We start from the raw sequence: 1,057,717 nt of genomic DNA on the forward strand, positions 1-1,057,717 counted from the left end.
TCGGTCCACTTGTGCGTTGGCACATGTGCCGCGGGATAGGGCATCAGGAGGCTCGTTTAGCTTCCCGGGACAATACAAGATCTCATAGTTGTAGGATGGAGAGCTCGATCCTCCACCATAAGATCTTATCGTTCCTTATCTTGCCCCGCTGTGCATTATCGAACATGAAAGCTACCGACCGTTGGTCAGTGAGGAGTGTGAATCTCCTGCCGGCCAGGTCATTCCTCCAGTGCCGCACAGCTTCTACTATGGCCTTGGAACAGTGGGGGAGGGGAAACTCCATGAGGGGGCGCATGCGTTCGGGATCTGGGCCTATGACTCCATCATGCACTACGTAGCCGAGGATGGCTAGACGGTCGGTGCTGAACACGCATTTGTCCTTGTTGTAGGTTAAGTTAAGGGTTTTTGCGGTATGGGGGAATTTGCGGACGTTGGTGTCGTGGTCCTGCTGGTCGTGGCCGCAGATGGCGATGTTGTCGAGGTACGGAAACGTGGCCCGCAAACCATACCGGTCAACCATTCGGTCCATCTCCCGTTGGAAAACCGAGACTCCATTTGTGACACCGAAGGGAACCCTTAGGAAGTGGTAGAGCCACCCATCTGCTTTGAATGCAGTGTACTTGCGGTCGTCCGGGCGGATGGGGAGGTGGTGGTAGGCGGATTTGAGGTCCACGGTGGAAACGACCTTGTATTGTGCAATCTGATTGACCAAGTCAGATATGCGGGGGAGAGGGTACGTGTCGAGCTGCGTATACCTGTTGATGGTCTGACTATAATCGATGACCATCCTGTGCTTCTCTCCGGTCTTTACAACCACGACTTGAACTCTCCAGGGTCTGTTACTAGCCTCGATAACACCTTCCTTCAGTGCCGCTGGACTTCCGACCTAATGAAGGTCCGGTCCTCGGCACTGTACCGTCTGCTCCTGGTGGCGACGGGTTTGCAATCCGGGGTGAGGTTCACAAAAAGGGAAGGCGGGTCGACCTTGAGGGTCGCAAGGCTACAGACAGTGAGGGGGGTATAGGGCCGCTGAATTTAAATGTTAATCTCTGGAGGTTGCATTGGAAGTCCAACCCCAGGAGTGTTGCAGCGCAGAGGTGAGGGAGGACGTAGAGTCGGAAATGTTTTAATTCTCTTCCCTGGACCGTGAGGTTCGCTACGCAGGACCCCTTGATCTCTACAGAGTGAGATCCGGAGGCCAGGGAGATTTTTTGGTTCACTGGGTGTATGGGAAGAGAACAGCGCCTTACTGTGTTGGGGTGTATGAATCTCTCTGTGCTCCCGGAGTCGATCAGGCAGGATGTTTTGCACCCATTGATGAGCATGGTTGTCATTGCAGTCGAGAGTGTTCGGGGCCGAGACTGGTCCAGGGACACCGAGGCGAGTCGTGGTAAAAGATGAAGATTTTCCTCGGGCAGTGTGTGGTGATCCGAATCGGGGTCCTGAGACTCCAGCCAAGATGGCGGCACCCACAAGTCGCACAAGCTGAGGGTGGGCAAGATGGCGGCGCCCACGCATTGTATGTGGTCTCTGGGGAACAAGATAGCTGTGCCTGGGGCCCACACATGGCTGGGGAAAATGAAGATGGCAGCGCCCGCGGCCCGCACATGGACCATGGAGAGAGTGGTGGTGGCGGCCCCGGTTCACCCCCGGAGATAGCGGCAACTGCCTGGGCCTGGCATACCGCCACAAAATGGTCCTTTTTGCCACAACCTTTGCAGGTGGAGGAGCGGGCCGGACAGCGATGCCGGGGGTGCTTGGCTTGCTCACAAAAATAACAGCGGGCCTCCGCGGGGTTGCCTGGTAGCCGCACGGCACAAGCTTGTGGGGGGATGGGGGATGCACCGGGGTCGGCTGCGGGTGAATTCCACGCTGCCCAAGGGACTGCCGCGCGGTCGGGGGCGTACGGGCGGGCGTTTCGGGAGGCCACATCCAGGGAGCTAGCAAGGGCCCGTGCCTCCGTGAGGCCTAGTGTCTCTTTCTCCAGCAGCCGCTGGCGGATTTGGGAGGACAGCATACCTGCAACGAATGAGTCCTGGATTAAAAGTTCTGGTATCTGGCTGAAACTTGCGGGCAGTCTCAGTTCCTACCCAGTACCAGGAGCACGCGGTAGAATTCATCCAGTGATTCCCCCGGGATTTGTCGCCTCGTCGCTAGTAGATGTTTACTGGCCGAATGTAGTGTCCTTTCAACAGGGCCATCGCAGCCTCAAAATCGTCCGCATGTGAGGTTATCCATTTTGGTAGGAATAACAGCAAAAGGGATTATTATTTAAATGATAAAATATTAAAACATTCTGCTGTGCAGAGAGACCTGGGTGTGCTAGTGCATGAGTCGCAGAAAGTTGGTTTTCAAGTGCAACAGGTGATTAAGAAGGCAAATGGAATTTTGTGCTTCATTGCTAGAGGGATGGAGTTTAAGACTAGGGAGGTTCTGCTGCAATTGTATAAGGTGTTAGTGAGGCCACACCTGGAGTATTGTGTTCAGTTTTGGTCTCCTTACTTGAGAAAGGACGTACTGGCGCTGGAGGGTGTGCAGAGGAGATTCACTAGGTTAATCCCAGATCTGAAGGGGTTGGATTACGAGGAGATGTTGAGTAGACTGGGACTGTACTCGTTGGAATTTAGAAGGATGAGGGGGGATCTTATAGAAACATATAAGATTATGAAGGGAATAGATAGGATAGATGCGGGCAGGTTGTTTCCACTGGCGGGTGAAATCAGAACTAGGGGGCATAGCCTCAAAATAAGGGGAAGCAGATTTAGGACTGAGTTTAGGAGGAACCTCTTCACCCAAAGGGTTGTCAATCTATGGAATTCCTTGCCCAGTGAAGCAGTAGAGGCTCCTTTGGCGGACCCGACGCCGACCTCCACCTCACTGACTACCCTTTTCCTCGGACCCGACGCGGACCTCCACCCCATTGACTCCCCGTTCCTCGGACCCGACGCGGATCTCCACCCCATTGACTCCCCGTTCCTCGGACCCGACACTGACCTCCACCCCATTGACTACCCGGTCCTCGGACCGGACCCTGAACTCCACCCCATTGACTCCCCTTTCCTCGGACCCGACGAGGACCTCCACCCCATTGAATACCCGGTCCTCGGGCCCGACCCTGAACTCCACCCCATTGACGCCCCTTTCCTCTGACCCGGCGCGGACCTCCACCTCATTGACTACCCTTTCCTCTGACCCGACGCGGACCTCCACCTCACTGACTACCCTTTCCTCTGACCCGGCGCGGACCTCCACCTCATTGACTACCCTTTCCTCTGACCCGACGCGGACCTCCACCTCACTGACTACCCTTTCCTCTGACCCGGCGCGGACCTCCACCTCACTGACTACCCTTTCCTCTGACCCGGCGCGGACCTCCACCTCATTGACTACCCTTTCCTCTGACCCGACGCGGACCTCCACCTCACTGACTACCCTTTCCTCTGACCCGGCGCGGACCTCCACCTCACTGACTACCCTTTCCTCTGACCCGGCGCGGACCTCCACCTCACTGACTACCCTTTCCCCTGACCCGGCGTGGACCTCCACCCCATTGACTACCCGTTTCCTCGGACCCGACGCGGACCACCACCCCATTGACTACCCCTTCCTCGGACCCGACGCGGACCTCCACCCCATTGACTACCCTTTTCCTCGGACCCGACGCGGACCTCCACCCCATTGACTACCCCTTCCTCGGACCCGATGCGGTACTCCACCCCATTGACTACCCCTTCCTCGGACCGGACGCGGACCTCCACCCCATTGACTACCCTTTCCTCGGATCCGACGCTGACCTCCACCCCATTGACTACCCCTTCCTCGGACCCGACGCGAACCTCCACCCCTTTGACTACCCCTTCCTCGGACCCGATGCGGTACTCCACCCCATTGACTACCCCTTCCTCGGACCGGACGCGGACCTCCACCCCATTGACTACCCCTTCCTCGGACCGGACGCGGACCTCCACCCCATTGACTACCCTTTCCTCGGATCCGACGCTGACCTCCACCCCATTGACTACCCCTTCCTCGGACCCGATGCGGTACTCCACCCCATTGACTACCCCTTCCTCGGACCGGACGCGGACCTCCACCCCATTGACTACCCTTTCCTCGGATCCGACGCTGACCTCCACCCCATTGACTACCCCTTCCTCGGACCCGATGCGGTACTCCACCCCATTGACTACCCCTTCCTCGGACCGGACGCGGACCTCCACCCCATTGACTACCCTTTCCTCGGTCCCGACGCGGTACTCCACCCCAATGACTACCCCTTCCTCGGACCCGACGCGATACTCCACCCCAATGACTACCCCTTCCTCGGACCTGACGCGGTACTCCACCCCAATGACTACCCCTTCCTTGGACCCGGCGCGGTACTCCACCCCAATGACTACCCGTACCTCGGACCCAACGCGAACCTCCACCCCATTGACTACCCATTCCTTGGACCCGACCCGGACCTCCACCCCATTGACTACCCGTTCCTCGGACGTGACGCGTACCTCCACCCCATTGACTACCTGTACCTCGGACCCGACGCGAACCTCCACCCCATTGACTACCCATTCCTCAGACCGGACGCGGACCTCCAACCCATTGACTACACTTTCATTGGACCGACCCGGACCTCCACCCCATTGACTACCCGTTCCTCGGACCCGACGCGTGGGGGAGGGTAGGGTTACGGGTGTGTGGAATGGGGTTTGGTGCCAGGGGCGCAGTGCTCCCTACTCACCCTGGCCGCCATGAGGAGGTTATGTAGTTTTTACTGCATTGCTGGCCGATCCGGACAGTATTGCTGTTGGCGCTGGCCACCTCTCCCACCTGCATCCAGGTGCAGCGAACATCGGCGGCTGGCAGCCTCCTTCCCGGGATGGGGTACAGGGTAGACCGCCTCTCCTCCATGGCGTCCAGCAGGGTCACATGTCGGCGTACATTAAACGGGGCCCCGCTCTCCTCGCTGTCATCTTGTTGACTGGGATGGCGTGTGAGGGTAGTGAAGTGTATATGTGTGGATGCAGCTTGCCAGCCTCCTGGGTGTGAATTGCGAATCCGACACCGTTTCTCATTGGAATCGATTGTGTTCCACGTGGCGCCGGGACAAGCCCCTTAACAGTAGCTGAATTGGTCAAGTTGCGGCGCCAGCTTTGCTGTCATAGAAGTCCATGGATCCTGCCCCGGCATCAACACTTAGTCTCAGGAACGGGGAATTCCGCTGTCTGGATCTCTGGGATACTAGTCCAGTGACAATATCGCTACTCCGCTGTCTCCTGGGGGGTAAACTCAGTCATTAATTATTCACATAATGAAGTCCGGCTCAACAGGAGTGCATGTCAGAATTAACAAGTCAAAAGAACTTGCAGCACTATCCACAAAGAACACCCCCCTACTGGGAATATGGAATCACTGAACCTACTAGAGTTTTGAGAGTTGGCAGATATTCATGTTTGTATAGAAAGAATAAAATGGATAACTCTCGAACCATGGGCTGGATTCTCCAAACACAGACACCGAAATCGTGGCCGGTGCCAGGGCGGAGAATCCAGTTCCCCGCATGGAACCGGGACCGATGCCGATTCCCCATACTCTGGTGCCCATAAGGCAGCCTCATTCCGAGTACGCCGCGTCACACATCCCCTTACCTGAGGCCATTGTTGGAGGCACGCTCTGCTATTCTCCCCCCGCCCCCGTCCGGCCAAAGTCCCGATCAGCCGAAGTCCAGACGGCGTGGATCTAATATGGTCCTGCCGGTTGGGATACTAGTGTGGTGGCTACGGACTCAGCCCACAGCCACCAGTGGGGGCAGGCTGATCGGAGGGCAGGGGGGGCCTTATATGCGGACAGCCAATGTTCGGGCGGGCAGTCAGGGTGGGCGCGTGGCCGAGCAGGGGCTCTATTTTTAGGGTCCTGTTCCGCGGTCTGAGTCCACCATTGAGCATGGCGGGCCGCTGGAGGCTGCCGCCGTGCGCATTCGCGTCCTCTGACCATGAAGTGCCGGGGCCCGTATCTGCAGCAAAAGCTGCTCGATCCATGCCGGGTCCCTGCTGGCCCACCGCAGGGCTAGGAATATGTGGCCCATTCTTGACAGTTTTTCTGGCGTGAAAGTTCACAGTTTTTGCGAAGGCGTGGAAACATATCTCCAAAATCAGATAATCCAGCCCCATGTTTGAAAGTGCACATTCTCTTTTAATAGCTTTATACATATACATATTGATACACCATCAATTCACCGAGAGGCTGCGAGAGCGAGTGAACATTAGGCTTTATTAATCATGAACTTGCCTGGCCAGAGTCGGTTGCACAGATGAGTGCCACCCACAGGTGGCCGATCTCTCTATGGCCACAATGAGGGCGGAGCCCACCGGGGTTACAGTACAAGACCTGGAAGTAGCTCATATCACCACTTCCAGGTCATAGGTTACAGTATCGTACAGACAGCTCATGCATTAGGTGAATACATTCACCACATTCACCCCCTGTTAAAAAAAATCAAGTCCAGCGGGGGTGAAGTGGGGTCATTACATCTTCAGTCTATCTGGAGGCCGGATCGTTCTCACAGACCTCCCCAGCTCTGGCGGTGTGGCAGGCACGGTTGTTGCAGGTGGTGACTCCAGGGGCGTTGTTTCTGGAGCTTGAGCCTCCGTGCGGCGTGTCGGAGAGGGTTGGGGGGTGGGGGTAGGCAGGGAGGTGGAGGGTGGCGACAGTGCCGGCACGGGGTAATATAGGAGACCCAGGGGTGCTGGGGGTGGCGGTGGGCAGCGGAGAGGGGGGCGCATTGGCAGGGGAACCAGCTGGCGCCAGGTCTCGCAGGGAGACCGTATCTTGCCGACCGTCCTGGTGCATGATGTAGGAATAATGTGGGTTGGCGTGCAGCAGCTGGACCCTCTCGACCAGGGGGTCGGTCTTATGTGCCTCCGGAGAAGGACAGGTCACGGAGTCGTCAGCCAAGGTGGAAGCGAGACCCCGGAGATGGACTTCCTGGGGAAGATAAACAAACGATCGGGAGGGGTCTCGTTCGTGGCTGTGCAGAGAAGCGATCTAATGGAGTGGAGGGCGTCAGGGAGGACCTCCTGCCAGCGGGGGCCGGGAGTCTTCTAGACATGAGGGCCAGAAGAACGACCTTCTATACCGTCGCGCTCTCCTTCTCCACCTGCCCATTTCCCTGCGGGTTATAGCTCGTAGTCCTGCTCGAGACGATGCCTTTGCTGAGCAGGTATTGACGTAGCTCATCGCTCATGAATGATGTGCCCCGGTCGCTGTGGATGTAGGCAGGGAAACCGAACAGTGTGAAGATGCTGTGCAGTGCCTTTATTACAGTGGCCGAGGTCATGTCGGGGCAGGGGACAGCGAAGGGTGAGCGGGAGTACTCATCGATGACGGTGAGAAAGTATATATTACGGTTGGTGGAGGGGAGGGGCCCTTTGAAGTCAATGCTTAAGCGCTCAAAGGGCCGGGAGGCCTTTACCAGGCGGGCCTTGTCTGGCCGGTAGAAGTGCGGTTTGCACTCCGCGCAGCCTTGGCAGTCCCTGGTCATTGCCTTGACCTCCTCGGTGGAGTAGGGCAGATTGCAGGCCTTAATGAAGTGGGTAAGCTGGGTGACCCCCGGGTGACAGAGGTCATTGTGGATAACCCGAAGTTGGTCAGCTTGCACGCTGGCGCATGTGCCGCGGGACAGGGCATCTGGGCGATCGTTGAGCTTCCCAGGACGATACTTGATATCGTAATTGTAGGTGGAGAATTCGATCCTCCACCTCAAGATTTTGTCGTTTTTTATTTTGCCCCGTTGTGCGTTGTCAAACAAGAAGGCGACTGACTGCTGGTCGGTGACGAGGGTGAACCTCCTACCAGCTAGGTAGTGTCTCCAGTGCTGCACGGCTTCCACTATGGCTTGTGCTTCCTTCTCGACTGAGGAGTGTCACATTTCGGAAGTGTGAAGGGTCCTAGAGAAGAATGCTACTGGCCTGCCCGCCTGGTTGAGTGTGGCGGCCAGGGCGACGTCTGACGCATCGCTCTCTACCTGAAAGGGGATGGACTCGTCCACCACGTGCATTGCGGCCTTGGTGATGTCGGCCTTGATGCGGCTGAAGGCTGAGTGGGCCTCAAACGTCAGGGGAAAAATGGTGGTTTGAATAAGTGGGCGGGCTTTGTCCGCATAGTTGGGGATCCACTGGGAGTAGTAGAACAGCCCCAGGCATCGTTTTAGGGCCTTGAGGCTGTGGGGAGGGGGGTGTTCTGGGAGGGGGCGCATACAGTCGTGGTCGGGCCGTCGGACTCCGTTCTCCACGACGTAGCCGAGGATAGTCAGTCGGGTAGTGCGGAAGACGCACTTTTCTTTGTTGTATGTACAGTTGAGGGATTGGACGGCCTGGAGGAACCTCTGAAGGTTGACGTCATAGTCCTGCTGATTGTGGCCGCAGATGGTCACATTGTCCAAATACGGGTATGTAGCCTGAAAACCGTACTGGTCTACCATTCGGTCCATCGTTCTCTGAAAGACCGAGACCCCGTTAGTGACGCCGAAGGGGACTCTGAGGATGTGGAAGAGTCAGCCGGCTGCTTCAAAGGCAGTGTAGTGGCGCTCTTCCGGGCGGATTGGGAGCTGGTGGTAGGCCGACTTCAGATCGACCGTTGAGAACACACGGTACTGCGCGATCTGGTTGACCATCTCCGCTATGCGGGGGAGGGGGTACGCATCCAGTTGCTTGAACCAGTTAATGGTCTGGCTGTAGTCCACAACCATCCGATTCTTTTTCCCGGTCCGGACGACCACCACTTGCGCTCTCCAGGGGCTGTTGCTGGTCTCGATGATCCCTTCCCTCAACAGTCGCTGGACCGCTGACTTGATAAAGGTGATGTCTAGCGAACTGTACCGTCTGCTCCTGGCGGTGATGGGCTTACAGTCGGAAGTGAGGTTCGCAAAGAGCGAAGGGGGTGAGACCTTGAGGGTCACGAGGCTGCATACCGTGAGGGAGGGGCAAGGGTCCGCCAAACTGTAGGGTCAGGCTTCGGTGATTACATTGGAAGTCCAATCCGAGCAGTAGTGGGGGGCGCAGAGGTGGGGGAGGACGTAGAGCTTAAGACGAGCGTACTCTGCGCCCTGCATCGCGAGATTGGCGATCCAGTACCCCCGGATCTGAACCGAATGGGAACCAGAGGCAAGGGAGATTGTTTGGGAGGCTGGGTAGGTGTGGAGGGAGCAGCGCCTTACCGTGTGGGGGTGGACAAAGCTCTCCATGCTCCTGGAGTCGAAAAGGCAGGGGGTCTCGTGCCCGTTGACCCGGACAACCATCATGGAGTTCTTCAGCTGTTTGGCCTGCGACTGGTCGAGGGTGACTGCTTCCAGCTGCGGGTAGCCTGTGTGGTCGGTGGAATCACAAGATGGCAGCCCCCATGAGTCGCACGTGTCAGGCTGTGGCGGAGATGGTGACGAAGATGGCTCCCCCCATCGGTCGCACGTGTCGGTCGGTGTTGGAGCCGTCGGCCAAGATGGCAGCCCCCATGAGTCACATGAGGCTGATGACGCGTCTGAAGGGGGCGTTCCGGGCAGGCACGCAGCCACATTGCGGGGTCTGCAGGCCTGCGAGTCCATGGGTCGGGCCTGGTGCGTTTTCGATTTCTGGGCCTTAGGTCGGCCCAGACAGACTTTAGCGTAGTGCCCCTTTTACCCACAGTCGCTGCACATCGCTGTGCGGGCTGGGCAGCGCTGCCGGGGGTGTTGACCCTGGCCGCAGAAGTAGCACTGTGGTTCCCCGGGCTGGGCTGGCAGGCGCGCTGCACAGGCCTGTGACGTCGTCGGGGCCGCAACGGTGGTGTCCACGAGGAGTTCGCCGGGCCCGCGGGGAACGCACTGAGGCTCTGGTAGGCCATCTCCAACGAGGTAGCTAGCTTTACCGTGTCCCGCAGGTCAGAGGTCCCGTTTGCCAGCAAGCGCTGCCTGATGTAATTCGAGCGTACCCCAGCCACGTAGGTGTCCCGGATCTGTAAGTTCATGTGTTCCTCCGTCGTCACATCTCGATAGAGTCAGGGTTTCCAGATACTCGTCCAGCGATTCTCCGGTGCATTGACGGCGAGTAGTGAGGAGGTGTCGGGCGAACACCTCGTTTACGGGCTTTACGAAATGAGGGTTGCGACCGCCGCGTCGTACGTTGTTGCTTTCTCGATCATTACTGAGATTCGATGGCTCACCCGAGCGCGGAGGAGTCGCAGCTTGAGGGTCTCCGTGAGAGGCATTGTGGAGGAGTCGAGGTAGGCCACAAAGCATCAAAGCCGATGTTCGAATATCTCTTTGGCTTCTGACGCGCGCGCGTCGAGTTCGAGCTTGTCTGGCTTTAGAGCGGCTTCCATGGTGCTGTCGATGATTAATAAATTGATGTACCATCAATTCACCGAGAGACTGAGAGAACGAGTGAACATTAGGCTTTATTAATCATGAATTTGCCTGTCGTGTTGGGTGTTCTGGTCTACAAACAGGTCAACACGGCTGGAGATGGTGTAACTCTGTTTTATTAACAACTCAACTGTAATAACATACTGTAAGCTTGGGTACGTGCATTACCAGCTTATCTGTAGACCTGTCCTATCACTATCTAGGTGAGGCACTCAGCACATGGTGAATGTCTGAGAGGCAGGCTGTGAGCTCTGAGCTGCCTACTGCTAGAATGAGCGGGAACTCTGGTGTCCCCTGTCTTTATAGTGCGTGTGTTCTCACTGGTGATTGGCTGCGATATTGTGTATGCAGGGTGGTCCTACTGTATGTCCATCAGTGTGTCAGTGTGTGTGTGATTGCACCATGATATGCTGATGTATATCATGACATCCCCCTTTTCGCAAAGAATATGTGCCTACATGAGAATAAATAAAGTGTAGTGAGTGTGTCTGATCATGTGTGTGCATTATTTACATCAATATGTACAAGTGGTTATGCTATATACACAGGAAGGTGCCAGGTGCAGAGGAAAACCAAAAACGAAACAAATCCTATTAACAAACGATGAAAAACTCTTAAACAGTATGGCAGAACAAGTCAGTGAGTCCAATAGTGCAAGGTTTATAAATCAAGTCTTTGGGGTGGGCGACGAATTCAGGTTGACTGCCTCAAGGGTGGTTCAGGATCCACCGGCTGAGGAATGGGCCGGGCCACGGTTGAGTGAGGAGGGGGCAGGGTATCAGGAAGCTCAACAAAGTCCATGTCAGGGACAACAGGAGGGCGTGGCACCGGTGCAGAATTTCGTAGCGGGTGTGGAACCAGACGAAGGGGACGCCGATTGCGGCGGTGAATGGAGCCATCAGGCAAACAAACCAGAAACGAACGGGGAGCCACCTGTCTAAGAACCTCAGCGGTTGCCGACCAGCCACCCTCCGGAAGATGTATGCGGACATGATCTCCAGGCACCAGTGCAGGAAGATCAGTCGCCCGAGCATCATGAGCCGCCTTGTGTTGCTCAGGCCCTTGTTGCATCCGCCGAAGCACCGGAGCATGATCGAGATCTGGGACGTGAATGGATGCACAGTGGTCCTGAGAGTGCGATCCATAAGCAGTTGGGCCGGCGATAGGCCCATGGACAGTGGGGCCGAGCGATAGGCCAGCAAGGCGAGGCAGAAGTCAGATCCTGCGTCAGCAGCCTTGCAGAGGAGCCTTTTTACAATGTGGACGCCCTTCTCTGCTTTGCCATTTGACTGAGGGTGCAGGGGACTGGACGTCATGTGTGCAAAGTTGTATGCACTAGCGAAGGAAGACCATTCCTGACTTGCGAAGCAGGGGCCATTGTCTGACATCACGGTGAGCGGAATGCCGTGGCGAGCAAAGGTCTCCTTACAGGCCCGGATAACAACCGATGACATAGTGTTGTGCAGGCGTATGACCTCAGGATAGCTGGAAAAGTAGTCGATGATGATGATGTAGTCCCTGCCGAGCGCATGGAACAGGTCCACGCCCACCTTCGACCAGGGGGACGTGACCAACTCATGGGGCTGAAGGGTCTCACGTGGTTGTGCCTGTATGCGTCCACTTCTGGAACCATGTCGTGTTGGGTGTTCTGGTCTACAAACAGGTCAACACGGCTGGAGATGGTGTAACTTTATTTTATTAACAACTCAACTGTAATAACATACTGTAAGCTTGGGTATGTGCGTTACCAGCTTATCTGTGGACCCTGTCCTATCACTATCTAGGTGAGGCACTCAGCACATGGTGAATGTTTGAGAGGCAGGCTGTGAGCTCTGTGCTCTGAGCTGGCTGCTGCTAGAATGAGCGGGAACTCTGGTGTCCCCTATCTTTATAGTGTGTGTGCTCTCACTGGTGATTAGCTGCGATGTTGTGTATACTGGTTGGTCCTACTGTATGTCCATCAGTGTATCAGTGATTGTGCCATGATATGCTGATGTATATCATGACATTGCCTAGCCAAAGTTGGTTGTACAGATGAGTGCCACCCACAGGTGGCCGGTCTATATATGGCCCCAGTGAGGGCGGAGACAGAGGCGGATCCCACCGGGGTTACAGTACAGGACCTGGAAGTAGCTCGTATCACCACTTCCAGGTCTTAGGTTACAGTATCATACAGACAGCTCATGCATTAGGTGAATACATTCACCACACATATATACAAAAATTAAATATCTGATGACCTCAATGTAAGCCACTGAATAACTCTGAGAACCACAAATTTATCCACAAGTCATTTTGCATCTTTCCAGTGTGGTTGAGAAATGTGTTGACAGCATAAATTGACCTAATAATATAAATGAATTTTAAAGGTATAGAACCAACGTGACTTTATATTTGGCATCCAAAGTATTGATGGTTTTGAAATAAAGCATGTTTGTAATGAAATAAAGATTGGTCTTTGAATATATTTTTCTACATGGGTGTTGGAATATTGAAGGAAACCAAATGTGTTTGCGGAACCTCATCACTGCAGTTTTTCACTTATGATTCCCTTAACAATCCTTGGAATTCACAATGCATTTTGAGGAATGTCAGCAAAGGTCTCGCCCAGGGCTATCCAACCTTTTCCAGCCAGGGAACTCTTTTAACCTCCTAAGAGTATTGAAGGAACCCCTGAGAAACAGTCTTACTGTATTGAAAAATTATAATTCATGTGCAATAGGTGCAAACATACAAAAACAAACTTAAAAGATGTTTCTATGTCTTATTTGTCCATGTTCATTATGATAAAGAAGGTCCATTAGTCAACAAATACTGCCAAGTATTACTTTATTTTTGTCATTGTCATCGGGAGCACCCACTCTCTCACTCTCACCCACTCTCAGCCACCCACCCTCACCATCCGATCACATCCTCCCTACCCTCTTTCACTTTCACCCACACTCTCAGCCTCCTCTCGCACCCTGAGGCACGATCAATTTGACTAGAGACGAAGTTGACTCCAAACTGAGGCTTTATTAATGACAGGTGTGTGGCCTCCCACAGCAGCTGGCGAAATAACTGCGAGCTGGAGGCCACGCATATTTATAACCCACCTCCTGGGCGGAGCTAGCATGCAGGGGCCCAGGTGAACCTGGAGTGCAGGTTCTATCGTACAACCCCTAATATAAGAACACACTGGTTTACCACATTCACCCCCTGTTAAAATTGAGTCCGGTGGGGTGGTGGATAACTATATACAATTAGCAATTTTTAATATTTACAGAGCAGTAAAAATGTCTCTTGACATCCGGCGGGCCGGTCAGAGGTTCAGCCGGTCCGGTGCCTTGATGGTTCTTTGAGATCGACTAAGTGATGACGGCAATGTTGGCGCTGCCATGGTTGAAGTTGACTCCGGGAGTGTGCCAAAATCCTCTTCATCAACGGGGGTGGGCAGTGGGAGGACAGACGGTCCTAGGCGAGGTGATGGGGGTGGCGGGGGAGGGGAAGGTGGCGCCGGGGGCGACGGTGGGGGTGTGGGGGTGGAACCTGCTGGTGCCAGGTCCCTGAGGGAGATAGTATCCTGGCGGCCGTCGGGGAACGCCACGTAGGCGTACTGTGGGTTTGCGTGGAGCAGGTGCACCCTTTCCAACGGATCCGCCTTGTGGAGCCGTACATGTTTACGGAGAAGCATGGTTCCCGGAGCTGTAAGCCAAGTTGGGAGTGATACCCCGGATGTGGACTTCCTGGGGAAGGCAGGAAGACGTTCATGTGGTATACTGTTAGTAGCAGTGCAGAGTAATGAGCGAATGGAATGTAGTGCATCAAGGAGGACTTCTTGCCAGTGGGAGGCCGGAAGGTTTCTGGACCGCAGGGCCAGCTGGACAGCCCTCCATACCGTCCCATTCTCCCTTTCTACCTGTCCATTTCCCCGGGAGTTGTAGCTCGTTGTTCTGCAGGAGGCGATACCCCTGCTGAGCAGGAACTGATGTAGCTCATCACTCATGAATGAGGACTGCGGATGTAGGCGGGGAAGCCGAACAGGGTGAAGATAGAATTAAGGGCTTTAATGACGGTGGCAGACGTCATGTCGGGGCATGGGATGGCGTAGGGAAACCGGGAGTATTCATCGATCACACTGAGGAAATATGTGTGTCAATCGGAGGAGGGGAGGGGGCCTTTGAAATCCACGCTGAGGCATTCAAAGGGGTGGGAAGCCTTCACCAGCAGCGCGGTCCGGCCGGTAGAAGTGCGCTTGCACTCCGCACAGACCTGGCAGTCCCTGGTGATTGTCCGTACTTCCTCGATGGAGTAGGGCAAATTTTGTGCCTAAATTAAATGGTACAACCGAGTGACCCCTGGGTGACAAAGGCTGTCGTGCAGGGTCCGGAGTCGATCTACTTGTGCGCTGGCACTTGTACCTCGGGATAGGGCGTCTGGGGGCTGGTTGGATTTGCCAGGGTGATACGTAATCTCGTAATTATAGGTGGAGAGCTCGATTCTCCACGCAAGATTTTATCATTTTTGATCTTGCCCCGCTGTGTGTTGTTGAACATGAAGGCTACCGACCGTTGGTCAGTGAGGAGAGTGAATCTCCTGCCGGCCAGGTAATGCCTCCAATGTCGCACAGCCTCAACGATAGCCTGGGCCTCCTTTTCGACGGATGAGTGCCGAATTTCGGAGGCCTGGAGGGTGCGGGAAAAGAATGCCACGGGCCTGCCTGCCTGGTTGAGGGTGGCGGCAAGGGTGACGTCCGTGCATCGCTTTCTACTTGGAAAATAAGTGTTTCATCTACAGCGTGCATTCCAGCTTTGGCAATATCAGCTCTGATCCGGGCGAAAGCATGTTGGGCCTCGGCTGTCAGGGGGAAATGAGTGACTGTATGAGTGGGCGGGCCTTGCCATGTGGTATTATCAGGTATTGCAGTACCCGAGAGGCTGAAGTTCCATTGGTTAAACCTGGGGGTTTACCATTGGCTGTATCGTATGTAGCTCCGCCCTGATAGGCGCGGTATAAGAATCAGTGCCGTCCCAGCAGCCCTCATTCTGTACTTGAGCTGCTGGGGAACAGTTCTAGTCTATTAAAGCCTTCAGTTGTGCTACAACCTTGTTTTAGTAGTTATTGATCGTGCATCAGTCCGCATAGTTTGGGACCCACTGCGTGTAATATGAGAAGAATCCCAGGCAGCGTTTGAGGGGCTTGGGGCAGTGGGGGAGGGGGAGCTCCATGAGGGGGCGCGTGCGGTCGGGTTCGGGCCCCAGAACTCCGTTCTGGACCACGTAGCCTAGGATGGCTAAGCAGTTTGTGCGGAGCACACACTTCTCCTTGTTATACGTGAGGTTGAGGAGAGTGGCGGTGCGGAGATATTTGGAGAGGTTGGCATCGTGGTCCTGCTGATCATGGCTGCAGATGGTCACATTGTCTAGGTACGGAAACGTGGCCCGCAAGCCGTACCGGTCAACCATTCGGTCCATCTCCCTTTGGAAGACCGAAACCCCATTGGTGATGCTGAAGGGGACCCTAAGGAAGTTATATAGCCGGCCGTCTGCCTCGAAGGCGGTGTATGGCTGGTCCGATTTACGGATGGGGAGCTGGTGGTAAGTGGATTTCAGGTTCACCGTTGAGAAGACCCGGTACTGTGCAATCTGGTTAACCATGTCAGATATGCGTGGGAGGGGGTACGCGTTGAGCTGCGTGTACCTGTTGATGGTCTGGCTGTAGTCCACGACCATTCATTTTTTTTCCCCAGACTTAACCACTACCACTTGAGCTCTCCAATGGCTGTTGCTGGCTTCGATGATGCCCCCCCGAAGCAACCGCTGGACCTCAGATCTGATGAAGGCATTATCCTGGGTGCTGTACCGTCTGCTCCTGGTGGTGACGGGTTTGCAATCTGGAGTTAGATTGGCGGAGCGGGAAGGAGGATCGACCTTTAGGGTCGCGAGGCCGCACACAGTGAGGCGTGGTAAGGGTCCACCGAATTTAATGGTCAAGCTCTGGAGGTTGCACTGGAATTCCAGGCCGAGGATAAGTGCGGCGCAGAGGTTAGAGAGGACGTAGAGGCTAAAGCCGTGGAACTCTATGCCTTGGACTGTGAGCGTGACCGTGCAGTACCCCCGGATCGCTACGCGATGGGATCCGGAGGCCAGGGAGATACTTTGATTGGTAGGGTGTACCTTAAGGGAGCAGCGCCTTACCGTATTTGGATGTACAAAGCTCTCGGTGTTCCTGGAGTCCAGTAGGCAGGAGGTCACATGGCCGTTGACTTTCACGCTGGTGGATGCGTTGGTCAGATTATGCGGTCGGGACTGGTTGATTGCCATGGAGGCGAGCCGTGGTTGATCGTTGGGTAGTGAGGCGTCCGTTGAGTAGAGGTCCTGGAAAGCCGTTGGTATCCATGTGCCGCGGGGTGGACAAGGTGGCGGCACCTGGAGATCCTGGGGATTACCAAATGACGCGCCCATAGAATGCACATTGCGGGGGTGGAGCAAGATGGCGGCGTCCATGAAATGCACGTGTTGTACGGGGAGAAGATGGCAGCGCCCATTGGTCGCACATGGCGTGGGAGGAGAGGAGGATGGCGACGCCCATTGTCGGTGACCGGGGGCGGGGGGGGGGGGTGGGTTGGGGGCAACCACGGCTGCTGAGCGGGCCTGGCACGCCGCAGCAAAGTGGCCCTACATCCTGTAGGCGTTACAAAGGGCAGCGCGGGCTGGGCAGCGTTGGCGGGGGTGTTTATGCTGATCCCAAAAATAGCATCGGGGCCCCCCGTAGATCACTGGCTGGCGCGTAGCGTAGGCGTATTGGGTGGGTAGCGCCCCGCTGGGGCGGCTGCATGTGGGGCCCATGAAGCGTAAGAGGAGTGGGCCGCGCTATTGGGGGAGTAGGACTGGACATTGCGCAGGGCGACTGTCATGAAGAGCGCTAGTGTTTTAGTCTCTGCGAGGTCACGCGTGGCCCCTTCCAGGAGCCGCTGCCTGATAACATCAGAACCAATCCCAGTTACAAAAGCGTCCCACAAAAGGAGATCTGTGTGCTCCTTAGCTGTAACGTCCTGGCGGTCACAGTCCCGAACTAGTGGGATCAGGGCCCTCCAGAAGTCCTCGATTGACTCACCAGGTAGTTGAGTATGCATTGCGAGTGCGTGTCTGGCGAAGAGCATGTTCGTCTTCTGTTCATAATTTTCTTTGAGTCGAATCATGGCATCAGCGTAATTGGGCGCATCCTGGATCAGCGGGAAGACTTTGGAGCTGAGTCCGGAGTACAATATTTGGATCTTCTGAGCCTCTGGAATAGTGTTCGGCGCCGCGTTGATATACGCTTCAAAACAAGCTAGCCAGTGCTGGAAGTCCTTTCTGGCATCGCTTGCGTGTGGATCCAGTTGCAGGCGATCTGGTTTAATCCGGAGGTCCATCTTCTGAATCTAATACTAATAAATTGAGGCACGATCAATTTGACTGGAAGCGAAGTTGAATCCAAACTGAGGCTTTATTAGTATCAGATGTGTGGCCTCCCACAGCAGCTGACGAAATGGCTGTGAGCTGGAGGCCACACATATTTATAACCCGCCTCCTGGGCGGTGCTAGCATGCAGGGGCCACAGGTGAACCTGTAGTGCAGGTTCTACCGTACAACCCCTAATATCAGAACACAGTGGTTTACCACCCCCCCCCCCCTCCCACGTTGCTCCCTTTTGTGGCTCTCCAGCCTTTTCTCCTCTTCCCCCCCTGCCCCCCGGTTTGCATGTTCCTATGGTTCCCCTCCCCCCGTCTTTATTTTTCTTTTTCCTCTCCCTTTTCTTTCTATCTTTCCCGTTTCCCCACCTTACTCGTTGCTGCTGATCTCGAACAGGTTCTGGAACAAGTCGATAAACTGCCTCCATTTCTCCAGGCGGAGAAATTCCGAAAGGTCAGCAAGCCAGTCTGCATCAGTGGGTGGTGCTGCTGATCGCCAGCCGAGCAGGATTCTCCGACGTGCGATTAGGGAAACGAAAGCCAGGGCGTCGGCCCCCTTCCCCATGTGTAACTCTGGCTGCTCCGATACCCCAAAGATTGTCACATTTGGGCATGGCTTCACGCTCACCCCCACAACCTCGGAGAAGGTGAATTTTTTGATGGCCTTAGTTGTGAGCGAAAATTTGTGCCAAAATCTAACATACAATTGCAATGAGCTGGAGATCTTTTGGAAAATGGTCAATTAAGAAGCAACAAAAGCTGAATTTCTCTAAAAAGAAAATAACAGTAGCGGCCTCAGAAATAGATTTATGTCAATTTATCTAAAATAATGATTCTTCAGTAATCAATGAATCCCAAGAATGGAAGCATTGAGTCGATAAATGCAGAAGCTACAAAATCTCTCGAGGAGGTGCTCAAATTGTTATTTAGCCATATTTAAGCAAAAACACAAATACGCTGCTGTTTCTGAAAAGAGCCAGGCAGTGCAGGTAACAAATGGTTTCAACATAAACGAGAAGAGAGAATGATGGAGATAAATATTGTATAGAATTTCAAACCTAGTATCGAATAAACATTACTGAAGGGCACAAGTGTAGATGTAAGGAGAAAACAGGAGCAAACGATGAAGATGTATATGGGAGCTGTTATTATGCCAGCTTTTACTCATGAAGGGGCATGGCCATATTAGTAAATAATGCTTGTTTATATTTTCAAGTGTCTTTAAATTGAAGCTACATTGTATTACATTCCTTTTGGTTGAAGGTTTTGGGTTTGAATGTTTGTGCGTTTTCTCCCAGATGTCCCATTTTCTGCTCCCACTCACCTGCAGAAAATGGATGGACAGCATTGGAAACTTTAGGTCATTGTCTGGGCTCGCACAAAATTTAGCCATTTATGTGATACACCAGCTCGCAACTTCTAGGCCTGTCCCAGCAACATGCCTTTGGAAGAGGAGAGAATAATTGTGGAAACAAAGGAGAAGAAGCATTTGCATTGCATGTAATGCTCAGCTTGATGTTGATATTGTCTACCAATAGTAAAGAATGATCCCGTTCCCAATGTAATAATAATCTTTATTGTCACAAGTAGGCTTACATTAACACTGCAATGAAGTTACTGTGAAAAGCCCCTAGTCGCCACATTCCGCCGCCTGTTCGGTGAGATTTCAGAATGTCCAAATGACCTAACAGCACCTCTTTTGGGACTTGCGGGAGGAAACCCGGAGCACCCGGAGAAAACTCACGCAGACACAGGGAGAATGTGCAGACTCCACACAGACAGTGACCCAAGCGGGGAATCGAACCTGGGACCCTGGACTTGTGAAGCAACTGTGCTACCCACTGTGCTACCATGCTACCTCTAAGTTAAGAACACTGAACCAGTAAGCACATTTAAAAATGTTCCCCCACATGATAAGTGATGTTTTTTATATCAGTTCCTCATCCAATATTTCTTTCAACTGCTTGAAATATATGAAAAACAAGAAGACGTTTGTATTTCGAACTGTTTTATTCCATTTTCTTTGTGTTCTACATGTAATGAAATCATAAATGTCTCCTTAATAAAAAGGTTTATGGTATTATTACACAGAACATGTGGGACATATATTTTCCAATATGCCTTAATAGAAATGCAGAACACTTTATGTTTCGATTTTTAAACACATTCCTTATATACAGCAACTCTCTTATGTAATAAAACCTAAAATGTTGCATATTTTAATATTATCATTAATGGTAAGTGTCAGCTACATTATTGTTGATATCCTGAAAGCATAGATGAATCATTTTTATTTAAATAATTTGAAATAGGCATTATACTTGTGCAGCACAATGTGCTCTTCAAGAAACATGTATAAATAATTCTGATATATCGTGTTTTACCTTTGAAAGATTTCTGCATTACATGGCACAAATTATGTTAACTTTTATTGATACCTTACAGCAAACTATTGATTCTTAATATCTTGAATAATAAACATACTGCCCAATGTGATGGTCAATATATTCCAAGCAGCTTTCAAAATGTGAGCATATTCACAATATTATTTTACACAATACTGTAGGTGGAATTACACTCTGTTGCAGAAGTATCCAAACCACACCCTGGAAGTTGTATGCAGCCACCAAGCCATTACGATCTGGTCCACAAAGCCTAGACACTTCAGGCTCAAGCTTTGCCCAGTATTAGCACTCCCACCTCTGCAGTGGAGCCCCCACTCAGAGTCGTAGGCACATAATCTAGGTTGACACTGTGGTGATATGCCTGTAGATAATATTGCATGTACTCAGCAATGTGACCTCCCACCAGCAGGTGGCCATGCACTCAGCAGTGTCACCTCCCACCAGCAGGTGGTATCATATATATGTCAGGCCACATCCAGCTATAGCTACGAGGTTGTAAGGCGTACATGAGGACAGTCGTGCATAAGCGTAGTTCCAGGAGAGTCTAAAGTAACTCTATGATAACTTGGTCAGTATCTGATCATTACCTTACCACATGTACATTGATAAATCCCAGTTCTGGCCTCCTCCTGCTTCTATTTTCTAGATTTCTAAGTTTCTAATCCCACCTCCCCCCCCGATATTCATTGATTCTCTTCACCCCAAGTGCTATATCTAACTGCTCCTTGAAAGCATACAATGTTTTCGGCCTCAACTACTTCCTGTGGTAATGAATTCCACAGGCTCACAATCTTTGGGTGAAGAAGTTTCTCCTCATCTCTGTCCTAAATAGTCTACCCCATATCTTCAGACTGTAACATATTTGTTACAAATATGACAAACCAAATAAGGACAATAAATGCAGCGGAAAACAAACAAGTGGTGGTGAAGTTATTGAGTGCTCTTCTCCCGTTTGATGGTTCATGGAGCAAAGGTGGAACAGGATAAGATCCTGCTTGCCACTCCAACACACTCCAGATCAGACATTGTTGTACCATACCTCAAAGAAGGAGAAATAAATGGAATTCTGGACCCATCTGACAGTTACTATCATCAGATGACACAAATTTGCACCTGGGTTTTTATCTGCTGACTTCAAAGCTTGTGTGGCCAGGTCCACAGAGTCACTGTCAAGTAATTCACACCTGCATCTAAATTTGGGACGGAGATGGAATCAATCTGTTTCTGATATATATGTCCTGTCATCTTTCCATTGTTTTTTTATTTCCATTCCATTTCATTTTCTGGTTTAAAAATTTAAGTAAAGGGGAAATTTCCATTTGGAAACTCAGTAATCCAACATCATGATGTATCAAAAAAATAAAAGGACCAAAAGACTTGGTACAAAGCTTCACAAGTGCCTAATTGAAAAGAAAGAGAAACATTTCCGAACTAGCCTCAAAATATCATCACATATCTTACTGTAGGGCTATTAAAAGTTATGTATATAAACAGCATGACCTAACGGCCTTCATTGCTTAAGTTGTTTCTAAGGTCCTTGTGAAATTTTCAACATTAATTACTTTGGATTTGCAGATGATATAAATGGTTTCACCCAATTGTTAATTGAGCTAACATGTAGATGCAGCAAGCAATTAGGAAGGCTAATGATGTGTGAGCCTTTATCATAAGAGAGTTTGAGTACAAGAGTAGCAAAGTCTTGCTTCAATTGTATAGAACCGTGGTTAGGCCGCACCTGGAGTACTATGTTCAGTTTTGGTGTTCTTACCTTAGAAAGGATCTTATTGCCACAGAGGGAGTGCAACGAAGGTTCACCAGACTTGATCCCGGAATGGCGGGAATGTCCAAGGAAGAGAGATTGGAGAAACTAGAGTTTTGAAGACTGAGAGGTGATGTCATTGAAACCCCCAAAATACTGAAAGGGAAAGATAGGATAGATGCAGGTAAGATGTTTCTTCGGGTTGCAGAGTGTAGAACCAGGGGACACAATTGTAAAATAAGGGGGAAGCCACTTTGGACCAACATGAAGAGAAAATCTTTTACTCAGAGGGTTGTGAGTCTTTGGAATTCGCTATCACAGAGGGTTGTAGGTAAAAGAGTTAAAGAGATGCCAATGCTGTAAAGAAATAATGGGGTAGTGTATGAAAAAAACATTTAAGAGGATGATCAGCCATGATCCTATTGAATGATGGAGCAGGCTCGATGGGCTGAATGGCCTCCTCCTGCTCCTATCTTCCTACAATTTCCTACATGGAGCCTTTTTGGATTTGTTGGATTTGTTTATTGTCACGTGTACCGAGGTACAGTGGAAAGTATTTTTCTGCAAGCAGCTCAAACAGATCATTTAGTACATGAAAATAAAAGAAAATAAAAAGAAAATACATAAGAGGGCAACACAAGGTACACAATGTAAATACATAAACACCGGCATCGGGTGAAGAATACAGGAGTGTAGTATTAATCAGGTCAGTCCATAAAAGGGTTGTTTAGGAGTCTGGTAACAGTGGGGAAGAAGTTGTTTTTGAATCTGTGCGTGTTCTCAGACTTTTGTATCTCCTGCCCGATGGAAGAAGTTGGAAGAGTGAGTAAGCCGGGTGGGAGGGGTCTTTGATTATGCTGCCTGCTTTCCCCAGGCAGCGGGAGATGTAGATAGAGTCAATGGATGGGAGGCAGGTTCGTGTGATGGACTCTCTGTAGTTTCTTGCGGTCCTGGGCCGAGCAGTTGCCATACCAGGCTGTGATGCAGCCAGATAGGGTGCTTTCCATGGCGCACCTGTAAATGTTGGTAAGAGTCAGTGTGGATATGCCGAATTTCCTTAGTTTCCTGAGGAAGTATAGGCGCTGTTGTGTTTTCTTGGTCGTAGCGTCGACATGGGTGGACTAGGACAAATTTCTGAAGCTGTTAACCATCTCCACCTCAGCCCCGTTGATGCAGACAGGGGTGTGTACAGTACTTTGCTATACTTTTGATATACTTTACTTGTCCTATAATGAACAGTGAATTTTGTTTTTCCAGCTGTTACGGACTTCAGTTCTGCTGGCCATAACACACAGTTTAACTCGTCTTCTATTGTCGCAATCTTCAATCAGGAGAAAGTAACATTTTACAAAACTTTATGAACTGTACTTCCATATGTCATTTGCAATTTGTTTTAATCATGTGCATGGGCAAAGTTATTCAAGTTATTTAAGTTGGACAAGGATTTTGTAAACATCCCGTATATACTACAGAGCTAAATGAAGGAATGCTTCATCTAAATTTAGGATTTCAGGTGACCCTAAGTTAGGAGATGTAATAAATTGTGGGGTGAGAATAAAAAGTTACAAAGGGATATTGGCAGATAAAGTGAGTGGACATTATGGCAGACGGAGTTCAGTGTGCGGAGTTGGCAGATTGGATCTGAGAAAGACATCTGAATATTTTTTAAAAATTGTTAGAGACTGGGAGCTGTCAAAGTTTAAAAGGATGTAGGTGTTCATGTACACAAACCACTTAAAACTAATGTACAGGTACAAAAGGTAATCAAATAGGTTTATGGAATGTGGTCCTTTATCTCAAGGTAGTTGGAATTCAAAAGTGAGGAAATTGTGTTCCAGTTGTATGAAAATTTGAGACTCCCTGTGGAATACAAAGTTCAGTTTTAGACACTGAACCTCAGGAACAATATACTGGCCTTGAATGGGTTAGGGATGCATACTCACCAGAATTAGACAGCAGTGGGCAGGTTGCATAAACAGGTCATGGTTCCAGTGAGGTTATAATGTTGAGGGGTAACCAATCGAGATGCTTAAAATGAAAAGTGGATTGAGACAGTTGATACAGAGAAGATATTTACCTGTGTGGAGAAATTCAGAGCAAAAGGATATCATGTTAAAATGAAAGCTGGGCTATGCAAGAATTAAATTGGGAAAGACAAATTTCTCATCATGAGTAATGAAAAGCTGAAACTTCCTCCTTCAAAAGGCAGTGGATGTTGAATTGATTGTAATTTTCAAGACTGAGATCAATAGATCTTTTGTTAGATATCCAGGTATATGGAAAACAGTCAGATAAATGGAGTTGAGATACAGATCAATTGTTGTCTAATTGAATTGCAGAGGAAGCTCAGGGATTTAACTGGTCTACTCCTCTCCCTATGCTTCCTTAAGACATTTTATGTGGCTGGGTGTATGACTGAGTACTTTCCAGTATAAAAGTTGTTGGACTTTTGTTGGAAGAATGGTAAAATGACAAAATTAAATGGCAGATGGGGTTTAATTTGGATAGATGTGAGGTGATGCATTTTGGTAGATCAAATCAGGGCAGAACCTATTCAGTTAATGGTAGGGAGCTGGGGAGAGTTACAGAACAAAGAGATCTAGAAATACAGGTTCATAGTTCCTTGAAGGTGGAGTCACAGGTGGACAGGGTGGTGAAGAAGGCATTCAACATCCTAGGTTTTATTGGTCAGAATATTGAATACAGGAGTTGGGACGTCTTGTTGAAGTTGTACAAGACATTGGTAAGACCACACATGGAATACTGTGTTCAGTTCTGGTCACGCTATTATAGGAAGGATATTGTTAAACTAGAAAGAGTGCAGAAGAGATTTACGAGGATGCTACCAGGACTTGATGGTCTGAGTTATAAGGAGAGGCTGGGATTTATTTCCCCTGGCGAGTAGGAGGCTTAGGTGTGATCTTATAGAGGTCTATAAAATAATGAGGAGCATAGATAAGGTAGATAGTCAAAATCTTTTCCCAAAGGTAGAGGAGTCTAGAAATATAGGGCATGGGTTTAAGGTGAGAGGGGAGAGATACAAAAGAGACCAGAGGGGAAATCTTTTGACACAGAGGCTGGCGAGCATCTGGAACGGGCTGCCAGAGGCAGTGGTAGAGGTGGGTACAATTTTTTCCTTTAAAAAACAGTTAGACAGTTACATGGGCAGAATGGGTATAAAGGGATATGGGCTAAATGCGGGCAAATGGGACCAGCCTAGTGATAGAAATTGGGCGGCATGGACAAGCTGGCCGAAGAGCCTGTTTCCATGCTGTAAACATCTATGACTCTATGATGCTATAAAGGCTTTGTTTCTGAGTGTGTGCAGCATTCATAACAAAATGGGTGATTTGATAGCACAAATAGACATAAATATAAATGACCTGATAGCCATTTCAGGGACATGGCTGCAAGGTGACCAAAGTTGGGACTTAAATATTCAAGGGAATTTGACATTTTTGTCGGATGGGAAGCTGGAAAAAGGTGTTGGAATAACTGTGAATTAAAGATGACATTAGTGCAATAAACAGGTCTTGTGTGCAATGAGGAGTGTCCCTGCCTCTGAGCCAGAAGCTCTGGGTTCAAGTCCCACTCCAGGGCTTGAATACCAAGGAAGGTACATTCATAATGCTATCAAACAGGTTGAATATCAACTTAGAAAATCCTTCCAACATATGCCAATGGCAGGCAGTAAGAGTGGAAGAGATTCCTGGTTAGTCATGCGATGGAATGAAACTGGAGCCTCTACCATCACTATCCATAGCTGCATGCTACAACATGCATGTAGACACCTTCGGGGGCCTGTTGGCTCAGTTGACTGGATGGCTGGCATAGCTCAGATTGGTGCCAACAACACAGGGTGTGATCATTTTCTGACTGATGTGGATTTGGGACTTATTTCCTTGCCCTATCCATGGTGGAGATCATGGTGCTGTGGGTCAGACCTACTTTTGGTCAGAGAACCTGAGAAGAAGATTACTACAGTAGTGAGTGATTGCTTTAGTTTAGAAGAATCACTTTGGGCAGAGATAAGAAATGGCAAAGACAAAAAGTCACTTGAGGGAATTGTTTATAGGCCCCCTAACAGTAGCTACACTGTAGAACAGAGTATACAAGAGGAAATAATGGGAGCCTCGAAGAAAGGTACTGCAATAACCAAGGGTGATTTTAATTTTCATATTGATTGGAGGAATCAGATTGGCAAAGGTAGCCTGGAAGGTGAGTTCTTAGTGTGTATTCAGGACAATTTCTTCGAGCAGCACATTCTAGTGCCAACCAGAGAGCAGGCTATTCTAGACATGGTAATACAAAATCAGGCAGGATTAATTAATGACTTCATTGTAAAGAAGCCTCTAAGCAACAGTGACCATAACATGATAGAATTTACATTCAGTTTGAGGGTGAGAAGTGTGGGTCTAAAACTGAAACCAAGTCTAAAGCTTTTACTAATATCTTAAACTTAAATAAAGGCAATTACAAGGATATGAGGATATAGTTGGCTAAAGCGAACTCGGAAAATAGGTTAAAAGATAGGACAGTAGGGAAATACTGGCAGACATTAAAGTAGATATTTTATAGTTCTCAGTCTAAATATATTTGATTGGGAAAGAAAAACTCTATCAAAAGGATGCACTATCCAAGGCTAACAAGGAAAGTTACCAATCGTATCAAATTAAAAGAAAAAGTGTACGATACTAAGAAGGTTAGTGGTAGGTCAGAAGATCGGACAGATTTTTAAAACTGGCAAAGAATGACGAAAAATATGAGGGAGAAATTAGAGTACGAGAGAAAGCTGGCTCGAAATATTAAAACAGACAGTAGGAGTTTCTACAGATATTTAAAAAAGGAAAGGAGTAACTAAAGTGAGTGTTGGTCCCTTAGAGCTTCGCGACCTACGCCGGCCAACCTTCGCAACCCAAACCGGCTGACCTTCATGACCCACACCGGCTGATCTTCGCGACCCACGCTGCCCGAACATAGCGACCCACCATTTTTGCTTACCTTTAATGTGACAGGTGAACCTGCTTGGTCCTCACAATATCACTTGTTTTGTCATTCAATGTTACATTTCTGCTAAGGAAGGACTTCAGCTGACGATTTAAGTTCTCACTGCATCCGTTGAAAAAAAATCAAGAGGTTTGTCCTCAAACTCGCTATGCTTAGTCTTCAAATGCCTTTGAAGTTTTGAGGGTTTTAATCTTTCAGGGCAGCACGGTGGCACAGTGGTTAGCACTGTTGCTTCACAGCTCCAGAGTCCCAGGTTCGACTCCCGGCTTGTTCACTGTCTGTGCAGAGTCTGCACGTTCTCCCCGTGTCTGCGTGGGTTTCGTCCAGGTGCTCCTATTTCCTCCCACAGTCCAAAGTGCAGGTTAGGTGGATTGACCATGCTAAATTGCCCTTAGTGTCCAAAAAAAAGGTTAAGCGGGATTACTGGGTTACAGGAATAGGGTTGAGGTGTGGGTTTAAGTAGGGTGTTCTTTCCATGGGCCAGTACAGACTTGATGGGCTGAATGGCCTCCTTCTGCACTATAAATTCTATGATTTGCCAGTACTTCCCTGCATATAACACACATTAAATTTGCATCCTGACTTGCATTGGCAAAATTAATAAACAAAACCTCAACAAATCATCTTTATACTGCTTTGTTCCTGATTTCAGCTTCTTCTTACTGGGTTGTTCACCAAAGGATCTGAAGCTCACACAAGTACTGCTGCATCCATAAAATGGAGGAATCTCTCACGCCCAGAGCACGTGACGTCAGTACACGGGGCGCATGACTTGCTCTCTGCCACCGCTTCTGGAGAGAACTCCATCGATATTTAAAAAGAATCTGCTCCTGGGTCAGTGCGCTGACATCAGAACTGGTGGTCTGCCTCGCTGGGTTCCAGGCCTGCGCACTGCTGTGGGGGTACGCATGCATGGGACAGCCAGCATTCTGAAAGTCGGTCGCAGCCAGCATCTGTAAAAACCAGTCGCGACTCTTGGGCACATCTTCCCGCAAACAGGAATGCAGCAACCGATGGCCCCGCCGCGACCCTGAGTTTGAAAATTACTGCCTTAGAGGTGAGATTGGGGAATTAATAATAGGAATTAATAATAGGAAAAAAGGAAACAGCGGAAGCATTGAATGGGTATTTTGTGTCTGTCTTGAATGAATGAATGAAATGAAATGAAAATCGCTTATTGTCACAAGTAGGCTTCAAATGAAGTTACTGTGAAAAGCCCCTAGTCGCCACATTCCGGCTCCTGTTCGGGGAGGTTGGTACGGGAATTGAACCGTGCTGCTGGCCTGCCTTGGTCTGATTTAAAAGCCAGCTATTTAGCCCTGTACTAAACCAGCCCCAGTCTTCCCAAGAATATTCAAAAATCACAATCACCAGGGAAAATATACTATTAGAAGTAAAGGTTGTCAAGTGGCATGGAACTGTTGGTTTCTCGCCCCTGGCCATAAAAAAACTGGCTTCAGGAAAAGCAAATGCATTGATTGTGATCGTCCAAAATTCCCCAGAGCCTGGAAAAGCCCCAGCAGATTGCAAAGTCACCAATGTAACAGCTCTATTCAAGAAGGGAGGGAGACATAGAAGGACAATTTGGGCCAGTTAGTCTAACACCTGTCATTGGGAAAATACTCAGAATCTAGTAATTATGAAGGAGGTAATAGCAGGGCATTTAGAAAATCATTTTAAAAATCAGGTAGAGTCAACATGGTTTTTGGGAAAGGGAAATCATGATTGACTAATTTATTAGAGTCCTTTGAGGAAGTAACAGGCAAGTTGGATAAAGGAGAACCTGTAGATGTTGCTGCATTTCCAAAAGCCGTTTGATAAGGTGCTACCTCAAAGGTTGCCACACAAAATAAGGGCTCATGGTGTAGGAGGTAACATATTAGCATGAATAGAGGATTGATTAGTTAATAGGAGGCAGAGTACTATATTATTAATGTTTTGATAACTCTTGTTGGTAAATTTTCCAGTGTCATCTTATTTTACATGATTCCTTATCAAGTGTATCTCCTAATAAGCAGTTTTAGTGATTGTTTTTTTGTGGTTTCCAATACAAAAAAAGATCATGTTAATTAAGTTAAAATAAAAGCAAATTACTGCGGATGCTGGAATCTGAAACAAAAACAGAAAATACTGTCCAATCTCAGCAGGTCTGACAGCATCTGTGGAGAGAGAAGGGAGCCCTTCTCACAAGCCCTCATTATTTCTTGGTTTATACTGTGCCCCACTTTGGAAGTATTGCTTGTGGGCCTGTAAATTTGTCCTACCAAGGAATTTATTCCCCTTGTTTTTTATGTCCACCCAGATCGATTAACATTTTGGCCCTTAGTGCTGATATCATTTCTTAATACAGCCTTGATGCCATCTTTAACCAATAAAGCAACTCCACCTCCAGTTCCATCCTGTCTATCCTTTCGGAATACAAAGTACCCTAGGAGATTCAACTCCCAGTCCCGGTCCTCCTGCAACCATGTTTCAGTAATCCCCACCAAATCATACCCATTTGTCTCTATTTGTGCTGTCAGGGATTTGGGCCATTCAGCTGGAGCCATGCTTGTTGGTGGGCCTTTTTGGAGTATTGGACTCAGCGGTCCTGTAGACGGGCGAGGGCAGATGTCCTAGCTTTTGCCTCGGTAATAGCTCGGCGGCGAATTCTGCTTGGGTGTAGTCCCCCAGTGCTACCTTTGGCCTTGGCTTGGTTGGGGGGCCTGATGGAATTTTTGCACTTTGAAAAGATCAAGTATACCATAAAGGGGTCGGTGGAAGGGTTCTATTCAAGGTGGCAGCCATCCATCTCCTTTTTCAGGGAAGTGATTGCCGTCTGCTGGTGAGGAGGGTGGTGATTTTCTTTTCATATTTTTTATTACGGTTCTGTTTTCTCTATGGGGTGGGTGGGGGGGATGGGGAGGGGGTCTGGAGGATTGGATGCATATACTTTTGGTATAATACGGGGTTGAGATTTGAAATTTTTTTGTTATAATGAATATCTTGTTTGAATAAAAATATTTTTTTTTAAAGTAAATTACCTATATGGAATAGCAAAAATGATTGTTTGCAATCTCTATTTTCTAGTCACTTCTGAATATTTCTAGGTAGTTGTACAGGAATAGATTGAATAATCTATTTGCATAAAACATGATTTATCTAACTTGTGGTGAAAAAAATCTACAATTAAATGTACAAACTTAATTCAATTTCTAAGAATCTTTCTTGAATGGAGCCAAACATCTGTCATAAGCATAAAGTCATCAGTTGGTTTATTCCAACACTACATTACAAATATTAGATGTATTTATTTTAAATAGATAGAAAGGTGGGGAGAGGGTGGTCTTATTGGTGTACTCTTATGCACAGACAGTGGAAAGGCGTCAAAAAGCAAGGCTGGGAATCAAATAACCTTCAGTGCTTACGATGTCATGTTGTATTTATCTAACCTTCTGGCCCACTGCTGTTGTGCCTGAGCCAGGGTGAATTTATCAGCAAGTGTCTGGCAGGTGCAGGTGAAACTCACAGTGTCCAGAAACTAGCATTCAGTCAAAATTTAACTCTTACCCTGCAGACCATTATATCCTCTTGTATGCCTGTTTCCTCTTTGCAGGTCATTGAAAAATATATTTAACTTACATTGCAAATATCCATCTTATATATCAAATGGGATATTTGCTGTACATAAAAAGGAAATAGAAAAATAATTAATTTTAAAGTATTACTTGTGCAAAAATAAACCATTTTATTTTGTCACACTGAACATCTGGGTGGCTGATGCGCTATTTTTGGAACTAGATGGTTAAATTTTGGGTTGCTATGGTGATTATCTGTTGAGTGATTTCAAAGCTGTCATCGTGGTGTGTTTAATTTATAAACCTGACCCAATCCAATCGTACAATGTCTATGGAATTGTCCCAGATATTTTCTTCATAACTTTCCATGATATATTTTTCAATGTCAGATAGCAAGAACATTTATCACATTGATGTCTCCTCACCTTAAGACGATGACATTTAGTTTTTCTTCCATGCAGAAGATATTTCTGAAAAAGGGATCGACTTCACATTAGTCTGCTGGATACAGTGTAATAAACGAAGGTCTGCTTTGTTTATTTGAACATAAGGTCTATTATGTTCTAAACTCATACTTTTCAGCATTTGTCGCAAGGCGTTATGGCACCTAGGATTGAAACTAATGACAACAAGGATGAAAATTATGTTGGTCATATTAGTGTACAAGTGTACGGCACGTTTATATTGCAAAGCTTTGTCTATTTTAGTGAAATCATTGACACAGTAACGGCTTCATTAAAGGGGCTAAAATGTTACCCTCAGACAGGTGGTGTTTTAGTTAACAGGGCATTTTGACTAAACTTTCAGGGTTTGTAATTTTGTTAAATACAGTACAAAATCTCCCTCCTAGGGCTCACCATAAAGCAGTTTTAGATTCATATGAACATAATCTGTGCAGTGTAATCTGCTGAAAATGTTTCCAATCTGGTATTAATGTGACATGACATTTTGTGACCAATGAAAAGGCAAGTTTACAAAGTTCCTTGGCCATTCTGTGAACCACCTGGGAATTTTTTAAGATTCAATTTAATATATCTTATTTTATATGTTAACACAGAGCTGGCTGTTTGTTGGTTCTCTGATGCCAGCATGTACTCCAACTTATTTGGCAAACCACATTGTGGAGCCAGTAACAAAACTGAGGTCTGCGAGTTGCGCATTGTTCTAAGCAGAACTGATTTCAAACTAGTGTCTGCAGCACAATAGTATGAACTTCAGTAAATTGTCATGAAACACATGGTGCCAGATGGCATGTTTACAACAGAGAAAAGATTAGAATCATGAGCAATAATCTGCCCTGGATTCATTTCGGACAAAATGCTTTTTTGGCATGAATATTTTTCTCCAACTAAATGCTCATCTCGCTTTATAGGATTTTCAGCAATGAATTTAAAATATAATCTGATATGCATCACATTGCCTGAGAAGTTGTTTCTCTTTCTGGTTTCCCCTGCTGATCACACTTCCTGACCCTTTCTCCATGTCACCAGTGTCACAATCTTCTTGAGTCTGGTTGGGCTCAATGCAGCTATCTCCATGTTTAATTTTAAATAATCCCTTCAAAAGGTGGAATAAAATACAAAGCCCCTAAAGATGGAGGGAATAATGTATGATCATTTTTATACACAGCGATATTCCCACTTCTCTCTCTCTCCACCCGTCCAATCAAATGCAGTATTTTCCATCCATGCTCTGAATGCTGTACCTCTCTGTACACCCTTACCACCAATGCAACGTCTCTCCACAATCCTACCTATAGTGCAGCATTTTCCCCTTTGCACCCCTAGTGCAGTACCACTTTCACACATTTCCCACCCCCACAACCCACACTCCAGTACAGCATCCATCCTCACAACCCACACTCCAGTACAGCATCCATCCTCACAACCCACACTCCAGTACAGCATCCATCCTCACAACCCACACTCCAGTGCAGCATCCATCCTCACAACCCACACTCCAGTACAGCATCTATCCTCACAACCCACACTCCAGTACAGCATCCATCCTCACAACCCACACTCCAGTACAGCATCCATCCTCACAACCCACACTCCAGTACAGCATCCATCCTCACAACCCACACTCCAGTACAGCATCTATCCTCACAACCCACACTCCAGTACAGCATCCATCCTCACAACCCACACTCCAGTACAGCATCCATCCTCACAACCCACACTCCAGTACAGCATCTATCCTCACAACCCACACTCCAGTACAGCATCCATCCTCACAACCCACACTCCAGTACAGCATCCATCCTCACAACCCACACTCCAGTACAGCATCCATCCTCACAACCCACACTCCAGTACAGCATCCATCCTCACAACCCACACTCCAGTACAGCATCCATCCTCACAACCCACACTCCAGTACAGTATCCATCCTCACAACCCACACTCCAGTACAGCATCCATCCTCACAACCCACACTCCAGTACAGCATCTATCCTCACAACCCACACTCCAGTACAGCATCCATCCTCACAACCCACACTCCAGTACAGCATCCATCCTCACAACCCACACTCCAGTACAGCATCTATCCTCACAACCCACACTCCAGTACAGCATCCATCCTCACAACCCACACTCCAGTACAGCATCCATCCTCACAACCCACACTCCAGTACAGCATCTATCCTCACAACCCACACTCCAGTACAGCATCCATCCTCACAACCCACACTCCAGTACAGCATCCATCCTCACAACCCACACTCCAGTACAGCATCTATCCTCACAACCCACACTCCAGTACAGCATCCATCCTCACAACCCACACTCCAGTACAGCATCCATCCTCACAACCCACACTCCAGTACAGCATCTATCCTCACAACCCACACTCCAGTACAGCATCCATCCTCACAACCCACACTCCAGTACAGCATCCATCCTCACAACCCACACTCCAGTACAGCATCCATCCTCACAACCCACACTCCAGTACAGCATCCATCCTCACAACCCACACTCCAGTACAGCATCTATCCTCACAACCCACACTCCAGTACAGCATCTATCCTCACAACCCACACTCCAGTACAGCATCTATCCTCACAACCCACACTCCAGTGCAGCATCCCTCCCCCCACAACCCACACTCCACAGCATCCCTCCCCGCACAACCCACACTCCAGTGCAGCATCCCTCCCCCCCACAACCTACACTCCAGTGCAGCATCCCTCCCCTCCAAAACCCATACTCCAGTGCAGCATCCTTCCCCCTGATGCACTAGCAATTACGATGAGACGAGAGTAGAGAGTAATCGAGGCTTTATTACGCAGAGATGTGTAGCCACCCGCAGCTGCTGCCGAAATGGCTGCAGTTCGGAGAGCCCACACATTTATACTCCGCCTACTGGGCGGCACCAGCAGGCAGGGATCTACCCCCGTACCTGTAGTACAGGGGCCTTACCGTAATACCCTCGTATGCAGTGCAGTATATACAATATAATACAACAGTGGTGACTACCACCCCTCCCCCCACAACCCACGCTCCAGTGCAGCATGCCTCCCCACAGCCCACACTCCAGTGCAGCATCCTCCCCCTCCACAACCCACACTCCAGTGCAGCATCCTCCCTCCACAACCCGCACTCCAGTGCAGCTTGCCTCCCCCACAGCCCACACTCCAGTGCAGCATCCTCCTCCCACAACCCACGCTCCAGTGCAGCACCCTCCCCCTCCACAACCCACACTCCAGTGCAGCATGCCTCCCCACAGCCCACACTCCAGTGTAGCATTCCTCCCCTCCACAACTCACACTCCAGTGCAGCATCCCTCCCCCTCCAGGAACACACAATACATCAGCACCCTCTCCATGTTTGCCCCTCACTCCCCCCAATCTCCTTTTCAAGTTATTTACGGAAATCCGATGCTGTGATCCAAAAGAAATTGCGGACATCCACAAATCTATCATGCGATCCTGTACAAATGAGAGGGAAACATGGTAACTGCAAAGAAGTTTCTTCGGTACGGTTTGGAAGGAACTGTTATCAAGTAGATGGATTATGACAAATTACTTTCGCAAAATCGGCGATCAAATTGTGACAGTGCCTTTATTTCACTGGGGGCGAGTGGCCTGGGCGGCCCTGGGGGGAAACACGGCTCTGGCAGTGAGACACTGAAGGGACAGAGAGTTGTGTGCCTTAAAGAAACTTGTGTGTCTGCGGCGAAATCCCTTAAACCCACACAGGGATCAATGGATCCACTCCACAGAGGCTCGTGTGCGTTTTCTTAAAGTGAGATGTCCGGACATAAATAAATGTTGTCAAAAGGCAAAGTTAAAGGTGCATCAATGCTATTAACATGTCTGGGACAGTGGAGGAGGACGGGGAGTCCGGCAGCGTTGGCATGACAGAGAACTGAGAACAGAGAACTGAGGCTGACAATAATGAGGTATTCCAACCTGCAAAGCTCCTTCCAATAAGGAACAAATCCACCGTAGTCACAACATATGTTAAAGCGAGACCGTCTTAAAGCGGACTCACTGTATAGACCTACTCGTCCAAACTGTAAACACTTGTACTGTTCTTGGGTTGATTCTGGTCATTTCGATCTGCAGTACATCCCTTCCCCAAAAATATTGTAACAACAGTGCGGGGGAGCTGATTGGACGGGGCTCAGGATAACATGTCCTCATTTCCTAAGTGAAACGTACCTATCCAGCCTGTTATAGTTCAGTGGGAAATACACATAATTGCTTGCAATTGTGTTCAAATGTTGTTTTAGTAACTTAAATGTACTGTCATCTGTAGTACGGATGCTATAAGCAGCTGTTGTGAGTTACAATGTAAATAAAACAGTCTGTCTGCGCTGGAGTTTCATGCAGATTTGTATTTACTTCGCTTTAAAAAAAATCTTTCCATCCCAGTGTCCCTGATGGAGAAAGGAAATGATAGCGATTAAAAAGACAACAGGATGTGTGTGTGCAAAGGGAAGAAGACTATGTTCTCAGGATATTTATGTGTACTGGAATCTGAGAGGCCATTCCCAGAGCCTCCCTTTTCCCAATTAAACACCGCCTCCAAAAGGCTCCCACTCGGTCCTAACGCCCGGACAACTCACAAAATGTGTGAACAATCAATGGCCGCGGAAAAGTGTGGGCTACAAAATCTGAATGTTAATGTGGGTGCAAAATCTGACGATATTAAAGCAATTTACTTTAATATTATCCAACACATGAATAATACTGAGGGCTTTTCATAAATTGGCATCATTTACAACAGCACCAGGGACATGTTTATATAATATATATATATAATTAGAAAGGTTCCCCAACACCACTCCATTGATTGTTTTTTCTCTTTTGAGAACTGGATTATTGTATCCGCTTATTTCTCGGTTGATCGAATCGAACTGCTTGATATAATATTCTGTAAGAGATCCCAATGTAAACTGGATGGACTGAGAGATTGATGATGGGGTCGCTTGTTTCTCTGCTAACTTAGTGGAATAGCCCCAGTGACACTGCTCCGGTTTAGCGGCACATGGCTGGAACTGGGCCAGTTGTGAGTGAAGCGGGATCGGCGAGTGTCTGCTGCGCTGCTCTGACCGTATGTCAAGTTGGCGCTGGCGGAGAGTTCCTGTGGGTGGGAAGGGTGTGAGCCGTTTCCATTTGAGAAGAGCTGGACATGGGCTGGATTGGAACGGGCCGTCGGATTCAAGTCTCCATCTGACTGGACAGGAATTCCACGCCCTTCCTGACTGGTGGCATACGGAGTGAAGCGGAGTGGGATTTTGTCAGGGGTGGTGGGTGGGGAGGGAGGAAAAGATGTCACATCCAGGCTGGAAACACAAAGTGCTCTCTGCACGGTCCCACATCTGACTGAGCCCCAAAATGGAAGTCAGGCGATTTGCCCAAACGGAACGGCGACCAAGGGAACCCCTCACTCGGGGTGATCAGAATGTAGACAGGACAGGGGCGGTAAGATACCCGACTGTGTGCTTGACATGGTTTATGTAAGGAGCCTGCCTGCCTATTAGCGGTTTACCTGCAACTACTGATCTGACAGCACGTGGACTGGAACCAGAGTAACTTGGCCGGTTTTACTTTAATCGGATTACATTGAGAGCGGTGCTGGAGCAGTCTGTCAATTCTGCCGCTCCGATTGTATGAGGTTGAGCTGCCAACCCTTGATCCGATTGTCAAATCTTTAATCCCATCGCGATCTGCTGTTCGCTTCTCAGCTCCAATAACACTAATGGATAGCTCTTATTGGCTGCATTAGACAGATGTCTCCTCTCAAATCGGATTGCTAGTAATACTTTCACTCGTATTAAATGCAAACACCTCAATTTTCTCTCCCCGCCCCCTCCCCAGTATCATCCACACAGTGGCACTGGAGCAGTTGGACGTGGGTTTTATGGAAGTGCGGACAGCATTTCCATACAGCTTACTCCATAGGACCAGCTCACAGCACAATAACTGCAAAACCTCCAAAGGCAGCGATTGCTGCTTTTTAAATCGCTGTGGATTATTGGGAGGATAATCGTTCAACGGTTCAAATCCAAACTTTTCCTGATTGGGTTCCACAGCATATTCCTCTCAATATCCATTCATTGTTTTATATATTTTATGATGGAAAAAATGTCAATTGTTATATTTTAATCGGATTTAATCTTCACGTATTACAATACAAGCAAGTTTACATTAAACTAATCTTTATATTGTATATTTTAAAAAATATATGACTGTATTGTAAAGTGACTCGGCACCGAGCGAGCGGGTGATTCAGGAACGGGCGGACAAGTACCATTTTATTCAGCTCAAGTCTTCACGGATTTTGTCAGTTTTAGTACACGGGCTCCTAGATATTTCAAACACGATTTTATTTTCCTTACTGTCCTTTTCCATTGTTAGTTTTGTCGGATTGCTTTCTGAAATCCATACATGTAACAGAAGAACGATGATACAAATACTAGACTACCCTCAGTACACATTCAACTGGCTCCGCGGTGGCTCTTTGTGTGTTGGCCTTTTTCAAACCGCGCCCGTTAATTACCAGCCAGAACTCTCCTAATTCAATCACCAGCGTGTGGACGGTCTTCCCTTCTTTCAAAGTGCATCACACATACACATCACACATCACACATGAGACATCACACATTAGAGATCACACTTTGCACATACATTACAGATTACACATGACACATCACATATTGCACATACGCATTCACATTACACATCACATATTGCATACACATGCACATTACACCTCACGTATTGCACATACATTACAAATTACACATTACGCATCACATATTGTACATACGCGTTTACATTACACATACATGTTATACATCGCATATTGCACATATGCATTACAGATTATACATACACATTACACATCACATATTGCACATACACATTACAAATTACATATCACACATTACAGACGAACAAATCTTTTTTTCCATTGGGCTGCCAAAATGTCTAATTAAAATGAGATGACAATAAACTCAAAGCCTAAGAAATCTTTTTATAAATTTCAATTGATTACATTTAATCAGCAATTAGCTATTTACCATGCATTGCAAATAAAACTTCAGGCAATAAGTGGATACAGGGAATGGGAGATCCAGTAAACCAAAGAGGATTGTGTTTCTTTACATTTTTGTTCTAACTAGAAGTTAGTGAGGTTTCATTTGTCTTTTCCATGTGAATAGTTAACAGGGTGAAATCAATATCAAACGAATCCATAAATCACCCATTATGTCAACACAGATCAAAATATCGCGTATGTTATTACAATCAATAAACTATTTTCAAACAACAGAAAATATGACAAACACATTGTAACCGATTGGGATTTTTACAAGTTCATTCTCTTCCGCCAGTTACAAACAAACCACAATCCGTAAAATGACCTGTTGGAATGATAAGTAACAAAACAGTACGTCAGATAAAATAACAATGTGTGCAACAGTCTGACACTCTCACAGTCAGTTAGTTTTATTCATAATACTGTTGTGTTTTCTGCCTATTGTGGATTGCAAGTAAAATATACTTAACATTACAATTGTAATTATTATTCACGAATAGTCGGTTAATACCATTTCCACTTCTTTCTTTCTGGTTGTACTTTATAACCGAGTGAGAAACCATTGTCTGATTCCATCACTAATCTGGAGTATACGACATGTACAATATAGAAGAAAAATATTAACGGTAAATTTTCACCTTCATAGATACAAACACGAACCATCATAGACTTGACAAATTTACAGCAGAAAAGTGACAGATGTTAAGGGGGGGGGTCAGTGCAAGACAATAAACTCGTATGCAGAAATGCATTTTCTAAATATTTTTAAAGAAATAGACATACAACTTGCACGTGGTCGAGTCTATATGTGTGTACTCGAGTGTGTATACCAACTTACACACTTGATATATGTGAGTGTGAATGTGTGTATATATGAATGTGTGTGTATGTGTGATAGTGTGTAAGTATTTACCCTGTATGTGCGTGTGGGTATGCATGTGTATGCATATGCGTACGTAAATGTATGTGTGTATATGCGTGTGTGTATGTGTACGTGAGTGTATGTATTTATAAGTGTGTATATGTGTGTGTGTGTGTTTATGTGTGTGCGTTATGTGAGCGTGTGTTTATGAGTGTGTGTGTTTGTGTGAGAGTGTGTGTTTGTGGGTGAGAGGGTGTAACTGTGTTTGTGTGAGTGTGTGTAGTGGGTGTTGGGGGTTGGCATTCTTGCTCTAGATATCTGCGAACAATCTGGATAACTCCCTTTTATGATTAACCCAACATTCTTGAATTATCTTCAGGTTAAATCGTTTCTGCATGAGTTATTATTAGTGGTTTATTACGCATGTGGCCTTCTTTCAGATTACCTTGTGTTGCCCTAAAATGTATTTTCTTTTCTTCCCTTTTCTTCCCATGTACTTAATGATCTGTTGAGCTGCTAGCAGAAAAATACTTTTCACTGTACCTCGGTACACGTGACAATAAACAAATCCAATCCAATTATTTGAATTCGCTTGTTTTAATTAATATTAAGCGGTTACCGCTCTCCGTCTTTTTAAAACAAGCTCCACACGAAGCTCTCTGTCCATTGACAATTACCCAGAACCTTTCATCGTGGAGCAAACCTACCCTACGTAAATAAATCTCACTGACCGTCTCATATTTGCCATGCAATATCAGATACATATATATAGCTGAAATGGGCTGCGAGACCAGGAGTGGGGCTCTGACAGGGTTTCTGAGGCTGCCAAATCTTTCGAGGGTTTCCAGCATTTTCCGGGCGGGGGGAGTGTTGTGAGGCAGGAGGCGGGGGGGGGGGGGGGGGGATTGTAAACATCAGCCTGAACCCGCCTGTCATAAGGTCTTATAGAGCCACCAGAACAGAGCTTCAAGAGTAATGATAAATGTAATCCCTCCCTTTATTGTCAGCTAATTAAAACTCCAGCGGCCATCAATGATCGGCAAAAACGACTGAAAATAACAGGTTTGAAACAATTAACTTCACTGTGTGGATGGACAATGCACAGATTTTCCTGCCTGCACAAATAAAGTGAAATGTTGACGCGTTACCCTCGGCGCGGCTAGTAGTAGATCGGAATTATTTTATCCCGCAGTGTCCATGTTTCGATATTCTTCATCAGATTGATTGAAATAGTCGAAAATGCCACAACGGCTGCGACCGTGCCCTTTTCTGTTTATAATAAAGTTCACGACCACATGTAAACAACGGCGAAGGATGGGCGCAGCTTCACAAACAACCCTGGGCATGTAGGTTTATTTAATACATAGCGTCAGGTTAAGTACCGTCAATATTTCACAAACTCTGTACCCCTAAGTTTCGCTTTGCACTTTCCCCTTGCTATTTGTCGAGAAGGAGATAAACAACGGTATACTTAAAACAAAAACACAATTCATAATCCAAGGGCTCCGGGAGTTTGACTTTAATCAACCCTCACTTTTTGTTTTGGAGAACACAGCGTTTAGTGGGAAATTTACCAGAAAAAAACATTTTCATGACAATATCAGCACCGGGTACAGCTCTGCGGCCATGTTTAAATTCTGTTTGATTTCAGGTGAAGAAACACAAGCTGAACGAAGGAAATTTCCAACGACTAAAAACCCTGCGCCTGACAGTAAAATCCCCCAATTGTTTTCACAATTCTAGCTTACCAAAGGGGAGGAATTTTCGTGACCCTGTGTATTAATTTTAAAAGCCATGTTTTTCTTTCAAATGTACTCATATCGTGTGACATTTGAGATCAGATCCAAGGCTTTTTATTCCATGTATGCGAACGGGAAAGTAAAACAGCGTTCAAACGAGTTACTTGACTTCATTGCTGTTAATATGGTATCAATAACATGCAAGAAGCTTCGCCTCGCAGTTAAAGCAAAGGTTTTCTCCCCCCCATAGAGCTCGTCTGCTGGGGGTTTGAAGAATTGCTTTCAGATTAGCCAATTATCAGCCATTAATCACTGATATATCCAAGTATAAATCACACAAAATGCTCGAACTCGTATATCCTCCAGTGCTGTTTTACATAACTATCTAAACTAGCGGCTCTTAATGTTTCCGTTACCATGTTCCGGATTATCTTCTCCTCAAACCTGATGAATTTAGATCGAATGAGGACGATAATGGCGAAGAAGATTTAAACGATTTGGACAGATAATGTCCCATGTTAAAAAAATCTGAAAAATACGGTCTTCAAATAATATATAATTGATGCATGGCTTGTATATTTTATATATTCTTTTAAAGACGTAACTGTTTTCAGTACGGGACAGTCAAATGGAGAGCGCAGATGTTTTTTTTCTCACCAATTCGGTTCAATTTGGATTTTTAAACCGCTATTGAAGTGATGCAGACACTAAATTCTGCTCCCTCACCTCTCTTTCGCTCTCTCCTCCTCCCGCCTTCCCATTTTATTACATCCCCCTCTGAGCGACTCATTCGTTCAGTCCTTCAATTTCTGATTGGCATCTGTTAATCTCCTTATCAAAAGTGGAAATGAGAGTAAGTTAGGGTGATCGCAAATTGAAGTTGCATTCTCCCGCGGTTAAAATTTGGAGCAGAAATGCAACGAACGGATCCAGCTCTGCCCTTCTGTCGCAACGATCACTGCAACCAATGACTTTGCATGAGACCGGGCATGGGGGTGCCGATCACCAATCATTTGTTAAGCTAAACGCCATGCAAAGGACAACTTCGCCTTATCACAAACTGTTCTGGTAATATCGAGTCAGCACCTTAATTAAAAATTAAATCCGAATTAAAAAGAGTTTTAACAGCACATTTTAAATCCGATCACAATATAAAAGCATGCCGCACACTGCAAAAAAAAAGTATTGGAATTAAAATAAAATACTGTGAAGTTTGCAATACTTGAACGACGAAGGACCGAATGTTATAGGTTCCTAATTGCATGCAGAAATCGCAGCAATCTCACACCGTGGCACATTAATACTGCAACATGTACACGCTGTTCACCCACAATGAGAAAAATGGCAAAGTAGATGCAGTGAAAATGAAAGGGAATTTGACCTCCCACATATGTACTTACATTTTTAATATTTATATTCTATTCAAAGCAAACGATTTGTTTGCATTATTTCTTGTCCGGTCGTAATTTGCTCCACAAGAATGTACAAGGCTGATTGAAAAAAAAGGATAGTTTGCAGCACAGCTACCGTTTACTAATTCAGATATACAGCATACGTCCTGTACAAAACCAAAAATAAAAGGCATCCCCTTCCCGTCATAGCTGCAGCCCGTTCCACCGGCCCGGATATTTTCCCAACATTTTGGGAGACGGGGTGTTGAGGAAGTGGGGGGGGGGGGGGGGGGGGGGGAGGGGTTCGACCTTCCCCTGATTAAGAAACCTTCGGAAATTTATTCTATTCATTTCTATCTAATGCAGCCCAGTGCAGGTGGCCGGCTCCACCAACACTGAGTCTTTTCAATAGCACGGCCTTCCTTCTAGTCAAGTACCATATAATTAATTTTAAGTTACTCTACGCACCATATTATTAAGATCAAAATCGAAAAGCAGTGTCAAAAAGAACTGATTTACATACAGTTTTTTCGTCTTTTGTTGTCGCAGAGTTGCCTAGGGTTATAGCGTTAATTGCACAATATAAATATTCAGGTTAATGTGCATGCGCCACCAAGACTATATTTAACCACAAAAAGTGCCTAAAACCTGCAAGTATCCGCAGCTAAAATGAAAGCAATCGCCTTCTTTGCCAGTCAGGCTGTAAACATCGAAAGGTTTAATAATGAGCGGAGGGACAGGCCATTCTCAGGATCAGAGCAACCTTCGCTCGTCTTGAGAACGGCACTATATAACAGTTTGCTTATAAAATGTTATTCCAAAGGCTGAAATATTAAAACACACTTATGCTATGCTTATCCTTCCTGTTCAGCTAGAGGGCGAGAGTTGGAACAGGCAATTCGTCACAAAACACACGGCTGGCTGCATTTCAACTTCGCCTTGCAGCGGAGGAAAAAGGGCGTCAGCTCCGGAGCAATCCCGCCATCTAGTGGATCGGACGGGACACGCACGAGTGTGTTCAAGCCAACGAGGAATCCTGCGGTCTCATGTTGCCCCCTAACGACGCTGTTTTTAAAATAGGCATTTTTAAAAAACCTGCATATCCCCCCTCCCCTCCCCCCCCCCCACCCCACGCAAATATTAGCCCCCCATTCTGCGATCCACATTGTGAATCCCGAACAAAGAATATTCTCTTGGGGAATGGGGCAATTTTCTGACTCACAAGTATCTCAACTTACTTTAAAAATAACTCAAATCAGATTTGGGGCATTGCATCCAGTCAAGTACCATATAATTAATTTTAAGTTACTCTACCCACCATATTGCATCATCAATTTCTAAGTGTTTTCCTGTAAGGGTCTCGTTTATTTTCTTTGTTACTTTGAATCATTTATAAATGAGCGTCGTTTATGGGTCCAATTATGTTTGAGTTCCTTCTACTGAACAATTGCTGGAATAGCAACTCTGCAAAAAGAGGCATTTTCTCACCCCAGAAAAATAGCCTGCCGGAAAGCGCCTAACTGTTGAAAATTGCGGAACCGTAAAGGTTTGCAGAAGTATTTAGTCAAAGAATCTAAATATATTTACTGTTGTTAAATTAGAACATTTGGATTTGAGAACCTGGACTACGCTCATGGCAACAAAAGACAATGGCACTTTTAAAATATGGCTTTACAGTGGCCTGGAATTATAGTTGTCACAGTACACACATGTAGTCTACTCAATGTAAGGAAGACACACAAAACCCAGGAGTCAGATTGTCAACCTGATTCTCAAGTTCTAATGTGATTTATACAGCCATCCCGAACAGACCATCTACTCATTTATCACACCACTGTTTGTGGGACATTGTCCAGGCACAACTCGGCTGTTGTGCTCCCCGACCTTACAGCAGTGATTGGTATTTCATTGACTGTGAGGCCTATTGGGACATCCCGAGATCATGGAAGATGCAATATAAAGTTTGAGCAATTCATTGAAAGGCATTACATGGTGCCAGCTTATTTTGTATGAATGTGCATGATGTACCGTCAATTGCCACGAGACGAGAATGGTGAAACAATTGAGGTTTTATTGCACAAGGTGTTGAGCCTCCTGCAGCTGGAACCAGAATGGGAGCAGCGCAGGAGAGCATACACTTTTATACGGTGCCTGCTGGGAGGAGCCAGCGGGCAGGGATTTACTGTGGTGCCTGTAATACAATGGCAGTACCGTAATACATGCAATATGTTACTAGTGGTGTTTACCACATTCACCCCTGTTTAAAAAAAAGTCCGGCGGGGGTGAAGAAAAACAATACAGATTGAGTCTGTCGGGGGCTCTGACCCTCCGCTGCGATCGCCTCAGTCCTGGTGGTGATGTGGGCGCCGACATGGTCACTGTGACTCTGGGAGCGTGTTGTCCTTGTCTTCATTACCCCTTAGTGGATCCAGTGAGAGGACGGATCCTGCTGGGGTGGGGGCTGCTGTGAGATTTGCTGGCGGGAGGGTGGGCGGTGCAAGGGTGAATGAGGCAACCAGGGGGGGAGAGGAGCGGTGTCAGGTCGGGGGTGGGGTATCAGCAGGTGCCAGGTCCCGGAGGGAGACTGTGTCCTGTCGCCCGTCGGGTTGTGCCACGTTGGCGTACTGCGGGTTTGCATGGAGGAGGTGGACCCTCTCGACTAAGGGGTCTGATTTATGGCTCCGCACATGCTTCCGGAGGAGTATGGATTCAGGAACTGTCAGCCATGTTGGGAGCGAGACCCCGGAGGTGGACTTCCTCGGGAAGGCAAACACACGTTCGTGAGGGGTCTCGTTAGTGGCGGTGCAAAGGAGCGACCGGATGGAGTGGATTGCGTCGGGGAGGACCTCCTGCCAGCGGAAGACCGGGAGATTTCTAGACTGAAGGACTGATGTGTTTGGTGGTCTGGATCACATACAGGTCACCAACACTTGACGTAGTGCAACACTATTTTATTAAAATGTTAACTATTGAAACATACTTGAACTGTGGGTAAATACAATACTAGTTTTAACTAAAGACCTTTGCCTTGTCCTAACCAGTTGATGCACTCAGCACATGGTGAATGTCTGTGTTGCAGGCTGTGAGCTCTGTGCTCCTAGCTAGCTGCTACTCGAATGAGCGGGAACTCTGATGCCCCCTGTCTTTATAGTGTGTGCGCTCTCGCTGGTGATTGGCTGCGGTGTTGTGTATGTTGATTGGTCCCACTGTGTGTCCATCAGTGTGTGTCTGCACCATGATATACTGGTGTATATTATGACAAGGACAATACAAGAACCGTCCTATTCGCCCTCTCCATCTGACCATTTCCCTGGGGGTTGTAGTTGGTCGCCTGCTCGAGGCGATGCCCTTGCTGAGCAGGAACTGACGCAGCTCATCACTCACGAAGGAGGATCCCCGATCGCTGTGGATGTAGGTGGGGAAACCAAACAGAGTGAAGATGCTGTGCAGGGCTTTGATGACCGTAGCAGAGGTCATGTCGGGGCATGGGATGGCGAAAGGGAACCGGGAGTACTCATCAATTACATTGAGGAAGTACACGTTGCGGTCGGTGGAGGGGAGGGGCCCTTTGAAGTCCATGCTGAGGCGCTCAAAGGGGCGGGAGGCCTTCACCAGGTGGGCTCTATCTGGCCGGGAGAGGGGCGGTTTGCACTCTGCGCAGACTTGGCAGTCTCTAGTTAAGGCCCTGACCTCCTCAATGGAGTACGGCAGGTTGTGGGCCTTGACAAAATGGAAGAACCGGGTGACCCCCGGGTGGCAGAGGTCATTGTGGAGAGCCCGGAGTCGGTCCACTTGTGCGCTGGCACATGTACCGCGGGATAGGGCATCAGGGGGCTCATTGAGCTTCCCCGGGTGATACAAGATCTCATTATTATAGGTGGAGAGCTCGATCCTCCACCTCAAGATCTTGTCGGTTTTGATCTTGCCCCACTGTGTATTGTTACACATGAAGGCAACCGACCGTTTGTCAGTGAGGAGACTGAATCTCCTGCCAGCCAGGTAATGCCGCCAATGTCGCACAGCTTCCACAATGGCTTGGGCCTCCTTTTCGACAGAGGAGTGGCGAATTTCGGAGGCACGGAGGGTGCGGGAAAAGAAAGCCACGGGTCTGCCCGCCTGGTTGAGGGTGGCGGCCAGGGCTACGTCTGGTGCATCACACTCCATCTGAAAGGGGAGGGTCTCATCGACTGTGGGCATTATGGCCTTGGCGATGTCCACCTTGATGTGGTTGAAGGCCTGGCGGGCCTCAGCCGTCAGGGGGAAAACTGTGGACTTGATGAGTGGGCGGGCCTTGTCCGCATAATTGGGGACCCACTGGGCATAATATGAGAAAAACCCCAGGCATCGTTTCAGGGCTTTGGGGCAGTGGGGGAGAGGGAGTTCCAGGAGGGGCGCATGCGTCGGGGTCAGGCCCTAGGACTCCATTTTCCACTACGTAGCCAAGGATGGCTAAGCGGTTGGTGCGGAACATGCATTTCCCCTTATTGTAGGTGAGGTTAAGGAGTTTGGGGTATGGAGGAATGTTTGGAGGTTTGTGTCGTGGTCCTGCTGATCGTGGCCGCAGATGGTGACATTATCTAGGTACGGGAAGGTGGCCCACAGCCCGTACTGGTCAACCATTCGGTCCATCTCTCGCAGGAAGACCAAGACTCCATTGGTGACGCCGAAGGGAACTCTAAGGAAATGATAGAGGTGGCCATCTGCTCCAAACACAGTGTATTGGCGGTCCTCCGGGCGGATGGGGAGCTGGTGGTAGGCGGACTTCAAGTCTACTGTGGAGAAAACTCGATACTGCACAATCTGATTGACCATGTCAGATATGCATGGGAGGGGGTACGCATCGAGCTGCGTGTACCGGTTGATGTTCTGACTGCAGTCAATGACCATTCTGTGCTACTCCCCAGTCTTCACTCCCACCACTTGAGCTCTCCAGGGGCTGTTGCTGGCCTCAATGATCCCCTCCCGCAGAAGCCGTTGGACCTCTGACTTGATGAAGGTCCTGTCCTGCGCACTGTACCGTCTGCTCCTAGTGGCGACAGGCTTGCAGTCCAGGGTGAGGTTTGCAAACAGTGAAGGTGGATCGACCTTAAGGGTCATGAGGCCGCAGACGGTGAGGGGGGGCAGGGGTCGGCCGAATTTCAAAGTAAGGCTTTGGAGGTGGCACTGAAAATCCAGGCCGAGCAACAGGGCAGCGCAGAGATGGGGGAGGACGTAGAGCCTGAAGTTGCTGAACTCTACACCCTGAACGGTGAGGGTCGTGACACAGTACCCCGGATTTCCAGGGAATGGGATCCGGAGGCCAGGGAGATTTTCTGGGTGACAGGGAGTACCGGGAGGGAGCAGCGCCTTACCATAGCAGAGTGGATGAAACTCTCTGTGCTCCTGGAGTCAAAGAGGCAGGTCGTCTCGTGCCCATTGATCTTCACCGTCGTCGTAGCGGTCGCGACGTTGCAGGGCCGAGACTGATCCAGGGTGATGGAGGCGAGCTGCGGGAGATGTTGGGAGGTCCCGGGCTGATCAGCGGTGGCGGAGGTATCAGCGGGCAGCGAACGGCCAGACGAGCAGGGGACCTGAGGCGCGGTCCAAAATGGCACCGATGATTGCGGCGCCCATGGGGCGCACATGGTGGGCGGCATCAAAGATGGCGGCACCCATGGGCCGCACGTGGCTTGTGGTGGAGAAGATGGCGGCGCCCCTGGATCACACGTGGGGGGTGTAGCAATGGCGGGCCTGGAAACAGCGGCGACTGACCGGGCCTGGCAAACGGAAACAAAGGGGCCCTTCTTCCCGCACCTTTGCAGGTCGCGCTCCACACTGGGCAGCGCTGCCTGGGATGTCTGCTTTGGCCGCAAAAATAACACTTGTGCCTCCCGGAGTTGGCTGGCTGCCATGCGGCGCAGGCTTGCGGTGAGCTTGAGTCGGCAGCTGGTGGGGCCCACGATGCCCATGAGTGTGCCGCGCGGTCGGAGGTGTAGGCCTCCAGATTACGGGAGGCCACTTCTAAGGAATTAGCAAGCTGCCTAGTCCCTGCAAGATCGAGCGTACCCCCTTCCAATAGTCGCTGGCGAACGTACGTAGACTTCCTGCCCGTGACATAAGCGTCTCTGATTAGTAGTTCGGTGTGTTGGACTGCCGAAACTGCCTGGCAGTCACAGTTCCTATCGAGAATCTGTAGAGCCTGAAAGAAATCGTCCAGAGTCTCCCCGGAGAGTTGCCATCTCGTGGCCAGGAGGTACCTGGCGTATTCTTGATTCACCGACTTAATGTAATGTCTCTTTAGTAGCATCGTCGCTTCTGTGTAGGTGGGCACATCCCGGATGAGGGGAAAAATTTCAGGGGTCACCCGTGAGTAGAGGACATGGAGCTTCTGTGGGTCCGAGAGGTCTTCAGTGGCTGCTCTGAGATCGCCCTCGAAGCAGGCTAGCCAGTGGTCGAAGATGGACGTGGCGTTGGCTGCATGAGGGCTCAGCTCCAGGCGATCAGGCTTGATTGAGATGTTCATCTTTTAAAATCTTGTGCAATAAATTGATGTACTGTCAATTCCCACGAGACGAGAATGGTGGAACAATCGAGGCTTTATTGCACAAGATTTTGTGCCTCCTGTAGCTGGAACCAGAATGGGAGCAGTGCAGAAGAGCATACACTTTTATCCGCTGCCTGCTGGGAGGAGCCAGCAGGCTGGGATTTACTGTGGTACCTGTAATACAATGGCAGTACCGTAATGTATGCAATATGTTATTAGTGGTGTTTACCACAGTGCAAAAGTTTAGTTCGCACTAATTGGTAATCTTAGTCAGAAAGGCTATCTGGATGGATCTCACTGCCTGAAAAGATGGTAGAGGCGGGAACTCTCACAACATTTAAGAACCATTTAGATGGACACTCGAAACGCCATAGCAGACAAGGCTATGGACCAAGTGCAGGGAAAATGAGAGTCCAATAGATAGCCTGGTGGCCAGCCAGGATACGATGGGCAGATGGGCCTCTTTTTCTACTGTAAAACTCAATGGGCGGGATTTTTCGGTCCCGCCCGTGATGATTCCCGCAGTGGGCTGAACCCGAACATTTACTCCATGACGAGAGGTCTGTGCAGAAAGTTGTATTGGGAAGCAGGAGTGGCAGAATTGGGATTTGCATAGGCTGGAAGATGATCTGTAAAAGGGCTGTGTCCGATCTATATTAATGATGATGGGTTCAACTGAGAATTTCAAAACAAGGCACGATTTTAAGAATTCTCAATGGGAAGCAATTAGGTGAGCATTTTGGCTACACAACAGCATTTAAGTTTTTCATTATATTCATGTGAGGCAACTTGGAATGTTTCATCACATTAAATACAAGTTGTATATAAAGTGGAAGGTTGTCATGGTTATACATTTAATCAGCTGTATACAATACATAGGCCAAATGAGAAAACATAGTTTTGTATTTGCAGCATTTAGAATTGCACAGCTGTGGCAGCAAATTAATTTAATGGGAATTAAAACAGTATTGAGGGAAGATTTTCTACATTTAATGAAATCATCAACCCGTTGATAGAAATGTATTTGCAATTTTGCTGCATAAAGCTCAGAGAAGCCTCGCATTTAAGAATGTGTTCAAGCTAGTTAATTGACCCTGCTCAAGCAATGTTGCAAGACTGCTATAATTTTGTATCGTTCCGGTTAAAAGCCTTTCTGCTTAAAGCCACCTAGTTGTTGGTATGTGTATACTCGCCACAGTGCATGGCTGTTCTGATTGACCCTTAATATTATGATTTATGGGCCTCAAACCTGTATCCAGCTTCTTCTCCTGAAGCTGGAACATGACAAATGCAATGTCCATGGGCTGTTACTATTAAATAAGTTAGGTTTAATATAGTTTCAAGTAGTTTTATTTTTCATTAGAGTGTAGGCTCTTGTACATTCAGGACTTGGAGAGGATTTTCAGACTGCCAGTAATGTCACAAGAAAAATTTGCCTCGCAGTTCTGGGAGTAATGCTGTTCGTCATCATGTACTCTCAACATTACATCTGTAATCTCAAAGTCTCCTTTTCCTATTAAGGGCAGATTCTATCTGCTAGATGAATCTCCAACATGGCCTTAAACATCAGGAGAGAGAAAGGAGTTTAGAAATTCATTTATTTAGCTTCCTCATCTCTGTTTTAAAGGATCATCCCTTCAGTCTGAGGCTATGCCCTCAGGTTGTGGTTTGTGTTACTAGTGGAAACATCCCCTCCACATCCACTCTATCCAGGCCTCTCAGTATTCTAAGTTTCAATGAGATCCCCCTCATCCTTCTAAACTCCATCGAGTACAGACCCAGAGTCCTCAAACACTCCTCATATGACAAGTCCTTAATTAGAAACATAGAATCATAGAATTTACAGTGCAGAAGGAGGCTATTCGGCCCATCGAGTCTGCATCAGCCCTTGGAAAGCGCACCCCACCCAAGCCCACACCACCACCCTATCCCCGTAACCCAGTAACCCCATCTAACCTTTTTGGACACTAAGGGCAATTTAGCATGGCCAATCCACCTAACCTGCACATCTTTGAACTGTGGGAGGAAACCAGAGCACCTGGAGGAAATCTGGGGATCATTCTTGTGAACTTCCTCTAGACTCTTTCCAAGGCCAGCACATCCTTCCTTAGATACGGGGTCCAAACTGCTCACAATATTCCAAATGAGGTCTGACCAGAGCCTTATACAGCCTCAGAAGTACATCCATGGCCTTGTACTCTAGCCCTCTCAACATCAATGCAAAATTGTATTTGCCTTCCTTACTGCTGACTGAACCTGCACTTTATCCTTAAGAGCATCGTGAACAAGGACTTCCAAGTCCCTTTGGGCTTCAGATTTCCGAAACCTTTTCCCATTTAGAAAATAGTCTATGCCTCTATTCATCCTACCAAAGTACATAACAGCACATTTTTCCACATTGAATTCCATCTGCCACTTCTTAGCTCACACTACTAGCCTGTACAGGTCCTTCTGCAGTTCCCCTGCTTCCTCAACACAACCTGACCCTCTACGTAGCTTTGTATCATTTGAAAACTTTGTAAGTTTGCAGTTCCTTCTTCCAGAACATAGTTGTATATCATGAATAGCTGTGGTCCCAACACTGACCCCTGTGGAACACCACTAGTCATCGGCTGCTATCCTGAAAAAGACCCTTTTATCCCACTCTCTGCCTTCTGCCAGTCAGCTAATCCTCTATTCATGCCAGTACCTAACCCCTAACACCATGGGTTCTTATCTTATTTAACAGCCTCCTGTGAGGCACCTTGTCAAACGCCTTTTGGAAATCGAAATAAATCACATCCACTGGTTCTCCTTTGTCTAACTTTCACATTTCCGCCTCAAAGAATTCAAACAGATTTGTCAGACATGATCTCCCTTTGATGAATCCGTGCTTTCTCAGCCCTATTTTATCATGCACTTCTAAGTACTCTTCAATCTCATCCTTAATAATAGATATTAAAATCTTACTAACAACTAAAGTCAGGTTAATCGGCCTATAATTTTCTGTCTTCTGCCTCCGTCCCTTTTTAATCAGGGGTGTTACATTAGCCATTTTCCAATCTTGAGTGGCATTAATTGTCCACTCAAGTGACTCAATTGATGGCCAGGAGAGGTTGTCCACATGCCTTCCTGCCAGAAACCTAAACAGGGTGAATGTGCAAAATGGCAGGGTGGCCATGCAATGCACTCACACCCAATTAAATGCTATCCCTGCTATCAAATCTGCAGCTTTACATTCCACCCTAACCCATGTGGTGTTGCGAGCAGGCTCCTAGGGAGATCTCTCATACAAAGGCACCCAATGCCTGAAAGCCTGACAAAGACATGTTCACCAAATCATGCCTTACAGAAAATGTCCCAGACACTACGATCACCATTCCTGTGGAAGTCTTGTTTCTCCAGCAGGACAGATCCAGCAGAGGCAGCAGCACAGTGGCATGCAGCCAGGAGGGAGTTCGTCTAGGAGTCCTCTCAACATTGAATCCAGATCCCATGAAGTCTCATGGTAAATACGGACAAGGAAACCTCCAGTTGATTAACACCACAGCTGATGAATCAGTGCTCCTCCATTTTGAACACCACTTGGAAGAAGGACTGAGGGTGGTAAGAGCACAGAATGTACTCTGGATGGGGAACTTCAATGCTCTTCACCAAGAGTGGCTCAGTGGCACCACTACTGACTGAGCTGGATGAGCCCTGAAGGACATCTGCTGGACTGGGCCTGCAGCTGGTGGTGAGGGAGCCCACAGGAGGGAAAAAGCTACTTGGCCTTGTCCTCAACAATCCACCTGTTGCAAATGCATCTGTCCATGACAGTATTGATAGGATTGACCAACACACCATCCTTGTGAAGTCAATGTCCTCCATCATGTTGCCCGGCACTACCAAGGTGTCAAATGGAACAGATTTAAAACAGATGTATCAGCTCAAAAATGAGCCTTTATGAGGCTCTGTGGGTCACCAGCAACAGCAGAATTGTACTCACAATCTGTAATCTCCTGGTTTCAAAAATCCCTCATTTTCGCATTATCGACAAGCCAAGAGAGCAACCCTGGTTAAAGGAAGAGTGCAGGAGGGCATGCCATGAGCAGCACTAGGTATAGCTAAAAATGAGGTGTCAACGTGGCGAAGGAACAACACAGGACTACTTAAATACCTGAGATGAATGTAGGAATTTCAGATATATTGTGTTATGGGCGGCACGGTAGCACAGTGGTTAGCACTGTCACTTCACAGCTCCAGGGTCGCAGGTTCGATTCCCGGCTTGGGTCACTGTCTGTGCGGAGTCTGCACATTCTCTCTGTGTCTGCGTGGATTTCCTCCGGGTACTCCGGTTTCCTCCCACAGTCCAAAGATGTGCAAGTTAGGTGGATCGGCCATGCTAAATTGCCCTTAGCGTCCAAATAAAGGTTAGGTGGGATTACTGCATTATGAAGATAGGTAGGTGTGGGCTTAAGTAGGGTGCTCTTTCCAAGAGTCGGTGCAGACTCGATGGGCCGAATGGCCTCCTTCTGTAAATTTTATGATTATACGTATTTGGTGCAGTAAGGGTTTAACACCTGGGTTAGTGTGTGTATGGCTGCGACAGTAGTGTTTTTAAAAATCTTGTTCTGCAAGCCAGGATTTCAGGAGTCAGGGGTGCAATTAAAGCATCGTAAAAGTTTGGCCTAATAGATATTTACTTATATTAAGAAGGTTCTCTGTGGAGTGGTTAATTGGAGACATTGTGTTCAGCTTAGCAAGATGATGTAGTTAATGGGAGGAGTCAAAGGTTGAAGCAGTCAGGTGTCAGGGTTTTCAGTGTAGTTTTTGGCTGGAATGTGAGCGGAGAAGGTTTCTGGAGAAATACAACCAGAGATTCTACATTATTCTGCCAGGGTGTCAGTCTCAAAATATACCTCTTTCTCAAAGTGGAGTAGCCAAGGTATCTCTACACAGCAAGTATTCCTGAGTGCTAACTATATTTAAAAGTGGATTGAGATTTGAGATGGTTTTTGTTGCTTGAGTGGAAATAAAGATTGCAGTTAAGGGCTATTGTGTCACTGTATTATTTAGCATTGTTTAAGGGGTAACTGTAAGCTATTTTCTTGTGTGATGTTAAAGATTTTAATACTGTGTCAGCAATAAAGTTTGTTTTAACATACTATATCCCTATTTCTTTGTGTAATCGCTCCTGGAGCAAAGTATCCTTTCCTCACAGTCTTACAAGATTAAAGTAAAATTTGGGGGTTTCTGTCCAGTATCCTAGCCACTGTTGGGGTCTGGTCCGGGATCTTAATATACCAAACAGTGAAAGGAGCATGAGATAGACAGAGCCAAGTAATCCCACAACCAATGGATTAAATTAAACTCTACGGCCCTGACTGGAGATTGGATTGGGATTGGTTTGGATTTGTTTATTGTCACATGTACCGAAGTACAATAAAAAGTATTGTTCTGCATCCAGTTCAGACAGATCATTCCATACATGAAAGGAAAATAAATAGGGCAAACATAAATACACAATGTAAATACATAGACATGGGCATCGGGTGAAGCATGCAGGAGTGTAGTACTACTCAGTAGAGACAATTAAAACAAATCACTGGTGGAAGAGGCTCCACAAATATCTCCACCCTCAATGATGGGGAGGTCAACGTATCAGTGTAAAAAAGCTAAAGCATTTTCAGCCAGAAATGTCGAGTGGCTGGTCCATCTCAGCCGTTTCCTGAGGTCCCCAGCATCACAGATGTCACTCTCCAACCAATTTGATTCACCTCACTTAATAGCAAGAAACTGCTGAAGACACTGGATACTGCAAAGCCTAAGGGCTTTGACAACGTTCCAGCAATAGTGCTGAAGTCACATGCCTGAGAATTAGCTGCAGCCCTATCCAAATTGTTCCAGTAGAGCTACAAAACTGACATCGACATGACAATGTAGAAAGGTACGTACTGTCCGCAAAAGCCTGAGAAATCGACTCTGGGCAATGATTACCTCCTCTTGATCAGCAGTAAAGTGATGGAAGGTGTCATCGACAGTGCTATCAAGCGTCAGTTACACAGGACTAACTTGCTCACTGATGTCAGCTGGCTCCTGACCTCATTACAGCATAGATCAAATATGGCCAAAAGAGCTGAACTCAAATGAGAGTGACTGCCCTGGACATCAAAGCAATATTTGACCCAGTATGGCATCAAGGAATCCTGGCAAAACTGAAGTCAGTAGGAATCTGAGGGGAAATTCTCCACTGGTTGGAGTCACACATAGCACAAAGGAAGATTGGTGTGGTTGTCAAAGGCCAATCAGCTCAGTCCAGGGACACCACTGCAGGAGTTCCTCAGGGTAGTGTTCTAGATCCAACTATCTTCAGCTGTTTCATCAATGACCTTCCTTCCATCATAAGGTCAGAAGTGGAAGTGTTTGCTGAGGATTGCACAGTGCACTGTACGATTCACAACTCCTCAGAAATTGAAGCGGTCCATATTCATATGCAGCAAGACCTGGACAACATTCAGGCTTGGGCTGATAAATGGCAAGTAATATTCAGCAATCATCATATTGAACAGTGGAGCAGGCTCTAAGGACAAAATGGTCAACCTCTGCTCCCTTGTTCCTATGTCCCTATTTGCATCCACACATGCAAAGCAATTATCACCTGCAATAAAAGAGAATCTAACCATCTCCACTTGACATTTAATGGCACTGCACCAACACTCCTACGACAGCACTTTCCAAACCCCTGACCTCCACCATCTAGAAGTTGACTGTGCCTGTAAGAGCAGGTCAGAGGCTGGGAATTTTGAGATGAGTAGCTCACTCCCCGATTCCCCAAAGCCTTTCCACCATCTGCAAGCCACATGTGAGGATTGTAATGGAATACTCTTCACTTACCGGTTGCGTGCAGCTCTGACAACGCTTAAGAAACTTGATATGATCCAGGACAAAGCAGTTTGCTTTTTGCCATCCCATCCACCAAGTTAAACACTCATTCCCTCCACAGATTCACAGTGGCAGCAGTGTGCACCATATACAGGTTGCATTACAGCAATTCACCAGGTCTCCTTCAAAACCATCTTCCAAACCCTCAATCTCTACCACCTAGAAGGGCAAAGGCAGCAGACACATGAGAACACCACTGCCCACATGATCTACTGTGCGCCGCACACCATCCTGACTTGGAAATATATTGCTCTTCCTTCACTGCTGCTGGATCAAAATCTTGGAACTTTCCTCATATTACAGCACTATTGGTGTACCTACACCAGATGGACTGCAATGATTCAAGGAAGTGGCTCATGATCACCTTCTTGAGGAAAATTCAGGATGGCCTTGCCAGCGATGCCCACATCCCATGAAATAATTAGAAAAGCTCACCAGTGGCCTGAAATCCTGACGATCCTTGGATGGCTCTGTCGTTTGATAGAGCTGTTGGCCTCTGATTGGCCAACAGCTCTCAATGGGTGGGACTTCCAGCTCAGAGTCCTTGATCCCTATGAAGGTCTGCCACTATCCTACTAAATGCTTGAGTGGCACTTACTTCTGTGGGCATTCCTTTAAATAGTTGATGCAGGGTTTGTCTAGGCTCTCCAGCCAATGGACGAGAATCCTGTCACTTCCATTAAATCCAGCCTAGTGGTTCTATTGCAGGGAGTTTCACATGTGATGTTAGCCAGCCCATCCCTCACAACCAGGTCATTCATCTTAAGAGCTACCTAAGGGCATGTCATTAATAATAATAATCTTTATTATTGTCACACGTAGCCTTACATTAACACTGTAATGAAGATACTGTGAAAATCGCCTAGTCGCCCCACTACGGATACACCGAGGGAGAATTCAGAATGTCCAATTCACCGAGCAAGCATGTCTTTTGGGACTTGTGGGAGGAAACGGGAGAACCCAGAGGAAACCCATGCAAACAAAGGGAGAACGCGCAGACTTTGCACAGACAGTGACTCAAGCCAGGAATCAAATTTGGGTCCCTGGCACTGCGAAGCAACAGTGCTAACCATTGTGTTACCGTGCCGCCCTAAACACAAAACAACTAGAATTGGCCAAAGTAAAGCAACTCCGTTGAAAAAGGTGAAGTGTAGAGTTAGTCATATTTACATATTGTTTAAGTTTCACTATGTCCTTTTCAATTCGCCATTAGACATTTGGAGGCACTCGCTGTATATATGCATACAGCATTGAGAAATGTTGCTGATAACTATAATAATCAAGGCATTCATTTATATTCTGGGTGGGCGATGACTCTGACGTTTGTTTTCTGCTAACATAGTTAGTTCTTTACACAAAAAATTGTATTTTAAAAAATTGATTCATGGGATGTGGTCGCCACTGGCTTGGTCAGCATTTATTGCCCATCCCTCATTGCCCTTGAGAAGGTGGCGGTGAGCTGCCTTTTTATGTGGTGTAGGTACACCCGCAGTGCTGTTAGAGAGGTTATCCCAGAATTGTGACCGAGCGACAGCGAAGGAATGATAATATATTTCCAAGTCAGGATGGTGAGTGGCTTGGAGGGAAACCTCCAGGGGTTGTGTTCTCAGGTATCTGCTGCTCTTGCCCTTCCAAGATGTTAGTGGTTGTGGATTGGAAGGTGCTGCTTAAGGAGCCATGGTGAGTTCCTGCAGTGAGTCTTGTAGATGGTGCACACGGCTGCAACTGTCTGTCAGTGGTGTGATCAGGATTGATCTGCTGGCTTGTCGATAATGGCAGAATGAGGAATATACAGAGCCAGGATTATGGTTAAATACAAAAAACCCAGATTGTTGGTGAGTACAATTCTGCTTCTGCTGAATCAATTCAGTTTGTGGTCAACTCTCTCCTGACTCTATGCCACTGTGCTGCCACCTCTGCCCTGCCAGTGGGACAGGGTATACCCAGGGATAGTGAGGGTGGTGCCTGGTTAATTTATTTTTGTTTCCTTTGTATATTTCCTATTTGTTATATTCTTTTGTTCTTATGGTCCACTGTTTTACTTCAGTCTTTCTTCTCCTGACTTTCCTTTTGACACTGTTACTGTCCTATTAACCTATGATTTCACTATTGATGCACTTAGTTGTGTTCTCTCGTCCTATCTATTTGATGCTGCATTACGATTTTTTTCAAAGTATGCGCATCAAATAATGTCATAGCACGAGAAATTCTTTTGCATACCTTTACATTATATTTTACTGATTATGGCATCTCTGATTAATTTCGATCTAGTACAATTTATCTTTAGAAATTAATATTAAATTTCTAAATTGTATGAAGGTGTTTTGCCAGAACAATTTAAAATGCAATGCCAAAAGTCCCATATTGCACGTTCACCCTGTGTCTGTGTGGATTTCCCTCCGGGTGTCCCGGTTTCCTCCCACAAGTCACGAAAGACATGTTTGCTAGGTGAATTGGACATTCTCAATTCTCCCTCATTATACCCGAACAGGTGCCGTAGTATGGCAAGTAAGAGATTTTCACAGTAACTTCATCACAGTATTAATGTAAGCCTATTTGTGACAATAATAAAGATTACCATTATTATTATATAGTTTGAATTGAAGCTTTCCCCTCTCGTGTCTTCATCAAGCTTTGCTGAAGTTGATGGAACAATTGGGGAATAATCCTGGGGCGGGTTGAATGTAAATCGATTAATCAGCTCAATAATCCTTAATCCAATGCACCTCATGATATCACAGTCACAATTTTACATATTTGGAGGGTTTTCCAGGTTAAATCCCCAGACCAAAAGATAAACCCAATTCCTGTAAATTAGATTATAACCACTCTGACTACCTCCAAAGTCTGGGCAGTGCGATACATAAACAGGCCAATAATACAATTCAACCAGCTCATGATGATGTGTAATATCATCGTCTAATCAAACATATGTTCAACTGTTTAAAAAGGACTTTTAAAAAACAAGCAAAGACATTGGGTGCAATTTTGCACCCGCATCCTCCATCACTGAGAACGGCAACATGGGTGAAAATCTCACGAGAATCGGGAAGCGAGATTTTCGCCGGTGAGATCTTCTTTCTTGATTTTCCACACCCCTCACTGATGATGTAATGGGGTTCACACTCGCGAAGGGTGAGAACCTCATTTTAATACATTTATAATCTTTTCAATCTCATTAGCGAGTCCCCCTGTCACATGATCCCTCCTCATTGGATATTCAAACTCGCTGACGTGACGTCACGTTGGCGAGGTTTATAACAGGTATCAGTCGAGGGGATCCCCCTGGGGGCGCAAAAGTAAATAAAGCCAGGGGTGAAGGGGCTTGCCCAGGCACTGCCTGACACTGACCTGTGCCATGGGTCAGTGCCAATCTGTGCCACGGGGCAGTGCAGGAGCAGACCCTCTGGGGAGCCCCATTAGGGACAGAGTGTGCGTCATGTTTATTGGCAAGGTGGAGCCCCCAAAGTTGATGCATCTGGTGTGGGGGAATCCCCCAATGATGATGGTGGTGGGGGAGTGGTGAAGCTCCAATACTGATGATGTTGGGCGGGTCAAGGAGGAACCCCCAGTGCCGCTGGTGTTGCTTGCGGGGGGGGGGGGGGAAGCGCCCCTGTTTCTAATGGTGATCCGGGGTTGGGAGGAGCCCCTGATGGTGGTGGTGGTGGGGGGGGGGAGAGCCCTTGAAAATGTTGGTGGGGGGGTGAGGCGAATTTCCCCCCATTTCCCCCGCCCCCCGCTCCACCACAGTGATGGGATACACCACGCCCCTGAATTTTTATCTTCAGAGAGGCTGACAATCTGGACTAAAAACTCAGCTGGAGAGCTACACACCAGATTTCAGTCAGACCCTGACACTGAAAAAATATGGGAAAACTCTGCCCATTGACTAAAGATGGCTGTCTCAAGTCACCTGATGCTGGTATTACTCCTTTTCTAGAAGACCCCTCGAGGTGGAATACAATTAAGACATGTCCAGGCATCCTCATGGAATTTCACACCTATTGCTGTGATGGACTACTTCAAAAGCTTTACTAAAACTTTACTGGACCTTATATTTGCATTTCTATAAGTCTACCTCTCAATTGGAGACAGAAAGTCTACAAGAAAATATCTATATGGAAAGATGTTTTTTTCTATCTCATCAAGGTGAATACTGAATCAATCAGAAGCAAAAGGATGTGACATTATAGGCCATGGAGCAATAGCCATAATCTGTTCTGTCATTAACTAAGAATTTTTTTTAAAAAGTTCATTTCCAGGATGTGGGCAGTACTGGCTTGGCCAGCATTTATTTCCCATCTCCAATTGCACTTCAGAAGGTGATGGTTAGTTGCCTTCTTGAACCGCTACAGTCCCTGAAGTGTAAGTACACCCAATGTGCTGTTAGGGAAGGTGTTCCAGGATTTTGCCCCAGGGACAGTGAAAGAACGATGATATATTTTCAAGTCAGGGTGATGAGTGACTGGGGGGGAATCTCCAGGTGGTGGGGTTCCCAGGTATCTGCTGCTCTTGTCCTCCTAGGTAGTACTGGTCATGGTTTTGAAGGTGATATCTAAGGAACATGGTGAGTTACTGCAGTGCCTGGATGGTGCTGAGCTTCTTGAGTTTTGTTGGAGCAGCACTCATCCAGGCAAATGGGAAGTATTCAATTACACTCCTGACTTGTGCCTTGTAGATGGTGGACAGGCTTTGCGGGGGTCAGGAGGTGAGTTAATCACTGTAGGATTCCTAGTCTTTAGCCTGCCCTGGCAGCCACAAGATTAAATAAAAGCAAATTACTGCAGATGCTATAATCTGAAACCAAAAGAGAAAATCTCAGAAAATCTCAACAGGTCTGGCAGCATCTGTAGGGAGAGAAAAGAGCTAACATTTCGAGACCAGATGACCCCAAAGGGGTCTTGCCACTTGTCAGCCCTAGCCTGGATATTGTCCAGGTCTTGTTGCATTTGGACATGTATTGCTTCATTATCTGAGGAGTCGCAGATGGTGTTGAACTTTGCGGAGTCATCTGCAAACATCCCCGCTTCTGATCTTATCATGGAAGGGAGGTCATTGATGAAGTAGCTGATGATGGTTGGGCACAGGACACTACCCTGAGGAGCTCCTGCAGTGATGTTCTGGAGCTGATATGATTGACCTCCAACCACCACAACAATCTTCCTTTGTGCCAGGTAATACTCCAACGAGCAGAGAATTATCCCCCTGATTCCCATTGACGCCAGTTTTGCTAGGGCTCCTTAATGCCATACTCAGTCAAATTCTGCCTTGATGTCAAGGGCAGTCACTCTCACCTCACCTCTGGCATTCAACTCTTTTGTCCATGTTTGAACCAAGGCTGTAATGAGGTCAGGAGTTGAGTGACCTTGGCTGATCTCAAACTGAATGTCTGTGAGCAGGTTGTTGCTGAGTAAGTGCCGCTTGATAGCACTGTCGATGACTCCTTCCATCACTTTGCTGATGATGGAGAGTAGACTGATAGGGCAATAATTGGCTGGGTTGGATTTGTCCTCTACAGGACACACCTGGGCAATTTTCCACATTGCCGGGTAGATGCCAGTGTTGCAGCTGTATTGGAACAGCTTGGCTTCAGTAAAATTGCCAGAATATTGTCAGGGCCCATAGCCTTTGCAGTATCCAGAGCCTTCAGCTGTTTCTTGATATCATGTGGAGTGAATCGTCCTGGCTGAAGACTGACATGTGTGCTGCTGGGGATCTCCGGAGGAGACCGAGATGGATCATCCACTCAGCACTTCTCGCTGAAGATTGTTGCAAATGCCTTAGCCTTGTTGTTTGCACAGATGTGCTGGGCTCCTTCATCATTGAGAATGGGGATATTTGTGGAGCCTCCTCCAGTGAGTTTAATTGACCACCATCATTCATGGCTGGATGTGGCAGGACTGCAGAGCTTAGATGTAATGCATTTGTTGTGCAATCGCTTAGCTCTGTCTATTACTTGCTGCTTAAGCTGTTTGGCACGCAAGTAGTTTTGTGTTGTAGCTTCACCAGGTTGACACCTCATTTTTCGGTATGCCTGATGTTGCTCCTGGCATGCCCTCCCACACTTTTCATTGAGCCCGGGTTGATCCACTGGCTTGGTGGTAATGGTAAAGTGGGAGATATGCTGGGCCATGAGATTGCAGATTGTGGTTTGATACAATTCTGCTGCTGCTGATGGTCCACAGCACCTCATGGTTTGAGTTGCTAGATCTATTCGAAGCCTATCATGGTAGTGCCACACAACGCAATGGACGGTATCGTCAATGTGAAGACGGGACTTTGTCTCCACAAGGACTGTGCGTTGGTCACTTCTACCGATACAGTCATGGATAAACGTAGGCAGATTGGTGAGGATAGGTATGTTTTTCCCTCTTGTTAATTCCCTCATCACCTGCTTCAGTCCAGTCAAGCAGCTATGACCTTTAGGACCAGGCCAGCACGGTCTGTGGTGGTAATACTGAGCCACTCTTGGTGATGGACATTAAAGTCTGCGTCCTTGCCACCCTCAGTGCTTCCTGCAAGTGATGTTCAACATGGAGGAGTACTGATATATCAGCTGATATTGGCCGGTGCGAGGTGATCAGCAGGCGGTTTCGTTGTCCGTGTTTAACCTGAAGCCCACTTCATGGGCGTCCAGAGTTGATGTTGAGGACTTGCAGGGCAACATCCTCCCGACAGTCTACCACCTCTGCTAGCCAGTGAGACAGAACATACCCAGGAATGGTTGATAGTGGTGTTTGGGACATTGTAAGGTGTGACTATGGCAGCTCTCCCAAATGTTAGTAAGGAGGACTTTGCACAGTCAACAGGTTCGATGCCAGTTTCATTCCTTCTTTGTGTTTTTGTAATACAACTGAGTGGCTTGCTAGGCCATTTAAGCCATGTAGGCCAGACCAGGAAAGGATGGCTGATTTCCTTCCCTAAAGGGGATTTGTGAACCAGATAGGTTTTTACGCCAATCCATGGTCATCATTAGACTTTCAATCCAGATATTGAGTTTAAATTCCACCACCTGCCATGGTGGGATTCGAACCCGGGCCCCCAGATCATTATCCTGGGTGTCTGAATTAGGCCAACGACAGTACATCTCTGCCTGGTAACTTGTGAAATCATTGTGGGGAGAAAGGTCATGTCATTAGAATAACCATTTTTATTGCATCTTGCAAGTGCCTGGAAAGGACCTGCTAGTGAGACAGTAAAACTCTCCCTCACCCCTTCTCCTTCGAGCTCAAGGCCCTGTTTCTATTCTAGATAGATCATTTTTCATTGAACAGAACTTCAGGTGCAAAAATCATGGACTTGTGGAAAGGGTGGATTAGTTTTTTTTTTTAATTGTCTCTGGCAGTCACATTTCTACATGGGCTTCATGTTCTGGAATCTCAAGACCTCACAGGCACCAGCAAAGGACTCATAAACATCGAAAACTCATTTTTTACCTTTTAGCATTGAACTTTACATTCGCTAAGTAAGTAACTACCCACGGTATAACTTGTAAATCTATATATTTGTGTGTATGTGAATGGATTGAGAAGGTCCGCTGTGGTTATACCTTTTTAAATATTTTGCTAGCTCTACCAGGGTGGGTTTTTCACTCAATTAAACTAATCTCTTTCTGTTTTAAACTCAATGAAACCTACTAGATAAGTTTGTTTGCAATTTGAACACAAATGGTTAAACCCAGAAGTTGGATGAATACCTTTCTCCTTACAAGTTCACAAAAAGCCCAGACATGGAGTGTGATAATAGGGGAGTAATTTTTACCTCTCTCCACATGGCTGTAACAGTGTGCAGTGGTGCTCAAAATTACAAAGGAAGTTGTAAAATTCAGTGTTTGTGAATAGGTCCCTGTTCTTGCACTCTATCTAAAATGGAATCATTTAATTCATATTGCCTTTCCTCAGATCTCCTTTCAAAATCTTTTCACACTTCTCTGCATTATTGTTCATCTGTTATAAGTCCCTCCATTTACCAATGTTTCTATTAAATTCCTGTAGTCTGTGACGACCTTCCTCGCTGTTTTTTTTAATAAACATTTTATTGAGGTTTTTTTTGGCATTGTAACAGTAGCAATATAAACAATGTACATGAAAATATAAACATAGTGCAAATGCCACCTCCCTCCCCAACAGGTCCCACCATTAATTAACCCCCTAATTTACACTAACCTAAACCCCCCACCCCCCTCCCCCCCTCCGAGAAGAAGTCGATGAATGGTTGCCACCTCCGGGCGAACCCTAACAGTGACCCTCTCAAGGCAAACTTAATTTTCTCCAGACAGAGAAAGCTAGCCATGTCCGATAGTCGGGTCTCTGACTTTGGGGGCTTTGCGTCCCACCATGCTAATAGTATCCATCTCCGGGCTACCAGGGAAGCAAAGGCCAGAACGTCTGCCTCTTTGTCCTCCTGGATTCCCGGATCCTGCGACACCCTGAAAATCGCCACCTCTGGACTCAATGCCACCCTTGTTTTTAATTCCTTGGACATGATGTCAGCAAACCCCTGCCAAAATCCCCTCAGCTTTGGACATGCCCAGAACATGAGGACATGGTTCGCTGGTCCTCCCGCACATTTTGCGCACTTATTTTCCACCCCAAAGAATCTGCTCATCCAGGCCACTGTCATGTGAGCCCGGTGAACGACCTTGAGTTGAATCAGGCTAAGTCTGGCACAAGTTGCGGTCGCATTGACTCTACTCAACGCGTCCGCCCAAAGGCCCTCCTCTATCTCTCCCCCCAGCTCCTCCTCCCACTTTCACTTCAGCTCCTCAGTCTGCGTCTCCTCTGATCGCATAAGTTCCTTATAAATGTCAGAAACGCTCCCCTCACCTATCCATCCTCTGGAAACTACCCTGTCCTGAATCCCCCTTAGCGCCAGGAGTGGGAAGGTTGGTACCTGTCTACGCAGAAAGTCCCGCAACTGCAGATATCAAAATTTGTCTCCCCCCGCCAATGCAAACTTCTCCTCCAGCGCCCTCATATTCGGAAATCTCCCCTCAATAAACAAGTCCCCCATCCTCTCAATCCCCGCTCTCCACCACATTCGGAACCCCCCATCCATCCTCCCTGGGGCAAACTGGTGATAATCGCAGATTGGAGACCAGACCGATGCTCCCACTGCTCCCACATAGCTCCTCCATTGCCCCCAGACTCTCAAGGCCGCCACCACCATGGGGCTGGTGGAGTACCACACCGGCGGGAATGGCTGAGGTGCAATTACCAGCGCCCCCAAACTTGTACCCTTGCAAGAAGCCGCCTCCATACACTCCCATGCCAGGCCGGGATCAATAACTGTATTAAAGTCCCCTCCCATGATCAGCTTGTGCGAGACCAGGTCCGGTATCGTCCCCAACATCCTCTTTATAAATTCCACGTCATCCCAATTTGGCGCATATACATTAACCAGCACTACCTTCATCCCCTCCAGCTTACCACTAACCATAATATATCGGCCCCCCACATCCGAAACTATTGAACCCAACTCAAATATTACCCGCTTATTAATCAAGATCGCAACCCCTCTCGTCTTTGTATTCAGCCCCGAGTGGAAGACCTGACTGACCCAGCCTTTCCTCAATCTAACCTGCTCCACGACTCTAAGGTGCATCTCCTGCAGCATTACCACATCCACCTTCAGTCCCCTCAGGTGCGCGACCACACGCTTAACCGGCCCATTCAACCCTCGAACATTCCAGGTGATCAGCCGAGTTGGGGGGCAAAGTGCCCCCCTCCCTCCACCAATCAGCCATCCTCTTTCTTGGGCCCACCTCCAGCCCATGCACCGGGCCTCCTCCGGCCCGCCACCCGGCAGCCCCCGCCACTGACCTCCTCTCTGTCCCTCAACCAAAGTCCCTCTCTCGTCAGCAGAACAACTACCTCCTCTCCCCCACCAGCAACACCACTCTGAAACCTAACCCATACAATAAATATGCACAACCCCCACTGCGTATCCGTGAATTAGCTCACCCAGCTAGCTTGGTGGCCCCCGCCCCGGTGCCAAAAAGTCTCCCACCTATTGTTCCCTCACCCCCCACCCCCGTTCATACAAACAAATTCCCTCATCTAACAATCCCCACACAATCACCCAGCGGAAAAAACAAACAAACACCGAAGCCCAAACAAGCACGTCTCCATCCCACAGAAGTGCACATCAAAGAAAAAGACATTGCCAACATCCACCAAAAAGAAAACCCGAAAATGAAAAAAACTTTTCCCCCCCACTTCTTAAACAGAACTCAAAAACAGAAGAGAAAAAATAAAAAGGAGACCCAATATAAGCCAACAAGTTGCATCAAAGTTCGAGAGTGCTCAGCCCCCACCAGTCCTTTTCTTTTCGCGAAGTCCAGCGCGTCTTCGGGCGACTCAAAATAATGATGCTGGTCCTCACATGTGACCCAGAGATGAGCCGGACACAGCAGTCCAAACCTTACCTGTTTCTTGAAGAAGATTGACTTAACTTGGTTGAAGCCTGCCCTTTTCCTAGCCACCTCCACACTTAGGTCCTGGTACACCCGCAGGATACTATTGTCCCATTTACAGCTCCACGTTCACTTTCACTTGGCCCACTAAAGAAAACATTCCTGAGGACTTCCGGTGGCGTGGGCGAGCAGGGCGGCCACAGCAACAAGAGCTCCCACCGGTGGCCGCGATTCGAGGCGATTTCGGTGAAATCCCCGAGTCCTCACGCACTCCCCGACTATCGTCGGCCTTTGGGGCCACCACGAGTAGCCAGCTGGGCCGGTTTAAAAACCGGCGAAGAACCCCGCGCGGGTGTCGGGCGGCGGGGGGCTGAGGCGCTGGGCCCGGCGCGGCAGGTCAGAGTAGCGGGGGCGGAGCTACGAGGAGGCCGAGGCGGCAGGCCCGAGGCCAGGGCACCATGTAGGGAGGGTGCTCCACGTCGGATGGCTCCCACCTAGGGAGAAGAAAGAAGGTTGAAGCCTGGTCCCAGGTGAATGCAGAGGAGAAAGAAAGAAGATTTAAGGAAGTTTGGTGAAAGTTTTTTTTCTCTCTCTCACCCTTTTTTTTTCAAGAAAGAAGAATGTCAGATTGATGAAGGGCAGGAGGGTGAAGGGGGAGAGGGGAGAAAAGAAAGAAGATAAAAGACAATAAGCCGCTAAAGGATGCGAAGAGCAGCGTCGAAAAAAGGAGGAAACGCAGGTTCGCCGCCGAAGGAGAAGACGAGCAAAAGTGTTGACAGGATGGCGGAAGCCGAACTGCAAGGTGGGGCCGCACTACTTACGGTGGAGAAGATGACCGAGGTGATGGCGGTGGAGCTGGAAAAACATTTGGCGAGGCACATGGAGGCCTTGAGGAAAGAGATGGCGGTCATGTTTAGGTCATGGGTGGAGGAGGCAATCGGCCTGGTGAGGGTGGAGGTGGCAAAGGCATCGGCCGAAGTGAGAGAGCAGTGAGAGAGTCGTCTGGGAGGCTCTAAAGGCGGTGGTGAGAGGTGAGGTAATTTCATTTAAGGCCAGGGTAGATAAAGAGGAGAGGTTGGAGCGGCAGAGGGTAATAGATGAGATGTTGGAGGTAGATAGGAGGTATGCAGAGGATGGGGACCCGGCGAAGCTGGAAAAGAGGAAGGAACTACAGGCGAGCTTCGACCGACTGTCCACCAGGAAGGCGGTGCGCCAACTGAGACGGGCAAGGGGTGCAGTTTATGAACATGGAGATAAGGCGTATGTTAGCAGGTCAGCTCCGGAGGGAGGCAGCGGCAAGGGAAATTCTTCAGGTGAAGGATAGGGCAGGGAAGTTGGTGGTGGCCCCAGTGCTGATTAACAAGGTTTTGAGGAGTTTTATGAGAGGTTGTACAAGTCAGAGCCATTCGGGGGAGACCATGAGATGCAGGAATTTCTAGATGGGTTGGAGTACCCGAGGCTAGGGGAGGGGGACAGGGCTACATTAGAAGGAGCAATAGTGGAGCAGGAGATAAAGGATGCGATTGGGAGGATGCAGTCGGGGAAGGTGGAGGGGCCGGATGGGTTTCCGGTGGAATATTATAAAAAATTTAAGGATAGGTTGGCACCCCTGATGGTGGGGATGTTTGAAGAGGCGATAGGGAAGGGGGTGTTGCCGCAAACCTTGGGGCAGGCATCGATTTCCCTGTTACTAAAAAAAGATAAGGATCCGACGGAATGTGGGTCGTATCGGCCCATATCACTTCTGAATGTGGACGCAAAAGTATTGGCGAAAGTACTGGCGGGTAGGCTGGAGGAGTGCCTTCCGAAGGTAATAGGGGAGGATCAGACGGGGTTCCTGAAAGGGAGGTAGCTGTTTTCGAACATTGGGAGGGTTTTGAACGTTGTTATGGCATCGGCGGAAAGAAAGGAAACAGAGGTAGTTGCGGCATTGGACGCCGAGAAGGCGTTTGATTGGGTAGAATGGGGGTACCTGATGGCAGTGCTGGAGTGGTTTGGGATTGGACCAAGGTTTGTGAACTGGGTAAAGCTATTATATAAGGAACCGAAGGCGAGTGTCCGCACAAATAATATCAGTTTGAGATACTTTTCTCTCCACCGTGGGACGAGACAGGGATGTCCTATGTCCCCCCTGCTGTTTGCACTTGCGATTGAGCCGCTGGCCATCGCATTGAGAAGTTCGGGAGCATAGAAAGGAATAGTGCGGGGGGGGGGGGGGGGGGGGATAGAGCATAGGGAGTCCTTATATGCCGACGACTTGCTGCTGTATGTGTCGGAGCCGAGTGCGTCGATAGGAGGAATATTGGAGCTACTGCGGGTATTTGGGTCTTTCTCGGGGTACAAGTTGAACCTGGACAAGAGTGAGTACTTTGTGGTGTCTCGGCGGGGGGTGGGGGCAGGGGTGGGGGGGCTGCCATTCCGTAGAGCAGGGACTCATTTTAGGTATCTGGGGGTGCAGGTTGCCCGGGAGTAGGGGAGGCTTCGCAGGTACAACATCACTAGTTTGGTGGGGAGAGTGAAAGCCGATCTGGCAAGGTGGGATGGTCTCCCTCTGTCACTGGCAGGTTGGGTACAGGCGGTTAAAATGAATGTGTTGCCGCGATTCCTGTTTATTTTTCAATGCCTACCGATTTTCCTGCCAAAGTCTTTTTTCAGGGAGATTGAGGGAAGGATTACCTCATTCATATGGGGAGGGAAGGTGGCCAGAGTGAGAAAGGTGCTGCTGCAGAGGGGAAGGCAGGCAGGGGGTTTGGGTCTCCCGAACTTGTTGTACTACTACTGGGCGGCGAATGTGGAGAAAGTGCGGAGCTGGGTCAGAGGGGTGGATTCTCAGTGGGTCAGAATGGAGGAGAGTTTGTGCAGGAGGTCGGGGCTGAAGGCACTTGCAACAGCGCTGCTCCCGATAGCTCCTGGGAAATATTCAGGGAGTCCGGTAATAATAGCTTCATTGAAAATCTGGAGACAGTTTCGCCAACACTTCGGGTTGGGTTTAGGGTCAAGGGAAATGCCGATTCGGGGGAACCACAGATTTGAGCCAAGGAGGTGGGATGGAAGTTTTCGGAAATGGGAAGAGAAGGGGATTAAGACGCTAAAAGATTTGTTTCTTCGGGGTCGGTTTGCAGGATTGAGGGAGCTGGAAGCGAAGTATGGGCTAGAGCAGGGAGAAGTGTTTAGGTACATGCAGCTTCGGGATTTTGCCAGGAAGGAGATACAGAGCTTCCCAGAGGAACCGGCCTCCACATTGCTAGAGGAGGTGTTGACGACAAGGGGACTGGAGAAGGGGGCAGTGTCAGCGGTGTACGGAGCTATTCTGGAAGAGGATAAGGCACCACTGGAAGGGATCAAAGCAAAGTGGGAGGAAGAGCTGGGAGAGGTTATAGAGGAGGGGGTCTGGTGTGAGGTGCTCCGGAGAGTGAATGCCTCCACCTCATGTGCAAGGTTGGGGCTGATACAGCTGAAGGTGGTATATAGAGCGCACCTCACGAGGGCGAGGATGAGCCGATTTTTTGAAGGAGTAGAGGATGTGTGTGAGCGTTGCGGGGGGAGGCCCGCGAATCACGTTCATATGTTTTGCTCCTGTCCAAAGCTAGTGGAGTACTGGAAAGAGGTGTTTAGTGGTACGTGTGAAACTGGACCCGGGTCCCCAGGAGGCCATATTCGGGGTGTCGGACCAGCCAGGGTTGGAAACGGGAGCGGAGGCAGATCTCATAGCCTTCGTCTCGTTGATCGCCCGAAGGCGGACCCTGCTGGGATGGAGAGCAGCCTCTCCACCCAGTGCCCTGGCGTGGCGGGGGGACCTGTTGGAATACTTGACTCTTGAGAAGGTTAAGTTCGAACTGAGGGGAAGCTCGGAGGAGTTCTACTAGTCATGGGCACTACTTATTATGCACTTTCAAGAACTGGATAACATTGAATATTAGTTGGGGGGTGGATGGGGGGGAGGGGGGCTGTGTAGATTAAGGGTGACTACGGGAAATCCCTGATTCCTTTTTGTCACTTGTTTATGTAAACATGCGGGCTGATGTTTGGGGGTTGGTGGGCGGATGGGATCGTTGTTATTATGGGGATTGACATATCTTGCTGATTATTGTTTATTGTTAATGGCTGTAAATGTGGGAGAAAATGTGAAAAAGGAGGAGAATAAAAATATTTTTAAAAAATAAAAAAAAAGAATACATCCCTTGTCCAGGAACCTGTGGAATCTCACCACCATTGCACTCGGAGGGTCCCCCGTTCGCGGCTTCCTCGCAAGCGCTCTGTACGCACTGTCCACCTCCAAGGGTCAGGAGAATGTCCTCTCCCCAGCAACTTTTCAAACATACTGGCTACATATGCCACAGCATCAGCTCCCTCAGCCCCCTCCGGGAGCCCGACAATTCTTACGTTCTGCCGAAGGGACCTATTCTCTAGGTCCTCCACCTTCTCCAGAAGCCTTTTCTGCTGGTCCCGCCGATCCCCACCTCCAACTCCACCGCTGTTTGATGCTCCTCCTGCTCAGCCAGCACCTTCTCAACCTTCTGGATCGCCCGATCCTGGGCGTCCAATCTGTGCTTCAGCCGATCAATCGACCCTTTAATCGGGTCCAGGCAGTCCCTGCTTGGCAAAGCCGTCCTGCATGACCTGCATCAACTGTTCCATTGATCGCTGGGCCGACAGGGGTCCGGTCCTCGGCCATGCTGTCTCCAGCTGCAGCTTCAGCACAGCTCTTGCCTGTCTTTCTATTTCTGCCTTTTCGTGCACTTCTGGTTCTTTTCTCCATACACCGATACGTGGAAACGGTGCCCAATTGCCTCAGCCTTCGGATTTACTATTTAAAACCGGGAAAAAGTCTGGGGGAAAGGTCCAAAGGTCCGACCAGAGCGGGAGCCACCAAATGTGCGACTTACTCCTTCATAGCTGGAACCAGAAGTCGACCATCCTCACTGTTGACTTCATTTTCAATTCCTGCGTCATCTGTAAACTTTGAAATTACGCCCAATAACCCCAAGTCCAGGTTATCAATGTACAGGGTCATTAAAAGGGTTCTTAATTCTGAACCCTGGGACACACCCAGATCCTGGGCCCAGCACTGATCCCTGAGGGACACCACTAGCTACTGATTGCCAACCAGAGAAACACCCATTAATCCCCACTCTTTGCTTTCTATTAATTAACCAATCCTCTATCCATGCTACTACTTTCCCCTTAACGCCATGCACCATTATCTTGAAACCGGCGTCATGGTTGCTGAGGGAAAGAGAGGGGTGTCCAACGTCGGCATAGTTTGTTGCCCGTTGTGCCGCTGGCTGGGGGGCTTCTGCCAGGGCCGGGGGGGATAGCGGCGGGTGGCCAGGATGTGGGCTGTGGGGTCGGGGTGGACAGGCACAGAACACCATTGCTGCAGCTGGAAAGGCAGCCGCGCAGCTGCACACGCTGCTAACAGCTCACTGTGAACGTAGGGCCACGGGTCATATAGGTGTACCCCCGGCCAACACTCTAGGTGCCCTCTGGCCCCAGCCGACCCATCAGCTGTATGGGCGTGCTCCATCACAACGAGTGCCATCTTGTTGGCTGGGATGAGAGTGTGTGGGATTGTAATGTGTATGTGCAGCTGCAGCTTGTCAGACTCCTGAGTGTCAATCACGGACCCGGTGAATCCCGCACTGTTTTTCATTGGAATCGATTGTGTTCCACGTGGTGCCAGTACTAGCCCCTCCACAGTTAATGAATCGATCCAGGTTCGGCGTCAATTTTGCTGTCATGAAAGTCCACGAGTTCTGTGTTGGTGTCAACACTTAGGATGGGATTCTCCAATTGCTGATGCCGAAACCGTGTCCGGCGATTGGCCAGAGAATGAGTTTTTATGCCAAAATCGGGGGGGGGGCATTTTTCAGATGTTCAGCCCCCTCAAAAATGGAGTAATTGCTGAGTACGCCGCTCGCCATTGGGACGGCCTCAGCATGTCAAATGCAGCCATCCCCGATACTCCGCCCCCTATGGGTCGATTTCCCGACAGCGTCGGTCACGACTCCTCTCAGTTTTCGGGGACCTCGCGTGGCGTCAGCAGACTGTGTCCAGCGCCACCAATCGGGAGGAGGAGCCATTCTGCTAGCAGGAGGGGCTTCGGTGGGGTCTGGGGGAACTAGTGGGGGGGTGGTCGGGTGGGTGCGAGGGGGTTACAGGGGGGCAACATCTGGCAGGCCGGGTCCTTGCACAGCTGGCGCCATGTTGTACGGCGCGTCCGCTGCAGGTCTCTTCAACGAGCGTAAATTCCACATCCTGTGACTGCTGAAGCCAATCTTGCATGACTGTTTGAAAACCAGCTGTCCCAACCAGCAAAATAGCTTAATAGTAACTTCTCTGTCCGTATCTGCAGGTACATGGCGCGCTGCTAGCCCCCCACCGGGCAGAGCATCGGTGCGGGGGCAGGGCCGACTTTTTGGTCGTAAGACACTTCTTCCGGAAATAGCCGCAAAATTGGAGAATCCAGCCCTTAGTCTCAGAAACGGAGAATCCAGCGCCACTACTCTACTTTTGATCCTTTAGTCAATTTTGCATCCAAATATTAGTGCCACAGTTCTTTTACCAATTACAGTTGGCAGGTGCCGAACCGCCGTGGGAATTAAAAAATGAAAACTAAATCTTGCTCATATTTGACAATCTGTTTTCTGAAAAAGAGAATTGTAAATTGCAGAAATTGAACAAATGTTTCCCATCTCAGGCAAAATGAAATTTTAATTCAATTTCTGTGTAATGCTCCGATAATAATCACAGAGACAGATTTCCTATTCCAGAGAACATTGGCCCTGACTGGACCTGAACCATTTCAGATTTGGGCTTTGTAACAACAGAAAATCAGATAAGAAGGAACAATTTTGCCTCTCATTGATTGCACCTGTTGTAGAGTTGATGCGCGAATGTTCCCATTATCGTGCATCAAAGTGAACCCCATGATACAAGCTAAGCACTAATATTTTTGAATTACATATCATCTATTTTATAAAGTCTCCATCACATCCATATACAGGTTGACCTTTAACAGAAAAGCGTAAATGAATTTCAAGAGCTTTTACAGTAGTAAAAGGAATATGGGGGTAGGTAAAGTGACCTGAAATAGACTAAGCCAGCACATGAGATAATGGGCATGCTAAGATAAGTACAGAGACTGGCAAGAAGGCTTCAGAAAACTATCAGTTGTTCTGATAGAAAAGTGCTTCACCTGCTGGAAATACCTCAAGACTAATCTGTGCTGTGACTAATGTTAAAGCTTTGGAGGGATTTCTGTGATATAGCGGGCTAGATTCTCCAATTTGCAGACTAAGTGCTGACGCCGGCGCAGTGGCGCTTTACGCAAGAAGAAATGGCACAACAGCTGCACCGATCCTCCGTCCGGTGATGGGCTAGCAGCCATGCAGCGTAAAGCCCCCAGCTTAACCTGCGGATACGGCTGGAGAATTGCCGGGTCCATGGCCGCACATGCACATGGCAGCGGCCGTGCACGGATCTGACCTGCCAAAAACTGCCCCCTGGAACCCCCATCGCCACCCGGACCACCCCCTCAGCCTCCGCTGAAGCCCCTCCGACAGCAGAATGGCTCCCCCCCCACCCCCCCGACTGTGGCAGCGCTGGGCACAATCAGCAACCGCCACGTACAGTTCACGAAAAACATAAGTGTTCCGCACCGTCGGGAACTCGGGGCGAAATTCTCCCCCAACGGCGCGATGTCCGCCGACTGGCGGCCAACTCGGCGCCAATCAGACGGGCATCGCGCCGCCCCAAAGGTGCGGAATGCACCAACATTGAGGGACTAGGCCGACGCCGGAGGGATTTCCGCCCCGCCAGCTGGCGGAAATGGCGTTTGATGCCCCGCGAGCTGGCGCAGAAATGCGGCGCATGCGCGGGAGCGTCAGCGGCCGCCGACAGTTTCCCGCGCATGCGCAGTGGGGAGAGTCTCTTCCGCCTCCGCCGTGGTGGAGACCGTGGCGGAGGCGGAAGGGAAAGAGTGCCCCCACGGCACAGGCCCGCCCGCGGATTGGTGTGCCCCGAACGCGGGCCAGGCCACTGTGGGGGAACCCCCCAGGGTCAGATCGTCCCGCGCCCCCCCCCAGGACCCCGGAGCCCGCCCACGCCGCCTGGTCCCGCCGGTAAATACCAGGTTTAATTTGCGCCGGCGGGACAGGCAATTTCTGGGCGGGACTTCGAATTGAGCGGGGGGTCCCGCCAACCGGCGCAGCCCGATTCCCGCCCCCGCCCATCTCTGGTACCGGAGACTTCGGCGGGGGCGGGATTCACGGCGGCCAACGGCCATTCTCCGACCCGGCGGGGGGTCGGAGAATGGCGCCCTCAGAGCATCAGGGAAAGACCTCAGGTGACGTCCTGAGGCCATCTATACGGCGTGCGGTGTACTCCCAGAGTACGCGTTTTCAAGGGGACGAAGATTCGCAAAAGCTGCGCCGCCCCTAATTTTGGCAATCGGAGAATCCCACCCAGCGTATCTGCACATAACCAGTTTAAGCTGAAATGGAGTGCTGCACATTATTTTGAAGTGTTAACTTTTTGTTTACACTTTTCTGCATGTAATTTACGATACTGGATGTACAACCTGTGTGAAACTGTTTCATATTTGGTCCCAATTTCTTTCTTTCATTTCATGTGTAGCAAATCATCTTGATTTAATGTGAAGCTGATCATCTTGCACTGGTTTTAAAATTAAGTCTGCAGGCGTGATCAGTCGCTCAACGTGCCCCTGTTCCATTGCAAGGCGGCAAGTAGGAAACACTGGAAATATCATGAATACACAACATTTTCCTCCCCCTTTAAATCAAAGGCCCCTGACACAATGAACAGTGTAACATGAACAACAGTCTATGTTATGGTCATGTCCGAAGCAGGAAAGGTATTGGAGGGAGGTTTTCAGTGTCATCACGGGCATACTACACATGAACTTGGAACCAGGGCCCCTAGAAGCCATTTTCGGTATGTGGGACCGGGCCGAGCAGCAGGCAGGTGCGGGTGCAGATGTTTTAGCCTTCGCCTCGCGGAGTGCCCAGAGGCAGGGCCTGTTGGGAGTGGATGTCAGCTTCTCCACCCTGTGCCTCGTCTTGGCGGGGGGACTTACTTGAATTTCTGACTCTCGAGAAGATGAAACTTGAGCTGAGGGGGATGAAGGAGGGGTTCTACAATTCATGGGGACTGTTTATTATGTACTTTTGAGAACTGGTTGCCGTTGAACATGGGGGGGGGGCGGTGGGAGGGGGGGTGGGGGGTTCTTGTTGTTTTTTGGTTACACTGTTCACTGATTGTTAATTTTTTACCTGGAACTCACAGGTGGATATTTTGGTCTGTATATTGAGGGGGGTGCTGGTTTTGTTTGAGGGAGTGTTATTGTATTTGTTTTTTTGTTGTTATTTATTTGATGAAAATGTTGAAAATGAGGAGAATAAAAAGATTTTTTAAAGAACAACAACAGTCAATACGCCAGACACTTTGGAGGCCATCATTCTCTGTGTGGTTGTCAGCGAACCTCAGGCATCTACCTTTTGATGCTTGCTGCAACCCCTGGCTTCTTTGGCTTGGTTTGGATGTCGTCTGTGGTCATCTTAAGTGGAGTCGACGTAATGTTCTGAGGTTGACTCAGGTCGTGATTCTCCGTTCCGGAGTCTAGGTGCTCCCGCCAGCGGAGAATCGGGGCTGGTCTCCACTGGTCCACTAGGAGTGCACCTAATGTGCCTTTCCATGGCACTTGGAAAAAGCTTTTGGGAAATCAAGTTTTCCATGCCATTCAATGACATGCTACGATCCACGCTTCAACTGAGAGGCCTACTCTCTCAGAAAGGCCCGCACCTCTGAGGTCAGAGCGCCCTTTTTAAATTAGCTGTTAAATTAAACAATTAGCTGTTGCAGGTGGCAGTCAGAGGGTTTGTGCACACGCCATTGCCTGCTGAACCATTGTGATTAATATCTCACTGGAACTTAAAGCGATGAATAAAATTGTTTCTTTATATAGCTCTGCAATGATTCTTTAAGTCAGGGTAGCAGCTGTTTGTCTAACTTCAATTTTTTTAATGGGTCTGCCTCTATGTTCGAGGGTGCCTCATAGAAAGAGAAGGGGCAGCCCCCAGAACTGTTCTTTCCTCGAGAACAAAGAGCTTTTTTCTGCTGACGTTGTCTTCACCATGTCAACTTCAGGCCATTTCAACTAGAATGAGAAGCATGTGCCCTCCAAACAGTCCGACATAATCAACATGTACCCATTGCCAGGCCTCTTCTGGTCATTGACACAGGTGTGGTGGGGCTATTGGTGGCAGGTTCTCCACTTTTGCGCAAGATGAACACATTCCCGCCTTCTCCTCGATTTCGGCATCAAGCCCTGGCCACCAAAAATAGCTTCTAGCTATCCCCATCATCCTTACAATGCCATCGTGGTTTTCTTGATTTTTAAAAATTCATTTAGGGATGTGGGCGTCGCTGGTTCAGCCAGCATTTATTGCCCAACCCAAGTTGCTCATCAGAAGGTGGTGGTGAGTTGCCTTCTTGAACCGCTGCAGTCCGTGAGGTGTAGGTACACCCACTGTTGTGGTGGAATTGTGGTGGAATGAAGACTCTCATTCCCCAGAGGACAACATGCCTCTATGGATAATTCAATTCTGCGAGTGGAATATGGCTTTAACTTAGGATTTTCTTCAGACTTCTTTCCACGAAGCATGATGTCGATGACCTCTGACAGTGCTGTATCATTTCTGGTATGCTTCTTAACTTGTCCTGCACTTCCAGGAGTGTTACCTACTTGCTCAAAGTAGAAAATGTCTCCACACAAATTGCTTATTGAAAACTATTTAATAAGAGTAGTCGGGAAAGTCCATCTGTGTTCCCATGAAAGTTTGACTGACGATACTTGATCGTGTATGTGTGTGCTGACAAGAGCAATGCCCACCTCTGTGTCCTGCTCGCTACCATTGATGGAATCCCAGTCACTTGCCACTCTCCAGTCTGAAGTCCAAGAATCATTGTTAGTGCACAATGGCGCATCAATGAAGTGAATTTCTTTCCATGCAGGAATTGGTAATACAGAAAAGGCCCTTGGGCCCATCGATTCTGCACCACCACATGAAAGGCACCTGATCTGCCAATTCTATTCCTATTTGCCAGCACTTGGCTCATAGCCTTGAATGTTAAGATGTGTCAAGTGCTCATCTAGGTACTGAGGATGTGAGGCAGCCCACCTCTACCATCCTCCCAGGCAGTATGTTCTAGACCATCACCACCCTCTGGGTAAAAACGTTTTCTCAAATCCCCACTGAACCTCCTGTCCCTCACCTTGAACTTCTGTCCGCTCATAAATGACCCTTCAACTAAGGGGAATAGCTGTTCCCTATCCACCCTGTCAATGCCCCCCATAATTTTGTGCATCTCAGTCAGGTCGCCCCTCTGCTCCAGCGAAAACAACCCAAGCCTATCCAACCTCTCTGCATAACTAAGATGTTCTATCCCAGGCAAAATCCTGGTGAATCATCTCTGAACCCGCTCCAGTGCAATCACGTCCTTCCTATAATGTGATGACCAAAGGTGCACACAGTACTCCAGCTGTGGCCTCACCAATGTTCTATATAACTCCAAGATGACAAAAATGATTCCGAGAGCTTCTTTCTCTATCTGCACGTAATTGCTTTCGGCCTTATTCAAGGTCCTGGATGCGAAGGCTATCGGCTTCTCTTCATGGATGGCGGGCCATGAATTTCTAGCACGACCTTGCTTCCTTTCTCCACAAAACAAAGCAAACCTGAGCTCAGCCTGTTTTCCTTCTGTAACTCCCCAAGCTGTAAATTTGTTGTTGCAGGATACTTGCTACTCACTGTGCTCCAAGTACTATGATAGATTGTTTCAGGCAGAGTATGAGTCAATTTTCTTTCCAAAGTTGTTTTCTTTGGATTCCCTGACAATCTTTCGGTTCTTTCATTGTTTGGCTCCCCAGTCATTAGGGTGTCCCAATGATTTTAATTATTTATTTTTCTTTCGGGTACCTACGAATGCTCTTAGCCTACTTTGTTGTCATTTTTTACGTGGTGGTTTCAAATTTAAGTCTGCAGGCCTCAGAGGTTCAAACAAAGAGCTTTATTAAGAAAATGTTAATACTACTGGCTACTACATAACACTGGTGTTTGCACACAAAAGGCTGATTACATAATCTCTGATGCCATCACGGTATTTTTCTCTTAAAGTGCTCCTATTCCACTGCAAGGCTCTTAGTGAGGAAACACTCGAAATACCATGGATGAACGACAATCCGCTGCCCATATCACCATCTTGTGTCACGGATATCTACCTGTATGAACAAAACAAAACAGATGGCAGCTGGAAATCCAAAGTTAGCCTGTTTTTGGAGTGTGAGCTATTTGTGGCTGAGCAGTAACATGTGCAGTGACATATGCCGCATATTGTATTCATACAACTAAAAAGAACAGAGCTGGTGAATGGCTACATTAGTAATGGAGTTGATGTTTCTAACATTATAAAAATTGATATTTAATTAGCTTGTTTCAGCAATTGCTAATCACCTCAGTACTAATCGTTGGTCCCTTTTACTTTCAGAGAAAGATGAAACATAGAGGGGATCAGTTTTCACTTTTATCGCCTGCTGTTAATGAGATGGTAAGAGCGAAAGAACAAAGAACAGTACAGCACAGGAACAGGCCCTTCGGCCGTCCAAGCCTGCGCCGATCATGATCCCTGTCTAAAGTGAAACCTTTCTATTTCCGGGGTCCGTATCCCTATATTCACATCCTGAACATGTATTCGGCAAGATGCCTCTTAAACGTCACTATCGTAACTGCTTCCACCACCTCCCCTGGCAGCGCATTCCAGGTACTCAGTGTAAAATATTTGCCTCGCACATCTCCTCTAAACTTTCCCCCTCGCACCTTAAACCTATATCCCCGAGTAATTGACTTTTCCTCTCTGGGAAAACGTATCTGACTATCCACTCTGTCCATGTCACTCATAATTTTGTAAACTTCTATCAGGTCGCCCCCCTCAACCTCCGTCATTTCATGAAAACAATCCGAGTTTATTCAACTTCCCTTCATGGATAATACCCACCAGACCAGGCAACATCTTGATAAACCTCTTCTGCACCCCCTCCAAAGCATCCTTCTGGTAGTGTGGCAACCAGAACTGTATGCAATATTTCAAATGTGGCCTAACTAAGGTTCTGTACAACTGCAGCTTGACTTGCCAATTTTCATACTCAATGCACTGACTGGTGAAGGCAAGAATGCCGTATGCCTTCTGGACTACCTTATCCAACTGCATTGCCACTTTCAGTGATCTGTGGACCTGTACGCCCAGATAGATACATACATAGAAAATAGACGCAGGAAAAGGTCATTCGGCCCTTCGAGCCTCCCCCGCCATTAATTATGACCATTGCTGATCATCAAGTTTAATATCCTGATCCTGCCTTCTCCCATATCCCTTGACCCCTTTAGCCCCAAGAGCTATATTGAATTCCTTCTTGAAATTATACAACGTTTGGCCTCAACTACTTTCTGTGGGAGTCAACTTCACAGATTCACAACTCTCTGGCTGAAGACATTTCTCCTCACCTCAGTCCTAAAAGGTTTGCCCTTTATCCTCAAAATATGATCCCTAGTTCTGGGTGCCCCCACCTTCGGGAACATTCTTTCTGAATCTACCCTGTCTAATCCTGTTAGAATTTTATAAGTTTCTATGGGATCGTCCCACACTCTTCTAAACTCCAATGAATATAACCCTCACCGACTTAGTCTCTCCTCATATGACTGTCGCGTCATCCCAGGAATCAGCCTGGTAAACCTTCGCTGCACTCCCTCCATAGCAAGAACATCCTTCCTCAGATAAAGACACGAAAACTGCTCACAATACCCCAGGTGTGGTCTCACCAAATCCCCATACAATTGTAGTAAAACATACCTATTCATCGACTCAAATCCTCCCGCCATGTAGGTCAAGAAACCATTTCCCAACTTTAATTCCCGCTGTACCTGCGTGCTTACTTTCAGCAACTGTTGCACGAGGACAACAGCGTCTTGCTGAGCATACACCCCTCTCAATTTACACCCATTCAAATAATAATCCTATTTTTGCTTCCAAAGTGGATAACCTCACATTTATCAACGTTATACTGCATATGCCATTCATGTTTCCACTCACTCAGCCTGTCCAAATCCCGCTGAAGGATCACTGCATTCTTTTCACAATTCATCTTCCCATCCAACTTTGTATCATCTGAAAATGTGGAAATACTACATTTAGTTCCCTTGTCCAAATTATTATGTGCACAGTTGGGGGTCCTAGCTCATATCCCTGCGGTACCCCACTCGTCACTGCCTGTCAATCGGAAAAGACCCATTTATTCCAACACTTTCCTTCCTGTCTGCTAACCAGCTTTCTATCTATCTCAAGACACTACCTGCAATCCCATGTGCTTTAATTTTACATAGCAATCTGCTTTGTGAGACCTTGTCAAAAGCCTTCTGAAAATCTAAATAGACCACACCCACCGGGTCTCCCTGGTCAACTCTGCTAGTTATATCTTCAAAGAATTCCAATAGATTTGTCAAGCATGATTTACCTTTCATAAATCCATGCTGACTTTGTCTGATTATACTACTGCTTTCCAAATATTGTGCTATGAAATCCTTGATAATGGACTCCTTCCTTAGGTGTCGGCTCGTTTGTCTAGGGGTATGGTTTTCACTTTGGATGTTTCTGTCTAAGAGCTTGCAAAAGCTCCCGGGTTCAAATCCCAGACTAGCTGTTTATGGGCGGCATGGTAGCACAGTGGTTAGCACTGTTGCTTCACAGCGCCAGGGACCCGGGTTTGATTCCCATCTTGGGTCACTGTCTGTGCGGAGTCTGAAAGTTCTCCGCGTGTCTTCATGGGTTTCCTCTGGGTGCTCCAGTTTCCTCCGACAAGTCCCGGAAGACGTGCTGTTAGGTGAATTGGACATTCTGAATTCTCCCTCAGTGTACCCGAACAGGCTCCATAGTGTGGCAACTAGACGCTTTTCACAGCAACTTCATTACAATGTTAATGTAAACCTATTTGTGACATTAAGAAAGATTATTATTATTATTATTATTATTATTAAGTGGAGAATCTCACCTTCTTTTTTCCTTTTACTTATGATTTTTCTACCCCTTTCTTCCCTCTGTGTTTGTCTATCTTGTATGAGTGTAGAATGTTGGGGTCAAGTAAAAGTGGGGAATTAGGAACTAGATAATAGTTAATCAGTTGTATTTGCTGCATATTTCATTATAGTTCTAGTTATAAATAGATAGCAAGTGTGTTTACATTTACACACTTGGTGACTGTAATTAATGTGCAGCCAAGAGCCAAAGACTTTGGGTATTTTTCTGAAAATTATTGGTTAATTCAATTATGTTGTGACCCTGTGTCAAGTGGGACTGGAATTGACCACACACTAGCCCAGGGTGTTGAACATCATCGGAACAGAGGTGAGAATGATAAATTTCAAACAATCACAACAATTTATACTGCACGAGAAAAGGGTGTTGATTGGTTGGCTAAGTGATTCTGATTAGCTAAGGCATTGCTATGGAGAAAGCAATGAGCAAGTATAGGCTCCTCACACTCCTGAGTAAATCAAAACAGGCTAAGATATGACTTTTCAACCACCTTTGCACCCACATAGTTCAAGCCTGGATGACAAAGCTTGAACATACTCCTTTTGTTTGTAGAGAATGGGATCCCTGTGCATGAATGTAAGTCACTTCTGGCAAGGGCAAATGAGCCATGTCATGAGCTTGCCTCAATATCTTAAATTGGTTGGTGGTGTAACTTAGAGCACACTCAGGGTCGTTCAGCAAGTGCTGCCCAGTCATATGTCACAGAAGACGTAAATGTCTGTACTCTACCTAATATAATTAATCAAAAGAGCATGCTCTTTGATTCAATCCACCAATTTCTAGGGCGTACGTCCTACATATCTGACATTGCATGAGATCTGAAATTCATTCACAAAGTTGCTTAATTATATGGTCGGCTAAACAGAGTTACAGCGGCATCCTGCGAGTAGAAAATTCCACTTGCATAGCCACAGTACAACAGGAGCATGAAACAGTTTGCTTAACAAGCTGGTCACATTTTTGAGATACTTGGGCAGCACGGTAGCGCAGTGATTAGCACTGCTGCCTCGCGGCGTCGAGGTCCCAGGTCGATCCCGGCTCTGGGTCACTGTCCGTGTGAAGTTTGTACATTCTCCCCGTGCTTTCGTGGGTTTCATCCCCACAACGAAAAGATGTGCAGGGCAGGTGGATTGGTCATGTTAAATTGCCCCTTAATTGGAAAAAATTGCCGCTGTTACCAGACTCCGAAACAACCCTCTTATGGACTGACCTGATTAATACTACACTCCTGTATATTTCACCTGATGCCGGTGTCTATTTATTTACATTATGGACCTTGTGGTGCCTTATTATGCATTTTCTTTTTATTTTATTATCTTTTCATGTACTAAATTATCTGTTTGAGCTGCTCGCAGAAAAATACTTTTCACTGTACCTCGCTACACATGACAATAAACAAATGAAAATCCAAAAAATGTATTGGGCACTCTAAATTTATTATTAGAAAATGTTCTTTTGCGATACTTTGCCTTTCTACGTTAATTTGAGGCAGACCCGGCACTTTTCAGGTCTGAAGGTAACAGCCTTCGACCTGTTTGCCACTTTGTGCAATATGCAGTGAACAATTTATTTTTGTGCATCTTCACACACACTTTTTTCCCCTTTGGGGAATAGTGGCGAAGGATTCCCGAACTGATTATCAGCCTATTGAGCCATGTCATGAACACTTCTTCCAATGCCAACAAGTCCTGGCGGTGAACTTGAACCTGGAGCTTCTGGTCCCACTAATTGGAGGGCTGTGACCAGTGGTGTTCCGCAGGGATCAGTGCTGGGACCTTTGCTGTTTGTAGTATATATAAATGATTTGGAGGAAAATGTAACTGGTCTGATTAGTAAGTTTGCAGATGACACAAAGGTTAGTGGAATTGCGGATAGCGATGAGGACTGTCAGAGGATACAGCAGGATTTAGATTGTTTGGAGACTTGGGCGGAGAGATGGCAGATGGAGTTTAATCCGGACAAATGTGAGGTAATGCATTTTGGAAGGTCTAATGCAGGTAGGGAATATACAGTGAATGGTAGAACCCTCAAGAGTATTGAAAGTCAGAGAGATCTAGGAGTACAGGTCCACAGGTCACTGAAAGGGGCAACACAGGTGGAGAAGGTAGTCAAGAAGGCATACGGCATGCTTGCCTTCATTGGCCGGGGCATTGAGTATAAGAATTGGCAAGTCATGTTGTAGCTGTATAGAACCTTAGTTAGGCCACACTTGGAGTATAGTGTGAAGGCTGCTGGGATGGCATTGGTTCTTATACCCCGCCTCTCAGGGCAGAGCTATGTGCGTTAGCCAATGGTAGACGCCTAGGTCTAGCCAATGGGCATCCACCTCTCAGGTACTGCAATACCTGGTATTACCACAGTGTTCAATTCTAATCGCCACACTACCAGAAGGATGTGGAGGCTTTAGAGAGGGTGCAGAAGAGATTTACCAGAATGTTGCCTGGTATGGAGGGCATTAGCTATGAGGAGCGGTTGAATAAACTCGGTTTGTTCTCACTGGAACGACGGAGGGTGAGGCGCGACCTGATAGAGGTCTACAAAATTATGAGGGGCATAGACAGAGTGGATAGTCAGAGGCTTTTCCCCAGGATAGAGGGGTCAATTACTAGGGGGCATAGGTTTAAGGTGAGAGGGGCAAGGTTTAGAGTAGATGTACGAGGCAAGTTTTTTACGCAGAGGGTAGTGGGTGCCTGGAACGCGCTATCGGAGGAGGTGGTGGAAGCAGGGACGATAGTGACATTTAAGGGGCATCTTGACAAATACATGAATAGGATGGGAATAGAGGGATACGGACCCAGGAAGTGTAGAAGATTGTAGTTTAGTCGGGCATCATGGTCGGCACGGGCTTGGAGGGCCGAAGGGCCTGTTCCTGTGCTGTACATTTCTTTGTTCTTTGTTCTTTGTTCTTGCCAAAACATCTCCTAGGGAACAATGAGTTGGTCAGGATAGCCATTGTCCTGCAGGATAATGTCATGGCAACGAATCATAACCCCAAATTACATATGGACATATTGAACTTCTAAATCTACTCAAACCTGCTCATAATCTTCCAGAGCCTTTCACAGCTAACAGTGTCAAAGGCTTTGGTTAGGTCAACAAAGGTGGTGCATAGGTCAGTATTTTGTTCTTGGTATTTCTCCTTCAGTTTGCGAGCAGCAAACACTATATTGATGGTTCCCCTCACTTATCCGAAGCAACACTGGCTCTATGGAAGTAGACCTTGCTCAAGATGATAAGCCGGTTTGGAAGGATTCTGACAAGGTTCTTTCCAGCAATAGACAGGAGATATATTCCTCTGTGGTTGTCACAGGACTGGCAGTTGCCTTTGCGTTTGTAGATGTGAACAATGAAGATGTTATTAAAATCCTGTGGAAGGATCCCTTGCTACCACATAATCTGGAAGAGCTGGATACGCTTTTTGAGCAGTTGTGATCAATTGTATTTATAGATTTCCTGTGGAATTAAATAGGTTCCAGGGGCTTTGCCACTTGATAATTACTCTGCAGATTTCTCTGTTTCCAGCAGTGTGGATAGAGCACATAGAATAGGGTTGGTGTTAACCTGGAGCAGCTTATTAATAGTTTTGTCATTGATGTGAGATGGTCTTTGTGGATGTTATTGAAATGCTCAGCCCATGCCTCCAAAATCTGAGATTACTCTGTGAGAATCCCAGATTTCCTTGATGTTGTCTGAGGGGGTCTGAAGGTAATTCAGCCTCTTCTCTATCTAGATCATCAGTACGTTGCTGTTGGATGTAGCCAATCTTTAGTTTTGTGATGTTCAGGCGCTTGGGAATCTTGTTCCATTGAGAGCATCGCTTTGGCTGAACTTTTAGACACATTTTAGAGATGACAAGTCTGTGGTCAGTACGGCATTCAGCAGCACACATGGTTTTAGTCACCCTCACATCCTGATTGTCATTGTTCCTGACAATGACATAGGCAATGTCAGTGTCCAGAGTGAGGGTGCTTCCAGGACATCTTGGGTGGGATTCTGTGATCCTGAGGCTAAGTGTTGACGCCATCGGAAACGGCGTTGCGTTTCTCGACGGCATCAACACGGCCTCAGGATCAGCAATTCTGGCCCCTACAGGGGGCAAGCACGGCACTGGAGAGGTTCACGCCGCTCCAGCTGCTGAACCCAGCATCAACTGGCGCCACGGGATCCGTGCATGTGCAGTGGCACCGGCGCAAACGTGCGCATGCGCAGTGGCTTCCTTCAACGCGCCGGCCCCGACGCAACATGGCTAGGGCTATAGGGGCCAGCGCAGAAGAAAGGATGCCCCCAGCCAGAGAGGCCGGCCCGCCGATCTGTGGGCCCCGATCGCAGGCCAGGCCACATCCGAGGCCCCCTCGGGGGCGGACAGGCCACCCCCGACCCTTCCACGCTGAGTTCCCACCGGCTGAGAGCAGGTGTGGATGGCGCCGCTGGGACTCGGCTTTTTTTCGACGGCCGCTCAGCCCATCCTGGACCGAGAATCGGCGGGCCGGCTGCGTAGAGCGACCCCCGACTGGCGCTGCGCCAACCGCGCCACGCCAATGGCGCCAATTCTCTGCTCTGTGGCGAATCGCATGTCGGCGCCAGGGCGGCGTGGTGCGATTCACGCCGGTTGCGGGGATTCTCCGGCCCGGCACCGGGCTGAGAGAATCCTGCCCCTTATTTCGGTTTGGTAGCTGGAAAACTGTATTAGTGAGAAGAAACTATGCTCACTGCAGAATTGCAGGAGTGGAAGACCATTGCTGTTGCCTTTCCCAACTCTGTTTTTGCCAACAACGCCTCCCATGTTTGGTGATCTGTTTTGATTGTGGCATTAAAGTCACCAAGTATGATCAGCTTGTCTAACTTTGTTGTTACAGTAGTCAGGAAGTGGAAGCCTTCATAGAATTTCTCCTTGATGACTTCATGATCAGTCATTATAGGGACATATGCGCTGATTATCATCATAGAATGTACAGTGCAGAAGGAGGCCATTCAGCCCATCGAGTCTGCACCAGCTCTTGTAAAGAGCACCCTACCCAAGGTCAACATCTCCACCCTATCCCCATAACCCAGTAATCCCACCCAATACTAAGGGCAATTTTGGATACTAAGGGCAATTTATCATGGCCGATCCAACTAACCTGCACATCTTTGGACTGTGGGATGAAACCGGAGCACCCGGAGGAAACCCACTCACACACGAGGAGGATGTGCAGACTCCGCAGAGACAGTGACCCAAGCCGGAATCGAACCTGGGACCCTGGAGCTGTGAAGCAATTGTTCTATCCACAATGCTACCGTGCTGACCCCCACAATGCTACCGTGCTGACCCCCACAATGCTACCATGATAGCGTGTTTCTTGCCTGCTAGTGGGATATTGAGTGACATGAAACAGTGGTTTAGACCCTTTCGGAGGCTGGTCAGCTTGTTCACCAGTCCATGTTTGAATGTGAAGCCCATACCAGCCTTGTGCTGGTCCTCTTGGTTCGACCTATAAGTGTAACCTTTCCCCATTTCCCTGAGTTGACCTTCCTCTGCAAGGCGCATTTCACTGGGGGCAGCAATGTCAACTTTTTTTCTGGCTAGCTCTCTGCCTACTAGGGCAGATCTTCATTCAGATCCATCAGTTTGGGTATTGTCCATGAGAGTGCGCACATTTCTTGCATCAAAGGTGAGAAGTTTGCTTTCTTTCTCTTTTTGGTATTGCTACTGTTAAAGTGGGAAGCCCAACAGCCGCGGTGAGATGGCCTCGTTTTGGTGAAGCAGCAATGTTTGGGGCACCTTTTCTAGCCCCTTGCTCAGACTACAGAGGTGAACAGTGCAGTCCTGAAAAGGGCTCAGTCCCCCAGGTGGCTGCCGGGTTTCCCCACTGCTTCAGCTCAGTGAAAGGCGACCCTAAAGGATGAGCCACCTGTGTGCAGGTTTGTGACTACAGCCCCAGTGAATGATTTGTGGCTCACCCATCGCCATAGGACTTAAGGTTCGACAGATGTATGAAGAGCATGAATTTGATTCAAGTGAGGAGGAGTTCGCACCATCAACCTCACTCCCTATTCGCATGTCCACCTGTATCCAGTGGCAGGACTGAGCCCATGCGGCTGGAGGTAGGTCAGGGGCAGTGGATGATCAAGGCATCTTGGAATCTTGTCCTGCTCTTTGTGCTCCACAGCACACTTCTGACTCTGCCTTTCAGCCCATTGAATCTGAGTGCTCAAACAAACTTTAGGCTAAGTTATCTTGTTGGAGAAAAGTATTGAAAGAAGCATAGAAAATCAGTTAGGGCCAAAAGACAATTGCCTTCCACTCTCAGTCACTATTCTTTCCTTTCGTAGTCCCTCTCACTTTGTGCACAATATTAAAGTTTCTGTTTTTTCCCTTCAGTCCTGATTGGTACAATGCACAGTGAAGGGACTATGATTTATAACATGGGTTAAAGGATTGTACCTTTCAGCAATTGTTCTCATTAGCCAACAACAGAATTTGGTTTCCCACAATGGGACATTCTGCTCTATCAGATAATACTCTCGGCAAGCCGATCAATCACTGAGTAGTTCCATTCCACTCGTCAGGCTACTATTCTTTGAAGCTACTTTGTGGTCATCTAAATTAAGGAAAAAGAATCTGCCATAGTCAGCTTATTACTCGGAATACTTTCATATTCTCAGCTTTCAATGTATCATCAGACCCTCAAGGGATGATATTGTGATTGGGGAACAGCACGAAGATGAATGAGGGACAATATAGCTGACCTGAAATCTTTCCATTGATCACCATTTTATCTACTTTCATCTCATGCCATCACCAAACTATGAAGGGCAGCACGGTAGCATGGTGGTTAGCACAATTGCTTCATAGCTCCAGGGTCCCAGGTTCGATTCTTGGCTTGGGTCACTGTCTGTGCGGAGTCTGCACATCCTCCCCGTGTGTGCGTGAGTTTCCTCCGGGTGCTCCGGTTTCCTACCACAGTCCAAAGATGTGCAGGTTAAGTGGATTGGCCATGCTAAATTGCCCTTAGTGTCCAAAATTGCCCTTAGTGCTGGGTGGGGTTGCTGAGTAATGGGGATAGGGTGGAGGTGTGGGCTTGGGTAGGGTGCTCTTTCAAAGAGCTTGTGCAGACTCGATGGGCCGAATGGCCTCCTTCTGCACTGTAAATTCTATGAAACTTTGCAAGAGACTGATAACAGTATTCAAATTATTTTTGAACAACAATCTGAAGAGAAACTAAATTAAACAAATGTGTTCACTGAAGATCAGAGGTTTAAATTGCAGCAGTCTTTGAAATGTAGGTATTGATATAGCTGAGCAATGCTGAATGTAACAAAGTAATTTGCATACGGTATTTAAATATGGATTCCCTACATTTATTTTGACAGTCAATATCACAAACATTTTATAGTTCATTTGATATAGGCCGCAATTCTCTGGCCATTTGCTGGCGGAAGGATTCACTGGTCCCGCTGGCAATGCATCCCCGCCCGCTGGGGTGGCTTCAATGGGAATTCCCATCGACAGTGGCAGGAGCAGGGAATTCTGCTGCCAGCGAACGGCGCACTGCCTCCCACTGCCGAGAAACATGTGTCTGGGAGACCAGAGAATCCCACCCATAATCTTTTTTTTTTAAGTGTGCGCAGTAATCACCAAACCAGCCAATAGCGTCCGCAGTGCGTAAATGGATCTCGCTGAGCTCTCCGCTGAACTCTTTCAGGGGAAGTCTTCAGTGATGTGAGTCATTGATTGGGGTGCACCACAGCTGCAGTGCGGATTACCCACAAAGCCCCACTTGCTGCACAAAACCTTGGCCAGTGCGGAAACCGTTGCGCAGTGCCCAATGTTGGCGTGGCAGGTTGAAGCTGGGTTAGCGGGTTGTGGGATCTGTGATTGAGAAAGTGGTTTTTAATGGTAATGTGTGGCTGCCACAAGGCCTCTGCTGTTATTCCTTGGCACAGTGGTTTTAGCCATACAGTCTGGCATGATGGGAGGAGAGCAGCAGGTGTATTGCCCCAACACAATCCCACCCCTCCTCCACATGGCCACCTGGCCACCTGTTCCTTGCTGTTCAGTTTTGCTCTGAGCACTGCCCTCTATTCTCCTATGAATGCATTCTGCTCTCTTACCTTTAGCACTCCCACGATATCGTGCTCAATTGCTCTGTAGTTCTGACCTATCCTGGACCTTCCATTCTGCCCACCTTCTCTCCAACTATATAATTCATTACATTTTTATCCCTCTTCAGTTCTGTAGAAAGGTCATATGGACTCACAACATTAACTCTGTTTCTCTTTCCACAGATGCTGCCAGATGTGCTGAGTTTATCCAGCATTTTCTGTTTTTATTTCAGATTTCCACCATCTGCAGTATTTTGCTTTTATCCAAGAGTTTTCTCGTTGCAACCTCCCTCCTTACGTGAATAGATGGGCTGTTTCTCAGGCTGGGAGCCAGAGGAGTTGAGTCGATCAAAGGGTACCCGAGATGATACGCATTGTTGTGTTGTCCTGGGTATCTACTAAGACTGGTATGGGATGAGTCGAAACATATTGGTGCACAGTTGAGTAGACAATGGCAAGACCTGAGGTTCTTAAGGTTTGAACACATGCACCCCATGAACTGCTAGCAAGTTGGCTGAGTTCCCATTTTAATCTTTGCTAGTGACTTGTTAAGATGTCTTTTCTATGTCAGTATTCAGTCAGGGGTAACACCAAGATAAATGGGATGTTGTTCGTGATTCCGTCTCCGTCCATTCAAGATGTGGAGTTCCCTCTTGGTGCTGGCATTGTGGAGGTGGAATATACCCGAGACTGTTTTGATGCTGATGGGCTGAAGGTGCCATGTTTTACAGTAGGTGGCCAGCTTTGCAGCTTGTTATTTAATGTTGCCCCTCGTTTAGAAAATGTCCGGGCCTGAGAGGCCCAGCGGATAGCGCCTGCACTGAGGAATGTCCGAGAAAGGATTGGAGGCAGATCTTTGATATAGTGATTGAAAAGAGTTTGAGCCATGCTAGAGCCATAGGGAAGCCCACTAGCTATTTTCTACAGGCTCTTGTCTCATCATTCATGTGCCCTGTGAACCACTATCTTGGAGTAAAAGTTCAATGTCATCAGTAATCCACAGAGGGAGGATTCTTGAGAATTTGACAAGAAGACCAGTGTGCCAGACCGTGTCATATATTGCAGTGACATCAAGAAAGGCAGCGCCTGTTTTGAGGTTATTTTGAAAGCCATTTTCAAATAAGGTGATTCGGGCAAGGACCTGGTCACATGTGTTTCGCCATCACCAGGTTGCTCTCTCTGGTTGGCTTTGAATATGGCGGTCAATATGGTCGCTTTCCTTAATCCTAATTATGTTTGCTCTGGAGTCGCCAGGTATCTTTCGATACCGCCACAAGGTTCAAACCCGAATACTGATCAAAAGAGCCAATACACCAGTTAGTTAGTTCAAAGTCAATACTATTTATTTACACACACAGTAATATCTACTCATGCACGAAACGCTACAGACTCAACTATCACTACTGCTAAAGACTATATTTAGCTTCGGGTGCCCACTCAGTCAGAGGAACAATGGCCGTTGTTCGGATCTGAGGTTGCTGGGGTCGAAGTGGTAGAAGGGAAACAGCTAAGCTCGTCTGTCTGGTAGCGAGCGTTGACCTTGGACTTACTTGCTTCTGGTGCAGCTGGTGGACGGGTCTCTCCACTGTGAGAGCCAAGTCCAAGAGAGCGATTCTCTCTTGGGGCCTTCTTCTTATACCTGAAGGGGGCTTTGTGCGCTTTTGGGCGGGCCTTGAACTTGGCCCCAATTAATTGGACCGTTACTTGATCATCCACATTGATCCTGACCAATAAAGGGGTGGGTGCCCTGATGGCTAGGTGTGTCCTAGGTGGCCGTTGGCCTGCTTTGTTTTCTGCTTTCGGTTTGGGGAACTAGCGCCGCGAGGTCTGGAGCCAGATCGGTTATTTAAGTATCTCCCTCTGTTCCTGGAGATGGGCCATCCATATGCAAATGGGCCTACAATTTCAGTCTTGTCTGGGAGCCACGGCTCCAATATTCAGACAGGCTCTGTACCAGCTTGCTTTCTTAACATTGTCCATTTTTCCCTGCAATCTTTGCAAATGTCCATTTTGTATTCTGGAAGTGGCTATCTCAGATGGCTACAACCAAAAGCCAGCTTGTTCAGTGTTCCAGATTTTCTCCACGTCTGTCTCGTTCTGCTCTAAGACCTCCAATGCACTTTCTGTGTGACTATATTCTTCATTAGATAAAGAACCCAAAATTGTACACACTCCAAATGTGGTCTCCTCAAGGTGCTGTACAATTGCAGCAAGACATCTTTATTCCTGTATCCAAATCATCTTGAGATGAAGGCCAACAGATCATTTGCCTACCTAATTGCTTGCTGCACCTGCAGTAATTAATAAACAGGGACACCCATGTCCTTTTGGACATCAACATTTTGTAACCTCTCACCATTTAAAAAGTCCTCTGCCATTCTGTATTTTCTATCAAAGTAGAGAACTTCACACTTATTCACATTGTATTCCTGCCATGTTCTTAAACATTGACTTAACCTGTCCAAATCCCCTTGAGTCTCCTTGCATCCGTCTCACAACTTTCATTCCCACGTAGTTTTCTGTCATCAGCAAATTTGGAAATATTACATTTGGTTCCCACATTCAAATCATTGATATTGATTGTGAACAGCTGTGGCCCAAACACTGATCCTTGTGGTACCCATCAGTAGCAGACTGACACTCTGAGGATGACATGTTTATCACTGCTCTTTGTTAACCAATTCTCAATCCATGTCAGTATATTACCCACAATCCCATGTGCTCTAACTTTGTTTACTAACCTCCTTTATGATAAGCTTTTGATAATCCAAATAGATCATATCAACTGGTTCTCCTTTATCTATGCTACAAATAACATTCTCAAAAAAACTCCAACAGATTTGTCATACTTAGTTTCCCTTTCATAAATCCATGTTGACTCTGCCCAATCATATAATTATTTAAAAATGTCTAGATTTCACATTCTTTATAATAGATTCTAACAATTTCCCTACTACTTAAGTCAAACTGACAGGTCTGTAGTTCTCTGTTTTTCTCTCACTCCTTTCTTAAATATTGGGGTTAATTTTGCTACTTTCCCATCTGTAGGAACCTTTCTAGAATCTATAAAACTTTGAAAGATAACCGCCAATGTATCCACTACCTCTATTACTACCTCCTCAACACTCTGGGGTGTAGTTCATCTGGCCCAGGGGATTTATCAACCATCAATCCAATTCATTTTTCAAGTACTACCTCTATAAATGCCAATCTTTTTCAGTTCCCCATTTTGACCTGTCCCTTGGTTCCCCAGTAGTTCTGGGAGATTTTTTGTATCTTCCTCCATGCAGACAGATACATATGATTGTTTAGTTTCTCTCCCATGTCCCTATTCTCCATTATAAATTCTTCTGTCTCCAGCTATATAGGACCCACATTTGTCCTTACTAATCTTTTCCTTTCTACATACCGAAAAAAAGTCTGTATTTATGTCACTCACTAGCTTACACGCATAGTCTCTTTTCACTTTAAAAAAAATCAGTTCTTGGTCATCCTTTGAGGGAATCTAATTTTTCTCAATCCTCGGGCCTACCAATCTGACTACCTTATAAGCCACTTCCTTTGATCTAATGTAATCTTTAACTTCTTTTGTTAGCAATGGTTGATTCCATTTTCCTGTTGGGTAGTTACGTCTTCAGAGATTATCATAGAATTTACAGTGCAGAAGGAGGCCATTCGGCCCATCGAGTCTGCACCAGCTCTTGGAAAGAGCACCCTACTCAAGGTCAACACCTCCACCCTATCCCCATAACCCAGTAACCCCACCCAACACTAAGGGCAATTTTGGACACTAAGGGTAATTTATCATGGCCAATCCACCTAACCTGTGCATCATTGGACTGTGGGAGGAAACCCGAGCACCCGGAGGAAACTCACGCACACACGGGGAGGATGTGCAGACTCCGCACAGACAGTGACCCAAGCTGGAATCGAACCTGGGACCTGGAGCTGTGAAGCAATTGTGCTATCCACAATGCTACCGTGCCTTAGAGGAATGTATATTTGATGGAGACCATGTAATACATCTTTAAATACTAACCATTGCCTCTCTGCAATAAAATCTTTTCCTGTATTTTCCCAATCCATCATTGCCAACTGGCCCCTGATACCTTCATAATTTCATTTGTTCAAAGTTGGGAACCTAGTTTCAGAATGAACAACATTACTTTCAAACTTAAAGTAAACTGTATCATATTAGGGTCACTATTTCCTAATGGCTCCTTTACAGCAAGGTTATTAATTAGCACTCTTTCATTAATACTAAATCTAAAACAGCTCAAGATATAGTTAATTCTTCAACATATTGCTCCAGAATCCCATCTCATACACACTTCAGGAACTCAGCCTCCAAAGCATTTGTGCTAATTAGTTTTACCCAGTCTATATGTAAATTGAAGTTGCCCACTATTACTGTATTTCCCATGTTACATGCATCTCTAATTTCCTGATTTATACAGTTCCCAAATGTTACTACTATATTTTGGTGGCCTATATACAATTTCCACCAATATTTGCCACCTATTGCTCTTTCCTAGTTCCACCCAAATTGATTGTACATCTTGAACCTTCAATCTAAGATCCTCTCTCACTAATATCCTGATCCCTTATTTACAGTGCTATGCCACCCCTTTTTCCACTCCGCATATCCTTCCTAAATGACAAATATCTCTGAATATTCCATTCACAGTCTTCGTAATCCTGTAAACAAATCTTGCAATGGCAACTAAATCATACTCAGTTAACTCTATTTGTGCCTTCAAATCATCTACCTTGTTGTGAATGCTGCATGCATTAATTTATGATTTGATTTAATTTATTGTCATTTGTACTGTTGCCAATTCTTTTCTTTGCTACTTTGTCTTTTCTATGGCTCTATTCCAATTATGGCAATCGGTGAGTTTGCCCTTCTTTATATGTTATCTATGTCCGAATGCGTAGAGTCGCCAGGTATCAAATGATACCACCACAAGTTTCAACCGGCTATCGATCAAAGAACCAAACACCAGTTAGTTCAAGGTCAAGGGTACTTTATTTACACACAATTAGTCATGCAACATAAACACTACTAGTTAACTACACCTATCAACTAACACAACCTGTACTTAACTTCGGGCACCCGGCTTAGATCAGAAAACAGTGGCCACTGTTCGCTTCTGGATCTATCGAGTCCGAAGGAGTAACTGCTGCTCAGCTAGGCTCATCCGTCTGGTAGCGAGCGTTGAACTTGGACTTGCTTCTGGTGTTGCTGCACTTGGCGGTGACCGGGGTACCAAGACCAAGAGAGAGCGAACATATGGCGAACTCTTCTTCTTATACTCGGGGGGTTTTCACGCTCTTTTGGGCGGTCCTTCGATTTGGGCCTTACTAATTGGGTGATCCCTGATCACTCCATTTGATTCCTTAACCAATAAGTGGACAGGGATCTGGATGGCTGGGCGTGTCCCAAGCGGTCACTGACCCCATTGTTTGTGTTTCCCTTGAACAGGGAGTGGCACCGAAATGTCTGGACTGTCCCGATTGCTTGAGTACCAGTCCTTTGTTTTGGTGAAGATGGGCCATCAAATGCTAATCGGCCCCATTACAATGCTAATTGGACAGAGTTCCGATACCGTCTGGACTTCTGGCTTACGAATATGCATTTCAGGCTCTGAGCCTGCCTGAGTATTGCCTTGTCCATTTTACCCGCTAGGCTTTGCGAGTTTCTCTGTACCTAGTTGGAAGTGGCCATCCCAGATGGCTACACTACCGAGGTACAGTGAAAAGTATTGTTCTGCGTACAGTCCATACAGATTTTCCATACATGAAAAAAATAGGGCATGCATAAATACACAATGTAAATACATAATCACAGCAGCGGGTGAAGCATATGGAGTGTAGTACTACTTAGTAGAGAAGATGTGTGAAGAGATCAGTTCAATCCATAAGAGGATCATTCAGATAGAGTGCTCTTAGCTTTGTCTTTTTAACATTATTCCACATTCTGATCCTTTTGGTGTCTTCATTTCGTATTTTGCATACGACTTTTCTACTTTCTGTTGCCAATTTTTCTTCCCTCCAATCTGAGCACCCTCTCAGGTTCCCACTCCACTGCCAATCTGAACCCTTCCCAGCAGCACCAGCAAATGTCCTTACAATTCTGGTCTTGCTCAGGTACAATCCATCCATCTTGTACAGGTCCCACCTGCCCCAGAACCAGTCTGAATGCATAAGGAATCTGATGCCATCACTCCTACACCAATTCACCAACCATGTGTTCAATCACTCAGTCGGACTATTCCAATGCCCACCAGAATATGGCACTGGGAATAATCCTAAGATTACAACTTTTGAGGTCCTGCTTTTTGAATCATTTGCTAACTCCCTTAAATCTGCTTTCAGAACCTCATTCCTCTTTGTGCCTATGCTGTTGGTACCAATGTGGATCACAATCTCTGGCATTTCACCCTCTATCAGAAGAATGTCCTTCAGCCACTCTGTGACATCTTTGACCCTGACACCAGGGGCACAAACTACCATCCTGGAGTCATGGCCATAGAAATGCCTGCATGTCTGTAAATAGTATTATCTTCAAATTAAGAATGCACATTATTACTTCACCAATCTTTCTGTATGAAGAAACATTTTCTCCTCTCAATAAGTAGAGGGAAAACAAAAGCCATTGATCTGAATTACGTCTAGTCAGGCCAATGTAGGAGCCAGTAAAAATAGTGAGGGGAACCCGATTCTGGAATTTCCACCCTATTCCTGTTCATAGCAATTTTTGGTGGTGCATGGATCTGATGTGGGCAGCCTGTCTACATTCAGCACTCCCACCCTTGCCAGCTCCATTGTTGGGGTGGGCAGTCCAATGTTCCCACAAAATCCTTGTGGAGTCAGGCCTCTTCCATAAAAATATGTGGTACATGGCATCTCAGACGATTTGTGAACAAAGAGGTTCTTCAGTCCCAAATGGAAAACCCCCCAAAAAGTAATCTGCTCCTTGGAATATTTTATTGACAGGCTATGAAGTATGAAAAAAGGCCTTTCAATTTCTACAGTTGGATGCTGTATTGTAAGTTAGATGCATTTTATTGCAATGATTGGTTAAAGACATGTTGAACATTACATTCACCAGCATTTTGTAGCAGTTGAGATGCATTAGACTACTTTTCCCAATGGGCAAAGTGCTTTTATGCATTCAAAATTGATGAACATGTTGTTTGGGAACATGAAGTGCCAGGGTCTGCAGTAACATAAATGTTGACAGTCCTTTAAATTTGAAAAAAAACCTGGATGCAGCTTTCAATTAGAGAAAAAATGCAGATGCATGCTCCTGATGTACATTGATTGGTAGACTATCTGGCATAATTGTAGGAGTTAGCAGTTTGGCTTAGTTATAATACAGAATCAAAGAATTTACACGTACTTGTGTATTATGTTTAACTTCTGTTAATGGACGATTAGTTTTGTATCTGTACAATCCTTTTGACTTTAATCACTGTGACTGAACCAACCATAACTAAATGTGTAAGAATATTTTACCTAGCCCACCTTGCAATTGCTCATGATTGTATTCCACTTATGTCACACAGTTTGTATAGATTTTTAAGCATTATCTGCATAATCCTCTGGAGTAGGTTGATGCTGCTTTGTTTAAAATGATAAAAACCTTGTAATCTGTTTTAACAGTAAAATAGCCACTCTAAACACAACAGGCACAGTAACATATATCACCTAGCAAGAGATCTTCCAAAATGCAGACAGATATTTAAAAACTGATTTAATCAACAACACTTAAAGATACTTTCAGATATAATTAGGAATTCACACTAAATATGCAAAGCCTAAGACAATGAGCTAATCATGCTTCCTATCCGGGAAAAATGGACATCAGGAGACGACTCTGCACTGTACATGCCTCACCTAGCCAACCAGAAACTAATCATGTACTGCATGGACCAATCATAGTTTAGGGATACCACTGGTCAGGCTGTGACTGTGATTTGGAAAGGGGTAATAAGCCCTGTTTTCAGTGATACCAGGTGCATTAAAAAAATAGAAGTTAGCAGAAAGAAGAGAGAGAGAGAGCGCCCCACCTGACCGAGATTCAATATTTCACTGTGGAGCGGCTGCGTCTACATACATAGAAGATAGAAGCAGGAACAGGCCTTTTGGCCCTTCGAGCTTGCTCTGCCATTTATCACGATCATGGCTGATCATCCAACTCAATAGCCTAATCCTGCTTTCTCCCATAACTTACTCTCTGGTTAAGTGTCATTTCTACTGTCATTTTGATGACTCAATAAATTGGTGAATCTTGTCTGAACACACTTGTACCTGAAGTGGTCTCATACTTAGTCTGACCCTGAATCTCACAATTAAAATTAAATTGGATTTCAGAATCCTACATAATTTAGAAAACAAAACACAGTTATCTGATTTTGCAATTTCAACAGTCTTCATTGATTTTGAGGGGTTATGGTTTCTTCTGCTACTTGAGGTCATTAGGATGCTTCGCTAAGTATCCAAGTTACAAAATCATTTATTTCAGTCAGACTGTGTAAATAGTTAAGAGGTTATTAAAGGATTATTTGCCTTTGATGTGGTTTCTGAATAGATGCTTGTTTCAATAATAGATTGACCACTATAGGGGTTTTACATTTTTTGAATGGCTTTTTGAATGAGATTTTTTTCAGTATGGAGTTTGAATGAAGGGTCTGCTAAATTGTTAGACATTTAATCTTTTTTCCTGTCAATTTCAAAGAGTGGCTTCTGAGGTCTGCCCGTGGTGGATATTGAGTGAGTGATTACAGAGGATACATGATGGGCATGAGGGAACATGGAGAGTATTGGGGCAAATGGAGAGCATGGAGGGGGAATGGGGGCATGAGAGAGCATGGGGGTGAAGTTTGGAGCATGGACAGTATGAGAGGACATGGAGGGAACATGGAGATATGAGGAGGTAGCCTGGGGGTTTGAGGGGGTGTTGGTGAAAATGAGCAAGCATGAGCAATGTGAGAAAGCATTGAGGGAATATGGGGAGTATAAATGACATGGAGGGGAAATGGGATTATGGATGCATGAGTGGAGTACGAAGGAGCATGGAGAGGGCATGATATGGGGAATGGAATGTTGGATGGCATATGGAGTTAGGAGAGGACATGGAGGAGGCATGGAATATGACGGAGTATGGAAACATAAAAACTAGGAGCAAGAGTAGGCCATTCAGCCCATTAACCCTGCTCCGCCATTTAATATGATCATGGCTGGTCCTCTATCTCAATGTTATACTCCCCCACTCTCCCTATACCCCTAACACCTTTAGTATCTAGAAATGTATCTATTTATTTCTTAAGTACGTCAGTGACTCAGTCTCCACACCATTACGTGGTAGAGAATTCCACAGGTTAACCACCCTCTGAATGAAGAAATCTCTCCTCATCTCAGACTTAAATGACCGATCTTGTATCTCGAGGCCAAGACCCCTTGGTCTAGACTCCTCAGCCAGGGAAAACATCCTGCCTGTCCAGCACTGTCAGAATTTTATGTTTCAATGAGATAAATTCTCATTCTTCTGAACTCCAGTAAATATAGGCCCAGTCGACCCACCTTGCCTCATTCGGCAATCCTGCCATCCCAGGAATCAATCTGGTGAACCTTTGCTACACTCCTTCCCTAGCAAGTATATATTTTCTGAGATAGAGACCAAACTGCACACAATACTCCAGGTGTGGTCTCACCAACGCCCCATACAGCTGCCGTGAGACATCCTTGCTCCTATACTCAAGTTCTCCTGCAATGAAGGCCAGCAGGTCACTTGCTTTCCTGACTACTTGCTGCACCTGCATGCTTGCTTTCAATGACTGGTGTACAAGGGAACCAAGGTCCCTTGGTACATTAACATTTCCCAATCTATCGCCATTTAGTTAATACTTTACTATTCTGTTTTTCTTACCAGAGTGGATAACTTCACACTTATTCACGTTATACTCCATGTTTCATGTGTTGCTTACTCACTCAACTTGACTAAATTGCCTTGAAGCTTCTTTACTTCCTCCCTTCCCTCTCATCATTCACAATTCCACCTATTTTTGTCACATCAGCAAACTTGGAAATATGGGGCGGGATTCTCCATCCCTCCACGCCAGAATCGTGCCCGGCGCGGGGCAGAGAATAGCCATTCATGCCGGAAATCCGGCGTGATGGCGCTTCCATGATTCTCCGCGGACCCGCCTGGCGCACGCGCGGGCGACGCGGCGATGATTCAGGGGCCGTTAAAAGCAGCCGCTGCGGCAATTCTCCTCTCAACGGGCTGATCGGGGGCTACCGATCGGCGGGCACGCTCATTCCGGGGGGGGGGTGCTATGTTTCTGCGTGCCAGGCCCCTATAGGGCTCTGCTATGTTGTGCGGGGACCTGCTGGCGTAACTGCAGGGCCCCGCCGGCAGCCAGAGCTGCGGGACGCACACTGGGGCCCTGCTAGCCCCTTTGAAGATGAAGAATCATCCCGGACTTTCTAGGAAAAAGTCCGGAGTGATCCTCGCCCGTTTTCCAGCGGGCATGGGGACTTAGTCCCCAGAAGGGAGAATCCCACCCATGACATTTGATTCCCTCATCCAAATCATCGATACATATTGTGAATAGTCCAAGCACTGATCCCTGCAGTATCCCACCAGCCACTGCCTTCCACTCCAAAAAAGACCGATTTTTTCCTACTCGCTGTTTCCTGTCTGCTAACCAATTCTCAGTCCTTACCAGTATATAACCCCCAATCCCATGTGCTTTCATTTTGCACACTTCACCATGAAATGTGTGAGGTGATGCATTTTGAGAGGACTAACAAGGCAAGGGAATATGCAATGAATTGCCAGACCCTAGAAAGTACAGAGGATCAAAGGGACCTTGGTGTGCATATTCACAGATCTCTAAAGGCAGCAGGGCAGGTAGATAAGGTGGTTAAGAAGGGACTAAGTGGGATTCTTGCCTTTATTAACCAAGGCATTGAATATAAGAGCAGGGAGGTTATGCTGGAGCTGTATAAAATGCTGGTTAAGCCCCAGCTGGTGCATTGTGTGCTGTTCTGGTCACCATACTATAGAAAGGAAGTGATTGCAGTGGAGATGGTGCGGAGAAGATTCACCAGGATGTTCCCTGGGCTGGAGTGTTTCAGCTGTCAAGAGAGACTGGATAGGCTGGGGTTGTTTTCCTTGGAGCAGAGGGGGGACCTGATTGAGATGCATACCCTCGAATGCAGGACCTACAGTTTCTGGTCTTCTGTGATCCGGCCGGGGGCCGTTCGGAGGTAGCCTTCGAAGCAAGTCTGCCAGTGTTTAAAAATTGCTGCTGAGTTCACTGCGTGGGGGCTGATCCTCAGGCATTCCTGGACGATCCTGAGCTCCATAGTCCTTTAAGCACACTTAATAAATTGTAGCGCACAATGACTTACGAGAGACGAATAGAGATGAAGTCGATGAGGCTTTATTAAGCGTGACTTGTTCCCCGCAGTTCAGCAACAGACTGGAGCTGCGGGGAGAACTCCTGGTTCTTATACTCCGCCTTCAGGGCGGAGCTAGAGATCAACAGCCAACCAGGACCCGGGATCTGTCAGCCAATGGCATCACGGCTTCACAGTCCCACATGACCCCTAATGCATACTACCACACACTCCAGCAAAGTTCAGCACATGGTCTTATACAGGAGACAACACCGTCAGCTCCATGGTGAGTTGAAGGCACATTCCTCTCTGCTTTTTAAAAAAAATGTATTTTATTACAAACATGGATCAGAACAGGTTACAGCGAACAAACGCCCCGGGAAACATGCTTCCCAACAGTCAACTATACAGTCTGTACAGATTTTTCTGCTTTTTCACCCCCCCTCCCCCACGACAAACAACCCCCACCTTTCCTGAAACCCGCCTGAAAAGCCTCTTAACTCATACTTTATCTTCTCTAATCGCAGGAAGTCGTACAGGTCACCCAAGCAAGCCGCTACCCCCGGTGGCAATGCCGACCGCCACTCCAGCAAGATTCGCCGCCATGCAATCAGAGAGGTGAAGGCCAAGACATCAGCCTTCCTCCTCTCCATGAGCTCTGGCATCTCTGATACCCCAAATATCGCCACCAAAGGGTCCGGATCCACCTCCTCCTGCACTATCCTGGCTAAGACCGCGAACACTCCCGTCCAGAAACGTCCCAATTTTTCGCAAACCCAAGACATATCCGCGTGATTCGCTGGCCCCCGCCCACACCTCTCACACTCATCTCCTACCCCCTGAAAGAACCCACTCATTCTCGCCCGAGTCATATGCACCCTGTGCACCACCTAAAACTGTACCAGGCTCATCCTCGCATATGAAGAGGTCCCGTTTACCCTACGCAGTGCCTCACTCCATGCTCCCCAGTTGATCTCCCCTCCCAACTCCGCTTCCCATTTCTCTTTGATCTTCACCTCCCTGATCCCCCAGCCACTTGTGTATATCCCCAATTCTCCCCTCCCCTTCCACATCCGGAAGCAGCAGTCGCTCCAGCAGGCAACCTAGGGAACCCCCTCCAGACCTTTCGCGCAAAGTCTCTAACCTGCAGATACCTGAACTCACCCCCCCTTGGCAGCTCTACCCTCTCCCTTAGCTACTCCAGACTTCCAAACCCTTCCTCCAAATACAGATCCCTCACCTTGACCAGCCCCACTTCCCTCCACCTCCTATATACATTACCAATCCCCCCCCCCCCCCCCCCCCCCCCGGCTCAAACTCATGTTTCACGGACAGCGGCATTAGCACCAACATCCCTTCCACCCTAAAATGCCTCCTCAACTGATTCCATATCTTCACTGTGAACTGCACCACCGGGCTCTTTGAATACCTACTTGGAGCCATTGGCAATGCTGCCATCACCATAGCCCTCAAATTAGACCCCTTACAAGATTCCTCCTCCATCCATGGGTGTCACTGTATGCCGATATTCCTGATCCTTTTGGACTCAAGGTTGCTATTAGTTATCGATGCACATTCAAAGTGGTATGAGGTACACAAGGTGGCTGGAATCACGTCCCGGGCGACCATCGAGAAGTTGTGTTTATTGTTTTGTACACACGGCTTTCCTGAAGTGCTTGTCACTGATAATGGTACACCTTTTACGAGTAAGGAGTTTGCCAGGTTTCTGAAGGCAAATGGGGTGTGGCATATTTGTACCATACCACCTGGCTTCGAATGGTTTAGCGGAGCGAGCAGTGCATTCTTACAAATATGGCCTGGAGAAGCAATTGTCAGGATCGATGGACACCAGGCTGCTTGTTTCTTGTTTAGCTACAGGACCACTCCACATGCCATGACTGGGGTACACCCCGCAGAATTGCTGATGGGCTGGAGACTTAATACTTGCCTTAACATACTTTTTCCAGACATAGGTGCGAGAATACAACACAACCAGGGGCAGCAAGGGCGTTGCCCCCTCGACAGTGACCTTCCAGGCACTTTGTACCAGCTGATTTGGTATTTGTTTGAAACTTCGGCAATGGCACACAGTGCTCTCCAGCGTAACCTCCGCCAGACAGGACCTGTGACCTACCAGGGGTAGGGATGATACACTAACCCATGGTGCTTGCAGAATACAAGCTCCCCCAGTAAGAGGGTGGGGGACTCTTAACTAAGTCAATGTGCCTTTGTATAAATAGAGTCGGACAATTAGGCACCGACCACAGAAGACCCAGGAGGGAACTAGTGGAGCTGTGTATATAGTTAATGTGTTAAATAAAAATAAGTTTGTTTTTCTCTACAACTCATTGTGGACTCCTTTCATTGTCCCTTACAAAAATACCAAATCTAGTTAGCCTGTTCTGTAGTTGGTTCCTCCAGTAATGTTCCTAAAATCATCCTGTACATAATCCAGGAATTCATCCACCACATTATTATTGCTAATGTGGTTTGTCTAGTCTATATGTAGATTGGCGTCACCCATGATTACTGCTGCATCTTGTTACATGCATGTCTAATTTTCTGTTTAATACTATCCCATGTCTTATCACTACTGTTTGGAAGCCTATAGACAGCTCCCACAAATGTTTTCTGCCCATTGTTGTTTCTGAGCCCCATCCAGACTGATTCTGCATCAAGATCACCATCACCATCCCATGGCAGAACAGACCCAACAGAAATGTCAGTGATATACAGTTGGGAGAGAGTTTCCTTGGGAGTCCTCAGCATCGACTCTGGACCACTGGTACCAGGTCAAACATGGGCAAGGAAAAGTTCTGCTGATTACCATGTACCACCCCTTCAGCTGATGACTCAGTACTCCTCCCTGTTGAACAGCACTTGGAGGAAACACTGAGGGTGCCAAGGGCTCAGAATGTACTCAGGTTGGGAGATTTGAATGTCCATCACCAAGAGTGGCTCAGTAGTACCACCAGAGACGAAGTTGGTTGGGTCGCAAAGGATATGGTGGCATGGTGGCACAGTGGTTAGGGACCCGGGTTTCATTCTGGATTTGGGTGACTATGTGGAGTCTGCACGTTCTCCTCATGTCTGCGTGGGTTTCCTCCGGGTGCTCTGGTTTCCATCCACAGTCCAAAAATGTGCAGGTTAGGTAGATTGGCTATGCTAAATTGCCTCTTATTGTCCAAAGATGTCCAGGTTCGGTGGGGTTATGGGATTAAGAGGATAGGTATGTGGAGTGGGCCTAGGTAGGGCGCTCTTTCAGAGGGATGATGCAGACTCGATGCACTGTAGGAATTCTGTGACATAGCTGCTGGACTATGACTGCGGCAGGTAGTGAGGGAACCAACCAGAGAGAAAAACATACTTGACCTCATCCTCACCAATCTCCCTGCCACAGATGTATCTGTCCATGACAGTATCAACAGGATTGACCACTGCACAATCTTGGGACAAAGTCCTGTCTTCACATTCAGGATGCTCTCCATCGTGTTGTGTGGCACTACCACCGTGCTAATCATAGAATTTACAGTGCAGAAGGAGGCCATTCGGCCCATCGAGTCTGCTCCGGCTCTTGGAAAGAGCACCCTACCCAAGGTCAGCATCTCCACACTATCCCCATAACCCAGTAACCCCACCCAACACTAAGGGCAATTTTGGACACTAAGGGCAATTTATCATGGTCAATCCACCTAACCTGCACATCTTTGGACTGTGGGAAGAAACCGGAGCACCCGGAGGAAACCCACGCACACACGGGGAGGATGTGCAGACTCCGCACAGACGTGAACCAAGCTGGAATCGAACCTGGGACCCTGGAGCTGTGAAGCAATTGTGCTATCCACAATGCTACCATGCTGCCCATTAATGAGATAGACTTCAAACAGATCTAGCAACTCAAGTCTGGGCATCCAATGAGGCGCTGTGGGCCATCAGCAGCAGCAGAATTGTACCCAAGCATAATTTGTAAAATCATGGCCCGGCATATCCCCCACACCACCAGTACCACCAAACCAGCGGGTCAACCCTAGTTCAATGAGAGTGCAGGAGAGCATACCAGGAGCAATGTCAGGCACACCTAAAATTGAGGTGTCAACCTGGTGAAGCTACAACACAGGATTATTTGTGTGCCAAATAGCATAAGGAGCAAGCAATAGACAGAGCTGAGCAATTCCACAACCAACAGATCAGATCTAAGCTCTGCAGTCCTGCTACATCCAGCCAACAATGGTGGTGGATAATTAAACAACTCAGGATAATTAAACAACTCACTGGAGGAGGAGGAGGCTCCATAAATATTCCCATCCTCAATGATGGAGGTGTCCAACACTTCAGTGTAAAAGATAAAGCTGAAGCATTTGCAACAGTGTTCAGCCAGATGTGCTACGTGGATAATCTATCTAGGCCTCCTCCGGAGGGCCCCGACATCACAGATGTCAGTTTTCAGCCAATTCTATTCACTCCACATGATGTCAAGAAACAGCTGAAGGCACTGGATACTGTGATGGGCTATGGGCCTTGACAATATTCCGTCAATAGTACTGACGACTTGTGCTCCAGAACTTGCTGCACTCCTAGCCAAGCTGTTCCAGTACACTGGCATCTACCCAGTAATATGGAAAATTACCCAGGTATGTTCTGTACACAAGAAATAGGACAAATCAAACTTCTGGTGGTGGGGATGTGCTGAGCAGTCACATGAAAAGTGGCTCTCCCCCTGGAAACTTCAACCTAGGTCCTTTTTTACCTGAAAATTGGTCGCTAAGCGAACAAACACCCTCCCCCCCCCGCCCCCCTCCCGCCCACAACCCTCACCGCGAAACTTCAAATGTCCGAGGAAATGCCCTCAAACCAGCAAAGGGGTTGAAAAGTGAATAAGACCAGTAAGAGCCAGGAGAGTAAGATCGAGGCTGCAGACACGCGTCAAGAGGTAGAGCAAGAGAGGCAGCATAGTAGCATTTTGGATAGCACAATTGCTTCACAGCTCCAGGGTCCCAGGTTCGATTCCGGCTTGGGTCACTGTCTGCGCGGAGTCTGCACATCCTCCCCGTGTGTGCGTGGGTTTCCTCCGGGTGCTCCGGTTTCCTCCCACAGTCCAAAGATGTGCAGGTTAGGTGGATTGGCCATGATCAATTGCCCTTAGTGTCCAAAATTGCCCTTAGTGTTGGGTGGGGTTACTGGGTTATGGGGATAGGGTGGAGGTGTGGACCTTGGGTAGGGTGCTCTTTCCAAGAGCCGGTGCAGACTCGATGGGCCGAATGGCCTCCTTCTGCACTGTAAATTCTATGAAATCTATGAAATCTATGAAGACATGGCGGATTGAGAGGAATCACCAAGGAAACCGCTGGCCCTCTTGCTGACAGGGCAATGGATGGAGCTCCTGACACAGCTGCTGCTAAAACTCAATTAAGGACGGCCTCATGGCAACTGTAATGTCGGCGGTAACAAACGCATTGGTCCCCTTCAAGGAGGCGCTGGAGAGGACGCAATGTCTACTGAAAACGCAGGAGGCAACTGTATGGGAATTAGAGAAGGTGGCCACCGACCATAGTGACCAGATCACCTCACTCAGAGCAGAGGTGGCAAGATTGTTGGTGGACCATGGAGCACTCAAGGGGAAAGTGGAAGACCAGGAGAACATGTCTCACTGCCAGAACCTTAGGATTGTTAGACTGCTGGTGGGCACAGAGGGTAGAAACCCAACAGAATACGTGGCACAGATGCTAGGAAAGCTGGCCGGGAAAAAACTTCCCCAAGTCCCAGAGGTGGACAGGGTCCACAGGTCACTCCAGCAGAGGCCCAAGGCAGGAGAACCACCATGGGCAATTATTGCAATGCTCCACCGATTCCAGGACAAGGAGTGGATCCTGAACTGAGCAAGGAACATGTGGTCCTGCAAATGGGAACGGCACACAATCTGAATATATCAGGACAGTGGGGCCGACCTGGCCAAGCGCCAAGCCGAGTTCAATGGGGCCAAGACAACTCTATTCAAGTGCATGGTACAGTTCCTGATGCTGCACCCAGCAAGACATTGGGGACTTGTGGAAATACTTCACATTACTTCACTATGCCAGGAGAAGCAGTGGAATTTATCCGCAAGAATGGGCTTAGAATATAGCAACAGTAATGGACCTAGACCCTCCGACCTAGGCTCCCACCAACTTATCATGGGGGGGGGGGGGGGGCTTCAACTATGGACGTGCAAATCCAGCCCCAAAGCGGGGAAACAATGGGCCATGGCAAGAGAACTGAGCATCTTTATGGAGCAGGTCGGGGGGAGCGGGGGACACATGGAGGTTCACACACCCAAGGGAGAGGGAGTTCTCAGTCTCCTCACAGGTCCATAAACTTTACACCAAAATTGACTTCTTTGCAGTGGGTAAATCGGTGCTTCAAGGAATGGTTGGGGCGGAATACTCCGCAATTGTCATCTCCGACCACGTTCCACACCATGTGGATCTGAGGTTGGAGACAGGCTTGGCCCAACGCACGCAATGGAGGCTGGACACAACCCTGTTCGCCAACAAGGGGTTCTGTGAAAGAATGTCACAAGCCATCGGCGGGTATGTAACCTGCAACCAGAATGGGGAGGTCTCACCCTCGACATTCTGGGAGGCACTGAAGGTGGTGATAAGGACGGAATTAATACCATACAGGGCACTCAAGGACAGAAAGGAGAGGGCGGCTGGGCAGCAGCTGCTCAACTCCATATTGGAGATGGATCAGCGATACTCCACGCTCCGACTGTGGAACTATTGGCAGAGAGGAAAGAATTACAAATGAAATTTGACCTGCCCTCCACCGGGAAAGCAGTGAACCAGCTCTGCTAGACATGGGGGACCTTTTATGAACATTGGGACAAGGTCTGCAGCCTACTTAGCTCACCAGCTGAGAAAGCAGGTAGCCACGAGGGAGATAGCTCAGGTGAAGAACAGGAGTAGCAAACCAGTCGCAGTGCCACATGAGATTAATGTGGCCTTTGTAACCTACTACCGGGAACTGTACACCTCCGAGCTCCCAGAGGGGTCTCGAAGGTGAAAAGGTTTCTCGATGGGCTGCACACACCAGTCGTGGGGGAGGAAAAGAGGCAGGGGCTGGAAGCACCACTAGAACTGGGGGAAGTCATGAACAGCATTAACTCCATGCAATCGTGGAAGGCACCGGGGCCAGATGGAATCCCGGTGGACTTCTACAAACAAATTTGTGACAGCACTGGCCCCACACCTGCGGAAGATTTTCTACAACTCGCTATCGAGGGGGACCCTGCCACCCACGCTGACACAGGCCACAATAGCATTGATCCCTAAAAAAGACAAAAACCCAAAGGAGTGTGGGTTGTATAGACCCATCTCATTCCTGAACACTGATGTGAAAGTCCTGGCGAAGGACTTGGCGAGGCGATTGGAGAGTTGCGTGCCGTGGTAGCTGCAGAAAAGCAACCGGGCTTTGTCAAGGCAGACAACTAACGGCGAACATCAGGTGCCTGCTGAACATAATTATGACCCCACCAGGGGGGGAGACTCCAGAGTGATCATCTCCCTGGATGCAGAGAAGGCCTTCGATCGAGTCAAATAAATGGAGGCACCTCATAGCGGTACTGGAACGGTTTGGGTGTGGGCCAGGGTTCATCTTGTGGGTGAGATTACTGTACAGCACTCCCATGGCGAGCATACGGATGAACACTTCCTGCTGCACAGAGGCATGAGTCAGGGATGCCCTTTGTCCCTGCTGTTATTTGCCCTGGCAAATGAGCCACTGGCTCTCGGTCTCAGATCAGGGAGGTTTGGAGAGGCATCCAAACAGGAGACAGAGAGCACAGAGTTTCACTCTATGTGGATGCTCCTCTACACCTCAAACCCCCTAGCCAGCACGGAAGAAATAATGGATCTCCTAAGGGAGTTCAGAGCCTTCTCAGGTTACAAATGCAACCTGAGTAAGAACAAAATCTTCCCCGTGAACCCGCGGGACGGTTGGGGGCGGGGCGGGGGGGGGGGGGGGGGGGGAGCAGAGCTGGGGAAGTGGCCATTCAGGCTGGCCCAGACCAAATTCCGACACCTGGGGAACCAAATAGCCCACGACTGGACACGGATCCACAAGTACAATCTGTCAAGTCTAGTGAAGGAGGTGAAGAGGGACCTGAGGAGGTGGGACTCGTTCCTGCTCTCCCTGGCGGGAAGGATGCACACGGTCAAAATTAACGTGCTGTTTAGGTTCCTTTTCCTGTTCAGATCCCTCCCTAAGACCTTCTTCACTAAAATAGACAGATTAACCGTGGCATTTGTGTGTGTGTGTGTGGGGCAGTGGTGGTGCTGGGGGGGTGGGGGGGGGGGGGGTGTCCTATTCTACCCTGGGAAGCTACCACAGGGATGGGTCAAGGAGCCGGGAGCGGGATGGGTTAAAATGTAGGAGACATCCTGCACGGGGACATCCTTCTGAGCACTGGCCATGGCCCCACTCCCATCTTCCTCAGCTAGATATTGAAGCAGCCCAGTGGTAGTGGTCACACTGAAAATGTGGAACCAACTGAGACACCACTTTGGGCAGACTGCAATGTCCACCATGGCCCCCATCTGCAAGAACCATAAGATCCCCCACGACTATGGACGCCTCCTTTAAAAGGTGGAGACAGGATGAGCCAGAGTATATGCAAATAAGGAACTTCCTCCAAAAGGAAACAGCGACCTTCCTCCAGCTACCAGGACACTCCTACTGGACAGACTTCTGACCGGGGGGTCGAGCCAGGGGACGGTAACTATGCTGACATGTACAGACAACTACTAGAGGGAGTACGGTCACCACTGGATGAGATGCGAGAGAAGTGGGAGGAAGAGCTAGGCATAGAGTTAGGGAGAGGACTCTAGATGGATGCACTGCACATGGCGAACTCCACCTCCACATGCACAGGGCTCAGCCTAACGCAGCTCAGGGTGCACTTAACCAGAACAAGAATGGGCAAGATCTTCTCGGAGGTGGAGGCCAAATATGAATGGTCCCAGGGAGGCCTGGCCAACCACACCCACATGTTCTGGTCTTGCCCCAGACTCATCGGATACGGGACAGTCTTTTGCGAGGCCATGACCAAGGGAGCGACCTTACAGCCTAGATTCAAACATGGAAAGTTGAGTTGAACTCTCGTGGTGAGTGTTATGTTCTGTGTTATGGCCGCAGTACAGATGCACATAGGTCATCTAGTTCTTTGACTCGTAAGATGATTTATTAACAAGATGAGCATGTGGAAAGATAACTAATGAATTGTGAGACAAATAGTAATGAATAAATGAATTCAGTGAATTCTCCTGGAGCTACTTCTGGTGCGACTATTCTCTTGTACGACTTACTATCAACTGCCCAATATCTCGAGTTACATGATAGATCTATATCGCCACCAGCTGGTTGGAGGTCACCTTGATTTTTTTTCTTTTTCTTTTCTTTTTATAAATTTTGAGTACCCAACTCCTTTTTCCAATTACGGGGCAATTTAGCGTGGCCAATCTACCTACCCTGCACATCTTTATGTTGTCGGGACGAAACCCACGCAGACGCGGGGAGAATGTGCAAACTCCACACGGATAGTGACCCAGGGCCAGGTATGAACCTGGGACCTCGGCGCTGTGAGGCAGTAGCGCTAACCACTGCGCCACCGTGCTGCCCTGGAGGTCACATTGATAACCATATACATTGATAGACGACTAAATATAAAACTGTGCACAAGCATATCATCACAGTGAAGTGCGAGTGACTGCCTTTGACATCAAGGCAGCACTTGACCAAGTGTGGCATCAAGGAGCCCTAACAACACTGGATTCAATGAATTCAGGGGGAAAACTCTCTGCTGGTTGGAGTCATACCTGGCAAAAAGGAAGATGGTTGTGATGATTGAAGATCAATCATCTCAGCTCCAGGACATCACTGCAAGAGTTCCTCAGGTAGTGTCCTAGGCCCAACCATCTTCAGCTGCTTACTACCATCATAAGGTCAGAAATGGGGATGTTGGCTGATGACTGCACAATGTTAAGCACCATTTGTGACTCCTCAGATCCTGAAGAAGTCCATATCCAAATGCAGCAAGAGTTGGACTATATGCAGGCTTGGGCTGACAAGTGGCAAGTAATATTCATGCAACACAGGTTCCAGGCAATAACCTGGATGAGTGCAGCTCCAACAACACTCAAAAACTTCATCACCAAGCAGGAGAAAATAGCTCACTTGATTGCTAGGCCTTCCGTAATCATTCAATTGCTTCATCACCGATGAATAATGGCAGCAGTGCGTGCCATCTACAAGATGTACTCATCAAGTTTCCTTTGGCAGCACCTTCCAAACCCATGACCACTACCATCTCAAAGGACAAGGGCAGCAGATATCTGGGAACACCATCATCTGCAGGTCCTGCTCCAAGTCATTCACCATTCTGGCTTGGAAATATATCACCGTTCCTTCACTATTCCTATTTCCAGTTCTCTCCAGCTTTGACAAAGAGTCATCCAGACTCAAAATATTAGCTCGCTCCTCTCTCCACAGATGCTGTCAGACCTGCTGAGATTGTCCAATATTTTCTGTTTTTGTTACCATTCCTCCACTGCCGCTGGGTCAAAATCCTGGAATTCCCTCCCTAAAAGCACTGTGGGTGTACCTACCTCACATGGACTTCAGCAGTTCAAGAAAGCAGCTCACTATCTCCTTCTCAAGGGCAACTAGGGATGGGTAATACATGTTGACCTAGCCAGCAACACCCACATCCTGTAAAATGAATTTAAATAAGATAGTCCAAACTAATATTATTTCTCACTATTGCATTACCTCATCCATTACTAACAATACCACCCCATATCCTTCTCCTTTTCGCCTGTCCTTCCTAAATATTGAAACCCCTTGCATATTTAGTTCCTAGCCTTGGTCCCCTACAGCCATGTCTCCATAATCGCAATCATATTATACCCGTTTACAACTTCTTGCGCTGTTAATTTGCCTACCTTATTAGTGGGTAGAGAGGACATGAGGGAGTATGGTGGGTTATGGCAGGGTATGGAGGGCACAGAGGGGGATTGGAGAATATGAAGGACATGGAAGGCACATGGGGATGTGAGGGACAATGTTTTCGGCTTGGAAGATTTGACGGAGCATGTGGCGGTATTGGAGCATCTCAGGGCAAGGAGAAGGCATGAGGATATGGGGCAGCATGAAGTGCGCATGGGCTATGAAGGGGCATGGGAGCATAAGGGGGCATATGGGATGTGTGGGGTGTCAGGGAATGAAGAGTGAGGGTTTATGGGCCTTTCAGCTTCCTGCATGATAATTCTGCCCATTGTCTTCGCTGCCCACCACCTACTATCGGCCTATGGATCTGGGTGTCAAATTCAGGTTTGACAATGCTTTTGAAAAGTACCCTGGAATGTTGTATGAGCCCTTTGGATATATATGTCATTATTGTTGCTCAAACTTAATAACCATTCGTAGCACACCCTTGCTAATGACACTGCACTAATTGGCCACAATTTCAATAACATCTAGTTGCTTCACTGTTCAGCAAATTCCCCACATTAGGAATGAATTTCTTTGCCGTTTCTCCTGCTACCATGACTGTTCAGGAAGAGCGGAGGGCACCCCGTATGCCATGATTTGGGATGGATTTTGACTTTGCACGAGAGTATGGGGAATCATAGCTCATTTTACCTCTCTGTGATTTTCATTTTGGTTTCATTTTCCTCAGTCGGTAGCATTTTTGGCTCAGAGTCAGAATTTTGTGGGTTCAACTCCTACTCCAGGGACTTGAGCACAAAAATCTAGGCTGCCCCTATAATGCACAACGAGATAGTGCTGCACAGACTGAAAAGACATCTTTCAGATGAGTAGTTCAGCTGATTGTCTATTTGCCCTCTCAAGTGAGCATAAATAATCTCATGGCACTATTTCTAAGAGCAGGGGAGTTATCGTTGGTGTCCAGGCCAATATTTATCCTCCAACTATGCTCATGAAAAGCAGCTTATCTGGTCATATCACTTTGCTGCTTTTCAAACCTTACTGTGCACAAATTAGCTGTTGTTTCTCATATTACAATAGTGACTATATTTCAAAGATACTTCATTATTTGTAAAGTACATTAGACTTCCTGAAGTCATAAAAGACACTATATGAGTTCAGGTTTATGGATCAATGAGGAGTGTGGGAGAACATCCCAGAGGCAATAGCAGGCATACCTAAAAATCAGATGTCATACTTGTGAGGTTACTACACAAAGCTATAAGTGTACTAAACAGTGGAACTACATGCTGTCTATAGAGATAAGTGAGCCCTCCAACAGTGTGTACTTCTCCCACATTCAGTCATGAATGGTGATGGTCAATTAATCAGCTAATAGGACGGGCAGGCATCACAAATATCCCCATATGCAATAGCGAGGGAGCCCAGCACATTGGTGCTAAAGACCAGGCTGAAGCACTTGCTCCATCTTCAGCCAGAATTACCAAGTGGAAGATCCGTATCAACCTCCTCCTGAGGTGCCCAACATAACAGATGCCAGTCTACACCTCATGTCACGAAACAGCTGAAGGCACTGGATACTGCAACTTCTCTGAATCCTGACAACAAGACGGCTGTAATACTGAAGACGTAAACCCCAGAACTAGCCATTCCCCTTACAGCTACAGCACTGGCATCTAATGATAATAATCATAATAATAAAATTTGCTTATTGTCACAAGTAGGCGTCAATGAAGTTACTGTGAAAAGCCCCTAGTCGCCTGTTCGGGGAGGCTAGTACGGGAATTGAACCCGTGCTGCTGGCCTTGTTCTGCTTTACAAGCGTGCTGTTTAGCCCACTGTGCTAAACCAGCCTCCACCCAGCAATATAGAAATTTCCCAGGTCTTATCCACAAAATGCAGGAAAAATCCAATCCAATCAATTGCCACAACATCAGTCTGCTCTTTATCATCAGCAAAGTAATACAAAGTATAATTCTTGGTGCTATTAAATGGCGCTCAGCAATAAGCTACTCAGTGATGCCCAGTTTAGGTTCCATGAAAACCACTAAGCTCCAGATCTCATTACTGTCTTGGTTCAAACATTGACAAAATGAAGTAATTCAGGAGTTGAGGTGAGAGTGACTGTCCTTGGCATTTGGGCAGAATTTTTACAGAGTGTAAAATTAAAGAACCCTATCAAAATTGAAGTCAATGGAAATCATGGGTAAAACTCTCCACTGGTTGGACTCATTCATGGCACCAAATTCAATGGTTGTGATTGTAGGAGGCCAATTAAGTCAACCCCAGGATATCATGACAGGAGTTCCCCAGGGCAATGTCCTAGGCCAACCACCTTTAGCTGCTTTATCAATGACTTTCCCTCCATCATAAGGCCAGAGGCGGGAACAGTCACTGACAATTACAGTGCTCACTTCCACCCTGAACTCCTCAAGTAACCAAGCTGTGCCGCATGTGGCAAGATCTGGACATTATTCAGCTTTGGACTGGTAAGTGGTAAGTAGCATTTAAGTCCATAAGATATAGGAGCAGAATTAGGCCATTCAGCCCATCGGGTCTGCTCCGCCATTCGATCATGGCTCATATGTTCCTCATCCCCATTCTCCTGCCTTCTCCCGTAACGCCTGATCCCCTTATTATTCAAGAAATCCCCTTGTGAATCAAGAATACCAGATTTGCAGGTTCGGTGGATTGGCTATGCTGAATTTCCCCTTCGTGTCCAGGTTAGGTGGGGTTACTGGGTTAAGTGGATAGCGTGAAGACATGGCCTTAAGTGCGATGCTCTTTCCAGGGGCCAGTGCGGACTCGATGGGATGAATGGCCTCCTTCTGCACTGTAAATTCTATGATTCCCTGATTTGTGCTTGAGGTGCTGTTACCATGGCAGTAACAAGCATGTCCACCACTTACTAGTGGATGAGTGCAGCTCCAACAACACTTAGGAAGCTGGGGACCATCCAGGATAAAGTGGCCTACTTGATCACCACCACATTCACGAACTCAAACATTCACTCACTTCATCAGCAGCACACAGAGGCAGCTGTGTGTACCATCTACAAGATGCTCTGCATCAACTTGCCAATGTTCCTTTGACAGCACCTTCCAAAACCGCAACCTCTACCACAAAGAAGAATAAGGACAGTAGATGCATGGAAACACCACCATCTGCAAGCTCCCTCAAAGTCGCACACAATCATGACTTGGAACTATATAATTGTTCCTTCACGACAACTGGATCAAAATCTTGGAACACTTTTCTTAACAACGTGGTGGGTGTACCTACACCCTGCAGTAGTTCAAGAAGGTAGCTCATTGTGGTAGTCACCAGATGTATATATTGTATATATAGGATGTCGATATAGGTGCTTTACGGTAAGGCCCCTGTACTACAGGTACAGGGGTAGATCCCTGCCTGATGGTTCCGCCCAGTAGGCGGAGTATAAATGTGTGCTCCCAGTACAGCAGCCATTTCGTCAGCTGCTGTAGGAGGCCACACATCTCAGTGTAATAAAGCCTCGATTACATCCTATTCTCGTGTTTGTGTAATTGATCGTGCATCACTCACTACCACCTTCTCAAGGACAATTAGAGATGGTCAATAAAAGGTGGCCTCACCAGTGATTCTAACATCCCAAGAACAAATGAAAAAGTTATATTTTTCCTTATATTTCCCTGAAATGACCACTGCAGAATTGGTGACAATCAAAGGAACTTCAAGACCATTGCCTCTCATCAAGTTAAAGTACGATTTTCAACTCCACCCCCACATATCCTTATAGAGGTCGAACTAATGAACACTTCCTCCAGAAAGAAGGGGATGATTGTGGAACCATTTGGGTTGCCCCTGGGAATCTGTTTTCTGTTGAAGGAACGAATAAAGCAGTGAAAATATTGGGTTTTTTTTCTCGAATGAGGAGAGAAGGAAATAACAATCGTGGAAACAAAGCTAATAAATCCAGTTCAACTGCCGATAAACGAAAGTGAAACACCGCTATTATAACGATAGGCCAGCTATTTACTCTGCCGGGAAGCTCAGGAGAGTGACTGACAGGCGGCGTGGCTAATCAGGGAGCCAGTGGGTGATGGGAGGCGGGTTCTCGGCCGCCTCGATGCCGCTGCGGGGGCTGAAGCCGGTGCAAAGCGAAAGCGCCGCTTCTCTGCGGCGTCAGTGAGCGGCGGGTCTACCGTTCAACCTCGGGGGCTTCAGATGGAGGTCTGTTGTAAATTGTCACCACTTTCTGTCATCGCAAGCAGCCTAATATCTATAAGCTTGGAGTGGCGGTGGTTGGTGACTCGCGGCTGTAAGTCGCCCTGTGACCAAACCATTTGTTTGCCTCTTGGAGGAAGCATTTTATTTTCTCAGCCGAGCTCGCTTCATGTTGTGCTCCACAATTCCCAGCCAGGCTCCCGTGTGGCTTTACCCAGGCCCCTGGGGGCGATGGAGGAAGACCATTCGGGCCATCTCCATTCACCTGGCGTCTGCGTAGGGTCGGCAGCCGATTGCTTTTGTTTATGTTGAAAGCCTCGCATCACATTTCGGCCTATCTTCCTCTGCGCACGGAACCCTGCGTGGGGCGAGTTTTGGTTGTGTGTGTGTGCAGGAATGCCCGCTGAGCATTCTGCCCCGCAGTCATCAGCGGAGTCGGTGAAGCAAGGCTCTTTGGGACGAATGCACGTCATTTTCAATGTTCAGACAACATGGGGAAGCAGTTTTTTTTTCCCCAAATAAAAAAGGTTAATAGAATGCAGATTGTATAATGGCTGCGAGCTTCCTGTGCACTCTGGTTGCGGGAACATGAATCGAAGCATGAGTGAGGAGGGTACGGCATGCTGGAAATATCCTCATGCTTGGAATGGCGTTTTGCTGGGCGGGTCTCTCCTCAAAAGTGTCAATTGTTAATAAAATCAAGGGCAAATAATGTAGATAATTTTCTGATGACTTTACGACTGCTGTGTTTGAACGATTTTTTTTTTGTCTCCTGCTTAGGCGAGCGAGGAAAAATTCCTGAGTTTTTAAATTGATTTTGTTTTACTGATAGTTAAGTGTTCTCCTATTTTGAAAAAAAGCTCATCATGGGCAAATTGTTTTGATTTATTTTCCTATTTGACAGATTTTTTTTGGTCATAATCAGTTCCATCAATATTTCTGTAAACAGCTGCCTTCAATTCGCTACTGAAGGAGGTGACTTATGCAGGGGATGATTCTGTCAGGAACTGGCAGTTAACTAGTTGTTTCACTTGTGCACAAGACAGATCTTCATTTGTTCCCATAATGATTTTCTTCCCTGGAACAGTGTCACTACTAGCCTGTCGCCAGAGGCTTACAGCTTGAGGGGCACCACTCCACATCAAGCATGGCCAATCAGGAGTGCCTCCCGCTCTTACTGCCTGGTGTTTTGTATGTTGGAAGGATTTTCAAGCCTGATACCTAACCATCCTAGCTAAGCCATGAACACATCTTCCTTGGCCATCAAGACAAGGGGTGGGACTTAAACCTGGATCTTCTGGCTCAAAGGCAGGTCTCTATCCACTGCACCAAAGACCTTCCCGAGTTAGTCAGTTCATCCAAATAATCATCATTGGTGTGTGATGCTGCTGAACAATACACTTTTTATTCTCTTCCTGTCTTTCATCTTCCTCCTCACTACATCTCTCCTGTAACTTATGTACTGAAGTCTACTATCACCATGATGAGATCAGATAATTTGGGAGAGACCAAATGTAGGAACTTTTGAACTGTTCTAACTTTGTACCACACAAGTTAGGAACATTTGCCAAATGGGTGGCACAGTGGTCAGCACGGTTGCCTCAGTGCCAGGAACCCGTGTTCGATTCTGACCTTGGGTGACTTGTGTAATTTGCACCTTCTCCCCATGTTTGCATGGGTTTTCTCCAGGTGACCTGGTTTCATCCCACGGTCTAAAGATGTGCAAGTTAGGTGGATTGGCCATGATCACTTGTCCCTTAATGTCTGAAAAGGTAGGTGGGATTATGGTGATAATGTAGGGAAGTGAGCCTAGGTAGAGTGCTCTTTCGGAGTGTTGGTGTAGACTTGATGGGCTGAATGGGCTCCTGCACTGTAGGGATTCTATGAGGGGGTTTAACAAAGACCTGGGTCACTAAATTTAAGTTAAATCAATCCCTAACTCTACATTTTGGAAGATGGGTGAAGGGAGAACGCTTATTGCAAGAAAATGTTATTTATTTGAGAAATGTTATTTAAAATGCTTGACAAAGGGTATAGGAATTGTATGTTTATCATTGGATTTTACTTATTTCAGGTATTTCCTGAAGTCCGAGCGATCATCGATTTAAGTATCTTCAAGGACAAGGCAAATGAGGCATTGGACATCATTCGATCAGGCAAATCATCAGCAAGGTGTCCGAATTGTTTAAATAGTTATGAAGTTATTGGCTCATTTGAAAAGATTGATGAAATTCACACAGAATTATTGAAACTTAAAATGAGGCCTTCAGGAGCACAGTCCACCAGGTCCACGAGAGCAGACTCCACCAGGTCCACTGGAGCAGACTCCAGGTCCACGGGAGCAGAATCCACCAGATCCAAGGGAGCAGAATCCACCAGGTCCTCTGGAGCAAAGTACACCCAGCCTTCTGACTTCAAGTCTGCCAGGGGGTCCCCCAGCTCAATAATTCATGCATCTATGACCTCTGATCATGTGTTCACAGTAAATGAAATTATTCTCAATTACATTGAAGCGATTTATGGGAGCTATTTACAAAGAATAGAGAAAGATTTTGATGTTATTATGAAGAAGTCCACCCTTTTAGAAGATGGTGTCAAAGTCCAGTTTATACAGAAGAAAAATGGTAAGCCATCCGAAGGTGCAACAGAAAAATTTTTGTGTCGGTATCAAACAATTGCAACAAATTTAAAAATGGAAGAATTACCGCATCCAGGCAGCATAATAATAAAAAGGGACATTGTAGAATCTTTGCAAAAGAAATTTCCTAAAGTCTGGGTTACTGAAAAGGAAACCGGGTTTGTTATAATCGGAGATCCCATTGATGTTAAGAACACCAAGGAGTTTCTCAAAATGCAATTCAGCCAAATTGACACCTATACAATGCCGGATAGTACAAATACAAGTAGGAGGCCATCTTTAACCTCTGAATACAAACCTAATTCAAATTCAGCTGCAGCAGGAAGTAAGCAGGAGTCTAAAGATGAGGACACAACCTGCCCAATTTGCTTAGAAGAATTTCAAGATCGAGAAATCTTAAAAAAATGTAAACATTCATTCTGTAAGGAATGTATTAATGTGGCTTTTAAAACCAAGTCTGCCTGCCCGTTATGTGGAGAAGTGTATGGAGAGATCAGAGGGAATCAACCTGATGGTGGCAGGATGACTCACAAGATCATAACGCTACATCTTCCCGGCTATGAAAAATTTGAAACCATTGAGATATACTATATAATACCAGATGGCATTCAGGGGGTGAGTAATTGTTCTGTTATTGCCTCAACTCCATATGAGCTAAAGATTTAATTATAGAATAATCTAGCCTCATAATTATTCCTTCACCCAGGAACCATTTTAGTAAATCTCTTGTGTACCTTCTCAAAGCCTTCTCTTGCTTCCTTTTTTTTTCTCATAACTTTAATGCATTCAATTAATTAGCGTGGTCAATTCACCTACCCTGCACATCTTTGGGTTGTGGGGGCAAAACCACGTAAACACGGGGTGAATGTGCAAACTCCACACGGACAGTGACCCAGAGCCGGGATTGAACCTGGGACCTCGGCGCCATGAGGCAGCAGGGCTAACTCATTGCGCCACCGTGCTTCCTGAAGTATGATGCCCAGAATAAGACACAATACTTCTGTGTTTTTATAGTTTTAGGGTAACTTTCTAGCTTTTATGTCTCTGCTTATAAAGGCCAGGAACATATATGTTTTATTAACTGCATGAAAGATCTCCGGTATCTTGCTCTGTGCATCTTCTTTAAAGTTGTACCAGTTAGGATGTATTGCATCTGTTCCTTCTTCGTAGCCAAATACATCACCTCACATTTCCCTGCATTAATGCACTACAAGTCTTGTCCCATACCATCTACCTCATCTCGGCATTTCGGTATCTCTTTTATTCCCTTTCTTAGGCACTCAACTAGTTTTCTTTTGAAAACGTATGAGCAATTTGCCTCAAAAGCGTCCTATGGTAACAAGGTCCAGACTTAAAGCACCTCCTGAATGAAGAAATGTCTCTCGATTTCCCCATTGGATCTGCTTGTAAGTCCCTGCCTTGTAATTATGGCCTCTGCTTTTGGATCCACCCACAAATGGAACAATCTCCCCAAATGCCGTGCCCAGCCCATTCATAAATTTAAAGAGCTCTATCAGGTCTTCTTTAATGTTTCTCTATTCTGCTGAAAGAAGCAGAAACAGGTCTATCTTTTCCGTTCACTGCAAACTCTCAGTTCTGCTGCCACCTGTATCAATTTTTTTGTATCTCCTCTGATGTTTCTAAGTCCTTTTACTATATGGAGACAAGAACTGTGTACAATATTCTAAATGTTGATGAAGACCAGTCAGCACCAGTTCATGTTGTATATGTACACTTTCAGAATTACTTGTTTGGTAAAATGAGACCTATGGGATAAAAGAGGCAGTAGCAGCCGGAGCATCAAATTGGTTAAGGGATAGATAACACAGTTATCTCAGTTTTCAGATGAAGTGCTCCTGCCAGCGGAAAAATCTGAGTTCCCGCTAGTGCCAAGTACATCTCCCGGATAGAATTTCCCCACCTTTAGTATGCTAACATATTCATATTGGGAAGCACGCCAGCCAACCCACCGTCACCGATTTCGGGTGCTGTTTTTTAAGAACGCCCCATTCCCAGCATTCACAGGGAGGCTCCCCTCCTTTCTGACAACCAAAATGGTGATCCCCGCTGACCAGAAGAGCGCCTTCAACCGCTAAGCAAAAAGGGACATCCTTCTGCCCCCACCTCACAAATAACGGGTCAACCCCCTCCCTTCCCCCACACCACGTGGCATGTGGGTGACGTGACCTCCCCCTCAGGCCCTGCCCCTTGGCAGGGCCAATGGGTCACTGGCACCCTGGCACTGACAACCTGGCATGGCACATTGGATTGCGACTCTGGCACTGACAACCTGGCCTGGCACGTTGGACAGCAAGGGGGCTCAAGGGGGTAAGTCCAGTACTTATGTGCCCCTCTGTTGTTACCAGACTGCAGAGCAGAGGGTCCACCAAGTGTCCTGGAGATTGTGAGCGAAAGGGTTTAATCTCAAGATTGCCCCTCGGGATGGGAACCTAGTGGCTGAACTGCCCCTTCTAGCCGTGGGAAACCTGAAGATCCCTATTGGCATAGTGATTTCAGCCAGCTCTCTGATCAAATTCTTCATTCTTGTCTGTGTACTGTGAGGTCTGGCCACTTTGAATCAAATAATTCATTGTTGATACAAGCCAGGAAGCCTCAAGTACTTTCCCTTTCTCCGCATCACTCAGCCCCATGCACTTGACACTCAAACACTGCACGTTAGAAAAGAGGAACTGAAAGCATTTGGCTGCTTTGAAGATTAAAGCAAATTACTGTGAATGTTGGAATCTGAAACAAAAACTGAAAATACTGGACAATCTTTGTAGATCTGATCACATTTGTGGAGAGAGAATGGTGCTAATGTTTTGAGCCTGGATTACTCTGTCAAAGTCAGGAACAACTGGAAATAGAGTCAGATTTATACTGTTGTGGGGAGGTGTGGAGCAATAGGCGATGGATAGATGGCCAGCGATAGGTGAAGATTGACAAAGGTGTCATGGACTGAAAGACAAAGGGAATTTACTTACATTTTTTACAATGATCTGATTTTCCGTCACCCATCCCACTTGGGCCATCTGTTCCCTGTTCCTAGTTGTCCTTTGACACTCCTTTGTTCTGCCATTAGCACATTCTAATCTCTTTATGAGCCACTATCAGCACCCTTCTTAGACTTAATCATCCCCAATGTACAATCCCTTTGTCTTTCAGTCCACAAGGTCTTTATCAATCTGCACCTATCGCTGGCACTCTATCCAGCCCCACCACTCCATGCCCACCTGCAACAGTATAAATCTGACCCTCCAGTTATAGAGTCATAGAAGTTTACAGCATGAAAACAGGTCCTTTGGTCCAACTTGTCCATGCCGCTAAGCCAGTCCCAATTTCCCGCATCTGGCCCATATCCCTCTATACCCAGCTTTCCCATATAAAAGACTAAATGCTTTTTAAAAGACAAAATTGTACCCACCTCTACTACTGCCTCTGGCAGGTCTTTCCAGATACTTATCACCCTCTATGAAAAAATTGACCCACTGGACCCTTTTGTATCCACTGGACCCTCTTACCTTAAATCTCTGCCCTCTAGTTTTAGACTCCCCTACCTTTGGAAAAAGATGTTGACTATCTACCTTATCTATGCCACTCATTATTTTCTAGACCTCTATAAGATCACCCCTAAGCCTCCTAGGTCCCAGGGAAAAACTTCCCAGTCTATCCAGCTTCTCCTTATAACTCAAAACCATCAAGTACCAGTAGCATCCTAGTAAATCTTTTCTGCACTCTTTCTAGTTTAATAATATCCTTTCTATAATAGGGTGACCAGAACTGTACACAGTTTCCAAATGTGGCCTTACTAATGTATTGTACAACTTCAGCAAACATCCCAACTCCTTATTCAATGTTCTGACCAATGAAACCAAGCATGGTCTCATTGTTCTTCATCACCCTGTCCACCTGTGACTCTTCTTTTGAAGGAGCTATGAACCTGTACCCCTAGATCTCTTTGTTCTATTACTCGCCCCAACTCCCTACCATTAACTGAGTAAGTCCTGCCCTGAGTTGATCTACCAAAATGCATCACCTCACATTTATCCAAATTAAACTCCATCTGCCATTCAGTGGCCCACTGACCCAATTGATCAAGATCCTGTTGCAATCCTTCACTGTCCACTATGCCACCAAAATTGGTGTCATGTGCAAACTTACTATCCATGTCTCCTAAATTCTCATCCAGATCATTAATATAAATAACAAATAACAGTAGGCCCAGCACCGATCCCTGAGGCACACCACTGGTCATCGCCTCCAGTTTGAAGAACAACCCTCTACAACCACCCTTTGTCTTCTGTCGTCAAGCCAATTTTGTATCCAATTGGCTACCTCACCCTGGAGATCTCCCGTGAGATTTAACCTTATGCAGCAACCTACCATACGGTACCTTGTCAAAGGCCTTGCTAAAGCCCTTGTAGACAACGTCGACTGCACTGCCCTCATATACTTCTTGGTTACCCCTTCAAAAAACTCAATCAAATTTGTGAAACATGATTTTCCACTCTCAAAGCCATGCTGACTGTCCCCAATCAGTCCTTGCCTCTCTAAATGCCTGTAGATCTTGTCTCTTAGAATATCTTCTGACAACTTACCCACCATAGACCTTGGGCTCACAGGTCTGTAGTTCCCAGACTTTTCCCTGTGGCCCTTGAACAAAGGCACAACATTTTCTACACTCCAATCTTCAGGCATCTCACCTGTGGCTGTCGACAATTCAAATATCTCTGCTAGGGGACACAACAATCTCCTCCCTAGCCTCCAATGTCCTGGCATACATTTCATCAGGTCCTTGGGATTTATCTACCACAATGCGTTTTAAGACTTCCAGCACCCCTCCTCTGTAGTATGTGAACTCCTCGAGACATCACTATTCAAGTTCCCTAACATCCATGCCTTTCTTAGCAGTAAATACCAATGAGAAATATTCATTTAGGGTCTCGCCCACCTCTTGTGGATCCGCACATAGATGACCTTGTAGATCCTTAAGATTTTTTCTCTCCCTAGTTACTCTTTTGCCCTTTATGCATTTGTAGAAGCTCTTTGAATTCTCCTTTGCCTTATCTACCAAAGCAATCTCATGTCCCTTTTTTGTCCTCCTGATTTATCTCTCAACTGTACTCTACTCTGACAGCCTCTACCCTCTTCAAGGGTTCCACTCCCAGTTGCCTATGCATGTCATATGCCTCCTCCTCCTTTTTGACCAGTGCCTCAATATCCCGAGTCATCCGGGGCTCCCTACTTCTACCAGCCTTGCCCTTCACTCTGAAAGGAATGTGCTTACCCGGAACCCTGATTAACACTTTTGAAAGCCTCCCGCTTACCAGCCATCCCTTTGCCTCCCAACAGGCTCACACAATCAACTTTTGAAAGTTCCTGTCCAATACCATCAAAATTGGCCTTGTCCCAATAGAATTTTAACTTTTGGGCCAGACCTATCATTCTCCATTGCTATCTTAACACTAGTGGAATTATGTTCACTGGTCCCAAAGTGATCCCTCACTAACACTTCTGTCACCTGCCCTCCCTTATTTCCCAAGAGGAGGTCAAGTTTTGCCCCCTCTCTCATCAGGCCATCCACACACTGAATGAGAAATTCCTCCTGAATCCATTCAACAAATTTCTCTCCATCCAAGCCCCTAATGCTATGGTTGTCCCAGTCGATGTTTGGAAAGCTAAAGTCCCCAACTATTACCACCCTATTTTTTTCTTGCAGCTATCTGTAATCTCCTTGCATATTTGCTCATCAATTTGGGGCCTGTAATATAACCCCATCAAATAGATCTCTCCCTTATTTTTCAGTTCTACTCGTATAGACTCAGTGGGTGAATCCTTGGATATATCCCTTCTCAGTACTGCTGTGATATTCTCCCTAAACAAAAACGCAACTCCCCCTCCTCCCTTACCTTCTGTTCTATCTTTCCTATGGCATCTGTACCCTGGAACATTGAGCTGCCAGTCCTGCCCCTCCCTTAACCATGTTTCAGCAATAACTATAATACCCCAGTCCCATGTACCCATCCATGCCCTGCGTTCATCTGCCTTGTCCATCAGACCTCTTGCATTGAAATAAATGCAGTTTAATCTAAACTTCTCTTGTTCTCTGCCCTGCTTTCTCAGACCATCTGGCCGGTCATGTTTTGACAAAAAGTGATTCAGACTTGAAACATTAGCTCCCTTCTCTCTCCACAGATGCTGCCAGACCCGCTGGGATGTCCAGTGTTTTCTGATTTTGTTGTAGCTGCTTTGAAATTGCCTGCAACTGTCAAGCAGAAGAAGGATGTTTGTAAACATTTCAGTTGGGAACAATGGGGGGGTGGGGGGGTTACTTAAGATACATTCAACCGCAAAGGGAAAGATAAATAAACAAAGCTCCTGCCTGCTGTGTAAAAACTATTCGTTGTTGATCAAAGACTAGTTAAAGGTACTGGATCATGAATCTGAATGAAAATAAAACTTTTCAAAGGCTCTCAAGTGATTCCAAAGTTTGTGAGCGTTCCTGTAAAGCATACAGGTGATTTACTAAGTATTATTTTGTATAATCCATAGGTAGAGCATCCTAACCCTGGGCAAAGATATCATGGTACAACGCGTACTGCTTATTTACCAGAGAATCCTGAAGGGAAAAAGGTGTTCAAACTGCTACAACGTGCCTTTACTCAAAGACTGATCTTCACTGTTGGAACATCTAGCACCACAGGGAGAAATAATGTGGTAACATGGAATGATATTCATCACAAAACGAATACGACTGGAGGACCGTCAATGTAAGTATAGTATTAAAGCCATTTAACATTAATGCCTGATAATAATTACATTAAAAGGCTGCAACAGTTTATAGATATTTTCCTTGTGGCTCCCAAGGGTTGATATTAACACAATGATGGATGAACATGGGTGGTAGTAGATTGACTTGCTTGGTACGCTCTGCCTGAATTCATTTTTCATGAATGCAGGTGAAATTCAGGCAGGGTTATAATTTGTCACCACTACCAGGTACAAGTGAATTGGATAGTATTTTTTCGTTGAAGCTTAGAATTTTAATAAATAACAAAACAAAAACAGAAAATGCAGGATGGAAACACAATAACTGTGGAAAGAAAGACAGTTCACATTTCAGGTTGGTGACCCTTCTGACAAAAAGTGCCAATACGCTAACTCAGTTTCTCTCTTCTCCACAGATGCTGCCTGGCCTTCTGAGTATTTCCAGCATTTTCTGATTTTCAGATTCCCTGAATCATATTTGTGTTTCGAATTTTTAATTCATCTGGCAAATCAAAGGCATGGTGTAGTAATTTGGGTAACTTTCACCCCTCAGAACTATCTGGCAAATAAGTATTGTGCACTATGAGTAATGTACTTGAAATGCTGGAGTCGTATTTCAATAAGGTCAGCAAAGGTGGGCAGCACGGTAGTATAGTGGTTAGCACAGTTGCATAGTGGTGCAGAGTCTGCATGTTCTTCCCGTGTCTGCGTGGGTTTCCTCCGGGTGCTCCGGTTTCCTCCCACAGTCCAAAGATGTGCGGGTTAGGTGGATGGCTATGCTAAATTGCCCTTAAGTGTCCAAAAAGGCTAAGTGGAATTACTGGGTTATGGGGATAGGGTGGAGGTGTGGACTTGGGTAGGGTGCTCTATCCCAAGGGCTGTTGCAGACTCGATGATCTGAATGGCCTGCTTCAGCATTGTAAATTCTATAAGGTTGATTAGCTGTGATTTGTATGGCAAAGAAACAATTTCTCACACATCTGTTGATACTTTAGAGATTGAGGAACTGTAAATCATAGATTCCCTACAGTGCCGATGGAGGCTGTTGGGCCCATCAAGTCTGCACCGACTCTTCGAATTACCACTTTACCCATGGTCACTCTCCTATCCACCCACCCTATCCCCATTACCTAACCTACACATCCCTGGACACTAAGGGACAATTTAATCATGGCTAGTCCACCTACCATGCACATCTTTGGACTGTGGATGGAAACCAGAGCATCCGGGCGAGACCTACGCAGACACTGAGAGAACATTCAAAATCCATACAGACAGTGGCCCAAGGCCGGAATTGTACTCCATGCATAATTTCGAGCAGGAAGCCAACAAACCGTTGCCAACTGCCCCAACAGCCTCAGAAACATCCATACCTATCGTCACAGCCTCAGAAGTCAGATTGGTCTTCTTGAAAGTGAACCCATGGAAAGCAATGGGGACTGACGGAGTCCCTGGTCATGCACTCAGATTCTGTGTAGACCAACTGGCGGATGTGTTCACGGACGTCCTCTACCTCTCCCCTCCGTTCCGAGGTTCCCACCTGCTTCAAGAAGACCACCATCATACTGGTGCCAAAGAAGAACCAGGCAAAGTGCTTCAACGGCTACTGTCCGGTGTCCTTGACATCTATCATTATGAAGTGCTTTGAGAGGTTAGTCACGAGACACATCAAATCCATACTCCCAGAATGCCTTGACCAATAATTTGCATACTGCCACAATCGGTCCACAGCAGATGCGATCTCCCAGGCCCTACACTCGTCCTGGAGCATCTCAACAACAAGGCTCCTACATCAGCCTCCTATTCATTGACTACAGCTCTGCCTTCAACACCATAATCCCAGCCAAGCTCCTATCCAAACTCCAAAACCTAGGACTTGGCTCCTCTTTCTGCAACCACGTCCTCAACGTCCTGACCCATAGACCACGACAAGTAAGGATAAACAATGACACCTCCTCAACGATAATCCTCAATTGTGGGGCCCCACAAGGCTGCATACTTAGCCCCCTCCTATTCTACTTATACACACACAACAGTGTGGCAAAATTTGGCTCCAACACCATCTATAAGTTTGCTGATGACACAATTCTAGTGGATCGGATTTCAAACAACCATGAGTCAGAGTACAGGAGGGAGACAGAGAACCTCGTGGCACGGTGCAATGACAACAATCTCTCCCTCAATGTCATCAAAACTAAGGAACCGGTCATCGACTTCAGGTAGCGAAGTGACGTTCAGACCCCTGTCTGTATCTGGTGCCGAGGTGGAGACGGTTGTCAGCTTCAAATTCCTAGGTGTGCATATCACCAACAATCTGTCCTGGTCCTATCACATCGACGCTACGATCAAGAAAGCACATCCGAGCCTATTCCTCCTCGGTAAACTAAGGAAATTCAGCATGTCCACACTGACTCTTACCAACTTTGACAGATGCACCATAAAAAGCATCCTATCTGGCTGCATCACAGCCTGGTATGGCAATTGCTCGGCCCAAGACCGTAAGAAACTATAGAGAGTCGTGAAGACAGTCCAGTCTATCACGCAAACCTACCTACCATCCATTGATTCAGTCTATACCTCCCGCTGCCTTGGGAAAGCAATCAGTAGAATCAAAGACCCCTCCCACCCGGGTAATTCTCTTTTCCAACCTCTTCCATTGGGCAGAAGATACAAAAGTCTGAGAACATGCACTGACATGATCAAAAACAGCTTCCCTGATGTTACCAGACTCCTGAATGACCATCTTATGGACTGAACTGATCTCTCTACGCTTTTTTTTTCTACTGTTGTTAGCGCAACATTACTCTATGCTTCACCTGATGTCTATGTATTTACATTGTGTATTTATCATGTGTCCTGTGTTTTTACATGGAATGATCTGCCTGAACTGTACGCAGAACAATACCTCGGTACACGTGACAAATCTAAATCTAATCTGTTCCCTGTTGTTGCTGCTGCTGGGCACCTACTCCTGATGCTTGCGCCACTTCTGCACTCACCTGATTTCTGGCTTTAAATCCTACATTTTCGGTGCAACTTAAGTTAGGTGAGGTTACTGGGTTACGGGGAAGGGGTGGAAGTGTGGGCTTAAGTAGGATCCTCTTTCCAAGGGCTGGTGCAGACTCGATGGGCCGAATGGCCTACTTCTGCACTGTAAATTCTATGATGAACTCATCCTCCATTTTATAGCTTTAAACCTGTCTTGTCAGCATCTGAAAAGGAGAACAATACAGCACAGGAACAGGCCCTTTGGCTCTCCAAGTCTGTCCCGGTCATGATACCAACCTTGGCTAAAACTCTCAGCACTTCCTTGTGCCGTTTCCCTCCATACCCATCTTATCCATGTATTTGTCAAGATGCCTTTTGAACACCGTTAATGTATCTGCTTCCACAACCTCCCCATGCAATGCGATCCAGGCACTCTCCATACTATGTGTAAAAAAAACCTGCCTCGCACATCTCCTCTAAAATTTGCCCCACGGTCCTTAAACCTATGCCCCCTGGTGACTGACCCCTCCACCCTGGGAAAGAGTGCCTGCCCATCCACTCTATCCATGCCCCTCATAATCTTGTAGACCTCTATCAGATCACCCTTCAACCTGCGTCGTTCTAATGAAAACAGTCAGAATCTATTCAGCCTCTGTGCATAGCTAACACCCTCCAGACCAGGCAACATCCTGGTAAATCTCCTCTGCACCCTCTCCAAAGCCTCCACATCCTTTTGGTAGTGTGGCGACCAGATTGTGCGCAATATTCCAAGTGCAGCCTTACGAAGGTTCTATACAACTGTAACAAGACTTGCCAGTTTTTATACTCTATGCTCCGTCAATGAAGGCAAGCATTCCGTTACTATAATGTTTTGGCAGAGCATCCTCCATCAAAACAGTACATGCTCAACATACCAGCTATCTGATCACCTACAAATGCTGAGTGACTAGCTATACATTTATAGCATTTTCTGTATTAATTTAAAATTTGCTGAATCTGCCATTTTCGTTTTTATCAGCACTCTCTTTAAAGTCCTGTTTCAGTTAATTGCAATATTGGGTCCTTAGGGCGCGCACCCCCCCCCCCCCCCCCCCCCCCCCCCAACCAGATTCCCACCATAGCAAGCATTCCTCCTTCATGGCTTTCCTGTAGTGGTCTACAGATATTACTTGTTGTAAAGTGTTTGTTGAATTTGAGTCTCCCGCCCTTCCTTTCTGACCAGGATTATATCACCTCAAATGAAAGTGGCATCTGGTATATTTATTCAAAAGTACACCAAATATAATTTTTTTTAAATTCGTTCATGGGACGTTGGCTGTTCCAGCATTTATTGCCCATCCCTAATTGCCCTTTACGGGGCAGTTAAGCGCCAACCACATTACTATGGGTCTGGAGTCACGTGTAGGCCAAACTAGGTCAGGATAGCCGATTTCCTTGCCAAAAGAATAGTGAACCAGATGGGTTTTTACGACAGTCTACAATGGTTTCATGGTCATCATTAGACTTTTAATTCCAGATTTTTATTGAATTCAAATTTCACCACCTGCTGTGATGGGATTCAAACCCAGGTCCCCAGAGCATTACCCTGGATTTCTGGTTTACTAGTCCAATGACAGTACCACAACACCACTGTCTCCCTGTGTAGAAAGGTAATAGCACAGGAGGAGGCCATTTGCCTCATCATGTCCCTGCTGGCTCTCAGTAAGAACTCCTCAGCTGGTCCCACTCCCCTGCCTTTTCCCCATTCCCCTCAATTCCTTTCTCTTCCGATCATTACCTAATTCCTTTTTGCAAGCTTTGATTGAGTTTACCTCCATTCAGGCGGTGCGTTCCAGATCCTAATCGTGTGTAGCTTTAAAAAAAGACTTTCCTCATGTCGCATATGATTCTATAGATCAGTCACCTTAAATCAGTGTTCGCTGATTCCCAACCTCTGTTCTGAGCACCATGCTGTTTGACTGTGAAATATGAGCGACTTGCATATACCAGGTAAAGAAGCCTAATAATTTCCATCTGCGCTGTTTGTGGCTCATTATGGGCAGATGGACAATGAGTATGTAGCTCACATTTGACCCATGACAACGATATTGCTGGTGTATGAAAAAAATATCTTGGTTTGATTAAAATCTACTTGTTTTCCTTAGGTTTGGGTATCCTGATCCAACCTATCTGACACGTGTGCAGGATGAGTTGAAGGCCAAAGGCATATACTGAAATACACTTATTCCAACAGTTAAGTTACGCTGTGGATTGTAGAAATTACTGCTTCTTGTGGGTTTAAAACAATTCTGTTAAGGTCATACATATTCTGTGCATAACGACCATTGTTGTCAGCTTTGCCATGCAGCATAAATGTATAAATAATCATATTTCAAAATATTGCAATTTGATTTTGCCCAATAGATGCACAGATAATTCACTTAACTTCAGTGTGTAAAATTTTTACTGCAATAGTCTTTGTACATTATGTAAATCTTAACAGTATGTATTTTATATTGTTGGAACTAGTGGGTCTTGCTGTGGCGAGTGTCTCATCATTCCCATCTGTAAAGGCAGTTCTGTATTTTGGGTCCAAGTACAAAACCCATGAATCCAACTTCAGTGCATCTTCTGAAGCCAAGGAATTCTAGTTTCTGCTGGAAAGCGGAAGGGAAGCAGATTGAATCAACGCTGCAAAGAGATACAGGGGTGAGAAAAAGGTAAAGAAAGTTACACCAAGCTAGTTATGGAAATTCTCTTTTGCCTTCCCTGTCTCTGTATTGCACTCACTTGACCCATTCGCTCCTCTTGATCTTCCTTTCATCCCAGAGATCTTATAAAATTACACTCTGCCATATAGCACCTGTTGTGCTTCTCTGCAGATCTTTGAAATCCAAAAGGGACATTAAAGAAATTGAGGGGGAAAAAAAAATCACAGCAAGAATGGGTTAGCAAAGAATCGAGGAAAGGTACTCTATAGGAAGAGAATAATTAATGGCAAAAAACTATACACTTCAAGGCATTTTCGTATGTTACCTCAGTATCACTTTTATAACCTCGATTCCATGGGCATAACTTTTGAATTAACTATAATTGGTATAACTTTTGAGAGTTTGCTTTTCTTTGCACATTCAAAACTACCAGGAGAAATTGCATTCTGTAGGAAAAATCAAATTACGATCAGCAAACAGGTTTTCAAAATGTTAAATGTTCAGGCGTTCTTACTCCATGTGACCAGCAATGATTTTGTGCAGTACACCAATAAGATTTTGCAGTAACCGGAGAATTCAGAAAATATCTGGAAAACTTCACTTGTAAGTTTTATGTTGCCATTGGAAAATTACATTTATCAATTCCATATTAAGTATTTGATGTATATTTTTCAGTCATTGATCTGGAAAAATAGTTAGCTGTTTAAGATCGTACACCAATTCCAAGGTCTGCCTTGTCTTTCTGGTTTATAAACTACTGGATTGAGTTAATACCTTGCACTTGCTATTCCATTACACATAGTCTGTAGTCTGTTTTCAGGTAATGTCCATAGCATTTTGTTCTGTGCGTAGAAAAATAGTTATTGGATTAGAGAGTATTGCCTTTGAAATGCTGCGTGATATTATCAAACAAGTACCTGAAGCATTATCGAATTCCTCTGTCTGCTATTTAACTGGTCCCTGATTGACCAGAGTAGGTACCTTCATATTTGATTGTGGTATACTAATGTACTCGTTTTCAATTTGAAAGTTGCATCAGCTTGCGTATTGCTGAAATTCTGTCAATGGCTGAGTCTTTTAAAATAAACCAAAATTAAAATAATGCTGGTGACAATGTCATACTTGACTAGATATTTTCATGCTTTAAAATAAAATTGCATCACACCCATTCTGGTATTTTTTATTCTATTGTGCATATTTTACATCATTGCAATTTGTGGGTCTGACCTGTACATTTCAAAATGACTATTTTAGTTCAAAGATCAATCTTCAGGATTTAGCAATAAATCTTTTTCCAAAGCACTCTTTTTCCATTTGTCCAGTGATAACTCAATCTTGTTCAAATGTAATTTTAGCTGAATGAGCAGACAAATCAGTCAACCATGGGAAATTATGGATAGGTTTGTTATGGGTGAGTTATTTACAAAGCATTTGATGTGTATGAGTATTCTGTGCTTTGCAGAACAACTAGAATCCTTTTTGCTATTACCTAGCAGCTACTGTACTATCTATTTCCAGAAACGGATGACAGTGGATACTCCTTAATCTATATTGATCTTTATGCTGAAAAGAAAAACCCCACAGAATTGCAGAGAACCAAAATAGCCTTACTCCTTTTAAGTGACTAACTCGCAAAATAGTTTTAGTTCTGTTTTCATGTATCTGAGGTGAGCTGGTTACAATGGGAGCAAGTTTGGAAAAAAATATTCCAGACTACACTTCATTACAAAAAGACGGGCCCAGGATTTTAAGAGGGGGCTGACGTGATGGTAGGGTGGGATGGGATGTGGTAGCCCTAATAGTAAAAGATGACAGAAGGATGTTACTGATTAAAAACATTTTTGCTCAGATCAGGCAGAACAATCGGCATGAGTGGAGTTTAGGAATAGCAAGAGTAAGAAAGCACTGGTGTGAGTAGTTTATAGGCCCTCAAAATAATAATTTATACCACCGGACAGAGCATTAAACAAGTAATTATTGGAGGCTGTGACAAACAAAAATGCAATAATCCCCATGGGTGACTTAATCTTCATATAAACAAGACCATTCAAATTGGCAAAGGTACCCTGGAAGATGAGCTTGTAAAATTCCTTTAATGACTGTTTCCTGGAGCACCAATCAAGGAACCAAATAGTGATAAGGCTATTTTTGGTCCGGTATTGTGTTATGAGACCAGGTTAATTAGTAATCTGATAGTAAAAGATCCTCTGGAAAATAGCGATTGAATTGAATGACTGAATGGATCAAATGGCCTCCTTCTGCATTGTAAGTATTCTATGATTCTATGAATTCCATATTATGTTTGAAAGTGACATACTCCAATCATAAATAAGAATCTTAAAAACCAACTAGGTATGAGGGGATAACTGGCTACGGCTGATTGGGTACATGGATTGAAAGCTATACCGGCGAATAAGCAGTGAGAAACATTTGAAGGAAGAATTCAAAATGTTCAACAAATAAACATTCCATTGAGAATGGAAAAACTCAGCAAGAAAGATTCATTTGTGGATTACTAAAGGGGTTAAGAAAGATTGCTAGTAAGTCTGAGAATTGTCAGTGTTTTATAAACCAGCCAAGGGCCATCAAAAAGGGAGAACTAGAGTGAGATTGAACTAGCCAAGAATATAAAAACAGAAAGAGCTTTATAGATGGCTGATGGACACAAAAACAATGATTGAAGAAATTAAACAAAAGTGGGATGAAAAGTTGGATATGGAATTGGAATGAGAACTATGGAGTGAAACTTTGCACAGAGTCAATACCACAGCTTCATGTGCTAGGATGAGCTTAATTCAAGATAGTAGTTAGGGTGCATATGATACTGGAAAGAATGAGCAGATTCTTCACAGATTTAGAAGATAAATGTGAGAGGTGTAAAGGAGGACCAGCTAATAACCATGTCTACATGTTCTGGTCATGTCCATGATTAGTAGGGTTTTGGAGCTCTGTATTTAAAACATTATCAAAAATTGTGGAGGCGGAAACATTACTGGGACCTCGAGGCAATTTTTGGAGTATCGGTAAAATTAATAGAAGGGGAAAGTGCCGATGTGGTGGCCTTTGCCACATTGATTGCCCGGAGGCAAAATTTTATTAGAATGGAAATCTGAAAATCTGCCAGAATTATTGACATGGTTAAGGGATCTTGTGGAATTCCTTAAGCTTGAGAAAATTAATTTTGCCCTTCGTGGCTCAGAAGGGGAATACTGGATGAGATGATAGCTGTTTTTGTCTCTCTTTACAGATCTATTTGTTGCCAGCGGGTAAAGGGGTTAGGGGAGATGGGATAAGGTGGAGAGGGGGAAAGGAAACGGTTTGATGGAAATAAGAGAAAATCAAATTAGGAGGATATTTTTATTTTGTTATTGATTGCATATTATATTTGAATAAAAATATTTTTTTTTAAAAGCATTCAAAGTACATATGAAGAAGAGAGTAGGTAAAGTAAAAGGTTCCTTAGAATCAGAGACAGGAGAAATTATCATGGGGAATGAGGAAATGGGAAGAGCCATTGAAGAAATATTTTGTGTCTGCATTTACAGCAGAAGACTCGATACATTTCAGAAATAAAGGGTAACTCAGTGGCCAAAAACAATGAGGAAATTAAGGTAAATAATATCAGCAGAGAACAAATTTGGGGCTGAATCTTACCACCCAACTCTGTGAACCTGACTCGGGAGAAAGTTCCCCAGATGTACGGATCAGGTGCTAACTAGAGTTGGACCCGCCATCCTTGGAAACAGTGCGGAGGTTGCTGCTGGACGCTGAGGCAGGCTGTTTAAAAGTTCCCCATCAGTGCTGTGGAACTTCTTTCCGTTGTAAAAATAGCAGTAAAACAAAACATTTCTTTACCTCCCCATGCTCCATTCATGCCAATCTGGGTCTCCTACCCCACCCCCCCATGGTCTCTTATCTTCCATGCCGACCTATACCCCTCTACCATTTCTTTTTTTGCCCACATCCTCCATGTGAACTACTGGCAATTCAAGTTTTAGACTTCATTACATTTTTTTTCTAAGTACTCTCAAAACCCATTCAATGCAGCACAGTAGCACAAGTGGATAGCACTGTGGCTTCACAGCGCCAGGGTCCAAGGTTCGATTCCCCGCTGGGTCACTGTCTGTGTGGAGTCTACACGTTACTCCCCATGTCTGCATGGGTTTCCTCCGGGTGCTCCGGTTTCCTCCCACAGTCCAAAGCCGTGCAGGTTAGGTGGATTGGCCATGATAAATTGCCCTGAGTGACCAAAAAGGTTAGGAGGGGTTATTGGGTTACGGGGATAGGGTGGAACTGAGGGCTTGCGTGGGTTGGTGCAGACTCGATGGGCCGAATGGCCTCCTTCTGCACTGTCCTATGTTCTAATGCATTTAAATCCCTTCAAGTACTTTGAAAATTCTTTCACAGGACATGGATGTTGCTAGTTCGGCCAGCATTTTTATTGCCCATCTCTAGTTGCCCTTGAAGAGGTGCTTAGTGTATAAGTGAGTAGTGTCAAAAATACTGTAGAGCTTAGATCTGATCCGTTAGTTGTGGCATTGATCAGCTCAATGTGAAGGCGGGCTTCATCTCCACAAGGACTGTGCAGTGCTCACTGAAGGGGCTGATGAGAAAATTTCAGAAGGATAAAGTTTGGCACAACATTAAATACGGAAAAGAAAAAATATGCTGAGCAAAAAAAATAAATAAAGGTCAGTGTTGGAGTGAAATGGTGTGAGGTTGTGTGCGTCAGGCTCACTCCCAATCTTAGGGTGCTCACTTTTGCCCTCGGGTGAGAGTTGATGGGAGTGCATGATGGTGTGTATGGGTGAGTGCGAATGAGAACCCTGATACTAGGAGTGAGCCAGACATGGACACATTCTGCCTCCTCACACGCACTCGCACGCAGTCACTCCCCCTCATACACACTCTTTCTATCCCATCTCTCCTGTTCATATTCTCATCCCCCACATTCTCACCTGTAATACTCACCTGCACCACACTTTTAACCTCACACTTTCTCACCACCCCATGCTCTTTCACTATCCCATATTCTCTCACCCCCTCACATGCTCTCTTCCCCTCAACACTTTCTCCTCGCATTTTATCCTCCCAGACCAGACCCCAGAAATCCCAATATTTTATTTAATTTATAAAACTGAGGAACTAATACTTTGCTCCAAGAGTGACTGCATACACAAATAGGGGCATGGTATATTAAAACAAGCTTTACAGTATTAAACTAACTTAACATCTTAAAAGAAATAGCTTACAAATACCAGTTTATGCTTAACAATAGCAATTAAGTCAGCAAAAACAGAATATCTTGGAAAGAACTGGGACTGAACCACCTCCCTCTGGGTCTGTCCCACATCGGCCAGTGCCTGGGCAATGCTGCTGACACTCTCTGCCATGGCCCACTGTGACTGGACCAGGCTCTGGAGCTCCGCTGCAATGTCCAGGTGGCTCTGGTACATGGTTGCCTGTGATAGGACAGCCCTCTCCTGGGCTTCAGTCACCGCCTACACAGATTGCCTCAGGCCTTGGACACCCTGACCCATGGCTGAGATCTTCGCCCTGAAGACCTTCACCATGGTTGCCACCCATGGGGTGTTTGCCTGGGTGGCACGCATGGTCGGCACTACCTCCTGCTCCTGCACACGGCTGGACTCCAACTGCACCTGCGGCTGTTGCATGCTTGCTGACAACCACTTATGCAGTCTCTGCATCTCCACAGTCGATGGGACCGTCAGTTGGAGAAGCCCAAAGCCCATCTGGACAGCAGCTAGTCTCGGGTCAGCACGCCCTCCGATCACCTGCCCCCTCAGGGGTTCCTACCTCCACCTGATGTACGGCTGCATGTGTGCAGTTTTCACCAGATAGTGGCGGGTGTTGGAGACAGCTCTAACGGGAAGTCAGTGTCTTTTCCGGATTCGGGCTGCGGGTCGATGGCTCCTGTACGTGTCAGTGTCATCGTCACCGCCACTTGCCACGGGGGGATGTGTTTGTGATTGTTGCTGGGATCGGCTGACACCAGAAGCTCCCGCCTCATCATATGGGCGGCACAATAGCACAGTGGTTAGCACTGTTGCTTCACAGCGCTAGGGTCCCAGTGTCAATTCCTGGCTTGGGTCACTGTCTGTGCGGAGTCTGCACTTTCTCCCCGTGTCAGCATGGGTTTCCTCCGGGTGCTCCGGTTTGCTCCCACAAGTCACGAATGACATGCTGTGAGATAATTTGATGGGTGTATGTGGGAGGAAGGGAGGGGGGGATTGTGGGTGGAGGGTGTGTGTGAGAGGAGGGGGGGTGGGGAGGTGGTGAGGAGGGGGGGTGGTGGAGAGGGGTGTGGTGGTTGTGGAGCAGTGGTGTAGCGGGGGTGGGGAGGTTGGTGCGTGTGGGGGAGGAGAGAGCACACACGTGCCATGGGGAACCACAACTCAGCTCAGTCTCACTTCCTTGGCTGGGATGAGTGTGCGTGGGACGTGAAGTGTGAATATGCGGCTGCAGCTTGTCAGCTTCCTGAGTGCCAACCCCAAATCCGGCAAATCAGACACCATTTATCATTGGAATCAGTCGTGTTCCATGTGGTGCCAGTGCTAGCCCCGTAGCGATTGGTGAATTGGTCCAGGTGCGGCGCCTGTTTTGCTGTCATAGAAGTCCACTAATCCTGCCCCGGCGTCAACAAGAACAGAGAATCCAGCCCAATGTCTCTAATTATTCACTCCCCAGAAATCATACAAAAACCCATTAGCCTTGGCACATTCTTCATCCCAAATGGCATAAAATAAAACTGATATGGACTATTTGGCAGCAAAAAAGCCAAAATGTTCTTTGCTCTGTCTGACAAAGGTACTTGACAGTATCCTTTAAGCAAGTCAGGTTTCGTAATAAAATTAATTTATTGCACCTTTTCAACAGTCTTCCAAGCAAGGAGTAGGAAACAAATCTGACTTTGTAACTGCATTGACTTTTCTATAAACTACACACAATTGTTGGGTTCCATCTGGTTTTGGTACCATCACAATAGGGAGCTCCAGTTACTGAAACTCACTTCAGTGATATAATTCTTAAGCATGCTTTCAATCTTGTACCTGTATTAACTTAAGTGGATTGAGCCTGTATGGATTCTAGTTAATTAGAGCAGCATTTCCTTCATCTACATCATGAATAATTACTTTTATACTTCCCAATTTGTTTCCACATACATTCTATATGACTGTAATAACTCTTTCAGACCACTTTGATTTTCCTCTGGAAGGTAACTCGGCAATTTATCCCAATTTCTTATCATTCGCTCAATATCCAGTCAAATTTGAGGAATGTCAAATTCAGAATTATCTATTCTCCCTGAGTTACAATGACTAACACCTCTCCTTTTCTATCAAAATAACTTTTGAGCATATTAACATGACACACTCTCTGAGTTTTCCTTCTATCTGGCGTTCTAATCAAAAAAGTCACCTCACCAAATTTTCTGTCACTTTGGTGTGGCCCTCTTTTAATGGTTCACCTACTATTGGTAATCATACTAATACTTTCTCCCCATTAACAAATCTGCACATTTTTGATTACTTATCCACCTCTTTTTTCACCACATGCTGTGGCAATTTTAAATTCTTCCCAGCCAACTCACCAGCCCTGGTTAATCTCTCCCTAAAGTTTGATACATAGTCAAACAATATAGGGCTGGATTCTCCGTTCCTGAGACTAAGTGTTGATGCCGAGGCAGGATTCATGGACTTACATGACAGCAAAACTGGTGCCACACCTGGATCGGTTCAGCAACTGTTGAGCAGCTAGCACTGGTGCCTCATGAAACGCAATTGATTCCAATGAGAAATGGTGCCGATTCGCCGGATTTACGATTGACACTCAGGAGGCTGGCAAGCTACAGCCGCATATACACACTTCACCCCCCACACGCACCATCCCAGCCAACAAGATGGCAGCAAGGCGAGCAGCCTCGATATTCACAGACGCCAAACTTGAGACCTTGGCGGACAGGTGGGCCACCCTGTACCCCGGACCGGGAATAAGATCGGCAGCTACTGATATTCCTGTGCCTGGGCGCAGTTGACAGAGGCAGCTATTGGATAGGTACATGGATTACGGTAAAATGATATAGTGTAGATTTATTTGTTCTTAAGGGCAGCACGGTAGCATTGTGGATAGCACAATTGCTTCACAGCTCCAGGGTCCCAGGTTCGATTCCGGCTTGGGTCACTGTCTGTGCGGAGTCTGCACGTCCGCCCCGTGTGCGCGTGGGTTTCCTCCCACAGTCCAAAGATGTGCAGGGTAGGTGGATTGGCCATGATGAATTGCCCTTAGTGTCCAAAATTGCCCTTGGTGTTGGGTGGAGGTGTTGAGTTTGGCTAGGGTGCTCTTTCCAAGAGCCGGTGCAGACTCAGGGGGCTGAATGGCCTCCTTCTGCACTGTAAATTCAATGATAATCTATGATTAATCTAGGACAAAGGTTCGGCACAACATCGTGGGCCGAAGGGCCTGTTCTGTGCTGTATTTTCTTTGTTCTATGTTCTATAAGCGCCACCTGTAACACCATCTGGACTGGTCTGCATTGCCGTATAAAACTGCACGACCTCCTCAGGTTGGCTAGGGGAGTAGCCAACTGAAGTCACCAGCTACCAATTCCCTGGGCTGCATGTGTCGGACTGTCTTAACACTCTGCGTTTTCTATTTCTCCCTCTCTCCCGAGGAGAATGCTGCTCATAACCATAGGGAGCGGGAGAAGACTGGAGGGGACCCGCCGAATGTGCGACATCTCACCACGGCAGAGCAGTGCGCCCTTGGCGTGATTGGCAGGCCAGAGAAAGAAAGTCGCCGGGGTGAAGATAGACCTCGGGCGAGGAAGTGAGACCCTGCTGAGTTGTGGTTCCCCGTGATATGTGTGTCACCGCCCCTCCCTCCACACATCACCCTCATCCCCACACCACGCCGACCCGCAGTCTAATCATGCATCTTGTCTTGTGTCTTGAAGGACCTGCTGATGATGGAACGGGTCCATCTGGTATTCTCCGCCCCAGCCCCAGCCAGAAACCCCCATGTGCCAAGCAGTGATGATGACACCAACACAGAAGGATCCATATGCCTGAAATCCAGGACTCCCCGGATCGCGAGTCCAACGTTGACACAGATTTCCCATCACAGCTGTCACCAACACCCTCCACCATCATAGAGACACCTCGGTTGGGCACTTTAGTGAAGAGGCTCCTGAGACACTCTGGTTGGAGGGCGAGCTGTCCCTAGGGTCTAGCTGCTGTCCAGACGGGTTTCGGGCTTGTGGAATGGACAGTCCCATCGATTGTGGAGATGCAGCCGCAGAGCCAGGAGCTACATGCAGGTTGTCGTTGTCCAGGACCTGAAGGCGCAGGTGGAGGAGCCCAACTGCGTGCAGCAGCAGGGGGTTGTGCCGGCCATGCATGCCAGCCAGGTCAATACTGCATGGGTGGCATTTGTCGTGGAGGCCTTGGAGGCAAGGATTTTAGCTATGGATCAGCATGTCCAAGGCCTGGGGCATTCTGTGCCGGGGCCCAGGTCAGGGCTGCCCTCTCACAGGCAGCTGTGTGGCAGAGCCACCTGGACTTTGCAGCAGCGCTCCTGAGCGTGGCCCAGTAACAGCGGGCCATGGCTGAGAGCATCGGCGGCATTGCCCAGGCACTGGCTGACATGGCACACTCGCAGAGGGAGGTGACATAGTCACAGTGTGATGTTGTGCAGTCCCAGGCGGAGATGGTCCACTCCCTGTGCTCCATGGCTGCGAGCATGCAGACCTTGGCCGAGACGGCAGTCGGCCTCCAGGAGGTGGGGGAGCCTCAGGGGAGAGCTCTGCTCTCACCCCAGTTCCACGGAATAGCCCGGAGGTCATTGGGTACCCAGAGCAAGGAGGAGGTGATGGGGCCCATGCTGGTGACTCCCGCAGGGTAGGTGCCGGAACACCTCAACACTCGGACTCCCCCACTTCCCGACCCCTCCACCCTCCACCCCCTCCTGCCCCTGGTGTATCTGGTGGGCAGCGGGCACCATGCTACCAGGGACACCTGAGCAGCAGCCGGTCCCATCCAGGAAAGTCGCCCTGAAGATGGCCGCCAATAGGGACCCAGGTCGCAGGGTGAGAATCATAGCAGGCGGCCTCCATTCCTGCTGTACCATCTGGGGAACCGCCTACACATAGCATTAGGGCCCATAAGGTCAGAAAGTTAGACACCAGTTAAGTTGGCACGGGCACAGGGCACAGTTTATTGAAAGGGGAGGGGGTGGAGAATCCCCGATGATGGCACGATCGGGGGCGGCACTACTTTCGTAATGCTTCACCCCCTGAAAAGCGGCGTATTCCTCAAGGCCCGCCACATAGAACATAGAACATTACAGCGCATTACAGGCCCTTCGGCCCTCGATGTTGCGCCGACCTGTGAAACCACTCTAAAGCCCATCTACAGTATTCCCTTATCGTCCATATGTCTATCCAATGACCATTTGAATGCCCTTAGTGTTGGCGAGTCCACTACTGTTGCAGGCAGGGCATTCCACGCCCTTACTACTCTCTGAGTAAAGAACCTACCTCTGACATCTGTCCTATATCTATCTCCCCTCAATTTAAAGCTATGTCCCCTCGTGCTAGACATCTATCCGAGGAAAAAGGCTCTCACTGTCCATCCTATCCAATCCTCTGATCATCTTGTATGCCTCAATTAAGTCACCTCTTAACCTTCTTCTCTCTAACGAAAACAGCCTCAAGTCCCTCAGCCTTTCCTCATAAGATCTTCCCTCCATACCAGGCAACATTCTGGTAAATCTCCTCTGCACCCTTTCCAATGCTTCCACATCCTTCCTAAAATGCGGCGACCAGAATTGCACGCAATACTCCAAATGCGGCCACACCAGAGTTTTGTACAGCTGCAACATGACCTCATGGCTCCGAAACTCAATCCCTCCACCAATAAAAGCTAACACACCGTACGCCTTCTTAACAACCCTCTCAACCTGGGTGGCAACTTTCAGGGATCTATGTACATGGACACCGAGATCTCTCTGCTCATCCACACTGCCAAGAATCTGACCATTAGCCCAGTACTCTGTCTTCCTGTTATTCCTTCCAAAATGAATCACCTCACACTTTTCTGCATTAAACTCCATTTGCCACCTCTCAGCCCAACGCTGCAGCTTATCTATGTCCCTCTGTAACTTGTAACATCCTTCCGCACTGTCCACAACTCCACCGACTTTAGTGTCATCTGCAAATTTACTCACCCATCCTTCACGCCCTCCTCCAGGTCATTTATAAAAATGACAAACAGCAGTGGCCCCATAACAGATCCTTGTGGTACACCACTAGTAACTGGACTCCAGTTCCCGTCGGCGCGGGACTCTCATGGTCTTACCTGTCGTGAACATAGAGTGAACTGCGGACTCAGTCCGGCACCGCCACAGTCGGGGGAGGGCCGATCCGCAGGCAGGCGGAGCTTCAATCGGAGCTGGGGGCACTTTTGGGGGGGGGGGGGGGGCGGTCCTGGGCAAGCGAGTGGCCGAAGGGGGGTACTATTTTTGCGGTCCGGATCCGTGGGCTGAGTCCACCATGAAGCATGGCGCGGCCGCTGTAGGCTGCCGCCATGCGCTTGCGCGGCCGCGGACCCGGCAGTGCTCCGGGCCATATCGGCAGCTAGAGCTGGTTCAGCTCAGTGGGCTAGACAGCTGGTTTGTGATGCAGAACAAGGCCAGCAGTGCGGGTTCAATTCCCGTACCAGCTGAGAATTCTGAATTTTCCCTCCGTGTATCCGAACAGGCGCCGGAATGTGGCGACTTGGGGTTTTTCACAGTAAATTTATTGCAGTGTTAATGTAAGCCTACTTGTGACAACAAAGATTTATTATTATCTACGCTGCCTGGCTGCTGGCCGCCAGCAAAATGGTGAATCGGTGGCCGTTTTGCGCCAGTTTTCCTGGTGTAAAACACAACTGTTTTCAGGCTGGTCTCAGGGACCACAGTAAAGCCATTGCTCACCGCTCCGGTGCTCCTCTCCCCCATCGTCCTCACCTCCGCCACCCCAGGGATTCGATGGGACTGTGGGATGGAATGGCCAGCTCGCATGCAGGGGTCACCCAGGTGGACAGTGGAAACTGTTACCGTGGGCAGGAGCCAGATACTGTCAAACAATGTGGAGCACCAGAGCTCATCGCAGAGCTGGTTGTCATCACCCTCCATTCCATGGGACAGACCCGCTGTTACTGCCAACTCAGGGCCCGCAACCCCACAGTGCAGCAGGTATATATGACGGAGGGGATTTCAAGGGGAATGCCTGGGTGGTGCTGGGGTGTGGTATGCGGTTTCCATGCCCATCACCCTACCCGCAGCCAGTGAACCTGAAGGCAATCAGAGCGCCCCGTGCGTGGTTGCACTGGCGCACTCGTGTGGCATCCTGTGCCTGCCTGGGCTCTATGTTCTGCACACCCTCGCCCTCCTTCGCATCCTCCTCGTTGAACGCGGCCTGGCATTCCTCCTCCCTCCTCCAGCACGTTACACCTCTGCTGCCCGAATTTGTGGATGATGCAACAGGCTGCCACAATGCGGGCGACCCTCCCAGAGCTATACAGGAGGGCTGCTCCAGAGTTGTCCAGGCTCCTGAACTGCATCTTCAGGAGGCCAAAACACCGCTCGATCATGGCCCTGGTCGCTGCATGGGCATCGTTGTAGCGGGTCTCCACGTCACTCTGTAGCTTCCGGTTAGGCATCATCAGGCGGTAACCCCTGTCGCTCCCCAAGGAGCGCCTCAAAAGGCTAGGAATTGTTGAGTGTGCCAGGATGTGCACATTGCCTATGTATTGGGTGCAGACGTGTATGATGTGTAGCTGATGGTAACATATCAGCTGCACGTTCATCGAGTGAAACCCCTTTCGGTTAGTGTAGAGCAGCCTGTCAGCTGCAGGTGCTCACAGGGCAGCATGCATCCTGTCGACCTGGGGTATCCCATCAATCGCCGCCCGCGCATATTGGGGGGCTCAGACCACATTGAAATTGATTTATTGTGCTGACTGGGCATATAGGGCATCCGTAATGGCATGGATGCACCTGTGCACCGAGCCCTGAGAGATCCCAGACAGGATCCCACTCGGCGCCTGGAAGGATCCCGTGGCGTAGAAGTTCAGGGTGACCGTCAGCTTGACGGCCACCGGGAGCGGGTGTCCTCCCCCATTCCCTTGCGGTGCCACGTGTGCCATGATCTGGCAGATATGTCGCACTGTCCCCCTGCTCAGCCGAAGTCTTCGACGGCATGCCCTTTCTGGCAGGTCCTCGAATGACAGGCAGTGCCGGTACACATGAGGTCCTCATCCTCGAGCAACTGCAGCTCGTACAGCCGCAGGGCATCCCCAAGGAAGGCATTGTCTGCAGGGGCTGAAAGCATGGTGCATACCCACATGCCCAACCAGATCCAACTGAGTACACGGCGGCCCCAGTTGGCACTGCGGACCCTGCCCCCGCATTTCCCCCTGCCCCATTCCACTCCGCACCCCTAGTCTCATTGGAACCCGGAACCGTGGGGGTCTCTGGCCCTGGCGCCTGTCCCTGCTGCCAGAGGTATTGTCAGTGCCTGGTCCATGCCAGGGGTATGCAACGCGGCCCGGCCCAGGGCCCCCTCCCGTAGGGTACACTGTGGGCGTTGCCCTGGTTGGGCAGCCTGATGCGCCGAGCCGTGGGTGGTGGCCGGTTTGGGGGGCGGGGGGGGGGGGGGGGCGGTGGTATGGCGGAGGGTGAGCTGCGGGTGTGGTGGGGATGGGGGCACCCATATGGCCAAATGCACTCTGCAGAACCTTGGGCCACCTGGGTGGTCAACGGGGTGCGCAGCAAGATGGCTACCTTGCAGGCCGTGGCATTGGCGATTTGTACCTGGGCACCGCCCCAGCCCCGTGTGGGGATTCGTCCTGTCCCCATGGCTCGTTCCCCCATCACCCCCCCCCCCCCCCCCCGCCATCACCCCCACCCTCCCACCCCCCAGCCAGCCCAGCCTGTGTCAAGACCGGCAGTCCACCGTCGCGCCTCTCCGTGTCCTACCTCCTCTCTCTAACTCATTAGCCATGGCGCCAGTTTCACAATTTTTAAAAGCACAAGTGAACCTCGCCATCGAGAATTCCCCCCGTAGGAGGCGGAGCATCGCGGTGGCCCCAGAGAATACCGGGTCAGGCCCACTAATGATATGGCAGCAGCGTTTAGTGTACGTGCGTTCTGGAACACATTGACGCTGCTATCGAGCTAACAGAGAATTGCAATATGCCCTGAAACCAGCACCAGCCAAGACTTCTGCGTCGGCACCGATTCTCCGCCCAATCTCATTTCCCGATTCTGGCATTGGCTAACAGAGAATCTTGCCCATCGTCTCTGAATGCTGACTCACCGATTTCTCTTTGATCAATTTAAGTAGTCCTCTTACCTCGACCAAATATCATTGACTGGACTGAATTTAGTTGATTTGTTAGGTGCATCCCTATTGCTAATAGTACAAATGGAATTCCTTTATCCCAGTCCTCTGTATAATCCTGACTATGGGCCCTCTACATGATACTTCAAAGTTTGATGCCATCTTCCTAACACTGTGATTCTGGCTGAGATGCAGTTGAGATAAATTGCTTGACTCTGAAGCAATCTATAACATCTCTGAATAACATCGACAGAAAATTGGATCCCTGCTGTGACTGGATTTTTTTTTGTGGCAGTGCGTATCGGGTTAAAACAATTAGTTGATCCCTCTGCAAGGGTGTCGGGGGCAATGTCTGGGTGCCAAGTAGACAGGGCGGGGCCTGAGGGGGGCTATGCTCATGAAAGGGGCATGAAGGGTAGGAGTTGAAGGTGGGTGGGAATGAAAGCAGAAGGGTTGCCTCAGCAACCTCATAGCGGGATTATGCTCACTTGGGAGGGGGGCGGGGGTGGCACGATACCCACAAGAATGGATGGGTGTGGTGCAGGGTTATCCTTATGCCTAGGGGGATGGATGGGGGGTGGGGCAGGGGGGCTCACGATAACTTTAATTGATGGAAGGGAGTTTGCCCCTCAGGGGTCGAGGGTCGTGGGTGTTGCCCATGTATGTGGGAGGTTGCATCATATGTGGCTGAGGGGTGTGGGGGACCCTTAAGCTCACGTTGAGATTCGTGCACACTTTCAAATTGGCGCCCTGATCTCTGAGGAGCTAGTCTGGCTGATGACTGTAGATCCCCACCAAGAAGAAATGTGTGATTTACCGGTGAGAAACTCCCCAAGCCCCCCAAAATTGATGTGGGTGGAAATGTCTGTCCAACAACGCCACAGTAGCAAATTGCGATCACGAAGAATCGGGCTTCAGCCGAAAATTGAGGTTGGCGCCGCGCGCCCAATGGAGCGCCATGCTCCGAAGCCTCGATGGCAGCATGGATGCCTTCCATGCCCCACGCTGGCATGGGCATGCAAATCGTGCAGTAACACTCGTTAACGTATCATTAATAGGCCCAACCCTGTAGTCTCCGGTCTCACACGATGCTCCTCCACCAGGTGGATGTGACACCGTCACAGTTTACTTATAGGGCTGGATTCTCCGCTCCCCGATGCCGAAATGGCGTTCGGTGACGGGGCGGAGAATCCATTTTGGCGGGAAAATCAGGAGCTGTGCCGGGTTTTGAATTCTCTGACCCTGAAAAGCGGCGTGCGGACTTAGTCTCCAAAACAGAGAATCCAGCCCATGGTATTTACAAACGGGGACCGGGTGCCGTCGCTTCTGAGGGCGAGAGAGGAGGTAAGAAAAGTTTCCAAAAGCTCATCAGTGGACTGACAGTTGTGTTGCTGGCTGGGGGGACGTCTGCCAGGGCCGGGGTGAGTTGCGGGGGTTATTCTGGAGATGGGCCAGGGTTCGGAGTGTCACCCGGGATCGGGGTGTCCAGGCATGGGCCACCATTGTCGTGGTCCACAAGGCAGCCAACTGGCTGCGCACTCCACTGACTGTCCATCGTGTCGTATAAATGTGCCGAGCGCCATTGGCCCTATGGGTGTGCCCCTCCCTGGGCTAAATCGCTGGCTTTGAAAGCAGACCAAGGCAGGCAAACAGCACGGTTCAATTCCTGTACCAGCCTCCCCGAACAGGCGCCGGAATGTGGCGACTAGGGGCTTTTCACAATAACTTCATTTGAAGCCTACTTGTGACGATAAGCGATTTTCATTTCATTTCATTCAGGAGTACTCACCATCTTAACATGTTAACATGTCTGCCCTTTACCCCTTGCAGAAAATGGATTTTGGTATTCAGCCAGCAATGGTAGGCATCTGCCTGCCCACAGCAGCCCTTGTGATGCACTGGGGCTGCACGGGCAGGAGCTGTTCGAGGAGGACCGTACAGAACAGGAGCCTGCCCCAGAGGAGCAGCGGCCAGCAGGTGACGATGGAGAGCATTCCGCCCAACAGGCCGAGGAGGAGGTGAGAAGGATGTGCCGCATCAGGCCCTGTGTATACCTGCAGCGCCTATCATTCAAGGACCTGCTAGACCGAGCATGTCACCGACAATTGCGGCTGAGTAGGGAGACCGTGCCACACCTCTGCTGGATGATGGCGCCCCTGGAACCGCAGAGGTATGGGAGAGGCCAGCCGCTCCCGGTGCTGTCAAGCTGGTAGTTGCCTTGAACCATTATGCCATGGGGTACTTCCAGGCACCGAGTGGGGACCTGTCTGGGATCTCGCAGACCTCCATGCACCGGTGCTTCTGCACCATAATGGATGCCCAATATGCCCGGGTGGCACAGTATATAACCTTAACTGTGGACCGTGTGATTTTCACAGTAACTTCATTGCAGTGTTAATGTAAGTCTACTTGTGACAATAATAAAGACTATTATAAAAAGTTGCCCATGCAACGGGATTCACCGCAACTGCCGGCATGCCCCTGGTCCAGGGGTTAATCGGTCTAGAAAAAAATCCCCCTAGGAGCACCGGCGCATAAATAATCTGTAGGAAGGGATTCCACTTCTTGAATGTGCAGTTGGTGTGTGACCACTGGCTGCACATCATGCATGCCTGCGCTCGCTATCCAGGCAGCGTGCACAACGCCTTTGTCCAGGCACACTCAACGGTTCCCGATACCTTCGAGGTGTGTGGTAGGCTCTTGGGTGACATGGGTTATCTGCCCGTTATGACTGGGCCAAGCTCTGGGGTGCCGCAGCAACGTCCGTGTTGTCATGATATTCAGATAAACATCATGGTGCAAACACACATACACACTGATGGACAGATCAACGGACCAATCAACACACACGCAACATCACAGCCAATCACAAGCAAGAGCACACGCACTATAAAACGGGGAACACCACAGTTCCCGCTCATTCCAGCAGGAGACAGCTCAGGGCACAGAGCTCACAGCAAGCCACTCAGACATACACCATGTGCTGAGTGCCTCTCAAAGATAGTGTAAGGGCTGGGTCCACAAGTTAAAGGGTAAAGAATGAACCACAGTCATATGTTTAAAGATGTTATTGATAGTAATAAAACAGAGTTGTACCATCTGCAACCGTGTTGCTTCGTCAGTATAGAAGAACACCCAACACGACATAGTACCAGGATTGGAACCCAGCAACTGTTAGACCTACCTACACATCTTCAGGGATCCGCCATCCTGCGCCATGGACACCATCAGCCCGCCGCAGCCGCTCCAAATCGCTGGAAACCTCGGCGTCAACTGGAAGCTGTTTAAACAGCGCTTCCAGCTCTTCCTAGAAGCCACAGTCAGGGAGAATGCTTCGGACACCAGAAAAATCGCCCTCCTCCTCTCCACGGCAGGGCAGCACGCCATCCACATCTACAACTCCCTGGTGTTCGCGGACGGTGAGGACAAGACGAAGTACAAGACGGTCCTTCTTAAACTCGAGCAGCACTTCCGCGTCGAGGTGAACGAGAGCTTCGAGAGGTACCTCTTCCAGCAGCGCCTGCAGGGTAAGGATGAGCCTTTTCAATCTTTCGTGACACACCTCCGTATCCTCGCGCAGTCCTGCGGTTATGAGGCCACCTCCGATTCCATGATTCGGGACCAGATGGTTTTTGGGGTCACCTCGGGCACCTTACGCTAGCTGCTCCTCAAGATTAAGAGCCTCACCTTAGTCACCGCCATCAAAGCCTGCGTCCTCCATGAAAACGCGACCAGCCAGTACTCCCAATTCCAGGCGGCCGAATCGGCATGGCAGGTGTCCTACGAGGCCAAGCGGGTCCAGTCGATTGAGTTCCTCCCGGTCCGCGGCCCGGAAGAGGGTGGTCATTTCCGTGGCCTCCTGCGCTTGTACGCACCAAAAGAGACGTCGACGCAGAGGGACGCGTCGCGCAGACGCGCTCTACGCAGGACCGAACTGCGCATGCGCGATGGCGCAACGAACGCCATGACGTCACGACGTGCGGCAACTGCGGATCCGCACATTTAAAGTAGCAATGTCCAGCAAAGAATCGACAATACCTCCGCTGTGGCAAGATGGGCCACTACGCTGCCTACTGTCGAGCAACTCAGACTGCCAACGTTCCCCAATTCCCCCAGCCTCGCAGGGACGTGCGGGCCATTCAGCCTCGATACACCGAGTCCTACCCTGACGATGTACAGACCGGTGCTACCGACGACCGAGAAGCCTTCCGCGTCACGGTCATTGACAGGAATCGGATGTCCCCAAGCAGGACCCACCAGCCGATGCCAGTGAACAGCGTTAATCCGGGTGATGAATGGTGTGCCACCCTAACGGTCAACCGACCACCAATCACATACCGTTTAGACACTGGTGCCTCCGCCAACCTTATAGCATGGTCAGCCTTCTACGCCTTGAAGGTCAGACCACCGATTCGGCCATCCCGTTGTCAGATGGTCGATTACAGCGGAAATGTTATCCCGGCCATGGGATCCTGCCAGCTCGAGGTCACACACAATGCCTACACAGCCACACTGTCCCTTGAGATAGTTGGTTCAGCGAAGGATTCCAAGTTAGGCGCACAGGAGTGCAAGGTTCCCCACCTCGTTCAGCGGGCACACACTCTGTCTCCAGAAGGCACGTGCGACTTCCCGGATGCAGAATTTAGGGCACAGCTCCACTCGCTCCTCGCCCACAACCAGGAGGCTTTCGAGGGCATGGACACACTGCCCTACACATACAGAATAGGGCTCAAACCGGACGCCACCCTGGTCATTCACGCAACGCGTAGAATCCCAGCACCACTCAAAGACCGCCTCAAGCAACAGCTGCAGGATCTCCAGGACCAAGGAGTGCTTTCCCGGGTCACGGAGCCTACGCCATGGGTCAGCTCCATGGTGTGCGTAAAAAAGCCCTCTGGCGAGCTCCGGATCTGCATCGACCCGAAAGACCTGAACAGCAACATCATGAGGGAACACTACCCCATACCCAAACGGGAAGAGATCACGAGCGAAATGGCCCGGGCTAAAATTTTTACCAAGCTTGATGCCTCAAAGGGTTTTTGCAGATTCAACTGGATCAGTCCAGCAGGAAGCTGTGCACCTTCAACACTCCCTTTGGCAGGTACTGCTACAACAGAATGCCGTTTGGCATCATCTCGGCATCCGAGGTGGAGCAGATGATGGAGGGCATCGAAGGGGTGCGCGTCTGTGTTGACGACATCATCATCTGGTCCACCACACCACAGAAGCACATCAGTCATCTCCAGCGTGTCTTTGCTCGGATACGAGAACACGGCCTGCGCCTCAACCGAGCCAAATGTTCTTTTGGCCAAACTGAGCTGAAGTTTCTGGGGGACCACATCTCCCGGTCAGGAGTGCGTCCGGATGCAGACAAAGTGAGCATCATTACAGCCATGCCGCAGCCGGCAGACAAGAAGGCAGTGCTACGCTTTCTCGGGATGGTCAATTTCCTGGGGAAGTTCATTCCCAACCTTGCCTCCCACACAACGGCTCTTCGCCACCTAGTGAAGAAGACCATGGAGTTCCAGTGGCTGCCCGCACACCAGAAGGAATGGGAGGAGCTCAAGATTAAGCTCACCACAGCCCCGGTATTGGCGTTCTTCCACACCTCTCGAGATACGAAGATCTCGACTGATGCCAGCCAGTCCGGCATTGGGGCAGTATTCCTGCAACGGGACGACACTGCATCATGGGCCCCAGTCGCCTATGCCTCGCGGGCCATGACCCCCACAGAACAGCGCTATGCGCAGATCGAGAAGGAGTACCTGGGTTTGTTAACCGGCATAGATAAGTTCCACGACTACGTGTATGGTCTCCCTCAGTTCACCATGGAAACCGACCATCGCCCCCTGGTCAGCATTATATAAAAGGACCTGAATGAGATGACCCCTCGCCTCCAGCGCATTCTGCTCAAGCTCTGGAGGTACGACTTCCAACTGGTCTACACCCCGCGAAAGGACCTCATCATCGCAGGTGCCCTGTCCAGAGCAGTGAGCACACCGCCCGATTCGGAGGGGTTCTTATGTCAGGTCGAAGCACATGTGGCCTTCTCATCGGCCAATCTGCCAGCTAATGATTCAGGTCTGGCCCGTATTCGCCGGGAGACTGCGGCTGACCCCCTTCTACAACGTGTGATGCGCCACACGACGGGAGGGTGGCTCAAAGGACAGTGCCTACAATTCTACAATGTCCGGGACGACTTGGCCGTCATTGACGGTGTCCTCCTAAAGTTGGCCCAGATTGTGATTCCACACAGCATGGGCACAGGTTGGTCCTCGAACAATTACACGAAGGCCATCTCAGGGTTGAGAAGTGCAGGCGGAGGGCCCGAGACGCTGTATACTGGCCGGGCATCAGCGACGACATTGCCAACATGGTGCTCAACTGCCCCACCTGCCAAAGGTTTCAGCCGGCGCAACCCCCTGAGACGCTTCAGCCCCATGAGTTGGTAACGTCCCCCTGGGCGAAGGTGGGTGTGGACCTTTTTCATGCGCTCGGCAGGGACTACGTCATGATTATAGATTACTTTTCGAATTATCCAGAGGTCATACGCCTGCACGATTTAACATCGTCCGCTGTCATCAGGGCATGCAAAGAAACCTTCGCTCGCCATGGCATTCCGCTTACTGTCATGTCGGACAATGGGCCCTGTTTTGCAAGCCAAGAATGGTCGTCCTTTGCTGCTTCGTATGGCTTCACACACGTGACGTCCAGCCCTCTGCATCCCCAGTCAAATGGCAAGGTGGAAAAGGGCGTCCATATCGTCAAGCGGCTCCTCTGCAAGGCTGCTGATGCCAGATCGGATTTCTGCTTAGCCCTGCTGGCCTATCGCTCGGCCCCACTATCCACTGGCTCTCACCAGCCCAGCTGTTGATGGGTCATGCCCTCAGGACCACTGTGCCATCCATTCTTGTTCCTACACCTGACCATGCTCCAGTACTTCAAAGGATGCGACAGCAGCATGCTCACATGACACTCGGGCAATTGATCTTCCTGCCTTGACGTCTGGAGACAACGTCCGCATCCACCTACCAGAGGGTGGCTGGTCGGCAACTGCCGAAGTTCTCCGATGTGTGGCTCCCCGCTCGTTCCTGGTTCACATGCCTGATGGCTCCATTCGCCGGCGTAATCGCCGGGCTCTTCGCCTGCTTCCGTGCTCGCTACATGATCATACACCGGTGCCACACCCTCCTGTTGTTCCTGATGTCGACTTCGTTGAGCTTCCTGACACTCTGCCTATTCCTCTGTCGCCTGTGGCCAGGCCCATTCCTCAGCCGGTGGATCCTGACCCACCCTTGAGGCGGTCAACCCGAATTCGTCGCCCACCTACTAGGCTGGACTTATGAGCCTGTTTGAACATTGGACTCACTAAAGTGTTATGCCACAATGTTAATATGTTTCTCTTTTTGTCGTTACAGGAGTTCGTTTTTGATGTTTGATGATTACACTTGTTTTGTTTATGGTACAACCTCGTTGCTATGTTGCACCTGATACCTTCCTATGCATATAGTTTAGACTCATGCGCATGTTGTAGATATTGCACACACTTTCAACTGCACTCAGTACACATCTATATTTATTACCACATAGGCACATATTCTTGTAAAAAAAAGGGGGGATGTCATGATATTCAGATAAACATCATGGTGCAATCACACATACACACTGATGGACAGATCAACGGACCAATCAACACACGCGCAACATCACAGCCAATCACAAGCAAGAGCACACGCACTATAAAACGGGGAACACCACAGTTCCCGCTCATTCCAGCAGGAGACGGCTCAGGGCACAGAGCTCACAGCAAGCCACTCAGACATACACCATGTGCTGAGTGCCTCTCTAAGATAGTGTTAGGGCTGGGTCCACAAGTTAAAGGGTAAAGAACGAACCACAGTCATATGTTTACAGATGTTTTTATTGATAGTAATAAAACAGAGTTGTACTATCTGCAACTGTGTTGGTTCGTCTGTATAGCAGAACACCCAACACGACACGTGTGGCCCTGGTACATGGCTGCCTGTGACATGACCGCCCTGGCCAGTTCCTCAGCCACCGCTCATTCAGTGTGCCCAGGTCTTGGACATATTAACCCATGGCCGATACCTTCTCACTCAAGGCCTCACCCATCTCAGACGCCACATGTGCGGTATTGGCCTGGGTGACACACATAGTCGGCACCACCTCCTGCTCCTGCACATGTTTGGTCTCCTGCACCTACAGGCACTGGATGGTTGCTGACACCCCTTCCTGTAGTCCCCGTCTCTGTGACTGCATCACCAACATTGATGGGACCACCCTTTCAAGAAATGCTAGAGCTGTCTAGATGGCAGCTAATCCCTGGGGTTGGTCCACGCTCCAACTGTCTGCCCCTTTGGGGATTCCTACCTCCACCTTATGTACCGCAGCACGTTTGTGGTGCACGCCAGCTAGTGCCCCAGGAGCCTCTTCACTAAAATGCCCAAACTGAGGTGAATGTCTCTGGGATGTTGGAGCGTGCCGGTGACGGAAGTGACGAGAAGTCTGTGTCATCTCCAGGCATGGGCTCCGGGGTGTTGTGGTGTTACGGCGGGGGGGTCGAGGGATCCTGGATGTTCCCGCCTCGTCGCCTGGTGAGTCATGGAGATGGGCCAGGGGGAGGGGGGAGCGAGGGATCCCAGCGGGTCTCGTATCGTCGGAAGGTGACCCTACAAGACAAAAGACAAGGGGCGGGATTCTCTGTCGACTGACACCCGAATCGGGAGAATTCGGCGTCAACCAAAAATCGAGATTGGCGTCAGGCACCAAATGGAATGCCATGCTCTGTTCCCTCGACAGCGGCATTAATGCGTTCTACGTGAAAGCGAGCCCCCTCCGGTTTTCCCCCGGCTCCCAGCAGTTGTAGGCCGCCTTCTCCTTGGGGGACAGATATTGCACAATGTGAGACACTCAAAAGCAGGCAATGCAGGTGGCCTGCAGTTGTTGGCCTGTGTGTGTGCAGGTCACCTGGCCATGGCAGGTGGTATAGGAGTTGGCATGTGATGCAGGGTGAGGTGCAGGGGACTGAGGGTAGGTGGGATTTAGTTGCCCTTGTTGGAGGGGAGATGAGTTACGGGAGTGTGGGATGGAGGTGGTGTTGGGGCACAGTGGTGGTGATGCACCCTGGCAAGCCTGGGGGTTTGCCCTAATGGCGCATTTAAATATCGTTATAATATATCGTTAAATATCATTTAAATATCGATTGAATGGTAGAGCAGACTCGATGGGCTGAGCGGCCTAATTCTGCCCCTATGCCTTATGGTCTTATGGATCATGCCCTCGCGCCTGGCGCTGTAAGTTGGGTGATTTGCGATCAGCCTTGTGCCGGCCCGGAGCCTGATTTGGGGCTCTCAGGGGTTCACCTGTTGTGCCCGGCTCTGCCAAACAGTGCGCATTGTTCCCAGGCCCTCCCAGCACAAAACTGGCATGCCGCTGTCTCACTATCCTGTGTCTCCAAGGATAAAGCGGAATATAATCGAAGGAAGCACGAGAAGATGGGTGGCAGCATGCCCGACATAGGGAATCACATCGCTTTTGAAGAAAGGCCCATGGAACTCACAAGGGTATGTGCTGAAGAAGCGATCCTGTTTGGCGTATTAAAAATCTAATTTAAATATGCAGAATCAGTGTTATCCTGTTTAGCATTATTACGACACCCTGGTCTCATCCTCGATCAATTCCAGCCCTCCTTGGCCAAGAGTTGCCCACAGTTGAAAATAAGTTTAAATTTAAAAAAGTACCCGGGCAGGATTCTCCATCAGCCATTGCTGGAATCAGGAAGTACGATTAGGTAGAGAATCGGTTCTGATGGTGAAATCTGAGCAACCGCAGGTTTCACGGCAAATCACAATTCTCCGTCGCTTCGACAGCGGCGTGAATGCCTTCCACTTGTCACATGCAGTAACCGTCGTTGACATATCATTAGCAGGGCTGACCCGCTATTCTCCAGGGCCTCCCCAATTCTCCGCCTCCACTGGGGGGAATTCCCGATGGCGGGGTTCACTTGTGCTTTCAAAACCCATGAAACTGGCGCCATGGCTGATGAGGGAGAGAGGAAGTAGGCCACGGAGAGGTGCGATCGCGCGCTGCCGGTCCTGACACTGGCCGGACTAGCTGGGGTGAGGGGCGGGGGGGGGGGGGGGGGGGGAGGCGCCCTTCCGGGGCTGGGTGGAGGGGGGGATGATGAGGGGTGGGCCATGGGGCCAGGCTGATCCCTCCCACGGGGTCATCTTGCTGCGCGTGCCACTAATCACCCACCTTGGTCCCTGGTTCTGCAGCATGGGTGCCCCCACTCCACCACCCCCACACCCCAGCCCTCACCCTCCACTCTGATAGGGGCCAGAGGTGAGGGGGGGGGGGGGTGGCGAGGGGGGGGGACATGCGGGGACAGAGTCCGCAGTGTCAAACAAGGCCACTGTGCAGCCCGGTGGACCTGTTTGGGCACAGGGGTATGCACCACACTAACACGTCAGCCTTTCACCCCCTGCAGACAATAAATATTGGAATACAACCAGCAATCGTGGCCTTCCTCCTAGTCGGCACAACCCTGGGGGTGCCCTGGGCTTTTCGCGCTGGAGCTGCTCGAGGAGGAGAAAGTTGCAGTAGCGAGGCCTGCCCAAGAGGAACAGGAGGCAGCCAATGAGGATGGAGAACCAGCAGCCCAACAGGCTGAGGAGGAGGAGGTCCAAAGGAGGCGCCTCATGAGGCCATGTGTGTGCCGGCAGCGCCTGTCATTCGAGGATCTGCCGGACCTGGAAAGGCGTTGAAGACTCTGGCTGAGCAGGGAGACAGTGTGGCATATCTTCCAGGCACCGCGGGGTAATGGAGGAAGGCACCCGTTCCAGGTGGCTGTCAAAGTGATGGGTGCCCTGAACTGCTACGCCACGGGGTCCTTCCAGGGGCCGAGTGGGAACCTCACTGGAATCTCCCAGAGCTCAGTGTTCAGGTTCACCCGCGCCATCACAGAGGCACAAAGTGGACCGAGCCATTCAGGATGCCGGCCAGCGGAGTTCGCCATCTCAGGTCCAGGGCGTGATCAACGAGGTGCATGTCGCCGTACGAGCATCTACAGATGACAGGCTGCTCGACACAATCCAAAAGGGGTTCCACTCGATAAACGATAAACGTGCAGCTGGTGTGTGACCATCAGATGTACATCATGCACGTCTGCGCCTGATACCCAGGCAGTATGTACGACGCCTTCAGCCAAGCACACTCGATGGTTATCGGCCTCTTCGAGGCACACCCCTGGCTGGGGGCTTGTCTCCTGGGCGACAGGGGTTATCCGCTGCTGTTGTGGTTGATGATGCCTATCCGGAGGCCACAGATCTGGTTTACCTCAGTGGGTTAGACAGCTGGTTTGTGATGTAGAACAAGGCCAGCAGCGCGGGTTCAATTCCCGTACCAGCTTACCTGAACAGGTGCCAGAATGTGGCGACTAAGGGCTTTTCACAGTAACTTAATTGAAGCCTAATGTGACAATAAAAGATTATTATTATCGACACCAAGACCCTCTACAACGATGCCCTTGGTGTGACCAGGACGTGATCGAGTGGTGCTTTGGCATCCTGAAGAAGCAGTTCAGGTGCCTGGACCGCTCTGGTGGGGCCCTCCAGTATGGCACTGGGTTGGTCGCCCACATCGTTGTGGCCTGCTGTGTCCTCCACAACATCGCGCAACAGAGGGACGACGTGCTGGAGGTGGATGAACGCCAGGCCTTGCCTGATGACGATGGTGCGAGGAGGGCAAGTATGGACAGGACATAGGGCATGGGGACCAGGCAGGCAAGGGAGGCCGCCCAATGTGTGCATCAGGGCTCTGGTCACCTCCAGGTCCACCAAATGGTGGGGGGGGGGAGTGGCCAAGAACAAGGCGAGCAGCGCGGGTTAAATTCCCGTACCAGCTTACCTGAACAGGCGCCAGAATGTGGCGACTGGGGGCTTTTCACAGTAACTTTATACTTGTGACAATAAAAGGTTATTATTATTAGGGGCTGGTTTAGCACAGTGGGCTAAATAGCTGTCTTGTAATGCAGAACAAGGCCAGCAGTGCGGGTTCAATACCCATACTGGCCTCCCCGAATAGGCGCCGGAATGTGGCGACTAGGGGCTTTTCACAGTAACTTCATTGAAGCCTAATGTGACAATAAGCGATTATTATTATCGACACCAAGACCCTCTACAACGATGCCCTTGGAGCGACCAGGACGTGATCGAGTGGTGCTGTGGCATCCTGAAGATGCAGTTCAGGTGCCTGGACCGCTCTAGTGCGGCCCTCCAGTATGGCGCTGGGTTGGTCGCCCACATCGTTGTGTCCTCCACAACTTCGCGCAACAGAGGGACGACGTGCTGGAGGTGGATGAATGCCAGGCCTTGCCTGATGAGGATGGTGCGGGGGAGGGCAAGGATGGACAGGGCATGGGGCATGGGGACCAGGCAGGCAAGGGAGGCCGCCCAACGTGTGCATCAGGGCTCTGGTCACCTCCAGGTTCACCAAATGGGGGGGGGGGGGGGGAGTGGCCAGGGACATGGACACCACATTCCCCCACCCCTCCCCCCACCCCACCCCCCCTGCCTGCAGCATCCTCCGCGATGGGCAGCAGGCAGAACTAGGTGGCACGTCATCACCTATGACACCCGCAAATCAGCATCCAGGCCCGGGCCCAGCTCCTCCAGAAGACGATCACCACGGCCATCACAGGGCAGAGATTGAGACAAGCAGCACACTGCCTCCACTCCTGACCTGATGTACTGTCTGGGGAAATACGTAGAAGGAGCAGAAGGCCACAGAAGATCAGAAAGCTACCTAAGTTGGCACGGGTGTGGTTGAACATAGTGAATCAGGGGAAAGGGCAACAAATCGCTTGAAACACTTTACCGCCACCAGTCCGATCTGCCTCTCACTATTGTCCCATGGGTGAGAAGGCTGGGCTGATGCTGGGTCTTGGACTCTGACAGGTAGACGTGTTGCAGGTGGGGGAAGGGTTCAGGGCATATCGGGCTAATGGACGTCCCACAGCCATCCACCCTCAATAGGAAGTGACAGGCCATGGGAGCCAAAGTGTGAGACTGCCTGGTCCCCATGCCCCATGCCCTAGTATGACAGCAACCCCAGTCTATGGTCCCAAAGCTTGATCCATCTTGTCCCAACTACCCCAAAATAATGTGGCCCAAGAGAAGGAGTCCCTGTCGTACAACTAGGGATCATGTGGGAGGACAGTGGTATGTTATCGGAGTAAGACTTTGTCAATGAGGAGCACCAGAGCTCATCTCATAGTGAGTCATTATCATCTTCCGTCCTGCAGACAATATCTCTGATATGGCCAACGCAGGGCCTACACCCTGTAGTGATGCTGATATGACCCTCGGAGTGGGAAGAGGGAGCTGTGGTCGTGGGAAGGGGTATAATTCTAAGGGGAAGGTGGGAGTGAAAGGATAAAGGGCAGTAGGGGGGCAAAAGGTGAAGGGGAGGGTGGAGAAGGTGGGGATGGGATAGCTATGGGACTGAAGGGACAGAGGGCAAGGTCAGGGGGGGCTGCGATGGTTGGGGGGAGGGCTACAATGGAGCTTACAGTATTTTGGCCTCCCAGTTGGCAAATCATGAGCTGATCAGATTCTCACAGATATAGGTTGAGAGGCAATAAATTTCAAACTGAGATGAGGAAGAACTACTTCTCGCATAGGGTGGTGAATTTGTGGAACTCGCTGCCCCATAGTGCACTGGTATCTGAGTCATTAAATGGTTTCAAGAAGGAGATAGATATATTCTGGATTTTAAAAACGGGTTAAAGGTATATGAGCAACATGCAGGGAGGTGGATTTGAGACCAGAAAGAGATCATCCATGATCTCCTTGAATGTGATGCAGGCTCGAAGGTACTGAATTACCTACTTCTGCTCCCAATCCCGATGTTTCTATGGATTGGATTGGATTGGATTTGTTGATTATCACGTGTAACGAGGAACAGTGAAAAGTATTTTTCTGCGAGCAGCTCAAACAGATCATTAAGTACATGAAAATAAAATAAAAATAAAATACATAATAGGGCAACACAAGGTACACAATGCAAATACATAGACACCGACATCGAGTGAAGCATACGTGGGTGTAGTATCAATCAGGTCAGTCCATAAGAGGGTCGTTTTTAGGAGTCTGGTAACAGTGGGGAAGAAGCTGTTTTTGAGTCTGTTCGTGCGTGTTCTCAGATTTTTGTATCTCCTGCCCGATGGAAGAAGTTGGAAGAGTGAGTAAGCCGGGTGGGAGGGATCTTTGATTATGCTGCCCACTTTCCCCAGGCAGCGGGAGGTATAGATGGAATCAATGGATGGGAGGCAGGTTTGTGTGATATACTAAATGGACCAAATGGCCTCCTTCTGGACTGTAGTGATTCTGTGTGTGACTTCAGTGGATAGACCTTGCCGCCCACTAGCCAACCCCTCACACAAGGGAGTACACAAAGGTGCTCCAGAATATATGCTGCCTGGATGTCATACACAGACATGCATCATGTGCAGCTGGTGATCACACACCAACTGCACTTTCAGGGAGTGGCTCCCCTTCTTGTTAATCAAGCGCACCCCCTACCCCACCCTCCTGTCGAGACAGTGCTCTGAGGGGAGGGCGACATGCACGTCATCAATAAACCCCTTGTCCAGCTATGGCAGCAATTTCAGCAGCCCTGGAATCCTGGTGGGCCTGTTCGAGGTTAAAGTGGATACAGGTCACTATCTGGGTGCATAGGGCATCTGTGACATCGCGGATGCACCTCTGCATGGACGTTTGCAAAATCCCGCACATGTCCCTGCTCGAGCCTTGGAACAAGCCAGTGGTATAGATGTTGATCAGCCATAAACCTGACAGCCACTGGAGCAGGTGTCCTCATGGTACCCTCATGGTACCAAGTCCGCCACCAACTGGCACAGGTTGACAAAGGGATATGCAGTCCAGCAGTTCCTCGAAGGACGAGCGCCGATAGCAGAAACCTGGCCGGATGTGGCACTGCCTCTGTATCTCCGCCTCAACCTGGTGGATGGGTGGCACGTGTGCCACACAGGCTTGCCCCTGCTGTTCTGGGGCAGGCTCCTGTCTTGCAGTGTCTTCCCTGGGCTGGTCCTGGCACTCATGCTACTGCACATGTGTGACGGCAGCAGTGGCTAGGTAGATAGTTAGCATCGCAGGCTGTCAGCAAGGTGATGTTTCCCTTGACTATTCAAATGCCGTAGATTACATGGTCACCCTGAGTTTGACTAATCAGCTACCCTCACATTTTCCCCATCCTTTCACCCTCCTGCCCCACCCCCACTACACCCACCCCCTGGCCCCTTCTACATTATGTACTTGACACTGCAGCCCTGTCCCCATCAGTGACTTGTACATGGTCCTTGATGTGGGAAGCCTCCCCCTCACCACCCATCCCTGCCAACTGGGAAACCGATGGCTGCCATAACAGGTGTTAGGAATGGGCTCTCTGGTCCCTTCCCTGGTTTTCCCAATCAGGTCTACTGTGGGTGTCCTCATTGAGTGAGCCTTGTGCCTTCCCACCAGAACAGTGGCAGCTGGTTGTACGGTGGAGATATTCATACTGTGCAGGCATGCGGCTCTATGCTATGAGACTGGTGTGCGAGCACGTCCTGCAGATGGGGGTCACAGGGATTCAGATTAATGTAAAGGGTCTGTTTACATGTATCCGCTGGTGCAGAGCAGGAGGCCTGCCACAGCCGGCAGGACAGGACCGGAGATTGGGGACGGGTCTGCTGCCTGGCACCGATACTGTGTTTGTGCCGATACGGGAATCTCTGCCCGATCCGGATTCCCGATCCTTGTGGCGAAAATGGAGAGTCCCAGCCTCAGTCATTTTTTAGGAAAATTCCACCCTAAGTCTTGGTGTGGAATTCTCCCACCTTGGCACTAAGTCCCGTGGCGGGGTGGGAACAGGGAGTGTTTCCCACTGCTGAGGACAGGACAGCGGGATGCACAAATCTATCAGACCCAACCTCATTAAATGTGCAATGGGTGTTGTGCGGTATATTCCGTGGTGAGCAGGCCTGATGGCGTGTAGTCTGCCGACTTTTGCAGGCGCCATATTGAAAAGGCACCCACTATTGAAGAAGAAAGGTGGACTTCCTGAAAATGAAGATGCATCTCTTGAACATTCCGAGCCTGGACAATGGGCTCATTCTAGGACACTGAAATCTGGAAGGTCCACCTGCAGATGTTCCTCACTCACAGCTGTGTGAACTCCGGAGGCAGCCACAGACATTATTCAGGTGAGTCCCGACAACTGGGGGCGGGTTTTTCCGACCCCCTGCCGGGTCGGAGAATCGGCGGGGGCTGACGTGAATCCCGCCCCCGCCGGTTGCCGAATTCTCCGGCACCGGATATTCGGCAGGGGTGGGAATCGCGCCGCGCTGGTCTGCGGGCCCCCCCGGTGATTCTCCGGCCATGATGGGCCGAAATCCCGCTGCTGGAATGCCTGTCCCGCCGGCGAGAATCAAACCACCTCTCTTCCCAACGTGACTAGGTGGCGCGGGCGGGCTCCGTGGTCCTGTGGGAGGCGCGGGGCGATCAGACACCGGGGGGGTGCCCCCACGGTGGCCTGGCCAGAAATTGGGGCCCACCGATCCGCGGGCGGGCCTGTGCCATGGGGGCACTCTTTTCCCTCTGCATCGGCCACAGCCTTCACCATGGCCGACGCGGAAGATACCCCCCCTGCGCATGCGCGGGGATGACATCAGCAGCCGCTGACGCTCCCGCGCATGCGCGCACTTCCGGGAGTCCTTTCGGCCCCAGCTTGCGTGGCGCCAAAGGCCTTTCCCGCCGGTCAGCGGGAAATCCGCCACTCCATCCCGCCGGGACCCCCCGCCCCGCCGGGTAACCGAGGTGGGTGATCCGGCCTTCATCTGCATCTTCTTAACAAGATGCAAATGATTTTCACACTGGCCAACAGTGGGTTTCCAAATCCACCACGATGGGCACCAGTGGAAGGTCTCACTCTCAATTTATGCCATCTCCCCTCCCGTCTGCCATTGAACCCACTGGTGTGGGCTGGGGAGAATTGCACCCTTGCTGTCGAGAGGGGTTTTGGTCTACTGGTACAAGAAACACAAAACGTTAGGATGCAGGTAAGGAGAGCAGTGAGGTCCATACAATAGACATTGACAACATGCAGACAATGACTGAGTGACCACCCGCTTTCTACCCAGGGGTTTCCCCATAGAAAATGTAGTTATGTTCTTGGATAACATAAAATATTGTAATTTAGTACCATTTTAGATTCTGGCACAGCTTTATTGCAATCCTTTATGAGTTAAGACCAATGTTTCCAACATACATTTGTAAAATATGATTTTCCGCATAGTTTGTAACACAAAAACATAACCTTGACTGGTAGATCATTTATTGGATGTATGGAACTCACACTCTCAGCTGCACAATTGAACTCCACAGACTCAGAAAAATCACCAGAAAGATTTATCTTTTTAATTAAGCATTTTACATCAATGATTGATCAAAACAGTCCATGAACTGATCAAAACAGCAAACAAAACTCCAAATAAAGATAAATTAAACAGATAGCAATAGGAGTCAAAGTTCTGATTAAAAGCAGTGTGAACCAAGTACAGAAAATATTTGGCCTCTGTATTTTTGGCAATATTTACATCATGTACATTGATGTTGTTGTTGACAGTATCTTATATTTCTAAGGCACTGAAAGCTAAGGTACTGAATTACAATTACATCTGTTATGACAGCTGCTCTGCATTTTTTATAATGAAAGGTTTGTACCAATTTTAAAATAAAAGCGTGAAAGAAACAAAAAAACTGGAGTTGAACACAGTAGTGGTGAAATTGATCTTCAATCGTATAACAGGATAAGCAATAGCAAGTCAACAGCTTGTTTTACACCCTGCGTGATTTCCTTTTCCAGCCAATTTCACCCTCAACGATTCTCATTCGAACGCAAGTGAAAAGCCTTAAATTTTGTATTTGTGTGCACTCTGTTTGAATACTGAGTAATTAAAAAAGTGAATTTAAATCATGAAAGATAAAAAAAGGGTAAAATTGGTCTTTGGCATGAAGTACAAGGGTCGGTAATGGATTAACAGCCCATTTCGCAAATCGCCCAATTTCAAACAGGGTGGAGATAAACAGGCTGCCAATTCTTTATCACCCATTTGCTCTTCTGCCTATGGCCAATTTTAACTCGAGTGCTAATGCAGGAAGCTGAAAGAGAAAAGGACTGGTTCGAGCTTTGAATGTATCCCATAACTTCTGATGAAGAGTCCCACAAAAGTCTTAACTCTTTGATGCTGACCATTATCCAGTTTATTTCTAAACATGGAACCTAGTTTCTACAGTTAAACTATCAACAGATATTAATGAAACTGAAATCGGAAACTGATTTACTCTTTGGAGGGTACATTCAGAACAATGAGAGCTTGTGGATTTTGGTGTCTGCACTTCCTGACATGCAGTATTAATACCCACAAAGGCATTAAAAAAGCAAAATTGAAATGTCTTAGCATACATTTGAAGTCAAAACATGTTTGCAGGATTTTATTGTTTCTCTGATTATCTTCATCTGAGACACAAAAAATATCAACATACAACTAACATCATGTGTAAGTATCAGTGTGGGAAACCTGGCTGCAAATGAGTCCAAACTTGTTGGGCTTAGTACACAGGAGACGTGCGATTCAATTCTTGGTTCAAACACCTACCTTTTATCTTGTTAGTTGCATGGCAGCATTTTAGTTTGTTTTTTGATGTGGAATGTTCGGATTGTTCTAAACAAAAACACACTGCACCCATCTGACAATCCACTGGTAAGTGTAAGATCGATTTTTCTTTAACTTTATGAATAAGAATAGCACAATTGATCATAGCTACAGGACCGGGCCTTTCAGCCCCTCATGCCTGTTCCTCCCTTCAATTAGCTCAAGGCAGTCAAAAGTATTTGGGGTAAAATCTGACTTTGGCGGTTGTGCAAAAGCAGGTGACAGAGATATGGCAGGTCGTTTTACACCCTGACAATTCATTCTCACTCACTTTGCATCACTGCTGAAGGCTCCAGAGTTTTTAATTTAATTACAGACAATCACTTAGAAGCTATAGAATGTCACACAAATAAAGGCATCATGTCCTCAGGCCATTTTTTGAAAAACTAGCCAATCACCATTTCATGAAAAATGAAAGAATTGAACTGCGGTAATGCTGGGACAGAAGGTATGCCTGGATTGCTGGTTGAGACGGGGTCGACACTCCTAATACACCAGTCACTTGAAGCACACACCCCTCACACCACGTCATAACACCGCAGAGTGGAAACAGAACTGCAGGAGCTCAAACTGGCATGAGAAAGCACAGTCCACTGATAACATTAGAATTATAATCTTATTGATGAGACAATTTGGCAATTTACATCACTAAATCTAAACTGTTTTGAAAAAATATAATTTCTCAGCAGCCATTCCATAAATATATATTTTAAATAAAACATACTGCATTGCTCATGCAAAAACCGTAATCAGATCATTGCCTGCAGTCATAGAACACTCTACTGCTTTGTGCCAAGCATACATTCTTAAACTCCTACATTGCAGTTACACTGTACAATCAGTTTGCTGACTCTAGGGGACAAAGTGCAGCAAGCAACAATAGAGCTTTACAGAATGCTGCAAATTGCACTAATTCAGGCTAGAGATAGTTCGTTGTGTACCTGATTACCTGGGTGAACAGAGCTTTACTCCTCTATTTGTTACCTCTTTGTGTTAGCAGGGTGCATTTGCTTTCTCATGTTGGGTCAGGCAGAGATGACGCAAGTTATGGCCAAATGGCATTCGCGCCATTATAGACACATCTCAGCTGCCATAGTGGGACTTAAATCCATGTCACCAGACCATCATAGTAGGCCTCTAGATTACTAGTTCACTACACTACACCGCAATCTCCCACAGGATGAGCCTGTCCCCAGAAACATCCTGTAACATGACCCATTGGTGCCCAAACTATTGAAGGGCATCTGAGGAGGCAGGGAAAAAAAATGTTTGCCGTCCAGGCCATGATGCCAGCCTCCTACCCTGAGGGGAACCCCAGTTAGAATCACTAGCAGTCAATCTGCCATTATTCACTATGAATATCTCTTGTTTTGTCCTGCTGGGTCTGCCTCGCAGTTCCTGCTACCAATACAACCTGATATGGGTGACCCTATTTGGGGCAGAAACCGATTCCATTCCAAACAAGGCCCCGTGGAAATTAATGAATCTGGAGGATTCTGAGCCCTCCTTGCTGATTTACAGTGGCAGTGTATTGGAAAGGCCATGAATTTGTGCCACTGTGTCTGTGCAACACTGGATTACTGTAAAGAAGATGAAAGTCAGTCTAGGAATCTGTGCTATTTCAAGAGATGAAATGGAGTGTGGTCAGGAACCGCTGACTGGGGATCAATTTTCCTTTGAATTTCTTGTCACCACAAGTCTCCAAAAGCAAAATTCACCACACATCTAAGTCTAAGGATGACAGAGAATTAAGAATAAATCAAGCAGAAAAAAATGTTCACTGCAAACAACAGAGCATCTTATCCTTGTTGATGCACTGAGAAGAGGTGTTCTTTAATAAGTCCAAAACAAATGAACTTTTGAAATGTATTATTCAAGGAGAGCCGATGCAGTGGACTAGGAGTATGTGGCTTCCTGTCTATGACTCCCCACAAAATGTGCCTCTTTCAGATCTTGGAGTGACAACAGAGAGGAGTACATATTGAGCATTGCAGGATATTTTTCCAACTTTGTGTTCCCAATTGGGACCATAGTCCGCCTGGAGCACACAGCAGAAATTCCAGCAGGTTGTGTGCGATTTTCCTCCGGTAAGTTGTTGGAAAATTGTGCAGAGCACAAAGCAAAATTTCAAAGCTGCACACTTGCTGGGCAAGTCTTACCTCCAAGAACATAGTTAGGAAATTATCTTTTACACGTGTCCCTATAAGGGCATACTTAACAGAGGTCGGGGGACGGGGCTCCTGTCCTTCTTTTCAATTGACAGATGAGTATAGTGTCGGAAAATAAAAAACAAATTAAAAAAATTATACTTGCTCCCCGATATACACATAAAATCTTCCCCAGAAGCCTAGATCATTTATAAAACATGTTCACTAGCTAGTAAGATGCCTGCTATTCCCAATGGAGGCCTTCTGTTTATCAGCATTAAATAGACCTACATAAAAAAAATTCAATTTAAAATAAAACAATGGTGTGAAACATACTGCGACATTTCAACATGATGAGGTACTAAGTAAGAAACATAGGTGTGGTATGTGGCAGCATTCCATCTCATATGACAATGGTTTGTGCCATGGTGGTCAATTCTGTTTAAAGCATCACCTGTCTCAGGATCTCTACTCAGACTCAGCTGTCTTTGCCTATTTGCTACAGCAGAAGACAGTGGGCTGAGGAAGTGCATGATTCTCTGATCTCTGCTTTCTCTGGTCACTCTCATCAGCTTCATACATGACAGCAGCAAAAAGAAGAATATGCCGAAGAATGTCGGTGTCAGAGCACAACCCTGTTTGACCCCACTGTGGATCACAAACTATTCCGATGTTGCCTCGTCATAGCTGATGGTAGCCACCGTCTTGTCATGGGAAGAGGAGATCACATTGAGTAGCTTCAGTGATAACCAATTTTCTCCAAAAGCTCAAATAAACCACCTCAGCTCACATGGTCTAATGCCTTGGTCGGATGGCTGAATGTAATATGTAGAATCATGGAACCCCTACCGTCCAAAAGGAGGCCATTCAGCCCACTCTCCAAAGGAGCACTCTCTACTTGGCATACTCCACCATCCCATCTCTGTAACCCTGCAACCCCACCTAACCTTTGGACACAAAGCATGGCCAATCCACATCTCTGGACTGTGGAAGGAAATTGGAACACTCGGAGGAAACCCACGCAGACATAGGAGAACGTGGAAACTTCACAGTTACCGAAGGTTGGAATCCACCGGGTTCCTGGCGCTGTGAGGCAGCAGTGCTAACCACTGTGCCACTGTAATGCCCTGGTCTCCTTTTTTCATGACAGGTCCAGACTGAGAAGGTAATGTGAACTATAAATCTTCCAGTTCTGAATGCAAACTGGGATTTGGGATAGATGCATTCAACCAAGATTTGCAACTTGGCAAGGGCAACACAGGCAAATATTTCTCACGATGTTCAGCAGGAAGGTAGCCTTCATAGTTGTTGCAATCACTGTGGTTGCCCTTGTTCTTGTACAGGGTCACAATCTTTGCATCATGCATATCTAAGCCACAGCCCCTCCCTCCAGCAGAGACAAAGATTGCAGGAGTGTTGGTCTTCCATTCTTGATGAGTTCAGGTGGTATAATGCCAACACCTGGAGTTTTGCTTGTGGCAAGCAAGTCAATAGCTTTGCTAAGCTCCTCCAATATGGGTTCAATATCCAGCTCTGACAGACTTTCTATGGTGCTCAGAACTTCCTGGGTGACAGTGTTCTCACTACAATACAACTCAAAGTAGCATTCCAACCATCTCTCCAACTATTTATTGCAGATGCTGATGACCTCCTGTCATTGTTTCCATTTTCTTTAACAATGGACCTGTTGCCATTTTGATTCCTTCATACATTACCCTAGCATTCCCTGTGCTGAAAGACATCTAAATCCTGGCAAAGTTGTAATCAGTAGTCACTAGCGCACTGCCTAGCAACTTGTTGGACTTCTTCATACATTCGGGGCTCGATTTAGCGGCCTCATCCCGCTCGACTTGATGTAGGGACGACACCATTGAATCTCACAATGGGCCTGGATTGAGATTTGTGACACTAGAAACATCTCTCGAGATTCAACGGAATCTTGCAGCGCCATTAGGCTCATTTAAATATGTGTTCGCCTTATTCACCCGGGACCCGGGATTCACTGGCCTCGCCAGCGAGGCCTCAACCGGGTGCCGTTTGGTACTGGTTGACAAAGTTGTAAACCAGTCATGATGGCACGTTTAGTGGTCTTGCTGGGGAATTGAGGCCCCCGGGTGGTTGGGGACAGGCCAGACTGGCAGTGCCAAGGTGCCCGTGCCAGGGGATGGGCCTAGGGTGCCCATGGCAGGGGTCAGGCCCAGGATGGCCTTGTCCATAAGAAGTAGGGTGGAGGAGAGACTCGAGGAGCCCGGAAGAGGTGAAGTGGGGGGGTGGTCCTGAAGCCGCGGCGGGGGAGCAGAGGTTGGTTGAATGATTGGGTGCTGCCTTTAAAAAAGGCGCCCTAATCTGCAAGTAGTCTTCCTGCACTGGTGAGCTGAGCTCGCCAGTGCAGGAAATGACCTAAAGAGTGTCCTCGACATGGAGGTCCTCGCCGAGGCCACAATAAACAGCTAAGTGCCATTGAATAGCGGGATCTTTCTCGGCGCTGCAGGCTGAATTGCGCCTTCAGAGTTTTCTCGCTTGGGTCTCTCCTGTAATTAATGAGAGCATGCTGCTTGTCTTCAATGACAGGTGCCATTACAGTGATGCTAGCCTTGAACCAGTCAACGTTCTTCCACTCTTGCTTCACATATGTTGAGAGTGGAATACTGGAGACGGTGTTTTGAACAATGGTCCATTTCACTTCTGCACTGGGTGTGGAAATGTCAGAGAGCACAAGAGGAAAATAGAACTTGCATTTATATAAATTCCATGATATCTTCAGGATATTTTGAAGTTTATTACAACCAGAGAATTACTTTTGAAATGCAGTCGCTGTTATGTAGGCAGACGTGACAGTCAATTTGGGAACAGCAATATCCCACACATGGCAAATGGAATCGATGTATATTTATGGTAGTGTTGTCTAAGGATAAATGGGTGGCTCATATGTTACGAGAAATCCCTGCTCTTCTTTGAATCATGATGGAATATCTTTTACGTCCAGATTAGATGGAGATCTAATTTAAAATTTCACCTCCAAATATGCAGTGCTCTTTCAGTATGTATTCAAATGCTCGGATTAAAGCAAACATTGTTGACAATAATTATTACAACTGACCAAAAATTAATTGCACATTCCAAAAACCTATTTCAAAAGACAGCACTCTGATAATTAATGCATTGAAGCTTTGTCAATGCATTGGAGCTTCTGTTTCTGTGCAGAAGTCCACCATTACCACCCTTGTAGGGTTGAACTTAATGCTCCTTCTGGGTGAATTTGGAGGTGGAGGGGGAACGGGGTTTTGTGTGATTGGGAGTAGGGTGCAGGGTGGAGACCTCACCTTCCTGCCTCCCTCCAATTAAGTCCACGGCATGACAGCTTGTGGCCAACCTTCCCACCAATTGAAACCCTAATTAATACCCATTTAACAGCCGCACCCTGCCATTGCTGGTGTTCAACTAGTGACGGGTGAAGGACTCAACATGCAGAGAGACTGCCCAGAAAACAGTGTTGTATTTGCTGGCAGCCTGGTAGGGTGGTCCCTTGCTCAAAGGCACTGAGTTTCTGATCGAAGAACCTGCCATCCAGAAGAGAGGGGGGAGAACACATTGTCAGCCACCTCTTTCCTCAACGATACTCCCACCCTCGCCAGCAAGCCCCATGCTCTGACCCCCAACCCGCCATCACTTACCTTTCTCTAGGGATCTGTGTGGCAAATGCCCAAGTGAATTACTGGCAGCAGCCACAGTTCCAGGTACAGCTGGCGGTAGTGGAGAGCTCTCTGCCTCTGATTGGCCATGAGCTCTTGGGGGTCATGATTTCTGCTCCACTGGAGGAAACCTTGCAGTTGAATGATCTGCCATGGAGCCAGGAGCCCTTGCAACAGGGTTCCCGCTGCCAATTAGGGGCTTAATACCATTGGGGTTCCCATAATTATGTTGACAGGGGTGCCACCACTTTTGTTGGTCAACATCACTGCCCCCATTTAATGCTACCTGTGGTGTTCCTGGTTTTTCACAGATTTTCATACTCATGAAAAAGGTATTTGTAATGTGTCACTACGGCGAGGTACTGGTCCTTCTACTGCGCAGTATTGTTAGAAATATTGGTACATACGTGCCTTTTTAACTTGTGTTGCTCAGGTAGCATATCCTGTTGCCAATTGTGGTCCACAACAATGTGGAGAACTGTTTTCAGCTATTTCTTTGCACTGAAAGTGCTTTCAAAAGTCAATTATTACTGTACGAGTATGAAATAAATATGCTATTCAAAAGAAAATGTTCACTTTAACATGGGATTAACTGGAATGAACATACAGGCATTTTGCTCATGCTACTATTACTAAAACCAAAGCTTAGTCACACATTGATGAAAAATGTAAGTGAAAATGTAAGTACCACTTGCTGACTAACATAGAAGAAAAGCATTACGGTGTAAAATTCCACTTTGATAGGGGCATAGAATGAGTGTTAACTGATTGGTTGTCCATTATTCAACTTGAATGATTTGCTTTTCCATTTATTTTGATCCATTAACATCCATTTTGTGGCCCTACTGAAATTAATTTTCACATCTAATTAATCTAAAACAAAATCAGTGGAAGAGTTAATTAACTGCACTAAGTTTCAATGTAAACATATACATCCCCAGTTTATTTGTAAGGGCAATTTTAAATACACAATGTCGATTGCCTGAATAGTTACCCTCAGTTCCTGACTGAGGACCTGTTAACTGCACTGTGGACATCGAGATAGTGCTGTAATGGTGATTTGATACTGGACAAGAGACAAGTGGATGGCAGTGTGAACAAACACCATAATTGGATGAAAGAAGTGTTATATGCTGAAAATGCAGAACAAAATTGTAATTTTAAAAACAACATAAACTGTGATTAAGAACAACAAACTTCTGATGTGGTTTTAAACCAAATGACAATGACTATAGATCTCATCAAACCTTCCTCATTTTGACAAAAAGGTACAACTATACAATATATGCTGAAATTGTTGATACCAGTTTTGGGTTTGATTAATTAGTTTACATTGCATGCCTTCCTTATTACATACATGTGTCTGTAATATGCATCTTCCAATTGTGAAAAATGTTACCAACAATGACTGTTTAAAATGACACGTAAGACATTTAAGACAATCCAGTGGACAATGCTAATGTAAGATGTATTCAAAGGATATGAGTTTTGTATTTTAAACAATCTCAAGTCTATAGAAAGTTTGATTTGTAAACTTTTTCCACACCTGATATTTTTTTTTTTTACTGTTCTAAGCTGAAGTCAGTACCACCAATGTGAAGGGCGACCGTAAAGAGGAATGAAACAGGGCAAACATTCTGAAGAGTGCTGATTCAAAATCTCTTTGTCATTGAAGAGTTTCAAATTAAACATTGGTTTTCATGGGCGTTGGATAAAGAAGGGTGGAGAAAGCATTGTAAAGTGTTTTGTGCTTGTATCGAGAAGTCTGTAACTTTGAACAACTTTAATGGAAAATATAAATATTGTAATGCACTCTTCATCCCATCACTTCCCTGCCTGTACAGTTACAACACATACAATACGGGCTGTATGACTCTCTCCAGCATGAAATCCTTTATAATTCAACATGTGACACACATTAATACATATAAACAAAATCTTTCCTAATTTGTTTTCATAGGCCTCAAACAAAGGTGAGAGCAACATGATTTTATCTTTCTTAATTGGCAGACTGAAGAGGGGATTGTGCTGCAAATAAAATACCCAACATTACTACAACCTTAACCTGCAAAATTAAACTTTTCAAAACAGAAGCCAATTATTCTGTCATGTGATGATGGCATCACCAATTTGATGCCATGTGGTCACATCCACATGCTTTACTTAAAGATCATAATTTTGATTAAAATTGTTACAAAAAATCGTGCTTTTTATTCCCCCCTTTTTTGAAAATAGTACCCAGCAAACCTTCACATAGAACTTTTATCGGTAGGGAATTCAGCACTTGACAGAATTAAAAGGTTTAAGAGTAAATGCATTAATTCCATCAGTGAACTAGAAGCAAGAGTGTACTGTCTGCAAAGAAATCCTTTTCAGCAAGAGCCAATGAAAAAACAGTTCAGCAGTACAGTGACTTTCTTCTTTTAGAGATAGCGTTGAAGACCAATCCTTATTTTCAACATAAATGTGCCACTTTTATGGAAAAGAACAGTGTTGGATATTTGGACTCGTCAGGATATCAAAATGAGTATCTTTTATTGTTTCAATATGCTAAAGCCTTACATTATACCTCTAGTTAAAAAATGTACATTTTGGCATACCATTTCTCAATGTTGACATCTTATTACTTTTACTCTTGTGTAAAAGGAATTTTTAGAGGCAGCCAGCACCAACGCTTATCACTACCAAGAGTTAAAAAAGGGTATTTTTCATATAAAAGGTGGCATCACTATGGCACATTAGAAAGGGGTTGGCTCCACTTAGGCCTGCAATCAAAGCACCCCAGGCAGTTTTTTAAAATTGTTATTTCTTTTTGCCATTGTCATTAGAATCTTTTTCAAAACATAAACAAAACTGTGGTTTGGCTGGCATAGCCAGGGTGTTACAACACACACTGACTGTTTTAAAAAACAGACTCCTCCTGTTCTTGACGGGACAGGATTATATCAGCATTCCTAAAACTTAGAGATATTTATGACTAAAGAAAAACACTTGATAAATGTGAATGGGAAAATGGCTCCTTGAATCAGCCGATGCCTGATGCAAGCCTTTCTGCCTCAGCATTCCTACATGGCAGAGGGGCACAGGCCCCATGTATTCCATTCAGTGCAAGTTCTACACTTTGTCAAGACCCACAGTTTAACTAATTAGCACAGGGGTACACCCTGGCCACAACTGCACCTAACTTCACACTCAATGCTCTACCAGTGCCAAAGCTGAATAAAATTGGGGCCAATGCATCTTTTCCAGGAAAACCTATTATAACAAAATCAACATTCAACAACACCGACACTCCAGACTTGGCATTACTAAAATGTTGTTAGGTTCAGGTAAGAAATCTGGAAATTAAAGTGCGTTATTCAAAATCTTATGTTTGTGCATTTGAAATTAGATTGTTAATATTTTAGTTCAAAACTGCACTGCAGCTTAAAAGCCAGAAAAGGTATTCTGATCCAGTCAGTGACGATGTGTGATTCTTTTAACCTGTTGCTGTCTGGTTTCCAATGACCCGAAGGATTTCTTTATGAATGCTGGGTTCTTGTGTGTTCGTACTTATATCACCCACTTGGCCATCTTCATAACTGAAATGAATAACAAAACAATACTCTTTTTGGCCTTATCTGGAGTTTGCGTTCTTAGCAGCTATATTTTGAGGGATGAGTGCCAAAATGAAAACCAACTTCTCGTTGTGTCAACATTTAGACGGTGTAAACAATACACATTTATTTTTTTAAATTGGAACCACTTTGGTTGGGAATGGAAAGCCCATGAAAGAAGAGGTTTGAAGTACAGGCAATACAAAGATAACAAACCAGATGGATACTTGAGCAAATGTTTCATTATTATAAAAACAAGCATACACAAGTCTTTTTGTGATTTAAGTCACTTGATGTGGGTACATATCTAGTTTGAGCTGACCAACTGGAGAAAAATGCCCGACCTCCAATTGCCGCATCGCAAAATGGTGCCGGCACAATTGTCTTCCATTCCCTATGAATGGCAGCCAGTAGTCAAGAATCCTTCAGTTACAAAGGCATTGAGGACTACTCAAGGTTGGGTGAGCTGCAGATGCAATGAGACAATGAAGCTGTGGCGGTAAGGGAGACCTGGCTCAAAAAAAGGGTAGATACCAAATATTACTGGATACACAGGGCAGAATTATATCAATCTACAGCGGCTAGATTTGCATGTCGGTGACACACATGACTGGTAGTAGGAAAGTACCTATGAGTGTGATATAGAATCATAGCATCATAGAAGTTACAGTGCAGAAAGAGGCCATTCAGCCCAACGAGTCTGCACGGCCCTCTGAAAGAACACCCTACTTAATCCCACGCTGCCACCCCATCCCCGTAACCTCACTAACCCCACCTAACCTTTTGGACACTAAGAGGCAATTTAGCAGAGCCAATTTACCTAACCTGCACATCTTTGGACTATGGGAGGAAACCGGAGCACCCGGAGGAAACCCATGCAGACACGGGGAGAACGTGCAAACTCTACACAGTCACCGAAGCTGGAATTGAACTCGGACCCTGGAGCTGTGAGGCAGCAGTGCTAATCACTGTGCCACCCTTATGACAAGAGACCATGAACAGCATATATTTCAAAATTATCTTATATATACCTATTGTTAGACTGCCTGTATGTTAGACTACTTAGGATTTCCAAGTATTCACATATTAGTTTCCTTAGAAGTTATTTCTTATAGAGATGATAAAGATACTGATTTTTTACTGTGTCATTTGACCCTAATAAAAGGTTTTATGAAATGCTCTGAATAAGAAACATAGCTGTCTCCTGCAGCCAGCTGGGGTCACTGTAGCTTCATTCCTGAAAATATTCTGGTAATCCAGAGGTAATAGAAAGCAATAGAACTTAGAATAATCAGCATTAATAGGGAAATAGTACTCAAAATATGACTGGGATTGAAAGAAGACAAGTCCCCAGGACCTGATAGCTGACATCCTGGGGTGTAAAAGGAAGTGGCAGTGGAGATAGTCGATACATTGGTTATTTCAGTGGATTGGAAAAATGCTAATGTAACGCCCTTATTTAAAAAGGGACGCAGAACAGTTAGTTTAACATCTGTTGTGGGGAATTTGTTAGAATCCATTATTAAGGAAGCAATATCAGGACATTTGGAAAGTCAAAACTCAATCCATCAGAGTTAGCATTGTTTTATGAAGGATAAATCATTTTTGACTAATTTGCCAGAGTTCTTGAAAATGTAACAAGGCAAGTAGATAATGGCGATCTTGTAGATGTAGTATGTCTGAACTACCGGTAGGTGATAGGTGCAGCACAGAAGGTTAACACACAAGGTTAGATTACATGGGGCTAGGGGTGTTCTTGATTAATAAGGGGATTTCTTGACTAAGAAGGGGATCAGGGGTTTTGGGGAGAAGGCAGGAGAATGGGGACGAGGAACATTTCAGCCATGATCGAATGGCAGAACAGACTTGATGGGCTGAATGGCCTAATTATGTGTTTCTATCTTATGGTCTCAATGCCTCTGTAATGGAGGCATTTTTACCACAGTGGATTCTATAGGAACAGAATGGAAGAAAAATCTTTCAAGGTTGCAGAACAAGTTGATAAGATAGTTAAAAAGGCATATAGATTACATGGGTTTATAACTAAAGACACAGAATATAAATGCAAAGAGATCATTCTAGAACAGCTTTCTAAATTACTGGTTAGGCCTCAGCTGGAGCTTTGTGGACAGTTTTGATGACTGCATTTCAGGAAACATGTAAAGGCATGATGAAGGGTATAGAGGAAGTTTACCAGAATGTTATCAGGAATGGGATTTTGGTTGTAAGGAGAAGATAGAAAATTTTGGACTGTTCTCCTTGGAACAGAAGCAGTTAAGAGTTGATCTAATAGAGATTTCAACATAATGAGAAGTTTTGACAGAATGGATGAAGAAAAAACCAATTCCCTCCAGTGGGTGGGTCAATAAGAAGAGGTCCTCGAATTAAAATCATTGTCACTTGGTCTAGATTGGATATGAGAATTTGTTTCACTTGGAGAATTGTTGGAACCTGGTACATTCTAACTGAAAAAGTGGTTAAAATTATTGCATGGGCGGCAAGGTGGCGCAGTGCTTAGCACTGCTGCCAAACGACTCTGAGGTCCCGGGTTCAATCCTGGCCCTGGGTCACTGTGGAATTTGCACATTCTCCCCGTGTCTGTGTGGGTCTCAACCCCACAACCCAAAGATGTGCAGGGTAGGTGAATTGGCCATGCTAAATTGCCCCTTAATTGGGACAAAAATAATTAGGTACTCTAAATTTATTTTAAAAAAGTTTATTGCATAAATAATTTTATAAAGGTGTTGGACGGATAAGGATCATAAATTACTATGGAGAAAAAGTAGAGGTATGGGACCAAGCACAACTACTGTTTCAAAGAGCCAGCACAGGAATGATGGACTGAATGGGCTCCTTTTGCACTGTAAGCTTCTTTGATCAGGTAGGTATAGAGAGCAGTAGGATAATTGGACCAAGATGGAATAGAGAGTGTGGAGAAGGGCAGGTAGGATTGGGGAATAAAGAGTGGAGAATAAGGAAAGAAGGGGAATGAGGAAAGAGGGAAGAGTAAGACAGGCTGGAGGGAAGGGCATAAACCTTATGGGATGGAACAACCTCAGGAGGGCTCGGAAAGGCAAAGCACCTCTGCTCTTTTGTGATTTTAATAAATGACTTGAATGAGGAAGTGGAAGGGTGGGTTAGTAAGTTTGCCGATGACACAAAGGTTGGTGGAGTTGTAGATAGTGTTGAAGGTTGCTGCAGGTTACAACAGGACATTGACAGGATGCAGAGCTGGGCTGAGAAGTGGCGGATGGAGTTCAACCTTAATAAATGTGAAGTGATTCATTTTGGAAGGTCGAATTTAAATGCTGAATACAGGGTTAAAGGCAGGATTCTTGGAAGTGTGGAGGAACAGAGGGATCTTGGGGTCCACGTACATAGATCCCTCAAAGTTGCCACCCAGGTTGATAGGGTTGTTAAGAAGGCATATGGTGTGTTGGCTTTCGTTAACAGGGGGATTGAGTTTAAGAGCCGCGTGGTTTTGCTGCAGCTTTATAAAACTCTAGTTAGACCACACTTGGAATTTTGAGTCCTGTTCTGGTCGCCTCATTATAGGAAGGATGTGGATGCTTTGGAGAGGGTACAGAGGAGATTTACCAGGATGTTGCCTGGACTGGAGGGCATTTCTTATGAAGAAAGGTTGAGGGAGCTAGGGCTTTTCTCACTGGAGCGAAGAAGGCAGAGAGAGGTGACTTGATAGAGATGTACAAGGTGATGAGAGGCATGGATAGAGTGGATAGCCAGAGACTTTTCCCCACGGTGGAAATGGCTGTCACGAGGGGACATAATTTTAAGGTGATTGTTGGAAGGTATAGGGGAGATGTCAGAGGTAGGTTCTTTACACAGAGTGGTGTGTGTGTGTAATGCACTGCCAGCAGAGGCGGTGGAGTCAGAGTCATTAGGGACATTTAAGCGACTCTTAGACAGGCACATGGACAGCAGTAAATTGAAGGGGTGTAGGTTAGGTTGATCTTATATTAGGATAAATGGTCGGCACAACATCGTAGCTGAAGGGCCTGTACTGTGCTGTACTGTTCTATGTTCTATATAACATGGTGAGTTGCCTAGTGAGGGTTAGAAAGGGATTCTGACATCAACAGGAAGGAATCAAACAGTAGTCCACGTTGGGGAGTTCAACATGGAGTAACAGTGCTTAAAATTTTTGAGAGCGGAATGCTCAAAGTAAACCAAAAATGATGATTAGTGGCTGGAGATATGATAAGAAGGCAACAATGCTATTTTCATAAATAAATGGAATGATCTAGGGCACGATCTGCTGGCCTTGTCATGCTTGACCGAGAGCGCAGCATGGTTGGTAGATGCCAGGTGAAGCCAGTACCCCTCGCGAGATCTACCCAGATCTTGAGGTGTCGAGATCAGGATCCTGCCCAGTATGGCCATGACCAAGGCGTGCCCGATTCAAACCTGGGTGGCAAGGGACAGTGCAGGGTGTCTCCCTGGCTCTCACCCTGGAACATGGACATCTTGGCACTGACAGGCTGGCACCTTGGCATTGCCACCTGCCAAGGTGCCTGGGTGGCACTGCCAATGGTCAAGGCCTGAGGAGGCCATGCCCATGAAAGAAGGGCGGAGGGGAGTTATTAAGGGTGGGTGGGGGGTGCAGGGCAGATAAGAAGGGGCTTTTGGGAGGTTGCCAGGGGTTGAAGGGTGGGGGGCCTGGAAGGGGTATGGGGGAACCTGAAGGTGAGGCACACGGAACCCATAGTGGGTGCCATTACTTGGGAGAGGGTGTGGGGCAATGTCTATATGTATTAGAGTGACATTGCCCATGGATGGGAAGCATGGGGGACCACAAGCTCACTTATAGATCAGGGCATCCTTTCAAAATGGCGGCTCGATCTCTGAGGAGCCAATTAGGCCAGCAGGTTCAGCCCCAGTGATGAAAATATTTCTAAGTGTCGGCTAAAATGGTGAGAAACTCCCCAGGTCCCAAAAAAGTGACTAAGGGCCCGATCTAACCAAATGGGAAGAGTCCCACAGTGAGCGCGTTTAGCGACGAGTTTGGCGCTGAGAAACACCATTCTCTCTTATGCCCATCCAGTTAGGTGCATGGACTCAGTGGGGAATATGCGCCCGAGGCCATACACAGTCCCGTTTTCTGCACAGTGGAGCTCCGCTTGCCAGAACTCCTCAGTGTAGTGAGAGATTAAATGGCGTCCTGATCTCTCGAATTTCCGACGTGACCACCTAACCCCCCAAGCCCCAACTCACTATAAGGGGGCTCTCGGGGGCCCCCCACACCACTCCTCCACACCCGTGCAGCGCACCCTCCAGCCCGATCACCACCACGTGCAAAATGGCAGCTTGGCAGTGACACCTGGACATCTTGGCAGTGCCAGACTGGGACTCATGTGGCAGTGTCAGAGTGCCAGGCTGATAGTGCCAGGGTGTACATGTGGCACCAGCAGTGCCAGGGTGTCAAACGGCTCAGAGTGAAAGCACCTAATAATAATAATAATCTTTATTTGTGTCACCAGTAGGCTTACATTAACACTGCAATGACGTTACTGTGAAAACCCCTAGTTGCCACACTCTGGCGCCTGTTCAGGTACACAGAGGGAGAATTCAGAATGTCCAATTCACCTAACAAGCACGTCTTTCGGGCCGTGGGAGGAAGCCGAGCACCCGAAGGAAACCCACGCAGACCGGGGAGAACCTCCGATATCCTGGGAGACCCCCACGAGTCCCCCTTTGTAGACCCTGTTGTGTTATGTAATTTGGAATAACACAAGCTGCCACTTGATGCAGTTTTGAGTAAAAGATGCTCCAGACTTTGAAGTGAGTTCAATGTGTTTTATTGAACTATTAGCACAGTTCTCAATGAGTTCGACTCTCTGCTAATCGAAATGTAGTAACTCAGTCTAACTGAACCAGCCTTGCTCTAAGCCACGTGCTGGGGTGTGATGCTGAGGATACACCCTGTCTCACTCTGTAAATGTTGGTCTGTGGAAAGAGGCGGGTGTGAGTGCCTCATCCCTTTTATAGTGAGATACCACCCCTGAGTGTCCTGACTACTCATTGGTCGTGTCCTAGTCTGTGGGTTCATTAGCTGCATGCTTGCACATCATGACATCTCCCTTTTTAAAAATGTTTTGTTGGCGTATGTGAATGTATTTACATGTGAATGAGTCTGTCTAACGTGACTGATGGAGGACAACAGAAGAGAGCAAACAAAACTAACATTCACAAGTCCAGTCTCTGAGGCTTGCGTCAGATCCTCGTCGACCGCTGGAGAGGTGGCGGAGGGGACGACGGCTCCTTGACAGGTGGGATGGAAGCCTGACTGGTGGCCTCGTGGTGCGAGGTATCAGGAGGTGGCAATTCAACATATGGAAATGGAGGAGAAAGTGGTTGCGGGCAGGCAACTTTGCGCAGTGCCCGTTGATTCCTTCGCACATCAGCCATATGTACAACAGAAGAGCGGGGCACGGCATGTCGAACAACAACAGCCGGGGCAGACCACCTACCATCCGGTATTTTGAACCTGACAGGGTCTGCCGGGGATAGCACAGCCAGATCGGTGGCATGGGCATCATAGCCCTGCTTTTGACGGTCTCTGAGCTGCTGCATCTTCTGCAGCACCAGGAGGTGATCCAGGTTGGGCAGGTGTATGGCTGGAAGCGTCGTCCGCAGGTCCCTGTTCATCAGGAGTTGAGCCGGCGACATGCCAGTGGACAATGGAGTCGCCTTGTACGCGAGCAGTGCAAGGTGTATGTCGGAAGCAGAGTCCGCGACCTTGCAGATGAGCTGTTTCACAATGTGCACCCCTTTCTTGACTTTTCCATTGGACTGCGGATAGTGCGGACTGGAGATGACATGCTGGAAATTGTATGACCTGGCAAACGTGGACCATTCTCGGCTGTTAAAGCACGGGCCATTGTTGCTCATGACGGTGATTGGGATTGGGTTGAGAACGTCTCTTTACAGGCTTTGATATCGGTCCAAGAGGTGAGGTCTGGGAGCTTTAGCACCTCAGGGTAATTCGAGAAATAGTCGATGATCAATACGTAGTCGCGACCATTCGCATGAAAGAGGTCGATGCCAACCTTGGACCATGGAGAGGTCACTATGTCATGCTGATGGAGCATCTCCTTGCTCTGCGCTGGCTGGAACTGCTGACAGGTAGCACAGTTCAGGACCATGTTCGTGATGTCCTGGCTGATGCCGGGCCAGTAGGCAGCTTGCCGGGCTCTGCATCTGCACTTCTCGATAGCTAGGTGTCCTTCATGAATCTGGCGCAGCAACAAGCTCTGGAGACTGAGCGGAATGAAAATCCTGTCCAGCTTGAGGAGGATACCATCAATCACCGTCAGGTCATCCTTCACATTGTAAAATTGTGGGCACTGCCCTTTCTGCCAGCCATTGGTAAGGTTGTGGATGACGCGCTGCAAGAGGGGCTCTTTGGCTGTCTCATGACGGATGAGAACTACCTTCTCATCTGTCGCCGAGAGAGTGCTAGCACACAGCTGCACCTGCGATTTGATGTGCTGGATGATCTCCAGCTGCTCACTGGGCGAGGTGACGGAGCAGGACAATGCATCAGTGATGATGAGCTCCTTGCCAGGTGTGTACACTAAGTTGAAGTCATACCTCCTCTAAGTTTAAGCAGGATTCTCTGCAACCAAGGCGTCATGTTGTTCAGGTCCTTGTGGATGATGTGGACCAGAGGCCTATGATCCGTCTCGACAGTGAATGTCGGCAGGCCGTAGACATAATCATGAAATTTGAGGATGCCGATGAGAAGACCCAAGCACTCCTTCTCAATCTGAGCATATCTGGTTTCAGTGGGCGTCATCGCCCTTGATGCAACTACTGGTGCCCAGGATGATGTGTCATCTCGTTGAAGCAACACCACACCGATGCCATCCTGACTCGCATCTGTGGATATCTTTGTCTCCCAGTCCGGGTCGAAGAATGCCAGGACTGGTGCAGTGGTGAGATTGGCTTTCAGCTCCAGCCACTCTGTCTGGTGTGCCGCCTTCCACTCAATGGCAGTTGACTTTTTCACCTGGTTGTGTAGGGCCATGGTGTGTGTGGCCATGTTTGGAATGAACTTGCCCAGAAAATTGACCATACCTAAGAAGCGCAGCACCGCCTTTTTGTCCTCATGGACCTTCATCGCCTCGATGGCCTTGATTTTGTCTGTGTCCAGGCGCACACCATTCTGTGAGATTTGGTCGCCTAGGAACTTGAACGTCGATGTGCCAAAACAACATTTGGACCTGTTTAACTTAAGGCTGTTGGCATGTACACGACGGAATACCTTCTGGAGATGGGACCCACATGTTCTTCAGGGGTCATGGACCATATGATGATGTCGTCCACGTACACACAAACCCCTTCAATGCCTTCCATCATCTGCTCCTTGATGTGATGGAATGTCTCCGATGCCGAGATGATGCCAAATGGCATGCAATTGTAGCAGTATCGGCCAAAAGACGTGTTGAAGGTGCAGAGACTTCTGCTGGACTCTTCCAGCTGGATTTGCCAAAATCCCTGTGATGCATCCAATTTGGTGAAAAAGCGCACGTGTGCCATCTCACTCGTGAGTTCCTCCCGCTTTGGGATGGGGTAGTGTTCCCGCATGATATTTTTATTGAGATCCTTGGGATCAATGCAGATACGCAGGTCCCCCGAAGGCTTCTTTACGCACACCATCGAGCTGACCCAGTCAATCGGTTCGGTGACCTTGGATATGATGCCTTTTTGCTGAAGACCCTTGAGCTGTGCCTTCAGGTGCTCTCTCAGTGAAGCATGGACATGTCGTGGTGCGTGGACCACTGGCTTGGCATCAGGTCGTAGCAGAATCTTGTATCGATATGGCAGCGTGCCCATCCCATTGAACACACCTGGATACTGGGCGAGGATGTTGTCGCTGCCGGCCTGAAGATCCACATGGGAGGATGTTGTGGTGTAAACCCTTTGAATGAGGTTCAGCTGCTTGCAGGCGTGCGCACCTAGTAGGGATGCCCTGTCCGGCTTAACAATTTCAAAGCGTAACCGTGCTTGTGTGTGTCGGTTGGATACGTGCAGATGGCAGGATCCCAGTGCCGTGATGGCATTCCCGTTGAAATCCAGGAGCTTGCAGGCAGCTGGAAGGACCGTGGGGAGCTTCTTAATGCGTCTGGAGTCTGCCTGTGAGAGGAGGTTGGCAGAGGCACCTGTGTCCAGCTTGAACTGGATGGGGCAGTGGTTGAGCTTCATCACTGCTCGCCATACGTCCTCGGAATCCACAGCTACGACTGACTGGACTTGCAATGAGTCTGGTGTGGTGTAGCCACCTGGGTTGGCCAACTCCCGATGTAAAGTGGAGAACAGCAAAGGCTGCAGGGAAATTCAGCCAACACAGGCAGAAACCAGCAGGCGCAGGTTTACTGTGTATTAAACTCTGCAAAAGCCCAGACAGCATCGATACAAGCAGCCATCTGCATAATAATGTAGCAGCCATCTACATACTACTAAGCGATCCCCGGGAACAATCGCAACATTTGGGACAAACAAAGCTAAGCCAGACTCCCCGGCGCCAGCAGGAGCCAACACAAAAGAGGTTAACGGACACCTCAAGACCGCCCATCGATCAGGGAACCACTCCAGTATTGGAGAAATCGAACCAAGCGATTGGAACAAAGTCCAATCACTTGGAACCAGGTACAGGGTCCGCCCCGAAAGGCGGGAAGCCCCTGGGGACAATAAAGTTAAGCCCCCAAGTTCAAATCATTCTTCTTGACAGGGTCACTCAGCAATGCGAAACAATCTTGACCGTGACCGGTTCAACTGCCGCCGATATCCAGTAAGTCTTAAGTCAACGCTCGCTACGAGATAGGCGCTCCTAGCTATCAATCCGTACCAACTTCGAATCCCGCAGACTCAGAACCCGAACAAAAGGCCATTTGTTCCCCTGGCCTCGTGGGCCAGTCCGAAGCTAAGTATAGGCCTGTTAGTTGTAGAAGTAGCTTAGACGTAGAATTTGTGCATGAGTAGCGCTTACTGTGTATAATAAATGTGCTTTGATTTGAATCTTACTTATCGGTGTATTGAGTTATTGATCATTACTTGAACTTGAACCTCGTGGCGGTATCGTAAAGACACCTGGCGACTCGAGAGCAAAGGTTATAAAACAGAGTCAATTGAACCAACCAAAAGTTAGCAACAGTGGCATATTCACACTTTGTAATTATGCCCACATGGTAGGCATTGTCCAGGCATTCATCATCAGGATCCGTTGCACTGCCAGGATCAGAATCCTGTCGGCATTGCTGCACACTCCGGATGCGCCGTCGTCGAAATTGTGAGCGCTGGCTCCTGACTGGTCGTGCAGATCTGCACAGGGCAGCACAGTGGCCTGGCTACCCACATTTTAAACAGCGTCTGCCTCTTGCAGGGCAGTGTTTCTTTAAATGGGCGGTGCCACAGTTCGAACACGTCATGACGTCGGCGTGCTGATGCTCCGTGCGTCATTGCACCTGTGCAGTGAGGGTTTCGGCCGCTTCGTTATCCCGTTCGCATCGTGCATGCGTCAGGCCCCAAGAAGAACGCGCGAAATGGCTGCTTTCGTCAATGTTGAGGCGCTGCATCCGGGAGATGGCCTGCACACTCTCCATCTCGTGGGAGGCTAGTTTATCGTTTTCTGCAGTTTTGTACTGGGAATAGCGATTTTCAGCATGCTCATGCACTGTGTATGTTTCAATCGCGACTGGCAGGGTCATATGCTTGATCTTCAGTAACTGCTCTCTCAGAGGATCAGAGTGAACTCCAAAAACGATTTGATCTCTGATCATGGAGTCAGTAATATCACTGAAGTTGTAGGATTGCGCTAGCAGTCTAAAGTTAGTTAAATATGAGTTGAAGGATTCGTCATTACCTTGCAATCGCTGCTTGAATATGTAGCGCTCGAATATTTCGTTGGTGTCCATCTCACAGTGGCTGTCAAACTCGTCCAGAATGGTCTGAAACTTTGTCTTGTCCTGGCCTTCGGCGAAGTGAAAGGAGTTGACTATTTCCAAGGCGTGATCACCTGCTGTGGTGAGGAAAAGTGCTATCTTCCGTGCAACAGACGCACCATTCAGATCTGATGCTTCGATGTAAAACTGAAATTTCTGCTTGAATGTGATTGCCGGAGGTCCTGAGCTGGTGAGGAGCCGGAATCTTTTCCATTGTGCCGGTATACATTCGCTAGTCGTCACGGATCTTGCTGAGTTGAACTAACTAGATTGAACAGACTCCTCGTATCATGTTGTGTTATGTAATTTGGAATAACTCAAGCTGCCATTTGATGCAGTTTTGAGTAAAAGATGTTCCAGACGTTGAAGTGATTTCAATGTGTTTTATTGAACTATTAGCACAGTTCTCAATGAGTTTGACTCTCTGCTAATCTAAATGTAGTAACTCAGTCTAACTGAACCAGCCTTGCTCTAAGCCACGTGCAGGGGTATGATGCTGAGGATACACCCTGTCTCACTGTGTAGATGTTGGTCTGTGGAAAGAGGTGGGGTGTGAGTGCCTCATCCCTTTTATAGTGAGATACTACCCCTGAGTGTCTTGACTGCTCATTAGTTGTGTCCTATTCTATGCGTTCATTAGCTGCATGCTTGCATATCATGTCAGAGACCAGCACTGAACGACACTCGCCCGAGGTCTCCAAGGGAAGGGGACAGATCCCAACGTGTTGGTTACCTCAGGGAACTGCATATTAGAGTAAGACTAGCTGTCTTGCTCTAATGTGCATATTTGCCATGACGTTATGCCGCCCACAATGGGTAGGCTTCACATCGCAACGTCTCGCCAGTTCGCGCTAGATCTCGCGAGGCGTAGCAAGCCGGGTAGTTCCCAGGAGTGGGGCCTCTTGTCATTTACTTGCCATGCTGCGCTGCACCGTACTCATTTTCGGTCACAACATGGCCGGTAGATCGCTCCCTAAGTGTGGTTAGATTGCGGTGGGGAACATGACGGCAGAGCCAGTGGTAATCTCCCAGCAAAGCTCTCCACAAATGACACATAGAAACCTTTCCATTAGATCCCGTCCCAACACTTGGAATACTAACTCGTCTCTTCTATCTACAGATGCTGACTGACCAGCTGAGTGTTTCCAGCATTTCATTTTTTTTGTTTCAGATTCCTAGCACCAAACATGAGAAATACTAGAAGTAAAAGACCAAAGTCCCTCTATCATTCTTGTAGTTGATGTTATAACAATGCTGGATTTGTTAATCAATCTCAATCAATGAATTCATAACAGACCTGGACATGAGGCAAGGAAACCCCCAGTGGTGGGATGTTTTGGGAAATATAGGTGTAATGCTCCTGTTCCTCCCAAGCATGTAACACTTTAGCAATGCTAAAGTTGAAAAGTGATCCGCAAATCAGAAATGCCCAAGTCGAGGAGCCAGGTACATAAATTTAAAAGACTAAATTCAATGTAATTGGGCAACCACTAAAAGAAATAATTGCCAGAGTTTACAAGGACAAAGTACTGAGACTGTTGGAAATCTGAAATAAGAACAGAAAATCCTGGAAGTTATCATAGTTTATTCAACAACACTTGAGGAGAGTATAGGTGTGGAGCACCTTAGAGGTACATGAACATGCAGGGAGGTTACATACATAGGTCTCGGCCAGTTACCTGTGTTGAACAGGAAGCCCAGTCACAGAGGTCCAACAACAGTTACCAATTCTGTCAAGTTGGAACCCAAGTTAGCTACCCTCCATTTTTATTTTATTTTATCAATTGAGATTAATTTCTAACAGTACTTACACAAAGAAGAATCTTGTGCAGACATGATCTGTTTGTGGAACTACCCAAATTTCTCCATGTTTGTGCAAATCTGGTGAAGTAATCACTGCAAAAACACATACAAAAAGAATGAAAGCAGAATAAAACTTTCTCTGTCTTTGTTATTTTTCTAATTTCTTCCTTCAATTGTGTCTTTCCTCATTTCTTGTAAACAGCTGCATGGACACCATCATTTCCAGTTCTTAGTTGTCGTGGCCACTTTGCAAATGCACCATAGCACAGAGTCTGATGGTTATTTAACCATGTGGAATATTTTTTCATCTCTTTGCCCATTCTGGGCTTTCATCTCTTTGAGCGAGTAGGCGATTGAAGTATTGGTTTCCCCTTTCCCATCATATTCAATTAACAAGGGTTTGCTTCCTTGGCACAGAACACTTAACTGCTTTTATCAGGATATTTATAATTTTTACCATACTTTGTCAAAAATATACTCCATGGAGTATGTGCTATCCTGAGCAATACAGTCATGTGACCTGTTACCAGCCTCCTGCATTCCCTTTCAATAATTTTGTCATGCTACGATCATATTTAAAAAAAAAAATTTAGAGTACCCAATTATTTTTTTCCAATTAAGGAGCAATTTAGCGTGGTGGCCAATCCACCTACTCTGCACATCTTTGATTGTGGGGGTGAAACCCACGCAGACACGGGGAGAATGTGCAAACCCCACACAGACAGTGACCCGGGGCCGGGATCGAACCCGGGTCCTCAGCGCCGTAGGCAGCAGTGCTAACCACTGGGCCACCGTGCTGCCCTCTGCTACCATCATATTGAATGGTGCAGCACGCTCGATGAGCTGCATGGCTACTCCTGCTCCTGTTTCTCCTGTTCTTATACTTTGAGAATATTTTACCTTGGGTGCCACACTCCTTTCTATTTTTGGTTTATCAGTTTAGTATACCCAATTCATTTTTTCCAATTAAGGGGCAATTTAGCGTGGCCAATCCTGCACATCTTTGGGTCGTGGGGGCGAACCCGACGCAAAGACGCAAAGGAGAATGTGCAAACTCCATACGGACAGTGACCCAGAGCCAGGATCGAACCTGGGACCTCGGCGCCGTGAGGCTGCAGGGCTAACCCACTGCGCCACCCTGCTGCCCTTACTCCTTTCTCTTGACTCCTATAAGAGACAACCAAACTCACTCAGTTTAAAGGTGATACACATCTTTGAGCTTGAATTGCCATGTCAGTTACTCCAGAACTGATGCCATGTAACCATCAGCTATAATTTACAGGTAGAAGCCATTGGGATCACAAATTGCCGAATTTGCAAATGAGTCGGGGCTGAGATAGGAGATGGGCAGGCATGTAATCCCCCGCTGCCGGCCTCCGTGCCAGTTCCTTGTCACCATTCTGACCTGACCGATTTTCAACGGGGACAGCTCAGGGTTTCAGGGTTGGAATCCCCCCCCCCCCCCCCCCCCCCCCCCCCACCGCCCCACACTTTCTGGTGGGAAACCAAATCAGGCCCTCAGCATGACCCTGAGCTTCCAGTTGCTTGTCATTTCAATTCTCCAATTTGTTCCCACTCTGACCTTTCGCTGTATGGTCTGCTGCAGGGAAGCTCACTGCAAGCTTGAGGACGAGCACCTCATCTTGTCGTTCAACAATTTTAGCTCATAAGCTCTGCTTCTATCTTGTTTGAGATTTCTTTTTTGTTGTTTCAGTCTTGTCTTGTTTCTTTCTTTATTCCATCCTGTCGTATTCAGATGGCTGCCACCTCATCTGGACATGACTTTTGATTCATTACTAACCACTCTCTTTGCCTTTTCTACCATGAAATCTTTTGTCATTTAGTCTCTCCTGCTGTTCACCCTATTACAGGCCTTCCTTCTGTTCATTTTGCATGCTAACCCCTATCACTGGCTCAAAACATATCGCATTTCTATCTTTCGTAAGTGAGGTCTACAAGATTATGCAGGGCATGGATAAAGTTGAAGGGCAGGCACTCTTACTCAGGGTGAGCGGTCAGTCACCAGGGGCATAGGCTTAAGGTCCGTGGGGCAGTTTAGAGGAGATATGCGAGGCAGGTTTTTTTTACACATAGGATGGTGAGTGCCTGGAACGCGTTGCCAGGGGGGGTTGTGGAACCAGATACATTAACGGCGTTCAAAAGGCATCTTGACAAACACATGGATCAGATGGGTATAGAGGGATATGGCACTAGGAAGTGCTGAGGGTTTTGGCAAAGGTTGGTATCAAAACCGGTACCGGCCTGGAGGGCCAAAGGGCCTGTTGCTGTGCTGTTTTGTTCTTTGTTCTTTGTCACCTCAACTCAAAATGTTAATACTTTTTATCCCCACAGGTGCTGCCTGACCTGCAAAGTTCCAGAATTTTTTGTTTTTATTTCAGGCCAATTGCTGTTAGTCACAGAGCTTATTAAGGCACCATTCCAGCACAAACTGAGACTCTCAGTTGGCGATGTGAGTGGCCCAGGTTGGACTAGACCACCAAAGTAGTGGGAATGAGAGGTGGCAATAGATTACAAGAGAGACTGCTATGGCACCCCAGCCTCGAACCTAGAACCATTCCATGGAGGGATTGCCCAAGGATCATGACCGGGCAGGTGAGGCCTTTTAAAAAGAAATAAACTTACCTCTCCTTATTCCTCCCTCTCTCTCTCTCTCTCATTGCATCTTCAGATCAACAGCTCCCACCTTGGCTGGAGGGGCTGTTGATTTGTGAGTGCTGAATCGCTTCCCATTAGCCCTCCAATGTCAGACTCCCACCTGCTGTGAGCCAATTCCCAGACATTAATTGGCATGGTCATTTAAAAATCTGGGTGGGTATGTCTGTAACTTGCCCTGTGAGGTTTGCACACGGAACTAAATTGGCAACTGGTTTTATGATCCAGAATTGAAAACCTGGCTCAAGTGTAGGACTGGGATGAGAGAAATTATCTTAATTGTCCAACATGTACTGTACATTTGAAATTCCTAACTGGTTCCTGTGCTACACTGGCTGACCATTGAATAACATGAAAAGACCAGGACCATATAATGAGTTTAAAAATGTGGTGAAGTATCTGAGCCAATGGGCAGCCAGAAGTGGACAAAAAGTCAATCTTGCCTCGGAACTACAAAGTGACAAATGCTCTGTGCATCCAAGGGCAAGTGTAAAAATACTCTTGCATTGCTTTTGACCATTCTGAGAGTAAAAGGAGCAAAACTGGATCCGTTGCCCGTAGCTCTCATTTAAATGTTATTAAGAATGTCCATTCAGACTTAAAAGGAACTGTTGTTAGGTTTTATAACATTTACAAATACATAAGGTGAGTTAATTGTTTCTTCATGTTTTATCCATGCTTTGGAAAGTCTCCTAGCTACTAATGCAGGACATCGTACCTTCACATAAGGCTATACACTTCAGGTTACGACTCTGCAAAAACTGGGGCTGCTGTCCTTTTTTCTGTGACTGGAAAATAAAATTGATTAATTTAATTGACTGAATTTCAACTCTTCACAAAACTTTGCTTTGAAATCTGAACTCTAAACTCTCCACACAAATATTAATTGGTGATAACAAATGTTGAAGGGAGAATCCAATATGCATAGGTTACTGTCTAATGGCCAACTTCACACCGTGTGGCAAGCTGCATTCCATGGCTGGACACAGATCCACAAATGGAACCTACAATACCACCGCTGAGCAGCTACAGCCGAAAGAGTGAGGGGGTGGGTGAAGGAACCAGAAACAGAATGGGCGAAGATGGACAAGACCTCCTGCACAGGGAGTCCCTCCGGGCCCTCGCCACAATGGCACAGCCATTCTCACCAGCCAAATACGCAACAAGCCCAGTGGTGGTAGCCACACTCTGAACCTGAAGCCAAATGAGACAACACTTTGATCTGACCAAAATGTCTACAATGGCCCCCATCTGCGGCAACTACAGGTTTGCGCCAGCCATGCTGGACACTACCTTTAAGAGCTGGAGACAGGATAGATGGACGCTGACAGTTTGGGACTTCGACATGGAGGACAGACTGGTGATGTTAGAGGAATTGACAGAAAGGCTACAACTGCCCAATGGGAATGAACTGCAACACCTCCAGGTAGAAAACTGCCTCCATAAGGAGACAACGTCATACCCATGGACACAGAGACATTCAATGTTAGATGAATTGTTGGACCTGGGTAATCTGGGTGGGAGGAACTGCAGGAACCTGCATGGGCGACTGTCAGAAGGGGCATGCTGGACGAGACACAGGAGAAATGGGAAGAACAACTAGGATTAGGGTGGAGCAAAACATGAACAGAGCCAACTCCACCTCCACATGCGCAAGGCTAAGCAGAATGCAACTGAAAGTGGTGTACAGGGCACACCTACCTAGAACCTGAATGAGCAGGTTCTTCCCAGAGGTGGAGGATAAATGTGACTGGTGTCAGGGAGGCTGGCCAACCACACCTACATGCACTGGGCAATGTCCAAGGTTGTGAGAGTGAGGGTAGAGCCAAGGCAGTCTTTGCGGTATCAGACCAGCCAGAACCATTCATGGGGAGGTGGGTAGATGCCCTTGCCTTTGCTTCCCTAATCGCCCACTGGAAAATCCTGCTCAGCTGGTGATCAGCAGCACCACCTACAGCTCCAGACTGGCTTCCTGACCTGTCGATATTTCTCCACAGGGAGAAAATAAAATTCACCATCCTAGGGTCGGAAGAATGCCAGGGGCTGCCTCTGGAGTTCAGGATGGAAACGTGCAAATTAAAAATCGGTGGGGGGGGGGGAGGAGAACAGAGATGGATGTGAGGTACTCCACATGTAACACCTCCCTCTCCCACCTTTGCTATTCTTTTTGTTGGGGCCGACACAAGTAAATCAGTAAAACCTGTTATGGGCCAGGGGTTAGAGAACCCCAAAGTGTATCATGGAGTTCACCTGACCCACAAATTTTAATAGATTGTGGTATGGGGAGCATACGGCCCACTCTAAGGTGTGGTACACCAGAAATGGAAAAGTATTTTTAAAAACAAAACAATGTTTATTTTATGAACTCAAGTTAACCTTTTTAAAACATACAGTGAATATCTTAGCAACCATTACTTCAAATACAACCCCCAAAGACTACAACACTAAGTAAACCTTTAAGCTTTCCTTTTTAACATCCGTACAACTTAAAAACAAAACCTTTATCAGAAGCACATCAGGTTAAAGTCACTACTGAAAACATTTATAATTCTGAATTCACCAAATGATCAAGAGATAGTCTTTTGATGGCAGAGAGAATAGCAGTACACCTGCTTGGTCTGGCTTCAGCTCCAACACTGAAAACGAAACTAAAACACACCCTGCAGCCTGCTCAAAAACAAAAGTAAAAAGCTGACAGACAGCCAAGCTCCCCCCACTCTCTGACATCACTGCAGTAATAAAAACTCATTTCTTAAAGGTACTCTCACTACAGATATTTATATACACACCCATTTATAAACACCCATTTCTTAAAGGTACTCTCACATGACAAATCCTGTAAATACGCATGACAAAACAAGATGCCAATGATACACCTCAATAGTTAAGGGGGAGGAGGGGCGGTTTATTCCTACTATGATATGACAATGTATGGTCCTTTTGTAAACTCTGTAAAAAATCGAAAATACCTCAATTAAAATATTTCAAAAAGAAAAAAATCAGAACAGCAGGAGCTGGGTGTCCAGGACCATGGTGAGAAGACAGAGAGAGAAAGAGAGAAAGCAAAGCTCAAGAGCCGTGCTGATGGGGAAGGGGGAAGAGAAGGTGGCAATAAAGCCAACGGGCAGTGTTGTGAGGAGGTTAGAATGCCTGACTGCAGCACACCTGGAGTGAGCGTAAATGGAAACAATGCTATTATGCAGGCTGCACAGTCGTGCTGTGATTAGCAAAATAATGGATAGCGCCTTGGTATACAAACAAAAAGTCTGTCTCCTGCTCCGCTCATTTTCTAATTTGTGAGAAGGCAACATGCAAAGTCTAAATTATCCCGAGATAGGAATTTAGGAATACCTAAAATCTAAGATATTTTAATTGTGTAATCGTGTAGAACAGCCACTTTTATATCATTCTTAATTTTGACTTAAATTAACTTCAACAGAAAAGAAACTCAGGAAGGCTGTAGATTGCACCGTCAATCCACTCCCCATATTTTGCATACCTGCCAGGCTTGAATTTCCTCATTCTCTGGGCTAATCCCTTTGGGACTAAGTTCCATAGCAGGGAGGTGGGGTGTTTCCCGCTCTGAGGGTGACGCAAAATCACACCTTATCTTCTACCCCGACCTCATTCCTTATTCAGCCTGGAGATTTGAACCATATTCCGGGGCGGACATTATGGCCCGGGTCCTGCCACCATAGCTGGGTGCTATATTGAAAAGGCATCCAACTTCACTGACCCACCATTGAAGAAAGAAGGTGGACCTCCTGAAAAAGACTATGGTCCTCCAGTGACATCCTGAGGCAGGAGGTTGGACCCCCTTGATGACAATGAATCAAGAAAGTCCCCTTGTAGATGCCCCCCCCCCAAACCACTGCTGTGGTGTGCTGGTGCCAGGGTTGCTGGCGGCCTCCATCCTGACCTCGGGAGGCAGCCCCGGGCATTGTCCAGGTGAGTTCCGAGTTCTGCATGTCACAGTGTTACAGACATGTTCTGGACTGGTGCGTTCTCCTGCTGGTGTGATGGAGAATCAGGATTGGTGGAAAAATTATGATCGGGCCTCCATCTGCATCCCATTAACATCACGGCATTAACTTCACTAGGACGGCACGGTAGCACAGGGGTTAACACTGTTGCTTCACAGAGCTTTGATTCCCGGCTTGGGTCGCTGTCTGTGTGGAGTCTGCAGGTTCTCCCCATGTCTGCGTGGGTTTCCTCCGGGTGCTCCGGTTTCCTCCCACAGTCTAAAGATGCGCAGGTTAGGTGGATTGGCCATGCTAAATTGCCCTAAGTGTCCAAAAAGGTGAGATGGGGTTACTGGGTTACGGGGATAGGGTAATCTTCCATGGGCCGGTGCAGACTCGATGGGCCAAATGGCCTCCTTCTGCACTATAAATTCTATTCTATGATTAGTGAGATATAAATTGGTTTCATGCCAGCTACCAACGGTGTTCCTGATCCGCCATGGCAGGCACCATTGGAAGATCCCACAGGAAATTCATGCTGGTGTGAAACCGTATTTTGGATTCCCAGCCGCACCTGCCATCGTGCCTGGCCGGCGGGAACATGGAAACTTTCACCCTCTATTTCTGCAGTGGTGACACAAATAAGCTACTAGGATGGCAGGGTGAAAATTGGATCTCTTCGGATTCAAGTTAGCGCCAAGAGGATTCCCCTGTCATTGGGAGATGTTAATGGAGTCGATCCCTTGTAACAGTCTAGTAATTTTGGATTGGAGTGGATTTGTTTATTGTCACGTGTACCGAGTGTGGTACCGAGCATTAGAGGTATTACAGTAAGTACCCTGTAATGCTGTAAGACCATTGGTGTAGGAGGTACTGTTTTCATTGGTTAAGCCTGCCTGCTGGTTCCGCCCAGTAAGGCGGAGTACAAGAGCCCGTGTCTCCCCAGCAGCTACCTTCTGTACCTGCGCTGCTGGGGGAAACATCTCGTGTAATAAAGCCTTCAATTGTCTCCAATCTCGCTTCTGGAGCTATTGATCGAGCATCAATTTATTACACTAGATTTTAAACAATGCAGCTCCGAATCAAGCCGGAGTGTCTGCAACTCAGCCCCAACACGGCAAACTCAGCAGCAACCTTCAAGCACTGGCTGGCATGTTTCAATGGATATCTCAGGACGGCCACATCTACACCCATGGAGGACCAGAAAATGCAAGTTCTGTACTCGAGGGTGAGCCCAGAGATCTACACTCTCATCGAGGACGCGGACGATTTCGAGGCCGCAATGAATCTGCTGAAGGGACACTATATTCGCTCTGTAAACCAGGTCTACGCCCGATATCTACTAGTGACGAGGCGACAAATCCCTAGGGAATCACTGGAGCAGTTCTACCGTGCGCACCTGGTGTTGGGGAGGAACTGTAACTGCCCACAAGTTTCGGCCAGCGACCACACAGAACTTTTGATCCGGGACGCATTTGTTGCAGGTATACTGTCTTCCCAAATCCGCCAGCGATTACTGGAGAAAGAGACACTAGGCCTCGAGGAGGCACGGGCCCTTGCTAGCTCTCTGGATGTGGCCTCCCGAAACGCCCGCGCGTACGCCCCCGACCGCGCGGCAGCCCCTTGGGCAGCGTGGAACCCCCTCCCGCGACTGACTCCGATGCATCCCCCATCCCCCCCACAAGCTTGTGCTGCGAGACTGCCAGGCAACCCCGGAGGGCCCCGCTGCTATTTTTGCGGGCAAGCCAAACACCCCCGACAGCCTTGTCCGTCCCGCTCATCCCTCTGCAAAGGATGCGGCAAAAAGGGCCACTTCATGGCGGTACGCCACGCCCGGACGGTCGCTGCGGTCTCCGGAGGCGAATCGAGACCGCCACCCCAACCCTCTCCACGGGCCACGTGCAGCCAGTGGGCAACGCCATCTTCCTCCTTCAGGGCCACGTGTGGCCTCCGGGCGCCACCATCTTGTCTCGGACACCACATGTGATGGATGGGCACCGCCATCTTGTGCAGCCCCAGCCATGTGCGACCAGTGGGCGCCGCCATCTTGGCTGGTCTCTCAGGACCCCGACTCGGATGACCACATACCGCCCGAGGAGAACATCCAATTTGTGCCACAACTAGCCTCAGTGACCCTGGACCAGTCTCGGCCCCGAACACTCTCGACGACGACCCAGCTCATCAATGGGCATGAAACATCCTGTCTGATCGACTCTGGGAGCACGGAGAGCTGCATACACCCCTACACAATAAGGCGCTGTTCTCTCCCCGTTCACCCAGTTAACCAAAAAATCTCCTTGGGCTCCGGGTCTCATTCAGTGGAGATCAAAGGGTTCTGCCTAGCGAACCTCACGGTCCAGGGAAGGGAGTTTAAAAATTACTGGCTCTACGTGCTTCCCCACCTCTGCGCTGCCACACTCCTAGGGTTAGATATTCAATGCAACCTCCAAAGCTTAACCTTTAAATTCGGCGGCCCTATACCCCCCTCACTGTCTGCAGCCTCGTGACCCTCAAGGTCGATCCGCCTTTCCTGTTTGCGAACCTCACTCCGGATTGCAAACCCATCGCCACCAGGAGCAGACGTCCAGTGCCCAAGACCGGACCTTTATTAGGTCGGAGGTCCAGCGATTACTGAGGGAAGTTGTCATTGAGGCTAGCAACAGTCCCTGGAGAGCTCAAGTAGTGGTTGTAAAGACCGGGGGAAGCATAGGATGGTCATCGATTATAGCCAGACCATCAACAGGTATACGCAGCTTGACGCGTACCCTCCCCCCCGCATATCTGATCTGGTCAACAGGATCACACAATACAAGGTCTTTACCATGGTGGATCTAAAGTCCGCCTACCACCAGCTCCCCTTCCGCCCTAGCAACCGCAAATACACTGCATTCGAAGCAGATGGGCGGCTCTACCACTTCCTAAGGGTTCCCTTCGGTGTCACTAATGGAGTCTCGGTCTGCCAACGAGAGACGGGCCAAAAGGTTGACCGGTACGGTTTGCGCGCCATGTTTCTGTATCTCGATAATGTCACCATCTGCGGCCACGACCAGCAGGACCACAACACCAACCTCCGAAAATTCCTCCATATCGCAAAAATCCTTAATCTTACATATAACAAGGATAAATGCGTGTTCAGCACTGACCGTCTAGCCATCCTCGGCTATGTAGTACATGATGGAGTTATAGGCCCAGACCCTGAACGCATGCGCCCCCTTATGGAGTTCCCCCTCCCTCACTGCTCCAAGGCCCAGAAACGCTGCCTAGGGTTTTTCTCTTATTATGCCCAGTGGGTCCCCAACTACGCGGACAAGGCCCGCCCGCTAATCCAAAACACGTTTTTTCCCCCTGTCGATAGAAGCCCGCCAGGCCTTCAGCCGCATCAAAGCAGACATTGCAAAGGCCACGATGCACGCCATCGACGAGTCCCTCTCCTTCCAGGTCAAGAGCGACGCGTCTGACGTAGCTCTGGCGGCCACCCTCAACCAAGCGGGCAGGCCCGTGGCTTTCTTCTCACACACCCTCCACGCTTCAGAAATCCGCCATTCCTCAGTTGAAAAGGAGGCCCAGGGCCTAGTAGAAGCTGTGCGACATTGGAGGCATTACCTGGCCGGCAGGAGATTCACTCTCCTCACTGACCAACGGTCGGCGGCCTTCATGTTCGATAATGCACAGCGGGGCAAGATAAAGAATGACAAGATCTTACGATGGAGGATCGAACTCTCCACCTACAGCTATGAGATCTTGTATTGTCCCGGGAAGCTAAAAGAGCCTCCTGATGCCCTATCCCGCGGCACATGTGCCAACGCACAAGTGGACCGCCTCCGAGCCCTCCACGAGGACATCTGCCACCCGGGGGTTACTCGCTTCTTCCACTTCATCAAGACCCACTGTAGCGCACAAAGACTCCGTGAGACGAATAGAGTGAAGTCGATGAGGCTTTATTAAGCGTGTCTGTTCCCCCGCAGCTCGATAGTAAACTGGCCTGCGGGGGAAGACTCCGGCTTCTTATACTCCGCCTTCAGGGCGGAGCTTGAGGTCAACGGCCAACCAGGACCCGGGATCTGTCAGCCAATGACATTAGGGCTTCCAGTCCCACATGACCCCCAATACATACTACCACACCCACAACCTGCCCTACTCCATCGAGGAGGTCAGGACAGCCACCAGGAACTGCCAAATCTGCGCGGAGTGCAAGCCGCACTTCTACAGGCCAGAGAAAGCGCACCTGATAAAGGCTTCCCGTCCCTTTGAACACCTCAATGTGGACTTCAAAGGGCCCCTCCCCTCCACCGACCACAACACATACTTCCTGAACGTGATTGATGAGTACTCCTGGTTCCCATTTGCCATTCCCTGCCCAGACATGACCGCAGCCACCGTCATAAAAGCCCTCCACAGTATATTCACGCTGTTTGGTTTCACCGCCTACATACACAGCGATAGGGGTCCTCCTTTATGAGTGACGAACTGCGTCAATTCCTGCTCAGCAAGGGCATTGCCTCGAGCAGGACGACCAGTTATAACCCCCGGGGAAACGGACAGGTAGAGAGGGAGAATGGAATGGTCTGGAAGACCGTCCTACTGGCCCTGCGGTCAAAGAATCTCCCAGTCTCCCGCTGGCAGGAGGTCCTCCCGGATGCCCTCCACTCCATCCGGTCACTGCTGTGTACCATGACCAACCAAACACCTCACGAACGTCCCCTTGTCTTCCCTAGGAAGTCCTCCTCCGGGACCTCGCTGCCAACCTGGCTGGCAACTCCTGGACCCATCCTGCTCCACAAACACATGCGGGAGCACAAGTTGGACCCATTGATCGAGAAGGTCCATCTCCTCCACGCTAACCCTCAGTTCGCCTACGTGGCATACCCCGACGGCCGACAGGATACAGTCTCCCTGTGGGACCTGCCGCCCGCTGGATCCCCACACACATCCCCACCACCAATACCACCTTCCCTCTCACCGGCGCACCCCACAGCCGCCCACTTCCCAGGTGGATCGGTCCTCCCACTGGTCCCGTCTAGGGGTGATGAAGCTGCCAAAGAAGCCGAAGCCACGCTCCCGGAGCCACAGACGCCTGAGCCGGCGCCTGCATCACCACCGAAGCTACGACAATCGCAGAGGACAACCAGGGCACCCGATCGACTAATTGCTTCATTCTGAATTGTAAATAAATTTTGTAAATAGTTGCGATGTAACGAGGCAAAACCACTGTACTGATGTATACCGGGTACCTCCATAACCTTAACCTCTACCACTGTGTAATGCGAGGCCACCACCCCCGCCGGACTCTTTTTAAACAGGGGTTGAATGTGGTAGTCAGTAATAGAGGTATTACGGTACCCTGTAATGCTGTAAGACCATTGGTGTAGGAGGTACTGTTTTCATTGGTTAAGCCTGCCTGCTGGTTCCGTCCAGTAAGGCGGAGTATAAGAGCCCGTGTCTCCCCAGCAGCTGCCTTCTGTACCTGCGCTACTGGGGAAACATCTAGCGTAATAAAGCCTTCAATTGTCTCCAATCTCGCTTCTGGAGTTATTGATCGAGCATCACTGAGGTACAGTGAAAAGTATTTTTCTACGAGCAGCTCAACAGATCATTAAGTACATGAAAAGAAAAGGAAATAAAAGAAACACAATGTAACTACATAACACCGGCATCGAGTGAAGCATACAGTGGTGTAGTGTTAATGAGGTCAGTCCATATGAGGGTCATTTAGGAGTCTGGTAACAGTGGAGAAGAAGCTGTTTTTCAGTCCGTTCGCGCGTGTCCTCAGACTTCTGTATCTCCTGCCTGATAGAAGAAGTTGGAAGAGTGAGTAAGCCAGGTGGGAGGGGTCTTTGATTATGCTGCCCACTGTCCCCAGGCAGCAGGAGGTGTAGATGGAGTCAATGGATGGGAGGCAGGTTCGTGTGATGGAGTGGGCGGTGTTCACGACTCTCCAGTTTCTTGCAGTCCTGGGCTGAGCAGTTGCTATACCAGGCTGTGATGCAGCCAGATAAGATGCTTTCTATAGTGCATCTGTAAACGTTGGTAAGAGTTAATGTGGACATGCCAAATTTCCTTATTTTCCTGAGGGAGTATAGGCGCTGTTGTGCTTTCTTGGTGGTAGCGCCGATGTGGGTGGACCAGGACAGATTTCTGGAGATTATGTACCCGTAGTAATTTGAAACTTCTAACCATCTCCACCTCGGCCCATTGATGCTGACAGGGGTGTGTACAGTACTTTACTTCCTGAAGTCAATGACAAGCTCTTTAGTTTTGCTGGCATTGAGGGAGGGATTGTTGTCGCTGCACCACTCCACTAGGTTCTCTATCTCCCTCCTGTATTCTGACTCGTCGTGATTCAAGATCTGACCCACTTTGGTCGTATTGTCAGCAAACTTGTTGTAGATGGAGTTGGAACCAAGTTTTGCCACGCAGTCGTGTGTGTACAGGGAGTAGAGTAGTGGGCTAAGTACGCAGCCTTGCGGGGCCCCGGTGTTGAGGACTATTGTGGAGGAGGTGTTGGTGTTCATTCTTACTGATTGTGGTCTGTTGGTCAGAAAATCGAGGATCCAGTTGCAGAGTGGGGAGCCAAGTCGTAGGTTTTGGAGCTTTGATATGAGCTTGGCTGGGATTATGGTGTTGAAGGCGGAGCTGTAGTCAATAAATAGGAGTCTGATGGAGGAGTCCTTGTTGTCGACATGCTCTCGAGATGAGTGTAGGGCGAGGGAAATGGCGTCTGGTGTGGACCGGTTGAGGCGGTATGCGAATTGCAGTGGATCAAGGCGTTCTGGGAGTATGGAGGTGATGCGCTTCATGACTAACCTCTCGAAGCACTTCATTACGACTGAAGTCAAGGCCACCGGACGGTAGTCATTGAGGCACGTTGCCTGGTTCTTCTTTGGCACCGGAAAGATGGTGGTCTTCTTGAAGCAGGTGGGGACCTCAGAGTGGAGTAGGGACAGGTTAAAGATGTCTGCGAACACATCTGCCAGCTGGTCCGCGCAGGCTCCGAGTGCACGACCAGGGATCCCGTCCGAGCCCGCCGCCTTCCGAGGGTTCACTTTCAGGAAGGCCGATCTGACCTCGGAAGCTGTGATGGTGGGTATGGGTGTGTTATGGGCTGCTGGGGCACTCGACAGCAGATTGTTGGTTTCCTGCTCAGACCGAGCACAGATCGCATTGAGTTCATCGGGGAGGTGTGCGCTGCTGTTGGAGATAATGCTCGTCTTAACTTTGTAGCCCATTATGTTGTTTAGGCCTTGCCACAACCGCGGAGGGTCTGTCTGTGACTCTAGCTTCGTTTGATATTCTCTCTTGGCATCTCGGATGGCTTTGCGGAGGTCGTACCTGGATTTCTTGTATAGGTCAGGGTCGTCTGACTTGAACGCCTCAGACAAGTCCTTCAGTAGGGAGTCAATCTCGCGATTGAGCCATGGTTTCCAGTTGGGGTACATACGTACTGCTTTCTTTGGCACGCAGTCGTCCACACATTTGCTGATGAAGTCTGTGACGGTGGTGGCATACTCATTTAAGTTGGTCGCTGAGTTCTTAAATATGGACCAGTCCACTGTCTCCAAGCTGTCACGTAGGAGCTCTTCTGTTTCCTCGGACCAGCACTGCATGACCTTCTTAGCCAAATTCTCCCGCTTAAGTTCCTGCTTGTATGCCGGGAGAAGGAGCACCTTCTTATGGTCTGATTTCCCAAAGTGCGGTTGGGGGATGGAACGGTAGGCGCCCTTGATTTTTGAGTAGCAGTGGTCAAGAGTGTTGTCACCCCTGGTAGGACAGGAGATGTGCTGGTGGAATTTTGGCAGTACACTTTTGAGGTTGGCCTTGTTAAAGTCCCCGCCCACGATGAACAAGGCCTCCGAGTGTTCTGTTTCTTAGTTGTTTATAACTGTGTACAGTTCGTCGAGCGCCTTCTTCACTTCTGCCTGAGGTGGGATGTAGACCGCTGTGATAATGGCGGAAGTGAACTCACGTGGAAGATAGTATGGGCGGCACTTCACGGTCAGGTATTCCAGGTCTGGAAAGCAGTAGGTCGCCAGGGTCACCACATCCAAGCACCAGGAGGAGTTGATGAGGAGGCACACCCCTCCACCCTTCGCTTTGCCTGATGATGCCGTGCGGTCTGCCCGGTGAATTGAGAAGCATTCAGGTTGTATGGCACAATCCGGTGAGGCGGAGGTGAGCCATGTCTCTGTGAAACAGAGCACACAGCAGTCTCTTACTTCCCTCTGAGAGGTAAGTCTGACGTTAAGTTCATCCAGCTTGTTTTCGATCGCTTGGACGTTTGCCAAGAGTATGCTGGGGAGAGGGGTCTTGAAGCAGCATTGCTTCAATCTCCCCTGCAGACCGCCATGTTTCCCTCACTTCCTCGGTCGGCGGCTGCATGGTCCTGGAATCTGATGGGCGAAGTCTGACCTTGTGGAAGGTCGGTGGTTGCGTCTGGCAGGGTCCAGGATGCGGGTGGGGACCAGGTCGCTGGTTAGGTTTCTGGGGTCGCGTCTGGCAAGGTCCCGGCGCTGGTTGAGGTAGAACGGTTGCCGGGGGAGCATGTTTGCGATCCGGTCGGGTCTCGGCGTTCTGCGGCGCATTCGAGACCTTGCGCAGTGTCTCCGCCATTCCTGGGGTCCTGGGTCGTGGGCCGGGGCTTCCTGAGGCAGGTTGGGCTGGGTCCTGTGGTCTGTTCCCACCCTGGGCGCTCCTGGGGTCGGGTCTTTTTGCTACATGGGCCAGTGTAGCCACTTAAAATGGCCATCTCCCGATTCAAAATGGTGAACGGCAAAGGCTGATGGGAAAGTCAGCCAACAGGACACAAACGAGCAGCTGCAGGTTGGCTGTGTATTTACCTCTGGAAAGGCCAGACAAGATCGATACCAGCAACCATCAGCATAACAAAACAGCCATCTGCATACTAATGAGCAATCCCCGGGAACAATAAGCAACATTTAGACACACAAAGCAAAACCAGACTCTTCGGCGCCAGCAGGAGCCTACACAAAAGGAGGTGAACGAGCACCTCAAGACCGCCCATCGATCAGGGAACCGCTCCAGCATTGGAGAAAATCAAACCAAGCGATTGGGACAAAGTCCAATCACTTGGGACCAGGTACAGGATCTGCCCCGAAAGGCGGGAAGCCCCTGGGGACTATAAGAATTGAGCCCCAAGTTCAAATCGCTCTCTTCTTCTCCACCTCTTCGCTCTCTTCACGCTGTTCTTCCTGCCCGGGTCACCCAGCAACAACGAACCGACATTGACCGTGACCGGAGCAGTGAAGATCGAAATCGTAAGTCTTAATTCAACGCTCGCTACGAGATAGGCGCTCCTAGCTACCAATCCGTACCAACTTCGAATCCCGCAGGCTCAGAACCCGAACGAAAGGCCATTTGTCCCTGTTAGTTGTAGAAGTAGCTTAGACGTAGAATTTGTGCATGAGTAGCGATTACTGTGTATAATAAATGTGCTTTGATTTAAACCTTACTAATCGGTGTATTGGATTATTGATCATTACTCGGACTTGAACCACGTGGCGGTATCATAAAGATACCTGGCGACTCGAGAGTAAAGGTAATAAAATAGAGCAATTGAACTAAGGCAAAATTAGCAACACCAGGCAGGCATGTAATTTTGCTATATGGGCCAGGCAGGTCCCAGTGTGTCGAGTACTGCTGTTGGCTGACTAACTTTACGCTGCCTCTACCATGGGCTGGTGCTCTTCCTTAAATTACTTGGTGCTTTACAAATTCTTCTTTTAAAAAAAAAATAATTTAGAGTACCCAATTCATTTTTTCCAATTAAATGCTCCAATTTGAGCAAACAGATCTAGTGGTCTGGTGCAGAAACTCTTAACCATGATGGTAGTTTTTGAGAAGGCAAAAATTAGGGGTCAGTCCAGGAAACACTGCTTTTCAGATCGAAATTCAGGACCTACACCTGGCTTTGCAGGACACAATTTTAAAATCTGCACTTGACACAAAACTTGGAAGTCTTGTGAACTGTGGGGAGGGCAAGGATAGACTTCAAGAGGGTATGGAAAGGCTGGTGAAATGGGTGGACATGTAGAGATGAGATTTAAAACAGCAAAGTGTGAAGTGATACATTTTAGTAGGAAGAATGAGGAGCAGTAACATAAAATAAAGTGTACAAATCCAAAGAGTGTGCAGGGACAGAAAGAGCCATTGGTATATGTGCAAAAATCACTGAAGATAGTAGGGTGGGTAAGCTGAAAAAAAAGTTGTTTTAAAGGCAAGTGGGATCCTGGCCTTTATAAACAGAGGCGTACTAAAGCATGCATGATGAACCATTACAACACACAGGTCCAGCCTCACCGGGAGTGTTCTGTCTAAATTTGGGAAGCGCACTTGAAGAAGGATGTGAAGGCATCAGAGCGATTCGGAAGAGTTAGCAAGGATGAAATTTCAGTTCCCTGTACAGTTTGGAGAAGCGGAGGTTGTCCACTTTAGAGAAGAGAAAGTCGAAAGGAGATTCAGTAGACGTGTTCAAAATAATGAGGGGTCCAGAGAGAGTAGAGAGAAACTAACCATTCCCACTGTCGGATGGACTAAGAACCAGAGGTGAATGGATAAAAAACAACAGTGACATGAGAAGAAACCTTTTTATGCAGCTGATAGTTAAGATTTGGAATGTTCTGCTGGAGGCAGATGCAATTCTGGCTTTCAAAACAGAATAGGACAAGCATTTGAAGAGAATGTTTTTTTGCATTACAGGAAAGGGATGAGAGGCTGGAACTAGCTGAGTTGCTTATGCAGAGTGCTAACACAGAATGGGCTGAATTGCCTCCTCTGTGTTGTCACCATTCTATGATTGGTTTCAAGACCCAACTGACCAAATTAAGAAAGTTGCCACTGAGTGGAACTTTATATATATATATTACTTAACGTATGGTGAACACTATGTGTGGATAGTGCAACATGTGAATCACCCCACCATCATCCCTGTACCTGTAAAGTGGCTGCTTTATTGTTTGAAGGCTGTTCATCCTTGGCTGCCACCTTCTGCTGCTTTTTATTCATCCCTAGAGGATAAACATCATAAACAAGAACATGGTTAACATCACAGTGCCTCTATGTTAAACAGAGCCTTTAATCAATCTCTCTGTCACTGTTTTAAGAAGATTGTAGCATGCGATTTATGTACAAACCAGTTTTAATGACATATTTATAATAAGAGTGGTACTTTCAGGATGAAACTATTCTAGTACTTGAGCCATTTTCCCTTTTTTGTCTTGTTTATACTATTGGGTGGATTTTATAACAATGGAAAGGTTTTGCAAATGACCATTTGTTCTGAAAATGAATACTCAACAAGCCAGTGCTTGCAAAACTCAGGGCATAGGTCCAACATTAGATGAGATTGTGTGATTGGAACACTTACGAATCAAGGCCAATTGTGCTAAGAATTACACTAACAACCAATTCAAGATTATCAGTCATGCCTGCAAGGTGGCTCGTGTACGCATTCTCGAAATGACATATATTGATACGCAGGGACATGTCCTTTGCAAACAGAACTGCACCTTTTTCAAATACTTGGGGGACAACTGTTCCCTGATACCCATGGCAATGCCTGAAGCAATCAGAGTCAACTTGCCTGGTTTGAATTCAAGCAAAAGCTTTGGGGAAGAACTGTTCTATGGTGCATTTTCAATGGCAATGCCTCTATCTAGGGGCTGTTTAGCACACTGGGCTAAATCGCTGGCTTTGAAAGCAGACCAAAGCAGGCCAGCAGCACAGGTCAATTCCCGTAACAGCCTCCCCGAACAGGTGCCGGAATGTGATGACAAGGGGCTTTTCACAGTAACTTCATTTTGAAGTCTACTTGTGACAATAAGCGATTTTTTTTTTTCAATCAAAGTCCAATTGCTAACCAATCAGCACACTTTTCTAATTAATGTATTATACACTGTTGTTTCCTTTGAAATTTGGTATCCTTGTGATTCTGTCTTGACGAGTGCAAGACAGAAAGATTTGACATCTCTCTTTTTTCAGCAACACTGAAGCTCTGTACCACCAAGCAACTAATTATTTCATTGCTAATTTATGTTTTCAATCCCAATTAATAGAAAATTATTTCCACAAATGTTTTCAAGATCAAGCTAATGGTTCAAACTCGACAAATAATGTAAGGTAAAGCTGTGTGATTCTGAGAACTTACACAGTACGCTCTCACTGTAGCTAAGGTGGAAGTCCACTTGAATGCCTCAAAACCAGGGGCTGGATTCTCCGATTTTGAAGCTATGTCCCCATGCCGGCTTGGGAACGGTGGCATTTTACGACAGAAAAAATGGCCACAGATTCTCCGTATGACTGGGGGCTAGCATCAAGGCAGTGTAGAGCACCCGGCTCTAACTGCTGATACGGCCCGGAGAATTGCCAGGTCCGTGGCCGTGCAGATGCACGTGTGGCGGCCTGCAGCAGCCTCGCCGTGTTACATGGTGCCTGCCGCTCGCGGACCCGTGCCCCCCCTTTGGTCGGCTTGAGTGTCCCTGATCACCTCCAACAGTGCCCCCAGCCCCTGGCAAAGTCCCCCCTTACAGCAGATCAGCCCTCCCCCGACTGTGGCGGCACATGGACTGAGGCCGCAGCCGCCACACTGAGTTCCCGGCAGATGAGACCACATGTGACTGACACCGTCGGGAACTCGACTGGTCGGGTCGGAGCATCGGGGGTGGGCCTCAGGCAATGTCCTGAGGCCGTCGGTACGGCGTGCGGTGCTTTGGAGGGGGCGGAGCATCACAAAAGCGGTGCCGCCCCCAATTCGGGCGTGAACAGGGATTCTCCAGCCAATTGGCAAACGCAATTTTGGTGTCGGTGACCGGGGAATCCCGCCCCAGATACGGCCTTCTGTTTAAATTTCTTCTCCTTCAAGTACAACTTCCATCCACCTCAAAGATTGCTGTTGGTGTGCAATATTTGGGGGTGAGGTGAAGAGGAAATAAGGGTGGAGGCTCTGGTGTGGAGGCGGATGGTGGGGCGGCACGGTAGCACAGTGGGTAACACTGTTGCTTCACAGCTCCAGGGACTTGGGTTCGATTCCCTGATTGGGTCAGAGCCTGCACGTTCTCCCCGTGTCTATGTGGGTTTCCTCTGGGTGTTCCGGTTTCCTTCCACGGTCCAAAATGTGCTTCCCAATTTGCACTCTCAGCGTGAGCGAAACTCGGATGCAACTCTGCACTGTAAATTCTATGATAATCTATGATAACTCAGCTCCGGTGGGAGAATCCTGCCACTTGTTCCTTAACTCTACCTCTTGGTTCTCTCCCCGCCCCCCCGCCCCCCGCCCGCACCCCTCCCCCCCACCCTCCACCCCCCACCCTCCAAACTCTGGTATGCCACAGCCCCAACCGCCTGGCCATTTCTTACATCTCTAACCCCACCAATGTCACTCCAATCTTCATTCCCACCCTATTAACAACCACACCCATGATCACACTCCAAGGATTACCAACAATACTGCAGATCTCAACGATGTTCTTTATCAGCCTCCTTGTGCTAACCTGACTTCACACTGACGCTCAGTTATTCCCCCTCCAGACCCAACGATCTTACCCAATCACTTATTTATACATTGACACATGAACCTGAGTGAGTTCTGACTGTGCCAAATTCTACATGATAAAGAGGTGTGAGGCCCAAAATTCATGGTTCCTTGCCTCCTCATTTGGAAGTTGGCTGTCAGCATTCTGCGGGTGAGGAGGCCAAAAATGGACACTGCCAAATTTCTAGGTCAAAATATCAAATCTGTACATCCCATGCAGGTCCTGGCATGTGACTGATATAGGTATATGGTATCATATACCTCATTGTAAGTTGTAGGACACATTTAAAGAAAGAAGTTAGGATTGAGGCCTAGATGCAACAAGATGATTAGAATTTCAAAATACAATTCATATGGTTCCCTTCTAAAAGGCAGAGCTGGGACACCATCTTGTTATTTCTAGGAGGTTCTGTCACCTTCCCCACTCTACTATTGGGCTGGATTCTCTAAACCTATGTGTACTGTAGTCACTCAAGATTGGACCCATTGTGCCACAGCCCCTTAGCATTAATATAGAAATGAACAACCTTTCCTGGGTGACCATTTTGGTGGGGCTGCATCCCAACACTTACGATTGGGCAGCTTCCTACCCCATGGATATTTAGGACCTTGATTTTTAGCCAGAAATAGTCTACAATTGCACCAGTTGAGAGTTACAGTCCCTCTCAAACAATACATTATGGTTCCTTACATTTCTATAAGCTTTCATTTAACACTGAGCTTTGAAAAAAACTGTGTACGTACTGTGTACGTCCCCTTGGCCGCAGAAAAATACTTTTCCCGTACTGCGGTACATTGACAATAAATCAATCAATCAAAACAATACTGAAGAAAATTCCATGAGAAAAGGAAATTAGCATGCGTAGAAAATAACAGCTGCGATTTTCTGCTCATATTCGCCGTGAAAGGAAAAGGTGACCCTGGTGCAAGATATCACGACACACGAAAAGAAGACTCTCGTTGGGTCGCTCTGAATCTTTACACCACAGGGCCCTCCCAGGTGCCAAGTGGGGAACTGTCCGGGATCTCACAGACCTCGATGCTTAGGTGCATTTGTGCTGTCACGGAGGCCCTATATCCCAGGCGGTTCAATACATCTATTTCAATGTGGATTGAGCCCACCAAGATGCCCGAACAGCTGAGTTCGCTGGCATGCCCTGGATCTAGGGGCTGATCGATGGGATGCGTGTCCTCCGATGAGCAACGGCAGATTTCATTTTTACAAACTTAGAATATCAATGAAGGGGCAATTTAGAGTGGCCAATTCACCTCCCATGCACATCTTTTTGGGTTGTGGGGGTGAGACCCACACAGACACAGGGAGAATGTGAAAACTCCACACGGTCAGTGACCCGGAACCGGGATCGAACCCGGGTCCTCGGTGCTGTGAGGCAGCAGTGTTAACCACTGCGTCACCGTGATGCCCCTGAACACCTGCAGATGACAGACCGCTCTACATAATCTGAAAGGCGTTCCACTCGGTGTATGTGCAGCTGATATGTGACCATCAGCTGTGCATCATGCATGTCGGTGCCCGATACCCGGGCAGTGTGCATGACGCCTTCAACCTGGCACACTCAATGATTCCTGACATGTTCGAGATGCCCCCCCTTCCCCCCCCCCCCCCCCCCCCCCCCCCGGTTGGGGGGTTTGGCTCCTGGGCGGCAGGGGTTATCCAATGCGGTCATCGCTGATGATGCCTATCTGGAGGCCACAGAGAGACACCAATACTCGCTACAACTACGTACATGCTGCAACCAGGAGCATGATTGAGCAGTGTCTCGGCATCCTGAAGATGCTGTTCAGGTGCCTGAACCACTCTGGAGTGGCCCTCCAGTATGTTGCTGAGAGGGTCGCCCGCATCGTGGCGGCCTGCTGCTTCCTCAACAACATCGCACAGCAGAAGGGTGAGGCGGATGAATGCCAGGCCTCGTCCGATGAGGAGGATGAGGGGGCGGATGGGCAAGACATGGGGCCCAGGCAGGCATGGGAGGCTGCACGACATATGTGCCTGGGTTAACGTGCACGGGATGCTCTGATCACCTCCAGGTTCACTGACTGGGGTAAGAGGGAACTGGCCAGGGGCATGGACACTGCAACCCACCCTCACACTCTAGCTACCCACCTACCTCTCCCGGCCTGGGTGGTGTGTGTGTGTGTGTGTGGGGGCGGGGGGGGGGGGTTGACACACGTATCATGGGGAACCGCAACTCAGCAGAGTGTCACTTTCTTGTCCGCGGATGACCTCAACCCCGGCGATCTCCCTGTCCTCTGGGCCACCGACCACATCCAGGGCCCTCTGCTCTGCCACAGTGAGGGGCCGCAGGTCCGGTGGATTCCCTGCAGTTTTCTTCCACTCCCAGCAGTTATGAGCGACCTTCTCCTGGGGGGTAGGGGGAAACAGAAAATTACAGTGTTAAGACACATGGAGCCCAGGGGGTGGGTAGCTGGTGGCCTCAGTGGCCAGGGCACCCGGCCAGGGCAACCTGTATGGGTGCCGGCATGTGGTGCAGGGTGTGGGTTCGGATGCCTCCCAGGTATTTGGGGGGGGGAAATAGTGTTCCGGGTGTGTGGGACGGGGGTTACAGCCAGGGGCACAGTGCTGCCTACTCACCCTACCCGCCCTGAGGAGGTTGTGTTGTTTTTTTCGGCACTGCTGGTCGGTTTGGACAGTGTTGCTGACGGCGCTCACCGACTCTGCCACCTGTGCCCAGGCGTGCCGAATGGCCGCGGCTGGCAGCCTCCTCTCAGGGCAGGGGTAAGGATCAACCGATTCTCTTCTACCGCGTCTAGGAAGGTTTCCAGCTTGGGTCGTCCTCCTCTCTGCCATCTTGTTGTCTGGGATAGCGTGTGTGGGGAGTGAAGTGTGCCTATGCCACCTGAGTGTCAATTTCGGGTCCGGTGAATCCAGCACCGTTTCTCATTGGAATCAATTGTGTTCCACGTGGCGCCGGTGCTAGCCCCTTAACAGTAGCTGAATCAGTCCTGGTGCGGCACCAGTTTTCCTGTCGTGGAGGTCCATGAATCCTGCTCCGGCGTTAACACTTAGACTCAGGAATGAAGAATCCCGCTGGTGATGTCACATCAGCGAAGTTTACAAATATCAAAAATGTGAACCAGATGAAAGGATGTCGCCAGGGGTGCACAGGTAAGTATAGACCCCGTGGGAGAGGGACATGCCGAGACAGTATCCTGGCACTGCCCCGTGGCACTGTCCTGACGCTGCCCCAGCACTGCCCCCCTAGCATCCTGGCACTGCCCACAGAGGAAGTGCTGGGGAGACAATCTAGGGAGCTCCATTGGGGAGGGGGTTCCTCTGGTACATGTAGTGGGTCCATGATTTTGGGATTCCCGCTGCTGATTTTTACTGTCCCTGCCCTACCAGTGTGATGACATGGGTCATGCCTCCACGTCTTTTCTGTGCAGAGTGTTGGATTATCTAGAGATAAAATTCCGACTTTGCCGTCTATGAGTTGCATGCTAGTTTTCACGCCTCAGCCAGCACTCTGTGCAGATAATGGAAAATTCCGCCAAATGGTGATTTTATTATTTATTTATGGGATGTGGACAAAACTGCCTAGGCCAGCATTTATTGCCCAGCCCTAGTTTCCCTTGAGAAAAGCCTTCTTGTACCGCTGTAGTCCCTGTGGAGTAGGTACACCCACAGCACTGTTAGGGAGGGAGTTCCAGGATTTTGATCCAGTGACAGTGAAGGAACAACAATATACTTCCAAGTCAGTATGGTGATAAGTTGGAGGGGAACTTCAAGATAGTGGCGGTCCCAGGTATCTGCTGCTCTTGTCCTTCTAGGTGGTCGTGGTCTTGAGTTTGGAAGGTGCTGCCTAAGGAGCCTTGGAGAGTTCCTGCAGTGCATCTTGTCGATCAGGATTTTTCAATGTGCAGGTCGTGACCTGCGGGTGTCAGGAGGGTCGCAAAGTGATTGGTCGTGCAATTTCCACAGTGGTCCCGATTGTGGGAGAAGCCCCAAGTGGCCACCATCAGCTTTTACATTGAGAATGGCAGCCGTTGGCACCATTTTAAATGAAAATAAATGAGGCTGTGTGAAGTCTTCTGGTCAGAAGCGGCAGCAGAGAGAAGGTCACATGTCTAGCATACACATTTGACGTCATGCGCCCTTCAGGTACGTGCTTTTGGCATCAAATCACAGAGCAGTGTTGCTTCCATTTTCCAGCTGCTGGCAAGCAAGGCATGTGAACCATGAAAACGAAGGGTTTTCTCAAAGTAAAAGATGGTCGGAGTCGCAAATAGGCAGTTTATCTAGTGGACAGGGTCTCACAACAGAATCTGATGGAGAGAGCTGCTCAGGCGAATCCAGGGCAGACAGAGCAGTGCTAGTGCTAGCTCTGTGTAGAGCTCCAGGGACTCTGGTTAACAGCCTACAAAGAGAAAACTTAACTCGGAAACAAAGCAGAAAAAAAAGATTATTTCTTGAGATATGCTTTTGTCAATTGTGCCAATGCAAATAAGTATGAAAAGCCCATGTGCGTTATATGCAAGGAAGTACTAGAAAATGAGAGGGAAAGTTTCAGATTTTGAAAGAAATGTGGTGGATGAAAAATTCCTTTTGAGGTTGAGACCTCAAAGTCAGTTATTAACTTAGCGCTGACTCCAAATGAAAAGACTATGCTGCTCGAGCTGATCTATAATACCACATTAAAAACACACCAAGAGCCCACAAGGCTGTCGGCATTCTCCCAGGAGTATCCAGTGCTGAGTAAAATATGCATTTTGCTGCTTTTGCCCTTCACAATGACCTACATGTGTGAGGTTGGGTTTTCTATTTTCAAAGAGATGAAGATGGCACAAAGGAACTGGCTGAAGTCTGCATTTGATATGTCCATTGTCTTTTGCTCCTTTGAACCTAATTGTAGTGAGATCATGGGTGTGATCTATCGACTGTTCACGATGGCGGGAATTTCCAGTGCTACCCCAGCGCACGGGTTTGCCGATGATGAGGGGTGCAGTCAACGGGAAATCCCATTGACAACGGCGGGACCGTTACATACTGCTAGCAGATGCCTCCGCCACTGAAAAACGCACGGCACGTTGGTCAGTAAATTCCACCCCATGAGAACCAGGCAGGCTCTTCTTTTGCATTAAAGGTAAGTGAATGTGGCATGTTGTCACGAAGGTTGGTTGCCATGGTTTGCAAAGGTCGGCCGGTTGGAAATAATAGGTCCTGGGAAAAAAAGTTTGAAAAACAATGTTGTAGATGGTACACACAGCACCCACTGTTCATCAGTGGTGGACAGATTGAATGTTTGTGGAAGGGGTACCAGTCGAGCCGGCTGCTTTGTCCTGCATGGCGATGACCATTTTGAGTATTGTCGGAGCTGCACTCATCCAGGCAAGAGGTGGGTATTCCATCATATTGTTGACCTGCACCTTGTAGATGGTGGGCAGACTTTGGGGAGTCAGGAGGTGAGTTACTTGCTGCAGAACTCCTAGCCTCTGACCTACTCTTATAGTCACAGCATTTATACGACTGGTCCAATTGAGTTTCTGGTCAATGGTAACCTCCAGGATGTTAATAGTGGGGGATTCAGCAATGATAATGCCATTGAATGTCAAGGGGCGATGGTTAGATTTTCTCTTGTTGGAGATAGTCATTGCCTGACACTTATGTGGCGCAAATGTTGCTTGTCACTTGTTAGCCCAAGCCTGAACATTATCCAGGTCTTGCTGCATTTGGCATGGATTGTTTCTGTGACTGAGGAGCGCAAATGCTGCTGAACATTGTGCAGTCATCAGCGAACATCTGCACTTCTGACCTTCTGATGAAAGGTAGGTTATTAATGAAGCAGCTGAGGATGGTTGGACCTAGGACACGAGTTCAGGTTTAAAACATCAAATTAGGTTAGAGATAAAATATACTTGCCTGAGTAACCAAAAGAAATACTTGACAATGGGCTAAGATAGATGCCATTCCCGTACACTGCACCATGAAGCTGTAGAAATTGGAGGGGAAAAATTAAACAAATGAACAATTACATGAATACATAGTTACAGAGTCTACAGCATTAAAACATGCCATTCGACCATCTCCATATTGGATGTTTAACATTACCAGTTAAGGTAGAACTTTTTTCTTTGTTCAGAAGGGTGGAAATTTCAATTGACTGCACTATTGCAGCAATTCAGACTGTGACTTATGGAGAATGGCATACTATCTCTTCTAGCTCTCTCACATCCCCAAATGGAAAAAACGTTCTGTCAAACACTTTCACAGGCAGGGCCCACATTTCCTTCAGTAGCAACCTTGCCACTGAACCTGAGGAAGGACAAACATTTTGCCTGCTTGATGGATCTACTGCTGACCTCAGTGAATTTGTTTGTAAGGTTTTCAGGTGGACATCTTGTGCGTATTCCCACCTGCGTGAGGCTTTGGGAAGTAGGGAGTCATGTTAGATGGCTGAAGGGAGTGGAACAGATTAAGTTAGCTGTTGGGCAGTGTAAGCCGTTTCAAGCTGAAATGCTATTATTTTAGGTGGCAGAACTTAATTGATTGCCTCCCAATTGATTCTGCTTGATTTCAATGTTTAACACTCTTCTCCTGTCTTACAAAGTCTGCTGTTTCTTCGGGAAGCGACCATAATCAGGGAGCCAGAAGAACAACTTCCATTCCAGACCATCCTAGAATCATTTAGAATTGGGTGAAAAATGTAAGAAAAACTCAGCACAGTGTATTTTTTTATTATTATTTAATCATTATGATTATTTAACATATTATTTAATAGACCTCCTGTGTATTCTCAAAGTTTTCTGGTTTTATTTCAAATATTCAGCATTTCCTGTGCGTTGATTCTCACATTTGCTTTAGTTCTTTCTTTCCAATGACCGGGGCACAGCAGTCTGGCTTTTTTATTGCTTTTTAGTGATGGTACAGTGGGTAGCACTATCACTTCTGAGTTTGAAAATGATGGGCCGGAATTTTCAGGATGGTAGGGCTTGGCCCCCGCCATCCAAAAAGTCACAGGGAAGGTCAGGGGGTCACAAGGGGGAAAATGGGGGTATTCGATATTACGTTGGAGGTAAGGCCAGGGGAGGGGGGGGTGGGGTCAGTCGTCTCTTGGCCCTCAGTGGGGGCTTCTGATGGAGATCCTCCCACACCCTTCCTGCCCGAGATTGAAATTTGTTCAGGTTTGGGTTTCTCCCTTGATCTAGCATCCACCTGCCAGCCTAAAAACACCCTTAGGTGATCACTTATGGGGCGTCAGTAGGGAAAGGATGGTCTTCCATTCTGAGGCTCTGCTCTCCCCAGCATAAAATCGTGACCAGGTCCTGTCCGTGTAGTTTAATGCTCTCTCTCTTCCTCCCCACCCCCACTTCAGAATTTGCCAGAGGTGAGGGTGTAAAGTTCTGGCCACGGATTCAAGTCCCCCTCTGGCTCTCGTTCAAAAGGGTTAGGTGACGCATGAGTGCAATACTGAGGAGAGCTCTGACTTTGCTGGAATAGGGCATCGCAAGGCTTCCTCTGTGAGGTAGACTTTTTCTCTCACTCTTCAGTTCAAAATGTTGCCTTGTAAGTTTGCGGAAGTACAACATGTTAATATAATAGTTAGTGAATGATGGGACCAAGAGTCTATTTCCTGAACTAATGCGATTGAAGGATTGAGAAGGATTCAGGAGAAATGTGATTTAAAAAAATAGGGTGAATGAAAGCCAAATCAAATACAGAAAGAGAGATAAAGTTTGAATAAGGGAGTGGGAAAAATAATATAAATGCTCGAGATTTTTAAAGTTAAAAATTTCTGAACACCTTGCTACCGGCAGGAATTTTATTCCATAGTTTGAAATGTTCTTTTCTGGGCCAAAAAGATTAATTTGCATTGCAGGGACATAAATATCCCCATTCAGGAGGTACCTGCACTGTTACCCTAACGTCCCCGGTGAGTTTGATTGGAAATTGATGTGAAAACACAGAAGCCTCTTCAAACTCAGTGTGGTTGAGAGTGTGGTGCTGTTCTTATGATGCTCTCAGTTGAATGACGCAAACCATCCTACAATGTGCGGCAATTCACAAATCACCAGCTATCTCTTCCTCGTCGTGAGTTGCGGGATGATTTACACATTTATAATGATGACCATTAAACAGGCTATTATTTTGGCAGCAATATCAGGGCTGATGATGTTAATGGTGTTAACACACTGTTTGAGAATGTTATGTTTCATCATATCAAAGCTTTGCAAAGAACTTTTATAGCATTATGTGATCTGGGACTCTTGCTGGGAAGAAACATTCAAAGCGAGCTTATTTCAGCAAATCGCATGTACGGAGCCTGCAAAAGTTCTAACAATTAACATTAACAGATGGAAAATTATATGCTGCATGGCGGGGTGGTTATCCACATTGGGGTATGCGAAGGTGCAGAACCACCCTTAACTGGTACACTTTACTGCTATGCCTGATCTTACCTGCAATCGTGTATTTGATGCGACAATTAAACCATTCCTTAAAATGGAGTGCCAGTTCTCTATATGTGAGCCACTAGATATAAAACATAAGCAGTTTCAGTAGCTGAAAAAATCATTGTGTGCTATAATGCAAAGTAAACAATTGCTACCATGTTCCCTCAGTGCTTATCACCCTCCAATGCTGTAACTATAATAAAGGTTTTTCAGGTAAATGCGGTCTCTGCTGTCAACAGGAATTCTGCTGATTATTATTTCTAAAAATTTCCCCAGCATTGGTATTAAATCAACTAGCCTGTAATTGCCAGGTTTATCCTTCTCCTGTGTTCAAACAAGGATGTAACATTTGCAACCCACCAATACTTTTGCCCTATCCCTGTATCTAAGGAGGATTGGATGATTGTGTGGCCAGCATCCCCACAATTTCTACACTTACTTCCCTCTGCAGCCTAGGATGCATCCCATCTGAACTGGGTGACATATTTAAGTACTTTAAGTACCAGTAATCTTTCTAGTACTTCCTCTTTTTCTATATCTATCTGTCCAGTATCCATGCAACCTCATCATTTACCATAGCTTTGGTCCCTAATCAGTCTGAGAGATCCCTTGGCAACCCTTTTCTATTGTTATGCCTAGATACAAGACTTTTAGGATTTCCTTTTATATTAACCACCATTCTGTTCTCTGACTGTCTCTTTGCGACTCATAGTTTGTCCAAACACACTTCTCAGAATCACAGAATGGTTACAGCAAAGGAGGAGGCCATTTGGTTTGGCAAGTCTGCACTCTATGGTATTTATATTCAGCTTGTTTTCCTTTGAATTAACAAGCAAACTTATGTCACCTACCACCTCGCCCCTTTTCTTTTGTGTCATCCTCTTAACTCTAAATCCTTTCTTTCCCTCCCTTCTCCCTCTTGGGAAAGTACACAAGACTGTACCAAAACATTGCTCCATTACATTTATGCCTGCCAGTCTCTGACTCCACTTTATCTGGGGCAGACATCTCGTGAGTTTGCCATCTCCCAGATAAATATTGCTGTTCTAAATTGTCTTCCTCCTTCTCCATAATTGATCTAAAAGCTACGATACTGTGATCATTATTCTCAAGATGCTCCTCAAATGAGACACTCTCCATTTGACCCACTTCCTTCCGCAGGACTTGACCTGGCAAAGTCTCCATCCTTACTAGGCAAGAAAAATACCGAAAATTCCCCAGGACAGAACTTTCAGAAATTCCTTTCCTTATCTCCCTTTCGCGCAATCCCATTTAACAGAAAGGCAGTCAAATGTTATTGTTCTTCCAGCTCTTTTATCATCTTCCCACATTATTTGATGGGTATAAAGAACACCATGTAGTGTAATAACTCCTTTATTGTTACTGAACTCAAACAAATAGGTCCTGTCTTTAATCTCCCAAAGGCATTCTTTTATTTGAACACTTCCATTCAAAAAATGGTGTTTAAAACCATTTACACATATTCAAGCAAATACAAAGAAAACATTTCAGTGTTTCTATAATATAGTTTACAATTATTTTTTTTAACTATGAAGGACATGATTCATATCTTCAGAGATTTAGAGAATGAAACTCACTGAAATGCAAAAGTGCTCCCGTAAAGTTTCTTTGCTGCCCTGAAATTGGATTCTTTGGCCGGTGGGCTGCTAAGGAGCAGGAACTGGTGTGGAGTGTGCATGAATTTTAGTTGCTGCGTGAAAGAATAAGGTGACAAATGTTATTACAATCTTACTACAGTAAATACAGCAGTGCTTTGCTGACATATTCTGACATTGTACAACTTCGGAAACAAACAGCTTGACAAGTTGGAGAGCTGTACCTTGTGTAAAATCAGTTCAGGCTGATAGAATCTTAGAATGGGATTGAGTCTGGGCAAGAAAGGTCCTGTACAAGCTGGATGGGCTGCATCACAGCAGGACCAGGACCAATATCCCCACATGGGCATTTGTCACTACTGAGGGGGAAGGTTTAAGCTAGAGTAGCAGGGGGGTGGGAAACTGAGCGGGGAGACACAAAAGAGGGAAACAAAGATAGAAAAAAGTGTGTAAAAATGTCAAAAATACTAGTCTAAAGGCACTGTAGTTGAGTCAACAGAGCATTCATAATAAGGTAAATGAATTAACAGCACACATAGATGTATACGGGTACGATATAGCAATTATGGAGCTATTGTTGCAAGATGACCAAGGCTAGGAACTGAATATCCAAGGGTATTCAATATTTTGGAAGGATAGGCAAAAGGGAAAAGGCGGTGAGGTGGTAAAGGGTGCAATAGTGTGAGAGGAAATTGGCTCAGAAAATCAAGATGCAGAATCAGTCTGGGTGGAGTCAAGAAGCAATAAGGGCTGGGAAACATTACCATAGAATCCCTACAGTGCAAAAGGAGGCCATTCAGCCCTTCAAGTCTGCATCGATCCTTTGAAACAACACTCTATCCAGGTCCACTGCCCCGCCCACTCTGCCCTATCCCCATAACCTAACCTCTACATCCTTGGACACTAATGGAAAGTGAGGAAGTCCAAGCCGAAAAGAAGGTCCTAACTCTAAACAAAGGAAACAATGAAGGTTTGAGGGGCAAGTTGGATGTGATAGATTGGGAATCAGAGAATCATAGAATTTACAGTGCAGAAGGAGGCCATTTGGCACATCGCGCCCTTGTAAAGAGCACCCAACTTAAGCCCACACTTCCACCCATTTGGCATCTTGTCAAATACATGGATAGGATGGGCATAGAGGGATACGGCACAAGTGCTGAGGGTTATTGGCCAAGGTTGGTACCTTGACCGGTACAGACTTGAAGGGCCAAAAGGCCTGTTCCTGTGCTGTATTTTTCTTTGTTCTATCCCAATAACCCAGTAACCCCACCTAACCTTTTTGGACACAAAGGGCAATTTAGCATGGCCAATCCACCTAGCCTGCACATCTTTGGACTGTGGCCGGAAACCAGAGCACACGGAGGAAACCCACACAGGCACGGGGAGAAAGTGCAAATTCCACACAGATAGTTACCCGAGGTCGGAATTGAACCAGGGTCCCTGGAGCTGTGAGGTAGCAGTGCTAACCACTGTGCCACCATGCCGCTCCTTATTTTCTAATTCCCTCCCTGTGACCACTCCCTTCCAATTCCTTGTCCAAAATGAACAGCCCACCTCACCCCCCTCCTTATAACCCCCCCCCCCATGAACAGCCTCCTGTGTATATCATACCGTGTGAAGATCCTGCCCTTTTCCCCCATGTGTAATGTCCTTTCCTGCTCCTTCATTAAAAGGCATGCCGGTGGATAGGCAATAGCTAATATTTGAGGAATGAATGCACACATTGCAACAGTTACACATTCCTTTTTAAGCAAACACACAACAGGAAAAACAGTCCAATCATGGCGAATAAAATAAATTAAGGAGGGTATGAGATCCAAAGAGAATGGAAAATGTAACCCCACTATTTAAAAAAGGAGAAACAGGGAATTAGAGGCCATTTAGCCTGATGTCAGTAGTGGGATAAAATCCTATTATAAAGGATGCGCCAACAGGACACTGAGAAAATATCAACGGATCAGACAAAGTCAGCATGAATTTTTGCAACGTTTGACAAACCTACTGGAATTTTTTTAAGGATGTAACCAGTAGAATAGTAAGATAGAGCCAGTAAGAAAAAAGAAAATGCCGGAAAATCTCAGCAGGTCTGGCAGCATCTGTAGGGAGGTACTGCCAGACCTGCTGGGATTTTCTAGCATTTTCTTTTTTCTTTTTGGTTTCAGATTCCAGCATCCGCAGTAATTTGCTTTTCAGGGAGAGCCAGTGATATGGTGTATTTGGATTTTCAGAAAGCTTTTGATAAAGACCCACATAAGAGATTGTTGGTGTGTAAAATTCAAGCATATAGGATTGGGGGTAATATATTGGCAGGAAACAGAGAGTAAGAAAAAAAATGCGTCTTTTTCAGAGTGGCAGGCTTTGGGCCCCGGTTATTCCTTGTCCAAAATGAACAGCCCACCTCACCCCTCTCCTTATAAACCGCCCCCCCCCCCCCCCATGCACCTGTGTATATCGTACCGTGTGAAGATCCTGCCCTTTTCCCCCATGTGTAATGTCCTTTCCTGCTCCTTCATTAAAAGGCATGCCGGTGGATAGGCAATAGCTAATATTTGAGGAATGAATGCACACATTGCAACAGTTACACATTCCTTTTTAAGCAAACACACAACAGGAAATTCAAGGGTGGGATTTTCTGGCCATTCATGCAGGCAGGATCTTACTGTCCCGCAGACATGCACCCCTGCTGCAGGTTTTGTTGCGGCGAGGGGTGCGTAAATCCTGTTGACAACAGCAAGACCAGAAGATCCCACTGTCAGTCGTTGATAAGTCGGCCTCTGCCACTGCAGAACCTGCCGCGGAGGGGGAGGAAAATCCCGACCACAATATCAATGATTTGAATGAAGGAGCCAAATGTAATATTTCCAAGTTTGTGACAACACAAAACTAGGTGGCAATGTGAGCGATGAGCAGGATGTTAAGAAGCATCAAAGCGATTTGGACAATTTGAGTGAGTGGGAAAATACATGGGAGGTGCCGTATAACGTGGATAAGTGTGAAGTTATCAAATTTGTTTTGAAAAATAGAATGGCAGAGTATTATTTAAATAGTGATAGATTGTGAAATGTTGATGTATAAAGGGACCTGGGTGTCCTATACACCAATCACTGAAACCAAGCATCCAGGTGCAGCAACCAGTTGGGAAGGCGAATAGAGTGTTGGCCTTCATTGCAAGAGGGTTTGAGCACAGGAGCAAGGATGGCTTTGCAGCTATACGGAGCCTTGGTGAGACCACACCTGGGTCGCAATCCAATGGCAGCGCTGTGCCTGAAAAGCAGCTCGCCACGGCCCAGAGTGGCCGATAAAAGCCGGGCGACCCTGCTCAAGGGATATACCCAGCTCGCAACACCTCACGAGATTCAACACAATCTTGTGAGGTGTTCCAATGTAAATCCCTCCCATTGTGGGATGTATCACTTTATAGCAAATCTGCATATTAAAGCAAGACAGTTAGTCTCACTTTAATGTGCAGATTCCTGAGGTACCTGAGGCTTTGGGATCCATCCCCTTCACCTTGGAGGCCTCAGGCTCACACTGTTCAGCACTGATCCCCACAAACAGGGACCAGATGGAACGGCACTCATGGGGTCCCCAAGGGATTAGAGGCCCTCAGCTGCATTCCTTTTGGGAAGGATGGTGCCCTGGCACTGCTGGTGCATGCTGGCAGTGCTGCCTGGGTGCCAGCCTGGCACTGCCAAGGTACCCAGGTGGCATTGCCAGCTGGCATGGGCACTGACAGGGTGCCACTGTTGACAACAGCAAGACCAGAAGATCCCACTGTCAGTCGTTGGTGAGCCGCCCTCCACTGCTGCAGAACATGCCGCAGAGGGGAAGGAAAATCCCACCCTTTTCTCTCTCTACAGATGCTCCGGACCTACTGAGTATTCCCGGAATTTTGTGCTTTTATTACTAATTTAATACCTCACCCATGCCCACTACCTCCATATGCAAATCCACTTTCTAGTCCCCACACTTGAACTCCCTCTTTGGTTCATTTTCCTTTCGCGCTTTGAACTTTCTATATTCAGCCCGATTCTCATGTGCATTATCAATCCTATATCAGCTTCATCTTACTCTCTGTCTCTTTCATTATCTAGGGGTCTCTGGCCTTGTTTCTCCAATCTTCTCACCTCAGGGGAATTAAACGTGATTGAAACTATCTCTGCTTTAAGTCCTGACATGTGGATAGTGGAGACAATAACCAATCTTCTCCTATTATAAATGTCATTGTCCAACACAGATTTATGTTGCTGATTTCATTCCATTCTTCAACACAATTGCACATTATACAGCATAATTGTCTGACATTTAGAAGTTTATAACTGACGTACTGAAATTTATAAATTATCTGACAGTTAAAAACTTCACTATAGCTGTTTGATAAGCATTGAAGGACCATTCCTGCAGACGATTTGCATTTTAATTGCTGTTAATCGAATCACATTCCGAGATAACGTACATTCAGAACCATGCAGTCCAGCAATTTGGATTGTCATTTAATTCCGTCAACATGAAAGACATTTCTTCCATTTTTTGTGGAAAGAATAGAAAATTCAGCACCTTGGTGTGATGACTAGAAACTTAACTAGACTAACCATATAAATACTGTGGCTACATGAGCAGGCCAGAGGCTGGGAATTCTGTGGGGAGTAACTCACCTCCCAACTTCCCAAAGCTGTGCACCATCTACAAGGCACAATGTGTTGCAATACTCTCCACTTGCCTGGGTGAGTGCAACTAGCATCAAAAATATAAAGCAGCTTGCTTGATTGGCTCCACCTTAACTATTAATTCCCTCCAGCACTGGCACACTGGGTTAGAATTTGCAGGGCACCATAATCCCCATTGCCCACCCTCCTGCGACTAAAAACTCAGGAGGGAACCTGTCTACAATCCCGACTGCCTCCCCGCAGCCATGTAACACTGGGAGCAGCATTAACTATTTTAAAGCTGGGCTTCTGCCCCTTTCTCAGGAGAGCTGTTGACCAATTGGATGGTCACCAGCTGTGTAGTCCCAACAGTGCCAACCAGGAGCAGTGGCTACTGCTGGGACTACAGCCCCCCCCCCCCCAATGTTGAGGAGCCCAGTTAAGTCCAGATTCTGGGATCTCGGTGAGGGGTGGAGAGCTGGGTTCAAAGGGCCATTGGCAGTGGCTAAAGGGGGGTGAATGACATTTAAGGAGGTGTCTCAGATGGGCCCAGTGAGCCCGCAATGGAGATTTCTGCCTTCTCCTTTCCTGTCACCAGCCTGTACAGCTAATGCTGCTGGGCTTCCTGCATGGCATGGTCCTCCCCCCACCACAGGCCAAATACCAGCAGTGGTAGGATGAGAGCATTAAGTGGCCTTTATTAGTCACTTAAGGGCCACAACAGGCCCAAAATGCATCTCCGTAACCTCAATAAAATTTCAGAAAGACCAGGGGCAGCAGAGAGGTGGGAGAATGTCACCTGATGGATTTTATGTGTTCCTCCAACTTCAAACCCACTGACGGGGAGCATAAACTTCAATCCATTATGTTCACAGTGCGTACCATACACATGTTGCACTGCAACACGAACACCCGCAAGTTCCCGTCCAAGCCACATATCATTTTGAGTTGGAAATATATTGCTGTTTCTTCACTGTCACTGGGCCTAAAAGCTGTAAATCCATCCCAAACAGCATTTGCGATTACATATACCATACAGGCTGCAATGGTTCAAGAAGGCCACTCACCACCACCTTCTCAAAGGTAATTAGAGGCGGGTAATAAATGCTGGCCTTGTCAGGGATACCTTCGAACAGGAATGAATTGCACAACTTGCTGCTCTGGCTACAGTATTGTGGATATCCATCTCAGCAATGCTCCCTTCCTGCAGTGGTCCACAGATTATAGTTCATTTCATTTAGTTAAAAAGTGAACAGAGGAAGGGGTGACAGCTGACATCCTTATTTACAGGATTGCAAAAAAAAAAAATCAAACTGGCTTTCATGTATCTCACCTTGGGTATTATGATCAAGTCACTTACCCTGTTTGCAGGTAATTTTACAATATGTGATCTGTTACTTGAAATAATCCTGGTTAAAAGAGAAACAAGGTGTTATTTTACATCCTTGATTTAAATAAACCGAGCAATTACAAGAGAATAATTTTTTAAAATGGGTCAATAATTAAATGATATAAAAACAGCTTGTTGAGTGACCAAAGGCATGTAGCTGTGGTGCCATCAATTCAGACTTGGCTGCTCATAAAGGAAAATAACCCACTGCGTAAACAGGAAAATGCTCTGTGGAGATAAGTCAATGTGTCTCTGAGCAGGGAGGCTAGCATAATTGGACTGCAATAAATGACGTTGTAATAAGCTTAATTGAATTACTTGCAAGTAAAAAAAAGCTGCATATGTTTAATGGATAAATCTGATTGGACAGATAGCATCATTGAACAATTGCAAGAAAAATATATTGCGGTACACAGATTGATCCAAGTCCACAAATTTGAGCAGATTGAACTGAAGGGACTACAGGAACCTTGGTTTTTCTTTCCCTAAGATCTTCTCGTCAATATTTAAGTAAAAGTACCACTGTAACAGAGGGTGTGCCAGAGGATCCTGCTTGTCCATTTGTTTCTTGATTTCCAAGTATGGTGCCTATCAAGAAAAAGAAAATAAACAGTTGATTTTTTTTCTCCCAGTGTACTTTATGTACTCCAATTGTGAATATATCATCACAGTATATTGAAATAAAAGTAGGAAACTGAATATACACACCAAGTCCAATAGAATATGAACTAAATTAATATTTCTAAATTCTAATTAAAATTCCCTTTCTCAAACATTTATCTACCTCTTTCCAGATGTCAGAAGACTTATTGTGATATGCCTAGTGTTTTCTATTTAATTTCAAGGATTTTTCTGTTTGCTTCCCTAAAAGCAATTTTCTACCTTGTTAATGCCACAGTGTCACATTATACAAAAGGACATGCCCGGAACAGTTACAGAGCATAAAATTACTGCGTCAGCCTCAGGCATGGAAATCAACATCTTCATTTCCATCTGACCATGACATGTTCTTTTTAATGTCACCTCCACAATTATTTTGTTGTACTTAATTGAATCATGATTTTAATGGGTTTATCAAAAACGTGGAGATCGCTCATGACATTCGGCTACATTTGCTGAAGGTCACCTATCTGCAGAAGTTTCTGGGTCACATCTTGAAAACCTCTAAATGTGTATTGGATGGTAATTTTCAATGCGTGCAGCCCCTTTCACATTCTACAAAGGTACTGCCACAATCCCAGTATATAATCCATACAGTGTTTTACAATTTCAATGTGTAATGTGTAACATCAGTATTAGGGACTAACAAAATAATAGGAATGGATGTAGAGTAGGGAATGCCAAACAATTTCCTTCCTGCAAGATTCTAGCATCATCTAGACATTATCTAATTGGAAATAACATTTAGTTTTGGAGCACAAAACATTAACAAAACAAAATAAAAAGCAAGTTTGAATGTGCAAAATATAAAAATGGCACCTTGGAATGATTTACCACGTTAGCGGTTCAATATCAATGAAAACTGTTGAAATTCTAGGACAGTACATCTTGTTCAAAGTATTCTACCCCAGTGCTCTTTAAGAGAACACATTAACAAATACATTTTTCAAACATAAGCAAAAAAAAAATGATGTAAACATTCAACAAGAAAGGCAGCACCTGTAAGGAAAGAAAGAGTGTTAATATTTCAAGCGTAGCTCTGCATCAGAATTGGAACGTGTTGCAGATGAACAGTTTTTAAGAAGAGAGTGAGGGACAGGGGGGTGGGGGGGCGGGAGGTGTGGTGGGGTTATCACTTACACAAGTAAGTCTCCTTGTGCACCAGTCGTTGAAGGTAAGCATGCAGGTGCAGCAGGCGGTAAAGAAGGCGAATGGTGTGTTGGCCTTCATTGCGAGAGGTTTTGAGCACAGAAGCAGGGATGTTTTGTTGCAATTATGCAGGGCTTTGGTGAGGCCACACCTAGAATGTTGTGTGGAGTTTTGGTCTCCTTCTTTGAGGAAGGATGTTCTTGCTCTCGAGGGAGTGCAGCGAAGGTTGAACAGATTGAGTCCAGGGATGGCTGGACTGTCATATGAGGAGAGATTGACTAGGTTAGGATTGTTCTCGCCGGAGTTCAGAAGAATGAGGGGGGATTTCATAGAGACTTATAAAATTCTAACAGAGCTAGACAGGGTAGATGCAGGGAAGATGTTACCAATGTGGGTGTGTCCATAACCAGGGGTCACAATCTGAGGATTCAGGGTAAACAATTTCGGACAGAGATGAGGAGACATTTCTTCACCCAAAGAGTGGTGAGCTTGTGGAATTCATTACCACAGGAAGTAGTTGATGCCAAAACATTTAATATATTCAAGAGGCGGCTAGATATAGCACTAGGGGAGAATGGGATCAAAGGCTATAGGGAGAAAGCAGGATTAGGCTATTGAGTTGGATGATCAGCCATGATTGTGATGAATGGCGGCGCAGGCTCGAAGGGCCAAAAGGCCTCCTCCTGCTCCTATCTTCTATGTATCTGTGTATGTAAACAATGTTACAAATTCGGTGGCGAACAGGAGATTGACAAGAAAATATTTCACGGCAAAAGGTGGCATGATGGGAGAACTGGGAAACATCAGGGGCGAAATTCTCCGTAATCGGCGCGATGTCCGCCGACCGGCGCCAAAGACGGCACAAATCAGTCCGGTATCGCGCCGCCCCAAAGGTGCGGAATCCTCCGCATCTTGGGGGGCTGAGCCCTAACGTTGAGGAGTTAGGCCCGCGCTGGACTGATTTCCACCCCGCCAGCTGGCGGGAAAGGCCTTTGGTGCCTCGCCAGCTGGCGCGGAAATGACATTGCCGGGCGGCGCATACGCGGGAGCGTTAGCGGCTGCTCACGGCATCCCCGCGCATGCGGTTGAGGGGGTCTCTTCCGCCTCCGCCATGGTGGAGACCGTGGCGAAGGCGGAAGGAAAAGAGTGCCCCCACGGCACAGGCCCGCCCGCGGATCGGTGGGCCCCGATCGCGGGCCAGGCCACTGTGGGGGCACCCCCCGGGGCCAGATCACCCCACGCACCCCCCAGGACCCCGGAGCCCGCCCGCGCTGCCTTGTCCCGCCGGTAGGAGAGGAGGTTTAATCCACGCCGGCGGGACAGGCATTCTAGCAGCGGGACTTCGGACCATCCGGGCCGGAGAATCGCCGGGGGGGGGGGGGCCCGCCAACTGGCACGGCGCGATTCCCGCCCCCGCCGAATCTCCGGTGCCGGAGAATTCGGCAACCGGCGGGGGCAGGATTCACGCCAGCCCCCGGCGATTCTCCGACCCGGCGGGGGTCGGAGAATCTTGCCCCTGATATTCCGAGAACAGCGAATATGTGAATAGTTAAAGCAAGTTAGTTAATTTGGATATATTTCTCACATTTATATGAAATATCAATGAGTTTATTGCCTCATGGAGATTTGCATGTTGGTTCTCCTTTTCTCTGAATTGGATGAGGACGGTAGCACAGTGGTTAGCACTGTTGCTTCACAGCGCCAGAGTCCCAGCTTTGATTCCCAGCTTGGGTCACTGTCTGTGCGGAATCTGCACATTCTCCCTGTGTCTGCATGGATTTCCTCCGGGTGCTCGGGTTTCCTCCCACAAGTCCCGAAAGACGTGCTGTTAGGTGAATTGGACATTCTGAATTCTCCCTCTGTGTACCCGGACAGGCGCCGGAGTGTGGCAACTAGGAGATTTTCACAGTAACTTCATTGCAGTGTTAATGTAAGGCTACATGTGACAATAATAAGATTATTAGTATATATAAAATTGGATGGGCCATGTATAATCCACTGTGCTTATACTCGCTCCACTATCATTTTTTTCTCTAGATAAGAATGGAAGCCAACCTGGAGGCAGCTGAATCCTAAAATCCACATTACTTGCTGAATGTTAATACATAATCACTCAGTTGAGATCTTTCCAAGGTTAAATAGTTCCATTTCAGCTCCTTAGCTGTTACAAAGTACAGGCCATATTGTACTTTTTCACAAGCATATATATCTTGAAGCAACTAAAGGTTTAAGGAATGGCAAGTCTCAAAGAGACAAGTCATTTGGTAATATTTTGCAAACAGCGACAAACATTTTTTTCTCAGAGATGGGAAAATTTGAGCAGAAAAACACTTCTGTCGACTTATCCTATTAATGGTAACAGAAATGTAGTTTAAAGCTGTAGCCTTTAGCTTTGCTACCACTGAATGCAGTCTAATGTTTGATTACAAGCCTTGGGCCTTACCTGGGTCATTTCCCTGATGGATGTGATGCTGTCCAGTGCTTTAACTAATCGTTCATAGTCTTTTTTCTAGTTCAAAGTGGGAAAAAGGATTCAGAATAGGGTTCACAATAAAGGTAAGACGATGATTAACAGTAGAAGGATGCCCCAATCTTGTACCCATTCGACAGAAACACATCACAGTTATAACACTGAGATAGGCCATTCGGCCCGATTGGTTAATGTCTCCGTTTTATATGAACAAAAGATTGGACTATAATTACGCACGCTTTCCAATTCTCCTTTAATTTATTTTTCTCTATTGCACATATGCAATCCATTCCTGAATGTTGCCATAGTAAGCGGAATTCTGACTACCGAGCTAGGTAGCTCAAGTTGGGAGGTTTCCCAACCTGCTGGACCTGCCTCAGTAAAACGTGCCCTGAATTACAAGTGGTTGGGCAGGGTGTGCATGTGTGTATGTGCATGTATGTTTCTGTTGTGTGTATTTAAAACTTTTAAACCTCCTCAAGTGGTTAATGTCATACAAAAAAAACTTCTGTTCATTGTCCAATCCTTTAAAAGCCTCTTTGAGATGTAAATCGAACTGTGAACTCTGAACCCACTGCTGAGATGATTGTAGCTTTTGAAGCTCAAGCAGGCATTCATAGTTAATAGATTTTAGGGAATTGCTAACAAAGACAGAGAAACAGCTAGAAAAGAAGATACACTGGCTGACCTGTCAATCAAAGCAGTTCAGCAACGTTTAAAAAAAAAACTATTACAGCTAGTTATTTTTTATAATTTAAAGAGCAGGGCAGGATGGCACGGTGGCACAATGGTTAGCACTGCTGCCTCACGGTGCCGAGGACCCGGGTTTGATCCCGGCCCTGGGTCACTGTCCGAATAGAGTTTGCCCATTCTCCCCGTGTCTGCGTGGGTCTCACCCCCACAACCCAAAGATGTGCAGGGTAGGTGGGTTGGTCACACTGAATAGTCCCTTAATTGGAAACATTAAAAAAAAAAGAGCAGGGCATTTAAAGAAATATCAGAATGACACTTAACAGATCTGATCCAATCTTCAAGAGCATTTTGATTATTCCATCAATTCATTACTTCCACAACATGGGTTGCCACCCTCAGAACAGTCAAAATATGTTGGTTTGAACTCAGCACCAAGTTCAACTGTGCTCAGTTTAGGTTTCCCTCCTGTGTGAAGAACCCTTTTCTCGTACGGGCAAAAATGGGATCACTCAGAAATAGGTGTCGGACTTTTGTGTTAGGGTCCTGCTGCCATTTAAAATATCTGCAGAGTCTTCCAAACTCTGTGAAACTCCGAACTACTTTCTCTGCATCAACCACCAACACTGGAATTCTGCTTACCTGCATTTTTATGCTGAGAAATCAATTTTATTTAAATACAACCAGGTGTATGAAGACCCGAATGAGGAATGAGAAAAAGCCATTTGGAGCGTTAAGCCTGTGGTTTTTCACATTTATTATACATATTATTCTACTATGAACTCTATCCGATTTATTTAATGTCCTAGAGAGTAGTGTATAAAAATGTCAGATTCCAAGAGGTAATTGAGGTAAACTTTGAAATTTTTATCTGGTTCACAATTCAGTTACTCAACCCTGTTCTCCAAAGATAACGGGCGGGGTTCTCCACTCCCGCGCCGAAGTGGCCGCGCTGTCGTGAACGCCGTCGAGGTTCACGACAGCGCGAAACGGCCCTGATCCCGACCGATTCAGGCCCTGACAATGGGCTAGGACCGGGGCCGCGTCATCTACACGCGCCAGGCCTTGTCGCCCGCGTAAAGGCGGCGCCACATAGATGACGCGGCCGGCGCCGCATAACTGGCGTCACCCGCGCATGCGCAGGTTGGCAGGCGCTAACCCATGCATGCGTGGTTGCCGTCCTCTCTAAGTCCGCCCAGCAAGAAGATGGCGGACGGATCTTGCGGGGCCGCGGAAGGAAGGAGGTCCTCCTTCAGAGAGGACGGCCCGACGATCGGTGGACACCGATCGCGGTCCACCCCGCATTTGAGGTACTCCCCGATGCAGGATCCCCCCTCGCCCCCCCGCAGGCTGCCCCCCAGTGTTCGTGCGCTGTTCCCGACAGCAGCGACCAGGTGTGGACGGCGCCGGGTTGAACCCGCTGTTTTGGCCTGGCCGCTTGACCCATCCGGGCCTGAGAATAGCGGGGGTGCCGGAGAATCGCCATTTTGTGTGTCTCCGGCGATTCTCCGGCCTGCGGAACTCGACCGGGCCGTTCACGCCGCTTGGGAGAATCGTGGGAGGGCGTCGACCGGCGTCCCGGGAAATTGTGGCGGCCCAGGCGATTCTCCCAACCGGCGTGGGAGTGGAGAATCTCGCCCAACATTCCCCAGCAACACAGGAATTCTTAAGTCCCAAGGAATATTTGAATATTTCAGTCCTACTTCCTTCAGTCCCATTTGTCATTAGATATTTGTCAAATCTGTCTGCGACCTCTGACACCGTTGACACCATCCTTATCAACAGTGTCAAAGACAAGGAGAAACAGCCACAATCACAGAGAGTATCATTGTACCTTCATTAAGAGTTATTTCAATAGAGTGAAAACTGTGTTGGAAGTGTTCAAACATAAATTTTGCAAAGACTGGCATGGATTTCGGAGGCGACAACACATTCAAGGACTTTGGAGAAGAAAGGGAAGTTGGAGATGAGATGACATTTGCAAGCGTGGTGGGTCAAAATAAAACTTAATCAATAGCTAAGGGACTGGCTGCATGAACTTTAATTAGGATCAACATGATTATAGAAACAAGCCTATTTCTCTCAAATTACTCGTGATGCACTTAATTAAGCAAGGTACATTAAGAATGTGATGAGGCCCAGCCAGTACAATAAATTAACCAAGTATTAAATGAAGTAACTAATGTTTATAAGCTCTAGATTTTCTGAATTGCTACTGACAATCCTAGGATGTTTTAGATCAAGTGGTCTAAAAGCTGAAACATGTAAATAAATATTTAGTTTGGTCCGGGCGTGTAGTATTATTGCACACCAGAAGGAAATACTGGATGTGAAGGATAGCGTGCCCTTTATGTAGGATGGCTGACTTTCTGCCTAATTAATAATAGAAATCGGGAGAACTATGGGTGGGATTCTCCGATAATGAGGCAGAGTGTCCACGCCGTCGTGAACACCGTTGCGTTTCACGACGGCGCGAAACGGCCGCGGGCACGATCGATTCAGGCCCCAAAAAGGGGCCAGCAGCAGGGCTGCGAGAAACGTGGTGGGCGTGGCGCCAGATCGGCGGCGCCATTGCGATACGCCCGGCTGACGCTGCGCCGCATCATTTAAAGTGCGCGATCTGCGCACAGGACCCGACCGATCGAGATGGCTGAGCCCCGCCGTGCCGCTCACAGGATCCGGGACAGTGATCTCGAGACGCTGCTGGATGCCGTAGAAGAGCGCAGGGCCATCTCGTGCCCAAGATGTGGGCACCGGCAACCAGCCAGCACCGTGAGGCGCGGCTGGTGAGAGGTGGGCACCGCGGTTAGCGCTGTGGGGCACACTCCCCGGTCTGGAGGCCAGTGCCGCAAGAAGCTCCACGACCTCATGAGGGCTGCCAGGGTAAGTACCCCGAGGGTTCCCCCGGGCCACACCCCATCCCTCCCTCCCTCCCCCCACCACGTCTCGCTGGGACCCCCCCCTCTGCCCACGCAGGTGGGGGTGGGGGTGGGGGTTGGGGCCACCACGTTGTACCCGACCCACATGGGCAACACCCCCCCCTGAGAGCTGCCATGGCGTGGTGCCCAGGGTCCCCCGCCCAGTCATAATGTTGACAACATCTGCGCGTCTTGCTGCTGACCACCTAACTCTGATGCTTCCCCCCCCCCCCCCTCCCGCAGGACAAGACTGCTCACAACCTTCGTGAGCGTTCAAGAAACAGAGGGGGATCACCTGTGCTGCACCCTCTCACTGTCCATGAGCAGAGGGCTCTGGACCTCACTGGGGGAGCCGCCACCCGGGAGGTAGTGCCATGCCAGGTCAGAGGCGCAGGACCAAGTGAGACTCCCCTGCCTGGCTTCACCCCCTTAGCCCGTTCCCCCCACACTGCACCCCATACCACTGCCCCCAAGCCCCCCCTTTTCAACCCACCCCATGACACATACCCCTCCACCCCCTAACCCCACCGATACTCCACCCCCTCACAATGCCCCCTTCACCTCCTCCCTCCCAACACTCCACCCCCTCACACCCGACTCCACGTGTCTAACGATACATGCCTCACTGTCCTCCCCAGGGCCAGGAGCCGATCGTCCTGGGACGTCGCAGAGAAGCGCCCGCCGTCCAGCTGCAAGCACATCCACCCCCACGGACGCACGGCAGAGGGGGGAAGGTAGACTGACAGGAGGGCCTTCCTCTGAGGCCGTGGCACTGGAGGGGAACGCACAGAGGACAGACAGACATGACAGGGACGAACACAGGATGGACAGTGAGGACACTGATGGCCGTGAGTCGGACGAGGAGAGGGCTGCGGGCCAGTTCAGTGACGGAAAGAGGACGGGGACTCTGGACAGTGACGCACAGAGGACGTCCAGACAGTCGACGAACACACCGGACACGGCACCTAACGTGGGCCGCGGACTAGTTGCGTCGCAGAATCCCAGCGTAAGGTTGCGCAGTCCCTGACAGGGATGGCACACTCCCTGAGCTCCATCGCTGGGAACGTTCAGACACTGATCAATTCCACAGCGGGCCTCCAGGACTGGCAGCGCCATGTGTTGGTGGTGCCAGGGTGCATGTCTCTGCGCGCACCACCGCCCCATAGTGAGGCCCGGGGGCCACCGGGCTCCCCGAGGGAGGAGGAGGTTCTGGTGCCCATCGCGGTTACTCCAGCAAGGGAGGTCCCGGAACACTTGGACTCCCCCCGTTCCGTCCCTGGTGCATCTGATGGGCAGCGGGCAGTGCAGGGTGGCACTACGCCATCCAGCATGCCCGCTGAGCAGCCTGGCCCATCCAAGCCGTGTCGCCCCAGGAAACGCGCGCCGAAGGAGACCAACATCGCCTCCACTCCTGCTGTACTGTCTGGGGAAGCACCAAGACCTAGTGGTAGGGCCAAGAAGTTAGACACGTAGTAGGTTGGCACGGGTGCAGGGCACAGCTTAGTTGTAGGGACTAGGGCACTTGTATGTGACTGTCACTATTAAACTCACTGTTACACCAAACCTAGATGTCTCTGTGCTATGTCCGGTGCCTGAGGGGTCATGAGGGGGACTGAGTGACACTGGGGGTCGAAGTTCTGTACAACGGTAAGGTCTGTACAACGCCCCCCAACACCCCGTCGCCTTCAGCACACCAACACCAGCTACCCCACATGGCCATATGGTGGGTTGTCCATGATACATGCAGGGTCCATCGAGATGGAGGGATTAGCTATGGCCATGAGTCAGACATTGTCTAGTGATCCGGAGCTCACAGCTCATCGCAGAGAGGGTTGTCATCATTCAACATGGCACTGATCACACCCGCTGACACAAGCAACTGTGTTAAAACATTCACGATGTGCCGCAGGTGTAGGGTGGTGTGAAAGTGGTGGTGTGGGCAGTAGGGTTGTGTGATGGTGCAGGAAGTGGGGGGTGCTGGGTGGTGCGGTTGTGGGCGATCCGTGGTGCAAGTGCCTAGCTCAGCGATGCCCTCCCCCTAGTTAGTGAAACGTGCAGCGATCAACGCCTCGCGTACTTGCTCTCCTAGCCGGTGTTGTTGTGCCGCCTCCCGGCCATATCTCACCCCCAGGTCGTGTCTGTGCCCCCCCGCCCCATCCTCCTCCTCCTCATGTGCAGAGGCGTCGCCCTCATCGGGCTCACCCTGTGCATCCTTCTCCAGGCCATCGCCCCTCTGTTGGGCAATGTTATGCAACACACAGCAGACCACAACTATGCGCCCGACCCTGTCGGGATGGCACTGCAGGGCCCCTCCAGAGCGGTCCAGGCACCGGACTCCCATCTTCAGGAGGCCAAAGCACCTCTCCACAACACCCCTGGTTGCTGCATGGGCCTCATTATAGCGGGTCACTGCGTTGGTCTGTGGCCTCCGTATAGGCGTCATCATCCACGACCGCAACGGGTAGCCCCTGTCGCCCAGCAACCAGCCCCTCAGCCGGGGGGGTTGTCCCTCGAAAATAGCAGGGATGAAAGAATGAGCCAGTATGAAAGCATCATGCACGCTGCCAGGGTACTGGGCACACACGTGCATTATCTTCATGCGATGGTCACTGACCATCTGAATATTCATTGAGTAGTTCCCCTTCCTGGTCAGGAAAACATCCCTGTTATCCGAGGGTAGACGCATGCGACGTGCACCCCATCAATCACCCCCTGGACCATCGGCATCCCGGCCACGGAGGTGAATCCTGCTGCCCCGGTCAGCCTGGTGTGCGTGGTCCTCCGGAAAATTTATGTGTCTGTCGGCGATGTCATACAGGGTGTCGGTGATGGCCCGGTTGCATCGGTGCACCGATGCCTGCGAGATTCCAGACAGGTTCCTGCTCGACGCCTGGAAGGACCCCGTGGCGAAGAAATTGAGGGCAACCATAACCTTGATGGTCACCGGCATGGCATGTCCTCCCCCCGTTCCACGTGGTGCTGGGTGCGCCATGAGGTGGCATATATGTGTCACGGTCTCCCGACTCAATTGGAGTCTCCCCCTGCATGCCGTATCCGGAAGCTCCTGGAACGTCATGCGGTCCCTGTACACTCGACCTTGGCACCACTACCTGCTCCTGCTCCTCCCCCTGCTCCCCATCAGGAACCGAATCCTCGTCCTCCGCATGGCCGACGATGTGGTGGTCATCGTACCACTCCGCCTCCTCCTGCACCTGTCAGGCGGGAGGGCCTGCAGCATGAGCCGCTCCAGCAGCTGCTCTGAGCCTTCTTCGTTGGCGGCGCCAATGGCTACCTGCAGGGCAGCCGCTCCCGCCATGGTGGCAAATATAGCTGGCTGGTGCGCAAATATGACGAACTACATGAAGAGGGGGGGGGGGTTTGGGAAGGAGAGGCAACAACATGTTTAACGATGGCGCGTTGACACCTCGACAGCCAGGGCCCATGGGATACATGGGTGCCCCAGGTGCCTTGTACCGCTGCCGACACACATGCAACCTTCGCCCTGCCCACAGTATCCGTCCACCACCCACTTAATCCCGTCCCTCCTCATTGCGGCGCCATTTGCTTTGGCACATCAGCATGACCTGCACTTCGAAGCGTGCCTTCGCCATCGTCCTGCCATGGCAGGCTGGCTAACATGTTGCTCCCGCGGATAACCTTGCCCGCCCCTCCTCCCCCTCCACAGCACGGCGGCATCATTTCCCCCACCCCCTCCTCCTTTCCACACCCCCTGCTCCATTCCCCCCTCCTTCCTCCACCCCTCCTCCTTCCTCCACTCCCTCCTCCGTCCTACACCCCCTGCTCCTTCCTCCACCCCCTCCTCCTTCCTCCACTCCCTCCTCCGTCCTACACCCCCTGCTCCTTCCTCTACACCCCCTGCTCCTTCTTCCACCCCCTGCTCCTTCCTCCACCCTCTCCTCCTTTCCACACCCCCTGCTCCATTCCCCCCTCCTTCCTCCACCCCCCTCCTCCTTCCTCCACCTCCTCCTCCGTCCTACACCCCCTGCTCCATTCTCCACCCCCTGCTCCTTCCTCCACCCCCTCCTCCTTCCTCCACCCCCTCCTCCTTCCTCCACCCCCTTCTCCTTCCTCCACCCCCTCCTCCTTCCTCCACCCTCTCCTCCTTCCTCCATCCCCTGCTCCTTCCTGCACCCCCTGCTCCTTCCTCCACCCCCTTCTCCTTTCCCCACCCGTGCTCCTTCCTTCACCCCCTGCTCCTTCCTCCAACCCTCCTCCTTCCTCCACCCCCTCCTCCTTTCCCCACCCCTGCTCCTTCCGTCACCCCATGCTCCTTCCTCCACCCCCGCTCCTTCCTCCACCCCCTCCTCCTTTCCCCATACCCTCCTCCTTCCTCCACCCCCTCCTCTTTTCCCCACCCCCTCCTCCTTTCCCCAACCCCTGCTCCTTCCTTCACCCCCTGCTCCTTCCTCCACCCCTCCTCCTTCCTCCACCCCCTCCTCCCTTCCCCACCCCCTCCTCCCTTCCCCACCCCCTGCTCCTTCCTTCACCCCGCGCTCCTTCCTCCACCCCCTCCTTCTTTCCACACCCCCTGCTCCGTTCCCTCCTCCTTCCTCCAGTCCATGCTCCCTCCAACCCCCCCACCCCCAGCATGGCGGCATCCCTCTCCTACTACCCCCTCACCCCCCCCGGGCATTGCGGCATCCTTCTCTGAGAACCCCCCCCCCCGGGCATTGCAGCATCCTTCTCTGAGAACCCCCCCCCCCCGGGCATTGCAGCATCCTTCTCTGAGAACCCTCCCACTGCCCCCCAGCACCGGCCGTGGAAGCCATCTCCTGCTGCCTACGGTGAGGCCGGCCACTCATCTCCTTCCTCCACATCATCAGCCAGCACGACTGGCTGAGGAATTGATTTACCAGGGGTGAACGGCGATGGCGTGAACGGGACTTCGGCCCATCCGGGTCGCTGAATAGCGGGGGGCCCGGAGAATCGCCGTACTTAGTACCTCGGGCGATTCTCCAGCAGGCACAGTGCCGACCTCGATGAAGCCGTCCTCGCCGTTTGGGAGAATGGCGGAACGGCGTTGGACCGGCGCCGCGGGGAAAAATGGCGCGAACGGCGATTCTCCCATACGGCACGGCATGGGAGAATCCCGCCCTATGTTTTCAGCGTAATATCCTTTGTGTCCAATATCCCAATGCATATTCTCAATGTGTGAGGCTTTGTGGCAAAGAATCCAAAAGTAGAAAACAGCACCTATGATTTTTATGACTTGTGTCATGCAAGAGTGCCTTTAAGAACTGGATGTTTAAGCAATGTACCTTTAAGATAACAGTGATGTCATAGAGTGGGTGGAGCTCAGCTCAGGTCAGCCATTTTGCAGGTTTTTAGTTTCAGTTTAAAAGCAGTGTCTGTGTGTTTCCAGAGAGCTGCAAGTTATGCAGTTTGGTTTTGCTGAGAGCAGCTAAAAAGTACCTGGTTGGTTTTGCTGAGAGCAGTTTAAAAGTAGAAAGCCAGTTTGCGACAGTCTCTGCCATTCTACAAAATATATTTATCCTTTAACCTGATGTGATTCTGTTTAAAGGTGTTAAGTCTCTTGGAAGTTTGAAGGAACATTTTAAGGAATTATTTACTGTTGCAATATTTTCTGAGTTATCTTTGAAGTAAGGCGTGTTAAGAGATCCAATGTTTATTTAAGATGTTAAGTTGAGTTCATGGAATAAACAGTGTTTTGTGTTTAAAAACCTACTTGTCCGTGATTGTAATACCACACCTAGGGAAAAAGCCGCGTGCTCGGAAAAGCAACAAATCCATTAAAGGGTGAGGTTGGTTGAACTCCATGATACATTTTGGGGTTCTGAAAAGCCTCGCCCATAACACTTGATTTTTAACTCATTACACCAAGTAATCATTCGGAGATTAACATTATACGAGAGAGTCATTAACTAGATGTTAATTAACTGGAAAATAAAGTACCCTTGGGTTAAATGCCAAGCTTCGATGATCAAGGGGATCCATAACAGATGGATATGGCTCAAAAATGACTACTTTTCTGGGAGATTCCAGAGCAGATCGGCACATTGACACTAACAAATCCACCACCTGCAATAACAAAAGAAAGTTAGTTGGAAGTGTAGTCACATAGAGATGGCTAAGAGTGCAGGCATTATGCCCACCAACAGTGTGCATGCAGATTTTTATTTTGGAATGCTAGTGGATGAGGCTGCCAACCAGGATTATTTGGACTGACGTTTATCCCAATTGTCTATAATCACAAGTAGCTTTTAATGAGATCAACAATTAGCTGTTCAGTTTGACTCAGCAGACAGCAGTTTTCTTCTACATTATAAAGTTATGGCTTCAAACTTCACTTCAAACCTCGAGCACATAATCTAGGCTGGCATTTCACTGTAATAGTGAAGAGTGCTGGATTGTCAGAGAAGACAGCCATATTTAAGCCTGCTCCGCCATTCAATAAGTTAATGGCTGATCTTTTTGTGGACTCAGTTCCACTTACCCGCCCGCTCACCATAACCTTTTATTCCGTTACTGCTCAAAAATCTATCTACCTTTGTCTTAAAAACACTCAATTAGGTAGCCTTAACTGCTTCACTGGGCAGGGAATTCCATAGATTCACAACCCTTTGGCTGAAGAAGTTCCTCCTCAACTCAGTCCTAATCGGCTCCCCCTTATTTTGAGGCTCTGTCCCCTAGTTCTAGTTTCACCCGCCAGTGGAAACAACCTCCCTGCTTCTATCCTATCTATTCCCTTCATAATTTTATTTTTTTCTATCAGACCCGCCCTCATTCTTCTAAATTCAATGAGTATTGTCCCAGTCTACTCAGTCTCTCCTCATAAGATAACCCTCCCAACTCAGGAATCACTCTAGCGAATCTCCTCTGCACCCCGTCCAGTGCCAGTACTTCCTTTCTCAAGTAAGGAGACCCAAAACTGTACACAGTACTCCAGATCTTTGCTGGCTGTAAAAGAGCTATCCTAATAGCACTTTCCAGCTCTTGGTGTGTACCCTGATAGGTTAAAACACTTGAAATATAGTGTTATCAAGATACCAAGTATCCAACATTCCCAGTTTCTAACTGAAGGACTAATTATTCGGGCCTGATCATAGGCAGCACAGTTAAGAACAATTTTGGTTCCTTGCAAGGAACGCTGAGATCATGTTGTAGTTCCTCAACCATTGTTAAGGCCGGCTAACAGCATAAAACCTAAGATCCTCAGAGTCTGCACATTTCAGCCAAAAACTAGATCATGCACTTACTCATGTAACTAAAGTATTCAGAGAGCCTATTAAAGTGCTTTTGTATAACTTTTTATTTCACTAGAATCTTAATGATTCGGTGGAATTTTCCATTCTGGAGGTTAACACCAGGGGCTGGTTTAGCAGAGGCTGGTTTAGCACAGTGGGCTAAACAGATGGCTTGGAATGCCGAACAAGGCCAGCAGCGCAGATTCAATTCCCGTACCGGCCTCCCGAACAGGTGCCGGAATGTGGCGACTAGGGGCTTTTCACAGTAACTTCATTGAAGCCTACTTGTGACAATAAGCGATTATTATTATTATTAACTCTGATGGCGGGTGGGGAAGTTGACATGATTCCTGCTGGGAAGTGGCACAGCTAAATAACCATAATCTTTCACTTTTTAGCTCATATTTAGGCATCAGCAAGGAACTCAAGAGAATCTCATGATGGGGCAGACAGGGATTCATTTGTCCCCCCGTGACTTCATCTGTTCGAAGGTCCTGGTGCCATCTTTAAATGCCACATGGACAGAGATTCACTCACTGCAAGTCAGGTGTGTTGCGCAGGGAATCAATGAGCCCAAAGAGTACCGAACCATCTGCATCATGGTTCAATGAGACTTCCCAGGGATCACTGTATCCTGATCCATAGAATTCCTACAGTGCAGAAGGAGGCTATTCAGCGCATCGAGTCTGCACCCACCCCCCAAAAGAGAACCTTACCTAGGCCCACTCTCCCTCCCTATTCCTGTAACCCCACAACAGTGATCACGGCCAATCCACCTAACCTGCACATCTTTGGACTGCCGGGAAGAAACCCACGCAGACACAGGGAGAATGTGCAAACTCCACACAGTCACCGCGCATTGAACCCGGGTCCCTGCTGAGACAGCAGTGCTGATCACTGTGCCATCGCGCAAAGGCAAATTAGGGATCAGTTACAAGATTGTGCCTCTGCATTATGCATTCATGGGAGCTGGCGATGGGGGAAGTGGAGTTCACTGGATGTTTCTTCCTTTTGAGACATCTAAGCGCATATTATCGTAGAATGTTTTTTGTGTTCAGGCCGCTTTACTAAACTGGTGGCAGACTGACATGAGTGCATCCATGTGTGAATTGGCTTTTCAGCTGCCATGTCTACTGACCTGGTGACACCAGGGTTGAAGAGACGTACTATGGGTAGTTGCTTATGGATATGCACTAGGGGAGTGTTAATCAGATCCTACAGTGGCTAAATGTTGTCACGGCTACAATGCCTTCAAAGGATGACTCCATTGCTGGGACAGAAGTTGCCAAATGGAACGTTCATCATCATACTGAGGTGCCTGACCTTTTCTGAGATGTTGGAGCTGAGAATTAAGGTATTGTTCCATCCTCTGCATCGAAATCTGAAGAAGTGGGTGAGTGTGAAAATTAAGCTTCACCTTATTTCTCCTGGAATCTTACAGGTTGTTATGGCCATGTCTGCATGTTGTACCATGTAATGTCATGCTCATGTGGCTCATATGAACATTCACCCTCTTCAGAGTAATCCCCTTCAATGTCCTTCTTGGTTGAGGAGACTTTGAGTAGCCTGGGCCATAACTACTGTAACTGAGGCTGAAGCATTTGCAACAGTTCTCAGGCAGATGTGATGAGTGGATGATCCACTTCAGCCTCCCCAGGAGGTCCCAGCAACACAGATGCCAGTCATCAGCAAATTTGCTTCCTTCCACATGATATCAAGAAATGGCTGAAGGCACTGGATACTGCAAAGGCATAGCCCTGACAATATTCTGGCAATAGTACTGAAGACTTGAGCTCCTGAACTTGCTGTGCCCTTAGCCAAGCTGCTCCAGTACAACTACAACACTGGCATCTACTTTAATGTAGAAAATTGCCTAAATATGTCCTGTACACAAAAAGCAAGACAAATCCTACCCGACCAATTACCACTACACCAGTCTACTCTTGATCATCAGTAAAGTGATTTACGGGGTCATCAGGGTTATCAAGCATTTGTTTAGCAATAACCTGCTAACTGAGGGGCAGCACGGTAGCCTTGTGGATAGCACAATTGCTTCACAGCTCCAGGGTCCCAGGTTCGATTCTGGCTTGGGTCACTGTCTGTGCGGAGTCTGCACATCCTCCCCGTGTGTGCGTGGGTTTCCTCCGGGTGCTCCGGTTTCCTCCCACAGTCCAAAGATGTGCGGGTTAGGTGGATTGGCCATGCAAAATTGCCCTTAGTGTCCAAAATTGCCCTTAGTGTTGGGTGGAGTTACTGGGTTATGGGGTTAGGGTGGCGGTGTTGACCTTGGGTAGGGTGCTCTTTCCAAGAGCTGGTGCAGACTCGATGGGCTGAATGGCCTCCTTCTGCTCTGTAAATTCAAGAATCTATGATTTCAGCTTGCATTACGCCGGGAATATGCAGCTCCTGACCTTGTTACAACCTTGGTCAACACATGTACAAAACAGCTGAACTCCAGAGATGAGGTGAGAGTGACTGCCCTTGACATCAGGGCAGCATTTGACCGCGCAAAATGGGAATCAATTTAAAATAGGGGGAAACCTTCCACTAGTTGGCATCATCCTTGCACAAACGAAGATGGTTCTGATGCTTGGAGATCAATCATCTCAGTTGCAGGGCATCACTGTTGGGAGTTCATCAGTGTAATGTCCTAGGTGCCTCCATCTTCAGTTGTTTAATCAATTACTTTCTTTCCATCATACGGTCAGAAGTGGGGATGTTTGCTGATGATTGCACATTGTTCAGCCACATCTGCAACTCCTCAGACATTGAAGTAGTTCATGTTCAAATGCACCAAGACCTGAACAAGCTCCAGGCTGGGCTGACGATTGGCAAGTAACATTTTTGTCACACAAGTGGGCGGCATGCTGGCACAGTGGTTAGCACTGCTGACTCACACTGCCAGGGACCCAGGTCCGATCCCAAACATGGGTGGCTGTGTGGAGTTTGCAAGTTCTCCACGTGTTTGCATTGTTTCCTCCGGGTGTTCCGGTTTCCTTCCACTGCCGAACGTTGTGCAGGTTAGGTGGATTGGCCATGCTAAATTTCCCCTTAGGGTGGGGTTTCAGGAATAGGGCGGGGTATTGGACCTAGGTGGGGTGGTCTTTCGAAGGGTCAGTGCAGACTGAATGGGCCGGAAGGCCTCCTTCTGCACTATAGGGATTCTCTGATTCTAAGTGCCAGGCAATGTCCATTGCCTACAAGAGAGAATCTAACCATCACCCCTTGACATTCAATGGCATTACCATCATTGAAATAATAATAATTATAATAATAATCGCTTATTGTCACAAGTAGGCTTCAATGAAGTTACTGTGAAAAGCCCCTACTCGCCACATTCCAGCGCCTGTTCGGGGAGGCTGGTACAGGACTTGAACCCGCGCTGTTGGCCTTGTTCTGCATTACAAGCCAGCTGTTTAGCCCACTGTGCTAAACCAGCTACCCACTATATCCCACTATCAACATTGTGGGGGTTACCATTGACCAGAAACTGACTGGACTAGCCATGTAACCATGTGGCTGAAAGAGCTGGTCACAAACTCGGAATCCTGTGGTAAATACCTCACATGCTGACTCCCCAAAGCCTATCCACCATCTGCAAAACACAACTCAGAAGTGTGATGGAATACTCTCCACTGGCCTCTTTCTATGCGGTTCCAACAACACGAAACTTGACACTATCCAGGACAAAGCAGCCAATTGATTGGCATCCTATCCACAAACATTCACTTCCTCCACCACTGATGAACAATGGCAGCATTGTATACGATCTACAACAACCACAGAACTCACCTTCTGATGCAACATCTTCCAAACCCATGACCACTACCATCTAGAAGGACCAGGGCAGCAGACACATGGGAACAACACCACCTGGAACCTCCTCTCCAAGCCACTCACCATCCTGACTTGGAAATATATCATTGTTCCTTCACTGTCGCTGGGTCAAAACCCTGGAAGACCCTCCATAGTAGCACTGTGGGTGTACCTGGACTGCAGTGGTTCAAGAAGGCAGCTCACCACTACCTTCTCAAGTGTAATTAGGGATGGACAATAACTGACATCCACATTCTATGACTGAATGAAAAAAAACAATTCTGACACTTATATCATGACTGTAAGCATAGTGCCTTTTAAGCCATGGCCAGTACGCTGGGAGATTGAAGCTTGCAGTGTTTATTTAGGTTCTGTGAAGCAGCCTTGGCCCCTTGATTATTTGGTCCTCCTTCCCTTTCCACATAAGATCAACTCAACTGCAGGAACAAAACTTCATGGATTCCCACCCAGATGCGCACCATTAGGAGCACAACTCATTCATTGTGCATGAGACCTGTCATGATATACACCAGTATATCATGGTGCAGATACACACACACTGATGGACACACAGCAAGACCAATCAACACTCACAACACCGCAGCCAATCACCAGTTAGAGCACACTCACTATAAAGACAGGGGGCATCAGAGTTCCCGCTCATTCGGGATGCAGCCTCTTACAAGGACAGAGCTTATAGCTTACAGCACAGGTCCTCACCATGTGCTAAGTGCAGAGACTGGTTCGGACAGGCATAGGTCTTTAGTTTAATCTAACATTGTGTTAACCCACAGTGAAAGTATGTTCAACAGTTTCTAACTTAATAAAATAGTGTTGCACTATTTTAAGTGTTTGTGCCTGTATGTGTTCCATGGATCCAGAGCACCCAACACATCATGATACCAGGAGTTGAGGGATATTAGAACTTCTTAGACCTACCTGCAAGTGATCTGCCTTCCACAAGCATACAGTCATCCTGCAAAATGGACAGCGTCCGCCCGCCGCCGTCGTTCCGCATCACCGGTAACCTGGGGCCAACTGGAAGATATTCAAACAAAGCTTCCAGCTCTACCTAGAAACCACAGACCGGGAAGATGCCTCGGACACCAAGAAGATCGGTATCTTCCTATCCACGGCCGGGGTACATGCCATCCACATTTTCAATTCTCTCACATTTGCTGATGATGAAGATAAATCATAATTCAAGACGGTCCTCCTCAAGTTTGACACTCACTGCAACATAGAGGTGAATGAAAGTTTTGAGCGCTATGTATCCCAACAGCGTTTACAGGGTAAAGATGAACCTTTCCAGTCCTTTCTCACCCACCTCCGCATCCTTGCGCAGTCCTGTAATTACGGGCCCACCTGGGACTCCATGATACGTGGCCAGATCGTTTTCGGTGGTTAGTCGGACCCCCTATGCCAGCAGCTCCTCAAGGTGCAGCAGCTCACCCTAGCGACCGCCATCGAGACCTGCGTGCTACACGAACACGCCACTGGTCGGTATTCCCACATCCAAGCGGCTGAAACGGCGCAGCAAGGTCCTCACGAGGCAGAACGGGTCCAAGTAATCGAGCAACTCCATGGCCTCAGCCTGGATGAGGGCGGCCATTTTGTGCGCTTTTCGCAGACTCCCACGCTTGTGCGCACCGAACAAGGGGACGGCGATGTCGACGAACGTACTGCGCAGGCGCGCACCACGTACGGCCGCACTGGGCATTCGCAGTGGCACAGTGAATGTACTGACGCTACAACATGCGGCAATTGTGGCTCCGCCCACTTAAAGCGGCAATGCCCTGCCAAATAATTACAGACAATGCCTGAGATGTGGCAAACTTGGACACTATGCTGCTTTATGCAGATCAGCTCGGCCTGCCAATTCATATCGCTCCGGCCAGGCTCGCAGGAATGTCCGGGCCATTCAACCCACGGTCACCGAGTCCGATGCGGACCTACTACTAGATATTGACACCGAGGACCCGAAGACACCTTTTCAAATCGGTATCGTTACAAAAAACAGGGTGTCCCCGAAGCAAAGAATCCAGCCTCGATCGGTATACAGCATCGATCCAGATGGTGAGTGGTGTGCCACCCTTATGGTCAACCGGTCCCAAATCCGATTCCGCCTGGACACTGGTGCCTCCGCCAATCTCATTGCGTGGTCTGACCTCCAAAGCCTTCTGTCAAACCAGCCATCCTCCCATCAGCCTGCCAGCTATTAGATTATAATGGCAATGCCATTGCTGCCAGCGGCTCGTGTCAGCTCGAAGTGACGCACAAGTCACGCAAAGCTATCCTTCCCTTTGAAATCGTGGGAGGAGTATTATCCAATTCCCAAGCGCGAAGAGCTCACGTGTGAGATTGCTCGCGCCAAGCTCTTCACCAAACTCGATGCCTCAAAAGGATTATGGCAAATCCAGCTCGATAAATCCAGCAGGAAACTTTGCACATTTAATACCCCCTTTGGCAGATATTGTTACAACAGGATGCCATTCGGGATCATATCTGCATCAGAAGTGTTCCATAGGATTATGGAACAAATGATAGAAGGCATTGAATGTGTTCGTGTCTATGTCGATGACATAATCATTTGGTCCATCACCCCGCAGGAGCATGTTAGTCGCCTCCAGCGCGTATTCAGACGTATACATGAGCATGGCCAAATGCTCTTTTGGTCAGATGGAACTCAAGTTCCTCAGGGACCACATCTCCCAATTGGGTGTGCAGCCGGATGTGGACAAGGTAGCTGCCATCACAGCTATGAAAACACCAGAGGACAAGAAGGCGGTCCTCCGATTTCTGGGCATGGTCAATGTTTTAGGGAAATTTATTCCTAACCTCGCCTCTCATACCACGGCTCTCAGGAACCTGGTCAGGAAGGCGACAGACTTCCAATGGCTCCCTGCCCACGAGCGCGAATGGAGAGAATTCAAAGCAAAAATGACCACGGCCCCGGTCTTAGCTTTCTTTGCTCCAGCAAAGGAGACCAAAATTTTGACCGATGCCAGTCAATCCGGCATTGGGGCACTGCTCCTTCAACGTGATGGGGCCTCATCATGGGCCCTCATTGCATATGCGTCACGTGCGATGACCCCCACGGAGCAGCGCTACGCTCAGATAGAAAAGGAGAGTCTGGGCCTTCTGACCGGGGTGGTTAAGTTTCACGATTATGTCTACGGACTTCCTCAATTCACCATCGAGACCGACCATCGCCCGCTGATCAATATAATACAGAAAGACTTGAACGATATGACGCCTCGCATCCAACGTATTCTTCTCAAGCTCCAGCGATATGAATTCCAGCTGGTATACACCCCAGGCAAAGACCTCAACATTGCTGACGCTCTCTCCAGGGCTGTCGACACCCCATGTGACCCAGCGGGATTTGTCTGCCAGGTTGACGCCCATGTGGCATTCACGGCCTCCAATCTACCTGCCACGGATGAACGCCTCGTCCAAATTCGCCGCGAGACGGCGGCTGACCCCTTGCTACAGCGTGTCATGCGCCACCTAATCGGCAGGTGGCTCAAGGGCCAATGTCCTCAGTTCTATAATATCAGAGATGATCTGGCGGTGGTAGACGGGGTTCTTCTAAAACTGGACCGCATTGTCATCCCGCATAGCATGCGCCAACTTGTCCTGGAACAACTACACGAGGGCCACCTTGGCGTGGAAAAGTGCCACCGACGGGCCCGAGAGGCAGTGTACTGGCCCGGCATTATTGAGGACATAGCCAACACAGTGCTCAACTGCCCCATTGTCAGCGCTTCCAGCCGGCCCAACCATGTGAGACCCTGCAGCCCCATGAGTTGGTCATGTCACCTTGGACCAAGGTGGGCATCGACCTGTTCCACGCGCTGGGTAGAGACTATGTCCAGATCGTGGACTACTTTTTTAATTACCCGGAGGTGATACGGTTGCACGACATCACCTCGTCTGCCGTCATTCGTGCATGTAAAGAAGCATTTGCTCGACACGGCATCTCGCTCACGGCTATGTCGGACAATGGCCCCTGCTTCGCCAGCCAGGAATGGTCCAACTTTGCCAGGCTGTACAATTTTGCCCATGTGACATCCAGTCCCCTGTACCCCCAATCCAGCGGCAAAGCGGAGAAGGGAGTACATATAGTCAAACGGCTCCTATGCAAGGCTGCCGATGCTGGGTCCGATTTCCACCTTGCCTTGTTGGCCTATCACTCCGCCCCGCTGTCCACTGTCCTGTCGCCAGCCCAGTTACTCATGGGTCGTACCCTGAGGACGACGGTGCCGTCCATCCATGTCCCAGACCTCGACCACATTCCGGTCCTTCGACGGATGCCGCTGTCTCGTGCACAGCACAAGGTGGCTCATGACTCCCGTGCAGCTGATCTCCTTGCTCTAGCTCCAGATGACAATGTCCGCGTCCATCTTCCGGATGGGGGCTGGTCTGCGACTGCTGTTGTCCTTCGGCAGGTGGCCCCCCCGCTCGTTCCTGGTTCGTCTACCGGATGGCTCTATTCTGCGTGCAAGCGACACGCCCTTCGTCTCGTTCCACGCTCGCCACGTGATCCTCGACTGTCGCCTTGCCCTCCTGCTGAGCCTGCCACGGACTGTGCAGAGCTCCCTGTCACTCTGCCTCCCCCTGACTCTGACGTAGTCCAGCCCGCTCCTGAACCGGCGGCTCTCGACCCACCCTTGAGGCGGTCAACCAGAATTTGTCGCCCACCTCAGATACTTAATTTATGAACTTTGTGGATTAATAGACTCTCTGAATTGCTTTGTTGCTTTGTTTGATCGTTTCCCTGGTTTGTATATAGTGTTGATCTCGTTATTCTTGTTGCATACTGCTTCTCTGCACCAGGCACCTTCCCATGTAAATAGCTTAGTTCTCATGTACGTCGTCCTGTAAATATGTCTTCGCACCCCACACGTAGTTAGGAACATTCTCAACATACATTTTTTATTGCCACACATATACATTCTTTTATAAAAGGGGGGATGTCATGATATACACAAGTATACCATGGTGCAAATACACACACTGATGGACACACAGCAAGACCAATCAACACACACAACACCGCAGCCAATCACCAGTTAGAGCACACTCACTATAAAGACAGGGGGCATCAGAGTTCCCGCTCATTCGGGATGCAGCCTCCTACAAGGACAGAACTTATAACTTTCAGCACAGGTCCTCACCAGGTGCTGAGTGCATAGACTGGTTCAGACAGGCATAGGTCTTTAGTTTAATCTAACATCGTGTTAACCCACAGTGAAAGTATGTTCAACAGTTTCTAACTTAATAAAATAGTGTTGCACTATTTTAAGTGTTGGTGGCTTGTATGTGTTCCACAGATCCAGAACACCCAACACATCAAGGCCCTCAAGTCCAGCACTCAGGTGAGCCATGCTTTCCATGGTCTGAGCACAAGATTAATAGGATGCCTCTTCAATTGTTCCAAAATGGTTGTGCTGAACTCCTCCCTGAGACCCCTCCCATATCAATTTTCCAACCTTGTTTTTACAACTGCATCATTCTTCAACGATTGTGAACATTGTGCTCAACACTTTTGTAAAGGAGAGCAGCTTCCAACAAGGTCACCACTATTATCCGCCATATATGATCCTCCCAAACTCCTCCTCCATTGTCACCATCTCCTAATTCGCACACCTCCTGTAATTATCCAGCTTCCCTTTCTAACCCTTGACCCCATCATTGTACATGTCGGTATTCTGGTTCTCTCCTCTGAACCCTTCAATGTTGATGAACTCATGCAGTTTGTTGACCTGATCCTTCCCCTTTCTGAGGCCACATACGCACTTACTTTTTGGGACATCTCATGAGACCATTCAATATTCCACATTGACTTTTCAGCTGCTGGCATACAGAATACAGATGCTGCCACTGAACCTTACTGAGCCCTCTGTCTCCTAATACTGTGACTCACATCCCTGGGACCAAATGTCTTAATTGACTGACCATGCCCTGCATACCATTCTGTGTATGACCATCACTGCATAGAGGGGGTGACCCTCCCCTGCCCAAGACCAGGACCAAGACATGCATGTCATGTAGAGTCCTCTAACATGGCCCGTACAGCCCCAGGATCGTCTGTTCAATATGTCCCCAACAGCGTGACCTCAGTCTCAGGACAATCTTTTCAATATGCTACCAACAGCATGGCCTCAGCCCCAAGAGAGTCTCTGAACCTTCCCCAGAGAGTCTTTTACTTTTTGCCCCCAGATAGTCTTTAACTCTTCCATTCTGCACTTTGACTCCACCCCCCCCCCCCCCCCCCCAACCCCATCATATCCTGGCTCTGTCTCACTCTTGCCTTTCATCTTCCTCCGCCACCCTAATCGTGTCTCTGTTTCACCCCTCCCCATTGGTCATGCCCTTGTGCCCAGCAGGGCACAGCTTTTGCTACAGGCACCTGAGAGTTACAGTGTTAAAGGAAGGTGAAAGCAGCTTCTACTGACCTCCAAGTAATGAATTAAGTGTCATTTGCCAGGTGCATGTCATTTAAATACAGTCGTAAAACGGACCATTCTAATTATCCGTTGGAGAGGCACTTTGCTAAGTGGGGAACATGATTCTGGCGAGATGGCCTTTTAATGATACTTTTGAATGCAAAAGTGATTCCCAACATCGATTAGTGGGAAACTCGACCTGCCTTTAATGTGCCATCAAAGCCAGGAGAACAAAATTCCGAACTAAGTTCCCGCTGTTGGGCAACTTTCATACTCGCCAGAATTTAGTTCCCCTGCCCGCCACTGGCAGCAGTGGAAAATTGCACCCGCTGTTAGGAGGCAAAGAGTACTGAACTGAGTCTCAATTTAGATTTATTGCAATGTGTACTGAGGTACAGTGAAAAGTATTGTTCTGCGTCAGTCAAGGCAGATCGTTCAATACATGAAAAACATAGGACATATGATAAATATACAATGCAAATACATCGGCATAGACATCGGGTGAAGCGCATTGAGTGAAGTGCAAATCAGTGGCGAAGATGCATGGAGAGATCAGTTCAGTCCATAAGAGGGTAAAACTCAACGGGCGGGATTCTCTGTCCTGCCAGCAGTGGGATTCTCTGTTCCCCCAGCCGGCCAACGGGATTTTACATTGTGGCCACCCCACGCTGTCGGGAAACCTGTGGGCGTGGGTGCGCTGCTACCAAATTGGAGAATCCCGCCAACGGAGAATCCCGCAGAACAAGTGTGAGGCATACAACATTTGAAAACAATTCATTCCTGTTGTCATGGTTGTATTTAACTTGGATTCTGTGTATCAAAGCAGTGATCAAATAGCTTATGCCACCCACTCCTCCCATTACCACATGTTCATTGTAACCATTAGTTGTTTTAAATAGTGAAATCAGTCAGAAGAAATTGTCTATTTAACATTTGTGTACCTGGGCCCCTGTTGCAATTTCATCTGCAGCTTCATTCATTACTCCCAAAGTCTGGAAAGCAAATACACACAGCTCCCGCTCACATACTGTGGGCTGCAAGAAAGAAAACAGTACAATTAATATATAAACAAGATTTGGGGGCATTATGAAGAATGTAAATGTGCCGGATAATTAAATCTCTAGGAATACTGACAAACCACGACCGAATCACATATAAGCTATTTTTTTCAAGTCATAGACATAGTCAATGAATTTACAGTGCAGAAGGAGACCATACGGCTCATCAAGACTACACCGGCCCCTGAAAGATCACCCTACCTAAGCCCACTCCTCCACCCTATCCTGGAAACCTAGTAACACCACCAGTTTTGGACCCTGTGGTGCAATTTAGCGTGACCAATCCACCTAAACTGCGCATCTTTGGACTGTGGGAGGAAACCGGAGGAAACCCACGCAGACACGGGGAGAACGTGCAGACTCTGCACATACAGTGACCCAAGCTGGAATCGAACCCAGGTCCTTGGCCCTGTGAAGCAACAGTGCTAACCACTGTGCTACCGTGCCGCCCCTCATATATATTGTTTAAAGTTCCGCAGGACATTTCCAATAGCAAATCTGTTGATCCTCTTGATAAGTTGCAAAGCTTTGTGTCGTCCAACACTCCAATAAGGACTGGGAAGGCACAAGGTAGGATTTTTCCAGGCTTTGCTGACAAGCTTGGAGGTGGGAGTGCTGATGAAATATCAGGGAGCCGGCAGGGTGGCTTTCCATTACATTTTCTGCTGCCGGGGACATTTCCGAGAGGCAGGCAGGGATACGGATTAGCTGTCCGCTGAACGGAGGAAGGCAGCCAATTAGCAAATGTAAGGCCCCATTTAGAGATGACTTATGTGGCGATTCAACATCTGCTGGTGGCAGAGTGGCCCCATGGGAAAGCTACCAGCGTAATGGAGGTGGCCTCCCTGCTGCAGTCCAGGGGCCATTGGAGTTGGAAGCTCCATCCTCCAGACAGGAGGCCACAGGCAAGTAAGACCACCCTCAAAGTCCCAAGCACCTAACCTGAGGGGCTTTCCCCTCTGATCAAAGAGACTTGCTTGCTTTGACTCCCCCTCTGAGTTTTTATTTTAAATTTGATTTTCCAAGGGTGCCTCGATATTGAGATGCACTCTTGTTCTCTTGTCTGCATTAGCAAAGTCCACCTCTCCCAATGGGACTGTCGAGGCTTCAGGGTGCTGGCCCTCTGATTAGACTGGCAGCATTTCTTAACTGGACAGCAAGTTTGGAATTGGTCACCTGGGAATATCCCTGTGCCAGTTTTGCTCCAGAGAAGTGTGGGATCAGGACCCCAATTTGGTGCCGATGTCAGGTCCTGAATTCTGTGGGAAAATTGAGCCCAGGGTTTCAAGCCTACTATTTACAGATTACAGCCGCCTTACTGGAATGAAGTCCCTGCATTACTTAAGGACCAGTGTGGAAAATCTGAGGACAACCCATCAGGTTTTACTCTTCTATTTTTTAATGGGATGGAATCGATGAAGATTGTTTCAGATTTCCTGAGAATAGTAAGTAGAGAATAGTAAGAGGGAAGTGGGAAAGTTCAAAAACAATTTTCAAAGCTGAAAAAATAATCTGAATCAATAGATGAAAGTACTTTAGAATAACAAACAAAAAAAGTTTATAGGAAAGGCAGATAAATAGTAATTTATCGCAAACATTGACGTGATTTTAAATTATCTGGGGACCTAAAGAAATTAAAAAATGCCAGTCCATTGGAAAGTTAGCATTTGATTCATTGTCTGGGAACCCCAAATGAGACAACCAAGTCCATGATTTAACATATACTTAAAAGGCAAGCAATGTATGCTGGAGATGTGATTCAGGTACCACACCCTCTGGGGCACCTTTCAGTAGGCACCAGCCAGGTGGTGGTCTGCTGAGCCTTGCACAACATAATACAGCAGCAAGAACTGGAACAGCAATAAGAGGAAGGTGATAACCATTCTGGATCTTGAAAGGACGAAATCAAGGAGAAAGAGACAAAGAAGAATGAGGAGGATGAGGATTCGGACAGGGATACCTACAGATGTAAATGTAGCTACAGTACTAGCAATGTGCGAAGGATGACTCATTTGGCCACATTTCTGCTGATCTGAGGCAATGTTTCCATCTAGCACCCCATTCTGAAACCGTTATGCCCATCCCCAGCACAAAGTTGTCCTGCAGTTAATAAACCATTCTCCTCACTGACACCAATTGCTCATTTTCTAGTCTTGTCATTTTCCTCTAGGCTAAAGGTCACATGGCAGGCGACAGGCAACAAGGGGTGACAAGAGCTTTGAAATAAAGTTTAGAGTGCATTAACATTGACAATAAAAGTGGCAATATAACACACTTATATGCACCCAAGTGATTTTTCTTGGAGAACCAACAAGCCTTTCCCTTCCTTTTCTTTTTACTCCTTAGTGATGCCACCCCTGTGGCTTCAGCAGAACGAAAGGCAGGCTTCTTCTTGCCATCCGCTGCGAGCAATGCTGCTCTATGGGCCTTTACAGTCTGCGACATGATCTCAGATAACCAGTGGGACAGTCATCCCTCATTGAGATTCTATCAGCAGAGTTGTTGTCACTTATTTTCCAATACAGAATGGTTCCATTCTGCCCCTTGCTGGGGCCCCTTTAAATACTGAGGCCTAAAAGGTCAGTTGCAGATCACGACCATGTCTCTCCGTGCTGATTGGGTGGAGAACCCAAAAGCTGTGGCTGGTAAAAGAGCCAAGGTAAGACCAGCTCCATAAACTTTCAAGTTCCTGACCTGTTTTCCGTCAACTCCGCTACAAGTGGATCCAAACATTAAAATTGTGTCCAGCTCTGCACATGCTGTCTGACCTTTTGAATATTCCCACCATTTCAATTTCAGTCTCACCATAATGTTGTAGGTGGTTCTGTTACTAGATTAGCAATTCAAATAATATGGCGCTGGATTCTTCGCAGCCCTGTGGCGAAATCACGTTTGGCACAGGGACAGGGAATCAACATTTGCATCGAAATCGGGCCCAGCGCCGCTCTGACAATTCTCCGGAACCTGAGAATTGGCGATTCTGTGATTTATCCCACGTGCCTGGGGGGCCATTGCCAGAGGCCCGCCCAACGATCCTCCGCTTCCGACTCGCCGAGTTCCCGACGGTGTGGAACTAACATACTATGGCCAGTCAGGACTATCGCATGACGTCTGCGGACTCAGTCCACGGCCACCTTGGTGGGGGGCGGGGGGATCGGGAACCAGGGGGGACCTAATGGGCGGCCAGGGGAGAGATCGGGCCAGATGGATCCTAGGGCCCGCGGCCGATCAGGGAGGCCTACATCTTCCAGATGCCTCCCCAGTGCAAGTGCGCCATGGCGCTCGGCGCGGCCAATGGAGGCCGCCGTCGTGCGCATGCGCGGACTCAAAATCGGAGGCGTGGGGCCCGCACCCGCAGCCAAAGCTGTGTGAAGCACTCCGGGTCCCTGCTAGCCCCCTGAAGATAGGTGAAACGGCTTTTATTAATTTCAGGAAACTTGGGAGTGCAATGCCAGTGTTTGTACGCCGGCATGGGGACATAGTCCCATTTTACTAGAAACCAGCCCATGATTTCACATCCTACCATGACAGTTTGAGAAATGGAATATAGGTTACTCTTTTAACAGCTGGCATCAGTAAAAATTAGCATGGTTATTGAATTAGTGTAAAACCCAAACTAGTTCATTCATGTCCTTTAGGGAAGGAAACCTGTCATTCTTATCTATTTCTTATCTAGTCTGCCCTTTATGTGACTCCAGACGGATGCCAACATGATTCACGTTTAACTGCTCTACGCACAGCAAGCATTTAATTGCATCAGAAGAACACATTTCACTGCAAAGGTTCAAGAAAAAGCTCCACCTCCACGTTCCCAGAGCAACTATTGATTAATGATGCTAACATCCCATGATTGAATCAAAAGCAAAAGTGATAATCTCCCTGTTCTAAACTACAAATCCAGTCAGGGACCAAAGTTGCACTTTGACCGTAAGGAATTTGGCAATGAATTCCATGTCACTTATTTTCACCATGTAGCTCAAAGTTACTCCAGACTTGGATGATGAACAGAGGTGGGTTCAGGTCTACTTCAGAGGTCTGCTGATTTATTCTAGAAAATGGAAGTAAGGTTTATTGCATCGTAATTTTATTTCCTTTTTGCAAATTAAATTAGATAAGGTAGTGTATGAATACCCCTCCCAAACAATAAGCATAGAATTGTCCAGCAGAGTCTCCAAGGTCTTCTTACTCAAGCTGTTGCAAGAAAGTAGTTTTGCAAAAAGCTCAATGCATTAAATGCAATACCACCAATAGCGGTTGGTAGCATTAGCAAATTAACACCAATTATTCAACAATAAATATGCATATTAGAAACAGAGGGCCCGAATTTCCAGGTCCATTTGTCATGGGGCCAGAATGGGATTTGCACCAACAAGGTCTCGGTTTGAGATCTTCCCCACCCTCCGTCGGTTACGTGAATTCCAGAAATCTACATTAATGTTAGCGTGATTAGGAAAGCATGTTTTAGCGCAGATCAGGGCACTCAGAAGAACCATCCTCTCTGGCTTTGCACATGACAGGCCCTCATAATTTACTTTTATTATTATTCTATTAGTAATACAGCACAGAAACAGGCCCTTCAGCCCACCTCATCTGTGTCGATCATCAAATATCAATCGACACTAATCCCCATAACCAGCAAATCTCCCTTTCCTTTCCAAAATCATTAATGCGTTGGCACCTTCCAAATCCATGTCTACCTTTCCTACAACTGCAATTAGGTTTCTAGCCCATTCTACATCAATAAAATTGCCCTAAAGATTAGGTTCCAATCAAAGACACAAATTATGTCCTCAATGACTGTCATGGTGATATGTTACCCTTTGAGATCCTTCTTTCATGAGCTTTCTGCAGCTTTTGATATGATTGCCACACCAGGCTTCTTCTCCATCAATCCTGCATCTGTAACCTCCTGAACCCCACAATATTCACATAACTCCTCAAGTTCTGGCCTTCTGTGTTGTCCCCCCCCCCCCCCCCCCCACCCCCCACCACTGTCGTGTTAGGTGCACTGGTCTAACACTGGCTGCAACTGGGTGCAGCTTAGATCAAAAAGATACGGTAGCATTGTGGATAGCACAATTGCTTCACAGCTCCAGGGTCCCAGGTTCGATTCCGGCTTGGGTCACTGTCTGTGCGGAGTCTGCACATCCTCCCCGTGTGTGCGTGGGTTTCCTCCAGGTGCTCCGGTTTCCTCCCACAGTCCAAAGATGTGCAGGTTAGGTGGATTGGCCATGATAAATTGCCCTTAGTGTCCAAAATTGCCCTTAGTGTTGGGTGGGGTTACTGGGTTATGGGGATAGGGTGGCGGTGTTGACCTTAGGTAGGGTGCTCTTTCCAAGAGCCGGTGCAGACTTGATGGGCCAAATGGCCTCCTTCTGCACTGTAAATTCTATGATAATCTATGATACTCCAGACCTTGAAGTTAGTTCAATCAGGTTTATTGAACTAATGGCACAGTTAGCACAGTTCTCTGTGAGTTTGACTCTCTGCTAACTTAAGTGTGGTTACTCTGTCTGACTGAACCAGACTAGCTCTGAGCCATATGGTGAGGTGTGAGATTGTAACAACATCCTTGACTGACTCTCTAGATGTTCATCAGTGGAAAGAGGCGGAGTGTGAGTGCCTCGTGTCTTTTATAGTCAGATCCCACCCCTGAGTGTCCTGCCTGCTTATTGGTCATGTCCTGTTCTCTGTGTCCATTAGCTGCTTGTCTGTATATCATTATGTGTGTGTCTGCATATCATGACATCTCCCCTTTTTTATGTTTGGATGACATATGTGAACGTATTTACAAGAATAGGCCAATATTAACAGATATACATGCAGTGGATGTGAACATATGTACATGTGAAAACAGCTGTCTAATGGGAGAACACAGAACATAGCAAACAGAACAAATGTTCATAAGTCCAGTCTCTGTGGCTTGTGTCTGATCCTAGTCGACTGCCGGAGAGGTGGTGATGGGGACGACAGCGCCTTGATGGGCGGGACTGAAGCCTGACTGGTGGCCTCGTGAGTCGAGGTATCAGGAGGTGGCAAAACAACAGAAGGAAACGGAGAAGAATGTGGTTGCGGGCAGGCAACTTTGCGCAGTGCCCATCTGTTTCATCACACAACAGAACCATCAGCCAGATGCACAACATACGAGCGGGGGGCAGCCTGTCAAACAACAACAGCTGGCTGACCAGCCTCCATCAGGGATCTTGAATCGAACAGTGTCTGACTGGGATAACACGGGCAAATCGGTGGCATGAGCATCATAGCCCTGTTTTCGCCGGTCTCGGAGTTGCTGCACCTTCTGCAGCACCGGGAGGTGATCCAGGTTGGGCATGTGTATGGCTGGAAGTGTCGTTCACAGATCCCTGTTCATCAGGAGTTGAGCCGGCGACATGCCAGTAGACAGTGGAGTCGCCCTGTACGCAATCAGCGCAAGGTGAATGTCAGACGCAGAATCCGCAGCCTTGCAGATGAGCTGCTTCGCTACGTGCACCCCTTTCTCAACTTTTCCGTTTGACTGTGGATAGTGTGTGCTGGAAGTGAGGTGTTTGAACTGATATGACTGGGCAAACAGAGACCATTCATGGCTGCCGAAGCACGGGCCATTGTCTCTCATGACAGTGAGCGGGATACCATGCCTGGAGAAGGTCTCCTTACAGGCATTGATGACGGTCCGAGATGTGAGGTCTGAGAGCTTCACGACTTCAGGGTAATTGGAAAAGTAATCAATGATTAACACGTAATCACGACCATTTGCATGAAAGAGGTCGATGTCAACCTTGGACCACGGAGAGGTTTCGATTTCATGCTGCTGAGGTGTCTCCTTACTCTGTGCTGGCTGGAAGTGTTGACAGGTCGCACAGTTAAGGACCATGTTCGCGATGTCCTGGCTGATCCCGGGCCAGTAGACAGCCTGCCTGGCTCTGCGTCTGCACTTTTCTACACCCAGGTGGCCCTCATGGATTTGACGGTGCACCAAGCTCTGGAGACTGTGTGGATTTACAATCCGGTCCAGTTTGAGGAGGATACCATCCACCACCGTCAGGTCGTCCTTTACATTGAAAAATTGAGGGCACTGCCCTTTTTGCTAGCCATTTGCCAGTGCATAACCCGCTGCAAGAGGGGGTCTTTGGCTGTCTCCTCACGGATATGAATCACCTTTTCATCAGGTGCCGAGAGGGTGCTAGCACACAGCTGCACCTGTGACTCAACCTGTGACTCAATTTGCCGGATGACGTTCAGTGGTTCACAAGGCACGGTGATGGAGCGGGGCAGTGTATCAGCAATGATGAGCTCCTTGCCAGGTGTGTAGACCAGGTCAAAGTCGTACCTTCTGAGTTTGAGGAGGATGCACTGCAACCTAGGCGTCATGTCTTTAAGGTCCTTGTGGATAATGTGGACCAGGGGCCTGTGATCCGTCTCAACTGTGAATGTCGGCAGGCCGTAGACAGTCGTGAAACTTGAGAATGCCAGTGAGAAGGCCCAGGCATTCCTTCTCGATTTGTGCATACCTTTGTTAGGTGGGCGTTATTGCCCTTGAAGCGTAGGCAACCGATACCCAGGATGAGGTGTCATCGCATTGCAGCAGGACCGCACCGATGCCATCCTGGCTCGCATCTGTCGAGATTTCCGTTTCTCTGTCTGGGTCGTAAAATGCCAATATGGGTGCAGTGGTGAGCTTGGCTTTCAGCTCCAACCACTCTGCCTGATGGGCCGCCTTCCACTCGAAGGCAGTGGACCTCTTCACTAGGTTTCGTAGGGCCGTGGTGTGTGGAGGCCATGTTTGGGATGAACATGCCCAGAAAATTGACCATGCCCAGGAAGCGCAATACCGCCTTCTTGTCTTCCAGGACCTTCATGCTGCGACGGCCATGACTTTGTCTGTGTCGGGGCACACGCCCTGCTGAGAGATCTGGTCACCTAGGAACATGAGTGTCGACATGCCAAAGCAACATTTGGCCCTGTTCAGCTTCAGTCCATTGGCATGGACATGGCGGAATACCTGCTGGAAACGGGAAACATGGTCCTCAGGGGTCGTGGACCATATGATGATGTACCCCTTCGATGCCCTCCATCATCTGCTCCATGATGCGATGAAATATCTCTGATTTTGAGACGATGCCGAACGGCATACAGTTATAGCAGTACCTGCCAATCGGTGTGTTAAAGGTGCAGAGCCTTCTGCTGGACTCGCCCAGCTGGATTTGCCAGAATCCATGTGACGCATCTAACTTCGTGAAAAACCTTGCATGTGCCATCTCACTGGTGAGTTCCTCCCACATCGGGATGGGGTCGTGTTGACGCATTATATTCTGGTTGAGATCCTTGGGATCAATGCAGATGCGCAGGTCTCCAGAGGGTTTTTTAACCACCATCATCGAGCTGACCCAGTCAGTCGGTTCGGTTACCCTGGAAATGATCCCCTGCTGCTGCAGCTCCTTGAGCTGTTCCTTCAGGCGCTCCTTCAGCGAGCCGGGAGCCGGTGTGGTGCACGGACCACTGGCTTGGCATCAGGTCGCAGTAGGATCTTGTACCGATATGGCAAAGTGTCCATCCCGTCGAACACATCTGGATACTGAGCGAGGATGTCGCCAATGCCAGCTTGAAGGTTCACGTTGGAGGATGTTGTTGAATATACCCGCTGCACCAGGTTTAGCTTTTTGCAGGCATGCGTGCCCAGTAGGGATGCCCTATCCGGCTTGACAATTTCAAACCTTAGCCGTGCATGGGTGGTCCGGTTGGAGACGAGTAGATGGCAGGACCCCCAGTGCTGTGATGGCATTACCATCACACTTAAGTTTGAAGTCTGCCTGTGAGAGGAGGTTGGCAGAAGCACCTGTGTCCAGCTTGAACTGGATGGAGCAGCGGTTGACCTGCATCATCGCACGCCATTCATCCTCCGAATCCACAGCGAGGATGGACTGAATGCGAGATGAGTTAGGTGTGGCATGTTCACGTGTGGTAATGATGCCTACTCGGTAGGCGGACTCCAGGCACTTGTTCTCTGGATCCGTTGTACTGCCAGGATCAGAATCCTGTAATCGTCGTTGCACATTCTGGACGCGCAGTCGTCGGAATTGGGAGTGCTGGCCTCTGACTGCTGGTGCAGACCTGCACAAGTTTGCATAGTGTCCAGGCTTCCCGCAGTTTAAACATCGCCTGCCTCTTGCAGGGCAGTGTCCCTTTCGTGGGCGTTGCCACAGTTCGGGCACGTCATGACATCGGCGTTGTGACGCGGTGTACATCGTCGCACATGTGCAGTGCGGTCGGCAGATGTCTGCACCTGCGCAGTGTGGGTGTCGGCCGCTTTGTTATCCCGTTTGCATCGTGCATGCATGGGGCCACGGGAAAAGCGCGCAAAATGGCCGCTGTCTTCAATGCTGAGGCGCTGCATCCGGGAGATGGCCTGCACACTCTCTGCCTCGTGGGAGGCAAGTTTTTCATTTTCAGCCGATTTGTACTGGGCGTAGCGATTTTCTGCGTGCTCATGCACTGTACATGTTTCAATCATGACTGGCAGGGTCATATGCTTGATTTTTAAGAGCTGCTCTCTCAGAGGATCAGAGTGAACTCCAAACACGATTTGGTCTCTGATCATTGCGTCAGCTATATCACCAAAGTTGCAGGACAGTGCTAGCAGGCAGAGGTTAGTTAAGAAGGCACTGAAAGATTCATCTTTACCTTGAAGACGTTGTTTGAATATGTAGCGCTCGAAGATTTCATTGGTGTCCACTTAACAGTGACTATCATACTTGTCCAGGATGGTCTGAAACTTTGTCTTGTCCTGGCCTTCGGTGAAGTTAAAAGAGTTGAAGAGTTTGATGGCTTGATCACCCGCTGTTGAGAGGAGAAGCGCGATCATTATTGCATCAGACGTACCCTCTGAGAGGTCTGAGGCTACGATGTACAGCAGAAACTTTTGCTTGAATGTCCGCCAGTTGGCACTGAGATTGCCGGAGGTCCTGAGCTGGTGAGGAGCCTCAATCTTCTCCATGGTGCCGGGATACAGTTGCTGGTCGTCACGGGACGGATTAAGGTAAGCCACCTTAAATTAGTAGTCTCCTGGTATCATGTCATGTTAGGTGCACTGGTATAAGGCTGGAACTGGATGCAGCATAAATCAAAAAGATACTCCAGACCTTGAAGTTAGTTCAATCAGGTTTATTGAACTTATGGCACAGTTAGCACAGTTCTCTGTGAGTTCGACTCTCTGCTAACTTAAATGTGGTTACTCTGTCTGACTGAACCAGACTAGCTCTTAGCCACGTGGTGGAGGTGTAAAATTGTAACAACACCCTTGACTGACTCATTGGATGTTCATCAGTGGAAAGAGGCGGAGTGTGAGTGCCTCGTGTCTTTTGTAGTCAGATCCCACCCGAGTGTCCTGCCTGCTTATTGGTCATGTCCTGTTCTCTGTGTCCATTAGCTGTTTGTCTGTATATCATTATGTGTGTGTCTGTATATCATGACACCCACATCCCACCCCACCCCTGCTCTCTTCTCCCCACCATTAGCAGCCAATCAGTTAGCTGTCTCGATCCTAAGCTCTGACGTTCCATCACAAAAACCTCTCCACCTTACTTTATGATACTTTTTAAAACAAACTTTTGACCAATCCTTGAGTCCTGTTATTTTCTTCTTTGGTTCCGTGTCAATTTTTGTCTGATTGTCCATTTGTGAAGCACTTTGGGATGTTTTCCAATTTTAATATATGTAATTTCTTGTTGAATTATCTGTTCCTATATGAGATATTTCATCCTAGTCCAAAACAAAATATTAAGTGTGAAAAAACGACTGACGTCTTCTGCAGATTGCATGCACTCTTTGCAAGCCATTCTCATATTATTTATAGTGCACGAATATGATCAGATATTTCAGATCTACCCGTCACTTTTGTAAAACACCAGGAGATTGACCTCCATTATTGTTTTCATCTGAAACAGCAATGAATATATCATATGGGGTGTTGTTGTTAGATAAATGGAACTCGGGAGAAAGATCACATTATTCATTCATGTTGGCAACATCTTGTATTGTTATGGCATTTTCAGACTATTGAAATAAATCTGTTAATGTACCATGGCCTGAAATGGCTACTTATATAACACTGTTATCGATTCTTGTTGAAATAGCTTTCTCAAGCCTTTATTTGATGTAAACATGCATTCAAAGCCATTTTTGGCCAATCTATCCCATTTCCTTTGACTATGGCCGAATTATTTTTCTTTCTAGTCCATTGCTACTGACTTCTACTGGAGGATGCCTATGTGCAAAAATCAGATGCGAACTAGGTTCTGCTCAGCTACGTTGCTCCTCATGGAGAATAGCCTGTTAACACTCACCGCATAGATACACATTTTGAGAAAAAGCATTTGAGCGCAGCACATAAAGGCTGTCAGTATTTGTCAACCTGTATCTTTGAAAAAGTATGTGGACTACAGAAAAGTACAGTAGACTGGGGAATGAGGGGATTTGTATTGCTATGGCGTTGACTTTGGAAAGTTCAAACTACCGATCAAAGTTTCAGCACCTTGGAAACCATGAAAGACCTCATAGTTTGCCAGGAATCTGAACCCTTCCTCTCAGCTTTCATGCCGTGGCAGGATTTCTTTCTGATTATTTCAAGGTTGCTTCTCGTTTCTTCAGATGTGCCGTATTTGCTTAATGTAGCATTATGTTCACTTACACCCTCATTATCCATCTTCATCACTTTGCTACCTTTTAACAGAAAATAATGAATGGATAACCATTAGCATTTTAATGGTCTCTGTAACGTGCAAAGCTCAAACATTACGAGACAGCACAAACCATATTGCATTATTAATGGTTGCTTCATTGAATCTGGAAAGTATCCTGAGTTGAAGTGCTTTGAAAAACTGCAGGCTTCCCAGTCACAATTCATGTATAATCTCTTCTTCTTGGCTCTTTTTGGACATGAAAAGAATGCTGCTCAAGCACATTTTTAAAAATGATCATTCACAGTATGTGGGCGTCGCAGGCTAGGCCAGCATTCATTGCCCATTCCTAGTTGCCCTTGAGAAGTTGTTGGTGAGCTGCCTTCTTAAACCTCTGCAGTCCATATGATGTAGGTACACCCACATTGCTGTTAGGGAGGGAGTTTCAGGATTTTGACCCAGTGAGAGTGAAGGAACGGTGAAATATTTCCAAGTCAGGATGATGAGTGGTTTGGAGCGCAAATTCCAGGTGGTGGTATGCAAAAGGTATTGGTGTTGTTTCATCATCATAGCAAACTGATGCATGTTTCAGAGAATGGCTTACTGTTTCTAATGAGCTAACTCACAAGCATGGCAGACACCAGTAACCTTGGATTATTACTTTGCTTAAGTGAGGGGATGCCTTACATTCTCTGCCATCAATGAGGCATGGAATACTGCTTATTATCATTGAATATAAAGCACATCTCCATTCAACATCTGGACAAACAGCGAGAAATAAATACTTGATGTGTAAGACCTATTGCTTGTGGTGGGCCTCAGAATCAGGGTTACAATATTGCAATAAAATAAAAGCAAAATACTGCAGATTTTGGAAATCTGAAATAAAAACAGAAAATGCTGGATAAACTCAGCAAGTTTGGCAACATCTGTGTAGAGAAACACTGAGCTAACGTCGTGGATTTAAATGATCTTCTACAGAGTTCTGGCTTCTGTGCACGTTTATTGAGACCAATGCTGGGTACTGGACTTCCCCATTTGGGCCTATTAATTTTGTAGTGTTTCAGGAGGCCCAACAGACCACAGCAGCACTTTTTGCACCCAACTGTGCATTGAAATGGAGAATGTTCCACACATTGTGAAATTCTACTGCTATTCTGGTGTCAGTGTAAAGCTGCTTCAGGTGTACATCAAGATTTAGCCAGTAGTATAATTCACAGGTCATGTCCTGATCTAAAGACTATGGCAGCCACTCCAGTAATCCATCTAATCTTGCCTGTCGGGACTGCCCCCATCTACCACGTCATCCGCCATGTGCGACCCGTGGGGGCCGCCATCTTCAACGCCACCTGCCACGTGCGACCCGTGGGGGCCGCCATCTTCGACGCCACCCGCCACGTGCGACCCGTGGGGACCGCCATCTTGGAATCTCCCCACCGCCTCCCGCAACCCCTGCTCACCCAGTCGTACGCTGGCCTCCGCTACTCTCGACCAGCCCACCCACCTTCCGAAGCTCGCCTCCATCACCCTCGACCAGTCTCGACCTCATCACCTCACTAAATCCATGATGGCCATCTGGATCAACGGGCATGAGACGGCCTGCCTCTTCGATTCCGGGAGCACTGACAGCTTCATCCATCCAGATATGGTAAGGCGCTGCTCCCTCCCAATTTTACCCGCGACCCAGAAAATCTCCCTGGCTTCCGGATCACATTCCGTGGAGATCCGGGGGTTCTGTGTCGCAACCCTTTCGGTACAGGGCATAGTGTACCCTAGTTTCAAGCACTACGTCCTCCCTCATCTCTGCGCTGCCCTATCACTGGGTCTTGATTTTCAGTGCCCCCTCCGAAGCCTTACCTTCAAGTTCGGTGGACACCTGCCCCCCCCTCACTGCCTGTAGCCTTGCGACCCTTAGGGTCGCTCCACCCTCGCTCTTTGCTAACCTCACCTCGGACTGCAAGCCCGTCGCCACTAGGAGCAGACGATACAGTGCCCGGGACAAGGCCTTTATCAGGTCAGAGGTCCAGCGACTCCTTTGGGAAGGGATCATAGAGGCCAGTACCAGCCCCTGGAGAGTCTAAATGGTGGTCGTCAAGACTGGGGAGAAGCACCGGTGGTCATCGACTACAGTCAGACGATCAATCGGTACACGCAGCTCGATGCGTACACCCTTCCTCGCATATCTGATATGGTCAATCAGATTGCGCAGAATTGAGTCTTCTCCACTGTTGTCTTGATGTCCGCGTACCACCAGCTCCCTATCCACCGGAGAACCGCCAAACACTGCCTTCGAGGCAGATGGCCGCCTTTACCACTTCCTCAGGGTCCCCTTTGGTGTCATCAATGGGGTCTCGGTCTTTCAACGAGTGATGGACCGAATGGTTGACCAGTACAGGCTGCGGGCCACGTTCCCGTATCTGGATAATGTCGCTATCTGCGGCCATAACCAGCAGGACCATGATGCTGAACGCCGACATTTCCTCCACACCGCTAAGCTCCTTAACCTCACATATAATAAGGAAAAATGTGTTTTCCGCACAACCCGTCTAGCCATCCTTGGCTACGTGGTGGAAAATGGGCTCCTAGAGCCCGACCGCATTCGCCCCCTCCTGGAACTTCTCCTCCCGCACTGCCCCAAGGCCCTGAAGAGATGCCTGGGGTTCTTCTCCTATTATGCCCCGTGGGTCCCCAATTATGCGGACAAGGCCCACCCACTCATTAAATCTACCATTTTTCCCGACGGCTGAGGCCCGCCTTGCCTTCAACCGCATCAAGGCAGATATTGCCAAAGCCACAATGCGCGCAGTAGACGAGTTCATCCCGTTCTAGGTGGAGAGCGATGCACGTCTGACTGCCCTGGCTGCTACCCTCAACCAGGCGGGCAGGCCCGTGGCTTTCTTCTCCTGTCCCCTCCAGGCCTCCGAAATTTGACACTCCTCCGTTGAAAAGGAAGTCCAAGCCATTGTGGAAGCTGTGCGATATTGGAGGCATTACCTGGCTGGCAGGCGATTCACTCTCCTCACTGACCAACGGTCGGTTGCCTTCATGTTTAATAACACACAGCGGGGCAAGATCAAGAATGACAAGATCCTGAGGTGGAGGATCAAACTCTCCACCTACGATTACGATATCTTGTATCGACTTGGGAAGCTCAATGAGCCCCCAGATGCCCTATCCCGTGGTACATGTGCAAGCGCACAAGTAGACCGACATCGGGCCCTCCACAATGACCTCTGTCACTTGGGGGCACCCGTTTTTTTAATTTCGTCAAGGCCCGCAACTTGCCTTACTCCATTGAGGTCAGGACCATGACCAAGGACTGCCAGGTCTGCGCGGAGTGCAAACCACACTTCTATCGGCCAGACAGAGTGCACCTGATAAAGGCCTCCCGCCCCTTTGAGCGCCTTAGCATCGACTTCAAAGGGCCCCTCCCATCCACTGACGTGTACTTCCTCAACATTATTGACGAGTACTCACGTTTCCCTTTCGCCATCCCATGCCCTGACATGACCTCTGCCACTGTCATCAAGGCCCTGCACAGTCTCTTCACCTTATTCTGTTTCCCCACCTACATCCATAGTGATTGGGGTTCCTCTTTCATGAGTGACGAGTTGCGTCAGTTCCTGCTTAGCAAGGGCATCGCCTCAAGCAGGACTACCAGCTACAACCCCCGGAGAAACGGACAGGTGGAGAGGGAGAACGCGACGGTCTGGAAGGCCGTCCTTCTTGCCCTACGGTCTAGAAGTCTCCCGCTGGCAGGAGGTTCTTCCCGATGCGCTCCACTCCATCCGGTCGCTCCTGTGCATTGCCACCAATGAGACCCCTCACGAATGAATGTTTGTCTTCCCCAGGAAGTCCACCTCAGGGGTCTCGCTTCCATCCTGGCTGACAGTCCCAGGGCCCATCCCCCTCCGGAAGCATGCGAGGAGTCATAAATCGGATTCCCTGATCGAAAGGGTTCTTCTCCATGCCAACCCACAATATGCCTACGTGGCACACCATGACGGGCGGCAGGACACAGCCTCCCTTTGGGATCTGGCACCCGCAGGTTCCCCAGCGACCATCACCACCACCCCTGCCCCTACACCGTCTCCCTGTCCACCGATTCAACTACTGGACGAAGAAGAAGACGACATGCTCCCGGACATGCAGGTCTCGACACCAGTGACCACACCGCAGCCGGGACTGAGGCGTTCGTGGCGTAAGGTCAAAGCCCCCGACAGACTCGATCTTTAAGTCCACTTCACCCCCGCCGGACTCTTTTTTTTTTAACAGGGGATGAATGTGGTAAACCACTGTTACTGTATTATATATATTGTGGTAAACCACTGTTACTGTATTATATATATTGTGGTAAACCACTGTTACTGTATTATATATATTGTGGTAAACCACTGTTACTATATTGTATATATTGTTTGTTGACTCTGCTGGCTCCGCCTGTGGCTCCTCCCCTCAGGCACTGTATAAAGGTGGCCGACCTCTGGCCCTGACCCAGTTCGGGATCAGTTGCCAGCAGGTTCTCGTTTCGCTTATTAAAGCCACAGTTTTGTTCCACAACTCGTCTTTGTTATAATTGATGGCGCATCAATAACGAGTTCAACAAGTTCTAACCCCCTCTTAAACAGTATAAAAATCAATCACATTTCTCTGTCTCTGCACAGGTAGTGCAGGAATCTCTTTTGCAGGACATTCTGAAGGGGGAGGGTGAACAGCCAGCTGTCATGGTACTCATTGGTACAAACAACAGTGGTTAACAAAAAGGTCCTAAAAGCAGAAAACAGGTAGCTAGGAAGCAATTCGGAAAGTAAGATCTCCAAGCTATTTATCTCAGGATTACTACCAGTGCTACGTGCTAGCCAGAGTAGAAATAGCAGGATATCCAGGATGAATACGTGGCTGAAAAGACGTTGTGAGAGGGAGGGTTTCAGATTCCTTGAGCATTGGGACCAGTTCTGGGGAGGTGTGACCTGTACAAACTGGATGGGCTATACCTGGGCAGGACTGGGACAGATGTCCTTTGGGGAAGTAGGGTGTACTTGCTAGAGTGGTTAGGGAGGGTCTAAACTTATATGGCAGACGAATGGGAACCTATGTAAGGATTCAGAGTGGAGAATCGGCGCCGGCCTGGTCGACGCGGCACCGAGCGGCCCCCCCCCCGACGATTCTTGGCCCGGGATGGACCGAGCGGCTGTAACATAAAACCTGAGTCCCGCCGGCACCGTCCGCGTGTGGTCTTACCCGGGGGCGGGCTGACCCCGGGGAGGGGCTTCCGCTGTGGCCTGGCCTGCGATCGGCGTGCCGCCCTCTCGGGCTGGGGGCCTGCTTTCTTCCACGCCGGCCCCTTTAGCCCTACGCCATGTTGCGTCGAGGCCGGTGCGGAGAAGGGAGCCATTGCGCATGCGCGCGTTGGCGCCGGTGCCACTGCGCATGCGCGGAGACCGCGGCGCCCAGTTGAAGCCGGGATTAGCAGCTGGAGTGGCGAGGGTCACTCCATTGCCGTGCTGGCCCCTGTAGGGGCCAGAATTGCTGATCCTGAGGCCATGCTGACACCGTTGAGAAACGCAACGGCGTTTACGACGGCGTCAACACTTAGCCTCAGGATCAGAGCATCCCTCCTGATATTAGCACAGATGATGTGGAATGTGCATGGGTCAAGTTAAGAAGCACCAAGGGGCAAAAAACAGTCAGAGGGCTGGTATACAGATCACCAAATGTAATGTTGGGAATAGCATTAGACAGGAAATCAGAGATGCATGTGGTAAAAGAACATCTGCGATTAAGGGTGACTTTAATCTGCATATAGATTCGGTGAGTCAAATTAGTAACAGTACAATAGAAGTGGAATTTCAGGAGTATATACGGGATGGTTTTCTGGACCAATACATCGAAGAATTACCAAGGGAACGGGCCACCTTGAATTGGGTATTGTGCAATGAGAAATGATTAGTTAGCAATCTAGTTGTGAGAGAATGTTTGGGGATAGGTGACCATAATATGATAGAATTCTTTATCAATATGGATAGTAAAGTAGTTGATTCTGAGACCAGGGTCCTGAATCTCAATAAAGGTGACTATAATGGTATGAGGCATGAGCTGGCTATGACGGACTGGGAAATATTATTGAAAGGATGTACAGTGGACAGGCAAAGGCAGGCATTCAACGAACGAATAGGTGAACTCCAAAAATTGTTTATTCTTATTTACAAAGAACAAAGAACAAAGAAAAGTACAGCACAGGAACACAGGCCCTTCAGCCCTCCAAGCCTGCACTGACCATGCTACCCGTCCAAACTAAAATCTTCTACACTTACAGGGTCTGTATACCTCTATTCCCATCGTATTCATGTATTTGTCGAGATGCCCCTTCAACGTCACTATCGTCCCTGCTTCCACCACCTCCTCCGGCAGCGAGTTCCAGGCACCCACTACCCTCTGTGTAAAAAAACTTGCATTGTACATCTCTAAACCTTGCCCCTTGCATATTAAACCTATGCCCCCTAGTAATTGACCCCTCTACCATGGGGAAAAGTCTCTGACCATCCACTCTGTCTATGCCCCTCATAATTTTGTAGACCTCTATCAGGTCGTCCCTCAACCTCCTTCGTCCAGTGAGAACAAACCAAGTTTATTTAACCTCTCCTCATAGCTAATGCCCTCCATACCAGGCAACATCCTGGTAAGTCTCTTCCGCACCCGATCTAAAGCCTCCACATCCTTCTGGTAGTGTGGCGACCAGAATTGAACACTATACTCCAAATGTGGCCTAACTAAGATTCTATACAGCTGCAACATGCCTTGCCAATTTTTGTACTCAATGCCCCAGCCAATGAAGGCAAGCATGCCGTATGCCTTCTTGACTACCTTCTCCAACTGTGTTGCCCCCTTCAGTGACCTGTGGACCTGTAAATCTGGATCTCTCTGACTGTCAATACTCTTGAGTGTTCTACCATTCACTGTATATTCCCTACCTGTATTAGACCTTCCAAAATGCATTACCTCACATTTGTCCAGATTAAACTCCATCTGCCATCTCTCCGCCCAAGTCTCCAAACAATCTAAATCCTGCTGTATCCTCTGACAGTCCTCATCGCTATTCGCAATTCCACCAACCTTTGTGTCGTCCACAAACTTACTAATCAGACTAGTTACATTTTCCTCCAAATCATTTATATATACTATGAACAGCAAAGATCCCAGCACTGAACCCTGCAGAACACCACTAGTCACAGCCCTCCAATCAGAAAAGCACCCTTCCATTGCTACTCTCTGCCTTCTAGCCAGTTCTGTATCCACCTTGCCAACTCACCTCTGATTTTGTGTGACTTCACCTTTTGTACCAGTCTGCCATGAGGGATCTTGTCAAAGGCCTTATTGAAGTCCATATAGAGAACATCCACTGCCCTACCTGCATCAATCATCTTTGTGACCTCCTCGAAAAATTCTATCAATTTGGGCAAGAGGAGAAAGGGAATTGTGTCTAAACCATGGCTTACAGGGGAAATTAAGAGTAGCAGTAGATTTACAGGGGAAATTAAGAGTAGCAGTAGATTTACAGGGGAAATTAAGAGTAGCAGTAGATTTAAAGAGGAAGCATACAAATTATCTTGAAAAAGCAATAGACCTGAGGATTGGGAACAGTTTAAAATTCAGCACACGTGGACCAAGGGATTGATTAAGAAGGGAAAAATACAATATAAAAGTAAAAACTGACTGTAAAAGCTTCTATCGGTACTTAAAGAGAAAAAGATTGACAAAAACGAATGTAGGCCGTTACAGTCAGAAATGGGGAACAAAGAAAAGTCTGAGGAACTAAATTTGTACTTTGCTTCTGTCTTCATAAAGGGAGACATGTTGTACCGGAAGTTCTGAGAAGCACAAGTTTTAGTGATGGGCTGAAGGAAATTAGTATTAGTAGAGAAATAGTTTTGGGGAAATTAATGGGATTGAAGGCGGATAAATCTCCAGGGCCTGATAATCTTCATCCCACAGTATTTAGGGAAGTGGCTCTAGAAATAGTAGATCCATTGATGGTAATTTTCCAAAATTCTTTGGACTCTGGAATAGTTTCTACAGATTGGGGTGTAGCTAATATAAGTCCGTTGTTCAAAAAAGGAGGTAGAGAGAAAACAAAGAACAATAGACCTGTGAGTCTGACGTCGGTAGTAGGGAAGTTGCTCGAGTCCATTATCAAGGATTTCATAACACAGAATTTGGAAAGCAGTGGTATAATCAGACAAAGTCAACATGGATTTACAAAAGGGAAATCATGCTTGACAAATCTACTGGAATTCTTTGAAGATTAAACTGGTAGAGTAGGCTTTCAGAAGGCTTTTGACACGTCTCAGATCATAGATTACTAAACCTATGGGATTGACGGTAGTGTCTTAAGATGGATTGAAAGCTGGTTAGCAACAGGAAACAAAGAGTTGGAATAAATGGGTCTTTTTCCGATTGGCAGGCAGTGACTAGTGGGATACTGCAGAGATCTGTGCTCGGACCTCAACTGTTCACATTATATATTAATGATTTGGACGAGGGAACTAAATGTAGTATCTCTAAATTTGCAGATGGTACAAAGTTGGGTGGGGGGGTGAGCTGTGAGGAGGAGACAGAGGATATGAGTGAATGGTCATATGTATGGCAGATGCAGTATAATGTGGATAAATGTGAGGTTATCCACTTCAGGAGCAAAAATAGGAAGGCAGATTATTATTTGAATGGGTGTAAATTAAGAGAGGTGGATACTCGGCAAGACCTTGGTGTCCTTGTGCATCAGTCACAGAAAGTAGACACGCAGGTACAGGAGGCAGTAAAAATCAAATGGTATGTTGGCCTTCATAGTAAGAGGATTTGAGTGTAAGAACATGGATGTTTCACTACAATTGTATCGGGCGTTGGTGAGGCTACATCTGGAGTATTGTATGCAGTTTTGGTGTCCTTATCTGAGGAAGGATTTTCTTGCTATGGAGGGAATGCAGCAAAGGTTTCCTTGGCTGGTTCCTGGGATGGTGGGACTGTCATATGAGGAGAGATTAAGTCGGTTTTGTTATATTCATAGGAGTTTAGAAGAGTGAGAGGGGATCTCACAGAAACTTATTAAATTCGAACAGGATTCGACAGAGTAGATTCAGAAATAATGTTCCTGATGGTGGGGGAATCCATAGGGGTCATAGTTTGAGGATAAGGGGTAAACCTTTTAGATCTAAAGCGAGGAGAAATCTCTTCACCCAGAGAGTGGTGACTCTGGAATCCACTGCCGCAGGAAGTAGTTGAGGACAAACATGGTGTGATTTCAAGAAGGAATTAGATATAGCACTCGGGGCTAAAGGGATCAAGGGATATGGATGGAAGGCGGAATCAGGGTATAGAACTTGGTGATCAGCAGGCTCGAAGGGCTGAATGGCTGAATGGCCTCCTTCTGCTTCTATTTTCTAAATATGTTACTATGTAATTCTGAAGAGCTATCCGAACTTGAAATATTAACTCTTCTGTTTCTCGCGCCACAGGTGCTCCCAGAGCTGATGAGTTTTTCCAGAATTTTCTGTTTTTATCTCATTTAAAAGCTACTTCGCTTTAACAGCGATTTGCAGAAAATAAATCCAATGCTTCAACACCCGCTGCGTAACTAAATTCTTTCTAACATGGTTTTTAATTCATTTGTCATGATTTTAACATGAACAATGGAAACCATAAATCACTAGTTACCATACAATGCTCTTCATAATTTTGATAACCTCCATAATAATGGTCCCTCCTTGACCTTCTCACATCTGGTGACAAACCTCAAATTTCACAAATCTCTCTGGGTAACATTAACCAATGCTTCATATGAATCTCTGTTACATTTTTGTACGTCGTCTCTCTATCTTTCCAATAATAGCTTTTCAAAATGATGTAAGGCAGCTGGTTCAGAGAGGACCAGAGGAATCTCTCTCTGTTAGACAAGTGATTGTAGAGTTTTGATGGGCACCACTCCCGACTTCACAAAAAGTTCATCAAAATACTTTAACCGCAGCCTAACTGTGGTCTTGTACAAGGATAGAATTACCTTTGCTTTTGTACTCAATGCTGTTAGATATATCTAAAAAGATTATGTACACTTTCCAGTAGAGCTTCATCAGGAATGAGAAGCCCGGAAGAATTCCTGCTCCCTGGCTCTAAGATGTTGAGATCACTTGTACAATCTCAATTATGACCCCAGATGAGCTCAACTTGCCTGGTATTGACTGAAGATCGTTACCTACAATGATTCATTTATATCTCCCTTCGCTTCCAACTCCTCAGCTATTTTTAAATTATTTTTTTTATGCGTGGTGGGTGCATAAAAAAAATAATTTAAAAATAGCTGAGGAGTTGGAAGCAAAGGGAGATATAAATGAATCATTGTAGGTAACGATCTTATTGCTCATCCTTAATTGCTCTTCAGAAGATGGTGCTGAGCTTCCTAGTACTAATAATAATCTTTAATCCTTCTTGAACCGCTGAAGTCCCTGAGGTGTAGGTACATACCTACAGTGCTGTTATCTGTGCCTCATTAATGTCTTTAAGTTATTTGCTTTCTCTCATCCTGCCTTCTATTGTCAATCAATTCTGCCATTTAACTAAGTCCTATTCTTAACTCCTTCCACGTCATTCCATTGTTTGTGTGTATTCATGTGTATTTTCCTCCTTTTGTACTCAGTTCTTTTCATTTTTAAGTTCTGTTCACCTGTAACATCCTCTAATTTTCTTGAAGATTTTCGCACCCACAGTTCCTGACTGACATGCTGAGTGCTTCCAGCATTTTCTATTTGTTTCATGGTACACTGAGGGTTTACTTTGATGATGTTGGTGATCATCTAACAATCAACAACAGTGAACAGAAGGGCAAAGATCCACATGTCACCCAAACATTATCAATGGGAGGAAAATTTAGTCCACAATTTCACAAGCCAAACTTCAGTGGAATGAGGAAGCAGCTGAAATAAATTAAGCAAAATACCACTGAAGATGTAATACTTCAACATGTATGGAAAAAGTTTAAAATCATAGGGGACCATTTAACCTGGTTAGAAAACCTTGGAATCACGTGAAATATCAACTTATATTACACCTAATATACTTCTCCATTAACTTCAATAAGTGTACAACTGGATTAGCCAGGGAAACGTAAGAGACTCATGCGAATAATGGAATAGAGGAGTGGTGTCACTTTCAATATTGATATCATATCGAGAACCAATTTTTGCCACTATAAGGGGCTATTTTTCCTACGATTAGCTGTTATTTTACCTTTTGCCACTATTTGCATCCTTCATCCATTAATGGCACCATTAACAATCCACTTTGTCTTCTGTCCATGACAAATTTGCTAATCTCTCCTTTGAAAAGACCTCTCCCTGCTCCTTTATTTGGCCCCCGCCTCCCCCGCCCCCATTCCAAATATTTAATTCTTTACATTTCTACCTTTTTTCAGTTCTGTAGAAGGGTCATTTAGACCCTAAATGTTAATTCCTTTTGTCTCCACAGATACTATCAGATATGCTGAGTTTATCCAGCATTTTCTGTTTTTATATTAAAAATTAAGTAAAGTTGGGTTATATTGCAAGAACAGTGGAAGTCTACAACTGATGTTGAAGCTTAATAATATACTTTCAGAGCCCACTTTGAAAATAAAGTTCAAATCTAAGCACTGAGTTTCAAAAAGAATGTATATACACAATGCAGAGAAAGTCAACAAGAAAACCCCTGAGTGTAAATGAAGAAAGATTAGAGGAAATTAAACTCTACAGTATGGAGAGATGATGATGAGGGGCGAGAGACACATTGAGAAATGTATAATATTGTTAATTGATATAGATCAAGTGAATGCAGACTATTATTCCAAGACTACTCAGACCAATAGAACATGTTCCTAACTTGTACACATGGAGAAGGTGGAAGTGGCATTGAGGCTACAATCAAATCAGCCATGATCTTATTGGTTGGTGGAGCAGGCTCGAGGGGCTGAATGCTCCTGCTCCTAGTTTGTAGGTATGTTCGTACAAGGGCATACATTAAAAAATATTATTCATGGGATGTGGGTGCCGCTGGATGTGCATTTGTTGCACATCCCTAATTGCCTTTGAACGGAGTGACTGACCAGGCCATTTCAGATGGAAGTTAGAGTCAACCATATTACTGTGTGTCTGGAGTCAGCCAGACCAGGTAAGGACACTGGTGAACCAGTTACAACAAACATTTTCTGGTCATCATTACATAAGGACATTTGAATTAGCAGCAGGAGTAGGTCACTTGGTCCCTCAAATCTACTCCACCATTCAATAAGATCATGGCTGATCTGATTTTACCCTCCCACCTACCCCAATGATCTTTCACCTCCTTGTTAATGAGTTTTCATCATGGGATGGGAACCCATATCACCAAGTCATTTGCCTGGATCACCTAGTGACATTATTACTATGCCACTGTCTCCTCTTAAGTTGTTCTAATTACAGCAGCAATTTTTAAAATTTATGTAGCAGCTTTAGCATAATAAAACATCTCAAGTGCTTCACACGAATGATATAAATTAAAATTTGACACCAATCCAGAAAAAGCAATATTTGGTTGTTCAATGAATTAGATTTTAAGAGCATCGGAAAGGAAGAACCATAGAATTAGAATCCTTACCGTGCAGAAGGAGGCCATTCAGCCCATTAAGACAGCACTGACCCTCCGAAAGACTACTTGACCTAGGCCCATTTCCCCATCCCATCCCCGTAACCCCATAACCCCACCTAACCTGTGCATCTAAGGGGCAATTTAGTATGGCCAATCCACCTAACCTGGACATCTTTGGACTGTGGGAGGAAACCGGAGCACCTGGAAGAAACACACGCAGGCACGGGGAGAAAGTGCAAACGCCATGCAGCCAGTCACCCATCGCCCAAATTGAACCCGGGTCCCTGGCTACCATACCGCCCCAGAAGGAGAGAGGCAGTAATATTTAGGGAGGGAATTATGGAGCTTAGAGCCTTGGCAGCTGAAATCACACCACCAATGATAGACCAATTAAAATCAGAGTTGCTCAAGAGGTCAGAATTTGAGGACAGCAAATATCTTGGAGCATTGTGTCATTGGAGGAGATCATAGAGTCAGGGTAGGCTGAAGCCATGGAGGGATTCGAAAACAAGGATGAAAATTTTAATTGTGGCATTGCTCAGGCTAGTGAAAAGAAAATTTAAACTAGGTATTAAATAAAAGGTTCTCTTCTCAAAACTATGATAAATTTGGAAATTATCTTTCAGGCAAGGTCAGTGGCATTGAGGCCACAATCTGGATGCTAGATTGGGAGAATTGAAGGACGGAAGAGACAAGATTCAATGGGTAAATTGTCTTTGCTGTTGACAGGGTTCAACAGTCGTGTAGACACTGGGGGCGGGATTCTCCGACCCCCCGCCGGGTTGGAGAATCGGCGGGGGCTGGCGTGAATCCCGCCCCCGCCGGTTCCGAATTCTCCGGCACCGGATATTCGGCGGGGGCGGGAATCACGCCGCGCTAGTCGGCGGGCCCCCCTCCGGCGATTCTCCGGCCCACGATGGGCCGAAGTCCTGCTGCTGTCATGCCAGTCCCACCTGCAAGAATCAAACCACCTCTCTTACCGGCGGGACTAGGCGGCGCGGGCGGGCTCCGGGGGCCTGGGGGGAGGGCGCGGGCTGATCTGGCCCTGGGGGGTGCACCCACGGTGGCCTGGCCCGCGATCGAGGCCCACCGATCCGCAGGCGGGCCTGTGCCGTGGGGGCACTCTTCTCCCTCCGCCTCGGCCACAGCTTAACCATGGCTGACACGTAAGAGACAGCACCCCTTGCACATGCGTGGGATGACGTCAGCAGCTGCTGACGAAGTCCTTTCGGCCCCGGCTGGCATGGCGCCAAATGCCTTTCCCGCCACCTGGCGGCGCGCCAACCACTCCGGCGCGGGGCTAACCCCTTAAGGTGAGGGCTTGGCCCCTGAAGGTGCAGAGAAATCTGCACCTTTGGAGGGACCCCCCGCCTCGCCAGGTAGGGGAGAATCCCGGCCTGGGTGTTATTTTAGACCCTCGCTGCTCAGTGATCTTCATGCACACTTAGTTTCACAGTCTCAATGTACAGCCTCATCCAGTGCAATAGTGCATCGGAGACATGTACACAGTGTACCCCCAAATTTCTCCCAAGCACTGTGAAGAGTGAATGTCCCCACTGGGAGCATGAGTTCAGTAAGCCCTGTCATTCACAACTTCCCCTTTTGCGAATTTGCTTTTTTGTGCAAAAGCCTTTGTACACCTGATTGCGGGCCCAAGTCTTCGCATATCTGTGCTGATTTAGCACATTGGGCTCAACAGCTGGCTTGTAATGCAGAACAAGGCCAGCAGCGCAGGTTCAATTCCCATACCAGCCTCCCCGAACAGACGCCGGAATGTGGTGACTAGGGGCTTTTGACAGTAATTTCATTGAAGCCTACTTGTGACAATAAGCGATTATTATTATCCGTGGTTTTAAATGTAAAAAGTAGGAGCCAGCTTTAGAAAATGCTAAAAAAAAGAAAAACACTGTCATGGGAATGTCACTTTAAGAATTGTTTGTCTTCTCAAGTGGCTTCAGTGATGTCATTGTGTGGGTGGAGCTGGGCTCTGGCTCTGCTTTTTACTTTTGTTTTGAGCTGGAAGCTGTTTTTGGCTCTGAGCTTTAGTTTAGTTTTCAGTTGGAGAGCTGCATTCAAACCAAGTAGGTGTATTTTGGCCTCTCTCTCTGCATGCTAAAGAATGTCTCAAGATCACTCGACAATTTCAAAGTAATACCTGTTTTTGTAAGGAATGCAAACCTACTATCTTTGTTAAAAAGGGTCTTTGACTTATGGATGTTGTTAGAAAAGTTACTGAGGGTTACCTATAGAGTATTGTATCTTTGGGGGGTGTATCAGTGTTGGTAGTTGATAAGATGTTTACTGTGTGTTTATAAAATGATAACTGGATTCATAGAATAAACATTGTTTTTTTAAAAAAGTACTTTAGATCTCTGTTGCATCACACCTGTAAAGTGGGCCCTTGTGCTCCCCATAACCAAAACCTATTAAAAGTTGTGGGTCTGGTGAACTCCATGGTATACTTTGGTGTTCTCTAAACCCTGGCCCATAATAAGACCTATATGAAGTTAAAAAATGGAAGGTATCCATGACATATTTCCTGCAGTAGAAATTGTGCATTGCACATGTGCTATCTGCCCTTGTTTGCACGTGTGTCTTCCTTGTTGCTAAAATTTAATTCCTGATCACAGTCCACCTCTAATCTCAAGTAAGGTACTGTAAGTGTAACAAATTTCACATTGTTTTTATTTTATTGTTTTATGAAACAATTTCTTCAATAAATTTATCTTGAAATGTATTGCCTTTGTTCCTTTATACATGGCTAGAACCTATCTAATTGACTCCCAGTGTAAAGCCTGTTCATCATTTGCGATTTCGCCATTCATGAGGTTTTGTGAACATGACACCCGCAAACAGCGGGACTTTACTGTAGAAATTTCCTTCAGTTATCTCTTTGTATATACATGTTGATAAAGCTGTAGTAACTCTGAATAGCTGAAGACATATTCAATTAGTTCAATATTCGTTCAACAATCTCTACTATTTCCATGGAAGTTCGCTGAGTGCTCTGCTGGAGTTATGATGGGAAATCAATGTAACCTTAAAGAATTGGGTGCTGGGGTCTGGAATGCAATACCTGAAAGGGTATTGGAGGCAGAAACTGCTGTCACACTTAGAAAGCATTTACATTTTCCTTGAAGTGCTGTAACCTTCAACGCTATAGACCAAGAGCTAGAAAGTTGGATTAGTCTGGATAGCTCTTTTAATTTTTGGCTGAATTGCCTCTTTCTGTGCCATAAATTTATATGGTTCGATGAATTACAAGGGCTAAATTTTCAATTGAATTCAAAAACTCGAATAGATGCAATAGTAACAGAGATGCATAGCTAATAAAATGCGTATAAGTGATTTTAACTCCATACATCACTGACTTTAATTGTCTCCTGATGTCTACAATGAGCAGTTAATAATATAACGGTTCTTCCCGGGGACATGATATATAGAATGGTGAGTTCTGATGACAATCACTGTCACTTTCCTCTCTTATTCTTTGAATGCTGAAGAGATGCTCTGTAAGTGAGAAATGGAAGTGGAAAAATATACTTTGTTTTATGTTTGAGGGTAGGTAATTCAGTTCTTTAGAGGATTACATTTTATTCCTTACATATTAGTGCTGCAATATCTCCAAAGTCCAAGTCTTTCCTATCGATCGGTGCCAGTAATATGACTTTATGTTATTATACATTTGAGACATGCAAAATGTTGATATTTCAAGGTTGGTCACCTTATTTTCCCTTTCCATGTGAAATGCTTTATTTTGCAAAAAGATATGCAGTGGAATTCTCTGTTGGCGGGATCCTCCAGTCTGCCGGCAGAGCACCTCACGCCCGTGAGTTTCCCAACGGTGTGAGGTGGCCACAATGGGAAACCACATTGGCCATTTGCAGGAACGGAGAATCCTGCTGCTGGCAAGAGGCGTCTCACCAGAAAACTGACTTTTATAAGTAATGTGACACAAAGAGACTTGCAAATATGTTTATGCCAATATATTTGGCATGGCTATAGGTGCCAGGAATTAGTAGGACAATGGATTCATGCCTGCATTTTTCCATGTGTTTGCTCCCAGATTTGACCTGGACATGAAACAAACAGGTTGCATCGTGTCTCTTTCCTATTAATTACTATTGATGACCAAGCCAAGCAGTCTACAGATTTGTAGGACGCTGTCTGTACTCCCTCAGATTGGGATAATAGCAAGTGACAGGAAGAATTTTAAAAAGTAAAAAATGTACATTTAAAAACATAGAGACAAAACAAAAAAACTCTATTGTAATTCTGCCAAAGTCAGTCAGTCAATTTCCTGTTTTGCTGACTTGTGAACCAAAGATAAAAATGGACAAGGAAGGCCACTCAGCCCTTTTCAGTTTATCTGTCCAGGAAAAGATAAAGCTCTCACGACTGCTTCATCACAGCTCTTTCTTATGAATCAAATGTTTTTGCTTCTGGAAACTGCATTTCAAGTACTGATCTCCTGTATGTTGAAGAACATTCCGGCATCAGGTCTACATTTGACTATTGTTCCTATAGGCCTGTTGCCCTTGTTCTGTTGCCATGGTTCAGATTGAAGCTGTGATCCCGGATTACCATTGCAAGACAAGTTACTGTCGTACATAGTTTAATGAGATCTCTCTGAGGATAGGCTTATGCTGCAGCTTGTCATAGTTTCCTCTCCAAAGTGTTGCTAAGGTTTTCGAACACTTGAGTTTATAACCTGGGCTGACAGGTCAATGCAGTATTGAGCTTGCTATCCTTTGGATGAGATGCTATGCCAGGGTCCTATCAAATCTTCTCAGGAGGATCTCGAAGTTCCTATTTCCCTTTTTGAAGGAGAGCCAATAACTTCCAATGTCATAGTCAATATTTGTTCCTCAGCCAACACCACTGAAAACAAACTACATGGGTCATTCACTTATTGCTTTAGTGTGACCTGCTGTGCGCAAATTGGCTGACATATTTAGCTACGCGATAACAAATAATAATTTATCTAATACACATGGTATTTGTCAGTGATGTGAGAAAGCATCATATAAATGGATTTGATTCTTTCATCCAGTATATCTCCAGTGACAGATCCTAATCAGGTCTTGGCTTGACAATGCACAGACTACAATTCGAGCATTGTGTCTAGCCTGGGCTCAAGAGGTCCCTTTGGATCTCCTCAGGATTCTTTAAACTGTAGCCACTTAAAATGGCCAACTCCCGATTCAAAATGGCGAACGGCAAAGGCTGATGGGAAAGTCAGCCAACAGGACAAAAATGAGCAGCTGCAGGTTGGCTGTGTATTTACCTCTGGAAAGGCCAGACAATATCGATACCAGCAACCATCAGCATAACAAAACAACATCCATCTGCATGTTGCAATCCCCGGGAACAATAAGCAACATTTAGACACACAAAGCAAAACCAGACTCTTTGGCGCCAGCAGGAGCCGACACAAAAGGAGGTGAACGAGCACCTCAAGACCGCCCATCGATCAGGGAACCGCTCCAGCATTGGAGAAAATCGAACCAAGTGATTGGGACTTGACCAGCCCCGAGGTGACGGCCCTCACGCACGAGAAAGCAGTAGAGCAATTAGTGGAAAATGTTAAAACGGCTCAGCTAGCAGCCGCAGTAAAATTGGGCACCAGAAAGAAACAGAGCAAGGCTTGTTTCGACAAGACAGTGCATGCGACTGAGTACAGTATAGGACAGCAAGTTATGCTCTCTGTATATAACCCCAGCACATTCCTGTCACCAAAATACTCGGGTCCGTACTCCATTGCGGAATAAGTAAGCCCTTCCGTAAAATAAAGTACCCCAACGGTAAGACTGCGTGGTTTCATATAAACCAGCTGAAGGCATATGGAACACAGTCTAACCACGCACACCACGTCATGCTCGACGCAGCACACCACACCCCGCCCACAGCCAACGTAACCCTCCCAACCCACAACACGTCCAGCCCAGCCACGGACTCGACCTCGACTCCACCCCCGAAATATATACTCCGCCCCGGAACGCCCACAGACTGCAGCAGCAGAGACAGCGACTGTGACTCGGACGACAGCCACAGCACGCCTCCCTACTATCCCCATGCAACAGGACCCACACCCAGCGATTCCGAGTGATCCCTTCATGATCACTTTCCTGAACAAACCCCACCACTGACCACCGACCTACACTGACGACCCCGATTCGGTCCCCACACAGCTAGACACCAATTACTGGCACCGAGATAACTCGTTCCGACTCGTCCGCAACGACGAGAGCAACCCCACCTCACACCACGCAGCCCTTTCAGCCCTGATACACTCAAGAGTTTGGCACACGGGAGAAGATGACGACCTTGGGTCTGACTCCCAAACCGAGAACCCCTTTGTGACCCTGTTCGCAACCGAGAACTGAGGTGTCCAGATGATGTTTTAAAAGGAACCGCTTGGGAGAAGTGGTGTCCTTTCTGATGGAACCTGCAGAATGTTTTATGTTGTTTGTAAGTTTGTTAAATGTTGTATGTCCGACAGGAGAATTTGTTTCTCACTGCCCCACGCCTATTCGGCCGAAACCTCTGAGAACTTGTCCGCACACCTTTTCAGCAGAAACCTCTGAGGACTTGTCTGCAGAGACTGGTTAAGGTACCAGCCGCCCGTTCGTAACTGCCCTTCTGGTTCAAAGGAAAGAACCACTACGGCAGCCCCACCACGATGACTACATTTCTTGCCCGTTCTTGTCGGTTGCTCAGGCAGTGGAGAAACGGCTTGGGACCTGCCCTGCCTGGGAATCCCCCCTCTGGTCAACTACACTCGGGTAGGAGCGACACGGCATTGGTAGCCGTCCTACCCGGGGACTCCATCCAACTCTTACCCGTTGTGGCCCATACGCACCTCATTTTGGCACTTTTCGTTCAAAAAGTTTTGTTTTGTTTCAGGTAACCTTTAGGTTGCCAACCACATGCTATTTACATCCTGAAACATTTGGATGGTAAATTGCGCAGTCTGCGAGACGGCTCGCACTGGTTCATCATTGGGAAGTGTGTCTTGTCCGAAAATTCGATTTTTGGGGAAAAAAAATGAGGGAGTCACACATAGTGACCAATTATAAAGGGAGTAATTGGCACTACAGGACAGACACACTATCGTACGAGATATTAAACAAAGATAGTTACAGACACTATGCTTGTTTCTACAGAACTCCAGAAACTCCAGGACCGGAGAAGAGAAGAAAGAAAAGGAAAGAGAAGAGCCATGAGGACTTCCTTCACATGGATCAGCATCATCTTTATGGACATTTGGTTGCACGTGAATGCGAACCCCATGACTTCAAGCCCCCCCAGCCGTTAATGTTTCACTTCCCCGCAGTACCCAGAGCCCAGTCACCAGCGACACCACATCATCTTGGTGTGCCAGGTTTATAACCTGGTACTCCCTGTCCTATGTAATAGAAACCTTACAGGTATTAGCGATTCTCTGCTGCATAGTGCAGACTATGCGTCTACGGAAATGGAGAAGGAGAGCCTATTGCGCTCGAACCCCGGTATATAGGATCATATCCCCTATTTTCGGATACGACCGGACCCGCGACCTCTGCAATCTATAATAAAGAGCATTCACTTGCGTTTTATTGTAAATAAAGAAATGTAAAGAACTGTTCATGAGCAAATTGTGCGATCCTGAGCTTGACTGCCAAGCCAGGAAAACTGTGTATAAACTGCTATGATTTTGTTGCATGGTTGAAGAAGTTAGGATAATGAAATGTTTAACTGAGTGTACTGTATTAAGAATAGTTAGAGGTTCCCAGTTTATTGTTTTGTAATGCATGTCCCTGTTTGACATAGCGCCCTTAGAATTGTCAGTTAAATTTTTTGCATAGCTATGGTCAGTGCAGAGGCCATGAAGGAAGTGCCCCCCCCCCAGGTCAGGGAATGGAAAGCAACATAGTTATGTGATCCTTCACGCTTCGCGTTAGGATCACAAGGAGGGTATGTAGCCACTTAAAATGGCCAACTCCCGATTCAAAATGGCGAACGGCAAAGGCTGATGGGAAGGTCAGTCAACAGGACAAAAACGAGCAGCTGCAGGTTGGCTGTGTATTTACCTCTGGAAAGGCCAGACAAGACCGATACCAGCAACCATCAGCATAACAAAACACCAGCCATCTGCATACTAATGAGCAATCCCCGGGAACAATAAGCAACATTTAGACACACAAAGCAAAACCAGACTCTTCGGCGCCAGCAGAAGCCTACACAAAAGGAGGTGAACGAGCACCTCAAGACTGCCCATCGATCAGGGAACCGCTCCAGCATTGGAGAAAATCGAACCAAGTGATTGGGACAAAGTCCAATCACTTGGGACCAGGTACAGGGTCCGCCCCGAAAGGCGGGAAGCCCCTGGGGACTATAAGAATTGAGCCCCAATTTCAATTCGCTCTCTCTTCACTCTTCAGCAGCCGATCAAACCTGTAAGTCTTACTTCAACGCTCGCTACGAGATAGGCGCTCCTAGCTACCAACCTGTACGAACTTCGAATCCCGTAGGCTCAGAACCCGAACGAAAGGCCATTTGTTTCCCTGACCTGCTGGGCCAGTTCCACGTTAAGTATAGGCCTGTTAGTTGTAGAAGTAGCTTAGACGTAGAATTTGTGCATGAGTAGTGATTACTGTGTATAATAAATGTGCTTTGATTTAAATCTTACTAATCGGTGTATTGGATTATTGATCATTACTCGGACTTGAACTACGTGGCGGTATCATAAAGATACCTGGCGACTCAAGAGCAAAGGTGATAAAACAGAGCAATTAAACTAAGGCAAAGTTGCAACAAAACTTGCCCAGATTTAAATCTGCATTCTCAGATGACTTAAAAGTTAATAGTTGGGAGGGAAGCTGATTAATCCATGTGAATAATAAGTGCAAAACTACCACCAAGGGAATTACAGGTGGGAAGCATTCGAGAATTGTTGAAATTGCAGCTACTACTCTCAGGCAGATGGTATGGTATAAACACACCTTTACTTGTTTCCTTTCAAGAATGAATAACCCTATTTTCATCACACATTTATTTAGTATTGATAGGTTCACCCTGGGGCTGCCCTTCTCTGCATAAGCAGCAGAGCTTGAGCACTTGCACACAGCGTTTGAACAAATATCCAATCAGTTTAGCATGGCTGGCACCCTACTGATTTAGCAACATAATTCAGCATTCTGTTTGTTCTGTAGACTGTTGCACTGTAGTGGCAAATATATATGAAGTACCGAGTCCACTACAATCTCTTAATTTCATGGTCAGCTATTTTGATAATTCATTGCAGCCATATATCGCCAAATTTTCTCTGCTGCTTACATGACACCTCCCTGCCCCTAGGCTTAAGTCAACAGGCAAAATGAAATAGCAAGCAATCATTTTTTTGAAAACACTTCAGACACTTTTTTCAAAGATTTAAGGGGCTGGGGTTTTAAATGCCTTGACAGTTACTTCTGACAATTATTTTTGACATTTTTAGCAGCTCCAAAGAATTGATGATTAATGAGTTTAGGCACATTTTATGTGCAATCATATATACCTTTAATAATATTAATTGCTTATTGTCACAAGTAGGCTTCAATGAAGTTACTGTGAAAATCCCGTAGTTGCCATATTCTTGCGCCTGTTCGGGGAGGCCGGTACGGGAATTGAACCCGCGCTGCTGGCCTATGTTCTGCATTACAAGCCAGCTGTTTAGCCCACTGTGCTAAACCAGCCCCTTTAACAATCCCAAGATGCACCTTACCTCTCCCAAAAGGCACCTGAGCTCCCCAAAAGTGTTCTGGGACCATATCTTATGGGGGTATGCCACCTCTCCAAAGGACTCCACAAGGAGTGCTCTGACCAGGTCTAACCTGTGCACTTTACCTGTGTCACCAAGATTAGATATGAGTGGTGGTAATTGCTAATTTATATGGGCAGCTGCCTCTGCAAACATGCATGCACGCATCTCAACCCGACCTTCGGGAAGGATCCTTCAACAGTATCTTCCAAACCTGTGATTTCTACCACTTAGAAAACAGGGCCAGGAGATGCACGGGAAGACCAGCATCTGCAAGTTCCCCTCCAAATCACACACCATCCTGACTTGGAAATATATCACCGTTCCTTCAAAATTCCTGGATCAAATCTTTGAACTCCCTTATCAATAACACTGTGGGTGCATCTACACCTCATGGACTATAATGATTCAAGAATTCAGCTCACCACCACCTTCTCATGTGCATTTAGGGATGGGCAAAAAATGCTGGCCTAGCCAGTGACATCCACATCCCATGAAAAGAATGTCCAGATTTTGGTCTTTCCTGCCATTTTTGCTGTGCGCCATTGCAAAGGCCCAGGCCAACATGACCATTCAGGGTTTAAACTACCATTCTCTCAGTAGTCCACATTTTACAAAGATTTTAAGTTATCATAGCGATTGCCTCAAACTGTGATACCTTCGTCAATTAGCTACAAAGTGGGATATACAAATAGTGGGACTGGTCCCAGATCCACATCAGCAATATTTTATTCTCATGCTACAGATGTCTGAAGGTTTGAATAATATCAATTAGTTAGCAGACAACAGAGCAATCAGATGAGCAACAACAATTTGTTTTTATATTATGACCCGACGAGAAGGGGTGAACAGGCTCTCCTCTATTCTAGCTCCTTAGTTGGTCACAACAAAAGGTCTAAGATTTTTTTCATGAGGATCTACATTTTCCAAATCAGAATGTATTTTACTATTTAAAGCTGCAAGCCAATCAAATAAGGTTTTCTTAAGTCAAAGAAACAGAACATTTATTAACCACTAAGCATGAGAAATATAATAAGCACGTGATGTTAAGCTTTCGGCCCTGCCACGCTGTCTTTAGGTGCTCTCCTTCTCCAACACCTCCCCACCACTTTCCCTCCCAAAACACACTGAGGTGTTAGAAATAAGGGGAGCGTGAGTCCAATGAAGGAAAGGTAAAAAAATATACGATTAAGTGTCGTTTCATTTGTTTGAGAAGTAGGGAGCGATATAATGGAAAATAAAGTCAAATTTTGGGCGCGTTTAGTAGGGTGCTTCCCGGTGCTTGCTGTGCTGTGAACAACCCCACATTTAAATGGGACTCTGATTCTTTTTCGGGCATCGGCGAGAAACGAGCTCAGCTCGCCATTATAGGAAGAGCCATTTTAAAATGGCACACCGATCTCTCACCTCTCCCCCCCCCGCCAATGCAACCTGCGGACGCCCCAACTTACCAATTAGGGGTCCTTTGGATCTCACGATTCCCACCTCATAAGGGCAGGGCACCCCTGGGTCCAATCCTTGGCGCAGGCAACCTGACACATAGGTACCTTGACACTGCCAGCCTGGCACCCTGGCAGTGCACCTGGGAACCCTGGCAATGCCTTCAGCTTGTTTCCTTTTCTGACGTCTTTCTGGAAAACCCATGTGTCATCTGCAACCTCTCTCTAATGGCTGGGTAGCCTTGCCTGGAAATACTTCACCCAATGTGTATTTTCAAAAGGTTTTGGGTCTGTCTGTCTAGTGTAGCCATTGTTTCAATATCCAGTGCTTTGCATCTTTAATGTCTCTTCCGTAGACAGTTACAGGTTTTGATGACTGTCTGGAAACAGGAAATGCCTCTCTCTTCACACCCCCTTGAGGGTGATTTGTTTGTTTCGCACCTTCACCTTGGAATGTGGTCTTACATATTGAGCTGGCTTTCCGTCTCAGTTGAAATTGCTAAATTTCCAGTCGGTTGAAAATTGAAAAGTAATTTTTCCAAAAATAAAGGTGCATAGACTCATAACACCTCCACAATACTAGGTTAAAAAACGCAAAAACATACATTCACTTCCGTTCACTCTCTAAGGCCTAGTCTAGATTATCTCATCAGTTCTAACTGTGTTTCTTAAAGTTCAGGACAGAACGTCTGCAATCGCGTTCAATCTCCCTGAAATGTGGGTGAATTTTAGATGATATGAAATAACCGTGCATTCTGAGTTTTGAATTTTTCCACAAAGGTCAAATGGTTGTGGTCAGTAAAGACTGTGGTCTTCCTGTTTCTCAAAGTGTTTCAGAGCATTTTTCTCATCTTTGTTCAGTTGGAATGTGGCTCTATTTTTAAAAAATATATTTTTATTAATCTTTTTCAGTTTATAAAGTACAAAAATAGAAATAACAGTACAATAGTAAAAGACAACAAAAAGCTAAATTACATACCCCCCCAAAAAGGAAAAGAAAAGACCCCCCAACAATTAACATTCTCCCCGTTTCAGAGAATCGTCTGGGTCGCCAAATTTTACCGCCACGCCGGTCCGACGCCCTCCCGCGATTCATGGAAGCGGCCAGATCGGCACAATTGCGTTTGCGCAGCGCGGTCCAGTGAATCTCCCAAGACAGCCAAAATGGCGATTCACCGGTACCCCCGCGATTCTCAGTGCCGGATGGGCCGAGCTGCCTGCCCAAAACTGCGGGGTCTCCCTGGCGCCGTCCACACCTGGTCGCTGCCGGCGGGAACAGCGCGGGAACGCTGGGGGGGGTGGCCTGCGGGGGGGGGGGGGGGGGAGAGAGGGGGGATCCTGCACCGGGGGGCGCCTCAAATGGGGTCTGGCCTGCGATCGGTGCCCACCGGTCGTCAGTCCGGTCTCTCTGAAGGAGGACCTCCTTTCTTTCGCAGCCCCGCAAGATCCGTAGGACATCTTCTTGCGGGGCGGATTCGGAGAGGATGGCAACCACGCATGCGCGGGTGACGCCAGTTATGTGGCGCCGGTCGCGTCATGTAGGCGGCGCTGCCTTTACGCGGCGTCAAGGCCTGGCACGCGTAAATGACGCAGCGCCGCTCCTAGCCCATTATCGGGCCCTGAATCGGTCGGGACAGGGGCCGTTTCGCGCCGTCATGAACCTCGACGGCTTTCACAATGGTGCGAACACTCTGTCTCCATTTCAGAGAATCGCGCCCATGTATTTGACCTTCCCCAGGTGTCGAAACTCTATTAAGTCACCTAGCCAAGCCGAGGCATGGGGCAGAGTTGCCAAGCTCCACCCCAGCAGGACTCGCTCTGAGGAAGGCAAGACGTAGGCAAGAACATCTGCACCCATTCCCGTCCGCAGCTCCAGCATGTCCGATACCCTGAATATGACTACCAAGGGACAGGGTTCCAACTCGATGTTCAGAATCGTCAACATGGTAAGAAAACGGAGACTGAAAAACACACCCATTTCAGACAGAACTAAAACATGTGTGTGGTTAGATCGCCCCTTTGACCAGGACTCACACCTGTCCTAAATCTCCACAAAGAAGCGACTCATTCTAGTTCTGATCAGGTGCGCCCTAAACACTACCTTAAGCTGGATCAAGCTCAGCCTCACACACAGTGGCCTGGCATTCACCCTGCAAAGGGCCTCACTCTACACCTCATTCTCCAAATTGGGTCCCAGCTCCTCCTCCCACTTGGCTTTCACCCCCTCCACTGAGACCAGGTCCTCCACCAGAATCCTCCCATATATATATATATATCGGACGTACTATCCTCATCCCACCCTGTGCACAGAAGGATCCTCTCCATCAAGGAGGATGGTGGCACCTCTCGGAATGCTGGGAACATTTGTCTCAGAAAATTTGGTATCTGAAGGTAGCTAAACGAATCCAGGCCCGAGAGCCCAAACTTCTCTTTCAATTCCACCAGGCTGGCAAGCTGTCCCTCCAGAAATTGATAGCATAATCTCTCCAGCTTCTTCTCCATTCACACTCCAAATGTGGCATCTAACCTCGCCGCTCGAACACATGGTTAGCACAAATTGCCTTAATACCGACCCCGGGTTAAAATGTTGATGGAGTTGCCTCTATATTTTTAAAGTGGAGACAACCACCGGGTTTGATGAATAATTTGCCAATGCGAACGGAAGAGAAGCACCCAAACTGGACCCCCTGCACGGCCCAGACTCCATCTGCACCCATGCAGCCCCCGGGTCCCCATACCATCCCAACACCTTCTCTGCATTAGCATCCCAGTAATAAAATATTAAGTTCGGCAGCACGAGACCTCCCGACTGCAGGACAACCTTCTGAATCCTCTGAGATTTGCCTGCCTATATGAAGGCCGATATTAACCGTTCCATCCCCCACCCAAAGAATGATTTGGGAAGAAAGACCGAAAGATACTGGACGAGAAGCAGAAATCTTGGCAAAAGCTGCATCTTAATTGACTGGACCCTACCCACCAGGGACAAAGGAAGGTAGACCCACTATTCTAGGTCAGGTTTGACTTATTCACCAGGTTGGTTTAATTCTGCTTACTGCATTGGGCCCAACCTCGAGACAGCTCGACCCACAGATACCAGAAGCTGCATGTGGCCAAGTGAAAGGGAAGTACCCCCAGACTAGCTCCATTCCTCACGATGCTGACCGGAAAATACTCGCTCTTCTTCAGATTTAAGTTGTTTCCGAAAAAGGACCCAAAGCTCTTCAGTATCATTATTATGTTCCCCCATGGTGGGCACCGGGTCCTTCATTTATAACCAAAGATCATCTGCAATCAGGGAGACCCTGTGTTCCACTCCACCCCTAACTATCCCTCTCCACTCCACAACCCTCAGGGCAATGGCCAACAGCTCAATTGCCAATGCAAACAGTACGGAACACTGAGGTCAGCTCTGCCTCATCCCCTGTGCAACTGGGAAACCCCCAATCTCATGGTATTTGTACATATGCTGGCCAAAGGAGCCTTGTACAGCAGACGTACCCATGACACAAACCTCTCCAAGACCGCAAAGAGGTACCTCCAGAGCACCCTATCAATCACATTTGCTGCATCTAATGACATGATTATCTCTTGCTCTGACCCGGCAGTTGGGGTAAGAAGCAGATTCAGCATTTGCCAAACATTGGATGACAGTTTTTGGCCCTTTACAAATCCCCAACTACCTCCATGAGACAGGGTTCCTCCACAATGCTAGAACTTTAGCTAACAGCTTAGGGTCTACATTAAACAATGAAATAGGGCGGCTGACTCACATTCTGCCAGATTCTTGTCCTTTTTCAGGAGAAGGGAGATGGATGCCTGCCCAAGCATCACAGGAAGGGAACCTCAGGCCAAAGAGTCATTGAACAACCATTGAACAATCAGCAATGGAACCAGCTGGTCTGAGAACGTCTTGTAAAATTCCACCGGGACCCATCAGGCCCCAATGCCTTCCCTGCTTGCATCTATCCTATTGCTGTTTGGGCCTCCTCTGGACCCAATGGCAGTTCCAGCCCTTCCCCCATTTCCTTCCCCACCTCGGGGAACACGAAGCTCTCTAAAAACTCTGACTCTTCCCCTGGCAGTTCAGACCAGTAAAGACTCTCATGAACGGTCCAAAATGCCCGTTAACTTTAAGGGCGGCATATGGCGCAGTGGTTAGCACAGGGACTGCGGCGCTGAGGACCCAGGTTCGAATCCCGGCCCTGGATCACTGTCCATGTGTAGTTTGCACATTCTCCCCATGTCTGTGTAGGTTGCACCCCCACAACCCAAATATGTGCATGTTAGGTGGATTGGCCACACTAAAATTGCCCCTTAATTGGAAAAACGAAATAATTGGGTACTCTAAATGTTTTTGAATTTTTTTGAAAATCTGAGGCGGAAACCAGCCTGCCCCCTGAGTCCCTGATCTGGAAAATCTCCCGAGAGTCCACCTGCCACCTTAGCTGTTGAGCCAAAAGATCGCTTTCTTCCCATACTTATAGATAACCCCCCTCAGGCACCGCCCTGTAGGGTCAAACTGGGCTTACAGCTTTTTCCTGTTTTCCAGGAGTTCCGGGGTTGGGTCTACAGTCCACATCCACAATGACATCAACTAACTTCTGGCACTCCTTATTAGTCTCCCTATCCAGGTGTGCCTCGTGCGATATAATCACGCCTCTAATCACCACCTTCAATGCCTCCCACAGAATAGAGGGCGCCACCATCCTGTACCCATTGAACTCCACGTATTCATCTATGGTTCTTGAAATCCACCCGCAAAACCCCACATCTGCCATAATCCCCAGAACCATCCTCCAGCCTGTGTCTGGCCCGCCTCCAGCTCTAAATCTGCAAAATGTGGAGCATGGTCTGAGACGACTATCGCCAATAATTCAGCCTTCCTCACCCCAGGAAGAAGAGACCTGTCTACCACAAAGTAATCTATCCTAGAGTACACTTTCTATACTGGGGAGAAGACCAAGAATCCTCACCCTTAGGATGCATAAACTGCCATGGGTCTGCTCTCCTTGCCTCTTCCATAAACACCAACAGCACCTTCACCACACCCAAAGGGGCCAAGATTTTAGCTGAGATTGATCGAGTTGTGGAACAAAGACACAATTTAAATCTCCCTCCAGAATCAGTTGATGAGTATCTAGATCTGGGTATTGTGGCCAATAACTACCTTATAAACATCACATCATCCCAATTTGAGGCATACATGTTTAACAAGACCACCGACTTCCCCTCCAGCATACCTGTGACCATCACATACCGTCCCCCCGATCAGCCAACGCCCTTTCCGCTAGAAAGACCCTCTGATTGATTAAGATTGCCAATCCCAGGGCCCTACTAACAAAGACCGAGTGGAATACCTGGCTCACCCAGCCCTTCTGAAGCCTGGTCTGGTCCCACACCCACAAATGGGTCTCCTGTAAAACACCACATCGGCTCCTAGATTATTTAGATGAGAGAAAACGGTCATCATTTTCACAGGTTCCCCCAGGCCCCACACATTCCAGGTAACTAGTCTTGTTGGGGACCTCTGACCACCCTTAACCCATAAGTCAGCCACTTCCATTGCAATGCATCATCTCGCTTTCATCACGGATTCCTAGGTTCCTGGCCCACCTAACATGACTACCAATCCCCTCCAAAGGATGAAACAAAGGAAATCCCCTTTTCACTGTTAGCTCTCTGACGAACACTTCATCCCACCCCCACCAGCCCAGCGAACATCTCCGAAATGTACTCCGTTGGCCTCGAGACCTCCACTCCCTTCGGCAGCCCCACTATTCTGAGGTTCTGTTACCTCGACCTATTTTCCAGGCATTCCAATTTTGCTCTGAGGCCCTTGTTCCTCTCTTCCACAAGCAGTTTCTCAGCTTCCAAAGAGGCGAGCCGCCCTTCATGCCGCAACAAGACCTCCTCCATGCCCTTCAGCATCCCGTCTTGCTCCTTAACAGCTTTCTACATCTTTCACAACCGAACTTGGATCGGGCCCAATGCTTCCTCAATGGTAGCTTTGAAGGACTCCCTCATCTACTTGCCTTGCCAACCAAACTGCTTGTCTATTTGTTTCCCAAACTTTCCAAAGTCCTGTGCCATCACCACCGACAGGGTGGTAGCCATGCCTGCCATCTTCCCTCCTTCTGATTCCCTCACCAGGCTATCGGCCTGAGGCTTCTTTCCAGCAAGCTTCTTTGATGAAATTTTTAACATAATTCCACAGCAATTCTTTACAAAGTTCGGCAGGGTGAGTCTGACCACAAAATCCCCCAAAAACCGGGCAAAAAGGATTGAAAAAGCAGGACTCTGGCGGGAGCTACCTTTTGTGCGACTTGCTCTCACACGACATCATCGGAAGTCCTGGCCCTCTATTTTTAAACAATTTTCTTTGTCTCAATTCAAACTACAAAGCTTCCAGTCAGTTGAAAGTTGAAAAATCATGGGCGGGATTCTCCGTCCTGCCAGCCCCGTTTTCTGGCGCAGCCGGCCAATGGGAATTCTCCGTTCCTGCAGTCAGCCAATGGGGATTCTCCGTTCCTGCAGTCGGCCAATGGGGATTCTCCGTTCCTGCAGCCGGCCAATGGGGATCATCCATTCCTGCAGTCGGCCAATGGGAATTCTCCGTTCCTGCAGTCGGCCAATGGGGATTCTCCGTTCCTGCAGCCGGCCAATGGGGATTCTCCATTCCTGCAGTCGGCCAATGGGGATTCTCATTGTGGCCACCCCATGCAGTCAGGAAACTCACAGCATATTAAAAAAAAATAAAGTGACAAAGTTTCGTAATAACACAGCCTATTTAAAATAGTAAAATATCCTAAGCTTGATCAAACAAAATTTGACACTGAGCCACAAAAGAAGATATTTGGACAGTTGAGCAAAATCTTGGTTGAAGGGATAGGTTTTAAGAAGATCAAGAAAGGGGAAAAAGAGGAAGAGAATTGAAATGTTTCAGGGAGGGACTTCCAGAGTTCATGGCCTTCCAGAGTTCATGGCCTTGGTTGCTGAAGTCACAGCCAACAATGGTGGAGTGATTCAAATCAAGAGTGTTCTAGAGGTAAGCTTAGCACAGATATTTTGGAGAATTGTGGGACTGGATGAGATTACAGAGTTAGTGAGGAGCGAGGCCATGGAGGGACTGAGTGATGGGTGAATGGAACTTGAAATGAGTTTGGACACAAGGAGCAGAGGTTTGGATGGTTTAACATTGAGGTGGGTAGAATATAGAAGACCAGTCAGGAATACAGTAGAATTAATAGTTGAGTCTAGAGTAACAAAAGATATGGATGATAGTTTGAGCAGCAGAGGAGCTAAAGATGGGACAGAGCCAGGCAAAGATATTGAGGTGGAAAGAGATGATCTTTGTGATGGCTCAGTTAATAACAGAAACTGTGAGATTGGATTCTTGTTTCAGATAATTCTTCACTTTTTTGCCAATGTCTAAGGGCATTGCCTGGGCAGTAAACCAGCACGGCAGATCACCCACCCATTTTAGAACCTGCTTGCCAGATTACTGCCCAGGTAGTGAAGGGAACAATCTACCCACTAGAGGGCAGTGAATTTCTGATATTGGAACAAAACATATTTCCCATGGAAGAATTTAATCCAATGTAAGACCTCACAATTTATAGCGTTTGTGTTATAATATTTCAAATATATCAAATTGTTTCCAGAAGAGAATCATATCAACATTTAAAGTGATTATTGTATTGTAAAGTGTTAAAATAATTAAATTCCACTATCTTTTTGAAAAATATTTATAAGCCTTACTATGCCTGGGGAAGAAAAGCAAAAAGACTCACTGAACAGTTTGCAATTTTACACAAGGAAATCAAAGTGGAAGCGTTAAAGTCTGAACAAAAGAATCCTAAGTGAGGTCTCCAGCGGGAAACGCGGTGCAGATCATCCCGATCATCAGCGAATAACCAGAGAATTCCGGCCCCTGACTATGAGGAAAGGCAACCACAATTGTAAATCCTGTGTACTCTCCTGTTGATCATGGGGGTCAATGGGGAAGGTGATCGAATGGTCTGCAGCTTCAGTAACAGGCAACGGCAGCTGCACTTATTAGAAGGCAGCAGATGGAGCACACTGCTTGACGAGGGCCACATCCACATGGCCACATGGTGGTATAGGCCAAGAGTCATTTTCTTGGACATAGCCAAGGAGCAATGCATCAGGAGTCAGCCCTGGTGAACAGGGCACACTGCCTGCTTACAGCAATTGCTTACTACAGTAGCCTCTCAGATACTGCTGAAACAGTTCTAAAGAAGGCAATGGAAAAGAAATACAGAGTTGTGGTAGCTTTGAAAACCACTGCCAAAGCACGGTCCAGGCCCAGGGGGCAGAAAGTCCTGTGAAAAGAAGCTGCAGAGACTCCTGGGAGAAGGGTAGCCTCCTGATGCGCTGCTGCTTGGATAGATCCAAAAAAATGACTCTTAGCCACGGCCTCCCACAATGTGCTGGATGTGGCCCACTCCAAACTGCCCCTTCGTATACTGCCTTCTGTACAGTTGCTATAGCCTGTTGCTCAAGCTGCTGCTCTTCTGCCTTCAACTATTCCTTCCACTTGAAAAAGCCAATGATACCACCCAAGATAACCAGATAGCACAGGGCTAAATCGCTGGCTTTGAAAACAGACCAAGGCAGGCCAGCAGCACGGTTCGATTCCTGTAACAGCCTCCCCGAACAGGCTCTGGAATGTGGCGACTGGGGCTTTTCACAGTCATTTGAAGCCTACTTGTGACAATAAGCAATTTTCATTTTCATTCATAAAGCTTACTGAGGGCAATTAAATCAAAAGCAAGTGAGAAAGAAACAACCTGGAAGCTGGAAACTCTCCTGGCAATTCAAATAGTACAAAGATCCTATAATCCGAATACCCACAGTTGCATACCTCTTTAAATACTGAAGGAGCAGCTCTGTTAGACCAATCCTGCCAGCTTTTATGGTGGGTCGGGCACTTGGTGCGACTTCTAAGATTTTGCACCAAAAGGGCATTGGTGTTTGAACTACAAGAGCCTGATTAACAGGCAATCATGACCCACCCACCTTCTTCCGCCAAGTCAGTTCAAATGGTAACAGGTGAGAGCAATGTTGTGAAGGCAACAATCAATAATTTAACCACCAGCGCACCATGTTTCAAGCAGACAGGTAGGGTGAAAATCAGACCTATTAGCCTCTGGTGCCTGATCACATTTAATTTGAGTGACAATGATCTATCCAGGAATGATTACTCAGAGTTCAGGCAGCAATTTCTTGTTTGTTGTGATAGTGTTCCTCGATCCTGTGAGGCTGGTTTCTCAGACATTCACAGGCCAGGCATGGATCAAGGACAAGATGAGTTTCTGCGCCAGCGAGTGACTGGACTCAATAACTCTCGGTTAATCTTACACTGCAACAGTGATTACTCTTCAAAGTACTTCACTGGTTACAAATGCTTTGTGACATCCTGAGGTTCTGAAAGGCATGATATAAATGCTTGTTCTTTCTTATTCACGCTGGACACTTTGTACAGCATCAGCTACACAATTCAGAGCAAGCTTGAATTTAAAATGTGTCTCTAAGTGGGACTAGAAGGCACTGAGACAGGAACTAATGTGTAAACTGTTGCTTTCCCAGCAGACAGTGCATTTGTAATTGAACCTGAGGAAGCAGCATATTTCCTGATCACTACTCATCTGTTCCTGGAGAAAGCGAAGATTTATGTCATCTTCCACTTAACTGTTTTTTATTTCTATCTGATGCTGAACAATTATAAGTCAAGATTGGCTAAGGACCAACTGTGTGATTTTATGCATCTATTAACATGCTGATAAATTTAGAAATGCTTTGTCAATTAAGTGGTAAGGGCCTCAAATCCATTAATGATTAAAGAACAGGTTTTAATTTACAGATGTGACCATCTCAATATGTAAATTTAATCATTTCATTCTTTCTCTCTGAAATTAAAATAAAAGCCTTCAAGCTTCTTAAATTATTGCTTTCCCGTATTGGCTAATTTGCATAGAAACAAAAACCTCGGGCGGAATTCTCCCCCCCCCCCCCACGCCGGCGTGTCCCGCCACGCCGCCCCGACGCCCGCACGCGATTCTCCCACTCCCACCAAACCAGCGCGGCGAGAATCATGGCTGGGCCCGGATGGGCCGAGCGGCCTGCCCAATACGACGGGTTCACACCGGCACCGTCACTGCCGGCGGGAACAGTGCGGGAACACTGAGGTAGCGGTTCCTGCACCGGGGGGGGGGGGCCTCAAATGGGGTCTGGCCCATGATCGGTGCCCACCGATCGGTGGCAGGCCTCTCTGAAGCAGGACCTCCTTTGCTCCGCCGCCCAGCAAAATCCATCCGACATCTTCTTGCGGGGCGGCCTCGGGGAGGACGGCAATCGTGCATGTGCGGGTGACGCCAGTTACACGGCGCCGGCCGCGTCATTTACGCGGCGCCACTTTTACGTGACGCCAATGCCCGGCCCGTGTAAATGACGCAACACCGCTCCTAGCCCCCCGGGGGCGGGAGAATAGGGGGCTGGGAGCGGGCTCCGACGCCAGAGTGAAACACTCCAGTTTTCACTCCGGCATCGGCACTTAGACTCCCGATGGGAGAATTGCACCCCTCATCTTCAGTGAGCCACAAGGAATGTGCCAGAGGACTGGAGAACAGCTAATGTTGTTCTACTTTTCAAGAAGGGTGGTAGAGATAAACCAGGGAATTACAGACCGGTGAGTCTCAGGTGAGTAGTAGGGAAACTATTGGAGAAAATTCTGAAGGAGAGAATTAATTTCCACTTGGAAAGGCATGGATTGAGGAAGGGATAGTCAGTATGGCTTTGTCGGAGGAAGGTCATGCCTCACAAATTTGATAGAATTTTTTGATGAAGTGCCCAAGTGTGTGGGTGAAGGAACTGCAGTTGATGTAGTTTACATGGATTTCAGCAAAGCCTTTGACTGGTCCCATGTGGGAGACTAATTGAGAAGGTTGAAGCACAGGAATTCAGGGAAACTTGTTGAGATGGATCTGAAACTGAAATGGGACACAAGGGTGGTGGTAGAAGGCTGTTTGAGTAACTGGAGGCCTGAGTCCAGTGGCTGACCACACCGGTTAAGTTTCACCATTATGTGTACGGACTTCCTCAATTCACCGTTGAGACCGACCATCGCCCGCTGGTCAATATAATACAGAAAGACTTGAACGACATGACGCCTCGCCTCCAGTGTATTCTTCTCAAGCTCCGGCGATACGACTTCCAGCTGGTATACACCCCAGGCAAAGACCTCATCATTGCCGATGCTCTCTCCAGGGCAGTCAACACTCCATGTGACCCAGCGGGATTCGTCTGCCAGGTTGACACCCATGTGGCTTTCGTGGCCTCCAATCTACCTGCCACGGATGAACGCCTCGTCCAAATGCGCCGGGAGACGGCGGCTGACCCCTTGCTACAGCGTGTCATGCGCCACCTAATGGGCAGGTGGCTCAAGGGCCAATGCCCTCAGTTCTATAATGTCAGAGATGATCTGGCGGTAGTAGACGGGGTTCTCCTGAAACTGGACCGCATTGTCATCCCGCATAGCATGCGCCAGCTCGTCCTGGAACAGCTACACGAGGGCCATCTTGGCGTGGAAAAGTGCCGCCGACAGGCCCGAGAGGCAGTGTATTGGTCCAGCAGTAATGACGACATAGCCAACACAGTGCTCAACTGCCCCATTGTCAGCGCTTCCAGCCGGCCCAACCACGTGAGACCCTGCAGCCGCATGAGTTGGTCATGTCACCTTGGACCAAGGTGGGCATCGACCTGTTCCACGCGCTGGGTAGGGACAATGTCCTGATTGTGGACTACTTTTCAAATTACCCGGAGGTGATACGGTTGCACGACATCACATCGTCTGCAGTCATCCGTGCCTGCAAGGACACCTTTGCTCGACGTGGAATCCCGCTCACGGTTATGTCGGACAATGGCCCCTGTTTCGCAAGCCAGGAATGGTCCAACTTTGCCAGGCGGTACAATTTTGCATATGTGACATCCAGTCCCCTGTACCCCCAATCCAACGGCAAAGCGGAGAAGGCCGTCCACATAGTCAATCGGCTCCTCTGCAAGGCTGCCGATGCTGGATGCGATTCCTACCTCACCTTGCTGGCCTATCGCTCTGCCCCACTGTCCACAGGCCTGTCGCCAGCCCAGCTGCTCATAGGTCGCACCCTGAGGGCGACGGTGCCATCCATTCATGTCCCAGACCTCGGCCACATTCCGGTCCTTCGACGGATGCAGCTGTGTCGTGCACAGCACAAGGCAGCTCATGACTCCTGTGCAGCTGATCTCCCTGCTCTGGCTCCAGATGACAACGTCCACATCCATCTTCCGGATGGGGGCTGGTATGCAACCGCTGTGGTCCTTCGGTGGCCCCCTGCTCGTTCCTGGTTCATCTACCGGATGGCTCCATTCTGCGCCGCAATCGACGTGCCCTTCGTCTCGTTCCGCGCTCGCTCCATGATCCTCCACTGTTGCCTCGCCCTCCTGCTGACCCTGCCCTGGACTATGCAGAGATCCCGGTCACTCAGCATGCTCCTCAGTATGACGCGGCTCCTGACCCACCCTTGAGGCGGTCAACCAGAATTCGTCGCCCACCTCAAGAGACTTAATTTGTGAACCTTGTGGACTTATGGACTTTCTGATTTGTTCTGTTCTTCCATTTAATCATTTACGTGGCTTGTATATAGTGTTCATCTCGTTATTCTTGTCGCATACTGTTTTTCTGCACCAGGCACCTTCCCATGTAAATAGCTTAGTTCTCATGTACATAGTTCTGTAAATATTTCGCACACACGCAGTCAGGGACATTCACCATACACTATTTATTGCCACACAGCTGCATATTTTATAAAAGGGAGATGTCATAATATACACCAATACATCATGGTGCAGACACACATTGATGGACACACAGTGGGACCAATCAACACACACAACACCGCAGCCAATCACCAGTTGGAGCACACGCACTATAAAGACAGGGGGCATCAGAGTTCCCGCTCATTCGAGTTGCAGCTAGCTTGGAGGACAGAGCTCACAGCCTGTAACACAGACATTCACCATGTGCTGAGTGCATCGACTGGTTAGGACAAGGCAAAGGTCTTTTGTTAAAGCTAGTATCGTGTTAACCCACAGTCAGAGTATGTTAAACAGTTAATGATTCAATAAAATAGTGTTGCACTATTCAAAGTGTTGGTGACCTGTATATGTTCCACGGATCCAGAACACCCAACACATCAGGCCACAGCTGGAGTACTGTGTGTAGTTCTATTCACCTCAATATAGGAAGGCGGTGATTGCGCTGGAGGGGATACAGAGGAGATTCACCAGGATGTTGCCTGGAATGGAGCATCTGAGCTATAAGGATTGGATAGGCTTGGATTGTTTGCTTTAGAGCAGAGAATACTGAGGGGGGATATGATTAATGTGTATAAGAGTATGAGGGGTTTGGGCAGGGTAAATAGGAAGCAGCTGTTCCCCTTGGTTGAGGGGTCAGTCAAAAGGGGGCATAGTTTTAGAGTGAGGGGCAGGGGATTCCGAGGAGAAGAAAAATTCACTCAGAGGGCGGTGAGAATCTGGAATGCACTGCCTGGGAAGGTAGTGGAGGCTGGAAACCTCACAACCTTTCTAAAGCACTTGTATGAGCACTTGAAACCATCACATTGACATTCACATTCAAGGATATGGGACAAGTGCCGGTAAGTGGGGTTAGCCCAAGATTAGGAGTAGTTATTGTCAATGCATACTTGATGGACCAAAATACCTTTTCTGCGCTGTACGACTCTTAAGACATACCCAACTTTGAGTTAAAGGTTAAAGTTGAGTTAAAGATTAGTAATTTAGTGAGTCAGTCTTGTTACAATCCCCATCGAGACAAATTACTTTTAAAAAGATCTCTGAATTTACCGCGACCACCTGGCAGGATCACATGAAAAGATATCATGTTTTAAGACTTTTACTGTAACAAACAAACTAAAAATATTGTCCATTTGGGAAACTAAGTGTTGACAACGGGTTGAATTGCATATGGTTCTTGTTCCCTTCGGGGCGCCATTTGTGGAGCAATTCAGGACATGCTAATGGGTTAGCACTCTGCTGATGTGAATTTTGAGCAATTCCCAGTGAAGTGGATGTTCTAATCGCTGGGGCTGGAAATAGAGCCAAAGAGCTGGCAGTTGGAACTGTTTTTAAGTGCTCCACTTAGCACTCACTCACTGCAGCCACCAGGACGACTCAGAGATAACCTGCTCCCCAGGTTGGGAGTCCAAGATGGACCCACAGCTCCATGCCAGTGAAAATCACTTATTGTCACAAGTAGGCTTCAAATGAAGTCGCCACATTCCGCGCCTGTTCGGGGAGGCTGTTACGGGAATCGAACCATGCTGCTGGACTGCCTTGGTCTGCTTCCAAAGCCAGCGATTTAGCCCTGTGCTAAACAGCCCCTGAGGACACCCTCTTCTCCTGTGTGACATACAGACTCAAGCCTGCCCTTCTGAACACTGCCTGGGAGGTGGTGGCAGGAGCACTAAGCACTGCCAGTCTCACCAACAGGATACAGCTTGTGATCTGGAGGGATGAGGGTCACTGGTGAGGCCTCAGCCCTGAGAGAGGTGGAGAACCAAGGAGAGTTCTGTAGGCGCCCTCTGGTTGGGTGAGCTCTGCTGATCCTACAATGGGGCAGCGCTTCTGAGGAGTGCCAACACCTGGTGAGCTCCAGATTGAGCTTGGCCCTTGATGATACAGCTGGGGTATGAGGTTGTCCAGAGGGGCGGCCTGGGTGGGCTCCCAGATGGTTGGAGGCCTTCTGAGCATTTAAAGGGCAGAGGCAGCACTCAACAGTGAGCATCGCCAGGAGTCTTTAAGTAACACAAAAGAGGTGCGTTTAAAAACAGACTGCACGGGCAACAAGGTGGCACAGTGGTTCGCACTGCTGCCTCAAGGCACCGAGGACCCGGGTTCGATCCTAGCCCTGGGTCACTGTCCATGTGGAGTTTGCACATTCTCCCCGTGTCCGTGTGGGTCTCATCTCCACAACCCAAAAAGATGAGCTGGGTAGGTGAATTGGCCACGCTAAATTGCAGCTTAATTGGAAAAAATAAGAATTGGGTATTCTAAATTTAAAAAAAAAAACAGACTGCGGCAAACGCAGTCTGAGCCAGGCCACCCCAATCCCGAGGGGGACACCCCAGGTCCACGGACATGGCACCAAGTCACTAGACGCTATTGTCCCCAGCCTCGGCAGCCATCGCCCAGCAAGCCCATTGTTTTCAATGGGTCATCAGCGTTTTTTAGCCACTCACTGCCCCTCCACATCCATGGCGCCCAGTCCACATTGATAAATACTTGTAGTAATTCACACCTGTGTGACTTCCGCCTGAGAGGAGCAGAGCATCGCGGAAGGGCAGAGCATACTGTGTCCAACCCACTAATCACATTTAAATGCATACAAATGCTGGTTTTGCATACCGCTGCTGGCATGGGGCAAAAATCATATCAACACTAGCGTGGGACTGGAGCATGTTGCTTGAATCAGCGTGGGCGCGAACCACGATTTTGGCCGGATGCCCAATTCTCCACGATGATCACGTTTGTGGTATCGTGAGGCAGAGAATTCCGCCCAAAGAACTGAATTGCACCTGATTTGCACTCCCAATGAGTAAGTAATTCCCAATCCTTTGCCTTGCAAATTTATGTATGGCGAGCTTTGTGAGAGATTCCATGGGGAATCCCGCTATCGGGCCGCCAATTTGAATGGGTGGCCCAAGAGCGAGGTTGCACGTCTAGCCGCACCCACCCTCCCCTGTATCGCAATGCAGCCTCCCAGCATAATTCAGCCCCCGATTCCTGGATTTTCTGCCTCCCCATGCACTACGGGTAGCCCGATCTATCGACCCTACACAGAGATCCCTTCAATAAAGAGAAACCCCACAGAGAACTCCTAAATGAAGAGACCCCCTACAGAGACCGCATACATAAGGAGACATCCCCACAGACCCCCCACAGAAAAATGACCACATTTAGGAAGCCCCCCAGAAGAGAGACCCTTGTGAGGAAACCCCTTAGAAAATAGACCCTGATCAGGAAAACCCCTAGAAGAGAGATGGCTGACTGGAAGCTAGAGAGCAATCCAGACTGAGGCAGTGAAAAAGATTACTGTTTTAACTCTCACCTGGGCTGATTCAGAAACAGGAAGCACCACCTATATATTCTTGGGTCAGCTATATTTCAACTCCCTCAGATCTTTGAGCAGCAAGTCATTCATTCACTTTTCTTTTACACACACACAGCTGTCAGCATTCTTCTATTCATCTCGCTTCGCGAAGTGCGCAATTGCAATGTTTATAAACATCAAGCTTTGATTCACAGCTCTTGGACCACATCAAATAGAGTTAAGTGCTGTCAATTCCCAGCTGACCCCAATTTAAAAACAGTCAAGCATGAAGGGAGGTGATTGGAAAACATTTAATTCTGTTTGATGTGGACCATGAGCTGTCAATCAAGGCTTGATGTTTATAACCATTATAGTTAGAGCACTGCAGAGTTACTCAACTGTGAAGGAAGATGAATGCAGGAATGCTGACACTGTATATGGAAGCCGTCAATCACAGCCTAGTCAAAGGAGAAATGAATGAATGGTTTGCAGCTCAAAGTTATGAGGTGCTTTCAACACAGTTGACTGTTTTTCTCTTTCTAGGAATTGACAGGTGGTGCTTGCTACGTCTGAGCCAGCAGTTGTATTTCCCAAGTGAGTGTTAAAGCAGTAACTTCTTTATCAGTGCCTCTGGCTGGACTGCTCACTAGCTTCCAGACAGAGGTCTCTCTTCTGGGGGAGGGGTGGGGCTTTCTGACAGGGGTCTCTCCTCTGGGGGAGGGTGGGGCTTTCTGACAGAGGTCTCTCCTCTGGGGGAGGTGTGGGGCTTTCTGACAGGGGTCTCTCTTCTCGGGAATTTCTTTTCGGGGGCGCTCTTTGTTTAGGGGTCTCTATGGCAGCCTCTTTATTTAGGGGGTTTCTGTCGGTGAGTCTCCTTATTTCGGGGTTCTCTGTGAGTGGTCTCTTTGTTTAGAGGGTTTCTATATTTAGGGCATCTCTGTGGGGGGTATCCTTATTTATGGGATCTCTAGGGGGCTTTCTTATTTAGGGGGTCTCTGTTCGGGGGAAATGGGGGGTTCTGGTGTGGGTGGGGTGGGTAGGTCTTGCATTGTGGGGGGGTAGGTGAGTGTGGCCCTCGGAAAGACTTTGTGGCAACTCCCTTAATGGTTTACCCCCTTGGCCCACCGTGAGGTCCACCATGTCAGGGCCATGCTTGTTAAGACCTGTAGCGATTCTCGCCCACGTAATTCCCAGTGGACCAGAGAATATGGATCCCAGCCTGCTAAGTGGCACGGGGCATGAACCTTGATCCTCTCGCCAGCGGGGAGCTGGACCATCGGAAACAGATCGGCGCCACGGCACGAGGCGGTGAATTCCGTCCATCACAACATTTTTTCAGAAGGCTACTTATACACTAAACTGTAGAAAGGTTTCTCCACTTAACTTTTAAATGACTGAAAATTACCCTGCAAAGTTATACTTTGCTCTGTGTAGTATGTGGACACTTTATTCTCCAGGAACCAGTCTAAAGCTATTCTTGGCTCCCGATGAATTGCTTCCTTTTTCCTTTTCCAGCAGGAAAACTTCTAAACACCGAATGGACTGTCACAGTAAGGGTCACCCTGGAAATTCCTCCCTCTAGTCGAAGCTAGGCAAATCTTCCAGCCTTATTTATATTCTCACGAAATTGATCTCTTCAATCCAAGTGCAAATTCTCACCGATATTGTGTGTCGTGAACCATATAGACTTTTTGCATCTATCTTTATGCTGAAACTCACTTTCTCTATTCCAGTTGCTTGCAGATTGATCTGTCTGTGAGGTTCAGGGATATCTTTAGAAAACCATGTAAGCTGATACTACGGCTTTTTCAATGGTCTGTTCCACTCTCAAAGCCAATCTCAGTCGTAATGTGAATCAAATGGGTCTTGTAGTCATGTAAAAATGATAATTATTTATCCTCTTGATGCCCAACCCCATTCCATCTTGGAATTCATAGAATTATAGAATCCCTAAAGTGCAGAAGGAGGCCATTTGGCCCATCGAGTCTGCACCGACCCTCAGAAAGAGGACCTTACATCAGCCCATGCCTCCACCCTATCCCCACCTAACCTTTATGGACAATTTTAGGGGCAATCTTAGCATGGCCAATCCACCTAACTTGCATATCTTTGGACTGTGGGCTGAAACCCATACAGACGTGGGGAGAATGTGCAAACTCCACACAATCACCTTCGGATTTGAACCCGGGTCCCTGGCGCTGTGAGGCAGCAGTGCTAACCATTGTGCCAGTGTAGGCAACCCCAGAAGTAGTGAGGATAATGCCAGGTGTATGGAGGCGGACTGGTGAGATGGTCTGCCTCGGAGCTCCAGCACTGTGTTCAAATTTTTAAAATAAATAAATAAACCACCTGCACAGCTCTCAGCCCTCAAATTTTGCATCCCTCACACACTACCAATGTTTGATTCATGCCAACACATGGCACCTCATGCTCTATCCCCACGCAATAACCCCTCATACAGTCCATATCAACCTCTGCCCCTGCACCCATCTGCCATCGCTCCTCATACACTCCATGCCAATCAATGCTTTTACCCAATGCTATGCCACTCTACAGCCCCTGTGTCAACCTAGTGCTGACCAAAGTCCCCTACACACCACCCTTTGCCCTTTCAAACACTGAGGCAAACATCAGGCCACATGCAAAGATGAGATAAAATAAAGTTCAAAGTATTTATTGCAAACTTCACCATATTGGAAAAAAACCTCATTCATAAAAAACCCATGGCTACATTTTAATTCCTTCAACTACACAAAGCCTTATAACAACAAAATGACAATCCAATACACAAGCATTAGAATTCATAGCTTGAAAAACTCATTCATAAAAACCCCATTACTACATTTTAATTCCTTCAACTACATAAAGCCTTAAAACAACAAAATGTCAATCCAGTACACAGTTCCTATAACACAAAGCATTAGAATTCATAGCTCCACTACAAAGAGTCTATAGCTGTCAAACTGTGAAATGGCAGGCACCCAACTGTGATAATGTATGATTATAAATCTGTCATGCCGCAGTAACTCAGTGAGAGGAGACCTCAGGTTTATCTTAGCAGTCAGTGAAATAGCAACTAATTATTTTTTGAAAAAAATGTCCAGAATTTTTAACAAGATTTAAAGAGCAGGGCTTTTATATATGTTGACAGCTCCTTTTGACAGGTGATTTTGATAGTTCCACTTGGCATTTGCGTTTTAGAGTTGATTTTGACAAGTATGTTGACAGTTCCAATAAACTTAACAGTTAATGAGTGTATTCACATTTATGCCTACTTCTAACAATCCTAAATGTACCTTACCACCCACAAAGAGCCCCTGACCTCCTCCAAAGGTGTTACAGCATCATATTCAAAGGGATACCTTACCTCTCAAAGGGATACCTGGCTAGACAAATAAATGCACAAAACTTAGACCCGCTCTTACCTGGTCTGCACATTTTGGGTTTCACATTCCTGGGCAGACAAAAATGCTCAGCTGCATTCGTGAAACGTGCAGTCATGAAACACAAAGCGCATCTAATTCCCGCCCCTGCGTAAATTGGAAATGCGGGGCGGGATTCTCTGTTCCCTGACGTCGATTTCATAATCGCCGATCAGATGGAGAAACCCTTTTCATGACCGAATGAGGGGCGGCCCCTGTTTTCAGATCCTCCGCCCCTTCCAAAACGGCTCCTCTTCGAGGAGCATGCCGCATGCATTTAGGACGGCCTCAGGACGTTACCTGAAGGTCCTCCCCCGATGCTCCGCCCCGATCGGCCAAGTTCCCGACTGCGTGGGGGACGTGTGGTCTCAGCAATCGGAAACCCGGCGAGGCAGCTGCGGACTGCGTCCAGCGCCACCAACAGTCGAGCGGGAGCCATGCTGCTGGCCGGGGCTTTGGCAAGGGCTGGGGGGACTGGTGGAGGTGGCCCTGGGGTGGCGACAGGGTGTCCAGGGGGGCACTATCTGGCAGATTGGGTCCACGTGCCATGTTGTACGGCGTGACCGCTGCACAGCCACGGACCCAGCAACTCTCCAGGCGTCATATCGGGAAGGCCGTGCATTTTACGTGACGCAGCTGCTAGCCCCTCACCGGTCAGCAGATGGGTGGTTTTCCCTCATAAAATGCCACAGATCCTCCAGACACAGCCCCAAAATAGGAGAATCCAGCCCGCGGTGTTCAGGAGTTGGACTTTAGTTTTCTGGACACTCGCGCCATTTTGGCCACAATAGAAAAGCTCTCCATTGTTGCAAAAATCCAGAGTTTATGACTTATTTCATTTCCTTATTGTCACCATTTCTTCCATCTAAAGTTACATGAAGTGTCGGGAGAGAATCACAGAATTCCAGTGGTGAGAAAAGCAGAGGTATTGGCTAAAGGAAATGGGCAGGATTCTCTGTCTCACCCCACCCGTTTTCTGGAGTGGTGCACCCCCGCCGGCAGCGGGATCCCCTGTCCGGCAACTGGCCAATGGGGTTTCACATTGTGGGCACCCCCATGCAGTCGGAAAATCCAGGGGCGTGAATGCACTGCCAGCGAAGCGGAGAATCCCGCCGACGGAGAATCCAGCCCAATATCTTTTGCTGAGTTCTGCAGTCAGTGACACATCAAGCTTGTCAATGGAGGTACTTTGGGAAAGGAGAATTAGAAGAGCTGTGCCAAGGGACTTCAAATCCAAAGGAGGGAGGTATTCAGCAATTGATGAAACATGAACACTCCACTTTCCTTGTTCATAACAATATTCTTCGACATCGGCACATTCGCAGAACTTTATCAGCTCAGTGAACCAGAAGCATAGTCGCGAGTCAACAGATGGCATCTAAATGGAAGTGAAAGTGAGTTCTGAACTAAATCTTTAGATCAGGCATCAGCCGATTGCGGTTCATCAATGGTTACAGATGCTCTTCTCTGCCATGTGTTGGCATGAGATCAAGTTTATTGCTGGCACACAGCAACAACTGGCATTCGCTAAGTGCGGACAGCAGTGACTGCATTTCTGTCGCCGTTCATGCACCTGCAGTCAGCACCTTCATTTAATCAAGGGTTACTGCTTCCTCACCACTAAGGTGGCCGTGCCCGGAGAAAAGTTATGCAAGTTTATGATCTCTGGAGTACAACATACCATATGCTGCAAGAATTCCCTTATCTTAATGCTTACACTTCTAACTCATTCTGACATGCACTTAAATCATGCTCTTTATTTTGTTTCTGACTCCAAAAATAGACATTTTTATTGCTGTAAATAAACGTCCCAATAAGACCCTTGGAATGATTTATTACATTAGAAATAATTTCTGTATCCTCAAAGGATCCAACAACAGTGCAGCTGCAGCAACAGTGCTGGGTGCTCTTGCGTTACACAGACACAATGATTCTCTATGGAGTAGTATTACCTTCTTCTTTCCTATCTCAGCCCATCTGCACTGAAGCTTTCATTTATGTTTTAATCATCACCAAGCTTCGTTGCTCTCATCGTCATCCTTCGCTAAACACTGCTGATTATATTCTATCCCACACTAAATCCCTTTTGTCATTCGACCCTTGTCCCCACTGCCTCCTGGAGCTTCATAGCTTTAAATTTAAAATTCTCATCTTCACCAGCCCTACAACTCTCCATTCCTCTGGCTGTGACCCTTTGTAGTTTCCCACCCCTGCCACTTTTATGTGCCCCGACCATTGGCTGCTACACCTTTAGTCTCTGAAATCCTTCACCTTCATGCTTTTAGTTCCCTTCAGATCCTCTTTGACCAAACCTTTGCCTGCTTCTCAGAATATCATCTTTTTTGACAGTACTGGGAAGTACCTTGAAATGCCTATCTGTGCTTTTTAATGAAATGGGGCTGGATTTTCTCCACCGACATGGGTTGCTATTTTCCAAATCAACAGTCCTGCCATGTTTTAAAGGGCTCTGTTACACCCAATCTTCACCCCGGGGAGGCCGAGGTGGGGTAGAGTTGGGCTTGCCGACAATGGAAACAGATGGTTGGTCGTCACAGGATCAGAGAGTGCCGCGGAAGGCTGGTAAGAATGCCCACAATGATTCCCTGGGACTTCAAAGTAGTTGTATAAAAGGCTGGTAGACTCTCACCACCCCAGTCACTCCCCATGCTCTCGTCATGCGAATGCGCTAACCCACCCATCCCCATGCTCTCTTCTACTCCCACGCCATTCATGCCAGCATGTTCCCCAATCTATCTCATACATCCATGCCACCTCCATAGTCACTCATCCAGTGTCCACTATGAGCAGACCTCAGGCGTCATGTGGAGATAGAAAAAAACTTCTAACACTCTGCAATTCTCACTCATACATAATTGATAGTTAAAAAGCTCCCTTTCATGACACCCACTCAAGGCATTTAAATCCCCTCAAGTATTTAATCAATTATAAAAAAATGTTTTATTCACTATCCACATCAAAGACAAATAATCCCTTTACAGCCTCTTTAAAAGGACAATTAAAAAGAGGAACTCAGCAACCCCCTGCAGAGATAAGTGATTCTGTAAATTTTGGAGCTCCAGGAAAGGGTGCTCTTAACTCTGAATGACAGATTAAGCCTCTATTTTCATGTTTAATGGCCTGTAGATTTAAAAAATCAGATCATGACACTTAAATGGACCTTATCCACCCTTCACAAGTATCCACGTGTACTTCATAAATTTGTGAGTCTCGCGCTTTATTAATTCTTTTATGGGATGTGGGCTTCATTGGCTCGACCAGCATTTACTGTTACTCCCTAATTGCCCTTGAGAAGATGAACAGCCTCCTTGAAATGCCGCAGTCCATGTGGTGTAGGTACATCCACAGTGATGTTCAGGGGGCAATTCCAGAATTTGACCCAGTGACAGTGAAGGAATGGTGTTGGAGTTCTATGTCAGTGGGAATCAATGAATGGTCAGAATTTTTCTATTCAACAAAAATACAAGAACCAAATTCCCTGACAGGGCTGCTTCCTAATAATGGAATCAGCTGTGTGTGTAAATGTAGCATGAATCAGGGTCTATCTTAATTCCACAGAAAACAGAGGGTGGCATAAGTCCTACTTTCATCCAATTAAAACTATCCCTAGAGTATTATTGCTGGCTGGTTAGCCAGATTCCTGTTCGGTGCAGTGCGAACAGACATTTTGGTGAGGGGATGGGTGTAAAATCCACTACTCTGTGGCGAATGGAGACTCATTACCTCCACAGACACTATCGGACCAAACTCATGTGCCAGCATTGAGCTTTACCTTCTGAGTGCACATTGCAGGAAAATGTGCTGCACCCTCATGTTTGACGAATATTTAATTTTCAAACATTTTAAATATATGCAAATAATTCTCGGGCCATAGTTATGTTAATTCTAAATTCCTTTGAAGCATTGTTATCTGAAGCAATATCTGACTGGAGTATTTGAAAGTGCAAAAAAGCACCAAAATGTGTTGACAACCTAGGGCAAAGATTTCCTCTGGTTGCAATGTGTTTGCCACTTAATAAATAAAGGAAATGATTTCCTCTGATTATTCTGAGTGTAGCCATTAACATAACATTTGAGCACAGTACGAAGTCTTACAACACCAGGTTAAAGTCCAACAGGTTTGTTTCGATGTCACTAGCTTTCGGAGCGCTGCTCCTTCCTCGGGTGAAGTACCTTGGTGAAGTACCTTGGCATTCACCTGAGGAAGGAGCAGCGCTCCGAAAGCTAGTGACATCGAAACAAACCTGTTGGACTTTAAACTGGTGTTGTAAGACTTCGTACTGTGCTCACCCCAGTCCAACGCCGGCATCTCCATCATAATATTTGAGAACACTTTTATGATTAAGTTTGGAATTACAAATGGAGGAAGCTTTTCTGTTGAATTTATAATGTAGAGAACACATAATTATCAGGGATATCCTTTTCCCAAGGGACCCAACAAATGGAAGGATTAGATTAAGGTGGCATCTTAACCCCTATAGCTGGAATTATTACTGAACAAAACCGTTTCATACTCTTTTACAACAAAATGCAACAAAAATATGACTTTTCCAAACATTACTTCATGCTAATGCTTGTTTTATTGGGCAACTGCTGTGAGAACAGAAGGTGTAATTTTGTTTTATTTGATACACCAAGTACAACAAGTAGCTTGAAGGAACTATTGGGATTCGAACCACAGATATTATGATTGCATCCCTTCTGTACGATCAAGTAATCTACCTGTGATCAGCTCCTGTCTACTCATAGATCAGGAATATCGAAGGTTATGTCTGAATGGGCCAAATAAGTAAAAACTATGACAAGAAGTAACTCTTTCCTGTCCATTGAAATTGTAAATAGGGCAAGTTATGAATCTTTCTTTGAAGTAGACTTATCAATATACTTTTTCCTTTAAGTGTTGTTCACAGTAAAGCTGCACCACTTATTAAAGTTAGTGTGTATTTGGTTTAAGTTTTGGTCTGGAAGTCCCCTTTTCCTGTGACCCATAAATTCAACATGTTATTACTAGCTTCCGTCTGTTGAAACCACAAAGCTGTGGAGAAAATGTCTGCACGTTATATACAGCTATTGTGCAAAATGTAAATACAATGTGTAAGTAACAGCAATAGAAAGATACTTTCAGACATATTCCATTTTTGTGCTGGCTGGTAGGTATCACTGGTGACAAATTTCACTGCACCACTAACAAAAAGCTAAACAACAACACAAATAAAACAACAGTATGAAGAAGGAGTTGCAGTTAGCGAGTGCTTTCAAATAGAAAACGAAAAAACCAAGGTACTTCACAGAGACATAAGGATAACACGGACCATGAAGCAAAAGGGACTTGAACCAAAAGCTTGGTCAGAGGTCTGTTTCAAGGAGGCTTCTAAAGGAGGTGGGGAGGATTTGGGCAAGAATTTCCAGATAATGGGGCTGAGGCACTGAGGGCACAATGACCAATAATGGCCTGAAGTGTGAGGAGCTTGCACAAAAGGTTAGAGTTCAGGAAGTGAGAGAGTGGAAAGCTGCAGCGATAGTGAGGCACATAGCCAGGAACCCGAAACATAAGGACAATAGTTTTAGATTAGCACGGCAAGCTAATGTTGGTCATTGGGGAAAAGGGTTATGGATGAGGAAGAGGAACTGCAATTTTATAGATATCAAAGTTTTGAATTAACCAAAGTGTACAGAGGGAGAAGTCCAAGAGAGCATCGGAATAGTCAGGTCTGGCTGAAGAAGCAGAAGTGCAAAGGACATGGGGGTCAGAAGAAGGAAATACATAGATTTCTAGACATTAAAGGTGTCAAGGGATATGGGGAGAGAGCAGGAGTATAGCATTGAGACAGGAGATCAGCCATTATCATATTGAATGAAAGTCTACTTCAAAGAAAGATGAATAACTTGCCCTAATGATAATTTCCTTAGATGTCAAAGTATCACTTTCTGCCATAATGTTTACTTATGTGGCCCATGCAGCACATCCAAAACGGGATGTTGGAGAAATATTCTGCCAACACAACTGTAGTGGTGTGATATTGAATGAGTTAGAGGAGAGATGGAGTTGAGTCATCAGTGTACATGTGGAAGGTGACAACACTTCCGCAGATGATGTTCCCAAGGAACAGTAATTAGCCTGGGGAAGGGAAGCAGCCAAGATTAGATGGAGATTGTGACCACTGAGGAGATAGTTGTCCTGTTCAGAGGCAAGGAAAGGAAAGGAGAGGATGGCCTGGGAAGTAAGAGTTGTTTTGGGGGAGTGATGTGGAATTAAAAATTAAAATTTTAAAGAACTGATGGTTTGGGTGTGACAATCAACTCTTGTACCACAAAGCACTTCTGGGCGGAATCTTGTGGAGGCAATGGGGGCCTCAGTATTTGGCTGGGGAACTGGTGAGACCTTGCATTGCCTCTTTTTGGGAAGGCCTACTGCAATTTGTGCCACTCAGGCACCTGACAAACCAGTAGCAAACCTTCCCATGGAATCAAGGACCCTGGCACAGGATTCCCACTCACTGAGAGCTGCCAGCCAATCAGAGGTGGGGAGGTGGTCGCTGCTGTTGATACTACACCATGGTGAGGCCTCGGATTGGGGTGGGTCCCAGATACAGGTATATTTTGTCGGAAAGAGGATCACGGTGTGAGGGTCACGGTGTGAGGATAGGGAGGGTCTTCTGTGCCCTCCACCACCGCAGCGCCCTCCGCTCTTTCAAAAGCTGGGTCCCTAAATCAGGAATTGAGTGCCTTTGAACAAGGGGCCTCCCTCCTCCCCTCTTAGAGCATGCAAGAAAACATGCCAGGGCTTACTTGTCAATCTCTGCACATGGTGGATTCCTCACCCACCACTGGGTTCATACTAGCCACAGTCGACAGTATTCCAAAACCATTGCAATGGGCAATGGATCATTTCCCTAGCATTCTCACCTTTCTGATTCTGAATAAAATTGCTTGTTTTTTTCTTGAATAACAGTTTTGCATCAATTGGGAGCAAATTTCATTCTTGCTTTCAAGGAAAAAGGATTAATTACAAACTTGCTGATGTTGCAGTTGGCTGCGCTCGGTGTGAAACTGAACTACATGGACAAGGAACGCACAGTGATTGCCCAAGGATGTGAAGGAGCACTATCATTGGTCTCTGCATCACTGGCCACTCCACCAGTATCCCTCCACTAACAAGGGGAAATTCATCATGCATTCTTGTGATCTCTCCTACAATACAGGTTGATTTAACTTGCCAACTAGACATTACCAGCTTCTAATTGGCATCTGTTGGCTTGTCACCTGTTTACACTGCAGCCACTGCCATTTTTAAAGCAGTTTATTACCAGGTGGCTGAAGAGTTGTTTCAGGTTATCAACTTCACAAATATGAATATTGAGGTTCTCTGACGTGCTTAGGACCCTGATTGCCATTTCAGGGCAGAACTGAGTGAAGTCTGCATTGTGCACTCTTTGATGTGTTTTACTAGTGACACAACAGAGGAAGTCCCCACAAAAGAGACAATGTGGATGTTATGTTACTGAATCTGTCATCCGGCAGCCTGCATCATAGGCATAGAAAGTTTACAGCATGGAACGAGGCCCTTCGGCCCATCGTGGCTTTGGCGGCCATCAAGCAACTATCTATTCTAATCCCATTTTCCAGCTATTGACCTGTAGACTTGTATGCAATGGTATTTCAAATGATTCTTAAATGCTGTGAGGGTTCCTGCCTCTCCCAACCTTTCAGGCAGAGAGATCCAGATTCCAACCATTGTCATGTAGGGTACTTTTAAGACATGGATGCTAAGCAATGTACCTTTTAAAAAAAACAGTGATGTCAGAGAGTGGGTGGGGCTGAGCACAGGTCAGCCATTTTGCAGTTTAGTTTTGCAGATTTTTAGTTTCAGTTTTGAAAAGAGCTGGGTGTGTGCCTGTGTTTTGCAGTGAACTGGGTATCTGCCATGAAAGACTAGCTCTGGATCATTTGGGTGATTTAAACTTATAATAGTGAAGCCTTTAACCTGATGTAATTTTGTTTAAAGGTGTTAAGTCTCTTGGAAGTTTGAAGGAACATTTTAAGGAGTTATTTACTGTTGCAATATTTTCTGAGTTATCTTTGAAGTAAGGGGTGTTAAGAGATCCAATGTTTATTTAAGATGTTAAGTTGAGTTCATGGAATAAACAGTGTTTTGTGTTTAAAAACCCACGTGTCCATAATTGTAATACCACACCTAGGGAAAAAGCCGTGTGCTAGGAAAAGCAACAAATCCATGAAAGGGAGAGGTTGGTTGAACTCCATGATACATTTTGGGGTTCTGAAAACGCCTCGCCCATAACAATGTGCTCTGGGTGAAAAATCCTCACATCCCAGCTAAACCTCCTGCTCACTTAGAGATCGGGGCACCCTTTCAAAATGGCGGCCCAATCTCTGAGTTCAGCTCCCCAATGCTATAAAAAATTCTAAGGGTGGGATTCGCTGGCCACATTCGCCTGGCTACTGGAAAATCCCGCCCAAGGTCAATGAAGTTCTCAATTGTACGCAGCACGCCCGTGGCATTCTTGCGGTGGGTGGGGTGGGAGAATCAAGTCCTAAGTGTGGGCTAAACCGGTTGAAATTCCCCAAGGCCCAAAAAAGTGACTAACTGTCATTGAATAACGGTGGGGAACTGGAAACTCCCTGAAAAACCACCACAAATTACTTAGAAATTTTTTTGGAGGATCGCGTGCATGATCTCCCTTTGACAAAGCCATGCTCAGTATCTTTGATTGATCTTTGCCTCCCCAAGTGGAGATTAATTCTGTCCCTCAGAATATTTTCCAGTAGTTTCCCTAACACTGAAGTTAGACTCACTGGCCAGTAATTTCCTTGTTTATACCTACTTCCCATCTTGAATAATAGCACCATATTAGCTGTCCTCCTGTCCTCTGGCACCCCCCCCTGTGACCAGAGAAGATTTGAAAATCAGCATCAGAGCCCCTGAAATCTCCTCCCTTACCTCCCACAGCTGTTTGGGATACATTTCATCAGGGCTGGGGAAATATCCACTTTTAAGCAGGCTAAAACCATTAACACCTCCTCTCTCCCATCAATCAAATGTGAGTTTAAATTCCACAATAGCAGTTTGAGAATTTAAATTCCGTTCATGAAAATCTGTAAACAAATAATGCGCGAGGCAATGAAAGTGCCTATGAGATTTCCACATTGTTTCAAAAGCCCAACTATTTTACTAATGTCTTTTAGGAAGGAAAGATGCCAGCCTTATGTGGTCTGGTTTACATGTGACTCCAGTCCCACACCAATTCTCTACTGCTGTCTGAAGTGGCCAGGCACTGTCGGATTTACAGTTAGTGGACCTTGTGCTCAGCTTCTTTTTCAGGGTCACCCCCTACCCCAGGATGTGAAAGCCGGAGCCCACCCCCTCACACATTCTCTTTTCCCTCAACTCCTCTCACACACTCCCTGTTCACCCCAACCCCCTCGCAGACTCTCCTATCCATGCCCTCCTCACACACTCTCTTCCCCACCTTCTGTCACACTCACTCCCCCCACACTTGCTCTCTCCCTCTGACGATCAGTGGTGTAGTGTGAAATTTTGAGGCGCAGGAGCTGTTACAAAATGTGTCGATCATATCATTTCTCAAGCTTCTGTTACATTGTTTTCTTACGTATTAATCATTTCAGCCTCCCAACGTCAGTAAAACTAAATTTTTAAGTGAAAAATATTAGTGCCAGTCGCCTTTTATTTTGAACCATGAATCATTAGTCTTTAGCATAGAGTTGCATTATGCAACAGTTCAATTATGTAATTCAATCCTATTAAAAACATGGATTACAGAGCTTTACTCACAAGGTATGGAACAAAACTGGGCAAATAGAGTTAAGATACAGATCAGCCTAATGGCAAAACAAGCTCAAGGGGCTGAATGGCCGACTCATGTTCCTATCTAGATATCAATGAATGGGGCTTGGCACATATGTGCAAGCATTCATGCATCAAGCTCTTTCTCCAGTCAATTCAAATTAGTCCAGATCAAAAAGAACTATTAGACAGCTAAATTAATGGCTTACAAAGTACTTCTCCAATTTTCTATAAAAGTAGTGAAAGTATCAGATCCAGCAAACTGATCAATTGTCAGTGCCTCAAACCAAACTAAGGCCATTGATGAGTTTACATTTAAGGAGTCAATATCTAACTATTTGTATCTACCATTAGATACTTAAAGAGAGAAAATGAATACAAAATAAATATATCTACCCTTCACCATATCATACTCCTCAATCCTAACCACCATGCTAAATCCCTCAAAGGGCCCATGTGAATTTTCTGTTCCCTAACAGAACTTATAAAGCTTTATCATTGAAATGGCAATTGAACAGTTGTTATTTTTCCAGTGCTTTTTGGGCATTCAATTGTGTCTTTTTTGTTCACTTCAGCTTTATCTGATACCTATAAATGCAATCTGGCATTGGTTTATACTTTGTGAAGAATAATACTGTATCAAACTTCTGAGGGTTACCATTCACCAGAAACTGAGCTGGACTAGCCATATAAATAGTACGGCTGCCAGAGCAGGTCATAGGCTAGGAATCCTGCAACAATTAACTCAACTCCCACTCCCCAAAGCCTGTCCGCCATCAACAAGGTTCAAGTCAGGAGTATAATGGAATACTCTCCACTTGCCTGGTGAGTGCAGCTCCAACAACACTCAAAATGTTTAACACCATCTTAGACAAAGCAGCATGCTTGATTGCTACCTCTTCCATAAATTCAATCCTTCAACCACTGAGGAACAGTGACAACCATGTGTACATTCTACAAGATGCACTGCAGGAACTCATCAAAGTTCCTTTCGCAGCACCTCCCAAACAAACCCATCTGGAAGGACTAGCGCAGCTGATACCTGGGAACACCACTACCAGGAAGTTCCCTTCCAAGCCACTCGCCATCCTGACTGGAAATATATCGCCGTTCCTTCACTGTTGCTGGGTCAAAATCCTGGAATGCCCTCCCTAACAGCTCTGTGGCAGTGCCTGCACCTCGGGGACTGCAGTGGTTCAAGAAGGCAGCTCACCACCACCTCCTGAAGGACAACTGGGGTTGGGTAATAAAAATGCTGGTCTAACCAGCAACACCCACATCCCGTAAAATGAATTAAAAAATATATATATACATATTTGAGGCTATTTTCCCGATGTACCTTCATTAAGACAATTAGGTTTCAGTTGAGCATATACTCACTTATTTATGATAAAGATACAAGAACATTTTCAAACTATATATGTGAATAACTTTATTTTTCATGTTTATAGGCACGATTCAGCCACCATGTGTATCCAATGGGTGTATCCCGCGAAAACCCTAAATCGGGCTCCGTTTCCGATTCCGGGCCTATCCGAGTCACCTGACTCGCTCCACTGGCGCGATTTGAAGCACGCCCTCGCTGGATATGGTCAGACAATTATATTTCAATCAGCCATTTGGCTCATTTATACGCCCTGTGCCCGAGAATCAACCGCCGCATATGCAAGACCTCGACAGGGTGGCATTTAGTACTAGCTTCTACAAACGTGAAAAAGACGTGACCACACCTCGGGGGTGGGTCTCGCAGACCATTAGAGACCTCAGGTGGTAAAGGAAAGTGCAAGATAGTACCATGGCAATGTCCCTGGCACCCTGGAATCTTGGCACTGCCAGCCTAGCACCCTGGCAGTGCCACCCGAGCACCACGGCCAAGATGCCAGGCTGGCAATGCCAGGTGCCCAGGTGCCAGGTTTACACTGCCAGGCGCTGGGCTTGGGGGGAGCCTTGCCCATTAGAGGAGGATAGGGGTTCCAGGGGCCACTGGAAGGTTGCGGGGGGTGGGGGGGGTGAAAGGTGGGGGGGTCTAGAAACTGGCGGGCGGTGGGGATTCAAACTCCCCAATGCTGGGCGCCAAAAGCACTCCCATCAGGCTCCGATTCCACATTGACATCCTCCACTGATTTCGGCCACAAGCAGCATTTATCAATTAGGTTCCGAACGGGTGGATGTCTCCACAGCGCCTGCGCGGAACTGAGAGCTGCAGCGGGTGCGATAAGTCCCAGCCTCTCTTCTGTACTTGGTTGAGAATGGTGACTGGAGGGCAGCACGGTGGCACAGTGGTAAGCACTGCTACCTACGGCACTGGGGACCTGGGTTCAAATCCCGGCCCTGGGTCACTGTCCGTGTGGATTATCATAGATTATCATAGAATTTACAGTGCTGAAGGAGGCCATTCGGCCCATCGAGTATGTGCACTGGCTCTTGGAAAGAGCACCCTACCCAAGGTCAACACTTCCACCCTATCCCCATAACCCAGTGACCCCACCCAACATTAAGGGCAATTGTGGTTACTAAGCGCAATTTATCATGGCCAATCCACCTAACCCGCACATCTTTGGACTGTAGGAGGAAACCGGAGCACCCGGAGGAAACTCACGCACACACGGGGAGGATGTGCAGACTCCGCACAGACAGTGACCCAAGCTGGAATCGAACCTGGGACCCTGGAGCTGTGAAGCAATTGTGCCATCCACAATGCTACCGTGCTGCACATTCTCCCCATGTCTGTGTGGGTTTCGCCCCCAAAACCCAAAGCTGTGCAGGGGAGATGGATTGGCCATGCTAAATTGCCCCTTAATTGGAAAAAATGAATTGGGTACTCTAAATTTAAAAAAAAGAGAATGGTGGCTGTTTTTTTCAGTCGTGGACAGGTTTTCAACAGGTGTGACTCTACTTGATTGGCTGTGAGAGACATCAATCAGAGAACCTGCACTCTGGTGTCCCCTGCCTTTGGGGCTCCTGTGTCAGGGTTCAATGTGTTTCATTGTAAATCCACCCTTGCTCAGTTGTACCAAAACATTTGTAAGGGCCAGAGGAGTTTCACAAGAATAATCCCTGGAATGAAGAGCTTGTCATATGAGGAACAGTTGAGGACTATGGGTCTGTACTCGTTGGAGTTCAGAAGGATGAGGGGGGATCTTTTTGAAACCGACAAGATACTGCGAAGCCTGAATAGATTGGACATGGAGAGGATGTTTCCACTTGTAGGAAAAACTAGAACCAGAGGACACAATCTCAGACTAAAAGGATGATCTTTTAAAACAGATGAGGAGGAATTTCTTCAGCCAGACGGTGGTGAATATGTGTAACTCTTTGCTGCAGATGGCTGTGGAGGCCAAATCACTGAGTGTCTTTAAGACAGAGATAGATAGGTTCTTGATTAATAAGGGGATCAGCGGTTATGGGGAAAAGACAGGAGAATGGGGATGAGAAAAATATCAGCCATGATTGAATGGAGGAGCAGGCTCGATGGGCCGAGTGGCCTAATTATGCTCCTATGTCTCCACTTCTCCAGCTTCCACCCTAAACAGATTAAAGAAGCCATACCCTATGGACAAGCCCTCCGTACACACGGGGTCTGCTCAGATGAGGAGGAGTGTAACAAACATCTACAGACGCTGAAAGATGCCCTCGTATGAATGGGATATGGCGCTCGACTCATTGATCGACAGTTCCAACCCGCCATAGCAAAAAACCGCATCGACCTCCTCAGAAGACAAACACGGGACACAACCGACAGAGTACCCTTCGTCGTCCAGTACTTCTCCGGAGCGGAGAAACTATGACATCTTCTTTGCAGCCTTCAACACGTCATCGATGAAGACGAACATCTGGCCATGGTCATCCCCACACCCCTTTTCTTTAAAGCAGTGTTAAAATATATTTATTTCCCGAAGTAGAATATCCAGGCATCTCTGCACAGCAGGTATACCTGAGTGCTCACTGTATTTGAAATGGGATTGAGAGCTGCGATTTCTTTTGTTGTTTGAGTGGAAATAAAGATAGCATGTAAGGTTTATGGTGCCACTGTATTGATCAGCATTGTTTAAGAGGTAATTGTAAGACCATAAGACATAGGCATGATGTGGAGATGCTGGCGTTGGACTGGGATGAGCACAGTAAGAAGTCTTCCAACACCAGGTTAAAGTCCAACAGGTTTGTTTCAAATCACTTGCTTTCGGAGCACTGCTCATTCATTAGCTGAGCAAGTCCTATTTTCCATTAAAGGAAGTGGTGCTGGATGTATTTTTGGGAAATGAAGTAAGGAAAGTGAAGCTTGTTTCATTTGCAGATCAATGACGATAACAATCAAGCATAAAAATACATAACCGGGGAGGGATAATTTTAGAGAGTTGAGAAGATTCTGGCCCAGGTCAATTGAAATAGAAAATACTGGATTTTCAATGCAGGGTCAGAAACCCAACACTCAAATGAATTCCAAGTTCTGACCATGAGCTCATGGTGTGATTTTCAAATGTGAATGACGCAACTGGCCAGTAGTTAAGCTTGATGTCAAATTGGAAGTGCCAAGTGCCTTCAGAATGTGGGAGCTGCCTGCCTGGTTCCTGCGGCAGAGACAGGTAGCAGCCATGTTGAAGGTCCCTGCTGCCTTACCAACTACAGCAGGCTGCTCCTGGGAAGGCCATGGAGGTGGAATAAGGGGCAGGATTTTCCGGCCCGCCAACCTTGTGCTTCTCGGCCGCGCTCCGTCCACTTGCAGCGGGATTCGCTCTTCCCATTATAACCAGCCTATGCTGCCACAAAACCCATCTGGCAAGGGTGTGCTGCTGGCACAAAAACTGAATCACAATGACTGGAGAATTCCGGCCAAGGTTGACAAAGTTAGGACCAGTGTTTGTGGCGGTGATAGTTGGCCCTACAGTACTGTTTCCAAGTCAACTTTAACAGAATTTACATGGGCTCTTTGGTGAACCCAGTAACTGTGCACTGAAATGCACAGTTAATTTGTTTGGGCTCAACAGAAAAATAAATTGAAATTTACATTTTGCAGGCCCCTTAGCAAGCTTCTTAAGGTAAAGGGCCGTGAATTGGTCTTGACCCCATTCCTCTATTCCTTAATCCCCCATTGCCCCTTTGAAAATTGTTCTGGAGGCATCAGCGTTCCAATGTGTCCATGACGCCCACCCATACCATGTCCTGATCCAATGGTTGTTGAAAAATTCCAACCCTAACATTTGTCTAAACTTTGGTCATATGTTGTTATTTTGTACTGAACATTTATTACTCTGCGTCACAAAACACAGGCATATTCAAAATTAAGGAGTAAAGGTTCTACTCACCCGGAGCATTGGTCCATTCTGAAAAACATGGGGCTCATCGCACACCACGCAGTACTCATTAAGGATTGGTATCCTCTGCTCTGCATACTCAATGGTCTGCACAAAATAAAGGTACATAAACTCTGAAAAAGCAAGAGACAGGCTAATGGCTGAAGCAATGATGCTGATGAGATTCCTACCTGTACGAGAAACCCATGCTCCCTTGACACTAGTGTTCTCGCATTATAGCCAGACTAATGGAAAAAAGGAAGGACAAAAGAACATTAGCCATAACAATCAAGAATGACAGGCATTAATTTATCAATCTTTTCCTCCTCAAGATATCAGGGAATACCCATGAATCTTTCTTACAATATCATTACTAAAGGAGCAGTGTCATTATTTTCAAGGATGTGCAGTTACCTGGAATAGCCAGGCAGATCCTGGAACTGAAACATCTCTGGAACCAGCAAGTTTGATATTATAACATGTTCACACCAATACATGACAACATTAGCCAAAACACCAACCCTTCAGTATGCAGTTGGGCGCACAATTGAGGATATTACCTCGGTGGGATATAGGGTGGGGATGATGATGGAGACATTTGGGTGTCGCCAAATGTGCTGAATTTCTGTCCCATTCATAACAATATAACTGTACTCAGGTGATGCTCTGCGAATATTGTGCCTTGAATACATTGGCTGTGTACCTCAGGTGCATTTCCAAAAACTTTACCTGATCCACCTGTTTGGTCAATGGCACCTATACCTACTGAAAACAGGAGTAATTCCCGCTATGGACCATTAGGGTACAATGTGACTGCAAATTACTCACAGAAAGGTTAACTGTCCCTTTTCAACGAGCACTTTAACCTCTTAACTGAAGGATTTAAGTGTAAATGTGTACTTCTCTTTTCAGCCAATCGGGGTTTTGGCTGCTGCCTCTCACAGGAATGGGCACTCCTGCTGTTCTGCTCTTCACGTCAGTGTCCACATGAAGGGTTAAATGACTCCATCAGTCATCAATTGCTCACTGTAGCAGTTCTGTCCTATCGTACTTCCATCCCACCACATTTCTGTCTCCTCTGAAAGATCACAAGATTCCTGCCCTTACATTTTAAAAGTTTTAAAATGACACGTTCTGCTGAACAATTGTAGATTGTTTAAAAATTCCATTGTATTTACTATCTGAGCTGGTCTCCCATCTTGCCCCAGTCATAAAGTTAAGCTGATGCAGAAGTTTGCTGCATATAACTTAACTTACACCAAATGCTGCTCACTCATGCACCCCAATGTGACCTGCAACCTAAATTAGCCTGGTAGCACTTCAATTTAAAATTTGTGTCTTCGTATTAAAATCCTTCCATGACCTGGGACCCTTCACTGAAAGCTCCTCCAGCCTAACAAGTCTCCAATTTTGGTTTCTGATGCATTCTCTATTTCCTTCATCCCACTGGCAGTCCCTCCAGCTGACACGCCCATGAGCTCTGGTATTTTCCCTCTAAAACCTCTTTCCATTACTCATATCCTTTAAGGGTGTTCCTTGACTTTTTAGGCTTGGTTTCAACTTTTGTCTGATTGACTCGAAATTCCCTGGAATATTTTACTATGTTAAGGGCACTGCATAAATGCAAGTTGGGGCTGTTGGATCAATGTGCAACTTTAATGATCAATGTATCAGTTTGGTTCAGGTAGTAGTAATCAAATCTTTAGGTCAGAGGCTAGGACCACAAGAACATGAGTCGGTCATTCTGTCCCTTGGGTCTGCTCCACCATTCATTCAGATCACGGGTAATCTCATTCACACTATCTACCTGCCTTAGGTCCGTAAGCATTAATATATTTACCAAACCAAAATTCCTAGAATTTTGCAAATAGCAATTTAAAAAAACAATGGGTAGATTTTACAGTTATAAACGAGGCCCTGCTGTGAACCATTGATGTGAAAGGAAAGTCCATGAACAATTAGTAATCTCTATGGTGCGGTTCCCCCTATGCCAATGACAGTCAAGAAGATCTCCAGGTGTCCAACAGAAATGATGTCAGCACACAATTAAGCAGCCAATCCCATTGGAATATTTACACATGTCAAGCCAGGAAGTAAAAATAATTTAATATCCTTCAGCTTGAATTTAAATTTTCAGATGGTGAAATAAATTATGATTGATGTGGAGATGCGGGTTATGATTGGATTGAGATAAATGCTAAAAGAAATAAACAAACCTTTTTTTTCAGAAGGCATTTGTAATTTTTAAACTACGTTGAAATTTTTTTAATGTGTAGAAGTTGAATAAATGAATAGATCTGACATGCCACAAATATAAAATGAGCTCCTCACGGTCAGTGGTGTTTGGCAGTCATTTTGAAAAATCCAGTTACATTTCATTCAGCAAGATAGACTTAAGTGTGGAGGTTCTCGACAATTGATAGATTTTCTCGTGATTAGTGTCTTGGGTATTGATGCGCAATCAATTACTCTCAAGACAAGGTGAGTCATAACTAATAGGCTTTAATCTGCTAGAACTATTCCCCAGCAGCTTTGATACAGAAAGTGAAGGCTGCTGGGACGGCGTTGGTTCTTCTACTCCGCCTCTCAGGGCGGAGCTATGTACATCGGCCAATGGTACACTCCTGGGTCTAGCCAATGGTCATCCACCTCTCAGGTACCACAATACCTGGTATTACCACATTCACCCCCTGTTAAAAAGAATCCGGCGGGGTGATGGCCAGCATTAATGTCGCCTTTCGCATGGTAGGACCAGGTATTGAGGTGCCGTGATGTCGAGGGTAATAGCAAAGTTTTCATGGTGCAGCAATCAGTCGATCGGGTGGCCTGGTCATCCTTCTGGAGTATCTGGGCTTCGGTGGTGATCCTGATGAGGGTCCCGGTGGTTGCGATTCCGGGAACGTGGTGTTGTCCTCCCAGGCAGCTTGTCACCCCTAGGCGGCGCTGTTGGGGCGAAAAGTGGGCAGGACGGGGGGCGCCTGTAGGGAGCGTCGTGGGGGCACTGGTGCGGGGGCGCGTGGGGCTCCTGCGGGCGCCAGGTCCCGAAGGGAGACAGTGTCTTGCCGGCCATCCGGGAACGCTACATAGGCGTACTGGGGGTTGGCGTGCAGCAGGTGGACCCTCTCGACCAACGGGTCCGACTTGTGCGCCCTCACATGTTTCCGAAGCAGGATGGGTCCGGGTGTCGCTAGCCAGGTTGGGAGCGAGGTCCCGGAGGAGGACTTCCTGGGGAAAACAAGGAGACATTCATGAGGTGTCTGATTTGTGGTAGTACAGAACAGCGACCGGATGGAATGCAGGGCGACAGGGAGGACTTCCTGCCAGCGGGAGACTGCGAGATTCCTGGACCGTAGGGCCAGCAGGATGGTCTTCCAGACCGTGCCGTTCTCCCTCTCAACCTGCCCGTTTCCCGGGGGTTGTAACTGGTCGTCCTGCTTGAGGCGATGCCCTTGCTGAGCAGGAATTGACGGAGTACATCACTCATGAAGGAGGACCCCCTATCACTGTGAATGTAAGCGGGGAAACCGAACAGTGTAAAGATACCCTGGAGGGCCTTGATGAGGGTGGTTGTGGTTATGTCCGGGCAGGGGATGGCGAATGGGAACCGGGAGTACTCGTCAATCACGTTCAGGAAGTACGTGTTGTGGTCGGTGGAGGGGAGGGGGCCTTTGAAATCCATGCTGAGGCGTTCAAAGGGACGGGAAGCCTTTATCAGATGCGCTCTCTCTGGCCGGTAGAAGTGCGGTTTGCACTCCGTGCAGATTTGGCAGTCCCTGGTGACGGACCTGACCTCCTCGATGGAATAGGGCAGGTTGCGGGTCTTGGTAAAATGACAGAGATGAGTGACCCCCGGGTGGCAGAGGTCCTCGTGGAGGGATCGGAGTCGGTCCACTTGTGCGGTGGCACAAGTGCCGCGGGACAGGGCATCAGGAGGCTCGTTCAGCTTCCCAAAACGGTACAAGATCTCGTAATTGTAGGTGGAGAGTTCGATCCTCCACCACAAGATCTTGTCGTTCTTAATCGTGCCCCGCTGCGCATTATCGAACATGAAGGCAACTGACCGTTGGTCCGTGAGGAGAGTGAATCTCCTGCCGGCCAGGTAATGCCTTCAGTGTCGCACAGCTTCTACTATGGTCTTGGCCTCCTTTTCGACCGAGGAGTGGCGAATTTCAGAAGCATGGAGAGTGCGGGTGAAGAAAGCCACGGGCCTGCCCGCTTGGTTGAGGGTGGCCGCCAGAGCTACGTCGGACGCATTGCTCTCGACCTGGAAGGGGAGGGACTCGTCGATGGCGCGCATCGTGGCTTTAGCAATGTCTGCCTTGATGCGGCAGAAGGCCTGGCGGGCCTCCGTCAACAGGGGGAAGGTTGTGGACTGGATCAGGGGTCGAGCCTTGTCGGCGTAATTGGGGACCCATTGTGCATAAAAGCTGAAGAAGCCGAGGCAGCGCTTTAGGGCCTTGGAGTAGTGAGGGAGGGGGATCTCCATGAGGGGGCGCATGCGTTCAGGGTCGGGGCCACTTTGCACTACGTAGCCCAGAATGGCTAGCCGGTCGGTGCTAAACATGCATTTATCCTTATTGTATATCAGATGAAGGATATTTGCGGTCTGGAGAAATTTTCGGAGATTGGTGCCGTGGTCCTGCTGGTCATGGCCGCAGATGGTGACGTTATCAAGATAGGGGAACGTTGCGCGTAAGCCGTACCGGTCGACCATTCGGTCCATCTCTCGTTGGAAGACCGAGACCCCGTTCGTGACACCGAAGGGAACCCTTAAAAAGTGATAGAGCCGCCCATCTGCTTCGAAGGCAGTGTACTGGCGGTCACCATGACGGAGCGGTAGCTGGTGGTAGGCAGACTTGAGATCCACCATGGAGAAAACCTTGTATTGCGCAATCCTGTTCACCAGGTCGGCTATAAGGGGGAGAGGGTACGCATTCAGCTGCGTAAATCTGATGATGGTCTGGCTGTAGTCAATGACCATCCTGTGTTTCTCCCCGGTTTTTAACACCACTACTTGAGCCCTCCAGGGGCTGCTGCTTGCTTCGATGACCCCTTCCCTCAGCAGCCTTTGGACCTCTGACCTGATGAAGGTGCAGTCCTGGGCACTGTGCCGTCTGCTCCTGGTGGCGACGGGTTTGCAATCCAGGGTGAGGTTCGGAAACAGGGAAAGCGGATCAACCTTAAGGGTCATGAGGCCGCAGACAGTAAGGGGGGGTATAGGGCCGCCAAATTTAAAGGTCAGGCTTTGCAGATGGCACTGGAAATCCAGCCCAGGAAGGGTGGCCGCGTAGAGGTGCGGCAGGACGTACAGGCGGAAATTGTGGAATTCCCGGCCTTGGACCGTGAGGTTCGCTAGGCAGAACCCCTTTATCTCCACCGCGTGTGACCCACAGGCCAGGGAGATCCTTTGGTTAACGGGATGGGTGACAAGAGAACAGCGCCTTACCGTGTTGGGGTGAATAAAGCTCTCCGTGCTCCCGGAGTCGATCAAGCACGACGTCACGTGGCCGTTGATGGAGATCATCATCGTAGCTTTCGCAAGCGTCCAGAGTCACCGAGGCCAGCTGAAGTAATTGAGAGTTCGAGTTCTGGTCGGGCAGCGTGTAGTCGGCTGTGCTGGGGGCCTGAGGCCCCATCCAAGATGGCGTCATGGTCGCACATGGAGTCCGGGGACAAAGAAGATGGCGGCGGCGAGGGAAAAAATGGCGGCGCCCACCCATCCAGCGTGGTGGCCGGGGGGCAAAATGGCCGCGGCCACAGATCGCACGTGGCCTGAGGATAGGGGGGTGGCGGTGGGTTTAGGACGGCCGGGTCCTGAAAAGGGGGCTGCCGATAGTCGCTGGAGACCGCGGCCATGGCACGGGACTGGCAGACCCCGACATAGTGGCCATTCTTGCCGCACCCTTTGCAGGTGGCGATGCGGGCCGGACAGCGCGGTTGGGGATGATTCGCCTGCCCGCAGAAGAAACAGTGGGGCCCGGCGGCGTTAGAGGGCCGTCTCGTCGCGCAGGCTTGTGGGGTCAGGGGGAAAGTCTGAGGCGCTGCCGCAGAGGGGTGCCACGCAGCCCAGGGGGCCGCCGCGCGTCCGAGAGCAAAAGCCAGCGCATTTTTATACGCAACGTCCATGGACCCCGCCAGGGCCCGTGCCTCAGTCAGTCCAAGAGTCTAGGAGCCTGCGGCGGATGTCGGGGATGTCGTACCTGCCACGAAAGCGTCCCTGATCAAAAGTTCCGTGTGCTCGTTCCCCGAAACTGGCGGGCAGCCACAGTTTCGGCCCAGCACGAGCAGCGCCCGGTAGAAGTCTTCCAACATTTCCTCGGGGCTTTGCCTCCTAGTCGCCAGCAGGTGACGAGCGTAGACCTGGTTCACAGGGCGGATATAGTGTCCTTACTAGCAGTTGGATCGCCTCAGCATAATTCTCCGCCTCCTCGATCAGAGGGTAGCTCCCAGGGCTGACCCGCGAGCGTAGAAGGTGCATTTTCTGTCTTGCCGTGGGGGTGTCGGCGACCGTGTCGAGGTAGCCCTTAAAGCACGCCAGCCAATGTTTAAAGATAGCAGCAGAGTTGTCCGCGTGGCGGCTGAGCTGAAGGCACTCCGGAGATCCATCCTTTCACTGAAGTTGTAGCAGATTAAATTGATGCGCAATCAATTACTCTCAAGACAAGGTGAGTCATAACTAATAGGCTTTAATCTGCTAGAACTATTCCCCAGCAGCTTCGATACAGAAAGTGAAGGCTGTTGGGACGGCATTGGTTCTTATACTCCTCCTCTCAGGGCGGAGCTATGTACATCGGCCAATGGTAGACTCCTGGGTCTAGCCAATGGTCATCCACCTCTCAGGTACCGCAATACCTGGTATTACCACATGTATCTCACGAGTGCATCATCTGGAGCAGCATATAATCAATGGCAGAAATTTCTGGGCTTTTGCTTCGTCCTGTGCATGTATCAACTTGTCAGTTCCAATGGAGAAATTATGGCAAATGCTGATAGTTTCACCATCATTACTATCGCAAAATCCAGGGACACAGAATGTGAGCATGGGATATTTGGCAAGGATTCTGCAGATTCAAGTCAAAGTGATGTTAGTAATGAGCTTGCCTGTTCAATTTAGATTCCTTTAATGGCTTATGCTGGTGATGAAAATGAACTGCAGCCCAGAATAACTGATGCTCCATATGCAAAGACACAGCTGCAATTGAAAAACAATTGTATCCTACTTCAAAAACAGTGATCTGGCTTTTTTTTTCGCTCCACTCAGAGTCCGGATTGTCCAGTCCAATACTGAGCAGGTGATAAAGATTACACTTCAGTCTCTCAGTCAGCATTTTGTTCACAGCAGTGAACAAGTGCCCCTGCAGAGTTAGCAAGAATTTGTAGTGATGCTGGCTGTGTGCACAGCATTTTTACGCAGTGGTGTCTATGAGAACAGCCAACAAAGATTCTGTTGTAGATAGAGACAGTGCAGTAGCTTGCCTGAATTGTCACTGTAAGAAATACTGAGGTTTAAGTGCAATAAAGTTCAATTTAAAATAACAATGAACTGATGGTGAAAATAGAAATTAATAAATACTACATGACCGCCATGACAGAGACATGGCTACAGGATGACATAAATTGGGACAGATATTTAATCAATAAGGGAATCAAGAGTTATCGGGTTAAGGCAGGAAAGTGGAGTTGAGAATTATCACATCAGATCAGTCATGGTCTCTTGAGTAGTGGAGAAGTCTCGATGGGTCGAACGGCCTACTTCTGCTCCGACATCTTATGGTCTTATGGGACCTAAATATTGAAGAGTATGTGACATTTAGGAAGGACAGAATGTTCAGAAAAGGTGGCAAGGTGGCTGTTAAATAATGATGGTATTAGCGAGGGTAGATCTAAGTTCAGGAAACCAGGATGTAGAAGCAGTTTGGGTGGAGATGAGAAATGATAAAGGCAAGAAATCACTTGTGGGAGTGGTGTACAAGCCCCTTATTGTAACTATACAGTAGGACAGAGTATGAAAGAAGAGATAATAGGAGGCTTGTCAGAAAGGTACAACAATAATTCCTGGGGGTTTAAATCTACATAAAGACTCAAAAAATCAGAAGGGCAAAGGTAGTCTATATGAGGAATTCATAATGTTTTCAGGATAGTTTCTCAGAACAGCACATTCTGGAGCTGACCAGAGGGCTACGAGATAGGATTAATTGATAACCTTTGTCATGATATGCAAACATGCAGCTAATGAACACATAGAAAAGGACACGACCAATGAGCAGTCAGGACACTCAGGGGTGGTATCTCACTATAAAAGGGATGAGGCACTCACACCCTGCCTCTTTCCACAGACCAACATCTACAGAGTGAGACAGGGTGTATCCTCAGCATCACACCCCAGCACGTGGCTTCGAGCAAGGCTGGTTCAGTTAGACTGAGTTACTATATTTAGATTAGCAGAGAGTCAAACTCATTAAGAATTGTGCTAATAGTTCAATAAAACACACTGAACTCACTTCAAAGTCTGGAGCATCTTTTACTCAAAACTGTATCAAGTGGCAGCTTGTGTTATTCCAAATTACATAACATGATACCAGGAGTCTGTTCAATCTAGTTCGTTCAACTCAGCAAGATCCGTGACGACCAGCGAATGTATACCGGCACAATGGAAAGATTCCGGCTCTTCACCAGCTCAGGACCTCTGGCAATCTTAGTGCCAAGTGGCGGATATTGAAGCAGAAATTTCAGCTTTCCGTCGAAGCATCAGACCTCAATGGTGCGTCTGATGCACGGAAGATAGCTCTTTTCCTCACCACAGCGGGTGATCACGCATTGGAAATATTCAACTCCTTTCACTTCACCGAAGACCAGGACAAGACAAAGTTTCAGACCATCCTGGACAAGTTTGACAGCTGCTGTGAGGTGGACACCAACAAAATCTTTGAGCGCTACATATTCAAGCAGCGATTGCAAGGTAAAGACCAATCCTTCAACTCATATTTAACAAGCCTGAGATTGCTAGCACAATCCTGCAACTTCGGTGATATCACTGACTCCATGATCAGAGACCAAATCGTTTTTGGAGTTCACTCTGATCCGTCTGAGAGAGTAGTTACTGAAGATCAAGCATATGACCCTGCCAGTCGCGATTGAAACATGCACAGTGCATGAGCACGCTGAAAATCGCTATTCCCAGTACAAAACGGCAGAAAATGATAAACTATCCTCCCACGAGGTGGAGAGTGTGCAGGCCATCTCCCGGGTGCAGCGCCTTAACATTGACGAAAACGGCCATTTTGCGCGCTCTTCCCGGGGCCGGACGCGTGCACCATGTGAACGGGATAACAAAGCGGCCGAAACCCGCACTGCGTAGGTGCAGACGTATGAGAACCACACTGCGCATGTGCAACATCGCACGGAGCATCAGGACGCCAACATCATGATGTGTTCGAACTGTGGCACTGCCCATTTAAAGAAACACTGCCCTGCAAGAGGCAGACGCTGTTTAAACTGCGGGAAGCCTGGACACTATGCAGCCCTGTGCAGATCTGCACCGCCAGTCAGGGGCCAGCGCTCCCAATTCCGACGACGGCGCATCCGGAGTGTGCAACAACGCCTACAGGATTCTGATCCTGGCAGTGCAACGGATCCAGATGACGAATGCCTGGACAATGCCTACCGTGTGGGCATTATTACAATGTGTGAATATGCTACACCACACTCATTGCAAGTCCAGTCAATCCCAGCTGTGATTCCGAGGACGAATGGCAAGCAGTGATGAAGGTCAATCACTGCCCCATCCAGTTCAAGCTGGATACAGGTGCATCTGCCAACCTCCTCTCCCAGGCAGGCTTCAGACGCATTAAGAAGCCCCCCATGGTCCTTCCAGCTGCCTGCAAGCTCCTGGATTACAACGGGAATGCCATCACTGCACTGGGATCCTGACATCTGCACGTATCCAACCGACATACTCAAGCACGGTTACGCTTTGAATTTGTTAAGCCGGACAGGGCATCCCTACTAGGTGCGCACGGCTGCAAACAGCTGAACCTCATTCAAAGCGTTTACACCACAACATCCTCCCATGTGGATCTTCAGGCCGGCATCGACGACATCCTCGCCTTGTAACCAGATGTGTTCAACGGGATGGGCATGCTGCCGTATCGATACAACATTCTGCTACGACCTGATGCCAAGCCAGTGGTCCACGCACCACGACGTGTCCCTGCTCCACTGAGAGAGCGCCTGAAGGCACAGCTCAAGGATCTTCAGCAAAAAGGCATCATATCCAAGGTCACCGAGCCGACTGACTGGGTCAGCTCGATGGTGTGCGTAAAGAAGCCTTCGGGGGACCTGCGCATCTGCATTGATTCCAAGGATCTCAATAAGAATATCATGCGGGAACACTACCCCATCCCAAAGCGGGAGGAACTCACCAGTGAGATGGCACATGCGCGCTTCTTCACCAAATTGGATTCATCACAGGGATTTTGGCAAATCCAGCTGGAAGAGTCCAGGAGAAGGCTCTGCACCTTCAACGCACCGTTTGGCAGATACTGTTACAATCGCATGCCATTTGGCATCATCTCGGCATCGGAGACATTCCATCGCATCATGGAGCAGATGATGGAAGGCATTGAAGGGGTTTGTGTGTACGTGGACGACATCATCATATGGTCCATGACCCCGAAGAACATGTGGGTCCCATCTCCAGAAGATATTCCGCCGTGTACATGCCAACGGCCTAAAGTTAAACAGGTCCTTACAAATGTGAGGTAATCCATTTTGGAAGGGCTAATGCAGGTAGGGAATATACAGTGAATGGTAGAACCCTCAAGAGTATTGAAAGTCAAAGAGATCTAGGAGTACAGGTCCACAGGTCATTGAAAGGGGCAACACAGGTGGAGAAGGTAGTCAAGAAGGCATACGGCATGCTTGCCTTCATTGGCCGGGGCATTGAGTATAAGAATTGGCAAGTCATGTTGCAGCTGTATAGAACCTTAGTTAGGCCACACTTGGAGTATAGTGTTCAATTCTGGTCGCCACACTACCAGAAGGATGTGGAGGCTTTAGAGAGGGTGCAGAAGAGATTTACCAGAATGTTGCCTGGTATGGAGGGCATAAGCTATGAGGAGCGATTGAATAAACTCGGTTTGTTCTCACTGGAACGAAGGAGGTTGAGGGGCGACCTGATAGAGGTATACAAAATTATGAGGGGCATAGACAGAGTGGATAGTCAGAGGCTTTTCCCCAGGGTAGAGGGGTCAATTACTAGGGGGCATAGGTTTAAGGTGAGAGGGGCAAGGTTTAGAGTAGATGTACGAGGCAAGTTTTTTACGCAGAGGGTAGTGGGTGCCTGGAACTCACTACCGGAGGAGGTAGTGGAAGCAGGGACGATAGGGACATTTAAGGGGCATCTTGACAAATATATGAATAGGATGGGAATAGAAGGATACGGACCCAGGAAGTGTAGAAGATTGTAGTTTAGTCGGGCAGTATGGTCGGCACGGGCTTGGAGGGCCGAAGGGCCTGTTCCTGTGCTGTACATTTCTTTGTTCTTTGTTCTTTGTCCAAATGTTGTTTTGGCACATCGACGCTCAAGTTCCTAGGCGACCAGCTCTCACAGAATGGTATGCGCCAGGACACAGACAAAATCATGGCCATCGAGGCGATGAAGGTCCCTGAGGACAAAAAGGTGGTGCTGCGCTTCTTGGGTATGGTCAATTTTCTGGGCAAGTTCATTCCAAACATGGCCACACACACCACGGCCCGACGCAACCTGGTGAAAAAGTCAACTGCCTTTGAGTGGAAGGCGGCACACCAGACAGAGTGGCTGGAGCTGAAAGCCAAGCTCACCACTGCACCAGTCCGAGCATTCTTCGACCCGGACTAGGAGACAAAGATATCCACAGATGCGAGTCAGGATGGCATCAGTGCGGTGTTGCTTCAACGAGATGACACATCATCCTGGGCACCAGTAGCCTACGCATCAAGGTCGATGACGCCCAAAGAAGCCCGATATGCTCAGATTGAGAAGGAGTGCTTGGGTCTTCCCACCGGCATCCTCAAATTTCATGATTATGTCTACTGCCTGCCGACATTCACTGTCGAGATGGATCATAGACCTCTGGTCCAAATCATCCACAAAGACCTGAATGACTTGACACCTCAGTTGCAGAAAATCCTGCTTAAACTTAGGAGGTATGACTTAAACTTGGTGTACACACCTGGCAAGGAGCTCATCGTCGCTGATGCATTGTCCCATTCCGTCACCTCGCCCAGTGAGCCGATGGAGATCATCCAGCACATCGAATCGCAGGTGCAGCAGTGTGCTAGCACTCTCCCAGAGACAGATGAGAAGATAGTTCTCATCAGTGATGAGACAGCCAAAGAGCCCCTCTTGCAGCGCATCATCCACAACCTCACCAATGGCTGGCAGCAAGTGCAGTGCCCACAATTTTACAATGTGAAGGATGACCTGGCGGTGATTGATGGTATCCTCCTCAAGCTGGCCAGGATTGTCATTCCGCTCAGTCTCCAGAGCTTGGTATTGCGCCAGATTCATGAGGGACACCTGGGCGTCGAGAACCAGCACGGTAGCATTGTGGATAGCATAATTTCTTCACAGCTCCAGGGTCCCAGGTTCCATTCCAGCTTGGGTTACTGTCTGTGCGGAGTCTGCACATCCTCCCCGTGTCTGCGTGGGTTTCCTCCGGGGGCTCCGGTTTCCTCCCACAATCCAAAGATGTGCAGGTTAGGTGGATTGGCCATGATAAATTGCCCTTCGTGTCCAAAATTGCCCTTAGTGTTGGGTGGGGTTAGTGGGTTATGGGGATAGGGTGGAGGTGTGGACCTCTTGTAGGGTGCTCTTTCAAAGAGCCGGTGCAGACTCGATGGGCCGAATGGCCTCCTTCTGCACTGTAAATTCTATGAAAAGTGCAGACGCAGAGCCCGGCAAGCTGTCTACTGGCCCGACATCAGCCAGGACATCATGAACATGGTCCTGAACTGTGCTACCTGTCAGCGGTTCCAGCCAGCGCAGAGCAAGGAGATGCTCCAACAGCATGACATAGTGACCTCTCCGTGGTCCAAGCTTGGCATCGACCTCTTCCATGCAAATGGTCGCGTCTACGTATTGATCATCGACTATTTCTCGAATTACCCTGAGGTGCTGAAGCTCCCGGACCTCACCTCTCGGACCATCATCAAAGCCTGTAAGGAGACTTTCTCAAGGCATGGCATCCCAATCACCGTCATGAGCAACAATGGCCTGTGCTTTAGCAGTCGAGAATGGTCTACCTTTGCCAGGTCATACAATTTCCAGCATGTCATCTCCAGTCCGCACTATCCGCAGTCCAATGGAAAAGTCGAGAAAGGGGTGCACATTGTGAAACAGCTCATCTGCAAGGCCGCGGACTCTGCTTCCAACATACACCTTGCACTGCTCGCGTACAAGGCGACTCCATTGTCCATTGGCATGTCGCCGGCTCAACTCCTGATGAACAGGGACCTGCGGACGACGATTACAGCCATACACCTGCCCAAACTGGATCACCGTCCGGTGCTGCAGAAGATGCAGTAGCTCAGAGACCGTCAAAAGCAGGGCTATGATGCCCATGCCACCGATCTGGCCGTGCTATCCCCGGCAGACGCTGTCACGTTCAAGATACCGGATGGTGGGTGGTCTGCCCCGGCTGTCGTTGTTCGACAGGCCATGCCCCGCTCTTATATTGTACGTAAGGCTGATGGCTCCATCGTGCAAAGGAATCGACGGCCACTACGCAAAGTTGCCTGCCCGCAACCACTTTCTCCTACATTTCCATATGTTGAATTGCCATCTCCTGATACCTCGCAGCGCGAGGCCACCAGTCAGGCTTCCATCCCGCCTGTCAAGGCGCCGTCGTCCCCTCTGCCACCTCTCCGGCGGTCGACCAGGATCAGACGCAAGCCTCAGAGACTGGACTTGTGAACGTTTGTTTTGTTTGCTCTTTTCTGTTGTCCTCCGTCAGTCACGTTAGACAGACTCATTCACATGTAAATACATTCACATACGCCAACAAAATATTTTTAAAAAGGGAGATGTCATGATATGCAAACATGCAGCTAATGAACACATAGAATAGGACACGACCAATGAGCAGTCAGGACACTCAGGAGTGGTATCTCACTATAAAAGAGATGAGGCACTCACACCCGCCTCTTTCCACAGACCAACATTTACAGAGTGACACAGGGTGTATCCTCAGCATCACACCCCAGCACGTGGCTTAGAGCAAGGCTGGTTCAGTTAGTCTGAGTTACTGCATTTAGATTAGCAGAGAGTCGAACTCATTGAGAACTGTGCTACTAGTTCAATAAAACACATTGAACTCACTTCAAAGTCTGGAGCATCTTTTACTCAGAACTGCATCAAGTGGCAGCTTGTGTTATTCCAAATTACATAACATAACAACCTTATGGTCAAGACACCCCTAGGTAGCAGCAACCATGATGTGATTGAATTTTACATTCAGTTTGAGGCAGAGAAAGGTGCACCCAAGATTACTATTTTAAATTTAAATAAAGAGAATCATGAGGATATGAAATTGGCGTTACTTGAAGTGAACCAGCAAGTAGGCTTATGGTACAGATCAACAGAGGTTCAGTCGCAAATATTTAAAGGGATATTTCAGAATACACAGAATGGACACATTTCAATGTCATCCGTGGTTAACTAAAAAGTTAAAGACAGTATTAAACCTAAAGAAAAAGCATATATTTGTGCAAAGATGAGTGGCAGGTAAGACAATTGGAAATAATATAAAGAACATCAAAGGATGACAAAAGATTGAGAACGAGGGAAAAACTATAGAGTACGAGAGAAAGCTAGCTAGTAATATAAAGACAGATAATAAAAGTTTCTATAGATAATTAAATAAGAAAAAAGAGTTTCAAAAATTGAGCGTTGGTCTGAGAGAAAGTGCGTCTGGTGAATTAATAATGGAAAATAAGGAGACGACGGATAAATAAATCAGGTATTTTGTATCGGTCTTCACTATAGAGGATACAAATAACATCTCAGAAATAGTTCTAAATCAGAAAATGGAAGGAGGGAGGAACTCAGGAAAATGAAAATCACCAGGGAAGTGGTATTGACCAAATTGTTGGGTCTGTGGGCTGACAAATCCTTGGGTCTGGATGGACTTCAGTCTAAGATCTTGCAAGGAGTGGCTAATGAGAAAGTTAACGCATTGGTTTTAATTTTCAAACTTCCCTCGATTCAGAGAAGGTTCCATCAGATTGGAAGGTAGCAAATGTAACTCCTTTATTCAAAAGGGGAGGGAGACAGAAATCAGAAAACTACAGGCTAGTTAGCCTAACATCTGCCACAGGGAAAATATTAGAAGTCAAAAGACCATAAGATATAAGAGCAGAATTAGGCCATTTGGCCCTTTAGTCTGTTCGGTCATTTGATCATGTCTGATAAGTTTCCCATCCCCATTCTCCTGCTTTCTCCCCATAACCCCTGATCCCCTTATTAATCAAGAACCTGTCTATGTCTGACTTAAAGACACTCAGTGATTTGGCCAACACAGCCTTCTGCGGCAATGAGTTCCACAGATTTACCGCCCTCTGGCTGAAGAAAATTGTCCTCATCTCAGTTTTAAAGGATCGTCCCTTCAGTCTGAGGCTGTGCCCTCAGGTCTCTCCTATGAGTGGAAACATCTTCTCCACTTTCACTCTATCTATAAGTTTCAATGAGATCCTCCCTCATTCTTCTAAATTCCATTGAGTACAGACCCAGAGTTCTCAACCGCTCCTCATATAACAAGCTCTTCATTTGCGGGATAATTTTTGTGGATGTCCTCTAGACCTCCTCCAAGGCCAGCATATCCTTCCTTAAATATGGGGCTCAAAACTGCTCACAATACTCCAAAAAGGGTCTGACCAGAGTTTTCTAGAGCCTCATCAGTACATCTTTGCTCTTGTATTCTAGCCCTCTCAAAATGAATGCCATTATTAAATGTGTTATAGCAGGACACTTGGATAGATTCAAGCAGTCAAGCAAGGTCAGCATGGTTTTGTGAAAGGGAAATCATGTATACTAGAGTTCTCTGATGGAGTCCTATGTGCTGTGGATAAAGGGGGATCAGTGGATGTACTGTACTTAGATTTCCAGAAGGCGTTTGATAAGGTGCCTCATTAAAGGTTATTATGGAAAATAAAAGCTCATGGCGCAGGAGGTTACATAGTGGATAACAGATCGGCTAGCTAACAAGAATCAGATAGCTGGCATAAATGGGTCTTTTCTGGCTGGCAGAATGTAATGAGTGGTGTGCCATAGGGATCAGTGCTGGGGCTTCAACTTTATACAATTCATATAAATGACTTGGATGAAGGGACTGGAGGTATGGTTGCTAAATTTGATGATGACACAAAGATAGGTAGGGAAACAAATTGTGAAGAGGACGCAAGGAGGCCACAAAGGGACCTAAATAGGTCAAGTGAGTGAACAAAAATCTGGCAATGGCGTATAATGTAGACACATGTGAAACTGTTCATTTTGACAGGATGCTTATTATCTAAATAGTGAGAGACTGCAGAGCTCTGAGATGCAGAGGGATCTGGGTGCCCTAGTGTGTGAATCACACAAGGCTAGTGTACAGGTACAGTAAGAAATCAAGAAAACTAATAGAATATTAACATTTATTGAGGGGGAGAGTTAAATACATTCCAATCATTCCCCTTCATGCTTGTGTGATCTTGAAGTGCTCAGCAGGAAATTAACAGCACTTAACTCTTTTTGAAGTGGTTGATGTTTGTAAACATTGTGGCTGCAACACTTCAGAGTTACTGAGCCATGAAAAAGATGAATGGAACAAGGCTCACAACTGTGTATGTGGGGAAGCTGTCAATCACATCCCACTAAGTGAAATGAATGAATGGCTTGCAGCTCAAGGATCTGAGGGGTTTAAACACAGGCCAATTGATTCTCTTTCTAGGAATTGACAGGTGCTGCTCCTCTGTCTGAGCCAGCAGGTGTTTGCCCAGGTGAGTGATACAACAGTGATTTTTTTTCACTGCCTCTGTCTGGACTGCTGACAGAGGTTTCTTTTCTGGGAGGTTACGGATAGGTTTCTCTTCTCTTGGGGACTTCCTGAAAGGGGCCGCTTTTATGGAGGGTCTGCGGAAGGTCCTCCTATTTAGGGGGTCTCATCTGGAACCCCTCTACTGGCGTCAAGATGTGGAGAATTTAACCCCACATCTGGAGTAATGTGTGCAGCATGTATCTCCTTTTTAAAGGAAATATATAACTGCATTAGAAGCAGTTCAGCGAAGGTTTGCTAGGCTAATACCAGGAATGAATAAGTTGTTGCAAGAGGAAAGGTTGGCATTCACTAGAGTTTTCAATAGTAAGAGGCAACTTGATTGAAAACTGTAGGATATTGACAGGATGGATGTGGAGAGGATGTTTTCTCTTGTCAGAGAATCTAGAATCTAGAATTAGGGGTCACTGTTTAAAAATACCTCTACCTCTACTCAACTTTACCTCTAATCAAGTCCCCTCATCTATCTCCAATTGCTGCCTGTCTTCCTCACCTCCTCTATATCAGTTGAGCCCTTCCTCCTCTGATTGCCCTCCCTTCCTCCCTTCCAATGAATCCCTCTCTTCCCTTCACTGATCACCTAACTCCACCACTTACCTCCTCCTCCGCAGAACACCATCCACCTCGGCAACGACGTATCTGCTCCTGAAGGCTTCACTGACTATTCCTTGCCCTACTGGAGGCCGAAGCTATCAATCAGGTTAGCCTCCAGATGGGGATCCTATCCCTGACATAATATAACACAAACACAACATGTGTGGGAATTCTGTATTGTGGGTTCCCCATGACTTTGTGACCAACCTTCTCCCTGTGGGTCAGCTTAGATAAAAGATCAGTCCTTTGGGTCACATATTGGCCTGACCAGGCCAGAGGAAGAAAGGAATGTGCAAACGGTGCAGCAACATCAGGTAAGGGCTAATGAGCAGTTAATCAGATGTGCCTTCTTTCTCAGTTCTTGCCCAGCTACTTTCTCAATCTTCCAAACTGCTTGGTTAAGGAGAGACATGGGGTGGGATTCTCCGACAGCCAGCCAATGGGGTTTCCCATTGTGGGCAGCCCACTCCGTCGGGAAATCCCCCGGGCTGCCAGCGCAATGGAGAATCCCGACAGCGGAGAATCCAGCCCATAATAGTTATGTTCACTCAGGTCCCAGATGTCCAGTTTCCCTCACTACAACATTATCAGCATGCATTCTGAGCAACTTTTCACTCAAAATTCTTTCAACCTATACCATGGCACATGCTGTTCGGTGCCCTGCTACAGACACAGATACATTTGGTTGATTATCTTTGGTATTTCTTTCTTTGTTCGTTTTTTCATTTCAAGGGACTGTTTTAAAATGTGACCTGTGTCTGACTCATTTGTCAAGTTCTAAGAAAATAATTGGACATCGCAGTTGTATTTCTCATTAATTCTAATGAAAATAGGGGCTGCATCATGAGAAATTGGCAGCACGGTAGCACAAGTGGATAGCACTGTGGCTTCACAGCGCCAGGGTCTCAGGTTCGATTCCCCGCTGGGTCACTGCTGTGCGGAGTCTGCACGTTCTCCCCGTGTCTGCATGGGTTTCCTCCAGGAGCTCCGGTTTCCTCCCACAGTCCAAAGACGTGTAGGTTAGGTGGATTGGCCATGTTAAATTGCCCTTAGTGACCAAAAAAGCATAGGAGGGGTTATTGGGTTACGGGGATAGGGTGGAAGTGAGAGCTTAAGTGGGTCGGTGCAGACTCGATGGGGCAAATGGCCTCCTTCTGCACTGTATATTCTATGTTCTATGTCTATGTTCTAAATGATATTTAATAGAATTCACTAGATTTGTCCTTTTCTCCTGTGATTCTAGATTTTATCTGAAGTTCTGATAATTTAATTCAAAATCATTTCCTCTTCAGTTCCACTCCTACTTAAAAAGGAAAGTAATTTCAACGTTTCTTAACTCTGTGCAACTAAGCAATTAGGCGAGCAGGTGCCCAGGGGGCGATTCTCCGAGCCCCGCGCCATGTTGGGTCGGGGCCGGCGCGCGTAAGCAGGATGGCATGGCCCAACTGCGCATGCGCGAGTTGGGGCGGCGCCCATTTGGCGCCACGTACGGAGGCTGGAGCCCGGGTCGTGCCTGGGCCCTATTCGCACCGTCGTGAAACGCGACGGCATTCACGACGGCGCGAACACTTGGCCGCCATATCGGAGAATCGCCCCCCCCAATCTTTGAATAGTACTGAATGGCAATAGAAGGGATAATTGTTATTGATGGAAAACGGCCAAGGTCATATTTGCTCCAGCCAGGTTGCTGCAGGGACTGGAGAGCTACTGCCCAATCAGATTGACCAGCATCTCTCTAAGAGGGAACTTCCTCCCATGTGAGGGGGAGAGTCTTGCCTGCAGCCAATCAATGCTCATTGTAGCGTAAATTGGCTGCGCGGAATCCCTGACGACTCTTCGGATGGTGGGAAACAAGATCTTGCATTCCGAAGAATTCAGGCCATTCGATTTACAAAATACCAATGATATTAATGCTTGTAACAAAAAGATGCGACAACTGTAATTGAAAATATTGCACGTATCTGTAGTATAGATCAAAGTCCAATGTAAGACTACTGCAATCTTGATTTGTGGTTCCAATTTCAAAGCTTCAACTCAATTTTGAATGAAATGCTGATGCCACCCATCCTGAATATAAACGCTTGAGAACAGACAAGCTTATTTTCTATACTGCTCTACCTTTCGTTAATGTTAGCCGTTGAAATGTATGAAATCCCATCATTAAGTTCACACTCAGGGAAACATAAAAAGAGAAAAATGAAAATGAGAAATTTACATACTGTAGGCTGTGATGAAGAGGAAGGTGCTAATATGCCAATGAGACCTGAGGTAAGTGAGAGTCTTCTACCCTCAGAAGTGGGCTCTTTGCACAGTTCCGTTTTGCCCACTTTGGCATTGCTAGAGTAGGACCTGCTCAGCAGCTTGTGGTGTTTTAGTCCATCTGACTCCTCTGTCTTCAGAGTGCTGGAACAGGATTTGCTCAGCAGCTTATGTGGCTTCGGGGCACTGTTGTGCTCACATCTGGGGTCACCAGAACATGTCCTGCTCAGTAACTTATGGGGTTTCAAAGGAAGATTTTCATCTAACCTCATGGTAGCAGAACATGACCGACTTAAAAGTTTATGTGGCTTTGTTGAATTAGCCTGTTCAGCTCTGGGATCACTGGAGAAAGAACGGCCAAGAGGTTTGTGAGGTTTGGAGTCACAACCATCTTCCACTTTGATAGTATTGGAACAGTTTCTCTTTAACAGTTTCTGTGACTTGGCAATCCCGTCTTGTTCTGGTTTCAACTTTGATTTGCTTTTGCCACATCCAGGTGGAGGATAACTTGGCGACCTAGAATTGAAGCAATGCTATATTCAGTTTCAAATTCTAAGGTACGTCTAAACACCACCAGGAATACATTTGCATACACTCAACCATAGATAAATTACTGCATATTAATCAAATACATTAAGGTTCTATTTGTACATACTGTATAAATTAGAATTATGCACCTTTATATGCAGGTTTACTTACAAGTATCCCTGTTTTGGGAAATGGACAGACAAACTCAATTAACATGCACAGGGTTGCCTCTGATGAAATGAGTGATGGTGAAGCAATTAGCCGATTAGCAATGCCAATGAAAAGTGGCATCAACACTCTTCTTGTTTGGAGGTATGTTGAGGCACCTCAAACAGTTGGGTGCTGGAACTTGCACTGGGCTTGGATGTCATAGAGTTTTTACAGCACGGAAAGAGGCCATTCAGCCCATTGTGTCCGCACTGGTCATCAAACACCTTTTTTATTCTCATCTCACTTTCCAGCACTTGACCCAATTCTATGGCATTTCAAGTGCTCATCTAAATACTTCTCAAGTGTTATAATGGTTCCCACCTCGACCACGATTTCAGGCAGTGAGCTCCAGATTCCCATCACCCTCTGAGCAATACACGTTTTCTTCACATCCCCTATTAATCTCCTACCTCTTATCTTAAATCCATGCCTCCTGGTTATTAACTCCTCCGCTAAGGGGAAACGTTCCTTTCTACACCTCCTATCTATGTCCTTCATAATTTTGTACACCTCAATCAGGCCTTCTCTGCTCCAAGGAAAATAACCCCAGTCTATCCAGTCTCTCTTGATAGCTGAAAGGCTCCAGCCCAGGCAACATCCTGGTGAATCTCTTCTGCACCCTTTCTACTGCAATCTCTTCCTTTCTATAGTGTGGCGACCAGAACTGCACGCAGTATTCCAGCTGTGGCCGAACCAGTGTTTTATACAGCACAATTTTTTTTTTTTTTAATATATTTTATTGAAAATTTTTTCCAAACAACAATTTTTTCCCTCTTACAAAGCAAACGTAACAGTAAAGAAATTTTTAAACAATACACAAATAACTAAACCACATAATCTTTTAACATAAACTAAACTAACCCCCCCCCCCTCCCCCCTGGGTTGCTGCTGCTGGTCATCTGTCTTCCCTCTAACGTTCCCCTAGGTAGTCGAGAAATGGCTGCCACCGCCTGGTGAACCCTTGAGCCGATCCTCTCAGGGCAAACTTTATCTGCTCCAGTTTAATGAACCCCGCCATATCGTTTACCCAGGCCTCCAGTCCGGGGGGGTTCGCCTCCTTCCACATGAGTAGGATCCTACGCCGGGCTACTAGGGACGCAAAGGCCACAACGTCGGCCTCTTTCGCCTCCTGCACTCCCGGCTCATCCGCAACTCCAAATAGAGCTAGCCCCCAGCCTGGTTTGACCCGGGCCTTCACCAGCATCGAAATCACTCCCGTCACTCCCTTCCAATACCCCTCCAGTGCCGAGCACGCCCAAAACATATGTGCGTGGTTTGCCGGGCTCCCGCCGCACCTCCCACATTTGTCCTCCACTCCAAAGAACCTGCTCAATCTTGCTCCCGTTATGTGTGCTCTATGTAGCACCTTAAATTGAATCAGGCTAAGCCTGGCGCATGAGGAAGAGGAATTTACCCTGCTTAGGGCATCAGCCCACATACCCTCCTCTATCTCCTCCCCTAGTTCTTCTTCCCACTTTCCTTTTAGTTCGCCCACCAACTCCTCCCCCTCTTCCCTCATCTCTCGGTATATCTCTGACACCTTGCCCTCTCCGACCCACACCCCTGAAAGCACTCTGTCCTGAGTCCCCTGTGTCGGGAGCAGCGGAAATTCCCACACCTGTTGTCTAGTAAACGCCCTCACCTGCATATATCTCAGGAAGTTTCCCCGGGGCAACTTATACTTTTCCTCCAATGCTCCCAAGCTCGCAAAAGTCCCATCTATAAATAAATCTCCCACCCTCCTAATTCCCAACTGGTGCCAGCTCTGAAATCCTCCATCCATTCTTCCTGGGGCGAACCTATGGTTGTTCCTAATTGGGGACCCCACCAGGGCACCCCGCACCCCTCTCTGCCGCCTCCACTGTCCCCAGATATTCAATGTTGCCGCCACCACCGAGTTCGTGGTAAACTTCTTTGGCGAGAACGGTAGCGGCGCCGTCACCAGCGCCTCTAAACTCGTCCCTTTACAGAACTTTCTCTCCAGTCTTTTTCCACGCCACTCCCTCGCCCTCCATCATCCATTTACGTATCATTGCCACATTGGCGGCCCAATAGTAATCGCCCAAGTTCGGTAGTGCCAATCCTCCTCTGTCCCTGCTACGCTGAAGGAACCCCCTCCTTACTCTCGGAACTTTCCCTGCCCACACGAAGCTCGTGATGCTCCTGTCTATTTTATTGAAAAAGGTCTTAGTGATTAGTATAGGGAGACATTGAAATACAAATAAGAACCTCGGGAGGACCATCATCTTAATTGCATGCACCCTGCCCGCCAGCGACAGAGGCTGCATGTCCCACCTCTTGAAGTCCTCCTCCATTTGTTCTACCAGCCATGTCAGATTAAGTCTGTGCAAGGTTCCCCAGCTCCTAGCGATCTGAATCCCCAGGTATCGCAAGTTTTTTTCCACTTTCCTTAGAGGCAGGTCTTCTATCTCTCTACTCTGGTCCCCTGGATGTATCACAAATAATTCACTCTTCCCCATGTTTAGCCTATACCCCGAGAAATCCCCGAACTCCCTCAACATTCGCATAACCTCTATCATCCCCCCCGCTGGGTCCGACACGTATAACAATAGGTCATCTGCGTATAGCGAGACTCGGTGTTCTTCTCCCCCTCTAATCACCCCTCTCCATTTCCTGGAGTCTCTCAACGCCATGGCCAGAGTTTCAATTGCCAACGCGAACAACAATGGAGACAGCGGGCATCCCTGTCTTGTTCCCCTATATAGTCGGAAATACTCCGATCTTTGTCGACCCGTAATTACACTTGCCGTTGGAGCCCCATAAAGAAGTTTGACCCAGCTAATAAACCCGTTCCCGAACCCAAACCTCCTTAACACTTCCCATAAATACTCCCTCTCCACCCTATCAAATGCCTTCTCTGCATCCATTGCCGCCACTATCTCTGCCTCCCCCTCCACTGGGGGCATCATTATCACCCCTAATAGTCGTCGCACGTTAACATTCAGTTGTCTCCCTTTTAGGAACCCTGTCTGGTCTTCGTGCACTACCCCCGGGACACAGTCCTCTATCCTCGATGCCAGTACCTTTGCCAGCAATTTGGCGTCCACGTTCAATAATGAAATAGGTCTATAGGACCCGCACTGCAACGGATCTTTATCCCTCTTCAAAATTAGCGATATCGTCGCCTCCGACATTGTCGGGGGTAAAGTCCCTAGCCTCATTGAACGTCCTCACCATCAACGGGGCCAACAAGTCCACATATTTTCTGTAAAATTCCACCGGGAACCCGTCTGGTCCCGGAGCCTTCCCTGCTTGCATGCTTCCCAGTCCCTTAATAACCTCGCCTGCCCCAATCGGTGCCCCCAGGCCTACCACCTCCTGCTCCTCCACTTTCGGGAACCTCAATTGGTTCAGGAACTGCCGCATCCCCTCCTCTCCCTCTGGGGGTTGCGACCTATACAGTCCCTCATAAAAAGTCTTGAACACCTCATTTATCTTTCCTGCTCTTCGCACCGTGTCTCCCTTTTCGTCTCTAATTCCTCCTATCTCCCTCGCTGCTGTCCTCTTTCCCAATTGATGAGCCAGCAGGTGACTAGCCTTTTTCCCATATTCATACCTCCTCCCCTGTGCCTTCCTCCACAGCACCTCCGCCTTTCTGGTGGTCAGAAGGTCAAACTCCGTCTGGAGTCGTCTCCTCTCCCTGTACAGTCCCTCCTCCGGGGTCTCTGCAAATTCCCTATCCACCCTTAAAATCTCCCCCAGTAATCTTTCCCTTTCCTTGGCCTCTGTTTTCCTTTTGTGGCCCCAATGGAGATCAGTTCTCCTCTGACCACCGCTTTTAGTGCTTCCCATACCACTCCCACAGGGACCTCACCGTCGTCATTGACCTCCAGGTATCTCTCAATACACCCCCGCACTCTTGCACACACTCCCTCATCCGCCATCAATCCCACATCTAATCGCCAGAGTGCTCTCTGCTCCCTTTCCTCTCCTAATTCCAGGTCCACCCAATGTGGGGCATGGTCCGAAACCGCTATGGCTGAATACTCAGCTTCTTCCACCCTAGAGATCAACGACCTTCCCAAAACAAAAAAATCTATCTGGGAGTACACTTTATGGACATGGGAGAAGAAGAACTCCCTAGCCCTAGGTCTAAGAAATCGCCATGGATCCACTCCCCCTATTTGGTCCATAAACCCCTTAAGCACCTTGGCCGCTGCCGGTCTTCTTCCGGTCCTTGAGCTGGATCTATCTAGCCCCGGGTCCAGCACAGTATTAAAGTCCCCTCCTAAAATCAAGTTTCCTACCTCCAGGTCCGGTATACGCCCCAGCATCTGTCTCATAAATCCCGCATCGTCCCAGTTCGGGGCATATACATTAACCAACACGACCTCCATTCCCTCCAGCCTGCCACTCACCATTACATATCTACCTCCGCTATCTGCTACGATGTTCTTTGCTTCAAATACTACCCGTTTCCCCACCAAAATGGCCACCCCTCTGTTCTTTGCGTCTAGTCCTGAGTGGAACACCTGTCCCACCCATCCTTTCCTTAACCTAACTTGGTCCGCCACCTTTAGGTGCGTCTCTTGGAGCATAACCACGTCTGCCCTTAGTCCTTTCAAATGCGCGAGCACTCGGGCCCTTTTTATCGGTCCGTTCAGGCCTCTCACGTTCCACGTGATCAGCCTCACTAGGGGGCTACCTGCCCCCCTCCCGTGTTGACTAGCCATTACCTTCTCTAGGCCAGTCCCATATCCCGCCTCCGCGCTCCCACTCGCTCCCCCAGCGTCGCATACCATCCCCGTCCACCCACTCTTTAGCCATTTCCTTTTGGATTTCCGCAGCAGCAACCCAGTTGTCAAAAAATTCATCCTGCTCGGGCCCCCATGTCGCCTGCGCTTTCTCCGCCGCCATCTTGTGCTTCTCCCTTTCTGTCTCTTTGGTCGACGATTCCTCGCGCTGCAGCCGCCGCCACCGTTTTTTTCCTCCTTCGTTAGGGGGGGGACTCCCTTCTCACTCACCCCACACCGGGTTGCGTCGCCCAAAAATTTCCCGTTGGGGCTCTTAAAAGAGCCCGAAGGTCCGTCGGAGCTGGAGCCGCCGAAACGTGCGGCTAGCAAGGCATCACCGCAACCGCTATACAGCGCAATTTTAACCTCTCTGCTCTTATCTTCAATGCCTTGGTTAATAAAGGCAAGAATCCCTTATGCTTTCTTAACCACTTTATCCACCTGTCCTGCTGTCTTCAGAGATCTATGAACCCAAGGTCACTCTGATCTTCTGTACTTCCTAGGGTCCTATCATTCATTATATACTCCCTAGCCTTGTTAGTCCTCGTAAAAGACATTACCCCACACTTTTCAGAGTTCAATTCAATTTGCCAATTTTCTGCCCATCCAATCAGTCCGTCAATATCATCCTGTAACCTAAGGCTTTCCTCCTAACTATTTACTGCACCATCAATTTTTGTGTTATCTGAAAACGTAATGATCACACCTCCCACATTCATGTCAGTAAGGCTGAGCTCTCAGACCAGAAGTATGGATCTGAAATCTTTCCCCAAAAGCAAGAAGTATTCGAATCATAAATGAGGGTCAAGTTTCCTGAGCAACTTGAGGTTCAATTTGTGCTGATGATGTCAATGGTGACTTCTTTAAATGGGATGCTATGATGATTCAAGGTACTATGGGCAGGCAACCTTATAATAGATAGAAAATATTAAGTAGTGAATAAACAGCATAGAACTTGTTGGTCAGAATTGAAAGTTATAGGTCTTGGGTTGTAATCTGCCAGAATTTACAAGATTAAAAGGAGTGCACGTCATTATTCAGGGTCAGAGAAGTATGAAAAACTCAACTACTATGGAACTTCAGCTCCATAAAATTTGACTTGTAAATGTTAGAGCATATTTGGGTGGGGACACAGTGAGGGGATTCAACCTTGCCACAGTTCCTGTGACATAATGGTAACCACAAAGATTCCTGAGGATTGTTAACATTGTACCATTGTTTAAAAAGAGAGAAAGGGACAGACCAAATACTTCGTGGCAAGCCTAACCTCAATCGCGGTAAAATTATTGCAAAAACTTCAGAGAGACAGTATTGATCATCATGTAGAAAGGCACAGATTAAACAAGGACATTCAGCATGGATTTGTTGAAGGGAGGTTGCATGTTTTGGCATAACTTAATTGAATTTTTTGAGGCACTAATAAGGAGGGCGGAACAGGGTAGCACATTCGAAGTAGTTTACTTATTATATAAACAATGCTTTTGACAAAGTCTCTCCAGAAGACTAAGAAGTAAATGTTCATGGGATCGAAGGAAAAGTGGTAACTTGGACCCAAATTTGGCTCAGTGACAGGAAGCAAAGAGTAACGGTCAACGGGTGCTTTTGTAAACGTTAGTCCCTTAGAAGTAGAGATCGGAGAAATGATCATCATGTGGAACGAGAAAATGGTAGAGACATTAAACCTTGTATCTGCCTTCACAGTAGAAGATACAAGTTCCATACCAAAAATAAATGATAACCTAGGGGCTAAAAAGTGTGAGGAAATTAGGCAATTAATATCAGCACAGATAAACTATTGGAGAATGTTAAGGGGCCTGCAGGGGTTCTAAATGAGACAGCTGCAAAGATAGTGGATGTGCTGGCTGCAATTTTCCAAATCCTTAGATTCCACTAGATTGGAAATTGGCAATGTTGCAACACTTTTCAAGAAAGGAAGAAAGAGAAAACAGGGAAGTACAGGCCAGTTAGCTAAACATCAGCTATTGGGGAAATGTTGAAATTTATTATCTAAGAAGTCTTGACAATGTACTTAGATAAGCATAGTATAATTGGAACAGGTCAGCACAGTTTTAATAAAGGGAAATCCTGTTTGACAAATGTATTAGAATTTTTTGAGGATGCAACCAGTAGAGTAGATAAAGGGGAATGAGTAGATGTAGTATACCTGGATTTCAAAAAGTCACTCAATAAGGTGACACACAAAAGATAAATAGGAAAGTCGGTGGAATATATTAGCATCGAAGAGGATTGGTTAATGGATCAAAAACAGAGAGTGGGCATAAATGTGGCTTTTTCAAGTTGGCACGCAAGGAACAGTGGATTGATGCAAAGATCAGTGCAGGGGCCTCAGCAACTTACAATCTATATAGATGAACAAAGAACAAAGAAAGGTACAGCACAGGAACAGGCCCTTAGGTCCTCTGAGACTGTGCTGACCATGGTGCCTGTCTAACCTAAAACCTTCCACACTTCTGATGTCTGTATCCCTCTATTCCCATCCTATTCATGTACTTGTCAAGATGCCTCTTAGACACCATTATTGTACCTGCTTCCACCACCTCCTCCCAAGAGACAGAAAGTAATGTATCTAAGTCGGCTGGTGATACCAAGCCAGATTGAAAGGTAGGCCTTGGGAGGGCACAAAGAGGCTGCAGAGACATATTAGGAGGATGTGTCAAATGGCTTATTGGCTTTCAGGGGCTGGTTTAGCACAGGGCTAAATAGCTGGCTTTTAAAGCAGACCAAGGCAGGCCAGCAGCACCGTAACAGCCTCCCCGAACAGGCGGCGGAATGTGGCGACTCGGGGCTTTTCACAGTAACTTCATTTAAAGCCTACTTGTGACAATAAGCGATTTTCATTTCATTTCATTGCAAGGGAATTGGAGCACAGGAATAAGGAATTGTTGCTGCATTTGTACAGGATTTTGGTGAGACCACATCTGGAGAATTGTGAGTAGTTTTGGTATCCACATTTTAAGGAAGGATATACTTGCAGTAGAGGTGGTACATTCACTAAACTGGTCCCTGAGACGAGGTGGTTGCCCTATGATGAGAGGCTGAGTAAATTGGGTTTATGTTACTGGAATTTTGAAGAATGAGAGTTCCTTATTGAAACCTAAAAATCTCTGAGGGTGCTTGATCAGGAGAATGCTGAGAGATTTTTTCCGTCTGTTGGGGAATCTAAAACACAGGACCATAGTCTCAGGATAAGGGGTCGAAATGAAGAGAAATTCCTTCACTCAAAGCGTTGTGAATGTTAGGAATTCTCTGCCCCACAGAGGGATATGGATGCTCCATCATTGAATACATTTAAGGTTGGGACAGACAGATTTTTGGTCTCTCAGGGAATTAAAGGATATGGGGAATGGGCTGAACCCCAAGAACTGCCATGTTCATATTGAATGATGGAGCAGGTTCAAAGTGCCATGTGGTCTACACTCGATTCTATTTCTTGTGTTCTTGTGATTAGCTCTCAGGAATGGGGGAATGTTTCCGCCCTACTCAGGGGGGCTTAATTCTGCGCAGGCCCAATGCTGCCCACTTAAGTGCCTGGTTGCACTTAAATAGCGGTGGACATCTCTTGGAGAGATTACACGGGCTTCCCACCAGTTTTCCCACCAGTGGTTTGACCTACAACAAATATAATCCAAGGTGTCATAACCTACAGATTTATAGAACCATGAGCCGGAAAGTGGGATTAGTCGAGTTGGTTCTTTTCCTGTTGGCAAGAACATAATGGGTTGAATGGACTCCTCTGTAAATTTCAATGAATCTATGATTATTGGCATAAATAGTAGTTGTTTAGTGTAATTTATGTGTGATTTATGAGGCCATTACAAGCACATGCTGACAGAATGGGCACTAAGTTGCATTTGTGGTCACAATGTAATGAATCAATGCCCATCCAAGTATAATTAATGCCAGTGAAGTTAACCTTTCTTGATTTTTACAACATTACCTGCGCAGTGATGAAAATATGTGCAGAGGGGACTTCACCTTCTTCTCACTAATCTTCTTGCCATGGGGACAATTGGGCTTCTCTTTGCTGTTCTGTTTCCACTGGTGCGTAACAAAAGTCTGCATAATTCTGTGGGAGTAAAAAACTGGAAATGTTATATTTGATCAATGAATGAAGTACAAGTTAGTACCTACAGATTCAAAATGAGAATTTCAGAATGACAATTCCATTCCAGCTCATTAAGGCATCATTTAAATTACAAGTTTGTCAATTTATTTGTATTGCCCAGGCAGATTGAGTCCAGGTAAAACATCCAGTGCTCATTTGTTCATTGTGAGTAATTGTATCGGTATACCCAACCTTATTTTATCTGGGTTTTTCCCTCTGCAGCCTCATTCCTAACATGTGAGCAACTCATTGGGACTTGGCATCTGCTTCTCCAGAAACCTGGAGATATCCTTCAAATTCCTGTTCCGCACACTCACATTTTGCTGGAAGGCTGTTTTTACTTATGTTGCATAATAACCAAAGTGTAGATGGTCTCTCTTGACAAACTGTTTCGGAACATGTCATCAAATTAGCATTCTGCTACTTGAGATCTTGTTTGCAGCTCCACAGTACAGAAAGCTGCTGGTACTCAGGCGATCTCCCACATGCATATTGTAGGCTAGGTTTTTGAGTGCCCGTGGCAACTCTAGTAGCTTTACAATGCATACATTGATGCACAGATCATCTCTGATGGCTCTGGACAGATCAGCAATGTGAACATGAGTAGATATAGCAATCACTGCTTATTTATAGACAGAATGGGTGCATGTCGCATTCAATGCTGCCAGTGGTGACTGGTAATATTTTCAATCTTATTTGTTCTGGAATGGTCCTTCTATCTTGTACTCTCGGCATGGGACTTGATTCTTCGACAAATTGTAAACATTGGTATCTGCTTAACACTTGCTTATTAAAACTACATCTAAACAAGTTGTATGGTGGGCACATTGCTTCAAGGCATGATTCCAATCTCTCTCTCTCTGTCTTGAGAGAGAGAGAGAGAGAATCTAACACATAGCTGACTGATATCAGTAGGAACACAAGAACATAACATAAAAACTAGGAACAGGATTAGCCAATTCATGCCTCAAGCCTGCTTCGCCATTCAATACTTTCCGGGCTGATATCATCTCGGCCTCAACTCCACTTTCCTGCCCATTCTCCATAACCCTTCGACCCATTGCTGATTGAAAATCTGTCTGTCTCTCCCTTAAATTTACTCAATGTCCCGACATCCACCGCACTCTGGGGTAGTGAATTCCATAGATTCACAATCCTTTGAGAGAAGCAATTTCTCCTCATCTCTGTTCTAAATCTGCTAGCCCTTGTGCTAAAACTATGATCTTTCATTCTAGATTGCCCACGAGAGGAAGCATCCGCCCTACGTCTACTTTGTCAATACCTTTTATCATCTTATATACCTCAATTAGATCTCTTATTCTTCAAAACTCTACAGAATATAGACCTAAACTGCTCAAATATGCTCCATAAGACAAATCCCTGTTCACTGGAATCAATCTAGTGAACCTCCTCTGAACTGCCTCCAATGCAACTACATCCCTCCTCAAATAAGGGGACCAAAACTCTACACAGTACTCTAGGTACGGTCTCACCATTGCCCTGAACAGTTCTTGCAACACTCCCCTACTTTTGTACTCTATACCTTCAGTCAAAAATGCCAAAATTCCATTAGCCTTCATTATTACCTGCTGTACCATCAAACTAATTTTCTGTGATTCATGCAAGAGCACACCCAGATTCCTTTGCACCAAAGCACTCTGAAGCTCCTCTCCATTTCGATGATAAGATCCCTTTCCATTTTTCAAACCAAAATGGATAACCTCACAATTATCCACGTTAAACTACATCTGCTAAATTTTGGCCCACTCACCTAACATATCCATATCCATTTGTAAATTTCTTAATTCCTCATTCTAATTTACTATCACAACTATTTTAGTATCATCCTCAAATTTAGCTGCAGGAGCTTCTATCCCTGCATCCACATCATTAATATATATTGTAAATAGTTGGGGCCCGAGGAACGAACCCTGTGGAACCTGTGGCACTCCACTAGTTAGATCTTGCCAACCAGAAAAAGACCCATTTATTCCAACTCTTTGCCTTCTGTTGGATGGCCAGTCCTCTATCCCAGCTCATAAATTACCCCTAACCACATGTGATCTTACCTTGTGTATTAACATTTTATGCGGCATCCTTATCAAATATTTTCTGGAAGTCCAGATATATTGCATATATCTACATTTATTATCCCCATTATCTACATGGCCTGTTACATTTTCGAAGAACTCCAGCAAATTAGAAAAGCACAATTTACCCTTTATAAAACCATGCTGACTCTGATGGATGGATTTTTGACTTTCCAATTGTCCTGTCATTACTTCCTTAAAAATGGATTCTAACAATTTCCCACCGACAGATGTTAAACTAATTGATTTATAATTTCCTACTTTCTGCCTCCCTCACTTTTTGAATGTAGGTGTTACATTATCATATTTCCAATCTTTTGGAAGCTTTCCCACATGTCAGGAATTTTGGAATATTATAATCAATGGATCCACTATCTCTGCTGCCCTTCCTTTGTAGGCAACCAGGCCCTGGGGACTTGACTGCCTTCAATCCCAATAGTTTGTTTAGTACTTTTTCCTTATTGATGATGATTGTTCGAAGTTACACCGGGCGGGCTTTGGTCCTTGCGCGATGGACCTCAAGGGGGTATAGGTCAAGGGGGTCAGCCCATTGCTCATGTGCCTTTCTGCTACTGCCATGCTGCAGAGGGAGTATTCCCCAAGGATCCTGGAAGTTGGGTGAGCATGGGCTGTGGGTAAGGGGTTAACCCCGGGATCTTCCCCTGGGATGGGGGAACCTTGTCTGCACTACAACATCCACCCCAGGAACCCTGAAGATCACTTTTGGTATGATGATCTCAGGAAGCCCGCTGTTCAAAATCCTCATCCTGGTCTGATCTGTTTAAACTCTGAAGTGGCCTTCTCACTCTGAACTGCTCTGCCTGACAACTGATGAGCAGACGAGACAGTTTCGTGAAGAATCAAGCCAGGAACACTTTCCCTTTCCTCACACCTGCTCCCTCAGCCCTGTGCTTTTTAAACTATCTTTTTGTGGAATGTCTGAGCCTTCCTAGAAAGCCCACAACACTTCAAAAGGCTTGAAATCCACTGAGATCCTACATTCAATTCCACAGTTCAGTGACTTTAATTAGCCTTTGATCAACAGCTTAATGGTTTAAACACAGCTGCCAGGAGTTTTGTTTATTTACCTTTACCTTTATGCTTGAATGCATCTGAAGTACTCTCCAATGATCTAACTGCAATGCTGCAATGTGACAGCTGCTGACCACTTCAAAGTATCTAGGTGGTTTCACTTCCTCTTTTATAACTGCAGAAAGCACTTAGTTGCATTACTCCTACACATGGCAGGAGCCTATTTAACCCCCAGGATCTTTGGGAGACCCTCTGCAGCCTGGACAATGGTCTGACCTCCTTGGCCCCACTTGTGGTCCATCGCGCCAGGATAGGGAGTCACTGCCAGGGTGTCAGTGCCATGGTGCCTGGGGGGTGCACTTTTGACAATGCCAAGGGGTGTGGACTGAAAGGGATGACTGAAGGGAGGGCCTGGAGGATAGCAGAAGAGTGTGGCTAAAGGGGGATGAAGGGGCTAAGGGGGAAGCTGAGGATGTCGGGTCACTCTCATGTGTACGTGCTGTGGAGGTCGGGGGAGGTGACCCATCAATCCCTTGATGGTGGGGAGGGAGTTATAACCCTACTTGTCAGCAGGGCGGGGAGGGGGGGGGGCGGAGACATGATTTGCTTTGTGGGGAGAGGGGCGAGATGGGGTCCAACCTCTGGACCTCGGTATTGGGCAGCCTGTTCAAAATTGCGGCCCGATGGCGGAATTCTGAAAGGAATCCTTGGAACTCCACGCCATGCATGAATTAGCATGGCTAGGGTGAGGGAATCACTCCTGGGTGCCACTCCTAGAGCCAGCATGGCCAGGAGCATCTCTATTCCAGCAGGGCTTCAACTCCAGAGAAGACTGTCACAGGTATACCCTGCACTGCTGTAGTAACGGCTGAAAAGGCATTGAAAATCCAAGATTTCAATCAACTTAGATAACAAAGGATAAAACAATTAACTTCCTGTAAGATTATTAAGAAAAGAGGAGGTGATTTTCCAAAGATATTTTAGGAGAACTGTCTTCTTTCTGTAGGCAATGGTCAGAGAGCTGCACTTCTGTATAAGGTTGCTCCATGAGAGGCAATGGGAAGAACTGCTGTGAATATGGTGACAAGACAGCCTCAACTTCTGTAATGAGATAAATTTACTCGAGACAATCAACTCTGGGTCAAGATTCCTATGCAAGATTCTGCAGCTTCAGAAATACAGGATTCACCTGCAGCTTCTGTGCTGACTCCAGTCTTCTTCCCTCATACACCAGTCACTGAAGGTAAGCATGCAGGCACAACAGGCGGTAAAGAAGTAAAATGGTATGTTGGCCTTCATAGTGCGAGGATTCGAGTACAGGAGCAGCGATATCTTGCTGCAATAATACAGGCCACACTTGGAATATTGTGGGCAGTTTTGGTCTCCTTATCTGAGGAAGGATGTTCATGCTCTAAAGGGAGTGCAATGAAGGTTTACCAGACTGATTCCTGGGATGGCAGGACTGACGTATGATGAGAGATTGAAACGGCTAGGATTGTACTTGCTGGAAGTCAGACGAATGAGGGGGCCTCTCATAGAAACCGAGAAAATTCTAACAGGACTGGACAGGGTAGATGCAGGAATGATGTTCCCAATGATGAGTGTGTCCAGAACAAGTGGTCACAGTCTGAGGATACAGGGTAGACAATTTAGGACTGAGATGAGGAGAAATTTCTTCACCCAGAGAGTGGTTGGCCTGTGGAATTCGTTATCAGAAAGTAGCTGAGGCAACAACATTGTATGTTTTCAAGAAGCAGTTAGATACAGCACTTAGGGCGAAGGATATCGCAGAAAACGGGATTACGCTGTTGAAGTGGATGATCAGCCATGATCATAATGAATGGCGGATCATGCTCAAAGGGCCGACTGGCCTCCTCCTGTTCCTACTTTCTATGTTTCGATAAATCCTTGAACTTGTACTATAATGGACCAATAGTTTGGATCAGGACTATTAACTTCCCCGAAGGAACTCTGTAATTTTGGGCTGACAATTCTGAGCTCCCCAGGATCGGATCTCAGAACGTTACAGGTAAGCATTTGCCTAGCAATTGCCCAAATGTGCAAACTTCCGCTGGGTAATTGCCCGGCACTGTGAAATATCCGAAAATGTGATTTAATTCACAAACTTCGGATGGTTCAACTAGGATGCGTCCTCAGAAATAGTTAGAATTAAAACCTCCTCTAAGTTCTGGGAAACTATTGTAAAGAACCAGACCAACTCTCCAACGAACTACCCCACACCCCGACACCCCAGGAGACTGCCCCAACTCTGAATAAACACCCTTTCATGGTATTCCCCACCCTGGCAATACGCCATGGAATTCCCCCACATGCAACCACCACTGTGAGCCCAACTCACACCTCCTTGCCCAACCAGATCCCCCCTCCCCACCTCACTACCTGGCCTGACCAACGGGCCAAACCCAGACAGCCCCCCCACTCCTCCCCCTCCCCCACAATCTGGTCTTACTCGAACCTTCCTGCCCCCAACGACCTAAAGCAGACCATTAAATTTATCTGCTTTTTGGCTGCCAATGCAACAAAAAAGAAGACACGTCCTCCTTCAATCTGCAAGACTGTGATGCTGGGCTTTGGAAACTGAGCTGCCTGGATCTCACCTGGCCTGTGTCAGAAGGTTGGGCAAGACAGGCATAGAAGAAATTTGCCATAGGTAAATGACTATAGAGTGGCAATCTTGTGCTGATTGCCACTCCAAAGAAGTCATGGGACGGGATTCTCCGATACCTCGCCAGGTCGGAGAATCGCTGGGGGACGGCGTGAATCCCGCACCTGCCGGCTGCCGAATTCTCCGGCGCCGGGGATTTGGTGGGGGCGGGAATCAAGCTGCGCCGGTCGGCGGCCGCTGGCAGCGGACCCCCCCCCCCGGTGATTCTCCGGCCTGCGATGGGTCGAGCGGCCACCTGTTTTCGGCGGGTCCCGCCGGCGTATGTTACAACAGGTATTTGCCGGAGGGACCTGGCTCCACGGGCAGCCTACGGGGTCCTCGGGGGGGCGCGGGGGGATCTGGCCCCGGCGGGTGCCCCCATGATGGCCTGGCCCATGATCGGGGACCACCAATCCACGGGCGGGCCTGTGCCGTGGGGGCACTCTATTCCTCCGCGCTGGCTGGTGTAGCGGTCCGCGATGCCGGCGCGGAGATGAACCCCCCTGCGCATGCGCTGGGATGACGCCAGCACACGCTGGCGCTCTCACGCATGCGCCAACTCGCACTGGCCGGCGGAGGCCCTTCAGCGCCAGTTGGCATGGCGCCAAGCCCCTTCCGTGCCGGCCGGCGCGGGGCAAACCACTCCGGTGCCGGCCTAGACCCGGAAGGTGTGGAGGATTCCGCACCTTTGGGGCGGCCCGACGCCGGAGTGATTCACGCCACTCCTTCGCACCGGAGTTGCCCGCCCCGCCGGTTTCCGAAGAATGCCGCCCATGGTCTTATGTCTTTTTCTTGACTTTCCATTTCTTGGATGGAACGTGTTTCATAAATACCGGGCAGAATTTTCCAACCATTGGGATTCTCTGTTCCCATAGCTGAATGGACTCCTGCGCACCTTGCCTTGGGAGAATGGCATCTTCTACTGGACCTAATGCATAAAGAAAGGAACTAATTTGCAGCTTTTGCTCCATTTCGTGAAGGCCTGATGCTGCTTGTTGCCAGAGAAAATGGTGTTTGCATAACTCCAACTGCTGGCCTCTCTGCAGATCCTCAAGGCAGTCAAACAGGCGGGTAAGGGCAGGAACTGCTGACCAGGTACGGTCACCGGTGCCTCTCTCCAGTGCACCTACTTCTTCTGCTGATTTTTTACGAGCTGCTTTCAAAGTTATTTTCACTCTGTGCTCCCTTGAATAACACTAATGCGTTTTCTTTATATTGATGTTTCCACTGCTGCCATCATATTCTGGGATAGTCCTTCTACCTTGGACTCTCGGTGTGGGACTCTAGGGGCGCGATTCTCTGAAATGGAGGCAGAGTGTTCGCGTCGTCGTGAACGCCGTTGAGGTTCACGACGGCGCGAAACGGCCCCTATCCTGACTGATTCAGGGGCCGAAAATGGACTAGGAGCGGCACCGCGTCATTTACGCGCACCAGGCCTTGCCGCCGCGTAAAGGAGGTGCCGCATACATGACACGGCCGGCACCGCATAACTGGCGTCACCCGCGCATGCGTGGTTGCCGTCCTCCCCGAGTCCGCCCCGCAAGAAGATGTCCGATGGATCTTGCGGGCTGTGGAAGAAAGGAGGTCCTCCTTCAGATAGGCCGGCCTGACGATCGGTGGGCACTGATCGTGGGCCAGACCCCATTTGAGGCCCCCCCGGTGCAGGAACCCCCCTCCCTCCCCCACAGGCCGCCCCCCTAGCGTTCCCGCGCTGTTCCCGCCGACAGCGACCAGGTGTGGACGGCGCTAGGGGGAACCCGCCGTTTTGGGCAGGCCGCTCGGCCCATCCGGCACTGAGAACCGCGGGGGTACCGGTGAATCGGCATTTTGGCTGTCTCGGGCGATTCACTGGACCGCGCCGCGCAAAAGCGATTGTGCCGATCTGGCCACTTCCGTGAATCGCGGGAGGGTGTCGGACCGGCGTCGCGGGAAAATTTGGCGACCCAGGCGATTCTCTGAAATGGCGCGGGAGCAGATAATCGCGCCCTAGGTGTTCTTGTTTATTAGTACCACAACAAAACCACAAAAAGGTGGGGCAGCACGGTAGCCTTGTGGATAGCACAATTGCTTCACAGCTCCAGGGTCCCAGGTTCGATTCCGGCTTGGGTCACTGTCTGTGCGGAGTCTGCACATCCTCCCCGTGTGTGCGTGGGTTTCCTCCGGGTGCTCCGGTTTCCTCCCACAGTCCAATGACGTGCAGATTAGGTGGATTGGCCATGATAAATTGCCCTTCGTGACCAAAATTGCCCTTAGTGTTGGGTGGGGTTACTGGGTTATGGGGATAGGGTGGCGGTGTTGACCTTGGGTAAGGTGCTCTTTCCAAGAGCTGGTGCAGGCTTGATGGGCCGAATGGCCTCCTTCTGCACTGTAAATTCTATGAAAACAGGTTACAGAGTAGGCATGTTGCTCCGAGGTATGATTCCAACCTCCATCTCTCTCTCTTTCGTCTAACACATGACTAACTTATGTCAATAGTACATCATCATTTCCATCATATATTAACATATCCTACCAATTAAACTTGTATACTACATTATTAATATTTGAGCAACAATAACTTGCATTTACATAACAGCTTTTTTAAAATATAAATTTAGTGTACCCAATTCATTTTTTTCCAATTAAGGGGCAATTTAGCGTGGCCAATCCACCTAGCCTGTACATCTTTGGGTTGTGGGGGTGAAACCCATACAAACATGGGGCGAACTCCACACGGACAGTGAACCAGAGCCATGATCGAACCTGGGACCTCGGCACCAGGAGGCAGCAATGCTAACCACTGCACCACCGTGCTGCCCTCACATACCAGCTTTTAACAAAATTTACATTTATGTAACACTTTCCAACAACTTGCATCAAAATGACACCTTTCAATAAGAACGACTTGTATTAATATGGCAAGTATTTGGGGTGGCATGGTGGCGCCGTAGGTAGCACTGCTGCCTCACGACACTGACGACCCATGTTTGATCCTGGCCCCGGGTCACTGTCCATGTGGAGTTGGCACATTCCCCCCATGTCTGCATGGGTCTCACCCCACAACCCAAAGATGTGCAGGGTAGGTGGATTGGCCACACTAAATTGCCCCTTAATTGGAAAAGAAAATGACAAGTTTTATGACCTCAGGATCTCTTGAAGCTTTTTTAAAAAAATACTTAAAGTCAATTATGGGTGTTGTATGTCATTGTACGTCAAATACTTATAGTCAATGATGGGTATTGTACGTCAATTTGCACAGAGCATCCTATTTTACTCGTTCAGAGGATGTGGGTATCACTGGCTGGGTATTTTAAGTTTCAACCACATTGCTGTGGATCTGGAGTCACATGTAGGCCAGACCAGGGCAAGGTAAGTACGACAGATTTCCTTCCCTGAAGGGTCGTTAGTGAACCAGATGGGTTTTTATGACAATCAACAATAATTTAATGTTCATCATTAGACTATTGATTCCAGACTTCTTTAATGAATTAAAATTTCACCATCTGCCATGGTGGGATTCAAACCAGGTCCCCAGAGCATTACCCTGGGTCGCTGGATTACTAGTCCAGCAACTATGCTTCCAAGCCACTGCTTCCCCCTGGTTCCACAAACAGCATTGTGGTAATAATCAGGGAATCTGTTTTATTGATGACTGTTGAGGGATAAATGTTGGCCAGGACAGTGGGAAGAACTCCCCTGCTCTTTCTCAAAATAATACTCTGTAACCTGTTTAACATCCCATTCAAAAGGCTGTGCCTCTCACAGTGCTGGGTGCTATGGAAATGCAGGTGCCACTGCTCTTTATAAATCTTATCATTTTTCTGAATGACTTACTTTTTCAGTTGATGTCCCAGTCCAAATCGATCCTTTGTTGATGTCTGGAAAACATCAACTGTTGGAACTGTAAAATTACAGGAGAGAGACAAAGGATACAATTAGGAGGCAAAAAAATAAACTTTCATGTGTCAGAAATAAGGAGCTCTCAAAGACTATAGGTGCCTTGTCATCCTGTAACTTATTTACATACAATGACTGGTTTAATTGTCCAATGTCTGGGAGTGAATGATCACCGTGTCACAGCTCCAATTACAGTACATTAAGAACTGTGGGAATGAATTTGTTAAATACAGTACTTTAAATGGAAATGGTTCTGGATAAAGAGCAGTGGGACATTGTGTTTGACACACAAGAGAATAAAGCTTTTCTCATTCTTTCAGAGCTCATAAGTCAGTAAAACCTAATTCACAAATAAAACCCACCTTGAATTAATTACAAGAATGATAAAAATTTGCACTATACTTTTTTGTGTATTAAACACATCTCGAGATTTGAGAAAATAAGGCACAATCCATTTATTGTCATGTGCATTAAACTTTAGTCAAAATCTGAAGCCGAAAGCTAGTTTCAGTAATGATGAATGTAAAACAACAATCGATTGTCAAGTATCAGCACAGCTTTGACGGAAGTGAACGTGGTAGTAAACCTTGGGTGAAGAATTCTTTCAAGATAAACAGAAAATTCTGGAAATATCCAGCGGCTTTGGCAATACTTGTGGGAGAGAAAGAGTTACGTTCAGACCTGTGACTTTGCATTGGAACAGGGAAGGTAGGAAGTTTATAACACTGAGGTCTTGGTGCGGATTTGTCAGGGCCAGTCAGGCAGGGTCCGGTGAGGGGGCTGGGGGGAGGGTGGTGAGAAAGATAATCCTTTCCGTGTGGAGGAGTGGGGTGGTATTTGGGATCGGGATGCTGGTTGGGTGACAAGTGGGCTATTTCCATGGCAGATGGCCTCTGTTCAGCACAGGGTGTCCAATCATGAGGGCCCTACCACTGAGCCCACAGCCAAGCTGGTAGAATGGGTGACCCCGTCACTGTTAAAATACTGGCAGAAGTGTAGGGGTGGGCGACCGTTAAATGACCATCAGTTGGCCACCTCAGGGCCTTCATTGGCCCAAGGATGTGCCTGAAACCTACACCACCTCTGGCAAAATGCCAGCGGAGTCGGGTAGGTGGCAGACATGGTGCCCACCACCTGCCAGCCGCTCCCAGGGGCTTAAAGGTCAGACTATATATTCTGATCATCTCTTCACAGATGCTACCTGGCCAGTTGAGTATTTCCAATACTTTTTGTTTTTATTTCAGATTTCTAGCATCCGCAATAGTGACACTTTTTTTTACCCTCACACATTTAATGTGGCTCTTTAGGAGAAGTGAAAGATGCAAACAACTGGATTATGGGAATGACAGAGGCTTTTCCCATATTAATTAGTACCAATATTCAATGTGCACCAAAAATGTTGTCACTGGACAGAGATTACAATAGTGGCAGTGTGGCACAGTGGTTAGCACTGCTGCCTCACAATGCCAGGGACCCGGGTTTGATTCCGAGCTCAGGTGACTATCTGTGTGGAGTTTGTACGGTCTTCCCATGTCTGCGTGAGTTTCCTCTGGGTCCTGCTGTTTCCTCCCACAGTCCAAAGATGTCCAGGTTAGATTGATTGGGCATGCTAAATTGCCCCTTGGTGCCCAAAGGTTAGGTTAGGTGGGGTTACAATGTTATGGGGATAGGGCATGTGATTGGGCCTAGGTCGGGTGCTCTACTGGAGGGTTGGTGCAGACTTGATGGGTCGAATAGCAGCCTCCTGCACTGTAGGGAGCCTCCTCCTGCACTGTAGGGATTCTGTGATTCTATGAAGGTCATGCATGTGAAAGGTCTTCAAGATTGGTGAGTATTTACAAAGTCATGAAGACATGCTTTGTGACACATACTTATTTTTAATCTACCTGCTGGAAACCTCAACCGAAAGTTTAAAAAAAGACTTTTAAAAACACAGAGACTAAAGGTAAAAGCAAATTACTGCGGATGCTGGAATCTGAAACAAAAACAGAAAATACAGGAAAATCTCAGCCGGTCTGACAGCATCTGTGGAGAGAGAAGGGAGCTAATGTTTTGAGTCTGGGGGACTCTTTGTCAAAGCTCAAAGCTTTGACAAAGAGATTAAAGGTAATTTGAGATTAGTCTAAAATAGGGACCCCAATTTAAATTGCTGTACATTCCACATTCCAACTCATTGTCTGCATAATGCACCAAAGACAATGGCCTTCTGGAGAATGTGAAGGACCAAAATCTGTCCAATTAGCTAGGTATTAAGGTAATCGCCTGAGTTATTCAACTGTTGGAGATGGGCCATTAATGTTAATCTCTTGAAAAATGGGACATTGGTAAGAAAGCTTCCCAGGTATCAAGTTACCCTTGGAATACACAAATAACAATTTATTTGGATTCCATTAACAATTGGTGAGGGAAGGTCAGGTGACAAGCTAATCCTTTGTATGCTTTAAGCACATTTTTTCTTCCTGTAGAACTGGGAACAAGTAATTGAGACACTGAGAGAGAAGATCTCTTGCTTCCCTTCTCTCCAGCCCACTCAACAAGCTTCGAACCCTGTTTGCTGACTGACCATCCAGGGGAGCCCCTGCTGCAGAGAGAGATTTATTAAAAGTATTCAACCCAGCACTAGCATCTGCAGAAGAACAACCAACACAACCATCTACATTTTAAAATCGGAAACATTGGGTCCACAGAAGGAAAGTCATAAAGTCAATAAATGTTCAGCCTTAGCCAGCTGAATCACCAAACTACAGGCTTTGTATTCTTTTTATGGGTTCTAATTTGGTCAACATATCCTTTACATTCTATAATCTGTATTTGAGTTTTGGGGAACTTTAAATGTATATATGAATGTTAGTGTGTTGTGTGCAAATGAAAATTGGAGCATATTATATTATTTTACTTAGCTCAGTTTAAGTACATAAAACAAATCTATTTCTTTGCTAAATTAAAGAAAATCTGTCCAATGCGTTCTCTTAGGATCACAGCACCTAAGCAGATATTCACTAAATTCGCAAGTAAATCCTTTAAAAAAAAAACTATTACAATCAAATGAGAGGGGAAAGAGGGGAAACATTTGATCCCACCTCACCTGATCACAACAACAGACAATATTGTTTAGAGTGAGGTGGAAGATAAAAGGATATCAAGAATAGAATGGAAGACAGGGTAATGTGAATCTTTCTCGCGTCAGAAATGAGCAATGAGCAAAATAAAAAAGATGATTCCAAATCTTAATGTTATTATAAAACTGTGAGGTGTAAACATCCTTAACCATGTTTACTAGTAATTTTGATGTTTTTATTGATGTTTATTACATATTTATTTGGAGGTTTTCTCATATTATTCAGCTGGACAACACAATGAGACAACACAATGACCTCAGGGGTTTGGTTGTTAGCCAGTTTCATTCTCAGGCCACTCCCAGCGCCTCAACCCTACTGTGGTAGCTGAGTACAAACAAAGCCGAGGGAAATGTTGTTGTTAAACATGTGTGGCTGACCTATGAGTGAAAATTCCTCCGCTGATACTGGTCCAGTTCTTCTGACAGAGGCTGAAGTGCACGTGCTTGAGCTTCAGGCATGTACAATGGAGTCGGATTATATGATAGGAAGCGGAAAATACAGGAAATAGTGATGTCTCTTTATGGTCATGAATGAAGGCTGGAGACGAGGTTTGGGTTTTATAAGCCAATGGTTAAAAGCAAAGCCAAGTTCTAGCTGTTAAAATTCCACACACTTCCCAGGATGATAACGTGTATTTTTTTCATAGGTTATAGATAGATATGAAACTAGAATTCATGCTAATTATTTCATTTATTTTTAACCTTTAACATAGATCAACCAGATCTAATGGATCTCCTGCCTTCTAAATGGTACTGGTTGCGGGTTAGGAAGGTGCTGCAGTATATCTTATAGATGGTATACACTGGTGCCACTGTGCACTGGTGTTGAAGGGCGTGAGTATTTAAGTTGGTGGGTGGGGTGCCGGTCAAGCGGGATGCTTTGTCCTGGATGATGTCGAGCTTCTTGAGGGTTTTTGGAGCCACATTCATCCAGGCAAGTAGAGAGTATTCTATCACACTCCTGAGTTGTGGCTTTTGGATGGTTTACATTCTTTGGGGAGTCAGGAAGTGACTTGCTGCAGAACTCATTGCCTTTGATCTGCTCTTGTAGCCACGGTATTTATATGGCTGGTCCAGTTCAGTTTCTAGTCAAGGGTAACCCCCAGGATATTGATAGCGGGGGATTCAGCGATGGTAATGCTATTGAATGTCAAGGGTAGATGGTTAGATTCTCTCTTGTTGGAGATGGCTATTGCCTGGTAGTTGGGAGGTGCAAATGTGACTTGCCACTTGTCAGCCCAAGCCTGAATGTTGTCCACATCCTGCTCCGTATGGACATGGACTGCTTTAGTATGAATGGAGTCACAAATGGTGCTGAACATTGTGCTGTCATCAGCGAACATCCCAACTTCTGACCTTATCGTGGAGGATAAATCAGTTGAAAATAGTTGGGCTTAGGGCACCACCTGGGGGCGGGGGGCAGGGGAGGGTGGGGTGGGGGGTGGGGGGGTACTCCTGCAGTGATATCCTGGAACTGCGATAATTGGCCTCCAACAACCCATAGCTATCTTCCTGTATGCTAGGTACATGTCAGGACAATTGACAACTTTCCCCTTGATTCCCATTGATTTCAATCAAGCTGGGGCTCTTTGATTTCAATCATGCTGGGGCTCTTTGATCTCAAATTCTGCCCTGATATCAAGGACAGTCATTCTCCCATCACCTCTGGAATTCTGCTCTTTTGCCCATGCATGGACCAAAACAGCAATGATGTCAGGAGCTGAATGGTTCTTGTGGAGCCCTAACTGAGCATCAATGAGCAGGCTATTGCTGTGAAAGTGCTGTTTGATAGCACTGTCGATGACACCTTCTATCACTTTGCTGATGCTCGAGAGTAGGTTGATGGGGCAGTAATTGGCCAGATTGAATTTTCCCTGCTTTTCGTGGACAGATAGATTTGTCCTGCTGTTTGTGGACAGGACAAACCAAGGCAATTTTCCACATTGTTTGTGGATGCCAGTGTTACAGCTATACTGGAACAACTTGGGTGGGGACACAGTTTATTCTGGAAGACAAGTCTTTTGTACTGTGGCTAGGCTTTGTCAGGGCCCACAGTCTTTGTAGTGTCCAATGCCTTCAGCTGGTTCTCGATGTCACGTGGAGTGTATGGATTTGGCTGAAGATCGGAATCTGTGATGCTGGGATCTCAGAAGGAGGCCAAGATGGATCATCCACTTGGCATTTCTCACTGAAGACAGTTCCCAATGCTTCAGCCTTCTTTTTTATATTAATGTACTGCACTCCCCCATCATTATAGATGGAGATATTTGTGGAACATCCTCCTCAGGCTCATTGCTTAATTGTTCGTCACCATTTACCGCAGGGTGAGGCAGGACTGTAGAGTTTTGATTTAATCCGTTCTAGATTCATGTTCTAAATTGTTGTTAACATTAAAAATTGAATAATGTGTAGTGAGTAACATCGTGGACATTGGGAGTGGTTGTTCTATGTTTGTGGGAGTGGTATGTTCTATGTTTGTGGGAGCAGACGTGAAGAGTGCCACTTGTCTCCTGATACAAGGTAGCAAATGGGGGGGTCAGAAAGAAAAAAGGGATTTTCTCAATCATTTGTCACTCCGTAGGCAGATTAACAAACTTTGGCAGTTAAACAGGTCTTCTGGCAAAGAGAAATTTGTCAGGATATTAATATAGCATTTTAATATGTGCCTTCGTGCATGACCCTCCAACTGTTCAGTGGATACACAAAGGGTGATCAATAGCTGGAATGGTTTTCCAGGAACAATGAGTTTATTTGACAAAACTGTCAGCTACAATGGGAAGACTGATTAGTTGGGAAACCATCCTCAATGGGCTTTATCATCTTCTATATCCGAACGTATCTGGTGAATGCATTCTCGGGACTGCACTAAGAGGGTGCAGGAATTTGGGAGTGCACACCTCTAGATGGTTGCACCTGCCCAAGGTACCAAGCAGAGAAACAATCCTCAGTTCTTTTAGAAAATGCAGGAGGAACGTTTTCAATAAAATGGTGGTAAGTAGATGACTTCCGGTGGCGGCCATGGAGTGAGTGATCACACGTACGGTGGTTCTTGCTTGGTGATGGATAACTTGGCCCTTTCTGCCCATTTAATGGGGGTATTGCAGGTGAACAAAGTACTCCCAGTACAGAATAAGACTTTCTCCTTCGATGGGTGATGTCAAGGAGTTATCAGTCAAGGAATGCGTCGAATAAGGTGCACTTTTCAGACAAGAACGACTTGCATGGTGCAGCAGGGGAAAAGATGGCAGAAGGGCCGATGGTGTCGTTGCCCGCACAGTGGTCACCAGGGCAGTTGGTCCAATCTCTTTGGCCGAGTTCGAGAAGCAAAGGCTGGCAGCCTCGGAGGATCTGGCGAGAGTGGGAGAGCCGATTCAGGCTGCACTGAAGAGGGTAGAACCGAGGTTGGAAGTGCAGAATGCGTCCCTCCAGAAGGTGGAGGAGACGGTGGATTGTCTCCTTGGAGGCAGAAATGCTGATGATGGCGGAGGGGCAAAAGAAGTTGAATGAGAAGGTCGATGACCTGGAAAATCACTCAAGGAGGCAAAACCTGAGGATTGTGCAGCTGCCAGAAGGCATTGAGGGCATGAATGCCATGGAAAATGGAGAGAGAATGTTTGGAAGTTGGTGAGGGGTTCCAGAAGTCGATCAGACCCATCAATCTTTGCGGAGGAAGCTCAGAGCTGGGGAGTTGCTGTGAGCAATCATCGTGAGGCTCCATCAGTATTTGGACAAGGAAAGGATCCTGAGATGGGAAAAGGAGACACGGGAATGAACCTGGGACGGGCATACAGTCTGCATCTATCTGGGGTTGGGCGAGGAGCTGGCCAAAAGAAGGGCTGGGTTTAATAAGGCCAAGGCTAAGGTGCTCTTCATGGACACGGTGTGGCTCGGGATGATATACCCGACTTGCTTGTGGGTCATGCAAGGAATATAGTAAGGAATAGTATAAGTTTATAATAGTATTGAATTCCTTACAAATAGTAAGGAATTCTACTGGATGAGGCAATATGCTTTCTAAGAGATTATGGACTGGGATTCGTTTGAGGACTTGGGTTTTTAGGGTGGGTTCACCTACATGATTGAACTGTGGATCTGTGGGGGGGGGGGGGGTGGGGGGGGGTGCAAGGGCTTGTATGTTTTCATGTGTTATTGTTACCCACTCAATATTGTTAATGTGTAACAGTGGAGTTTGGTAATATTTGCTGGCCTGCTTTTGGAGTATTGGTATGGGGCCATTTTCATTTAGGGGATGTGGTGGGAAGCGTGGGGAGAAGAGTGGGGAGGGGTGGTAAAGGAGCTCATGACTACAAGGCAATAGGGTTTGAAGAGGTTTGGGTATAAGATAGTCTGCTCTTAGCCTCGATTGGGGGCCTTCTGGCTGGCAAAAATACTGGTTCACAGAAGTGAAGTGTTGGGGGGAGCCACGACTGGCTGCTTGGGGGAGGGTGGTGGAGGGGGGGCTGTTTTTCTGGTTTTGCTAGTTTCTTTGTTTTTTGGGTGGGGTGGGGCAGCGCGCCTAGGGTGGTGGAGTTTTCTTTTTTTGGGTTGGGGGAAGGTTTGGGTGTGGTGCGATGGTGCTGATATGGAAGGTATTTTTATGGAGTAGTTGGTTAAGGGGGGTGGCAGCAGCTATATTCGGGGGTCCTGGGAAGAGAGCGAGACAGGGCCTGGTGGAGTGCGCTTGGATTTGGATGTGGCTGACTATTGTTTTTGTTGGGGGGGGGGTGGGGGGCGGAGGGTGGCGGCGACTGGTCTCATGGAATGTGAGGGGACTGAATGGGCTGATTAAGGTCTCGCCCATAAAAAAGTTTGAGGGCGGACGTGGTTTCAATGCAGAGACTCACCTGAAGGTTAAAGATCGTATGAGGCTGAGGAAAAGGTGGGTGGGACATTCGGTGTTGGATATGAAGGCGAGCGAGGCAGAGGTGCTGATTGCTAAGTTGGTGGTTTCTCTGAGTAACAGAGTAGGGAACCCAGGGGGTAGGTATGTGATGGTTAGTGGAAGGTGAGAGGGATCACCTGTGGTGTCGGTGAGTGTATACATCCCTAATTGGGATGATGTGGACTTTATGAAGAAGGTCCTGGCGAAGATACTGGACTTGGATATGACCGGTTGACTTTGGGGGGCAGGGATTTTAACTGTTCCAGATCCTAGGTTGGATCGGTCATGCCCCAAGTCTTTGAGGGAGTTAGGGGTGGCAAAGGCGTTGCTGGGGTTTATGGAGAGGATGGGGCATATGGATCCATGGCGGTTTGGTGCCCAGGTGCGCAGGAGTTTTCTTTCTTTTCACATGTGCTTCGGGTGTACTCACGTATTGGCTTTTATGTTATGGACAAGACATTGCTGGAAGGTGATGGGTTCAGTGTATTCGCCGATTTTTGTGTCAGATCATGCGTCACTTTTTGTGGAATTGTATGTGGAGAAGGGGAGCTCCCAGTGGCCACAGGGGAGGTTGGATGTGGGGTTACTGGTGGATAGGGGTGTAGGCGAGAAAGTTGGTGGCTATTGTCCCTTACGTCAAGTTTAATAAGAGTGAGGAGGCATTGAAAGTGTTAATTAGCAAGGAGTTTATTTTGATTAAGGCGCATAGGGATAACAAAGGTAGGCTGGAGAGGCAGTGGTTGGTGGAGGCCATTTTGGCTGTGGATCGGCAATTCTTAGCGGCCTCTGGAGAGCGGCTTTTGAAGGTGTGGAAGAAATTCCAGTTGGAGTTTGATCTTATGTCAATGGGAAAGGTAGTGGGGCAGTTATGCCAAGTTACGGGAGAGTTTTATGAGCATGGCGAGAAGGCCAGTAGGCTTTTGGTTGAGGCGGCAGGCGGCGGTCAGGGAGATTGGACAGGTTATGTCTCTGAGGGTAGGTGGCAAACGGGGTAGGGAAGGTGAATGGAGTGTGCGAGAACTTTTACAGGGGGCTGTACAGGTCTGGGAATGCACCGGGCCCGGATGGATTCCCAGTGGAATTTTACAAAAAGTTTTTGACAGTGCTGGGTCCGTTCCTAGTGTAAATGTTTAATGATTCAATTGACAAGGGGGAGCTTCCGCTTACGTTGGCAGAGGCATCGATTTCACTTATTTTAAAGAAAGATAAAGATCTGGAGGAGTGTGTGTCATATCGGCCGATATCGCTTTTGAATGTGGATGCAAAGTTGTTAGCTAAGGTGTTTGCGACGCACTTGGAGGATTGTGTGCCAGGGGTGATCAGACAGGGTTTGTGAAGGTGTGACAGTTGTCGTCGAACATTAGGAGACTGTTGAATGTAGTGATGACACCCCCAACTGGCAGGGGAACGGAGGTGGTAATATCTATAGATGCGGAGAAGATGTTTGACAGGGTTGAGTGGAAGTACCTTCCTGAGGTGCTGGTGCAGTTTGATCTGGGGCAGGGGTTTGTTGGTTGGATCAAGATGTTATACAGGTCCCCCCCCATGGCGAGTGAACACACGAATGCTGTAAGTTTGAGGTATTTATGCTTGAATCGGGGAATGAGGCAGGGGTGTCCACCATCCCCTTTGCTTTTTGCATTGGCGATTGAACCATTGGCAATGACGCTTCGGGCTTCAGCAGAGTGGAGAGGAATAGAGAGAGAGGGGTGGAACACCGACTGTCCCTGTATGCGGATGACCTTCTGCTATATGCTACGGACCTGATGGCAAGTATTAATAGTATTCTGGTGATCCTGATGAAATTTGGGTCATTTTCAGGGTACAAGCTCAATGTGGGAAAAAGTGAGGCATTTGCGGTCAATGTTCAGGAACATGGGAGGGGTCTGTAGAAGTTATCTTTGTGATGGGTCAAGTCAAACTTTAGTTATCTGGAGATATGGGTGGCGAGTCGTTGAGCTCAGCTACACAAATTGAACATGGCATATTTGGCAGAGGGGGTGAGGGAGGATTTCAAGAGGTGGGATGTTTTCTGTTATCATCGGCGGGGAAGGTCCAGACCGTGAAGATGATGGTTCTCCTGAAGTTTCTTCAGAATCTCCTGATTTTTGTGCCAAAGTCTTTTTTGGGATGTTAAACGGGGATGATCACAAACTTCATGTGGGCGGGGATGGTGCCCTGTATTCAAAGGTTTTTTTGGAGAGGGATAGGCGGAGTTAGGGCCTGGCTCTGCCGAACCTGTTGAAGTATTATTGGGCAATGAACACCAAGAAGCTGCGGAAGTGGGCTGTGGAGGAGGGGTCGGTGTGGGGGCGGATGGAGGAGGCGTCGTTTATGGGGACAAGTCTGAGGGCACTGGTGATGGCGTCCTTTCTGTCTTCGCCAGCTAAGTACTCCACGGGTCCGGTGGTGGGAGTAACATTAAGGATCTGGAATCAGTTCAGGCAGCATTTCAGGATTGGGGGCATGTCATTGCGGGCGTCGATCTGTGGCAATCACAGATTTACCTCAGCAGGGTTAGATGCAACGTATAGTGTGTGGGAACGGAAGGGGGTTGGGCAGATTCAGGATCTATTTGTGGGAGGTAGGTTTGCAGGAGAACTGGAGGAGAAGTTTGATTTGCCAAAGGGGAATGGGTTCGGTTGCTGAAGATTAGGGATTTTGTTTGGAAGGAGTTTGCTATGTTTCCACGGTTGCCTACCCCTTTGTTGCTTGAAATGATTGTGTCCCTGGATGAGATAGGAGAAGGTAGGTTCTCTGACATTTACCGGCAGTTGATGAAGGGGGAGGGGGTCGCATTGGGGGTCATTAAGAGATAGTGGGAGGAGGAGCTGGGTGGTATTTAAAGGGGGGGGGGGTTGGAGTGAGGTCCTGTGGAAGGGAAATCCAACAACCTCCTGTGCGTGAATAAATTTAATACAATTTAAAGTGGTGCATACGGCGCACATGACAAAGTCGCGCATGAGTCGGTTCTTTCTGGAAGTGGAGGATCGGTGTGGGCGGTGTTTAGGGGGGCTGGCTAACCATACTCACATGTTTTGGTCATGCCCGAAGTTGGTGGAGTTCTGAGAGTCCTTCTCGGGAAGCATGTCAGAGATTTTGGAGATGAAGGTGGCTCCAAGCCCATGGGTGGCGTAATTTGGAGTTTCGGCGGATCTAGGAGTGCAGGTGGGGAGAGAGGCTGATGTGTTGGACTTTGCCTCCCTGATAGCCCAGAAGCGGATATTGATGGGGTGACGGGCTCCGAACCATAAAGCGGCGGGGTGGGTGAGTGACCTGGTGGAATTCTTGTATTTGGAGAAGATAAAGTTCGCCATTCGAAGGTCGGAGGAGGGTTTCGTATCGAGGTGGAGGTTGTTCATCTCCTACTTTAAGGATATGTGAATGTCAGCGGGTGGGAGGCTGGGGTTGAGAGGGTGGATTTGTTTTCTTTTCTTCTCCGTTTGTGTTATAATTATTGCTGTTTTATTGGTTAGCTTTAAACGGGGCATGTTGGGTGTTTGGAGGAGTGGGGTGATGCGTTTATATGATAGTTGTCTAAAGATGGTTGTGTTTTTTCTGTTTTGTATAAAAATGAAAACGCCTTGGATAAAATATTTTTTTTAAAGGTGGTAAATAAGTTTCTAAATTAGTGGACCAGTTTGGAGAGTGAAAATTGAAACATTAATGGTTATCAATAAGCAACAATACGTGTTCATGACAAACGGCGAAAATGTGGGATTTAAGGAGCGGGATTCTCCACCGGTGGGATTCTCTGTTTTGCCGGCGCCCGGGGGTTTCCTTATGGTGCGGGGCTGCCCCACGATGGGAAACCCCATTGACCGGCCGGCGTAACGGAGAATCCCGCCGGAGAGTCGAGGCAGAAATGTGGCGCGGCGGGGCGGAGAATCCAGCCCAAGGTTTTTAAAAATGAGTCGGGGATATTTGGATTAAAACAAAAGTGAACCTGGAAAAACTCAGCAGATTCATGCCTGAAAAGAGCAGAGCAAAGTTAACATCTTAGGTCAATGGAGAAAACCATAAACTCTACATTCCTCTTTTCACAGATGCTGTCTGACCTGCTGAGCACTTTGAGCAGTTTCACATTTTTTTCTGATTGTCAGTATCTGCAGCATTTGCTTTTAGTTCTGTTTTTTCACACTATGGATAGCTGGACTAGAAGGTAAAGGCCTACTTCTGTAACGGTGTTACTATGGGCTGCATATTCCACTTCCCCCTCCTCAGGTTGCAGTTGGCAGACAAGGGCAGTAAAATTGGGCACCATGCCATGGGCGCCATTCCTGGTATCTGTCTGGTCCTCCCCCCTCCCCAGCAATTTTACCTGTGGCTGGGGAGATGTCAGGAGGTCCACCCACCTGTTCGCCAATTGAGGCTCTTATGTGACCAATAAATGGTCACTTAAGAGTCTTCTCCAGCTTCTGCTAGGATTTAAGTAAAGGCAGGAGATCCCATTGCAAGGCAATTGGGTGGAGTGCCTCCTTTACAGGCCTACTGTGGCCTTTGATGGTTCGTCCCCAAGTTCCTATCACCCCCAATATTTTGTTTGACATTTCCCTGTCCACACCGCCGCAGAGTTAAGTGAGTTTAGAAACCCACATAACTTTGCTGACACTGGATCGAATGGTCACCCGGCATCTACCAGCCTCGGCGAGGAGACCACAGCAAGGTGCCGTTTAACACTAGCCCCTACAAATGTGGACCAGGAGGAATGGCACTTGGGGGGGAGGGGTCTCCAAGGCAATCGAAGATCTCCGGGTGGTCGGCCTCTGGGCAAGGTGGCATCCTGGCACAGCTGATGCCACCCAGACACCTTGGCAGTGCCTTCCGGGTGCTAGCCTGGCACTGTCAGGGTTCCCAGGTGGCACTGCCACCCTGGCATGTTGCCTGCACTGGGGATCATGCCCAGGGGTGCCCTGCCCATTTGAGGTGAGGTGCGTGAGGGGCGGTGCCCGCGGACCTCCTTATAGATGAGTTGGGGCATTGGGGGGTGTCGCGTCGGGGTGGGGGGTCGTGAGATTGGGGCGCCATTTAAAAATTAGCTCCTCAGTGTGTCCTGTGAGAGTACCTTTAAGAAATGGGTGTTTAAGAAATGTACCTTTAAGAAATGGGTGTTTATCAGTGATGTCAGAGTGTGGGTGGAGCCGGGCTGTGTGTCAGCTTTTTACTTTCGTTTTAGGCTGTTTGCTGCAGGGTGTGTTTTAGTTTTGTTTTCAGTGATGGAGCTGAAGCCAGACAAAGCAGGTGTACTGTTGATCTCTCCGCCATCAAAAGACTATCTCTTGATCATTTGGTGAATTTGGAATTATAAATGTTTTCAGTAGTGAATGTAAACCTGATGTGCTTCTGATAAAAGGTGTTTCTTTTGTCTTCTGGATGTTGTTTGGGAAGTTATTAAGGGTTACTTAGTGTTGTATTCTTTGGGGGTTGTATTTGAATTAATGGTTGCTAAGATGTTCACTGTATGTTTTAAAAAGGTTAACTTGAGTTCACAGAACATTGTTTTGCTTTAAAAAATACTTTTCCATTTCTGCTGTACCACACCTGTAGAGTGGGCCGTGTGCTCCCCATACCACAATCTATTAAAAGTTGTCGGTCAGGTGAACTCCATGATACACGTTGGGGTTTTCTAAACCCTGGCCCATAACAAATGCAGGATATGGCACTAAGTGTGGCCTTGGGAGCATGTTCCCCGCCAGGGCCCAAAATAGCAATAGAGTGCTGTTCGATAGCAGGGTCGTTCCTGGTGCTACAAGCTCTGGGAACAACCCTACTAATCCCGCCCATAATGGACTCTGATTTTTTTTTGATTCAATCGCGCCGATTGTATTGTATGTATTTGATGCAGTAAAGGTTACAAGATTGGGCTAGTATTTGACTGCTGCAGTCATATTTTTAAAATCGTGGTTTGAAAGACAGCTCGGCGTTTTGGGGCCAGAGATGCAATTAAAGCATCGTAAAGGTTTGGACTAATGGACTTTTATTTATATTGAGAGGGTTCCCTGCGGAATAGTAAATTAGAGACATTGTGTTCAGTTTCGTAGGATGATATAGTTAATGGGAGAAGCCAAGGGTTGAAGCAGGCAGGTATTGAAGTTTTCAAGGTTAGTTTTTGGCTGGAATGTGAGCGGAGAAGTTTTCTGAAGAAATACAGCCAGAGATTCTGCATTATTCTGTCAGGGGATCAAGTCTCTTTCTTTGAAGCAGACTCAAAAGATTTCTCCTTCTCAAAGTAGAGTATCCAAGACAGCTTTTAAAAAATTAATTTTGCAGGATGTGGGCGTCGCTGGTTCAGCCAGCATTTATTGCCCATCACTAGTTGCCCTTCAGAAGGTGGTGATGAGTTGCCTTCTTAAACCGCTGCAGTCCTTGAGGTGTAGGTACACTCACTGTGCTGTTAGGGAGGGAGTTCCAGGATTTTGCCCCAGTGACAGTGAAGGAACCGCGGTACATTTCCAAGTCAGGGTGGTGAGTGACTTGGAGGGGAACCTCCAGGTAATGGGGTTCTCAGGTATCTGCTGCTCTTGTCCTTCTAAATGGTAGTGGTTCTGGGTTTGGTAGGTGCTGTCTAAGGAACCTTGGTGAGTTACTGCAGTGCCTCTCTATACAGCAAGTATTCCTGGGTGCTAACTGTACTTAAAAGTGGCTTGGGACTTGAAATGGTTTTGTTGTTTGAGTTCAGGGTTATTGTGTCACTGTATTAATTCGCATTGTTTATTGAGTGAGCTATTTTCTTGTATGATGTTAAAGATATTTTAAGACTGTGTTAGTAATAAAGTTTGTTTTAATGTACCTTATCCCTATTTCTTCGTGAAATCACTCCTGGAGCGAGATAGCCTTTCCTCACAGTCTTACAAAATTAAAATAAAATATTGGTGTTTCTGTCTAGTATCCGAGCCACAATTGGGGTCTGGTCTGGGATTGTGATACTGGCGAGACATCTCTCCACTTAACTTCACAAACGGCTACATCAAAGTCTGCCTTTGGGGACTGGATGGGGTCTCTACAGTGACTACTTCTCCTGGGTCTGTTGGAGGAACCAGAAAGCTGTCAAGCTTCCAATGGGGGCAGAAGTCTCACCTTCAGCCAACAACCTAATGGCGATGGGGTTGAAGTATAGATCAGCCATGTCCTAATTAAATGGCAGAACAGTCTCACTGTTGTTCATGGAACCATAGAATCTCTACAGTACTCAAGGAGGACACTCAGTCCATCGAGTCTGCACCAACTCTCTGAGAGAGCTCCTTACCTAGGTCACACCTCCATCCCATCCCAGCAACCTCATCTAACATTTGGACAATAAGGGGCAATTTAGCATGGCCAATCTACCTAACCTACACATCTTTGGACTGTGGGAGGAAGTCAGAGCACCCAGAGGAGAAAGTGCAAACCCCGCACAGTCACCCAAGGTCAGAATTGAACCTATGAGGCAGCAGTGCTAACCACTGTTCCACAGTGCCACTGCTTAGAAATTCACAAACAGCAATGTTTTCAGAACAATTACAAACCTTTTTTTATAAGTTAAGAACCAATGGGGGATATTTTTCACTGTGTGCTACATATGGCTCCACATACCATATCTGTTCTGCCACCTGCTATTGGAATTGGCAGTGACTTTACTCTCCACTCACTTCAAGTGGAATATGACAATTCAGATAGTAAGTGCATTTTATGTGTTCCTAACACCACTTTGCATAGGTTTTGCACAACCTTTAATGAGGGGGCAGAGCCAATTTGCATATGTCATACATCGTATATTAAGCTTTGAAATTATATGTAGCACAAGGTCCATAAGTCACGCAGCATGCCAACTTTATTAGTGCTGACTGACCGAGATCATGATGTTTTAAGGGCCTTTTGAATTGTAATTTGTCCTCAAGCATTCTTTCAACCTAAGGTCTATTTGAATTTGTGTCTTTGCTGCGGAGACAGCACACCCATGGCCTGCTCCCAGCCCTTCGTTACTGCTTTGTTTCGCTGGCAATGTCAATATAAGAGGAAAGAATTAAAATTTATGTGTCTATATAGCCAAAAAATGTAATCATGAGGAGAATCAAATCTAATCTCAAATTGCCCAAACAATAAGGTACAAGATAAAACAGACAATACTAATTTTATTACCAGATCATAATATGACAGCAGTGCCTAATTAGTTTGCATTATTTGCAATGACATGTTTTCCAGTTTTCCATCAGCTATACATCAGCACATTGGCCACAAAATGATTTTATTTAGAACGACAAGTGATGGATTCTCCTGTTGCTCCAACAGATGAGTATTCGTCAGAGTCCAATCATTCATCAGCTAGATTGGTGTCGTCTCATATGTGATGTTGAATGGCAAACAGCCCAGAGCAGTGTTTTTCAAACTTTTTTTCTTGGGACCCACTTATGTCAACTGACCAACGTTCAGGACCCACACCGGCTGACCTTCAGGACCCACTTATTCCAAATGCTTTGTGCATTATGATACAAAGCCCTGAGGCTTACTTTTTTGCTATTTTAATCATCATAACTTTTCCTTGTACTGTGGCCCTATTTGCCTCTCGCCCTTGATTACCATCTATCTTTTTGCATTTTACTGTTCTTTCTTTTATTACTGTCCTTGTTTTCCTCATCTTTGCCACTTTGCTCCCAACCCCCTGCCATTCCCTTGGGATGGTGGAAATATTGAACTCTCTTCCGCAAACAACCGTTAAAATTGAGTGTTAACAGGAAATTTCCAAACTGAAACTGTTGGGTTTTCTTTAGTAAGTGTTTTAAGAATTATAAAACAAAGGTGAATAGATGGAGTTAAAATACAGACCAGTCATGATCTCATTAAATGGCAGAGCTGACATGAGGAAGAATAGTTTATTTTTGTTCCTACATTCCAACCTTCCTAATCCTGGACTGAACAGGTTTTCAAATTCTCACCCAGTCTATACATGTTGCCTGTTAAAGTTAATTCCTCCACCCCCTCTTCATAAAGAAAAGCTAAATCTAGAGGGAGATGAAACGAGGTATCATCCTTCTGTCAAAACCATTATTCTCTCGCTAATGACAATCCTTGGTCCTGAAGTAGAATTCCCCACACAACTCAGTAAATGCTGAGAATAATTCAAATATCCTACCCAAGCTGCATTTCTCAGATAAATATCAACCAGTTGTTAGGGTGATAGCCCCACTGCTTGTGTGTCTTCAACACTGCACCATGGGATCATTTATGTTAGAATGAGAGGGTGGACTTTTGACTGGAATCGAACCCAAAATCCTGTCACAATTACTTTTCAAATAAAGCTGTTGGTTGCGCGAAGACATGGCAGTTAAAACTCCTGCTTGCCCATGAGGAAAGCTAGGGAGGTATGTACAAACCAAAATCCTTCAACTAAAACTTTACCTTAAATTCTTTCTTGAGGCCTGAACAGGGGAACAGTGTGATCCTTTGACAGCAAACAAGAAAGACCCGGATATCTGGCGCTGAAACATTGCGACCTTTAACTCAGCGACCCTTCTGACACCCACCTACGACCCACCCGCGAGTCGGGACCTGCGCTCTGAAACATCCTGGCCGAGAGTGCATTACTAGGCAGCTCAGCATTTCATAGGTTAACTGTGTTTTCAGCAGCGCAGCTCATAACCTGCTCCAAATATTTCACACAACACCGGATAGGATCCCACTTATGAAGGAAGGAACCAGCAAGTACACTATTTTTGAAGTGTCATCACAGTTGTTCTGTGAGAATTTTGTTTTGCTTGCTTTAATTAATTATGGCACAGTAAAGTCCATTTGGCTGCCATGTTCACCATTTCCTGCTGAGGTTTTTTAGTCCATCATTGGCCAATAGCTGGAGTCAAGTGACAGGAAGATGGGTCCAAAACCTTTATGATAATGTGCATATGATGGCCTGTGCCAACAACCTCCATTGAGCAGGCTATTTGACAGTGCAACGGAATTTCAGCAAAGATCATTCCTTTTCACTCCATGTCTCCACAAGTGCACATTCTAACAGAGTTCTTCAGATTATACTCAGGAAGAGGAACCATGGGCAATTTTTCTTCACTCTAACCAAAGATTTGTTGAAACAAATCGCAGCATCCCCACCACTACATTGGATGGGGCCAGCTAATCAGCTATCTAACCTTTAACTTAATTATTTACACTATTTTTACCACAGTGAGACTGTGTTATTAAAGGTGGCCTGTGACACTGTGGTTAGCACTGCTGCCTCACAGCGGAAGAGACCCGGGTTCTATTCTAGCCTTGGGTCTGTGTGGAGTTTCTCCCTGTACCTATGTAGATTTCCTCCAGGTGCTCCGGTTTCCTCCCAAAGTCCAAAGATGTGCAGGTTCGGTGGAGTTACAGAGATAGGATGGGGGAGTGAGCCAATGTCAGATGCTCTTTCAGAGGGTTGGTGCTGACTTGATGGGCTGAATAGTCTCCTTCTGCACTGTAGGGATTCTATGATTCTGTGACACAACCCTGGCTGGTCACCCATATTCTACCCTCTATAAATTTGAGATAATCCCAAACTCTACTGCCCGCGCCTTAACTCGGACTAAATTCCATTCACACATCATTCGTTTGCTTGCTGACCTACATTGGCTCTTGATTAAGAGAGCTTGGGGCGAATTCTCCATTTGAAAGACTAAGTGCTGATGCCGGGACTGAATTACAAATGTTCCATGTGAATGAAAGCGGTGCCAGTCCTGGATTGATTCAGGTCCCGTTAATGGGCTAGCACCAACGCCACTAGAAATCAGCAATTCCAATGCGTGTTGACCCTCAGCCCAGCCAAGATGATGGGCACTCGTTGCGCTGAAGCACACCCAACCCATTGTTGGGTCGGCTGGGGCCAAAGGGTACCTAGGGGTGTGGCCTGGGGGCACCCATACAACCTGTGGCGCTATGTTCCCAGTGGGCAGTCAGCGGCATATGCAGCCACATGGCTGCCTTGAAGTCCGTGCAATGACAGTCCAAGTCGGGCCACCTCAACCTCCCAGCCCACCTCCTAGCCGTTACCCGCATTCTCCTCCTGGCCCTGGCAGACGTCCCCGGCGAACGGCCCAACTGTCAGCATACAATAGCGATGTTGGACACTGTTTGTACCGCCTCCCTACCCTCAGCAGACATGGCACCTGTGTCCCAATTTGAAATACCACAAGTGAACCTCGCCATCAGTAATTCCTCCTGGCAGAGGGGGAGCATCGCGGAAGTCCCAATAAACGCTGAGCCGGGCACGTTAATGATATGCCAACAGATTTACTGTACAATTTTCATGCCCACGCCAGCATGCGACATAAAACACATTCACGCCTCTGTCGAGGGACCGGAGCATGGTATTCCGTTTGGAACCTCGATTTTTGGCTTACGCCGAATTCTCCGCCCAACTGTTTTTCCCGATTCTGGCTTCGGCTGATGGAGAATCCTGCCCCAATTCTAATCCTTGTTTTTGAATCCTTCCATGACATTGCTCCTCCCTATCTCTATAATCGCTGGCTGAATAGATGAAATCACTGGTGAGGAAGGTAGGGTTCATATAACAAATTTGTCCCATTCCATCTTCCCAGTAACGCAACTACTATGCTGCCTGAGATAGAGCTGAGTCCCAAGATCTGTTAGGCACCAACCTACATCAAATGGAATGGTCATCCTCTGAGGTACTGGGGGAAATGAAAGTAAATCTTTTCAGGGTAATCTTCTGGCTTTAGGCTGCCAGTGAGGAGAATCTCCCATCATGATTGTGCATTGGAGGTGATCAAGAATGACCCGCAATTGTAGACAGTGCCTGCCCAAATGTTCAATTTCTGTTCTTGGCATGTGCTGGGAAGGTAAAGTCTGAAAATTATCTCTCCTATACAATAGCTTTATTTTTCATTCCCATCCAAATGAATGATTGGGTGGCAAAATTGATTTTTGGCACCTATGTACATTAAACTTTTTCAGATATTGATAAAATTGCTGTGAGCAAACACTCGTAATTAACCTAGAGGTCCAGAACAGTACTAACCTGGGCCATTTAAATACTGTGTGAGAGAGCAATGCAGCCGCACTATCACAGGTTCCGTGCGAATTACGTCCCAAGCAATAGCAATCTCCTCCTGTCAAATAGCCAGGCAAGCAGAAACAGAACAATTTATTCAGATATATAAAAGTAATAAGATCTATCAGGAATACATAATGAATGATCATGGTAAACACACACTTAATTTGTTTTCTAATATATAACAAATATACTTGCGTATCTTGTGTGCTAAACCTGACACCATTTAACTTGTCATGTTAACATCTCAATCATGCTTGACTCCTTTTAAATTGTTACCATCCAACATCACAATCCATTGCAAGAAACTTGAGACTTAAGATAAAACCAGGCTGGGATCTTGTTGGCAAAACTCATCTTGTTGACAATTTTAGTGAAATGTTTGGCTTAAGAATGTTGCACCGGCCCCAAGCGGGTGGATGGGATGATGTGTCCTGTTTGTCAAAGCCAGTTCAGTCAGTCTTTGAAATTGATGGGCAATAGGGCCATGTGACATCCCAATTCCTTAAGCAAACATGTTTGAAGCTTAAGTTTGGCAGAATCTAGCAACTGAAAGTCTTTGTTTCGGATGGTTGTTTCCAGCACACTTTCCCTCAAACCAGGCTTTCAGATCAAGATTTCTGCTTTCCAGTTTTCACTGCAGATTCATTCAGATTTTTGCAGTTTCAAAAATACAGCAGCTTTTCTGAAGAAAACACGAGAGAGAGATAGAGAGAGAGAGAAAATTGGTCCTTTCCCCTGAGTGTCCAGGGACCTAACGCTGCTTTCCTTGAGTCTCTGGAAATCATCCCAATCACCACCTGCTAATGGGCAGGATATGGCCTTTGGTGTCCATGTACATAGATCCCTGAAAGTTGCCACCCAGGTTGATAGGGTTGTGAAGAAGGCCTATGGAGTGTTGGCCTTTATTGGTAGAGGGATTGAGTTCCGGAGTCGGGAGGTCATGTTGCAGCTGTACAGAACTCTGGTACGGCCGCATTTGGAGTATTGCGTACAGTTCTGGTCACCGCATTATAGGAAGGACTTGGAGGCTTTGGAGCGGGTGCAGAGGAGATTTACCAGGATGTTGCCTGGTATGGAGGGGAAATCTTATGAGGAAAGGCTGATGGACTTGAGGTTGTTTTCGTTGGAGAGAAGAAGGTTAAGAGGAGACTTAATAGAGGCATACAAAATGATCAGGGGGTTGGATAGGGTGGACAGTGAGAGCCTTCTCCCGCGAATGGATATGGCTGGCACGAGGGGACATAACTTTAAACTGAGGGGTAATAGATATAGGACAGAGGTCAGAGGTAGGTTCTTTACGCAAAGAGTAGTGAGGCCGTGGAATGCCCTACCTGCTACAGTAGTGAACTCGCCAACATTGAGGGCATTTAAAAGTTTATTGGATAAACATATGGATGATAATGGCATAGTGTAGGTTAGATGGCTTTTGTTTCGGTGAAACATCGTGGGCCGAAGGGCCTGTACTGCGCTGTATTGTTCTATGTTCTATGTTCTATGTATGCTCAATTCATTGGCTACCAGTCAACCAATTGAACCAAGTCCCACCCCATCTCTCAGGTGCCACAAAGGCTGAGTTTTGCTGCTCGAAAACTGGCATCATATACTATGTTGCAACTTCTTGAATTCCTCATTCTCTCTGCTGCTTGACTTAAAGATACATGTCCATTAAGCATTCATGGATCAAAATGATAACGGCAAAAAATAAAGAAAGGGGGAATAAGGGAATCAACTGGAGGACCCTTACACATCCTAGCTGCTAACTCGATCAGAACAGAATTACTTTGTTCATCATGATTTATCCTGCCATTTGATATTAGTATTTTTGTTCTTTAAGACCACCTTCACCAAGAAAATCCATATATATTTGGAGGAACTTATAAAAGACAGGTTAGGCCACATTACAAGTTTAATGACACTGTCATGCATTGAGCATACTCATACTACTATTATCTTTATTATTGCCACAAGTAGGCTTACATTAACACTGCAAAAAAGTTACCGTTAAAAGCCCTGATTCGCCACACTCCGGCGCCTGTTTGGGTACACAGGGGGAGGATTCAGATTGTCCAAATTACCAAACAAGCACATCTTTCAGGGCTTGTGGGAGGAAACCGGAGTACGTGGAGGAAACCCACGATGACACGGGAGAACATGCAGACTCCGCACAGACAGTGACCCAAGCTGGGATCCGAACCTGTGACCCTGATGCTGTGAAGCAACAGTGCTAACCACTGTGCTACTGTGCCACACATTAAAATATTTGGAGATTTAGAGATTTCTTGGGAGTCTCAATTATAAAATGATAAATGTTCATGCTCTACTTATTTCAGTTTGTCTATTAACATTATTTATGGGAAAACTTTTATCCTTACATTTAAGCATAGTACCTAAGTTACACACAATAGATGAAGATGCTGGATGCTATCTGTAGTTAAACCATAAATTCTGTTGTAAAGAGTACACTTCAAAGTGCAGCTGTTTGTTGATGATTGTTTGCCTGGATATGTGTGGCTCCAACAAAACTTTAGGGAAATTGACACCGTTCAGGACAAAGCAGTGTGGTCGATTGGCACCCTGTCCACCACCTGAAACATTCACTCCCTCACCACCCACACCCAGCAGCAGCACTGTATACTATGGGGGCGATTCTCCGATATTAAGGCCAAGTGTTCGCGCCGTCATGAACGCCGTCGCGTTTCACGATGGCGCAAACACGCCGCTCCAGCGTCCTTACTCGGCGCCAAATGGGTGCTGCGCCAACCCGCGCATGCGCAGTTGGGGCAGCCCAATCCTGCACATGTGTAGTTGGGCCACGCCATCCTGCGCATGCGTGGGGAACGTCTTACGCACGCCGGCCCCTCACCAACATGGAGCCGGTGTTCTGGGGCCGCGCGCGGAAGGAGGTAGGCCCGGGGGGGGTGAGAGGCCAGACCCCAGCGGAGGCCACCCTGGTGAAGGAGTCCCCCCCACAGGCCACCCCCCCCAGCGTTCCCGCAGAATTCCCGCCGGCAGCGACCAGGGGTGGACGGCGCCATCTGGAACCTGTCGTGTCGTGGAGGCCGCTCAGCCCATCCGGCCGGAGAATCGCTGCTCGCCGGTTCTCCGAGCGGCCCGGTGCGAATCATGCGCTGCTGGTTTCCGGGGGGGTGGGAGAATCGCGTGCCGGGGTCGGGGCGGCGTGGCGCGATTCGCGCGGCGCCCCGGCAATTCTCCCACCCAGCATGGGGGGGGCGAGAATAGCGCCCTATATACCACAATGCACTACAGCAACTCACGACAGCACTATCCAACACGTGACCTGGACCATCTAGACCAACAAGGGCAACAGGTACATGGGAATACCACAACCTGCAAATTCACCTCCAAGGCATACATCATCCTGACTCAGAACTACATCGCTGTTCCTTCACTGTCGCTGGGTCAAAAATCTGGAACTCCCTCCCTAACAGCATTGGGGTGCATCTGCACCACATGGATGGCAGCAGTTCAAAAATGTGACTCACCCACCACATTTCAAGGGCAATTAGCGATTGGAAATACATGCAGGCCTAGCCAGTAACATTCACATCCCATGAAAACATGGTTTCACACTTCGGCCTGGGAGTGAATGTTTCCCAGTACAGTAATTGATTAACTTCCAGCCTTTGAGTCCATTGGTCCATGTTTCAATTATGGGGGTAATGCTTCGCTTCAATCTCCTACAATTTATTCTTATAACCCTTTGAATGTTATTCCTGGGACTGGATTCAGTGCTTGGACTAACTGTTATGAAGTAGTGCATGCTCTTGAGCTACGGAAGAGCTACAGTGCCCAAGTTGTTCAGTGACTTCCTTGAGGAACTTTACACTTGTGGAATTCTGGCAATAGCAGAGTCTGGGCTCACACATTACTGACCCTCACTATCGAGACTCGGGCCTCAAGAAAGAATAATCAGGTGATTTCCTGAAAGGCACCACCAGCAGTACTCTGTTCAAATGACCTGTTGTCAAGTCTGGGATGTAAATCAGTGCCTTTGGTAGGTTTTGAAGTGAATTTTTTTTAAAAAATGACACATCTACATTTGATGTGACATATCAATAAAGTATTTAATTTTACATAATTCATGGGAATTTACACAAGATTTATACAAGATATCATTCTCCGAATTACTGACTGGGGGGTCCAACCAATATGGGTAGCTTTCACCTTTGGCCAGCCCCATCTGTTAGGATTAGCCACACATGACTCAATTTCAAATTACCATACCTCCATCTCTATGAATGGTGGCACAGCCTCACCATATGATACATCTCATTTTCTTTCCCACTTTTCCGGTATTTATTTCATACTATCCTTTCATCGGCTGTTTGTCATACATCATTCCCTGGTTGAGGTTATAGGCTGGAAAATTATTCATACCCCTGCCTATCACACTTGGTACAACATCACAGCCTAGAATGGATTTCCAATTTTTCTCTTTTCCTCTTCCCAAGGTGAAGAAACTGCCTCTCATCAATTCTCAGAGACGACGATCAAAAATCTGATTGTCCTTTTGGGCCCACAAGGATAAACTCGCCATTCATTCATCCATGTCACTGCTTCTCATATCAGCACTGTGCAACCCATCAATTGATGTCTGGGATGAGTTAACCATGTGCGCAATCAATGCGTAAGGCAGCTTTATTATCCTCAACATTATCACAGCACTGCAGACAATTTTAATTTTTCAACTTAAGAATAGAATTTAATGAGCCGTGAATAAAGTGCCCTTCAGTATAAATTCAGAAACGTTATTCAATTTATTTGCACATAAATTAATGAATCATGGTGTAAAATAATGAACAGCAGGTTTGTTTACTCACATCGAGGAAGCTGACGTCAATGTGCAAGTCGATGTCCACATCATCAATTGCTCCATACTCCCTGAAAAAGAATGGTTTAAATGAATGTCTCCAGAAATTAATCGTAGCTCAGAAATTAACCTCTTAAAGATGCAAGTAAATGCAGCATACCAGTGGTCAGGAAAATGACTTGGCTGCTAACAAACATATGAAAAAGCTGTGAATCTCCACTTTGTGACTTGACCATGTCATCTAGGCTGACAATCCAGTGTTGCACCTTCCCTTGAATGAGATGAAAAATCAAGCCCACACCTAGCTGTTTAGTTGAGTTAGTAAACGATCGAACTTGAAGAAAAGAAACATAGAAACTTAGAAGATAAGAGGAGGCCATTTGGCCCTTCGAGCCTGCATTTGTCACGATGGCTGATGGTCCAACTCAATAGCCTAATCCTGCTTTCGTCTCATAACCCTTGATCCTATTTGCCTCAAGTGCCATATCTAGACACCTCTTGAATCTATTCAACGTCTTTGATGTGTTGGGTATGCGGGGTCTGCGAGGACTGTGTTTACTGCAGCAGTGAGAGAGACAGGCTTCCAACACTTGAAGAAATGCAACTCGATTTTATTGAACTCTTAACTATCATACGCACTTTAACTGTGGATTGACACTATGCTGAGTTGACTGGAGACCTGAGGCTAACTGACCAGACTATCTTACCACCACATGGTGGATGTTCTAGTTGCTGCTCATGGGCTCTGACTGTCTCAGAGGCTGGATCCCAAGAGAGTGGGAAAACTAGTGCCCTCTGGCTTTATAGTGGTCGTGTCCTATCTGGTGATTGGCTGCTGTGTTCACTGGTCATCCTGTGTGTCAATCACTGCCTGTCTGTGCACAATCATATGCCTGTGTGTTTATTATGACATCTCCCCTTTTTTTTGTTACTTATTAAAACATGTGTGTAGGTCAATAAATAGTGAGTGTGTGTGTGTACAGGAGCCTGACTATGTACAAAGTATGTTAACATATTCACATGGGAAGGTGCCTGGTGAAGATACAGGGCAGATAACAAATTAGGAAGAAACAATATGTACAGATATGTAACCGGATCACAAGGTAATGCGACATTCAGTCTATAAATTCAGTCTCTGTGGCGGGCGACGAGTTCTGGTTGACCGCCTCAAGGGTGGTTCAGGGGCCGCCTGCACTTGAGTGGGCAGAAGTGCCTCTAATGTAGAGGTTGGTAAAAGAACTGGCAGATCGGTGGCCTCGTGGAAGGGCGTGTCCTGAGGAACCCGCATGCGAGGCGGGACATCACGTTCAGGTGGCGGGCGTGGAAGTAGCCGCTTATTACGCCGAAGAAAGGAGCCATCGTGCATGCGAACGAGGAACGATCTCGGGGCCACTTGCTTAACCACCACAGCCGTGGCAGACCAGCCACCGTCAGGAAGCTGAACACGAACTGGGTCAGCAGGAGCCAGAGCAGGGAGATCTGTGGCGTGGGCGTCGTACACCGACTTGCATTGAGCCCGAGACTGTTGCATCCTCTGCAGGATCAGAAAATTGTGAAGGTCCGGTATGTATATAGCCAGCACCATCGTCCGTAGTGTGCAGTTCATTAGCAGCTGTGCAGGGGACAGGCCAGCGGACAAAGGAGTCGCCCGGTAGGCTAACAGCGCTAGGTTAAAATCCGAACCCAAGTCAGCAGCTTTGCCCAACAGTCTTTTAACAATGTGGACCCCTTATTCAGCCTTCCTATTCGACTGGGGGTAGTGGGGGCTTGAAGTGACGTGCGTAAAATTGTACCGCCGGGCAAAATCCGTCCACTCCTGGCTGAAGAAACACGGGCCATTATCAGTCATAACTGTAAATGGAATGCCATGACGGGCAAAAGTCTCTTTGCATGCCTTGATGACCGTTGCTGATGTGAGGTCAGTCAGTCTAACCACCTCGGGGTAGTTGGAAAAGTAGTCCACGAGGAGGACATAGTCTCGGCCCTTTGCATGAAAGAGGTCAATACCAATTTTGGACCATGGGGATGACACCTGTTCATGCGGCTGTAGAGTCTCTTAGGGCAGAGCCGGCTCGAACCTTTGACACGTTGGGCAATTGAGGACCGTGTTGGCGATATCTTGACTGATGCCTGGCCAATATACTGCCTCTCGGGCTCGACGGCGACGCTTTTCAACTCCCAGATGATCCTCGTGGATTTGGCCGTGGACCAGCTCTTGCATGCTCTGTGGGATTACTATCCTGTCCAGCTTCATGAATATGCCGTCCACTACCGCTAGATCGTCCTTTATATTATAAAACTGTGGGCATTGCCCCTTTTGCCAATGTCGCATTACCCGCTGGAGTAAAGGATCCCTGGCCATCTCCTGACGAATCTGCATGACCCTTTCATCAGTGGCCGGAAAGTTGGATGCACAAAACTTCACCTGAGCGTCTATCTGACAGGCAAAGTCCGACTGCTCACACGGCGTGGTGATGGATCTAGAGAGTGCGTCGGCCACAATGAGCTCTTTGCCCGGGCTGTAGACCAGGTCGAAATCGTAGCGGCGGAGTTTGAGGAGGATACGTTGTAGCTGTGGCGTCATATCATTGAGGTCTTTTTGGATGATGTGAACCAATGGTCTGTGGTCTGTCTCAACCGTGAATTTGGGGAGTCCATACACGTAATCATGGAATTTGTCAATCCCTTTGAGGAGGCCCAGGCATTCTTTTTCAATCTGAGCGTATCGTTGCTCAGTAGGCATCATGGCTCTAGAGGCATATGAGACTGGGGCCCAGGAGGAGGATTCGTCCCGCTGGAGGAGCACTGCCCCAATGCCAGCCTGGCTCGCGTCGGTGGAGATCTGCGTCTCCTTGGCGGAGTCAAGAAATGTCAGTACCGGGGCCTTGATGAGTTTCGCCTTGAGCTCACGCCACTCTTGCTCATGAGCGGGGAGCCACTGGAAGTCTGTAGTTTTTCTGACAAGATTGCGGAGAGCTGTGGTGTGTGATGCAAGGTTGGGGATAAACTTCCCAAGGAAATTGACCATCCCTAGGAAGCGGAGGACCACCTTCTTGTCCTCTGGGGTCTTCATGGCGTTGATCGCCGCCACCTTGTCCTTATCTGGCCGCACACCGAACTGCAAAATATGGTCGCCAAGGAACCTTATTTCTGCTGGACCGAACGAGCATTTGGCTGTATTGAGTCGGAGGCCATGCTCGTGGATCCTGTGGAACACTCGCTTGAGGCGATCGATGTGCTCCTGAGGAGATGTGGACCAGATAATAATATCATCGACGTACACTCGCACCCCCTCGATACCCTCCATCATTTGCTCCATTATGCGGTGGAACACTTCCGAGGCGGAGATGATGTCAAGGGGCATCTGGTTGTAACAGGGTGACCGAACGGGGTGTTAAATGTACACAACTTTCGACTGGCCGCATCCAGCTGTATTTGCCAAAACCCCTTGGAGGCATCCAGCTTTGCGAAAAGCTTGGCGTGAGCCATTTCACTGGTGAGCTCTTCTCGTTTAGGTATAGGGTAGTGTTCCCTCATGATGTTACGATTCAAATCTTTGGAGTCGATGCAAATGCGAAGTTCCCCATACGGTTTTTTGACACAGACCATGGAACTATCCCAGTCCGTGGGTTCAGTGAACTTAGAAATGACGCCCTGGTCCTGGAGGTCTTGCAGCTGCTGCTTGAGGCGGTCCTTGAGGGGTGTCGGCACCCGACGCGGTGCATGAACCACAGGTGTGGCATTCGGCTTCAGCAGTATCTTGTATCGGTAAGGTAGTCTGCCCATACCTTCGAAGACGCTGTGGTATTGTGCTATGATGTCATCTAATTGGGCTTGGAAGTTGCCTCTGCGGACGACATGGTGAGAACCCGCTGCACCAGATTCAGGACTTTGCAGGCCCGAGCACCGAGCAGAGAAGCTCTGTTGGTTCCTACAATTTCAAAACGCAGGGTTGCTTCTGAAAAACGATGGGATACCGCAAGCTGGCATGAGCCACTGGCAGCAATGGCATTGCCATTGTAGTCGATGAGCTGGCAGGCCAGTTGAAGAATGCTTGACTTTACGCGGATGGTGTCAAGGTCAGACTTTGAAATGAGGTTCGCTGAAGTGCCGGTGTCCCGCCTGAAGCATATGCGAGCCTTGTTGACCGTAAGGGTGGCACACCACTCGTCATCCAGATCAATGCTCATCACTGGGAGTCGTTTCGCCTTCTTCGCTGAAAGCATCGTATGCTTGGTGATGATGCCCACCCGGAATGGGGATGTGAGGCCCTCGGTGTCGGAATCTGGAACCATGTTGGAGTCGGAGTCTGCAACGGGTTGCTGTACTGACCGGACGTTCCTGCGCTGCGACTGGGATCGCAGTGTATTGGGCAGTTGAGCAGATCTGCACAGGGCTGCGTAGTTGCCAAGCTTGCCACACTGGAGACAGCGTCGAGATTTAGCGGGACATTGCCGCTCCAAATGTGCGGAGCCACAGTTGTTGCACGTCATGGCGCCGACATCAGGACGCTCCGTGCGCCACTGCGCATGCGCTGTGTGGTCGAACGATGTGCGCACCTGCGCATTTCGGTCGTCAACCTCGCCGTCCCCTTGGTCGTGGCGTGCATGCGCAGGAGCTCGGGAAAAGCGCGCAAAATGGCTGCCCTCATCCAGACTCAGGCCCTGGAGCTGTTTTACGGCCTGCACCTGCTCCGCAGCATGGGGGCCTTGCCGTACCATCTCTGCCGCCTTGATATGGGAGTACTGGTTGTTAGCGTGCTCGTGGAGGACGCAGGTTCCAATGGCGATGGGAAGGGTGAGCTGCTTAACTTTAAGGAACTGCTGGCGAAGGGGATCGGAGTGGACCCCAAAAACGATCTGGTCGCGGACCATGGAGTCGGAAGTGGAGCCGTAGTTGCAGGACTGCGCGAGGATATGAAGGTGGGTTAAGAAGGACTGGAAAGGTTCATCCTTACCCTGCAGCCTCTGCTGGAACACATAGCGTTCAAAGCTCTCGTTGACTTTGATGTCACAGTGGCTGTCGAACTTCAGCAGGACTGTTTTAAACTTTGTCTTGTCCTCGCCTTCAGCAAAGGTGAGGGAGTTGAAGATGTGTATAGCGTGGTCCCCAGCTGTAGAGAGGAAGAGAGCGATCTTCCTGGCATCCGATGCGGTTTCGAGGTTGGTGGCATTAAGAAACAGCTGGAACTTCTGCTTGAAAATCTTCCAGTTAGCACCGAGGTTGCCGGCGATGCGGAACTGCGGGGGAGAGCGGACGCTGTCCATGTTACCGGATGGCTGATCGCTGGTCAAAGGCAGACTATCTCAAGGTAGGTCCGTCAAACTCGAGCATAACTCACTGGTACCATGATGTGTTGGGTATGCCAGGTCTGCGAGGACTGCGTTTACTGCAGCAGTGAGAGAGACAGGCTTCCAACACTTGAAGAAATGCAACTCGATTTTATTGACCTCTTAACTATCATACATATTTTAACTGTGGGTTGACACTATGCTGACTTGACTGGAGACCTGAGGCTAACCTGACCAGACTATCTTACTACCACATGGTGTATGTTCTAGTTGCTGCTCATGGGCTCTGGCTGTCTCAGAGGCTGGATCCTGTGTGTCAATCACTGCCTGTCTGTGCACCATCATATACCTGTGTGTATATTATGACAGTCTTAGCCTCAACTAAGTGCAAGAACATCCTTCCTCAGAAAAGGAGATCGAAACTGCACACAATGCTTTAGGTGTGGCCTCACCTAGGCCCTGTATAATTGCAACAACACATCTCTACTCCAGGACGGTATGTTGCCTCCCTGGTGCCAGGGTCCAGGATGTCTCCGAACGGGTAGAGGGAATCCTGAAGGGGGAGGGCAAACAGGCAGAGGTCGTTGTACATATTGGTACTAACGACATAGGCAGGAAGGGGCATGAGGTCCTGCAGCAGGAGTTCAGGGAGCTAGGCAGAAAGTTAAAAGACAGGACCTCGAGGGTTGTAATCTCGGGATTACTCCCTGTGCCACGTGCCAGTGAGGCTAGAAATAGGAAGATAGAGCAGACAAACACGTGGCTAAACAGCTGGTGTAGGAGGGAGGGTTTCTGTTATCTGGACCACTGGGAGCTCTTCCGGGGCAGGTGTGACCTGTATAAGATGGACGGGTTGCATCTAAACCGGAGAGGCATAAATATCCTGGCCGCGAGGTTTGCTAGTGTCACACGGGAGGGTTTAAACTAGTATGGCAGGGGGGTGGGCACGGGAGCAATAGGTCAGAAGGTGAGAGCATTGAGGGAGAACTAGGGAATAGGGACAGTGTGGCTCTGAGGCAGCGCAGACGGGGAGAAGTTGCTGAACACAGCGGGTCTGGTGGCCTGAAGTGCATATGTTTTAATGCAAGGAGCATTACGGGTAAGGCAGATGAACTTAGAGCTTGGATTACTACTTGGAACTATGATGTTGTTGCCATTACAGAGACCTGGTTGAGGGAAGGGCAGGATTGGCAGCTAAACGTTCCAGGATTTAGATGTTTCAGGCGGGATAGAGGGGGATGTAAAAGGGGAGGCGGAGTTGCGCTACTTGTTCAGGAGAGTATCACAGCTATACAGCGAGAGGACACCTCAGAGGGCAGTGAGGCTATATGGGTAGAGATCAGGAATAAGAAGGGTGCAGTCACAATGTTGGGGGTATACTACAGGCCTCCCAACAGCCAGCGGGAGATAGAGGAGCAGATAGGTAGACAGATTTTGGAAAAGAGTAAAAACAACAGGGTTGTGGTGATGGGAGACTTCAACTTCCCCAATATTGACTGGGACTCACTTAGTGCCAGGGGCTTAGACGGGGCAGAGTTTGTAAGGAGCATCCAGGAGGGCTTCTTAAAACAATATGTAAACAGTCCAACTAGGGAAGGGGCGGTACTGGACCTGGTATTGGGGAATGAGCCCGGCCAGGTGGTAGATGTTTCAGTAGGGGAGCATTTCGGTAACAGTGACCACAATTCAGTAAGTTTTAAAGTACTGGTGGACAAGGATAAGAGTGGTCCGAGGATGAATGTGCTAAATTGGGGGAAGGCTAATTATAACAATATTAGGCGGGAACTGAAGAACATAGATTGGGGGCGGATGTTTGAGGGCAAATCAACATCTGACATGTGGGAGGCTTTCAAGTGTCAGTTGAAAGGAATACAGGACAGGCATGTTCCTGTGAGGAAGAAAGATAAATACGGCAATTTTCGGGAACCTTGGATGACGAGTGATATTGTAGGCCTCGTCAAAAAGAAAAAGGAGGCATTTGTCAGGGCTAAAAGGCTGGGAACAGACGAAGCCTGTGTGGCATATAAGGAAAGTAGGAAGGAACTTAAGCAAGGAGTCAGGAGGGCTAGAAGGGGTCATGAAAAGGCACTGGCAAATAGGGTTAAGGAAAATCCCAAGGCTTTTTACACTTACATAAAAAGTAAGAGGGTAGCCAGGGAAAGGGTTGGCCCACTGAAGGATAGGCAAGGGAATCTATGTGTGGAGCCAGAGGAAATGGGCGAGGTACTAAATGAATACTTTGCATCAGTATTCACCAAAGAGAAGGAATTGGTAGATGTTGAGTCTGGAGAAGGGGGTGTAGATAGCCTGGGTCACATTGTGATCCAAAAAGACGAGGTGTTGGGTGTCTTAAAAAATATTAAGGTAGATAAGTCCCCAGGGCCGGATGGGATCTACCCCAGAATACTGAAGGAGGCTGGAGAGGAAATTGCTGAGGCCTTGACAGAAATCTTTGGATCCTCGCTGTCTTCAGGGGATGTCCCGGAGGACTGGAGAATAGCCAATGTTGTTCCTCTGTTTAAGAAGGGTGGCAGGGATAATCCCGGGAACTACAGGCCGGTGAGCCTTACTTCAGTGGTAGGGAAATTACTGGAGAGAATTCTTCGAGACAGGATCTACTCCCATTTGGAAGCAAATGGACGTATTAGTGAGAGGCAGCACGGTTTTGTGAAGGGGAGGTCGTGTCTCACTAACTTGATAGAGTTTTTCGAGGAGGTCACTAAGATGATTGATGCAGGTAGGGCAGTAGATGTTGTCTATATGGACTTCAGTAAGGCCTTTGACAAGGTCCCTCATGGTAGACTAGTACAAAAGGTGAAGTCACACGGGATCAGGGGTGAACTGGCAAGGTGGATACAGAACTGGCTAGGCCATAGAAGGCAGAGGGTAGCAATGGAGGGATGCTTTTCTAATTGGAGGGCTGTGACCAGTGGTGTTCCACAGGGATCAGTGCTGGGACCTTTGCTCTTTGTAGTATATATAAATGATTTGGAGGAAAATGTAACTGGTCTGATTAGTAAGTTTGCAGACGACACAAAGGTTGGTGGAATTGCGGATAGCGATGAGGACTGTCTGAGGATACAGCAGGATTTAGATTGTCTGGAGACTTGGGCGGAGAGATGGCAGATGGAGTTTAACCTGGACAAATGTGAGGTAATGCATTTTGGAAGGGCTAATGCAGGTAGGGAATATACAGTGAATGGTAGAACCCTCAAGAGTATTGAAAGTCAAAGAGATCTAGGAGTACAGGTCCACAGATCACTGAAAGGGGCTACACAGGTGGAGAAGGTAGTCAAGAAGGCATACGGCATGCTTGCCTTCATTGGCCGGGGCATTGAGTATAAGAATTGGCAAGTCATGTTGCAGCTGTATAGAACCTTAGTTAGGCCACACTTGGAGTATAGTGTTCAATTCTGGTCGCCACACTACCAGAAGGATGTGGAGGCTTTAGAGAGGGTGCAGAAGAGATTTACCAGAATGTTGCCTGGTATGGAGGGCATAAGCTATGAGGAGCGATTGAATAAACTCGGTTTGTTCTCACTGGAACGAAGGAGGTTGAGGGGCGACCTGATAGAGGTATACAAAATTATGAGGGGCATAGACAGAGTGGATAGTCAGAGGCTTTTCCCCAGGGTAGAGGGGTCAATTACTAGGGGGCATAGGTTTAAGGTGAGAGGGGCAAAGTTTAGAGTAGATGTACGAGGCAAGTTTTTTACGCAGAGGGTAGTGGGTGCCTGGAACTCACTACCGGAGGAGGTAGTGGAGGCAGGGACGATAGGGACATTTAAGGGGCATCTTGACAAATATATGAGTAGGATGGGAATAGAAGGATACGGACCCAGGAAGTGTAGAAGATTGTAGTTTAGTCGGGCAGTATGGTCGGCATGGGCTTGGAGGGCCGAAGGGCCTGTTCCTGTGCTGTACATTTCTTTGTTCTTTGTTTTGTTCTTTGTATTCAAAACCTCTCGCAGTGAAAGCAAACATACCATTTGCCTTCTTTGCCGCTTACTGCACCTGCATGCTTACTTTCTGCGACTGGTGCACCAGGACACCCAAGTCCCACTGCACACTTCCCTCTCCCAATTTACAGCCATTCAGGTAGTAATCTGCCTTCTTGTTTTTGCTTCCAAAGTGAATAACCTCACATTTATCCAAATTTTGCTGCATCTGGCATTGATTTGCCCACTCACCCAACCTGTCCAGATCATGCATGCTGAAGGATCTCTGCATCCTCGTCACAGTCCACCCTCCAACCCAACTTGGTATCAGCTGCAAACTTTGAAATGTTACAAATCATGTGAGTAGCTGAGGTCCCAGCACCCATTTGTGTCCTCTTTTGTGAAGAGGACACAGCCAGTCAAGGTGCCAGATTGGTCCTGAGATGGGGTAAGGTGGACCCGAGGACCTCTAACAGGTAAGTTGGGGCATTGGGGATTGTCCGAAGGCTGCTGTGGGTCCAGAGATCGTGGAGATTGGGCGACATTTAAAAATGACAATCTGAGCTTGTCTCTGCAGGAAATGAAGTTAAGTGCAGCCTCAGTGGGGTGTTCCATACCGAGGCCAAAAGAACTCAAGAGTTCCGTTTGATGGCGGCACCATTTTCGGTGCTGCAGGTGTCCTAAACGGGACTCTGTTTTTTCCTGCTAAACCGCGTCCTTGGTTTCTGAGAGATAAAAGAAAGTATTACACAAGAAGAATTTGAACTAGGTTGGCTTTATATAGAATCTTAGAGGTTTATTGTGGGTTTGGAGTATAAGAGTGCAATTGTACAGGGTCTTGGTGAGACAAAACCTGTGTAGAGTTTTTCGGTCTTCTTCTCCCACCTGCCTTACAGAGAGTTCAACAAAGTTTCACTCGACTGATCCCGGAGGTGAGAGGATTGTCCATTGAGTAGACAGCCTATAGTCTTTATAGAATTTAGAAAAATGAGATGTGATCTCATTAAAACATGATTTTAAGGAGTCTGGTAGAGTAAATGTTGGGAGGTTGATTCTCCTGGCTAGGGAGTCTAGAATGTAAAATCCCCATAAAGTCCCAGCAATAGAATTTCCCAACATGGGGGTTATTTGTTCTGTCATGTCTCTGCCAGCTCTTTGAGTACACTGTCCAGTTTAGTCCCACACACAAGCTTTTCCCCATTATCTAACAATTCAGTTCCCATCAAATACATGTCAAATTGGTTTTGGAAAGTTTCAATGGAATCTGATCATACCAGCCCTCTGTGAGAAAAGTGTGCTAATTTCCTTGTAGTTCGTTTGCCAATTATTTTAAACTTTAGATCTCTGGTTACTGATCCACTTTCCAGAGGAAAGCGTATCCTCCCTCCTTGCTCCATCAGAAACTCTCATAATTTTGAATATCTATATTATCTTTCCCTATAAACCTCTCTGTTCTCAGGAGACCAATCCCAGCTTCTCCAATCTTTCCACGTAAGTAATGACCCTCTGCGCACTGTCCTAAAACCTTGACATCCTTTCTGAAGTATGGTGCCTAGAATTGCACACATTAATCCATGTGAGGCCTAATCAGTGTTTGTAAAGATTTTGTATCAATTCCTTGTTCTTGTCTTCTATGTCACTATTTACAAGGCGAAAATCCCATATGCTTTCATAGTGACCTTTCAACTTGCCTTGCCACGTTCAAGGATTTATGAACATGGAACCTCAGCCTTGTAGATGGTGGACAGGCTTTTGGGGGGGTCAGGAGGTGAGTTACTTGGGGGATTCAGCGATGGTAATCCATTGAATGTCAAGGGTCGATTGTTAGATCCTCTCTTGTAGGAGATGCTCATTGCCTGTCACTAGTGTGGCAAAACGCAATGGTACTAGCACTCATCTCTGGGGCAATCTACTGCAATATTTCTCTCCAGTCAGAAAAATATCTGTTCACTTTGTCTCCTATTTCTCAACCAATTACACACCCAAGTTACCATCATCACTTTAATGTTTCTATTTTCTGTATAAGCCTGTTATGTGGTATTTTATCAAATGCATTTTGAAAGTCCATCTATTACATTTTGATAAAGAGTCATCCGGACTCGAAACATTAGCTCCATTCTCTCTCCACAGATGCCGTCAGACTTGCTGAGATTGTCCAGCATTTTCTGCTTTTGTTTCAGATTCCACTATCTGCAGTCATTTGCTTTTATCTACTAAACTATCTTTATCAACCCTCTTTGTTACTTCAGCAAAGAGCTCAATCTAGTTCACTATCCTTAATAACCATTGTTTCTCCAAGGGAGAACTAATTTTCTCTTTGGTAGTGATCTCTAGTAGTTTCTCGAACACTGATGATAGGCTGATTGTCCTGTAGTGACCAAGTTTATGCCTCTCTCTGTTTTAGCATTTGCAATGCTACAGTCCTCTGGGGGCCATCCCATTTCCAAGGAGGATTGAATGATTGTTGTTAGAGATTCTGTTATCTCCACTCTAATTTCCCTCAGCAATGTTGCTTGCATCCCATCTGTACCAGCTGACTTGCTAACTTTGAGTGATGCAAACTTATTCAGCACCTCCTTTCTATTTTTAATCGATTCATTATCCTTGCCTCCCCAGCAGTGCTTAATCCAAGAAATATCACACAACACCTTCAGCAGGTTATTCAACTGGGGCTGTTGCATAGTTCAGCTAAACCTGTTCTAATCTACTGTGCAGCATCAACCACAACTGAAAAATTATATTTCACAATTTCTTTTTGCCTCTGCACTAAATCACAAATTCTAATCCTCGCCTCCTTCTTTGATTCAGTGCTGCTTTTTGCTGCCAAGACTATTCCACAAATACATTTTTCAAGATGATGGTGACTCATGTCTGGACAAAGATGTCTTATTTCAGATTATTAAAGTTCACTCGAAACTTGTAATAGCCTGCATTCTAGGTAGATAATTTCATTTTGTTAACAAAGTTATTTAAAAATGATACACATGTGGTCTGACAATATCACTCAGCAGTGTCCTGTAAAAAGGCAGAACTATTAAGGCAGGCTACCTTCTTCATTCAGCAGTCATTAATTCTCCCTGACTTGCAGAATCATAGAAATCATAGCGCAAAAGAGAGACCATTTAATCCATCACCTCTGAGCTAACTCTTTAGCCGGCACTTCAATTCTTCACTCTATAGTTCTCGAGTGAATGATCTCTATATTGTTAACTCATACTAAATGCAATTTTATTGTTGTCCAGGCAAAATATTTTATTAGATACCTGTGAATATATTTCACATCCTGGGCATTTTTCTTCTATTCCAATGAACTTGTAATAGTCCTTTTTCTATTACCTGCCTCCTAACCCAATGCTTGATATGGCAGCAAAGGATCTGTGAATGTTTTTAATGGTTGTAGACTGACACCACTAATTTCATTGAGGGTGGAAGCTAATTAAGCATGGAGTTTTGCTGTAATTTTATTGTTGTCAAGGATCATATAATCCTAGAGTTCTTCATGACAATTATAGACAGTATTATGATGGTAATAAGGGCCAGGTCACTTGATGAAAGTCACATCATGGCCACTTTTTGTATGGACTAGTAGTTCTCCCAGGGCACCGTTCACAACGGTTTGACAGTTTTATAAGCAAAGGAATGTTATGTAAAGTAGAAACACCAGGGACCTAGATACACAGAAAGTAGAAGCAGGAAGGGGCCAATAAGCCTTTCGAGCCTGCTTCACTATTCATTATGATCATGGTTGATCATCAAATTCAATACTCTGATATCACCTTCCCTCCATATCCCTTAATCCCTTTCGCCCCAAGAGCTATGTCTAATTCTTTCTTGAAATCACACAACGTTTTGGCCTCAACTACTACCTGTGGTAGTGAATTCCATAGACTCACGACTCTCTGGGTGAATAAATTTTTCCTCAACTGTGTCCTAAAAGGTTTATCCCTTATCTTCAAACTACGACCCTCAGTTTCAGACTCTCCCACCATTGGGACATTGTTTCTACCCTGTCTAATCCTGTTAGAAATTTGTAAGCTTCTATGAGATCCCCTCTCACTCTTCTAAACTCTGATGAATATAATCCTAACCGACTTAGTCTCTCCTCATATGATCGTCCCGCAATCCCAGGAATCAGTCTGGTAAACCTTCGCTGCTCTTCCTCCATAGCAAGAACATCTTTCCTCAGATAAGGACCATAAGACCATAAGACCATAAGACATAGGAGCAGAATTAGGCCACTCGGCCCATCGAGTCTGTTCCACCATTCAATCATGGCTGATATTTTTCTCATTACCATTTTTCTGCCTCCTCCCCATAACCCCTGATCCCCTTATTAATCAAAAACCTATCTATCTCTGTCTTAAAGACACTCAGTGTTTTGGCCTCCACAGCCTTCTGTGGCAAAGTGTTCCACAGATTCACCACCCTCTGGCTGAAGAAATTCCTCCTCATCTCTGTTTTAAAGGATTGTCCCTTTAGTCTGAGACTGTGTCCTCTGCTTCTAGTTTTTTCTACAAGTGGAAACAACCTTTCCACGTCCACTCTCTCCAGGCCTTGCAGTATCCTGTAAGTTTCAATAAGATCCCCCCTCATCCTTCTAAAATCCAACGAGGACAGACCCAGAATTCTCAATCGTTCCTCATATGACAAGTTCTTCATTCCAGGGATCATTCTTGTTAACCCCCTCTGGATTCTTTCCAAGGCCAGCACATCCTTCCTTAGATACGGGCCCAGTACTCCAAATGGGGTCTGACCAGAGTCTTATACAGCCTCAGAAGTACATCCCTGCTCTTGTATTCTAGCCCTCACACTATGAATGTTAACATTGCATTTGCCTTCCTAACTACTGTCTGAACCTGCACGTTAACCTTAAGAGAATCGTGAACAAGGACTCCCGAGTCCCTTTGTGCTTCTCATTTCCTCAGCATTTCCCCATTTAGAAAATAGTCTATGCCTCCATTCCTCCTAACAAAGTGCATAACCTCACACTTTTCCACATCGTATTTCATCTGCCACTTCATTGCCCACTCTCCTAGCCTGTCCAAATCCTTCCGCAGCCCCCCTGCTTCCTCAATACTACCTGTCCCTCTACAGATCTTTGTATCATCTGTAAACTCTGCAACAGTGCCTTCAGTTCCTTCTTCCAGACCATTCATATATATTGTGAAAAGTTGTGGTCCCAGCACAGAGCCCTGAGACACACCACTAGTCATCGGCGGCCATTCTGAAAAAGACCCCTTTATCCCCACTCTCTCCCTTCTGTCAGTCAGCCAATCTCTATCCATGCCAGGATCTTACCCTTAACACCATGGGCTCTATGGACACCAAAACTGCACACAATACTCCAGGTGTGGCCTCACCAATGCCGTATACAATTGCAGTAAAACATCCCTATTCATTCACCTAATAGTCCTTGTGCCTTAAGAAGACGGTGGTGAGCCACTTGCTTAATCCACTCTGTACTCGGGCCTCCAACAGCAGGTGGTGATGGTGGGGGAGAGCACTCAGCAGGTTAACTGGGCTGTGAGCCCCACCTCACAGGGAGCAGTGTTTTTGGCAAGCTGAGGTGGTACCAGATGCCATGAGGCAAGGGAGCAAACAGCAAGGCAAGAGCCAAGGCCATGAGCAGGGCAGTTTGTAGCCTCCGGTGGTGTCTAAGAGCCATGGAGGGAAATTGGAGACCTAGTCAGACTGACTGGCAGCAGAAAACTATCGGAGAGAAAGAGCAATGCTGTAGCCAGGAGTGGAGTAATAGTTCAAGATTGGTGAGTCACTGCTTTGAGGAGCTGAGGTCATGGATGTGGCAGAGGTCAGGAGCATTCACCATCAACATTCCCTGTAAATAGTTTGTTTCTTTTTTTTGAAAATCTTTTTATTGGCCTTTTCCAGATTTATAAACAGTTGTGTACATACATTACATGTTTCTTGCCCGCGTTAATTTACTTTATTTTACAGAGGTTTGTTTTGTCCTTCATTTAACTAACTCTATGTACATTTTGTTGCCCTCTGGATCGGTCTATGATACCCCCCCCCCCTTCCTCCCAGCCCGCCCCCCCATTGGCTTCAGCACCCTTCCTCTTCTCTTGTGGTTTCCCCACCTTCCTTTCCACCGCCCCTGGGTTGCGCAGTCCTTTGGTTCCTCATCTTTTTTTTTCCTTAACTTACTACTCGTTGCTGGCCTCGAACAGGTTTTGGAACAGGCCGATGAACTGCCCCCAAATATCCAGGAAGCCTTCCTCTGACCCTCGGGTGGCGTACTTAATCTTCTCCAGGTGGAGAACTTCCGAGAGGTCAGCGAGTCAGTCTGCAACTTTGGGTGGTGCTGTCGATCGCCAGCCGAGCAGGATTCTCCGGCGTGCGATTAGGGAAGCGAAAGCAAGAGCGTTGGCCCCTTCCCCATGTGTAACTCTGGCTGCTCCGATACCCCAAAGATTGCCACTATTGGGCATGGCTTCACCCTCACCCCCACAGCCTTGGACATTGCCTCGGAGAAGGCTGTCCAGAACCCAGCAAGCTTGGGGCAAGCCCAATACATGTGGGCGTGGTTGGCCGGGCCCCTCTGGCACCGCTCATATTTGTCTTCCATCTCCGGGAAGAACCTGCTCATTCGGGTTCTGGTCAGGTGCGCTCTGTGCACCACTTTCAGCTGCATTAGGCTTAGCCTTGCGCAGGAGGAGGTGATGTTCGCCCTGCTCAGTGCTTCGCTCCAGAGTCCCCATTCCATCTCTGTCCCCAGTTCGTCCTCCAGTCTGGTCTCATCCAGTGGTGTTCGAGCTCTGTCCAGTGGCTGTCTGCATATTTTCCCACATGGCCACCCTTCTCACTGCTTGTGCCTAGCAGGTCCTCTAGTAGTGTGTTTTCTGGGGCCCGGGGTACCGTACTGTCTCTTTGCGGAGGAAGTGTTTTATTTGGATGTGTCTCAATTCCTGTCCTTTTGCTGGTTTCCACTTCCTCATCAGTTCGTCCAGTGTCGCCAGTCTGCGCCCTACGTAGAAGTCCACGACCGTCAGTGTGCCTCCATCTTTTGAAGGTGGTATCTAGCATGGCTGGGGTGAATCTGTGATTGCCGCAGATGGGGGCCATGGGGGACATTTTGGTTATCTCGAAGTGCTGTCTCAACTGGGTCCACGTTCTCAGGGTGGCTGCTACCACTGGGCTCGTTGTGTACCTTGTTGAGGAGGATGGGTGTGCTGCTGTGGCCAGGGCCCGGAGGGTCGTTCCTTTACAGGATGCCTCCTCCATTTGTACCCAATCTGTGTCGGGTTCTTGTACCCATCCCCTCACTTTTTCTGCCGTTGCTGCCCAGTGGTAGTATTGTAGTTTCGGTAAAGCCAGGCCCCCTCTGACTTTCCCTCTTTGCAGTGTCGGTTTGGGAATTCTCGGGTTCTTACCCCCCACACAAACGCCATGATTAGACTGTCTACTTTTTGGAAAAAGGCCTTGGGGATGAAGATTGGGATGGATCTAAACAGGAAGAGGAACCTTGGCAGTGCGTTCATCTTGAACGTCTGCATTCTTCCCGCCAGGGAGAGTGGGAGTGAGCCCAACCTTTGAAAGTCTTTTCTTACTTCCTTCACCAGGTTGGTCAGGTTCCACTTGTGGATCTGTGTCCAATCTCTGGCTATTTGGATCCCCAGGTATCGGAAACTGGTCTGGGCCGTTTTAAACGGGAGCCCCTCCAGCTCTGTCCCTCCCCCTTTTGGGTTCACTGGGAATGTCTCGCTTTTGCCCAGGTTAAGTTTGTAGCCCGAGAAGGTTCCAAACTCTTTCAATATTTGCAGTATTGCCTTCAGCCCCTCCTGTGGCTTCGAGACATAGAGGAGCAGGTCATCTGCATAGAGTGAGCCTCTGCTCTTTGTCTCCTCTCCGGATTCCCTTCCAACTTTTTGCGTCCCGCAGGGCTATCGCCAGGCGTTTGATCGCTAGCGCGAACAAGAATGGGGACAAGGGGCAGCCCTGTCTTGTTCCCCTCTGTAGCTGGATATATTCAGAGCTGGTGGTGTTAGTTCGGACACTCGCTTTTGGAGCATTGTACAGGAGCCTCACCCAGGCGGTGAATCTCGCTCCTAGCCCAAACCGTTCCAGTATTCGACTCTGTCGAAGGCCTTTTCTGCGTCCAGGGAAACAATCACCTCTGGTGTTCTCTCCCCGGGGGTGGGGGGGTCATTATCACATTCAGCAGCCGCCTGATGTTTACTGTCTACCCTTGACAAAGCCCGTTTGGTCCTCTGCGACCACCTCTGATACGCAGCCCTCCAGCCTTTTGGCCAGGACCTTTGCGAGTATTTTTGCATTCACGTTCAACAGTGAAATGGGTCTGTATGATCCACATTCCATCAGGTCTAATAGTTTGTTTCTTGAAGTTAACAAAGCTGTGGTTCCAGAGGAATAAGCAAACCTTGTTTTATAAACTTTGTGCAGTGTGTGGGCTTAAATCGCACATGACAACTGTAATATTATTTTGTTCCGAAAATAAATCTGGGGCGAAATTCTACCCCAACGGCGCGATGTCCGCCGATTGGCGCCAAAAACGGCGCCAATCAGACGGGCATCGTGCCGGCCCAAAGGTGCGGAATGCTCCGCATCTTTGGGGGCCGAGCCCCAACATTGAGGGGCTAGGCCGATGCCGGAGGGATTTCCGCCCCGCCAGCTGGCGGAAATGGCGTTTGTTGCCCCGCCAGCTGGCGCGGAAATGCGGCGCATGCGCGGGAGCGTCAGCGGCCGCTGTCAGTTTCCCGGCGCATGCGCGGGAGCGTCAGCGGCCGCTGTCAGTTTCCCGCGCATGCGCAGTGGGGAGAGTCTCTTCCACCTCCGCCATGGTGGAGGCCGTGGGGGAGGCGGAAGGGAAAGAGTGCCCCCACGGCACAGGCCCGCCCGCGGATCGGTGGGCCCCGATCGCGGGCCAGGCCACCGTGGGGGCACCCCCCGGGGTCAAATCGCCCCGTGCCCCCCCAGGACCCCGGAGCCCGCCCACGCCGCCTGGTCCCGCCGGTAAATACCAGGTTTGATTTACACCGGCGGGACAGGCAATTTATGGGCGGGACTTCGGCCCATCTGGGCCGGAGAATCCAGCGGGGGGTCCTGCCAACCGGCGCGGCCCGATTCCCACCCCCGGTTAACACCAGGTTAAAGTCCAACAGGTTTGTTTCGATGTCACTAGCTTTTGGAGCGCTGCTCCTTCCTCAGGTGAATGAAGAGGCCTGTTCCAGAAACACATATATAGACAAATTCAAAGATGCCAAACAATGCTTGGAATGCGAGCATTAGCAGGTGATTAAATCTTTACAGATCCAGAGATGGGGTAACCCCAGGTTAAAGAGGTGTGAATTGTACCAAGCCAGGACAGTTGGTAGGATTTCGCAGGCCAGATGGTGGGGGATGAATGTAATGCGACATGAATCCCAGGTCCCGGTTGAGGCCGCACTCATGTGTGCGGAACTTGGCTATAAGTTTCTGCTCGGCGATTCTGCGTTGTCGCGGGTCCTGAAGGCCGCCTTGGAGAACGCTTACCCGGAGATCAGAGGCTGAATGCCCTTGACTGCTGAAGTGTTCCCCGACTGGAAGGGAACATTCCTGCCTGGTGATTGTTGCGCGATGTCCGTTCATTCGTTGTCGCAGCGTCTGCATGGTCTCGCCAATGTACCACGCTTCGGGACATCCTTTCCTGCAGCGTATGAGGTAGACAACGTTGGCCGAGTCGCACGAGTATGTACCGCGTACCTGGTGGGTGGTGTTCTCACGTGTAATAGTGGTATCCATGTCGATGATCTGGCACGTCTTGCAGAGATTGCCATGACAGGGTTGTGTGGTGTCGTGGTCACTGTTCTGAAGACTGGGTAGTTTGCTGCAAACAATGGTTCGTTTGAGGTTGCGCGGTTGTTTGAAGGCAAGTAGTGGGGGTGTGGGGATGACCTTGGCAAGATGTTCATCGTCATCAATGACGTGTTGAAGGCTGTGAAGAAGATGACGTAGTTTCTCCACTCCGGGGAAGTACTGGACGACGAAGGGTATTCTGTCAGTTGTGTCCCATGTTTGTCTTCTGAGGAGGTCGGTCCGGTTTTTCGCTGTGGCGCGTTGGAACTGTCGATCGATAAGTCGAGTGCCATATCCCGTTCGTACGAGGGCATCTTTCAACGTCTGTAGATGTCTGTTACGCTCCTCCTCATCTGAGCAGATCCTGTGTATACGGAGCGCTTGTCCATAGGGGATGGCTTCTTTAATGTGTTTAGGGTGGAAGCTGGAGAAGTGGAGCATCATGAGGTTATCCGTGGGTTTGCGGTAAAGCGAAGAGCTGAGGTGACCGTCCTTGATGGAGACGAGTGTGTCCAAGAATGCAACTGATTTTGGAGAGTAGTCCATGGTGAGTCTGATGGTTGGATGGAACTTATTAATGTCATCGTGTAGTCGTTTCAGTGATTCTTCGCCGTGGGTCCAAAGGAAAAAAATGTCATCGATGTATCTGGTGTATAACATCGGTTGAAGTTCCTGTGCGGTGAGTAGGTCCTGTTCAAACTTGTGCATGAAGATGTTGGCGTATTGGGGTGCGAATTTGGTCCCCATGGCTGTTCCGTGCGTCTGGATGAAGAACTTGTTGTCGAAGGTGAAGACGTTGTGATCCAGAATGAAGCGGATGAGTTGCAGAATTGCGTCTGGAGATTGGCAGTTGTCGGTGTTGAGTACTGAGGCTGTTGCAGCAATGCCGTCGTCATGGGGGATGCTGGTGTAGAGTGCCGAGACGTCCATTGTGACGAGGAATGCACCTGGTTCAACTGGTTCATGGGTGCCGAGTTTCTGTAGGAAGTCCGTCGTGTCGCGACAGAAGCTGGGTGTACCTTGTACGATGGGTTTCAAGATGCCCTCGATGTAGCCAGAGAGGTTCTCACACAGGGTCCCATTGCCTGAAACGATAGGGCGGCCTGGTGTGTTGGCCTTATGTATTTTCGGGAGGCAGTAGAGATCTCCAATGCGGGGAGTACGTGGGTTAAGATCATGGCTGATCTGATTGAGGATTCAACACCACATTCTGCCTACCCCTGATAACCTTTGACTCCATTGTTAGTCAAGAATCTACCTACCTCTGCTTTAAAGAGATTCAAAGACCCTGCCTTCATCGCTCTCTGGAGAAGAGAAGTCAGAAAATTCACAACCCTCTAAGAGAAAAAAATTCTTATCATCTCCATCTAGGGAGACCCTTCATTTTAAAACCATGTCCCTCTCGTTCTAGTATCTTCGACAAGGGGAAACATCCTTTCAGCATTTACCCAGTCAATTCCTCACAAAATCTTATGTTTCAATAAGATCACTTCTCAATCTTCTAAACTCCAATGGATACAAGCCCAGCCTGTCCAACTTTTCCTCATAAGATTATCTCCCATCCCAGGTATCAGTCGCGTGAACCTTCTATGAACTGCTTCTCATACAATTATGTCTTTTGTTAAGTAAAGAGATCAAAACTATACACTGCACTCTAAATGTGGTCTTACCAACACCCTTGACTGTGAAGGAAATGCATGAATAAATAGGTAGAATTTGACGCCTCGTTTGACTGAGTAATGGTGTTCAGTAACCCTAGCAAAATGGAAATCAATGGGAATTTGTGGAAAAACTCTCCACATATCTAACACAATGGAATATTAAATTTGTTGGAGGCCATTCATCCCGGGACATTGCTGCAAGAGTTCCACAGGTGAATGTCCCAGGCCCAACCATTTTCAGTTGCTTCATCAATGATCTTCCTTCCATCATAAGGTCACAATTAGTGATGTTTGCCGATATTGTTCAATGTTCAGCACCATTCATGACTCCATAAATACTGAAGCAGTCCATGCCCAAATGCAGTAGGGTGTGGATAACATTCAGGCGTGGGCTAATAAGTGGCAAGTAACATTTGCATCACAAATTCCAGGCAATGACCATCTTTCCTTGACAGTCAATGGTATTACTATCACTGAATGCCCCACAATCAACATCCTGAATGTTGCCATTGACCAGAAACTAAACTGGACCAGCCATATAAATACTGTGACTACACAATCTGGGAATTCTGCAGAGAGTGACTCACCTCCTTACTCCAGAAAACCTGTCCACCATCTTCCAGGCACAAGTCAGGAGTGTATTGGAATACTCTCTACTTCTCTGGATGAGTGCAGCTCCAACAGCACTCAAGAAGAAACTTTTGGTCAAGGTCTTTCCTAAGCAGCCTACAGCCAAGTCAGGCTGCCTGCCTGAAGTTTTACACAACAAATTAAAAATAAGGTTTTAACTGTTTTATATGTTGAGTATTAAAATTCTTCAGAGTATTATTTATTTAATAAAGGTGTTCAATTTTACCATGCAGTTGTCAACATAATTCCCGGGCTATCGGACAGAGATCTTACACTATCACTACCGGACTCCAATTCTGTAGATACATCTACCTTTATCATTGATAACCATGCAAATTCGGGGATTTTTATTTTGAGTGAACTGTTATTTTGGAAATTAAGGAATACAGTATTAAGATTAAAAATGGAGGGTGAATAAAGTTAGTTGAAGTTGACAGGGCTGTTTGCCACCCAGTGGCTCAAGCATGGAACTACAGAGCAAATGCTGTCTAATTAATTGGAAAATCCTATTGAAAATACAACAGGGAAGAGCTATCATCAGGTTTTGACAGGGTCAATATGGAAAAACAAACGTAGCCTATGTCAACAAATACTTTAAAAAGAAATTGCTATGGCATGCAATTTTTATACTGTAACTGTCAGTACTGCCCAGATCTCTGTGTTTAATCTTCAGTTGCTTATCTGTAGAAAGCAACACATTTTGGAATGAGAATTAATCGGTTCAGGATAAATGCAATATGTTTCCATTGGCAACTTGCCTGCAAGTTGGAAATAACACTATCAGCTGTGTCAAACAATTTATCTACTTCGATAGCAAAATCCATTAATGACAATTGCAGTATCACTGCAATGAACCAATGAATCAGCTTTGGTGCATTTGTCATGTCCAGTGCGTGTCGAAGCGGAACATTTGACTTGCAGAGGTAGTTTTGAATCTTTTGTGCTGCTTTACTACTGGTGCTGAAAAATGGGCTTTTTATCGGACCGAATGACAGTGACTTTAAGAATCCATACCAGCACCATACATATTGCATCAAATAGCAATAAATGAATGTCACTATTTATCAACATGCTAATGATGATCTCATTACCTACAAGTGATCAGAGTGTTTGCTCAACAGAATCCCGGGGGCGTTTATTATCTGAAGCTATTTGGTCAACCCGCCGTCATCAAAATGGAAGAATCCTCGGGAGCAGACACATCTTGTTGGACATTAACAATCACTTTGGTTTAACCGATATGCTGACAAGACTTGGGATGCATTTTCATAACTGACTGGACCTGATTCATTGTGCTTGGCTCCACGTCAAATTCTGGCTCCAAGTCAAATTCAAAGTGCCAAGATGGATCTCTGCGCATTTGCATTCAAACATGAATAAAGAACTGTGTGTTAAAGCTCAAGGTTTTCCCCATCACCCCCGGGGTTTGGATGGTATATTTCAACTTCACTGTCTGGTTAGTTATGTGGCAGAGCAGATTCTCCATCCACTGTAGAACATTTCCAATTTTAATCCTACTAAAATCGGTGGGTTTATTAACAAACAGGCAACCTGTTCTGTCACATTACTACCCAGGCACGGGAGTTCAAGATTACCCTCAGCTGGATGGCAGTTTCCGTAAGCAAACTGAGTTTACCATGAACTGAAGCTTTTTCAAATTGTACACTAATCACTGCATTGTACGGAATAGTGAAAGCATTAGCTCCTACTTCTGCCAATATTGCTCAAACTGCTTGCTCCAATTTTTTTCAAAGAATCGTAGAAAAGTTGGAGCACAGAGCGGCCATTCGGCCCATCGTGTCCATGCCAGCCTGAGGACACCCAGGTGCCCTTTCTAATCCCACCTTCCTGCACCCGGTCCATAGCCCTGTAACTTAGAGCAGTTAAGGTGCAAGTCAGGCAACCCTGACCTATACAAGAAATCCAGGTACGACCTCTGCAAAGTCATTAGGGATGCCAAGAGACAATAGCAGACCAAGATAGAGTCACAGACGAACGTCACGGACTCTCGTCGGTTGTGGCTAAGCTTAAGCAACTTTACAAGCTACAAAGGGAAACTGAACAGTATCTCTGGCAGCAGCGCACCCCTCCCCGAAGAACTCAATGCATTCTATGCTCAGTTCGAGCAGGAAATCATCAAACCAATGTCAACTGCCCCAGCAGCCTCGGACACACGCAAACCAACATCATAGCTTCCGAAGTCAGATCGCCTTCCTGAAAGTGAACCTTATAGAGAGTCGTGAACACAGTCCAATCCATCTCGCGGACTCGCTTCCCATCCATTGACTCTGTTTGCACCTCCCTCTGCCTTCAGAAAGTGGGCAGCATAATCAAAGACCCCCTCCCACCTGGCTTATTCACTCTTCCAACATCTTCTATCGGACAGGAGATACAAAAGTCTGGGAACACACAAGAACAGATTCAAAAACCGTTTCATCCCCGCTGTTAACAGACTCCAAAACGACCCTCTTATGGACTGATCTGATCACTTCACACATCTTCTCTACTGAGTAGTACTGCACTGCTATATGCTTCACCTGATGTCTGTGTCTATGCATCTAGGGTGTTAAAGGAAGTGGCAGCAGAGATAGTGGATCCATTGGTTATGATATTCCAAAATTCCATGGACAGAGGAAAGGTTCCAATGGATTGGAAAAATGCTAACGTTAACACCCTTATTCAAAAAGGGAGGGAGGCAAAATATGGGAAATTACAGACCAGTTAGTTCAACATCTGTTGTTGGAAAATTGTTAGAATCAATAATTAAGGACGTAATATCAGGACATTTGGAAAGCCAAAGCGCGATCCATCAGAGTCAGCATGGTATTATGAAGGGCAAATCATGTTTGACTAATTTGCTTGAGTTCTTCGAAGATGTAACAAGCAAAGTGGATAATGGGGATCCTGTAGATGTAGTATATCTGGACTTGTGGTTAATTCACAAGGTGAGATCACATGGCATTAGGGGTGACTTATTAGCTTGGATATAAGACTGGTTGATGAACATGAGACAGAGAGTCGGGATAAATAGGTCTTTTTATAGGTGGCAAGATGTAACTAGTGGGGTGCCACAGGGTTCAGTCCTTGGGCACCAGCTATTTACATTATGTATTAACGACTTGGATACAGGGATAGAAGCTTCTATAGCCAAGTTTGCAGATGACACAAAATTGGTGGGACAGTAAGTTGCAGTGAGGAAATAAGAACCTTACAAATGGATGTGGATAGGTTAGGGAGAGTGGACCAAAATGTGGCAGATGGAGCATAACGTGGATAAGTGTGAGATCATGGGCGGGATTTTCCGACCCCATGCCGGGTCGGAGAATCGCCGGGGGTCGGCGTGAATCCCACCCCTGCTGGCTGCCGGATTCTCCGGCGGCGGGGATTTGCAGGGGATGGAATCGCGCCGCGCCATGCTGGTTTGCGGCCGCTGGCAGCTATCCCCCCGGCGATTCCCCGGCCCGTGATGGGCCGAGTGGCCGCTCGTTTTTTGCCAGTCCTGCCGGCGTAAATTGGAGTACATCCTTACCGGCGGGACCTGGACGCGGGCGGCCTCCGGGGTTCTTGGGGAGGGCACAGGGGGATCTAACCCCGGGAGGTGCCCCCACGGTGGCTTGGCCCACGATCGGAGCCCACCGATCCGCGGGCGGGCCTGTGCCGTGGGGGCACTCTATTCTTCCGCACAGGCGGCTGTAGCGGTCTGTCATTGCCGGTGTGGAAACAAAGCCCTCTGCACATGTGCGGGGTTGACGCCAGCACATGCTGGCGCTCCCACGCATGCGGCAACTCACGCCGGCTGGTGGAGGCCCTTCGGCGCCGGTTGGCGTGATGCCAAGCCCCTTCCCCGCTGGCCGGCGTGGCGCAACCACTCCGGGGTAGGCCTAGCCCCTGAAGGGGCAGAGGATTCCACACCTTTGGGGTGGCCCGATGCCGGAGTGGTTCGCGCCACTCCTCGGCGCTGGGACCCCACCGCCCCGCCGGGTAGGGGAGAATCCCGCCCCATGTGTTTTGGTCGAAAAAATGGAAAGGCAACTTATTATCTAAATGGAGAGAGACTTCAGGCGCTCCGAGGCAGAGGGATTTGGTGTCCTCGTGCATGAGTCACAGATAATGAGCATGTAGGTGCTGAAGATAATAAGGAAAGCAAATGGAATGTTGGCATTTATAGCTAAAGGAATTGAGTATAAAGTAAGCAACTATGCAAGGCATTGGTAAAACCGCACCTGTAAAACTGCCCTTATTTGAGGAAAGATGTAGTGGCATTGGAGGCAGTTCAGAGGAGGTTCACTGGATTGATTTCAAAGATGAGGGATTTGTCGTATGAGGAGAGATTGAACGGTTTAGGCCTATACTCTAGAGTTTAGCTGAATGAGTGGAGATCTAATTGAGGTATACAAGATGCTAAAAGGTATGGATAAAGTAGACATGGAACAGATGCTTCCTCTAGTGACGCATTCTAGAACGTGAGGTCATAATCTTAGAATAAGAGGTAGCAAATTTAAAACAGATTGAGGAGAAACTAATGCTCTCAAAGGATTGTGAATCTGTGGAATTTGCTACCCCAGAATGCAGTGGATGCTGGGACAGTGAGTAAATTTAAGGAGGAGTTAGACAGATTTTTAATTGGTAATGGGTTGAAGGCTTATGGAGAACGGGCAGGAGAGTGGAGTTCAGGCCATGATCACATTGAGGGTGTTTAGGCTTGGGAGGCTAAATTGCCTACTCCTGTTCCTAGGTCATGTGTTCTAGGAGGAGATGCTCTGGCTGATTTTGCAATCCAGCTCTTGGTCTGTAACATTGTAGGTAGCAGATGAGGAACATATAAGCCATAATAGAGTGGGCCGAATGGCCTAATTCTGCTCCAAAATCTTATGAACATATTTACATTATATATTTATGTTTGACCTATGTTTTTATTTTCATATATGGAGTGATCTGTCTGGACTGTACACAGAACAATACCTTTCACTGTACCTTGGTACACGTGACAATAAACAAATCCAATTTTATCCTGTCCACCCTATCTCTTCCCCTCATAATTTTGTTGATGTGCAATCAATTACTCTCGAGACAAGGTGAGTCATAACTAATAGGCTTTAATCTGCTAGAACTGTTCCCCAGCAGCTTCGATACAGAAAGTGAAGGCTGCTGTGACGGCATCGGTTCTTATACTCCTCCTCTCAGGGCGGAGCTATGTACATCAGCCAATGGTAGACTCCTGGGTCTAGCCAATGGTCATCCACCTCTCAGGTACCGCAATACCTGGTATTACCACATTTGTACTCCTCAATTAAGTCACCCTTCAGCCTTCTTTGTTCCAAGGAAAATAACCCCAACCTATCCAATCTCTCCTCATAGCTAAACTTTTCTAGCCCTGGCAACTTTCTTATAAACCTCCTGTGCACTCTCTCCAGAGCAATAACGCCCTTCCTGTAGGGGCTGGTTTAGCACAGTGGGCTAAACATCAGGCTTGTAAAGCAGAACAAGGCAGCAGCACGGGTTCAATTCCTGTACCGGCCTCCCTGAACAGGCGCCGGAATGTGGCGACTAGGGGCTATTCACAGTAACTTCATTGAAGCTTACCTGTGACAATAAACGATTATTATTATTATGTGGCGACCAGAACTGCACACACTATTCCAGTTGTAGCCTCACCAATGTTTTATATAAGTCTAACATTATATCCTTACTTCTAAATTCTATACCCCTGCCAATGAAGGAGAGCATTCCATATGCTTTCTTCACAACCTTGTCTACTTGAACTGCTGCCTTTAGGGACCTCTGTATTTGTACACCAGGATCATCACTTCATCTACTGCTCTTAGTATGTTACCATTTATTGTGTATTCCCTACAACTACTTGACCTCCCTAAATGCATGACCTCACACTTCTTGGTGTTAAATTCCATCTGCCACTTTACTGCCCACTCCACCAACCCATCTATATCATTCTGGAGATTATAGTTATCCTCTACACTGTGCACCACTCAGCCAATCTTTGTGTTATCTGCGGATTTCCCAATCGTGCTCCTCACGTTCATGCTTAAATTGTTAATATATAACACAAGCAGTAAGGGTCCCAACACTGAGCCCTGTGGAACACCACTTGAAACAACTTTCCAATTGAAAGGGCAGCCATAACAGCCCGTAACAGCCTCCCCGAACAGGCGCCGGAATGTGGCGACTAGGGGCTTTTCACAGTAACTTCATTTGAAGCCTACTTGTGACAATAAGCGATTTTCATTTCATTTTTTCATTCATTGACCATTACCCTTTTTTTCCTGTTACAAAGCCAACTTTTTATCTAGTTTGCCATATTGTCCTGTATCTCATGACCAATCTGCCATATGGGACTTGGAGATTGTATTCTTTGCCTTGCTAAAATCCATGTAATCCATGTGCACTACCTTCATCAACCCTTCTTGTCACATCCTTAAAGAATTAGATCAAATTTGTAAGGAAAGACCTTACTTTAACAAATCCATGCTGACTATCCATGACTAGTCCGTGCATTTCTATGTGATCGTTTATCTACAGTTAAAGCAGGAAATAAAATCTCATAGTGAAATGCTGGAAGTATAACAAGCAGGCTGTTTCAAAACAAGGTCAGAAATCTAATAGCACATGTCAGCAACTTTTGAATGACTGTTTTCATGGGCAATAGCATGACAGCTGACACTCAGTGAATCCACTTTGAGCCTCTCCATTACAGACATTGGAAAACAGAGATCAGAAAACCTCCAAAAAGTTGATAACTTTTCGATGCAGCCTCATCCTTGCCAAGGTCTTTTACACCATCCTTATGCACCATCTCTCCTCTGTGGCCCAATTCTGTGTAACTGTTCCCCTATGGTTGCATTCTTACTTGCCCCGTTATTATAGCTACATTCAATCCATTGCCAACTTCTATCTCTGCGACACTGTCCATTTCTGTGTTTCCAGATTCATACTGCTGCTGAAACTCACGTACCATCCTTTCTCAAACAATCTCCTGATCAGACTCCAGAGCTCCACAAGACATAAACAAAATATTAGCGAGGCATCCATCATCTGCGGCCTATCCAACACAAATTTCACAAACTCGTCAACCTTAATCATGCTGTTAACCCTAAATCCCATCACTCTGCTCATCTCTCTGCTTCATGCTCCTCTTTGAAACCTACGACAATAGTTATTTTAGCCAACTTTCCTAATCCTGTCCTATTCCTGCTCTGGTCTAACTCTCCACTTTGGGCAATTTTGCGATGTCAATGCGGAGATGTAAACATAAGCTGTTAGTATTTTCGTTCTGTGAATATTGTCTCCATCAAGCCATCCATGAATGGTCCAGGAAATTGTAATCCAGGCATTGATATTTCAGGAAATTACTGGCGTATCCCCGTACCAGTTCTCAACCACCAAGCAGAGGAGAAGAATGAGGTAGCCATCACAAAAAGGAATTGAAACAGAATAGCAATGTTCAGTGGCCCCACAGACACAAAAACAATGGACCAAACTTTGTGTACTCAATATGCACTGAATCAACATAGAATAAGCTATTCATTATATATATATATGTAAATAAATAAACTGGTTGCTGATACAAATGATGTCTTAGATAATCAAATCTTCACATAAACGTCCCAGAGACAAATTGAAACAAATTTACTTTTTTTAAATTACACAGAATAAATTAGAAAGATTATAAACTGTGTTGTTTCAATAGTTAATGGTACTTTTTAACCATTTTGTCAAGGGGAGGTGGCGGCGGTAGTGTTATTGTCACTGCATCAGTAATCCAGAGACCCAGGGTAATGTTCTGAGTTCCTGGGTTCGAATCCCACCATGGCAGAGGGTGAAACAAATATCTGGAATTAAGTCTAATGATGACCATGAAAGCATGGGGCGGCACGGTGGCACAGAGGATAGCACTGCTGCCTCACAGCTCCAGGGTCCCAGGTTCAGTTCCAGCCTTGGGTGACTGTCTGGAGTTTGCACTTTCTCCCCGTGTCTGCGTGAGTTTCCTCCGGATGCTCCGGTTGCCACAGTCCAAAGATGTGCAGGTAAGTTGGATTGGCCATCATAAATTGCCCCTTAGTGTACAAAAGGTTAGATAGGGTTACGGGGATAGAGTGGAGGAGTGGGTTTAAGTAGGGTGCCATTTCCAAGGGCCGGTGCAGACTCGATGGGCCGAATGGCCTCTTCCTTCACTGTAAATTCTATGATTGTCTGGAAACTAATAATATTTTTAAAACTATGCCCAAGTTTATGAAGCCTCCAAGGAGTCATGGGCACTTTATAATGTTGATTTGACAGCACATTGAAGTTATACTCCTTGAGTTCTGAAGACTATGCAGTATATTGTGGGGGACTGATTCCAGAGTTAAACTTTCATATTTGTGTTGTTACGACGCAGAAACCATTTTTTAGTACTCTGTTTTCTTTTGTATGGCTTTAGGAGCAGAAGTTGTCATCGCAGTTTTGTTGTCAATTTCCCTAATCAGCCCAATGTCCTGCTGGAGAGCAAGTGTAACCAAGGACGTCGCCCACAAAATTTGAGGTGGAGGCAAGAGGTAATTATGTGCTCCACAGTTTGGACAGCGTTTCCGCAGTCATGGCCAGGTGAGGTTTTGAAATGCCACTTATACATCAAGTGACCATATCCACTATGTCCAGTCTGTATTATATTAAGGGTTACCCACATGCTACAGGAGACTGAAGCCTGGTTGTTGAGATGTTGGGTCAGAAACAGTGAGCTGAATTTTCACCGAGTCGGGAGGACTAAGGAGCCCTTTAACAATGGCAGCCGCGGCCAGATTTGGGGATTCCAGGCCTCAACCCAGGGTTTCTGATTTTTGGGAGTGCCTTTTAAGGGCGCAGGTTGGTTCAAGTTCTGCACCCGGCACTTGGTCGACTACATTGCAGAGATAGACATGTAGTTACACCCACAGTGCTGTTAAGGAGGGGTTTCCTGGACTTTGAAACAGCAACCATGAAAGAATCGTGATATATTTCCAAATCAGGATGGTGAGTGACTTCGAGGGGAGCCTCCATGTGGTGGTATTCCCATGCATCTGTTAACGTTGCCTTCTAGATGGTGGTGTCCATACGTTTGGAAGGTGCTCCCTAAGGAGCCTTGATGAGTTGCTGCAGTACATCTTGTAGATGGTACACACTGCTGCTACTGTGCAGTGGAGGTAATGGGAGTGAATGCTTATGGATGGGGTGCCAATGAATCTGGCTGGTTTGTCCTGGATGGTGTTGAGTTTATTCAGTGCTGTGGAGCTGGACTTATCCATGCAACAGGAGAGTATTCCATCACATTCCTGACTTGTGCTTTGTAGATGGTGGACTGGCTTTGGGGAGATGGGAGGTGAGGTGGTCGCCACAAGATTGCTAGCCCCTGACCTGCTCTTGTAACCACAATATTTATATGATTAGTCCACTTTAGTTTCTGGTCAGTGGTGACCCCCAGGATGTTGATGGTAGGACATTCAGCGATGGTAATGTCATGGGGCGATCGTTATATTCTTCAGGAAGATGGTTATTACTTGCCACTTGTCAGCTTAAGCCTAGATATTATCCAGGTCTTGCTGCATTTGGACATAGACTGTTATAGTATCTGAGGTGTTGGGAATGGTGTTGAACATTGTGTAGTCATCAGACCTTATTATGGAAGAAAATCCATTGATAAAGCATCTGAAGATGACTGGGCCTAGGACACTACCCTGAGGAACTCCTGCTGTGATGTACTGAAACTGAGATGATTGACCTCCAATCACCATAACCATCTTCCTTTCTGCCTGGTATGACTCCTACCAATGGAGGGCTTTCCCCCAATTCCCATTGACTTCTGTTTTGCTTGGGCTCCTCAATAACATATTTGTCATGATATTCAAACACACACATCATGATGGACACACCAACAGACAAATCAGAGCACACAACACCACAACCAATCACACACAAGGACACCAACCACATAAAAGCACGAGCACGACACCTAGTGGACAGTAGGTCTGGGGACAAAGACACGGACAAGACCTGTTACAAGATCACAAACAGGGAATCCCCACGTGCAGAGTATCAAGACAAAACTGTACATAGAAAGTTTAAATAAAATAGCGTTGTACCATATACAACCGTGTTGGCTCATCTGTGTGTCAGAACGCCCAACACCACATGGTACAGGAGTGGATCGATACCTGCCAACTAACCTGCCATTCTGGACATGGACCGCACCGACAAACCGCAGCCGTTGCAAGTCGCGGGGAACCTAGGTACCAATTGGAAGCTCTTCAGGCAGCGATTTGACCTGTACATCCGAGCCAACAAAAAACAGAGTGCCTCGGATGAAACGAAGATTGCAATGCTCCTCTTCTACGCAGGTCAGCACGCCCTCGACGTCTTCAACTCACTGGTGTTCGAAGAAGGCGAAAACCAATCCAAATATGACATGGTCATCCTCAAACTGGACCAGCACTTTAAGGTTGAAGTGAATGAAAGTTTTGAAAGATACCTCTTTCAGCAACGCCTGCAAGGTAAGGAGGAGCTTTTTCAACCCTTTTTGACGCACCTCCGAATTCTAGCGCAGTCCTGCGGTTACGGCAGCACCACAGCGTCCATGATCAGGGACCAGATTGTTTTTGGCGTTGCCTCTAGTGGCCTACGCCAGCAGCTTCTTAAAATAAAAAGCCTCACCTTAGCGTCTGCTGTGGAAGCCTGTGTCCTCCACGAGAATGCAACCTGCCGTTTTGCCCGATTTCAGGCGTCCGAGTTGGCACAGAGGGGGTCCCCAGCCGTCGAATCGGCAAGCCAGGCCGGCCACGACGCCGAACGCATCCAGGCCGTCGATTACTTCCCGACCCACGGCCCGGACGACAGCGGCCGCTTCCCGCGCTTTTCGCGGTCTCCCGCGCTGGTGCGCGGCAAAAATAACGGCCACATCGAGGGACGCACTGCGCAGGCGCGCCCACCGCAAGATCGCACTGCGCATGCGCAGTGGCGCAACGAACGCCGTGACGCCATGACGTGCGGCAATTGTGGAGCTGTACACTTAAAAGGGCAATGTCCTGCTAAAAACCGACAGTGCCTCAGATGTGGCAAGATGGGCCACTATGCTGCCCACTGTCGTTCGGCTCAACCCATGGATCCTGCACATCCCCGACAATCTCGCAGACAAGTCAGGACCGTCCAGCCCACGCATCAAGACTTCCAGTTAAGTGATGCAGATGACCAGGATGCCTTCCGTGTTTCCGTCATCGATGTCAACAAGGTCAATGCCATCAATCCAGCCGATGAGTGGTGTGCCACCCTGACGGTCAACCCGAACTCGTCGCAAGCCCATTAGATTGGACTTATAACACCGTTCATATGTCTAACAAGTTACACAATTTTATATGATAACCTGTTGTTGTTTATCATTCCAGATATCGTCTGACTGGACCACTGTTCAAGTTTTTTTTCTCGTTCGCATTCATGTTCTGTTATGGTACAACCTTGTTCATGTGACGCACCCGACATCGCCCCATGTAAATAGTTACGTCATATGCACATGCTGTACACAACATACACACACTCTTAGATGCACTCACGACGCGATCATATTTATTACCACGTAGGCACATATCTTTGTATAAAGGGGGATGTCATGATATTCAAACACACACATCATGATGGACACACCAACAGACAAATCAGAGCACACAACACCACAACCAATCACACACAAGGACACCAACCACATAAAAGCACGAGCACAACACCTAGTGGACAGTAGGCTTGGGGACAAAGACACGGACAAGACCTGTTACAAGATCACAAACAGGGAATCCCCACGTGCAGAGTATCAAGACAAAACTGTACATAGAAAGTTTAAATAAAATAGCGTTGTACCATATACAACCGTGTTGGCTCATCTGTGTGTCAGAACGCCCAACACCACAATATTCAGTCAAATGATGCCTTGATATCAAGGACAGTCACTCTCACCTTACTTCTAGAATTCAGCTCTTTTGTCCATGTTTGAACCAAGGCTGTAATGAGGTCAGAAGCTGAGTGACTCTGGCAGAATTCAAACTGAGCGTCAGTGAGCAGGTTATTGCTAAATAAGTTTCTCTTCATAGCACTGTTGATGACCCCTTCCATCACTTTACTCATGATGGAGAGTAGACTTATGGGGTGACAATTAAAATGGTTGGATTTATCCTGCTTCTTGTTCACAGGACACACCTGGGCATTTTTTCACAACTCTGGGTAAATGCCAGAGTTATAGCCGCACTGGAACAGCTTGGCTAGGGACACGACAAGTTCTTTAGCACAAGTCTTCAGTGCTATTGCTGGAATATTGTCAGGGCCCATAGCCTTTACAGTATCAAATGCCTTTGGCCATTTCTTGATATCATGTGGGACGAATAAAATTGGCTGAAGACTAACATCTGTGATTCTGGGGACCTCTGGAGGAGACAGAGATGGATTATTCCCTGGTTCATTGTGCCTCAGAGTTGTTGTGAGCCATAGTTTGTATGAAGGAGCCTTTCATCTGGTCAGTACAAAATATACTCATGCCACCCCCCCACCCATGTCAATGTATGCCACCAAATTCTCCTATGGGTCCTCAAGCCACCAAGCCAAGCTGTGCCCTCCCTCAAACAAACCCTATGGTACTTAATTTCCCTTATGCCAAGCTATACCCCTCCATCCACCTCCCATGGTCTTTCATGACCCCAGGCCAAGCTGTGGCGCTTTCATGCTCATTGATATGGGGGCATAAAAAGCCAGTGGGGTGGGTGGAGGGGTATAGCTTGGCATAGGGGCATGAGGGGCCAACGTTGATGGCAGGGGGCAGAGATAGGCATGGGGAGTGCGTGGGTGTGTGTGAAGGGAAGGATGTAGGGATTCATTTTGGTTTTAACTGGCATAAAATCCCATAACACTGAGGCTGGCCATTTAAATAGTCCGCCTCAGCACCCAGCAGCACCTGCGACTCCATCTGAACTTTTTCCTGGCTCAGCTGGCCTGACTCCAGCATGCACCACCCTCCCCCCACCCCGATAAATAAATGTTGCTGCTGGTACGAGTTGCTTCTCTGCGTGTTGCTGTGTCCCGTCGAATGGAGGGAGGGGTGATATTTGATCGGATTGGTAACCACTGAAGTCGAATTGATCCCAGAATTCCAGAGATTAACCTCATTCGTGAGTAAGTTTGTGTTCCAATGAGTTTGGTGCAATGACTTGAGGCCCAGACAGGTGCACAGTACACAGCTGTTGAGTTGACCAGAGCTCTGGCAGAAGTATGAAGTGTGAAGAGTTAAGGTGTTTGCACCCCAGCTTGCGCTGGAGAACTTGTGAATGATGTTCACTCATGTCTTGGTCTTTCTGAAAGTTCGTCGGAGGTGGTAATGGCAAGTTAGTGAGCAGTCAAGGGTCGCTCCAAGATGCGTGTGAGCCGGGTCATGCCATAGTTGTTCTCCACAGAAGGTGACATTCAAGGTGTGTGCCTTGCAATATTCATGGATTCGCGATTTTGCGGTAAAGCCCCTTGAATTTACAAGTCCAGCTCATCGATATCACACAGACTAAAATGGCTTGGGGAGTTCTCTTTTTAAATTTCACCATAATTATAATGCTATGTGGGATTGACTGATGGTATAAGGCTATGTTTAAAGAATTCACATAAATATTAATGTAGCAATGGAGCTTTTTTGCATCTTACACAAAGCACCAGTGCTAGCATCAGAGTTATTATTTATGCACACCCACACACAGCTGCATAGATCGGCAACAGCAATATATCTGCACTACTTACAAAAAAAACCACTCAAATTTTATTTCAAGCACCAGCATTTGTATGAGCCTTTGATAAATTATTGTTAAATTGGTGGAGACATAAAAAAACAATAGAAATACAGCAGCTCGCCATCAAAGAATGTTTTTTTAAAAGATGATCTTATCTAGTTATTATTCACTGATAATTTTGCAGGAAATTACAAATCAAGTTATAGATGCATTCAGCATTAAATGTTAGAAAAAAACATTCGTGAAAAGTGGCAATTTACTGAAGGCCCATGTGACATGATGTAATCATTACATCAAACACTGGCACATGCGCTCATTTTTCACAGCGTATCAGAGCACTGTAATCACAAAAATGAAGAAATGCACATTTTGTTCAAAAATACTTCAGCCTTGTCCAAGATACTGTAATTTCATTGATTTTCAAATTGCTCCTGTTATGGAACCTCGCCTATAAGCAACATATGCCAAAGAGTTTCCATCCCCACAATCATTTATTCATATGGATGTAAAATTGTGGGAAACACATGCCTATATACCCAAAGCACTGTGGCTGTTGGTCAAATCTCCTTGTCAGGAGCAAAAATTCATAAGTTTACACCTTTTAATCTGGTTAAACAGTAACATACATGTCCATTCTCCCAAATCCCATCCATCTCTATCATGACTAAAGGCTGGTAAAGAACATGGGCAAAATTCTCCCCCAACGGCGCGATGTCCGCCGACTGGCGCCAAACACGGCGCCAATCAGACGGGCATCACGCCGGCCCAAAGGTGCGGAATGCTCCGCATCTTTGGCGGCCTAGCCCCAACATTGAGGGGCTAGGCCGACGGCGGAGGGATTTCCGCCCCGCCAGCTGGCGGAAATGGCGTTTGTTGCCCCGCCAGCTGGCGCGGAAATGCGGCGCATGCGCGGGAGCGTCAGCGGCCGCTGACAGTTTCCCGGCGCATGCGCGGTAGCGTCAGCGGCCGCTGTCAGTTTCCCGCACATGCGCAGTGGGAAGAGTCTCTTCCGCCTCCGCCATGGTGGAGGCCGTAGCGGAGGCGGAAGGGAAAGAGTGCCCCCACGGCACAGGCCCGCCCGCAGATCGGTGGGCCCCGATCGCGGGCCAGGCCACCGTGGGGGCACCCCCCTGGGTCAGATCGCCACGCGCCCCCCACCCCAGGACCCCGGAGCCCGCCCACGCCGCCTGGTCCCGCCGGTAAATACCAGGTTTGATTTACGCCGGCAGGACAGGCAATTTCTGGGCGGGACTTCGGCCCATCCGGGCCGGAGAATCCAGCGGGGGGTCCCGCCAACCGGAGCGGCCCGATTCCCGCCCCCGCCCAATCTCCGGTACTGGAGACTTCGGCGGGGGCGGGGGCGGGATTCACGGCGGCCAACGGCCATTCTCCGACCCGGCGGGGGGTCGGAGAATGACGCCCCATGTCTGTGGATATTTCTGTTACTTAGTTATATTATTCCGTTTCAAATCATCAAAGAATCATCAAATCTTTACATGCAGAAGGAGGCCATTCGGCCCATCAAGTGCGCACCGACCCTCTGAAAGAGCACGCCACAAGCCCATTCGTCCACCCTATCCCAATAACCCCTTAACCGAACGTACACATCTTTGGACAGTAAAGAGCAGTTTTGCGTGGCCAATCTGTCTAACCTGCACGCCTTTGGATTTGAACTGTATTAACATAGAAGACAATGCATAATGCAGAAGCCATGAAAACAAAATAATATTTTTTGTCACAAGTAGGCTTACATTAACACTGCAATGAAGTTACTGTTGTAGCCACCTGAGTAGGCCACTTCCCGACTTAAAATGGAGAACCGCAAAGGCTGAAGGGAAATTCAGCCAACACAGGCAAAGACTAGCAAATACAGAAATCATGTGTATTGAAACCTGTAAGGAACCAGTCAGCACTGAAACCAGCAGCCATCTGCATAGTAATGAGCGATTCCAAGGCACAATCGCAACAGTTAAGGTGAATAAAGCCAAGCCAGACTCCTCGGCGCCAGCAGGAGCCAAGACAAAGGGAGGCCAACGGACATTTAGGGACCGCCCAACGATCAGGGAACAACTCCAGTATTGGAGAAATCGATCCAAGTGATCGGAAAGTAGTCCAATCACTTGGAACCAGGTACGGGGTCCGGCCCGAAGGGCGGGAAGCCCCTGGGGACTATAAAGTAAAGCCCCCAAGTTCAAATTGTCCTTCTTTGGCAGGGTCACTCAGCAACTTGAACCAACCCTTGACAGTGACCTGCCTCGCTGCCGCCAACCAAGTAAGTCTCAAGTCAACGCTCGCTATGAGATAGGCGCTCCTAGCTACCAGTTCATACCAGCTTTTGAATCCTGCAGACTCAGGACCTGAACGAAAGGCCATTTGTTCCCCTGACCTGGTGGGCTAGTCCGAAGCTAAATATAGGCCTTTTAGTGATAGGAATAGCCTAGAAAGTAGAGTTTATGCATGAGTAGTGATTTACTGTGTATAATAAATGTGTTTTGATTTGAATCTTACTAATTAGTGTGTTGAGTTATTGATCATTACTTGAACTTGAACCTCGTGGCGGTATCATAAAGATATCTGGCGACTCGAGAGCAAAGTTTATAAAACAGAGCAAATTACAAATTAAGAGCCAACCAAAAGTTAGCAACACTGTGAAAAGCCCTAGTCGCCACATTCCGGCACCCGTTCAGGTATACTGAGGGAGAATTCAGAATGTCCAATTCACCTACCAGCACATCTTTCGGGACTTGTGGGAGGAAACCGGAGCCCCCGAAGGAAACCCACGCAGACACAGGGAGAACGTGCAGACTCCGCACAGACAGTGACCCAAGCTGGGAATCGAACCTGGGACCCTGGTGCTGTGAAGCAACAGTGCTAACCACTGTGCTACCGTGACACATTCGTTATGAATACAAATGCAACAAGGAGATACTGGACATAAGAGAATCACAGAATGGTTGCAGCACAGAAGGAGGCCGTTCAGCCCATTGTGTCCATGCTGGGTCTCTGATGAGGCAATTCACTTGGTGCAAACTCCCTGCCTTTTCTCTGGAGCCCCTTTTCAGATAATGATCTAATTCCTTTCGGAAAGCCTCAATACACTCTGTGTATTCCAAACCCTGGGCGCGATTCTCCGACCCCCCACCGGGTCGGAGAACCGCCGGGGGCCGGCGTGAATCCCGCCCCTGCCGTGTTGCGAATTCTCCGCCACCGGTGATTCGGCGGGGGTGGGAATCGCGCCGCGCCGGTCGGCGGAAATCCCCTGGCGATTCTCCGGTCCGCGATGGGCCGAAGTCCCGCCGCTGTCAACCCACGCCAGCCGGCGTGGATTGAACCACCTTTCGAACGGCGGGACAAGGCGGCGCGGGTGGGTTCCTGGGGGGGGCGCGGGGCGATCTGGCCCAGGGGGGTGCCCCCACGGTGGCGTGGCCCGCGATCGGGGCCCACCGATCCGCGGGCGGGCCTGTGCCGTGGGGGCTCTCTTTTCCTTCCGCCTTCGCCATGGTCTCCACTATGGCGGAGGCGAAAGAGACCCCCTCCACTGCGCATGCGCGGGGATGCCGTGAGGGGCCGCTGACGCTTCCGCGCATGCGCCGGCCGGCAAATTCATTTCCGCGCCGGCTGGCGGGGCACCAAAGGCCTTTCCCGCCAGCTGGCGGGGTGGAAATCAGTCCTGCGCGGGCCTAGCCCCTCAAGGTAAGGGCTCGGCCCCTCAAGATGTGGAGAATTCCGCACCTTTGGGGCGGCGCGATGCCGGACTGATTCGCGCCGTTTTTGGCGCCGGTCGGTGGACATCGCGCCGATTGCGGAGAATCCCGCCCCCTAACTTTGCTGCATGAAAAATGTCTTCATTTTGTCGGCATTGCTTTTTTTGTCAATTACTTTCAATCTTTCCCCTCCAATTCTCAATCTTTCTACCAATGAAACAGTTTCGGCCTATCGACTCATTTCAGACCGCTCATGATTTTGAATTCCTTTAACAAATTTCCTCTCCACCTTTTTTTCTCCAAGGAAAACGGTCACAAATTTTCTAATCTTTCCATGTGAATGATGTTCCTCATCCCAGGAACCATTCTCATGAATCTTTTCTGCACCTGCTCTAATGCCTCATATCCTTCCTAAAATGTGGACACAATACTTCAGTGGAGGCTGAACCAATATTTTATACTTGTATCTTATATAATTAACAGAAAATCCTGGAAACACTCAGCAGTTCTGGATGTACCCGCATTAAAATTCTTTGGACTCTGGAATGGTTCCTACAGACAGAGGGTAGGTTTAGCTAGAGCTGGTTTAGCTCAGTGGGCTAGACAGCTGGTTTGTGATGCAGAACAAGGGCAGCAGCGCGGGTTCAATTCCCATTTCAGCTTACCCGAACAGGCGCCAGAATGTGGCGACGAGGGGCTTTTCACAGTAACTTCACACTTGTGGCAATAAAAGGTTATTAATATTATTACATAACCCTGCTATTCAAAAAGGTAGAGAGAAAACAGGGAATGATATACCAGTGAGCCTAACGTCAGTAGTAAGGTAGTTGCTAGAGTCCATTATCAAGGATTTCAGAGCGCAGCACTTGCAAAGCAGTGGTGTAATCAGACAAAGTCAGCATGCATTTATGAAACGGAAATTAAGCTTGACAAATCTACTAGAATTCTTTGAAGATGTAACTAGTAGAGTTGACTAGGGAGAACCGGTGGATGTGGTTTGTTTAGACTTTCAGAAAGCTTTTGACAACGTCTCACATCGCAGATTACTATGTCAAACTAAAACGCATGGGATTGCAGGTAGTGTCTTAATAATAATAATCGCTTATTGTCACAAGTAGGCTTCAATGAAGCTACTGTGAAAAGCCCCTAGTCGCCAAATTCCGGTGCCTGTTCAGGGAGGCCGGTACGGGAATTGAACCCATGCTGCTGGCATTATTCTGCATTACAAGTCAGTTGTTTAGCCCACTGTGCTAAACCAGCCCCTTGAGATGGATTGGAAGCTTGTTAATAAACAGGAAGCAAAGAGTTGGAATAAATTGGTCTTTTTCCAATAGGCAAGCAGTACTAGTGGGACACTGCAGGGATCTGTGATAGGACTCCAACTGTTCACATTATATATTAATGATTTGGACGATGGAACTAAATGTGTTATCTCCACATTTGTAGACGATACAAAGTTGGATGGGAGGGTGAGCTGTGATGAGGAAGCAGAGATGCTTCAGCGGGATTTGGATAGGCTGAGTGAGTGGGCAGATGCATGGCAGATAAAATATAATGTGGATAAATGTTAGGTTATCTCAAATGGCCACTCAAATGGCTCAACTGAGCTTCATGTGGGTGGCCCAACTGCCAGATTCTCCGCGACTGGCATGTTAGCAGGAAGGTGTCAGGCATTTTCCACGTTGCCTTCCCGTACCATTTTGCCAGCTTTACTGCAGACCATCGCCAAGTAACTGTGAAAATTGCAGCTAACATTTCAGGTTGATGGTATTTCACCAGAGCTGGATTCATTACGAATAACAGTAATTAAGGGTGTAATCTTCCGGAAAGATTTCCCAGTAGTGTAGCGAGCGAGAATTGCCGCGGGTTTCCCCGAGCTCGGCTCAGTGAGGCCAGCAACACTAATCAACGTTAATTGGTCCACTTAACAAGACCTCACGGGCTTCCCGTCCCGAATGCCGGCTCACCTGCTGATTCGCTGGGACCGCGCGCTCCCCACCCCACTAACAACGTCGATCAGCACTTAAGCTGCAATTGCTCAGCCAAACCCAGCCAGCTGGCAACAATGGTCCCAAGATTTGGGGAGGCTCCTGAACACAGTGAGGGCCAGGAGGGATGTCCTGTTTCCCCAAGGGTCCTGGAGGTGAGCCACAAGGCAGCGAGAACTGCCTGGGACGAGGTGGGGGCAGCATGCAGCTCAGGCATTGTGACCAGGAAGACTGGCCTCCAGTGTCGGAAGAAGGTCTACACCGGGCAGCACGAGTGAGTATCATAGAATCATAGAATTTACAGTGCAGAAGGAGGCCATTTGGCCCATCTAGTCTGCACCAGCCTTTGGAAAGAGCTCCCAACCTAAGCCCATGCTTCCACCCTATCCCCATAACCCAGTAACCCCACCTAAACATTTTGGACACTAAGGGCAATTTATCATGGCCAATCCACCTAACCTGCACATCTTTGGACTGTGGGAGGAAACTGGAGCACCCGGAGGAAACTCACGCAGAAACGGGGAGAATGTGCAGACTCCGCACAGACAGTGACCGGGAATGGAACCTGGGACCCTCGAACGGTGAAGCAACTGTGCTAACCACTGTGCTACCATGCCCCCAACATCCCAAAACCCCCATTCCCCCCAAGGTAATATCCCCTCAGGCGATCTGCAACCTTCCCTCCATCCCCCTCCCCCTTCAACCCTCCCTCCACCCCAACCCTCCCTTCACACCCGCCTTCACAACTGTGAACCACGAGTGTGGCTAACGATGCCTTCTCTGTGCCCCCGCCCCCAGGAAAAGCTCTGCCATAAACAGTGAGAAAGGGCCCAGACTGACGGGTGGGGTGCCGGACTTCAGAATTCTCACCTCCTTCGAGTAGCAGGCCCTGGAGGTGACCGTTGTGGCCGAGGACAGACCGGTCACCCGCACGGAGACTGCCGGATGCCGCAGAGATGAGGAACCATGGGCCCTACCGGAGGACCTGTCAAATGTGAGTAGTGATTGCCTTACTGACTAACCCATTCCTCCCACTGACCACATGTCCAATCTTCTGCAGGCCCTCCAGCCGGCGGTGCCGGCCCGTTAGGGCGGCCTCCTCTCCTGACTCCAAGGGGAACACCTCGGAGGAGAGCTCCATGGAAGCAGCCAGGCAGATACATACACAGCAGTGGGAAATGTTACTAGTTAGGCTTCTGGGATGCAATCTGGTGAGCACCACACTGCTGCTGATGTACATCTGGTGAAGGCAGGAACCCCCAGGCAAGACAGCAGTTGGAGGTCTCTGGATCCCTGGAACCCTCTGGCTCCCGGCCTGATGCTGAGCCTCTGGAACAGAGTTACCTGGAGCTGTTGGAGATGATATGGAGCGGCCAGGAGGTTCAGAGGGAAATGCCAGCACCACTCCAGCAAATCCATAGCCACTTGGAGGAGTCACAGAAGCTCCGGGCACAGGAGATGGCGGTGGCAATGCGTGGCATCGAGGCCAACATTGCTAGGGTGGCGACCGCAGTGGAGAGTCTGGTGCATGACGTGGGCACCATGACTGAAGGTGTCCAAGGCGTCAGGCAGTCGGTGACGGACATGGCTGACGGTCTCGGCAATATGTCTGCCTCACTGGGGAATGTCACCCAGTACCGGGCCAACCTTGCTGGGGTTCTGCGGGATACATTCCACTCTCAGATGGGCATGGCCACGGCGCTGCGGAGCTTGTCCCTGTCACATGTGGGCATGGCTGGGGGACTGCAAAGCATGGCCTACTCACTGAGGGGCATCACCTTAGGCGTCAACACGATGGTGCGGACTCTGGGGAACCACCAGAGCTGGCAGAGCCAGGTGATGCAGGGGTAGGCGGGGCTCGAACCAGCTGTCCCTACATCCCAAGGTGAACCCCAGGGCCCTATGGGCACCGACCGGGAGGAGGGGGCATGCGTGCCAACCCGGGCCCGTTCCATGGGGCAGCGACGGTGGCCACCAACACCCGCGAGCTCCACCCCTCTGATGAGGCCGCGTCTCGCAGCCAGCACACGAGACAGGGCCGCAAGGCTGTACATGTGTCACCAACAAGTGAGCCAGGGCCCTCCGGCCCCAGAGCACCCAGAGGACGCCCGCCAGGGGCATCGAAGGCCACGGGACGAGGTAAGCAGCTGGCTGCTCCCACCTCAGATGTGCATCCTGGGGACACACGTAGATGTAGTAGTAGAGCTAGGAGGGCATCACTGAGGGCACTGAGGTAGAGGGGAGGGGTTATGTAGGGGGTGGGGAAAGGGGTTGGGGGTTGGAGGACGGCACTATCGGGAATGGGGTTTTGCATAGCACATTAAATAACTTTTTACACAAAGAATATGATGCTTTCTTCCGCAATCCGGAACACCCCCGCACCCTTTGCCTGTCTGTCCAGGCAACTCCCCCTCCTCATGGCACCCACCCACCCTCCGGCTGTGGTCATGTCCTGGGAGCTGTGTCCAATTCCCTGGGCATTCGGATGTTGGCTGCTGCGTGTGTGGTGTTGACTCCCACATAGTTGTGGAAGTCACCACTAGTTGTATTACATGTATTATGGCACTGCCCGTATAGTAGAAGGCATATGGGTAAATTCCTGCCTGCTGGCTCCGCCCAGTAGGCGGTGTATAAATGTGTGTGCTCGCCGGTGCTGCAGCCATTCTGGTTCCAGCAACAGGAGCCACAACATCTTTGCTCAATAAAGCCTCGATTATTCCACTACTCTTGTCTTTGTGGTCATTGATAGTGCATCAATTTATTGAGCAAAGATTTTTAAAACGATGGATCTCTGCATCTTTGATGTCACCCGGCATGTGCGCCCCGTGGGCGCCTCCATCTTCGGCGCCATTTTGGACAGCATCTCAGAACCCCTGCTCGTCTGGCCGTTCATCGCCTGCCGCTACCTCCACCACCGCTGACCAGCCCGAGACCTCCCAGCATCTGCCGCAGCTCGTCTCGATCACCCTGGATCAGTCCCGGCGCCGCAACCTCGTGACCGCGACGATGACGGTGAAGATCGATGGGCACGAGATGACCTGCCTTTTTGACTCCGGGAGCACAGAGAGCTTCATCCACCCCACTTCGGTAAGGCGCTGCTCCCTCCCGGTACACCCCATCACCCAGAAAACCTCTCTGGCCTCCAGATCCCATTCTGTGGAAATCCGGGGGTACTGCATCGCGACCCTCACCGTCCAGGGCGTAGAGTTCAGCAACTTCCGGCTCTATATCCTCCCCCACCTCTGCGCTGCTCTGTTACTTGGCCTGGACGTTCAGTGCCATCTCCAAAGCCTAACCTTAAAATTCGGCGGACCCCTACCCCCCCTCACCGTATGCGGCCTCACGACCCTTAAGGTCGATCCACCTTCACTGTTTGCGAACCTCACCCCGGATTGCAAACCCGTCGCCACTAGGAGCAGACGGTACAGTGCCCAGGACAGGACCTTCATCAGGTCTGCGTCCAACGGCTACTGCGGGAAGAGGTCATTGAGGCGAGCAACAGCCCCTGGAGAGCTGAAGTGGTAGCAGTAAAGACTGGGGAGAAGCACAGGATGGTCACTGACTACAGTTAGACCATCAATCTGTACATGCAGCTCGACGCGTACCCCCTCCCACGCATATCTGACATGGTCAATCAGATTGCGCAGTATCGCGTCTTTTCCACAGTGGACCTGAAGTCCGCCTACCACCAGCTCCCCATCCGCCCAGAGGACGGCCAATACACTGCGTTCAAAGCAGATGGCCGCCTCTATCGCTTCCTGAGGGTTCCCTTCGGGGTCACTAATGGGGTCTCGGTCCTCCAGCGAGAGATGGACTGAATGGTTGACCGGTACGGACTGCGGGCCACCTTCCCGTACCTAGATAACATCACCATCTGCGGCCACGAGCAATAGGACCACGACGCAAGCCTCCAAAAATTCCTCCAGACTGCCAAACTTCTTAATCTCACATACAATAAGGAGAAATGCATGTTCCGCACCAACCGCTTAGCCATCCTTGGCAATGTCGTGGAAAATGGAGTCCTAGGGCCCGACCCCGACCGCATGCGCCCCCTCATGGAATTCCCACTCCCCCACTGCCCCAAGGTCCTGAAACGATGCCTGGGGTTTTTCTCCTACTATGCCCAGTGGGTCCCTAATTATGCGGACAAGACCCGCCCACTCATTCAGTCCACAGTTTTTCTCCTGATGACTGAGGCCCGCCAGGCCTTCAACCGTATCAAGGCAGACATCGCCAAGGCCACGATGCACGCGGTCGACGAGTCCCTCCCCTTCCAGGTGGAGAGCGATGCATCGGACGTAGCTCTGGCCGCCACCCTCAACCAGGTGGGTAGGCCCGTGGCCTTCTTTTCCTGCACCCTCCATGCCTCCGAAATTCGGCACTCATCTGACGAAAAGGAGGCCCAAGCCATTGTGGAAGCTGTGCGACATTGGAGGCATTACCTGGCCAGCAGGAGATTCACTCTCCTCACTGACCAATGGTCGGTTGCCTTCATGTTTAATAATACACAGCGGGGCAAGATCAAAAATGACAAGATCATGAGGTGGAGGATCGAGCTGTCGACCTATAACTATGATATCTTGTATCACCCTGGGAAGCTCAATGAGCCCCCTGTGCCCTAACCCACGGCACATGTGCCAGCGCACAAGTGGACCGACTCCGCGCTCTCCACTATGACCTCTACCTCTGCCATCCGGGGGTCACCCGGTTCTTCCATTTCAGCAAGGCCCGCAACCTGCCCTAATCCACTGAGGAGGTCAGGACCGTCACCAGAGACTGCCAGGTCTGCGCAGAGTGCAAGCCCCACTTTTACCGGCCAGATTGAGCGCACCTGGTGAAGGCTTCCTGCCCCTTTGAACGCCTCAGCATGGACTTCAAAGGGCCCCTCCCCTCCACCGACCGCAACGTGTACCTTCTGAACGTAATTGATGAGTACTCCTGGTTCCCTTTCGCCATCCCCTGTCCCGATATGACTTCTGCCACGGTAATTAATGCCTTCCACAGCATCTTCACTCTGTTCGGTTTCCCCACCTACATCCACAGCAAACGGGGATCCTCTTTTATGAGCAATGAGCTGCGTCAGTTCCTGCTCAGCAAGGGCACTGCCTCGAGCATGACGACCAGCTACAACCCCCGGGGAAACGGGCAGGTGGAGAGGGAGAACGGGACGGTCTGTAAGGCCGTCCTGCTGGCCCTGCTGCCTAAAAATCTCCTGATCTCCCGCTGGCAGGAGGTCCTTCCCGATGTGCTCCACTCCATCCGTTCGCTCCTCTGCACAGCGACTAACGAGACCCCTCACGAACGGGTGTTTGCCTTCCCCAGGAAGTCAATCTCCGGGGTCTCGCTTGCAACATAGCTGACAGTTCCTGGGCCCATCCTCCTTCGGAAGCATGTGCGGACCCAGAGGTCAGACCCCTTGGTCGAAAAAGTCCACCTCCTACATGCGAACCCGCAGTACGCCTACGTGGCACACCCCGACGGGCGCCAGGACAGTCTCCCTCCGGGACCTGACACCCGCTGGATCCCCACCCACGACCCCTGCGCCACCCACCCTCCCTCCAGCGAACCGCGCCGCAGCTCCCGCCCCAGTAGGATCCATCCTCCCACTGGTTCCACTCAAGAGTGATGAAGACGAGCACAACAGGCTCCCGGAGTCACAGGTGACCAAGTCGGCCCCCACATCGCCACCAGGCGATCGCAGAGGAGGGTCAAGGCCCCCGACAGACTTAACTTGTAATGTTTTCCACCACCCCCGCCGGACTCTTTTTTAACAGGGGGTGTATGTTGTAGTCACCACCAGTTGTATTACATGTATTACGGCACTGCCCGCATAGTAGAGGTACATGGGTAAATCCCTGCCTGCTGGCTCCGCCCAGTAGGCGGTGTATAAATGTGTGTGCTCGCCGGTGCTGCAGCCATTCTGGTTCCAGCTACAGGAGGCACAACATCTTTGCTCAATAAAGCCTTGATTATTCCACTACTCTCGTCTTTGTGGTAATTGATAGTGCATCAATCGTGTCCAGGCATCAAGGTCGATCGGAATGCTGTGTAATGATTCTCACATGCTACATGGCCCGCCTACCCACAGGAATCCACCTGGCATGTGCCTGTTGCTCACTTAACCACGATTGCCAATTCCGTATTAGCAATCGCCTTCAGCCGCGCAGCCAGAGGCCACAGCAGTCAATGGGGGTTATGGGTGATCGGTGTGGCAGACATGGACAAGGACAAGGGTTGCCCTCGGAATGGGATTGGGATCCAGGGGTTGGCATGGTGGTGCTGCAAGCGATTGCCCCCCCACTATCCCTTAGAGGCCCACCCCTGTGGAGGATCCCCCAGACCTTGAGTACGCGTGTAACAAGGCTGGATGATCACGCCCTAAGTATCAGTAACTGGGCCCTTCCAATTAATTGAAGAGTGATCATGTAAGATAATCTCAAAAGTCATCAGTCACTACTATTTTTGGTTGATAGTTAAATATTTTAACCAATTATTTGTGGAAGCGAAATCACTGCATCTCATTGATGACTGACAGCATTGAAAACTTTCAGAGTATTGTTCATAAATTAAAGAAAATAATTATGAGAACCTAGCTTCAAAATTTTGTTTGATGGTATTGTAAATGTTTATTCTTCTGGACAGCATTCCTGGCATGGGCCAGAAAAGGAGCAGCAACGCAAGACATCAATGGAGTTAGTAACATTGGCATTTTAAAAAGAAATATATTTCTCGTATGTATTATTTTAATCTGTGTAACATAAGAAGGAAATATTGCCTGCACTTTCCTTCCCTTGGGGGAATGTGCTCATCATAATAAACTAATCTTAGCTACAAGACTTCTTGGCAAGTTTCTTTCATTAGCGCATAGAGGACAAAAGAGACGGAGTAGCACATTTGGCCCCTCGAGTCCAGGCTGATCTACCTCAGCTACACATTGCATTATTCCCGCATCACTTAATTATTCTGTTTTGAATATGCTCAATTATAACTCTGGAGTAGACAAGTCCTAGAATTCATAACCATTTGAGTGAAGGCATTTCTCCTTATCTCAGTCCTAAATGGCTGACCCCTCATTCTGAGAGTGTGGCCTTTAGTTGTCGACTCAGCAGCAGCAAACCTCCTCCCACCATTAACGCTATCAGGCCACTTAAAAGGATTGTATGTTTCAGTGGGAGTTGAATACCTAGAGACAATTGTTACATACAGATGAAACCTTGGCTTCTGTGAGGGAGGAGAGTGACATTAGCTCAAAATAATCGGAGCAGACAAGCCTTCCACACTTCCCAGACAGTCAGTGAGTCACTGGAGTCTTGATAAGCCTGTTACTTTCTGGTATGACTGTGGAAGTGGCATGATGATTTTTAAGATGCAGATTGTAGAATAAGGAACTTGAGGATTCTATTTGCTAATTATTCCTGACTAGAAAATGTGTCTGTGTGCAGATGTCATATGAGAATGTGATCAGGCACAGGTGCCGCATGGCCGTTGAAAGCCACGACACCCCGCTTCTGGGATCTACACAGTTCGCAACGCATCGCGAGATTCAACGCAATCTTGCAAGATGTTGTGATGTGAATCCTGCCCGCAATAGGCGGGACCACTTTTTAACAAATATTAGAGCAAGATAGCTAGCCTCACACTAATGTGCAGATTCTTGAGGTACCTGAGGTTATGGGTTCAACTCCTCCGCCACAGAGAACCCGGACAAGCGCTGGTCCCCACAAACGGGCACCAGATGGAATGGCATTCGTGGGGGTCTCCAAGGGAATTGGAGGCCTCCAGCTGCATGTTCTTTGGGCAGGCCCTTGGCACTGCTGGTGTCACCGGGGGAGGGGTTCCGATGGGATGTGGCTGGTAGACCGATTCCTTAGTCATTTATTTGGCCCTTGGGGAGTTTCTCCCCAGTCAAGCCGCCCACACAAGTTTTCAACACTGGGAGCTGTACCCACCAGTGAGACTGGCTCCTCAAAGGTCAGGCTGCCATTTTGAAAAGATGCCCTGATCTCCAGGAGAGCTTGAGGGTCCCCACAGGCAATGTCACCCCTTGCTATGGGGCACTGAGAGCACCCATTTTCAGGCCTCCCCTTTTCAGGACCCTCACCCTTAAAACCCTCAATCTTTGAGACCCCTTCATACGCACCCTCTCTTCCCCCAAAATTCATACCCTTCCTCATCCTTCCCTTTATTGGCATGGCCCCCCCCCCTCAGGCTCAAACCCTTGGCACCTGGGCACCATGGCATTGCCACCCTGGCAGTGTCTCTGCTAGCCTGTCAGTGCCACCCAAGCACCTTAGCAGTGCCAGGATGGCAGTGCCAAGGTGCCAGGCTAGCAGTACCAAGGTTCCCAGGTGCCAGAGGGAGATCCCGGGGGCCACCCTGCCCTGTTCCCAACCACCCAGAGGTCTCCAATGGTCTGGGAAAGCCCCCAGGTGCCATTACGCCTGGACCACATTTTTGAGGACCAACACTAAACGAGCCTCTTTCAGGCCTTGCTGGGAAGGCTGTTAATTTCCAGGCACCAGGAGAATCCAGCGCATACATATTTAAATGAGGCTAATAGCTCATTTAAATATTCTGATAAGGATCTCACCCTCGCGAGGTCTGGATGAATCTCCCGAGGTGTCTCGAGCGTCGCGCATCTCGTAAGAGGCCTCTCACGCGAGTCAACGGACTCGTCATGTCACTAAGTCAGGCGTGCCAAGGCCGGTAAATCGTGCCCAATATATATACTGTGGCTACAAGAGCAGCTCAGAGGCTCTGCATTCTGAAGCGAGTAACTCACTTCCAGACTTTGCAAAGCCTGTCCACAATGTACAAGGCACAACTCAGGAGTGTACTGGAACACTCTCCATGTCCCTGGATGAGTGCAGCTTCAACAACACTCACAAAACTTGACACCATCCAGGGCAAAGTAGCCCGCTTTGAGCACACCCCATCAATCAACCTTAAACATTCATTCCCTGCGCACAGTGGCAGCAATGTGTACTATATACCAACATGAACTGCAGCAACTGACCAAGGCTCCATGCACAGCACCTTCCAAACACGAACCTCAACCATCTCTCAGGACAAGGACAGCAAATACATGGGTACATCACCACCAGCAATTTCGCCTCCAAGTCACACACCATCCTGACTTGGAAATACATCGCCGTTGCTTCATTCGTCAAAATCCTGGAACTCCCTTCCGAACAGCATGTGGGTGTACCTACACCACATGGATTGCAGCAGTTCAAGAAAGCAGCTCATCCTACCTTTCCACAAAAAATTGGGGGTTTGCAACAAATATTAATCTTGCCACATCCTTGAAAGAATAAAAGCAATCACACACACTGACCTGGATTTAGCTCAAGAACCTTTTGTCAGGAGCTCCTAGATTGGTGCATCAAGGAAAAAGGTGCAGGAATTCTAAAATTGAATTCCCAACCATGAATCTATCCTCAGAAATTCAGCTTCCTACTGATCTGCATGGATGTCAGCCAATCAACCCATTGGGCACGATTTAATTGTCGCGTTGCGCTTAAGTGAGAGCGCGTCAAGGCCATTAAATCTTGTGAGAAGCCAAAATCAAGAACCGCACCAGACGCTGAACTGTTTGCGATCTAACTGGCCTGCCTCATTGGCAAAATCAAGATCCTGCCTTAGCGTAGCAGGAAACCAATAATCACCACTTAAGGCCAATCTCCATACAATCAGCCGGAGAGCGCTCTCTGATCGAATGACCTCCCCAGCAAATGGTCACGTGGCTGCAGATTAGTACTCCTTTAATAACATGAAGCCGGCAGAAGGGAGTGCGGGAGAAGGGAGTCTCAGCGCGGTCCACTTTGCCACCCCCTGGATTGTGTGTCCCTGCTCCTCGGCAACCCCAGCCCCAGCCTGTCAGCCCCATTGACTGACCACCCATAACTCCCAGGGACCGCGGAGGCCTCTGGCTGCGCAGCTGAAGGCTATTGCTAATTGGGAATTGGCAATCGTCGTAATGTGAGCACTTCACACATCCCAAGTGGATCCCCGTGGGAAGACGCCATGTAGCATGTAGGAGCTATTACCCAGGACTCTGATACTCGATACTGTGCCTGAACACTGCAGGAGGCAACACCACAGAAACAGTGGCCAACATCCGAACAACCAGGGGCTGGGCCCCAGCCCGCGGATATTTCGGCAACCAGAGAGTGGGCATGTGGACCGGGGAGGGGACCAGCTCCCGGTCCAGGTAACATTACTTGCGGACGTCTGAGGTACAGGGTGCGGGGCCCGGTAGGTTGGGGCCCCCACTGTGGCAAGGATGCGTGGGAAAGAGGTGTCGGATGGCAGGGGATGTGGGGGTTGGGGGGAGCAATGGGGTGAAGTGGGTGAGGGAGAAATAGGGGGGCCGGGGGCAGGGGTGGGGAGGTGGGGAGGAATTCAGGACCTCCATGTCCGGGGAGCCGGGGCATGGGATTGGTGCTCGGCTCGCAATGCAGAAAAAAATGCCCGAGTCAACTGCCATTGACTCATTGCTGGAGTCAATGATTTTTAATAATGTACAAATTTGTCCGCAACTGCCCCAAACCCCCGATGGTGCTGCCCCACTCTCCCTACTGCTCCCAGATCCTCCATCCACCCCATTCCACTCCACCACTGCTCCTGCAGGGACACAGCAGGCATTACATGTGTAGTTCATCATGGGGGTTGTGTGTGGGGAGACTGCCGTATTGGGGGGGGGGTGGAGAGCATGATGGGGAGTATGGGGCCATGGGCGGCACTGCTGGACATGGGTGGGCTGGGGCACGGAGCGGTGCTGGGTGGGGGGGTGCCAGGCACATTCTCTTGTGGAAGTGGTTCGGGGGTCAACCCACCCGTGTGGCCGATTGGGGGTCATTGATCTTTTTACGGCACTGGGTGCCGGTCCGCCTGGTGACACTCCCCAAGCTGACTTCCCATTTCCTTCCAGGGCATTGGCTGCCCTGTGGCTGACCCTCCAAGACCCTCGGCGGAACAGGGCCTCCCATCTGGTCTCTACCGCTTCCAGTAGTCTGTCTAGGTCGGCATCCCCGAATCGTAGGGCTGGTCTTCTCGAAGGCATTTGCAAGCTTTGTGAGGTTGGCTTTGCAGGAGTGGTTTAAGTACTGCTCTCCCTTGCTAGTGGGGGGTTGGCAAGTGTGGTCCCGGCGAATCAGCCTGCGGGATAGTCATTTGCGGTGTGAAACCCATGCGGCCTTGTTAAGTGGGCCAATTAACGTTTTATAACGGTGACGGCCTCGCCAGTCCGAGCGTGGTTCACAGCAGTTCCCGCTCGCTACCACACTTAGAAACCTTTTGGTTAAATTGCGCCCATTGTTTTTTAAATGAAGTAAATTGATTGGCACTTGAGACATTTGGCCAATTTCCCTGCCTTCCCTTCTCAGTTCTGAAAAAAAGATACAGTAACAAATGGTGCAGGGAGGCAATAGAGGGATTGTTGTGATGGGAAGCAAAAGTAAAGAAAGAATGTCACAACCTAGCCCTCTCCTGTACTCCTTCATCAATGGCAGGTTTTCAGAACAGCTCATGCAAGCCATCCAGAATTCACGTTGCTGCACCTTTAGGAACCTTGTGTTCCCTTTGATAGTGGATTCACCATTTCTAATACCGCAATGAATCTCCCACTACTGCACTGAAACAAACTGTTCCCGAGCAGTTTGGGCTCCTTTCGCAGAGAGGAACCACCATTGAGAACAATGTATTTGCGATTGGTCCTGACCAAGACTAATGTATATGTCCATCGTGGTGCCAGGATGGTGAGCAGAATTTCCACCTTGTGGAGGAGGGTGGAAATTCCAGGCAGACATGAAAATGGTCACTGCTAGAATTTTAGCTGCTAAGGAAATGCAACCCAGTAAGAATTAACTAATTCAGAAGGGATTGAACAGTGTGGGTGGGATGAGTGGCAGGTGTTGGGCAGGAAGTAATATCTGAAATAGGTTATTGTCTGCCCAGGGCAGTTTCCAATGGTGAGCCTCTACCCTAACTTCAGGAAAGCACTTCAACCTCATTAACTTCACAATCTTTTCTAGGCATCACAGATCTAAGATGTATGGAATTTTAAAAAATGATTCAGAAATTAAGGTAAGAAAGCAATGCCCATAGTGCAGAGCACAAAAAGATGAAGAAAATGATGCTTCAAGAGACATTATCAGGCCAACTTTATGACGGAAACTTGTATTAGCTTAATTTATTTTCTATTTTCTTTAAAATGCAGACATCTGCTGAATTGAAGGTGAGGATTTACAGTGCGCTGATGCATTCTTCCCCATTCCCTCCCTTGTCCTCATTGTGTTAGCTTTAATCAGTTTCTGCCATGAATGCAAATATATAGTTAGAACATAGAACATAGAACATAGAACAATACAGCGCAGTACAGGCCCTTCGGCCCACGATGTTGCACCGAAACAAAAGCCATCTAACCTACACTATGCCATTATCATCCATATGTTTATCCAATAAACTTTTAAATGCCCTCAATGTTGGCGAGTTCACTACTGTAGCAGGTAGGGCATTCCACGGCCTCACTACTCTTTGCGTAAAGAACCTACCTCTGACCTCTGTCCTATATCTATTACCCCTCAGTTTAAAGTTATGTCCCCTCGTGCCAGCCATATCCATCCGCGGGAGAAGGCTCTCACTGTCCACCCTATCCAACCCCCTGATCATTTTGTATGCCTCTATTAAGTCTCCTCTTAGCCTTCTTCTCTCCAACGAAAACAACCTCAAGTCCGTCAGCCTTTCCTCATAAGATTTTCCCTCCATACCAGGCAACATCCTGGTAAATCTCCTCTGCACCCGCTCCAAAGCCTCCACGTCCTTCCTATAATGCGGTGACCAGAACTGTACGCAATACTCCAAATGCGGCCGGACCAGAGTTCTGTACAGCTGCAACATGACCTCTCGACTCCGGAACTCAATCCCTCTACCAATAAAGGCCAACACTCCATAGGCCTTCTTCACAACCCTATCAACCTGGGTGGCAACTTTCAGGGATCTATGTACATGGACACCTAGATCCCTCTGCTCAGCCACTCTTTCAAGAACTTTACCATTAGCCAAATATTCCGCATTCCTGTTATTCCTTCCAAAGTGAATCACCTCACACTTCTCTACATTAAACTCCATTTGCCACCTCTCAGCCCAGCTCTGCAGCTTATCTATATCCCTCTGTAACCTGCTACATCCTTCCACACTATCGACAACACCACCGACTTTAGTATCATCTGCAAATTTACTCACCCACCCTTCTGTGCCTTCCTCTAGGTCATTGATAAAAATGACAAACAGCAACGGCCCCAGAACAGATCCTTGTGGTACTCCACTTGTGACTGTACTCCATTCTGAACATTTCCCATCAACCACCACCCTCTGTCTTCTTTCAGCTAGCCAATTTCTGATCCACATCTCTAAATCACCCTCAATCCCCAGCCTCCGTATTTTTTGCAATAGCCTACCGTGGGGAACCTTATCAAACGCAGTTGTTTTAGTTATTTCAGATGTGGGCAGCACAGTAGCACAAGTGGAGAGCTCTGTGGCTTCACAGCACCAGGGTCCCAGGTTCGATTCCCCGCTGGGTCACTGTCTGTGTGGTGTCTCACGTTCTCATCGTGTCTGCGTGGGTTTCCTCCGGGTGCTCCGGTTTCCTCCCACAGTCCAAAGACGTGCAGGTTAGGTGCATTGGCCATGATAAATTGCCCTTAGTGGCCAAAAGGTTAGGACGGGTTATTGGGTTACGGGGATAGGGTGGAAGTGAGGGCTTAAGTGGGTCGGTGCAGACTCGATGGGCCGAATGGCGTCCTTCTGCACTCTATGTTCTATGTTAAGGGCTTCTTGAGGATTAAGGTCTCCTGTTCATCAAACATTTCAACAGTCGGAATGGAAACCTCGCAGGATTTAACAGAAAACGACTGAATTTTTCATGAATCAAATCAAAGCCCGTCACAATTAGATGAGGAACTGTATGGCACACATCCTGTTACAGAGTTAAATGTTCACTGGAAATGTTGAAAACTTTAATTTCAAATTGGAGTTAACAAACCAAAACCCATACATTGCACATGAAATCATAGATTTTCCTCCTGAAAATAGAAAATATTCCACAGGAATACAAACAATATAGATAGCATAAGGCCTTTCATTTCAGACACAGCATCTTACTCTACACGAGTCCGCTCATCGCTGGTAAAAAAATAATAGTAAAAAATAACCATAAAACAACCAAAGGAGCTTCACAGCAGCACAATAAACAAATTGACACAAAGTCAATGGAAGAGATATTTGGACAAGTGACCAAAAGCTTGGAGGATTGAGAGAGATGTGTTGTTATGTTTATTGTGTTATGTTAGGAGTGTGTAGATTATCTAGCTCCACTACTGTGCACCATTAGTTTAAAAGTTGAATTCACTCACTGAACAAAGAACAAAGAACAAAGAAAAGTACAGCACAGGAACAGGCCCTTCGGCCCTCCCAGCGGGTGCCGACTATGCTGCCCGACTAAACTACAATCTTCTACACTTCCTGGGTCCGTATCCCTCTATTCCCATCCTATTCATGTATTTGTCAAGATGCCCCTTAAATGTCACTATCGTCCCTGCTTCCACCACTTCCTCCGGTAGCGAGTTCCAGGCACCCACTACACTCTGTGTAAAAAACTTGCCTCGTACATCTACTCTAAACCTTGCCCCTCGCAGCTTAAACTTATGCCCCCGAGTAATTGACCCCTCTACCTAGGGGAAAAGCCTCTGACTATCCACTCTGTCTATGCCGCTCATAATTTTGTAGACCTCTATCAGGTCGCCCCTCAACCTCCATCGTTCCAGTGAGAACAAACCGAGTTTATTCAACCGCTCCTCATAGCCAATGCCCTCCATACCAGGCAACACCTGGTAAATCTCTTCTGCACTCTCTCGAAAGCCTCCACATCCTTCTGGTAGTGTGGCGACCAGAATTGAACACTATACTCCAAGTGTGGCCTAACTAAGGTTCTATACAGCTGCAACATGACTTGCCAATTCTTATACTCAATGCCCCAGCCAATGAAGGCAAGCATGCCATATGCCTTCTTGACTACCTTCTTCACCTGTGTTGCCCCTTTCAGTGACCTGTGGACCTGTACACCTAGATCTCTCTGACTTTCAATACTCTTGAAGGTTCTACCATTCACTGTATATTCCCTACCTGCATTTGACCTTCCAAAATGCACTACCTCACATTTGTCCGGATTGAACTCCATCTGCCATCTCTCTGCCCAAGTTTCCAAACAATCTAAATCCTGCTGTATCCTCTGACAGTCCTCATCGTTATCCGCAATTCCACCAACCTTTGTGTCGTCTGCAAACTTACTAATCAGACCAGTTACATTTTCCTCCAAATCATTTATATATACTATGAACAGCAATGGTCCCAGCACTGATCCCTGCAGAACACCACTGGTCACAGCCCTCCAATTAGAAAAGCACCCTTCCATTGCTACTCTCTGCCTTCTATGACCTAGCCAGTTCTGTATCCACCTTGCCAGCTCACCCCTGATCCCGTGTGACTTCACCTTTTGTATTGGTCTACCATGAGGGACCTTGTCAAAGGCCTTACTGAAGTCCATAAAGACAACATCCACTGCCCTACCTGCATTAATCATCTTTGTGACTTCTTCGAAAAACTCTATCAAGTTAGTGAGACACGACCTCCCCTTCACAAAACCATGCTGCCTCTCACTGGTACGTCCATTTGCTTCCAATTGGGAGTAGATCCTGTCTCGAAGAATTCTCTCCAGTAATTTCCCTACCACTGACGTAAGGCTCACTGGCCTGTAGTTCCCTGGATTATCCTTGCTATCCTTCTTAAACAAAGGAACAACATTGGCTATTCTCCAGTCCTCCCGGACATCACCTGAAGACAGTGAGGATTCAAAGATTTCTGTCAAGGCCTCAGCAATTTCCTCTCTAGCCTCCTTCAGTATCCTGGGGTAGATCCCATCAGGCCCTGGGGACATATCTACCTTAATATCTTTCAAGACGCCCAACATCTCATCTTTTTGGATCTCAATGTGACCCAGGCTATCTACACACCCTTCTCCAGACTCAACATCCACCAACCAATTCCTTCTCTTTGTTGAGTACTGATGCAAAGTATTCATTTAGTCCCTCGCCCATTTCCTCTGGCTCCACACATAAATTCCCTTGCCTATACTTCATTGACCACTGGAATGGTCAATTATTTACCTTTGCTACTGTTAGATCCAGAATAAAAGAGACTTTAACCAGGCTTCTTTCAATGCAGTCAGAATGATTGATTTATTATAAAAGACTGCGGGCTGGATTCTCCATTATTGAGACTATGTCCCTATGCCGACGTAAAAACGGTGGAGATTTACTCCTGAAATTCCTGCAAAAAAATTAAACAAATGAATTGCCCTGCAGGGGGCTCGTAGATACGGGCCCCCGCACTTCTGGGTCAGAGGTCACGCATGCGCAAGGCGGCGGCCTCCAGGGGCCGCGCCGTATGCCATGGCAGACTTGGACCGCGGAGCCAAAGTGAAGAAAGAGACCCCCCAATTGGCCGCTTGCCTGACCCTCAAACCCCGCACATTAAATCCCCGGCCACCTATAAGGCCACCTCCCCCCGCCCCCCACCCAGGTCTCCAATCCGCCCGCCCCCCGACCCGGACGGCCACGTGCAGCCGCCACGCGAGCATCCCGAACGGCAATGGCAGGGTTAGGTCCACGCCGTCGGGAACCCGGCCGGTCGGGAACAGAGGGTTGCTGAGATGACCTCTGGCAATGGCACCCCGGCGGCATGGCATACTCCCCAGTGACGCCAATTTTGGCGCCCGGAGAATTGCTGAACCGGCGCCAGGCCCGATTTCAGCGTCAATCTGGATTCTCCGCCCCGGCACAGACATCGAAGAATCCAGCCCTGCTTTCTTAAAGTGAGTTGGAAAAACTAGTTACAACTGAACTCTGGAAGTAGAATTAGCCAACACTATTTAGAAATACACACACACACCACACATACTGATGCTGTCGATCTGGAGCTTCCTTGTGTGAAGACAGGGTGTTGGACAGTAGAGGTCTGGAGGTTCTCACCAATAGAGATTTGGCGTGGAGGACAAAATGGAGCTGGATCAATTCTCATCTCAGTTTTGCAGGTTTCGAAATGCAGACAAGTTATATTCCGATGAGGGTTCTCTGGCACCAGGTTGATAACCAAACATGGAATTTCCAGCAGGGAGAGAGCAAGTTAGGGCAGCCTTCTTTCTCAGCTTATTCCTCAAAACACACTGATTTCAAAAAACCACGGGCGGGATTCTCCGACCCCCCGCCGGGTCGGAGAATCGGCGGGGGGCGGCGTGAATCCCTCCCCCGCCGGCCGCCGAATTCACCGGCACCGAAAATTCAGCGGAGGCGGGAATCGCGCAGCGCTGGTTGGCAGGCCCCCCCCACCCCCGGCGATTCTCCGGCCCGCTATGGTCTGAAGTCCCGCTGCTGTCGTGCCAGTCCCGCCGGTGTGAATCAAACCATCTCCCTTCCCGACGGGATTGGCGGCACGGGCGGGCTCCGGGGTCCTGGGGGGGGGCGATCTGGCCCCAGGGGGTGCCCCAAGGTGGCTTGGCCCGCGATCGGGGCCCACCGATCCGCGGGCAGGCCTGTGCTGTGGGGGCACTCTTTTCCTTCCATTTCGGCCATTGCCTCTGCGATGTCCGATGCGGAAGTGACCCCCCCCGCGCATGCGTAGGGATGACGTCAGCAGCCGCCGACGCTCCCGCACATGCGCGGCCTTCCGCCAACCGGTGAAGTCCCTTTGGCCCCGGCTGGCATGGCGCCAAAGGCCTTTCCTGCCAACCACTCCGGCGCGGGGCTAGCCCCTCAAGGTGAGGGCTTGGCACCTAAAGGTGCGGAGAAATCCGCACCTTTCGGGCAGCCCGACGCCGGAGTCGTTCCCACCACTCCATCCCGCTGGGACCCTCCACCCCACCGGGTAGGGGAGAATCCCGGCCCACAAGTCCAAAACTTAAAGCTTCCATCTGTCATGCGATTGCCAGTAAATCACTCGCCTTTTCCAGGTTTTTCCCCCTCAATTAAAGTTATTGTATTTCAAAACAAACAAGTTTTCCCCCTTAAGTATTCTGCTGGTCAGATGATTTCTGGGAAAACGCATGCTTGTTCACAGTTTCAAGGTGAACCTGTGACATATTTTAACAAAACTCCAGGTCAACATCCAAGTGTCCAGATTAATCAATGTCTTTCCATATTTAAGAAACAAAATCCAGTTCATGAAGATATGGGGCTGGATTCTCCGATTTTCAGGCTGTGTCCTGACACCGGCGTGGGAACGGTGCCAAACGACGACCGATCCTCCGTTCGGCTGGGGCTAGTAGGAAGGCAGCGCAGAGCACCCGGCTCTAGCTGCCGATACAGTCCAGAGAATTGCCGTGTCCGTGGCAATGCATGCACACGCCAGTGGCCTGCAATGGCCATGCAATGCAACATGGCACCGGCCACGCACGGACTTAGCCTGCCTCCCTTTGGACGGCACGTGAGCTCTGGACCACCCCCCAACAGTGCCCCCAGCCCCTGCCATCTCCCCCCCCGCCCGTGGATCGGCTCTCCCCCGACAGTGGTGGCGCTGGACTGAGTCTGAAGCTGCCATGCCGAGTTCCCGACAAATTATAGCACACACGACTGACGCCATCGGGAACTCGGTTGGTCGGGGTCAGAGCATCGGGGGGAGGGCCTCAGGTAACATCCTGAGGCCGTCGATACGGCGTGAGTACGCCGCTTTTCAGGGGTCGGAACATCGCGAAAGTGGCGCCGCCCCTGATTTCATCAGAAATGGGGACTTTACGGCCGAACGAGATTTCGGCATCGGCGACCGGAGAATCCCGTCCCTGGTTTTCCAAATTATGTAGAGATGAAATATCATTGCTATACTATAGATTTGAACCAGGATGACACTGGCAGATACATCTTGGGCGGGATTCTCCGACCCCGCGCCGTCGGAGAATCGCCGGCCGGCTGCGCGAATCGACCCCTGACGCCGGGATGCGATTCTCCGCAGAGTGGAGAACCGCCGCCATTGGGGCCGGCGTGGTCGGTGCGGCGTCGGTCGTGGGCCGCTCTACGCAGCCCCCCCCGCGATTCTCTGACCCGGCCAAGCGGTTGTAAATAAAAACGAGTTCCGCCGGCGCCATTCTAACCTGCTCTAAGCTGGCGGGACTTCACCGGTGAAGCGTCCAGGGGCGGCCTCTGGGGGCCTCTGATGTGGCCTGGCCCGCGATCCGGACCCACCGATCGGCGGGCCGGCCTCGCTGTCTCTCGGCCTTCTTTCTTCCGCGCCGGTGCTTGTACTCCTGCGCCATGTTGGTTTGGGCCGGCGCGGACAAGGGAGACACTGCGCATGCGCGGAAATCGCGCCGGTGGGACATGCATGGGTTTGTGCCGGACCCACTGCGCATGCGCGCATCCCCCGCTGCCCATTCGACGGCTGGATCAGCAGCTGGAGTGGCGTGAACCACTCCAGCGCCCTGCTGGCCCCCTGTAGTTGCCAGAATTGCTGATCCTGGGGCCGTGTTGACGCCGTCGGGAAACGCGACGGCGTTTCCGACGGGGTCATCACTTAGCCTCAGGATCAGAGAATCCCGCCCCTTATTGTTGAATCCATTGGTCTCAGTGCTAACATTTATTTGCATAGGGATGGTTAAATGATTATGTTGAATTGTGCTTACTGGATAGCTAATTTTTAATCCTATGAATCGTGAGAAGAGGTGAGAATATCATTTCTGGTGCCTACTATTGAATAAAAAAACCTACACAAATTTGAGAAAGTATGTTGGTAGTTCCAATAGATTTTAAGCATTGTTTTGCATTGGTGGAGTTAGACTCGCCCTCGTATGAAGTCCAAGCTGGGTAAGCATGCGTATTAGAGGTAACCATGCTTATTAGAGGGGTGCTCTTTACCCTTGCCTTAAACGCACAGGGCTCAGATCAATACTCAATGCCTAAGTTACAAGCTACTTTAAGAGGTTTTGCTGAATTCAAAATATGAAACCCCAGAAAATATGGCTTTAGGCGGGGACGGGGTACAATGATTCCTAAGAAATGAGATGGTTTCTTTGTGTCACAAAACTTCACAACATAAATTTGTGTTCCTATGTTCTGATGTCCAATTATAGAAGTTAATGACAGCAAATGCTCCAGTTCTATTGGCTTACCTTACCTCAACATTTTTTTGCTGAAATGTTGCTGAGAGATATTAGGATGTGGGTATAGCTCATTGTTATATTCCAACATGATATATTTCTGCTAACTGTCACAGGTTTTTAATCTTTTATCCTTTTAGTTATACAAATAATTTTCTGCTTTCCCAACTTTGGAAAGAAACTGCGCAAATACATTAAAGTTTTGCAGCATATTAATGTAAGAAAGATTTGAGAGATGAATGGCTATTTGGCCCATTGAAGTTTGCCCCTTCTATACTTTAACTCATTCAGCATAACACCCAACTGCACCTGGAACATCCGTAATGTCTTTTTATCTTTCTTGGTGGAGCATTCCAAATATTTCAGCTTGATGGATTTCATTTCAATGCTGGAACCGTTTGCAAAATGTTTTAGTTATTTGCCAAACCAGTCTTTTCATTCTACGGGGTAGTCTTATTTCAAAGCAGTATTGTCAATACTTTATATGCTCCAACTTTTTCTATCTGCACCTCCTTCAACAGTCATATTTTTATTGTTCTTCTTTGTACCCAGTCCCCTTTGAAACAGGGTCCATATGTCCCCTTTGAAACAGGGGGACTATAATGCATGCCATAGGGCAGCACGGTTGCTTCACAGCTTCAGGGTCCCAGGCTCGATTCCCGCTTGGGTCACTGTGTGGAGTCTGTACGTTCTCTCCATGTCTGCGTGGGTTTCCTCCGGATGCTCCAATTTCCTCCCACAGCCCAAAGATCTGCAGGTTAGGTGGATTGGCCATGCTAAATTGCCCTTAGTGTCCAAAAAGGTTAGGTGGGGTTTCTGTGTTACGGGGATAGGGTGGAGGGTGCTCTTTCCAAGGGCCGGTGCAGACTCAATGGGCCAAATGGCCTCCTTCTGCACTGTAAATTCTATGATCTATAATCCAAGCACCTCAGAAAGAATTTTGCATTGATGGAATAGCAATGGTAAAATGGCAACCAAAGGCACTACATTTGCAATGGAGAATAGTTTTTCAAGAACATCTCCAGTGCTGAGGCTCTAACAATCTGACAGTAGATGTCTTTAAATGGACCTTCTATATTGTCATGTGAGAGTACCCTTTAAGAAATGGGTGTTTAAGAAATGTACCTTTAAGAAATGGAATTTCTCATGTTACTGGAATGATGTCAGAGTGTGGGTGGAGCTGAGCTCTACTTCTGCTTTTTAGTTTCAGTTTGAGAAAAGCTTGGGGCGTGTCTGTGTTTTTCAGTAAGCTGCACTGCTGTGATCTCTGCCATCCAAAGACTATCTATGGATCATTTGGTGAACTCAGAATTGTAAAAGGTATCAGTATTAAATATAAGCCTAATGTGCTCCTGTTTGACGGTTTGTTAAGTCTTTTGAGTGTAAAAGGACAGCATACAGGTTACTTAGTGCTGTATACTTTGAGGGGTGTATTTGATTTAATGGTTGCTAAGATATTCACTGTTTGTTTTAAAAAGGTTAACTTGAGTTCATAGAATACACATTGTTTTGTTTTAAAAACCACTGGTCCATTTTCTGCTGTACCATACCTGTAGAGTGTGCTGTGTGCTCCCCATACCACAATCTATTCTAAGTTGTGGGTCAGGTGAACTCCATGCTACACTTTGGGATTCTCCAAACCCTGGTCCATAACAATATACTCTCCACCCTGCGGCAATTGCCTTTTCAGCTGTCTCCCCAAGGAGCATGATAAAGAGGAAATGCTGACCCCAGAGAGCATTTTTAAAAACATAATTTGAAGAGTATCTGCTGTCAGGAAGTTTCTTCTTTGCTCGATATTCTTTGTGATCATTTTCCTCAGCATTCGGCTGCTCAGCCATTTATACCAGCTGAGTTGGCCCTGATCTTTTCAAGAAATGAATTATATTTCATAAATCAAACAGCAGAATAAAATCCTCCACTAGGTTGAGCGAGACACTCAACTCAGTAAATGCTCCATCATCGCATGTACCATAAAGCAATAAAATATCGAAGACTTAGTGAAATTGTTGACTTGGGGCCAAGTAAATTTCATTGAAATGCTATTGTAAATGTTGAGCTCAAGGAGCAATTTTAATTACATCTGCTTGGGAGCTGCAAGATCAAATTTCTAGGTCCATGTGTTTATACAAACAATAACTCAGAGAACATGGGCAGGATTCTCCCATCCCGCAGGAGTGTCCACGCCGTCGTAAACGCCGCCGCGTTTTACGACGCCGTGAAAGACTGCTTCCATGACTAATTCTGGCCCCTACAGGGGGCCAGCACAGTGGTGGAGCGATTCACGCCGCTCCAGCTGCAGATCTCGGCGAGAACTGTGCACCGTGGGATCCGCTCATGTGCAGTTGCGCCGGCGCCAATGAGGACATGTGCAATGACACCGCCGCCAACGTGTGCATGTGCAGTGGCCTCCTTCAACGCACCGGCCCCGACGCAACATGGCGCAGGACTACAGGGGCTGGCGCGTAGGAAAGGAGGCCTCCAGCCACAGAGGCCGGCCCATCGATCGGTGGGCCAGGCCACATTGGATGCCCCCACCCCACGAGATCGGCCTCCCCCTTCCCACCCCCCCCCCCCCCAAAGGCTGCCACCCGGCCCTTACATGCCAAGGTCCCACCGGCCAAGGTTAGAATGGGTCGGCGGGACTCGGCTATTTTCTTACGGCCGCTTGGCCCATCTGGGCCGGAGACTCGGCAGGCTGACTGCGTAGGGCGGCCCGCGAACGGCGCCGCACCATTTACACCGGCGCCAATGGCGCCGAGTCCGCGGAGAATCGTGTGCCAGCGTCGTGGCATGATCCACGCGGCCTGCCGGTCATTCTCCGACCCAGTGTGGGGTCGGAGAATCCCGCTCTATATATACCAAAAAAACAAGGTTTAGTTAAACTGATTTTTGATTGGGTTTCATTTAGTCAATTATATATTTGAACCAAAATTAATTTATCATGTTATTATTTGTTCTTTTCGCCTTATGTGTGAAAAGTGGCCTGCTGTGTAGCAATCTGTTTCAAGATTTCCTAATATTCATTATTTCACTTGCAACATTTTCACTTATAAATGCAAGGCACCTTTGAATTATGATACCACACGTTTGTGCCAGATGCATGAATTTTAACTGTGGTATGTGTTAATTAGATGATTTAATTAAATATTGCTAGCGCGATTCAGTGACCCCCCTTGCGACCAGCGCGGATCCGGATGCAACAAGTGAATCGGGCGCAAGCCTCAAATCAGGCTCCACACTTGAAACAACACCTCATGAGAATCACCCGAATCTCTCCACCCGGCACAATCCAATTCTCGTCCTCGCTGGATGAGATCCAGATCAGAATATTTAAATGAGCCGGATTCACCCAAAGCTCGGGACTCCTTGGCCACACCTGGGAGACCATGCCAGATCGCCGTTTAGTATGGTCCACATAAACGTGGACCAGGCGTAACGACATCTGGGAGAGGTGGGGTCTCTGAAACCATTGGAGACCCCGGGGTGGTCAGGGCCAGGGTAGGATGGCACCCTGATGCTCCCCCTGGCACCTGGTAGTGGCAGGGTGCAAGCTTGGCACTGCCAGGGGTCCGGCCCGGGGGTGCCTTGCCAGGAAAGGGGGCAGAGGGGTTCCCAGGGGCTTTCCGAAATGTTGGGAGGTTGTGAAGGGTGTCAAAATAGTGGAGGGGCCTGAAAGTGGTAGTGGGGCGGGGGGGGGGGGGGGGGGGGGGGGGGGTGAAATTGGGGCTGCCAGTCAAATGGCGCCCTGATCTGCAACACGCCAGCAGGAAATCCTTCCAGTGCAGCCTCGGCCGGGAGAAATTCCCCGAGGCTAAAAAAAATGGCAAAGTGCCATTGGGTAGCAGGATAGTTCCCGGCACAGCCGCCGGCGAGAAAGACTCCGCTACAGCGCACCGTTCAGCGGATTTTAACTTGAGTCTGCTGAATCGTGTCCAAATAATATTCAACATTGAGGAGTACTGATTAATCAGCTGAAGGATAACAGTAGATGCCAAAGAGCAGGAGGTTCCCCTGCCCATGTTTGACCATTCAAGACCAAGACATAGGAACAGAAGTAGGTCGTTTGGGCCAACGAGCCTGCTCCATTCAATGAGACCATGACTAATCTGATGTGATAATCCTCAACTCCATTGTCCTGCTTTATCCAGATAACCCTTGGTTCCCTAACTGATTAAACATCTTTTTATCTCAGCCTTGAACATACTTAACAACCCAGCCTCGACCTGATACCATGAAACTTCCATGAGATTCATATTCAATGTTGAGGACTCCCGGGCTGCAACCTCCCAACTGTACCTCACTGTGCCACCACTCTTGGTGGGTTTGTCCTGCTGGTGGAACAGGACATTCCTAGAAATGCTGACGGAGGAGTCAGGGACATTGGCTGAAAGGTATGATTCGGTGAGTATGACTATATCAGGCTGTTGCTTTAAGTCTGCAATTAGTCCCCAATCTTAATAAGGAGGACGTTGCAGGAATGGGTGTGCCTTTGTTGTTTCCAGTGTAAAGTTGAAAGACACTGTTGGTTTACCTTGTTAGACGAAAAACATTCAGAGGAGGCTATTGCCCAGAGGCAGGTCGGAAGCCTGCATCTAGGACAGTGATAATGTGGAGTTGGGGTTCCAAAAATTAATGGCAGGGATGATCCTGGAATAGAGTTGTGGATTTTGGAAAGTGGGTATGTTTTCTTGGCAATGTGGAAGAGTTCGAGCACGGGGTTGTGGGAGGTGGCATGGGTGGGGAAAATGAAGGTTTTCTTGTGTGGCTTGTAGAAAGCACCCCTACTCCTCGTGCTGGAAAGGCACTTGCCTCCTTCGCACAACAGTCCTCACCTTCCTTGAGCTGCTGTGTTTCCCAGGGCCCAGAAAAGCTGGCCAGCCAAGGTTAAACCTGGATGACAAATAAAATCATGCAATCAAATTACATTTAATTGACCAATCCATTTCCTGGGAACAAGTTGGTTGTCCTCCCTCTATCTCACCTCCTGTAAAACGGTGTGTGTGCAGGTTGGAGGTAAATCTTTTAAAAATGATCACATCCCACCTGACCCAAATCCATTTATTTTTTGCTGTTAAGATTTTCCCCACAGAATCAGTCATCAGTGGCTTCAAAACTGATTTAAACGCTGTTCAAAAACTGCAAGCAAAACACAGTAATCCAATCTTGTGGCTTAACATCTTCTAAATTGCATGGCCTTCACTTGAGCAATACCTGAACCCTTGATAATTTGATTACATTGACCTCAGTATTCTGCAGCTTTTATTGCATCCTACACGTATCCACCAACATTATTTCTGCAGTTATTTGCCTATAAATTGGACCTCATAAGTCGAGGTTGAAGTAAACACATCCTTAAAATATTCTACTGATGCAGCACAAAATAGCTGCAGAAGGGAGTTTAGTCCCCCTGTGGAATTACAGTCAAAACCTCTTGGTCTTGAGATGGCACTGCCACAGAATGAACAAACATTTCGCTGAATCAGTTAACATCTCAGTAAATAACTGAATGAATATTGTATTGTGGTCATACATTATAGGCGGGCTTCTCCGTTGGCTGACGCCGAAATCGGGAAACGCAATTGGGCGGAGAATAGGTTCCGCCGCCAAAATCGCAGCCGGTGCCAGTTTGACACCAAACAAAGAACAAAGAAATGTACAGCACAGGAACAGGCCCTTCGGCCCTCCAAGCCCGTGCCGACCATGCTGCCCGACTAAACTAAAATCTTCTGCACTTCCTGGGTCCGTATCCCTCTATTCCCATCCTATTCATGTATTTGTCAAGATGCCCCTTAAATGTCACTATCGTCCCAGCTTCCACTACCTCCTCCGGTAGCGAGTTCCAGGCACCCACTACCCTCAGTGAAAAAAACTTGCCTCGTACATCTACTCTAAACCTTACCCCTCGCACCTTAAACCTATGCCCCCGAGTAATTGACCCCTCTAACCTGGGAAAAAACCTCTGACTATTCACTCTGCCTGTGCCCCTCATAATTTTGTAGACCTCTATCAGGTCGCCCCTCAACCTCCGTCGTTCCAGTGAGAACAAACCGAGTTTATTCAACCTCTCCCCATAGCTGATGACCTCCATACCAGGCAACATCTTGGTAAATCTCTTCTGCACCCTCTCTGAAGCCTCCACATCCTTCTGGTAGTGTGGTGACCAGAATTGAACACTATACTCCAAGTGTGGCCTAACTAAGGTTCTATAAATGCCCCGCCCAATGAAGGCAAGCATGCCGTATGCCTTCTTGACTACCTTCTCCACCTATCTTGCCCCTTTCTGTGACCTGTGGACCTGTACACCTAGATCTCTCTGACTGTCGATACTCTTGAGGGTTCTACCATTCACTGTATATTCCCTACCTGCATTAGACCTTCCAAAATGCATTACCTCACATTTGTCCGGATTAAACTCCATCTCTCCGCCCAAGTCTCCAAACGATCTAAATCCTGCTGTATCCTCTGACAGTCCTCATTGCTATCCGCAATTCCACCAACCTTTGTGTCGTCTGCAAACTTACTAATCAGACCAGTTACATTTTCCTCCAAATCATTTATATATACTACGAACAGCAACGGTCCCAGCACTGATCCCTGTGGAACACCGCTAGTCACAGCCCTCCAATCAGCAAAGCACCCTTCCATTGCTACTCTCTGCCTCTATGACCTAGCCAGTTCTGTATCCATCTTGCCAGCTCACCCCTCATCCCGTGTGACTTAATCTTTGTACCAGTCTTTTGTACCAAATCGCAATTCTCTGTCACCTCAACAGCGACGTCAATGCGGTCCGGAATGCACGTACAGTAAACACCGTTTGCATGTTATTAGTGGCCGCAACCCAGTATTCGCTGGGGTTCCACAATGCTCCACGTCGGATGGGCTGAGTTCTCAATGGTGCGATTCACTTATGCTTTTAAAAATCGTGAAACAGGCGTCATGGCTGCTGAGGGGCAGAGAGAGGGGGTACGGAAAGTGTCGAACATTGTCACAGTTTGCTGACAGTTGTGCTGCTGGCTGAGGGGGGCTTCTGCCAGAGCCGGTGGGAGTAGCGGCGTGTGGCCAGGAGGTGGGCTGTGGGGTCAGGGTGGACAGGCACGGAACACCATTACCGCAGCCTACAAGGCTGCTATGCAGCTGCCCATTGTGAACTGAGGGTCACGGGTCACATAGGTGTCCCTCCAGCCGATCCATCAGCTATGTGGGTGCGCTCATCTTGTTGGCTGGCATGAGTGTGGATGGGGAGTGTAATGTGTATGTGCGGCTGCAGCTCATCAGCCTCCCGAGTGTCAATCATGGACCCGGCAAATCCTGCACCGATTCTCATTGGAATCGATTCTGTTCCACGTGGCGCCATTCTAGCCTCTCCACAGTTGCTGAATCGATCCAGATTGAGTGCCAATTTTGCTGTCGTGCAAGTCCACGAATCCTGGGTGGGATTCTCTAATCCCGCGGCAGAGTGTCCACACCATCGTAAACTCATTCTGGCCCCTACAGGTGGTCAGCAGGGCACTGGAGCGGTTAACGCCGAACGGGCGCGAACTGGGCGGCGCGGGATACGTGCATGCACAGTGGCGCCAACACCAATGCGCACATGGGCAGTGGCACAGGCGCCAACGCGCGCAGTCGCAATGGCCTGCTTCAAATCGCCGGCCCCGATGCAACATGGCGCAGGACTACAGGGGCCGAGCACGTAGGAAAGGAGGCCCCCAGTGAGAGAGGCCGGCCCGCTGATCGTTGGGCCTCGATCACGGGCCAGGCCACATCGGAGCCCCCACCCCCCTCCCCCCACGGGCCGCCCCCCCCGACCCTTCCACGCCGAGGTACCGCCGGCTGAGAGCAGCTGTGGATGGTGCCGGCGGGACTTGCGGCCGCTTGGCCCATCCCGGGCTGAGAATCAGCGGGCCGGCCACGTAGAGCGGCCTGCGACTGGCACCGGGCCAACCACCGCGACCCGCGCAGGCGCCAATGGTGCCAATTCTCTGCTCTGCGGAGAATCGCGTGTCGGCATCGGGGCGGCGTGGCGTGAATCACGCCGGTCGCGGGGATTCTCCGGAGTGGCTCCGGGCTGAGAGAATCCCGCCCCCTGCGTCAGCATCAACACTTAGTGTGAGAAACGGAGATCCCACCCAATGGGTCTACTCAGTGTGCGAGGTGGTCATTAAACAGAGATATGACCGTCTTGGTGTCTCTCTCTCTTTTTACAATAGGGACATCTGCTAACAGTGACATGATTGCAGGCCCAGCTAGCATTGGAAACTACTCTCATTAATGACGCTAGATTCCAGAAACAGGAGCTTATGGAGACAGGCCCCCAGGTAGCGAGATCACGTGTTCATTTACATCACTGGGCAAACCCACATATGAATACATTACAAATGTGCCAGGCAATGACCATTTCCATCAAAAGGGAATCTAACCATCTCCACTTGACTTTCAATGGTATTACCATCGCTGAACCCTCACCATTAAAATACTGGGGAATACCATTTACCAGAAACAGAACTAGACTAACCATATAAATCCTGGAGCTACGACCAGGTCAGAGGTTGGGAATTGTGCAGTGAGCGACATCCTGACTCTCCTTAGTCTGTCCACCATCTACAAGGCACAAGACAGGAGTGAATAGGAGTGAAATCCTCTTCACCTGCCTGGATTAGTCCAGCTCCAACAACACTTAAGAAGCTCAAAACAATAAGAGGACATTAGTGGAGTGGTAATATTACTGGACCAGAGGCCTGGGTTAGCAGGAGTTCAAATCCCTCTGTGGAAGCTGGTGGAATTCAAATGTAATTAATAAATCTGGAATTAAAATCTGCTGAACCGTGAAACTATCAGATTGTCATAAAAACCCATCTGGTGCAATGATGCCCTTCAGGGAAGATATTGTGGGTTGCTTACGAAGTCTGTAATTTCATACCAACAAAATGTGATTGAAATAATTGGCTGGCAAGTCACTCAGTTGTACCAAACCTCTATGGAAAGGTCAGTAAGCAATTAAATTGGACAGATCACCTGCATTCACTAGGCACCAGAAATGACAATTGTCCACCCAGCCCTGTCGACTCTGCAAATTCCTCCCACGAACATTAAAAATCATTCAGGGATGTGAGGGTCACTGGCTACGCCAGCATTTATTACTGATCGCTAACTACTTAAGGTGGTGATGAACTGACTCCTTGAACAACTGCAGTTGATCTGGTGTAGGTGTACCCAGTGCTGTTAGGAAGGGAGTTGCAGAAGTTTGATCCTGTGATATATTTCCAAGTCGGGATTAAGTGTGGCATCGGGGGAAACTTGCAGATGGCGGTGTTCCCATTTTCCGCTGCTCTTGCTTATAAAGGATGTAGTTTTTGAAGGTGCTGCCAAAGAAGCCTTGGTGAATTGCTGAAGGGTATCTTGTATATCAGGGAGGGGATCGGGAGAGTCGCAGGGCAATCAGTCCCGTTAATCCCGCGGTGGTCCAAAACACGGGAGAAGTGCAGAAAAGCCACTGCTGGCTTTTACAGGGAGAATTGAGGCCACTGCCGCCTTTTAAATAGAGATATAGATTAGGCTGCATGGTGTTTTCCGGCCAGAAGTGGCAGCAGAGATTAGGTCACGTGCCCTGCACATAGAATTGACGGGAAGCGCTGTCCAGGGATGTGCTTTTGGCGCCAATGCAGAGAGCAGACTTGCTTCGATTTTGCAGCTGCTAGCAAGAAGGCAAATGAACTGTGAAGATTAATTCTTTTTTTAACAGCGCGAGACGGCCAGAGACTTAAACCGGCAGTTTACCTATTGGATAAGACCTTACAACAGAATATGCTGGAGAGAGCTGCCCAGGAGAGTCCAGGACAGTACAGAGCAGTGGCAGTGCTAAGAACTTCAGGGTCTCTGGTTAACGATTCTGAAAAAAGAAACTTAACTCAGAGCACGGAAGTATAAAAATGATTTCTTGAGGTGTGGTTTGGACAACTGTGACGATGCAAATAAGGTGGCAAAGCCCATGTGTGTTATATGCAGGGAAGTACTGGCGAATCAGAGAAGCTTCAGAGTTTGAAAGAGAATTGGTGGATCAAAAATTCCTTTTAAGGTTGAGACCCCATAGTCAGTTATTAAACGCATTTCATTGCTATTGCCTTTCACGATGACCTCTATATTTGAGGTTGGATTTTAAATTTTCATATAGATGAAGACAGCACAAAGAAACTGACTGAAGTCCGCACATGATTTGTACGTTTCCCTCGCTCCTTTGAACCAGATTCAAGTGAGATCATGAGGACAAAGCAGACACCCCTTTCGCGTGAAAAGGTAAGCGAACATGGTGTGTGCCCCGCACGTCAGTCGGCGTGTGTCGCGAAGTTCGGTCAGCGTGTGTCGCAAAGGTTCGCCGACTGCCCAAAAGTGGGTCCCGGGAAAATAAGTTTGAAGAACACTGTTGTTGATGGTGCACACTGCAGCCATGTGCATCGGTGGTGGAGAGAGCACATTTTTAAGGTGGTGGATGGGGGGAGAGGGGGGGGGAACAATTAAGTGAGCTGCTTTGCTTTGGATGGTGTTGAGCTTCTTGAATATGTCTGGAGGACTGTATTCATGCAGCCAAATGGAGAGTATTAAATCACACTCCTGAAATGTGCCTTGGAAGTGGTGGACAGGCTTTGGGGAGTCAGGGTGAGTTACCTAGCCCCTGACCTGTTTTTGGAACCATAGGTCGAAATTTTCAAGTCCCGTTCACCACAGGCGCAAATCTTGTTTTGGCCGCCATCTCTTGCGAGACCCATAACAGGATATGCATCGGGGAGATCTCAGAATAAGACCGACCCCGCTACCCATTGAGGAGGTAATCAAGTTCACGTCCAGTGAGTTTGTGAACCTGATCACCATCAATTTAAATGTATTTAAATACTCCTAACAGCATAATGCTGTAGCTTCCGGGGCTGTCAGATGTTCCCACCCCTCACCACCAGCGTTATGTTCTGACAGCAGGAATCACTACTACTAAGCAGCAGTTGAGATGACCGTGTCAGCAATGTGGAGGCCAGTGTAGCGCCCTGGGTGGGCAGGGACTTGGCAAGGCAGTGCCCTGGCACTGCCCATTGGAACCCTGGCAGTGCCGGAGATGATGCATGGTTTTGGGGGGAGTGGAAGAGAGGTTTCTAGCGGTGATGGACAGTGGAGGAGGAGGGGGGTGGGGGGGGGGGGGGGGGGGGGAGGGTGGAGAGAGAGAGAGAGAGAGAGGTTTCTAGCGATGATGGACAGTGGAGGGGAGGGGGTTCTTAACTTTGACATGGCCCGTCCCTTAAAACCCGATCTCTTTGGAGCCAGGCTTGCTGGTGACTTTAGGCCCTGCCCTCAATGACTGTACAAAATATGGCCCCCTGCTTTTTTGGTCAGAGTATCACAAGTTCTCTGGGGAGAAACACGTCGGGGGCGATTCTCCGATATTGAGGCCAAGTGTTCGCGCCGTCGTGAACGCCGTCGCGTTTCACGATGGCACAAACAGGGCCCGGAAATGACCTATTCTGCCCCCACAGGGGGCCAGCACAGCGCTGCAGCAGTTCACGCCACTCCAGCGTCCTTAGGCGGTGCCAAATGGGCGCCGCGCCAACCCGCGCATGCGCAGTCAGGACAGCCCAATCCTGCACATGCGCAGTTGGGCCGCGTCATCCTGCGCATGTGCGGGGAACGTCTTGCGCACGCCGGCCCCGCACCAACATGGAGCCAGTGTTCTGGGGCCGTGCACGGAAGGAGGTAGGCCCGGGGGGGGGGAGAGGCCGGCCCGCCGATTGGTGGGCCCCGATCGCGGGCCAGACCCCATTGGAGACCACCCCGGTGAAGGAGCCCCCCTTCCCCCCACACAGGCCGCCCCCCCAGCGTTCCCGTAGAGTTCCCGCCGGCAGCGACCAGGGGTGGACGGCGCCGGCGGGAACCTTTCGTGTCGTAGCGGCTGCTCGGCCCATCCCGCCAGAGAATCGCCGCTCGCCGGTTCTCCGAGCGGCCCGGTGCGAATCGCGCGCCGCTGGTTTCCGGGGGTGGGAGAATCGCATGCGGGGGTCGGGGCGGCATGGCGCGATTCGCACGGCACCCCGGCGATTCTCCCACCTGGCGTGCGGGGGGGAGAATAGCGCCCATCAGGCTTCTGTCACAACCTGACACTTTGCCATTTTGTGGGAACATTCCACCATATACATGTTGAGGTGGGGGCTTAAAATGATGGAATGGTGGCACAAAGGGTGACATGGTGGCACAGTGGTTAGCAGTGTTGCCTCACAGAGCCAGGGACCCGGGTTCAATTACGGCATGGGTAACTGTGTGGAGTTTGCACATTCTCCCCATGTCTACGTGGGTTTCGTTCGGGTGCTCCGGTTTCCTCCCACAGTCCAAAAATGTTCAGGTTAGGTGGATTGGCCATGCTAAATTGCCCCTTAGTGTCCAAAAGGTTAGGTGTGGTTACTGGGTGAAGGGGTAGACCTAGGTAAGGTTCCCTTTCGGAGGGTTGGTACAGACCCGATGGGCCGAATGGCCTCCTTGTGCACTGTACGGATTCTATGATTCTAGGTGTGACAAAAAAGACAAATGTTTATTGAGACAAATAAACATGAACAACGTTAGAAATATACAGCAGCTCAATTAGTATCTGTAAAGGAAGATAAACAGTTTTTGACATTTCTGAAGCAGGGGCGTCATTCTCCGACCCCCCGCCGGGTCGGAGAATGGCCGTTGGCCGCCGTGAATCCCGCCCCCGCCCCCGCCGAAGTCTCCGAAGGGAGAAAAGTCGGCGGGGCGTTAATGGCGCCGCTGCCGCGGAGAATGTCACGGGTCTGCGAAAGGCAGCCAATTTTCGGCCTGCCGATATTCTCCCTCCCGGATGGGCCGAAGTCCCGTCGACGTGATGACCGTTCACGTCGACGTCAATCAAACCTCCTTTTCATCAGCGTGACCCTGTGCTCCAGGTTCATGCCGACCAGCGTGGAGGTGAGTGACGGCCTGGGGGGTTGGCTCTGGGCAGGAAATGGCGTGGCCGCAGACTGATTGCGTGAGGAGAGGTGTGTCTCGGCTTGTGTGTGTGTGTGTGCGGCGGGGGGGGGGGGGTGGTTAGAGTAGGCTGGGCTCCGGGGGAGTGCCGGGAGGGGGTCCGTGCCGGGGTGGAGGTTGGAGGTTGGGGGGGGTCCGTGCCGGGGTGGAGGTTGGGGGTTGGGGGGGGTCCGTGCTGGGGTGGAGGTTGGGGGTTGGGGGGGGTCCGTGCTGGGGTGGAGGTTGGGGAGGGGGTCCGTGCCGGGGTGCAGGTTGGGGGTTGGGGGGGGTCCGTGCTGGGGTGGAGGTTGGGGAGGGGGTCCGTGCTGGGGTGGAGGTTGGGGGTTGGGGAGGGGGTCCGTGCTGGGGTGGAGGTTGGGGAGGGGGTCCGTGCCAGGGTGGATGTTGGGCGCGATCGATGGGATGCACGTCGCCGTGCGGCCACCTGCAGATAACAGGGCTGTGTTCACTAATAGGAAGGGGACCTATTCGATGAACGTACAGGTTGTCTGCGACCACCGCATGATGATCCTGCACGTCTGCGCCCGTTACCCGGGCAGTGTACACGACTCATTCGTGTTGTCGCGGTCATCTATCCCCGGCATGTACGAGGGACGCCATCCCCGGCTGAGGGGCTGGTTGCTGGGCGACAGGGGCTACCCATTGCGATCGTGGCTGATGACGCCTGTACGGAGGTCACGCAATGAGGCGGAGAACCTCTACAATGATGCCCATGTAGCGACACGGGGAGTGATAGAGAGGTGCTTTGGCGTGCTGAAGATGCGTTTCAGGTGCCTGGACCACTCTGGGGGCGCCCTCCAGTATCGGTCAGATAGGGTCGGCCGCATCATTGTGGTGTGCTGCGTCCTGCACAACATAGCCCAGCAGAGGGGCGATGTGCCGCAAGCAGAGGAGGGCGGAGTGGAGGAGCAGCAGGAAGAGGCCCAGTCCTCCCCAGATGAGGGGGATGGGGGCAATGGTCAGGGCAGACGGGGTAGACACAGGCGGGTGGCTGTCCACCGTTACCGGCTGGCCTAGCGGGCACGGGACAGACTGATAGCCGCCCGCTTCACTGACTAGATGGGCGTGGGAATCGGGTAGTATGGCCACAGACCGCACACCATGGCAACAGCCGACCACCCACACCCCCCACCCATCCACCCACCCAGCACCCTCACCCCCCTCCCCAACCCCACACACCCCACCCGCATGCACACAACCCCCCCCCCCCCCAATTGCCGATCCACCGGCAGCACAACGGGCCGGGCTCACCCAGTTGCGGGTGGACGCGTGTCTATCGCAGGCCATGGAGGATGATGACAACCCGCCCTGCGATGAGCTCCTGGCTCTACATCGTTGGACTATGTCTGACCCATGGCCACAGTACCACCATCCACCCGGACCATCCCTGCATGCGGCTGTGACACTGCAGCGCACGGTCCCGTCCTCTGCCCGGGGGATGTTGATGGCGGCCCAGGGAGAAGGGGGCAGACTCACCTGGGGCTGAGGTAAGACCACCCGTCACACACACACTTGCGCTCAACGTACATGACACGCCCGCACGCTTTGGACAGAGCACAAAGGCAGCTTCGGTAGGTGTAACATTGACTTTAATAACCAAAGGAGTTCATGCACGTGCCCTAGCCCCTAAAACTCATCTGTGCCCTGCACCCGTGCCAACTTACTCAGTGTCTAATTGTTTGGCCTTACGGGCCCTTTGACTACGTCTACGTGGTTCCCCAGACGGTACAGCAGAACTGGAGGTGGACTCCTGTGATTCCTGCCCTCTGACACTGGATCCCTTTGGCGGCCGTTTCCTGGGGCGTCCTGGCCTAGATGGGCCAGGCTGCGGCCCGGGCGACTGGGATGGCGAGCTGCCAGCCTGTCCTGCCCGTTGCCCACCCGATGCACCTGGGATGGAAGGGGAGGAGTCCGAGGTGTCGTGATGTACCGGGACCTCCCCTACAGAGGGAGCCGGGACGGACCACACCACCTCCTCCTCCCTCGGGGTGCCCGATGTCCCCCAGGCCTCTACATGGGTGGGGGATGCGAACGGACTGGCCATCCGACGCGCCCCCGACATCTGGCGCTGCCAGTCCTGGAGGCCCGTGCTGGTATCGACAGGGGTCTGCAGGTTTGCAGCCATGGAGCCCAGGGGGTTGTCAAACCCTGTCTGTGACAGTGCGACGCCGGCTCGCACATGGCCACTGGCGCCGATGCCCTCAGCGATGGCCTGCTGAGACTGGGCCATGGCCTGCTGAGACTGGGCCATGGCCTGCAGAGACTGGGCCATGGCCTGCAGAGACTGGGCCATGGCCTGCTGAGACTGGGCTATGGCGTTGAGCGCCTCTGCCATCTGGCGCTGGCACTGGCTCATGGCCTCCTGTGAGAGGGCAGCCATTTCCTGGGCCACAGACGCCGCCTGCACGGAAGGCCCCAGGCTTCGCAAACCGTTCCCCATGTCTGACACCGTCGCACCCATTGCCTCCACTGTGGACGCCACCCGTGCGGTGTCAGCCTGGGTGGCACGCATGACCGGGACCACTCCCAGCTCCTGGACGCGGGTGGACTCCTCCACCTGCGACCGCAGCCGCCGCAAGCCACCCGTCACCCTATTCCGTGTCGGTGGTTGCATCGGATCTATGTGTGGGTGTGGTAACTGCAGGAACCCGGGATCCATCTGGGCGGCAGATGTTCGCTTGGCCTGGGCTGCCCTCCGACCGCCCGGTCCCTCTGCTGCTCCTACCTCCACCTGCTGTACCGGGACGGCTGTGTTGTGCGCACCGGTGAGTGTACCAGACGCCTCATCACTAAAGTGCTCAACCGTGGTGAGTGTTTCTGCGATGGTGGAGGGTGTTGGTGACAGCAGTGGCGTTGTGTCGTGCTCTTCGTCCCACTCTGACTCCATGGCACTTTGGGGTGGGGGTTCGTCTCCACCCATCCACTCTGAGTCATTGTCCGGTATTTCGTCTTCCCGGGTAGGGGTGTCCTGGGTAGTGCTGTCCCGGGTAGTGCTGTCCCGGGTAGTGCTGTCCCGGGTAGTGCTGTCCCGGGTAGGGGTGTCCTGGGTAGTGCTGTCCCGGGTAGTGCTGTCCCGGGTAATGCTGTCCCGGGTAGGGGTGTCCTGGGTAGTGCTGTCCCGGGTAGTGGTGTCCCGGGTAGGGGTGTCCTGGATAGGCCTCTCGCAAGATTTAATGGCCTTGTTGCGTCACCGAGCCGGGTGCGAGAGGCCATTCAATCACACCCACAATATCCACACATGCAGAAATATCTGCAATCGAACTTGGTGATTGTTTAGGTGAATATTTTATAAAATGTGATCTGTCACTTGTATGCAAGGGAAATTCTATTTCATACAGGCAGGCAATTATCTGTGAACATTTTTACATTAACATTTAATTTAAACAGAAATGTAGTTTGATGTACAGTTATAAAAATCATTAGCAACTTGCATCCATTGTGGTAGCTTTTGATTTGGTTTAGCACAGTGGGCTAAGACAGCTGGCTTCTAATGCAGAACAAGACCAGCAGCGCAGGTTCAATTCCTGTCCCAGCCTCCCTGAACAGGCTCCGGAATGTGGCGACTGGGAGCTTTTCACAGGTACTTAATTGAAGCCTACTTGTGACAATAAGCGATTGTTATTATTATGATTATTATATTATTATTATTGATTTGTCCGATATAAACTTATGTTAAAGTAGTAGCAGGTAACTCTCGACTTAGAATGGGTAATGATATGCTTCAGGTTATGGCGATATTGAAATAGAATTTGATGGAATTCAAGTCCCATGGGCGCGATTGTCCAATCCCCGACGCCCACAGAGAATCCTTTTTTACGGTGGAATGGGATGCTCCGCCCCCTCCAAAATGGCATCATCGAGGAGCACGCCACACACTATTGGGACGGCCTCATGACGTCACCTGAAGGCCCTTCGCCGATGCTCCGCCCCCGATGGGCCGAGTTCCTGACCACGTGGTTGACTCATGATCTCAGCGGTCGGGAACCCGGCGAGGCGGCTGTGGACATGTGTCCAGAGCCACCAACAGTTGGGCGGGAGCCGTGCTGCTGGCCGGGGGCCTTCGGTGAGGGCTGGAGGGACTGGTGGGGGGTTGTCCAGGGGGCACCATCTGGCAGGTCGGGTCCGCGCATGGCCGGTGCCATGTTGCACGGTGCGACCGCTGCAGGTCGTTGCCATACGCATGCATGGCCATGGACCCGGCAATTCTCCAGCCGTTTATATCGGGAAGGCCGTACATTTTACGTGGCGCGGCTGCTAGCCCCTCACTGGCCGGAGGATTGGTGCTGGGACCTCGCCGATTTTTCCCATGTAAAACGCCACGGATCCTCCAGGCATAGCCCCAAAATCGGAGAATCCAGCCCCATATATCCCAGTTTGATATGCTGTATTCTCTGTTTTTGTTACATAACCAGTGTTTGTCCAGGGACTGATTAATAGAAATAAATAGTGAGAAAAGGTAGAGGGAATTTCCAAAATGATTTCTTGTTTACAGGGTGGTACAGCTTGTGAACAAAAGAAAGTAAAGTGCAAGAAAATACTTTGCTGACCAACTGTCTGATTAGAAAATTCAGTACCTCTCAATCGACCATCGCCTTAAATATATATCTAAGACTCGCTTCACTTTAGTATCGCCCTTCCTGGGGAATCTATTTCACATGTTTATTGTCCTCCATCTAAAGTGACCCGGACCAATGAACTTGTGTTATAACTGGCATCATTAACCTCTGACCCTGACCCCAGTGAGTTATCCAAAATTACAGCAGATCACAATTATATTGCTGGTGGGTACGTGGTCTCCAGTAGCTACTAATGGGGAAAGGGTGGGAGGGGTGTGGGGATTATGGTGTGGGGAGGTTGACCCAAAACATTGTCTTGTTTTTTTTTTCCCTCTACAGATGCTGCCAGACCTGCTGAGCATTTCTAGGATGGCCTGTTTCATTTCAGATTTATAGCATCTGCAGTAGTTTATCTTATTCTCTAATCACTCTGGTTCAGTAGGTGATGAACAATGTTACACTCTGGACAATCCAGTCAAGGATTATTGTTTTAGGCAGTAATTCTAGTAGCGCTGTTGCAATCATAAAACAATTCAAAACCAGAGAATGAGAAGAGTCCCTAATTTAATACCCTGAGGAAAATATCCTCACTTAGTGATTCTCAAAGGCATCAACGAAATGCCAGTATATTCATCTGTTCTCACGGCTCCTCTATTCAATCCTGACTTGCAACGCTCCACAGAGGAATTATGTTAACAGTATCTGTAAATTTTTGGAGATTCACCCGAGGCATCTTGGCCTATTGACAGGTTATGCCAAAGATGAATGACAGACAGATACAAATTAAGGAAAACAAAGCCCAAGGTGCAGAGGCAAGGTTGTGGAAAATTAATGGAGCAGCTCTGTGCCTAACCCCCTCCTTTATAGTTGCTGAAGTTAGGAAATTGCAGCAGAATATGCCAAGCATGGGGGTTTGCTCTGCCACTTCAGGAGCTAACCCTGTAATCCAGCCTGTGCAAGAAAGTGGAGTCTGGTTTCAAGCCACCACTGATAACAGTTGATGTATAAGTGAATAGAGACAGGATATAAACAAGTACCAATAGACATATACCTCTTAAAGACAAATGTTAAGAGCACTGAGACACTTGGTGATTTTTCAAGAAGGATGAAATTCAATTGTCCCAGAATTAAAATAAAATAGAATTGAAATTTCTAGCATGAAAATCAGTTTTTCTTAGCTGTTTTCTTTATGAAATATCATTAAAGCTCATAAATAGATTTTCTGATGTTTGTAAATAGTCTAGATAGAACTGCAAATCTTCCAACTTCTGTATCTAAACCTCTTATTCTCTGGTAAAATGGTAAGAATTATAAATTCCCCTGGGACAATGCTTACAGAAAATAGATCATTCTACAGATCAATCTTTTGAAATAACATTTTATAACAACCTGCAGAATTTTTAAAAATGTTATAATTCACTTACATGTTATTCAGTAGCTGTGTAATAACATTTATGTATGCTAGTAAAGACAGCTGACATTTATTATTTCAGAACTACATTAGGGATATGATCATAGTTATAGTCACTGGGGAGTTGTTTTCACCTCCAAAGGAATAAAAATACTAGTGTGGAATAAAAAGCACCGCGTATTTAAAATTACTCCAGCTTTATATTTGAATTATACTTTGTGGGCAATTTATTAGTATAACATCATAAATCATACGGCAAATATAGTGAAAGATGGCCAAGCTATATTTTTCTTGTCTCCACTTAGCTGGGCATCATGTAGACTTATGGACCACATTTAAGAATTGCAATTTTTAAACAAATGCGAGAAATATGCTTTGCTGCAATAATCTACAGGCTTGAAAATTAATTTAGTAAAAATAAAAACTTATAGATCACTGCTTCATTGAATTAATTAAAAAACAAATGTTCCGCATTTGGCGTTATTGTTTAACTTAATGTTCCATTTCTGATACGGAACTCCAGGTGAGTGAGCCACTTGGGTTTTGCGGACCAAATGACGAAGCATTGTGGATTGGATTGCCCTGATATAGTGAGATGTGAAGAGCTCCTGAGAGCATAAATGCCATAAATCACTTCAACAAGCAGTTTTTGTGATATCTTTTGGTAACAGCTATGATTGTTTACAGCGTGAATGTTGAATCATAGCATCATCTTGCTTGATGACATGGAACAACAAGAGCGACAAAAAGAGTAATAGAGAACCGAGTTATCAGCACTGTCCCTACATGCCAGTTCTCTCTATTTATAACATTCATTTTGACACAGATAAAAGTGATCCTGACACTTTGATGCAAGTGCTGAATAAATCCAATATTCAGCTGTTTTATTTATCTTTCAATAGTGTATGATGATAAATTGCAGGCAGCTCATACAGCAATAAACATGTCAGGTACACTGATATCACCAAATGTCAGCATTCTTCAATCTTGTCCAAAAAATACCAGCAAGAGGGAAGCAAAAATATTTCCTTGTTTGTGCTTACCTTCAAAATAGGTTTCTGAATTAACTTTCATTATTGCATGATTTATCTGTTCCTTTTCTTCCTTGGTTTCAAAGTTGTTAATAAATTGGGAAAAAAGGCCCACATTATTGGCCTCTGGAGTAGTACTGGTTCTGCTGTGACTAAACCACAACTGCATATGCGTGACAATATCTCAAGAAGGCATTCAGTCCCATTCCTCATCATTGAAGGGCTATTATATGAATAAACAAACAGCTTACCTGAGGGATACTGCGCCAGACCCATAGATCTCTCTCACAGCTGCCAGGTCAGCTTCAAGCTGTGGATGCTTATGAAGTTCACCGTCATAGTTACCCTGGAATCATAAACACAACTGAGTTTACCAAATGAAAATACACCATAATTGTGTGAACACATGCAACCAAGAAGGTAAATAGGGTTCTTATTTAAAAAGACTAAAGACAAAGGGAAGATCCAATACGTTGACAAATCATTGGCACACGTCCTGCAGTTTGGCTTGGGTGCCCTATAGTAGGCATGGTGTTGCTACTTACACCACTAACTAGATTTAATCACATCTGGAGAGAGGCAAAAGGAGAGAATAAACATGAGCACAATGGGAAATGTCTCTCCACCCTCCAATTGTCGAAATTTATAGAATAGCTAGAACAGAATGAGTGCCATGTGACATTCAGTGCTGCTAGTGCCACTTGTTAATAAACCTGCATTCTTTTAGTCCTTTTATAGCCAACAAAGTGTCTATAATTATAGTCACTGTTGTGATGAAGGAAAAACAGCAACCAATTTATGCACAGCCAGGTCCTACAAACAACAATGAGGTAATGACTGGCTAATTTGTTTTTAGGTGTACTTCTTCATGAAAACTGCAATCAGGGGTTGAACAATATAATGACATTTTGAGTTGCATATGTTACGAGAATGTGAGTTTTTAACGATTGCTAATTTTTCTTTTTCTGGATGGATTTTTTTCCAGAGAAACTTGAAACCCTCTTAAAAACAATGGAGACTGCCAGACAGCAACAATGCACATTTTCCACCAAGTGCGATGGAAAGAAAAAACACTCAAGCCCTTGACCAGCATGAAAGACCCCATCTTCTGTTGGCTTTACACTATCCTGAAGCTTTTCAAATGTTTCTGGGATGAGACATCAAAATTCAATTACCTGTTTTAAAATGATGACTGCAGCAGACACGGATTAATAGATTTTTTTCCGAAGTATACAGGCAGCAGGGCACTTACGGGACTGTTTACCAAGTAGGAAAGAAATCAAGACAATGGGTGAGATTCAGTGGCGTGTTTGTTGGTGGCAGGAGGGAGCCTGCCATTGGCCATTGGCAGGGTCTTATGGTCCCGCTGCTGTCAACGGGACTTCCCACTGAATTCACCCATGCTGCCAGGCAATTTGCGATGGGGAACACCGTCGGCAGGACCAGCACATCCCGCCAGCGTGAGCAGCCGGGATATTTCAGATAGCTGAAGTGCTTTTTCTCTCACTCTCTCTCTCAACCACTGCCTGCACTTGCAAATCAACCATCCTGAGAACAAAGATTTACTGAAAATTGAGATCTTTTGGGAATAAAACGTGGAAATCTACTGCATAAAAGATGCACCCAGGAAGACAACAGAACAAAATGGCCGAACATGACATCACTGCACCGAGACCAGCCAAAGGTACAGCTTAGCGCATACTCCTTTGTTTTATCTTATTCACAAACTGCATAATATCCTTCAGCCTTTATTTGTATACTGTCATCTGTATATGTGTGTGTGTGAGAGATAGGTGAATGGCGGTTACGATTTACCATGTTCTTTTTAATTTGGCAATAGTCTTAATAAAGATATCTTGTTCTTTTTTTAACCTAAAGTCTGCCTAATTCTTTACAATCTGAAAGGATAAATGGTGGGACCCCTGCAGCATTGACAAAATACTATTACAGTCAGACCTGCAGTGGGAGAATGAGGGAGTTATTTCACTTTTCCTCATGCAGCTGTAACACATAATCATGAGAACCAATGTCTGAAATGAGTAGGCACTCTGCGTGTCCAAGGGAAGCACCTTTTGACAATGGCAGCGGCTGAATGGTCTGTTAACTTTAACAGGGTGGCTCTGTCAATTGAGGCTTGTCTGAAGATTGCTTGTCACAAAATATCGTTACTTCCAATGTACCCCTCATCCATGCAAATATTCCACACAAACTTACAGCCCATTCTTTGCGTATCATGACTATCCATGCCTCAGGCACAGCTTCAAGATACAATGTATAATTGAAAACCTTGTCACACTCGCATCTTCTGAAACCAAAATGTTCAATTCATTGTGAAACAAGCTAGCTGCATGATGCACAGTCACCTACTGGGTTGCAAGCTGTGGGCATGTCTATCACTACATGTGCTTATTCAACCCTGAGATTTGCAAAACTCCTTTTGTGCTGGTATAAATTGAAGCTCAAGGATATACTTTTAAATTGGAGGAAGCCTCCATAATCTAGTCTTCTCTGACCAGCCCAAAGAGTTCTGTGGACCAGCCTACCTGGGTAATAGGTAGGACTCTGCCTCAAGAACAGAAAGCTCTCTCTGTCTGGTTAATGCCCTGAACATCCTCCTTGTCTTCCTCTGGATCCTAGAAGGAAAAAGGAATCTCAAGAGAAATGTCAATCCTGTGAATTGGGGTCATTGCAATTTACTGTGGAGTTCCCCTGACTGACAAGAGTAACAGCCTGTTATAACCCACAAGTATCTTACGGGGTGGGAACAATTAACTTCCCCGTGAACCTTTCAGAATATGAGCTCCCCCATTAAAGGGGCGGGAGACCTCTAAACAATGGCTAGTTGTATGCTATATAAAGCCGGCCAGTTAGGCACCGGCAAGGCAGACCCAATTGGGATCTACCATGCGATGGTTATTGATTGGATTTTGTTTATTGTCACGTGTATCGCGATACAGTGAAAAGTATTTTTTTGCGAGCAGCTCGAACAGATCATTTAGTACATGAAAATAAAATAAAAAAGAAAATACACAAAAGGGCAACACAAGGTACACAATGTAAATACATAGACACTGGCATCGGATATAATAGTTATTGTAATAAAGTAAGTTTCTTTGAACCACTCGGTGTGGACTCCTTTGTGGCCTTATGAAAGCGGCGAAGAACGAAAAATAAAGAAAAACTAAATTACACTGAAATGCAATAAAAAATATGCCTGAAGAAATGTGATCAAAAACAAGTCAAAGTGTCAGCAAACTCAGGCACAGTGGCTTTAAAGGGACCTCACTACCATTAACTATGCTCCTGACAGTTCATACCAGCGAAAATGAATAAGCTGGCAATGGTAGAGCAAAGCACTAAAAATATTGGGAGGGAAGTTCCACCATCATTTAAATATGTTAAAAAGGTGTCATATTCTCACCTCCAGCTGAAATGGGAAGTTCCTTAATGATGAAGCAGAATGCATGCCCCTGACAAGGCAAACAGTGCAGTAATATTACAAATGGCATAGGCATCAACTCCTGCATCAACTAACCATGGCACAAGGATTCAGGACTGGATCAGTGGTATGGTGACCAGATGCTCTGCCCAGCCGCAGTTCCCAGCACCCCGACAATTTGTTCAAATTAGCTCAAATGTCCCAGTTTGTGTCTGTTCTCTCTTTACATGAAGCATTTCAGAGATTTCCAGCAGCACTTCACCTTTTTGCACAACATCAACTTTTCTTCTGTTCACTTCCTCTCCCCTCCCCTTTACCTCAAACTCCATTTACTGTTGATAAACCCAAAAAAACTCGACTGGTTGCACCCTATGAATCAGTATGCCGACAGATAAATGGTTGCATGCGCAGATATGCTTCTCACGTGGAACCACAGCTGCGCCAGGGGTAAAAACAATTTCTCCCAAAATGGACCAGTACTCAAAAGCGTTAGCCTTTCACTGCCCTGGTTGGTTCACCTTTCAGTGTCCTGATTGACCATTCTGTCAGAACCGACAAACTATTTGGCCAATGAAGGTTCTGTAAAGAAGGCCAGCAGGGAAGAACTGGAAGTCGGCAGGGGAGAGCCAACAGAGAGCTGGAAACCAGCAGGGGAGAGCCAACAGGGAGATGGAAACCAACAGGGGAGAGCCCACAGAGAGTTGGAAACCAGAAGGGGAGAGCCAACAGAGAGCTGGAAACTGACAGGAGAGAGCAAACAGAGAGCTGGAAACCAGCAGGGGAGAGCCAACAAAGAGCTGGAAACCAACAGGAGAGAGCCAACAGAGAGCTGGGAACCAGAAGGGGAGAGCCAACAGAGAGCTCGAAACTGACAGGAGAGAGCCAACAGAGAGCTGGAAACCAGAAGGGGAGAGCCAACTGAGAGCTGGAAACTGACAGGAGAAAGCCAACAGAGAGCTGGAAACCAACAGGGGAGAGCCAACAGAGAGCTGGAAACCAGCAGGTGGAGCCAACAGAGAGCTGGAGACCAGCAGGGGAGAGCCCACAGAGAGTTGGAAACCAGCAGGGGAGAGCCAAAAAAGAGCTGGAAACCAGCAGGAGAGAGGTGACAGAGAGCTGGAAACGAGCAGGGGAGAGGTGACAGAGAGCTGGAAACCAGCAGGGGAGAGCCAACAGAGAGCTGGAAACAGACAGGGAAAAGCCAACAGAGAGCTGGAAACCAGCAAGGGAGAGCCAACAGAGTGCTGGAAACCAGCAGGGGAGAGCCAACAGAGAGCTGGGAACCAGCAGGGGAGAGGCAACAGAGAGCTGGAAACCAGCAGGTGGAGCCAACAGAGAGCTGGAGACCAGCAGGGGAGAGCCCACAGAGAGTTGGAAACCAGCAGGGGAGAGCCAAAAAAGAGCTGGAAACCAGCAGGAGAGAGGTGACAGAGAGCTGGAAACCAGCAAGGGAGAGGTGACAGAGAGCTGGAAACCAGCAGGGGAGAGCCAACAGAGAGCTGGAAACAGACAGGGAAAAGCCAACAGAGAGCTGGAAACCAGCAAGGGAGAGCCAACAGAGTGCTGGAAACCAGCAGGGGAGAGCCAACAGAGAGCTGGGAACCAGCAGGGGAGAGGCAACAGAGAGCTGGAAACCAGCAGGAGAGAGGTGACAGAGAGCTGGAAACGAGCAGGGGAGAGGTGACAGAGAGCTGGAAACCAGCAAGGGAGAGGTGACAGAGAGCTGGAAACCAGCAGGGGAGAGCCAACAGAGAGCTGGAAACAGACAGGGAAAAGCCAACAGAGAGCTGGAAACCAGCAAGGGAGAGCCAACAGAGTGCTGGAAACCAGCAGGGGAGAGCCAACAGAGAGCTGGGAACCAGCAGGGGAGAGGCAACAGAGAGCTGGAAACCAGCAGGTGGAGCCAACAGAGAGCTGGAGACCAGCAGGGGAGAGCCCACAGAGAGTTGGAAACCAGCAGGGGAGAGCCAAAAAAGAGCTGGAAACCAGCAGGAGAGAGGTGACAGAGAGCTAGAAACGAGCAGGGGAGAGGTGACAGAGAGCTGGAAACCAGCAGGGGAGAGGTGACAGAGAGCTGGAAACCAGCAGGGGAGAGCCAACAGAGAGCTGGAAACAGACAGGGAAAAGCCAACAGAGAGCTGGAAACCAGCAAGGGAGAGCCAACAGAGTGCTGGAAACCAGCAGGGGAGAGCCAACAGAGAGCTGGAAACCAGCATGTGAGAGCCAACAGTGAGCTAGAAACCAGCAGGGGAAAGCCAACAGAGAGCTGGAAACCGACAGGGAAAAGCCAACAGAGAGTTGGAAACCAGTAGGGGAGAGCCAACAGAAAGCTGGAAACAAGCAGGGGAGAGGCAACAGAGAGCTGGAAACCAGCAGGGGAGTGCCAACAGAGAGCTGGAAACCAGCAGGGGAGAGGCAACAGAGTGCTAGAAACCAGCAGGGGAGAGCCAACAAAGAGCTGGGAACCAGCAGGGGAGAGCCAACAAAGAGCTGGAAACAAGCAGGGGAGAGGCAACAGAGACCTGGAAACCAGCAGGGGAGAGCCAACAAGGAGCTGGAAACCAGCAGGGGAGAGCCAATAGGGAGCCTGAAACCGACTGGGGAGAGCCAAAAGAGAGCTGAAATCCAGCAGGGGAGAGCCAACAGGGAGCTGGAAACCAGCAGGGGAGAGCCAACAGAGAGCTGGAAACCAGCAGGGGAGAGGCAACAGAGAGCTGGAAACCAGCAAGGGAGAGCCAACAGAGAGCTGAGAACTGACAGGGGAGAGGCGAAAGAGAGCTGGAAACCAGCAGGGGAGAGCCAACAGGGAGCTGGAAACCAGCAGGGGAGAGCCAACCATGAGCTGGAAACCAGAAGGGGAGAGGCAACAGAGAGCTGGAAACCAGCATGGGAGTGCCAACAGGGAGCTGGAAACCAGCAGGGGAAAGCCAAAAGAGAGCTGGAAACCAGCAGGGGAGAGCCAGAGAGCTGGAAACCAGCAGGGGAGACCAACAGCGAACTGGAACCCAGCAGGGGAGAGACAACAGAGAGCTGGAAACCAGCAGGGGAGAGTCAACAGAGAGCTGGAAACCAGCAGGGGAAAGCCAGAGAGCTGGAAACCAACAGGAGAGAGCCAACAGAGAGCTGGAAACCAGCAGGGGACAGCCAACAGAGAGCTGGAAACCAGCAGGGGAGCGGCAACAGAGAGCTGGAAACCAGCAGTGGAGAGGCAACAGAGAGCTGGAAACCAGCAGGGGAGAGCCAGAGAGCTGGAAACCAGCAGGGGAGAGCCAACAGAGAGTTGGAAACCGACAGGAAAGAGCCAACAGAGAGCTGGGAACCAGCAGGGGAGAGGGAACAGAGAGCTGGGAACCAGCAGGGGAGAGGCAACAGAGAGCTGGAATCCAGCAGGGGAGAGCCAACAGAGAGCTGGAAACCAGCAGGGGAAAGCCACCAGAGAGCTGGAAATCGACAGGGAAAAGCCAGCAGAGAGCTGGAAACCAGCAAGGGAGAGCCAACAGAGAGCTGGATACCAGCAGGGGAGCGGCAACAGAGAGCTGGAAACCAGCAGTGGAGAGGCAACAGAGAGCTGGAAACCAGCAGGGGAGAGCCAGAGAGCTGGAAACCAGCAGGGGAGAGCCAACAGAGAGCTGGAAACCAGCAGGGGAGAGCCAACAGTGAGCTGGAAACCAGCAGGGGAGAGTCAACAGAGAGTTGGAAACCTGCAGGGGGGAGGCAACAGAGAGCTGGAAACCAGCAGGGGAGAGCCAGCAGAGAGCTGGAAACCAGCAGGGGAGAGCAGGAAACTGGCAGGGGAGAGCCAACAGAGAGCAGGAAACCAGCAGGGGGGAGGCAACAAAGAGCAGGAAACCAGCAGGGGGGAGGCAACAGAGAGCTGGAAATCGGCAAGGGGGGAGCAGGAAACTGGCAGGGGAAAGCCAACAGAGAGCAGGAAACCAGCAGGGGAGCACCAACAGAGAGCTGGAAACGGGCCGGGGAAAGCCAACAGAGAGCAGGATACCAGCAGGGGAGCGCCAACAGTGAGCTGGAAACCGGCAGCGGTGGAGCTGGAAACCAGCAGGGGAGAGCCAACAGAGAGCTGGAAACTGAAGGCGAGGGCTGCAGGTTAGCCTGGGAGAATGGGAAGAGCCTGAAGCCGATGGGGGAGGCATTGATATATTGGAGGCATGAAGGGGTTAATTTATTAGAGTTACTTTGGATAATTTATCTGAGTTATTAGGGGTAATATATATGAGCTAATGGGGTAATTTACCCTCATGGCCTCCTGTAATTTAACCCTTGACCACCTGGAGAGTGAGAAGAAATCCCTCTGGGTGATTCTCCGGGCCCTGAAAATATGTGTGACCGCAGAGTACGCCGCCCGCCGGGAGCCCATTGCCAGAGGCCCGCCTAGCAATCCTCCTCTCCCGACCGACCAAGTTCCTGACGGCGTGGAACCTATTGCCGGTCGGGATGCTTGCATGGCGACTGCGGACTCAGTCCACGGCGGGAGGATCGGAGGCCAGGGGGGCCTTATAGGTGGCCGGGGATCAGACATCCTCGGTTTCAGGCTCGGGGGCGTGGCCAATCGGGGGGAGGTCTCCTTTCTCTGTGTGGCTTCACGGTCCGAGTCTGCCATGGAGCTCGGTGCTGGAGGCCGCCGCCGTGCGCATGCGTGGACTCCGGACCGGAAGTGCGGGGGCCCATATCCACAACTAAAGCTGCGTGATTTACTTCGGGTCCCTGCTAGCCCCCTGCAGGGCAGTGAATTAGTTCAACTTTTCAATAGGAATTTCAGGAGTAAAACTGCACCGTTTTTCGACGGCGTGGGGACATAGTCTCATTTTGGGAGAATGCAGCCCATGGTTCCTCACTTATCACAAATGAGCAAGTGAGGTGATCGAGCCGGGGGGGAGCAGTAGAGAGTCTGACGTTGGAGGCCACAGGATGCTGCAAGCTGTCCTCAGCTGTTGAACCCCTGAGGCCATTGACAAAGAGACTCTGGAGCAGCATAGAGTGTTCTCGGCATGGCTTCCTGTGAGCTGCACCTCTCTGCTCACCTGAGGAGCAGGTTGCTGCTACCATTGTTGCTCTTCCTGCTGATTAGTTTCCTGCTTATGCTACTATTGCTGCTGGTCATCTTGGCCCTTGCCTGAGATCCAAAGTAAAACAGCATAAGTGGCACCAATGCTGATGGAGGTGATAGCTCACAGTTCCTAAGTGGAGACCAGACCTTCAAATCTCCAAAGTTGTCAAATTAACCTCCAAGGTGTGTAAAAGTAACCTCCCAGCACATGAACTGTGAGGTTTCAGAACTTCCCGGCATCTTTTCCCGTCAGGTTTTGTCACTGCGTTCTCTCTTTACTTTCATTGGTGAGTTCCAGACGGGTGATGAAACGGATGGACCCACAGTTAAATTGCAAAAACTGTGCTCATTTCACTGTAATTGCGCATTTAACAGATAGAAATTAACAATATGCCTCTCCCAAGGTGCTTGCTCGCAAACATTATTCTGGCAGTCTGAATAACAACCTGATTCTGCCTATTTAAAACAAATGGAGTAGAAGTTGTAGTAAACTCAACTTGCTGTCACACTTACAGCTACAAAACATAGGAACCTTCATCGGTTAACAAGGTACCAGGGCTATGCGTTCCAGGCACATCAGCAAACAAGTAATGAACAGATGCATTTTTAGTCAACAAATTTCTGCTTTGCTGACTCAAGCAAGTCCTCAGTATTGTTAATTCTCCACATTGTTGTAAAATATTGTTTAGAGAATAAGGCACAACATGCATACAGATACATTTTCATATTTAGCTTCAGACACAGAACTTCTATTCAACCTCACTGATTAAAAGGAACGCTGGGCCCTACTCCTTGAATATATTCCTGCCGCTTCTTAAATGCTGGAAAAGAAAATGAACACCATAGTCTCAGTTTGTACCAGGAAAGTGATGAGAGTTCACGGAGCTGAAAGGTTGGTGCGTAATAATCCCGGCCCCAAGGTGGTGCACTGGGTGGCAAGGGGGTAACAAATAGCAGGGCTCACCAACGCACTCCTGCTGCCAGGGACATTTTCCAGCGCTATGATCTGGCTGTCCTCTGAATGAAGGCAGGCAGCCTATTTAAATAATGAAAGGCCCTATTGAGGGGAATTCCTTTTCTAGACCACTGGCAACATGCATCTCTTTTTATTCTTTCATGGGGTGTGGACATCAGCATTTGTTGCCCATCCCTAATTGCCCTTGAAAAGCCGCCTTCTTGAACTGCTGCAAACTGATGTAGGTATTGACACAGTGCTGCTAGGAAGGGCATTCCAGGATTTTGGCTAAGCGACAGTAAAGAAATGGCAATAGAGTTCCAAGTGTATGGCTTGGAGGGGACTTACAGGTGGTGGTGTGTCCATGCATCTGCTATCCTTGTCCTGATAGATGATAGAGGTAATCAGTTTGGGGAGTTGCTGCCATCCATTTTGTAGATCATACACACTGCTGCCACTGTGCGTTGTCAATGTTTAAGGCAGGAGATGGAGCGCAATCAAGTGAGCTGCTTTTCCCTGGGTGGTGTCATGCATTTTGAATGTTGTTGGAGCCTCACTCTTCCAGGCAAATGGAGAGTTTCCCATCATACACCTGACTTGTGCCTTGTAGATGGTGGACAGACTTTGGAGAGTTATGTGGCGAGTTACTCACCACAGGACACCTAACCTCTCACATCCTTCCCTAGATGTATCTCCACCAAGTCCTTCTCTTTAGTGAATACTGACGCAAAGTACTCATTTAATATCTCGCCCATTTCCTCTGGCTCCATGCATAGATTCCCTTCCCTATCCTTGAGTGGGCCTCTTCCTAGCTACCCTCTTGCTCTTTATGTATGTATACATTTTATATATGTATAAAAAGCCTTGGGATTTTCCTTAATCCTGCTGGCCAATGACCTTTCATGACCCTTTTTAGCCCTCCTGACTCCTTGCTTAAGTTTCTTTCTACTCTCCTTGTATTCCCCACTTGCTTCATGTGTTCCTAACCTCCTAGCCGTGACAAATGCTTCCTTTTTCTTTTTAACTCGGCTCACAATATCTCTCGTTATCCAGGGTTCCCAAAACTTGCCATACTTATCCTTTATCCTTTCAGAAATGTCCCGGTCCTGAATTCCTATCAACTTACACTTGAAAGCCTCCCATATGCCAGATGCTGATTTGCCCTCAAACATCTGTCCCAATCTACATTCTTCAATTCCTGCCTAATATTGTTGTAATTAGCCTTCTTCCAATTCAGCACCTTTATCAGGAAGTTCCCTGTTTAAAAAGGTAATCAAACTTACTTGAAAGTCATTAAATTTATGTAAGAGCTTGACTCTTAATCTATATTTAAATCTGTAAAAGACTTACCAGAATTTACCATGTGGACCTACTTCGCTGCTCACTCAGTCTCTGTCTTACTCAGGTATAGTCTCCTGACCATGCACCCCTTACTAACAACCAGGTATGGGTAGAGTTGACTGGTTCAGGTTTCTGAAATTGGAAACTGGACCAACACACATTTCCGGAGTCCAAGATAAAAATCCAGCCCAAGGAGTTAGAATGCTGATCAGCCATCATCTAATTGAGTGGTGGAACAGGCTTGAGAGGTTAAATGGCCAGCCCTGTTCCTATATTCCTATGCCTCACATTCAATAGCACCACTTTAATTGAACTAAGAGTGATGAACAGAAATACTTTTGCAACGTCTTCACATTTATAGAAATAAATCAAGTCCCTCTGTATATCCTCATCTGTGACATCACTTTCTAGTGCACCCCTTATTCTGGTGTCTTCCCAATTTGTGATAACATTCATGTGTTTTCATGCTCCAGGTTGCTCTCTGTATAAAAATATTTTAAAATTCCCAGCTCTGACATGTATGGATCTTCATGGTACATTATTCAAATTGTGACAATAAATCTTTTGCGTATGCTCTTTAGCCAATGTAGCATACAAAACTTAACCAAAGACTCCACTGTCTTTGAGTGCAAATGAATGTCTTCCACAGGTCACAAGCTAACTGATAACTGAATGAACAAGATTGTAGAAATGTCTGTGTCCATTTTGCCTGTAAATTCCTCAAGGAAGTCAAGAATTGTTTCAGGAATAGGGTGCGATTTAACGGAGATGAAACAGAGTCCTTTGTTGGTTGCGTTCAGCCAGGTGTTCCCCGGTGCTGGCGGTACTGAGAACGACCACGCTATTAAACGGGTCTCTGCTTCATTTCTGCGCCTCGACAAGGAACGCCCCACCAAGACCGCACCTAGATTCATTTCCCGCACCAATGAGTTTCGCTCGCCGGTGCAGGAAGAGAATGGTGCCCCGATCTCCAAATCCCCCACCTCAGACTCCAAACCCCCCAACTCATCAATAAGGGCATCATCGAGTCTCCCGTACCTCACCCCCAGGCCTGATCCCTGGCACAATGGCACCTAGCCACTGCCAGCGCCCCTGTCAGTGCCAAGTGGGCACCCAAGCACTTCCAGGGTGCCCGGGTGACACAGCCAGTGTGCCCAGGTGGCAGTGGAGGTACCAGGATACCACCCTGCCCACAGCCAACCACCCAGGGGCCCCCGGTTACCTGGGAGGCCCCACAAGTGTCGGTATGCCTGGTCCATGTTTGTGGAAATCAGTGCTACATGGCGCCTGCTCAGGGTCTCCGAAGCAGGGCCCTTAGGTCGCAGACCCTGGGTTGATCAGGTGCAGACGTATTCAAATGAGACTAACTGCACACTTGAATATGCAAATCTGGATCCCGACCTCAATGGTGGGATTCAGATCACGACGCCTTGCGAAATCTCGTTAGGAATAACGAGGGTGGTAAATCTCACGAAAGCCAGGGTCTTCAAAATTATTCCAGTTTATTTATTGGAAATGAGCTTGCTGTCCCAGTCAACTGACTGAAAGTTAACATTGACCTTAAATTTCTGTCCCATTCTTCTGTAGTTATTTTTTACAAATATTTATTTTTGTTCAGGTCCTTATCTAAATGATTGCCAGATTAGTTTAAATTGAATCATTACAAGCTCAGAGAGGTTCCATTGCTTCCAAAGAACCAGATTAATTTGTAAATTAAACCTAATCTTTATTGTATTGAACCAAAATAAAACTGTGCAAATGCATCAAAATTCTGATTTACCAATTCCCCTTTGGATATTTTCAGTTAATATTAGATGGTTTGAAATCACTATCCTTGTCACATAATTGTCAATGCATATCCTTATCACATTACAAAATATTTTTTATTCATCCTTATCCTACCCTGGAGATTTCTAACAGACCACAAATGTTAAACCTAATCCATGGATGCTTATCAATGCAATTCATTTAACTTTGCCTTTTGCCCTGGGACACCATTTCAACTTCTTGGGCTGAATTTTGTGGCCAATAGCAAAGCAAACAGTGCCCGTAGCTGACCTTGAAGAAAATTGCCCACATAGCTCTTGCAATCTCTGGTGCAGTTTGCCCCTTCCCCAACACAAGTTTAAATCTCCTGCCAAGCGAGGAGGATCTCCGGGCATCAGTAGTGGTGCTGACAACAAACAGGATAAACAGCCAAATGACAGTGAAGTATTCTCACAGAGCGAAAACCAGGTAGGTAAATGCACGTTATCCGTCAGTTTTAATTTAGATTTTCAGACAGCAAAATCAATGATTATGTTTGGGTTTAGATGAAGCTAAAATATCAATACAAACAAAGCTTTAAAAAATATTTTTAAGGAAAGGGATATCTGACACAATAGAGATTCCACAAAGTGTAACTTTTTCAAGGGTTTTACAGCGAGACTAACCACACAGGAGTTTAAGTTTTCAATTCATGGATTTCTCATCCAACAGCTTACTCTAGAACCTAGAACAACTGACCGTAACTTGTAGATTTCTGTTATTTGGTGTACGTGAAGTAATGCTGGTGAATGCTGACAGTTTTGTTGTCATTCGCACCACAAAATCCAAACCCTCTTATTTATAAGTTATGTTTAATATATCGACCAGCCTTTCTTCCTCTCCTGTCATTCTAGATCTTGAATCAGCCCCCAACTAGGGACTAACATGATTCCATAATGTCTGAAATGTGATTGTTTCATGTTTCACTACCAAGTCTGAGCATTGTATTTCAATAGTAATAGCGGATGCTAGCTTTGAGCAGGGATAGATGATTTGATGTCAGTCACAGACAACAGATACTCTGATGAACTGATTAGCATTGGCCCTGAGGAAGGCATGAAACAGACATCAACACTTGAACAGATTGAAGAGAATACTGCTTTTAACTCACCAGCATACTCCCTATGGATAAATATCATGCTTAATGCTTAACAGTGCCTCAATAGTGCAATGTTATTGTCCTGAATGATTTTCACACAACTACTTTGAAGGTTTTGGTGCATAGTCACCATTACAATTATAGGAGCATTCACAGCTTAATGTTCAAATCAGAACCAATATATTTGGGTAGACATTTACTACAGCTCTGGGACCTCAACTTCAGGACCAAATGGGGTTCCGAGTCCACATTTTGTGTAAACAGAGGCAGACTTGCGAATTGGCCACCATTGGGATCACCATCCAAATAAGGATGATGGGTAGGGTGCAGACGTGGCCAGCATCCCTCCAGGAGACGTGGGTACTGCTGAGACAGATCAGAGATTGAGCGGGTGTCTCCATTTTGAGCTGTCCTCTGGCATTCAAATCAAGAATGAAATATCAGAAGGCCCATGTCGGCAGGCCTCTCTGGATGGCCCTGGAACCTTGGGTGTGGCCTTCCCTGCCTGTGGCCCGCTCTCAGGGCCATGAAGCCGTGAGAGGGCCTATAAATATATAAATTGGCTGCCCGTCTCCAGTGGTACAATGTTTGGGAGTGTCTCAAAGGATAAGAAAACCAACCCTCCATCTCTGTGTCCGTAGTGAACATACATAACTGGAATGCAGCTTAATACCTGAATTATGTTTGTAAAACCACACTGAATATTAAACCAAAATGCAAACATATTCTCCTCAATGATGGAAGAGTCCAGCATTGATGTTCAAAAGACAAGACACTAAGCATTCGTAACAATTTTCAACCAAAAGTGCCGAGTTGATGATCCATCTTGGTCTCCTCCAGAGGTCCCATATCACAGATGTTAGTCTTCAGCCAATACGATTCACTCCACATGATATCAAGAAACAGCTCAAGGCACTGGATACTGAAAAGGCTATGGGCCCCAACAATATCTTGACAATAGTGCTGAAGACTTGTACTGCGCCCCTAGCCAAGCTGTTCCAGTACAGCTACAACACTGGCATCTCTCTGGCAATGTGGAAAATTGCCAGGTGTGTCCTGCACACATGAAACAGGATAAATCCAACGCCGACAATTACCACCCTATCAGTCTGCTCTGGACGAAGTCATCAACAGTGCTATCAAGCAGCACTTACTCAGCAATAACCTGCTCACGAATGCTCAGTTTGGGTTCTGCAAGGGTCACTGAGCTCCTGACCTCATTACAGCCTTGGTTCAAACCTGGACAAAAGAGCTGAATGCTAGAGCTGAGGTGAGAGTGACTGCCCTTGACTTCAAGGCAGCATTTGACCGAGTATGGCATCAAGCAGCCCTAGCTAAACTGGAGTCAATTGGAATTGGGAAAAACTTTCCTCTGGTTGGAGTCACAACTGGCACAAAGGAAGATGGTTGTGGTGGTGGGAGGTCAACCATCGCAGCTCCAGGACATCGCTGCAGGAGTTCCTTAGGGTAGTGTCCTGAATGCCCCACAATCAACATCTTCATGGTTACCATTGATCAGAAACTGAACTGGACTCGTCATATTAATACTGTGGCTACCACGGCAGGTCAAAGGCTAGGAATGCTATGGTGAGTAGTTCACCCTCTGGCTCCCCAAATTCAAATACTGCCCACCATCTACAAGGCAGAAGTCAGGAGTGTAATGGAATTCTCTCCACTTGCCTGGATGAATGTAGCTCCAATAACACTCAAGGCGCTCAACACCATTCAAGGACAAAGCAGCCAACTTGATTGTCCCTTTTCCACAAACATTCAAACCCTCTACCACCGACAAATAGTGGCAGCCGTGTGTGTGCCATCTATAAAATGCACTGCAGTAACTCGCCAAGGTTCCTTAGACAGTACCTTCCAAACCCACGACCGCTACCATATTGGGGGCTGGTTTAACACAGTGGGCTAAACAGCTGGCTTGTAATGCAGAACAAGGCCAGCAGCGCGGGTTCAATTCCCATACCAGCCTCCCTGAACAGGCGCCGGAATGTGGCGACTAGGGGCTTTTCACAGTAACTTCATTGAAGCCTACTTGTGACAATAAGCGATTATTATTACCATCTAAATGAACAAGAGCAGCAAATATCCATGAACCATCATCTGGAGGTTTCCCTTCCAAGTCACTCACAACCCTGACTTGGAAATATATCGCCGTTCCTTCACAGTTGCTGGGGCAAAATCCTGGAACTCCCTCCTTCCCAGCACTGTGGGTGTACCTACGCCTCAGGGACTGCAGCGATTCCAGAAGGCAGCTTCTGAAGGCAACTTGGGATGGGCAATAAATGCTGGCCTAACCAGCGATGCCCACATCCCATAAACGAATAAAAAAGAACATATTCTTAATTCATCTGTGCAATTTATTATTATCTCAGATCATCACAACCAGTTAATTGCTTTCGAGCAAAATATGGCTGCCTGTGTTTTCAGTAAATGGACATTCATTGCACTGTCACTGTCTGAAACTAAAAACATGTTTGAGCTTGGAATGTGTGGTATGGTGTTCTTCTATCTAGATCAGAAGATTCAGGCTTTGGACATCATTGACCTCAGTCAGGGCAGACACTTGATCTGGAACCTTCATACAAAGCAGAAAGACTTTAATATATTCAATATGGAGTGCAGATTCCAGAGGGGAAGAATCCTTCTGCTGTATTTCCAATTTCCTGCAGCAAGTTGTTTTAAATAAGCAGTAAACATGCTCTGGAATTGCTGCTCAAATCACTGTGAACCTTTTAGTTGGCCACCCGTTTCCCTTCTCAAGTCGATAGCTGCTGTATCATTATGAATATGTACCCCAGAGGCAGTAGCTTCACCAAGTAAATATCAGCCTTGATTGATCAGAGATTACAGAATTTCTCATTTTTAATTAATTATTTTCCAGACTATTACTTACACCCAAACACTCTTCAATGATCACACTTATCTCAGCTCCATTCTGTCTCCATTGCTTTCCAAATCACACCAGTTCCCAGTTTAATCTCTCACACACCAACTGCCAGCCACCTTTTTGCACATGCAGACACAGGTTTTTACATTGCAGAAATACCATCAATGCTGGATGCTGTTCTCAACATCTTTCTCCTATATATAATCTCCATAAAGCGACCATTAAAGGCTCACATTGCTGACTCATGAGTTGCCCCTGTCTCTGCCTCTTCTATGTAGTGGTGTTCTGCCTAAGGCCACTCCTCTGCTCACTTTCCTCTTCAGTTTCTCGACGGAGCCTTTCATTTTCAATTCCAAGTTGTCCAACATTATCATTTTCTTTCTCTTGGTCCATATTTCTCAAAGCTTCTTGAGATATTCTTATGTTTGAAGAATGCATTCTTTGTTATTACTATTCTAGCTCTGATTTATTTCTGGCAGTTACCATCTTCTTACAAGATGCTTCCAAGTTCTTAAATTATGATACCAGATGCTGCCGTTGACTATTTATCTTCCTCTCTGATTTCCCACAATTCTTCGTCCAATCTTCATAACTTTTGTTGTCTTTACATTCATTTTCGTTCCATTAGCTTCTTATTCCATTCATGGCCAAACTCTAACTTATCCAAATATGTGACTAAATTATATTAACAATTCAGTACACGAGTGTCATGCTGTCTTGATAAAAGACACATTTTGGATTCAGACTTTATAATTGAAAGGGTTTTTCTTAAACTGCAAACTTGGTTATATATCGAATTTTCAAAATGGGTTCCAAATGAAATTGACAGAGTAAACAAAAACAAGAGTGCATATCAGCGAGAGTTAATTTGATTGCTTTATTTATGTTTATTGAAACATTGTTTCCGATAACATATTTCACTTCGAAGTTTTCAATTTGCATATTAGCTGATTATTGAGCGTGATGCACTCCATGTGGTACTGAACAGCTTGTAATCTCAATGTCAGTCTCTGTCCAGTGCACACTGGGTGAATGAGAACTGTTCAGTTCTATGTAACTTGTGCATCAGAAGTGTCAGTTCCAGTACATGTAGGATAAAGGGGAATGATTAACACAAGACTAACACACAAAGAACTAAGGAACCATAGGAGGAGTCATTTAGGCTCACATATCTATTCTAGCTCTTTGTGAGAGAAATTTAAAAATAATCTCTCTTTCCATCCCTCTCGATACAGTGTTTGCTTTAATCACTCTCCGTAGTAAGCATTCCTTGCTCCAACAATTGCCACATGAAGAAATATCCCTGAACCACTTGTCTCATTATTATAATGGCATTGTTATAATAAGGCGCCATCATCGCAGCCACCTGAACTGGAGGAAGTACTGACCCTGATTTTACTGGGTTGCTGGTGGTGGCATATTTTGAGGGGGGCTCAAAGTTGAAGGCTCAGCCAGCAGTTATGAAGGAAGTCATGCCCAGTTGATTTTAACTAACGTGCAACATTTGAATAATTAAGATCGATGACCTGCTCAAAGCTGAGGGGAATGATGTTAAGACCAATCGATATGAGTCGGAACTGAAGTGGCAGCTGGTGGTTGTAGAGTCCTAATGGAACAGGCATTAGGGATAAGTGATGGAACAGTTGGGAGGGAAAGGTTTCCACATGGATGCAAGTGTGGGGATGAAGAGGGAGGACCAGTGCAAGAGATGTCATTGGACTGTGACGTTTGCACCTATGTTAGTGCCTCGTGAGCCTGCAATGCTCATCTTGCCCAACTTCACAGTCAGTGAAGAAAACATGTTGCCAAGTGGGAGTATCATTGAAATAAGCAAATCATGGCCTTGTGGTGGACCGAGATCTTTGTCCATTGGGCACAGCATACACTATGGATGATAGGCTCATTAAACTCCAGTGGGCAAGAAGAACAGACGGAAAGGTAAGGTAAAAGTAATTAATTGGCGGGGTGTAAGTGGGGAGTGAGGCGAGGGGGGAGTGGGCAGTGGAAGAAGCAGTCAAAATATTCCTCTGGGATCTTCATGAATAATGTGGATCATTATCATTGGGGTCTGGTTTCTTGTGTGATCAGTCTTTCTCCTGTTACTACCGTAGCTGCTGCTAGTGCTGAATGAACCAGATCTTGTGTTGTTCCAGGATCCAGTTGTTGTGGTCCACGTTGGGACTAACAACATAGGTAAGACTAGAAAAGAGGACCTGTTTGGGGATTATCAAACACTAGGGACTAAATTAAAGAACAGGTCCTCCAGGGTTATAATCTCTGGATTACTACCCGAGCCACGTGCCAATTGGCATAGGGTTGAGAAAATTAGGGAAGTTAACACGTGGCTAAAGGAGTGGTGCGGGAAAGAGGGATTCCATTTCATGGGGCATTGGCATCAGTACTTGGGCAGGAGGGACCTGTACCGTTGGGACGGTCTTCACCTGAACCATTCTGGGACCAGTGTTCTAGCGAATAGGATAAATAGGTTGGTCACAAGGACTTTAAACTAGCAAGTTGGGGGGAAGGGAAGTGTAAAGCTATGGACAGTATAATGGTTAATGGAGATCAAGGCAGCAGGTTACGTGACAGGTTATTATGTAGAGATATGGGTTCAAAGACAAGGAAAATTAGGAGAAAGGGTAAGAGGAAGAATAATTTGCGAAAAGTTACTGATCAAGGTGTTAGGATTCATAACAAAGACATAAAAAACAGCATAAGTGTACTTGACCTGAATGCTCGTAGTATACGAAATAAGGTAAATGAGTTGATGGCGCAAATCATCGTGAATGACTATGATTTAGTGGCCATTACTGAAACATGGTTAAAAGATGGTCACGACTGGGAGTTAAATATCCAAGGGTATCAGACTATACGAAAGGATAGAATGGACGGTAAGGGCGGTGGTGTAGCTTTGTTGTTTAAGGATGGCATCCGGGTAGTAGTAAGGGATGATATTGGTGCTATGGAGGACAAGGTTGAATCAATTTGGGTGGAAATCAGGAATAGTAAGGTGAAAAGGTCACTGACAGGAGTAGTCTATAGGCCAAATAGTAACAGGATGGTAGGGCAGGCAATAAGCAAAGAAATAACGGATGCATGTAGAAATGGTACAGCGGTTATCATGGGAGATTTTAATCTGCATATCGATTGGTTTAACCAGGTTGGTAAAGGCAGCCTTGAGGAGGAGTTTATAGAATGTGCCCGGGATAATTTCCTGGAACAGTATGTAATGGAACCTACAAGGGAACAAGCGGTCCTAGATCTGGTCCTGTGCAATGAGGCAGGATTGATTAATGATTTCATAGTTCGGGATCCTCTTGGAAGGAGCGACCACAATATGGTAGAATTTAAAATACAGTTGGAGGATGACAAGGTAAAATCAAACAGTAGTGTTTTGTGCTTCAACAAAGGCGATTACAATGGGATGAGAGAAGAACTAGCTAAGGTAGACTGGGAGCAAAGACTTCATGGTGAAGCAGTTGAGGAACAGTGGAGAAACTTCCGAGCGATCTTTCACAGTGTTCAGAAAAGGTTCATACCGACAAAAAAGAAAGACGGTAGAAAGGGGAAAAATCGACCGTGGATATCTAAGGAGGTGAGGGAGAGTATCAAATTGAAGGAAAAAAAATACAAAGTGGCAAAAATTAGTGGGAGACTAGAGGACTGGGAAGAAGTCTTTAGGGGACAACAGAAAGCTACTAAAAAAGCTATAAAGAAGAGTAAGGTAGACTGTGAAAGTAAACTGGCTCAGAACATAAAAGCAGATAGTAAAAGCTTCTACAAATATATAAGACAAAAAAGTGTGGCTAAGGTAAATATTGGTCCTTTGGAAGATGAGAAGGGAGATTTAATAATAGGAGACGGGGAAATGGCTGAGGAGCTGAACAGGTTTTTTGGGTCAGTCTTCACAGTGGAGGACACAAATAACATGCCAGTGACTGATGGAAATAAAGATATGATAGGTGAGGACCTTGAGACGATTGTAATCACTAAGGAGGCAGTATTGGGCAAGCTAATGGGGCGAAAGGTGACAAGTCTCCTGGCCCTGATGGGATGCATCCCAGTGTGTTAAAAGAGATGGCTAGGGAAATTGTAAATGCACTAGTGATAATTTATCAAAATTCACTAGACTCTGGGGTGGTCCCAGAGGATTGGAAAGTAGCAAACGTGACACCACTGTTTAAAAAAGGAGGTCGGCAGAAAGCGGGTAATTATAGGCCGGTAAGCTTAACTTCGGTTGTAGGGAAAATGTTGGAATCTATCATTAAGGAGGGAATAGTGGGGCACCTGGAGGGAAATTGTCCCATTGGGCAGACGCAGCATGGGTTCACAAAGGGTAGGTCGTGTCTGACTAATTTGGTAGAATTGTTTGAGGACGTTACCAGTGCAGTAGATAACGGGGAGCCAATGGCTGTGGTATATCTGGATTTCCAGAAAGCTTTTGACAAGGTGCCACACAAAAGGTTGCTGCATAAACTAAAGATGCATGGCATTGAGGGTAAAGTGGTAGCATGGGTAGAGGATTGGTTAACTAACAGAAAGCAGAGAGTGGGGATAAATGGGTGTTTCTCTGGTTGGCAACCTGTAACTAGTGGGGTCCCTCAAGGATCAGTGTTGGGCCCGCAGTTGTTCACAATTTACATAGACGATTTGGAGTTGGGGACCAAGTGCAATGTGTCAAAGTTTGCAGACGACACTAAGATGAGTGGTAAAGCAAAAAGTGCAGAAAATACCGGAAGTCTGCAGAAGGATTTGGATAGGTTAGGTGAATGGGCTAGGGTCTGGCAGATGGAGTTCAATGTTGCCAAGTGTGAGGCCATCCATTTTGGGAGGAATAACAGCAGAATGGATTATTATTTAAACGGTAAGATGTTAAAATATGCTGCTGTGCAGAGGGACCTGGGTGTGCTGGTGTACGAGTCGCAAAAAGTTGGTGTGCAGGTGCAACAGGTGATTAAGAAGGCTAATCGAGTTTTGTCTTTCGTTGCTAGAGGGATGGAGTTCAAGACTAGGGAGGTTATGCTGCAATTGTATAGGGTGTTGGTGAGGCCGCATCTGGAGTATTGTGTTCAGTTTTGGTCTCCTTACCTGAGAAAGGACATATTGGCACTGGAGGGAGTGCAGAGGAGATTCACTAGGTTGATCCCAGAGTTGAGGGGATTAGATTATGACGAGAGGTTGAGTAGACTGGGATTGTACTCATTGGAGTTTAGAAGGATGCGGGGGGATCTTATTGAAACAAATAAAATTATGAAGGGAATAGATAGGATAGATGCGGGCAGGTTGTTTCCACTGGTCGGGGAAAGCAGAACTAGGGGGCATAGCCTCAAAATAAGGGGAGGTAGATTTAGGACGGAGTGTAGGAGGAACTTCTTCACCCAAAGGGTTGTGAATCTCTGGAGTTCCTTGCCCAGTGAAGCAGTTGAGGCTCCTTCTTTAAACTTTTTAAAGAAAAAGATAGATACCTTTCTAAAGAATAAAGGGATTCGGGGATATGGTGTACGGGCCGGAGAGTGGAGCTGAGTCCACAAAGATCAGCCATGATATCATTAAATGGCGGAGCAGGCTCGAGGGGCCAGATGGCCTACTCCTGTTCCTAGTTCTTATGTTCTTATGTTCTTATCTCAGCTTGAAATCCTACTTGTTGGATCATAATCCTTTTATTTGCATTGTATAAAACCAGGAGGCTGAGCTACTGAACACAAAAGCACAGGACTTTCAAAATTTGTATTATTAAACTTTTTTAAGAGGGGGAAAAAAACTAACACATAATATAAAAGATACACAGCTAGACAATCTGACAAAATAACCCTCAAAATGCTTTATTAAAGGTACACAATAAAACGAGCTTTTTGGCAATAGCCCTTATAAATTCTTAACCACAACATCCAGGAATATAAAATAGGAAATAGGAAATTGCTTCAATTGTTAAACAGAAATACAACCCATGACTCCCCAGAGCTATTCCACGCTGATGTGGTTTTTCCAAAAGGAGATTCAAAGCACATTGTGTCTCAGGATAAATATTCTTCAATTAAATATCTTTCACAGCTTTTCAGCACACTTCAAAACACAGGAGCTGGCTTTCAATGGAACTGCCCACCCATAGCTACTCACTATAGCTGAAACCCTGTTGACGTGAATACCCTTTTCACCTCTTTCATCTTAGTTCTACATTGTCTTCAAATATTGTTTTGAAAATTCAGTTTCCCAAATGTTAAAACTTGGAATGATCCTGTTTTATCTATATTGCGAGTCAATAAAATGTTAAAAACCTGCCCCTGTTTCATCAGTGTTATACGTTTTAGTTACCGTTGTATAAAGAGTCAATAGTCCTGTTCCTTTTCACCAAACACCATTTATTTCACTTCCACAACCTCTGCACAAAACTCTTAACAACACACCACCTGGCACAAGGGCCACCTGAAGCCCCTTTACATATCAGTGTCAATCATTAGATACTTCAACTAAATGAGACAACTAATTGTAATGTCTCTTAATGCATTACTTAACTCTTAACCCTTTAGTTAACAATCAGGAATCTCCTGTAAAATGCAAATGTTCCTTGTGACCTTTGACACATCTTTGAAATACAGTGGGTGCAATTTAACAAAAAGAAAACAACGCCATGATTTAATGGTCTCGCCTTGCCTGGCGAGAATCCGTGCGAGCGGGTTCGATCGCGGGAGTGGCCTAAATCAAGAACTTTGCCAGTCACCAAGTGGTTTGTGATCAAATCGGCTTGCTCCTGTTGACGGATTCCGGAACTCGCAGAGGCACAGCGAGAAAATAATAATCACCAATTAAGACGAATCTCCATATAATTAACGAGATGGTCACCCAATCTAACAGCCTCTTGCGATCAAACGGGCTCACCTGCGCGAGGTTTGCGAGCAAGGATTTGTACTGGTCCACACAAACAAGGACCAGGCAGAACAGCACTTGGGATTCCTGCCAGGCTGTTAGAGGCCCCTGAGTGGTCAGGGACAGGGCAGCGTAGCACCCTGCTCTCTCCCTGGAAACTTGGCATCTTGGCATTGCCCAGCTGGCACCTTGGCACTGCCATGTTGGCACTGCCAAGGTAATAGGGTGGCACTGCCAGGCTGGCAGGAGCACTGATAGGGTTACAGGGTGTCTGTGCCAGGGTGGTACTGGCAAGTGTCCAGGCCTGGGGGGAGTGATGCGCATGAGAGGAAGGATGCGGGGGAGTATGGAGGGTGAGGATTGACAAGCAGAATGTTGGGGGGTGCAGGATGGGAGTCCCGGAAAGGGGGAGGCTGAAAGGATGCGCGGCAGAGTCTAAGAAGCGGGACCCTCAGCGACCCCATGGCGGGGGTTCCTCATGGGTGGTGGGGGTGTGGTCTGGGATAATGCCTATCTGTTTGGGGGGTGACACCGCCTGAGGGTAGGCGTTGTGGGGGACCCTCCAGCTCACTCAGAGATCAGAGCCATCCATCCAAAATGGCGGCACAATCTCTGAGGAGCCGGTCACGCCAGTGAGTTTAGCTCCCCAGTGCTGAAAGTAATTCAAAGTGTGGGCTCATCCAGAGGGAACATGCTAGCGTCCAAAAAAGCCACTTTGTGCTGTACTATAGCGGCCAGGAACTCACCAATGCAGCCGTCGAAGTGCTCGCGGGAAACCATGCTCACTACGGCACTTAGAACTTGTCCCGTTGCGCCCAGAGTCCCGTTTTGGGTGGGATTAGCCCAATCGCTATCAAATGACCTCACAATCGAGCTACACTCACCAGTGCAGGAAGAGATGGGGCCCCAATCCCCCGATCCCCCAACCCCCCAGCGTGGCTCTCAGACTCCCCAAAATGAAATGAAATAAAATGAAAATTGCTTCTTGTCACAAGTAGGCTTCAAATGAAGTTACTGTGAAAATCCCCTAGTCGCCACATTCCGGCGCCTGTTCGGGGAGGCTGATACAGGAATTGAACCCGCGCTGCTGGCCTGCTTTCGTCTGCTTTAAAAAACAGCTGTTTAGCCCTGTGCTAAACCAGCCCCTTGCACTCAAACTAACCTGTTGGTGGGTCCTCGAGGCCCTCCCAGACCCCACATCATACAGGCAGGGAACCCCTGGGCCTGATCCCCAGTATGGACAAAAAGGACACCTTGGCACTATTAGCTTCGCACCCTGGCAGTGTCGTTTCCAGCCTGGCAGTGCCATCTGGACACCTTGGTAATGCCAGGCTAGCACACAGGTGGCACTGCCAGGGTGCCCAAGTGGCACTGTCAGGGTGCCAGACTGGCAGTGCCCCAGTGCCTGGGTAGCATCAGCAGTGTCAGGGTGCCACCCTGCCCAGATTCCAAACATCCAGGGCGTCTGATCATCTTGGAGAACTCCACATTCCGTTCCGCCTGGTTCCCTTTTGTGGGGACCAGTGCTAAATGGCCCCCGGCTGTGATCTCCTTGGTGAGGCCGATAGATTCTGGGGGCTGGTTAGATCAGCCATAGGCATAGTTAACTGAGAAGTCTGAGTTTCGCGCATTGTGGTGGGATCCAGGTCGGAACGTCTCGCGAGATCTTGTTAGATTCCGCGGCACGTAACAACCAAAGGGAATCCAGACGAGGCCTCTCGCAGAGTCTACCGGCCCCATCGTATCCTGTCTTGTCCTGATTCCGGTGGGACATGGCCACTAAATCGTGCCTAACAGCTACACATCAATTTCAACACTTATCCATAAATGCAAATGAGGTTAGCACTATTGCTTCACAGAGCCAAGGTTCAAGGTTCGATTACCGCCTGGGTCACTGTCAGTGCAGAGTCTGCATGATCTCCCCGTGTCTGCGTGGGTTCCTCCGGGTGCTCTGGTTTCGTCCCACAAGTCCCTAAAGACTTGGATTAAATGAATTGGACATTCTGAATTCTCCCTCAGTGTACCCGAACAGGTGCCAGAATGTGGCGACTAGGGGCTTTCCACAGTAACTTCATTGCAGTGTTAATGTAAGTCTACTTGTGACAAGAAAGATTATTATTATGAAAACGACTTTATTTATATGTTGAAACTCACCATAAAATCTCATCACAAAATACAACAAGATAACCCTTTTAATCTTTCATCCCTTGGAATCCAAAGACCATCCGACTCCTTTGATTAACCTTGGACACACACAGGCATAGCTTTACCCTTACCTACAGAAGTATAAATATATACACATATATCACACTCCCCTAGCCCTCTTTTTTTAGCCATTGGCTCCTTTCCTGAGCTATTTTACTGTTATAGGCTTGGAGGATCTGTCTGCACTGGCAAATGCCATTTGAAGAATGAGGAGTCATCAAATTTAGAATTTTAATTTTTGTTTATCCTTTCAGGGGATGTGAGTGTTGCTTGAAAGGCCAGCATTTCTTGCCCAAATACTAATAATAATCTTTCTTGTCACAAGTAGGCTTACATTGACACTGCAATGAAGTTATTGTGAAAAGCCCCTCGTCGCCACATTCTGGCGCCTGTTCGGGTACACAGAGGGAGAATTTAGAATGTCCAATTCACCTAACTGCACGTCTTTTGGGACTTGTGGGAGGAAACCAGAGCACCCGGAGGAAACCCACGCAGACACGGGGAGAACGTGCAGACTCCGCACAGACAGTGAACCATGCCGGGAATCGAACCTGGAAATCTAGCGCTGTGATGCAACAGTGCTAACCACTGTGCTACCGTGCATTTGCAGAAATAAAGACTAAGTGCATTTTAAAAATATGTCTGACTTCTTAAACCTCTGCAATCAACCTGGTGTTGGAACATCTACTGTGCTAATAGGATGGGAGTTCCAAGATTTTGACCCAGGGAACATGAAGGAAGGACAATATAGTTCCAATTCAGGATGGTACATGGCTTGGAGGGTAACTTGCAAGTGCTGGTCTTCCATGCAGCTACTGCTCTTCTCCTGTGTGGTACAGTACATGTATTTGGAATGTGTAGTCAAAAAGGAGCTTCAGAGTTTTGCTGCTATGCATCTTGTATATAGTACATACTGCCTCTGTTATGCATTGGTGGTGGAGGGAATAAATGGTGGATGGGGTGCTAATCAAGAGATCAGTTAGCTCAGTTAGCTAGATGGCTGTTTGTGATTTGGAGCGATGCCAACAGCACAGGTTCAACTCCTGTACCGGCTGATGTTATTCATAAAGTTCCTGCTTTGTCAACCTCATCCCTCGCCTGAGGTGTGGTGACCCTCAGGTTAAATCACCACCAGTCAGCTCTCAAAGGGGAGAGCAACCTATGGTCCTCTGGGACTGTGGAGACATTTACATTTTACACTTACAATCAAGCAGGCTGCTTTGTCTTGGACGAACAAGGTCGATGAGTGAAGGGCACAGGTAGACGCATGGCAGAAGGATGTCATTGCTATAATGGAAACCTGTTTTGAAGTGGGGCAAGATTGGCAGCTCAATACCCCTGGTTACAGAGTCTTCAATTCTCTGGATTGCTTCCAATGCCACATGTTACTGAAGGTAAGAACAGGAGAACATGGCAGACAAATGCATGGCTAAATAATTGATGCAGGGGTCAGGGATTCAGATTCTTAGATCACTGGGATCTTTCTGGGGCAGAGGTGACCTCTTTGAGAGGGTTGGGTTGCATCTGAACTCGAGGGGGACCAATATCCTGGGGGGGCAGATTTGCCAGTGCTACAAAGGAGGGTTTAAACTAGATTGGCAGGGGGTGGGATCCTCAGCAGCAGGGAAGCAAATGAGGGGCTGAAAGGAGATGCAATACTCAGCAACGGCAAGCTGAATAGACATGATAGGCAGGAGCATGGCAGGGAGCAGGGAAAACCTGTTGGGTTAAATTGCATCTATTTCAATGCAAGAGGGCTAACAGGTAAGGCTGATGAACCCAGGACAGGGATACGTACTTGGGACGGGGATGTTATAGCCAGAACTAAAACATGGCTAAGGGAGGGACAGGACTCGCAGCTTAATGTTCCAGGGTTTTAGGTGCTTTAGATGTGGAGGAAAGAGAGTAGGAGTAGTTGCATTTTTGATTAAGGGGAGCATCACAGTAGTATCAGAGGGATCATCCAGTGATGTTTTGTGGGTGGAACTAAGAAATAAGAATGGCATGATGACCTTATTGGGGTCGTACTATAGGCTGCCAAATAGTCAACGGGAATTAGAAGAACAAATATGCAGGGAGATTGGGGACACTTGCAGGAGTAACCGGGTTACATGCAGAGGATTTTAATTTCCCTAACATAGACTGGGACTGCCATTGTGTTACAGGCTTCAATGGGGTGGAATTTGTTGAGTGTGTTCAGGAAAGTTTTCTCAGGCAGTATATGGAGGGTCCTACTCAGGAAAGGGCAAAACTTGACATCCTCTTAGGAAATAGTAGGGGTAGGAAATAGGGCAGGGCAAGTGACTGAGGTGACGGTGAGGGACCATTTTGGGAACAGTGACCATGAACGAAATTCTCCGGAAACGGCGCGATGTCCGCCGACTGGCGCCCAAAACGGCGCAAATCAGACGGGCATCGCGCCGCCCCAAAGGTGCGGAATGCTCCGCATCTTTGGGGGCCGAGCCCCAACATTGAGGGGCTAGGTCGGCGGCGGACGAATTTCCGCCCCGCCAGCTGGCGGAAAAGGCCTTTGGTGCCCCGCCAGCTGGCGCGGAAATGACATCTCCGGGCGGCCAAAGCGCGGGAGCGTCAGCAGCCGCTGACAGCTTCCCACGCATGCGCAGTGGAGGGAGTCTCTTCTGCCTCCGCCATGGTGGAGACCGTGGCAGAGGCGGAAGGGAAAGAGTGCCCCCACGGCACAGGCCCGCCCGTGGATCGGTGGGCCCCGATCGCGGGCCAGGCCACCGTGGGGGCACCCCCTGGGGCCAGATTGCCCCGAGCCCCCCCCAGGACCCCAGAGCCCGCCCGCGCCACCTTGTCCTACCGGTAAGGTAGGTGGTTTAATTTACGCCGGCGAGACAGGCATTTTAGCGGCGGGACTTCGGCCCATCCGGGCCGGAGAATCGTGTGGGGGGGCCGCCAACCGGCGCGGCGCAATTCCCACCCCCGCAGGATCTCCGGTGCCGGAGACTTCGGCAACCGGCGGGGGCGGGATTCACGCCAGCCCCCGGCGATGCCGGGTCGGAGAATCTCACCCCATAGTTCTATTAATTATAAAATCAATTTGGAAAGGGACAAAACTGGTCCACAGGTGCAAGTTCCAAATTGGGGCAATGCAAATTTTGATGGAATTAGACTGGAGCTTGAAGGGTTGATTGGAATAGCTTGTTTGAGGGTAAAGGGGGCTCTGGCAAATGGGAGGCCTTTAAAAGTGAAACAGCTAGAGTTCAGGGTTTATATGTTCCTGTTAGGTTGAAGGACAGGGCTGGCAGGAGTAGGGAATCCTGGATGACAAGACATATTGAGGTTTTGGCCTGGAAATTCTGTGATAGAGTGGGAGATAAAAAAGGATGGGGAGTAGCACTAATGATTAAATAATCAATTCCAGTTGTGAGAAGGGACAATATACTAAATAGGACAACAAAAAAGGCTTTATGGGTGAGATTAGAAATAAAAAAGGGCAGTCACACCACTGGGAGCATACTATAGACCCCCAAATAACGAAAGGGTGATAGAAGAACAAATATGTCGGCAAAGTTCTGCCAGTAAGAACAAGAGGCAACAATAGTAAGAGACTTTAACTATCCTAATATCAACTGGGATTTAAACAATATAAGGGGGACTGAGGGACAGAAATTCATGCAGTATGTCCAGGAAATGTTTTTCAATCCATTAGCGACAAACCCAATGAGAGAAGATGCAATTCTAAACCTAGTCTTGTGGAAAGAAGAAGGGCAAGTGGGTGAAGTGACAGTCAGTGACCATATCGGGATAGTGATCACAATTCAGTTCGATTTAGTATTACCATGGAAAAGGACAGAGATAAATCAGGAGTAAAAGTTTTGACTGAGGGAAGGCAGATTTTGGAGGAATTAGAAGGGACTTGGCTGAGATGGACTGGCCAACACAGCTATAATGGACACTGTAGATCGCATAGAGGAGGATAGGAAGTGCAGGGACATGGGGAGCACGATTGGGAAATTTACAGGCGACACAAAGATTGACCGAGTGATGGGTAGTGTAGAGGATGGTAATAATCCCCAAATGATATAGTTGGGTTGGTGGAGTGGGCGGTAAAGTGGCAGATGAATTTTAACACAGAGAAGTGCAAGGTCATGCATTTCGGGGGAGCAAACAGTTATAAGGAGTACACAATACATGGGAATATACTAAGAGGGTTGGATGAAGTGAGAGATCTTGGCATACAAGTATATAGGTCCCTAAAGGCAGCAGTTCAAATGGACAAAGTTGTAAAGAAGGTATATGGAATGCTCTCCTTCATTAACAGAGGTACAGAATATAAAGATAAAGATATAATCTTGGAATTGTGTAAAACACTGGTGAGGCCACAACTGGAACATTATGTGCTGGTGTTCTGGTCACCACATTGCAGGAAGGGAGTAATTGCTCTGGAGAGAGCGCAGAGGAGGTTTACGAGAATGTTGCCGGGGCTAGAAAAGTGTAGCTCCGAGGATAGATTGGGTAGGTTGGGGTTATTTCCTTGGAACAAAGAAGCCTGAGGAGTGACTTAATTAAGGTGTACAAAAGTATGAGGGGAAGAGAGAGAGTAGACAGGGTGAAATTGTTTCCCTTGGTGGAGAATTCTAGAACCAGGGGACATAGATTCAAGATAAGTGGCAGAGATGTAGAGGCTACAAAAGGAAGATCATTTTATGCAGAGGGTAGTGGGTGTCTGGAATTCGCTGCCCAAGTTGGGTGTTGGAAGCAGAGACTCTAAACTCTTTTAAAAAGTACCTGGATCTACACCTTACTGTGAGCTACAGGGCTATGGGCTGGGTAGAGGAAGGTGAGATTAGAAAGGGCGCCTCGTGACCTTGGGCTGGCATGGACCAGCTGGCTTGAATGGACTCCTTCTATGCTATAACTTTTCTATGGTCGTGGGGTGCAGAATTTGAGCATTGTTAGCTGCACTCATCCAGGCAAGTGGAGAATATTTTATCACAGTCCTGGTTTGTGCTTTGTAGCAGGATGGACACGCTTTGGGAATGGAAGTGAATTACTCATCTTAGAATTCCCAGCCTTGGACCTGTTCTTAGCCACATTATTTATATGGCTGGTCCAGTTCAGGTTCTGGTCAATGATGAACCCCATGATTTTTATAATGGGAGAATTTAACAATGGTCATGTCATTGAATGTCAAGGGGAGATGATTGGATTCTCTCGTGTTGGAGATGGTCATTGCCTGGCACTTGTGCGACATGATTGTTACTTGTCACTTGTCTGCATAAGCCTGGATATTGTCCAGGTCTTGCTGCATTTGGACATGGACTGCTTCAGTATCTCAGTAGTCACAAATGGTGCTGAACATTGTGCAATTATCAGCGAACATACCCATTTCTGACCTTATGATGGAAGGAAGGTTGTTGATGAAGCAGCTGAAGATGATTGGGCCTAGGACTGAAAGAACCTCTGCAGCAATGTCCAGGGACTGAGATAATTAATCAATATTTATTTATTTAAGCCTGAACAGAAATTTAAATTTTCAATTTATGAATATGTTTTTTAATTTCATGCCAATTGATTTTAAAAGTGATAGTTTTACTGTTACATAGTTACATAAAGTGACTGATTATTTCAATATTTTTTCTGTAACATTTTATAAATCATCTACTCCATATTTTACTCAACACCATTAATATTTTAGTATTCTATCAAATCATATTTGGTTAACCGTCAATTCAATGTTTCTTAATTATAGATCGAATCTTTCAATATTAAATTACTTCAGAACACTTCAAATTAATTACTGGGTTTGAGAGAACAAGGTATTGTAGGCCTGTCATACATGAAACAAACTATAGCTTCAGGCACAATACAAGATGATGAATGACAATTACACTAACAGGACAGTACAAGGGAACCTGGTTTGATTCTGACCATGGGTGACTGGCTGTGTGGAGTTTGCACTTTCTCCCTTGTCTGAGTATGTTTCCTCCGATTGCTCCGGTTTTCTCCCAAAGTCCAAAGATGTGCCGGTTAGGTGGATTAGCCATGCTACATTGCCCTTAAGTATCCAAAAGATTAGGTGGGGTTACAGGAATAGGGTGGGGGGATGGGCCTAGGTAGGATGCTCTTTTGGAGGGTCGATGCAGACACGATGGGCCGAATTGCCTCCTTCTGCACTTTATTGATTCTATGACATCAAGATTGACTATGTTCTGGGCATGGACAGGGCAGGATCACAGGATATAATTGGAAATGTTACTTTTCTAGGTCATTTACCATTACCTGCCCAGTGCTAAACAGGTTCAAACAGATAATAATTGGCCCTTTTCAAAACACCAAGTACATTTCCTCACTTTAATGGAACATACTTGAAAGTAAAGTCTACAAAGCTGGGGTAATAAATAGATTGTTCACGAGTTCTCTGCCCAAATCAATGGCAATTATTTGTCTAACCACGGTGCATACCATCCATTTTTAAGTATGGGGGGGGTAAGAAGGCTGACCCTGAGTCTACCTCAGCCAGAATGGGGATTGAACCCTGTGCTGTTAGAGTTAATTTGGTCCACATGCTAGCCATCCAGCCGACTGAGCTAACTGACCCCACGAGATACATGTGAACAAAATATCTGCTTCTGTCGATTAATGGCTGGAATCCACTTTCAGGTGTCAGTCTTTGATCTTAATCACACAATGTCTATAAAATGCTCATTTTTGTCATTTCTCCTGTATATATAAAATGATCTTTAAAAAAGTACCAGCTCCAATTCCTGTTGGAGCTCGTCTCCGCATCAAAGCAAATGAATGGATTTCCCTATTTATCTAATGTGCATTCCACTGTTTTTCCTTCATAAATTCCTGGATATCCCAGCTGGTGATCAATGAATCACAGGAAATTTGCTCACCTGACCCACGTAATAAAATTCTTCCGAATCATTGTCTCCTTCTGAATCCTCTTCTATTGTACAGTTGTGTCTGGACTCCTAAACACAGAACCAACAATGCAGTCAGTGTGATACTAAAACTGGAGGAATATGTTGCTTGTTATCAGGATGTTTTATGAAAACCAAACAGCAAAATAAAAATGGTTTTCACAGACGTTCCAGTGTCAGGCAGCCGGAGACCAAACCATAGCTTACATTCAAAGACTGTCACCATTATAACCAATCCACCTCACAGTGGAACAACATTTACAGCATTATGTAGGTATTTGGGCACCCGCAGAGATGTGCCTGGGAGAAAACAGTACAAAGCTAAGTTAGATTAGGAAACTACCTTAAAAGATATGGGGCGAAATTCTCCGGTATCGGCGTGATGTCCGCCGACTGGCGCTCAAAATGGCGCAAATCAGTCGGGCATCGCGCCGCCCCAAAGGTGCGGAATGCACCGCATCTTTGGGGGCCGAGCCCCAACCTTAAGGGGCTAGGCCCGCGCCGGACGAATTTCTGCCCCACCAGCTGGCGGAAAAGGCCTTTGGTGCCCCGCCAGCTGGCGCGGAAATGACATCTCCGGGCGGCGCATGCGCGGGAGCGTTAGCGGCCGCTGACGGCATTCCCGCGCATGCGCAGTGGAGGGAGCCCTTCCGCCTCCGCCATGGTGGAGGCCGTAGCGGAGGCGGAAGGGAAAGAGTGCCCTCACGGCATAGGCCCGCCCGCGGATTGGTGGGCCCCGATCGCAGGCCAGCCCACCGTGGGGCAACCCCCCGGGGCCAGATCGCCCCGCGCCCCCCCCAGGACCCCGGAGCCCGCCCGCACCGCCTTGTCCCTCCGGTAAGGTAGGTGGTTTAATCTACGCCGGATGGACAGGCATTTTAGCAGCGGGACTTCGGCCCATCCGGGCCGGAGAATCGCGCGGGAAGGCCTGCCAACCGGCGCGGCGCGATTCCCGCCCCCGCCGAATATCCGGTGCCGGAGAATTCAGCAACCGGCGGGGGCGGGATTCACGCCAGCCCCCGGCGATTCTCCGACCCGGCGGGGGTCGGAGAATCTCGCCCATCATGGCAAACAAGCATTTAAAGTGTTAATTTGCAAAGAACATGCATTCCCTGAAGGGCCAAATCATGCAGAAAAAGTGGTCCAACCATGGCTAAAGGGCATAATCTAAGCAAATTGGAACAGAATCCCATGACGAGCAGGTTTAGCCGATGTTTCCCGACGCTCAAAGCACTGAGAAAACCCACGCTATCAATCCAGGACTCAGTTTCAATTCGGGGCCTCAGTGGGGAATGCCCTGCCGAGGCTGCACTTTGCACCATTTCCTGCACGCCTCAGTGCAGGAAAAGATCGGGGTATTATATTTAAATGGCATCCTGATCTATTGACCTCTCTCCCCTCGGCATGACCCCCAAAACCTCCAAAGGTCCGGCTCACCTATAAGGGGATTCTCAGGCCACCCTCCCTCACAAGAGCAGGGCACCCCCAGGCCCATCCCCCCCCATAGGAAACATGCCAGCCTAGCACCTTGGCAATGCCAAACTGGCAGTGCCAAGATGCCTGGGTGGCATCAGCAGTGCCAGGGCGCCACCCTGCTCAGGGGTCAACCAACTGTGGGCCTTCTATCCCCTGGGAGACACCTGCAAGTGCAATTCCATCTGGTCCCTATTTGTGGGGCCCAATACTGAACGGATTTCGCCTGAGGTCTCTGAGGCCAAGGGGTTAGATCCCAACACCTCGGGTAGATCAGGTGGGCACATTTTAGAGTGAGACTAGCTGTCTCACTCTAATAATCAGATTTGCGAAATAGTGAATGGGCAGGATTCAGATTGCGGCGTTTCGCGAGATCGCACAATGTGGCCAGCTGGGTAGATTCTGGTAGAAAAAAGGAAGATGTTTATGATGTCGCCAGGAAGAGTGTCAATTCTGAGAATTGGGAGGATTTTAGAATTCAGCAAAGAATAATCAAGATACTGAAAAGGAAAAAGAAAAGGATCTGAGAGTAGATTAGCAAGAACCATAACATCCCTGAAGTGCAGAAGGAGGCCATTCAGCCCATCGAGTCTGCACCAACCCTCCGAAAAAGTACCCTACCGAAGCCCACTGCCCCACCCTATCCCCGTAACTCCACCTAAACTTTGGATGCAAAGGGGTAATTTATTATGGCCAATCCACCTAACATGCGCATCATTTGACTGTGGGAGGAAACTGGAGCAGTCGGAGGAAACCACGTGCCGAGAATGATCCCGCTATTAAATAGGACTCTGCTTCATTTCAGGGGCTCGGCGAGGTATGCCCCGCTAAGGTCGTACTTAATCCCATTTCCTGCACTAACTCCACTCGCTAGTTCAGGAAGAGATCGGGCTGCCATTTCTGATCTCTAAACATCCCCACCCTAGCCTCCAGACCCCTTCAACTTGCATTTACATAGTACCTTTCAAACTCTGAGTACATCCAAATATGTTTTATGACCAATTAGGTACTTTTCAAGTATACTAACTGTACTAATGTAGGAAATGTGGCAACCAATTAACACGTAGCAAGATTCCACTTTCAGTGCTACGTTAATGACCAGATGATCTGTCTATTTCAAATGAGGTTGAGAGATATGCATTGGCCAGAACACTGGGACTATCTCTTTTGCTCTTCAGAGAGTGTCGAAGGATCTTTAACATCCACCTGAGACAGCAGAGGTCTCAGCTTAACGTCTCATCCAAAAGATGGCACCTCCAAAATTACATGCTCCCTCAATCCTGCACTAGCATTTCAGCTTCGATTTTTATACTGAAGTCTCAAGAGTTGGACCAGAGCCCACAACTTTCTGACTTAAGAGGTGGAAGTGCTGCTGACTGAGCCAAGGGTCAGGATCCATAATGTATCCACAATGTACCGTGGGCAGCACGGTAGCACAAGTGGCTAGCACTGTGGCTTCACAGCGCCAGGGTTGCAGGTTCGATTCCTTGCTGGGTCACTGTCTGTGCGGAGTCTGCACATTCTCCCCGTGTCTGCGTGGGTTTCCTCCGGGTGCTCTGGTTTCCTCCCACAGTCCAAAGATGTGCAGGTTAGCTGGATTGGCCATGATAAATTGCCCTTCGTGACCAAAAAGTTTAGGTTGGGTTATGGGGATAGGGTGGAAGTGAGGGCTTAAGTGGGTCGGTGCAGACCCACCGATGGGCCAAGTGGCCTCTTTTTATGTTCTATGTAACTTGTGACAAGGACATTTATTTAAATCTTTGGCGAAATTTAATATCTGAAAGAACAACCATAAATTTCCAGCCCATCACCATCCATGCCTGGGTTCTCCCGTAGCGGAGGCGTCTCTCCGTTGGCCGCTAACGGGATCTTCTGGTCCCGCTGAAGTCACTGGCAAGTTGTATAGCTCACCTTCCGGCAGCACCGGAAGACCCCTCCAGCAGGAAGACCAGAAAAACCCGCCAAATGAGATGACACACTTGTAAAATTTAATTTTCAGATTAAGTGAAATTGTTAGGCAGTGATTATCACCTGGACCTTCACGTGCTCCTGAATGGACAAACCCTATTTTTTTAATATGCTTTTAGTTAACGTCTATTACCTAAGCACTGCAAATGGACTACCTTCCATCTTTTTAAAGAGGCAGAGACTTTCAGCAAAATATTCTCAAGCAAAAGTTTAGAACGAGAGGGCAAGTCAAACTTCCTGACTCCTGCATTTTACTGTGTATGAGCAGATGGTGGAAGTTGCTGCCCAATTTACTTCATAATAACACTGGAGCATGGAAAATGTCAGTCATTTCTGCACAAAATCCAGAATAAATTGCAAAATGAAGAAACCATGGGGAGTACCTGAAGAGGTATGTTTTCTACAAATAAAAACAGTGTGGAGCAAATGGTGACAAGAGAAAATGCATCACAGATGCAGCAGGATACAAATGGTCACCATTTTCATCATCCGCCATTCCATTCCTCCTGATACAATTGGGCCGAGAGCTTTAGTGAATTGCTGCAGTTTATCTAGCTGTGCAAGAAAAAGGAAAAATAAGGGCAGCACGGTGGCGCAGTGGATTAGCCCTGCTGCCTCACGGCGCCGAGGTCCCAGGTTCGATCCCGGCTCTGAGTCACTGTCTGTGTGAAATTTGCACATTCTCCCCATGTCGACGTGGGTTTCGCCCCCACAACCCAAAGATGTGCAAGTGTTATGGCCCAGGGTTTAGAGAACCCCAAAGTGTATCATGGAGTTAACCTGACCCACAACGTTTAATAGATTGTGGTATGGGGAGCACACGGTCCACTCTACAGGTATGGTACAGCAGAAATCGAAAAGTATTTTTGAAAGCAAAACAATGTTTATTCTATGAACTCAAGTTAACCTTTTAAAACATACAGTGAACATCTTAGCAACTATTAATTCAAATACAACCCCCAAAGAATACAACACTAAGTAATCCTTTAAGCTTTCCTTTTGACATCCATACGACTTATAACACCTTTTTCCAGAAGCACTTCAAGTTAAAGTCATTACTGTTATTAGTTTTAAATCACCAGGATCGATTTACAGTCTTTAGATTACAGAGAGAGATTCATACACCTTCTGGCTGTGACTGCAGCTATCCAGCTCTGAAAACTAAACTAAAACACACCCTGCAGCAAACAGCCTAAATGAAAGTAAAAAGCTGACAGACAGCCCAGCTCCACCCACTCTCTGACATCACTGCAGGAATAAACACCTATTTCTTAAAGGTACTCTCACTACAGATATTTATATACACACCCATTTATAAACACCCATTTCTTAAAGGTACTCTCACATGACACAAGCTAGGTGGATTGGCCATGCTAAATTGCCCTTTAATTGGAAAATGAATTGGGTACTCTAAATGTATAAAGAAAAAGGAAAAATATGTGTTCATGAATATTCCACAACTAAAGTCAGACCACCTATTGAAAATAAACCCCCAGATGAAGTGTGGCCATTTGCACAGAAAGTGGAGGCTAAGTTATAGCATTTTTGCCTCTCAGTCAGGTTTTTATTAAGTTGATGAATTTAAGCCTCACACTCAGACTGGCAGGTCAGTGCAGAATTTTTATTTGGTCATTCCTGCCTCAATATTATTTTCATTTTGTTTTGATGGAGTTCCCGAGGGCAATAGTTCTCCCTGACGGAAAGAAAGGTCACTGTAGAATGTTCAGTGGCTTCTTTTGTTTGTTTTAACAATATTCCAAGTTTTCCCTGTGGAGGAGCACGCTTGCTATTGCTGGCCCACAAAAATTCAACTGAAATTTAACTGGATTTCTTCTTGCTCTGTTTCTGCTTGCCACTGTCATCACTGCTGGCCCCAGCAGTGGAAGGGATTCCCTGAATCAGACTAAAAATTGCATTGGAGTCTTATTTATGCCATCAGATCCTGCCATGTCTTCTAATTGGCAAGGCTCACATTTATTGCCCACCCCTAACTGCCCTTGAGGAAGTGGTGGTCAAGTGACTTCTTCATCTACTGCAGTCCATATAATGTAGGAACACCAACAGTGTTGTTAGAAAGGGAGTTCCAGATCTTGAACCAGTGACAGTGAAGGATCGCTGAATTAATTTCAAGTCAGAATGATGTATGTCTTGGATTGCAAGCACTGGTTCCCATGTGCCGACTAATCTTGCTCTTTTCGGCAGTAGAGATCCTGGGTTGGGGAGGTGCAGTTCAAAAAGTCTTGGCAAGTTGCTGCAGTGCATTTGGATGAGTCACTTTGACCACTATTAAAAGCAATGGTGGGTAAATGGCAGTGAAAATAAATGTTTCACAAAATAAATACAGTTGGATGCGTCCGGTAACAATTTATACCATCTGCCTGCCAAACCACCGCTGGATGGACAAGGTGAAAATTGTCTCAGGGCCCCGGATTTTGTTGGGCCAAAAGGAGTCTTCACCATTGGTCAGAGAACTGGCAAGTAATCCTCACTGGTTCTCTGGGGGAGGCCTGATGGAATCAAGTGCCTGAACTGGCCAACGTGGAGCTTTCCCCATGATTGAGGACCGTGGCGGCAGAAGACCCTCCTGATGAGAGCTAATCAGAGGTCGCAGCTTGTTATTGGTGCTCGTGTCACTGCACTCAATCGAGGGCCCTACTCATGGAGAGATCCCACATGAAGGTGAATGAAGGCGGGCTGGAGGTCACGGGATGGGGGTCCCAGAAGGATGAGGGGGATTTTCGAGGCAGGAGAGTGGCTCTCAGTGGCCACCACCCTGCCCAATGACCGGTCCCTCACCCTGATAGCAAATTACTCCAAAACCCCATCCCCCGCCGCAAACTCCCAGGAGGCAGCTGCATTTCCAACAGATTTCCGAGGGTACGGATGAACCATGGTGCCTCCAATAAATTCCTCAGTTATCAGTAAATTGTGATGGCCTCGTAAGTCAGTGTCTTCCGCTCTCCCACTTCATTGGGGAAGGCTTTCCCACCACTAGGAGGGGTGGAGCCTTTTCCACTTAAGTGGGCCTTGCTGCCATGGTTCCCAGTGCAATAGGTTGCATTCAATCCAGCCCAGTATATCTTGTTGTACAAGAACGGGAAAACAAGTGCTTAAAATTGATAGCCTGTACCTTGTCGAACAATTAAAGATAGACCACCAATTGAAAATAAATACCTGGTCGGTCACCTGTCCTGGGAGTGGGCCTAGAATTCTACTAGAATCGTAGAATGGGGTTACAGCACAGACAGAGGCCAGTCAGACTCCACAGGAAATTTCAGAGAAACTGGAGATAAAAAAGAATGAAAGCAGCCTTTGAAATTTTGTCCACGAGCCTTCTTTCCACAAGGGAAAGGTAATGGCCCCACCAAGTCCAATACATGAAAGAAAATGAAAATAATCTCAGGGCAGGAATGTTCAAATAACAAAAACACAAGCCTGTGTGTATTGTACCTCGAATGTGAAAATACAAAAGATTTTGACTGCAAACGTTTCCTTCAATTAACCTGTCATTTAAGTTCCAAAGTACAAGTGGCTATATTTATTTTCATAGAGGTCATCACAGCTCCCTCCCTCTATCCTCCAGAACCCTTCTTAGAGCCACAACGACCCAACCTCCTTCCCTCCCTCGGAATAGCCATGCCCCACCCTCCCTGGGCAGCCAATGCCCAAGCTCAATGCAATAGCTCAACCTTCTCTCCCAGTTCTTCATGCAAGAAAAATAGCTTTGTTTCACTCCAAGTCCACCAGGAAGACTATCTCGCTTAGTTATGCCATTTATTGTGAGATGTGAATCTGAAGGCATGTGTTTCTCATTTGCTGCCGACTTAATCGGAAAAGTACGATTTAATCTGGCAACCAGGTGTTTTAAAAAATATACATGGCATGATAATTGCTCATATATTTGTGGTAGTCACCACTGTTGTATTATATTGTATATATGGGTATTATGGTAAGGCCCATGTACGACAGGTACGGGGGTAGATCCCTGCCTGCTGGCAGTATAAATGTGTGTGCTCTCCGAACAGCAACCATTTCGTAAGCTGCTGTAGGAGGCCACACATCTCTGTGTCATAAAACCTCGATTACGTTCTACTCTCATCTCGTCGTAATTGATAGTGCATCAATTTATTACACAGAGATTTTTCAGAGATGGATCTCCGCATCAAGCCGGATCGCCTGCAGCTGCATCCTCAAGCAGACAACGCCAAAAAGGACTTCCAACATTGGCTAGCTTGTTTTGAAGCTTACATCGGGTCTGCGCCAGACCCAATCTTAGAATCACAGAAGCTCCAGATTCTGTACATGCGGCTGAGCTCCAATGTTTTTCCCCTCGTCCAGGGCGCGCCTACCTACACAGAGGCCATGGCGCTACTGAAGGAGAATTCCGCTCAGCAGACCAACAAGATCCATGCATCAGCAACTTCCCGGTGAGTCTGTGGAAGATTTCTGGCGTGCCCTGCTCGCCCTGGTGAGAGACTGTGACTGCCAGGCCATTTTGGCCACTGAACATTCAAACCTGCTAATGAGAGACGCGTTCTTAACGGGCATAGGGTCTGACTACATCCACCAGCGCCTCTTAGAAGGGGCCACGCTTGACCTCGCGGAAACCAAGAAACTAGTGCTCTCGCTCACGGTCACGTGATGCAATGTACAGGCTTATGCCCTCGACCGCACGGCCCACCCTCCGTGTGCATCGTGGACCCCGCCATCGGCCACCCCATCGTGGACTGCCTCAGCCAACCCCACGCCTGTGCCGCGCAGCAGCCAACCAACCCCAGGGGACCCAAGTGCTACTTCTGCGGACAGACAAAAACCTCCGGCAGCTCTGCGCGGAGCGCGCTCTGCAAGGCCTGTGGCAAGAAGGGACATTTTGCTGCAGTGTGCCAGGCCCGCTCAATCGCCGCTATTGTCCCGGCACCCCCACATTCGGCCAGTGGGCGCCGCCATCTTCCTCTCCTCCGGCCATGTGCGGCCCGTAGGTGCCGCCATCTTGCTCCATTCACAACACGTGCGGCCCGTGGGCATCTTGCTTGCCTCAGAACCAATGGGCACCGCCAGCTTGCCTGCCCCAGGACACATGCAGTCTGAGGGCGCCGCCATCTTGCCTGCCCCAGGAAACGTGCGGCCTGTGGGCGCTGCCATCTTACCCGCCTCAGGACCCCTGCCCATCGGGCACCTCATTGGGCCGCTCATCGCCTGCAACTGCCGACGACCAGCCGCGTCTCGCCTCGGTTGCGATCGACCTGCCTCGACCGCACAAACTCGCGACCGCTTTGACAAAGGTGAAGGTCGATGGGTACGAGATATCCTGCCTTCTGGACTATGGGAGCACTGAGAGCTTCATCCACCCCGATATGGTAAGGTGCTGCTCCCTCACGGTACACCCCGCCAACCAAAGAATCTCCCTGGCCTCCGGATCCCACTCCGTAGCGATCCAGGGGTACTGCATCACCACTCTCACCGTCCGGAGCATAGAGTTCAGCGGCTTCCGGCTCTACATTCTCCCCAACCTCTGCGCTGCCTTGCTACTCGGCCTGGACGTCTAGTGCAACCTCCAGAGCCTAACCCTGAAATTCGGCGGGCCCCTACCACTCCTTACTGTTTGCGGCCTCGCGACCCTTAAGGTCAACCCGCCCTCCCTGTTTGCAAACCTCACCCCGGATTGCAAACCCGTCGCCACCAGGAGCAGCCGATACAGCGCCCATGACAGGACCTTCATCAGGTCTGAGGTCCAGCTGCTGCTGCGGGAAGGTATCATCGAGGCCAGCAACATCCCCTGGAGAGCCCTAGTGGCCGCGGTGAAAACCGGGGAGAAAAACACGATGGTCGTTGACTACAGTCAGACCATCAATCGGTACACGCAGCTCGATGCGTACCCCCTCCCATGCATATCTGATATGGTCAATCAGATTGCACAGTACTGGGTCTTCTCGACAGTGGACCTGAAATCTGCCTACCACCAGCTCCCTATCCGGAAGGTGGACCGCCCATACACTGCGTTTGAAGCAGACATCCGCCTTTACCATTTCCTTAGGGTTCCCTTCAGCGTCACTAACGGGGTCTCGGTCTTCCAACGGGAGATGGACCGAATGGTTGACCGGTACGGGCTGCGGGCCACTTTCCCGTACCTGGGCAACATCACCATCTGGGGCCACGACCAGCAGGACCACGACACACACCTTTCCAAATTTCTCCGCACTGCCACACTCCTCAACCTAAGTTACAACAAGGAGAAGTGTGTGTTCAGCACGAACTGATTAGCCATCCTCGGCTATGTGGTTCAGAACGGAGTTCTAGGGTCTGACCCCGATCGCATGTGTCCCCTCATGGAGCTCCCCTTCTCACACTGCCCCAAGGCCCTCAAACGATGCCTGGGGTTCTTTTCGTATTACGCCCAGTGGGTCCCAAACTATGCGGACAAGGCCCGCCCACTCATTCAATCCATCGCTTTCCCACTGACGGCTGAGGCTCACCAGGCCTCCCACCGTATCAAGGCCGACATCGCCAAGGCCGCGGTGCACTTGGTCGATAAGACGCTCCCTTTCCAAGTCGAGAGCGATGCATCAGACGTCGCTCTGGCTGCCACCCTCAACCAGGCAGGCAGGCCCGTGGCATTCTTTCCCCGCACCCTCCATGCCTCCGAAATTCAGCACTCCTCTGTCGAAAAGGAGGCCCAAGCGATCGTTGAAGCTGTGTGACATTGGAGGCATTACCTGGCCGGCAGGAGATTCACTCTCCTCACTGACCAACGGTCGGTTGCCTTCATGTTTAACAACACACAGCGGGGTAAGATCAAAAATGATATAATCTTGAGCTGGAGGATCGAGCTCTCCACCGACAATTACGAGATTTTGTATCGCCCCGGTAAGCTCAAAGAGCCCCCCGATGCCCTGTCCCGAGGTACATGTGCCAGCGCACAAGTGGACCGATTCCGGACCTTGCACGACGATCTCTGTCACCCGGGTGTCACCCGCTTTTACCACTTCATTAAGGCCCGCAATCTGCCCTACTCCATCGAGGAAGTCAGGGCTATCACCAGAGACTGCCAGATCTGTGCGGAGTGTAAACCGCACTTCTACCGGCCAGACCGTGCGTGCCTGGTGAAGGCCTCCCGCCCCTTTGAACGGCTCAGCGTGGACTTCAAAGGGCCCCTCCCCTTCACCGACCACAACACGTACTTTCTTAATGTGGTCGACGAGTATTCCCGATTCCCCTTCGCCGTCCCATGCCCCGATATGACGTCTGCCACCGTCATCAAAGCCCTCAACACCATCTTCGCTCTCTTCGGTTTCCCTGCCTATGTCCACAGCGACCGGGGATCCTCATTTATGAGCGAGGAGCTGCACCAGTACCTGCCCAACAGGGGCATTGCCTCGAGCAGGACGACCAGCCACAACCCCAGGGGAAACGGGCAGGTGGAGCGGGAGAATGGAATGGTCTGGAGGGCCGTCCAGCTGGCCCTACGGTCCAGAAATCTCCCAGCCTCCCACTGGCAGGAGGTCCTCCCCGACGCACTTCACTCCATTCGGTCGCTCCTGTGCACGGCGACCAACGAAACCCCCCATGAACGTCTCTTTGCCTTCACCAGGATGTACACCTCCGGGGTTTCGCTCCCAACGTGGCTGGCAGCTCCAGGACCAGTTCTCCTCCGCAAGCACGTGCGGCTCCACAAGGTGGACCCGTTGGTTGAGAGAGTACAGCTACTCCATGCGAACCCGCAGTACGCCTACGTAGCGTACCCCGACGGCCGCCAAGACACAGTCTCCCCCAGGGATCTGGCACCAGCTGGGTCCCCCCCCCCGCGCCGGCACCACCCTCCCCTGCCCCGGCGCACCCCACCGCAGCCCCCGCTCCAGGACAATCCATCCTCCCCTTGCTCCCACCCGGCAATGAAGAGGATTTCGACATGCTCCCGGAGTCACCGAAGACCAAGCCAATGCCTGAGTCGCCACCAGCACTGTGGCGCTCTCAACGACAGATCAAGGCGTCCAGTCGTCTAAATTTGCAACCTTCTCTGTAATTTTAAAACCAATCTGTATGTATACAGTTTTCCACCATCCCCGCTGGACTCATTTTTAACAGGGGGTGAATGTGGTAGTCACCACTGTTGTATTATATTGTATATATGGGTATTACGGTAAAGCTCATGTACGACAGGTACGGAGGTAGATCCCTGCCTGCTGGCTCCGCCGAGGAGCCGGATTATAAATATGTGTGCTCTCCGTACAGCAGCCATTTCGTAAGCTGCTGCAGGAGGCCGCACATCTCTGTGTAATAAAGCCTCGATTACATTCTACTCTCGTCTCGTCGTAATTGATAGTGCATCAGCCTTAAGGATAGGTCCCCCATATTTGCCATGGGGAACCAAGATCTGCTTTTAATCCGTCAATTTACTTCTACTTTCATCCTGCCATTGGAAAGCTGACATTTCGCCTCCCACACAATTAAATACCCCCACTGTCCTTGTTTCCTGCTCCCAGGAACTTCACTAGATTCTACCCTTGGATTTGTGTATGAACACTGAAATGAGGCTATTGATAAGTCTGAATCATGTGAAGATACGAACACCACAATCATTATAAATAATTTTTTTGGTCTGCTTAAACATCCAATTTATGGTTTGATATTCATAAATGATACAAAATAGAAGATGCAAGTGCAACACAGAACAACTTTGTAAGATTTGCAGAATACAGTTTTGTGTGGAAGATAAATCTACAGAGAGCTGCATTTACATTTCAGAAAAGCTGATAAAGATGTTTGGACAAGTTGGTTAAATGGCACTTACCTGGCACCTTTCATTGTGCAGCTTCGTTCTGACTGACAGGCAACTTGTGGTATCATTATTGATCCTTAATTCTGAAAATTAAAACAAGTTACAATCTCTGGTTCATGTTGAGAGGAAAGCACATCAGTAACAGTTATACCCTGCACCATCTTTCCAGAGTAACGTTCAGTGCGGGAGAATGGTTTATTTTAATGCCTTTTTAAAATTACCTGTAGTTTTCAACAAATTTCTTTCTAAATGTTTGTAAATCACTCTGGATGTCTTGCGATACATATTATTGAATTTGGTTAAAATATGTTAAGTATTAAAACTGGGCCTGCTTTGCAAGGATCCATAAATGCATCTTTGTTATTGTTTCTGTTAAATTGGTAGTTAACAGGCAGCAATGTGGCAGAGTGATAGGTTCCAGGCCATATGCGGTTAGCTTTTCATTAGCAGAAACATTCATTCCATAGCATCACCTTATGATTTACTATTTTAAGATTCTATACCATTGTTCACAGCTGGTTGATAGTCCTATCTTCAAAGGGAACACATACTTAAAAAAGAGTGATCACAATCAATTGTTAGAGAGAGCTTCAGCTTGAACATGTCAGAAGGGTTCCATAACAAACCCTAAGTTATGTACACTATCATAGAATCATACATTCCGTACAGTGCAGATGGTGGTCATTCGGCCAATTGAGTCTGCACCGACCCTCTGAAAGATGACCCTGCCTAGGCCCACTACGCCGTACTGTCCCCGTAACCGCACATAACCTGCACATCCCTTAACAGTAAGGGGCAATTTAGGATGGCCAAACCACCTAACCTGCACATCTTTGGAGTGTGGGAGGAAACCGTAGCACCCAGAGGAAACCCACCCAGACACAAGAAAAACGTAAAAACTTCACTCCATCGCCCAAGGTCGGAATTGAAACCGGGCCCCTGGTACTGTGAGGCAGCAGTGATACCCACTGTGTCACCTTGCTGCCCACGCGGAACAGAAAACTTCCCAGATAAATTAACCCAGGTTAGGTGAATGGAAGCCCCTTAGTGACCAGGGATATGCAGGTTAGGGGGATCAGCCATGACCAATGTGTGTGATTGCGGGGATGGAGCAAGGAGGGTGGGCCTGGATAGCATGCTCTTTCGGAGGTGCAGACTCGATGGGCCAAATAGCCTCCTTCTGCACTTTATGGATTCTATGGTTTCATTACAGCTTCTAGAATTATATTAGGCATTTAGACTTCAGTATAATATCTTGTCCAATTTCTTTGGGACAGATAATTAAACTTTCAATACAGTTTGATTTATTTTAGACCTGGAATGTGATATTTTCCATCCTTCAGATTTCACAGGAAAACAATCTGTTATATTACCTATCATAATATATATTTTACTCTTTGAACCAGCCGAGGTGATGAAATGAACAATAGTCTTCTTGTAAAGATGAACTAATTTATTGAGTAATATAAATAATATTTGTGAGTCCTTTGTACTTAGTACTCAACTAGTAACAGAAATAAAATACAGTAAAGATAACTAACTAATTACACAATGTAATAATGAAATAACTTATAACTTCTCTCTCTCTCTATGTCTTGTCTGTTTACTCTCCTGAAGCACATTTTCTCAGAAAGAGCGGGAAAGTCTTTCTTACACCATCTGATAGTGAGACATCTAGTATTGAATTGACTGTACTAGTTTTACATACATTGATCATGTATATTAACATACAGAGATCACTACACGATTGAGACTTCTGACATGAATTTCAGTGCTTCGTACAAAGAGGGTAATTATTAACTCTGGCAAATACAGCCTAAGATGCAACCTCTCTGATCACAAGGCATGAGATCTGCTGGTGTGTCGCTATCAGAACAAAAGCAGTATTATAAAAAGTGAAACTCTAACTTGGAGGAACAAACACTTTTGAACTTTGAAACTTCCCCTTTTTAAATGCCCTCTGCTGCGGTCAGAACTTGTTGCAAATAACATGAGTTAAAAAGTAATTTTATTGAACTGTAACCTTTCGTCACATGCCCTCAATCAATACCATTTGCTGTGAACCATTTTAGTACAGCCACATAATACAGAGCTAAATGCATGCAGATCCATCTGTTTTGTCTTTCTTTCTTTCCTTCCTTGATTCCCAGACTCAAAATAGGTAAGCAGTTACATTTTCGCTTTCAGTGCCAGGTGGCACACTGTCAGTACTGTACTGACTGCCAGTTACACATCCAGCACAACCATTCTTTCCATCATGCAGAAAAATCTAACAGGGAATATAACACATGGAAAATCTGCAAAGGCAAATTTACAATGGTGGTGGAAGTTAAAATCTACCTCAGCTAAACAAACAAAATATTCTGTGTGTGTGCCAGACATTGCAAAGCTCACCTGCCATGAGAGCATCTTGAGAAATTAGGCAGTAAGTACATAATAATAATCTTTATCTTTATTTAAAAAAATATTTATTATTGTTACAAGTAGGCTTACATTAACACTGCAATGAGGTTACTGTGAAAAGCCCCTAGTGGCCACACTCCAGCGCCTGTTCGGGTACACTGAGGAAGAATTCAGCATAACCAATTGACCTAACGGCATGTCTTTCGGGACTTGTGGGAGGAAACCGGAGCACCCGGAGAAACCCCACGCAGACACAGGGAGAACATGCAGACTCCGCACAGACAGTGACCCAAGCCAAGAATCGAACCTGGGACCCTGACACTTTGAAGCAACAGTGTTCACCACTGCGCTACCGAGCTGCCCATCAGCCATTGCCTGAAATTTACTGGTGGGACTAATGTTTTCTACCATCTTCATACACTTAGTAAATTAACCCATTCTCAAATTTTTTGAGAATTCAATGAATTTTTTTAAATAGCCAAGGAACTCTTAACTTTTGCATTGTGCCTTCTGTCCAGATTACAAAACAGCTATTAACATGGATCAAAGTATATGCATCTACAAAGAGGTATAATTCCTATTTTGTTCACTTTTGCATTGTGGCAACCAGCATAATGAGTGTTCCAAAGTTTTCCACTACCAAAATTGTCCGTGCATTATGTCTAGCGATGTTCATCCAAATTATTTGATAGAGATTTATTTCTATGACGAGTGAGCAACTTCACTGTTGAGGTATGACACGACTACCAAGAAGGTAGAAGATAAACTATTTGCCGGCACGGTAGCACAGTGGTTAGCACTGTTGCTTCACAGGGTCACATGGTCGATGCCTGCTTAGGTCACTGTCTGTGCAGAGTCTGTACATCCTCCCTGTGTCTGCGTGGGTTTGTCATGATATTCAAATACACACATCATGATAGACACACCAACAGACAAATCAGCACACACAACATGACAACCAATCATAGACAAGGACAGAGATAGTATAAGGGAAGAAACACGACACCTGGTGGCCAGTAGATCTGGAGACCAGGACAAGGACAGGACCTGATTAACATCAGACACAGGGAGTCACCACGTGCAGAGTATCAAGACAGAACTGTAACTAACAAGTTGAAATAAAACAGCGTTGTACCAAATACAACCGTGTTGGTTCATCTGTACATCAGAACACCCAACACTACATGGTACAGGAGTGGATCGATACCTGCCGGCAAACCTGCCATCCTGAGATATGGACATCACCAACAAACCGCAGCCGTTGCAAGTCGCTGGGAACCTTGGCACCAATTGGAAGCTCTTCAAGCAGCGATTTGAACTGTACATGCGAGCCAACGAGAAACAGAGTGCCTCGGACGAAACAAAGATTGCGATGCTCCTCACCACCGCAGGTCAGCACACCATCGATGTATTCAACTCACTGGTGTTCGCGGAAGGCGAGAACCAATCCAAGTATGACACGGTCCTCCTCAAGCTAGACCAGCACTTTAACGTTGAAGTGAATGAAAGTTTTGAAAGGTATATCTTTCAGCAACACCTGCAAGGTAAGGATGAGCTCTTTCAACCCTTTCTGACGCACCTCCGTGTACTCGCGCAGTCCTGCGGTTATGGCAACACCTCAGAGTCCATGATCCGGGACCAGATTGTTTTTGGCGTTGCCTCCAGTGGCCTATGCCAGCAGCTTCTTAAAATTAAAGGCCTGACCTTAGCGTCTGCGGTGGCAGCTTGTGTCCTCCATGAAAATGCAACCAGCCGTTTTGCCCAATTTCAGGCGACCGAATCGGCACGGAGGGGGTCCCTAGCCGTCAAATCGGCAAGCCAGGCCACCCACGAGGCCGAACGCATCCAGGCAATTGATTATCTCCCGGCCCGCGGCCCGGACGAGGGCAGCCGTTTCCCGCGCTTTTCGCGGTCTCCCGCATTTGTGCGCGCCAAAACCAACGGCAATATCGAGGGACGCACTGCGCAGGCGCGCCCGATGCAAGACCGAACTGCGCATGCGCAGTGGCGTAACAAATGCCGTGACGCCATGACGTGCGGCAACTGTGGAGCTGTACATTTAAAAGGGCAATGTCCTGCTAAAAACCGACAATGCCTACGATGTGGCAAGATGGGCCACTACGCTGCCTACTGTCGAGCGGTTCAACCGATGGATCCTACACATCTCCAACAACCTCGCAGACACGTCAGGACCGTCCAGCCCGTACATCAGGACATCCAGCCAAATGACACAGATGACCAAGATGCCTTCCGGGTTTCAGTCATTGATGTGAACAGGGTCAACACCATCAATCCGGCCGATGAATGGAGTGCCACCCTGACGGTTAACCCGAATTTGGCGCACACCTACTAGATTGGACTTATGAGACTGTTCACACGTTAAAGTTGAAACACTATTGTATTGTAACATGTTACTGTTTTATCATTCCAGATATCATTTGACCGGACCACACTTCAAATGTTTTCGTCTTCCTGTTTTGTTATGGTACAACCTCGTTAGCATGACACACCTGACATCGCCCCATGTATATAGTTACACCACATGCACCTGCTGTAAATATCACGCACACACACTTTTAGATGCACTCACGACACATTCGTATTTATAACCACGTAGGCACATAATTTTATAAAAAAAGGGGGGATGTCATGATATTCAAACACACACATCATGATAGACACACCAACAGACAAATCAGCACACACAACACGACAACCAATCACAGACAAGGACAGAGACAGTATAAGAGAAGAAACACGACACCTGGTGGCCAGTAGATCTGGAGACCAGGACAAGGCCAGGACCTGATTAACATCACACACAGGGAGTCACCACGTGCAGAGTATCAAGACAGAACTGTAAATAACAAGTTGAAATAAAACAGCGTTGTACCAAATACAACCGTGTTGGTTCATCTGTACATCAGAACACCCAACACTACAGGTTTCCTCCGGGTGCTCTGGTTTCCTCTCATAAGTCCCGAAAGACGTGTTTGTTAGGTGAATTGGACATTCTGAATTTTCCCTCTGTGTACCGAACAGGTGCCAAAGTATGGCAACTGGGGAATTTTCATAGTAACTTCATTGCAGTGCTAATGCAAGCCTACTTGTGACAATAATAAAGATTGTTATTCTTGTGTCTGTCCTGTACTTCCTATATGTATACCTACTTCTAACATGAGCATACATTTAGACGGAATACTGTTGGTTTCCCTTGGGGAAAATATTTTATCAATAATGTTATTGAGGGCTCTTGGTGATCAAAAATTCCCATTTAAATGATCTCTTTGTTTATGCTTCAAAATTTGATTTGGAATTTTGTGATTTTCCCAACCCTGGTTATGAGTGGAGAATGGGTAGGAGTTTGAGGAGGTGTAAAAGAGTCTAAAGCTATAAGGCCTAAACTATAAGCAAACGACTGAGACAAGGTCCCAGAGAACAAAGCCTTTTCACTAGCCTGCCTCAGCAATAAACTCCCACTGTGGCCACCTGTATCTAATCTGCTTCCAGGGCTGGTAGGCCTGACTGCATCCTGCGCACCCCACAGCCGTGAGGAAAAATTGGAGCTGCTGAGGCACCTTCTAATGAAGGGGGTCTTCTGAATCAGGAAATTTCCCGACATTTGCTGCCGGACTGTGGATGAAAGTTTGATAGCGGTATTGGATTGGATTGGATTGGATTTGTTTATTGTCACCTGTACCGAGGTACAGTGAAAAGTATTTTTCTGCGAGCAGCTCAACAGATCATTAAGTACATGGGAAGAAAAGGGAAGAAAATAAAATACATAATAGGGCAACACAAGGTATCGGATGAAGCATACAGGGTGTAGTGTTAATGAGGTCAGTCCATAAGAGGATCATTTAGGATTCTGGTAACAGCGGGGAAGAAGCTGTTTTTGAGTCTGTTCGTGCGTGTTCTCAGACTTCTGTATCTCCTGCCGATGGAAGAAGTTGGAAGAGTGAGTAAGGCGGGTGGGAGGGGTCTTTGATTATGCAGCCTGCTTTCCCCAGGCAGTGGGAGGTGTAAATGGAGTCAATGGATGGGAGGCAGGTTCGTGTGATGGACTGGGCGGTGTTCACGACTCTCTGAAGTTTCTTGCGGTCCTGGGCCGCGCAGTTGCCATACCAGGCTGTGATGCAGCCAGATAGGATGCTTTCTATGGTGCATCTGTAAAAGTCGGAAAGGGTTAATGTGGACATGCCGAATTTCCTTAGTTTCCGAGGAAGTATAGGCGCTGTTGTGCTTTCTAGGTGGTAGCGTCAACATGGGTGGACTAGGACAGATTTTTGGAGATGTGCACCCCTAGGAATTTGAAACTGCTAACCATCTCCACCTCGGCCCCGTTGATGCAGACAGGGGTGTGTACAGTACTTTGCTTCCTGAAGTCAATGACCAGCTCTTTAGTTTTGCTAGCATTGAGGGAGAGATTGTTGTCGCTGCACCACTCCACTAGGTTCTCTATCTCCCTCCTGTATTCTGACTCGTCGTTATTCGAGATCCGGCCCACTATGGTCGTATCGTCAGCAAACTTGTAGATGGAGTTCCTAATTCAAAATTAGGAGGGGTATGGTCAGAGTAGGTGGGGAGAAACTGTTCCCATTGGTGGAAGGATCGGGAACTAGATGGCCCCAGTTTAGCATGTTTGGCAAAAGTAGCATTGGTGGCATGGGGAAAAACATTAATACTCAGTGAGTAGTTAGGATCTGGAATGCACTGCTTGAGTGGTTAGTGGAGGGAGATACAATCAAGCCTTGAAAAGAGAATTGAATTTGGAAAATATTGCTGGGCTATGGGGGAAGGACGTCAGAATGGGTCAAGGTGAGATGCTCCAGCAGAAGGCCAGCACGAATACTACAGGCCAAATGGCCTCCTTCTGAGCTCTAAGCATTCTATGATAGACTGGAATCAATCAACTAATGTGAATTACTCATTAACCTAACCTATTTAAAATGGGCTTTACGAATATTTTGGTTTCTTTACCAGGAAATGTAAAATAACAGTAATGATGGAATTGCACATTTGTTGCAGATGTTAATTATTACTGACAAAGAACAACAAATACTGTAGTACAATAGTTCAGTGGAATACCTATGGGTCATCAGAGAGGGAAAATCTGCCTGTGACCTCTGAACAAAACTAGGATATTTGTGCAAACTCTCAACTCTGCTGTTGTTTCTTGAAAAGCAGCTAATTTCAGCAGCTGTCTATCAAAACACCACTTGCGCTGAATTTTCTTTTTTGATTCTTTATTGCCTGTACCTGCCCGTATGTTTGTACCAGCAAAGGGAAGCCTTGAGCTGCTCAGCCAGAAATTGCTTTGCCTGATTATCCCACTGATAGCAACATTTTTGTTCGAGGTCGGGCCTGTATAGGCATGGCTGAAAACCACAGGCATGAGTCGTGTTTCCTCCATTGGAAGGAGCACCCATTGCATTTGTATTCAAAGTTTGGCACCAAGAACTTTGTGGATTATTACCCACAAAGACATCATTTGGTAGAGTGCCACGTTGATCAATTTGAAATGTAATGTTTAAAAAAAACAGTAAAAAATTCTAACTTTAACAATGAAAATCAATATTTTCACTGTTAACTTGGGACTGGAAGCTAATTTCAAATGCAACAAAAAATTGGTTATGACCCATTTTCATCCCTGTAGGCAGTGCACACCCCACCCAGGAGTCCCAAGGCTCACCTGAAATTAGGGTTTGGTCTCCTTTGGACATCCCTCAGGTGGGAGTCCTCTGGAGACAGGAGGACAATTTCTACTCCACCTGACGCTACAGGATCCCTTTTTTTAAACAACTTCTGATTTTTATTAGTATTAAGCTGCAGCTAAGGTTGAAGAAAACTTGGTGGGAGCAGGCCTGCTGGAGCCTCCCATCCCTATGTAATTTGGCTCTTGAAATTTATGCAAAGAGCTGTTTAAAGCATGGGCAACAGACACCTGGACAGACATCTGTGTCAATATGGCAGCCGTACTCATGGGCACAGAATGTTACTCCCTAAACTTAGCTCTCATTGTGCCCATGTTACAGTGGTACAATGAGAGCAAAAACATATAGGGCGTGATCTATCGGATTCGCCGCGATGAGGGTTGTAAATCTCACAATAGGCCTCTCGTTCGATCTCGTGAGGCATCTCGATCTGGATCATGCCCATTGAGGATGGGATCCAGATTTGCATATTGACGTGAGCAGTTAATCTCACCTGAACATGTCCATGGCAGATCTAGCCAGTGCTGGGGTCCAACGTCTCAGAGGCTCTGAGCCAGCGCCATTTAGCACTGGTCTCCAAAAACGTGGATCACGCGTACCGACACTTGTGGGGGTCTCCCAGGCAATCGGGGACCCCTGGGTTGTCGGGCTCTGGTGAGGTTGATACCTTGGCACACCCGGGCCACCATGGCACTGCCTGCCTTGGCACACCCAATGCCACCCGGGCACGTATGGCACTGCCAGGCTGATAGTGGCACTGTCAATGTGCTAGGCTGGGAATGCCAACTTGCCCAGGTGGCATCAGGGCCGTGCCGGAGATCAGGCCAAGGGTTGCCCTGCCCTTATGAGGTGAGTTTTGGGGGATTCTATGACACGCATATTGGTGAGTTGGGGCATTGGGGGTGCAGAAGCTGCGGTGGTGGGCCTACAGATTTGGGTGCCCCGAGGCACCAAAATGAAGCAGAGTCCCATTTAATAGCAGGGTCGCTCTCGGCACTTCCACTGCTGGGAAACACCTGGCTTAACCTGCTCGACGTGGGACTCTGTTTCATTTCATAGAAACATAGAAAATAGAAGCAGGAGGAGGCCATATGGCCCGTCAAGCCTGCTCCGCCATTCATTATGATCATGGCTGATCATCATGTTCAATAGCCTGATCCCACCTTCCCCCATATCCTTTGATCCATTTAGCTCCAAGAGCTATATCTATTTCTTTCTTGAAATGACACAATGTTTTGGCCTCAACTACTTTCTGTGGGAGTGAATTCCACCACTCTCTGGGTGAAGACATTTCTCCTCACCTCGTCCCTAAAAGGTTTATCTCTTACCCTAAAACTATGACCCCTAGTTCTGGACTCCCCCCACCATCGGGAACATTCTTTCTGAATCTACACTGTCTAATTCTGTTAGCATTTTAATAGTTTCTATGAGATCCCCTTTCACTCTTCTAAACGCCAACGAATATAATCCTAACCAAATTAGTCTCTCCTCATATGATGGTCGCACCACCCCAGGAATCAGCCTGGTAAACCTTCGCTGCACTGCTTCCATAGCAAGAACATCCTTCCTCAGGTAAAGACACCAAAACTCCACGCAATACTCCAGGTGTGACCTCACCAGTGACCTATACAATTGCGTAAAACATCTCTATTCCTAAACTCAAATCCTCTCACTATGAAGGCTAACATACCATTTGCCTTCTTTACTGCCTGCTGTACCTGCGCACTTACTTTCAGCGACTGATGCATGAGGACACCAAGGTCTCGCTGAGTATCCAACTCTTTCAATTTACACTCATTCAAATAATAACCAGCCTTCCTAATTTTTCTACCGAAGCGGGTAACCTTATATTTATCCACATTATACTGCATCTGCCTATCATGTGCCCACTCACTCAGCCTGTCCGAATCCCACTGAAGCATCTCTGCATCCTCCTCATGTGGTGAGAGACTTTGTCTGATTACACCAATGCTTTCCAAATGCTGTGCTATGAAAGCCTTGATATTTGACTCCAGCAAGTTCCCTACTGCTGACGTTACGCTCACTGGTCCACAGATCCCTGTTTTCTCTCTACCTCCCTTTTTGAACAATGGGGTTACACTCACTACCCTCTAATCTATAGGGACCATTCCCGAGTCCAAAGAATTTTGGAAGATGACCACCAATTGATCTACTATTTCTAGGGCCACTTCCTTAAGTACTCTGGGATGAAGATTATCAGGCCCTGGATATTTATCCGCCTTCAATCCCATCAATTTCCCCGAAACCGTTTCTTTACTGATGCTAATTTCCTTCAGTTTCTCACTGAAACTTGTGTTTCTCAGAACTTCCAGCACATTATTCATGTCTTCCTTTGTGAAGACGGAAACAAAGTATGAATTTAGTTCCTCAGCCATTTCTTTGTTCCCTGTTTTGAATTCTCTCTTTTCTGACTGTAATGGGCCTACCTTAATTTTTATTAATCTTTTTCTCTTTACATACCAATATTTCCGTTAAATGGCACCCATAATTTCTATTCAAAAGTCACTTTTCCAAAATTATTCCTTATTACTGTCTTGTTTCGCCATGTTATCTCTCCCTCTTTTTGTATAAATTCCCAATGTATTCTGGGCTGAACTGTGCAGTGAGAACTCCCAAAGTGCTCCCTACTTTATTGGAAGAATGAATTCACATCTTCACACTGCTTTTGGTTTCTTACAGATGCTGATGTTTATCCTCAAATATGCAACTGATGGAAGGAGGTAATTATCATTGCACTATTGTGAAAAAAGGTAACCTGAGAAGAGTCCATTTCATGAATAAAAATAAACCTTGTGAATTATGAATTTTACATCTATTGCCTTGCATTAAACCAGCGTGTTTCAATGATGTATTCAATGTTTCAAACACATCTAAATTCAAATTACTGACTCAACCACTGCATCCATAAAACTTGGCAGGTCTAAATCTTTGGAGGAAAGGCATATCTCTGCACTATCACTAATAATGACCTTGGTGGCCCGCTTTCAGTTCCCAAGGCTTGAAGGCTCTGAAATTCCCTCTCTAAACATCTCTGCCTCTCCACTGCTCTTTCATCCTTTAAGTCACCCCTTAAAACGAACTCCTTTTTTGCCCTGCCTATCTGCTTTTGTGGCTTGATAGATCTTGTTCTACTGTAGTAATGGTGCGCTCTATTCTTTTTCTGTTTATAAATTTAGACTACCCAATTATTATTTTTTTCCAATTAAGGGGTAATTTAGCATGGCCAATCCACTGCATGTCTTAGGGTTGTGGGGGTGAGACCCATGCATACTCTGGGAGAATGTGCAAACTTTTTTAAAAAATAAACAATTTTAGTGACGTATTTTTAGCATTACAAACAGCAACAGTATAAAAACAACGTACAAAGAACAAGAAACATAGTGAAATCACCGACTCCCAACCCACCAAGACCAGCCTAATTGACCCCCTATTCTACACTACCCTAAGCCCCCCTCTCCCCCTCCGCCCCCTGCTGACAATAACGCCCCCAGACCGGTGCCCCTACATGAAGCTGCCTCCATCCATTCCCAAACCGACCCCGCCCCCACCACCCACTTTCTTATTGTGGCTTTGTTAGCCGCCCAGTAATAATTCCTGAAATTCGGTCGGGCAAGCATCCCCTCCCCCCGATTCCGCTCGAGCATCACCTTCTTCACTTGTGGGGACTTCCCCGCCCACACAAAGCCCAGGATAGTTTTGTTAACCCTCTTAACCGCGGGATGAAAATTGGGAGACACTGAAATACGAATAAAAATCTCGGTAGGACCGTCATTTTGACCGTCTGCACTCTCCCAGCCAACGACAGCGGGAGCGCATCCCATCTCCAAAACTCGCCCTTCATCTATTCAACCAACAGGGACAAGTTCAACTTGTGTAACCGGCCCCAGTCGCGCGCCACTTGTATCCCTGAGTACCTGAAACTGTCCCCTACTAACCTAAACAGCAGCTCCCTCAGCCGACCCTCCTGACACCTCGCCTGGACAACAAACATCTCACTCTTTGTCATATTCAGTTTATACCCCGAAAAACGGCCAAATTCCACCCAAATCGCCATAATTTCACCCAGCCCTGCCCCTGGATCTGATACGTATAAGAGCAGGTCGTCAGCATTCAGCAAGAACCTATGCTCCCCCCCTCCCGGTGGAATGCCTTTTCCGCATCCATTGCCACAACTACCTCCACCTCCCTACACTCCAGGGGCATCATAATCACATTGAGCAGTTTTCTTATGTTGGCCACCAACTGCCTGCCCTTGACAAACCCGGTTTGATCCTCCATAATAACATACGGCACACAGTCTTCAATCCTGGAGGCCAATATTTTGGCCAGCAACTTGGCGTCCACATTAAGCAGTGAGATCGGCCGATAAGGCCCGCATAGCTCCGGGTTTTTGTCGCGCTTCAAGATCAACAAAATAGTGGCCTGTAACATTGTCGGGGGCAGCACCCCTCTGTCCCTTGCCTCATTGAAAACCTTGACCAGCAACGGCCCTAAAATCCCCGAGAACGTCTTATAAAATTCCACTGGGTACCCATCCGGCCCCGGGGCCTTACCCGACTGCATTGCCTTCAAAGCCCTCAGCTATTTCTTCGGCCCTGATCGGGGCCCCCAGCCCATTTACCAGCTCCCTTCCCACCCTTGGGAAGGTCAGTCCGTCCAAAAAGCGTCTCATCTCCTCAGGCCCTGTGGGGGATTCCGAACAATAGAGCCTACTGTAAAAGTCCCTGAACGCCCTGTTTAGCCCTGCCGAGTCCCCTACCAAATTCCCATCCCCATCAACCACCCTCTCTATTCCCCTGGCCGCCTCCCTCTTCCTAAGCTGCTGCGCCAGCATTCTGCTGGCCTTCTCCCCATGTTCGTAAAATGCACCCCTCGCCTTCCTAAGCTGCTCCACTGCCTTACCTGTGGATAGCACCCCGAACTCCGTCCGCAGCCTCCGACGTTCCCTTAAGAGCTCCACTCCCGGGGTCACCGCATACCTCCTGTCTATCTGCAAAATCTCCTTAACCAGTCGGTCCGTTTCTGCCCTATCCGTCCTCTCCCTATGCGCTCGGATCAAAATCAGCTCCCTTCTCACCACTGCCTTCAGCGCCTCCCAGACCACCGTTGCTGAGACTTCCCCCCGTGTCATTAACCTGCAGGTAATTCTGCATGCACTTCCTCAGCCTCTCACACACCGCCTCATCCGCCAACACGTCCACGTCCAACCTCCATTGCGAGTGCTGGAAGCTCTCCTCACTAACCTGCAGTTCCACCCAATGTGGGGCATGATCCGAAATAGTGATAGGCGAGTACCCTGAGTCCACCACCCCCGCCAGTAAATCCCTGCTCACAATGAAAAAGTCTATCCGGGAATAAACCTTGCGAACATGTGAATAAAAAGAACACTCGTTCCCCGTCGGCTGTCTAAACCTCCATGGGTCGACCCCCCCCATCTGTTCCATGAACCCTATCAGTTCCTTTGCCATTGCTGGCACACTCCCCGTTTTCGAACACGACCGGTCCAGGCCAGGGTCGATAACCGTATTAAAATCCCCTCCTATAACCAACTTGTGCAAGTCCAGGTCAGGTATCTTCCCCACTACCCTCTTTATAAATTCCACATTGTCCCAGTTTGGCACGTACACGTTAACCAAGACTACCTCCCTCCCCTCCAGCTTACCGCTAACCATGACATAACAGCCACCCCCGTCCGAGACTATACTGCCCACCTGAAATTGCGCCCGCTTGTTGATCATAATCGCCACCCCTCTAGTCTTGGTGTCCAGCCCAAAATGAAAGATCTGACTGACCCAACCCTTCCTTAGCCTGACTTGATCCGCCACTTTCAGGTGTGTCTCCTGTAACATTACCACATCCGCCTTCCACGCCCTCAGATGCGCGAACACACATGCCCTCTTGACCGGCCCATTCAACCCTCTGACATTCCAGGTGATCAGCCCAGTTGGGGGGCACTGTGTGCCCCCCCCCCCTCCGCCAATAAGCCATCCCCTTTACTGGGCCCTCCTACAGCCCATGCGCCGTGCATCCATCAGCCCGCCTCCTGGCAGCCCACACCCCCGACCTCCTCTCTGCCCCGAAACCTAAGTCCCTCCCTCGTCAGCAGAGAAACTCCCCCCCTCCCCCCCCCCCATCCCCCAGCAACACCACTTTGTAACCTAACCCCTGCCATATATTAATCATATGCACACCCCTCACTGTGCTTCCGTAGACTAGCTCACCCAGCTAGCCTGATGGACCTCGCCTCCAGCGTCAAGAAGTCTCCCACCTATTGTTCCCCCATTCCCCTCCCCCCCGCCCATCGAAACCACTTCCCTCATCAAGCCGACCCCAAACAATCGCCCAATTACCTTAAGAGACAACCCAAAACCAAAAACCCACAAACAGCCACCCCAATAGTGCAAATCAAAGTAATAAAAAGTAAAAAGCCCCACCAGACACCCCCACCAAAACACCGAAAACCCATAGGAACCGAATAACTTTTACTTCCCCCATCTTCAACCAAACTCAAATGCAGAAGAGAAATGACAATCAAAACATATAAACATTACTCAAAAAAGTTACAACTTAAAACAAAAAGTTCTCAGTTCAACACCAGCCCTTTCCTCTTGGCAAAGTCCATCGCGTCTTCGGGCAACTCAAAATAATGGTGCTGGTCCTCGTGCGTAACCCAAAGACGCGCCGAGTATAGCAGCAGCCCAAATTTCACCTCCTTCTTGAACAGGATCGCCTCAACTTGATTGAAGCCTACCCTCCTTCTGTCCACCTCCACGCTCAGATCCTGATAAACACGCAAAATGCTATTGTCCCATTTGCAGCTTCGCGTACACTTGGCCCACTGGAGAACACACTCCTTGTCCAAAAACCTGTGGAACCGGACCACCATCGCCCTTGGGGGGGTCCCCCGGCCGCGGCTTCCTCGCCATCGCCCTGTCCACCTCCAACGGTCGGGGAAAAGCCCCCTCCCCCAGAAGCTTCTGAAACATACCCGCCACAAACGCGCCAGCATCTGCCCCCTCAGCCCCCTCCGGGAGACCGACAATTCTTAAGTTCTGCCGGCGAGCTCTATTCTCCAGGTCTTCTACCTTCTCCAGCTGCCTTCTTTGCTGATCCTTCAGCATCCCCACCTCCAGCTCCACCACTGTTTGGTGCTCCTCCTGGTCTGCCAGCGTTTTCTCCAGCTTCTGAATCGTCCGATCCTGGGCATCCAGCCTACGCTCCAGCTGATCGATCGATTCCTTTAACGGATCAAGACAGTCCCGTTTCTGCCTAGCAAAGCCCTCTTGGATGACCTGCATCAACTCCTCCGTTGATGGTTGGGCCGTCGCAGCAGGGGTCCGAACATCAGCCATATTGTCTTCAGCCGCAACCTCCACCCAGCCCTTGCTTATCCTCTTATTTCTTCCTTTTCGATCCCTTGGGGTTCTTCGTTCCATACACTAATGTGTGGATCCAGTGCCAAATTGTCTGCGCCTTCAAAGCCAGAGCTCAAAACCGCAAAAAGGTCGGGGGTAAAAAGTCCAGAAGTCCGGCCAGAGCAGGAGCCATCAAATGTGCGACTTACGCCCTCATAGCCGCCACCGGAGGTCAGAATGTGCAAACTTCACACGGACAGTGACCCAGGGCCAGGATCGAACCTGGGTCCGCGGCGCCGTGAGGCAGCAGTGCTACCCACTGCGCCACCACGCCACCATGTAATGGTGCTATGTAAATGCATGTTTTTGTTGTACACATATATATAAAACAACATATTTATGATTTTCCTATCTTTAAATTACAGGACACATTTCCCTTCATTCTAGATAGTAGCTGCAAAAACAAAATACAACACAAAAACAGGTCATTCAACCCAACTGGTACTTACACTCCACACCAGTCTCCTTCCATTCTTCTTCATCTAACCCTATCAGCAAAACCTTTTATTCCTTTTTCCATTATTTTTTAAATCTAACTTCTCCTTAACTGTATCTATTTCCTCTCTTTATCTCCTAGTTACAAATAGAACGGTTCTGAATTTTGGCAACATGTGGCATTAAATAAACACAACAAAAGTACAAGCTCTTACCTGTTGCTATTCTTTGGAAAATTACTGGAATGGGATCTCTTGTGACGAGCACATCATCATCATTCTCTGAATTTGACACATACGTGTTGTCTAGAAGGGACAAGAAGACAGTATACATCAAGTTATTTAACATTGTTCCCATGCAGGTTAGTTCATATATTCAGAAAGCAATAGATATTTTTCTTTGTGAAAAGTGAAACTATTCACTTCCAGCAGAAGTTGGGATTTGTCATTCTGTTTCAGAGATGCATTTTGAGTGCCCACCAGCAACAATCTCGAATGACTGAGGCGTGTCATCTGCCAAAGGTTTCAAGAAAATATGCCCCTGGGACTTAATGAATGCATCAACCATGGCTCAAGCCAAATGATTTCACAAGGGTCAAAATTATAGAGGTACAATTTGGAGCAGAGGAAGTACAGAATTTAGACTTCAGTAATGTCCTCCTTTCCCAACACACTGTATGAAAGAGAAGCCATCTCTCAATGTATGTAGAGCCATCCAGCTATAGCACAAAAGATATATTTACATTTATCTTTAAAATATATTTTATTCCAAACACGGTCAAACATATCAACACATAACACCTCAAACCAAACATGGTACATACAGTTTATTCATTTCCCCCCCTTTTAATCCCTAACCACTCCCCCTCCATCCTCCTCCCTGCCCCTCCCTCCCCGATGACAAACAATTCCTCAAACACAGACAGAAACGGCCTCCACCGCATATAAAACCCCTTCTCCGACCCCCTGAGGGCGAACGTTATATTTTCCAGCCTAAGAAATTCATGCAAATCCCTCAACCACCCTGCGATCTCCAGTGGTCAGCTGACCTCCACTTCAATAATATCTGTCGCTGGGCAATCAGTGAGGCCAAGGCCACAACATCGGCCCCCTTCCCCTCCTGCAGCCCTGATGCCTATGACACCCCAAAAATCGTCACCAGAGGGCACGGTGTTATCTCAACTCCACAATCCCAGACAAGGGCTGGGATTCTCCCCTACCCGGCGGGGCAGGGGGTCCCGGCGGGATGGAGTGGCGTGAACCACTCTGCTGTCGGGCTGCCCCAAAGTGTCATGATATCCACATCAGCATATCTTGGTGCAATCACACACACACACTGATGGACAGGCAGTTGGACCAACCAGCACACACATAACATCGCAGCCAATCACCAGTGAGAGCACACGCACTATAAAACAGGGAACACCACAGTTCCCGCTCAGTCTATCAGGAGATAGCCCAGAGCACAGAGCTCACAGCGTGCCACTCAGACAAAGACCATGTGCTGAGTGCCTCACTGGGATAGTGATAGGGCTGGGTCCACAGGTTAGCTGGTGAAGCACGTACCCAAGCCAGCAGTTAGTAGTTGTGGTTGTTAAGACAATAAAACAGAGTTGTACTATGTACAGCCGTGTTGGATCATTTGTGCATCGGATACAACACGATACAAAGGTGCAGAGATTCCGCACCTTTATGGGCCAAGCACTCACCATGAGGGGCTAGGCCCGCGCCGGAGTGATTTCCGCTCCACCGGCTGGCGTGGAAGGCCTTTGGCGCCACACCAGCCGGGGCCGAAAGACTTCGCCGGGCGGCGGAAGTCCGCTCATGCGCGGGAGCGTTAGCGGCCGCTGACGTCATCCCCGCGCATGCGCAGGGAGGGGTGTCTCTTACGCGTCGGTCATGACGGAGGTTGTGGCTGAGGCGGAGGGAAAAGAGTGCCCCCACGACACAGGCCCGCCCATGGATCGGAAGGCCTCGATTGCGGGCCTGGCCTCCGTGGGGGCACCCCCCGGGGCCAGATCGCCCCGCGCCGCCCCAGGACCCCGGAGCCCGCCTGCACCGCCTAGTCCTGCCGGGAAGGTAGGTGGTATGATTCACGCCGGCGGGACAGGCATGACAGCAGCGGGACTTTGGCCCATCGCGGGCCGGAGAATCGCTGAGGGGGGGCCTGCCCACCGGCGCGGCGTGATCCTCGCCCTCACCGAATATCCGGTGCCGGAGATTTCGGCGGCCGGCGGGGCGGGATTCACACCAGCCTCCGGCGATTCTCCGACCTGGCGGGGGGTCGGAGAATCCCGCCCAAGCTCTCCAACACCACCTCCCAAAAGCTGTCCAGCTTTGCACACCCCAAGGACATGTGGCCATGATTCGTCAGCCCCCTCCCACATCTTTCACACACATCTGCTTCCTGGAAAAAACCCACTCATCCAGGTCAGACTCATGTGAACCCTATGAACCACCTTGAATTGTATAAGGCTCACCCTCGCACAACAGGAGGACAAGTTGATCCGATGCATTATTTCACTCCAAATTCCCCATATCGATCCCCAACTCTTTCTCCCATCTCCGCTTGATCGCTTTCACTAGTGAGTCCCCTTATATTTAGACTTATCAATCTGAACAGGGAGCCGTTTACTGTTGTGATATGAATATAATTGTATTCACTGTCCCTTTACAAAAGGCATGGTAAAGATTTTGGTAAATTTGCCCCTGTATAATGAATTGAGTGAGGCAATGAACACACGCATGTTCCAAACATGTTTCTAGCAATGATAACAGTTAATAAAGTAGGCTTAACTTTAACTTTGAAGAAACGAGTTGATAGTGAATGCGTCCAGGCAGCTCAACAATTAACCAACACTAGATTTTGGGCCCTGTGTTACCAACAACATCAGTGCAGAAGGTTTCAGTGGGTGTAATCTAAGCATAACCACCGGGATTGCAGCCAAGTCTGAACCCCTCCTCATCCGCCCCCCGCCTCCCACCCCCACCCCCACCCCGCACGGCCTGCTTTTCAGCAGGGGAGGCAGCTCATTATTGACCATCTGTGGGATCTCTTGGTCCGGTCGATGTCTACAGCGGTTTGCGTGGCATGCCTGTCCTACCACAGGGGGCCGTCTTCGGCGGGACCGGAAGATGCCACTGGTGGGAAAGGCCAGAAAATCCCAATCTATGTGTCTTTTTGTCTGCCATATTGCACTGACATCATGCAATTGGTAATTTAAAAAATCAATTACAACTGGCATATTGTGCAGAAGGATAAATTCTGCACAAATAAAAGTAGAGAATGTACTGTTTCACCTCCATTACAGAGTGACAAATTACTAGGTTGTGAACACAGTGAACTAAGAAATTCTGCATTGTCATGACATTGAGTGTTCAGCATCTTCCAATTACTGTAATCACTTGTTTGCTGTTCTGCATAGGGTTGCCAACTCTTCAGGATTGGCCTGGAGTCTACAGAAATTGAAGATCAACCTGCGGGACACTGCTCTGTGCAACATTGGAGGAAAATCATAGGGAAATCAAAAACAATTTTTTTTTTAAAATTCTGAACATTTCTATTTACCATATATAAAAATATTGAAAATGGTGGGGGTGGGAGTGTCGTCTGGCTGGCATTTCATTGCCTGATGAGTCTTTTTGCTTTACAATTGGCATAGGAAGGTAGTATGTCACAAGGATAGATGTGTTGGCGACTAATGGCTTGAGTGTGATGAAACCTCCAGGAATATAGTCAATCACAGTTGGCAACCCTAGTTCTGCACCACAAAACAGAACCTTTTAAGTATGAAATTTGTATACTGGTGAAATTTTATTTCTAAGCAATATCAATAGAAAACAGATACAGCAAAAGTTTCACCATGTTTCTATCCAAGCCCGGCAAAAAGAATTAAGCAATCTAAGACAGAATTTCCAGATAAATGGGCCTGACGGGACTCAGATGGGTGGTAGCACTGGTAGGTGTAAACATCTTGCAAATTTCATCGAAAAGGGTTCTTTCGTTTTCTTCATCTGGAGAATGAAGGCTGGAATATTGAGGCATTTCGAATGGAACCCTGACACTTTTAGAACAATGGCTACATAAACAAAATTGCACTGTATCTTAACGAGCTCCATTCCTCAACAGTGACAACATCATTGTCCTTCAATACATTGACAGATATAAGATAGGGTGGAATTCTGTTGAAAATTGAAAGACTGTTCACTGAGGCAATCCATTTAAAATATGAAGCAGTGTGAGAATTGTGACTGTGGAATGGGAAATAGTTAAACATGATAAACTGGGAGCAGGTAATTAAATTCTAAGTTTCCAAACTCTAATTCCATGGCTTTGGCCAGAAGAATCATTTCTGTCCAGTTGGATTTCCACACATAGAATCGCGACAGTGCAGACGGAGGCCATTCAGCCCATCGGCTCTGCACCAGCTCTCCCAAAGAGCATTCCACCCAGGTCCACGTCCCCGCCCCATCGCCGCAATTCCACCCAATCCACACATCTTTGGACACAAAGGGGAAATATTAGCATGGCCAATCCACCTAACCTGCACATATTTGGATGGTGGAAGGAAACCGGAGCACCTGAAGGAGACACACGCAGACAAGGAGAGAGCATGCAAACTCCACACAGTCAACCAAGGCCAGAATTGAAACTGGGTCCCTGGCATTGTGCGGCAGCAGTGCTAACCACTGTGCCACCATGCTGCCCCTTATGTTATTAAGCGCAGAAAGTTAAAAGGCTTGAGTGGTTTAACTGGAACATGAAAGTCGAGTGCTTTCATGGATCAGGTTGCTGTGTTACAGATTGACAGGTTAAATTCTGTGGCTATTATTCCCTGAACAGTAAGATTTGTTTTCTGTTGGGGTTTGAGGGATTTAGGGTATCGGTGGATAGGCTGGGGATGGGAGGAAGGTCCGGAGGTGTCTGGTTGCTGAGAGGATGGTGGCTGCAGTCAGAAGAAGGCTACTGATGGAAGTGCACCCAGCGTACCCTCCTTCAACCCACCCACCCACCTTCCTTCCCAAGATTTAGGATTTTAAATTTTTCTAATTCCCACCTTGATTTATCTGGCATCTGCTAGCCTAAAACTTGAAGCTGGATGGGAAAAGCCCCTTAAGTGGCCATAAAGTAGCCACTTTAGAGCCATAATTGGGGCAAGGGTAGGCTTTCCATCTGAGGCCCTCCCACCCCGCTGCAACAATTGCGAACAGGTTGGGGCAAGTGGTTTCCGGAGGCAATGTCGTCATGCAATTTCACACTCCACCATTGCCTCAAAACCCGCTGGAAAGGAATGTAAATCCAGGCCTCAGTTCAGGTATGTTGCTGCAGTGCCTCTTCTGGCCACTGCAGCACTGTGCCTGGAGGGGCTGGAGATCTATCGGTCAATCTGATTGACCGGCAACTCTACAAGCTGGGACTTCTATACAAGTGAAGATGGTAGTGCTGCCAGCTGCCAACAGCACTTATTAGACCATATAATGGCAGTGGGCCTGTTGGATTCCCACCAACTCCCAGGATAGTGGAGGTCAAGCCCTTACCTGCCCTGCTGAGCATTTCCAGTATTATTTGTCTTTGTTATACAAGTTCCTGATGTTATTACTCTCCACACATTCCTATTAGAAAATGTATGTCTGCAGATGTGCTTACGCAGTAGGGTATGGATCAGGTTAGAATTGACTGCGATGTCCTCCATTCTCAAATCAACCACTGATATTCCAGTATAGGTTCAGTCATGGAGAGTGCCCAAATTGCAGTAAAGGATCAGAGGGGTATAAATCTGTCTTGAGCAGTAGCATAGAATAGGTTAAAGTGAATTGGCAGTTTGTTTTACATTCTGACAGGTTTGCATTTCCATTCAAGTCATTTCACCTGCTTTTTTTAATGCTATGTGTGCAAATTGATATGCCAGAGTCGACAGTAGGGGGTGGAGAGAGGGCAGTGAGCATTGAACAGGAAATAAATTCCTAAAACTTCGACTTAACAGGGAAAAGAAGAATCACATTCATTAGCAAGAGATCATGTAGCGTGAACCTGAATTGTTTAAACATGTAATAATTAATAAATTGCGGCAACCAAGTCTCAACTTTTTCACTGCAGAATCAAAATGTTCTGCTAGCAGATCTGTGGAAGATACACAATCCTTGCTAATTGGAGAGGACATGTTTTCTGGTGCAGCATAATTTCCTCACCATAATAGAACTGTTAAACAACATCTTGCAGGTCATCATTACAATACACAACCAGAGTGGATGGCACCTTACTAATATAAGACAAATAAAATGCCAATGAAAACTGTATTGCATGTACATCATTTTTATTTTTAACTTAATTATATTTTCTTTATTCTTTCATCGGGTGTGAATGTTGCTGACATTTGTCACCCATTCCCAAGTGTCCTTGAATTGAGTGGCCAGAATGGGTAAGCAGATTCCTTTCCGAAAAGGACATTAGTGAACCTCATGGGTTATCCATGATGGTTGTCATGGTCACCATTACTGAGACTAGCTTAATATTTCAGGTTTATTTATTGAATTTAAATTCCTCTTGCAACCATTGTGGGATTTGAATTCCATTTCCCCAGGGCACTAGCTTAGGCCTCAGGATTGCTAGTTCAGTCGTATTACCACAATGCCGCAATTTCCCCATTCATGCAAATATAATGCTCAAGACTTTCTGGGCCAAACATACCCTATTTTATTTTTTTAAAAAGTAAAAAGCAAGTGGCTGAAAATCTGGGCCTGCAGGGTGTACCATGGCATGTCAGCCCTGGGCATGCTTGCCCAGGATCTTCATCACTAAAGCTTACTGGGTCAAGCTGGAGTCTTTTGACTAATAATCAGATGGTAAGTGCCTCCACCAGCAGGAGCACACCTAGAGTACCTCCCTACCCTGTGGTGCTGTAAAGTCTGTCAAATTTTGTGCTGGTTTACAGCACCAGAAGAGATCAAATGTGCCTTGAGCAGCATTCTTTGTAGAAAAACTAGATTGAACCCCTGAGTGGAGATATACACTCTCGCTTGGCTGGGAAGTACATTTCTCTTTCACGGGTGTATCGCTATCAATTATACCCCAGCTTCCACGTAAAGGCTCATTGCAGGAATCCCTGTTTCTGTTAGCCCCCACACTGACCCTATCCTTCCTGTATCGACATTCAGCTCCTTAAAAAGCCTTCAATGAATCTGAATGATAGGTTACTACAGTCTGCAACTGATTATGTATTAACAATGACGTCTACAGTTGGGATCTCAGCTACTCGGGTTATTGCAAAATCACACATGGATGCTCACTTTGCTGCTTTGCAGGCTATGGGGTCAAAACCCCAAGATGAAACTGTTGCCAAGCTCAGCTGATTTTGGAGAAAACTGCCAAACATGACTGAGAAATCCTCAGGCATCCGCTGTTCTTGAGCTGTAAGAAGCTGACTGGATGAAATGATGCAGAGTGAATTCTTGGTGGCCGATGACATATTTGTTCATGGCGGATAAAGAAACAAATCAGTCGAGAAATAATGCAAGAAAGTCTGCAAGAATGAAATTGCAACTGCGTATGGCCCTTAAAGTAAACTCAGTCCACACCATTTATAATCAATATATCACTCAGTGCTTTTAAAGTGCAGCTAAAGATACTGTGTAAGCAAACCTAGTAGGTTATTGCATATAGAACATTACAGCGCAGTACAGGCCCTTCGGCCCTCGATGTTGCGCCGACCTGTGAAACCACTCTAAAGCCCATCTACACTATTCCCTTATCGTCCATATGTCTATCCAATGACCATTTGAATGCCCTTAGTGTTGGCGAGTCCACTACTGTTGCAGGCAGGGCATTCCACGCCATTACTACTCTCTGAGTAAAGAACCTACCTCTGACATCTGTCCGATATCTATCTCCCCTCAATTTAAAGCTATGTCCCCTCATGCTAGACATCACCAGCCGAGGAAAAAGGCTCTCACTGTCCACCCTATACAATCCTCTGATCATCTTGTATGCCTCAATTAAGTCACCTCGTCACCTTATTCTCTATAACGAAAACAGCCTCAAGTCCCTCAGCCTTTCCTCATAAGATCTTCCCTCCATACCAGGCAACATTCTGGTAAATCTCCTCTGCACCCTTTCCAATGCTTCCACATCCTTCCTATAATGCGGCAACCAGAATTGCACGCAATACTCCAAATGCGGCCACACCAGAGTTTTGTACAGCTGCAACATGACCTCATGGCTCTGAAACTCAATCCCTCTACCAATAAAAGCTAACACACGTACGCCTTCTTAACAACCCTCTCAACCTGGGTGACAACTTTCAGGGATCTATGTACATGGACACCGAGATCTCTCTGCTCATCCACACTGCCAAGAATCTTGCCATTAGCCCAGTACTCTGTCTTCCTGTTATTCCTTCCAAAATGAATCACCTCACACTTTTCTGCAGTAAACTCCATTTGCCACCTCTCAGCCCAGCGCTGCAGCTTATCTATGTCCCTCTGTAACTTGTAACATCCTTCCGCACTGTCCACAACTCCACCGACTTTCGTGTCATCTGCAAATTTACTCACCTATCCTTCTACGCAGTAAAAATGACAAACAGCAGAGGCCCCAAAACAGATCCTTGTGGTACACCACTAGTAACTGGACTCCAGTCTGAACATTTCCCATCAACCACCACCCTTTGTCTTCTTCCAGCTAGCCAATTTCTGATCCAAACTGCTAAATCACCCTGAATCCCATTCCTCCGTATTTTCTGCAGTAGCCTACCGTGGGGAACCTTATCAAACGCTTTACTGAAATCCATATACACCACATCAACTGCTTTACCCTCATCCACCTGTTTGGTCACCTTCTCAAAGAACTCAATAAGGTTTGTGAGGCACGACCTACCCTTCACAAAACCGTGTTGACTATCTCTAATCAAATTATTCCTTTCCAGGTGATTATACATCCTATCTCTTATAAACCTTTCCAAGATTTTGCCCACAACAGAAGTAAGGCTCACTGGTCTATAGTTACTGGGGTTGTCTCTACTCCCCTTCTTGAACAAGGGGACAGCATTTGCTATATGGCAGGGCCCTACAAACAGAACAGATATGAGAGATCAGGTAATTGTTTCCAGAGTGGACATGAATCTGCAAGACCAGTCAGATGATTGAGAAGTGGTTACCAGTAATTTAAGAAGCACTAGAATAGAGAACTTACCAAACCTGTAAACATGAGCATTTAGACAGACAAGGGCAATGGGTGCATATGAACATCACCTCATCCAATGAACCAGCGAAGTCAAATAGCATCCTAACATGACTAGATAATACCATTCCTTCATGGTCACTGAGCTAAAATCCTGGCTATCCCTACTTAACTCTCCATTAGTTAGAGTTCAAAGGAAGATGGTGGTGGTTGTTTGAGGTCTGTCATTTCAGATCCAGGACAGCACTGCAAGAGTTCCTCAGGATATTGTCCTTGGCCCAATCATCTTCAACTGCATCATCAATGACCTTCCTGCCATCATAAGGTCAGAAGTGGGGATATCCACTGATGAATACACAATTTTCAGCACCATTCACAATTCCCCAGATACTGAAACAGTCCATGTTCAAATGTAGCAAGACCTAGACAATAACCAGGCTGGGGTGGTAAGTAACATTTGCGCCACACAAGTGCCAAGCAATGACCTTCTCCAACAAGAGAGGATCTAACCATCGCCTCTTAACATTCAATGGCATTACCATCGCTGAATTCCCCACTATCAAAATCCTGAGGGGTTGCCATTGACCAGAAATTCAACGGGAATAGCTATATATTGTGGTGATAAGAGCAGGTCAGATGCTAGGTGTACTGCTGCAAGTAACTCACATCTTAATTCCCCAAAGCCTGTCAACCATCTACAAGGCACAGGTCAGGAGTGTGATGGAATATTTTTCACTTGCCTGGACTAGCGCAGCTCCTACAACACTCGAAAAGCTTGACACCATCCAGGACAAATCAGCCCGCTTCTTTTTTCACCCCATCAACAAACATTCACTCCCACGACCACCAATGCACAGTAGCAGCCGTATGTACAAATTACAAAATGCGCTGCAAGAACTCCCCAAGACTCTTTCAACAGCATCTTCCAAACCCACAATCACTACTATCTAGAAGGACAAGGGTCGCATATACATGGGAACCCCACCATTTGGAAGTTCCCCTCTAAAGCACTCACCATCCTTCACCATCATTGAGTCAAAATCCTGGAACTACCTCCCCAACAGAACTCTGGGTGAACCAACACCACATGGCCTGCAGCGATTCAAGAAAACAGCTCATCGCCATCTCCTCAGGGCAACTATGGGTGGGAAATAAAATGTTGACCTAGCCAGCGGTTAGGTGTAGTACCTTCACTACAAGGATTCCAAACCTTTTACAAAGGTAGCTTATCATCACATTCTCAAAGACAAGTAGCAATGAGGAATGTCAAATTTGTCAGCAATGCTTATATTCCAGGAACTAAGAAAAGATTGAAAAAAAAATTCTATTACAATGACACAAGTCCGAGAGCAGGAAAATGTCTACATATGAGACGGGTTTTAGTTGAGTCAGAGAAAAGCTTGCCGTGGGGAGCATTTAAACAAACAAATATGATTAGAAGATCAAAGATTGAAAAATGAGAAGTGATTTTGATAGAAAAAAGACACATCAGTCAGCTCTTTCAATAGAATTTGATGATTACTGTAATTCGCCAAGGTTCCTTCGGCAGCAATTTCCAAATCCACGACCACTACCATCTGAAAGGACAAGAGAAACAGATACCTGGGAACCCCACGAACTGGAGGTTCCCCTGCAAGTAGCTCAGTGGGCTAGACAGCTGGTTTGTGATGCAGCACAAGGCCAGCAGCACGGGTTCAATTCCTGCACCAGCTAAGAATTCTGAATTCTCCCTCTGTGTACCCGAACAGTCGCCGTGGCTTTTCACAGTAACTTTATTGCAGGGGTAAAGTAAGCCTACTTGTGACAATAAACGTTATTTATTTTATTTTAAATATATCGCTGTTCCTTCACTGTCGCTGGGTCAAAATCCTGGAACTCCTTCCCTAACGGCACTGTACGTGTATCTACACCTTAGGGACTGCAGCCTTTCTAGAAGGCAGTTCATCTCCAGCTTCTGAAGGGCAACTAGGGAAGGGAAATAAATACTGGCCTAACCAGCGACGCTCACATTCCATAAATGAATTGTAAAAATGTAAAATATATGAACATTCTTAAGAATTGGGGAAAATTAAGATTAAAAAATGAAACTGATAGAAAATAAAATGATGAGTTGATAATGGCAGCTGTCTGAAGGGACTTTAATATGCAAATTAGCATATCTGTGAGAAAAGCAAGTGTTTACCTTTGAGACTAGGGGAAAACAATAGAGCATAGAAGAGGTCACTTCAAAATGGAGAGATAAGGAAATTGACGCGTATGCTGAAAGCCGGATCTACAGGGTGGGCAACATCAAAGGGAAAGAATATTCACCCTCATTTTCCTGCCTTCTCCCCATAACCCCATATCCCCTTATTGATCAAAAACCATAGCACAATAACTGGAGAAAGGGACCATGACAGTCACACCCAACTGCAGAAATAATCTCCTGAACACAGATTATTGCTAAACGGGCAGCCGGTTAAGATCCAAGACTCGAACCAAGAAGATTCTACTTTCGTTGAAACTGAAGATGGTTTTCTCAAATGTTGCCAAATAACCTGTGCGTGGTAGTTATCTGCTGGATTTAGCTTATAGAGTTATATAATATTGAACGTTGTTTGGGAACAAAGGGGCATCTCAGAGTTCAGGAACAGTAGGTAGTTGGGAACAAAGGGGTAATACTGTGTGTGTATAGCCATCAGTGTAATTAAGTGTTGTATCGTAATAAGACCATAAGACTATAAGACATAGGAGCAGAATTAGCCCACTCAGCCCACCATGTCTGCTCCGCCATTCAATCATGGCTGATATTTTTCTCATCCCCATTTTCCTGCCTTCTCCCCATAACCCCATATCCCCTTATTGATCAAAAACCTATCTATCACTGTCTTAAAGACACTCAGTGATTTGGCCTCCACAGATTCACCAGCCTCTGGCTGGAGAAATTCGTCCTCATCTCTGTTTTAAAGGATTGTCCCTTTAGTCTGAGATTGTGTCCCCTGATTCTAATTTTTCCTACATGTGGAAACATTCTCTCCACGTCTACTCTATCCAGGCCATGCAGTATCCTGTAAGTTTCAATAAGGTCCCCCCTTATCCTTCTAAACTCCAACGAGTACAGACCCAAAGTCCTCAACCGTTCCTCATACAACAAGCTCTTCATTCCAGGGATCATTCTTGTGAACCTCCTCCGGACCCTTTCCAAGGCCAGCACATCATCCCTTAGATACGGGGCCCAAAACTCCAAATGGGGCCTGACCAGAGACTTATATAGCCTCAGAAGTACATCCCTGGTCTTGTATTCTAGCCTTCTCGACATGAATGCTAACATTGCATTTGCCTTCCTAACTGTCGACTGAACCTGCACGTTAACATTAAGAGAATCGTGAACAAGGACTCCCAAGTCCCTTTGTGCTTTTGATTTCCTAAACATCTTCCCATTTAGAAAATAGTCTATGCCCCCATTTCTCCTTCCAAAGTGCATAACCTCACACTTTTCCACATTGTATTCCATCTGCCACTTCTTTGCCCACTCTCCTAGCCTGTCCAAGTCCTTCTGAAGCCCGCATGCTTCCTCAATACTACCTGCTCCTCTACAGATCTTTGTATCATCTGCAAACTTAGCAACCGTGCCTTCAGTTCCTTCCTCCAGATCATTAATGTATATTGTGAAACGTTGTGGTCCCCGCACCGACCCCTGAGGCACACCACTAATCACCCGCTGCCATCCTGAAAAAGACCCCTTTATCCCCACTCTGCCTTATGCCAGTCAGCCAATCCCCTATCCATGCCAGGATCTTACCTTGAATACCATGGGCTCTTAACTTATTTAACAGTCTCCTATGCAGCACCTTGTCAAAAGCCTTCTGGAAATCTCAATAAATCACTTCCACTGGTTCTCCTTTGTCTAACTTCCTTGTTACTTTCTCAAAGAACTCTAACAGATTTGTCAGACATGATCTCCCCTTGATGAAGCTGTGCTGACTCAGTTCCATTTTATCATGCACTTGCAAGTACTCCGCGATCTCATCTTTAATAATGGACTCTAAAACCTTACCAATGCCCGAAGTCAGACTAACCGGCCTATAATTTCCTGTCTTCTGCCTCCCTCCCTTCTTAAGCAGAGGTGTTACATTAGCCACTTTCCAGTCTTCTGGGACCCTTCATGCCTCCAGTGATTCCTGAAAGATCATCACCAATGCCTCCACAATCTCCTCAGCAATCTCTTTTAGAATCCTGAGGTGTAGTCCAGCTGGTTCAGGTTATTTATCCACCTTCAGACCTTTCATCTCCTAATGACCATCTCCAACAAGGGAAAATCTAACCATTTCCCCTGGATATTCAATAGCATCGCCATTGCTTAATCCCCCACTATTAACATCTTTGGGGTTACCATTGAACTGAAACTTAAAATGGACCAGCTTTATAAATACTGTGGCTAAATGAGCAGGCCAAAGGCTGGGAATTCCATGAAGAGTAACTCACCCCCTGACTCCTCAAAGCCTGTCAACCTTTTGCAAGCACAAGTCAAGAGTGTGATGGAATATTCTCTACTTGCCTGTCTGAGTCCGGATCTCAATATCATCCAGGAAGAAAGCAGCCCACTTGATTGGCACCACATCCACCATCCTAAAAATTCACTCCCTCCACCCCCGTGGCAATTGCATACACCATCTACATGATGCACTGCAGCGACTCATCAAGGTTCATTGACAACACCTTCCAAACCACCACCTAGAACATCAAGGGCAGCAGATATATGGGAACACTGCCACCTGCAAGTTCCCTTCTCGGCCACACACCTTCCTGTCTTGGAACTATACTGCCGTACCTTCACTGTCACGAGTCAATTTTTTGGAACTCCCTCCTGAACACCACATAAACTACAGTGGTTCAAGACAGTGCCTCACCACCACTTTCTCAAGGATGATTAGTGATGGGCAATAAATGTTGATCTTGCCAATGGTGCTCACACCCTGTGAATGAATAAATAAATATCCCACAAGCCAACCCTCACTACTTTGTGCAGAGACTTTCACATTAGCAAACTATAAACAAAAGCAAATATTTAGTCCATTGTTGACTAAACTCCTGAATATAAATGAAACAACTGGCAGGGAGTTGATAACATAATGTATGAAGTCACTTTAAGGTCTTCTGTCGTAGAACAACAAACGTAAGGAGCTAACCCCAGACATGTGGATGTTTGACAATTATGTCTCTGTGAAGTCCAGAAATTCTAATTATGATGCGAAATGTAAAAGAGAAATTACGCTGTGTATTCAGGTCACTGAGATTCAGAGAGGGCTAGAGGAGCATGGATCAAATCTTAGCTGGCTTGCACATTATTGGCTACATGATAGTGATTCTTGTACAAGCCATTTTACACTGTGTTAAATGTGACAAAAATACAGCCAGCATCCAAAACACAAGCCTCTTGTACCTCAGCCATATTTCCAAAGGCTTTGGTACAGGAAAGACATGGTAAAAATTAGTACCTTCCCAACAGTTGCCCTTTGGGCATTTGCCAAGTTTACTCTGGCGGTACTGCTGGCTTCACAAAATCTATATGAGTCGTAGCAGCAACCCTCATTAAACCACACATAAATGCAGAAAGCAACAACTGAAAACAGGATCACAGAAGACTCAGACAAATATTGCAACTAAAAAGAACGACAGCTTCTTCCATGAAACCACAGACCAACAAGCCCTTCGGCTGTTCAGTGACTGTTGAACCACATTTTCTTTCTGGTGGCTTTTACGCTGTGTTCACAGTTTCTCTACCCTTCAATGTTAATATGACAAAACATATATTAGCAGTTAGAACTGTTTGAAGGGGAGAATGTTCGAGGGAACATCTGAAACCCCATTACTGCTAAAATGATGTTGAGTCAAAGGGGGTGAATGAATGCTCACAAGAAGCCACAACCGGATAGCAGTGAAAATCATTCAAAAAGGGTGAAAGTGTCAGGAGAGAGGGTGTACACAGACACACCAAATATCGCTCTAAAACTGTTCAGGAAACTCTTGTACTGTGTTTAATTCAAAATGTGAAGTATTTTATTTTTGTGGAGCTTTGCAGCATTTGACTATACAATATTGTGTAACAGTATCACCCATCATTAAACACAGAACACAACACAAACATGTACAATAAATACTGTTTTCATAAACAACCAAGTTCCATGCTAGAACTTCATTTCTAATAGTTCCTAATATATTTCATATTAATGTGATACTGGTGGAAAATGGGATAACAGTAATAGCCCGAGGACTGCACTTTTCTGTGAAAGAAAGAGAAAAATGTTTGCCATTGTTGGACTTTTCGAACTATTGACAATGGTTTTATTTACAGCAAGCTCTCAATTCAAATTATAGTAGCTAAGGTGGATTCAAAGAGCCCAATGCACTGTCTCTCAAATTACCTCAACATTTAAATATGCCTCTAAGCAACTCGATCACACCTCATGATAGTACCTTCTTTGACATGACATCCATTTTTTCTATGAAAGGATTTTGGGATGTTTACCTAGATCAAAGGTACCTAATAAATGCAAGCTATTGTTGCTGCAATAGACCCTATTATTGGGTAGTTCCTTCTGCAAACAATGTATCTCATATCTTTTACACTTCTGAGCCTTCCTCTTTTCCTGTTAGCTGCAGGACTAGAAGGTTCCCAGCAATAGCTGATGCATTTATGCTGCCATTAATTATTCACAGGATGTGGGTGTCATACATAAGGCCAGCATTTCTTACCTACCCCTAATTGTCCTTGAGGAAATGGTGTGAGTTGCCTTCTTGAACCACTGGAATTCATGTGGTGCAGGGACTTGGCTTGTCAGGGAGGGAACTCCAGGACTTTGATTCAGCAACAGTGAAAGAATGGTCATATTGTTCTAAATCGGAGATGGTGTGTGGCCTGATGGCAAACTTGGAGGTGTTGGTGTTCGAATGTGTCTGTGGCCCTTGTCTTTCTAAGTGCCAGAGGTCTTGGGTTTAGATGGTACTGTTGAAGGATCTTTGGTAAGTTGCTGCAGTACATCTTGTAGATGGTACCCACTGCTCCCACAGTGTGTCGGTGGTGGATGGTGTGGATTTTACAGCTGGTGGATGGAGTGTAAATCAAGTAGGCTGCTTTGTCTTGGATGACTGTAGTATAGAGGAGAGTATTCAATTACACTTCTGAATTGTGTCTTGTCGATGTTCGAGCGGTTTTCGGGAGTTTAGAGGTGAGTTACTTACTGCAGACATCCCAGAAACTGGTTAATATATCCATAGTCTTTGTAACTTGTCCAGCAAATTTTCTGCTCAATGATGACCCACAGGATGTTGATGATGGGAATACAATGATGATAATACAACTGAGCGTCAAGGTGAGCTGGCTCGACACTCTCTTGTTGGATCTGGACAATGTAGGCATTTATTTATATGGTGCAAATGCTACTTGCTCCTTACCAGCTCAAACCTGAATATTGCCTAGATTTTGCTGGATCCAGAATGAACTGCTTCAATATTTGATGAGCAGTGAATGGTGCTGAACATCGTGCAACCATCAGCAAACATCTCCACTTCTGACTTTATGATGGGGGATAGGTCATTTAGAAAACATTGAGGAAGATTGGACATTGAGGCATAACACCAATGGACTCTTGCAGCAATGCCCTGGGACTGAGATGGTTGGCCTCCAACAACTACAACACAAAGGAACAGGAGTAGACTATCTGGCCCGTCAAGCCTTCTCCATAATTCAACACGATCGTGGTTGATCTTGGGCTTCAACTCTACTTTCATGTCTGTCCCCCATATCCCTCACTTCCCTGAGAAGCCACAAATCTGTCCAACCGAGCCTTAAATATATTTGATGATGGAGCATGCAAAACCTTCTGGAATACAGGATTCCAAAGATTCACAACCTTTTGAGTTAAGTAATTTCTCCTCATCTTAGTCCTAAATGATCGGCACCTTATTTTGAGATTATTCTCCCCCCCACCCGTGTTTTAGATTCTACAGCCTGAGAAAACAGGTTGGAAAGTTTGCTGCTGTCTAACTGCTAACTTCTTGTTATTACGGTGGACATTGTCCTGAACCATTTGTGTCTCCATTCCATTTTCCTCCAGGCTCAGTATGCCGTTCTCTCTCTATCTAGAAATTTACTCCAACCCCATAACCCGCCAAGATCTTTGCACACTATACCATCTTCCTTTGTGCTCAGTATGACTCCAGCCAGTGCAGAGATTTCTTCCAATTCTTATGGAGTTCAATATTACCAGAGCTGCCTAATGCATTCTATAGATGAATGCTGCCTTGATGTAAAGGGTATGTAGTCACACTCGTATCACTTTACAACTCAGCTTTTTTATACATTTTTAAACCAAGGCTGTAATGAGGTCTGGAGTTGAATGGTCCTTACAGAACCTAAATGAGCTTCAGTGAGCAGGTTGATAGTGTGTAAATGCCGCTTAATAACACTGATTATATCTTCCATTGGTTCATTGACGATTGGGAGTAGACTGATGGGAGTGGTAACTGACAAGAGTAAATGTGTCTTGGTGTGGATAGGGAACATCTAGGTGGTTTTTGACTGTCAGATAAATGCAAGTGTTTTAGCAGTTCTGAAACATCTTGATTAAAGGCACGGCTAGTTCTGAAACATGAGTGTTCAGCAGTGCAGCCATGATGTTAGTTGCCACTTATCAACCTTAGCTTCGATGCTACCCAGGGGCGTCATTCTCCGACCCCCCCGCCGGGACGGAGAATCGCCGGGGACTGGCGTGAATCCCGCCCCCGCCGGTTGCCGAAGTCTCCGGACCCGGGTGCCCCCACGGTGGCCTGGCCCGTGATTGGGGCCCACCGATCCGTGGGCGGGCCTGTGCCGTGGGGGCACTCTTTCCCTTCCGCCTCCGCCACGGTCTCCACCATGGCGGAGGCGGAAGAGACTCCCTCCACTGCGCATGCGTGGGAAACTGTCAGCGGCCGCTGACGCTCCCGCGCATGCTCCGCCCGGGGATGTCATTTTCGCGCCAGCTGGCAGGGCAACAAAGGCCGTTTCCGCCAGCTGGCCGGGCGGAAATTCCTCCGGCGCCGGCCTAGCCTCTCAATGTTGGGGCTTGGCCCCCAAAGATGCGGAGCATTCCGCACCTTTGGGGCGGCGCGATGCCCGTCTTATTGGCGCCGTTTTGGGCGCCAGTCGGCGGACATCGCGCTGTTTCGGGAGAATTTCGCCCCAGGGGGACAGGCAATTTATTGGCGGGACTTCAGCCCATCCGGGCCGGAGAATCGAGCGGGGGGGGGGGCCCGCCAACCGGCGCGGCGCGATTCCCGCCCCCGCCGAATCTCCGGTGCCGGAGACTTCGGCAACCGGCGGGGGCGGGATTCACGCCAGCCCCCGGCGATTCTCCGACCCGGCGGGGGGTCGGAGAATGACGCCATGGTCTGCTTTAGAATCTGAGGAGTTGTGAAAAAGCCGGGTAGTGGCACCAGGTGAACTCCTCTTGCAGAGAGCCGGCATAGACAAAGCAAAGCCTACTTCTGTGCTGGAGTCATTCAATGTTTCTATGTTGGATGTGCTCATAGTCGTTGCTGTATCGTGTGCATGCAGCCATTTCATGACATCATGTAGAGTGTACTGAATTGTCTGAAGACTGGTGTCTGTGATGCTGCACGAGATGGATCATACACTTGGCACTTTTAGCTCGGAATGTTCCCAAAATGTCTTGGGCGAGATTCTCCCATCCACCAGCCACTTGTTCCTCGGCGGCACAACCTCATCAGCAGAGAGATTCTCCATCTCAACAGCCGACCAATGGGATTTCCCATTGTGGACACCCCCACACCGTCGGGAAATCTGCGGGCGTGAGTATGCTGCTGGCGAAACGGAAGATCCAGCCGATGGAGAATCCAGCCTGTCTTTTAAACTGACCCCATAATTCAGAACAGGGATGTTCATGGAGTGACCTCCTCCAATTAGTGATTTAATTCATAATTTGCACAGAATCCTTACAGTGCAGAAGGAGGCTATTCAGCTCATCAAGTCTGCACCGACCATCTGAAAGCGCACTCCACCCAGGCCCGCTCCCCCACCTTATCCCTGCAACCCCACCCAATCTGCACATCTATAGTAATAATCTTTATTGTCACAAGTATTGGGGCAGCATGGTAGCACAGTGGCTAGCACTGTGGTTTCACAGCGCCAGGGTCCCAGGTTCGATTCCCCGCTAGGTCACTGTCTGTGCGGAGTCTGCACGTTCTCCCCGTGTCTGCGTGGGTTTCCTCCGGGTGCTCCGGTTTCCTCCCACAGTCCGAAGACGTGCAGGTTAGGTGGATTGGCCATGATAAATTGCCCTTAGTGTCCAAAAAGGTGAGAAGGGGTTAGTGGGTTATGGAGATAGGGTTGAAGTGAGGGCTTAAGTGGGACGGTGCAGACTCGATGGGCTGAATGGCCTCTTACTGCACTCTATGTTCCACGTTCTATGTTCTAAGTAGGCTTACAATTACACTGCAATTAAGTGACTGAAAATCCCCTAGTCGCCACACTCTCGCGTCTGTTCGGGTACACTGAGGGAGAATTCAGAATATCCAATTTAACTAACAGCACTGGATAAAAACAAATTACTGCAGATGCTGGAATCTGAAATGAAAGAGAAACTGCTGGAAAATATCAGCAGGTCTGGTAGCAACTGGAGGGAGAGAAAAGAGCTAACGTTTCGAGTCCGATGGCTCTTTGTCAAAGCCAACATCCAGAGAAAGTGGGAAATATTTATACTGTGGAGCGAGAATGAAAGCTAATATCTACTACAAGCCCACTGACTCCCACAGCTATCTGAACTACAGCTCTTTGCACCCTACACCCTGTAAGGACTCCATCCCTTTCTCTCAGCTCCTTCGCCTCTGTCGCATTTGCTCCGATGATGCCTCTTTCCAAAATGGTGCTTCGAAAATGTGTTCCTTCTTCCTCAACCGTGATTTACCACCTACAGTTGTTGACAGAGTCCTCAACGGTGTGCAGTCCATCTCCCGCGCCACTACCCTCGTCCCCTCCCCTCCCTCCCAGAACAAGGATAGAGTCCCCCTCGTTCTCACATTTAATCTCACTAGCCTCCGTAAAAGCATAATCCTCCGTTATTTTCGCCAACTCCAGCATGATGCCACCACCAATCACATCTTCCCTTCACTCCCTCTGTCAGCAATCTGCAGAGACCGTTCCCTCCGAGATAATCTCGTCCACTCCTCCACCATACCCAGTACCTCTCCCATCACCCGTGGCACCCTCCCATGCAATCTCAGAAGTATAACACCTGCCCCTTTACCTCTTCCATGCTTAACATCCCAGGCCCAAAACACTCATTCCAAGTGAAGCAGCGTTTCACTTGCATCTCTTCCAAATTGGTCTACTGCATTCGCTGCTCCCAACGTGGTCTCCTCTATATCGGAGAGACCAAACGTAGACTGGGTGATTGCTTTGCTGAGCATCTTCGGTCTTTGCGCATTCAGGACCCTGACCTTCCCGTTGCTTGCCATTTTAACACAAGACCTTGCTTCCATGCCCACATGTCTGTCCTTGGCCTGCTGCAATGTTCCAGTGAAGCTCAACGCAAACTGGAGGAACAACATCTCATCTTCCGGTTAGGCACGCTACAGCCTTCCGGTCTCAACATCGAATTCAGCAACTTCAGATGATTAGCTCTACCCCACCTCGACCCATTTGTTTTCATCCCATTTCATTTTGACTGTCATTTACCATTTGTTTCTTTCTTGTCTTTCTTAATATATATTAACCACACCCCACCCCATCTTATCCACCTTTCCTTACCCTTTCTCCTCTTTGCTTCCCCCTTCCCCTCCCCCCACATCTACAGTTACCCTCTGATGTTGGTTTCTCTGCTGTTTGGCCTTTCACATCTTTTGTTCTCTCTGGGGACTGCCATTAGCATTCTTTCCCCTTGCTTTCTGTGGCCATTAGCACCCGGTTTCGGACTCAAAACGTTAGCTCTTTTCTCTCCCTACAGATGTTGCCAGACCTGCTGAGATTTTCCAGCATTTTCTCTTTCATTACCTACAGCACATCTTTTGGGACTGGTGAGAGGAAACCAGAGCACCTGAAGGAAACCATCGAAGACACGGGGAGAACGTGCAAACTCCACACAGTTACCCAAGGCCGTAATTGAACCTGGGTCCCTGGTGCTGTTAGGCAGCAGTGCTAACCACTGTGCCATTGTGCCACCCACATTGTCCACTATCATTCACAACAGAAGTGTACAGCATAGGGGGAAGCCATTTCCCCATTGTGTCTTCATTGGCTTTCCAAACGAGCAGCTCACCTAATGCCATTTACCTATCTTCTCCCCGTCACCCTGTTATTGATGTTCTTCAGATTACAGTCTAATTCCATTTTGAATATTTTGATTGAATCTGCCTCCATCATGCTCTCACGTAGTGCGTTCCAGACCTTAACCGTTAGCTGTGTGAAAATGTTTTTTCTCATATTGCATTTGCCTTCTTTGCCAAAGGGGCTGGTTTAGCACAGTGGGTTAAACAGCTGGCTTGTAATGCAGAACAAGATTTTCATTCATTGATTTTTTTTGCCAAAATGAATGCCTGTGGTAAAATATCAGTCAGCAATTACATTACTGACTAATAATTCTGCACAGGGACAACAAATAATGCAATGTCAACCCAAGGTTTAAAATAAATGTACTGTGGCCATGGCAATAAAATGCAGTTGAAACATTCTCAGTAATTACAGAGAAAAAGTAAGCATCATTATGAAAGCAATGGTATCCTGTTTTGATTTAAATCACCTTCAAATGAAGGATGGAATTTAATGCCCTCCCCTGAGGTGAGTTTGCAGGTTGGGGGGAGTGGGGGAGGCATGTAATTAACCTCTAGAGTACCGCAAGTTCTTCATCCAGACGCACGGAACAGCCATGGGGACCAAATTCGCACCTTAATATGCCAACATCTTTATGCACATGTTTGAACAAGACCTCCTCACCGCACAGGACCTTCAACCGACGTTATACACCAGATACATCGATGACATTTTTTTCTTTGGACCCACGGCGAAGAATCACTGAAACGACTACATGATGACATCAATAAGTTCCATCCCACCATCAGACTCACCATGGAGTACTCTCCAAAATCATTTGTGTTCTTGGACTCACTCATCTCCATCAAGGACGGTCACCTCAGCACTTCGCTTTACCGCAAGCCCACGGATAACCTCATGATGCTCCACTTCTACAGCTTCCACCCGAAACACATTAAAGAAGCCATCCCATATTTACAAGCCCTCTGTATACACTGGATCTGCTCAGACGAGGAGGAGCGTAACAGACATCTACAGACGCTGAAAGATGCCCTCGTACGAATGGGATATGGCGCTCGACTCATCGATCGACAGTTCCAACGCGTCACAGCAAAAAACCGCACCGACCTCCTCAGAAGACAAACACGGGACACAACCAACAGAATGCCCTTCGTCGTCCAGTACATTCCCGGAGCAGAAAAACTACAACATCTTCTTCGCAGCCTTCAACACGTCATCGATGAAGATGAACATCTTGCCAAGGTCATCCCCACACCTCCACTACTTGCCTTCATCACGTCATCGATGAAGATGAACATCTTGCCAAGGTCATCCCCACACCTCCACTACTTGCCTTCAAACAACCGCGCAACCTCAAACAAACCATTGTTTGCAGCAAACTACCCTGCCTTCAGAACAGCGACCACGACACCACACAACCCTGCCATGGCAATCTCTGCAAGACGTGCCAGATCATCGACATGGATACCACCATTACACGTGAGAACACTACCCACCAGGTACGCGGTACATACTCATGCGACTCGGCCAACGTTGTCTACCTCATACGCTGTAGGAAAGGATGTCCCGAAGCGTGGTACATTGGCGAGACCATGCAGACGCTGCGACAATGAATGAATAGACATCGTGCGCCAATCACCAGGCAGGAATGTTCCCTTCAAGTCGTGGAACACTTCGGCAGTTAAGGGCATTCAGCCTCTGATCTCCGGGTAAGCGTTCTCCAAGGCGGCCTTCAGGACGCGCGACAACGCAGAATCGCCGAGCAGAAACTTATAGCAAAGTTCCGCACACGTGAGTGCGGCCTCAACCGGGACCTGGGATTCATGTTGCATTACATTCATCCCCTACCACCTGGCCTGGGCTTGCGAAATCCTACCAACTGTCCTGGCTTGACACAATTCACACCTCTTTAGCCTGGGGTTACCCTATCTCTGGATCTGTAAAGACTTAATTACCTGAAAATGCTTGCATTCCAAGCATTGTCTTGCATCTTTGAATTTGTCTGTACATATGTTTCTGGAACATACCTCTTCATTCACCTGAGGAAGGAGCAGTGCTCCGAAAGCTAGTATTTGAAACAAACCTGTTGGACTTTAACCTGGTGTTGTAAGACTTCTTACTATAGAGTACAGGGCAGCGTTGGGCCGCTGGCTTTGTCCCATCTCTGTCCCAATTAACTCCAGACAGAAGGCTCGTGGATGGCCTTCATGCCTCAATGCTAATCAATGAGGCATTAATTGCACTTAAGTGCCTCATCTCCCCACTGTTAAGTGGGCCAATCGTCACATGGGGAGCCTGAAAAAGCGGCTCAAAAGCACTGTGTCTAATACAGCGACATGGCATTGGAAAGGAAGGCCTGCTGGGAGTTACCCCACTGTCCTTTCTTCTGACAGCCCTCGCTACCCACCACCCCTCGTCCACAGCCCCCAACCTGTGACTCCTCCAAACCCCCTTCCTCACCTACGACCTTGGTGCCTTGCTGATCCTGGGTCTCTGGTTGATGCATTACAGGCAGCTGCCAGTGCTCCTGCTGGTGCTGTCTGTAATGGGGAGATGTAGGTTGCTGACTGGTCAGCAGCTCTAAGAGGTGGATTTCTGCCTCCGAAGTCCTTGATCCTGGGGGAATTCCATCCAAAGTCTTTTCTGTTAGTCAAAGAATTTGGTTCCTCTTTTGTGTGTTAGATTCAATTCAGATCTGAGTTGAAATAGTTGTCAGCAGCCACAAGATGGCCTGTTTCATTCTGCTTTAATATGACAAACCAACTTTATTAATTCAAGTTGTGTTTCAATGTTCAGAGGTGTGATAGAATTAGGTTTAAATAAACTGGATCATCTTGTTCCCAAACGGTTGTGCTCCCAGAAGTTGGCAAACATAAGGAAATTATTGAGCTCAAAGATTAGAACAAGTACTTCTGTCAAATATCCAAAGAAAATATAAGTTTGATAATATATAGTAGTCTAGATAGACCACGACTATGAAGAGCACAAGCACTGTGATAGTTCAAAAAGCTGCCATCCATTGAGGCAGCACGGCAGCATTATGGCTAGCACAATTGCTTCACAGCTCCAGGGTCCCTGGTTCGATTCCGGCTTGGGTCACTGTCTGTGCGGAGTCTGCACATCCTCCCCGTGTGTGCGTGGGTTTCCTCCGGGTGCTCCGGTTTCCTCCCACAGTCAAAAGATGTGCAGGTTAGGTGGATTGGCCATGATAAATTGCCCTTTGTGTCCAAAATTGCCCTTAGTGTTGGGTGGGGTTACTGGGTTTTGGGGATAGGGTGGAGGTGTTGACCTTGGGTAGGGTGCTCTTTCCAAGAGCCGGTGCAGACTCAATGGGCCGAATGGCCTCCTTCTGCACTGTAAATTCTATGATCTATACCTTAAAGGCTATCGATTTAATTTCAAGGTACCGTTTAGAGTCTAGACTCAATAGAAAGTAGGAGATCACTGGAACAATCTCTTTTTGGGGACAGTAACATCATGGAACATATTTTATAAAAGGAAACTGGGAAAAATACAATTAAACTAGTTTTGAGTATCAAGAACGACTTCTCTCTTCCTGTCTGATTGCAGGCATACAGCTGTCAGGTGTCAACCAAAAGAAAACTGTTATGTGGGGCGGGATTCTCCGACACCCCGCCGGGTCAGAGAATCGCTGGGGGGGGAGGGGGGGGGAGTGGGGCGAGAGTCCCGCCCCCGCGGGCTGCTGAATTCTCCGGCACCGGAGATTCGGCGGGGTCGGGAATCGTGCCGCGTTGGTCGGCGAGCCCTCCCCCGGCTATTCTCCGGCCCGCGATGGGCCGAAGTCCCGCTGCTGTCATGCCAGTCCCGCCGGCGTGAATCAAGCCACCTACTTTACTGGCGGGACTGGCGGCGCGGGAGGGCTCCGGGGTGCTGGGGCGGGCGCGGGACGATCTGGCCCCGGGGGGTGCCCCCACGGTGGCCTGGCCCGCGATCGGGGCCCACTGATCCATGGGCGGGCCTGTGCCGTGGGGGCACTCTTTTACTATGCGTCAGCCATGTAGGTCTCCGCGATGGCCGACGCGTCGGTGACCCCCCCCTGCGCATGCGCGGGGATGACGTCAGCAGCCGCTGACACTCCCGCGCATGCGCAGATTTCCGCCGGCCGGCGGAGTCCCATTGGCCCCGGCTAGCGTGGCGCCAAAGGCCTTCCATGCCAGCCAGTGGGACGGCAACCACTCCGGCGTGGGCCTGGCCCCTAAAGGTGAGGGCTTGGCCCCTAAATGTGCGGACAAATCCACACCTTTGGGGCGGCCCAACGCCGGAGTGGTTCACGCCACGCCATCCCACCGGGTAGGGGAGAATCCCACCCCAGCTCACTGATGCTTAGTTTGAGTTCCTCCAGGGCCATCTGCTCCTGACCTCATTATAGGCTTTGTCCAAACATGGAAAAAAGAGCTGAACTCAAGAGGTGAGGTGAGAGTGACACCAAAGCAGCATTTGACCCAATGTAGTACATAGACATACATAGAATATACAGTGCAGAAGGAGGCCATTCGGCCCATCGAGTCTGCACCGGCTCTTGGAAAGAGCACCCTACCCAAGGTCAACACTTCCACCCTATCCCCATAACCCAGTAACCCCACCCAACACAAAGGGCAATTTTGGACACTAAGGGCAATTTATCATGACCAATCCACCTAACCTGCACATCTTTGGACTGTGGGAGGAAACCGGAGCACCCGGAGGAAACCCACGCACACACAGGGAGAATGTGCAGACTCCACACAGACAGTGGCCCAAGCCGGAATCGAACCTGGGACCCTGGAGCTGTGAAACAATTGTGCTATCCACAATGCTACCGTGCTGCCCTGTGGCATCAAGGAGCCCTAGTTAAATTGAAGCAATTGGGAATCAGATGGGAAAAAGTACCACTGGTTGGAATCATACCTAACACACATGTATTAGAGGCCAATCATCTCCACCACAAGACACTACTGCATAAGTTTCTCAGGTTCGTGTCCCAGCTCCAACCATCTTCAGCTGCTTAATTTATGATCTTCCCTGCATCATAAGGTCAAAAGTGGGGATCTTGGCAGATGGTTTCATAATGTTCAGTAACATTTGTGGCTCCTCAGGTAATGAAGCAGTCTGTGTTCACATGTTGTTAGTAACCTTTGCACCAAACTAATGCCAGCCAATGACTATCTCCAACAAAAGAGAACCTAGTGCTATCCCCTTGACATTCAATGGCATTATCATTGCTGATTTCCCACTACTAACATCCTAAGGGTTACCATTGACCAGACACTGAACTAGACAAGTGATATAAATACTGTGGCCTCAAGAGCAGGTCAGAGGCTGGGGTTCAACATGGAGAAGTACTTATTCATCAGATAAGGAAGGGCAGTAAGTATTAATCAGCAGCAGCCGCCAAGGTTACAATGACACTGAGTCTACTGCCCACATGTGCTGATGCCTCATATATGTTCCCTTCACTCCTCTGAATGTAGACCATTTCTAACCCTCCCTTCTCTCCTACTTTATCTCCTTGCAGGAGGAGAGACCACTTTGGCGAGAGTCAGAGAAATGAGGTTATGGGCAGGAGAAAATGGGCCTCCAGTGACAGGCACCTTGTCATGATGTGGAGATGCCGGCGTTGGACTGGGGTGAGCACAGTACGAAGTCTTACAACACCAGGTTAAAGTCCAACAGGTTTGTTTCGATGTCACTAGCTTTCGGAGCGCTGCTCCTTCCTCAGGTGAATGAAGAGGTCTGTTCCAGAAACACATATATAGACAAATTCAAAGATGCCAAACAAGGTCGCATTCCGAGCATTGTTTGGCATCTTTGAATTTGTCTATATATGTGTTTCTGGAACAGACCTCTTCATTCACCTGAGGAAGGAGCAGCGCTCCGAAAGCTAGTGACATCGAAACAAACCTGTTGGACTTTAACCTGGTGTTGTAAGACTTCGTACTGTAGGCACCTTGTCAGTCATTGGTAATATGTTACTGCCTCACTGGGAAGATGGTCTGACATCATCAGGATAAAGATGGCAGCAGCATTCGTCCATGAGCCTCTTGAGGTACTGATGCTCTCAGATGCCAGAATAGCTGATCTATTGCTTTTCGACCCCTATTGGGAAATCTTGCCTCCTTCCACTGCATCTCAGTACCCATTCTCTCTGCCCTGGGGAAGGGCATATGGCTTGCAGAGAGGACAGCAGGTGTTGTTGCTGGTATTGCTGTACAAGCTGCCCCCTCACCACTCTGAAGGCAGACAGCAGGGAAATGCAGAGGACGGTGGGTGATGTGCTGGCTAGGGGAATTGTCTTCCAGGCAGCCTAGAGTCAAGCAGTGATAACACTCTCTAATAAACGGAGTGCTTTGCCTTGCAGCCTGGCCTTGCCTGCCAGTTCTTCAGTATAACAGGCCAAAGCCTTTACTCACAGATTGTCTGTTTTACTGAAGCAACCCCTGCCACTGGCCCCTCGCCTTCTCCTCACTGCTAGTTTGGGGACACAGCGTGACACCCTGCCGCTGTAGGGAAAGAGGGATTTCACTGGGAAAATCCCTTTTAATTGGCTTCTCGATGCTGCCTGGTGGGTGGCTGCCAGTGCATTCAACTCATCTCTGGGAAAAGGTGAAGAGAACTTCAACGAGTCCCCGGCCCTTTTTCTTAATGATTCCAGCTCTGCAAAGCCTCCAAGTGTTGGGGAGGATTCCCCCTGTTTAGGCAATGGCAAAAAAACTTGGCCAAGAGGCAGGTTTCAAAGAGCAGTTTAAATGAGAGGGTAAGATAAAGGCAGAGAGGTTTAAGAGGGAAGTCCACAGTAAAAGGCAATGATATCTGAAGGAACTTACCACCAATGGAGTGAAGAAAGTGGGGGATGTACAAGACACAATGGTCTGTTGTCTCCCATGAAATGTTGTTCTGGCATTAATTACTTTCTTCACAAAGGAGAAAATGGGATTGGGAAAGTTAAATATGCAGGTGTCAAATGTAGTACTGGTTAACAATTGAATATCTAATAAAGACTCAATCATGCAACAGCAAATATATTGTAAAGCCAGCGGCCCCATATCATTTACTTTTCTCTGAAAATGCCACTTGATATGAGCACATCCTTCTTCTGAAAAGCCTTTGTGGTGCCAAGTTTAATATGAACTGACATTGTGTGGACCAATGCCACCCATTTCTCAATGGGATGAGGAAACAGGAGACTCTTCAATGTCTGAGCACCATTCTCATGGCATCATTAGCAATTTCACATTTCCCCTTTTAATAATTGTCATTCAACAGTGATGAGTCGCTCGGTAAACGGCAGCTTTCAGACAGTCTTCCCAGAAGAATGGAATCCTGGAAAGAACAATATGTGATGTAACAAGCATCCATTCAGTCCTGATTAAAACAGGTCGGTTCTGATGCTTAAAGATTATGGGCGCCGATCGGCTTGAGATCTAACTGGCCCGCTCCCGTTGGCGTGATGAGGATCCCGCCATAGAGTGGTGAAAAACCAATAGTCACCAATTAAAGCCAATTTCCATACAATTAGCGGGAACGAACCCTTATCTCACGGCCTCCGTAATCTAAGCACCTCCCCTGCAAGCAGTCACGTGGGCACCGATTAGTACATCCTTTTAAAAACGTGTAGCTGGTGGAATGGCTGCTGTGGGCATCAGAGGAGGTGAGCAGCCATCTTGGATCCTGGGCAGTGAGCCTGGGGACACTGGGGTTGCTCGGCCAGTGCTCGGAGGGAGACCACAGGGAGGGACGGTGGGGGGGGAGGGGCTTGGTCGGAGGTGGACTGCCATCGGTGGGGAGGTGGCCCCTGGGCTGGGGGGGGGTGTGTGTCCGAGTGCCCGCAGGTCCGCCATGCCACCCCCAGATCGACACCATAACAGAGGCAGCTCTAGCTACTGCTATCTGTTCTACCGACCATCCATAACCCCCACTGAATGTGGCAACCTCCGGGTGCACAATTGAAGGCTATTGCTAATAGAGAATTGGCAATCATAGTAATGTGAACACTTCACAGCTCCTAAATGGATTCCTGTGGGTAGACGTGCCTTGCCACAGGTAAGAGGTACTGCCTGACATCCCAACCAGACCATAAGGCCTGGACACTTTGCCTGAAGACCGGAGGCTTCAGGGCTGGGTTTCAGCACTGAGGACATCTCCGCAACCAGAGGGTGGGTTGCTGACCGGGAGGGAACCAGTGCCCAGTCTTAGAATCATAGAATTTACAGTGCATAAGATGACCATTTGGTCCATCGAGTCTATACTGGCCCTATGAAAGAGCACTCTACTTAAGCCCATGCCTCCACCCTATTCCTGCAACCCAGTAACCCCAGCAAACCTTTTGGACATTAAGGGGCAATTTATCATGGCCAATCCAACTTACCTGTACATCTTTGGACTGTGGGAGGAAACCAGAGCACCCGGAGGAAACCCACGCAGACACGGGGAGAAAGTGTAAACTCCACAGACAGTCATCCAAGGCTGGAATTGAACCCAGGTCCCTAGAGCTGTGAGTCAGCAGTGCAAACCACTGTGCCACCGTGCCGCCACAGGTAACGTTACGTGTGGGTGTCTGGGATACAGGGTCTGGGGTCCAGTGCCCGGCAGCTCTCACTGTGGTCGGGGGTGCATGAGCAGGACTTGCTGGATGGCACCCTGAGGGATGGCAGGAGATATGAGCGGGGAGCCATGGGGAACGGAGGGTACCGGGCTGGAAGCCGTAGCAGATTGACTGCCTCACCCTCATTAATTCCTTACAGATATTACACGGGGTGGATGATATCTTGGACCCCACGGAAGCTCCCCTCACGGTGCTGGTGGTAGGCCAGGTGGCCAGATGTCAGAGAAGGCTTGAGGCGGCGGCCCATGTGCAGGTCCCGCCCCACACCCTGATGACCCTGCCACTCATCAGGCCATGGAGGGAACGAGACGGGTAGGCCGGCGGCGGCCCAGGGTGTACAGGCATCGCTGGTCGTTTGAACAGATGACGGTCAGCATGTGCCACAAGAGACTTCACCTCAACAAGAGGATGGTACAGCACCTGTGCCATGTCCTTCCAAACTTGGCACCATGCAGAGGAGGAGGATGCCCACTCCCAGTGGCCATCGAGGCCATCGCATCCCTGAAATTTTACGCTTCAGTATCATTTCAGAAATTGTGGGGACTTGCGCGGCATATCCCAACTCAGCCCATAAGTATATGCATGAAGTCACAGGTGCCCTGTTTGCCGGCAGCTAACAATATCAACTTTGACCTGGACCAGGTACATCAAGATGCTCAGGCGGCAGGATTCGCCGCCATCGCCAGGATGCCCCAGGTCCAGGGGGTAATAGATGGCATGCATGTCACCTTGCGCACACCGGAGCGTCAAGGAGTGCCCTTCATCAACAGGAAGGGGTTCCCTGAACACCCAACCTATGTGCGATCACCACATAAAGATCATGCACATTTGTGCATGCTTCCCAGGGAGTGTGCATGACAGCTAGATCCTAGGGCAGTCAGAGATCCTCCACCGTCTTCGAGGAACACCCCAGGGTGAATGGTTGGCTCTTGGGGGATAGGGGGTACCGGATGAGGACCTGGCCAATGACACCAATGCGAAGGCCGGAGACCGAGGCAGAGATCTGATATAACAAGATCCATGTGGCCACCTGGGCTGTCAGTGAGCAGCGCATCTGATAGTGCACTGCAGTACCCCTCCCCCAGAGGGCTGCCCGCTTTGTAGTGTACTCTCCACAACAGAAGCAAATTGACGTGCTGCAGGTGGAAGAGAAGGAGGAACTTGCAGCCACCTCGGAGGAGGAGGATGGGGAGTCCGGACCAGGAGGGGCTGGAGGATGAGCCCAGGGAGGACCCGCAGGACCAGCTGGAGAATGGAGGACTGGCGACTGCGATGGGGGTCCAGCAAGCCCAGAGGGCCAAGGAGGCCCTCACCTCTCCTGCTTCTCACAGATTAGGGTTAGGGTTAGGTGGCTAAGTGTCATCTCATCCCCTCCCCCGCCTTTCCCACCCACTGTCCCACCACATCCATGCCCCCTTCCCCCACCCTGCCTGCCTCATCTTCCCCACAACCCCCACCAATTCCGCACCCTCCCGTCCCAATCGCCCTGTTCCACCCTCCCAGGGTCCATGTTACATCACTCCAGGCCTGTCTCAGCACTGTCAGTGGGTCCATGTCGAGGGCGATGATAACCCGCTGTGAGCTGGGCCCTGGTGCTCCTCAATCTATGCCATAGTCTGACTCCTGTCTCTCTGCCATATGCGCACTCATGCACATCACCTGCACATAGTTATGCAGGGTGGCGGAGCTCCAGGACCTTCATGTCCGGGTGGGGCTGGGGCAGGTGGTTGGATGTCGGCCCGCATTTCGTAATAACATGCCAGTATCTTCAAATGTAGCGGTGCAATGTACTTTATTTGTGTCCAATTGTGACCCCAATTGTCACAGCCCTGATGGTGCCACCCCCTCAGTGATCCTATATCTGTTTAGCACTCTGTGCTCTGGCACTACGCCTTGGTGTGTGCCCAGGGTACGCATCAGCAGTGGAGGCAACCTGCTGTTTACCGTGTCCTTCAATACCTCTGGCGGGTGTGTTCTGGGGCGCTCACTCCGAGATGCGCAGTTGTTAGGGGGGCATGGGCTGGGGGGAGGTGATGGCTGCCATCGCCACTCGTAGGGAGGCTCTGAGTTGGCATCCAGCGCTCCTTCCTCCCGGCTGGTGCCCGTAGGGCCCTGGAGGTCTCCTCGTGTGGCAGCTGGATTGAACTCAGGACACCCATGCATCATCTGGCTATGCCAGCCCTTTCGGCTCCCTAATGTCTGCTCCATGGTGTCAATGCCCTCAGCGATGCCGCTCTGAGTGGGCCATGCTCTGCAGTGCCTTGCCAATGGCGACCTGCGTCTGGGACATGGTCCTCAGCAATCGGGCCATGCTCAGGGGTGCCTCAGCAATGCCCACCTGAGACCAGGACATGCTCTGCAGAGCCCCGGCAAGGTCCACCTGAGACTGGGAAACGTCCCCCACTGACTGGGAATTGCTCCGCAGTGTCTCGGCAAGGTCCATCTGAGACTGGGACACGTCTCCCAGTGACTGGGACATGCGCCACAATGTCTCGGCAATGTTCACCTGAGACTGGGATATGCTTTGCTGCACCTCGGAAAGTCCACCTGCATCAGGGACACGTCCCCCGGCAACTCAGACATGCTGAGGCACAACTTGAGCACCTCCACTCATGCTGCCGACGTTGAGATCCAGGCTCTCCACTGCGGTCGCCACCCTAACAGTGTTGGCAGTGAGGCCATGCATTGCTAACACTAGGTCCTGCGTCCGCAGTCTTTGGGACTCCTCCATTCGTCTGTGGGCATGCCAGTGTCACGGACATACCCCTCTGGCTCTCACAACTCTCGACTGCATCAGCTCCAGATAAACCTGGTCCAGAGGCTCAGCATCTGACTGGCACCTAGCTGGGCCCTGGGATCCAGCAGACCAGGTGGCACTGGCTGCCCTGTGGCTGACCCTCCCACCCCCTTGGGCGAACAGGGTGTCCCATCTGGACTCCACCACGTCCAACAGTCTCGACAGCTCAGCATCTCAGAATCTTGGAGCTGATCGACATGGTGGCATGGCTACGTGCTGTCTGGGGTTTGCTCTGCGGGATCAGTTTTAAGTGCTGGTTCCCCTCATTGGTGGAGAACTGCCAGACACGGTCCCAGCGAATCAGTCGACAGGACAGTCATTTGTTGCGTGAAGCCCAAACAACCTCATTAATTGCACCAACTAAAGATAGATACCGGTGACAGCTTCGCCGGTTTGGCTGTCAGGAAACAACGCATTTCCCGCTCGCTACCTCACAGCGCCTTAGGGGCTGGTTTAACACAGTGGGCTAAACAGCTGGCTTGTAATGCAGAACAATGCTAGCAGCGCAGTTTCAATTCCCGTACTGGCCTCCCCGAACAGGCGCTGGAATGTGGCGACTGGGGCTTTTCACAGTAACGTAACTTCAATGAAGCCTACTTGTGACAATAAGTGATTATTACATAGAACAAATTTGGTTAGATCACAGCCTATGTTGGATTAAATTTTTGTGGAGGCATTGAGGGCCTATAAATTGCGGGGGATTGTTGCTGTTTATTGCTGCTTTAAATTCAACCAATTTAGTTTTGCTTCATCCACTAAGTTGTGTGTTCTCCTCCAGTATCGGCTCCAATGTCTGAGAGAAACTGTGAATGCTAATTACACTTGACCATGTCCTGTCAATCACTTCTTATCATGCAAACGCAGGTAACAGTAAAAGCAAGATGGCAACACTTTTCTCCCCAAAACAACCTCTGTGAAAATCTTTTAAAATATATCAGTGCTGGCACAAATAGAAGCCCCAACTTTGGCAGCGGGGTGATTAATTAAATATGATCACTGTGCTGTCTTTGAGAATGGTGAGATTTTTCCTAATCTCTCTCGAAGCAGCAGTGGTGGAAAAGAAAGAACCAATATTTATATTGTCTCGTTCACAATTTTAGCATGTTCCAAATGGCTTTACAGTCAATGAGGAACTATGCATGCAATTTGCACACAGCAAAATTCCAACAAAGATAAAATAACATATTCATTTTTTTAAAAGTGACATTGGTCGTGGGTTAAGTATTGCCAAGGAACCTGGGGCAGCTGCTTAATAGCACCATGGGATCTCCTATATATTCCTGTGAAAAGGACAGGACCTCAACCGCAAGATAACACCTCTAAAAGTGCAGTGCCCTCTCAGTACCAAACGTTTGGCTTCGATTATGGGTGCGATCCAATGGCTACTCTGCTCCCGAAACGTAGCTCGCCGCAACGCAGCATGGCTGATTAAAGTTGGGAGAACAACCCTCACGGGATCTACCCGGCTCGCAAAGCCTCGCAAAATCGCGATCTCGTGAGACATTGCGGTGTAAATCCCATTCATTGTGGGCAGGATCACTTTTGAGCCTATCTGCATATTAGAGCGAGACAGCTAGTCTCATTTGAATGTGCAGATTCCTGAGGTATCCGAGGCATTGGGATTCTATTCCCTTCACCTCGCAGACCTCAGGCGATCGTCGTTCAGCACTGGTCCCCACAAACGGGGACCAGACGGCAGAGCACTCATGGGGGTCTCCCAGGAGATCAGAAACCCCCAGGTGCATGCCCTTTGGGCAGGATGGTACCCTGACACTGCTGGTGTCACCTGGGCACCTTGGCACCACCAGCTGCCAAGGTACACAGGTGGCATTGCCAGTTGGCAGGGATAATGCCAGGTTTGCACTGTCAACGTGGCATTTTTTTGTGTGCTGGTGATCGGGCCGGGGTGCCCTGCATGGGTGGTGGGGTTTGGGGGGGATCAGGCATCATGTCGGGGGTCTCGGAGACCAGGACGAAATTGAAAAATGGCTTCCCGATCTCTTGCTATACTGAGGAGTTCCACTGCACCGGGAAACATGCGGCTAAATGCGCTCGCTATGGGACTTTGTTCCCTTTTAGTTGAATTGTGCCCTGTGTTCTCAAGTCCAAAACTTCTGACAAAGAGGTATGAGTACTACCACAGAGCTAAGGCTGATCCTTTGACTGTGGAAATAGGGCACTGGAAACCATATCTGTCCACAGGTATACTTCTTGCTCAGCTTACCGGCAGGCAAGGGAATATACAATGTTTTCCCACTACTACTTTGCATAGACTTCTGCAGCTATTGGTAAAAGTCTGGTCATCAGAAACATAAAATGTAACTTCTCAACTGGATATGTGCAGTCCGACACACGCACAGTGGTTGACTTGTTCTGACTGGTATAATGGGGTATGCCTGTACTATAAGTTAAATGTATTCGACACCACTGAGAGCCAAGACTTCCAAGACTGTAGTATCACACTGTGATGCTCTGCCAGCAGCCTGTCTGATCTGCAGAAATTTATAGTAACCTGCCTGAGAATAGAACAATCACACCAGACAAAGTGAATGATTTAAAGGTTACAACTCACCAATAAGATTCCTGCTTCTTTCCAAACTTTAAAACTCGTTGCATAGTTGCCAATTTATTGGGTTGTTCCATTCAGACATTCTGGACTGGCCTTAAAAACCTCTCCCCGGTTAAATTCACAAATGGTTGAAAATATTTTCTTGCTGCCATTTCATACTTGGTCACAGTTTTTTGGGAAGAAATCTGTTTTCATTCCGCCTTTATTCAAGGCAAAAATGCCCAATTTTGATCCCCAGGTCCAATATGCAATGGAATAAGGGAACTGTTATATTGGCCAAGCCACTATCCAGGTCCTCTTACACTTGGAGACTGGAATAGTGAAGCTTCTCCAATCTGACCACCCAGTATTTCACCAATCTGATCAGAGGACAGCGTTGGTATAGTTATTTTACTGCACTAGTCAAGGAGCCTGGTCTAATAACCCAATGAGTTCACATCCCATCATGACAGCTTGAGAACTTGAATATGGTAAAAAAAGAAAGAAAATCAGGATGCTGAAATCAGTAAAAAGGTGACAACAAAGTTATCAAATTGTCATAAAATACAAACTAATTCACCCATTCCCTTTAGGGAATGAAATTTGCCATCCTGATGTTACTCCAATTTCACATCAATGTGGTTGACTCTTGCCCTGTCAAGTATCTGAACAAGCTAAGAGATGGACAATAAATGCAGAATATGCCAATGATGCCCATCGTGTGGTTCTGTGCTACAGATTGGTCTGAAGTGGCCAGATATCGCAGGGTTAATGGCAGTAGTGGGGGAAAACATCCATCAGAAGGCTGCAGATATGCATTAACGACTTTTGGTCTACATTGGGGGAGACTGAAACGCAGACTGTGTGACCACTTTGCGGAACACCTTCACTCAGTCTACAAGTATAATCCTAACCTTCCTGTGGCTTGCTATTTCAATTCAACATTATGCTCTCATTCTCACTTTTCTGTCCTTAGCCTGCTACAATGATCCAGTGAAGCCCAATACAGGCCACAGGAACAGAAACTCATCTTCTGATTCTGCACTTTCCAGCCTTCTGGACTCAACATTACGTTAAACAACTTCAGACCATTAACTCTGTCCTCCATTTTGAATTCAGCACACCCTTAGTCCCACCCACCTTCCACTGAGTAAAGTCTGTATCTCATTCTTATTTTTCACTTTCACAAAGCATTGACCCCTTTTTCTGCTCTTAATGCATTCTGCTCCTTTGCTTTCAGACAATGCTGACCTTTATTCTGCTTATAACATCTATGCAGGATCAAAGCTTTAGTGTTCAATGCTACCATGACTACTTTGTCTTGTGTTCCATGACATATTTGTTATTCAATATTTTCTGCCCTCCAACCTACTTCTGATCTTCTTTCTGCTTCACCTGTCTCTCCCACCTTTATTCAACGGCATAAAATATTTCAACCACCCTCAATTCCAAAGAAGAGCCACATTGGATTTGAAACATTAGTGCTGTTTCTCCCTCCACAAATGCTGCGAGACCTAATGGTTTTTTTCCAGCATTTTCTACCTTTATTTATACTTCTCCAACCTATCTGCTGCCTGCTATCTATTGTTAATGACTATCACCTGTGTGTGCAAGTTCATGTGATGATTTCTAAAAGAATAAGATCCAGTACCCAAAATTTTGAACTGAGGCATAGGGGACGATTCTCCGAGCCCCGTGCCGGGCCGGAGAATTGCCGCAACCAGGCCACGACGCGCCGACGCCAGCGTGCGATTCTCCGAGGTGTGGAGAATTGGCGCGTTTGATGCGGCGCTGGCCACGGGCCGCTGGAATCGGCGGGGCCGCCGAATCTCCAGCCCGGATGGGCCGAGCGGCCGTGCGGATACGACAGAGTCCCGCCGGCGCTGTTCACCCCTGGTCGCTGCAGGCGGGATCTCTACGCGTAGGGTCGGGGGGGCAGCCTGTGGGGGGGGGGGGGGGGCGGGGGCTCTGTCCCCAGGGGTCCTCCAATGGGGTCTTGCCTGCAATCGGGGCCCACCGATCGGCAGGCTGGCCTCTCCTCCCCCCCGGGCCTACTTTCCTGCGCAGCCGACCCCTGAACACCGACGCCATGTTGAGTCGGGGCTGGCGCGCTGAAGAAGGCCCCCGCGCATGCGCAGGTTGGTGCAGCCCAACTGCGCATGCGTGGGTTGGCGCGGCACACATTTGCTGCCGGGAAGGGAGGCTGGAGCGGCGTGAACCGCTCCAGCACCGTTCTGGCCCCCTGTGGGGGACAGAATCGGTCGTCCCCGTGCCCGTTTCGCGCTGTCATGAAACGCGACGGCATTCACGATGGCGCAAACACTTAGTCTCCATTTTGGAGAATCGCCCCTGTAATGTTTACGTCCAACCAGCAATGTTTTCCTCCTCCTCTTCCAAACCCAGAACCTCCTACCTACCCATGCTTGCTATGACCTCTGGTGCACTCCTCCTGGCTTGTTGTCTATGACCGACTTGAAAGGGAGAGGGTAACTCGTGAAGCAGGTGATAATGTACTGGCAGACCCTAAATCGGAAGCCACCTAAATTGGTGTTCTTCCTGTTCTGATTCTTCGTCTGGCATATTAGAAGAGGATATGGCAAGCAAAGTTCACAATAGGTTTCACAAGAACAGAAAGCACATGACTTGCAGGAGTGAGAAGTGTTTCATGATCAGTCATCATATAATGCTGAGCACAGAAAGGATTAAAAGGATGTGAAACAGAATGTTAGGACAAAGTTCTTGCTGGTACCTGTCGACCTAACTTCCTGAATGTGATTCTCTCTCCTGTCTGCTTTCTTATTAGCTCCCAAGCTTCCTCTTTGTATGAGATGAAAGTGGAGAGGTTGAAGAACCTCCCCACCTGTTATGAGGTTATGGCCCTTTCAACTGACAGGATATTTTGTAATTTGAACTGAGCCAGGGCTTAAAATACAATTTGGAGGTGAAAAACAAAGAAATCATCCTCAGAGGAATGTGAAAAGAGAAACATTTCCTACAATGAAATCCCCCAATCAAAACACATAACTGTCTAATGAAGTGAAATTAAAAATACAAAGCACTGACTCGTACAGAAGGTGAATTCACACGGAGCAGAGGTGAGATGACAAGATGGATACAGATCTGGCTCGGTCATAGAAGACAGAGGGTAGCAGAGGAAGAGTGCTTTTCTGAATGGAACGTTGTGACTAGTGGTGTTCCGCAGGGATCAGTGCTGGGATCTCTGTTGTTTGTAGTATACCTAAATGATTTGAAAGGAAATGTAATTGGTCTGATTAGTACGTTTGTGGATGACACAAATGTTGGTGCAATTGTGGATAACGATGAGGACTGTCAGAGGATGTAGCAGGATATAGATTGGTTGTTGATTTGGGCGGAGAGATGGCAGGTGTGATCCAGACAAGGGTGAGGTAATGCATTTTGAAAGGTCTAACACAGGTGGGAAATATACAGTACATGGCAGAACCCTTAAGAGTATTGACAGGCAGAGGGATTTGGGTGTATAGTTACACAGGTCAGTGAAAGTGGCAACACAGGTAAAGAAGGTAGTCAAGAAGGCATACGGCATGCTTGCCTTCATCAGCTGGGGCATTGAGTTTAAAAATTGGCAAGTCATGCTGCAGCTGTATAAAACCTTAGTTGGCCACACTTGGAGTATAGTGTTCAATTCTGATCGCCACACTATCGGAAGGATGTGGAGGCTTTGACAGGGTACAGAAGAGGTTTACCAGGATGTTGCTGATATGGATGGCATTAACTATGAGGAGAGGTTGGATAAACTTGGTTTGTTCTTACTGGAACGATGGAGGTTGAGGGGCGACTTGATAGAAATCTACAAAATTATGAGAGTCATGGACAGAGTGGATAGACAGAAGATTTTTCCCAGGGTGGAAGAATCAATTATGAGGGAACATGGTGATGCACGATCAATTGCACAAAGATGAGAGTTGAATACAACTGAGGTTTTATTGCTCTAAGATGTGTGGCCTCCCACAGCTGCTGGCAAAATGGCTGCTGCATGGACACACATATTTATACTCCGCCTACTGGGCAGAGCCAGCAGACAGGGACTACCATCGTACCTGTAGTAAAGGTCCTACCATACATCACCTAACATAGGTGCAACAGTGGTTTACCACATTCACCCCCTGTTAAAATTGAGTCCGGCGTGGGTGGTGGAGAATTATATACAACAACTGAATTTTACATGTACAATTTTTGTGAGAAGAAAAATGTCTTTTGAAGTCCAGTGGACCAGTTAGAGATTCTACCGGTCGGGGGCCTTGATGTGCCGCTGGGAGCGACGTAGTGGTGGCGCCGATGACGATGGTGGTCTGGTCTTCGGTGACTCCAGGAGCATGCTGAAATCCTATTCATCCTCGGGCATGGGCAGGGGGAGGACGGATGGTCCTGGAGGGGGGTTGCTGCTGGGTGCGCCGTGGGCGAGGAGGGTGGCGCCTGGCCGGAGGCGTGTGTGTGTGGGGAACCTGCTGGTGCCAGGTCCCTTAGGGAGACAATATCCTGGCAGCCGTCGGGGTATGCCATGAAGGCATACTGGGGGTTCGCATGGAGCAACTGCACCCTCTCCACCAATGGGTCCACCTTGAGAATTCGAACACGCCTACGGAGAACGACGGGTCCTGGAGCTGCGAGCCAAGTCGGGAGCGACACCCCGGATGTGGACTTCCTGGGGAAGGCAAAGAGACGTTCATGGGGTGTGTTATTAGTGGCGGTGCACAGTAGTGACCGAATGGAGTGTAATGCATCAGGGAGGGCGTCCTGCCAGTGGGAGGCTGGGAGGTTCCTGGACAATAGGGCCAGTTGGACGGCCCTCCAGACCGTCCCGTTCTCCCTCTCTACCTGTCCGTTTCCCCGGGGGTTATAGCTTGTCGTCCTGCTGGAGGCGATACCCCTGCTGAGCAGGAACTGACGCAGCTCATCACTCATGAAGGAGGATTCCCTGTCACTGTGGATGTAGGTGGGGAAACCGAACAAAGCAAAGATTGTGTTGAGGGCTTTGATGACGGTGGCAGACGTCATGTCGGGGCATGGGATGGCGAAGGGGAATCTGGAGTACTCATCGACCATACTGAGAATATACGTGTTACGGTCGTTGGAGGGGAGGGGCCCTTTGTTATCCTTGCTGAGGCGCTCAAAGGGGTGGGAGGCCTTCAACAGACAGGCACGGTCCGGCTGGTGGAAGTGTGGCTTGCACTCCGCACAGACCTGGCAGTCCCTGGTGATTGTCCGTACTTCCTCGACGGAGTAGGGCGGATTGCGGACCTTTATGAAATGTACAACTGTGTGACTCCCGGGTGACAAAGGCTGACGTGCAGAGCCCGGAGTCGGTTTACTTGTGCGCTGGCACATGTACCTCGGTTTAGGGTGTCTGGGGGCTCGTTGAGCTTGCCGGAGTGATACAAAATCTCGTAATTGCAGGTGGAGAGCTCGATCCTCCACCTCAAGATCTTATTAATCTTGATCTTGCCTCGCTGTGTGTTATTGAACATGAAGGCTACTGACCGTTGGTCAGTGAGGAGAGTGAATCGCCTGCTGGCCAGGTAATGGCTCCAATGCCACGCAGCTTCAACGATAGCTTGGGCCTCTTTTTTGACAGATGAGTGCCGAATTTCTGAGGAATGAGGGAGCAGGAAAAGAACGCCACAGGTCTGCCTGCCTGATTGAGGGTGGCGGCTAGGCGACGCCTGATACGTCGCTCTCCACTTGAAAGGGCAGCATCTCGTCTACTACAGTCATCCCAGCCTTGGCGATATCGGCTCTGCTACGGGCGACGGCCTGTTGAGCCTCGGCCGTCAGGGGATAATGGGTGGACTGTATGAGTGGGCAGGCCTTGTCCGCATAGATTGGGACCCACTGGGAGTATTATGAAAAGAACCCCAGGCAGCGTTTGAGGGCCTTGGGGCAGTGGGGGAGGGGGAGCTCCATGAGAGGGCGCATGCGGTCGGGATCAGGCCCTAGAACTTTGTTCTGGACCACATAGCCGAGGATGGCTAAGCAGTTTGTGCTGAACACGCACTTCTCCTTGTTGTAGGTGAGGTTTAGGAGAGTGGCGGTGTGGAGAAATTTGGCAAGTTTGGCATCGTGGTCCTGCTGATCTTGGCCGCAGATGGTGACGTTATCTAGGTACGGAAAGATGGCCCGCAAACTGTACCTGTCGACCATTCGGTCCATCTCCCTTTGGAAGACCGAGACCCTGTTGGTGACGCCGAAGGGAACCCTGAGGAAGTGATAGAGGTGACCGTCTGCCTCGAAGGCAGTGTATGGACGGTCTGCTTTACGGATGGGGAGCTGGTGGTAGGCGGAGGAGGTCTACCATTGAGAAGACCCGGTACTGTGCAATCTGATTGACCAAATCAGATATGCGTGGGAAGGGGTACGCGTCGAGCTGTGTGTACCGATTGATGGTCTGGTTGTCGTCCACGACCATTCTGTGTTTCGCCCCAGTTTTAACTACGACCACTTGTGCTCTCCAGGAGCTGTTGCTGGCCTCGATGATGCCTTCCCGAAGCAGCCGCTGGACCTCGGACCTGATGATGGTCCCTGTCCTGGTTGCTGTACCGTCTACTCCTGGTGGCGAAGGGTTTGCAATCCGGGGTTAGATTTGCAAAGAGGGAAGGTAGATCGACCTTTAGGGTCGAGAGGCCGCACACAGTGAAGGGTTGTAGGGGCCTGCTGAATTTCAGGCTTAGGCTCTGGAAGTTGCACTGGAAGTCCAGGCCGAGTAGTAGGGCAGCGCAGAGGTTAGGGAGGAAGTAGAGGCGGAAGCCGCTGATTTCCACGCCCTGGACCGTGCGTGTGACTGTACAGTACCCCCGGATCGCCACGGAATGGGATCCGGAGGCCAGGGAGATTCTTTGGTTGGCGGGGTGTACCACGAGGGAGCAGCGCCTTACCGTATCCGGGTGGATGAAGCTTTCGGTGCTCCCCGAGTCCAGCAGGCAAGAGGTCGCGTGTCCATCGATTTTAACGCTGGTCGATGCGGAAGCCAGGCTGTGCGGACGAGAGTGGTCGATGATCACTGAGGCGAGTCATGGTTGGTCGTCGCTGGTGTCGGATGATGGGGTGCCCGGGGGGCACGGTTCCTGGAACGCTGGTGGAGCCCATGAGCCGTGGGGGAGACAAGATGGCGGTGCCTGAAGATCATGGGGAGGACAAGATGGCGACGCCCATGGGCCGCACGTGGCGGGGGTTGAAAAAGATGGCGGCACCCATGGGCCGCACGTGTTGCGTGGAGGGGAAGATGGCTGTGCCCACTGGCCGTGCTTGGTCTGAGAGGGAGAAGATGGCGGCGCTCACTGGCCGCACGTGGTCTGGGGAGGTGAAGATGGCGGCACCCATTGTCCATAAACGAGGGGGGCGGGGGTGATAGCGGCGACTGCACGGGCCTGGCACACCGCGGCGAAGTGCCCCTTCTAACCGCAAGCCTTACAAAGGGCAGTGCGGGCCTGGCAGCGTTGGCGGGGGTGTTTCTGCTGGCCGCAAAAGTAACATCGGGGACCCCCGTGGTTCGCTGGCTGGCGCGTGGCACAGGCGTATTGGCTGAGTAAGGCCCCCTCTGGGGCGGCCATCTGTGGGGTCCACGATGCGTAGGAGGGGTGGGCTGCGCGGCTGGGGGTGTAGGCCTGGATATTGTGTGAGGTGATCGCCATAGTGAGCGCTAGCTTCTTTGTCTCTGTGAGATTGAGCGTGGCTCCCTCTAGAAATTGCTGGCATATGAGGTCCAACCCAATCCCTGTAACAAAAGCTTCCCGCATAAGGTGGTTTGAATGTTCCGTAGCCGTAACGGCCTGACAGTCACAGTCCTGGACTAGTGGGATTAGGGCCCGCCAGAAGTCTTCTATGGAGTCACCAGGGAGTTGAGAGCGAGTGGCGAGTCTGTGCTTGGCAAAGAGCATGTTCGTCTTCTGGGCGTAATTTTCTTGAAGTAGCGTCATGGCTTCGGCGTAGTTTGGCGCGTTCTGAATCAGCGGAAAGACGTTGGAGCTCAACCTTGAGTACAGGATCTGTATTTTCTGAGCCTCCGGAACAGGGCTTGGTGCTGAGTTGATGTACGCCTCGAAACAAGCTAGCCAGTGCTGAAAGTCCTTTTTGGCGTTGCTTGATTGCGGATCCAGCTGCTGGAGATCCGGCTTGATGCGGAGGTCCATCTTCTGAAAATCTTAGAGCAATAAATTGATGCACGATCAATTGTACAAAGACGAGAGTTGAATACAACTGAGGCTTTATTGCTCTAAGATGTGTGGCCTCCCACAGCAGCTGGCGAAATGGCTACTGCATGGAGGACACACATATTTATACTCCGTCTACTGGGCAGAGCCAGCAGTCAGGGACTACCGGCGAACCTGTAGTACAGGTCCTACCTTACATCACCTAATATAGGTGTAACAGTGGTTTACCACACATAGGTTTAAGGTGTGAGGGGCGAAATTTAGAGGAGGTGTGCAAGGGAAGTTTTTTACACTGGATAGAGGGTGCCTGGAACTCGCTGCGGGAGAAGGTGGTGGAAGCAGGTACAATAGTGCTGTTTAAGGGGCGTCTTGACAAATACATGAATAGGATTGGAATAAAGGGATATGGACTCTGGAAGTGGAGAAAGTTCTAGGTTAGGGCAGCATGATCAGCGCAGGCTTGGAGGACCATAGGGCGTTTTCCTGTGCTGTACCTTTCTTTGTTCTTTGTATTTTAAGGGCAAGAGGTTGACCAGGGTAAGAATAGGGCTCATTAGGGACCAACATGGCAATTTGTGTGTGGAAACGAAGATATAAGTGAGGTTTTAAATGAGTACTTTGTATCTGTGTTCACTATGGAGAAACATAATGTAGGTATAGAAATCAGGGAGGCACATTGTGATTTATTTGAACGACTTAACATTGAGGGGGAGGAAATATGAACGGTTTTAACAGGCTCAAAAGTGGATAAATTACCGTGGCCAGATGAGATGTGTCCTAAGTTGTTGTTGGAGGCAAGGAAGGAGATTGCAGGGGCTCTGATAAAAATTGTAAAAGCTTCACTGGCCACAGGAGAGATGCCAGAGGATGATAACACAGCTAATGTAATTCCATTATTCAAGAAGGGAAGTAGGGACGAAGCTGGAAACAGGTCAGTGATCTAACTTCAGTAGTAGGGAAACTACTGGGAAAAATTCTGAGGGACAGGATTAATTTTCACTTGAAGAGGAAAGGATTAGTGAAGGATAGTCAGCATGGTTTTGTCAAAGGGAAATCAGGTCTTACAAATTTGACTGAATTTTTTGAAGAGTTAACTAGATGTGTAAATGAGGGTAGTGCAGTTGATGTAATCTACATGTACTTTAGTGAGACCTTTGACAAGGTCCTACATGGGAGGCTGATAAAGAAGATAAGAGTCCATGGGATCCAGGGCAATTTGGCAAACTGGTTTAGTGGTAGGAGGGTGATGGTTAAATGTTGTTTTTGTGACTGAAAGCCTGTGTCTAGTGGCGTTCCACAGGGATTGGTGCTGGGTCCCTTATTGTTTGTGGTATACATTCATGATCTAATACACATTCATGGACGTAGGAGGTATGATAAGTAAATTTGCAGATAACACAAAAATTGGTGGTGCGATAAAAAGTAAGGAGCAAGGCCTTAGATTATAGGATGATGTAGACGGGCTGGTTAGATGGACAGAAGAGTGGCAAATGGAAATTAACATTGAAAAGTGTGAGGTAATGTATTTTGGGAGGGCTAACAAGCCAAGGGAATATACAATGAATGGCCTGACCCTAGGAAGTACAGAGGATCAATGAGACCTTTGTGTGCATGTTCACACATCTCTGAAGATAGCAGGACAGGTAGATAAGGTGGTTTAGCAGGCCAGTGGGATCCCTGCCTTTATTAACCAAGCGCTGAATATAAGAACAGGGAGGTTATGCTGGAGCTGTATAAAATGCTGGTTAGGTCCCAGCTGGAGTGTGTGCAGTTGTGGTCACCACACTATAGAAAGGAAGTGATTGCACTGGTGAGGGTGCAGAGGAGATTCACCAGGGAGTTGCCTGAGTGGATCGTTACAGCTGTCAAGAGAGACTGGATAGGCTGGGGTTGTTTTCCTTGGAGCTGAGGGGGACCTGATTGAGGTGTACAAAATTATGAGGGGCATAGATAGGGTGGATAGGAAGGTACTTTTCGCCTTAGTGGAGAGGTCAATAATTAGTGGGCACAGATTTAAGGTAATGGGCAGCAGGTTTAGAGGAGATGTGAGGAAAACCTTTTTTACCCAGAGGGTGGTTGGAATCTGGAACTCAATGTCTGAAAGGGTGTTGAGGCGGGAACCCTCACAACTTTTAAGAAGTATTTAGATGAGCACTTGAAATGTCATTGAATACAAGGCTACGGAACAAGTGCTGAAAAATAAGATTAAAATAGTTAGGTGCTTGATAGTCGGTGAGGACGGAGGGCTTCTTTCCTTGTTGTAAAACGTTATGACTCAATAAGTATTGAAACAAGGACTACACAGACAGATCCACCCTAAACCTATTGGAAATATACAGCGGGTATTGTACTTCAAGGCAGGGCTGACAGCCACTGAAGAGAAATTGCAAGTGACACAGATGATGTCCAGAAAGTCTTCAGCAGAGGAATTAAGCTGAGGGCTGCTCATAAACTCCCTATCTCTCTTTTAGAATGAACACGTTGCCCGGCTCAAGAAACCAATTCTATCAAAAATCTTCCAGTGCACGAGATCTCATAATAATTGCAACATCTTCGACATCTGATCACATCCTAGAAACCAGCTAACTCAAATTGACCACAGCTGTGTGTGTGTGTGTGTGTCTGTGTGTGTGTGGTGTGTCTGTGTAGCCTATACCACATGAGGTCTGAATGCTTAACTTTGTGTTTTTATTAAGTTTCTCAGGTATGGCGGTCAATAAATTTGCAGCAGGATTGTCTGCCAGCAGGATTCTCCATTGCGCTGGCATGGGGTGGCCACAATGGGAAATCCCATTGGAAGGCGGTGGGAACAAAGAATCCCACTGTTGGCGAGGGCGCGCCACCCAGGAAATTCCAGCAGGTGGAGAATCCTGCCCTTTTTCTTTCTTTGTCTCAATAAATCGTGTTTGATTGGCTCCTTATTGCTCACACAGATTAAATAGTGAAATACATTCTGATTTGGAAAAGGCACACCGCATGAAAAGAAAACGTAAACCTTTCTTGTGACAAACCGAGGAAGTTGAATAAAGGGGAGCCAGTTCATTCCTTCTCACTTGGTCACCACACACCTGCTATCAACCGTTTCTGATTCTAGGGCAGCACGTGGCGCAGTGGTTAGCACTGGGACTACGGCACTGAGGACCTGGGCTCGAATCCCGGCTCTGGGTCACTGTCCGTGTGGAGTTTGCACATTCTCCCCATGTATGCATGGGTTTCACCCAGACAACCCAAAGATGTGCAGGGTAGGTGGATTGACCACGCTAAATTGCCCTTTAATTGGAAAAAAAATAATTGGGTCCTCTAAATTTTTTTTTTTTAAGTATCTGATCCTTTTAGTTAACTCGAAGATTTTTAGCCTCCACCACTGTGGCCCAAACAGCCCTCCAGAAATGCTTTCACTCTACTTTGGTTCCTGCCCCATTCTGCAGAACCAACAGATATTTTTCAGTAGCAATCCTTCAGACTCGTTTTTGAAAACCAGTTTTCAATGTGCCTGATTCTTAAGCTATCCACACATTTATATCCTGTAACAGATTAGTGGGTTAATTTTTCACTGGCCCATGGACTAGAATCATGGGGGTGGAAAGTCCTGTTGGGCCAGCTCTATGCCAAGTTCCTACCTCCACAGGATTATAGAGGAGTTGGATTTAATTATGGCCACTCTCCTGATGCTGATCATATTTTCAATCTAGTGCATGGAGTGTCAATTGCATTTGGTGGCCGTAAGTGAAACTATGCTAACCTTCGGAGGCTCCAACCTATTGCAAAAAATGACTGCATCAACAGTGGTGGCCTTTACTGTATGAGGATTTCTCCCAATCTCCGAAGGCACTATCACTTCTGTCCTCCTTACTTACCTGTTTTGAAGCCAGTGACTAGAAATGGCCATGCTTCAGCAGCTCCCACTTCCAGTGGTGGCGCTGTAGATTTTTGACTGCTTGAAATCCTCCCATAGCCTTCCGAACTTGGGAGCCATCCTGCTGTCATCAGTTGGACCAGGTTCCCGCAGACCATCACTTAATTGGCAGTCTCTGTTAAAATTCCCTTGTGGTCCCACCAATGGCATTTGTGGTCCCCAACCCAACTTTCATCCTGAAGGCAGTTTCAGCACCCCAGAATGAAAATTCAGCCCAGTGTTTGCGAAATGCAATGGGCAAGCTACTGGCGAGGATTTAACAATGTCCACAGTTCAGCCTCTGTATAACAATTGAGCTAACATTGGGAAAAATCAGTGCAGTCAATTTCATTTTATTTGCAAGTCTTGCCTGATGCACTTCTAACATGAACTGCGCCCCATCAGAAATCTGAGTCATTGTTTTTAGAGGCATTTCAATAAACCAAAGACTTAAACAGAAAAGTTATAAAATATAAAATTGTGTTACAAGCTTAATCAGGCTTCAGTAGATTACTTGGGAATATTTTTGCTGATGATCTCATTGGGGTGCTGGTTTGGAGGAGTTACTGAGACCATTCTGTGCTATTGACAATATTAAAAAAGAACTAACAGAGGCAGAAAGAAACAAAAGGATGCGAAGACTAATAATCAAACTTTGTAATTGGTTGATTTGTAAAAGTATTTCTGAGCGTGAAAGTTTTTCTCCAGGATTAGCCAATGTGATATTTTTACCATGAAAAAATATGCTCTGGCTGTATGAAAGGAAGTTTGACACATTTTTAGTTGTGCACTCTTAAAGTATTTGCAAGGATTTGTTTACAAGCCCCATTGAGACCTTTCACCCCAGTAGTCAGATCAAATTTGAGTCAGCTGAACGTTACTCGAGGTCAGTTCACATCTCACTTACACGCTGAATGCACAACAGACATTTGGTTACAAGTTAACACTGGTAAGCAATTTATATTAACAATTTCTGCCAGCCTGAGGTCTACCTTCCATTTGATGATAACAGGCGACCAGTTGAGGGAAGGACCAATTAGCAGACATTCAAACAGCCAGTTCAACATAGTGCAGTGACACTCAGATGTGATACATATCTACCATGCTCTTTTAAGGATTTTCAGAAAACAGTACCTGGATAATCCTCGGAGACGTGAACTGAATAGGACACCCTGTTGAGGAGAAAAATATCAATAATTAGAACAGATAACTCAGCTCAGAATTACCAACTTTATTCCCATATCCCTTGCCTTCATTCACCTAGACAATTTCAACTTCATATTGACATAGTTATATCGTCACCCCTGCTAAGTGGAAAATTACCACAAAGTTATTCAATTTGTCATTAACAAAGAAATTGTATTCTTGAAGTGATTGTAATAAACTTTTAAATTTTGTTGCTTTATCTCTGCTTTAAGATTATACTGACATTAAAATACATAAATAATTTGTTGTGTTATTAAAGACGGACTATCCGAATTTGCTTTTGCAAATTCTATTTTGATTGCAATGGGGCAAATTGAGAAGATCTGAGTGTTGTTATGGTGACATTATAAGCAAATAGTATAAAGTGCATTTATACCATTGGATCGAGTATTCACAAACAAATAAAAACAATTTGTTTCATTTATTCATGTGGTGAAGTGCCTCTTTGAAAGGCAAGCAGTTGCATGTTATACTATTGATAACTAACAATCATTCTATGACCAGGGGATTGTACTGGAGATTACTAAGTTGTCAAATATTAAAGAAAAAACAAAAGTTTTCACATATCAGTCCAGTAACAGCAGATGGATGACTGCTATGAAATTATAAAATAAAACACTTAACCACAAGTACCAGATTGTCTGCTATTATAAGCAAAGAAAGTTCAATGCAAAAGAACAAATTCTTCAATTTTCAAATATACATACACAGATTTTAGAAAATCCCTCATTGGTAAAAGGAATTTGAACTCTGGACACTAAAGGTGAAGAAGTTAATCCTTTACTTGCCATCAATATTGCTTCTGAAAAAGGCCTGTTTCTATACAAAGCAGGGAAAGTCCAGAAACCACAAACATACACCAGTTGTGTATTCTGAACACAAGCAGAAAGTTGTTCGGTCGTTGCTGTGCTGCTATGAAAAAAGCTATCACCACATCTAAATAGACAGACACACACACTCTAAATGCAACAGACATAACTGTGCCATTTTATATATTGGTCTGCTATCAGTCTCATACATGAAAAAAAAACTCTCACCATGATGAAGATTCTAAAAACCGAACTACAAAATATTTTCTCTCAAAAGTCTCGTATTCTTCTATTCTCCAAAAAGAACAGACCCGGCTTCTCCTATTTAACTGAAGTTCCTCATCCTTGGAACCATTCTTATGAATCTTCTTTACATCCTCTCAAATGCCTTCATATCCTTCCTAAAGTGTGGTGCCCAGAACTGGACACAGAAGGCCAGATAGTTATTTTATACCGGTTTATCAGAACTTTCCTGCTTTTGTAAAGGAAAAATCAATTAAAATTTTCTAAATCCCCATAAAAATATGTTGTATTGGCACCAGAAACACTGGAGGTATACAAGACCAGTTTAATTTACAGGTGCCCATCATTTCCACGTTTTACTGGTTTTTCCTTCCACTTTCAATGATTTCTGTACATATACCTCCAAGTTTCTTTGCCCCTGCACCCTGTTTAAAATTGTACCCTTTACTTTCTCCCATCCTTTTTACAAAAACGGATCACTTAACACTTCTCTGCATTAAATTTCATTTGCCACTTGTCCATCCATTTGACCATGAAGTTCATCTTTATGCTTCTTGTCACTCAACTCATTTTTGTTCCATGCTGCTTCTCTCCCTTTTAGTCCATGAGCTCTAACTTTGCTGACAAACCTGTTATGTGGCACTTTATCAAATGCCTTTCAAAAATCAATGTCGACCACATCAACCACATTACCTTCATTATCTCACCGAAAAATTAAGTTAGTTGAAGATGATTTGCCCTTAACAAATCGGTGTTGGCTTTCCTTAATTATTGCATTGTCCAGGTGACTGTTTATTTTGACTTAAAGTATCATTCCTCAAACTTTTCCCATCGCAGGGTTAATTTGACTTGCCTATAGTGGCTCAATGTATCCTTACACGCTTTTTTGAGCAAGGATGGAACAGTCCTCTTGCACTCCTCCTGTATCCAAGAAGGATTGGAAGATCATAGCTCATGTCTCTACAATTTCTGCCCTTACTTTCTTCAGTATCCTTGGATGCATCTAATTTGTTATTTGTGACTTATCAACATGGCAGACATCAGCGTTCAAGTGTTGTGGAAAGTCCTACCATTACATCTTGTGATGTGTCTGTTACCTAATCTGGTACCAGGAATGCTCTTTAGACATGGTGGCTTCTTGAAGTGGCAATCAAAGGATATCGGGAGATGGAGCTATATTGTTTCAGCTTACTGTGCTCCTGCCAAAATTGTTGGCAGGGTTGAGAGGCTGATTTATATTTTCGATCCTCCAGAATGTTTTATGCTTTTCATTAATATCATGTGTATGACCTCACTTTGTTATTGTACTGGAAGGGTCAGTTTGCCAGAGTATGTTACTTGCCAACTCATGTGAATCTCAACACTACTGTTTCTGGTTTGTCCCAATATTTTAATCCCAGTGCAGTTATGGCTCCCTGTCCTCAGCAGAAAAGACAAACAGGAGAGTCGGTCTTAAAATAAAAAGACACAGAGAATCACTGGTGAAGGAAAGAGTGAGATAAAACAAAGGAGAGGAACTGGGATTTTGAAGTGAATCAGAGTCAGAAGTGAGGTGGTAAAGAGTGGGGCTAACAATAACGAGAGAGTGACTGAAGTGAAAAGGATAGTAGAGGGAGAAAAATGAAGGAGAAGAAATTACATTGGAAGACAAAATATAAAAAGATTAGGGGAGAGAGAGAAGCAGGCAGAAGTGAAGCAGTTGAGAAAAGGAGAAGAGAGTAACAGAAATGGACAAGAACTAAATAGTTCAAGAAATACAAATTAGTTTTTGAGTTGGATGTAAATATTTAATCATAAGCAGACTCAAAAATTGAACTGTTAGTCAGAAGCCGCCCCCTCCATGGTTGTGTCATAAAGATCTACTTGAAAAATTAGACATCTTTATATTAGGTACTCAAATCAATGTCACATATCAGGCTTCTTTGCCATCAACTGGTCAGCCCTCAAAATAATGCTTTTCCTGCTGTCAAGGTACTGGGCCATCAATTATGACTGGAAGTCTTCCTTGCTACAATTGTTGAACTTCTTTACCACAAATGCGTGTAAATTGTATTCACAGATTGAATGGAGTTGTCTTTTGCTTGTCTAGAAGCACAGGAACATGAAGACATAAACATGAATGAGAAACTTACATATATAAGCTTTGCCTGCATTGGGAATTTGCTGCCACTGATAAAGAATGAGGGAGATCCGAGAGCTCTTCACTCACTCTCAATGTGGCCCTACTCTGTTAAAGCTGAAACTGATATTTATCAGAACAATCAGATTGGAAATTTCTGTCAGTGCGCTTTCAGCAGAGAAGAGCAACAACATCACATTTCACCCAAGATAGCAAGTTAAGCATACTACTTTTATAAAAGCTTGTTGATACAGCATCTGCCTAAAGAAGAACTACGGGTGGTATTTAATGGAGCTAATGGTGGATCTTACCCATCGGTGACGACTGTATTGTTTCTTTTAGAAAAGCCTTGCTGTATTGAGTGTCACAGAGGCACTTAAATGGACAGTGGTGAGCTTTCACTGACACCCCCCCCCCCCCCCACGAGCTGTTGGTATCTATTGAATTACAGTGCCACTGGGGTGACGGTTGCTGCTAATGACATGACACCTACACAAGGTCTAGTTTGCCACTGTTTCCCAGTACACAGGTGAGTGATGGATGGGGGGGGGGGGCAGTTTGGGACATGGGGGTCACTGGGGAAGTGGGTCAACAGCAACGGCATCGGAATGACTCTCAGCCGACATCCCTTTCCGATGCTGGGGTCTCCTCATCAGGGATTGAATGAGGGATCCCTACGGGGGCAAGCAACACTGCACAGGTTTGCTTGTCATGATGCCCGCATGGCCAACCTCTCCACTGGTTAATACCAGCTGCTGCAGGATGCAACCCTTAAGTGGGCATAAATTTATTTTTTATAAAATAAATTTTAAGAGTACCCAATCATATTTTTTACAATTAAGGGGCAAGCCACCTAACCTGCACATTTTTGGGTTGTGGAGTATGATTGAATATTTTGTAATAAATAGACCAGAGAACATAGGTAAAATGGAACAATTGAGAAATGGGTTTGAGGTTCGAGGCCAAAATTATGTTCAAAGTCTTCATGAGTCCCATTTTCTGAAGGTGAAGAGAAATGGCATGACAGAAAGCAGAAATTGGTTGATTTTTTTTGGAAACCTGTGCAGCAATCTATTGTTGCCTTTGCAAATTATTCTCTGACCCTAGTTAAGGGAAACAATCATTTGTCGATGAGTACTCTAACTGGAGAACTTTTTTTTTTGTAAATTTAGAGTACCCAATTATTTTTGTTTCCCAATTAAGGGGCAATTTAGCATGGCCAATCCATCTAACCTGCACATCTTTGGGTTGTGGGAGTGAAACCCACGCAGGCATGGGATAAATGTGCAAACTCCACATGGACAGTGACCCAGGGCTGGGATTCGAACCCGGGTCCTCAGCGCCGTAGTCCCAGTGCTAACCACTGTGCCATGGATTGCAAACAACTGATGAAGCAAGAAGTCAAAAAAATCTTTCGCTCTACCTTGTTTGCCAGACTAAATTCTGATCTTCAAGAGAGAACTTAAGCTGGTCTGAAATAATGGCTGGTAGTCACATGCAGACAGTTATAACTGATGAGTCAGCACCATCCCCCATTGCTCTCAATACTAGTCTTCAGAAAGTTTCTTCTGGATAAAGCATGAAATCCTGCCATGACAGCTGCCAGCAAAGTCACTGATATTAGACTTAGATTGTACACTCCACTTTATTGGAGCCTTTGCTCCGACATTGGAATATTTCTGGCTCATTCCATCCTGCATTGGCCTGTGCTGTGTTGCAATGATATTATCAGCTGATTTCTCCATCCTGTTGCTCATCAGCCAGTTCATGTATACTCACCTCAAAACACACAGATCACAATATAGACCACCCCATCATCATGCTGACAACAGGCAAGCTTGGATTTCAATGAATCAATTACAGGTTTTTTTTCATAAGTTAAAAAAACACTAAAGCAGTTAAATAGTGATTTGTGAAATTTTGGGGTTTTTTGTGGCTTGCAATGGGTGAGCAGGATCAGGCAGTGGGATCAGGAAGGTGTTGGCACAATTGGAGGTGGAGTTTGACATCATTTGGGGAGAAGCATGATCCCAATTGGGGCTGTCTGCCACATCATCACAGGGCGGGATGGGTAGTGGGGGCCCCGCAAGGAGGGAGGATGCGGGGGCCCCAAAAATGTAAGTTGCACTGTTCCACCCGCATTTGCTTTAAGTGATTCAATGATACAGCACGTGACCATTCACACTCAAGCTAAGCTTCCTTAACATTTTGAAAACATTGTAAAATGTTCCATCGTTTCCGGCCAATAATCTGTGCAGATAACATCACATTGTACTGCTGCTGAAATGCCATGTTCGGAGAAGCTGAGTCATTGAGGAGCAGGCAGTGAGGGCACTGAAAAGCATTGGAATGGGAATTGTGCTCAAATACTGTGCAAGGGAGACGAAGTGATCAGCAAGGGAGGCAGTGGCATAGTGGTATTGTCAATGCACTGGTAACCCAGAGACCTGGAGTAATGCTCTGGGGACCTGTTTTGAATCCCACCATTGCATATAGTGAGATTTGAACTTCAACCGTGAAACCATTGTCAACAGTTCGATTGTTCCAAAGAAACCTCAACTGGAGCCCTTTAGGGCTTGTCTGGCCTACATGTGACCCCCAAACCCACAGCAATGTAGGTTACTCTTAAATGGTTTCAGCAATTAGGGATGGACAATAAATGCTGGTCTGATCAGTGACATTCACATCCAACGAATTTTTAAAAATGTCAGTAAGTTATAAACACCATAAACTACATCCTTGCTGGGGGAGGGCAAATGCTGGGGGAGGAAGTCAACCACTGACGTTGTGTGACAGGAATCACCAGCACACACTCAAAATACAATCCCTAATGTCTCTAATAATACAGGATGAAATTAGTGAACACTTCAGCATGGAGTAATCAAAAATAATCAGCATGGATTTTCAATGGTCAGGCTTAATTTAATTTACGAAGGAAATCACAGAATAAAGCAAATCCAATGGTATTTGTCGTTATGGGTTTTCAGAATAGATTTCATAAGATGCCAGATAAGTGAGTTGCTATAAAAATGTCGGTATATAGGAGCAATATTTGGCATTTGTATGCTTAATAAATATGTGGCACATAGTGAATTGAGACAATACATTTACACGAGGCAGACAAGAGGGGCAGGAATATTAAAATAAGTACGCAACACTTCTGTTGCACAATTGTATCAAAAGAATGCTGTGTGGACCCCAAGATGCTGCTTGCCCATTGGGAAATGGATTTAAGTCTGTGCAGCATCAATAGTAGCAGCACTCTGCAAACAAATTTTCCCCTCATGGAAGAAAAACATGCAACTAGAGTTGAAATACAGAAAGGCCAGGATCTAACTGAATAATGGAGCAAGTTCAAGGGGCTGAAGAGCCTATACCAGTCCATAATGTCCCTGAGGTAACATTATAAATGCTATTTCTGCACCAGTTTTATTCAGCTTTGTTTCATTTTCTGCTGACACTTCATGAGCATGTGACAATTGTTCAGCAGTCTTCTCATTTTCCCATAGTTTTATTACCATTGCCAATAGCTCCCCCACTGGAACTTTGACAGCGGATTTATGCCTGTGCAGGCTCCAATTCTCAAGGGAGGCTGTGCTAGCAGAACTAAAGAAATGAATATCAGTGAAGACCTCACTAACCACAATGCTGAATGGTTCTTCAGGTGCATTCCAATCACACTATTTCAGGCAGCCTGAGTAAAAGGCAGCCACCATACGTTAATTGGCGGCAACAACCAATGATTGTCTTCATACAGAATCAGCAAATAGCTGCCGACGGAGCTCTGTTATCTGTTGCACGTGCGCCTGAAAACAGCACCAAAGTCGAGACTCAGCTACCAATATTAATGGTTAGCTCCACCCTCACAATATTTCATATGAAGTGTGCAGATGAGTCTATGTATGAGTATTGTGTGCTATCCGCTTATTAAAACTAAGGAGCTGGTCATTGGCTTAGGGAAGCATACCATACGCACCCCTGTCTGTATCAATGGTGCCGAGGTGGAGGTGGTTGACAGCTTCAAATTCCTAGGTGTGCACATCACCAACATTCTGTCCTGTCCACCCACGTCAACACTACAACCAAGAAAGCATAACAGCGCCTAAACCTCTTCAGGAAACTAAGGAAATTCAGCATGTCCACATTGACTCTTACCAACTTTTACAGGTGCACCACAAGAAGCATCCTATCTGGCTGCATCACAGCCTGGTATTGCAACTGCTAAGCCCAAGACCGTATGAAACGACAGAGAATCATGAACACAGCCCAGTCCATTATGCAAACCCGCCTCCCATCCATTGACTCTGCCTGTACCTCCCGCTGACTTGGGAAAGTGGGCAGGATAATCAAAGACTCCCCCCACCCGGGTTATTCTCTCTTCCAACTTCTTCCATCGGGCAGGAGATACAAAAGTCTGAGTACATGCACTAAAAGGTTCAAAAACAGCTTCTTCCCCGCTGTTACCAGACTGCTAAATGACCCTCTTATGGACTGAACTGATCTCTTCACACATCTTCTCTATTGAGTAGTACCACACTCCTTAAGCTCACCCGATGCCTGTGTCTATGGATTTACATTTTGTATTTATGTATGTCCTATTTTTTATAATGTATGGAACTATCTATCCGGACTGTATGTAGAATAATACTTTTCACTGTACCTTGGTACACATGACAATAAATGAAATCCAATCCAATCCAATCTCACAGACAAGTTAGGAGATTGGGCAGATAGATGACAGCTGACCGTAGGGGGGAGAAATGGGGGGAGGGGGGGAAGGGGAGAGTGGGGAATGTAGGGAGGGGGAGGGGGAGGGGGGGAAGGGCATTTCCCGTGTACGTTGGAGTGTTTCCTCTTTTTTCCCCCCAAACGGATTGGGGGTGCTGTTTATTGGAAATCTCAACGTTACTGGCTTTTTTCGCCCCACCAGCATGATGGTTTGGGCCCGCCTCCATATTTTTCTTCTTCCAAGTACTGCCCAAATGGCGAGAAACGCTGCTGGTGTGCTGTCCGCCGCATTCCTCACCTGAGCCCAGCACTTGGAAGAAAAAAGGGAAAATTCCGCCCAATGAGTTAGAATTGTGGGAGTTAATGTTTACCATCAAAATACATGGGCAAGTATTTCCAGTCCCGCCTGCCCAGGGACCAGAATTTCCCGCCCAGGGATCAATGGACCTTTTAATGGCCAGTTGAATTGTTCATCTCAGCCATGGTGAATTCCGCACTGGATGGTACGAGAAAGTGTACCTCTGAGATTTGGGGACTGAGACAAGCTATCAAACAGCTCACCCCCATCTGTCAGACAGAGTCCAAGTAAAAGTGAGTGCTTTGAAGGTTACTTTTATGCACTTAAAATTGCAGTCGGATAACTTTGCCTTTCAAAAAAAAATGTGGACATGCTCACCCTTCAATTCACTGGGGGACATATTTTGAAAACTAGTTTTTACATTATAGATGTTTATGAGCAATTCCAACTGTTGTGGCTGTGCATCATCCTGCATTAACTGGAATGTAGGTGAGCTTATGAAATCCATCATATTGCTGTGGATATGCTGTGAAATATGGTTTTGCTATTATGGTTGCACACACTGCTGCAAACTAATCCGCCTAAAATAACAAACCTGCCAAATTGTTTGAAAAGTTCTCTTTATAAATGACATTAAGTTAGTTGTTAGATTTAGACAAAACCAACTAAAGAAATGTGCAATTCTATATTTGATTTTAGTTTGCAAACTCAAGGTCTGAGGGTACAGAATGTTGGCTTGGGGAGTAGTCTACACAGCTTTGGCTGTCACCTATCCAGGATCACTCATTCCTGATGTGAACTCAGCAACCAGAAGGATTCAAAATTGATAAGGAGAAAGTGCTGGATAGACTGTCGGTACTGAACACTGACAAGGCGCCAGGACCAGAGAAGATGCATCCAAGGATATTGAGGGGAGTGAGAGTGGAACTTGTAGGAGAACTGGTCATAATCTTCCAATAATTCCAGAATGTGGGGGAGGTGCCAGAGGACTGAAGAATTGCAGCTATGATGCCTTTGTTCAAAAAAGGTTGCAAGGATAAGCCCAGCAATTACAAACAAGTCAGTTTAACTTCAGCAGTGGGGAAGCTTCTGGAAATAATTATTTGGATTGAATTAGTTGTCATCTGGAAAAATGTGGGTTGATTAGAAAGAGCCAACATGGATTTCTGAAGAGAAAATCATGTTTAATTAACTTGCTGTAGTGTTTTGAAAGAGTCGATGAGGGTAATGCTGTGAATGTGCTGTACATAGACTTTCAAAAGGCATTTGATACAATGCCACACAACAAACTTGTGAGAAAGGTTATAGCTCATGGAATAAAAAGGAAAATAGCGACGTGTATACAAAATAGGCTGAGTAATAGAAAACAGAGAGTAATAGTCAATGGATATTTGTCAGGCTGGAATAAGGGGGCAGGATTCTCTCAGCCCGGGGCCGGGCCGGAGAATCTCCGCGACCGGGCCATGTCACCCCGACGCCAGCACGCGATTCTCCGCAAAGAGAAGAATCGGCGCCATTGGCGCCGGCGTGTTTGGCACGGCGCCGGTTGCGGGCTGCTCTACGCGGCCGGTCTGCCGATTCTCGGCCCGGTATGGTGCGAGCGGCTACAGTTAAAACACTGAGTCCCGCCGGCGCCTGCCACACCTGTTCGCAGCCGGCGGGAACTCTGCATGCAAGGGTCAGATGGTGGCCTGTGGGGTGGGGGGGGGGGGAGTCTCCGACCCCAGGGGGGGCCTCTGATGCAGCCTTGCCCGTGATCGGTGCCCACCAATCGGCGGGCCGGCCTCTCTGTCCCCCGGCCTCTTTTCCCACGCGCCAGCCCCTGTACTCCTGCGCCATGTTGCGTCGGGGTCAGCGCGTTGAAGGAGGCCACTGCGCATGCGCGCGTTGGTGCCGGCGCCACTGCGCATGTGCATGTTGGCAAAGGCGCTACTGTGCAGGCGCGGATCCCGCGGCGCACAGTTCATGCTGGGAGTGGCAGCTGGAGCTACGTGAACCACTCCAGTGCCGTGCTGGCCCCCTGTAGGTGCCAGAATTACTCCTGACAGTGGCCTATTCGTTCCGTTGTAAAACGCAACGGCGTTTACGACGGCGTGGACACTGCTGCAGGATGGGAGAATCCCACCCAAGGTTTGTAGTGGACTTCCCCAGGTGTCAGTATTGGGACACAGGTTTTTCCTGATTGATATTAATGATAACATCATTAGACGTAGGAGCAAAAGTAGGCTCTTCGGCCCATTGAGTGTGGTCCGCCATTCAATGAGTTCATGACTGATCTGATATGATACTCCTCAGATCTACTTTCCAACCCTATCACCATAGTTTTTGATTTAAATAATATTATCTCCTTTATTCCTCCTACCAAAGTGCACACTTCACATTTTCCCATGTTACATTCCATCTGCCAGGTTTTTTTGCCCCCTCACTTAACATGTCCATATTCCTCTGTAGACTCTTGGTGCCATCCTCACCAATTTCCTTCCCACCTATTTCTGTATCATCCCCAAACTTGACAAAAGTACATTTGCTTCCCTTGTCCAAGTAATTAATATATATTGTCAATAATTGTGGCCCCAGCACTAATCCCTGTGGCACTCTGGTAGTTATAGGTAGCCATCCAAAAAAGCCTCTTTTCCTCAACTCTTTGTCTTCTATTAATTAGCTAATCCTCTACCCATGCTAATATACTACCCACATGCCATAGGATTTTGTCTTATTATTTAGCCTTTTGGGCGGCACCTTATCAAATGCGTTTTGGAAATCCAAGTATATTACATGTATTGGTTCTACTTTATCTACCCTGCTCATTGGCACTTTAACAAATTCTAATAAATTTGTCAGGCATGATTTTCCCTTCATGAAGCCATGCTGACTCTGCTTGATTATATTATGTGTTTCAAAACGCTCTGCTATTACATCCTTTATAATGGACTCTAACATTTTCCCAATGACGGGTATTAAGCTAACTGGCCCATACGTGTTTTTTGTCTCCTTCCTTTTTTGAATAATTACATTGGCAGTTTTCCAATCCTCTGGTTTACCAGTAATCTTTGCGTAATTGGATGTTTTTTCTTTCAGTTTCATACTATCCTTCATGTCCTTGGTTAACCTTGGTTAAATTCTCCCTTCCTAGGATCCGTCTTTCTCACTGAGATATACCTTTGTTGTGACTCATGACCTATTTTCATAAACATTTGCCATTGCTGAGCGAAAGTCTTTTCTGCTAAACTCCAGCCAACTCCTGCCCTCATTCCATTGTAATTGCACTTATTTAACTTCAGCACAGTTGTTTCTGACTCATACTGAATGCTAAATTATATCACGTTATGGTCACTGTTTCTCGTGGATCTTTTACTCCGAGATTGCTTATTAAACCTGCCTCATTACACATTACCAGACCTAAAATAACCTGATCCCTAGTTGGTACCACAACATAGTATTCTAGGAAATGGTCCCGGATACACTTAATGAATTCTTCCTCATGACTATCTTTTCCAAGCTGATTTTCCCAATACATGAGAAGATTAAAGTCAGCCATGATTAATGATCTAGATCTTGGTGTGCAGTGGGCACAAATTTTGTGGGTGACACAAAACTTGGAATTATTGTAAACTGAGGAGGACAATGTAGAACTTCAAAAGGACACGTACAAGTTGGTGAAGTGGGCAGATGAGTTTCAATGCAGGAAAGTGTGAGATGATGCATTTTGGTAGGAAGAACATGAGTTGACAATATAAAATAAGGGCTACGATTCTTAAGAGGGTGCAGGAGCAGAGGGACCTGGGTCATGTGCATCGATCATTGAAGGTGGCAGGACAGGTAGAGAGAGCAGTTATAAAGCAAACAGCATCCTGGGCTTTTGTAATAAGAGCATAGCGTACAAGAGCAAGGAGATTATTCTAAACTTATACAAGGCATTGGCTAGACCCTCAGTTGGAGTATTGTGTACTGAGTACCACACTAGGGAGGATGTGAATGCATTGGAAAGAGTGTAGAGGAGGTTCACAAGAATTGACTCAGGGATGAGAAACATCAGTTATGAGGATAGGTTGAAGAATTTGGGACTGTTCTCCCTGGAGAGGCTAAAAGGAAATTGATGGAAATGTTCAAAATTATTAGGGGGCTGGACAGAGTAGAGAGGGAAAAACTGTTCCTACTTGTAACATAATTGTGAACCAGAGGGCACAAATTTAAAGCAATTTGCAAAGAAGCCTGCACCCAGAGTTTGGAATGCACTGCCTGGAAGTGTGGTGGAGGCTGGTTCAATTTCGGAAAGAGGAGGTCCGGAAATGGAGCCTATGAAAGGAATGCCAGACATCTCGAATTCAAGGACCAATCTCACCTCCTGGAAACATCTGCCAAATGTCCGGTCAGAGATGCGCCGCTGGGATCAGGCTCATCGGCCACACAAGGACCCACAGAGCCCTTGGCCGGCCAATGACAAGGACTTTCTTCGGTGGATAATCATTCTCGCTAGTGAATGATTGCCGAAGAAGAAGAACGATGATTATTTGTATAGAAAAAATATGTAAGGGTATGGGGAAAATGCACTAAGTCATAATGCTAATCTGGAGATCCGTTGCAGATACAATGGGCTGAATGGCCCCCTTCTGCGCCATAATACTTTTGTGATTCGGTGAACTATTAATACAGATGTGCTCTTGGTGGAGTCTTTATATGATTTGTGAGGATTCGAGCTTATAAAGCACTGACAGAGTCGGTGAATGATGGACAAAGCTACCTCTGTTGTTAGCCATACACTGAGATAGGAGTGATGTGTTAGGACTACTGTGCCTGCACAGAGTCTGATGAAGGTTTTGGAATGTGTCGTCTGTGGCAGCATGGTGGCACAGTGGTTAGTATTGCTGTCGCATAGCACCAAGGACACGTGTTCATTTCCGGACTTGGGTGAATGTGTGGAATTTGCACATTCTCCCTCTGTTTGCCTGGGTTTCCTTTGGGTGCTCCATTTTCTTCACGCAGTCCAAAGATGTGAAGGTTTGGTGGATTGGCCATGAAAAATTGCCCCTTAGTGTCCAAAGATGTACAGGTTGGGTGGGGTTGAGGGGATTGGGTGGAGATGTGGGCAGGCCTAAGTGTGGTGCACTTTCGGGGGGTCGGTGCAGACTCGGTGGGACGGGTGGCCTCCTTCTGCACTGTAGGGATTCTATGAGCACTAGAGCTGGTTTGTTAAGGCAACACTTGCTGAAGGGGAGATTCAATTTCTGTACATTCTACAGCTTTATAAAAACAGTTCAGGCCGAGTTGCTCCTTTAAAGACAAAATGCCTCAGTAAGACTGCAACTCTCTATCTTACTTTTTCAACAAACTTAGCAAAATCTTCTTAACGGAGTAGTGCCAAACGCCACACTTCCTTTATGAAAACAAATTTGTGCCAACTCCAATCATTTGACATCATAAACCATGTAAGTTCAGACTCATTCTATGAATAGAATGCACTCTAGCACTGACTAATGCAGGCAGATCGCCAACATTTGCACCCTTTATCCTGCTGATAGAACTGGACTAAACTGAAACTTCTGTGTTTTCAATTTATCATTATAAATCCCTGGTGTGACATTATTTTTTCAATATTAGAGGTCTGTTGCGTCATTCTGTAAAGCAAGCTTGTATCTGTGTGTGAATATAATTTGATTAAACTGCAGATAGATTGTCTACAAGGTTTAGGACATGAAAGGAATGTATATGATAAAGGCTTGCATTTGAAGTGAGGGCGGCAAGTTATTTTTTTTAAGTAAATAAGCAATGAGTATAAATTTGCATAGATAAGTGAGAGTTTGGATTTTAAGCTGTTAAATTTTATAAGGAAGTAAAAGGGTGAACAACTTTTCAATAAATACGCCAAGGTTATTACATTTATTTAACCAAAAAGTGGGAACAATTGGGAAAAGATTTTGGGCTGGATTCTCCGATTTTGAGGCTCTGTCCCCACGCCGGCGTGTAATAGTGGCGTTTTACAACAGAAAAAATGGAGTAAAACAGCCACCGATCATCCGTTTGGCTGGGGGCTAGCATCAAGGCAGCATAGAGCACCCGGATCTAGCTGCTGATACAGCCCGGAGAATTGCTGGGTCCGTGACCGCGCATGTGCACGGCGGCGGCCTGCAGTTGCTTCGCCATGCAACATGGCGCCGGCTACTCGCGGACCCGTCTGCAAAATAATGCCTCCCATTTTGCCGGCTCATGCGCCCCGGACCACCCTCCAACAGTGCCCCCAGCCCCTGGCAAAGTCTCCCATGGCAAAGTATCCCCTGCCCACGGATCGACCCTCCCCCGATTGTGGCAACGCTGGACTGAGTCCGCAGCTGCCACGCCGAGTTCACGACGGATGAGACCACATGCGAGCGACGGGAACTAGGCAAGTCGGGGGCAGGGCATCGGGGTCGGGCCTTAGGCAATGTCCTGAGGCCATCAGTACAGCGCACGCGTACTCGGAGAGTATGTTGCTTTGGAGGGGGCAGAGCATTGCGAAGGCAGTGCCGCCCCCGATTTGGTCGTGAACGGGGATTCTGCAGCCGATCGCCGAACACGATTTCAGCGTCGCCGATCGGAGAATCCCGCCCTTTATGTCTGGACAAGTTAAGTTTCTAAGATGTTAAAAAATAATGGAATCAATGATGAAAAGTATTGAGGTTGCAAAATAGCAGTCTGATGTTTTGAAGTTGCCTGAATTTGCACAGCCAAGTGGGAGATATTGAGAACCTCTGTAATATACCATTCCTACAGCATTGTGGTAATATTCCTTGAATGTTTACAGTTAAACATCTATAAGTGATTGTTCCCGAAAAGGGTGTTTATTACTGAGTCTGATCAAGCACAAAGTTTTTTTGGGGGAATGTTTTGTTAGGCTAATTTCAACTCTATAACTGTAATTTTGTATGTTTAAGTTTTCTTTTCTTGATAAATGTTTTAATTTAATTTAAAATCCCAAGGGTGTTATTGGAATTTGTGGCTTCTGAATTCAGAAAATTTATATTCTCATTGTCAGGGAATAAAACAGAAGGATGATAATAGATGGGCCAAGTTTCCCTGTGGAACTTGGTTTGCACAGCAATTAGCATCTGCTGGATAATAACATTAGAAGGTAACTGAGCAAATGAACTTCGCTTTCAGATGATTGATCATTGAGCAGAAAATCTGCTTCTTTTTCACCAATGCTGTCTGCTGAGTCCTACCAACATTTGTTTGTATTTCAGACTTCCAGCATCCACAGTATTTTGTCTGTATATTGTTGAAAGGACACTCAGAATATACCAATCCCCAACTATGATCGGTACAACTGCTTGCATTGAGGGTGGAAGCTATGGTTGAATTGGTAGCACTATCCCCTCTGCTTCAAGAGATTCAGCTTTCAAGTTCTACTCCAGGATTTGAGCACAAAATTCAATCTGACAGTCCATACACTACTGAGGGACTGCTGCATCTTCAGAGCTGTCATCTTTTGGTGAGATGTTTAAGCAAGTCTCCATCTGTCATTGCAAAAGATTTGAAATGACACTATTTAAAACACAAGCAGGGTTGTTATCCCTGGTATCCTGGCCAATATTGTATCACACAAACAGATTATCTAGTCATTATCACATTACCGTTTGTCAGACCTTGCAATGCTAAAATTGGCTGCACAACAGACGCTACATTTCAAAAGTTCTTCATTGGCTGTAAAGGTGTCCAGTGGTTGTGCAAAGTCTTTCTGTCCTCTCAACAGAAAGCACTCTTTTAAAAAATAAATTTAGAGTACCTAATTATTTTTTTTCCAATTAAGGGGCAATTTAGCATGGCCAATCCACCTAACCTGCACATCTTTGGGTTGTGAGGGTGAAACCCACGTAGACACCAGGAGAATGTGCAAACTCCACACGGACAGTGACCCAGGGCTGGGATTCGAACCCAGGTCCTCAGCGCCATAGTTCCAGTGCTAACCACTGCACCACGTGCTGCCCCAACAGAAAGCACTCTTATTAATAATAATAATCTTTATTGTCACAAGTAGGCTTACATTAACACTGCAATGAAGTTACTGTGAAAAGCACCAGGTCGCCACATTCTGGCGCCTGTTCAGGTACACAGAGGGAAAATTCAGAATATCCAATTCACTTAACAGCACGTCTTTCGGGACTTGTGGGAGGAAACTGGAGCACCCGGAGGAAACCCATGCAGACACAGGGAGAATGTGCAGACCCAACACAGAAAGTGACCCAAGCCGAGAATCAAACCTGGGACCCTGGAGCTGTGAAGCAACAGTGCTACCCATTGCGCTACCATGCAGCCCACTCTACCATGCCGCCCATTAGGGACATACATGCATGTCTCATCTACTCTAACTCTAGAAAATAACCATAATAACTGGACAATGTGAAGAAAATCTTAAATTGTGTACCAATAAACTCAAAAAAGTTGGTTCTGCAACATCTGAAAGATGAATGAAATGAAAATTGCTTATTGTCACAAGTAGGCTTCAAATGAAGTTACTGTGAAAAGCCCCTAGTCGCCACATTCCGACACCTGTTCGGGGAGGCTGGTATGGGAATTGAACCGTGCTGCTGGCCTGCCTTGGTCTGCTTTAAAAGCCAGCGATTTAGCCCAGTGTGCTAAACCAGCCCCAGATGGAATTAATGCATCTGAACATACTGTCATGGACACTTTAAAAGGTGTTTCCTCAAATTTGCTCGTGAGCAATGTATTTGTAGGAAGGTTTATTTCACTCTGTTGCTCTGGGAGTTACCGAAGAACAGATAAAGGGCTGGAATCTGTGCTGCCCGTAGTTGAGATCCCGATGTGGCAGAGAATCCAGCACCATCCAAAAATCAAAGGCAGTTAAGTGCTTTCACAAAAAAAAGAAGAGGTGAGAGCACTTAACTGATTTTGATGTGATCCAAGCGCTGTCAATCATCGCGAGATGTTGATAAACATTGTGGTTAGTTTCAAAGCAGGCTACTTGAGATCCAATCAAGCGTGAAAGGAAATTAGATTAAACAACCCAGACTGCTGGCTGTGTGTAACCTGTCAATCACAGACTTAATTTCCCAATTAAAGCCCTACGACCAAAGTTCTGAGGGGATTTAAACCCAGCTGATGTTCTTTTTCCTTTCTAGGAATGAATAGGTCCTGCTTTCTCTGCCTGAGTCAGCAGGGGTATTGCACAGATGAATTTTAAAGCAGTGATATTTTTCACTGTCTCTGTCTGGACTTCCCTCTAGCTTCCAGGCAGGAGGCTCTGTAATTGGGCCTTCCAGGCATCGGTCTCTGTAATGGGGGCTTCCAGGCAGGGGGCTCTCTTATGGGGGTGTAACAGTAATGGGGGTATCTGGTGCTGGGTTTGTGGGGAAGGGTTGACCCAAAAAACTCTGTGATGGCGGTGGAATTGTGTTGTGGGGGATGGAATTGTGTTATGGGAGGGGGGGGGGAGGGGGGGAGGAGGGGGGGGGGGCGGGTGGAAGCTGCCAGACCTCGCTATCGGCCGCTCATTCAGAATGTTGGCCCGAGAAAGGGGTTTGCAACGGAACCCCTCGCGATCTGCGCCATGCATGCAGTTTCCACGGCAAGGGATAGTGAATCACCTCTGGATTCTTGTTCCCAGTGCAAGCGTGAATCAACTTAATTGGTGGTGGACAATTAAACAACTCACTGGAGGAGGAAGCTCCACAAATATCCCCATGAAGACTTGTGCTCCAGAACTTGCCGTGCCCCGAGCCAATTGTTCCGGTACAACTATAACATGGGCATCTACCCAGCAATGTGGAAAATTGCCCAAGTATGTCCTAATCAAAAGAAAAGGACAAATCCAACCTGGCCAGCTACCACCCATTCAAACTACTTTAGAAAGGAAAAAGCAGTGCACTTGAATGGCAGTCTATCAACAAACATTAATTCCCTCCACCACTGATGCATAATAGCAACAGTGTGTACTTGCTGCAAGCTGTGATGTCAGAACTCATCCAGGTTCCTTAGGCAGCACCTTCCAAACCCAGGATCACTACCATCTAGGACAAGAGCAGCACATACTGGAATCATCACCTGGAAGTCCTGGCCAAGTCACTCACCACCCCAACTTGGAAATGTATCGCCGTTCCTTCACTGTCGCTGGATCAAAATCCTGGAACTCCCTCCCTAACTGCACTGTGGGTGTACCTATACCACATGGACTGCAGGGGTTCAAGAAGTCAATTCACTAAAACTTTCTAAAGGGGAATTAGGAATGTGTAATAAATGTTGTCCTCGCCAGAGAAGTCCATATTCCTTAAATGAATAAAAGAAAATACCACCATCTCCCACCGGTAACAAAACTTCCTTACGTTTATATTCCATTCCCTTTACATCAAACAACTTTCCATGTGTCTTCCTAATCACTTGCTTTGCCTGCCAAATCAAGATCCCTCTATACCAGAGTTCTGTAACCTTTCTCCTTTTAAATAGTATATTGATTTTCTATTTTTCCTGCCAAAGTGGAAAAGTTCATATTTTACCACATTATCCTCCAACTGCCAAATATTTGCCCACTCACATAAGCTATCTGTATCCCTTTGCAGAACTCCTTATGTCCTCTTTCTAACTTACTCTCCTTTTTATCTCTGTGTCATTAGTAAATCTAGCACATACATTTAGTCCCTTCATCCAAGTTATCATATAAGATTGTAAATAGTTCAGGCCCCAGCACTGATTCCTGTAGCACTGCATTAATTAACAGCAGCCTATCAACCTGAAAATGAACAGTTGTCCCTATTATCTGCTTCCTATTCGCTAACCAATCCCCCGTCCACTATGTTATCCCCGTATCACAAACACTTAATTTGTGTAGTAATTTTGATGTGGCATCTTTTCAAATGTCTTTCCGAAATTCAAGTACAATACATCTACAGGTTCCCTTTATTCATGTTGCCGGTTACTTCCTCAAAGAACTCCAATAAATTAGCCAAACAAAAACTAAGTTGACTCTGCCTATTTGCATTTAGATTGTCTAAGCACCCTCCTGTAATCTCCTTAATGATGGATTTGAGCATTTTTTCGATGACAAATGTAAGGCTGATTGCCTGTAATTTCTTGCTTTCAGTCTCCCTTCTGTCTTGAATCAAGGAGTTACATTTGCTATTTTCCAATCTGATGGAACTTTTTCAGAATCTGGGGAAGGTTGGAAAATTACAACGAATGCATTTCCTATCTCAGCCATCACTTCTTATCAGACTTGCAAGCCAACAAGTCCTGGGGACATGTCAGCCTTTCGTTTTAATAGCTTTCTCAGTATTCTTTCCCTGGTGATTAGAAGTGCTTTACATTTCTCTCCCTCTTTCGCCTTTTGATTTACAAGTATTTCTGGGATGTTATTTATGCCTTCTACAGTGAAAACAAACATAAAACATCTTCAATATGTTCAATACTTCCATCATATCAATTTATCAGGTTTATTCTCTGAAGGGCCAACACTCAATTTAGATACTCTTTTCTTTTTTAAATACTCTGACCATCTGTTTTTATATTTTTAGCTAGCTTTCTCTCATACTCTAATTTCTTTCTCATTGGTTCTTTTCTTCATTCTTTGCGAGATTTTAAATTCTGTCCAATTTTCTGATCTCCACAAAAGTGTATCCTTTTTGTTTGATTTTTTTTTCATTCCTTAGTTTGCCATGGATGGCTTATGTTTCTCCTAGCATCTTTCTTTCTCACTGGAATGTACCTTTTCTGAGTGTAATGAAATATCTCTTTCAATGTCTGTCACTGCATCTCGACTTTTAGCAAACTTTCCCAGTCCACTTTAGCCAGCTCTTGTCTTCATACTATGGTAATTGCCTTTATTTACGTTTCAAACACTAGTCTCTGTTCCGCACTTCGCACCCTCAAACTGAATGTGAAATTCAGTCACGTTATGGCATCTGCTACCTGAGGGTTATAAACAGTTATAACATTGGTTCTTCCGAGAGGTAACCAAGCAGTGGATTTCTGAAGTTTCAAATCAGGACCGCTTATTGTGAGGGGAAAATCTGTTGTTCACTTTCAAAGTGATGATCTACAAAAACAGCTTTGATAGGTCCAGACCCAAGATTTGTTCTAAGAATAAAGTTGAAACCACTTACAAAGTGTCAGCTTAAGTACATCATACAAATGCAGGCCCAGCTAGACTGTGAAACATCAACTAAGCAGGATTTGTGCAGCATTACTAATTAATCAAAGGTTGTATCCAGTTTTCTCTCTCAATTTATGTTTTGGTATGCACGGCAGGATGTGTGTTCATTTCAATATGCAGTGCCTTCAAATTTTATTGAGTGGCAGATACAAATTCTCTTATACAAGACAACTTGTGAGCTGCCTGCACAATATATTCCAGGTTGCTGCATAACTGCAAGGACGCAGCTTAGAGAGAACCTTGGTTGTCATCATCAATCTTACTCATAAACTTCTGAACAACTCCTTTCTTTCTTTAAGGAAGAGAAAGTAGAAATCTAGGATATTGGAGTCAACTATGTCAAACTTCAATGTTATAAATGATAGCCTGTGAGATGTCCCTTTGGCAGTCAAGCCATACAGACAATGGCATCTTCTAATTGTCTTTTAATGACTTTACAGGCTTTAAAAGAGAGGAAATACGAACCTGTCTGGTAGAGACAAGTATTATAAATACAGGAAGGTAGATATAAATAACACGACAGGAATATTCTACCATAGCATTCTTCCTCTAATGTTAGTAAAATGCAGCTTTGTATTTAATCTTTTAAAACAAAACAGTACTTTTTTCAAATAAATCTTATAATCATTTCTAAATGAAAGTCCTAACATGAAGGAAATCATCAACTGTCAGTCTGGAAGAGCTATAAGATACAAAAATCAGCAGGTAGGAGGACACCTTGTAAAGTGACTTTATGTGCATGTTTAAAACCTGGGCCACTAACAGCACAGTAAGTGGAAATGCTATTGAGCTGGAGGTGTAATAGAAATGATGTTTATTTACATTAAGAACGTCAAGCTGTTCTTGAAAAAGAATCTTCTGCGGCAGAATTGAAAGGGTGCACAGGAATCACAACGTTTAACGTCATCTTTTCTGACAAACGGCTGAAATCAATTAACCACGTTCCTCCTGAAGAGACATCCTTCATAACCTGATGCAATGGATTTAATTTCAGGCTGAACGGAAGCAGAACACGGCAGATGCTGGAAATCTGGATGCCTCATCAGGACAGTTAACAAATCTGGTCCCTTCACAAATGCTGACTGAAAGGACAGAAAATGCTGCCAACAGATAAAAGCCAATATTTTACCAAATGTTGGAGCTCCTTGGAGCTGCAACATATTACAGATTAGTTGTACTTAGAAAAAGAATATGAAAGGAATTAAAAACTCAATGACTACAAAGAAAAAGGAAAGGAAATAGAATGCTTCCAAGGATGAGGAAGACACAGGGGCAGCATGGTGGCGCAGTGGTTATCAATGCTGCCTCACAGCACCAGGGGCCCGGATTCAATTCCGGCATTGAGATTGGGTGACTGTGGCTGAGTTTCCTCTGCGTGCTCCAATTTCCTCCCAGTCCAAAGATGTGCAGATTAGGTGGATTGGCCTTGTAATATTGCCACGTAGTGTCCAAAAGGTTAGGTTGGGTTACGGGATAGGGCAGGGGCGTGGGCCTTGGTAGGGTGTTCTTTCGGAGGGTTGCTGCAGACTCATGCACTGTAGGGATTCTATGTTTCTCAGCGTGGGGAAGGCTAAGATGAGATTTGATGGAAGAGTTTATGATTGTAGAATCTTAGAATACCTACAGTGTAGAAGGATCTGCACTGACCCTCCGAATGAGCACCCACTCCCAGGCACCACCCCCTGTAATGCTACCTGATCTTTTTGGACACGAATGGGCAATTGCACTGTGGGAAGAAACTCGAGCACCCAGAGGAAACCCACGCAGAAACAGGGAGAACATGCAGACTCACCACAGACAGTTACCACCAAAGGCCGGAATTGACCCGACTTCCTGACGCTGTGAGGCAGCAGTGCTGACCACCACACCACTGTGTCACCGTGACAGGTTTAGTTCGAGTAAACAAACAGAAACTGTTTCCATAGCTTGAAGGGTCACTAACCAGAGGGCACAGACTAAAACAGACTGCAAACGAACCAGAGGTGAGATATAATCAATGAGTTGCTAGGATTTGGAATGTACTGCGTAATACAGTGGTGGAAACAGATTCAATAGTCACATTCAAAAGAGAACTGGACACTGAAGAATGATTTGAGGAATATGGAGTAGGTTTGGACGAGTGGGGCTAACTGCATTGCTCTTCAAAAGAGCTGGCATAGGTTCAAAGAACAGAACAGCCCGTTTTTGTGCTGTATTATTTTTTATGCCTTGTAAAGCAGTTGAGAGATGTTCAAATAGTAGCAGCAATATTCACAGAAGACAAAAGAAGGAATAATGCATAAAACAAAATCAATGAAATAAAAGACATAAAGCACTGAGAATGTATGAATACCTAAAGTGGACCATGTCATGATATCCAGATCAGCATATCATGGTGCAATCACACACACACACTGATGGACGGGCATTTGGACCAACCAGCACACACACAACATCGCAGCCAATCACTAGTAAGAGCACACACACTATAAAAGGGGGAACACGAGAGTTCCCGCTCATTCTGGTAGGAGACAGCTCGGGACACAGAGCTTGGAGCGTGACACTCAGCCATAGACAATGTGCTGAGTGCCTCATCAACATTAGTGAGGGCTAGGTCCATAGGTTAGCTGGTAGCGAATGTACCCAAGTCTATAGTTAGTTGCATCTGTTACTTAACATAATAAAATCAAGTTGTACCATCTACAGCCGTGTTGGCTCATTTGTGTATCAGGACACCCAACACAACTCAGTGTTGAGTTCAATCACACTTCATTTTGGCTGCTGCAAAAGCCATATTCTGCAGTGTAGGAGTCATGAACTGACTTAAGCACGTTGAAGGGCAAATAATGTCCGTATAACTGCCACAATCTAAAATAATTTAAATGACACTTCAGCTGTCAGTGGGAGTTAAAAAATCCCATGGTGGATTGGTTTAATTGGCAGGTATAGGTTCAAAAAAAACATTAGCATCTGTTGGTGCTATTTCAACAGAGGTTGTTGTTGATATTTCTCCAAGGGTTAATAGATTAGAACCCTTACACTGCAGAAGGAGGCCATTTGGCCTATGAGTCTGCACCGACCCTTTGAAAGACTAGACTACCTAGGCCAAATCCCCCTTCCTATTCCTGCAACCCCACCCTAAGGGGCAATTTAGCATGGGCAATCCACCTAACCTGCATCCCTTTGGACTGTGGAAGGAAATCAGAGCGCCCAAAGGAAATTCTTGCACGGGGAGAATGTGCAAACTCCACACAGTCACCCAAGGTCGGAATTCAACCCGGGTCCCTGGCACTGTGAGGCAGCAGTACTAACCACTGTGCCACCATGTTGCCTTATTAAGTCATTACTAAGCCAATACTAAGCCATTGTGACTGCCTGGCTGAGTTTCAACAGATTCAATTATCTCAGCAGGAGGTTCTGAGCTTACAGTTTCATTTACAACTTAAAAAGGCCATTAAAGAATGAGCTGTCTTTGATATCATAGAATCTACAGTGCAGAAGGAGACCATTCGGCCTATCGAGTCTGCATCGGCCCTTGGAAAGAGCACCCTACCTCAGCCCACAACTTCACCCTATCCCCGCGACCCAGTAACCCCACCTCACCATTTTTCTGGACACTAAGGGCAATTTAGAATGGTCAGTCCACCTAACCTGCACATCTTTGGACTCTGGGAGGATACCAGAGCACCTGGAGGAAACCCATACAGACACAGGGAGAACATGCAGACTCCGCACAGACAGTGACCCAAGCGGGAATCGAACCTGGGACCCGAGTGCTGTGAAGCAACAGGGCTAACCACTGTGCTACTGTGCCGCCCACTATGGGGTATGAATAGAATGTTTGTTTGTTTTTATAGGAAATTTAATGGCTTTGAATGGATTCTATGAATGGGAGATTTTTCACTATCGAGTTTCACTATGGAGTGAGAGCTACATTAGATTGTTGCCGAAAAAACAAACATGCTATCAAAGCTTTTGCCTTGCTCTGATCACAAGACAGTACTGGCAGTAAGGAGAGAACAACAATTTATACTACATGAGAACTGTTCTTCCATTACTGTTCGTAATTTCTTTGAGTTATCCTGACAAGTGCAGGATGAAAAGCTTCGATAGCATATATGTTTCTTCAGTAATACTCAAATGACTATTTGCATTGGATTGTTAGACGTTTACATTTTGTCATCTCCACATGGGCCATGGTGGGTACAGCATCTATGGCTGTGATGGAGATTATAAGGAAACAAGGGGGGCATGGGTTAACCTGGAATTAGTATGGAGAGTGTGAGGGGTCATGAGGTCAGGTGGTGGGCATGAGTTGGCATTGAGCTGGTATAGACACTACGGGAAAATATGAGGGGTAGAGGGCCTTAAAACTTCAAAAACAACTGGGATGTAGTCCCAGAGAATCAACACACCCTTCTCACAAGCCCTCTCCTGATCCTGTGGTAGCCTACGCTCTACTTCTGGGGTTGGCAGGCCTGACTCTATCCTGCACCCAAACCCTCCCTGCAGCCCTCCCTCAACAACCTGGAACAAAAACTGAGTGATTGGGGGTATTATTTACTGAGGCGTGGCTCGTGAGTTGGAAAATGTCCTAACTTGAGATACTAGCCTTAGTAGACAAAATCCATCTCTAAGCTCTGGAAACAAATGTGCAGCTGTTTCTGTGCGAAGAGGAAAAGAGTGGATTGCTGTTTGGTTTGGGAAATTTCAAACGGACATACAAACACGGGGCAGGAGTAGGGCATTTGACCCCTCAAGCGTGCTCTGCTATTTAATAGTATCATGGCTGATCTGATAGCTTCCTCAAATCTACACCCTGCCTACCACCCTATCACCACCTTGCTTACCAAAAATATATCCACCTCAACCTTAAAAACGTTCCAATGTTCTGCTTCCACAACCTTTTTAGGAAGAGTGTGCCAAAGATTCATGACCCTATGAGTGAAAAAAAAATCGCCTCATCTCCATTTTTAATGGGCGTCCCCTTAGTTTTAATCAGTTACCCTGAGATTTAGATTTTCCCACAAGAGACATCCTCTCTACATCCACCCTGACCTTATATGTTTCCATTAAGTCACCACTTACTTTTTAAACTCCAGCAGATACAAACCTAACCTGTTCAACATTTCCTCATAAGACAACCAACCCATTACAGGCATCAATCTGGTCAACATTTTCTGAACTGCTTTCAATGCATTAGTAATAACTGAGTTCTGAGGTTGGGTTTACACATGAAACTATTGCTCAGCTGGTTGAACTCTTACTTCTGAGTCAGAAAGTTGTCGATTCAAGTCTCACTTCAGAACTTGAGCATAAACCCAAGGCTGACACTCCAGTGAGTACTTGGGGAGCAAATGCAGAAATTCTATTTATATTTATTTCAGATTTACATCATCCACAGTATTTGTTTCAGTACTGTGGGAATTCTGACTCGTGTTGACTGTTCAAGGTATTATCTTTTGCCTGAGACATTAAACCTCAGTCTGTGTCTGTCCTCTTAGCTATACATAAAAGATCTGATGACATTATTTTGAAGAAGAGCAGGGAGGTTACCTGTTATAACCTGCCTGCTTACCATTGGCTGGGGACTAATGGAAATCCCACAATCCTTTGGGAGTATGAGCTTCCCCAATGAGGGGGGCGCAGAAATCATTCACAGATTTCCTGCATAAATAGAGCTGGCCAGTTTGGAACCAGCTAGAGAGGAGTGAGCAGCAAGGGAGCTGCTGCTGCTGTTGTGTATATATATGTTATTGTAAATAAATATTATTTCTTTCTATCCTTCAACTCGTGCTGGATTCTTCGTGGCCCTCAGAAAATTACCCCAATCTCCAATCAACATCACCAAAACAGATTATTTAATCATTATCGCATTTTTGTTTATTAAAACAAATTGGCTTCTGTGTTTCCTATGTTGCAACAGTGACTATACTTCATATGTTCTCCATTGGCTGTAAAGTACTTTAGGACATGCCGTGTTTATGAAAGGTTATGTATAAATGTGAGGCTTTCTTTTCTTTTCCAATGATTCTGCCTGACCTGAGTTCTTACAGCTTTTCCTGCTTGGTTGGCCGTGAACAGACTGTGTTTCGCAGATAATAAACAAAATGTTCTGACTGAAAACTAGTGTGTTTCTGCCCAGAAACACAACCATGTTTTCTGTCCAGATCTTCTGACAATTTGTCAGAAAAAAACTGATTGCCATGTTTTGCGCCATCACTCTGGTGAGGTGGGGCCTCATAGAGATTAGGACACTATCATTAAAGCACACCAGATCTGTGCTGAAAACATATTTTCTCCCAACCCCCACGGCTATGGAGGACCCCCCCTCCAAAAGCTTTGGGGCCACTCGCCCCACCATGACAGAAATATCGGGAGCAATTTTCCCCCTCTCTCCCTGCGTTCTCCAGCACGCACTCCTCTCTCCCTCCTCCCCCCCCCCCCCAACTCATAAGTGGAAGCCCCCCTCCATCAATGAGAATGGCTTTCCCCCTGGGTCTGCCCCCTTCCACTGCACCCTCAGTTCCATGGGATACTGCCAGGGGGCACTGCCCTCCCTCAGCCCTCGGCACTGGGACCTCCAGGCATCGCAGCACCCCTGGGGTGGCCATCGTGACTTGTTGGTGATTTTGAAAACCAGTAGTGAATAGTGCCGGTGTGTCACAGGGCTGGAAGGTGCAGTGTAAAGCTGTTTAATGATATTTTCAAATATTTTAATTGATGGAAATCAGGCTCATGCTCAAAATCTCTTGTCAAGTAGCAACCTGGAGTCAAAGGTAAACTGCAATCTTAGTCCCCTTTCAAAAGTAAGAACAACCACAGACTAAAACGCTCTCACTGATGTGGGACATGCTCACATTTCTATAACTGCTCAATCACTGCATTAAGCAATTAAGCAAATGATACTGGTGAGAAAGAAATAGACATGATTGGTTTCCTACACCTGACCCGTTATTTATTCACACAAGATGCAAAATGTCAATAAAAATAAGCACCAACAAGATGTCTAAAAATCTCCAAAGACTTGGTCAAGCATGCACACTTTCAACATGGGGCTATTTGGTTATCCATTACGTTACCTCAGTACACATTCTATAAGGTGACTGGGGTAGAATTCAAAGAGAGTGCAATAAGAGTCACAGACATCTGTCAGTTTCACAAAGGAAGAACAAATCTAAACAGACTGTACCTCTTTTCAACATCTGTAGGTAATGGCAGAAAAGCTCAGATTTACATTTCCAACCGCAGCAGAAGAAATATTTTCATCAAAAGGCAAAGTATTGAGAATTTCAATAACCCATGTTCTTGTAATACACATTTTCTGTGCCACCTGTTTTATTCAGTACATGTCTTTTGACTCGTTCCTTGCAGCACACTGCTTCCTTTAATATTAATGCTCAGTGTTTGCTGATCAGAATCTTGCTAAAAGTATATTTTTTGAGTATTGCTTACAAGTAAAAATGATCCAAAAATTAAGCCACCTCACAACTCAAACTGTTTTGATTTCAGAGAGCAATAGAACAGGCCAGGAAGTCCAATTAGTTTTTTGTAAGTAATGTTAACTTTTGTATGATCATTGGGATGTTCTCCTGCAATAAAGGAACTATATAAATTCACATTGTTGCTTTTTAAAAAGAAAATCACAGAGTTTGTTAAAATGTCCATTTGCAAATGATTAGCCAAAACCATAGGTTCTTTTACCCCAAGTTGAATTCTCTGTAAGAAAAGACAAATTTGACATTCTTCTGAAGATACATAATGGGCCAGTCAGCATCTGTGGCAGGAACACATTTGATAACTGTCCTGATTGTTGCCCAAATTTGAAACATTATTTTATAAGGATCTGTGGAGAGAGTGGAGGAGGTGAATGTTTGTGACATTTTCTGTTTCTGGTTATTCTACTTCCAGCACTTGCAGGATTTTGCTTTTTCTTTGCCTGTTGTTTTTCTTCAGGAGGAGTTTTAACAAGTTTGTCGACTGAGAATTAAACTTTTGTTAAAGCAAATGAATAATGTTGCGTTTTTGGGTTTTCACTTCCTAGACATTATTCTTATTGGGTAAAATAACCCTGTGCGATATTAGCATATAAACACATTAACACCTTATATGCTAATATTACACGGTGCAATTTTACTCCCTTAGCGTTCCCATTAAACTTATTATCCTAATTAAATGTGTGTGCCAGGTGTCACAAAATATGGAGAATACTTCACACAAAGAAGTATTTAGGCCAATTTTAAACCATGCATACCATTTTATGTTGATTATATCAGTCTGTTGAGAAGTGAATTCAAAATCAATTTCAAAATCTTGAGCATTTCCAACAGGGGATTTATTTTATTTTTCAGGCATTTGGCCACGTACGAATTGGCGCCATAACATGTATCCCTGAGAACAATTCCAATTGTCATTCCTTTTGAAAAGGTGAATACTTGTTAGATTTGAAGGGAATAATTTCACTGAAAATAAATGGTGACTTCATCCAGTGGAGTTCTGCTACTCGACATCAAACACAGAAAAGCTATGATGATACTGCAGAGCAAAAAACAGCCTGGTAACGGTGACAGCTTTGAACAGTTTACAGCTAGTACCAGAACAGATTGATGCAATTGTAAGTGATAGGAAGCATTTGTTTGCCCTGATGTTTTGTTTGCTCTGGTATTTTGTTTGACCTGATATTTCCAGTCTGAAATTTTAGGATCATGCATACTTTGCTGAACTCTTAATAATCAAAAGCAGCAATGAGTGCATATTCTTTTCCGTAAGCACACATTTCCTGAGAGCGGGAAGGTTACCCACTCCAACAGAGAGAGATTCTAACATTGACCCATGGGGCGCGATTCTCTGCTCCCGCGCCGGTTGGGAGAATCGCCTGGGTCGCCAAATTTTCCCGCGACGCCGGTCCGACGCCCTCCCGCGATTCACGGAAGCGGCCAGATCGGCACAATCGCGTTTTGCGCGGCGTGGTACAGTGAATCGCCTGAGACAGCCAAAATGCCGATTCACCGGTACCCCTGCGATTCTCCGGCCCAGATGGGCCGAGTGGCCTGCCAAAAACGGCGGGTGCCCCCCGGCGGCGTCCACACCTGGTCGCTGCCGGCGAGAACAGAGCGGGAACGCTGGGGGGTGGCCTGCGGGGGGGCGAGGGGGGATCCTGCACCGGGGGGGGGGCCTCAAATGGGGTCTGGCCCGTGATTGGTGCCCACCGATCGTCCGGACGGCCTCGGAGATGACGGCAACCACGCACGCGCGGGTTGGCGCCGGCCAACCGGCACATGCGCGGGTGACACCAGTTATGCGGCGCCGGCCTTGTCATGTATGTAGCGCCACCTTTACGTGGCGCCAAGGCCTGGCGCGCGTAAATGATGCGGCGCCGCTCCTGGCCCATTATCGGGCCCTGAATCGGTCAGGATAGGGGCCGTTACGCGCCGTTGTGAACCTCAACGGCGTTCACGACGGCGCGAACACTCTGCCTCCATTTCGTAGAATCCCGCCCATGATTTCAACAACTAAAACTGGCCAATCAGGGGAGAATCTGGATAAACTTGGACAACTCTATGTCTGGCCTGGAGATGCTTGTCCAAGCTGTATCATGAAGACTATAAAACACTGAGCCATTGTTCAGGTTAACAATATGCTCTCAGAACCTATATATTTAGGAGGACTAATGAATGGCAATTACATTACAACTCTCAACTCCTCTCCTTTATCTTTATCACTTACCCTCATCAATTTACGCTTTCTCAGTATTATATGTTCTTGCTTAAATTCTGTTTGAATAGATTTTGCAGAATAGAATGATAGCAATGTGACCAGTCTCTTGTCCTTTAATTTTGTCTCTCTTTCTCCCTACCATTTGTGTCTTAGTTTGGACTCTTCCGCCAATTTCCTCTTCAGCGTTTTCTTCTTTTGGCGCTTCAATTCATACTATGTTTCTTTGCGCTTTCTGCTTTTCACTCATTAGGGTTAGCTTATAGTTTTGCTATTCCTGCAGAGTTCTTATGAGTGCCAAGTCTCAGCCTTTTCATGTTGCAATCTGCTCCCACAATCACATGACCTGTTCTCGCCTCCTCCCTCTACAGATTGAGGTGATTGAGTGGTTTCATTCTTGGTGAACATTATGGATGAACACCATCTCTTTCATAATGGCATCAGTGTTTCTGAGGTTTAGGATTCATGAAGATCATAAGAGCAGCAGTTATCATATGTATCAACATGGAGCTGTCTCCAATAGCAGGTAGAATCGCCATCCTCAAAATCAAAGTGCTCTTTTGACATCATCAGGCAAAATAGGACAAACCATCAATCCACATTGAAAGTAAATCATTTTTGATGTTTCAGTGTCTTTGTGAGGCCTGCTCTCCCCTGGCAAACAGGATGAACCACCTCATTCCAATCCACTTAAGCAAGAAGAAAAAGTCAACACTCCCTATCTATCACTTTATTGTACACATCCCAGAGAGCAGTCAATTAGCATCACTGTTGGTGCTTGTGCCCTAAACAGTTCATCAGCTATCCTAAGAAAAGCTATATGAATGAATATCAGAGAGAGAAAATAAAATGAGGACAAAAATGTAAAAATAAAAGCATCCTATTATAAGGGCATTGTTGTCCCACTGGGAAGAGTGAAGGGGAGAGTGATTAATAACAGCGCAAGCTGTTGCCCATAGCAACACAGCTGTAGAACATCACCAAAGGACTGCAAGTCTGCCAAAGTCCTTTCAGTGAAGAGAGTCTTGAAGAGAACTAAACAGCCTTGTCAGCATTCAAAAATAAATTCTACGATGTTTAATAGCATGGAAAGCACCCACTGTCCATTTGCTACTGGTTTACAAATCATAAAACTGAAAATTAAAAGGCCTTCCTCTAAGCCTCTGAACAAAGCAGGATTTGTTCTTTCTACCTTGTGTCACTGTATATGTAGAGCCTAAAATAGATAAATCAAATATGAATGTCATTATTTTGCATCATTAGTAGGATCTTCATAACATTCTGTTTCAAAAGCTCGACTGAAAAACGAGAGAATCAAGCAGTAGTGAAGAAGGCCATTTTGCCCATTGAGTTTGTGCTAGCTCTTTGAAAGAGCAGTTCAATTAGTTTTGTTTTCAGATTCCAATACTTCTCTGATGGTTAACCATCTGTTTCAAGGAAACAAACACCATGGGACAGGACCTTAGAAGTGCCCCATCCATCAACATTGGTGACTACACTCTGGAAGTAGTCCAAAAGTTTAACTACTTGGGCTCAACCACGACCAGCAACCTGTCTCTTGAAGCAGAAATCAACAGGCTCATTGGAAAGGTGTCTGCTGCTATGTGCAGACTGACCAGGAGGGTGTGGGAAAATGGCATACTCACACAGAACGCAAAGGTTTGAGTGTTTCAAGCTAGCATCCTCAGTGTCCTGCTTTACGGTAGTGAAGCCTGGACATGTATGCCAGCCAAGAATGACGCTTCAACACATTCCATCTTTACTCCCACTGATGAATCCTCAGCATCAGATGGCAGGACCTCATCTCCAATATAAAATTCCTCTAGCTATCTAACATACCCAGCATGTATGCCATACTGAGCTAGGGGCGCTTGAGATGGCTTGGACATGTGAGCGCACGGAGGATGACAGGATCCCCAAGAATGTATTGTACGGCAAGCTCGCCACCGACACCAGACCCACTTGCCGCCCATCCCTTCACTTCAACGACATCTGCAAACATGACATTAAGTCCTGTGATATGGATCACAAGCATTGGGACCAAGTTGTCAGTGGTTGCCAGAGCTGGTGGATTAGAAGACACCGCAAAGAGAGACACTGACAAACCAATCAGTGATGTGCAATCATTGTTTCTCCAGACAGGGAGGCCACGAAGAAGTGATTTCTTCAGCTTGAGGCCTGTGGAGGGTATTCCATCCCACTCCTGAAATGTTGCCTTGTAGATGGTGGACAGGCTTTAGGGAGTAAGGATGTGAGTTACCCGCTGCAGAATTCCCAGTCTTTGATCTACTCTTGTAGCCACAGTGCTTGTAGTTCCAGTTCAGTTTCTCCCAGGATGTTGATGAGTATCCGCTTGACATTCCTCCTAAAGTGCGGTACCCAGTCCAGCAGGAGCCTAACCTTTCTCTATTCCTCTATTAATAAAAATGAAGTGTCCCATATGCTTTCAGAGCTTCATCAACCTAACTTGTCATTGGGCAGCATGGTGGTGCAGTGAGTAGCACTGTTGCCCCATGGCGCCGAGGTCCCAGGTTCGATCCTGGCTCTGGGTCATTGTCTGTGTGGAGTTTGCACATTCTCCCCGTGGGTTTCGCCCCAAAGATGTGCAGGTGAGGTGGATTGGCCATGCTAAATTGCCCCTTAATTTAAAAAATGAATTAGGTACTCTAAATTGTTGTTTTTTAAATGTTGTTTAAAAACTTAACTTGTCATCCAGGAGTTGTACATATGAACCCCCTCTTTGTCCCCTCTGGTCCAGTATGGATTAGTTTATTTTTCACTCCAAAATGCAGTACAATAAAAAACAATAAAACATGTCCAGATTTAAATAATTATTTTTCAACTTGGCAATAATAAGCCATCATTAAATTAGACAAGCAGTTGACAAAGGATGCTGGTCTACTCAGTATACTATGCTATTGGATATGGATTTACACAAATTATTGCTGGCAAAGTGGTTCCAATTTTCATCTACTGCTGGGTATCTGGTTAAAGCTAGCACCAATCATGCTTGAAAAACACTTAAATCTTCTGGTAGTTAGTCAAAGATCTTGGTTGAGGGAGTAGTCTGGTATTCTTGTGATGGGAGTGCAAAATTGTGTTTGTAAAATTCAAAAGGATGGAGCAATGAAAAGCCAATCCCAAACCACTCACAATTGATGCACGTGCGCTGTTGGATGTCAATCAACTTTTCAAAAGCCAAAGTTTGTTCCCTGATTATTATAATATCTTGAAAGTCAATTTGAAGGAATCAAATAGCATCTCAACACATCCAAAGCCTAGAGTATTGTTATAGGAGTAAAGAAATAATTAACAATAAGGAAAATTGAAGAAAACCATAGTGACAAAGAAGTGAGCAAGCATGCCAAATATGGAATTAGCTTCCATGCATAAATTAATGACACCCCCTTTTTCATCAGAACACCACTCTCGGTTCCACCACTGTCACTGACAGACTGCTTGCCAACGTCAAGATCCAGATGAGCCAGGCCTCTATTCCATCTCATCATTGACAAGACGACAGATTCTTGCCATTGACTCTCCACTCTAGACTCCAATACTATTCTTCTTTATAGTCACTTCCTCAGCTTACGACTGACAGTGTGCAACCATTAGTATCTTGGTCGGCCATAAATTGAACTTGCACCAGGACCACTTATTTACAGTTCTATTCTCAACTTAAACTCTCATGTATGCTTTTATCACCTTCAGGTTCAAAAGGTTCTATTTTCCAATCTCATGGTGTCTGTCTGTTCCATTCCTGTCTCTGGGGATACTTCCCAGGGGTGACTAGGACAAGGTCAGCTACTTGCTCCACAGTGAAAGGCAGAAAACTAGGGACAATTGAGGTCACAATTGTGGTCCAGTTTGCAATGGTGCAATAGTTTTCTACTGAAACAAACTGTGCCCCTGCCCCTCCACTCTGTTATATGTCGAGCTTCGCAGCTCACTGAAGGCCCATCTCCGCAGCAGGCCTGCGTGTCCATTAGAACCAATGGCTCCATGCTGCAATGATGTGCTGTGAGGATCAAAGGCCACAACCTCATCTGAAAGCAAATCTATGGATGTGTTTCCCCTCCAGCCTGATTCCCTTACCAACTTTAGGTCTCTGATTTGTTGACAAACAGTTTCAGGCGACCAAGGGTACCTCAATGGATTCACCATTTTGCCTCTCTTCTCCCAGTGGTGCTGCCGCCAAACCTTTGCTACAGGCGCTCTGATTAGGCCTCGATTGCAGAGGTGGCCAATTAGGAGGCCAGCCCTCAGGTACAGGCGGGTGTGTTGGAGGGTGTGCTGATGACCTGGGCAGGTGTGGCACTGCCATATGGGCCCAACATTGGGGTCCCGATGCCTGCTGGAAAATTCAACCCAAAATCTCTTGTGCCCTCCTCTCAAAGCTCCCAAGATCCATCCCTGCACAAAATCCAACTCACTCATTACTTCAGCACTTGAATCCTTTAATATACTGTAGTCATAGCCAAGCTGTATTTCCACTGCTAACAGAGTGTTATATACTATGGGCGCTATTTTACAGCCACGCTGCACGAGAAAAGCAGCTCGCCCTGGTGTAGCATGACCGATAGAGGTCGGGAGACCCTGCTCCTGGGATCTACCCGGCTCGCAACGCCTCACAAGATCTATTGTGATCTTATGAGACATTGCGATGTAAATCCCGCCCATTGAGGGCAGGATCACTTTTTAGCAAATCTGCATATTATTGCGAGACAACTGGGGCGACATTCTCCGACCCCCCGCCGGGTCGGAGAATCGCCGGGTGCTGGCGTGAATCCCGCCCCCGCCGGTTGCCGAAGTCTCCGGCACCGGATATTCGGCGGGGGCGGGAATCGCACCGCGCCGGCTGGCGGGCCCCCCGCTCGATTCTCTGGCCCGGATGGGCCGAAGTCCCGCCGATAAATTGCCTGTCCCGCTGGCGTAAATTAAATCACCTACCTTACCGGCGGGACAAGGCGGCGCGGGCGGCTCCGGGGTCCTGGGGGGGGCGTGGGGCGATCTGGCACCGGGGGGTGCCCCCACGGAGGCCTGGCCCGCGATCGGGGCCCACCGATCCGCGGGCAGGCCTGTGACGTGGGGGCACTCTTTCCCTTTCGCCTCCGCCACGGTCTCCACCATGGCGGAGGTGGAAGAGACTCCCTCCACTGCGCATGCGTGGGAAACTGTCAGCGGCCGCTGATGCTCCCGTGTATGCGCCGCCCGGAGATGTCATTTCCGCGCCAGCTGGCGGGGCAACAAAGGCCTTTTCCGCCAGCTGGCGGGGCGGAAATTCCTCCGGCGTCGGCCTAGCCCCTCAATGTTGGGGCTCGGCCCCCAAAGATGCAGAGCATTTCGCACCTTTGGGGCGGCGCGATGCCCGTCTGATTGGCGCCGTTTTGGGCGCCAGTCGGCAGACATCGCGCCGTTTCCGGAGAATTTTGCCCCTAGTCTCTTGTCAAGCGAGCGCCATTCACAAATGGGGACCAGATGGAATGGTACTCATGGGGATCTCCCAGGGGATCGGAGGTCCCCAGGTGCATGCTCTTTGGACAGGGTGATACCGTGGCAATACAGATGCCCCTCAGCACCCTGGCACTGCCAAGGTGCTAAGCTGGCATTTTTGCGCAGTGGTGATCCGGCTGGGGGTGCCCTGCCCAGATGTTGGGGAGGGGCTAGGGGATTCTCCCTAAGTGTGTTGGAGCTTGAGGGGCTCAGGGGACGCATCGGGGGCTGCAGAGATCAGGGCACTTTTTAAAAATGATGTCCCAATCTCTCGCTACGCTGAGTAGTTGTGGCTAGCAGAACTCCTCAGTGCACAAAATGGGACTATGTGCGGTCTCGGCTGTACGTTCCCTGCTGAGGCGCCCTATCTAAGGCGGTCGTTTTATAGCATTCAGTTTCTTGCCGCTACAAGTGCCGGGAAACGCATGGCTAAACGCATGGCTAAGCGCGCTTGCTATGGGACATTGTTCTCATTTAGTTAAATCCCTCCCTTTATCTTTGCTAACCTGAACCTACTCATGTTCCAATTCACCAAATACTTCAAATTGTATGTTTAGTTCCTGTATTCCAAGTCTGCTGCGTGTCTTGTTGACCTTTCTATCTCCCAAACCAACTTCAAGAAATTTCTCAAACCTGTGGCTTTAACCAAACTTTCATCTTCTCTAATATATGAAAAGCCTCCACTTAAGCATAGTCATTGGATTTGCAGCAATCATTTGCATCAGACTTCAGGGGCTGACTCCACGAGGGCCAGACACCATGGCACAGTGATTAGCCCTGCTTCCTCACAGCACAGTGACCTGGTTTCCGGCCTTGGTTGTGGTGTTTGCACTTTCTCCCTGTGTCTGAATGGGTAACCTCCCCATGCTCCGGTTTCCTCCCACAGTACAAAGATGGCAGGTTAGGTGGATTGGCCATGCTAAATTGCCCCTTAGTGTCCAAGGATGTGTAGGTTAGGTGGGGTTATGGGATTACGGGGATGGCGAGGGAGGGGGGAGTGGTCCTCGGTAGGCTGCCTTTTCAGAGGGACGGTGCAGACTTAATGGTCTAAATGGCCTCATTCTGCGCTGTAGGGATTCTATGGTTCTATAAGCCCAGTGATCATTTACTCCTTTCCCTTTGTGAGGCATCTTGGGACATTTCACTGCACTATTTTAAGACAAATTGTTCTTGCAATAATTCCAGGAGAACCCAGGCTAGAAGGAAAGAAAGTTTATTCCACAACAAAAATAAAGCTGTAGCCACAGCGTACAAAGTAAGCTTCCCAGTCCGGGACCATCGAGAACTGCTGGCTCCGGGTTTGGGGTCAATATTTAAAGCCTAGCTAGTTAGTCCCTATTGGGCAGGTGTCTGCCTGCTCAATGTGGGAACTCGTACACCATGAAGCCCACGGGGAGATCATTCAGTGACACTGCTCCCCCACCGCCCCACCCCCCCGTTTTCTTCATGGGGGTTAACCAGTTCTTGTGCATTTAATGCACATGACAGAGAGGGCAATGATCTTGTTAACACCAGGGAAAGATAAGTTTGTTTCAGGTTGTGTTCCTCGTGTACTTATCAGAACTCCTAACAATATAGCTGCAATGTGTAACACCAAGTGTTCCAAGTCATTCACATGTCAACCAGGCATATACACCGAAAGAACAAATGCTAAAGGTGGAGTCAGTCCCTGAGTTCTTCACCTGCTCTTTCTGATGCAAATGATTGCTGGAAGTCCAGCCAATGAATCTGTTTCAGTGGAGGCTGTTTCAAGCTCACATGAATTACTTTTATAATGATGATTGTGTAAAGATTGTGATTTGAATGACACAACAGAATAATCACAAACACTTGGATCCCAAGTTCTTGACAATCTCTTTCCATTTAGGATGCCCGAATGCTACCTTACATTCCTTTCCCTGAATACTACTATCCCATTGTCATTATGATTTCCTGTTCACTTCACTAAATGATACCCTCTTACTTTCCTCCGGCTCCACTCCCCATTACGTTCTGTGTATTTTTTTCACTGGATTTTGTGTTAAATTTGTGTTTTGGGAGTATAAATTACTCAGCTTGTTTAATATAAATAAAACTGCTTGTGGAGTTCCAAATGTTGGGGCTGGTTTAGCACACTGGGCTAAATAGCTGGCTTTTAAAGCAGACCAAGGCAGGCCAGCAGCACAGTTCAATTCCTGTACGCGCCTCCCCGAACAGGCGCCGGAATGTGGCGATTAGGGGCTTTTCACAGTAACTTCATTGAAGCCTACTTGTGACAACAAGCGATTTTCATTTTTCATATAAAATCACAGGAGAAAAGGGGAAAGAAAATACTGAATTTCATCGAAAAATGCATAGCAGTGACAGGAGAAAAACTGCAACCAAGGGTCATAGTAGCATTCATCCTTTAACTAATATAACAGCTCCGGATTTAACACATGGCCTGAACAACACTTAGTATACTGAAAGAAATAGATTTCAAAATAAGTGAAGATTTTAATTTAGACCAAATAAAGACAAAAGCCAGAGGGAATCACTGGGCTGATTTTTCCAGCCAAGTGGATCTTCCGGTTTCGCTGTTGGTGACCCGTATGGCGGGTCCCCTGGCAGCATGGCCGGCGAACAACGCAAAACACTGTGGACATCGGGGGGACTGGAGGATCCCACTACCGGCAAATGGCGAGTGGCCTCTGCTGCCGGAATGCACACCACGGGAGTGGGGGACGGGGGGGGGGGGGGGGGGCACGGCTTTTAATATTGTAATCAGAATTTAGTTATCCAGGATACTTTGTCAACAGTGACAGAAAATTATTGCACCTTAACAGCGGTTATTGTTCAGAAGACTAGTGATTGTAAATCTGTTACTTATACAAAATGTAACACCAGAGAAATAATTGTATTATCATAGAAAAGCAACCTAACAATATTAGAAATGATTAAATTTAATAAAAATATAGGGAAAAGTTCAGTAAGGCCCAGAAGTGTTAACTGGGAATGTGATGTACAATTACCCTGCACCCAATGGAAGTGATGTAGGCAGCAAGTAAACTACATGCTGCCTCATCTCCATGATTGTGGTGTGCAGACCAGCATGAAAAGCACTGCTGCATGCTCAGCAGGGTGCTCAATTTGATGTGAAGATTGCATCAATTAAAATTTGCCTGCACTTCTTCAAGTCAGCCTTTTAAAGAGGAATGGCATTCTGGCTGCTGAAGGTGCTGGAAGGGACTGGGAAAGACATTCTGTTCAAGATAAAACAAGAGTTATGGAGCAACAGGCCAGAGAGAGAGCTCTTGGGTTCAGATGCAGTACCAGAGGCCTTAGTGCAGGAGATGGAAAAGAGGAGAGGGATCACATTCCACAGGGGGCCAGGAAGCCCTCTCGACATTGACTGCAAGGGTAGTGGGGGTAGTGGCTAAAAGAGCAGGTCAGAGGCTATGAATTTGCAGCTAGTAACTCACCACCTGACTCTCAAAAGCCTGTTCACCATTTGCAAGGCTCAAGGCAGGGGTGTGACAGAATATTTTCTGCTTGCCTGGATGAGTGCAGCTCCAACAACACTCAAGAAGCTCAACACCATCCAGGACCAAGCAGCCCACTTGATTGGCACCCTTTCCACAAATATTTACTCCCTCCACCACCGACAAACAGTCGCAATCATGTGTACCATTTACAAGGTGCATTGCAGGAACTCACTAAGGCTATTTAGGCAGCACATTCCAAACCCAATGCCATTACCATCTGGAAGAACAAGGGCATCAGATACCTGGGAACCCCACCACATGGAAATTCCTCGCCAAACAACTCACCATCCTGACTTTGAACTCTATCACCCTTCCTTCACTGTCGCTGGATCAAAATCCTGGAACACCCTCCCTAATAGCACAGTGGGTGCACCCACACCACATAGACTGCAAAGGTTCAAGAAGGCAGCTCACCAACACCTTCGCAAGGGCAATTAATGCTGACTTAGCCAGTGACGCCCACATCTCGGAAAAATGAAATTTAAAAAAACAGCCACAGGGCTCTATGGGAGTCTGGTCCCAATAACCTGGATACAGTGCCAGAAAAAGTTCAGTGACATCACAAAAGTGGTTAAGATCAGTAAATGTTTCTTCAAATGCTATCTCCTACCAACTGCTAACCTCTCACATTGCTCAATGCACCACACCCCCATTACTCAGCCACCAACAATCACTAGCAATCAGGACTCAGGCCTAGCATTCAGATGCTTCACCTCATCCTGACACACTAAGCAGTACTAAACACTAAGCAGCGCTACACCCTTGCCACTCACTTTTCAGTGTTTCCACACACCTCCAGCTATTCAGCAATGGCAGTTACATCATCCACATACATTGTGCCACATTCAAGATCATTTCCTTCCCTCTTGTGGAAAAAAGGAGAAAAGCAAAAAACTGGCAGGCGACAGGCATGGCTGCACCTCCTCACCCCTTTAGAGGAGACAGTTCTTAGAATTACTGATGGGCATGTTAGAAAACAAAAGTAGTTTTAAGTGATTTATATTTGTATTGATAAACATTGCACATAAGGTATAGTTTTATGTGGGTTGAATTTAATATTTCTGTGTCAAGAAGGGTAAACCTATAGTTAGATTCATGCTGAACAAAGGTGTTTGTATGTGTGGGGGGTTGGTTCAGTTCCACCTGTGCTTTTGCTGTGCTTACAGAGGGTTATGGTGTGACGAGTAAAGAAGAGCTAGCAGAAGCATGTCATTATTGCTTAGCAACTGGTGACCCTTTTAAGGTAGAAAGGTTTTTTGAAGTTAGTTTTGGTTGAATTTGTTGCAGTTGGAGATAGGACACCGCAGGGTGAACATCCCTCAATTCTGCCAGAACAAAGACTGGACAGGACAAGGGGTCTGTAAAAAACGGACTTTCCAAAGAACCAGATACAGTCCAGACAATCAGGGAATTGGGACAGAAAGAATGTCTTTGGATGATTGAAGTTAAGGTAACAGAGACCAATAAGTTAATCAAGTTACTGTTCAGAGACTACATTCTTTGGTCCTCAGACTTTCTTATGGCTCTAACCTTTTATTCACAGATGTGCAGACCACTCTGAAATGGAGTTGTGACTTCTGCAGCATGAAAGGCACATTTCCCTAATTTCAAACAGATTCCTACATCCCTAAACCTTTGCAGTACCTCTTCCAGGCTTGACAAGTATTCTTCATGCGTTGTTCCTGTTACTGGGACATCATCTTGGTAACCATAACCCTTGGGACATCCTGGAGTATGTGCTCCATGGTGCACTGGAATATTGCACGGGTCAAGGAAATGCGGAAGGGCAGCCTAGTGTGTTGAAAAAAGCCTTTATGCATGTTGATTGAGAAAACATTTGAGACTCTTCATCCAGTTCCAGCCACAAATAGGCATGGCTGAGATCCAATCTGATATATGTGAGACCCCACCCCCCATCAACTTCATGTAGAGGTCCTCAATTCTGGGAATTGGGCACTTGTCGACTTGGGCTGCCTAGCTGATTGTCGGTTTGTAGTCCCTACATATCCTGACTGAGCGATCTGGTTTCAGTACAGGGACGATGGAAGCTGCCCACCTGGAAATTGTACAGGCTTGATAATTCTCAGTTCCTTCAATCATTTGAGTTTGGCTTTCATATCTTGACACAGGGTAATGGAATGGTCTTGCCCCCAAAATTTTCAGCGTTGAATTCCGGTTAACAAAAATCTTGGCTTTTACTCGTATTATTCGGCCCATTATGTTTTGGAACAGGTCCTTGAATCTACAGATGATGCCCTGGAGAACGCTATTGGAAATTTTGAAGATCTCCAGCCAATTTAACTTAATTTGCTGCAGCCAGTCCCATCCCATTAGACTTGGTCTATGTCCCCCTACGACAATTAAAGGCAGCTGGGCTTCCGTTTCTGGTAAGACACTGGCGTACTCTTGGTTCCAAAAATTCTTGGGATTTCCCCTGAAAAGATTGACAGCTTGGCTGCCGTGTTACTCAAGTTCAAGGTCTGAACTCCCTTCTCAAATATAGTTGAAGGTTCTCCCGCCCACAACTGTAGCCGATGCCCCAGTGTCGACCTCCGTCTTCGAAGGTCTTCCATTTACTTGCAGGACTATTTAAATTAGGGCTATTCTATTCACCTTTATGATGTTTAACCATTACCTGTCGTGTTGTTCAACAGAATTCTTCTTCACAGGAACAGGAGGGGGTTGGTGCGGCGTGGGGAGGAGCATAGGGTGTCGCTTTATGCGGACGACCTGCTGCTGTATGTGGCGGACCCAGTGGGAGGAATGCCAGAGGTAATGAGGATCCTGAGGGAATTCGGGGACTTTTCGGGGTACAAGCTCAATATGGGGAAGAGCGAGCTGTTCGTAGTTCAGCTAGGGGACCAGGAGAGGGGGATTGGCGAGCTCCCACTAAAAAGGGCGGGCAGGAGCTTCAGATATTTTGGGGTCCAGGTGGCCAGGAGCTGGGGTGCCCTGCATAGGCTTAACTTTACAAGGCTGGTGGAGCAAATGGAGGAGGAGTTCAAGAGGTGGGACGCGTTGCCGCTGTCCCTGGCGGGTAGGGTGCAGTCAATCAAAATGACGGTGCTCCCAAGGTCTTTGTTCCTGTTCCAGTGCCTCCCCGTGTTTATCCCGAAGGCTTTTTTCAGGCGGGTTAGCAGGAGTATAATGGGGTTTGTGTGGGCGCGAGGGACTCCGAGGGCGAGAAGGGTATTCCTGGAGCGGAGTAGAGATAGGGGGGGGCTGGCGCTGCCCAACCTCTGAGGGTACTATTGGGCCGCCAATGCGACAATGGTGCGCAAGTGGGTGATGGAGGGGGAGGGGGCTGCATGGAAGAGGCTGGAGACGGCGTCCTGTGTGGGTACGAGTCTGGGGGCGCTGGCAACGGTGCCGCTGCCGCTCCCTCCAAGGAGGTATACCACGAGCCCGGTGGTGGTGGCGGCCCTCAAAATTTGAGGGCAGTGGAGGCGGCATAGGGGTGAAGTTAGGGCCTCGGTGTGGACCCCATTACGGGGGAACCACCGGTTCGCCCCAGGAAGAACAGGTGGAGGGTTTTTGGGGTGGCACAGGGCAGGGATACAAAAGTTGGGGGACCTGTTTGTGGACGGGAAGTTCGCGAGCTTGGGTGAGCTGGAGGAGAAGTATGGGCTCCCCCCCGGGGAACACCTTCAGGTACTTACAAGTAAAGGCGTTTGCCAAACGGCAGGTGGTGGAATTCCCACAGCTACTGCCACACACAGTACAGGACAGGGTGCTCTCAGGGGGGTGGGTGGGAGTGGGGAAGATCTCGGAAACTTACCAGGTGATGCAGGAGGAGGAGGCCTCGGTGGTGGAGTTGAAAGGTAAGTGGGAGGAGGAGTTGGGAGAGAAGATCGAAGAGGGGACGTGGGCAGATGCCCTAGGGAGGGTGAACTCTTCCTCTTCATGCGCGAGGCTCAGCCCCATACAGTTTAAGGTGCTGCACAGGGCACACATGACCGGGACAAGGATGAGCAGGTTCTTTGGGGGTGAGGACATGTGTGTTAGGTGCTCAGGGATCCCAGCAAATCACACCCAGACGTTCTGGGCATGCCCAGCGCTGGAGGAATTTTGGAAGGGCGTAGCGAGAATGGTGTCGAGGGTGGTAGGATCCAGGGTCAAACCGGGCTGGGGGCTAGCAATATTTAGAGTGGCAGAGGAGCCGGGAGTGCAGGAGGCGAAAGAGGCCGGAATTCTGGCCTTTGCGTCCCTGGTAGCCCGGCGAAGGATTCTCCTTCAGTGGAAAGATACGAGGCCCCCAAGCGTGGAATCCTGGATCAGCGATATGGCAGGGTTCATTAAATTGGAGAGGGTGAAATTCGCCTTGAGAGGGTCGGTGCAAGGGTTCTTTAGGCAGTGGCAACCGTTCTTAGACTTTCTGGCAGAACGCTAGACATTGGTCAATGGCAGCAGCAGCTCGGGGGGTGGCGGGGGCGGGGGGGGGGGGGGGGTGTGGGTTTACTTTATTTTTGTTTATGTTATTTACACTGGAAGGGTCTGAGGGGGTGTATACACCTGTTGCCTTAAGTCGGGGTGTTAATGTTAATTTATTATTTAGGTACAGGGGGGGGAGGGGTTTGGGGGGTTGCTTTTTTAGATTGTGTTTTGTACTTAACCCTGTTGGGTACTTTTTTCTTTCTCATTTTGTTATTGATATTTTATGAAAACCTTTAATAAAAATTATTTAAAAAAAAAAGAATTCTTCTTCACTTGGTTCACCAAAGTCCTGGGTTGCTGCTGCTGCTATTTCTTTTAAAAATTGGTGTGCTTTTCCTCGTGCAGTAACGGGCCTGGGATGTGGCCCCTCTGATTTCAGCAACAGCAGACAAACTCCTGGCAGTAGCATGTTTCCTGGGGGTGGACCCCCCAACATCGATAGCAATCCTCATCTCTCTTTGTTTGATTATCCGTTTTCTTTCCTGACCACTGACTACGATCCCATCCCAAGGAATTTGGTTGACTTTCTTCTGTGCCTGTCAACCTGGCTGTGCGCCTCACAGCCATACCACCCCACAACTGGTTTAATTCCCCTTCTGACAGGCTTTGGAGCTCAGGCGCACCCTTCTCGGCACATTCAGTCACCTAATACATCTTGATCACCTTGCCTAATCCTAATGCAATGGGATGAGGTACAGGAAAATGCTGATGAGCATGCACAATGAAATACTCAGTGCATTGGTAGGTTTGCCAGAGAACTTGCTGTCACTGTCAAGAAGCATGAGGAGTCTGGTTGCAGCTTAGCACAAGCTTTGGGTAGAACTTTGGAGGCCATCCTTTCAGGCATAGAAGTGGTGATCAACTCCACGGGAGCACTTTGCAAACCCAGCACTGGAGTGCTGCTTCAGGGGACTGGCAGTGGCTCCATATGCATGAACCTGCTGTCCTTTCTCCAGCTGACCGCACATTCCAGGACTGGGACTTTTCCCGGTTCCAGCACAAACCCCATTGAGATGCGCCACCCTAATGGCACACTTGTGCAGTCGAAGGTTGTAACACTCTGGAGAAGCTCGCTATTCCAGGAAAGTTACATGCCCACTCCTCCTTATTCTCTCTGTCTAGTGAGAAGGCAATGGAGTCTTCTCTCCTGGTAGAGAGGACCTTGGTTATGTCACCACCAGGTGGAAGGATTTGCTTGCCTAGAAACTGAGGGCCATGATGATCTTTCCGGGACACTGGTAAGACCACCCTCACTCTGCTCTGCGGCTGAAGATCCAGTTGGAGGCGGTGGCACAATTCAGTGGCCGCCTTCCTGGTGAAGTGTGGTCACTTCAGTTACTGTTGCTGCTGGAGGTAGGAGAAATGCTCTCTGAAGCTTGTAAAGATCTCCTGACAGAAGCCTTTCTCTGTGAACAACTTCTCCTCTCTGCTCTTTCTGCTTCATCTCCCCTGATGCGGCAGCCAATTGGAGAAACTGAAATAGCTGCCCCAGGACTGGGAGCAAGTGATGCACTCAGAGGCCTTTCAAATGTACACAACTCCTTCCAAAGATCAGCACCATTCGCTTCCGACCGAGAGAGTTTAAAAAAAAAATTTAGAGTACCCAATTCTTTTTTTCCAATTAAGGGGCAATTTAGCATGGCCAATCCACCTACCCTGCACATCTTTGGGTTGTGGGGTGAAACCCACACAAACACGGGGAGAATATGCAAACTCCACATGGACAGTGACCCAGAGCCGGGATCAAATCTGGGACCTCGGAGCCGTGAGGCAGCAGTGCTAATCACTGCGCCACTGTGCAGCCCTTACATACTGAGAGAGCTTTTAATAGCTGTCCAACTACACAGGACTCCCACTCTAACTCTGTAGCAGCAAGTAGTCAAAATTAACTGAATGAACTTAAATGAAAATTTGAATGCCTTTAATTAGCACTGATGGGCGGGTCCCACATGCACCTGAATTCATGTTCAGTTCTGTATTAAAGAGAGGGCATTGACAAGATGTATAAAATGGCAATCCCGTGGTGATAGGGAGCTGGATTTTCTGGTATTATTGATTTGTGGGAAGTGGCAAGTCACAGGGAAAATGTTAGAAGCTATAGCAAGGTACTTGGATAGGTCTGAGGTAATCAGGCAGAGTTAGCATAGTCTTGCGAAAAATAAATCATGTTTAACCAACTTATTGTTGTTCTTTGGATCCAGGGGAACATGTGGATGTACTGTACTTAGATTTCCAGAAAGCATTTGATAAAGTGCCACATCAAAGTTTATTGTGGAAAATACAACCCATGGTGTAGTGGATAACGTATTGGCATGGATAGATGTCTGGCTGGCTCACAGGGAGCAGAGAGTATGAATAAATGGGGGGTTTCCAGGTTGGCAGGATGTAACAAGTGATGTACCACAGCGATCAGTGCTAGGACCTCAACTGTTTATACTTTATATAATTGACCTGGATGAAGGGATGGATGTGATGGTTGCCATGTTTGCTGATGCCCAAAAATAGGTAGGAAAGTAAGTTGTGAAGAGGACACAGGAGATTAAATGAATGGGCAAAGATTTGGCAAAATGCGCAACTGTCCATTTTGGCAGGAAGAATAAAAGAGAAGCATGTTATCTAAATGGTGAGAGATAGCAGAGCTATCTGAGATACAGAGGGATTTGGGTGCCTTGTGCATAAATCATAAAGTACTAGTATGCAGGTACAGCGAGTAATTAGGAAAGATAACAGAATTTTATGACATATTATGAAGGGAATTGAAAACAAAAGTCGGGAGCTTAGGCTTCAACTATATAAGAGCACGAGAGAGACCACATATGGAATACTGCATACAGCGTCATTCACCTTAGTTAAGGTAGGATGTAAATTCATTGAAAGCATTTCAGGGAAGGTTTGCCAGACTAAACCGTGTAATGGGTGGGTTGTTGTATGAGGAAAGGTTAGACAAGTGAGGCTTGTAGCCACTTGAGTTTAGAAGAGTAATTGAAACATACAAGATCTGGAGGGGTATTGACAAGGTGGATTTAGAGAGGATGTTTCCTCTTGAGGGAGAGTCTAGAACAATAGATCACTGTTTAAAAATAAGGGATCATCCATTTAAGATGGAGATGGGAGATATTCTTTCTCTCAGAGATTCTTTCGAACTCTCTTCCTGAAAAGGTGGTAGAGGCAGAGTTTTGAATATTGTTAAGGCAGTGTAGGACAGATTTTTGGTAATCGAGGAGGTGATAGGTTGTCGGGGGGTAGATGCAGATTCGAGGGCCGGGATTCTCCCCTACCCAGCGGGGCAGGGGGACCCGGCGGGATGGAGTGACGGGAACCACTCCGGCGTCGGGCAGCCCCAAAGATGCGGATTTCTCCGCACCTTTAGGGGCCAAGCTCTCACCTTGAGGGGCTAGGCCCGCACCGGAGTGGTTGGCGCACCGCCGGCTGGCAGGAAAGGCCTTTGGCGCCATGCCAGCTGGGGCCGATAGGACCTTGCCAGCCGGCGGAAGTCCACGGATGCGCGGGAGTGTCAGCGGCTGCTGACGTCATCCCCGCGCATGCGCAGGGGGGTGGGTGTCTCTTACGTGTCGGCCATGGTGAAGGCTGTGGCCGAGGCGGAGGGAAAAGAGTGCCCCCATGGCACAGGCCCGCCCGCGGATCGGTGGGCCCCGATCGCGGGCCAGGCCACCGTGGGGACACCCCCTGGGGCCAGATCGCCCCGCGCCACCCCCTGGACTCTGGAGCCCGCCTGCGCCGCCTAGTCCCGCCGGGAAGAGAGGTGGTTTGATTCTCGCCGGTGGGACAGGCATTCCAGCAGCAGGACTTCGGCCCATCGCGGGCCGGAGAATCGCCGGGGGGGGATGCCCACCGACAGGCGCGGCGCGATTCCCACCCCCGTCGAAATCAGGTGCCGGAGAATTCGGCAACTGGCGGGGGCAGTATTCACGCCAGCCACCGGCGATTCTCCGACCCGGAGGGGGGTCAGAGAATCCCGCCCAATGTTACTATCAGACCAGCCATGCACTTACTAAATGGCAGAGCAGGCTTGGGGGGCAAATGGCCTACTCCTGCTACTTGTTTGTATGTGTGTGTAACTAAAATGTCAAATTTGACACTAAACGTAGCTCAACTGTTGGGCTATGGAAACTAATTTATCTTAACTTCCGTATCAGATCATGCTCATCCACATCCCCACCCACCCACTGACTCAGCTATCCAAAGCAATTGAACATTTTGCCCCATTGAAAATATAAATAATTTCAATCAGCTTTGACAAAGAGTCATCCAGACTCGAAACATTAGTTCCCTTTTCTCTCCAAAGATGCTGTCAGACCTGCTGAGATTGTTCCATATTTTCTGTTTTTGTTTCAGATTCCAGCATCCACGATAATTTGCTTTTATATAAATCATTGCCCTGAAGTAAAAAATGGATCAGTTCCACATCAAAAAAACATCAGAGTCATAGTCATACAGCACAGAAAAGTCCCTTCGGCCCATCACATCTGCACCAGTCAAAAACAACCAACTAACCATTCTAACCCCATTTTCCAGCATTTGGCCCATAGCCTTGTATCACAAGGAATCACAAGTGCACAATTACTCTGCTAACTTTTCTCAAAACTACACTAAACGTTCACGAGGAGATGAACGTGTGGGTCTTGTCGCGACTTAGTCAGAGGAGGTGAGAATTAGGGTCAAAAGGCAGCTGTAGAGTGCCAATAATGGAGAGTGAAATTGAAAATGTGTAAAAAATAAGAAAAATTGAAGAACGAAAGATGCAGAATAAGTGTATTACTCCCAAAGTTTGGAAGTACTAGATTTTTTTCACAGAACCATCCAGAATCCTGGAAATGGAAAAGGGTGTGGAGGGGATAAATCAGTTTCTACCTCATTAACCTCCATTAAAATGTATGGAGCAACTCCAAGAGTGACAAACTATCTTCTGCAGAAAATTAATTTGAAAGGATTAGTCTCCATGAATCAAGCAAAGATTATGCAATCTGAATAATAGCTTTACGGTTTAGAATAGAGTTGAAGCAACACTTATTTTACAGGTACAAAATGTGTACAATGGTAGATGGCAATCATGCACATGCTCCATACAGTATCAGATGGCTGTAAATAAGGCCTATACATCATCAAACCGGCTTTCCTTAAAAGGGATTATTGGAGAACTCCACCAAAAATGGTGGACCACTCATGCTTTCCCAGATCGAAATTAGTGAACGGTGTCATCAACCTTCACTTAGCCCGCTTCCAGTCACCGTCCTGCTCTTCCAGAACCAACTGGAGGGCTGTGGCCTCTGACACAGTAGAACAAAACCCAAATCTAATATACCAGTTAGCAAAGGATGCCCAGCAGATATCTGCAGGTTAAGGCCTTTTTCTTAAAATATGTATTCATGCCAATATCGGCATTGCTATCTAGGTTAGCATTTTATTGCCCATCCCTATTTTCCCTTGAGAGGGTGGTGGTGAGCTTCCTTCTTGAACTGCTGCACTCCATGTGGTGCAGATAGACACACACTGCTGTTAGGGAGAGAATTCCAGGATTTTGACCCAGCAACAGTAAAGGAATGGCAGTATACTTCCAAGTCAGGATGGTGAGTGGCTTGGAGGGAAACTTCCAGGTGGTGGTGTTCTTATGAGTCTGCTGCCTGAGAAGGTGGTAACAAACTTCCTCCTGAAACCACTATTGTCTATTTGGTTTAGATTCAACCAAGGGGCTGTTAGGAAGGAACTTACATAATGTTTGACCCTGTGGCGGTGATATAGTTCTAACTGAGGATAAGCCAGATGAAGTCAAAATAGTACAAATGAAACCTGTATCATGTAATTATCATTCAGAATCCCTAATACCCATTGGGATATCAATGTATTAAATAGAATTATGAATAAGACTTAATAGTTTCAACGACCCCAAACAACAAATGTAATAAAGAGAATAAATTGTACTCTAGGATAAATATAAATTCTTCTTATCTAAAAAACATCATTAGTAAAAACTTAGCAAGAGGCCCACAGAAATAACAAGGTGCTCGAATGACTGTTAGTCTGGCCATATTTCAAAATGTATTGACACCAGCACCGCAATTAAACACTGATAACAAGTTCTGTGAATGTCACCATCCTTAAAGAAAAGAATCGTACAATTATGAATAGCCATCTTTAAAATGGCCTTCTACAGACTAGTTCTGTTAAGGTTAAAAAGGTACCAGGCTATGACCGTCCTTCAGAAAAAAAATATAAATCTACAAATATAAATAGCCATCTCTAAGGCAGGCTGCTTAATACAGAGATAAGGAGCATCAGGCTATTCTAGAGAAAGTGAAAAAAAATGTATAGAAAGATATAGATTTGACTAAAGCAGCACTCACTCTTCTATTCCTGCAAAAGGGTGAAGTCAAAGTTCTGTTCCTGCCTGCTTCGTCAAACAAATCATTCTGGACTTCGTAAGTATGATTTTCTCACTTTGTTAAACATTTTGAAGTTGATATAACTTTTGGATATCCATGTTTAAGTATATTTCTCTTTTCGTAAAGATAAACTGATAGCAGACTTACATTAATGACAAATCTTAGCACAGTAAGAAGTCTTACCACACCAGGTTAAAGTCCAACAGGTTTGTTTCGAATCACTAGCTTTCGGAGCGCTGCTCCTTCCTCAGGTGAACTTTTAGCAGACTTATATTTTGTTGACTCTGTAAATCTGTTTTATATTTTAAAATATGAACTGTCTTTGTGCTACATTGAGTTTAAATTCCTAGAAGCTCATTAGGAAAAGTCCTAAGAGACAAGTATCCATGCTGAAAAAGTAACGGCTTAGTAATAATCTTTTAATAATCTTTATTAGTGTCACAAGTAGACTTACATTAGCATTGCAATGAAGTTACTGTGAAAATCCCCTCGTCGCCACACTCCGGCGCCTGTTCGGGTACACAGAGGGAGAATTCAGAATGTCCAATCCATCTAACAAGCACGTCTTTCAGGTCTTGTGGGAGGAAACTGGAGCACCCGGAAGAAGCCTACGCCGACATGGGGAAAACGTGCAGACTCCGCACAGACAGTGACCCAAGCCGGGAATCAAACCTGGTACCCTGGCACTGCGAAGCAGCAGTGCTAACCACTGTGCCACCCTGTATGAGTAACTTACCTGGAAAACGCCATCAGACATTAAGATCTCGGAGAGTAATCTCCCACTAGTCAGTGCTGTTCTCTGTTCTGTCTAGGAAGATAGCTTTCTCTCTTTTGGTGGCTGAATGCAGAAGCAGACTAGTAAGAGCTGTTCGGCAGCAGAGTAGCACAGTGGTTAGCACTTTTGCTTCACAGCTCCAGAGTCCCAAGTTCGATTCCTGGCTTGGGTTACTGTGTGTGTGGAGTCTGCACGTTCTCCCCGTGTCTGCATGGGTTTCCTCCGGGCGCTCCGGTTTCCTCCCACAGTCCAAAGATGTGCAGGTCAGGTGAATTGTCCATGCTAAATTGCCCCTTAGTGTCCAAAAAGGATGGGTGGGGTTACTGGGTTACGGGGATAGGGTGGAGGCGTGGTCTTAGGTAGGGTGCTCTTTCCAAGGGCCGGTGCAGACTTGATGGGCCGAAAGGCCTCCTTTTGCACTGTAAATTCTATGATTCTATCAGTCATCCAGTTCAGAAATCCTAAATAATTCAGCGTGTGACTTGGAGGGGAGCTTGCAGGTGGCGGTGTCTGCTCTTTTTTTTCTAAGGGTTGAGGTTGCAGTCGAAGGAACTTTGGCAAGTTGCCACAGTGAATCTTATAGACTGCACACCCTGCAACCACTATGCACCAATGGTTCAGGGAATGAATCGTTCGAGGCTGGGGTATCAATTAAGTGGGCTGCTTTGTTCTGGATGGTGTCAAGCTTCTTGATGTTGTTGGAGCTGCAGTCAACCAGGCAAGTGGAGAGTGTTCCATCAGACTCCTGACTTGTACTTTGTGCATGGTTGAAAGGTTTTAAGAAGCCAGGATATGAGTTACTCACTGTAGAATTCCCAGCCTCTGACCTGCAGTATTTATATCACTGATCCAGTTAAAATTCTCATTAATGGTAGCACTCAGGTGTTGATGGTGGGGAATTCTGCAATGGTAAATTTGTTGAATATCAAAGGGAGATGGGTTATATATTTATTTGTTGAAACTGGACATTGCCTGGCATCTGTGTGGCAAGAGAATTGCTTGCCTCTTTTCAGACCAAGTCTGGGGCGTCATTCTCCGACCCGCCAGAGGGTCGGAGAATGGCCGTTGGCCGCCGTGAATCCCGCCCCCGCCGGTTGCCGAAGTCTCCGAAGGGAGAAAAGTCGGCGGGCGTTAATGTCGCCGCTGCCGCGGAGAATGTCACGGGTCTGCGCAAGGCAACCGATTTTCGGCCTGCCGATATTCTCCCTTCCGGATGGGCCGAAGTCCCGTCGACGTGATGACGGTTCACGTCGACGTGAATCAAACCTCCTTTTCATCGGCGTGACCCGGTGCTCCAGGCTCACGCCGACCAGCGTGGAGGTGAGTGACAGCCTGGGGGGTTGGCTCTGGGCAGGCAATGGCGTGGCCGCAGTCTGAATGCGTGAGGAGAGGTGTGTCTCGGCTTGTGTGTGTGTGCGGCCGGGGGGGGGGGGGGGGGTTAGAGTAGGCTGGGCTCCGGGGGAGTGCCGGGAGGGGGTCCGTGCCGGGGAGGTGGATGGGGGGTCCGTGCCGGGGTGGAGGTTGGGGGGGGGTCTGTGCCGTGCCGGGGTGGAGGTTGGGGGGGGGTCCGTGCCGGGGTGGAGGTTGAGGGGGGTCCGTGCTGGCGTGGAGGTTGGGGGGGGGGGGGCGTCTGTGCTGGGGTGGAGGTTGGGGGGGTCCGTGCCGGGGTGGAGGTTGGGGGGGGGTCCGTGCCGTGTCGGGGTGAGGTGGGGGGGGGGGTCCGTGCCGGGGTGGAGGTTGGGGGGCGGGGGGTCCGTGCTGGGGTGGAGGTTGGCGGGGGGGTCCGTGCTGGGGTGAATGTTGGGGGGGGGTTCCGTGCCGGGGTGAGGTTGGGGGGGGGTCTGTGCCGGGGTGGAGGTTGGGGGGGGGTCCGTGCCGTGCCGGGGTGGAGGATGGGAGGGGGTCCGTGCCGAGGAGGGGGATGGGAGGGCAAGTGAGTTGGTCCACCTGGCCAGGTGCCAGCCTCCAACAGTTGGACCCATGCGGTCCATGCCACCTGGCTGGGGGGAGGAGGGGATATGGGCAATGATGACATGTCGTCGTTCCCCTCCCCCCCACCAGGCCGTCATGTTTTCAGATCATCCAGCGATGTTGGCCGCCGTGGTGGCAGCCGCTCATATCTATGTTGCCCTGGATGAGGAGGAGGAGGAGCGTGCCAGAGAGGCGGCGCAGGCTGCCGCAGAGGGGCAGGCGGCAGCCGCCCAGGCTGGAGGGACACCTGACCGACAGGACGAGGAGGGGGAGGAGGACATAGCGGCCCCACGGCAACGGAGGCACCCGAGGGCAACCCGTGTGTACCGGCCCCGGCAGTCATACCAGGACCTCACGGACCGGGAATGCAGGAGGAGACTCCGGATGAGCCGGGAAACCGTGGCACACATCTGCCACCTGCTGGCACACCTGTCACCGCGTGGCACTGGCGGGGGACACCCTCTCCCCGTGTCCGTCAAGGTTACGGTGGCCCTGAACATTTATGCAACGGGGTCATTCCAGGCACCGAGTGGGGACCTGTCCGGCATATCGCAGACTTTGGTGCACCGGTGCATCCGGGCAGTGACAGATGCCCTATATGCCATGGCGCACCGCTACATCCGCTTCCCCGTGGACCGGGCCAGCCAAGATGCCCGGGCCGTGGCCTTCTCTGCCGTGGCCGGGTTCCCCATGGTCCAGGGCGCGATCGATGGGATGCACGTCGCCGTGCGGCCACCTGCAGATAACAGGGCCGTGTTCACTAATAGGAAGGGGACCTATTCGATGAACGTACAGGTGGTCTGCGACCACCGCATGATGATCCTGCACGTCTGCGCCCGTCACCCAGGCAGTGTACACGACTCATTCGTATTGTCGCGGTCATCCATCCCCGGCATGCATGAGGGACGCCATCCCCGGCTGAGGGGCTGGTTGCTGGGCGACAGGGGCTACCCATTGCGATCGTGGCTGATGACGCCTATCCGGAGGCCACGCAATGAGGCGGAGAACCGCTACAATGATGCCCATGTAGCGACAAGGGGAGTGATCGAGAGGTGCCTTGGCGTGCTGAAGATGCGTTTCAGGTGCCTGGACCTCTCTGGGGGCGCCCTCCAGTATCGGTCAGATAGGGTCGGCCGCATCATTGTGGTGTGCTGCGTCCTGCACAACATAGCCCAGCAGAGGGGCGATGTGCCGCAGGCAGAGGAGGGCGGAGTGGAGGAGCAGCAGGAAGAGGCCCAGTCCTCCCCAGATGAGGGGGATGGGGGCAATGGTCAGGGCAGACTGGGTAGACACAGGCGGGTGGCTGTCCACCATTACCGGCTGGCCCAGCAGGCACGGGACAGACTGATAGACGCCCGCTTCACTGACTAGATGGGCGTGGGAATCGGGTAGTATGGCTACAGACCACACACCATGGCAACAGCCGACCACCCACACCCCCCACCCATCCACCCACCCAGCACCCTCAACCCCCTCCCCAACCCCACCCACCCCACCCGCATGCACACCACCCCCCCCCCATTGCCGATCCACCTGCGGCACAACGGGCCGGGCTCACACAGTTGCGGGTGGACGCGTGTCTATCGCAGGCCATGGAGGATGATGACAACCCGCCCTGCGATGAGCTCCTGGCTCTACATCGTTGGACTATGTCTGACCCATGGCCACAGTACCACCATCCACCCGGACCATCCCTGCATGCGGCTGTGACACTGCAGCGCACGGTCCCGTCCTCTGCCCGGGGGATGTTGATGGCGGCCCAGGGGGAAGGGGGCAGACTCACCTGGGGCTGAGGTAAGACCACCCCTCACATACACACTTGCGCTCAACGTACATGACACCCCCGCACACTTTGGACAGAGCACAAAGGCAGCTTCGGTAGGTGTAACATTGACTTTAATAACCAAAGGAGTTCATGCACGTGCCCTAGCGCCTAAAACTCATCTGTGCCCTGCACCCGTGCCTACTTACTCAGTGTCTAATTGTTTGGCCTTACGGGCCCTTTGACTACGTCTACGTGGTTCCCCAGACGGTACAGCAGAACTGGAGGTGGACTCCTGTGATTCCAGCCCTCTGACACTGGATCCCTTTGGCGGCCGTTTCCTGGGGCGTCCTGGTCTAGATGGGCCAGGCTGCGGCCCGGGCGACTGGGATGGCGAGCTGCCTGCCTGTCCTGCCCGTTGCCCACCCGATGCACCTGGGACGGAAGGGGGGGGGGAGTCCGAGGTGTCGCGGTGTACCGGGACCTCCCCTACAGAGGGAGCCGGGACGGACCACACCACCTCCTCCTCCCTCGGGGTGCCCGATGGCCCCCAGGCCTCTACATGGGTGGGGGATGCGAACGGACTGGCCATCCGACGCGCCCCCGACATCTGGCGCTGCCAGTCCTGGAGGCCTGTGCTGGTATCGACAAGGGTCTGCAGGTTTGCAGCCATGGAGCCCAGGGGGTTGGCAAAACCTGTCTGTGACAGTGCGACGCCGGCTCGCACTTGGCCACTGGCGCCGATGCCCTCAGCGATGGCCTGCAGAAACTGGGCCATGGCCTGCAGAGACTGGGCTATGGCATTGAGCGCCTCTGCCATCTGGCGCTGGCACTGGCTCATGGCCTCCTGTGAGAGGGCAGCCATTTCCTGGGCCACAGACGCCGCCTGCACGGAAGGCCCCAGGCCTCGCAAACCGTTCCCCATGTCTGACACTGTCGCACCCATTGCCTCCACCGCGGACGCCACCCGTGCGGTGTCGGCCTGGGTGGCACGCATGACCGGCACCACTCCCAGCTCCTGGACGCGGGTGGACTCCTCCGCCTGCGACCGCAGCCGCCACAAGCCGCCCGTCACCCTCATCGCTCGTCTCCGGGTCGGTGGTTGCATCGGATCTATGTGTGGGTGTGGTAACTGCAGGAACCCGGGATCCATCTGGGCGGCAGATGTTCGCTTGGGCTGGGCTGCCCTCCGTCCGCCCGGTCCCTCTGCTGCTCCTACCTCCACCTGCTGTACCGGGACGCTGTGTTGTGCACACCAGCGAGTGTACCAGACGCCTCATCACTAAAGTGCCCAACCGTGGTGAGTGTTTCTGCGATGGTGGAGGGTGTTGGTGACAGCAGTGGCGTTGTGTCGTGCTCTTCGTCCCACTCTGAGTCCATGGCACTTTGGGGTGGGGGTTCGTCTCCACCCATCCACTCTGAGTCACTGTCCGGTATTTCGTCTTCCTGGGTAGTGCTGTCCCGGGTAGGGGTGTCCTGGGTAGAGGTGTCCTGGGTAGTGGTGTCCTGGGTAGTGGTGTCCTGGGTAGTGGTGTCCTGGGTAGTGGTGTCCTGGCTCGGATGTGACGGGGGCCTGTGGCTGCCCCCCTCGTCGCTGGGTGGTCACTCCCGCGCGTGACGGGGGTGTCATCTCCCTGTTGCTCCAGGTCTCTCCGTCTCCCGTGGTGTGCGAGGGGCATCCTGCGGGCGTCGCATGCTGGAGGGTCCGGGTCTCTCCGTCTCCCGTGGTCTCCGAGGGGCATCCTGCGGGCGTCGCATGCTGGAGGGTCCGGGTCTCTCCGTCTCCCGTGGTCTCCGAGGGGCATCCTGCGTGCGTTGCATGCTGGAGGGTCCGGGTCTCTCCGTCTCCCGTGGTCTCCGAGGGGCATCCTGCGGGCGTCGCATGCTGGAGGGTGCGGGTCTCTCCGTCTTCTGTGGTCTCCGAGGGGCATCCTGCTGGCATCGCATGCTGGAGGGTGCGAGTCTCTCCGTCTCCTGTGGTCTCCGAGGGGCATCCTGCGGGCGTCGCATGCTGGAGGGTGCGGGTCTCTCCGTCTCCTGTGGTCTCCGAGGGGCATCCTGCGGGCGGTCTGCATCTGCGGGGATGGGTGCCTGGACGTTTGGTCCTGCGATACACAATGAAGCATGCATGGTTAGACATCAGGCAGTGATCAGGTGATACGGGGGAGGGGGATATAGGGGAGGGGGGATATGGGGACGGGCTGTCGGTGGCTCACTCGCTAGTACGCCCCCGACCTCTGCATCAGCAACCTCCCGGTCCTCAGGTCCGCCAGCCAGTTCCAGGGCCCTTTCCTCGTGTACGGTCAGTGGCCTCTCATCAGCGGGCCCTCCTTCAGTCCTCACATGCTCCCTATTGTTGTGTACGCGCTTCTCCTGTGGGGGGGGGGGGGTCAGGGGTAAAAGGCAACAGTGTTAGGCAGGTATATGAATGCACGCCATCGGTTGCGCGTGCATTGCAGAGGTTAAGGTTAGGGCTGGATTCACTTGGGGATATGGGGGATATGGGGGAGGGGATATGGGGGAGGGGGCTATGGGGGAGGGGGATATGGGGGAGGGGGGATATGGGGTATATGGGGGAGGGGGGATATGGGGGATATGGGGAGGGGGATATGGGGGGGATATGGGGGAGGGGGGATATGGGGAGGGGGATATGGGGGATATGGGGAGGGGGGATATGGGTGATATGGGGAGGGGGGATATGGGGGAGGGGGGATATAGGGGAGGGGGTATATGGGGGAGGGGGGATATGGGGGATATGGGGGAGGGGGGATATGTAGGATATGGGGGAGGGGGGATATGGGGGATATGGGGGAGGGGGGATATGGGGAGGGGGGATATGGGGGAGGGGGATATGGGGGAGGGGGGATATGGGGGAGGGGGGATATGGGGGAGGGGGGATATGGGTGATATGGGGGAGGGGGGATATGGGGGAGGGGGGATATGGGGGATATGGGGGAGGGGGATATGGGGGATATGGGGGAGGGGGATATGGGGGAGGGGGGATATGGGGGAGGGGGATATGGGGGAGGGGAGATATGGGGGATATGGGGGAGCGGGGATATGGGGGATATGGGGGAGGGGGGATATGGAGAGGGGGGATATGGGGGAGGGGGGATATGGGGATATGGGGGAGGGGGGATATGGGGGAGGGGGATATTGTGGATATGGGGGAGGGGGGATATGGGGGAGGGGGGGATATGGGGGAGGGGGGATATGGGGGATGGGGGGATATGGGGGAGGCTCACCCTGCGTCGTTCACCTTCTTGTGGCACTGGGTGCCTGTCCGTAGTGTCAGGGCCGCAGCGGTGACGGCCTCTGCCACTTCCCTCCACAGACGCCGGCTGTGGCGTGGGGCAACTCTGCGGCCGTGCCCGGGATACAGGGCGTCCCTCCTCTGCTCCACCGCGTCCAGGAGCGCCTCCACATCGCGCGACTCGAACCTCGGGGCTGAGCGACAGCCAGCCATCCAGTCGGGTGTTCCGGTCGGGTGTTCCGGTCGGGTGGGGGGTAGCAGCGCGGCCTTATGAGCCGTCACGCCGTGCAGCGCGTATGACGCTGCACGGTGTGAACCACTGCGCAAGCGCGGATCCCGTTACGTCGCTGCTAGCCCATTTCGGGCCGGAGACTATCGACCCATTTTTCCGACGTGTCGCAAGTCGGATTTGAGCCGTTTTTTGCGCCGATCGGCGGACTTTCCGCCGATAACGGAGAATTTCGCCCCAGGTGTCCTGGTCTTGCTGTATGGTGCTTCTTTATCTGAGGAGTTGTAAATGATACCAAACTCTGTTTACATCATCAGTGAACCTCCCTACTTCTAACTTTATGGTGAAGGCCATTGAAGAATCAGCTAAAGGTGGTTGGACTTAAAAGACACTACCCAGATGACCATAGGCTGCTTTCCCCTTTGAGGGGGAGAGCTGACTGGTGGTGATTTAATCTGAGGATCACCACACCTCAAACAAGGGGCAAGGTTGAGAAGGTGGGGCCTTGAGGAACAACCTCAACCAGTGCGGGAATTGACCTGGACTCAATAGGGTCAACTCGGCATCATAAACCAGCTGTCAACCAACGGAATCAAACCAATATGAGTGCAGACAGTGGAGATTTTTCCATTGAGCTGGATTTTGAAGGGCACCATGGTCTCTGCACCCTCTGGTTAAAAATCAGTGGTGAACTCGCACATGGAAGAACGGCTGCCCTATTGTCATTTAACAACCGACTGGCCTTTAAAGGTGGGATTTTCACGTCTCAGACAGAAAGTCTCACCTCAGAGAACTGCCAGGGAATCAGATGGCCAGAAGCTCCATATCCCAATTGCGCTTGTGTCCAGATCTAGTGGCAATCTCCACTGGGGCTGCCTGTAGTCCCAGCAGTGTTAGGAGGGAACGGTGGCCTCTACTAGGACAACAGGCAGCCCCCAAGGAAGATCACCCCATTAATTGGCTACTTGAGGGCCTCAATAAGCCCTTGGTGGGCAGGCCACGTGATGCCTCTCTTGCAGCCATAAATCGCCACATAGACTAGGGGCACGAGACAGGTGGCGGGCACACACTGGATTTTATAAGCCCCCTGCTTATAACCCGTTAGCGGGAGAGTATAAAATTCAGCCATTGATTCACTTTTACATAGGCTTCTTATTGTCACATTTGATCAAATGCTGCCTTGCCGACAAGAGCAATCCCTCTCATTTTACCTGTGGAATTCAGCTCTTTTTTCCACATTTGAACCAAAACTATGAGGTCAGGAGCTGTGTGGCCCTGGCAGGACCCAAAGAGCGTCAATGATTAGGTTATTTGTGAGTAAGCAACATGAGACCGCAATGTCTCACTTTTCTGACTGAGAGCCAGTAATTAGTCAGATTGTGAGAGGCAGTGGCATAATGGTATAGTAACTGGACGACTAATCCAGAGATCTTGTGTAATGCTCTGGGGCGCCGGGTTTGAATCCCGTCATGGCAGCTGGTAGAATCAGAATTCAATGAAAAATCTGGAATTAGAAGTCAAATGATTACCATGAAACCATTGTTGATTGCTGTAAACCGATCTGGTTCTCTAGTGTCCTTTTAGGGAAGGAAATCTGCCATCCTTACCTGGTCTGGGCCACATATGACTCCAGACCCACAGCAATGTGGTGGACTTTTAAATGCCATAGGAAGCCACTCAGTTGTATCAAACCACTACAAAGCCTATACAAATGAATGAAACCGGACGGACCACCCAGCATCGACTTAGGCACAAGAAACGACAACGACAAACCCAACCCTGTCGTCCCTGGATAGTATTCCTGACTAACATTTGGGGACTTGTGCCAAAATTGGAAGAGCTGTCTCATAGGCTAGTCAAGAAACAGCCTAACATAGTCATGTCCAACGTTCGTCAAGGTGCTCCAGACATCACCATTACCACCCTGCATATGTCCTGTCTCACTGACAGCACAGATCCAGTAGAGTTGGCAGCACAGTGGTATACATTTGGGAGGGTGTTGTGCTGGGAGTCCGCAACATTGGCTGTGGACCCCAGGAAATCTGATGGTAATGGGTCAAACATGAAAGGAAATGTTGTGCTTTTTTCCACATACCACCCCCTTCAGCTGATGAATCAGTTCTCCTCCATTTCAAACACCACTTGTAGGAAGCACTGTGGGTGACAAGGGCACAGAGTATATTCTGAGTCGGGGACTTCAATGTCCATTACTGAGTGTAGCTTGGTAGCACAATTACTGGACTACTCATCCAGAGCTGGTCGAGGTCTAAAGAACATGGCTGCTAGACTGGGTCTGCGGCAGATGATGAGGGAACTAACAAGAAAAAAATGCATACTAACCTCATCTACACCAACCTTGCCAGGCACAGATACACCTGTCCACGACAGTACTGTAGGAGTGACCACCACACAGTACTTGGGGAGACAAAGTCCTGTCTTCACATTGAGGATACCATTGTATTGTGTGGCGCTACCACTGTGCTAAATGGGTTAGATTCCAGACAGATCTAACAACTCAAGACTGGTCATCTATGAGGTGCTGTGGGTCATCAACAGCATCAAAATTGTACTCAATCTGAATCTATAACCTCATGGCCTGGCATGGCCTGGCATATCTCCCACTCAACCATTACCACCAAGCCAAGGGATAAACCCTGGTTCAATGAAGAGTGAGGAATGCTTGCCAGGAACAGAACCAGGGATACCTAAATATGACATGCCAAACTGGTGAAAACACAACACATGACTACCTGCATGCTAAATAAAATTTGCACCACACAAATGTCAGGCAATGACCATCTCCAATAAGAGAGAATCTAACCATCACCCCTTGACATTAAATGGATTCACCATCTATGCCCCACTATCAACATCCTGCGGGGTTACCATTGACCAGAAACCTAACTGGACTAGCCATATAAATACTCTGGCTACAAGAGCAGGTTAGAGATTAAGAATCCTGCAGCTAGTAACTCACCTCCTGACTCCCCAGAGCCTTTCCACAATCTACAAGGAACACGCCAGGAGTGTGATGGAATACTGTCCATTTGTCTGGATGAGTGCAGCTCCAACAACACTCAAGAAGCTCAACACCATCCAAGACAAAGCAGCCAGCTTGATTGACACCTCTTCCACAAACATTCATTCCCTTCACCACCAATGTGAAGTAGCAGCCATGTGTACCAACTACAAGATGAACTGCAGAAACTCACCATGGCTCCTAAGAGGGCACTTTCCAAATCCATAACCACTACCTACATTCTAGAAGGACAAGAGCAGCAGACACATGGGAACACCAGAGCCTGCAAGTTCCTCTTCAAGCCTTTCGCCATCCTGACTTGGACATATATCACTGTTCCTGCACTATCATCATGGAACTCCCTCTCTAAAAGCACTGTGGGTGTACCTACACGACAGGGACTGGAATGGTTCAAGAAGGTAGCTCACTAGCACCTTCTCAACGGCAATTAGGGATGGGTAATAAATGCTGGCCTTGCCAATGAAGCCCACATCCTATGAATGAATACAAAAATAAATGGGATTTTTCCTACATTTTCAGGACAGGACGTATTTGAATAATCTTCTACGACCTCAATGTTACGCTCCCCCCACCAGTGGGTCTTTAGGCCGAGGGGGAGTGTGAAATTACAGGGACAGGATTCCCTCCAGTTTCCTGCCTACATGGCCACATAGCAATTTTATGCTAATGTCGGCAAGATCTTGGATGGGAATCCTGCCCTTGCCATAATTGATTGGAAAGCTGCCGGTTAATCAGATTGACTGGGAGCTCTGTAAAGTGGGACTTAAGACTCTGCCCGTGTGAAGGGCAGAAGTCCTCCCTGCAGCCAATTGCCGCTCATTAGAGTGTAAATGGGCCGTGGGGCTGTTAGAGTCAGCTGGGATGTGTTCCCCGCCCACTCTTTGGATGGTGGGAGGTGAGCCTGTGCTATCTGAAAAATTCAGGCCTGCGTTGTTTTGCAGCTACATTGTCAGCCTTGCAGCTGTACTGAAACAGCTCGGCTAGAGGTGCAGCTAGTTCTGCAGCATATGTCTTCAGCTCTACAACTGGGATGTTGCTGGAAGCCATAGCCTTTGCAGTAGCCACTGCATCCAGCCATTTCTTGATAACATGTGAACCAAATTGAATTGCTTCATGAATGGCATGTGTAATGCTGGAGATTTCAGGACAAGATAGATCATCCACTCAGCACTTCTGGCTGAAGCTAGCTCCAAGTTATTCAGCGTTGGGTTTTGCACTGATGTGCTGGGCTCCGCCATCATGAAGAATCTCTTCATGTTACTTGTTTAATTATTCACCACCATTCACAACTGGCTTTGTCAAGACTGCGAAAGGATTTGATCCTTCAGTTGTGGGATTACTTTGTTCTGTCTGGAGCATGCTGATTCTACTATTTAGCATGCATGTAGGTTTGTGTTGTAGCTTCACCAGGTTGGCACCTGGTTCTTTTTATGTCTGGTGCTGCTCCTGGCAAGCTCTTCTATACTCGCAATTGAACCCACAGGTTTGATGGTAATGATAGAGGTTAAGTCGAATCATTAGTTTGCAGACTGTGGTTGGATATAACTACTGCTGCTGATGGCCTACAGTGCCACATGGATCCCCATTTCTGAGCTGCCAAGTCTGTTCTAAATCTATCCTATTTAGCAGAGTGCTATCACCACACAATTACTATGGAGGACAACAAATTCTGGTCTTGCCAGCAATACCCTCATTCCATGAAAATGTAATAATGATAAAATGTGTGAAAATGTTTGACTCCAAAAGGACTGTGTTCTAGTCAGTACTCCCAAACGTTCCACAGTCAGATGCATCTGTAACAAGTAGACCAGGGTCAAATAGGTTTCCCCCTCTTCTTGGTTCACCAGCTATCACAGGCCCATTCTGGCAGTTATGTTCCTTCAAGACACAGCCAGCTCAGTCAATAGTGGTGCTACCGAACCACTCTTGGTGATAGACATTAAAGTCCCCCATCCAGCGTACATTCTGCCTGCTTTCCACCCTCAGTGCTTCCTCCAAGTTGTGTACAACATGGAGGAGTATTGATTCAGCAGCTGAGGAGGGTAGTAGATGTTAATCAGCAGGAGGTTTCCTTGCCCTTGTTTGATCTGATGCTGTGGGACCTCATCTGATCTGGAGTCAATGTTCAGGATTCCAGGGCAACTCCTTCCCGACTGTATACCTCTGTGCTGCCACATCTGCTGGGTCTGTATTATGAGTGGAATAAAATATACCCAGGGATGGTGGTGGAGCTGAAAGGTACCATTGGAAGAGTAGAACTACTTCAGGATATTGTCTGGATAATTGGATTGGATTGGATTGGATTTGTTTATTGTCACGTGTACCGAGGTACAGTGAAAAGTATTTTTCTGCGAGCAGCTCAACAGATCATTAAGTACATGAGAAGAAAAGGGAATAAAAGAAAATACATAATAGGGCAACACAACATATACAATGTAACGACATAAGCCTGGCATCGGTTGAAGCATACAGGGTGTAGTGTTAATGAGGTCAGTCCATAAGAAGGTCATTTAGGAGTCTGGTAACAGTGGGGAAGAAGCTGTTTTTGAGTCTGTTCGTGCGTGTTCTCAGACTTCTGTATCTCCTGCCCGATGGACGAAGTTGGAAGAGTGAGTAAGCCGGGTGGGAGGGATCTTTGATTATGTTGCCTGCTTTCCCCAGGCAGCGGGATGTGTAGATGGAGTCAATGGATGGGAGGCAGGTTCGTGTGATGGACTGGGTGGTGTTCACGACTCTCTGAAGTTTCTTGTGGTCCTGGGCCGAGCAGTTGCCATACCAGGCTGTGATGCAGCCCGATAGGATGCTTTCTATGGTGCATCTGTAAAAGTTGGTAAGGGTTAATGTGGACATGCCAAATTTCCTTAGTTTCCTGAGGAAGTATAGGCGCTGTTGCACTTTCTTGGTGGTAGCGTCAACGTGGGTGGACCAGGACAGATTTTTGGAGATGTGCACCCCTAGGAATTTGAAACTGCTAACCATCTCCACCTCGGCCCCTTTGATGCTGACAGGGGTGTGTACAGTACTTTGCTTCCCGAAGTCAATTACCAGCTCTTAGTTTTGCTGGCATTGAGGGAGAGATTGTTGTCGCTACACCACTCCACTAGGTTCTCTATCTCCCTCCTGTATTCGGACTCGTCGTTATTCGAGATCCTGTCCACTATGGTCGTATCGTCAGCAAACTTGTAGATGGAGTTGGAACCAAGTTTTGCCACGCAGTCGTGTGTGTACAGGGAGTAGAGTAGGGGGCTAAGTACGCAGCCTTGCGGGGTGCCGGTGTTGAGGACTATTGTGGAGGAGGTGTTGTTGTTCATTCTTACTGATTGTGGTCTGTTGGTCAGAAAATCGAGGATCCAGTTGCAGAGTGGGGAGCCAAGTCCTAGGTTTTGGAGCTTTGATATTAGCTTGGCTGGGGTTATGGTGTTGAAGGCGGAGCTGTAGTCAATAAATAGGAGTCTAATGTAGGAGTCCTGCAAGACTCCTACAATCTGCAGGATAGCTCGCCAATTTTGATTCAGGGTCCACATAGCTGGTGAGGAGCACTTTGCAAGGTCTATCGGGCTGGGTGTACCATTGTCATGTCCCGTGCTTCATTTGGTGCTGTGTTCTATCCAGTTTTATTCTCATTCGACTTTTTCATAGTGGTTTTACAGGACTGAATGGCTTGCTCAGACATTTCTGAGGGCAGTAGAGCATCAACTACATTTCTGGGTTTAGAGTCATATATATGACAGATAACGGCAGCCGATTTAGTTTCCGAAAGATTATTAGTAAACCAGCTGAGTTTTTATGACAATCCAATGTTTAATTGTCACCATTGCTAATACTAGTGTTTTTATTCCAGATTTATTCACTGAATTTGAATTCCTCAGCTGCTGATTAGATTTGAACTCATAACTCCAGATCTTCAGTCCAGGCCTCTGGATACAAAATTACTAGACCCATAAGGTGACCATATTGGTTTCTGAATAGATATTGAAGGAAAGCTTTTGAGTAAATACCCCACCATCGAGACTCTCTACATCATTACTGCAACATGCTGATGGGAAAGTGAATGCATATCTAAACATTGTATAATATATCAATTTTTGTTTTCACATTGAATGATGACCTCAAGCTATCACTTCTGACTTCCCCTCTACCCTGTTTACACGATGATAATTCCATATTTGAGAAGGTGGGCTGGCATAGCCATGAATGTTCCCAAAAGGACCGATACTCACTTCAGTCTAAGTGCAAATATCCCAGTAAATCGTTAAATGTTTTATCCTGGGGCAACTTCTAAGGACATAATGCATTCAACTATAAGAGCCCATTCAAGCAAGAGGCAATTACAGAGAAGGAATTTATGTTACTATGTCTATCTGTCCTTTCAAATTATATGTCAAAGTTCTTGGGCGGGATTCTCCACGAACCAGCGAGGCAGGCCACTCCGGCGGCGAGGAGTAGCGTGAACCACTCTGGCGTCGGGCTGCCCCGAAGGTGCGGAATCCTTCGCACCTTGAGGGGCTAGGCGGGTGGCGGAGTGTTTGGCGCCGCACCATCCAGCACGGAAGGGCTTGGCGCCATGCCAACTGACGGCGAAGGGCCTCCGCCAGCCGGCGCGAGTTGGCTCATGCGCGGGAGCGCCAGTCTGTGCTGGCGTCATCCCAGCGCATGCACAGGGGCGTTCTTCTCCTCACCGGCCATGGCGGAGGTTGACAGTGGCAGTTGCGGAAGGAAAGAGTGCCCCCATGGCACAGGCCCGCCCGCGGATCGGTGGGCCCCGATCGCGGGCCAGGCCACCGTGGGGGCACCCCCCGGGGCCAGATCCCCCCGTGCCCCCCAAGGACTCTGCAGGCCCCCGTGGAGCCAGGTCCTGCTGGTAAGGACCTGTTGTGATTTACGCCGGCGGGACCAGCCGAAAATGGGCAGCCACTCGGCCCATCGTGGGCCGGAGAATCGCCTGGGAGGCCGCTGCCAACGGCCCCCAACCTGCACGGCGTGGTTCCAGCCCCCGCCAACACCCTGGTGCCGGAGAATCCGGCAGACGGCGGGGGGTCGGTGAACCCCACCTAACTTATTTTCCATCATATAATGTCTGACACATTGGAGAATGTCTGGTTTTGAAATCTGCACTTCTTAAGAATGTGATTTTGTTAATGAGTTACTAGGTACCTGCAATAATGGCCATTCAATTCTTTTGAAATAGTGAATAAGCCATTTGGCCAGTGTATATGTTGAAGAGTTCAGTAATTCAGATGTTGCGTGTGCAACGTTTGTGAAAGATAGCTACACAATTAAGAAAATCCATTTTCCTAAATTCTCGCAGCAGAGTCACATTAGATGGGCGAGTATTGAATTCATCATTTGGTCTTATCAGTGGTAATTTACATAAGTTTTTGGTGGTTCAATGAGGTAAGTAGAATTTACCATACTTTGCTGCTGACCTATTCCCCCACAGTCCACCTATTGAGTGTCCAGCAGTAGGTACCTTGCATACTTCACACAAATATCCAGATCGTGAGAATTTCTGCAAGGTCCATAAGACCATAAGACATAGGAGCAGAATTAGGCCAACCATCACATTGAGTCTGCTCCGCCATTCAATCATGACTGATATTTTTCTCATCCCCATTTTCCTGCCTTCTCCCCATAACCCCTGATCCCCTTATTGATCAGGAATTAATTTATCTCTGTCTTAAATACAGTCAGTGATTTGGCCGGCACAGCCTTCTACGGCAAAGAGTTCCACAGATTCACTACCCTCTGGCTGAAGAAATTCCTCCTCATCTCTGTTTAAAAGGATTGTCCCTTTAGTCTGAGATTGTGTCATCTGGTTCTAGTTTTTCCTACAAGTGGAAACACGCTCTCCATGTCCACTCTATCCAGGCCTCGCAGCATCCTGTAAGTTACAATATGATCCCCCCTCATCCTTCTAGACTCTGAGTACAGACCCAGAGTCCTCAACCGTTCTTCATACGACAAGCTCTTCATTCCAGGGATCATTCTTGTGACCCTCCTCTGGACCCTTTCCAAGGCCAGCACATCCTTCCTTAGATATGGGGCCCAAAACTGCTCGCAGTACTCCAAATGGGTTCTTACCAGAGCCTTATACAGCCGCAGAACTACAACCCTGCTCTTGTATTCTAGCCATCTCGATAAGAATGCTAACATTGCATTTGCCTTCCTAACTGCCGTCTGAAACTGCATGTTAACTTTAAGGGAATCATGAACAAGGACTCCTAAGTCCCTTTGTGCTTCTGATTTCCTAAGCATTTCCCTATTTAGAAAATAGTCTATGCCTCCATTCCTCCTTCGAAAGTGCATAACCTCACACTTTTCCACATTGTATTCCATTTGCCACATCTTGGTCCTCTCTCCTAGCCTGTCCAAGTCCTTCTGAAGCCCGCATGCTTCCTCAATACTACCTGCCCCTCTGCAGATCTTTGTATCATCTGCAAACTTAGCAACCGTGCCTTCAGTTCCTTCCTCCAGATCATTAATGTATATTGTGAAACGTTGTGGTCCCAGCTCAGGCCCCTGAGGCACAGCACCGGCTGCCATCCTGAAAAAGACCCCTGGTTGCCAAGAGTAAAGGTCATGCCAATTGCAGTTGTGGCAGTCTTTCAGGAACTGAGGAAATTTAGGGACACTGACTTGACCTTTCACTTTGAACTTGCAGCTGCACATGTTTATTAGCAATGGCTTACATGTTAACAATGGAGTCTTTGCTCATCTATCAAGAATATCAGCTGTTCCATGTTTGGAGACGGTCGGTTCAATTTTAACAAGGGTTGAGCGGTAAGTGTGGGGTTGGCAGAAGGAGTATTCAATGACAGACCATTTCAACATCCAACCATTGTTTAAACATAACAGGTCGTATTACTGCCTGAACCCAGCATCAGTGAGGTCAAGCCTACAGGTAAAAACCCTGGCAGACAGGAAAGTAGTGGGGGGTGGAGGTGGGACTAGCCAGCTGAAATCGGGAGAGGACGTCATTGCAATGGATTTCCTTGTGGAGCTAGGAGGTGCACTTCTGCTCCCTTGCCTTCAGCTCATGAGAAAACCTGATTAAAAACAGAATGTTTTTTCAATCTTTTTCTGGGTCTGCTGCTCCTTCACAACCAGTCCTCCTGGTTAGTGTGGGAGCACAGAGTGTAAGGAGATCTGAGTACAACGAGGTACAAGTGCTAGCTTGGGAATTTGGTGCTGGTCGGAATCTCTCTGGTAATTTTCTCTCAAGCTTTCATTTAAGTTAGCAGTCAGACTGTGACCTGGAACCTTAAAACTGCAAGTGAGAGAGGGAGCCTAAATTGCCTGGTTGTGGCAGTTATCTGTCAATCCATGGAAAATGAAACGGTGTTACTCTCTGTAGCAGGAAGCTGATTTAGCAGTTATGACTTGGCTCCGAGTCACCAGTGCTCTATGAAGGTACACAGGTTTTCCTATCACACAGAAGATGGGAACACAGCCTATGATGAGGTATGAGTACCAACATGGGAAGTTGGTGCAGGTGGGAATTCCGCTTTTTATATGTTTTTACAGTCTCCAGAAGGTGATATGTGCTCTGGGCTTAAATTTGGTGCGTAATTTGGTGCATTTTTAAGCTTTTACCCCTCTAAACACAGGGCAGTGTTTTAAACTGGAACTGGAAACCGGGCAGCATGGTAGCACAGTGGTTAACACAGTTGCCTCACAGCTCCAGGGTCCCAGGTTCAATTCCCGGCCTGCGTCACTGTCTGTACGGAGTCTGCCCGCTCTCCCCGTGTCTGGTGGGTTTTCTCCGGGTGCTCCGGTTTCCTCCTACAGTCCAAAGATGTGCAGGTTAGGTGGATTGGCCATGATAAATTGTCCTTAGTGTCCAAAAAGTTTAGGTCGGGTTACTGGGTTACGGGATAGGTTGGAGGCATGGGCTTAAGTGGGATGCTCTTTCCAAAGGCTGGTGCAGACTTGATAGGCCGAATGGCCTTCTTCTGCACTGTAAATTCTATGATTCAATGAAAGGTATAAGTATTACATTAAATTAAAAGCTTGACCACCTGGTATAATACAGAAAACAGTTGAGTGATATTTCTGAAATTTAAACTTATTAGTTAAATTAAAGAAAATAAAGATGGTAGGGAAAGTAATGTGTTGCAGTTGTAGCATGTGGGACACTGGTATGAATTACGGCAACCACATTTACAATAGGTTCCTGCAGCTCAAGGAACTTCAGCTGAGTTGATCTACTCGAGTCTGAGTTTTAGGCACTGAGAAGTATCAGGGATGGAATGTCACCAGGATACTGGTTCAGGGAGGTGGTCACACCCTTAGGCTAGGTACTTCATATTTGGTCTGTGGGCAGGATAAGGAGGGTGTGACGACAAGTGAGGCAGATTTGGGGATCGAGCAGGAATCAAAGGAAGAGCTTCATCCCTTGCAATTGTTTCCAATTCCATGTTTGTTTCCTGCTCTGAGGAGATATCCATAACTCTGGGACTGAGCAGGCAGCACAGCCCTCAGGACCCATGCTCAAAATGTCCAACATATGTGATTCTGCGATTGGACAGCACTTGTTAAACAAGCCTGATTGTGCTAAGAATTACACTAACAACTAATTTAAGATTATCAGTAAGACTCACAGTGTAGCTCAGTTATGCATGCAAGAGGTTATATATATTCACACACAGGGCCCTGTCCTTTGCAGACAGAAGGAACAAATGTCCAAGCAATGCACCTTTTTTAAACTAAGCTAAAGCTCGTGGGGCATCCATTCCTTGGTTCATTCCCCAAGGTAATGTCTTGAGAAAGCAGAGTCAATCTGCCTCATTGAAATTTAAACAAAAGCCTGGAGGTTTTTAAACGGAGATGAAGTGGAATTTATTTTCTCCAAGGGATGTCAGTTTTTGGAATTTTCTTCCACAAGAGAACATTGGAGCCTCACTGAATATACTCAAGGCTGAGTTAGACAAATTTTTGACTGACAAGTGAGTTAAGGTTACATGGGACAGGCAGAAGGCAACAATCAGATTAGCCGTGATCTTATCAAATGGCAAAGCATTGTCGATAGGCTGAATGGCTGTCTCCGGCCCTTATTTCTGATGCTCTTACGACCTTAGGTCAATACCAAACTATGAACATAGCTGCTGAGTGTTAATATACGGTTGATGTTTGAATTACATCAACATTTGAATTCTGGCTCTCAGTGAGGCGCTCTCCTGCTCAGTAAGGGGGTCTTCCTGGCTGACTGGAATGTAGCTGTTAAAATGGCATACGGTCAGTGAGGAGCAGGTGAATACAGCACTGCATGGGGAAGCGGTGGCATAGTGGTATTTTCACTGGACTAGTAAACCAGAGACCCAAATTATGCTCTGGGGACCCAGTTTCAAATCCCGCCACTGCAGATGGTGAAATTTGAATTCAATAAAAATCTGGAATTAAAATTCTAATGATGACCCATTAAACCATTGTCAATTGTAGTAAAAACCCGTCTGGTTAATTATTGTTCTTTAGGGAAAGAAATCTGCCATCCTTATCTGCCCTGGCCGACATGTGACTACAGACCCACAGCAATGTGGCTGACTCTTAACAGTCCCTTCAAGGGCAATTAGAAATGGGCAATAAATGCTGGCACAGCCTGCGTGCCCACGTCCCATGAACAAATTTTTTAAAATGTGACGCCCCATCCCCTTGCCTGGCCAAAACACGAAACCCATACTCATCAAATTGGGGCTAGAATCCTTGAAGTACTACAATCAGATAGATATGATTAGGCGGTTGCATACTCTTTGCCATTGCACCACATTTACATAAATAAATGTATAATTTATAAATAATTTCTCCAAAATTAACAAGGTCTTCTAAGCAAATTGTGCAATGGTTGATGACATACTAATAATTTTCAAGCTAACAGAGCTGTAGGCATATTTTTGCAAACATATTTTTGTAACATTATGAACAAAGGCCACAGCCAAGTCTACATGCCAAAAAGTGAGTTAAAAACAAAGTCAAACACTGGGAGGTTTATTAAAGGTTTAATGAACAGATATACACACAGCCAGCACTAAGATTAAATATTTGAAAGTGATATAAATGCTGGACCTGACTGACTACAGCACAGCAGAATATTGAATCATGTCATCTTCATTCTGACTGGAAAAGCCTCAATATCATTTTAATTGCATTTTATATTTAATAGTATGAACACACCTAAATGTTATCCAGTGAAGCATTTAATTTATATCACACCAGGGAACTACAACTGTTGAATATATTTGTTATTTGCATAATTAATTCAAGAGTGCAGATGAGGATTGATTTTCAATATTTCACTTCTCTCTGAAACTGCTTCAGTGAAAAGGTACTATTTTCTGGAAAATTTTGGAATTTTTTAGTTGTTAAAAACAGATGTAAGGTACATGATGACAATTTGCTTGCATTGGCATGGGGACAATGAAACATTAAGATCTTCTCAGTTTTTTCCATCCCGATATTCAGGCTAGGAGATGGAAGAACCTGTAATTACAGGCCAGTCAGCCATGGGCAAGCTTTTGGAAACAATAACCTGGGAGAAAATTAATAGCTGCCTGCTCGAACATGGACCAATAAAGGAAAGTCAGCAAAGATTTGTTTAAGGCAAATTGTGTTTGTCTAAGTTGAATTAACTTTTTAATGCAGTTGATGTTATGATTGTCTTTCAAAAGGTGCTTGATAAATTACCACATACCTGACCTTTTAACAAAATGGAAGGCTGTGCAATAAAAGGGGCAGTAGCATGCCGTGGTAGCAAAATTATTTAGGAATAGGTAACCGAGCTGCAGTGAATGGCCTTTTGGGGGGGGCTTGAGGAAGATAAGCAGCAGTGTTGAGAACGTTGTTGAACATCAGGAACATCATTATTTGAAATTAACATCTCATTATCAGGCCCCTAGACCAAAATTAATCCTCTCCCGTCCCCCATCGAAAAATCCACTCATCGCAGTGTGACAGCAAACGGAGTGAATTACAACTGGTCTCCAAAGGAGAATCAGAGGTCACCCCGCCAGTGAAACATTATGGGACCCAATTCTTGAAGTTTTTTTATTAAATGCTGCACTATACAGCGGAGAAAGCCTCCAGTGTCATCAGTGGCTTCAATGCCACTTTTCTAGTCCTGTCATCAACTTTTGCCGATCTTTGAGAAAATCTCACCCATAGAGTACAAAAACTGGGAAGTTATGCTAATCCTTAGAAAATACTAGTTCAGCTCCAGCTGGAGTGCCGTGACCAATTCTGGACGACACACTTCAAAAGAATATGAGGATTTTGTCAAGGATACAGAGGATATTGTTTTATTTGCTCTTGGGACATGGGTGTCGCGGCATTTATTCTCCATCCCTAATTTTGCTTGAGGAGGTGCGGATGAATCATGAAGTCTATGTGATGTAGTTACACTCAGTGTTGTTAGGGAGGGTGTTCTACAATTTTCATCCAGCGACAGTGAAGGAATGGTGAGAGAGTTCCAAGTCAGGATGGTGAGTGACCTGGAGGTCTTCTTATAGGGCTGCTGCCCTTTTGCTTCTAGGTTGAGATCATGGGCGGGATTCTCCCCTACCCGGCGGGGCGGGGGGTCCCGGCGGGACGGAGTGGCATGCACAACTCCAGCATCGGGCCACCCCAAAGGTGCGGGGGATCCGCACCTTCAGGGGCTAGGCCCGCCCCAGAGTGGTTGGCACCCCGCCTGCCGGCGGGAAAGGTGCTTGGCGCCAAGCCAACCAGCACCGAAGGGCCTCCGCCAGCCGGCGCGTGTTGGCGCATGAGCGGGAGCCAGCGCAGAGGGATTTGCTTCCGCACCGGGAATGGCGGAGGACCACAGCTTCCGGTGCGGAACAATACAGTGCCCCCACGGCACAGGCCCGCCCGCGGATTGGTGGGGCCCGCCGCCAGGTCCTGCCGGTAAGGGACCTACTCTAATTTACGCCAGCGGGACTGGCAAAAGAACGGGTGGGACTTTGGCCCATCGCGGACCAGAGAATTCGGTCAGCCCCGGAGCCCATTGAGTTGCACCGGACCCCACCGGTGCGACTCACGGTGGGGCAATTTTTTTGGGGGGGCAGGAGAATTAGGTGGATGGCAGGGACGGGATTCACGCCGACCCCCGGCGATTCTCCCACCCGGCGGGGGTTCGGTGAATCCCGCCCCATGAGTTTAGAAGGTTCTGTTGAAGGAACTTTGGCAAGACGCTACCGTACATATTATACATTTTACACAGTGCAACTGGCCACTATGCACTGGTGGTGGAAGAAGTACATTTTTATAAATGGTATAATGATATAGGGTGCTGGTCAAACTGGTTGCTTTATAGAAAATCGAACATAGAACTGTACAGCACAGTACAGGCCCTTCGGCCCACAATGTTGTGCGAAACTAGTCTGAAACTAAGATCAAATTAACCTACTCCCAATCATTCTAGTGCAGTCCATATGCCTATCCAATAACCGCTTGAAAGTTCCTAAAGTGTCCGACTCCATTACCATAGCTGGGAGAGCGTGCCACGCCCCAACCACTCTCTGGGTAAAGAACATACCTCTGACATCCCTCCTATATCTTCCACCATGAACCTTATAGTTATGCCTCCATGTAACAGCGACATCCATCTGAGGAAAAAGTCGTTGAACGTCCACTCTATCTATCCCTCTAATCATCTTATACACCTCAATTAAGTCACCTCTCATCCTCCTTCGCTCCAATGAGAAAGGCCCTAGCTCCCTCAACCTTTCCTCATAAGACCTACCCTCCAATCCAGGCAGCATCCTGGTAAATCTCCTTTGCACCCTTTCCAATGCTTCCACATTCTTCCTATAATGAGGTGACCAGAACTGCATACAATACCCCAAATGTGGTCTAACCAAGGTCTTGTACAGTTGCAGCATAACCTCACGGCTCTTAAACTCAATCCCCTTGTTAATAAATGCTAACACACTAGAGGCTTTCTTCACGGCTCTATCCACTTGGGTGGCAACTTTCAGAGATCTATGGACATGAACTCCGAGATCTCTCTGCTCCTCCGCATTCTTCAGAACCCTGCCGTTAACCCTGTAATCCGCATTCAAATTTGTCCTACTAAAATGAATCACCTCACACTTATCAGGGTTAAAAACCATCTGCCAATTTTCAGCCCAGCTCTGCATCCTATCAATATCTCTTTGCAGCCTACAATGGCCCTCCACCATTTATCTTCAATCGTGCTGAGCTTCTTCAGTGTTTTTGGAGCTTCACTCATCCAGGCAAATAAAGAGCATTCCATCAATGTGCAGATTAACCTGGAGATTCCTCCCTCCAGCCATAGGTCAGCAAATCTTCCAGCCATGTTTAAATCCTCAGGAATTTGGTTTCTTCAATCCGAGTACAACTCCCGCTCGCATTTTGAGTCATGGCCAATAGATTGGTTGCTTCTGTCGCTCTGTTAGGTCTCTTTCTTTTTCTCTTTCTCTCACAGATGCTTGCAGATAGATTTGTTTGCGAGATGCGAGGATATCTTAAGAAAACCCCATGATCTGATACTACATTGTATTTCTGTGATCTCTCTGTAGATGTATGGAAAATATGTTTTTCAAATTTAAATGGTGGAAGCAAGACAAAGCGATTCAGGTTCTAACTAATAAAAGACTAAAGGTTGGAGAACAAAGTTTGTGCAGCACCACTTCAAGTGATGCTATGCTGGCTTACATCAATTGCCAGGGGCAGCCAACACCCCAGGCCATCATATGCACAGCGCACAAGGATTTCTCCATCGATATTATTGAATAATGTCTGGCAGCGCTGTATGCCCCAAGAAATCATTGGGCCATAACCTTCTGGAGTGGTAATCCCAGTCAGATTGCCACTCTGCTCCTTTTTACTTACACTAAAATGCAGCCACAGCTTTCTCGCCCAACCTTCTGACTTGAGAATAGTCCAGTGCAGCAGTTTCCTGAGGCTTTCAGTCGAGTCCATTAGAGTCGGTTGGAAGAAAGCCCGCCTCTTTTTCACGGCATTAGCTGCCATCAAGCAGGTAGGTTTGAAGGTCCACCACTTCAAGAAGCCAGGGAGTCATTTTGTGTGTAAGGTAATTGGATACATTGGGGGATGTGGGGTGGGGGTTTGGTAGGGGAGGTCAGGTGGTCATTGGAAGTGTCGGGTGGGAGGGGGCCGGGCAGAGCGTGCCGGGTGTATTTGTGAGGCTGGTCGGATGCTCATTGAGCGGAGTCTGGTGATCATTATGAGGGTGGTCGAGTGGTCATTGAGGGGAAGCAGGTGGTCAGTGGGGAGTGGTTGGGTGGTGAGTGAAGGGTGTGGTTCGGTGCTCATGGGGGTTGGGTGATCAGTGGGGGTGTTTGGGTGATCAGTGGGAAGGATGGTGGGTGAGGCTAGCCAGTGGGATGGAGCTGGTGTCCTGGGAGTTGGGAGCACAGCCACCAAGGGCTGGGAGGTAATTGGGGGTCAGGCAGGTAACTGGAGGCAGGTAACTGGGGAGGTGGGAGGGTAGTCGAAGGGTCAGGAGGGCAGTCAGGGTGGGTGGGAATCCGGTTGGGGTGTTGTGAGTGTGGTTGGTGGATGGCGCTTAGTTGGCAGGTCAGGAGCAGGGGTCAGATGGTTAGGCGATGGTCTGGTTGTCTTTGGTGGCCAGGTGGTTTGTGGAGGGTTTGGGTTGTCGGGGAAGGTGAGATGGTTAGCAGGAGTCAGGCCATCAATGGGGGGGACTCAGGTGTTCAGTGAGAAGGATGGTCACTGAGAGTAGCTGAGGGTTTGGGAGGGTAACCTGTGGATGGGGATCATCTGGGGGGGGGGGGGGGCTGCTGAGGGAGTAGTCGAGGGGTGGGGGTTAGTGCTCATGTGGTGGCTTAAGAGGTGAGCCATGAGGTCCAGTGGTGGGGAAGGGGGTGGTCAGTACACCAAGGAGTTAGAACTGGTTTTAATTCCTCTAACTTTTCCTGGGTAACTATTCCTCTCAGCCAGGCAAAACCATCTGTGGCGGGATTCTCCGTCCGTCCGGCGTGGATTCGACAAGGTCCATACTGGCAGCACCTGACTTTGAGGACAGCTTGCAGAATCCTCGGGGGCGGGGGGGGGGGGGGGGGGGTAGGGGTATCCGGTCCCGAGGGGGGGGTCCCCACGGTGGCCTGGCCCACGATCGGAGCCCACCGATCTGCGGGCGGGCCTGTGCCGTGGGGGACTCTTTTCCTCCACGCCGGCCTGTGTAAGGCTCTGCGATGGCCAGCGCGGAGAAGAAACCCCCTGCGCATGCGCAGGAATCATGCCAGCGGTTCTGCGCATGTGCCAACTCGGCCGGCGGAGGGCCTTCGCCACCGGTTGTCGCGGCGCCAACCACTCCAGCGCCAGCCTAGCCCCCGGAGGTGCAGAGGATTCCGCACCTTCCGGGCGGCCCGACGCCGGAGTGGTTCACGCTGCTCTTTGGCGCCGGTACAGCCCGCACAACGGATTGCGTGAGAATCCCGCCCCTGAAGTCTACAATTTAAATTGGTGTTTCGGATGGTTTCCAGCGCAGAGTTATTGCCCAATGGACATTCTGGATAATTACCATGCAATCCTTACATAGGAACATAGGAACATATAGGGAGAGGGTGGGAGGGCGGTGGGTGAGTCGCCCAGCGCATCTTTGGGGTTCAACGCCCAGACATTGGAGGTTATGAATCGCAGTAGTTTTTATAATGCCGACACAAACAGATGTTTCCTTCATAGGCTGCTAAGAGGAGGAATTTCTTCACATATTATTCTCAATCATCATTTAGAATAGACTTCCAGATAAAACAGCAAATTCAAAAACCCAGAAATCATTTTGGAAACAACTAATATCAAAACTGGGGATGGGGATGCAGGGTGATGTGAAGCAGCATGGGTGAATTAAGATGGATTGAATGGCCTTCCTTGAGGTACCATCTGACCATATGTACTACCATCCAAAAGAAAGTCATATGCATGCTGACTCAGCAACGGTGTTTCTAAAAGCTTACGTCTGATTTCTGTTTTTCCTTTTGATCTGCTTGTTGTATATTTGTTTTGACTGCTTTTAGAGATGTAGAATTTTCTGAAGTACCTTGTCACTCAGTAACTTCCTCTTTGCATAGATTCACTTTCTTTTCATTTCAGAGGTCTATGACAAGCTCATAAGGTGACTACACATTTTTCAGTTGGTAAAAATCCAAACAACTTTCGCTTTTCTGCAAGGCATATATTTGATTTTTTTTTACTGGCCAGACTCATTCTAAAAACAATTGAAGTCCAACAGCCACAAAGTTATTTTCCAGAGGCAGAAACTAGATGACTCCTCTGAGTGCTGCACTGTTTACTTGCGTTTTAAAATAAAAATAGAAAAGGCAGGTCAGGCAACATCAGTGGAAGGAAAAATGTTTCAATTCGTAGTTTCATTGAGCGGAATTTTCGGATATTTTTGGGCTTCCCACATGGGGTCACCTGCACACCGCTGGGTGACACAGCAGTGGCGGGATGGGACTCTCACTGTTGATCACGGTGAGAAAACCGGAGAGCATCCTATCAACAGCGCTGGCAGGAAAAGTCACCTTATATTCACCCTCCTTCACAAAATAATTTCCTCCACTTGTTTCATGCCATGCTCGCAGTGGCTTGCTTCCGATTCGCTCGCCCCGGTAAAACTTAATCTGTGCCATCAGTGGGGCGCTCCTTTTAAATACCTCATTCCCAGTCCAGTCAGGAAGTGACAGAAATGGCCGATGGTGATCCATTGCATATAGAAGCTGGTGGGGTGAAAGCTGCGACAAAGGGGACACTATAATGGTTCTAGAAAGCAAGGAAAGGAGGTGAAAGAAGAATTGCATGAAATAGATCAGACACGGTGGAGGGCCCTGTCAGCCTCACGTGTGAGGGGATCCTTGGTTGCGCAAAAAGGAAGACATATCAGAAGCACTTGGATGGAAGTGTGTATTGTCCGAACAGATGCAACAGAGTTGGAAAATCTGGGAGAATTGAATAAAGTCCTTCAGGAAGTGGGGTGTGAGTGCATTAAAGTAGCTTTGGGAACCCTAGGGCTTTTCATAAATATTAGTTAATAGCCTATCTCCAGAAATTGATACAAAGAATCAAGGGTGTCTGTTTCGTTTGTTTTTCCTGCGAAACATTTTGTGAATTAAACCTCAGATTACATATACTTATATTCAGAGCATCAAATAGAAGTGAGGTAATCATATTGACCCAAGCTGGAGTTTCATTTCTGGCCTCTCGGTAAGTAGTTTCATGAATCTGAATTGTGTTTAATTGATTAAGCACATCAGCTATCACCAGCAATTAAAATATGAGCACTTATTGTAATTTGACCCAGCAGCAGGATTTTATACCACACCTGGTTTAATGTTTCCTCACTTCAATGGAGGTGGGATGAAAAACAGGTGCTAAAATCAAAACTGTCCAGTTCCCATTAGTCATATTAGATTAAAATCAGTCTATGGGATGGTATCTAATGGAGGGAACAGGTGCCAGACCTGCCCCAGAGGGACATATTACGTGCCACTCAGTCACTGAACTGGATAGCATTGAGCCTTCCGCTAGACTATGGACCATGCCTGCTGGGGGCTGCCAGCCAATCAGGGGCAGATAGCTATATTAAACGGCAGCATCAGCAGGGAGACAGCCACTGCTACGGGTACTACACTCACTCAAGGCCTATAGACCAGCATCATCGTTGGGTCCCAGGCCACTGGTAAGCGATGGGGGGAAGGGGGTCACAGGGTGGATATTGTATGGGAGTGCACCTGTCATGCTCCCCACATGGTGAGACCCCGCCCGCTATTGGGTAAATGCCATTTACTCACTGAAAGGGCCTCAATTGTTGACTGGGGATGGGGGGGAGGGGGTGGTGTGAGGGGGTAGGCTGCCCACAGGCCTTCCTCCAGAGACCTTCCGGCCAAAGATTTCAGCAGATTGGAGATAGGAAGATGCCGGGGTCCCCACAAGCCACCTTCCCACCTGATTAAATAATCCTTTTATCAAAAACACCATGGGGGAGGACATTAAAGTCCAACCACGACGCTACAACTTCTGAGCTACAACAGATACTTTCTTGGATTCTCTGACACCAGTTGCACCCATAATCAATCTGAATGTCTTATCTTTCTGGTACTCATCCACACAGTCCAACATCTACTTGCATAACAGTATAGCATGCAATGTAATAACCCTATAACCCAGACAATCTTCACAACTGTGCATCTTCAATCTCTCAAAAGAAGGACCAAGGAAAGACTTAATGAGCTGTGAACAGATATGATTCATTAAGCTGTTTCATCTCACAGCAAAGTGAACATATGGGACAACTATTATGATTGGAGTCACTTAATTCAATCCCCAGATCACTTATTTTTGCACACTAATTCAAAGTAGCAAATGTGCTATATTGGCCCACATCAATGGATCTTCCTACTTTCGCTCCTTTGAGAGCCTTCCCCTCCTGTTTCAAAAGGCTTCCTTACACTCTTAACCTGTATCCTCCATCCACCAGCCCCCTCCCCCCTCCCCCCGCCCCACAGCCCTCAAGACAGGGGTAAGATACTGGGGAGGGGAACTCCCATGCTGATAATTTCCTCCATCCCGCCTTCTTTAAATTTAAGCATTACAGCCAACTGCATTTTTTTCAATTATATTCTTTCTGTGACACATTATTGAATGCCTTCCAAGTATCAATAAGAACCACAGTGACCACAGACTGTTTATCTTCTATTGGGCACTTGGTAAAAATAAAAGGTTAAATTTATCAAAGGTGCCTTATCTTTGGCAAATCATTCAAGCAGCTGTTTATTAACCTACGCATTTAAAAATATTTGTAGAGTATGAATTCAAGAATTTACCCGTGACTAACATAAGACAAACTGACATTAGATCCAGTTTACGTTGTTATCCCTGGTAAAGATGTTATTAGGTACTCTTTAATCCGATGACACAACTTGTATATTTAACAGGAATTTAGAATTAGGGCCAGAACTTCTGCTATCATCTCTCTGACTTTTATTTAACAGCCCAGGACCCAAGCAAGCAGGTTCCACTTGATTTTCAGAAGTAATTCCACTTGATTTTTGGAACTAATTTTCGGAACAAAAAACGCGAGTCAGAATGCAAGAGGGAGATAGAGAACCTAGTGGAATGGTGTAACGACAACAATCTCTCCCTCAATGTCATCAATGCTAAAGAGCTGGTCATTGACTTCAGGAAGCAAAGTACTGTACACACCCCTGTCAGCATTAATGGGACCAAGGTGGAGATGGTTGACAGCTTCAAATTCCTAGGTGTGCACATCACCAACAATCTGTCCACCAATGTCGACGCTACCACCAAGAACGCATGACAGCGCCTATACGTCCTCAGGAAATTAAGGAAATTCGGCATGTCCACACTGACTCTTACCAACTTTTACAGATGCACCATGGAAAGCATCCCATCTGGCAGCATCACAGCCTGGAATGGCAACTGCTCGGCCCAAGACCGCAAGAACACCACCCAGTCCATCACATGAACCCGCTCCCATCCATTGACTCTATCTACACCTCCCGCTGCCTTGGGAAAGCAGGCAGCATAATCAAAGACCCCTCCCACCCGGTTTACTCACTCTTCCAACTTCTTCCATCAGGCAGGAGACACAAAAGTCTGAGAACAAGGACAAACAGATTCTTCCCCGCTGTTACCAGACTCCTAAAAGACCCTCTTCCTGACTTGATTAATACCTCACTCTGTACGCTTCGCCCAATGCCGGTTTTTACATTGTGTACCTTGTGTTGCCCTATTATGTATTTTCTTTTCATGTACTTAATGATCTTAAAAATATTTTTCACTGTATCCAATCCAATCTAATTCCTCTTCTCTAGTTATTGCTGACAATTGTTACATATCCTCGTCTACTAGATCAATGATGTCCCTCCATCATCGTTTGTAAAAACTCATTTTAAAAACCTATTTAATTCATGCTGCATATTTTTATTGTCCACAATAAAACACTCTATCCATTAACCCTGTCTTTTTAACTACTCCTTTACTTCTTAGATGATTAGAAAAATCAATATTTTAAAAATTCCTATTTAACCCAGTAATCTTCATTTTCATCATCAACTCTTTCCATTATTCTCTTGACTATTATCAGTATCATTAGGCTTAAATTTATCATATGCTTCCATTTTAGTTTAATTTAACTTTTAATCAATTTTCCCACAAAGCTTTGATTTTTGAGCTATTCTCTTTTTGCCTTGCGAAAATATGAGTACTTTGTATTCCATGCAACTTTCATTTGAAGATTCCCCACTCCTGGTTTGGGACCCATTTTGCCCAGTTAATTTAGAGCATATTCCACCCAACTTCATCAATGTTTTACATTTTCTCATCTCACGTCTTTATCTTTGTTTCTTCATTTTGGATGCTGGTGAGGACGATGGTTCCTCAGAGGAGTGATGCAAGGACCACGCCTGTGGCACCATGGGTGGCTCAGCTGCACAAGAGGGGAGAAAGAAGGGTGGAAGAACAATAGTGATAGGGGATTCATCTTTGGCCGCCGACATGACTCCAGGGTAATATGTTACCTCCCTGATGCCAGGGGCAAGGATGTCACAGAGTAGCTGCAGGACATTCTTCTGGGGAGGGTGAACAACCAGAGATCATGGTCCACATTGCTGCCAACAGCATATATTATAAGGAACTTGTTAATTCCTTGTCTGTTTAGTGTTTCTCTTTTCATCCCCTGTCCCTGCAACATTGCAGTTTTGCTTTAAAACCTGCAATCTCTGGTCAAACCAAAAACAACCCTGGTCTAATGTACTGGCCCAGGTCTCCCTTTGCTGCTCTGTGGCACAACCCATGTTGGCAGACTTGGCAAGCATCCAATGGGCGTCTCTGAGACTGTGGGACGTCTTCCGTTCTTGTTTGGGATTGGACAAGCTTGTCAGGCAGCTGCTGAAAGATTCTGGAAAATCCAGGCCAGCTCAATTTTGTTCTCAGTTCTGTGAAATCCGAGGAAGCAGCACACAGCCAGCTTGGGGGAGTAACCTCTGCCTTAACTAACCCCAGCCAGGACTGTGAAAGTCTCAAAACTCTGTTTGAAAGGCCTGGAGATTTAAATGCCTCCAACTAGCCTGTGAAAGTGACCTATGAGAGGAGCTGTGGGTCAGTGATGTAGTGGTATTGTCACTGGACTAGTAATCCAAAGACCCAGAGTACTGCTCTGGCATCCCAAGTTCAAATTCCGCCACTGGAAATGATGAAATTTGAATTTAATAAAATCTGGAATTAAAAGTCTAGTGGTGACCATGAAACCTTTGTCAATTGTCATCTGGTTCATTAATGTCCTTTAGGGAAGTGAATATGCCATCCTTACCTGGCCTGGCCTATGTTTCGACTCTTAATTGCCCCTCAAGGGCAATTAGGGATGGACAATAAATGCTGGCACAGCCTGTGATGCCCATGTCCCATCAACGAATAAAAAGTAGACATTTCTATCCTGATCAGGAACTGTGAAACCAGTGCTCCAATTCACCTCTCCACTGTTGGATTCTTCCTGAGGATTCAGAGCAAGGCTGTTTAAATGCCCACTTATAACCCTCATACTGAGAACTGTAGTTTTAACTCGGTGAGGCTGACTGTCCATTTGGTGGATGCAGGCAAGAATTGCACAGACCTCAGAGGGGGAATCCTCAGTGTAAAGACCCCGAATGCTAAAAGTGAAAGTGACTTACCAGAGAACATTATACAGCCTGCATGTTCTGGTTGAAGGCCACCATTAGAAGATCTCTGGCTACAAACCGTTACCTCGGCAGCAAAGTACCACCTTACGCCTTTTAACCCCTGTTATTTTTAATCCAACCCCATCGTATGTTTGTCTTGTGTGTGTCTGGGTAGAGGGTGGGACGGGGTTTGGGGAATAGATTAGCAGACCATTGTTCCATTCTTACCATTATATATTCATCTTTCTCCTTTGAATAAATAAACAGATTTTTTATGATTTTACTTATAAATCTGGTGCCTTTAACTCAAGGGCTAAGATCTCAGGAAAATACACAAATTATTGGTTAATTCACTTTTGTTGGGGCCCCAGGTCTGTGGAGCTGGAATTTGACTGCAAATTTGTCCAACGTGGCATAATAATGTATGAAGTAGGATGAAATCCCAAAAGCACATTTTCAGGAGTTAGGCAGGACCTCAAAATCAGTAATCTCATTATTACTACCAATGTCAATTACTAGTCACTAGCTTTTGGAACACTGCTCCTTTCTCAGGTGAATGAAGAGGTAGATTCCAGAAACATACATACAGACAAAGTCAAAGATGCAAGATAATGCTTTGAATAAGACCATTTGCAGGTAATTAAGTCTTTACAGATCCAGAGAGAGGGGTAATCCCAGGTTAAAGAGGTGAGGAATGTCTCAAGCCAGGACAGTTGGTAAGATTTCGCAAGCCCAGGCCAGATGGTGGGGGGTGAATCCATATGCCAACATTTAAATGCACAAGTTTGAACAAGACCCCCTCACCGCACAGGACCTTCAACCGACATTATACACCAGATACATCAATGACATTTTTTTCCTTTGGACCCACGGCGAAGAATCACTGAAACGATTACACGATGACAGCAATAAGTTCCATCCCACCATCAGATTCACCATGGACTACTCTCCAAAATCGATTGCATTCTTGGACACAAGTCTCCATCAAGGACGGTCACCTCAGCACTTTGCTTTACCGCAAGCCCACGGATAACCTCACGATGCTCCACTTCACCAGCTTCCACCCTAAACACATTTATGAAGCCATCCCCTATGGACGAGCTCTCTGTATACACAGGATCTACTCAGACGTGGAGAAGCTCTTCAGACATCTACAGACGCTGAAAGATGCCCTTGTACGAACGGGATATGGCGCTCGACTCATCGATCGACAGTTCCAACGCGCCACAGCAAATAACCGCACCGACCTCATCAGAAGACAAATACGCGACACAACCGACAGAATACCCTTCATCGTCCAGTATTTCCCTGGAGCGGAGAAACTACGACATCTTCTTCGCAGCCTTCAACACGTCATCGATGAAGATGGACATCTTGCCAAGGTCATCCCCACACCCCCACTACTTGCCTTCAAAAAAACCGCGCAACCTCAAACAAACCATTGTTTGTAGCAAACTACCCAGCCTTCAGAACAGCGACCACGACACCACAATCTCTGCAAGACGTGCCAGATCATCGACATGGGTACCATCATTACACCTGAAAACACCACCCACCTGATACATGGTACATACTCGTGCGACTCGGCCAACGTTGTCTACATCATACGCTGCAGGAAAGGATGTCCCGAAGCGTGGTACATTGGCGAGACCATGCAGACGCTGCGACAACGGATTAACGGACATCGCACGACAATCGCCAGGCAGGAATGTTCCCTTCCAGTCGGGGAACACTTCAGCAGTCAAGGGCATTCAGCCTCTGATCTCCGAGTAAACATTCTCCAAGGCGGCCTTCAGGACGCGCGACAACGCAGAATCACAGAACAGAAACCTATAGCCAAGTTCCGCACACATGAGTACGGCCTCAACCGGGACCTTGGATTCATGTCGCATTACATTCACCCCCCACCATCTGGCCTGGGCTTGCGAAATCTTACCAACTGTCCTGGCTTGAGACAATTCACCTGGGATTACCCCTCTCTCTGGCTCTGTAAAGACTTAATTACCTGCAAATGCTCACATTCAAAGCATTATCTTGCATCTTTGACTTTGTCTATACATAAGTTTCTGCAATCTACCTCTTCATTCACCAGTCCAACGCCGGCATCTCCACATACTAGTCAGTATAGGAATAGGAGGATTGAACAATTGTATAGGTGGCTGGAGAGTTGTTATAGGAGGGTGGCCATCAGATTTCTGAAGCATTGTGACCAGTTCTGGGGCAGGAAGGACCGTTGCAAGGTGGATGGACAGGGCAAGACTGGGACTAACAACATCTTTGCAGAGAGATTTGCTGATACTGTTTGAATGGTTTAACTACATGGCAAGGGGGATGGGTACCTGAGAGGGAGCTCAGATTGGAGGGAAGCAAAAATGGTAGGAAGAAGTAGAAAAGTAGCATGTAAAATCAGAAGGCAGATGAAGCGAAGACAAGCATCAAATAGGATCAGAATGCGGAATATTGTCAAAAAGACAAAGTTAAAGGCATTATATCTGAATGCACGCAGTATTCATAGAATTTACAATGCAGAAGGAGGCCATTTGGCCCATCGAGTCTGCACCGGCTCTTGGAAAGGGCACCCCACTTAAGACCACACCTCCAACCTATCCACGTAAACCAGTAACCCCACCTTAGCTAAGGGCAATTTAGCGTGGCCAATCCATCTAACCTGGATCTAACTTCTTTGGACTGTGGGAGGAAACTGGAGCACCCTAGGAAACCCACGCAGACACGGGGAGAACATGCATACTCTGCACAGACAGTGACCCAAGCTGGGAATCTAACCTGGGACTCTGGAGCTGTGAAGCAACTGTGCTTATCACTATGCTGCCGTGCTGCCCCATTCACAACAAGGCAGATGGTTTGAAGGCACAAGTGGAATTAAATGAGTATAATTTAATTGCCATTGCAGAGATGTGGCTACAGGGTGACCGAGAGTCAGAATTGACTATTCAAAGGTATTCCCCATTCTGGAAGGATAAGCAAAAATGAAAGAAGTGGACTAGCGCTGTTAATACGGAACGAGATCAAATCATAAGGGCGAAAGGATCTTAGCGTGAATCTGGGTGGTGATATCAAAATGTAAGGGGCAGCAAAACATTCGTGGGAGTTCTTTATAGTTCACCAAACTGTATGATGACCTTGTATGAACAGTATAAATCAAGAAATTAGAACTGCATATAACATGGGAAATACCATAATAATGGCGATTTCAATTTACATATAGGCGAGGATTTTCCATTGCCCCAGCAGGTTTTTGCGTGGCAGAGGTGGCTCGCTATTGGCTGCTGGTGGGATCTTCATGTCCCTCCAAATTCAATGGCAATTTGCATGGCTTGGCCACTCTCCCGTTGGGAAATCTATGGAGAGGGTCAGTATGCAAATGCAGCAAGACCTGGACAATATCCAGACCTGGTCTGACAAGTGGCAAATAATATTTGTGCACACAAGTGCCAGTCATTGACCATCTGCAATAAGAGAGAATCAAACCATCACCCCTTGATATTCAATTGCATTACCATCACTGAATCCCGCACTATCAATATCCTGGGGGTTACCATTGGCCACAAACTGAACTGGACTAGCCATGTAAATACTGTGGCTACAGGAGCAGGTCAGAGGCTAGGAATTCTGCAGTGAGTAACCTACCTCCCCCAAGCCTGACTAGCACCTACGAAGCACAAGTCAGGAGTGTAATGGACTACTCCCCACTTGCCTGGATGAGTGCAGCTCCAACAACACTCAGGAATCTCAAAACCATCCAGGACAATTGATTGGCACCCCTTCCCCAAACATTCACTCCCTCCAGCACCGATATGAAGTAGCAGAAGTGTACCATCTCAAGATGTATTGAAGGAACTCATCAATAGTCCTTAGGCAGCACCTTCCAAGCCCACGAGCACTACCATCTAGAAGAACAAGTGCAGCAGATACCTGGGAACCCCACCACGAGGAGGTTCCCCTCAAAGTCACTCACCACCCTGACTTGGAAATATATCATCGTTCCTTCACAGTCCCTGGGTAAAAATCCTGGAACTTCCTCCCTAACAGCACTTTTGGTGTACCTACACCTCAAGTGCTGCAGTGGTTCAAGAAGGCAGCTCACCGCCACCTTCTCAAAGGTAATTAGGAATGGGCAAGAAATGCTGGCCGAGCCAGCGAAGCCCACTTCCCATAAAAAACAAATTAAAAAACCTTTGGTAAGGCCAGAAGATCCTGCACACAGACTGGGTAAACCTAATTAGCACTAACGCTCTGAAGGAAGAACTTATGAGTGTGTATGAGATGGGTTTCTGGAGCAGAATGTTGAAGAACCAAATAGAGGTTTAAATTCAGCTTTGTGTAATTAGAAACGGCTAATTAATAACACTGCAGTAAAAGGATTCCTTTGGAAATAGTGATCATCATATGTCCCAATTTTACAATTTTAGTATTTCAGAAATTTAAGTTTGGAAGTGATATAGTTCATTCTGAACAAAGGAAATTGTGAAGGTAAGAGGGACAAGTTGCCATGGTGAATTGAGAAAACATACGAAAAGATTTGACAGTAGACAAGCAATGTCTCTTATTTAAAGCAATATTACATGGTCTACATTTCTCTAAGGCACAAGAACTCAACAGGAAATGAGAATCAACCATAGTGTCAAAATAAGTTAAAGATTGCATTAGATCAAAGGAAGTGGCTTGTAAGATTGCCAGACAAAGTGATAAAACTGAGGATTGGAAGCAAGTTCAAATCCAATGAAGGAAGATCAATAAATTGGTGAAGAAAGGAAAAAGAGAATAAGATTGCAAGCTAGCGAGACATTTACAGGAGAACTATTAAAGCTTCTTTCAGGATGTGAAAAAGAAAAGATTAGGAAGGGCAAATGTGTATATTTCAGGCGGTGACAGGAGAATTTACAACGGAGAATAGAGAAATAGAGAAAATAAACAATTACTTTGGACAAAATCTTACGGCTGTTCACACCAGTGGGATCTTCCTGTCTCTCTGATGGCGACCCCCACCGCGGGCTTCCCAGTGGTATGGGGTAGATTCAGAGGGACATCCCATTGACGGCAGTGGGACAAGAAGATCCCACTGCCAGGAAATGGTGGGCCGCCGAGAAGCACGGTGTGGGGGAGGCCAGAGAATCTCGCCCTTTGTGTCTGTCTTCACAGACAAAGATACATTAAATCTCCCAGAAATACTGGTGAACCAAGGAGCTTGTGAAAATAAGAAACAGAAAGAAATTAGTATTAATAGAGATAGGACTTGAAAAATTAATTGGATTGAAGGTTCATAAATTCGCTGGACCTAATGAATTAGACCCCAGAGTGTTGAAGGCAGGTGGCTATGGAGATAGTTGATGCATTCTACAGATTTTGGAAAGGTTCCTGCTGACTGGAAAGTAACAAAACTAACCCGACTATTTAAGAAGGGAGGGAATGAGAAAGCAGAGAACTACAGTAGTGGGGAAAGCGTCAGATTTTATTATAAAAGATGTGGTAACTAAACACTTTGAAAACAATGATATCATTGGGCAGAGTCACCATGGATTTATGAAGAGGAAATCACGTTTGACAAACCCGTTGGAGTTTTTTGAGGATGCTGCGTGTATCATAGAAAAGGACACTTGATGGATGTGGTGTATTTGGATATTCAAAAGACTTTTAATAAGGTCCCACAAAGAACGTTAATAAACAAAATTAAAGCAGATAAGATTGGGGATAATATGCTGTTCAGGGAACAGTATCTACCTGTTATATGGCCTTCTTTGATCTCACAAAGGCCTTCAACACTGTCAACTGCAAGGGATTATGGAACATTTTAGTTTTCCCCAAAAGTTTGTCACCATCCTCCACCTGCTCAACGATGACATGCAAGCTGTGATCCTGACCAATGGATCCGTTATAGACCTAATTTGCATTTAGACTGGGGTCTGGCAAGGCTGTGTTATCAGACCAACACTCTTTTCTTCGATATTCCTTGCTGTGATGCTCCATCTCACTCTCCGCAAGCTCCCCATTGGACTGGAGTTAGACTACAGAACAAATGGGAATCTGTTCACCCTCCCTTGCCTGCACGCCAGATACTCACACTCATATATAGCTCAGATTTGTGGACTATGTATAGCAGGCACCTCAAAACCTTGAGAAGTACCACCAGCAGTCCACTGCAAGGGTCTGCAAATCCATTGGCAGGATGTGCGCACCAATGTCAGTGTTATCACTCAGGCCAAAATCCCCTGTATTGAAGCATTGATATCACTCGATGAGCTCTGCTCGGCAAGCCACATCGTCCACATGCCTGACATAAGACTCCAGAAACAAGCACTCTACGCAGAGCTTCACGACGGCAAGCCAGCCCCAGGAGGGCAGAGGGAACCCTTCAAGGTCACCATCAAAGCCTCCTTGAAAAAGAGCAACATCCCCACCAACACCTGGGAATCCCTGGCCAAAGACTGCCCGAAGTAGAAGAAAAGTATGCAGGAAGGAGCTGATTGCCTCGGGTTTCATCGGTGACAGCAAGCTGAAGCTAAGTGTCAAAGGAAAAGGAGAATGTGGCAACCCAAGCATCCCACCCACCTGCCCCCCAACCACCACCTGCCCCGCCTGTAACACAGACTGCATTGGACACCTCAGTCACCTGAGGAACCAATTTGTAATGTGGAAGCAAGTCATCCTCGATTCCGGGGAACTGTCTAAGAAGAAAATTATATTGGTTTGGTTAACAGACAGAAATCAGAGCGTAAGAATAAATGAGTCATTCTCAGGTTGGTAGGCTGGAACCAGTGGGGTACTGCAAGGATCAGTGCTGGGGTCACAGTTTTTCACAATCTATATCAATGAGTTGGATGTGGGAACCAAATGTAATGCTTCTATATGTGCTGATGACACAAAACTAAGTGGGGCTGCAAGTTGTGAGGCGGGTGCGAGGAGGCTTCATGGGGACTTGGACAGGCAGATGGCATGCAATGTGAATAAATGTGGAGTTGCCCACTTTAGTAGAAAAAACCACAAAGTTTAAATAGTGAGAATTTGGGAACTGTTAATGGCCACAGGGGCCTGGGTGTCCTTGTTCATGAGTCACTAAAAGCTAGCGTGTAGGTGCAGCAAACAATTAGAAAGGCAAAATCGTTTCCGGGTGCGGCGATGACCAGCTAAGTCGCACGTTTCGGCACCTCCCGTTGAAACGGACTTTTGGGCTCTTATTAGGAGCCCCAACGGCAATTTTTAACGGCCAAAATCATTGTGCAGTGAAATAGGAGGGAATCCCCCCGGATAAATATGGATAAAGGAGAGGATAGCGGCCGGATTGCAGTGGATCCACTGGAGCAGGGGCAAGGAAGGGAAGCTCGAAGCAAGATGGCGTTGGAAGGTGGCTGTTTGGTATGGGGCCCGGAGCAACAAGAGTTCCTGCGGCGCTGTGTGGAAGAGCTGAAGAAGGAGGTGTTGGCCCCGATGCTACAGGCGATTGAAGGGCTAAAGGAGGTGCAGAGGACCCAGGAGTTGGAGCTTCGGGTCGTGAAGGCAAAGGCTGTGGAGAATGAGGATGAAATACAGGGCCTGGTGGTAAGGACAGAGACGCACGAGGCACAGCACAAAAGGTGTGTGGAGAGGTTGGAAGCCCTGGAGAATAACCCGAGGAGGAAGAATTTAAGAGCCTTGGGTCTTCCCGAAGGCACAGAGGGGGCGGACGTCGGGGCATATGTGAGCACGATGCTTCACTCGCTAATGGGATCGGAGGCCCCGACGGGCCCTTTGGAGGTGGAGGGAGCTTATCGAGTTCTGGCGCGAAGACCTAAGGCAGGAGAAATACCTCGAACCATAGTGGTGAGGTTTCACCGCTACAATGACAGAGAGATGGTTCTAAGATGGGCGAAGAAAACTCGGAGCTGCAGGTGGGAGAACGCGGTGATCCGCGTGTACCAGGATTGGAGTGCGGAGGTGGCGAGAAGGAGGGCAAGTTTCAACCGGGCCAAGGCGGTGCTCCACAAAAAGAAGGTTAAATTTGGAATGTTGCAGCCGGCGAGACTGTGGGTCACACACCAAGGGAAGCACCACTACTTTGAGACGGCAGAAGAGGCGTGGACATTCATTGTGGACGAGAAGCTGGAATAGTCTGGCGAGAGAAAAAGCTTCTGTAATAAAGTGGTGGGGTGATTATGTGGGACGAGGACGGGGAAGGGGGGGGGAATTTTTTCAATTTTTCAATTTTGTAACTTTTCTCTTTTCCCCTCGAGGGGTGGGGGGGGTGGAGTATGGGGAACTGTGGGTGCCGGTGGGAAGGAAAGGGGAAGGAGAAGGGAACTGCGCCATCAGGGGCGGAGCCGAGTGGGAAACGCGGGCTTTGCTCCCGCGCTATGGTAATTGTGGCGGGAACGGGGACGCAGGAAGGAGGGGGCCTCGCACAATGAGGGGCCGAGGACAAACGGGGGAAGCTGAGGTCAGCCAGAGTTTGCTGACTTCTGGGAGCAACATGGGGGGTGCAACTACGCTAGAAAGGGATCTAGCGGAGGGGGGGGGGGTTAACTGGGTTTCTGCTGCTAAGGGGAAGGGGGAGCTGTTATGGGGCGGGGTGGTTGGGACGGGAGAGCACCGTCGGTGGGATATACGGGTACGTGGGAACCGGGTGAGGAGCTGGGTTAGAAAAGGGGATGGCTAGTCGACATGGGGGGGGGTGGGTAAAAAGCCCCCCAACCCGGTTGATCACGTGGAACGAGAGAGGGCTGAATGGGCCGATTAAAAGGGCACGGGTACTCGCACACCTAAAGAAATTAAAGGCAGATGTGGTCATGTTGGAGGAGACTCACCTGAAACTGACAGATCAGGTTAGACTACGTAAAGGATGGGTGGGGCAGGTGTTCCATTCGGGCTTAGATGCGAAGAATAGGGGGGTGGCTATCTTAGTGGGGAAACGGGTACTGTTTGAGGCAAAGACCATAGTGGCGGACAGTGGGGGTAGATACGTTATGGTGAGTGGCAGATTGCAAGGGGAGGCGGTGGTTCTGGTGAATGTATACGCCCCGAACTGGGATGATGTAAACTTCATGAAGCGTATGCTGGGGCGTATCCCGGACCTGGAGGCGGGAAAGCTGGTAATGGAGGGAGACTTCAATACGGTGCTTGATCCAGGGCTGGACCGGTCTAGGTCTAAGACCGGGAGGAGGCCGGCAGTGGCCAAGGTGCTTAAGGACTTCATGGAGCAGATGGGAGGAGTAGACCCCTGGAGATTTATTAGGCCTAGGAGTAAGGAGTTTTCATTTTTCTCCCATGTTCACAAGGTGTATTCATGGATAGACTTTTTTGTCCTGGGAAGGGCACTGATTCCGAAGGTGACAGGGACGGAGTACATGGCCATAGCCATTTCGGACCACGCTCCACATTGGGTAGATTTGGAGGTAGGAGAGGAAAAGGAGCAGCACCCACTCTGGAGATTGGATATGGGGTTGTTGGCGGATGAGGGGGTAAGTCTAAGGGTGAGGGGGTGTATCAAAAGGTACCTGGAGCTTAATGATAACGGAGAGGTCCAGGTGGGAGTGGTCTGGGAGGCGCTGAAGGCGGTGGTCAGAGGGGAACTGATATCCATAAGGGCCCATAAAGGGAAGCAAGAGAGCAAAGAAAGGGAGCGACTGTTGAGAGAACTTCTGAGGGTAGACAGGCAATATGCAGAGGCTCCGGAGGAGGGACTGTACAGGGAAAGGCAAAGGCTACATATGGAATTTGACCTGCTGACCACGGGCAAGGCAGAAGCACAGTGGAGGAGGGCACAGGGAGTACAGTATGAGTATGGAGAGAAGGCGAGCCGGTTACTGGCCCAACAACTGAGGAAGAGGGGAGCGGCGAGGGAGATAGGTGGGGTGAGGGATGAGGAAGGTGAGATGGAACAGGGAGCGGAGAGGGTGAATGGGTGTTTAAGGCATTCTACGAGAGGCTGTATAAGGCTCAGCCCCCGGAAGGGAAGGAGGGAATGATGCATTTCCTAGATCGGCTGGAATTCCCGAAGGTGGAGGAGCAGGAGAGGGCGGGACTGGGAGCACGGATTGAGGTGGAGGAGGTGGTAAAGGGGATTGGGAGCATGCAGACGGGGAAGGCCCCGGGACCGGATGGGTTCCCGGTGGAATTTTATAGGAAATACATGGACCTACTGGCCCTGCTTTTGACACGAACCTTTAATGAGGCCAGGCAAAGGGGGAAGTTGCCCCCGACTATGTCGGAGGCGACGATATCGTTACTCTTAAAGAAGGAAAAAGACCCGCTGCAGTGCGGGTCTTACATGCCTATTTCCCTCCTGAACGTGGATGCTAAGCTCCTGGCCAAGGTGATGGCAACAAGGATAGAGGATTGTGTCCCGGGGGTGGTCCACGAGGATCAAATTGGGTTCGTTAAGGGGAGACAGCTGAACACGAATATACGGAGGCTGTTAGGGGTGATGATGATGCCCCCGCCGGAGGGGAAGGCGGAGATAGTGGTGGCGATGGACGCTGAGAAAGCATTTGACAGAGTGGAGTGGGACTACCTATGGGAAGTGTTGAAGAGATTTGGTTTTGGAGAGGGGTTTATTGGATGGGTACAGCTGCTATATAGGGCCCCGGTGGCAAGTGTGATCACGAATAGGCAGAGGTCCGACTACTTCCGTCTTTATAGAGGGACGAGACAGGGGTGTCCCCTGTCTCCGTTACTGTTTGCATTGGCAATTGAGCCGCTGGCCATAGCACTGAGGGGCTCTAGGAAGTCGAGGGGAGTACTCAGGGGAGGAGAAGAACACCGGGTATCATTGTATGCAGATGATCTATTGCTGTATGTTGCGGACCCAGTGGAGGGGATGCCTGAGATAATGTGGACACTCAGGGAGTTTGGGGAATTTTCAGGGTACAAATTGAATATGGGGAAGAGTGAGTTGTTTGTTGTGCATCCGGGGGAGCAGGGCAGTGGAATAGATGATTTACCGCTGAGGAGGGTAACAAGAGATTTCCGGTACTTAGGGATCCAGATAGCCAGGAACTGGGGAACCCTACATAGGCTTAATTTAACACAATTGGTGGAACAGATGGAGAAGGATTTTAAGAGATGGGACATGGTGTCCCTGTCACTGGTGGGCAGGGTGCAGGCGGTCAAAATGGTAGTCCTCCCGAGATTTCTTTTTGTGTTCCAGTGCCTCCCGGTGATGGTTACGAGGGCTTTTTTCAAAAAAATTGAGAAGAGTGTTATGAGCTTTGTGTGGGCTGGGAAGACCCCGAGAGTGAGGAGGGGGTTTTTGCAGCGTAGCAGGGATAGGAGGGGACTGGCACTGCCGAGCTTAAGTGATTATTATTGGGCCGCCAATATCTCAATGGTGTGTAAGTGGATGGGAGAAGGGGAGGGAGCGGTGTGGAAGAGACTGGAAATGGCGTCCTGTAAAGGAACCAGCCTACAAGCATTGGCGACGGCGCCGTTGCCGTTCTCCCCGAAGAAATACACCACAAGTCCAGTGGTGGTGGCAACGCTGAAAATTTGGGGGCAGTGGAGACGGCATAAGGGAATGACGGGTGCCTCGGTGCGGTCCCCGATAAGGAATAATCATAGGTTTGTCCCGGGGAGAATAGATGGGGGATTTAGAACATGGCAGACAGCAGGGATTGTGCAACTGAGGGATCTGTTCCTAGATGGGACGTTTGCGAGTCTGGGAGCGCTGACGGAAAAATACGGGTTGCCCCAGGGGAATGCATTTCGGAATATGCAATTGAGGGCTTTTGTGAGGCAACAGGTGAGGGAATTTCCCCAGCTCCCGACGCAGGAGATTCAGGATAGAGTGATTTCGGGGACATGAGTGGGGGATGGTAGGGTGTCAGATATATACAGGGAAATGAGAGACGAGGGGGAGATCATGGTGGATGAGCTGAAGGGAAAATGGGAAGAGGAGCTGGGGGAAGAGATCGAAGAGGGGCTGTGGGCAGATGCCCTACGCAGGGTAAACTCTTCGTCCTCGTGTGCCAGGCCTAGCCTGATACAATTCAAGGTCTTGCACAGGGCGCATATGACCGGAGCAAGGCTCAGTAAATTTTTCGGGGTGGAGGATAGGTGCGGGAGATGCGCGAGAAGCCCAACGAACCAGACCCACATGTTTTGGTCATGCTCGGCACTGCATGGATTCTGGGTGGGGGTGGCAAATGTGCTTTCGAAGGTGGTGGGGGTCCGGGTCGAGCCAAGCTGGGGGTTGGCTATATTCGGGGTTGCAGAAGAGCCGGGAGTGCAGGAGGCGAGAGAGGCTGATGTTTTGGCCTTTGCGTCCCTAGTAGCCCGGCGAAGGATATTGTTAATGTGGAAGGAAGCTAAACCCCCGGGCGTGGAGGCCTGGATAAACGACATGGCAGGGTTTATAAAACTGGAACGGATAAAGTTCGCACTAAGAGGTTCGGCTCAAGGGTTCACCAGGCGGTGGCAACCGTTCATTGACTATCTCGCAGAACAATAAAGGAACTGGGAAAGTAGCAGCAGCAACCCGGGGGTGGGGGGCTTGGGTGGGTCCTCAGGGGTGTTTTTGTATGGATATTTTTACTTGGATATGTACATTGGCTTGTTTGACTTTATTATTTGGGAGAGTTAATATTTTGTTATGGCAGTTGCCATTTAGTTTATATATTATTTATTTATTTGTTAAAAACGGTCACTATTATTTATATTGTTTTATTGTTGTAAAAGGGAAAAAAATTTGTCCTGTTTTGTTTGGACGGAAAAATATTTTAATAAAATATATTTTTAAAAAAGGAAAGGCAAAATCACAAGGGGATTTGAGTACAGGAGCAAGATGTCTTGCTGCAATTGTATAGAACCTTGGTGAGACCACACCTGGAGTGTTGTGTACAGTTTTGGTCCTTTATTTTTTATAATAATCTTTATTGTCACAATTAGGCTCACATTAACACTGCAATGAATTTACTGTGAAAATCGCCTAGTCGCCACACTCCGGCGCCTGTTCGGGTACACAAAGGAAGAATTCAGAATGTCCAAATTGCTTAACAGCGTGCCTTTCGGGACTTGTGGGAAGAAACTGGAGCACCCGGAGGAAACCCACGCAGACACGGGGAGAACATGCAGACTCTGCACAGACAGGGACCAAAGCCGGGGATTGCACCTGATACCCTGGCGCTGTGAAGCAACAGTGCTAACCACTGTGCTACCATACCACCCATGTAACGAAGGGCCATGGGGGGAATGAAATGAAAGTTCACCAGATTAATCCCTCGGATGACAGAATTGTCTTAAGAGGAGAGTTTGAGGAAACTGGGCCTGCATTCACAGAGTTTTGAAGAATGAGAGGTGATCTCATTGAAGCTTACAAAATTCCTAAAGGGGGCAGGATTCTCCCAGCCCGGGGTCGGGCCGGAGAATCCCCGCAACTGGGCCACGCCGCCCCGACGCCGGCACACGATTCTCCGGCGTGTTTGGCGCGGCGCCGGTCGAGGGCCGCTGTACGTGGCCATTCCGCTGATTCTCCAGCCCGGATGGGCCGAGCGGCCGCTCTAAAAAGGCAGAGTCCCACCGGCGCCGTCCACACCTGGTCGCAGCCGGCGGGAACATTGCGCGCAGGGTCGTGGGGCGGCCCGTGTGGGGGGAGGGGGTCTCCAATGGGGCCTGGCCCGCGAACGGGGCCCATCGAGCGGTGGACCGGCCACTCGCTCCCTGGGCCTATTTTCTGAACTCCCGCGCCATGTTGTGTCGGGGCTGGTGCGTTGAGGGAGGCCACCACCCATGCGCAGGTTAGCACCGGTGCCACTGCGCATGCGCGGATCCAGCGGTGCACAGTTCACACCGGGATGGGAGGCTGGAGCGGCGTGATCTGCTCCAGCGCCATGCTGGCCTCCTGTAGGGGCCAGAATCGGTACTCCCAGCGGCCCGTTTACGCTGTCATGAAACGCGTTTCCGACGGCGTGGACACTCTGCCGCCGAATGGGGGAATCCCACCCAGGGAGTTTCAGGATACATGTAGATGGGATTTTTTTCCTTGTCTGGTGAATCCAGAACCAGATCCCACTCCGTGGCGATCCGGGGGTACTGCATCGCCACCCTCACCATCCAGGGCGTAGAGTTCAGTGGTTTCCGGCACTAAGTCCTCCCCAAACTCTGCACTGGCTTGCTACCCGGCCTGGACTACCAGTGCAACCTCCAGAGCCTAACCCTGAAATTTGGCGGGCCCCTACCACCCCCCCTTACTGTATGCGGCCTCACGACCCTTAAGGTAGACCCGCCTTCTCTGTTTGCAAACCTCACCCCGGATTGCAAACCCGTCGCCACCAGGAGCAGACGGTACAGCGCCCAGGACAGGACCTTCATCAGGTCTGAGATCCAGCGGCTGCAGCGGGAAGGTATCATCGAGGCCAGCAACATCCCCTGGAGTGACCAAGTGGTAGTGGTGAAAACGGGGGAGAAAAACAGGATGGTCGTTGACTAGTCAGACCATCAATCGGTACACGCAGCTCGACACGTACACCCTTCCACGCATATCTGATATGGTCAATCAAATTGCACAGTCCCACTGCCCCAAGGCCCTCAAACGATGCCTGGGGTTCTTTTCGTACTACGCCCAGTGGGTCCCAAACTGTGCGGACAAGGCCCACCCACTCATCCACTCCACCGGTTTCCCACTGACGGCTGAGGCCCACCAGGCCTTCAACCGTATCAAGGCCGACATCGCCAATGCCACGATGCACGCGGTCAACAAGACGTTCCCCTTCCAAGTCGAGAGCGATGCATCAGACTTCGCTCTGGTCGCCACCCTTAACCAGGCACGCAGGCCCGTGGCATTCTTTTCCCGCACCCTCCATGCCTCCGAAATTCGGCACTCCTCCGTCGAAAAGGAGGCCCAAGCTATCATTGAAGCTGTGTGACATTGGAGGCATTACCTGGCCGGCAGGAGATTCACTCTCCTCACAGACCAACGGTCGGTTGCCTTCATGTATAACAACACACAGCGGGGTAAGATCAAAAATGATAAGATCTTGCGGTGGAGGATCGAGCTCTCCACCTTTAATTACGAGATTTTGTATCGCCCTGGTCAGCTCAACGAGCCCTCCGATGCCCTGTCCATAGGTACATGTGCCAGCGCACAAGTGGACCGACTCCAGACCCTGCACGACGATCTCTGTCACCCAGGGGTCACCCGCCTTTACACTTCATTAAGGCCTGCAATCTGCCCTACTCCATCGAGGAGGTCAGGGCTATCACCAGAGACTGCCAGGTCTGCGCGGAGTGTAAACCGCACTTCTACCGGCCAGACCGTGTGTGCCTGGTGAAGGCCTCCCGCCCCTTTGAACGCCTCAGCGTGGACTTCAAAGGGCCCCTCCCCTTCACCGACCGCAACACGTATTTTCTCAATGTGGTCGACGAATATTCCAGATTCCCCTTCGCCATCCCATGCTCCGATATGACATCTGCCACCATCATCAAAGCTCTCAACACCATCTTCGCTGTGTTCGGTTTCCCCGCCTACGTCCACAGCGACCGGGCATCCTCATTTATGAGCGATGAGCTGCGCCAGTACCTGTTCAACAAGGGCATTGCCTCGAGCAGGATGACCAGCTACAAACCTCGGGGAAACGGGCAGGTGGAGTGGGAGAATTTGATGGTCTGGAAGGCCGTCCAGCTGGCCCTATGGTCCAGAAATCTCCCGGCCTCCCACTGGCAGGAGGTCCTCCCCGACGCACTTTACTCCATTCGGTCGTTCCTGTGCACGGCGACTAACGAAACCCCCCATTAATGTCTCCTTGCCTTCACCAGGAAGTCCACCTGGGTTTCACTCCCAACGTGGCTGGCAGCTCCAGGATCCGTTCTCCTCCGCAAGCATGTGCGGCTCCACAAGGCGGACCCGTTGGTTGAGAGGGTACAGCTACTCCACGCAAACCCGCAGTACGCATACGTAGCGTACCCCGACGGCGGCTATGACACAGTCTCCCTCAGGGACCTGGCACCAGCTGGGTCCCACACCTCACCTCCTCTGCCCCGGCGCCACCCTCCCTTCCCCCAGCACACCCCACCACAGCCCCCGCTCCAGGACAATCCGTCCTCTCCTTGGTCCCACCCGGGGATGAAGAGGATGTCGACATGCTCCCGGAGTCACGACGACCGAGCCGCGCCTGACTCGCCACCAGCACTGCGGCGCTCTCAACAACGGATCAAGGCACCCGACCGTCTAAATTTGTAATCTTCTCTGAAATTTTAATGACAACCTGTATGTAAATAGTTTTCCACCACCCCCGCTGGACTCATTTTTAACAGGGGGTGAATGTGGTAGTCACCACTGTTGCATTATATTGTATATACTGCACTGCATACGAGGGTATTACGGTAAGGCCCCTGCACTCAGGTACGGGGGTAGATCCCTGCCTACTGGCTCCGCCCAGTAGGCGGAGTATAAATGTGTGTGCTCTCCGAACGGCAGCCATTTCGGCTGCAGCTGTAGGAGGCCACACATCTCTGTGTAATAAAGCCTCGATTACTCTCTACTCTTGTCTCGTCGTAATTGATAGTAGTAATTGCATCAGTGAATCTTTGGAATTTTCTGCCCCAGAGGGCTGTGGAGGCTCAGTATATGTGTGTCACTATATGTATCATCTGTGTATGTTCCAGACAGAAATCAATAGATTTCTGGATATTAATGACATCAAGGTATATGAGGATAACGCCGGGGGAACTGGTGTTGAGGTAGATGGTCAGCTATGATTTAACTGAATGGGAGAATAGGCTCGATGGGCCAAATGGTCTCCTCCTGTTTCTTGTCGTGTCTGCTGTTTCCCAGATGTTTTCAAACTCTCATGGCAATTATACCTTATAGTTATATCTTTTCTTCTCAGATTAGGAACATACTGCCCTTAGACATCGTCTTCTACCTTTTGTCATGTGCATTATCAACATTTCAAATTATCTTATGGTAGTTAAAATCATCTATTAATGTTCCCTTTTGTTGTCAGAAATTTCTAACATGTCTGCAAATCTACAATTCTATCTCATCTGCTTTGTTCAGTGGTGTGTATTCCACACTGAAAATTGCACCATTCTCTTTCCAATTTCTCAATTCTATCTATGATATCCAGACATATTGCATCTCCATTACATTCACTGTAGAACATCCCTGCACCGTTATTAATTTTCCCAACTCTCCAATTTTACTTTGAATGCTATGACCGTTTGCATGTATATCACACATTCCATATTTTTCGAATTTAACCCTTAATCTTTTCCTGATTTTGTTAATTTAAAAAAATAATATATGCCTTCCTTTTTCTTCTTTGGTAGTATTTTGACACTACTTCAACTGAATGATTTGCAGCTATGACAACAGATTAATTAATCCTTCTTTGCTCATCTAATTTCATAAAATATTCCACACCATCTGCCAGATTTGTTGAAATCCTCCTCCACTGCTCTCTACAAAGATCCCTGTCGGGAGCACTGGAGGAGGATGTAGCCAAATATAGAGGGTGGTGGTATATTTTTCCCTTTATCCAGAGTTCGCCTCAATGCTCCAAGAATGTCAGCCCTTACCCCCTCCCCAACCCCCAGCCACACACTGACCTTCCCAATCACGCACTCCTTTTCTAATTAATTAATTTAGAGTACCCAATTCATTTTTCCAATTAAGGGGAAATTTAGCGTGGCCAATCCACCGAGCCTACACATCTTTGGGTTGTGGGGGCGAAACACATGCAAAAGCAGGGAGAATATGCAAACTCCACATGGACAGTGACCCAGAGCTAGAATCGACCCTGGGACCTCGGCGCAGTGAGCCAGCAGGGCTAACCCACTGTGCCACCATGCTGTCCCACACTCTCCTTAACGTGTTCAGGGCATAGCACAGGAAGCAACTTGAATTTCAATCCAGTGGCTAAGTGTAGTAAATTGTTAATTACATAGACACATAGAAGACAGGAGCAGAAGGAGGCCTTTTGGCCCTTCGAGCCTGCTCCGCCATTCATCACGATCATGGCTGATCATCCAACTCCATCGCCTAATCCTGCTTTCTCCCCATAGCCTTTGATCCCATTCTCCCCAAGTGCTATATCCAGACGCCTCTTGAACATATTCAAAGTTTTAGCATCAACTGCTTCCTGTGGCAATGAATTCCACATGAATGATGATCTCTGTAAATTCCCTCTACAAGGCCTCAAATGTACTCCTATGCTTCTTTCTGTGTCATTTGTGCCATAATGGTCTACACACCTTTGGTTATTTCCCTCTCTTCCTACTCCGGTGCCAGCAATTGATCCACTAGCAGAGAGCTGCTGGCCAATCTGAGGCAGGGAGATCCTCATTACTTGGCAGCCCTACCCGGGAGGCAGTGACTGCTGTCGGTAATGCACCCAGTCAAGGCCCAGGATCACTGAGGGATCCAGGTCACAGGTGAGTGAGGGTGGGTGCATTCGCAGGGAGGTGGCCACTCATTGGGGTGGAAGGGGGGTGGGGGAAGAGAGGGACAGGGAATCATAATAAATGGAATGTGAGGGGGTGACTTTCAGTACACAACCCCTTCCTGGTGCCGGGTCCCCCATTTAAGCACTGAGTGACTTTGAACAAAAGGGACCTGTTATGGCCTAGGGTTTAGAGAACCCCAAAGTGTATCATGGAGTTCACCTGCCCCACAACTTTTACTAGATTGTGGTATGGGGAGCACATGGCCCACTCTACAGGTGTGGGAGAGCAGAAATGGAAAAGTATTTTTTAAAGCAAAACAATGTTTATTCTATGAACTCAAATTGACCTTTTTAAAACATACAGTGAACATCTCAGCAACCATTAATTCAAATACAACCCCCAAAGACTACAACACTAAGTAAACCTTCAAGCTTTCCTTTTTAACATCCATACGACTTCAAAACGAAACCTTTATCAGAAGCATATTAGGTTTACATTCACTACTAAGAACATTTATAATTCTGAATTCACCAAATGATCAAGAGTTAGTCTTTTGATGACAGAGAGAACAGCAGTACATCTGCTTGGTCTGGCTTCAGCTCCAATACTGAAAATTAAACTAAAAAACACCCTGCAGCCTGCTCAAATATGAAAGTAAAAAGCTGACAGACAGCCCAGCTCCACTCACACTCTGACCTCACTGATCAACACCCATTTCTTAAAGGTACATTTCTTAAACACGCTTTTCTCAGGGTCTGGTTTAGCACAGGGCTAAATCACTGGCTTTGAAAGCAGACCAAGGCAGGCCAACAGCACGGTTCAATTCCCGTACCAGCCTCCCCGAACAGGTGCCGGAATGTGGCGACGTGGGGCTTTTCACAGTAACTTCATTTGAAGCCTACTTGTGACAATAAGCGATTTTCATTTTTTTTCATTTTCATTTCATTTCTTAAAGGTACTCTCACATGCCACCTCCCCCCAAGAAAAAAATATAAACCATCAACTTCAAGATGGTGTAATTTTTCCCCTTTTCACTATCCTTTCTCTCAGTGAGCCAGAGAAAACACAGCCAGAGTGAGACAGAACCAAGAGGGAGTTTGGGAATTTGAATCTAGGTGGGAATTGAATGAGGCGCACAAGATGATCAGAGGATTGGATAGGGTGGACAGTGAGAGCCTTTTTCCTCGGATGGTGATGTCTAGCACGAGGGGACATAGCTTTAAATTGAGGGGAGATAGATATAAGACAGATGTCAGAGGTAGGTTCTTTACTCAGAGAGTAGTAAGGGTGTGGAATGCCTTGCCTGCAACAGTAGTGGACTCGCCAACACTAAGGGTATTCAAATGGTCATTGGATAGACATATGGACGATAAGGGAATAGTGTAGATGGGCTTTAGAGTGGTTTCACAGGTCGGCGCAACATCGAGGACCGGAGGGCATGTACTGCGCTGTAATGTTCTATGTTCTATGTCCTATGTAAATCAGTAAGGCAGCTCCTTTTAAATTTCAGGAGTTTAAATTAATTTAAATTAAGCTAGAATTGTGCAGTGTAGGTTAACAAGGGCTGCCCCACCCACTCACATAACTGGTTGGCAGTTAAGTGTCAGTCACTTAAATCTATCTTGATCTAAAAGCAGGTGGGGGAGGGGAGTCAATTCAGGACAATTTAAAAAGAGCAACTTGTAAACTCACTCCCAGTGAGTTCTCCCAGTGAGCCAGAGAAAACACAGGCAAGAGTGAGACAGAACCAAGAGTGAGTTTGGGAATTTGAATTTAGGTGGGAATTCGAAGCTGGGTGGGGAGGAAGTGCTTTTTATCCCTGGTATGTGACTGGCAAGTAGTGTTTCTGTTTTCTTTTTCTTTTCATTGGTATATATATATATTTTTTCTTCGTTGTTTATTTATTTTTTTAGATTTTGGGGGGGAAATTGTAATTGTTGAAGTTAACCGAAGGTTTAAGACATGGCAGGAGATCTCAGACCCGTGTCATGCTCCTCGTGTGCGATGTGGGAGCTCAGGGACACGTCCACTGTCCCTGGCTCTTTCACGTGCAAGAAGTGTGTCCAGTTGCAGCTCCTGTTAGACCACTTGACGGCTCTGGAGCTGCGGATGGACTCACTTTGGAGCACCCGCGATGCTGAGGACGTCATGGATAGCACGTTTCGCAAGTTGGTCACACCGCAGGTGAAAGGTACTGAGAGAGATAGAAAATGGGTGACCAAAAGACAGAGCAAGAGTAGGAAGGCAGTGCAGGTGTCCCCTGCGGTCATCTCCCTGCAAAACAGATATACCGCTTTGGATACTGTTGAGGGAGATGGCTCACCAGGGGAAGGCAGCAGCAGCCAGGTTCATGGCACCATGGCTGGTTCTGCTGCGCAGCTGGGCAGGAAGAAGAATGGCAGGGCTATAGTGATAGGGGACTCAATTGTAAGGGGAATAGACAGGCGGTTCTGCGGACGCAATCGAGACTCCAGGATGGTATGTTGCCTCCCTGGTGCAAGGGTCAAGGATGTCTCGGAGCGGCTGCAGGACATTCTGGGGAGGGTGAACAGCCAGCTGTCGTGGGTGCACATAGGCACCAACGATATAGGTAAAAAACGGGACGAGCTCCTACAAGCTGAATTCAGGGAGTTAGGAGTTAAACTAAAAAGTTAAATTACTACCCTCAAAGGTAGTAATCTCAGGATTGCTACCAGTGCCACTCGCTAGTCAGAGTAGGAATGTCAGGATAGATAGGATGAATGCATGGCTCGAGAGATGGTGCAAGAGGGAGGGATTCAAATTCCTGGGGCATTGGAACCGATTCTGGGGGAGGTGGGACCAGTACAAATCGGACGGTCTGCACCTGGGCAGGACTGGATCCGATGACCTAGGGGGGGTGTTTGCTAGAGCTGTTGGGGAGAGTTTAAACTGATGTGGCAGGGGGATGGGAACCGATACAGGAAGTTGGAAGGTAGTAAAACAAGGACAGAAACAAACGACAGTAAAGGGGAAAGTGTAAGGCAGAGAAGCCGTAGTCAAAAATCAAAAAGGGCAACAGTACAAGGTACAGTGACTGAGGGGAGCTCAGTGAATAGGACCAGAAATACTAAAAGGAATAAAACGAGAAGTGAAAACATTAATGGTAAGCGACGCGGCAGGTTGTTACATGAAGATATGGGTTCAACGACAAGGAAAATTAGGAGAAAGGTTAAGAGGAAATATAACTTAGGAGAGGTTACTGATCGAGGTGTTAAGATTCAGAACAGAGGTAAAAAAAGCCAACATAAGTGTACTTTACCTGAATGCTCGTAGTATTCGGAATAAGGTAAATGAGTTGATGGCGCAAATCATCGTGAATGACTATGATTTAGTGGCCATTACTGAAACATGGTTAAAGGATGGTCATGACTGGGAGTTAAATATCCGTGGGTATCAAACTATTTGGAAGGACAGAGTGGATGGTAAGGGAGGTGGTGTAGCTCTGTTATTTAAGGATGACATCCGGGCAACAGTAAGGGATGACATCGGTGCTATGGAGGATAAGGTTGAATCCATTTGGGTGGAAATCAGGAATAGTAAGGCGAAAAAGCCACTGATAGGAGTAGACTATAGGCCACCAAATAGTAACATTATGGTGGGGCAGGCAATAAACAACGAAATAACGGATGCATGTAGAAATGGTACAGCAGTTATCATGGGGGATTTTAATCTACATGTCGATTGGTTTAACCAGGTCGGTCAAGGCAGCCTTGAGGAGGAGTTAAGTGAATGTATCCGCAATAGTTTCCTAGAACGGTATGTAATGGAACCTACGAGGGAACAAGCGGTCCTAGATCTGGTCCTGTGTAATGAGACAGGATTGATTCAGGATCTCATAGTTAGGGATCCTCTCGGAAGGAGCGATCACAATATGGTGGAATTTAAAATACAGATGGAGGGTGAGAAGGTAAAATCAAGCACTAGTATTTTGTGCTTAAACAAGGGAGAGTACAATGGGATGAGAGAAGAACTAGCTAAGGTAGACTGGGAGCAAAGACTTTATGGTGAAACAGTTGAGGAACAGTGGAGAACCTTCCAAGCGATTTTTCACAGTGCTCAGCAAAGGTTTATACCAACAAAAAGGAAGGATGGTAGAAAGAGGGAAAATCGACCTTGGATATCTAAGAAAATAAGGGAGAGTATCAAATTGAAGGAAAAAGCATACAAAGTAGCAAAGATTAGTGGGAGACTAGAGGACTGGGAAAACTTTAGGGGGCAACAGAAGGCTACTAAAAAAGCGATAAAGAAGAGTAAGATAGATTATGAGAGTAAACTTGCTCAGAATATAAAAACAGATAGTAAAAGTTTCTACAAATATATAAAACAAAAAAGAGTGGCTAAGGTAAATATTGGCCCTTTAGAGGATGAGAAGGGAGATTTAATAATGGGAGATGAGGAAATGGCTGAGGAACTGAACAGGTTTTTTGGGTCTGTCTTCACAGTGGAAGACACAAATAACATGCCAGTGACTGATGGAAATGAGGCTATGACAGGTGAAGACCTTGAGAGGATTGTTATCACCAAGGAGATAGTGATGGGCAAGCTAATGGGGCTAAAGGTAGACAAGTCTCCTGGCCCTGATGGAATGCATTCCAGAGTGCTAAAAGAGATGGCTAGGGAAATTGCAAGTGCACTCGCGATAATTTACCAAAATTCACTAGACTCTGAGGTGGCCCCGGCGGATTGGAAATTAGCAAACGTGACACCACTGTTTAAAAAAGGAGGTAGGCAGAAAGCGGGTAATTATAGGCCAGTGAGCTTAACTTCGGTAGTAGGGAAGATACTGGAATCTATCGTCAAGGAAGAAATAGCGAGGCATCTGGATGGAAATTGTCCCATTGGGCAGATGCAGCATGGGTTCATAAAGGGCAGGTCGTGCCTAAGAAATTTAGTGGAATATTTTGAGGACATTACCAGTGCGGTAGATAACGGGGAGCCAATGGATGTGGTATATCTGGATTTCCAGAAAGCCTTTGACAAGGTGCCACACAAAAGGTTGCTGCATAAGACAAAGATGCATGGCATTAAGGGGAAAGTAGTAGCATGGATAGAGGATTGGTTAATTAATGGAAAGAAAAGAGTGGGGATTAATGGGTGTTTCTCTGGTTGGCAATCAGTAGCTAGTGGTGTCCCTCAGGGATTGGGCCCACAACTGTTCACAATTTACATAGATGATTTGGAGTTGGAGACCAAGGGCAATGTGTCCAAGTTTGCAGACAACACTAGATAAGTGGTAAAGCAAAAAGTGCAGAGGATACTGGAAGTTGCAGAGGGATTTGGATGGGCTAGGATCTGGCAGATGGAATACAATGTTGACAAATGTGAGATTATCCATTTTGGTAGGTATAACAGCAAAAGGGATTATTATTTAAATGATAAAATATTAAAACATGCTGCTGTGCAGAGAGACCTGTGTGTACTAGTGCATGAGTCGCAAAAAGTTGGTTTACAGGTGCAACAGGTGATTAAGAAGGCAAATGGAATTTTGTCCTTCATTGCTGGAGGGATGGAGATTAAGACTAGGGAGATTATGCTGCAATTGTATAATGTGTTAGTGAGGCCACAGCTGGGGTATTGTGTTCAGTTTTGGTCTCCTTGCTTGAGAAAGGACGTACTGGAACTGGAGGGTTTGCAGAGGAGATTCACTAGGTTAATCCCAGAACTGAAGGGGTTGGATTACGAGGAGAGGTTGAGTAGACTGGGTCTGTACTCGTTGGAATTTAGAAGGATGAGGGGGGATCTTATAGAAACATATAAAATTATGAAGGGAATAGATAGGATAGATGTGGGCAGGTTGTTTCCGCTGGCGGGTGAAAGCAGAACTAGGGGGCATAGCCTCAAAATAAGGGGAAGTAGATTTAGGACTGAGCTTAGGAGGAACTTCTTCACCCAAAGGGTTGTGAATCTATGGAATTCCTTGCCCAGTGAAGCAGTAGAGGCTCCTTCATTAAATGTATTGAAGATAAAGATAGATAGTTTTTTGAAGAATAAAGGGATTAAGGGTTATGTTGTTCAGGCCGGAAAGTGGAGCTGAGTCCACAAAAGATCAGCCATGATCTCATTGAATGGTGGAGCAGGCTCGAGGGGCCAGATGGCCTACTCCTGCTCCTAGTTCTTATGTTCTTATGTTATTTCAGAAATGCACACAGTAAATATACTTTTTGTTTAAAAAAAAAACAACACACGCAAACAGGTATAATAATATAGTCCATTTTTCTTTTTTCTTACTCCAACTGGAATCCTTCTCGATTGACAGTCTCTTTGAACAAGAAGGTCTCTGCACGATCCGTCCATTTCTCTACGCCTCGGCATTTCTCTTTAAAGTCTGATACTTTAGTTCAATATGATCACAGAGTCCTTTATAATTCTCCAACACATGAGCATTCAGGCAGTCAAAAGCCTGTTGAAAGTCCGCTGTCCACTGACATTTTCGACGTTTCTTCAGCAAGTCTATCAGTGGAGCAACCACGCTACAAAACCTTTTCACAAATGTTCGACCAAATCCACTCATGCCAAGAAATCGCATTATTTCCCTTCGTCTTGAGGGTATCGGAAACTCCGCAATGAAAGTGACTTGGGTTTTTCCAAAGTCACTTTTGGCTAGCTTTATCACTAAACCAGCCTCCTGAAGTTGATTGAGTAACTCCATCAGATGTTTTAAATGTTCTTTCCATGTCTGGCTGAAAATTACCAGATCGTCGATGTGTACCGCACAATTGGGTAATCCTGAAACGACTTTGTTAGTTAACCGTTTAAATGTGGCTGGAGCGTTTTTCATGCCAAATGGCGTAACTTTGAATTAGTATCTACCATCTGGAGTCACAAAAACTGAAATTTCCTTCACCCTTTTGGACAAAGGTAGCTGCCAGTAACCTTTAAGTAAATCCAGTTTGGAAATAAAAGCTGATTGTCCCACTTTCTCAATGCAATCCACCAAACGTGGGATAGGATAAGAGACCTTTCTTGTAACTGCATTAACCTTTCTATAGTCCACACACAACCGTTGGGTACCGTCTGGTTTTGGTACCATTACGATGAGTGACCTCCATTGGCTACAACCCACTTCAATTATGCCATTTGAAGCATACTCTCAAGCTCTTTGTTAACCTGTGCCAATTTTAAAGGGTTAACTCTGTATGGATGTTGTTTGATTGGAACAGAATTTCCCACATCTACATCATGTATGGCCATTTTAGTACTTCCCAATTTATCTCTACAAACTTGTGATATCAATAACTCTTTGAGGTCAGTTAATTTTTCCTCTGGAAGGTAACTCAACAATTTAGCCCAATTTTTAAGAATATCCTCATTTTCCAATTTAATTTGAGGTATGTCAAAATCACAATCATCTGGATTTGGTTCGTCACTTTGAGTTAGAATCATTAAAACCTCCTCCTTTTTCTCTCCTTCCCTTTCAAAGTATCTTTTAAGCAAATTCACATGACACACTCGATGAGTTTTCTTTCTATCTGGCGTTTTTACCACATAATTCACCTCACTTAATTTCCTTTCAATCTGATACGGTTCACAAAACCTTGCTTTTAAAGGTTCACCTACCACTGGTAACAACACTAAAACTTTATCTCCACTGGCAAAACTACAAACTTTGGATTTCTTGTCCGCTCCCCGTTTCATCACATTTTGTGCAACTTTTAAATGTTGTTTTGCCAATTCACCTGGTCTATTTAATCGTTCCCTAAAATTTGACACATAATCCAATAATGGAATTTCCGATTTCTCACTCACCAATTTTTCCTTAATCAATTTAAGTGGTCTTTTTACCTCAGGACCAAAAGTTAGTTCAAAAGGACTAAATTTGGTTGACTCATTCGGTGCATCCCTAATTGCAAACAGTACAAATGGAATTCCTTTATCCCAATCCTCTGGATAATCATGACAATAAGCCCCCAACATTGTCTTTAATGTCTGATGCCCCCTTTCTAATGCTCCCTACGATTCTGTATGGTACGCAGTTGATTTAAATTGTTTTATTCCTGAGCTATCAATAACCTCTTTGAATAACCTGGAAGTAAAATTTGATCCTTGATCCGATTATATTTCTGTGGGTAATCCATATCTAGGAATGAATTTAAGTTACTCCTACACAATCTTTTTAGCTGTAATATTACACACTGGAATGGCCTCTGGAAACCTAGTAGACACATTCATTATCGTCAAAAGATATTGATTCCCACTTTTCGGAAGCGGTCCTATGCAATCGATTAGGACCCTTGTAAAAGGTTCCTCAAATGCTGGAATGGGTTTTAAGGGCGCTGGTTTTATCACTGCTTGAAGTTTCCCTGTCACTTGACATGTGTGACATGATTGACAAAATTTAACTACATCTCTATGTAGTGCAGGCCAATAAAAATGTATTGTATTTTAGCTTGAGTTTTCCTTATTCCCAAATGACCTCCCACTGGTACCTCGGGCGTCATTCTCCGAACCCCCCGTCGGGTCGGAGAATCGCCAGGGGCTGCCGTGAATCCCGCCCCCGCCGGTTGCCGAAGTCTCCGGCGCCGGTTGGCGGGCCCCCCTGCTCGATTATCCGGCCGATAAATTGCCTGTCCCGCCGGCGTAAATTAAAGCACCTATTTACCGGCGGGACAAGGCAGCGCGGGCGGGCTCCGGGGACCTGGGGGGGTGGGCGCGGGGCGATCTGACCCCGGGGGGGTGCCCCCACGGTGGCCTGGCCCACGATCGGGGCCCACCGATCCGCGGGCGGGCCTGTGCCGTGGGGGCACTCTTTCCCTTCCGCCTTCGCCACGGTCTCCACCATGGCGGAGGCGGAAGAGACTCCCTCCACTGCGCATGCGCGGGAAACTTTCAGCGGCCGCTGACGCTCCCGCGCATGCGCCGCCCCGACATGTCATTTCCGCGCCAGCTGGCAGGCACCAAAGGCCGTTTCCGCCAGCTGGCGGGGCGGAAATTCCTCTGGCGTCGGCCTAGCCCCTCAATGTTGTGGCTCGGCCCCCAAAGATGCGGAGCATTCCGCACCTTTGGGGTGGCGCGATGCCCGTCTGATTGGCGCCGTTTTGGGCGCCAGTCGGCGGACATCGCGCCGTTTCGGGAGATTTTCGTCCCTCATGTGCAACTCACAACACCTCCTTTCTATAACTTACTGCCAATACTACTTGATGAACTTTTGCCCACTTTTCATCCGCCTGCATATGTAAAGGTCTCCATTTTCTCATTAAGATATTACTTTTACCGTAATAACACTCTGGTATACACGCACATTTCTCTTCCGTGTATGCTTTCTGATACATCCGTTTTATTTCTACATCTTTTTGTTGTAACTCCGCTAATTTTCCTGAACTAAAAATATCCGCCTCAAGCACCACCTGTTCTTGTGCTTTTCCAACCATCTGATCAAAAATTGTTTCTGATAATTACAGTTCAACTTCATCTTCACTCTTTGATTTCTCCTCTTGTCTTAACCTGTGACTTTGCCACCTTGTTACTACACAATCTGGAAAAATCCCAGGATATTCATCCTTCAACACTTCAGTTGTCTGATTTTCCACTGGCTTGACAACCACAGTAGGCATCACTCCCACCTGCGATCCAGCTATATCATTACCCAAGATAAATTGTATTCCTGGACAAGATAGTTTATTTATTACTCCTACATCACTTCACCACTCTTCACTGGACTTTCCAATCTTACCTGATATAATGGAACACTACACGTCTCACACTGAATTCCACATATTACCACCTTTTCTGGCAACATTCTACCCAAACTGCATAACTCCTCATCTCTTACCATTAAAGATTGCCCAGCTCCTAAACACCAATGTGCAGCGGCTCTTAAACGTGATAATGATGCCATCGGTGGAGGGAGAAGCGGAGATAGTGGCAGCTATGGACGCGGAGAAGGCCTTTGACCGAGTAGAGTGGGTGTATCACTGGGAGGTGCTGCGTAGGTTTGAGTTCTGGGGAGGGTTTATCAGTTGGGTTAAGCTCCTTTACAGAGCCCCGGTGGCGAGTGTAGTGACGAACCGGCGGCGGTCGGAGTACTTTCGGCTGTACCGAGGGACGAGGCAGGGGTGCCCCCTGTCCCCGCTGTTGTTCGCATTGGCGATCGAACCATTGGCCATGTCATTGAGGGAGTCTAATAAATGGAGGGGGGTGGTCCGAGGGGGAGAAGAGCATCGGGTGTCGCTATATGCGGATGACCTGTTGCTGTACGTGGCGGATCCAATGGAGGGGATGGTGGAGGTCATGCAGACGCTAAGGGAGTTTGGGGAGTTTTCAGGCTACAAGCTCAATGTAGGGAAGAGTGAGCTCTTTGTATTACAGGCGGGGGACCAAGAAAGAGGGATAGGGGACCTACCGCTGAGGAGGGCGGTGGGGAGCTTTTGGTATCTGGGGATCCAGATAGCTAGGAGTTGGGGGTCCCTACATAAACTGAATCTGACGAGGTTGGTGGAGCAAATGGAGGAGGATTTTAAAAGATGGGACATGCTACCGCTCTCGCTGGCGGGTAGAGTGCAATCGGTCAAAATGGTGGTCCTTCCGAGATTTTTGTTTGTGTTTCAGTGCCTTCCCATCACTAAGGCCTTTTTTAAGAGAGTAGGCAGGAGTATTATGGGGTTTGTGTGGGCGAATAAGACCCCGAGGGTAAGGCGAGGGTTCCTGGAATGCAGTAGGGACCGAGGAGGGTTGGCGCTGCCAAACCTGGGGAGCTACTACTGGGCAGCAAATGTGTCGATGATCCGCAAGTGGGTTATGGAGGGAGAGGGGGATGCATGGAAGAGGATGGAGATGGCGTCCTGCAAAGCAACGAGCCTGGGGGCGTTGGTGACGGCACCGCTGCCGCTCTCGCCGACAAAGTATACCACGAGCCCGGTGGTGGCGGCAACGCTAAGGATCTGGGGCCAGTGGAGACGGCACAGGGGTGCAATGGGAGCATCGGTGTGGTCCCCGATCAGGGGTAACCATCGGTTTGTCCCGGGGAAGATGGACGGGGGGTTCCAGAGCTGGTATCGGGCGGGGATCAGGAGAATGGGGGACCTGTTCATTGACGGAACGTTTGCGAGCCTAGGTGCAATGGAGGAGAAGTCTGAGCTACCCCCGGGAAATGCCTTTAGATATATGCAGGTGAGGGCTTTCGTGAGGCAACAGGTGAGGGAATTCCTGTTGCTCCCGGCACAAGAAATTCAAGACAGGGTGATCTCGGGTGCATGGGTCGGGCAGGGCAAGTTGTCGGCAATACACCAGGAGATGAAAGAAGAGGGGGAAGCACTGGTAGAAAAGTTGAAGGGTAAATGGGAGGAGGAACTGGGGAAGGAGATCGAGGAAGGTCTGTGGGCTGATGCCCTGGGTAGGGTTAATTCCTCCTCCTCGTGTGCCAGGCTCAGCCTGATACAATTTAAGGTGGTTCACAGAGCTCACTTGACGGGGGCGAGGTTGAGCAGGTTCTTTGGGGTAGAGGACAGATGTGGAAGGTGCTCAGGGAGCCTGGCGAACCATGTCCATATGTTTTGGTCATGCCCGGCACTGGAGGAGATCTGGAGAGGAGTGGCGGGAGCAATATCTCAGATGGTGAAAGTTCGGGTCAAGCCAAGCTGGGGGCTAGCAATATTCGGAGTAGTGGATGAACCGGGAGTGCAGGAGGCAAAAGAGGCCGGTATTCTGGCCTTTGCGTCCCTAGTAGCCCGGCGAAGGATCCTGCTAATGTGGAAGGAGGCGAAGCCCCCCAGCGTGGAGGCCTGGATAAACGATATGGCTGGGTTCATAAAGCTGGAGAGGATTAAGTTCGCCTTGAGAGGGTCTGCGCAGGGGTTCTACAGGCGGTGGCAACCATTCCTAGACTATCTCGCGGAGCGCTAGAGGAAGGTCGGTCAGTAGCAGCAACCTGGGGGTGGGGGGGGGAGGGGACGTCCGGTGGGGGGAGGGGAGCTGCCTGGGGGGGTGGAGGAGCAAGAGATAACATGAAGAGTCGGGGAAACTGGCACGTACGGGAGAGAGCCAGTGTACAAAGCTATGTAAAATTACTGTTTTGCCATGTATATATCTTGCTCCACGCGATTTCTCGTTTCTTTTTTTTTGTTACGGCGGGGGGGTTATTGTCTGTAAGGGAGAAAAATTGTGTTAAAAACTTTAATAAGTATATATATTTTTTTTTAAAAGATTGACCAGCTCCCGTATCTTTTAAAATTGTGACTTCTTTACCTGCTCCTCCTGATACACATGAGTAAACTTTACCCACACAAGTAAATTCTTTAAAGAGATCTGGCACCTTATCAATCACCTCTTGATCTGGCTGTACAATCTTTTGCACCTCCTTCTCTTCACTTGGGCTTTCCTTTACCACTTTAACAAACTCCACTGTCTTATCCTGTTTTATCACATCAGCCTTCCCAGTGCTTTTCTTCTACAACCAACGACTTTACATGACCTAGTTTATTACAGTGGAAACATTTGAAACTTTTCATGTCTCTTTCACCCTCCTGGATTTATTTTTTAGTCTGAGGTACACTCCCCTTATTATCTCCCATCAGATCACCTTTACCTTTACCACTTGAGCTTTTCTCATGTCCCCAGTTTCTATCCCTCACAGGTTGAAACTGATGTCAGAAACCAAGCTTTGATTTGTGAACTAATTCATAATCATCTGCCGTTTCTGCTGCTAACCTCGCAGTTTTAACCCTCTGCGCTGTAATGTTCTATGTTCTATGTTCTATATGCTCTTCCACATGGGTTCTCACTACATCAGGAATTTAATTTTTAAACTCTTCCAAAAGTATAATTTCTCTGAGAGCTTCATACGTTTGGTCTATTTTCAAAGCCTTTATCCACCTATCAAAATTACTCTGTTTGAGACTTTCAAACTCCATGTATGTTTGATCAAATTCTTTCCTTAAATTTCTAAACCTTTGTCTGTAGGCTTCAGGCACTAGTTCACATGCATCTAAGATGGACTTTTTCACCTCCTCATACATCCTATCTGCCAGCTTTGTTTGAATCAGCAATACCCACAACTCCTGTGGCCGTTTCATTTGTTTAGCCACCTTCTCAAATTAAATGAAAAAGGCTTCTACCTCCTTCTCGACAAACCTTGGCAATGCTTGGACATAGTTAAATAGATCCCCACCAAGCCTTCGACTGCGACGCTCTTTCTCACTATCCTCATCACTATCATTCAACTGTACGTTTCCCTTTATGCCTGCCAACGTTAACTGACTGGCATGTTTCATGGCCATTTTCTGAAGTTCAAACTCTCTCTCTTTATCTTTTTCCCTGATCTGTATCTCCCTTTCTCTTTCTTTTTCCTCTCTATCTCTTTCGTATTCAAGCTGCTTTAATTCTTTCTCATGTTCCATTTGTTTAATTTGCAACTGAATTTTTGCCATTTCTAATGAGTCAAACTGTATCTCAGACAACTATAAATGCTTAAGGTCCACCATAATTACCTCATCTTTTCGCATTTTTTCAGGTAATGCTAACTGCAATGCTTTTGCCAAACCTAACAGTCTGCTTTTCGTCTCCGTCCGTAAGGTACTGCGTGTGACCATCTGCACCCCCAAAAACTTAAGAGCCTCTGAAAGAGCCATTGTCCACAACACACTCCCTACTTAAACTAAAATACCACACCTGAAAAGCACCTACAATATGCTCTCCCCTCACTGTCTTTCAGTTCACTAAGCCAATCCAATAGATAGACTTTTATCCCCCTCAAGCCTCCAATTTGTTATGGGCCATGGTTTAGAGAACCCCAAAGTTATCATGGAGTTCACCTGACCCACAACCTTTACTAGATTGTGGTATGGGGAGCACACGGCCCACTCTACAGGTGTGGTACAGCAGAAATGGAAAAGTATTTTTTAAAGCAAAACAATGTTTATTCTATGAACTCAAGTTAACCTTTTTAAAACATACAGTGAACATCTTCGCAACCATTAATTCAAATACAACCCCCAAAGACTGCAACACTAAGTAATCCTTTAAGCTTTCCTTTTTAACATCCATACGACTTAAAAACAAAACACTTTGTGATAAGCACATTAGGTTTACATTTACTCCTGAGAACATTTATAATTCTGAATTCACCAAATGATCAAGAGATAGTCTTTTGATGGCAGAGAGAACAACAGTACCCCTGCTTAGCCTGAGCTCAGCTCCAACACTGAAAACGAAACTAAAACACACCCTGCAGCCTGCTCAAAAATGAAAGTAAAAAGGTGACAGACAGCTCAGCTCCACGCACACTCTGACATCACTGATGAACCCATTACTTAAAGGTACATTTCTTAAATACCCATTTCTAGAAGGTACTCTCACATGACATACCCCTTTGCGAGACGCCTACAAGGAACACTGACAGGGGTTGATTTTGGGGTTTCCCATCCAGTGATTCCTCCCACACTATTGGTTGAATGAGATCCTTAGTGGGAATTCGTTGGCTACTTAAGGATCTCAATTGGCAGTGAGACTGGAAGGCCCCGGCCTTAATCAAGGCAGTAGTGTGAAGGTGGCTGTGGCCCCAAATGCCACCCTCCCACCTGATTAAATGGTCCCCATCATCAAACTTTTGATAGGAGGGCATTAATATCTGCTGTAAAGGTCAGCCTGGCTGAACAGGGTGATAGCATGATCAAAGTGACAGTTGGCTCTTCCTGTTGTGCCCCTAGTATCCTTCTGTCCACCAACATTTGAAGTTCTGTTTCAGTAAAACAAGCAAGGCCTCGTAAAATTCAGGCACCTACAATGCACTTAGGACACCCAAATAAATGTAATTCCCAAACATGAAGTCACACACCATTCCAGACACATAGAACATAGAACATACAGTGCAGAAGGAGGCCATTCGGCCCATCAAGTCTGCACCGATCCACTTAAGCCCTCACTTCCACCCTAACCCCGTAACCCAATAACCCCTCCTAACCTTTTTGGTCACTAAGGGCAATTTATCATGGCCAATCCACCTAACCTGTACGTCTTTGGACTGTGGGAGGAAACCGGAGCACCCGGAGGAAACCCACGCAGACACGGGGAGAACGTGTAGACTCCGCACAATGACCCAACGGGGAATCGAACCTGGGACCCTGAAGCCACAGTGCTATCCACTTGTGCTACCGTGCTGAAGGGATTCGAGAGGTTGGTCATGAGACCGTGAAAAATACCTAACAACTACACAGTCTGCTTAGACTACCCTGTGGGAATGAGTGACACATTTGAGCATAATTTCCTTTGCTGATGTACAATTTACTTTTGTTTAAGCTCCAGAGCCTAATGCAGTCTAAACCTGAACCCTTCTGGGATGATATCTTTAAGGTACAAAGGCCTTATGATTATTTTTTTTTACATGGTAAGCATTTTAGGGTATCAAAGCAGTTTGAGGATTTTAAATCAAAAAAACATTCAAATGGGAACAGTGACATTGCAGCTGTCAATTGCTCAGATAAAAAGGACAACTTAACTTATAAATGAATTATGTGAATGATTACCAACAGTGCCTCTTCTCCAGGCATGCCACATATCTGAATGGGCAAAATTCATACTCATTCTGAAGGGCACCGGGTGCCTTTGTTATTTCCATTCAGTTTTAAACTTATTCGACTTTTCTTTTCTCTATCGTGGTTTGATACAACAGAGTGGCTTGTTTCAGAGTGTGGTTCAGAAACAACTACGTTGTTGTGGGTCTGGAGCCACATGTGGGCTAGGCCTGAAGGATAGCGAATTTCCTCCCCTGAAGGACATGAGTGAGCCAGATGAGATTTTATGACAATCCGGTAGTTTTGTGATCATTATCAATAATAATTACTGTTTCGCTTGTTGCCTGGGGTTATTTCCTTTGAAATGGTGGAGGCTGAGGGTACATTGAATTGAGGTCTATGAGGGGCCTAGGTCGAGTTATTAAGAAGAGATTATCTCCCTTAGCAGGAAGATCAATAACCATAAATTTATAGTAATTGGTAGAAGAATTACAGGTGACTGAAGGAGAAGTTTTTTTCAGCCAAAATGTATTGGGGGACTGTAATACACTGTCTGAAAAACTGGCAGATGCAGAAACCCTCTTTTCACGTAAAAAAGTACTTGGAAATGCACTTAAAGTGCTGAATTTGAGAGGGCTAGAGACAAACAGGTGGAAAGTGGGGTTAAACTCGATAACTTTTTTCAGTCTTTGAACAGACAAAATAGGCCAAGTGGTCTCCTCCTGTGTAATCAACGTTCCGTAATTCTATGTAAAGTCTAAACCACTTTTTAACAACACAAACTGTGTTGCAAAAGTCACCCGGAACAAATTCCCTTCAGTCAAGCCACCGCATCTATAGTTATTTATAGGCCTGATTTAGCACAGGAATAAGGTTGCATATCTTTCAGTTTGTTGTGCACAGAAATGGGAAGCAGCTGAAGCAGGCCATTTTGTAGCAGATAGCTTGCTCAGGAGGGATCAGTCCAGAAGTAAAATAGATCCTGCAAATTTCTACAAAGCTTTGTGTATTTCCTGGGGCATTGTTTCTGGTTTCTGGAGCTGAGCAGTTAAAATCATCAAGTGAGAACTCCTACTGCTTCCTAATGATGATGAGGTGGATGTGATCCTCAGTGCTGGAGATGGACAGGCAATCAAAGTGACGTAGTCCTCGGGTCCGCAGACAAGTGGTCTTCACTACATTTTATACCGACAGTACAACTGACCATAAGTTGGAATTGGAGTAATTTGCAGACTTACTGGAAACCATTATCACCCTGTTCACAAGGTTAAGGATCTCCAACAGTGTAACTCTCACTTCTTAACAGACATGCCAACTCTCACAACTTGACTGTAAGAGGTGTGACTTCTCTATAAAATTATGCCTATCAACAATCTCACGAGAGGGCTCTGAAATCTTAGCATTTTTCAAAATCTGTGAGTAAGATAAGTGAAAGTGCTCTGTCTGTCCTCTGCTGTGCACTGTTGCAGAAAGGTCAGAGGTGAGATTTTCGAGGGAAACAGAAAGCTATAAGCGGTGGCATTGAATGAAACTGTGAATAAGGCAAAGGCACAGGGAAGAGAAAACAAGTGTGGACAGCGACTCTGGGGTGGGGGCAGGGGTTGCAGATGGGTTGCTCCAGGCCGATGTCCCTTTCTTGGCCTGAAGGAGCAGCTTGTCCTTACGCCAAGATGGGGGAGCTGCGAGAAATATTTTGGCAAACCTTGTTGAGCAATATACCAAACTGTTAGCAGATTATTCAGCTGCCCAGGCCAGGAAGGCCCTGGATTCTGTGCTCAGCTTGCTGGGTCTAAATGGGCAAAGGGCTCCAGCTGACCGCATTGCTCAATGAGTTATGGAGAGGAAAGATCAAACAGAACTTCTGCTCCTGCATTGTTGACTAGTGATCTCTACTTGTTTAGTCATCACAGATGAATCCAGAGAGGAGAGTCAAAAGTTTGATTTATTACAAAAGTATATACAAGTAACAGTCCAGTCCTAATCGAGACTACTCTGCAGCTTGGCTCCTCCTGGGCCGGCATTTAAGGTGCTGAGTTAACTAACCCGCTGATGGGCCTCCACTCCTCAGTGGGGGACCTCATACTCCATGAGGCTCATGGGGAGATTAATTGGGCCTATAAGACCATATGACATCGGTGCAGAATTAGGCAATTCAGCCCATCGAGTCTGTTCCGCCATTCAAACATGGCTGGTATGTTTCTCATCCCATTCTCCTGCCTTCTCCCATAACCCCTGATCCCCTTATTAATCATGAACCTATCTATCTCTGTCTTAAAGACACTCAGTGATTTGGCCTCCACAGCCTTCTGCAGCAAAGAGTTCCACAGATTCACCACCCTATGGTTGAAGAAATTCCTCCCCATCTCTGTTTCAAAGGATTGTCCCTTCAGTCTGAGGCTGTCCCCTCGGGTTCTAGTTTCTCCTACCATCCTCATCACATTCACTATTTCTAGGCCTCTCCGTATTCTGTAAGTTTCAATGAGATCCCCCTCATCGTTCTAAACTCCATCGAGTACAGACCCAGAGTCCTCAACCGCTCCTCCTATGACAAGTCCTTCATTCTGGATCATTCCCGTGGGTCTCGTAGGGGTTATAACAACTAAGAAGTGCATAGAATTTTTGAGTCTGTCCATATATACATGCATGTTATTGTGTGGATGGATATTAGGTGAAAACAAAGTTCTTCTAATCTCTGATGTCCATCATGGTTGCATAGTTGAAGGGATGCTTGGATGAGATACCAGCTGAACAGTTACCCCAGCGTGAGGCAGTGCTTAAAACAGGAAAAAGGTAATTTAATAAATGTTTAGGAGAGTAAGATTTACAGGGGTGCGATTAAAGAGCTTGCACAAACACAAAGGGATGAATGGCTTGTGCTGTATCCTTCTAGAATCATAGAATCATAGAACTCCTACAGTGCAGAATGAGGCCATTCAGCCCATCAAGTCTGCACCGACCCTCTGAAAGTACACTCCACCCAAGCCCACTTCCCCACCCCATCCCCATGGCCCCTTAACATAACCTACAATTCCCTGGACATTAAGGGGAAATTAACTTGGCCAATCCACCTAACCTGCACATCTCTGGAATGTGAGAAGAAACCTCCGGCACGCGGAGGAAACAGACATGGGGAGAATGTGCAAACACCACACAAACAGTCACCCAAGTCCAGAATCGAACCCGGGTCATTGGCGCTGTGAGGCAGCAGTGCTAACCACTGTGCCACCATACTATGGTTAGAAGACTGATTCTTTTAAAGAAAGGTACCTGACATCCCAGCACTTGAAAAGTTTTGTTATACAGCATGTTCCAATGTGGTAATATTGTTTTTTTGTTGGGCCTATTTGAGATTAAGTAAGCCATTAATGAAGTCTGTCAGCCAAACATTAATTTATTGTGGTTCATGTTTGAAAAAATAATAACTCGCTGGGCTGAATTTTCATTTCTCAATGGAAGCGGGAATCACCTCACGAAACACTGAACTTAGTTTTCATTCACTGGAAAAACAACTGTCCTCTGCCATGCTGATCTCACACCATTTTCAGGTGATCTTTTTGCAGGTGTAAAGGCCTTGGCTGCAAAACACACATCAACGTCTTCCGAGGTGAGGGTCATCATTGTATAGAACATAAGAGATTTGAATTTCCATTCCTACTCTATTTTCATCTGCTGGTGCGGGTTGTGGAAGACCAAATATAAATGCGTCTCCTTGGAGAGATTGTGACCCTTCTGAGGAATCGGGTACCTCTAGCAGGTAAGTGTAAAATATTTTGTCACCTTCAAATGTCATGATTAGTTAGATACTGTATTTTAATGTAGTTGTGTTTTTACTGTAGCAATTAATCATAGCGCTCTGATAGGAAAAGGTGAGTTGAAGACTGTGTTGACTAGCATTGTATCAGTGTTGACGTGCATTTCAATACTTTACCCAATGGAGAACACAATGCATTCAAATATCTTTTTTTTTAAATAGATCCACTGTTGAACATTAAAGATATCCAACCACCTCTCCTCGTCCCCTGATTGGCAGGCAACCTACTTTGAAACACCATCTGACCTTTCAATTTCAGGAGTTCTGGAGCTCAAAGTTAATGTTTTAGTAGTTAACTAAGTAAAGTTGCCATAATCCCAGTTGACCCTTTGAGGGGAGAGCTGACTGGTGGTGATTTAATCTGAGGATCACCACACCTCAGGTGAGGGGCAAGGTAGAAAAGGTGGGCCTTCATGAATAGCCTAGTTGTTACAGCTATAATGAATGCTTGGTTGAGTTCCAAATTTTGTTTTGAGTACTCAGCTGCTCAGGGGAGTGATTGACAATCTTAATAGGTTGTGATACCATAATTTACCTTTGACATGGCTCCTGAATACATGGTTGTTTGTTTACACAACATAATGGCCAATTAAAGAATTTACTTTTTTTTCTAAGGGTCTGTACTTTTCTCTGCAGTATGAATGACAACTTTTTGAATCAAGAGTTTTATCAGATTGTTACAAGTTTATTTATTTTTCACTTGCATCTTGCAAATTGAACATCTAACACCAACCTTGCTTGAAAACACAAAAAATTCCAGGCCAGGTTTTTACTTGCTTTGTAAGAGATTGACTCCTGATTTGTGGGATGGTGGAACATCAGTGTCTCAATGATACAATCTTAAAATTGTGTCTAGGCTTTTCTCATCAGGTGAGCATGACGTAGCATTTTGAACAGTGCTCTACAAGGAAGCAGATGCTGGACTCATAGTTTTCTCCACACCTCTCTGTCCTGTGCCAGTCTTTTTATTTTCCAATAATTTGCATCAATTTGAAACTAACCAACATCGATGTTCTCTTCTTTTTTCCTTGAAATCTTCCCCCCATAACAGCTCTTACTCCTCTGTTTTCTTTTCAGATGTGCCCTGCCCAGGTTCACTGCCTTTTCCTAATTACATTCAGCAAATTTCTTTGTTCATTCATTCTCATCATTTGTTTCTTCTTCTGTCCAGCTGGTCACTTCCTTCAAATCCACATTTCAAAGCTGTTCAGCAGTGGTCCCCTATTCCTATCAGGTCAATGCCACATATTCGTACAAAACAACACCCCAAAACAAGTTTTTTTCAAGTTGCTTTGTGAAAGATTATTGACTAAAAAGTGTGAAGTCAGTGCAGTGAAACAAAATGTACTTGAAGGTGTATGCCTGGAAAGCAGCCAAAACTGGGCCCCAGGCTTCATTTAAATGGGACGAGTGAGCTGCGGACCTGTGCTCGGTACTCCAGGTATCTCATTAGTAAATTGGCATCATATTTTCGGCCATTCTCATGTAAATACTGGAGGGGGTGAAGATAATTGAGAAGGAGGGGGTGATCGAGTAGAGGGGAAGAAATCTGAAAGGTGCCATCAATGCGTGAGCAAGGAGATGATCGTGAGGTATGAAGAGATTGTGATGTGACAGGGTAATTCGGAGAGAAGGGGAAAAACAAGAGCCGCAATAGTCTTTGGCAGCTTGGTTAAGCTGAGAAGTGGACTAGTGCTTCTTGCGGCTTACATTTAAGTATTTTTGAACAAACTTACCTTTTTGATGGTGGCCTGCATCCATTAAGACGTGCGTTAGACTGCATACACACGTGGTTTTTCTGACCATGATCAGCCAACTCGCACAGCACCCAGGAAAACCAATTTTGCATCAGAGGGATTCAAAAAGGCTTTTGGCCAATTACTAGCATGTGCAAAGCGTCAAATACCAGTTTTTAGTCACATGTCCCAGCCTTCTGTTTTCAGCCAGGTGTCCTTTCACATGAATCACAAAAAAATTAGCATTCTCAAAGAAGGTCAAATGGATAATTGGTGTATTTTGGGGGGTGATTTAGTATAAATGTAGGCAAGTCTTGCTACAGCTGTACAGGGTATTGGTGAGACCAATCTTGGGCGAGATTCAAACAGAAAATTCCTAAATGTTATTTAAGGCGGGTTTAGCAGGGTGTTTCCCACCGGTTTTTTGGGTGACATCCAGACTGGTAATTACGCACAATTAGCCAGTTATTTGAGCCTTGGGGAGTGTTTCCTCGCTCGAGCCCACACTTAGAAATTTCTTCAGCAGTGTGGAGCTGGACTCACCTGCGAGACCGGCTCCTCAGCGATCGGCGTGCCATTTTGAAAGGGTGCCCTGATCTCTAAGTGAGCTTGAGGATGGCCATCACATCCTCCAAATGTCCATCACATCTGTGCTAATCGGCGCTTGGTTGAGGCCTCGTAGTTGTGGAGCCCTGGGCACCGGGTGAATGCGGTGACAAGATGGCAACGCTTATTTAAGAAGTCAAATGGCTCATTTAAATATCATTATCTGGATCACGCCCAGCAAGCGCATGATCCAGATCGCACCAGGCGCCACGAGTCGGGTGACTCGGATGTAGTTTTGGGCATCTACTGCGACTCACCTGTCGGTCTGACTCCGCACCTTGTGCGACGTGGTGGTAGAATCACACCCCTAGAGTATTATCTGCAGTTTTGATCACTTTACTTAAGGAAGAACATACTTGCATTGGAGGCAGTTCAATTAATTTCCACGAGGCTGATTCCTGGAATTCATAGAATTTACAATGCAGAAAGAGGCCATTCGGCCCATCGAGTATGCATCAGCCCTTGCAAAGAGCACCATACTTAAGCCCAAGTCTCCACCCTATTCCCGTAACCCAGTAACCCCACCTAACCTTTTAGACACTAAGGGGCAATTTAACATTGCTAATCCACCTAACCTGCACATCTTTGGACTGTGAGAGGAAATCAGAGCACCCAGAGGAAATCCACGCAGACACTGAGAGAATATGCAAACTCCACACAGACAGTCACCTGAGGTCGGAATTGAACCCAGGTACCTAGCGCTGTGAGGCAGCAGTCGTGCTGCTCATGATTGTAGTATGAGGAAAGGTTAAGCAGGTTAGGCCTATACCCATTGGATTTTTTAAAAATGAGAAGTGATTTTATTGAAACAGGGGGGATTCTAAGGGGACTCGACAGGGTAAATGTTGAGAGGATGTTTCCCTTTGTGGGGGAATCTAGAACTAGGGGGCACAGTTTCAAGATAAGGGGTTTCCGATGATGAGGAATTTCTTCTTTTAGAGGGTCATTAGTCTTGGAAATCACAACTCCAGAAATCAGTAGATGGGTCATTGAATATATTCAAGGCTGAGTTAAATAGATTCTTGATTGACAAGGGAATCAATGGTTAAGTGGGATAGACAGTCTTATTGACTGGCAGAGCATGGTTTCAGGGTTAATTTTCCGACCCCTGTTCCTCATTCTTTTGTTCTGTTTCACAGAGACATGGCTCACTCCTGCCTCAACGGACTGTGCCATATAACCTGACGGCTTCACAATACACTGGATGGACCGCATGGCAACATCGGGCAAAGCGAAGGGTGGAGGGGTTTGCCTCCTCGTCAACTCCTCCTTGTGCTCAGACGTGGTGACCCTGGTAAACTACTGCTCCCCGGACCTGTAATACCTGGCTGTGAAGTGCCGCCCATACTACCTTCCATGGGAGTTCACTTCTGCCATCATCACGGGGGTCTACATCCCACCCCAGGTGCAAGTGAAGAAGGTGCTTGAATTGTACACCGCTATAAACAACAATGAAACAGAATACCCGGAGACCTTGTTCATCGTGGTCAGGGACTTCAACCAGGCCAACCTCAAGTGTGTACTGCCAAAATTCCACCAACACATCTCCTGTCCCACCAGGGGCCTCAACATCCTTGACCACTGCTACACAAACATCAAGCATGTTTACTGACCCATCCTTGACCACACTTCAGAAAATCGGACCACAAGACGGTGCTCCTTCACCCGGCATATAAGCAGAAACTTAAGCGGGAGAATCCGGTTAAGAAGATAGTGCAGTGCTGGTCTGCGGCAACGGAAGAGCTCCAGTGTGACTGCTTGGAGACAGTGGACTGGTCCATATTTAAGAACTCAGCGGCCAACTTAAATGAGTATGCCACCATCATCATAGACTTCATCAGCAAGTGTGTAAAAGATTGTGTGCCAAAGAAGGTAGTACGTGCATTCCCCAACTGGAAACCATGGTTTAACCTGGAAATTCACTTCCTACTGAAGGCCAGGTCTGATGCATTCAAGACAGGCGACCCTGATCTATACAAGAAATCCAGGTACGACTTCTGCAAAGCCATCAGGGACACCAAGAGACAATACCAGACTAAGCTCGAGTCACAGACTTACGACACAGACTCTTGTCAGTTGTGGCAAGGTTTAAACAATATAACGGATTACAAAGCTAAGGCGAGTAGAATCTCCGACAGCATCTCACCCCTCACCGATAAACTTAATGCATTCTCTGCTCGTTTCGAGCAGGACACCAACAAACCATTGTCAACTGCCCCGGCAGCCTCGGACACACCCACACCTACCGTCACAGACTCCGAAGTTGGATCGACCTTCTTGAAAGTGAACCCTTCGAAAGCAACGGGTCCTGATGGAGTCCCTGATCATGCACTTAGATCCTGCACCGATCAAGTCGCAGGTGTGTTCGCGGACATCTTCAACTTCTCCCTACTCCGTTGCAAGCTTTCCACCTGCTTCAAGGAGACCACCTTCACACCGGTGCCAAAGAAGAACCAGGCAACATGTCTCAATGATTACTATCCGGTGGCCTTAACATCAATCATTATAGACTTGGAACATACAGTGCAGAAGGAGGCCATTCGGCCCATCGAGTCTGCACCGACCCATTTAAGCCCTCATTTCCACCCTATCGCCGTAACCCAATAACCCCTCCAAATCTTTTTGGTCACTAATGGCAATTTACCATGGCCAATCCACCTAACCTGTCTTTGGACTGTGGGAGGAAACTGGCACACCCGGAGGAAACCCATGCAGACACGGGGAGAACGTGCAGACTCCGCATAGACAGTGACCCAGCGGGGAATCGAACCTGGGACCCTGGTGCTGTGAAGCCACAATGCTAGCCACTTGTGGTACCGTGCTGAAGGGATTCGAGAGGTTGGTCATGAGACACATGAACTCTATACTCCTAGAATGCCTTTATCCACTTCAATTCGCATACCGCCACAACCGGTCCACCACAGGCACTATCTCTCTGGCCCTACACTCATCCCTGGAGCACCTTGACAACAAGGACTCCTACATCAGACTCCTATTCATTGACTACTGCTCCACCGTCAACACCATAATCCCAGCCAAGTTCATATCAAAACTGCAAAACCTAGGGCTTGGCTCCTCCCTCTTCAACTGGATGTTCGACTTCCTGACCCATAGACTACAATCAGTCGGGATAAACAATAATCCCTCGTCCACGATAGTCCTCAATACCGGGGCACCATAAAGCTGCGTACTTGGCCCCAACTACACTCCCAATACACACGCGACTGTGTGGCAAAATCCAACTCCAACTTCAACTCCATCTACAGGTTTGCTGACGACACGACTGTAGTGGGTCGGATCTCAAACAATGATGAGTCAGAGGGCAGGAGGTTGTTAGAGAACCTAGTAGCCTGTATCAATGGTGCCGAGGTGGGGATTGTTGACAGCTTCAAATTCCTAGGTGTGCGCATCACCAACAATCTGCTCTGGTCCTCCCATGTCGACGCTCCGACCAAGAAAGCACAACAGCGCCAATACTTCCTCAGGAAACTAAGGAAATTCAGCATGTCCACACTGACTCTTACCAATTTTTACAGATGCACCAAAGCAAGCATCCTATCTGGCTGCATCATAGCCTGGCATGGCAACTGCTCAGCCCAAGACTGTAAGAAATTAGAGTTGTGAACACAGCCCAGTCCATCACACAAACCTGCCTCCCATCCATTGACTCTATCTACACCTCCCGCTGTCTTGGGAAAGCGGGCAGCATAATCAAAGACCCCTCTCACCCGGGTTGCTCTCTCTTCCAACCTCTTCCATCGGGCAGAAGATACAAAGTCTGACTCCTGTCATGAGTGGCATGGTGGCACTGCTGCCCCACAGCTCCAGGGATCAGGGTTCAATACCCGGCTTGGGTGACTGTGCGGAATCTGTATGTTCTCCCCGTGTCTGCGTGGGTTTCCACCAGGTGCTCCGGTTTCCTCCCACAGTCCAAAGATTTGCAGGTTAGGTGAATTGGCCATGCTAAATTCCCCTTAGTGTCAAAAAAGGTTAGGTGGGATTACTGGGTTATGGGGAGAGGGTGGAGATGTGGGTTTGGGTGGGGTGTTCTTTCCAAGGGCCGGTGCAGACTCGATAGGCTGAATGGCCTCCTTCTCCACTGTAAATTCTATGATTCCATGATTCAAGAACAGCTTCTTCCCCGCTGTTACCAGACTCCTGAATGACCTTCTTAGAGATTGAACTGATCTCTCCATGCATCTTCTCTACTGAGTAGTACTACACTTCTTATGCTTCACCCGATTTGTGTGTCTATGTATTTACATTGTGTATTTATTATATGTCCTATTATATATCCTATGCACTGTACGCAGAACAATACTTTTCACTGTACCTGGGTACACAAGACAATAAATCTAAATCTTGGGGGCAGCACGGTAGCACAATGGGTAGCACTGTTGCTTCACAGCTCCAGGGTCCCAGGTTCAATTTCCAATTTGGGTCACTGTCTGTGTGGAGTCTGCACGTTCTCCCTGTGTCTGCGTGGGTTTCCTCCGGGTGCTCCGGTTTCCTCCACAAGTCCCGAAAGTCGTGCTGTTAGGTAATTTGGACATTCTGAATTCTCCCCCTGTGTACCCGAACAGGCGCCGGAGTGTGGCGTTTCGGGGCTTTTCACAGGAACTTCATTGCAGTGTTAATGTAAGCCTACTTGTGGCAATAAAGATTATTTTTAAAAATTATTATTATTGGAGAGCCCCAACAGAGTAGTCCAGTTAATGGAAGCACATCCTGAGAATACCGATGCACTGCTCGATGATGCTCCTGGTTGCTGTGCTCTCCACCTCAGACTGGGGCATCTGCACAGACGTCATATGCCATGACCTCAATGGGTAGGCCTTGTTGCCCACTGGTCAACCCCACATCCAAATTCTTCATTACTGCTGTTAGTTTAATAAGGGAAAGAATCTTAGAACGTGACGTTTGTTACCCAGTGTGAGTTTCAGCTTAAAAACTACATAACGACAATCACTGCACTTCAAATACACTTTAAGCATTTTGGCGCAGTAAAGTTCTATATAAATATGATTGCTGGAATCGCGAAGAGAGGTATAATCTCTTTTATATTCTTGGTGTGCTTAAGTATTCAGAGTGATTAATTAGGTTGTCACCGCATTCCTGTTTATAATGAAAAATCTCCCAAGATAAGACACTTCAATTCTTTGCTTCAGCTCTCCCTTAGCTTCCAACAAGGTTTCAATGAAGATATGGAATTATGATCGGAATTTAACCATCTCTCAGCTTATGAATCAGTCGCAAGCTGCAAAAGACCTGTGCGAGAGATTCAAAACACCCTACAATATAATAATTATTCGGAATAGGAAAAGGTTATTCGGCTCAGGGAAAAGGTCATTAGGCTCAGACAAGTCATTCTTTTCTGTTCTCAACACACCAGTCTCTCTCTCCTCTGAATTCACATCTTACACCAATCACTCCATGAAAACACACAAACAAAAATATTCATGGCCATTCCCTTGAATAAGCTGACTCATGGGTCCTCACTAGTGCATTATATCAATCACAGATATGGCATCTTTGATAACTTTCTTATATCACTCTCATCCCATATTCCTCTTCTCCGCGAATACATACTTCTTTCTGTGTCAACCCTGGGGGAAAAAAACTATTCCCCTATTGACTTGGAGCTGCACTTTCAAAGTCGAAACCATCTAATCATTGGCCCTCCTTTCGCCACAACATTTCTGCAGCTACTGATTTGCTTAACCGCACCTTCACAACCACCCTTGATTCCCTACTTGACTCTTCCTGGCTGTTTCCCTGGTATGGCCCACATCTATGCGTCCTTCTGTCCATGTCTTGCAAAGTTAATAATGATACGCAGGACATTCACCACCAGATCAAGCCAGATCACATAAAGCACTATTGGGCCCTGCTCTTATCTGATCAACGTGCTCACAATTCCAGGGTCATTCTGCAGTGCATGGATATTCCTGGCTTCTTTCCACTCCTGAAAACCCCTTTTTCATGTCACCTCAATCCTCACCTCCAAATACACACTTTTTTTTTTCTTTATAAATTTAGAGTACCAATTCATTTTTTCTAATTAAGGGGCAATTTAACATGGCCAATCCACCTAGCCTGCACATCTTTGGGTTGTGGAGGCCAAACCCATGCAAACACGGGGAGAACGTGCAAACTCCACACGGACAGTGACCCAGAGCCAGGGTCAAACCTGGGACCTTGGCGCCATGAGGCTGCAAAACTAACCACTGCGCCACCGTGCTGCCCCTCCAAATACACACATGAGCTAGAGCTCATATAGGCCTCTTGGTCTCTAATATTGAGACTATCCTCAGCCACTTCCCTCCCTTCCACCACCCAACCAGTGCAAATTTTCTTGCTTCAGCCGTGAACTACCATCTTTCTTGAATTTGCCTCTGGTCTCTCCTCATGCTCTCTCCAAGCTCATATTGTCCATCAGACTCACCTCCTGCTTATTTGATCTGTGCACTCCCTTCCTTTTATGCGCCGTTATCTTTGTGGTTATGGGAGGGGAGTGTATTTTGAAGTCCCCTTATCTTGTTGATAGTGAAGATAAATGGAGCCACGGCAGAGTGATGGGTGGATGGTTGAGACTGAGGATAGTCTGCCAGTTAGAGTTAATTGTGTCGGGTTTTTATTTAGCTTTTTTGCTATTTTTAATTTAAGAATCCGTGCCTATCTCCGTCAACAGCCTGGGCAGATTATGTATCCTGGAGAGTTCTTTGGAAATGAGTAGTGGCGCATGCCAAGGTGAACTAGGTTAATCCTTGAGTGAATTGTTTATTGTTCCAAGGCTGACTTGGGCGTTTGTTTCCTTAAGGGTTTATTGTTCTTATCTTCATCTGGGTGAGCAATGTCGTACTTACCCAGTCTGCACCACCTGTGGCTCCAGACCCACAGCAATGTGGTAGATTCTGAACTGCTCTCTGACATAACATGGAAAGCTACTCAACTGTTAAAAAGGTAGCTCACTACTTCCTTCTGACTGGAAATTAGGGCAATTAATTCTGGCCTTTTTATCAACACACACATCCTGTGAAATCATTTTTAAAAGTTATCTGTTCGATTTTGTTTGTATGCAAATTGGATACATTACAACAGTGATGATAGTTCCAGGTACTAAATTGAATGTGCAGATTGGAGATCACAAAAGACATTCTATAAATGTAAGTTCTTTCTTTTCAATAAAAATAGTTACTAAAACAAAACATTGACTAGGGTGATCTTTTCCCCTTTCAATTTATTGTGCAATTCATACATTGCTGGTCATACATCATATTGCCAATTCAGTTACCATCAAATGTTTATTGAAACTCTTCTTTTCCCAGTTTAGAGCCAGGATATTTGGTGATGTGTTGCATTAATGGTGTTGTCTTTTTTTGCCTCTTTTATTCAGTGCAGACAGACTATAGCAGGCACTGTTCTTCACTTACTCTGCATGCAAGAGCAATTTCAAACAGGTAACAGCACTAACTGGGGATTTTTGTTTATTTATTGCAAATAATTTCTGTCATAGATTTAAGCTAAAACGTATCGATTTGACAAACTCATCTTTAGTACTAAAAATGGTGATACCTTTTGAGTAGGCATAGGTTTTTTTTTAAATGATACAAAGCAAACAAATGTACATAATGCATATAAAGATATTGCCAGAACAAATAGAAACCTTTAGTGTATTCCAGCACACCTATATTACATCGTGAGAAAGCTGAGACAAAGAAGGTGAACCAATAGCTGAGCACAGAACACATAATTGGTCCTGTCCTATTGCCTATTTAAGAGCATAAGAAATGGAAGCAGGAGGCCATCTGGCCCCTTGAGCCTGCTAAGCCATTCAATAAGATCATGGCTGATCTTTTTGTGAACTCAGCTGCACTTACCTGCACGCTCACCATGACCCTTCATTTGTTTAATGTTCAAAAATCTATCTATCTATATTTGCTTTAAAACATTTAACAAGGTCGAATCAACTGCTTCACTGGGCAGGGAATTCCACAGATTCACGACCCTTTGGGTGAAGACGTTCCTCTTCAACTCAGCCCTAAATCTTCTCCTCCTTATTTTGAGGATATGCCCCCTAGTTATAGTTTCACCTGCCAGTGAAACAACCTCCCTGCTTCTATCCTATCTATTCCCTTCATAATTTTATATGTTTCTATGAGATCCCCCCTCATTCTTCTAAATTCCAATGAGGATAGTCCCAGTCTACTTAGCCTCTCCTCATAAGCCAATCCTCTCAACTGCGGAATCAATCTAGTGAATCTCCTCTGCACACCCTCCAGAGCTATACTCAAGGGCAAAAATATACCACAGTGCCTTGGTAAAATAACCAGGGCTGATTTTCTTACCGTAGCTTTGGCCTCAGACACTGGACCAACCATTTCAACCATCACAAGTTAACTGTTGCACCACGGGCAGCACGGTGGCGTGGTGAGTAGCACAGCTGTCTCACGGTGCCGAGGCTCCAGGTTCAATCCCGGCTCTGGGTCACTGTCCATGTGGAGTTTGCACATTCTCCCCATGTTTGCGTGGGTTTCGCCCCCACAACCCAAAGATGTGCAGGCTAGGTGAATTGGCCACGCTAAATTGCCCCTTTAGTGAAAAAAATGAATTGGGTACTCTAAATATATTTTTCAAAACTATTGCACCACCGCTGAAGCTTCACACAGACCCCACTTTTCATTACATTCTCCACTATGGTTTTAGGGTTTGGTTAGCTCAGTTGGCTGAACGGCTGGTTTGTGATGCAGATGACGCCAACAGCATGGGTTCAATCCTCGTAGTCAGATTTAATTGCCACCAGTCAGCTTTCAATGGGGAGAGCAGCCTATGGTCCTCCTGTGACTAGAGCAACATTTACATTTAAATGGATCATCAAGGAAATCGACATTTTGAGTGAGTGAGATGAGCTAAGGTGAGAGAAGGTTCATGCGAAGCAAAAACGTCGGCACAGACCGGCTTGTTTCTGGTGAATAAATACTCTGCAATATTATATTACCAACTCTCCTTCAATCACCATCACCAAATAATCTCCCAGATTTGCTTAAATTCATACAGGAAATGTGGTGAAACCGGGTACTTCGATTTCCTCTCACAATCCAAAGATGTGCAGGTTAGGTAGACTTGCTTAGCTAAATTGCCCCTTAGTGTCCAAAAGGTTGTCTGGGGTTACTCGGATAGGGTGGTGGTGTGGGCTGAGGTAGCCTGCTTTGTAAGAGGGTTGGTGCAGTCTCAATGAGTCAAATGGTCTCCTTCTGCACTGTAATGATTCTATGATTCAATGAATGCTTCCAGTAAGTGAACACTGGACACATTTAATGTACCAATATTTTTTTCTTTATTTAAAAAAAATCCATTAAGGGGCAATTTAGCGTGGCCGATCCACTACCCTACTAATCTTTGGGTTGTGGGGACAAGACCTATGGGGAGAATGTGCAAACTCCACACGGACAGTGACCCAGGGCCGGGATCGAACCAGGGTCCTTGGCGGCATGAGGCAGCAGTGCAAACCACTGTGCCACCATGCCACCCACTTTATTCTTTGGTGGGATGGGGCAATGATGGTAAGGCCAGATTTGTTGCCCGTCCCTAATTACCTTTGAACGATTTCAGAGGTCAGTTAAAAGTCAATCACATTGGTGAGGGTCTGGAGTCACATGTATGCCAGGCCAGGTAATAATGGCAGATTTCCCGCCGGAATCAAAACGCGACACAACTACTACATCTCAGGAGAGGCCTCCCCGGGAACCTGACAGCCGTTACACCTCGGGAGGTCTAACCTGAATCTAACTGCCAAGCAGCAGCTATCATCCTCGGCAAGGAGACCACAGCTAGGCACTGTTCAGTACTGGTCCCCACAAACAGGGACCAGGCAGAATTGTACCTGGGGGGGTGTCTCCCAGGTGATCAGAGACCCCCGGGCAGTCAGCCTACGGGCAGGGTGGCAACCTGGTGCTGCTGGTGCTACCCAGGCACCATGGCACCACCAACCTGGCAGTGTCACTTTAGTGCCAGCCTGGTACTGCCAGGGTGCCCAGGTGGCTTTGCCAGGTTGGCAAAGGCATTACCAGGGCACCAGGCCAGCAGTGCCAAGGTGCCAGACTCACATTTTTCCCACGTAGGATCGGGTCTGGGGCTGCCCTGCCCATGTGAGGGGGGTGCTTGGAGGCTCGAAGCCCCCCCTTAGAGTTGAGTTGGGGCATGTGGTGGGGGGGGGGGGCGTGTCTGGGGATTGAAACTGGAGCCGAGAGATCGGGAAGCCATTCCTCGGTGTAGGAAATGACACTGAGTGGGGTATCGGGGGCGTTCCCTGCCAGGGCACTAAAAAAAGAGCGCCGATAGATAGCGGGGTTGCTTGTAGCACCAGGAATAACTGCTAATCCTGCCCAGAAAGGACTCTTTTTTTTTTAGTTAGATCACGCCCATAATTCCTGCTTTAGGTTTCTGCAATTTGTTGTCAGTGGAACCATTTAAGTCTGCCTATAACATGCTGTTTCTGCTATTAAGCATGCACATGGTCTTGTTCTGTAACGTCCCCAGATTGGCACCTGGGTATAACTCAGTGAAAACTGTCCGACATCTGCATTTGGAATTTAACCTCCTGACTAAACCACCTGGATGCTGATTCAGGAGAATTCTTACCCAAGTTTAACAAACAGCTAGCATGAGGCAGTGTGGCCTTGTTCACTCAGTAAGACATCACTAAATTCTCTCAATAGTTGTCATACATTACAATGAAACAAATCAAATCGCTTACTAACTACAATTCCCAACAAAAAAGTGCAGTTTGAAATAACGCCAGTAATCATAGCGTAAGTGAATCTCAATGTGAAGAGTCTGCACAAATGGTAACAATGCAAGCTCAGCATGTTAATTGTTTTGTGACAGTGACAAAAGGTAAGAAGCTATAAATATAGCCAATCCCTTTCAGTTGTCATGGGCTGTATCTCTGTAAATCCAATCTCAAAACAATGCCATGTAGAAATGTTCAAATAGCGCAATATGCTGGTGTTAAAACTTTATATTTAATTCACCCCAGTTCCAGAGTAAATCTGATGTAAAATTGCCAGTACATGCATTGTGTACAGTTTATAATATAACAGAGAGTAGCAGTCCCTCAGGAATCTAGGCCATGTTGCTTGTGGAAAATAGGAACGGAAATAGTCCATTTAGCCCTCAAATCTATTTCACCATTCTGTTAGATCATGTGAAAAAGTGTTTCCTGAATTCATTTTTAGATGACCTGGATCAAATTTGATTCTCTGAAACACCTCTATTAGATCACGCCTTGTTCTATGCACAATGGATTTTCAATATATGAAAAGACGAGTTTGGTCTATCAGGCCAGCCACCCGCCCTGACGGCTGGGGCATCATAATTAGACATGCCAATCCACCTCCACGATCAAGTACTTTCCTCAAAGAGGCCAATAAACAGATTATAAGCCTAATTTATGCAAACCGTCCTCATGATTTAATCATTTTAGCCTTGCTTTAATGTTGATTGTGTATTGTGTTTAAATGCAGGTGGGATGGTGGTCCCCATATGTAAACACAGATTGAAATTCTGGTTGTTGGGTGATAAGGTGCATTGTTTGTAAATAAATGGTTATCAACTTATAGAAAGATTGGGTCCATTCTATCCTTCACCAACTAGCTTTCTGAATAAGAACATATAATGCTGGTGAATGCACTGCACTCCCTCAAAGGCCCAGAGCCAGGGTGGAAATCATGGACCCTGGTGCTTCTCCGGTTTCCAGGTCCCTTATTCTTCTCCCTCACCCCAACCTTCCCCTGCCACTTTAATACTCTCCCACAATCATTTTTTAAAAATTTTGAGTACCCAACTCTTTTTTTTTCCAATTAAGGTGCAATTTAGCATGGCCAATCCACCTACCCTGCACATCGTTTTGGTTTGTAGGGGTGAGATCCATGCAGACACGGGGAGAATGTGCAAACTCCACATGGACAGTGACCCAGGGCAGGCTAGGTGGATTGGCCACGCTAAATTGCCCCTTGATTGGAAAAAATGATTTGGATACTCTAAATTTATTTAAAAAAAGAAAAAAAAAGATTCACCAACCAATTCACCAATCATAGAAAGGCCCCAGTAAAATGATAATGCCCGTTGTTGGCATCTACGTGCAAATATTGTCCAATATATATGCAGCATGGGTCATCAATAATAAGAGCAGCAACATCATACTGCACTGTTAGTTTGTGGGTGATCATATCGTAACTAACCAGTGAATACAAATTTTACTTTAACAGCACTGTGCAATATTATAAATTTGACAGGAAAATATTCCATTGGTTACTTATAACACTGTGCAGATGTAACACTGATTTTGGCGACAGTCTCAGCCATCATTACCATGTTCTGCACATAGCACCATATAGCCACAGTGGCAGTAAATTCATATTTCGGGGAAATATTCAACACTTGCAACCCTGGTAAACTGCACAAGATCTTTTCCATTCTGTATAAGGAGAAGAAAACTTTATTCTGACTGGGTGCATGATATTATTCAATATAATTATTTCATACAAGGGGTATAATTCAGCAGAGGGCAGTAGAGTGGAGCTGCTGATTGGCTGTTGCAAGGGAAATTTGCATACCTCCGTTGTGGTCACCCTAACTTGAAGGTGTATCTGAGCTAGATACCCTAGCTGTACAAGTGAAGACAAACATCCAGCAGAGGGCAGTAGAGCAGAGCTGCTGATTGGCTGTTACAAGAGAAATCTGCATACATTTGTTGTGGTCACCCTAACTTGGAGGTGTACCTGAGCTAGAGACCCTAGCTGTTCAAGTGGAGGTAAGCATCCAGCAGAGGGCAGTAGAGCGGAGCTGTTGATTGGCTGTTGCAAGGGAAATTTGCATACCTCCTCTGTGATCACCCTAACTTGAAGGTGGTTTGTGGAGGAGCTGTTGTCAAGTAACTGGTAAGTTATTTTCCCTCAGGTGTTATCGTGCAGGGCGCAGAGGTTGCTGAGTGAGTGCTTGCTGAGAAGGGGAGTGAATAACAGGTAAGCTCTTTCTTTCTTTTTCTTTTTTTATCTAGAGGGGACGGCAGGGAAGGTAGCGCAATGTTCCTCCTGCAGAATGTTTGAGGTGAGGGACGCCGACAGTGTCCCTGCTGATTTCATCTGTGGGAAGTGCACCCATCTCCAGCTACTCAGAAACCGCGTTAGGGAACTGGAGCTGGATGAACTTTGGATCATTCGGGAGGCAGAGGTGGTCATAGATAGAAGCTTCAGGGATGTAGTTACTTTGAAGAATAAAGATAGATGGGTGACGGTGAGAGGGGCTGGGAGGAAGCAGTCAGTACAGGGATCCCCTGTGGTCGTTCCCCTGAGTAACAAGTATACCGCTTTGGTTACTGTTGGGGGTGGGGGGGGACTTACCAGGGATAAGCCATGGGGTGCAGGTCTCTGGCACAGAGTCTGTCCCTGTTGCTCAGAGGGAAGGGGGGAGAGGAGTAGATCATTAGTCATTGGAAACTCCATAGTTAGGGGGATAGATAGGAGATTCTGTGGGAATGAGAGAGACTCGCGGTTGGTGTGTTGCCTCCCATGTGCCAGGGTCCGCAATGTCTGGGATCGTGTTTTTGGGATCCTTAAGGGGGAGGGGGAGCGGCCCCAAGTCGTGGTCCACATAGGTACCAACGACATAGGTAGGAAAAGGGATAGGGATGTAAGGCAGGAATTCAGGGAGCTAGGGTGGAAACTTAGATCTAGGACAGAGTTATTATCTCTGGGTGTTTACCCGTGCCACGTGATAACGAGACGAGGAATAGGGAAAGAGAGGAGTTGAACGCGTGGCTACAGGGATGGTGCAGGAGGGAGTGTTTCAGATTTCTGGATAATTGGGGCTCATTCTGGGGTCGGTGGGACCTCTACAAACGGGATGGTCTACACCTGGACCAGAGGGGTACCAATATCCAGGGGGGGAAATTTGCTAATGCTCTTCGGGAGGGTTTAAACTAGTTCAGCAGGGGCTTGGGAACCTGAATTGTAGCTCCAGTATACAGGAGGTTGAGAGTAGTGAGGTCATGAGTAAGGTTTCAAAGTTGCAGGAGTGTACCGGCAGGCAGGAAGGTGGTTTAAAGTGTGTCTTCGTCAATGCCAGGAGCATCCGGAATAAGGTGGGTGATCTTGCGGCATGGGTTGGTACCTGGGACTTTGATGTTGTGGCCATTTCGGAGACATGGATAGAGCAGGGACAGAAATGGTTGTTGCAGGTGCCAGGGTTTAGATATTTCAGTAAGCTCAGGGAAGGTGGTAAAAGAGAGGGAGGGGTGGCATTGTTAGTCAAGGACAGTATTAAGGTGTCAGAAAGGACGTTTGATGAGGACTCGTCGACTGAGGTAGTATGGGCTGAGGTTAGAAACAGGAAAGGAGAGGTCACCCTGTTAGGGGTTTTCTATAGGCCTCTGAAAAGTTCCAGAGATGTAGAGGAAAGATTGCAAAGGTGATTCAGGATAGGAGCGAAAGCAACAGGGTAGTTGTTATGGGGAACTTTAACTTTCCAAATATTGACTGGAAACGCTATAGTTTGAGTACTTTAGATGGGTCCGTTTTTATCCAATGTGTGCAGGAGGGTTTCCTGACACAGTATGTAGATAGGCCAATGAGAGGCGAGGCCGTACTGGATTTGGTACTGGGTAATGAACCAGGACAGATGTTAGATTTGGAGGTAGGTGAGCACTTTGGTGATAATGACCACAATTCGATTTTGTTTACTTTAGTAATGGAAAGGGATAGGTATATACCGCAGGGCAAGAGTTATGTCTGGGGGAAAGGCAATTATGATGCGATGAGGCAAGACTTAGGATGCATCGGATGGAGAGGAAAACTGCAGGGGATGGGCACAATGGAAATGTGGAGCTTGTTCAAGGAACAGCTACTGCGTGTCCTTGATAAGTATGTACCTGTCAGGCAGGGAGGAAGTGGTCGAGCAAGGGAACCGTGGTTTACTAAAGCAGTCAAAACACTTGTCAAGAGGAAGAAGGAGGCTTATGTAAAGATGAGACATGAAGGTTCAGTTAGGGCGCTCGAGAGTTCATGTTAGCTAGGAGGGACCTAAAGAGAGAGCTAAGAAGAGCCAGGAGTGGACATAAGAAATCTTTGGCAGGTAGGATCAAGGATAACCCTAAAGCTTTCTATAGATATGTCAGGAATAAAAGAATGACTAGAGTAAGAGTAGGGCCAGTCAAGGACAGTAGTGGAAAGTTGTGCTTGGAGTCCGAGGAGGTAGGAGAGGTGCTCAATTAATATTTTTCGTCAGTATTCACACAGGAAAAAGACAATGTTGTCGAGGAGAATACTGAGATTCAGGCTACTAGACTAGAAGGGCTTGAGGTTCATAAGGAGGAGGTGTTAACAATTCTGGAAAGTGTGAAAATAGATAAGCCCCCTGGGCCGGATGGGATTTATCCTAGGTTTCTCTGGGAAGCTAGGGAGGAGATTGCTGAGCCTTTGGCTTTGATCTTTAAGTCATCTTTGTCAACAGGAATAGTGCCAGAAGACTAGAGGAGAGCAAATGTTGTCCCCTTGTTCAAGAAGGGGAGTAGAGACAACTCCAGTTGTCTGTAGACCAGTGCGCCTTACTTCTGTTGTGGGCAAAATCTTGGAAAGGTCTATAAGAGGTAGGGTGTATAATAATCTTGAAAGGAATAATTTGATTAGACTTAATCAACACTGTTTTGTGAAGGGTAGGTCGTGCCTCACAAACCTTATTGAGTTCTTTGAGAAGGTGACCAAACAGGTGGATGAGGGTAAAGCAGTTGATGTGGTGCATATGGATTTCAGTAAAACGTTTGATAATGTTCCCCACGGTAGGCTACTGTAGAAAATACGGAGGCATGGGATTCAGGGAGATTTAGCAGAGTACTGGGCTAATGGTACGATTCTTGGCAGTGTGGATGAGCAGAGAGATCTCGGTGTCCATGTGCATAGATCCCTGAAAGTTGCCACTCAGTTTGGGAGGGTTGTTAAGAAGGCGTACGGTGTGTTAGCTTTTATTGGTAGAGGGATTGAGTTTCGGAGCCAGGAGGTCATGTTGCAGCTGTACAAAACTCTGGTGCGGCCGCAATTGGGGTGTTGCGTGCAATTCTGGTCGCCGCATTATAGGAAGGATGTGGAAGCATTGGAAAGGGTGCAGAGGAGATTTACCAGAATGTTGCCTGGTATGGAGGGAAGATCTTATGAGGAAAGGCTGAGGGACTTGAGGCTGTTTTCATTAGAGAGAAGGAGGTTAAGAGGTGACTTAATTGAGGCATACAAGATGATCAGAGGATTGGATAGGGTGGACAGTGAGAGCCTTTTTCCTCGGATGGTGATGTCTAGCATGAGGGGACATAGCTTTAAATTGAGGGGAGATAGTTATAAGACAGATGTCAGAGGTAGGTTCTTTACTCAGAGAGTAGTAAGGGTGTGGAATGCCCTGCCTGCAACAGTAGTGGACTCACCAACACTAAGGGTATTCAAATGGTCATTGGATAGACATATGGACGATAAGGGAATAGTGTAGATGGGCTTTAGAGTGGTTTCACAGGTCGGAGCAACATCGAGGACCGAAGGGCCTGTACTGCGCTGTAATGTTCTATGTTCTATGTTCTATAATTGGATTCTATCTTATCAGTAATCTCGCAGAATAGAAAGATCAAATGACTCCTGAACAACAAAATGGAATGGTTGAACAACATAGGTCTACACTGTAAGTGATAAGTGTTGGAGCTCACAGGTGTTTCTGTGCAACTTTTAAGAGGCTACCGAATAGTTCACAATTGTATCTGCGCATTCATGATCAGCAAGCCTGAAGACTTTGCCAATTGCTGTTTTTCACTATCATATTTTTTCTATGCCTGCGAAGCAACACAACTTTTTCACAACATTTCAATACCTCAAAGAAGTCATAAAAATCGTCAAGATAAAGCAGGATAATAGGTGATGGACAAAAACACAAGATTGAAGTCAATGCCAAATACTCTTGAAAATCACGTGCAGAGTAAAACAGGCTACTGATTGACTATGAGCCCATTACGCACTCCTGCCCTGGCAATCTCACCCGCCAAAGTCTACTCACAGTAAACTTTCAATAGTAACAAAATAAACAGAACTCCGACCATGATTCCACCCTCTGTTCACCAGATAGTTATGGATGACAAAGGTCATCCAGCCCAGTTCATCTCATACAGATCAGAATGACATACAAACATACATATTATTAGCAGGAACCCTCTCCCCCATTTTATAACATTGCCTACATCATACCGGTGATTACAACTTAAAATTACTGACTTTGCTGTGAAGCGATTTGGGACATTGTGAAAGGTGCTGTACAAATGCAGGTTTTGTTTTCCTTTCATTACACCTGCATGTATTAAACAAAGTGACTGTAGCTATGGTCAAATTGGAGGCCAATGTTAATTCTCTAAGGATAATTATTCAGTGCAATCAATTGATGTTTGGAAAATGGTGATAAAGAAATCTATACATTTACAAAATAATTCAACTCTGCAGGTAACCCCCTTCCAAAACCTCTTCCCTCCAAAATCCAATCTAACCTCCCCTGCAATCCCCCCCCCCCCCCCCCCCCACACACACACACCATCCAATTGTTTCTAAAATTGGAGATTTCACTTACTATTTTTTAAGGGAGAACACTTCAGTTTCTAACCTTTGGGCAGCTTCATCATTTTCTGGCAGGCTTTTCAAAAGGAAATTAAAACCAAAAAGCTGCCTAAGTTCAAAAGCAGTGCAGCAACACAGTGAAATTAACCTCCTACTAACAGACAGACTTCAAAAACATCAGAACTGTCAGCCTGACTAATCCATTTTTTCGAGCTGGTCTTTTTGGCCTGTATTTGGCTGCTCATTGGGATGATGAGAAATTCTATTGAAAACACGAGTCTGAGCCCCCCTAGTCCCTGGATCCCCTGGGCACCCCCCAGCTCACAAATCATGATGTTTGGCACCATTTGCACTCTACTCCCTCTGGCCCTTCCTGAGATGCAATGTCCAAAGCTGAACTAAGTGCTTCCTCTTCTTTGTATTTCACACCTATGAGATAAATTGATTGTTTATTTACCTGTGTATTAGCTATTCGTTTTTGTTCAGACGCCCCAATATGTTTGATCCTCCACAGTTCCTAGTTTCTCAACATTTAGAAAATACCGAGTTGCATTCCTTTGGATTTAAAGCAAGAAAGACTTTCATTTACCTGGCTTTTCTCATGACTACCAGATATCTAAAAGTGCTCAAGCAAATGAAGTATGACTAACTATTCTAATATTGGAAACACAGCAGCTAATTTTGTGCACAGCAAACTCCCATGAACAGTAATGCGATAATGACCTGGTAATCTTTTTTTAATGTTGATTGAAGCTAGCATCAATATTTGTCAACACATTGGGGATAACTTCCCTGTTCTTCAAAATAATGCCATGGGATGTTGGACATTCACCAGAGCAGTCAAATGGGGCCCAAGTGTAACATCTCATCCAAAGTTCGGCACCTCTGACAATACTGCACTGGAGAGCTGGCCTTCATTTTTGAGCTCCAGCCCTGGGTTGATAGTGCTACCAACTGAGCCATGGTTGGATGATCTCACCCTTCGCCACATTGAACTCCATTTGCCACAGTTCTGCTTAACTTAACTGTGTCCCTTGGCAATTCACACTCCTATTTGTAGCACTTACTGTAACTCCCAATTAGTGTCATCTGCAAATTTTGATAAACCTGTACAGCCCTATTTCTCCATCCATGTCATTAATAAATATTGTAAAAATCTGAGACCCCAAACAGATCACTCTGAAATAACACGTCCTCTTAATCCCTGTTCTATTTTCAACCTTCCAACCACTTTTTAACCTGTTGCTGTAAGGTGACCTCCAATGCTGTGCACTTTCATGTTTGCTAATAATCTCTTGTGTGAAACATTATCAAATGCTTTCTGGAAGTCAATATAAATAGGAACTCTCTTATCCGGACTTCTGACTGCCTTCAAATAATTTCAACTGGATTAGTCAGACATGATCTAACCTTCAGAAATTCACATTAACTCTCTATGAGTTAACTGGGGCTGGGACTCACTTGGATGGGGCAGAGTTTGTAAGGAGCATCCAGGAGGGCTTCTTTAAACAATATGTAGATAGTTCAACGAGGGAAGGGGCTGCACTAGTCCTGGTATTGGGTAATGAGCCCGGCCAGGCGGTAGAAGTTTCAGTGGGGGAGATTTTCGCGAACAGTGACCACAATTCAGTAAGTTTTAAAGTGCTGGTGGACAAGGATAAGAGTGGTCCTCCGGTGAATGTGCTAAATTGGGGGAAGGCTAATTATAACAATATTAGGCGGGAACTGAAGAACCTAGATTAGGGGCGGATGTTTGAGGGTAAATCAACATCTGACATGTGGGAGGCTTTCAAATGCCAGTTGAAAGGAATTCAAGACCAGCATGTTCCTGTGCGGAAGAAGGATAAATACGGCAAATTTCGGGAACCTTGGATAACGCGAGATATTGTAGGCCTCGTCAAAAAGAAAAAGGAGGCATTTGTTAGGGCTAGAAGTCTGGGAACAGATGAAGCCTCTGTAGAATATAAGGAAAGTAGGAAGAAACTTAAGCAAGGAGTCAGGAGGGCTAAAAAGGGTCCCAAAAAATCATTGGCAAATAGGGTTAAGGAAAATCCCAAGGCTTTTTACACGTACATAAAAAGCAAGAGGATAGCCAGGGAAAGGGTTGGCCCACTGAAGGATAGGCAAGGGAATCTATGTGTGGAGCCAGAGGAAATGGGCGAGGTACTAAATGAATACTTTGCATCAGTATTCACCAAAGAGAAGGAATTGGTAGATGTTGAGTCTGGAGAAGGGTGTGTAGATAGCCTGGATCACATTGAGATCCAAAAAGACGAGGTGTTGGGCGTCTTGAAAAATATTAAGGTAGATAAGTCCCCACGGCCTGATGGGATCTACCCCAGAAAACTGAAGGAGGCTAGAGAGGAAATTGCTGAGGCCTTGACAGAAATCTTTGGATCCTCACTGTCTTCAGGTGATGTCCCGGAGGACTGGAAAATAGCCAATGTTGTTCCTTTGTTTAAGAAGGGTAGCAAGGATAATCCAGGGAACTACAGGCTGGTGAACCTTACTTCAGTGGTAGGGAAATTACTGGAGAGAATTCTTCGAGACAGGATCTACTCCCATTTGGAAGCAAATGAATGTATTAGCGAGAGGCAGCATGGTTTTGTGAAGGGGAGGTCGTGTCTCATTAACTTGATAGAGTTTTTCAAAGAGGTCACAAAGATAATTGATGCAGGTAGGGCAGTGGATGTTGTCGATATGGACTTCAGTAAGGCCTTTGACAAGGTCCCTCATGACAAAAGGTGAAGGCACACGGGATCAGGGGTGAGCTGGCAAGATGGATACAGAACTGGCTAGGTCATAGAAGGCAGAGAGTAGCAATAGAAGGGTGCTTTTCTGATTGGAGGGCTGTGACGAATGGTGTTTCGCAGGGATCAGTGCAGGGACCTTTGCTGTTTGTAGTATATATAAATGATTTGGAGGAAAACGTAACTGGTCTGATTAGTAAGTTTGCAGATGACACAAAGGTTGGTGGAATTGCGGATAGCGATGAGGACTGTCAGAGGATACAGCAGGATTTAGATTGTTTGGAGACTTGGGCGGAGAGATGGCAGATAGAGTTTAATCCGGACAAATGTGAGGTAATGCATTTTGGAAGGTCTAATACAGGTAGGGATATACAGTGAATGGTAGAACTCTCAAAAATATTGACAGTCAGAGAGATCTAGGTGTACAGGTCCACAGGTCACTGAAAGGGGCAACACAGGTGGAGAAGGTAGTCAAGAAGGCATATGCCATGCTTGCCTTCATTGGCCGGGGCATTGAGTATAAGAATTGGCAAGTTATGTTGCAGCTGTATAGAACCTTAGTGAGGCCACACTTGGAGAAGAGTGTTCAATTCTGGTCGCCACACTACCAGAAGGATGTGGAGGCTTTAGAGAGGGTGCAGAAGAAATTTACCAGGATGTTGCCTGGTATGGAGGGCATTAGCTATGAGGAGTGGTTGAATAAACTCAGTTTGTTCTCACTGGAACGAAGGAGGTTGAGGGGCGACCTGATAGAGGTCTACAAAATTATGAGGGGCATAGACAGAGTGGACAGTCAGAGGCTTTTTCCCAGGGTAGAGAGGTCAATTACTAGGGGGCATAGGTTTAAGGTGGAAGGGGCAACTTTTAGGGGAGATGTACGAGGCAAGTTTTTTACACAGAGTGTAGTGGGTGCCTGGAACTCCTAGCCGGAGGTGGAAGCAGGGACAATAGTGACATTTAAGAGGCATCTTGACAAATGCATGAATAGGATGGGAATAGAGGGGTACGGACCCAGGAAGTGTAGAAGGTTTTAGTTTAGACGGGCAGCATGGTCGGCGCAGGCTTGGAGGGCCGAAGGGTCTGTTCCTGTGCTGTACTTTTCTTTATTCTTTGTTCTTTGTTATGATCAGCTCAAATTTGTCCAAATGCTCAGTCACTCTGTCCCTAATGACAGATTCTACACATTCCTCTCACACCTGCCATACAGAGTGGGAGTGTGCTTTTCTATTGTTTCCACTACAGCAAGACAATGGGAATAGAGTCCACTCGACCTTCTTACTGGTAAATGTATAATCCCTGGCCCCATAAAGTAGTGTCAAAAATTAGATCTGGGACTCAATATGCAGAGTTGCATGGCAAGTTTTGAACTTAAAGCGCACATTAAGTCGACCACGGATGAGTAAGCTGTTCTGCTGTGACTTCACTTAATCTGTACAGAGTTAATGTTGTTAAACTGTAGACTTCTTTCCCATCAGTAACTTCTTCAGTAACTCATTGTTAAGCTGTTATCCCACATGAAGATATTTGATTCCTATGAATGTGAACTTAATTTCTTTAAATCACTTCATGCTGATATTTTTTAAGTGTTGGACGAGTAAAACTATGAATTAAATGAAAAGTTTTCTCATACTTTGTGCTGAATATTGTGCACAATTCTGGTCGGCATACTACCAAAAGGATGTGGAGGCTTTGAAGAGGGTGCAGAGGAGGTTTACCAGGATGTTGCCTGGTCTAGAGTGTGTTAGCTATGCGGAGACTTGGACTGTTTTCATTACAATGAGGGAGCTTGAGGGGTGACCTGATAGAGGTCTACAAGATTATGAGGGGCATGGATAGAGAGGATGGGCAGGCACTCTTTTCCAGGTTGGAGGGGTCAGTCACCAGGGGGCATAGGTTTAAGGTCCGTGGGGCAAAGTTTAGAGGAGATGTGCGAGGTAGGTTTTTACACAGAGGGTAGTGAGTGTCTGGAATACGTTGCTAGGGGAGGTTGTGAAGCAGATACATTAATGGTGTTCAAAAGGCATATTGACAAACACATGAATAGGGTGGGTACACAGGGATACGGCGGAAGGGCCTGTTCTTGTGCTGTATTGTTCTTTGTTCACTTTGTTCTTTGATTTGTTTGGAGAAATGCCTCACTTTTTATTTATCACATGTTCACATTAAGTGCTGCCAGATCAGATATAATACCGTTTATATCCAAAGCTCCCTATACTGTATCCCCCAACATCATGCCTTAGTCCAGTTTCGCAAAGCAAGTAATACTGTGCTGCATTCCAATCCTAATGGCTTGCCTGAATGAGAATGCTTGTTTAGTTCTAGATTCTGCTGTTTTGGGCAGTTCTGTGGGTGGTGAAGCTACGCCCACTGTGATACAGAGATTATATATTGATTGATACAGTACAGAAGAGACCTGTTTTCAATGAAGTGAGCTTCATGCCCTTCTGACACTGAGGTAAATTATAAGAATCGCACTCTCCTGACACTGAGTCTCAGATGTGAGGAGTGCACATTTATCAGATATATCCAGATAAGCATCGGTCTATACTATTACTCTGATCCCAGACCAGACCCCAACAGTGGCTAGGATACATGGCTGAAACCTCAGTATTTTAGTGTATTTGTAAGACTGTGTGGAAAGAATGATCGCTCCAGGGGTTACATCAAGAAATAGGGCTTTGGTATTTCTAAAACAAAACTTTATTATGAATACAATATTAAAATCTTTAACTTTACACCTGAAAAGAACAGCTTACAATTACCCAACATCGGCCCCCTCGAGATCACCCGCCGATTGGTGGCCCCCGATCGCAGGCCTGGCCGTTCTGGAGTCCCCCCCCCCCCGCCGTGACGGATCCCCCTCGACCCCACCAGGGTGGCGGTGGACTGAGTCCGCAGCCGCCACTTCGCGCTCCCGCAGAGTGGAACCATGAGTGAACCACACTGGCGGGAACTCGGACAGTTGTCGCCGGAGAATCGCCGCGGGGGCCTCTTTCAATGGCCCCCGACCGGCGCCACGTCGACCGCACGCACGCGATTGCCGGCAATTCTCTGGCCCCCGGAGAATCGCAGGAGCGGCTTCGGACCCGATCGCAGGTCTGACGCCCATTCTCCTCCCCCGCGCCAAGCGCGATTGTGGCGCGGAGGCTCAGAGAATCCCGACCCTCATCTCCGCAAGCTGAAAAACAAATGATCTCTGTAGGCTGCAAAGCATGTTAACTCCCCAGGGACTTTCCCAGTCAAACTACAGTCCATTAGACACATTCCTTTGTCAATTCCACCCTCCAGCTTCTGAAAGCATCCAAGCCCTGCAAATCAGAATTATTTTTTTAAAAAACATGACCACTGCAAACAACTACAATATATCCCCAACCTTTTAACCCTTAAATTGCTCAATACTTAGAATCCAATGTTTCTAAAGTCTCCCAGTTGTCAAAATACCAAGGAAGAAGATGTAGCCAGAGTCATAGTGAAGAATGAGGTAGTTGAGATACTGAATGGGCTAACAGCTGATAAGGAGGAGGTATTACAAAGGCTGTCTGTACTTAAAGTTGATAGGTCCACAGGATAGGATGAGACGCATCCTAGAATGCTGAGAGAAGCAAAGGTGGAAGCTGTCGAGTTACTGGGCATAATCATTCAATTCTCTTTAGATACAGGGGTGGTTCAAGAAAACTGAAGAATTGCAAATGTTACACCATTGTTCAATGAAAATTTGTAAGATAAACATAGGCACTACAGACCCGTCAGTTTTTACATCGGTAATGACAAAGGACAGATTTCCCCCTCCCCCACCCCGTGGAGTGTTTTCCGGTGGTGGAGGCAGCTCACCATGGCGGGCAATGTCTAAGCCGTTTTGTGTGGCTCATCTGTCCCACTGCCAGAAGATCCCACCAGCAGGAAGGGCTGGAAAATTCAGCCCAAAACTTTGAGAAACAATAATCTGGGCCAAATCTAACAGTCGCAGATTAATTAGGACAAACCAGCAGGCATTTGTTAAAGACAAATCGTTTTTACTTGGAGATGGTTGATGAGAATAATGTAGTTGATATGGTGTATAAGGACTTCCAAAAGGCATTTAATAAAGTGACAAAAAGGTTGAAGCCCATGGAATAAAAGGGAAAGAGGAACCATGGACACAAAGTTAATTGAGTAACAGAGGAAAGGGAAGAGTGGTTAACACTTATTTTTAGGACTGGAGGCAGGTATATGGCGTTTCTCAGGGGTCATTATTAGGACCATTGATTTTCTAGACCTATGGTAATGAGCCAGACTTGAGTGTGCAGGACAGAATTTCAAAATTTGCAGAACACAAAAAGCTTAGTGATAGCTTTAAGAGAACATAGAATGGTGAAATGGGCCGACACATAGCAAATTAAATTTAATACAAAAGAAGTAGGGTGTTGTGCATATTGGATAGAAAAATAAGGTAATATAAAATAAAGGGCACAATTCTAAATAGAGTGCAAGAGCATCGAGATCTGGAGGCATATGTGCAAAAATTGTTGAAGGTGGCAGGGCATATTGAGAAAGTGGTTTAAAAGGCACAAGGGATCTTGGCTTTGTAAATAGAGGTGTAGAGTACAAAATCAAGGAACTTATATGTTTATAAAACTCTAGTTCAGCCTCAACTAGAGTATTATGTCCATTCTCGGCATGCACTTTAGGCTGTGAGAGTGCAGAAAAAATTTACAAAAATAGTTCCAAGGATGAGGGAGAAGTGGGGGCTGTTCTCCTTAGAGAAGAGAAAGTTGAGAAGACATTTGATACAAATGTTCAAAATCATGAGGAATCTGGACTGATTAGATAGGAAGAATTGTTCCCATTGGTGGAAGGTCAAGAAACAAAGAACACTATTGTCAGTTGATTGGCAAAAGGACCAAAGGCAACATGAGGCAAAAACACTTCTATGCAGCAAATACATTGTTAGGATCTCGAATGCGCTGCCTGAGATTGTGGTGGAGTCAGGTACAGCTGAGCCATAAGGGAATTGGATACTCACCTGAATAGAAAGAAATTGCAAGGCTGCAGAGAGGGTGTGGGGCAGGAGGACTAGCTGAGTTGCTGATGTTGAGAGCTGACGCAATGGGGCAAATAGTCTCCTTCTGTCTTGTAACTATTTTATGATTCTTTAAATATTGGCAATCTCCAAATTTTCAGCCACCAAAAGACCTTTCTTCTTCCACTCCACTTCACATTGCTTTCATTGGTTTGATTTGGCTCCTATTTCCACCAATGAAGAAACAGTTTTCAAATAAATTGTTCTTTCACTTGCACACAAAAGAGTCACTTCAAGTTGCATGTGTAATGGAGAAAACAGTAGAAGCTGCTTCTGATAGCTATTGATTTGTTCGTGTTACTTCTCAATTACCTACTTTGTATCACTCTTTATTTATCACCAATTTATTTGCCTTTCTTGGTTCGATCCTTCTCTCCCATTTGCTGTTCTTGACCTTTCTCTCTCCCTGCCAATACCGGTGGCCTTGAGATTATGCTGTACCGTGCTGGCATTCAAATGCTCAACAAAAATGCCAACATGTTTATTTTCAACAAATTCATGTTTCTGAAAATGATGAACAATGGAACTTGAGACAAATGCGTGCAACATACACTCAAGGCCATTGCATTTCTGACTCGCTCATTCTTATGAATCCTAAATCTTGATAATTCCTAGATCCGTCATTTTCTTTATGTCTCATGTATTCTGAAGGCAAAAGCCTTGTGGCAGGAAGAATTCCATTACAAAATAGTTGCTAAACTTTTAACCTCAGTTCTAGACTGTCATTCTTAGTCCATCATAAGTGCTTCTTTATGTGTTCCAACAAGTATTCAGTAACTTGATTTGTCCTCTTTCTGTTATTTTAATGGAGGCATAACACACTAAAAATGAACAGGTGAAAATGTCTGCAGAGAAAGGTTTCATGCAAGCACGGTACAATTGTTATTTTTGTGGGCGCAATTGTCCCAAAAACATTTATAGGGGTGATCTTCCAGCCACGCTGCGCTGGAAAACCAGCTCACCGCAGTGCGACGTGGCCGATGCGAGTCGGGAGACCCCGCTCCCAGGATCTATCCGGCTCGCAACGCCTCGCGAGACGTTACAAGGGGAATCCCACTCACAATGGGCGGGATCAGTTTTTGGCAAATCTGCATATTAGAGCGAGGCATTAAAGCCTTGCTCTAATGTGCAGATTCCCAAGGTACCTGAGTCTTTGGAATTCAATCCCTTCACCTCGGAGACCTCGGGATGAGTGCTGTTTGGTACTGGTCCCCGTAAACCGGGGCCAGATGGCATGGCACTTGTGGGGGTCTCCAAGGGGATCGGAGATCACCAGCTGCATGCCCTTTGGGCATGGTGGTGCCCCCTGGGTACCCTGGCAGCACCAGCCTGGCATCCTGGCAGTGCCACCTTGGTGCCAGTTGGTGGATGCTCCATGTTGTGTTCAGGCTTTGGGAGGTCAGGAATTTTTTTGGTGGGCCTTGGCGACAATGAAAATTTGTAAGATAAAATGGGGCGACAATGGGGAGTTCCAGCGAGCGAGGCTCCCCATTGTAAAAAAAGGGGCTATATTCGGCCTTGGATAAGGGTTCTCCATTTAGGCCCCTTATTCAAAACGAGTCGCGGTGAATAGCCATGTGTTTCGCGGCACTGCAATTGCTGGGAAACACGCAGCTAAACGCGCTCGCTCGGTAACTTTGTTCCCATTTGGGAAGATAGCGCCAATCACGTGTGATCACCAGCGGGAAACAAGATTTGATTACTGCCAGGTGGATGGGTGCAATCCAGATCGCAATCCACCTGCAGTCTGAAATTTCTTGGGGACAGGGGTGATATGCGCTGGGACCCAAAGAAGCTGACAAGGCTAGATCTCAAAAAGGGTGCTCCGATCTAAAAATAACCCTATAACACCCCCCAAACACTGGTAAAGAGCCTATCCCCAACACTGGCAAGGATCCCCCCTATCGCTGGCAAGGTTCCCCCACCAGACACTGGTAAGGCTCCCGCATCATTGGCAAGGCCCTCCCACATTGCAATGGGTTCACCAAAGGGCCCCCTCCCCTTCAGGGCTCCCTTCAAACACGCCCGCCCCTGGACCCACCCTCTTTCAGGCTCCCACCTCCGCCCCCTTAGTCTAGCCATTCAGGCCCCACTGCTTGGAAGTGCCGACTTGGCACTGTCCCCGGCACCCTGGTAATATGAACTTGGCACTGCCAGGGTAGCACAGTCAGAGTACCGGGGGCAATGCCGCCATGCACCTAACCACTTGGGGCTATAAATTTCCCCGAACCCCATGGTGTGGTCAGCACACCTATCCAGAAAATTCAACAGTGGCTGCATGAAGGTCTTCATTGAGGAACCTTTTTAATTCAATGACTGAGTGGTGTCAGGTGCTTATATGGTGGAAAACGTGGGTAGTGGGTGCCTGGAACTCGCTACCGGAGGAGGTAGTGGAAGCAGGGACGATAGGGACATTTAAGGGGCATCTTGACAAATATATGAATAGGATGGGAATAGAAGGATACGGACCCAGGAAGTGTAGAAGATTGTAGTTCAGTCGGGCAGTATGGTCGGCACGGGCTTGGAGGGCCGAAGGGCCTGTTCCTGTGCTGTACATTTCTTTGTTCTTTGTTCTTTGTAAAAGTTCCTCCTGTTCAGTCATGCTTCTCGGGCATTAGAGGTTGAGAAAATTCTTTCAAAGAAAGTGCTCTCAGACAGAGCACTCGCTATTTTTAAGAAGCACATTAGAGCAGAGTACTGTGAAAGTAAAACACTCAGACAGACATGGCACGGCGGCACAGTGGTTAGCACTGCTGCCTCACAGCACCAGGGATCCTGATTCAAATCCGTACTTGGATAACTGTCTATGTGGAGTTTGCAAATTCTCCCCCTGTCTGTGTGGGTTTCCTCTGGCTGATCCAGTTTCCTCCTACAGTCCAAAGATGTGCAGGTTAGGTGGATTGGCCATGCTAAATTGCCCCTTAGTGTCCAGGTTAGGTTGCGGGTTACGGGGATAGGGCAGGAGAGTGGGCTGATGCTCTTTCGTAGGGTCAGTGCAAAGTCATTGGGCTGAATGGCCTCCTTCTGCACTGTAGGGATTCTATGATTCTATGACCTACTTAAAAGAGGAACCACTTCAGAGTTCATGGACCATAAAGTCCTCGTTAGCAGACATTTAAATTCTGTAAACCAGACCTGGTCCGGCGTTCCCAATGGACCCGGATGGGACGCTTGTGTTGAGAATGGGGGGGGGGCTCCTTTTATGTTCCAGAATTAACCTTTGGTTTACTTAGTCTGCCGTCTGCTGGAGTTATTACAGAAGTGAAATGGAATGTAAACAAGCACATTCGAAGGGAAAACCTCAAGGGGAGTGAAATGCTTTTCCAAGAAACAAGTTGCAGAATGGCTCTGTCCTGTGAAAGGATTTTCGGGCAGACAGGCTGCAGCTGTGCCTTGACCTGTTATGCGATGTCCAACATGAAAGAAAGCAGGCTTCAAGACTTCACAGACCAAACAAGACTCCCATCCAGGGGGATACCCCCAACTTGGCCCCTTCCAGCCCAATCCAAGCCCCCCAATCCCCAAGGACACCCGGGCATCTGGCCAGCAGCCACTATGCCCTTGTGCTCCCTGGAGGTTAGTGGAGAAGGGAACTCACCTCCTTGCTCCCCCTTGCAGTCCATGGTGCCTTGGTCCCCAGTTTTAAGGACAGTCAGCAATTCGTGCCCAGGTGACTTCCCTCTGTGAAGGGTGGGAGAATACCTGGAGGCCACTGTATTCAACTTTAATCTCACTCTTGAGATTAACATGGATGCAAATTAGCAGTGAGCAGTTTCTCGGCCTTTCTGGGAGAGATCCTAATCACGCCAGATGGACCGGGCCAGGAGATGGGGAAATGCAAATCCCATTTTGGGACTCTTGCCAATTCTTCCAACATAGCGGGATTTGCACTGGGCACGACATGCACTAGATTGTGGTCTGACAAAATAGAATCAGTGTAATATATAAATTTCCAGACAATTTATTTTAAAATTTGCACCTTTATGAACCCACATAACGTATTCAACCTTGGAAATGCTCAGCAGGTCAGCCAGCATCTGTGGAGAGAAAAGCAGAGTTTGTGGGCTGCATTATCAGGCCAAGGTTTGTAACCCGAGTCGTGAAATGTCCCAACTCGATGGACCCACCTTGGTAAAAAGTGCTCTGATACACAAAATTTTCACTCTGTAGGAGTGAGGGCAGGATAGAGTTGGGTCCACTGACCCTGAAAGCAGTCACTGGAGTGGGCAAGTGCTGAGGTGGGTTGACCCGCCTCAGTTCTCTGGGGCTTCATCCCGGTTGTTTTACAGTCCATTAAGCCATTCAGCCTCACCCCTCTCCTCCCACCCCATGGCACCTCGTATGCTACAGCTAAACTGGGGGCGTGAACTCATTATTAAGTTTAAATGACCCTGCTGAGGTAGGATTCCCTGCCTGTGTGATTCACCCCTGCCCTCTGCCAGCAAAAATTGGATCTGTCAGATATGGTGATGGATCCTTCACTTTGGGGTCCCTCCTGCCAGTTTTAAAGGGCCACGATGTCTCCATTGCTCTACAAAATTGAGCCTGATGTTTCAAGTCAATGACCAATCATACAAGTTAATGTGTGATATGAACCTACAGATTAGGAGTAGGCCACTCAACCTCTCGAGCCTGCTCCATTGTTCAATAAGATCATGGCTGAACTGATTGTAAACTCAACTCCACATTCCTGCCTAGCCCCAATAATATTTCACCCCCGTGTTTATCAAGAATCTATCCAGATCTGCCTTAAAAATACTCAAAAGTTTCTGTCTCCACTGCCTTTTGAGGAAGAGAGTTCCAAAGACTCACTACTCTCGGAGAGAAAGCATTTCTCCACATCGCCATCTTAAATGGGTGATCCCTTGGACGTATTCTCCAGCCGCCAGCCCCATTTTCTCTGGCCGTTCGCTGGCGGCAGGATTCTTCAGCCCTGCCGGCAGCGCACTCCCACCGATGGGGGGCTTCCCATTGACGGCGGCGGGAACAGAGAATCCCACCACCAGGGAACGGCACATCGCCTCCTGCTGTCGAGAAACGCACGGCTGGGAGTCTGGAGAAATCCGCCCCTTGTTCTAGATTCTCCCACAAGAGAAACATTTGTACCAGAACCACCTTGTCAAAACCGCTCAGGATATATGTTTCAATCAAGTCGCCTCTTACTCTTCCAAACTCCAGTGAATACAAGCCTGGCGCCCAACATTTCCTCATAAGACACCCTGCTCACTCTAGATGTTAGTCTAGTATACCTTCCCTGAGCTGCTTCCAATGCATTTACATCCTTTGATGAAAAGTCATTGAGCTGAAATATTAGGGGAAATTTTCCTATATCAATGGAGGTGGGTTTAGGCACAAAAGGGGTGGGAAAGTCCCAGAAATTGACATGAGGCCAGGATCCCAATGTGATCCTGCTCTCTTTGCCCGAGCCACGTGCAAATTGGCATAGGGAGGCAAGAATAAGGGAAGTTAACACGTGGCTGAAAGAGTGGTGTGGGAATGAGGGGTTCCTTTTCATGGGACACTGGCATCAGTTTTGGGACAGGGGAGACCTATACCGTTGGGATGGTCTCCACCTGAACCGAGCTGGGACCAGTGTTCTGGCGAAAAGAGTAAATAGGGTGGTCAATAGGACTTTAAACTAAAGATTGGGGGGGAAGGGAAAGTCAGGGAACCAAGAGGTGAAGTAATCAGTGGGAAGCGTAGCCGCTTAGGAATACAAAAAAGCATGAAAAGACAGAACTCAGGAGAGGTTACAATAGTCCCCATCCCACAAAATATGACACAGTGTATGGAAAGGCTCAGTAAACCAAGGTCCACCACACTAAGAAAACAAAAAGGGACGGTCAATAGAGAATTAAAGGTGCTATATTTAAATGCGCGAAGTGTACGGAACAAGGTAGATGAGCTTGTGGCCCAGATTGTGACTGGCAGGTATGATGTGGTAGGCATCACAGAGACGTGGTTGCAGGGAGTTCAGGACTGGCATTTAAACATCCAGGGATTCACAACCTATCAAAAAGACAGAGAGGTGGGCAGAGGGGGCGGGGTTGCCTTGTTAATTAGGAATGAAATTAAATCAATAGCACTAAATGACATGGGGTCGGATGATGTGGAGTCTGTGTGGGTAGAGTTGAGGAACCACAAAGGCAAAAAAACCATAATAGGAGTTATGTACAGGCCTCCTAACAGTGGTCAGGACCAGGGGCATAAGATGCACCATGAAATAGAAAGTGCATGTCAGAAAGGCAAGGTCACAGTGATCATAGGGAACTTTAATATGCAGGTGGACTGGGTAAATAATACTGCCAGTGGACCCAAGGAAAGGGAATTCATTGAATGTTTACAGGAGGGCTTTTTGGAACAGCTTGTGATGGAGCCCACGAGGGAACAGGCCATTCTGGACTTAGTGTTATGTAATGAGCCAGACTTGATTAAAGATCTTAAAGTAAGGGAGCACTTAGGAGGCAGTGATCATAATATGGTCGAATTCAATCTCCAATTTGAAAGAAAGAAGGTAGAATCAGATGTAAAGGTGTTACAGTTAAATAAAGGTAACTACAGAGGCATGAGGGAGGAACTGACGAAAATCGACTGGGAGCAGACCCTAGTGGGAAAGACAGTAGAACAGCAATGGCAGGAGTTTCTGGGAGTAATTGAGGACACAGTACAGAGGTTCATCCCAAAGAAAAGAAAGGTTATCAGAGGGGGGATTAGGCAGCCATGGCTGACAAAGGAAGTTAGGGAATGCATCAAAGCAAAAGAGAAAGCCTATAATGTGGCAAAGAGTAGTGGGAAGTCAGAAGATTGGGAAGGCTACAAAAACAAACAGAGGATAACAAAGAGAGAGATAAGGAAAGAGAGGATCAAATTTGAAGGTAGGCTAGCCAGTAACATTAGAAATGATAGTAAAAGTTTCTTTAACTACATTAAAAACAAACGGGAGGCAAAAGTTGACATTGGGCCGCTCCAAAATGATGCTGGTAATTTTGTGATGGGAGACAAGGAAATAGCCGAGGAACTGAATAAGTACTTTGCGTCAGTCTTCACAGTAGAAGACATGAGTAATATCCCAACAATTCCGGAGAGTCAGGGGACAGAGTTGAATATGGTAGCCATCACAAAGGAGAAAGTGCTAGAGAAACTAAGAGGTCTAAAAATTGATAAATCTCCGGGCCCAGATGGGCTACATCCTAGAGTTCTAAAGGAGATAGCTGAAGAAATAGTGGATGCGTTGGTGATGATGTTTCAAAAGTCACTGGAGTCAGGGAAAGTACCAGAGGATTGGAAAATCGCTGTTGTAACCCCCCTGTTCAAGAAGGGAACAAGGAAAAAGATGGAAAATTATAGGCCAATTAGCCTAACCTCGATTGTTGGCAAGATTTTAGAATCCATTGTTAAGGATGAGATTTCTAAATTCTTGGAAGTGCAGGGTCGGATTAGGACAAGTCAGCATGGATTTAGTAAGGGGAGGTCGTGCCTGACAAACCTGTTAGAGTTCTTTGAAGAGATAACAAATAGGTTAGACCAAGGAGAGCCAATGGATGTTATCTATCTTGACTTCCAAAAGGCCTTTGATAAGGTGCCTCACGGGAGACTGCTGAGTAAAATAAGGGCCCATGGTATTCGAGGCAAGGTACTAACATGGATTGACGATTGGCTGTCAGGCAGAAGGCAGAGAGTTGGGATAAAAGGTTCTTTTTCGGAATGGCAACCGGTGACGAGTGGTGTCCTGCAGGGTTCAGTGTTGGGGCCACAGCTGTTCTCTTTATATATTAACGATCTAGATGACGGGACTAAGGGCATTCTGGCTAAGTTTGCCGATGATACAAAGATAGGTGGAGGGGCAGGTAGTATGCAGGAGGTGGGGAGGCTGCAGAAAGATTTAGACAGGTTAGGAGAGTGGTCCAAGAAATGGCTGATGAAATTCAACGTGGGCAAGTGCGAGGTCTTGCACTTTGGAAAAAAGAATAGAGGCATGGACTATTTTCTAAACGGTGACAAAATTCATAATGCTGAAGTGCAAAGGGACTTGGAAGTCCTAGTCCAGGATTCTCTAAAGGTAAACTTGCAGGTTGAGTCCGTAATGAAGAAAGCAAATGCAATGTTGTCATTCATCTCAAGAGGCTTGGAATATAAAAGCAGGGATGTACTTCTGAAGCTTTATAAAGCATTAGTTAGGCCCCATTTAGAATACTGTGAGCAATTTTGGGCCCCACACCTCAGGAAGGACATACTGACACTGGAGCGGGTCCAGCGGAGATTCACACGGATGATCCCAGGAATGGTAGGCCTAACATACGATGAACGTCTGAGGATCCTGGGATTATATTCATTGGAGTTTAGGAGGTTGAGGGGAGATCTAATAGAAACTTACAAGATAATGAATGGCTTAGATAGGGTGGATGTAGGGAAGTTGTTTCCATTAACAGGGAAGACTAGGACCCGGGGGCACAGCCTTAGAATAAAAGGGAGTCACTTTAGAACAGAGATGAGGAGAAATTTCTTCAGCCAGAGAGTGGTGGGTCTGTGGAATTCATTGCCACAGAGGGCGGTGGAGGCCGGGACGTTGAGTGTCTTTAAGACAGAAGTTGATAAATTCTTGATTTCTCAAGGAATTAAGGGCTATGGAGAGAGAGCGGGTAAATGGAGTTGAAATCAGCCATGATTGAATGGTGGAGTGGACTCGATGGGCCGAATGGCCTTACTTCCACTCCTATGTTTTATGGTCTTATGATTTTCTCAGGGGTTGATATTGGATGAGAGCGTGTAAATGATGAAGAAATTACTTCGATTGTTAATTAGCTTTCTTAACTCAGAATTCTGGATTATCCAGTCATGGAAACTGTTTCCTAGACAACCGAGGTGAATACACATTGGGAAGAGTTGAAAAATCTGGGACGGCTTTGATCACTTACACTGAAGAGCTCCAGCCATGGCCAATGACAGACTGTTGTTCAAAGCCCTTCTCCTCTTCAATAGTATTTCATTGCTCGACAGATAATTGCTAACTTCTTACAAGGCATTTCTTCTCTCTCGCACTTCGCTCACCTTCAGCTGTGGTTTCCTGCTGCCAGTCTTCAACACAGCATGCAACCAATTTATGCAACCGCACCTTTCAACTACACTGAGTTTCAAGAGCAGAAGCTATGCCATCATCAACAGCTTCAGCAGCAGCACAAGCAACATTAGTGGTAGTAGGACCAGCTGCCTTCTCCTCAGTAACATACTCCTTCGCAGGAAATTTGGAATGAACACTGACATCCAGCTGGGCGGAGGAGAAACCCCCTACCCAGGGTCTATAGGCAGAAGATCAGCTCTCTCAGGATGTCTGAGTACCAGTACCTCAGGAAGCTCGGCTTCATCATTATCTGTGTGGAGGATTCCATGAAATTCTCTGTTGCTTTCATCGCTAAAGCAGCTGGAACAGGATCGGGGTGAAACAGGTCTTTGCCAAGAGCATAAAACATGACAATAGCATATTGACAAGTTGTTTTCAACATGCCCACTTTAAGTTCCATATAGTTCAATGGAAAAGGCTACCAACTCACTGAGTTCACATTTTGCACTACTACCCAAGGTCAATTTTACTCCTCAGCTGCATTGGACAGAGTTGGTATTCATCTCAATTCCAATTGTAACATGAAAGCTGGTTTAGTCAGCTTATTTTCCTCAAACTGATTTCCTCCCCTTCCTTTTGAAGAAACTGCAGTCAATTTTGACCTTTGGGTGACCAAACGATGGAGAGTGTCTCTGGACCATCAGTGTGGGCAGCAAAGAGAGGAGCCAAAGTTGAGAGGCACTGGTTTAATTTACCCTGCAAGCCTCAAGATGGCAAACAATCTGACCAGTATCAGACTACCTTGGCCACCATAATGAGAAGTGAAGGGAACAGAAAGAGAAGCTTACCAACATTTCCAATGCATTGTCCTTTCATGCTTTAGACATGTACTTTACGACAGTGGTTACTATTGTAGCCAGTTTTCAGGAATGACGAACCAGGCTGATTCTCCTCTTCTCTGGCTCAAGTAGACGAAGTGTTAAAGCACTTCCGATGAGTTTCATTATTCAGCATAGTTGACAGACAGTGGTTTACATTCAAACTTGGGCACCAGTCCAGTAGTGGTAAGGACCACATGAAGTTGATGCATTAACCAGTGTGCATCAGTCATGCTCCAAGAGGCACTCCTGCCTCCATATTCAGGCTCTCTTCCCAGGTTTGGTTTCTTCAAGGTTCAAGGTGTTAGGAGACAGAGGTCAATTTAGCAAAGTGGCTCAAAAGCGCTATTCAGCACTCCAGAGCGTAGGCTCCATTGAGACAGCTGCCCAGGATGATTAAGTAGAGCAGTAAAGTATATAATAAGCAGTGTTAATTTAAGCCTACTTGTGACAATAAAGATTATTATTATTGTAATGCAATATTTCTTGTTATTTTGGTTGCTTGCTACTGGTGGCAACAATTGTTAAATTATGAACTCATTTTACACCGGAAAATGGATGAAAGAAAGTCTAAATTCACATTCATTGACCTTCTTGAACCATTCTATTGCAATGAACATTGAGGTCCACTGTCAAATTCATGCCATAATTTTTAGTTAACATGACTAAAATGCTAAGTGAGAGCTAGCAGCAGTGTCCTTCAAGGAGCAGAAACGAAAAGACTTGAGGAATATCAAATGATTATTAAACTGCCAGCATCGGGCAGTACAAAAATGTCTTTTGCATCTCAATTTGCTTTTACTCCCAGATTCACTCAAATATGTCTACTTGCTCGTGTATCACCGCTATTCCCATTTTCAGTTAGTTTGATTGAAACATGTTCATGCCTCCTTGATTGCTGTGTTTATTTCCTCCATTAATTCACTGCATGGAAATGATGCCTGGACTTGCTGCTTACAGAAAAATTCAATAAAGATATAATTAAATACATCAGCAATGTTGCAGATGTTTGTAAGTAGATCAATAGTTGGAATACAATCACCAGTCTATAAGTCCCATATCTGCCCTAGTGGTTTTCAATCTCCAGGTTTTCAATCTCACAGACTCCTACGGCATAAGTTATTTTCCAGTTGAGGATATTAAAGAGAAATAAAGCTGATTTGAGTGATCCTCAGAGTTGGACTGGCAACTGTACCATCTAATCAGAATCAGAAGACCAGGAGGTTGCTCCATGTACATGCAAAACTCCTCAAGTTCCCCACTTATGGCCTGTAAAAGAATTAAGGATGTGTTTTTTATTATTACTTTGTACAATGGCCAATAAAATGCACTGGTGTTCTTCTTTTCTCTGAATGATGGTAGATTTTAGAGCCATACAGTTTTGCATGTTAAATCTTAATCCATGTATAGGCAGAGGTGAGAGCCAGCTGAAGTGGCACAATATATTAGGGGCAGCACGGTAGCATTGTGGATAGCACAATTGCTTCACAGCTCCAGGGTCCCAGGTTCGATTCCGGCTTGGGTCACTGTCTGTGTGGAGTCTGCACATCCGCCCCTGTGTGCATGGGTTTCCTCCGGGTGCTCCGGTTTCCTCCCACAATCCAAAGATGTGCAGGTTAGGTGGATTGGCCATGATAAATTGCCCTTAGTGTCCAAAATTGACCTTAGTGTTGGGTGGGGTTACTGGGTTATGGGGATAGGGTGGAGGTGTTGACCTTGGGTAGGGTGCTCTTTCCAAGAGCCGCACACTCGATGGGCCGAATGGCCTCCTTCTGCACTGTATATTCTATGATATTCTATGAAAACACTAAATGAACAATTATTTGCATTTAATGCAGAAAACTTCCCAAGACATGTTATAGGAAGGGAGTAAAACTAATCAATTTGATGCAGGACTGAATGTCAAGCAACAGCCAAGTTTGAGTGTGCATGCATGCGTGCGCATGTGTGTGTGCTCTAGTGTATATGGGTGGACTGAGTGTGTGTATGTATGTGCACGTGTGTGTTCTCGTATGTGGGTCAGGTGTGTGTGCGTGTTCTAGTATGGGTGGCATGAGTGTGGGTGTGTGTACATACGTGTTCTAGTGTGTGGGTGGGGCGAGTGTGTGTATGCGTGCATTTGTGTGTGTTCGAGTGTGTGTGTATGTGTATGTGTGTTCTAGTGTGTGGGTGGGGGCAGGGGTGGTGGAGCTATAAGGCTACAAACAATTATGGAGATAAGGCAGGATGAGGGCACAAGGGGAGTTGAAGATGAGATGCATTGGAGGACAATAAGTCAACATTGGGCAGCTTGGATGGGAGTGATGGGCTTAGGGACTTCATGCAGTAGTGGCAAAGTTGAGTATTGTTCAAGCCAGAATTTATACAGATAAAAAGGAAGGTTTAGAAAGGGCTCCTGGGTGTCCTTGGGCTGGCATGGACAAGATGGGAAGATGGGCTGAATGGCCTCCTTCTGTGGTGTAACTTTTCTATGATTCTAACAATAAAAGCACAGAGAGAAAGAAATGAGACTGAAAGAGAAAAAAAACATGGTACAGATTTCAGTAGCAGTGGGATTAGTTTGGGTAGAGGTGCACAATTTAGCAAAAGTGGAAATAAGCAATCTTAATAAAGATTGCGAACATACAAATTAGGGAGGAGGAGTAGGCCATTCGGTCCCTCAAGCCTGCTCTGTCATTCAATTAAAACACACCTGACTTGATTTAGGCCTCAACACCACATTTCGCCTTCCCCTGATAACCTTTCTTGGTCAAGAATCCACCTACCACTGCCTCAAAAATATTCAATCACCCTCTCTCTACCACATTATCTTAGGAAGAGAGTTCCACAGACACATGACCCTCTGAGAGAAAAAGAAATCTCCTCAACTCAATTCTAAATTGGAGACACTTTACTTTTAAACTGTGTCCTCTCGTTCTAATTTCTCCCATAAGAGGAAACATCCATTCAGCAGCTACCCGGCCATGTCCCCTTGTGATCTTAACTGCTTTAATAAGATCACCTCTCATTCTTCTAATTTTCAATGGATACAGACTCAATCTGTCCAACCTTTTCTCATAAGATAACCTCCCAATCCAGGAATCAGATCAATGAACCTTCTCTGAACTGCTTCGAATGCAAGTCATCCTTTCTTAAATAAGGAGGCTAAATTGTACCTGGTACTCTTGATGTGGTCTCATGAATGCCCTCTAGAACCATAGCAAAATATCCCTACTTTTATATACTATTCCCCTTGCAACATAAAACAACATTCCATTTAACTTTCTCATCATTTGCTATTGCTGCATACTTAATTGTTGTGATTCATGAACCAGGACATCCAGGTCCCTTTGCTCCTCAAGGGTTCTGCAATCTTTCTCAATTTACATAATATACTGCTTTCCTATTCTTCTTGCCAAAGCAAAAAAGTTCACATTTATCCATATTGTGCTCCGTCTTCCAGTTTTCTGCCCACTCACTTAACCTATCTATGTCCCTTAAGTCCTCTTCATAGAACATAGAACATTACAGCGCAGTACATGCCCTTCGGCCCTCGATGTTGCGCCGACCTGTGAAACCACTCTAAAGCCCATCTACACTATTCCCTTATCGTCCATATGTCTATCCAATGACCATTTGAATACCCTTAGTGTTGCCGAGTCCACTACTGTTGCAGGCAGGGCATTCCACACCCTTACTACTCTCTGAGTAAAGAACCTACCTCTGACATCTGCCTTATATCTATCTCCCCTCAATTTAAAGCTATGTCCCCTCGTGCTAGACATCACCATCCGAGGAAAAAGGCTCTCACTGTCCACCCTATCCAATCCTCTGATCATCTTGTACGCCTCAATTAAGTCACCTCTTAACCTTCTTCTCTCTAACGAAAACAGCCTCAAGTCCCTCAGCCTTTCCTCATAAGATCTTCCCTCAATACCAGGCAACATTCTGGTAAATCTCCTCTGCACCCTTTCCAATGCTTCCACATCCTTCCTATAATGCGGCGACCAGAATTGCACGCAATACTACAAATACGGCCACACCAGAGTTTTGTACAGCTGCAACTTGACCTCATGGCTCCGAAACTCAATCCCTCTACCAATAAAAGCTAACACACCGTATGCCTTCTTAACAAACCTCTCAACCTGAGTGGCAACTTTCAGGGATCTATGTACATGGACACCGAGACCTCTCTGCTCATCCACACTGCCAAGAATCTTATCATTAGCCCAGTACTCTGTATTCCTGTTATTCCATCCAAAATGAATCACCTCACACTTTTCTGCATTAAACTCCAATTGCCACCTCTCAGCCCAGCGCTGCAGCTTATCTATGTCCCTCTGTAACTTGTAAAATCCTTCCGCACTGTGCACAACTCCACCGACTATAGTGTCATCTGCAAATTTACTCACCCATCCTTCTACGCCCTCCTCCAGGTCATTTATAAAAATTACAAACAGCAGTGGCTCCAAAACATATCCTTGTGGTACACCACTAGTAACTGGACTCCAGTCTGAACACTTCCCATCAACCACCAACCTTTGTCTTCTTCCAGCTAGCCAATTTCTGATTCAAACTGCTAAATCTCCCTGAATCCCATGCTTCCGTATTTTCTGCAGTAGCCTACCATGGGGAACCTTATCAAACGCATTACTGAAATCCATATACACCACATCAACTGCTTTACCCTCATCCACCTGTTTGGTCACCTTCTCAAAGAACTCCATAGGCTTTGTGAGGCACGACCTACCCTTCACGAAACCGTGTTGACTATGTCTAATCAAATTATTCCTTTCCAGATGATTATACACCCTATCTCTTATAAACCTTTCCAAGATTTTGCCCACAACAGAAGTAAGGCTCACTGGTCTATAGTTAATGGGGTTGTCTCTACTCCCCTTCTTGAACAAGGGAACAACATTTGCTGTCCTCCAGTCTACTGGCACTATTCCTGTTGACAAAGATGACTTAAAGATCAAAGCCAAAGGCTCAGCAATCTCCTCCCTAGCTTCCCAGAGAATCCTAGGATAAATCCCATCCGGCCCAGGGGACTTATCTATTTTCACCCTTTCCAGAATTGTTAACACCTCCTCCTTATGAACCTCAAGCCCTTCTAGTCTTGTAGCCTGAATCTCAGTATTCTCATCGACAACATTGTCTTTTTCCTGTGTGAATACTGACAAAAAATATTCATTTAGCACCTCTCCTCTCTCCTCGGACTCCAAGCACAACTTCCCACTACTGTCCTTGACTGGCCCTACTCTTACCCCAGTCATTCTTTTATTCCTGACATATCTATCGAAAGCTTTAGGGTTATCCTTGATCCTACCTGCCAAAGACTACTCATGTCCCCTCCTGGCTCTTCTTAGCTCTCTCTTTAGGTCCTTCCTAGCTAACTTGTAACTCTCGAGCGCCCTTACTGAACCTTCATGTCTCATATTTCCATAAGCCTCCTTCTTCCTCTTGACAAGTGTTGCGACTGCCTTAGTTCCCTTGCTCGACCACTTCCTCCCTGCCTGACAGGTACATTACTTATCAAGGACACGCAGTAGCTGTTCCTTGAACAAGCTCCACATTTCCATTGTGCCCATCCCCTGCAGTTTTCCTCTCCATCTGATGCACCCTAAATCTTGCCTCATCACATCGCAATTGCCTTTCCCCCAGATATAACTCTTACCCTGCAGTATATACCTATCCCTTTCTATCACTAAAGTCACTATCACCAAAGTGCTCACCAACTCCAAATCTAACACCTGCCCTGATTCATTACCCAGTACCAAATCCAATACGGCCTCGCCTCTCGTTGGCCTATCTACCTACTGTGTCAGGAAACCCTCCTGCACACATTGGACAAAAACGGGCCCATCTAATATACTCGAACTATAGCGTTTCCAGTCAATATTTGGAAAGTTAAAGTCCCCCATAACAACTACCCTGTTGCTTCCGCTCCTATCCAGAATCATCTTTGCAATCCTTTCCTCTACATCTCTGGAACTTTTCGGAGGCCTATAGAAAACCCCTAACAGGGTGACCTCTCCTTTCCTGTTTCTAACTTCAGCCCATACTACCTCAATCGACGAGTCCTCATCAAACGTCCTTTCTGCCACCGTAATACTGTCCTTGACTAGCAATGCCACCCCTCCCCCTCTTTTACCACCTTCCCTGAGCTTACTGAAATATCTAAACCCCGGCACCTGCAACAACCATTCCTGTCCCTGCTCTATCCATGTCTCCGAAATGGCCACAACATCGAAGTCCCAGGTACCAACCCATGCCGCAAGTTCGCCCACCTTATTCCGGATGCTCCTGGCATCTTCACAACTGACTTTCCTTCCTATCTTTGTGGAATCAGCAAATTTAGCAGCTATACATTTGGTTCCTTCATCCAAATTATTGACATAAATTATACCTAGATGAGGCCCTACAACTGATCCCTGTGGCACTCCACTTGTCACATTTTGCCAAACTGAATTTTTTTTATTGCTATTCTGTGCTTCCTGTTAGCTAACCAATCCTCTACTCATACTAATACTTTACCCTCTACACCATGAGTTCTTAATTTCTGTATAACACTTGATGTGACATCTTGTCAGCCTTCTAGACGTCTAAGAACAGCATACCCACAGGTTCCCCTTTACTCACGTTGTATGCTACTTCCTCACAGAATTCCAATAAATTGGTCAAACACGATTCGCTTTCACAAAACCATGTTGACTCTGCTTGATTACACTGAGATTTTCTAAGTGCCCCTCTATAACATCCTCAATAATAGGTTCTGGCATTTTCCCTATGACAGATGTTAAGCTAACTGGCCTTTAGTTTCCTGTTTCTGACTCCCTTCTTTCTTGAATACAGGAGTTACATTTGCTACTTTCCAGTCAGAAGGAGCCTATCCAGAATTTAGACAATTTTCAACAATTCAAACCAATGCAACTACTATCTCAGCAGTCACTTCTTTAAAGATCCAACGATGAAGACCATCAGGACCTGGGGACTTGTCAGCTTTTAGTTATAACAATTTTCTCAGTATTTATTTCCTGGGTATTGCAATTGATTTAAGTTCCTCCCTTCCTTTCATCTCTTGAGTTACTGTTATTTCTGGGTTATTATTTATACCCTTTATAGTGACAACAGATGCAAAATATCTGTTCAATTCATCTGACAGTTCTTTATTTTCCATTATTACTTCCCTGATGTACTCTCTAGAGGGACAATGCTGAGTTACTTTTTTCCTTTTTTAAATACCTGTAGAAACTCATAATACCAGTTTTTTAAATTTATAACTAGCTTTCTCTCACATTCTAATTTCTCTCTCCTTATTCTTTTATTAATTCTTTGCTGTTTTTATATATCGGACAATCTTCTGATTTTCCCCTAATCTTTGTAAAAATGTATGTTTTTCCTTTCAATTTAATACTATGTAACTTTGATACTATCTAACTTCTTTAGTTCGCCACAGTTGTTGTGCCCTACCCCTGGATCAGTCTTTATTTCATGCTGGAATTTTCTTTTAATGTATACTATGAAATATCTCTTTAAATGTCTGCATCTGCATCGCTACTGACCTGAAGCTGTGCTCCGAAAGTTAGTGATTCGAAACAAATCCGTTGGACTTTAACCTGGTGTTGTAAGACTTCTTACTAATTTTCCAGTTCACTTTCACCAGCTCTGTTTTTCACACTTTCACAATTGCCCTGATTTAAATTTAACACACTAGTCTTAAAACCACTTTTCTTTCTCGAACTGAATGAGAAATTCTATTGTGTTATGATTACTGCTACCTCGGGTCACCTTTGCTATGAGGTCATTAATTAATCCTGTCCCATTACACAATACCAAATCTAGAATAGTCAGCTCTCTGTTTGACTGTAGAAAGCATCCCGAAAACACTAACTCATCTTCCAGGTTACATTGCCAATCTGGTTCATTCTATTTATATGTTGATTAAAATTACCCATGATTGTCAGAAGCCCCAATTATTTCTTCCTGCATACCCTATCCTACAGTGTGAAACAAAGAGGAGCTTTAAACTGAGCTGAATATAAAACACGATGCCTTGGTTTCATGCAATCTCATTTGCTTGGACAAGTGGCCAGGCCAGAGGGAGGGATGAAGTCAGTGACAACTGAACAGCATTTACCGCTGGTGTCAAAGATCGTCTTTCAGCCTTCACAATGTTTAATTGAAAGAAAGTAGTACTGATCCATGACCTGATATTGAACAGTCAGATGGCACAATACATAGGTGGTAATTGGTTCAAGGGGAATGATGGGAGAGGGAAAGCATACATATGGAAATGGACCCATGGCCATTAATGTCAATCACGGCTGTATGCAGATGAGGAAGAGAAGGTACCAAGGTTAGATCTATGGGAGACTCTGTAAGGGACTGAGTGAGAACATTAAAATACGCCATTGCAGGAAATATGGTGGCTCTTTCAGCTAGGTAGAAGTGGAACTATGTTCAGAACTTTACATGGAGCTGGGAAACGGAGGAGAAGAGACCGTCACAGTTGAACATATTGAATGCTGCAGAGAAGTCTAAGAGGAAGACCAGGGTCACATAGATATCACTTGTGTCTTTAACATCTCACTGCTCATAATAGTTTCCATTGTACAAAATTGGAATATATTGACTTCAACTTAAATACCTCCACATTTACTATATAAACAGAAATAGACTGCAGTTATCACTTCTCGCAAGACCTTCATAATAAATGGCTTTATTGCTTGTGAATGACAAGCTGTTCCTCATAAACAGAGCAGGCTGGGCAATTGTTGTCTCATACCTGGTACTGATTTTTTCTGGACTTGCCTGCTCCTTGCTGTACACATGCATTAATTACTTATGCAAATGAAAATATATTGCTGCTTTTAAAGTGTGTTCACTGTGCCCATTCAAACAATCAGCATGCTCATGTGATTGTTTCAAGGAAACATTGCACTTTTAAATCAAATATGGAATTTGGCACTGATACAGGTGACCCTTCAACCATACTGCTTGAGCTTTGAGGCGTGGAACTGAGTCATATACATTAGAAAGATCTTTCAATCCAGCATCTATTAGGAAAAGTTGGCCAAAGCAATAGTGTCCGCAGTGCTTCAGGCTTCATAGTGCTTAGGATATGTAGGAGTGAAAAATAACAATCTCTCACTGAAGTTTCAAAGTCAGAGATAGGGTTGTTTTGGCTTGGCTGTGATGTCCCTCAGAGTTCAAGAGAAAAAAGGACCTGCATTAACAATGTGCTTTTCGTGGCCACGGATGGCCACTCAGCAAACTCCCACAAACAGTGGTGTGATGTTGATTGAGGAATAAATATTGGCCAAGACACCGGAATAACTCCTTGCTCTTCTTCAAAATAGTGGCATCGATCATTGACATCTACCATATCAGGCAAATGGGGCCTTGGTTTAATGTCGCACCCATAAGACAGTACCTTTACTAGTGCAGCATTACCTCAGTACTGCACTGGAGTGTCAGTCTTGACTTTGTGCTCAAGTCCTGGAGTAGGACTTGAACCCAGATTCAGAGGAAAGAGTCCAGTCAACCCTGCCACAGCCGATGCATCAAACTAATTAGTATTCAATCGACAGACTCAAAGAAAACAAAAATCAACTTTGGTGAAGTACTGACAGGAGATTATCACCCATAAATTCATTCCCCAAAATGAATCAGTATCTTTCAGCAGAGAATGTTGTAGGAAGTGCCTTCAAAAGGGAAGGAGTGAGAAAGGAACAACTTTGGGAGGGTCTTCAGGTCTTGCAATGTCAGGAGAAGAAGAAAAGTATAAGACTGCAAGGTCCTGCATTAATATGAGATTTATGGTTTATAAAGAGCAATCGATAACTGGGAGTTATCTACTCATTAGGTTCAAAATTATTAAATCATGAACCACAGCAGTGAACAAATAAATCTCGTAATTGCACAGCAGCCTTGAAATAATTCGCCAATATCCCACATAACGTTGAACATGAGCCATTGCAATTTTACACAAGAGCTTTATGCTGTTCTGCTCAGGTTTTATGCTGTCGTTGTAAATACCAACTGTCAAGTGTGTTCTGTGTCTCTGATGCAGGATGACATTCGCACTCCACAACACTGACATCTTTATTTCAGGTTGGTTGAAATTCTATGCCCAAAGGAAACCACTCCTCACTGTCAGCTGATACCACTTGCTTTTCCTGTCACAGTCAGTAAATATCTCAGCTCTGATGGCATGCCTATTCAGTCTCCGAGCTCCAGGTTTCCTTGTCTGTTTCAAACCTAATGACTAGATTCCTTGTCCAGGGCATAGAAGCTAAACAATAAAAAGACAATAAAGGATACAAATATTACAAATACATGGCAAGCTTGTTTTTTTAATCAGATGGATGTGGGTGTGCTGTAGTCAGAAGGTATCAGCTCAGTACCCGGTGTCTGTCACTTTGTGTATTATCAACCTGTGGAAGACACCACTGTCTCCACTTTCTGATTGACAAACACAGCGGCGAGCGCATATGACTCCTGCCTGATGTAATGAGTGGTGGCATTGCTGTGATTTCCTCGGGTCAGTGCTTATTCAAATATTTTGGGAAAGTAAGACAGTCCTCAGATTGTGAACTCAATCATTTAGGGGCAAGTAATCATCAACCCCCAAAGACCGACAAGTAGCATTACCATTTCTGCTCAGGGAAAGATACATTTGAGACAGTAGAATGGATGTCAAGTCTGCAGGAAGAGTAAATTCTCTGTGACGAAAATGTTGCTGCAGAAAGTAAGCGACACATGGGCAATGGAAGCAGCTGGCCAGGCCAGTGAGTCTCAGCTCCACCATGCCCTATTCAGCAGTGCCAGGAGCAATTTAATCATCTTACCCAGGTCAGATATGGTGAGAAAAGTCACAATGCGCTATACCAATCAGAGCTGCTACTTACATAGGCCATTGATCACATTTTCACATTGTCTTAATAACTCATATCTAATGACCTTGAGATTGAACCATGCATTTAGCCTTCACCGAGTTTAAAAGTATTATTTCTTGCACAACTCAAAAGCTTTGCATTATGCATTCCATCTTGATATCGGACTTTTCTGCTGTTGATGGAAGCAAACAATAATTCTTATTTTGTGGCTTCCACAATACCAAATGGAAAGCTGCAGCAAGTGTCAACCAAGTAAAACCCCAGGCTCCTGCATCCCTACAAGTATTAAGCTCGACAAATCCTGAGTAGGACATTCATACTGAATATCGGAGATGAGAAAATAGGAGACTGTGAGGACCGTAGCTTTATCTTAATGTCTGTTGTTTCCCAATCAACCATCAGTAAAACACATCATGAAATGATTAGTAAAACACATCATGAAACTCTCATATCACCATTTCTACCAGAAATTACCTGTGAAGCTCTGGAGCCTTGGCAATGCCACTGAGAGACATATCTACTGCTGAGGTAGCAAGAAGGATGAGCACTAACTACAAACAGGCAGAGCCCGGAGAATGGAAGGGAAATTCCTCCAGTGGCAGTGTTTGGTCCAGGGGGACTGTAATCTGCTACCGACTGCCACCTTTCCACAACATGGAAAATCCGGCTTCAATAGCCTACCAGGAAAGCGGCAAGGAGGCCAGGTTCATGCCGTCAGCTGCCTCCCCACAATGCAAGTAGATGGGGAACATTATGCCACTGAAAAAATGCCAATGGTCAGGGAATATTATCTTTAATTGGGCCGTTGACAATTCAAATTAAATGCCCTCCTCTGTTTGGCGCAGATGGCTAAACCATTCCCATTCCCATTACTCTCTACCCTTCGAACTAATACCAACCCATATCGCAATGTTACCTCCAATTTCATGCATGAGCATTTGTGCAATAGCAGCATGGTGGCACACTGGTTAAAAATGCTGCCTCACAGCACCAGGGACCCGAGTTCGATTCCGACCTCGGGCAACTCTCTGTGTGGAGTCTGTACATTCTCGCCGAGTCTGCGTGGGTTTCCTCCTGCTGCTCCGGTTTCCTCCCACAGTCCAAAGATGTGCAGGTTAGGTGGATTGGATATGCTAAATTGTCCCTAGTGTGGGGTTACAAGGGATAGGGTGGGGGATTGGACCTAGGTTGGGGTGCCCTTTCAGAGGGTCGGTGCAGACTCGATGGGCCAAATGGACTCCTTCTGCACTGTAGGGATTCTATGAATCTCTTGTGCAGAACCTTATTAATGAACTACTGGGAATACACCACCTGGTAGTATAAAACTGGGGGTATGGTGCTAACTGTTCAGTACAATTTTGCTCCCGTGAGCGTAAAACAAATGCTTTCCAGCCGTTATGAATGGAATATAATAATAATAATCGTTATTATTGTCACAAGTAAGCTTACGTTAACACTGCAATGACGTTATTTTAAAATCCCCTAGTCAGCACATTCCGGCGCCTGTTCGGGTACACAGAGGGCGAATTCAGAATGTCCAATTCACTTAACAAGCACATCTTTTGTAATGCTTTTAGTATTCTTTGACTGTGGATTCGAAAGAGTCTTGGGGCAAAGTGAATTATTACCTTGCAGGGGGAAGTGAGGAACTGCTGTGTGCTCTGCTTCACCGAGACATGGCTGACTCCGGCCACACCAGACTGCGCCATGCAACCCAAAGGCTTCTCGATCCACCGGATGGTCTGCAAGATGGCCTGAGGCAAGTCAAAGGGCAGAGGTGTTTGCCTCCTCATCAACACCTTCTGGTGCTCGGATGTGGTGTCCCTAGCGTGCCACTGCTCCCCAGAATAACTGACCGTGAAGTGTTGCCCATTCAAGCTCCCACATGAATTCACCTGTATACTCATCACCGCAGTCTACATCCCTCCCCAGTCAGAAGTGAAGAAAGCACTTGACGAACTACAGTCCACCATCAACAACCAAGAAACAAATCACCCTGAAGCCCTGACAATCGTGGCTGGAGACTTCAACCAGGCCAACCTCAGAAAGATTCTACCCAAACTCCATCAAAATATCTCCTGCCCCACCAGAGGTGCAAATACACTGGACCACTGCTACACGAGCATCAAAGGTGCCTACCGCTCCATTCCCCAACCACACTTTGGCAAATCCGACCACAAGTCGGTACTCCTACTTCCGGCTTACATCAACAACTCAAGTGTGCTGAACCAGTCAATAAAATCGTGCAGTGCTTGTCCGAGGCATCTGAGGACATCCTCCACAATTGCTTGGAATCTGTGCACTGCTCCATACTCAAGGCCACGGCAGCTAACCTGGACGAGTACGCAACCACCGTTACAGACTTCATCACCGAGTGTGTCGAGGACTGTGTATCAAAGAAGACAATAGGGTGTTCCCCAATCGGAAACCTTGGCTCAACGAAAAGGTCCACTCCCTGTTAAAGTCCCTGACAGAGACGTTCAAATCTGACGACCCTGACCTATATAAGAAATCCAAGTGTGACGTATGGAAAGCCATCAGGGATGCCAAAAGACAATACCGGATCAAACTAGAGTCCCAGGCCAACGACACAAACCCAAGACATCTATGGCAGGGCGTACATGAGATCACAGGCTACAAAGCAAGGCCAGGTGGAATCTCTGGGGCTGGAGCATCCCTCCCCGATGAACTGAACAAGTTCTATGCCCGCTTTGAACAGTGAGCCAATACATTAGTGCCACCCGCCCAACAGCCTTGGACACACCCATACCCACTATTACAGTCTCGGAGGTAAAAGCTGTCTTCTTGAAAGTAACCCCGCGGAAAGCAACGGGCCCCGTCGGAGTCTCTGGGCGAGCACTCAGAGCCTGCGCTGACCAGCTGGCAAGTGTATTCGCAGATATCTTCAACACCTTACTCTTCCACGCTGAGTTCCCTACCTGCTTCAAAAAGACCACCATAATACCAGTACCAAAGAAGAAGAAGGTAGCGTGCCTCAACAACCAAGGAATTGATCATCGCCTTCAGGAAGAATAGCATGACACCCCCCCCCCCCCCCCCCCGGTCTACATCAATGGCTCCGAAGTAGAGATGGTCGATAGCTTTATGTTCCTGGATGTTGGCATCACCAATAGTCTGTCCTGGTCCACTCACATTGATGCAACAGCCTCATCAATGTCTCTACTTCCTACGGAAGCTAAAGAAATTCAGCATGTTTGCATCGACTCTCACAAACGTCTACAGATGTGCCGTAAAGAGCATCCTATCTGGCTGCATTACAGCTTGGTATGGCAACTGCTCGGCCCAAGATCACAAGAAACTGCAGAGTGCGGTGAACTCAGTCCAACGCATCACACAAGCTTGCCATCCTCCAATTGATTTTGTATACACCTCCTGCTGCCTCAGAAAGGCAGACAGCATTGTCAGAGACCCCTCACACCCAGGCTTTGCCCTCTTCCAGAGTCTTCCATCAGGCAGATGGTACAGAAGTCTGAAGACCCCATATTCAGACATAGGAACAGCTTCTTCCCCACAACTGCCAGACTCCTCAGTGACTCTCCCTTGGATTGACCTGTTCCCTGTAAGAACACTATTCACAACGCCCTATGCTGCTCTTGTTTGGCCCTTGTTTCGCGCTGAAACCAATCACTATTTGTTGATTTGCCATTTTGAAAGTACTCTGTCAACTATTGTTTTGTCTACTATGTACGTACTGTATACGTTCTCTTGGCAGCAGAAAATACTTTTCACTGTAATTCGGTACATGTAACAATAAATATCAATCAATCAATATTACCACACCAGTTCAAGTGGTTCTCAAATGCAACACTCACCACTTGCAATGGCAAATGTTCTGTTATTATTTCAGCCAAAAAGACAGATTTTTTTTAACTGAGAGGAAACTGAAAAGCAATAGTTAATAAAAATATGACAATATAGCAATGTCCTCCATCTATTGTGCAAGCAGCCTAGTTAGGCTTACTGAATCCAGAACCAGAAAATGTGACAAATTTGTAGCAGTTTGATCAAGGTCTAAAATGAGCTGGATTTTCATGGAGTTGGGAGAGTCTCCATGGAGTCCGTGGAGGGGTGAAAATGACAGCTGGCACCAAATTCCGGGTTTCCCAGGGTTTCCAATTTTCAGGAGCACTTTTTAAGGGTGCAAGCTTGTTCAGGTCATGAGCCCACACCCTAAACCTCTGGCCCGGTTCATTCCATGGGGGGATAAGCCTGCACTAATTCTCCACAATTTTCATGGAGTCAGGCCAGATTTTTGAAGAGCACTTCAGAGATTTCATGCACCACAATCTGCATGAGGAAGCTTCTTGACAGTTCAAAAAGTCCTCATGGCATTCATGCCAATCTATGCCCTCCAACCACCCCCTGTGGGCTCTCATCCCTCCCATGCCAAGCAGTGCACTTCCATGTTCATTCACCTACTATAAACTATAAATGTGACAATAAATATCAATCAATCAATCAACTATATGGGACCTTGAAGCCTACTGTAACAATGAGGTCAGTAAAACACCAATTAAAAATCAGTAATTCATTGATAAGGCTCGACTTTCTTGAAAAAAAAGTCTTCTTATTACAGGCCAATAAAAGTGTCCATTATCTAGACTTTTTAAAGGACCGATATCTGAAACTACAAGTATTTGAAACCTCTTTTCCTTGTGAGAACAAACATTGTGCAATTGACAGAAGAGATCAGTGAGCCAAAGCTATCAATCAAGTGATTTCTAACACACACTGACGTTTTAAGCTTTTTTATACACATCCTATTGTCATTGTAGGGTCCATTGGTTCTATACAATGTATAGTGGCTGAATGGCCATGGAAGTGCCATAACTTTGAATGGGGGACCATTGAAGGTGGGTGTCAGACATTCCTCAGCATGGGCACCATGAGGGACCATAGTAGGGCTTAAGTAGGGTGCTCTTTCCAAGAGTCGGTGCAGACTCGATAGGCCGAATGGCCTCCTTCTGCACTGTAAATCATATGATTCTATAGGAGGTAAATGGGGGTGGTTGAGGTGACATGGATGGGACAGGGGGAGTTTGTAGGGGATGAAGGGATGTGAGGATCAGGTCTAGAGGGCTTCATATATTTAATTATAACTGGGTTGAAGTCCCTGTGGCTGCCTCTGAACTCTTTCTCGGTCAGCTAGTCCAACTGCAGCCCACATCTGTCCACCACTCCCCCCTTCCCCACAATGAAAATTCCATCTTTCCTGGCACTTTCTCCCGTGGCTGGCCAACTCCAGCTACCCACCTCGAGAATTAAAATCTAGTTCATTAACTCTGTTTCTCTCCACAAAGATTATCTAATCTTGTGAATATTTGCAGAATTTTCTGCTTTTAGTTCAAATTTCCATTCTGTACATTGTTTTGCTTTTAGGTTTAGGTTTTGGAAGCGATCCTTAACTTGTGATGGGCTACATTCAAAGCATGAATGCGATTTTTCTTTCCAATGCTCCCGAATTGTTCTGCAATTCTAGCACTTTATATTTTTAATTCAATCTTCAATCATGCATACTTTTATTTTTATCTTTGCTGGCTGCTGTGAAGAACTCAAAATAGTGATTTGCCTCTCTGATCAGGAACACTAATCGGTAGTTATCAGGAGTACAGCCTGGCGCATATCTGTCCCTCATACTTGAAAATACAAGTTAAGCTGCTGTTACACTACAGCTCATCACAGCTCTCAGAAACATCATAAAGTAATTCACTTGGATTACATTGAATTGAAGTTATTTATCACGTAAGCAAACATATTGGGCACAGTAAGATCCCACAAGCAGCAAGGAGATAACTAACAAATCAGTTTTTCATTACTCAGGTTGAAAGAAGTGGCCAGGAAGCCAGAAGAACTTGCTACTTTCCTTTGAATTGTGCCATTAAAGCCATTATGTACCCGAGTATAGAGAATGTGGGCCTCATCCAATTATTAATATTCCCTCAGGAATGCCCTGGAGTTAACCAGGTTAACCAAGAGTAGAGGTGAAATATTTTGAGTCCATGATAGTAAATATTAAAATTAATGATTGAAAATCATATTCTGCTACACTATACACAGGCCAGACATTCTCCCATCATCACAAACTGGTAATATTTTCCTTTACATGCTCAAGTTTGGAGTGAAGTTGAACACACATCCTTCAAATGTTGGAATGCTGAACATGTATACCAGACTTGCATGCAATATGGGCCAGATTTTCCCCTCTTGCACCTGCCCAAAGTTGAGTAGGCATGGGTAAAATGAGGCCACGAGGCCGGAATTTATTCCTGATCCATGCCATGTTGCCTTAGTCAAGAAATATGTTGGACTGCAAACCCACACACATGTCCTGTGCTGTCCGGGTCACCACAACAAAGGCTTAAGGGAAATCTGAATTTCAACCCCCGTTGTGGCGGGGCAGAGGATTTGGAACCTCACCAAGTAAGTCAGTTGTGAACCTTGAGGGGAAGCCTGCTGAGAAGTTATGAACCTTTTAAACAGGTAACTTTAAAAAGTCTTGGCAATGCCATATTCCCCCTGCTCCATCCATACTCCCCCATATCCCTTCCATTCTTCTTAATGTCTCCCATGCCCCCCTCATTACCCACATATCCCATCTATGACCTCTCATATCACCATTCCATCTCCAAGCCCCCTCATATTCTCCATGTTCTCTTGTGTCCTCCAACCTCCCATGCCCTTTCCTTAAGCTTTTGATTACTCCCTTCCCTTCCCATGCCCCCCATCCATCCTCCATCCTCCAGTACCTACTTTGTACAGAACCAATTTGCCATATAATAGTGGCAAGTCCTTGAAATGCTCCTGAAATTGACTCAATAAGCAAAGACGTTTTGAAAATACCCTTTGAAAAAAACTGCTAATCATATAATCATAAATGTGTCAATCGACAAGTCATTCATAATAGCAGTACCAAAAGATTTCACCTCAATAGCTCTTAATCTTCTCCAAATAAACAAACAGGCACTGGAAAATGACATCAAAGAAATAATAGCTTATAAATTCATAAAGCTAGCACTCCCCTTCAAGCTGTGTTAAAAATAACCCTGCTGCGATAAGTCTATTAGTCATCCATGGAGTTTAGCCAAACATATGAGGCTGTCATATTATTTCCACAGGCAGTTTAACACATACTGTTAAGAAAAATAACAAAGCAAGAATAAAAAGTAAGTATTTTGAACTTAGTATTTCAAATGAATATAAAGTGCTCTCATCCTTCCTGACCCAGAGTGGCTTCCTTTCTCCTCTTAAGTGCTCCTCAGCTACATTGATAAATTTCTCCAGGACCTTAGCCAATTTCATTTCTGTGACCTCTACAATCCCTATATTTGCTCTAAACAGTCAGTTTCTCAATGCTGTTGTGCATCTATTTCCTTAGACCCGTTAAAATCATTGTGCCTCTCCCTTCATCTTTAAAAACATCCGATAAACTAGTCATTTTGTGCAACTTCTTCAGTCATCTCTCTTAATCTCTTATTTTCTGGTACTGCCTCTTTATGAAGTACTCTAATTGGAACATTTGTTTCTGTTAATGGTGCTATATAAGTCCAAGTTGTTATTTTGAAAGAGCATCTATTAAGTTTTGAGCTCAGAGACCTAACCTCTCTCAGAGGCCCCATCATCGATTGTTTTGTTCCCTTTGCAAAACTTACATTCTGCAGTTGCAATGGTCATTATTTCTGGTTCTCATTAGCCCACTTAATGCCTGTTCCTTATACCTGTGGATTTTATGAATGTTCCTGATACAGCCATGTGTTTTGTGATTCCTACAGTTGTTCGTTCTGTAACTGGGACTGCTTTCTGGCCCTGTATTATGTCTGGGGTCACTTGCAGCATTCTGTTGCAGCCAAGACTCCCTAAGACTAGGATGGCAAAACTCCAGGCCAGGCCAGCAGTGCAACTAAACACCAATACTCTCACCATCCAAAAGTGCTGTTAGATCTCAGGACTGTACCACTCCTGTCGCGCCTTTGAAAGACTCAGAGCCACACAAAATCTAGTGGTTATTACTTAAATAGAATAGCTTTAATTGGGGTCTATCACTACACATCATGCTGCAACTACAGTGTTGGGGATTTTCCTGAAAATATTCTTTGTATCTAGGTAAAAGATTATTTGATGACCTTCTAATCTAGTTTTCTTTCATATAATTTTCAGTTATTACAATTTGACTACAGCAATATTATGGAAGTATCCATTTATGCAAAAGGTGAGTTACAGAAGTGCATGCAGCTTTGATTAAATTCAATGACATCAGTCACGGAAATGGCTCAGCAACTATCACACAATGCAAATCTACAGAGAAATAAGCTGCACCTTTTGGCAGGAGATCTGATCTTAATATAAAGGAAAGAATAACTAATGTATGCTGTGTAGGATAGAACAGATGCCGTGTGCTACAAATGATAGACCTAAAGAAGGCTAAATAACAACATAAACTGCAAGAGTGAAGCTTAAATGGCTTTTGAGCACTGGCCAAACACCAGAAGTATTGACTTTTATTGCAATCCATGACTGTTCCTACTTTGGTATCACTGGATTTCACATTTGACTTTTGTTGTTTGCTTCTCACATGATCGACTGAAATATTTGCGAAGAAATTTGTTATAATGTGGTCAATGACATTTGCATTGATCCTTACTGTCCACACCCAGGCTGGTAACAGCCTCAAAATGTGTTGCCGTACTGCCTCTTTGGCAGAAGGCAGACCACTCCAACTACAGGCATGCCCAGCACCAACCACATTACTTTAGCTGTTGCCAAACTACTGTTTTACAAATTTAACATAACTTCCTTCCTTTTGTATTCTATGCCTCTACTGTGCAAAAGTCCTTCCTGTTCATTTCTTTTGTTCTCATTTCTATTATTTTATTAGTTTTGTTCCGTGGATCCATAATCGGGATGTGTCTTTAAGCAGAATTGTGCTTGCCAGACAGTGTGTTCTTAGGTCTTGTTTTGGAAAGAAGTAGCCAGTCTCTTCAGCACTGAGTGGATCTTAGGAATCAGCTTTGGAGGAAGTCAGTTTGATTGGCTAACTGGCAACCAGTGGGTTGGCCAGTGACAATGTTCTGCTGGACAACAGTCAGTGATTGGTTCCTACGTGATGCTTCCTGGGCAGATGTGTTTCGACCTGGGAAGTGAAATGAACAGTCTCTCTCTCTCGCTACTAAAGTAAAGACCTGCTTTATTGTTCTGAAACCAGTGAGTGCCTGGCACATTTTTGCTGTAAACTTGAAATGGTCCTGAATCGATAGAGAAAGTAGACAACCTTGCCAGAGAAAACCATCTCAAGCCTAGAAGGAAGAAATGTCAAAATGAAAGTCTGAACTTCAGAAAAACAGTAACTAGAAGTCATCCTAGTGCATTAAAGATCCTATATCTTTTAATTTTACTCATATTTTCTTGACCTTTCCATCTGTCGGTTTAATTATAATGCTGTACATAATAAAAGGTTATTTGTGTTTCAAAGTTACAAACCTGGTGAATGTAGTTTATAGGGCCCAGCCAAGGTTCTCGGGCATTTTAAATAAAGTCTAATTTTACTTGTGTTGTGACTCCAGATCAAGTAGGGCTGGAAGTGACCACACACTAGCGTTGGTTGTCATGACAACTGCTGAAGCCCAGAATGCCGTATGCTTTAGTAATATCTCTCTCAAGAATTCCTGCCACCTTCAATGATGTAGGCACATATATACCCAGGTCCCTCTGCCCCTTCACTCACTGTTCAATAGAAAAGGAGAAACCTGAATTATTTCTGTGGACCTGAAGCAGTAGGCCTGCTTGTCTAGGCCCCAGAAACTTCACGTGAATGAATGTGGCCCCAGGATATACTTTCAATCCCCTCCTCCATAACTTACCTTTCCAGCGGCCGTTCCAGCCCCAGTATTAGGCTTCAATCTATTTTCGACTCTCATGTTGCCCGCCAAATATGACTGAGGCAGAGCCTCAAAGATTACAGGCGATTTTCGCGACCAGAATGAGCAGCAGAGCAGCTTGCTCTGCCAATGATATATCCAAATATCAAAATCTATCTAAATTATGTTCTTTTTCTGATTGCTCCTTTAACGTTAGATTGGGAACTCCTTTGCGGTGGAACCCAAAACGTCGCCCTGAAAATGCACATCTCAAAATTATGCAATTTATAGTAGAATATCTTGCCATGGTAGCCCTCCCCAAGTGCATTACTTCACACTTCTCTGCCATACTGCTGCCAATTTCACCATCCTGTCCATGCCATCTTAAAGTCTATAACTATCCTCATTATTATCTTGAACTTTACTGAGTTTTGTATCACCTTCACACTTTTTAATGTTACTCCCTAAACACAGGTCTAAGGTTGTTTACAAAAATTATGAGTAATGGGTCAAACTGAACCCTTGAGGAACACCATTGCACACCCCCTTCCAAACTGCAAAGCATTCATCCACTCTCTACTTCCTGTCATTGAGCCAATTCCATATCCATACAGAGGGCAGTAGAGCGGAGCTGCTGTTGTGGGGGAAATTTGCATAAGTCTGTTGTGGTCACCCTAACTTGAAGGTGTACCTCTGCGAGAGACCCTAGCTGTTCAAGTGAAGACAAGCATCCAGTAGAGGACAGTAGAGCAGAGCTGCTGATTGGCTGTTGCGGGGGAAAGTTGCATACGTCCATTGTGGTCACCCTAACTTGAAGGTGTACCTCTGCAAGAGACCCTAGCTGTTCAAGTGAAGACAAGCATCCAGCAGAGGGCAGTAGAGCAGATCTGCTGATTGGCTGTTGCGGGGGAAATTTGCATATGTCCGTTGTGGTCACCCAAACTTGAAGGTGGTTTGTGGAGGAGCTGTTGTGGAGGGGCAGCACGGTAGCATTGTGGATAGCACAATTGCTTCACAGCTCCAGGGTCCCAGGTTCGATTCCGACTTGGGTCACTGTCTGTGCGGAGTCTGCACATCCTCCCCGTGTGTGCGTGGGTTTCCTCCGGGTGCTCCGGTTTCCTCCCACAGCCCAAAGATGTGCAGGTTAGGTGGATTGGCCATGATAAATTGCCATTAGTGTCCAAAATTGCCCTTAGTGTTAGGTGGGGTTACTGGGTTATGGGGATAGGGTGGAGGTGTTGGCCTTGGGTGGGGTGCTCTTTCCAAGAGCCGGTGCAGACTCGATGGGCCAAATGGCCTCCTTCTGCACTGTAAATTCTATGTTGTCAAGTGACACTTAAACCTGAAACACATCTTCAGTGTTTCCCTCCCTACCCCTTTCTCTAACCAAAAAAGAACCAACCGCTGTAAAGATCAAGAGGAACGCTCGAGGGCAGGTAGAAGTAGAAAAAAGTTGAACCGTGATGTCACAGCCTGCAGGTAAGGGATTGGCTGGTGACTGGTGAGTAGTTTTTCTTTTATTTTCCCTCAGGTGTTATCGTGCAGGGCGCAGAGGTTGATGAGTGAGTGCTTGCTGAGAAGGGGAGTGAATAACAGGTAAGCTCTTTCTTTCTTTTTCTTTTTTTATCTAGAGGGGACGGCAGGGAAGGTAGTGCAATGTTCCTCCTGCAGTATGTTTGAGGTGAGGGACGCCGTCAGTGTCCCTGCTGATTTCATCTGTGGGAAGTGCACCCAGCTCCTCAGAAACTGCGTTAGGGAACTGGAGCTGGATGAACTTTGGATCATTCAGGAAGCAGAGGTGGTCATAGATAGAAGCTTCAGGGATGTAGTTACTCTGAAGAATAAAGATAGATGGGTGACGGTGAGAGGGGCTGGGAGGAAGCAGTCAGTACAGGGATCCCCTGTGGTCGTTCCAGTTAGTAACAAGTATACCGCTTTGGATACTGTTGGGGGGGGACTTACCAGGGATAAGCCATGGGGTACAGGTCTCTGGCACAGAGTCTGTCCCTGTTGCTCAGAAGGGAAGGGGGAGCGGAGTAGAGCATTAGTCATTGGAGACTCCATAGTTAGGGGGATAGATAGGAGACTCTGTGGGAGCGAGAAAGACTCGCGGCTGGTGTGTTGTCTCCCAGATGCCAGGGTGCGTGATGTCTCGGATCGTGTTTTTAGGATCCTTAAGGGGGAGGGGGAGCAGCCCCAAGTCGTGGTCCACATAGGTACCAACGACAGAAGTAGGAAAAGGGATAGGGATGTAAGGCAGGAATTCAGGGAGCTAGGGTAGAAACTTAGATCTAGGACAAACAGAGTTATTATCTCTGGGCTGTTACCCGTGCCACGTGCTAGCGAGACGAGGAATAGGCAGAGAGAGGAGTTGAACCTGCGGCTACAGGGATGGTGCAGGAGGGAGGGTTACAGGTTTCTGGATAATTGGGGCTCATTCGGGGGTCGGTGGGACCTCTACAAACGGGATGGTCTACACCAGGACCAGAGGGGTACCAATATCCTGGGGGGGAAATTTGCTAATGCTCTTCGGGAGGGTTTAAACTAGTTCAGCAGGAGCTTGGGAACCTGAATTGTAGCTCCAGTATACAGGAGGTTGAGAGTAGTGAGGTCATAAGTAAGATTTCAAAGTTGCAGGAGTGGACCGGCAGGCAGGAAGGCAGTTTAAAGTGTGTCTTCTTCAATGCCAGGAGCATCCAGAATAAGGTGGGTGAACTTGTGGCATGGGTTGGTACCTGGGACTTGGATGTTGTGGCCATTTCGGAGACATGGATAGAGCAGGGACAGGAATGGTTGTTGCAGGTGCGGGGGTTTAGATATTTCAGTAAGCTCAGGGAAGGTGGTAAAAGAGGGGGAGGGGTGGCATTGTTAGTCAAGGACAGTATTACGGTGGCAGAAAGGACGTTTGATGAGGACTCGTCTACTCAGGTAGTATGGGATGAGGTTAGAAACAGGAAAGGAGAGGTCACCCTGTCAGGGATTTTCTATAGGCCTCTGAGAAGTTGCAGAGATGTAGAGGAAAGGATTGCAAAGATGATTCTGGATAGGAGCGAAAGCAACAGTGGGGGACTTTAACTTTCCAAATATTGACTGGAAACGCGATAGTTCGCTATAGATGGGTCCGTTTTTGTCCAATGTGTGCAGGAGGGTTTCCTGACACAGTATGTAGATAGGCCAACGAGAGGCAAGGCCATATTGGATTTGGTACTGGGTAATGAACCAGGACAGGTGTTAGATTTGGAGGTAGGTGAGAACTTTGGTGATAATGACCACAATTCGATTTTGTTTACTTTAGTGATGGAAAGGGATAGGTATATACCGCAGGGCAAGAGTTATATCTGGGAGAAAGGCAATTATGATGCGATGAGGCAAGACTTAGGATGCATCGGATGGAGAGGAAAACTGCAGGGGATGGGCACAATGGAAATGTGGAGCTTGTTCAAGAAACAGCTACTGCGTGTTCTTGATAAGTATGTACCTGTCAGGCAGGGAGGAAGTGGTCGAGCAAGGGAACCGTGGTTTACTAAAGCAGTCGAAACACTTGTCAAGAGGAAGAAGGAGGAGGAAGAAGGAGGCTTATGTAAAGATGAGACATGAAGGTTCAGTTAGGGCGCTCGAGAGTTACAAGTTAGCTAGGAAGGACCTAAAGAGAGAGCTAAGAAGAGCCAGGAGGGGACATGCAAAGTCTTTGGCAGGTAGGATCAAGGACCCTAAAGCTTTCTATAGATATGTCAGGAATAAAAGAATGACTAGGGTAAGAATAGGGCCAGACAAAGACAGTAGTGGGAAGTTGTGCTTGGAGTCCGAGGATATAGAGAGGTGCTAAATGAATATTTTTCATCAGTATTCACACAGGAAAAAGACAATGTTGTCGAGGAGAATACTGAGATTCAGGCTACTAGACTAGAAGGGCTTGAGGTTCATAAGGAGGAGGTGTTAGCAATTCTGGAAAGTGTGAAAATATATAAGTCCCCTGGGCCGGATGGGATTTATCCTAGGATTCTCTGGGAAGCTAGGGAGGAGATTGCTGAGCCTTTGGCTTTGATCTTTAAGTCATCTTTGTCTTCAGGAATAGTGCCAGAAGACTGGAGGATAGCAAATGTTGTCCCCTTGTTCAAGAAGGGGAGTAGAGACAACCCCGGTAACTATAGACCAGTGAGCCTTACTTCTGTTGTGGGCAAATTCTTGGAAAGGTTTACAAGAGTTAGGATGTATAATCATCTGGAAAGGAATAATTTGATTAGAGATAGTCAACACGGTTTTGTGAAGGGTAGGTCGTGCCTCACAAACCTTATTGAGTTCTTTGAGAAGGTGACCAAACAGGTGGATGAGGGTAAAGCAGTTGATGTGGTGTATGTGGATTTCAGTAAAGCGTTTGATAAGGTTCCCCATGGTAGGCTACTGCAGAAAAGACGGAGGCATGGGATTCAGGGTGATTTTGCAGTTTGGATCAGAAATTGGCTAGCTGGAAGAAGACAAAGGGTGGTGGTTGATGGGAAATGTTCAGACTGGAGTCCAGTTACTAGCGGTGTACCACAAGGATATGTTTTGGGGCCACTGCTGTTTGTCATTTTTATAAATGACCTGGAGGAGGGCGTAGATAAATTTGCAGATGACACTAAAATCGGTGGCGTGCGGAAGGATGTTACAAGTTACAGAAGGACATAGATAAGCTGCAGTGCTGGGCTGAGAGGTGGCAAATGGAGTTTAATGCAGAAAGGTGTGAGGTGATACATTTTGGAAGGAATAACAGGAAGACAGAGTACTGGGCTAATGGTAAGATTCTTGGCAGTGTGGATGAGCAGAGAGATCTCGGTGTCCATGTACATAGATCCCTGAAAGTTGCCACCCAGGTTGAGAGGGTTGTTAAGAAGGCGTACGATGTGTTAGCTTTTATTGGTAGAGGGATTGAGTTTCGGAGCCATGAGGTCATGTTGCAGCTGTACAAAACTCTGGTGCGGCCGCATTTGGAGTATTGCGTGCAGTTCTGGTCGCCGCATTATAGGAAGGATGTGGAAGCATTGGAAAGGGTGCAGAGGAGATTTACCAGAATGTTGCCTGGTATGGAGGGAAGATCTTATGAGGAAAGGCTGAGGGACTTGAGGCTGTTTTCGTTAGAGAGAAGAAGGTTAAGAGGTGACTTCATTGAGGCATACAGGATGATCAGAGGATTAGATAGGGTGGACAGTGAGAGCCTTTTTCCTCGGATGGTGATGTCCAGCACGAGGGGACATAGCTTTAAATTGAGGGGAGATAGATATAGGAGAGATGTCAGAGGTAGATTCTTTACTCAGAGAGTAGTAAAGTAGTAGTCATTTCATTTCAGAAGGGCGTGGAATGCCCTGCCTGCAACAGTAGTGGACTCGGCAACACTAAAGGCATTAAGATGGTCATTGGATAGACATATGGACGATAAGGGAATAGTGTAGATGGGCTTTAGAGTGGTTTCACAGGTCGGTGCAACATCGAGGGCCGAAGGGCCTGTACTGCGCTGTAATGTTCTAAAGATCTATGTTCTATGCCAACGTTACCTTCAATTCTATGGGCTTCCATATTTGTCACAAATCTCAAGTGTGGCCTTTTCTTAAATGCCTGCTGAACATCTACTGCAACACCTTGATTAACCTTCTCTGTCATCTCGTCAAAGAATTCAATCAAGTTAGTCAGACACAATTTTTTCTTCAGCAAACCCAGGCTGGCTGCTCCTGATAAACCCATGTTTTCTTCTTTAAGTATGAAAATGAAAGAGTCAACTCATTTTATGATCATTCATGCACATTAATTAGGTGCAGGATATTTAGGACCCTCAATATAACTTATGCCAGAACATTGCATTCAAGGAAATTGAAAGTGCGGCGCGGGTCTCAGTGAGGATAACCATTCTTAAAATCACTCAAAAAATTGGAACAAAATACGAGAAAAATGACAGTCTTATGCTATAACTGAAAATCTAGTTATCATTTGAATAGAGCCATTGAGCAAGATAAACCACAGGAAGCTCAACAAATAAAGCTGTATCTTGGTGGCATTATTATGGACCTCGAATGGAAAACGTCATGCGACACATTTTATGGAACAGATAGGTTTAATTATTTTATTTTAAATTGTAGAAATGTTTGTGCACTTGTTATTAGAAACCCTATATTCGACACTGAATTTCTTAATTTTATGAGGAAGTATAAGATGGTGTAGCCACCTGGGTTGGTTAAGTCCTGATTTAAAATGGAGAACAGCAAAGGCTGAAGGGAAATTCAGCCAACACAGGCAGAAACTGGCAGGTGCAAGTTTACTGTGTATTAAACCCTGATAAAGCCCAGACAGCATCGATACAAGCAGCCATCTGCATAATAATGTAGCAGCCATCTACATACAAATGAGCGATCCCCAGGAACAATCGCAACATTTGGGGTCAACAAAGCCAAGTCAGACTCCCCGGCGCCAGCAGGAGCCAAACCAAAAGAGTTTAACGGACACCTCAAGACCGCCCATCGATCAGGGAACCGCTCCAGTATTGGAGAAATCAAACCAAGTGATTGGAACAAAGTCCAATCACCTGGAATCAGGTACAGGGTCCGCCCCGAAAGGCGGGAAGCCCCTGGGGACTATAAAGTTAAGCCCCCAAGTTCAAATCGTTCTTCTTGACAAGGTCACTCAGCAACGCGAACCAACCTTGTCAGTGACCGGTGCAGCTGCCGCCGATATCTAGTAAGTCTTAAGTCAATGCTCGCTACGAGATAGGCGCTCCTAGCTACCAATCCGTACCAACTTTGAATCCCGCAGACTCAGAACCCGAACGAAAGGCGATTTGTTCCCCTGACCTGGTGGGCCAGTCCGAAGCTAAGTGTACGCCTGTTAGTTGTAGAAGTAGCTTAGAAGTAGAATTTGTGCATGAGTAGCAATTACTGTGTATTAAAAATGTGTTTTGGTTTGAATCTTACTAATCGGTGTATTGAGTTATTGATCATTACTTGAACTTGAACCTCGTGGCGGTATCATAAAGATACCTGGTGACTAGAGAGCAGAGGTTATAAAACAGAGCTAATTGAACCAACCAAAAGTTCGCAACATATTACTGGCGACATCTGACGGGACCTGAACTAGAAGTGGCTTAACCACTCCGGGAGAACCCAAAAATTTGAATTGGAGATCCAACTGGGAACAGAAAACCACAAGTGTTCAAGCAGTTCTGATCAATCCTCATAATTCAGAAGTGTGTTTAATGCATGCATAACTAACAGGGCTATAAGGTAATACTGATAGATCTTTTTGTTGCAGTAGTAGAGTAGGACAGTGTCCCGTATGGGAGGAAGAAATCAGGAAGTACCTCAAAGGCAAAGGATGGCCCCTTTGGAGCGAATTCTGTAGCAATGAGGAAACAGGTCCCGGGAGTATAGGACATACTTGGTGGGAGAACCTGAGCGAGATTCACAAGAAGAGCTTCGGGAAAGCTCGCAAGCCGATGGCAATCGTGTCCTGCTTGGCACAATTGCGAGGCACAGAGGAGGTCGTTAGGACGCTCCGGAAAGAGATAGAAGGCATACATCGAATGAGCAAGGCCGATGTCAGTGATGTAGAAAGAGAGAATGTAGAGTTAAGGAGGAAGTTGGCAGCAAAAGACGGAGAGGTGGATGATGCCAAGGGGGCACACCAGTCTTGTCTGGCACACCTAAGCAGCTTCCAGTCCCAGTATGAAAAGGCCTATCAGGACACGCAACGTGCAGTCCTGGTACGAGAAGAAGCCGAGAAGCATGTAGAAGCATTGCAGAGGCAGTGTAGTGACCTGAAGGCAGCGTTAAGAGCACACCATGCTGCCACCACGGAGCAAAGACAAAGCTCACTAGACCACGCAAAGTGCTGGAAGCAGATTGTAGAAAAGGAATCGCTGCTTTCAGTTCAAAAAGGATTCCAGGAAACCTTCGGAGCAAAATTAGATGAGGAAGACGGCCCTGATTGGGAAGAGTTAAATGAGACAGCGCAGAGATATGTTCAGGGAACATGTACGTAGGGAAAGCCCCAAAAGAGGAAAGCGCCCCAACCCCCCACAGAGCAGATAGTTCAGGCTCCAATGAACACTGTAACCACCCACCGCACAGCCACATCGGACGATACGGAATTTCTGTACACCACCCCCTTAACAGTGACCCAATTACGGGGCGCGTGTGAGAAAATCACACCGTTCCTCCCCACCGCAGACCCCCACCACTTCTTTGCCAGAGTAAAGCAGCAGGCGACAATGTATGGCCTGGATGTGCGAGAGCACGTGAAGCTCACAGTTTTGAGTCTAGACCCTTCGGTCGTAGCAGCCCTTCCCGACCCACAGAATGTAGGAGGAGGCACCCTTGCAGAAATGCATACCGCGATCCTGGATGCGATCGGGTATAACCGGGGGTGGCCGGGATGGCCTCAATAAATGCAGGCAAAAGAAAGCCGAGCACCCCACAGCTTTTGCTGTACGCCTGTGGATCCACTTTGCAGCAGTTTTTGGAGACTTAGACCGTGCCCATTTGTCCCCAGACAACATGGCCAAATGGACCCGCACCCTTATCTCCCATGCCACAGAAACAGGACAAAAAGCTTGCGCGAATTATGATCCCTCAGAGGAGGCTCATAATGAGAAATGGGTAGTAAAAAGATTGCCCCGCACCTGGGAGCAGTCTGTACAAAACAAACCCACAGTTAAAAATCCCGAAGAAAAGCAGGCCGACGCAGACACACTAGCAGTTAAAACACACCAGAACCCCGCATGGGTAAATGAAAGCAAGAACAGCCCCCCACAGAGACCACAGGAGTGTTACAACTGTGGCCATTTAGGACACTTTGCAAGAGAGTGCAATGCCCCATGAAAGCCACAGAGAGCCCAGCAGACGGGCACTCTAAGTAAGAATAAGACAGAGCCCATACATAGTGTGAGCACCCGTTCAGATCAGACGGACCTGAATGGAACAGACTGACGGTGTTCGGGCTCCCCCAGTTGGGTCTGCGACACCCTTTGGGATAGGTCCGGATGACCGGTCATTGCAGCAAAAGTGCGGGGACAGTCCATCGAGTTTCTCTGGGACACAGGAGGGTCCCGCACAACAATAAATTCCTCCACCATGTTCCAAAAGGACACGTGGCCCACAACAGCCACTATCAACCTCAGCATCTTTACAGGCCACTCACAGCAGGGACACATCACAGCCCCTGTACCCATTCAAATTGGCAACATCACCACCAAGCACCCCGTAGTTTTCGTTGACCTGCCCCACACAGCAGAACACATTCTGGGAATGGATTCTGGTCCATTCCATTGGCAAAAGCGTGCCAGTACAAATTTGCCTTCACCTTTAAAAATCAGCAGTACACGTGGACATGCCTTCCATAAGGATTCCACAACTCCCCCTCCATTTTCCACCGACAGCTGGCAAATGGTTTAGCCAAATTTTCTCGCCCCGAATGTCTGGTCCAGTACGTAGATGACCTACTACTGCAGACAGGCACCAAGGAAGAGCACATCGAGCTTCTGTCCGAACTCCTGGAACTCCTACAAGCAATTGGATGCAAAGTTAACCTCAAAAAGGCCCAGATTTTAGAACACAGAGTGATATATTTGGGTACAATTATCACACATGGTAAACGCGAGATCGAGCACAAAAGGATTGACTCAATTGCTAAATTGCCCCTTCCCCAGAACGTTTCAGCCCTCCGGTCGTTTTTAGGACTGGTTGGCTACTGCCGAAACCACATTGACGGTTTTGCCAGCAAGGCAGCACCACTCTCGGAACTCCTAAAGAAAGGAGCCCCCTGGGAATGGCTTCCACAGCATACGGATGCTGTGGACTCGTTGAAACAAGCACTCATAGCAGCCCCCGCACTACAAGTTCCAGACCCGCTTTCCCCTTACGCTATAGAGGTAGCAAGCACAGACCGCATCCTTTCGGCCGTGCTCCTTCAGGAACGGCACAAACAGTTCAGGCCCGTGGCTTACGCCTCCAGAGTTTTAAATGCTGTGGAGCAGGGATTTTCAGCCTGTGAAAGGCACCTGCTCGCAGTATTCTGGGCAGTACAGTATTTTTCGTACATTACCGGACTAAACCCCATCACAATTCTGACGGAACACACCCCCACCCAACTTTTACTGGACGGACGACTCAAGGATGGTACAGTTAGCCAGATAAGAGCAGCTAGATGGACCCTTCTTTTGCAGGGACGGGACATCACTGTTAAAAGGACAAAGACCACACTTTTTTAGTCGACAACCTACAGTACCCTGGAACCCCCCATGAATGTGAAATTATCTCTCCACACCACAACACAGGCCCCTTTATTGCTAAAACACCCCCCAGAAAGATAGGTAGTTCACCCCAGAGCCCCAAGCACACAGAAACGTGCAAACCCATAAAGATATATGTGTATGGATCTTCCACAATATTAGAAGGGAAGCGCATAACAGGATGCGGTATTTACGTCGAGGACGCGCAGGGACGCGCCCTAGAAGAAATAGCAATAAAACTTCCGGGACACTTAGGCGCGCAGGCAGCAGAAATTGCGGCCATCGCACACACAGTGGCACACCAAGATTCCTTCCCCAGCCCAGTAGACATATAATCAGACAGCCTCTATGTCTGCAACAGCCTTAGGGAATTCCTACCCCTGTGGAAAGCAAGAGGATTTGTTTCCGCAGACAGAAAACCCCTCCCCTCAGTCCCATTGCTCTGTCACATTTTAGAGCGAGCACAGAACAGGACTTTTGGGATAGTCAAAGTTCGAAGTCACCATCGTTCCTCCCCCCCTGGAAATGTAAAAGCCGACGCACTGGCTAAAGCAGGTTCCAGGCACGGATATTTTTGGACACCCCCCGAAAGCGCACCAATGAATGCAGTTCAGGTCTCGCAGACTAATATCGAGGATTTAGTGCAGGCCCAGAAGCAGGACAGCAATCTCAGGGAGGTTTTGAAAGGAAACTATCCAGCCCCCTATGAGAGATTTAAAAATGCTCTGACCACACATGACGGCGTGGTGTTAAAAGACAACCTTTATGTGGTTCCTGAACAGGACAGGATCAACTGATTTGTTTTTTCCATGATGGTCATGGACATCAGGGAATCGATCCCACTACAGCTCACCTCAGGCAGCTCTGTTGGTGGCCGAGTTTAAAGGATGATGTAAATCACTACATTGAGAATTGCCTTATCTGTGCCCAGAACAACCCGGACAGACACGCCAAAAAGGCTCAGCTCAGTCACACCCGCCCCATTAATGGCCCCTGGACTAACCTCCAGATTGATTATATAGGACCATTGCCCCCTTGAAGGAATGGTTATAAATATGTACTCGTGGTGATAGACACGTTTACAAAATGGGTAGAAGCATTCCCATCCAGAACAAACACGGCAAAGACCACAGCCAAGATTTTAACCCACCACATCTTTACGAGATGGGGACTCTCCCGCAGCATTGAATCCGACCAAGGTTCCCATTTTACGGGATGTGTCATGAAGAACGTCCTCATGATATTTGCAGTAGATAACGGGGAGCCAATGGATGTGGTATATCTGGATTTCCAGAAAGCTTTTGACAAGGTGCCACACAAAAGATTGCTGCATAAACTAAAGATGCATGGCATTGAGGGTAAAGTGGTAGCATGGGTAGAGGATTGGTTAACTAACAGAAAGCAGAGAGTGGGGATAAATGGGTGTTTCTCTGGTTGGCAATCTGTAACTAGTGGGGTCCCTCAAGGATCAGTGTTGGGCCCGCAGTTGTTCACAATTTACATAGATGATTTGGAGTTGGGGACCAAGTGCAATGTGGCAAAGTTTGCAAACGACACTAAGATGAGTGGTAAAGCAAAAAGTGCAGAGGATACCGGAAGTCTGCAGAAGGATTTGGATAGGTTAGGTGAATGGGCTAGGGTTTGGCAGATGGAATTCAATGTTGCCAAGTGTGAGGCTATCCATTTTGGGAGGAATAACAGCAGAATGGATTATTATTTAAATGGCAAGATGTTAAAACATGCTGCTGTGCAGAGGGACCTGGGTGTGCTGGTGCACGAGTCGCAAAAAGTTGGTGTGCAGGTGCAACAGGTGATTAAGAAGGCTAAGCGAGTTTTGTCTTTCATTGCTAGAGGGATGGAGTTCAAGACTAGGGAGGTTATACTGCAATTGTATAAGGTGTTGGTGAGGCCACATCTGGAGTATTGTGTTCAGTTTTGGTCTCCTTACCTGAGAAAGGACATATTGGCACTGGAGGGAGTGCAGAGGAGATTCACTCGGTTGATCCCAGAGTTGAGGGGATTAGATTATGAATAGAGGTTGAGTAGACTGGGACTGTACTCATTGGAGTTTAGAAGGATGCGGGGGGATCTTATTGAAACATATAAAATTATGAAGGGAACAGATAGGATAGATGCGGGCAGGTTGTTTCCACTGGTCGGGGAAAGCAGAACTAGGGGGCATAGCCTCAAAATAAGGGGAAGTAGATTTAGGACCGAGTTTAGGAGGAACTTCTTCACCCAAAGGGTTGTGAATCTCTGGAATTCCTTGCCCAGTGAAGCAGTTGAGGCTCCTTCTTTAAACGTTTTTAAGAAAAAGTTAGATACCTTTCTAAAGAATAAAGGGATTCGGGGATATGGTGTACGGGCCGGAGAGTGGAGCTGAGTCCACAAAGATCAGCCATGATCTGATTGAATGGCGGAGCAGGCTCGAGGGGCCAGATGGCCTACTCCTGTTCCTAGTTCTTATGTTCTTATGATATTTGGCATTACCCAAAAATTCAACATTTCATACCACCCCCAGTCGAGTGGTATCATGGAGCACATGAATCGGACCCTAAAATCAACCCTCAGAAAAATGGTCCTGCAAAACAACACCACTTAGGATTCGGTGCTCCCTTTTGCGCTGATGTTTTTGCAAAACACGGTTTCTACATCCACAGGTTACACCCGCACACCCTCATGACTGGACGCCCCATGAAAGGCTCAGAATTTTTATTAGGCTTAGATTTGACCAGCCCCGAAGTGACGGCCCTCACACACGAGAAAGCAGTAGAATAATTAGTGGCGAATGTTAAAACGGCTCAGCTAGCAGCCGCAGTGAAATTGGGCACAAGAAAGAAACAGAGCAAGGCCTGTTTCGATAAGACAGTGCATGCGACTGAGTTCTGTGTAGGACAGCAAGTCATGCTCTCCGTATACAATCCCAGCACATTCCTGTCACCAAAGTACTCGGGTCCGTACTCCATTGCGGACAAAGTAAGCCCTTACGTCTACAAAATAAATTACCCCAATGGAAAGACTGCATGGTTCCATATCAACCAGCTGAAGGCATATGGAACACAGTCTAACCACGCACATCACGTCATGCTTGACGCAGCAGACCACGCCCTGCCCACAGCCAACGTAACCCTACCCTCCACCAACACATCCAGCCCAGCCATGGACTCAACCTCGACTCCACCCCCGAAATATACACTCCGCCCCGGAACGCCCACAGACTGCAGCAGCAGCGACAGCGACTGTGACTCGGACGATAGCCACAGCACGCCTCCCTACTATCCCCATGCAACAGGACTGACACCCAGCGAATCTGACCACGATTCAAGTGATCCCTTCATGATCACTTTCCTAAACAAACCCCACCACCGACCACCGACCTACAATGACGACCCCGATTCTGTCCCCACAGAACTAGACACCACCTACTGGCACCGAGATAATTCATACTGACTTGTCCGGAACGACGAGAGCGATCCAAAATCACACCATGCAGCCCTATCAGCCCTGATACACTCGAGAGTTTGGCATCCGGGAGAAGTTGACGACTTTGAGTCTGACTCCCAAAATGAGAACCCCTTTGCAACCCTGTTCGCAACCGATAACTGAGGTGTCCAGATGATGTTTTAAAAGGAACCGCTTGGGAGAAAACGGTGTCCTTTCTGATGGAACCTGCAGCATGTTTGATGTTGTTTGTACTTGTACTGTTAAATGTTGTATGTTAAACCGGAAAAAAAAATTCCACAGCCCCACGCCACCACCCCTCTGACACCCTCTGGCAGTCAGAGAAACTAGTTTGGCCAGACGCTAGTTCAGAGGAACTAGTTTGTCCGCAGAGACTTGTAAATGTCCCAGACGCCAGTTCAGTGGAACTCGGCTGTCGACAGATACACAGACCCCCATTCATAACTGCCCTTCTGGTTCGAAGGTAGAACCAATACGGCAGCCCCCCCACGATGACTACATTTCTTGCCCGTTCTTGTCGGTTGCTCAGGCAGTGGAGAAACGGCATTGGGACCCGCCCTGCCTGGGAACCCCCTCTGGTCAGCTACGCTCGGGTAGGGGACACACGGCATTGGTCGACGTCCTACCCGGGGACTCCATTCAAATCATACCCGTCGCGCCCAATACGCACCTCATTTCGGCACGTTTTGTTCAAAAAAATAGTTTTGTTTTGTTTTTAGGTGACCCTTAGGTTGCCAACCTTATGCTATTTTAAGGGCTATGGAGAGAGAGCGGGTAAATGGAGTTGAAATCAGCCATGATTGAATGGTGGAGTGGACTTGATGGGCCAAATGGCCTTACTTCCGCTCCTATGTCTTATGGTCTTATGGTCTTATTTACATCCTCAACCATTTGGATGGTAAATCGCACAGCCTGCGAGACGGCTCGCACTGGTTCATTATTTGTAAGTGTGTCTCGTCCTGAAATTCGGTTATTGAAAAAAAAATGAGGGAGTCACACATAGTGACCAATTATAAAGGGAGTAATTGGCACTAAAGGACAGACAGGCTATCATACGAGATGTTAAACCAAGATAGTAACAGACACTATGCTCGATCCCACAGAACTCCAGAAGCTCTAGGACCAGAGAAGAGAAGATAAGAGAAGAAAAGAGTGGAAGAAGAAGAACCATGAGGACATCCTCCGCATGGCTCATAACCCGAATGGACATTTGGTTGCCCGCGAACGCGAACCCCCTGACCTCAACTCCCCCAGCCGTTAATGATTCACTTCCCCACAGTACCCAGAGCCCAGTCGCAAGCGACACCACACCATCTTGGTGTGACAGGTTTATAACCTGCTACTCCCTGTCCTACTTGATAGGGTCCCTATTGGTATTGGCGACACTCTGCTGCATCGTGCAGACTATTCGTCTGAGAAAATGGAGAAGGAGAGCCTACCGCGCTCGCACCCCGGTATACAGGATAAGATCTCCTATTTTCGGATATGACCAGACCCCCGCGATCTATGATAAAGAGCATTCGTTTGCGATTTGTTGTAAATAAAGAAATGTTCATGAGCAGTACAATCCTGAGCTTGACTGCCAAGCCAGAAAAATGTGTATAATACTGCTATGATTTTGTTTGTATGGTTTAGGAAGTTAGTGTGATGAAATGTTTGAGTGAGTGTAGTTTATCAAGGCTAGTTAGAGGTTCCGATTTTCTTGTTTTGTAATGCATGTCCCTGTTTGACATACCGCCCCTCAGAATTGTCAGCTAAAATTTTTTTGCATAGTTAGGGTCAGTGTAGAGGCCATAGAAGAGTGCTCGCTGGGTCAGGGAATGAAAAACAACGCAGTTATGTGATCCTTCACGCTTCGCGTTAGGATCACAAGGAGGGAGTGTAGCCACCTGGGTTGGCCAAGTCCCGATTTAAAATGGAGAACAGCAAAGGCTGAAGGGAAATTCAGCCAACACAGGCAGAAACTGGCAGGTGCAGGTTTACTATGTATTAAACTCAGTAAAAGCCAGACAACATCGATACAAGCAGCCATCTGCATAATAATGTAGCAGCCATCTACATACTAATGAGCGATCCCCGGGAACAATCACAACATTTGGGATCAACAAAGCCAAGTCAGACTCCCCGGCGCCAGCAGGAGCCAACACAAAAGAGGTTAACGGACACCTCAAGACCGCCCATCGATCAGGGAACCGCTCCAGTATTGGAGAAATCAGACCAAGTGATTGGAACGAAGTCCAATCACCTGGAACCAGGTACAGGGTCTGCCCCGAAAGGCAGGAAGCCCCTGGGGACTATAAAGTTCAGTCCCCAAGTTCAAATTGTTCTTCTTGACCGGGTCACTAGGCAACGCAAACCAACCTTGACAGTGACCGGTGCAGCTGCCGCCGATATCCAGTAAGTCTTAAGTCAACGCTCGCTATGAGATAGGCGCTCCTAGCTACCAATCCGTACCAACTTCGAATCCCGCACACTCAGAACCCGAACGAAAGGCCATTTGTTCCCCAGACCTGGTGGGACAGTCCGAAGCTAAGTATAGGCCTGTTAGTTGTAGAAGTAGCTTAGAAGTAGAATTTGTGCATGAGTAGCGATTACTGTGTACAATAAATGTGCTTTGGTTTGAATCTTACTAATCGGTGTATTGAGTTATTGATCATTACTTGAACTTGAACCTCGTGGCGGTATCATAAAGATTCCTGGCGACTCGAGAGCAAAGGTTATCAAACAGAGCCAATTGAACCAACCAAAAGTTAGCAACAATGGCCACCAAAGAGATTTCATAAATAATGTGGGTCATTTACTAAAATAGTTTAAAAAAACATTGATATCTAATTTTTGGAAGAATCAAATAAGTGTAAAGATTAATGTTTTTGGAGAGGCGACTGATTGGCTAGGTAAAGGGAAAGTAGTATAGTGTATGTGACTTCCCAGAAACTGATCGATAAGAGATCTCACAGAGGCTTATAAGAAAATTCAGGCATGTAATGTAGCACCATGGATTGATGGTTGATTGGGGTAAAGGAAACAAAATTTAGGATAAATGGATATTTCCAACATTAGAATGGATTCCCCCATGGGTCACCAGATATAGATAGATTATTTAAATTTGCATATAAATTGCACAATCTCATCAGTTTTTGGTGATGAAAAGTTGACAGGTCTGTAAAATATTTATGGGGGGCATTGAAGGTTAGTAGGAAAATGTTGTGATCCACTTTTTAGAAACATTGCTTAGGGTAGAGAGTACCATATCCAATTTTGAGTGCACCGTTATGGAGAGGGTATCGAAGCCATAGAGAACAGAACAGGGTGGATTCAGCTGAATGATTCCAGGGCTGAAAAGTTAGAGTTATGAGGTGAGACTTGAAAGAATTTGACCCTTTCCATTCGAGCAGAGGCGATTGCATCGAGGTCTTTTTAAATTATGGAGAATTTTGTTAAAGTGCGAGATGGACTATTTCCTCTGATTCAGGTAAGAAATTGACCAGATCAATATAAAGTTAAAACTGGGATGGGAGCATGGAGATGAGAACAAATGTTATCATGAAGATGATTCTTGGAGCATAGATTGTTTTGTTACAGAGAGATATGGACACTGGAATGGCTTGTAAATATAATTCTCTTAAAAAGTTTACAATCGCAATTAAGCAGATGCAGAATATATTGGTCTATATATAATAAATGGGAGCAAGCAACACCAATCATGAAAATGACCAACTAGAAATGAGCTGAAAGGGAGCAATGAACTAGATATTTATGTAAACATGTATGAACCTATGCAAAACTAAACATTTGAGGCAACACAGAAAAGGTCAGTCCATCTGAATCAAACTTAGGCATCTGAACTACAAGGAGAGCTTGACTGTTTACTTTAGAGATACTCAGGTGTTCAAGACTCTTAAAGGGACCTATAAATTGTATGGAATTTGTGAAGCAAGAGACTCATGTTCAAATTCAATGAAGGGAAGGCGCCCAGTTATCCAGAAGGTGGTGAATATTTGGAATGGATTGCTGAAGGAGGCAGTGGAAATAGGTAGCGTAGAAAAATGTAATGATGAACTGAATAAATAGGAAGGGGATTAGGAACATAGGAGCAGGAGTAGGCCATTCAACGTCTCAAGGCTGCCCCACTATTTGGTGATCGTCTACCTCAATGTCAACTTCCTGCACTATCGCCATATACCATGAAGTCATTGGCATCCAGCAATCTATCGACTTCTGCTTTGAATACACTCAATGACTGAGCCCCGACAATCCTCTGGATAGAGAATTCTAAACACCACCCTGACTGAAGAAATTCCTCAGTCCTAAATGACCCTTATTCTGAGACTGTGCCCCCTCGTTCTGGATCCCCTAACCAGGGGGAAACATCCTTCCTGCATCAACCCTGTTGAGATATTTGAAGGAGGGGTCGTAAAGAAGGACTGAATTTTTTGGATCAACCAAATGGTTGTTCAATCTTTTCAGATTATGTTCTTTCCTGCATCATATGTCTCTCAATCCCATTTTTATCCTTATGCTAGAATATATACATGTGGTTTCATACTTACATTTTAATTGTTTATAACAAAGCAATCGGTATCCTGTGGCAGTGCTCATAGTGAGTCAGGATTCATTGCCACTTACCCTTCAGTTTTACTGTCACACAATTAGGCACCGCAGTCAACAGAGTGGTTGAAACAATGATTTTTATACAGCCACACTGCTTGGCTCACTGAGGGCATCTCACCATTGCAAGCTAGAATATAAAATTGGCAACAAGCCATGAATATTATCTAAAAATCTACAGTTTTCTGACCTGCATTATATTAACTGAATCATATTATTCCTGCGAGGGGAATTTCACTTCTCCTTCTAAAGTAAAAGAAATAAATCCATTTGCTCCAAACATTTGAAATACATTTCAGTCTATGAATTAAAATTAAACAATACTAAAGCTCCAAACTACAAACTTTCAGTTCTCAGACATATAGGGCGCGGTTCTCCCAGCCCCGCGCCGGAGAATTGCCGCAACCGTGCCACGCTGCCCCAAAGCCGGCGCGCGATTCTCCGAGGTGCGGAGAATCGGGCGCCATTTGCGCCGGCAAGTTCGGCATGGTCCGAGCGGCCGCGGGAAAAACGGCAAAGTCCCACCAGCGCCGTTCACCCCGGTCGCTGCCGGCGGGAACTCTGTGTGAAGGGTCAGGGGGCGGCCTGTGGGGGGCCTCCGATGGGGCCTGGCCCGCGATCGGGGCCCACCGTTTGCCGGGCCGGCCTCTCCCCCCCCCGGGCCTTTGTTGCGTGGCCGGCCCCTGAACCCCCACGTCATGTTGCATCAGGGCCGGCGCGCTGAAGAAGTCCCCCACGCTGGAACCGCTCCAGAATCGGTAGTCCCCGCGACAGCATTCACGGCGGCACAAACACTTAGTCTCCATTTCGGAGAATCGCGCCCATACAATTTTGCATTTGTCAGACAAGTAAGTTTTTGAACATTGTAATGCAGCACTTCTCTGAAAGTTTACAAAGACACACATCCAAAGAATTTACATAAAAATTGCTTACAATACTGGCTTCCCTGATGGCCAGCAGAGAAATGGGTGTGATTCAGAGACAGCTAGTTCTGACCTGCTCAGCAAAATGATCTGTGTTGAGATAAATCATTATAGTGAATCTCTTCAGCTGCGAGAACAGATTTGCAACAGTGCCTCAGCACTCAGCACTCCTCCAACACCTCACCACCCACTTTTCGTAGTAAACCATCAGTTTAATGAAGAAAGCAAGGTGATGGGAAAGTAGGATGATTAAAAAAAACTACTTTTGGTGGCTTCTTTGTTTTTCTTTATGTGACTTTTTTTCCCCTGACTGACCATTGGGTGTTTATATGATATGAAATAAAATCAGAAAATGTTGGACAAACTCAGAAAGTCTGGTAGCAACTGTGGAGAGAGAAATAGAGGGCGCGATCTAACAGCCACGCGCGCCCCATTTGGGATGTGACGCGACCGGCAAATCTCCCGGCTCATTACGTCTCGCGAGATCGAATGGGATCTCATGAGGCACTGCGATCTGGATCCTGTCAACATTGGGCGGGAGCCGGATTTGCTCACTTGAATATGCTCTTGCCGAAGTTACCCAAGGTGTGGGATTAAACCCCCGTGCCTCAGACACCCCAAACATGGGCCATTTAACACTGGTCTCCACCAACATAGAGCCGGCCAACTAGCACTTGGTGGCCCCTGGGAGGTCGGGCTCTGGGCATGGCGGTATCCTGACACCTCTGATGCCAGCCTTGCACTCTGGCAGTGCTACCCGGGTGCCACCCTGGCACTTTCAGGGTCCCCAGGTGGCACTGACAGCCTGTCAGTGGCACTACCAGGTTGGAGCTGCCAAGGTGCCTGAGTGGTATATTACCCAGTCAGCATTTACTCTCCCCAATGTAAAGGAGACCGCATTGGAAGAAGCGGATACATTAGACTAAATTGAAGGAGGTGCAAGTGAAGTTTTTATTCACTCAAAGGAGTGTTTGGAGCGTTGAATGGTGAGGAGGGGGGAGGTGAAGGGGCAAGTGTTACACCTTCTCTGATTGCAAGGGAAGTTGTAGTGGGTAGGGGATGAGGAGTTGTGGGTGATGGAGGAGAGGACCAGGGTGTCAAAGAGGAAGCAGTCCTTGCAGAATGCTGACAGGGGGTGAGGAGATGATGAATTTGGTGAACTCATGCTGGAGTTGGCAGAGGAAGATCTTTCGAATGCGGAATCAGGTGGGCTGGAAAGTGAGGACAAGGGAGACCCTATCTTGGTTCTGTGGGGGAGGGGAAGGGATGAGGGCAGAGGAGCAGGAGGTGGGTCGGGCACCTGTTGTGTGTCAAGCACAGAGGGAGGGAATCCTCGGTAAAGAAAAAAGTTAGACATGTCAGATGCGCCATTTTTGAAGGTGGTATCATCGAACAGATGTGATAGAAATGCAGAAACTGTGAGACTGGATGGAGTGCTTACAGGAAGCGGAATGTGAGGGGCTGGAATTGAGGTAATTTGGTTGTATGATACCTGCTTACTAGATTGTCACACATACCTTATCCATCCACTGTTCTCACACTAGATTGGTCCATTACCTATGCCTTCAGCTATGATTTGTCGCTGCTCAAGCTCAATGAATATGAAATTGGAGCTCTTTAGCTGCAAGCGTGATAGAAACATAGAAAATAGGAGCAGGAGGATGCCATTTGGCCCTTCGACCCTTTGACCCTGCTTCGCCTTTCATTTTGATCATGGCTGATCATCCAACTCAGTAGCCTAATCCCGCTTTCCCCCCGTATCCTTTGCACCCCTTCGCCCTGAGTGATGTTAAATGTCCAGTGGGAAGAATGTTTTCCGGAAAGTATGGCACTCAACTGTGACACCTGAAGTGTAACAAAGGAACTGTTTATTGACTTTTTTCTTTTAACTGGTCGAGATAGACTGTTCACCAACTCATCCACAAATCTTCCATTTACACCCTAACACACAAAGCCCCACCACTCCACTGGATCTCCACCTCCCAAGGCACTGAACTAAGAAAACATCCTCTTACCTCAAATCTCTCCATCACTTGCCTCACTGCAACACTGCAACCCAATGCCCAGGTCTTTCAGTCTTTTTACTCTGTATAATTCCTCACCCCAATGCCGGTCCCTTCCACCCCTAACACTCAGAAAAGCTGTTCCCTGATGGGTGGTGGGGTCTTCGTGTGGCCTCATCACTCCTCTTTGGAACACCTCTGCCTGAAAACCTCCTCTACTCTCCTGCTTCTTTCTGCTTGTAAAAGCCTCTCCGAACTATTTTTTCAAACTGCTTTCAATTTATCCTAATTCTTCTACCACTGATTTGCATTGTGGAAAGTCGTGGGATGTTTTATGGCATCAAAAGTGCTATGTAAGGGCAAGTTCTCCTTTGCACCCGTCCGAATAAATGTATAAAATATGTTATGTTATGCACACACTTTTTCTTTCGTTTGCAATTTGGAGGTTTCACATTTGACTTCTCCTTTTGATCGCATTGTCTGTAAAGTTTTCCGTCATTGTTGTACTTCTGACCATTGTTTTTTGCTTTCTAAATCGCAATGTGTAAAAGGAAGGTTTTAAAAGAAAATTAACATCAGGCAAATGGTTTGTACTGCAAAATAAAATGTGTGGGCTGCTCACATGACAGGAAGAGGAAGCTTTTTTAAACAAAAGTAAACAACAAAGTCTCTATTTATATGGTCATGTACAAGTGGTTCTTGTAAGGTAACTTTACAATACACTTTAAATTTGACAATATTAAAAGCCACCTGGACTGCTAAACCGATGGCAAAGCCACTGATATTGTGAAAATACAAAAAGGGTATTGTTGAATCAAAAACAGAGAATTAAAATTCACAATGCTTCTGGGTGATAAGCTTGTGTAATTAGGTGTATCTCTTGCATGTTTGATAGTTCTTCTTAATCTATCACAAATCGGATATATGTGGAATTATACACAATGAATGTTTTTTTAAAAATCAGATAAATTCTTACAAATGTCTATGCATGAATTATCTCTTATAGAGCATATATGTTGAAGACAACAAAGTTCGAGCAGCAGAGGCTCCAGTAGATTCCATTGTAGAAGTGGATCACCAATGCTCGCTTAATCCAACTCCAGAACTACTGACAAATAGGAAAATATTACAGATCCCGTTCAAGCTACTATCTACTAGCAGGGCAGTTATGTCAGCTACAGCGGTCCAGGGGCACTTTTTATGAGTATGGGGAGAAGGCCAGTCATTTCCTGGCTCACCAACTTATATGTCAAGCAGCTTCCCGTGAGAATCCTCAGATACTTAGTCCGAGCAGCAACCTGGTTTCTGCCCCTCTCCAGGTAAATGCGGCTTTTAATCCTTTTACCAGGATCTTTCTAGGTCGGAGCCCCCTGATGGTAAATCGGCCATGTCTGACTTTCTGGACAGTCTACCCATCTCAACTGTCGAGTTAGATAAGAACATGGACTGGAGGATGGCAAATGTGGTCCCTTTGTTCAAAAAGGGGAGCAGAGACAACCCCGGCAACTATAGACCGGTGAGCCTCACGTCTGTAGTGGGTAAAGTCTTGGAGGGCATTATAAGAGACAAGATTTATAATCATCTAGATAGGAATAATATGATCAGGGATAGTCAGCATGGCTTTGTGAAGGGTAGGTCATGCCTCACAAACCTTATCGAGTTCTTTGAGAAGGTGACTGAACAGGTAGACGAGGATAGAGCAGTTGATGTGGTGTATATGGATTTCAGCAAAGCGTTTGATAAGGTTCCCCACGGTAGGCTATTGCAGAAAATACGGAGGCTGGGGATTGAGGGTGATTTAGAGATGTGGATCAGAAATTGGCTAGCTGAAAGAAGACAGAGGGTGGTGGTTGATGGGAAATGTTCAGAATGGAGTTCTGTCACAAGTGGAGTACCACAAGGATCTGTTCTGGGGCCGTTGCTGTTTGTCATTTTTATCAATGACCTAGAGGAAGGCGCAGAAGGGTGGGTGAGTAAATTTGCAGACGATACTAAAGTCGGTGGTGTTGTCGATAGTGAGGAAGGAAGTAGCAGGTTACAGAGGGATATAGATAAGCTGCAGTGCTGGGCTGAGAGGTGGCAAATGGAGTTTAATGTAGAGAAGTGTGAGGTGATTCACTTTGGAAGGAAAAACAGGAATGTGGAATATGTGGCTAATGGAAAAGTTCTTGAAAGTGTGGATGAGCAGAGGGATCTAGGTGTCCATGTACATAGATCCCTGAAAGTTGCCACCCAGGTTGATAGGGTGGTGAAGAAGGCCTATGGAGTGTTGGCCTTTATTGGTAGAGGGATTGAGTTCCGGAGTCAGGAGGTCATGTTGCAGCTGTACAGAACTCTGGTACGGCCGCATTTGGAGTATTGCGTACAGTTCTGGTCACCGCATTATAGGAAGGACGTGGAGGCTTTGGAGCGGGTGCAGAGGAGATTTACCAGGATGTTGCCTGGTATGGAGGGAAAATCTTATGAGGAAAGGCTGATGGACTTGAGGTTGTTTTCGTTAGAGAGAAGAAGGTTAAGAGGAGACTTAATAGAGGCATACAAAATGATCAGAGGGTTAGATAGGGTGGACAGTGAGAGCCTTCTCCCGCGGATGGAAATGGCTAGCACGAGGGGACATAGCCTTAAACTGAGGGGTAATAGATATAGGACAGAGGTCAGGGGTAGGTTCTTTACGCAAAGAGTAGTGAGGCCGTGGAATGCCCTACCTGCTACAGTAGTGAACTCGCCAACATTAAGGGCATTTAAAAGTTTATTGGATAAACATATGGATGATAATGGTATAGTGTAGGTTAGATGGCTTTTGTTTCGGTGCAACATCGTGGGCCGAAGGGCCTGTACTGCGCTGTATTGTTCTATGTTCTATGTTCTAACAGTGAGTTGGACTCCATGTTACACGCCGACCAAATTTTAAAAGTAATGGGTCGACAGTGTTACAAGGTCCCTGGTCCAGATTGCTTTCCGATTGAATTTTATAAGACGTTCTCAGAGTAGATTGTACCTTTATTATTGGACATGTTTAATGGTTCCCTATCCTGGGGGTCACTGCCTCCGACCTCATTCAAACCTATTTCTTTGCTCCTAAAGAGGGACAAGGACCCGACAGAGTGTGGTTCACACCATCCTATCTTGCTTTTGAATGCGGACATCAAGCTTCTTGCTGAGGTTCTGGTGCTCTGATTGGAGCCTTGCTTCCCCAGTATTATTTGGAGGATCAAATAGGTTTTGTGAAGGGTTGACAATTGTCAGCCAATATACATTGCCTGCTAAGTGTTATCGTTTACCCCTCCCCAGTATCCGAACCTGAGGTGATAGTATCTCTGGATGTGGAAAAGGCAATTGGCAGAGTGGGATGGGAGTATTTAGTTGAGATTCTTGGGAGATTTGGATTCGGACATAAATTTCCTTCTTGGATTTGCCTGTTACATAATGCCCCTACGGTCAGTGTTTATACAAATACTCTATGCTCTGATTATTTTCTCTTGAATAGGGGCACAAGACAGGGCTGCTCGCTTTCTCCACTATTGTTCACCCTGGCGATAGAGCTGCTCTTTATAGTGTTGAGGTCCTCTAGTCAAGGGAGGGGTATTAGTCGAGATGGGTGGAGTATCGGGTGTCTCTGTGCGGATGATCTACTTCTTTAAATTACAGACCCATATCCCTCATCGATGGCATAATGAAGTTATTTAATACCTTCGGCTCCTTCTCTGTGTATAAATTGAACTGAGGCAAGAGTGAATCTTTCCTGGTTAACCCTCCTGGGAGACGAGCCCAATTGAGCACGTTATCTTTCCACCTCTCTAATACAACCTTTCGTTATCTAGGGGTCCGGGTGGTCCACAACTGGACCTCACTTCATAAGTTGAAGTACACAAGCCTGATTAATAGTGTCAAAATAGATTTACAGAGGTGGAACAACCATCCTTTATCATTGGCAGGTATGATTCAAATTATTAAAATGAACGTGCTCCGGAAGGTTTTCTTTTTCTTTCAATGTCTTCCCATTTTTCTGCCCAAATCTTTTTTTATCAGCGTTAACAAATTGATATTGGCTTTTATTTGGGCGGGTAATAATCCCAGAGTTCATAACGTTCTACTCCAATGGGATAGACAGATGGGGTCTTGGCCCTCTCCAAGTTATTGTTTTATTATCGAGCTGCTAACATCCCAAAAAGTCTGTTGTGGATTAGTGACCCCGATTCTATTTGAGGACAAATGGAGGCTCGCTTCTGCATTTCTTCTACTCTTCTCGCCATAGTCACTGCAGCATTGCCCTTTTCCCTGCTACATTTCCCCCAAATCCACTGGTGGTCTCCTCTCTTAGGATTTGGAAGCAATTTAGACAGCACTTTAAGCTCATTTCCCTGTCTTCACTGACCCCTATTTGTAACAGTCACTTTTTCCTCCCTTCATGGTTCGGACCCAACATTTGAATCTTGGAAAGTGAAGGGTCTGGAACGTTTTGGGGATCTGTTCGTGGAAGACAGATTTGCCAGTTTTCAGGAGTTAGCTATTAAATTTCAGCTACGCGACTCTAGCCTTTCTTGATTAATGGGGTATCAAAGATTTATAGGGAGAAGGCAGGAGAATGGGGATGAGAAACATATCAGTCATGATTGAATGATGGAGCAGATTCGATGGGCTGAATGGCCTTATTCTACTCCTATGTCTTATGGTCTTTTTTCGGTATTTTCAAGTTTGCGACTTCTCATGTATGGCTTTCCTTCCTTTCCTTTGGAACCACTTTCTTCCTTGTTGAAGAGGCTTCTGTCCCTGGCTTGGTGAGGGGTCTATTTTGGATCTATATGGCCTATATCTCTCGCTAAATGGGGTAAGTACCAAGTAGGAAGGTGAATTAGGCCCTATACTTACTAATGAGGTTTGGAAGGAGGCCCTTCACAGGGTCAACTCCACATTCTAATGTGCTCGGTTAAGCCTTATTCAGTTTTAAGTTGTTACACAGGATGGACTTGACTAGGACAAGAATGACTGGGTTTTTCCCAAATGTTGAGAAGAGTTGTGAATGCTCTGCTCTTGGCCTGGTGCGCCATATGCATATGTTCTGCTCCTGTCCCAAACTCCTAGGTTTCTGGGCCTCCATCTTCAACACCTTGTGAGATACTTCATTTGAATTTGGACCCATGTCCGCTGGTTGCCATATCTTGGGTGTTGGATTTGCCGATGATTAAGTCTGGGGTATAGGTGGATATTGTCTCCTTTGCCTCACTGATAGCTCAGAGGTGAATACGGCTTTATTGGAGGTCTCCCACTCCGCCCGTGCCTCTGGTTAGCTGGGTGATTTAATGTCATTCCTACACTTGGAGAAAATCAAATTCACCATCAGGGGGTCAGTGGAGATGTTCTACCTTAGATGGCAACCATGTATTTCCGTTTTTGAGTATCTAGACTGTCAACTGCTCCTGGGTTTAGTTTAGTTTTAGTATTTATGTTATATATGTTGGGTTCTTTTAACTTTTAGATTTTGTTGCATTTTTTTGCATTCTTTTATTCTCGTTTGTGTTGATTATTCTGTTAAAACTCTAATAAACATTTTTTTTTAAATTGTCGATGCATGGAATCTTCACTGCCCTTTTCAGAGATCGGGAGTGATGCGTGACTGCCCACATGCACAACCTTACAGGAGGTGACTGATTAAAAGGCTACCTCTGGAAGTGCAGTCCAATTAAGACTGGTGGACAGGGCATGTATGGTGGACAGAGCATGTACCTGCCTGGGCCAATGGGAGAGCAGGAAGAATTGTCCTGTTGACAGCCCTGCCAGGAGGGTCAGGTGCTGCTGCAGCAGGCAGGAAAACATCAGGGGACGTCAAGGTGGCAAAGTAGGAAAATCTTAAAACTATTAGCGGCCGCAGGTGCCAGACCATCAATATCCTCCACCTGATGAGATATCCACAATCTGGTACTGGATGAGTAGAAATTTTCTTCAACTAAATATTGAGAAGACCAAAACCATTGTCTTCAAGCCCTGTCACAAACTCCATTCCCTTGCCATGAAGTCCATGCACCTCTCCCTGACAACTATGTCAGGGTGAGCTAGATACTTAGCTGTGGTATCGTATTTGACCCCTAGATGAGCTTCTGACCACATATCTGCATCATCACTAAGATCTCCCACTTCCACCTCTGTAACATTGTCTGACCTTACATCTGCCTCTCCCACAGCTGCTCCTGGGATCCTTATGCATGAATTTGTTCAATGAAAGGAAATGAAAATTGCTTATTGTCACAAGTAAGCTTCAAATGAAGTTACTGTGAAAAGCCCCTAGTCGCCACATTCCGGCGCCTGTTCGGGGAGGCTGGTACGGGAATCGAACCGTGCTGCTGGCCTGCCTTGGTCTGCTTTAAAAGTTAGTGATTTAGCCCAGTGTGCTAAACTAACCCCTGTTCAATTCCTCTTCACTTAACTATTCCAACATATTCCTGGTTAGCCTCACATTTCTCAGCCCCTGTAAACTTGAGATCATCCAAATACCATTGTCTGTGTTCTAACTCCCACCAGGTACCATTGACCCATACTCCTTCTGTTTGCTGAAGTGCATTAGTACCTGGTGAAGCAACACCTCCATTTTAAAATTCTCAATCTAATTTCAAATCACTGCATGATCTTGTCTCTCTCTAATCTTGATAACCTCCTCCAGCCCTAAACCCTCCAAGACAGTGGTGCTCCTTCAATTATGGTCCTTGTTCACCCCAAGTTTAATTGCTTTACAATTGGCAGTTGTGTCTTCAGCTGCAAAGGCCTTCAGCTCCGAAATTTCCTTCTGAAAAATTTCTACCCCTCTACCTCTCTTCACTCCAATAAGACACTCTTCACAACTTACTTCTTTAGCCAAGCTTTCTGGTCATTTGCCTTAATATAGTGCTTAATATAGACATTCCTATAGGAACGGGCAATTCAGAGGGAATAGAAAGGGAGGAACTTGAACAATCAGCATCAATTGGGAAATGGTACTCAACACACTATTGGATAAAGGGCAGACAAGTCCCCCGGGCCTGATGGCCTACATTCTAAGATATTAAAGGAAGTGGCCGTGAATCCATTGGTTAGAATATTCCAAAATTCCCTGCAAATGGGAAAGGTTCCAGTGGATTGGAAAAATGCCAATAAGAACATAAGAACTAGGAGCAGGAGTAGGCCATCTGGCCCCTCCTTGCTCCGCCATTCAATGAGATCATGGCTGAACTTTTGTGGACTCAGCTCCACTTTCCGGCCCGAACAACATAACCCTTAATCCCTTTATTCTTCAAAAAACTATCTATCTTTATCTTAAAAACATTTAATGAAGGAGCCTCTACTGCTTCACTGGGCAAGGAATTCCATAGATTCACAACCCTTTGGCTGAAGAAGTTCCTCCTAAACCCAGTCCTAAATCTCCTTCCGCTTATTTTGAGGCTATGCCCCCTAGTTCTGCTTACACCCACCAGTGGAAACAACCGGCCCGCATCTATCCTATCAATTCCCTTCATAATATTGTATGTTTCTATACATCATCCTTCTAAATTCCAATGAGTACAGTCCCAGTCTACTCAACCTCTCCTCGTAATCCAACCCCTTCAGCTCTGCGATTAACCTAGTGAATCTCCTCTGCACACCCTCCAGTGCCAGTACGTCCTTTCTCAAGTAAGAAGACCAAAACTGAACACAACACTCCAGGTGTGTCCTCACTAACACCTTATGCAATTGCAGCATAACCTCCCTCGTCTTAAACTCCATCCCTCTAGCAATGAAGGACAAAATTCCATTTGCCTTCTTAATCACCTGTTGCATCTGTAAACCAGCTTTTTGCGACTCATGCACTAGCACACCCAGGTCTCTCTGCACAGCAGCATGTTTTAATATTTTATCATTTAAATAATAATCCCTGTTGCTGTTATTCCTACCAAAATGATTAACCTCACATTTGTCAACATTGTATTCCATCTGCCAGACCCTAGCCCATTCACTTAGCCTATCCAAATCCCTCTGCAGACTTCCAGTATCCTCTGCACTTTTTGCTTTCCCACTCATCTTAGTGTCATCTGCAAACTTGGACACATTGCCCTTGGTCCCCAACTCCAAATCATCTATGTAAATTGTGAACAATTGTGGACCAAACACTGATCCCTGAGGGACACCACTAGCTACTGATTGCCAACCAGAGAAACACCCATTAATCCCCACTCTTTGCTTTCTCTTAATTAATCAATCCCCAATCCATGCTACTACGTTACCCTTAATGCCATGCATCTTTATCTTATGCAGCAACCTTTTGTGTGGCACCTTGTCAAAGGCTTTCTGGAATATATATATACCAGATCCATTGGCTCCCCGTTATCTACCGCACTGGTAATGTCCTCAAAAAATTCCACTAAATTAGTTAGGCATGACCTGCCCTTTATGAACCCACGCTGCGTCTGCCCAATTAGACAATTTCCATCCAGATGCCTCGCTATTTCTTCCTTGATGATAGATTCCAGCATCTTCCCTACTACCGAAGTTAAGCTCACTGGCCTATAATTATCCGCTTTCTGCCGACTTCCTTTTTTAAACAGTGGTGTCACATTTGCTAATTTCCAATCCGTCGGGACCACCCCAGAGTCCAGTGAATTTTGGTAAATGATCACTCGTGCATTTGCAATTTTCCTAGCCATCTCTTTTAGCACTCTGGAATGCATTCCATCACGGACAGGAGACTTGTCTATCTTTAGCCCCATTAGCTTGCCCATCACTACCTCCTTCGTGATAACAATCCTCTCAAGGTCCTCACCAGACATAGCCTCATTTCTATCAGTCACTGGCATGTTATTTGTGTCTTACACTGTGAAGACCGACCCAAAAAACCTGTTCAGTTCCTCAGCCATTTCCTCATCTCCCATTATTAAATCTCCCTTCTCATCCTCTAAAGGATCAATATTTACCTGAGCCACTCTTTTTTGTTTTATATATTTGTAGAAACTTTTACTATCTGTTTTTATAATCTGAGCAAGTTTACTCTCATAATCTAACTCTTCTTTAGAGCTTTTTTAGTAACTTTCTGTTGGCCTCTAAAGATTTCCCAGTCCTCTAGTCTCCCACTAATATTTGCCACTTTGTATGCTTTTTCCTTCAATTTGATACTCTCCCTTATTTCCTTAGATATCCATGGTCGAATTTCCGTGATTCTACCGTCCTTCCTTTTTGTTGGTGTAAACCTTTGCTGAGCACTGTGAAAAATTGCGTGGAAGGTTCTCCCCTGTTCCTCAACTGTTTCACCATAGAGTCTTTGCTCCCAGTCTACCTTAGCTAGTTCTTCTCTCATCCCATTGTAATCTCCTTTGTTTAAACACATAACACTCGTGTTTGATTTTACCTTCTCACCCTCCATCTGTATTTTAAATTCCACCATATTATGATCGTTCCTTCTGAGAGGATCCCTAACTATGAGATCATGAATCAATCCTGTCTCATTACACAGGACCAGATGTAGGACAGCTTGTTCCCTCGTAGGTTCCATTACATACTGTTCTAGGAAGCCATCGGGGATACATTCTATAAACTCCTCCTCAAGGCTGCCTTGACCGACCTGGTTAAACCAATCGACCTGTAGATTAAAATCCCCCATGATAACTGCTGTACCATTTCTTCATGCATCAGTTATTTCTTTGTTTATTGCCTGCCCCACCATAATATTACTATTTGGTGGCACATAGACTGCTCCTATCAGTGACTTTTTCGCCTTCCTATTCCTGATTTCCACCCAAATGGATTAAACCTTACCCTCCATAGCACCGATTATTATTACACCCTTACTATTGCCCGGATGTCATCCTTAAATAACAGAGCTACACCACCTCCCTTACCATCCACTCTGTCCTTCCAAATAGTTTGATACCCTCGGATATTTAACTCCCAGTCGTGACCATCCTTTAACCGTGTTTCAATAATGGCCACTAAATCATAGTCATTCACGATGGTTTGTGCCATCAACTCATTTACCTTATTCCGAATACTACGAACATTCAGGTAAAGTACACTTACGTTGGCTTTTTTACCTCTGCTTTGAATCATAACACCTCAATCAGTAACCTCTCCTAAGTTATATTTCCTCTTAACTTTTCTCCTAATTTTCCTTGTCGTTGAACCCATATCTTCATGTAACAACCTGTCGCTTACCATTAATGTTTTTACTTCCCATTTTATTCCTTTCAGTATTACTGGGCCTATTCACTGAGCTCCCCTCAGTCACTGTACCTTGTACTGTCACCCTTTTTTATTTTTGACTTTGGCTTCTCTGCCTTACACTTTCCCCCTTACTGCCTTTTGTTTCTGTCCCTGTTTTACTACCTTCCAACTTCCTGCGTCGGTTCCCATCCCCCTGCCACATTAGTCTAAACCCTCCCCAACAGTTCTAGCTGAATGTAATGTCCTTATTCAAAAACAGAGGGAGGCAGAATATAGAAAATTACAGACCAGTTAGTTTAACATCTGTTGTTGGGAAATTGGTAGAATCAATTATTAAGGAAGTAATATCAGGACATTTGTAAAGTCAAAATGCTATCCATCAGAGTCAGCATGGTTTTATGAAGGGCAAATTATGTTTGACTAATTTTCTAGTGTTCTTTGAAGATGTAGCAAACAAAGTTGATAATGGGGGTCCTATAGATGTAGTATATCTGGACTTCTGGAAGGCATTTGATAAGGTGCCGCACAGAAGTTTAATTCACAAGGTTAGATCACATGGGCTTAGGGGTAACTTATTAGCTTGGAGAGAAGACTGGCCGATTGACAGAAAACAGAGAGTCGGGATAAATGGCAAGATGTAACTAGTAGGATGCCACAGGGTTTGGTCCTTGGGCCTCAGCTTCTGCAATCTATCTTAACGACTTACAGGGATAGAAGGTTCTATCTCCAGATTTGCAGATGACACAAAATAGGTGGGGCAGTAAGTTGCAATGAGAAAATAAGAACCTTACAAATGGATATAGATTGGTTAATAGAGTAGACCAAAATGTAGCAGATGGAGTTTAATGTGGATAAGTATGAGATCATGCGTGTCGGTCAGAAAAATGGGAAGGCAACTTATTATCTAAATGGGGAGAGACTTTGGGGTGCTCCGATGCAGAGGGATCTGGGGATCTCTATTCATGAGTCACAGAAAACTAGCATGCAGGTTCAGCAGATAATAAAGAAAGTGAATGAAATTTTGGCATTTATAGCTAAAGGAGTAGAGTATAAAAGTAAGGAAGTGTTGTTGCAACTATACAAGGAATTGGTGAGACCACACCTGGAGTATTGTGCACAGTTTTGGGCCCCTTATTTGAGGAAAGGTGTAGTAGCATTGGAAGCAGTTCAGAGGAGGTTCACTAGGTTGATTCCAGAGATGATGGGTTTGTCGTATGAGGAGAGATTTAACAGTTGAGGCCTATACTCTCTGGAGTATAGAAGAATGGGAGAGATCAAATTGAGCTATAATAGATGCTAAAATGTATGGATAAAGTAGACGTGGAGCAGATGCTTCTTCTAGTGGGACATTCTAGAATGAGAGGTCATAGTCTTAAGATAAGAGGTAGAAAATTAAAACAGATTTGAAGAGAAACTATTTCTCCCAACAGATTGTGAACCTGTGAAATTCGCAACCCCAGAGTGGGGTGGAGGTTGGGACAGTGAGTAAATTTAAGGAGGAGTTGGACAGATTTTTAATTGATAATGGGTTGAAGGTTTATGGAGAATGGGCAGGACGGTGGAGTTAACGCCAGAATGGGATCAGCCATGATCGAATGGCAGAGCAGACACGATGGGCCAAATGGCCTAATTTAAGTTTTAGTTAATTTAATGTTCTGGCTTCAAACAATCTTTTATCCACTTTTTGGAAATTGGAATCGGCACATATTTTTTCAAAATTAGCTTAATAATTTGTGAGTTGGATCAATTTCTCTTGGAACAAATCAGACAATGACATTAACTAAGTATTGTTTACACCAGCAAGTAAAGGTTTTTGAAATATTCATTCATGGTGTATCGGCATTGCCAGCAAGGTCAGCATTTATTATCCATCCCTAATTGTCCTTGCGGTGGTTTTATCATGTGCTTCTTGATCTTAGGTATCATGAAGATCCTAAAGTTAAATTCATGCAAAGCAAGTGCCTTAGTGCAGTATGTGCAGTGTGTCACAGCCTGACAGGTTCTGTTTTCAGACTGGCATTCAAATCCAGAATTGCAGTCCATTCATGCAATCCTCTGAATCCCAGGTTTCCAATTCGATGAGCATGGCATCAAACAACAACAAGCTACATGGTTAATGAAAGTAATTAAGGTGTCCATAATTTTCAACTCCTCCCCATTCGAATCCTGGTAATTCAAGGCCAGGTCATTAGGTAAAATACTTGCATTGTGCAAAATGGCTTTTTAATTTGAATGTTACTACTTTTGCTTTCAACCAATATAATGCTGAACTTTCTACATATATCCATAGGAATTATCCATAGTAAAACAAAACAAGAGTGGCTGCTGCACAATTGCACTCCATTTCAGAAATAGTTTAAGATTTTATTTAGGAAACAACATGTCTTTATCCATAATTTTTCATAACCTTAGGAAGTTCCAAAGTGTTTTACAGAAAATTAAATACTTTTGCAATATACTCACTGTTTTAATGTAGGGAAATGTGGCAGCCAATTTACAGGCATTAAGGTTCCACAAACAGCAAAGAGATTAATGACTGGATAATCTACTTTGATAATGTTGATGAGAGTTAAATATTGACCGAACACCAGGACAACCCTGTCCTTCTTTGAAACAGTGCCATGTGATTCTTTTATGCCTACCTGGGAGGACAGATGGTGCCTTAGTTCAACATCTCAGCTAAAAGATGGTATATGTAGTAGCACAGCACTTCCTCAGTGCATTGCAGTGACAACCTAGATTATATGCTCCATATTCTGGAGCGGAGCTTAAACCTAGGACCTTCTCCCTCAGGGGTTGAGGGTGCATTGTGCCAAGGCAGACACTCAATTAGGGTGCAATTAACTCCATACTGAGCATAGAGTGAGCATTGTACCAACAGAGTGATTACACAATAGCAGAACTCAAGTGATAAAAAAATCTCCACCGCAATATAATTATATAGAAGTAGAAAGTGCAAGAACAGGTGATTTGGGGCAGCATGGTGGCACAGTGGTGAGCAACAGGGATCCGGGTACAATTCCAGCCTTGGGTGACTGTGTGGGCTTTGCACGTTCTCCCCATGTCTGCGTGGATTTCCTCCGGGTGCTCCTGTTTCCTCCCACAGTCCAAAGATGTGCAGGTTAGATGCGGTTGCGGGGATAGGGTGAGGGAGTGGGCCTATGTAGGGTGCTCTTTCAGAGGGTGGGTGCAGATTTCATGGGCCGAATGGCCTTCTTCTGCACTGTAGGGATTCAATGGCTCAAGTGTTCTGTGCTGGTGTTTAGACTTCATATATTTCTCCTCCTATTCCATTTACCCATGTGGGACTTTCAACATTTTTTTCTATTCTCTTTACTCTCTTGGCCTCATCTAGATTCCTTTCAAAAACATCCAGGCTATTTGCTTCTATTACACCCTGTGGTAGAATATTCCACATTTTAACCGCGGTTGTTCAGAAAATTTCTTCTGATTTCCCCATTGGATTTATTAGTCACTATCTTTTATTTATTACTCGTAGTTTTCGATTCTCCTACAAGGTAAAATGCTGTCTCTGTCTCTATCCTGTTCAAAACATTCAAATTTTGTAGACGTTTAATAACTTACCTCCATGCCTTCTCTTTTTTAAATAAAAAAGACTCAACCTGTTCAATCTTTCCCAATAGCTGTGACCTCTCTGTTCTCCACTGCTTCAATAATAATAATCACAAGTAGGCTTCAATTAAGTTACTGTGAAAAGAGGCTGGTATGGGAATTGAACTCATGCTGCTGGCTGTGTTCTGCATTATAAACCAGCGATTTAGCCCACTGTGCTAAACCAGCCCATACCCTCTGAGACCAAAATTGTGCACAGTACTGCACAGGGCAGCCTGACCAGGTTTCTATAGAGGTTTAACATAACTTCACTACTTTTGAATTCAGTGCCCCTTGAAATAAATCCCAGAGCTTTGTTAGCACTTTTAATTGCTTTGCTGACCTGTGAGCCTGCTTTTATCACTTTGATTATAATTAAGTTTTTAATCAGCAGCAACTAAGAAATATACAAAATCCTAGTGTATGAATTTTGCTACTCAGTTCTCAAAATTCATAATAAGGTCACATTTTAAAACAAATGTACTATTTGGGCAATGTGTATACTCCCAAGCTGGTAGTATTTCATTTTAATGATAGCATTATTCCAAAAAGTCAAATCTTTACCCTGTTACTCTAAGCATTGAGTCTTGCAATAAATATCAAAGCGAACACTAAGAGTAAGAGACTGGTATTGGGGAACAAGGCCCATTACAGGACTACAGGCAACACAATAATGGACAGAAGAAAATGGAAGACTTGCTAAATACATATTTTGCATCTATTTATGTGCAGGAAGAGGGTAACACAGCAAAAATAAGTAAAAAGGAACAAACGTATTGAATTTAATTAAGTTAATGGAGAATGGAGAAAACAATAGGAATTAAGATTGTCAAATATCCAGGGCCTGATGATTTCCCCTCCAGAATTATAAAACAATGAAAGGATTCCAGGTGAATAAGTCCAACATCTAGATTCAGGAATTGTCTTTGGATTAGAGGATTGAACATATTTAAGAAGTGGAAAAGAGAAACCAAAGAAATCAGAGACTGGATGGGTGAGCACAAGTATGTATAAGCGGAACAAATAAGAGTCAGCATAGATTTGTGAGGAATGGATCATGTCTGATTAATCTCAGGGCAGCACGGTGGCACAGTGGATAGCACTGCTGCCTCACGGCGCCAAAATCCCAGGTTCGATTCTGGGTCACTGTCCGTGTGGAGTTTGCACATTCTCCCTGTGTTTGTGTGGGTTTCGCCCCCACAACCCAAAGATGTGCAGGGTAGGTGGATTGGCCTCGCTAAATTGTCCCTTAATTGGAAAACATTTATTGGGTACTCAAATTTTTTTAAAAATAAAAAATACATGTCTGATTAATCTAGTTGTAGAGTTTGATGAAGTTTTTAGCCTGACAAGGAGTGGAGTAGCAATGGGTTATATGTGTATGGACTTCCACAAAACATTTATCAAGGTTCAATGCAAAAGATTGTTAACAAAATAGGAAAGCACATTGAATTTGAGGTGTATTTGTAACATCTGTTGATAATTAATTGGGGGAAGTAAAAGATAGGGAGTAGAAATAAAGGGAACAATCGGAGATTCTCTAATTGGAATTTTTTCTTTATCCCATAGGACTTGGGATACAAAGAGAAGGGAGTCATGATTCAGTTGGTCAGACCCAATCATCGCGAGTGCAGCATTCAGTTTTGGGTGCTGAACTTCAGAAACAATATATAATCCTTGGAGAAGGCACAGTGCAGATTCACTAGATTTCTATCAAGGCTGAAGGGGTTGAATGATGAGGGAGGACAGATTACATTTAGATTACTTTACATTAAAGATTGAAGAAACTACCTTTAAAATGTTAAAGGAAACTGATAAGAGTACATGCCCAGAAACTATTTCTTCTGTTGGGGAAATCTAGATTCTCTAGAACAAGGAGGGCATCATGTTACAAAGTCACATATTTGGGAGTGAAAGCAGGAAGTACTGTTTTGTACAAATAGTGGTAGGAATCTGGACTTCCCTCTCCTAAAAGGCTGCCGATGCTGAGTCAATTTGAGTGTCAAAACTGAAACCAATACATTTTTGCTAGGTACAAACACCCTGGAAAGTGGAACAAAGGTGGAGAAATGTTGTTAAAGTACTGGTCATCAATGATTGAGTTAAATGGTGGAACACGCTTCAGGTGTTGAATTGCCTCCTACTGTCCCTATAATCACTGGAATATGTTTTTATGATTCATTCAGAGTAAAGAAAATACAATGAATGAAATTACTAACCAATGAATGAAATGATTAATGTGAGGTATGTTATTTTTGTCATCCATGGCCTCTTCTAACGGTACATTCTTTGAGAGTGCGGGATGAGAATGGAGACTAATATCTGCTCATTATGTAGTGTAAAGCAGGTTTCTGAGCACACTCTCAGTGTTTCAAAACCTCTTTGGAGTCTAAACAATGCTCATTTCCTCTTACTCGCGGTTGCACAATCATTCGAACTACTGGCAAAAATGAAGTGGTGGCAAGCTTGGACCGGCAGTCTAAAAAAATCCCCTTTACTTCAAAAAAATACCCCAACGTCAGACCAGAGTCTGAATCCAAAACAAAGAGCGTAACAATGAGGGAATTTCAATAAAACCTTGGCTTTTCATCCGGCAGGCTAATCGAGACTTGACTAAAGCTGGCCCATCACAATATTTGAAGAACAATATGCACCGTATTTGGAGTGGCCATATCGATAGATCGAGCTATCACAGTTAGAAAGGTACCAACGAACTTTATTGCCTCAAAACTCTGAATTTGATTGCAATGCTGTGCGCATGATGGCAAGTGCTGGGGGAAGGAGGGCAACGCAATTTCTCAAATGTCCTGTTATTCAGCCTTTATTTAACTTCACATAAGGCATATGTGTCGAGATGAACATATGCAGTCGAGTCAACACAATGACTAAACCCACCAGCTTTATTTACTTAGATATTCAGTTATAGGTCAAAGATTGTGTCGCTGGCTTCGTGAGAAAAGTGTGTTACGCAATAGGATGTTACGCAAGACTTTTTGGTAGATTTTTAAAATCTTGCTGGTATTTAAACAATCAAGATGAATTGCAATGCTGCCTCTTTCAGAAAAAACAAAAAACAGTTCCGCAAACCATTACATACACGTCTGTGGCACCCCATGCAGCTGGGCATGAAGTTTTATTGAAAAACACAACTACCCTTTTTCTTCCTCTTCAACTTATTCGCCGGGAGATGCGGAAGTTCGGAGCAAATAGTCACTTCATGGTAAAGCGTAGACACACTTGTTTTTTTGTGCGGGGGGTGAGGAGTGGGGGTGAGGGTAGGGGGGGGGGGGGGGAGAGAGAGTGAAAGTTTTACCCTACCTCTTCGCGCCTCTTGTATATGTGTAGGTGAAGGTGGAATCGGAATATCTGAAATCTGAAATGGGAGAAAAGAAACATCAAACAAAAAAAAAGGTCATGGTCAAACCAAGCACCGGATTTGGAGTTACCCGTGCTGTTGGCGAGGTGTGCCAGGGGGTGGATTAACGGAGACAAATACAGCCCCAGTGAAACAATCGCGTTGCAGAGTCTGCGATGGAGCACTTCACAGAGCTGCCCATTCACTGTACGTGTCTCTGCAACAAGTGTTTCCATAGCGACAACAAAATTGTCGATGCGAACGGACAGATCCATGGAAATGAACAGAAACTGCAAATACAGTCGCATTCATCCATCTGCTCCATCACGTCGAGGTTGTAATAAAAAAAATTTCAATTGCAAATTAATGCACGGAATATATCACCGAGGGTGGCTGATATACACTGCATGCTGTTAATGAACCAAATGAATACAATGGCAGCATACTGCCGGGGTTTTAGCACCAAAAGCAGCATTTAAGATTAAGAATAAAAACCAATCTTACCGGAAAACAGGCAGTCTTTGTCCGCCTTACACCCCTGGAGTACGCTGTCTATGTCTGTCTGTATCCGCTCCTGCCTTGAACACATCCCCATGAAGTGTAAACAGAGAGAGAAATGTTTTCGTTTTCCTTTTATTTTGTCTGTCCCCCACCTCCTCCTCCTCCCGTAAAAGCAAGAAATGCGAATGGAGCCGCTCCTGAGCTCAAGGTCACGGTCCCCAGTGTGGTGCAGGTGGGAGGCGGTGCGGGAGGGCCAGCCAGAGATGTGGGGCTCGCTCCGGGGGCTGCTCTGGTCCAGGCGGTGCTGCAGTTACTGGATTCCAGCTGGCCAAAGATGACAATAGCGATCCGCTGCTCTTCTTCCGAGATGTACTGTACTACGGGCCGCCGCAGCCTCCACACATACACACACACACACACCCTGCTTCGCAAGGCTTCGCGATTTCGAAAGCTAATAAAGCGCCAGCCCACCGCCTCTTCTCCTTTCAGCCTGATTTCTTCATTTGTTATTCCGTCTGCATTTCTTCCCCCCGGGGGTGGGTAATATCCAACCTGTGACCGACACTGTGGACCTGGGCAGGTATACAAGCCACACAGTATGTGCCCACGTTTATCTTTTAATTGAACCAGCAGCGTTAGGACTGAAGGCTCCCACCGCTCGCTTCATCAGGTGAAATGTGACGGCGTCACTCGCTTAAAGAAATACAGATTTGACAGAACTCACTCACTCACTCAGCTGCTTCTGTAATAAACGCCATCTAGCAGATTTGTGAGTGGGATGTGTGTGGGGGAGGGGGCGGGGAGAGGGGGGTAGTGTGATTTAATAAACACGACGTGTCCATTTCACAAATTCGATTTTCTGCTTATTATTTATTCTGAATAGAATTATTCAAAACACCGAGCTAGGAGCATACAAAGCACAAATCTATCATGTTTGATTAACGTCTCCGAATCCATTCGTATTCTATCAGTGCATTTTTTTCAAGCTGCAACTGCAATTTGTGTTAGTGTTTGGAAATTCGTTGGAAAGCTTTGTCTTTCTCACTCCGTAACCTTTCGGGAATCTGACCAGTAAACCCCACATGTGTGAAAACGGCTGATTTAAATGAAGAAAACAAAATGAAAAGCCATAGTTGTCGGGATGCCAGCCTCCAACAGATGAAAAGAGCGGTTAGGACGCAGGCCCTTCGAGCCCTGTAGTGGCGGAGAGGCGCCAGCGGCTTTGCTCGCTCTCGGTGCTGGACCACAGGAGCCTCGGGATGAAGGTTTCACTTCAGTGTGTCACAAGTGCACTCATTCAAAATCACATTCTCCTTCTGCACATCACGCGGGGCGCTTGTCCTTCCCAGGGAATTACCCCTCGGTAACTGAATGTGCGTGCACGCAGACTACTTCTTCACACTGCCATTGCTGTGTGCTCCTTCCAGCTGATCTCGTTTCTGCACCGAATGAATTGACTGAAGCATTGTGAATATCAACGCGCCAGTTTCATGCCTGGGAATTATGGCGCGCCTTGCAAATTGCGCCATTTGGGTCCATTACGAATGGTGCCCAATCTGGAGTTATGAAGTGGGGCGGTAGAGAGCCCCCCGCGCTGTTCTCGTGTTTCCCTTCCCTTCTACTCTTGTTCGGGAAGACGATGAAATAAAACTGATAATTCGTATTGATCCACAGGAGTTGGCTGCTGCCTTAAAATGAGTCTTGGGCAACGTTTTAAACCACCTGGTGTGTTTAGAAAGCCGCGTTGTTTCGTTTCTTTCAAATAATCCGATTTCCTGTCAGCGATTAGTCTTCATCTAAATTGCAGGCAACTTTGTCACTGTCTTTTTTCAAAGTGACGATACAGGTCGATAGATAGGTAAATAGATGAATGGCTTTCAACAATTCAGATCCGATTTGTCGGTTGTAACAAAGTGTGCAACCGACAGATAATAGAACACAGGATCCGGCGGGGAAATGTTGAACTATCCACTTTATTTAATGGGTTCAAACCTTATTGTATTCCCTCCATCTGTGCTTTATTACCACGGCATCTGGAATGACTGTGTTGACCATATGTACAACGGTAAAATCACAGAGTGACCATATTCAATTAGAAAAGAAAGGATACCGGGAAATGGATATGGATCAAGAGGTGGCACAAGGTAAGAACACATCAATTGAGATGAGTATCCATTTATCAGACTCCCTGACAGGGAGCACATGGTAACCTATTACTTCTTTACAAAATCGGCATTAGAGCCTCAGGAGGAAGATGATGTCTGCCAGAATTCATGATTTGTGTGTCGACAGATGACTCAACAGGGCACATCCTGTTTACAGCATGGAAACAGGCCCTCCGCCCAGCTGGTCCATGTCACCCCGTTTCTGTCACTAAGCTCGTCCCACTTTCCTGCATTTGGCCCATATCCCTCTATACCCACCCTGCCCATGGAACTGCTTTTTAAATGACAAAACTGTACCTGCCTCTACCAGTGCCTCTGGCAGCCCATTCCAGATGCTCACCACCCTCTGTGGGAAGAAATTTCTCCTCTGGCCTTGCTTGTATTTCTCTCCTCTCACCTTAAACCTATGCCCTCTAGTTCTAGACTCCTCTACCTTTGGGAAAAGATGTCGAATATCTACCTTATCGATGCTCCTTATTATTTTATAGACCTCTGTAAGATCACCCGATGCCTCCTACGCTCCAGGGAAAAAAGTCCCAGCCTATCCTTATAACTCAGAGCATCAAGTCATGGTAACATCCTTGTAAATCTCTTCTGCACTCTTTCTAGTTTAACAATATCCTTCCTATAATAGTCTGGCCAGAACTGAACACCAGAACTGAACACAGTATTCTATGTGTGGTCTTACCAAAGTCTACTTCAACAAGACATCCCAACTCCTGTATTCAATATTCTGACCAATAAAACCTAGCACGCTGAGTGGACAAAAGTTACCCTGAGGAATGAGAATGGGGGTTGGTGTGGTCTCAAGCCAAGGTTTTGATCTCTCTCCCTCTAATTCTGTTGCCTCTCCACAACAGAGTTGGTGGGGTCAGTTCCTACCTGTGTTGAGCCTTGTTGAATGAGGTGCTGCCACACAACAGGGTTTATGGCAGGTTCTTCCCGTGCAGGTGATGTCATTTTGTCGCATTTTCAATGAGGCCTTCAAAAAGTCTCCTTAAAACATTTTCTCTATCTGCCTTCAGATCAGGTGCCATCCTTAAGTTGTGAAGAGGGGATCTGTTTTGGAAGGTGTTTAATTGGTGTGTGGATGCTGTGTCAAGACCAACAGTGCTGATTTCACAGGAACATGGTAGTAATTGGCGTTGGTGAAGATGCTGAAGTTTGTTTGCCTGTCTTCCCACAGGAAATGCCCTGCAGAGACCTTTTGGTGGAAATTCTACAGTGCTTGGAGGTGCTTTAAGTAGGTGAACAAATCTCACTGCCATATAAAATGCATGACAACAACTGCAGTATAGACATAGGTATAGACATAGAATTTACAGTGCAAAAGGAGGCCATTTGGCTCATTGAGTCAGCACCGGCCCTTGGAATGAGCAACTTACTTAAGCCAATGCCTCCACCTTATCTCCACCAGTAACCCCACTCAACCTTTTGGACACTCAGGGGCAATTTAGCATGGCCAATCGACCTAACTGGCACATCTTTGGACTGTGGGAGGAAACCGGAGCACCAGGAGGAAACCCACGCAGACACGGGGAGAACGTGCAGACTCCGCACAGACAGTGACCCAAGCCGGGAATCGAACTTGGGACCCTGGAGCTGTGAAGCAACTGTGCTAACCACTGTGCTACTGTGCTGCCTAAGGCCCATAGACTAAGGCCTTGTCCTCTTATGGAGATCTCTGTCATTGAAAACTCACTTGGGCAATTGTTAAAAGGCTGCACTAGCACATAGATTTTAGGCTAGATCTCCACTTCAATGGTAACCTTTTGAGAAAGCTGTTGAAATATCAATGTGTTCAACGATTTCTAAAATCAATAACAATAGCTAGAGATGTAGGTGCTTCTCTAGGGGAGGGCTGGTGGCAAATTTTGGTCCCGCTGATGTTGAGTGACGGATCAACCTTTTTGTCTGCAGAGTTGAAGAGTTTGGGAGTGGTCTGAATGTGGTTTGTAGTGTGGGCCACTTCTACACAGGAGTTACATATTGTAACTGGTGGATATGTTGGAATATAATCTGAATCTTACCTCTCTGCCTGTTGAGATTAAAATGTTTCCCATAAAGTCTAAACTCAATCATGACCCCTTGTGGAAGTTGGTCATGAATGAGTTCCATGACCAGTTTGTGGTAGATGGCGAAGAGAGTTGGCACAATTACACAGCTTGCTTTATGGCTGGCTGCATACGAAAGGAAGCAGCCTCCAATCCATTGTAAAGGGTGATTTCTGTCACACTGTCATGCAGGAGTCACAGGATAGCAATAAATTCTGCTGTCATCCAAATCTTTGGAGGACATTCCGAAAGGACTTTGCTGTTGATGATGTCAAAGGCCTTGATAATCAATAAAAACTATGTAGTGTCCTTTGCATTGTTCCAAACTTTGCTTGGATTTGTCAAGTGACAGGAACAATGTCTTCGCTGAGAGATAGGAGAGATTTTCAGGAGGATTTGTCGAAGAATCTCCCTCACAGTGGACAGAAGAAGTATACCTCTGTAGTTCCCCCAAATTGATTTTTCACCCTGCTTGAAAAGTGAAACAATTATGGCATTGTAGAAGCGAGAAATCTTCCCAGACTTTTGGAGAAATGTTGTAGAGTTTGGGCAAGAGTTTATGAGTACCAGCTTTATAGACCTCTGTTGGATCTTTGTCCAGACCACATACCTTGTTATTCTTCATCTATTGGGTTGTCTTTTGTTTCTTAGTGAGGGTTGGCAGCATGTCCAAATTTGATCTCTCAAGCTGTTTAGGGATTGTTTTGATGGTTTTGTTGATTCCCAATTGCAAAGGTTCCTGTTGTGCTCATTCCAATTATCTCAGACAGCTGCATCATCATTGGGAAGGGATTGCTGACTTCAGCTCGGAGCGGGAGGGACCATTTGGTTTGGTCTATAGATGGTCTTGATGACATGGTTGAAGCTGTGCATGTCACAGAGTCATTTACGGCATACAAGAAAGCCATGCAGCCCATGAAATCAATGCTGGATCCCTGTAGAGCAACCAGTCAGTCCCACTACCTCTCTCGATCCCTGTAACCATGGAGGTTTATTTCCTTCAAGTGCCCATTTAATTTACTTTTGAAATCATTGATTGTTCCCACTTCACCCCCCACCCCTCATGGGCAGCAAGGTCATTACCACATGCTGCATAAAAAAGATATTTCTCAGAGTTCACAGAACCACAGAATTGTTACGGTGTAAAAGGAGGCCATTTGGCCCATCGTGTCTGTGCCAGCTCTCCAAACAAGCATCATGCTTTAGTGCCATTCCTGTGCCTTTACCCCGTACCCCTGAATATTGTTTCTACTCAAGTAATCATTTAATGCCCTCTTGATTGAACCTGCCTCCACCAATATTCCAAGCCGTGCATTCCATGCTTGAACCACTCGTTGTGTGAAAATGTTTTTCTCACATTACAGTTGGTTCTTGTGCAAATCACTTTCAACCTTGCCCGCTAATTCTTGATCCTTTTACGAGCTTGAACAGTTTTCCCCTATCTACTCTGTCCTCCCCCTCATGATTTTAACCATATCTCTCAAGGGAGAACAGTCCCAAACTCTCCAAATTATCCTCATCACTGAAGTTCCTCATCCCTGGATCCATTCTTGTGAATCTCTTCTGCACTCTCTCCATTGCATTCACATCCTCCTATTGTGTGGCACCTAGAACATTATACAATATTTCAGCTGAAGTCTATCTAACTAGTGTCCTGCATACGTTCAGCATAACCTCCTTGTTATTGTACTCTATGCCCCTGTTAATAAAGCCCAGAATATCTTATGTATTATTAACTGCTCTCTTCACCTGTCCTGTCAACTTCAATGATCCATGTACTAATACACCCAGGTCCCTTTGCTCCTGCACCATTTTAAGAATGTTACACCTTATTTTATATCGTCTCTCCATGTTCTTCCTGCCAAAATGCATCGCCTCACACTTCTCAATTAAATTGAATTTCTTCTGTCACCTATCTGTTCACTCCTTGTCTCTGTCCTTTAGAAGTTCTACATTCTCCTCTTCACAGTTTACAATACTTCCAAGCTTTGTGTCATCCACAAACTTTGAAATTGTCCCCTCCACACCAAGATCCAGATCATTAATGTATATCTGGAAAAGCAAGGGTCCCAACACCGACCCGTGGGGAGCACCACTTCAAATCTTCCTCCAGCACAAAAAATATCCATTGACCATTACTCAGTAATTCCTATTATTCAGCCAACTTTGTATCCACATTACTACTGTCTCTTTTATTCCATGAGCTATATCTTTTCTCACAAGTCTGCTGTGTGGCACTGCATCAAATGCCTAAGTTCACGTACACCATATCAAGAGCATTATACTCAACAACACTTTTGGTTACATCCTCAAAAAACTCCAGCACGTTAGTTAAACATGATATCCCCTTTCGAAACCCATGCTGGCTCTTCCTAGTTTACCCACATTTTTCTATGCAACGATTTATTCTGTCCCGCAAAATTGTTTCGAGACGTTTGCCCCATTACTGATGCTATACTGACTACCCTGTAATTTCTGGGGCTACCCTCAAAACCTTTTATGAACAAGCCGTTGAAGGATTACTTTGATGATTTTTGTTTTTGCAATTCTACAGTCCTCTAGCACTCCCCTGAATTCAGAGAAAACGGGAGGATTATAGCCAGCGCCCTGCAATTTCTACTCTCACTTCCTTCAATATACTTGGATGCCTCTCTCCCCGTCACGGCGTCTTGCTAACTTTCAGTACTGACAGACTATTCAACACCTACTCCTTATCAATTTTGAACCCTTCCAGGGACAGATTTTCCTTGCCTGCCATCATGTCCTGGGTAGTATCTACCTCGTTGGTAAAGACAAATGGAAAGTATGCATTTAATACCTCAGCCATGCCACCTGCTTCCATGTGTGAATTCCCTTTTACATCCTTAAATCGCCCCTGCTCCTCTTTTTACCACTCACTATTTATATGCCTACAGAAGACCTTGGGGTTCCTCTTTATGTCGGCTGCCATTCTTTTATTGTAACCTCTCTTTGATTCTCTCATGAAAAAAAGCATTGTCTAATGATTTTTCATCTCTTCTCTGAATCTTTTGTATTCTTCTTGGTTCTCAGTTGTATTTTCAACCTGACACTTGTCATAAGCACACTTGTTCTTCCTTATCTTAATTTCTATTTCCTTTTGCACCTATATTTTCCAGTATTTCTTGCTCAAATCCATGTATCCTGGTCCTTATACCATCATAGAAACATAGAAGATAGGAGCAGGCGTAGGCCATTTGGCCCTTCAAGCCTGCTCCGCCATTCATTATGATCATGATTGATCATCCAACTAAATAGCCTAATCCCGCTTTTCACCAATATCCTTTGACCCCCTTTACCCTAGGTGCTGTATCTAACTGCTTCTATAAAAAATACAATGTTTAGGCCTCAACTACTTCCTGTGGGAGCAAGTTCCTCAGGCTCATCACTCTGTGTGTGAAGAAATGTCTCCTCATCTCTGTCCTAAATGGTCTACCCCGTATCCTCAGACTGTGTGCGTGGGTGCTGGAGACACCCACCATTGGGACCATCCTTCCTAAATCAACCCTATATTATACATTTCTATGAGATCCTCACACCATGAATACAATCCTAACTCATTCAATCTCTCGTCATATGTCAGTCCCGCCATCTCAGGAATGAGTCTGGTTAACATTTGCTGTGCTCCCTTTAGAGCAAGGGCACCCTTCCTCAGATAAGGAGACTAAAACTGCACACAATATTCCAGGTATGGCCTTACCAAGGCCCTGTATAATTGCAGCAAGACATCCCTGTCTCTGTACTCGAATCCTCTCGCAATGAAGGCGAGCATACCACTTGCCATCTTTACCGCCTGCTGTACCTGCATGCTTACTGCCACAACCGGTCCACAGCCGACACCATTTCCCTGGCCCTACACTCCTCCCTAGAGCATCTTGACAACAAGGACTCCTACATCAGACTCCTATTCATTGACTCCAGCTCTGCCTTCATCACCAGTCCCAGCCAAGCTCACATCAAAACTTCAAAGTCTAGGACTTGGCTCCTCACTCTGCAACTGGATCCTTGACTTCCTGACCCACAGACCACAATCAGTAAGGATAAACAACAACACCTCCTCCACGATAGTCCTCAATACCAGGGCCCGCAAGGCTGTGTACTTAGCCCCCTACTATACTCGTGGCACACACACAACTGTGTGGCAAAATTTGGCTCCAACTCCATTTGCAAGTTTGCTGATGACACGACTGTAGTGGGTCGGATTTCAAACAATGATGAGTCAGATTACAGGAAGGAGATAGAGAACCTAGTGGCGTGGTGTAACAACAATAATCTCTCTCTCGACGTCAGCAAAACTAAGAAGCTGGTCATTGACTTCAGGAAACAATGTATCATACACACCCCGTTTGCAGCAATGGCACTGAGGTGGAGATAGTTGATAGCTTCAAATTCCTTGGTGTGCACACCACCAACAATCAGTCCTGGTTTACCCACATCGACACTACAATCAAGAAAGCACCAGAAAGCCTATACTTCCTCAGGAAACTAAGGAAATTCAGCATGTCCACATTGACTTACCAATTTTTACAGATGCAGCATAGAAAGCATCCTATCGGGATGCATACCAGCCTGGTATGGCAACTGCTCGGTGCAAGACCGTAAGAAACTACAAAGAGTTGTGAACACAACCCACTATATCACGCAAAACTGCCTCCCATCCATCTACACCTCCCACTGCTTGGGAAAGCAGGCAGCATAATCAAACACTGCTCCCATCCTGGTTATTCTCTCTTCCAACGTCTTCCATTGGGCAGGAGATACATGGGCAGCACAGTGGCACAGTGGTTAGCACTGCTGCATCACAGTCCAGGGTCTGATTCCATCCTCAGGTGACTATCTGTGTGGAGTTTGCACTTTCTTCCGTCTCTGCCTGGGTTTCCTCCGGTTTCCTCCCACAATACAAAGAAGTGCAGTTTAGGTGGATTGGCCATGCTATATTGCCACTGAGTGTCCTTAAGATTAAGTGGGGTTACTGGTGGGGATAGGGTGGAGGCATGGGCTTAAGTAGGTTGCTCTTTCCAAAGACCAGTGCTGACTCAATGAGCCGAATGGCTTCCTTTTGCACTGTCGGGATTCTATTCTACAAAAGTCTGAGAACACGCACTAACAGGTTCAAAACCAGCACCTTCCCCACTGTTAACAGGCCCTCTTATGGGCTGAACTGATCTCTTCATACATCTTCTGCACTAAGTAGTACTACACTCGGTATGCTTTACCAGATGCTTGGGTCTATCTATTTACATTATGCATGAATGTATGTCCTATATTTTTTTCATATATAGAACTATCTGGACTATATGCAGAACAATACATTTCACTGTACCTCGGTACACGTGACAATAAATTAAATTAAAATTAAATCAAATCAAACCTTCAATTACTGGTGTATGAGGACACCCAGATCTCGCTGCACATTTCACTCTCTTAATTTATGGCCATTCAGATAATATTCTGTGTTCTCACTTTTGTTCCCAAAGTGGATAACCTTGCATTTATCCAAATGATACTACATCTGCCGTCCATTTGCCCGTTCACTCAACTTGTCTAAATCACACTGAATGATCTTTGCATCTTCCTCATAGTTCACCCTCCAACCCAACTTAGTGTAATGTCATCTGCAAATTTTCAGATATTACATTTTGTTCCACCTAAATCATTAATATATATTGTGAATAGCTGGAATCCGAGCACCGATCCCTGCGATACCCCACTAGTCACAGCCGGTCAATTTGAAAAAGACCCATTAATGCCTGCTCTTTGTTTCATGGCTGCCAACCAGTTTTCTATTCATCTCAATACACTACCCCTTATCTCATGCGCTTTCCCGTACCGGCCTCCCCGAACAGACGCTGGAATGTGGCGACTCGGGGCTTTTCACAGTAACTTCATTGAAGCCTACTTGTGACAATAAGCAATAATTATTATTATTATATTAATTTTACACGTTAATCTCGTACGTAGGATTTTGTCAAAAGCCTTCTGAAAGTCCAAATATGCCACATCCACTAGCTTCCCCACATCAACTCTGTTAGGTACATCCTCAAAGAATTCCATCTAATGCAAAGAGTTTTTGATTGTCTACCTTATCTCTTAGCCAGTCAGAATCTTGTACACCTCTATTAAATTTCCCCTCAATCTCCTTTGCTCCAAGGAAACTCCCAGCTTTTCCAACGTAACCTTGTAACTAAACTCCCATCTCTGGAACCATTCTGGTAAATCATGGGCGGGATTCTCCATCACACCAGCCCCATTTTCTGGCATGGCGTGCCCCCAACGGCAGCGGGATCCTCATTGTGGCCACCCCCACACCATCGGGAAGGAGAATCCTGCCTCATCTCTGTGCCACCTTAAAGATCTTCGCATCTTTCCTGAAGTGTGGTGACCGGAGGTGAATACAATACATGAATTGGGGCCTAACCAGAGCATTACTGTGGTCCCGTATTGTGTAATGAGGCAGTGTTCATTTGTAATGTAATCGTAAAAGAACCACTTGATTACAGTGATCATAATACCATTGAATTCCATCTTAAATTTGGAAGTGACACACCCCAATCATAAACAAGATAAGCAAATTATATAGATATGAGGGAATAAAAGGGTAAGGTAACTTGGGTGAACAGACTAAAAGCTTTGGCTGTTAATGAACAGTGGGAAACATTTAAAAAATAATTCAAAATGCCTAATAAAAATATATTCTGTTGAAAAACAAAAACTGAGCAAGAAAAACCCAACTATGGCTCACTCAGAAAGTTAGGGATAATATTGGATTAAAAGAAGAGACTGACAATATTGTAAAAACTGTAACAAGTCTGAGGATTGGGATTGTTTTGGAAACCATCAGTGGGAAATCAAAAATGCAATAAAAAGGGGATAAAATAAGAGTATGAGAATAAACTTGCCCGATATGAAAATCGATTTTAAGAGTTTTAATAAGTACATAAACAGGAAGCGAAAAGCTAAAGTAAATGTTGGTCCTTTCGAATTAGAGACAGGCAAAATTTTAATGCGGAATGAAGAAATGGCATTGAACAAGAATGGCATTTGTAGCTGTCTTCACAGTAGAGGACATTTCCATCCAGAAAAAGATGGTAACCTGGAGGTGCAAAAGAGTAAGAAAAGTAGGGATATTAATATCAACAGAGAAAAAGTATTAGGGAAACTTAAGGGACTAAAATGCGACCAATTTGCACAGCAAGATTGCTTACACCCTATGGTTCCAAAAGAGATAGGAGTAGAGATAGTGGATGCTGGAGAGATAGTGGGTGTGCTGGCTCTAATTTTTCAAGATTCCTTGGATTTTGGAATGGTCCCATCAGATTGGAAGTTGGTAAATGTTACTCCACTTTTCAGGAAAGGAGGGAGAGAGAAAACAGGGCGAAAACCGGGCAGTTAGCCTCACACCAGTTGATTGATTGATTTGATTTATTGTCACATGTACCGAAGTACAGTGAAAAGTATTTTTCTGCGGTCGAGGAACGTACACAGTTCGTACATAGTAGACAAAGAGAATAATCAGCAGAGAATATTGACAAATGGTACATCGACAAACAGTGATTGGTTACAGTGCGGAACAAGGGGCCAAACAAAGCAAATACATGGGCAAGAGCAGCATAGGGCATCGTGAATAGTGTTCTTACAGGGAACAGGTCAGTCCGTGGGGGAGTCATTGAGGAGTCTTCAGCCGTGGGGAAGAAGCTGTTCCTATGTCTGGATATGCGGGTCTTCAGACTTCTGTACCTTCTGCCTGATGGAAGGGTCTGGAAAAACCCTTTTGGAAGAACCCTGTTGGGAAAATGCTGGAATCTATTCATAAAGAAGTCTTAACAAGGCACTTAGAAAATTATAGCCTGATTAGAACATGTCAACATGATTTTCCTAAAGGAAAGTATTGTTTAACAAATTTATTGGGCATTTTTGAGGATGTACTTTGTAAGGGGGGACCAGTAGATATAGTAACACTGGATTTCCAAATGACATTTGATAAGGTGTTCCACGAAAGATTAATAGGCAAGATAAGGATGTATGGAGTTGAGGGTAATATATCAGCATGGATATAGGATTGGTTAACAGACAGAAGCAGAGAGTGGGTATAAATGGGACATTTTCAAGTTGACAAGGTAGAGTACCACAAGGATCAATGATGGGACCATAACTATTTCCAATCTATATTAGTGACTTAGAGGCAGAGAATAATGCACCCAAGTATGCTTATGATATCAAACTGGATGGAAAAGTAAGCTGTGAGAAGGACACATAGATACTGCAAAGAGGTATAGATACTTTAAGTGAGTGGGAAACAAAATGACAGATCATTAGAAATGTAGGAAAGTGTGAAGTTATTCATGTTGTTTAAAAGGATAGAAAAGCCATTGTTTATCTAATTACCTTGATCTTCCTATCCCATAAGCCTGAATTTTTTATTCAACCTTTTATGTGGTACTCTATTATGTAATCTTTTTCTTAAAATCCATATAGATAGCAAGCACTGCATTCCCTTCAAGCTTCTCTGTTATTTAAAAAAATACAATTAGATTTGTCAAGCATGATCTACTTTTTGCAAATCTGTGCTAATTGTCCTTAAACAACTCTAACCTCTCGAAGTGCCTGTTGATTTTCATCCCTGATTATGGATCCCAAAACCTTACCCATCATCGATGTTAAATTAATTGACCTGTAGTTCCTAGGACTGGTCTTACACCCTATTTTGAATAAGGTGTCACTTTTACCACTCTCCAATCCACTGGTGCACCCTCCATAAGAAGGGACGAGTGAAAGATTAAGGCATAGCTTCCACTCTGTCCAACCAATCTAGGATATATTATTGGATCAGATGGCTTATCCACCCTAAGCATTGTGAGCCTATTTATTCTAGCTTTGCCCTGTAACTCTAAGCATGTATCACCCATTTTGTCCCTAATAGGACCTACCTCTTACTAATATTTTTCTCTAAAATTTAGAAGATTTAAGGGGTGCTTTGATCGAAGTCTTCAAGATATTAACAGGAAAAGGCAGGGTAGATAAAGATAAACTGTTTCCACTGGTTGGAAGTTCTAGAACTAGGGAGCATAGTCTAAAAATAAGGCCAGACCATTCAAGAGACACATGAGAACTGATATAAATAGATAGGAAGCTTGAAGATATCAGCAATAGGTATGTGTGTACTGTGATAAATGCAGGATTTTAAATATATTCGATTATAAACATTTGACAATTTAAGGGTTACAAATCTGGGTTAGAGTGTGTTTGACTGCAGTAGACATGTTTTTAAAACAAGCTTATTTTGAAAGACCAGAAAGCTTTCATGAGTCAGGGGTGAAATTGATTATTGTAAAAGCCTAGACTAATGCATTGTTGTTTGACTAGGGGAGTCCCTGGGGAATTAATGTGTTTTCAGTCTGGGGAGTTAACTTGTTCACAGCTTGGGGAGATAATGTCACTCTGGGCGGAGCTAAGGCATTCAGACATTTTGAGAATTCCTTTTGGCTTGAGTTCTGATCTGTCTACCCTTTAGACCACAAGTAAAGTCTTTTGCTCTCACAGTAGGAAAGTTAAAAAAAGACCAGTTGTATTTAAAGCCATGAAGACTTATCTGAGGTCAAGGGGGAAGCTGAAACAAACCAGTTGAAACAGCTTTTTGAAGACATCCAGGCATAATCTGCAGGGGTCCTAACAGGAGCCAAATCTGTTCTGGAAAGCAAGTATTACTCTGTGCCATTGGGATGTAGGATGGATTGAGAGCTGTATGTCTGTTTCTTTCTTGTTGTTTAATTGGGAGTAGAAATAGTAATTAAGAATATTGTATTTACTGTATTTAGAAGCATTGTTTAAGGGGTAACTGTAAGCTATTTTCAGGGATGATGTTAAAGAGTTTAATATTGTGTTAATAATAAACTTTTGTTTTAAAATACCAAATCCCTATTGGTATTTCATGCAATCACTCCTGGAGTGAAGTATTCTTTCTGCACATGTTTCTTTTTGAAGATATTCCTCCCCTCCTCTCTTCCAAAGAAGTACTACTATTTACAATAAATGTTCATGTTTCGTTACCATTACATAAGTGTACAGGATGAGTGAATCTATGAGTCTGTAAAGCATAGAGATAATCTCCTGATATACCCAGATCTTGTAATGGTAACCTTGTCTGGTGGTATCTTTAATTGCTCAGTGAGCCATGAGATTGCCATTCTTGGATATTGTTCTTGTTTGCATTTGGCATCTTCTCCTCAATACAATAGGACTGTACTGTGATTGAGGAACTGGAATGGATCTGATTTGTCCTCACTTACACCTCACCATTATGCCTTAGTGTAAAAATACTCTCGGGCTCTGGTTCTGAACAAATCCTTGTCACTTTGGCTGATTGCCAAATAACTTCTGGATGTGGACCTGTCCCACCCATCAGCTTGGTAATACTGTACCTGCATTTTTACTGTGCACATTGATCACCTTCGCTTGTAGTTTTAAAAGTTTCTCTCTAATTTCTGAGAGAGTAGAATGGATAAGAATGGGTAAATTGGTACAGACTGATCTGCTAAACATGATGGAATAGTTGTATTTAAAAGGTTCGCACTCAGATGTAATATTACAATGTGTAGATCTTGTTTGGTCTGTCTACATTTGAGAATTAGGGATTTCATCACGTGAACCATCTGTTCAACTAGGCCATTATATCTAGGATAAGACCATAAGACATAGGAGCAGAAGTAAGGCCATTCGGCCCATCGAGTCCACTCCACCATTCAATCATGGCTGATTTCAACTCCATTTACCCGCTCTCTCTCCATAGCCCTTAATTCCTCAAGAAATCAAGAATTTATCAACTTCTGTCTTAAAGACACTCAACGTCCTGGCCTCCACCGCCCTCTGTGGCAATGAATTCCACAATCCCACCACTCTCTGGCTGAAGAAATTTCTCCTCATCTCTGTTCTAAAGTGACTCCCTTTTATTCTAAGGCTGTGCCCCCGGGTCCTAGTCTTCCCTGTTAATGGAAACAACTTCCCTACGTCCACCCTATCTAAGCCATTCATTATCTTGTAAGTTTCTTTTAATTCTCCCCTCAACCTCCTAAACTCGAATGAATATAATCCCAGGATCCTCAGACGTTCATTGTATGTTAGGCCTACCATTCCTGGGATCATCCGTGTGAATCTCCGCTGGACCCGCTCCAGTGCCCGTATGTCCTTCCTGAGGTGTGGAGCCCAAAATAACGAGGAGAAGAGGCAGCGTGATCAATATTTCCCTTCTCTCACATATCCTGAAATGGCTTATCATTATATTGCAGGTCATTATTAATAATGATCTCTCAAGCTGTCCAAAGCTGTGCAGGTTGTTCTTGTTCTTGATGAATTATTCAATTGTTGAAAATGGGATACTTTGCAAAGTAGTCAACTATGAAGATGAAGTCAGTGCCATGGACATGAAAGAGGTCGGAGACAATTTTGGACCAAGGATGGGAAGGAACTTCTATGGAATCTGTGGTTCTTTGTGCTGAATGGTGTTACAATCCCCATTGGTGTTACTACTGGATGGGTGCCAGAAAGGAACCCTAGCTCAGAAGACAGTAACAATTTACTTCTCTTTAGAAAACATGGCTGATCAGAGTCACAGGACTGCCAATTAGCTTTTAACAACAAAAAAAACATTTATTAAACATGAACAGTTTGACTACAATACAATACTCCTTCTCTCCCACTTATCTTCACAAATGTACACAGGCTTTAAGGATAATCCAGTTTACAAAATATGTCTTGTGCTATAATGGTCTTAGTAAACACAGTCCCTTTCAGCGCACAATACTCCACTCTGAAATCCAGTGGCAGATGCCACTCAATCGGACTTCCACAGGTTTCTCCTCAAATTGCCCCCAGATGATTGTCACATGAGTAATTCTGAACTCCACTCTCAAAAACATGCTTTAAAATCTTCTTTCACACAATACTTTCCCTCAACTGTCCTCAATGAGGATCGTCTTCCAGATTTTACAACTCTCCTTTCAGTATTCATTTGTCTTGAAGGCTCTTAAGCTTTTACACAAACTCTAAAATCCAGCCACCCATTGCTCCAAAATTACTTCAACTATCACTTCACAAAGATATCACAAATCTTAGAATCACTTGAGATATCTTTGGCTTCCCACTCACCAACTCTTTCCTGTCCTGGCTTAATGAAAAGTACCCTGTTCCAATTCTAGTCTCTGTTTCTTCCTTTGACTTCAGACTTCTCTAGTTCCCCGAACTCGCTGTTCTTTAGATTGCATAACTTTTCATCTAGAAAGTCTGTGAAAGAGTTTCTTCTTCTACCCTGGCTTCCAGTTAAAACTAAACTCAAAATGGTACTTCTCCTGGTTTGTAAGCAACAGTCATTCTTTATCCAATCTTGGATTGGATTGGATTGGATTTGTTTATTGTCACGTGTACCGAGGTACAGTGAAAAGTATTTTTCTGCGAGCAGCTCAACAGATCATTAAGTACATGAGAAGAAAAGGGAATAAAAGAAAATACATAATAGGGCAACACAACATATACAATGTAACTACATAAGCACTGGCATCGGATGAAGCATACAGGGTGTAGTGTTAATGAGGTCAATCCATAAGAGGGTCATTTAGGAGTCTGGTGACAGTGGGGAAGAAGCTGTTTTTGAGTCTGTTCGTGCATGTTCTCAGACTTCTGTATCTCCTGCCCGATGGAAGAAGTTGGAAGAGTGAGTAAGCCGGGTGGGAAGGATCTTTGATTATACTGCCCGCTTTCCCCAGGCAGCGGGAGGTGTAGATGGAGTCAATGGATGGGAGGCAGGTTTGTGTGATGGACTTTGTCACAAACACTCTATGCACATGCAAACATCTTTGTTTAACATGAATTTAACTAGAGTCTTACCCTTTCCTCCACAAAAACACTAAGTTAAACTCACTTAAATTTATAGCTTATTTCTGACATCCAGCAATACAAATATAGATCACTTAAAACTACCTCTGCTTCCTGACACTAGGCATAAGCTCTTGGCATGCCTTGCACCCCTTGATGATTTGCCATTGTTCATACCAAGCCAATAGACTGTCCTCTTGAGAGCTGTCTTATCCTGCAAGTGGAATTAGTGAACCGTTGTATGCTGAATGTTGCACAGTAGTCAATTTTGTCATGGCCTTCCCTGTGTCAATCGTAGCCAATGAGTAATTACCAACTTTCTTATGGCAGATAATTTGAATCTTATCAAACACCTGGTATGGCAGCATTTATGTTTCCAGGAGATTGACGGCATGCAACATGTGTTCACCCTCTTCATCTTATCGTACGTCATCATCGTCAAGGCTTATGTACATTTTTCTAATGGGATACTGGATGGCCATTCTTCTCATCCAATGGAACCCGTTGTGTATTGTCTGTACAGATCAGTGCATGGCTCGTTGTAGCAGCATCAGTCTTTGCTCTAATGTAATGCCACTACCAATAGTCCTTTCTGCCAAATGCCTTGCAGATTTGTTAGAAAGGCAGTCATTTCCTTAGTGTATGTAGAAGGCCACACCTTCTACATGTCTTACTAGGTTAAGGTGTTCTCATGAGTCAACAATTGGAGTTATACTTAGGACCTATACGCTTAGTTGACCTGCGAGGCAAACTTCATACTTACGTTCATTGTTGAGTCGCTCTTTGATGCTATATGTTTTGGTCTTGTCTAACAGATCATTCTGGACTGCTTCTATGGGAGTGGATGCAATCACTAACTGAACAATTCTGTCTGCTAGCTCTGCATTTGAAAAATCACAATACGTGCATTTTTCTCTGTATCTGCCGACGCAGTGATCAATGGATTCTGTAGGCTGTTGTCAAATGACATGAACTTTTGTCGATGAATATAAAGGTTCAATCTGATTCTGAACCAGTCTTCCAATGTCATCCATTTCTTTTGAGGATCCTTTCACTATTCCTCTGTAAATCCTGAGGTGTTGAGCTTGTGCAGTCCATCATTCCCAATTGCTAAATACATTTTTATGGCTTGCTTATCTGGCTCAGATATACCTGAATCAAGAAACTATAGTTTAGAAAGCTGTTTAAACAGTTTGAAATAGGATAGTACGTCACGTCATCTGCTTCCCAATTAAAATGGGGAATTTTGTGGACATTTTGACAATATCCTTTTGACCTTCCTTTTCCGACAGGACCTGGGACAAGTGTCACTGTAGCGGCTTTTGTGCACTTTTCTGGAGCTCTGCCCATTATAATCACAACCTTCTCTGGCCTGATTTTTGTCACGGTTGTTTTTCACTTTTCTCTTGCTCTCTATTGGCCTGGCTCACACCCTGGTCACTCACACAGTCCCAGTTGAGATAACCTGTGCAGGTCCCCTCGATGTGCTGTCTTATTCACTGAATTGACAGGTGTAGCCATCTGAGATGGCCACCTGCAAAGGACCACGGGAATTATGGCCAACCCAGGACTCAGACAGATACAGAGCTTCTGTGTATTTGAAACGCAGATAGCTAGACCTGATCGAAACCCCCGCTCGTTTGTATTTTAATGGCCCATTTCCCCAGAACAATAGGACTGCACTCAAGAAACCAATACAGCCACAGACTGATCGGCGCCACTCCCTTTACTCAGAGAGTCCAATTACCAAAGTCAATGGCCGCTAAGGACCCGCCCAGCCACCAAGGCACCCGCCCCTTTATTGGCCAAAATCGAAGGTAGTGATCGAAGCCCTGTCGATTATTGGGTCCAAGATTAGGGACCACCCCAAAGAGCGCGAAACTCAGAAGGACAAAAAGGGACACAGCCATGTGTTCAGCCTCTTTTGGATCCGGCCTGTGCCAACCTCCTTTGAATCCGGCCTGTGCCAGCCCAACTGCAACATAACGACCAGACAGCCAAATTCAAGACCAGCGATCGCGACCTGATGGATGAACCCAGCAGAGACAGAGCCACTTCTTCAAACCAGCCACATGATCAAGATAAAGGCCTTATCCACTTGCACAGTGCCAGTCGCCTGAAGTTAAGTATAGGTTATTGTAGTTGATAGGTGTAGTTTAACTTGTAGCATATTGTTATACTGTGCTTGCATGTCGAAGTAACCCTTGTGTGTAAATAAACCATCTTTGAACCTGAACTGTGACTGGTTGTGTGGTCATTTGACCGATATACGGGAAAGCCTTGTAGTTCAGTCAGAGAAACCGACACACTCACAGTATTGGCGACGCTGTTGGGACATAACATCATATCATAAAAAGAGCCTCAGTATCATATTGGCGACTCTAAAGAGCAACATTATTATAGTATTCCATTAAATTGGCAACACAGGCTACGTGCTGCAATCGCACCACAATTATTCCAATTGCTTACCTGCTCCTTATTTGAGCACTATTCCGGCACTACGTCTTCGTAGCTTTTCTGTTCAGTCACTATGTTGTGATTTCCAAACTCTCCAATGCTACAACTTCATACCATCTGACCAGAATATTGAGCGTCACCTCATGCTGTGTAGCAAGGCTATTTACCATGTCGTACCCACACTGAATCTTGCTGCGAAGTTGTTTGACCACAGCTCAGCACCATGTTGCATTGTTGTAATGATATAAAGGCACCAATCACTCAAAGCATTGGATAAACATATTGTGAGTTCATTTATTTAGACGAGGCACATGAGAACAGATATACATGGGGAGAAACATTGAAGATATCAGCATCAGAGCTGTAGGTGTGCAAAGTGAGACTAAGACGAATGACACACCTCCCTTCTAGTGATGTCATGTTGCTATCCCTTAAAGGCATATTACAATATCCAGTTCCATTTTAACCCAGCTGGATACCTTCTCTTCTTTTTGAAATTAACCCTCTTCCAATTTAGAATTTATAAATTAGTTTGTTCTTTGCTCTTTTCCATTATTAATCTAAATGTTATGGTCTTCATAGTGTTTGATTTCATGGCCTTTTCCAGCCATTACCTATTTTTGATGGCATGAATCATTTTCTGAGTTTCAGATTTGCGTGGTATTCTTCTAATTTCTGCTCTGTTATAGGGTGTTTTTCTTTCACATAATTAAGGCTTGGTGTTTCTAATCATGAATTTTGCTTCACTTTTCATCATTTTCACCAGTCTTGGTGCCTTCAGTCTTCAAACCTGAAGATCTGCATGCATGTAGCTTGGATCACAGATTTGACCCTGACCCAAAGGCCTCCCACATTGGTATCGATGGAGCATATGAGAGCACCTGTTGACCCATTGAGGAATGAAATCCGTATTTTAATAGAAGGTCATCATTCTAGATCTGTCCAGATTAGGTCAGAAGGAGCAGCGCCTCAGCTTTTGATTAGGCACGTTACAGCTCTCAGGACTCAATGCGGAGTTCAACAGCTTTAGCCTGTTACCTTTCTCAGCTATCTTTGCCTTTTTTTAATGTATCCTAACTATTTTTTGTGCTGATGCAAAACTCCCCGCACCCCATTCGGACCATCTGCCACTTGTTCTAAAGTTTTGTTTTCACTAACTGTTATTCTCCGATTAGGAGGTCAGTTACTCACTCTTCCAACTTCTTCCATCAGGCAGGAGGTACAAAAGTCTGAGAACACGCACGAACAGATTCAAAAACAGCTTCTTCCCCGCTGTTCCCAGACTCCTAAACGACCCTCTTACGGACTTACCTCATTAACACCACACCCCTGTATGCTTCACCTGATGCCGGTGTTTATGTAGTTACATTGTGTATCTTGTGTTGCCCTATTACGTATTTTCTTTTCTTTTCTTTTCTTTTCATATACTTAATGATCTGTTGAGCTGCTCGCAGAAAAATACTTTTCACTGTACCTCGGTACACGTGACAATAAGCAAAATCCAAATCCAGTTAGCTCTGTTGGCTAGACAGTTGGTTCGTGATGCAGAGTAAGGCCAACAACGTGGGTTCAATTCCAGTACTGGCTGAGGTTATCCATGAAGGCCCTGCCTTCTTAACCTTCCCCCCCACTGTCAGGTTAAATCACCACCAGTCAGCTTTGTCAAAAAGGCAGAATAGCCTATGGACTTCAGGGACCATGGAGATTTTCATTTCTGCATTAGCACACTCTGATATCAACGGTTCCTCTGTCTTTTGACCAACACATCTTTGTCACAATCTCTCCTAGTTCCCACCAATCACTTACCTTCTGCTCTGCTCTCTGGTCCAGCTGCTACAAACCCTTCGATACAGCATTGTTATAACCTGCCTGATTACTACAGGCTGAGGACTTACCGCAATGCCACAATCCTTAGTGAGTATGAGCTCCCCCAATGAGGGGGGGCGGAGAAATCATTTGCAGAGTCATCCGCATAAATAGAGCTGGCCAGTGTGGAACCAGCTAGAGAGGAGAGAGCAGTGGTGGAGATATATATGTAATCGTAAATAAATTTATTTATTTTGATACTATGAACTCGTGCTGGATTCTTCGTGACCCTCACAAAAGGTATATAATCCATCACAGTTTTACCTCGTTAGCTCTGAAGAAGTGATACAGATTTGAAACATTAACTCTATTTTCTCTCTCCATTAAAGCTGCCTGACCTGAATGTTTTGCAGCATTTTCTGTTTTTGTTTCAATTCGTGCAGGTTTCATCTGGGTCAGTCTTGGTGGAAGGATAAGCTGAGATCAGAACCATACCCTCCTTGAGTACCAGTACCACTGGGTAGGTAATGCTGGCAGAGACCTTGGGCCCTCTTTATAAAATACTGAAATATAAACTCCAATTTTGCAAGGTCTCTTTTGCTGCTGATGCCTGATGGGTAGAATTCCAGATGTGAAGGCCTTACAGGCCCAATTCCAAGCAGCATTGATTTTGAAGCAGGCATCTGGAGCATTTTATTGAGACTCGGCTACATGTGATGATGGCCCTTATTAATATAGATTAAGAAAATCAAACTCCATAGAAAATGTTTGACACTTTCCAGTGAGGTGACATTGCATAAAAAGTGGACACAATAATGCTGGTTTATTTTGCTTGCACATAGAAAGTTTTGCATTCATTATTATACTCTTAATTTTGGTTGCCTGATGCTATCTTGACATTTATGATAATTTGGACATTGGAATAAAAGCACGGTTTCTAAATTTGTGGATGACACTTGGAGATGATAGTCAATATAGAGGAGGAATGCAACAAATTAGAGGTAGACATTAGTAAACTTTCAGAACAGACAAATAAGATTCAACATATAAATATGTGAGGTAGTACATTTTGGTAGGAAGATTAGAGAGGTCACTTATTAATTGGAAGGTGCAAGTCTACCTGGGTAGAGGAACAACAGGATCTTGGGAGTACGAATGTATCAATCACTAAAGTTTGTGCCTCAGATTAACAAGGCCTTAAAACAAAAGAGTAAACCAAGCACGATGCTTTATTTCTAGAGGGATGGAATTAAAAAGTAGGGAAGTTATTGCTAAACTTGTATCAAACACTGGTTTGACTGTGTTCAATTCTAGTCTTGATATTACAAAAAAGATATAAAGTCCTGAAGATGGGCAGACAAGATTATCAAGGTTGAAATATCAGAAACAGAAGGGCCGATAAGGAAAAGAATGACAGAATGAATGGGTTTCTTCTCTCAAAGAAAAAATATTTTTTTTTCTGAGTTTTTAAATTGATAACAAACACAACATCAACAAACAGCCCAGAAAGAGGCTCAGACATAGTACAGTGTCATAATAATAATGATATATATTTTTAAAAACCCAACTAATCTTATAACCGTCACCAACCCAACAAATATTTTCTACGCCCAACAATAATAACAACCATCCCCCACCCCTAGTAGCTGATAAATAAATAAATGAGTACTTTGCATCTGTGTTCATCAAGGAGAAGTCTAGAAATCAAGGAGACGCTTTGTGATTTACTTGGACAACTTAACGTTGAGAGGGAAGCGGTATTAACAGTTTTAAGGGGCCGAAAGTGGATAAGTTCCTGGGGCCAGAAGAAATGTATCCCAGGTTGCTTTTGGAGGCAAGGGAGGAGATTGCAGTGGCTCTGACAAAAACATTTCAAATCTTCTCTGGACACAGTTGAGGTGCCAGAGGACTAGAAGACAGCTAATGTGGCGTCGTTATTCAAGAAGGGCAGCACAATAGCACAGTGGTTAGCACAGTTGCTTCACAGCTCCAGGGTCCCAGGTTCGATTCCGGCTTGGGTCACTGTCTGTGTGGAGCCTGCACATTCTCCCCGTGTCTGTGTGGGTTTCCTCCGGGTGCTCCGGTTTCCTCCCACAGTCCAAAGATATGCAGGTTAGGTGGATTGGCCATGTTAAATTGCCTTTAGTGTCCAAAAGGTTAGGTGGGGTTACGGGGATAGGGTGGAGCTGTGGGCTTAAGTGGGGTGCTCTTTCCAAGGGCTGGTGCAGACTCGATGGGCTGAATGGCCTCCTCCTGCACTGTAAATTCTATGATAAGAGAAGTAGGGACGAAACAGGAAATTACTTGTCAGAGAATCTAGCTTCAATGGTAGAGAAACCACTGGAAAAAATTCAGAGGGACAGATTTAATCTCCACTTGGAGAGGAAAGGATTAATCAAGGATAGTCCGTATGGTTTTGTCAAAGGGAGACCATGGGCGAGATTCTCCGACCCCCCGCCGGGTCGGAGAATCGCCGGGGGCTGGCGTGAATCCCGCCTCCGCCGGTTGCCGAATTCTCTGGCACCGGATATTCGGCGGGGGCGGGAATCACGCCGCGCTGGTTGGCGGGCCCCCCCCGCGATTCTCCGGCCCGAATGGGCCGAAGTCCCGCCGCTAAAATGCCTGTCCCGCCGGCGTAGATTAAACCACCTACCTTACCGGCGGGACAAGGCGGCGTGGGCGGGCTCCGGGGTCCTGAGGGGGGGGCGCCGGGCGATCTGGCCCCGGGGGGTGCCCCCACGGTGGCCTGGCCCGCGATCGGGGCCCACCGATCCGCAGGCGGGCCTTTGCCGTGGGGGCACTCTTTCCCTTCTGCCTTCGCCACGGTCTCCACCATGGCGGAGGTGGAAGAGACTCCCTCCACTGCGCATGCACAGGAACGCCGTCAGCGGCCGCTAACGCTCCTGCGCATGCGCCGCCCGGAGATGTCATTTCCGCGTCAGCTGACGGGGCACCAAAGGCCTTTTCTGCCAGCTGGCGGGGTGGAAATTAGTCCGGCACGGGTCTAGCCCCTTAAGGTTGGGGCTCGGCCCCCCAAGATGCGGAGCATTCCGCACCTTTGGGGCGGCGCGATGCCCGACTGATTTGCGCCGTTTTGGGCGCCATTTGGCGGACATCGCGCCGATACCGGAGAATTTCGCCCCATGTCTTACAAACTTGATAGAATGTTTTGAGGAGATGACTAGGTGTGTAAATGAGGGTAGTGCGGTTAAGGCTTTTGACAAGGTCACACATGGGAGGCTGATGAAGAAGGTAAGAGCCCATGGTATCTCTGGCAATTTGGCAAACTGGATCCAAAACTGGCTTTGTGGTTGAAGGCAGAAAGTGATGGTTGAAGGATTTTTTTGTGACAGGAAGCCTGTGTTCAGTGGTGTTCCGCAGGGATCAGTGCTGGGTCCCTTGTTGTTTACAGTATAAATTAATGATCTGGATGTGAATGTAAGAAGTATGATAAGTAAGTTCGCAGATGACAAATAAATTGGTGGTGTAGTAAATGGTGAGGAGCAAAGCCTTAGTTTACAGGATGATGTAGATGGGTTGGTCAGATGGGCAGAAGAGTGGACACATGGAAATTAACATTGAAAAGTGTGATGGAATGTATTTTGGGAGGGCTAACAAGCCAAGGGAATATACACTGAATGGTCAGACTATAGGAAGTACAGAAGATGAAAAGGACCTTTGGTGTGCAAGCTCACAGATCTCTGAAGATAGCAGGACAGGCCAATAAGGTAGTTAAGGCCTTAAGGCCTATGGGATCCTTGCCTTTCTTAACTAAGGCATTAATGATAAGTGCAAAAAGGTTATGCTGAAGCAATATGAATGGCTGGTTAGGCCCCAGCTAGTGCATTGTGTGCAGTTCTGGTCACCACACTATAGAAAGGAAGTGATTGCACTAAAGACGGTGCAGAGGAGATTCACCAGGATGTTGTCTGGGCTGGATCGTTTCAGCTATCAAGAGAGACTGCATAGGTTGGGCTTATTTTCCCTGGAGCAGAGAAGGCTGAGGGAGTCCAGATTGAGGTGTATAAAATTATGAGGCATGTAGGGTGCACAGGAAGGTACCTTTCCTCTTAGCAGAGGGGTCAATAAGCTGAGGGCTAGATTTAAGGTGATGTGAGGAAAACATCTTTCATCCAGAGGGTGGGAGAGGAATCCTGACAGCTTTTAAGAAGTATTTAGATGAACAGTGAAATGCCATTGCATCCAAGGCTACGGACCAACTGCTGGAAAACGGGATGAGAATAGGTTGATGGATGGCAAGGAAGTGATGAGTCGAAAGGCCTCTTTCCCTGCTGAAAAACTCCATGACTCTATTTGAAGTATGAAATGAATGGCCACCACCTCAGGTGGAACCCCTCCACCAATCCCCTAAAGGCGTACTTGATCTTTTCCAAATATATAAATTCCATGAGGTCACCCAATCAGACTGAGGCAGTAGGTATCTCCAGCCCAGCTGAACTCACCTCTGGGCTATCAGCAAGGCAAAGGCAAGAATATCCATCTTCACCCCAGTCTGTAGCCCCAGCGAATCCAACACCCTGAAAAGGCTCCAGATCAATGTTAGAATCGCTGATTTGGTGCTCAAGGAAGAGACCCAAAAGTTTACCATCCTTGGACACGACCCAGAACACGTGGGTGTGATTAGCAGGCCCAAGAGTTAACCGCACACACCTGTCTTCCACTTCATCAAAGAACCCACTCATCCCAGCCTTAGTTAGGTGAGCCCTATGTACCACCTTAAGCTGAATCAGGCTAAGCAGTGCATAGGTGGAATTCACCTTACAAAGGGCCTCATTCCATACATCCTGATCCAAAATGGGCCCCAGTTCCCCTTCCCACTTCTCCCTCACCTGCTCCAGCAAAGCAGCTTTCATTGACAGATCTGTCCATTAATATTTGAAATGCTCCCCCACCCCCACCCCACATACCATGCCAACTACAGGATTCTCCCCAACAGGAGGGTTGTGGCGCTACGGGAAATGTAGGACAAGCCTTATAGATAAAATTATGAAACTGATAATATTGGAACAAGTGTGTCTCTGACAGTTGAAATTTCACCGAGAACTCTCCCCAAGCATCCCTCCATGAACAGACCCCTAAAGCGTTTCATGCCCTTTCTTTCCCACGTTGCATCCAACCGCAACGGCACAAACAAATGGTTACCGCCTATGGAGGCCAGCAATGACATGGCGCTCCACTTGTAATGCTGCCTAAACTGCCTCCATACATTTAAAGTAGATTTTACAGATGACACTTTTGGACAAAGATTCCACTCCACTTATTAAAAAAAATTTAGAGTACCCAATTCAGTTTTTCCAATTAAGGAGCAATTTAGCGTAGCCAATCCACCTAGCCAGCACATCTTTGGGTTGTGGGGGTGAAACCCATGCAAACACGAGGAGAATATGCAAACTCCAAACAGACAGTGACCCAGAGCCGGGATCAAACCTGGGGCCTCGGCGCCGTGAGGGCTAACCCACTGCGCCACTGTGCTGCCCTTACTTTTAACAGGATTCTGTATCTATTCCAAGTAAGACATTTCAAACTTTAGGATTACTTTAGAAATCTTTTTCTCGCATGCTCACCAACCGATTACTTCTCAGTTCCGTGACATGAAATGAACAGTGATACACAGTCAATACGCTTGAGTCCACGTGGAGTCATATCGATTCAGCTTTAATCAGATAGAACTGTACCCAGCAGCGAAGTTACAGAAGTGAAGGCTGCTGGGACGGCATTGGTTCTTATACACTGCCTCTCAGGGCGGGGCTATGTACATTGCCCAATGGTGGACCCCGCGGTCTAGCCAATGGTTATTCCGCTCTCTGGTACCGCAATACCTGGTATTACCACATTCACCCCCTGTTAAAAAAAGAGTCAGCGGGGTGATGGCCAGTATTACTGTCGCCTTTTCACGGTAGGACGAGGTATTGCAGGTACCATGCTATCGAGGGTTGCGGAGAAAATTCTTGCGTTGTTAATTTTCTTCATGGTGCTGCAATCAGACGATCGGGCGGCCTGGTCGTCCTACTGGAGTGTCTAAGTTTCGGCGGCGATCCTGGTGAAGGCCCCGGCATTAGTGACTCCGGGAACGTGGTGTCTTCCTCCCAGGCAGTTTCGTAACCCCTAGGCGGCGCTGTAAGGTCGAAAGATGGGCAGAAGGAAGGGGTGCCTGTAGGGGCGTCGGTGCCTGCTCGGCTCTGGGTCGGAGTTCTGGCGGCAGTACTGACCCTCCGGTCAGGTACGGAGGGGGGGGGGGGCAGTGGCTCGGGCGCACGTGGGGCTCCGGCGGGCGCCAGGTCCTGGAGGGAGACCATATCTTGCCGTCCGTCGGGGAACGCTACGTAGGCATACTGGGGGTTGGCATGCAGCAGGTGGACCCTTTCAACCAGCGGGTCCGACTTGTGCGCCCTCGCATGTTTCCGCAGCAGGACAGTTCCGGGCGTTGCTAGCCAGGTTGGGAGCGAGGTCCCCGAAGAGGACTTCCTGGGGAAAACAAGGAGACGTTCATGAGGTGTCTGGTTCGTGGTAGTACATAGCAGTGACCGAATGGAGTGCAGGGCCACTGGGAGGACTTCTTGCCTGCGGGAGACTGGGAGATTCCTGGACTGAAGGGCCAGCAGGACGGTCTACCAGACCGTTTGTTTCTCCCTTTCTACCTGCCCGTTTCCCCGGGGATTGTAGCTGGTCGTCCTGCTCGAGGCGATGCCTTTGCTAAGCAGGAACTGGCGCAGCTCGTCGCTCATAAAGGAGGACCCCCTATCACTGTGGATGTATGCGGGGAAACCGAACAGTGTAAAAATAGTTTGGAGTGCCTTGATGACGGTGGTTGTGGTCATGTCCGGGCAGGGGATGGCGAATGGGAACCGGGAGTAGTTCTATCTGATTAAATTGATGCACAATCAATACTCTTGAGACCACGAGGAGTCATATCGATTCAGCTTCCCGGGATGGTACAAGATCTCGTAATTGTAGGTGGAGAGTTCGATCCTCCACCGCAAGATCTTGTCGTTTGTTATCTTGCCCCGCTGCGCATTATCGAACATGAAGGCCACCGACCGTTGGTCCATGAGGAGAGTGAATCTCCTGCCGCAAGGGGTTTTGGTCCAGCAGCGCGTAGCCAGCCGTGCTGGGGGCTTGAGGCCCCATCAAAGATGGCGCCGGCCATGGATCGCACGTGGAGTCCGGGGACTCCGGAGATGGCGGCGCATGCTGCTCCAGTGTGACGGAGGCTAGCTGCAGCAAGGGGCTTTGGTCCGGCAGCACGTAGCCAGCCGCGCTGGGGGCTTGAGGCCCCAACCAAGATGGCGCCGGCCAGGGATCGCCCATGGAGTTCGGGGACGGAGACACTGACGATTGGACCGGCCAGGGACAAAATGGCTGCGCGTACTCCTCCAGCATGGTTGCCAGGGGGAAGAATGACTGCGGCTGCGACGCTGCCTGGCGGGGCAAAGGCTGCGGTGTGCGTTGGACCGGCGGGGCTGGGAAAAGGGAGTGCAGCGGTGGGCCTGGGATGGTTGGGACGTGGAAGAACGGCTGTGGTTGCGCAGCGGGCGGCTGGAGGAATGGCTGAGCGTAGTCATTGGACACCGCGTTCACCGCGCGGGCGAGGCAGACCGCGGCATAGTGGCCTTTCTTGCCACACCCTTTGCAGATGACGGTGCGGGACGGGCAGCGCGCGCGCAGGTGATTCACCTGGCCGCAGAAGCAGCGTTGGCCGGCGGCGGTAGCGGGGCGACTTGCCGTGCAGGCCTGCGGAGTTAGTGGGTAAGTCTGGGGGTTAAGTGGGTAAGTCTGGGGGGCTGCCGCAGCGGGCTGCCACGCAGCCCAGGGGGGCGCGGTGCGCGCGGGGGCGTACGCAAGGGCGTTTTTGTATGCCACGTCCATGGACCCTGCCAGGGCCTGGGCCTCAGTGAGGCCCAGCGTCTCCATTTCGAGCAGCCTTCGGCGAATGTCGGGGGAGATCATACCTGCCACGAAAGCGTCTCGAATTATAAGTTCGGAGTGCTCGTTCGCCATCACCGCTGGGCAGCCGCAGTTTTGGCCCAGCATGATCAGTGCCCTGTAGAAATCTTCTAGCGTCTCATCTGGGCTCTGCCGTCTTGTTGCCAGCAGGTGACGGGCGTAGACCTGATTAAGTGGATGAATGTAGTGTCCTTCCAGCAGTTCCATGGCTTTTTCATAGTTCGCCGCCCCTTCGATCAGGGGGTAGATCGCCGGGCTGACCCACGAGCGTAGGAGGTGTATTTTCTGCCTTTCCTTGGGGGTGTCGGCAGCCGTCTCGAGGTAGCTCTGGAAGCATGCCAGCCAATGCTTAAAAATCGCGGCAGAGTTTTCTGCGTGCGGGCTGAGCTGAAGGCACGTCGGCTTGATACGGAGGTCCATCCTTCAAAAATACTTATCTGATTAAATTGATACACAATCAATACGCTTGAGTCCACGTGGAGTCATATCAATTCAGCTTTAATCAGATAGAACTGTACCCAGCAGCGAAGTTACAGAAGTGAGGGCTGCTGGGACGGCATTGGTTCTTATACCCCGCCTATCAGGGCGGGGCTATGTACATTGCCCAATGGTAGACCCCGCGGTCTAGCCAATGGGTATTCCTCTCTCTGGTACCGCAATACCTGGTATTACCGCAAACAGTACCTTGTTCTGCTCCCAGTTCCCCTTTGTCCCTCTAGTGTTAATGTAAGCCTACTTGTGACACTAATAACGATTATTAAATTCAGACCTTCTGAAAACTCCTTTTCATTTCCCCCGTTGCCTTAAATAGCTGTCCTTTAGATTTCTGGCATTGGTTTTATTAAACATTACTTCATTTAATGACTTATAAGTGCATCCAGTTGCCAAACAACCATATCTACTCTGCATGCCATAGCTCCCTCTATCACAAAAGAATCTCAATTGAAACTGAAACCAACCCTCAACATCCAAACACCTTTGTCCTGCCTGAATCTAGCTATAGGTTTTTTTTACCTTTCCAGGCACAGGACCATTAAATTAAAACTACGCCTTACTTCTAATGTTTACTAAAACAAATATAAATCCCTTAAAACTACCTTTGTTTTCCTAACACAGCCACTCTCCCAGAAAGCAATGTCAGTGAAATATTTAAAAAGAAAATCAACCAAGTTTGGTTGTGCTACCTTAGCACCGACCCAAAATTAATACATTGAACCCAGCTCTATCTTTGTCCTCAGTCTAATTTGCACCACACGGACAAGCTGAATGCATCAATCTCTTGAGTTGGAACTTTCTAACTTGGTCAGGAAATAATTTGCCACTGAAGGCCTGCACAAACTTGAAATGGCATAGTAGTCTTATTGAAACAAGTGTGCAGGATAGAAAATTTATGTTTTTCTCCCCATAATTAAGGTAACACATAAATGTCTCAGGGACATTGCGACAGACATCAATACCAATTGTATTCCTCAACAGTGTTAAGTATTTTTTTTATAAACAGGCAATTTAGCATGGCCAATCGACCTATTTACTGTTATAATAAAAAGATATGGCCGATCCACCTACCCTGCACATCTTTGGGCTGTGGAGGTGAGGCCCACGCAGACATGGGGAGAATGTGCAAACTCCACACCGACAGTGATCGAACCCGGGTCCTCAGCGGTGTGAGGCAGCAGAGTTAAACATTGCGACACCGTGCCTCGACACAGTGTTAAGTGTTAACCCATTGGCCTAAATACTGTGCTAAAAGATGTTTAATGACCTCACCAGATTCAGAAAAAGCATTTCTTTGAGATACAGTCCTTGCCTTAGCACAGGCAGCCTCCAATACTGGACAAAACTTCCAATGCATTTTGTACGCCGACTACTTCAGGCAGTTAAAAATACTTACCCTCGAATTAACAGGCTCTGCTGATTTCACCCAATTTTGGGTCCTCAAGCAAGTTCAATCAGCTGTTCACACTTTGTTAATCCCATGTGGTGCTCTTAATGATTTAAAAAGTGTTGCTGATTTTAGGCAAAATTGGATCTTTAAACAATTTCAATCAGCTGTTGGCACATCATTAAAGTGTGATTACCTTGGTGCGGAGATTCTGGATGCACTGCTAACAATTAGGAGAGGCAGTTGCTAAGTGAGACTCTTGATTTTTAAGAATATGCGATTACTGGACTCCTTCCTTTTCACATTCACTGCACAAAGCAGGAAAACCACATGAACGCTAAGCTGCTCCTCATCAGTGATGGGGACTGTACTATTGTCTGTTACACATTCATGATATTTCGAGTTACTTCACATTCAGGCAGTTTTACAGAGCTTTGAATATTTCCTATGTATGTTTAATATACAGTGTACTCATCTTTACAGCAGCTTCTTTCTGTTTTAAGTGAATCTTCCCTCATAACTCATACATTGGCATGTATAATGCATATTAAAAACACATATAAGCAGAATAAATAGGAGCAAGAGAAGGCCATATGCCTCAAGCCTGCTCTGCCGTTCAATAAGATAATGGCTGAACGTCTATTTTCTCACCCTGTCTCCTTGATTTTCGTAGTGCCCAAGAATCTATCCATCTCTTAAATTTATTCAACGACTGAGCATCCACAATGCTCTGCACTGGAGAATTTCAAAGATTCACAACTCGCTGAGTGAAAAAGAATTCTTACCTCAGTCCTAAATGGCCAATACTTTACCCTAAGACTCTGACCCCTGGTTCCAGAGTCATGATCATACTCATGGCCACTGCGGGTTGTAGGACATATGAATATTACTGTATACACTTTGAGAAATTTCAAGTTCTCTTTATTTCACCATGGACGACATGCACATCACAAGCAGGAGAGAAGCCACTTGGGAGGCAGACTTCTTAACCTTTATCATTTGACCTACTTTAATAGGCTGTCATAAAGATCAAGGGCAGAGGGATCATGAATAGTGCATGCATGGTGAAATTTAAGGCAAGCCCTAGCTCTGAACTTATGTCAACTTCTGTTTTTTCTCTCGCAGCTTCTTCACTCAGCCACTGCTACCACATGGTATATTGGACAACAGTTCCATGCTATTAGTTTAGTGGAAAACTGCATTTGATATATTGTCATCAAGACACCACTGTAGCATATACATCTGCTCAAGGTGTGCCACATAAAAGAGTTCAGGGTGAGAGAAGGGTGTTAAGTAATCATCCACCTCACAGTGCAAACCATTTCTCACCACAAAGCACAGCTATAAATGCCTGAGATTTCAAAGGTGAGATTGGATTGGATTGGATTTGTTTATTGTCACATGTACCAAGTTACGTGAAAAGTATTTTTTCTGCGAGCAGCACAACAGATCATTAAGTCCATGAAAAGACATTGAGGAGTGTGAACTTGGTGGTCAGTGTATAAGCAGATGAAGGCGGCATTGGCGATCCAGGAGAAGCAGAGCCCTGGTGGATGGAGGTTAGCTTATGTCCCTCCTCAGCTTATAAGGATCAAGGTCTCCAATTTAAATGCTTCTCTCAGCAACAAAGGGCGTGATTTACCAGAAATGGAACAGAGTCCCTTGTCGGGCAGGTTTAGTCGAGTGTTTACTGGGGCTGGCAGTGCCGAGAGCGATCCCACTATTAAACGGGACTCTGCTTCATTTCTGGGCCTCGGCGAGGAATGCTCAGCCGAGGCTGCACTTAGTCCCGCACTTAGCTCCGAATTTAGCTCCACTCACCAGTGCAGGAAGAGATCAGGGCACCATTTTTAAGTGGCGCCCGATCTCCAGACCCTCCACCATGGCCTCTGGACCACGCAATGCCCCAACTCACCAATAAGGGGACCATCGAGACCCCGCACCCCACCGCATAAGGGCAGGGCACCGTCGGGCCCAATTCCCAGCATGGGCATGATACCACCTGGGCACCTTGGCTTGACCATGCCACATGGGTGTAGTGATATGTATATATAGAGACATGTAAAGGATTAATGATTACATCTTAGTGTAACACAACTACTAGAGGGAAACACTAGATTCCAATATATATATATGAGAACTCAAAGGATCTTGGGTCTCTTCCAACCAGGAGTGACTAGACAGCAGAGTGTTAGAGAGATCAGAGCACAGTTTTTTTTAAATTAAAAATTTTCTTTTAGAGTACCCAATTCATTTTTTCGAATTAAGGGGCAATTTAGTGTGGCCAATCCACCTAGCCTGCACATTTTTGGGTTGTGGGGCGAAACCCATGTAAACATGGGAAGAAACTGCAAACTCCACACGGACAGTTACCCAGAGCCAGGATCGAACCTGGTTCCTCAGCGTCATGAGGCTGCAGTGCTAACCCACTGCGCCCCGTGCTGCCCTATCACAGCACAGTTAGCACGTGTAGTTTCAATTAGTTAATACTTTAATATAGATTATTTTATTACTAGTTATAGTTCTGTAGCGTGTGCACACTCAATATTAATCAATTCGTTATTCAATAAATCTGTTTTGCTTTAAGTTGAAGATTGGTGGTTTCTTAAGAATCACAGCATCAGACCATTCTGGATATATAAAGCAAAGAGTAATGACATATTACCAAAGAGTAATATAATAATGGGCACGCTGGCACTGGCACCCTGATATGGGGGGTGCCAGGGTACCACCTGCCCAGAGCCAGGGGGCCCGCGATCGCCTGAGAGACCCCCATCCTCCAAGTGCTGGTATGCCTGGTCCACGTTTATAGAAAGCAGTGCTATACGGCACCCGCCCGGGGTCTCCAAGATGAGACTGTTAGGTCCCGGGTCTGGGTAGATCCGGCGTAGACATAATCAAGTGAGACACATTGCTCACTTGAATATGCAAATCTGGGTCCCGACCTAAATGGGCGGAATCCAGATCAGGATGCCTCGTGTGATCTTATTGGATCTCAAGGGGTCTGATGAGGCCGGTAACTCTTGTGAGCGGTCCCGTGTCGAGCGTGGGAAAGCCGATAGATCATGCCCAATGTTTTTTTTATGGCTTCAGCCAATGAAAGAAAGTATAGAAGTCCAGCAGTTTCACACGGATTATCTTAAAAAAAAAATGGGGAGCATGCAAATTAATATGAGAGAAAACTGGGGAAAGTCTTGCTTTGAGTTAGTGAAAGAGAGCAAGTTTTAAAATGCTGTTGGAATAGAAACAGAAAGCATAGCTGAAATAAATAGAAATAAAGAGCTTGATTAAGGCACAGTTTGAAAATGGCATGCAGTTTGGGGCACTGTTTCTCTTGGTCTTTCACTTTAGCAGTGTCACAATTTAAAATTTACAGTAGCAGTCATTGCAAACGGTGGGGTTAACATTTGTGTGACTAGTGCATGGCTGATGGATGGTCTTCAATCACTTACACAGAGTTACAATCCAAGGAATTTGTAGTGTTGGTGAGGCTGGACTTTTTGATCAGCTCTTTACCAATAAAATGCTAATGAATGCTGGCTCGGCCTGTGTTAACACTAGACAAAGTAAAGACCAAGTTGTACTTCCACATCCTGGAAGAAAACACAGATGGAACCAATCCGCAGCCCCCTACTTTAATAGGTAAAGCAGCAAGTTCCAGATGCTTTAAAAAATATAAATATGCTGCCACTGGTGTACAGGAAGAAAAACAAAAATCTAGAAGTACTGAATTAACCTGATCATTGAATAGAAAAATCAAATATCACTGCCATAATATACTGCTGCATATTAATAGTGTCCTTGTTCATCTGGAAGTCAATGGCCTGGACGCTGTCATTAGGGGCTGGTTTAGCACAGTAGGCTAAACAGCTGGCTTGTAATGCAGAACAAGACCAGCAGCGCAGGTACAATTCCCGTACCGACCTCCCTGAACAGGCACCGGAATGTGGTGACCAGGGGCTTTCACAGTAACTTCATTGAAGACTAATTGTGACAATAAGTGATTATTATTATTGTGCATTGACACTCCACAAGTGCAACCAGTGTTTTGTAGTCCATGGACAAGGATGGCACTCGAGTGCTTCAAATAATGATACAGGCAGATCCTGTTGAGAGAGATGATAGAATGCACGGTCACAAGCAAAAGAATATCCAGGTTGCCAGTTCTTCACAGACAAGGCGGGTGAAGGAGGTGGGGGGGGGGGGGGGGTTGCAGAGTGCAGATGTTTTATTAACAGTGCTAAACATGTTGAATGGCCTGCAGCATTCACACAATGGGCCAACACCTACCATGCTTTATGTGACTGACTATTAGGAGGATTATCATTTTGTATCAGAAATTGATATTTTCTTCTGGGCCACCTTCTCTAATAAAATCTCCAGATTGTCATTGCTGCTGAGAACATCCCTCTAAACCTTTCTAACCATGCCATCGAATAACGACCTGTAAAAGAAAATAGCTGCCTCCCTTTCAGATTGATGCAAACCTTTATGTGCCGCTGCATTCCTGAAAACGCAACATAATTCGCACTTCAGAAAAAAACCCTGCAAGAAATGTATTTTAATTATGTGGAGTCCAGCAGGGTGGGGCTAGCATTCTACTAAAATGGGTATGCGTGTGAGCCTTACCATTGAACAGGAGCATGGACCATTTTCTTTTGATCTGAACTGGATGTATTAAAAGGTTTGAATTTGGTGAAATGGTGCTTGAGGAGTAGCATGCATCTGCATCAAGTAGGCAGAGGTTAGACAGGGAGAATTAGCTACTGAAGGAATCTGAAAGGAAGTGGTAGTCAAAACCCCAAATGTCAAAAGATTTCCGTTTAAAGGTCCGTCAGTTGAGATGTGCAGAAAGATTTAAAGTAAACAATTCTGCATCATTTCAGACGATTTGATGCAGAATGTTCCAGGAGAGCATGACCCTGAGCCTTCCATGTGATATTTCACCAGTAATCATAGAGGTGGGGAGAAACTTTGGAATAAATGTGTCCAGTAATACACTAACTGCCTCTCGCCCTGGCTGAAACGGTCAGAAAGATTTTATTTGATTCTCCCATTTGTTGTTTAGCTGTCAGCCTGTAAAAAAAAAATGTTTTTCCTTTACCTCCTGTTATTGGGAGTATGGTGTTTTAAAACAGAAAGTTAAATCATTCACTTCCAAATGGTAGATATTCAAATATAAATAAAAATAATGAATGAGCCTTGGTTAAAAATTGCAATGTTTGTGTTCTTTGTATGGCTCCCAAAATATTGAAAAGTACACAAAAGAAAATGTTAAAAACAAATTTCATGATATGGCATCCTGTCCTGACCTTCTCACTCTTGATTTCCATGTCTCAGTGCATGGGTACAGGATCTTTACTATACTCTTTTCCCCTTAGCATTAATGAGTAAAGACTAGTTTCTTGCTTTTACAGCACTAAACGAGGCCTGCAGCTGACAAACAGGGTTAAATTAGAAGAATCGGGGGAAATAGCAGACCATTCCAGCTCACTTTATCTCCTATGCCTAATGTTGTTTGGGGTTGTGTTCCATGTGGCCACTGTAATGGGTGAACAGTTTTTGGAGTTGATAGAAGGAAAATATAACGGTATGGTCATTTGGGGATTGTAACCAATCTCATTATGATGATTGACTGACATTGTAACTTCGTAATCACCTCTGAACTTGAGTTTCTATCTTGTATGCTGTTAAATAATGATATCTGCGTTGGTCGGCCACCTTTACCGGATGGATGGCAGCCATAAACCCAAAGGCCTTCTGTATGGTTAACTGGCCATGGGGACACAATCTCCACACCTCCACTATGAGCATGTAACGTATGAAGATAGTGGCAATGACACTAGCAATGACAACTGGGAGACAATTGCCGATGGCTGTAACCTCTGGGGCTAACTGTTTAAAAAGGCGATGGAAGAGGAAAGCAGTAATGAAAAGATCAGCTGGTTGAACAGAGAAAACATACACCTTCTCAGCCCACTGTCTTCCTCTGTAGCAAATGTGCCAGAGACTGCCATGCTATTGTGGGGTTCCTGAGACACACGGGGTGACGTTTAACACAGAGCTGACCACCATAGCACAAACCATCGAACCATTGTCTTATGAAACAGATTGAAACCGATAGCAATGACTTTTGCTCACATTTTCTGGATTGTATCACAGTACTCCCAAGTGCAGCAAACAATCAAAACCTTGTTTGAGCATGCCCTGTTATACTTGTCTGAGTCCTGCCCTAGCAGGTTCCTGACTATCAGTTTGTGCTTTGGTCCCTGTTTTACTGTTTTATCTCTCCTGTTCCAACTGGGAGTGGGGGGTGGCAGGAGGAGCGGTGGGGGGGGGGGGGGGGGGGGGTTTGCAGGAGGGAGGGGGGGGGGGGGGGGGGGGGTTTGCAGGAGGGAGGGAGTAAGCTTGAGGCCAGAGAGCTCCTGCCCAATCAGAGCGACTGGGCACTCTCTAACACAATGTATGTAAATGTTTACCGATTAACAAGGCAGGTTAATGAATTGTTTATTGCCTTTGACCTTCAGAAAAACATTTAAATTATTTAGCTTTTAACATACAAGGTATTTTAAACAGTCTGAATGTACTTTGCTTCAAATGAATTTCAGGAGAAGCAGATAATACTTGATGGAGAAAGGGATGTAAGATTATGCTGATGGGGTTAGATGAAAGAGGCTTGGAAGAGGATTGCACCAAATGAGCAAAATGGTCTGTTTCCTGTGCAGTAAATTCTATGCAAAAACCTATGCAGCATTTAAAGATAGCTCTTTCAAATCCTTTCTGTGGAAAAACGGTCAAAACCCCCCGAATGTGACAATGGCATAATTCCACAAATTCAATGGCAGCTTCTTGACACAAAAAAAATGTAAAAATGTTGCCCTGGGAATCACCCTGGGATTGCTTTTGCTTTAACTTTGACAGACAGCCCATTTCTGCACGTTATTATCAAACACCTATTAAAGTTATAGAATGAGAGAAACCCTGAGGAAATTCCCAGTTCTTATCCTTATGATAAAGAATAAAGAAATGCCCACAAGATGGTAAGAATAGCCTACCATAAGTTTAGGTGTTATTTGCTTGGAAAACCCCTGACATTTCACCAAGTGCTACTAGCAAATGAAAACCTGATACATTCAGAAAGATTCTTCACTCTCTCTTGCAGTAGGAGATTCATAGAATCCCAGCACAGTAACACCACGGAAAAAGGCCATTTGGGCCATTTGGTCTGGGCCAGCTCTCTGAAAGAGCAATTCAGCTTGTCCTACTCTCCAACCCTTTTCTTGTAATTTTAAAATGTTTTGCCTTCAGGTGATTATCCAAATCCCTTTTGAAAGCAGTGATTGAATCTGCCTCCAGTGCATTCACTCACTGCGTAAAAAAACTTTCCCTCATGTTGCCATTGGTATTTATGCCAATCACCTGACAACTTTGACATACAATTCTCAACTCTCCTGCCAAAGGGAACAGTTTGTCCAGGTCTAGTTTGTCCAGTTTTGAACATCTCAACCAATCTCCTCTCAACTTTCTCTTCATCAAGGCGAACACCCCCAGCTTCTCCAATCTATCTAAATACCTGAAATCCCTAATCTCTGAAACCATTCTCGTAACTTTGTTCCCCAAAGTCCAGTGCTCAGAATTTGACACAATACTCCATTTGAAGCTAAACAGTTCATCACAAATTCCTTGCTTTTGCACTCTGTGGCCGAGATCTTCCGACTCCACTGTAGCAGCTTTCCATGTGGCAGAGATGGCGAGTCATTCAAATTTCCATTGACTTTGGCAGGACTGGAAGATCCTTCCAGTGAGAAGGGATAATCCCACCCTATGCTTCTACATATAAAGCCCTGGATCCTGCATGCCTTTTGAACCATGTTCGCAACCAGTCCTGCCATCTTCAATAATTTGTATACATAGACTCCAAGGTCTACCTTTTCCTTCACCACCAATAGAATTGTGCCCTTTAGTTTATATTAGATCTTAACTCCCTTGGAGGAGCAAATATCATTCCCTGGTTAGCTGGACTGTCACTTGTACTTTAAGAAACCTATCTCTTTGCAATTCCCAACCTGTCCAGACTTTCTTCTGGCAGATGTTCATTCCCCAAAGTTTTGTCTCTAACTTCCAACAAATTCAGCTAAAACTAAAACTTAAAAGCTTTTTTTACCCTTAAAAGGGCCCCAAGTTGTGAAGCAAACTGCTAGTTTTATTCAGTTTTCAGACCGTAACCCTCTCCCAGCACAATAAATCACAGTTGGAATTGAAACCAACTTCCACATATACAAACACCTTTCTCCAGCATGAATCTAACTACAGGTCTTATCCTTCTAAGCGACAAAATGTTAAATTAAACCCATTTAAAACTATTCTAAATTTTTAATGTTCACCAATATAAATATAAATCCATTAAAACTATCTTTGTTTTCCTAACACCTGTCACTCACCACAAAGTCATATCCATGCTGTCACTATCCCTCTTATTCAATCAGTTTAAATCTATTTAAGATAAATGGGTTAACATCTCTTCTATAATAATCTGCAGTGTAACCTAAATAAGAAGGAGGCAATCTGTATCCACATAGCACAATGAGACATATTAGGTCAATGCATTGGGCTGGCAGAGTGTTAGGCCATTGAGTGGTAGGACATACCCCTGACCTTCCATCAAGGTGGGTTACAGTGGTCCTATAAGATTGGGTGGTGATGATGGTGGGGTGGGAGAGCGACTTGTGAATGATGCTGTAAATTTTCTGTGCATATCCCACAGGAAGATAGAGGGAGGATCATGGCTGGTGTATCATGAGCTAATTATCAGTTGTCAATTGATTTTCTTGTAATTTTATGGCAAAATATTCTCAGAAATAAGTTCAAGCACTATTGGAATCAAATCTTATCCAAACTCTGGGGTAAATCTGCATGGATATATATATATAGGGTAGTAAATAAAACACCTCACAAAGCAATTTATGGGCGGCACGGTAGCACAGTGGTTAACACTGTTGCTTCACAGCGCCAGGGACCCAGGTTCGATTCCCGGCTTGGGTCACTGTCTGTGCAGAGTCTGCATGTTCTCCCCGTGTCTGTGTGGGTTTCCTCCCACAAGTCCCAAAAGACGTGCTAGTTAGGTGAATTGGACACTCTGAATTCTCCCTCTGTGTACCCGAAAAGGCACCGTAGTATGCCTGTGGTTAGTCAGTTTATTACCCTGGAATAAAGGGATGACAATTTGTGATTTTTCATTTTTTACCGAATTTACTTTTGTGTCATCAGGGGCAAAATTCTCCATTATCGGCGCAAAGTCCGCCGATCGGCGCAAAAAACGGCGCAAATCCGACTTGTGTCACGTCGGAAAAATGGGTCGAAAGTCTCCGGCCCGAAATGGGCGAGCAGCGACGTAACGGGATCCGCGCTTGCGCACGTGGTTGACGCCGTGCAGCATCATACGCGCCGCACGGCGTGACGGCTCATAAGGCCGCGCTGCTCCCCCCCACCCGACCGCAACACCCGACCGCAACACCCGACTGGATGGCTGGCCGCCGCTCAGCCCCGAGGTTCAAGTCACGGGATGTGGAGGCGCTCCTGGATGCAGTGGAGCAGAGGAGGGACGCCCTGTATCCCGGGCACGGCCGCAGAGTTGCCCCACGCCACAGCCGGCGTCTGTGGAGGGAAGTGGCAGAGGCCGTCACCGCTGCGGCCCTGACACCACGGACAGGCACCCAGTGCCACAAGAAGGTGAACGACCTCGTCAGAGCAGGCAGGGTGAGCCTCCCACATATCACCCCTCACCCATATCCCCCCTCCGCCATATCCCCCCTCCCCCATATCCCCCCTCCCCATATACCCCCTCCCCCATATCCCCCATATCCCCCTCCCCATATCCACCTCCCCATACCCCCTGCCATCATATCCCCCTCCCCATAACCCCCCTCCCCCATATCCCCCCTCCCCATATCCCCCATATCCCCCTCCCCCATATCCCCCTCCCCATATCCCCCCTCCCCATATCCCCCCTCCCCATATCCCCCTCCCCATATCCTCCCTCCCCCATATCCCCCCTACCGCATATCCCCCTCCCCATATCCCCCATATCCCCCATCCCCCATATCCCCCCTCCCCCATATCCCCCCTCCCCCATATGCCCCATATCCCCCTCCCATATCCCCCATATCCCCACTCCCCCATATCCCCCTCCCCCATATCCGCCCTCCCCCATATCCGCCCTCCCCCATATCCACCCTCCCCCATATCCACCCTCCCCCATATCCCCCCTCCCCCATATCCCCCATATCCCCCCTCCCCATATCCTCCCTCCCCCATATCCCCCCTCCCCCGTATCGCCCCTCCCCATATCTCCCATATCCCCCCTCCCCCATATCCCCCTCCCCATATCCCCCCTCCCCCATATCCTCCCTCCCCCATATCCCCCCCGGCCCCATATCCCCCCTACCCCATATCCCCCATATCTCCCATATCCCCCCTCCCCATATCCCTCATATCCCCCCTCCCCATATCCCTCCCTCCCCCATATCCCCCTCCCCAAATCCCCTCCCCATATCCCCCATCCCCCATATCCCCCTCCCCATATCCCCCCTCCCCCATATCCCCCTCCCCCATATCCTCCCTCCCTCATATCCCCCCTCCCCCGTATCGCCCCTCCCCATATCTCCCATATCCCCCTCCCCCATATCCCCCTCCCCCATATCCCCCCTCCCCCATATTCTCCCTCCTCCATATCCCCCCCGGCCCCATATCCCCCCTACCCCATATCCCCCATATCTCCCATATCCCCCCTCCCCCATATCCCTCATATCCCCCCTCCCCATATCCCTCCCTCCCCCATATCCCCCTCCCCAAATCCCCCTCCCCATATCCCCCATCCCCCATATCCCCCTCCCCCATATCCCCCCTCCCCCATATCCCCCCCTCCCCCATATCCCCCCTCCCCCATATCCCCCAGATCCCCAAGTGAATCCAGCCCTAACCTTAACCTCTGCAATGCACGCGCAACCGATGGCGTGCATTCATACACCTGCCTAACAGTGTTGCCTTTTACCCCTGCCACCACCCCCACTCCCACCTCCCCACCCCCACAGGAGAAGGGCGCACACAACAATAGGGAGCATGTGAGGACTGGAGGCGACCCCGCTGATGAGAGGCCACTGACCGAACACAAGGAAAGGGCCCTGGAACTGGCTGGCGGACCTGACGACCGGGAGGTTGCTCATGCAGAGGTCGGGGGCGTACTAGCAAGTGAGCCACCGACAGCCCGTCATCATATCCCCCCTCCCCATATCACCTGATCACTGCCTGATGTCTAACCATGCATGCTTCATTGTGTATCGCAGGACCAAACGTCCAGGCACCCATCCCCGCAGATGCAGACCGCCCGCAGGATGCCCCTTGGAGGCCACGGGAGACAGAGAGACCCGCACCCTCCAGCATGCGACGCCCGCAGGATGCCCCTCGCACACCACGGGAGACGGAGAGACCTGGTGCAACAGGGAGACGACACCCCCCGTTATGTGCGGGAGCGACCACCCAGCGACGAGGGGGGCAGCCACAGGCCCCCGTCACATCCGAGCCAGGACACCACTACCCAGGACACCACTACCCAGGACACCACGACCCAGGACACCACTACCCAGGACACCACCACCCAGGACACCATTACCCGGGACACCACTACCCGGGACACCACTACCCAGGACACCACTACCCAGGACACCACTACCCGGGACAGCACTACCCAGGAAGACGAAATACCGGACAGTGACTCAGAGTGGATGGGTGGAGACGAACCCCCACCCCAAAGTGCCATGGACTCAGAGTGGGACGAAGAGCACGACACAAATCCACTGCTGTCACCAACACCCTCCGCCATCGCAGAAACACTCACCTCGGTTGGGCACTTTAGTGATGAGGCGTCTGGTACACTCACTGGTGCGCACAACACAGCCGTCCCGGTACAGCAGGTGGAGGTAGGAGCAGCAGAGGGGCCGGGCGGTCGGAGGGCAGCCCAGCCCAAGCGAACATCTGCCGCCCAGATGGATCCCGGGTTCCTGGAGTTTCCACACCCACACATAGATCCGATGCAACCACCGACCCGGAGACGAGCAAAGAGGGTGACGGCCGGCTTGCGGCGGCTGCAGTCGCAGGTGGAGGAGTCCACCCGCGTCCAGGAGCTGGAAGTGGTGCCGGTCATGCGTGCCACCCAGACCGACACCGCACGGGTGGCGTCCGCGGTGGAGGCAATGGATGCGACGGTGTCAGACATGGGGAACGGTTTGCGAGGCCTGGGGCTTTCCGTGCAGGCGGCGTTTGTGGCCCAGGACATGGCTGCCCTCTCACATGAGGCCATGAGCCAGTGCCAGTGCCAGATGGCAGAGGCGCTCAACGCCATAGCCCAGCCTCAGCAGGCCATGGCCCAGTCTCTGCAGGCCATGGCCCAGTCTCTGCAGGCCATCGCTGAGGGCATCGGCGCCAGTGGCCATGTGCGAGCCGGCGTCGCACAGTCACAGACAGGGTTTGCCAACCCCCTGGGCTCCATGGCTGCAAACCTGCAGACCCCTATCGATACCAGCACGGGCCTCCAGGACTGGCAGCGCCAGATGTCGGGGGGGCGTCGGATGGCCAGTCCGTTCGCATCCCCCACCCATGTAGAGGCCTGGGGGCCATCGGGCACCCCAAGGGAGGAGGAGGTGGTCTGGCCCGTCCCGGATCCCCCTGTAGGGGAGGTCCCGGAACACCGCAACACCTCGGACTCCCCCCCCTTCCGTCCCAGGTGCATCGGGTGGGCAACAGGCAGGATAGGCTGGCAGCTCGCCATCCCAGTCGCCCGGGCCGCAGCCTGGCCCATCTAGGCCAGGACGCCCCAGGAAACGGCCGCCAAAGGGATCCCGTGTCAGCGGGCAGGAATCACAGGAGTCCACCTCCAGTTCTGCTGTACCGTCTGGGGAACCACGTAGACGTAGTCAAAGGGCCCGTAAGGCCAAACAATTAGACACTGAGTAAGTTGGCACGGGTGCAGGGCACAGATAAGTTTTAGGGGCTAGGGCACGTGCATGAACTCGTTTGGTTATTAAAGTCAATGTTACACCTACAGAAGCTGCCTTTGTGCTCTGTCCAAAGCGTGCGGGGGTGTCATGTACGTTGAGCGCAAGTGTGTGTGTGAGGGGTGGTCTTACCTCAGCCCCAGGTGAGTCTGCCCCCTTCCCCCTGGGCCGCCATCAACAAACCCCCGGGCAGAGGACGGGAGCGTGCGCTGCAGTGTCACAGCCGCATGCAGGGATGGTCCGGGTGGATGGTGGTACTGTGGCCATGGGTCAGACATAGTCCAATGATGTGGAGCCAGGAGCTCACCGCAGGGCGGCTTGTCATCATCCTCCATGGCCTGCAATAGACACGCGTCCACCCGCAACTGTGTGAGCCCGGCTGTTGTGCCGCAGGTGAATCGGCAATGGGGGGGTGGTGTGCATGCGGGTGGGGTGGGTGGGGTTGGGGAGGGGGGTGAGGGTGCTGGGTGGGTGGATGGGTGTGGGGTGTGGGTGGTCGGCTGTTGCCATGGTGTGCGGTCTGTGGCCATACTACCCGATTCCCACGCCCATCTAGTCAGTGAAGCGGGCGGCTATCAGTCTGTCCCGTGCCTGCTGGGCCAGCCGGTAACGGTGGACAGCCACCCGCCTGTGTCTACCCTGTCTGCCCTGACCATTACCCCCATCCCCCTCATCTGGGGAGGACTGCGCCTCTTCCTGCTGCTCCTCCACTCCGCCCTCCTCTGCCTGCGGCACATCGCCCCTCTGTTGGGCTATGTTGTGCAGGACGCAGCACACTACAATGATGCGGCCGACCCTATCTGACCGATACTGGAGGGCGCCCCCAGAGAGGTCCAGGCACCTGAAACGCATCTTCAGCATGCCAAAGAACCTCTCTATCACTCCCCTTGTTGCTACATGGGCATCATTGTAGCGGTTCTCCGCCTCATTTCGTGGCCTCCGTATAGGCGTCATCAGCCACGATCGCAATGGGTAGCCCCTGTCGGCCAGCAACCAGCCCCTCAGCCGGGGATAGTGTCCCTCGTACATGCTGGGGATGGATGCCCGCGATAACACGTATGAGTCGTGTACACTGCCTGGGTAACGGGCGCAGACTTGCAGGATCATCATGCGGTGGTCGCAGACCACCTGTACGTTCATCGAATAGGTCCCCTTCCTATTGGTGAACACGGCCCTGTTATCTGCAGGTGGCCGCACGGCGACGTGCATCCCATCAATCGCGCCCTGGACCATGGGGAACCCGGCCACGGCAGAGAAGCCCACGGCCCGGACATCTTGGCTGGCCCGGTCCACAGGGAAGCGGATGTAGCGGTGCGCCATGGCATATAGGGCATCTGTCACTGCCCGGATGCACCGATGCACCGATGTCTGCGATATGCCGGACAGGTCCCCACTCGGTGCCTGGAATGACCCCGTTGCATAAAAGTTCAGGGCCACCGTAACCTTGACGGACACGGGGAGAGGGTGTCCCCCACCAGTGCCACGCGGTGACAGGTGTGCCAGCAGGTGGCAGATGTGTGCCACAGTTTCCCGCCTCATCCAGAGTCTCCTCCTGCATTCCCGGCCCGTGAGGTCCTGGTATGACTGCCGGGGCCGGTACACACGGGGCGCCCTCGGGTGCCTCCGTTGCCGTGGGGCCGCGATGTCCTCCTCCCCTTCCTCGTCCTGTCGGTCAGGTGTCCCTCCAGCCTGGGCGGCTGCCGCCTGCCCCTCTGCGGCACGCTCCTCCTCCTCCTCCTCATCCAGGGCAATATAGACATTAGCGGCTGCCGCCATGGCGGCCAACATCGCTGGATGATCGGAAAACATAACGGCCTGGTTGGTTGGGGGGGGGGGGGAACGACGACATGTCATCATTGCGTATATCCCCTCCTTCCCCCCAGCCAGGTGGCATGGACCGCATGGGTCCAACTGTTGGAGGCTGGCACCTGGCCAGGTGGACCAACTCACTTGCCCTCGCAACCCCCTCCCCGATACGGACCCCCCCATCCCCCTCCCCGGCACGGACCTCCCCAACCTCCTCCCCGGCACGGACCCCCCGATCCTCCTCCCCGGCACGGACCCCAACCTCCTCCCCGGCACGGACCCCAACCTCCTCCCCGGCACGGACCCCAACCTCCTCCCCAGCACAGACCCCAACCTCCTCCCGGGCACGGACCCCCCATTCCCCTCCCCGGCACGGACCCCCCCCCATCCCCCTCCCCGGCACGGACCCCCCCCAACCTCCTCCCCGGCACGGACCCCCCCATCCTCCTCCCCAGCACGGACCCTCCTCCCGGCACTCTCCCGGAGCCCAGCACACTCTAACCACCCCCCCCCGCCGCACACACACACACACAACCCGAGACACACCTCTCCCCACACATTCAGACTGCGGCCACGCCATCGCCTGCCCAGAGCCAACCCCCCAGGCCGTCACTCACCTCCACGCTGGTCAGCGTGAACCTGGAGCACAGGGTCATGCCGATGAAAAGGAGGTTTGATTTACGTCGACGTGAACGGTCATCACGTCGGCGGGACTTCGGCCCATCCGGAAGGGAGAATATCGGCAGGCCGAAAATCGGCTGCCTTGCGCAGACCCGCGCCATTCTCTGAAGTCAGCGGCGCCATTAACAGCCCGCCGACTTTTCTCCCTTCGGAGACTTCGGCAACCGGCGGGGGCGGGATTCACGGCGGCCAACGGCCATTCTCCGACCCGCTGGGGGGTCAGAGAATGACGCCCCAGATTCACAGAAGTAAGCCAAAATATCATTATAATTAAAAGTGACCTCCATGGGCTTTATATCAGGTAAATAGTCACCCAAATGTATAGGGCTGGATTCTCCATCCTGCCGCACCAGATTTCTGGTTCAGCAAGTTGGCGGGAGGCTCCGTTTTGCCGGCTGGTCAATGGGGTTTCCCATTGTGGGGCAGCCCCACGACGTCAGGAAACCCCCGGGCTGCCGGCAAAATGGAGCATCCCGAGGGCGGAGAATCTAACCCACAGAGTCTGATGCACAATAGACAGAACACAAAAGAGGGTATGCCATTTCATGCCATTAAATATGATTCAAATTCTGATGAAAAACAAATGAGTTATGGTCTGCCACACAAGTGCAATATATATTTGCTCTTTCAGTGGCTACAACAATTTTATGACTCCCCTGGGCACGGTGTTGCTCTCTTTGGTTGGCTCTTAATTTGGCTCTGTTTAATTACGTTTGCTCAAGAGTCGCCAGGTATCTTTCGACATCGCCACAAGGTTCAGAACCGAATACTGATCAATGACTCGATACACCAGTTAGTAAGTTCAAAAGCAATGCTCATTTATTTACACACAGTCAAATCTACTCATGCATAAGCTCTACAAACTAAACTACCACTATTACTAAAGCCTATACTTAGCTTTGGGTGCCCACTCAGTCAGAGGAACAATGGCCGTTGCTCGGTTCTGAGGCTGCTTGGTTGAGCTGTTTACAGGGTAGCAACTAGGAGCATCTATCTCATAGCATGCGTTGACTTGGAACTTACTTGGTCTACTGCAGCTGCTAGGCTGGTCTCTCTCCTCGCTGAGAGCCAAAGCCAAAGAAGGAAGATTCTCCCTTGGGGACTATCTTTTGGGCGGGCCTTGAACTTGGCCTCAACTAATTGGGTCTTTCCCAATCAGTCGTATCGATCTTCCTCCAATAGGAGTTCCCTGATCTGCTTTGTTTTAACCTCTTCTAGCGCCGGGGTGTCTGCCTCAACATTGTGTATCTAAATGTTTCCCTTTTGTCCTCGGAGATGGCTCATTAGTATGTAGATTGCTTGGCAGTTTCTGTCCTGTCTCAGAGTTTAAGGTTCTAATCAACAGACAGAGCTTGCACCTGCTTGTTTCTTAGTATTGTCCACTTTTCCCTGCATTCTTTGCAAGTGTCCATTTTGTAATCGGGACGTGGCCATCCCAGATGGCTACACTCCCTCCTTGTGATCCTCAACGCGAAGCGTGAAGGATCACACTACTATGTCGTCTTCATCCTCTGACCAACCGGGGCACCCATACTTAGGCTCTACATTGTCCTATCCTATGCAACACAATTTTACCTAAACCATTTTAAGTACATTCATTATCATAAAACTCTACGGGGTGCTATGACATTAATACATGCATTACAGAAAAATAAAAAAACTGGAACCTCTAACTATTCTCAATAAACTATCCTCATTCAAACAATCCAAAAATACAAACAATCCAAAAATAATCTATACATCTTAAACTGTGCAAAATAGCAGCACACAAATTTCTTTGGCCTGGCAGTCAAACACAAAGGTTTACATCTCTTTATTCCACAGAATACATGAAGAAAATGGACGCTCTTTAATCCGTCCACATGGGTTTGGGGGTCTGGTGAAATCCGAAAATGGGGGACCTAAACCTGTATACCGGGATGCAAGAGCGATATGCTCTCTTTTCGCCAGTTCCTAACTCTAAACGTTTGCACGACACTGCAAAGTATCGCCAGCACTAAGAGTGCTTCGACTACATATGAGAGTGAGTACCAGGTGATAAACGTATCACACCAGGTCGGGGTATAGCTAGCTGTCGCTGGGCTAGTTATCTCGGGGTTCCGTGTATTTCAGGGGTGAGAATCATTTACGGTTTTTGTGGTAGGGGTCAGGGGGGTAGCGTCCCCGCGCAACTGAAGGGATCCCGCTAAGGTCCATGTGACACGAAGGCTGTCTTCATCTTCTTCTTCTTTGTCTTCCTCATGGGTTCCTGGGTTTCTGGAGTTCTGTGAACACAAGCATAATATCTGTTATTATCTTGCTTAAGATCTCGTATGTCTGTCTGTCTGTCCTTTATTGCCAATTTCCCTTTATAATTGGTCACCATCACCATTTTTAAAAAAAACCCAAATATTTGGACTAGACATCTAAGAAAAATACTGCCGTACTGCGAGCCGTCTCGCAGCCTGTGTGATTTACCATCCCAGTGTTTGAGGATGTAAATAGTAGAGGGAAGCAACCTAAGGGTTGCCGAAACCAAACAAAAGAATTTTGAACATAACGAGCCAAAAATGGGGTGCGTATGGGCTGCAGCGGGTAAGAAATGGGTGGAATCTTGGGTAGGACGGTGATCAATGCCGTTTGTGCTCTACTCGGACGTAGCTGACCAGAGTGGGGTCCTCAGGCAGGGCGGGGACCAATGCCGTTTCTCCACTGCCTGAGCAACCGGCAAGAACGGGTAAGAATGTAGTCGTCGTGGGGGGCTGCCTCTCGAATTAGGAGAGCAACTATGAGTCGTGTTCTGTCGACAAACTAGTTCCTCTGAACTATTGTCTGGGGACAAACTTGTACCTTTCACAAGTTTCTGGGGACAAACTAGTTCCTCTAACAGGTTTCTGGGGACAAACTAGTTCCTCTGAACTATTGTCTGGGGACAAACTTGTTCAATTAACAGCCGGGGGGCGTTAAAGGAGTGGTGCGTGGGGCCGTGAAAACTTTCGGGTTTACGAACAACACTTAACGTGAACACTAATGAACAAACATTCAACAAGCATGGTGCAGATTCCATCAGAAAGGACACCATATCTCTCCATCGGTTCCTTTTTTCTCCATCTTCTGGACACCTCACTGCTCAATAGCGAACAGGGTCGCAAAGGGATTTGTTTGGTGGGAGTCAGACTCTAAGTCATCATCTTCTTCCGGCTGCCAAACTCTTGTCTGTAGTAACTGTGCTAAAGCTGCTTGGGGCGAATTGGGGTCCATCTCATCATTCCGGATGAGCCTGAACGAATTGTCTCGGTGCAGAATCGTGCGTCGAGGTTGGAGCTCCTCTGCTTAAATCCGTAATCGTCGGGCGGTGGGTCTGGGTCAGGGGCTTTGATATAAGTGATCTCAAATGGGTCAGTAGAATCATGCTCGGATTCGCTGGGAGTGGGGCCTGATAAAGGGGTATAGTCGTATCGTGGTGTGCTGTGGCTATCGTCATTGTGATCGCTGTCGCTGCTGGTTGAGGAAAGGGAGAGGCGGAGTCGTGCCTCTGGGGGCGGAGTTGAAGTCATGCCTGAGGGCGGACTGGAGTGGTTGGGGGAGGGTTGGACTACGTCATCTGTGGGCGGGGCGTGCTCGTCTGCTGGTGCGAGCAGGATGTGGTGTGTGTGGTTATTCTGCGAGCCATAAGCCTTGAGCTGATTGATATGAAACCATGCAGACTTACCATTGGGATAGGTTATTTTGTACACTGAGGGGCTGACTTTGTCCGAAATGGAGTACAGTCCGGAAAATCTTGGGGAATGTGGTAAACCACTGTGTTCCTATATTAAGGGTTGTACGGTAGAACCTGCACTGCAGGTTCACCTGGGCCCCTGCATGCTCGCTCCGCCCAGGAGCTGGGTTATAAATATGCGTGGCCTTCAGCTAGCAGCCATTTCGTCAGCTGTGGTAGGAGGCCACACTTCAGATACTAATAAAACCTCAGTTTGAATTCAACTTCGTCTCCAGCCAAATTGATCGTGCCTCAAGGAATGAACTGGGGTTGTCAAGGGAAAGCATAACTTGTTGCCCTACTGTAAACTCAGTGGCGTGTACTGTTTTGTCGAAACAAGCCTTGCTAGTTTCTTCCTGGCTCCAAGTTTCACTGCTGCTGCGAGTTGGGCTGCCGTTATGTTCTGTATCAGTTGTTTAACCGCATTTTCATGCGCGAGGGCTGTAACTGCGGGGCTGGCCAAATCCAGTCCGAATAAATGCTCAGTGCCTTTCATGGGGCATCCGGTCATGAGGGTGTGGGGGGTGTATCCTGTGGATGTGGATACTGTGTTTCTTAAAAACATTAAAGCAAATGGGAGTACTGAATCCCAGGTGCTATTATTCTGCTGTACCATTTTCCTGAGGGTGGCGTTCAATGTCCTATTCATTCGTTCTACAATACCACTTGACTGGGGGTGGTATGCGATATGGAACTTTTGTCTTATGTCGAAAATCGTGAGGACGTTTTTCATTACACGTCCTGTGAAATGGGAGCCTTGATCGGACTCTATACTGCGTGGGAGGCCCCATCTTGTAAAGATGTGGTGTGTTAATATTTTAGCCGTTGTCTTGGCCGCATTAGTTCGTGATGGAAATGCTTCCACCCATTTTGTGAAGGTGTCTATGACCACCAACACATACTTGTAATCATTTCTGCACAGGGGTAGGGGTCCTATATAATCGATCTGGAGATTTGTCCAGGGTCCATTAACGGGGCGGGTATGACTAAGTTAAGCCTTTTTTGCATATCTGTCCGGATTGTTCTGGGCACAGATTAAACAATTCTCTATGTAGTGCGTTACATCAGTTTTTAAATCAGGCTACCAGCAGAGCGGTCTGAGGTGGGCTAGGGTCGGTTCAATTCCTTGGTGTCCATGATTGTCATGGAACTGACAAATGATCTGGTTCCTGTCCTGGCTGGGAACTATATAAATGCCATCCTTTAAAATCACCGTTGTGTGTGGTGATTGCATTTTTAAACTTGTCGTATGGGGCTGGAAAGGTTCCCTTTAAAACTTCCCTTAGTTTCTCGTCCTCTTTCTGTGCCTTCGCTAGATCCTGAATATTGGTCTGTGAGACCTGAACCCCATGTACTGGGGTGCTTTCGGGGGCGGGGGGGGGGTTCCAAAAATAACCATGCCTAGAGCCTGCCTTCGCTCGGGCATCTGCTTTAATGTTACCAGGGGTGGGAAGAACGGTGATGACTGCGAACCTTAATTATTCCGTATTTCCTATCCTTCGCTGTCTCTACGATATGGCGGAGTAATGGGGCTGAGGGTAGGGGTTTACCGTCCGGGAAAACAAATCCTCTTGTTTCCCAGAGTGGTAGGAATTCTGTCAAACTATTACAGACATATAAGCTGTCCGAATAGATGTCTGCTGGGGTCGGAAACGAGTCGGCGTGGGCTACAATATATGCAATTGCTGCCAGCTCTGCTGCCTGTGAGCCTAAGTGTCCTGGCAACTTTAAGGAAATTTCATTTAGGGCGCGTCCCTGCGCGTCCTCTACAGAAAGACAGCAACCGGTAATTCTCTCTCCATTTACCACTGTGGATGAGTCATCCACATAAATTTTCAGGGGTGCGCACGTGTCTGTGGGCTGAGGTCTCTGGGGTGTACTACCTGTTTTACTGGGAGGTGTCTTGGTAATAAATGGGCTTGTGTTCTGTTTTGTGGTGATGATCTCACATTCATGAGGGGTGCCTGCATACTGCAAATTATCGGCAAGGAAGGTGTGGGTCTTGGTTCGTTTTCTGTGATGTCCCGTCCCTGCAAAAGAAGGGTCCAACGGGCTGCGTGGATTTGGCTGACTGTGCCATCTTTAAGTCGGCCGTCTAACAATAGCTGTGTCAGGGTGTGTTCTGTGAGGATGGTGATGGGGTTGAGTCCTGTAATGTATGCGAAGTATTGCACTGCCCAAAAAACTGCGAGCAGGTGCCTTTCACAAGCAGAAAATCCTTGCTCTATGGGGGTCTAACATGCATGAGGCGTATGCTACGGGCCGTAATTGGTCATGGCGTTTCTGGAGGAGCAGGGCCGAAAGGGTTCGGTCGGTGCTTGCAACTTCAATAGCGTACGGGCAAAGTGGATCTGGGACCTGTAGTGCGGGGGCTGTGCTGAGTGCTCTTTTTAAAGCGTCCACGGCATCTGTATGCTGTGGAAGCCATTCCCAAGGTGCCTGCTTCTTGAGAAGCTCGGAAAAGGGCGCTGCTTTAGTGGCGAAACCGCCAATATGGTTTCGGCAGTAACCAACCAGTCCTAAAAATGACCAGAGGGCTGAGACATTGTGGGGAAGGGGCAATTTGACGATCGAGTCAATTCTCTTGTGCTCGATCTCACGTTTACCATGAGTGATCACTGTTCCCAAGTAAATCACTTTCTCTTTCAAAATCTGGGCCTTCTTGGGGTTGACTTTACAACCAATTTCTTCTAGGAGGGCTAGGCGTTTGGCGAGAAGCGAAATGTGCTCTCCCTTTGTGTCTGTCTGTAGTAACAAGTCATCTATGTACTGGACAAGACAATCGGGGCGGGAAAATTTTGCTTAACTATTTGCCAGCTGTCGGTGGAAAATGGAGGGGGAGTTGTGGAAGCCTTGTGGAAGGCACGTCCACATGTACTATTGCCCTTGGAATGTAAAGGCGAATTTGTACTGGCACGCTTTAGCCAATGCAATGGACCAAAAGCCATTACTCATGTTATAAACCCCAAAAAAATTTGACTGGAGTCCCTGTTTGAGCATGGTCTCGGGACCCGTGGCTATGGCGGGGGCTGCTGCTAGGGTTACTTTATTCTGTTCCCAGTAATCAATGGTCAGTCGCCATGATCCATCCGGTTTCCTGACGGGCCAAATTGTTGCGTTGTTTGTGGAGGCTACTGATCTGAGTACGCCTTGATCCAACAAACTCTCTATTACTTTGGAGATTTCTCCCTATGCTTCCTGGGAAATCCGTACTGCTTCTGGGGTTTAGGGTCGGGACCTGTAATGTTCACAAAGCCAGCCAAATTGCCACAGTCGTGCTTGTGCTGTGCAAATGCTGCTTTTTGTTCCTGCAGGACTGCCCTAACCTGTTTGTCTGCACTAATGGCTCGTGGGTCGAACCAGAAGTCTCCTACTGAGCTAATCCTATTCACGTATTCTCCTACTGTGCGTGTGGCGGGGGCTCGTGCTGCCTTTGCCATTTTCCAAACACACTTGTTTACTGGGTCAAAAGAAAGGTTATGGGAGCTCATGAAATCAATCCCAAGGATATGTTCTGCTATCTGGGGCAGATCAACTAAAACGGTGCTTGGTTGCAATGTTCCCTATTGTATTGCGATAGGGGCTGGGATGTGTCCCTGTTGTAAATGTTGTAAAACAGCTGAGTGTGATGGTGTCTGTTGTGGACCACGTGTCTCGCTGGAACATCGTGGAGGAATTGAGTGTGGTGCGGGACCCTCCTGTGTCCCAAAGAAATTCTATGGGTTGTCCCGAACTTTGCCTGCTACTACCGGTCTACCGGACTTGTCCCAAAGGGTGTCGCAGACCCAAGTTGGGGAGCCCAAACACCGTCAGTCGGTGCCGTTCATGTCTGCGTTCTTTGAACGGGCGCTAATGCTATGGATCGGCTTTGCCCTATTCCTGTTTAGGGTGCCTGTCTGTTGGTTTCTCTGCTGCTTCTGGGGCGCGTTGCACTCTCGTGCAAAATGACCTAGCTGTCCACAGTTGTAACATTCCTGAGTTTTGGGCTGGGGTTTGCTGTTCCTGCCCTCATTTACCCATGCGGGGTTCTGGTGCGCTTTAACTGGGTTCATCTCTGCCTGCTCTTCATCGGGTGTTGTAAATGCGATTTTGCCTGCAATTGATTGCTCCCAAGCACGGGACAATCTCTTGCTGTTTAGCACAGGGCTAAATCGCTGGCTTTGAAAGCAGGCCAGCAGCGCGGTTCAATTCCCGTAACAGCCTCCCCGAACAGGCGCCGGAATGTGGCGACTAGGGGCTTTTCACAGTAACTTCATTTGAAGCCTACTTGTGACAATAAGCAATTTTCATTTCATTTCATTTCAAAATCCATTTCTCATTGTGGACCTCATCTGAGGGGTCTTAATTTGCACAAGCTTTTCGTCCTGGTACTTTGGCGTGGGAGACTAGAATTCGGGTCCATTTTGCCTTATTATCTGGGGTCAAATGGGCACGGGCTAACTCTCCAAAAACTGCGGTGAAGTGAATCCACAAACGTCCAGCAAATGCTGTGGGGTGCTCTGTCTTATTTTGCCTCCACTTATTTAGGCCTTCTATGGGGTCTCCTCTGTTAAAGCCGATCGCATCAAGGATCGCTGTGTGCATCTCTTGGAGTGTGCCTCCTCCTACATTCTGTGGGTTGGGAAGGGCTGCTACCACTGAAGGGTCGAGGCTTAAAACTGTGAGCTTCACTTGCTCCTTTTCGTCCAGGCCGTACATGGTTGCCTGTCGTTTGACCTTCGCGAAAAATTGGCGGGGGTCTGATGTGGGAAGGAACGGTGTAATGTTTCCACACGCATCCCGTAATTGGATCACGGTTAACGGGCTTGTGTAAAGGAAGTCTGCTTCTCCTTCTCCTGCGGCCCTGCGGTGTGTGGTTACAGGATTCATGGGGGTGTGTTCTGCCTGTTCGGTTGAGGGTTGGGGCGCTTTCCTTTTCTGGGTTTTTTCCTGCGTACATGTCCCATGTACGTATCTATGGGCAGTCTCGTTCAATTCCTGCCAGTCAGGGCCATTTTCTTGATCTAATTGGGGTCCGAATGTACTTTGAAATCCATTTTGAACGGAAAGCAGAACTTGCAATTCTGCAATTTGCTTCCGGCGCTTTGCGTGGTCTACGGAGCTCTGCCTTTGTTCCGTCGTGGAAGTATGGAGTGCTCATAGGGCTGCTTTTAAATCATTGCATTGTTTCTGCAATTTCTCCACTTGCTGTTCTGTCTCTTGTCTTACCAAGACCGCACGTTGCGTGTCCTGGTAGGCCTTATCATATTGCATCTGAAAACTGTTCAAATGTGCGAGACAAGATTGATGCGCCCTCTTGGCATCATCCACCTCTCTGTCCCTTGCTACTAACTGCTCTTTTAAATCTCGATTCTCTTTCTCTACCTCACTCACGTCTACGTCACTGGTTCTGTCGCTTTCCTCTATTTCTCTACGGAGAGTCCTAACGACCTCCTCTGTGCCTCGCAATTGTGCCAAACAGGACACGATTGCCATCGGCTTGTGAGCTTTTCCCAAGCTCTACTTGTGGATCTCTGACAGGTTCTCCCACCAAGTATGTCCTATACTCCCGGGTCCTGTTTCCTCATTATTGCCGAATTCACTCCAAAGGGGCCATCCTTTCCCTTTGAGATATTTTCTGATCTCATCTTCCCAAACGGGACACTGTCCTACTCTACTGGTCGCTGCGACCTCAAATTCCTGGGAGTTCATAAGGCGTTCCATTGCCTTTATTGCCATTTTCTCAACTAGGTTCTCTACTGAATTTGGAACAGGGGGTGATAAAGTAGTGATGTAAACACGGGTACGGCTTATGCTAATTTACGGCCTACAAAACTCCCGACAGTTTTTCGCAACAAAATCTCTCAGGTTTACCTTATATCCCTGTTAGTAAGTATGCATTAACACACTTCCGAATCTCAGAGGCTTGATCAGTACTGTTTTGACACTTGTGGTTTTTCTGTTTCCAATTAGATTCTCAATTCAAATTTTGGGTTCTCTCGGAGTGGTTAGGCCACTTCTAAGTCGAGTCCCGGCGGAGTCGCCAGTAATTGTTGCTCTCTTTTGTTGGCTCTTAATTTGGCTCTGTTTAATTACGTTTGCTCAAGAGTCGCCAGGTATCTTTTGACACCGCCACAAGGTTCAGAACCGAAAACTGATCAATGACTCGATACACCAGTTAGTAAGTTCAAAAGCAATGCTCATTTATTTACACACAGTCAAAATCCCGGGACTCCTTGATCCGGAGGCACAACACAATTGAATTAACAAGCAATTCTTAGAAAAATACTTGACGTCTTTGGTCCCTGGCTGCCCAATAATTACAGTCACCGGGTTTGTAAAGTTGAATACAATTACTTTTTATTAATATCAAGAACTATGCTGAAATCTGCTGAAAATGTAACTGGTTAACTATTATCTAATTCCAATGGGTAGGACACAATCACGATCTGTTATTCTAAACAATACAGCCTTTTGGCCAATTCATTGTCCACCAACCAACCAATGGTACAAGTCCCACCCCACCTCTTCGGTGCCACAAAGTCTGAGGTCTGCTGTCCAAAAGCCAGCAAAGTTCTATGTTGTAACTTTTGAGTTTCTCATTTCCATTGCTTGACTTAAAGATATATGCCCATTAAGCATCCATGGATCAAAATGATAACAGCAAAAATAAAGAAAAGGAAAATAAGGAATCAACAGGAAGGGCCATTACAAAAATAATTTTTCATTTGTTAAATTTTCATTTAGCCTAATATTGGGTAGGATTCTCTGATCCTGGGGCTAAGTGTTGACGCCGTCGTAAACACCGGAGCATTTTGCGACGGTGTCATCTGGCTACGAGGATCAGCAATCCTGCGGCGCACAGGGGGCCAACACGGTATTGGTGTGCCTCATGCTGCTCCAGCTGCCGATACGGGCATCAGCACGGGCGCCGGTCTGCGCATGAGCGCCACAGCTGGCGTGAGTTCGCGCATGTGCACTACGGATGGTGAGAGTTTGCGCATGCGCGTGGGTTGTTGTCTCCGCGCCTGCCCTGACGCAATATGGTAGAGACCTACAGGGGCCCAGCGTGGAGGAACATAGGCCCCACCGGGATAAGCCCGCCCGCCGATCGGTAGGACCTGATCGTGGGCCAGGCCACCATGGAGGCCCCCCCCCCAGGGTTGTATTCCCCCTCCCTCCTACCAGTCCGCCCCCTGCAGCATGAGCGCCGAAGTCCCGCCGGGTAGGACCACATGAAAACGATGCTGGCGGGACTCGGCCTAACTCGGCGGGCATACGGCCCATTGCGCGGGGAGAATCGCCGGGGGGCCGCGTCTGAGCGGCCCCCGACCGCGCGTGGCGACCATGCCAGCGACAATGGCGCCGGTTCTCTAGTCGTCAGAGAATCGGCGGACCGGCCTTGGAGCGGCGTCGCATGATTCGCGCCCCCCCCCCCTGCGATTCTCCAACCCGGCGCGGGGTCGGAGAATCCCGCCCATTATTTTTTAATTCGAGGGTTTCTTCTTACACAAGATTCTGGCTTTTATTTCTCTTCACAGAGACCAGGTGATTTATTGAGCATTTCCTCAGCAGAAAACAAAATAGAAATACTGCGTTTAATATATTGCATTTTTTTGTCAAATTTGGGGGGGGGGTGATTGTAACAGTGAATGTCAGTATTTCTGGATAACAGTGAGCTTTGGGAATTCTGGAACATCATTGAATGTCAGTATTTCTCGGAAAATATTGAGTCCTGGTATTTCTTGGGTAAGAGAGATTTCTGGGGTAACAGTAAATATTATTATTTCTGGGAATGACTTATATTTCTGGGAAAACAATGAATGTTGTGATGTCTGGATAAGTGAGTGTCCGTATTCCAGGGAAAACAGTGTGTGTCAGGATTTTGGGGAAAAGAGTGAGTGTTGGGATTCCTGGATAATAGTGAATGCTGTTATTCTTGGGAAAACAAGGAGGGACAGATTACAGGATACCAGTAAGTGTCTGGATGACTGCATAGTAGCAAGTGTCAATATTTCTGAGACAAAAGAGTGTGTTCGTAGTTCTGGGAAAACAGGGAATGTCGGTCTTTCTGGGAGAATAGTGCTGGTTGGGATTTCTGGAAAAACAACGACTGTCGGTATTTCTGGGAAAACAGAGAGTGTCCATATTTCTGCATAATGGTGGTGTCAGTATTTCTGGCAAAATAGTGAGTGTCACGATTAATGGATAATAGAGAATGCTGGTATTTCAGGATAACAGTGAAAGCTAGATTTTCAGCATGTAAGAGTTTCCTTTGCCAAATAGTTGGCCGGGATCAGAGCTGAACAAACAATCTGAGAAAAAGATTTCTGGAATAATTTACTTTTATTTAAAAATCGGTAATGCTGTCACACTATAATTTTGAATTGCGCATAAGCATGCACAGATCTATCACTTTACTTTAAACTCAAGTAAAATCCTCGTACATAAAAACATCAGTGAGAAATCAGTTCGGCAGTGACTCATTGTAGCTCTTCAACTGTAAACCAACCAAATATCCTTCAACTACAGCTCTGGATGTTTTTTTAAAATATTTTTATTCTCCTTTTTCACATTTTCATCCAAATTTAAACCCACCTTCAGAAAATCAACAATAACAAATACAATGTCAAACACCTGGTCAACAATCCTCTCCTCCCACCAACCCCCAAATAACCCCCAACATTATAAATACAATCAAAGAAAAGGAATCAGGAATCCACCATCTACCCATACACTGTCATCAACAGTCCAACACCCCCCCCCAATACATCCCCGCACCCCCCCCCCCAGCCCCCCCCCCCACTAATGTTCGATATCATCCAATTCTTGAAAGTGCATAATGAACAAAGGCAATGAATTGTAGAACCCTTCCATCCTTCCCCTCAACTTAAATTTCACCTTCTCGCGTGTTAAAAACTCCAACAGATCCCCCCCCCCCCCCCCCCCGCCACGACAGGGCACAGGGTGGAGAAACTGACCTCCATCTCAACAGGATCCACCTTTGGGCGATCAATGAGGCGAAGGCTAAAACATCTGCCGCCGCACCCCCTTCCAACTCCGGCCAATCCGATACCCCAAATATGGCCTCTAGAGGACCCGGCTCAATCTCACATGTACCACCTTCCAAATTACGATGAAAACCTCCCTCCCTCCCTCCCTTCCAGCTTTGGACAGGACCAAAACAAAGAACAAAGAACAAGAACAAAGAACAAAGAAAAGTACAGCAGAGGAACAGGCCCTTCGGCCCTCCAAGCCTCCGCCGACCATGTTGCCCATCTAAACAAAAATATTCAACACTTCTGGCGTCCGTATCCCTCTATTCCCATCCTATTCATGTATTTGTCAAGATGCCCCTTACATGTCATTATCGTCCCTGCTTCCACCACCTCCTCCGGCAGCGGGTTCCAGGCACCCACTACCCTCTGTGTAAAAAGCTTGCCTCGTAAATCTCCTCTAAACCTTACCCCTCGCACCTTAAACCTATGCCCCCTAGTAATTGACTCCTCTACCCTGGGGAACAGCCTCTGACTATCCACTCTGTCTATGCCCCTCATAATTTTGTAGACCTCTACCAGGTCGCCACTCAATCTCCTTTGTTCCAGTGAGAACAAACCAAGTTTATTCAACCTCTCCTCATAGCTAATGCCCTCCATACCGGGCAACATCCTGGTTAATCTCCTCTGCACCCTCTCTAAAGCCTCCACATCCTTCTGGTAGTGTTGGAAACAGAATTGAAAACTGTACTTCAAGTGCGGCCTAACTAAGGTTCTATACAGCTGCAGCATGACTTGCCAATTTTTATACTCAATGCCCCGGCCAATGAAGGCAAGCATGCCGTCTGCCTTCTTGACTACCATCTCCACCTTCTCTGTGTTTCCCCTTTCAGTGACCTGTAGACCTGTACACCTAGATCTCTCTAACTGCCAATACTCTTGAGGATTCTACCATTCACTGTATATTCCCTACCTGTATTATACTTTCCAATTTGTCCGGATTAAACTCCATCTGCCATCTCTCATCCCAAGTCTCCAAATGATCTAAATCCTGTTGTATCCTCTGACAGTCCTCATTGCTATCCGCTATTCCACCAACCTTTGAGTCATCCGCAAACTTACTAATCAGACCAATTACATTTTCCTCCAAATCATTTACATATACTACGAACAGCAATGGTCCCAGCATTGATCCCTGTGGAACACCACCAGGCACAGCACTCCAACCAGAAAAGCACCCTTCCATTGCTACTCTCTGCCTTCTATGACCTAGCCAGTTCTGTATCCACCTTGCTAGCTCACCTCTGATCCCATGTGACTTCACCGTTTGTACCAGTCTGCCATGAGGGACCTTGTCAAAGGCCTTACTGGAGTCCATATCGACAACATCCACTGCCCTACCTGCATCAATCATCTTTGTGACCTCCTCAAAAAACTCTATCAAGTTAGTGAGACACGACCTCCCCTTCACAAAACCGTGCTGCCTCTCGCTAATACGTCCACTTGCTTCCAAATGGGAGTAGATCCTGTCTCGAAGAATTCTCTCCAGTAATTTCCCTACCACTGACATAATGCTCACCGGCTTGTTTTTTCCTGGATTATCCTTGCTACCTTTCTTAAACAAAGGAACAACATTGACTATTCTCCAGTCCTCCGGGACATCACCTGTAGACAGTGAGGATCCAAAGATTTCTGTCAAGGCCTCAGCAATTTCCTCTCTTGCCTCCTTCAGTATTCTGGGGTAGATCACATCTGGCCCTGGGGACTTATCCACCTTAATATTTTTCAAGGCGCCCAACACCTTGTCTGTTTGAATCTCTATGTGACCCAGGCTATCTACACATCTTTCTCCAGACTCAACATCCACAATTCCTTCTCTTTGGTGAATACTGATGCAAAGTATTCATTTAAAACCTCACCCATTTCCTCTGGCTCTACACATAGATTCCCTCCCCTGTCCTTCAGTGGGCCAACCCTTTCTTTGGCTACCCTCTTGCTTTTTATGTACACGTAAAAAGCCTTGGGATTTTCCTTAACCCTATTTGCTAATTACTTTTCGTGACCCCTTTTAGTCCACTTGACTGCTTGCTTAAGTTCCTTCCTACTTTCCTTATATTCCACACAGGCTTTGTCTGTTCCCAGCCCTCTAGCCTTGACAAATGCCTCCTTTTTCTTTTTGCCGAGGCCTAAAATATCTCTCGTTATCCAAGGTTCCCGAAATTTGCCTTTTTATCCTTCTTCCTCACAGGAACATGCCGGTCCTGAATTCCTTTCAACTGACATTTGAAAGCTTCCCACATGTCAGATGTTGATTTACCCTCAAACATCCGCCTCCAATCTAGGTTCTTCAGTTCCTGCCTAATATTGGTATAATTAGCATATTCACCCTAGGACCACTCTTATCCTTGTCCACCAGCATTTTAAAACTTACTGAATTGTGGTCACTGTTCCGAAATGTTCCCCTACTGAAACTTCTACCACCTGGCCGGGCTCATTCCCCATTACCAGGTCCAGTACAGCCCCTTCCCTCGTGGGACTATCTACATATTGTTTTAAGAAGCCCTCCTGGATGCTCTTTACAATCTCTGTCCCGTTCAAGCCCCTAGCACTAAGTGAGTCCCAGTCAATATTGGAGAAGTTAAAGTCTCCCCTCACAACAACCCTGTTGCGTTTACTCCTTTCCAAAATCTGTCTACCTATCTGTTCCTATATCTCCTGCTGGCTATTTTGAGTCCTGTCGTAAACCCCCAACTTTGTGACTGCACCCTTCTTATTCCTGATCTCTACCCATATAGCCTCACTGCCCTCTTAGGTGTCCTCCCGCAGTACAGCTGTGATATTCTCCCTAACCAGTAGTGCAACTCCTCCACCCCTTTTACATCCCCCTCTATCCCACCTGAAACACCTAAATCCTGGAATGTTTAGCAGCCAATTCTGTCCTTCCCTCAACCAGGTCTCTGTAATGGGAACAACATCATAGATCCAAGTACTATTCCAAGCTCTAAGTTCATGTGCCTTCAGGCCACCAGTCCTGTTGTTTTCAGTCCTCCCTGTCTGCTCTTCCTCAGAGCCATACTGGCCCTATTTCCTGGTTCTCCCTCAATCTTTTCACCTTCTAACCTATTGCTCCGGTACCCACCCCCGTGTGACACTAGCAAACCTCGCGGCCAGGATATTTATGCCTCTCCAATTTAGATGTAACCCGTCCTTCTTATACAGGGCATCCATGAACCAAAACATATGAATGTGGTTTGCGGGGCCCACTCACAAACATCCTCTACTCCTTCAAAGAGTCGGCTCATCCTCGCCTTTTGTGAGGTGTGCCCTATACACCACCTTCAGCTGTATCAGCCCCAACCTTGCACACAAAGTTGAGGCACTCACCCTCCGGCGCACCACAACACCACAACCCCTCCTCCATGCGCTCTCCCAAGACCACCTCCTACTTTGTCTTAATCACCGACACCACCCCCTTCTCCATTCCCTCTGTCGACACCAGCTCCTCCAACAGTGTGGAGGCCGGCACCACTGGAAAGCTCTGTATCTCCTTCTTCGCAAAATCCAGGACCTGCATATACCTAAATATTTCCCCCTGCCCCAACTCATATTTCACCTCCAGCTCCTTCAGTCCCGCAAACCAGCCCCTCAGAAACAACTCCTTTAGTGCCCTAACTCCCTTCTCCTCCCATCTCCGAAAACTCCCATCCTACATCCCTGGCACAAATCTGTGATTCCCCCGAATCAGCATTTCCCTTGACCCCGCCCCCAGCCTAAAGTGCTGACACAACTGCCTCCAGATTTTCAATGTCGCTACTACTACCGGACACCCTGAGTATTTCCCCGGGGCTGTCGGGAGCGGCACTGTTGCCAACGCTCTCAGCCCCGACCACTTGTACAGACTCTCCTCCATCCTAACCCACTGGGAGTTCCCCCCTTTAACTCAGCTCCTCACCTTCTCTGCATTCACTGCCCAGTAACAATATAGTAAATTCAGAAGACCCAACCCCCCTGACTGCCATCCTCTTTGCAACAACACCTTCCTAACGCTAGCCACCTACCCCCCACCCCCCCCCAGCCATATAAACAAGGTAATCATCATTCCAACCTCCTTGAAAAATGCCTTTGGCAGGAATATCGGCAGACACTGAAAAATAAACAAAAATCGCAGCAACACGTTCATTTTAATTGCCTGTACCCGACATGCCAGCGACAGAGAGAGACCATCCCACCTTTCAAATCCGCTTTCACCCTCCCCACTAGACTAATAATGTTGTACCTACGGAGTCCCCCCCCATCCCGTGTCACCTGCAGCCCCAGATGTCTAAAGTGAGTCCCTGCCCTATGGAATGTTAGCCCCACCACCCCTGCCCCCACCGCTGGCTGAGACACCACAAAATATCCACTTTTCTCTACATTACGTTTATATCCCGAAAAAGACCCAAATACTCAAAGCAATTCTAATATGCCCCCCATCGACCCACTCGGTTCCGATAAATACACAGCAAATCGCTTGAATACAAAGATACCCTGTGCTCTACTCCCCCCCCCCCCCCGCACTATCTCTTTCCACAACTCGCAACTCCGCAACAGGATGGCCAGCAGCTCAATTGCAAGTGTGAACACCAGGGGGGATATAGGACATCCCTGCCTGGTCCCACGGTGCAGAGAAAAATATCCTGAATTCATGTTATTCGTGCGGACACTTAACCTCGGCTCCCTGTACAGCAGCCTTACCCAATCTACAAATCGTTGCCCAATCCCAAACCGCTCCAGATCTGCCATCAAATACCCCCACTCAACCCGGTCAAACGGCATCTCACCGTCCAATACCACAACCACCTCTGTCTCCCTCCCCTCCACCAGTGCCATAACCACATTCAACACCCTCCTAATGTTTGAAAAGAGCTGCCGCCCCTTCACAAACGCAGTCTGATCTTCGCCTATCACATTCGGAGGCACTCCTCCAACCTACCCGCCAATACATTCGGCAACATTATGCGTCTACCTTCAAAAGTGATATGAGCCTATACGACCCACATTCTGTTGGATCCTTATCCTTCTTGCGCAACAGGGACATCGTTGCCTGCCCCAAAGTCTGTGGCAACAACCCCTTCCCTATTGGCTCCTCAAACATCCCCATCATCAGCGGCGCCAACATATCTTTAAATTTCTTGTAATACTGTACCGGAAACCCATCTTGCCCTGCTATCTTCCCCGACTGCATCCTCCCAATCGCATCTTTTATCTCCTGCTCCGCTATCGCCCCCTCCATATGTCCCTCTCCCCCAACCTTGGGTATTCCAAACCATCCAGGCATTCCTCACCTCCCGATCCTCCCCAGGTGGCCCCGACATATACAATCTCTCGTAAAGCTCCTCAAACACCCTATTAATCTGATCTGGAGCCACCACCAACTTCCCAGCCCTGTCCCGCACCTGAACAATTTCCCTCGTCGCTGTCTCCCTCCAAAGCTGGCCTGCCGACATGCACCCATATTCTCTCTATATTCGTAAACCGCTCCGCTTGCCTGCCTCAATTGGCGCACCGCCCTCTTTGTGGACAGCCGGTCAAAACCCGCCTGTAGCTCCTTCCTCTTTTCCAACTTTTCTGGATCCCCGACTTCTGCATAACACCTGTCTACCTCCAGCATTTCATCTATTACCCTTTGGTGCTGCACCCTCTCCTTCTTATCCACGTTTGTCTTAAACGAGATGACATCCCCCCCTCACCACCGCCTTTCGAGCTTCCCAAACCACCTCCTGCGAAACCTCCCCCATACAATTGAACCGCATATATTCCTCAATTACTTTCCCAATCTTATCACACAGCCCTTAGTCCTCCAACAGCCCATATCTAATCTCCACCCCGGCCTCTGCACTGCCCCCGTCTCCAACACCATATCCACCCAATGCGGCGCATGATCCGATATCGCAATTGCCGAGTATTTTGACTCCAGCCAACAGCGCCTTTCTCACCACAAAAAAGTCAATTCGCGAATATACCTTGTGGACCGAGGAGAAAAAAGAGTACGCCCACTCCCCCGGGTGCAGAAATCTCCAAAGGTCCACCCCTCCCATTTCCTGATGGGATAAGCAAGTGCGGCCGTGACCTGTCCAATCTTGGCTCCTGCACCAGGTGCCAGTCCCCACCCACTATCAATTCACGTGATTCCAAGTTGGGGTTGGCCCAATACACGCTCTTCACAAAACCGACACCATCCCAGTTGGGACCATACATGCATACTAGCATCACCAGCCTCCCCTCCAATACCTCTGTCACTATCACATACCTGCCTCCCTGGTCTGCAACCACTTTCTCTGTTTGGAACCGTACTCTTTTGCTAACCAGGATCACTACTCCTCGGGCCCGACCATCAAATCCCGAATGACACACCTGGCTGACCCAGCCCTTCCTAAGACTCACCTGGTCCTTCACCATCAAGTGAACCTCCTGCAGCAATGCCACATTCCCGTACCAGCCTCCCCGAACAGACGCCGCAATGTGGCGACTAGAGGCTTTTCACAGTAACTTCATTTGAAGCCTACTTGTGACAATAAGCGATTTTCATTTCATTTTCATTTCATTTTCACATCATCTTTTAAACCTTTCAGATGCGCCAGCACCCTTGATCTCTTGACTGGACCTGCCAACCCCCTCACATTCTATATAACTATCCTAACCTGGGGTCTCTCACCCTCCCCTCCCTTCTTATCCATCGATAACACTGAGCCCTGCCCCATGAGCCTGACCCGCCCCTATACATTGTTAACATCGAAACCCCTCCCCCTCCCAGAATCCCCCCGCTGTAATTCCTCTTAAAATCTCTCACCCAGTATCGATCCTCCGCCCCCCCCCCCCCCCCCCCCCCCTCAGACCTCTTAGGCCCATCGAAACCTGCTCGCCAGGCTCCAATATCCGCAGCCCCACTCCCCAACTCATCTCTGTTCACTAGCTGACTTAAGTTAGTGAGCGTGGGGCCTTCACCCAAGGCTTTTCCTCCCCTCCCGCCCAGTCTCATCTCAATAAAATAACATAAAACCATTGCAACGAAGAATGACAATTAAAAAACACAAACTTTATAACAGCGTGAAGTAAATAAAGAACAATGCAGTTCAAAAATACAAAACCTTTAAAACATTTATACACCCTCCCAACTCCCCAATTCCTCTTCAGTTTCAGTCTTCACTTCTGTCCCAAGCCTTCTGCCTTCATGAACGCCTCCGCCGCCTACACCGTCTTGAAGTAGAAATATCTGGAGCTGTAAGTCGCCCTCAGCTTCGCTGGATACACCACACCAAATCGCACCCCACTGTTGTATAATGCCGTCTTAACTCAGCCGAAAGCCACTTGCCTCTTTGCCAGCTCCACCGTCAAGTCCTGGTAAATGCGAACTCCAGCACCAGCCCACTGCACCTCCCACTTCTGCTTTGTCCAATTTAACACCTTCTTCTTCATGTGGTACTTGTGGAAGCAGATGGTCACTGCCCTTGGCTGCTCATTTAACTTTGGCTTTGGCCTCAGCGACCGATAGACTCGGCCCAGTTCATAGCAGAGGGCTCCTCACCCTCCCCCATCAATTCCGCCAACATCTTGGCAAAGTACTCCATAGCCCTCTACCCCTTCGGACAAGCCCACTTCTTGGCCTCGACCACCCTCCGTAGCTCATCTCCCATCGAGGTGAGCTGATCACTGTGCTGCGACATGGCCTCCTTCACTCCCTTCATCTTCTCGCTCTGCTCCCTCACCTCGGCCGATGTCTTTGCCACAGCTACTCTCACTGAGGCGACTGCCTTATCCACGAACGTCTTCAAAGCCACCACCATCTCCTTCCTCAATGCCTCCATGCAAACTGCTTCTCCAGCTCCAAAGACATCACCTCAGTCATCCTCTCTCTGTGAACAGTGCGGCCCCGCCCTACAGCCCAGCCTCCGCCATCTTGCCAGCTCCCTAGCTGGCCAACGCACTCAACGTTGAACACTCCCTCCCTTCTTCACGGCTGTTTTTCTTAATCCCTTTGACATCCTTTGCCTTCCTTGGATATTCCTTCATTCAATCATTCACAAATTGCCCTCAGGACTGGACTTTAAAAGTCCGAAAAACACGCCTCAAACAGGAGCCACTCAACATGCGACTTCCCCTCTGCATGCCTCCACCGGAAGTCCCTGAGTGTTTTTTTAGCAATAACTTTTTGCTCTTTATTGCGGGGGGGACTTTATTGTCCTCTAAAGGTCCCCTTTGGTACAAAAATTATTCCATTAATTTCCAAATTAGAATTGTTTTTTTTTTCAATTCAACTTATCAATACCTCATGACATCATAGAACATAGAACACACAGTGCAGAAGGAGGCCATTTGGCCCATCAAGTCTACATCGACCCACTTAAGCCCTCACTTCCACCCTATCCCGTAACCCAATAACCCCTCCTAACCTTTTTGGTCATTAAGGGCAATTTAGCATGTCCAATCCACCAAACCTGCACGTCTGCAGACCTGGAGATATTCTTGTTTCTTCATAACTATTAGAAGCATTTCTGCCTAAGCCCTCTCTTATCTGTGTTAACAATTTAAGGCATTCAGCAGGATTTATTTTATGTTGAAATGTCTTCTGGCCAGGAAGGGCTGTAAAATTTGGCCCACAGATTCTGGGACTGACTAACATATGCCATTAACTCCTCTGGCGGAGGTGAGTCAGTATCTGTTGATCTTGTCTAGTAATGCATCTTCTTCAGTGATTGTTGTTTGCTCATGCAAATTAGCTGTAGCCTAATAGATACATTTTCTAATTATCCAAATGATCCCTTGGTAAAGATACTGGAAGAGTCCACCCCCCAGTCCAATGGTCCATACACATCTGGAAGAGGGTTGCTGATTCAAGAGCATTTGCTTATCAGTGCACAGAGTCTTCAATTATCTCATTAATCTTATGGACTTCCTGGAATTTCTGTACTACAACTGGTGTTCTCTAAATGCTTCCCTCATTTATTTTATTTGATCGGAACCTCACTTATTCATTTTAGTCAAAATTCCCTTCTGTTGTTTCTTCATAGGCTCATCATCTCTTAATCTTCACTTTCTTCTACTTGTCTCTCCTTTCAATCACTTACCTTAATCTTATAATATTACTCATCTTGTGATATCTTTTGCAGAATTCCTTCCTGTTACAATCCCAGTTCATATTATTACTGATCGGGAAGATCCCAGAATGGAACCCTGGCTCAGAAGACGGAAACTTTTAACTTTGTTTTTAGAATACATGGAAGAACAGAGTGACAGAGCTGCCAATTCTTTTTTAACAAGAAAATAACATTTTAATAGACATGAAACGTTTGACTATAATGTAACACGCCTTCTCTCCCACTTATCTTCACAAATGTACATGCATTTCAATGCTAACACAGATTCAACATTGGAGTGGATTCTCCGCCATCCGCCACCATTCCTAATACAATGGAGAATCGAGTATCGGGCTAAAAATGGGATCGACGCCCATTCCGATGCTCCATCCCCCAAGAGACAGCAGCGAGCTACACACCCCATGGTGGTGGGAGGATGCAGATGAGCCATTTGAACCCATTTACACCCAATTAAGAGGCTCATTTAACTTTGGCTTTGGCCTCAGCGACCGATAGACTCAGCCCAGTTCATAGCAGAGGGCTCCTCACCCTCCCCCATCTGAGAATGGCCGTTGGCCGCCGTGAATCCCACCCCCGCCGAAGTCTCCGGTACCGGAGATTGGGCGGGGGCAAGAATCGGGCCGCGCCGGTTGGCGGGACCCCCCACTCAATTCTCCGGCCCAGATGGGCCGAAGTCCCGCCCAGAAAGTGCCTGTCCCGCCGGCGTAAATTAAACCTGGTATTTACCGGCGGGACCAGGCGGCGTGGGCAGGCTCCGGGCTCCTGGGGGGGGGGCGCGTGGCGATCTGACCCCTGGGGGTGCCCCCACAGTGGCCTGCCCCGCGATCGGGGCCCACCGATCCACGGGCGGGCCTGTGCCGTGGGGGCACTCTTTCCCTTCCGCCTCCGCCACGGCCTCCACCTTGGCGGAGGCGGAAGTGACTCTCCCCACTGCGCATGCGCGGGAAACTGTCAGCGGCCGCTGATGCTCCCGCGCATGCGCCGCATTTCCGCGCCACCTGGCGGGGCAACAAACGCCATTTCCGCCAGCTGGCAGGGCGGAAATCCCTCCGGCGTCGGCCTAGCCCCTCAATGTTGGGGCTCGGCCCCCAAAGATGCGGAGCATTCCGCACCTTTGGGGCGGTGCGATGCCCGTCTGATTGGCGCCGATTTGGGCGCCAGTTGGCGGACATCGTGCCGTTGGGGGAGAATTTCGCCCATCGAGTGTCAGGATTTATGAAGTGTGCTTGTTGGTGTTTCTGGACAAATGAGGGTAAGGATTTCTGGGAAAACAGTGAGTGCAGGGATTCCTAGGAAAACAATAAGTGTTGGGATTTCTACATGTTAGTGAGTTTGGAATTTTCTGGGAAAGCAGTGAATGTTGAGATTAATGGGAAAACTGAGTATTGGAATTTCTTGGAAAACAATGGGTTGGATTCTCCGGAGCCGAAATCGTGTTCGGCGATTGGGCGGAGAATGGACTTCGATGTCGAAATCGGGCCGATGCTGATTGACGCCGGTCCGCTATGCTCTGCCCCCACCAAACTGGCGTCATCGTGTTGGCGTTGGTCAAAGTGAGTGTGGTGAATGTATTCACCTGAATATGAACTGTCTGTATAGTAGTGTGACCTATGACCAGGAAATGATAATACGATCTACTTCCAGTTATTGTACTGGAACCCCAGTGGTCTCCGCCGCTGGCACTCATTTGCACAGCAGACACTGGCAGGAAAGTTCCTGGATAATAAAGCCTTACGTTCACTCGTTCTCACAGTCTCGCAGTGAATTGATGGTATATCAATTTATTATCCAGCGACATCACCATGGAAGCCACTCTAAAGCCAAATAAACTCGAACTCGACGCACGAGCAACAGAAGCTAAGGAGATCTTCTCCCACTGGCTTCGCTGTTTTGACGCCTACCTCGACTCCTCCACAATGCCTCCCTCTGAAAGCCTCAAGCTGCGCCTCCTCTCGCACGGGGTGAGCCATCGAATCTCCGTAATGATAGGGAAAGCTGCCACCTACGAGGCGGTGGTCGCGACTCTGAAGGCGCATTTCGTGAAGCCCGTAAGTGAGGTGTTCGTCCGGCACCGCCTCACTACTTGCCGTCAACGCGCCGGGGAATCGCTGGATGAGTACCCGAGAACCTGACCCTACTCGCAAGGAACTGCAACTATCAGGATCTGAAGGCCGAGGAGCACATGAAGCTGCAGATCCGGGACACCTACGTGGCTAGGGTCCGGTCTAACTACGTCAGGCAGCGTCTGCTGGAAAACAGGGCCACCCACCTGCAGGGCACGGTTAGAGGTGGCCTACCAAAGCCTCAGCGCGTTCCCCGCAGATCAAACGAACCCCTCGTGGGTACCACCAACGCGGCCTCCAACAGACCCGACTACATCACAGGTCTGTGAGGTGCGGGTGCCCGTCCAGACCGGGGAACCGCCGTGCTACATCTGCGGCCAGGGTCAAGAACCCGGCCCGCATAGTGACGTGCAGCGACTGTGGCAAAAAGGGACACCGCAAGAGTCTGTCTGGGCCGACCTAAAGCCCAGAAGTCGAAAACTTACCAGGCCCGACCCATGGACTCACAGGCCCGCAGACCCCGCAATGTGGCTGCTTGCCTGCCGGGAACGCCCCCTTCAGACGCGTCACCAGCCTCGTGCGACTCGTGGGGGCCGCCATTTTGTGACCCCGATACCTCCGACCACGCAGGCTACCCGCAGCTTGGCGCAGTCACCCTCGATCAGCCGCGGCCAAACCACCTGAAAAGTTCTATGATGGTCGTCCGGGTCAACGGGCACGAGACCCCCTTGTCGTGTTGGGTGTTCCGATATACAAACGAACCAACACGGTTGTAGATGGTACAACTCTGTTTTATTATTCTGTATAATAACAACTGTTAACTTCTGGCTGTGGTTCGTACTTCATCGGTTAACCTGTGGACCCAGCCCTAGCACTAACTTAGAGAGGCACTCAGCACATGGTGTATGTCTGAGTGGCGCGCTGTGAGCTCTGTGCTCTGAGCTATCTCCTGGTAGAATGAGCGGGAACTGTGGTGTTCCCTGTTTTATAGTGCGTGTGCTCTCACTGGTGATTGGCTGTGATGTTGCGTGTGTGTTGATTGGTCCATCTACCTGTCCATCAGTATGTGTGTGTGATTGCACCATGATATGTTAATATGGATATCATGACATCTCCCCTTTTCATAAGGATATGTGCCTACATGGTAATAAATATTGGTGTGTACTGAGTGCAGCTGAGTCTGTGTGTGCAATATTTACAACATGTACATGAGGCTAAACTATATCCATAGGAAGGTGTCAGGTGCAACATAGCAACAATGTTGTACCACAAACAAAACAAGTGCAATCATCAAATATCGAAAGAGAACTCCTGGAACGACAAAAAAGAGAAACACGTTAACATTGTTGCACAACAATTCAGTGAGTCCAATGTGCAAACAGGCTCATAAGCCCAGTCTAGTAGGTGGGCGACGAATTCGGGTTGACCGCCTCAAGGGTGGGTCAGGATCCACCGGCTGAAGAATGGGCCTAGCCACGGGCGATAGAGGAATAGGCAGAGTGGCAGGAAGCTCCACGAAGTCGACATCAGGGACAACAGGAGGGCATGGCACCGGTGCATGATCACGTAGCGAGCGTGGAAGCAGCCGAAGGGCACGCCGATTACGCCGGCGAATGGAGCCGTCAGGCATGTGAACCAGAAACGAGCGGGGAGCCACGCGGCGGAGAACCTCGGCAGTTGCCGACCATCCACCCTCTGTAGGTGTATGCGGACATTGTCTCCAGGCGCCAGAGCAGGAAGATCAGTTGCCCGAGTGTCATGTGCCACCTTCTGCTGAGCACGCTGCTGTCGCATCCTTTGCAGTACTGGAGCATGGTCGGGTTTAGGAACATGAATGGACGGCACAGTGGTCCTGAGGGTGCGACCCATCAACAGCTGGGCTGGTGAGAGGCCTGTGGACAATGGGGCCGAGCGATAGGCCAGCAGGGCTAAAAAGAAGTCAGATCCGGCATCAGCAGCCTTGCAGAGGAGCCGCTTCACGATATGGACGCCCTTTTCCGCCTTGCCATTTGACTGGGGATGCAAGGGACTGGACGTCACGTGTGTGAAGCCATATGAAGCGGCAAAAGAAGACCATTCTTGGCTCGCAAAACAGGGCCCATTGTCCGACATGACGGTAAGCGGAATGCCATGGCGAGCGAAGGTTTCTTTACATGCTCTGATTACAGCTGATGATGTCAAGTCGTGCAGGCGTATGACCTCTGGATAATTGGAAAAATAGTCAATTATGATGACGTAGTCCCTGCCGAGCGCATGAAAAAGGTTCACACCCACCTTTGCCCAGGGGGACGTTACCAACTCATGGGGCTGAAGCGTCTCAGGGGGTTGCGCCGGCTGAAACCTTTGGCAGGTGGGGCAGTTGAGCACCATGTTGACGATGTCATCGCTGATGCCCGGCCAGTACACAGCTTCTCGGGCCCTCCGCCTGCACTTTTCAACCCCAAGATGGCCTTTGTTCAATTGTTCGAGAACAAGCCGGTGCATGCTGTGTGGGACCACAATCCGGTCCAACTTTAGGAGGACACCATCAATGACGGCCAAGTCATCCCGGATATTGTAGAATTGTGGGCAATGCCCCTCAAGCCACCCTTCTGTCATGTGGCGCATCACACGTTGTAGAAGGGGGTCAGCCACAGTCTCACGGCGAATATAGGCCAGACTTGCATCAGTAGCTGGCAGATTGGCCGATGTGAAGGCTACATGTGCGTCGACCTGACAGATGAACCCCCCCGATTCGGGCGGTGTACTCACTGCTCTGGACAGGGCATCCGCAATGATGAGGTCCTTTCCCGGGGTGTAGACAAGCTGGAAGCCGTACCTCCGGAGCTTGAGCAGAATGCACTGGAGGCGAGGGGTCATCTCATTGAGGTCCTTTTGTATGATGCCGACCAGGGGGCAATGGTCGGCCTCCACGGTGAACTGCGGAAGACCATACACATAGTCGTGGAATTTATCTATGCCGGTTAACAAACCCAGGCACTCCTTCTGAATCTGCGCATAGCGCTGTTCTGTGGGATCATGGTCCGCGAGGCATAGGCGACCGGGGCCCATGATGCAGTGTCTTCTCATTGCAGGAGTACCGCCCTAATGCCGGACTGGCTGGCATCAGTCGAGATCTTTGTGTCTCGAGTAGTGTCGAAGAACGGCAATACCGGGGCGGTGGTGAGCTTAATCTTGAGCTCCTCCCATTCCTTCTGGTGTGCGGGCAGCCACTGGAATTCCGTAGTTTTCTTCACCAGGTGGCGAAGAGCCGTTGTGTGTGAGGCAAGGTTGGGAATAAACTTCCCCAAGAAGTTGACCATCCCGAGAAAGCGTAGCACTGCCTTCTTGTCTGCCGGCTGCGGCATGGCTGCAACAGCTGTCACTTTGTCGGCATCCGGACGCACCCCTGACCGGGATATGTGTTCCCCCAGAAACTTTATCTCAGTTTGGCCAAAAGAACATTTGGCTCGGTTGAGGCGCAGGCCGTGCTCTCGTATCCGAGCAAAGACGCGCTGGAGACGACTGATGTGCTCCTGTGGTGTGGTGGACCAGATGATGACGTCGTCAACATAGACGCGCACCCCTTCGATGCCCTCCATCATCTGTTCCATGATTCGATGAAACACCTCGGATTCCTAGGTGATGCCAAACGGCATCCTATTGTAGCAGTACCTGCCAAAGGGAGTGTTGAAGGTTCACAGCTTCCTGCTGGACTGATCCAGCTGAATCTGCCCAAAACCCTTTGAGGCATCAAGCATGGTAAAAATTTTAGCCCGGGCCATTTAGCTCCTGATTTCTTCCCATTTGTGTATGGGGTAGTGTTCCCTCATGATGTTATTGTTCAGGTCTTTCGGGTCAATGCAGATCCGGAGCTCGCCAGAGGGCTTTTTTACGCACACCATGGAGCTGACCCATGGTGTAGGCTCTGTGACTTGGGAAAGCACTCCTTGGTCCTGCAGATCCTGTAGCTGCTGCTTGAGTCGGTTCTTAAGTGGTGCTGGGACTCTACGAGGTGTGTGACTGACTGGGGTGGCGTCCGGTTTGAGCCGTATTCTGTAAGTGTAGGGCAGTGTGCCCATGCCCTCGAAAACCTCCTGGTTGTGGGCGAGGAGCGAGTGGAGCTGCGCCCTAAAGTCTGCATCCGGGAAGTCGGACGTGCCTTCTGGAGACAGAGTGTGTACCCGCTGAACGAGGTGGAGGATCTTGCACGCCTGTGCGCCTAGCAGAGAGTCCTTCGAGGATCCAACTATCTCAAAAGACAGAGTGGCTGTGTATGAATTGTGTGCAACCTCGAGCTGGCAAGACCCCATGGCCGGGATAACATTACCGTTGTAATCGACCAACTGACAGTGGGATGGCCGAATCGGTGGTTTGACCTTCAAGGTGTGGAAGGCTGAACATGCAATGAGATTGGCGGAGGCACCAGTGTCTAAGCAGAATGTGATTGGTGATCGGTTCACCGTTAAGGTGGCACACCATTCATCGCCCGGATTAACGCTGTGCACTGGCATCGGCTGGTGGGTCATACTTGGGGACATCCGATTTCTGTCTATTACCGCAACGCGGAAGGGTCCCCGGTCATCGGTGTCACCAGTCTGTATGTCGTCAGGGTATGACTCGGTGTATGGAGGCTGAATGGTCCGCACATCCCTGCGAGGCTGGCGGAATTGCGGAGCGTTAGCAGGTTGAGCTGCTCGACAGCAGGCAGCGTAGTGGCCCATCTTGCCACAGCGGAGGCATTGTCGAGTTTTGGCTGGACATTGCCGCTTTAAGTGTGCGGATCCACAGTTGCCGCACGTCGTGACGTCATGGCGTTCGTTGCGCCACCGCGCATGCGCAGTTCGGTCCTGCGTAGAGCGCGCCTGCGCGTCACGTCCCTCTGCGTCGACGTCCCCTCTTTTGGCGCGTACAAGCACGGGAGGCCTTGGAAAGCGCATAAAATGGCCGCCCTCGTCCGGGCCGCGGGCCGGGAGGAACTCGATCGACTGGACCCGCTCGGCCTCGTAGGACCCCTGCCGTGCCGATTCAGCCGCCTGGAATTGGGAGTACCGGCTGGTCACGTTTTCATGGAGGACGCAGGTTTCGATGGCGGTGGCTAGGGTGAGGCTCTTTATTTTGAGGAGCTGCTGGCGTGGGATGTCCGAGGTGACCCCAAAAACTATCTGGTCCCGAATCATGGAATCGGAGGTGGCCTCATAGCCGCAGGACTGCGCGAGGATACGGAAGTGTGTCAAGAAAGATTGAAAAGGCTCATCCTTACCCTGCAGGCACTGCTGGAAGAGGTACCTCTTGAAGCTCTCATTCACTTTGACGCTGAAGTGTTGCTCAAGTTTTAGAAGGACCGCCTTGAACTTCGTCTTGTCCTCGCCTTCCGCGAATGCCAGGGAGTTGTAGATGTGGATGGCGTGTTGCCCCGCCGTGGAGAGGAGGAGGACGATCTTCCTGGTGTCCGATGCATTCTCCCTGTCTGTGGCTTCTAGGATGAGCTGGAAGCGCTGTTTAAACAGCTTCCAGTTGACGCCAAGATTTCCAGCGATTCGGAACGGCTGCAGCGGGCTGATGGTGTCCATGGCGCAGGATGACAGATCCCTGAAGAGGTGCAGGTAGGTCTCGCAGTTGCTGACGACTTTCCAATCCTAGTATCATGTCGTGTTGGGTGTTCCGATATGCAAACAAACCAACACGGTTGTAGATGGTACAACTCTGTTTTATTATTCTGTATAGTAACAACTGTAAACTTCTGGCTGTGGTTCGTACTTCACCAGTTAACCTGTGGACCCAGCCCTAGCACTAACTTAGAGAGGCACTCAGCACATGGTGTATGTCTGAGTGGCACATTGTGAGCTCTGTGCTCTGAGCTATCTCCTGGTGGAATGTGCGGGAGCTGCGGCGTTCCCTGTTTTATAGTGCGTGTGCTCTCACTGGTGATTGGCTGCGATGTTGTGTGCGTGTTGATTGGTCCGTCTACCTGTCCATCAGTGTGTGTGTGTGATTGCACCATGATATGTTAATATGGATATTATGACACCCCTGTCTTTTCGACTCCGGGAGCATGGAGAGCTTCGTTCACACTGACACGGTAAGGCGCTGCTCTCTTCACATCTACCCCGCATCCCAAAGAATCTCCCTTGCCTTCAGATCCCCTTCTGTACACATCCGGGGGTACTGTATCACGAACCTCGCGATGCAGGGCTCTGAGTACGCCCATTTTAAACTGTACGTCCTCCCTCACCTCTGCGCCCCCCTACTGCTTGGATTAGACTTCCAATGCAGTCACTGAAGGCTGACCCTACAGTTCGGCGGACCCTTCTCCCCCTCACAGTATGTAGCCTCGCGGCCCTTAAGGTCGCTCCCCCCTCGCTCTTCGCGAAACTCACCCCCGACTGTCAGCCTGTCGCCACCAGGAGCAGGCGGTACAGCGCACAAGACATGATTTTTATCAAGTCAGAGGTCCAGCGAGTCTTGAGGGAGGGGATCATCGAGGCCAGTAATAGCCCCTGGAGAGCACAAGTGGTAGTTGTCAGGACCGGAGAAAAGAAGCGGATGGTGGTGGACTACAGCCAAACCATAAACCGGTTCACGCAACTGGATGCGTACCCCCTCCCCCGCATTGCAGAGATGGTCAACCAGATCGCACAATACCGGGTTTTCTCCACAGTGGATCTGAAGTCTGCCTACCACCAGCCCCTGATCCGCCCGGAAGATCGCCACTACACTGCCTTTGAAGCAACCGCCTCTTCCACTTCCTCAGGGTCCCTTTCGGCGTCACTCATGGAGTCCCGGTCTTCCAGAGAGCGATGCAACAAATGGTGGACCAGTACGGGCTGCGGGCTACATATCTGTCCTTGGACAATGTTACCATCTGCGGCTATGATCAGCAGGAACACGACGCCAACCTTCAGAGGTTCCTCCAAATCGCCCAATCCCTCAACCTCACATATAACAAGGAGAAGTGTGTTTTCCGCGCAACCCGGCTAGCCATCCTCGGCTATGTCGTGGAAAACGGAGTCCTAGGGCCCAACCTCGACCATATGTGCCCCCTCACGGAACCTCCCCTTCCCCACAGCCTCAAGGCCCTCAAACAGTGCCTGGAGCTGTTCTCCTACTATGCCCAGTGGCTCCCCAACTATGCAGACAAAGCCATTCCACTTATTAAAACCACTACATTTCAAGGCCGCATCAAGGCCACAATGCACGCGGTGGACGAGTCCGTCCCCTTCTAGGTAGAGAGCAATGCGTCAGATGTCGCACTGGCTGCCACACTCAACCAGCGGGCAGGCCAGTCGCATTCTTCTCTGGAACCATCCACACTTCCGAAATCCGACACTCCCCAGTCGAGAAGGAAGCACAAGCCATAGTGGAAGCTGTGCGGCACTTGAGGCACTACCTAGCCAGTAGGAGGTTCACCCTCATCACTGACCAACGGTCGGTTGCCTTTATCTTTGACAACGCACAACGGGGCAAAATTAAAAATGACAAAATCTTGAGGTGGAGGATCAAACTCTCCACCGACAATTATGATATCAAGTATCGGCCTGGGGAGCTCAACGAGCCCTCAGTTTCCCTGTCCCGCGGCACATGTGCCAGCGGGCAAGGTGACCGACTTCGGGCTATCCACGATGACCTCTGTCACCCGGGGATCACCTGGCTTACCCACATTATTAAGGACCGCAATCTGCACTACTCCACCGAGGAGGCCAGGGCCATGACCAGGGACTGCCAAATCTGCACGGAGTGCAAACCGCACTTCTATCGGCCAGACAAGGCTCACCTGGTAAAGGCCTCCCGGCATTTTGAGCACCTCAGTATTGACTTCAAAGGGCCCCTCCCCTCCACCAACCGTAATATATACTTCCTGACCGTCATTGACGAGTACTCCCTCTTCCCCTTCGCTGTCCCCTGCCCAGACATGACCTCGGCCACCATTATAAAGGCTCTGCACAGCATCTTCACACTGTTCGGTTTCTCTGCCTACATCCACAGTGACCGGGGCACATTGCTTATGAGCGATGAATTGCGTCAGTACCTGCTCAGTAAAGGCATCGCCTCGAGCAGGACTACGAGCTATAACCCCCAGGGAAACGGGCAGGTGGAGAGGGAGAACGCGAAGGTATGGAAGGCCGTCCTTCTTGCCCTCCGGTCTAGAAGTCTTCCGATCCCCCACTGGCAGAAGGTCCTCCCCGATGCCCTACGCTCCATTAGATCACTCCTCTGAACAGCCACGAACGAGACCGCACACGACCGTTTATTTGTCTTCCCTAGGAAGTCCATCTCCGGGGTCTCGCTTCCATCCTGGCTGACAACTCTGGGACCTGTCCTTCTCCGGAAGCATACGAGGAGCAATAAGACCGACCCCTGGTCGACATGGTCTAGCTGCTGCACGCCAACCCCCAGTACGCCTACGTCGCGCACCAAGACGGACGGCAAGATACGATCTCCCTACGGGACCTGGCGCAAGCTGGTTCCCCTGCCAAGGCGCCCCCCTCCCACACAGCCTACCGCCACCCCCCGCACCCCTTACGCCTCCCTGGGTGTCCTGTATTGTCCCGTGCCTGCACTGCCGCCACCCACCACCCCCCTGCCTACCCCCACCCCTCAACCGTCTCCGACACGCCGGACCGAAGCTCCAGACAACACGCCCCCGGAGTCACCATCTGCAACAACCGTGCCCGCTGCACCACTAGAGCTGAGGAGGTCTAAAAGAATGATCCGGCCTCCAGACAGACTGAGTATTTGATGACCCCATGTCACCCCTGCCGGACTTGATTTTTTTAACAGGGGGTGAATGTGGTGAATGTATTCACCTGAATACGAACTGTCTGCATAGTACTGTGACCTATGACCAGGAAATGATAATACGATCTACTTCCAGGTATTGTACTGGAACCCCGGTGGGCTCTGCCTCTGGCTCCGCCCTCCCCGGGGCGATATATAGACCGGCCACCTGTGTGCGGCACTCATTTGTACAGCAGACACTGGCAGGCAAGTTCCTGGATAATGAAGCCTTATGTTCACTCGTTCCCACAGTCTCGCAGTGAATTGATGGTATATCCGTGAGTGTCAGTGTTTCTTGGGAAACAGTGAGTGTTGGTATTTCCAGGAAATAGTGCCTGTCAGGATTGTTGGAAAAACAGTGGGTGGAATTATTCTAGAAAGTGAGAAAACCTGTGCAAATTCCGCAGGCACTGGTGGCAGGAAACATCAGGAACCTCCTTATTATGTTTTACCACGTTAATCATCCAACACTCATGGCAGCCTCCCGCTGATTCACTTGCTTGGGGGCAACTTAATCTCTGCAATCAGGAATGGCACTGCTGGCTTACAGCGCCAGGGTTCCGGGTTCAATTCCAGCCTTGGGTGACTGTCTTTGTGGAGTTTGCATGTTCTGCCCGTGTCTGTGTGGGTTTACTCTGGGCGCTCCGATTTCCTCCCACAATCCAAATATGTGCAGGTTAGGTGGATTGTCGATACTAAAATGCCCCTTAGTGTCGAAAGATGTGTAGGTTAGATTCAGGGGTTATTGGGACTGGGTGGGCAATTGGGCTTGAGTTGGGTGCTCTTTCAGAGAGTTGATGGAGACTCAATGGGCCCATTGGTCTCTGTCTGCACTATAGGGATCCTATGATTCTACGATCAGTGGGGAGCTCCAATAAACGCATCTTCAACACTCGTTTCAGATCCATTAATAATATTAATCACTTATTGTCACAAGTAGGCTTCAGTGAAGTTACTGTGAAAAGCCCCTAGCCGTCACATTCGGTGAATGTTCGGGGAGGCTGGTACGGGAATTGAACCCGTGCTGCTGGCCTTGTTCTGCATTACAAGCCAGCTGTTTAGCCCACTGTGCTAAACCAGCCCCTACTGCATCCAGCAGAGGGCAGTAGAGCGGAGCTGCTGATTGGCTGTTGCGGGGGAAATTTGCATACGTCCGTGTGCTCACCCAAACTTGAAGGTGGTTTGTGTAGGAGCTGTTGTCAAGTGACACTTAAACCCGAAACACTTCTTCAGTGATTCCCTCCCTACCCCCTCCTCTAACCCAAAAAAAACAACCGCTGTAAAGATCAAGAGGAATGCTCGAGGGCAGGTAGAAATAGAAAGAAGTTGAACCATGACGTCACAGCCTGCAGGTAAGGATTGACTGGTGTCTGGTAAGTAGTTTTTCTTTTATTTTCCCTCAGGTGTTATCATGCGGGGCACAGAGGTTGCTGAGTGATAGCTTGCTGAGAAGGGGAGTGAATAACAGGTAAGCTCTTTCTTTCTGTTTCTCTTTTTATCTAGAGGGGATGGCAGGGAAGGAAGTGCAATATTCCTCCTGCAGAATGTTTGAGGTGAGGGACGCCGTCAGTGTCCCTGCTGATTTCATCTGTGGGAAGTGCACCCATCTCCAGCTCCTCAGAAACCGCGTTAGGGATCTGGAACTGGAGCTGGATGAACTTCGGATCATTCGGGAGGCAGAGGTGGTCATAGATAAAAGCTTCAGGGGTGTAGTTACTCCGAAGAATAAAGATAGATGGGTGACGGTGAGAGGGGCTCGGAGGAAGCAGTCAGTACAGGGATCCCCTGTGGTCGTTCCCCTCAGTAACAAGTATACCGCTTTGGATACTGTTGGGGGGGACAACTTACCAGGGCTAAGCCATGGAGTACAGGTCTCTGGCACAGAGTCTGTCCCTGTTGCTCAGAAGGGAAGGGGGAGAGGAGTGGAGCCTTAGTCATTGGAGACTCCATAGTTAGGGGGATAGATAGGAGATTCTGTGGGAACGAGAGAGACTCGCGGTTGGTGTGTTGCCTCTCAGGTGCCAGGGTGCGTGATGTCTCAGATTGTGTTTTCGGGATCCTTAAGGGGGAGGGGGAGCAGCCCCAAATTGTGGTCCACATAGGTACCAATGACATAGGTAGGAAAAGGGATAGGGATGTAAGGCAGGAATTCAGGGAGCTAGGCTGGAAACTTAGATCTAGGACAGAGTTATTATCTCTGGGTTGTTACCCGTGCTACGTGATAGCGAGAAGAGGAATAGGGAGAGAAAGGAGTTGAACACATGGCTACAGGGATGATGTTGAGGGAGGGTTTCAGATTTCTGGATAATTGGGGCTCATTCTGGGGTCGGTGGGACCTCTACAAACGGGATGGTCTACACCTGGACCAGAGGGGTGCCAATATCCTGGGGGGGGAAATTTGCTGATGCTCTTCGGGAGGGTTTAAACTAGTTCAGCAGGGGCTTGGGAACCTGAATTGTAGCTCCAGTATACAGGAGGCTGAGAGAAGTGAGGTCATGAGTAAGGTTTCAAAGTTGCAGGAGTGTACCGGCAGGCAGGAAGGTGGTTTAAAGTGTGTCTTCTTCAATGCCAGGAGCATCCAGAATAAGTTGGGTGAACTTGCGGCATGGGTTGGTACCTGGGACTTCGATGTTGTGGCCATTTCGGAGACATGAATAGAGCAGGGACAGGAATGGTTGTTGCAGGTCCAGGGGTTTAAATATTTCAGTCAGCTCAGGGAATGTGGTAAAAGAGGGGGAGGGGTGGCATTGTTAGTCAAGGACAGTATTATGGTGGCAGAAAGGACATTTGATGAGGACTCGTATACTGAGGTAGTATGGGCTGAGGTTAGAAACAGGAAAGGAGAGGTCACCCTGTTAGGGGTTTTCTACAGGCCTCCGAAAAATTCCAGAGATGTGGAGGAAAGGATTGCAAAGATGCTTCTGGATAACAGCGAAAGCAACAGGGTAGTTGTTATGGGGGACTTTAATTTTCCAAATATTGACTGGAAATGCTATAGTTCAAGTAATTTAGATGGATCTGTTTTTGTCCAATGTGTGCAGAATGGTTTCCTGACACAGTATGTAGATAGGCCATATTGGATTTGGTACTGGGTAATGAACCAGGACAGGTGTTAGATTTGGAGGTAGGTGAGTACTTTGGTGATAGTGACCACAATTCGATTATGTTTACTTTAGTGATGGAAAGGGATAGGTATATACTGCAGGGCAAGAGTTATGTCTGGGGGAAAGAAAGGCAATTATGATGCGATGAGGCATGACTTAGGATGCATCGGACGGAGAGGAAAACTGCAGGGGATGGGCACAATGGAAATGTGGAACTTGTTCAAGGAACAGTTACTGCGTGTCCTTGATAAGTATGTACCTGTCAGGCAGGGAGGGAGTGGTCAAGCAAGGGGACCGTGGTTTACTAAAGCATGCAAAACACTTGTCAAGAAGAAGAAGGAGGCTTATGTAACAATGAGACATGAAGGTTCAGTTAGGGCGCTCGAGAGTTACAAGTTAGCTAGGAAGGACCTAAAGATAGAGCTAAGAAGAGCCAGGAGGGGACATGAGAAGTCTTTGGCAGGTAGGATCATGGATAACCCTAAAGCTTTCTATAGGTAAGTCAGGAATAAACGAATGACTCGGGTAAGAGTCGGGCCAGTCAAGGAGAGTAGTGGGAAGTTGTGCTTGGAGTCCGAGGAGATAGGAGAGGTGGTAAATGAATATTTTTCATCATTATTCACACAGGAAACACATGGTTTTCATTGAAGACTAACTCTGGCACAAAATCATCCCCAATGAGTGTTGGTATTACTGGGAAAATAGTGTGTGTCTGGATTGTTGGAAAAACAGTGAGTTCCAGAATTAATGGGAAAACCGTGAGCTTCGTGATTTCTGGGAAAACAGTGAATGTCAACATTTCTGGCAAGACAGACTCTCAATGCTTCTGGATAACAGAGAACATCGGTTGTCCGAGTTTGGATCTGAACAAACAATTTTAGGGAAAGATTTCTGGAATAATTTACTTTGCGGTAAGAGATTACAGTGTAATTCTGTCACACTATAATTTTGGATTATGCATAAGCATGCACAGATCTATCACTTTACTTTGAACTCAAGCAGAATCCTCATACATAAAAACATCAGCGAGTGGTCAGTTTGGTAGTGACTCATTGTAGTTCGTCAGCTGTCAACCAACCCTGATTCCCTCAACTACAGCTCTGAGTGTTATTTTTAAACAACACATTTTCTATCCTATATTTGGGGGACCTTATTGTCCTCTAAAGATTCCCCTTAATACACAAATGCCCAAAAGTGTATTGAATTCTTTGTCTGACCCTGAGACATAGCCAGTCTATATATTATCCACATTCCATTAATTTCCACATTAGAATGCTGGTTGTTTTTTTCAATTTCTCTTATCAATACTTCATTACATCATCTGTGGGCCTTAAGGGCAGACCTGGAAATATTCTTGTTTCTTCGTAACTGTCAGAAGTGTTTCTGCCAAGCCCTCTCTTATCTGTACAAAACAACTTCAGGCATTCTGCAGTATTTACTTTGGTCTTGCAAAGCATGCTTGCACGTAACATTTGATTTTTTGGGTCAATTTCATGTTTCCGACATAGCCTCTTTGCCAGTTCCCTTGTTATTGCATCCCAGTCAGCAACCTGCTCCCCATGCCCATACCAATAACCAGAAATGGAACTCGACTAACAATGTAGGGGCTGGTTTAGCACAGGGCTAAAGAGTTGGCTTTTAAAGCAGACCAAGGCAGGCCAGCAGCATGGTTCAATTCCTGTACCAGCCTCCCTGAACAGGTGCCAGAATGTGGCGACTAGGGGCTTTTCACAGTAACTTCATTTGAAGCCTACTTGTGACAATAAGGGATTTTCATTTCATTTCATTTATAACCAACTGTAAATAAAACCTGCAGTCCTATGGTTTTCTTTCAAGTGGCTATGAACAACTGGCTTACAGTCACTGACACTGACTCATTCTATGTTCTTTAGAACAACTTTAGCCATTTTTGCTGCTTTAGATATAATAATGGAGAAGGTCTTGTGGTGCAGTCGGTAGTGTCCCTACTTCTGAGGCAGAGCTCTGGATTTGAGTCCCACACGAGGACCATAAGACCACAAGACACAGGAGCAGAATTAAGCCATTCGGCCCTTCAAGTCTCCTTTGCCATTCAATAATGGCTGATATGTTTCTCATCCCTATTCTCCTTCCTTCTCCCCATGATCCCTGATCACCTTATTAATCAAAAACCTATCTATCTGTATCTAAAGACACAGTGATTTGGCCTCCACAGCTTTCTGTGACAAAGAGTTCCACAGATTCACCACCCTCTGGCTGAAGAAATCCCTCCTCATCTCTGTTTTAAAGGATCTTCCCTTCAGTCTGAGGCTGTGCCCTTGTGTTCAGGTTTTTCCTACTTGTGGAAACATCCTCTCCACTTGTCAAGAAGAAGAAGGAGGCTTATGTAACAATGAGACATGAAGGTTCAGTTAGGGCGCTCGAGAGTTACAAGTTAGCTAGGAAGGACCTAAAGAGAGAGCTAAGAAGAGCCAGGAGGGGACATGAGAAGTCTTTGGCAGGTAGGATCATGGATAACCCTAAAGCTTTCTATAGGTAAGTCAGGAATAAACGAATGACTCGGGTAAGAGTCGGGCCAGTCAAGGAGAGTAGTGGGAAGTTGTGCTTGGAGTCCGAGGAGATAGGAGAGGTGCTAAATGAATATTTTTCATCATTATTCACAGAGGAAAAAGACAATGTTGTTGAGGAGAATACTGAGATTCAGGCTACTAGACTAGAAGGGCTTGAGGTTCATAAGGAGGAGGTGTTAGCAATTTTGGAAAGGGTGAAAATAGATAAGTCCCCTGGGCCAGATGGGATTTATCCTAGGATTCTCTGGGAAGCTAGGGAGGAGATAGCTGAGCCTTTGACTTTGATCTTGAAGTCATCTTTGTCTACAGGAATAGTGCCAGAAGACTGGAGGATAGCAAATGTTGTCCCCTTGTTCAAGAAGGGGAGTAGAGACAACCCCGGTGACGATAGACCAGTGAGCCTTACTTCTGTTGTGGGCAAAATCCTGGAAAGGTTTATAAGAGATAGGGTGTATAATCATCTGGAAAGGAATAATTTGATTAGACATAGTCAACACGGTTTTGTGACGGGTAGGTCGTGCCTCACAAACCTTATTGAGTTCTTTGAGAAGGTGACCAAACAGGTGGATGAGGGTAAAGCAGTTGATGTGGTGTATATAGATTTCAGTAAAGCGTTTGATAAGGTTCCCCACGGTAGGCTACTGCAGAAAATACGGAGGCATGGGATTCAGGGTGATTTAGCAGTTTGGATCAGAAATTGGCTAGCTGGAACCCTCAAGTTACAAGCCCCCCCCCGCCCCCCCCCCCCGGAGGCACCCGCTAATATTAGGCAACAAGGCATGGAAGGCAGCAAGCCTTGCTTCTATGTTTTCTATATTTCAACCTCAGCTGTGGATCCTGGGGATGCACCTAGATATAGCGGGAGGGTGCAGAAGAATAAGAACTATAGGAACCTAGTGGGCATGAGTAAACCTAGGCACTGTTAGAGATAGGTCATCATTGTAGTGTAGCTCTTGTATTAAACATCACTTTGTTCACCTACAGATCCTCCACCCTGTCGCTTCATGGCCCAACGCTCCACAAACGCTTTCACAAACTCACCCCTGTGAAGTGTTAGAATAGCAGCGCTCTGTCTCTCCCACCTCCCACACTGGTGACTAAGACACGTTCCTCCTGCCATGGGCTCGTCCCCGTACACACTTCCTCAACCACCCCCTCCATCCATGAAAGGTGACATCACCAACCCACCAGCATTTACACTCAGGCCTCTCATGTCTTCCATTCTTCTCCAGTGATGAGGAGGCAAAGGGCTGACAAATCCCAGATGTAAATAGGGGGAAAACACCAGGGCCCCTTATCTCGGAGGGGGCTATAGCAGATGTGAGGCCATTCAACGTCTCTGAGCTCTATGATAAGCCCATTCATTGGCAGAACATGTTCAGCTCTGTCAGGCAGGAATCAGACGTATCGTTGAGGGTGAGAGGAGCATCGCTTGGTCTCCAATGCAAGTCTTCATCATTCTCCTGCAGAGTTGGCGCCATCATGAGAACTTACCGCTGGCACCACATTAGTTTGATGTTTGACTCCATGGTTTGAAGAGTTCTTCATTACTAGTCCTGGTGACCTCTGAACAGAGAGGCTACCTCTTCAGCCCATGTGGGTCCTGGCCACCACCAGATATTCTTCATCCTCCCCCTCTGAGTTTTGGCCTTTGCTGCCCTCCTTCACCTCATCCGAGGAGATGCGTCGCTTCCTCATCTCCTCAAGGTCCAGCTGGTCTCCCCTCTGCAGTTCCAAGTTGTGGAGATTGCAGCAGACCTCTATTATGTGGGAGCCCCACTGGGGGCTGCATTGGAGGGCGCCACCTGACTGGTCCAGGCACTGGAACCGCATCTTCAGCAGTTCACTCGCCTGCACGACCAGTACGTGCGTTGAAGCATGAGCCTCATTAGTGAGTGTCCACAAGTGTTTGTGGCCTCTGCACTGGCATCAACAGCCACCTCCTGAGTGGGTAATCCCCATCCCCAAGGACCGTCCCTCCAGCAGCTGCTCTCCCTCAAAAATGTCTGGGATCTGAGGGCGCCCAAGGTGAAATTGTCACGGACACTCCCTGGGAATTGCGTCCACACTGCATTATGTGCATTGTGTGGTCACATCGCGCTGGAGATTGAAGGAGTGGTATCGGTTCCTGAATGGCACTACATGATGCCATGGAGACCACAAAGCCTTGTGGGTGTAACCTATCATACCCTGAAGTGCATCTGGGGCATGCCTGTTAAGCGGGTGAAGCCCATAGACCTGGTGTCCTGGCTCACCTGGTCCAGTCTAGATTTATAAACATGTGGGATCTCGCTAAAAGGGCATCCGTAACCTCCCTTATACATTTGTGTATGGCTGACTGGGAAATGCCACACAGGTTACCCATGCTGCCCTTAAATGAGCTGCTTGCACAGAGATTCAGAGCTGCAGAAACTTTAAGGGCCATGGGCATTGGGTGTCCTCCCATTCCACGTGGTGCTAGTTGTTGCAGGATGTGGCAAAGGTGGTCCACCGTTCCCCGGTAGATACACAATCTTCTCCGGCACTGAAACTCCAACACCTGCAGGTATGATGTCTGATGTCAGAGTACCCTATGCTGGTATTATCTCCGATCAGGCTTCACCATCTGTGGTGCTGCTCCCAATACAGCTACGGGCCAAGCACCCCCCTCCTCTGCATGGTGCTGGTCCTGGCCATGTGCAGCGGCACGTTGATGACTCTGCTGCTGCTCGGTCACTATCAGTAGAATAGGTAACTGAACTTGCTCCATGGCTCTCCAGAATAATTCATTGAAAAGACCAGAGTGAACAATGAAAATTCGTGACAAGAGCCCTGACACTCAGCCCTCCATGCCTCTGGGACTTCCACCCATGTGTTTCCCCTTTCGTGAGTGTCTCAAAACTAAGCTTCACACCCTCCTTTCTCACACTATAGTCACTTCCCCACAGTTGTCCCTATTGACTCCACCTGGATCAAATACATGGACCCTATAGAGTCTCAATGGCACCTAACCCCCAACCATTCCCCCACCCCAAAGCTGGCGTTGGGTAAAAGGGCAGTTGTGTGGATGCAATGAATCAGTGTATGCATTCTCACAGAGGACTTCAAAGATGTACCCCCATCCTGGCCTTTAACGGGATGAATGATGATGGGCATCACCTTCACGCCTTGCATATGGGTACACATCAGTGTTATCTGTGTTATGTTAATGCTTGTATGAGCTTAGGAGTTCAATGCTGAGGGCCCAGACTTCCAAAGGTTTAAGAATTTGGTTCCAATCAGTCGCACCCATGCTTAGCTCTCCTGATTCAATCGGTACAATTGACTCATCAAGGAAGGGTGAGGGAACTGATCAGGCAACTGGCTACGTCTGTGGCAGACAATGCTCAGCTGATTCGTGTGAAGACTGTTTTTAGCAGGTCAACCACATCCTGAGAATGCACCTCATTCTCCCTGGTCACAAGAGCTGCAAAGTTAACCAACCTTCCATTAGCCACAGCCATCTACCCGTATACTAATTCCTGACACTCAAACCTGCCTGACAAGTGGATTTGAACTTCCAGGCAGCTTTTTCCCTTTGTCCTCACTCTGTTGCCTGAGTATGGAATTCTGATCACATGGAAGTCCCCCCCACCCTCAGTGTGAGGGTCTATATGCTTCATGAGCAGAAATGCAACCCATTCTTGAGACCCTCACTCTCCCCTTACAGCCTGACCTCTCATGGAACCCTACCAGATACCTCACAGCCGCCCGCAGTGCTAGAATCCCTACTGTGCAGACTGGCCATTCGGCCCATCGAGTCTGTACTGGCCCTAGGAAAGAGCACCCTACTTAAGCCCAGGCCTTCACCCAATTCCACTAACCCAGTAACCTTACCTTACCTTTTGGACACTAAAGGGCAATTTAACATGGCCAATTCATCTAATCTGCACATCTTTGGACTGTGGGAGGAAACCGGAGCACCGGAGGAAACCCACGCAGACTCAGAGAAAAACTGCAAACTCCACAAAGTTCACCTGATGCTGGAATGGAACCCAGATCCCTGGAGCAGTGAGGCATCAGTGCTAATCACTGTGCCACTGTGCTGCCATTGACCTCCTCCCAACCACTTTCCAGCGGCCACTCATCAGCGGTGATTTGGGTACCAGCTCAGCAAAAAGGACACAGGTAGCGATATCTGCATGTCACCTCCAGACCCCCTTTAAGCAAGGGGCGCCCCGACATGACGGGAAGATAAGACCTGCGAGCAACCCCTTCCCCTGAAATTGGGAGACTGAAAGCTACCCCTGACCCCGAGTTGAAATTATCAGTGTCTCGTGCAACCCCCCCCCCCGCCCCCAGTGCATCCTAAGCATTTAACACCCTAGGGGATGATGGCCAACTTAGAGTTCACCACCAATCCCCCTCGGAGGTGGGGCCTTCTGTTCTGAATGACGCTGACATGAAGTTCCAGAGTGAGGGCTCTCCAATAACATGCTAATGTATAAAAATGAGTTTTCTGGGCTCCGGCAGCATGCGTTGCATTACTCCACCGACAGTTGGGCTACAGCTTGTTGGAGAGAATCGCATTTTCTGATTCTCTCCAGATTTTGCACCTGCATCGCCGTTTTCATTGAAGACTAACTCTGGCACAAAATCATCCCCAGTGAGTGTTGGTATTACTGGGAAAATAGTGTGTGTCTGGATTGTTGGAAAAACAGTGAGTTCCAGAATTAATGGGAAAACCGTGAGCTTCGTGATTTCTGGGAAAACAGTGAATGTCAAAATTTCTGGCAAGACAGACTCTCAATGCTTCTGGATAACAGAGAACATCGGTTGTCCGAGTTTGGATCTGAACAAACAATTTTAGGGAAAGATTTCTGGAATAATTTACTTTGCGGTAAGAGATTACAGTGTAATTCTGTCACACTATAATTTTGGATTATGCATAAGCATGCACAGATCTATCACTTTACTTTGAACTCAAGCAGAATCCTCATACATAAAAACATCAGCGAGTGGTCAGTTTGGTAGTGACTCATTGTAGTTCGTCAGCTGTCAACCAACCCTGATTCCCTCAACTACAGCTCTGAGTGTTATTTTTAAACAACACATTTTCTATCCTATATTTGGGGGACCTTATTGTCCTCTAAAGATTCCCCTTAATACACAAATGCCCAAAAGTGTATTGAATTCTTTGTCTGACCCTGAGACATAGCCAGTCTATATATTATCCACATTCCATTAATTTCCACATTAGAATGCTGGTTGTTTTTTTCAATTTCTCTTATCAATACTTCATTACATCATCTGTGGGCCTTAAGGGCAGACCTGGAAATATTCTTGTTTCTTCGTAACTGTCAGAAGTGTTTCTGCCAAGCCCTCTCTTATCTGTACAAAACAACTTCAGGCATTCTGCAGTATTTACTTTGGTCTTGCAAAGCATGCTTGCACGTAACATTTGATTTTTTGGGTCAATTTCTTGGGCGTCATTCTCCGCCGGCGGGAGTCTCCGTTCTGCCGGCGCCCGGGAGTTTCCCGACGGCGTGGGGGTGCCCGACAATGGGAAACCCCATTGACCGGCCGGCGTTACGGAGTCTCCAGCCGGCCGGTCGGCGCAGAAATGTGGCGGGGCGGGTAGGAGAATTTCGCCCCATGTTTCCGACATAGCCTCTTTGCCAGTTCCCTTGTTGTTGCATCCCAGTCAGCAACCTGCTCCCCGTGCCCATACCAATAACCAGAAATGGAACTCGACTAACAATGTAGGGGCTGGTTTAGCACAGGGCTAAAGAGTTGGCTTTTAAAGCAGACCAAGGCAGGCCAGCAGCATGGTTCAATTCCCGTACCAGCCTCCCTGAACAGGTGCCAGAATGTGGCGACTAGGGGCTTTTCACAGTAACTTCATTTGAAGCCTACTTGTGACAATAAGGGATTTTCATTTCATTTCATTTATAACCAACTGTAAATAAAACCTGCATTCCTATGGTTTTCTTTCAAGTGGCTGTGAACAACTGGCTTACAGTCACTGACACTGACTCATTCTATGTTCTTTAGAACAACTTTAGCCATTTTTGCTGCTTTAGATATAATAATGGAGAAGGTCTTGTGGTGCAGTCGGTAGTGTCCCTACTTCTGAGGCAGAGCTCTGGATTTGAGTCCCACACCAGGACCATAAGACCACAAGACACAGGAGCAGAATTAAGCCATTCGGCCCTTCAAGTCTCCTTTGCCATTCAATAATGGCTGATATGTTTCTCATCCCTATTCTCCTTCCTTCTCCCCATGATCCCTGATCACCTTATTAATCAAAAACCTATCTATCTGTATCTAAAGACACAGTGATTTGGCCTCCACAGCTTTCTGTGACAAAGAGTTCCACAGATTCACCACCCTCTGGCTGAAGAAATCCCTCCTCATCTCTGTTTTAAAGGATCTTCCCTTCAGTCTGAGGCTGTGCCCTTGTGTTCAAGTTTTTCCTACTTGTGGAAACATCCTCTCCACGTCCACTCTATCCATGCGTCTCAGTATCCTGTAAGTTTCAATAAGACCCCCCTCATCCTTCTAAACTCCAATGAGCACAGACCCAGAGTCCTCAACTGCTCCTCATATGACAAGCTCTTCATTCCAGGGATCATTCTTGTGAACCTCCTCTGGAGCCTTTCCAAGGCCAGCTCATCCTTCCTTAGATATGGGGCCCAAAACTGCCCACAATACTCCAAATGGGGTCTGACCAGAGCCTTATATCGCTTCAAAAGTACATCCCTGCTCTTGTATTCTGGCCCACTCGACATGAATGCTAACATTGCTTGGTGGACAAGGAATATGTGTTCATTATTTGGCCAAACAGGTTGAGTGTCAATCTGCAAATGCTTCCAAACATGTCAATGGCTGATGGTCAGCTATGCTTGATGTGGTGGGGTGCCCCTCAATCTATAAGCTCCTGGCAACAGACTAGCAACCTGTTCCAGGAATAACTAGCAAAGGAAACAGATTAATGTCTGCATAAGTAAGTCACTGGGTGTGGGAAGAGAATTGGATGGATAATGATGGGCTGGATTTTACAAGGGCTGGACGGCTCACATCCCAGGGTCAGAAACTATTGCACCAAAAAGAAGCCCACCCTTCAGCGTAATGCACTGGGGGTGGGCTAAATGAGGTGAGAGTGGGTCATCCACCCCTCAGTGGGTGGAAGTCTGGCCCAGCCCAAGCCCAGCTCCAGCACCGCCGGCAGCACCAAAGTTCAGTGGTGAGAACCACTGGGATGGCTAAGAGATTAAGAAGAAAAGCAATGGTAAGCCCCGGGTTTCAGTGCAGGGTGAGATCCGAGATTGCATGGAGTGGGGTCAGGGTGGCTGCTTTTTGTTGGAGGCTGTGAGGAATGAATTGGGGATGTGGGGCAATGTTATATTGGGAGGAGTGCTCTGATAAAACCAGAAAGATCGAAAACATACTTAATCTAATCCTTACCAACCTGTCTGCGCAGATGCAGCTGTCCATTACAGAATTGGAAGGAGTAAGAGCCGCACAGGCCTTGTGGAGATGCAGCCCCGTCTTAAAGTTGAGGATACTTTCCTCTGTGTTGTGTGGCACTGCCACGGTGCTAAATGGGATGGATTTCAAACAGATCTGGCAACTCAAGACAGGGCATCCATGAGATGCTGTGGGCCATTAGCAGCAGAATTGTACTCAACCACTATCTGTAATCTCATGGCCTGGCATATCACAACTTTACCATTATCACCAAGCCAGGGGATCAACTCTGCTAAAATGATGTGTGCAGGAGGGCATGCCAGGAGCAACAGCAGACATACCTAAAAATGAGATGTCAACCTGGTGAAGCTACAGCACAGGACTACTTGCATGCCAAACAAGTAAGCAATAGACAGCTAAGCAATTCCGCAAGCAGTAGATCATACCTAAACACTGTCGTCAGCCACATCTAGTGATGAATGGTGGTGGACAACTGAACAACTCATTGGAGGAGGAGGTTCCACAAATTCCCCATTCTCAATGATGGAGGAGCCCAGCGCATTTGTGCAAAAGATAAGGCTTAGCATTTGCAACAATCTTCAAGCAGATGATCCATATTGATCTCAACTGGGCATCCCCAGCATCACAAATGTCATTCTTCAGCCAATTCTATTCACCCCATGTGATATCAAGAAATGGCTGAAGGCACTGGATACTGCAAAGGCTATGGGCTTTGACAATATTCCATTGATAATACTGAAGGTTTGCATTTCAGAACGTGCCACATGTCTAGCCAAGTTGTTCCAGTACAGCTACAACATTAGAATCTTCTTGGCTATGTAGAAATTTGCCCATCTATATCCTGTACACAATAGACAGGACACATCCAACCCAGCCAGTAATCCAGCATTTATTGCCCCTCCCAAATTGCCCTTGAGATTTTGACCCAGTGACAGTGACGCAAAAATGATACATTTCCAAGTTAGGATGGTGAGTGTCTTGAAAGGGAACTTCCAGATGGTGGTATTCCTATGTATCTCGTGTCCTTGACCTTCTAGATGATGTAAGTTGTGGGTTTTGAAGGTGCTGTCTCAGGAGACTTGGTGAGTTCCTGCAGTGTGGCACATTGGCACAGTGGTTAGCTCTGTTGCTTCACAGCGCAAGGGTCCCAGGTTCGATTCCAGGCTTGGGTCACTGTCTGTGTGGAGTCTGCACCTTCTCCCCGTGTCTGCGTGGGTTTCCTCCGGGTGCTCCGATTTCTTCACACAAGTCCCGAAAGACATGCTGTTAGGTAATTTGGACATTCTGAATTCTCCCTTATTGTACCCGAACAGGCGCCAGAATGTGGTGATGAGGGGATTTTCAAGTAACGTGATTGCAGTGTTAATGTAAGCCTACTTGTGACAATAATAAGGATTATTATTATTGCAGATGGTACACACTGCTGCTACTGTGCGTCGGTGGTGGATGGAGTGAATGTTTGTGGAAGGGGTGCCAATCAAGCAGTCTGCTTTGGCCTGGATGGTGTCAAGCTTTTGAGTGGTTGGAGTTGCACTCATCCAGTAAATGGGGAACACTCCATCACACTCCTGACTTGAGCCCCGTAGATAGTGGACATGCTTTGGGGAGACAGGTGCGTTATTTGCCACAGGATTCCTAGCCTTTGACCTGCTTTTGAAGCCACATTATTAATATGGCTAGTCCAGTTCAGTTTCTGGTCCATGGTCCCCCCGCCCAGGAAGTTCATATTGGGAGATTCAGTGACGATAATGCCATTAAATGTTAAGCGGCAATGGTTATAATCTCTCTTCTTGGAGATGGCCATTGTCTGGCACTTGTGTGGTACAAATATTACTTGCCACTTGTTCACCCAAGCCTGGATATTGTCCACTTCTTGCTGCATTTGGGCATAGGCTGCTTCAGTTTCTGTATCTGAGGAGTTGCGAATGGTGCTGTACATTGTGCAATCATCAGCGAGTATGCCAATTTTGACCTCAAGAAGGAACATATTCCATACATGAAGATGATGATGAAGAAGGATTGTACCTGGACTTGCAACTGAAGCTACTGATTAAAATCGATGATTTCTGATAAAATAATAGAAAAATTAGAGACATCATTATACCATGAGGAAAAAGTTAGAGAGGAAGAAGTCAAATACACGGAACAATATTACGTATCACAATACACAGCACCACACTACACCGTACTATAATGCACTGTACAATAATGTTTACTTTAGTGGTTCCCTTGTAAATATGGAGTTACTATTGTAGTGTTACCTGTGTGGTCGATAACACGTGTTACTCAATCCTTGGCTGATGGTGAGGTCCTCCGAATCTTGTTGAAGAAGACTCGAACTCGTCCATAAACAACAAAGGTTTATTGAGTAACTATAACTATTAATGCCTGAGTTCTTTACCGAAACATGGGAACTAGGAATTGGATAACAAGATTTAACAATTGTAACTATGTAACTCCACTAACTATCTATGTGATTCTGATGTTTCCCTGTTCACAGCACACCCGAGAGAGAGAGAGAGAGACCCCGTGTGGCTGCCCTTTATACCCCTGTTGGTCCAGCCCTCTGGTGATCATGTGGTGCTGCTATATACCCATTAACCCCTTGTGTGCATGCGCCTACAGAGATCACCACATCTCCCCCTTTTTAATGTGCTGCAGCTTTTCTGTATGGTGTGACGAAAACTAAACAAACATAATGAATTAAGTCAACTGGGAACAGATAAAACAAGTAACGCTGTGTACAGAATGGAATGGTATTAATGACTGTACAAAGTCAATCAAGGTTTAAAAAGTCCAATTCTAATTAAAAACTTTGTGAGTCCAGTCTGTATGCTTTTGATCAGGTGGGGTGATCTTTTCGCATGTTGTTGAGGTGGCAGTGCTGATGTCGCCATGTCGTTGTGACCGTCAGTGTTTACGTGTGTCCATGAGAACATCATGAGACATCGGAATGGTCGAAGTAAGTTGACGTTAGTAGCGGACTTTCTTTTGTGCTTGCAGTGTTGACCCCGTATGTCATCTTTTTTGCAAGCTGGGTTGGCTGATTGCTGCGGCGCAGACACAAAATCACGAGATCTGTTGTTGTTGTGGTTTTGTTCACTGCTTTGATCAATAGTGGGTAGACATTTAATGTCTGCTGCTGGCTGCTCATACAAGGCAGATAGACTGTCATAGTCTCCCTCGTTCACGGCTGTCGCTCCGGAGTCGTCACTTGTGGCCATTCTGGAGCCTGTCAACGAGCTCGCTAAGGAGGCCGGTATCATTCCCTCAGAGGAGTCAATCTGTGCTCTCTGCGTGGTGTCACCTTCTGCTAGGATATATGACATGTGGTTGTCATCTGTTTTGTCGACGAGCTGCCATGTCGTCATGGTACTGGATTCTCCCACCATGAGAGCTGTATGGGACTTGGCACCAATGTTGCTGCGGCAATGACCATCAGATCCGGAGAACTGATCCATGGTTGAGTGGCATTCGTCAGCGAGCAAATCATTGACAAGGATGTGTAATGGTGCTCTATTTGTCCAATGAGGAACTCATCCCCTGAGTAATCATCGTCAATGAACAAATCTTTTGCTATGGATTTGTCATTGTGCTCTTCTCTTTGGGTGTTGCAAACGGTATGTTTCAGGGTGCTGCGGCAGTGATCTTTAACTGTAAGTGGAGGCTCGAGCTTCATTCTGTCGCTAGGGAAAATAATTTTTTGTTTCAAGACTTTAAACCCCTTTTTGTTCACTTTCGGGCAATTTGGATGAGGCATGGTGATGTAAGGTTCCTCCGCGACTGTGACCGTGGCCACACGGTAGGAGTCATCATAGGCAAGGTCATCGTTTTCGGACAGGTAATCATTGAATATTGGTTGGAAGTCCATAGATGCCACGTTCCGAATGTCGCAGGGTCTTAGTTGTTGTCCCGTGGAAGTCATCTGTAGCACAGCTCGACATTTGAAGGCATAGTGGTTGTACGTTCCACACCTCAGGCACTGTTTGCCATAAGCTGGACATTGCCCTTTTAAGTGGGCGTGTCTGCAGTTATGACACGTCATGACGCTGTCCTGGCACGTTCGCGCATGCGCAGTAGCGTTCTCAGCTGGTTCCAGTCTCCGTGAGAACTGCGCATGTGTGTGGGCCACTTGCAGATTCACGCGCGCGGGATTGCCGGTGGAGGAGCGCCTTCGAGAAGCCTAGGCCACCATTTTGACTGCTCCAACCTCATGGTGGAGGCCTTGGTCCCGGTAAGTAAACTGTTGATATTGTGCTTCAGTGATTTCATGAGCAGAACATAGTTGTGAAGCCATTTCAAGATCAAGACTTTTGTGCTGAAGGAGAGATTTTCTGAGTCCCTTATCAGAAAAGCCACTGACAATCTGGTCTCTGATGAGGGAGTCACGGAGGGTCTCATAATTACAGGATTGGGCCAGCAGCTTTAAGTCAGTGAGAAAGCAGCTGAATGATTCTCCTGGTCTTTGTATACGCCTGGTGAACTTGAAGTGTTCAAATGTTTCATTCACCTCCGATTTGCAGTGGGTATCGAATTTTTTTATAATTGTGTCCCACTTATTCTTGTCCTCCCCTTCGGCATTGGTAAATGAGTTATATAGTTATATATCTCCATGGCCGGTTTCCCTGCCACAGCTAAGAGGTATGCTATTTTTTTTTAATATGGCGCAGTGGTCATGTCCTTAATTTCCAGAAACAAATTAAATTGTTGCAGGAAAATCTTCCAATTATACTGGAGATTACCAGAGGTTCTGAGGTGTTCTGGAAGTGATTCCATCTTACCGGTTTGTGCCCGAGAGATCCGAGTGTAGCGATGCCTTCCTTGACCGAATATCTTATCCGAGTTTTTTCTTTTTCTTTTGTTTTCTCTTGTCTGTCGAACCTAAGCTAGCTAGTTTCTATTTCTGTTGTTAAAACCAACACACTCCGCGGTACCATGTAGTGTTACCTGCGTGGTCGATAACACGTGTTACTCAATCCTTGGCTGATGGTGAGGTCCTCCGAATCTTGTTGAAGAAGACTCGAACTCGTCCATAAACAACAAAGGTTTATTGAGTAACTATAACTATTAATGCCTGAGTTCTTTACCGAAACATGGGAACTAGGAATTGGATAACAAGATTTAACAATTGTAACTATGTAACTCCACTAACTATCTATGTGATTCTGATGTTTCCCTGTTCACAGCACACCCGAGAGAGAGAGAGAGAGACCCCGTGTGGCTGCCCTTTATACCCCTGTTGGTCCAGCCCTCTGGTGATCATGTGGTGCTGCTATATACCCATTAACTCCTTGTGTGCATGCACCAACAGAGATCACCACAACTATCATCCTTTAATCAATTTTGATTTATTCAATTGTTACCATACATTCCTGCTCTCTCTCTCTCACACACACACAGACATCGGGTGAAGCACAGACAGAGGTGAAGTTTAAAAAAAATCTTTGGACAGCATCTGTGAGTAGAAGGCCGACACTCAGGGAAAACTTGCTGGCATTGAAGTGAGTGACGTCTGGGCTACAGAGACCGCGCATGTGGTGAAGCTAAAAGCAGGGATCAAAGATTTCAAAGTCTGCCAACTCTGCACAGTCCTCTACCTGGGGAAAAAGTTGAACTACAGTCAGGCAAAATGGAAAAGTATTCTTATAGCTTGCAAAGGGGATTGTTTGTGCCATACTTTCTATTAAAACAAATCAGAAGGGAGGAAGTGTAGGAGCCAGGATCCGAAATAGCGGGAAAATCAGGTGCCATGGATGCATTTGACTGTGGGATGAAACCAGAGCACACAGAGGAAACCCACACAGACACAGCAAAAACATGCAAACGCTATGAGTCTACAGACGGTTACCCGAGGCTGGAATCAAACCTGGGTCCCTGGTGCTGTGTGGCAGTAGTGCTAAGCACTCCCCACCCTCATCAACATTCCATTTTATTTCTTCTCCATCTCTGAACAAATGTATTATAGTCACAAGACCCTACATTTCCATTCCCTTTTCTAACTCTCGCCCTTTCTTTCTGCAAGTCAAGAGTGTGCCTCAGTCCAGGATGGCAGTGTACCCTGTACAGCTCACACAGCAGAGCAAGAAGCCCTGGTATCAGAGGAACAGGAGAGCCGTGAACATCAGCAAAAGTCAAGCTGGCAGCTTACCCAAGCAACATGTCTGCAATTGGTAGAAACTCTTTCTTCACATTAACAAATATGAAGAAAGCTTTACTACTTCAAACTGTCCTCTCAAAACTGTTACTGAAAGAGTCCAACATCCACTACCCTGATGCTAATTCCATTTCTCTTTCTCCTCAGCAGCAAGGAGCTCCTGCAGGATCAAAGAGGCTCACAGGAGGATAAACTTCCTGAAGATTCACGATCATGTCCATCATTCATGGAGTCAGGCCGGACATTGGCTCTCGCATGGATTTTAATAGTGAGTCAGATGGATCCGCAGCCTGAGCAAGGAGCTACCGTCACTGACCACCAAGGAGAGAGCTCAGCAAAGGGTCAGCTCCTTCACCAGCTCTTGTGAACAGGGCAGCCATGAGAAGTTCAATCGTCCAGCAGAATGCTTTTCTCACACATACAGTTTTAGGAGACATTTGAAGTTTCAGCACTGTGGGTGAAATTATGAAAAAGTTGACCTCCAACCAGTGTGGTCTCAACAGAGAAAGTTATCGCCACCAGATTTTATATCTTTTGTGGTAGCTTTGGACTTTCTATGGGATAGTAGACTGAATAGTAAGGGCCTTTCAAGAAGTCATAGAACATAGAACATAGAACGATACAGCGCAGTACAGGCCCTTCGGCCCATGATGTTGCACCGACATGGGAAGTCAAAAAACAAAAGCCATCTAACCTACACTATGCCATTAGCATCCATATGCTTATCCAATAAACTTTTAAATGCCCTCAATGTTGGCGAGTTCACTACTGTTGCAGGTAGGGCATTCCACGGCCTCACCACTCTTTGCGGAAAGAACCTACCTCTGACCTCTGTCCTATATCTATTACCCCTCAGTTAAGGCTATGTCCCCTCGTGCTAGCCATTTCCATCCGTGGGAGAAGGCTCTCACTGTCCACCCTATCTAACCCCCTGATCATTTTGTATGCCTCTATCAAGTCTCCTCTTAAGCTTCTTCTCTCTAACAAAAACAACCTCAAATCCATCAGCCTTTCCTCAGAAGATCTTCCCTCCATACCAGGCAACATTCTGGTAAATCTCCTCTGCACCCTTTCCAATGCTTCCACATCCTTCCTATAATGCGGCGACCAGAATTGCACGCAACACTCCAATTGCGGCCGCACCAGAGTTTTGTACAGCTGCAACATGACCTCCTGGCTCCGAAACTCATTCCCTCTACCAATAAAAGCTAACACACCGTACGCCTTCTTAACAACCCTCCCAACCTGAGTGGCAACTTTCAGGGATCTATGCACATGGACACTGAGATCTCTCTGCTCATCCACACTGCCAAGAATCGTACCATTAGCCCAGTACTCTGTCTTCCTGTTATTCCTTCCAAAATGAATCACCTCACACTTTTCTGCATTAAACTCCATTTGCCACCTCTCAGCCCAGCGCTGCAGCTTATCTATGTCCCTCTGTAACTTGTAACATCCTTCCGCACTGTCCACAACTCCACCGACATTAGTGTCATCTGCAAATTTACTCACCCATCCTTCTACGTCCTCCTCCAGGTCATTTATAAAAATGACAAACAGCAGTAAGATTTTCCCTCCATACCAGGCAACATCCTGGTAACTCTCCTCTGCACCTGCTCCAAAGCTTCCACGTCCTTCCTATAATGAGGTGACCAGAACTGTACGCAATACTCCAAATGCGGCCGTACCAGAGTTTTGTACAGCTGCAACATGACCTCATGACTCCGGAACTCAATCCCTCTACCAATAAAGGCCAACACTCCATAGGCCTTCTTCACAACCCGATCAACCTGGGTGGCAACTTTCAGGGATCTATGTACATAGAACATAGAACATAGAACGATACAGCGCAGTACAGGCCCTTCGGCCCACGATGTTGCACCGAAACAAAAGCCATCTAACCTACACTATGCCATTATCAGCCATATGCTTATCCAATAAACTTTTAAATGCCCTCAATGTTGGCGTATTCGCTACTGTTGCAGGTAGGGCATTCCACGGCCTCATGGACTCCGAGATCCCTCTGCTCATCCACACTTCCAAGAACTTTACCATTAGCCAAATATTCCGCATTCCTGTTATTCCTTCCAAAGTGAATCACCTCACACTTCTCTACATTAAACTCCATTTGCCACCTCTCAGCCCAGCTCTGCAGCTTATCTATGTCCCTCTGTAACCTGCAACATCCTTCCGCACTGTCGACAACACCACCGACTTTAGTGTTGTCTGCAAATTTACTCACCCACACTTCTGCGCCCTCCTCTAGGTCATTTATAAAAATGACAAACAGCAACGGCCCCAGAACAGATCCTTGTGGTACGCCACTTGTAACTGAACTCCATTCTGAATATTCCCCATCAACCACCACCCTCTGTCTTCTTTCAGCTGGCCAATTTCTGATCCACATCTCTAAATCACCCTCAATCCCAGCCTATGTATTTTCTGCAATAGCCTACCGTGGGGAAACTTATCAAACGCTTTACTGAAATCCATATACACCACATCAACTGCTCTACCCTCGTCTACCTGTTCAGTCACCTTCTCAAAGAACTCGATAAGGTTTGTGAGGCATGACCTACCCTTCACAAAGCCATGCTGACTATCCCTAATCATATTATTCCTATCTAGATGATTATAAATCTTGTCTCTTATAATCCCCTCCAAGACTTTACCCACAACAGACGTGAGGCTCACCGGTCTATAGTTGACGGGGTTGTCTCTACTCCCCTTCTTGAACAAAGGGACCACATTTGCTATCCTCCAGTCCTCTGGCACTATTCCTGTAGCCAATGATGACATAAAAATCAAAGCCAAAGGCTCAGTAATCTCTTCCCTGGCTTCCCAGAGAATCCCAGGATAAATCCCATCAGGCCCCGGGGACTTATCTATTTTCAGCCTGTCCAGAATTGCCAACACCTCTTCCCTTCGTACCTCAATGCCATCTATTCTAATAGCCTGGGTCTCAGCATTCTCCTCCACAACATTCTCTTTTTCCTGAGTGAATACTGATGAAAAATATTCATTTAGTATCTCGCCTATCTCTTCAGACTCCACACACTTCCCATCCCTGTCCTTGACTGGCCCTACTCTTACCCTAGTCATTCTTTTATTCCTGACATACCTATAGAAAGCTTTTGGGTTTTCCTTGATCCTACCTGCCAAATACTTCTCATGTCCCCTCCTTGCTCGTCTTAGCTCTCTCTTTAGATCCTTCCTCGCTACCTTGTAACTATCAAGCGCCCCAACTGAAACTTCACACCTCATCTTCACATAGGCCTCCTTCTTCCTCTTAACAAGAGATTCCACTTCTTTGGTAAACCACGGTTCCCTCACTCAACGCCTTCCTCCCTGCCTGACCGGTACGTACTTATCAAGAACACGCAGTAGCTGTTCCTTGAACAAGCTCCACATATCCAGTGTGCCCAACACATGCAGCCTACTTCTCCAACCTATCCCCCCCCCCCCCCAAGTCATGTCTAATGGCATCATAATTGCCCTTCCCCCAGCTATAACTCTTGCCCTGCGGGGTATACTTATCCCTTTCCATCACTAACGTAAACGTCACCGAATTGTGGTCACTGTCCTCAAAGTGCTCACCTACCTCCAAATCTAACACCTGGCCTGGTTCATTACCCAAAACCAAACCCAATGTGGCCTCTCCTCTTGTTGGCCTGTCAACATATTGTGTCAGGAAACCCTCCTGCACACATTGTACAAAAAACAACCCATCTAATGTACTCGAACTATATCTTTTCCAGTCAATATTTGGAAAGTTAAAGTCTCCCATAATAACTACCCTGTTACTTTTGCTCTTATCCAGAATCATCTTCGCCATCCTTTCCTCTACATCCCTAGAACTATTTGGAGGACTATAGAAAACTCCCAACAGGGTGACCTCTCCTTTCCTGTTTTTAACCTCAGCCCATACTACCTCGGAAGAAGAGTCCCCATCTAGCATCCTCTCCGCCACCGTAATACTGTTTTTGACTAGCAGCGCCACACCTCCCCCACTTTTGCCTCCTTCTCTACGCTTACTAAAACACCTAAACCCCGGAACCTGCAACAACCATTCCTGTCCCTGCTCTATCCATGTCTCCGAAATGGCCACAACATCGAAGTCCCAGGTACCAACCCACGCTGCCAGTTCCCCTTCCTCATTTCGTATACTCCTGGCATTGAAGTAGACACACTTCAAACCACCTACCTGAACACTGGCCCCCTCCTGCGAAGTCAAATCTGTGCTCCTGACCTCTGTACTCTCAATCTCTCGTACCCTAAAACTACAATCCAGGTTCCCATGCCCCTGCTGCATTAGTTTAAACCCCCCCAAAGAGCACTAACAAATCTCCCCCCCCCAGGATATTTGTGCCCCTCAGGTTCAGATGTAGACCATCCTGTCTGTAGAGGTCTCCCCTTCCCCAGAAAGAGCCCCAGTTATCCGGAAATCTGAATCCCTCCCACCTGCACCATCCCTGTAGCCACGTGTTTAATTGCTCTCTCTCCCTATTCCTCATCGCATTGTCACGTGGCACGGGCAACAACCCAGAGATAACAACTCTGTTTGTTCTTGTTCTGAGCTTCCATCCTAGCTCCCTGAAAGCCTGCCTGACATCCTTGTCCCCTTTCCTACCTATGTCGTTAGTGCCAATGTGGACCACCACTTGGGGCTGCTCCCCCTCCCCCTTAAGGACCCGGAAAACACGATCCGAGACATCACGTACCCTTGCACCTGGGAGGCAACATACCAAACGTGAGTCTCTCTCGCTCCCACAAAATCTCCTATCTGTGCCCCTGACTATCGAATCCCCAATTACTAATGCTCTGCTCCTCTCCTCCCTTCCCTTCTGAGCAAAGGGAACAGACTCCGTGCCATAGACCCGTACCCCATGGCTTACCCCTGGTAAGTCCCCCCCCACAAGTATCCAAAGCGGTATATTTGTTACTCAGGGGAACGACCGCAGGGGATCCCTGCACTGACTGCTTCTCCCCAGTCCCTCTTATAGTTACCCATCTATCTCCAATCTTTGGTGTAACTAATTCCCTGAAGCTGCTATCTATGACCCCCTCTGCCTCCCGAATGATCCGAAGTTCATCCAACTCCAGCTCCAGTTCCCTAACTCGGTCTTGGAGGAGCTGGAGATGGCTGCACTTCCTGCAGGTAAAATCAGCAGGGACACTAACGGCATCCCTCACCTCAAACATCCTGCAGGAGGAACATTGCACTCCCTTCCCTGCCATCCCTCTAACCTCCAACAAAGATCCGGTTAATAAATAAATAAAAAATAAAAAAAATATATAATAATAATATAATATGGCACTTGCCTCACACCAATGGGTCTTATTATTAGGTTAGAGGAGGAGGGTGGGTGGGAGACACTACACGTGTAGTGTCTCGGGTTTCCTCTCCACCAATATTTATTGGTTGGGTGGGGAGAGGGGGGGGGGCCTTCCCAGAAGTCCGCGGGTCGAACTTCCGGTTTCCGCCTTATATAAAAAAATAAAAAATAAAACAGAAAAGAAGAACAGACACGGGACCAGGTAAGGGTTTTAAAGTAAACACTCACCCCCCAGAAGGCTCCTGCGCACCGCTCCCGCCGAAATTCAAAGGGCTGCTCCTGCAAAGGTAAGGGTTTTTAAAGTAAATACTCACCTCCCAGAAGGCCCCTGCGCATCGCTCCCGCCAAAATTTTAAAAAAGCCGAAATTCAAAAAAAGTCGTTCATCTTCTGCATTCTGCCCTCCCGCAAGCCAGTGGAAATAATGAGCTCAGGTCTTACTGGAGTGCTGGTAGCACCAGGGGAGCAGTACCATCACCCTCAAGGTATCAGCATGTCTGTCCTTCGTCACCCTCTTGGCAGTTGACCAGACTGTTTCAGCGACAGCCAAGTCAGGTTGATTGCTTGGATGAGGAATGAATGGAAAGCAATGATTATGTTTGACATTAGATTAATCATCTTTATGAGATCTGCCACTTTACGCTGCAGTGCAGTTTAATAACAGCCTCTGAGTCTGTATTGTCAAAGCGTCACTGATACAGAGTTTGGCCAAATGGTTTGCATGTGCTTGATCTCAGTGTGAGATTTTCCAAAAGAGACTCAAGATAATGGTTGCTTTGTATGTGTCCAATCAATATGCCTTTATCATCTTAAACACCTTGATTGGATCACAAGCACAACATTCTCGGCACAAGGGAATATAAATTAGGTTTATGCAACCTGTCCTCACCTGTCCTCAAATTTTACGCATTGATATTGTTCTGGTGAATCTGCACTGCACTTAGTCCAATAATAATCTCTATATTCTGAGGTTTGGTGCCCAAAACTGAATGCAGTGCTGACCAAAGCTCTGTAAAACTGAGGCATCATGTCTTCATTTTTGAGTTCCACCCTCTTTAAATCAAGGCAAACATTCCACAAGACCATAAGACCACAAGACATAGGAGCGGAAGTAAGGCCATTCGGCCCATCGAGTCCACCACCATTCAATCATGGCTGATTTCAACTCCATTTACCCGCTCTCTCTCCATAGCCCTTAATTCCTTGAGAAATCAAGAATTTATCAACTTCTGTCTTAAAGACACTCAACGTCCCGGCCTCCACCTCCCTCTGTGGCAATGAATTCCACAGACCCACCACTCTCTGGCTGAATAAATTTCTCCTCATCTCTGTTCTAAAGTGACTCCCTTTTATTCTAAGGCTGTGCCCCCGGGTCCTAGTCTCCCCTGTTAATGGAAACAACTTCCCTACGTCCACCCTATCTAAGCCATTCATTATCTTGTAAGTTTCTATTAGATCTCCCCTCAACTTCGTAAACTCCAATGAATATAATCCCAGGATCCTCAGACGTTCATCGTATGTTAGGCCTACCATTCCTGGGATCATCCGTGTGACTCTCCGCTGGACCCGCTCCAGTGCCAGTATGTCCTTCCTGAGGTGCGGGGCCCAAAATTGCACACAGTATTCTAAATGGGGCCTAACTAGTGCTTTATAAAGCTTCAGAAGTACATCTCTGCTTTTATATTCCAAGCCTCTTGAGATAAATGACAACATTGCATTTGCTTTCTTAATTACGGACTCAACCTGCAAGTTTACCTTTAGAGAATCCTGGACTAGGACTCCCAAGTCCCTTTGCACTTAGCATTATGAATTTTGTCACCGTTTAGAAAATAGTCCATGCCTCTATTCTTTTTTCCAAAGTGCAAGACCTCGCACTTGCCCACGTTGAATTTCATCAGCCATTTCTTGGACCACTCTCCTAAACTGTCTAAATCTTTCTGCAGCCTCCCCACCTCCTCAATACTATCTGCCCCTCCACCTATCTTTGTATCATAGGCAAACCTAGCCAGAATGCCCCCAGTCACGTCATCTAGATCGTTAATATATAAAAAGAACAGCTGTGGCCCCAACACTGAACCCTGCGGGACACCACTCATCACCGGTTGCCATTCAGAAAAATAACCTTTTATCCCAACTCTCTGCCTTCTGCCTGACAGCCAATCGTCAATCCATGTTAGTACCCTGCCTCGAATACCATGGGCCCTTATTTTACTCAGCAGTCTCCCGTGAGGCACCTTATCAAAGGCCTTTTGGAAGTCAAGATAGATAACATCCATTGGCTCTCCTTGGTCTAACCTATTTGTTATCTCTTCAAAGAACTCTAACAGGTTTGTCAGGCACAACCTCCCCTTACTAAATCCATACTGACTTGTCCTAATCCGACCCTGTACTTCCAAGAATTTAGAAATCTCATCCTGAACGATGGATTCTAGAATCTTGCAAACAACTGAGGTTAGGCTAATTGGCCTATAATTTTCCATCTTTTTTCTTGTTCCCTTCTTGAACTGGAGGGTTACAATAGCGATTTTCCAATCCTCTGGGACTTTCCCTGACTCCAGTGACTTTTGAAAGATCATAACTAACGCCTCCACTATTTCTTCAGTTATCTCCTTTAGAACTCTAGGATGCAGCCCATCTGGGCCCGGAGATTTATTAATTTTTAGACATCTTAGTTTCTCTAGAACATTCTCCTTTGTGATGGCTACCATATTCAACTCTGCCCCCTGACTCTTCTGAATTGTTGGGATATTACTCATGTCTTCTACTGTGAAGACTGATGCAAAGTACTTATTTAGTTCCTCAGCTATTTCCTTGTCTCCCATCACTAGATTACCAGCGTCATTTTGGAGCGGCCCAATGTCAACTTTTGCCTCCCGTTTGTTTTTAATGTATTTAAAGAAACTTTTCTATCATTCCTAATGTTACTGGCTAGCCTACCTACATATTTGATCCTCTCTTTCCTTATTTCTCTCTTTGTTATCCTCTGTTTGTTTTTGTAGCCTTCCCAATCTTCCGACTTCCCACTTCTCTTTGCCACATTATAGGCTTTCTCTTTTGCTTTGATGCATTCCCTGACTTCCTTTGTCAGCCATGGCTGCCTAATCCCCCCTCTTTGGGATGAACCTCTATACTGTGTCCTCAATTACTCCCAGAAACTCCTGCTATTGCTGTTCTACTGTCTTTCCCACTAGGCTCTGCTCCCAGTCGATTTTCATCAGTTCCTCCCTCATGCCCCTGTAGTTACCTTTATTTAACTGGAACACCATTACATCTGATTCTCCCTTCTTTCTTTCAAATTGCAGACTGAATTCTACCATATTATGATCACTGCCTCCTCGGTGTTCCCTTACTTTAAGATCTTTAATCAAGTCTGGCTCATTACATAACACTAAGTCTGAAGTGTTGGGTACTCTGCTACACAGACGAACCAACACGGTTATCCTCGCCTTCCCCGAACACCAGGGAGTTGTAGACATGGATGGCGTGGTGACCTGCCGTGGTGAGGAGGATGGCGATCTTTCTGGTGTCCGAGGCACTTTCCTTTTCGTTGGCTTCCAGAAAGAGCTGGAAGCGCTGTTTGAACAACTTCCAATTAACGCCGAGGATTCCAGTGACTTGCAGCGGCTGCGGTGTGTTGATGGTGTCCATGGCGCAGGATGGCAGTTTCCGCAGGATTTGTAGGTAGGTCCCAAAGTCACTCCTGGTACTATGAAGTGTTGGGTACTCTGCTACACAGATGAACCAACACAGTTGCGAATGGTACAACGCAGTTTTATTTCAAACATCTATTTACACTGGTAAACTGTTTACTGAGGTTTGATCATGACCCTTGATTCTGTGGACCTATTCCTAATTCTATCTTGTAGTGGCACTCAGCACATGGTGGATGTCTGAGTGGCTTGTAATGAGCTCTGTGCCCTGAGCCGCCTCCTGCTCGAGCCCCCAGGAAGTGTCATGTTCCCTGTTTTGTACTGTGTATGCTCTTGCCTGTGATTGGCTGTTGTGTTGTGTGTGTTGATTGGTCCGTTGATCTGTCCATCAGTATGTATGTATGTATGTGCTCTGATGTTTACCTGAATATCATGACAAAGTCCAGAATGGCCTGTTCCCTCGTGGGCTCCATCACAAGCTGTTCCAAAAAGCCCTTCTGTAAACATTCAATGAATTCCCTTTCTTTGGGTCCACTTGCAACATTATTTACCCAGTCCACCTGCATATTGAAGTCCCCCATGATCACTGTGATCTTGCCTTTCTGACATGCCCTTTCTATTTCATGGTGCATTTTGTGCCCCTGGTCCTGACCACTGTTAGGAGGCTTGTACATAACTCCCATTATGTTTTTTTTTCCTTTGTGGTTCCTCAACTCGACCCACACAGACTCCACATCATCTGACCCCATGTCGTTTAGTGCTATTGATTTAATTTCATTCCGAATTAACAAGGCAACCCCGCCCCCTCTGCCCACCTCTCTGTCTTTTCGATAGGTTGTGAATCCCTGGATGTTTAAATGCCAGTCCTGAACTCCCTGCAACCACGTCTCTGTGATGCCTACCACATCATACCTTCCAGTCACAATCTGAGCCACAAGCTCATCTATCTTGTTCCGTACACTGCGCGCATTTAAATATAGCACCTTTAATTCTCTATTGACCGTCCCTTTTTGTTTTCTTAGTGTGGTGGACCTTGGTTTACTGAGCCTTTCCATACACTGTGTCATATTTTGTGAGATGGGGACTATCGTAACCTCTCCTGAGTTCTGTCTTTTCGTGCTTTTTTGTATTCCTAAGCAGTTAATTCCATTAACCTTTCCCTTTACTCTTTGTATCCACGTACTAGTGGTTCATGCTTTGCACACATGGACACCTAAATCTCTTTGCTCCTCCGTAGATCCTAGTCTTTGACCATCAAAGAGCATTCTGATCCTCTTCCTCAGATTGAAAATGGGTGCGCTCACTTTTCCTGACAGTAAACTCCATTTCCCAGGATTTTGCTCACTCACTCATCGCCAGCAGCCCTTTGAAATCAAAGGTGACGTCTGTCAGGCTTAGTGAGCCTTCACACGACTGAGGAGCGCAATTCTGGAGGCACACTTTCTTCTGCAGTGGGAGTGGAACTCACAGCCGTGGGCTGTCTTCCCTCTCCTTTCTCTGCCGCTGCCATTCTGACTCGCTGTCAAGTCACTGAGCCTTAAATTGGCTTGCACTTAATTGGACTAGGTGGAGCCATGCCAAGCAGTCTGCAGCCGGTGATAGGTAGAGAAATCAAGGGCCTGCATCAGATAATGATATTGTAAAAAAAATAGTTGCAACGGGAAAATGAACATTAAAAGAACTAATCTTAAGGTTTTGTATCTGAAGTGGAATCTGTCTGGGTCGAGTTAAGAAACAGCAAGGGAAAAAAAACATTCATTGGGATGGTGTGCAGACCACTAAACTGCAATAGTAATGTTGGGAACAGCACGAGACAGGAAACCAGAGATGCATGTGATAAACGAACATCTGTGATTGTGTGTGACTTTAATCTGCACATAGATTGGGTGACTCAAATTAGTCACAGTACAATGGAAGAGGAATTTCTGAAGTGTATACGGGATGGTTTTCTGGACCAGTAGGTTGAGGAACCAACAAAGGAACAGGTCACCTTGGACTAGGTGTTGTGCAGTGAGAAAGGATTAGTTGATAATCTAGTTGTGAGAGAACACTTGGGGATGAGTGACCATAATACGGGTAGAATTCTTTTTCAAGGTGAAAGTGAGGCAGTTGATTCTGAGACCAGGGTCCTGAAACTCAATAAAGGTAACTATAATGGTATGAGGCATGAGTGGCAATGAAGGGCTGGGAACCATTACTGAAAGGAAGGACAGCGGACAAAAAATGGCTGGCATTCAAGGAACGAATAGGTGAACTCCAAAGTTGTTTACTCCTATTTGGTGCAAGAGTAGAAAGGGACCTGTGGCCAAACCATGGCTTACAAGGAAAATTAGAGATAGTATCAGAGTCAAAGGAGAGACATAAAAATTAGCAATAAAAAGCTATAGACCTGAGGATTGGGAACAGTTTAAAATGCAGCATAGGCAGACCCAGGGATTGATTAAGAAGGGGAAAATACAATTTGAAAGTAAACTAGTGGGGAACATAATGCCTCCATGCTTTAGGGTGGCCTTGAACGTTTCCTTATATTTTTTCCTTTGGCACCCTTAGAGCGTTGGCTAGGGGCGAGATGGTAGAAAAGAATCTGCTGAGGGAGGCAGATTCCAGGCATCCAGATGCAATGGCTCCTCCATCGCAGTTGGTTCTGCAGGAGCAGGGCTTTGATGCTGGTAAATTCAGCTTCATGGAGGACGTAAGTGTTGGTTCAGCGGTCCTCCTATTTGACCCCCAGATTTGACACAAGTGCCGCTGATGGAACCTCTCAAGGACCTTAACGTGCCATCGATAGACAGTACAGGTTTCACTCCAGTGGAGGAGGGTGTTTAACACAACGGCCTCATAAGCCTTACAAACTCACTGTAGAGCCTATGGAACATACTTTCATCTGTATTGTGTGTCCTAACTTAGTATCATTTGTAAATCTGTTTATACAACTTTCTATTTTGTCCAAATTATTGATGTGTATGGTGAAAAGCTGAGACCCCTGCAAAAATCCCTGGGAAACATGACTGAACATATTGATCTTCCGGAATCCTGAACTGTAAGTGACACAGACAGGAATTTGATTGTATCTATGTAAATATTGTGCTGTATTATCAACTTTTCAGAACATTTCATAGAAGAAAATCAAAATATCAAAAAGCAGAGAATGACTGAAAGAAGAAAAGAGAGCGCAGGATGGAACTCCAGTGGGCAGCACGGTAGCATTGTGGATAGCACAATTGCTTTACAGCTCCAGGGTCCCAGGTTCGATTCCGGCTTGGGTCACTGTCTGTGCGGAGTCTGCACATCCTCCCCGTGTGTGCGTGGGTTTCCTCCGGGCGCTCCGGTTTCCTCCCACAGTCCAAAGATGTACAGGTTAGGTGGATTGGCCATGATAAATTGCCCTTAGTGTCCAAAATTGCCCTTAGTTTTGGGTGGAGTTACTGGGTTCTGGGGATAGGGTGGAGGTGTTGACTTTTGGGTGGGGTGCTCTTTCCAAGAGCCGGTGCAGACTCGATGGGCCGAATGGCCTCCTTCTGCACTGTAAATTCTATGAAATGAATAATGAATCTATGAAACTGGGCATTCACCCCTTCACCCTCTTCTTTAAGAGAGAACCTTCCAAACCATGATCTCTAGCGCACAGGATTAACAAGGGCATTATATTCATGGCAAGTTCCCCTCCCAAGTTTTATACCATCTTGACTTGGAAATATATTTCAGTTCCTTCACTGTCATTGGGCCAAAATTCAGCAACTCCCTCCCCAATTAGCACTGTAGATAATTGGATCAGCAGTGGGTTGAAATTGGCTCGAAATGAGGACAGATCTCCTTGTGAAAAGGTGAACCATAAAGTGATACAGCAGGAATTAGCTTACAAATGTTGATCGACACCAGAGTTGCAGGCTCCAACAGCTTGTGAAAATGATGCCAAACTTTACTTCATTGCTTACTTAGGGATCGGGTTTATGATTGGTACCATAATGTAATGCATTAAACGTTTCCTTATTCGTAATATTCAATTGCTAAATGCTCTGTGCAAAACTTACAACATTCATGTATGTGCGGCACAAATAAAGCAAGGATGTAAATAGTCGTTCCAATAGTTCTAGCTTCAGTTGGTTGTACATGTAAACCAAATGCAACATGACATTTAATTTCCTTGTGATTTAGTGAGTGACTCAAAATGCTGACAGAGTAATCTTAAAAGTCGTTTTCTTTGCTCACAGACAACAAACCTTGCAAGGTTTGTGTTGGCTGCTTCTGATTTCCACCATTATTAGGTAGCACTATCAGATTTGCAACGGTAATGGAAAATATGAGCACATGTCCGAGAATCAGTAGCTTAGGATTTCTGGGGATATAATAGAATTATGAATCATGAATTAAAACAGCCGCCCGGCAGATATTAAACCAGGACATTCCTATAAAGATGAATAAAAGTGTTGGTTCTCTCATGATTTCAACACCAACTTAATGTGGTTTTCAACCCTAAATGTGGAGCGGGAATGGGATTGGGATGATTAAAATAGCAGGAGAACGTTCCCAAAGCTCTCCTGTGCACCGGCCACACACTTTTAGGAAGTGGCCTGCCATGGCCATTTCCCCCAAAATAATGATATGCTGCATAATGCACATCCTAATCAGCATTTAGAGGATGCACAACCACAGCACTAGCCCTTGAGTGGAAAATTGTGGTGGAAACAGGGGTCTCAGTTGCCAGCTGGAGACCCAGTGTGACCTTCTTTTGGGGAAGGCCGGCTGCACCTTTTGCCACTTAGGCACTTGACAGGCCTTCCCCGAGGGATAAAGAACCCCAGGGGCACAAACCCACCCACTGAGAACTGCCAACCGATTAGAGGCTGGCAGCTCTTTTGTACTCAGGTGACTCCTGAGGAAGGAGCTGTGCTCCGAAAGATAGAGATTCGAAACAAACCTATTGGACTTTAACCTGGTGTTGGAAGACCACTTACTTTGATTTGTCTGTCATTATTTTGTGTGTCTGTTCATTGTCTGCCAAGATAATGGGCTATGTTTTATATTTAATTGAGAAATTGAGACCCGTAATCACACAATATTTGAAAGAGTAAAATAGTAAATAAGGTACATGAGGAAGTGATAATCAGGTATTGCCAAATTGAGGTTTCAAAGCTTTGGGTTGTGGGGAGAGGACATATTTTATTTTATGTGTAAAATAATGTTTTACTAAATTGTCATTCGCGAACAATGAAACTTTTTCAACATCTCAGCCAAATCGATATTACACATGTATGGTCTTATCAGGACACAATTTAAATGTGATAAAAACTCATATTTGAGCCCAGTGACTGTACTCAAAGTCTATATGCTCGATGTTCAAGCAGGGGTTATTAGACAAACAATCAGGAGCCAGAACTGTGATTGATTTTTCCTTTGCTTAACACAGATCCCTGATGTACCTCATCATTACCCCTGCCCAACACTGTTATCCCAGCTGCAATCAGCTACCTTAAAAACCTATCTGAAATAGAACATGAGATCTTCCAATCTATATCCCACATAACTGCAGATCCCAATTAGAAGAGGAGACAGGTGCTACAGGGCATGGAACATACAAGTCAACCAAAGAAAATCTTGCTAACAGAGCATATACCTATCAATGGGAGAGTTTAAAGGATGGAACGTCTAGGGCTGGATGTAAGAATGCATTGTGGAACCTGTGGGCGCAATCGAACGGCCTCGTCGTGCCCGACTCGGTGATGTGACGAGGACATTAAATCTCGTGAGACTCCTCTCGTGAGATTGGCGATGCTCGGGACTTCTCATGAAATCTAATAGGATATCACCAGACGTCGCTCAGCAAGGGTGAGATCCAGACGAACATATTTAAGTGAGGCATTAGGCTCATTTAAATATGTCAGTGCCTAATTCTCCCAAGGCCTGGGCACGTACACCGGTACCGAAGAGATCTTGCTACAAATGAGGACCAAGCATAACGGCACCTGGGGGGGAGGGGTCTCCCAGGCCATCAGATGCCTCTGGGTAGTCGGGCTCTGGGCAGGATGGTACCCTGGCACTCAGCTAGGATGCCCAGGTGGCACTGCCAGGCTGGCACAGGCACTGCCAGGGTGCCAGGCGAGCAGCGACAAGGACCCGGCCCAGGCGTGCCCTGCCCTTAAGAGGTGGGATGAGGAAGGGCTTGAGGACCGGGCGTTGGGGGTATCTGGAGGCTGTGGTGGGGAGTCTGAGTGGGACCAGAAGAAAAATGTTCCGTTTTATGGCGGGGTCATTCTCAGTGCTGCAGGCACCGAGAAACACCCCACTATTCACACCCAAAACGGGACTCAGTTTTTTGGGTGTTAAATCGTGCCCTGTATCACATGTTTGGTCTGCATGGGGAGGGATAGAGGTAGAATTTCTGTGCTCATAACGTGGAGTAAGATCCTAAATTCATTCATGCAATTTCTTCTATTCAGTATTTCAGTGAAAGTGTTTATAAAAGACTCTTTGGAATTTCTATTACAACGACCAATCAGAGTGAGTGCATTTAAAATATGGCTCGACTAAACAATCAGAAGGACTCTTCCTTATTGATGACTCATTAGTAATCATGTTGGATTATGTGCCAGTTATGCTCTGTGTTATGAATGAGATCGTGTCAGTGGCCTTCATGGGATGGATCTCACCTCCTTGGTCACTGGATGTTCCTGGGGCCCATCTGGACCATACACATTAGGCGAAGAATCTTCTCTAAGCCATGCCAGATGGTGATGGGCTCTCTTCCTTATTCTTAACACAACCACTAAGAAAGCAGTAAGTGTCTGAAGCCTTGATTCTGCACCCTTGCTTCTTCCTGGGAATGGATAGCTCAAACACGTGTATGTAGCTACTCATTGCTTTTTGCTTTTAGTCACATGAATACAGCTCTCCCTGCAATGATCAACCTCTCTGCTGTCCAAAGGCTAGCACAGTGTACTGTTTTGTAACTTCTGAGTTCCCCACTTTCTCCGCTCAACTTAAAGATATATATCCATCAAGCATCCATGGACCTTAATGATAATGGCAAAAATAAAGAAATGGGAAATAAGGGAATGAACAGGAAGGGCCCTTACACCATTCACTACACTCCCTTATAGTGTCATGCCTCTTCCCTTCTCATATTCTCTGGCAGTGCAAGGCTCATTTAGACCAATTCAAATGTGACTGAGTGTATTATCGTGTCATAGCAAACCATGACTTATGGTTTCCAAATCATTAACTTTTCAATAAGTCTTAATTACTATTTTCAACTGAGCAAGGATCGCAATACTTTCATGTGCAAACATTATGTTGTCCCTTGAATAGATCCATTAGTCAATGCGTCGACTCAACCCACATGGCCTCTGATGCCTCCCCAACAATGTTCTTCCAAGGATCTTTTTTAACTCTTTCATTCCATTGGGTAGTCAATGTGGGGTGGACATAAAATTCCTTGGATGGCCTTCCAACTGGGCTCTTGCCCACCCCAGCCTCTCCACAATTTTATAGTGGGATATATGAGGCCTAAGCAGGTACTCTCCCCCACAGTCCTTGCCCCAATTGAGGCCCTTAAGTGCACAATGAATGACCACTTAAGGGTCTTTATCAACCTAGCATCAACTTTCTGACTGGAGGGTGGGATTCAGAGAGAGGGGGGAAGCTAGAAAAGTGACCCTGCTCATGCTATGGGAGTCCCATTTTTGAACATCCGTGCTACCCCAATCAGATCAGCTGGTCGTTCTCTGAGGCAGGACTTCCTCCTGAGTGAGAGGCAGAAGTCCCGCCTCCAGCTAAATGGACCAGTCAATGTTGACAGCAATGTGTTCGCTGCAGTCTCCTCGGATGGCAGGCATGGAAATTCAACCATCTGGAATATTCTGCCCATGGTGAAAAGACTGAAACATCTATACCCAAGAAATATCTGAAAGATTTGCAATAAGCTTGACAACAAAGTAGCAAACTACAAGAAACGGATTTTGTGAGCTACAGAATGTCCAGCACCTCGAGAAAGCCGTGCAATTAACTTTGGCATATTTAATTAATCTAAACTGGACTTTAAGTGTGAAGAAGACGTTCCATTTCGCCCTGCAATATACCTTCTCCAAAACAAGACACGCATTTTGAACTACCTTATAAAAAATGCCTTGTCAATGTGTACTATTTACTTCAACTGGACCTTCTGTGAGTGTAATTGTGTGTTTGATTGTGAGTGCCGTAGCTTTAGATTTCAGGATGAGTGCTGAAATAAACAATCCTCTTTCTTTAGTTCAACCCCCAGAAAGCTTGCTACTGGGTATTCAAATTATCTGCACATTCAGGGGTTCAAAAAACACACATCTTCCTCTCAAAAATTCACTGATTATGAACAGTTGAGAAGGGGGCAGGACTTTTAGCAGTTTTCTCTCAGCCTGTCTATAACAGTTGCTGATTTTGAATGAGGGAGACTGTCGGCTGTCTTGCAGGCTGACCTTGAGAAGTTCAGCCTTGAGGATTCAGCTTTTTTTCTCATACATTTTTGTGGGATGTGGGCTTCGCTGGTTCGAAGCATTTTTGCCCATCCTTAATTGTCTTTGAGAAGGTGGTGGTGGAGCACCTTCTTGAACCGCTGCAGTCCCTGATGTGTAGGTACACCCACAATGCTGTTAGGGAGGGAGTAGCAGGATTTTGACCCAGCTTCAGTGAAGGAATGGTGATATATTACAAGGCAGGATGGTGAGTGACTTGGAGGGGAACGTCCAAGTGGTGGTGTTCTCATGTGCCTGCTGTCCTGCTCCTTCTAGAAGGTAGTGGCTGTGGGTTTGGAAGGTGCTGCCTGCGGAGCCTTGGTGAGCTCCTGTAATGTACACATCTGCTATTGTGTTTCAATGGTGGAGGGAGTGAATGTTTGTGGAAATCGTTCCAATCAAGCGGGCTGCTTTATCCTGGATAGTGTCGAGCTTCTTGAGCGTTGCTGGAGCTGCACTCATTCAGGCAACTGGAGAGTATCCCATTACACTCCTGACTTGTGCCTTGTAGGTGGTGGACAAGCTTTGGGGAGTCAGGTGGTGAGTTACTCACTGCAGGATTCCAGGGCGAAATTCTCCCCCAACGGCGCGATGTCCGCCGACTGGCGTCCAAATTGGCGCCAATCAGACGGGCATCGTGCCGCCCCAAAAGTGCGGAATGCTCCGCATCTTTGGGGGCCGAGCCCCAACATTGAGGGGCTAGGCCGACGGCGGAGGGATTTCCGCCCTGCCAGCTGGCGGAAATGGCGTTTGTTGCCCCGCCAGCTGGCGCGGAAATGCGGCGCAAGCGCGGGAGCGTCAGCGGCCGCTGAAAGTTTCCCGCGCATGCGCAGTGGGGAGAGTCTCTTCCGCCTCCGCCATGGTGGAGGCCGTGGCAGAGGCGGAAGGGAAAGAGTGTCCCCACGGCACAGGCCCGCTCGCGGATCGGTGGGCCCCGATCGTGGGCCAGGCCACCGTGGGGGCAACCCCCGGGGTCAGATCGCCCCGCACCCCCCCCCCCAGGACCCCGGAGCCCGCCCACAGCGCCTGGTCCCGCCGGTAAATACCAGGTTTAATTTACGCCGGCGGGACAGGCAGTTTCTGGGCGGGACTTTGCCCTATCCGGGCCAGAAAATTGAGCGGGGGGTCCCGCCAACCGGCGCGGCCCGATTCCCGCCCCCACCCAATCTCCGGTACCGGAGACTTCGGCGGGGGCGGGGGCGGGATTCACGGCGGCCAACGGCCATTCTCCGACCCGGCGGGGGGTCGGAGAATGACGCCCCATATCTCTGATCTGCTCTTGTAGCCATAGTATTTACATTGTTAGTTGAGTTCCATTTCTGGTTATTGGTATGGGCACGGGGAGCAGGTTGCTGACTGGGATGCAACAGCAAGGGAACTGGCAAAGATGCTATGTTGGAAACATGAATGCTGTCATTCTGAGAGAGTACAAAAGGTTCATGCACTAATGCTACACTCCCAAGTAGATGTTTCAGTGATCCTTGGAACCTATTGGAGGACAGATAGCTGGACTGCTTTGAGAGCCTGCATACACCTCTGCACAGTATTATCCTCAGCTGTGCTCATAGTAGTGTGAGCCTGCATGGCTGTAAGCTGGCCTTGATCGGCAATAAACATGGATCTCATGATCAATTTGAGCTTCCACTGCAGCACTGAGTCAAAGGCTGGCTTCTGCTGTACTGCACTGGAAACTTAGACATTGGGCACCAGACACTGCATCACAGCTGGAATCACAAGTGCTCTCCTGGAGTTGGCCACCACTTTGCCATTGAAAAGGATGGGTTGCAAGTTCTGCACCAAACCCGAAGCCAAGTTGGGGCTGAGCTCCTCCATCCTTGACAGTACAAGAGGTTCTTTAGCCAGTGAACTAAATGTCTCGACATACATGCCAATTAACAAAACTAAAGAGCTGGTCATTGAGTTCAGGAAGCAAAGTACTGTACACACCCCTGTCTGCATCAACGGGGCCGAGATGGAGATGGTTGACAGCTTCAAATTCCTAGGTGTGCACATCACCAAAAATCTGTCCTGGTCCACCCACATCGATACTATCACCAAGAAAGCACAACAGCGCCGTAGTTCCTCAGGAAACTAAGGAAACATGCTATTGAGAGACTAGCACCGGTGCCACGTGAAACACAATCGATACCAATGACAAATGGTGCGGGATTCGCTGGATTCACGATTGAAACATGCCTATCCTCTCCCTCCCCCCACATCCTCCTGGTCGGACGAGGCCTGGCCTTCATCCTTCTCCTCCAGCATGTTACCCCCTGCCACGCAATGTTGTGGAGGACGCAGCAGGCCGCCATGATGCGGGCGACCCTCTCAGTGTCATGCTGGAGGGCACCTCTAAAGCAATCCAGGAACCTGAACATCTTAAGGATGCCGAAGCACTGCTCGATCACAACCCTATTCGTTGCATGGGCATCATTGCAGCGGGTCTCCACGTCTGTCTGTGGCCTTCGGACAGGCGCCATCAGCCAAGACCGCTGTGGATAACCCCTGTCATCCAGGAGCCAACCACCCAGCCAGGGGGTTATCTTGAACATATCAGAAATCGTTGAGTGCGTCAGGATGAAAGCGACATGCACAGAAACTGGGTATCGGGCGCAGACGTGACTGATGCGTATCTGATTGTCACATATTAACTAGACGTTCATCGAGTCAAACCCTTTTCGGTTTGTGAAGAGTGGCCTGTCATCTGCAGGCGCTCGTAGGGGACATGCATTCCGTCGATCACCCCCAGGCCCCGGGGCATGTCGGCAATGGCAGCGAACCCGGCTGCCCGGGCATCCTGGTGTGCTCGGGTCCACATTGAAATGGATGTATTGTGCTGACTGGGCAACTGGGCATATAGGGACCTCCATAACATTGCGGATCCACCTGTGTACCGAGCTCTGTGAGACCCCAGAAAGGTCCCACTTGGCGCCTGGAAATAGCCCGTGGCATAAAGGTTCAGGGCGATCATCACCTTGATGGCCACCAGGAGCGGGTGTCTTCCTCCATTCCCCCGCAGTGCCAGGTGTGCCATGATCTGGCAGAAATGTCGCCCTGCCTCCCTGCTCAGCCGAAGTGTTCGATGGCTTGCCCGATCCGGCAGGTTCTCAAATGTCAGCCTCATGCGGCACCTCCTCCTCCTCGGCCTGTTGGGCCGGATTCCCCATCCTGAACGGCTGCCTCCTGTTCCTCTGGTCATGCTCTGCTGCCTCACGCTCCGCTGCTGCAGCTTTCTCCTCCTCCTCGAGCAGCTCCAGCTTGTACAGCCGCAGGGCATCCCCCAGTGCCACGGCGATTAGGAGGAAGGCCACCATTGCTGGTTGTATTCCAATATACACTGCAGGGGTGAAAGGCAGACATGTTAGCATTGTGTGTACCCCCGTGCCCAACCAGGTCCAATGAGCTACATGGTGCCCCCGATTGGCACTGCAGACTCTTACTCCACATGTTCCCCCCCCCCCCCCCTCCCTCATTTCCGCACCCCTGGTTGGTGCCTGTTACCGTGGGGGCCTCTGGCGCCCATCCCTGCTGCCAGGGGTGCAGTCAGCTGGTACTGTTCTTGCCAGCGCTACGCTCCGGTGCCCTTCTCTGGCGCCCCTGTAGGGGTACTGTGGGTGTTGCCCTTGAATGGACCGTGTAATGCCCCGCGGCAGCTTGGGGGGAGGTGGTATGGCGAATGTGAGTTGCGGGGCTGGTAGGATGGTGTGGGAACTGGGGTGCGGGGTGGGGGGTTGGGGGGGCACCCATACAGCTGGTGTCATTCTGCAGAACCAAGGCCAAGGTGGTAGGTCAGTGGGGTCTGCAGCAAGATGGCTCCCTTGCAGGCTGTGCCAATGGAGGTCCGTGCCAGGACACTTCCCCGTTCCCATGGGAGGTTCCCCTGGCCACACCACCTGTTCACCCATCACTCCCCCAGGCCCTGGCAGGGCCCTCCACTCTAACCGGCCCGGTAGTCCGCCGTCGCGCTTCTCCACTTCCTACCGCCTCCCTCTCCCTCACCGGCCACGACGCCGGTTTCATTGTTTTTAAAAGCACAAATGAACCTCACCGTTGGGAATTCAGCCCATTGAAGGCGGGAATCGCGGAAGCCCTGGAGAATACTGGGTTGAGCCCGCTAATGATATGCAAATGGTGTTTACTGTGCGTACATTCTGGAACGCATTGAAGCTGCTGTTGAGGAGACGGAAAATTTCAATTTGTCGTGAAATCGGCACCTGCCACGATTTCGGCATCAGAACCGATTCTCCGCCCAATCGCGTTTCCCGATTTCGGCATCGGCCGACGGAGAATCCCGCCCTGGGTGTCAGGAAGAAAAAATGAAGAAGAAAATGTTCTTAGTCGGGCGGCCGGTGACGTAGTGGTTCTCACTGCTGCCTCATGCCGCCCAGGACCTGGGTTCGATCCCGGCCCCAGGTCACTGTCCATGTGGAGTTTGCACATTCTCCCCCTGTCTGCATGGGTCTCAACCCCACAACTCGAAGATGCACAGGGTAGGTGGATTGGCCATGCTAAATTGCCCCTTAATTGGAAAAAAAGAAATTCATTTTTAAAAAAGAAAAAGTTCAAAATGATGGAAGGGGAGTGGAGCAGAAAGCAAGAGATCTATGCTCACACCATCTGCAACTTGCACTTAATTCCAGGTAGCAGGGAGAGGGTGAAGTGGGATTGAGAAGGTACAAAAGGCAGGAACATCCTGCATCTTCTTAGCAATGCTGGTGTCAATGGCCTCTATCACTGGCGATCCCATGATGCAATGATTTTCTTCTCCAAAATGCTCACGAGATGCAGGTCTGCCTGTCCGCCATCAGTACTCTGCTACTCTCTTGTGATTATTTGCAACTTTGTCTTGCAAAAAAAAGTGAATAATGTCAGTGAGTGTTGTAAGGTATTTGGGCGATATCCCTGCCATTGCTTAATAGTTGGAGATGTACAGAATCTGCATGTGGTGAGAGTGAGGCTGGCAGCATTGGTAAGTGCGTGAAGGTGAGGTGACAGAACTGTAAGGTAGGTGTCCTGATTGTTGCTGAATGAATATTGGAATTGGGATACATTAAGTAGTGAGGGGTTGGTGGAATGAGGGGGATTAAGAGATATTCTATGAAGATGCATTCATTAACCTTGACCAACCGTGTGAGGTCATTGAACTTTTATTTGCATTGCAGCCCAGGAATTAACCTCCCTAGCCATCTTCTCCTAATGCTTTTGCAGTTAAGTCTGGACGATTTCCTGGCACCCTGAGGAAAGATGGTGCCTCTATGCCTTTTGACCGTTATCACTAAGGCCTGCAGTGCTGCATCCAAAAAATTTGGGTGCTCTCTCTGCGGTCTTTTGCTCCATTTTTTCCCCCTCTATCTTTTACCAAAACCCTAATGGATTGTTCACAGAGCACCTGCAACAGGTTTGCAGTTCCCCTTTAAGAGGTGCAGGCCAGCTGTGAAATGTGCACATATATGGCTCACCTGCTGAGGTTGCAGCCAGTCCGCAGTGTATTTTATGCTGGGTTGCATGCTACATTCAGGTAGATGAGCAGGCAGCATGAGGTTGTGTGTTGCCTGTTTAAACAGGACTAAGCACAGTGCAATTGCACATCGCAATGCATGTGGCTGATATCAAGACCAATTGAATTTCTCCCTCAACATGCCTGAGTCAGGGATCCATCAATCTGTTTAATCAGGATTCTGTTCACCCAGGTCCAGTAACCTTGCCATTTCATTCTCTCTAATTGTTGCAAGTTGCAGCGCAAAGGCCTACAAATTGTCTGGATAAGTTTAAGTATAATGATTGACATTCACTACTGACTGCAAAATCTGGGCCAATGTTCCCTTCCCTTGCACTAATATAATCCTCACCGCACTCCCCAACAAGTAAACTGATTTCATAAAAGTTAAAACATTTCCAAAAGTCCTTAAAGGTTTCAAAAAAATTAATTGATTTTGACATTTCAAATTTTGTTTTCCTCATTTAATTTTGTCTAACATTAGTTCCAAACCCAACCTAATTTTAATCACAGTATTAAGTGAGCGTTTTACAGCACTGCTGGTGAAATAAGTATATTTTGTGATCTTGAGAACTCTTTCCAGTGCTTCAACTTTCACAATGTAATTACTGACTGTGGTGATGTGCATCAATGTAAATACATGTAGCCTAGCTAGACACCAGAGGGAGCACCGGAGACATCACACACACACACTCAGCCAATAGATCAGTTACATAGGAGACGACCAATGGACATTCACAATACACAAGGAGGTGACACGACCAACCCATATATAAAGGACACCACACGCATGGGGCGAAATTCTCCCCCAGCGGCGGGATGCCCGCCGACTGGCGCCAAAGCCGGCGCCAATCAGACGGGCATCGCTCCGGCAAAAAGGTGCTAGGCCGACGCCGGAGGGATTTCCGCCCCGCCAGCTGGCGGAAATGGCGTTTGTTGCCCCGCCAGCTGGCGCGGGAATGCGGCGCATGCGCGGGAGCGTCAGCGGCCGCTGTCAGTTTCCCAGCGCATGCGCGGGAGCGTCAGCGGCCGCTGTCAGTTTCCCGCGCATGCGCAGTGGGGAGAGTCTCTTCCGCCTCCGCCATGGTGGAGGCCGTGGTGGAGGCGGAAGGGAAAGAGTGCCCCCACGGCACAGGCCCGCCCGCAGATCGGTGGGCCCCGATCGCGGGCCAGGCCACCGTGGGGGCACCCCCCGGGGTCAGATCGCCCCGCGCCCCCACCCAGGACCCCGGAGCCCGCCCACGCCGCCTGGTCCCGCCGGTAAATACCAGGTTTGATTTACGTCGGCGGGACAGGCAATTCCTGGGCGGGACTTCGGCCCATCCGGGCTGGAGAATCCAGCGGGGGGTCCCGCCAACCGGCGCGGCTGGATTCCCGCCCCCGCCCAATCTCCGGGAGCGGAGACTTCGGCGGGGGCGGGATTCACGGCGGCCAACGGCCATTCTCCGACCCGGCGGGGGGTCGGAGAATGACGCCCATGATCTGCCTCTTTCCAGTCAATGGAGACAGTCAGTGAGTAGAGACACAGGGTTGATTCAATATTACACCCACCACGTGGATTACAGCAGCTGGTTAGTCAGTCTGGGTAGCTACAGTAGAATTAGTAGTAGCGTGGAACCCGAGTAATAGAAGTGTAAATAGTTTAATAAACGTGTTGAAGTTATCTCCACGTCTGAAGCTTCCTTTGTCAAGTGCACCACAAGGAAGCTGCTTATGTTACACCTACAACATAACAAATCACTGACTTTTCTCAAAATCACACAATGTGAATGATCATTATTAAAATCTGAGGGTGAAATCTGTAACCAGTGTTCAATTCACACTCCCATGAAAGGATGCTGGCTTCAGGAGCCTTTTTTGCAAAAAAGAACCATTGCATAACCTCTTATATTCTGTAATAAGTTTATTTCCTGGTTTTAATGAAAAAAGTAAATATAGTGTTGTAGGCAGCAGTTTATATAAATGATTACTTTTCATTGCTAATATCCAGTGTGCTTCAATATGGAGATATTTTGCACCCTGTTGAATATGATAGGGAATATAAAAGATATACCTGTAGTTTGTTTCCATCCTATCTGATAATTATTTAACGACACTGGTCATATTTCAGGGTACATTACTTTCAAGCAATTAAACTACTTTGGCACAAAGTATCATGTAATATCAGGTATTCTGATGTCAAGGACCTTGACAAATTAATTGAATGGAAGTGCATCTGACAATTTCCTCAAATGGATAATCTTTTTGAGGCATCGGTGTCAGTGATATTTTGATTTTTCATTCCATTGATTGTAATCGATTAGGTTTTAGCTTAATCTTTCCTATCAGCACCCCATTCTCCGCCAAATATATCTTCTCCTAATCTTAATGCGGGAGCCATGGATATTTAGTTAATAAGGTCTATTTACATGTTGCTTTAGATCACCATATCAGAAGGTATAAATGGGAAGGCGTAGGCAAGTGCTTGGTCCCATACCCCACTATTTTGTGAGCACACTGAAATAGGGAAACACTGCCCCAATAGGCAGCCTGATAAATTCCTCTTTTAAAATGAAAAGTCGTCATAGAATTAGGATTTAACTGGAATATCCACAATATCTTTTTCAATTAACTGTGGCTGTGACTTAACGCCCAAAAAACAGAGTCCTGTTTGTCTTGTATAGCGGGGTGTTTCTCAGCACCAATGGGATTCTGTTTTTGTGACCTCGACGAGGAACATCTTGCTGAGGCCACACTTACCTCACTTTCTGACGAGCTCAGCTTGACTATTTAGGAAGAGATCACGCCGCCATTTTTAAATGCTGCCCAGATCTCTCGACCCCCTTGGACGCCTCACCGCAGCCTTCAGAGATTACCTCTTAAGGGATCCTCAAGCAACATCCTTCGCCCCACCTCTTAAGAGTAGGTCACCCTGGGGCCCGAGCCCTGGCACGGACTACCTGGTACCTGGGCACCTTGGCTCTGCCAGCCTGACATTGTGGTAGTGCCCCTTCCAGCCTGGCAGTGCCACCCAGACACCCTGACAGTGCCAGAGTGGCACTATAAGGGGTGTATAGGTGGCACTGCCAGGGTGCCCAGTTGGCACTGCCTAGGTGCCAGGCTGACAGTGCCAAGGTGCCCTGGTGCCAGAGTTGGTGCCAGGCTACCACCCTGCCCAGAGCCTGACCACCCAGGGGTCTCCGGTGGCCTGGTTGACCCCCCCTCCCCAGGTGCCGTTATGAGTGGACCAGTGAGAAACAGCGCCATGTCATGAGGTCTTGCGATATGCTCCAAGGGTTGCAAGACTCACAAGAATCCTCTTATGAGATTTACATAACCCACATTGGTAAACACGGCGTACACATTTTGGGAAAAATCCATCTAACAGGCTTCACCAAGTCTTCTATGTGCAAAACCACAACCTTTTATTTAAGTCTAGCTGGAATATTACAGACAATAGCTCAACAGAATGTACAAAGAAAGGAACCAGCTACTGTGGGTGCCAGTGAGCACTTTTGGAAACTTGAGGCAGAATTTTGCTTTCTCTGTACAGAGTGCTGGCTGAGGTGAGAAAACCAGTGTGCAGCTTGCAGGCTGTGCAGCCAGGTTTTCACGCCAGATACATTGTCCAGCGTGCAGTCAAGCTTCTTTTCCATCAGGGCTCGATCTTTCAGTGTGAAAGATATATGCAGCAAGTAACAGACAATGATAATTTTGGATACGCTAGCAGGTCTGGACTGTAATATTTTCCTCTGAATTGTCCAAACATCATTTCATGAATGTATGTTTTGATTTGGAGTCTTGTCTTCTGGAAATGTATAATCAACACTAGAAGTATATTTGCAATTGATGGAAAATTGTTGGAAGTGCAATTGCGATTCTAGGTCTGTGTCCTGGCAGATGAGATATGGTTCTGGGAATATTTATTGTTAAAATTGGCTTCAGATGTTTTCTGTACATTCTCGAATAACTCTATTAGCCAAACACATAGATAAATGTCATGACTGCTATGTGGGAACTGGGCATTGACCTAACTTGCCCTCGGCAACTTTTCAGTGACCACCCGTAGCTCATAAAGGTCATGGGGTTGTATGTAGGCACTTGGATTATCTGGGCTTTGGGGAATTGACTGGTGCCAAGACAAATATAAGGGTCTTCTTAATGTCCTCCTAGTTTTTCTTAGGAAAGTCTGATCTAGAGAGCAGGCCTTGATAAAATTAACACAATTGTGTTATCCAATTTCTCTACTTAGTTATTGTTCCTGGGTGGTTTCAAAGAGAATGAGGACAACCCATCGATGATGTATTGGACAAACAGATGCCATGGAGACATTAGAAACACATCCTGAATTAGCCTCAATGCATTGGTAAATAATGCCATTGATAATTCAATACGGTGACATCTTTATCTAAAACCTCAGGGCATGGGTCAGAGACACACATATTCGCTACATATACATTAAGATATACAGAAGAGAAAAATGTACATTTGTTCTGGATAAGGTAGGTAGGCAGTTACATTGGCTTGACTGAGCATCTGTAACAACGATCAATACTAATTCTTTAGCAGGCTGGCAGCCAGCCAGGCACTTCCACAGTGATGTTATCTGTTTAACAGAACAAGCATTTAATTTGACTTCTTTGGGGATAATTTTCAGACAAGTAGGAGGTAGGCCTTACTATTGGAGAGAAATAATTACCACAACTATTCCTGGACCCGTGCGCGCATTTTAATATGCGCATTTTCTCCAGGGGGCATTTTGAATATATATTATTGCCAGAAAGAGAATGGGTGAAGTGGCAAAGCAAGGCATGGATGCATTTTAAAAGACCCATAAAAAGTTTCCCCATTTAGTTATCAGGATTTGACATAGTTGAAAACAGGCCTTATTCAACATAATAAACCTCAAACAGGAACAGTTTTAAAGGCAGACCTGAGTAACCTGTTTATTTCTATTATTAGAAGCAAAAGGCAATCTCTCCTGATCCACTTGCAATTAATATAATTACGCATATGTTTGTAACCCTTCACTTGTACAGGCAATGAAAATGCCAGATCAGGTAATGAAGTGCTGCCACCAATTGGTAAGAGACCCAAAATAACACAGATGTTACAAAAATTTGGTTATGTATTGCCCATGTTCTTGGCAATACGGTTCTGTTTCAGTTCCAAAATGACAGCCGCAGGACGTGTGCACTGAAGATATGCAGAGTAGGCAGATCGTGATGCTGGTTAGTGTGAGATGCTGTTTGACACTGTAGAATCCAACAAAGAGACACACAGGAACGCGCGGTAGGATGTAATGAACACAGGTTTATTCGGTATACACAGCTAACTCTCCACGCCCCAAAGGGTCATCTTCCCTGACCTGCACCCAACTCGGGGTTTAACTACAATGAGGTTCCCCCTTGTTAAGGGGAAACCCCATCCCGTTTTACCGGGGGAGTTCATACTCCGTGGTAGTCGGGGGACCCGGATGATGCATAACCCATGACCTCCGAGGGGGTCGTAACAGACACCAGTAGTGTCATTGCTGACCTCACCGCTTCAGCAACACTAATCTCACACAAACTGAACATGTGTTCTGCAACAGGAAGAACTACCCCACAGGTGCGACGTAAAGAGATCATCAACTACTTACAGATTAGTTGTGAATTGATTTCTGCTGTCTGGTGCTGAGTTTGGTGGCTTTACTGCGATTTAAGTTTGTTGAAGACTACTGGGAATGGTGTGACATATGCCGAAGGACTTGGTCCTGACTTTAGGAGTTCTGCTCAGATCACTTGGTGTCAAGCATGGATGCAGTAGTTTGCATTCTCCTTGGCCTGCAGCAGAGGCTACACAGAGGAAGGCAACCTTCCAAATGGGAAATCCCGTTGACAATGCAGGAAACAATAGATCCCGCTGGTGGCCCGCCTCCGCAGTTGAAAAATACTCGGTGGGGTGGACGGTAAGTCCCATCCTCAGCTTCCCAAATGGAGAACCCCGGCCTAGACTTACCCAGGGAGCCTGACACATAGTATTGTGTTTGGAATAATGACATTTTGATTCATATTCAGCTTTATAATATTCTGTCCTTAGAAATTCTGAAAATCATGTCACAATCACTTCAAGATACAGAATTTGACATAGCAAGATATTTTACGTGTACTCTTCAGTGTAGATTAAGCCATTAATTGCATTGAATAACTATACTTACTCCTTTTGTTCACACAAGCTTTGCAAGAATGAAATGACTGTGCAATGGAAGTAAAGCCCTATCTCATTTCTCTGATAAAATCTCAATTAAGGGCTGATTCTGGAATTGTCTCCTCCAAACCTGGAGCTTTGTCAGATAGGAGCATGGGATCTCTCTATTAGTCATGTAGTGTTGTAGCTTTGGCTCTGAAATGTGCTCTCACACAGTGAGGCACCACACTGTGTGGTGCATCACTCCAACCTATTCCCTATTTCCTTTTCATATAAGATTTTAGATAGGCCAATATATTAGGAATGTAAAGCCTTTAGCTCTTTTCCAAAAACATGGGGCTGGGTTCTCCCATCGTTGCGATTCACTTTTTCTGCCAGCAGCATGGGTTCCCCGTCGGCCTGGGGTGGTTGCAATGGGAAATCCCCCCACCATCAAACGGCATGCTGCCGGGAAACACGCGGCTGGGGAACCGAGAATCCGGCCCAGGTTTTCTGTCTTTATGTGGAAAAGGTGAGACAAAACACAAATCTGTCTCCAAATACCTATGGGTCCTGAAGTGCTGGGAGTTGCTTGCTACTTGGGAGAACAGGCGTGTTAACATCAGTGTCCTTGAAGGAACCAAGAGCACCAGCATCGAGGCCATGATCATCTGAAACCAACGCCGCTGGGCTGGCCTAGTGCTAAGGATGTCAGAGTCCCAACTGCCAAAACAAATCTTCTTTGCCCAGCTCAAGGAAGGCTTCCAAACAAGAGGAGGACAAAGGAAGTGCTTCAAAGACACCCTGAAGGCTTACCTCAAGAAATGCAAAATAGAAATGGGAGACCCTTGCTCAGAAGAGACCAAATTGGAGAAACTTCCTCAGTGAAGGGACACAATTCCTTGAGAACTTTGATAGCAAAAGGAGGCCTGGAAAAGGAACCTGAGAAAGGAATTCCAGAGATCCAGAGTCCAAGGAGCGATCCCACCTCCTGGAAATGCTTGCCAAGTGTGAGGTCAAAGATGTGGCTCTAGAATCTGGCTCATCAGCCATGTGTAAAAACCCACAGGATCCATGACCGGTAATACGGAGTTTCTTAGATAGGCAATCATACTCGTTAGTGAATGAACGCCAAAATAGAAGACAAGTGAATTGCTTCTGCAATTGCTTCATGACCTGGAGATGCTAATGTATGTGTGCTCACATGTACTCTCAAATCAATGCCAAGTTATATATCCGAGGACTGAACAACTATTCAACTTAGTGCTCAGGTCAGGCAGGTTCAAGAGTAAATAATCATGAAATCATAGAAATTTACAGTGCAGAAGCTTGCTATTCATTATATCCATTCTGGTTAAAAAGAACTATCCAACCTAATTCCACTTTCCAAGTCCATAGCCTGGTAGGTTATGACATTTGAAGTACATATCCAAAAACCTGTTAATGTGATAATGGTTTTTGCCTCTACCACCCTTGAAGGCAGTGAGTTTCAGATCCCCAAAATAGTCTCCTACTGATACTCCTTCCACCTGCCCAATCTTATTCCTTTCAATAAAGAACTGGGCCGGATTCTCCCCTACTCCGGCGTCGGGCCGCCCCCGCACCTTTAGGGGCCAAGCCCTCACCTTGAGGGGCTAGGCCCACGCCGGAGTGGTTGGCGTGACGCCGGCCGGCGGGAAAGGCCTTTGGCGCCACGCCAGCTGGGACCGAAAGGACTTCGCCGGCCGGCGGAAGTCAGCGCATGCGTGGGAGCGTCAGCGACTGCTGACGTCATCCAAGCGCATGCGCAGGGGGGGTGTCTCTTACGCATCGGCCATGTTGAAGGCTGTGGCCGAGGTGGAGCGAAAAGTGTGCCCCCACGGCACAGGCCCTCCCGCGGATCGGTGGGCCCTGATCGCGGGCCAGGCCACCGTGGGGGCACCCCCTGGGGCCAGATCGCCCCGCGCCTCCCCCCAGGACCCCGGAACCCACCCGCGCCGCCTAGTCCTGCCGGGAAGGGAGGTGGTTTGATTCTCGCCGGCGGGAGAGGCATTCCAGCAGCGGGACTTTGGCCCATCGCGGGCCGGAGAATCGCCGGGGGGGGGCCCGCTGACCGGCGCGATTCACGCCCCCGCCGAATATCTGGTGCCGGAGAATTCGGCAACCGGCGGGGGCGGGATACACGCCAGCCACCGGTGATTCTCCGACCCGGAGGGGGGTCGGAGAATCCCGCCCCTGCTCTTTCATTTTGGACTTGCTATGTTCTGGCTAAAGGCGTTCTCCTGAATGGATTTTAAGAATTCTGTAGCTTTATCCATTTTACACTGATTCTGTCCCAATTACTATTTGGTTAGTTTAAATCACCCACTATAACAAATTAAAAGAAATTTATAAATTACTTGCATAATAAAAATTATTAATTATATGATTGCCGCTCAATTTGAGGATTATGTTGATCTGTAGCCATCGGGGAATGCCACTTCCAACTAGGTACAGAGCAACTCGCAAAGACTGATGGGTAAAATGGACAAGCCAAGAATCAGGCAAGCTCAGAGCCTGACATGCATATTTGTCAGCAAAGCCCAGACGGCATCGAAACTCTGTCCCATTAGCATGTTAATCAGGCCGATTAGCAGGCGATGGCCCATCTTCCCCAAAGACTGGTACTCCGGCAACCGGGACAGCCCCAGACATTTTGGCGCCACTCCCTGTCCAAGGGAAACGCAAATTACAGGGTCAGTGACCGCTTGGGACACGCCCAGCCATCCAGATCCCCGCCCACTTATTGGCTAAGGAATTGAACAGAGTGATCAGGGATCACCCAATTAGTAAGGCATAAATGGAAGGACCGCCCAAAAGAGCGCGAAAACCCCGGAGTGTAAAAGAAGAGTTCGCCATATGTTCACTCTCTTTTGGCCTTGGTACCCCGGTCACGGCCAGTGCCAACTGCAGCAACACCAGAAGCAAGTTCGAGTTTAATACCCGCTACCAGACGGATAAGCCCAGCTGAGCAGCAGTTACTCCTTCGAACCCAAGAGATCCAGAATTGAACAGCGGCCAATGTTTCCTGACCTAAACCGGGTGCCCGAAGTTAAGTACAGGTGAAATGAAATGAAAATCGCTTATTGTCACAAGTAGGCTTCAAATGAAGTTACTGTGAAAAGCCCCTAGTCGCCACATTCCGGCGCCTGTTTGGGAGGCTGGTACGGGAATTGAACCGTGCTGCTGGCCTGCCTTGGTCTGCTTTCAAAGCCAGCTATTTAGCCCCTTAGTAATAGGTGTAGTTGACAAGTAGTGTTTATATTGCATGACTGATTGTGTGTGAATAAAGTACCCTTGACCTTGAACTAACTAACTGGTGTTTGGCTCTTTGATCGATAGCTGGTTGAAACTTGTGGTGGTATCATTCGATACCTGGCACTCTAAGCATTCGGATATAGACAATACAGAAAGAAGGCAAAGTCACTGATTGCCCTAATTGGAACAGAGCCACAGAAAAGACCAAGTAGTCGAGAAAATGCACAACAGATCTGACTTGAAGTAGCTACCTTTATAGAAACATAGAATCATAGAATTTACAGTGCAGAAGGAAGCCATTCGGCCCATCGGATCTGCACCGGCCCTTGGAAATAGCTGTCATCTGCTACTTGTCTGCCCATTCCACCAACCTATCTTGCTGAAGTTCTACAACTAGCCTTGTTATGGTTCATAATTTTGGTAAGTTTCATATCACCTGCAAATTTTGAAATTGTGCCCGGTGCACCAAGATGTAGATCATTAATTAATGTCAGTGGAGCAGGGGTCCTAACATCGATCACTGGCAAACTCCACTAAAAACCTTCCTCCAATCGGAAAAACAATTGCTTACCACTACTGCCTCTTTCTTGTCACAGCTAATTTCATATCCATGTGGATAGTGTCCCTTTATTCCATGAGCTATAAATTCTGCTCAAGTCTGTTTTGGAACACTGTATCAAATGCCTTGTAAAAGTCCACAGCACATCAACAACATTATCCCATCAAAAAATCTCAAGCAAGGTAGTTTAATGTGATTCTCCCATTACACATCCAATCTGGTGTTGAATGGATCCTGAGCCAAAGGTGAAGTATGAAACTGGACACAAATCCTTTACTTTATAATAGGTTTATTCACAGATTGCAGCATTACATACCTATGCTTCCTACCTATCAACACCCTGGCCCCAGCAGTCCCTTTTACACTCGTGCAAATTAAAAAGCAATTCATTAATTATCTAATTAACAGGCCTTAACGGGCCACTGTAACAAAATCAAAACCTTTAATGGAAACTTAATGAATTAAGTTATCATTTCCAGGGCTAAAGATGCCCTCCAGCCCACGTAACACAAACCAGACATGGAAGGCAAAATCCTCTGCATGGGACCTGAACTCACAGCCTTCACATTTACAGGCCAGAGTGCGACCCACTGAGTCACAGCTGGCACTTAAGCCTAGGTACCTTGGGCGCAATTCTCCCATCGGGAGACTGTCCCGAAGCCGGAGTGAAAACCGGAGTGTTTCACTCCGGCGTCGGAAGCCGTTCCCAGCCCCCTATTCTCCCGCCCCTGGGGGGCTAGGAGCGGCGCCGCGTCATTTACGCGCACCGGGCCTTGGTGGCGCGTAAAAGCGGCGCCGCGTAAATGACGCGACCGGCATCGCGTAAATGACATCACCCGTGTATGCGCAGTTGCCATCCTCCCCGTGGCCGCCCCGCAAGAAGATGGCGGATCGATCTTGCGGACCAGCGGAGGAAAGGAGGTCCTCCTTTAGAGAGGCCGGCCCGACGATCGGTGGGCACCGATCGCGGGCCAGACCCCTTTTGAGCCACCCCCCCGGTGCAGGAACCCCCTCGCCCCCCCCACAGGCCGCCCCCCCCAGCGCTCCCGCGCTGTTCCCGCCGGCAGCGACCAGGTGTGGAAGGCGCCGGCGGGAACCTGTCGTGTTGGGCAGGCCGCTCGGCCCATCCGGGCCAGAGAATCGGCGCTCGCCCATTACCAACGGCAAGCGGCGATTCTCCCAGCGGCCAGCTGCAATTCGCACCGCGCCGGTTTGGGGGGGATGGGAGAATCACGTGCGGGCGTCGGGACGGCGTGGCAGGACTCGCGCTGCGCCCGGGCGATTCTCCCACCCGGCGTGATGGGGGGAAAATTCCGCCCATAATGCTGCAATCTGTGAATAAACTTATAATAAAGTAAAGGATTTGTGTCCAGTTTCATACTTCACCATCTGGTTCAGGGTCCATTCGACATAGCTTGGATTTGTGAAGGAAAAATCATGTTAAACTACCTTGCTTGAGATTTTATCCACATGACAGGTGTCAGAAGCACACTTTTTCATCTTCACCTTAAACCTCTATCTCCTTCATCATCCAGGGAGCTTTAGATTTGAGGTCTCTCGCGAGATTCAATGACCTCGTCGCGTCACCAAGTCGGATGCGATGACACCAGTAAATCCCACCCTATGTGTTTTTTAAAGGTAGTGCATTGTTCAGTTATAGATTTATCTACTCACCTCTTATTCCAATTTATTTTGGCCAGGTCCATTCTTATGCCCTCCAAGTTGGCTTTTCCACAAGTTAATTATTCTAATTCTGGATTGCTCCGTGTCCTTTTCCATTGCCAACTTATGATACAATGATCACTTTCCCCTAAAAGTTTCCCTGCTGATGCATGATCCACTTGGCTCACCTTATTCCCAAAAAACAGCTTTATTGACTTGGGACTGGGAACATACTGCTGTAAAAATTCTCCTGACACTTTCCAGGAAGTCTTGCAAATCTCTGCCTTTAGACTACTATTATCCAAGTCTATATTCAGATTATTAATGTCCCCCTTTATAACTAATCTATAATTCCTGCACTTCGCTGAAATTTCCTTGCAAGTTTTTTGCTCTACATCTTTCCCTCCAGTTGGTGGCCTATAAACGACACCATTCAATGTAATGATACCTTTTTTGTCGTTAACTTTCATCAAATGATTCTGCCCTTGACCCCTATGGAGCATTTCTCTCTCCAGCACTGAAATAGAACAAAGAACATACAGTGCAGAAGGAGGGCATTCGGCCCATCGAGTCTGCCCCGGCCCACTTAAGCCCTCACTTCCACCCTATCTCCGTAACCCAATAACCCCTCCTCACCTTTTTGGTCACTAAGGGCAATTTATCATGGCCAATCCACCTAACCTGCACATCTTTGGACTGTATTCCTTAATCAATATTGCCTCTGCTCCTCATTTCCGACCTTTCCTGAACACATTGGGCTAGATTGTGCATGGAGGCATATTCCCTCTCGCACAACGGAAACGTCAGTCTTGAGCCCAGCCACTCAGAATTCAGCTGTCCTGCAGTGACTGGGATTTTGAACGGGCCTGCCAAGCAGACCCCATCAGGCAGGAGATACAAAAGTCTGAGAACTCGCACGAACAAACTCAAAAACAGCTTCTTCCCCGCTGTTACCAGACTCCTAAATGACTCTCTCATGGACTGAACTCATTCACACTACACCCCTGTAAGCTTCACCCCATGCCAGTGTTATGTAGTTACATTGTGTACCTTGTGTTGCCCTATTATGTATTTTTCTTTTATTTCCTTTTCTTTTCATGTACTTAATGATCTGTTGAGCTGCTCGCAGAAAAATATTTTTCACTGTACCTTGGTACACGTGACAATAAACAAAATCCAATCCAATCCAATCCGGGTGAGGAGGGGCTGCGGATGTTGGATATGCTGGAAGTGTTGAAGGAGGGTACAATCTTTGTTGGGTGTTGCCTCCAATGGGCTTAGGGCACCCCCAAAAGAGGTTATTTTCCTTCCCATCGGTAGCCCTCACAATTAAAGCTGTTAGGCTATCTGCCTTACACTGCCATACGCAAAGTAGCAGTGGAGGCAAAATGAGGCCCTTCAGCTGCCATTAATTGACCACTTAAAGCCTCATTGGCCCAAGGATGGGAAGGCTGATAGATACTTTCTACACTCACCATAATATGGAAGACAGGTCGAGGAAGAGCTGGAAGACAATGGAAAAGTCTCCCATTTAGTTTATGAGCCCTGATGCCTTGAAATATGAGGGTGGGGGTTTGGGTGGTGGGTGGCTAAAATCCAGCTCCTTGGAAGCAGTCCTTTCAGCCAAATCTCTGTTATTGCCACAATATCATATTTCTCCTTTTATCTGAATCTGCAATTCACCAATCTTATTAACCATAGTCCACACATTCGCATATACAGTAAACTTAAAACACTTTGGGAGGGATTTACCAGCTGTTTATGACGACAGGAAAATCCGGGCCCACGCCGGCGCATGGGTTTCCTGGCAGCGGGGGTAGCAACAGCCTGACGAAGCAGGAGTAGGCCATTCGGATTGTCGAGCCTGCTCCTCAACTCATTATGATTATGGCTGATCATCGAACTCAGTAACCTGTTCCCACTTTCCCCCGTATCCTTTGTTCCCTTTAGCCCCAAGAGACATAACTAACTCCTTCTTCAAAACATACAATATTTTGGCCTCAACTCTAATGTAATCGCAAATCCCACCGCTCACACTCTCTGGGTCAAGGAATGTTCCTCACCTCAGTCCTAAATGGACGATCCTGTATCCTCAGACTGTGACCACAGGTTCTGGACGCCATTGGGAACATCCTTCCTGCATCTGCCCTGTTGAGTACTGTTTGAAATTTATAGGTTTCTATGAGATCCCCCCTATTCTTCAAAACTCCAGTGAATACAATCCTAACTGACTCAATCTCACCACATACGTCAGTCCCACCATCCCAGGAAACAATTAACCTTCGCTGCACTCCCTCTAGAGCAAGAACATCCTTCCTCAGATAAGGAGAACAAAACTGCTCACAATATTCCAGATTCGGCCTCACCAAGACTCTGTATAATTGCAGCAAGACATCCCTGCTCCTGTACTCGAATCCTCTCGCAATAAAGGCCAACATACCATTTGCCTTCTTTATCACCTGTTGTATCTGCATACTTACCTTCGGCGACTGGTTTATGAGGACACCCAGGTCCCGTTGCATATTCCCCTCTCCTAATTTATAGCCATTCATGTAGCAATCAGCCTTCTTCTATTTGCTACCGAAGCAGATAACCTTACATTTATCCAAATTATACCGCATATTTCATTCATTTTCCCATTCACTCAACTTATCCAAATCACACTGAAGCATCTCTGCATCCTCCTCACAGCTCACTCACCCAGCTTTGTGCAATCTGCAAATTTGGAGATACTGCATTTAGTTCCCTCATCTAAATCATTAATATATATTATGAATAGCTGGGGAGCACTGATCAGCGAGCACTGATCCTTGCGGTACCCCACTTGTCACTGCCTGCCATTCGGAAAAAGACCCATATATTACTGCTCTTTGTTCCCTGTCTGCCAAACAGTTTTCTCTCCAACTCAAGACATTACCCCAAATCTCATGCACTTTAATTCTACACATTTATTTGGGACTTTGTCGAAAAACTTCTGAAAGTCCAAGTACACCAAAGGCACGCTCACGGAATCATACCTTACAGACAATGTCCCAGACATCACCAGCACCATTTCAAGATACGTCCTGTCCAACTGGTATACAGTCAAGAGCGAGCTGCACTGGGAGCCCTCAACGTTGACTCTGGACCCTATAAATTCTCAAACATGGGCAAAGAAATGTCCTGCCAATTACCACATACCCCACCCCCCCTCACCCCATAGCTGATGAATCAGTATTCCTCCATATTGAACACCACATGGTGGAAGCACTGAGGATGGCAACGGCGCAGAAAATACTTTGGGTGGGGGGCTTCAATGTTCATCACCAAGAGTGGCTCGGTAGCTCCACCACAGACCCAGCTGGCCGGGTCCTAATGGATATAGCTACTGGACTAGGTCTGCTGCAGGTGGTGAGGGAAGAGGGAAAAAACATACTTAACCTCGCCCTCACCGACGTGCCAGTCTCAGGCACATCTGTCCACGACAGTATTGGCAGGAGTGACCATCGCATATTCCTTGTGCAGATGAAGACACATTTTCAAATTGAGAGGATCCCCTCCATCGTGTTGTATGGCACTACCACCGTGCTAAATGAGATCTAGCAACTCTATACTGGGCATGCATGATGTGCTCTGGGCCATCAGCAGAGTTGCACTCATCCAGAACTGTAACATCAAGGCCTGGCATAACCCCACTCAACCGTTGCCACCAAGCCAGGGGATCAATGCTGGTTCAATGTAGAGTGCAGGAAGGCATGCCAGGAGCAACACCAGGCATACCGAAAAATGAGATGTCAACCTGGTGAAGTTACGAAACAGGACTACTTGCATACCAAGCAGCATAAGCTGCCAATGATAGACAGAGCAAAGTAATTCCACAACCAGTAAATCAGATTTAAGCTCTGCAGTCCTGCCACATCCATTTACGAAAGATGGTGGACAATTAAGCAACACACTGAATGAGGAGGCTCCATTAATATCCCCATCCTCAATGATGAAGGAGCCCAGCATAGCAGTGCAAAAGAAAAGGCTGAATCATTTGCAACAGCCTTCAGCCAGAAATGCCGAGTAGATGACCCATGCTGGCCTCCTCTGGAGGTTGCCAGCATTACAGGTGCCAGCCTTTAACCAATTTGATTGTGAAGTGGGGATGTTTGCTGATGATTCCACAATGTTTAGCACCATTTGTGATTCATCAAATACTGAAGCAGTCCATGTCTAAATAGAGGACAATATCCAGTTTGGGCTGGCAAGTGGCAAGTAACAAATAACGTTTCCACAATACAAGTGCCAGGCAATAGCTATCTCTAACAAGAGAAAATCTAACCATCACCCCTTGACATTCAATGGCATTACTATCACTGATTCCCCCACTATCAACATCCTGGGGGTTACCATTGACCAGAAACTGAACTGTACTAGCCATATTAATACTGTGACTACAAGAGCAGGTCAGAGGTTAGGAATCCTGCGACGAATAACTCATGTCATGGCTTCCCAAATCTGGTCCACCATCTACAAAGCACGAACCAGGAGTGTAATGGAATCCTCTCCACTTGCCTGGATAGGTGCAGCTCCAACAACACTCAATAAGCTGCACACCATCCAGGAAAAGGCAACTGGCTTGATTGGCACCCCATCCACACACGTTCACTCCCTACCTCATAGAACAACAGTAGCAGCAGTGTGTACCATCTACAAGATACACTGCAGGAACTCACCAAAGTTCCTTAGATAGCACCTTCCAAACCCACGACTGCTGTCATAGAATTTACAGCGTAGAAGGAGGCCATTCGGCCCATCGAGTCTGCACCAGCCCTTGGAAACAGCACCCTACTTAAGCCCACACCTCCACCCTATTCCCGTAACCCAATCTAACCTTTTTGGACACTAAGGGGCAATTTAGCATGACCAATCAACCTAGACAGCACATCTTTGGACTGTGGGAGGAAAGTGGAGCACCCGGAGGAAACCCATGCAGACATGGGGAGAAAGTGCAAACTCCATATAGATAGTAACTGAAGGCCAGAATTGAACCCAGGTACCTGGAGCTGTGAGGTAGCAGTGCTAACCACTGTGCCTCCATGCCACCCTAGAAAGACAGCAAATACGAAGCACCACAACCTGGAAGTTCCCTTTCAAAACACTCAACAGGCTAACTTGGAAATGTATCACTGTTCTTTCATTGCCACTGGGTCAATATCACAACAGCAATTCAGGAGGGGCAATAAATAAAGGCCGAGTGATCGACACCCACATCTCACAAATAATGTTTATAAAAACTCTCATTATTAGATTCTGTTGCACATGTTTTTGAGAGTAATCTGGAGATTATTACTTTTGAGGGTCTTGCTTGCTAATTTCCTACCTAGCTCCTAAATTCTGACCGCAGGAATGCTTTCCTCTTTCTACCTATGTAATAGGTACAGATGTAGTCCACCGTCTGGTCACCCTTCTCCTTACGATGTTAAGCGACTGATGTTCCTTGACTCTGGTACCGGGAAGGCAATAGATCTTTCTGGATTCACATCTGCTGCCAGAGAAATGCCAATCTGTAAGCTAATTATTGAATCTTCTTTTACTATTATTGTTGCTGTCTTCTTTGTGCCCCCACTAGACAGCTGAGCCGGGTGGTGCCATGGGTTTTGCTCTGGTTTCACTCCTGAGGTGAACCATCGCTTTCATCAGTTTATCAGAGTTGAATGCTGGTTGGAGAGTGAGATGCACTCAGGGGAGTCCTGCACCTTTTCTTCTTAACTGCCTGGTGGTCACCCATTCCCTCTCTCCCTGCATACTTTTAACTGAAGTTTGACCACATGGATAGGCATGCCACCGCAAAGCTCACAACCTCACAGATTTGCAGTGATGCCAGCAGCCAACACTGCCTGCACATGTGGTTATCCAGCATACAGTAAATTTTATGGAGCTCCCACTTGTAGTATAATGTACAGTCGAGGTGTTGGAGTTGCCCTATCATTCCTCTATCTATTAGATAATAAAATGTATCATTTATAGTACGCAATCGAATGGTCTCATTGCGCCTGAACCAGTGATGCGACGAAGCTGTTAAATCTTGCGAGGAGCCTCTCGCGAGATTTTTGAACCTCGGAACGCCTTGCAAGATCTAATGAGATCTCGTAAGATGTTGCGATCTAGATCCCAGCCTCGCTGGGCGGGATCCAGATTTACACATTTAAGTGAGCAGTTCAGTTTGCTTAAACATGCATTCCCTGGAGTCTCCCAAGGCTCGCGAAATAACCCTGTGCCTGGGAAACTTCGCCAAGGTGTTGTTTAGCACTCATCCACACAAATGTGGACAAGTTGTAACGGCACCTGGGGGAGTCTCCCACGACAATGGAGGCCCCTGGATGGCCAGGATTTGGGCAGGGTGGTACCCTGGCATTCCTGCTGGCATCAGGGTACACTGGCACTGCCACCCAGGCACCCTGGCAATGCCACCTGGGCACCCTGGAACAGAATCACTTCTCCATCTTTTCCTAGCTTTCTGTCCTTCCTGAATAGAACCAGAGAAAAGCTACAGCATCGAGGGAGGCCATTCAGCCCATCTTGTCCATGCCAGCCTGAGGACACCCAGGTACCCTTTCTAATCCCACCTCCCTGCACCCAGTCCATAACCCTGTATCTTACAGCACTCAAGGTGCAGATCAAGGTACTTTTTAAAAGAGTTTCGGGTCTCTGTCTCCACCGCCAACTCGGGCAGAGAATTCCAGACACCCACTATCCTCTGCGTAAAAAAAATCTTCCTCATGTCCCCTCTACACTTTCAGCCACATATCTTGAATTTATGTCCCCTGGCTCTAGAATTCTCCATCGATGGAAACCGCTTTATCCTGTCCACTCGTTCTCTTCCCCTCATAATTTTGTCCACCTCAATCAAGTCACCTTTCAGCCTTCTTTACTCCAAGGAAAATAACCCCAATCTATCCAGTCTCTCCTTTTAGGTGGATGCTTCTAGCCCTAGCAACATTCTTGTAAACCTCCTCTGCACTCTCTCCAGAGTATTAATGTCCTTCCTGTAATGTGGTGACCAGAACTGCACACAATACTCCAGTTGTGACCTCACCAGTGTTTTATACAATTCCAACATCATATCCTTACTTTTATATTCTATACCTCTGCCAATGCAGGAAAGCATTCCATATGCTTTCCACACAATCTTCTCTACTTGAACTGCTGCCTTTAGGGACTTGAGTACTTGTATGCCAAGATCTCTAACTTAATCTACTCCTCTTGGTATATTTTCATTTATTGTGTACTCCCTATAACTGTTTGACCTCCCTAAATGCTTGACCTCACACTTATCGGTGTTAAATTGCATCTGCCACTTTCTCGCCCATTCCACCAAACCATCCATATCATTTTGGAGATTATAGCTATCCTCTACACTGTCCACTGCTCGGCCAATCTTTGTGTCGCCTTCAAATGTCCCTATCATTCCCCCCCCCCCCCCCCCCAAGTTCACATCCAAATTGTTAATATATAACACAAACAGTAAGGGTCCCAACACCGAGCCCTGTGGAATACCAATTGAAACAACTTTCCATTTGTAAGGGCAGCTATCAACCTGTTATTAAGCCAACTGTTTATCCAGTTTGCCACATTACCCTGTATCCCTTTTACTCTTTTGATCAATCTGCCAAGGGCCATCTGCCTTGCTCAAATCCATGTACACACCATCCACTGCACTACCTTCATCAATCCTTCTTGTCACTTCCTCAAAGAATTCAATTATATTTGTGAGTCAAGACTTTCCTTTAACAAATCCATGCCGACTATCCCTGACTAGTCCATGCCTTTCTATGTGACAGTTAATCCTATCCCTGAGGTTTGATTCTATTAATTTTTCCACCACTGACATAAGACTAACTGGCCTATAATTGTTTGCCATTTCCTTCGATCTGTTTTTAAACAATGGAACCACGTTTGCATGTCTCCAGTACCTCCCCTATAGTGATGATTGGACAATCACCCTCAGAGCACCTGCTATCTCCTCCCTGACGTCCTTCAGCAGCCTTGGAAACAATCCATCTGGCCCTGGTGACTTATCAACTTTCAAGGATTCCAACCCTTCGAGTACTTCCTCTCTTTATGTTTATCCCATTCAATATCTCACAGTGTACCTCCTGAACTTTGGAATGTGGGAGAAAACCAGAGCACCCAGAGGAAATCCAGGCAGACCTGGGGAGAACGTACAAACTCCACTCAGCCAGACAACTGGAATTGAACCTGGTCCCCTGGCGCTGTGAGGTAGCAGCGCTAACTACTGCACGACTGTGCCACCCAATGTCACAGCTTGATTATTTTCTTCTCTCGCACTGCCCCCATCCACTTCACACCGCCCTCCCCCCCAGTCTGCTTTGCAATGATTTTGGAATCAACAACAGCTGCTGTCTAAAAACAAAAGGGCAGGATGGTTATGGGGTGGGGTGCCAATGTTGTGCTCTGAAATTATTGAATTGAATGTTGAGTGAATGTTCTCATGTGTCTAATAAAAGGTTGAGCTTCTGTTCCTCAGGCATACATCAAGATTCATTAAAACAGCGTTGGAGGCCAAGGACAAAGAGGCTACTGCAGGAGTGGAGCAGGCAATTAAAATAACAAGCTGAAAGGCTCTTGATTGTATGAGGCCCCCTTCATGGAGCTGACAGGAATTCTCCACAGGTTCCCCAACTGACGGGTGAGACCCTCGTCGCTCCACAAATTCCCAGCTTGAGAAGCCAAGAAAAGGAGAGGATAAACAAGATGATCATGTGAAGGCAAGGAAAGGGTAAAAATTGGAAATAAAATCAATGCAATTTTCCAGGACAAGGGCAGGAAACAACACCACCATATTGATAAATATACTGGAAAAAGAGGGAATCATAGAAACATGGAATTTACAGCGCAGTAGGAGGCCATTCGGCCCATCGAGTCTGCACTGGCCCTTGGAAAGAGCACCCTACGTCTTCACCCTAGCCCTCAACCTAGTAACCCCACCGAACCTTTTGGACGCTAAGGGAAAATTTAGCCTGGCTAATCTACCTAACCTGCACATCTTTGGACTGTGGGAGGAAACCGGAGCACCCGGACGAAACCCACGCAAACATGGGGAGAAAGTGCAAACTCCGCACAGACTGTCATCCGAAGCTGGAATTGAACCCGGGACCTTGGAGTTGTGAGGAAGCTGTGCTAACCACTGTGCTACCGTGCCGCCCGTGAAGATGAGCAATACGATGAATGGGTATCTTGTGGGAGAAAATAACTAACTGAATTCCTTTATTCCTGGAAGAGAATTGTCAATGAATTAAACATTAATACAAAAGCAAAATATTGAAGATGCTGGAAATTTGAAATTAAAACAGAAAATGCTGGAAATATCTAGCAGGTCTGGCAGCATCTGTGGAGAAAAATCTAATTATGGGGCCTGATTTCAATGGGTTAAAATCTCACCCAACGTTTCAAGTCAATAACCTTGCATCAAAAAGATTTTATTCCCTGTGCTTCAGATTCTTTGCTTGCTTTCTGAATGCAAAGGTGAGTCTGAACACCGATGGTTCGAAGAAATATTATGTTTGATCATCTGATGCATTATTTTTATAAGTAGTTCTAACTTGAATGTAATTGTATGACAGTGTTGAGTTATCCTATTAGAGAGAACAGAAGTGCACAGTAAACAGCTACAAAACCTCTTCTGAGAATTCCTGTGAAGAGGGAACATTTATTTTTATGAAATGCTGTTTTTATTCACATCACATACTCGTTAAAATGTCACCACATTCCCATAGGCTGCTCTCCTCCTTGAGAAAGAGCTGACTGGTGGTGATTTAACTTGAGGGTCACCATACCTCAGGCGAGAGGCAAGGTCTTCATGAATAACCTCAGCCGGTACGGGAATTGAACCATTGCTTTTGGCGTCGCTCTGCATCACAAACCAGCCAGCCAGCTAACTGAGCTATCTGACCCCACATCACATGCAAAGGTGCACATGAATTATGGAGTACGTGGCTCTGCCTCTGGTAACTACAATGCATTATGAGCACAATTTAAGGCAGTTGGGAGATAGTCTTGATGATACCAAATTGAGATTCAGGGAGACCTCACCTGTCATCCTTTTAAACATAGAAACGAGGAGCAGGAGCAACCCATTTGGCCATTCGAGCCTGCTCCGGCATTCAATATGATCATTGCTGATCCCCAAGCTTACTGCCATATTCCCACTTTTCCTCCACAACCCTTGGTGCCATTAAATCTAAAAATGATCTCCTTCTTGATTACACTTCAATGACTTGGCCTCCACAACCTTCTGTAGTAGAGAATTTCATGGGTTCACTACCCTTTGAGTGAAAACATTTTTCTTCATCTCAGTCCAAATCATCTATCCTTGTCATGATATGCAGGCACACACACCCTCATAATGATATACAGACAATGGACGCAGAGAACAGGACATGACCAATAAACAGGCAGGACACTCAGGGGTGGGATCTGACTACAAAAGACACGAGGCACTCATACTCCGCCTCTTTCCACTGATGAACATCTAGAGAGTCAGTCAAGGGTGTTGTTACAATCTCACACCCCACCACGTGGCTAAGAGCTAGTCTGGTTCAGTCAGACAGAGTAACCACACTTAGGTTAGCAGAGAGTTGAACTCACAGAGAACTGTGTTAACTGTGCTATTAGTTCAATAAACCTGATTGAACTAACTTCAAGGTCTGGAGTATCTTTCTGATCTAAACTGCATCCAGTTGCAGCCAGTGTTATACTAGTGTACCGAACACGGCAATGCTGTATCCTGAGACTGTGTTCCCTGGTTCTAGATTCCCCAATCAGGCAAAATCCTCCCTGCATCTAGTCTGTTCAGCCATGTTAGAATTTTATATGTTTCAATTAGATCTCATCTCATCCTTCTAAACTCTAGGAGATACAGGCCCAGTCGAACCAATCTCTCCTCATAAGACTGTGCCGCCAACCCTGGCATCAGCCTAGTGAACCTCTGCTATGTTAAGTATATCCTCCCTCTATGTTAAGGATATCCTTTGGTAGAGAGACCAAAACATTACTCCAGGTGCGGTCTCACTAAAGCCCTCTATAACTGCAGTAAGATATTCCAATTCTGAACTCAAATCCTCTTGCAATGAAGGCTTCCTAGTTGCTTGGTGCACCTGTCTCTCCATTTTAATTGGGTGGTGTACAATGTCATCCAGATCCCTCTGTCCAGCTACACTTTCCAATATATCACCATTCAAATAATACTCTACCTTTCTGCTTTTCACACTGGTGTATAACTTCACTTTTAGTCACATTGTGCTTCATCTGCCATGTGTTTCTCAGCACTTACCTCCCACCTGCCAAAAGGTACTGGGAGCTGCCCCAAACTCCCCCCCCCCAGCCCCCCCCCCCCCTCCCCCCCCACACCAACACCCACACCCACACACAGCCATCAACCACCAGAGCAGTATCGCCGCCACTCCCCCATCACTGTCAAGATCCCCCCCTTCAAAGTACTCTGTACTCACCCACACCATACATACTGCGCCCCCCCCCCAGCTTGAGCTACCCAGAGGGCCAGTCCCAACACAGGTGGGCACTGCCAGGTTGTAAGTTCCAGGTTGGCAGTGTCAACCTATGCCAGCGGGCAGTGCTGGGGAGCAGTGTGAAGGCACTGCCCAGGCATGTCCCTCTGCCCCCGGGGCTATACTTAGGTTGGCGCCCCCAGCGGGATGCCCTCGACAGTTGCCTGTTTTCTTTGAGCTATTGTGAACTTTGCTGACAAGACATCACGTCGGCGACAGTTTCAATATTAGCTCAGTGGGTATTATGTGACAGGGAGGCCCTTTAATAGTATTGAAATGAGGTTCTCCCTTTTGGGTGGAAACCTTGTTACGCCACCAGTGAGAAGCTGGGTAAAATCAAAAAATGCGATCTCACCAGCGAGAAGTACGTTTCCCGACCTTGCTGTCTTTTACGTACACATCGGCATTCTCACTGACTACTAATTTTGCATACTAACCTCTTATGAGGAACTTTACCAAATGCCACCTGAAAGTCCAAATACACCACATCCACTGGTTCTCCCTTATCTCTTCTAGTGGTTACAACCTCAAAATATTCCAGTACATTTGTTAAGCATGATTTTCCTTTCATGAACCCATGTTTACTTTGCCCAATCCCTTTAATGCTTTCCAAATATTCTCTTATCATGTCTTCTAGAATAGCCTCTAACATCTTCCCAACTACTGATGTCAGGCTAACTGGTTTGAATTAACCCTTTTTTCTCCACTCCCTTTTTAAATAATGGGGTTACATTTGGAACCCTCCAATCAGTAGGAACTGCTCCAGAGTCTACAGCATTTTGGAAGATGACCACCATTGTATATTTTATTATACGTTTTACCATAATGGTGGCAAGTAGCGAGTGAGCAGCTAACATCTAAGTTGGAGATAGAGACTAAGGGTGGCACAGTAGCACAGTGGGTAGCACTGTTGCTTCACAGCACCAGGGACCCAGGTTCGATTCCTGGCTTGGGTCACTGTCTGTGTGGAGTCTGCACGTTCTCCCCGTGTCTGCGTGAGTTTCCTCCGGGTGATCCGGTTTCCTCCCACAAGTCCCGAAAGACGTGCTGTTAGGCGAATTGGACATTGTGAATTCTCCCTCAGTATACCCGAACAGGCACTGGAATGTGGCGACTTGGGGCTTTTCACAGTAACTTCATTGCAGTGTTAATGTGAGCCGACTTGTGACAAGAAAGATTATTAAATTATTAAATTCTCCACCTTGCGACGCTGCAGACGTGAACTGCGATAGGGCGGAGAACCAGGCCTCCGGCCAAAATCGAGGAATGCGCCCGATGCCAATTCAGGCACCATGCTCCGGTCCCTCAGTGGTGGCTATAATGAGGTTTGTGCCCTGCGCGGCGGGGGTATTTAAATGCGATTAGCTCGTTCAACCCAGAATGCTCTGCGCCTCTGCGATCCTCCGCCTCTCAAGCAGAAATCACGCGTGCGTGACTTATTACAGGTATTTACAAATGGGGACTGAGCACCATGGCTGCTGAGGGAAAGAGAGAAGGACGCAAAGTTTGAAAATCTGTTCAAAATTGTCTGGGGGGTGGCTGCCAGGGCTGGGGAGAGTAGCGGGGAGCGCCTTGAAGACAGGTCCGTGGTATCGGGTGTCTCTCTCGAGATCGGAGTGGCCTGGCTCAGGACTATTGCTGGACTATTTGTTTTGAAAACACCCATTTGGTACAAGTTACATCCTGGCTGTTTACTCTACTGACTGCTCACTGTGTCCTGTAAATGTTCACAGCGCCTCTGGTCATTAGGGAGCCCACCCAGGCCACCCATCTGGAAACCCTCAGACCTCAGCTGACCCATCAACAGGATAGGCATGGCCAAGCTCAATTAGTGGCACACTTGGTGCTGCCACTCCTCAGTGCACTCATCAGAAGAGCAATCCCACTGAAGAGAAGCTGGAGAATAGCAGAGCTGACCCCAAACAAAGAACACTTGCACTGTGACATTTAGCATCCTCCCTGGCACACTGCCCCTCTCAGGGCAAGGGCCTCACTATCAGCTAGCCCACTCCATAAGACCACCCGCTATCTCTAAGTCCTGTCTGCCCACTGCACTCCTGCTCCCATCCATCCTGCCCCTAGACAGGTTGGCACCTGTGAGTCACACCCAGGACCCACATCACACAGCCTATCGCTGACATAGGTTGCAGCAGCCACCGGTACCCCTGTTGACAGGGATAGGTGGTCACGATAGAGGCTCCCCTGTGCCACTCACTGATGGGGACAGGGGAGCAATGTGGAAGGCAACATATCAGGGGGAACATCTGAGGGGTGGGGGTGGGTTTGGGGGGACATATGGAGGGTAAAGCTTCAGTGGAATTCAGAGTCACGATGTAGCCTGTTGGATTTGGATGGGCAAGGGAACACTCATTGTCATAATACACATCTATGTATACAATGGAGTGCAGACAGGCAGTGATTGACACACAGGATGACCAGTAAGCACACAGAACAGAGCAGCCAATCACCAGATAGGACACGACCACTATAAAGCCAGAGGGCACCAGTTTTCACGCTCTCTCGGGACCCAGCCTGTGAGACAGTCAGAGTTAGTGAGTTGGCCAGTGCAAAAACCATGTGGTAGCTGGTAAGTCTGGTTAGGCTAGTATCTGGTCTCCAGTCAAGTCAGCATAGTGTCAACCCACAGTTGAACATGTATAATAGTTTAGATGTTAAATAAAATCGTGTTGCATCTTATCAAGTGTTGGAGGCCGTCTCTCGCTACACTGCATCAAGTGCAGTCCACATCGACCCAGCCTACCCAACACATCATGGTATCAGTGAGTGATGCTGATAATTGACGGACTTTTCTTGAGTAAATCAGCGTTGACCAGCAAACAGACGGACCTACCTTGAGTGAATCAGCGTTGACCAGCAAACAGCCATCCGGTGACATGGAAAACGTCCGCCCTCCTTCGCAGCTCCGCATCGCCGGCAACTTCGATGCAAATTGGAAGATCTTCAAACAAAAGTTCCAACTCTATCTAGAAGCCACCGACCTCGAGGCCGCATCGGACGCCAGGAAGATCGCACTATTCCTCTCCACAGCCGGGGACCACGCCATCCACTCCCTTACATTCGCTGAAGGCGAAGACAAGACAAAATTTAAAACAGTCCTACTGAAGTTCGACAGCCACTGCGACATTGAGGTGAATGGGAGCTTTGAATGGTACGTTTTCCAGCAGAGGCTTCAGGGTAAGGATGAACCTTTTCAGGACAGTGAAAACAGTGCGGGAGGAGAGAGAGCCGGGACAGTGAAAACAGCGCGGGAGGAGAGAGAGCTTGGACATTGAAAACAGCGTGAGAGGAGAGACAGTGAAAACAGCGCGGGAGGAGAGAGAGTGGGACAGTGAAAACAGCGTGAGAGGAGAGAGAGCCGGGACAGTGAAAACAGCGCGAGAGGAGAGAGAACCGGGACAGTGAAAACAGCGCGAGAGGAGAGAGAGCCGGGACAGTGAAAACAGCGCGGGAGGAGAGAGAGCCGGGGCAGTGAAAACAGCGCGGGAGGAGAGAGAGCCGGGACATTGAAAACAGAGCGAGAGGAGAGAGAGCCGGGACATTGAAAACAGCGCGAGAGGAGAGAGAGCCGGGACAGTGAAAACAGCGCGAGAGGAGAGAGAGCCGGGACAGTGAAAACAGCGCGAGAGGAGAGAGAGCCGGGACAGTGAAAACAGCACGAGAGGAGAGAGAGCCGGGACAGTGAAAACAGCGCGGGAGGAGAGACAGCCGGGAGATTTTTTAAAAGCGCGGGAGATTTAAAAAGCGCGGGAGCTGCGAGTCGGAGGGGAGATTTAAAAAGATTGCGGCCTAGTTTCGGGAGCCGTTCGGGGGAGGAGGAGCAGTCTCTGTCAGGGGAGAACCTGAGAACATCTAAGACCCTCAGAAGGTAAGAAGGTAAGTAAGTGATTTTTACTCATTTTTACTTTTATATCTTTTTCAAATTGTGTGTGTGTGTGTGGGGGGGGGGGGGGGGGGGGGGTGGGGGGGGTGGGGGGGGGGGGGGGAACTGAAGTGACATCACAAAAAAGCTGTGACCTGAGTGGCTGATTGGGAATCTACACTAAATTAAAAAAATTAAGCATTGGTAACTAATTAAACATAATTACTTAATTATAATTTAGAGGGGTATCTAAGCCAGAGATCGGAGAGTACTACATTTAGCTTTCACATTTATATCAGAAATCTAGTGCGAGGAAACAGATAGTTAACAGTAACTTTAAAAAAAAAAAAAATTTTTAACTTTTAATTTTAATTTACTAATTAATTGACGCAATGTCAGTTAGAGGGGTACAGTGCTCTGACTGTGAGATGTGGCAGGTCCAGGAGGCTTCCAGCGTCCCGGATGGCTTCATCTGCAGAAAATGCACCCAACTGGAGCTCCTCACAGACCGCATGGTTTGGTTGGAGCAGCAATTGGATGCACTTAGGAGCATGCAGGTGGCGGAAAGCGTCATAGATCGCAGTTATATAAATGTGGTCACACCCAAGGTGCAGGTAGAGAAATGGGTGACCACCAGAAAGGGCAGGCAGTCAGTGCAAGAATCCCTGTGGTTGTCCCCCTCTCGAACAGGTATACCGCTTTGGATACTATCGGGGGGGGATAGCCTATCAGGGGAAAACAGCAGCAGCCAGAGCAGTGGCACCACGGCTGGCTCTGATGTTCAGAAGGGAGGGTCAAAGCGCAGAAGAGCAATAGTAATAGGGGACTCTATAGTCAGGGGCACAGATAGGCGCTTCTGTGGACGTGAAAGAGACTCCAGGATGGTATGTTGCCTCCCTGGTGCCAGGGTCCAGGATGTCTCCGAACGGGTAAAGGGCATCCTGAAGGGGGAGGGCAAACAGGCAGAGGTCGTTGTACATATTGGTACTAACGACATAGGCAGGAAGGGGCATGAGGCCCTGCAGCAGGAGTTCAGGGAGCGAGGCAGAAAGTTAAAAGACAGGACCTCTAGGGTTGTAATCTCGGGATTACTCCCTGTGCCACGTGCCAGTGAGGCTAGAAATAGGAAGATAGAGCAGCTAAACACGTGGCTAAACAGCTGGTGTAGGAGGGAGGGTTTCCGTTATCTGGACCACTGGGAGCTCTTCTGGGGCAGGTGTGACCTATATAAGAAGGACGGGTTGCATCTAAACTGGAGAGGCATAAATATCCTGGCTGTGAGGTTTGCTAGTGTCACACGGGAGGGTTTAAACTAGTATGGCAGGGGGGTGGACACCATAAGACCATAAGACATAGGAGCGGAAGTAAGGCCATTCGGCCCATCGAGTCCACTCCACCATTCAAGCACGGGAGCAGTAGGTCAGAAGGTGAGAGCATTGAGGGAGAACTAGGGAATAGGGACAGTGTGGCTCTGAGGCAGAGCAGACAGGGAGAAGTTGCTGAACACAGCGGGTCTGGTGGCCTGAAGTGCATATGTTTTAATGCAAGAAGTATTACGGGTAAGGCATATGAACTTAGAACTTGGATTAGTACTTGGAACTATGATGTTGTTGCCATTACAGAGACCTGGTTGAGGGAAGGGCAGGATTGGCAGCTAAATGTTCCAGGATTTAGATGTTTCAGGCGGGATATGGGGGGGATGTAAAAGGGGTGGCGGAGTTGCGCTACTGGTTAGGGAGAATATCACAGCTGACTATGGGAGGACACCTCAGAGGGCAGTGAGGCTATATGGGTAGAGATCAGGAATAAGAAGGGTGCAGTCATAATGTTGGGGGTTTACTACAGGCCTCCCAACAGCCAGCGGGAGATAGAGGAGCAGATAGGTAGACAGATTTTGGAAAAGAGTAAAAACAACAGGGTTGTGGTGATGGGAGACTTCAACTTCCCCAATATTGACTGGGACTCACTTAGTGCCAGGGGCTTAGACGGGGCAGAGTTTGTAAGGAGCATCCAGGAGGGCTTCTTAAAACAATATGTAGACAGTCCAACTAGGGAAGGGGCGGTACTGGACCTAGTATTGCGGAATGAGCCCGGCCAGCTGGTAGAAGTTTCAGTAGGGGAGCATTTCGGGAACAGTGACCACAATTCAGTAAGTTTTAAAGTGCTGGTGGACAAGGATAAGAGTGGTCCTAGGATGAATGTGCTATATTGGGGGAAGGCTAATTATAACAATATTAGGCGGGAACTGAAGAACATAGATTGGGGGCGGACGTTTGAGGGCAAATCAACATCTGACATGTGGGTGGCTTTCAAGTGTCAGTTGAAAGGAATTCAGGACCGGCATGTTCCTGTGAGGAGGAAGGATAAATACGGCAATTTTCGGGAACCTTGGATAACGAGAGATATTGTAGGCCTCGTCAAAAAGAAAAAGGAGGCATTTGTCAGGGCAAAAAGGCTGGGAACAGACGAAGCCTGTGTGGAATATAAGGAAAGTAGGAACGAACTTAAGCAAGCAGTCAAGAGGACTAAAATGGGTCACGAAAAGTAATTAGCAAAGAGGGTTAAGGAAAATCCCAAGGCTTTTTACGTGTACATGAAAAGCAAGAGGGTAGCCAGGGAAAGGGTTGGCCCACTGAAGGATAGGCAAGGGAATCTATGTGTGGAGCCAGAGGAAATGGGCGAGGTACTAAATGAATACTCTGCATCAGTATTCACCAAAGAGAAGAAATTGGTAGATGTTGAGTCTGGAGAAGGGTGTGTAGATAGCCTGGGTCACATTGAGATCTAAAAAGACGAGGTGTTGGGTGTCTTTAAAAATATTAAGGTAGATAAGTCCCCAGGGCCTGATGGGATCTACCCCAGAATACTGAAGGAGGCTGGAGAGGAAATTGCTGAGGCCTTGACAGAAATCTTTAGATCCTGACTGTCTTCAGGTGATGTCCCATAGGACTGGAGAATAGCCAATGTTGTTCCTCTGTTTAAGAAGGGTAGCAAGGATAATCCAGGGAACTACAGGCCAGTGAGCCTTACTTCAGTGGTAGGGAAATTACTGGAGAGAATTCTTCGAGACAGGATCTACTCCCATTTGGAAGCAAATGGACGTATTAGTGAGAGGCAGCATGGTTTTGTGAAGGGGAGGTTGTGTCTCACTAACTTGAGTTTTTCGAGGAGGTCACAAAGATGATTGATGCAGGTAGGGCAGTGGATGTTGTCTATATGGACTTCAGTAAGGCCTTTGACAAGGTCCCTCATGGTAGACTAGTACAAAAGGTGAAGCCACACGGGATCAGGGGTGAGCTGGCAAGGTGGATACAGAACTGGCTAGGTCATAGAAGGTAGAGAGTAGCAATGGAAGGATGTTTTTCTAATTGGAGGGCTGTGACCAGTGGTGTTCCACAGGGATCAGTGCTGGGACCTTTGCTGTTTGTAGTATATATGAATGATTTGGAGGAAAATGTAACTGGTCTGATTAGTAGTTTGCAGACGACACAAAGGTTGGTGGAATTGCGGATAGCGATGAGGACTGTCAGAGGATACAGCAGGATTTAGATTGTTTGGAGACTTGGGCGGAGAGATGGCAGATGGAGTTTAATCCGGACAAATATGAGGTTATGCATTTTGGAAGGTCTAATGCAGGTAGGAAATATACAGTGAATGGTAGAACCCTCAAGAGTATTGAAAGTCAGAGAGATCTAGGAGTACAGGTCCACAGGTCACTGAAAGGGGCAACACAGGTGGAGAAGGTAGTCAAGAAGGCATATGGCATGCTTGCCTTCATTGGCCGGGGCATTGAGTATAAGAATTGGCAAGTCATGTTGCAGCTGTATAGAACCTTAGTTAGGCCACACTTGGAGTATAGTGTTCAATTCTGGTCGCCACACTACCAGAAGGATGTAGAGGCTTTAGAGAGGGTGCAGAAGAGATTTACCAGAATGTTGCCTGGTATGGAGGTCATTAGCTATGAGGAGCGGTTGAATAAACTCGGTTTGTTCTCACTGGAACGAAGGAGGTTGAGGGGCGACCTGATAGAGGTCTACAAAATTATGAGGGGCATAGACAGAGTGGATAGTCAGAGGCTTTTCCCCGGGGTAGAGGGGTCAATTACTAGGGGGCATAGGTTTAAGGTGAGAGGGGCAAGGTTTAGAGTAGATGTACGAGGCAAGTTTTTTACACAGAGGGTAGTGGGTGCCTGGAACTCGCTACCGGAGGAGGTGGTGGAAGCAGGGACGATCGTGACATTTAAGGGGCATCTTGACAAATACATGAATAGGATGGGAATAGAGGGATACGGACCCAGGAAGTGTAGAAGATTGTAGTTTAGTCGGGCAGCATGGTCGGCACGGGCTTGGAGGGCCGAAGGGCCTGTTCCTGTGCTGTACGTTTCTTTGTTCTTTGTTTGTAATCCTCTCTGACCCATCTCCGCATCCTCGCGCAGTCATGTAACTGTGACTCGACCACTGATTCCATGATCCGGGATCAGATCGTTTTCGGGGTTCACTCTGATTCCCTTCACCAGCAGCTCCTGAAAGTCAAGCAGCTCACCCTCACCATCGCCATCGAAACGTGCGTTCCCCACGAACATGCTAACAATCGGTACTCCCACATCAGGGCGGCAGAAACGGCAAAGCTAACCTCCCACGAGGCGGAACGGGTGCAAGCCATCGCACAAATGCAGGGCCTAAGTATCGACGAGAGTGGACATTCCGTGCGCTTTTCCCAGGCCCCTGCGCATGCGCGCCACGACCGAGGGGACAGCGAGGCCGACGACCAGACTGCTCAGGTGCGTATGTCATTCGACCGCACTGCGCATGCGCGATGTCGCACGGGACGCGCTGACGTTGGCGTCATGATTTGTCCGAATTGTGGCTCCGCCCATTTAAAGCGGCAATGTCCGGCAAAATCACGACGGTGTCTACAGTGTGTCAGGCTTGGCCACTACGCAGCCCTTTGCAGATCTGCTCCACTGCCCAGCATCCAGTGATCCCAGCCGCGGCGCAGAAGCGTCCGCTCAATACAGCAGGCCATGCCAGACTCCGACCCCGACAGCCCAACAGGTCCTGATGCTGCGTGCCTCAAATCTCCATACCCGGCGGGCATCATTATGACGCATGCGCTGCCTTTCTCAAAGACAGCGAAGCATCTCCCGATTCTCAGCGTGGATCCCGACGACAAGTGGTGTGCTATCCTCACAGTCAACAAGGCTCGCATCAGATTCAAACTGGACACCGGCGCATTGGCGAACCCCATCTCCAAATCCGATCTCGACACCATCCACGTCAGACCAAGCATTCTTCCACCGACCTGCCAGCTCCTTGACTACAATGTCAATGTGATAGCTGCCAGTGGCTCATGCCAACTCGGAGTTTCCAATAAGTCATTTAAAGCGACACTGCGATTTGAGATTGTGGGACCTGACAGAGCATCCCTGCTCGGTGCTCGGGCCTGCAAATTCCTGAACTTGGTTCAGCGAGTCCACACCATGTCATCCTCACAGGCGACGGCCTCACCTGATGAGAACTTCCAGGCTGAAATTGATGACATCATCACGCAGTACCGCAGCTTGTTCGACGGAATGGGCACACTCCCATACCGATATAAAATCCTGTTCAAACCGAACGCCACCCCTGTGATCCACACACCACATCGGGTGCCGGCACCCCTCAAGGACCGCCTCAAGCAGCAGTTACAGGACCTTCAGGACCAGGGCATCATATCAAAGGCCCCAGAACCCACGAACTGCAGGCCGCCGCGTGCGCATGTGCGGCCACGGGCCTGGCAATTCTCCGGGACGTATCGGCAGCTAGAGCCGGGTGCTCTATGCTGCCGTCCTGCTAGCCCCCAGCAAAACGGGGAATCGGTGGCCGTTTTGCACCAGTTTTCCACCACTGTTCCCACGCTGGCATGGGGACATAGCCCCAGAATTGGAGAATCCAGCCCATGAACCTCCAAAAGAAATCTGATAAAAGCTTATCAGGAAAGTTGACACTCGTGGAATAAAAAGGGGCAGGAGCAGTATGGGCATATAATTAGCTGAGAGCAGTGGTAAACAGTTGTTTTCAGACTGGAGGACAATATATAGTTGGGTTGTCCATGGTTTGGTGTCAGGACACCTGCTTTTTTTTAACATATATTAATTATTTAGACTTCGGTATTCAGGACACAATTCCAAAATGTTCAGATGACACAAAACTTGTGGAATGTGAGGAGCATAGTGTTAAATTTAAAAACGGCATGGAGACAGGCTGGTGGAATGGGCAGACAAGTGGTAATTTAATGAAGAGAAATGCGAAGTGATTCATTTTGATAGAAAATATGAATAGAGAGAATGCAGTTCTAAAGGGGTTAGGAGGGTATAAATGCACAAATCATGAAGGTCGCAGGGCAGGTTGAGAAAGCAGTCACTAAAGTATATGGATCCTGAGCTTTATAAAAAGGGGCAGAGAGTGCAAGGACGTGCCGATGAATCTGAATGTAAGGGTGGTTAAGCTGGTTCTCTGTCCAGTTCAGGGCACCACACTTCAGGAAAATTGCGAAGGCACTGCAGAGGGTGAAGATAAGACGAACGAGAATGTTTCCAGGAGTGAATTTGTTATAAACATTCTATGATTCTAAATCCAACTACCTCAACCCAGGTTAACTGGGTATTTCCACTGCCTAAATTATTAATCGCCGTTGATGATAGAATATTATATTCTTGTTGTGTTCAAATGTAGAGATTAATCATTTTCAAACAGAGAATCATTTCAGACTAATTACGAGAATGATACAATTGCAAAAAATACTTTACAGCCTACGCAGTTATAAAAAGCATTTACATGAACCCACACTATCAGCGCAGTTAAAGATTTTCGCTCATTTGTGGTCAAATGACCATTCGCTTGCCTGTTTCAGCTCTGCTGTTGATGCATTTCCTGAGCAGGTGATTTTCCGTATAACCAGGTCTGATTGAGGGACTGTGCGGTTCATCTGGTGAGTGAATATAAACCCGAAATCATTTGCATTTTCCAGAAGGGCTTTGTCAAAGGCATTCTGAATGAAGAAGTTAAATGATTTCCCATCCAGTGTAAAAATATTTGCTTTGAAACATCTTTAATGCGTTTTTCATACTCGGTTACTGGACCCTGAAAAGCCGTTCTCAATTTTAATTACTTCTAATTGTTCGCAACCATCATTCTGGCTGTGTAATATTTTTACACCGTGTTTCTGATGATGCTATTATTGCCAGCTACAAGGCTATTCTGCACCTGCCAATAACAAGAAGAATGACCTGCTGCCAACTTTCCAATTATATTTCTCTGACTCTGAGTAGCAGCAGGGGAGTTACTGCTGAGAACAGGGGATCTGAGAACAGAGCTAGGTGACCAAAAAACATTGATTCATTGGTGCTCTCTGCTCTTCACCCAACTTAAGCTCTTTTTTTTGTATTGCTACTGGTATGGATAGCGCCAAATTAAAGTTGGATGCTTCTTCTGTCATTTGTAGTGCCTGCTTCTTTGTCTCCAAAAACATTTCTGACAGTCTGTCATCTATCTGACAGAACTCCAGCCATGTATGGCAGACATTGCAGAGGCAGCATTGCCACCAGCAATCCCTGCTGCACTCTTGGCAGTAGCTAAAGGAAATGATGGAAGGTTGATAGACTATGCTGCACAAATGAACATGCAGTTTTTGTTTAACTCCACTCACAACTTTATTATCACCGAGAAAATCAATATTTTGAAGATGGCCTCTTTTAACCTTTGGGCTTTTAAGGACATTTTGGGAAGTTGGGTTTTAAAGGAAGGTTGTTACAGGCAAATAAAAGCTCCCCCCCACCCCCCACACCAAACGACCACTGTGTGAAGCTTAGGGGATTCATATTTTCCAGTTCAGTGTGCATCAAACACACTACTGGTACCAATCAGAGAATTGTGCTTGTGTCACTGTCACACATCATTATTGTTAATCATCTTGCATTAAACCCAGACAATTCAAAACTTTAATCATGTATTTCAGATCCAGTGGAAATTAATCCTTCATACGGATAGTGCAAAATTCCCAGGGAGAAACTGTCAGTTCTGGCCTTGTCATATGCTCAGTCTGACACAGAAAACTCAAAGGACAATGAATCGACCATCTGCAGTGCAGTTCGAATATGAAACCTTCGATTCTGCCCCAAGGTGGTCATCCTCATAGATCATAGAATTTACAGTGCAGAAGGAGGCCATTCGGCCCATCGAGTCTGTACCGGCTCTTGGAAAGAGCACCCCACCCAAGGTCCACACCTCCACCCCATCCCTATAACCCAGTAACCTCACCCAACACTAAGGGCAATTTTGGACAATGAGGGCAATTTAGCATGGCCAATCCACCTAACCTGCACATCTTTGGACTGTGGGAGGAAACTGGAGCACCCGGAGGAAACCCACGCACACACGGGAAGAATGTGCAGACACCGCACAGACAGTGACCCAAGCCGGGAATCGAACCTGGGACCCTGGAGCTGTGAAGCAATTGTGATAACCACAATGCTACCGTGCTGCCCTTCATCATTGACTACAGTTGCCCCAAAGCAAGCTACGACATATTAATATGAAGGTAAATGGACAAATAGGTGGTGGATAAAACTCTAAATAGGGTGGCATGGTAGCACAGTGGTTAGCACTGTTGCTTCACAGCGCCAGGGACCCGAGTTTGATTCCCAGCTTGGGTCACTGTCTGTGTGGAGTCTGCACGTTCTCCCTGCGTCTGCGTGGGTTACCTCCGGGTGCTCCGGTTTCCTCCCACAGCAGTCCCGAAAGACGTGCTTGTTAGGTGAATTGGACATTCTGAATTCTCCCTCTGTGTACCCGAACAGGCGCCGGAGTGTGGCGACTGGGGGCTTTTCACGGTACTTCCTTGCAGAGTTGATGTAAGCCTACTTGTGACATTAATAACGATTATTATTATTATAAGTTGATTCATGTGAAGTGATAAATTGTTATATTGCCAATAGAGGAAGTTGAGTGATGTCATACAGTAGGGATTTGGTAGTTGAGGTTCACAAGACCTTTAAATGCTCTTCAGATGAATAAAGCCATAAAACAGATGATGGAATATTGTATTTTATAGTCAGAAGTATATAAAAATTAAGATGCAATGATGAATCCGTACAAAATCTGAATAGGGTGTTACAACACTCTGGACGAGTGTGGTTCGATTCCTGCCCCTCAGGCCCGGAGTCCCAACACAAATGAATTAACCAATAATTTGTATAAAATCCCTGAAATCTTCAGTCCTTGGTTGCACAATAATTTATAGTCACCAGGGGCTGGATTCTCAGGACAACTGGCGCAAAATGGCCACCGATTCGCAGTTTTGCTGCGGGCTAGCAGGGAGGCAGCATAGAGCTGCCGGCTCCAGCTGCCGATACAGCCCTGAGCATTTCACAGTCCGTGGCCACGCATTCGCACGGCGGTGACCTGCACCGGTCGCGCTGTGCTGCATGGCGGACTCAGCCCGCGGACCTGGATCGCAAAAATTGTGCCCCCCCGCCCCCCGGCCGAACGTGATTTCGGTGTCGGGGAGCGGAGAATCCAGTCCCAGGTTTAACATAGAATTTACAGAGCAGAAGGAGGCCATTCAGCCCATCGAGACTGCACCGGCTCGTGGAAAGAGCACCCTACCCAAGGTCAACACCTCCACCCGATCCCCATAACCCAGTAATCCCACCCAACATTAAGGGCAATTTTGGACACTAAGGGCAATTTAGCATGGCCAATCCACCTAAACTGCACATCTTTGGACTGTGGGAGGAAACCGGAGCACCCGGAGGAAACCCACGCACACACGGGGAGGATGTGCAGACTCCGCACAGACAGTGACCCAAGCCGGAATCGAACCTGGGACCCTGGAGCTGTGAAGCAATTGTGCTATCCACAATGCTACCATGCTGCCCCCTGGAGGTTGAAACACCTTTACTGTTTATTTACAACAGAAATAAAGATGAAATATGCAGTAATTACAACAGAATAATGGCAAGCTAACCTACTACCTCCTTTAACCCAACCTCTACCCATAGACACACAAGACAAACAAACACAGAGGTGGTGGAAAGGGATACAAATAATCAGGATTAATGTAAAAATGAATGATTCCTTGCGTTTGATGTTGAATTCTTTGCAGTAGGCTGTCCTCCCAGCATGCTGATTGATTAAAGCCACCGGTATACAGTTGGTGATGATCTTCTGGGAGTAACATTCATTCAGTACTCACAGGCAGTAGGATTTCTTCTGGAGAGTCAATTTAATCTTTATTAAACTGGGCCTTCAACTCAAAGGTCCATCTTTGAGACTACTTCTCTTATAAAACTCTTGATCTTGCATCAAACCCAGCTTCCAGCCTGTGTTTTAACCTCAATCCTTTGCAATTTCAAAACATGACATTCAGCCTTACTGGGGAACAAAAAGACTTTGTACACTGGATTTTTAGAAAAAATTCTTCAGATCCTTGAGAGAGAAAATCAGAGAGGCTTCTTCCAGCTTCTGAACTCAAAGTGAATCTAAGAAACATCAAAGCCTTACTGGGGAGAGTGACATTCCAGAGAAATCAGAGTCAATCACTACGGGCTATCGGCAAAGCCCAGCATTTTGAGCCAGATCTTTGGCAGCCAGCCAAGTCAGTCAAACTGATTCATCATTGATCTCTCCTGCCTGAATTAAAGGTAAAGTCTACATTGAAGGCATAGGTCCATTAATTGTCCTTGGATACAAATTGTAAAAGAGAAAAAAGTAAAAGAAAAGGGAACACGGGAACACACAGGGGTTAAACAGAAGGATCCTTACATACTTCCCCTTAAAAGAAAGAAACCTCAGGGCATGGACGTTTCATTGTGACGTACACTTGACATAAAACGCAAAAACATACCCATCTAAATCATTCCCATTTTGCAAGTTCCCTTCCCAGTCGCCCCATTGGTGGTTAGTCAGCCTTTAACACCATGACAAAGCAACACTTTAGGCGGGATTCTCCATTTCAGAAACTCAGGGTTGGATTTACCGATTTTGAGGCTATGTCCGGAGCATGTATCGAGTCTTACGATGAGTAAGTCGCCGCCGCTCCCGCACCGATTCTCCGCCTGGTGGGAGGCTAGCAGCCACACCATGTAAACCCCCCCATGTTCTCGACAGAAATGGCTAGAGAATTGCCGGGCCTGTGGCTGCGCATGCGCATGGTGACAACCTGCAGCGGTCGCGCTGAACAACATGGCGCGGCGACGCGCGGTCCCCTGACTGCCAGATAGTGCCCCCCTGTAACCACCCTCGCCACCCCCGGACCGCCTCCTACCAGTTCCCCCAGCCCTGCCGAAGCCCCTCCGGCCAGCGGAACGGCTCACCCCAACTGTGGCAGCGCTGGACACTGCCCCCAGCCACCACGTGAGGTTGACGAAAACACACCGATGTCGCCGTTTTGGAGGGGCAGAACATCCGAAAACAGGCACCGCCCCCGATTTCGGCATCAAAAGGGGTTCTCCACTCGATCACCAAATGCGATTTTGGTGTCGGCAAGCGGAGAATCCCATCCTTAGCGTTGACACCGGGACTGAATCGGCGATGTTCTACTACAGCAAAATTGGGGCCGTTCCCAGAGCAATTCATCAACTGTTAATGGGCGAGCACTGGCACCACATGGAACACGATTAATTCCAATGGAAAACGGTGTCTGATTCGCCGGAGTCAGGATTGACACTCAAGAGGCTGACAAGCTGCAGCTGCATATAAGCACTTCACACCCCACACATACCATACCAGCTAACAAGATGGCAGCAAGGAGAGTGGCACCACAGTTCACAGGCGCTGAACTGGAGACACTGTTGGACTCCATGGAGGAGGGGCAGATCACCTTGTACCCCGGGATGGGAAGGGGTTTATCACCTGCCACCTTGTATCGGGCCTGGGTACAGGTGAGAGAGGCCCTGAGCGCCATGGGCAACACCACCAGGACCGACCAGCAATTCAGGAAGAAAATACATGACCTCCTCTTGGCGGCCAGGGTGAGTAAGCAGCACTGTGCCCTGGCACTAAACCCCTACCCGCACGTCCGTAACTCCATGCCTCCCCCCAAATGCCACACCCAACCTCCCCCCCCCCCCCCCCCGTAAACGCTGGGTGCCTTGGCCACGGAGACCACCAGCTACCCACCCCCTGTGCTGCATACGTCCAATTGTCTAACATTGTGCGTTTTCTGTCTCCCCTCAGGAGAAGTCCGCCCACAACCACTGCGAGCGGGAAAAGACCGGAGGGGGACGACCAGACCCACGGCCCCTCACCACAGCAGAGCAGTGGGCACAAGACCTGATTGGTGGGTCTGGGGAGAGGGCAGTCACCAAGGCGGAGGTCGGCATTGGGTGATCAAGTGAGACCCCGCTGAGTTGTGGTTCACCATGATGCGTGTGTCACCTCCCCCTACACTGCCCCCTCCACCACCCCAACACCACACCACCTCCTTCACCCCCACACTGCCCCACCATTCACACCTCCACAATTTCCCTCTACCACCCCAACACCACCCCATCCCCTCCACTCCCACTACACACCCCCATACACCCCCCCCACACTGCTCCCTCCACCCCCCAACACCACACCACCCCCTCCACCCCCACCCCCTCACACCCCCTCCACACTGCCCCCTCCACCACCCCCCCAACACCCCCCCACCCCCTCCACCCCCACCACCCCCCCATACACCCCCCACACTGCCCCCTCCACCACCACCCCAACACCCTCCCACCCCCTCCACCCCTGCCACCCCCCCATACACCCCCCCTACACTGCCCCCTCCACCACCCCAACACCACACCACCTCCTTCACCCCCACACTGCCCCACCATTCACACCTCCACATTGTCCCTCTACCACCCCAACACCACCCCACCCCCTCCACCCCCCCATACACCCCCCACACTGCCCCCTCCACCACCACCCCAACACCACACCACCCCCCCATACACCCCCCCCACACTGCCCCCTCCACCACCACCCCAACACCACACCACCCCCCTCCACCCCCACCACCCCCCCATACACCCCCCCCCACACTGCCCCCTCCACCACCACCCCAACACCACACCACCCCCTCCACCCCCACCACCCCCCATACACCCCCCCCACACTGCCCCTTCCAGCATCACCCAACACCACACCACCCCCTCTACCCCCACCACACCCCCCATACGCCCCCTCCACACTGCCCCCTCCACCATCACCACCCCACACGCACCCACCTGCATCACAACCACCCGCTACCGCAACCTGCGGTCCAATCATGCATCTTATTTTGTATCTTGCAGGATCACCTGGCGATGAGGCAGGCCCTTCTGGTGCCCCCTGCCCCTGGCCGCAACCAAGGCCCAGGAGGAGAGCAGCGAGGAGGAGGAATTGGGCAGTAATGTGAGCCCTCTACCTGGAGCCCGAGACACCCCGAAGCACCAGTCCGGGTACGGCACTGACTTCCCGTCACAGGTGTCTCCAGCACCCTCTACCATCCCAGAGACACTCACCTCGATTGGGCAGTTTAGTGAAAAGCATCCTGGTGCACTCTCTGGTGCGCACCACATATTGTGCAGCAGTACAGCAGGTGGATCGAGGAACTCCCAAGGGGGCAGACAGTCGGAAGGCGGCTCAACCTCAGGGACTTGCTGCCGTCCGGACTGCTTCCGAGCTTCTGCAAAGGTCGGTCCCTTCTATAGTGGAGATGAATGCTCAAAACACAAGGACTAAATATGGGGGTGTTGACAACCATCCTGTACCTGCAGGTGCAGTTGGTGGAGTTGCACGCATGGTGCTGACCATGTGTACCACCCAGGCCAACAATGCACGGGTGGCGTCCGCGGTGGAGGCCTTGGGGGCGAAGGTTTCCAAGGCTTGGGCAGTGGCCGAGACCCAGGATAGTGCTGCCCTATCACAGGAGCCATGTACCAGGGCCACCTGCGCATTGCAGCGCCCCTCCAGCACGTGGCCCAGTCACAGCGGGCCGTGGCTGAGGCATTCGGCGGGATTTCCCAGGTGCTGGCCGACATGGTGCAGACCCAGAGGGAGGTGGCGCAGTCACTGGCTGATAAGGCACAGACCCAGTAGGTGGTGGGACAGTCGTAGCATACTGTAGCGCTGTCCCAGAGGAGGGTGATCCATTCCTTGTGCTCCATGGTCGTGAGTACTGATACCCTGGTCGTGAGGGGTGCAGGCCTCCAGGACTGGTAGTGCCAGGTGGAGGGTAGCCTCAGGGGTTAGCTCCATGGGGTTAGCTCTTGGCCCATGGAGTAGCCCAGGGGCCATCAGGCAATCCAAGGGACGATGGCGCCCATGCCAGTGACTCCCGCAGAGAAGGTGCCGGAACACCACAGCGTCACAGGGTCCACCCCCCACCCCCCTACCCCCTGTCTCTTGCACATCTGTTGGGCAGCAGGCAGTACAGGGCAGCACCACACCACCTGGGACACCCGAGCAGCAGCCAAGCCCATCCAGGTATCAGATGTCGGACACCAAAAGGATCCAGGTCACAGGGCAGAATCGCAAGAGGCCACCTCAACTCCTGATGTACCGCCTAGGGATCCACGTAGGCATAGCGTTAGGGGCCGTAAGGCCAGAAAGGTAGACGCCAGTTAGGTTGGCATGGACGCAGCATGTGGAATAGCGCTATTCTAGGGCTAGGACACAAAACTGTATATATATGTTAACTTGTTCACATTAAACACATGCTCACAATGTTACAACCTGCCTCGGTGCTCTGTCAGAAGGGTGTGAGGGATGGGCTGGTCTGGGCTGCCTGCAGAGAGGGTGCTGGGGGTGTGGCAGGTGGGGGTGGGGGGGAGAGGGCAGTATGGGCAGCCATTGAGGGTGGGCTTGGCCCAGAGTCCCCAGTTCAGCCTGCGCTCAAAGCTCTGGTGCCCCACCCCCATCCCTATCACCCCCCACCCCCCAACCACTGACTCAACCTCCACCACCCCCACGGTTTGGTGGGATTGTGTGATGGAATGGCCAGCTCACATACAGGGATCACCCAGGTGGATGATGGAATGTTTTACCGTGGGCAGGAGTCAGACATTGTCAAATGGTGCAGTGCACCAGAGCTCCTCACAGAAGGGGTCATCATTACCCTCCATCCCATAGACCAGACCCACGGTACTGCCAACCCAATGCCCGCTCCCCGTAGTGTGATAGATAGGAATCATGGAGGCGGTTGCAAGGGAGAGGGTTGTGCAGGGAGGTGTGCATGGGCGGGGGTGGTCGGCCGGGGGGGGTGTTGCGATGGAATGTCCATGCCATTGGCCAGGTTGCCTAGTCAGTGAACCTGGAGGCGATCAGAACGTCCCGTGCCCGTTGGCCCTGGCGCGCACGTTGTGCGGCCTCCCATGCCCACCTGGACCCATGCCCTGCCCGTCCTCGCCCTCCCCCAGATACACCTCATCGGACGAGATCTGGTGATCATCCTCTTCCTCCAGCATGTTGCCCCTTTGCTGCGCGATGTTGTGCAGGATGCAGCAGGCCGCCACGATGTGGGCGATCCTCTCTGCGCCATTCTGGATGGCCCTTCAGAGCGGTCCAGGCACCTGAACAGCATCATCAGGATGCGAATCACCGCTCGATCACGCCCCTGGTCGTTACATGGGCATTGTGGTAGTGGGTCACGGCGTCGGTCTGTGGCCTCCGGATAGGTGTCATCAGCCGTGGCCGCAGTGGATAATCCCTGTCGCCCAAAAGCCAATCCCTGGAAGAGGTCAGGAACCGTCGAGTCTGTTAGGATGAAGGCATCGTTCACACTGCCTGGGTATCAGGCGCAGATGTGCATGATGTGCAGCTCATGGTCACACACCAGCTGCATGTTCATCAAGTGGAACCCATTTTGGTTTGTGAAGACCGTCCGGTCCTGGTTCTGTGCTCAAAGGGGGAAATGCATCCCGTCGAACACCCCCTGGATTTGGGTAATTTTGACGATGACGATGAACCCCACTGCCCTGGCTTCCTGGTGGGCTTGGACCATGTTGAAATTGATGTATTGTGGTGACGGGGCATATGGATCCTCCGTGAAGGCACGGATGCACCTGTGCACCAAGCTCTGTGAGATCCCAGCTAGGTCCTCACTTGGTGCCTTGAAGGACCCCACCGCGTAGAAGTTCAGGGTGACTGACCTCGATGGCAGTGGGCATTGGTGTCCTCCCCCATACCCCCGTGGTGCCAGGTGCGCCATGATCTGGCAGATATGTTACACTCTCCCTCTGCTCAGTCGGGGTCTTCGATGGCATGCCCGGTTTAGCAGGTCCTCCCGATGCATACGAGCCCTCATGCGGCGCTTCCTTCCCACGCCTCCTCCTCGACTTGTTGGGCGTCCGGCTGCCTCCTTTTCCTTTGGGGCCGGCTCCGCTGCTGCAGGGTCTCCCTCAAGGACCTCCAGAACGTACAGCCTCAGTGCGTCCCCAGGGCTGAGGCAACTAGGATGAAGGCCACCATTCCTGGTTGAATTACTAAGTCGATTGTCGATGGGGGGGGGTGCAAGGCAGACATGTTGGCATGTTGCATACCCTCGTGCTCTACTAGTTCCAACACATTGCAGATCCTGCTCCGCATTTCCATCTCATCCTGCCCCATCACGACACCCACCCTGCAGCTGTTCCCCCTGGCACTATGCCCACTGCAGTCCTAGCCCTGTCAGTGCCTGGCACGGGGTCTCTGCCCTGGCGCCCGTCCCTTCTGCCAGCGGTACCATTGGCTGGTGCTACCCATGCCCGCGGTACGCTCGGCGGCCCACGTCCAACACCCTCCTGCATGGGATCCTGTGGGCGATGCCCTTTGGTGGACTGCATGCTACCCCACTGGCGGGTGGCACTCGGTTTAGAGATGGCTGGACTGTGGGTTGGGGGGGGGGGACTGTGCAGCAATATGGCCAGTGGCACACTGTACAACAGGTGCCAAGGCGTGCAGAAAGATTGCTGCTTTGCAGACCGCGGAAATGGCAGTCCATTCCTGAACACCCCGGTCATGTGAGGGGTCACTCTGACCCCACATCCCATCACCTGGCCATCCCCTGTCACCCCCTCCTGGCGGAGCCCTCCCCGGCAGCTCACGGTCGTGCCTCTGCACGTCCTACCTACTCTCTCTCCCTCATCGGCCACGCTGCCTGTTTCCTGATTTTTAAAACCACAAGTGGCTTTTAAACCACAAATCACCGTTGGTAATTCCCCCAGCGGAGTCAGAGCATCGCAGAGGCTCCGGAAAATACCGGGTCAGGCATCTTAATTATATGCAAACGGCGTTTACTGTACGTGCGGAGTTGAGCGCTTTGATGCCACTATCTAGTCATCGGAGCATGGCATTCTGGCATGTGCCAGGCACCCGCCATGATTTTGGTGTCACGACCGATTCTCCGCCCAACGCATTTTGCGATTTCGGTGTTGGTGGACGAAGAATCCTTGTCCATTATCTTTTCTGGGAATATGTACAATTTTAACATTTAGCTGTTGCAATAATACTGCATTCCAGGTTTTAAACTTTGTTATAAATGCAAGTGGATGATGGTCTGCCAACGTTGAGGGCAGCCAGCACCATTTTGATCCTCCAACATGGTTATAGATCTCTACTTGGTGTTCTGTGGACCACAGCGGCTTCAGTTGTTTCTGCGGCCTGTCTAACACACATTGTTCTTCAGGCTCTAACCGAGCCAGTTTCTGTAATTTTAGATGAGACAGATGTGGCTTTTGTGGTTCAAAGTTTATGGGCGGGATTCTTCGGAAACCGGCGGGGCGGGCAACTCCGGCGCGAAGGAGTGGCGTGAATCACTCCGGCGTTGGGCCGCCCCAAAGGTGCGGAATCCTCCGCACCTTCAGGAGTTAGGCCGGCGCCGGAGTGGTTTGCGCCGTGCCGGCCGGCGCGGAAGAGGCTTGGCACCACACCAACCGGCACCAAAGGGCCTCCGCCAGCCGCCGTGAGTTGCGCATGCACAGGAGCGCCAGCGTGTGCTGACGTCATCCCAGCGCATGCGCAGAGGGGTTCGTCTCCGCACCGGCAATGGCGAACCGGTACAGCCGCCAGTGCAGAGGAATAGAGTGCCCCCCACGGCACAGGCCCGCCTATGGATCGGTGGGCCCTGACCGTGGACCAGGCCACCGTGGGGGCACCCCCCGGGGCCAGACCCCCCCACGTCCCCCCGAGGACCCCGGAGGCCGCCCGCAGAGCCAGGTCCCACCGGTAAGTACCAACTCTAATTTACGCCAGCGGGACCGGCGTAAAACAGGCCAACACTCAGCCCATCGCGGGCCAGAGAATCGGCGGGGGGGGGCCACTACCAACGGCCCCCGACCAGCACGGCGTGATTCCCGCCCGCATCAAATCCCCGACGCCGGAGAATTCAGCAGCCGGTGGGGGCGGGATTCACGCTGCTCCCCGCCGATTCTCCGACCCAGCGGGAGGTCGGAGAATCCCGCCCTATACGTCTATGTCATGATCAGTTAACGGACTGCCCCCTGGTGTTTCCCTACAACTCCGTCGATACTCTTTCAGTGCCATTACTATATCTGTCTCTTTCCATCTCTCATACAATGCACGGTAAGAAGTCTTACAACACCAGGTTAAAGTCCAACAGTTTTTTTTCGAATCACTAGCTTTCAGAGCACTGCTCCTTCCTCAGGTGAATGAAGAAGTGTGTTCCAGAAACATATATATAAACAAAGTCAAAGATGCAAGACGATACTTTGAATGCGAGCCTTTGCAGGTAACTAAGTCTTTACAGAGCCAGAGGGAGGGATAATCACAGGTTAAAGAGGTATGAATTGGACTTCCGGTTGCGGCCAGGACTTCCAGTTGCGGCCATGCCTGAATAGGTCGCACGTTCGGCAGCTCCCACCGGGAACGGACTTTAGGGCTCTCTAGAGGGGCCCCAACGGCACTTGTCCGACGGCTTCCAGTGTGGGAAGGTGACAGCAAGGTCCCCCCGACAGTGTATGGATTGGACCAGGAGTGGAGTGGTGAAAAAAGGGATCTTGGAGCAGCGAAAAGTGAGAGGGAGAAAAAGCAAAATGGCGGCGGGTGGAGACCAAGCAGCATGGGCGCAGTGGTCGCAGGAGCAGCAGGAGTTTCTTAAACGCTGTTTTGAGGAGCTGAAGACAGAAATGCTGGCGCCAATGAAGGTGGCGATTGAGAAGCTAGTGGAGAACCAGAGGGCCCAGGGGGCGGCGATCCGGGAGGTGCGGTAAAAAGCCTTGGAGAACGAGGATGAGATCTTGGGCCTGGCGGTGAAGGTAGAGGCACACGAGGCGCTGCACAAGAGGTGGGTGGAAAGATTTGAGGACCTGGAGAATAGGTCGAGGAGGAAGAATCTTCGGACTCTGGGTCTCCCTGAAGGAGTTGAGGGGCCCGATACCGGGGCATATGTGAGCATGATGCTCAATTCGCTGATGGGCGTGGGAGCCTTCCCGAGCCCCCTGGAGCTAGATGGGGCTCACCGGGTCCTGGCAAGGAGACCCAATGCCAACGAGCCGCCAAGGGCTGTAGTGGTGAGGTTTCACCGCTTTATGGATAGAGAGTGTGTCTTGAGATGGGCCAAGAAAGAGCGGAGTGGGAGAACACGGAGATCCGAATCTACCAGGACTGGAGTGCAGGGTGGCCAAGAAGAGAGCTGGCTTTAATCGGGCCAAGGCGGTGCTCCATCGGAAGGGGGTGAAGTTCCGTATGCTGCAGCCAGCGCGATTGTGGGTCACATTCCAAGATCGGCACCACTATTTTGAAACGCCTGAGGAGGCTTGGAGCTTTATACAGACTGAAAAGTTGGACTCAAATTGAGGGTCAGTGGTTGTGGGGGGGATGTCTGCTGTATATATGGTTTTAACTACGTGTAGGGAATGTTTGCTTGGTTGGGTGCTGGATGGGGATGGATGAAGGGATTGGATGGGGAGACTGTGGGAGAGTGTGGTCGCTGGTGTTGGAGGGAGGGGAGGCCCGGGGATGGGGGAATTGAGATAAAGCTGCAAAAGGAGCTGCGCCAGAGGGGGCAGGGCTGGCTCAGGAAAGCGCGGGCATTTTCCCACGCTAGGGAAGGACGGCGGTGGGGGTCGGAGGAGCGCACACTGACTGAAGGGGAGGGGGGGATTTCCACATTGGGGGGGTCGATGGGAAGGCGGGAGAGGCCGGGGTCAGCAGGAGTCAGCTGACTTACGGGAGTGTTATGGGGGGAGCAAAAGAGCTAGATATGGATCTAGCAGTGGGGGGGGGGGGGGTGGTATAGGGTTGCTGCTGCATTGGCCAATGGGAACTGGAAATAGGAGAGGTGGTCGGGGCGGGGGTCCGCCGTCTGGGGGACTGGAGGGTGCGGGAGGCGCGGGCACATGACTGGCCTAGAAAAGGAGATGGCTAGTCGGCAGGGGGGCTGGTGAGAAGCCCCCCAATCCGGCTGATAACTTGGAATGTGAGGGGCCTGAATGGGCCGGTTAAGAGGGCCCGAGTGTTCGCGCACTTAAAGGGACTGAAGGCAGGTGTGGTCATGCTTCAGGAGACACATTCAGGAGACACATGTGAAGGTGGCAGACCAGGTCACGTTGAGAAAGGGATGGGTAGGACAGGTATTCCATTCGGGGCTGGATGCGAAGAACAGAGGGGAAGCGGGTGTCGTTTGAGGCCATGAATATTGTAGTGGATAATGGAGGTCGATACGTGATGATGAGCGGTAGGTTGCAGGGGGTGTGGGTGGTACTGGTAAACGTATATGCCCCGAACTGGGATGATGCCGGATTTATGAAGTGCATGCTGGGTCGGATTCCGGACCTGGAGGCAGGAAGCTTGATAATGGGTGGGGATTTCAACACGGTGCTGGATCCAGCATTAGATCGCTCCAGATCCAAGATGGGGAAGAGGCCAGCTGCGGCCAAGGTGCTTAGGATGTTTATGGACCAGATGGGGGGAGTGGATCCATGGAGGTTTGCTAGGCCCCTGGCCAGGGAATTCTCATTCTTTTCCCATGTACATAGAGCCTACTCCCGGATAGATTTTTTTGTTTTGAGTCGGGCGCTAATCCCGAAAGTGGAAGGAACGGAGTATTCGGCCATAGCCATCTCAGACCACGCCCCGCATTGGGTGGAGCTGGAGTTAGGAGAGGAGAGGGACCAGCGCCCGCTGTGGCGTCTTGATGTGGGATTACTGGCGGATGAGGAGGTGTGCAGGAGGGTGCGGGGGTGCATTGAGAGATACTTGGAGGCCAATGATAATGGAGAGGTGCAGGTGGGGATAGTCTGGGAGGCCTTGAAGGCGGTGGTCAGGGGAGAGTTAATCTCCATTAGGGCCCACAGGGAGAAGAGAGAGTGCAGGGATAGGGAGAGGTTGGTGGGGGAGATCTTAAAGGTGGACAGGAGATATGCAGAGGCCCCCGAGGAGGGGCTACTTAGGGAGCGGCGAAGCCTCCAGACGGAGTTTGACCTGTTGACCACTGTACAGATCTGAGCCCCCAGCGGGGGAAGAGGGGATGCGACGATTTTTGGATCAACTGAGGTTCCCGAGGGTGGAGGAGCAGGAGGTGGCTGGTTTAGGGGCGCCAATTGGGTTGGAGGAGCTGGTTAAAGGATTGGGGAACATGCAGGCGGGGAAGGCCCCGGGGCCAGATGGGTTCCCGGTCGAGTCTTATAGGAAATATGTGGACCTGCTAGGCCTGTTATTAGTGAGGACTTTCAGTGAGGCAAGGGAGGGGGGGACCCTGCCCCCGACAATGTCCGGGGTGCTGATCTCGCTGATTCTGAAGCTGGAGAAGGACCCACTGCAATGTGGGTCATATAGACCGATCTCGCTCCTCAATGTAGATGCGAAGTTGCTGGCAAAAGTGCTGGCTACGAGAATTCAGGACTGTGTCCCTGGGTTGATTCATGAGGACCAGACGGGGTTTGTAAAGGGCAGGCAGCTAAATACCAATGTGCGGAGGCTCCTCAACGTGATTATGATGCCATCGGTGGAGGGAGAGGCGGAGGTAGTGGCAGCTATAGACGCGGAGAAGGTCTTTGACCGGGTGGAGTGGAAGTATCTTTGGGAAGTGTTGCGGAGGTTTGGGTTCAGGGAGGGGTTTATTAGGTGGGTCAGGCTCCTATATAGAGCCCCAGTGGCGAGTGTGGCTACGAATCGGCGGAGGTCGGAGTACTTTCGGCTGTACCGAGGGACGAGGCAGGGGTGCCCCCTGTCCCCCTTGTTTGCATTGGCAATCGAGCCTTTGGCCATGGCACTAAGGGAGTCCAGGAAATGGAGGGGGTTGGTCCGAGGGGGAGAGGAACATCGGGTGTCGCTGTATGCGGACGACCTGTTGCTGTATGTGGCAGATCCAGTGGAGGGGATGGTGGAGGTCATGCGGATCCTAAGGGAGTTTGGGGACTTCTCGGGCTATAAGCTCAACGTAGGGAAAAGTGAGCTCTTTGTGGTGCATCCAGGTGACCAGCGAAGGGGGATAGATGACCTACCATTGAAGAGGGCGGAAAGGAACTTTCGGTACTTTGGGATCCAGGTGGCTGGGAGCTGGGGGCCCCTGCACAAGCTCAATTTGACGCGGTTGGTGGAGCAGATGGAGGAGGATTTCAAAAGATGGGATGTGCTGCCGCTCTCGCTAGTGGGCAGGGTACAGTCGGTTAAAATGATGGTCCTCACGAGGTTTCTCTTTGTGTTCCAGTGCCTTCCTGTTGTGATCACCAAGGCCTTTTTTAAATGGGTAGGTAGGAGCATCATGGGCTTCGTGTGGGCAAATAAGACCCTGAGGGTAAAGAGGGTGTTTCTGGAGCGTAGCAGGGACAGGGGAGGTCTGGCGCTGCTGAATCTGTGCGGCTACTATTGGGCAGCCATCGTGGCGATAATCTGTAAGTGGGTAATAGAGGGAGAGGGGGCGGCGTGGAAGAGGTTGGAGTTGGCGTCCTGCAGGGGCACGAGCCTGAGGGCGCTGGTGACGGCACCGCTGCCACTCTCGCCGACAAGGTACACCACGAGTCCGGTGGTGGCGGCAACGTTGAAGATCTGGGGGCAGTGGAGACGGCATAGGGGCGAGGTGGGAGCCTCGGTTTGGTCCCCGATTCGGGAGAATCATCGCTTCGTCCCGGGAACGATGGATGGGGGGTTTCGGAGCTGGCATCGGGCAGGGATCAGAAGAATGGGGGACCTGTTTATAGATGGGACATTTGCGAGCCTAGGGGCGCTGGAGGAGAAATTTGGGTTACCCCCGGGAAATGCGTTCAGGTATATCCAAGTGAGGGCGTTTGTGAGGCGGCAGGTGAGGGAATTCCCGTTGCTCCCGGCACAGAGGATCTAGGACAGGGTGATTTTGGGTGTGTGGGTTGGAGAAGGGAAGGTTTCGGCGATCTATCAAGAGATGAAAGTAGAGGAGGAGGTTTCGGTAGAGGAGCTAAAGGGCAAGTGGGAGGAGGAGCTTGGGGAGGAGATTGATGAGGGTCTGTGGGCTGATGCCCTGAGTAGGGTTAACTCCTCTTCCTCTTGCGCCAGGCTCAGCCTAATACAATTCAAGGTTACTCACAGAGCGCATATGACAGAGGCAAGGTTGAGTAGGTTCTTTGGGGTGGAGGGCAGATGTGGGAGGTGCTTGGGAAGCCCGGCGAATCACGTCCACATGTTCTGGTCGTGTCCGGCACTGGAGGGGTTTCGCGAGGACTATGTCCAAGGTGGTGAAAGTCCAGGTCAAGCCGAGTTGGGGGTTGGCACTCTTTGGGGTAACGGACGAGCCGGGAGTGCAGGAGGCGAAAGAGGCCGGTATCCTGGGCTTTGCGTCCCTGGTAGCCCGGCGGAGGATCTTGCTATTATGGAAGGACGCGAAGACCCCCAGTGTGGAAGCCTGGATAAATGACATGGCAGGGTTCATTAAGTTGGAGAGGATAAAGTCTGTCTTGAGAGGGTCTGTGCAGGGGTTCTTCAGGCAGTGGCAACCGTTCCTAGACTATCTCGCGGAGCGCTAGGAGGAGGTCAGCAGCAGCAGCAACCCAGGGGGGGGAGGGGTGTGTGTCTCTTTCGGGGGGGTATTTGGGCGGGTGGGGGGTTTCCCCAAGGGTACTTTTGAATGTTATATGGGGGGGGGGGGTTAATATATGTGGGAGAAATCCAATGTATAAGTAGTTTATTATTTTTGATTGTGGTGTTTGTGTTCTTTCTTCTTTTTGTTATGGGGGGGGGGTTTGTTTGTTCAAAACTTTTGTTGGAAAAATTTGAATAAACATATTTTTTTTTTTAAAAAGAGGTATGAATTCTCTCAAGCCAGGACAGTGGTAGAATTTTGCAAGCCCAGGCCAGATGGTGGAGAGTGAATGTAATGCCACATGAATCCAAGGTCCCAGTTGAGGCCGTACTCATGTGTGCAGAACTTGGCTTTAAGTTTCTGCTCGGCGATTCTGCGTTGTCGCGCGTCCTGAAGGCCGCCTTGGAGAACGCTTACCGAAGATCAGAGACTGAATGCACTTGACTGCTGAAGTGTAACCCGACTGGAAGGGAACATTCCTGCCTGGCGATTGTCGCGCGATGTCCATTCATCCGTTGTCGCAGCATTTGCATGGTCTCGCCAATGTACCACGCTTCGGGACATCCTTTCCTACAGCGTATGAGGTAATCAATGTTGGGCAAGTCACATGAGTATGTACCACGTTTCTGGTGGGTGGTGTTCTCATGTGAAATGGTGGCACCCATGTTGATGATCTGGCACGTCATGCAGAAATTGCCATGGCAGGGTTGTGTGGTGTCGTGGTCGCTGTTCTGAAGGCTGGGTAGTTTGCTGCAAACAATGGTTTGTTTGAGGTTGCGCGGTTGTTTGAAGGCAAGTAGTGGAGGTGTGGGGATGACCTTGGCAAGATGTTCATCTTCATCTACGACATATTGAAGGCTGCGAAGAAGATGTCGTAGTTTCTCCCCTCCGGGGAAATACTGGACGACGAAGGGTACTCTGTCGGTTGTGTCCCGTGTTTGTCTTCTGAGGAGGTTTGTGCTTTTCTTTGCTGTGGCACGTTGGAACTGTTGATCGATGAGTCGAGCGCCATATCCCATTCGTACGAGGGCATCTTTCAGCGTCTGTAGATGTCTGTTATGCTCCTCCTGGTCCGTGCATATCCCGTGTATATGGAGGGTGGAATTCTGCAATTCATCCGCTTCATTTTGGATCACAACGTCTTCACCTTTGACAACAAGGTCTTCATCCAGACACATGGAACAGCCATGGGGACCAAATTCGCACCTCAATATGCCAACACGTTCATGCATATGTTTGAAGCAAGACCTCCTCACCGCACAGGACCTTCAACTGACGTTATACACCAGATACATCGATGACATTTTGTTCCTTTGGACCCACGGTGAAGAATCGCTGAAACAACTACATGATGACATCAATAAGTTCCATCCCACCATCAGACTCACCAAATACTACTCTCCAGAATCGGTTGCATTCTTGGACACACCCATCTCCATCAAGGGCGGTCATCCCAGCACTTTGCTTTACCGCAAGCCCACGGATAACCTCACGATGCTCCACTTCTCCAGCTTCCACCCTAAACACATTAAAGAAGCCATCCCCTATGGACAAGCTCTCTGTATACACAGGATCTACTCAGACAGGTGCGGTTCACGCCTGGTCTCAGCCGTGCGGGAACCTATCCTAGCTGCTGTGTACTGTGCCACAATCGGGCGGGAGCCATGCTGCTGGCCGGGGGAGTTTCCGTGAGGACTGGGGGGACTGGTGGGAGGGTGGCCATGGGGTGGCCTATCTGGCATGTTGGGTCCGCGCACGGCCGGTGCCATGTTTTATGCCGAGACTGCTGCAGGTCGTCGCCGTGCGCATGCGTGGCCACGGACACGGCCATTCTCCGGCTGTTTATTTCGTGGAGGCCAGGAGTTTTAGCCCCTCAGCATTTGCAGCATCGGTGAGGGGTGGCGCTGATTGTTTTCCACGTAAAAATCCATAGATCCTCCGCACTTAACCTCAAAATTGGAGAGTCTGATCCACACATTTGTACTGTTGTATCAATGCACAGTTGCCCTGAGTTTATTGCACATCACTGCAAATTGCTCATGAGTGGCCCTCGCTATGAATCTCAGCAAGCTTTTCATCTGATTAAGCATCGTGGCCAAGCCTGAGTCTGGATTGAGTCGTGATGTATTTTCCCCTCTGCGAATGTATTCCAGCAGTTTTCAGGTGGTTCGTCTGTCAGATTCGTCTGGAGGATAATTTATGGCAAAAACCACAGTAAAGTTTTAAAAAATATTTCCACCCAGTGGACTGATAGCAGATGTTAGTTCATGCATGTCAAATTTAACATTGTCAAATTCCATGTTATTAATTAAATCCTTGGTACTCTTGGAGGTGGCGAGGTGGGGCGGGGATGTGGGGATGTTTGGAGATATACAGCCTCATGATGAGTGGCCATCTGTGCTGCATCTGTTGGATCGTGAAGAAAATGAAATGAAATAAAAATCACTTATTGTCACAAGTAGGTTTCAAATTAATTTACTATGAAAAGCCCCTAGTCATCACATTCCGGCACCTGTTCAGGGAGGCTGATACAGGAATTGAACCAAGCTGCTGGCTTGCCTTGGTTTGCTTTCAAAGCCAGCGATTTAGCCCTGTGCTAAACCAGCCCCAAGAGTGAAGTGAACTGGAGTGATTAATGACTGCCTAATGATGAGGGGATAAATAGCCTTGTGGTGGAGATGAGTTCACATCCCCACTCTCCAGTCCTTTAATGGAGGGGAATGTGACCTCTTGAACCTGTATGCTCCTCTGGTGCAGTTCAACTTACATTAGCTGCTGCATGGTCGACAGAGCCATATTCCAGTGTAATGTCAATGCTTCCGTGATACAATGGTACTCGGCATCTAAAAAAATGTTTCCAGAAAAGTGTTATTTTAGTTCTTACTCAACTGAAGGTGAATTGCACACTTGTTGCCTTTTCTGATGAAGTGTCTGTTTTTTTTATTTTGTTACCCATTGTGTTTGACAATCCATTGTGCTGAAAAGCAAACCACATCATCAACTGGCTTATGGCATCCTTTTCATGTACAATGGTTCAAAAAGCCACAAGTTGATATTAAAACTGGTTATTTGTCTAACACTTCTGGAAGTATTGGTGAGATAAAAAGATAGATTCTGTAATTGGGATTAGTCAGACAGTGTGCTATTTATAGCATCTAAAAATCAATTAGATTTCCAGCTTCCTTTAGTCTGGTCAGAGTTAAGTCAGAGCTGGTGCTGCATGAGCTTTTTTGCATCATATTATGTTTATGTTCTATTATAATTCCAGACTGGTATCCCACACACAATCCCACAGAGCCTGCCTTGCGTTGCTTGTGGCGTACGAGGTAGACAGACGCCGTGGAAGGTGGCAGCAGCAACAATGCAGGCTGGAGTCGGCACCCTATGTGCAAGGGGCCGCTGCACACCCTGAAGACCCGGCTGCCCATCAGGCCGAGGAGTAACCCAGAGGCGGAGGCCAACAACGGCCCAAGGTGTATAGGCATCATTGGTCTTTCGATGAGATGATGGATAACATCTGCCGCAGGAGGTTCTGTCTCAACAAAGAGCAGTGCGGCACCTGTGCCACATCCCCGCAGACTTGCCACTCTTTGGAGGAGGAGGACACCCGCTCCCAGTGGCCATGATAGTCACTGCAGCCCTGAACTTTTATTCAACTGGCTTATTCCAGGACATGTGACCTGGTCTGAGGAGGAGGAGGAGGAGGTGGACCAGGAGGTGCCAGAGGATTGTTGAATCCCAAATTTCTTTATCCGTCAGTCTGGCCTCAATAAAAGTCGAGATGGATTTGCAGGTATAACATTAGTTATTTTATTCCGCTTGCAAGCTACCTAGTCCACAGTGATACAGATAACATGTTGCTCTCTGCAGCCCCGGGAACTAAGTGAATGTCCCAGACAAAGATATCAGTACTGATACATTCAAATGGCATCAAGTTTCACATACTCGACGCCCATAGGTCATCCTATGTCCCTCCTGACTTGTTTGATCTATTCTGATTGGCTCACTTCCAATCCCTTTCTCCGGCCCCTATCAATTCAGCATCACTCTCATAGGCACACCTCTTCCTGCTTTTTCCATGCGGTCTAAAATCCTTTGTCTCTACTTGCCAGAATCAAAGTGGCTTATTTCTACATTACATTAACTAATATCTCTAAAGTAACTATTTTATATCACATTCGTCAGATGAGCCCAGGGAGGAACCGCAGGTAGTGCCGGAGGACAGAGGACAGGCAGCGGCAAAGGTCTGTAGTGATATTCAGGTATCAATATACATGATCAATATATGTAAATGTAGTACAGTCATTTCAACACTGGATGGCTCACAGTCAGATACTATAAGAACTGGTTTCCTGCCTTTTCTAAGTCACATGATGATGTGATTCAGAACAGTGAACAAGCAAGACATAGAATAGCTAGAGTGAGGGAAATTAGGGCTATTTTGTTGTAATAGTGTATAGTTATATAGTTATTTGTATTGTACATTATTTCCTTATTGTTAGTTTAGTATTGAGTAAAAGGATTCGCAGTTTATTATTTTGTTACTCATTAAACAGTTCATCTTTCAACAAGAAGACTATTGGTCATTTTATCATCCTGGTGGATTCAAGAGTAATATATATATTTTAGATAAGTCATTATTTAAAATATAACATGGTACCAGCGAGTTTTAAATCTTTTAAGAAAAACTAACGAAGATTTAGTATTGAAAAGAAGAAAGAAAAAAGAAGAAAAGGATTCAACTATTTGACTATAGCAATCATCGCAACTTTGAAAACTTTGATGCAAACAACATATCAATGGACCAAGTTCAAGCACCAAGCCATCTAAAGACCACTGGTAATTTAAATTTAAATTGGAAGTTGTTCAAGCAGCAATTTCAACTTTACCTAGAAGCCAGTGATTGAAGTGCAGCACCAGAAGCTAGAAGGAGCGTGTTATTTCTGTCCCTTGCAGGACAGCAAGCAATTGCAATATTCAACTCATTTCATTTTAGAACTGGTGAAGATAAAACTAAATTTGATCAAGTAATAGGGAAGTTTGATGAACATTGTAAAATGCAGACAAATGAGATTTTAGAATGACTGAAATTTCATCGGCGAATTCAAAAAACTGGTGAACCTGTGAATAATTTCATCACAGATCTCAAGCTCTTAGCTAAAACGTGTAACTATGAAAATCTGCATGATTCATTTGGCAGAGATCAAATACTATATGGTATACTTGATGATAATGTCAGAGAAGTGTTAATTCGTCAAAATGATTTAACTCTACAAATCGCGATTGACATAGAAGGAGTTTGGGTTTATGTTGACGACATAATCGTCTGGTCAACAACACCTGAAGAGCATACAGCGTCTTCAGGACGTTTTCAAGAGAATTGACAACTATGGTTTAAAGTTAAACAAGTCCAAGTGCATGTTTGTCACCTCATCCTTAAAATTCCTAGGTGACAACATAACAGCTGAAGGCATTAAACCAGATCAAGGCGAAGTGCAAGCTATCAAGGCAATGCAAATTCCCAAAGATAAGAAGGCTGTCTTATGCTTTGTCGGATGTGTCATGGAAAGTTCTAGGAAAGTTCATTTCAAATCTATCCGTGAGAACAACTGCTCTACGCTAATTGATCAGAAAGAACACAGAATTTATCTGGACTGACAAACATACTGCAGAATGGACTGATTTGAAACAACCATTGATACAAGCTCCAAGCTTATCATTCTTTGATCCTACGAAACCAACCAAAGTTTCAACTGATGCATGTAAAAATGGCATTGGCGCTGTTTTACTGCAACAAGACCCTTTTGATAATTGGGTTCCTATTGCCTATACGTTAAGATCAATGACTGACACTGAGTGTAGGTCCGCCCAAATCGAAAAAGAGTGTCTAGGGTTAGTCACGGGGATTTCCAAATTCCACAACTACATATATGGGGCGGGATTCTCCGACCCAACTGGAGGGCGGCGTGAATCCCGCCCCCGCCGGCCGCCGAATTCTCCGGCACCGGGGATTCGGCGGGGGTAGGAATCGCGCCACGCCAGTCGGCGAGCCCCCCTCAGCGATTCTCTGGCCCGCGATGGGCCGAAGTCCCGCTGCTTCTATGCCAGTCCCGCCGGCGTAAATTGAACCAGGTCCCTTACCGGCCTGGCCTGGTGGTGCGGGTGGGCTCCGGGGTCCTGGGGGGGGGGGGGCATGGGGCGATCAGCGGGCGGTCCTGTGCCGTGGGGGACCTCTTTTCCTACTCTCCGACCATCAGCCTCCGCCATGGCCGTGCGTAGGTGAACTCGTGCCAGCCGGACTCGTGCCAGCCGGCGGAGTCCCTTCGGCCCCGGCTGGCGTGGCGCTAACCACTCCGGGGCGGGCCTCGCCCCTAAAGGTGCGGGCCTAGCCCCTAAAGGTGTGGAGGTTTCCGCACTTTTGGGGCAACCCGACGCCGGAGTGGTTCACGCCACTCCGTCCCGCCGGGACCCCCCGCCCCACCGGGTAGGGGAGAATCCCGCCCATGGTCTACCCAAATTTACAATGGAAACTGACCATCGTCCACTAGTACACATCATAGAACAAAACTTAAATGACATGACTCCTAGACTGCAACGTTCAATGATTAAATTGAGACGATATGATTTCACACTGGAGTATACACCAGGTAAAGCATTTGCAATTGCTGATACCTTATCTAGGTCAGTCAACACTGACATTCTCCAAGAAGAATCCATCAGTGATGTTGATTCACATTTGCAGCTGTTCAAAGAATTACTACCTGTAATTATAATTCCACAAAGAATGCGTTCTGAAATACTGTCGAGATAACATGAGGGTCATCTAGGCATTGAAAAATGTAGAAGACATGCCAGACAGTCTATCTATTGGCCTGGTATCAACAATGATATTGCAAACATGATATCGTCGTGTTCAACATATCAATCCCATCAAAGTCAGCAATGCAAAGAACCACTGCAACCACATGATCTAGTGATATCACCATGGATCAATGTTGGTGCTGATCTTTTTCACTTTGTTGGAAAAGACTATCTTGTAGTCATTGGCTATTTTTCCAAATTTCCTGAGTTCGTAAAACTGAACGACATCACATCCAGCAATGTCATAAAGGCATGCAAGGAGATATTTGCCAGGCATGGTATTCCCAGTGTCGTAATGTCTGACAATGGCCCTTGTTTCTCAAGTCATGAATGGTATGATTGCTCATTGAAATACAATTTTCAAGCCCACACTTTCTGCAATCAGATGGAAAAGCAGAGAAAGGTATTCACATCATGAAACAGCTACTTAGCAAATCTAAAGAATCTGATTCTGATTTTTACTTAGGTTTACTCAATTACAGAACATCTAATCCATCAACAGGCTTATCTCCATCTCAAATGTTGTACAACAGAGTGTTGAGGACAGCACTACCTCAATTACTCTTTCCTGATCAAGAACAACAAAATCTTTTTGAAAGAATGCAACAACAGAAAATGATTCAGCAAAGATAATTGATCAACATTTGAAAGAACTGGGCCGGGATTCTCCCCTACCCGGCGGGGCGGGGGGTCCCGGCGGGACGGAGTGGTGTGAACCACTCCGGCGTCGGGCCGCCTCAAAGGTGCGGATTTCTCCGGACCTTTAGGGGCCTAGCCCTCACCTAGCGGGGCTAGCCCCGTGCCGGAGTGGTTGGCGCCCCGGCGACTGGCGTGGAAGGCCTTTGGTGCCATGCCAGCCGGGGCCAAAGGGACTCCGCCGGCTGGCGAGTCCGCGCATGTGCGGGAGCGTCAGCGGTTGCTGACGTCATCCCCGCGCATGCACGGGGGGGGTCACTTCCGCATCGGCCATCGCGGAGGCAATGGCCGAGGCGGAAGGAAAAGAGTGCCCCCACAGCACAGGCCCGCCCGCGGATCGGTGGGCCCCGATTGCAGGCCAGGCCACCATGGCGGCACTCCCCCAAGGCCAGATCACCCCCCCCCAGGACCCGGAGCCCACCCGCGCCGCCAGTCCCGTCGGGAAGGGAGGTGGTTTGATTCACACCGGCGGGACTGGCATGACAGCAGCGGGACTTCGGCCCATCACGGGCCGGAGAATCACCGGGGGGGGGGGCGCTGACCAGCGCGCCGCGATTCCCGCCCCCGACAAATTTTCGGTGCCGGAGAATTCGGCAGCCGGCAGGGGCGGGATTCATGCCGCCCCCCGGCGATTCTCCGACCCGGCGGGGGGGTTGATGATATAGTTAGATTCAGACTTCCTGAAGGAGGTTGGTCTGTCAAAGATCACATAATTAGGCAATTCTTACCAAGATCTTATCTGATCAGAACTTCTGATGGAACCATTCTAAGAAGAAATAGAAGAGATCTACTTCAAGTCAAAGATATTGTCAAGATTTTTCCAAATCTTGATTTGAACCAGATTGTTCCCAAACAACTTGAAAGAAGAATGCCATCCAATGTACTGATTCACAACAAACTGGAGAACTCTTCATCACCTTTGAAATTGAGAAGATCGACAAGTAAAAGAAGAAAACCAAATTGTCTGAATTTGTGAACTTTTTCAATAATCTAGTGATTACTATATACTGTTTACACTGCATTTCTTATGTAAATTTTCTTTTCAAATATTTCAAAGAAAATGTTAAAAAGAAAGAGGGCTGTAGGATTCACAGTTTATTATTTTGTTACTCATTAAATAGTCCATCTTTCAGCAAGAAGACTATTGGTCATTTTATCATCCTGGTGGATTCAAGAGTAATATATATATTTTAGATATGTCATTATTTAAAATATAACAGGGTCTGGCATGCCCAGAGGACCAGGGAGGCTCTCATTACAGAGGATTCATATAGGATGAGGCATTGTCCGTCAGCTCAACCCCTCCTCCCCACTTCCCTCCTCCCCCCGAAAGCACCCCTCCCCCATTTCCCTCCTTCCTCCCAAATCCCCCCAAAATCCCCTTTGACTGTTGTCTCCCTTGGATGTTCCTGCTTCCAGTGCTGATAGTGGGGCTAATATTTGTGACACTTCATCGGTGGGGCATTGCTCATTGGAGCACTTCTTCGAGGTGGTCTCTTGGGTGTCAGTGGGAGGAATGATTCTAGGATGGCCTGGCCTTATCAGATGGAGATCCTGCGAGACAATGGGCATGTGGTCAATGAGAGGGAAGGATCATTTTGTCTGCAATGAACAATTCACTTGAGACAGGTCATCTGGGTGAAGGGACAGTGGATCCTCACTTCATAAAATCCCTACAGTGTAAAGGAGGTAATTCAGCCCATCGTGTCTTCACCAACCCTCCGAAGGAGCACCCTAACCAGACCCATGCCCCAACCCTGAAACCCTGCCTAATCATTGTTTTTGGACACTAAGGGGCAATTTAGCTCAGCCAATTTGCTGAACCTGTACATCTTTGGACTCTGGGAGGAAACCGGAGCACCTGGAAAAAACTCACGCAGACATGGGGAGAATCTACAAACTGCACACAGACAGTCAGCCAAGGTCAGAATTTAACTCGGGTCCCTGGTGCTGTGAGGCAGCAGTGCTAACCACTGTGTCACCATGCCACCCTTGCTGTCAATGACTGCTCTCTCCTCAGTCAACCCCATGATCTCCCAGGTCTGTTCCTCATAGGGGTGAAGTCTCGAATCTCAGGCACTCCCCTCCCGTCTTGGCCTTTTCCCTATTATTATGGGCTATCTTCCCCTGCGGGGACAAAGAGAGGGCATTGTGAAATGCATGCTTGATGGTTTGGGGGGGTCTATAGCTGATGGCATTCATGGCCACCCCACCTGGATATGAATAGGTGCCATTCATGCTGGTGGGTACCAGGGGTGCTGAGGAACAAGCATGAAGATTGGTGTGGAGAGGGTGTGAGGTGTTAGTGTGGGGTGAGGATTGGGAATTTGAGGGTTGGCAGGTGGAACTGATGCCAGGAAAGAGGTGGTAACTTACCCTTGCAGCTCAGTGGAGGTCATTAGTCTTCTTCCAACATTGGACGGTCGTTCCGCTGGTCATGTTGCCTGCACTGACAGCTGATGTCACTGCTTCCCAGATAGCATTGCTGACCCTGCTCCTGGACCTCCAACCCCCTCGGGGAACAGCATATCCCACTTCACATCCACAACATTGAGAAGCCTGGCCAGGTTGGCTGCGCTAAAGCGAGGAGCAGGTCTGCGCGCTGCCATGCTTGTGTGTCAACTGGGAGTGAGTGGTGACGGAGCGTTTAAAAACAGCTCCCCCTTGCTAGTGGCGAGATGCTGAGGTGAGAGTCTCGTGAATCAGATGACGAGACAGCCAGTAATAACGAGACTCACATGGGGACTCATTTCCGGCAGTAATTATCGTTGAATACGAGCCTCGATCTCGCCAACGTGGCCATCCAGTAACACCCTACCAAACATGCCTAAAAGGACACTGAGAAATGTTTCCTTGAATCGCACTCCACATCAGGATCTTGTATGTTTTGATCAAGTCACCTTTTACTCTTCTAAACTCGTTTTCTAATGTGTATGTTTAAATATGTTCTTTAGTTTCTCATAAAGAGATGGTCAGTAAAATAGACAAGGGCTCAAGATTCAAGCAAGGTGCCCAAGCTCCTGGACACCTCTGTTAAATGAAGTATCAGCTGCATCAGTGGTGAACATAAAGAGGATGCAAGAGCAGCCAAGGTCATTTCCGTCGTGAATAGTCCAAGTATCATATGCTAGACATTTGCATGTCATTTTGAATTTATATCTCCTCTCTGGCAGAAATTGAAGTGTACTCAAATGACTGAGGCCTGAGAGAGATAGCTGAATGTGATAATGAACACAAGAATTTCTGCTTTGGAACATCAAAGGCCAGTCGATTTCGGCGGCGTGAGAGCAGCTGGTTAGTCAATTTCAGCGGGAGCATTGCGGAAGGAGGTTGCTGGGAGGTAAGTCAACCTTTAAAAGCACTTCTCTTTGCAGGGGCAGGCCAGTCGATTTCGGCGGCGTGAGAGCAGCTGGTTAGTCAATTTCAGCGGGAGCATTGCGGAAGGAGGTTGCTGGGAGGTAAGTCAACCTTTAAAAGCACTTCTCTTTGCAGGGGCAGGCCAGTCGATTTCGGCGGCGTGAGAGCAGCTGGTTAGTCAATTTCAGCGGGAGCATTGCGGAAGGAGGTTGCTGGGAGGTAAGTCAACCTTTAAAAGCACTTCTCTTTGCAGGGGCAGGCCAGTCGATTTCGGCGGCGTGAGAGCAGCTGGTTAGTCAATTTCAGCGGGAGCATTGCGGAAGGAGGTTGCTGGGAGGTAAGTCAACCTTTAAAAGCACTTCTCTTTGCAGGGGCAGGCCAGTCGATTTCGGCGGCGTGAGAGCAGCTGGTTAGTCAATTTCAGCGGGAGCATTGCGGAAGGAGGTTGCTGGGAGGTAAGTCAACCTTTAAAAGCACTTCTCTTTGCAGGGGCAGGCCAGTCGATTTCGGCGGCGTGAGAGCAGCTGGTTAGTCAATTTCAGCGGGAGCATTGCGGAAGGAGGTTGCTGGGAGGTAAGTCAACCTTTAAAAGCACTTCTCTTTGCAGGGGCAGGCCAGTCGATTTCGGCGGCGTGAGAGCAGCTGGTTAGTCAATTTCAGCGGGAGCATTGCGGAAGGAGGTTGCTGGGAGGTAAGTCAACCTTTAAAAGCACTTCTCTTTGCAGGGGCAGGCCAGTCGATTTCGGCGGCGTGAGAGCAGCTGGTTAGTCAATTTCAGCGGGAGCATTGCGGAAGGAGGTTGCTGGGAGGTAAGTCAACCTTTAAAAGCACTTCTCTTTGCAGGGGCAGGCCAGTCGATTTCGGCGGCGTGAGAGCAGCTGGTTAGTCAATTTCAGCGGGAGCATTGCGGACGGAGGTTGCTGGGAGGTAAGTCAACCTTTAAAAGCACTTCTCTTTGCAGGGGCAGGCCAGTCGATTTCGGCGGCGTGAGAGCAGCTGGTTAGTCAATTTCAGCGGGAGCATTGCGGAAGGAGGTTGCTGGGAGGTAAGTCAACCTTTAAAAGCACTTCTCTTTGCAGGGGCAGGCCAGTCGATTTCGGCGGCGTGAGAGCAGCTGGTTAGTCAATTTCAGCGGGAGCATTGCGGAAGGAGGTTGCTGGGAGGTAAGTCAACCTTTAAAAGCACTTCTCTTTGCAGGGGCAGGCCAGTCGATTTCGGCGGCGTGAGAGCAGCTGGTTAGTCAATTTCAGCGGGAGCATTGCGGAAGGAGGTTGCTGGGAGGTAAGTCAACCTTTAAAAGCACTTCTCTTTGCAGGGGCAGGCCAGTCGATTTCGGCGGCGTGAGAGCAGCTGGTTAGTCAATTTCAGCGGGAGCATTGCGGAAGGAGGTTGCTGGGAGGTAAGTCAACCTTTAAAAGCACTTCTCTTTGCAGGGGCAGGCCAGTCGATTTCGGCGGCGTGAGAGCAGCTGGTTAGTCAATTTCAGCGGGAGCATTGCGGACGGAGGTTGCTGGGAGGTAAGTCAACCTTTAAAAGCACTTCTCTTTGCAGGGGCAGGCCAGTCGATTTCGGCGGCGTGAGAGCAGCTGGTTAGTCAATTTCAGCGGGAGCATTGCGGAAGGAGGTTGCTGGGAGGTAAGTCAACCTTTAAAAGCACTTCTCTTTGCAGGGGCAGGCCAGTCGATTTCGGCGGCGTGAGAGCAGCTGGTTAGTCAATTTCAGCGGGAGCATTGCGGAAGGAGGTTGCTGGGAGGTAAGTCAACCTTTAAAAGCACTTCTCTTTGCAGGGGCAGGCCAGTCGATTTCGGCGGCGTGAGAGCAGCTGGTTAGTCAATTTCAGCGGGAGCATTGCGGAAGGAGGTTGCTGGGAGGTAAGTCAACCTTTAAAAGCACTTCTCTTTGCAGGGGCAGGCCAGTCGATTTCGGCGGCGTGAGAGCAGCTGGTTAGTCAATTTCAGCGGGAGCATTGCGGAAGGAGGTTGCTGGGAGGTAAGTCAACCTTTAAAAGCACTTCTCTTTGCAGGGGCAGGCCAGTCGATTTCGGCGGCGTGAGAGCAGCTGGTTAGTCAATTTCAGCGGGAGCATTGCGGAAGGAGGTTGCTGGGAGGTAAGTCAACCTTTAAAAGCACTTCTCTTTGCAGGGGCAGGCCAGTCGATTTCGGCGGCGTGAGAGCAGCTGGTTAGTCAATTTCAGCGGGAGCATTGCGGAAGGAGGTTGCTGGGAGGTAAGTCAACCTTTAAAAGCACTTCTCTTTGCAGGGGCAGGCCAGTCGATTTTGGCGGCGTGAGAGCAGCTGGTTAGTCAATTTCAGCGGGAGCATTGCGGAAGGAGGTTGCTGGGAGGTAAGTCAACCTTTAAAAGCACTTCTCTTTGCAGGGGCAGGCCAGTCGATTTCGGCGGCGTGAGAGCAGCTGGTTAGTCAATTTCAGCGGGAGCATTGCGGAAGGAGGTTGCTGGGAGGTAAGTCAACCTTCAAAAGCACTTCTCTTTGCAGGGGCAGGCCAGTCGATTTCGGGGGGAGTGGAGCTGGCTGGTTAGTCAATTTCAGCAGGAGCTGAGAATTTTTCTTTTTTTTTTTAAATTAGTTTTTTAGGCGGGATCAGGAAGTCGACCCGCGGACGTCTGGGAAGACCCTCACCAATAAATTCTGGTGGAGAGGAAACCCGAGACACTACACGTGTAGTGTCTCCCACCCGCCCTCCTCCTCGAACCTAATAATAAAACCCATTGGTCTGAGGTAAGTACCATATTTTTATTATATTATTATTATTTTTTATAAAAATTTAATTTAGTTGTTAGCCAGATCTTGGTAGAAAGTTAGAGGAATGGCAGGGAAGGGAGTGCAATGTTCCTCCTGCAGGATGTTTGAGGTGAGGGATGCAGTTAGTGTCCCTGCTGATTTTACCTGCAGGAAGTGCTGCCATCTCCAGCTCCTCCAAGACCGAGTTAGGGAACTGGAGCTGGAGTTGGAAGAACTTCAGATCATTCGGGAGGCAGAAGGGGTCATAGATAGCAGCTTCAGGGAATTAGTTACACCAAAGATTGGAGATAGGTGGGTAACTGTAAGAGGGACTGGGAAAAAACAGTCAGTGCAGGGATCCCCTGCGGTCGTTCCCCTGAGAAACAAGTATACCGCTTTGGATACTTGTGGGGGGGACGACTTACCAGGGGTAAGCCATGGGGTACGGGCCTCTGGCACGGAGTCTGTCCCTGTTGCTCAGAAGGGAAGGGGGGAGAGGAGCAGAGCATTAGTAATTGGGGACTCTATAGTCAGGGGCACAGATAGGAGATTTTGTGGGAGCGTGAGAGACCCACGTTTGGTATGTTGCCTCCCAGGTGCAAGGGTACGTGATGTCTCGGATCGTGTTTTCCGGGTCCTTAGGGGGGAGGGGGAGCAGCCCCAAGTCGTGGTCCACATTGGCACCAACGACATAGGTAGGAAAGGGGACAAGGATATCAGGCAGGCTTTCAGGGAGCTAGGATGGAAGCTCAGAACTAGAACAAACAGAGTTGTTATCTCTGGGTTGTTGCCCGTGCCACGTGATAGTGAGATGAGGAATAGGGAGAGAGAGCATTTAAACACGTGGCTACAGGGATGGTGCAGGCGGGAGGGTTTCAGATTTTTGGATAACTGGGGCTCTTTCTGGGGAAGGTGGGACCTCTACAGACAGGATGGTCTACATCTGAACCTGAGGGGCACAAATATCCTGGGGGGGAGATTTGTTAGTGCTCTTTGGGGGGTTTTAAACTAATGCAGCAGGGGCATGGGAACCTGGATTGTAGTTTTAGGGTAAGGGAGAATGAGAGTATAGAGGTCAGGAGCACAGATTTGACGTCGCAGGAGGGGGCCAGCGTTCAGGTAGGTGGTTTGAAGTGTGTCTACTTCAATGCCAGGAGTATACGAAACAAGGTAGGGGAACTGGCAGCGTGGGTTGGTACCTGGGACTTCGATGTTGTGGCCATTTCGGAGACATGGATAGAGCAGGGACAGGAATGGATGTTGCAGGTTCCGGGGTTTAGGTGTTTTAGTAAGCTCAGAGAAGGAGGCAAAAGAGGGGGAGGTGTGGCGCTGCTAGTCAAGAGCAGTATTACGGTGGCGGAGAGGATGCTAGATGGGGACTCTTCTTCCGAGGTAGTATTGGCTGAAGTTAGAAACAGGAAAGGAGAGGTCACCCTGTTGGGAGTTTTTTATAGGCCTCCTAATAGTTCTAGGGATGTAGAGGAAAGGATGGCGAAGATGATCCTGGATATGAGCGAAAGTAACAGGGTAGTTATTATGGGAGACTTTAACTTTCCAAATATTGACTGGAAAATATATAGTTCGAGTACAATAGATGGGTCGTTTTTTGTACAGTGTGTGCAGGAGGGTTTCCTGAAACAATATGTTGACAGGCCAACAAGAGGCGAGGCCACGTTGGATTTGGTTTTGGGTAATGAACCAGGCCAGGTGTTGGATTTGGAGGTAGGAGAGCACTTTGGGGACAGTGACCACAATTCGGTGACGTTTACGTTAATGATGGAAAGGGATAAGTATACACCGCAGGGCAAGAGTTATAGCTGGGGGAAGGGCAATTATGATGCCATTAGACGTGACTTGGGGGGGATAAGGTGGAGAAGTAGGCTGCAAGTGTTGGGCACACTGGATAAGTGGGGCTTGTTCAAGGATCAGCTACTGCGTGTTCTTGATAAGTATGTACCGGTCAGACAGGGAGGAAGGCGTCGAGCGAGGGAACCGTGGTTTACCAAGGAAGTGGAATCTCTTGTTAAGAGGAAGAAGAAGGCCTATGTGAAGATGAAGTGTGAAGTTTCGGTTGGGGCGATGGATAGTTACAAGGTAGCGAGGAAGGATCTAAAGAGAGAGCTAAGACGAGAAAAGAGGGGACATGAGAAGTATTTGGCAGGAAGGATCAAGGAAAACCCAAAAGCTTTCTATAGGTATGTCAGGAATAAGCGAATGACTAGGGAAAGAGTAGGACCAGTCAAGGACAGGGATGGGAAATTGTGTGTGGAGTCTGAAGAGATAGGCGAGATACTAAATGAATATTTTTCGTCAGTATTCACTCAGGAAAAAGATAATGTTGTGGAGGAGAATGCTGAGCCCCAGGCTAATAGAATAGATGGCATTGAGGTACGTAGGGAAGAGGTGTTGGCAATTCTGGACAGGCTGAAAATAGATAAGTCCCCGGGACCTGATGGGATTTATCCTAGGATTCTATGGGAGGCCAGGGAAGAGATTGCTGGACCTTTGGCTTTGATTTTTATGTCATCATTGGCTACAGGAATAGTGCCAGAGGACTGGAGGACAGCAAATGTGGTCCCTTTGTTCAAAAAGGGGAGCAGAGACAACCCCGGCAACTATAGACCGGTGAGCCTCACGTCTGTAGTGGGTAAAGTCTTGGAGGGGATTATAAGGGACAAGATTTATAATCATCTAGATAGGAATAATATGATCAGGGATAGTCAGCATGGCTTTGTGAAGGGTAGGTCATGCCTCACAAACCTTATTGAGTTCTTTGAGAAGGTGACTGAACAGGTAGACGAGGGTAGAGCAGTTGATGTGGTGTATATGGATTTCAGCAAAGCGTTTGATAAGGTTCCCCACGGTAGGCTATTGCAAAAAATACGGAGGCTGGGGATTGAGGGTGATTTAGAGATGTGGATCAGAAATTGGCTAGCTGAAAGAAGACAGAGGGTGGTGGTTGATGGGAAATGTTCAGAATGGAGTACAGTCACAAGTGGAGTACCACAAGGATCTGTTCTGGGGCCGTTGCTGTTTGTCATTTTTATCAATGACCTAGAGGAAGGCGCAGAAGGGTGGGTGAGTAAATTTGCAGACGATACTAAAGTCGGTGGTGTTGTCGATAGTGTGGAAGGATGTAGCAGGTTACAGAGGGATATAGATAAGCTGCAGAGCTGGGCTGAGAGGTGGCAAATGGAGTTTAATGTAGAGAAGTGTGAGGTGATTCACTTTGGAAGGAATAACAGGAATGCGGAATATTTGGCTAATGGTAAAGTTCTTGAAAGTGTGGCTGAGCAGAGGGATCTAGGTGTCCATGTACATAGATCCCTGAAAGTTGCCACCCAGGTTGATAGGGTTGTGAAGAAGGCCTATGGAGTGTTGGCCTTTATTGGTAGAGGGATTGAGTTCCGGAGTCGGGAGGTCATGTTGCAGCTGTACAGAACTCTGGTCCGGCCGCATTTGGAGTATTGCGTACAGTTCTGGTCACCGCATTATAGGAAGGACGTGGAGGCTTTGGAGCGGGTGCAGAGGAGATTTACCAGGATGTTGCCTGGTATGGAGGGAAAATCTTATGAGGAAAGGCTGACGGACTTGAGGTTGTTTTCGTTGGAGAGAAGAAGGTTAAGAGGAGACTTAATAGAGGCATACAAAATGATCAGGGGGTTGGATAGGGTGGACAGTGAGAGCCTTCTCCCGCGGATGGATATGGCTGGCACGAGGGAACATAACTTTAAACTGAGGGGTAATAGATATAGGACAGAGGTCAGAGGTAGGTTCTTTACACAAAGAGTAGTGAGGCCGTGGAATGCCCTACCTGCTACAGTAGTGAACTCGCCAACATTGAGGGCATTTAAAAGTTTATTGGATAAACATATGGATGATAATGGCATAGTGTAGGTTAGATGGCTTTTGTTTCGGTGCAACATCGTGGGCCGAAGGGCCTGTACTGCGCTGTATTGTTCTATGTTCTATGTTCTATCAAGGCAAGCAACAGAAAGAAGAGAAGGCTGGCAGATCACATCCTGACCTGTAAGGCCAAGGCCAAATGGCAGAAGACCCTGTCATGATATGCAGACATGCAGATAATGATATACAGACAGGCACAGACAGGCAGCTAATGAACACAGAGAACAGAATATGACCAATGAGCAGGCACGACACTCAGGGGTGGTATCTCACTATAAAAGGCACGAGGCACTCACACTCCGCCTCTTTCCACTGATGAACATCTACAGAGTGAGTCAGGGTGTATGTACAGTATCACACCTCCAGCACGTGGCTAAGAGCTAGTCTGGTTCAATCAGGCAGAGTAACCACACTTAGGTTAGCAGAGAGTCGAACTCATAGAGAACTGTGCTAACTGTGCTACTGGTTCAATAAATCAGATTGAACTAACTTCAAGGTCTGGAGTATCTTTTGGTTAAAGCTGCATCCAGTTGCAGCTTGTGTTATCCCAGCGTACATAACGCATCATGCTACCAGGAGACTGCTTAATCGAGGTGGTTTACCTCAGTCTGTTCCATAACGACCAGCAAATGTATCCCGGCACCATGGAGAAGATTCAGGCTCCTCACCAGCTCAGGACCTCCGGCAATCTCAGTGCCAATTGGCGGACATTCAAGCAAATGTTTCTGCAGTACATCGAAGCTTCAGATCTCGTGGGTGCATCTGATGCAAGGAAGATCGTGCTTCTCCTCTCAACAGCAGGTGATGAAGCCATCGAACTCTTCAACTCTTTTCACTTCACCGAAGGCCAGGACAAGACAAAGTTTCAGACCATCCTGGACAAGTTTGACAGTCACTGTGAAGTGGACACCAATGAAATCTTCGAGCGCTACAGATTCAAACAGCGTCTACAAGGTAAAGATGAATCTTTCAACTCCTTCTTAACTAACCTCCACCTGCTAGCGCTGTCCTGCAACTTCGGTGATATTGCTGACTCCATGATCAGAGACCAAATCGTTTTTGGTATTCACTCTGATCCTCTGAGAAAGCAGCTACTGAAAATCAAGCATATGACCCTGCCAGTCACGATTGAAACATGCACAGTGCATGAGCACGCCAAAAATCGCTATGCTCAATACAAATCAGCTGAAAATGAGAAACTTGCCTCCTACGAGGCAGAGAGTGTGCAGGCCTTCTCCCGGATGCAGTGCCTCAGCATTGATGAAAGCGGCCATTTCGCGCGCTGATATGCCACCAATTAAGACGGAGAACGCAGCGTGAATTAACTATGGCTTTAATTGACTTACAACAGAGCTGGCAGTGTATCCCAGAATGAGGCAGTGTGAGAGGTCGCAGCTTAAATACCCAGGCCCTAGGGGGAGGAGCCAAGGGCAGAGCCAAAACCGCACAACATGTAATATAGTAGCAATACCGTACAACACGTACTACTGTGGCAGCACAATTCAACACAGTGGTTTCACCACACGCACTTTTCCCGGGGCCCTACGCATGCACAATGCGAACGGGATAACGAAGCGGCCAATACCCGCACTGCGCATGTGCGACGACGCACCGAGTGTCAGGACACCGACGTCATGAAGTGCTCGAACTGTGGCAATGCCCACTTAAAGAAACACTGCCCTGCAAGAGGCAGGTGATGTTTAAACAGCAGGAAGCCTGGACACTATTCAGCCTTGTGCAGGTCTGCACCGCCAGTCAGGGGCCAGCGCTCCCAATTCCGACGACAGCGCGTTCAGAGTGTGCAACAACAATTACAGGATTCTGATCCTGGCAGCACAACGGATCCAGAGGAAGAATGCCTGAACTCCGCCTACTGTGTGGGCATCATTACCAAATGTGGATATGCCACATCCAACTCATCACAAATTCAATCCATCCTCACTGTGGATTCTGTGGACGAAAGGCAGTGCGGTGATGCAGGTCAACCACTGCTCCAGTGGTATTTCTTAATTACTGCCAAACAAATTCTCTGGTATCAGTATGTGTAGTATGCTTGTATTTGTGAGTACATTACATCATTCTCCTTTATCAATTTTAATAAATACATCCTTACAACACTATTAAATTTGTCAAATATGATTTCCCTTTCATAAAACCATGCTGACCATGTCTGATTATACTATGAATTTCTAAGTGCATGTTCAGATTTCATTAATAATAGATTCCAGCATTTTCCTATTGACTGATTTCAGGCTAACTGGCCTCTCGGTCCCTGTTTTCTCCCTCCCTTCTTGCCCGAACACCGCTGTCAGATTTACCAACTTCCAATCGACTAGGGTTGTTCTAGAATCTCGGGGATTTTGGAAAATCATTCCCAGTGCATCTACCATGTCTGCAGCAACCTCTTTGAGAAAAATAGGATGTGGGCCATCAGATCCAGGGGAACTCCCCGTTGATGCCACACTTTTAAGTTATTTCCTGCACTAGCGAGCTGAGCTACTCGTGGATCAGGAATGTCATTTTTAAAGGCAGCCCAATCTTTCAAACCTCGCCCCACCTCTTCCCCCCACCTCAGCCTGGCCTCTGGACCGTCCCCCCCCCCCAACTTCACCGAACTTACCTCTTCTGGGGTCCTCATTCACCCCCTCCCCCTCACCCTCATCTCACCTCTTATGGACAAGGCCCTGACTGGGCGTGAGCCCTGACGTAGGCAATCTGGCACCTGGGAACCCCGGCACTGCCATCCTTGAGTGCTGGCAGTGTTAAGGTGCTAGGCTAGCACTGCCAAGTTACCCAAGTGCTAGACAAAGTGCCAGGGTGCCAACCTGCACTGTGCCTGACCACTCGGGGGTCTCTAATGGCCTGGGAGACCATATTTCAGGTGCCATTATAACTGGTCCATGGTTGTGTGGGCCAGTGCTAAACGACGACTCGTGAGGTCACCCAGGCATGGCCGGTGAATCCCAGTCCCCGGATGAATTTGGCTCTTTAAAAATACGTGCCTGTAACTCGCCCAGCGAGAGCGGGATCCAGAGCGCAATGCCTAGCGAGATTCGTTGAAACTCGTGAGATGTTTCAAGCATCACACATCCCAGGAGAGGCCTCTCGTGAGATTGAATGGCCTGTTCCTGACACCAGGTCGGGTGCAACGAAGCTGCTGAATTGTGCCTTCGGTCTTTGGTCACTCTCTACTCCTGGTATGCAATTTGTGCTTGTACTGTGAAGAAAGTCACAAAATATTTGTTCACTATTTCCACATTCTGCATGATAATTTCTTTTGTTTCTGGCTTAAAGGGATCAAAATTTACTTTAGCTACTCATCTCCTTTTTACATACTTGTAAAACCTCCAGCAATATGTTTTTATATTCCTGGTTAATTTAATTGCATTCTATTTTTTCCTATTATCGACTTTTTTGCTGTTCTTTGTTGTTTCTAAAACACTTCCAATCCTCATATTTGCTACTATATGTTGCAAATTATAACCCTCCATTTTACTCTAATATTATCCTTAATTTCCCTAGTAATAACGGATGCATATTTCATGCTAAGTTTTTGTTTTTAATGTAAAGTAGCTGAATATATTGAATGGTTTCTTTAAATGTTTCCCACTGTTAATTTACTGCATGCTGCTTAGTCTATTTGCCCAATACACCATATCCATCTCACCCCTCACACTATGAAATTGGCTTTGTTTAAATTTATGAATCGTGTTTAGGGCTGAAGTGTGTTGCTTTCAAACATAATATGGAATTATGGTACTATGATCATCTTTTTCCCAAAGGATCTTTCAGAATGAAATTACCAATAAAATCTGCCTCATTACAGAATACTTGATTTAAAATAGCTTCATCCCTAACTGGATGTTCCAATAAACTGCCATGCAAGATTCTGCAAGCTCATTGTTACAGGTCAACTTTGCTAATTTGATTTGTCCAATCTATATTAAGATTAAAGTCCCCAACAATTATTACATTACCATTGTTACAAGGTCAAATTATTTATTGTTTAATGCATTAAACAATACTGGAAGGGCTGGTGAACTACTCCCACTGCATTTTCTGACCCTTTTTGTCCCTAATCTCCACCTATCCTGATTCTACTTACTGATCTTATGATCAAGATCCTTTGTCCCTTCTGCCCTTATTTTATCCTTTAAACTAAAGGGATATGGATTGGTTGCGAGTGGGCAAACATTTGGCAAATGGAGTATAATATGGGAAAATATGCAGTCGTTCACTTTGATGGGAAGAATAGAAATGTAGAATATTATTTAAATGGAGAGAGACTGTCGAATTCTGCGGCACAGAGCGACCTGGATGTTCTTGTATATTAATTAGAAAAGTTACAGGAAATAATTTGAAAGGCAAATGAAATATTGGCCTTTATTGCAAGAAGGACAATGCAGGGAACACTCATTTAACACGCTATCTGCAATACAATGAACGGACATAGATTAATCATGTACCATAACCCTCAGGGTTGTTTTGGGAGGTTAACCAATTTCTTTCCCAGCATCTTTTATGTTAACTGCCTTCATTGAACAACATTTGACAGGTAGTTGTTTCTGCTTGCAAAAATGCAACTCAATACGATTGATATCAAAGTTGCATTCAGTCCCAAGTTTTGGAGTGCTTCAGTATTTTGGGGGATGAAAAGCAACCAATAACAATCAGCTTCCCTGATTTTGTCACTGTCTCTCCTGTGGAAAAACAATCAATCATGTACACTGGGGAACAAAATTAGCTCCCCTTTAATTTTCAAAGTCACATACTTGTCAGCACCTTTTGACAATGAGAACCTACCGTTATCTACTACTTATTGTCTGGATTCTCACAGAGAACTCTTTCTTCTCTTACTATTCATTAGCAAGACCACATTTATAAGGCCACGAAGAAATCCACATCAAGTGGTTCAAAGAAACTTAGTTTATTTACAATAAGTATTATATACATCACACTGTAGATCCCAGCAGTGTCTGCCTTGCCGTTGACTAACTGGCCGGCTTTATATACCATACAACTAGACATTGTTCAGAGGTCCCCTGTCTCCTTAATGAGGAGCTCGTATTCTGCAAGGTTCAAGGGGAAGTTAATTGTTCCCATCTCGTAAGATACTTGTGGGTTATAACATCCCTATCCCTCCCCCACAAAGTCCGAAGAATCCTCCGATGCCTGTGGAGAAGGAGGGCGGCGGACTCTCTTTGCATATGGATGAACGTTGTGCACTGAGATGTCAGATCGGATGGCGTGAACCTGGAAGGCGATCGCTGCTTCCAAGTGGAACATTGCAGTGGCTACTCCACCGGTGGTTGCTGTTGTGTTAATCCCCATCCCGGAGGTATTCGATGATTGAGTTTCCATTTCCGAATCTGTATTCACAATCTCGGTCATCTCGGCATTTTTACCCCCTTGCGGCTTTTATACAGGCTCATGTGGCAACAGAGTCGGCTGTACAAGAACTGTACGCTTACGAGGAAGCTGTCCAAGAAATGGCCACCTGGACCGAAAATGATCAAGGTACTTTTGCATGATCCGACCTTGGACTTCTACTTGATAGGAATCTGGCCCTGTCAGGCAGAGGATAGTCCCGGAGACCCACTGCTGTCTGTAAAATTTTGAATATACACCAAATCACCTGGGACAAAGCGTCTGGGTGTTCGACGTTGAATAGGGCAACGCCCTTGTAGCACCTGGTTGTGGCGCACTTTCGCATCTATGTCTGGGAAAATCATACAACGGTGGGTTCGACGCCTACGCCCCAGCACCATTTCAGCTGGGACCACCCTAGTCACGGCATGCGCAGTAGTCCTGCAGCAAAATAAGAAATGAACCAGTCTTGTGTCCATTAAACCTGAAGACTGCTTCTTGAGGCCTCTTTTGAATGTCTGTACCGACCGCTCCACTAAACCATTAGAAGTCGGGTGGCATGGGGCGGATGAATGCGCCGTACACCATTCGCCTTTAAAAACCCTTAGAATTCCTCACTTGTAATGGAGGCCCCATTTTCTGTATTGAGCACTTCAGGCATGTCATGCATGCAAAACGATAATCAGACAATGGTTGCCCGGGAGGTGGTCACCGCCATCCTGTGGACCGTCAGCCACTTTGAATGGGCGTCCATTAATAGGAGGAACATTGAACCCTGAAATGGACCAGCAACGTCGGCATGCAATCATGCCCACGGCTTCCTTGCCAATCCCAAGAGTGAAGGGGCACAGCTGGTGGGAGCATCTGGGGCTCCTGACAGACTGAGCATTGCTGGGCCATCTTCTCCGTGTCCGCATCCAGACCAGGCCACCAGACATAACTGCGTGCCAACATCTTCATTTTGGACAATCTGGATGTCCATTGTAGAGGTCCTTCAATATCAACTCCTGGCCTTTTTTCAGAACGATAACGTCCGTGCCCCATAGCAGTAGACTGTCCTCCACACTAAATTGTGAAAGTTTGGCTGAAAATGCCCTGAACTCACCTGGTAGCTGTCGGTGCTGAGCTCCACATAATACCATGGGCGGGATTCTCTCAGCCCGGGTCCGGGCCGGAGAATCGCCGCAACCAGCGCGAATCACGCCACGCCGCCCCATCACCGGGACGCGATTCCCGATGCATGGTGCGGGATGGCCATAACAAAAATCCGAGTCCCGCCGGCGGCGTTCTAACCTGCTCCTAGCCGGCGGGACCTCGGCGTCGAAGGGTCCAGGGTGGCCTGTGGGGGGGAAGGGGGGATTCGACCCCGGGGTGGGTCTCCATTGTGGCCTGGCCTGCGATCGGGGCCCACCGATCGGCGGGCCGGCCTCTTGGGCTGGGGGCCTCCTTTCATCCGCGCCGGCCCCTGTAGCCCTATGCCATGTTGCGTCGGGGCCAGCGCGGAGAAAGGAGCCACTATGCAAGCACACGTTGGCACCGGTGCCACTGCGGATGCGCGGACACTGCGGCGCCCAGTTGATGCCGGGATCAGCAGCTGGAGAGGCGAGGGTCGCTTCAGTGTCGTGCTGGCCCCATCTAGGGGCCAGAATTGCTGATCCTGAGGCCATGTTGATGCCGTCGAGAAACGCGTCGGCGTTTCCAACAGTGTCAACACTTAGCCTCAGGATCAGCGAATCCCACCCAATGTGCCAAACCTTTGTGTGAATCGTGTCTGTCTGAGTCCATTCACAGAACCGAGACACCATGACAGGCAAAGAGTCCATGAAGTTTAGAGTGTCCTCTCTGTTGGACTAGTCAGTAAAGGAAAACGGCTCAGTACATCAGCATTTGCTACCTGGGTCCCCGGTCGATACTCTAAAGAATATTCGTAGGCGGCCAACAGCAGCGCCCACCGTTGGATCCTCGCAGAGGCAATGGGTGAGATATCCTTGTCCTCCTTAAAAAGACTTATGGCCTGTAATAATAGTGAAATGATGGCCGTACACGTACTGGTGAAATTTTTTAACTGCGTAGATCACCGTCAGACTGTCCAGTGGTGATATGCACATATGCATATCTGTATATAACTGTCCATAGTTGCACCAATGTATATAACTGTACATAACAGTACCAATATATATAGCTGATGATCAATACACACAGTGACAGTTTTGACCTCCTGTCAGTAGGTGGAACCTGACACACATGGAGCAATTGGGGCACTTGGTAGCAGGATGGGCAACAAGCCAGTCGCATCTTACCTTAGCTCCACGGTAACTTAGATGTAATTGTCTGTAAATAGGTTTGTTGGTTACATCCCCATGTGTTAAGAATAAATACATTCATGTTTTATGCGTGCCTTCATGATCAGGGGAGCCATTGAACACACCACCTCCTTTTTGATCTGTGCATAATTTTGTTCTGTCGCAGCCAGCGTTCAACAGGTGGAAGTAATCGGCTGCTCTTCACCATTCACCATCCAATGTGACATGACGGCCCCAATACCTTTAGACGATGAGTCCACGTGGTGAGTAAGGGTTTAGCGGGATCGTAGTGGGTCAGTGACCCGGAAGACGATAACTGCCTCTTCACTTGCAGAAAAGATATTTCCTGTGGCTTCCTCCACGCCCATATATAATTCTTCTTCAAAAGGAGATGTAAGGGGGTCAATGTGGTGACCAGGTTTGGGATGAACTTGCCGTAATAGTTAACAAGTCCAAAACTGAATGAATTTTTTGTTGTGTTCTCTATTTTGCTTCACGTGGATGGCTCGGATGCGTAGTGTTGAATAAAGAACACAAAGCTTTGTTAAACAAAACTACGAACTAAGATTTGATCACATTCCTAAAGTAGAAGGTTTCTCGATTAAACTGTGTTATCTCTAACTAGCAGACTTTCTCAAATACAACAGCTCTCTCTCTCATGCCTCATTATCTTATTCCAGAATCCCCAAATCACATGATATATATATGATTATTCTGTGGTTCCCTCTCGTGGCATGAAGCATTATCATTAACTTGTTAACTCCTTACATCCCAGTCAATATACATATCATTACAGTTTGAGGCGTCCTTCGGGGTGTGGACCTGCTGAATGGCACCCACCTTGTACGTGACGGGGTGTAATCTTTCGCGGTCCATCTGGCAACCAAGGTAAACCAACTCCCTTGAATTGAGGACACATTTTGCCTGCCGCAAGTGGACACCAGACTCAGAGAGATGTTTCAGTACTGCCTTAGTGTTCTCAAGATGCTCCCGTTCGGTCACTCCTATGACCAATATGTCATCATGAGTGGCACGGTAGCACAGTGGTTAGCACTGTTGCCTCACAGCGACAGGGACTTGGGTTCGATTCCTGGCTTGGGTCACTGTCAGTGTGGAGTTTTCACGTTCTCCCCGTGTCTGCATGGGTTTCCTCCGGGTGCTCCAGTTTCCTCCCACAAGTCCCGAAAGACGTGCAGTTAGATAATTTGGACATTCTGAATTCTCCCTCAGTGTACCCGAACAGGCGCTGGAGTTTGGTGAATCGGGGATTTTCACAGTAACGTCATTGCAGTGTTAATGTAAGCCTACTTGTGACACTAATAAAGATATTATTATCATTAGAATTTGACACTTACAGCAACCCCTTCAGGATGTTCTCCATTACACATTGAAATATGGCACAGGCAGAGGACACCCTGAAAGGCAGTTGGGTGTACTTGTACTGTCCTCTGTACGTATTTATTGTAACAGATATCTGGGAGGCCGCGACCAACTCAAGCTGTAAATGCATGTGGCTCATATCGAATCTAGTGAAAGATCGTCCACCTGCCAGCTTTGCATAAAGATCTTCAATGCGGCATGGGGTAGCAATCGAGCCTTGAAGCGGTATTCACAGTGAGTTTATAGTCCCTGTATAACCGGACTGTCTTGTCTGGTTTTAACACCAGCACCACCCGTGCTGCCCAACCCATGAACCAAGCATGATAATACCCAGATTCTCCAAATGACTAAGTTTCAGTTTCTACTTTTTCCAGCAAGTCATAGGGGACTGGGTGTGCCCAGAAATACTGAGGTTTTGTTCTCCAGTATGGGTTGAGGTACTTTGGTGTACTTGCCCGACTTTTTGCTTAAGACCCGGACTCCATTTGGAGGATGTGCTGCCAAGTTAGCTGTAAAAGGCTCAACCATTCATGACCCAACAAACTGGGGCCTTGTCCCCTGACCATGATAAGTGGGAGGCATGCCGATTAGTGATCATAAACCACTGGAGTCATGGTGGTACCTTCAATGTGCAGTGGCTCACCAGTTGCCAACCTAGCTTTGGTATCGGTTAGGTCCGTCTTTTGTATTCCTTGTTTAATGCAGTCGAGCATACTCTGTCCCTTAATGGAAACCACTGTGCCAGTGTCCAGCTCCATGTCTAAAAAATGCCCATTCACCTGCACCATAATCCTATGGGGGTCATCCGACACTCCGCCACGTAATTTAACTGCATGCAGTCATCCTCTTCAGGCTCATCCAGGTGGAAGGTATGGGCTGTAGACTGAAGCTTACCTCTACCGGGGCCCCTGGGTTTCTGGTTGGGCAGCAGTTCACACTCTCTCCTGGGCCAGTGACCACATGCCCAGCAATGACCCGGCTCTCCCTTAATGCATTCTGGGGAAGTTTCCCACTGGGAAAACTCAAACCTTCGCGCAATGGGTCATGCCTTTATGGTGCTCTGTCCAGGGCAGGGTAGTGCTCTGGGGAGGGGTCCCATGCCCTGGACCAGGCACGCCCCAACGTGTTCACTTCCATGCCTTGTATCTCCTGCACCCCTCGCTCTGCACTTTCCCGGGACAACACAATTTGTATAGCTTGCTGTCGATTCAGGGATGGTTTGGCCAATAGTTTATTTTGGGTGGCTGCATTGTTAACACCTGTGGGGAAATATTAAAACAAAAGTTTTGAAAATATTGTAACTGTGGGAAAGTCAAATAAAGACAAATAAAGAATTAGTTGGGTTGTGGATGAAATACAAGCTTGTATTGTTTTGCGTCAAGGTCAGATTATACATTTGCAGTTTGGTGGTGATAAAAGTGAAATGTTACACCAGCCTTTCAGGATCTAGACTGCAAATTTGTAGAGCCAGTAAGTTAGATACCAGCATGAGTGATTTTATGGAGCACCTTTCAGAAGTCACAATTCAAGACTTGTAAGCCAATCAGGGGGAAAGAGGAAGGCAATACCAGAAAGTGCAGGTAAAAAGCTCTCGGTGCACTTAATGCCCTCTCTCTTCTATGTTCTCTTTCCATTGTTCTCTTCCTTATGCCCTGAATCTAAAAATACCACTGTCCCCCATCGCTTATTAGAAAATAAGAGATCCTATACACCACTCACCAGACGGTCTCGCAGCATTTCCTCAGGGCAGTGCCGTATTCACAAAATTAAACAATCTCGCACAACCTGGAAAATACTTGGTGACGGACTCACCCAGGGTCCTCTGTGCGATAATAAAACAATATCACTGTATCATAACGGATGGAGGTAGATTAAAACACTGCCCCACTAGAGTGCCTAGTTAGTCGAAGGTTTGTCTGTCGGGCCCCGCCGGATAGGTAAGGCTCCGTATCATTCCAAACGTATGTGTGCCACAGGCAGTCAGCAAGATGACTGTTTGGCGATCAGTCTCTGTGATACTGTTTGTCCTGGAAAAGTAGAACACTTGCTGCACAAACTGATCCCAGTCTTACAAGCTGGCATCAAAGACATGTAACTGAACAGAGGCATAATGACATTTTACAGAGACCATGAGGTAGCTTCTCTGATGGTGTAGCAGTGTCGATAGCTATCGCGTTTGACACCAGTTTTATAAGGTCACGTAGTTCAAATAAACTTAGTTTATTTACAATAAGTTTCATATACATCACAGGGTAGATCACAACTGGGTCTGCCTTGCTGGTGCCTAACTGGCCGGCTTTATATATCATACAACTAAACATTGTTTAGAGGTCTCCCGCCCTCTTAACGGGGGATCTTGTATTCTGCAAGGTTCACAAGGAAGTTAATTCTTCACACACTGTAAAGTAGTTGTGGGTTTAACAGCCACCCATCTAATTGCTCAGTTGTATCTATTGTTCCTTATAGCTGCTTCTACTCCCATTTTTCACTTCTTCACAACCTTCTACCTTGACCAGGCTACACACAAGTGTCAACCTCATTTCTGAATTTTGAATATATAAATTAAGGATGACTACTCAAAGAAGCAGTACTGTATTATTGACAGTGTTTTATTTCAGATCAGACATTAAATTGGGGCCCCTTCTTCCTGTTAATTAATCTCAAAAGTCAGAAAGTTCTCTTGATATCCGGCTGTTAGATGATGGTGGCTGTGCATTACTTAATTGCTGCTGGTGAATACTGACAATAATGACGACAATTCAAAAGTGATTTATTGAGTCAAAAGCATTTAGCATGTCCTGAGAATGTGAAAGATGCTGTGGCGGGACGGAGAATCCTGCCCCTTATTTTTGGAGCCAATATCACATATTTAATATCTTATATGTAAATTGTACTATAAAGAAAGGTAAAAAAAGTCAGTCAAAACTTTCTGAGATTTCAGAAGAACATTTTTCCAAACAAAATTAATTCCTTACAAAGGCTTTACTGCAGCCAACCCTCAAAATAAATTGAGCTGTTGTCCCTCTTTTCATTCTCAGACATTATCATTCCAGAACTCAGCCTTCTTCAGACCCAGTCTAGGCCATGGAGTCTTTATGACTGCTCATCAATAGCCAATGGGAAGTACAATGAAAGCTGAGTGCAATTGTTCAGCACCATTCTTTTCTCATTTATGAGGCCCATTTGATGCTCACAAGGAGCTCCATCTAGGGGATAAAATGTGAACTGATGGGACTTGTGATTTGGTGACAATATCCTTAAATTTAAACCTGAAACGATCTGACCTGGAACATTGCTGGTCTTCTTTATGATAATATTGGAATAGGCTACATTTACTTTTGATAGTAATTAGCCATAGTCCACAAAGGACCATAGGCATCTCTCTCCATCAGAGAAAGATAATTGGTCATATATGGCTTGAGGTAATAGTATACAGGACACTCAGGGACAGAAAGGTGAGAGCAGCTAGGCAACAAACAGCTAGGCAATGGCTAATCGACTCCATAATGGGTGTGGATCAGCGGTACTCCATGGCCCCGGTCGTGGAACAACTGGCGGAGAGGAAAAAGCTAAAAATGAAACTTGACCTGCTCTCTACCAGGAAAGCAGTGCACACTGCCAGACACGGGGGGATGTTTTATGAAGATGGAGACAAGGCCAACTGCCTACTGGCTCACCAGCTGAGAAAGCAGGCAGCCATGAGGGAGATTGCACAGGTGAAGGACAGGAATGGTAAGCTCGTCATAGTGCCAGATAAGATCAGTGAGGCATTTGCAACCTTCTACCAGGAGCTGTACACCTCCGAGCCCTCGGAGGGGGATTCGAAGATGAAACAGTTTCTCAACAGGCTGGACATACCAGCTGTGGGGGAGGAAAAGAGGCAGGGACTGGAAGCACTACTAGAACTGGGGGAAGTCACGGAGAGCATCAACTCCATGCAGTCGGGAAAGGTACCGGGTCCAGGCAGATTCCCAGTAGACTTCTATAACAAATTTGCGGCAATACTGGTTGCGCAACTATGGGAGATGTTCAATGACTTCCTGATGAGAGGGACCCTGCCACTGTTGCTGGCACAGGCCACTATATCACTTAAAAAAGGCAAAGAACCTACTGAGTGCGGGTCATACAGACCCATCTCACTCCTAAACACTGACACTAAAGTCCTGCGAAGGCCCTGGCGAGGCGACTGGGGAGTTGCGTGTGAGAGGTAGTCACAGTAGATCAGATTGGCTTTGCCAAAGGCAGGCAGCTAACGGCGAACATCAGATGCCTGCTGGATGTGATTATGGCCCCACCAGGGGAGGGGGACACCAGAAGTGATCATTTCCCTAAATGCAGAGAAGGCCTTTGACAGAATCAAATGGAGGTACCTCATGGAGTTACTGGAACGGTTTGGGTTTGGGCCAGAGTTCATCTCTTGGATGAAACTACTGTGTAGCACTCCCGTGGCAAGTGTACAAACAACACTGCCAGCTCTGGATACTTTCAACTGCAAAGAGGCACGAGGCAGGGATACACTTTTCCCCCGTTGCTATTTGCCCTGGCAATCAAGCCACTGGCTATCGCTCTCAAATCAGTAAAAGGGACGGAGAGGCATCCAGAGGGGAGCCAGAGGACATAGAATCTCACACTATGCTCCTCTACGTCTCAAACCCCCCAGCCAGCATGGGAGGAATAATGGCACTCCAAAGGGAGTTTGGAGCCTTCTCAGGTTTAAGACTCAGCTGTGGAAGCTGCCATTCAAGTTGGCTCAAACCAACTTCCGGGGGATCCAGGTAGACCACGACTGACATGGATCCATAAGTGGAAGCTACCGAGTCTGGTGGAAGATAAAAAGAGAACCGTGGAGGTTGGACTCGCTCCTGCCCTCTCTAGTGCGGAGCGTGCAGATGATCAAAATGAACATGTTGCCAAGATTCCTCTTCCTGTTCAGAGCCCTCCGAATCTTCATTCCCAAGGCCTTCTTCACCAAGTAGACAAACAGTTGTGGGGAGAACCCTAGGATCCGTAAAAGCGTCCTACAATAGAAGGAGGAATATGGGGAGCCTGGCCCTTCTGAACCATCTATTCTCCCACTGGGCGGCTAATATAGAAAGAGTACGGGGTGGATCAAAGAGCTGGAGGTGGAATGGGTGAGAACGGAGGAGATCTCTGGCACGGGGACATCCCTCTGAGCACTGGCCATGGCACCACTCCCATTTCCCCCAGCCAAGTACTCAAGACGCCGAGTGGTAGTGACCATTCTGAGAACATGGAATTAACTCAGGCAACATTTCAATCTTGGTGCAATGCCCACTCTGGCACCTATCTGCAAAAAAATATAAATTGATCCCTGCAACAATGGACACCGCCTTTGAAAGTTGGAGACAGGACGAAGGGATACTGACAGTAGGGGACCCATACGTAGATGGCAGAGTAGTGACCGTGGGGGAACTAATGATAAACCTCCAGCCCCCGAAAGGGAATGAGCTCCAGTACATGCAATTGAGGAACTTTCTCCGCATGGAGAACACAACATTCCGCCAGCTACCCGGACACACCCTACTGGACAGACTTCTGGGGCGCAATTCTCTGCAATCGGCGCGATGTCCGCCGACCAGCGCCAAAAACGGCGCAAATCAGTCCGGCATCGCGCCGCCCCAAAGGTGCGGAATTCTCCGCATCTTGAGGGGCCGAGCCCTAACCTTGAGGGGCTAGGCCCGCGCCGGACTGATTTCCGCCCCGCCAGCTGGCGGGCAAGGCCTTTGGTGCCCTGCCAGCTGGCACGAAACTGACTTTGCAGGGCGGTGCATGCGCGGGAGCGTTAGCGGCCGCTCATGGCATCCCCGCGCATGCGCAGTGGAGGGGGTCTCTTCCGCCTCCGCCATGGTGGAGACAGTGGCGAAGGCGGAAGGAAAAGAGTGCCCCCATGGCACAGGCCCGCCCGCGGATCGGTGGGCCCCGATCGCGGGCCAGGCCACCGTGGGGGCACCCCCAGGACCCCGGAGCCTGCCCGCGCCGCCTTGTCCCGCCGGTAAGAGAGGTGGTTTAATCCACACCGACGGGACAGGCAATCCAGCAGCGGGACTTCGGCCCATTCAGGCCGGAGAATCGCCGGGGGGGCCCGCCAACTGGCGTGGCATGATTCCCGCCCCCGCCGAATATCCGGTGCCGGAGAATTCGGCAACCGGTGGGGGTGGGATTCACGCCAGCCCCCAGCGATTCTCCGACCCGGCGGGGGGTCGGAGAATCTCGCCCCAGAAACCGGATGAACTAGGGGATGGCAACTGTGCTGACTTGGAGGAACGACTGCTAGAGGAGGTAATAGGAAAAGGAAGAGGAGCTGGGCATAGAGGTAGGGGGAGGACACTGGATCGAGGCACTCCACAGGGTGAACTCCACTTCCTCATGCACAGGGTGGAGCCTAATGCAGCTCAAGGTAGTGCAGAGGCCACACTTGACCAGAACCATGAGTGGGTTATTCCTGGAGGTGGAAGACAAATGTGAACGGTGCAAGGGGGGCCCAGCCAATCACACACACATATTCTGGTCCTGTCCAGACATGTTGGGTACTGGACCACCTTTTTAAAGGCCATGTCCAAGGTTGTGGGATGGGGGGAGGAGCCATGCCCACTAGTGGCAGTCTTCGGTGCATCAGAACAGCCAGAGCTCTTTACGGGGAAAGGGTCAGACGCCCTAGCCTTTGCCTCCTTGATCGCCCCCTGGAGTCTCTGGGGCTGGTTTAGCACAGTGGGCTAAATAGTTGGCTTGTAAAGCAGACCAAGGCCAGCAGCACGGTTCAATTCCCGTACCAGCCTCCCCGAAAAGGCGCCGGAATGTGGCGACTAGGAGCTTTTCACAGTAACTTCATTTGAAGCCTACTTGTGACAATAAGCCATTTTCATTCATTTAGATCAGCAATGCCACCCAAGACCCCAGACTGGCTACCCGACTTAGCAGAATTCCTCAAATTGGAAAATATAAAATTTGCCATTAGGGGATTGGATTTCACAACACATGGAAGCAACTTACCAACCTGTTCAAGGACATATTCGTGACCAGGAACTAATAAGGGAGGGGGAACTGAAACATACAAAATAAGAAGAAAAGAGAGGGGTGGGAGGATAGGAAAAGGGGAGAAGAGAGACACCACCCAGAGTACATGGGAAGTAGGACAGAGGAACCAAAGGATACCGAGGTAAAGAAAAGCCCATGGGTACAGCCACGGCAAACAAAACAGGGAAAGGATATGCCTTGGTGGCCTCAAACATGCCCCTGGTATGTTTGTAATGCCATGGGGCAACATGTAGATAGTTAAACAGCATGGTGGTAACCGATTACTGGGAGCCCAATGTTAATATGCCTTGTATCTGTATATGTTTCCTATGTATTCATACCTGTTTATATTTTCCCTTTTCTCTTTTTTTTCTATTTTGTTCCTTGCAATGCTGTTATAAATAAATGCAAAAACCAATAAAACGATATATTTTTAAAATATTGCTTGAGGGGCCACAAGTGTGGGTCAAGCGAGGAGGCAGGCCTCAATGAACTACCACAGCAAATACAGGAATCGAACCTGCGTTGTTGGCATGATTCTGTTTTACACTCCAGCCAACTAGCTCAAAAAGCTAACGGAACTCTAGTTTTGATGACAACTCATTATTAAAATGATAAAAGATGAGAGGCGGTGGCGTATGGGTATTGTCACTGGAATAGCAAACCAGAGACACAGAGCCATGCTCTGGGGATCCAGGTTCAAATCCCGCCACTGCAGTTGGTGAAATTTGAATTCAATAAAAATCTGGAATTAAAAGTCCAATGATGACCATGAAACCATTGTCGATTGTCGTATAAACCCATCTGATTCACTAATGTCCTTCAGGGAAAGAAATTGGTTATCCTTACTTGGTTTGGTCTACATGTGACTCCAGACCCACAGCAAGATGGTTGACTCTTAACTGCTCCCTCAAGGGCAATTCAGGATGCCCACGTCCCATGAAGGAATAAAAAAAAGAAATGGGTAATCATATAAATTCACACTCCCAACACGAGTTATCTTCCATCTACCTGGACCAGGTATTTGAATTAATATTGTTTGCAAGAATGTTCTGCAGAAATTGAAGTGAGCTGGCAATTTCTGGTTGGCTTTTCTTACCTTTCTTCAGAATACAATTTTCTCATAATGTATTTTAGTTATTTTAGTTGTTGGCAAGTTATTTTTTACATTGAGCCATCTGACCAGTCAACCAGAATATTCAGTTGGCTTCAGTTCTCCTCAATCCTTCAAGATAGGGCTGAATCATTCCTGAGAAAGGCGGATGTGTCAGGTTATGGAGAATGAAGTTTCAGGATAGCTGAGAATCCTGCGATTTATGAGTTATGGTGGTCTCCTGGAGCTTGCTTTGTTATCGTAGAGAATTAGAGGGGAATTTTGAAGAGATTTTCCTCAATTGAATTCAGATGTTTGCCCTTATTTAGTCTCTTCCACGCGGCTATATAACTGTGAGGAGATTGTGTTGGAGCCAGGGTCTGACGGTTAGATGGGCTATTCTCCTGTCCATGTTCATCAGGCTTCTACTTTGAAGTTCTGCTAATTTTTTCACAATTCCTTTTCCACAGTTATCTCTAATATTATTTTTCCACAGCCTCGAAGAGTGCACCTACATTCAATTTTCACTATAATTTGTTATGAGACTTTTATTTCCTTCACTCTTTCGCCTTCTAGAATTGAACATACAAATCTCTATTTAAACAATAATGGCCATTTTTCTGGGAATGGCCATTTTTCTGGGGATTCCTCTCACTTCAGAAGGTTACATTGCCTACACTTGTCATCCCTGTTTTGAGCTATTTCCTCAGGCTACAGGACTGTTGTAAGGTCTCCATTGTCAGAATACTGTCCAGCTAATTAATTGAACCCGGAAGGTTCAATACATGGGAGCACAAGGCCTCTATAACATGGCATGGTTAAGAGAGTCCATATTTATCCTTTGGACCTCAGTTAAGAAGGGTTTAATACAGATGACATTGCAAGTGCCAAGAAGCACTTGTGAATTAAAAGATGAGCAATTATTTCAGTGCAATGTCATAGTTGTGAATGTCTGAGTACTTGTGTGTAAAGGGTTGCAGGCATAATGACTCTCTGTAGTTGGCTCCATAGATCCCAAATTCTCTATTTCAAAAGCAATCCCTTCCAGCTAGACTAGGTGCTTCAGGTGGGAATTCCTACACCCTGTTGTGCTATCCTCTCTGTTCTGTTTCTCTTTACAGCAACCTTAAACAAAATGATAAATTGGTGAAATCAAAACACTGACATTGCAGTTTGATTTCCTTCCTCCTTGTAATATGAGTCAATGAGAATACAACAAACAAATTGTTTTTGTGGAATCATCAGTACACTTGTTACTGTGAAATGAATTACATCTTCAGATGTTCCCCTGGAAGCTGAAATGTGTCAAACATCAATATGAGCTGCTTTATGATAGTGTGGAAAAGGCTACAGGATTTCCAAATAAAAAAATCTAAATCTACAATCAGCTTTGTTCAATGCCAACATTTTTACCTTTGAGCCAGGAGGTCAGTGGCTCAAGCCTCACTCCTGGAATTCAGCATTACATTTATGTTTGTACCACAGTGAAATATGGATGGGTGCTGGCACTAAAACATCATGAGAGCTCTAATGTTCTCCTACCAGTTACACCTTTTCCCTGGGGGTACTGTTGATCTGCCAAATTTCATGGCCATTGATTTTCAAACGAGCTATTAAATAGAGGATGCCTGCCTGTCGAGGTGACTGGAAAAAGCCTTGTGGAACTCTTTCGAGTAGAGTTGTAAACATACTTTGTACATTGGTCAATATTTATCCCATCAACAAAAACAGATCCCATGTAATTTATCTCATTGCCTTTTGTGGGAACTGTGGGCCAGAACCTCTGAGGAATGGCAGTCACGACCAGACTGCCACTTCGTCCGCTTTTACTTACCCAGTTCGGGTCTGCACATTTCTCATCTGCCCTTTGGTCCTGGACCTGATGAAAAATGTACAGGGTACTTGGTCCCTGAGGAATTCTAGCACAGGGCAGCAGTGTCAAGAGAAATGAAACCACACCCCATTTTGGGGGCACAAGCCACCATAAATACCAATTAACATATGAATTAGGACCAGGAGCAGGCACTCAGCCCCTTGAGCCTGTTCGGCTATTCAATAAGATCATGGCTGATCTGATTGTAACCTCAACTCCATCCCACCTACCCACGATAATCTTTCACTTCCTTGCTTATCAAGAATCTACCTAACTCTGCCTTAAAAATATTCAAAGACTTTGCTTCCACTGCCTTTTGAGGAAGAGGGCTTTGGAGACACACAACCCTCTGAGAGAAAAGATTTCTCCTCATCTCCTCTTAAGTGGGAAGGGTCTTATTTTTAAGCAGTTGCCATTCTCCCAAAAGCAGAAACATTCCCTTTATATCCATCCTACCGAGACCCCTCAGGATCTTATATGTTTCAATCAAGTCGCCTCTTACTCTTCTAAACTCCAGTGATCACAAGCCTAGTCTGACTAATCTTTCATCATCACACAACTCTGCATTTCAGGTATTCGTCCTTCCTTAGGTATTCAGGTATTCATCCTTCTTTAAATAAGGAGACCAATGGTATTACCGATGCCCTGAATATCTGAAGCAAATTTTAGAAAATTAAATCAAGGGGACATGAGGAAGAAGTTGTTTATGCAGAGGGTAGTGGGTGTCTGGAATTTGTTGGTGGTGGAGACAGAGACCCTAAACCCTTTTAAAAAGTACCTGGGTCTGCACCAGTTATGGTGCGAATGCGCCATGGACCGGAACCACATCAGTCTTCGCTATGCATTCATTTCTTGAATTTCATTTTCCGTATACCAGTTTGCATGGGCTCAGGTAATAATCTAGAGATTATTACCTTTGAGGTTCTGCTTCTTAATTTTGTGCCTATATAATCTTTATTGTCACAAGTAAGCCTACATTAACACTGCAATGAAGCCCTGACCATGGTACAGGAAACTCGCCACATACCGGCACCTGTTCGGGTACACAGAGGGAGAATTCTGAATGTTCAAATTACCTAACAGCACGTCTTTTGGGACTTTGGGGGAGGAAACTGGAGCACCGGAGGAAACCCACACAGACACAGGGAGAATGTGCAGACTCGACACAGACAGTGACCCAAGCCGGGAATCGAACCTGGGACCTTGGAGCTGTGAGGCAACAGTGCTACCCACTGTGCTACCATGCCGCCCAAGCTGCTCATGCCGCCTATGAAGAACACCTTTCTTTGTTCTGCCTATGTCATTGATACCTACATGGACTACAATGACTGGATTTCTCCTCCCACTACAAGTTCCTCTCCAACCCTGAGTGGATGTACTGAACCCTGTACCGGGCAAGCAACATAGCCTTCTGGACATTTGTCTTGACTGCTGAGAACCGCATCAATCTCCCTGACTATGCTGTCCCCTACTGTCACTACATTCCTTTTTGCTCCTCCCACTTGAATAGTTTCCTGTACCATGGTCAGTCAGCTCATCCACCCTAAAGCCCACTTCCTCATCCAAGCAAGCTGAAACCATCAGACCTATCAAACAAGTGCAAAGGCTGAGGCTCCTGCACCCTGCCTCTGGGTTCTAATCTCAGCCACACTGGCAGCGGCACCCTCCTGTTCCTGACCACTGACCTAATCAGAAGACCCTATTCTAAGATGTGTGCCCTCCTCCTGGCACAAAGCATCCAGGTACCTTTCCTCCTCCCTGATGAATCGCAATGCCTGCAGCTTGGCCTCCAGCTCAATGACTCCAAGCCAAGGTGCCTTAAGCTGCAAACATTTACTGCAGATGTGCATGCTGTGGATCACACAGGCATCAAGGCAGTCCCACATGCTGCAGTCATGACACATTGACTGTTCCTCCATCCTTCATATGTTTTAATTAACTGCTAATTTACTTTAATGAATAAATTATTTTCTGTTTTTGTATACTTTATTAATTTTACCACCAATGTGCATTCTATTTTAAACCTAAGCAATAGAATAGACCTGAACCACTTACCAGATACTCACCAACAGCTATCTTCATCACTTAAGAGCCAATACCTACAGGGTGAAAAAGTTAGAAAAGGAAAAGATGCTTAACTTCCTCATTCACACATCTCCCAGTACTCTGGTTCAAGGTTGTTCTCCTGTGCTAAGTGGCACTGAGAGGCCTGCATTTATAGGCTCTGAAACTAGCTGAGTCCCAGGGACAGAAAAAAACAGTTGAAGCTAGTTTCCTTAATTAACTGACTGTAACTGTTCCCCAGTGGAGAGTTTGTATACCCCTACTTAAGCCTGAATGAAATTTAGAATTTAAACAGTAAATTTCAGTTAGATGTTAAATAGAAACAAAATGAAATTTAGAAAAAGAGATTAAGATTCCCTCATTCACCCAACTCCAGCACTCTTATGCAAAGTCACAATCATGTAATACAGTTATGTCGGGGGCATTGTTAGTTGGGGTTGTGGCATTCGGGGTGGGTGGGGATAGTTCAATGGTCTGGAGGGCATTATGTGGGGTTGAGGGGTACTCAGGGGGAGGTACCAGGTGGTCAGGGGATAACCAAGGGGGTTGGGAGGGTATATTTGGGATTGAGTGGAGGTTCTTTTTGTGGGGGGGATCAGTAGCATCGTCATCTAGTAGTTAGGAGTGGTTCCTGGGTAACTATTCTGCCAACAGAGTCAGAATTATCCAAAATCTCCAGGCGCGATTTAATGGCCACGATGGTGCAAGAGCACGACAAGGCCGTTGAATCGCTGGAGAGGTCAAAATCAAGATCCGCGCCGGGCACCTATCTATTTGTGATCTAACCGGCACGCGCACGTTGATAAAATCAGGTTCACGCCGTAGCGTGGCAAGAATCCAATAATCACCACATAAGCCCAGCCTCCATACAATTAACAGGAGCGACACCCTGTCTAACGGCCTCCCCAGCAGGTAGTCACGAGTGTGCCAATTAGTACTCCTTTTGAAAATCGTGAAGCGTCAGTAGGACTGCTGTGGAGACCTGAGTAGCCATATTCGTTCACAGGAAATGAGCCTGGGGTTGCTGCCCTGGTATTCAGATGGGGTGGGGGAGCCCCAGGCACACCGACCTTGGTCGAGCTGCGCCGCCATTGTGGGGGGGGGGGCGGAGGGAAGCAGTTGTGGAGCAGGGGGTGGCGGCCGCCCATGGCCTCGGCTGGTGTGGTGGTGGGGAGATGGGTATCTCAGCGCCCGCAGGTCCATCATGCCAACCCCTGGACCATGTGGTCCCTTTCTGGAGGCAGCCCCAGCCTGCCTGCCCCACCAATAACCCATAACTCCCACTGACCGCTGAGGCCTCTGGCCGCAAGACTGAATGCTATAGCTAATTGGGAATTGACAATCGTAGTTAAGTGAGCACTTCACAGCTCCCAAGTGGATTCCCGTCGGTAGGCATGCCATGTAGTATGTGGAAGTTATTGCCTAGCATCCCAATCAGGCCACGATACCTGGACATTGTGCCTGAACACTGCAGGAGGCCACATCATGGTTGCAGGGGCCAAAACCCGAACACCCAGGGACTGTGCCCCAGCACCGGTGACTTCTCGGTGAGCAGATGGTGGGTGTGTGCACTGGGGATGGGACCAGCACCCGGTCCAGGTAACATTACAACGGGTATCTGGGGTACAGGGAAGGTCCGGTGAGCAGGTGCCCCCGCTGCAGCTGGGGTGTGTGTGGGCAGGATGTGTCAGATGGCAGGGGATGTAGGACTGGGGGGAGAGAGCAATGGAGGAATGGAGGATCCTGGGGAGGAAGACAAGGCTGGTTGTCAGACCCACACCTTCTCCCAATTCTTTACAGATATTACACGCAATGGACAATATCTTGGATCCCACAGAAGCTGCCCTTGTGATGCTGCTGGAAGGCCACGCGGGCAGACGCCGGGGCTGCAGCAGCATCAACAGAGACTTGAGCTGGCCCATGTGCAGGGCTCCACACCATACCCTGAGGACCCGGCCACTCAACAGGTCAGGGAGGGACCCAGAGGAAGAGGCCAGCGACGGCCCAAGGTGTACAGGCATTGCTGGTCTTTCGAACAGATGACGGACTGTGTGCGCTGCAGGATGCTCTGTCTCAATGAGGGGACATTGTGGCACCCGTGCCATGTCCTTGCAGACTTGGCACCATGCAGAGAAGGAGTATACTAGCTCTCGGTGGCTGTCAAGGCAGCCCTGAATGTCTACGCCTCAGAAGCATTGCAGAGTTCAAGCGGCGACTTACATAGAACATAGAACATAGAATCCCGACAGTGCGGAAGAAGGCCATTTGGCCCTTTGAGTGTACACTGACCTTTCGAATGACAACTCCACCTATTTACACTCCCCCATCCACCCATTCTTTCACCTCAACTGAGGACCTAACCTAGACATTGAGGAACAATTCAGCATGGCAAAGCCATCTAACTGGCACATCTTTAAACTGTGGGAGGAAACCAGAGCACTCGGAAAAACCCACGCAGACACAGAGAGAATGTGCAAACTCCACCCAGACATGGCCAGAATTGAACCCGGGTCCCTGGCGCTGTGAGGCAGCAGTCCTAACCACTGTGCCATCATGCCTCCCCTTGTGCGGCATCTCACAAGCTGCAGCCCACGGGTGCATCCGTGAAATCACAGAGGCCCTATTTGCCTGGGCAGCAAAGTATATACACTTTGATATGGACCATGCCCAACAAGATGCGTGGGCAGAAGAATTATCAGCCATCGACGGGACGCCCCAGATTCATGCATGTTGTCTTATGCTGGCCATCTGGGAGTGCCTATGTCAACAGGAAGGGGTTCCACTCCCCGAATGTCCAGCTCATGTGCGACCACCATGTGTGTGCACGCTTCCCAAGAGGTATGCACGGCAACTACATCCTGGGGCGGTCGGTCATCCCCGGCCTCCTCTAGGACCACACCAGATGGGTGGTGGGCTCTTGGGGGATAAGGACTGAGGACTTGGCTCATGACGCCAGTAACGAGACCGTTAACCGATGCGGAGACACGATACAATGAGGCCCATGCGGCCACCCGGTGTGTCATTGAGTGGTGCATCAAACTGTTCACGATGCGTTCCGATGCCTCGATCACTCTGGTGGTACACCCCCTAGAAGGTCACCTGCTTTATGGTGGTCTGCAGTGTCCACCACAATCTGGCACAGCAGTGGGGGGACATGCTGGAGGTGGAGGAAGATGTGGCCACCTCCGAGGAGAAGGATGAGGAGGCGCCGGACAAGGAGGGGCTAGAGGATGAGCCCCTGGGGGGAGGGGGGGGGAGGGAGGGGGAAGAGGTGCGGGCTAGAGGGGGGGAGAGGTAATGAGGCATCCAGGACCTCCATATCCGGAGAGCTGGGGCATGGGATTGGTGCTCGACTCATATTGTGGAAGAAAGTGCCAGAGGCATCATATTGATCGAGGTCAACTTTTTAAATGCCATATACATGTGTCCCCAACTGCCGCAATCCCCGTTCGTGCTGCCCCAATCTCCCAAACCTGCCACCTGCCCCTTCCACCCCCCCCCAACGCATTCTCCCCTCCTTACCTCCAGTGCCCTATCAAAGGTCCTCGACCTGCTTAACCTTCTGTGCTCTACTGTTGTGCCAAGCTGTGTCCCCAGAATGCACAGCAGAGTTGGGGAAGCCTGTTGCTATCGCATTCCCTGGCCTTTGATGCCCTGGCGGGTGTATTGTGGAGGGCCTGGGGCCAGAAGGCAGCACATGCCCTGCCGTGCCACCCGTGATACGCCGTTGTCAGGGAGGTGGACCTCGGGGGAGCGGGTGGGTGCCGTTGCCACTCTAATTGCCATTGCACACCAAAAAAAAAACGTTCGAGCGATATGTTTTCACATGCGTACACAAAGGCTGGTGAATCGTTCGACAGCTTCTTAACAGACTTGCGGTTAAAGGCTCAGACATTTTTTAAAATAAATTTAGAGTATCCAATTATTTTTTTCCAATTAAGGGACAATTTAGTGTGGCCACCACACCTACCATGCACATCTTTGGGTTGTGGGGTGAAACCCATGCAAACATGAGGAGAATGTGAAAACTCCACACGGACAGTGACCCAGTGCCGGGATCGAACCTGGGACCTCGGCGCCGTGAGGCAGCAGTGCAAACAATTGTGCCACCGTGTTACCTAAAGGCTCAGACATATAACTTTGCAACTTTGCAAGCGTCGATGATCCGCACTCAAATTGTGTTCAGGATTTAAAATGACAAGGTTTGGGAGAGATTGTTGAGGGAGAATGAACTCCAGCTCATTGATGCCATTAAAATATGCCATGCCAACTAGCTAGCTGCGCAGCAAATAAGCACAGTAAACTTAAAGAATTTTGGCGCCAAGCTCGGAGATGCAGCCGACACCATCAGTGTTGCAACACCCCTAAGGTAAAACGTGGTCCTAGCAGCGGCAGCCATTTTAAACGAGTAACTGGAACTACCACTTAATGCAAACGATGCGGCAACAAGTATTTGCAAAGGCAATGTCCAGCATTTGGAAAAATCTGATCTAAATGCAAAGGCAAATACCACATTGCAAAACTAAGTTTCTTGAATAAAAAATCAGAAATGCAAAATCAGTCAACATGATTGATAAGATAAATCTCAGACACTATTTTTATAAATAGGATATCTAATGAAGATAAGCACTATAATTGCAGGCAATAAGACAAGTCTCCAACACAAATTTGCAGTAATAGCAATGCAAATACAAGTGTTCAAGGAGATAACTAGACAGTTCCTCTAATGATTAATAAAACATTAATCAATGTTAAACTCAACACAGGAACATAGAACATAGAACGATACAGCACAGTACAGGCCCTTCGGCCCACGATGTTGCACCAAAACAAAAGCCATCTAACCTACACTATGCCATTAGGAGCGAGGACAAATCTTATAATTTTATCGGATATGCAAGGAATGAAAATTAAACCGCAGTTTTTAAGTAAAACGGTGCTTTTGAAGGATTACAACGGCAAAAGAATTAATACTCTGGGACTATGCGAATTAGAGGTCCGGGCGGGGGCGGTGGCAGGTGTATTCTCGAGGAGGGGGGGTCAGGGGTCCAGAGACAACCCACCCGTGCTGCCCGTTGGAGGTTATTGATCTTCTTACGATACTTTCCTCTTGGTGACGCTCCCCAAGCTGACTACCGCTGCCACTTCCTCCCAGGTGCCACTGGCTGCCCTGTGGCTGATCCTCCAAGACCCTCAGGGGAGCAGGGCATCTTGTCTGGCCTTTACCGCATCCAGCAATCCACCCAGGTCATCATTCTTGAATCATGGGGCTGGTCTCCTCGGTGGCATGGCTGCGAGCTGAGAGGCGTTGACTGTGCAGGATCGGTTTTAGTGCTGCTCTCCCTTGTTAGCAGGCGCCTGGCAAGTGCCGTCCCAGCGCAGTGGGCGGGACCATCATTTGCGGTGGGAAGCCCGGGAGGCCTCGTTAAGTGGACCAATTAAAGTTTTTGTTTTATAGCAGTTCCTGCTTGTTACAATGCTTAGAAACCTTTTGGTTAAAACATGTCCCTCCAATTTAATTTGGAGTTTCGGATGGTTCCCGGTGCAAGGTAATTTCCCATTGGAAGTTTGAACTTCCCAGCCAATTCTGGTGCAGTGCTTACACGGGGACCTCCGGGGGGACGGGTTCCTTCAGTTCATCTTCTAGGGTACTTCCAGAATATAAATTGCTGGAGAACGAAAGGTCAGCGTCTTTATATGTACAAATTGCCTTCTGCATTTGCATACATAATGTGCAAATAAGACTGCAGTTGGAAAGTAATTAATTTACTGATAAAATTTCGGATATCTTGAAAAGCCAAGGCCAGAAGTATTAAAACATTGAGATTTTCTTTCTTGTCGAAGTGGAAGAGAAGGGAGATTGCATAAAAATCATCAAGGCAAATAAAAAAACCTCTTGTATATTAGACAGATAAGGAATCAGAGATATGCTGAAGAACATCAGAGGGCAGAAATTAATTTTTGACATTTATATGAAATTAACAAAAAACATATAATAATAATAATCTTTATTGTCACAAGTAGGCTTACATTAACACTGCAATGACGTTACTGTGAAAAGCCCCTAGTCGCCACATTCCGGGGCCTGTTTGGGTACATGGAGGGAGAATTCAGCATGTCCAAATTACCTAACAGCACGTCTTTCAGGACTTGTGGGAGGAAACCCGGAGGAAACCCAAGCAGACACGGGGAGAACGTAGACTCCATATAGACAGTGACCCAAGCTGGGAATCAAACCTGGGACCCTGGAGCTATAGAGCAACAGTGCTAACCACTGTGCTACTGTGCTGCCCCATAGACAATTGTATGAACACAAAGAGGAAGCAGCAGCTGCCTCATTGAAGGATAAACAATGAAAATGCTCACCAAAGGGTATAAATTACAGTCAACAAAGTTTACATATGAATGTTTAATCGGTTAATCTGCATTAAAATAACGCTAGGAGTAAGAAGGTAAGGCTGTATTGAGCATTCATGTATCAATAGTAATTAATACCCTCATACAGCACAGTTTAAAAGTTCCAATGTGAAGAGCACAGGACCAATTTATTATTGTCCCAATTCAGAATTCTATAATATATTAATGTAAGTGAGAGAGTAACATTTAGTAGCAAATGAAAGTTGCTCTCGCTTTTGTCCTGATTATTAATAGTTAATGATGCACCTGGAACTATAATTTAACATAATGGAAGTTGCATCAACAACCATTTAAATTTATGTGTTACCTATTTAAAGATGTCATGCGGTGCAGTGGGTAGCATCCCACACTCCGAGCCAGAAGCTTTGGGTTCAAGTCCCACTCTAGGCCAAAACAGGGAGAGGTAACAGCCAGGGGGCAGAGTAGCCCACATTCAGATCACTCCCTTTGATGAACGTGCCATCAGGCTAGCTGTCACGCACCTCATTTACAGTACCTCTGGAAAGTGCCCGAGGGCACTCATAAGCCAGGCCCCTCAACTCGACCCCTGAGCACACCTCGGTTGAGCAAATTGAAATAAGCAGTCTTGAAGACACATCACTGCGCTCATCCACACCCTCCACCAGCCCAGATACACACACTTCAATGGGACCTAGATCAAGGTCACAATCTGTTGAGCACAGCACATAATCTGGTCCACAACAGGCAGAGGCTGAGACATCAGAGGTTGCTGGCAGTCGGAGAACTGCTGGAGGCTACTTTTACTGAGTCTGAGTCAGATGCAGAGTCTCAAAATCAGTGGCTGGAGCTTCAGCGACAATCTTGGGAACATAAAGGAGGAATGGCAGCTGCATTCCTCAGATTGCAATATACAAAGGAGGAGTCAGTCCATGTTCAGTCCGAGTGATAGCACTGGCACACTAAAGTACCGAGTACAACATTGTCCGATTGGCGGCTGCCTTGGAGACCATGGTCCAGGTCAGTGATCCTGCAGTGCTGGTAAATGTTAACATGAAACTATGGGACTGTAGTTCAAGATTAACTGGTCACTCATGTCATTTAGGGAAGGAAATCTGCTTTTCTGACCAGGTCTCATGGACGTGTGACTATAAACCAATAGCAATGTGCTTGACACTTAATTGCAGTCTGAAACAGCCTTACAGTCCATTCAGTTACATAAAATTGCTATGAGAAAGCTAAATAAGAATTAAACTGGATGAATCACGTTGCATTGACCCATGCATTTGACAAATTAAAAGCATATCCAGCCCAGTCAACCTTGCGAAGCACCTTATTTACATCTGAGAAGCCTGTGAGATCCCACAGAGGTCCCTTGTTGAGCGCTGGACAGAGCCATTGGCGTAGAGGTTCAAGGCTGCATAGACCATGTACAGGTTGTGCTTCACTATTACCCTTCCCTCTACCCTTTAGATGACTCTTTGCCATTAGATTTTTTAATCAAGGTATGAGATTATTTGTGGGAGGGGTGGGAGGGGTGGGGGGGGGGGTGGAGAGAAGGGGGAGAGGGGCGCAGGGGCAGGAGCTGTCATGTCTCATGGGTGCACCCGCAAGTTCAATGATTGTAACCAGCATGTGAATTTTGAAGCTGTGACCAAGGGGTTAATACAGGATGATCAATTAGTGCCATTTATCGATATTAATTTTGCATGAGTGCCTGTCATTGGTGCCTCTCCTGATTTCCTGCATTGTGAATAAAGGGCATCTTTCTCAGCTGTTAATCTCTCCTCATCTGGGAATACTCATATCTGTTGGATGATCCTTTACTTAGTTCCCCTGTGCAATCCATAGTGGTCCCAGAGGCTCTCAGAGAACTCACCAGCTGAGTTCATCCTTATTTAAATTTTTTGTTGTAATTACTCCAGGTTGCAAGGTGCCAGACCCTCTTGGCCCCTCCCAATGCAAGTGTTGAAATCCCTCCCAATGTCCTGGTGGAGCAGGATGTTGAGTTTTCACTCACTCCTTGATCTCGCAATCCCTGCACTCAAACCTCAATCCTACTGTGAGCCCAAATGCACCTATGATCCAGGTGAACATTGACCCTCCCTATCCTGAAGCCTCTGGCACAGTGCGCTGTAGAAACCAACCCTCCCCCCTCCGCTCCCCCCCTCCCCCCCCCCCCCGCCCCGGCAGCATTCCAGTCATGTGTAAGCCAGCCATTCCCCCACTGCAGGTCTCCCCCTACAACTCTTTGTGCTGCTGAAGCCTGAATCCCCAATTTCCATTCCCCAAGTTGGCGCCTCACTCTGCAGCCAACTCAAAGCCGCACCCTCCTTGCCACTGCATCACCACCCCCACCCCGAGAGTGAAGTGCTGTTGCCAGCTGAACCTGACACAGAATCCTCGGAGTTAGGAGTGCTGCTTGAGGTAGGTGAACGAACCTCGGGTCCTGAAGGAAGTGTGGCTCGTCAGTTCACATGACCTATTGATTCAGCATGTGGGCAGCGGGTCCCAGCAAGGAGCCCTTTAATGAGTATTAATGATATTAAAACATGTGATACATATGTTGTCAATGTTGCATGGTGGGTAACATGGCCCGTCATTGGCATCTGTACAGCACTATTGCAAACTGGTTCCATGAAGTCGTAAAACCAATATTTCTGTTCTCGCATTCCATGTACATTTAAATATTTTACAAAAACGGGTCAATTATATTTTACTTTCTAATTTAACTCCGAATCTTTGCTTTGAAATCTGTGAACAATTAAATTCAAGATAAAAGGGATTCGGTGGTTTTGAACTTACTGTTTTGTTGTCTGTGAGAATACTTCAACGTGTTTGGCTGATTCTCCTGCTTGATGACATAACTGCTGTAAAGCTGGAAAACCCTTTGACTTGGTGGTAAAATCAAACTGACATTGGGACGAGGAAGTCTGTTCCCCAGGGGTTGCGAGACCATTCACCAGGACTTGTTGTTTTATTGTACTTAAGCCAATTTTTTTCATCCAAGCTGACATTGATCCTCCTATTCCATGAACGTCAATTTTATTAATCAGCTTTTTATGTGGTGCTTTATTAAATGCTTTCTTAAAATCCATATCAACAACACTCACTACATTCCCTTCTTCAACTTTCCCAGCTTCTTCATCAAAAATTCATTTCGATTAGTCAAATACGATCTGTGTTTAACAAATTTGTCCTGGCTCTCCTTAATTAACTCAAACCTCTCCAAATGCCTATTCATAAGCTGATGAAGGGCACCATATTGTACTCTACGGAAAGTTTTGTTGCCCATGTTTGACTTGACTGCATGAGAGTCAAAGGTGAGGACTCCCAGACCCTTGTGCCCCTAACTGTATACCATTGTGCCACCACCTCTGTTGTGTTCATCCTGCTTGTGGGACAGGATGTACCTGATGAGTGTGAGGCAAAGTGACGAGGTAGTGTTAAATCACAAATGTGATTTATTTAACAAAATAAGAATTTTATATACAGAACAGAACAACCCCATCACGGGTCTCGTTTCCTAGATTCCCAAGCTTACTCAGACGATACCCCAACAGCCAGATCCATGCCTAGGCACCCGATAGGCTAAGGTTTGTGCGCTCCAGCCCCGTAGGCTCCTGGAGGGTCATGTAGCCCACGATGGATCACTCCTTAAAGGAGCCACGCTACCACAGTACCCAAGGATGGTGATGGAGGTGTTTGGGACATTGGCTGTAAACCATGATTCGGTGAGTATGATTATGTTTTTATTAAATTTAGAGTAGCCAATTCATTTTTTCCAATTAAGGGGCAATTAGCGTGGCCAATTCACCTACCTGCACATCTTTGTGTTGTGGGGGCGAAACCCACGTAAACACGGGGAGAATGTGCAAACTCCATACGGACAGTGTATTATGTTAGGCTACCTTTACTGGTTCATGGGACAATTCTATCATTTTTGGCACAAGCCTCCAGATGTAAATGAGAAAGACTTTGCAGGTTTGGCTGGGCTGGGTATGCTTTTATTGTGTCACTTGCCTAGGTCAATGCCATGTGATCTTTCCAGTTTTATTCTTATTTAGCTTTCTCGTAGCAACCTTATGTAACTGAACGGCATGCAAAGCCATTTCAGAGGGCAGGTAAGAGTCAAGCAGAGAGCTGTTGGTTTGGAGTCACATGTAGGTCAGACCCTGTAAGGATGGAAGATTTCCTTCCCTAAAAGGACATTAGCGACCAGGTAATCTTTTACCACAATCCCATAGTTCCATGTTAACATTTACCAGCTCCTTATTCCAGATATATTTATTTAACTGAATTTAAATCCTCCTCCTCCTGCAATGGAATTGGAATCAATGTTTCTGGATAATTAGTGCAAGCCTCTGGATTCATTGACTACCCTTCGTTTCGCGCATGATGTCTATTGAGGGTCATCGGTTTCTGCCATGGGTCTTCATGTGACTGAGCAGACCCATTCTCAAACCACAGATCTTGGAGCACTTGGGGCAGGATATCCCACGATGTAGTGGGATCTGGAATGCAGGATTTACTTCCTATCCTTCTCTGCTGCTGCTCTGCCTCACCATTAGGATGGATCAGTTGATCCCATTTTGAACGATCAGTAGCAATCTCCTCCCAGTCAATATGTCAGTGCTGCCGCTATTCAAGGAGACATTCAGAGTGTCTTTGAAGAATTGGGGTCCAGACCATTGAAGTTGATTTTGCAGGAACCTTGTCTGAATGCTTGTGAACCTGGCTTTAAGGAGGACAATAATGTTTGTTTGGCGGTCTCTCATTGAACCTGGAGAATGTGGCCGAGGCAATGCTGATGGAATTTCTCCAGTGTTCTTATATGTCGCTGATCTACAATTCAGGTTTCACTGCAGCACAGGAGTGTGGCGACAACAACGGTTCAGCATACCAGGAATTTTGTTGATTTGTTGTCAAACACTCATTGCCATAGAATATTTTCTTTCTTTGACCACAAAGATGGCAATTCCATAGAATGTAGTTCCCCAGCCAGGAGAAAGCAGGACAGCTTATTTTTAGGGCACCCTTTCTCACACCTTCCCCATTTGGAGTGGGCGGAAGGGGAGAAGAGGATTGCTCAGTCACAAACGGTGCTGCCCAAACGCCCCTCTGTTCCAACACAAGTGTCCAACAACCTTTATGCATCAGTTACATGTGTGCAGATTCTTGATCAATGACTCCCAGAGTAAAAGCCGTACCCCCATCACCAATTCTCCATTGAAACAGTACTTGGTTAATGGACCTCGGTGGAAGCCTGTGTTTGGCTTTAATAGGAAAATAATAACAAGGAAAAAAAGGGAGAAATTAGAGTATGATAGAAAGCTAGCTAAAAATAATAAAACAAATGGTAAGCATTTCTCCAATCATTTAAACAGGAAAAGAGTAATTTTAAAAAAGCATTGTTGCCCTGGAGATTGAGACTGGGTAATTAATAATGCAAAATAAGGAAGTGGCCGAAGCATTGAACAGATATTGTGGACGGAATTTTCTGAAAAAATGATAAAGTGTCATTTTCAGCGAGAAAATTTGTGCGATTCCCATCGACCCCAGACGCGATCCAGACTGCAATTTTCAGGCCATTCGCCCATCTTGTCCATGGCTATCCAATGACACCAGGCACACTTTCAAATCCCATCTTGCTGCCCACGGCCCATAGCACTGCAGCTTCCAGCACTTAAGGTGCAGATTCAGGTACTTTTTAAACGAGATTAGGGGCGCTGCCTCCACCATCAACTCAGGCAGTGAATTCCAGATACCCACCACCCTCTGCTTTTTCCTCATGTCCCCTCTAATCTCTCTGCCATTTAGTTTGAAGCTATGACTCCTGTTTTTTGAACTCTCTGCCAAGGTTTCTCCTGTCTACTCTATCTCTACCCCTCACAATTTTGTATACCTCAATCATGCTGTGATAGTGGAGTCGGACACTTTAAGAACTTTCAAGCGGTTATTGGATAGGCACATGGAGCACACCAGAATGACAGGGAGTGGGATAGCTTGATCTTTGTTTCGGACAAAGCTCGGCACAACATCGAGGGCCGAAGGGCCTGTTCTGTGCTGTACTGTTCTATGTTCTATGTCATCACTCAGGCTTCTCTGTTCCAAGGAAAACAACCCCATCCTCTCCAATCTTTCTTCATAGCTACCTGTGGGCTGGCAGGAGGCCCTCTAGCAAGGTGATGAATCCCACCTGGGAGATGGCCACAGCTCTGGTCAGTGACAGCAGTCTGACTAAGAGGACAGATATGCAATGCAGAAAAAAGATGAATGACCTACTCTGATCAGCCAGTGCAAGTGCTTCCTGTCTCCTCTCTTGCACTCATCCACCATTCCCTGGAATGTTACCTTGATCACACATGCCACCACCTCGGAGGGCCCCAGGTCCCAACCTCCCACCAGCCTTTTCAAACCCCCTTGGCATTACTTATGAGAACCTCTCCCTGCTGACGTGCAGTGCTCACACATGCCAGGTGTCATCGACCTCTGATCCGCCGGGCCTCCAGCTCCACATTATCCCCATTTGTGTTCCTGCCGAAAAAGTTCACCCACAACTGCCATGAATGAGAGAAAATGGGCGGTGGGATACCCAAACTGAGGATCCTGACTCAGAATTAGGAGAGACCCATGGAGCTCGCAGGGGAAGAACAGGGCCTGCGCTAAGAGTGAATTTGGACCAGAAATTAGGAACCATTGTGCTACCATGTGGTGATTACAGAATGCGAGAATTTTAAATTCAGATTGAGCGAGAGAAGACAGAGTGCCATACTAGAGTTTTAGCAGAGGTAATTATACAGGCCTGAGGAAAGTTAGCCCAAGTAGACTGAGCACAAATATTTGAGGGTAGGACAGTTGAGGAACAATGGCAGATGTTCGTGGGATTTTAAATATCTCTCAATTCAAGTATATGCCTGAGAAGAAGAGGAATTGTAAAAGGGAGAAAAATATTCCATGGCTAAAAAAGGAAGTCAAGGAGAACATAAAGGAAACAACGAGGGCATACCATACTGCAAACGCTCGTGGTAAGCTGGAGGATTGGGAGAACTTTGGGGGTCAGCAAAACGCTACTAAAAATAGAATCAAAAAAGCTAAGATGAACTAAGAAAGGAAACTGGCAGGAAACATAAACACTGATGCCAAGAGCTTCTATAAGTACACAGAGAGGAAGAGAATAGCTAAAGTAAATGTTGACCCTTTAGAGGACGATACTGGTGAGGTAACAATGGGGAACACCGAGATGGCAGAGGCACTGAACCAATATTTTGCCTCTGTCTTCACGGTTGAGGATAATAATTTTTTTCCAAGAACTGCACTTAATGCAGAGGACTTGGTGCAAAACCTTCACTAGGGAGAAGATAATGAAGGCAGCAAAGTAGCACAGTGGTAAGCACATTAGCTTCACAGCTCCAGGGAGCCAGGTTCGATTCCAGGCTTGAGTCACTGTCTGTGCAGAGTCTGCACGTTCTCCTTGTGTCTGTGTGGTTTTCCTCCAGGTCCTCCGGTTTCCTCCCACAGTCCAAAGATGTACAGGTTAGGTGGATTGACCATGCTAAATTGGCCTTAGTGTCCAAAAAGGTGGGGTGGGGTTACAGGGTTACTGGGTTATGGAGATAGGGTGGAGGTGTGGGCTTGGGTAGGGAGCTCTTTCCAAGGGCCAGTGCAAACTCGATGGGCAAACCTCCTTCTGCACTGTAAATTCTATGATTCTATGAAACTAATCGGACTAAAGGCAGATAAGGAATCTGATGGCCTTCACCCAAGGATATTAAAGGAAGTGGCAACAGAGATAGTTCATGCATTGGTTATGATATTTTAAAATTCCCTGGATTCTGGAAAGGTCCCGGTGAAATGGAAACATGCTAATGCAACTCCCATGTTCAAAAACAGAGAGAGGCAAAAAGTAGGAAGCTATGGACCAGTTAGCTTGACCTCTGTGGTGGGGAAGTTGCTGGAATCAATCATTAAGGAGGAGATGAGTGAACATTTGGAAAGAAAGAACTCTATCCACCATTGCCAGCATGGTTTTATGAAGGGTAGGTCATGCTTGACAAACTTGCTTGAGTTCTTTGAGAAAGTAACCAGCAAGGTGGATAATGGGGAACCTGTTGATGTGGAATATATAGATTTCCTGAAGAGGTTTGAAAAGGTGCCGCATAAAAGATTGATCCAGAAGTTGAGATCTCAGGGGGTTGGGGATAGAATACTAGATTGGATTGAGGATTGGCTGACTGACAGAAAGCAGAGGGTTGGGTTAAATGGATTGGATTGGATTGGATTTGTTTATTGTCACGTGTACCGAGGTACAGTGAAAAGTATTTTTCTGCAAGCAGCTCAACAGATCATTAAGTACATGGGAAGAAAAGGGTAGAAAAGAAAATACATAATGGGGCAACACACCATATACAATGTAACTACATAAGCACTGGCATCGGATGAAGCATACATGGTGTAGTGTTAATGAGGTCAGTCCATAAGAAGGTCATTTAGGAATCTGGTAACAGCAGGGAAGAAGCTGTTTTTGAGTCTGTTCGTGCATGTTCTCAGACTTCTGTATCTCCTGCCCGATGGAAGAAGTTGGAAGTGAGTAAGCCAGGTGGGAGGGATCTTTGATTATGCTGCCCGCTTTCCCCAGGCAGCGGGAGGTGTAGATGGAGTCAAAGAATGGGAGGCAGGTTCGTGTGATGGACTGGGTGGTGTTCACGACTCTCTGAAGTTTCTTGCGATCCTGGGCCGAGCAGTTGCCATACCAGGCTGTGATGCAGCCTGATAGGATGCTTTCTATGGTGCATCTGTAAAAGTTGGTCAGGGTTAATGTGGACATGCTGAATTTCCTTAGTTTCCTGAGGAAGTATAGGCGCTTTTGTGCTTTCTTGGTGGTAGTGTCGACGTGGGTGGACCAGGGCAGATTTTTGGAGATGTGCACCCCTAGGAATTTGAAACTGCTAACCATCTCCACCTCGGCCCCATTGATGCTGACAGGGGTGTGTACAGTACTTTGCTTCCTGAAGTCAATTACCAGCTCTTAGTTTTGCTGGCATTGAGGGAGAGATTGTTGTCGCTACACCACTCCACTAGGTTCTCTATCTCCCTCCTGTATTCTGACTCATTGTTATTCGAGATCCGGCCCACTATAGTCGTATCGTCAGCAAGCTTGCAGATGGAGTTGGAACCAAATTTTGCCATGCAGTCGTGTATGTACAGGGAGTAGAGTAGGGGGCTAAGTACGCAGGCTTGCAGGGCGGCGGTATTGAGGAATATTGTGGAGGAGGTGTTGTTGTTCATTCTTGCTGATTGTGGTCTGTGGGTCAGAAAATCGAGGATCCAGTTGCAGAGTGGGGAGCCAAGTCCTAGGTTTTGGAGCTTTGATATGTGCTTGGCTGTGATTATGGTGTTGAAGGCGGAGCTATAGCCAATAAATAAGAGTCTGATGTAGGAGTCCTTATGTCGAGATGCTCTCGGGATGGGTGTTGGGCCAGGGAAATGGTGTCTGCTGTGTACTGGTTATGACAGTATGCGAAGTGCAGTGGATCAAGGCGTTCTGGGAGTATGGAGGTGATGCGCTTCATGATCAACCTCTTGAAGCACTTCATTACGACTGAAGTAGTCACTGAGGCACGTTGCCTGGTTCTTCTTTGTCACCGGTATGATGGTGGTCTTCTTGAAGCAGATGGGGACCTCGGAGTGGAGTAGGGACAGGTTAAAGATGTCCGGGAACACCTCTGCCAGCTGGTTCGCGCAGGCTCTGAGTGCACGACCAGGGATCCCGCCCGGGCCCGTCGCCTTCCGAGGGTTCACTTTCAGGAAGGCTGATCTGACTTTGGAAGCTGTGATGGTGGGTATGGGTGAGTTATGGGCTGCTGGGGCACTCACAGCCGATTGTTGGTTAACTGCTCGAACCGAGCATAGAATGCATTGAGTTCATCGGGGAGGGGTGTGCCGGCGCCGGAGATATGGCTCAGCTTCGCTTTGTAGCCCGTTATGTTGTTTAATCCTTGCCACAACCGCCGAGAGTCTGTCTGTTGTTGTGTTATGTACTCTGGGATAACACAGGCTGCAACTCGATGCAGCTTTGACCAAAAGATACTCCAGACTTTGAAGTAAATTCAATGTGATTTAGTGAACCACTGGCACAGTTCTCTGTGAGTTCGACTCTCCTGTTAATCTTGCTATAGTAACTCAGTCTAACTAACCAGTCTGCTCTAAGCCACGTGGTGGGTGTGATGCTTCTGATCTGCCCCTATCCTACTCTCTAAGTGTCGCCTGTGGAAAGAGACAGAGCATGTGTGCCATGTCCTTTTTTATGGGTTGTGTAATGCCCCTTGTGGTACTGTCACCTCTTGGTGTCTTGACTGCCCATTGGTTGTTTCCTATTCTATGTGTTGATTAGCTGTATGTCTGCATGTCAAGACGCTCTGGTGCTCCCTCTAGTGTTTACTTAGTCGTAATATATTTACATTAACCCCTTGTGTATTTACAGTGATGCATATCATCACATCCCCCTTTTTTCGTGTTTATTTTCTGTACACTGTTAAAGAAAAATTGAACAAAACAGGTAAATAAGCGATGACATGTACAAGTTACGATGACTGTGATGACGATACAAGATCAAAGAATAGTTATGATGACATTGAGGATTATACAATACCAAATAATAATTATGATGACGTTGAGGATTATACAATTGTTATGGGTCAGGGTTTAGAGAATCCCAAAGTGTTTAATGGAGTTCACCTGACCCACAACTTTTAATAGATTGTGGTATGGGGAGCACACTGCCCACTCTACAAGTGTGGTACTTCAGAAATGGAAATGTTCTCAGTATTGAATGTAAACCTAATGTGCTCCTGGTTGAAGGTTTGTTAAGTCTTCTGGGTGAAAAGGAGAGCATACAGATTACTTAGTGTATTCTTTGGGGATGTATTTGATTTACTGGTTGCTAAGATGTTCACTGTTTGTTTTAGAAAGGTTAACTTGAGTTCATAGAAAAAACATTGTTTTGCTTTCAAAAATACTTTTCATTTCTGCTGTACCACACCTGTAGAGTGAGCCATGTACTCCCCATACAACAATCTATTAAAAGTTGTGTGTCAGGTGAACTCCATGATACACTTTGGGATTCTCTAAACCCTGACCCATAACACAATACCAAATAATAGTTATGAGTCCAAAGTTCATGAATTTACACAGTCGAGTGGCTTTCTTGTGCTGTTATGGAAGTGTCGATGTTGATGTTGTCATTCCCTTGTGAACGCCGTCAGTGTCCTGATGTTTATGTAACCAAGAAGTCACCAGGAGGTGTTCAAATTGTCAAATCACTTCATCATCTGTGGTGGACTCTTTTTTTTTAATGCTTGTGGTAGCAATTCTTGATAACATCTTTCCTAAAAGCTGGTTTGCTTGTCCGTAGTGTAGCAAACATGAATTGGTAAGATGCGTTGACATGCCATGGTTTGTTTGCACTCTCACCATTGGTCTGAGCTGCACAGTGACATTGTCCTTCATGGGCAGAGTTGTACCATGTTGTACCAGTTGTTGTTCTATTGTTGTTGTCATTGTTGTTATTGACATGCTTGTTGTTGTGTTTGTTGCGCTCAATGACCACACCGAGTGGAGAATTCGAGTCCTTCACAAAAAGTTACTTGTTTCAGTGTCCTTTGTGGCATCTGCTGTTTCATTAAGCGTGCTGTCTCTGATTCCTCGGCGCTCCCCGTCTGGAGTCATGTCTGGTTCCCCTGAATCACCTTTGGTTTCTTGATGCTCCCCGTCTGGAGTCATTTCAGGTTCTTGTGGAGAGGCTTGAGTAGATGAGGTTTGAATTAACATGGTGTCACTGGAGTCACTAGTAGCCTTGCTTTGATTGTTGAGTGCCTCTGTACATATTAGTTGAGATCTGTCAGTCTCGCTAAGATGTCCCACATCTTGTATGGGAATTGTGAAGCCTTTGTCACTTGTTGCACATACAGTGGGTAGACCTTCAGTGTCTTCTTATCGGTTAGATAAGCTGTGTAGACTGTCAGAGTCTTCTTGTTGTTCACATGAGCGTGGTAGACTGTCATAGTCGTCTTACTGTGCACTTGAGCGTGGCAGACTTGCATCGTCTGCTGCTGGTTGCTCAAATAAGGTGGATAGACCTTCATGGTCTTGTCCATGCATGGACTGCGCTTTGGAGTCTTGGGTTACTCCCATTGTGGAGTCTGTCAACGAGCATCGCTGTGGAGGCTTGTATCGCTCTCTCTGTGGAGTCTGGCATCTTTCCTTGAGTGGAGTCGTGCAGTGGTCTCGCTGTGGAGTCGATCTGTGCGCTCTCAACGGAGTCGTGTAGTGGTCTCGCTGTGGAGTCTTTCATCACTTTCTGTGTGGAGTCAGGGACTCTTCGTGGTGCGTGAACCACTCTCTGTGTGGAGTCGGGGACTCTTCGTGGTGCGTGGACCACTGGTGTGGCGTCAGGCCGCTCTCTGTGGGCTTGTACCGCTCTCTGTCTCTTGGCATCAGGCCGCAGCAGAATCCTGTTCTCACGGGTCAGGATGTCATCTATGCTGGGCTGAGGATCCTCAAATCCGAAGAACTCGTCCATGGCTGTGTCGGATGCTTCAATGTACAACGCATCTCGTTGCGGTTCGGATTTGGTACTGAGGTTGCCCCGTCCAATGATGAAATCATCGTTTGAGTCGTAGTCTTCAAGGACTAAATAATCTCTTACGGCGGTGCTAACTACTTGTTGCAGGGTTCTGCGGAGGTTACTTCAGCTACTGGTTGAAGTTCAGGCATTGTGCTGTCGTTCCAGGTGAAAGAATTGTGTTTTCTGGCTTTAAATTTTTTTTTCACTATTTTCAGACATTTCCCATTTAAGTGGGCATGGTCCGGGGCCTCTGACACCATGACACTTGTGACGTAGAGCGTAGGAATGGATTGCGCATGCACAGATCATTTTTTTTCACTGTGCGCTCTTTTCGCAACTGCGTATGCGTGGCTTCTCTCGCTTGCGCAAAATACTGTTTCGTCGGTTCGCTTCTTCTCGGGAACTGCACATGTGCGGCTTCTTGCGCAAGATGGCTGCCAATCAAAAATGCCGTTTGCTTCTGTTGCAAGCCTACCTTTGCCTCATGGTGAGTATAGGCACCAGTTTTACGGATTTCTGTTGTGTTCACCTCGCAGTAGTTTTCAAAGTTGTCCAGGACTGTCTGAAAGTCTCTCTTGTCCTGTCCTTTGGAGTACTTGAAAGAGTTGAAGATTTCAATTGCACTTTCTCCCGCAATGAAGATCTATCTTCTCAGCATTGGCCACACCAGCTAGGTCGGATGTTACCATGTAAATCTCAAATCTCTGCTTGAATGCACGCCAGTTGGCACTGAGATTGTGGTATCTGAGCTGCTGAGGAACCGGAATCTCGATCATCTTGCCTGGGTGCTGTTGCTGGTCGTCACGGATCTTGCTGAGTTGAACTATATAGATTCAATAGGAACAACTGTACCATGTTATGTATTCTGGGATAACACAGGCTGCAACTCGATGCAGCTTTGACCAAAAAATACTCCAAACATTGAAGTAAGTTCAATGTGATTTATTGAACCATTAGCACAGTTTTTTATGAGTTCGACTCTCCTGCTATTCTTGCTACAGTAACTCAGTCTAACTAACCAGTCTGCTCTAAGCCACGGGGTGGGTGTGATGCTTCTGATCTGCCCCTGTCCTACTCTCTAAGTGTCGCCTGCGGAAAGAGACAGAGCATGTGTGCCTGTCCTTTTCATAGCATTTACAGTACAGAAGGAGGCTATTCGGCCCATTGAGTCTGCACCGGCTCTTGGAAAGAGCACCCTACCCAAGGTCCACACCTCCACCCTATCCCCATAACCCAGTAACCCCACCCAACACTAAGGGCAATTTTGGACACTAAGGGCAATTTATCATGGCCAATCCACCTAACCTGCAGATCTTTGGACTGTGGGAGGAAACCGGAGCACCCGGAGGAAACCCACGCACACACGGGGAGGATGTGCAGACTCCGCACAGACAGTGACCCAAGCCGGAATCGAACCTGGGACCCTGGAGCTGTGAAGCAATTGTGCTATCCACAATGCTACCGTGCTGCCTCTTTTATATGGGTTGTGTAATGCCCCCTTGTGTTAGTGTCACCTCTGGGTGTCTTGACTGCCCATTGGTCATGTCCTATTCTATGTGTTCATTAGCTGTATGTCTGCATGTCATGACATCTCTGGTGCTCCCTCTAGTGTTTACTTAGTCATAGTAAACCCCTTGTGTATTTACAGTGATGCATATCATCACATCTGTGACTCTAGCTTGGTTTGATATTCTCTCTTGGCATCTCGGATGGCTTTGCTGGGGTCGTACCTGGGTTTCTTGTATAGATCAGCATCGCCTCACTTGAACGCCTCAGATCTGTCCTTCAGTAGGGAGTCAATCTCGCGATTGAGCCATGGTTTCCGTTTGGGGAACGTAAGTACTGCTTTCTTTGGCACGCAGTCGTCCACACATTTGCTGATGAAGTCTGTGACGGTGGTGGCATACTCATTTAAGTTGGTCGCTGAGTTCTTAAATATGGACCACTCCACTGTCTCTAAGCAGTCACGTAAGAACTCTTTTGTTTCCTCGGACCAGCACTGCACGACCTTCTTACCTGGATTCTCCCGCTTCAGTTTCTGCTTGTATGCTGGGAGAAGGAGCACGTCTTATCATAGATCATAGAATTTACAGTGCAGAAGGAGGCCATTCAGCCCATCGAGTCTGCACCGGCCCTTGGAAAGAGCACCCTACCCAAGGTCAACACCTCCACCCTATCCCAGTAACCCCACCCAACACTAAGGGCAATTTTGTACACTAAGGGCAATTTATCATGGCCAATCCACTTAACCTGCACATCTTTGGACTGTGGGAGGAAACCGGAGCACCCGGAGGAAACCCACGCACACACGGGGAGGATGTGCAGACTCCGCACAGACAGTGACCCAAGCCGGAATCGAACCTGGGACCCTGGAGCTGTGAAGCAATTGTGCTAACCACTATGCTACCATGCTGCCCCTTATGGTCTGATTTCCCAAAGTGTGGTCGGGGGATGGAACGGTAGGTGCCCTTGATTTTTGAGTAGCAATGGTCAAGAGTGTTGTCGCCCTTGGTGGGCCAGTAGATGTGCTGGTGGAATTTTGGCTGTACACTCTTGAGGTTGGCCTTGTTGAAGTCTCTGGCCACGATGAACAACGCCTCCGGGTGTTCTGTTTCGTAGTTGTTTATAACTGTGTACAGTTCGTCCAGCGCCTTCCTCATTGGGTCCTTCTCTGTCTGCGGGGTGCCGTAGGGTTCAGTCCTCGGACTTCAACTGTTTACAATCGAGATAAATGATCTGCAAGCAGGAAAGAGTATAACATTGCAAAATTTGAGGAAGATACTAAAATAGGTGAGAAAGCAGGCATTGAAGAGGCGATACAGATTTTACAGACAGACATATCAAGGCAATTGGGCCAAAATTTGGCAGATGTTGTTTAATGTGGATAAGTATAAGGTTACCCGTTTTGGCCAAAAATATATTCAGGCAAATTATTATCTAACTGGAAAGCAAATTCAAAATGAGTCTAGGTAGAGGGATCTGGGTATCTTTGTTCATGAATCACAGAAAGTCTGAATGAGGGTACAAAATGTCATAAGAAAGGCAAATGGAATGTTAGTGTTTATTGGAAAAGGGCTGGAGTATAAAAGTAGAGAAGTGTTGTTGTGATTGTACAGCGGGTTGGTGAGACCACATTTGGCATATTACGTCCAGTTTTGGTCTCCTTATTTGAGGAAGGATGTGGTGGCATTGGAGGCAGTTCAGAGGAGGTTCACCAAATTGATTCCTGGGATGAAGGGGTTAATGTACGAGGAGAGTTTAAACAGTTGGACTTATGTTGAGAAGGATGAGGAGGGGGGGATCTGATCGAGGTATATTAAATACTAAGAGGGATTGATAAATTAAATGTAGAACAAATGTTTCCCTTTGTGGGGCAATCTAGAACAAGAGGTCACAGATATAGGTTTGAGAGGCGGTAGATTTAAAACTGAGATGAGGAGGAACTACTTCTCGCACAGGATTGCGAATGTGGGAAACTCGCTGCCCCAAAGTGTGGTGGAGTCCGAATCATTAAATGGTTTCAAGAGAGAGATAGATACATTTCTGATTTAAAAAACAGGTTTAAAGGATATGGGGAACAGGTACGGAAGTGGCTTTGAGATCAGGAAGCGATCAGCTATGATCTGATTAAATGGAGGAGCAGGCTTGTCAGGCTGAGTTGCTTCCTTCTGCTTCTAATTCCTATGTTCTTTACAGCCCCCCCCCCTGCCAGGAGACATCTGAGCAACTCCCCCAGAAGACATCTGAGCAACCCCCCCCCCCCCCCCCCCCGCCCCCCCCCCCCCCCCCCCCCCCCCTCCCGCCCCAGGAGACATCTGAGCAACTCCTTTTTTCCGGAGTTGGCCGGTGAACTCTTTTGCCTTGGGATCCCTGGTGCTAGGTGGAGTATGTGGTGTTCACCTCCTTCCTTACTCTTGGAGGTCATAGTGCCAGGTTCCTATTTTTAACAAAGCAGTAGTAATTTGTGCCAGTGATGTCATGCCTGGTGGGTAGGAAGATTCAATGAGTGCTGAAGATGTGACGTTAACCACGTTAAATATATTATAATGGATTCAAGTTCATGCAAATCAGTTTTTCATCCTTCCTGGGCGTGAGCCTGCCTGTGTCATCGGGCAGGGCCCGGGAAATCTCGTCAGCACAAATCCTGTTTTTAGCTTCTCACGATGTTTCGTGACCATTGCAGGAGTTGCCCCTATTGCTAACATGGCCGCTAAATCCTGTCCTTTGACTCCGTCTTCTCTGAAAAAGAAGCAAATAAGATCCCCAAAATACTTGTCACTCAAGAGGTGAATGAGAAAGAGGAAATTAAAACAAGTACCATAAACAGGGAAAGGATACTGAGAAAACTATCAGAACTAAATTAGAACAGGTCCCCAGGACCTGATGACCTGAATCCTAGGGTCTCATAGGAAGTGGGTACTGAAATCATAAGCTATTGATTGTAATTTTCCAAAGATTCCTAGATAGTGGAAAGGTCCTATCAGAATGTAGAAAATCATAATTCAATCAGAGTCAACATGGTTTTATGAAAGGGAAACTGTGTATGATAATTCATTCGAGTTGTTTGAGAAAGCATCCTGGATAAAGGGGAACCTACATATGTGGTGTACTTGGATTTCGAAAAGCTGCCAAAGCAAAAGTTACTGCACAAAATAAATGTTCATGGAATCGTGATACCATATTAGCATGGGATGGAGGATTGGTTTGTTAACAGAGTGTAGGGATGAATGGTTAGTTTTGGGGCTGGCAAGCTGTAACAAGTGGAATGCTGCAGAGATCAGTGTTGGGGCCTCAACTACTCACAATCTATATCAATGACTCGGATGAAAGGACCAAATGCAGTAGTTTTGCTGGTGCCACAAAGATAGGTGGCAGAGCAGATTGCGAAGAGGACATAAGCTGGCTGCAAAGGGTGTAGATAGTTTAAGTGAATGGGCAAACATTTGGATAGAGCATTTTGTGGGACAATGTGAGGTTGTCCACTTTGGCAAGAGGAATAGAAAAGAAGCATATTATTTAAATAAAGAGCGATAGCAAAACTGATAGAGAGATCTGGGTGCCCTGGTACATGAGTTCAAAAAGGTGGTATGCAGGTGCAGCAAGCAATTGGAAAGGTAAAGTGTGGGCAGCACGGCGGCACAGTGGTTAGCATTGCTGCCTCACGGCACCGAGGTCCCAGGTTCTATCCCAGCTGTGGGTCATTGTCTGTGTGGAGTTTGCACATTCTCCCCGTGTTTGCGTGCGTTTCGCCCCCACAACCCAAAGATGTGCAGTGTAGGTGGATTGGCCATGCTAAATTGCCCCTTAATTGGAAAAATTAATTGGGTACACGACATTTATTTTTTAAAAAGGAAGGTAAATTGAAAGATGGCATTTATTGCCAGGGGAATCCAGTATAAAAGGAGGAAAGTTTTGTTACATCGCACAAGGTGTTTGTGAGACCACATCTGGAGCACTGTGTACAGCTTTGGTCCCCTTATTAAGAAAATATATAATTGCATTGGAAGCAGTTCACAGAATAGTCACTCAACTGATTCTTGAGATGAAGTGATTATCTTAGGAGGTAAGGTTAGGCAGATTGGGCCTGAAACTATTGGAATTTAGGTGAATGAGTGGTGATCTTATTGAAAATTTTAAGATCCTGAGAGGAGCTGACAGGGTAAATGCAAAAAAGATGGGCGGGATTCTCCACTCCCGTGCCGAAGTGCCCACGCCGTCGTGAACGCCATCAAGGTTCACGATGGCGCGAAACGGCCCCTATCCCGACCGATTCAGGGCCCGAGAATGGGCTAGGATCGGGGCCGCGTCATCTACACGCGCCAGGCCTTGTCGCCGCGTAAAGGCGGCGCCGCATACATGACACGGCCGGCGCCGCATAACTGGCGCCAACCCGCACATGCGTGGTTGCCGTCCTCCCCGAATCCGCCCCGCAAGAAGATGGCGGACGGATCTTGCGGGGCCACGGAAGGAAGAAGGTCCTCCTTCAGAGAGGATGGCCCGACGATCGGTTTCCAGTGGGGTTTCCCATTGTGGGCACCCCCACGCCGAATCCAGCCCAAAGTCTTTCTTCACTTGTTCTGCCATTGAGGACTTTTTGGATCACACTTTGTCTGGCACCTCCCACAACCTTGCCACTGGGAGCAAGGCACGTTTGAAGACATAATTTAAGGCAGGCATTTTCAAATTGGAGTCGCAGCCCGCGGGTGGGTCGTGGGCAGGTGTCGGGAGGGTCGCGAGCTGTCCATCATGGCGTTCCCGATCGCGTGAATTCACGCGCAATAACCGCAGCAGCCAGCTTTTAACAAAACAGGTTGCGAGCGGCTTTGAAAATGAAGGCCGTGACTATATAAAAAATGCGGGCGCACTGCGCATGCGGGCCCGCTCATCGGTGCGCATGCGCGGCAACCAGCGAGAAGCACCACCGCCTCCTCCTGACGTCACTGCACTGACGCGGGAGAAGATTTTTATTTTCTAAAGTGCTGAATCTACAGTGCTGAAGGAGGCCATTCATGTCTGCACCGGCCCTTGGAAAGAGCACCCTCCTTAAGCCGACGCCTCCACCCTATCCCCATCACACAGTAACCACACATAACCTTTTTGGCCACGAAGGGGAAATTTATCACGGCCAATCCACCCAACCTGCTCATCTTTGGACTGTGGGAGGAAACCGGAGCACCCGGAGGAAACACACGCAGACATGGGGAGAACGTGCAGACTCCGCACCGACAGTGACCCAAGCCGGGAATCGTACCTGGGACCCTGGAGCTGTGAAGCAGCCGTGCTAACCACTGTGCTACCGTGCCCCCCGGGGGGCAGTTCCCAGTTACTCTGTCTCTCAAAGAATATTGCTGCTCACAACCTCCTTACATGTTTATATGTTGCCTACACTCCAGTCAAAGTTTATCAATCACTGAGATGCTTTCCTCAGTTTGTTCACATTTCAACAATCAAGCTAAAAATAATCAGCTCAATAAAACATGATGAAATAGGTGCTTTTGTTCATAAAGCATGAAAGCAAAATCAATTAAACAACTGTAATCTTGTCCTTTAAAAGATGCAAACAATTAATTTTATATTTCTCGACATAGAATTTAGACAGATAGCTCATTTTCTAATCGCTGATAATTGAAAAGGGGTTGTTTATGCTTCAATCAGTGGAACATCAGTTTAAATCTGGTATGAAATGGTGTAAATAGCCTCCCAAAAGGCACTAAAACGTAAAAATACGAGACTGAATGAATCACATTGTAAATGTGGTATTATGGCACCAAATCAATTTCAGACTCACGTAAGTTAACATGCTATATTGTGAAACATACCAGTTAGAAAAATGCTGCTTCCCTTGCACGCAAAATGGAAGCACACTATCCAGAATCGTAAACATGTCTCCACAGCAACAGCAATATCTTCATATTACCCAATAAAATCAATGTTAAACCAAGAATAAATTCAGAATATAAGCACTGCCTTCTGTAAGTACACTAACATTAAACACAGAATTATTAGACCAAAATCTGCAACGTTGATTCTGTGACAACTTCCAAATCTATGATGAATGAGAAAATGGGAATCAGTACAGGAAGTGGAACAAATATGAATGCTCTCAAAAAGGAAAATGGGTAAGTGCGAAGCGACTCAACAACTCACTGGCATACAACTAATGACATTGATTCAAAGGGGTGATGTCACAACTCTTGTGTGCCGATGAACCTGGCATTCCACCTATTGAGGCCTGAAACAGTTGATCTTTCTGGATAACGTTCAGTCAGATAATCTGGATTTAATAATAATAATCGCTTATTGTCACAAGTTCAATGAAGTTACTGTGAAAAGCCCTAAGTCGCCACATTCCGGCGCCTGTTCAGGGTACCGATACAGGAATTGAACCCGCGCTGCTGGCCTTGTTCTGCATTACAAACTAGCTGCCTCGCCCACTGAGCCAAACCAACTCGGCAATAGATCCTTGGATAAAGATTATGATGAAACAAAAAAAGATGCATGCTTCAAGTGAAAACCAGGTCAAATACAATAGGCTGACTGGGGAATGGAAGAGAAAAATATCACTGGCAAAGAGAGAGAGACTAAGAGAATAGAATGGTAGTCCACATAAATGGGGAAAAAAATTCTACTAGCAAATAAATAGTAAACAGATAGTATGAGGTGCAGATGGACCTATTAAGGACAAAGAGAGTGATAAATGCTTGGAGGTCTGGGCAAGGTTAGACAACTCAATTAGTTATTTTCATCGCTGTTTACTAAGGAAGAGGAAACTGACAGAATATTGGTAGAAAAAGAGATGGTGGGAGCAATGGGTAGTGTGAAAGTTGAATGGGAAAAGGTACTCACTTGTAGATAAGTCATGAGGTTCGGATGGCAATTGCATCCCAAGCTGCTAAAGGAAATGGTGGGAATGGAGATGGTGGAAGGGTTTGCCTTAATCTATCAAGCTTCCCCAAATATGCAGCAGGTGCCAGAGGATTAGAGAGTGGTAGATGTGACACCATTATTCAAGAAAGAATGCAAGGACAGTCCGAGCAACTACAGGTTAGTTTGTCCAACAATTTGACCAGCAGAGCTTGTTTCCACTGCAATTTAGAAGATGAAGAGGTGGTTTGATTGAACAAAGAACAAAGAACAAAGAAAAGAACAGCACAGGAACAGGCCCTTCGGCTCTCCAAGCCCGTGCTGACCATGCTGCCCGTCTAAACTGAAATCTTCTACACTTTCTAGGTCTGTACCCCTCTATTCCCATCCTATTCATGTATTTGTCCAGATGCCCCTTAAATGTCACTATCGTCCCTGCTTCCACCACCTCCTCCAGCAGCGCGTTCCAGGCACCCACTACCCGCTGTGTAAAAAACTTGCCTCGTACATCTCCTCTAAACCTTGCCCCTCACACCTTAAACCTATGCCCCCTAGTAATTGACCCCTCTACCCTGGGGAAAAGCCTCTGAGTATCCACTCTGTCTATGTCCCTCATAATTTTGTAGACCTCTATCAGGTCGCCCCTCAACCTCCGTCGTTCCAGTGAGAACAAACCGAGTTTATTCAATCGCTCCTCATAGCTAATGCCCTCCATACCAGGCAACATCCTGGTAAATGTCTTCTACACCCTCTCTAAAGCCTCCACATCCTTCTGGTAGTGTGGCGACCAGAATTGAACACGATACTCCAAGTGTAGCCTAACTAAGGTTCTATACAGCTGCAACATGACTTGCCAATTCTTATACTCAATGCCCCAGCCAATGAAGGCAAGCATGCCGTATGCCTTCTTGACTACCTTCTCCACCTGTGTTGCCTCTTTCAGTGACCTGTGGACCTGTACACCTAGATCTCTCTGACGTTCAATACTCTTGAGGGTTCCATCATTCACTGTATATTCCCTACCTGCATTAGACCTTTCAAAATGCATTACCTCACATTTGTCCGGATTAAACTCCATCTGCGATCTCTCCGCCCAAGTCTCCAAACAATCTAAATCCTGCTGTATCCTCTGACAGTTCTCATCGCTATCCGCAATTCCACTAACCTTTGTGTCGTCTGCAAACTTACTAATCAGACCAGTTACATTTTCCTCCAAATCATTTATGTAGACTATGAAGTATATAAGATCCTGAATGGTCTTGGCAAGGTGGACTTGGAAAGGATGTTTCCTCTTGTGGTGAGTCCAGAGCTCATGGGCATGGTTTTAAAAGTAGGTGTCGTCCTTTTCGGACAGAGATGAGGAAGCAAATGTTCTCTCTGAGTGTTATGTGACTTTGGAACTTTCTGCTTCAGAAGGTGGTGGAAGCGGAGTCACTGAATATTTTGAAGGTAAAGATGGATAGATTTTTGTTAGGCATGGGAATCAAAGAGTAACTGGGTAGATGGGGCTACAGAACTCGAATGACCAGCTACAATCTCATTGAATGGTGCAGCAGATTTGAGATGCTGAATGGCCTACTCCTGCTCTTATTCCATCAGTTCATATGGTCTATAGTTTTAGAATGCTTAATCGGGGAAAACAAATCAACAGTCATTTGGAGAGGTTGCAGTTAATTAAGAAAAACCAGCACAGATTTGTAAAAGGCAGATTGTGCTTGACTTATCTAATCTAATTTTTTGATGAAGTAAAAGAGAAAGTTGTTGAAGGGAATATTGTAGATGTTGCTGAAGAGAAAATGCTGGAAAATCTCAGCAGGTCTGACAGCATCTGTAGGGAGAGAACAGAGCTAACATTTCAAGTCCCGATGACCCTTTATCAAAGCTTTTTCTACAAGACGTCTCAAGCTTTGACAAAGGGTCATCTGGACTCAAAACATTAGCTCTTTTCTCTCCTTGCAGATGCTGCCAGACTTGCTGAGATTTTCCAGCATTTTCTCTTTGGTTTCAGATTCCATCATGTGGTGGTATGTATTAGGGGTCATGTGGGACTGTGAAGGCGAGATGCTATTGGCTGTCAGATCCCGGGTCCTGGTTGGTTGCCGACTCCTGGCTCCGCCCTGAAGGCGGAGTATAAGAACCCGAGCTTCTCCCCGCAGCTTCATTCTGTTGCTGAGCTGCTGGGGACAAGCATCACTTAATAAAGCCGGGATCGACTTCATCACTTCTCGTCTCTCGTAAGTCATTGTGCGCTACAATTTATTAAGCGAGCTTAAAAGACTATGGAGCTCCGGATCGCCCCAGAATGCCTGCGGATCAGCCCACACGCAGCGAACTCGGCAGCAGTATTTAAACACTGGCAAGCATGCTTTGAAGGCTACCTCCGAACGGCCCCCGGCCGGATCACAGAAGACCAGAAAATGCAGGTCCTGCATTCGAGGGTAAGCCCGGAAATTTACCCTCTTATAGAAGATGCAGAGGATTTCCCGACGGCGCTCGCATTGCTGAAGGGCATCTACGTTCGGCCCGTTAACCAGGTCTACGCATGCCACCAACTCGCGACGAGACGGCAAAGCCCCGGAGAATCGCTAGAAGAATTCTACGCCGCGCTGCTAATTTTGGGACGGGGCTGCAGCTGCCCGCCGGTGAACGCGATCGAACACAAGGACCTGCTAATTCACGATGCATTTGTGGCAGGTATAAACTCTCCCCAAATCCGCCAAAGACTTTTAGAAAGAGAGTCGCGAGGACTCTCAGAGGCACGGGCCCTTGCAGCTTCCCTAGATGTGGCCTCGCAAAACGCCCGCGCCTACGGCCCCGACCGCGCGGCAGCCCCTCGGGCTCCGTGGACCCCCGTTGCAACAAACTCCCCCCCCCCTCCCCCCCTCGCAAGCTTGCGCGGTTAAAGCGCCAGACCATCCCGGGGGGGCCCGCTGCTATTTCTGCGGACAAGCGAAACACCCCCGGCAGCGCTGCCCGGCCCGCGCAGCTATTTGTAAAAGCTGCGGCAAGAAGGGCCATTACGTGGCAGTGTGCCGGTCCCGGGGGGTCGCCGCAATCCCCGGATAATAACGAGCCCAGCACATCCCAAACGCTCCCCAACCCCCCCCAGCGCCCCATGTGCGACCCGCGGGCGCCGCCATTTTGGGTCCCGGGCACCACGAGGGGAGGATGGGCGCCGCCATCTTGTGACCCCCTAGCCACGTGCGATTCATGGGGGTGGCCATTTTGTCCACCCCCGACCACGTGCGATCCATGGGGGTGGCCATTTTGTCCACCCTCGGCCACGTGCGATTCATGGACGCCACCATCTTGGTTGACTACAAAGGACCCCAGCATCGACGGCTCCATGGGGTCCGAAGAAGACGCCGCGACACCACTACCACGACTGGCTTCGGTGACACTGGATCAATCGCGGCCCCGGACGCTCCAGACGACAACAACAACGGTGCTGATCAACGGATACGAGACGCCATGCCTGATCGACTCCGGGAGCACTGAAAGTTTTATTCACCCAGACATGGTAAGATGCTGTTTTCTGACCATCCATCCAAGCACGCAAAAGATTTCCCTAGCTGCAGGATCCCACTCCATAGAGATCAAAGGGTTCTGCATCGCGAACCTAACGGTGCAAGGGAGGGAGTTTAAGAACTACAGGCTCTACGTCCTTCCCCAACTCTGCGCGCCCACATTACTGAGATTAGATTTCCAGTGTAACCTGCAGAGCCTAACATTCCAATTCGGCGGACCAATACCCCCACTCACTATCTGCGGCCTCGCAACTCTCAAGGTTGAACCGCCGTCCTTGTTTGCAAACCTCACCCCGGATTGCAAACCCGTCGCCACTAGGAGCAGACGGTACAGCGCCCAGGACCGGATATTTATTCGGTCTGAAGTCCAGCGTTTGCTGAAGGAAGGCATAATCCAGGCCAGCAATAGTCCCAGGAGAGCCCAGGTGGTAGTAGTAAAGACCGGGGCGAAGCAAAGGATGGTCGTAGACTATAGTCAGACCATCAACAGGTACACGCAGCTAGATGCGTACCCTCTCCCCCGCATATCCGACATGGTCAATCGGATTGCCCAGTATAAGGTCTTCTCCACCGTGGACCTCCAGTCCGCCTACCACCAGCTCCCCATCCGCCCAGGTGACCGCAAGTACACCGCCTTCGAGGCAGACGGACGTCTATACCACTTCCTAAGGGTCCCATTTGGTGTCACAAACGGGGTCTCGGTCTTCCAACGGGAGATGGACCGAATGGTTGACCAGCACGGGTTGCAGGCCACGTTCCCGTATCTCGACAACGTAACCATCTGCGGCCATGATCAGCAGGACCACGACGCCAACCTCCAAAAGTTCCTCCAGACCGCTAACGCCCTGAACCTCACATATAACGAGGAAAAGTGCGTTTTTAGCACAAACCGGTTGGCCATCCTGGGATACGTAGTGCGCAATGGGATAATAGGCCCCGACCCCGAACGCATGCGCCCCCTTATGGAATTCCCCCTCCCCCACTGCTCCAAAGCCCTGAAATGTTGCCTGGGTTTCTTTTCATATTACACCCAGTGGGTCCCCCAGTATGCAGACAAAGCCCACCTGCTAATACAGTCCACTACCTTCCCCCTGTCGAAGAGGCTCGCCAGGCCTTCAGCCGCATCAAAGCGGATATCGCAAAGGACACGATGCGCGCCATCGACGAGTCCCTCCCCTTCCAGGTCGAGAGCGACGCATCCGACGTAGCTCTGGCGGCCACCCTTAACCAAGCGGGCAGACCACACAAATGATTCGACACACAATGGGGATTGAATGGTAGCCGTTCACACACAGCTTTCTTTGTTAGTCTTCGAGTTTCCCGACACCAAGTCTGGGATGACCACTGTATTTGAGTTTCTGTATATATCCAGATAATAGGAACTATAAGTTCCACAAGTGATTTTGCATCTTGAATGTCTTTTCAAGGGAGGGTCCTGCACATGGACCTTTACATTTTATGGCTTTTCAGAGACATCAGTTAACTCCTGTCAGTAAAGCGATCACTAAACATCACCTGACGACCTGGATTCCCTCTTGGGTCTCGGGAAATTGTCCTTATTCCATTCTGCTTTTTGAAAAGCCCTTCATTTTCAGGCATTAATGGGGTATGATGTGAGCATGACAAAAGCGCTATATCAATTCAATTCTTTCTTCTCTTTTTCATGGACCTGTGCAGTAGTCGTCTGTTTGTTGAATGGCAATATGGAGGTGCTGATGCATATGATGGGACAGGAAGTTTTGTTCTGTTTTACAAATTCATCGCAACAGAGCAGCATGCCTATTAGGAGTTAATTAATTCCGTAGATATGGCCGACAGGATCTCGCAACAGATGCTGCAGGAAAAAGGCTTCTTTCAGGATGCTGCCAAGAAAAGAACATCCAATATTAATATCCATCAGGCGAACCACCCAAGAATGCTTGTCACACATTTTCATATCAACCCAATCTTCATTTATTGTTGACTCATACCAATCACAGATACATTAAGCTCCTTCTTTGTTTTGTACACCCATACAGGGATAGGTAGTATTGAGGAAGCAGTGGGGCTGCAGAAGGACTTGGACAGGCTGGGAGAGTGGGCAAAGAAATGGCAGATTGAATACAATATGGGAAAGTGAGAGTTAATGCACTTTGGAAGGAGGAATCGGAGCTACCTTTGGAAAAAACAGTTAAGATCTGTTAGGCTCTCAAGCTAGCAGCACAGCATTCTAAAATGTTTCTCAGTAATGGCGGAGCCATCTTGGAGGAGAAAACTCCGGTTGCCATCCTTTTCCCCAAAAAGGTGGGAAACTTCCAAAAAGGCGGGAAAGTTCCTGCACATCAACAAATAGATTAAAGATCAGGACAAAGTATTTCTGTGTAAAAGATGTGATCAAAGGCACAAATTAAGGCAGTGACCAGCATTTGGCAAGTTTTGTTCCAGATGCAAAAGAAAAAAATCACTTTGCTCAGAATTGTTACTCTAAGCTCAACCCCAGATCAGTCAGCAGAGTGGAAGACACAGTTTCCAGTGATGAAACAGCATTGTTTGTTGGAGTAATACAGAGAAGAAGAATATTTTGTAGACATCAAAAAATTCTCCAGCACTTAAAAAAATGCAAACTGATACTCCATTTAAAATAAATGGGGTTGATGAGGGCAAATGACTGCTAACACTTGAAGTGACTGGTACAGTGGTCCAAAGCCAATTTAATCAGCATGACTGATTTTAAAAAGCTAAAACTTCAGCCGATTAGAAGAATTCACAAAATATTTCTGAGACATTATAATGGTTCAAGCATTAAATGTTATGGTGCTTGTGACCTGTGTGTGGTGGTGAAGACCACAGTTTATTCCATCCCATTCTGTATTGTATCCGAGGGCTTGGAATCATTATTAGTTGAGCAGTCCTGTGAAGAATTAGGTCCAATACAGTTGGTATATAGATCATAGAATTTACAGTGCAGAAGGAGACCATTCGGCCCATCGAGTCTGCCCAGCGCTTGGAAAGAGCACCCTACCCAAGGTCAACACCTCCACCCTATCCCCATAACCCAGTAACCCAGTAACCCCACCCAACACTATGGGCAATTTTGCACACTAAGGGCAATTTATCTTGGCCAATCCACCTAACCTGCACATCTTTGGACTGTGGGAGGAAACCAGAGCACCCGGAGGAAACCCACGCACACACGGGGAGGATGTGCAGACTCCGCACAGACAGTGACCCAAGCTGGAATCGAACCTGGGACCCTGGAGCTGTGAAGCAATTGTGCTATCCACAATGCTACCGTGCTGATTGGATCAACACTCCAACGAATCTAAGAACATTGTTAGCAAATTCAGCAATGTGTTCATTGAATTTAGTGCACTACCATTCGTCAACGAGATACAATTTAAAGAAGATACATTCTCTAAAGCACCGATACAAACTATTGTATTGCTGAAGTTGTAGATCTGCATGTCAATCTCATTTCTACCCTACCACCTGTATCAGGAACAATACCACAAGTTATCAAGAAGATAGAAGAACCTACCAATGGGGTAAATTCCATGGTACGTGTGAAACAAAAAAAAAGGTGATGCTTGTATAGGCATGGATCCCAAAGATCTGAATGAAAAAAGTGTACATATTGTAAAACAATCATTACACAAAGCAATGGACAGCCAATCTCATCAATATCTCACAAAATGGCGTTACCATTGTCATATGGTAGATTGGGCCGCAGAGTTACTCATGAATAGAAGGTTGCGTATCACACTTCCATACTTGGAAAGGAAGGGAGAAAATGCACTGGTACTGCAGGAAATGCAAAACATTAAAGTAAAACAAAAGCAGTTCTATGATAGAGTGTCTAGAATTTTATCACCTCTGAATAGAGATGACATTATGAGGATAGAAGATTCAGGCAATTGGTCGAGAAAAACCATTATACTTGAAGAAATAGCACCTTGTTCCTGCAATGTACAGACAGACAAAGGGTTGGTTTTAAGAATAAATCGTCGTGAATGGGTTGGTTTTAAGAATAAATCGTTGTGCACTCTTGAAAACCAGAGAAGACTTTCACAACAATGTGATGGATGACACATCTATGTCAGAATCAACAACAGCTGCAGTGTCACATTGTTCGACAGTTCCTGAGCATGAGAATGTCATGGAGAACATTGAATATACAAGTTCTGAGCAGCAAGGTCAAACTTTGAGAAGATCAACCAGAGTCAGAAGAAAAACTGATCGACTCAATTTGTAGATTTGGACTATTCGTACATACTATGCTTTGCTGTTCTATATATATATTTGTTGAACCAGTTTTAAATATTTTAAAGAAAAAAAATAATGCTGTTAGACTCACAGGCTAATGATATCACATGTAAATAGACTGATGATAATGTATTAATTTCTTCCTTCAAAGGAAAGGGGATGTCGTGATATCATGGTTGTATTGTAATTCACCGACTGACCACTAGGAGTCCCATTAGTATTTCAGTGAATGTCAGAGTTGGGTGACCTGACACTGGCTAGGAAGCTGGGAGAGAGAAGTTGCTTGTGCATGTTAATGCTCTTAATTCATCTGTTGTTTTGTATATATGTGATCCACAGTTAATGTTAATAAATTGTTTATAGCTTTAGCTGCACATATTCTTATAATATAAATCAGGCTATCCGACGTTACACTCACAGCATATTCTGTCATCAGTTTACTGTTATCTGCAAATTTGGAGTAGCACATCTTTAAAGACAGCCAATTGAACAGAACAGTTTTGCCTGCCAATACCTGGTTCTAATTTACCTGGGCCAGATCTTCTGTTCTCACCCAATTGAAATTGGCTTCCCCAGTAAATTATTTTCACTCTGGTTTGCTCTTTGTCCCATTGCACAGCTAACCTAAACCTTGTGGTGTAATTATCACTGTCCTCTAAATGTTCTGCTGACACTTGATCTATTAACTGACTTCATTCCTGTGATCCAGCAATGCCTCCTTCCTCATTAGAATGGAAACATACCAATCTCAAAAATTATCCTGAACACACTTTGGGAACTTTTGTCTCTCAGTGTTCTTGATGTGATTATTATCTCAGTCTGTTCAGGATCATTACAATTCCCCATAATAATCATGCTACAATGGTGAAGGAGCAGAGAGACCTGGCACAAATTGTTGAAGGTGGCAGAGCAGGTTGAGAATGTTGTTAACTGGGCATATGGAATCCTAGGATTCTCCGCTCCCCCAGCCGTGTGTTTCTTGGCGCCGCACCATTTGTTGGTGGCAGGATTCTCTACTACTGCCACTTGTCAATGGGATTTCCCATTCAAGCCACCACATACCGCCGGGAAACCCAGGGACAGGGGTGCACTGCCGGCAGGAACTGGGAATCCCAATAGCCGGAGAATTCCGGTCTTGAACCTTTGAAATAAAGTCATAGGATACAAAGAGAAGGATTTTAGTTGGAACCTTTATAAAACACTGGCCTGGCCTCAACAGGAGTATTGTGTCTGATTCTGGACACCACAATATAGGAAGAATATGAAGCAATTCGAAAGGGTGCAGAAAATATTTGCGATAACGTTTCCAGGGAGGATGGCCTTTGGTTGCATGGATAGGGGGATCTGGGGCTTTTCTCCTTAGAGAAGAGAAGTTTGAGAGGAGATTTACGAGAAGTGTTCAGAATTCTAATGTTTTGGATGCCTTGTCAGCTCTCAACAGTGGCTAAGGTGCTGAACCAGAGCCATGGATTTTTTCATTTTAAGATGGTGCGGAAAGGTTGATTAGTTCCAGGAGTGATAATGTGCTTGTTTGGTGAATTGGACATTCTAAATTCTCCCTCAGTGTACCCGAGCAAGGGCCATAGTGTGGCGACTCAGGATTTTTACAGTAATTTCATTACAGTGTTAATGTGAGCCTACTTGTGACACTAATAAAGGTTATTATATGAGAAATAAGGCTTGATATTTTATAAATAAACTTTATTAAAAGAAAACAGTACTTAAACTTTTAAACGTCAACCCTAACAGTAGCAGATTACATGTGGTTTCTTAACTCATCACAGTAGTTCCCATTAGACAACACTAACAAAACATATAGCTCTCATGCCAGTTTCACAGGAAGACAAAGGCAATACATGCATTTACATAGCAATTTTTCTTCTGGTAGGGACATTCGTTCTGAACCCTTTTTCCAAAAGCCTGCCTCGGTGGCAACTTTCATGACCTTCTCGGTCAATTTTCAAAGCCTTCTCCTGTAACTGTTCAGAACAGCATTCTTTCTCTCTCTATCTCTGTCTCTGTGCTCCAAGCAGCTGCTCAAACAAAACTTCTCTGCTGGGGTTTCCAGGCTTGAACCTATCAGCGTTATCTTGGCTGATTGACTGCCTACTGCCATATATACAAAGGAATAGAGCCATGCTATTAATATGCAACTAATGAGGGTGGTGAACCTGTGGAACTCTTTGTCTTTATTAATAATAATAATAATCACTTATTGTCACAAGTAGGCTTCAATGAAGTTACTGTGAAAACCCCTAGTCGCCACATTCCGGCGCCTGTTCGGGGAGGCCAGGACGGGAATTGAACACGCACTGCTGGCATTGTTCTGCATTACAAGCCAGCTGTTTAGTCCACTGTGCTAAACCAGCCCCTTTAGAGATAGATAGGTTTTTGATGGGGCGGGACGGTAGCACACTGGTTAGCACTGTTGCTTCACAGATCCAGGGTCCCAGGTTCGATTCCCAGCTTGGGTCATTGTCTGCGTGGAGGCTGCATGTTCTCCCTGTGTCTCCGTGAGTTTCCTCCGGATGCTCCGGTTTCCGCCCACAAGTCCCGAAAGACATGGGCCAGGATTCTCCAATATCACGGCCAAGTGTTGACGCCGGCGACAAAACCGGCGCGAGCGACGCTGGTGTCAACGGGCCAACAGGCCCAGTAATTCTCCTGTTCTTCGGGGGCTAGAATGGCACCAGAGCAGTGCACAGCGCGGGTCCGTGCATGCGCGCGACAGCCAGCGCGGGTCCATGCATGCGTGCGTCGGCCATCTCCGTGCTGGCCTCCTTTCAACATGGCAGGGCCCGACATAGGCCCCCCCGGACAGAGCGTGCCCGCCGATCAGTAGCCCCCGATCGCAGGCTTGGCCACCGTGGAGGCCCCCCCAGAGTCTGATACTCCCGGCCCCCATCCCCCACCAGGACGGCCCCCACAGCCACACCACCGAGGTCCCGCCAGTTGGGACCATATATAAACCACGCCGGCGGGACTCGGCGGAACTCGGAGTCAGTCACCAGAGAATCGGCGGCCTGGTGTCGGAGCGGCGTGGCGGGATTCTCGCATCCTCCCGGCGATTCTCCGACCAGGCATGGGCTCGGAGAATCCCGGCCGTGCTGTTAGTAATTTGGGCATTCTGAATTCTCCCTCTGTGTACCTGAACAGGTGCAGGAATGTGACGACTAGGGGCTTTTCACAGTAACTTCACTGCAGTGTTAATGTAAGCCTAATTGTGACAATTAAGTTTATTATTATTATTATTAAGGGTATCAAGGGTTATGGGGAGAAGGCAGGAGAATGGGGATGAGAAAAATATCAGTCATGATTGAATGGCGGAGCAGACACGAGGGGCCAAGTGTCCTAATTCTTCTCCGATGTCTTATGTCTTATTGATGGACAAGGAGGCAATCAGCCTCTGGAATGGGCTAATAGCTGGTCAGACAGTAGTGTCCCGAAGAACAATGGATCTGGGATATCCTTTGTATTCCCACTAATGAGTTTAGGTCTGACTGTGACAATATAACTTGGCCTGGTGCGTGCGTATCCCTTTGAATCTGTGTTAACAGGATTTTTTTACCCACAGTCTGTTTAACCCCTTAATTGCCTGCTACCTTGGAGTCTCATTTCTAGACTCAATAATTAATAACTCCCTTATGTGACAATGAGAGATCTAGACAGAGTAGATGGTGAGAAACTACTGAAGGGCGAAGATCCGAAGGACAATGGTTTCAATCGATTCACCAAAGAACTAGGGACAAATTAAGTAAAATGTTTTTATGTGGCTAATGGTTAGGATTGGGAATGCATTGCTTGACTGGGAGGCAGTGGCAGATTCAAAGGTATCTTTCAAAAAGGAATTGGATAATTAGCTGAAGATAGAAACCTTGCAAGGTGTGGTAGTCGCCACTGATGTATTATACTGTATATATATGGGTTTTAAGGTAAGGCCCCTGTACTACAGGTATGGGGGTAGATCCCAGTGTGCTCTCAGTACAGCAGCCATTTTGTCAGAGGTCACACATCTCTGTGTAATAAAGCCTCGATTACATTCTACTCTCGTCTCGTCGTAATTGATAGTGCATCAATTTATTACACAGAGATTTTTCAGAGATGGACCTCCACATCAAGCCGGATCGCCTGCAGCTGCCAAAAAAAGACTTCGAACATTGGCTAGCCTGTTTTGAAGCTTACATCGGGTCTGCGCCAGACCCAATCCCAGAAGCACAGAAGCTCCAGATTCTGTACACGCGGCTGAGCTCCAACGTTTTTCGCCTCGTCCAGGGCGCGCCAATCTACACAGAAGCCATGGCGCTACTGAAGGAAAATTACGCTCAGCGGGCCAACAAAATCTATGCCAGGCATCTCCTGTCCATGCAGCGCCAACTTCCCGGTGAGTCTGTGGAAGATTTCTGCCGTGCCCTGCTCGCCCTAGTGAGAGACGGTGACTGCCAGGCCGTTTCGGCCACTGAACACTCGAACCTACTGATGAGAGACACGTCCGTTACTGGCATAGGATCTGACTACATTCGCCAGCGCCTCTTAGATGGGCCCATGCTTGACCTCGCGGCGACCAAAGAACTAGCATTCTCGCTTACGGTCGCATCACACCACGTTCAGACCTATACCCCCGACCGCGTGGCCCACGCCCCCTCTGCATTGTGGACCCCGCCGACGGCCACCCCAGCATGGACCCCATCAGCGAAAGCACCCAGCCAACCCCATGCCTGTGCCGCGCGGCAGCCAACCAACCCCGAGGGACCCAAATGCTACTTCTGTGGACAGTCACAACGCCCCCGGCAACGCTGCCCGGCGCAGAGCGCCCTCTGCAAGGCCTGTGGCAAGAAGGGACATTTCGCTGCAGTGTGCCAGGCCCGCTCAATCGCCGCTATTTTTCCGGCAGCCCCCACGTGCGGCCAGTGGGCGCAGCCATCTTCCCCTCCTCGGACCACGTGCGGCCCATGGGCGCCGCCATCTTGCTCTACTCACAACACGTGCGACCCGTGGGCGCCGCCATCCTGCCTCCCCCAGGACACGTGCGGCCCGTTGGCGCCACCATCTTACCCGCCTCAGGATTCCAACCCGTTGGGCACCTCATCAGGCCGCTTATCGCCTACAACTGCCGATGATCACGATTGACCAGTCTCGACCGCACAACCTCGCGACCGCTTCGAAAAAGGTGAAGGTCGACAGGCACGAGATCTCCTGCCTTCTGGACTCCGGGAGCACTGAGAGCTTCATCCATCCTGATACGGTAAGGCACTGCTCCCTCGCGGTGCACCCCGCTAACCAGAGAATCTCCCTGGCCTCCGGATCCCACTCCATGGCGATCCAGGGGTACTGCATCGCCACCCTCACCGTCCAGGGCGTGGAGTTCAGCGGCTTCTGCCTCTACGTCCTCTCCAAACTCTGCGCTGCCTTGCTACTCGGCCTGGACTTCCAGTGCAACCTCCAGAGCCAGACCCTGAAATTTGGCGGGCCCTTACCACCCCTTACCGTTTGCGGCATCGCAACCCTTAAGGTCGACCCGCCTTCCGTTTTTGCAAACCCGGATTGCAAACCCGTCGCCACCAGGAGTAGACGGTACAGCGCCCAGGACAGGACCTTCATCAGGTCTGAGGTCCAGCGGCTGCTGCGGGAAGGTATCATCGAGGCCAGCAACAGCCCCTGGAGAGCCCAAGTAGTAGTGGTGAAAACCGGGGGAAAAAACAGGATGGTCATTGACTACAGTCAGACCATCAACCGGTACACGCAGCTCGAAGTGTACCCCCTCCCACGCATATCTGATATGGTCAATCAGATTGCACAGCACCAGGTCTTCTCGACAGTGGACCTGAAATCTGCCTCCTACCAGCTCCCCATTCGCAAGGCGGACCACCCATACACTGCGTTCGAAGCAGACGGCCGCCTTTACCACATTCCTAGGGTTCCCTTCGGCGTCACCAACGGGGTATCGGTCTTCCAACGGGAGATGGACCGAATGGTCGACCGGTACGGACTGCGGGCCACCTTCCCGTACCTGGACAGCGTCACCATCTGCGGCCACGACCAGCAGGACCACGATGCTAACCTTTCCAAAATTCTCCACACCGTCACTCTCCTCAACCTCACGTGTCACAAGGAGAAGTGCATGTTCAGCACGAACCGATTAGCCACCCTCGGCTATGTGGTACCTAACGGAGTTCTGGGGCCCGACCCCGATCGCATGCGCCCCCTCATGGAACTCCCCCTCCCCCACTACCCAAGGCCCTCAAACGATGCCTGGGTTCTTTTCGTATTACGCCCAGTGGGACCCAAGCTATGCGGACAATGCCCGCCCACTCATTCAATCCACCGTTTTCCCACTGACGGCCGAGGCTCACCAGGCCTTCGACCATATCAAGGCCGACATCGGCAAGGCCGCGATGCACGCAGTCGACGAGACGTTCACCTTCCAAGTCGAGAGCGATGCATCAGATGTCGCTCTGGCCGCCACCCTCAACCAGGCAGGCAGGCCCGTGGCATTCTTTTCCCGCACCCTCCATGCCTCCGAAATTCGGCACTCCTTCGTCGAAAAGGAGGCCCAAGCCATCGTTGAAGCTGTGTGGCATTGGAGGCATTACCTGGCCGGCAGGATATTCACTCTCCTCATTGACCAACGGTCGGTTGCCTTCATCTTTAATAACACACAGTGGGGCAAGATCAAAAACGATAAAATCTTGAGGTGGAGGATCGAGCTCTCCACCTACAACTACGAGATTTTGTATCGCTCAAGAGCCCCCCGATGCCCTATCCCGAGGCACATGTGCCAGCGCACAAGTGGACCGACTCTGGACCCTGCACCACAATCTCTGTCACCCAGGAGTTACCCGTTCTTACCACTTCATTAAGGCCCGCAATCTGCCCTACTCCATCGAGGAAGTCAGGGCTATCACCAGAGACTGCCAGGTCTGCGCGGAGTGTAAACCGCACTTCTACCGGCCAGATCGTGAAGGCCTCCCGCGCCTTTGAAAGCGTCAGCATGGACTTCAAAGGGCCCCTCGCCTCCACCGACCGCAACATGCACTTTCTCAGTGTGGTAGACGAATATTCCCGATTCCCCTTTGCCATCCCATGCCCCGACATGACGTCTGCCACCGTCTTCAAAGCTCTCAACACCATCCTCACTCTATTCGGTTTCCCCACCTACATCCACAGCAGCCGCGGATCCTCATCTATGAGCGATGAGCTGCGCCAGTTCCTGCTCAACAGGGGCATTGCCTCGAGCAGGACGAGCAGCTACAACCCCAGCGGAAACGGGCAGGTGGAGCGGGAGAATGGGACGGTCGAGGGCAGTCCAGCTGGCCCTACGGTCCAGAAATCCCCCGGCCTCCCGCTGGCAGGAGGTCCTCCCGGACGCACTTCACTCCATTCGGTCACTCCTGTGCACTGCGACTAACGAGACCCCCCATGAACGTCTCTTTGCCTTCCCCAGGAAGTCCACCTCTGGGGTTTTGCTCCCAACGTGGCTAGCAGCTTCAGGACCCATTCTCCTCCGTAGACACGTGCGACTCCTCAAGGCGGACCCGTTGGTTGAGAGGGTACAGGTACTCTACGCCAACCCGCAGTACGCTTATGTAGTATACCACGACGACCGCCAAGACACAGTCTCCCTCAGGGAGCTGACACCAGCTGGGTCCCCACACATCCCCCTCCCCTGCCCCGGCGCCACCCTCCCCTCCCCCGGCGCACCCCACCGCAGCCCCCGCTCTGCCATGTTGAAAACAACTTTCACTGATATCCAACAGATAGCGACTTCACCTTTATCTCTCAGCAAAACGTCTGGAACTCATACTGCATATACTGCCCCCTGGGGAAACAGTGTGATAAGGCACATGTGATTATCACTTTTGAAACGTTAAATCGGTTCCACTCAGCTCTGCCTAGTTAGTTTCTTACAATGGCACAGAATAAAAGTGCAGAGCAAGATATAGGATATATGGTAGATAAATTAATGGATAACATTGGTGTGTTTGGATTTTGCGTTGTGCAATTTATTATTGCACTGGCAGCTTAGCCATTTAATAAAGCCAAGGGAATCAGGTGCCTGATTCTTCCTTTTTAAGAATCTATTCAAGGGATCTGGACATTGTTGGCTGGGCCAGAATTTATTTCCCATCCCTAACTGCCTTTGAGAAGGTGGTGGTGAGCTGCCGCCTTGAAGTGCTGCAATCCAAGTGATGTAGGTGCACCCACAGTGCTGTGAGGAGGATATTCCAGATTTTGACCCAGTGACACTGAGGGAACAAATGTCTCTGGCTCAGCCAGAGTCCTGTACTCCCCGTGGCTCTGGCTCTTCCACCTTCACCTGTTGGACTGTCTTTTGTTCATGTCCGAACTATAAGATTTCTGCAGATCACCATAATCTTGGGGATCTTGGTGAGACTGCATTGTAATTTACTCCATGATCTGTCAGGAATCTGAATCACTCCATCAAGGTGCTATTTGCATGTAGGTTGTGGTGCCTTCACACAGCTGTACTGTATTTTTGGTGTGTCATACTGTGGACCAGAGTGCAGCACAGAACCATTTTAAGGGGAAAAAGTATACCGAAGTGCAAAGGCCAACCCTCCCAACCTAGCGGCTAAGCAAAAAAGACAAAGGGACATCCCAGGCCAAACAGGCCGGAAGAGCGACCATAGAATCATAGAATTTACAGTGCAGAAGGAGGCCATTCAGCCCATCGAGTCTGCACCAGCCCTTAGAAAGAGCACCCCATTTAAGCCCATGCCTCCACCCTATCCCCATAACCCAGTAACCCCACCGAACCTTTTGGGGCAATTTAGAATGGCCAATCCACCTAATCTACACACCTTTGGACTGTGGGAGGAAACTAGAGCACCCGGAGGAAACTCACGCAGACATGGGGAGAACGTGCAGACTCTACACAGACAGTCACCCAAGGCTGGAATTGAACCCGGGTCCCTGGAACTGTGAGGCTGCAGTGCTAACCACTGTGCCATCATGCCACCCTGCTAATGCTGTGGAACAAAGTGCCCCACAGGTGAGATCAATATTTTGTAAGTTTAGCCCAATGCTTTTCGTGCTACAAGACTGGACACCGGCAAATTGCAAGTCAAAAGCTTTGAAATGCACAGAAGGCCCAAAGATCATCCACAAGGTGGATGTTGCAAGCCCAGACGATACACTACCATGCTTCCGCGATGAAGTCAAAGATCTTAGTTCCTTATTTTGGAATACAGACATTTCAATGGCCATTTAATGATTGTTAGATTGGACACAAGAATCAGTGTAACAGTCCTGTCAGACTAAGAACCAAGCCTGGTGACCCAGCGGCTGATGTTGTGGACCAGTCCCCGATTTGGGGCTGGGGGCTTAAAGCTCCTAATGAAAGGCACCTTGCAGGAAATATTGAGAAACAAAAATAAAACAATCCAAGAGAACCTATTTGTGATACAGAATCAGGACTGTTTATAACGAAGCTGCAAAGCCTGTCTTGAACTTAACCTCTTAGAAAAGATTGATGAGGCCATCCAGTAAAGGCCTGGCTCCAAGTAAAAATGTGCAGCCGAATTCTCTGTCAGCAGGATCCTCCGGTCCGCTGACAGCACACCCACACCCACGGGTTTCCCAACAACGTGGGGTGGCCATAATGGCAAATCCCATTGGCCGGCTGCGGGAACGACGTATCCCGCTGCCGGCGGAGGCATGCTGCACCGGAAAACGCGGCTGGCAGACCGGAGAATCCCGCAGGTGATTTCCCGAAACTCTTCAAAGACCTGGGGCAATTGGGCCATTCTAACCACTGGGGCCAAAATTAGTGCATAATATCTTGGCAGCTTAGTTTACTGCACACTCACTGCAGCCACGAAGATTGCACACAGAAGACCTGCCCCGCAAGGCCGGGAGTCCAAGGTAGACCCACAGCTCCATGCCAGTGATGAGCGAAGGGACACCCTCTTCCCTAGGATGGGCCACAGATTCAAACTTGCCCTCCAGAACAGCATCTGTTTGTAAATACTTGAAGTAATTCACGCCCGCGATACTTCTGCCTGAGAGAAGTGGAGCATCGCGGAAGGTCAGAGCATGTTGTGTCCAAGTTGCTAATCACATTTAAATGCAAACAAATACTGGTTTTGCATGCCACCATCATGGAACGGACTGGATCATGGCACCCTAATCGCCGCCAGGCGCCAAGCTCAATTTTTGCTGGCCGCCCGATCCTCTGCCCGATTGCAATTCGTGTTTCCAGCGCAAGGGGGAGAATCCAACCCTATATCATCAGCCTCAAAGGTACAATCGAAACGGACTTTAAACTACTACTCTCCCTTTTGGATGGGAAGGAGCTAGCAAAGATGTCTCCCAGAGTTTTTACCCATGAGTCATGAGGTTACCTACGAGATGGGCCACAGAGAGCAGAAGGCTCACTTTCAAGCACTACACTGGGACTCCTGACAAAACGGGAATTCAATCTCATCGAATAACTGGCGGGTGGCATGGTGGCATAGTGTTCAGCACTGCTGCCTCACAGCGCCAGGGACACGGGTTCAATTCCGACCTTGGGTGACTGTCCGTGTGGAGTTTGCACTTTTTCCCAGTACCTACGTGGGTTTCCTCTGGGTGCTCCCGTTTCCTCCCACAGTTTAGGTGGATTGGTCATGCTAAATTGCCCCGAAGTGTCTAAAGGTTAGGTGGGGTTAGGGTTACGGGGATGGGCCTAGGTAGGGTATTCTTTCAGGGGGTCGTGCAGACACGATGGGCCAAATGGCCTCCTTCCGCACTGTAGAGATTTTACAAGGCCAACCAGGCCAAATTAAACAGAGGGACCATGAAAATCTGGTTTGAACAACATTTTAAACCTCCTGGTTTGCAATGAGTGGCTGGCCATCCCTGTCTGCCTGCAGCCAGAGATCCTTCAAAAAATACACGAAGGCCACATGTGCATCACCAAGTGCAGAGAAAGGGACCAATCCACTGTCTGCTGGCCTGGCATTTCCAAGGCAACTGAAAACACCATTCCAAATTGCCAGATGTGGACGTTAACAGGCAACACCAAAGAGAGCCCTTAATTCCCACCAGGCCATGGGAGAGGCTGGGCACTGACCTGTTTCATTTCAACAGCAAATTGTTCCTCCTAGTGATGGACTAGTACTTCAGATGGATTGAGGTGAAGCAACAATATATTCATGGAATACCTAGTGTCGAAGGAAACCATTTAGCCCATCGAGTCTGCACCAACCATACCTAGACCCACTCCCCTGCCCTATTCCCATAACCCCACACATTACTCATGGCAAATACACCTATCCTGTACATCTTTGGACACTAAGGGGTAATTTAGCATGGCCAATCCACCTAACCTGCGAATCTTTGGAATGTTGGAGGAAATGGGAGCACTCGGACGAAACCCAAGTAGATACGATGAGAATATGCAAACTCCACGTGCAAACACCACTACCACAGAGGCAGGAATTAAGGTGGCAAAGAAGTTGTTCACAAACCATGCCATCCCTCATGAGATGGTGTCCAATGATGAGTTTTAAAATGAGTACTTCGCCACCAGGTCAGGCTTCCACCAATGCACCAAATCCCTGAGGTAGCTACTAACAAATGGGAAGGCTGAAAGAGGGATATATACAGTAACAACCCTCCAGAAAATAACGAGGACTTCCCCACAGCATTGCTCACATAGAGGTCCATTACATTACAGTGCAGCCTGTTCCGATCCAAGCTCCTGATTGGTTGAAAACTCCACCCACAACTTCCAATCTTGCCGATAAAACTCATTCCAGGGTGGTAACCAAGGATAACTGGGAGTAGTCCAACAGGCAGAAGGAGGCTTCCATCTAAAACAGAAGGGAACACACCAAACACTTGCCATGATTCCAAAATGGTGACAAGACCTGGATTAAAGACCTCGAGAGGGAAGGTAGGTACCATCATTAGACAAAATGAGGACGAACCTCTATCTTACCTGGTTGGCACCGCAGAGGGCACGTTCAGGAGAGACAGGAAGAGTCTCCTCCCATCTCAGAATGCTCTACCCCACTGTGCACTGGAGAAATATTAAGGAACTTACCCAGAGACCAGAACAATCTTCAAACCTACAGGAAGATCCAGCAGTGACCGAGCCTACCACTCGTCCGACAGTGTTGCGAATGTAGAAAGGTTATAAGGCCTCCATACCACCTTAACCTTTGAATTCCAGGACTTGAGGGGGGGAGATGAGGTAGTGATAATGTAGTGATGATCATGTAAATGTAGGATAGTAATTGCAGTGTAAGAAATAAGGTAGGGAGGCACGGTGGTGCAGTGGTTAGCACTGCTGCCTCATGGCGCCAAGGCCCCGGTTCAATCCCGGCCCTGGGTCACTGTTCGTGTGGAGTTTGCACATTCTCCCCGTGTCTGCTTGGGTCTCACCCCCACAACTTAAAAGGTGTGCAGGGTAGGTGAATCGGCCATGCTAAGTTGTCCCTTAACTGGAAAAAGAATAATTGGATACTCTAAATTTTTTTTTTAAATTTGAAAAGAAGAAATAAGGTAAACTGTAACCTCCTAAAATTCATTGGATAACGATTTGGGGGAGGTGTAGTATCAACATCTGGCGCATATAAAGTTATTGTGGGACTAAGTACAGTACTGCTCGCACACAACGTATGTGAGCACATGATGTGCACCCTGATTCAGTCTAGCATTGGGCAGAGCCGTGTGTACCAGCAACCATGGACACATCTCCGAGCTTAAAGCCTTTACTGTACATTTGAAAATAGTTCTAAGAGTTAATAAAGACTTAAATACGACTACGAAGATTTCTTCAGAGCTACCAAACTGGAACCAACACCCTACAACAGATTCTATATACAATTTGAAACAGCATGCAGACTATTGGCTACCTCCTGCCATGCTTGGTGTAGATGGTGACTGTCTGCTTATTTCTTCTAAGTAACAAATCGATAATTAGAAATCCTTTATCAATTGAAATCAACGAGTTGACGTTACACGTTTATGTTACAAGTACAGAGCTTTGTGCACCAAGAGTGCAAACATAAATTCAGAAAACAGTGTCAAAAAGAATATTACGTTTTCCAATCATTCTTTCCAAATGCTTAAGATTTACTCTCGAGGCTCATCTAATTGACTCCTAGTCTAATTAATTCCCAAAATAGCATAATATTGTTTTCTTTTTCCCTGACACTTTCCTACCTCTTACAATTTGCAACTAACTCTAAGCTAAGTATGACTTTATCCTTGCTTCCTGATTTTCTTCACTTCTCTTTGTGGGCGCGATTCTCCAGAAATGTTTCCAAGTGTTGTAGCGAGCGGGAATTGCCAGGAGTTTCCCGGCACTCAGCTCGGCAAGGCCAGCAACACTATTCAACGTTAATTGATCCATTTAATGAGGCCTCACAGGCTTCCCGCCCTGAATGCCGACTCGCCAGCTGATTCGCCGGGACCGCTTTCACCAGCCGCCCCGCTAACAACACCACGCAGCACTTAAGCTGCACTTGCTCAGCCAACCCCAGCCAGCTTGCAACAATGGCACCGAGGAGACCAGCCCCAAGATTCGGGGATGCTGATCTGTGAAGTCTCCTGGACGCAGTGCAGACCAGAAGGGATGTCCTGTTCTCCCGAGAGTCCCAGGGGGTGATCCACAAGGCAGCCAGTGCTGCCTAGGGTGAGGTGGCAGCAGCAGTCAGCTTGGGCAGTGTGACCAGGAAGACAGGCCTCCAGTTTCGGAAGAAGGTCAACGACCTACAGCAGGCACCCAGAGTGAGTAGACACCAACGTCCCACCCCACAACCCCGAAGGGAAGACCCCCCCCAGGTGACCCCCCAACCCTCCCTCCATCCCTATCCCCCTTCAGCACTCCCTCTACCCACCCCTTCAACCCTCCCTCTGATGTGTTGGGTGCTCTGGATCCATGGAACACATACAGGTCACCAACACTTAAAATAGTGCAACACTATTTTATTAAATCAGAAACTGTTGAACATACTTTCCTTTCACTGTGGGTTAACACGATATTAGATTGAACTAAAGACCTATGCCTTGTCCTAACCAGTCTATGCACTCAGCACATGGTGAAGATCTGTGCTGCAGGCTGTGAGCTCTGTCCTACTAGGAGGCTGCAGCTAGAATGAGCGGGAACTCTGATGCCCCCTGTCTTTATAGTCCGTGTGCTCTAACTGGTGATTGGCTGCGGTGTTGTGTGTGTTGATTGGTCCCGCTGTGTGTCCATTAGTGTGTGTGTATCTGCACCATGATATACTGGTGTATATTATGACACCTTCCACCCTGACTCTCCCTTCACACACCCACTCCCCCACAACTATGAACCACACGTGTGGCTAACAATGCCCTCTCTGTGTCCCCTCAGGAAAAGCTCTCCCATAATCGGCGGGAGAGGGCCAAGACTAGCGGTGCTTGAGAATCCTCTCCTCACCTTCGAAGAGTGGGCCCTGGAGGTGACTGATGTGGCCGAGGACAGGGCGGTCACCAATGCGGAGGCTGGCGGGCGCCGCAGAGGTGAGGAACCACCGGGCTCCACCCGGGGAACCTGTCAAATGTGAGTAGTGATTGCCTTGCTGACAAACCCATCCCTCCCACTGACCTCATGTCCACTCTCCCACATGTCCTGCAGCCAACGGCACCGGCCCATCTCGGGCGGCCCCCTTCCCTGACTCCGCGGAGACCACCTCGGAGGAGAGCTCTGAGGATGCAACTGTTATAGTCGCGATACAGCTGTCATCCCCATTCTCCACCAGCACAGATACACACACCTCGGTGGTAAATGTTAGTGGTCAGGCTTCTGGGGCACAATCTGGTGAGCACCAGATTGCTGCTGATGTACATCAGGTGGAGGCAGGAACCCCCAGGCGAGACAGCAGTCGGAGGTCTGCTGGATCCCTGGACCCAGCTGGGTCCCAGCCTGATGCTGAGCCTCTGAAACAGTGTTACCCAGAGCTGATGGAGATGATAGGGAGTGACTAGGACATTCAAAAGGAGATCTCAGCATCACTCCAGCAGGTCCATAGCCAAATAGAGGAGTTCCAGAGGCTACGGGCGCAGGAGATGGCAACGGCAATGAGTGACACCGAGGTCAACATTGCTAGGGTGGCGACTGCAGTGGGGAGCTTGATGCACGACTTTGGCACGATGAATGAAGGTGTCCAAGGCATCGCGCAGTCGGTGACGGCCATGGCTGAGGATCTTGGCAGTATGTCCGCCTCACTGGGGGATGTCACCCAGTACCAGGCCTATCTTGATGGGGTTCTGCGGTAAATGCCCCGCTCCCAGATGGGCATGGCCGAGGCGCTGCGGAGCTGTCCCATTCGCAGGTGGGCATCGCTGACGTACTGCCAAGCATGGCCCTGTAACTGGGGGATGTGTCCCAGTCACTGAGGGGCATTGCCGAGGGTGTCAACATGATGGTGCGGAGTATGGAGAATTACCAGGACTGGCAAAGCCAGATGATGTAGGGGCAGCCGGGGCTCAAACCAGCTGCCCCTCCACCCCAAGGAGAACCCCAGGGCTCTATGGACACTAACTGGGAGGAGGGGGTGCTGAGTGCCAACCCAGACCCGTCCCATGGGGCAGGGACGTTGCCAACCAGCACTCCCGAGTTCACCCCCTCTGATGAGGCCGCATCTCAGGATCAGCACAGGTGATAGGGCAGCTCGCCTGTTAATTTGCCGTTGCCAAGTGAGCCGGGGCCCTCCGGCCCCAGAGCGCCCAGAGGACGCCCACCAGGGCATCGAAGGCCACGGGCCGAGGTAAGCAGCTGGCTGTCCCCACCTCAGATGTGCATCCTGGGGAAACACCTAGATGTAGTGGTAGAGCTAGGAGGACCAGGCACGTTGAGCATCACTGAGGGCACTGGGGTAGGGGGGAGGAGTTAGCTAGGGGGTGGGGTTGGGGTGCGGGGGTGTTGTGGAGTGCGCACTTGGAAATGGGGTATTGTATTAGCACATTAAATAACTTTTTACACAACCTTTACGATGCCTCTGTCACTTTCTTCCACAATGCGGGCTGGCCCCGGACCATTTGCCTGTCTGTCCAAGCAACTCCCCCCCCCCTCCCTGTGGCACCCACCCACCCTCAGGCCATGGACGTGTTCTGGGAGCTGTGTCCCATACACTTGGTGTTCGGATGTTGGCTGCTGCGTGTGTGGTGTTGACTTCCACACAGTGTCCTGGCATCAAGGTGCGATTGAAATGCTGGGCAATGACTCCCACATGCTACATGGCCCGCCTACCCACGGGAACCCACTTGGCATGTGTCAAATGCACACTTAACCACAATTGCCAATTGCCCATTAGCGATAGCCTTTCGCTGCGCAGCCAGCGGCCTCAGCAGTCGGTGGGGTTTATGGTGATCGCTTGGGCAGACGGACAGGGACAGGGGTTGCCCCTGGAGTGGGGTTGGGATCCAAGGGTTGGCATGGTGGTGCCATGAGTGATTTCCCCCCCGCCTAGTTGCCCCCCCCCCAGCACCTGCCCCTACCCTCCCATGGTGGCCCACCCCTGCAGAGGGTCCCCCCCCCTCCACACCGCTGAGTACTGGGGTGGCAATCCCAGTGCCCCCGGGCTCTTTGCCTGTGAGCAAAGGTGGCTACTCACCTCCTCAGCTCCCCAGAGAAGCCCTTCTGCCAGGTTCACGTTTTTCAAAAGGTGTACTAATCGGTGCCAGTGTGACCACTTGCTGGGGAGGCCGCTGAATGACAGGAGGTCATTGGATGATGGGTGGATCCCGCTAATTGTATGGAAATAGGTCTTAAGTGGTGATAATTGGTATCTCGCCACGCTACGGCGAGATTCCGAACTTGCCTATGGGAGCGGGCCGGTTGCATTGCAAACTGTATGGTGCCTGGCGCGGTTCCCGATTTTGGCCTCTCCTGCTCTTCACCAGCCTCGGTACGCTTGAGCGCGAGTGTAACGAGGCCGGAAAATTGCGCCTTTATTTTTATAGTTTTTGAATCCTATTCTGAAGAGGGACTTTACCTGGGTTTTACAATGTTCGTTTATGTTATATCATGTCTCCTACTGTTGTAGCTGAATGTTTATTCAGCTTAATAAGAGAGTTGATTATTTTTTAAAGTGCTGGTAACTACCAGCTTTGAAAGATGAATGGGGGAGGGGGGGAATAAAACAGGGTCTTATTTGAGAATCTGAAATGTATTAAATATTTTTTTTACCTGCATTTTACGGAGGCTCTCCAGTGTAACATGACTGGAATCCCTGAAGAAATGACAATAGTGGCAGCTTTTAGCTATCTACAGTGCTCCCCCCACCCCTGCCCCGAAACTGTCTTATCTGGCACAAAACCTACGATAAAAGTGATCCAATCATAAAATTAGATCTAAGGGACAGCACGGTGGTGCAGTGGTTAGCACGGCGCCGAGCTCCCAGGTTTGATCCCGGCTCTGGATCAGTGTCCGTGTGATGTTTGCACATTCTCCCCGTGTTTGCGTGGGTTTTACCCCCACAACCCAAAGATGTGCAAGGTAGGTGGATTGAACACGCTAAATTGTCCCTTAATTGGAAAAAAATTAATTAGGTACTCTAAATTTAAAAAAATATTTGATCTAGGATCAGCATGAACAAAATCAGGAAGAAGTTTTGACGCCTCCGCAGAATAGAAATTTGGATCTATTTCCCGCAAAAGCCTGTGGAAGCTGGGACAATTTGAAAGATCAGACCTGCGGTCAGCGGTTCGCTAAGGGTAACAAGGGATATTGAACTCAGACAGGCCTCTACCTTTGGGAAAATGTGTTGGCTATCTACCTTATCTATGCCCCTCATTATTTTGTCGACCAATCGAAGATCACCCGTGAGCCTTCTATGCTCCAGGGAAAAAAGTTCACAGTCTATCCAACCTCTCCTTATAACTCAAATCATCAAATCCTGGCAACATCCTAGTAAATCTTTTCTGCACTCTTTCTAGTTTAATAATATCCTTACTATAATAGGCTGACCAGAACTGTACACACTACTCCAAGTGTGGCCTTACTAATGATTGTACAACTTCAACAAGGCATCCCAACTCCTGTATTCAATGTTCTGACCAATGAAACCAAGCATGCTGAATGCCTTCTTCCCCACCCTGTCCACCTGTGACTCCACTTTTAAGGAGCTATGAATCTATGCTCCTAAATCTCTTTGTTCTGTAACTTTCCCGAACTCCCTATCATTAACCGAGTAGGTCCTGGCCTGATTCGATCAACCAAAATACATCAACTAATATTTATCTAAATTAAACTCCCATCTGCCATTCGTTGGCCAACTGGCCCAATTGATCAAGATCCCGTTGCAATCCTAGATAACCTTTTTCACTGTCCATTGCCCATTATGCCACCAATCTTGGTGTCATCTGCAAACTTACTAACCATGCCACCTAAATTCTCATCCAAATTATTTATATAAATAATAAATAACAGTGGACCCAGCACTGATCCCTGAGGCACACCGCTGGTCACAGGCCTCCAGTTTGAAAAACAACCCTCCACAATCACCCTTTGGTTTCGGTCGCTGTGGTAGTCACCACTGTTGTATTGTATATACCGCATACGAGGGGTATTACGGTAAGGCCCCTGTACTACAGGTACGGGGGTAGATCACTGCCTGCTGGCTCCGCCCAGTAGGTGGAGTATAAATGTGTGGGCTCTCCGAGCTGCAGCCATTTCGGCAGCAGCTGCGGGTGGCTACACATCTCTGCGTAAGAAAGCCTCGATTACACTCTACTCTCGTCTCGTCGTAATTGATAGTGCATCAGTCGCCAAGCAAATTTTGTATCCAATTGGCTACCTCACCCTGGATTCTGTGAGATTTAACCTTATGCAACAACCTACCGTTCGGTACCTTGTCAAAGGCCTTGCTAAAGCCCATGTGGACAACGCGACTGCACTGCCCTCATCTATCTTCTTGGTTACCCCTACAAAAAACTCAATCAAATTCGTGAGACATGATTTTCCACTCACAAAGCCATGCTGACTGTCCCTAATCAGTCTTTGCCTCTCGATCCTGTGTCTCAGAATACCTTCTAACAATTTACCCACCACAGACGTTAGGCTCACTGGTCTGTAGTTCCCAGACTTTTCCCTGCAGCCCTTTTTAAACAAAGGTACAACATTTGCTCCCACCAATCTTCAGGCACCTCACCTATGGATGTCGACGATTCAAATATCTCTGCTAGGGGTCCGCAATTTCCTCCCTAGCCTCGCACAACTTCCTGGGTTACATTTCATCAGGTCCCGGGGATTTATCTACCTTGATCCGCTTTAAGTCTTCTAGCACCTCCTTCTCTGTAATATGTACACTCCTTAAGACATCACTATTTATTTCTCCAAGTTCCCTAACATCCATGCCTTTCTCAACTGTAAATACCAATGAGAAATATTCATTTAGGATCTCACCCATCTCTTGAGGATTCACACATAGATGACCTTGTAGATCCTTAAAAGGCCCTACTCTCTCCCTAGTTACTCTTTTGTCCTTTATGTATTTGTAGAAGCTTTTTGGATTCTCCTTTGCCTTATCTGCCAAAGCAATCTCATGTCCCCTTTTTGCCCTCCCGATTTCTCTCTTAACTCTACTCCGACAACCTCTAGACCCTTCAAGGATCCACTTCATCCCAGTTGCCTCTGCATGTCTCCTTCTTCTTTTGACCAGGGCCTCAATAGCCCAAGTAATCCAGGGTTCCCTACTTTTACCAGCCTTGCCCTTCACTCTAAAAGGAATGTGCTTACCCTGAATTCTGGTTAACACACTTTGAAAGCCTCCCACTTACCAGCCATCCCTTTCGAAAGTTCCTGGGCTGGATTCTCCACAGCCCGATGCCGAAATCACGGTCGGCGCCGTGGCGGAGAATCGAGTTTGACGCCATAATCGGGCCACGCGCCGGTTTGGTG

At 47.5% G+C, this 1,057,717-nt stretch overlaps 2 protein-coding genes and 1 long non-coding RNA gene across 5 annotated transcripts; 1 reads left to right on the forward strand and 2 right to left on the reverse strand.

Annotated features, from left to right (window-relative positions):
* Positions 1 to 37,374: 37,374 nt before the first annotated feature.
* On the reverse strand, positions 37,375 to 42,875 carry LOC140409035 (uncharacterized). 2 transcript variants are annotated; one of them, XR_011940265.1, is made up of 4 exons: positions 42,622 to 42,875; positions 42,108 to 42,197; positions 41,434 to 41,538; positions 37,375 to 38,431 (listed from the first exon to the last, which is right to left on the reverse strand). It is a non-coding gene; the product is annotated as an uncharacterized lncRNA (long non-coding RNA). The 2 variants fall into 2 exon arrangements; XR_011940264.1 differs by lacking the exon at positions 42,622 to 42,875 and having other exon boundaries at positions 42,108 to 42,347.
* A 72,786-nt stretch (positions 42,876 to 115,661) lies between these two features.
* LOC140409036 (uncharacterized) lies at positions 115,662 to 131,975 on the forward strand. Of its 2 annotated transcripts, none has more exons than XM_072497073.1 (4): positions 115,662 to 115,795; positions 117,864 to 119,042; positions 124,980 to 125,197; positions 130,328 to 131,975. In XM_072497073.1, exons 1-4 carry the CDS (start codon positions 115,790 to 115,792, stop codon positions 130,395 to 130,397), a joined length of 1,473 nt encoding a protein of 490 aa, XP_072353174.1. In that variant the 5' UTR covers positions 115,662 to 115,789; the 3' UTR covers positions 130,398 to 131,975. The 2 variants fall into 2 exon arrangements, with proteins under 2 accessions (XP_072353174.1, XP_072353172.1); XM_072497071.1 differs by lacking the exon at positions 115,662 to 115,795 and adding an exon at positions 116,225 to 116,316.
* A 30,778-nt stretch (positions 131,976 to 162,753) lies between these two features.
* parp8 (poly (ADP-ribose) polymerase family, member 8) lies at positions 162,754 to 792,082 on the reverse strand. The gene is made up of 26 exons (XM_072497074.1): positions 791,339 to 792,082; positions 790,798 to 790,852; positions 573,719 to 573,756; positions 525,291 to 525,380; positions 509,100 to 509,170; positions 496,844 to 496,921; positions 464,556 to 464,650; positions 383,300 to 383,360; positions 378,423 to 378,513; positions 358,374 to 358,440; positions 348,606 to 348,734; positions 339,116 to 339,671; positions 319,422 to 319,475; positions 319,243 to 319,338; positions 248,855 to 248,947; positions 236,354 to 236,479; positions 226,785 to 226,850; positions 223,053 to 223,120; positions 222,503 to 222,551; positions 216,479 to 216,591; positions 214,887 to 214,959; positions 212,350 to 212,419; positions 203,855 to 203,928; positions 189,664 to 189,733; positions 186,281 to 186,365; positions 162,754 to 173,493 (listed from the first exon to the last, which is right to left on the reverse strand). Exons 1-26 carry the CDS (start codon positions 791,427 to 791,429, stop codon positions 173,391 to 173,393), a joined length of 2,562 nt encoding a protein of 853 aa, XP_072353175.1. The 5' UTR covers positions 791,430 to 792,082; the 3' UTR covers positions 162,754 to 173,390.
* Between the last annotated feature and the right edge of the window lie 265,635 nt (positions 792,083 to 1,057,717).

The sequence above is a fragment of the Scyliorhinus torazame genome, chromosome 3 (genome assembly GCF_047496885.1).
Source record: "Scyliorhinus torazame isolate Kashiwa2021f chromosome 3, sScyTor2.1, whole genome shotgun sequence".
NCBI lineage: Eukaryota > Metazoa > Chordata > Chondrichthyes > Carcharhiniformes > Scyliorhinidae > Scyliorhinus > Scyliorhinus torazame.

Bases quoted from the DNA above. Each gene is read 5' to 3' on its own strand.
- parp8 (XM_072497074.1), bottom strand. From the start codon at position 791,429: ATGGGGATGTGTTCAAGGCAGGAGCGGATACAGACAGACATAGACAGC. The intron at 525,381-573,718 runs GTACTGTTTTCT...TGTCCCTTCTAG, and splicing joins CGTCTCCGAGGATTATCCAG to ACAACACGTATGTGTCAAAT. The intron at 226,851-236,353 runs GTACTTTATTTT...ACTTTGAACTAG, and splicing joins GCTTGGCATTTAACCCAAGG to AAAAAAGACTATGAACGATT.
- LOC140409036 (XM_072497071.1), top strand. From the start codon at position 116,281: ATGGGGAAGCAGTTTTTTTTTCCCCAAATAAAAAAG. The intron at 116,317-117,863 runs GTTAATAGAATG...TACTTATTTCAG, and splicing joins TTTTTCCCCAAATAAAAAAG to GTATTTCCTGAAGTCCGAGC. The intron at 125,198-130,327 runs GTAAGTATAGTA...TGTTTTCCTTAG, and splicing joins ACGACTGGAGGACCGTCAAT to GTTTGGGTATCCTGATCCAA.